This window comes from Nomia melanderi, chromosome 1 (assembly GCF_051020985.1).
Source record: "Nomia melanderi isolate GNS246 chromosome 1, iyNomMela1, whole genome shotgun sequence".
Lineage (NCBI taxonomy): Eukaryota > Metazoa > Arthropoda > Insecta > Hymenoptera > Halictidae > Nomia > Nomia melanderi.
Genome location: NC_134999.1, coordinates 25,003,541 through 25,915,304, shown reverse-complemented (window position 1 = coordinate 25,915,304; position 911,764 = coordinate 25,003,541). Strand labels below are relative to the sequence as shown.

Genomic DNA, 911,764 nt, shown 5'->3' with positions numbered 1-911,764 from the left:
CGTCGGAACTCTATCAGCCAGGATTCGCGGAATTTATAATCAGACCCGATGAAACGTGTCCGCGGCGTGCACGCAACACTTTTGTCGTATAACCGAGAAACCGTTCAGTTTTTATCCGACGGATTCCCGGCTGGACGCTCGGGACGCTCGAGTACATTCGAGTACATTCAAGTTAAGTCGATACCTAGTGATAAGACGCAGCTCTAAGTATATCAGATGTTATTTTTTAAGAAACGTAAGAGTTTTCGAGCGAAAGGGGACAGAGAAATATGGAGGGCAAAAAGAAACTGAGAACGAGGAAACAGGGAATCAGCGGAGAAACAAATCCGATCACCGTGTGTGTGTGTCCGTCTGTGTTTTCGGCGATCGAACCTGCGAATGTTCATTGCACCGGAGGAACCTAAATTAGAGATTGTCCGATTGTAATTAAGTATATTGTAATTGTACATGTCGGGGTCGAGTGTCGTAGACAAGAAAAAAAAGAAGAAAGAATATTATACTCCGTTACGGTATAGGTTCGGCAGAAGAAAATTCTATATTTTACGATATGATTGTCGTGCTAAGCGATTGCGGGGAAGAATGAATTAATTGCATCGTATCGTATTGCTAGTCAATCGACACAGGTTGAAAAGGGAAACGAAGACGAAGGGACAGAGAAAGAAAGATAAGGTGAAGTAAGTGTAGAGTGTGATCGAGTAAATGAACTGTGTCGCGAATATTAAATGATTGTACAAAATTGAATGCCGATAGTTTGTAAGGCCTATCATTTCTTGAAATCGACTTACGTTTATATCGTACGATGTATCTAGTATTATGCGTCAGATCGCACGGCGCCCAAATCGTATCTATGCACACGATTCACCCACGTTCCTTTCCCACGCGAGAGACGAATTAGAGTTCTCATTAGTTTCGTGGTACCTTTTCGAAGTAGTTTCCTGCAAACCATCGATCGAAGTGCTTTCCGTTAACGCTGACCGTCTCTTTCGGGATCATAGACGTAGAACTATCCCTGCGCTATCTCAATTCTCCTTTTTCTTTCTACCTTCTACTTTCTAGGGGAGCCAAGTGTGTCGTAGTGGTTTTCCTCTTCCCTTTTTTAACACTTTATCGACTGCAGGGTTCGATTGCGAGTTTTACAGCTTAGAACGTTTCGAAGTTGGGTCAGTTTCTGACTTATTTTCCAACGAAAACGATGTGGTGGAATCGAACACGAATGCTCTACCATTAAAACGACTTATTAACTTGAAAACGTTCTTACACTATTTCACATTATTTTATTGCAGATTTGTTTTCAGTGAAACTCATTTCGATAAAATTTGCATAGGACCGTGGCGTCTCGAGGGAAATAATAATTATTGTATCATTAGATTTCGAATATTTTTTTATAAAATTGATCATAAATAGAGGAAACAACTCTGTCCAATACAATATGAAAGAATTCAATTGCAGAAGGTTAAATGGATTCTACACAATTATAAAGTTCCAAATGCTTTGTTATATTTTTGTAAAATGATTGATATCGCAAAATGATAGTTTAAACGGAATTTGGATAATAGAAAATTTTACTATAGCCACAATAAGTGTTCAACTTGAAAGCTTACAATTTAATCCCAATTTTTAAATTCTCTGCATTGTTTATAAACGTATCAGTGAAATCAATTATTAGCCACTTTAATGACATTAACGAAATAAACAAAAAATTGTAGAATGAAAATTAATTTATAAATATAGTATTAATAATGGAAAATTAAACGCCAACTAAAATAAATATACTAACAAAAATTGCAATTATACGAACAACATAAATGCATAATCCATATGTAGCATAATGACCTTCCAACGTCTCACAAGGTCAGGTCGCTGTTTTGCCTTAGTACGGACACATAACATCCTTTTACAAACTATATGTGGTTGCCTTTGACGTAAAGTTATGACTTTTTGCAAACTCTAGCTAATTTCCATTTGCAAACGAATTATATTATTTTATAAATCAACAGAAAGACATAAGAAAAAAGTTCGCCATTGTAAACAAACTGAAGAGTATTATTGAAACATGTTATTTTGTTAAACGTCATCTACGAAAAAACTTGATCAACAAGCTATGTTTTTGTCTGGATAGATTTAAATGCTCGCCGGGGATTCAGTTGAAACCGAATAAACAAGAAATTGAATTCCTTGGTGTAAGCTTCAGGTGTGACTGAGACCACAGATTTACATGAACGAAAGCAGCTGATGAAGTGTTAAGAAACAACAGCAAAAAAAAAGATAAAATAGCGATCGCATAATCAAAAGAACGAGTTGTCCAAAATGACGAACTCTAGCTAGTCTTGGTAGATATTAGCGGTTGACTTCGGTGTCCATTCCAGTTCTTCGATCTTCGAATTCAAAATCGTTTCTAATTTCAAAAAGACTAAAAGGGCTCACAGGGCTTCACGAAGCCAGCGGCGTAACAGGGATTGAGCGAGAGAACACAATTTTAAATAAAAAAAGACATACAAATGAAAAGAAGTGAAATTTCGGATCGGACCGTCAGCCGGCAAACACGATCGAAAGGGATGTGCCGGATACTCGAAAGTACGAGTTCGGGTCGGGCCAAAAAAGGTCAATTCACAAATTGCATCAATCTGTTTCATGCAAAACGAATATGAACATTATAAATACACAAGAAAGATATAAATAAGAGCTGAAATTTGATTTACAAGTAAAAACAAAATGTTTTGAAACTATGGAGTACATTCGCAGTAAATCTGTTACAAATTTTATTTTTGCTGTGCATAAATTATATTATAATTATATTATTTCAAACTTTACTCGGTTATTTGAACAATTTGAGTATAGCAAAAACCATGTTATAAACGTAATAAAATCTATACTCAAACTCCTAAATCGAAAGTTTCACGAGTCCCGTCGAATTTTTTTGATCCGATCCAACTAGAAAATCGCGTACCCGATATATGGAACTACCCGCACACCCCAAAAGACCGAGCATATGTACGATGGGATTGTACATTCGTGTAAAGCATAGCGGAGCCTTATTGAGAAAGCAATATACATCCTTAAAAACTGCTTAAAGTATTTTCAAGCTGCTAATTCTATACGAATAATTAATTCCTATACTAAGTAACGTCGTGATGTCTGAATCCTCGGAAACTGCGCTCCTCCGTGCTTCGTTTCCGCGAACCGAGCGAACCCGAGTTCCGAGTATTAAGGATACAACCCACGGATAGCACTTTTCAAATTTTCCTAAACATATTCCATTGCACAGCACAATCTTCTTATTTGAACTTGAACGATTGGTGATATTGATCGATTGTTTCCACTGCCATGTAAACCTTTTAACCGTACTTACTTTCGCAGAGCATAAACGGCTTTCATCAGATCGTCTCATATCTTTTCAAAAATTACCACATATCGGTCAAATAATAAGATACGTATTTAAAATGAGGATCGTCCAACAAGTTAACCTCTTCTGTTCGGTTGAAAGGTAGAAAAATAAACATTCGGAAAATGTATACGTTTCTCATTGTAGGACACTGTTCAGTGCACCCGAACAATATTGAGTAAACGCCATTGTAATCGTATCGATTACAACATGGACTGTTAAACGCGTGTAACCTTGAATTTTCAATAACTGTACAAAAGGCGAGGCTGTATCGTAACGATAAATTCTTTTCGTTTTATTTTTATTCGAATACACCGCTCGTGGAATCGATGTTATACCGTGGGCGGCAGCCAGAGTTTCCTTAGACTCCGTTGTAAATAGATTTCCGAGATAGCGTGTAAGAATCATTCATCGCCTATACGATTTTCTCCCATTTATTGAATCTTTAATATAAAGTATATATTAACGGGAAGCGCGGTTCCGATTCTGGCGGCTTTCTTTCTCTCGGCGGTTGCAATCGATCACTGACGATGGCTGATCGAGACTGTAAATAATATTGAAGACGAGAGGGAACGAAGGCCGAAGGAAACACGACGCGCTCGTGGAAAATAAAAATAGTAGCGGCGCTCCGTATTTTGGCGTAAAGAATAAGCAAATATGTCGACTCACGAAACCGAACCGGGAAGACGGAGGTTTCAACGAGTCGTTGGGCCATAACATAGGTCATTAAATATAATAATATTATAGGGATAATCCTGCGTTATTTTGTACATAAACAACTTTATCAACGGATATTAAGAAGTCATCAATAAATCTATATATAAAAGGTATTAGTCACGTCGTTTTCTTTTTCTCCACGATAACCCCACCACCGTCATATTCCTCGAGAATGATATCAGTGTGAGATAATAAGTGGATCATTTTAGCACACAAGAGCTGACAAGAGATTTAATTCGGTGATTATAATTTTTTTACGAAAACAAACTCATTGCATGTGTTCATTAACACGTTCGACTGCTGCGTTTCTCTAAAATGATCACATCTCTTCAGCGATATATACAATTATCATGAATGAGAATAATTATACGTTATATAACTAAACTGAAACATTAAAATGGTCAACGCTACGACTTCTGGTAGATTTAATTCGCTGTGAGTCAGCTGTGACTGATGCGTTAGTTCAGTGTCAAGAACCGATGATTGACAGGCCGGGAAATGGATTGAAATGATTATGGAACATTATGTCTTCGGTTGCGCGTGTATATAATACAAATTTGGTACATGAATGATATCAATCAGATATAACACATTTATTTCCATAAAAATTTTGGTATCAATACATGTAGATAGAGTCGTACAATGCTTTCATCTGTATGTACAAACGATATATATACTGAAATTATTATAGTATAAGCAAACATTTATTAAATAAGTAGATAAATATATATATTAATATATAATTTACATTAATATACATATTTAATATATATTTTTGGTTACAACTATACACTAAGCAGTCAAACAGCCAAACATAAAACACTCGGAATGCATTTTTCATAAATTAACGTAATATATTACTAGGAAATTGCCTCTTTTCTTTAAAAAAATGAGTACACAGAAAATTTTATAATACACAGTTACTTTTTGCTCATTGCGAGACCAAGGCCAAGAATACTTGCAACACCAATAATAACCCCTCCTGCAATGGCCATACCGTAGAGGCCCTCTGTAAAAAAAAACATATAATACTAATAACAATATACAACCCTAAAATTTTTCACTTTGGATATTAAACTCATGTTTCTACTAAATTAAATACGACATCACAATAGAAAGAGTTAGCACACCAAGGCATTAAAAGAATTCTTTTCATAATACTATTTTTATTGAACACACTTACAGAGAAAAGACAGAAAAAGTAGAAACCGCAATACTAAAACAATAAAACATTTGGTCGATTCAAGATTATAATACAAAACGTATAGACGTAACGTTCTCTGTCAGATAGAAATCCAGTGGTATATATCAACTATTAAAATGTTTTAATGTACAACTGACACAACTCTGTGCTAAATAAATTACTACAAATAGCAATAAAAAATGCAATATGTTCTCATTACATATAAACATGTACAGACTTACATTATTTGTACTTTCATAGTGTGATAAATATCATAATACTGATATGGAGATCGTTTAATACTAATTATGATAATACACATTGTGTATACGTTACAAGGCACAAGAGATTTGATTAAACTGCTATTGATAGCTTTTCAATCAAAAGAAATATAGTAACTACCAACCCATGAAAATAATAATACGACTAAAAGTAATATAAAATAAAATGAGTATTTAATGTTATTATACGTTGACCGTAAAAGCAATAAACCAGAATGAACAATAAGTGTTAACTGTAAAAGCCAATAATAATTTATAAAAAGAAAACCTTTTTCCATTTTTTTCTTGATCAGTGTCTCCAGATGCTGCACTTGTTTATTTCCAGGTTCAACTTTAAGAAATGCTCTAACATATGATAAAGCCTTTGTGTATTCCTGTAAATATAATACAGGATTAATTAACATTCAATTAAAAATGAAACTTTGGTTAAATTATTATACACTACCTTTATTCTAGCATTTCCAATGGCTAAATAATAAAGACAATCTCGTCTTTCGATATCTGACTGTTTGTTGTAAAGATCTTCCATCAAAATAATTCCTTTCCGAATATCAGCAGGATATTTACTTCTAACGAGACACCATGCATACTCAAATTGCGCTTTTTGTGTTAATAGCGATGAAAGCAATTGTTCATGGTATATAAGTTCAAATTTCTGGAAATACATGTATATATATATATATAAATATATATGTATATGTATATATATGTATGTATGGGAACGTATCACATATATGCTACATAAATAAGTATACTTATAATTTATGATGCAATAACTTAAACTGTATAACTATATACAACTATAAAATATTCAGTTTCTGGTGTCATCACTTTTTTTAGATAACATGTTTCATAAAAATTTTTATTGCAAATTAAATTGCTGCTTTTGGCTCTATAAAACACTGGTGACGATCAAAAATTTAAGACTTGGGGAATGTTATATTAATACTACATAACCTCTAAAAATAGTTGAACGTCATATCTAACTACACACCCTACCCAGAATTTGATATTGCAGTACAAAACAATTCTTAAATTATAATATTGTATCATGTTTCGTGCACTTTATCACTTTAAAATATACATGTAAAACGTAAACAAACTATAAATAATTTCCGGATCCATTTTTCTTTAGAATAACTTACCTTTAAATCTTCAGAAGAAACAACCTCTTCTAAAACATCATCCATTTTCTAATGTATATTCACGCGAATTACACAAGAAAATAATTTATTTTGTCCTAAATTCTACTTCAAACGCAGAAAACTCATCACAAATCCACCACCTTCGTTCCAGCAAACCAGACTGTCAAAGATAAAGAAACAATCAAGTCCCCACGTACCTTTCTGCTTGCACACGGCTGCTCATTGGCCATACTGGGACGCGGCATAACATACCCTATTTAAATGATTTTGTAGGTACTCATATATTAAACATTCTTATTTTTTAGTAAAACTTTAATTTTTTACACTAAATATTACAATATAGAAATCTACAAAGAGTATTTATGATAATTCGAAGGCAACACTATTTAACACTAAACGTACCGTAACAGGTCAAACAACCGGCTTTTTCCTTCGTTCATTTAAATTTGTATGAGTCCCTATATTGTTCGATTAATTAGTGTTTTAATTTTTATATTTCCTTTTCTTCCTGTTTCCGCTAAGAAAAATTTATCTCCTAATTTGTTCACCCTCATTTTGTAACCACGTAAGTATTTCACTGGTTACAGTAGAAATAAATATACATAAAATGTCGATACGCTTAGTACTAATAAATCCATTTAATTTTCAAATACTAAATATTTAATTTTCTAATTTTTAAATACTCCAATTTCTATTTTTTTACGTAAAATACATATAATTTACAATCCAAATACAGTTTACACATCTAGACACTTATTTATTAATGAGAAAAATAAGAAGTATTTAAAATATAAAAAGTGTAAAAGATATACTTTATTCAAGGGGACTTTCATTTTACATTTATTGAATATTTTCTGTAATATCAGCTGACATTAAATTTTCTAAACAAGGTCACATATATATTCGACGCCTCATTATATCCTATAAATAAATGATTAAATCAATAAAACAAAAATAAAAAATTAGTCGAATGATAAACTTGTATGCTTTAATGGAATTTTTACAAGTAGAATGAATTATTACGAAATAAAAATATTCATTATAAAAAAATTTCTTATTATATTTAAATACACTTGTGAGCAACTATAAATGGCTAAATAGCAATCAATGATTACTTGTAAATAAAATATCTGTTTTTTTAAGAACACAAAAGGGAGGAACAAAACATTCATTTCTAATTACCTTATACTGTTCATAATATGTATCTCCAAGAAACGTTTATAATGTAAATGATAAATAAAATTCCATAGCAAATATGGTTTTACACTACGATTTCTTGACATATTCGTATAGTAAGCTAACAAGTAATAAATGAAAAATGCAAATGATAAAAAAACTGATCTTTGTACAACTATTCCTAAAAAGTCTAACGTTTAAAATACAATATTTAAATTAAAGTAATTTTGTAACTGAAACTGTATTATGCGTAATACGTATAAATAGATAACCGCAGACGGTATACTGAAAGGATAAATATGATATGACATTACTGTCATGTTGGTTCATTAACAACCGTTACCATACATGCAGCAGAGAAGGAAGGAGACGTTTACACCTCACTTTGACACTACTTATACTGTAGACCACAGTCTGAACACTGTGTGCTCAGTTTACAAAATGAATCCTGGTTTTCTACGGTAAAACAATACAATTACTAAAAAAGGATCGTGTGTAGTACTGCTATATTCCACTATAGTTTCATTAAAAGCTAGGATCGCTATCAAAGAGCGAATATATTATCGAATCCAGCCAGAACATATATTTAGCGTACCTTAAAAATATTAGAATGAGAAGAAGAACTAGTTTCTAGGTTCAGAAGACTAATACATCAGTAATCGGTAAATTACGTAAATGCTGCATGCCATGAACGAACCTAAAGGTCAGTCAGTCTTACATAATCGCAAGGCAAAAGGTTGACTCATCTTTACACCGCAGCCTTCTTCGCTAAACAGAAATTTTGCGGTTATTTTTTTCACCATACTTCACATTGTTCCAATGACGTAACGCTTTTCACTGTTAGATTAATTAATTCAGAATGTACTCTCAAGGGAGCCTGACAGAACGCATTAGTCTTATTTAAGTCGTGACTGTCCGGGGAGGTTCCCGATAACACCGGGGAACACGTTCCCTCGAAACTACTCTTACCTAAGAAATGAAAATCAATAAATTTGAAAACGAACAAAGTTGTTGAAAATTTTTTATATAAAAAACTAAACGACTGTATTCTGACGGAACTTGGACAAGGTTTAGAATATCTGTAATCTAAATCAATACTATAATTAAATTCTAAAGAACTTGTTTTATTTGAAAGATGAAAACTGAATTATCAAAAGAGTTTTACATAAAATAATTGTATGTTATAAGAAATTATTCTTAAAATTATGTAATGATGTGCATGTTAATTTGTAATTAAAAATATTACTTTTCTGTAGCGACCTTGAAACAGTTATATAGAGGAAAAATGAATGTGCGTGTGTACTCATACGCGCTGAATAATTGGGGAATTTAAAACTTACCATTCCAATATGAATGCAGTTTTCTTGTCGTCAAAATTAATATGTTAAATAATAAGTACTGATAAAAAACAATGTCTTATGTTTTTCATTTTTATTCCTAGCGAATTAATTTGTTTCTATATTACAATGTTTCTGTCCCGTATAATCATAATATTGTAGATGATTTTAAACTGTAATGTATTTAATTTCGAGTTTGCTTCTGTATATTTATTCGTATTTCTTGTAAACCCACAGAAAGATAATAATCGAATAAATTTGTGTTCGTAATTTTAGCAGGTACATGAACTCAATTGGAAAATAGGATAAAATAATGAAGTTATACGAGGACGTAAACCGAGTGTCCGTTAATCCTCGTTGATCGATAAGAAAACCCATTTTCGCCAATTGCACGGTTAAGTATTTAAGCACGGGGATTATCACTGCAGGTAGATATGCGGATCATTAACATAATATTTTATTTCAAAATAACCGTGTTCCAGTGTATCAATTTAAACACATTTACATAAATTTTGCTTTAAATCAGAACATTGTTGCGTAATTACAATACTCAAAATTATGCGTATAATTTAATATCAGAGATTTGTTTACAATTGGTTCGTTAGCAACTTAATAATGAGTCTGAAAAACTGGTTGGTTAATTTGAAAGTTGGAAAACTTCTATCCTTGTCATTTTTAAAATTCGTTAGTACATATTCAAAGTATTTTTACCTACATGAATATTAAAATATAAACCAAAAGTAAATGTTTATAAAATGTCTATAGACAGTAAATGTTTTTTAAAATATTCATAAACGAAGGAAGAAAATTGAAGTACCAAGAAAGTGTTTTCACGTTTTTTGTTTGCTTGTAACAGAGAAAACAGGAATTTCCGTCATTCCATCTAATGAGCACGTGTGAAACTTATGTTTCATTTAAACACTTAACATGCAGTAAACGGAAGTTATGAAGAAAAATGTATTAACGTATTACGATCTTTATTACACGCACTGATGCACAAATATTGGTGACAGCGTACAAGCGTGACAGTAATGTTACGATCTCGATATCTACTGCTGCCTTTGTTTCGCGTACTCGCGAATCATCCCCTCTCTCACACGTACTTCAAAACCTAGCACGTCAGCTTGAGTTTGGTCGCACCTGATTCGCACGTACTATCTCGCACTTACATCATTATACGTACAAATGTGAAACATAATGTCAATTTCAAAAGAATTACACTGAACTGAAGAAACTTTGTGGATAAAATACCTGGAGCAGGGTTTGAGATGTGGCATACTAGTTGTAATTAGATGACACTTGCTAAAATATATTTACATATTGCAAGTGAAACTAGGTATTATTTATTAGTGAGTATTTACAAACAATATATATCACTGCTGTTACTTATTTCTGCTTATTTACAAAAATATGACTAAAATTACGAAAAGCATTCTTTGAAAGTGTAGCAAGTTTATTCTAGCGCTTTTATAAAGACAGTCTCATTCAGATTATTCTTATTAGTATATAATTCTTAATGCCGGTTTTCACGAGGGAATTAGAAATCTCCGTTGCTTCGGCTGAATGAGTTTCTTCACGGTGTTGCAAGTTTTGCAAGAATTTTAAAACTGTAAGATTATTTAATAATTGTATCTTATTCTCACTTGCGTGGATGGGAAAGCCCATTTTTTGGTACTTCCATTTCCTCTCTAAAGTGGAACATTAATCAGGATGTTTTGCATTCCCTTCATGATACCATCCCCCTGGACCTGCTGCATAGCAGTAACCCTCATGGTCCTGCCTTTGGGACTTCGAGCTTAGCTAACTCTGGGATTGCTCTTTAGACCTGATCTTTCTCATAAGGAACGATATCCTCTGATTTCTAGTTCTACCCCAAGGGGCAACTGGTACATGTTACACTAATTTCCAGCATCATCGCTATCTCTTCCCGCTTACAGGACTCTACTCTTTGTACCGACATCTTGTACTCAGGCAGTTGCACAGGATACGTTCGACAATCTTTAACTTTTAGAGGATCGTCATTTTTTCATGAAAATAATGATTCAGTTTCCCAAATATTCATATATGTAGATACAACACGTTGTATATTTGAAGACTTGACAAAATTTTAATTTTGCAAATAAGTTACATGTATGTTAATGTTGTTCATTACGAATCAGTAGTCGGATTGTCAAACCGTTCAGTTTTAAAGATCTAAACAAATGAATACATAGATGAATTTGGGAACGTCCCTTTAGCGTTACCCAAACTTAATGACGTGAATGTAGAAAGTTTATATAGTTTCTTTTTTATTTTATTTTGCGTTTTTTTATGTTCAAGATTATAAAAACGTAGAAAATCCATAGATACAGATACAGAATCGCTCATTTCGTCAGACTTCTGCTCTTGCCCATGCCTACATAACTCTAGGGCCCTCAACTCTGAAATTTTTTCACCGACTGTAAGTTTTTCCCAATGCCATCTGCATTATCAACTCTTTGTTCCTCAACCACTCCTCGGTGATACTGGATAGTTGAAAGATACAATAGCTACCTTCCTATCACTGACTATCGCATCATCAAAATTCTTGATGTCTTAGAATAGTCTGCTCCTTTCATGACTTCTGATCATGTATTCATCGTCCTTTTAAGACCCTTGTCTGCTGGCACCAGTCGCCTCCTAACTTACTATAGTGTCAATGTCACTGGTACAACCAGTTTTGTGAGCTATCGGTGCTTGAACCATACTACTTGACTTTAAGGGAGTATTTGCAACAAAATTGTACCTGCGCACCCTGCTTTTCATCAATTCTTTGCGGTTCTTTCTATGATTTTGATTTCTATGAATTTTAGGTTTTCGAATTTTAGGAATTCTTTCTCTTTTCAGACTGATTATAGATTCCTACACCCAGCACACTATCAAAAAGGGCATGCAACACCTCAGTGTTACGTATTATCGTTATGTTTAATAGACTGTCTGATGCTAGCTGAAAAACCTCCATGAACTTTCCCGTCATTAGTACTTTATTTAATGTTGATTGCATTTGTATTCATATGAATCCGATGAGTATACAGAATATATGGAATGTCCGCTCTCAGACCCCATTATATGAGTAAGACTGGATACAATGGGGAGCCATCAGGTACCTCAATAGCATCGTTCGCGATACTGAATCCCAGTGCCCAGTGCTTGGATCTTCAACTAACGGTTTTTGGGCCACTGGGGCTTTCTATGGCACCTGATAGCCTAAGTCCTTCAAGATTGTTTTCTCTTCTCCTACAACGACCATGCACTCATCGCAGTACAATGAGAATAACGTTTCGTGACGCAAGCTCCGATTACATTCTGGTTTTACGCTATGACCAACACGAACAATATCATTTTTAAGACAGTCTTCAGTATTTATAATTTTATTTTTATTTCATTTTCAATGACATTTTATATAATATCATTAATGATAATACGATTTGCATTAATTTTGTAATTGTATCGTGTATTCTTAAGCAAAGTGTTTCAAGGTGGACAGCGTATCACGTCGCAAGCTCTGATTACAATCCGGTTTTACCCTACAGCCAACACGGACAATGCCATTTTGGAGACAGTCTCTAGTATTTCTGTTATTCGCATATTTTCGATGGTATAGATGTAGCTAGAAAACGTTAATCGATCTTTCTTGGGAAACAACCCGCTCGATCACTATCAATGGCACTTCACGCATCATAGGCTCACTGTCTATAGTGACGGTCCCGATATAAATACATTTTAGTTTATTATATTCAGTTCGCTGCAAAAAGAATTCAGGTCAGCAAAACATGCGTAAGGTTAAAAAGTCTAACAGATGGTAGAAGAATTGAAAATGTTAAAACAGAAAATGTTGGTCTCTTTATTGGAAAATTTATGTTAGGCGACGATTAACTCTAGATTTACGGGCATTTAGTATAGAGTTTATTCTATCATTTCTAGAAACATTGCTGTCCGCGTTTTTATTTAATTTAAATCTTAGAAATTAGATGTTCAAAATTAGACAGTTGGTAATCTAAATAAATAAAATGTAATCATTTCCTAAATGTTTATAAAGTTCAATATGCGTTAAATTGATGCGTTCCGTAATCCTATTGTTAAAGAAGCCTCACACAAATTATTCCACTGGTATACGAAAAATTAGTTTCTTTGCTAACTATACGTATAATCATGATAATCTTCTGAAACTACGTTCCTTCATGATTTGTCGCAAACCATGTGTTCTGGATATGTATTGTGAATAACACTTTTCAAGTTTTTCTTAAAATATTGCATTACACCGTAGTAACTTCTTATTTGAATAATTGGCGAACAATTGATGATATTAATCAATTGATTTATTAATCTTCCATCCGTGCCCAATTTTATAAGGATTTTCATCATCAGATTGTTTTCAATAAATCAGTTTGCTTCGTTCCTTTTTATGAAACATTATTTATAACACGATGTAAGCAACATCAAGTAAAAATTCCATCGTAGTGGTACTGATTTCAAGACAGTGCATTGGAAACGTTTTCCACATTGAATATTCAATAACTGTACAAAAAGCGAAGCTATGTCATAACAATAATTCATTTTCGTTTTATTTCATTAACTTTTATGCACGCTTGTGTATACAATTCGAGGAATCGATGTTATATCATGAATAGCTGCTGAAGTTTTTTCATTTGTATTGTAAATGACGTTTCGAAGATCGTGTACAAAAATCGTACATCATGTATGTGAATTTGTACTAATTAATGAATCTTTAATATAAAGAATATATTAATGGCGACGTTAATTTCGATTCAAGCGGCTTTTTTCCTTATTTATTATAATGAATCGTTAAATTATGAAAAAGCCAAAAGAAAAACGTTACGTGTGACAAAAGAAGAAAACAGTAATGGCAGTCTATTTCAGCGCGAGAAATAAATAAATAAAATATGTTAAATAGCAAAACTAAATAGGTAGTTGGCTTGGTAGTTTCAAGTTATTAAACAAACAATATTATAGATACAGATCATCCTATGTATTTCTGTACATAGATGATTTTATCAAAAAGTTATCAATAAATATGATTTACATGGTTTCCTATTGCACAATACCCACATTGACACTAAATTTTCTTTGTAGACTGTATCACAAAGAGATAATAAATTAATTATCACTAATAAATGAATTAGTAAGAAATTTTATTTACTCATTGTAATTTGTTTACAAGAACAAACTAATTATACATTTTCATTAATATATTTAACTTTATGATACAAGATTACATAACTTTAATGAAAATCTGGAACAAAAGTAAACAAATCAATACAAAAAATATTTATTGCTGTTAATTCCAGGCATAAGAAAATTAATTAAATTATTATTCTAAATTATTAATTAAAATGAATGTAATAATCATTAACTCATGAAAATATTAATAAAATTAAAAGCAACAAAAAGTAAAATAAATGCCCATTAATATTAATCATTGAATGTAAAATTAATAAAAAAGAGTGAATAATTCATAACCGACTTATTAAAAAAAAAAACCTTTTTTCCACTTTTTCTTGATCAACATTTCTAGAAGTTATACCTGTATATTTCCAGATTTAAGACTAATAACTCCTGTAACATATGATGAAGCCTTTCTTTATCTCTGTAAATATAATATAAACTTAAATATTTAATGATAAATTAAATTTTGTTCAAAATATTATACATTACCTTTATTCTAGCATGTCCAAGTGTTATTTAATAGTTGGAATCTTGTTCTTCAGAGTTTGAAAGCAATGCTGTAAATTTCTTTAAATGAATCGGTGATAGTCTGAGTTGGTCAAGTAATAAATTTGGGTAGACAGCATTAAGCATATAAGTTTCAGCACTTGAGCACCCAACACAGGCCATCAGCGATATTTTCTCTCTTGGGCATTATATTTCTTCTATGCATTTGCTTGCATAATATCTCAAAAATCAGACAAAATCAAATGGATATTTCATAGGTTATTAAAGTTGTATTTAAACATACAAATAAATTATCTAATAAAAAATATATTTAAAAAAAGGAATTTGACTCTTGTATTTATTAAATTAATAATATAAAAAAGATTTATCTCAATCAAAAAGTATACCTCCTTATATCATTCATGTAAATATTTTTTCATGTAACAAATCCATTCTAGTAGTAAATATTTATCTAGAGACATGAAAGTTAATCTAATTAACTAAATAATATTTAAACAAAGATTATAATTTTTGGAAACACTTTATTCTTAACAAAGAAGTCATAATACATATACATCTAATGACAATAATCTATAGCGTATGTATTTTATGTGTAACAAACAATTCACTATTATGAAGCTTTCAAAAACTGATAAAAGCACAGTAACTATATATCAAAATAAGTAATCATACATGAAATAAATTGAAAAAAAGATTAAGCCACATAATATTACAAATAAACAAGAGTTAATAAATTTATTATAAATAGAATGAAACAATGCCTTTCAAATCATTAGATTTCTAGAAAATGTTTCAAAAATAAATTTGCTGCAAAACTGAATTTTGTTCTACGATTTCATAAAACAATAATAACTATTGAATTAAACTTACATAACCTCTAAGAATAATTCCCAAAATATTAAATTGTAATAAAAAAAATTAATTAACATTGGCATAATAACAAATTTGATCATACTATTACTTCGAAATACATATGTGAAAAAACATAAACACATTAAATGTGTTACGTATCTTCATTAAAATAACTTACCTGCATATTATAAGAAGAAACGATTTCTTTTAAACAATCTTCAATTTTATAGTACAAGTTACGTAAAATGCACACAACAATAATTTATCTTACCGTAAAAGCAATCAATTTATTACAAATTTACCAACTTTACATCAGCAAATCGGATTGTCAAATGTAATAACTAGATGTAGTTTTCAGTTCAAATACTACTGCATTGGCCAATGAACGACGCAGTTTAAAAGCCTATTTAAATAATTTTACAGCCATATAGTAAAGAATTTTTTTTTAATAAGACCAAGTTTTATAATGGATATTATTATATAGAAATTTACAATTAATATTTGCAATAATTCAAAACTAGCACTAAGCATTCAAAATTATTTAATCATAAAAAATAAAAAATTTTATTTTGTTGTGTCTTTGTGTTATAATTTTTGTTTTTCTCGCATAAAATAAATTCTACTTATATTATAATTATAATTTATAACTTTAAATATTTGTTTACTGACAATAAAAGAATAAAAAAATTGTATTATATATATATATAATGTTATATATATATGCATAACAGTATAAAATATATAAACTAAAATATATATAAATATATAAACGGTATAAAATATTAAAAGTATATAACGGTTAAAAATATATAAACCATTTTGTTTTTTCTATCAATATTTATTATAAAATAAATTATCAACTTAACAAATTAAAATATTAATTGTTGGAGAAAATTTCATTCAAATGCTTTGTTAACGAATATAATGGCATACCCATTACAGTATAAAAGTCACCATTTATTTTTTCAATAAAGCAACCACCCATATCTTGCACACCATATCCTCCAGCCTTATCACTTTACATGAAAATTTTTATAGAAAAATTATTTCATAAAATGTCATGATAAATTTTACAAAGACACAAAATAATTTATACTTACAAAGGTTCTCCAGATTTAATATATGTTTCTATTTGCTCTGCTGATATATTTCCAAATGTTACTTTTGTAGATTGATAAAAATTTTTTTCTGTCTTAGGTGTTTTTAAACATACACCCGTATAAACTGTATGTTCTTTTCCTGCTAGACTACAGGATAATAGACATTCAATTTTTATAGCTTTATCTTATTAACATAACAACTAATCGTTGTACCTTGATAACATTTCAAATGCATGCGTCTTATTTTTTGGTTTTCCATAAATTACATCACCCATTGCAACCATAGTGTCTGCACCAATTATTAAAGAAGGTGGTACAATATCTTCTTTTAATCTGTTGAATACTTCTTGTACTTTATATTTTGCTAAATCCTGAACATATTTTCCGTAATTCTTATATGCGGATATATCTAAGTTTTCATCATAAGTTGAAGGTACTACTTCTGCATTTATACCCTAGTATATACATATTTACTAATTAATAATTCATCAAAAAATGCTTTATTCAGTAAGCTATGACAACATTGATATAAAATAAGAATATACAATTGTAAATCGTATAGACATTAATGGTTACTAAAATGCTATTATAATTTCTTCAAAAATGTACTTTAAATATTATGAAAAGAGTTTCTGCTTTCTTTTAGTAGGTTAACACCATTAATATTTGTTATGATAATGCTTATAAATAGAATTTTTAATACCAAATTTTTATATTACAAAATGTATTACCAATTTGTTTATTATCTCATGTCGCCTAGGAGAACCACTAGCTAAAATGACTCTACTTGTTGATAAAGCTTGCATTGTTTGTTCTAACATTATTTAGGATGTTAAATAGACTTAAAAGATGACCTTTAAGAATATGCTTTAATGTTTATAAGATTAGTATTTCTTTTATATTTATGAATTCTATTTTCCACACTATTCTTCACTTTATCATTTGTTTTGATGTCTAGGTAATCTTTCTAGATGTCGCTAGGCACGACTTACGCCAATAAACGTGTTTGACTGCTTTTTACAACTAAAACTATATTTATGATTTATTAATTGAAAGTAGGTAAAACGTATGTAACAATAATTGTCATAATAACTCTAATAAAAAAATCTTTATTTATACATTTGTCATGCTTAGAACATAGAATGAATTCTAATATTTACTATTATATTGAAATTATTATACATATTAATTATTGATAAAAGATATCCTTTTTCAAAAAGAAAATAAATAATTTCTTATAGAAATCACTATTATACTATTTGATAACATTTAATGAAATTTTCAAGATACTTCGAATGTGTAAATCTGTCACGTTATATTAAATGCGAAATGGAGTAAAAATGGCAGAATTTATATCGCTATACACGATATTATATGAAGATTAGACATTTCAAATAATGACATATAATAAAACTGTTACGAAGTGCTATTTCATTCATCAAAATATTGAGAACATACTACAAGAAAATAAAACAGTTTTCTTTTGAATATAGGATAAAAAAAAGAAGTGACAGATATATTTCACATTCTCTCGTGCCGCTTACAATTTTTCTTTCAAAGGTACGATAAATCAAAAAATTATGTGTACTATGTACTATCTAAAAATTCTTTATACTATTTTTTTATACATTTCTCTCGTGCCGCTTCCGATTTTTCTTTTAAAGGTACAATAAATTAAAAAATTCTTTATAGCATATACTATATAAAAATTCTTTATACTATAATGTTTTGATATATTTGCACAAAAATTGTTTAGATTACAAGAAAACTACAATTTTATTCATACGAAAAGTAACGATCTAATAAAATATTTGGAATAACATAATTTCGTAAATAAGGACTATGTGGCGCGCAGCAGGGATAAATAAACAGCAGGTAGTATGCTGAGAGGATGAATATGGGATAACAGAACTGTGGTGTTAGTTCATTAACAACCGTTACGAAAAATGTAGCGGTAGAGGGAGGAGGCGCTTGCGCTTCACTTTGACACTACTTACGTTGCAGAACGTATTTTGAACACTGTGTGCCCAATTCGCGAAACGAATCCCGCCTTTCTACAGAAGACTGATGAAATTACTGAAAAAGGGTCATGCGTAACGAGTGCTAGCTATACTTTACTGGTCTAATTAACAACTGGGATCGTCATCAAAGGGCGAATACTTTATCGAATACAGCCGAGTAGAATGGGGATGAGACATGTGTTCAACGTATTTTAAAAATATTAGAGCGAGAAGGAGAACTAGTTTCTAGGTTCAGAAGACTCTAATACATCGTAATCGGTAAATTACGTAAATGCCGCATGCCATGAACGAACCTAAAGGTCAGTCAGTCCGAGGTCTTACATAATCGCAAGGCGAAAGGTTGACCCATCTTTACGCCGCAGCCTTCTTGGCTGAACAAAGATTTCGCGGTATTTTTTTGCCATACCTTGCATTGTTTCAGTGGTGCAGTGCTTTTCACAGTTGAATTAATTAATTCAGAACGTACTCTCAAGGGGGCCTGACACAGCGCATTAGTCTTATTTAAGTCGTGACTGGGGAAGGAGGTTCCCGATAACGGCGAGGAACACGTCCCCTCGAAACCGTTCTTACTTTAAGGAATGAAAATGAAATAGTTCAGAAACGAAAATTAGTGTTGATACAGTTTTATATGGAAAATTTGAAGAATTGTATCTTATTGTAATTTGAGAAAGCAATCTTAATATTTACAATACAAATCAATAGTAGAATTAAATTCACAAAAATTTGCGTTATTCTAAAAAAAGAATTATACGTGAAATAATTTATGTTCACAAAAATTTTCTTTTGAGAGAGGTTGAGAATACATATCTGTGAATACCCGAATGAATATCGGAGAATTTTGTTTTCACTTTTTTCAGTGAAAGTTAAGTGCCTTTTTTTCACCATAATATTTCGTTTACGCGTATTTTAGTTTTCATTCAATATGAAAATAAGATAAGGTAATTAAATTATGTGGTAAGATGAGTTTAATGTTTACAGTCATGGAAGTTACTAATTTAACATTTCATTTTTAAATAATTCAGCCCTTTAGTTACGAATGTGGTCCGCTGACAACTTGAATATAATGTTGAAAAACATCGAAGTATTAATAATTATTTAACAGCTTCCAATTATTCACATTCCTTAATAAATATTGCCTATTATACTTTTTGTTCTGTTATATATAAGAAAAAAAACATTTCTTAAGATATTTATAAAGGGACGAAAAAGTTGAAGTAACAAAAAGAAGTATGTTAAAAAAAGTGATAGAGAATAACAGACAGATACATTTAATAATTATTTTAAATATATTAAATGAAAATGATAAAAACATATATATTAATATAAAGTCAAATTTTAATTTCAAATCGTTAAAATCAACTCAAAGAAACATTTTGAATAAAATAATTGAAATAAAGTTGGAAATGTTACACATTAATAATTTTAATCATTCAATTCTTCGAATTGTTTTATTAATGTTTTAGTCAAGTTCAAAGCAACAAAAGGTTGCGGAAATGTATTTGTTGCAACTGACGATGCAAATAACACGGAATTCTCGAAGATTCCGTGAAAACAAGGAGGGTTATCTGTAAATCTACATAATCAGAGTCTATGACGAGCAGGATATTAAAAACTAGTTATTAAAGGGTATTCATAGACAGCATACCAAGATAAACGCAGATGATGTATGCTATTGTTGTTTCATGCCTTCGCTTTTTTACGGAATCGCGAATTCATGGAAAGAGGGATTACTCAGATCATGAAAGCATTCTTTGATAGAACAGGAAGTTTGTTCTACGGTTTACGCAAACTACTCTATACTATACGTAAATTATAAGTATTTTCATGCATCGAGTAGCTCAAAATGATAGTAGTCTAATTCTTATTTCTAAATTTTCGAGAAAAAAACTTTTATGAAATGTTCTTGGATTAATTAAATATATACTAATGTTACAATTCTCAATATTAATAATTAATATTCATTTTAATATTTATTAATAATAATATTAATTATGATTAATATCAATATATAATCAATATAATAATAATTAACATCAATATAAAAATTAATATAAATTAAAAACTAAGGAATAAAAGTTAGACCAATATTATTCTGAGGCACTCAATTAAGAGAATTATACTTTATTGTAATTAATGAAATTTCACTTACGTAGCTGAAAGAACAAGATAAAGGTCATCAGTTTTCTTTATGTGTCGTAAAATAATAAATGATAAAGAGTAATACACTGTTATCTGTATGAAATTGGATAAATATATGGATTTATTTGCAACTTTGTTAGAGTCGAGCAGTAATCTTAATTCCCAAATATTAAGTTGGCGAAATTGACGATTTTATTTAGCTAATATTTAAGTGAAATGACCGGTATAAGACAACTTCAATTTGCATGAGTATGATGAAATGTTGCGTGTGGGTATCGTAAAAATTCCAGTGATTCGAGTGACCAAACGTGTTGAGTAATTACAAGGATATTGCACTGCGCATCTGCATCGGGCATTACATAACTATATTATATATCGAGTCTCAAATGTTTTTAATCGTGATACAAATTTAATGTGTTATGATGATGGTTAAACACTTTGCTCCTCTAGGAAAAAAAGTGTACAAGGAATGCTATATATCGTTTCCACTTAATCTTCACTTTTACCTCCTTTTATAATTTTTTTGTAGTTGCATATTTAAACAATAACTTTACGCAATTTGTTTGGGTATTAATAATGTTGTTATAATTCTAATTGTTAAAATATTCTTAATAATTTAGGTTCATAAATTTTCATCCTGTCGTAATAAACACCCAGTATGAGATGTTGGAAACGGTTCTTGTGTCAGATCACTTAGCGTATCATCACATCAATCAATCAAACGTAGAGATCAGTGAGAGGTTGGCCTGTGACAAAATGTATGTTAGTAATTAAAACCGATTGTTTCATCTCATTTATGTTCAATTAAGTGAATGTTTCTATGCATGTTTAAATAATAAACCGTATCTAAGCAAGATTATTCTGATGACTCATAGCTTGAGCGATACGTAATTGTTTCCGAGATACCAGTCATAATTTCTAATGCATGATTAAACAAATAATTGTAAGTGGTTAAAAGATCGTGAATATAATTTCCATTAATACTTTGTACATGTAACTATTTTTTATTATATAAAAAAGTAAAATTTTAAATGTTACTGATAATAATAAAGCAATCAAATATTTTAACCACAAAAAATTAGTATAAATATATTCGATTTAATTTGAATTATAAAACTATTTATAATTTATAATATCTGCATTTAATAAAAATATAAAGGTTGTGCTTGATTTTACTACAATGATAATTTAGTGTTATCAAATACTAATTATTAATTATTAATGATTTATTTATGGATTATATTAATTACATAAAGATTCAATTCAATTTATCATCAATACCATATGTATATAACAACCTAATACAATTTAAAATTCAATTCATTGTATCCCAATTCATTTATTTGTAAATACGTAATATATTGTTCTATCAAATAGTTAAATTACAATATCTCCTGTTTAATGTAAGAATCGAGAATTGATATTTAACGATTTCCGTATACACACGTACAGTTACATTAAGAAGTCCATTAGACATCCATAAACCAAATTAATCATCTAACATTACCAACAAAACAATTTCTCAAAGCGATTCATTCAAACAGAACACGATTATCCTCACCACGATAAGTGTACAGAATGCATCATCGTGATGCACGAAAAGGTTTTCTAAAATTCCATTCGTAACCTTCGCGAGATTATGGAAATCTAAGGCCCGTGTATGATTGATCCTGATTATAAACTCAATCGTTCCTTCGCACGGCAATGTGTTTCGCTGATCGATGAAAAGAAAAGATGAGAAGGGTGAACATTTTGCAAGCCATCTTCTTGGAAGAATTTGCAATGATTTAGTTCGGCTCCGGAGTCGTGAAAATTTCCCTCGCGGCGTCCTTTAAGGCGTCATAACATAAAATCAAGTAAAATCGTGGCCGACAAGCCGAGGCGGCTGCGGTAATCGCCAGCCCGTCATTATTAAATGTGATTACACAACTTGAAAAGCGGCTTCAAAGGACGCGCGCATTATGACACTACGGCACGTAGCCGTTTCTAGGGGGCACTACGTCATGCTTCTGAGTGTCCACATTTAGCATTACAGCTAATACGCCCGCGATCAGGGGCGTATTCGAACGGAACTCAATCCCGGAACACGAGGATCCTTTCTTTTATCCGACGCGACATTCTTAGACGACACGAGACCTTACCCAGCGATCTGGCGACCTTTTAGATTTCTTGCGTATCTGGTTTCAATGAAACTCGTAGGATACCCCTTTACATGCACCGCGCTTCGACTTTATTCAGAGATTAATTCTATTTAAAGAAGGCAGGGGTATTAATTACGTCGGCAGTTATGAAAGTGGTGTAAGTCTAGAATTGAAATATTTTTCAATTCTATTTCACAGGATAAATATGTTTGTTAATTTACTCAAACGCAAACTTTTAAGTTCCTCGAAGATATTTAAATTGTTTCATTCATCAACTGTGTATGTGTTTATCGTTTTTAATCATTGTAAATATTGTTTGTTAGAATTTTATATTTTTCGATATTTCAGTATTATGTTTTGTGTGTGAATGTTCTGCAGTTTTATCTTTCTCCTCTCGTTTTGATTTATCTATAAATTTCAATTCTTCTGTGTCACAATTAAATAAAATTATTTTTTAACAACTTCGTTTTGATAGATGCCAGTAGTTAGTAATATAATTAAATTGTGGATTCAATATATTTATACTGTATCACTTTAACGTTCCAAAGTAGAAAACTTAAAAAATGAAGATCTATAATATTTAATTTACCTCTGTCGCCTTCAAGCTCCGGAGATGGTCATTATTTCCTTGGTAACCGCTTTCCAAAGAATAGTTTCTATAATACTTGATTACAGATCCAATCACTGATTACGATCTAATAACGATAAAAGTAACGATAACAATGATCACTATGAATATCGATATTGTATGATGGATAATGAAGAAATTCCAAGCAAATGTGAAACAGCTCAATTAAGTTAAAATGTCACATGTACTCACTTTACTCAGACTCTTTTTATCGGTGACTTATTGCACGAATAAAATTTTATTGATTCCTCTCTCATGTTCGCCATACCATAAAATTTTCGTCGGTATCGTTTCACGGTTCCTTGAACACGCAGCCGTAGTGTTTTTTCATCATCGTCTTGTTTATGTCCATCATGATCTATACAAGGTATCTATTCGCGCGCAACTTACGCGATCGTCTCATCTTCTCTCAGGCGGCTATAAACGAGCTGCATGATTCGCCCATACTCGCCACACTGTGTCCTGTGGCAAGCAATCCCGTCGACGCTTCTTTCATCCATCGGAATGCAAATTGCACTTTTGATGCGCGGGGAAACAGATACAATGTTCCGACATGAATGGTGCAGTGCAACCATTAGGACGAGTATATTTTTCTTTTTTTAATGACCACACAACTGATTGAAAACTGGTATTGGCCACTGTGTCCAAGAAATAAAAAAGAAAGTTCTTTATTTACACTTTTACGTTCATTCGCGATGCGAATAAACAACTTTTCATGCATTTCATATTAAGCATCTGATTTATTATGTAATTATAATCTGAGCAATAGAGAGATTTATCTGATACTTATTTTTCAAACTCTTTGAAATCGATTAGAAAGTACGATGTAAGAGAAATAGCTTGTTTTTAGAAATAAACATGTGCATATTAATTTAAAATTATTGTTAGTTATTTTAAGCACTATCAACTATATTAAAGATATTTCTAAATTAATAATTGAGAGTTACATTTTAATTTGAATTTTTATTACTGTCGAAATGAATATGTTTACTTAAAGTGATTTTGTAGGATATTTCATAAAGTCATAGTAAAAAACGATTTTTCAATTTTATTAATCTTTGTTTCAGATCTTATCGTGCATTGTTTGCTTAGAATGACGCTTATTATAATCGATAGTTTTATTCTAATTAGTGGATCTATTTACCTTTCAGAACATTGATATTTTAAATTAGTTACACGTTGTAACGGTTATCGATGTAGACATATTACAATTGAGTTATCGTACACCACACATTAATGTAACCCTGTTCCATACGTTGTCCACGGTATCGTATGAACTTCGTTAACAAGGTTTTTCGTCTTATTTCATAACTGAATCATTCTCCAGTTTCGTTGAGAAAATTTTCACCTGTCTACTGTATCACCGTTAACGACGGCTCTCCTTTGTATCTGAGTTTCTCCCTTGGCGATCTCTTTTTCTCTCATATCTTTCCTCGTTTTTGTTATCAAGTACACTCGTTTCCTTTTCACGCGCTGGGCTTTGTTGGGAAATATATAAAGAAACATTTCATAAGGAAACCGAAAGAACCCTATTTCTGCAGAAACGGAAAAAGTCGTTGCATTAAGTCAGAATAAAATAAAACGAGCCTGTCACTAAATAATTTTCAACTCCAACGTAAATCTTAAAAACTGCCGGAAAAACAGTGTAATTAAAAGAAGTAAGATCTAATCAAATTTTTAAAAATCAATGAAAATTTAGAGTGATTAAATTTAACGTGTTTAGTTTCACTAAATAAACATTGATTTCAGAAGCATAGAGCGCAGATTTGATAGAATTCTTTTTATTTTAACTCGAGAGGTGTTAGAAATTGAGAATTATAAATTATATTATCGACTATATTAAACATTGGATAGCAAATGTTTAATATTTTATTTTTTCTCACTCCGTCATATGAGTTTGATGTAAAAAGACGTTAAAAAGAAATTAATATGCTACGTGATATATTATATTAATTTATTGTTATAAAAATGTATATTGTGTTCATAAAATTTCCCTCGCAGAATAAATCCTGAAAAATAGTTTAATAATAAATTTTCTCCAAATGTAATGGCATATTAATTTTTTTTTAGATTGGTATATTTATTTTTTTATTTGATCTGACAAACGCAGTTAGAAATATTAAAAGAAATACTGGGTGCTGCGAAAAGAAAGATTCAGTGGCGTCGACGCCTCTGAAAGGCAACTTACGCGGATGATCTTCACGGGCCCCCACGAGCAGCTACGCGACACACCTTCTGTCGTAAGAACGAAAATTTTTCTGACCTTTAGGTTGTCATTAAAAAGCAAGAAGACGCTCAGCCGACGCGAAACGGAATTGCAGTTCGAGCAGTTTCGAAGTGGCGATCGATCCCTGTTGAGCTCTGAAAACTCTGACATTTCAATCTTCAATGAGATACGCTCTTTGTTGTTCGCCTACTGTTTCGCTGATTAAAGGCAAAACGGTGGGACTGCTTAAAATGACTACTGAATTCGTTTGCATACATTTGTATAAATTATCGATACGTGGATGCACAATTGTTACATCGAATGTATGAAAAATAGATAATAATACTTTCTCATTGTAATTATAAGTTATATCGATCGAAAATAAATACGTGAAAATGAGATTGCGAAATATATGTAAAGAATAAAATAGATTAGAGGGCAATGTCATGTAATGAGCATGAGGAGTGTCTCTTTTAATTAGCGTGATAAATGATTTCAATATTTACTAGAAGAAATTTCACTATTTTTTGTAGATTATTTAAGATGTGATCTCAAAAGCCAAGATTAAAGGAAAATTAAGAATGAAGAATTGTAGTTCCTTTATCGTCTTCACATTATCGATATTACAAAACTTAAATTACAACGATTCGTTAATAATGATGAGTGTGAGGTGGGTCAGTATGAATATAGGCTATCATGAATGACTAGACACTGACAAGAACTGACTTTTGCGCTGTCATTAACAAAATTTAATTATTAACTTGAAAAAGAAACCAAAATGCAAGTTTGTTAGTCTTGATTTTCGTCTTATTTTGAATTGGAGTGTTGTCCTTTAAATTATTTACTATACGCAATAGATCATCTTGTATTATTATAGCAACTTAAATATCAACCATAGAAACGAACTAAAAATTTTCTTTCATCTAAATTAAAAAAATTCTTATTCACTCTCCTTTCCCAATATCTTGTTTTCATTATTTTTTTTCGTATATGCGAATAAAGTAGTTTTCAAGGAGACGAAGAACATATTAAACAAGGATAAGTCACAATTACTTAATGTCGTTACTTTATTTTCACATGTTGTTTGTAGTGAAAAGGTCGAGTATGAGAATTAATTTCCATGGTTGGCCTTGAAAAAAATAAAACAGCTGGGCACAAAATGAGATCAGCAGACATATGTAATTGAGATACAAGGCTGGCAGAGATTTGTAGTATCAAGCTTTCAATGTGACAGTTAAAAACTCCTGCCAGACACGTCCACGCTTTAAACTTTTCATTAACGAAAGTCGACAACCACCAGTCCAACACAAACACAGCCAATCAGGACAGTTCTAAATTGAAAAAAGAGGACACACAGTCAAATCAGCGTAGAACCGGAACGAAATTCGATAGAACACGACTAAAACGGATTAACTTTCGTGCGACATTGAGTTTATCGAAACGTAACTATATAGTATTCTGAACATATCATCATTCATTAGAGAGAATTAATAAAATCACTAATTCAACGTGATCAAAGGTTAATTAAACACGGGGGATTAATTTATGACGTGCCATTGTAGAACATCGTATAACAATCTTATTTTATTTACCACATGCACAATTAATTTAATACATGTTGCACAATTAATTCTGCGAAAAATGTGTGAATTAGATAACATTTAGAAATTGATCGTTTGTAATTTTTCCAAAAGTAAGGTGTGACAAGATCATAAAAATTAGATTGTATTTAAAAATTGGTCCCCGTAATTTCCTTAAGAATCACATGTTACAATATCATAATACTATGTATAAGAAAATTTAAAAATGTATTGTTCAATATTTGTTCTATATCTATTATTAAATTACAGATGTTCTGTTTTTTAAATATTGCAATGTGTCTGTTTCATTTTTATAGGTACAAAAGAAATTAAGCACCAAGTACAATAATTTTATTAAAATCATTTCTGTACCTAATACATATTTCCTGCGGTGTCCTCGGTGAACTTGTTACATTTATTAGGCGCACTTTCCTCAATTCGTGGAAGGGCAGGTTCTGATCCGAAGGATCGTGCATACTTCACGATGTACAAAGAGTCGCGCCATCTGAATGATACGATGTAAATGTCGCTATATGCTCGTGGTATCCTGCGAGAAAGGCTGGGTACATTCGACAAGATTAATAACGAATCAGAACCTCGAACCGACGTTAATACCACGAACGGGTTTCATCGAAATCCTTGGTGCGATGATTTCTTCTGATATCTGCCTGATAAATCGGTTAACACACCGTAATGGGTGCTCTCGTTCCAATATTACGCAACTGGAATTCTGTTGGTGTTTGTTTCTTAAAAGGATAAAATCTCGACGCTATGATGAGATCGTGATGCATCTACGAGACGCGTATATATCGCCAGTGAAAGTGACAATGATTAATATTATTTCTATCTTTTAATGAATTCAATGAAACCCTCGCAGTATTTTCTATTAAAATTCTTAATAACTCGTAGAGAGTTCGATGTTGACACGTTCGTGAGGAACGAAATGCAACCTTTAACGATCTACCCACCAGACGAAATGACACCCGTCTTAAACTGCAGACATATTTCTACGTCAAAATTGACGGTTTTGTAAATATGAAAAAACTGATGTTTATGTCTAGGGTACTTATGTAATGATCCATGTTGTGTACCTGTTAAATTCAAATAAACTTTAAGATTCATCAAGGTTTAATTTTGTATTAATTCGTATTATTTTACATTCCTTTATATTTATATATTATTATGTTTATTAATATTCATACATTAATAATTTAACTAATAAATGAATGTTAAGAAATATTAATACATATTAAATAATATTATTCTTAATAAATATCAATTAAGTTATACAGATGTTTAATCTAAATATAGATTTTTATTAAAAGAAAATATCCTTTAAAGACATTAACATTACAATAGTAAATAAATTTTACAGATCAATTTTAAGGTATTTTAAATGTGTTTTAATATGTTTCCGTTCGATGTAGTTATAGTATCTACGTCTGTCTATGTTAATTATAATCATCTGAGAATGCGTGTACATAGGTAAGAGATACACATGTAACACGATGAGATAAGATACAGATACTATAATAGTTAAAAGTGAAATGTGTATTTGTCACGAGAATTGATTTTCCAACCATTTAGGGATGGTTGTGAATTAATGATGCAAACTCATTAACAGTTATTAGCTATACATCTGAAGTTACTTAAGTTCGGATTGATGTTAATTCCGTTGATTATGAAAACGTATTTTTAAATGCTTTCTCCATTGTTTGCTGTATTATTCATCGTTTTCCTGAACTTTAACACAGTTACTTAATAAGTCTTTCTGGTGGAGTGACTCAAGAGGAAACGCTTTTAAAAAAACATTATCCGTTAAATTAATTTTTACTGAAATGCATTAAATTACAAAAGTAATAGAAACTTTAAATAATTAATAGATCCAAAGGTTGTTTTTTAAATATACAGTGATAAATTTCTATACGTATTTTTTTTCCCAAAAATGTTAACAGTCGCTCAACAATTCTAGTTCCATTTCAAAATAAAATTTATACTTTAAAAAAAAATTTCACTCGTTGAATCATTTTATACATTTAAACGAAAACATGTTATTAATACATGATATTGTATATATCGATTGATAGAGAACGTTATCTGTAACACGGTAACATTATAGATTAAATGCATTGTCCAAACGAATGACATAAATTTCAATATTAATAATGTAACTAAATCTGTACTAATTGTAAAGACACGATTTAACTCGACCCAGTATGAAATTAACGCAAACGATCGTATCACATGTTCATTGTACATACATTTCGACGTATCAGGTCCATTTATTATACACGCTTTTCTGCTCGTTCCAATAATTAAGTCGCGAATCGATGGTCGAAGCATTAATTTTCGTTACAACCGAACAATATAGCTTTTCCTTGTTATGTGGTTCGCGTTGATGCGAATCTGATCCGCGTTACTAATTGGAACGGAGGTTAATAAAAATTTGTTGGGTCTTCCTGGAGAAGATTCGTCTTACAATCGACTCTCGGTGTTTTCACAACTGCAACAATGAATCATAAGGCTCCCGTGCTGATCACGTAACGAGAAACCAAAGAAGCATCATACAGATTACTTCTATTATTCAAGGCTGCAATCGGCAAACAAAAATATCATTGCATAGAATACGTAAACTTATAGACTTATGAAAGAAGAATTTGCTTTTGAAACTGCAATGACTATTATAATAAGAATGTCGAATATAACAGTTCAAGCTTAGCGTTGATTATAACTCAGAAATTAAAATCTAGTACCAGGCTATTTTTAATTACTTTACATTAATTAAATGTGATGAATATAAGAGTTTAAATAGTTACGAAATAGTACTTAATGTGGTAATATGTTGATTATATCTGATTAATTAATTTTGTTATGTCGATTTATATTATATTATTAATTTATAATTATTTTGTTAGATTACTTATTATATATAATTAATTTTAATAAATAAATCGGAATTGTTTCGTCACCCTCGCATTTGAATAAAATTACTGCTGTATCATTTGTACCAATTCGCTCTTTATTCTTTCGGTAATTCGAGTTCACAGATGTGACATTCAAATTATTTGTGGATTCATGAAAATTCCATTCCACGAGACTTGATGCATTATCGTCGATTGGAACTCGCGCGGCAAATGTCAGGGTTAAACAGAAGATTGATGCATTAGAACGCTGATGTTCTAATATTGCGGCGAGTTACAGTCAATTTACATCGAGGTTTGATTTTGTTTGATTCCACCAGTAAACAGTGTCAACTGTGGATTTTATGCGTCAAACTGAACATAAGTTCCTGTATAGTAAGGCTGAAATGTCATAATTGTGATAAATAGCAGAAGTATGAGTTCTTAAATGTCAAATGATGCATTATGATGAGAAAATATTTTATGATCGAATCAATTTTATTTCTTCATGACAATGTATAACATGGTTGAAAGTTATTTCTTGCCTGCAAATATTCCAAACCTTTCAAACATTTTCAGCAAGGAACTTTCAGGAATTTTAAGTTGGAAGTTATTTAATAATTAAGTCATCTTGAGTTTTCTGTAGCATGTGGCAATGAGTCATTGAAATCTTGAGCGGAACTTTGGCCTCTATGAACTTATTCATTTGAATGTAATGCAGTTGTTATGTCATATGGAAACTAGAGTTTTCCGTATAAATTATAGCATAAAACTGAAAAATAAATTGTTGAAGTAACGAAAAGGAACAGTTTCTTATTTTCAGGTAAGTATATGTACTAAAATCAATTCTTTATTTCGTTTCCTAACATCCTTTTGTTATAAGAACAAAAATAAATCTAGCAAAACAGTTTTCTTATTACCTGCAGTCAAATTTTTTAGTCGAAGAAGTAACTGTTAACGCTTTCTATGAGACGCATTTCGCCGATGGCACGAGTGGTTATATAAGTGAAACTTCGGTATACTAATCGATTTGGTGTTTTATCTCTGCGATGGAATGAAATGAAATTATTTTATTTTTATCAAAAAGAAATTTAATAAAATCTATCAAATTAGTTAGCATAATCTAATAAATAATTTAATATATCTAAATTGAACTTAGAAAATAAATTCAAGTTCAAATTTTAAAAAGTGTCTTTTGATACCTTTGGTAAAAATAGTATCACTGTTGTTTTTGTGAGATTAGACGTTATATTCATCTTTCCAGTACAAATTTGAGATATCAGGTAAAATAGAAGTTGCTAAATACTACTACTAGACTGCTGATTTTTATACATTCAAGTCAAAGACGTACACAACAAACATAGTACCAAATAAAAACTAATTAAATTTCAATTTCTCTAATACTAGCATATTCAATTGATCAACTTATTTACAAATTAAGCTAAGGACACCTTATTTTCCGTATAAATCCCCAGTCTAATTATTATATAAAAGGATACCATTTATACAAAACGTGCCATGATTCCAACAAGTGTATTCGAAAACAGGAAGGCTTCTTTCGAATGACTTGTACAGGATGTTTATGACGGAAATTTCTAAGAAACCGAAACGACGTTCGATACTTCAGCCTCGGGTGAATGCAACGTTAACAAATGACACCTGTATAATTCGCATACTCATACGCACAGCGAGATTTTATCGCTGTTCGTGCGTGAACAAGCGATTCAAGGAAATCACTACACTTGTACACTACACAATCGCACATGACCTAGACACTGCAACCCTTTACGTGGCTCGGTATTCAATCGCAGTGTGTTTCGTTCGATTTTAGAAAAATTCGAGACAAATATCCGGTAGAACCTTGCGCGAACTACCAATTATCTTCTCGCCTCTCCTTCATTTCATCTGTCTCTGTTACACTATTGTTTTTCTGAATACACTTCAACCTATCGTAGACAAATTAAACGTATAACTTGTACTTTGTTTCTCGTCGTTTTCAATTCTCTTCTATTTACCTTGAACAATCAAGTCATCGTTTGAAATTGTATTATTCTCAATAAAATTGTTCTATGTTTCTTGGGTGCGCTGTGTAACTGTATATGCTTATATTTTCACGACGGATATCTCGAAAATTCTGTATAAATTTCGTCATATGTATTTCTTTCACGAAAATTTACTTTATTGCATTTCACTTTATTCAGAATGAAAAATTGATTATACAATCTTATAAACTGCATATTACCACAACATAGAATTTACAATAACCCATGATCATACCTCGTTGTTCACACTAATCGTGTGGAACTAATCACCTATTCTGCCAAACACCCAATAAACACATAATAATACCAATATCAGTAATCACACATTTATGTTCTCACCAATGACTATACTGCGAATTTTTATGCATTTATAGGAAATTGGAAGCTGCAAACTTATACGAAAAGCGCACAATATGAAAAAATATATAAGATATTGAAAGTGTAGTGTATTATGTAATATCTGTCATGAAAAACCGTTTGCGTTATTAATTCTATTCTACTATAATAATTCTATTCTTAAAATTTTGAATGTGCATAAAGATTCGTAATCCACCACTGACTTACCTTTCAATTTCACCTGAAAGGTGTTTTAAAAACATCTTCCACTCCATAAGCGGAAGTCACCCACACAGAATTCTAGCCTTGGTCCCCTATCAAGCCTGGGTTTGGTGGACGCTGGTGGCATTTCCGGGTGGCGATCCAGCAATACGTTCTGTCAAAAATGTGGGCCTGACAGTGTCCATTTCCCGTCTGACATCTCTATTCTCGATTCATCCAACCGCATTTTTCCGAAGATGCACTGGTCAGAAGAAGTGCATTGTGAAGAGGGCAGGGATGACCCCTTTCACTGTACCACGTTGCTACGGTCGTGTATATAAAGAGCCGAAGCATCTGACGAAGAAGCACAAGTACCAACCCATCTGCATCCTAACCGCTTCATCGCCGGTGTCCGTGTGACAGAGAGATTATGTTCACTATCAAGGTAGGTGCTCGCTTCGTAAGACACGCGGCCGACAGTAGCCCGCGAGATCTGGCTTTCATCGGCGAGAGAGACAAGTCTCGGCGAGTTAACGTTGTTAACACGGGTTGTGAGTTATCGTCTGTGTTAGAAGGCCTCCCCGGCCATTGATTTACGCTGGGCACGGGGGAAAAATTGGTTGTTCGCGTCGACCTAGCTTCTTCAGCTGTCCGGTCTACAGTTGGACGGCTTTTAGGATCGTTTTCGGGGATCCACGGACGGATAACGGATAGAAATACTGGTACGAACGTCTTCAGTTTTCTTTCGAGCTCTTTTAAAATGGAGTTTGGCTGCACTAGGTGAATAGTAGACTTCAATGTTTTCTGCCGTTTATTTTTAACGTTTTTCGAACCGAAAGATTGATAACGAAAGATTCTCTGCAGCGAATACTGATAGTCAACCCTGTTTTTGCCTTGTTTTATTTGGTTTTTGAGTTTTTGTGAATATGTATAAATTTGTTATATTTTTATTATGTTACATTTGGATTGCATTTTCGTAGAGAAATCTTTAGAATTTCAGGATCTTTTTTCATGGTTTCTAACTCTTGTACCTCTGATAAGCTAGTTAATGAAAGATTCGTGATCGCAGTGTTCGCATGACATTTTTTTTACTCTGTAACTTTGAAATGTTCTTTCATTGATTGCATAACCTAAGAAATCCATTTTGCTTTTTTGCTCTTTGGAGTTTGATATTTGTAATATTCTTATCTTCGCTTAGGACTCATACGGTTAACACATCACTTTTTTATTATTTCATACTTCTTTTTCTTGCATCCTTGTGCGTTTGGATTAGACACATCGTATGACGATGTCATTTCCTTCTGTGTCATCATGAACACGAGGTCAGGAGAATAATAAAAAACGTCTGTGTGTTAGGTCTTTAAAAACATATAAATCTAATTAGAATTAGATAAGACTACATAAGTGACATGGCGACGTGTAATTAGCAAACGCGGAGGCTTATTCGTAATCGTTCGTGTAATGTCTGTGTCGAGTTTCTCCTATTTTTCTTGTTTCGTGTCATCGCACTGCGTGCGTGAGATAACGTTTCACTATATTTCCAACATGGCGACGTATTTGTCGAAATAGAATGCGCGAGATAAACGGGGAAACATGAATTCCACGCGTCAACGGAATATATTCTCGTGTTTGGTTTTTTTTTTCAAATCGGGAAACACGCCGCGAAAAAAATCGTCGAAACTCAATTCGGCCGGCGGAATATTGCTTTTAACGTTATTCAGGGGTTTGCGCGTTAATGCCGAAACGCAATATTAATGTAACAACGTCACACGTGCCGATAATGGCTCTTCTGTATATTATACTGATCCGATAATGTATAACTGATTTACCTTACTACCCCATAATTTTGGAAAAATCTTATCGGTCGCGAACGAAATTCTATCGCGTAATCAGCGCGTAAACATAATTTAAAGCTTTCGCTCGACGAATGACCGCGCGCCACCTGATTCTCGCAATAATTTCGCTGAATCCATCGGATAAACCTTGCGCAAGTACGACTATTTTCCTCGAATTTTTAGATTCGTAAGAAATATTTATTTTCTCGACACATTCTTTGAAATGTATAGGTTATACATTTATTTGTCCATTACAAAACCATCCGGATAGAAATAACGATAAATACAATAATTGTATTCCGTCAAAAACTTTCTCTGAATTCGATAACGTTTGCACCCCTTTCCTCTCGATCAGTGTCGCCAAAGATATAACACGAAAAGGTTATAAATTCGCATTCTTTTATCACGGAAGATCTTTCGTTTCCAAGTGCTTCGTAACATTTCAAGAATCACTTCCCGCCGGCACACGTTTCGCCGCTTAATTTCGCGAGATTTTGTGTTTACTTGTCAACGGCGCATCGTTGACCTTAAGCGCGTCGCGTCGTCGGCGCGCGGATTGACTAATGGTGCCCGGCATCCTTTCGCTATAAGCCTGTAGCATTTAAATTGCGCAGAATTTGCGGCAGGATAATCCTACGACGGACCACCGGTTCATTGCATTTCGTTATTACTGTTATGTCACTGGCCGATGCGTCTTGTGACATTTCCATTCCGTTCTCGCGTCGGCCTTTCGTTTACACCTGAAAACTCTAACCTCAAAAAGGAAATATGAGCTTTCTCAAGATTCTCTCGCAATTGAATGGAATTGCAGCCCGGCGATGCCTTTCGACGAAATTCCACCGAAGGAACGTAGGATAGGATACGCTCATTGTTCTTTTCTTGGCCGTATCTTCTTCCTCGAATCGACTCCGTCGTTCCAATCTGGCGAGATTAAAAACAAGCCGTTCGAACAGCTTCGTTAGCGATCCCGTCGCGATTGCATACAATCAAAATTAACAGAATTCGAGTGGCGAAGAGCATAGGACGGGCGTGAAATGAAGAACGGAATTATCATAACAATTACGACGGACGACGCGCGGTTGCGTCACGGTATGCTCGTGTCGACACCTTTTTCAACGAGGTAGGACAATTGCGAGGGAATAACGCGCGACACCGATGAGGATCCCGAATGCCATCGTACGTACACGCCCGTTCCGTTCTGGATTCCGATTGTCGCATTTTTCGCATCATTTCGTTCATTCTGCGATCAATATTCCACGTTCATTACGAAGCTGACCAACGTACGCATTTAGATAATCTGTGTACGATTCGAATGTCTCGTTTATTTTGTCTCCCATTTTGATTTGTGTAATATAATAACGAGTATTTTTTATTTTCTAAAGAATTAAGCATAGAACTGTTTAATGGCAATGATGGTGACATAGGCATATATAATTTAATTCGTAATCGAAATTAAAATATTTTAAAATGAAACGTTGTCTCAACATATGCAATTTAATTTGTATTCAAAATTGAAATATTTTGAAATGACATGTCGCTTCGACATATAGAATTTAATTGGTAATCAAAATTGAAATATCTTAAAATAAAATAATTGTTTCAAACGGAACGTTGCTTCAACATTTCAAACTGTAACTCATACTCAAATTGGAAAATCTTAAAATGAAACGTACATAGCTTTGTTTGTACAAAAATGAACACTGAGTAGACAAAAATATTAAATGGAGAAACGTATATACGATTCAGCAATTCTTTATCAATTCTGCGAAATATGAAATCACCGTATATGTGAAATTTTAAACAATATTACATAAGAGGAAAACATTGCTGATAGTTCCGAGTTTATATAGTTTTACTGTAAGTTTGTCGTCCAATGCTGTTTCTGATTCGAAGTCATTGCGTAACTGAATGGCTTATGATTGGAGCGGCATGAATTTATGGTACATCCAAGTGTGCACATCAGCTGCATATTCATGTACATGTGACAAGTATCGAAATTTCTGATGCAAGTTATGTTCTATATTATGATTAAATTCGATTGCGATACGCATGTTTAAATTTGTATTGCATTTCTAACTTCTTTCGCGTATGTATGATTGCACAACAAAATTACATTTGTATCGTGTACCTACTTTCACAAGATTATTAAAAATCATATTTTATTTAATAATTTCAATCGAGTATTGGTTCTAGCTGAATTATTTGCAGATTTTCTATCGATTCTTTGCTTATTCAGAATGATATTTAACATTTACCTTTTACAAATTTCTCACAAATTCATATCAATACAGTATCAATATCAATTCACAATTTCACACGATCAATACTACAAACTTGTTTATATTCATTGAATTCAACGAGACAACAAAAGATATTACACATATTTTAAGTATTTCCTATTATTACTTTTCACATGCAAGTCATGTGCAAAAATTAAACAAAGAGTTCAACAGCCGTTGAAACGCGAGCAATTAAACTGACGAACAAATCTTCATAAAGTCACTGTGGCCTTATCGAACATCGAACAGCCAACAGAACGAAATCATCGGTTACCGCATCATCCCTCGTGATCGTTTGACATTATGAATGGAAGACGCGTCTCCGCGTCTCTCGTCCTTTCATAATCCGTCTTATTACACGTTTCAAAGGACAAGTGGACGCGGCGTCATTACCAGGACTGCAATTCTTCCTTCATTTCGTGCAACACTTGTGAAACGTTGCCTCTGCACTTTGTCGTCTTGTCAGCCTAGCTGGGGTAATGACAGGTCCACGGATCAATTAGCATTTCAACCGCGGCTGTTCGCTCGTACGAGCAAGATTCTTTTCAGTGATAAGTAGACCGCGAATTTTTATACATTTATGGAAAATTCTGAAGCGCAGTATCGCGCGGAATGCATGCAACACGCAAAAATATATAAAACATCTAACGTATAGTGCTTTTTATGAAACTTGTTGATACATTGCGGATTTCGTTGTCTTCTTTTATTTCTTTTGTTTTCAGTATTACTGAGTTACGATTAATCGAAAGTCGAAAATCGATGTTATATCGAATATGTAACTTCAAGGAACATTTTAAATTTAAATTTAAAATTTTCACTTGTTTAATCTATGCGCGAAATATGAGATACTCGTCATCCCTTGGTAATATATATGTCATAAAAAACCATTCTTTTATTGCAATTCTATTTCTCGAGTCACATTCTTCAAAATTTGGATTTGCATTGAGATCTGTAGTCTGGTGATAATCCATTCAATTAAAACCATTTTCAACTTATTTGCGGTTTATTCAAAGTGAAGTTTAATCTATTTTCAATGAAACCCATTTTGAATTCTATTTCCGATTTAATCAAAATTGAATTTAATCTATTTTCAATGAAATCCATTTTCAATTCTATTTCAAATTTAATCAAAATTAAATTTAATCTATTTCCAATTTAAATCATTTTCAATTCTATTCGTCCAATTACACTCTTAAAAATTTGAAATTGCATATCCACAGCCTAGTGATAAGGTTCGCGTCGCGAGAGTCGTGAAACGATCGCGCATGCTTCAGGCGAGGATTACTCGGGCCTTAAAGGGGAAAGAACGGTCGAGAGAAAGAGAGGAAAACGGTTACAAGCGCGTCCGCTAGAAATCATCTTCGCGGGACTCCTTTCCTCGTCTACCACCGATCATCCTAGCCCGACGTCGCTTGGCCTTCTGCGCCTTCCCATTGTCTGAGACCGAGTACACGACACGTAGGAAGTGATCGCTTGTTCCAGCTCGGTCATACGGTCAAGGAGAATCGAAATATCGATTACATTGTTACGAGAATGAAATCTTGTCCCGGATAAGGTTCTATTCACGTCTCGTCGTTACCCGTGATTGGCGGTCAGAAACGCGTTACACGAGCAACTATGCGGCTCGAATTTAATCCTATTTATAGAAGATAAGACCTTAAGGACTTTCCCGACGCGTGTACTATTAAATTTCCGTCGTGGTTTTGGGATTCGCTTAATCGTCACGAAAACGAGAATACCAAAAAATTTGTAGTTTGAGTGTCGCTGAACAAATTGTTATTACATAGACACTGAAAGCGGAAAACTGAATTGTTCTTTCGAACCTCACTTGACTTCAAAACAAATGTTAGTTTAGAAGTTTGATTTAAACGAACTTTGAATTATAAAAATTTGAAGAAGGGATAACTAAGATAATCTCAAGATCAGAAAAGAAACTAAAATCATCTTCCAATATTAAAAATAATTTTAATACTTTCCTATCTTTCTCTTATAAGCTTTCTCGTTTAGATTTTTCCCGAAATATTTGCAGCAACCTACGTTCAGGTCGTGCAACAATTCTGCAGGCAGAAGCGACGACGAAAAGCGATCGGATCGGGTTGACATTTGGGGCGTGGATTTTTCGCGGGGCAGATTCACAGCTGATGCTGTTCTTGAATGAAATTACACGTTTCACGGACGTGCGGCGAAAAACGGGCACATTACACAGCGTACCACTTTCGTCCCGCCATTACACTGTATTTCATAATGTCATTTGCAACTGATGTAACCGCGTCGTGCAGTTTCTAGGCATTATCATCTTCACTTGCCCTTTGCAACCGTTCCTCGCAGCGCCACGCCACCGCGAGACGTTACTTTCACGAATTCTATGAATATTTGAACGAAAGGTTTTGCAAACACCGGTTAGGGGTCGGCATCCATTGTCCACGGATTTCCCAGGCGCTACCTCTCTTTTCAGTCACGAGACAAAGAGCAAGTCGCAAACTCACGTTCCAATTGGACCCAACTGTCACGGATGCTGTTACACACCCAATGGCGAAGATCAATATTGATCCTATCGTGCCTCGGTCGTCGAGTCGCTCGTTGGGCTCGCGACTTAACGGAGGCCTTGACGAATCGTTGCAACCTGCCGTTTCATTAGACGCTGGGCTGTGATTAAGATAATTGTACACGCGGAAGAGACGGTTTAACACGCCGATATTGTTGTGGCTAGAATGGTTGAGCAGGATCGTTCAATAAAATGATGACCTTCTTCTTCGATGAAGACATCGATACTTTGTACATGAATTTCATATTGTGATTAATACTTTATTTCTTGTGTTGTTATATTAATACGGTGTATCTTTTAGCAAGTTTACCATGCGAAGTTCCACTTTTTTGGAGAACTTCTTTTTGGCTACAGTACTTTGTCACCTGAATAGTACAGACAAGTTATTTTTTTATAGTTTGTATTTTTCGAAATATTTTGGGGTGGAAATGTTTAATTCAATGTATTATACTAAAAATATCGGATAGGATAGAGGATTATTACTATAGAGGATTAACATGCACTAGATTCTAGTGAATATTCAATTTAATTTATAACTCAATTCTTAAATGGATATCCTTTTTATAACAGACATTTTAGGTACTACAACGTATCTAGATTATTTTACTTCAATGCATTCTGTTGAATGTTTGATATAATTTAACAGTAAATTATTTTTGTGAGTTAAAAATCTCAGTGTAGTAAGTTCTGTAAATCTGTATACAAAAATATATAGTTACGTAAGCGTGTATACCTTATTTATCAAATAGAAAATTCGGTACTTGACCCTGATAGGAACTTGTTAATAATATAACTTTCTACACGTTTAATAGTATGAAGCTATTCAGTAGATCCTGGATTTATATTCTCAGCTATTTTCTTCACATTCTACGTGAACGTAAGATGACTAATCGAGTTTAATTAGATGCGGAGGTTAATATTCGTTGTGTATGTGAATATGCAAACGATGATGCTAAGTGAAAAGCATTTTCCTGTTAAATGACATAAAGTTTAAAAATATAGTCACATTGTTTCACTTTTATGTTCGCTGTTCTTTTTGAAGCAAACATTAAAATATAATTAAACAAATATACTTGTATGTATTATCACATACTGTATATATATTTTTAAATAACATAATCTTCAGAATTTAATTGTATTTTCATCATTTAAAAGTTCTGTACATGTATATATTTTGATTGGCAATTTTAGTCGACTTGTTTCACATCGATTAACTGAGACAAGTAATTTTTAAACTGATTTCTTGCGTTCCGAGATAAAAACATTGTACTTGAAACATCCTTCGCGAATTGTTTCCAGATTAATTTTATTTCTGCATCGATGCTTCTCACGATACGTTTCATTTTTCACGAGATCTCCCGATCCCCGTTACTGACATAAAGTAATGTGGTTCCAGGTGTTGGTGGCGGTCGTACTCTGTACGACAGGATCGTTAGCTGCACCTCAACGACCTCCCAGTGGCTCTGACAAAGATGCGGTGATCACATCCCAACAGCTCGAAGTTAACTTCGATGGCAATTACGTCAATAAGTAAGTTTTTATCGTGGGAACAAGATTCATCGTGAATCAGCTGATACGAACTTAAAGTATTTTCTTTTCAATGTCATGCTGTCTTCATCGTTTAAAATATTAAAAAAAGGAAGAAGTAATTAATTACACGGCAAACAAAGAAGAATATTTAAAACCTGTAATAATACAGATCATTTTGTACATATTTCAGAAAATATTTTTACTGCCCTTGAAAAAATTGTTGGAAATACTTCCTTGCAGACAGTAAAACTTGTTAAAAAAAAATAAAAACAATTGAATGTAACACTGCAATGTTCATTGAATATTTTATTGTTTGATAAGCTGTAACGCATTGTTTTTATTCATCACCTATACGGCAGGAGAGTGCGCTGTAAGCAAAGTAATTACACAAGGTGAAAACAATAGACAGAAAATAATGGGCATCCGAGTCCAATGGCACTGGCTGGTTCATGTGATTCGCAATTCTCGCTCACTGCAATTCCTGTTCTGCATAAGTACATTGTTATTCGGAGGCTAAGCCAATCGCCACTGTGTTTGAACGTCTATTTACGTTTCTCCTTTAATCACGTCGCCATCGCCCTTCTTTGCATAGTGCATTCAAAATTAATATGTAGTATTTTCACATTGCCATTCAATTATTAACAGCGGCTTTAATCGAACGTTCCATGGCTCGATACTAGTACAACAGTTCTTACGCCACAATTTCTAGCATAATCGTGAAGCAAAAAGAAAGTATGAGAATTAAAATTTCGTTGAAATGTATGTAAATTCTATTAGAATGCACAATTACGACTATGTTCTATCGAAATCAATATTTAAACAATTCGACACGAAGATATATATCATTTTTGCAGATTAAGACAGCCTGTATTAAGATCTATTTCAATTGCCGACTTAAATAATCATTACATAGCATAATTACACCACTGTCACTGCAATATATGAAAAACTGGAATATAAAAATGTCTCATAAATCTTTATTTCTCATCTGAAATATCTTTAATTGTTATTCAACTTCAATTTAATTTCAATTTCATCAGAAAGTAATCCAATGAATATCTGCGTAACAATTACCCAAAAAGTATAACAACCGCGGAACATAATCACTGATTTAATTACTCTTCAGCTTCGAGACGAGCAATGGGATCAGTCATGTCGAATCAGGTCAGCCGAAACAAGTAGACAATGAGACACCAGTGGTCTCGCAGGGTTCGGATTCTTACACGGCTCCAGATGGTCAGCAAGTGAGCATCACATATGTTGCGGATGAGAACGGCTTCCAAGTGCAGGGGTCTCATATCCCCACGGCACCGCCGATACCACCTGAGATCCAAAGGGCGCTCGAATGGAACGCGGCTCACCCTGAGGAGGACGATGGCGGTCAGCCACGACCACCTGGCCGAGGTTTGTCCTTTTTCTCTGATTTAACTCTTTAAACTCAGAGATTTCAACGTTGCATTTACAATGTCCTCTCTGAAGAAACAGTCGAGTGCAGAAGGCTAGTCACCTATTACATCCTTTGTACTTAGAATAACGGAGTCTTAAATAATATGGTCAAAAATTGATAATTTTTCCTTTAAAGTTTCTTTACATTCTTGTAAACTTATTATATACAGTTTATTATTCAAGATTTATTCAATGTTTGCCATCGAAGTATATTATATAAAGTTTACTATTAAAATTAATTGTTCTTACATTTGTACGATCGCTAACTCTCGTATATCTCGGGTTCGAATAACACGGAACTAATTAACTTTGTTATTTGAGGGTTGACTATAGTTTTAGTCAAGAGAGGCAAATGCAACTGATGAGTTCGCATAATTCGAATACCTAAGAATCACTCAAGAGAAATGTACAATCGGACTTTGGTACTTTAGCCAAATGAACTGGCTCGAAGTTTTCCTGTTCGTTCAACCTTGCTAGGGGTTTCGCTTTAGTTATTTCCTAGTGGAGATATAGACGAGGGACTGAAGTACTCTAGAGGTTGCTATTCAAGTCTAAACCACAATAACTACTTGTTGTCGAACTTCCGGGATGGGTCGATGGGTGATCCATTTAACCGGGAAGTGTTCGAGAGAAAAATCCGTTAAGGATAGAACAGTTAACTTCCGTGTCTTTGAAATTCTAATTTCCGTGGAGGTGGTAACTTTGAATACCATTTTTGGTAATGAATTTGCACCCAATAGCTGGAGGTACAGGCGAAAGCCTCGGTACTCCAATTAGCGTCTATAAGCCCGATTTGCTTATCTAATGGAAGACACTAACTGCCTGTTACCGAAACTTTGATGATCGACTAGCTCAAAGTACTTAACCCTCTATAATCCGACTTCACTTAATGCTGAAAGGTACGGAAAGGAGGGATGTGGATTATATATTAAAAAAGGATAATTCATGGCATAAATGTTTGTATAAATTTTCGTAAAGCATTACAAATAAAAATAATGAATATATAACAGAACCACAACAGTTGCAAAAGTTTGATTAATATTTATGTTTTTGGGGTTTGGAAATCGAGTTTTTTCTAAACATAGTTCATGATAATTTGTAACTGTGATATTTATAATAGTATCTTAGACACAAACTATTACAGCCCCATCTTTTTAAAGGTGTAGCTTCACGTTTATACGACTCCGATTATTTTTATTTCTCCATTTTCTATTACTATTATTTTATATGGCAAAGTTGGCACTGTCATTAGCATAATGAGAAGTATCGTAATTATTCCAATTCATCGAGGAGGAAGATATTATTTTGAATATTGTAACAAAGCAACAGGATTTGAAATGCATTCCTGTTAATTAATGATGTTCTCGTGTTTCAGGTTAAACAGCCAACAATACCTCAAACGTGACCTGATTTCGAGCCAGCTTGCCATGGACAGAACCGACCCCAAGCCTCCGATGCAACCATAAAAATAAATATAGTGTGGTATATTAATCTAGGATTATACATAACAAAAAAAATTAAGGCGCGAGCCAGCCGATATATAATAACTATATACTTCCGAGATTCTTTATCTTACCTGTATAGAAGAAAGTAATGCGCACTGTTCGGCAGTTTACGACAGGATCGTGCTCATGCGCGCACGCTGCTTTCACACGTTAAAACGCGAAAAAAGGACGACGCCATCGCAGCTCCGAGGACGCGTATCGAGCGTCGATAGTATATATATTATATATTATATTACGTATACTTTAACTTGTGATTTTTGTATATAAATAAAAGCGTTTTGCCGAAGAAATTTCACTGTTCCCTACGAAAACATGCCACGTATCCGTTACCGTTCCTCTGATATTTCTTGTTCACTTTCGATATTTAAATTAATCTTATTTGAACACTCACGGCCACTTATCTGAGTGTTAATTAAGATAGGCCTCTGCGTACATCGTGCTAAACTGCTGAATCTATGTTGACTATGGCGTATTTTGAGAGGCGAACGATTATGTAGTTGCATCGAATAACCCGAACAGTATTGTTTTTCGCTTCACTGGAATAAATTCCGTGCTACGCAATTAATTTCTCATCTTCTAATCGGCACGAAATGCGATAAAAAGAAATAATGGGATTTTTCGATTAACCTCTAGTCTTATTTCGTTCTTAACTATGATCGATACAACTACTTTTTCGTTAATTATTTATTGACATAAAGAGAAAAATTCTAGACGTACTATGCATTTTTGTTTGTTCTAAAGAATCATAGTTGATAAGAGAAGAATAACATTTAATTATAATTCAAAAGAATTGAGTTGTATTTATGTTTTTTATATTCTGTTTGAAATCTTCAGTATGAGTCTGACTCGACATTATAAGACAAGGGGTTAATCTTAAGAGAAATTGTTATTCTTACTGTTTGTACTTGAACTTCATGTAACATACAGAATTGAATACAAGATATTTAAAGTAATTCAGTCGTTTTTCTAATAAATTTATAAAAATTTCTTATTCTCTAGGGAAAAAAAGTTAAACAAAATTTTAATTCTAATACTCCTAAAATATTCTTTCATGTTTTAGTTTAATGTTTCCAAAAAAAGAAATATATTATGTTTAGAATTGGATGACAATTAACACTTTATTTTAATCTCTTCAGTAGCTTCTAAGTTATCGCAGAACAAAGTCAATGATGCGATTTTATTGCATATATATGTTATTTTTTCTATTAATCTGAATAATAAGTAGATAAAAGATTGATTTAATGGAAAGTTGTAAATGTGAATTCTGGAATAATTAATTATTCAGAGACAGTACACGTACAATGTTCTTCGAAAGATACGATTAACAGTTTCACTGCGAATAATTAACACAATAAAATCTTGCGAATATTCACACGGTACTGAGAAATTTCGTAAGCTTGAATGTTCTGTAATGTCATACACATGAAATCGTGTATATCTACATATCTTTATGTATTCGAATAATTAGAAAAAATAAAATACAATTATAAATATTGGACGCTTTGAAATTTAGATAAAATAATATTTGAAATCGGATGTAAAAATGTAGCAAATAATGTATCTATGTATATTTTAGTGATATGAAATGAAAATGAAATACTTTAATTATATATTTCAAATATACACTTAAAAAGTTTCTCGGTAATAAAAGTAGATAATAATATAATTTTGTCATGGACGCAGAATAAATCTGCAAAACGAAATTAGAATATTTTAAAATATCACTTGTAAGTTTAAAAAATTAAGTTTTTATACTATGTAAATCTCTTTTATCCATGCGAGCAGAGTAATAAGGCGGTTCTCTGTCATTGCAGTTAATCAATCTTTCTCCTTTCTGCTTTTCTTTGCTCCTCCTTATCTATGTGCTTGAGAAGTCTTTTAACTACTTTCTAGTTTTCCACATATTTTCCCCAGAATCTTTAAGAACAAAATATCTGTATCTTGTACATAGTTAATGATAGAATTTTTTTTTAATTGTTCCTCCCTCTCTTTTCCTAATCATCTTTTTACCCTTCTTCTACGTTTTCTATTTTATTGAATTTCTTTTTTATGTTACGATTTAGTATGTATTACATAAAAGTATATATGATGCAGCATATAGTTGAGACAATAAACTGCAGAGTGTTGTGTAAAAAATCATTGATAATCTTGACATGATCTAGATGAGTCAAAAATAGGTTTTCTATTTTTTATTAAAATAAAATTGAAACTTCGACTCACCAAAAAATTATACTGGAATCTTAAGGTATTTATGTCCAATTTATGTCCAATAATTATATACAATGTATATATTCATGTTTGGAAAGTTATCAGACTTGAATGTAAATAAATTGTTATGGAAATTCATTGAATATATATCTATCAACGGTACAACATGTTTATAAATGCATCTTGAATGTCATAATCGATTAATTAATAATAAAGAAATACCTGGCGTATAAAAATTTGGCTTTGATTGCTCTGTATGTTCGAGTTTCAAAATAAAGTAATATGTCACCTCGATATTTTTTTCATTACAAAAGTATTTCCTCTTTACACGAAGAAAATAAATTCTCCAATAGGTAGAATAACCGAAAGAATCATTAATTCAAATTAAATTATACAATGTTTCATAAATGACCGTACATCGAAAGGGGTGCATTTACGTCTTGATGAATATTCACACCTTTAGCGTCCCATAATTGGGAAACCAGTTACTAACTCACCTTAAAAGTTTGGTGCGATTAATGTTTCATCATAATTTATATATTATTACATAATTATATAATTTATAATTTATTTACTGAAATACATAGACCAAGCACGATCTAAAAAATTCATTATTTTTAGGTTATCCATTTATAATAATTTTGTAAATTAATATTTCGATTGTCAGGTAGAAAATTGTTAAAATAGAGAAGTTATTTGAGGCGAAAACATCGTAGGAAAACATGGCTGATGGAAAGCGAAAGTAAAAGTGTCACACATTATAATAAACTTTAGTAGAATGTTGTATGACTTTTTATTATAGAGTTATAGGAGTTCAAAGGTCGGTAATTTTTCATTTACAATATAATAATCCTTTGATTTTATGGAGTAGTTTGTGTTTATTATGTTAAAAAAAATGGTGTTTCATTGATGCATTCAACAATATATAAGAAGAAAATAAAAAAGGTCTCTATTTGAGTAAATGAGGACTGCTTTTTGAATTATATTTTTAACTGTACATAAAATGTAGAAAAACTTTGTTTTAATCGTTTGTGACACTATATTGTTGAAAAAGATCGATGAGCTTGTTAAGTTAGATTCAAAATCAAAGAAAGGTATATCAGTGATGCAGACTTTCAATAATTGTACCGTAGTTGACATTGAGACACGTTTCAGTTGTCATTGACTCGTCATTGTTTTACAAATTTCCAAGAGAAATTTCCACGTCTTTTGAACTGTCTTTTTATCTGTTCATAAGAACTGCTACAACGTGTTGTGTGTTTAAATAAAGAGATGACTGATGGTACTTGTTGCAACGAAAGATCTTACAGGCGGTACTACGACAATATAGTACCTTGTGCGACGTATTCAAAAGTTGCTGATTCCACTCATGACAACCAGGCTTTCTTTGACAGATCATTTTTCAAGACCTACAGACGTCTGACACAAGGAAAGATTATTTTCTAAAAAGTGATGTATAATAAGTAACATATGATACGCAATACCTTTTATATAATATTAAAAAATACTAACACATTATTGAAAATAATATTGATTCAATATTACAATAATTAATCTTCTTTATATTAAAATCATGTAGTATAAAATTATCAAATTATTCAAAGAGAAAGAAACATTGGTTGTTTAATTGAATGAAGGGTTTATTAATCCATCTATGTACCATTTGCTCGTATGCATTTTTACTAACACAGCAATGAAGGAAAGAACTCCACATTTTTAAACGTATAACTGATCACATGGATGTTCAACTTGCAAATGATAAGAAATCGAGCGTTTTATCTTATACGACCTAACAAATACTAAATAAATGAAAAAAGAAAAATTGAAATTATTCATAATTCAATCGAATAAACATGTAACTTTCTTGAAGATACATGGTTCATTTTTTTGTAATGCTTACGAAAATTGAACGGCGAGTTTCGTTCATTTAATCCAAACCTGTCACTATTGATACATTCGATATTATGTTTTGACAGGTAATTGGTTATTATTTAAAGCGGCTGTATATTTACAGTAACGGTTAATTGACGACGTAGGCGCGGATTGATTGCAGGTTGTTCGTCCCGCAACTTAGCCGGAAAGGTTTCCTTTAATACGTGATACCGGTCATACGAAGGCTGAACCGGTATCACCGAGTGACATTTGATGGAAAATGTCGGTGATAGCGAAGAGTACTTCAAACTATAAAAGGTGCAAGCGGTAGGCGTACCATCGTCAGTACGATTTTGCACGCGGTACCTAGAAAATCAGCAACCGAGGTACACATAAATCGGTAGCTCTACGTTGACAAAATTTAATTGATTATTAAAATTATTAAAAACATAGAACATTTGAGTATAGTGTTTTTTTTTAGTTGTTTTGGACATGTCCGTGTTTTATTAGTGTGTGTCTTGTTCAATATTTGTTTATGCGAATCATGTGTAGCTTATACAATTATTAAAAACTTAAAATTATTAGTTGAACGCTATATATTAGCTGAAGCTATAATTATTCTAGAATAATAATAATATGTTTATATACAGTGAGAAACCAAAATATTTCTATGATGAAAATGTCCAAATAAAGAGAAGTATAATTTTTGTATCGATAATTATAATCACGTATGCTGACTTGCATATTACAAGCTCTTCGAATACTTATTTCCCTTAAAGTTGATAATATTTGTAATTTGTACACTCGATTATATTTGTTTCTCAATGAGTGTATAATAAGATAAAAATTTATCTTCTGTTCGAGATGGTAATCTTGAAATAAACTACACTGAATGTTCTTTGTCAGTTTACGTAATCGATTCAGATGATTCGTTCATAATAGTTTCAACTGACTGTGTCTGAACATTGAAAGGATCTTTCACTTATTCTCATTCAGACTATTCTCGATTGTAATATTACCATAATTTTTTAAATAACTCTCTCGGTACATATAAGTTAATTCTTCGATCTTGTGAAAAAAATTCTAAATACCATTTAATTGTTAATACTTATTAGAAATTGCTTAATTGCAGTAGTTAATTTCAGTAGTCAATTCAACTTCAGTAGTTTTAGGTAAAAAAACATATTCTACAAAGTTCATATATTTATTTTATAATAAAAAAAAACAAAAACATAGCCATATCAGTATATTAAATGTACAAATAATATTCTACTTATATTTCACCAAAGAATATAGAAGATTTCATTTACAAATAACATTTCTGAATTTCTGATACAGTACTATTTTGCCTGCGATACTTAGAAAATCAATAACCTTGGTATTTACACATAAATCGTTAGTTTTACGTTTAATAGTAATAATAATAATTATTATTTCTTTTGAATCATGATGATAATATTATTAATTGATGTATTAATTAACTAACCTATTAATATTTTCTTATAATTTATGTATTAATTTATTTAAGAATAATTTGTTTATCCATGTAAATAACAAAACTATCATCTGAAACATAACAGAAAGACAGTGCCGCGTTATAAAAAAGTTACAAAGAGTCAACAACTCACTTCAGTCTAGTATACTAAAAACAACAAAACCGTCTATTTAATACCACTGTATGATAAACTGGAGGTCAACTAACTTTTTCCCACTTATTAACGTAATTTCACTACAAGAATACATTTTCGAACATAGTTTGCAGAAATTACATGTTTTGAGTATTTTTTGCGAATTTTGATTACACATTTTTATTTTTATGATACATTACAAATGTTCGTGCTAAATTTGTATTATACGTTTGAATGAATAAGCTTCCGAAAAAAATATTTAAGCAGTCTTCATAGATGAATGACGTGGTAACGAATCTATTAACACTAGAACTACCGAGCGTTTAATGCGATTAATATGTTATCCTTATCAAATTGTGCCAACAGATTTTTTCGACAATCTCACGAATTTACTATAATATTCAAATGAAACTGTTTCTACAGTCAATTTGGATATTCAGCACTTTTAAGATATCGATAATCGCGAAATAAGAAAACTGAAATCCAACATTTTGTCGGGTATAGTAGTTCTAGTGGTACTTGCGTATTATACGGACCACCTTTATTTCCTAACTGCAGATCACACTGGCGAGTCATTTGGGTTAGGTTTAAATTGGTACTTACTTAACACTAACCGTACCGGCACTTTTCCTACCATAACCAGTCAAATAACTGACTAGAAAATAAAGGTATACAAGTTAGATAATAAATTCTTTTTAGTGGGAATAGAAATAAAACGAAAGACAAACATTGGAAAACTAAGTGGACAATATAAGAATTGACGTAAAGTTAAATCAACGAAACAAAACGCAAAATTTTAAATTCGATCATTTGACTGGTTCCGGTACGGTTAGTGTTAACATTATAACGCATTACTAATATTTTACTATTACTATTAACATTATCATAATTATTATTACTATTCATACTTTATTTCTCGAAATACAAATACATGATACGTAAATACTATTCTACTGTTAACACATTGTTGACCGTTCACGAGTTAATTTTTGAAACTCAGGGCAGTATAGAATATTGCAAAGGCAAAATATTCAAAGTTATATCAAAGATATGTCCAAAGTTTCATTTCAATTCATTGTGTGGAAACAGTCTGTTAATTGATCACTCCGACAAAGGATTTTGACATAAAGGACCTTTTACAGGGAAAAGACTTCAGTCCGAGTGATGTACGTTCGCGCGATATTCCTTTTGAGCCTGACGGGCATGGTGTTGGCCGCGGACCAGCAGATCCCAATCATCAGTCAAAGCCAGGACATCAGCCCGGACGGCAGTTTTTCTACGAAATGGGAGACCGGGAATGGGATCTCCGTTCAAGAGGAGGGCTTCTTGAAGAATCCCGGGCAGAAGGACGCGGAGGCCGAGGAAGTCCGCGGCTCGGCCTCGTGGACCGCGCCGGACGGCTCGAAAATTAACCTTGGTTGGCTGGCCAACGAAAATGGAGCCACTTTCGACGGCGCGCATTTACCAACGCCACCCCCGCCCCAACCGATACCGCCGCTCATTCAGCGCGCCCTGGACTGGCTAGCTGCTCATCCCTACAAAGAGGAGAAGAATAGATTGTAATTTTGCATGGCGTTCCATTCCAGCGAGATAACATTCCGCGAAGGTATCTACTCTCTTCCTGCGAGCTTGCGTCCTTTTCTCAAAACCATTCGGCAGACTTTGCCCTCCGGTGATGTTTTTGCGAGAATGTATATTTGAGAATTCCTGCTTTGAGAACGAAATGCACCGTGAAATTCGTATCGATGTTTACGCTGCGACGTGAACAAATATTGAAAGTAAATATTTCGGTATCATGCGGGATTTAGCTTTTAAGATATCGCACGATTAATGTTTTTCACTGATGAAACGTTCGATGTTTTATATTTTCGTGCTGCGCGAGACTGGAATAAATTCTTTTCATTGTCGTATACGTGTTTCGTGTTCTTTTTATATTTCTGTGTTGTGTTGTGTAATGAAGGGTTGATTTTAAATGTTTTATTTTCCTTGTTGATGTTCTAATTATGCGCGAGGCGTTCGGTAAGTTTCCGGAAAATGTAAATAAAGAGACGCAAATTAAATTGAACGTTTTATTTTTCTACAATGTTCCATTTTAGTTAAATATTAATACTTCGTTTACGTTTAAGCACAGAAAATTACTATTTTTCTGGAAGTATTTTGAATGTTCTTCATACGAGGACGTTTATTTGACATTTTTATCGAAGGTTCAAAAGATACATTTCAAAATTTTAATTTAAAGAATATTCTTTATATTATAGAATTTTCTATATATAGCGAAAGCCGAAAGTTTAATCAAGGAGAAACTATTATAACATGATTAACTTTAGAAAATAATTTTAAATTAAAATTTTAACACCAAAGTCACTGCACATATCGCAATGACTGATTCCAGTTTCTTTATTTCGCAATTATTTATATCTTAAAAGTTGTTGAATATTCGAAACGATTTTAAGAATGAATAATTTCATTTGAATACCACACGTATAATAAGTATGTGAAAATGTAAAAAATCTATTGTCACAATTTTTATAAGGATTATATATTAATCGCATTAAACGTTCGGTAGTTGTAGCGTTAAAGAAAGTCTTTTTTGTAAAAGTAGCGTTGATTTGGAGTCGATGCTTATGACAATAAATGATAAAAGCAACGAGACACGCGCACATACTGCAACATTCATGCACCATCATCTCTTTCATCCTCGTTGAGTCCAAGATACAAGGTTTGAAGGTGAACTCCAAGCGAAACTTTTTAATACTGACCTAGTCTACGTTATTGTCTGATTTATATCTTGTCTGGACTCCTTTTGCTAGTAAAGTATTTTCTATATACTTATATTATACGTTGTATTACTATAACACAGTTATATATTATGATTAGTTAATACTAATACTCATTAATGTTGAATATTTTTCTAATGTACGTATAATTGAGCATCTCTTGATCGAATTATTTATTCGTATCACCTTTATCTATTTGCACCACTTATATTTTATAGTTCATACCACACTTTTAGCTACCTCTTTTGTTTAAAAACCTTTTTTCGGGTGTTACTTTCAATCTACTGACAGCTTGTATTTTATGAACCCATAATAAAAAGTTGTTTAAGTAATATTTATTAAGTTGTTTAAGCAATACATATTTAGTTACCATAGGTTACAATATTTTCCCAAGAACATCGTAATACCTTAATATGCAAAACAATGACTAGTTTTAATATCATTTTAAAGAAGTAATTGAGAAAGCGGTGTATTTAATATTATACTTACACCACCCGTCAAAATGATGGGTTTCAGTTTTCTTATTTAGCAATTATTCATGTCCTGAAAGTGTTAAATATTCGAATACTATAATGAATATACGAAGAAACAAAAAAAATATATTATCGCAATGTTTGTAAGGATTAAATATTAATCATATTAAACGATCAGTTGTGCTAGTGCTAACACCTTAACGATCGAGACTGAGATTTCTCGTTTTCATATGACACACGTTGGAAACGAGTTTTCTCCTTGTTAGTAATATGCATGATTTCTTGATTGTTTTGCAGTTAACGGTATTTTTTTTACTTTTAAACATTATCCTATTACTGAGGATATTATCATTAATTTTATTTTTGAAGTTACTTATATCTAAATAAAAAAAAGTTCATTCAAATATATGTTATAATTCTATGCGTCTAAAATCGCTGAAAATTTCCTTTTTTCCGTAGATAATTTTAGCAAAACATTAGCAGTCGACAATGTGTTAATAACGTATTTCTAGAATCCCAAACCAATTTCCATAAAAAAGCTTACCCGAGCAGATAAAATGTTAAAGATGTCGAAATCGATTCGTTTAACGATGTAAGTGCATTTATAAGACGTGCACTTGTCTCTTTAAGCGAATTCTATTGACCGTTTAAGGTACTAACGATAATTCACAGTCACTTCGTATGCAATGTACAAATAAACATTAAGTAAACGAGAGGGAACGGAATGAAAGAGAAATACGATATGAAATTAAACGAATGAGTTAGGCGGGGTAAGGAGGAGGCAGAATGATAGGAGAAAGTTGTAGTTTACGGTATGGATTGAATGTGACATATTTATGTCGGAGCGTGGGTGGCGATCGAATGAAAGAATGAATGAGACCGATAATATTCAATTAAAACATCCCGTGCAGGACACATACATTATTTTCCATATACGTAAGTAGGTACAGTATCGTATAAATAGAAAACGGATAAAATATCTCATCGAATTGCATAAATAATGTTGCACCATATCGCAATAATCATTCATTTCTGTGTACTATAACTGGGATAAATATAGAATAACGATATTGAAACATTGAATTGGTACATATGAAGCACATAAATACAAGGATAAACAAATATGCATTTGAAAATAAAAATGATTGAAAAATATAAATATGAAATGGACACTTGACAAATGAATAGAAAATAAACATCCACATACTGTTTTTTTTCCTATGACACGGTAATTCGTTAATATATTTTTCCTCAATAAATTGTCTGTTATATTTTCCATAATTACAAATAATGATAAAGAGCTAATACTTTAAAGATTATTTTTATACACTTGTATTGGAGGAAGATTTTATTAAATAATATCTCGTTTTTAAGACATTGAAAATTTATATTTAATACGGAGGTTATAGTAAACGAAAGAAACTTATATTAATATAAATAATTAAAAGTAATAATTCATAAAAGATTGTGAAAGAATAATCGTATCGTTTTAACATATATTTTATCTAAAAATATTAAGAAATTATAATGTCATGCTACCTTAGTTGATTAAACATTCTTTGAAAGTATTTTTACACAGGTATGTACATTAGTATATATTCGTTAAAAATAAATGAAAATAGAAATATTTTCATTTTCCTTGTATGTTAATATGTAATAATTTTTCTAGTAGAAAAATATTTTTGTCATGGACTAATAAAAATTACGAATAATATGTACTACTTAATTATTTGCATTACAGATCTGTGATCTGTTACTCTCACTTAATAGTTTAGTTAAGTCTCTAATAGGTTACAGACAGAAGTAGCATCATTGATACTCATTGGCAGCAAACGATAGAAGATCAAATATTGTGTAAGTCCATTGTAAATACAGGATATTCCGGGTACTAAAATAGCAAAGTATGATGCTGTCATTTGTGAAAGTTCAATGAAAGTTCTTCGAGATCCGATTGGTTTCGGTTCCTTGAACCTCCGAAGACCAGTATGATACGACAAATTGACACGGGACATGCCCTGAGGAGGTTACATAACAGGTATTGTCGATAAATCAACTTTAAACATCAGCAATAACTGTTCACGAATACAATTGAATTTGATATAATTCATATTAAACATATTATAAAACATAATTATACTGTAAATGAATATATTATCAAGTAACAAAAATTTTTTAACAAAAATTACATACCGTGAAATATAAAACAACTTTTTCATATCTTTTTCTAATTGATCACTTTTTAATTGATACTGATGAATGATGTGTCATTTTTTAAATATTCTTGTAATCTTAAAAATACGTTGAACATCATAAAAAAACATTAAGTATTTATGCTCATTCATTGCTTAAAAAATTCGAAATATTTTCATAAAAATATCTTTCTGAACTATAGTACATCTTTAAATGTTTACCTTTTCAATATCATGCTACGTCCATGTTTTGTCTCATGTTTCATATTCTCCTAATATTTCATTTTCTTTTAACTTTACTTTGTATTGTTGCTAACTTATTTCTTCCGGAATAATTCTTTTTTCAGATAAGTATTTTCAATATGTAATAATAGGTAATTACTTTTTATTATACAATTATTTATGTAAACATTTTAATTTAACTCTTTATGCTGTATACAAAAATAGATTCCCCTGTTAAAAAGAATTTTCAACAAATTTATATACATAGTTTATATATATATACACATGTATTTTATTTATTTACTTATTAAATTCCAATAATAATAACTATACTATAAATACATACATATATATCTAGATGCTAAAGTAACGAGATAAAAAGTGATACTTTGCATTCACAAGTTTTCTGTAAATTTAGTCAATCGTTAAGGGATTAAGTTAGAAGAATGACATTTCGTGTTTTAGAGGCAACGAAAGGTTTACAAAGTTGAATAAGTTTGCGCTGCGCACGTGACGTGTATCTCAAAATAAATTACACGAGGACACACTGACTGTATGGTCACAGTATCGTGATTGATTAACTGTGGCACCACTGATCTACAACGGGCACGTGCTTAAAACGCTGCACTACCTCGCGCTGGAACTTTCTATCGTAAATCAGCGAGAACTTTACAGAGCTAGGAACAGATCAGGTTGCTTCGAGAAATTGCGTTCCTTTAGATTGTCAATGAATGTGTATAGGAGTTAAAAAATCGGCGATATATTGTTCTAGTTAGGTGGTTAATCTTTTTGTGCTAGGTAGGAGTGAGCGATCCATTCTTAGCATTCTAAATGGACTGTAATAGCTTGGCGTTTGTCCCGGTCGTGCGTCAGTGAGTGAAGTATTTTAGAAAATAAATTTACCGTGAGGTTATGAACATGTTTCTACATTTAGAATTAAAAAGTTGATTATATTGAACATCGTTTCTTCTGACAAATTTGAAAAGAACCAAATCAGTTTTACGTAGTATTAATATATTATAGAATAAAATTTAAGGCTTCATTATAATGGTAATAACCTAAGGAGACATATTAAATTTTATGTCACAATTTATGAGTCTTCGTATTAATAGGAAATCACTATTGCATTGAATTGTACTTTTTTCTTTAAGAAATTTTTAATGGAATTTAACTCTGGGGTAACATTAATAAACATTATAATCTCAAAATATAATTATATTTTATCTGTTGATCCTATGCGGAAATTATTTTTTATAAATCAGGTACTAAATTTCTACTAGTCATTATTAAAATAATTTTAAGAAGATAAAAGCTAATACACAATAACACGTTGAGAAAACAATAAACGATTGATGGATAGACGATTAATTCTATATTCTAAGAAATAGTGTTCAATATTTTCATTTAACTTCAATTTTACGAAATAAATTAAGAAATGTGTGAATTGACTAAATTGCGCATTAGTCACGTATAAATCGTAAATAATGGCAACGAAATGTCCCTACATAAAATGAAAGTTGAGTTTAATTTGCGTTTACTCAGCAACTCTGTCGGCCGCGAGCTTCATCCGTAAATGACCCACCCTGACCTACCTTCTGCTAACGTGTTTGTAAACTAGATTTAACTTAATCTGCGTTTCTGTTTGATCCAGTTTGGTTCGTAAATTCAACCTGAACCAGACCAATTCTGTGCCAAAGAATAAATAGAGTCTTGATATAAAGTTACATTGATTAAACTTGGCGTTAACAGATCGTCTAGCTCGCTTCACAAAACTGGGAGCAAACTGTTGCGTCCACCGTCCGTCCCTCGGTGGCGGTTGACCGATAATGTTTAACCGAAGTTATTAGATTAAAAATTCATTTTAAGACTTCAATCGATTTTAGGTTTTAACCATTAAATTACGAAATTGATTACAAGGAAATTGAGGTTTAAGTAACACGTCCTTTTGGCGAATTCTGAAAAGAAAATTAACTGCACTGTTCACAGACTATTCAATAATTATGTTATATTAAAAAGGGGGTCAAGAATTTTGTTTTAAAAAATTATCCTTTCAGCAAAATTAATAAATTATGTTATTCGAGATAACTGTAGACATATTCTTAGCTGTTAACCATTACTTTTTAAGAAACTATTAAATAGCTGCCAGTAAATGAAATGTTTAGAGGCACAACAAGAAAGTAGTTGTCCTTCGGCACTTGCATTACACAGTGCTGTGCAATAAAGATGTAAAATGTAATTATTGAATTTTACGCAAACCACTGCAGACAACTTTATGGAAGTATCATCAGTGTTTAGTGCGTGTGCTCCAGACCATGTCGCCAATGCATTAGATGTTAATTCTGAATGACTTTTTTAAAACGCATGTAAACAAATCAGGTGAAAAATGTGTTAATTAGTCTATAAGTTAATTCTTCTTTGTTCTGCTTTAGTTTTTCATTAAAATATTAATTCGTCCTGCGTTTAACGAGTACACACATCATTTTTTCATTTTAATGCGCGTAAAATCATTTTTCAGAGATTTTTCAAATTAAATTCCACAGTTAACAAGTTAAATAGGCAGAAACATATACACTAGTAACGACTTAATACTCTTACTACTCTTCAAAAACTCAAAGTATCCTCAAGAGGTATCAAGAGAACACATAAAAAAAATCACAAACATGATCAGGCTGAAAAAAGTTTACGGAACACAAAATATTTCACACAATGGTAATGCAAAAAAGAAAGCAACATCTCTGAATTGAATTGCAACGTTTATTCCGTATGTACCGGTGGCATATACTCAACGATTACCATCGACGTCTCGTTGCTCGCAGTAGATGCTCGCGACTGCCTGCGCCACATAGTACGCAAATACATAATAAAACATAGCGATATACATTGATACAACATACATATATATATATATATAATAAATCCGTACGTAAGTATACAATAAATATGTACAACAAATTGAACCAGAGAGTAATATACGCGTTTCGTTAGAGCCATTGGAACGAGAAGCGACGACGGAGCGACTCATCGTGATTCGTGGGTGGTAGCACAGAATTAATAGAAAAAGGGCTCGGTGAGATCACTGACGACGGACGTCCTATTGTTTACACCTGGTTCTGATCGTCCTTGGATGGATGCGCCGCTATCCAGTCCAGTGCTTTCTGGATAAGCTGCGGGATCTCCGGTGTAGTGGGCAGATGGGCGCCTTGAGGCTGGAATCCGTTCTCATCTGCGACATATGTTAACGAGATTTGCTGGCCGTCGTCGCTGGGGTAGCTGAAGCTGCCCTGAGCGTTCATCGCCTCGTTCTCCTGACCCGCGTTCTCCAGGTGACCTTCTTCTTCCGCCTTGATCCCGTTCCCAGATTCGTAGCTCCACTTGTACGAGCCGTCCGGGTTCGGTCCCTCTTGGCTTTGGCTGACGATCGGTATCACATCGTCGGCTGGGGCTGCTGCCACGCAGCCAGCCAACGCGATCATGGCTACCTAAGGATTTCAACAAGTTCAAGTGCTGACTTTGTACTTGATGTAACTTGGATTTTCGTTTGCCTGGTTTCGCTGAGAGCTGCCGTTCGAGACTGGGGGATCGTTAGGGTGTTTGAACACTTCATGTTGAGTGCGATTTGGGTTTTCGTGTATTAATTGGACATTCTAATTGTAAGGGAAGTTGTGTCTTTTATTAGATGCTTTTTATTTATTCTTTGGGAGGGACAGTCCCTGTCCGAGTGCAGATTGTTGCAGTTTCGTGGTGGGAATGAATACGAAGATGTTGGTTTTAGATTAATTGATCGCAAATCGATGTACTGATTGATTTAAAATTTTCTACTCAATTCAATAGTTGATTCTAGAAGAGTTAAATGTATTCTTTACAATATTTTTCGTTATCCTTTAACCTCTTAGTGGATTTTTATTAACTAAGTAGGAAATCTGTGTCTTATTATAAAAATATGTTCAATTTAAAATACATTACTGTCTTATTAGGAATATAGTGTATTACCTACTAGTAGATATAATATCACGGATAACAATTGATAAATCACTTTAACATAATTTTACGAGCCTTAATTTTTCAGTCAAATTAAATATTGTTACTTTTATGCTCAATTTAGTTCAATTAACTACGACCAATTTTCAAATACGTAAATTCAACGAATCATATACACAATTTAGCATAGTACTTAAAGAAAATCACATAAATTCATTGAAACCACACCACAAAACAATTTTTACTACGAGGAACTCGTTTACTTCTAATCGAAGCTAACATCATCTAAACCTTCAACTTCTTGTCTTTCGTTATACAATTTAAATGCACGATTTACAACCAGAATTCTACCAGAATTTCGAACGAGCAGTCAATGATTATGTCACTACATCCGAGGAAACTCGATGCGCAGTTCTCCCATACAACCGTCATCGCGCATGAAGAGGCACCGGCGATTCTCCTGTGCGCGCGCGATACTTCCTCGTCCGTTGTTTACCTTATCGCGTTTAAACGTCTATAAATTCCGTCGCGGAAGATCGATTCTCGCGTAATTACGCGTCTGCAGGGTGCGATTCAAACGCTAACGTCAGACCGCGCATCAATCAGAGAAATCGATCGCGGGAGCCGGTGTGTAGCTAATTCCCCTGCACCGAAAACACGGCGAACCCGTCGCGCGCAGTAGCTATTTCGTTTTGAGTCAGCCACGGGGCGTCGGTAGCGCGGCTGTTATTAGGTCGGACACGCTAGATCCAGTCCGACCGAATGGACACCGAGTTAAAAATCATCGGATTCGTTTGATCTCGTCGCGCCCGACGCGTCCTTCCAATTAATAAAATACTCTGCAGCCGTAAATAAAAATAACGACCGGGAACAGCGGAATCAATGGGAATAAACAAATGTGCGTTAATAGAGTTCGTCTTCGGTCTGATACTCCAAACGCGTATAAAGTAAATAAATTGATTAAACCGTTAGCATTGAAGACACCGTTATGGAGCACTAAACTTTCTTGGAATTATTGGAAGTATTATAGCAGAAGGAAACGTTTATGGAGGTTTCTAATACTTTTAAACTCGAGTTAGAGATCTCTAACGTTCCAATTATCAATTTTACAAGATTAGTCCTAAACAGAGATTTACGAGACGTTAATCGGTATTAAGTTACGAGCAAAGTCTTTAAAAGCGTGTGCTCCTAGCGAATGTAATAAATTAACTTATAATAGTCCAAATTTAATTCCTACGCCAATTTGGCGAAAATTAAAATATCCTTTCCCTACAATCTAAAGCTCCAAGTAGAAAAGCCCAAGGAATAAATTGTCCAACTAAATTGTTGCTGATAAATCCGATTCTTGATCACTGATGCCCATCGTTACTTGCAACCCCAAAGATACATCCCGCGGAAACTCCAACATCAACGTATTCACCCTACTTACCTGCACTTCATCGATTCCCGAAACAAGCCGTCAATCGTCCGCGAGAAACTTATAACCGGTTAACCGAGAAATGGGAAGGAAAAAAAATAGATAAAAAAAAGCACAGGTAACGTTCCACAACAAGGCTGCCGGTACAGATCACGCACAGAAACGTATCGGAATCGCGGTCCGGGCACTCGACGGTTCCTCAGATCGGTAGCGCTCACTGAAGGTGTTCCAGAGCGGGACCGTCGTCCCCACGATAGCGAGCGAGCACACCCCCGAATCCTCTCACGGCTAGGTCAGACGCGTTCTACTTTTGTCGCAGCTGCCAGGGTTTGTTCCCTTCTTAATTGCGCTTACCAGTGACGTATACATGGTGCGGCAGTAATCGCTGATGGGCAAGTGTTTATCAAGCCCCGCAGCGCTCGTCGTATATATACCCCTGGAGGCATCACCAATACGACCGTTTGCCTAAGTAACGATGGCCACTGTGCTCCTAAGAGGACGCACATGGGACACAGAGAGACAGAGAGAAATGGCAAAGGTGGAAATGCTGGCTGGCCGACCGGCGGCGAGAGGGAGAGAGACAAAGAGACTGAGACATCGGGTTAGGGGGAGCCGAAGGGGGGTTCTACACGGATCCTCATTTAACGCGCGCGATGCACGCCTCTGTTGCATGTGTGGGGAAAATGTACGGGGACAACAACACACTGTACATCACCCGGAGAGAGACTACCTTCCCGGGGATCAGCATGTCACATTGCGCTAAATGTCATCGGGTCCCCGTTATAGGATGCTTACTCAATTGTCATAATTTCTTTAACCCTGTGACCGCTACGCGGACAACCGACACCGGTTTCCACCTCTTTCGGAAAATTTCGGTGACCCCGTCGGTCGTCGCCGGGTTAAGCTTGATTTCGAGGGTGTACGGGGTCTTGTTTTGCTCCTCTATGTACCACGAATACTGACCTCACAGGGTTTGGTAGGCGTACGTGTCTTCTAGGGGTGTCGCGTCGTTGCAGCGTAGTTACGCATCGTGATCAGGTGTTTTCGTTGACGTGATGGAAAGGGGATTGGTGTTTGGCGAATGATGAATGAAGTTAGTTTGGGATTGAACGCGAGGGAATTGAGTTGTTGTTTACAGTTGCAGGGTTAATTTATGGATCGATTATTTAATTGTAAATTAGATTGCGATTGTGCATAGGGAAATTAAATTGTTGTTTACGGTCGCAAGATTAATTCGTTGGTCGATTATTTAATTATACATGATTTTAAGGTTGTACGTAGGAGAATTAAATTATTGGTTATGGCAGGAAGGTTAAATTATTCATCAACTATTTAATTATAAATTAAACTGTTGTTGGTTGCAAGATTAATTCGATTATTTAATTATGTATTAGATTGCGATTGTGCGTAGAGAAATTAAATTCTTGTTCACGATTGCAAGGTAAATTCATTGGTTGATTATTTAATTATATATTGGTTTAAGATTGCACGTAGGAAAATTGTATTGTTGGTTACGACTGCAAGGTAAATTTATTGATCGATTATCTAATTATACATTAGTTTGGGATTGTACGTAGGAAAATGAAGTTGTCGTCTATGGTTGCAATTCATTGTTCTATTATGTAAGAATTCTGTACTTTAAAAGATCGTTATGATAATGCGAACGTAATGGAATGTAGAAGGTAAATATTGAAAATTAGCTGAGGAGAACGTCGAGCGGTCGTTGACAGTGAGGATCAGTTGCGTATCCCGTGTTTCGCTAAAATATTTTATTTTCCTGTTACGTGGTGTCATAAATGTACAAAACTAGTTAAATCGATGTATAATAGTATACAATGAGCCTGGTATTTTCTGTGTTATCACTATTTTTTGATTTCTAAGAGCATTCAATTTAAAAAAACAAGATAGTTTAATACTTATAAAAGAAAAAATCATGTTTAAAAGGCATTTTTCTGAATGTCACCAGAAAATGGGTTAACGATACTGTGTCACGTTATTGTGGTCCTTTGTTTCCAGAAACAGTGACTGATTTACTTCCTGACTGATTTATCCCCTGGAGTCTATTGATTGACGCTAAGCAATAAAAAAGAGTACAAATTGGGAAGTAGGGGACACGGTTATTGGCAATTCGTTGAAATTTACGTTAACGTTTTGTTTATTCAGTTGACACTTGTGATAGCACTAATTTTGCATTTTCCTTTTAAGAGAAATAAATCTGCTGAACTTGTATTTCATTAATTGCAGTTTATTAATAATGTTACTTCTTCTATTTTCTTATATTATACTTATTTTTAATATATTACAATTTTGTTGGTTAGCAGTAAATTTCTAACGCCTGGAAAAAATTAAACGTGCTTCATAGATAAATGTTACTTAATTATCGACAGCCGTTACGAAATTCAATCTGCATTTGCTTACACGGTGTGAGTTCATCAATTACGATTTCAATCACTGGACATCTCCGATTTCGTTACGAACGACCACGCTAGCAGATAAACCGTCGAGAATTAACGACCGCCTGAATTTTTCTTGTACCCGGATTCGATGACAATGATACCGATAGCATCAACTGATTTTAAATATCATGAATGGCTCGCGAACATGCCGCGCAGAGGATTCAGTCTCCGACTTGGCAGCAACCTCTCATTAGTAACATGCAATTACGTGATACACACAATACCTTGTCAAAGTTCGAACAGGTTACTTTGTTGCTAATTTTCCTTTTAACTATAAGACGGTTAAATTGACTGTAATAGACGCTAACTACAGCCTAATGCTAAATTAATAGTCATTACGTAACACTCGCACACGATAATTCGCAAAATTTGAACAGCAGTTCTAAAGTATTCTATCCTTTTATTGGTTGGAATCATTTATTTTACGTAACAGTGTAATTTTATTTATTATTTGTTCAGAAGATTCTTAACGTGTTATTTTGCATAAAAGTTTTCGTAAAATAGTATGTTCATAATAAGGAATAGTTAACACAGTCCCGACCGAGAAAACTGTTCGTTTTTCTAATATTCATTGCCGGTGAAAACGAAGAAAATTTTAAGGTAATCGCAGCTAATTTCTGACGTTAGAACAGAGACAAAAATAAGAAAAATTGTTTTGAAATATTAATCTTCTAATAATCTGTTTCTTGAAATGAAGTACTTTCCACTAAAATAGTCGAAAATGGAAAAAACAGAAGAATAAAATGTTTTGGCAGTTATATTTGACAAGGCGTGAATTCACATCAGTGGCCACGAATGTGTTAATATGGAAAGTTTTTGTAAACACTGGAAGCAAAGGAAAATTGTTTCTTCATACAAAGAGTTAATACAAATTTTTATTCGACGAACATTTCTTCTAATATAGATTTATGCATTAAATTATTAAATTATCAGTAAATTATACATATGTAGTGGTAAGCTACAATATTAGTAGTGTGATATTGGTAGTTTGATATTAGTAATGCTATACATTTCTTTTTCTCAACATTTATTTATAGAATAGACAATAATATTTTTTACAGAATTACTGTCTTTATTCGACTACAATAATTCGTTTGTTTCAACATAAGCATTCACCATACAACGACCTCTCCAATTAGTTGCATATTCTCTACTTCACCGTTTTCTGTGCAAAACGAATGCATTTTGCAATATTTCATATGCATCTTTCTATTCTATTTTAAACGCACTGAACACATCAATATTACCTTGAATTAAATATAGTCGCAAAACTGCTTAATAAATGATCAAAGTTGCAAGATCGGAATGTTAGCGATTACTCATCTCGTAATCGATCATACATCGATTATTATAATATTTCATGTAAATGATGACTGGTTTATGCACAATTCTTGTGGATATAACCTTTTTAGTGTATACAGTACTTACTTACACACTTGTTTGGATGATTTGTATTTCTTACAGGTGAGTCGTATAAAAAGTCATCGTTAAAGATTCAGTCGTTTATACATGCGTCGTAACTGTCATGACATTTAAAACAACATTTCATTAATAAAATAGTTATATTGTAAAGTGTGAAGCCTGTTAAAGATGTTGCAAGTAATTTACGATTGATCTCTTATAAGGTGCAAAGTAAAAAGAAAGGATCACCCGGAACAAGGAAACGTCTTGTAATAATGCGAAGTTACAGGTGTAAGCGGAGTTTAAAAGCAAACAATCCTGTCCGATCGCATTAATCATATTTCCTGATCCCAGGGGAAGAGTTTTCACCCTTTGTATGCAATCAACGGTCTTTACTGTAAACGAAGCAACTAATAAATCATCCAGTTAAATCGTCCGGAGAGCGATGAATTATCTCCTGGAAGACGTTAGTCCGCTCCTTTTACGGAAAACGCGAAGAATACGTAAAGCGATAATAAATTCTCGTTTCCTTAGGAATGTCAAGTTCCTTGTTAGAAACAACAGTCGCGACTGTGCGTGATTCACTAAGGCACGTCATCGATATCTATGAACAATTTTCACAAAGCACCTCCGCAGCTGTTTGGAAACGAATACTTACACGCGTTCCTTGATTTACGCCGAACATTACGCTTGAAGTTATCACTTACATGTTTGAAAATCGTCTGAAATGTTAAAAACTAATTATTTCACATTTCGTTCGTTGTTGATGTCGGTATTGTAATTTATAAAGTTTTCATTCTTTTCTTTGTAATTGGTATGAGGTCAATACTTTTATCATTTCAAATATTTGACACGTAATTGTATTCTAGGATAAGTGAAATAAAGTGCTACGAGTGTTAATTATTTTTTTTCTGAAATTAAGTAGATGTCAGTTTTATTTTCGTTTTTAATTAAACGGAATTAGAGGACTGATTATTTGATGTGGAATGAATTTTTCTTTAGATACTTGAAATGTTATTTTTCTAACAACCACAGTTAATGTTTTGCGACGAAAACGTATACTGAATTGTAAGTACATTTAGAAATAAGTAATATTTATCAAATTATATGAAATCTACTTATAAATATGATTTTCCAACTCCTTAATAATTACTTATTAAATATATAAGTGGGATATTAAAAACGACATTTAAAAGTAAATAGATTAAATAAATTGAACATACGTAACAAAAATATTCAATTGTAGGTCTGTTTGGTAATTGATTGATAAATCTAACCTCGTTAAATTCCTTCTTATGGAATTATGTAAAGTATAAAATGATGACTGTTGCACTTATGCACCTTTGTACATACACTACATATTATAAGTGCATTGAATATTCAATGAATACTACTAAAAGTTTCACGAAATACTCAGGAAATACTTAAGAAGTCTGTAAATGCCTATAGCCATCATTGTACACACTGAATAAAATAATTTTTAAACAAATATTTTCTATCGTAACTCTTCCATTATATCTAACAAAGGTCCTTTAAATAAATCTTATTAAGTTTAAGAGGAAGGATCAAAATTAAATAAAATAATACACTATTTTGTTTGAAGAACATAATTTGGATGCATCTTAATAAAGGGAATACCTTTAATAGACACTATTGAAAAGTGTTTTGCACGCCAAGTGTTTAGTACTCACCTCCACTTAATTGAAAAAGGATACAGTTAATATCTGCTATTGTTTCAGAGTACACAATTAATAATACTTTATTCAACTTGCTTTGTATAATAATTTAAATAAAGGACATAGAAAAATTTGCCTCTCCGAAGGTAATATTTTCTCCGCAAATTAAGAGGCAGCTATGTATACCTTAAAAAGGCACCGCTGCAGATGTCTCTAATGTAACATGATATGAACAGGCACACATTGTGCAATATACACAGAAAATTGAGTAACATTTCAAAGTGGTTATTCATAAAATTGTACAATCGATCTTTTGATATATCCGGGGCACTTTATCGTTCTAGTGAAGCAACAAATTTTATTTATAGAAATAAAAATATTACAATATTTGTTCGAGATTCTCTTTGAAGTTGCCTGTTGGCATGCGGTGTAGCGCTGCGTGCATTTATTTATTGAAACTGAAAATTCAAAACGACTTCACTCCGTTTTTACCATTTGACGTATTGCTCGGACATATTTTTGGGAAACGTAATGTCATACTGTAAACATTGTAATGGGTACGTTACATTTCCAAATTTCGTTTTAAAATTTAAGAAACGCATTAAATGAGGGAATTGTTTGAGGGAATTATTTATTTGACGTCACAAAAGTAAAATATAACTCTATACAAAATTAATGATATATGCATGATAGGATTCACCCACGGAGTGTTAATACAAATAACAATTATTAAATTACAGGTGGCTCTATGAACTTTTGTGTGTTTCCCATACTGTTTTATAGTGACCAGAATAAACAGAATAAACATTATTAACAGATTTAACATTAACTTTCATTGTGTTTTACACATTATGGATGTCATAAATACATATAATATACAATCTAATTAATAATAGTACAACTTTATTATACCATAAGAAACTTTAACGTGTTTTTAGTATTTCTTTCATTTCTTTTTAGAATAGAAGTATCATAATGTTTAATTAACATTTATAAACACTACAATAACTTTTTCAAGGAGTAAATAACTGAAAAACACACTGATCGTCCAATCGGTATTTATCAAATTACTGATACAATCAAACCAATTTTTCTAAAGAATCAAAAATCAGGAAGCCAAAACTTTTCAATCAAAACTCCTATTCAGTCGACACCGTATTCTTAATAAAGCAGAACTTAAAAAGTCATAATTCTTCATTTTCATCATTTTTTACATAAATTAAAACATTCATTTTCTTGGCGATGTAACGAACTAACCGGATTTTGTTGGACGTAGCAATCGTAAAGCAATCATAACGATCTAATAGGAAGGATATCCTACATCCAACAAAATTTCGGTTAGTGCGACACATCTCCAGAAAATGAATGTTTAAATTTAAATAAAAAATGATACCATCCAAATATGGGTGACGTGACATTCGAAGTGTTAAATTGGGAGGTGACGTGGCAGTCGGTGTTAATTCAGTGACTTAATTTGATTGAATTTCGAATGATAAACTTGACTAATTGCGTGAATGACAGCTTCATAAATTACCCATTACCAATTAAGTATATTTACACGTCGTAAAACTGAATTAAATTATGAACCCGTCGTATGGTCCCATTACTCATGAAAATGTTCTTTAAAAGCGAATCACGGTCATTTTAATACATGCAGCCCCCACTCTTCACTAATTGACACGTTAAGACACAAAACAAACAGTCACCCGTTCACTAAAGACCAGATTGCAGTATGGCAAATGTAGGGGAAAGTCCGCGCAATATGTTTGGGCTTTTAATTAGCTGGATTACGTAATACGACCAGTGCATACAAAAGGCATGCAAATAAATATCACTTGTGAAAGTAGCGAACTAGGTAACATCTTTTCAAATTGTTGCCATCTAGAGAACATGGCCGAGACGTGTCGTTCGAAGGGGCGATCGGAACCACTTATATTATACCTTACACTTAACGTTATGTCTAAATATCTTATTATTCCCATAGACATCAGTTATGATTTTACGTGGTTTTATCACATTTAACCGGAGAATTAGAAAGCGATGTATTCTTTAGTCGTAGATATTAACAAAATCAAGTTGATTATGGTCTAAGTGAATTATACGTTGTCGATTTTCGCAAATAGAGATATTGTTTAATTAGAATTTTTATTCATAATAAAACTCTTATTAATAGTGAAGATTCTATTAATGGTAAAAGTTTTATTGACAATAAAACATTATGCAATAATATCTGCAATTAAAATGTTGAAGGATGTTGAGCCTGGGAATACGATATTTTTATTTTGAAACTTGATGTTACTTATTCATACCGTTCATGACTGAACTGTAGATCTTTATATGGATAGAAATTTTTATCAATAAATTTGCAAGAGTTTCTTTTTAGAAATGGTAACTTACACTTTAGTGCATATATAATTTATACCTTACCGGTTACTGATTACCAATCAACCAATAATAGGCTGATCATTTAATTTCTTGGTCATTCGTTTATGCAATTCTCATTAAATTCATAAATGTTTCGACATTTAAAAGACATTTATTTTTATGGATGTTTTATTTCATTTTTATTCGATTCAACCGATTTTCAAACTAAAATCACAGAATATTAAATAATAACTGAAAAGTTAATCGAAATAATTATATAATTGTAATTTAAAGCTAGTAAATAATATTTACTAAATATAAAATGTAAGCTATAAACTATGATACAAATACAAGTTACATGAATTACTAGCCTACGTATTTTGATGTATTTATAGTAAATAAATACATAAAGAGAGGTGACTCTCAATCACCACCTGATTTGATGAAGTAAAATTATAAAATTTAATATTTAATATTGAACTGTGTATAATGCATTCATGTCAGAAATATTGGGATAAAAAAGCTTTGTTTCTCGATTTACTTGTGATTTCTCTTAGAGTTAATTTCAAAAAATATCATCTTCGTCTAGTTAGAAAATGTTAAGAATTTCTAACGAAATACTTCCGAGTGCAAAGGGTTAAGATGTGATTGCACAGAATTTGTGTGAGCTTGTATACACGCGCGCGCTCGCGCGCGTGTTTGTGTGTGTGTGTGTGATTGTGCAAGGAGAAAACTAAACTCTGTTATGTTTTGCTAGTGTCGAACTCTATTCTTTCTCTACTGAGCAAAATTATCTATGTTCTCTCTATGCTGTTTATTTCTATTTCTCTCCTAACTGTGTCCTCTCTGTGATACCTGTTTTTAAACTCTGACGTTTTTCTGTCTGTCGTTAAAAACCTGAACTCAGAAATCCCCCCCATTTCCTCGTTTCCTCCCTTCCATTGTGCCCTTGGCGTGTTGCTTTTCTGCAAGGGGAACAGGATTTTCCGAGAGAAAGCGGACGCGATCGGAACCATTGATAATATTCGTTTAACACTAGGTTTACGGAACGCATCAATTTGACGGATATCGAATTTATTAACATTATCTAGTAACTGTTAAAGTCAATTTTGATTCACGAAATTATTGGAATAAGTGTTCTGATTTTCTATTTTTAAATCTAAAATTTTTTAAATCTAAATACTTCAATGTTTCTAGGAACAATAGAATAAACTGTGCAACAAATGTCCGTAAACCTAGTATCAAACGAGTACATGATCGAGAAACGATTTAAAAATGATACAGTTATAATTCTCGGACGAAAATGTTCAAATATCATTCTGGCAAAATAATCTTGTATTCAGTGCGTGCGTCGTATCGATGTTTCCCTCATGGAATAACTTCTTTGAGATTAATATCGTTGCTTCGGAGAATGGAATTCGTAATTTGTGAATTATAAAGTAGTCGAATGTCAGCCTACATAAACACCACAGGCAAAATCTCGCGAAATTTTGGAACCCGAAGGAGTTCCCGTGAGTTTTGATTCTCAATAACGGAACGAGGTGATTCGTTTTCTTAATTGATAATTAAGTATACTTAACAGTCTACCTTGATATGAAGCTGGTAATGGCTGCCACTTTCGCTTTTTCCTTTTTTCAATTTAAATTTCGAAGTTGCTGAATCATCGACGGCGCGTGGGAACCGTCTTCTTATGGTAAACGTTATAGCGATTTGTCTACAAATAGCTTCACTGAAAATTTCCTTTCTTAACTATTCCTAACTATTTTACCAATTTCTGCTACAAATGTTCATAATATTATCATTATATCGTATATTATATTATATACATTATTAATTATATATTATATTATATCATATATATTATTCAAATACAATTTTACTGTGTCTCATATGTAACATTTGAATTAATCATCACTGATGCAATTTCCAGAGTAAGAGAACAAGAATACTTTGAACCGTAAAGACTGAAACCAATATTTCCAAGTCGAGGCTTACAAATTCACTAATGTACGAAACTTGTACCCTCGAATTCCATTAGAACCGATAAGACATATCACAGAACCATTACTTAATTAATTCTATTGATGAATATATTAGGTACCAGAAAATATTCGTACGGTTTTCTTCTTAACAATTAATTGTAGTCTGATTTCACTAGTTCAATGAATAATATTGCTATTAGCAGCAAGTTATGTTCATACCATTGATATGAAATTAAATAGAATTATTTTACACAAACGTTCTATGTGTCTAAATTTTGCTTTAAGAATTCACACGAATTTTTTTGGTACCTAATAACTAAATCAACAATAAAACTCAAATTTCTTAATGCAGGATTTAAACATAGCGTATCATCAGGTAGAACACTTTCAGTGCAGAGACTCGTAATCGTTTCAAGAATTTTTTCGTTTTATGCCGTGAATTACATATACAAAATGCATTACGATTACGTCGTGGATAAAATGATATCGCTAAACTGTCTTCCATAATGTCGTTTTCCCATACCGTTTTCATTTTTCCTCAAATATACTTTCGTCATGTGTTATTCATCGACATGCAGCTCTTTTCTCTTACGTTTCTCGCGTCGAAATTACGCAAATATTTTGTTAAACGAGAGATTAAAATTTGAAGAACAGAAGATACACCGAAAGGTTACACGTATCAGCACGTAAACATATAACACTCCACTGATGCAACTATTCAAGCATTATCTTGTCTTTCTTGGGGACAGGTAACGCGTATAGAGTGATCAAATATACTTGCATCACTATGAGCGCTTAACTGCAGTGTACATACACTGCCGGACAAAAGTTTGGAACTACTACCTCAGGCAAGGAAAAAAACTTCTAGTTTCTAAGAGCAACGTTTATTTGAGAATGCTTGTACGTAATAGAGGAGCACAGGCATATTTATCTGCATTAGTCAAATATAAAAATTGGAAAAACTGAGAAACAGAATATATATTAGAAAATAGTACACAATTTCAATGTAACCTACATTTACAAAAGTAAGTGCAGTAAAGTCTACGTGAACCATTATTCAATCTGAGAATTAAGATATCATGTAAACCAATGATTTTTCGTTATAGGTGGGGTACTAATTTTGTATAGAAAATGATGGGCTGCGTTGATTTGGGTATTAATTAATATATGAATCCATTTAAAAGAAGGAAATTGATCTGTATATGTCCTCTACACGTTCATATAAGATGATGTTACTTATATGAGATGATGCAACCTTTAAAACCACCGAACTTTTGTCTGGCGTACTTTTTTGTATCCTCAATAATTTTGTAGATATTCGAGTGCGTTGATTTAAATGGGTCACCTTGTAGTTGTTCCCATATATATGTAAATAGGAAGAACTACAACTTTGTTACTGTTGTAGTTAGAAAAAAATCATGAAGGAAGGCTTTGAACTGTTTGATAGGCTTTATCATACTACAATACCAGTTGTTCCATAAATACAGTGATATAGTTGTAAAGCGCAATTGCACTTTTTTTTGTAAATGAAATTCTATTTTTTTTTTTACATAAATAGTTCCCTTGTATCATTTTACATAAGTGATATTTAGAGTATTATCACCGAAAACGGAATATTTTTCGAGATATTTTATGTTGAATGTTCACTGAAAGCATGGTGTTAGTAAATAAGATAGTAAGGTAGTGATTCCAGTATGAAGTATTCGTAGAACACTGACCATTTATAGTAAAATATCTGGAAAAATATTTATTGCCAATAGTAGTGTCCTAAACCTTTCAATGCGCAAAATAATTCAAGGAAACTACATATTTATATAAAAAATACATACAGTTTCATTTTTATAAAAAAGTACAATTTTGCTTTGCAACTGCAGCAATGCATTTAGGAAAAAATTGATATTGAAATACTAAAGAGGTTGTTAAATAGAGTGAAGATTTCCTTCACGACTTCTGTCAAACTTCAACAAAACTATCCCAGGTACTAGATACACTCTGTATATAAATAATTTATAATGTGTGTCGTCAAATATGCAAGCGATCCCAAACTTTTGACCAGCAATGTACACCTTACGACTCGCCGCAAAGGCGGTTAATTATTTTCGACGAGCCAGTGTAAATGACGGAATCGAGTTTATATTGGTTAATAAATAATGCCGCGCGGTATTTACGGCTCGCGGAGAGTATCGTAATTCAGTAATCGCTGTTCTTAACTTGAATCAATAAGTACGGCTTTAGTTGCGTTAAGCTTTATTGTACGTCGATCACCTTCAAATCGATTATCAGTGAGTTTGTTCCTCTTGTGTTATGAATGCGGTGATTACGTTTACCTGGAGGAAATAAACAATAAACCTGGAAACAGTGTTTTGCTTCAACGTGATTCCAAAGTGATTGTGTTGGTGATCGCCGTTGGCGTATATCAGTGACTCAGATTATTAATAACGTAACTTTTACTTCTGAGTACTCGTGTAAAAAAAGCTTTTATGAAATGTACTTGGATTCATTAACATTAACCGTACCGCGAACCGGTCAAATAACCGATTTTAAAATTTGATGAAAAATTCTACGTTCTCTTTCGTTCATTTCATTTTGTATCAATTTCTATATTGTCCGATTAATCGGTTTTTCAATTTGGTCTTTCCTTCTGTTTTTGTTTCCACTAACAAAGAAAGATTAAAAAGTTTTTAAAAATCTGAACTTTTTGAACAATTTGATTTTGCAATTTTATAGAAATGAAAGAACAATGTATTCTTTGTTTAAACTTTTTTCTTTTTTTTTATTTTATTTTTAATTTTATTATTTATTTCATTACCACACTAACATTTAAATAAAATATTAGCCACATATTTTTTTAACTCCTGATAATAATTTATGCAATAGAAAGTTAACATTTCATAAATCCTTTTTTCTCGGAAATTCAAAAGTAGTGTTTAGAGCATTATTATTTTGATTCACTCATTACAGTGTATATACAGTCTTCGCGATTAGAACATTTGTCAACATTATAGAAAGAAATATATTTTAAAAGAATATTTTATGATATATAAACACAATTTTTAAAAATTGATTTCTAGAAATTTTCAGATCGTAATGTCTCCTTGAAGTTTTCAAATTTCCCTTTTCTTCTCCTTTGGACTAACATCAATTATAGGACAAACATTTCTCGTCACACAGTTGCATCGGAGACTTCAAACAGTCGCAAATATGTCTTCATTCAACCTTTTCATTCACTGAAGAAAATTGCAATGTAACCATTTATGAGAAATAATAGTTCCGGTGTCCTTAATCAGTCGTCAAGAGCTTGTACATCATTCGTCAAACAATCGTAAACATTCGTGTGAAATAATTATGCATCGTTCACGAATATTTACAAGAAACTATTGTTAAATACTCTTCGAGCTGATGTACCTTCATACTTATTATATAATATTTGCTTTGAAACAATTGTTAAAAATTAATTTAATGATTAGCCAGAAAATAATAAATTTATGAGTATTTATGTTGAATGATTGATCAAACCTGAGAAAACCTGAGAAAACCTGAGAAAATGTCTGAAAAGTAGTTAATAGTATTCTTGAATAAAATGATCTGTATAGTAGATTCATCTAGTTCCAACTAGTCAAAATAAATATATATTTAAAGTTATTTTTCATGAATAAATGTATAGATATTGGAAAACACAAATTATTTAGAAGGAAATGTGTATGCTTTGTGTATTTAACAATTTTTAATGCTGTTACTGTGGCGGTACCGATCGCAAAAGATTAAATCGACGATAAACCGCTCGGCACACGAAAAACATGGTATGCCAAGTTTCTACCCCCTAGCTTGCCTGGAAGGGTAGTTATACGAAAAAATCGGATTGTCTGTTTTTGTTGTATTTTTCGTATTCGATTGCATGAGAAAGTTCTACAAAAATTTAGCGTATTGTAAATATCACCGACAAATAGTGGAGTATCTTTCCGACTTTTTCCTCGAAAATATTTCATATAGAAAGTTAAAACTTTAAACAATTCGAGGAAATAAAAATTTGTTATTTTTGAAAAACAATTTCTTTTTTCCGTTTATATTAATTCTTTTTATTTATATAATTTCTATATTAACTTCCTATAGTCATTAATTTACATTCTGTTATGATTGCTACTATCGTTTATGAATCTTTCTAGAATGGTGCTTTACGATAAAACAAAAATTTAATTCATTAAAAAACAAAAATTTCTAACAGTCTTTGTGCAAAAACAAACTTATACCTTCTTACAAAATTACAAAGAAATCGTGTGTTAGTATTCCATATCTTCTCAATCTTCCATTGGCTCATAATTTATGAAAATCTTCACTTCGCAGCCAAAGGAATCACGTGTTTTAAAATGTCATTGGTGAACATAGTAGTTTTCCTCACTATACCTACTTTGCTTAGACATAATTCGACATTTGTTCAACAGAAGTGCATTATTCCTGAAAAAGATGCCACATACAACGACCCAGGACTGGGTATAATTTTCATTCGACATCTGTTTTCATTCACACGTTCATTCGATTGCGTTAACGCAATGGTTTATGCTTGTCTCTTTCTCTTCTCTTTATCTTCACAGTCCATTAATCTTTCCTATTTCTATTCGTCTTCTTATTCGCTCCCCTCCACACATAGAAACGTGTATTACATTATACTTTTTTTCTTTTCCCCCCCTCACTCCTCACTTCCCTCTAATGTTGTCTCATTGTCAGTTGCTCACGTTTTATACTTTTACATGAGATTAACTAAAACGTCTCGTTACATTTTTAAATGACGTTCAAAGAAAAATGTTGCTACGTTAAATGAAAATGTATTGAACAATGCTTTACTTACTTTATTCGGAAGCTTCCTATTGTCTTTTAGTTTACTTATTGATAATATTTATTCGTGAATTATAATGTAAACCTAACATCGATAAGTGAAACGACAAAACTTTTTGAGCAACTTAATCCTTTTCACTCGAAAGTTTGTTCACTATGAATATTTATAATGTTCTGATGAAATATCGATGATATTATTCTCAATTAACTTAAAGAAAAATCACGTGTAAATTAAGAAACAGAACTATCACAATTCAACATTTTCTGTATTAATATATTGTACAAAACTTAATATTAGATATTAAACATTATATCTTTACTGGATCAAAGGATTAATACTTCCTCCTTTTTCCATCTTCTTCCTCACTTTTCTCTAATTTTACCTCAGTTGTTCACGTTTCACACTTATATTCGGGCCATCTCTTTTCTTCGTTTATCGACTATCAATCTCTTTCTTCCTCTTATATAGACTACTATACTTTATGTTTTTCCTCTTTTCCTATTTTATTCCTGACTTTTCTCTAATTTTATCTCATTTGCTCACGTTTTACAGTTGTATTCTGACTCATCTCTTTTCTCCTTCTATTTACTATATGTTTTCCCTCTTTTCCTCTCTCATTCTTCACTTTCCTCTAATTTTATCTCAGTTGCTCACGTTTTACACTTGTATCCTGATTCACCTCTTTTCCTCGCTTATCGACTATCAATCTTTCCCTCCCACACGTGTAGACTACTTACCGTGTAAGACGCTTTCTGTTCTCTTTGTCTGTCCGCGGCTCTATCCCGGTACATTGTGGGGCTTTCATTCAGGCACGCATTCTTCAGAATATGCGGGGCTCGTGAGTGCATCCGCGTGTAACCTTTCTGTGAGTATAGAACTCCTATTGCAACAACCGTGTCGCATATCGTACTTGTAAGGCCGTTAGAAATGCATTACCTTGCCGTGTGATATTTCAAATTTCCTTGCTACCCTTCCATCGTGAAGTTTTTAAGCCGCTGCTTTATCGCTTCTCGCAATTTCGATCGTAAAACCGAAGAATCGAGCCCCCACCGCTGATTTGTTTCATACTCGTTATTTCTTCCAGACGTTCCGGGAATCACGCTTCGCAAACGAATGCAATTTCAAGAACTAGAGAAATGTCCGGGATTCAGAGCGTCATTTTTCTTCGAAAATGAAATAATTAAGAATACTGTAAATATAAAATGATATTAAACGTTCCTTCCAAGTTTCGAATTTTCTATAATTTTTCTTCATTTTCGCAAGGAATTGTTGAAGCTTTTATAAAACGTATGGGATTCAATTGGAAATCTCGTTAGAAGGTACTTTATCGTTCACGATTTCATCAACGTCTCTTCCAAAACGCATCAACGATTAAAAAATATTAGAAAGGCCAATGCTTAGAAATAAAATTCATTGTCATCTTCTTCTTTTAATCTTCTCCCTTCAATCTTTCAATTCCTAAACGCAGAAGGATTCTATTGAAAATATCGGTAAAATTTTATCGTTTATCGTTCACGATTCCATCGACATCTCTTTCAAAACGTACCAAGAATTAAGGAGTATTGGAAAAACTAATGCTCAGAAATGAAAATCATTGTCATTTTCTTCTTTCAATTCTTTCCCTTCAACATTTCATTTCCCAAATGCAATGGATTTAATTGAAAGTATCGTTAGAATTTCACCATTTATCGTTCACGATTCCATCGGTACCGTCGTGATAATAATTCTCCCCGGCCGCCTCTGCGTTTGGAAGTCACGAGAAAACAGAAATCGATTGCACGGATTCCCAACGGTACTTTTTAAAGGATCGTCCTCGGGGCACCACGGCAGACTCGACGCGGCACCTGCACCCGAGATGAAAGTAAAATTGAATTTGGCGTGCGTTACGTCTTCTAGCCTGCGGGTAGGCGATCTCTTAGAATTCCTGCGGTATATGCTTATATGTCAAGGTCGCCGGCAACCATAACTTCTTTACCGGTTTACGATTTATTTGCAATGAGCCGGGTACGATCATTACCGTCTTGGATTCCCTGGGGCTCATCGTGCTCGCAGAAATCCGCTGGATTATGTATATTCGCCATCGATCATCTCGTTAGAAATTCTTCATGCAACATTTTCTTTTATCGGTTGATTCAAGGCGTATCCTCAAGAAACGCGTGCTCGGCGATGAGTCACATTTCAGATTTCAATGGCCGATCGTTGTTGTCAAGGAACTCTTGCGGATTCTGTAAGGTATGGACTTTCAAGAAAGAAATTTTAATTGTAGATTGTGGTCGTAGCAATGGATGCTTAGCTTCGCTGATCAGTGGTTTGCCGATGAGAAAATATTTTATGTAATTAGCACTAGATTTACCGAACGAGACATATTTGACCCATACTGAATTTGATTTGAGTTATTCAATTTATTTTTTTATTCATTTTAGTTTATTTATTTATTATAAATGTTATTTGATGAATGTTTGGGTCAATTTTCATTGATGCAGTTACACAAATGTATCCGAATTGTTTACTTTTGAACCTCTAATTTCCAAGATCTAAATAAACGAATGTCAATTTTTTTAAAAATCGATACAACAAACTGTACCGCAAATGTCCGTAAGTCTAGTGTTAATGGTGTTATATACGGTACAGCTATGTTAATGAAACGGGCGAGCTATGTTACTGCTTCGCATTTTTGTAAAGTGACCTTAGATAGAAATGGTGGATTTTGAATAAAAGTATTGTGTTTGAGAAAGTTTTATCATGGTGGTGTATAGTATCTAACTGCAGAGCAGTTACTTTTCTATGAACGGAAATAAGATAGTTTACTTTAGACGTTTCTTTCTTTCTGTTGGTATACTTTAACGGTGACAGTAGTTGATTCTACTTTTAAATTTATGTTATATTAATTACATTATTCCAATTTCCGAAAGCTATACTCCACGAAAGTATGTAAAATGCGATATACAGTGGAAATGAGCAAAGAATCTCCAATATGATAGATATTTTATAATTCTCTTGAGTCTTATACTTCTATCGATTAAAACTTATAACGTTGGTAAAGGTTAACTACCATGGTGGTCAGCAACGACCAAAGCTTACAAGTTGCTTGAAAACAATTAGGATAAGAAAATTAATGTCTACTAAAAATATTTAATAACATAGGTAATTACATTATAGTGTAACGTAAGAACAGTCATCCCAAATCTATAACAATTATTTCTAACACCATCCGTCGCTATTATAAAGGAAAAGTAATATTATACGAGACGATCAAAATTTTCATGACAGTCAACGTTAATTGTATTAATAATGCAAGTATATAATAATGAAAGTATTAATAATGCTAATATTATGTCTACCAGAAAGTTCTGTCCGATAATGTCATCTCAAGTTTCCAAAGATGAGTCACTCTACAGAAATGGAATCCACAAATTACCATCAGGCTAGGAAGAGGCCATTTAGTTACGATGAAAATTATATTTTTCCTTAAATATTAATAAACATATTTAAAATGCATTAGTTTCTTTTAAACCCTTCAGACCTGATTTTCATACAAAATTATGTGCACTTACCTAACAACAAAGGACTACTATTCAATACACAATCAGTAACGACATATATTGTGAATAAAAAAAGGTACTATAACGTATAATGGTAGTATATGGTATAATGAAAGTATTTAGAAAGTAGTAAAACTGTGTACATTATAATGTGAGTCAAGTCTGAAGAGATTAGTAAATCTATAGAGTGTCCTATTTAAGCATAACCTCCCAAGATATTTTGTAATTATGAGAATGCAAGAAACGTTTTATACGTAGTTGAAATATTAACGTAATATAAATAGTACGTAATAAATTAAAAATTTAGCTGTGGTATTTTTTATAAATTTAATTGGTGTAATTGTTGATTTTAATTACGAATTGAATGCTTAGCTGTAGTACTTTCGGAATCCAAGATCATAATTGTAACTCATAATTCTAATATTAGATCGTGTAATATGAAATGTTGGATTTTGCGGAAAAAAGAGAGTTTTATTTCATGTTCTAAAAAACGTTTACTCAATCGAAATATGCTTCATTCGATTCGATACAGTTCTATCAACAGATTTTTAATGAATATATCCGTTTTGAAAAATTCTGAATGTTAAGAATAAATAAATTCTAAAGACATCGTTATAAACTACTGTTTCGAGTTTACGTGGTTCATTTTGCAAATAAACATGAAGCAAAAGTTTGTGAATCAACATTGCACTATTCTTTCATTCACAGTATTGTCTCTGAATGCTATGTTTATATTTTCATCGGTTTTCGCAGCATTATTTCCAAGTTTGAATTCATATAAGAAAATTACACGAATGTTGGCAGTATCCATATTTTCAAAAAACAATACAAGAAATTGATATTATGCACAATTCAGAAAAACTTTTCTATATAGTTTCATAATCGACAACGAAACTATTTAAGAGGTTACACAAAAAACAAAGGAATAACAACAGGAGTACAAACATTTATAAGCGAGGATAATCTGACATTTCATGTTACACGATCTAATGAATTAAAAGGAATAGCACATGTTTTCCATGTTTTTAAAAAACGACGCAAGAAATAGTTACTATGCGCAATTTGGAAAAACTTTTTTGCAAAAATTTGCTCTGATATTCGACAATGAAACTTATTAGGAGGATATATAAAAAACAAAGGAACAGCTACAATAGGAATACAAATGTTCATAAGTAATAAATATCTGACATTTCATATAACACAACCTAGTAGCTTCATTCGTATTTAATTCAAGTATTACACCGTTTACACGAACAAGGCGACGCGTGTACCTTGCGAGACAACTTAATACTTCCTGTCGTCGTCGGAACGTATTTTACTTAATACATTCTTATCCCAAAGGAACACGTATGCGTTATCAGCTTCACTACGTGTTCTACATTTAAACACATGGAACCAACGATACAGCACTCCTATGAAATTACCGAGAAATTTCGGCCCGCGGATTGGGCGTTATCCGAGCTCCAGGCGCGAAATCCAGTAGGCGTACCGGCAACGATGTCGTAAGTTCAAACATCGGCGTTGTTTGCTTTGTTGCATAATATTACAATAATTTTCTACGCATCTTCCGTTACGTAACCTAACCGAGAAGCGCCGCGTTGCGACAGGACACTTCAAAGATGCGCGGCAGCACGCGGAGAAAAATCGTGACGCGTAAAGGTCTTCCCCTTTTTTTTCTCCTGCTTCGTCTTATTATTCTTCATTGAAGTGTAATCGTTTCGCCGAGAACCTCGTAAAATCCATCAGCTTTATGCGTCGTACCAAACTGGTGGGTCCACGAGATTTATGGCTTGATATTGTAGAAGAAATTTCGTTTCCTTTTACTAACAGCCGCGTTCGATTAACGAATAACATTTTCGAAACCATCCGGAGACGAGTATAGACGTTCCATAGACGTTCATATTGTCTGGACAGTGAAAGATATTCCTTTGTACGATTCCATGGATCGGCTGAATTAAGCGTGATCAATGATCTCTGGGTATTGCGACAGAAACATTCGCTTCGTTGCTTTCTGAGCATTAAGAATGTGTTAAGGTCATTACTGTGTTAAGAAATTAACCCTCCGCGGTCGAATGGCATCGAACGGCAACTTTGTACTTCGAACATTACAAACGAAGTATTGAATTATTTAAGTAACGAGAAATTGACGCGTGATTTTCTTTTTTTCTAGTATTCAAGATTTGGACGGGTAATTTAGTTCTTCGTGGATAGTGTTTTTAAAAGGTTAAAGAATTCGAAATTTTTGTTCAGAAATTTTGTTATTTTGCAGTGTTATATTGTTTGACATTTAGAAAATCACCTTTAATACCAGCGTAGTAACTATGTACAGAATGTGTGTATTTTTTATCATACAACAATTTTTAATGAATATTTACTGAATACAATTTATTACAGTTTCACTTGATTTAATATAATTTGATATAGCTTTGTTTCATTTATTATAATACAACTTAATGCAACTTCATTATATCTTTGTTTTAGAAAAATCATCTATAAGGTAAATGAAATTCGATTGTACACAACTTTCTTCCAACACCTCTATACACATTTCTGCATAATCTTCCGTAGTTTAGTAATGACTCTCGTTCTGACCAGCTCACTTTCTGCAAACAGAAATTAAAATACGAAAGCTTATATAATGTTAAATTCTTCTAAAATTTCACTCATTCGATGTGAAAGTACTTAAATACTGTTTAGCTAATATGTATTTCTAAGACGTTCTTTCAAATGATGACATTCCCAATGCAAACAGTACCACTCGATTTCTCAAGTGTAGATTTCTTGGTGATACTATCTGTATTTATATTTTGTACTCTAACACGAAAGAAGAGTTTGTCACATTTGAAATTAGTTTTGGAATATAATAGTATTGGCTGGAATTTATAAGGTCTAACGTCTAAACGAATAAAACAAGTGACATTTGCTCGAAAAATTCATTATCTGACAGAAAAATGTTGTTAACCCTCTATTGCATTTCGTCCTCAATCAGAAACTTAATTTCCGAGTTTAATTTTTATTAATTTACATTTTTTAAGTTTTATACCTGTGTATGTATAAAGTTTCCATATGGAAACAGTCATAAAATGTAATAAATAACATTCTTATTTTATATTTTCTTATTTATTTCATTACACAAATATTTAAATAGAATAACAGCCATATATTCCTTTTTAACGCATAAAAATTCATATAATAGAGGGTTAAAATTCGTTGCATGCAACATTCAAAGAATACATAAACAACATATTTCCATTCTTTTTTAAATTTTCTAACTAAATTACTGTACCAGTGGTCACAATTACAGAAGTTGCTTGATTTTCACTCGAGGGAACATGTTTTCTTAGTTGACTGAGCATCACAGACTGCTTCTCTATTCCTCGTATTGAAAATTGCTGATTCTTGCATTCTTGATTTATCACTTCATAAATGATCTTCGCAAAGACCATTTTCTTCGCCATTCGACTCTTAATTACTATCACGGTATATCTGCAAACAGCCTGCAACCTGATTTATTGTCGGAGCCGAGGACATCTTGAAAGAGCTAATGATATAAAGTAATTATTTATTACCGTAAGTAATCGGCAATAAGTAACAAATTCGTTTCTCTCGTACAAGCTTTATAAATCAAAAAATCTACATTTCTCAATCGTTTTTGTTATTCCAATAAGTTCTGCTAAATGTTCCCATTGATAAATTACCAAAAATATACTATCTTTTTCAATAAATAGTTAACAACAAATTATAATATGTACAATATTTAAGATTTTAATCATGAGATTAATAATGATGGTAATTATTTTCAAAAAATAATTTCAAGATAACTATATTGTAAGCAAAAGCTATGATCCAACCGATATGATCAGATTCAAACATACATCAAAGTATATCAAAGTTTACCACATATGCAAAGAATTTACATTAAAAAATTGGATATCAAAATTGCATAACAAAATTGAACAAAAATTTCATCTGTCACCGATTTGCCAAACCAAACACGTATCGCATCTGATACCTATGATTACTTTCGGCCATCAAACTTCAAAACGCGCATCAGGTCAGTCTGCTATTACTCTTCGAATGCCTAAATTCCTAGGTATTGGTCATGCGGATCGAGCACGACGATTTATTCGGCTGCATAATATTTCAGCGTGCACGGTGAATGGGTTAACCGGTTCCATTAAAAGCGATGCTTGTTCTAGCTTCTATTATTAGGTTGCTGCGTAAGTTCTGTCCACCTTCTCGTTCGTATAAACAATCTGTGTCTCTCATCGCATCTAAGAATCTTTAACACTAAACGTACCGACACTTTGTATGTATCTATTTCTACCGTAACTGGTCAATTAACTGGTTATAAGATAAAGGTAAACAAGTTAGACAACAAATGTTTCTTGGCGGAAACAGAAATAAAAGGAGTGGCAAAGATTGAAGAATTGATTAATCGGACAATCGAAAAATTGATGTGAAGTTAAATGAACGAAAGAAAACGCAGAATTTTAAAATAAATTTTAAACCGGTTGTTTGACCGGTCGTGGTACATTTAGTGTTGACCCCTTGTCCTACAATATCGTGTCAGATTCGTGGTGAAGATTTCAAATAGAATTTAACAAATATAAAATATTGTTCAATTTATTTGAGTGTACTGAGTTAGAGGTATATATTATCAATAAATCATTAATAACAGAGTAGTTAGATCGTTCACAGTTTAGAAAGAAATCGTAGGGCAAAGCGTTAATTTAAACAGCTACATTAGGCACTAAGGGAGATTGGTATAAGACACTTTCGTTAATATTTGAACTTGGAATCTACAATTCAAGTGTTTTAACACCAGAACTACCGAACGGTCAAATCGACTTCGTTTTATTCTCCTCTGGAAAAGTATTAAGAGTGTTAAGTTAAGTGTTAATTAGAAAAGTGTATTTATTGAGATCTTCATTGGCTTATATTTTAACTTGTGCGTTACTAAACGTACGTTTAACATTAGAACGGAGCTTTTAATATTATTAGTATGTAATTCTCATAAGGTATTTATTTTCAAAAATAAAATGAATCTATTTCTTTTCAAAATCATTTCGAATATTTAACACTTTCAAAATATCAATAATTACGAAACAGTATATAATAAAACTAAAGTGTTAACAATAAATTTGGAGATTTTTATAAGAAAGGAATAGTCCAACTACCGTAGAGATGAGAAACCGTTAAAAATAGCAATGTAAATGTTTAATATTTATTTATTATCATACCACATTATTAATACTTTATTATTATTATTATTATCGTTATTATTATTATTGTCATTAATACATTTATTTCTTAAAAGCAAACGTAGTTCGTATAATATGTAAGTATCGCATTTTATTAAATAATAAGTGTGAGGTAAGCAGGTAAATTGTTTTCAAAAATGGAATTCGTAGGCGATACATCGAAACGGACAAAACTTCTGCAACCACCTAATATTTATTGCGCATCGTAGCTATTGCACGAGGCCGAAACCCGGCCCCGATTGAAAATATAGTCCTCCCGGTGTGGAATCCGCGGCCGTCGCGTCGTGACGAGGAAGAGCCGCATCACGGGCCAGGCCGCCGACTCGCTGGAAACAGAAAACTTTCTCCGTGACTCTGTCGTTACAAGGATCGAACGGCCGCTTCGATGCGAGCAATTAGATGCCCTGGTCTAGTTGCGGTTGCGCAATCCGGGCATCCCGGTTGTTGCGCGACCTTTGCCACTATCTTGTCTGTGAGATGATGCGACCCCTAGCCGCGAAGAGGACTCGCAGTCGCGAAGGATGCGGGACGATGCCCGCACTGATTAGATATTTCGCGTCTGCAGCCGTTCCTCTTTCAACATTCCGCATTCTCTGACCGGGTGCTGTTCAAATACCAGGCCAGTGCGGTTTCGGGAACTTTGATCGGCAGGTTTTTGGCGCGGAACGTGTGATTTCGGAGTTTCATGATGGAAAGGTAGAAGTACTCTGCATTGTTCTGGGCAAGAGCTCTGAAGGGAATGCGGGACTAACTGGTCAGCTTTCATCTTTTCTCATCTCATTTTTGATACTAATTTGCTATTACTCAATACAGTTACATTTAACTAATCAGAAACTGTAAACAAAACACAGCAGAAAAGATTTCTGTTATAACTAGCTACCCACCTAGCTAGAGAGACCCCTTTCGCCCTTGTGTCGTTCTGGGGTTCACTTTCTGAACAACGTATAATAGAAATATATTTAACCCTTTGAGTACTGTATACACCTAGCCGAAACGTTCCTTGTGGAATATCTTTTTGCTCATTTGAAGATCAATGAATTATGTTAATTCATACAATTAAGGAAGCTGTAATTAAATTTTAATTGCAATTCCTCAGTTTCACGAAATTTAATGATTCTACAGAAGCGGGTATATTAATCACATACACTTATAATTGTCACCGCGAAACGTGTGAAATTAAAAAGTTCGAAAGTCGCGTATATGCGTCCATAATCCATAGCGATGGCTTTCGCCGGACACATATAAGCGTCCTTTAACTCGAAGGGTTGAAGCTGAAATGAATTAAAGTTTAGAGCTAACGTGAAGGAAGCTTAACCTGTTCGCTAGCAGTATTTGTTTTAGTAGAATGCTTTACGGTTATACTGTTTTAGGTACTTACGTATTATACAGGCCACCTTTGTTTCTTAACTGAAGCTTGTGCTGGTCAGTCATTTCGGTTAGGTCTGGATTAATATTTATTTAATATTATAACACTTTATTAATATTTTATTATTATTATTATCGTTATTATTACTATTACTATTAATAAATTTATTTCTTAAAAACAAAGGTAGTACGTATAATATGTAAGTACCGTATTTTATTGAATAAAACGTATTGTCTTTATAAAATGAAAATGTTGAAGAAGAAAACATTCTTTGAATTCCTGTATAGTATACGGTACGATATTAGATGAAAACTTACGTAAATGTAATTCACTCTCTTTTGTAAAAAATATTAAATATAAATTGTCACTAATATGCAACGTTGGTAGCATACGCGTTAAGAGATTTGTCATATTCAGTTTAAAATTATCATCACGAGTCTGACACGATATTCTAGGTCAACGAGTTAACTCTTGTGTTTGCAACCGGATATCAAGGTATTCATTTTTTAATTTTTCTGCTACACAGTTTGTATCGTTCTTGCAAAATCTTGCAATGATTTTGTGCTTCCTCGTGTTCAAGAGTAAAAAGGACTACGCCACGAGTTCCTTATTATTCCCCATAAATTATTGCTTAACAGCGAATTAAGTAAATGTATTAAGATTGTATTTTCTTTAGTAATATGTACATGCTTTAATTTATTTGTAGGTGGTAATTTTTGTCAATATATACATCGAAAAAGCAATGAAGGTATCAATTGGGCAAAAAGGTCCCTTACTGAAACTTACTATCCCACATAACGATTTATTGTCTGTTTATTTGAAAGCTATTTATTGGAGTAATTACGAAATACAAACCAATCGCGGCGTTAAACCGTTAAATAGAACGAAATACGTTGCAAAAGGAGTAATAGAGAACAAATTGGAATTATGTAGAATAAATAGAGAATAAGTGGTAGAGAATATGTCGTATATGTGAAAAAGAGTTTATTTAATAAATATCTGTTAATTAGAATAACAATATTAATGAAAAAAAGCAGTGCGTAAGTAAAGCACGACAGTAACTGTTTACGAAAAATAAAAACTTCATATAGTTATTACAAATCATTTATACGGAAAACAGGATTTTGATCACCAGCCTATTCTATTCTATATATCGTTTAAATATTTTTCATTTCTACCAGCGTAATCTGACTTCTCCCTGCCTTAAATACCACGCGTATTGTTCTAAACACACCGGTTTAATATATTTTTCCTTTTAATAGCCGTAAATCCAACCGTTCGAATACACGCGTGATCCCCCGTACGTGAATTACGATTTCAGCGATTAACCTATGTCGTGAGGAGCACACACGACATTCATATGTAAATCTCGGTTTTTCTTGCCTGCTGCCCGCGCATCTCTTTTACGTGTAATGTATGACAAGCCTGAACTAATGTCGGTCAATGGTTAATGACGCCATAAGTCTCGTACACCGAACACGTCCGTAAAATGTACCCATATATCTCGCTCGGATCCTCACGGTTTCCTTCATCTGCTTTTTTTGTCTGTCATTCGTGCGGAACTTCGCACGAGATGTAATGAATGAAGTAACAGTTCGAACATAGAATACCTGCGAGCCAGGACGCGCATGACAAGGCATTATGACGCGCGTTACATTCGGATGCGCTGAGGATATTATTTACGACAACGGAAACGAAGTGCCGTAGTTTTTAGTGACAGTCGTAAGCTTGATACAGTTCCGACGTAAAGGCAACTGCATCTAGATAATATTGAAGGCGTGATTATAAAAAGTTGCCGATATGAGAGGTAGGGTAATTCCGGGTGAGATCTCATTAAAATTGTCAAATATTTTCAATTTTTTGACTGGTATACTGAATCTTGTACAAAAATTTTTTTAACTGTTCTTCTTATATAGGTATATTTATTTTCATAAATGTATTTTATCTTATGGTAGGTATTAATATTACTCAGGATGTAATAATTCTGTTTAAAAAAGTGGACCATTTATCCCTGATTTACTCTATGCATGTTTTTAATTAAAACTGTACCGACACATGAAGACATTAATAAATATTCAGTGAATTGAAGAAATGATTTTTAATATGGAACATTTAAATCATTTGTAAAAAATAAACACATCTTCCAGTTTTTTTAATTAATGTTAGTTTAATTGCTTTTCTTCTATACGTTGGATACATAATATTGAAGTATTGGATACATTCCTTCCATTAATAACGATTTTGTAATTACCAAGATAAGGTAAAAATAGAATATAATAATATGTAATATTAACAAAGAATATGCAGCCAATATGAACGTGTTGTATGTATATTAGGTTATTATATTGATTTATATTGAAAATTAATAATAAAATTAGAAATATATTTCATTAAAAATCATTTTTATTCCTTTACTTATTTTATTATATAAGTTTCAGTAAAACCCTATATACTGAAACAGAATTGAATTAGAATTAGAATGTAAAAGAAATATAGTACACGGCATATAATAAAATAAACGTGCATAAACGTAAAAGGATGATTTCACTTCGTTTGTAATAAATAATAAGACTTTTAATAGGAAAAACGAGTTTTGCATTCGAATTCTGGTTTTGTGGATTAGTCTATTGGAATGAAAATTTACATAAACATCTAGGGTTTAGTAGTAACTAATGTTTACATATACAAAAATATTTAATCCTCTGTGAAATATTACAAACTCACAAGAAGATTGATATCTAATTCGATCTTACTTTACCAATCGTTTGATTTATGTAGAAAAGGAAAACACATGTGTTCGCGAAAAATACAGTTAAAAAAACAATTTCTTTATAACATCTGAAACCCATTAAAATAATCAAAGAAATATACGTTAAGATTTCAAATACAAAATTATCTCTCGGATTCAAGGATTAGAGGAAAGTGTATATCTTAATCAAATCAGTGAAAGATGAGATACATACACGTGCGAATATTCTACTATCTTACTCAACAATTTTCAAAGATTTTATTTTGTTTATACACGATGTTATTTCCCCAGGTAACACGTATAGTAATCAGTTCTTTGAAAGGAAGATTAATTGGCATGAATAATCCGTCAGGTTTATCTAATCGCGATCGTAATTTATTTCACTGTTACACAATACACAACATTCTACTGTGATATAATAACGATTCATTGTTATTATAAATGTGTAATACAGTGAAGCCATAAGTAATACAGATTTATGACAAAACTAATTGAATCACATTAACAGGTAATTAATTATTGCCTGCAATATTGATTATCATTCATAACAATAACTCTTACATTGAAAGGAGTATTAAGAAATTTCAATAAAATCATTTATCGAATGAAACTAGTTTATTGCAAAGGTAATATAACAAATTATATTAATCGATTCTTAATTATCATTTCCCATATTAATATGAATAATCATAAAAATGTTGAAGGTTATAGGAAAGAATAAAGTAGGAACAATAAAAAACATTGCTAATAAAAAGTACACATTTTTCATTTAAAGAAGAGATTGAGAATAATAAACAATATTGGTAATAAAAAGCACACAATTTTAATTTAAAATACCTAAATTTATTTCTCGATCGTTGTTAACATTCAATAGGAATATTACAGTATTTCGCAATGTTACAAGTATACAATATGACACTGTATCATCACGAATAAATGTACCAAGTAATTTCATTTCAGAATTATTGCATACCTATCATTTATAATCGATATAAATCCTCTGAGCATTCGAGATGAATATTGACAACAATAGTGAATACAAGTATACAATTAAATCTACAAAAACAATGTCGCGATGGGTTCGACGAACTCAAAGAACCCACCGTCGCGTCAATCATGTCCTATTTCTACTGTGCAATCTGCGTCTGACGGCCAAGCAACTGGCCTTCTTCAGAGTTGAGTCAAATTTGCCTTCGAACAACGAATAACGAACAAACTACGTCAAGAACATTTATTCGAACACCAAAGTTTCATTTATCATTCGGTACAACGTAACCTATACGATTCAAAGGAAAAATCTGATTATTTATATGCTTCCTTCTTAATAAGCGAATAATAAAAAAAAAAAATGAACAGCGACGTCAATTAGAGTTTATACTTTCAGAATTATAATTTGCAGCGGCGATGTTTGATCACGATATTGTTCACGTTTCACTGAGTAAAACACTTGTTCGTTCGTCGATTCGACTAAACACTAATTCGAAAGGTAAATTATTCGTTGCTTTCGACGATTAATCGATGAAAACTATTCTAATTTGCCAACTTCGCTGTGCTCTGTTCGGGATGCGAGGCAATGTATTCCAAAGCTTTGAGGATTCCAGCTGGGATCGGATGAGGCGTAGGCAGATGGTCGCCCTTTGGCTGGAAGCCATTCTCGTCGGCGACGTAACTCAAGGCTAACGGGGATCCGTCGCTAAGAGTGTAGCTATACGATCCTTGAACAGCGATCACCGAATTCGTCTCGTTCACCTTCTTCGGTTGCCCGTGTTCTTCAGCTTTGATGCCGTTGCCGGTTTCGTAGCTGAAGGCGTACGAGCCGTCCGGGTTCGGACCGTCCGCGGTGTACGCGACAATGCCGATGGGAGTGGTGTTCTCTACGGGAGCGGCGATCGCCGACACCGCGAAGAGGGCAAAGATGGCGCAACCCTAATGACAATAATTTATTAATATTTTATATATAACTTATTATTCTGCATATCTTTATTATATTTGGCCGACGCAAAAGTTTTGACGATTTCTATAAGAAACAAAAAGAAGAGGTTTTCAAATATTTTGATTGGGGTAATCTATTATATAATTTCCATTGGTTGCTGTTACCCTCTCATCTTTCTATATACTTATTTATTCCATCATTGTAAAATTGTGATTTCGAAGAGAAAAATTAATTCAGTGATATTACTTTCAACAAATGTCAACATGTTTGCATCAACCTATATATATATATCTGTATATATCTGTATATAGGATTTTGGCTTACAATTTTTCATACTTTTAAATTTCGTTTTTTGCATTCGTACCTTTTACCCACAAATAACTAACTTATCCTAAGTAACACACTACACAACCTCCCTAACGCTATATAAATATTCTAAAATATTATATATAATTGAGTAACGATTTATATATAATTTATTAATTTGCTAAATTTAATATTTTCTTTTCTTTAATACAGTGTTATGGGTGGAGTAAGTAACAGGTTGTTCAAAGAGTTTCGTCGTATTGTTAAATGAAGGTTAAAGAAAAATTTCACTCTATCGAATTAAATTTTATTGAACTATGTTTTCCGTATATTATTCCAAAATTTCCTATTGTATTTTAGTTTATCTATTTACAATAGATTAATTTATTAATTTTTAAAACCTTTCAAACTTGCAACGGAAACTATTTTTTAGTCTTTATCGAAATAATTAATAATGATTTCTAAAAACGTGCGTGTCTAAATTTGTACACGTGTAATTGTTGAATGGATTTTCAAACGATACAAACGTTATGTTTTGAAAAGTAATAATGCATAAGGTATCTAAGTTTTGTTAGCATATTTTAAAAACAAATATATCTTTATATAATTAAAAACTTTTGATTAATAAAAAGCGAACAGATTTTTTAAAATGAATTTACATCAAAGTAGATGATTATGTTAGGTTCCTATGATTATTCATTTATTTATAGATCAAAATATTACATAGTTACCAATTAAAATGTTACAACCACACACACAAAAAATAATTTGCTACCGTTATAAAAGACTACGGTTAAACAATAATATACAAAAACGAACACACTACGGAAATACCAAATTTTTAAAAATTTAAAACATAAAATATATTACTCTTTTTATCTTCATGAAACGTGTTAAGTTTCACGTACCAATGGAAAAACATTTACATTGCGTGATGATCTTTCCAAACTACCGGCTGAATTAGTTCTTCTCGCAGTGTAATATGTAATTCACACGTTGCAAAAAAAAAATCAAACTGCTCACGAAGTTCATAAGATAAAATCACTTGAACGTATAATACTTGAAATAATAAAATATTTTCGTGTAGAGTAATTGGAATAATCTGTTATCTCTGCGAAACTTACCAAAGTGTTCATGATGACCAGAGATGTTTTCTCGTTGTAAAGAGCAAGTCTAACGAGCGGGTTTATATACTGCTGCCGAAACCTTGCAAGGTGCGAGGACCTCCCTCTCATTGATAGATTTCTGGCCGAAGCTTAGACACTGGCAAACATTACGAAATTTTCAGGGGGGTCTAATAGAGGGGCACTCCGAACACTGACCACAGTACAGACACGCGACGTCTCGTCAGCGTGTAACACAGTGTCCCTGCGACATGTTCATGAAGCTTCTCGGAAACAAATTTGCAATTTCGTCGTCTTGATAATCTGCGGTTAAAGAAAGTTCCTGCAACCTCGTTACGTGAGTATAAATTAAATGATTCCATCCAAAAGGATTGAAATGTTTGAAACGTTTTGAAATTTTTAAGCATTTTCCTGGTTATTTTCTTATTTCGTATCATTCATCCGGAACCTAAATATTTAGTGAAGATATTATAATTCTGTAAGAGGCTCTTGGAAATATCGTTATTGCATGTAAACGTAGATTTCGTCAAATTTGTAACGATCTCGTTGGTAATAGTTTCCTATCATTCAATGGAAGAGGGAGGAGTACGCTTTTCCTTGTGAATGAAATGAAAAAAATATTGGATGGTCAAGCACGTTTGCGAAAGAAATTGAAAAATTATTAAAAAGTGAAGCATGCTTATCAAAGAAATTGAAAAATGATTGAAAGGTGGAGTATGCTTATAGGAAAAGGTGGGCAGTGTATCGGTTATTGAACGTAACGATAAGTATAGATTTCTTTATGGATAAAATTGAATGCACGACGCCAGTCGCGAGATCACCTGATTAATTGAATTCTCTAAAATGGTGCACATTTTCTGAATTAAACGTGGAGAGGACTCACCACATAAAAAATTTGAGAGTTTTTCAAGAAACCAATTCGTTTGAGTGATTTGATTGAACTTTGTTTCATTAAATTTTGCTCGGTCAAGTACTTAAAACTGTTCAAAACAGAATTTAATAATTACATAAATAGACTCTATTAATTTAAAATTGCTATAACACTGAATTAAAGAAACATAAGCGCAGATTGCCTTTACTAGAAGAAAAATATGTGTGAGCGTTTTGTTTGAACTTGGTTTCATTAAATTTTGTTCAATTGATTAATCAGTTGATTTAGTGATTGATTATTTAAATTTACTCTATTAATTTAAAATTTCAATGACACCAAATTTTAGAAATACAATTGCACATAGTTTCCAATAAAAGAAGGAAATGAGAAATATATATGTGAAGTTTATTGATAAAATGTTACTGTTGTTACGAAAATGGGACACTTCGTGAAATCAAAAATTTAACGGAAACGTGAAGAAATGTACAGTAAGACAAAAGGAAAAGTGCCACATGTCATACTTTTAAATAAACCTTGAAAGCCTGCCAAATATGGAATTCGTTTACAATGCTTCCATTGACCCGGTGATCCCTTTGTGCGAATTTTCGTATTTCGTGTGTGCTATAAATTCAGCCCTGTAACAAATTTCTGGAGCCTTGGGTAGTGCACGCGAATCGAATACATAAGTTAATTTATCCTCCACCGTGCAAGGGACTGACTGCCAAATTTTTTTTGCAGGAAACCATGCATCGCTCGTTTAGTAATTTTTATATCCACAGAATGACGTTATGTTTAACTGTCGCGGATCGTAGACTAACATTGTCCTTGTTTCTGCCTTAACACTAGAACTGTATACGTGTCCACTAAATTCACTGATTTTATCGTAGTTTCCTTATTTTATAATTACTTATAATAGTAATTACAAAATTTATATTTTCATTTATATAACATACTGAGTATCACACAAGAACTTAATACAATTTTGATACAAGTACATATAAATAATTTTAAAAATTCGACAAACTTACTCATAAAACTCTCGTCAACTTAAATTAATCTTAAACTATTTAAAATCTATTAAATTATAACACATTAAAATATAAAATTACGAAAATATAATTATAAACTATTGTGGTATAAAATTACGAAAATATAATTATAAACTATTGTGGTATAAAATTACGAAAATATAATTATAAACTATTGTGGTATAAAATTACGAAAATATAATTATAAAATATTAAAAACTATTACATTGTTAAAAACTTTAAACTATTAAAGTACCATATTATTTAGGCTATCACCAAAATATTACTTAATCTATTGGATAATTTTTGCTTAATATTCCTATTGAAAAATGAAAATAATAGCTGACAGATATCTATATTAAGTGGCTGTTCACCAAGGTATTAAAAATCCTCTGACGTTTTCTAATATTTATAGAGTATTAGTGCATTGTAAAACATGGCAATAAAACATAAGTATTTTTCAATTTAAAGCTTAAAAATTTCTATGAATACATTGACACTTAAGCAGAATTTTCTATCTTTCCAATTTCGTGTTCTCACGGCGGTACTTTAATCGTTCGACGTCGTAAAGACGTTTCATAATAAGGTAATAAATCTTTTCCCGGAAAAGGGAAGAGAGGTACAAAAGGGCCTGACACGCGTAAACGTGGGATGTCCTTAGAAGCCATAGTAATCGAGTCTTTTTCCAAGATAGATCGAAAATGAAAGTCTATGGAGCCAGTAAATATAAGAGGCAATATCTCTAGGTGTAAAATTTAGCAATAGCACAACGCCTCTGGCAGACCATTTAAATTCTGGCGTTTGATCCCCTGATATACCTTGACTGATGGATTTATTAGTGGAGGAAGCGATTACATATCTTGAAATCTGTGACCTTTCTCACGAAAAGGAAATATACACGATACGTGTTTTGCGAAATTCGCTAACTTCGTTTCTTCGGCCGATTTGAGTTTGCTTCCAGTATCTATACTCTTCGCTTCCTCGTGGAAGGAACGTGCAGTCCATTGAGAAACATCGTTTTGAGTCATCTACCAGAGTCTGGAGATAATTATTAGCCAATCTTCGTCTTACCGTCGGTAAGACAGTCTTACATCTGGTTGCGTATTAAAGGGGCTTTTGTAAAATAACATTATCTATTTTTTCTTTATTAATCAAAATTTAGAATTCGAATATTAAATAAAATTTCATACAGATAAAAATCTGTAATTTATAGTGTTAGAACATATTTTAGAAATTTGGACAATGATTGGAAGACTTTTAATATATATAATATTAATATAATTAATATAATTAATAGCTTGTATAGTTAAATCGGTGTTTAAAACGTTTAACATATACAAATAGAACTGTTAAATTATTGAAACAAGCGACTGTATACAAAAGAAGTAACTATAACTAATAGTGATCGTAGATAGATAGTAATGTATTTGATATTATTGATATATGTAATTTAATAAAAATAATCTTTGATGTCTTAATTTTGTTATGTAAAGGGGTGGAATTTGAAATCTGAATGGTTGTATAAGCGTAATGAAAGTCAGGTAAATACTACTTTATTGCCTTTTCCCTTCAAGAAATATGAGTAAGATATAAAAGCGTTACGGAGTAATTGAATTAAAGGATTTCATTAAAAATAAAGTAGAGGATTGAAATATTATTGGTACATATAGCGAGCCACACATGTATTAATGCATCTTTCATAGATAATAGTATAATTTAAACGCACTACATAGATTCTTCGTTAAATTCTGCAATGATTATCATGTTTCAATTTAGACTCTTCTCTTCTGAAATTATAAACCTTAACACGAATTCGATAATACAAATATATTTTATTGCTACAATAAAAAAATCTGTACTATTAAAGCAGGCAGTGACATGAATATCTTTTTTAGATCTTTATAAAATAATGTAAATATTTCTCATTCTAATTCAACTTGAGAATGCTTTTCATCTTCACTTTTAATAGTGTAATAAAATAAAAATATAAATTCTGATGCCTTGAAATTGATGTAGACATTTCTTATTGAAGCTGATAAATTATTTCTAAACTTTTTGTTTCAAAGAAATCTATTTCATCTCAAAAAAACTTCGTTAATGTTCACAAGAAATTTTCGTTCGGTATTAAATGTAATTTTGTTTTTGTTTTCTTGTTTGCATGTAAGGTAATACGACTGAAATTGTTCCGATGAAGAGAGAAGAAATTATCAGGTTACTCTTGACATTTAGAGCATGGTAATTTATATTGTTGCCCTCGCCCATCGTGCCATTGGCCTTTTGAAATTAAATCTGTCTTTGAAGTCCACCTACGGTTCTATCTTCCTTATAATTCATAATGAAGCTTAAGAATTTTTTAACATCGACGTTGAACGTGAACCCTTTTAAATCCTTATATGTGTGCGAACTGCAAATATACTGGGTGTTTTGCATGAATGTTATCATATGTCATACAACAAATTTTTATTCGAATATTTAACTTTTATAGGTTTCTTAATAACAAATATAAATAATAAATGTTAATTCCTATTAATACAGACAATCGAAAGTGTATTTATCTGATATAAAAATATATCGAAACATTAATTCTAATTAATAATTATATTTAAAACAAAACTTCTGCAAATTATTACCATATCCAAATATTTAGTAAGATGTAACGACGCTTTTATTGTTTAAAATTTTTTATTACGTAATTTACATTTATGTATATTTAATACCTAACTGTAATTAATACTTTTCCAACTTCAAAGTTTTTCATGTCAATTTTTATTCATTTATATCGATTCTAATTATTATTAATTGTCGATTAAAATTATAACAGACTTTACCAGATTATTTCATTTCCATAATCACAGGCAAAAAGAAATTTGTCGAAACTTGTTATCATTGGCTTCAAATACAAAATTTGTTAGTTACTATCCATTAGAAACATTTGAATAAATTATATCGATTCGAAAGAAAATCCTTTCCCTCCACATCTTAATTTTCTCGCTTCTCGGAACATATAAATAAGAATGATCTCTTAATGGTCATCAATCTTGAAGAGGCAAAATGACTGACCGCATACATCTAATTTACACTTCTTCAAAAATCGCTCACCCACGAGAACAGCTGATACTTTCCGCTCACACAGTATAATTCGCATTGAAAAATTAAATATACGGATATGAATTGATAACGGAATTGGTGGGTCACAATTTTTCACGCTCATTAAACGACGATCAAAATGGGGTCACGCTGGTCGAAGGTGGATCTGCGAAATACAGGTGATAAATTATCATAACCCGTCGTGTATTCGGTTAATCGCTGGCTACGTAACGTTCGTCGAAACATCTTAAAGGGAATCGCCGGCGCATCTACCTTGTGAAAGTAAAAATACTGTGTAGTATTTAGGTTAGCGAGATGACCGTCGTGATACAAATTATGGTGTGCGTTCTAGTGATGGGACGAAGTCATATACTACATGTCTTCGTTGGAACAAATGAAATGTAATACACTAAATTTAACAATAATTAACTAGTTGAGATTACATAAATATTTCAATATGAACATTTAATGTAAAATATAAAAATCAGTATATAATATAAATAGAAAAATATGCATTTATATAAATGTAAATATTTATATGATATACATGTTGCTCTTACAGCTTTAATTGGTTAATATATTTAATTTATTTATATATTATTGGTACATATATTTAATTCACCGAACATTAAATGTATAGAATTCTAGTGTAATAAATATTAATAATTTTAGTGAGAATTACGACTTATTTCTCTTGGTATTTAATTGAATTTATGTATTATTGGCTAATAAATGGCAAGACTATTCAGATTCTTAAGTCACATGTTTTTAGTTAGCTTATAGACGGATTTGTAAACATATATACGTTTGTGGTAATGAAAAATATACCTGGAAATTAAAATTCCAAAAGAGATTTCATTAAAATACATTCTATTATTACATGTTTATTAACACAGTTTTAATTTGTTTCATATTAGTTTCATTTCGATGTGTAAAACAGATAATACCTACAGGAAAGGTTGAAAATGCGTATCCTATGAACGCCACTTTTCTATGATACATTCACTTCAAAACTTTGAGTTCACAACTAATTATTTATCATTTATTTTCAAGAATAAACCTTTGAAATTTATCTGCACACATTCTTATTTTTAATTTAAATAAACTTATTCATTACTTTCGTTAGAACTATTATTTGGCATTTTTTAATAATTGACTTTTTAATGAATACTAGTCGCAATAATTATTCGTTACATTTCAAATGAAAGTATTCAACTATATGAATAATATATGTACATATTTACAACTTATGTATTTCTGAATTATTTATTGAAGGGACAGTAAAACAACGTAGAACGAACCAAAACAGGATTGAGGATTGAGGATTCAATACGTATGATTAAATTTTAATACTCCTTTCTTCTTTGTTGCATACTTTAAGTAGCGTCAACCGAATTAAGTCATTGGTAACTAAAAATTTCAATATTGTTTTGAGGTAAATAGGTAGTTTGTCCCATCACTAGTGTCTTTCAACGCTTGTAACGAACGACACTCCCATCAGTGATGCCGGTCCAGGAAGAAACAAAGTGCGATGGAAAGGCCCCGAAACGATTTTCCGTACTGAACGTCATAAATTGTCCCGATAATGGCGTACAGTATTTATTAGTCAGCGCCGGCAGCGTTCCGTGTATCGCTTGCTTTAATAATTCTGTAATTCGTGTAGTATAACTCGCGCCTGGTTGGCTATTCATTTTTTCCGGTTTATCGTAATCATATGGCTGTTAAACACGGAACGAACAGTAAAACTTTCATCGAAATGCATATACATATCGATATGATGAATCGATACGCTCAATAACGGAATATTGAATAATGTACATTGCTGGACAAAAGTTCCGCATTGCTTAATGATTTTTATGCAAATTATTTCGCGTGATGTGTTTTCTCCGTGTTGAAATTAACATTTTGAATTATAATTATTGTAGCGCTTGATTTTGAAATGTTACGTTACTAATATGGCTATCTGCGGCTTCTTGAGTTCTTTCGTGTAACACTTTAAGTTTTCTTATTTCGCGATTACTGATATCTTAAAAGCGTTAAATATCCAACACGATTTGAAATATAAATAGCTTCACTTCAATACTATAATCAGTATATGAAGAAAAAAAATCTATGGTTACAATTTTTATTAGAATGACATATAAATAAATATGGAATTTTAATTGAAAACTAAATAATTCCATCAAATGCACTTTTGTTAAGCTAAATATAACATTATAACATTCATAGGAATCTAATATATCTCAAATTAGAAAAAGCATTGATGTAACAACTTTTTAATTTACCAGCTTACAAAACTTTAAAATCTGGTTTGCCTTCGCTTTCAATGGAAGCAAAAACGAAAGCTCAGGAAGTACAAAAATTGTTAAATATTTAAATAAACAAAACTTTAGTTGAAAAATCGATTTTTCAAAGGAATCTACATTTTGCCTTGTTACCTATATTTTACTGTATTCATTTCCTTAAGTGCAAAACTGTGATAATTGAAATTCAGTTTGAACATGATCTTGTTATTACACAGTCAGAAAGCAATTAAATTACTATTAACTGAACTCATAAGCAGCCGTTTAAATTTGCAGAAAATAAAAAACTTTCAACAACATACGTCGAAAGAAATGTAGGTATAAATAAATATTTAAAGTATTTGTTTTCATTTATTCTTAATTATTATAAGGTAATTGTCATTTAAGTGAGATCAATTTATATTACAAATTTGTAGTTATTGATTTCCATAATTGTTTTCTCTGTTTTATATCAAATTTTATGTCAAATATTCATACTATATGACCTTCCTTTTGTAATGTTTATAATGTATAATATTTTACATACAATTAATTATTTTCATCAGTAATTATTTCAGTATATAATTAATATATATTAATATTCCGCAGTATTCCACACACACGAAACGCGTTATCATAGACTATGCGTCTAAACATAATTTAAACGAATAAATTCTGATCGCTGTCAAAAAGGTGTCAAGAATACGATAAACTCAAAATTAAAATTAAAATTTGATAGAAAAAGATAAATGTCTCTCTAGAAATAGGCTAAAAGAAAACCTGCCTTTATAGTGGTAATTTAGTTTTTACACGATATAATCGAGCAAATGAATTGCGAAGATTTCATTGAATATTCTAGTATTCACGGCTTTTTTATCACCGGGTCATAGGTAAGTTCGGTGAATTTCGAATGTATTCCTGAAAGATTCACCTTAAACGTTCTGGAACTTTCCTTTTTTAAGCACGCATACATATGTAAGTACAGAAATAAATTTCAAGCTATTACCATGCTGTTAAGCTACCACGTTCTTTGCTTTCCTCTTAAAATTTCAATTAATTCAGTACCACCAACAGTAAAAGCCAGGTAAAAATCAGTAAAACATACATATTACATAGGACATGCCACGTGTACCGATGTTTCCAATACGCCAATGTAATTTACTCCTACCAATGAAAACACCAATCATTTGCCGTTCCTTTAAACACACATTCGTAACAAGCCAAATGTCTCTCATTAATACAACAGAATCAAACTAGGTATTTACCGGAGATCGAACTTCATCCGGCGAACAGAAGTCAATTAATTCGAAACGCCAGAATTCCACGCGATCAGACCGATTAATTTTCTTACGAAATAGTTTACAATACGAAGGCGATCAACCTTTTGTAAAGTGTCAATATCTAATGTCCCATCGTTCGACGGTCTATGCAGATTTCGTCCTTCGTGGACGGGTACGTTATTACCTTTCGTATCGTGGTCAAACGGTTTTCAAGTTAGTTACAGGGATCATAAAGTTCTATCGTGCACGATCTGACGTGATGGGCCAATAAATATTCCTAAGAAGTCGTACTTCGTTCCTTATCAAGTATCATACACAAACGATTCCTAGGAGTCCCACGTGGATTTCGTGTGTAGCCGCGAATAATTGCAACGACACGACGCGACGCTTACCCCTGATCGTCTCGATGATGATGAAACTGTGTGACCGAGTCATTAACCTTGGGGACAACCTTCGGTTTTATGGTCGGTCATTAGTTTTTTTAATTTTCTAATTATATCCGCCGCCCAGCGCCGCCTCGCAGCTTGTAACGGTAATAAATTTTAGAATCTATGTAGCGAGTGTTGTTCGTCACTGATAAATTTTTAATGGTGAATTATTAGCTTCGAGCTTAGTAACGTTGTATTTTTCGATAGAGAACTGATTCACAATGATGAGTTTGATAGCGTGAGGTTGTGTATATGTAGTTATGAACATTGTTAATATAAATATAGAATGATTGCTATGTTAAAACGTTACACCGGATGTATGATACAGATAGTATAATAACACTTAAAAGATATTATTTTCGAAACAAAGATTGTTTACGCCAATTCTGTTTGTAAGTAGTTGTCAATCGTTGTCGAAGCATGTCATGATTATTACGTTTATTGGATTAATTAAATATATTTAAATTTAAATTGCAACATACATGTCCATCTTATTTCCTTAGACTAAGTAATCCAAATTAGAAATAACTACAAAAATCATAGAGGGTAACTATACAAAAAATGATAATAATAACGTATTTAATTAATTCAAGTTTGACTTTGTATATATATATATATATGTACGTGTGTTTTTAAAAAAGAAAAATAGTGTATGTATAACGGATAGTGGAATATAATATACAAGAATTTTATTTCTTTATTTTGATTTTTTTTATTGTAAATAAATTATGTAATAGTTAGGTAATAAATGAATATATAAAATTGCAAATTAGTGTTTCAAAATTTGTACGGCAGAAAGTTCATATTTTCCACATAATCTCAATGCTATTCATTCATTTTTTTTCTTTTATATATAATCACACTGAAATGTGTCAATTAAGATGTGATTCTTGTGTAACAGGTGGAAAATATCGATTTTTATTTTTTTATATATAGGTATCAATAGTTCGACACTCTAAATATATGTTCTTAACATTTCTTTATCACATTTATCTTAAAATCATGTTCTTTAAATTTGCATATACGATAAATGGACGACTATGTAACCAATCGTATTGAAACATAGCTTATTTTACTCGTTATATATATCCTCATTATTTTTTATTTATAATACTTATTTCAGGTTATATATATATATATATATATATATATATATATATATAATATACTTATAAAAAAAATTATATATATATATAATATACTTATAAAAAAAATTTTCGTTCAACATCGTACACCGTGTCCAATTTTTTATCATTTTTATTTGTAAGGGTTCCACTTTAGGAGGAAGTATAGAATTTTTAGAAAGCTTTTGATTAAAAAAATTTTGATAATTATAACAAGAGCTACACTCAAAAAATGATTATTCTCGAAATAAATAACAATAATTTCGTATATTTTGATGCAAAATTGAAAAGGAAAGGTAAAAACATTTTTTGCTGCTTATTAATGTATCTTAGTATGTGTAAGGTAAAATAATTATTTTTTATAGTCCATAATTTTTTCAAGAAGAAAGTGTTGAGCAATTAAATCATTTTTTTTTATTTTAACAAGTTTAATTTCAGTGTTATTACAACACAAAAAATGCCAACATAAACTACTTTCACGTATATACAAATTTTTTCTAATGTCACATTTACCTCATTAACGTTCTAAATGATTAATCATATCGTTACGTAAGTTGTTTTTACTTAATTACGGGTTCTCAGAACTTTCTACCATTTTGACTTCTTTTAATTATTCCATGTCAGAGGCCTATGAATATTTTTGAACTAATTATACAATCTCTTCTAACAAAAGTGATTATTGTCAATTCTTTTAATTGGATCTTATAAATTTTAATAAATTATTCATACATTTTTATTGTATGTAAAGTTATGTTTGATGTATAATCGGGGAGAGAATTATGTGGACAGGTGATGGTACGAAGTATTAATGCAATTTAAACAAATTCGTATTAGTGGAACATCTTTAAGTTTCATTTATTAGATATCCTCATAATACACAGATTATTTAATGAAAAATTGAAAATAATATTTACACGTTTGTACAAGTAAACAATATTAAATAGAAAAGTCAACTATTTTTCGATAAAGAAAAATACGTGGACACATACTAAAATTTGTTATTAATTAAACAAGTAATAAAACTAATATTTTATATTGCCACCTTTTGCTTGAATTACAGCTTCCAAATGTGGTGGAATACTATTTACTAAATTTTCGACCTACGTTTTATCGATTTTTCAAATTTTGCATGTAAACATCTGGAAAAAATCTGTTTTATTATTTCATTTATCCAGTGAAACCCACGCATCTAATAAACCCCATAAATTCTCACTGGAGTTGAAGTTGGGACTCTGTGCGGGGCATTGGAATAAATTAATATTTGATTTCGGCACTTTAGTCCGATCTTCTTTAGTCTTCGCTTAATTATTTTTGCACAAATATTTAAATCTAACAATTCTACAATGTTTCTGGCCGAAGTTATTTTATCTTTTCGACATTTTTGAAAAGTACGACGGTCTTCTTGGACAGTAGTGCAGTGTTATCGTCCACGATCTCTTAAATTTTCGTCAGTATTATGAATTAAATACTTTTTATAAATATTTTCTATTACGCTTTTATATATACACTACTTTCTGGCAACAGTACAATAGTTCATGTTATTACAACAATACAAAACAACTAATCCGCGAATTTGATTTGCAGTTTCTTCAGTTTTCGACATTATGCTACTATTTAACACAATGTTAACTTTGTAAAACGAGAATCGACACTGAGGAGGTTGTGAGAAATTAGTTTTTGCAAGTGTTAGAAGTGCACTATGTTTGTTCACATTTTTTGCCTCGCAATAAGACTGCAATCAAGTGTCCAATTATTTTTGTTCCTCAAGAGATAGATGAATTTCATGCTCAATATCGTTTGTTCAAACAAAAATGTAAATATGAATTTCAATACTTCAATAAATAACTTGTGTATTATGAGAGTATGTGTTAAATAAAATTTACGCATATAAGATTAGTTCCAATTTGTTTAAAATTCATTGACATATACCTCCTGTTCGCATAATTTTTTCTTCGACTATACATATCCTAGAGTCCTGAAGGTCATGGGTACAATTTTCTAGGAAGTGGCAGGATTGTCAGAATTGGAGATTCCAAGATAATTAAACTTGATTTAGTATAAATTAATCATCTTTCCTGTTAGTAAACATAGGAAGTGTTTGATGACGCATCAGTGCATTATAAAGTCAGAACTACAAAATTGTAAAATCACCTTTAAAACTACTTCTTACCCAATAGAACGGAAACTTATAATATTATAATAATAAATTCTTGTGACATATATAATATATAATATATATAATATATAATATATAATATATATAATATATAATATATAATATATATATTTATTTTGAATTTAAATTTGTATTTTTTTATTCAAAAGGTTCCAGCTCACATATAATAACGTATTTTTCTAATTACTCAACGTAAAAATGTTTTTTATATTTCTAAATTTACAATGATCCTTACAACTCGAATAGAATTATTAAGAAATAAAAGACTTATTAATACAATTTGGTTAATTAGCTAACGAAATCCGTTACTTTTCTTAAACACGTAGAATGACTTAATATTCTGTCTTCCGTATTCTGACCCCAGAAATACTTTATGCAAAGTAAAAATCTAACTTCATAGTCAATACCCAAACTCCGTTCCGTGACTAATTTCCATAAAGGTTAACATAGCGAAAGAAAGGGAGAAATATGGGTTTATAGGTGATTAATTGATATTTCATTATAGATTCTTTTCTTGTTACAAAATATCAAATATGAACCGACAAATCGTATATTCCCTATAATGTTATTCGTTTTGGACGGTAGAAGATTTCAACTTGTGTTTTCAGTAATGTCAATAAATAGTTAGAAACGTTATTATAAGCTAATACAGATTTAATTTAATTACGTAACTATTATATCCTATAATAGAAAAAGAGTTTCTTAACATATGAAATTATTATATACCACAATTGTTTTCATTATTTTTCTAATTATTAATGAATAATAAATAATAAATTTTGTTGCTACTGCGAAATAGTATGGAAATATAAATAAATAGTCGTTTATCTTTAAATATTTATGAAAGAAATTATAAATGCTTGCCTTCTTTGTTTCAGTATACAATAGTTTTAGATAAAAATCTATAACTTTATATATTTTCGATAAATTCTATATAAAACTCGAATTTATTGAGTATATCATACAGTATAATCCATGTTGTATACAGAAACACCTGATGCAACTATTTTAATGTCAAACTTACAGCTTTCATATTAAATTAGCCTTTATAATGAATGCCAACACAATTTGTATTCGTATTTTTTATGTGAGTAAATCTGCGTATTAATAGGTGTAACATGAAATTCAGAAATGAGGAAGCACGTTTCTCGGCCACGTCTATAATATTTGCAAATATTTCAGTGCAGTAATATTCCATATACTGTAACAGATAAATGTTTCTCATAAACTGATGGATTTGTAAATATAAAAATTTACCCGGTAAGATTACTGGAATGTTTCTATTAATAATAGAAAGCCGGTTACCAATTTAAAGAAGTTATCTTCTATAAATATTATCTCAAGAAAAATATTAACTATTCTTGAAGTATAGAGTATAAAATATAAAATATAAAATATATAGTATAAAATATATAGTATAAGATATAAAATATAAGATATAAAATATAAGATATAAAATATAAGATATAAAATATAAGATATAAAATATAAGATATAAAATATAAGATATAAAATATAAGATATAAAATATAAGATATAAAATATAAGATATAAAATATAAGATATAAAATATAAGATATAAAATATAAGATATAAAATATAAGATATAAAATATAAGATATGAAATATAAGATATAAAATATAAGATATAAAATATAAGATATAAAATATAAGATATAAAATATAAGATATAAAATATAAGATATAAAATATAAGATATAAAATATAAGATATAAAATATAAGATATAAAATATAAGATATAAAATATAAAATATAAAATATAAAATATAAAATATAAAATATAAAATATAAAATATAAAATATAAAATATAAAATATAAAATATAAAATATAAAATATAAAATATAAAATATAAAATATAAAATATAAAATATAAAATATAAAATATAAAATATAAAATATAAAATATAAAATATAAAATATAAAATTTAAAATATAGAATATAAAATAATGAGTTAATTACAATATTTCATAATTGTTGTCACTGTAGTATTTAGGTTTTAGACGGAAAAATTAGTTTTCCTTTTTCTTCGAATATGTAGCAAATAAATCGATATTTCTCAAAAACATACATTAAGAAGGATAATTTAAAAAATCCAATTACATGCACTTATATGATGAATGAATTGTACTTCCTTACAGCGAAGTTGTAATAATTAACTAAATAAATATCATTCGTAATATGAAAGTAAATTCAATTAAACTTTACAATGATGCTCAAAAAAAATATTATTGATAAATACGAAAGTTACATTAATATTATCGAAATTGAATCAAATACTGTTAACAATGGCCATTCATCTTAAGGAATCCTTAACTTCATTGTCTCCTTGCCTTCGGTCTACAATCTTGAACAGGTCGTCACGCGTAGCATTTAAGATACACGAAAATCCGCCTAATGGGTGTCACAAACTTCTTAGTTTACACGCATTCTGAAGAATTTCGAAACGAAGGGCTCCGGCAGTCGCGGAATTAAAGTACTATAGCAGAGTGCAGTCGGTCCTCTTATATAACGTTACGCAATGTTCGAAATGTTTTCGGTTCCTGCACCTGCAGAATCCCACACAGGTTGTAAAGAACGACGGGTCCTTACTACGATTTCCGAAAGCGAGCAATTTATTCAGCCTTCATTTCTCCTAGATTGACGGTTTATTTATGTGCGCGTTGTATATTTTAATTCACTAACGAATTCAGGCGTTCGAAATCGAAATTTTATTCAAGATTCACGACCTCTACTTCAGCAAAAAAATCACCATTAAGATCGTCCGTCTTCCTCTCGTTCTACCTCGTCCTCGTCTTTCCTCGTCTTCCCAACGTGAACAAGAAAAAATCGACAAAAATGCAGGGACTCTTTTAAATTGATATTAAGGGAGATTTCGCAGCCGTGATCCATGAGGTACTGCTATTTTGTCATTCCCGGTTCGCGTGTCCAGATCATTCGTAAAATTTGAAGGTGTTCCTGCACGCGTGGTGGGAGAGAAAGGGTGGAGAGGGGATTAAATAAGGCATCGCCTTGTCCGAAATTCACCGAATATTCGGGTGATGGATATATAAAGGCATCCTGTGCACGATATTTCGAGTCAGTGCTGTGCGAAGCTCTTTCTGTGGAACAACCACATTTCCTTTGAAACTAACGAACGAAACGGTTCAGGAAGGATACTGTCATAATGGCCCGATTGGTGAGTCCGAGAACAGTAGTGTTTGCTAGGGAACGTTCGAGTCATCTCCACGGGTGGTTGATAGGCACCGAGAATCGGGAAACCACGTTATGCCTTATAAGGAAAGATTTCGTTGCGTAATCGCGCGGCGCGACGCGACCCGGTCGTTTGGTAAATGAGAGGTATAAGTTACGATTCTGTGACGCAAGCTGATTGAAGGAATATCCTGTGAGAGACGTACAAACGGTTTTATTCGTCGCAAGATTCGATCGGCGATCGGAGAGTATAATGATGACTGTAGCTGGTATATATTAAATTACGCAATGGCTGTAGAGTATTGGAATACGTTACGTGATAAGATCCTGTATTTTTGAGAATCTTCACGCGTGAAGTAACTGTTAGTAAAATGGTTGATATAAAAGTTTTGACGTTTTTTTTTTTTATAAGAAATGAAAAGAAGAGTTGTCAATTGTTCGTTGGCTGAACCAAAACTAAGTAAAAATGAAGAAAGAAGTATACTTTATACGCGTTATAATAATTATATAGTTTGAAGACAGATGTTATTTGTTCCGAAGAAAAACATTTTTTGTTAACCACGTACAAAAAAAAATGTTTGTAACAACATAATAGAAACAAACGTCATAGGGGAAAGTAGGGTAAAACGGACTGATCAGGTAAAATGGAACAGTAATGTTTTTCATAGATAAAGAGCTCGTATCGAATTGATATGGCAGAACATGGTTCTAATAAGTCCTTGATATAGTTTGAAATCGACTGTAGAGCAGCGCAAAAGTTATTTTTCGATTAAAAGTACTGGAAAGGTATTCAGTGAAAAAGTTTTAATGTTACGTAGCTGTTTGAAGCATTTTTTTTACCCTTCTATTAAAATGTTGAACAAGATAATTACTGTACTAGATTTTACGTTCCTTAAGCTGTATTTTTGACACTTAAGTTATTTCTTTACCTTATGCGAAACTGTAAATTTCACATACCTTTCTCAATTATGATGAAAAATGAAACACTTTAGCACAGGTGCAAAAGAAGTAAGGGGCTATATGCTTTGTGTATAGTTTTAATTGGTTACGTGTAATCGCATTAATGTACAGCAAATTCAAATCGAAAATTAAATAAAAACTGACCAATTAGATTACAGCAGTACAAAAAAAGAAGGTGATACAATTATTTGTGATTATTATTCATAAAACCATGTATACTCATAGTTTATTTATATCAGCTAACAGTTAAATATATTCAATTAATACTTCTGATTTAGTGAAAATGAAGATTTTATATTTCCATATAATTTTGCACGAGTGTCCCGTTTTACCCTACCATTTTTGCGAAGTGGACATTTCAATATCTTTGGAAAATCATATTTTCCCCTGTAACTAAATATTTTTATTAAAAAAAATCTTTGATTTCCTTATAGCTAAATGTCTACTTAAAATTTACAAAGAAAGTTTCATGCGTTTATTGTTCGAGATACTTTATTATGACGATTAAAAAAGAAGCGTTCCATTTTACCTTACTTTCCCCTAACTATTGTTAGGTATATCAGTTCTGAGTTATATCAGTTTCGGTTCCGGTTCTATAATTGTCCGGATATAATATCGATTCTGTATCGGTTTTATAACTGTTACTTTTCGGTTGTGCATTTCGATTCTGCATTTCTTACACAACCGAAAAATAATACTGACTATTTCGGTTCCCCCTATTTCCATCGGAACTATTTCCATCAGAACCGACACTTCCTGTTCAATCTAGAATCTACGAAATTCAGCAAAACAAAAGTAATCGACCTATTATCCAAACACATTCGTCTCTCAATTAGCCCCAACAATCAAAGCCTGACTGCATGCGGACAATAGGAATTCGCTAGACAACTGTATTTCGAACAGCGTGCTACTCAATCGTCTTTGATCGATCCGCAAAGATCATGATTCAAATGGTGTGCGAACGTTACAGGTAATCGTCTTATGCGCCGTTGTCGCCGCAGCGTCCGCTGCTCCTTTGCTGTCGGTGGAGACACCGATTCCAATTCTAAGACAAAGCGCCGAGGGCCCGAATCCGGATGGAAGCTACAGCTACAACTATGAGACAGCGAACGGCATTCAAGCTCAGGAGGTCGGCTACCTCCGATACCCCGGCACTACTGCTGAGGCTCAGGAAGCACAGGGCGCCTACAGCTACACAGCGCCGAACGGCGAGCTCGTCCAAGTGAGCTACGTGGCTAACGAAAACGGATTCCAACCCCAGGGTAGTCACATCCCCCCCATACCACCGCAGATTCTCAGGGCTCTCGAGTACATCGCCGCTCACCCCGAGGAGAACAACATCGATGCTCAGTGAAGAATAGACGGAACATACAGCTCCCTGCAAAAGTATCCATTCATACTTAGGTGTATCAACACAATGTTGACCGGTTACGAGTTAACTCGTGTTTGCATTTGCATCAGCTATTTCAATTTTTGAAACGCAGGAAATATAGAATATTAAAAGCAAACTGTTCAAAGTTGTATAGAAAATATGACCAAAGTTTCATTTCAATTTATTATGTAGAAATAAAGTATGTTGATGTTTATTTAGGTTGTTTCATTTTCATGCTTTAATTACGGATTAATGACGGAATCACTACCGATGACATGGGATAGCTTCAGCGTGGAATTGCCGGTCAGCAATGTGTTAACCCTTTGCGGTCGAATGCCGCCGTAATGAAGTCCCTCAGTTGGCATATATGATATCGATAGCTACAAATGAATAGTCGAATTATTTAGATAATGAGAGATTGATATGTGGTTTTCGACTTTTCTGATATTTCAAATTTCGATATATAATTACTTCTTTTATGAATAGAGTTTTTGGAAGTTTGAACAATTGTCGTCTGCAAAGGGTTCATTAATTCAGTGGCTTTTTGACACGGTGACTGCTCAATTGATACTCGAAATAAAATTTACTATTAAATACAATTGGAAATATAAATATATAACAATTTAAATGTAATTGAGCCATCTTACCCTGAATTACCCTACTCATAGAATCGAATCTATTTTTCTGAAAAAACAGAAATTGAAAAATCAAGGTCTTTTGCAAAGATTGTTTCTTAAACCTTCTTGCACCTCAGGTTCAACGAAATTTGGTTCGCTTCATATGTCACTGAGAAAATTAATCTTTAAATTTGTGAAAAATATTGTGTCACTCATCTATGGGTGACGTGCGGTCAACGTGTTGAGTCTAGGTTTACGGAACCCGTCAATTTTACGGATATTGCATTTTATGAATGTTATTGGTTACAAGTTTACGCTGATATTGGTTCATGTTATTATAGTTGTTCTTGAAGTTGCAATTTCTCAGATTTATATGAAGAAAAACTTATTTTGCTAAGAATAATAAAGTGTCCAATAAAGGTCGGTACTCCTAGTGTTACAATAATTTGATTGACTATTTACAAATCATTGTATGTATCTCGATCTTTAAAATATTCAACATTACTTTGAATCACTTGACAAAAGGATAATGAATTTGTAATCGAAAAGGTGCTGAATTAATTTTTTAATTATTTATTGTTCAAGTTTTAGTAAACTGTATATAATTTTGTAATTGAATTGTACTCTAGTTTAACGTATATGAGTATAGGTTTGCGTCAATACAGGTTATATCTAGTAACTTCAACTTTAACATTTGTTAAATACGTAAAATATGCAAGTAGGTGGATGCTTTTGTAATTATATACGTAGTACAGAGCTTGAATTAACTCTTCATGATTGTAAAGTATCAAAAATTTTGAGCTGCCGCTGTGATAGCTGTTAAAGCTATACCATACACTTTGTAGTCTGTACTTTATCGTCCATGAAATTAGATCATTATGGTGATCTTCTTTTGTGAAGTGTTATATAAATGTTAGCTGGTTAATTTCAGTTTTATTTATATGCGCGTTCATGTAGATAAGTATCGTTCGATAGATATATGTGCATGTAGCACTCAAAGGGTTAATTAAATTGTTGTTTGAAAATATGTTTATTCATTATTTGCGAAAAAACTTTACCCCACTTCCGAAATTGAAATTGTTATTTCATCTCAATAACAAGAGCAAACTTTAAGTTTGCATAAGTTCATTCTGATACAAAATCATCTATAGTTATCGAACTGTATAATTTTAGTAGGAATATTTTATTCTAATATGTTAACTTATCTAAAATACTATTTTCTGTGCTTTCCGAAAATACAAAATAACCAATGCAAATTAGAATTGCTATTACAATTGCAAAAATGCAGACTTATATGATTTTAATGATGGAATACAAAAAAATTATGTTTGATTTGATACTTTGAAATATGTAGTATAAAATAATTGACATAAATATTTCCAGGAATGATTCATGTTACTTAAGTTATTTGGATATTCCTTGAATATTTCTTAAGGGAATATGTAATTTGTGTTATACTTCATTTGTATAAATACTTTACAAAAACAAAATACTAGACTGTGGAGACGTTTACTTTTAAAAAAGTTTATCATTGTTCATGTAAAAAAAGAATTTTCGTGTTACATCCATACAATCTGAAACATCAAATCATGACTCTTTACGCCCGATTAGTTTCTTATACTTATGGAATGAGATCAAAATTGATCAGTCGGAAAAGAGACCTCAACAGGCTTAACTCTTAGAGGACGGATAATCTTGACGACTTCATGCATACTGCCTGAGACCAATTCAAACTTTTAGTTACCAATTTATGTAAATATTTTTATTAACGTGTTTCTACGAAATGCTTACTAAATTATATTTTCGATTATACATATAATCTTTAACAATCTAAGAGCATCATTGCATACACGAAAGGATAAAAAATATTATTTTCATTTCTATGTATTATACCTGCTATAGTTTGAGATAATATTTCCCGTTTTATTATATTAAAATGTCTCCATAAATATTCGAATGCTTTCAAAAAATCAAAATTTGTTTAGCTAGAATACAATAACTTATCTATTTTGATGCGTATTATCAACAGTGCCCTCATAGATTACGCTCACACTCCAAGTGCACTCGAAAAAGCTCCATTTTCTTTCGCAAATCTATTTTCTCAAACCCAAATTCTCCTAATTCAAATTTATCATAACAGTTTATTACAACCACAACCTACGACATTAATTTATTCTATCACAAGTATAATCAAGGCAAGTCATGTTAGCTACAAGAAACTAACAAGTCAAACGACTTTTCCGAAAACCTCTTTACAAAAGAACAGTCTCAAGCATCGTCGCCGAAGGGTTGAAAAAGAACAACACACATAAGAAAAATAAAATAAAATACTATGCGACTCGTTCGAACGAAACGAAATTTTCTAGAAAAATACAAATTTATTCGAAGTCACGTTACAGGAATCTAACTGCAGACTCTAAGGTACTTAATCTCTAAAGGATCGTCGTTCAGTTTCGTTGGTTCGGCCGTAGTGATTTGAACTGCCTGTTGTTGCCCGTTGGGACAGCGTTCTGTTGGCTGGGCGAGTCTTTGGCAGTTTCCTGGGGCTCGGGGGTGGACGGTTGTTTCGCAATCCATTCGAGGGCCTTTTGAATGGCCGGCGGTATAGGCGGCGGTGTCGGCACGTGAGTGCCGGCCACTTGAGTGCCGAACTCGTCCGCGGTCCAGCTGATCGCGATCGGTGTACCATCTGGGGCATTGTACTGCACCGAGCCCTGGATCAGCTGCGTCTCTTCCGGCGTACCAGCGTACTTCCGGCTGCCGGTTTCACTTTGCACGATGCCGCCCTCCGTTTCGTATGTGAACGAATAATGGCCACGGTTATCGCCCAGGTCCCTATTTTCAGTGACGATTTTCTCGGGCTGGCGGAAGTATTCTTGGCAATGCGCTGCTGCGACCAGCACGAGTAATATCTGGAAATTGATCGTGATTAATTAATTTGAAATGATCATATTAGTATTAACACGTTCCCTACCGCACATCCTTAAAACGGGACACGCTTAGACCTCATTTTATGACCAAGTGATATTTACACGAACACTACTCTGGTATTTTTACTTTGTCTTTATTCTTGAATATTTCGAATATGAGGAATGTTTAATATTTACTAAACCTAGTACCGTGTTCGGTATGGAACGTGTTAACTCTATGATTTACTTTTCAACTATGATCAATGCAAATACCTTGTCGTTTATAATTTATTGAAAAAAGGGGAAACATCTGGGCGTATTTCGTATGTCTATGTTTACCTTACAGTGTAATTTGCATAACTATATTAATACTACGTTTACGTACAATTTATTCTACAGTTTATTTCAATATCCCAAGAAAAATAGATGCTAGATCACGTAGATTTTGGAAATTACAGCTGTAAAAACAGAGAATTACGTATTCGTATAACTGCATCCGTAGAAATCGGCATAAGCTTGTACCTCATAATAGTTATAAAATCCAAATATTAGACGAGTTCCGTAAACCTAGCTTTTACCCCTTGCCACACGATTTATTTCTCAACTATGATCGATACAACTACTTACTCTGGAAAAAGGGAAAGATTCTAGGCATATTGAACACGTCTATATTTTCTGTAAAGCGTAATAATTGATAACAGAAGAATATTTAATTTGAATTCAAAAAATAGATTAATATTTGCGCTTGTTAAATTCTGCTTAAAATTTTCACCACGAGTCTGACACGCTATTACAAAGCAAGGGGTTAAGTAAACAAAGTTAACTTTAAGTTAATTCTAAACCCTGCTGCGCTCCTCAAATTTACCGTACATTTTAGATATTGTTTAAAAAGAAGTAGGTACATACTGGTAATTCGTTTTACATAGTATTTTTAAATGTTCAAATTAGGCTAGACAAAATGAGGGCGTGATTAACTTTAAAATATTTGTTGTGGTCCCATAAGATTAGTTAGTATTACTAGTTATATTATTATGGATATAATTAGCAAAGATTAATTAGTGTTGCTAATTAATATTATTATAGAAGAATAATTAGTATAATAGATTGAATATTAGTATTATAGGTTGATAGGATTTATTGCGGGTGTAAATGTGTTTTAATTTGAAGAAGTGAATTACAATTCGTAAATGTGTATAATTGTTATGAACAAAAAGCAATTTGTAGCTAATTTAAATTCGAGGTTGGTATTCTACTGCTTTGCGAATCCAATAATTACAAGAAAAAATTCAATAGGTGAATTCATTTATATTGCAACTCGATGTCTCTTTGCAAAGTGGAAAATTAGATATTGATTAAGAAGTTTATCGTGGAATATTGCTAGGCGCAATAATAAATGTTTGACAAAAGGACTGGTGATTAACAAATTAATTTTATTAGTTTAAAATATTAGTTAAAAATATTAATTTAAAATATTGGTTAAAAATATTAATTTAAAATATTAGTTACAAATATTAGTTTAAAGAATATAGGTATATAAAACAATTTTACATTGTACAAGTGTATCGAGAAAAATAGATATATCGAAGTTTTTTTATTTGATTACTTTCATTAAATTTAAACATAACCTTGTGATTAGAAAAATATACAGAAAAATTAAGTGCATTTTTTATATTTTCAGATATACGTCGCGTAAAAGTAGATGTATTTTGAATCTGCGTATTACAAATAAAAGAAATATCATTTTGCAATGTAAAATCTTCGTTTTCAAAATTAACTATATGTACCACTGTATAGAATTTTATACTTTCTAAGTTTTTTATCATTTACTTAATTATTCCTTACTGGATTGGACTAATAGTGGGACGACATATTTTAGTGTGTCAATGTTGTTTCGAAAGGGACTACTCGCTTAACTCCGTAGTCAGCGGTTAAACCACACGTATTACCGGCAGCAAGATGGTACCAGTGATTGATGCAGGTAACCAAGTTGCATCATATATAATGGTCGCTCGAAGAAAGTTGATGGAACGGTCCAACTGATTCAGCGGAATAATCTCTGTCGAAGGTCCATGCTTGTGTGAATGTTTTTTTTATTGTGCGTTACCGATCGGCGTATGATATATTCGTGTTCCCATGGGAAGTTTACGACTGCACTAAATCGTAAAATCAATGTTAAACGTTTCCAAATTGCCAATTTAGTAAAGATATATATAATCGATGTTTCTATCAATTATTTGTCAGAATTTCTTTTGTATTTACACTATCAATCAACGTTTAAGAATTACTCATTTAAAATATTAGACAAATTGCTTTTTCAGCAATTATTACAACTGTAAGTATAATAGTTATAAAGATGAACAGAAGAATAATTTTTTTTGTCCAATGTTATTTGTCTGAAGTCAGTGATAGACCACAGCTTCCTGTTAATCTCTTTCTATAGTATTTTTGTACTAATTTATAACGATTATAAATTCTGAAGAATATTTATTTATATTTCCAATTATGACCTACTTTTTCATGGTATTGTTCAATTCATTTGTGAAATATAATACAGTTTAATGTTTTAGTATTGAAATACTGCCGATATTAGCATTGACTTTATGTTTTACAAATTTCAGTTGCTCTAATTGATTATTGATATGCCTTTTTGTATTTCAATAATATGTAGAATGAATTGTGAAAGTCTGCTAATGAAATACAATTATTAAATATTAATAAAAAAGATTAAAAGCAATAAGTGCTGTTTATAATGCTTATAGAATATTCATTTAAATATAAACTAAACAAAATTCAATATATTCTCAGCACAAAACAAATGTCTATAATAAAATGTGAATGTTTACAAGACATTTGAAATATAATCTGCATAAGAAGTTAAGATAACAGAAACGATCATTAAAAATATTAATACTATAAGCAAATAGGACATATTAACTCAATAATTGACATTTACGAACTCGTTCGCATTACATCACTTTATTTGCATCGTAGAAGTGTAGAAAACTTGTCTTAGAAGTTTATCTTAATAACGACACATATAAAACTCTACTATATAACATCTACACAGTGTGTGTAGTTTACGCAGTACCTTCTTCCATAGTAATTACTATGTTGCTACAGGAAAGCTGATTTTCGTCAATAGAAACCGAACGACTTGATGAATTGTACCTGTTTAGAAATCGATGCTTTCAAACATGTGTAACTGCTTAATTTGTGAGTCAATAATTTTCGATACGAATGGAACTACGCGTTTCGTGGAATCGTTACAATCTCGAAAGTACAACGTGTCGTGAAGATGTCTTCGAAATGTAAATACCTTGTTAATGACAGTTTCAGCGTTTATTACGAAAAACGTTTCTCATGGTTTATAGGGCATCCAGTCATGCAGAAGATTAGCATGTTTCTATACAAATAATAGAGCTCAGAACGAGGTATGCACGTTTGAATTTTCTTCGAACAATAATAATTAAGCAGTACTTAATGGCGCTCATCTCTTTATACATTTCTAAACTTTAAACGCCAATAACCTTTTGTTTCGTTACCATCATTATTTAACATTACCAATATAGAAGTCAATAATTATCAAACTTTTTCATTCTTTAATTTCGATGGTCTGTCATAAAATTAAATGTCCGGTGATCGTTTGCGCCCGCATACCTATAATTACATTGCGCGCGTTTTATGTTACCCGCGACGCGCACGAGTGTGTGAAATACAAATACAAACAACGTGTAAACAACAGGAGACGTCAACGAAATATTCGCATAAAACGATTCATGGAAAAGTCGTCTAAACGTGTACTGCCTGGATGTAATGCGGATAATTTATATTCACGGATCAAATTCTTATCTTTTTACGAGGTATTTAAATCCTCCAAAGGTCAATTTTGATCGCGTCATAAAAACAATTCCAGAAATTCCATTCGACAGAGAATAGGGGTTCGAACGTTCATTTATTTCCCATCAAGCTCGTATATTTCACTGATACATTAATAATGATGAAACTGGTGGCCTTTGTTCGAAGTAATTAGAATCGAGAAAGGTTGAGATCTATCGGTGTGTATATCAATCCTCGATTAAGGCGTAGCTAGATCGTGTAGGAATAAAAGTCGGTACACCTGTGCTTTAATCTTCGTCATGTTCGACCTGTAAATCCGTTGAGATACCTTTCCCCGTGAAAGGTCAGGGCGAGACGAATGGTTCGTGGGTAGGTCACAATACTCAATCGCGAACTGTAGGCGGTAAAAGGGACGAGAGTGGAACCAGATTTCAGCGGTGATTCACGTGAGTCTATTAAGATACGTTCAGACGTTTTATAGAGTGTCATTTCCTAACACAGATCTGACTAAACATGTTAAAAGAGACCTTTTCAATATTTAATTTGAAATTATTTTCCAACTGTAACCACTTTTAATGTCAAATTAACTGAAAATTATTTTTTATTAAGTTTAATCACTTTTAATTTGAAGATAACCAGATATCAACTTGAGATTATTTTCTAAGTTTCATTATTTTGCCGCAAGTGACTGTTCGACTTTACCTATAATGATTATAAAATTAATGGAAATAAATTAATAAACATTTTGATACATTACGTAAAAATAGTGTTAATTGTATAAAATAAATATAACTATTCTACGTAGGTTCTACCTGTTCACAAGGAATTATAACATTGTTTATTGTTATTGACGGCTTAATAAATTGAATGTATTCAAATAAAGATACTACTCCCAGTTCTGTTGTTTCAAACAATCACAGAGCTGTTTATTTCAGTTTATAGATTAGTAGCTGTTAAATAATTGCCAAATAAAGAGAATGATTTCTTTATAACTCCTATCTTCACGCAAAGAATTATAAAACCGTTTAGGTTAGTTTATGGCTCAATAAATTAAAAATAATTAAACAAGAATTCCATTTCTATTTCCTACAAAGTAAGCAGAAATTTTTCATCTTGAGGTTCTACGTATTAGAAAAGAATTATGAAAATATTGTATTTATTTCAATTTATGGCTTAATAAATTAAAAATGATTAGATAAAGGTACAATTTCTTAGTTCTATGAAATGAAAACAAAGTTTTTTTAGAAGCTTTATCTTTTCACGAAGAATGTAAACATAGCTCATGTTATTTTATGTCTTATTAAATTGTGATAAATTTTCGATATATTACAATAAGAAATTAACAGAAAAATAACGTTAAATTTTGTTAACGTCATATATATTATGTGAATCGACTGAAGCTTCTAGGAGTCGCGTTAAGTAGAAGATCGAATTCAGTATTAATACATTCTGTGCGTGAAAGTGTACAATTAGAAGATGTCGGATAATGGACAAACCCATAACCATGATCATTTATGCACTTCTGACGCGGCTGTGACATCATTCACGCCATACGCTGAGAACAAATATTAACATTTCTACATATCTGAGATACATTCAGTTGGTTTGGAATTGTGTCCTCACGCTTGATGTCATCGTGAGTTATTTTACGCGCTGTTTCCCTGTGTTTCGTATCGCTAATAGTATGAATCCACGGTGACATGGATAAGACTTAGGTAATGTAACTAATGAAGAAAAAGTTATGCTCAATATTTGTATAGGAATGACATACTTGACAACCGTGACTAATCTGTAAATTTTTTACTCAACTGATTGTATATTATACGATCGATACATTAGTCAGAAGAAAATGATTACTTAACGAAAGAGAAAGATAGCTTTAATTGTAATATTTTAGGAGAATGAAACTTGTGACAAGTTAAAGTATTCATTGAGCAAGGTGTTTAGTGGAAAGTACTTGATAATTTCATTTTAGAAGCACATTGTCTCTAGAATTATTGGTAAGTATATTGAAAATAGCAAGTGGAAGTGTTTATTGAAGTGTTATTTAAATAATTCTGAAGGAAACATCGAAAAACTCGATCAATACATTGAAAATTCACTTTTAATTAAAGAAGCCTTTTAATATTCATCTCTCAATCATACAATTCTTTTTTATTTTCTTCTAAAAACGATATTCCTCTAGCTACTGTTTGTATAAGATCACTAATAAAATTTAGATATTCGCGTTTAGTGATTGTGAAGAGGGTAACTGATTCATCGAATCGGGATTCAAAGGTCAAATGACACTGACCCAAACGAACCTATTATTATTTAGAAACGATTATAGTGCCTCGCAGAAGCTGATTAGTTCCTTCCGTACTACATAAATTGCCGGTAAACCACTAACAAACTAACCTTTTTCACTTTTACGTTTAAACAGTGCGCGAAATTGAAAATATAAAAGAAATAAAGTAAAATTACTATAGTTTTTCTCCAATCAACCCTTAAAATTCAATAGTACAATAATTTATATTTTAAGTGATCACTTTACCTTCAAAGTAACTGTCTGTTTACAATGCTTATTATATTATCAAATACTTATTATATTATGTTATCAAATCGTCATGCATTTTAACCCATGTGCAAAGAGTAGGTACTATTACTTTTATTAAATTATGCTATAAATCTTCATTCGCATATCATTATATAGCAAAGTGTTAATTCATCATTACAAAGCAGATGTTATAACTGATAACAAATTCGAATGTATAGAATATGAAGTACAGAATCATTCGTAAGGATTTAAGTATTCTATTACCTTATTTCCAACTGATTAAGATTTTTAATGCCTCATCGTATCATATCATGTGAGACTCGTAGTGAAGATTTTAAACATAATTTACCAAATATAAATATTATTCGATTCTCCTGAATTCATATTACATATCCTTCTTCTATTATCAATTATTATTTTATAGAGCAAACCGAACATAGAGCAATCTCTTTTCAATAAATTTTAATTTATTAATAATCATTAATGTCAGAGTAAGTCTATCATAGTCGAAGAAGAAATCATAGTGTAAAAAGTTAATAAAAAAAATTAATTTCTAGTCAGTTCTTATTTTTGTATATCCTAAGAATCCACTGTCTCATTTTCCCCAGGTAACATTAAACAACCCCAAAAATTGCAAATTTCCATCACAATCTTCCATCCTAACCATTACTTCTACCCCAAACCACCTATTTCCCAGCACTAACATTAACCTCTTGTTCTACAATTTCTTTTACAACTGTGCCTGATAAAACTCCTTTGTCATTAATAATTTCATTGGAAAAACAACAGAATTTAATACTTACTCTGTATCTACTCTCATTCTACCAATTAAGGCTTAATAACAGGCAAATGACATCTCATTTACAGTAATAATAAATAAGTAACATTCATCACGATATTACAAGACAAGGAGTTAAAAACGAAACACAATAGAACCCCCAATAAAGAGACTAAAAAATAATTGAAATATAACTATGAAGAGATTCATCATAAGAAAGTGATACAAGCAGACAAGAAAATTGCACCAGTATCAGAAAAGGAAATTTAACTCTTTCGTCCCGAATGGTAGACATGGGTACCATGAATACTTTAAATACCGGAGAGCTAGAAAACGCCTAGATAAAAGAAAATTGTATGACACGAGGATCTTTGTTTATGGCTGACAGCTTAACCTGTTTACTGTGGAATTTAGTTTTAAAAATCTCTCGTTTTACGCGCAATAAAATGAAAGAATGCAATGTGTACTCATCAAAAGCAGAACAAATGCGCCTAGCGTATATTTTAATGAAAAATCGAAGCAAAACAAAGAAGAATGACATGTTTATCTGGAAAAATAGATAATTCGTCGTTGAAAGAATTAGCATCATTTCAAGCTTTAAAATGACGCGTGTACTCGTCAAATACAGTTGAGTTGTTAAATGTTAATCAGCTGTCACCACATGTGTTTTCCATATTCAGGGACGAAAGGGTTAACGCAAGATTCCTATTATAATATATAACGCGAAATCGCTATAACACAGAATGTTTTAATCGCGTTATACGGGGTTCCACTGTGAACCGCGATGCTCGTAGAAAATCCGCGTCATCCCCCAGCCAGCCCCAAACTCCGAACCCTATCCAGCAAAACGCGGAGGAAAGTTGAGGGGTTAGCAGGAAAGTCGAAGAGAGTCGAGCCGAAAGAAGAAGACACTTACCAGAGTACGCATGTTGCCGAAACGATGGGGCACGCGGCGACGGCGACGACGGCTGTGCAACGATCCGCGACGCTCTCTCGAGAAAGTGCGACGATACCGGTGTCTGTCGTACGGTGGAGACGACACAAGTTACGCCTGTATATGTATATATGTATCAGTCTGCGTCAGAATAAGAAGGCAAACGTCACATATAGAACGTCGGTGTGTTCCGACGAGATGGTTGCCGGCGTGAAGTTCGTGAGCAACTCTTGGACTGTTGGGGGCACAGCCGACCTTTATACCGGCGAGTCTGCACAAGCGAGTCGCGAGCCTCTTTACATAACCCGAGAAAGTTTATTTCGGGACTGCCACGTCTCCCTCTAGAGCAGATCTAACCGCGACGCGCGGTCCACACCCCCGGCGAACGAACTAACAGACGGAACCGACAAAAAACAATGAGAAAAAATGATCGGAATCGCGTGGAACGTACGTCGCTGCAACTGCCGCCCGGCCGGGCTTTTTAACGCAATTTCACCGTCCAATGATCCCGAACCTCGCGAACCTGCTTTTCACGAGCCGACGTCGCAAACTTACGTAACTTGCCTCCTCCTTGCCCCTGCTCCTACTCCCCTACCCCCACTGTTTTGCAGTAACTTGCGAAATTACAATGTGGGTAGTGTCGTCTCCTTTTCGGCGGGCCTGGATAATGTAAGGATAATTGATTCTTGAATGATCGTGCTCCAGAAAACGGTCCCAGGTGACGCTTCTTTCTTTGTGGTGAACGCATTGGAAGGGTTTATTAATTGAGTTTGGATGAATGTAGCCTGATTGTGTATCGGGTAGTAATGTAAATGTTTTTAATATTCTTCTTATTTATTTATTTATTTTATTTGTAATTTCATATCTTTATTTATTTATTTATTTATTTTATTTATTATTTAGTTTTTTAATATTTAACTTGTTCACTGTAGAATTTAATTTTGAACATCTCTTATTGTACGCAATAAAATCAAATAATGAAATGTGTACTCGTCAAACTCAGGGCGAATGCACCTATATATTATATATTCTACCGAAAAACTACAGCAAAACGAGAAAGAATTATATTTGTATCTGAAAAAATAAATAATTTATGGTTGAGAAAATTGGTATCATTTCACGCTTTAAGGTGATGTGTATACTCGTCAAACGTAGTTAACTGGTCAAATTTGATATTTATTTTTTTAAGGATTGTAAGAATGCTAAAGATGTAATTGTGACTTATTGCAAATATATAACTGATAAACAAAAAGTAATTTCTGACCGATACAAATTAAGAATTATTATTTTACTATTTCATAAAGTTAATGATATAAACAAATATTGAATAACTCTGAATATATGTGTGTTACAACCCAATATTATTGATGACAATTTAAATATGATAGTTGATTTGATGAGAAATTTTCTTTCACAATTTTCAATTATCAGTAAAGCAGAATTTGTAATGAGTTTCACGTGGTTAGTACTAATTAATAATTGAAGGATCCAGAGATTAAACAATGTAAGTCATATTTTCATTTTATATGTTCAAAGAGTTTATTTAATATTAAAACTTTCGGTTAATAATGCAATTATGTTACTATCTTTTAAGACTTAATTCTACAGGTAGTACACCAATTGCTTTATTAACCCAAAGTTTTAACGATAAAAACTCTTCAAACTTTGTACGAAATGTAACGAAACTGTGACTTACACTAATTGACTTCTGAGTCTTCTAATTATAGATAGCCCCTTGCAATCGAATATAAGTTACATTTTAATTGTTACCATTAATATGCAATCAAATTAATTTGGTTCAACTCTGCTGACGAGTGTATAAATAATCTTCCGAAAATTTAAAAGCTGTTTCTTTGTCAAGGAAATAGTAATTTGCATTTAGAAGATAAAATTAAAAACTGAAACTCAGAGGAAAATCGAGGTTTCACTAAAATTAATCGTTGATCAGATAACACTGAAACTCTACCGCAGCTTCCTAGACATGATTAAGCAATAGTTCACGTGATCATTGATAAATCCTAGTACTACCTTCATAAAATGTCACAAGTAAAGAATTTGAAGAGCACTTTTGGAAAACACTGTAAATGGTAAATATTATATTTGTTAAGAACCAAGAAAAAGTTAGCCAATTTTATGTTAGACCAATAATGTCATCTTGGAGATGTATTGATGATTACACATGAACAGAAAATTTCATTGTAACAGTGTACTATAGTATTCCCATTGGCACGCAAAGGATTTCTCGATTAAGAAAAACTATTTACTTTTGACAGTTATAGTGTTTCCTACAAGAAGTCTTCAACTACTTCACTGGTAGCATCTCTTGAAGAAAGTACTTGGATTTATCGGTGATGAAGTGAACTATTGCTATAGCGTATCTATGAAGACATACTATAATTTCTACGTTATCTAAGTAACGACTAACTTCAGTTAAACTTCAGTCAATCTAGATAGCGATAAAATTTCTTCAACCATAAATAATGTCACTTCACATTAGTAAAAGGTAATTCTGATAATTTGATGAAGACATGAGTGATATTTACTGGCAATATTTGATTAATGATGTGCTTAAGTAATCTGATCAATTTCAAGATTATTGTTAAAAGATACAACCTTCTTCTTGAATTGGTCAGTGCATAGTGAATACTCTTTGCCAGCGGTATTTTCAATGGTACCGGTGACTAATGGAGGTATGAAATTTCTGAAGCTACTGAATTGAACTTCTTCTGCCTAAAAAATAATTATAATTAACTCAAAGAATAAAGTATTTTGAAAAACTGTTTTATTGTTATAATGAACACATTTTTTAAAACAGAATCCTAGAAAGAAGTTTGGTAAAATGTTTCACGTACAAAAGTTGTTTTCACAAATGATTAATACAGATGATATAAAAAGATTATATGAATTATAATAATTTATGGTAACTACGATACCGAATTCTAAATTAAAAAATCAATGTAAAATTAACTAATATAAAAGAAACTAGTATAGAATTAACAATTTTGTGAATTATACAAAAATACTTTGAGGATACATATTTAAAATGTTTAAATTAAATGAAATGTAAACACAATTGATTATAATTGATTATAAGAAATTTCGTATAATTCACAAAATTGTTAATTCTATGCTAGTTTCTTTTATATTAGTTAATTTTACATTGATTTTTTAATTTAGAATTCGGTACCATAGTTACCATAAATTATTATAATTCATATAATTTTTTATATTATCTGTATTTTATAATTTATGTTTATACTTTACAATTTTCCTATATAAGCAACTCAGTTTAATTTAAGCAAAGTTTACATGAAATGGATTTATCCTTATAATTTTGTAAGTCGTTTATTTGTACAAAGCTGTCGCCATTATTTTCAAATTTTAAATGAAACAAACCCTTAAGGCCAATCTCAAATAATAAATTAAAATAAGTGCCGTAAATGTCTAACTATTTGACTTTATTTAATTCTTTACAGAAATATTCCAAATATTCTAAAAGGCTTTAAAATCGGAGAAGTGTTTTATACTTTGTCTCGAAGGAATTCAATTTTTAAACGAAATCTTATATAATCTTCTGCATACAATTGTCTAGAAATAGTAATTGTAGAAATCAGAACTTGAATGTTTGTATTTTCCTAAAATGTTAAACACGAATATTGTATTATGATATTAGCCCACTAGTGAAAATTTGAGCGTACGTATTAACACGATTTCTCGTTTGTGTAGGAGAGAAAATTACTACTTATCACGAGCTACCGTGCATAGAAATAAAAGTTCAAATGTGAATTTTACGTCGTTATGGTCTAAATATTTGTTTAATAATTAATACGACAAAAATTCTTATTTTGTTATACATCAATCACCATAAATAGAAACTTTAATCAATTAAACGTGTGTTTTTTTGATTCTGGCTTTTAGGAATTAGTGAAATTTTGAATTTACATAAACACTCACGGTTATCATCATGTTGGTATATTTTATCTTGCGTTGCAAGTAGTATACTTTTTGTTTCAACATCAAATTTCTCATTAAAAAAATATAAAGCACGTTATCTAACGAATAAAATTTTTTGTGTGTTCTTAGAGGTAGTAGAGGATCGATGTTGGTTCAAAATCGTTTTCCTCCGTGACTATCAATTTTCAGGCAATTTACATAACACTAAAGGAAAATAACTTTTCAAGTTTAAATGGTTTTGTATTATAATTGTAAAAGCTATACAAATATTTTTCGCAAAAAATGCTTCTGATAACTGCCCTAAGTAAAATGATAGACATAAGATTTATGTTACGTAAACTTTAACGAGAAACATTCTGACACTATCTTCAAAGCGAGCGTGACACCTGTCAAACGTCAATTTCATCGAATATATTTCAATTTATTTTGAAAGTTAAAATCTAACAAAATTTAAATGGTAATACAACTCGTAGAAATTGTCATTTATATGGCTGATGTTCATATTTCATTGCATATGGGTTCTCGAACAATGTTGCGTCAAATTTCAGACGACAAGTGATTTACGATGCACTGTGCAAACAGTCGACCGTTACTTCATCATATCCGCTGATTTCTAATTGAATTATTAACACTTCAAATAAAACGTCAATGATTTTCTTATATAGTAGATGCGTATTTAGTAATGAATTTTTTAATCCAACTAGAAATTACTATTATTGTACAAATAATTACTACGTACGTATGTGATGGCTATTAATAATATTATATTGTTTAATATATATATTATTATAATATAATATTATTTAATACTAATAATTAAATAATGAACAACTATACACAGTACACACAACATCTAATAACCAATAATTCTTCAAAAAATCAAGATCCCACGTTAAATTTCAAGACAAATTTAATCTCCTTCAACAATAATCTAAGTAATCAACATTCCTCAGCGTTACAGAGAAATTCAGCAGGTACCCTATTGGAACCATGAAAATGAAAATGTACGAACGTAGAAGGCTACAAAAATATTCACGTGGCTTCGGAGTCAAATACTAATGAACTTCAGGAGCCCTGCACAGAAACGGCTACTTTATCGTCGGGGGTAACCGCCTTATTAACATTTGATTGTACTGAATAGAAACGATTGCTGTGGACAAGGTAATAGATAAACTTTCTCCACGTCTAATTGTGACCTTGGCTAATGCCGCCGTTATCAGTCCTATCTTCGTTCAATTCTTACGCGAGAAGATTCAAGCCGATCGCGGTAATGTATGCAAATACCACTTTCAACAGTGGCTCAACGAATAGATTTTTCCTTGAAAATGTTCGTGTACAATTTATTGCCGTAATGAACAGTTACATCGGTCGGGGTTCGAATAAATTCGAGGAGGAGATAAGCGAAACAATTAGGGGAATGATAATAGTACCGTGCGTCACGTTCTAATGCCAACTATATTTAGACTCTGTTTACTTTTCAATTACAGGTTTATGAAAATGATTATCGTCGCGTTTTATTGCCGCGTTTCATGGCGGTGTGTCGTTTGAATTGTAATTAAGAGGAAGCAATAGAAGAGCCGGCTGAGATTCCTTGGTCGACCGTTCTATTGAACCGGCTTTCTCTGAGGTTACATTGCTGCTGCAGAATTTGCTGTACCGTTCCCTTTTTAGGCGAGCAAAACTATTCCGAGTTTGCGCACTTGTCTCGTAAAAGGTATTGTAAGTTAAGCTCTTGCAGTACAAATTGTTGTAAATGTTTTATAAAAATTTTCGATAAGGCGAAAGAACGTGAACATTTAAAACGTCAATTTAATTGATATTAACATGATTAAATTATTAATCCGAATGAAATCAGATTTTTCAATTTTTTAAATTTCTTTCCTCCACTTTGCTCTTTACGATGTACAATAGATGTATATTTTCGGGGAGGAAGAATTATCCTGTTCTAACCCGTGAAACTAAAAGCGTTAGAAACAAGAGATTCCTTAAATACGTCTTAAAATAAAAATTATAATTGTTTCACAATTATTTTTTAACAAATTAAATTTTCTCAAATTATACAATATTTCTGATTCTTTTTGTTAAAATTACGAAAAACTTCTTGAAGTATACCGTAAATTCAAAATTATAATTACCTCCTATTTTGTTAAAATTAAAAAGGAAATTCCTAAAGTGTACCTTAAAAAGATGCTTTTCGAGTTTAAATTCCTACCTTTCTTTCGTTCGATCAATTTTAATTGGAGTATAAGTTTGTTAAAAATTAATAAAACACAATTTTTATTTTATAGAAATTTAGAATAAAGAATAACCTTGTTTGTAGTAGATAAAGAATTATTATAATATATATGTCAAAAATCAAATGAAAAATAAGTAGAATGAATGAATAAAAAGAATCTCATATTTTTGAAGACACTAAACATTTAGAAATTAAAAAGAAATATTCCAATCCTATTGGGATAAACATCTAACTTCTGTGCGCGAGTATTTCTCAGTTGACTTTATCCGGAAACTTTGCAGCGTCTAGTAGCAAGCTTAACTGACAATTGTTTCAAGAAAGGTTACATTCAAACGTACTTGTTATTTATCCGAGGATAATGACATCGGTGTCTCAAACGACCCATTCCTCTGTGGGAACCGAACTCTACAGCCGCGAGTCCTTGGCCCAGTGATCCTACTGGCGTGCTACGTGCGACAAGCTGCGTTCACATGATTGCACTAACCGCTACCTAATGTATGCAAGTTAATATTTATATTTCAGAAAGGAAGATTCTCGATGAAGGGATGACTTGCACTTGGCTGGGACGAAACATAATTTTCGACGACATTAAGAAATTTAATGTTACAGCAATGCTGATCTTTCTTATTGAAAAGATTAACCCCTTCTTCTATAGCACTAGAACTACACCGAGCATTTAATATGATTGATATTTAATCCCTGTAAAAATTGTAATAATAGATTATTTTCAGTTTCTTCAAATATTCATTATAGTATTCAAGTGAAACTATTTGTTTTTGAAATCATTCCGAATATTCAATGCTCTTAAGGTATCAATAATTGCAGAACAAGAAAACCGAAATCGACCATTGTGAATGGTACGGTAGTTCTAGTGTTAATGTCGAGTCAGGCTCGTGATGAAAATTTTCAACCGATTTCGACAAATCCAGATGCTATTTATTTTTGATACAATGAAATATTGCTTTTATTATATTATAAGTCTTATTAAACACTGTTATGAAAGAGATCATAGGATAAGGAATTAAATCTGATATTTTTGTTAATGTAATGTAATAAATGTAAGTAGGAACTTAAAGGAAATGAAATATTTATAATTTTAACAACATGTTATGTATACATCACTTTAAGTACACAGTAGTTATAATATTAAGTATTCAAACATATGTTAAAATCAAATAATTTAATACAGATTCATAGTAGTTTTATAACCCAAGTAAAAAACTTTGAAAAGAGTTTTCAATATTAGTTTTCAATATTATTTGATGTATTCTTGTTATTATTTTTATTTGTTGTGTTTATTAATGTACCGTTAACAAATCACGCGAATATTTATATCTTTTAAATAAAGTATATTACTCACTAGAAAATATTCCAAGCTGCACTATGGTAATTCATATTTACGATTGGAATAAATGTGATGCGTAATAACTACGGAGTTTATTAATACACTTTCCAATGTGTGTTTTACGTGTATACTACTACGAAAAATAATTTTGTTTATTTTACAATAATCTGCTTTGACTTCAAAACTTGAGAAGCTGAGTTAAAAAGTTTGCTGACAGAAATACATTACTTCAACCTTTTCCTTAATCGCATATGTTATACAATCATTTTATTACCTTTGATAATTAACGTCCACATTAAATGGTTCTTTACGTATTTTCTTTGCCGACTTTTTTCAACGTGCACTTTGAAATGCGCTGTAAATGGTAATTTCACATTTAAACTTTTAACATAAATAAAATTTCGATATCTTTCATTATATTTCAGAAATAAACATTCATAATAAAAAATTCAATTCTGCTATATTTTATTGGCCATTATTCTGTCTGTAGAGTTAAATCTGACTAGTGGTAGAAATAAGCCTCAATTTTACTATCGCATTAACCTTACTAAATTGTCCATCTCGTGTATGGTATGTTCAGTTACACACTTGCCTTGTAAAATGCTAAATATTGTAGAACATAAAGTTAAGTCTGATTTCTGACACTACATCTTTTATTTTTCATTCTGGGACTACATAGTTCATCTTAATTTCCAATCAAGCAACAGGTATGCTGTACAAACTATGTTCTTTAATTTCTGTTAACAGATCTTGATGATGTAATAAAATGTTGCTGAAGTAAAAGGAACCTGTTGATGTAGAAGTATGTAAAGTGTAGGGGAAATGAAGATTGTAGAAGCAACTTTCTGCACAAACGAATATATAAATTTCAACCACGTGTTTACGACTGCATAGAATTTCTAATATTATGAAATTAAAGAGAAGTACTTGTAAGAATATTTATGCTAAAGTTCAGAAAATTGGTGCATAAAAAGATACTAACATTATAATGTTTTTGTTAAACAACACATAATTCAATTCATAAACCCTTATTTTTTATTAACTTTTAAACACTTTGTATAATCTTATATAATTGAAATTGTTTACGTAATACTGTTTCCATCACAAATTTTAATTCCTCTTTAAAAGTGAAAAAATATACATATTACTACAAATATAAAATTAAGAAAATTATTTCATAATACTATTAAATATTAGCTTTATTTAAATATATAATTATTATTAACTTTATTTAAAATTTTATTTATATACAAGCGTATGTTTATTAAACACGTATATGTCTAGATCTATTTATTAACAATAGAATTATTACTCGCAAATGCTGGCTATTTATTACCACAGCTCTTATCAATTATTGATTTCTTTATGTAACTCTAATTTTATCAAATATGTATGTAACTGCTCCTGAACGTAGGCAAAACGTTAGTGCTCCATTTAAACGTAGTTCTAGACTTCTTGCGAAATATTTCTATAACTGCGTAACAGTTGATTTGTATGCGTGATTATTTATTACGTTGTATACACATTTTGTTGCTAACAATTTATACTATTTTCCTGATTCATACTTTTCTGAATAAAATCTCCCGTTGAAATCAACCGACCGCATTGCTGCACACGCAACATTACAGTAGAATGGGTTATCTTCCTTCAGGCGGTGATTCTATTGTACAGTTATTAATATGTATTTGTATGTAAAACTCGACGGTAACTTTCAAATTGAACTAAATATTCGGCCGCTTCGGTAAACCGATACAAATCGAACAAGCTTAACAAACTGAAATAATTTTAATTGATAACAAGCAAGAAGAAAAATTCTATTTATTCGGATAATTGGAACAGTATCAATATTAAAGAACAAATAGTTTCATAGGTATAAAATTGTAATACTCCATCAATCTATGAATTATGAGGGATACGATACGAGTTTGTGGAAGATAAAATAATTGTAAACATAGTGTTATGTGAGTTCATGAATCATTTATTAAATTGTTGGTAGGGAATGTGCGTGTTTCTCCCCATTGCTAATTCCTTCTTTTTCTCTTTTGATTGTCCGAAGTTCTTCTATTCATCCAAATTTCATTATTTAAATTTTATTATTCGAATTTTTAATTATCTGAATTTCATTATTCAAATTATTAATTATCCGGCTTTTATTATTCTAGTTTCTAATTGTTCAAATTTCTTCGATCCAAATTAACGATTACAATCCAAAACATTGTGGCTCATCTGCAATGCACCTTGGTATATAACAGAGAAATCCATTCACAAATACTTAAAAGCACCCAAAATTAAAGATGAAATAACCAAACACAATAACAGCTATAAAGAAGTTCCAGGAGAGAACCTCATTTCATTTAATGAAAAACATACATCCTTTAGCATTTCTCGAAAAAGAAATGTATGAATGTTTATCAGTTAAAACTTTGCATACGCTTTCATTATACTATGATTAAGTTTCATGAATGTTTTCAGATGGATTTATTCAGAAGTACAGTTTCTACAGTCCATAAATCAAAATGCCACTCATTTGATGAATTACATTATCGCATAACAGTTTGGACCTATCAATTGGAGATTTTAATTGTTTGTTTACAAAGAATTCCTAAAAGCAAATTTCAATCGTTCGAATTATCAGATGGACAAAACATTTCACAGAAGAAACTATCGAAAGACTTTCATCTCTTGTCCTATTAGCATTTCCTCGTTGCTACGTCCTCGCGCAACTCGCGCCTAAATTTCTTCTGTCGTAGCATTACCATATATCCCCCGTCAAGCGCCACTTTATCCGCTATCGGTCGCTTTCACGGACTTTCTTCTCGCTCGATTGCACCCGCCGGATCCATAGATCACCTCGGCAGACACGCATTGAACCCACGTATTAACACATTAACCGCCGAGTCGGTCAAATTCGGGTGATCACTTTTTTACCAGACACAGAAATTAATTTTCAGGATGATTCACTGAATGGGACAAACTTCATTAACATTTTTAAGATGCGACAAAATTGAGAAAGTAATGGGTCTGTTGGATGGTAACATTTCGTTTGATATTTTACCAAATGTTACTTCGATGTTATTAGACTTCTGTTGTTTTTCTAATGTATTAGTCAACCTGTTAAGTTGTTGTATATTGTTCATCTGCAGCGTATGATAGAATGAAAAACATTATCGCTAAACTTATTTTTATTATAATGCAATGATTAAACTATAAAAATAAATACAGAGATCATAATATAAAATCACAATGACATAGTTTGCAATAATAAACTAATTAGTTAAAGTTAGATAAATTGTATAACATTTCCTATGTAAACATTTCACTTTTTTCTAAACACTAGACAGTATAATTTCGTCCCAATTAATTACTAACGAAAAAACAAATCTCAGATTTTTTCAGACACAAAATACTCCATTTATTACACATCACAGCTTCTTTACTTATTTATTATGCTGACGCAAAAGTTTCAAAGTCTCTTTATAACAAATAAAAAGACGAGATTTTCAAATATGTTTATTGGCTCAATCTGTTACATAACTTCCATTAGTTGTTATTATCCTCTCCCATCTTCCTATAAGCTTATCCATCCCATCATTGTAAAAATATTACGCTGTCAAAAATAAAAATAAATCCATTGATATTTCTACTTGCTTCAACGACTGCCAAAGTCTTTGCATCAACCCAATACTATCTCTCTCTAACGCGCAACGTTCGAATACTTTCGTTGCTGATCGTGTACACACCCTAACGATGCGAACGACTTAAAACATCGTCCGTCGATCCGTTTACAATTGAAAATCGTAAGGAAACCACGTGTTGCCGGTGATGGTAGGGATATTCGGCCTCACGAGTCAGCGCCGAGCCTCTCTCCGACGTCAGGTAAACCAAGTCCCAACGGATCCGGATCCCCGTATCACTAGTACCCGCAGTGCCCACAAGAAGGCACTGAATTCAATTGAAAACCCGATAGGCGGTGCGTGTGTGTCACACAGCTGGTGACGTGAGAGATCGGCCCGTACACAACGTCGCCGCGACGCGACGTTGACGTATCCGCAACGCGTGCAGCCGCGACGACGATCGTGCCGTGCCGTCCCGTGCTGATTTTCGCGAGCATTCTAAACTGCGACCAGAGAGGAACATAAATTCGTTGAAGGAGGACTTTCTTTGAAGAGGACCACTCGTGGTTCCACGTGGATCGTGTGCACCTGTTATCACCGCTGCAATACGTGCATCGATGGCTCTCGGTGACTTCATTGGAATGCGATCAATCCGGTCGAGGCCCTCACCGATCTGACAGGTACTTCGCTGCGCGACACGTGATCTCGATCTTTCGAATGGTACCACATAGTTTACGATGCTCCTGTGGAACTGTGACGTGAGAAATCGCTCGTTACCGTTCCCCCGATAATCAACAAGTGGATTCTTGCGTCTCATTAACACTTGACAACCTAGAAGTATTCGGTGAACTGATTTTTCAATTACTTTGTGATCTTTATCTTCCTTGACTTATCTCTTCAGTTATTTTGAGAGATTTAATTATTGGTACATAATTCGTCAATCAATAAATCATTATAAGATAACTTGTAAGATACAGAATTATAAGGCGAATAATGTCTAAAGTAAATAAGATAAATTATTTACAGCTTTATCAAATTACATTTTTTATTTATTTGAAGAATTTTATAAAAGAGTATCAATGTATATGTGCATTTTCTGTCTTACCTCTAAAACCATTTTATCAAGGCTTCCCGAAACAGAATTGTTGCTTTATTTTAACAATTTTCGAAGAAACAATGTACCAACACAGGTGTGTCTTACCGTTCGGTTATAGAAGTGCATAGGTCGTTTTGTGTTAAACGATCCGAAGTCACCTATCGTCGTTCGTCACGCGAGTTCATCGTCACTAGATCCCGAAAAGAGAAAATACTCGTTCGTCTCACCTCAGCGTGATTCATCATCGGCCGACGACTTTCGTTCACAGCCGTCGAATTTCGCGGATCGGCGCGATCCTCGGTTTTTATAGGTCAACACGCGTCGCTGACCGCTGTGCGCCGATATTACGAATCCCGTCGCTCGGAGCTTTATCTCGACGCGGTGTTCAGCTACAAGCGTCGCGTTCGCGTGCTCGCGCGTTTGCAGCCTGGTATCAGCGCTGTCGTGTCTGATAAGAGTAAATACATTTTATGGTAATATGGTTTGCCAGTGACGATCTGTCACCGAGATAAGTGACCGCTCTCGACATAGGCTAGCGCTTCGAATGTTCGCCCGTGAAAATAAAATGAAATGCTCCAGAAATTTTATATTCTTGTGATAAACGACGCGGTTATCAGAAGCAATAGTGACAAATCAGAAAAAAACGAGCAAAGTAAACTCCCCGAAGCAAATATTCTGCAATAAACCCGGGGACTCGATAGGAGTCTGAAACGCGGCAAATGTTTTCGCGCTTCTCCAACCGACGAAATTGCCGGAAGTCCGCTCAAGTATTCTGCGTAAATTCCTCTCTTTCTTTTTGCCCCCCACCCCCTTCCCACACCGCCACGCTCTGTCTCTCTTTGTCCTTCCGTCCCTTCTCTCAGCAGCCTGGTTCACTCGGTGGTGTCCTTCTCTGTCGCTAGATCGTCATGCCATCATGAATGCCACGGGCAGCAACGGTGGCGTTAACGGCAACGACAGCAGCAACGCGAGTGCCGCGGCCAGCAAGACTACCACGGGCACGCACGGCAACGCCGGCCGTCTCCAGAGCGTGATCGGCAAGCAGAGTAGCTGCGTGCGCAAGATGAGCACGATGCCGGAGGAGGAGGACGTATCGGACGACGTGGATCCTGACGCGGCCGGGACAGGACACCGTCGCTATCAGCATCAGCATCAACACGACGCCGACTCGGACACACCGTCCGAGGAAAGGGGTCGTTTGCTGAGCGCCACCGACTCGGCCCGCAAGATCACCGTCACCCCTGCCAGCTCGGCGAACCTCCATTGCAATGGTGTGAAGCGTGGCATACCGAGAAACGACAGCGGCGGCAGCATCCACGAAAAGTCTCTTCGGCCCCAGCAGCACAGGTCCGGGGAGCAAGTGGGTTTCACCGAGAGACAGTACAGGGACATACCTCAAAGTGTCCTGAAGCTCAGTCGGGGATTCGATTCACACGGTGGACGGCATCGCTGCTCGAGCGTGAGGTCCGTGAAATCGAACCCAACCATGGACGAACACGGGGATCAGCATCAATATCACCATCCTCCGGCCGCCAGCTGGGCTTCCATTGTATTCGCCGACGGAAACGGGCAGACCCACGTGCGGCCGTTTCCCGATTCCATGTCTATACGTTCCCTAGCGTCGATCGGCATGGGCTCTTCCGACGGCCGGAAGCTCACGATACGTAGAGTTCCTACGTCGCCGTCGGAGCTGCTTAACATGGTACATCCGCCGCCGTAAGTGAGCCACATTACCTAACGCGCGAGTCTCCGCGAAGGAGCGGACTATGAATCATGTTCACGTCTTCTTTCCGCGGGACACTTGCCGCCAGTTGCTTTCTTTTTCATGTGTTATAGGTTTCAGGGTAGATTTGGTGTACAGTAGGATCTCGATTAACCGAGTCGCTATTTTCTGTTGTCTAGATTGAGTTAAACCTTGGTTACCTTGAGACTGGATGATTCGGATTCTCGGATTGTATCTCGGAATGCATACAATCGGCTTTGTAAATGTGTTTGAGAGATTTGAAAAATTTAGTCTCGAGTCTCCATTTATCTTGGCTGTTAGTCGCCCGATTCAATCGGATAATCGAGGTCCCACTGTAATTATTGAGAAGTACAGCGATTTCGTAAAGTCGGTCGAGTAGAGTAAACATGTTTCAAGTGACAGGACAAACGAATTGATAAAACTATGATAAGCCCAACTTAGGACTCGAAACTGTGATTGACACCTTTGATACGGTCCTAGTTAATGCGACATCAATTGGTGCCACTTCTAAAGAGCTTAGGTTCTACTTTAGAAGTTTAATTTACGAATTCACTTTGGCGACTGTAGCACAGAGATTATGGGGTTGAGAGCAGGTCGATGATGGGGATAAGATAGGCGTTATCTCGACCGTTGGGTGGTCTATAATTGAGATGTTGTTCGGTGATAATGGGTAATTGGCGATGGTAGTTGAGGATGATTGATTGTTATTGTTTGCTACTCGCATGTAACTGAACGGCGCGGATAAGAGCAACAGATGCAACGGAATTAACTTGTTTTGTTTCGGTGGCTACAGTGACTTTTTAGAGGATGCGCGAATGAAACCTGGGGAATGTAGATCGTGGAGATTTCTGCCGAGTGGAAGTTACGACTGTAATTGATATCATGTTGTTGCATGAAGCTTGACGTAGGAATAGGTTTACATTGATGAAAATTGCAGTCACTAATATTGGAAAATAATTTGTATTGTTTTATTGATGAATTTCATTACTGAAGAGAGTTATTATTAATTATTTTGAATTTAGTTTGTTTTTAGATTTGCATTGGGAGCTTTCAAACTTGTGGTTATTTACAAAAAGTCTACCAGACTCGATTTCTATGTAATGTTTGACTTAACCAATTATGCTCGTTATTGGATTAACTTTATTGATAAAATAGATAGCGTTGCCTCAGCAATATAGCGCGCGATTTATCTTGTCTATCATTTTCATTTGGTAAATATGACATCTGATACGTGACTGGAGTATTTCTTGACTATCTTCACAAGAATTATAATTCGATCAAACTGTTTACTTTTAGTGTAGTTCTGTTATGAACCTGCAAATGAAATTATAATCAATATTTTATTTACTTAACTAAACATTTCTTTTCTTAATCTCTTTCTTAATCTTTCTATTTTCTTAAATTATCCATCTTTGTGTATCAATGTTTTTTTAAAGATTAACTTCGTTTTAAAATTCTTCTCATGTTAAAAATATTCAACAGCAGCTGATATACAGGAATTGCTTAACTCAAATTCATTTCTCAATGAAGAATCGTTGAATAAACGATTACTATAACTCTTCTCGTTACATCATAGCGTGGAAACTGAATACAATGGTTTTACACGTGTACTAATAGAATAATTGTAGCTAGACCGATCTTTGCTAAGTAGGTCTTTATGCATTCAGAATCTTTCTGATATTTCAAGAAGAATAGAATAACAATTCATTGAAACTATGAATAGAAGGTAACAAAGTCTACCTTACTTTGAAATCTTATTTAGAATTCCGAATTTATTTTTTCATAGCAAATATAAATAATATTAAAACTAATTATTAATTTTTGGATACTGCAGTTCAAAGGTTACACTATTTTCTAAATATTCCTATTACTAAATGTTTTTATTTAATATCAATTTTTCTGTTATAATTGTCTTTAAACAATTTCGAAGCTCCGATCATTTGTAACCAACGAAGCAGTCAATGTATTAACACTAGAACTACCGAGTATTTAATATGATTGATATGTAATCCTTATAAAGATTGTAACAATACATTTTGTTTGATTTCTTCAGATATTCGTTATAGTATTCAAGTAAAAATATTTATTTTCAAAACCATTTCGTATATTTTTAACCCTTTACGGTCGAGTGCCGCTGTAATGTCGACTTTAAATTTTCATATCCGAAATCGGAAGCTGCAAATAAATCATTTCATTATTCAAATAATGAAAGATTGATATGTGGTTTTCCTCTTTTCTAGTATTTAAAACTTACATTTTCTGTTCTTCATAGGAAGAGTTTCTAAATGTTTAAAAAATACTCGTCCGTAAAGGATTAATACTTTTAAAATATCAATAATTATAAAATAAGGAATGTGAAACCGGGCACGGTAGTTCTAGTGTTAACCACAAAAATATAGTTTTGCATATCCTCGGTCTAATTACAATTCTAGTCGAATGTTCGTGAAAACATCGATTCCTTTAGTCGTAATTAAGCTCGGCCTTTGCGCGAAGGTTCCGCGTTCATCACATGTTCCGCAAACACCGTCTAACGAGTAAACCAAACAACAGGCGAGCGTGAAACAGTTCTCTTCATCGCTCGATTGCATAAAAATAAGGCCTCCGGTATTTCTCCTGCAGTTCGTTCGCGAAATGTGACCCGGAATAGTTCGCTGTGATGAAATCACGATTATTTTCGGATCAAGACTATTTTTTCTGACACGTCCGCCACTGCAACCTGTCTTAAATTACGCTTAAAACAAATTGTTAATTATTTCTGTATAGAATAGAAACCAGAATTCGCTTCGTTGATTTAGAAAAATTTGATAAACGAGAGGATTAAGCTTCCTTATCACGAGCACAATTGAAAAGTGCCTACGCAAAAGGTTGTAAGTGCCAACATCATTTTATCAGTAGAACAAAGAAAGTTTTCTAAGATTACGTTGAACTTTATATCGTAATGATGTCAGTTTTTAATATTATCAGTATTATGGTTGATTACTATTATTCACAACTATGTGCAAAAGGAAAATTGAAACACCTGAAAACTATTTAATATTGCTGCACCGTAAAAAGGTATTCGTTTCAACGCAACGTCCTCGAACCTATCAATGGTCACAATTAACTCTTTTTACTCGAGAGGTGACTCTCAGTCAGCACTTAATTTGATATGACAAAATTATAAAGATTTATATATAATATTAAGCTTTGTATAATGCATCAATACGTGCAACATTGAAATAAAATAGTTCTGTTCCTTAATTTATGTACGTTTTCTCATTAGTTACTTTAAAAAGATGTTGTGTCTGTCATTGGAAAATGTTGAATATTTTTACTAAAAAACTTTCGAGTGCGAAGGGTTAAATCTGACTTGATTATTTGCCACCTCTTAATGCATTTAGTGTCAAGTACTTTCGACAGATATTTCCTCCAAATATTTTTCATTAATCTCCTTCTAAAAATAGGAGCGATACAAATCATCAAACGTAAAGCAACAGTGAATCCATTAATAACGCGATTGCACGGAAATCGTATATTACAAGATAAGAATAGAAAAAGAAAATTTCTCAGTTGTGGCAGTTACACTATTTTCTATTAGAACTGTTCAATTGCTTAACTCTTTGCCTTATAATATCGAGTCAGACGTGTAATGAAAATTTTAAACTAAATCCGATAAATCTAAGTGTTACTTGATTTTTTAGAAATAGAGATTAAATATTACATTTTTATTATCGATGGTTAACCATTAGAGTAAACGTAGACGTAAGATAAGTATGAAATTCCTTTCTTTTTCCAACAAAATATTAACGATAAAACAATTTCATCAAGCACAGTTGCAAAAGAAATAATAGTACAAGGGGTTAAAACACGGGGATCGCATAAAGCAAGCTGTTATGCTGGGCTAAGTCACAATTTCGGTGACAAGAGATGCCGCGTACATCCAAACTGCTTGTGAAGCGTGGTCATGTCATCCAGGGTCTGCAATTTCAGCGTATTGTCCCAGAGACGTAAGTGGATAATAGGTGTACAATGTAAGACCATACTTTTGTTATAAGTAGGTGTTCACGCGGTACATTGTTGTAGCTGTCCCGCTTCTTCCATTGAAATCGGAGTGGACCGTTTAAAGGGCCGTAATCATTGCTCCACATTCAGAGTTTCTGTACGGCGCGTTTAGGAAATTCTATTTCGAACGACGCGTTTAATTACTCGCTTTAATCGCTTCGCCTTTACGGGATCGTCTTCTTTTGCTTGATTGCATCGCGCTGTCGTAAGGAAGAAATATTTGTTATCACACAAAACATGGTTCAGTGAAGTTTCTCCAAAGATGTGCGATCAGTTTAGGATTTAATAGCATAGGTTATAATGTGTGTTAATCTTTATGGTAAAAAGATAAGATTTATTTACCTTTGATTTTTTCACGACTGATTTATATATTTCACGAATGAAACTTAAGAAGTAGAAGTAGATATTATTATCGAACCACAGAGAAGTTTTTTTGCTTCATTCAACTCCAAGTGAACTAATGATTCGCACAATTGGACTTAATTATTCGTGAAAGTTTGACAGGTACTATTGCATATCGATAATCTAAAAAAATTGACGTGAAGAACGCAGCCAGTTAATTAACACTTACCTTTCTCTTTGATAAAAATTTAACTGCATCCTTTAGTATGTTTACATTCTTAAAATTTCATCAAATTTCTTATGTGGTCTCGTAATTTCTATTATTAACCGTTTGACTGCCAAGAGCGATATATTTCGCTCGAAGTTTTGAATACCATAGCTCATTAAAAAGTCAATTTTGTTTTACGAAAACAACGCCAATATCTAATGTACATATGTAGATTTATAAAAGCACTTCCATTTTATTTTAAATATCGTAATGCGTGTAATATATAATGGCTGATTAGCTATCTTTTTAACTTAGTATGAAACATTCGTGTTAACGTATTGATAACGAGAATTATATTTTCAAATATCGGATGACAGGTATATTTAGTTTATTTTCATATCAGGTTAATGCTTTAAAATAATATTTGCAATGAACTCTTTCACACCCCACAAAATGGGTTCAAACAGTGAATACGATAGCGACAGCAATATCATGGAATATATTTTTTTAAATTTTATTAACATTAAAGGAAGTCTAATATGTTTTTAGTATTGTGTAAAAATTGTATGAACTTTAGATCAAAATTAATCAAAATGTAAATTTTTATAATCGTGCATCTTTGTTTAAAATTGTCTGGCATTTCCCGAATATGCATGAAGATTCCCGTGGCGCTCAAAGGGTTAATAATTTTATTATCAATGAAAGAAAATACTTCATAGAATACTTCATCTGCTACTTCTTCGTTTATTTACCATTTTCCTAAGACCTCGCGTAAATAATTCGAAAAAAGTGAAAACGAACTCTATGGGCCGAGTCCATCGGAACAATAAAGTTTCACAAATAAAACAAGAGGCAAGGCATCCGAGCTATTTAGAAACTGATTTGCAATCATTTACCGGCGCTACGGCCGCATAAGCGTCATATCTCTCGACCAAAATTTAGTTAGCAATAACGGTCAGCGCAATAACTTACCATTGTTGTTCGACCGCGCGAACGGCCATTACGCATTGTTTTCGTATTGCGAAATATCCAGGAATTTACACAGGTGCGCCGTATTTATTATCCGGCTTTGTCAATTGCCATAACTCTCGCCGTCATAGCGCGACATCGTTTTTACATCTGCCGTGTCGCAAACTCGCGGGGTCGCGATAAACTCGTAAAAATTCTTCTTCATTTCAGCCGCTTATATAATATACCGAGTGTCAAGGTCCTTCATTTGCGGGCCTGCATCCCGCGATCGTTAATCACAATAAGGGCTCCGATCTCCTTTTCTCTTGACTATCGTTGTATCGGCACCGCGGATAGACCACGCGGTGAATTTTTTACATCGACCTAACAGTTCCGATAAATCACTGGGATAAGCTGCCAGATGATCTCTGGGATCCTTAGACGGCGTTAAAACATTCTTGACCAGAGACAACGGCGTTTTGTATAGGCGACCGAACTGATGCAACTGAAATTCATTTGTGAAAACTATTGGGTTGATACAAAAGTTCCGACGTTTTTTTAATAAGTTAGATCGTGGCGAATCGGATCATTTTCTGTTTGACATCAGTGAAATAAAGTACTTGAACGTTAACGATGAAAAATGGGAAAAATATGTTAATCTTCCTTTAACAAATAAGCATCAAAAAGTGAGAAATATAATTTGTGATACAAAAAATACCTGGATTCTTGTTTCAATCCGATTCATTGCGTGGTCCAATGCGCCTCGATCTACGCTATTGTAAGTGTTGGATTATTTCAGTGACGATATAAGTACTTGGAACAGAATTTTACCTAATAAATACGAATAACAACGTTTAACACAACGGGACGTATCATCATATAACAAAACATATCGTACTAGACCAAATTCATATTGAAAATTATATTAAGCATTGAACAAAACAAATTCTTACATAGAATTTCTAACAATAAGAAATAAAAAGAAAAGTTCTCAACTGTTCGCTGGTTAAACCAGAACTAAGTAAAAACGAAGGAAGAAGTGTCCCTTATACATGTTGTAATAATTTAAATATAGATCGTTCGTTCTTATTACCAATTTATTATCTTCAATGTGAATTTGTACTTAAAGTGAAACGGAACATTTCTTTGCGTTTCTCCAAATTGTCAAAAGTGAAATGTTACGCAAGCTTAATAGCAAAAGTAAATAATACGTTAAAGTGTAAATGAAAAATTATATGAATATCATAGAAAACGTTTTACTTCATAATTACAGGTGTAAATTTAATCTAATGAACATGTAAACTGCATAAAATAGTGTGTCCTTGACACAATATTTATTATTATTGCAATTTTACTAGGGGCAAAATAATTTTTGTCATTTGATGGTACTAAACCCAATAATAAGGAAATTTATTTGAAATATACAAAATTAAGAATCAATCAAGCGATTCGATGATAAAATTTGAAAAAATTGGAAACGTGGCGTTAACCGATGTGGTCAATAAACCCATTTGTGATCTGCGCAAATATAATGGACTTTTTATGTCTATATCCCTTGCTAAAACAGTAAAATGATACGGAATAATAGAAATGTTTCGGCATTCAACTGTGACGGTCGCATAAACCAATACGTAAAAGTTAGAAATGATGAATATTCAATATTAATGAAATTAAATAAAATTAATAAATTTAACAAAATTATTAATATTCAAAATAAACTATATTTTTTGATACTTAAAATCGAGAACCGCAAATGAATAATTTAATTATTCAAATAACGAGAGATTAATGCGTTATTTCCTTTTTCTACTAGTTAAGATTTCAATGCACACTTGAATTTAAAAAATTTAAAGATTTCAAAATCTTAATTTGAAAATTCCTACATAATTCACTGTTTCATGAAAAGAATTTGAGATATATAAATCCTCATCCGTAAAGAGTTAATATCAAATGATAAAAATCGAGATATTGCGGTAAAATACTAAAATATGCATAAATCTCGAGAAGTCGAGACGTCTGGTCATCTTAGGTTTACTCGTTGGTTTCGCAAACGGTATTACTAGCGGAAAAAGAAAAATTTCGTGGATGTCACGTCGGTTGAGATGAAAAGCGACGTTTCTCACTTTTCCTCTCGACGGAAGGCTCGAGTAATGCGCCGCGGGGAAATATTATGATAGACACGTTTGATAGAAGGCGTGTCACTCCGAGAATCGACAGGCGATACGTGTATCGAGTGGTCGATAAATATGCAATGACTTGCATAATTTCTTGTTCATCGTACGTGTCGTATGGTAATCGCATTTACCTTAAATATTAAGTCACACCATAAACGAAACGATGTTTTTTTTTATAAGATCGATTTAGCAGTAACACTACCAAGCACTTAAACTGACTATTGAAAATTTCATTACAAAAACTATAAGAATGCACTTATTCACTCTTTACACTCGACAATATTTTTCATTATAAACATTCATTACTTTCTGATGAAATGTCAATGGTATTTCTTATAACTAACATAATGAAAAATTTTGCATGAATTAATGGGCAGATTTATTTTATTTCAATGTTTTGTATATTGATGCGGTATAACAAAATTTAATATTGAATTTAAAATTTTCTGCTGCGTTGAATTAAATAGTGACTGCCAGTCACTTCTCGAATGTGATGGGTTATGGCTGTAATTGGCTTATATTTCAGTTTAGATATAACTATATCAGCACTTTTAATCATTTCTCACGGAAATATGTTTACCTTTGCAGTAATTATAAAAGAAGGAATTAGGAATAGATCATTTTAATACATATGATAGCTTTAGTGTTAATCTTCAGCAAACAAGGTGGGATCAGTCAGGGGTAATAGTATCTTTTTTATGCAAGTTGGTTACTATAGAAAAATAATAAAATAATAAAAAATTGATGGAAATGATTTTTAGAAAGGAATGAAAAAGGAAAAAATTAAAAGGAAACTTTGACAAAAAGCCAGGTTCACCTATATTTTAGTTTTAAATAAATATATATGAATTATGGACGTATCGTTGAAAATAATCTGGACATTTATATGCGCAATTGAAAAAACATGAATATTTCGAACAATATTTAAATAAAGATTTTAACTTTTAGGAATACGTTAATTTTTCCAATGAATTAAAATGTAAAGCTTTTATATACAATGCTAAATTCACAATATTGAAAATCCAAATAACAGAATGAGTATTTAAAATTACTACCTGATCGTCAAGTTTACAGGGAAATCAGAAATAATTCTCACGTATATGTTAGTGAAAGGTGCAGGAAATGTAATAAAAATTTATAAACGTATCACAGAGTAACATTAAATAAAATTTACTATAGAGAATACAGTTTTTGTACAATTTTCAGTGTGTTAATAACGGCGTGTTAAAATTCTGCACAAAATTGAACACAAATAGCGTAAATTAGAAAAATAAAGATCGAGCTACATAAAGTGACAATTAAAAACAATTTAAGAAATTATTATAAATAGATTGAGACAATATTTTGTAAGAATTTTGGGAAATGTAAATTTAATTAATTTCTTCATCACTCTGGAATAATTAGAAAGAATTCAGCTATTAAGTTTCAATTGACAGTTTCAATTATTTCAGTTGTAATCATTAAAACTTGTTATCTTGTAGAATATTAAAATGTCGATTAAATTTCTTATTATTACTTGTAAATATCGTCTGGCACATACAATTTTTAATGATTGACAATTTTAGTGGATTCTATTTATTTTACGATTCCACGTTGTTCTTTTAATGTTTATTTTCATTTGAGTATATTTCAGTTGTGGAACGTAGTTCGATCAAGCGAATCGAATTTCGTTTTAAGACTGTCTGAAATGTATTTCAAATACCTATTCATCCTTTCTGTTGATACTAAGTTGATCTAAAACCGCTTATTATGTACGTTAATCGTATTTATGCCAATCAACTTTTATCGGACAGGCCGCCTTTCAGTTAATAGCGGATTATTTTTAACCTCTCATAAACAATGACAAAATGAAGCCTCTCGAAGCCATTAAAGGACTATGTGTATTTAACGGAATAAGAAAACGAAAAGACGACATACATTTATATGTATCAATATATTTACATAAATTATATAAATATATCTATAGCTAGAAGAAAAATTGTTTGGCATTTATGGTTAAATTATAATTAGTCATTAAATAATAATAAATAATTTTATGTTAGTAAAAAGAAACGGAATAGTAATATATCAATAATTTAGAGAAAATATCCATTGATGCTTTACTCTTTTGATTTATAACAGAAAGTAAAAAATGAAAATTAGCATTTCACAGATGCAGTATATTGTTATTATATAAGATACTTCATAAAGTAACAATTTAGTACCTCAAAAACTAAATCTACAACAACAAGAAATTTATTGAGTTCAAAATGTAGTTGGTATTACGCAATCAATAGTTTCTAAGATCGCACTATCAATTAGAAGAACCAAAGCAATAACGCATTTAATTTCTAAACTTATCATACTATTTATCTAATAACTTATATTTCCAATAAATCTGAACTCGCCCCTAATGAATCGTGTAAACAGTTAGTCAATCAACCATGAGAAACTCCATTTAACCCTTAAGCGCTATAGTTGATCCCTCAGACTACTGACAAATTATAAATCAATACTAAAACAGAAACAGAAATGTAATCCATCATTTCAATGAGTGAATATTATAGTCTAACTGGAAGGAACATAATGTTTCAACGTTGCAAGTCAAGCACGACTGAAAATACAATAAATCAAAATTTTTGGCGTTCTGATATACAAACTGTAGCACTTGGGAATTAATCACACGGTGTCGCGATAATGTTGTGCGTTATGCGTACACGTGTCTAAACAACGATCACATTAATGACCCAAATCGATCTGATTCCAGATCATTTGAGGATGATCTGTCTGTGTGTACCAGCTTTGACGATGCAGATGCCGAAGACCCAGGGGACTACAGACAACCGAGACGACCGCACTGGGCCAACAAAGTGCAATTTGTCCTTGCTTGTATCGGTTACTCTGTTGGTCTCGGTAATGTTTGGAGGTTTCCTTACCTATGCTACAAAAGTGGCGGTGGTGAGTAGCCAAATAGATTTTTACACTTATTATTAGACAGCGGATTTTTATGCAAATTTAGACTTTCGAAACGTTAGTGGAAAATTATAATTACAATGGAAAACAGTTTTCCTAACAAATATAAAAAGTACTGCATTTTGGTTGTTTTATATATTTTCTCGTAATCCAGCCTGTGTACTTTTACACTTTCCTCGTAAATGCATAAAAACCCGCAGTCTACTCATTATTATACAGTACCAAGTGAGGTAACCTGATTTCATCAAGATTGTCAAATATTTTAAATTTTCTTGAATGGTATTATATTGAATCGTGTACAAAACCTATTTAACTATTATTCTTCTATACGTATATTTGTTGTCGTTGATATTTTTGATTTTTCGGTAGGTATCAAAAATATTTATGATGTAGCAGTTGCTTTTAAAAAATATGAGCTATCTCTCCTCGACTTACCCTACTTATCACCAGATTTACAAAACGAGTCAATTTGATTCATATTGAATTTTGTAAACATTATTTGATAATGCTTGGGTCCACTTTGATTGACGTAGACACACAAATATGTATCCCAATTATCTACTTTTAAACAATTAATTTCCAAAATCTTAATGAACGAATATTAATTTCTCTAACAGCAATAGAACAAACTGTCTAGTAAATGTCCGTAAATCTAATGTTACGACTAGAACTGATTTCAAAATGACTGGTTTTGGTATTTTTGTTTCGCATAATTTTGAAAATAAATAATTTCACTTAAATGCGGTAATGAATATCTAGAGAAGCCAAAAGTAATCTATTGTTATAATTTTTATAGGGATTACACATCAATCGCATTAAACGCTCGTTAGTTCTGTTGTTAAGTGTCGCTAAAATGGTAACAATTGGCAGTATGAACATGGATTTCCCATTTTCATCCTCAAACACTAACGTATAAATCCATTTCGATTGAATTTCAAGAGTTTCATTTAATACGCGAGCTAATTGCAGTTATTACTGACCTGCGGGTGTTTATTCAAATAGACAGTTTTATAGAGATGCGTAATAAAACTTATATTATTCTTGTCTATTCCTGAATACATTACAAAAATAATTAAAAAAATTAATTAAATTCAATGTTCATATGGATTTGTAACCAAATAAAACATGCTTCTTTTTTAGCAAAAATGAATATTTGAATGATGAAATTATTTATTCTATGAACATAATTAACACGTTGAATGCCATAGGTGTTACTGGTGACCCCCGGCCAAATCGAATTACCATAATTCAGATTATAATTAATATGATAAATAATGCTACGTAATGCGGTGACATTCGACAAGATAAACGTGCAATAATAATAAAACGATTCCATGAAATAATTTGATATTATATTGTTTTGATTTTGTGTATTTTGCTACGTGAAATCGTATGGTATTCAACGTGTTAATTCTATAGTCGAAATTTTAATTACCTTTTAATTATCTGGTATTTTCATTATCTGTCTCAATATTTAACACTAAATTTACGGACATTTATTGTACAGTTTATTCTATAGCTTTTAGAAAAATTGATATTCGTTCACTTAAATTTTGGAAATTAGAGGTTTAAAAGTAGACAATTGGGATACATATTCGCGTAACTGGGCCAAATAAAATCAACTCAAATATTTACCAAATAATGTTTATAAAATTCAATAAAAGTCAAATTGACTTGTTCCGAAAATCTAGTGTTAAATAAACTATAAAATCTATAGAAAATGCAAAACAAAATTACAAAGATACATTTAAATAGAAGACTATTAATTTCTAACGAGCCATAGAAGAGGAATAGTATTGAATTTTATGAATTCTATAGAATCTTTACTATCAGCACATCAACAGAATTAATTTTTTTATACATAATAAAGAATAGTGAACTGGGTATGCAAGTAATCTAATACGTGATATCTACATAGAGATAATCTTTATATGCCAGATCATTTCAAAGTGTTTCAATGTGAAGATCACAGTGTTATCATAATCCGGAGTCTAATCGATAGTAACAAAACAGATATATCTAACAATTCACTGGCAATTTCTCGTGTCATAGTACAGAAGATAGGTTACTGTATTCACCACACGAACGGCTTTGTTACGACATGCCGAACAGATGGTCGTACAAAACAAATTTGTACGTGCCAGATATGATTCTGGCACACTTATGTTTGCTGCGATTAGTGTATCTGCGATAAGAGGACACATTTGTTGTTTGTATTGTAACCGATCGTTAATGGGAAAGAATGTTCTGGCCAGGATATATGACTTTTTTCAAAAGAATCGTATATTCATTGATAAAATTCCACCGTGCCGTAAAGATTACATTATTGCATATAATCGGTGGGAAGCTATGCTGGATATTCAAAGAAATCATTTTTGCAGTAAAACCTTTGTTCCTCGAGAGCTGCACAGTTTAAACACGTTAATCACTTCGTGGAATGTAGATTTCCTTCGAATTATAGGAACAGTAATTACAGTTACGTATTTTAACTACAAATATGAAAATTAAGATCATTAGTGAACATAAAAATAATCAGGATGTCATATTATTAATTGTATTTATTGATATTGAAAGTTTTTTATAACGATTCTTCGAAATAACTACTTGATTAATGTTCGTGAGGTCCATAGTTCATATTTTAAATGTTCATTTATCGTGAATGACTAACCATAGCATTCTTATTTCTAATCTTGTTTTTCAATATTCTTAGTATGTATGTATGATTACAAAGCTTCGAGTTCAGTATTTATTTTTATGACATTAGATTGTAAAATAATATTTCAATCAAGGACCAATGAATAAATAATAACATCAATATTCTGTTACGTAAAACAGCATTATCAAACCATCAATTTTTTATGGGCTGAAAGTTAACAATATTCGTGTTATATTCAAATAGAGGGCACTTTTTGTTCATATCTCTTAACCTAATATGTGTTTCCTATCAATTTTTGTGCAAATTAAATTTATTGCGGGCAAGGGTTGTGAAATTGAGGTACAATAGAATTGTATTTTTTATAACATTAGTCTTCGTAAATTAAAACCTCTATAAACAAGAATTAAACTCTATTTCATTTTTTGAAGGTCCGTGTAAGCATAAAGTGTAAAATATATAGCCTAATAATTATGTAGGAGCTCACACATTACCATGTTACTAAAAAATATTTAAGAAAAAGCTTGGCAAAATAATTCAAAAGCAACCACAATTTACTCTGCCATTTGAACAAATAGAAAAGTGTTGGGTTTTTAATAATTAATACATTTATTGAATACACAAAATGCAAATTAACACATTAAATGCCATGTCGGTCACCGATGATCGACGTTTCTGAATTGCTTGAAAGAATTTACAATATACAAGATGACTGCTGTCGGTTAAAAATATTTAATAACATAAATAAGTTAACAATAGTGTAATGTAAGAAATTCTAATGCCAAATAGTTAATAATTGTTCCTATTTATCTTTGCTACGAAGAAACAAATCATGTATAAAACGTTCAAGATTCTCGTGGCGCTTAACGTGTTAAAGAAACCGCAAGATATGTAAAATACGCATGAATGTAACATAATCAGAAAATCGTTTCCCGAACGGATATACACCGATTCGTACACACTTTTGTATCAAACAGTCATCTCCCAAAATATTTCTTCGACGTAGAAATACCACTTGCAATTCGCGATTTAATTACGAAGTAGAGGAAGGAAGCTCAGTCGCTTAGAAAAATTACTCTTGTGATATAAAACAGTACGTCAAACGGTCTGCAATGGAATGAAAAAAGCTTGTTACAATAGTTGCTCTGTCAAGACAAATTTTTTTCAATAATAACAATTTGCAGAATGCACGTAATATTCAAAGGCGAATGTAAATATAATAGTTTTCATTTAAATAGGAGAACTATAGTTTTTGAATCTATATACATATACACAAACAGAGTATGATCGAAGTTTTCATTTAATTTTTATGCGTAGGACAGTGTCACAATTTGGAGCCGTGTAAGCATATCAGAAGTGAACTGTTTACAATTTATTAACGATGCGATGGCTTAAAGGATTTCCTTGTTATTTTTAAAGAGAATTTTAATCAATAAAAATAATCTATATCTAGCGATAAATGGTATCATGAAATGGTTGTTGCATAATTTAATAATGAAACAATTTGGTATATCATCCAAATCTACTGATATAAATCTCATTGAATGCTAATGAATAAAAATAAAAAAATGACTAATAATGATTCACAGTAAAGATTTTAAACAGAATTTAAGAACCATAAATATATACTCAATTTTTATGAATTCAAATTAAATATTAGTCTTCTGTTACCAATTATTATACTTTAAAGAAAACATACACATATAATATGCCTAGAATGTCTTTCTTCGTTCAATACATAATTAATAACAAAGTAAGAGTATCGATTATACTTAAGAAATAAAGGTGTTGAAATATTTCAAACATTTTTAAACATTTTCAAAGAGATAGTTACGTATCACAAAGGGTTAAGCAGCGTTAACACGTTGACTACCGCGGTGATTAACAATAACCGAAGCTTCCAAATTGCTTAGAAGGCAATTACAATAAAAAAATTAATATGGAATAAAAGTATTCAATAACATGATTAACTAGATAATAGTGTAACATTAGTACTATGATACCAAGTCAGTAATAATTATTTCCAGTACCATTTATCATTATTACGAAACAATCCTTTGCACTCGAGAGGCGCCTTTCAGTTGCCATTTAATTCAACCCAGCAAAATTATAAAATTTAAAATTCAATATCAAATTTCGTACAATGTATCAGCGCATGGAACATCGAAATAAAATAATTCTATCCCTTAATTTAAGAATGATATTTCTAATTTAGTCGCTAAAAATATCATTGCTATTTCATCAGAAAATAATGGATCTGTATTGAGAAACATATTCTCGAGTACAAAAGGTTAACTCTTTCAGTTGCCATTTGGTTCGACGCAAAAATTATAAAGTTTCGTATAATACATTAACATATGAAACATTGAAGTAAAATAATTCTGCTGTTTAATTCACATACGATTCTTCTTCGTGTAAGTTGTAAAATACGTTATACGTATTTCACCAGAAAGTGAATACTTATAGTAAGAAAAATTGTGGGATGTAATGGGGTAACATACAAATGCTAAAAATTCTCGAGGCAGCCCACACGTCAAATAAATTCTAATCAAATGTAGTGGCAGACGCTTTCAAGTGGCGACCGTGTATCGCGTTTCGCGTGTCTCCGCGACCTTTCAGCTCCGACATCCCCTTTGTACGATATCCTCGAAAATATATTCAGCGCAAGGACATTCTCAGACGTTCTCCCGATTCGCCGGCCCGTAATACAAGTGCGTATCGTGTTGCCGCTAATTTTCAAAGTCTGAAAGCATCTCGGCGATGAGTCCGGACGTGGCGCAATCTGCTCGCGGAACTTGATACATGACCTTGCCGGAACGTAGCCACTACACCAGCGAGCATGAGTAAATGATTTCAATGACACCGGTGGAAATAATCGGCCCGGTATCATTTTGACCAACTGTTCGTTAAATTGGACAACCGGAAACTCAGAGCGGCCGGCACGATCCGATTACACCCATGATGGACCAACGCACTCTTTTGAATAACAAAGTAGCAACAAATGACAGATAATCGTCCCATACACTGCGAGCGTATATACTATTCGAGTATCGGTTAAAAACACTTAGTTACGGCAATTGTGTTCCGAGGTGAAAGGAATTTATCGTTTGATACAGATATTCGCGGGGCAATGCGTGTATCGATGAGTTTCGTATTTGATAACTGTGTTACTCGAGAAAAAGTATTTCCCACTTCGGAAATTGTTTTTTATTTCATATGTCTATGTTACGTGAATGAAACTGTTTTCCATTTTCAAACGTTTGTATTGTTTGGAAGGAAGAACTTTTAATTTCACACATATATGTTATTTCAAAGAAACCAGTTTCCATTTTGAAATGTTCGTGATATTTCAAAGAAATTGCATTATTTCTTTATTTTTGTATATCTTTGTTATTTCAAAGAAACTATTTTTGACTTTCAAACGTCTGTATTATTTCGAAGGAACTATTTTTTATTTCGCACATTAGTGTTTTCAATGAAACTATTTTTTATTTTCAGGTATCTATATTATTACATAAAAGATTTGTATGAAAATTTTATAAAATCCTACTTATGCTGTAAATTTCGATTTGGACCATTCGTAAATAAATTGAAATAAATAATTGGATGAATTGCAAAGAAATACTTTTAATTTTAAATTAAATGTGGAACAGTTAAACATTGCTGATTGAACTAAAAAAATTTTGAAACTGAATCTGTAAATGAATATAGCATCTCTAAAAATTAATGGAAATAATCTTTCAACCAATTTATCTATACACAGTTATTTTCAAATGTCGTTCAAAATTTACGTCAAATGAACAAATGTTCATAGTAATAACCTGTATACAGGATGAATATTACTTCGTGCAACTATTAATTTATTACACTGTTCGTCAATCGGAAGTTGTGAAATGTGAGTCGGATTTAAAGTTTCATTTGCATGAAGCATGTAACCACTGATGTTATACGATCAGTGCTAATTTACATTTTCGTGGGAAAATCCACGCTGAATAGAAGGAATGAAATTTCTACGGGAATCAGCGTCAGCTCTTCAACTCGAAACTGTGCATTAATGTTGTTCGTTGAATTTTCATATGTTCACTTTATTTCTAACTCAAAACTGGGTCATTCAAAACCTCTGTACACTAATGGAATTTTAAAACATTTATAAATATCTATGAAACACTGTTGATTCAAAATAAAAAATTTCACGTTTTTATCTAGAATTAGGTTTGGAAATCACTGCAGTAATTTCCAAAAAATCAAATTCGTACCTTATTTAATTCTAGAAACGTTTATCATTATTTTTTATGATTTTGTTCCATCTTTGAAATAAAAATAAGAAATCCTAAAATAGCGGAAGAGGTTTAAGTTTGAAATGAATTTGAAATTGATTAAATAAAATGTTATAAAACAATCATTTTAAATACATTTTTATATTTCCTATTATTGATCACTCAAAATAATATTATAAATTACATTACTAAAATATAACATTATATAATGTATAAATAAAATATTTATAATATATAGTAATAACGTATATTATGATTATAATATATCTAATGTCATCAAATTGTACATGTGTTTCTCTACTGATTAATTCATATACATTCATACAACAAAAATGTTGTATTCCTTGTTAAAACAAATTCCTGGCGTACTCCTATTGCGTAGTTTTGCGTGGAATCGTGACCGTAATTGCATTTCTAGCACTGATTGTTATTTACTTACATTACTGAGAAAGAGACAGCGAACAAGTTCGACATGAGCAAAGCAGAAGATATCATTAACATAATATTACATATGTTTGAAATGATCGTTTCAATAATCAAGTTACATTGTGCATCACGAAGTCAAATCAGTGAATGCCGTTTAATTTGTTCGACTAGTACAATTGGACATTCGTAGAATTAATTTACATATGCGTGAGGCGCACCGACGCGGCACGAATTATTTCAGCGTCACAACCGGAAACAACAATCGGTGCCGTATCTGGGAGATGTGATTGAATTTCAGCATCGAACTCGTTCTAAGTTTACCGTGTACCATTTTAGGTACATGACAGATAGAAATGGAGCGGTGTATGTATAATAGATACTAAAATAATACATTTATCAAGCAGGAAGGGAATGCAATTCTCTCGCGCTATGATCACGCTAAATTACACTTACGCTAATAATTTAACAGATACAATCAACGGATTTTAACAGAATCGAAATAACCAAACAAAAAGAATGACAACTGTAAATTTACTTTTGTCGCATTATTATCCACTGCATACTGTATTTAAAATGTAATGGAGATATGGAATTGCATTAATAAAATATGTTATTAAAAGATAGAGAATTTTAATAAAGTATCACTTACTAAATAATTTAAGTATTTGAAGAACAAATAAAAATGTAAAAACTAAAAAAGCATTGTCATTTGTTCTGAAATGTGGATTATTATATATTTAATTATAAGGAACGGTAATTTTTTTAACAATCATGCTATCGTGTTTAAAGTCTGGAAATATCGTTTAACAATAACAGAAAAATATCGATTTGATTAAGTGAGAAAAAACGAAATCCAATGTTATTTGATTATCGAGTTGAAATATCGAATGGCATAAGATACGATATTATAGAAAGGTTCTGAAAAAGTATAAATAATGAAGTGTTTACTTTACTTACTTGAATAATGAGTTTATAATGTTGCAGAAAGTAAGAATACATTTCAAGAATTTCGTCGAACTAAATACTCGTTCCCAAATTAAGTGGTAATCCACGAGACTGTGATCATCGTTTATTACGAATAAAGAGTTACATCCAGTGACCTTGTTACTGCCCACAGAATGACGATTAACGTTGAGCACTATTACGTACGACTCGTGTTTAATGCAACCTTTAATAAATCCATATTACAGGCAGATTTAGTAACATTCGCATTCGTTTTTATTCGCTGAACAAGTAGATTAGAACATACCGTGTATGGATTGAAGGGAATGTTTTCTGAGAGACTAGCTGGTTGGCAGAATAATATAAACAACAATGGATAGACGTTACACGTACTGTTTACCCAGATATCCACAATAAAGTTATTGTAGTAAATTGATGCAGCTTTATTATATCTCGAGAATTTGAAAATAATCTGACAATTATAAGAAACACAAGACTTATATTACAAAAATAATGTTTCGGTATTTAGAATCATACAGATTTTTCTATCAAAGTTTAACTTTATTTCCAATTTGGTACAATAAAAGATGTTGTTACTTGTTGCTCCACCATTCTTCTGCACAGATTTTGATTTATTAATTTGTTACTTTTATTTAACACTAGAACTGATTGATGTGTCCTTATAAAGATTGTAACAATACATTTATTTAAAATCTCTTCAGATTTTCGTCACAGTATTTATGTGAAACTATTTATTTTCCAAATTATTTCGGATATGGAATACTTTCAAAATGTTAATAATTGCAATATAAGAAAACGAATACCCGTCATTTTGACGGGTACGGTAGCTCTAGTGTTAAAAAAGATTTTGCCATTATTTATCATTTTCTTGTCCTATTTCTATCAAGTATGACAGTAAAAGGACAATATCTTTTTAGTGGACACCTGTGACCAATGCACGTTAAGGACTAAATTCTTTGTTTTAATGTTCCAGGTGTGTTCTTGATACCTTACTTTCTAATACTTATAGTCTGCGGAGTACCATTGTTGTACATGGAACTCAGTATCGGACAATTCACTCGACGAGGACCGATTGGTGCTCTCGGTCAAATTTGTCCGTTATTTAAAGGTACAGAAAAATTCTTATACCTCTACATTACATTATTCATTTATTAGCCATAGAATTATGATTCTTTTTTGTAGAACTTTCTGGAAGGAAGTACATGTTAATTCTCATAATATAGATAATGATATTTAACCATTATTATCACTATTATCACTATGATAAATTATTTGACTTTTAATACATTTATTCAAATAGATAATTCTTCTACTAAATCAATTGTTTGTTCCATGTAATATAAATATTTTCCTACTTTGGGAGATCTCAAACCAGCAACTTATCGTAGATTAATCTATGTACCGATGAGATTATAGTCGTTCGTGATTAATAGGAAAAATGTCCGTTAAACGTGAACTATCGGTATAATAATTGATAAAATAATAAAGTTATTAAAAATGTATAAAAGTTGATAAATTGTTAAAATTATATTAGAAAAAATGTTGCAAAATCTGTTGTCTACTTTAAAATATACAAACGAAATAATTTTATTTATTTGAACAGGGGCTGGCTTGTCGTCGGTAGTAATATCATTTTTGATGTCGACCTACCATAATGTGATAATAGCTTACGCTATATACTATTTCTTTGCGGCGTTCAGAGAAAAACAACCGTGGTCCGACTGTGACAACTCGTGGAATACTTTGGCTTGCTGGTTACCAACTTATAGTGTCATCGATAATCGCACTCGACCGAATGCTTCAAGAACACCATCCGAGGAATTTTTCGAGTAATTCTTCCATCAATTATTGAAGCATTAATTATCAATTACGTATTCATTTTTCAAGAAGAATATTTCTTTAATTGCAAATCGAATTGCAATTTTACAATAACTGTAGTAACAGTATTTCATTATAATTACATTTACTATATAATTTTATAGCCAATCTATACAATTTTTATAGTAATTAAAATATATTCTAATTTAATTTCTCGACTATTTCGCATTTATTGTATTTAATTCTAATAGTTTTGTATGTGAATTAGAAGCTGTCGTACTTGAAAATGGCCTTGCGTCGTATTATATTACGTTTCCATTTCACAGTGGACTCCTATGAGTTTGTCTTTCCAATTAGAGACGAGGGTTATTCGAAAGTACATAAGTCATTTTCAAGTCAACAATTAGAAGACTAACTCATGAGTAGATTACGTAACTTTATTTATTTATAGTATTTAAAAATTTCCAAAACATTACGAAATAGAAGTTTCAACACAAGGCAACACAGTTCTGTTTTAGTTTTAATTTATTGAAACAAATTTTCAAAATATTTATCCATTTAGATAAGCGTAAGTGTAATTCTATACAGAACTTGTTGATGCACTTTGAATTCAATAAAATAGATGTATATAATTGTGTCATTTTACAAGTAGATTACAAATTTTTATACATTAATAGGAATCATGAAATTTCAAAATTGCACAGTATGCACACACTACAGAAAAATATATAAAATGTCCAAAATGTAATGCTATCCGAAATATTTTCTAGGAAAAATTATTTTCTATCACTATTTTATTTTCCTAATTATATTTAAAAAATTTCAATTTGTATAAAAATCCACAGTCCAGTTAACCCTTTGACCTACAATCATATCATACTTGGCGAAAATTTTAAACTGAATTGAGGAATTTAAGAGTTATTTATGTTTTTTAAATATAAATTAAATATTACATTTCTGTCATCAGTTGTTAACCTTTGAAATAAACGTAGACATAAAATAAATATTCACATTTTTTCGTGTCCTAATAAATTATTAACGATAAAGTAACTGTATCGATCATACTTTTATTACATTCTTATAATAATTTTTAGTGCAAGGGGTTAAAAGACTGTCATAACATTTCTTCGTGAGTAATTGGACCTATTTTTCTAATAATTCAGCAACAAGGTACTCCAGATCAGCAAGGGAATCGAAGAATCTGGAGTACTGAGATGGGAGCTCGTAGCGTGTCTAATTACTGCCTGGATACTGGTGTACTTCTCCGTTTGGAAATCCATAAAATCGTCAGCACAAGTCAGATACATCACAGCGACGTTACCATTCGTTTTAATCGTCGTCTTCCTCACGCGATCCCTCACCCTCGAAGGTGCTGACAAGGGTCTACAATTCTTCTTTCATCCGCGATGGGAGCTACTCGGCGACGCAAAGGTGCCACGACGATTGCTTTTTCAGCTATTTAACACATTCGCAACCGGCAAGTTTTTCGCTTTCCTAATTCTCATTGCCGCTGCAAATGAAAAGTTAAAACAGGCAGGAAAATTAGAAAAATTTGTTTAGAAATATTAGTTTCGTAACGACACGTTGTCTAAAATGAAGAACTTACCGTTAAAGAAGTTGCAAATGGAAAATAGCAGAAGAATAACATTTTGGAAAGAAATATTTGAAGAGACGCGAGTTCACATTAGCGGCCGCAAACGTGTTGACACTCAAACTACCATACCTATTAAACTGACGGGTTTCAGTTTTCTTATTTTACAAATGTTGATATGTTAAAAGTATTCAATATTCGATAAGATTTTGGGGTAAAACCTTAACAGCTCCCCACAGCAACTGATTTTAATAAAACTATCAAATATTGCAAGAATTGCACATTTTGAACAATTTGTTCCTTTAAAAAAATATCGCTGACATTTAGTTTCCGTGAGACAACCCAGGCATAACCGCGCGGCCGTCACGGCTGCTGCGGCTTGCATCAATTAGCCCTTGATCTTTTCAAGTTACATGTACTCTTCCCGGCAAAAGTTACATTAATATTGAAATGAATTTTGGGAAATTATACAGTAAATGTGTCATCCTTTCATAGAAACTCATTTCTGCAATACATGTACGAGGAAAGATATGAAACTGCCACCATCGAGACAAAACTTTTGTAACGAAGCATACCCATGTGAAATCCGAGAATGTAACGGCCGGTGCGAAACCGTGTGGTTTTGCCTGTGTTGTCTCACAGACGCGCTCACGTATATAGAATGTAGTGGTAGCAAAAGTTTTTCGCGATTATCTCAGAAACTAAATGTCAACGACATCTTTTTCGAAGGAAAAAGTTGTTCAAAATGTGCATTCCTTGCAATATTTAATGGTTTTATTTAAAATTGATTACTGCGGGATCTGCTATGGTATTACCCAATCTTTGAATGGATTATATATCAACCCCAATAAATGCTCGGTGGTTTTAGTGTTAACCCTTTTAATGGAGAGAGCGTCTCTAGACACACCTTATAAAAATATTTTTCTTTTCTCGGGGAAGGCGTTTATAGTCGCAATTCTTTTGAATACGTCTTAGACCTTCTTTGTGTGATTCACTAGCTGTATAAAAAATTGAAAAAAGTTTTAAGAATTTTTTAATAACAAGTACAAAATTTTTTTATACATTATGTGCAACGATCAGGTGTGGATCAACGCAGCTGCCCAAATCTTCAATTCCGTCGGGATAGCATTCGGCTCGATGATATGTTTCGCCAGTTACAACAAGTTTCACAACACGATCTTGGTGGACAGTGTCGCTGTCTCGCTTATAAATGCATTCAGCAGCCTGCTCGTCGGAATATTTTCATTCGCCACCATTGGTAATATCGCCCTCGAGCAAAACATGTCCGTCGAAGCTGTTTTAACAGATGGTACGTAGCATTTGCAGCCTTCACATTCACAAGTAGCATTTTTTTATGAATTTAGTTCAGAGGCGAATACAATACACCATTTTAATAAAGTGGTTTAGCAACAAAAATTTGATTAGATTGAGGATTTATATGCATTCATGGAAAATTTATTGTGTTAAATATTTATTATTATTTACTATTATTGATTGTTACTTATTACTATCTATTATTATTTATTATATAAAATCTTTAAAGTAGTAATTTTTATAACATTTGTTATGAAGAACCATTTTTTACCATAATTCTATTTTTTGATTCTTATTCTTAAAAATTTTTATTTGCATAAAATTCCACAATCTAATAATGACAAATACTTTACAATTTCACTTTCGAGTGGTGTCAATCAATGTCAGATTAACTTCTCCTGCAATTTTATAGACAAATCATAATTTCCGTTCAAGGACCTGGTCTGGTATTCGTCGTTTACCCGCAAGCGCTAGCCAAGATGCCAGCGTCGAAACTATGGGCCGTCTTATTTTTCTTTATGCTAGTCTGCCTTTCATTGAATAGTCAGGTAGGTAAGACCTCAGAGATTGTATATATAAATAAGTTGACTTGGAATGGAAATAAAAACAATTTATTTGTGAATAAACAAAAGCATTGGACTGTCGTTGTGTAGACTGTAAATTTTGTTTTAGAAATATCTAGTCATCTTTGATTTAATAATAATCCGTTTATAAACAATTTTGACATTTGAATTTCAATTTTTATATTACATTTTCAAATATGTACAGCAGTGTTTCAAAATTCAGGAATGAATAATACATATTCGAGAATTTCATCGAGTCGTCTTTGTTATATGATGTAAACAAAATTCAACCTTATAAATAAAACATTGAAAATTCCAGAATTAATTTTTAAGCAACCTAATAAAAATTTGTTTGTCTGTTTGAATATTTGTATCTAAATATTTTCCAAGAAGTAACTATCTTGTTTCTTTTTAGTTCGCAATAGTGGAGGTGGTTGTAACATCGATACAAGATGGCTTCCCGAAATGGGTGAAGCGTCACCTCGTCTGTCACGAGATGTTAGTACTTTTAGTGTGTGTAATATCATTTTTGTTTGGTCTGCCTAATATTACACAGGTGAGAAACATTAAAGGAAAACATAAATAATAAATACGATTCACATGTAATTTTAATTGAGAAATATTTTCTTATTTCTAGGGCGGTATTTATTTCTTCCAATTAATAGATCACTACGCGGCCTCGATATCGATTATGTTTCTAGCGTTCTTCGAAGTGATCGCGATATCGTGGTTTTATGGTGTACGTCGGCTTTGCAACAACGTGAAGGAAATGACTGGACGCATGCCGTCTTCATATTTCCGGTTCTGTTGGCTAATCGCAGCACCTCTTCTCATCATGGTAAATATATAAAATATAATCAGTTAACGTTCAATTAAAAATTGTATTTTTTGTTCATAAACGAAGTAAACAAATAGTAGAAAGTATTATAGAAATATAAATAACTAAATAATAATTTCACAGATGATTTCTCAAACAGCATACACTTTTTACAAATGTAATAAATTAGTTTTATTATTAACTCGTTCAATTATAATATCGTATCAGACTCGTGGCAAAGATTTCAAACAGAATTCAACAAGCGTAAATGTTACTCGATTTATTTAAATTCAAGTTAAATATTATGTTTCTGCTATCAATTATTATACTTTAGAACAAACAAAGACATACAATATGCCAAGAATTTTTCTTTTTTTCAGTAAAGTATCAATGGCAAAGTAGTTGTAGAGAAAGAAATCATAGGGTAAAGGGTTAATTTCATTTCTCTCGAATGTTTTCATTAAAAAATGTTTTGATTAGAAACTGTTTTTTTGTAAACAGCATATTCAAGTTTTATTTATAAGTTCTGTGTTATTTGTATACAGTCTTTTAGCTATACGTTTGCATATCGTCAGAGGATTGAAAGAACAATCAATTTTAGGCAATAAAATTTTCAAAGCACTCTGTTTTCGTTCAACATAAAAACATCTTTTTCTAATTATTTTCATATCATTAGAAAATATTATATAAAGTATTTAACACAATTATATAAAGAAGAAATTAAATACTGTCGGTCAAAAGTTTGGGACCTCTTGATATGTAACGTCACAAATTAAAAATGATATATCTTATAAATATACAAAATAAAATAACAAAAATTATATGTCTTTATATTTAACTAATACACATATGTCCACGGTCCTTTATCATACACAAAAATTCTCCAATAAAAGTTGTTCACAAAAAAAAAAAATAAGTTTCTCTCTTAACCGATACGACGGGGTGTGACAGGCAAACGTTAACGCAGTCCTATAAATCATTGACTGTTTCAGGCTGTGTGGGTGTTCAGCTTAATTGATTATGAACCACCGACCTACCACAATGGCGAGTACGAGTACCCTCGGTGGGCAGAGGCGATCGGCTGGGGAATAGCTTCTCTTTCCCTCATTTGCATTCCCGCTTTTGCTATCTACGAGTTCATCAAAGCCAACGGCAACACTTGCGCCGAGGTACGATAACGAATGCTCTTCGTTTAGACGGCCGATTAAACTTCGGTGCTTAGCGCGGCAACGATGGGACCGCAATTCCCCCTGTTTTGTCTTTTCAGAAATTATGGAATTCGATTAAGCCGCATTTCGAGGCGTGCAAGATCTGCGGCCAGGAATACTGCACCGAGCCTATGCATAATTTCGAAGAGGACGTGATCAAAGAGCAACAAGACATCAACAGCCCCGTACAACTGAACACGAATTCTCTTCTGCCGAAATCCCAGCCGTGAGACAGGGGATCGATGAAATCGACATGAAACGTTAACCCCTTTAGACCTGACTTTTATACAGATTTATGGTCACTTGTCTAACAATAATAGACCGTCATTCAATGCATCAGTAACTAAAAATAGGCACAAAGCAAAGGTGTATACAGTGAATATTGGATAATAGCAACATCGGCGACCTCTTCATAATTGCAACGTCGTCATCCCTACCACATCCCCACTAGGTTCCTTTTAACACGCTACAGCGCTTGACGACCGTCCGCGATTGAAAGATGTCACATGATCCGACTATTGCCGAACTCGACGATTCCAACGTCTCTTTCTTTTCTATTCAAAAATCGTTTATTATAATGCAATTATGATTGTAATTCTATCGTGTTTGATGTCATTTTAACACTAGGTTTACGGAACGCGTCAAATCGACGCATATTGGATTTTAGAAATATTATTTTGTAAATGTTTACGCCGATTTTGATTGATGCGATCACACTGACATATACCCCAATTACCTACTATCAAATCTCCAGTTCCCACAATCTAAATAAACAAGCATCAATTCTTTTAGGAATAATAGAATTAAGTGTACAATAAATGCCCGTAAACCTAATGTTAATCAGAAAAACATAACAAATATGACGGTGAAAGATGCATTCATCAAGAGTAAAAAATAAAGAAGTTTGATTTTTGAGTTAAAAGCCACAAACACATCGCGAGCCTTTAGCCTGTTAACTATGGAATTTAGTTTGAAAAGTCTATCGCTTTGCGTGCAATAAGATAAAAAAAATGAAGTGTGTACTCGTCAAACGCAGGACGAATGCACTTAAGATGCACTTTAATGGACAATTAAAGAAAAACAAAGAATAATTACGCGTTTATCTGAAAAAATAAATAATTCATTGTTGAAAGAATTAGTAACATTTAAAGCTTTAAGATATGTCAAACGCAGTTAACTGTTAATGTTGACGAACGCTTCGACTTTCAGTCTTTCTTTATCTTTCATTCGCCTTATCCTTTTTGCGTCTAATATGCTAAAATATTCGTTTCTTGGAATCAAATCCCCTCTACCTCTTCATAATTGCAATCTTTCGGTCCCGTTGAATGTTGCAATTATCCAATGTTCACTGTATATGGTTACCTGTCACAGTTTTAACACTAGATTTACGGAACGAGTCAATTCGACTCATATTGAATTTTATAATTATTAATTGGTAAATGTGTGGGTCGATTTTTATTGATACAATTACGCAAATATTTACCCTAATTGTTTAGTTTTAAACCTCTAATTTCCAAGATTTAAATGAACAAATATAAGTTTCCCAAAGAACGGTGGAACAAACTGTACAGTAAATGTCCGTAAATCTAGTGTTAATATTTTGTCAGATATTAAAGTAATAAAACAGTGTACATTACAATAGGGGCCAGATCTGAAGGGGTTAATGCTACTTTTTCGACCTCGACAACGTAGTTAATTGTATCGATGAAAATGAAAGTTGCTGCATTCTTCTTTCAACGTTTAGACAAATTCGTGTGGAGAGTTGAAGCTTGTCTGTGTTTTGACGAAATTATTATCCATTAAAGTATTGAAGTTGTATGATTTTTATATATAGAGATTTAATACGCAACTGGATCCCTGTATCTTTACGCGAGGTTTCCATGAAAAAATTAGCCCCGTTGTTAGACCAGCTTGAATTTTAATTGGATTCAGATTCATTGAGAAAGAAATCATGAAAGATTAATACAACTTTTTAGATAATCAAATTTTATTTTGGTAGATAATTTTAGATATTTTGAGAAGCATCCATTAGTAGGCGCCTAGATACTTTTAATAATGAAAGCGAAATCAGTAAATTTCGATAATTGTTCACTTGGTTATGCTGACGTTAAAAATCAATTTTACGAACCTTTTTCATAACTTTATAGATACATTTAATATGGTTCACACATTTGAGAATTATACTATAGAGAATCTATTTTATAAAGATAGCTGATATATCGTTAGTTTGTCACTAATAAAAACTCTATGATCTTATTAGGTTTTAATGAAAATTCGGTGAATACGATATTATTGAGACTCGAATAATTCATGTTCGTTGTTCTTGTAGAACAAACGAGTGGCAAAATGAGAAAAAACATCTATTTTTGATACAGAAGCATATTTAAATACTTTCTTCATCGCTTTTAATTATATGTCACGATGTTGGATCCGTGTTGACGCACCTAAATACTATGAGCTTATCGTGCCGTGCGTTTCTCCTGGCATATGTGTACACGGACGTTCATATTTAATTGACCCAGATTCCGTTGAACTCCCGTAGAAATGGAAAAAAGAATGTCACATTGTATAAACTATGACACAACGATCCTGAAAAGCATTTTCTGCTTGAAAAGATATAATATCTCGCAGAGCTGACAGTGATCTATTCCTAAAAGGTATGAATTATGAAGAAGAAATTCAAATACGCTTTATCACTTCACAATTCTGTATTTAATTTGATGCTCTGTTTGAATTTTAAATAATCCCCATTTGAAACGTTCAGATTGTTATCTCCTAACATGCTCGTGCTTGTCATGTTCGAGTTTAAATCTGTGGCTCGCATGTTCAATGTTGTCGATGAATAATTGAAAAATGGAAAATTCTTATTTCATTTTATGCGAGACTACTGTAGATAATTTTAGTTTCAAGTGCAAGTGTCAGGTATTGTATTCTACGCGAGGAACGATTCCTGGGGTGATCGTGTGGAAAATAGTCGCTTAGGCAACAGTTAATGAAAAAGTTTTATAAAAAAAAAACCTCTTTCACAAAAAACCTTTTTCAGACCATTTCTTTTGAATTTTACTTAGTTGCTTGGAAAGAACTGTTCTTCTTTCGCAATACTATGAATTGTGCCCCACTTTAAATACTTACGTTTATAATATACTGTAATTTATTGCGAAATTAGAAATAGCAACGATTTTTAGGTATGTATTTGAATGGCAATAGTTATGAAGCGAAGAATTGATTCAGAGCGTTCCTGTTAACAACAATTTTAATGGACGTAGAAAATTCTATAAACGCATAATTTTTATTCGAAGTCAAAGACAATCGATAATCCACCACTTCGTGGTTCGTGTAGGTACAGTGATGTGTAGATTCACTGAATGTTAGAAATTGCAAATTTTCAATATGTCTTATTCCAAATTTAATATATCAGGATCAATCAAGCAGTAACATAAATTAACAAATTTTAAAGCCACATTCATTTTAAAATTTAAATATTTACTCAATAAATTGCAAATCTTAATTTTCCAATAAAATTAAAATACGTAGAAGAAAGAAAAGTATAAATTTACAAACTATTATAAACTGCTCAAAGTGGACATTAAAAATTTACTTTGATCATTGATTCTCTTATATTATCTGAATTGTTTCAGTAAGTATTATATCATTGGTATTATATCATTTTATGGGAGAAGTTCAATTATTTCAAGGAAATTTACAATGATTGCTCGTCACAAAAAATTCACGTTTCATTTTATATCTACCTACACATCACTGCATAAATCTGTAACGAATTAATCAATTACCGCATCTGTTACTGTTGTTGGCCGTAGACCTAATTAGTAAACCTAATATCGCTCTTAGTGTACGTACACGCACATGAACGCATCGCAATGTAAACGCACTAGTTGAATTATGTACGGAAGATTGTCTAACGCACTGCGATTAATAGCCGGTGTATCATACAGACAACATTAAATAGAAAAAAGAAACGAGTACAAATGCTAACATTTTCTCACACTTGTACATTTCTATGATGTAAGTAGCAACGACGTAGCGACCGTATCGGGAAGCAATAGTGACTGCATAATGCTCGTTGACTGCAACGTGACTAAGCGTATCGCGAAATAAATATCGTTAATGCAGAACTGATACGCCGTATATAGAACTTTGCGAAATAGAAAGACAACGTACAAAGTCAAATTGACAATAATAAAAACGTATCGAACAGGTTGATAATGTAACTATTCGTAACTGTAATAAATTATTATTATTACATGCTCACAGTCGTTCTTGTTGTCATTTATAATTTGTCCTATATTACTTGAGGATGTTTATTTTGTAATTTGCAAATACGCATTTTCAGCCACCTTAAGTGAAAACAGTAAACTTTTCATGTATTTATAGAAACGTTTTAGTTATAAAGTAAGGCAATATTTTATTCTTCATCGATTAAAAACCTCGGCTTTATTTATTTCATAGCAGCAATTTAGGAATCGAACCTTCCACTGTTTTCGAACGTTTTTGTAAAACCTCGAATTCAACGATGTTATAGTACCAATTGTTAAACAAAAAAATTATATAACTCAAGGCGTTTAATAAAATGAGATGTAAAAACTACTATTAAAATTCATGTCATAATTAACTTATTTATTTCTTCTTTTTGGTACTCAAAAATGTTTCATTTTATATAATTCTAGAATGGAATTCTACACTTTATACCTGGGCATAATGAAAATTCAAATTTGGTTCGTATAAGCATATTCCATACAAACGTAAAACCTACGTATCTGGTATTGTAATGTAAGTACATTAAAAATTTCCAGTTTCTCTTGCAGTTACCTCACACTTTTCAATCCATGAAAATAATAATTAACATCCACTAAATTTATCAACAAAGTTAGGGGATTGCAGTTTTTAATTTGTGGGGTTGACAATGATTCAGTGTGCACACATTGAACTTATATAAGTTGAAAAGCGGTCTTACGCGGTGAATCCTCATACGTTAAATCGGATTCCTCTAATTGCATTATGTGCCGTGGAGCAAAGTTTCGCGACAGAATCTAGTCATTCGAGTCTCATGCAACCCTAAGTTCGGTTCAAGGTACCTTCTGAAAGTGCCCGTCCGTTAACGAAACCCGGGGAGAGGAAACATGACAAAGAAGTTCGAATTCAATTGGCGGATCGAGGTGCCGGAGCTGCTGAGGAATGGCTCGACGTTCGATCGATGGTTCGAAGACAAGGAAACGACCGAATATGAACCGAATTGTTTGTTCAAAGTCGACGAATATGGATTTTTTATTTATTGGAAGAGCGACGGCAAGGTACCGTAAAACTACATTTTTAATTGAATATTAATGTGCATTGACCCTTTGTGATTGTATTAACCCCTTGTCCTACGTTTTCTTTTACAACTATGCTTGATACAACTACTTTATCGTTAAAAATTTGCTAAAAAGAAGAGAATTTGATGCTTATTCTGTATCTACGTTTACTCTAAAGATTGAATATTAATAGCAAACAAGTGATATTTCATTTATATGGAAAATAAATAAATAACGTTTGCATTTGTCGAATTCGGTTGAAAATTTTCGTCACTAGTCTGACTCGATATTATTTGAAAAGGGGTTAATGTTATGTGCAAACAAAGTTTATGACTTGTTTTTAAATTTTAGACAAAACTACAATAATAGGTCTTTGTTTTACATAAATTATTTTAACAATAAATCTTTTATTGTTTTAACTTTTATTTATAATTCATAAGTTTATATTTTCATTATTTTCATTTTATACAAGCAGAACGGTGAAAGTGTTCTGTCAGGCATAGTTCGCTTTACGATCGTAAAGGGTTAATAATAGAAATCTTTTCAATATAGCAGAATATCTCTGCTAGTAATTTTATATTTGAGATTAAAGGATGCAAACACATTTAACGCAAAGGATAAATAATGTAGATAATAGAGAAAAGAATGTTCTGTTAATTTGATGACCTAACCATTTTATATTACTATTTTATGTATATTACATTTACATCGATTAGAGATTCTTATTTTAAATACAGTTCCATGTCACAGCCTTTTCGTAATGCTATACATCAGGAGTTTCAAAATATCTGAATAAAACAGTTTCAATAGCATTCATTTTAATTTCAAAACACTGTCGTCACTTTCTAACTGAAAAATTAAACACAACATGTTTAATTTTATCGTGTGTCCCATATGAAAATGTAAGTTTTATTGAAATGATAGAATACTTGGTAAAGGCTATCTAAAACTGACCATTTTAGTATATAATTCGTAATATATTACTTGAATAATTAGTTCTACATAATCTCAACAGATTGTTCATACACCAGAAACTTATTCTAAATGAAGAGAAACATAATTATTACAATTTAAATAAACACTATTCATATTATATAAATTTTCATACAGGATGGTGACGTGATAGAATTGGCCCAAGTGAGTGACATTCGATATGGCGGAACGCCAAAGGTAATTTTCACAAATATTCAGTTGTAAGAAACAAAATTATGAATTTTGCATAAACTCATAATAACGACAAAGGTACAAGTATAATTGCATTTTTACTAACAAAATTTTGTTGTGTTTTTTTCACTGGTACGAAATCCATTAAAATCAATAAAAAATAACTAAAACGCCATTGAATCACTAAATTTTAATTCCAATCGTTTTTCTTAAAAAGACATCAGTCAAATGTGATGAATTAGGTAGAATTTACAAATACGAATGTTTCAGTGTTATATTATAAATAATATAAAAAATATATTTCATTTTTAATAGTCTATTCGTAACTGTATTACTTAAGAATAATTATTAAAAAGAAACTAATGAAGTATTAGTTTCAAATAATAACAAACAACATTTACATCGTATAGTATACCAATCTCACGTGTAAATGGCTGAAAATTTATAAATGCTACATTTTTTAGGATCCGAAGTTATGTAATAAATTGAGTAAACACGGGACCATGGAACAAATAGATGAAAAAAGTTTAACTATATGTTCTGGTATCGATTACACGAATATCCACTATCAACATGTTATTTGCGCGGACGCCCAAACGGCCAAGGTAATGATAATAGCAACAGAAATAAAAATTTCCTAGCTTTTATTCGCGGCAATTCGAGTTTTCTGAGAAAACGTAACTGCTACAGGACTGGCAAGCTGGTCTGCGAAAAATCACGCATAACACGAAAGCTTCGAATGTGTGCCCGACAATACAGTTAATGAAACAGTACGTAACTCTTAGATAAGTTTTACCATTTCGGGGTTTCATAAATTCCTACAATATCGTCGATTCTTTGACAATTAAAACCCGTTTGTTTGTTAACCAGTTGGATGAGATTAAGCTTTCAAGTGGATCCAAAAGGAAAGGTGCCTGTGAAAGTAATATCGAAAACTTTCGCTTCTGGAAAAACTGAGAAGCTCGTTTATCAAGGTCTGGCAGACTTAGGCTTACCTAGCGGAAAGGTAAGTTTTGTTTCTATGTTTTTTATAGTTCAATTTTTTAGAATTATCTAGACAATTTAATAAAAATAAAAGAAAATTAATATGCAAAAGATTTTGTAATTTTTATAGTTGAATTGTTTAGAACCATCTAGATAATTTAATAAAAACAAAATGAAATTAAAATAGAAAAGCATTTGTAATACTTATTTATTGTAGAATTTTTTAGAATCATCCAAACAATTTAACAAATCCAAAAGAAAATTAAGATAAAAACGAATTTGTAATATTTACAGTTGAGTTTCTTAGAATGATCTAGATAATTTAATAAAAACAAAAGAAGATTAAGTGTTATAAATTTTTGAATTACTTATGTCGTACGTGTGAACATATGTCGTTGGTGTTAAAATATTTTACTATTTTCAGAGCGACAAAATGGAAGCGAAAGACTTCACATTTGAGAAATTTAAAACCTTATACTTTAAGATATGTCCTCGGAACGATATCGAAGAACTGTTTCAATCGATGTAAGAGTTTATTCGATTTACAGCTAAAATGTCGGCGTGTTCGTGTCAAAAGCCTCCAATAATAAAAGTTGACACAAGAAAAATCCTGTTTCAGTACGAAAGGAAAATCGGATACAATCAATCTGGGGCAGCTGGTGCAGTTTATGAACGAGAAACAAAGAGATCCTAGGCTCAATGAAATTTTATATCCTCTTTACGACGAGAAACGATGTACAGAAATTATTAACGATTATGAGGAAGACGAGAAAGTGAGAAATTCAAGTAAGTTGACACTTCTTATATTTATTTACAAATTCAAATTTTATTGTAACTATATAGGAAGAAAGAAAATTTCAAAATAAATTCAGTTGAAAAGTAATTAAAGTCGTAAATTTCAAACTACTTAAATATTTCAAAATTTTCAGTTTATACACAAGAAAAGGTATCGAACCCGGAAATTCAAAAAATTGATGTAATGTAGAGTAAGTCAAGCCTAATACATTGCAATCTTTCACATACCGAATTACACTTTAAAGGGGTGAAACCGCCCCTTTAAAGAAATGCAAATTTTCTTTCCCTTTGATTATCTTGAATACGGTAAGAAATAGCGAAAAAGGTTTAAACAAAAAGTTCTTTAACGTCTATAAAATTACAAAACAAAATTTTAAAAAATTTTGATTTTTAAAATGATTGGTTTCCAAATTTTATTTTACAATTTCATAGACGTGAAACAACAGTGTATTTTTTGTTTAAACTTTTTTCGCTTTCCCTTGCCGTTTTCAAGATAATCGAAGGAAAAAAGAAATTTTCATTTTTTCGAGGGATGGTTTCACCCCTTCAAAGTGAAATTCCGCACGAAGAAATTGCAATTTATTAGACTCGACTTACTCTATTTACACACAAAGTTTCATAATTCTTTGAATTCCTGGGTTCGATACCTTTCCTTGTCAGATCCATTTCATAATATTACAAAAGTACACGTAATGAAGATGTATGCGTAGCCAATTCTTGCAGCAAGAATTAACCAAATACATAACGAATGAATGAACGAAGATGAAAAGAAAGATTGATTTTCTCGAAACGTTGATTGGTTGACTTGCGCTGTTTTGGAAGTCGTGGCTTCAATTATATCAATTCTAATTATTTTTCTTACAGAAAGTTTTACCAAAGAAGGCTTCATTCGTTATTTAATGTCCGACGAAAATGCTCCGGTATTTCTGGACAAACTGGAGGAATGGATGGACATGGATCAACCTCTTTCGCATTACTATATTAATTCAAGCCACAACACTTACCTAAGCGGCAGGCAAATCGGTGGTAAAAGCACTGTCGAAATGTACAGACAAGTGCTACTAGCTGGTTGCAGGTGATTATTTGTTATTTGCTTCTTTTATTTTGTAATAAAAATTATATTCCTTCTTTTCAAAACGTTTTTGTATTTACATGGTATATATATATATATATATATATATATATATATATATATATATATATTTACTGTAGAGAGGACTACTATTTGCTGTAGTGAAGTTCAAAAAGAAACTTTACAGGTCCTCTAAGGATTAAAAAATGAATAAGAAACGAAGAATTATTGTCGTTATTTTCTTCTGCAATAAGTAGCAATATTACGCTCTTAAAACTTCAAACATAGGAATATATTTCTATATATTATTGACGAAATAAGGATCAATATAGAAATTATTTGAAGATTTTGTTATTCATTAATTATTATTATTCATCAGATGCGTGGAACTCGATTGCTGGGATGGAAAGGGGGAAGATGAAGAACCAATTATAACTCACGGGAAGGCTATGTGTACAGATATTCTTTTTAAAGATGTTATATATGCTTTAAGAGACACTGCATTTGTCACTTCGGAGTACCCTATAATTTTGAGCTTTGAAAACCATTGCTGTCTCAAACAGCAGTACAAATTAGCTAAGTACTGTGACGAAATATTAGGCGATCTGTTGCTAAAGGAGCCATTAAAGGATTATCCGGTAAGTAAAATTTATTTTTCGCGTATCTTCAATGTTATATTACATTGTAGTACCAGATATTACTACATTTTTAATGTCAGATAATATTATATTGACTTATAAATGAATTTTACTGAATAACTGAATACAAACATAAAATAAATATCTATATAAACACCTTGAAGTCTTACACAATAACAGATCTGATATCATTAAATCTGCGTTATTCACGTTGCAATGCAATAATTAAACTGTTAATTTAGAATAACGAATATTCTCCTTTTTAATCTTGTATATCTCTGATTGAGTTTGGTTAATTTTACTTATTTATCCAAACAGTCTTGCATTGAAATATGCCATAATACACATGGGAATGTAAACTAAATTATATAGTAATACCCGCTGAAATTTCACTATAATCTGCGTGGTTAAATTCCCAAGACTAACCCTCACTCTTCCCCCACCAGTCAGTCCCTCGAGCTCGACGAAGTCTCATCTCAGTAGGCAAGAACAGAGAATGAATACAATAAAAAGAAATGTGATCGATTGTGAAAAATAAACATCCAATGAAGCAAATTTTATTTTCCGTAATTTTAGTCCTGTTTCTGTAATTGTAACGCAATTGGATAATTGAGACTCTTCCGAGTAAAACGAGCACAAACAAGATGCAAATCGGACTAATTTTGCCGGTTTAATACAAGTAACAAAATTAAATATATGAATGTTTCAAATCGATAAAACTGGTTCAATTTGCGTCGTGTTTGGACTCATTTTAGTCTGGAGAATCTCAGCAATCTATTGGTGTTACATTTGTACAGGTGAGGTGAAAATTACTGAAAATAACATTTTCCCTCTTGTGTGTTTATTTTTTTTCAGATGCGGTATAGTTTTGCAGTATCGTGTCACGTCATCGCTGCTCGACGTACTGCGTTCATCTTACTTACGCTCGTTATTTGAGTTTTGTGAAATTTAAGCGGGCATCACTGTAATTGTATTCGCTGTGAAGTAAATTGCTTCTATCGCTATTCCACATTATTTGATTTTATTCGATATTCATGGTCGACAAATTACTCGTTTAAAACGTTAATCGATGAAAACAATAATGAAACAGTTTTTCAAAGTTAACAACATGTTATATCTTATATGAGCACGCAACATGAAAAGTAAATAGAGATTATAATACTTTTTTATCGGAGTGATGAATGTGTAGCAAGAAATATGTATTAAGTCATCCCATGAACAATGCGGTTTTTTATTTTTCTTCCATTTTTAAAAATAAAGATGAACAAACCTTTTTTTAAGTAAGTATAATGTATAAATAGACAATTTATAGATAATGGAGGAGAATATGTTTCAGATTAAAAACAATTTTGTCTATCTCTATTATTAAAAATAAAAGAAATATAAAAAACTGCATTGTTTATGTAAGGGCCTAATAATTCTTTATTTTGTAATCGTAAACTAAATGTTACAGCTCGAACCAGGGCAACCGCTTCCACCACCAAGTGCACTAAAGCGCAAAATATTAATAAAAAATAAAAGGTTGAAGCCGGAAGTGGAGAAAGTCGAACTAGAATTGTTCCGGTCCGGACAATTCGAAGCCAAAGATGAAGTGGTTGAAGATCCAAATGCACCTGCGCCCCCACCGCAAGAACCACCGAAGGTTTGTTGCTATGATTATGTTCATCATTCAAAACCGAAGAATTGTATCTGTAATTTTGACAAGATGAGCTTAAAAAATTGAGTTAAAAAAATTCACAATTCAGTTACTATTAACGCAAAAATGACCATCAACCAAATATAAACTTTTATGGAAATTGTCATACTTTTTACATTGATTAACAGCTAAAGAAGTAAATCAAATAAAAAATAAAAGTAAAACAAATCAAATAAAATATTACTTCGAATTTCTTAAAATTTGCTAGTCTTACAGTAAACTTTGGATAATAGTAACATCGGAGACCTCTTCATAATTGCAACGTCGTCATCCCCACCATATCCTCAGCGAGTTTCTTTTAACATACCACGGCACTCGACAACCAATCGCGGTTGAAGAGTGTAACATAATCCGATTATTGTCCCTTTCTATGTATATCTGAAACATCGATCATTTATGTTTTGAAGTTTGATTTTTGAGTTAAAGGTCTCAAGCTCATCGCGAGCCTTTAATGTTTCTGACCGGTTCGACTCTCAGTCTTTCTTTTTCCTTCACTCGTGTTGTGCTTTTCTACGTCCGTTATGCTAAAATCTTCATTTCTTGAGATCAAATCGATTCTACCTCTTCATAATTGCAATCTTCTGGTTCTGTTGAGTGTTCCAGTTATCCAATGTTCACTGTAGATAAAAATATACTATATATTTATCTTTACGAATATGTTTCATATTTAAAAATAAAATTAGAATATCCTGTAATAAAAAGAACACGGACATTTATTTTTTGTTGTCATTGACATTACACATCAAATATTTTTTCATCATTGAAATTGCAGGAGATATCTTAATAGTTAGATTTTGAAACACCTCGTGTATCATATTATTTCTATTATGTATAATATTATTAATGTAATTATATAATATGAAACGTATAAAAGCCATCTGATCGAACCAATATTCTCTAATCAACATTTACACATAATGAATAACATAAACAAGCAACACTTACTAAAATCATCATTAATTAGTGAACTATTAATTGAGCAGGATATAACAATTATTGCTTTGATTGAAATTGATTTATCGAACATAAATGCTGGATATTATTTAATATACGTGCTATTAGATGCTGATATTGACGTTCCTAACGTTGATATTGAAAAATATTAAAAACTTTATAAAAACACATTCTGCTGTACAAGTATAAGCATTTATTATTACAAGGATTCCATTTATTAAATTATTAAATTCTTTGAAACTGAAAACTGTCCAGAATACAAAGTAATTACGTACTAATGTTTCATTAAATTTTTATAACTATAAATATAGTTAATCCGGTTTCGTTCTTCGGGACTTTTTAACCTAATCATGTTTCCAGTTTTTTAACACTATTTAGTTTCTTGAATTTCTTTTATCTAACCGTATTCTCATTTTATCAGGTATAGTTTTTGAGTGTAATTATTATTAAACTATGCGTTCCCACTTTTTCAATAATATTTCAAATATTAGATAAGCCACATAAATTACGTAGCATTGCAACATATAAAAAGCATTGCAACAGTGCTAAAGTAATACATTTCTCTATTTAGTATTACTTTGATTTTATATAATACATTATATCAACCCCTTGAGCAGAAATGACGTGCTCACTGCGCAGAACTTAATTTTAGAAATCAATCTATAAATTTGCCGTAACATGGGCAAAATATATTTCTCATTTTCATAAAGAAATTTAATTGAATCTGTAGTACCTCAGTTTTCATTGTAATAGTTGTTTCATTAAAGCTGCGATAAAATTAAGTAGCGTAAAGAGGAGCATTTAATTCCAAATAAATCGGATGGCAAAGAATTAAGCAGATTTATTGGTACACATGCAGTAGGTGTACTAAAAGTTTCTTTCTGATTCTTCAGTAAAATCAATGTTTTATCTAAAATAACGTACTCATAAATAATGTCCAATCACCAAAGTAATTTCCATTATTATTTATGACATTCTACCACTTCCAGGATGTGAATTTATCTAGATAAATCAAGCTTATCGAAAAGAATGTTTTACTTTACTTAATATATGTACATATATGTACTAACAAATCTGCTTAATTCTTTGCCGTCCGATTTATTTGGACTAATATATAATTATATATTATTATCCAGACTGATTCATTCAATCGTGCCATCTGAATGTATTTATAAACCATTTATCACATAGCAAAAGATTCTAAACGAAAGTTATTTTATTTGTTGTTAGTAATTTCTATTTTTGATGTCAAACAACTTCTGCAAACATTTTTGTACCCAACAAATAAATGTTGTTGGTACGATTAAACGACTCACCCTATATTTTATAATTACGATTCGCATTATTTGTTTATTGAAAGCGAATATGGAACATTATAGGAAGAAGCACCACCGGAAGGTGCACCAGCTGAAGGGGGTGCGCCAGGCGAAGGAGGTGCTGAAGGTGAAGCACCACCTATCCAGTATACCGGTAGTACCATGGCTTGCCATCCCTGGCTTTCTTCGATGATCAATTATGCACAACCGATAAAGTTTCAGAGCTTTGAAACTGCGGAAAGTAAGTAAAATACTTAGTTCCTTCGTAATAATAAAAAAGAAACATAGTTCTCTATTATATTAAGAGTACCCATAATTAATGGCGTCTCGGCCTGACGTTTGTCATTGAAACAGTGTTGCAAATTTCGTGTGAATCAAATTGATGATCTATTAGCGCTAAAGTGACCTCAAACACTGTCCTTACAAGCTGTTTAAGTTTACTGGCAGATTCAATATCATTTAAAAAGAATGTGTTCAGATAAAATTATATATGCTTTACGAATTTCGTAAAGAAAACAATGCTACCGTTGCAACAAATAATATTAATAGTGTTTATCCCGAAGTACTAAGTGTCTGCAAGTGTCACTGATGATTCACCAAACTTTAACGGGGACTTTCGTCTGTAAGACGATGAGAGGTCAGGAAGTCCGCCTCTTCTTAAAGACGACGAATTGAGGGGTGTAGTTGAAAAAGATCCGAGTTCGACAATTGGCAAGATAGCAGATATCCTTGGTGTATCGTGGTTTATAGTTCAAAAACATATTCGCAAAAGTGGAAAGATATACGGCAATGCGGAAAATAGATCTCGCATGTCCTTAGTGCAGACGATCGAGCAGCGAGAGTTGCTGTATGCAATTCGTTACTCGTTAGACACAAAGCAAAGCCCTTTTAGATCGTTTAGTTACGAGGGATGAAAAATGGGTTGTGTATGATAATTTAAAGCGGAAACCATTATAATTACCCCAAAGTGATATACCGATGCCAACTCCAAAACCGCATATTCATGCGAATAAAGTGCTGTATGTATAATTGAATTTGTAGGTAGTTATTCATTTTGAACCTTTTAAGCCCAGAAATACTGTTACTGCCAGCCTTTGTTGAAAACAATTAACACGCTTAAGCAGTGCAATTGTAAAATAACATTCTGCTTTGATTAATAAAGAGGCTGTCATACTGCAGCACGACAAGACAAAGCCACACACTGTAACAGTCACGCAGCAAAATGTCAGAGAACTTACACTGAGAAACTTTGATACATCCGTCGTACTCTCATGTTTTAGTCCCACCTGATTTTCATTTATTTAGATCTCTACAGCATCTTTTAAATAGTAAAAGATGTTGCAATTATGAAGATGTCAAAAACGGAATACAAAAGTATTTTAATGAAAAATCAAGGAATTCTTATAAAAGGTGCATACAAAAGCTCATTTCCAAATGGCAAAATATAGACGACTACGGCGATTATATCATTGACTCAGTGTTTCATGTATAATTTAAAACACTATGAAATATTTATTGTCAAAACTTGTATGTAGTCAAAACATTTGTTTTAATGAAGCGGAAATTCAAAAGTCAAGATTCTTCATAACGATTGCTCTGTTGTGCTTCTTGTATCTCATATAACCAATAAAATTTCGGAAAATTAATTTGGGCAACCTGATGGGCAAAGTATTAACACGAGGAATACGTTCAAAGAAAACCAAGCGAATGATACAATGTTAATGAGGTCATCTTAACGCGTAAATAATGGGGATACGTGAAACATATTAGTGAACAGAAAAATATATCATTTTTCTTGTTTTATATTGAAACATATATCCTATGAATACATCAATTTAAAAACCCGCGTTAAAGTAATGAAAAAATGAAAATATTACAATAAACACAATTGCAATTAAGTTTTAAATTAACAAAAGACAAATAAAAATCATCTGTTATAATGAACGCAGTAGTAAAGAATATTCTAAATTAACAAAACACAAATAAAAGCTATTTATCACAATAAATTGCGAAAAATGTTTCAAATTGATAAAAAATAAATCAGAATGTTTTATCGTAATAATTTACTGTGGTGATATAAACGCAGCATTATTATTATTACAGAGAAAAATATTCACCACAACATGTCTTCGTTCTCGGAAACCGCTGCACTGAATTATCTGAAAACTCATTCAGTGGAATTTGTTAACTATAACAAACGTCAAATGAGCCGCATCTACCCCAAGGGTACTCGAGCTGATTCCTCAAATTACATGCCTCAGGTAAATCAGATGATTACAGTAAAGAAATTTTATTAAAGTGCATATTTAGATCAGAGAAGATTTCATTTTATAAAATAATGTTTAAATGTCACGTGTCCTTAATCATTTATCTAAATAAATAAAATTTCCTAAAGAACTATTTATTTCCGAAATAAAAATTTACTTACTTCGTCTTGCGACTGTAAAAACTTTCAACAAAATAATTATTGTAACTGAGTGTATGTCTACGGAAGAAATAATTCATTTTGTACATTCTTAATTGCTAGGTCTTCTGGAACGCTGGCTGTCAGATGGTAGCATTAAATTTTCAAACGCCAGATTTACCTATGCAGCTGAATCAAGGAAAATTTGAATATAACGCGACAACGGGGTACTTGTTGAAGCCTGATTTCATGAGAAGGCCGGATCGAAATTTTGATCCATTCTCTGAGGACGTGGATGGTGTTATCACTGCTCAATGTTCCGTACAAGTTAGTGTTATTTTGTAACCAGCATTATATAATATAAAGAATCATCAAGAAGCATCGTATAATATAAAGAATCTAATTAAGAAATTAATTCATAAAACACTACATTTTTGTTCCAGATAATAGCAGGACAATTTTTGTCTGATAAAAAAGTGGGCACTTACGTTGAAGTAGATATGTATGGTTTGCCGGCAGACACTATCAAGAAGGAATTTAGAACGCGAATGGTGCCAGCGAACGGGTTAAATCCAGTTTACAACGAGGAACCATTTCTTTTCCGAAAAGTTGTGCTTCCAGACTTGGCAGTTCTCAGATTTGGTACGAAATTGATTCTTAATGTTATAATAATTGATAAGAACAGAAAGAAAATTGAAAGAATCAGTGTTATAACATAACTTATCTATATTCATTTGAAGTCAGCGTACTGAAATCAAGGTTATTTCGTAGCTACAGTTTAGTAAATGTTTATAATATATAGAATGATTTCCATTGACATGTAGGATATAACGAAATTAATTAACAACAGTGCATTACTTTTTACTTTAATGTACCTATTCGTAATTACTTAAACAAAGAAATTTATTTTAACAAACACCGCATTAATCTACGCATTAAATCATTGTATTAAAAAAGAACACAATAATAAAGTAATCAGTAACTCATACTAACATTAACCTACAGTTGAAATACTTTAAGATAATTCTAATGCTTCCAATTATTGAGTTTTCACTTACATTATTCTCCATTATTAAAACACTATTAATTATCACTTTTCACGAGTAATACACAAACAGTTTAGTCTTCTATTTTTGCAGCACGGGTGACTATTCGTATCATATTTTACGAACACGTATAGCTTCATTTATTTTTTCAAAAAATTTAATTATTGAATTACACAAAATTTGTATAAATTTTCTTAAAAAATTAAACATAAGCCTTGGTTGCAAAACTGGGTCGAAATAGTTCTATATCCTTTTTACACATTAAACGTGATGTAACCGAAGCACACTTTTCCTCAAACATTTCTATTTACATTTTTAAATAAAAAAACGGAAGGACGAAAAAGTAACGCGTAATTCACATAAAAATCATGTACAAAGCGTTTCCGAAATACTGTACGCTCACGAAATCGAACGAGATTTTATATCCCGCGAGAAAGGGATAATAATAACACACTACAGGAAGCGGCACAAACTTCCCGCTCGACTCGACAAAAATGTATATTATTACAATTTATTTCGTGTACAGGCGTATACGAAGAGTCTGGCAAACTGCTGGGTCAACGTATTTTACCACTGGATGGCCTTCAGGCTGGATATAGACATATTTCGTTGAAGACCGAGGCGAATTTCCCTATGGCACTGCCGATGTTGTTCTGCAACATTGAGCTGAAGATTTACGTGCCCGATGGATTCGAAGGTAATAACTTGAGCAAGTTTCTCGGGCAAAAATAGAAGTGTACCGCGGATAGCTCTGATTCGAGCACGGTTCCTCCCGTTGCAGACTTCATGGCAGCCCTGTCTGATCCGGGTGGGTTCAGCAAGGGAGCAGAAAAACAAGCCGAGACGATGAAAGGACTCGGGATCGAGCAAACCGACGCGAAAGCGGAGGCCAAGAAGAAGAAAGAGGAAGAGGCTAAGAAGGGTATATACACATTTTTTAAGTAAATTACATCTATAACGGTCGGGCCGACGGGAAAGCGGTAAATAAACTTCCCTAATTATTCCCGGATGAATTCTGTTTATCCGCGTGTCTTCTGGAGTGGTTTAGCGAAGATTGTAATTAGAGGGAATAAGACCTGGTCCTAGGATCGTTACTGAGTTAGCATTGATTCTGTTTAAAATAATGGGAATAGTAATTTGTAAATAATTTATATAAAAAAGATGGGTATACTGAAATTTATCACGCATAAAGCGAATAAGAGTAAATAAATTTTACTTGTGAAAAGTGTAAAAATATTAAATGTTCTCTAATCAAGAGTGATATTAAAAATTATAGATTTTTTAAATAGTCACATTATTACGTAATATTCTCATTAACCAGACAACTACGTTTGACGAGTTATACACGTAATCTTAAAACACAAAATGGTACTAATTCTTTTAACGACAAATTACTTATTTTTTTTTTACATTCGACGAACATAAACTTTATTCTTTGATTTTATTTCACGCACAACAAAAGATTTCCGAATCTAAATCCCACAGTCAGCTGGTTAAATTTAATTTATACACAAACAATATTTCTTTTTGCTATGGATCTACAAAACTAATCACATGAGTGGTTTCTCCATAATTCCATGCAATACTAGCTTCGGAACATCTAATGCACTTCAGAAAAAACATTTGATTAATTCGTACCACAATTTGCAGAGGAATTCAAACCGGAACCTATCACGGTAGAATCGTTGCGAAGGGAGAAAGCGTTCAAACAGGGAAAGAAACAGCTAAAGGAATTGGACACCATGAGGAAGAAGCATCAAAAAGAGCGACAGACCATGCAGAAGAACCATTGCGCCGCTATTGATAAATTGGTGAAGGGAAAAGAGTATGTAATTGAAACGTCGCCTCTCCTATCGGACAATTTTGTTAGCTTCCAGCTGTGTCACATAATCGAGGTTGGCAATGATGAATCCCGTATTAATTTGCAGCAAGAGTGCGTTGCTTCAAGATGCCAATGTGAAAAAGGTTATAAGCGAGCAAACCGCCCAGTGGTCCGCCATGGTGGAAAAGCAGCGAAAAGAAGAGTGGGAATTATTGAAGAATCAAACGGAGAGCGCTAGGGAAGAATTCAAAAAACTAATCGAAATTGTTCAGGCTAACCAAGTGAAGCAATTACAAGCGAAACATGATAAGTATGTTAATTATATTACTTTTTTTAATGTAACTGTTTAGACTTTGTTTATCTGATTTAATCTACTTTAAGATTAATATTACCGGGAAAAGTTCGTGTTGATTTTATAAGAAAAATTTAAAGAAAAAATGTTTTTGTATAATTATTTTATTTTATTTGATACCAACGGTATAAACATAAATTGCAAGTAATAGCAATTTCAGTCATTAAACTAGTGAAATACTAAGTGAAATAGACCTCAATTCACTGCTAACAAGAAAGTTGCATGAACTTCTTCCGACACCTAATATTTTTGAATTCTTTATTTCTCTTCATTAATCTGTTAACTGTGGAATTTAGTTTGAAAAATCACTCGTTTTGCGCACAATAAAATCAAAAAATGAAGTACGTACTCATCAAACGCAATTAACTGGTTAAGTAAGAAGAGACTTAAAAAATACAATTTTGAGTTGTAAATAGGAATAAAAAGACAATAAAAGTTCCAAATATTGTTACAGAAATCTAACGAAGAAACTTGTTCAAAAATAAAATACACGCCTTTAAACTCCAGGAAAAATATTAAACTGTAAATAACAGAGTAGTAATAATATGTGTCAGATCACATTAGAAAAATCATATTATTGATAAGACAGTTCTATAAAAAGAGAACAAATAACTCACGAACATCGTTTTCAACTTTATTTTCAGAGATATAAAGGACATGAACGCGGCTCAAGTGAAAATATCTGTGGATACAGCTAAAGAAGTGATGAACGACAAAGCGTTAAAGTCGAAGGGTGACAAAGACCGTCGACTTCGCGAAAAGAAAGAGCAAAATACGAAGAAATTCATGCAAGAAAGGAAAACTGTGCAGATCAAACAAGCCCGTGAAAAAGAAAAGCTGACGAAATCGCATGAAAAGCAAGTGGCTGAGCTGGATGGCGAAATTACCGCGGTAAATTTGACATTTTTCAAAATTATTCATTTGTCACTCGAAAATAATCAGAAATATTTACAAAAATCATTTACATTCGAATAACGTATTTTCTGTTGCAGGCCATTGAAATGTACAAAAACGAAGCACTTCACCTCGACATGTCGTCTAAAACAGAATTTTTCGTGTAAATGATTTCCCGATGTCGATATTTACATACTATATTTAAGAAGATTTTTCTATGCATTTTTACCGTAAATGTTCTTTCTATTTCTATTGTATCCGTCTAGGCTTTATTCTTTGCTACACTGCTTCGCTTTACGACGATTCAAACTATTTGTACGAGCATTTATGTACACTCGTTTAATACGCCCTTTGAACCTTACATTTGTTTATACGCTTGCGAATAGCTTTCTGAGACATTCTAAAACCAGAATTTTTGACGAATGTTTCCAGATTTTATATATTACCTTTTACCCCCAAATATTTTTGATAAATATTTATTTGTAATATTTTATATGTAATTATATTAATATATAGTAACGATTATTCTTCTACCACCGTTATAATATTATATTTCAATTGTAACTACAAATGTTTTACGAACTTTCGAGAGAAAAGCTACATTTCAATAAATGCACTAAGAATTTTAGAAACTACACTCGTTTCCGTCTTTCTCGACCAATCAAACAAACCAGTAAAATTGCTCAGAAATTTATTTCTTCAACCTCTTGTACAATTAAAATACATTATACACGTAGTCAACAATTTAATATTATCACTTTTGTACTATAAATCTAAATCATCTCCATTATTACACTAATTTGAACACAAAGTCTTGTACTATATCTATCACTCCATGACCTCGTGCGAACATTCAGCCATCGTGGACCTCGAAATTCGCTTGTGCGAACGAAAACTGTGTTTTGTAACAATCTGAGCATCGACAGAGGGAACTTTGGTACGCGGAGTAAAAGGCACGCAGTTAACAGATCGAATAAATAACGGGAAAAAAGAAGAAACGTTGCGACACAAACCATGAAACTCGCGGAAGAAATAAACGGCGGTATCTGGAGCTTAAAGGGTTTTCTCCTTATACCGTCCCACGTAGCTTTGAATAGACGGCTGCCTGTAAACTCGTAAAGAGACAATGGAGCCGGCACATGCGCCGACCCAATAGACTATCACGTGCTCCATAAAAGTAGTTCCCAAACATCCGTATTTCAAAGCGGTAGCCAGTGCTGGATTAAAGTAGCCGCCGGAATAATCAAACGCTGGAAGCAGAATAAAAATAGACGAAACATCAGCCCGGTTATCGACGAGTATTTGCATCAGAGTAAAATGCTTGAAACACTGGGTGTTCCGTTTCATTGAAAACCTGATGATATATCGTGAATCATTGAACGCTGGTTACTTTCTTTTTAAGGAATTGGTTAATTTGGAAGAAAACTTTGTGGGTATCAGTTATTGTTATATACACTCTACGTATAGAAATTGTAAAAACGATTTTAGAATGTTAGAAATATTCGTTATAGTTACATTTCTACAGTGTTTCTATAAAAATATAGTTTTTGTTTATATCGACTTTATTCATTCCTTTTGGATCTTGTCAAAAATGCAATCTATTGCGATTCAAATATTTTCTTCCTTCGACATCATTTATTACATTAATGTCATACAATTATAAGGATGAGTTATTTAAATTAAGTGTATTTAAAATATACTTTGTTTTATCATACAAAAAACAACATTTTTTTATAAAATTATTTAACAGATTCATTACCAGCGTAGCGTATTTGTAACGATCAATAGTTCATATTGCAAAGAAAAGTAAATTACGTTTACAGGTATTTTTATCCAATATTGCAATGCATGGTACATTGCGCAGGAAATCGCAGAGATTTGTCTCCTCAAGTATTATTTGCATTTTACAAAAAGGATATGTTTTATTTAATAAAATATTGTAACCATGAAGGCTGTTATTGAAAGAAATGCTGATAGCGAATGAGTTAATGTAGCAGGCGATTATAAATTAGTGAGATCCCGAACTGTTAGATGAATTTGAATTACAGGTCATCGGTTAACTGAACTATAGCAACTGTTCTACGAAATTGCGATACCTGTCTATAATATAATTTTTTTGCTAGTCACAGCTCTAAATTATGTAGTAGGTACATCGTTGTATTCGATCGAACAGGCACCATTATTTTTTTAATAAAGAATCATAAGATTCATTTACAATATACAATATTTCTCTCTATGTCTAACAACCCTTATAAAAATAATTTTAATATAAATAATAAAACTACAGCATTATTTTTACAAATATACATTTCATCCCCTGCATTGAAATCGGTGGTTATACGTACTATCACTGACTATTTAATGTAATGAACAAAACGGATGTGTACGTTCTTGTTTGCTTCACTATACAGACGCGAGTTATAGAATAATTAATTGATTTATGATGCATCGTATTTTGAAATGTAAATTTGACAAGTATCGAATTAAAAATCCATATTCCTGGTATACGGTTACTCTAAATTACAAATATTCAAATACACAGACACGTTTTTTTATTAATATATTCATACTTTAGTTGATAGAATTGTGGGTACCCGGTATTTTGAGTACATTTATTCAAATAATTTACAAAAGACATATGTATTATTTATGAAAGGGCACATGCATTAAGTGCAAATAATTTTACATTTTTTACCTATATTCTTTGTTGCCAGAAAAATGTTATTTTTTTAATTGGGAATTATAAATTAATATTATAAGTTAAGCATACCTGCAATGACCAAACTTGTCCCGATGAAAGAGTCAATTAGAACACTAAACTTCGGATTTATTTCGTTTAAGCCATGCGAGACCACCCTGTATATACAGGTTGCCACACATTCGATAGCCGCTCCGAAAATTACAGGTACCTTAAAACAGAAACCAATATTTTTACGTAAGAACTAATAAAGTATCTTTAATATCAAAACTTCTGTAAAATGAGAAGTTCCTCGCACTGAAAAGTAGACAAATTTTTAATTGAAATTATTTTCTTTACGCAAAAAAGTCTCAAAAATATATTACACTATATGCCATTCAATATGATAATCATAAATTATTATTTCTACATAAAAATGTTCTCTATATGACCATTTCTATACACAAAAGAAGGAAAACGAGATACTTCAATTACATTTTCCATGTAAATTTTGCCACAATGAAATCCAATTAAATGGTCAATTATAATAATTATTATTCATTATCGTTTCTTATGTATTCTTTGCTTTCTCAACGTACACAAAAATTGTATTATGTCCGTATCATGTAAATATCATAGGATACCAAAAATGATATGTTACTCGCTACAAAGGATGGATTCAAATAAATTCATACATATTCAAGGTGAAGCCTCGATCATGAACCAATGTAGTCTTTCTGTAACGATCGATTAACGATAAAGTTGAATGTTTATTGTTCTTACTTGCAAATCGGTGGTGCAGTCCGAGAAAGCTCTATTTTTGTGCGTTGAAACGATTTCCAGTGCCCAGAGTAATTGAACGTATCTAAAGATGGCAAGGCCGCCGACGAGTTCGGCCCAGATTAAAAGAAAAGCGTCGCGCAGTGATTTCTTCCCCTCGATGACATCCTCGATGTGTGTATAAGGGCAGGCAGTCGCGTCGCCCCAGTTCAGGGACCACCAAATCGTCAATATGAATAAATATATGCCGTACATAGAGACACCCCAATTGTCAGCGACTAAAATGTAACGTCAAATGTGCAACGACAAAAGCAAAGGTATTCAGTACCAAGGAAATATAATACCTTTTGGTGAATATGAATGCTATCGACCTACTTGGCACGGTGAACCGATCATCTTTTATCGCTACTGCAATCGATTGTAAATGGATACTACTGTACGTAATATTGATTCAAACAATTAAAATTAAACGTGAAGCGAATTTCATTTAGCAAAAGTTATAACTCTGAAAAGTTGTATAGTTATGGTATTTCGAAATAAATTAAAAGACATTCAGTTATGTAGATAAAAATCGTTTAAATATAGAAAACCTTTCTTCAGTTTAATAAATCCTTACTAAATCCTAACCGACCGGTTTGTTGATCAATGAACTTAAGATTATTAAATCTCATAGAAAATAGGTGTTTTAGAATGAATTTTAAAATCGATTAATGTTAAGTGGAATGATATGAAATGAAAATCTACGCGTATCGTACGTATTACGATAAACTTACTTATTATAAGTTCGAAGCATGCCCCGCATAGTTCGGCAGTAGCGATACCTTCCAAGAATAGGGACTTGACAAATGGATCCCGTATATAATAATTCACATATCTTCTCGCCCAATATGCTATAAGATTCGTAAGTGCTATGTATAACGTGGAAACAGCTAACGCAATCAACGTTGCAGCCATGGTGCTGATCGAATGTATTCAAGTTCAATGTGAGTGCTACAAGAGTAATAAAGCATATACAAATACATATTTATGAATCTATTAATATTAAATAATGTCTATCAAAAAAATCATAATTACAATTTCAAAATATGAAGAACTTCAACTTAATTAAAGTCAAACTCATCTTGTTACTCAAACTGCTCGATTTTCTTTAAAATGCCAAAAATATGATTTCTATTAGTTACAAACACAACGTTGTACCGTTTTAGTATTAATAACTGTCAGTGCGATAAAGATGCTTGGATTAATTTATATGTTTCAATTACATTAGTTTCAGAAATGTATTTAATTTTCTAAGGTAATCAAAATATTGTAAATTCCATAACGAAAGTTATTGTTGAGTTTCGTTAGCTGTAATGTAAAAGCCATAAAAGTGAACGCATTATTCCGTAACATTTTAAACCAAAGGACGGAACAATACATCAAACTATAGCCAACTATAGCACACGTCAGTGGATTTAAAAATGATCCCCGTCGTGTGTTAGCGTCATAATGCATCTACGAAATGTAACTAACGGGGAGCTAAAACCAGGGCATTATGCAACGGTGGATGATCATTTAACGGACTATGGTTTCAGCTGTGTATCGTAGGATTATAAATTTTCCATGGCAAACTTACGTGTTTATCATCGAACTTCACTTGTTTTTGTCATTCTTTTTTCGATCGAATTATTGCACGTTGACACAGTATGCGAACTATTTCTCTGTCCTTTCTTTCCCTTTCAGCGCGACAAGAGTTATTTAAAACTGGCCAGTGTAATTGAATACATCTGCACGGATATGTCGCGTCGCTTTAAATAACTGAACTCCCGAATTACCTGCTTGGACATCGTCACGGTGCATAAAAATTCACTAGTTTTTTGTGTATAACAATTTCAGATTAATTGCGGATACATTTGAAATGAATAACAATGATGTTAACCTTTTACACAATTGCACGAATGATTTAGTAAAGCTAACTTGTTTGTTGTAAAAGACTGCACTTTAACACATAATAACATACTTAATAAGAAAATATCGGTTTCAAAAATGGAGCTCTCCAAAATATTAATTTCTAAATGCAAACGTTCAAATTAAATTCGAATAATTAAACAGCCTATACGCGCTCCTTTAATAAAATTGTAAAGTATAAGAAAGATAATTTTAAGGTCAATGACTCCGTGAAAAACAATCTTTATATTTATATATGTGTGTATATTCATTGCAAAACTTAAGGTGTTGAAACAATTTTATTTACGTTGTGTGTCGTTTAAGCTTGATGAACTCGGTTCAAAGATGTAAACATTCTGCCTAGAGTTTTAAAAATTTGAAGGAAATAGTAATTACTGTTTACAAACTTTATGTTTATTCATTCCACTAAACTTTGTTCTAAAGTTTCACCGACCTTTCATTTTTCTAAATATATTGATCTCATCCAATTCTGATTGTTTAAATAATTGTCTTTACACAACTTTATCTAATTAAATTAATGATTGTTCCAGTTTCCCTCTGTTATTTAAATATAAAGTATACTTTCTCACCTTAGCTACTTTTATTAATTTTAATGGTAATTTTTGAATTTTCTATGTTCGCATTATAACATAATATCGTTTTGTTTATTTATTCAATCCTTTTTAATACAATCGAAAAATATTCAAATTGGTAAATGTCTGTACAGTAGCACACATTCTTAACACAGCTGAAATTCACTACAATTTGGGTATTACAGCCGATCAAAACTAATTCGACCTTGTTCGATGAACAGGTAAGGCTTCTCTAGAATTTAATCCGTTAGGTACGTTAGCAACAACCTGTTTTCGTATCGTTCGTAGCACAAAAGTAGTGAGTTCGATATACCAATACTAAGATCCTTAATAAAGTTGATTGGCCCACATTGTAACAAGATGAAGTCATTTCATTATCGAAAGGCAAGGCATATTCTTAACCCACTTAGAAACTATGTCCTTTTATCCATTCGATAATAATTTTTAAATAAGTGTAAAACAAACGTGCACCTTCGATACAATTTCCGAATGCATTGATCTAAAATAAAAGTTCTAAACTTGTTCTTAATTATAAAGAAAGTTTGAAATACATATGTACACAGTTATGATTGGATGTTTTTATTCGTTTTATGAAGTATTAACTACATTTATTACATAAGTAAATGATTCCATGTTTGTTTATGAATGTGGATTAACTTCAATTTTTATCATTATAAAAAAGAAAGTAAACTTTATTTACAAGAATCAAAAGACTCTCCTTTGTGCTTTTTGGCCGCTTGGGGATCGTCTTGATTCTCTGTTTTTAACATTAACCTGGGAATTCGCTTCGATTTTAGATACGACATTGTTTCACTTGACGATCTAAAAATATAAATTTATATATATTTTATTGGTATGTAACATTAAAAAAATGTCAATTGAATTATATCATTATATGTACCTCGGAAGAGAAGTTTTTGAATCTGTTAACATCTCTGTTGAATTACTTTCAGTCGAACTGGAACTTGTACATGGAGAATAAGGAATGATCTGATAAGTAGTCCTATTAAGTATTTCGTTAGTTGGTTCATTATTTTCTGTTTGATTTGGCATATTGTTACTAATGCGATTCTCGCCATCTACTGTAGACTTTTTTTTATCTTCTACATCTGACTTTATCGACTTTATATCCACGTGGTTTTCAGCCTTATTTTTCAATTTACCATCTTGCGTAGGAAAGTTTACAACAGGAATAGTAATATTTTTATCTCCTTTCGTTGCATTCATTAATGCAATTAATAGCTTTGATAATTCTTCTCTTTTTCGTGTCACGGTTATTTCTTGAAACCAGTTTTTCAATGTCTTAATTGGTAATGTATAATCTTTTATGGGATTCTGAAAAGAGATTACGTATAAACATTTCATTTGATGACTAATAATAAAAAGAATTTAATAAATAGTAAAAAGAAATCATTTTGATATAATCTTACTTTAAAGAAGCTCTCCACATATTGTAATACATATAAGCCGCAATCAGTAAAATTTGATTGCTGAGGAACTTTTAACGACGCCCCTTTAATAGTATCCTTCGAAAATACTTTTTCACTTCCCATTTTTGCGACATATTCGCAGCTCAAGTAATCTCTTAACGTAGCTACCACTCGTGCTCTACTTGCTCCCGCAAGAGAATCAAATATTAATATGCACGGTCTGTAAACGATAAAAACAAAATTGTACACGATACTTGGTAAAACTTGTTAATATAAACAAAATACTTACACTTTAACAGTATTCTTATCTTGTGGCACATTCTGCTCTATTTTTGGTAGGTGGCTTTTATCTTCTGTAGTTTCAGACTCCTCCTGAATGAAACATCAAGGATTATATACTTTGTCACATCAAATTTGTTCACTATTCGTGGTATTATGTAATATGAAATGTCGGATTTTGCGGACAAAACTTTATTTAATATTCTAAAAGACATTTATTCAATCAAAATATGCTCTATTTGATTCGATAAACTTCTGCCAACGCGTTTTTAATGAATATATTACTTTTTTGAAAAATCCTAAATATTTGAAATTAATAAATTTTAAAGACATGGTTATAAACTACTGTTTTGGTTTTACCACGGGACTCATTTTGCAAAGAAACATCACCGAAACGAAATTTTGCAAATCAACGCTACACTATTCTTTCATTCACAGTATTGTCCTCAAATGCTTTGTTCATATTTTTTGAGCAGTTTTCGCAGTATTATTTCCAAGTTTGAATTCGTGTAACAAATGAAAACAATACAAGAAATAGTTATTATACATAATTCGGAAAAACTTTTTGGAAAAAGTTACGCTGATATTCGGTAATGTTTAAGAGGTTATATGAAAAACAAGGGAATAACAGCAACAGTAATACAAACACTTATGAGTGAGAAAAATCAGACATTTCATATTACATGACTTAATGTAATAGATGTGAACTTACATCTTCCTCGCTATCCATTTCCATTTCTTCATCATCGCCTTCTGCTTCATCCCTCTCCGAACCATCGTCAGGTTGATCTATAGTTATAGTAGCCGTGACAGGTGCCAAAGTGGTGCTTCCAATCGTAACAGCTTGAAGTTTCACCTCTTTCAGTTTTTTACTTCTTTGTACAGTCTTACGGACATCATTCTCCTCGGAATGAGTACGATTTGCAGACACTTCACCCACCAATCCAGGAAAACAAATAATAGCCAAAAACCAGTGGGCGCTGTAACATATAATTCATGTAAAAGACAATTGAAGAAATAAATGAGTAATAAGAATAATACGTGATTTCATAAAAACTCACTGTTCGTTTATAGGAATTATAACAAAATCCTTTTCAAATATATTCACGTTTTTTGACCACTTTTGTACTCTTGCATGTCTGTTTGCAGCGGCTGAGAGTGGAACATTACTCTCAGCAGCCTGTGTATGTGGACTTGTTAATCGTTTATAAAAGTATGAACTAAATACATGTGTTCTTTGCTGGTCACTTTCCGACAAGACTTCTAATGTTAAGTATTTTAAATAGAAGTCTATAATTACATCGTTTAAAAATTGGTCTTCACCAAGACATAAATAATCTTCAGTGTTAATGGCTATCCCACCCTTCGCAGGTGGCGGAGGATATACAGTTAATCTGAAAACAACAATTCATGATAAATTAATATACTTTTTGTACTCAAAAACAATATATAAGCAGTAAAAAAAAAGTAAGTTTTTCTCACGTTTGTATCCCGCCATTAATGTTAGAATTATTCATTGAAGACGCTGGATTATCTTTCTTCGATAAACTTTGAATTTGTAAACTCTGCGAAAAGATTAAAGTCACAACGTAAAATTTTTATTTAAAAACTACAAATTCATGAGAATGTTTTTTCTGTAATTCGTATTACGTACATCTTTTGGTGATGCTCGGACAAGAATATCATTTGCCTCTTTCGAACTCAACTCTTCTAATAACCGTCTCCGCGAGAACAAATTTTTAAGCACAACTTTTGCTTCCTCAGTTAATTTCTCAGGCAGTAAAGTTATCCGCTTATGAGTGTGATCTGTATTAAAAAGAAAAGACACAAAAAAAAATGATGAATTCTTCCACTTTTATTTTCTAATTTAAAATATAATTTATGTATTAATTCGAATTTGGTACCTTTTCCTGCAGGATCGTAATATGGTCCTTTGGGATCCTGCATCCCTAATAATTCACGAATCATGGCTCCAGTATTAGTAGAGGTATAAAAGAAAAGCACTGGCATTGATTTTCCAAAATGAATTAGTACTTTGACAAGATCTTGTAATTTAACTTCTAACGTTACAAAGGTTTTATCTAGAAAAGATTTGTAATATATAAACGTACGTGTTATTAAATTATCATGAATTAGTTTTCACAGCCATTAATGAAATTGAATTTACCATCCTCCAACAAAGGAACCCCAAATCTTACTCCATTTTGGGAGATTAATACCCTTTCCCGAGGAATATATTTATAAGATCCTATCCTTACTGTCCGACACACCAAAGAAGTATGAGGTGATGGAACAGAATTATCTGAAATAATGTTATACTTTATTTTCTATCCTTCTGTATTAATTGAAACAATTCATTTCATTCAAAATTATGTTAATTATGAAAATTATTCTTTTATAGATGACATAAACATGGGCATGAATATAACTTAATTAATGTTTTTCATGCATCATATAATGCAATTAAAATGAGTAATTTTTAGTAATTACCTTTTATATCTTCACTCTCCATAGAATAATCAGAACTTGTGCTAGAAATAGAATTGTTTGTAATTACTGGTTCCTTTTCAAGAATGGTGTCCATTTCTTCAGTAAAACTATTACTTGCAATATGTGAAAATGTACTGTTATTAGAGCCCTCCAATGTCTTAGATTTGCCTTCCTCTTCTTCATCCGATGAAATTGTTAAACATTCTACATAATAAATGTTATGTATAAGATAAAGAAAATTACAAGTAATACATTTGTATACCCGTGGTATGCTTAAGTATTTGAATTAAAAATGGTAACAAAAGGTACCACCCTAAATTATTAAAACACTACTAAAATACATTTCTCCTCCATTATTTATCGATTACCAATGTTATTAAGTTTACTTTCAAGTCGAATTCTACATTTTTTTAAATGTATACCTGGCCCCCGATTTACGCGAACTTTTTTTACGCGATAAATTATAACACTATCTACGCGGTAGTTTTTATAAGCGATATGAATTTAGTAACACTGAATAAATACATTCGTTTTCTGAAATATCATTATTACTATTTCTGTTGTTTGGCTATGTGAAATAAATATATATTTCTAAAACTTACATCAGCTTTTCCCTCCAATATTTTGTTTTTTCTTGTACCGACAAACTCTATTTACGCGATTTTCATTCGAGTAAAATGGATCTACGCGGAACAGATTTTCGCATAAATGAAGGATCAGGTATAGACACCATGTTCATGTAATTTTTTGATATAAAGAATTTATATTTTATAAAAACTTATTTTTAATATAATTTGTTATAAATTAAGTGTATTTTCTTGCATTTTATAAATAATGATCATATTTAGTTCAAGTATTGAAAGAAATATCCAATTAAGAAAAATTTAATGATCATGAAAATTCCTTTAGTAACATGTAAGAAAATATTTATATTATATCTTATTTTTTAAAGTTGAACCACTTTTATTAGTGTACAACAAACTGTCGTACTTCAATTATATCAAATGCGTTGAAGTTCAGAGTAAAGTTACTTTTTATTTCTGTACCTGGCTCTTTATGAATAGGCTTTGGTCTTGAAGCACCTCTTCCTCTTCCCCTTCCACGTTTATAGACAGACCCGTCCCGTTCCAATTTTTCCAATTTTGCTGATGAGTTTCTTTCATTGTTTTTTTTATAAAACGTCTGAAAATATAATACAGTAAGGTACGCTTACAAGCTAAAATGTATTACGATTGATTTACATGACAAATAAAAATAAAACTAAAATAAAATTTAGTAATGTTTATTCAAACTTGTTTCTAATTTATCCAGAAATATTACTACGCCAATGTTTTAATAAATTGTTGTATATGTTTTAGTATGTACAAATTTTTATCTTTCTGTGTATTAGTGTTTTAAATTTTTCGGGACTTTTATATTTATCATTATATATCACCATTTATGTGGATCAAAGAATACGAGTACTAATTAGTAGAGCAGTATTCTATCATTTTACAGATCTTACATCAACAGATAGTATGGTCTCCTTCTTTTCATGTATACCCATTGTTATAGGTATAGACTTCACATCCTTGGGTAATTTTCTTTTACACCGTAAACACCGGTTGAAGTCGATTGAACTGATGCCACAGTGTGAACAGACAGCAAGCATTCCCTCAAAGTATATAGGCTCCTAATTCCATACAAAACTTAGTGTAGATAAGGTTTATGAATACGTTATCATATTATAAGTTTTCATTTTAAAACAATATTATGTAAAAAAAAAGAATATACGAATTATAAGATAAACAAAAATTATTCATAAATACTTTATTATTGTAATATGAAATATATATTAATTTTTATGTAATTATGACGTCATTTTAATATTTTTAACACTTAGTAAGTATAAAGTTTATTAAATAAACCAAATAATATTGAATATGCAAACATTATCTACCAGATGAAATTAAATTTTCAGTATATTATTTTTATATGTTAATATTCTTTGTATCAATGTGTGTGGTAATAATAAGAAAAAATTAAATGTATTGTAACACCAGCAGCAGCAATATAAGCACTTTTTACATTATACTTAATTTTTGAGATAATAGTTCTATTTTTATCATGACAATCTTATTTATTTGTTAATATGATTTTTTAATTCGTGTAGACATGATTAAATATCATGTTTTACAGACGTACGAAGATATTACTTTATTCAGATAATTTATTATTCACAAATTATGACCATCCATTTGTCAAAATATAATTTTAGAAAACTGTCTATTTATTATATATTTTAATATAAAGATTTTTGTACGAAAATGGAAACAGTTTATACATTATTTTAGTGACGGAGAAATTTTTTCTTTAAAATACATTAAGCATGTTTTATATATATGTATATATGTATATATATTTATATGAACAACTTTCATAACTTGTGTATAGTACATTTACACTTGAAATTATACCTGTACATCCTAATACATCATATACAAAATATGAAATAAAATTTCAAAATGTTCAACATAAAATAATATAATTTAAAAATAGATTATACATGTATTTTATCAACTTACCTCGTGTTGTTGAATAGGGTTGCTATTCTCGTCTGGTGAACTGAAACATTTAATAATAATGTACCTTATTAAATAATAAGAATATAAATGTAAATGTTTAGATCATGCAATTTTATTTCTTAACAGTTTAATAAGGAGCCTACCTGTGGGAATTATCTAAATTAACATTTGAGTTATCGTGTGAGCTATCATTTTCAGTTGTGTCATGTGCAGCAGTTGCAGAGGGCCTTGTATCCACAATATAATTTATACCCAAAGTAGGATCAGAAACTAAAGAAACCTGTGTTGATCCACAGAATATGATATTTGCCTAAAATTATGTATATTTATTATTTTAAACGCTTCTATAAAACTTTCCTCAATAACAATTAATACAATAACAGTCAAAATACCTGCTCCAATAAGTCTTGAACCGTACAATCCTCATTTGGTATATCAAACGTAATTAATCTCTGTTCACCATTGGCAAAAGTCACTAACATTTTTGCAGTGTTGCCTTGTATTTGATGTTGAACTATGGTATTTGTCGGATTATCGATAACTTGTTGAAGATAGGCGATACTTTCAGATGAGCTATTTTCCGAATCAGTTTGTGATGGAACATTTTGCTGATTCGTTTGTTCTAAACCTGCCGAGGATTCTGATGATTCGACATCCATACTTTGTACGTTTTGAGAAGGGGATGTAAGAGATGATTGTTGTGTTAAAGTCGATTGTTTTTGAAATTGCGTTGATGACTGTTGTCTTTGATGTGCTGTATGCATAGTTCCTTGTTGCCGTTGTGTATTTAATGTACCTTGAGCTAATTGTGAAGTAGTATTCGATAATCGTTGCACGTTATTTCCTTGTAATCTTTGATCATTCTGCATTTGCTTTAATCTTGCCGTTTGCTCCATTTTAGATTGTGGAGGTTTTAAAGAATTTTTTTGCATTAATGCAGGAGTTTGGGGTCTTGTATGAATTGTATTAGAAGAATTATGTATTTGTGTTGGAATTGGGGTCACATTTTGTCCAACAGCACTAACTGATTTATTACAGAATGAAGGTAAAGATGCTCTGACATTTGACACATTTGCGTTTTGTATTGGAGTCCCAATATTAGTTGTTACATTTACCCTATTAAGAGTAGACGAGGAACCAGTTTGTATACTATTTGTTGAATGACGATTTCTATTTTGATACGACCTAAGTGGTTTCCTCTTTACAATTGCAGTATTTAATGATGGCAATTCGCAATGTCCATGAACAAGAGCCTAGAAATACACACATTCGTTACTGAATTTAATATGATATGAAAAGAATGTGACATTTAATAAGTATATGTAATGTATATATTTACTTGAGGGGAAGTATTATTTTGATTTTCATTTAAATTGGCAGTCTGAGTTTTTTCTGATATTAATGTATTTTGTTTTGAAACTGTATTTAGCGAAACATTATTTTCCTGCATTTTTATCCATTGTATTTGTTGTCCATCATTATTAGAACCTACTAAAGCCTTAGAACCTAAAATATGATAATTCTTTTTTAATAAATTATCTTTTGGTGATATTCTATGCTTTGCTATTAAACGAAAATCTGACCTCTTTAAATGTAATTAAACAATATAATGTGAATTTCAATTTGGAAAATCTTACCTTTATTATCCACAATATTTACAATATTCCCACTAATAGTACTAGAATTCACTGCTGTAGTTTTCAAAGCACTTTGAGATGAATTTAAATCATTTGCATTTGTTTTGATTATAAAAAGGTTTTGTCTGAAACAAAACATTAAACTTTCAAAATAATACTATATTGTAATTTTAAGGTAATATTAAATTACTTGATATAGTTCTCCAATAATATCCATTACTTAATACACACAAGTAAATTTTATGATGTATTATTATCTTGTATTATCTATGTTTTATTATCTTTAAATTCTATTCTCAAATTTATTTTTGATTTATTTCTTATATTAAAATAAATATAACATAGTAATTGTATTAAATATACATAATATATAAATAAACATAAAATTTAGTTACCAAATATTATTATTACAAATAAAAATACCGAGGAAAAAAGGGTGCATTGGTACATATCTAATTCGATTTTAATAAAATATACTTTCACTGTAATAAAAACTGTGAAATTTAAATTTTTATACAAATACATTTCTTATATTCCATTTGAAAATATTACAAAAATAAAATATGCGAGTAATATATTTCCTTCGGCACAACTATTATATTTTAAATAGTATTATATAAATTTTATATGTTTACAAAAGCACATACAATTGAAAAAAAGGTCTAACAGTATAATATTTAATTAGGACCCAATCAACATAAAATAAAAGAATTCGTAAACATAATAAATAGAACAATAATAAACAAAAATAACTCGCTTGTCAGTGTAGATAATATTTTTGTTTCTATAAATACTTTATATTTTTCATAATTATCAATTGTTATAATATATGTGGAGCAACTGATACATATTGAATGCATTTTCAATAAAAACATTACTGCGCTCGTATTAGCGTGTGTTCACTTTCTGAAATAAATGTTATATTTCACATGATATGCCCACATTTTATATTTATAGCTCATACTGTAGTTTTTCAAGTTACTAAAATATAATGTTTAATGATTAGACAAAGAAATAAGAATAGTGATAGAAAGCTTCTTTGAGGCACACATGTACATGTGACATGATAACACATTTAAAACCAGATGTTTAATAGCACAAAAGCTGATACTGTTGTGATTGCACAAGGATCGTCATTAATAAAAATGTGTGGTGTATACATATTTGCAATTTAAGTACTATCCTATGTATTTTCATACACAATTAGAAGACTACCTTAAGAAGTGTTCTTTAAAAGAGTGTTATATTTTCATATATAGTGTTATAATATTTAAAATTGCTTATTATGATTATTACACAATTTAAATATCATTTTTACCATAGCCATCAAATGTAAAGTTGACTTATGTTCAAAACATATTTTTATATACATGAAATTTTATATGCCTGTTTATAAGATTGTAATTCCAATTAAGTACTTAATGTTTAAGTGTCATGTAATTGTGGTTATATATGACATAATAAAATATATTTCCTAAGAATAAAAAAACAATATATACATATATATATATATACATATATATATGTAGAAAGTATAGATTTTTAACATGCTTCACAATTCATATTTAATTTTAATAACCAGTGCCACGTACCAATATTCCCTTCTTCTTCCTCGAATATTTAATATTTTTATGCTCCTAAATGTATATTACTACACGTATATACAAAATTGAAAGTAAATAGACATTACACTGCTACTTGAATATTCGGAAGGTTTAAATACATGCGTAATGAAATTACCCTTGTTCCAATTGCGTTGCAGAGATTTGACTCCCTAAATTAATTTGCTGCGAAAAAATTGCTTGCCCGCTGTTTTGTGGTGCAGTGGTGCAAGTCAAAAATTGCTGAGAACCATTACCACCATTATTTACGTCTTCAACAACTAATTGAACACTTTGCCCCTCTAGAGAACAAATTCTCTGTACTTCTTCAAGCGTTAATGTACCACTGGCATTGGTCACAAAATTATAATATTGTGCCATATTATTTAAGACTTAACTGCTTACAAATATGATCTTTTGTTGGTCAACGCAGATTACTATCGAATTGATTAATATCACTACTATACAGGATTACACCAGTCCATCAATATCATATCTGTAGAACGACGAATTAGTATCCGCTCAATAAAACCTATTAAAAACAATTTAAAGTTACTTATCATTTCTATTTCCACCGTTCATTATTTTACAATTCAAATAATACAACTCCAAAGAGAAAGGAAATAGAAATGTATAAACAAATCTTACAAATTAAAGAGAATGAAGCTAATAAAAGAGATAAAATTATTATTTAATATTACGCAATTTTAATTCTTTATTATATTCACTTTAACCAAAATCAATGTAATGGTTTTATTAAAAGGAAGTATGGTAACACTAAAACTTTCAACGATAGAATTAATATAAATTGCATATACTAAAAAGACCAATTCATCATACAGATGTATTAAAGAACTATATCGATTAAATATTAAATTTACAAATTCGCAAAAGTAACTTACTTTTATATTTATTCATGATTATGTATATTACAAATAACTTTCATTTTTAAATTCATGGCATAAAATTTCTATGTTATTTCATGTATATTATCAGAAGTACTTAAAAGAAATATGTATATCTTGAAAAATAAAACAAACTTTCATTAAACTTACAAATATAGTTTCAATAAACACATAAAGCATACTAAAAACGTTCATTTCTTTGTAAGCGGACATAAAGTAAAAGATTCAACTTCTTAAGTAGTCTCCTACAAACGATTTTCTTTTACAAATTACATAACAAATTCCTAATTTGCATTATAACTATAAATCAATAAGTTTAAGCATAAATTTTCAGTTCATTGTATGATTTTATGCATAATCAAAATATATAAGAGCTGTACATGTGCTTCAAAGATTGATACTTTCGGAAAATTTTGTACTAATAAATTATAATATCAAGTGCATGATGGAATAATTAATAATAATAATAATATTAATAATAATACCGATAATAATAATTTTTAAACCATATAGAAAAGTTAGTATATTATAACAGTTTTTAAAGAATAAAATTTTTTGAAATTATCGAATAATATAATTTAAATATGGACAGTATTACATAAAATAAGTATCTACTTTAAAATGATGTTACCCATCATAACCATTAAAATAGTCTTAAGAAAATGAAAGTATTATATGTAACTACATTATATTAAGAGATATGTACCATTATTGAATATATAATACATATTCTCACATAAACATAAATAAGAAATTAAAAATTACATTATAATCAGTTGAAATTTTTATAAACTGCGAGGAATAATATAAATATATTGATTTTCAGTAACATGAAAGTAAAGTTTATCAAAATTATATGATATGAAACAAATTCTTGTTACTTTTACAATGCCTGTAATTTTTGAACTCAAGTATTTAACAATAAAATACTTAAAACTTTTGCAATGAACAAATACATAGAATTATTAAATATCTATGATATTATTAAAAATTCCATTTAAAATGTGTATCAATCTAATAATTAAACATGGAATTCGCATACAAAATTATTTATATTTTGTCAATTTAATTGCATTTGAATAGTTGTCATGTAAATATTTATTAAATAGGTCAAGGATAATGCACTATACTTGTAACATATATAAACATTAGAAAATTTGTTAAGTAAATAAAATTTACAAAAAGATACATTGTTTAAATTATATTATTATTATTAATGTTTATCTCAAGTAAACGATTTTATAATTATTCATATTTAAATAATTAATAGCGTATTTATCACCATTTTATATTAGGAATAATATTCAAAAAAAGAAAAAATGTATCACAGCTGATGAGATATAAGAAAAAGCTACCAAAGGTTTATGAAGATTTTCATTATAGCATGTGCTATACTTTCTATTAGAGAATAATTTATTTTTAAACAAGATATACATCATTTTTCTATTACCTTTACTTGTATTTTTATTGATAGAATATACAATAGTGCAACCTAAAATTTAGTATAGTAATATAAGAATTGGAAATATTTAAATTTTACAAAATCATAACCTAAAAGTCGAAGAAAGAAATCGATCTTTAATCCTCACACAATACAAAATAAAGTTAAGAAGTAAGATCAGAAACACACAAATTAAAAAATTTTTAATTCCTATGAATTATGGAATATATTTATGATTCAACGTTAAAACGTGTAACGTAAATGATGATAAAACCGTTTGAGAATTTTACCATAACCTTATTTCAAATTACAGAAATATTCAGTAAAAATTACACTGAAATAATATTAAATAAATTTGCAGTTTACTGAGACACGAAGCGGCTTTATTGACAATTTTGAATGAAAAACATGCGAAATTACCGACTCGAATATGAACCGATGTCTAGAGCACACATTAGAAATTTTTTATTAACTGACAACCATGTTACTTACCGTCGTTTGTGCAAGACAAAGTAAATATACAGTTCCAAATTCGGTAAGAATAAATACTTCTTAGATAGTACTAAAGTTATTTCGTTATACTGCGCGCAAGTAAATAACAATTCCAATTCGCCATTTTACGTTACCGTTTACGTGAAAGAATCGCAAAGCAACCGATAGACCGCAAAAGATTACGCCACTGCGTCACTGAAGTAGTTTCCGGCTCCGGTTTTCTAAGACGTTAACGGCGCGAAATTCGGTATGTTGTCGCGTAAAATTTATGAGTCAATGTTAATACCAGGCATAATTTACATCTGTGTTATTAAATATTTTATTAATATATATACACACAAATATTGTAAACAATAAGATAGCAAACATATGGATACAAAATTTATTTAATAAATGAAAACGATGTAAATCTTGACAATAATAGTATAGTTTTATTAAAATTTACACATACCATAAATATTAACCATTTGAATTCCATGCAGTGAGATCGGTAAGATCCACTAGATTTGACCAGGTTAAATAATTAACGGCGTATTTAAATTTGACCGATTTTTGTCCGTCGTATCGTTTATTTTGTTTGTATGTAAACCATATAAATAATACATTTTGTTTCTGGTTAGCATTACTTTTGATTATTTTTATTGAATAAAAAAGGCATTACTATTATGCTAAGATGATCATGCATTTTTGAATTAATTGTTATAATAAAGTACAATATTTAAAATTTTTAGAAACTTGTTAGGTACAAAAGAAGACAACACACACTTTCAGGAATATGTTATTTATTCAAAAGATGTTTACCAATAGACGGAAAATACATTAAAATATAATTTATATTGAATTTGAAAACTTAAGTAAAGTAACATTATTCAGTCATGTAATCAATGTCCTCTTTGTATTTTGTTAACATCTTATATTCGTTACTACTAGTAACATTGTCACGAAACAAAGGAACCAATTTATGACCGCTTCGCTGTAATATATAAGAATTGAATGGAAGAAAGTTTTCAATTGTAGCTATTGTTGTTTTCTGACTATTAAATATAGGAAGTTGACTTCGTGTATTATTCTCAATTATAGTATAACAATATGCCAATTGGTACATTCGTGTAACCTCTGCAAAACTGTGCACGATTTCAGGGTGACAAGCCTTCAATGGGTTCAATTTGGAAGTTATAATTTTTGCTAAATCCAATTCTTGTAGATATAACATATCTAGAAATAAGTAAAGATTATTTTAATGTACATAAAAAGTTTGAAAGATATATTTCTCGTAATGAAAATTGATTTATACATACATTTTTTTGAATCAGGATAGTCATTATGCCTTTTAGTAATTATGAGGAATAATGCTTGACAAACTGAATAAAATACTGAATGATCTTTGTTTTCGTCGTTTATATAACTTGTATGGTCTTGTATATTAATATAGTCATGTATCCATTTACATAGCCTAAGCTGCACAGCTTTCACAATCCTAATGGACAAAACACGAGTATATTATGTACACACATTCATATGTAAATTCGATACTACACATAGTCAATACTTACCCAGTTGTGATAAAATTTGCGGTAACTAGAAAGCTGGCAATGTATCCTACAGATGATTGCCGTGTAACAGAAGGTATATTAGGATCTGAGACTTTACGCCACAACCAATCTATAAAAGCCTCCGCAACAGCTGTTTTAAAACTACAAATATAGAGTATAATATACTGCACAAATTGACTTGCATGAGTAGGTAATATTACTGTTTCAAATATTTGTAATAAATCATAGTAAAGACTTTTTAAATGTTCTATTTGCAAAACTTCTTCAACAAAACAGAAGTCATGCATGTATTTCAGAATCAGTTCCATACACACATCCAATTTATGAGCTATTGGATGTAATTTATCTGTTTCTTTTATATCAGTATCTTCAACATTATTCTCATTACCGGTTAGACTGTCACATTCACTACTATCATCCATTAAGTCTTCGTCTTCATTATCTGTCTCTAATCTTGGTATATTTACATCCAATACCATCATCCTAAAATGAAAAACATGTTTTCTCAAATTGAAATTCTAACGTTCCTCTTTATATAAATATGTTACCTATTGATAATTAGAGACAAAATATCAGATCTTAATTGAGGTGCATATTCCAATATCTGAAGTAATGCATAAACATAAACTTCATGCATATGAGTACCATGAATAATATATGGAAATCTTCCTCTAAGCGACTGTAATAATAGCTTACTTGACCTGCAAAAGAATAATTTTTTGTATTAAATTTATCATTTTATTTAAATATATATTAAACATTTAAATATGGGTTTTTACATGGGCACAATTTTCAAAATTTTGCATAGAACATCATGTATATGATTTAATCTATAGATATCTTCTTCTTTACATTCTCCAGCTTCCCATTCCGTTTCATCACTCTCATCTATATAAAATAAAAATATTATTAAAACTAAAACATTTTACAAACCTCTGCACAATTATAGTTCTTCCAAACATACCTGGCTTAAATTGTTCAACTAAATTATCGATTACGTTTTTAGCATAATGAATTTGCATACAAATTAAATCTTCTATAAATGATTTATAAGCAGATGCAACTTCTAAAGAACGATTTGTCCACTTTAATTGTAAAAGTGTTTCCACAAATAATTTATGGACTGGATTCAATAATGATATACATTGTCTAACATTCATTAAAAATTCTATTAGGTCTGAATCCTGTAATTAAAGATAATAAATATTAAGTTCATAATACTGAGTTAATTCAGTTGAATTAAGTTAAATTAATAGTAAATATGGTTTTATCTTTGTAATATTAACGATAAATACCTTTATATTTGAATCTCTTAAAACGCATATTAAATCTTCATAATCTTTAGTTCCATTGCCACTTTCAAAATTATAAATAATATTCTTCAAATTTGTTGGAAGCTTAAAATACACTCTATTAGATTGTCTAATTAATTGCGATCTGACTCCAGGAGCCTTTAAAATCGACGAGACACTACTAACTCTTGATGATACAACTGACATCTGTTTAATAGACATGTGATATTAATTATGTATTTCATGAAATATAACAATTAGTAGGGTTTATTTCAATGAATGTTGTTTCATGAAACTTATGTTAAGATTAAAATATTCAAAAGTAATTAAATATCATTCATATTATTTTTTAACATTGTTACACATATACACAATAATATAAAGAGGTTATGCCAGGAATTAACAAAAATATCTAATATTATTTACCTTCAAGCTTATGCCTGTATCCCTTTATTGTATTTGGATTTCTTGATTATTCGGAATCATGTGTCCGTTTACATGTTGAAAACGTATTATTGCTCAAATATTCTCTTTAACAATATCCCACATGTGCCCGACAGGTCCATGTGGTCAAAGCATAAATGACTCATAGAGTAGACTGAAGATGCAATGTATTTTTCTAACATAGAGCTAAAGAGGACATTTATAGAGGTGAAATGTGGTAATAATTTAAGTAAATAGTTTTAAAGCAGAAAAAAATGAACAATGTTTTCTTTGATAATATAAGCAATAAATCAATAAAAGATGCATCTAAGGTTTGGCAGGTTAGCTTTACTGGCGAATTCCACCAATAAGCATAAAGGCGGAATACTCTACCTATTTCAATCAAAAAAATAAAAATATAGCCGTGTGAAGTCCAGCGCTTTTCGCGAACCAATTTTCTATGCGCACGCGTATGGAAAATGTGTTCTACGAATATAGTTGCAAAACTTTGAAATAATAAGTGATGTTACACCATTATATTAATTATAACAGAAATTTAAATTTGGTTAATATCTAAATATCAATCAACTGTGTATAATTGTCTTAAATAGTGATCGATGATCATAGTTTAGGAAAATATGTACTCGACTGGACAATTCCAGGATAATAATGTGAGTTAAGAATCGATTTCTTATTCTAATTTACATCAATGTTTCTATTTATGCATATCAATTACACCAATATGTTACAAATGTTTTCCTGTTAAAAACGGATTCAACCGTGCCATACATTGGATAAGAACTATATTTGTACTCTAATAACGTAGTTAACCCTTTCCGGTCGCAGGCCGGGTATGACCCGGCAAGGCATTTTTGCCGTTGAGGACGGGAGCCGGGTTCGCGTGACTTAAAGTTCGACTGTTTCATCAATCGAGCGGCTCTTCTTTCGACTATTTTATTATGTAACTATTGTTTAATGTTATATTATATTAATATTATTATTAAAATATCGTTTAACATGTTACTGTTTAACATGTTACTGTTTAACATTTTATAATTTCTATTTATTTGTTTATTACCGACTGAACGCTACGACTAATCGGGTAGCCCACTTTCGGAATGTTCCGACCGGAAAGGGTTAATATTAACGTATGGTATGTTGACTTTCAATTTCAATTATTACTATTTCATAAAACATTAACCATCGTAGGATAAAAACATATGTATATAATTACTGACGAGATATACGATGGATTGGACATGCAATATAAATTTTTATTACAGTGTTACCAACAGAGTACAGGTAAATACAAATAAATGTAAAACAGGTTCTTTTTTACTTTTCTGTCTTAATATTAAATTTTTCTATATACTCGAAATTTTGTATAGACTTTCATCAGAATATGTAACATAATTCACGATTTCAATATACAATGCAACATGAACACTGAATTTTTACTGAAAATGTGATGAAACTTCTGAAAGTTTGATAAAGGGGAAGCGATGCGAAGATTAAAATGCATAATTTTGTAAAGAAGTATTTTACCATTTCAGTGTCACTCCCTACGTTGCCGACAAATGTAGAATACAATTAGAATAGTATTTGGTATTATTTTTTTATTATTTTGAATCGCATATATATTTTATATCATTTAATAATTGCATGAAGGGATCATCTCCACTTCTTTTTATTTCATATTTCCATAAATATTCGTAAAATGGTCTTCCTTTATGACGCTCTTATTTAATGGATCTCACAAACTCTGCCAAAACGATTTAACATTTTGCGTGTACACTGTTACACCGTTTGCAAGGTCCATCAAAGTTCTGCGAATGATTCACAGTTTTGTGGATATATCTATATTTTTCTAAATCTAGGTAGCCGTTCCAACAGTCTGCTTGAATCGCCGTTCTAGGAGCTATATGTACTATAGGGATCTCGCATTAGCTAAGCTGGCCTCTTGTGTAATATTGATGAGGGGTAAGGGGAGACGTCCACTCATAGCGCTGGGTCTGATCGTTATGGGGGCTCAGTTTCGGCACGTCCTTGTTATTGGCCGAGTTGCAAGCTCGGGTGGAGCATGTGGCTGTGTCCTCTTGCCGGTCTTCACTTTGAGCCACAGGTTGGCTTGGCTAACGTGGGACCTCTACAGTATTTTTATTAGAGCTACGAGAGTGTTTTCATCTTTCCGATTCTTCGGATATATTTCAAGTCGAAATCTCCTTCCTTCACGCTCTGTCAAACCTGTCAATAAATAGAATTCAAATATAAATATTTGAGTGTTCCACATACTTCTACTGAAATAATTTGTTGCGATTGAAAAGTAAATGCGTGGTCATTTACTGTACCCTCGTTCCGTGAAAAAATTAACCCAAGCCTATGCCGGACATAAATTTGAAGTATCGTCAGCATAAATATTGAAAATAGTTTTGTGTATATCTGTATCGTACTGAGTATCCATGTTGCTTCCCGTAATCGTCCCTTCTCAAATTTTCTGCTGCCAATCTTACTTGGACGATTATTCCTGGACCTTCAATTACTCCTTCTGTTTGATACACTGTCAAGTGCAATTGACCAGACTTCTTGTATAGACTTGTCCAGCACTGTAGAAACAAAGGGTGACGTAATCTTATGGCTGAAGGTCTTCAACTTGCTGGTACCAGTAATCAGTTATAGCGGATGATTATTATTGAAAGTTAAATGTCATGCGAGAAATGTTTGCCATTGTACCAATCTAAAGCTACTTATTCTTTTATTTGCGACTGCCACTACAATATTCCTAGGCGTTTAAAAAATAACTGTTCTAATGCGCATCGCGAAGCGCCGGGGCTATCCTATACTGCAACGGCAATGTAGGAACAGACACTACATTGGTAATAACGTTTTTACAAAATTTTGTATCTTAACTTTAGAATTTCAAAAAATCCTTTACGTCAATATTTTCTCTGTGTAAACAAAAGCTGAAATGGTAAAATACTTTTTGCACAGTTTTTCATTTTAACTTTCTCACTGCAAAAAATCTTTCTCGAAAACATTGTTTCAAAAGGTACCTATATGTAAAATTTCTGTTCCATCAAATTTGTGAGACTTTCGGAAGTAGAGCCACCAGAAATGTTGTCCCATAAAAATTTTGAAGTTTATTTTCCATGAAGTAATCACTACGTAATTTGTAGAGTGCACAGTAGCTTGGTGACCGGTGGAGTTAACGTAAAAGGCGCTTAGTAGGGAGGACGTCCCGGAACATCCTCTGACATCCCGGTAACACATTCATACTCTAGTTTATTAGTTTATTCATTGCTAAAATCGATTGATAATGGTTGTCGCTCTTTGTGAAAATATTGTATTTCGTACAAATGATTTAATGAAATTGATATAATTCTATTGTCATTTATTTTATTTGGAAACGTAATAGACAGTAAAAAACTCTTGATTTATTAATATTTATATTCTATTGAGTAAGTAACTATACCTGAAATATATAAACCTATGGAATATATTTACCTAATTGTAATGAATATTTATTCGGATTTTGTTGATCTTGTTTATTTTATTTATATAAATTTCGACGCATTTTCACTTCCTAATTGCACACACACATATGGAAAATACGCCGTGCACGATACACTAACCATTACTAATCGCTCGCATGTTTAAAAAATAACAATTTCATCATGGCCATTGCCCTCACTTTCCCAAATAGTACTTGTGCACGTGAGAGAGATGGAGCAACGAACATGGAAAAGAGTCTTGAATATCCTAACTAAAACATGATGTTATTTTCTGATTTTTCCAACGGACTTGATTGACTGTCAATTGTCTCGAAATGAAGAATTTAATTATCCAACTTTAGAAATGAAAGGTGTACTAATATATAAATATTTTGATATTAGGAAAAAGAATAAGAAAAATATAAATTTAACAGAAAAAGAGAATTTAAGCAAAGTTAATAAGAATAAATCAATTATAAATATTTAATAAATTTTAAAAAACCCTCGGATGACCATTTTGTCAAAGCAACTGTTTTTAATGTCAAAAACGGTATTATAAAGTTGCTTTTACTCGGAGATCTACTGTAGCAAACATATATTAGACACTTTATCATATAGAAAAATTTAATATTGAAGAAAAGAAAGTGTTTCTTGTTTATTTGTTTACTTATAGACTGTCGGTACTATTCTAAGCGACAGGGGTATGGTAAAGAGGTCACGTTTCTCCTGAACGCATGACAAAAATTTACATTGGTTATTCAGTCTATCCTACCTCTCGTCGGTGACCAAATGTTTGTTAATGCTTTACCGATAAAAAGGGAATTGTAGAATGGTAACATGTAATTTTCAAAAATTACATCATGTAGCAACTATTTTATAAATATTTCTTATATATTCAACACTTAATATTACAATATTATTTCCTAATAAAATTGTTAAAATATAAGAATTTTTGAAATACTCTGCTAGAAGCGCCTTTACGTCGTAGAACAACATCATGTTCCGTCATGACAGTCGATAACCAAAGATTTCTACGATACCGATGCAATAATAAATAATATGAATAAAATATCCTCGAATTGTATCACGTCTAATTGTAACACAACCGTGAACATTCTCTTCTATAATTTCAGCTTGAAATCATCGAAAATTCCGTGTGCCATAATGAATTCCATTCGTTCCATGTGCACTCATGTGCAACAAGTAAACGTTGTTCTTGCATACATGCACAATACCATGTAGGTACTTCCCCTTTCGCCATATACAAAATAATCATTAAACAACCCCCTAACAAAGCTCGCTCGTTGTCCTAACGATCCAGCATTTTCAAGGAATAGCTTCCCTCGAGCAGCAGCCTCGTTGATCGGTAATTCGTTAGTGCCATCATCGCTAATGTTCAATACACACAGGTGCGAAATCGATCGATTGGTTCATCAACCGTGTCACCCCAGTACGTTCTACTTATACCATCCGCGTTAGCCGGCGCGTCGCCGTGATCCAGCACACCGGGCCGAGGATCTCGCCGGGCAGCTAATCCCTCTTGGTGGACTTGGACCATGCTTTAAGCATCGTTCGCGACCGTCGCTACGGAATCAACATACCATACATACATGCATGCATACATACATGCATTCATACATACAAACATACATACATACATACATACATACATACATACATACATACATACATACATACATACATACATACATACATACATACATACATATATACGTATATACATATATACGTAATACATATATACATATATACATATATTCGGGGCGCACTTAACGTACACCACCGCCTGTGTACATATGTAAAAGTGCTTCCGAGTCGCACGCATAAATCCATACACTCCGCGTAACGGAAGAGGGATGCACGCACACACCTCGAAAGTTACACGGTAACGGTGGTGAGCTATGGGGGTTCGCGAGGTGGCCGAGAGGGAGACGCGAGGATCCGGAGTCCGGGTGACGGAGAAAGAGAGAGGTGAGAGAGAGTGGAGAGTTCTCCGGTACACGGTGGTGGGCAGAATATTGATCTGTGGGGTGGGCTTCGGGGATGGTGTCCTCGAGCCCTCCACCCCAGGCCACCCACTCTTCCCGATCCTTCTTCTCTGTCTCACCAGGGCGCCCGGCTGGTAGCCGAACCTGGAGTGGGGAGGACGCTAGTTGCGTGGTGGTCCAGTTCGCAGCTTCCCGCGAAATCGTGGTGGGACTGAATGCCAAGGGGTAGGGGTTCGCGCGAAGGAAGGGATGTAGAATGGAATAAGGGAAGGGGGAGGAGGGAACGGTGGTGGCAGGAGGGTAGGTTGTACCCATCTCGGGGAGCCTTCCTCGCGCCTATATCGCGGCGGTAGCTGCGAGTCGCGAGAGCTCGACCGGCAGCTCGTACACGACCCCGATCGCCTCCCATTTCAGGGTATTTTCAGTTCCGTTTGGGTACCCGATCGCAGAACGAAGCGGTTTTCTCCTCTTCTTTTCCATCTTCATCTCTTTCTCTCTCTCTCTCTTTCTCTCTTCCTCTCTTTCTTTCTCTGTTGCACACTTTTTCACTGGCTCTCTCACCCTTACGCACTCCAACCGTTTCTCGCCCCATCTCTCTCCGTCTCTCTCAGTCTCTCCCTCTTAAGCTCTATCTCGCTCTCTCCCTTTTTCTGGATCTCTCTCTCCCCCGCGCACCGTACCATCCGCCGAGCTGTTGCCCCTTTGGCTCTATCCGCGCACACGCCTCGCTTCTGTCCGCTTCACCTTTTTCTCGGGGCCGCTGTCTCAGTCTACCGCGAGTCGCCTACGCCTGCTTGTAGACGCCGTCGTCGTCGCCGCCGCCAACGTGGTCGCGTGTGAACTAGTGCTTTCGACGCGAAAGGCGAAACAGGGCCCCGGGTATCGTTCCGACGGTTTCCGCCCCGGGTCGCGAAGTGCCGCGCACCGGCTTGACTTTCATCCTCGGTTTAGCGGCCGGTGGCGAGCGACGTTGATCATCGGCCCCCGTGTATCTACTTCGTTCCCCGTGAACCCGCCGAGTGATCGAGGCCAAGCCGAACCGAGCCGAGTGTGACCGAGACACCGGGAGTGAAAGATAGAGAGAGAGAGAGAAGGAGAGAGAGTGAGCGGCGGGTGCCAGCAGCAGCAACAGGGTAAGCGGCTGAACACGGCACGGTAGCCCGCGTCGCGGCGCGAGGACCATGACGAGGTGATACGCGAGCGTGGACCAGGGTCATCGTTCCGATCCCCCGCGGGAATCGAGGATGTGATTGACGGGGGCGGAGGGGCGGAAAGAGAGGGTGGCGGAGGTCGAACGGCGGCAGCTGCTGCGACGAGAATGATCCTCCACGGGCACGGGGGTGGCAGTCGCGCTTTCACGGACGAGAAAGGAAAAACGAAGTGCGTCGAAAGGATCTGATGCGAGAGAGGAGCCCGCTGGCAAGTGGGAGCAGCACGCTTGGCCAAGTTGCCTGGATACGGACAGCACCGTGTTGCGCTCCCAGTGAAGTAGGAGGCAGCGGAGGTGGTGGAAGGTGGTGCTAATACCCGAAAGGATGGAGGATTCGGTGGACAGTAGCGGAACGAGGAAGACGATGCACGAGGCCGATCAGCCGCCGAACGCAGGCTCGTGGTGCGTCCAAGAATCGCGATAGCATAACCGTCTTCTACGGAGAGGCCGGGACCTAGCGTGATAACGGTGCCGGGGCAAGGTGCGAGCAAGGTGCTAGCAAGCTTCTGGAATACGATTTTGATCCGGCGGTGACTCGTTCTCTCGCCACGCCGTTCGTTCATGGAATTGAACATTTTTTGCTGCTGGTGGCTGCTGCGGGTCGACGAACCTTGCCACGCGATCCTCCTTGCTACTCGCGTTTCGGGGGATCACCGATGAGGAGTTTCGATAAGATCGAAAGGTGAAGGCAGCCGAGTGCGAGGGAGAGAAACAAAGTGCTTTGAACTCCGAGGGGAGGGAAGTGTGTCCGTTTATCCGGGAGAGTGAATGCTTCGTGGATCAGCACTGGGGCAAAAGAGGAGTATTCCCGGTTCGAACGCGCATAACTAATACGGACACCTGTGAACTAAGCGGATCCGAAAGATTCGAAAAACTTTTCCACGGTATACGCGTTACCCGTGCCGGCTCGAAACGAGCCCGTGTACAAGGCCACAACGCTGCGGTGTTACTGATAAATGATACCCGGCGACAGCCGCTGAACGCAATCGTAGGTACGTTCGTATTGACAAGTTAGAAATCAGTATTGAAAGTTTCCGGGCGTAGTTTCCGCGAGAACGTATTTCATGGGTAGGTGGGAAATGTGATTTCCATGTTCCATGACTTTTTTTGACTTGCGGTTGCTCTTTCGGTTCGACCGCGGATATAATCCGGCGTATTTGCTTCTGCCGGTGGGATATTTCGGGAATGCAGTCGTGGAAATGCCTGACATGGTAAAACTCCGGAGAAATGATTAAATTGGTGATGTTACTTAATATTCGTTACTGTTCACAGTGTGCAAGGAACCAAATTTTCCCTTTGTCCTGATATCATTCAGTGCTTTTAACATCAGGAACACGGACATTTCCATTTCTTCATGTTTTCGTATACGTATTTTAAAGGGTTACTAAAACAGAAATGAAATCTCATCTATTCGATTTTACAAGCAGAACTGTTGTTAAGGATATCAGTGAATTATTATGGCGATAGTAATTCTCAGCTTGAATTTGGAGAATAGTGTACTTGTTGATAGTAAATTTATCATAGTTCGAAGATGAACGTTTTATACAGATTCCTTATTCCATTATTCCATAAAGTTCTCAATCTAATCTCGAAAATAATGTGTGCTAGTCTGAGATAACGGTTTATGGTGAAACGACAAGGAATTGTTTTCAGTCGGAGCACGTCTTGCCGATGGGAACACACGAAATCCCTTTCCACTTATAGAGAAATAGTAAACTAAGAATCACCGTGTAAATCAACAGAATCTAGTATCACGTAGTTCATTCTGTGCCCACGAAAGGAATAGTTTAATCAACTTTATTGCCGTATCCTGAAATTACTTAATTCTCCGGTAGTTTCAGTAACTCGGAAACGTTTGTCTCGTTCTTCAATTCGTTTTCTCGAAAAGGTATAGAAGCAGCGTATAAAGCACGTTTTAGTAGCTGAAAAATGACATACTTCTATTCATTATTAGAATTCATTATACGTCACATTTTTAGAAAGTAGTTCGTAAAAAATAATATACATGGATGTTCTCAAGTATTAACGTGTTATTTTAAATAGATTTGTAAAAAAAGTGGAAATGAGTTGCATAGGTAGATGTACTTTAAAGTGAGAAAACACGTTGTCATTCCTTAAACCGGCTAGTAGTATGAGTCAGCCATACGTCGTACTAGAAGCTTAGCGCTTCGCTAAGTTTCAATAATTTGGATTTCTCGCATTGTTTTCGTTTTAAAACATATATTATTACATACTTTTCGTTTTACACTAATTTTCAAAGTTTATGTTTCGTTATTTAATAACATCGAATTCTACACTCACTAATGACAAGTGGAATTAGAATGTCATTCCTTTGATTGGATTTTATTGAGATCTAAATAAATTCTATCTAAACTGTACAAAATGTTGCTTCAATAAGCACTCACTGTCACGTTATACTAATCGATATTTTAATATTGGAGTATACTATAAGAAAAAACAAACATGAAACTTCAAGTGGTATAAAAACTGTAATGCAATATTAGCTGTCTCGATATAATAAATAATATAATATTGGTTGCACGAATTTAGTTTATAAAAAAATTAAAGTAACTATCGAAGATTACCATGTCCGTTTTCATTTGTTGTTATAAAAGTAGCATGACATGTAAAACAGAAATTAAAACAAAAAATTACTTTTGTTTTGGACGTAGTTATTGCGTTGCAATAGCTAGTATTTAAAACGTTGATTATCAGTAGATATCGTATTTTTTATTACCTTTAACACACCGATATGTTTGCTTGTTAATAAGCGAGTCAGCAGTGTTTGAATAAAAACTGTCGATAATCTGTCTACAGCTACGTATATCAAGATTTCATTTTCCCTTTAATTTCTCTCCGAGCCCAAAGTCCTGTTAAAAAGAGTACACACTTCATTTTATTATCACATTTGCATTAGCTTTCGTAGAATATCGAAATTTAACTAACAAAATGTTTGCTAAAAATATAAAAAACTTGTTATCAGAAAAAAATGATCTATATCTTCAATGCACATGCGTGACAAAACAAATAAACAAATTATTGTCAAAAACAGTTGTTAATTCCAAGACAAAAGTAACGTTAGACAAAGATTTTTTAAGTCGACCCCCTTATTTCAATCCAAAAACGTTTGCCAAATTCCAAACAAGAACAGCCGCAAGTCAAGTCTAATTATATACTAAACACGTTGAAACCCATCCATATCACTCGATAGAGTTCAAAAAGCTCTACCGATATCACCAAAGAACGCAACGCGCGTTAGATTAATTCCCGTAATAAATAGAAGCTAAATCGCCGATTCGTAAAACCACTCTGACATTAGGGAACAATTATTTGCAGGAGTTTAACAGGAGCATGCCCGAAGCGTGGGAAAATTCGACGCGGACCTAGAACCCCACTGTCAATACGAGCGAGGACTTCGCGGAAAGTTCGAGCCAATGTACATTGTCGTGCGCGGAAAGTGATGGGGAAACGTACTACGGTTTGTGACGGCTGAGTAGGGTGATACGGTTAATAAATGCGTCGTCTGACGGACGAGCGTCTGACTCGCGATCGCGCCACGGCCCGACGTGTTCGGTGTCATGATTCTAATCAGTGAAAGAGCACGCGTCGAAGAGTTTCCCGGGCGACGTTCGGTACGGTGATCGCCGCGGCAGTCAGGGAAGTGACACGAAATTCTGCAGTGCGCGCGTGTACGGGCCCCGCACGGACAAGAGCCCGTATCCGGAATTCCAGACGACACGGAGAAGCGAATTCGGCTGGGCCGACCTTTGCGAATAAGAGATGTCGACCTGGATGAGCCTGCAAAATTCATTCGCCATGGCGAACCAGACGAGGGCTCCGCCGCAGATGCGAATAAAGCTTTGTATGGTCAGCGCCGGTCTCCAAATAGTCCTTTTGCTCACCGTCCTACCTCAAGGTAAGTTTTGTGGCCCGTCCACTGTCATCGGTAACGCGCCCAACGATTTTCGATTGCCGCCGCAATTCCGTCTCGGGAGAATTTATTTAGAGCGAGTGTCGCGTTGAAATTGGGAGCTGCGAGTGATAAAACAGACCTATCGTGTTTTACTTCATTTTTTAACCCTCGGACTGGTGACACTTTTTTTCCACTTTGGCCCCTTGGGGAAATTAAGTTTGATTTATTTTACTACATAGACGTAGAATTTGGAGTGAGCAACAGTGCTATACGAGCGGTTTGTCCAATTGACAGTTTTAATTTTGTTTATAGTCTAAGGATTGAATTATAGTTTTAGCTAAAGGACATAGTTTTAAATCGACGTGTTTAAGAATTTTTCTTTGATTTTGATAAATTTTGATATTGGGAATGACTTGATTCTTTGGAAAGAACTCTGAAATGGACGGGATATATAAGAATTCTAATAGTTATAATTGTAGTTGGGAATAATAGTGTGATTAATATTTTGTTCAATGTAAGTTTACGCGGTGCATAATGCTATTGATAGAATATTGATAAACCAGGAGACAAGTTTCTCTAGATATTCTCTGCATATCTGGGAATTAGTAGAAATATTCAGCGTTTGATTTTTAATCGTAATAATTGAAATCCAGCATCGCGTGTACTGTTATGTAATTCGCGACTAGCTGGTTACATAGAAAATGTCGTTGGAAACATGTATAATACATCGTCTCGTCAATCATGATTACGACTAGCACGTTCGGTGACAGTATAGCGTATAATGAAATCAGTCTCACTTCACTTCGTTACTACCTACAAGTCGAATCGATATGCCGTCACGACGAAACCGCATTTCACTTCTCTGTAAATGGCAAACACTTGGTTTTTATTCCGATCGAATCCATCAACGTGTTGCAGGCCCTATGTTGTTCTCCATCTGCGGTTTTTCTCTCGGAGGTGCAGTTGCGAGGCTCAAATCTCTGGTTGCACGTTCCCTGAATTACCTTTGTCCTTTGTGCGTTCACAATTCCGCTTTAAAGAGTAAACGCTAAATAATAAAAGTGTTAGGTCTGCAAGATTAAAGAGTGAACGTTCAATAATAGAAGTGTTGTTAGATTTAGATGATTAAACTGTGAACGTTGAACAAAGAAATTCTAGGTTTAGAATATTAAGCTAAATAATAAAAGTGTTAGGTTTAGGAGATTAAAAAGTGGACGTTAAGTAATAAAAGTATTACGTTTAGAAAATTAAACTAAATAATAAAGTGTTAGATGTAGAGGTTAATTCAGTGTCTTTTAATTCTATTCTTAGTCTTAAACAGACGATATATTAATTTCGCAAAGTACTGAATTAATTTCTACGTGTAATAATTGTTACGATTATCAGATGGTTTCTTATTGATTCGTTAAAGCATTTCTTCTCCGTGTTTATTTCCGTTATATTATTTTGAAATCATTTCCCAAAAAGTACACAGTAGATTTTCAAAGATTACTATCTAATTATCTGTCATTTCGATACTATCATTTTCTACGTGTAATTATTAACTTGGTAATACTTTTCTTATCAAAGAATCTAAATTTCTAATTATTTATACTTTCACAAAATTTCTTCAATACAGTATTTGGATTATTATTTTAGTAATCTTATTTTTCATTGAATGTATAGAATATTTCAATTTGTGTACAGTACAGAGTATGCAAAGGTGAATTATGGAGAACATTCATCATAAAAGTGACGTGTGAACGTACATGTAATTTTTGATGAATTGAAGTGGCCATAGTGTTATCCGAATGAATGACCACTGATAGGACGATAGTAATGAAGTTCGATCTCGTGATATTTATCGCAAAATGCTGAATGCATACTGAATTTCGATTATTGACAGGGAGAAAAAGACAAGGATCAATCGATTGGAAAAAGCTGTTCACCCATGAAACCTTAGGAACCTTCTTGATCACAAGTTCAGACTATTATATTATTAAAAAAATAACTGTGACACTTTAAAAATTTATCTTTGCGCTATTCATTCATCAAAGTGAACTAACATTTTAATACTATACGATGATATTAATATGTAACAAATTCTTTTATGTTAGACCTAATTTTGAAAATATATAAGAAAGGTTTCTTTATATAACAACTTGAGTCATTATTGTTAATCATTATTTAATTTCAGATTTAAAATATGTTTATGTCACAGAAAATGATGCAGTTTTTTTTGTAAGAAAATGTTTATTTATCTTTGCAGTTATTAATCATACTGCATTTATGTACGCATCGTTAAATCAATTGTTAAACACGTCTAATAATCGTTTCAATTCAGTTTTCCAATGTGGCAATCAGATTATGGCACATTGAATACCTGAAGGAAGGCTGCCAATTTCTGTATCATCCATGTTTTCAGTCACCCTGTCATTGATCACTCCCTCGGGTAACAATGGAAATGCGAGAGCTTGGCAGGACAAAAATTTATTTGATAGATCTCTGAAACCGTAGTCTCATTCACGTTTCAAATTGGACTTCGAAATCTGTTTAATCATCCAACGGAAATGCCCAACAATTTATCGACACGTGTATACGTATAGTTTAATTCTTATGTATACGCTATTTTAGATGTTTTATCAGTTTATATAAATATATTTACTGATACAAAAGAAGGTATCACTCAAATGAATGTGTCTCTCATTATATGATTTTTCATATGAATAATTATAGTATTATCAAAATATATATAGAAGGATCATTAAATTCATGATTACAAAATGGTGCATACCTTTCAGTCACGTGAAATTAGTTAAAATCAGATTCATGAAAAATTAAATGTTCTATTAAATTATCCTTGTGCTTATTTATTGCATGTATTTTTACCAGGTGAGAAGAGCGGTGAATGTTGCTCTAACTCAATAGAATGTTGTTTCAATATTTGGTGAACGTCAAGCAATATTTATGCTACGTCCTCGACGAGAATATCAAATATTCGAACAACATTTTCTATTAAACCGCGGCTGTCCAATCGTATTGCATCTGTGTCCAAACAGTTCGAAGTAATATTCTGAATAAATAATATTTTGACCGTACAACTGCATACGTACAGCGTCGTTCAATTTAATCTGTTAAAGTAAACATTCCAAAAATGGAGAAACGTTTCCAGCGAAAGTTGCAGCTCCTTATCAAGGAGAATAAATGAAAATCACATTTATTTGGCCTTGTGACGACCTGAAAAGCCAAGTTAAAGTTAATTTTATGTTAATTGTGTATGAAATGATCTTAAAAGAATTCTACTATACCTTTAACGCTGTTTTAATCAGCGTTGGAAAGAATCATTAATGAGTCAGAAATGGCTCATGTAAAAGATACAAATAGCCTATGTTTAAAGAACGTTTCGCTGTTAGCTGTGTAAATATATAGTAAATAATGTAGTTTTTCTATAACTTCTATAAGAAATTTGTTTAGTGAATTAAAAATGAATATCCTAAACAGATGAAAATTGTTCTAGCTAAAATAGAAGATTCTGCGATAAAAAAGTCTATTTTACCTTCCATTAACATTTTTGAATATTGCAATGCATTAAATATACATCATCGTTGATAATTACTTTGTAACATTAAGAACATAACTGTACATACACTAGAAAAATTCAAAATATGTAATTATACTCACACAAAACCAGTTGGAAAATCGAAAATCCACTAGTCGTTCTTAAAATATCGTTTAATATCCGAAGAGAATATTTAGGATAATCTAATTTTAACCTTTAAGTAAGGATGTGCGGTCTCACAAACTACATACAATAAAATATCGTGAATTTTGGAACAGGTGAAATTTTCGTAATGTAGTTCACATGATTACTATAGAGTGGTGTTTAAATGAGTAAAAAGAAGTAAATTAAAAAGATAACAGATGTTTCTCTGAGAAATGATTAAAGAAATTGTTTTAGCAATACGCAAACTGGATTGAAAATCAATTAAACTATGAATAGATACCGTCTTGGAGTTTCTATGCAAGAATTTCAAAAAGTTAATTTAAAAGCTCGGTAGTTTTAGCGTTAAAGGCTAATAAAAATCAGCAGTTCGTCTTTATCCTTTCATTGACAGTGAATGTAGCTTCGCTTCTACAACGTCGTATACATCCAATAGGGTCGTTGAAGAAAGGGATTCGTTAGAAACCGTTAACGAAGATACAATATTTCCCAGTGAAGAATATGTTTTCTGTTCACATTTCTTCGTTTAGTTGGGATATTGCACTCGATAATAAGTCATTCGATTTATCGCCATGCTCCAGTTGAAATATCCTCTCGAAGGGACCAGATTTCAGGGGTGTCTACCCTCAGCACAGTTCCCGATCGTGAGTTATATCTGTGCGAGGTGCAGAAAGCTTCGTGCAAAACTGACCGAGACACTGCGCATTTTTCCATTTTAAGGTTTACACCAACCGATAGCTTTTTCTCAATTATTTACCTGCACAATAGGTTTCGTCGCACGTTCCACGGCCATTTTTATGCGGTGACAAAAGTGAACACAGAAACGTATATTTCTTATTGTTCGGAAACAGTAGAGACTCTGGAGCTTAAAAATTGTATCAGTCGCGTCGAACCGTCTGAAGTATTTAGATTTCTTTATCGTGACTTCATTTCTGGCAATATTTGAAAATAAAGGTAAACGTTGAATAATAGATTGTCATGCATAATATTGTTTTGATAAATGAATTTCTTATTTTTAATTATATTCCCATTAGTACTTTAAATTTGTTTCTGTATTGAAATTTATTTATTTACTTATTATATTATACCTGTCTCATTATAATTCTCTGAGTGAATATTACTCCATACAAGTTAAATGCGCCAACCAACGTGTGGTTCATTTCCATTCATTTTCATTCTACGAAAGTTAATCTTTATCGAACTATAAGAACAATTTAAGAAATTTTAGTAGGTTTAAAATTGCGAGTATGGTATTAAACCGTAAGATATTCAAGAATCTAATTATTTAAAATTTTCCTCATATTCAATTATTCATTAAAGAGAAACGTCTGATATAAATATTAGTTTACGAAGATTTCTTTACTTTATTTCTATAATCTATTAGAATTCAATGATGTACGTATAAGAATTAAGCTAATTAGAATTAAATTTCATATGTATGATAAGAAGAAATAAAGATCGCTGTTTACCTAACAAAGGAGTTTTAAACAGAAATAAAAATGTATACATTCGTTTTAAGGTTTCAATTTTAATGAAATCTACTTAATTATCTTTTAATCGTATTACGAGAAAAATTATTCTTGCATCAGTAGATCTCTTCAATGTTACAGTTAGTTGTCCATTTTTATTGCTGTAGAGACATATTACGGAACTCTAAAATAATGGATCATATATCACTTTAATGAGGCATGTCTGTGCCGTGTGTGTTCTATGGGGATATTAATCTTTATTGGATATCATAAATCCTCGGTATTGTTAGTTACTTTGTTGTCGCATAAGTTATTTCACAGTGCAGCGTATACGGATTTCACTTGATAACTTCAAAAAAGGAAAGAACAAAAATGAAGTTTGCCAATTATTGGAGTTTAGCATTTTCAATTCGTGATGGGAGAACGCCGGTATCTCTCGTTGCTCGTTAATTAACTACATTGAATTACTACTTTTAGCAACAATCACAGTTCGATGAGTCTTGACATGCGTTTCAATTGCTCGTAATGATAATGAGCTACCGTGATCTATTTGGAATTACAAATCGGTGTAAACAGTGGCAAATAGAAAGGTTAATTGTCCAGTACACTTATTTGAGCCACGACTGTCTGTGTTGAATCATAATTCCGTTAGGGCAGTGAACTCTGGTAGAACAGAAAAATCTGTATGTCCGTAGAAACGTTTAAGGATAAGAAAATAAAAAATAGTCGTTTGATAGATTGTTTTTGCAACAGAAACTTTGCATATTTAGATTCGTGAACAGACATTTTTACAACCATTAAAAATATACGCAAATCAATTAGATGGTAAATAATATGCAAATCACTTTACTTCAGGGAATTTTCATTAATTACATTTATGAGCTATAAGTAGATGTATTTAATTCTTGTATAAATGTGTAGTGTTTTATTATATAGAAAATGAAATATTTCAAAGAATTTTTGTGCTACAATATTGTATTTTAATTGAAACATATACAATTAATTTGTTAGAATTTTATTATTATATAACAGACAAGTCTATTCTCATAATATAAACCAACATATGAAATATGATCGTGGTATACTGTGAAACAAGTTTCACCTTTTCTTTTTAACGTAGCAGTATATTTATTTTAGACCGATCGATGCTTCTCGTTACATTGCGTATATGAGTATTAGATGAACTCGCTGGAGAGTCGAACAATTATCAGTCATTTAAATCTTCGAACGTATACAAATGGACCGGAAAATAATTTTTACGAAATCACGTGAAAATTGTTACTCCTCTCTCTGCAAAGTATACATTTTACTAAGGATCTGTAAATAACTCGTAAATTATTAATGCACGAAACACGTAATTACCTTAACATTTAGTATTCCACTTCGTATTTTATGCACTTCGGAAATAGTACTGGTTAAATTTTCGGAATAAGTACTAGTTGATTTTCCAGTCTTATTATAACTGTGTGCAAAATGCTTACTGTATTTTCATCTTTACTTGTAAAATGATGGAAAGAATCTGTTTATGTAAAACGTGAAACTCCACGTGAGAAACGAAGAGAAAAGAATTTAATTGAATTTTTCTTCTATCATTTCTTCTGGTTAGAACAAAATAAGGGACACAATTTGAGAAACATCTGGAGTATGAAATGAATATAGAAAAGTCCAAATTTTGTGGACTATGTCGTGTACTAAAACTAAAATTCAATGTTAATGTCGGGCGAAAATATAATGGACTTTTGAAAACACGTGGCACCGCTTTTACCAACGCAGTTATTGTAAATTCAATTTCTTCACAGGTGGAGGTAGCTTTTTACTGGATCGTAAGCACATTATATTGTCGTTTTACTGTAATTCGACCGAATTGGTATTGTTCTTCTACACCGTTATGTTCTGCTGTATTTCAGTTGGCAGTATTGAAGTACATACCTATGTGTTATACAGTTACAAAAACGAACACACATATGTATAAAGAAGGGAGCGCAGGATATCTTCGAATCACAATATACGATGAACAATTCATTAATTTTACCATGCAGTATTATCGTATTACAGTGTCTGTCGATGTTAATTTACGTTTCCGCAGGGATTTATTTTCAATGAGAAACAATGTAAATATTTGGATCTATATTATTAGACTGAAAAGTGATTCATTAATATCAATTCCCAAAATCTTTCTGAAGGATATTTTGATTACATTCCATATAACCTTGCATTGAAGAACTTGATTTCAAACAGTAATACAAATTTATCGATGAAGAAACAAGTTATTCATTGATAATTTAGAGAGTTAACGTTTAATTATTTTCAAAGTGGAAACATCATTACATATTTATTAACATTATTTTTAATATAATCGAAGATTTTAAGTAATATATATTTAATTAATACAGTCGTTATCAGCATTCACTTCAATAGTCTTTATAGTTACAATATTTTCTTAAATTAAATATATTGTCTTTATGAAAGATAAACATAACTGAAGAAAAAGATCTTATTAACTTCATAAACGTTACACCATAGATGACGAAATTAAATAAAAGTGCGCATAATTCCTTTCATGCGAAGCATAGAGTATTAATTGTCTGTATCTTAATTAATTATATTAATACATATTTTTCTGGTAAATATAAAACACAAGTATTTTCAACTATGGACATTTTACAAATTCGTATAATGTTATAATATTAACTCACTGCACCATAGATGTGACTTTCAGTCATATCAGCTTGATTTGATATAGCAAAATTATAAAGTCTTGTTTATACGGCCAGCAACAAAAGTATTCGAACATTTGCATGATTAGATACAATAAATACTTCTCAATTTGTTCACATATTGCTAAATATTCAAAAACTGATATTGCATATACATACCACGAGTGTAATATGTTTCAGTAAATAGCAATATACGGTCTATAATTTTTTTAATGATAATTTATTTTTTACCATGCTCTTCAAATACTTTCACTGCTGATTATAGTATTAAACTTTATATAATTAATAGCTAAATAATGCTAACCGAGAGCGACACTCTTAATTTTACTGTTTCAACTATATTTTAATTCTGATTCTATTTTGTCATTCCCTGTTTTTATTATTCTTTATCAATTTCGTTTATTCATATGTATTTTACTTTATTCTATCATATGTTTTATGCTTTGACTTTATTATTTTAGTTCACGCAGTAGCTTTCCTGTGTATTGCTTGTATCCTTTTAGCCATGTCTTAGATATTGATATATTTATTCATGTTATAATTGTACATATTGTTACTTTCTCTTTACTTTTATTTTTACAATATCAACCCTCGCTATAAAGGCGTTATGTTGCACCTACCCCCGATCGACTATTGTAAGGCCGGAGGAACATTATTTGAAAATAAACTTCGTATAACGCATCGATATATGAAATATTCAAATAAACTAGTTTCATTTCTTAACCTGTTAACTGTGGAATTTGATTTGAAAAATCTCTCGTTTTACGCGCAATAAAATGAAACGCAGGACGAATGCAAACCTAGGATATATTTTAATGAACAATCAAAACAAAAAAAAGAAAAATTACATGTTTATCTAGAAAAGTAAATAACTGATCGTTGAAAGACTTAGTATTGTTTCAAGTATTAAGGTGACGTGTGTACTCGTCAAACGTAGTTATCTGGTTAATTTACGTATGATTCCTCATTATTCGGTTGCAAAGAATGCCATCTATATCTTATTGGAAGAGGTTGAATATTTCTACTGAAAAACTTTCGAGTACCAAGGGTTAAAGTATTTTCCAGCGAAAAGTCAGGTGCGAACTCGTCTTTTAAGGGTCGGGGGTTAGAAGTGCATCGGTTTGCGCGATTCCGCGGGCGAACCCTGCGGTGCTCAGTTGTCAAGATATTTCTATCGCATTACCAGGAGACTGGAAACAACATTCATAACGGCCGATATTGATTCGCAGAAACATAAGCCCCACCCTTTCCCTGGGACATAAGTACATACGCCTTCGCGTGCGAGTATGTACGAGCATTAACTGAAAGGAGTAGTACTCGAGAGGCTTGCGGCCGAGGTTTGCCAAGAGAGAAAAATGTTTTTCTGTTCTGTGATAGTAAGCCTTGTCGGCCTAACCTATCGTCCCCTTCATTTTCTTTGTGCAGTAGCTCACAGTCCCATTTCCGCGTACAAAGTACCTGGATAGTTTTACGTTTGAGCTTGAAGATGATTGGTTGTGTAATAGAAAGTCTCTACTTCTCTATTTAAATGTATCTCAATCTCTTGATGTTTTAGTCTCCCATAGATAAGGGTCGTTATCGAGTCATATGGAAGCTAGGGATGTAACCCTAGTTCAAAAGTATTTGATCACTATGCATGATTAGATACAATAAATGCTCCTTCATTTGTTTGCATATTGCTAAATATTAAAAAAATATTATTACATGTACATACCACGAGTGCAATATGTTTCAGTAAATAGAAATATAGGGTGTATAATTTATAATATTAAACTTTTGCTCTCGACGATATTTTTCACTACAAATATTCGTTACCTTCTGACGAAATATTAATAATATTCGTCGCAACTAACGCAATTAATTATTTTATATAAGTTAAGGGACAGAATTATTTTGTTTTGATATTGTATGTGTTGATACACTGCACGGAGTTTAATATTGAATTTAAAATTTTATAATTTTGCTGCGTCGAATCAGGTGGCGACTGAAAGGCGCCTTTCGAGTGCAAAGAGTTAATAGGTACTTGAAGAAGTGTGTTTTTGACGAGATTTATGGATTTACAGTCGTCACGGGGAGTCGTGAGAACGCATCCTTCGTTTCAACTGCTTTATGCTTTAACCTGTTAACTGTGGAATTTAGTTTCAAAAATCTCTCACTGTAAGCACAATAAAATCTAACAAAGAAGTATATACTCGTCAAACGCAGAACATATGCACCTATAATATATTCCAACGAAGAACTAAAACAAAACGAAGGAGAATTATACGTGTATCTGAAAGAATAAATAACTCATTGTTAAAAAAATTGGTATCATTTCGAGTTTTAAGGAAAGTTTTAAAGTCGTCAAACAATTAACTGGTTAACAGTTGTAAATCCTCGTTCCTAAATGAATTTTGGATACCTGAGGGATTTCTGTACGACCTTTTCAGGTGGTAAAGATGATTGTTACTGTAACAGATTTATTTATGAATCGTGAACTGTATTATTTCGCGAGCGAATGCGATTGTACTTTTCAAGTACGTGAGTAAATTTAATTGTATTTCATGGAACAACGAAACCAGGCTCGAAAAAGATAAATTAATAAATGAAGACGAAATATAAACTCCTACAATTTTTGTTTGAATCATCGCAATTGAAGGTTATAAATATAAATATAAAGAACATACGAATCCAAATAGAAAATAAGAACAAAATATCAATGCATTGTATCTCTGATATTTTGACAATTGCAATACACCATGTGTTATTCTTCATTAGTCGAATTATGAAAATTAACGCAACATTGTCTACGCAGAGAGTTTTCTAAATTTCTCTGTTCAACCGTGTAGTTAAACGAATCCACGTTATAAATATGTGACACGGATAACAATATCCATAATACATGCAAGTGATTTGTTTTCGCGTGTGTCTGTATAAGTAGATATTTCATTTAATTTGGACAGGAGCTCTCGCTGGTAAATCGATGGAGGATTCAATTGGTCCGAGATAAAATTCAATTTGTAGTTTCTGGTGAATCATGTTGACCGCGGATCTGATAATGGAAATTGGGCCTGCTGTTTTATGACGAGTTATAATTTCCACCTCCGTAGAGCAGTTGCGTAACGAGAGTAATTGAAAAGCTGTTCGTTATGAGATCGGTAAATGGGCTTTAGTTGCAATGGAAAAAGAAGACAGTGAACGCTGTGCGTCTCCCATCGTTGATGGGAATTCACCTTTCTTTCTTCTGCCACTCTCAACGTGCTAGTTAACCACTTGTTCTATGATTCCTTCCACAACTGTGTTTGATAGAACTGTTCCATTGCTTTTAATTTATTAAATCGTGTAACATGAAATGTCGGATTTTTCTTACTCATAAATGTTTGTATTCCTGTTGTTGTTATTTCTTTGCTTTTTATATAATTTGTTAACGATTAACAAATAAGGTTAACGATTTATCGTCACCGCAACGCGATAGCACACAGAACCTAAAACGAACGAAAAGATATGAATTACTGATATGCGGTCTAATAAAACCAAATGCTGAGGAAGTTACATTCACCTTGAAAACACTTCCATAAAATCACACAAATGACCCTGTGCATCGAACATTACATTTCGAAATTATCAGATTCTACCAGGAAAAGAAAGTAAGAAGAAAAAAGAAGTCAAGAACGAAAGTAAAATTACTATATTCACTATTACTGTATTCTACATTCATTACAGAACGATTAATGAACTTTTAATTGGAAACCGGCATATCGTTGCAATCGTGCTATCCGCAGACTCTAAATACATCGTTCGAGATAGAGGGAAAGAACGTTGAAATCGATGCGAGTGGAGGAGAGGCAGGAAGTCAGACTTGTCAAAATTATGTTTCACAGTTCTCTAATATAAAGTTTTGTTGTGGCCACGTCCAGATGGAAATCACGATCCGAATTAACTCCCTCCCTATACGTTATTCCAGATGACAGTATAAATTTCATCCCCCGAAAGTTCTAAATGCGTTCCTTTGGGTGTTGGCCTCTGGCAGCATCGAAATGATTAATAATCTGTCGTGAAACTAGAAATCCCCACGGGACTTGGTTAGAGGAACGCGGCCGCGGCATCTTCATCATCTCGTTCCCGACGTGGAACTTCTCGAAATTTGCACCGTTGAGAAACGCGAACGGATGAAGAGATCAGACCGTCGTTTTTAGGGTTCATTTAGGAAGAAGGACGAGCCAGTCCGGTCTGCCAATCCGTTTTATTTAAATCGCGGCCATTCATAACGTCCGAGAACGTTCCACGGCCGGGCAGTTTAATGGTGATTTATGCCCGACCATCCGACTTTTCTGCTTTTTAACAATTTAGGCGAACGGAAAAGGTTTTCAAGGCGTTTGACCGACAGTCACCTGCGCCCGCGAAAATATCGGCGAGCCTGCGTTTTGTATAGGCGACGCGACGCGACCCTGTGACCCGAACATTCCCAGAAAAAACGTTTCTCGGCGAATCTGGGAAATGTTTCCCTTTTGGATCCAATTTGATTCTTTTTTTCGTGCGTAAGGTGCTTCGATTAGGATCGATGGATTTTCGAATGGTTCCTGTTTGTTGAAGAACGTTCGTTTGGAAAATTTTGATAGACGTTAGTGGAAATCTTTGATAAATTAAGTGATATTTATATTTGTTAAATTCTATGTGAAATCTACACCATGAGTCTGCCACGATATTGTAGGACAAGGGGTTAAGACGAAGCGTATACTTGTCAAACGCAGTGAACTGGTTAATGAGTGATTTTAATAGTGTCTCTCATGCTTAATTTGAATAAGTAATATTCAAAGGAATCAATTCCTATTAAAAGATAATTTTAATATGAAATTTGTATCATGATGCCAACTACATGCCGTCATGAGGTGATAAAAGATAAAAAGAATTAGATAATAAAATACCATTTTTTGACACGTTCTTAGAGGACAATATATCGAGGAAGTAGGTGATTCCATAGAAAGACGAAAGAAAACATGTAAATGTTGCCAAAATTGTAACAAGGTTATCTGCGACAAACACTCACAAGCGGTTACGAAATTTAATTAGCAAAAAAACAACTTTATTGGTTTATGAATATTTCTATATGTCTTGTTTGAACTCTCTAACCTTTTATTTTTTACAAGAATTTTTATTTCTTACACGTGTCTCAACTCAAAAATATTCAAATAAAGAGTATCTAAAAAGATTTTTAAATATTCCTACCAAAATATAATAAACTTTTACTTTAAAGTGGAAGTGTTTACTCGGATACCCGGTTGTACACATAAAATATACATGAGAACTGATTGTAAACATCATACCTCCGCGATCTTCTCATCAAGCAGCGTATTTATCGTTACCAAACTTTCTAATCAAAATGCAGAAAGCTAGTCCTAAGAAGCAATCGACAGAGAAACTAATACAACTGTTGTTTCAAGGGTTCTCATAGAAAATTGAATTGAAACCACTAGCATCGAAATACGAGCTACCTTCGCGGTTAACAAATTCATTTATTAGTAGCTCCGGATAACTGGAACGGTCCAATAGATTCGCGCCGTTGAAGCTCGTTTCGCAGAGATCCTCGAAACTCACCGGCAATAATTCTCAAGTAGCTCGGCTTATTTGCAAACCACCGAACGCACGAAGTAAATATGCAGAAGGTCGGGGGCCAGAGATGTTCAGCGGGTAATGTAACCGTGTCCCGAGAATAAACATACGACTCCCACGCGTGGTGAACTTCTATATACTTTACAGCGCGAAACTTCAAGTACACGCACGGGGCGTTTGACGCTTGACGAAAGTTCACACGGTGAAACGCGATAGGGGGTGGCTGTTCGAAGTTAACGGGTTGCGAAACGGCACCGAATGCACAGGACCGCGCCGCACAGTGGTCCGTTTCGGCAATCCAGCCGGACGAAAGTCTCATTTGATATGTAATTCATTAACCCTTCGCTGTATGATTTCTTTACGAACTGTGATCGATCTAACTACTTTGTAATTAATAATTTATTGAAAATAAGACAAAATTCCAGTCTTATTCTGTCAATGTGTGCTCTAAGGTATAATCATTAATAACAGAGGAATACCGTAAATTGTAGCAAACCGATCAAATGAAAGAATAATCTTCATCTGTAAATCAAATTGCTGATTTGTTTCATCTATGGACAACAGTGGCATTTTATTAAATGAAATTTTAAGTGTTTTCTGGGATGTATTATCGCGTTGGTAGTAAGGGTCTAAGGGTTAATTTACTTGAGAGTTAGTTGATTAATTTTGATCGGAATGACATAAAATGATTGTTTCCTTTTAGAATGGAATTGTGTTTTAATTTCATTTTGTTCATTTCAATGAAACATGTGACGTTTTGAACGCAGTAGGGCATAAACACGATACACAAAAGCAAACAAAATATAAAACTAATATAAACAAATAAAGAATTAGTAAAGTATTCATCTAAATGTTAAGGATTTAACTAAAAAATGTGGCTTAAAGAAATATTTTAACAGTGTGTTGATATTATTGTATCTTTCACTAACGTCTATCAAAATTTTTGAGTATAGTTCAACATTTCTTAATCTTTTTATGATTAGTGTAGTTCTAAAGAGTGTAGTTCAACATTTCTTAATCTTTTCATCTTCTAATTCAATCCATTTGCCTATAATAGCAACATGACTCAAATATTTTTAATACAAACTTTTAAGGAATTTGCTAGGCTAGAATCACTTTATATAATATAAATTAAATTATGCAGATTTGTTCATCATTTTTATGTGTGAGAAGCCTTGTTCCTCGAATTCTCAAGAAATTTTTTATTTAAACTTTTATTTAATTCAGTAAATATTTTACAAATTAAACATTTTCCTCGCTCTGTCGTGTGATAGTAGCTCAATTTCATTGTCCATATTTTAAGAGAAGCGGATGCAGCTTCTCTCCAAAGTAAAGAACGAAATTTTTGTCAGTAGAGTCCAGCTTCGAAAGTCATTCCATTTCTCCACGAAAATAATGGACATTCTCTGACCCGGAAAAATTCGACGTCAGTGTCTTATGTGTGCTGTTTGATGAATGAAACATTTTCCTTGGGCAAGTGGATCCCGGGTGGATGGTTCACCAGGCATTAGAATTTGAATTTCTTAACCCATCGAAGGATTGCGTGGAATTGAGTTTCGAATAAGAATATCTCGCGGAATTGTTTTTGCATTTCTAAAATTTCGTTTTGCATTCACTGTATTCCTCTTTTCGCTTGTTCAGTCCAGTTGCAGTTCCTTTCTCCTACGAACATGTTCCTGTAGTATTATAATACTGTTTTTTAGGACAAGTCGAAAAATTAGAACAATACGTTTCTTGTGATTTGAAGGGTCTCCTAGTTTTGTACCTGTGCAGATATACAAATTTAATTGAAAATCTTTCGCAAAAATGCCTTAATAATTTAAATACTTGTAAAATAAAAATTCTAAAGTGGGTCAATTTGACCTGCCTGGTAATTTTAGTGTTGAAATATTCCGCGTCACACCGGTTCACATTTACGAATTTCATGTTAAATTCCTCTTTTGGATACTGGCCCAGCTTGTATTAAGTTGGTCTTCTGCTTATATCAGTTTGTTACGGAAAATCTCACTTTCATAGATATTTTTCGACAACTTTTTAATCGCGTTACAAGGGAACTTCGATCCAGTGATTGCGACAGTCTTGATTTACGTTGAAACAGCTTCAAACAACCAAGTAATCAGAACGGGTCTTCATTGTACGTTGCCATCAATCCTGGCGTCTCCATTAAACAGGAGACTCCCGAATGTGTGTTTTAGCCTTTGGACCACTGGCGATCGAACCTGTTCAGGTAATTTCATGCAAATGCTACAGATGCTTACACTGAGATTACAAACCAAGTGAAGTCTTTCGCGAATAAAACTGTTTATAATATCAATTGAGTATACTCTAATAGTATTATCGTTAGATTACTTATAATTAAATTCTTTAATAATCTGTTCATATTCATTCATACTGTGATTTACGTTTTATTACAAACAAAAGAACATCTCATAATTGATATGAATTATTTAAACAATGGTATCAATCTTATAAGTAAACAAATAATTTTATTCTGCGTTAAAATATACAATAGATCTTAGCATGTACTAATTGTCAGGGAGTAAGTTTTAAGTTCTTAAAAAACAAACTATTTACAATAAAATGCAACGAATATTATTGTAATGAGATTATAATGTTTAAAATATTAATCATCTGTGTTTCTATTGTTTAATTGCCAGGGAGATAATTAAATAAAAGAAATACTGATTATTAATATTTTTATTATAATAATGTTCGTCGCATTTTATTAAAAACAGTTGTTTTCTTAAATATTTGAAAATGTGTTGAAATACATTCCGTTAATTGCAAGGATTTTAGAAAGAACAGATATTGAACTGATTTTAATTACTCAGCTTTATTTAAGTTCTAAAGAACTCAATTATATGTGGTTAAAAATTTCATACGCTGTCTATGATTTAATATTCTGAGTTTTGATTAATACGTTCAGCTACCTTCACAAATTGTCAGTTTGACGGCTGACAGATGATGCGGACTGTCAGTGAAAAGACGTAACTGAAAGTGGATCAGCGCTGACAGTGAGCATATTAAAAATGAATCTTTCATATTAAATGTAATTTAATATAATTGTGTGGACGGGATAAACTCGGATGATTTCAGAATTCTTCTTTTAAATTCCAATATTTGCGTCTTTTAAAACTGACCGTAAAAATTGTTGATATTAATGGAAATATATAATGGGTTCATAGAATTTAATTTCGATAAATTGATTGCGAAAGAAAGCGTCAACCATTATGAAGATTACAATCTATCTATTCTGGGTCATTCTTTCGCTATCTCCATTATAGCTTTTCTTCCAAGACGCACAAAACCAATAGTTTCCTCCTTTCCATTTTTCTCAAGCACTTTAATGAGAAAACAGACTCAAGCACAAAAATATACGCCATTTTAATGATAACTTTTCCAATAAAATGTCATTCCATAACTTCATATATATAGTTTTAAAAATTTATTCATCGTCTATTGACACGTAAACACAAAATCGTTTAAGATGAGTACTCTTTAACTCCAACAAATGAATTTGAACAATGTATTCATTGCAACCTAAACAACATCGATACCTCTTCTCGCTATTAACAAATTAACTCGTTCAGATCTGGTTTTTGTACAAAATTATGTTCACGTATGTACCAACAATGGACCACCATTCAATGTATCATTAGTAACAACATTCTTTTGAATAAAATAGTACAGTATACTACTATACTGATAGAAATTGGTTCGAAGTAAAGGTGTATATGTCACGGTTGATGTAAATATCCGCGTCTTTTGGTAAATATAAATAATAAATTGTAATAATTATATTTACTGGAAATTATTAAAAATTACTTGTGTAGTTTGGTACATTTAATAAAAACATTATTTTGCATTATTTTCTACTATTTATGAACAAATTTAAACTACATCTTTTAACGTGGTTATACATTGTTTCTTTATTTTTGTACAAAAAGGAGTTTTGACAAAATAATATTTATCGATAAGATTATACCATATAAATCATGAAAATTTTATATATATTAGTGCAAAACACAAATTGAGTATGCATGGTATTTTTCCACTTCTTTTCTTACATTTACCAAGGATATTTGTGAATTATTAATAATTACCTATTTATGTGATAAATCCTTACAAATTATTCACTTTGACCTTACGTGAGTAGCATTAAGAATGGCATATACGGTTGTCCATCACAGTTTTAATATTTCCTCACACAATGAAGTAATAGAACAGTGTGCATTATAATGTACGCCATATCTGAAGTGCTTAAAACGACAAAATCCTAGCCACAAACAAACAAACAAACAAATAAAGAAGCATACTGAATGAACGCAACATTGCCCAGCAACAAACACAAAGATTCATCATCGCCACTCTCAAAAAACAATCAATTTCCATCGAGGTTGCTCACGAACCGCTCACCCCCACAATTTCGGTTGCGTACACACCGTACACGCCGAACACCGTGCACCCTGATGATAGTACACAACACCCACCACCGGTGTCTCGTTTTTAACGGCACTCGATATTCAGATGATCAGCTCTTTGCGCAGAGTGGATCCTCTAGTACGTCACGTCATTTACCCAATCTCTAGCCGCTGTACGCGAGTTACGTAGTTACCAATATTAGCTCCATTTTCATGCAAAGGCGTGGGTATTAACCGTTGAACGATAGACCAGGTCCGTGTGGGGGTGAGTGTGTGTTGTCCGCGCGATGTCGATACATCATAATCGGTCAGGAGCAGTAGACGGCCCCGGTAGTTTGCACCTGCCCGCTCGGAGGCCTGCCGCCCTTTATGGGATTTGTTCCCCTTCCTTTCAGTCCCCCTTGTTCTCCTCAAGCGTGGCCGTCGAAGTTGCAAAGGGAAAGGCCGGGGGAGAGCGACGGAAATAGGCTGACGAAGAGAGAAGCGGAAAGATCCCTTTTATAATTAGGCCCACGGGCGAAGCGTTGCTCCTCTAATTACCTGTCCAACAATCCGGGAGCGAATGAGCAAGTGGCTGGGCTCCCGCCTCGAGACTAGCCGCCTTCGTTGTTACGGAGCTTATTCAGTTATACGAACGGGATCCGTAGCGGCAACCCGTTACCGTCCTTGTACGCTCTTCTTTTTTCTTTCTTTTTGTTAGGCCGCGCTCCTGAACGTTCCGTCTGACCTAGAATCCCCTTGTATTCTGCCCGCCGCGTTCGCGTACGGATGATGCGAGCCTAAACGGCCACGCAACGATTTCCGTGATGCGGACCGCTGGGGGATGGTGATCGGAATTGCTGGATTTCGAAGATTGGGAATTGAATACAGTAATCGCTCGTTTAACGCGGTACCCACATAACGCGGTTTCAGTATAACGCGGTTTACAAATTCTTTTATATTTACGAATTTGTATTAGGACAATTACCTTTTAGCACATAGATGTGTCTGTAAATATTGTAGAGAGCTGAGTCGCTGGGCGCGTTTTTGTAATTAACACGTTGAATGCCGCACGGTTTCACGGAGCAAAATACCCGAAATGATAAAAGATATGGTACTGAATTATTGAATTGAATTGCGTTATTGTTATTGCACGTTTATGTTGTTGAATGTCGCTGCAATAAGTAATGCTGTTTATAATATAGACATGTTTTCAAATAATCACCGTTTAATTGAGTGCATTATAGTGGGTCTCCATGGCATTCAATGCGTTAAAAACAAAAACGGCTTCAGAACCTAACTCGTTTTATTGTATCTATTGTGAGTCTCGTATAACGAAATTCGTTTAACGAGAAATTTCTGTGGAACCAATTAACCGCGTTAAACGAGGGATTACCGTATTCGTTTACAGGGAATGTCGATTACTCGAACTAACTGCGGAAGACGTGCTTTGGGATAAGTGATTTTTTAGATGATTGCTTTGAAGCAATCTGAATGAACGTACCATTCATTCGGAGGGAATCACACGATTTTTTATTGTAATGCCTCTTTTTTGCATGATTATTCTATTTAACCCCTTGGAATAGAATGCTACCTGGAAGATGGTAGGTTACACATGATTTACTTTGTTTTGTTGTGTTAGTTTGTTTAAAATGTTCGGGATGTTCCTCCATTAATATTGTGCTTTAACACTAGAACTACCAAGCAGTTAAATTAACTTTTTGAAATTCCTCTATAGAAACTCCAAGAGTGCATCTATTGAGAGCTTCATTGATTTACAATTCAGTTTGCGTATTACTACATCAGTTTCTTTAATAATTTCTCAGAGAAACATCCGTTATCTTTTTAATAATTGCAAAAAGAAGACATCTCGAATGGATTATTTTGTCCCGTCTGGTAGTTTTAGTGTTAATACCGGAACTATCGATCATTTAATACGATTGATATTGAATTTCTATAAAAATTCTAATAATAGATTATTTTCAGTTTCTTCAGACATTCATTACAGTGTTTAAATGAAACTATTTATTTTCAAGATCATTTCGAATATTTAATGCTTTTAAGATAACAATAATTGGGAAACAAAAAACCGAAACCAGTTATTTTGACTGATTTAAAAGTTAAATGAACGAAAGAACACGCAGAATTTTAATATTATAAATGGTATTTGGTAATGTAAATGTTCTATACTTTTTCTGAGCTCACATAATTGTTTCGTTAAGTTAAATTAAATACTACTTTCAGATTTTAATATCACACTTTTTTTAATCCCCACGATGTAAGTGAAGATTAACCGTACACATTCAACTTATTGTCAGACGAGATACTGAAATAGAACATTTAAAGTTGGAAGGATGTGTTCCAAAATGTAAACATTATTGGGTACGAAGTTTAAATGGGTATTTACATAGATAAGTGACTCATTCACATAATCGGTCGTTTGAATAATTGAGAATCGGATAATGAACCTTCAGGCAATTAGTATTCGAATAATTGACATTCCAGTGTACAGTGTGATTCTATGAATTTTTATGTCAACTGAAAACTTTAATGGTAGTTTATTAAAAAGTCAAAAGTTATTAAAAAGACTGGGTAATTAGATTTTGTTTTCATTGGGTGATGGTTTATTAGTAAAATAAGTATTGCGTACATTGTAGAGAAAATTGTCTACAATAATTGTGTATAGCAAAAAGAAGAGATAATGAAAATTAATTAGTGATAAAAGGGGATGTGTTACGGAAATGATTGAAGATGATAAATTTCATTATACCAAAATATTATTTGTGCTTTAACTAATTAAATATCCTATAATTGATTATTCTAGACATAATCAAATTTGTAATCAACTAACATGAAGGTAATCAAACAAGCATAATTATGATTTTCTTAGTGATTGCTTTATGTACTAATAGTAATAGTAATGTTAATTATTAATTATGTATTAATAGTAATAGTAATATTAATAATAATACTAATAGTATACTACAAAAAAATCATTTCAAAAATTGTAAAAATAGTTTATATATTTAGAATGTTAAAAATTATTAATACTTTTATTTTAAAGAGTTTATAGAATCGTTTGTTACAAACATTTTTTGTAAACCTTTTTTAATTAACGCAAATATTTTTTGAAAATGAATATCTGGTTTCCTGTTTCAAAATTAAATTTCCGAAAATGTAGCCAATAAAACTCAACCAGTGAATGTTGCATACCAAAATTCATGTTGTACAGTGTCATTTAAAAGGAAAGATAAAACGATATTGTACGAGAATGACTTCATATTATTTTGAAACCTGCAGCTCGTTGGTGATATCAAATGTAGAAATCTTGAAAATAAAATAACATTTTACTCTCTGCAGGAAAATAATCCGAACCATTTCTAAATGATGCAAATGGAGATATTATGCAATGCACTTGTAATTATGTGTAACCTATTCAAATTTTCTGACATTAGCCATGTTAAGACGAAGGTAGAACAAAGAGAAGATCAATTTGTATTCTAATTCGTGAATAATATCATTCGTATACTCATATTTTACTAATAGTAATATGATAAAAGAAACTTTCTAATATGTAAATCTTCATAGTTTTCAGAAAAATTATTCGATTGAACCTTAAAAGTAGAACTGTGAACAGAAAGTTATAAGTAGTCTATTTGTAATACATTATTGCAAGACACGTGGAATTTTATTCATTAAATACATCTTCTCCTACTTTCAAGTGTTTGTTGAGAAAAGTATACATTAAAGATAGTACTTGAATATTTAGTTTAACGTTTAATTTTCTGTTTATCTATTTTCCTCATTACAACTTCTCAAAGATTTAACAAAACATATTACCAAATTATTTTCCACATTTTTCTTATAATTTATAGTTGAAACCTGATCCGGATATATGTATACCATAAAACCGACTGATTACGGTTGAACAGTGAATACAAAATGAAACATGCATTACCACCGCTCGATTACACAGGAAAGGTATCAACTTATCGATAGGTATCAAAGCTGTTCCAGTTTAACGACATTAGCAATGCGTCGTCCGGGCAAAAGACACTTAATGCGCAAAATTCACCGCAGAGACACGAAACGAAGCAGAACGCGAACTTAATTGAAACAGAAAATTGCATTTAGGTTAACGAGCGAGCTTTAGATCGCGTGAATGTGCCCAGGTACATACACGCTCCTTAATCACCACCCAATTATTACATTTCATCTAATTATGCGGGGGAACTGGCCTTTCACTGCCAGCTGAAGCCCTTGAATCCTTTTTTCCTTCTTCTCCACAAAGAGCAACGTAGCTGTACAACATGGCGGTGAACTGGACCCCTCGATACAAGGGCGGGAAGCTATGCGATCGTTCAGCCTTGGCCATTTGCGTGGCTCGAGCGGAAAGTTCGCGTAATTTAATATGCGAGCACTCGTTCGAATAAATAATGCATTCAGGAAAGAGTAGAGAATGCTTACCTTCCTCCTATCTATTCTGGTTAATACAAAACGCGCTTTGAATTTCGTTATAGTGTTCTATGCCTGATTGGAGAATAAAGTCTGGTCTACGTATGTCTCGATTAACCTCTTGTCTTACAATATCGTGCCAGGCGCGTGACGAAAATTCCAAACGAAGTTTAGCAAATGTTATTCCATACTTTTGAATTCAAATTAACTGGTTAACCTACGATTTATTTCGTAACTGCACCACCAAGAATTACATTGTCATTAATAATTTACTAGAAACAAAGGAGAACTTCACGTACCTCTGTATTCTCGTTTATTGGAACAGTATTTCTAGCAAAGGTGACAAAAGATACCTTTTGAAATTTCATCTTAACATTATTTTCTTAATTTAATCATTTTTACTCAATTGAACTTTGGACATTTTCTATAGTTAACTTTATAATCATTATTGGAAAAGTTGAGCAGTCAATTCAGAATACACGACTAAACTTGGTAAATAATTTTAAGTTAAATTGCAGAAGGTGTCTTTTAACAAGTTCCGTGGAAAATGTGTTAAAGTATAATAGTTGATAACAGAAATATAGGATATTTTATTTGGACGCGACAGACTTGAGATTTATTTATTCTTGTTAATTTCAATTTGAGATTTTCCTCATGATTCTGACATGATATCTCATGGCAAGTACTTAAACATCATTTTTGTGTTATTAGTTGTTAATCTTTAATACTTTACTATATTTATGCGCGAGGAACATTTATACGAATTAATTCAATGAAAAAGTAAAATTTCAGTAATAGAACATTGGATTTCGTTTAAAAGTGGCGCCTTTACATTTTTTAAGAAAACGAAGTTATGAAAGAATGAGGTTTATACTATCAACTTCTTCCAGTTCAACCTTTCTTTACTCAGAATAATGAAGATTTCCGAATATTTTCCATTATGAATGGAGAAAAACGGAAACTACAGTTAGTAGAAATATTGATTATTATACAATAATTAGCAGAATATTTTATGTTATGATCAAAGGCAGAAGGTAAATAAAAATTCTAAAAATATTATTTTTATTGTAGAATAATTAACAAGATTCTTGGTGTTATAAACAGGGAAAAAGGAAATTAGAAAACTAGTAAAAGTATTATTTATTACTGTATGTTAGAAATATTATTTTTACGCGAAAGTAGTTCATCTTAGTAAACAATAGGGTTTCGTATCGAGACGAGCGATATCTTAAGTGTATTCTCCGGTCTTGACTATAAAGCTATCCCTGTTCTATGAAAAGCTTGCGGGTCAACGACGGCAGGTGAGGGTCTTCACGTTTTTGGTTGCTTTCGAGTCAAGGTTATTGCGATAACGTATTACCTAAAGTAGATAGTAAAGTACTATCATTGAAGGGAAGGACGCAATTTTAAAGTCAATCAAATTTTGAAGTCACTACACGATAAAATATTTAACAATAATCTTAAATTCATTAATGGTTACTTTTTCGTTCTTTTGCAACAAATATTATTTTGTGACTATTTCAGAACTTAAAATTCACGTTATTAATTTTTAAGGATGTATCATACGAATGAACGGAAATAAAAATATTCAGGTAAAGTAATAAGGAAAGATGATTTAAGGGAGACAAAATATACCTCAGTTATTCTAAGAATTTAGTTAAATATTGTCTAGTAGATTATTAAATCATGTTTCTTTAGAAGAGAAATGTGACCATTTTAAATTCGTAATATATAATTATGAACTATTATTATAATTTATTTTACTTACATATTGTAACTGTACTATATGGAAATTAATGTAAAACTAAGTTTCAAGTACTTTCCGATGGATATACCTGCAAAAATTTCTTTATTCGAACTTTCCCTCACGTTTACCCCAGAATTATTATTAAAATTCGCTCAGGGGATATAAAAATTATGATCAGGCCCGGTTTTTCTCCTTCTCGTACCAAACGACTTTCAATCTCGGCTCATGCGACCTAGGTTTCCAGCAGACAACGTGTATGTAGGGTAAATTGCCTCTTCCATAATAGGAGTATTATGGATAGCAACATCTGTCGTCTGTTACCTCCAGAGTTTCCTGATGTTCGTCATGACTTAGCAGCCCCCTACAGAGGCACAATTATGCCTTGGTTACGAGGAGATTGCTAACAATAGCCTTTCACGCAATCTAGGCTGGTAAGAAATTAATGACTCTTCCTTAAAGTGTAATCTCGCCTACGCTATCCCGATATTACACGAAAACGAAACATGAAATTTGTATACGAGAACATCGCATCGAGTTGTTATATAAATGTATCCCGATATACTAAACTTATATTTTGTGTTATAAATTTCATGCTGCAGTGAAGTACCAATGTTCCCTTTAAATTGACCAAAAGAGGCTTTTATCCATCACAATTGTGCACATTTGCAATATATAATAAGTAAATTGTAGAAATTAGAACACTTTCATATTTGCAACGGAACTTTTTTTTTTATATTTTTTAGAATTTGGTTTTAATGAGGCATCACTTGTTACATGGTTATTAAAAACAACTTGATGTGTAGTTATATAGAATTTATTACAATTGTTAAATTAATTTAGAATCATCAATATAGTCAATTGCATAGGTCATGGCTTTTTCTGTGATTTAAATTGTCTTTAACTGATGTTTCTAATTTATGCTTATCGAAGAAACTGTTGTATTTGATATTGTGCATTACAACCAAGCTTATTTTCGTTACTAACTGATAATTTCATTGCTGTTAGGTTGTCCCAAATATAATATGTTTGTATTTGAAGTCTGATCAAAAGACGCTGGTGCATTTCTATCGAGACAGACTTAACAAGACATTTTCTTGAATTCTATTATACTATGTTAACTATATTTGCACTGGTTCTTTATACACTATTTGTACATGGTTTTACGCGTTACACATTACGTTCCTGGCTTCTCATTAAATTAATTCAAAGTGGGTGCAGCGTATTCTGCGAAATATGTACTTGCAAAAATGGGTCACAGGGGTAAGATTTCATAGTAAAAATTCTCGTACTGAGTGAGACTTTCACTTAACGTCGTGATTAACATTCAGTTTCTTTTCATTTTTATTGCGAACACTTCGGTTCTGATATACAGCCTGATTCTATTGTAAGGCTGATAGATATTAGAGCTGTAATAAAATAGAAAGTATATGAAATGTATTGAAAATTTTCATTTCATTGCGATGTGAGTTTTATGGGCGAAATTTAGTGTCGTCTAAACGATCACTTTCACTTTATTTAATGACATTGATCTGGTTCCACTCATTTTTGATAGCTTCTTCGCATAATTTTGAATTTGTGCTGCGAATACTGGATTTTAATCGTTACCCGACAATCATCGAGTCGTTAGTTTCAAACGTATTTTCAATTCTATGGATTTTTATGATAATTTACCAATGTTTGCTGGTATTTGAGTGTGAAAACTTCGTGAATATATAATTAAAATTAACTCAGATTCATGTGGGTATGATTTGAAAGTATAATAAATTTCAAACACGTTCTCTTGGTGTTGCAACTTTCCTATACAGTAGTATTTATTAAGACCAGAGTGTAGACACACTAGCATGAAACCTGCGACACCTTTTCCTCATAGGAAAAGAAAGTTTTTGCACTTCTATTTTATTTTATTTGATTACTATCGAAAGTGAATTAAATATGCTGTTAACAATCACAGACCTGTTTATATGTATTATTGGATTGATGTAAAAATTTCCACGTTTTTTGTACATGATTAACAAATAATGTTTGAACGTGCATAAAGGAAACGTCTTTCTTCGTTTTTACTTACAAAGGAACCTTTTCAACCGGTATACGCCGATTTTAATGAAACTTATGTTAAACATAGTTTTCAAGAAAATATTCGACACGTATTTTTTATTATTGACCAACATCCACTTTTAAGGGGGTGAAAACACCCCTCAAAGATCAGGGTTGAAAGTATATTTTTTACATCTCTGAAACTAGGTGTAGAAAAACATCTATTTTTTAAATTATTCGCCTCGAAGTGAACAATTTAGATTTCTTTTATACAGCCTGTTCAGAGATATTGTAAAAAATATATTTTCAATTCTTAATTCTCGGATGTTAGCCGATAAATTCCTTTGTTAGTTTTGGTTTAACCAGCGAACAGTTGAGCTACTAAACTAAATCCAAGAACTAAGAACGTCGAAACTTTTGCACCGACCCAATGGATATAGTCATAAGAGTTGCTATCAGAAAAAAAACACCGCAAACTTCTTCTTACTGTATCTGCAGCTTTAGGTGCAACCTTCTCGCTGCGCTCTTGTCATCCGCCGTGTTGTAAATTCGCTGATCAAAGTTATCGTCTTTTCCTTGTACTTCCGCGATAGCAATCAGAGTGACAGCAACAAGACGTGGGAATCGATAGAGGAGTACGTTGAAAAGGGGTGGCCAAGTGTTTATCCGAGAGCTGTAAGCCTCCGTGATTTGAGTAGCCAAGGCTGCCTCGATATCCACGGCTTCTTAAACGTCGATGCGCATATACTGGTTGACCCAATAAGGATAGAACCGTTACTCGAGCCTTTAGCCTTTCCCTCCGTCAGTCTACTTTAGACGAGCGAACTGTATAGGCAGACCGAAATCCAGCAAGATGCTCCGGCTCTCATAGAAGCATTCGACCCTCGTCTGGCTTAATCCTTGTCAAGTGGCAAAATTGCTTTGATGCTAAAACTATTTCATTCTGACTGTGCTTCAGCCTGAAATAGCTGTTTTAATAGTAATAGAAGTCTTTGCTAAGCTTTATTGAGGTTCTACTATTTCGGAATGTATTCGGAAATTATTTTAGTCTGTCGCTATATTTGATCTTGGAGAAACTGTCTTAGTAACGATAGTCTTGATTACCACTTTACGAACGTTTAATTGCTTTGCTTTGGAAATAAAATTGTTTTGATAGATATTTGAATTATTTCAATCTGTTCATATTTGTTTATGTAAGAGTTGTTTTATTAATGACGAAAGTTTATATACTTCTTGTAAATGTTGAATTATTTTTCTTTTGAATGAAACATACCTTCAGGACACGAACGAACAATTTTCACTGAAATTATTTTATTGACAAGAGAACTGTAGAGTTTCGTAATTCGAATTCCAATAGCGTGTGAAGATAATATTGAAGTCTTCAATTATCGATGCTAAATAGTCACATTGTCTTATTACATACGATAAAACTTCGCCTGGTGAAGAAATAGATGAAGCTTATAAAAGAAACGATAAAATGAAATTAATTTCAATTTTTTAATTTTTAGTATAAAATGCTAAAATATCATAACGGTATAATTTTTATTTAAAACAAGTATAGATTAATACGTAAACAAATATATGACGGCTACAGGCTCAGTTACAATAACTTGGCATTATTATAAAACTTTTACTTGAAATTTACTTCAAATAGCAGTTGGTTAATAGAAAACAATATAAATATGTTTATTTATAAATTTCAAGTGTGATCATGATTCTCGACATAGGATCTGTAAGTAAAATTAGTTGAACATATTCGACAAAACAGTGTATAGGGTTCACCTTTTGCACTCGAGAGGCGATTCTCAGTTGTCACTTCATTTGTTACGGTAAAATTATAAACTTTAATATGTGATAATAAATGTTGCACAATATATCAATATACGAAACATTGAAATAAACTACCTTTACTCTGTAATATATGTGTGACTTCTTTTTAACACTAGAATCATCGCACAAGTCAAAACGACTGGTTTGTTTCTTCATTCCACAATAATTGATATCTAAAAGTATTAAATGTCCGAAATAATTTTAAAAACAAATAACTTCAGTCGAATACTATAATAAATACCTGAAGGAATCGAAAAGGATATATCGTTGTAATTTTCATCAAAATCACATATCAATCACATTAAATCTCCTGTAGTTCTAGCACCAACTTATTCTAAAAAAATATCATCTACGCCTCGTTGGAAAATTACGAATAAGGTAAAGCACCAGTAGTTGACCAGTTAAGAAAAATTTTTTGCGTAGATAACAGTAAACGCATGCTTCTTTCTTAAATAGAAAGTCTCTACGTGAAAATGCTGTTTGAACTTCTCCCATTATGTAATAAAGCGAATTCTTTAAAAATAGTTATTATCCAAATGTTATAGACATTTTCGAAAATACCATACTTGCGTCAGAAGTTGACCATCCTTGAAAACGAGATAACTAGTAATTGACTATATGTTAGTTAGTAGTTGACCACTTATAGTCAAATCAAAAACACTAAAAGTGACTACGTTAATATCTTTTAGTTGCAACGATTATGACAAATTACAAATAAAAGGACAAATGCAAATGAAAAGAAGTTAATTCCATGTTGGACATTGGAGGCATACCACCAACGTCAATGAAATAAATCGTTAATTTTTACGATAAACAATAATTCAGGTAAAAGTGTTTCGAAGTTGACTCGGTAGATGTTGCAACAAATCTATCGCGTCTTTATCGACGCATTTATTTAGATTATTATTGTTAAGAACCTTATTTTTCACGTTTTCCTGAAAAATGGTCAACTACTGATACCAGGCTAATTACCGGTGCCTTTACCTTATTTCCAGTGAAAGTCTTTCAAATGCAAAGGGTTAACAAAAGCAACCTCCTCATTTCCTGCGAAAACAAGCCAAAACAAGTAAACACCCAGAGTCACGAGTAAAGAAACCCAAGATCGTAACCTTCGCCGTAGACGAGTCTGTTTGGCCGCAGCCAGGCTTTCTAAGAGCAACGAATCCAACACAAACTACCCTTACGGGGCGCACAAGCCACGGCAGTTTTATCGTCGGCCGGCACTCACACATCGATAATCGCCGGTTGAATGGCAGAGCGGCGTGCGGCGGCGGCGTCGGCCCTGCACGGGGAACGAAGGCAAAGAAGGGTGGAAGAGGAGGCAACGGAACGGCGGTTGGGCTTGTTGCCGGCGTGCCAGCGGAATGTGGAGCAGTGTGTCAGAACGACACCCTCCTGAACCATTCCAGCATCACCCGGCCGCTCAGTTTTCTGCACTTTTCACCCCCTTTCACAAAGACAGGCTACCCCTCGACGGCTACACGCGTTACAGCTATGCGTCCACCCTTTCCTCCCCGGTTCACGGTCCCTACCACTCGGTTACCCGACTTGTCCTCTACCTTTTGTCTGCCGATACGCAGGACTTCGACTTTCCTGCTACCTACTGTTATATCCACTAAACACTCTATATATTCGTAATAACTATCGTAGGATAGAGACAAAAGTTTATTAAACTAAATGATTAACAGATAAAAATAGGTGTGCATCTGCGATGCTCGCTGAAGATTCCCTTAGCTACGTTCACACTGCTTATACCGCTTATACTATCTTTGCTTATACTGTCAGACTGTTCTCGCGATGCACTTGTACGCACTTTTAATAGTCATCTCCAATGATTCTTTCCTTCTCTTCGTAAACATCCCTTCTCACTTGCACTTTGTCTCTTGTATCTATAGTTAACATTGTCGCAGTCACTGATATACTTTCCTAATGACGTCATTTTTACGGTACAATCGCTCAATGCCATTTTGTTCGGAGTTATACTTTCTCTAAACATATCAGTGCTACCCCATCCCAAAACGGTTCCCATTATAACATCATACTACGTTCATCTAAGAACGTGTTCATCATTACCCCTATATAAAGCCTATTCTTTATACCGAAATGCTCCATTAGCATTATAACTGCGTTTACTTGTAAACCAAACTTTGTAAATATCTTGTACACCTGACAAAGCCTAAACATAGCTTTCCCTCCCTCTACTACCAAATTCTCTCTTTCCCGAGTTTTCCTATATTCCATCAACTAAAAAGAAAAGCAGAATTATCCTAACCACGCAACCGTCAAGAACAAAACAAAACCTCTACCACATTTTTCCAACTTAGGCTCGCCATCGTATGATATAATAGAACACAAAACTTAAGCAACTTTGGCTTTCCTCTGGATCCGGACAAGATCCCACCCTCTTTTTCGCGATTATTCCTCCCGTGTGTTGTTGCAACGTAACACCTACAGCCCACACTGTAGAGATATCATTTGATGGCTAGGTTGAAGAATCTGTGTTTGATTGATCAGTTCTCATATTTCTCATACTACTAACACTTAGCTAACTGATGCAGAGATCTCCTACTTTTCTCTTAGCAACGCATTCCCATTTATTTTGCTTATTTTTTTTATTATTTAGTAAGTCACGAACTGGGAATATTCGCAATTCATTAACTTTCTATTGCATGCCGATCGAAAACTTAATCTCACATAGAATAAACATGTTATTCAGAACAATCATAAAATGTAATGAACAACATTATTTATTAACATGTTCTTATTTATTTCGTTACCATACCAACATTTAGATAGAATAACAGCCGTATCTTTTAACTTTTTATGAAAATTTATCCAATATAGGGTTAAATACCTTCCTTGCTTTTATGAAACACAATTTTTAATCAAATCTGTTCAATGAATTCAATTAAAATTAATGGAAAAGATTATAGTTTATTTTTGGTCGATTGTTTAAGTGTTAATTGGCTATGTATCAATACTGTTACACATAACTATTCAAAACTACGAACAAAATACCCAACGCAGGACATGTGCTGTCCGTTGGACATCAAATAATCTATCTACAATAGTTTGGTAACCAGTCTTCATTGGTCGATCGCTTCTGCTCTTCTCTTCTTCGCTTCATTTTCTAACGCAGGCTTCATTCTTGTCCCGTCCCCTAGAAGTATCCTCTACCTTACGTTTAAGTCAAGATCACTCATCTGGCTTCTGTTTGACGCAGACATTGTTCTCCTTAGATGATTTTACCTTGACACGAGTCTCACCTTTTACCTTCGGGTTCGTGGGATTACTCGTTTTTATCCTTGATTTGGAATTGTTTGAGCTGTTGCTTTGTGACAATGGATTGGGGAGTATATTTCGGATAGGAATTAATAATTATTGAAGTTTTTGTTTTTAGAAATTTTTTCTGAACTTTTATTAACTTTTGTACGTAATTTGTCTTGGCAAGATGTAATTACTAAGAAGTCTTCTTAAATATTGTGATGAAGTGAAATGTTAATTTTCTTCGATAAATCTAATTTCAGCAGTTCGATGGCAATTCGGTAGAAGTAGGGTGTAATCAAAATTGAAACTTGGAGTATAAATTCTTGTATTCGCAAATTTCTTTAAACTATTCTGTTTTTTTTATAACCGTATTATATTCTAGGCTATTCCGTAGTTAACATTTTGTAAGACATTAAAGTTGATGAATAGTGTAAAATACAAAGTCAATTTGTTCTTGTAAATTCACTGTCAGATCATACGATAAAGATATTAATAGAGGAAAAGATTTTAAATATTCTGTCTTAATGGAATGCGTATAACCACATTTGGTTTATAGTGTTGTTTATTGAAACAGTTTTCTTTATGGTCTCTAAGAGTGATGTATAGGAGCACTAAATTCAACAAGTGACTTCTATAAAGTGAGTGGCGCAAGGCATACCGATGAGCATAACATACGACTAATTATTTCCTATTTAATGGTACATTTTGCGCTGAATGTGATGTTTTATTTGACTATATCGCGTTCTCTTTTTTTGCTTCTATTATGTGGTGAATAATGAATGAGAAATGAACTTCCAACTCACATGACACATTTTGTACTTTTTAATATGCATTTTTATATATTTCGCAAAAAGTAGTAAATATATTAACAGTGCGAGTAATTATTTTTTGGAAATACTCATACTCCAATTTCTTTGTACTTATAAAATTAATTTGTTATATAAATAATTACTAAGTAATTAAAACTTAACACTAGAACTACCGCACCCGTCAAAATAACGGGTTTTAGTTTTATTATTTCAAAAAAATATGTTGTAATTTTTATAAGGATCACATATTAATCATATTAAACGCACGATAGTTCCAGTATTAATTTTGCTTTCTTTTATCGGGGAATATTAGAAAAGAAAGAACTGTGGTGCGTTAATTGTAAGTAGAAAAATGTAGAAAAAGGATTCTGAGATACAGTTCATTTTTTCTTTGTCCAAAAAATAACAAATCTGGAATTTGCAGCACACTAATGAACTATTATGTGAACCATTTAAAGTTACATTAATTTGTTAAATGAAAATTTAATTGAAAAATGTGACCACGAATTACGTGAGTTTGAAAGTTTGTTTGGATAAAAACTTGTTTCCATTCATTTAGGAACGCGCAGAATCCACGTGTAAAAAAGCACACGTGTTATCTGTTTATAAATGGAAAAAATTCGTGCGTTCCATTAGTTTGTAGACTCCGATAATTTTATCATGCGGGTAAACGGAAGACTGTTTAATTCAGACCATATTAATGCAGAATATATTATTTTTCCTTCTCATGTTTTATTAGTATTAGTAATAAATTTCTTTATAATGCAGTTATTTTATTACCAATTAATGCTGAAGAAATGTTTCTATTTGTTTAAGTTGAAAATATTTTGTATTGTATGCTACATATTCCAAAATGTCTTTCAAAGGAAATGAGGAAGCTTGGAAATTCAGAGAATTATTAGACTTTGTATGCAAGAAGAGTAATTCGTTAGTAACGTGAATCTGCTTCTTGTGTGTATGTTAGTTCTATCTTAAAGAGTGAAATCGCCCTTTGAAGTGAATGTAGAATTTCCTTTCTTGTACACTTTGGTGGTGGTGAGAGACGTTGATGAAATGCTTAAATAGTAACTGTTTTCTTTTAATGAATGCAAAAGGTACGTGGAAATAACTTTTGAGAATCTCATGTTTTGGATATGCCACGTTAGGATAAAATTTTACGGTTTAAAAGGTCCTTAAAAATTGTAGTTGGTAAAATTTGATATTAAAAATGTATATATGTCTCACAAAGAGTTCAACAGATAAAGAGAAATTTTGATGAGTAATGTATCGAATATCTTGTTAAATCAAACATAAAATATTTAAACTACGTACATACGAGAATCGATCATTTATGTTTCGTTAATGGAAATCAACAGATAGATGAAAGTAATTTAATATTCATTATTTATATTCTCAGTAACATGGTAATGTAAATATTTTTTTGAGGTACAAAATAGCAATATAATTTTTTAATTTCAGAGAGCAATTGGCAAACATTCCTCGGATCTACGATTTATAAATCAATTCTCTTTAAGTTTGTTTAGATGTACACGTTTCGAATTCCTTTTATTTCTATTATAACACTATAGAATAATAATTAACTGTAGAATTTTCCTGTCAAATGTATGGGAAATTTTAAATTGCGTAATTGCACGGAATACACACAATATGAAAAAATATATAAAATATCCGAAGTATAGTTTATAATATTTGTTAGAGAACAGAATCTTCCATCATAATATTTCCAGACCCACAATCTACTGATTAGTATTTTGCGACCGAAATGGAACCACATCCAATTCTGTTTTTTCACAATTTTTTTATCCGATTTTGAATTAACAGGAATTATATTTCTTCTTTTACAATGTTCGACTTAATATGATTTTGAAAAAAATTAATTTTCATTTCTAACAATTTGGTTTGATTTACCACGATCACTTAAATTGTTATATGAATTTTCATACGGTTTATTATGCTAGTTTATTAATTACTTAGGGCTGGTTCCAATCTTTCATTATATCTGTAAAATAATAAAAATTAGTTCCAGACCTAAGAAATCAATAAAATAACATAATAAACCATATTAAAATTCATATAACAATTTAAGTGATTGCGTTAACCTTTAAGTATGGACATGAATTTATTCTTTAAGTATGGAAGTTTCAAAATGATCGATTAATATTAAATATTCTCGTTTGTGGCGACTAATAAAAGAATGTATTGTATTTATTTTTTTTATCTATTTAAATATCTTCACATAGCAATAGTATCAACTGTACAACGAAAATTTTACTGATTTAAAAATTCACGGTATTTTATATAGGTTAAACACTTAATACATACTTGAACATTAAACCAAATGAAATTGTTAAAAAAGAAGAAAAAGATTTTCTTAAAGTTGTGTTAAATCAACAATTTTTTCACACGGGATGTAACTGTCGTATAAAAACAGAACTGAATGTGGATAAGTACCTCACGATAAAACAAGATGGAGGCCAACGATGGATCAAACGTATGACCGACTCGCGATATATCACTGATGTTCTCCGCAACGAGTGCTTTTCCCTCCAGTGACGTGGGCATTTGTTCAAAACATCCCTTTTAGGTAGATTTATTGCGGAATGAAACATGGTCGTATTTCGGTAAATGGATTTCCGAGGAGTATGGCGGGAGTTACGCATCGTCTGGTGCGGAGGAGCGCCGAGGCAAAAGGACTGACAAGAGAAAAATGAATGCTTAAGGGACGGTCAGCATTAAGAAAAAATAGTGGAACGATTTCCGTTCCTCGTACGCCCTACCGTTCGTCGTAAATTTTTCGAGCGTCACCACACTGATAGGTGGTTTTCAACTTTAGGGTTGTAAAGAGAGCCACAAATGAAGCGTCCATTTTTTATGGGCCTAAAACGTGGAGGAGAGGAAACTTTCAAGTTTCATTACTTTTGTTAGAAAGTTCGTGATGTGATAAATATAGGTTCTTTTTTAAATAATATGGGATTCAAGGTAAAATTCCAATTATTAAAATTCAAATTGTTCTTGATTGAAAGATAATTTGTATTCTTTTTGTATTTCTATTTCCGATTAGTTTCTGATTATAGAAGAATTTCTTGAGTTTAGAATTTATGAGTTTGGAACTGTTGAAATATACAAATATACAAATACACAAAGTGTGCATATCATTTATAAATACTGATCATTTTGTGTATTTGTCTGCCTTTTAAACTACATTTATGTGCGTATTTTGGAGTTTTTAAATAATTAGAATTGAAATATTCAAATATTTTAAATTAAACTATATGAACCTTTTGGTTGACATTTGTAACCTTTCATTGGGTTTACATTTGCAAAATGTTTTAATGGAAGGAACAAAGAAATTTACCTTTCAAAATTGATAGTTTCTATAAAAATTGACACTTTCTATGTTTTTCGAAGGCCATGTAATTTATTATTACGAACCCATGAAATTGAATTAATTCTGAATATCTGTGATATTAACAGTAAAACTACCGGACGGGTCAAATTGATCCACTTCAGTATTTTTATTGTGCAAGTATTTACATTAAACACATTCCACATGAATTGCAGTTTAGTAATTAACTCCTTACTGATTTATTTCTCAACTATGATCGATACAACTACTTTGTTATCAATGTTTTATTGAAAAGGAAACAAAAAATTCTAAGCATACTCTATGACTATACTTGCTCTAAAGTGCAATATTTGATTATAGAAGGATAATGTTTAATTTAAATTCATAAGAATTGAGTGATATTTATGCTTGTTAAATTCTGTTGAAAATCTTCATTACGAGTTTGACATGTTATCACAGGATAAAGAGTTAACAAAAAATTCAATGGAATACATTTTTGTTAAATATCACTTTGCAAAAACTAGTTCAATTTACTATATATATTTTATAACATTAAATCTACTTACTTATCCTATTTCCTTTTTCTGTTCCAACGATCTTAGATATATTTATTCTAACTCCATTTTTCTTATCTTTCTTGTTTCTCCATCACATTTATCGTATTTATTCCAATTCCATTTTCCACTCTCATTTTTCTTAACACTAGAACAACCGAGCGTTTAACATGATTAATGTGCAATCCTTATAAAAATTGTAACAATACACACTCTTCGATTCCTTCATATATTAATTATAGCATAGAAGTGGAACTACTTATTTTTCAAATCATTCCGTATATTTAACACTTCCATGACATCAATAATTGCGAAATAAGAAAACGGATGAATTATTCATGCTTCTTTTAAATCAATAATATTTGTAAGAGCAGGGGGATTAATTCAAATAAATTTGAATATTCAGGATTTATGAATATATAGAATAATGATTTACATAAGCTCGATAAAAATTTTATGATTAATTCCCGTTATTTTGACGGGTGAGGTTGTTCTAGTGTTAATCTTCCTCTCACGTGCTTATTTTAATACCGCGATAAACTGGAAGGCTACGTGTAAGTACTCGACAAAACTGTTTCCAAACACGAATGCACGAGTTATCGTGCGCGGCAAAGGAAATTAGAGCAAAAATAATATCGCTGAACGCGTTTGTTCGCCGCCAGAGCTCGCCCAACGGAGTCCAAAAATGTTGTTCGGTACCGAGAGAAAAGTTGGTGTCGTTCCCCGTACACGAAAGCCTCGTGTTTCCGTTGATGCGTGCGCGCAGACACAGACGGCAAAGTGAGAAGTATCAGTAATGATGGAAAAGCGACGCGAAATTAAACGGCGAGTAATTACGCGACAAGGTTCACCGTCCGTAGATAGAAATTGCCCTCCGGAGGCGGGTGCAGTATTTTCTGTGGAGGCGCGCGCAACGGAAAGCACACGGAGCAGCTGCAGTTGCAGGGAAAACGAAATTGCCTCGATTGCTTTTCCGTCGCAGCCAGAGTCGGTGAAATATTTTTTTTTCTCTCTCCTCTCTCTCTCTCTCTCTCTCCCTCTCTCTCTTCCTCTCCCTTTCCCTCTCTCCCACTCTTCTTTCTTCTCTGTCTTTTTTATTTTGTTTAATTCTACAGGTCTCCTCTCCGCTACCAACTTCGCGATCATTCTCCTTTCCAGCTTCGATACGTTCATTAAAGCGTCGCACCGAGCTCTTTTCTCGCGCGCGAAATATTCTCCCAAAGAGCACCGGCCTCGCAACAACGTTTTCATAGTGCTTCCGATAATTCTGAATTATGTATCGAGAAATTACTCGGGGATACCTTGCTCCTTACTGATTACGAAACCGTTCGAGCCTTAAAGTAGATGCTTCGTGAAGTATGAAGTTATTATTATTTTATTGAAATTGATATTGAAGCTGATTAGTGAGCGAGTTCCAATTCCTTTGTGAAATTGTTAATATATTGTAAATATAATGGATTGAGGAGAGTAAAATTAGTGAAACTATCGGTACTATAGTTACTTGATTTCGTTCAAGATAATTAGTTTGCGAAATTGTTAATGCATTGTGAAAATAGTAGGTTAAATAGAATAAAATAAAATTAGTTCGTGAAATTATTAATATATCGAAAAGGTAGTATACTAATTAGAATAAACTTATTAAAACTATCGAAACCATAATTACCTGATTTGGTTGAAGATAATTAGTAGCAGATTTTAAATTAGTTTGTCAAATTGTTAGTGTATTATTACTGTATGTTGCTAGTTCTGCTAGTACTATAATAAAACTATGTATCAGTACTGATATTATTCGATTCCAACATTTTTAAAAACGTAGTACCTTATAAAATATGAAGTTAAAGTTATTCTATTTATTTAAAAACGACTAATCATAAATTCATTTGTAAAATGTTTACCGTAATAAATTAAATATTCTACATGTTAAAAACAGTTTCGTTTTATATTAGTGCAAGATGTTTTTCTTCGTCAGTATGCCTGAAGTAATTTCGTTCGAATTGAATGTTGAAAATTGAACTGTCTATTATTTGCAACCGGCGATTTATTCCATGAAATAAATTGTTACTGGTTTGTTTTTCTGGAACGACTATCCATTCGTTTAAGCTTTCAAACGTCACTTAGGTTACGTGGACCCTACTCATCCATCTTCTTTACCTTGCCAATCTTCCATTTGGAAGCGAGTGGTCCAAGAATGACTAATATTCATTCGTGAACTCTCTTTTCTAGTATTTAGCGTCCCGTATTTTTAATCTGACACGTTTCTGGTTTTACTACGACTTCTTTTTCAATTATCTGCTTATTGTACTGGCAATGAGCTATAAAAAGCTTTTCAATGGGAATATTGGACACGGTCCTTAATCGAATAAAACGTTAAAATTGTTGCAACTAAAAACAAGGAAGGAATAAAAGCCACCTTAAATAAAAACTGTAATGTTTAAGATCTTCTTACAATAAAAAATTAAGGAACCATTATTTTAACGCTTTCATTTTTACAAACAAGTCGGGCGATGGAAATGTTATGAAATCTATCATACATAATACGACTTCTTACTTACTTTTACTGTATATATTATATGTAGCTTATATATTTTGCTATAGAAAAATATTAATATTTTAGGAGTTTCCTAGAATCAATAATATGTATATATCAAGAATCTTAATTTTAGAAGGAATATTAAGTTTTACGGAGATTCAAACGTAGAAAAAATCTATAACACTAAATTGAATATTAAATCTAATAAAAATGATGAGACGTTTAATGTTCCGAGCAAAATTTGAAAGCTCTTGTAACGCAGAAAAACGTTTGTTATTTAAAAGCATGGTTATCGATAGCCATTAACAGTGTTTTTTGAGACTTTCGTACCAATAGAAATACCAAATTGACCTGTAGAAGAACAAGCTTTACAATGTATCGGTTAGTTGGAAGATTTTATAAAAATTCGGTGTAAGAAGGAATACTGTTAGGAACGAAGGGCTCTTTAAAGAGTGAAGTGGCGTTTTTAGAACTACTTGAAAGCACGAAGTCGCTTCAGGTATCATCCTTTCGTTTCCGTTACTTGGCAAATAGTTGACGAAGCTTCTTATAATCGTTTGTTGAATTAAGAATGACTTATTGGACACGGTCAAAGGCCAAATCATTGTTGTTTTCTTCTACAAACGTAAATCCTTAGTACTGCAAAGGTTCTCGATGATACAATAACCAGAATAAAAAAATTTCAATCCTCTTAGTATTTTTAAGTACTTGAATATAACGATTATTAATTAAATACATTGATGTATGATATACTAAACCTCTATTATCTATTATGGTATTGATTATAACTATTAATTTATGTATTCTTATATATGCACTAATATTTTCAATATTTTCATGAGTTCCATTTGATAAATATTGTTAAAAGTGAGTGGTCCTGTTATTACTGTCATCTGCTTGCTTATTATTTACGGTGCAGCCTAATGAGCTTCCATTCTTTACTACATTGCTGCAGACAAATTGACATTTCTAGTAAAATATTTAATAACTTCGAACCTTGCATCCTCCTAGTTTGGCGATAACGCGAGCGAGCATCGATTTCTGTATTTTCACCGAGCAGATACGTAACGAAGCTAGATAGAGACTCTGGGGAAATTAGGAATCAACGGCCAAGATCATTAGGTTATCTGCTGGTAAATATCAGCATTTTCATCGCCTTCCGTCCTCCTTAGTCTTCGCCGGTAGGGCACAGGTAATGATAATGTAACTTGCAGCTCAGACATCTCGATTATAAACTAACCTCCGACTGTTATTTACCATTTCTGCGAAAGAGAGGTGAATTTAAAAGGTAAAAGGAAGTGACGCAAGCTATACCTTTGAATTTTCTATAGACGAAATGATTTTCTCGTTTTTATGAGAATTACTTCGTGAATTATTCATAGGGAATTATTCTAACAGTTATTGATTTAGACTGAGATTGTACATTAAATTATATTATTTTCGAACAAAAGATAAAAAAAAATGTTTGCTTGTTAAGAATAGGTAGAAATTAGAAATTTAAAGAATAAATTAAAAATTTGAAAAATTAATTAATTAAAACAATTAGAAATTGAATTTAAGAAATTGGTAATAAGATGAAAAAGTATCTTAATTAAAAGCCATGAAAGGATTGCTGTAGGAAAGTATAGTGAATATTAATATTCCTATAAATGACTTGAAATGAGCCATTAATGAATGTAGACATTTATAAAAGCTTCTAATTTTATAGACTAGCTTACAATTTCTAAATGCACCGGAATAGATCAAGTGAACACTATATTAAAATGTTACCAGTTTTCGTGGTCGTTTCCGCTTCATTACGTTTTATTATGCATGCTGCTATACGATATGAACGCGATATAAAAACCGTAAACTACTAACTCATGATTTCATGGTAAAAGTGGTAAATAGTGGAATAAAAAGAATCGAGTTGTTGAGTTTTGTATGTATACGTTATCAGTAAAAAATGTCAAACTAAATTCATGATTATTGAAGCAGGCTTACGTTATTCAACAATGATAAAATTTCATTTGGAAAATTAATGATTACACGAATTATATGTGTTTCATTTTGATGTATGAGTTTAATTAAACCTTAACGGAACCATATTTTCCTTCCCCTTTAATAACGAGACCTGGTCTTATGTTTTTGGCCGGTGGAGTATGTCGGTATTAGAAGGGGAGCTCGAGAGATGATTCTGTGCTTCCTGAAAGTCGCCAGACTCATACCGTAGGGGTTAATGAATATGAACAAATTGTAGAATAACACGTAGCCGGCTATTTTTGTGAAAAATTGAGATAAATATTAAAATTCCTTATTACAGAGCAGTACAGAGTCAGCCATTTTTGTACGGAATGTGCATAAATATTAAAGTTTCTAATTGTAGGGTAATTTAAGACTGAACCAACAATAAATATTACACTTAACTTAATGTGTAGTACTTGAGTCGACTGTGAAAAGTTTAAATTTATTGAACAAGGAACATTGTCTTTTTACCACTTAAAGAATAATTAAACTTATTTTCTAAAAATCAATGTATGATTCGATAGCTTCACATACTGTTACTAAATAAACAATTTAACACATGCTAATATATTCCGTTTAATATTCATTTAATCTTCATTAAAATAATATAATGAGAAACATTTATGTTAATTATATCTGTTATCTAATAAAATGACCAAGTCAGAACAAGTAAATTAAAAATCAACATACTATAACCTTAAATGTTTACTTGTAGGTTTTAAAAACAATAAGAACACATATAAGGTGTAGCGAAAAGCTCTTCCCTAGGAGTTTCAGTTAATTAGACGAATTCATTTAATTAAAGCCATCGAATATCTACACCGATGGTATCTGTGGGCTCCTGGAAAAGCTACATAATGTCATAAATAATAAATAACGATTACTTTAACCTCTTACTCTGGAAATGAATTCAGAGATTTGGCAAAGTGTTGTGCAAAGAATTTCGTTTTTACCTATTTTATGCGGATATGTACGTCAATTTTATTTAATAATAATTTTGTATAGAGCGATACATTTCAAAACAATCTAGTCTAATATTTAAAGCAACAAGAGTATTGATGTGCATAAAACGTCATTAGCAATTTTACAACAAAAACATCTTGACGTACATAATAGATCCTTCCAGCGCAAGAGGTTAATGATTAAACATTTGTACATTGGTTTAAATAAAACTTTGATTTTATTGAAAAATTGGGAAGAGCTTTTTATCGCACTTAATAATTGATCAGCAATAGACACGTAGCCACGAATAAGGGCATTTACCTCGAGAAACTGATTTCTGTGATCGTTTACGCCTTCCTTAGTGGCAAGAATATAGGAAAAATGTGACCAGATCGAATATGCGATGGTGTAACCTATCTATCCTGCCGAGCAAATAATCTCGTGCATCGTTGACGTACGTGCCGAGCTCACTGTAGACGGTACATGCATGCTGGCGATTGAAAAATAAGCTTCCTCAAAGGAAACTAAATACATCAATGCGCGCTCTCACACATAAAGATGTGTTTAGCACTGCTGTAATCTTCAGGATTTAATTTATTTCAATGTCTTTCTATCATTACAACAGTGCTAAACACATTTTTATGTGTGAGAGCGTGCATTGATGTATTTAGTTTCCTTTGAGGAAGATTTAATCTCTTCAAGATTTAATTTATTTCAATGTCTTTCAGTCATGATGCAGAGCACAATTACTTTTGTTACTAGCTTTACAGGAAACATCAAGAAAAAACTGTGAGGGAATCATATTATGAATAATTGGTTGTTACACGGAAAATGAATGTCATTGTATCCTGTACGTGGATTAATGGAATTTTCTATTGGATTTTATAATATAACATAAATTGAGCTGTAACTTAATTAATAAATTAAAAAGTCACTGTTTGTAAAAAGTTTTCGCAAGTATTAAGAAACTAAATTAAGTTAAATTAAATTAACATTAGAAATTAAAATTTGTTAATTATTTTTAGAAATAACCGTGTATTAAATTTATTTTGTGAAGACATTTAAATTGTTTTGTCGTATTATAATAACTTTATAAATTACTTCAATTACTGAATATGCAGGAAACAATTCAATATTTCTCTTCCATCTTGTTAAATTGATAAATACATTAACAAATTATTTTACAGCGACATATAACAAACTTTGTATTATATATCAATATTTAAAGTAAAAAGATTAAAAAGTAATTACTACATTAAAAATGTTTACACATTTGTAACAAGTGGTTAGAAGTGGTTAGTGGTGAGTGGTTAGACTATATAGTAGAAAAATGTTTATAAGAATATAAGAATGTCACTTAATTTTCAGTTTATTAAAATTCTTTAAAAGAATAAATTATTTTCTACTTAATTCTTGTTTTTTTAAGTAATCTCGAGAACTGTTGATTTCGTATAAAGATTTGCAGCCTAGTGAAATACTAGTAGCAATTACTCAGGGATAATAAATTCGAAACGATGTTACACCACCAAACCTGTCTCTGTTTCAATGAAAAAATTAGCACAACTGTTTTTCAAAACTGATGTACCATTGCAGCAGCAGGTAATGCTAACATTTTTATTTCGTTCGTTTCCTGGCTGCATTTACGCGATGAAAAAAGTATGAAAAATTGATGAAGCGTATTCAAAAGTTACCGTCGCTACGCGGCCACGTATTTGCAAAGCGTGTTACTGTACATTTCAGGACGTACAGGCCAACACAAACAAAAGGGAAAAAAGGTATAGAAATGCGAAACTTTAAACAGGCATATTTGGATGCAAAAGCAGGAGGCTTCTGCAAAATTTAGAGTCCCGAATTCGGGGAATCTTTGGAATATTCACGTTGCAAGGGTATGAATATGGTTAGCGTAATCCCGGCATTCTTAAAATGCACACTGAACTTTATTATAATACACTATCTGTTTGAGTGCTGCATTTGCATGGCATTTTTTCGAGAAGAAAGGGTTCTTAACGATCTGTGAAACGGGAAAATATTGCTTTTTACAATGTTGTGTCGCTTTTTTAATATTCCTTGTAAGTTTAACCCTTTTCGAGTTCAACACGGTGTTCCATTAATATGACACTGTCAACAATGATTTTCTTAATATTTTAAGAAAAAAGTTTTACGAACAAAAGGTTTAGATTATTCTACCATATACCAGATTAATTGCATATTGTTTTAAAAATGAGATCTTATAAATCTGTAACTAAATTTTACTGTTTATTTAATATTCTTTAAGGGTATCCCTTATTTCAGAATCGACACAGATTGTTCATACTTCTTTTATTTTTGAAAAGTGAAATAAACAAGATTTTGTTAAATGTAAAATATATTGGCTTTAATTATCCATAGATGACCAATTTATTTTATATTTCATATTTGTTCCATTTATCCTTCATTATACGTGCATTACCTATTTATAATGTAAGTATCTATAGATGCAATACCTCAGTTTCTAGAGATAAAAGTTGCTGAATGACACGATGAAATCGGTATTCAGTCACGAGGATAGATTCTGGAGTCAGTTGGCTATCGCACTGCCATTTCCAGGTCATCAGATAGGGTTGAAAGTCCTTTAGGATGGCACGCTAGAGTATTGGGCCCAAGGGAGTCCCACGATTAGTAGATCTATTAACTACTCATCGTCTCTTAAGCTTCGTGAATCATTGTCTACTGAATTTCAAAGAACGCTCCAAATTCTTTGTACAGAAATAACCTTACAATATTTTCTCTTAAGAATATAATCTCGAATCGATTTGGACGAATTAGAGAAAATTACGGAGGAAGAAGGTTGAAAAACAATTTCAATATTGGAGTAGGAAAATGTTAATTTTTTTTCTATTTGAATTTGTTCTAGGGTGGTCACATTAACAGTAAAGTTATTAGTGACCAACATTTGAATACATTATTTATTACTTAATAATATTTATTACATAATGACTTATCGTATAATAATATACCAGTTGTATGAATAATAATACAAGATTTTCGGAATAGATTCGGAATAGAACACATTCTGGATATGGTGGGTAAACTGTCAATTTTATGTCCTCATAAACATAAATCCTTATTTATCAATTTCTGTGCATTTTATCTGAATGTATTTCTACAAGATTCGTTTGTCAAATTTGATTCACACGTCGTCATCGACGCATCGTTATAATGTTAGAAGTCTCTTGTATATATGTGTGAATGCGATGTGTTCGAAAAAATCATAGATATTTATAATAATAACGAGTTCTTTTTGTTTGATACCTTTATTCCAAGTAAACACGAGCACAACAATAGATAAAAACATGACAGATCAACTACAGTGTGTGCACGGAGATAGAGAAAACGAAAATTTCACAGAAATCGATATATTCATACAGTAGGAAATAAGTCATGCCATTGCGTGACAGGTTTGAAAAATTGCGACCGGCGCACAGAAGCCGAAGGGAAATTAAACAATTTCAAGCACGATCCAGCACGTAGTGAAAAACTTCAAGATGTTGTAAAATTGATTTAAACTGATTTATCGATGAATAAATTGTTGCAGTGATGTTTAACCCTGCCAGAACGAAATTCGTTATATTTCTGGTATCAGGCTTTTGTATTCAGAATTGTGCATTACAAGCAAAGTATTTAATTGTTTAAATAACAAAACATCAGTACATCGATTTATTATCTTCTAATATTTAAAAATTTAATATATAATTTAGCATTCTATAGAAGAAATTTTTAATATTTTCAAAAATCTCTGTTCGTGAGGCGTTAAGTATAAATATCTGAAATGATAATGAAGATTTTAGTTAAATTTTGAAAATTGTCAAACGATAAAAATGAAAATTGGCCTAAGAACGAAAAGCTTCGTTGGTAAACGAGCTGAATAAAGAATTTACGTTGCTGAGACAAGATATCACGTAGTGTCAGAGGGTATTCAAACAGCTCGTAGAAAAGCAAATGCTGCTCTATAAGAGTTTTACGAGGAAGAAAATTTAGAGAAAGAAACTTTATGGATTTGATATATGTATTAATAGCAAGTACGAAGCATTATATCGAAAAAAGTACCGACATTTCAAACGTATTTTTCTTAAAAATTGTTGTTTTCGTTAAAATCGTACATCAAATTCATCTTAAACCTGGCGGATAGCTTTTGATAGCGTCTAAATTGAAACGAAACTGATCTTTGCAAAATTAAATTTTTCTACTTAAAGTGCTATCGAATTCTTAACAAAAATCGATACTTCATCTTTTACACACTTTTTGCTTATTAATGACATACCTTCTTAGCTTATCTGCATGCATTAACCCTTTGCCTTATGATTTCTTTCACAATTGCACTCGCTAAAACTATCTTATTCTTAATAATTTATTAGAAGAACAACACTTAATTTTAACTCAGTAGAATAAAATAACGCTTACATTTTTTAAATTCTGATTGAAGTCTTTGTCATGAATTTTACACGATAGTGTGATAAGCAGTTAACCCAAGAAGTACCACGAACATTTTAAATTACTCGAAAGCTAGAAAACGCCTAGATAAAGGAAAATTGTACCACACGAGAATCTTTGCTTATGGTTAACAGCTTAAATGCTAATCAGCTACCAGTACATGTGTTTTAGTTAATTAATGACCGGCTATACATTTTTTTTCACACAATTCGTATTAAAAAAATATATTCAAGGACGGAAGGATTAACAACGTTTAGCCAACACAATAGAGAGTTCTCTCACTTTTCACTTAGCAACTATTGTCTTCTATTTTGTTTATTTTTTGATTTATCATTTAGTAAGTCTTGAATTGAGATTCTTTGCGATGCATCAAATACTTTCTTGCTTTTGTGAAACAAAGTTTTTAACCGAATCAGTTGAATAACTTCAATTAAAGTTAATGAGAAAGGCTATAGTTGTAGTTCTTTTTAAGCGGTTAGCTCAGTGCTAAGAAGACCAGTTCATTACAAAAACACGAAATAGAAGACAGAAAACGCGCGACCCGTACACATACGTGCACAAATATTCACCCGATGCGCGTCAAACACCCTCAGAACTTTCATTAAATGTACTTCACCTACGGTCCACTATTTGCTTCTCGCTTTTTTCCAACCTCCCGGACAAAGTTGCCCCGACCGTTCGTAAAGTTCTCCAATATTGTCAGAAGGCTGTACGTAGAATAAGCGTCTCGAATAATGAATGTCTCCAAACTTGTAAATACTCGGCTTGAAATATGCTTGGAAACTTTCGAAGCCGGCCCGGAACCGTTTAATGTTTCTTATTAATTTGTCGAACGTGCGTCACGACAATGTCCTTCTGCTCGGTAGTTACATAGTTCCCAGCGTCTTCTTCCTAAAGGATTACATCATTTCAGGACAGAGGCGTTCAACTTACGTTACTGGTAATCGCGTTCGACGAACGGTCCAGGGCAGTGTTTCTCATTCTCATTTCCATCGTGAACGATTAAAATATAACGTATAAATTAATATATATGTATATATATAATTTATATAAATTTATATATATACAATTTTATATCATTTTTTATAATTTTTACATATATAATTTTATATGAACCAGTAATATATTGTACTCATTTTTATCGAAGTGCATTAATTCCTTGTCCTATGGTCTGCTTTACAACTGTGCTTGATAAAACTGGTTTATCGTTGACAAGTTTAGTAGAAAAAGAAAAGAATTTGATGCTTATTCTGTGTCTACATTTATTATACAGGTAGAAGATTGATAATAGACAAATAATATTTCATTTATATGAAAAATAAATAAATAACATTTAGATTTGCCGAGAAGCGGTTAAGAATACAGAAGAATGAATATTCATTTTATGGTGCACACTACTCTCATTCGTTTCAAAGAGAATTCTCAAACAATGCGAAACTAATTAAAACGCTATAAATATCTCATGAAGTGCCGTCACCATTAATCATTGATAACACAATTTGACCATTTATTATTGCAACTGTATATGTTTTTTTACATTATAGTAATTGCGTACAAGGCGTTTAACTTTAATCTATAACCGCAATTATTTTCAGAACCATTCCTTATTTAAAAAGTGTCTCGTTTCGATGTTAACTTCTTTTTCATGTCCGTTACACAAATACACCTAGAGAATAGCTACAGAGAGTTGGACCTATAGATTAAAATGGGACACCCTGTATACTTCCAATATATATATATATATAAAGAGTACTTGTAGACAAGGTAATGAATGTAAGATCAAATTTTTCAGGAGCGGGATGAAAGTTATCTAACATTACGTTGATAGTTAAGTCACGATAATGTCTTCCCTCAATATCATGAGAATTACGGATGATTACTATCGTTGATGACTACTTAAAAAACTAAAATAACACTTAACACAAAAACCACAGTACCTATCAAAACGATAGGTTTTAATTTCTTTATTTTGCACAATTGTTGATATTTTTAAAGTATTTAATATGTGAAATGGTTTAAAAAATAAATAGTTTCATTTAAATATTCTAACGAATATCTGAAGAAATCGTCGAAAAACGTATTGTTACAATCTTCATAAATATGTTAAGTATCAACCCTAATGAATGACCAGAAGTTCTAATATTAAATTGCATGTTACGGGATAAAACTGGAAAAATAACATTTCTCAGATTTGCCACTTACAATGTTTCCTACAAGACCTGCTAGTTTGCGGATCGGCTCCGATCCATGGACCGGTTGATAAACACTGGTCCAGGGTTCCACTCTTCATAATTCCTTGAACTTCTCGAAAGTTCCTGGCCAGTCGAAGTTGGTTGCCTTATTAACGCCCGGTGAGAACTTTTTCTCGCTGGTTTGAAAATTGACGGGCGTGCATCGACAAATATTTTCCTTTTTCGGAGCTGTAGGAGAACAACCTTCTTTCCCACCGCGGAAGAGGATCGTGACGCGTCACTCGATTTTAATCTATCCGTCGACGATTACTTGTCGGAGGTGGGGGGAGGGACGGTGTCTATGGATTGGCAGCAAGTAAATTGGGATTATCGTGGACAGAACGACAGCCGCGTTCTGCATGAGAAAAGAGACCAGTCGGAAGATTAAAGCGCCATTCGACGACTTCATTTCAAGTTGAATTAAACGGTCTTGTCAGCGCAATATTTTTTCCCGTTCGCTCACCGGTCCGTTTTCCTTTTACGACGGGATCAGAGAAAGAACTAATTGATACGTCAGTTAGGGGGAAGACATGGATATCCTCTGTCACGTGTTAAGACCGTTAGAATCGGTTTCGTTCTTTTTCATTCGGTCGTTTCATTCTTTTTTTTTTGTCATCGCGACCGTCATAATCGTGTTTTATACTATTGGCCGCGCGCGTTGGTTTACGTTTTGACGTTTATGGACGTGGAGAAACGATTGTTAGCTGTAACCGTTTCGTGTGTGTAGTAGAATTAATCGCTCGTGGTATTTGTAATTGTAACGCGAGCGCACTGGTACTATTAGCTTGTATTTTGTGGTTGGATCTCTGTTAATAAGAAGTTTGACAGTAAAAGAATATAGAATTGTTTCTGACCTAAAATATTTTCTTAGTCTTTCGTTTTCAAGTATTCTTTTTATGGTACTTTGTTAGTTATTGACAAAGCGACGGTATATAAGTGTGATTTGTTTTTAAACTACTTTCTGATGCTTTGGTAAGATGAATATGTATTGCAAAACTCAATAAAAAAGTAATAATATATAGTAGCATTAATGACAAATCATAGCATTGAGGAATAATAATAAGTTGTAGTAAGTAAACAATAATAGTGAACTATATTGTTAAAGTGTAGTAATAAATAATAGCATTTAAGGACAACGATAGATTAAAATGTTCAAGGATAATAATAAATTGTAGCGTTAAAATATAAAAATAAATCACGGTAATTAAAGTAATTAAAAAGTAATAATAATTTATAATATTACCCCCTTGCCGTATCACTTACTTTCCCCACTAAGCTCGTATAACATTGTATTACCAACAATTCAGTAGAAACACGAAAGAATCTTGCATTTCACTATAAGTGCAAATTCACTTTGAACATAAATTGCTATCAAAAATTTTTTTACTTCGACTCGTGGACAATGAACAATATTTATTAAATTAATCTAAAAGTCATTACGGGTCTCGTTCGTCATTGCATGGCAAAGGGTTAAAGAATAATAATAAACTATGGCGCTGCGTTAAATTCTTAAGACCTCCCTGCGTCGAAAATTTACGTTCAGCCATTACTTTGGATGCCCGGACAGCAGTTAAAGTAATGGGAGCCTCGGTAATTACCAATGAATTTGTAATTCGTTCGATTGCAAATAGCTTGAACTCATTGTCGCCGATGTTGGTGTTTTTTCTCTTCCTTTTGCCGCGGTTAAATCGAGGTCAATGCTGATGTTGCTCGTAATTTCGTGGTACGACGGTCAGTCAAGTGCCACTTCCGTTTCCGAGAGAATAACTCTGTTAGCCCAGGTCGATAACACGTAGGCGGCAACGTACCGTGGCGAGCAGTCTCGAAGACTGAGTTTCTAGAAATGCCGCGAAAAAGGACAAGCAAAGCGTGTCCTGCCGGACGACGACGTTGCTTTTCATGTCTTTTTCTATTCACCGCGCCCGTGGCCCTCGCTGTTGCTATGACAACGATATCGAGGGAGGTCGAAGGCTAAAGCCGCTCTAGAGTTCAAGCGGAACGATCTCCGAAAATATTTTGTATCAACAAAGGCCAATGAACGCTGGCTCCCTACCGATTGATTTTATTCTCGGTTATACTAATAGAGCCGTTTAAACGCGTACGGTTGTATTTTCCAATTTCTGTTTGAAATCTTAATTCTTTGTCTTGTGATTTCTTTCACAATTGCACTCCCTAGAATTAATTTGCTCTTAATAACTTTTAAGAAATAGAACCCACCTCATCCCTATGCTCGATTTAGATTTATACAATAGAACAAAGTTCTATTCGGAGTCTTTATCATGAATCTTACACGGTATTGTTTGATAATACAATTACACTCTTTACTTAGCAACGCATTGCTTTTCATTTTGTTTATTTTATCTTTTATTATTTAGTAAGTCTTCAACTGGGGTTATTTATAATTCATTGAATACCTTCCTTGCTTTTATAAAATACAATTTTCAATCAAATCAGTTGAATCAGTTTAAATCGAGATTAATGAAACAGGTTGTAGTTACAGTTTTTTTGCTCTGTTGCCTAAGTGTTAAAAGCATTAATTATCCCAAATTATCTTAAAAATAAATAGTTTCACTTAAGTAGTATAGTAAATATGTGAAGAAATCAAAGGAAATCTATTGTTACATTTTTATTAAACCGCATCAGTTAAATGAGTTGAATTACAGTTAATGAGAAAGAGGTCGAAGGACTAAAGCTGTTCCATCGTTCAATCGGAACGATTCCTGAAAATATTTTGTATCAACAAAGGCCAATGAACGCTGGCCACCCTTCGGATCGATTTTATTCTCGGTTATATTAGACGCGCACTCTTCGCTCAATTGCTTTCCTCATTAACTTTGGTAGACGCGGACGTTGATATTAAATTTTATGTGTACGGATTGTTGGATGATATGGAACATTCCTGCGAGGGACCGTCAATTCTCTCGGATGTTTGTTTGCGGATTTCATTCGAGAGGGATCAGAAGGTGCAATTAAATTTTATGCGCTTTGGAAATTAGTGACGTCAATTTCGGAAATTATTATTGTACATTTGATCGTGCTAATTTTTAATGTGATAATTGTTATTCGTTGATTTCTTGTTGAATTTTTGGATAGATTGTTGATTAGTGGCGCTTAACAATTGAGTTATATTGCTTAATTAATCATTGTTTTATTTATTTACGGTATCGATTGGTGTGGAGTATCGTTTGAAGGTTTTTTCAACTCTCTGCCTTTCGATTTGTTTTTATCTTCAGATTCAATTTATTTTTAATAGTTTGCTAGATGTAACAGGATTTCTATGGTCTACATTGACTTTAAGCTCAAATATTGACTATAGAAATATATGCGTTCATTTCTATATATGAAATAAATGAAAAGAGTTTCTGAGTATTTTAAAATATTAGAAGCCGATGTACTTTTTATTATGTAAAATTACGCATTTTTAAACAAAAACTCCAATTGTGCAAGCAGATTACAGAAAATTTCTACTTATCAACATTTGTGATGAAATGTTAGTTCATTTTCCTTAGCATTTATACATAAAACGTATATACCCAGATACAAAATATGAACAATCTCCTTGAATAGTTGTAGTTTGTTAACACTAGACAACCGACCGTTTAACATGATTAATATATAATCCGTATAAAAATTGTAACAATAGATGTTTTTCTTCGTATATTAATTACAGTATTCAAGTGAACCTACTTATTTTTTAGATTATTTCGAACATTTAACACTCGCATGATATCAATAGTTGCAAAATAAGAAAATTAAAATCCGTCATTTTGATATGATGCGGTTGTTCCAGCATTAATCGAGATAAATGTCATTTACACCGTTTATATTTGAATTAAAAATTACTTTGCTTTTATGAAACGTAGTGTTCTAAAGTAAATGGAAATATATAATGAGTGAGAAATGATTTTTCTTTTCTAGTAAATTAAAACCAATAAAACAGTTCTATGAAGCACAGTTGTGAAAAAAATCATAGGACTAGTGGTTAACAATACGTAATTTTGCATTCCCAACGTTCTCGTAGTTCCTATATTTCTTCGTTTCAACATCCACAATTGTTTCAATATAAACTATTGTAAATAGTTAATCAAAAACAATGTAAATTAAATATTAATTTTCTGTTATCAATCGTAATTGGAATATACCTTCGGAGAATAACCTTTGGAGCAAAAGTAGACATAAAATAACCATCAAAATAAATGATTGACAATAAAGTCGTTATATCGATCTTATGTAAAAAAGAAATCATAGAGCAAGGGGTACACCCAAAAAGTATGCGTCAAACGTTCTTCTAAAAACTGCTTTTCACCAAAATTTCATCAAAGTATCCCGTCACTTTGGTATATAACGAATAATTAAATCACGGAATAAGTGCATCCCATTTTTCTTCAGCATTGTCTTCCTCGCATTTAATTATACTCGAACAATAGAGCGCGGAATCGGTTTCGTCCAGGAAACGTTCACGGGAAAATTCGTAGGAATCTAAGAAAAGAAAAGAGTGATCCAGGATACGAATTTTACGTTAGGTATGACCACGTCCATGATTATTTTTCTGCGAGCACGAAAAAGCGTTTTATTTGCCCAGAGCAACGGCTCCTCGGGAAGCGCTTTAACAGGTACGTTTATTTTACGCGAAATGGAATCGCCCCGGCCGAGCGAGCTTTTAAAAATCCGTGAAAGTGTTCCGCGAGCGGTATTGGTAATCAATACTTTGAAGTGGTAGGTAATTATGGAAGGAGAATCATTTCGAACGTATCCAGTTTTAATCTTTCCGTGAAATTTTCATAAGGATTCACCGACACGAACGAACTTGGCTCAGTTACGTATTTAAAGAGGACCCGGATATAGTTTGTATTTCAAACGCGGTTTTGCGAAGTTTCCACGAGACGTCGCGGTAGTCGACCACGAATCATATTTCTGAAGGGAATTGATGAATTAATTAACCGGCAACAGTTTCGCCGAGTTTGCTGCCCCTAGGAGTGAATAAGGAGCGAGCGAGAACAGCGGTGGTCCCAACAGGCGCGGAAAGATCTTCCGAAAGATTCATAATGCTGTAATGAAATTTTTAATTAGAGTTTAATGCTCGGAAATATGCGTGCTATCGATTTTTCGTGGCACGCTGCGCTCTCGTAACGTTGGAGTAATAATTTCAGTCATTTATGGTATTGGTAACTAGAAATAATGTGGCGAAATATTCAATCCCTTGAGAACAAACGGACTATTGGCCACGTCGCATTTACGTATCTAGAATTGGAAGCTGTAATCGAAGAATTTAATTATGTTAACAATAAAAGATCTGTATATAGTTTTCTTATTTTGTGGTTTTACAGAATTTGTTATGTGATTTAGTTTTCTATGAAAGAGATTTTCTATGGTTCTCACACGGGAAGTCATCGAATTCGAAAATTCAAAAATTATAAAATTTTGTGTGTAAATAGAGTAATTCAAGCCTAATATATTGCAATTTTTTTCTGCCAAATTTCCATAAAATGCAAATTTTTCTTTCCCGTGGATTATTTTGAAAACAATAAGAGATAGCGAAAAAAAGTTTAAACAAAAAGTACATTGTTCTTTCATGTCTGTAAAACTGCGGAATGAAATTTTTCAAATAGGTAACATTTTTTAAAATACCCCCTTAACAACACTGTTTGAAAAATTATGTGAGAGTCATAGTAGGATTGTTGTTTTATTAGGTTTGTAATTATCATCGTGTTCTGATATTCATTTATTCTTTTAGGTAAAGGAAATATTGAAGTTTTTAATATCAAATAAAATTTCACATTAAAATATACTTTTAATAGAATCTTCACTGTAATTCTCGTACTGTAATTTTCTTCTTCATTGTAGTTTCACTTGTCATAGATTATACTATCTACTACATTTACAATTAGACTAACGTTTTGCACAACTATGTTTTTTTTATTCATTAATTCTTGAAATACCAGTGATAATAGTTCATAAAATTGAAATACAGTGACTGCTTCATTTGTTCACATATTTTTCACAAAATAATTGCATTCAGTGGTTCATCATATAGTACACATTTCTTTACCTTCCTTATTTTTCCTTTTCATATTCCCTTCCAACACATTTTTTTTCATTTCAATATAACATTTGAATGTTTGCACACAATTGGGAAAAATAAACGTAATACATTTTCACAAACAAATTTACAATAACATTCACAACTGATTAACACACTGATCTATCAATCATCCAGTTATCAAATTATTTACAAGATCACAACAATTTTCCTAAAAAGTCAACATTTTTAACGACCTTCTAATATTCTTTCATCTTATAGATCGAAGAAAATGTTTCGTCCCATACGTCACAAAAAAATTAATTCCTACTGGGTTAATACAACAGTTTTAACGTTTTATTATACAAAATAAGAATAATTCTCAACTGTTCGCTGGTTAAACCAAAACTAAGTAAAACCGAATGAAGAAGTGTCCTTTACACACGTTACAATAATTTGAAAACAGATGTTATTTGTTTCTTCGAGACAATTATTTTGTTAAACACGTATAAAAAACGTCAAAATGTTTGCGTCAACCCAATATATGTGCACTAATCAATCAATACACATGTACTGACAGCTAATTAGCACTTAAGTTGTCAGCTATAAACAAAGATCCCTGTGTGGCACAATTTTCCTTTATCTAGGCGTTCTTCAGCTTTCTGGCAATTTAACACTACACCTACCGAGCAGTTAAATTGACTTTTTGAAATTTCTCTATAGAAACTCTAAGAGTGCATCTATCGAGACTTCAATTGATTTACAATTCAGTTTAATAATTCCTCAGAGAAACGTCTGTTATTTTTGTAGTAATTACAAAAAAAGATATCAGGAATAGGTCAGTTTGATCCGTCTGGTAGTTTTAGTGTTAAAATATTCGTGGTGCCTATGTGTACCATTCGGGACGAAAGGGTTAACGCGTTAAACCGATTCGAACAGTCCCGAGCACGCAAACAAGAACTCAACAATGTTACACGACCACTGCCATTTCACGGAGTACTTCATTATTGTAAAACCTTTCAAACGGACCACTCCAAACCATTTTCCCGGTCAAAACGGCGACCGGACAAGATTAGACGGTAGCCGGGGATCCGAAGGACAAGGTTGAAGCCCAACGAGCTCGAGTGTGACTGATGGAAAACCACGAGGAGCAAGAAGAACTGGAGCTGCGTCTACGAGGAAAGGGGAGCAGGATCGGGGAATACGGGGACGATAACGAAATCGAGAGACATCTGGGGAAAGAACGAGCGAGAGTGCGGGGGCTGGCAGAAGCTCGGTAAAAGTATCTCGAGCTTAGCTGCTCTGGGATCGAGGAGGACGGGAATTGAAGTTTCTCTTTACCTGTTCATTCTCCCTTTTCGTCGGTAGCAAAGGATCCTTTCTTCTCGCCTCTTAGCGTTTCTCGTTCCTTCCTCCCTCTTAACTCTTCCCCCCCTACGGCCCCCTTTATCTCCTCACCTTCCCACTCTTTGCGTTTCCCGTGGCCTCGATCCGATTCTGACAAACTTACCGTGAAAAGCGTCTCGCGAGGAGAGACTGAAGAGCGCGGACAAACGGCAAAAAAGGGAGAGGAGCCGGTCGTGGAGAACTATCGTCGGAGTGTGTTTGCGCGGCAGGGATGAAGGAACGGTAGAAATTGCGGCGGATTGACGGGGGAGGAAACGACAACATTGGGGACGCTCCGCGGCGGACGCGAGCCTGCGGAACCGGGACACCGATCGCCGAATAAATCGAGCAGGGTCGAGGAACTCGGGTTGGAGGACAAGCTGGATGGGGTTGGAGTTGTAACGGAATTGGAGGGATCGCGGAAGGGACCGTGATATTGTGCGATTTCGGGCGAAATGAAGTACAGTTGGGAGATGACTTGATGTATAGTGGAATAGCACAGGGGCGAGGTCTTTCTAGGTTATAGTTTTACGGTTCTGATTGGTTACGTTTAACTCGACGAATAGAAAATTAATGTCCGAAAATATTAGTAATTAGGAAATAAAGCTAACAGAAAATTGGGTGAGGAAATATGAAAATCCATCTGTCGCATTCCCCTGCCTATCGAGATTTCTTACAAGTACATGTGGACACGTTGACTGCTATAGTCACAGATGACTGACGTTTCTGAGTTGCTTGAAAATAATTATAATATGTGAGATGATTGATGTTGAATGAAAGTATTTAATAATGTAAATAAGTTGATAGTAGTTGTGACTTTATTTCCGTTCTCTATAACTGTTTCAGTCGTATCCGATATATAACAGTTCCAATAGTTATTTTCGGAACCTTTCCAATCCCTTAATAAAACTGAACGAAACTATATATACAAGAACATACAGGGCAGCTCTACCGTTAGCTCCATCTCCATGATGAAATGAGACGTAACAATAGAAAACAGAATTCTCTGTAGGTCCGTCTCGCTTCGTCGCATTCGTTTACGCTTCTGTCCTTTGTTATTGCCGTGCGCCAATAATGACCATGTGGCGAAAGCCGAGGCACCCCGAACATCGTAAGTGGAAGAGTTCCCTTGCCCCTGTGCACTTTTAGCTTGGTGGTCGATGGAGCTAACACTTATCGGCTAACGGATACAGGGCTATACAACGCTACGGTTACACTTAAAGATTTCTACGAAAATCTTTGAAATTAATTAACGAGTACGTTTATTCACCATTAAATCAAGAGCTTTAGCCCTTTGCACTCGAAAGTTTTTGATAGGAAATATTCAACATTTTCCGACGAGATGTAGTCGACATTGTTTGAAACTAATTTAACGATAATTCTCAGATAAATTAAGCAACAAAGCTATTCTATTTAAATATTTCACATAGCAGTATAAAGTCTAATTTAAAATACTAAATATTCAACTGCATAGTTTTGCTGTATCAGATAAAGTGGTGACTGAGAGTCACCTCTCCAGTGTAAAGGGTTAATATATTGCGTACTGGGAACAAGAAATCTCATTTCCATTTAAATTCCTACCTTTGTATATTCGCTAACTACCACGCCGTTTGAAAGGGCATTAAATTTTATTAAAACGGATTATTTGCTTAAAATTTACGAAATAACAATAAGATATTTGAATATTTTGGATATAGTGATATAAGTTGATGTTATGTTGCCACAACACAGGGGAGGAATACTCCCGAAAAAGAGAGTGGGATCTTGTCTGGATTCAAAGGAAAACCAAAGTTGCTTAGGTTTCGTGTTGTACTGTGTCACACGCTGTCGAGTCCGAGTTAAAAAAACGTGGCAGAGGTTTTGATTTGTTCTTGGCGGTTGCGTGGTTAGGATAATTCTGCTCTTCTTCTCAGCTGACGGAATTTAGGAAAACTTGAAAAAGGTAGAATTTAGTAGTAGAGAGAAGGAAACGTTTGGGCCTGGATGATTCACGTTGGAGGTTGGAGTGACTGAGGAGGTGGACGTCTGACTGTCAGCTATGCTTAGACTTTGTCAGATGTACACGATATTTACAGAGTTAGGTTTACAAGTAAACGCAGTTATAATGCTAACGGCGTATTTCGGTATGAATAATCGTTGTCTTTAGATAGAGGTGACGAACACGTTTTCAAATGGACGCAGGCATAATATGATGTTATAATAGGTGATATGTGATATTAATAATAATAGTAATAATAATAATAGTAGTAGTAGTAGCAGTAGTAATAATAATAATAGTTATTATGAATATATAGGGTGTTGTAAGATGTAACAGTTGATCTCCTTGAAAATCCGTGGCTAGCCTTCCAAAAATTAATCGCTTTATACAAGATAATTTTAATGAAGGGAAAGTTGAAAGCTGGCTGTCTGCGTTCTGTCAATCGGTGCCTTCTTAAAGAAAAGCGCCCCCGAATCTCAGGGTGCAATAAACAGAGCGACAGCCACGCTGGTAAGAAAAGGTCTTCCGGCTAAAACAGTGCCCTTCTCAAGGCACTCGTTCTGCAGCATTCCAGCTAGTAAGATCGAGTAAAAAGAGTCTTAGTCAACCACGTTTTACCATTTTATTTAGCCCACAAAATCCTATCTTAGAGTTAATAACACGATCCTCAACTAAATTTCGGCTCGCAGCGGCAAGATCTTTGTCGGCTTCAGGAGCTGCGACGCATTTTTTCATCCCAGTCTTGGCCCGATCTGCTGGTTCCAGATTGCATCCGAGTCATAGCTCTCGGCACGTGTATTCTCCGTGGCATTTGTCACGTAGACGAAATTTTCGTACACGTGAAATAGGTGTGTCTACGACGTACACGGTGTCAAACCGAGTCAAGGAAAGATAACGCGGAAGGAGCGAGAGAAAGATGAACGCCGGAGGAGGAACAGGATGAAGAGAATTTTGGGGAATGCCTGTCGCTATGGCGACCATCCGGGGTCTAAACGGCTGATAGCGCGGGCTCTCCCGGCCACGTTTCGTACGATATCGTTATCCACGCAGAAAATCTTCGCCGGAGGAGTCATATTCGATCCCGTTTGGCTCGTTCCTTCCTGCGGCCGGTATCGATCTCTCGACACGCTATTTTTTTTCTCCTCCCCCTCCCACCCTCTTTACGAAGGGCTGCAGAGCGCTGGAATACGCAGCCACGCTTCCGAGCATTCTTTCCGCGCGGAACTGCACGCTTCGCATTCTCCTTTACGCTGACTAGTCGTCAAAGAGCTATGACGGGATATTGAGGCATGGATTTTTTTTCGAGCGCACGGTAATATTCTGAAATGTTCGATGACGTAACGCTCGGGATCAATTGTTCGTGATGAGAGATATCGTTTCGGTTTCCTTTTGTTGCGCTTGTTCTTCGTGTCGCGGAATTATTGCGTAACGGTTTCCCATTTATTTGTTTTCGATGATTGGTTCGTTTTTTTTTTGAAGAACGATTGGAGGCGAGAGATGGATGTTTGATTTTTAAATAAATGGGACTTGGATGTATGCAATGTATCGCGACCGCAGATTTTAGGAGGAATAAAATAAGTTGTTAGTGTTTAGTTTTGGAAAAGGATATGTATTGTATTTTAGTACACACTGAATTACGTACTGGATGTTGAGTTTAATACTTTGGAAAATTAGAGAATATTTGATCTACATTACTTCAGCTTACGATTATAGATTTGTGTTTGTTTCTTTCGTAACCTTCTGCCTTATGGTCTGTTTCGTAAGTAGGCTGACAAAGATTGTTAATGGTAGGTTACAAACAGGAAAAAAGTACTGTCTATTGCAGGAGCAAATATATTAAAATTATTAAACATTCATACACGTAACATTGTATAATATATTTTGTTACTTGATATGGGCTGTCAAATATTCATATTTATTATATTTAATATAAAATCCTTGCCACGAATCTTATTCAATCTTACGAGATTAAGAGTTAATATATAAAAGAGCCAATACGTATTTCCGAACGAATAGTGAACAAACAGTTTATTGTTCGTTTAATGGAATAAGGAAGGAATGTTTCGGGGAGGAGATAGTGTGAATGTACCATCCTTGATTTAAATATTCGTGTCCTGCTTTAACCTGAAAATTGATGCGACAAAAAGAAACGTATACAGACGATTTGTATACACGCGAACAATGCTTCCACAGCATTTTACGTACCACACTTTGCTTCACTATGAATTTCCTGCGCGTTTACAGCTCTTTTTGGCTCTACAACTACGATTTGCACCCGTTTAAAGTTATGGCATGTTTCCAAGTGCTTTCACCAGTTCCGAATGTTGACCACCGTGTATCCTGTATCTATAGAACAGTGTTGTACCACAGGACGTATACCCGGAGCGCGTCTAATCGCTGAGAAAATGCGCAGGGTGATAAAAACAGGTCTAACGAGGAAACTTTTCTACACTTTGAATTAGTTTTAAAAATATTCTGGTCAGATGTTGCGAATTTTAACCTCCTCGGGAATAAAATAAGTGTTATTTCAGAAAAAGGATGTCAAAATTCGTCACAAATATTTTAAACATTTTCATCAATTTTAAAAATGGACGAAAATAAAAATACGCTTTGTACGCAGTCGAATTGTTCCAATTCCGAACAGAACAGAAGAATTATTTTACAAATATCATTCCTATAAATTTGTTTGAATGTAACAATATTTTCGTAGGTTGACATATCAAAGTTTAGTTTTAATCAAAATAAATCTTAATGTTCTATCATTTTCGTCGGAAATGTTATTTCGCATGAACCATGCTTTTCGAGATATCTTTCTAGAAATCCTAATCCTTTACCATATTATTTCTTTCAAAAATGTGTTAGAGTCATTTCATCGTTAATAATTCGTCAAAAGAAACAACAAAAATATACTTTTAATAATGCTACATTTCCTTTAAATATTATGTAGCAGTATCAAAAGAATAATTATCATTTGAATTTAAAAAAAAGTGACTAACTTTAGTGTTCATTAATTGAATCTCATTGTTAATTCAGTATTTTATGACAAGGGATTAAACTGATACACTTAGTATGCATCAGTAGAAATGCAGTTACATGAACATGGAAATACGATTAAATGAACCAATAAACAGCAGAGGAAGGGAGAATTAACGGACTTATTATTCGAGAGATTCAGTTATCCGAGCCATCTTGCCCCAAACAAGTTTGGATAAATGGAGTCCTGTCATGCAGGACCCGAATTACGGGAGTGTTTTGCCCGGTGCTACGTTGCGTGCAGCATTCTGCAATCTACACACCGCCAAAGTGTGTTTTTCATGCTGTACACGTAACTAAACACACGCACACACATACACGCATTTAGCTCTTACGTTACAGTATTTATGTATTGATTGCGTGAATGGAACATCGGAGCGGAATTTACGGCACAATGCAGGTCATAAACGATACTATACAATCCAAATATAGTGATCAATCAACCGGCCGGGTTACGTGTTGTACGATGGAACTGAAATGCTATCAGTGAAGTTAAAATTCAATCTACCATACCTTTTTGCATCGATTTCAACGCGGTCTTAAAAATAGCTCTAAACCCGGCTACGTTGACATTAAATTCCTTCGATGGGTGATCGATAATAATTTACTTAATATAAGGCGCAACCGATGTCGGGTGATACTTAATGTAATTGAGAATGAACGATTGCGATTTAAATGTTTGATTATCAATCAAATTGAAATTTACAGTTCAGTGGGTAATTGAATATCGATTGCGTTTATGATTTAACCATCGCATTTCTGAACGATTATCTTCTTTTTTTGTTATCACAGAAATTTGAACGAAACGAGTCACAATGACGCATTCCTGATTTCTTCTTTTTGCAGTTATTAAAAAGATAACAAATGTTTCTCTGTGAATTTATTAAAGAAATTGATTTAGCAATACGTAAACTGAATTGTAAATCAATTAAATTCTCAGTAGACGCACTCTTGGAGTTTCTATAAATCAATTTCAAAAAGTCAGTGGAACTGCTCTGTAGTTTTAGTGTTAAAAACGCTCGCCAAGTCAATAAATCAATTAAAAAATATGTATCATTTTCGAATATTTCACGTACCATGTATTGAAGAAGCAAACATTTGAAACCAGGTAGCAGCAATACCGAGCCTATCTTCGAATGCTCCTAATTTGAAATACACTACCTGTCAAAAGTTTGAAACTTCTTGATATATCAAGAAAGACACAAATTACTAGTGTTAAATTGTTCTAGTGTTAACCAATATTCTATATTATTTTATAGATGGAATGATTATTACTAAACAATTATCTACCATTAGCACTAGAAAAACCGAGCATTTGATACGGTTAATATGTAGTCCCAGACATTCATTATAGTATTCAAGTGCAATTATTTATTTTCAAGATCATTTCGAATATTCAATGCTTTTCAAATATCAATAATTGTGAAACAGTTGGAAAAAATGGAAACCAGTCGTTTCTACTGGTACGGTAGTTCTAGTGTTAAAGAATAAAGATCATCATCATGTACAAAAGCAGATTTCACTTTATCATTTCAATCGATTTCAATCGCGAAACCAGCCGTTCTTTATTATACCTTCGATTTCGCTGTATTCTAGAATTTACAGTCCATTCGCTCGCATCATTATCCTTTACCGCGCAGCACGTAGTGTAATGTGGCGTTCTCTAAATTTGCAAGAATGAAATTAAGACGAGACTACCCGAGTTCGTCTCGGTTTTGCGAAAACAACGGACCCGCTTATCTCTCCGTTCGCCGCTCGTTCGGAGCGCGTCTACGAAATCATGGCTCGCTTCCAAATATAACGCCGGCCGCTCCCCGCGAACCGCTCGTCGCTACCCTCCTGGTGCAATGTCGTCGATGACACTTGTGGCACGATTTAATCTACGAGTAATCACGAGGGGAAAAAAGGGAAATGGAGTAGGAATGGAAGAAGCGGGTGGTCTGCAGCGTGCTCTTTGTTTCAAATGCAGATTCCCGTTGCACCTAGAGATATTGTATACATGATTTAACCATATTCGATAACTAGGTTTCTGCCCGTGGATTGTCCTAACCTGTTAACAGTGGAATTTAGTTCAAGAAATTTCTCATTTTGTGCGCAATGAAATCAAATAATGAAGTGTATACTCGTCAAACCCAGGAAGAATGCACTTAGAATATATTTTAATGAAAAACCAAAGCACTTGCAGTCAGTTCAAACTTTGAATACAACACTACAAACTCATTAATTCGTGAAGCTAATATTACTATAAGAAAGATATTAAATATAACAGAAGTTATTTATGTTAGATCCAATATTTTTTTGAATACATGTTAAAATTGTGTGCTGCAAGAGTGCTCATATTGTAAAGGTTTAAAATAGTAATGACATTTATTTTGCGCTTCGAAACAGTTTTATAAGGCAGTTTCTTTCTATGGGTATATTAAAATAAAAATCTGTACACAGATATAGATATGTATATATATCCGGTGTACTGATATACGAACAATTCTTTTTTATCGCTTATTGATAAAATGGTTCGTTGCAGGAATACTGCTTGTAACTCAAGGGTTGAAAATGATAATATCAGCTCTAGAAACAGTTTCGTAGAACCGTTATTTTCGTTATTTAGAAAGAACGGAAATTAAGGAGGATATCGACTCCAGTTTCGGTTTTGCAGATTGTTCTTATATCGGTTCTGAATCAATTCTGTATGGAATCTCTATTGGTTCTGCATCAGTTGTGTATTGGTACCAAATCAATAATGCATCGAGTGTCTATATATTCGTTCATTAATTTCAAATTTTGTCGTTACCCTCGTTCTTTCAGAGTTTCATTATAATTCAAGCGAATAATTAACGATTGATCAAGTGGAATTTCAATTTTAAACGATTTAAACACTTTAAACGTATCGGGGCGTTTTATGCTTGAATTACTAAGGAAATGAAAGTGTTCGGGGTATTAGGTATTATTCATACCAGTGATTTGTATACTTACAGCAGGTAGATGACTCGATCAACAGTAATCTGTTATTTCCGCTGAATTATTGAAGCACTGTATACGTTTATCAATACATTTACAGTAAACGCTTCATTTTTTGATTTCATTGCCCTCAAAACGTAAGATTATTCAAACTAAATTCAGCAGTTAACAGGTTAATGCGAGCCATGAGCTATGAAGTTATTAGATGCAGAAATAATTATTAATTAATTTCTAGGACTTTTTAGAATCCTTTCAAACTTTATAACCATTTTACCATTAAAACCATCCTACAACCAGTATTTATATTCACAACCATGCTTGATAAAGTTGCTTTATTATAAAATTTGTTATTCATTCCATGTCTATGTTTATTCTAGAGATCAACGATTAACTCTTAATACTCGGGAAGTATTTTAAATTTATCGTTAATACTAATATTAATCATTAGCATTCTCCTCAGTACCATTTAGATCCGTCAAATTCAGTTAAAAATTTTCATCGCGGGTCTGACGGTATCACAGAGCAAGGAGTGAACAATTACTTTCGAAACCATTTCACCCTTTAACTACAGCAAACAAAGGATCCACGTAAATGTTTCATCATCTCCATCAAATTACCTGTTTTATTCAAAGCGCATTACGCAATCCTCTTTATTTATTCCGCACAATAATCCGTTGTGATTGCCCTTCCCGGAAGTCCAATCTTCGTTAATATGCATTTTTTACAATAGCAGGCGAAAAAATTGTATCGTTTCCGATGAACTGGAATGAATAATATAGACTTTCATAACTGAACCATTTCTGTCGGTAAACGAACGTTGCACAGGTCGTTCGATCAAGATAAATATTTGAGCCGAAGAATAACAGCTTCTCCCGGATACGAGATACAGAATTCAGTACGTGACATAGAAGAATCAATAAAAATTCTGTTTGCAGCGGAACGGTGAATAAAATTAACGGGTAAGAAGGAAAGAGTGAGGGGGGCGGTGGCGGGAGGGAGGGAGAGAGATATAGGGGATTTCCGTTTCGGTGTTCTTTCCAGAATATATACACCCCGGAGAACAGAGATCGATTTTCATTAATGAAGTGGGGACGAGGGTTCCATCGACTCCGCGAAGCGGTTGAAATATTTCCTTACTCTGCCTTGACCCGTTTAAGCGGCTCCGCCAAGTTTCTGTTTGCCAGGCTTGATGAGCTGTCCCCGGCTCTCAGATAAGTGTATATTTCCCTGCATTACTTTAATCCCCCCAAAACAAAACACCGCCCCCTTAATTGAAGCCGATGTAACGGCCGAGTCTGCTACTGGCTCGTTTTTGTAGCAAATATCGAGAACAATGTATCGGTAAACCATTTTAACGTATTCGCATCGGGCACTTATTACTAAAACTTTCCTATAAAACGGGCTATTTTAACACCAAAACTACCAGGTGGGTCAAATTGACTCATTTTAGAATTTTTGTTTTGCAAGTATTTAAATTATGACGACGCTTTTGCGGAAAGTTGTAATATAAATTTGTGTACTTCTACAGATACGACAATGAAAGACCCTTCAAATATTGAGAAGTATGTTGTTCTAATTTGTATAGAAACTTAGAAGTAAATCACTGGAATTGCTCGGCAGTTTTAGTGTTAATGATATAAAGTATGTTACTATAGAGTAACGGCATCTAATATGGAACACTTAATTTGAAAAGCTTGCTAAGACGAGAGATATCCGTTTTTTTTCAATGAAATCTGCACGAATAGCACATTGGGACCATTACATTTTTCGTGAACATATTGTATTGCACATATTTTTTTCTATTATTATTATTTTTGTAATTGTCATCATAAAATAAAAGTATAACATAATAATATGTAACATTAACAAAGAGTTGCACCTAATATAGAACGCGAAAAATAATAACTATTCTAAGAAAAAAATTAATTTGCAGCAAATTGCTTTTGAATAGTGAAAAACAAACATGATCAATGATAAAGCATGAAAAAATAAAAGTTGGCATAACTATATTAAAAAATTTGATTATTTAACTCGCCTTTCAGAAAACTTAACGTACTATCAAACACTAAATTTAATGTATGTAAAAATATGAAGCTTTACGAAAATAACAAAAGAACTAAATGGTAGCGGATTCCCCAAAATTTTGCAGCAACCTAATTAGAATTAATCAATCGGTTTGTCCTGTTATTTTTGTTAATACGTTGACTGCCACGGCGGTCATCAATGACCGGAGTTTCCAAATTGCAAGAAAATAATTATAACTTGTAAGATAACTGATATCGAATAAAAATTGAAATATTCAATTACTTACCATTTTCCTGTGAATAAGTTTGCAACAATTTCAATTTCAATTAAAAATATTTTTTGCTGTTTAAATACTTCCTGTACACAGTGTAAAAGTTTCAGATCACTATCTTGAATCAGTTAAAAATAGTCTTGTCCACCACATAAGAGGTACAGTTTCGACAAAGATGGCTATAAAGTATTCATTCCTACTTAATAACAAATATGTGCACTACGGTTCTTATGGCACTAAGTTTGCTAGAGTTTCGGATTTCGATAAAGTCTTTTACGAGCGTATTTTTAAGACTTCAATTTTTATGAAAGTGTCTGAAGATATTAGAGCTTTTGGCTCAAATAAGGTGAAAAAGCACCTTAAACAGCCACATAGTTACGTATAATAAAGTGCCAACTGTGTGGAGAATTGTCGATTGTACATCGCTCAATTGGAAGTAATTTCATAGGTGGAACACTTGAAATTCCTCGAAACAGTAAACGCGATGCGCGCGGTTAATAGAGACACTCGAGAAATTATTGTGAATTCAATAGCTACTAAATGCCGTGTTTATGCATAAAGAATTTCTAAAGAGGAACGAACTGATGAATGGGCTATACATTCTATGCATTTATCATGTTCCTACGCAAAAGTAGAGAAGTTAGAACGAGAAAGCAAAACGTTCAAGAAATATTAATATACACCTATCTCATTCATGCCTGAACAGATTTGACACTTAAATGTTAACATATTTTAGAACAGTGACTTTTAACACCTGAAATTTATATAAAACTTCGTTGTTTACCAATGAAATTGATATTTTTAATATTTAGAGGAATTTAACATTTTTACAATAAGTTCCCTTAGTGAATGATTTATTATATGACATAAACTTTTTATTTTCATTCTAATTCGAGCAAAAGTTTGAAATGTAATGTAAAAAATATCTGTAATGCATTTTCTGAAAGAAACTGAATATACAGTAAGTTTAGTTCGTAAAGTTATTAAATTATTATAATATATAGTGTAAAATTAAGTTGTAGCATTTATACAATTATTATTATACGTAAAATGCAATATAATTTCTTTGTTTCCAGGAAAGGAATCTTTTATTTAATGTTACTCGATTTATTATTTCCAATACTGTTCTGGTATTAATTTTAACAGTTTCCGCTTGACTTATTCCATGCAAAAAGCATTTATAATACTGTATGAAAATATGCATTTCCATAATACCGGTCAATATATATGATTTTAAAATCCTTGACAACAACGGCGTTCGAAACTTGCATATAGAATGTCATTTAACTTTTGTAATTTCGTCCTATATTAACTTTCTCTTAGTATTCCATAGCAAATAACTGAAATCGGTATTACAATCCATTACATGAAGTTTCAAGCAACGTACAGCCATTAAGCAGTAACAAAAATGAAACACTATTCTTCGTTTCGCTTTTACTCGCTACATTTAATACATATTCTTGTTAATCGATAAAGCCTTAAAGCTTCTATGACTATCTGGAATATATGAACGTTTATTTTTCTAACGTTGTCGCAAAAATTATGCAAATGATTGTACATACAACTCGAATGAAATTATTTTTTTTTTCAAAAGAAGTTGCTTATGGATGCGTAAAATGTTTCTATACTATATAAATATGTACAATTTCCAGTAGTGGAAATTTATTATATACTATAACTATGCAATACTATTTCGTCTTAATAATTATCCTCAACTGTGTTAAATATTTATTTCACAAAACTTCTAGCGTTTAAAGCCTTATACATTGTAAAATAGTAGATATAGTCAGTGATGTGGTATTGTTTGTTTTTCTTATTACTTAGAAATAACTGAGCTTTAGTAGATAGTTTGGCAGAATGCAAAAAATACCGTGCTACTTGCGAAGTGAAGAAAAGTCACACAATCTTCACTTCGTGTAATTAAAAGGAGATTCAAAGAAGTGCTATACCTAAAATATAAAACTCATAATGTGACATATGTATACTAATTGCTTGCAAAAGTTATTACTACGAAAGAAAATAATATATAATAGGATCTCAAATAAGCTTAAGACGATTAATAAAAATTACGTGTTAATATTAATTATTTATTATTAAGAATAATAAAAAATCTATCTCAGACCCTGAAAGCCACAAGGCTTCTCTAATGAATCTAATTGCAGTGAATTAATTATATACACTGCAACTGATAATTGTTATACATAATAGGTATTACTATAATGCAGTGAATATTACATATATATTCTCATGATTACTCAGTAATAGACTAATCTAGTATAATATTATAATAAGCTTACGTAATCCAACCGATTACCAATACTGATACGTGATAATTGATGGCAACTGATACTCACTGTACTCGTTAATAATCATCAGAGATGCGTGCAACGTTACATAAATAAGTAAGTAGAGTTACCGATAGAATTAGCTAACAATGGTCAGGCATGATATTAAGCGTAGATAAAAGAAAGTTTGCAATTGGAAAATTGTTTGAAATTGACTTTTCGAAGCTAATTTTTTCAAGAACAAAACCAAGCATTATTATATATTGTTACAGATTTTCGATTCACGTTTTTTATGATGAGTATTATCACTTAGTGCTATAAATTGCAGTGATACATCGCATAAATAACGTATCTGTTATTTTATCTTTGATATTAAAGGTAATATAACGTAACCGAAAAAGTGGAGATAACGTTGAAATTATTACCGTTACGAATTGATTTCCATGAACAATTTTTAAAAGCCCCATACATTTTATAATTCCGAAATATTTTGAAATATGGCGACAGATAAATATCGAATAAATTCGATGTCGTCCCTCTTATAAAGATAATAATTGAAGATCACACTGAAACATAGAAAAGTTTTTGTGTTCGTTGGACACAATGAAATATATTCAGAATGAATATGTCATCCAGTTTCAGATGATGTTCATAATTAGCTGATATTCTTTGTTCATGTTATTTACTAATTTCGTAGCATATTCTTCCAGTAAAGGACTCCTGATCGAAGTAAAAAATTGTAATATATTAGGCTTCACTTACTTCACTTACACACAAAGTTTCATAATTTTTTTAAATTTCCGGGTTCGATACTTTTCCTTGTTACTAGTACAGAAACAAAAGAAAAGACAGACATTGAAAAACTGTCCAATCAGACAGTATAGGAATGATACAAAATTAAATGAACGAAAGAGAGAAAACGCAGAATTTTTAATCAAATTTTGAAACCGGTAATTCGACCGGTTCGCGGCACGTTTAGTGTTAAAATTATCTTCCAGCTACAACTTACATTAGGAAACTTTCTTGATTTTGAATCCTTTTGGTTGCGTTTAAATTACCCTAAATGAAGGAGAGATTAGAAATTCTTTGTTTGAAAACGCATTTCAAAAGCTGCACTTTTAGAGAGTGTTTCACAATCCGTTGAAGAAGTTTGTTCAATGAAGTTGACCAAGCACGATTAATAGTAGTTCTCAGCGAAGAAGGAACTTCATCAGAAAAGATTACGTTGCTCCACTTTTGATCGATATTTTCGTGTGCCCAGGGGATTCCATTTTCATTGTGGCTTTCACAGAATAAAGGTTTCTTTGTTACACTTCGATCTCTTGCGCGAATTTAAACGGATACGAATGATCTTACGTGATACATTTATATCTTTCTTCCTCAATTTGGATTGACCATGGCGTTATGATAGTCGAAATCATGTTCGCTATTCATTTATCTTACTTATCCGATAATTCTCGCGTTGTGACAGGTTCTGAATGATCATCGAGTGTTTTGTTTCCTTTCTCCGTTGCTTTTGTTTTTACTTTTGCACGATTTTCTGGTAATCCTCTATCAAGGAAGGTTATTCACGACCAAACATCATGAAAGGACGTTCACTACCTTCATTTTGATTGTAATTACTTTTGTTCCTTAGTATTTTTAGTAAATATTTCAATCTTCGAAATTAAATTTTGTATCAGTTTCAGAATAATTGAAATGTTTTCTTGCTTTTTAGTCCTTTCTTCCTTTTCAACTTTTTAATCATTACTTTTATCCCTGATGATGTATATTTATATTGCACAACAACAAGTCTATACAACTTGAAATAGTTAAGTATATACCAAAATTATATTCACGATCAGTTTAAGTTTTCTTCTATTGTTAAAATATTTTTCGTTTCAATCATGTTTTACTCTGTTTAATATTGCCATAATTGTTTACAGTTTTACAATTTACTTACGTATTTATTTCTTAACATTTCTTTGCGTTTCGAAAATCTATAATCAAATTTTTATCAATATTTCCGTTGTTATTTTCTTTTAATCGACAATAATGAGGATACTTGTCATTTATTAATTTGTTAGAATTCTCCACTTAATTGTGTATATTTCTAGGAACATATACATCTATTATCTGGTAAATCACTTTAATTCCTCATATCATTCTCATTGATTTTTATTCTGCGTGCACATTCGTAGTTGAGAAATCATTTAGTTAACAGGTGAAAAACATATTTTTCTTATGGAAGTCGAACAATTACTGAATTTTTATTGCATTGTAATTATATCGAATTATATGAATCTTGCAAAATTGTAATTATATCGATGTCTAGGTGAATATTTTTTAGCATAAGTTCTTAACAGACAATCAGTAGATTTATCTTGTGTCTGCTGTTTGTATATTTCTGGGTGAATCGGGTGCAGCTGGAAAATGTCAGCCAAGTTTCTTTGGAAAACAGCACAGCTGTGCAGCTCTCAATGGCATTTGTCGCATCCCAACGCCCACACATCGCGAAAAAGGGAATAATGATTTGTGGGGCGCACTCCGAAGTGGGAGAGACTTTGTTGACGACGCGACGATCTGTCGAGCCTGCTTGCAGGGTTCAACGCTGCAATTTCGTGGTCGTTGCATAATTAGGAATACACTCTAAACAATCATTATTGATTTTTTCAATACACCATCAACCTTTCCAAACTTATTTCCGACGAAAGTCTCTGGCAAACAAATAATTATAGATTATTTTTCGATTATTTTAATTTCCTAAATTTCATTTTTTCATTTCTTGTTTTGTAATGTTGAGTTACTCCCGTGGTCAAGGTTTTAAATTGTATTTAATAAACGAGAGCAGACTTTTGTGTCAGTATTTACGTCAAAATGGTTCGTTTTAATTCAGTTAGGAAAAATTGTAGGATGTAGAGGGTAATGAAATTATATTTTAATCTTCGATAGTTTGTGACATATATCTTTATATTGGTCTATTAAATTACTAATCGACAATAAAATTGTCTCCTTATTTAATTATGTGCAAATATAGATATTTCATTAAATAAACTGCAACGCGTAAAAGAGTAATAATTTTAACGAAATTGCATGATAATAAGAAAATTATTTGTGTTAGTACTAAAAACGTCTGTGTTAAGATTTTTAAAATTACGAAGTGGCAAAGGAACTTATCCACGTTAAAATATAAAATATAGTTTAAGTAATTATATTCACTAAAGATTGATGTTACTTTTTCCGTGTTTGATATCCTTAACTTATGTGATTATTTACATATATAAAACTTTGAACATTTTAAAACTTACATATGCATCATTTCGTATAATATTTTCAATAAATTGAATATTTCATTTAGTAATGTTTCTGGAGAAACTATTTTTCATTTCCAGCTGTTCTTCGTGTCACTTTCAAGCACCTGTGTTCGCTTTGCCTTTTACACTTTCTGTCTCTGCGTTTATCGACACTTCCGATTAATCGGGCACTGCTGAAATCAAAGTTAATTTAATGAACTTTCGAACTGGCAGTTCTGCCGATTGAGATTTTGAAGTATCCTAGGACCTTGATGTCATCTTTGATGTCTCCTAGTCAGTTATTTAAAGATTCACAGAACTCTGAACGGTATTTTAAATTACAAAAGTAAGTAATGATGTTGCTACCGTTCAATCTTTTTTACTACACTTCACTAGTAAGATTTGCCACTGTAAGATAATATTTTAATAGAAATTTGTCATCAGAATGAAATTTTTTACATTTATTTCTTAGTTATATTTGATATTGTCTTAGTGCTAATTACTGAATTTTGACACCATATTTTTAATCAAAATATCAAAGTGACTTATGTTAAATATGATATCAATCTTTATAATTAAATTGACACTGTAAACGAAAATTATTATTATTGTTTTTATAGTATTTTTCATATCCAGACGTAAGTTGTTAAATATTTACTTCTTAAATACTACTATTACTTTTAACTGATTCTGTACTTTTCCTTTTTTTTACGTTAAAGTATGGGTAAAATTATAATATAATACTTCAAAAGTTTTTATGACTGATGCTTTCGAATTTTTTAAGAACGATTATAATAGGAATATTTCTCTCAAGTAAAATTGTTTAATCACTTAGATAAAGAAAATATAAAAAGCAGAAATTATTTTACTAAATAATAAACAATTATTACTTACAAATAAAATACATGATGCTTTTGTAATTTACAAAAGATTCGCGTGGCAGTGATCACATTAATCTAAACATAAAAGTTCTACTTAACATTAAACTACCAAGCGTTTAATACGATTTTTATGTAATCCCTATAAAAATTGTAACAACAGATTATTTTCAGTTTCTTCAGATATTCATTATAGCATTCAAGTGAAATTATTTATTTTCAAAATCATTTCGAATATTCAATGCTTTTAAGATACCAATAATTGCGAAACAAAAAACCGAAACCAGTCATTTTGAATAGTAATTCTAGTGTTAACGCTACTTCCATTGCCCTTCATAAGCGTTCATTAAATTATAAATATAGAGTCCGATCGAAAGACAGTAGTATTTAACGTATCAATAAGTGAAATCAATTTTATGGTCGCAACACCACGAATCATAGTAAGTTCTTCGAACTGAAATTGCTGGCAATGTTTCGTTCAGTTCTCGTCATAGACAGAGTACACGCCTATAGGCCAACTATACTCAATAAAGTCATAAATATTCAATGCGCGTCCGTAGTCGACTTAAGGTGATCTATTGAAACGTCGATATTCGATCACGTGACTCTGCGAAGCTTGTGGAAAACCTGTTCGGCCCCGGGCCGACCCTGGCTACCCACCCCACAGCTACCTCCAAGTATCAACAAGTCACTGTGCGCTGGCGGAAAACCAATGAAAGGGTTGCCCGCTGGTTCGATCGAGGCCCGAGCTGGCAACTCTCTCGCCTCAAAGGGACCTCGTTACTGATCGCAGCCTTTCGCTATATTTTCCGGATCTTGATATTCGGTGCTTCAAAATTGTTAAACAAAGTAACTTTTATCAAATTCCATTTCGTGCATGAGTATAATATCCAAATATATTCGATGTTTCTTTTCTGTCATCACAAGTAATTGACGTACAAAAAGCTATTAAGTTCGAATACGCAGGAACAAACGTTGATTGATAATATGGATTTGTCTTTATGGAAGCTATGTAGCTTTGTTTGGCGGATCTTGACGTTTGGTTCTTAAAAATTGCTGAACACAGTAACATTTATTGAATTATATTTCGTGCGTGCATATGATATCTAAATGTATTCGATGTTTCTGTTCTATCATCACAAATAGTTAACGTACAAAAGCTGTTAAGTTTGAATACAGAGGGCGAACCAAACGATCATCATTACAGGAACAAACGTTGATTGATGATACGGATTTGTAATTATGGAAGCTGTGTAGCTATGTTTGAACGTTTATGTTTTATCGTCTTAAATAGTTCAATTATTGAGAATTTTTAATTTGATAACATGCCTAAAGTACAATACAAAACGAATGCAACATAACTTACCGAAATCAGTGACCATGCTACAAAAATAAAATTCAAGAAAAAAGCTATAGAATTCCTGAAGGATATTGCACTATACCATCTCCTATAAACTGTACCACTAAACAAACCTATTGTGGTCACTAATAACCTCAGAAGGTGCATGTGACCTAAATCATTTAACAAAATAAAAACTGATTGAATATATATGTATGTATCTATATGTTCATTATTAATTACAATTAAAGTCAGAAAGCTCAAAATATTAATTTCCTCTTTATATCCTATTGTATTGACTTATATTATAATAATACAGAACCATTTCCACAGAATAGTGGATAACTGATGTGTTTAATTGAATTATTAATTATATCGTTAAATAGAGTTTATTTCTTGCTAAATTTAACAGTAAACTGTATTACTTGCTCTTTATTATTAGAGCCTCAGCGACCATGCTCATAATGTGGATAATTAAGAGAGGCTGTTGGTCAATAAGTTTTCTACCAACGGTGTTCTTAGCCGGTAACAACTTAACTACAGACTAGAGACTGAAACTCACTTTATTGGTTTAAATTTTTATAAACACGCACACTTTCAACGCCCAAGGCTCAACTTTTAATTCATTTGCCAATAAAAAAATACTGAGAATGAGTCTGTCTGTTAATTACAAACACAGTGGACTAGATTTTCAAAAAATTGTTGCATATAAGATTTTTTGTAAATAAGATAGTGCAAATTTACAAATATGAAGCATATAAATCATAGTGTCAAATTTCATATTTTAAGTTTCTCACCCAAAAATAGAGGCTGCATAAGAAGATTATAAAGTCGAGGTGGATTTATCGCGTAAATTTCGTTACTTTATTAGGAATACTTCAAAACGTTACAAATGTTAGAAATTTATAATTCTGTTATCCACGGATATGAAGAAAACCACAGAAGATAAAGGAAGTCACAAATGTAAAGGGTTCATCACAAATGTTGTAGACTGTGTCTCTAATCAAATTCTGATTTTAGATACATCATTAATTAATTTGTATAAGTCGTTTGATATTTCAAAACACGTGTTTCCTTATGATCTATACTTAGGCTATCTTCATAATTAACATATTCATACATATATTTAACATGAATATTGATTATTCCTCTGTACCAAATAACAGACTTTTTATCAATCCTTTTTGTACGTTTTAATAATATTTACTAGATATTCAAAACAATAAGCATTTTTCTTGAGTTTTAACAACAGTTTTTAGGATAAAAAATTGTATCTTTTATGAAGTATAAATGAAATTTAAGAAATTCTTAAAATAGAATGCTCAATTTTCTTATTAATAACTGCGCGGTTACTTAAATCTCGAATTCGTCCAAATATTGATTTTTGCGCCAAAGGAAAATAGGTGGATCGATTTGCTGTTGATTTATCGTTAGTCCTTTGAATTGTAAAAACGCAGCAAGCTATGTGAGACTGCTCGATAGGACAGTTTATCTCTCGGTTATTCGTATACAGTGCGCTTGGATTGTTTCGATTTTTGAATCGTAATGCGTGTCCGCTGTTATGCGATACCGAAAATTGCCATTCCATGAACGTATGCAAATCTTGAAGCCATACAATACCACAAACATTTGACGATTTCTCCGCGAATGTGAATTGGTGAATGTTGTTTAATAAGAGAATTACATTTTTGAAAAATCAAAAATCATGGGAAAATTAGTTTAATAAAATCGTGCCTCAAAAACTTACTTAAAGTCCGGAAAAATATAGTCGATAATCAACAATCGTGTACCAAAAGTTGAAGAAACCAAACGATCATCATTTATGTGAATATTGTTAAGAGGGAACTTTAACAGTACAATCAATACCATAAAAAATAACTATTAATCATATTTTCTTTGAATATTTCATACTTTAATCAAGACATATTAGACTTAACCGTCGAAAACGCCTTAAACATTTAATATCAACGTGAATACAATATAATAAAGAATGATAATAAATTAATAACACAGTGAAAATAAATGATACAATTTATAAATGATATTCATATAAGCGGCTTTATACAAATGTTAACTTTTACATACTAAAAAAAGAAAGTCAAATTCAGTAGCAGTAGTTGATAGAAACATTTGATGCTGTTGTGATATTGAATGAACAAAAATAAAAAAGGAAGTATATAATTTTGCAGTTTCCCGTTCCACAATATCACTTCGCTGACACAGATCACAGTAATACCCGAAGACAGGAAGTTCTTTGGCAGTAATAATGTTCAGTAAGTTACAAATACGAAGATATACGGCATTTAAGGAACTTTGCTACTTAAGAATTTACTGAATCGGTTATTCATCTTTGCTACCACCATTAGCGATAGAAATTCGTCCAACTTTTTCCCCTAAATCAAAGGCGAAGGTAATTAAGGAGATTGAAATCCGCAGTTAACGTAAATGAATTCCATCCAATATTTTGCATGAAACTCCCGTGCTCTTATCAACCTGGAGCAAACGGTTGCACCCCACTGTTGTTCGACGAACTCATCATCCGCAGGGGATGCTGGAAAATTCCCGTCACTTTCGACGGAAACGTCCGACATTCCGAAATTACTTATTAATTTCTTTCGTGGTTGAGCTCTTTTAAATTACAAAGTAATTTCATATTAAAGAGGGATTTCGCGCTGGAGCCTTCGAACTAGGTCATCTTTAAGAAGAAAAAAGAAGAAAATTGCAATAGATAATTTAATGAAAGCTTTTGTATTAGATCAAGTATTAATTTTGCCTTGCAAATACTACCGAAATATCGTTGAATGTTAAGTTTCTACAGAAACTCGTGATGAAAATTTTAAACCGAATTCGACAAACTTCAATGTTACTTATTTATTTTTAATACAAATGAAATACTCTTCGCCCATTATCAATCTTTAACCTTCAGAGTAAACGTAGATACAGAGTAAGCGTCAAGTTCTTTTCTTTTTATACTGAATTATTGAAAATGAAGTATGTAGTTTTATCAAGCATAGTTGTGAAAGAAATCATAGGACAAGGGGTTAAGTTGTTGTGGCTATTGATTTCAAATAATACACGAAATCGCATGATTAAAAGACATAAAATTTATTAATTTATATAAAAGTGACAAAAAATGGTATTATACTAATAAATTAATTTGTACACGGAATTGCACCTGGAATTATTAATACAAAACTCATACACAAAGAACTATAATACAGGAGAATTATAATACAAAGTGTTTTATTCCTGAAACACGAACACGTTAAAAGAATGAAGTTACTTTTAAACAACCCAATGGGTTCTAAGCTTAATATTATGTTCATGCAAAAATGTTGACGTTCTCGTACGTAGTTAACAAAAAATTGTTTGTCTTCGGAACAACGTCTATTTTTTAACCTATTATAACGTGGATAAAGGACACTACTTTCTTCGTTTTTACTCAGTGTTGATTTACCCAGCAAACAGTTGAGAGCTCTTCCTTTTATTTCTTATAAAAGAACGTCAAAACTTTTGCATCAATTCAATATTTACGGTACTTGCGTATTATACGGACTACCTTTGTTTTTAAGAAATAAAATATTGATAGCAGTAGTAATAATAATGGCAATAACCATAATAAAATATTAGTAACGTGTTATAATATTAAATGGATGCTAACTCGAATCTGCATCTTACTATTAATATCCATGCACCGAGTATATGTGCCTTTGACATGTGTTAGTGTGTTGCAGTATTGAAGCATTGATAATAGTTTCCATTGATTTCGTTCGCATGGTAGTAATGAAATCATCGAAGTTTACACGCTGGTACAGGTTGCTCGGTAAGTTACATGCATTCGTGTCAGGATCGATATAGTTCACTCGGTGGGTGAAGAAGTTTAATAGGCGTATAACTTCTGAAATTTCTCATTGAATCATTAAAGTTAATGTAACAGGGGATGTGAATACGTTTTATATGACTATTAATATGATATCAATGGGCTACATTATATCTGATATTTATTTCTCATTTTTTAACGTGTTTTTACTGAGAAGTTTCAAAGTTAAACATTTACAAGTATATATACAAGTATTATTTACAAGTATATGATTGTAGTATGCTAATAGTAATAATTAAACGTTAGTACCATCGATATTATCTACAGAAATTTACACTGTTAATATTTAGAATATTTAAAATAGAGAGAACACAATTGAATTAACTATACTTGTTACTAATTACTTATTTATAACAAAATGCATAACATAAAAATACAAAATACAAAACACAGAAAAAAAACTTTACCAAAATGTGTTATTGTCCTCGTATTACTACTATATTTAATAATCAATATTATATAAAATAAACAAACTATACTATCGAATATTATACCATACTATTTCGAATTTTTTATACAAAACTAGAAAAATATAATTCTGTCGCAACCACCCATATAGTAAGAATGAACTTCATTCACACGAAACAAAATGTTACAATGAACTTTTTCTAAAACCAAAAGGAACGCAACGATAAATTTTCTTCCTCTTTTACTATTCTCCCGTCACACGTCCGCGCAGAGCAAAATCTGTCCACGATTTCCCTTTACTTTTTTCTGTTTGGCAGCAGTCGGTTACCAAGCCAATTAACATACAGTGGGGTCTCGAGTTACGTCCTCCCAATTTATGTCGCTTCGCAGTTACGACGCGACGTCTCCACATAACGCGGTGTCAATTGTTTTTAACCAATATTCTCGCCGTACGTGTTTAGTTTTAACTGAATCAGGCTGAAACTTACTTCACTAAAGAATTCGTCATGCGATAAATTAATTTTATAACGTTTTTATCGATAAATAATTTCAGATTATACAGTTTATACACAGTTCAAGAACTTATAGAAATATGTATACAATAAACATAAGGTATACAAGTGCAATTAATCAAGAATTAAGACCATTATTTACGTATGTGTAATAGCCCCACAGCGTGAGACGTCCTCATCCTTCAATTATATTGTTAAAAAAGGAAATACTGATGGAACGCAAAGTTTTGAGATTAACTAAAAAATAAATTTGCCGAAAACAACTGTGAGGACGTTTCTTAACGATAAAGATCCTATTTTAATGGGAATAAAAGAAGGCCATCTAGTACACAGTATCTCCTGATTTACATGCATACATGTCTATCCTGTATACTCCATCTTACATCCTTTTCGATTTACGTCGGCCATTCCAGAACTAATAAGAATGTAAGTCCGAGGCCCCACTGTAAGTTTTATATAAAAGAAGATCGTGTTCGTGTGCATTCACATATTCCAACCGCACATTCATCCCTATGTATACTTACACACAAATATACTACACGCATGCTGGCCCTTAACCCCTTGGGATATAATAACGAGTGAGATTCGTGGTGAAGATACAAAGTAAAATCTCTACAAACTAACGAATGTAATTATTACTCTATTCTTTTGAATTGAAATGAAATATTATTCTTCTGTTATCAATTATTATACTTTAGAACAAACGTAGACTAGGAATATGCCTAGGATTTCTCCCTTTTTTCAACAAACTATTAATGATGAAGTAGTTGCATTGATCACAGTTGAGAAATAAATCATAGGACAAGGGGTTAAAGCCGCGTCCATACATATGTAATTTCTTCACACATTTATTCTACAAATATTCAGAAAATTATTGGAGTTCCCTTGCAGTCGCGTGCAACGAACAACAACACACCGAAAGCCCAGAGACCAATTTTTCCGTCGTAAATTCCACATCGAGGGCGAAGGACGCGGTTAACCTCAAAGGTGCGCCTATGAGCCAGCACCGAGAACTTGGAGCACCAATCGTTCAACTAATTCATAGCATCTCCCGCGCGGATACGCTGTCCACGGTCAGACCCCGTGTCTTGTCAGAGAAGCCGTTCCATAAAGGGGACACAGGTCGCCAAATATTTTATTATCATCTCGTTAGCGCATCGTGTCGTTAGGGAGAGAAGCGTAACGTGAAATATGCAAGAGGACAGGGACGGTGGCCTACGGATAACGCGCTGACAACGTCAGGCATAAACAATACATGGTGTCCCTTGACCTCTCCTTCCCTCGGCCGGCTCGCGCTCCCTCTTCCTCGCTCGCTCTTTCGCCCCGTTCTCTCTTCAACTCTGCCGCAACCCCTCGTTCTCTTTCTCTGTCTTCTGCCGTCGGACGAGAGCGTCGTTGTATGCGCTTGAATCTGACGAGGCTCAGTCACCCGGCGCTTTTATCGTGGCCCCATTACCGCGAACGGCGAATCGAGCGTAACTCGTGAGGCGGGGCCCGACGTTAAACGTAGTTTAAACTCGTTACACCGCCAAACTTCCACCCCCCCTTTGCCCCTTCCGCTGCCCCATCGCTCGCACACACCACCCCTCGAAATCGTTCTTAGTTCGAGGCCCTGTGTCGGGGAATAATAGAAGGCCGTCTACCGAGTTTAATTGTCACCGATTGTACCGGGGACCTTGATGAAAGCATAATTACTTTCCGAGGCTTCGGGAAATTAAGATGGACCGACGAGGGGCGGTACCGACAGCGTGCGAACGTTCATTTCGGCGAGTCGAAGCTACGTGTCTTGTACTGGTCTTCCGGGGATGGGTGAATGTTGGGGCTTTTGGAATGCGTTGGACAGGGGGTGCGAGTGGGAAGAAGGGTAGACAGATATTGGGTCGATGCAAGAGTTTTGAGGGTTTTTTTTATAGGAAATGAGAAAAGTTGTCAGCTGTTCGTTGGTTTAGTTTGTTGAAATTTTCAAATCAATCATTTTCAGAATTAAAAGTTTAAAAAATTTGAACTTTGAACAATATTATTTTTCAATCTTATAGACGTTAAAGAGTAACGTATTTTTTGTTCAAACCTTTTTTCACTATTTCTTATTATCTTCCAGATAATTCATGGTAAAGAAAAATTTACATTTTTTTCGAGGGATGATTTCATCCCTTCAAAATGAATTTCGACAGGAAAAAATTGCAATGTATTAGGCTTAACTTACTTTACTTACACACAAAGTTTCATAGTTTTTTGAGTTTCCGGGTTAGGTTCCTTTCCTTGTATGTAGAAAAGAGGAAGAAAGTGTGCTTTATACACGTTATAATAGTTTGAAAATTGATGTTATTTGTTTCGAAGAAAAATATTCCCTTTTTAACACTAGTTATACGAAATGTCTCAGTTTAATAAACATTTCGAATCAATCTCCAAAATTAAAAATAAACACATAAATTCTTCCAGAAACAATAGAATAAGCTATACCATAAATGCCTATAAACCTAGTGTTAATTACATACGAAAAACGTCAAATAGTTTGCATTAATCCAATATTGGAAATGTATATTTACCAAGGAAATTACGCACAAGCGAATTTGAGGTGAAGTATTCTTGAATATTCACTGATAGCCAATCGCTAAAATGCCTTGAGACATTTTGATAGGGCTGGATGTGTGCCCAAGGGGACATTTGATCAAGAATCACGGCGTAAGAGGAGAACAAAGACGCGAGTTGATAAACTAAATTCCTCGTCAGTTAATATACGCTCCCGTGACGTGCCACGTGCGGTACGTGACATCAGTTGTCCTACGGACGCCGCGGAAGTTCCCGCATGAAATTTCTTGCCTCGGAGATGCCAGAAACACTCTTGACACGTTCAGAAAAGATGCTTGTAATAAATAAGGATGTTATTACCTTAACACCTCATAAATTTTCATGAACATAATGATAAAGCACTTCGCCGATTTGTTAAGAAGATTCCACTTCCGTGAAACGAGCTCTAATGACTTGAATTATTCAAGGCCTCGTTTTTCCCTTTGTTTGACAATCGGCTTCCAATTTATTTGAAAGTTTCCTAATGGTTATCGTTTACAGGAACTCACTTGTATTTTTTTATCCCCTCGATTTGTTCCTCATATTTTATCAACTGCGATAGATTGATGGTTTTATTATTTCCGTGTTCGCGTTTTGTTCTATTTTGAATTGTACGTTTTATAGATGAAACCACGACGGACTGGGAATTGTTTTATGAATCTATAAATTTGGGATCTTTTAACAAGCGTGCATCATGTGTATTGGGTTCTCAATTCTTTTGTTGAAATCGTAATGCTTCGGTTACTGATATTCACCTGGAAAATCTATATTTCGTTATTATTAACGTTATTACAAAGGAAATTTAATCTATAAATATTATATATCTATATTTTTATTATCAATAACTTTATTTAAAAGTTATTTTAGTGTATAATTTAAAGTTTAAATTAAAAAGAGTTTTAGTTCAAGCTTATAGTGACTCGTTACAATTATTATAATGTAACTAGTTGTCATTAGTGAATCATATTAAATAATTATATTAAAAGTACAACAATCTATAAGGATATTTAAAATGAATGCAAAAGTTGGATAATAATATGGATCATTTTAGTATTGAAAAACATCATGTAAAGTCCATTTTCGGAAGCCAATCCAATCATCAAGCTCTGATGACTCTGAATAGCTTCAGGCTCAATGAATGTGACAAATGGTATCAGTATATGTAACACTGTTGCCGTTTGCGCTGGTTCTCGCATCCATGAGTTCCGTGTTAAAAGGAAAATTCTCTATGTGTTTGGTAAAATGAAGTCACTGCATTTGTTTTGCAAATAAACTTTCCTTTTGTTCTTTGGAACGACGACCGTCGCATTGGTATGCCTCCCACGGCCCTCATTGAAAGAGGATAATTAATCTAAGGCTGCATTAGAAAAAGCTTTTAACTATGCGAAAGGTTAATTGCTTCGAAAGTCATTTCCACTTTCCAAAACTGATTAAATCTCGATTTAGTAATAAGAGTTTTTCTTCAGGAGTACATACTTTGTAATAAAAAATATTCAAAGCTTCTTTTAAGATAGATACATCCCTTCAAACGACCTGAATTAAAGAAAAGAATACATCACGTACTGAACTCTGAAACAAATTGCATCATGAAACAAACTGGATTTTGTTTGGAACAACAAAGAATCTCGGTTAAATCAAAAATATTCAGGTAGCAAATTATTATTTTGCTGGTGATTGAAAATTGATTGAAATTGAAAATTGAGTGACAAGCTTTATTATAGAATTTTGATATATTATTGTTACAGTGTATTTACTACAATATTTTAACAGTAATGGAGGAAATGACTGAATTTGGTACCATACAATTTTTTAAGGTTTCTAATTACATAGATATTTTTAAAATCTATGCAATAAATATTGAAGCCTTCAGAATTTTAAATGTTTTTGTTATTATCTAAATTGCAAGTATATGTATATATTTAGAATGAGGAATAGTAAAATGTTTCTCAATTATGTATGTTCATGCAGATCAACGTTGGTGCGACCGCAATCATAGACCTTATTATTGTAACATTTCCAAGTTTCAGTTAAAAAACAAATAGTTAGATTCAACATGCACACGCAATATTTAGGTTCAAATTCAATTAAAATTAATAGTGGAATTTATATGTTATGTTTATGTATTAGGTATATTCTATAATGCTAATGAATATGTCAATTTTCATTCATCTATTTATATATTTATTAAATATGTCTATAAAATATAAGCACTTACATCTAATTTTATTTTGAAAAGATTCTATGATTTTTTTAATGCGATGGATTTAATTTCTTTTAAATGGCTTTTATTATCTCCCAAATTATATTTAAAATTGAAAAGGCATAAGTAAATTTAATATTAACATATTGTTTGACCGTCAGTTTTCCGCAGAAACTATCTCATGTCACCGGTTATCATTCCGTAATTAAATATGAAAATGAAACAATCTTAATAAACTTCAACATACATTGTTTATACATAATGAATTATGTATCATTATATATTAATGTTCGTCGTGGATGCCTAATTTAAATCCGTCTAACCTTTTCGAAGATTGCACTGAGCGCACCGACTAAGGTTTGCTAGAGCTTCGAATGACCACCCTCCACTATTGAAAGAAATATGCGATGATGTCGAATTAACTAAAAACTACTGCTACAGTCCAGACGCGTCTAGCTATTAAACCAAGTTCCGGTAGTTTCGTCCTACGACTGATCTCGAGAGACTGGTCTAATGTGACTGTTTTATAAAAATTCACAGGAGAGACTATCCTAAAGAGACTATGCTCACCGGTGTTATTACACCCCTAAGGAAAGTGAATTCCGCCTTCTTCCCCGATAATGCGAAGGGGAGTGACCGAGGAATGGATGCAAGACGCCGGTGAATCTTTTATGGGAAAAACTATGAGATTTGGTAACGACGAGAGGTCCCGCTGCTCCGAGTTTATGTGCGAGTACATATGATCGTGAGCGACCCTCGCGAAAATGAAAATTTGTCTGGTTTATGGCAGCGGCACCCTTTAACGGAACGAAGCGTCGTATTCGTTTCCGCAAGGCCTACTGGTCAGTTTGCAACTTAAAGCTCCAAACGCTCCAACGCTTTCGTTCCTGCCATAAACCAGCTCCATTACGAAGCTTTCACCCTTTGCGATCCGAATGAATTGTTTCTATTCCCAGTAGTTCGGTATAAATTAATTTTTGACTTTTATCAATTCATTATATACTTAAGAACTTTTTCTCAGTTTTAATAAAGTTACAAGTAGAATAAAGTATAAAATAAGCTGAAAAACAATTAAAGACCTTTATTGATTGCTTTTAATATAAATCAATGGAGCTTAAAATATTTGTTAATATGTCTTTCGAAGCAAGTTCCCAAGTGCAGGCCAGGTTGTCACGTACATGTTTTACAAATGCAAGTAGTTTCTCTTCTTCCTCCAGGGATTTTCCTTTTTGAGGAGACTATGTAGTCTTTATGCTTTCCCCCTGGGTGAGGCATCAAAGATGACACAGTGCAATGCTGCGCAAGAGTAAAAAAAATTTACTTCACTATGAAAATAAATACATTCTAAAACTGTGAAACGATGTACAGTGATCCCATAAATTCGATAGTCGTTCATCGGTGTGTAGAAATAATTAAAATAATTATAATTCTTAAATTAAAAAATTATGTCGAGCCACACTCGACGTTAGACCTGTTGCAAGGAAATGTTATGTCCAGTTAGAATTGATGTTTAACCGCAAAGGGTTAACATTACACTACATCCCTTTTAGGGATGACCACAAGGCCTAATTTATGCATCCAGTAAAAATATCTTTTCCAAAACTCAGGGACTGCAGCGATGGAAGTCCAAGATGGCGGACTACAAAACTCAAAGTGGTGGAGCCTTGAATAACCATCTCGCCAAACCTACAGGTTGTTGCAGCCCCAGCTTTTCCAAACTCTCTTCCCCCCTTCTTTTAAGTTAAATCTTTTAAATACAGGAGGAAAAGCTGCAAGGCATTCAATCCTTTAGAAATAAGTAACACTTAAACTCTCCTTCTAATTTTGTACTAAATTTTGTTAAATGAAGATAAGTAAAATAAATTCTGTGAAGTTTTCTCTCTCGAAGTGCTCTCCCAGAGTCATCTCGACGACAGTGTGAAAGCAAAATGTTTGGAACCGAGCGACTGCTCCGAGAGAATGAAGTGATTAGTAAAGCGTACACGTGATTGGAGAGTGTTACTTTTGAGTCAAAGGACAGGGTGCAAGTCAGAAGGGATACACGTGAAAAGAAGGAAAGAGTGATTGGACATGATTGATAAAAGTTCTTGCGGGGTCAGTGGGAAGTCACTACAAAAGTAGTCTGAGAAAGTCTGACGCAGTATAAGGTTAGTTTAAGACGGTCTATGATGAATCTACAGCGATCATCAGTGGATGCATACCAGTTTTTATCTGTTAATCATTTAGCTTAATAGACTTTTTTTTTATTTTTTTTCACGTGAACCTCTTCTTTACGCGGTAAATTGGAACACTATATACACGGTAGTTTTTACGCGATCTGAATTTAGTAACTGCGAATAAAATATACTTCTGTTTTCTAAAATGTCATTATTGTTATTTCTTTTGTTAAACTGTGTGAAACAAATCTGTATTTCTAAAATTTATACCAGCTTTTCTCTTCAATATTTTGTTTTCTCTTGTACTGACAAGCTCTATTTACGCGATTTTCGTTCGCGTAAAACGAACCCACATGGAACGGATTTTCGCCTAAATCGAGGCTCAGGTGTATTATTATTACTATTATTATTGATATCACACCGATCATGACATCATACCATGCCCGCTTCTATTTGAGAAGGTGTTCATCATCGCACTTATCTAAAAACAACAATTATGCATACTAAAATGCTCCGTTGGCATTATAATTGCGTTTACTTGTAGACCTAACTCTGTAAATATCTTGTACATGCGATGAAACCTAGACATAGCTGGTAGTCCGACGCACAGTGCAGCCAAACGGCCGTTTTCTAGACAAAACTCAATTACTTAAAAAGTATAAGTGATAGAAGAAAATGTTTCAGATAACAATTGTAAGGTATACAGCTAAGCATATAGTGGTTATATATTTTATACATTATATGGATATTATGAAGTTTTTTAAATGACAATGAGTATTTTGTGTTTCGATTCCAACGTTATATAAATAGAGAAACGGAATTTATTCGCACAAAATTATATGAAATCAGATCGACATGGCCGGAGAATCTTTTCCACGGTCAACAGTCCGTATAAATATATTTAACAATGAATGCAAGGTAAAAATACAAATACGTGATAAACCCGAACTCTCTGTAGGATAATGTTTGTGCGTGATAAACAGTGGTTATTATTCATTCATTTTTAAAATAAAAATCATTTTGTATAGCTACGACTACTTATCAACGGATTGATAATCTTCAATTTTCATTATGCGAATAGTCGAATTTTTGGGTTTTGTCCATAAACGACAATGCTGTACGACGTTCAGATCCTTACTCCAACCCTGACGTAAATCATCAAAGCCCAAACGTTTCCCCGTCTCTACTACCAAAATCTCTCTTTCCCGAATTTTCGTAAATTCCCTCAACCAAGAATAAGACCAGAATTATCCTAACTACGCAACCGTCTAGAACAAATCAAAACATCTACCTCGTTCTTCCAACTCAGACTCGCTGTTGTGTGCCACAATAAAACACTAAATCTAGGCAGCTTTGGTTTTCTGGATCCAAACAAGATCCCGCCCTCTTTTTCGGGAGTATTACTCCCGTGTGTTACGGCAACACAACAGTAAAGGGCATTTCTATAACAAAATCCTATCACAAACGTTCAACGATTCAGAGACATAGATTCATTCCCCAACTAGCTATTTGTTTCTTTAGATCCGCACATCGTATATCACTCACGAAGAATTCATTGTCACACCCGCTGTCGCGAGAAACGCGATTCTCGCGGAAACAGTTTTGCCGAATTCAGTTGTCATGCCTTGCAGAATTTCAAGAGAGACGCAGGCTTCGACTTGTTCGCAAGCCCGGGGCTTTTTCAGTGCCGCTCGGAGATTTAATATCAACAGGATATTTGACAACGTTGTCTGACCTATTCCGGGTGCATGCTGGTAAAATACCGTGTGTTTGTATGCCTGGTCTGGGGAAATCCTGGGAATGATTACCCACGAGGTTTAAATTGCAAATAGACGCACGCCGAAAGGATATCCACGCGGAATCTGGATAGCACCGTGAAAATCATTAGAACGTTCCGCGTAAATCACGCCGACAAATTAATAACTTTCTGTTCCAACTGACGAATTCCATTTCCAGGTAATAATATTCAAAATCCACCGGGTTGCGGTATCAGTTCCTGTTGCAAGACGGATCATTAATCATTGCAGTTTTATCTCGCCGGGTGCTCTTCAAACTCACGTTTCAACGCTTTCGTATTAAAGAATATTAATAGAATAACGGTGATTCGAGTCGACAAGAGGAACATTTCTCACGATATTTCTGTCGGAAATAATGGAACTCGTAGCGCCCCCTTTTGAAATATTGAATGTGCCTTGTGCATGTGAGAGTACAGTATAGAGATGCCTTACTTTCAAAATACCAGGATTTCTAGTTTCATTTTCAGATTAATTAGTATCTATTTGTGATTCTGGAAACTGGAGGTCTAATTTATATTAGAAAATATGTGATTAAAATACGTTAAATACGTTGCAATGAATCAATGAATAGTTCAAGGTGGATGCACTTTTCGTTGACTTTTGAATGTTGCACACTTTAAATGTGTTTAGATTACGAATATATACAGTAGTGCGATTTTATTGATTATAGCAGTAAGTTATGTTCGAGGAGAATATTAAAACAGTAGTAATATTTAAATGTTTTATTATCTGGATGCTTTATTAATATAATATTTCCTAGAAATAAGGATTTTAATCAAATTATACTTCTAGTCATAGAGATTCAATAGATGCAAGATTTTATACTGTTACATGTATATTGAAAGTTTTAAATAATTTTACTTCTGTCATAAGGTGAAGTTTTAAAACTTTTAAAAATTATTATCTACACATGTCTGTATGTTGATATTCTTGTTTCTTTATTAACTTTTCGTTTTCTCTGTTGTGACATTTTTATTTTTGCTATTGCGCTTCGGGCTCGAAGAATCGTGTTAGGATGATTTCCATTGAAGTTTGTCATCACTTCAGTTCGACAACTGTAATCAGATTGACGAAATAACATTATAATTCTAGTGAAAGGGATACTACATAGTTACAGTAATAATAGAAGTCGTTCGCAATAAATGAGTACGTGAAACCCATTACGCTAATTGAATTCGTAATACGAGTAAATGGAATACAGAAATACCTATAAAGCTGGATTGTCACTATCTCCATTAATGCAATCGGTTGTTATATACCTATAATCGATACATTTTTCGAAGAATTCATTGCACAGGCAATCCAAATGCCAACGTGCTAAATACATTGAAGAATATTATCATGATGACTAACAATTCGCCATAGCTTTTTTCATTGTACATCAAAATGATTAAAAAGTTTTATTTTATTAAGAGACATATTTACATATTATTCAGTGTTTCGGCAAATATTATTATTTCATTTATATTAGAATGAATGTTTCGTTTGCACCAGAGATAACATTTTTAAAAACCTCACATATCATACATATGCTACATTAATATAATAGATCTGCATAAAAACGAAGAATTATACGTATTTCTTGATTTACTTCCCACTGTTTCAGTAATATGTGAGTTTACGTGGAATAATTTAACAATAATAAATATGGCCAAGATCAATGAGAAGATCTTTCCAGGTATCTATTAATTATAATTGTTAAACTGTTAAACTATTTACAATCTATTGCTTAATACTTTACTTTGTGATATATCTCAAGCAAATATTATCTTTTGCCCTTTAGCTTCTTTTAAGTCTGGTATGAAAAATGTTTCAAATTCACCAACGATTCATTATCCACCACTTATTACTCCTCTATTTAGTTACCATGGAAGCGGTATAAGTTGGGCCGACATGGAAACGTTAGGAAGGCATGTGCGATAAAGAAAGAGTATACATAGCGACACAAGGGTAGGTAGTTAACCTCCTCTATAGCCGACTATAGTCGACGGCCGGCAAGTGCAACCGTACGACCTACTGCCGTCTTTAGTCGGTGGTCTACACTGTACTATCGTGTTTTGAATTTAGTTGAAGTGCTCTGACTAATAATCAAATAATTCAAAAATTGTTTTTGAATTTCTTGCATTTTTTAGATATCGATTGAAATATGCAGAAAGCTTTACATAGTTTTATAACACTTCAATCTAAATCTTTCGCACTGTCACGAAGAATTTAACTGGAAAGATGAAAAAGCAATGGATCAATGTTTTTATTCAAATTAATATACGATGATTGCAATGAAACAATATTCATTTTTTATTTATAAAGAATTGGAAGAATTAGAAACAAATGTGTTTAATACCGTGTTTAATACGCTATGTTAACGAATTTTCAAAAAAAGCATATTGATCCGTGAAGAAAACGTTAATAAAAATGTGAATCGCTCATATTAAATACCACCATCTATAAATGTCAATAAAAATGTACGGAATTCCTTAAAAAGCAAGCATTCATAAAACATATCTTCTTTTAAATTTGGAGTTATTTTATCCTGAAATGTAAACGCAAACATAGCGATGAAAACTGCACATTAAATATTTTCCAATACTCCACGCATAGACCCACGTATTATTACAAATTTCCGCGTTCGACTGAAACATCGATCATGTAAATAAACATGTAATTCTTCTTCATCTTTTTTTACTTTTTCAGTAAAATGTATCAGATGTATTTGTTCTGCGTCTGATGTGTGTACTCGACATTGCTTGGTTTTATTAACCCTTTGCATTTCAGAGGCTCTACTTAGTCGCCACTTGATTTGACTCAGCACAATTGTAAAATTTGATAAGTAATATTGTAGAAGAAAGAGAATTTTCATTGAAACAGTATAATTATTTCATCGCAGCTCACAATGAAACAATCAAACAACGCGCACACTATTTATACACTCGGATGTTCTTGTTTCACTCGCACACTTTCTAGAACATTCTTTCATTACCATGCATTAACTTCACGTACATTTGCAATATTCTAGATTCATAATAAACGAACATCATTAACATAAAAATCAGTATAGAGAAAATCAATTTGGTCTAGAATATTCCAATGCTTTGAACATTCATTCAAAACGCGCTCACACACACTCGCGTCATTCATATATTGCACATAGATTCATCACTCATCAATATATCTGTTCTCATACTCAAATATATTCATTCCCGCAATATTAATCTTTCTATAATGTGTCAGCATGTGAAATAATAAAATGAAATAGTTTTCTTCCTGAAATTATCTGCAATTTGTGTTCAAATTAGCTTCAGAAAATGTCAACCGTGTTTCAATAGAAAATGTTGAGTGTTTAAGGTGAAACACTTCTGGAGTTCAAAGGATTAAATATTTTTATTTTATAATGGTCAAGTATTTACCATTGCTCCACACACACGCGTTATTAAAAATCTCCGTGTTCGACTGAAACGTCAATGTATCGCTGGCTGGCGAGCTATAAGTAGAATCCGATGTCCATTTCCGTTACAATAACTCTGGCCGCCCTCGATTTCCATATTTCCCGTACCATATTAAAAGTCAAAACTGTCCACGCCTGGTATCAAGAAAGCTATCGAGCGGTGCTCTGGCCCTTGACGACGGCGCCACTCGAGAAACGATTCGGAAGTTGGACGATTCCCGAGTTAATCGCAGCCGATCGACGAAGAGGCGTATCTCTTCAATTTATTCCGGGAGCAGGCCGGCTTTTGTTGTAAGCGGATTCGAGAGTCCGTCCATTTGCTGGCGGAAGAGTCTGCCACGGATAGAATTCATTCTGTTGTGCATACTATCGATTATTCACGGCTCCTATTCACCGCTCTTACGTGTCGTTTCGACTTTGAAAGCGCACCCACCTTTCATTATCTCTGTGCCGACTTGCGTCGACGGACCCACGCGCCCGCACGTATGTCCGTTGTTTGAAAGACGACTCGCGGAAGGAACGTGGTTCTGAGTGGTCGGAATCTAGCATGTTTTCGGTTTTAGTGGGCGGTTGGTCGAAACGATCGCATACTCGAATTCCGTCGCATCACGCATCGCGCATAGAGGGAACCCTAATTTGCTTCCAAGTACCTGCCGCGAAGGCTCATCTCAGAAGGCCCTCATGGGCGTAGAATTGAGATGAGGCCCAATCAGCCGAGGCCGAAGCCTTACCAGCGTTGCCTTCCAGGGGTGATGAGTCCCATGGAGGTAAACTGTTCGTAGTGTCGAACCTGTTTCCAAAGGTTTTCTAGCTCTCCAGACTAGTACCGGAACAGGTGGGACACTACTCACCTGCCGGGACCTTCGAGGGGTCCATATCCCAGCATACGGGCTTTCTACCACTACCACGCCGAAGCCAACCTCGTACCACTCAGAGGACACCAGGCAGCTGTTATGACGGTCTACTGATTGGACAACTAGGATAAGGGTTTTACACCCTATCTTTCATATCGAGGTAGCTCGTCCCTACTAGGACTTGGTTGGCTCAGCACGAGTTATGCCTCCGGGATCACCAACCCCGTGACGCCACAAGTGGCGCCACCTGAGGGAACGCAACGCACACAGTAGAAGAATCCTCTTGCCCCTGTGCCGACCTCGAACCGTCTTTCAAACAACGGACGATACGCACATGCGAGCCTTCATTGTGCGCCGGACCGATTGGAAATCACTTTTATCGTCGTCCGCTGGTACTCATTACTATCTGTGACATTGTTACGCCGCGTAAAGCGACCGCTTCCTACCAAGCTTTTCTCTGTTTTCCTCGTTCGTTAATTTCGCCGAAGCTGTTCGCCGAGTAAACGCGCTGTTGCAATACCCAATGAGGCTATCCCGATCGTTAGATTGGCTACACAACGTGGAGAAGCAGGGTAATTGTGTGTTTACGTGTAGTTGACAGTATAATCGGTCCTTTATCCGACACGTTTGTTGAATGTAGCTGTATGCAGTATTATACTCCGTTAGATTTGTGTTTGTTGTATAACATTTATTATACTAAATATATTACAACAATATACAAACTAATTGAATTTTGGTAGATCTTAAGAAAACTAAGTATCGTTCGCAGTTTGCGATGTACTAGATTTTGGTCCGAAGACAGTTCGGAGAAATGTGCTGTGTGTCGGAAAATGAATTTATCAGGAAAATTTGAAGAAAGAGGGAAATTGTGGAGTAGTAGGTTAGTTTATCATAGACAAGTACAGTGCGTTACTAACGTGAACCCATCCGGCCTAGGGCTTAAAAGTGAAGAGGAGCAAGGGGAGACGTCCATTCACGGCACTTGGCCCAACAGTAATGGCGAAATTAGTTTCAACACGTCTTTGTTTCTGGCCCAGCCGCGGACTGAGGTGGAGCGTGTAGCCGAGTCCTCTTGCCCCTCTACACATTTGAGCCGCAAGCCGGCTTGACTTATATCAGAACGCACTGTAACTGGGTTCGGATATTTGAGTAGATAAAGGTTGAAGGGATGTTGGTAAGACTTTGACTGTTTTCTGTAGGAAGTCACTCTACGACTAATACTTAATCTAAGATGATGCTAAATATGGCGAGTCAGTGCGTTAGATTACAATAGTTGATTGAAGGAAATGGGTTTACAGTGTTTTTATTGAAAATAATGACATAAATGCAATGGATTATAGGTTTGTTCGGATTGCTTATATGGAATAATTATGTAGGAATGATTTAAAGAAAATATCACGTAGTGCCGTGATAAAGGGGTGGAAAATCGCAACAAAACTCGCGGATTAACAAATAATAAAAATTCATTAACAAAGTGAAAAAAATATATGATGACACACGGTACTCACTTTCATCGACTCTCGAAAACTCCCCTCTAGCTGTCATCAACTACCCTTATAAACCTGACTCCCTCTGTCCCTCTCTCCCATTCTTCTATTCTCGTGCTCTCCTACTCTTTCGCTCACTTTCTCGATCACTTTCTCAACCATCCCCAAGTCCCACGCATAACCTCGGCGACACTCCCTGGCCCATGCACTCAGCCATCCATTCGGTCTCAGGCAGCGTTCATTCATAGCCAAGGCTTCCCCAAACATTTAGCCCCACTCATTCTTAAATTTACGACTTTCACCCCAACCTAAACTATACTTTTCTTCTAACTGGAAATCCTTCGATTATGTATGATTGTTGATCATGTTTTCTGATATTTTGGTAAATTAAGTTTCTTAAACACTGAGCGAGACGAAGAAAAATGACACTCGAGTTCGTATAGAGTTATTACAACTTAAAATGTGCGTTCGACAGTATTATCTGATAAATTTCTTGAGTAACTCTCTTCCGTAAAGTGAAACGAGATTCATGCAACGCATTCATAATCTCGGTTTAACTCTTAAAGGACGAGATGTGCAGATTTACGTTTTCCCATACTAGGACGGTTACGTAGTTTTATGTTTTTGTCGAATAAACGATTGCGCGACATTCCTTTTCATTGCTAGTTTTAATAAAACTATGTACGACGTTTTCAGTTTTATGATTTTCATTTTTGCGCCTTATAATGTATTCTGGTCAAACGCAATTCAAGATATAAGGAATGAAAGTTATATACATCGAGATTAAAATTTGTAATTTTGATTTTACAGTAGTCGTTATAAGTCCGTTATGAAATATTTCTACAGAAATGTGGAAAATTTCGTAATTGTTGATTCTATGTGTTATGTTGAAACGACAATAAAATTTAGTATTTAAATTTTGTATTACACTTTTAAATTAGATTTATTCTGAAACAAATTCAAATATATTATACTTCCCTGAAAATTAATGTACTGCGGTGGACTATGAATCTTAATGTACTACACGGGCGATGTTATTAATAATCCAATGTGTCAGTTGTATTCACGGAATAAGCAGAGTCGCTGAAGAGAATGAACATCAATTTCTTGCTGCCACATGCTCTAGCTTAACGTCATTTAATAGTACATTAGAAAACCTATATGTTATTTTATTGCCTTCCTCATTAGTTCAGCTTCATTGACGTCGATAATTAGTAATACATTACTGGCATTGTGTCTGGATTGCTCGTTGCTCTAAATCATTGAAACACGGTTAAAAAATAGAACGGTTCATGCTATTGACACGATTTTTCAGCATTATATATATTTTTATTACACAAAATATTTAGAATGAAATTTTTTGACATTTACTGTCTTCTGTTTCTTTCAGCCTGTGCTTGTATAGCAAAATTTTAGATAAATTATCAATACAGAATCACTCGATGCAATCATTTAGTATTATATTTTAAAAATTATATATGAGAGATATAAAATTTGTATTTAATTTACATTGCCAAGATACAAATATTACTCCTCTATTCACCAGATTTATATTATTATTAGTTATTAACACTACCTTACACATTTATCATTTCATGCTTATAAATAGACTATTTGTAAATTGTTACAATTTTTCAATAACATCTGTTCTGCAATAATTATTACTTACTTAATTTAATAAAGTAGGTATTGTCCGAAGTTTAAAGGCAGACAATTCCACTGACATTAATCTGGCTTTAATAATTAATCAGATACAACTCTCATTAGTCATGGAAGTTGACACCATGTTTGCATAATTATTCGATTCAATCAAATGAAGTTCAATCTGGAGCCATTGAAGACACTATGCCTTTAATAAAACATATTGACACCTAAAGAAGTCATAATTTTATTAAAACTTACTCTTGTAAAATAATTACTGCTACATGGACGTTATGTACAATAACGTTCTAAAATGCATTCACTTTCATACTTAATAATAATCCACAAATCATCCTTTAACACCCGGTTGATTGTTATTGAAAAAAAAATAAAGGGGACAAAACAGATCATAAGCTAATGTCTATTATAAAGATTATGTAATACTGTATTTTGATTCAATTCAATATCATTGGTCGCAGACTTAAATTGTTGTTTGGTCGAATACCCGATTCATTGTCGTTCAATAGGCACCCCTAAAAATTAAGCTGCACTCTGTGCAGCTGAGTTTCGCGCGTTTGTGTTTCCATTATTCTAAAATTCGCGGCGCTGGTTTTGGCGATGCAATATGGGGGATTGCAAAATCACGAAGTTCTGATCGGCTCTCATCAGAAAATAGTGATAACTCGGGCGTAATTACGGGTCATGGTCGCACAGGGAGCCAATTTCACACGTACAATCGTGCGTGTCCTAAATTCCCGACAGCGGTGGAAACCAATCCAATCACACAGAATTCCAGTGGTGACCGATTTGGTAATATCGAACTGGCTCTTCGAGTACAGATGCTCATTATTCCTTCCTCCAACTGCTTAATGCCACGTACATATCTCTCATTGACCGATAAATCAGTGATTTCAACATTTAATCGTATATACGCGAAAAATATACATATATCGGCAAAATCACCCCATCTTTTCATAAAATTCGAATACTCTTTTTTATACTGGAACAACTGCACACGTCAAAATGACGGGTTTCAGTTTTCTTAGTTCGCAATTATTTGTATCTTAATACTGAACCTACCGGACGGATGAAATTGGTCCACTTCAGAATGTTTATTTTGCAAGTATTTAAACTATGATGGCGCTTTTGCGAATGATTTTCAATTAAATTTGTGTATTTGTACAGATACAAGACTAGGAGAATCGAGTCTCAAGAAACATATTGTTCCAATTTTCATAAAAAACTGGAAATAAGTTATTGTAATTACGCGGTAGTTTTGGTCTTAAAAGCGTTGCAATGATTTTAAAGATAAATGTAGATTATAAAGAATGTATAAAACAACGGAAAAAGATCTATTATTATAATTTTTATAAGGACGACACATAAATTATGTTAAATGCTTGGTTGTTCTAGTGGTAACATTGCAAGGTAATAAACGTATTCGAATGTTTGAACTGTAACGTCCACATTTGTGCAGTAACTGTTATTAAAGCATCTGGTTTTAATGAAATTTTTTATTATGATAAGGAATATTAGAATATAGAACTAAATTCATAAAGTATTGAAATTGGGTAAAACACAGTTTGTTTGGTTTACGTACGCACACACAAGTATATTTCACAAATTATTTAATATTGACGTAAAGGTTGATGTAACTTATCATCCCTAGCAACCAAAATGTTCGCGTTTGCTTGAACTTTAATACCGCAATATTTTTAAATTTGTCGAAACGAAAATGTTTAAAAAATGGGGATCCAAAGCGATTTTGTTAAATTTAGCAGGTTAGCAGATTAACAGTTAACTACATTCAACGACTACACACGTCATTTTACAAACCTAAATAATACAATACTTCTCCAACAGTGAACTATTTTCTCAAATAAACATGTAATTCTTCTTTATCTTCTTTTTTTTTCATTAAAATGTTCATAGCTACATTTCTCCTCCGTATGACGTGTGTACTCGTCATTACTTGTGTTTATTATGCATCTCATAATTAACCTGTTAACTGTGGAATTTAGTTTGAAAAATCTCTCGTTTTGTACGCAGTAAAATGAAAAAATGAAGTGTTTACTCGTTAAACGCAGGACGAATGCATCTAGGGTATATTTTAATGGTAAACCAAAGCAAAATAAAGTAGAATTACAAGTTTACCTGAAGAAATAAAAAATTCATCGGTGAAAGAATTAGTTCCGTTTCAAGCTTTAAGATGAGATGTATACTCGGCAAACGCAGTTAACTGGTTAAAACTAAATTATACAGTTAACAATTATCAATAATAAATATTATTTCGACATCCAACCTCAAGAACGAGGACTCAACAAGCAAGTCAATTCATATCATCGAAACTAAACAAGTTAAATGTTCTAAACGATCCGGTGTACAACAGATTAGTCCCAGAAAGCAATCGCGCGTTAGCTTTCGCAATTAGTAAACCCATTAACCGCGGACTGGTATTGGTCACGCTCAGTAGCTAGAAAAAAATCGAATAATGTTTTCGCGGAGTGGGGAGCACAATGACGACCAGTTTGGCAATTACCGGTGGTACCTTAAACTGATCGAATCTCCTATCGCGTATTTTACTCCTGTAAATTCGAAATAGCCCGGAAGCAGTGTCACGTCCAATCCGATCAGGGAAAGGATCCTACGGGGCGCCGACCTCGATAACGCTGACAGACTTTTCGACATTTCCGGACGACTTTTCTTCCGGTCGCCTGATAACGGGCTGTGTTTGTTGTTTCCACGCGTGTTCGCTCTATCGATTTCGCCCACTTAACACTTTACTGCTGACAATTACAAGGGTGCAAGCCAAAAATTGTCAGAAATAAGATGAGCTTTTGTCTTTAGAACCAACGATCTCTGCCTTTTCGTGATTCTATTTTCAAGGAAGATGGTAGTTTATAATTATTTAACACTAAAACTACAGTATTCATCCACATAATAGATTTCAATGTTCTCATTTCGCAATTATTAGTATTTTAAAAGTGTTAAATATTCAAAATCGTTTGACAAATAAATAGGTGAAATTGAATATTATGATGAATATATATATATAGAAATCGAAGTAAATCTATTGTCACAATTTTTAGAAGGATTATAAATCAATCGTATTAATCACTCGATAGTTTTAATGCTAATGTGCACGTTTGGCGAAGAGAATACTCTTAAATTCCTAATAATTGAATATCTTCATTTTCTGAAAAACCTGGATTTTAAGTAAGATACTCGAGTAAGCAAAAATTACTTAGATGATTTTTATAATATCATTCACGCTTTTATGATAAACAATGAAGTAATGATCTTAAAAATATATTAAATTGATTTCTTGAGAAGAATTTTTATAATATCATGAGGGTGCCATCTCTAGCGAAGTTACACTGGCTAGGAGATTATTTGATGTCTAAATTGAAGAATTCGGTTGATCGATTAGTTTTCATCTTTTCTCACCCAATTTTCTGTTAGTTTTATATTCTAACTCCTGATATTTTTGTTCACTAATTTGCTAATCATTAATACCATTACACGTAACCAATCGAAACAATAAGACGAGAACCTAAAAACACACCCTTTGTGACAATCTTATTTCAGTTTGCCTTAAGTATTATATCAAATTAAATGCTAATTGTTTGTCATTCTCTAATGAAAAAATTCTCTTATTTAAACACGCTTGTCTCCCAATGAATTTAATAATGAAGATTCTGCTGTAGAGTGTTTTCTTAACCTCTTAACCTCTTGTTCTATGATTTTTTTCCAAACTGTGATCCAACTACTTTGTTATTAATAATTTATTGGAAATAGGAGGAATTTCCAGTCTTATTCTTTGTCAATGTGTGCTCTAAGGTATAATCATTGATAAAACGAATAATATGTATGATTGTTAAATTCTATTTGAAATCTTCACCATCCGACTGAGACGATATTGTAGGGCAAAGGGTTAATGTAGCCAACAGCAACGATGGTAAAACGTTGGGAGAACTTTCCTACCGGACACAATTTATTTCAAAAATCCTGAAATGAGTACAATATTTCACGGCGTATGAGCAACGAATCTAATTTACCGGTCTAATACTCAGCAGTTAGTATTCAACTAAAAAGTCTTTGGCAGCAGGCATGCACACAGACAGCTATACAAGTCGGCAACGAATGTGTTAATTCCGAGCCTCACCTGCTACGTTCTTGCCCTGGAATATCCGCAGACCGTGTAGATGCGCAATCTCACGCAGGAACCGTAATAAATTGCAATCGTGATGCCATAAGTTACGCCCCGGGATTCATGCAACAAATTGCCGCGTGTATACACGAAACGCTGTAACTCCCGTGCCATCATAAAATTCGCAGAATTTTGTTTTTCGACCTGCATATAACAACGTATATTGCCCGGTGAACAATTTTTCACCGTGGTAGATTAGACGGTGTAGATGGGCTACACGCGTACGAGGAATTCAAAATGCAAGCGAATTGCATATGTGAGCCGAAAAGTAGACGTTCCACGTGAAAGCGTTAATCGAACATGGAGAAACAGCTTTCTTTCTCCTCTGTTCACTGCTGCATGTTTGCCTTTAGTGTTCGTGAAAAGAGTCAGGCAGACTCATTACTGAAAGTTAAATTGTTCGATTATGATGCTTTTTTTCGTTTATTTCTGCTTCTACGGTACCTTATACATAGAATTAAAGTCCCATAATTATTAAATTAAAGTCCCATAAACATTCGGGAATGGCAATGCAATTATAACGGGAATTAAATGTCGTTCTGCTGTGATTGTTCTTGCCCTATTATTTTACCTTTAATTAAGCTAATTACTGTGTATTGTTATATTTCCGCATAATGTCAAAAAGAATTGCATTCTGTCGTGTAACTCGCTTGTTTTCTGGGAAAAATGACTGTCGATTGAATATTTCATTGTAAAGTTCAGATTTTTGGCGACAAATGTTAGTGATGACTGTTCAAAGATTTAACAAATTTATTAATTTGAAAATTTTAACATTTGGATATCTCACTTTTTCATTTGTATCAGACTCATTTAATAGTAGTTGTGATATTGCTAGCTTTTCCAGCAGTATGTGAATGATTTATAATAATAGTGTTCTAACTTCTATTTCTGAATTCTCGAGAAACAAAGTTTCTGTGAAATGGTTTTAGATTAATTTTAATATAAATATTATAATTATTAACATTAACAATCAATAGTGTAGTTAATGTCATTAATATCTAATGTTATGATATAATTATTCGATCCAGAGCGTAAATACTAATATTTGATTAATTGAAAAAGCATTTTAAAAGCTTGTTTTCTCGAGAACATAGAAATAGGAGTTAGACCACTATTATTTTAAGCCGACCCTGTATGTATACTTTTGTGTGTGTACATTCAGAATGTATTTTAATTGTTTATTCGAATATGAACGTATAAACGGGACATTTTCAGTTCACGTTACATCTATAATCAGAAACGAAGTTTTTAAAATTACTTTTACATGCAAGGGTACTACACGTGAGAATATTAGGTCAGCTGACGAACAACAGAGGGTGTGAATAACAGGACCCTTCCGCTGGCGTTGTCGTTGCTTGTTTTGCGAAACAGAAATTGTTTCTAATAAAACTTTTTTTTATTACTTTCACGCATAAAATTCGTCTTCCAAAAATATCGTGTATATTTAGCAACGACAGTGTCTGTATTTGATCATTTTTTTATTTGAATTTCATTTTTCGCAGGGAGAATTAATTATAAATTTCGATATATCCATTTCCCATTCATTTTGTGTCGCAAGAATGAAATGTTTGATTGATAACTAGTGATCTGTATCTGAACAGACAGAAGAATGCGTTAATCATTTTGACGTTTAAATTTTATTCTCTTCAGTTTTAATGCACGAATACACATTTTTGTACATTTCCCAATAATTTTAAGTATTTACAATAATTCTTTATTCTATGTAGTATAAATTATAGCAATCTATATAAATAATACAGTACAAACGTATAACATTATTAGACTACGAAAATCTACCAATTTCTATTTTTATTTATCATTTATATGATTTATTTTATTACAGGTAAAATCGAAGAAAATTTGAATTTCACTGCGGGAAATGTTATTACTATCTTTACTTATTAATGAATAAATTATACAAATCTTTACGATACAGTTACCAGTTTTTACATTGTAAGCTATAAAACTGAACATTTCCTATGCAAGAATTTAATATTTTCTAATTTGAATAGTACCTGAAATCCACATATTATATGTAGGCGAATATCTACACACACATGCGGCTCATCGTACATGTATTTATACACGACCCTGCAGATAATACGTAGATATATTCCTGATTCTGAAAGGCATTCCTATTCCGCTTCCGGGCTTCCGAACCATCACGTGACACGAAGATTTCTTGTCTACATACATATAGCATTTACCCATCTCGCGTCAGGAAAGCGATAGACCAGTGTTCTATTTTCAAGGTTGACAGGAATTCAATGACTCGTTAGGAATCGATGGTACCTACGCGAATATACGTAGTTCGGAATTTCTTCGTTCGTTTCGAGAACTTTGCTAAATCTTGCTTAACCCTTTGCCCTACCACTTGTTTCCCTGTTGTACTTGTTAGGACTACTTACCGTTAAAAATTCACTAGAAAAATAAAAAATTCTATACTGTTTCTGTGTTTAGATTTACTTCGAACTAGAAAAATGAATAACAAAGAAAGAAATGTCCGTTTGAATTCAAAAGAATTGAATGGAATCTATATTTGTTAAACTGATAGAATATTATAATGCAAGTGGTAAAGAGAAGTAGCGATCCTGACTTTCGAATTTACTTTACAGTATTTCACCTTACGTTAAACAGAAATAACACGCTAACCAAGGAATAGAACTATTTTATTTTAATATTTCATGTTTAACCCCTTGGCTTATAACAACGTGGCAGGCCCGTAGTAAAGATACTAAAGAGAATTCAGACATAGATATTACTTAATTCTTGCAAATTCAAATTAAGTGTTATTCTTCTGTTATCAATCATTAAACTTTAAAGGAGGTGTGAGCATAGAATATATCTAGAAGTTCTCTCTTTCCACAATAAATTATTATGGACAAAGTAGTCGTATCGCTCATAATTGAGAGGGCAAGTGGTTAATTAATGTAACTTCGGAGGAGATGGCTATATTTTCTGTGAAATACATTTTAAAGACAACTAAAAGAATTAGAAAACCAGATTTGATTTCTAAATAAACTTTAACTACTTCCTTACAAAATAATCTACAAGAAATAAAACTGCAAATAAATAAACATCAATTACGATTGTAATCGTGTCAATTTTTTATGTAACATAATTGCTGTTAGAATCACAATCGTGATTTCCAATTTTGTTCAATTACCCGCCAAATCGTTCTTTCGATTTCCGATTTTACTTTTCAAAAGATGACGTCGATTACTTTTCTCTTTAGTTCCTTCTGCTTGTTTGTGGTCTAACCTACTTACTCTATACTCTCTACTTTCCGACTGTGCGTGTGTGTTACTTCATTTCTCTTTGTATGATCACGTGTCGAATTAACTCTAATATAATTCATTCATATGCAGTGTATATAAACCACAAATTGTTTGTTTTCTCTCAAACCCAACAATTGCAGTGAATTTTATAAGTTTACTACGTTAAATCAAACAACAACTGCGAGTCGCCACGAGTGCAAAGGGTCAATGTTCCCCGAGATATTTCCAGATGCCACACGGAAAACTTATAAGGTGCGAATTCTTTTTACCGAACAGAAGTTCTCCACGTAAGCTCGAAGAATAACATTCGGAACGTGATTGCGCATCCTTGATGTCGCCAGCCATTGTTCCAGCGCGGAAAGTATATGAAACAGTTAACATCTGGCTGAGGCAGTACACCCCGCGACGAAAACGCGCGGCGACACGCGTACAGCGAGCGGTTGGTGGTCGATGCGCCGCTACAATCTCGTTTACCAAGTCCTCTCTCCGCGTCCCGGCTCAATTCGTTAGTGTCAGGTCAATTAGAGCGTAGACAATGCCGCGGGAGACAGCCGTACCGCTCCTTATACGTAAACTTGCCAACAAAGAACAAAGTGTTGCCGCAGACGCGGCTTGTAACTTCTTCGGGAACGAGCGACGGGTAACGTCATAATCCTTTGTTGCATAATGTTCGTCAGGGAACAACGACGGGAAGACCTTTAGGGCTGATGCTCAAAGACTTCGATGCGTGACTCGGGCTTGATAAGGGAAATCAGCGTTTCGGCGCCTGACCGGATTAACGATTAGCAACAATGGGGAAGAACTGCGAGGCGTGAGCGATCGCGTTGTTCGCCAAGTTCATCGCCGTGATTCGGAGCTTAGGGTGAAGTTGCTGAAACACTGTTCAGTAGTACTTGGACTTCTGCGACTTTGGAACTGTGTTTTCCTTAGCTTTTTGGATCTAGGCGTGTCTTGACATTTCGGAAGTCTCGACGGTGTTGCTTGTACAATGGTAATAAATAATAATGAGTAACTGTAAATAATGATAAATAAAAATTAATAATAATGAGTAGTAATAAATAATGATAAATAATAAAAAATAATAGTAGTAAATCAATTGTACCGTCATCTCTTTTTCGTCACATCAGGATTTTATATTACATATTAATCATTTATCACCAAGAAGTGAACATTTCTTATGAAAACGTCGATGGGGTGGCGATTGTTAATGATCTTTTACTTGATTAAATTGACCTGGGTGGGCCGTGTATTCTACGTTGGTAGATACTGTTATAAAAGCTTCGTAGAAATCACGACTTCATTAAAAAAAGGTATTTTTATTCTTCCTTATACTTATCTGAATTATAAAGTATAATACTTTAAAGGTGTCGATGCATAATAGATATAAACAGATCAAGGAACACATAAAGGGACCAACATGCCGGCTATGTTTCTTAGGGTGTCACAGATAAACACGTATGGGCAGGATTCAAAATATCAGCAGTTCTTCGTAAATATTTTAAAACCTCTTGGATACTAAAATCGTCGGTTGCATGTATAGGAAAAAGGGTAGTGTCACGTATTATACGGACCACTTTCGTTTCCTAACTGAAGGTGTGGATTAGTATTTATTTAATTATATAACACTTTATTAATATTATTATTATCATTATTATTATCATCATGATTATTATTATTATTATTGCTATTATTATTAACTCTTAGCGCTCCAGCTGATGTTGAAATCTATCAACAACTTCAAATAATTTGTATAGTACCCTTAGGGGAAATGAAGAAATTATAACATAACGTGTCCTAAATTTCTTATTTTCGTTTTTGGACAAACATTGCATGTCTAGCAAATCCAATAATCGTAGGATAGTTTTTTCAAATTTGTTTATTAAGAATTTAATACTATATATGGTACCGTAGCGGAGTTTATAGAGTGCAAAGGGTTAATTTTCGATTTCTTAAAAACATAGGTGGTCCGTATAATACGTAAATACCGAAAGGTGTTCAAAATGTTGATTTCTAGAAAATATTTAAAAATGATTAAAATCGAAGAGGAAGTAAAGCTTTTGAAACTCGAATGGACATAGTCTTTGAACAGCAATCGGAAGGGGACGGATAACGTGCGGGAGGAATATTGATTTCGTAGAGTGGCGAGATGAAGAGTATACCGTATTTTCTGTTCGTCGGTCCTTCGGGGAGCAAGAGGCGAGTAATGGAGACGCAACGAGAACGAAGCCGCGAAAGGCCGGCATTTTCAACTTGCCTTCTGGCAGTTTAATCTCGAGCGTGATGTATTAAGGTATTATAGAAATTATCGACGATGGCAGCGGGGAATTACGGTCGGACGTGTGTGACCATCAAACGCGGTTATATTTAAATGAAAATAAAAACAGATGCGTTATCTGGATTTTAGATACCTTTGAAGTAAATTTCTTATATTTATTGTAGAACATGATAACATTCAGAAGAGTTCATAAATATGATGTACATGGGAGAGTTTTATTAGATTTATAAGATTTATATTAGATATTATAAGTGTTTCAGATTTATTTATATACTGAAATTTATATTTAGTAGGGCGAATTTTATAAGATACGATTCTTTATTTTACGAATGCGATGGAGTTGAGATATGGGAAATTAAATGTAAATACAGTACAAAATATTAACACTAGAACTACCAGGCAGGCCAAATACCCATTTTGAATTTCTGCTTTCGCAACTTTTGAAAAGAACACACTGGCTTTTCTAAGAAATTCTTTCCGCAACTTGGTTCGCTAATATGCATTCTAAAGTATAAATCAATTGAAATCTTATCGTGAGTTGTAGATTATAAGAAAATCTTTGAGTTGACAAATATTAATTACCTTTTTTACAAGAAATCTTTTCATCAAAGAAGTTCCATTCCTCATTCCAATATTCCAAAAATAACCCAAGAAAACAGAAACTGTCATAAGGATCTGCAGTCGCCTCGCGAATATCAATAAGAATTTGTTTGGAAACAGAAACAAAGTTGCATAAATCAGAAAATCGGGGGAGAGGAAAAGATTTACGGCGCAATCCGCCATTTGAAATGCGAAGGCATTCCGAATAAATTTGCATAATAAAACTAACAGTGGAAGATAAAGTTTAGTGCCTCTATAAAATTCAGAGTGCTCAAGGCGCAGAAGTCGGGTATGCAAGCTGGCGGACGGATCGCTCAACAAGTTCCTAATTAAACCCAAAACCGACTAACCAACGTCCTTTTTAATTCCACATTTCGCCGCCGCAACGGTTCGTTTTTCTGCAAGGAAATAAAGACAATGTAGACGACACAGTAAGTTGCAGTCCCACATCTTACACTCAAAGTCACTGAGAGCAATAAGCAGCCGCAGACCCCGTGTACACCGAATATGAGTTTCCTGGTTACAAGCACCAAGCAGTTCCATATTCTAGGAAACGTAATATCAGTGGAGAGTAACAGAAGTAATGGAAGTAGTGGTAGTACTGACGGTGTGTAACACAGAGACCGAGGGTACGCTCGTATAAACTTCAATAAATACAATTGTTCGATTTTCAGGGGAAGAGTTAAGGCGAACCACCATGTGAAACAAGTAAAATTTTTAAACCAAAATTGATTACCGTTGTTGCTTCTTGTTTTTTTATACACTTTATTGTACTTTGTCTCGTTAACCAGTTAACTGCATTTGACGAGTATACACATCGTCTTACAGTTTTAACTGATACTAATTCTTACAACGATGAACTTTTTATTTTTTCACATAAATATGTACTTTTCTTTGTCTTGCTTTGGATTTTCAATAAAATATACCCTAGATGCATTCGTCCTGCGTTTCACGAGTACACGCTTTATTTTTTTTATTTTATTACGCGCGAAACGAGCGGTTTTTTAAACTAAATTCCACAGTTAACAGGTTAATAAACGGCGTGAATGAGAATGGGAAGGTTACGTGACAAGACGCACCATAGGATCTGATAAAGATATTGTTTTGTGTATTGAATGTATAAATATTATGTAAAGTAGATAATTTTTTAATAAAATTTTATTGATTAGATGATGTTACAGGTCATATTTGAGAGTCTTGAACTTTTTTAATGATCGGGGATGAGAAAAGAGACTAGAGACTTATTTCAAATGCTACGTTAATGGTTATTTGAACATTCTATAGTATACAGGTTCCAATATTGTAGATATTGTTATGAAAGTTATTCTGATGATTTTGATAGTTTTTAATCGTAAAGCTTTCTTCTGTGATTGATATACTCAGTAAAGTGACACGTGTACAGTTTTTAATTTTATTTTTAACACGTTAAACGCCATGTCAGTCATCGATGATCGACGCTTTCGAATGAATTGAAAACAATCCTAACATGCAAGATAACTGATGTCGAATGAAAATGTTTAATAACGTAACCAAATTGACAATAGTGCAATGTAAGGATTATAAGACCAAATAATTAATAACTATTCCTGTTTTTCTTTGTTACAAAAAATTAACTCTACTGGAAAACTGTTAGGATTTTCGTAGCACTTAACGTGTTAATTTCATTTTTAACTGAATTTGATAAAAGTAGATTGTCATTATTCATTGTGCACAGTTCGAGCTGAACAACTATTTTACTATCATTAAACGAATAGTACTATTTACTATCAACAGCCAAAAACACTAAACGAACAATACATTTTTTTCTATTTTTCAAAATACGAAACAATTCTAATAAATAACCTAATATAATCCAATAAAAACATATTAACACAATATCGTTTCTTTATAGTAAATTTTAATGCAAAAGATTAATATGTTGCCTTTTTTAAATAATCGACATATTGACCATCGTTATGTATGACCTTTTCCCATTTTTCGATTACTTTTTTAACACCATCCTCGAAATGGTATCAACACTAACTGCTTCCATTAAGAAAAATTAACCCTCATGAATTTTTATGTTGAAAGAAAGATTGTTATTCTATATAAATATTACTGTGGTAACTAAGTAAATAAGAAAATATTAAACAATATTATTTGTTGCAGTTAAAAAACATTCAAGTTAAAACAATAAAGTATTTAGTGCTAAAAAATATATTACAGATTAAAATAAGTAACGACAATACTTATGGGATGATCTGGTACATAGAAATTCACTTATACCGAACCGCTGCGACTTAAACGATATTTGAGAGAAGCATTCGAGCGTCTGTCAGGTAACATCGAGAATGGTAGAAGTAACAAGAACATCAACGGCAACAGTGGCGCATAATACGCACGTTACTAGCTACCGTCATCCGTGATATACGGATACAAAGGGGAACAGGCGTCTATAGGTTATTCAGGTATTCCATCCAGCATGGAATACCCCGTACGCTTTCCTACCTACGCCTCGTTTCTACTTCGGCGCGTGTGTACACACGTGTGCAACCCTTTAAACGCGACCAGTCACGAGCCTTACTCAAATACTGCTACGAGTTGCCGGAGATATTTGACTTAGTCGAGTATATTCGATTACGCCCGAATACTTGAGCCAAGTTCAATTTGACAACGAGCTTGTGTCGCGAGCCCTGAAACCCTTTATGAAGCGACTCGGGCGTCTCTCCGCCACTATAATGTGTTTTTCTGCCACCGTTTATGTCTATACGTCGTAAATGCACTGAACGATTCATCTCAGGACGTGATTCCAGTGTGAAGTTGTACGAATAAATTGTACGACGATTTGCAACGATGAATTTGCCATGGATTAACGCATTTGCTACTAACGTCACATATTTCTGACTACGATGACACTATTTTATATGGAAGTGTTTTCGAAACATTATTTTGTATATGTATTCGTATCTATGTTATAGTTCATATTTTTATTTTAGAATAATCACTCGTTCCGTGTTTTTTGATGGGGTACATGAGAATTTAATCTTTCGACAGCAATAGCTTCTGAATCTGTTTTGATCCTTTCCGAAGACTTTACATAACTTTTCATCTTCCAATGACTAATGTACGTTATCAGTTAATCAGATTAAATTTCACACGAAAATCAAACTATTTCGTAAAAATACATTTGATAAATTGTCTAGAAAACTCGATCGCTAAAACTCTGAGTGGTTCCAGTCATCTCCGCGCACAGAGTCGTCAAAAACATCCGGCCTTTGAGAACGATAGCACACGTACACCATTCCTTTTTCCAAGCTATCGTAAAACTCGAACGAAAATACAAGTCCAAGTATTACTTTCATAAACGATGAAATCATCGGTTTGACTACCTATCCCAAAGGAAACACGATACCAGACTTGCTCCAATAATTTCATGAATGAAACGCGGTGGCACATAATTTGCGATTCAATCTTTTCGTTTTCGGGTGGACTCGATAACGAATGTCTTGCTACCGTAGTCAAGAAAATTGCTATGTATGCATATTACTGGAAACCAGCGACATTGTAATGCTGGGTCCACACTGCTGCTCGCGAGCTAAGGTATCCTCTAAACTGAAGAGGACTGTTCCCGAGCTATTTGCTAGCTACTCACGAATTGTTCAAGAACTGATCGCCAAGAGAAACATTAAGGTAGATACTGGTTCTTTTTATTATAATATGAGCAAGATTTTAATAGCTGACATCTATATCAAAAGACGGATATTCACTTTTAATGGATTAGTACTGGAAGGAGATCACTTGATATCTGAGAGGTTCGGTCGATGGATCAGCTTTCAGCTGTATACGAACTTACCTCACTTCACTTTATTACATTCACACTGGAATTCGTGAACAGCCAGTTGTTGACGGAAAATTTGGAGAAGTAAGACAATTGGGATAAGGCAGTAAATTGCAGTTTGACCTTCATGAACATCAGTTTGGACACTTTCGCAAGCAACTAGCAGCAAGCTCATCGTGAACAGTGAACTCTAGTAAACTGTTAACTTGCGAAGTGGTACATCAAAGGATCTACTATTCGCGAGCTGTTGACAAGCTACAGTATAGGTACGATAATGTCCATCTACTACTAGTTGGCTAGCGGAATGACACAGATCCAAGAGGGTTTTCTGGCTGTTCTGCGTGTAACATGGTGTCACAAATCAAGGAGAACAACACAGTTTCTTTTCAGTAGTTAAATTATGCAAATAAATAAATAACATTTTCGCCATAGCTCCTGCGCTACTCTATAACATATTCATAACAGTGACTCGAAAATCACGAGAGTCTTTGTAGAAAATGAAATGGGAAAACCTGAAAGCTGGCCAATTACATTCCTTAGCCTGGCCGTCAAGTGGTAGATGGACTACACTTCTGCAGTTTGGAAACGGCTCGCGAGCTTTTGAACAGCTTTAGTCAGTGTGGACCCAGCATAAGAAGATTCGAACACATACAGCGAGGACTGTCGCCGAATAAGGGAAAAAGTATTACCGCATGCCGGTCGATATCCAAATGTTCGAGGCTCTGTGGATTTAAAAGGATACCTGCGAACCAGCGCATCGTATACATGCCCGTGCACGACTATAAACTCGACGAAACTTACAAGACAAGCAGTTCCCGTAAAATCTTTTATTATGCCGGCTATGAAAGTTCGTATCGCGATAAACATAGTCACGGACACGAGAAAGAAATTCGAACGTTATTAGGTTTTGCGCCCCGCGAAGGAACGTGACTCGTTATTTTCTATTCCCGCGGCCGCGTGGCGGTTGAGTAATAGGAGGGAAATTGGTTTTTGCCTGACACGTATCGTCGTTCATTGTGAATATTTGTTATTAGCGCGACTGCGCGTGGAGTGCGCCGATGACAATGGAACAACCGAGCTGTAGGTAAATCTTTGTTTAACCTGTACCACGCGTTTGGGTCAATTTCGCTGGGAAAAGATACGCGATTTTTTTATCTTCTTGTTTTTGTTTTGTTACGGAAGCTTTTGAATGTACAGCTGTTTTTATGCGGCGGTTTAGTCTCTTACATGTTTGTTTAATTTGTTTTTAATTGGGCGTTCGTTTTTCGGTGATATTATAAACGGAGCTGTTGTGTAGTTACATATTTGTTCACGTTCTTTCTACGTAATAATTACTCATATGTAAACTATTGATTTTATAAGGTAGATTTATTTATTTTTATTATCGTTTATTTTGAGTGTTTGCATTTTTCGATTTCAATGGGAAGTTCGAAGTTTTATACATAGAAGAAATAAATATGACAAGCTTCCGCGAATAAATTTTTGAGCGACAAATAAACAAGATTCGGAAGATAATGATAAATTGCACAACGAAGTTTGTGATTTACTGTTTTATGTAATTGATCAATGTTATGTTTTTTATCTAGACGGTACAACGAATCTATTTATCTGCAATGTTATTCAAAATGGTAGAAGATATTTCATGTATAAATTATTCGAAACAGTGCCATATATTTTTTTATGTATGGACTTTACCATTGGTGCTGACAATATTTGATGCATTTAATGATTGACGATTGTAATTAAAATATTCGATTATCAATCGCAATTCAAAATGAAATCTTCAATTCATTGTATGCGATAAATACGGCGAAAATAATTCTGATGTATTGAAGGTAAATACTAAAATTAATTGAAATATAGTACTCATTGGTAAAAATCATAAATTTCAAATTTAGACTTCGAAATGTATTACTCTAGTGGATTAGATAAAAATCACCGACGTACATTTTGTCAATGTTATTTCATCTTACAAAAGTCCATTTTAGATTTCACATTCGTCAAAACATATATATTCTATACAAATGTATAAATATTTAACCCTTTCGTCCCAAATGGTACACATAGACACCACGAATATTTTAAATTGCCGGAAAGCTAGAAACCGCCTTAAAGATAAAGGAAAATTGTATCACACGTGAATGTTTGCTTATGACTAACACCTTAAATGCTAATTATTATTATTAGTGCTTATCTTATTCCTTTCACTGAAAAGCTTCAATTTCACTTAAAAACAGCTGTTCTTGGTCCGCTCTTTGGTTTAGGGGTAGAAATATATATTCAGGAACAAAAGAGTTAAACATACATTGTACTTTGGAGTTAATCGAAGCAACGAGGGATTAATTATATACATACTTCTTATCAAATTTTAAAAATTTGTCTTGCATGTATTGTAGAATAGTTAATAGAAACTTTTATTTTACTGTATTTAGCAATGTGGCTTTTGCGATAGAATAATAAAATCACTATCCTTTAAACATATTAAAAACATTCTTCGTGCATTGTATTTTACACATTTCCCAAGATTAACCGGTGCACGATCAAATATTACCAAAGTACAAGTAACGCGGTTGAAAGCAATATCTGTGAAAGTTGCCATCGATCAATGTTACTATCCGTCAAGTCTAATGTTGGTGAATGCAAAACAATGTCAGTGAAACCTGCGTCGATGATTCCAATGCAGCCTCCACCAAAGTTCTGTGCCGTAACTTCCATTGGAAATATCTTAACACATTGTTGATCGGTTACGAGTTAACTCATGATTGCATTTGTATTAGCTGTTTCAGTTGTTGAAACGCAGGGCAATACAGAATATTGCAAAAGCAAAGTATTCAAAGTTATATAAAAAACATGTCGGAAGTTTCATTTCAATTCATTATGTATAAGTAAAGTATATTAAAGTTTATTTAGATTGTTTCACTTTGATATTTAATTGCGGAATAATTACTGGTGACATGAGATAGCTTCCGCATAAAATTGTCTGTCAACAATGTGTTAATTCTCAGATACACAGGGTGACTCAGTCCATCGGAGGACATCTTGCTAATGAATTCTACATACTAAAATGATAAAAAAGGTTTATATAAACATATGTCCTATTTGATCCTGTTTTCAAATTATAGCGAATTTTATAGTAGTAGTTGAGCCCATTTCATCTATCTATTTACTAATAGATCTCAACAACTTTCGTAGAATTTTTGACTACTAAAAAGGAATTATGCTATTGCTATTCATTTATGACACCATGCTACATTCATGAATACGTATTATCCTTAGTTACATCTTGTCTGTCCTCGCAGTGTTGGACGGACGATAATTAATCGATATAAAATGGTATGAGTGAATGTAGCACGTGCGTTTAACACGTGCTTTTAACAATCTGTCAATTCAATCTATATATTTATATATTTGTAGGAAAATGTTCCGGACGAACTCATTCTTTTTAAATCATATTGAATCTGCCAGTAAACTTAAACAGCTTATAAAAACAGTGTTCAACGACGAATGTCAGGCCGATGCAGCATTATATTATATTTATCCCTAATATATTTTCATAGTAACATCTATGTTCAAAACCAGTTTCTCTTTTCTCTTGAAGAACACAAACTTTGAAGCTGTGACTCTATTCCAGCGAGAGAGCGACATGAACATTTTTTTTATTATGTCGACGTGCATAATCTATTCACACAGTGTCTCATCGACGGGCTGGAACACCTTGTACATTTCGGTCCAGCGATTCGCGAGAAGAGTGAAACATACCGCGAAAATTCGAAGACAACCTTATCAATAGTTGCGTTCACCAAGTATTCGGCGTTCCGGTTGCGGAATGGCCGACACGGCTCGTTCAGCGGGAGGTACGAAAGCGTTTCATTGGGTTTCGTTTTCTCGATTTATCGTTTCGGACGTTGAGGGTGACAAACGATATCGACGGTTGCTTCTTGGAGGGACGCATTGTCGAGGAAACGTTCTTGAGTTCGAGCACCGTTCTCCCTGGTGTCGTTCTTGCTTCAACTTCAAACGAATTTCTCTTCACGCGCGTTTGGCTCCGTTAACGTGATTTTAGGAAGGTATGTTTTATACGTTACCACGTATCTGGTGAGTACCTGGGTAACCATCTCCACTTTAATGTAAAAATTTATTATGGTTTGGTTGGAATGTTTAAAAATCCTTTTAAATATTGTTCTTTCTTTGGGCATTTTTCAGATGAGACACGTTTAATAAATGAAGATTCATGTAAAAAATAAAGAGTTAGAGAGTTTAAACGAAACATATGCTTTACTCACGGGTACCCATAAGATGGACGTAAGGGGAAAGTCGAACATTGATAAACGAAAAAGTTATTTTTTTGCTACCTAATATATTAATTGTTTATTTACATATAAATGAATTGTGTATTATATAAATTACTTTAATGAACTTTTTTCAAAGGTTTGAGCATAAAATCTGCTTGAGACAATCTACCCGATTGTAGAACACCATAGTTATTATGGTTGTGCACATAAGAGTTAAATAGGTTTGTGCAATATTCCATGTTCGAATTAAATTGCATATAATTCTTTTTTATTATTTATATGATAGTTGTAACGAATGTATCCAGAATTGAATTAAAACAGTTTAAGAAAAAAGATATAAGGAAAAGTATAAAAATCGATATTCAGATTCTTTTTATTTAAATAGTGAAATTTAGATTATCTAGACTGCAAAAATTATATTGAAAAAGATTATAATATTTTCAAAATGTATCGTTAATATAGGTAGATTTGCCTGTCATTGTACATAATTAAAAGTTAGAAGTATTCTTTGTTATCCTTTACAGTTACAATTACAGACTACGAAGTCTTCCACGACTAAAAAATATGAAGCTATGAAAAGCTGCAAGGAAAGCTAGAAAACGCTAATCATTATAATTAAAATATTAACATAGAAATGGAATATTTTTGCTAGTCTGGATAAACAAGAAAAATCAGCATTCATTTAAGAAAGTGTTTCAGAAAATTCATATTCATTTGGAAATGAAAAGTTTCAAATTAATGCCCTCATTAAAATTAACGTGGAATATACTTATAAATGTATCCTTACGTGCACCCCTTTCATAAGTCAAAATCAGCTTGCACGAATCGCAGACGCTGCAGGTATTCTAATTGTTTCTTGCAAGTAGCATCCTAAACCCGTCAAAGGAGACTTAGCCACCGAAATTAACTTGGATTCGTGAATACGTATTAAAGCTAATCCCACCCCTATTTACTACCTAATACTGTTATCTCCAAGAATAAATGGTTCACGTTGCTCCGGAATCGGATCTGTCACCTATACATCTGATAAGACTCCTGACTACGCTCGCTTCGACGCAGGATTTGCGATACGTCAATTAGTGCGGTGGATACTTGGTTGAGCGATTAGAAGGTACACATCAGCTGTAATCATTGCTAACAATAAATCATTTTGACTAATTGATTTCCTCTGACGACATCTTTCCTAGTGCAAAAGATATTCCACTTGGCAGTAGTAGTACAAACTAAATTGTAAAGAACGCCTAAAGCCATTTAACCTCTTAACTTCCTATTCATTTTACTATTAATCTTGAACGAATGAAATACGTTTCATTATGCAGGTTCAATTGATATCATACTTTTACGATGTATAACTTGACTGTTTCACATTATTGTTGATGTGTTTGCTTTTTTACACCTTCCAGGCAAATCCGAATTCTTCAAAGTATTTTCTTGCGAATTTGTTAAAATTGCTGAGATTAAATCAGCAGTTTTTAATTTCTATATTTTAAATAGAAGTGATGTATTCTACAATCAACATTTTTTAAAACTCGTTAAAAGTAACGAAGGTAATAAAAAGCTAGTACGAATAACAAAGAAATCGTATTTAATTACAGATTTGCTCGAGAAATTGTTTAAATCGACCCCTAAAGTTATACTATAAACCGACCCGCGAGAATACAATAAATTAATGTTGCGATACAAGTATCAACTGTATGACATGATGTTCACATCAATACCTGCGATTCAGTAGCATTTAAACATTTTAATGATTAAATGTTTTGAAATTTAATAATTAATTCCGAATTAACATAGTAAGAGGAAAAATCACTTCGTGATCCCAACCTCTCAACTTCCAGCATTACGTTGTATTACTTTCCTGTATCCTGTATCTTTGATTTCGAATTTTCACCATTCCTATTTGGATGTCATTTTCGTCCGGAGATTTTATGGTTCTCCCCTCGTGCAGTTTGCACGAAACGTGCGATGGAATCGCAATTGCTTTTCTCAGGAACATTCGTTTCAATTCGCTGGGATCAACCGTTGATTTTTATATAAAATGTCTCGTATATTTGTCTCGCAACTGTGTGCTATGTCAGTAATGGTTCGTGTCGGTTTGTTGTTATAATTGAAATTGATGAAACCGAAACAGAATTGCATTTAACCATTTTGATTCGGTTTCATATATTGCTTATGCTTTAATTTCAAAAATTTTGTCACGACTCGTTGCACGCATGCATAACTGTGATTAATATATTAATTTCGTATAAATGATTAATACAATAATGTAAGGGTATATTAATTTTGGAGGTAAAATATTTATAACAGCAAAATATTCTTTCATTTTGTTCGATATACAATAAATAATATTGATTTTTATTACATTCAGCTAAAAATCTTACCAGGAGTTTTGTCATTATCAAACAAAGGTTAATGATAAATGATTTATTATTGTATCAAATGGAATATTTTTTTTTATTATGAGTTATGTATTACCGCGTCAAATAAATATTATCATACATATAAAATAAATGTTTTATCAGAATTCAATGAAAGATTTTCAATGAATTATATATTATTTTGTACATTTATTTTTCCGTATTTTATTTGAAGAAGCATTAAATAAATAACGTACTGAATGTTGAATATCCATTTGTAGTTAATTTAAATTAAATAATAAACAAAAAAATATTGTCTAAAACTGACGTTATATATATTATACATTACATATTATGTATCATATAATATACAAGTTATTTATAATAATTCAATATTTCGAATTAAATTCTGGTACAGCTTTATAATTGGTACTTTCCTGACGATCTCTTTAATTAAATTCTTGAAATTCTTGAACAGAGACATTTTACTTTCCAGGCAAACTGCATCTAAACCTTTTCCATCGTTAACCGACCCAATTTGGAACGTCTAAGCATAGTTGCAAGAAAAGTAGGTCAACCGTCAAAATATGGTCATTCGGTGTGCTGTTGCACGTTTCGCACTGCAAGAGATGCATTCGTATCCGCATTGTCTGAAAGCTGTGAACTATTTCGAACCCAATTTTATCACCGGTTACTGTCATTCGTATTTCACCGTGTACAGAATCGAGTATCGAAAAGAGCGACTTTTTTATTACGTTTCCAAGTTCTACGCTTCTTCGGTTTCCAAAGGGAGTAGTTACTATGATCTTCAAAGGAGAATGCTGATCCCTGTACTGCACGTTCAAAATTAAGAACATCGTTATTTTCATCTTTATCTAGAAGAAGATATTATTTACAATAAAATTTAATTAATTTCAGATTGTCATTAATAAAAAAAATACAATTATATCACTTAAAAAAAGGAACAAACGATTTTAAGTATCCTAAAATTGTAGAAACTGTGAAGACAGAAATTCTTGTGTACAATTGACTGGTTTCTTGAATAGCTACATCTGGAATGGAAATCTTGTTTAAAGGAAAACATGTTTTAAGCTTTGAGATTGAACCATCTGATGTGGCATAGAAATAATATATACTACTCGATATTATTATATAAAATTTTGAAATAATTATAATAAAGCATATTATAAACTATTGTGAAAGATATAATTATTAGAAATATTAGAAATTATTATAATCTATAGAGGATTGAATAAAATGTTCGATGAACAATTAACATATTGTACACCGACTAATTTTCAGAAAACTGAATTGTGCGGATGGCAATTTTCAGTGAGATCAACTTATATCATTATACATACAAAAACTCAGATGTCATATTGTTATCTAATAAACTTTAAATATTTAGATAATCAATTCGAATCAAATTTAATATTTTTTTAAATATTGTGGTAATTAGCAAAGTTGCATAGCTAAGTGTCTATACAAAAATGTGATTTCTCATTACCAGTATGTAATGTGTTAATATTGATAAGACAGTAATAGTCTACGAGGAAACTAGGATTTAGTGTTTACGAAAGTTAAGGTTAATAATTAGTTAAAACAATTTATTTCACTTTGAACTTCACTTTTTTGTATAATATAATTTCTGATCTGAGAATCATCTGTCGGAGGCTAGGATTAGTATTTTAAGCAACAAAGTTTTCTTTTAATATTAAAGTTGAGAAACGAAATTTTGCCTATAGAATTTTGCTTTACGAAAAATTATGCTCTATAACGAATAGAAATTAATTAGTTTGCCAGTCTGTTTATTCTTCCAGAAAATAATCGGAATAAAGTTTCAAACTTCTACCGACATGTTTTCAATTTCATGTTGGAATTGCAGTCCTTTCCGCACGTTAAAACAGTTTGATGGAAGCGTTAATTTCCCGAGGCGATTATATATTCGACTTTACAGGCCTTAGCTGTAATTAACTTTGAAAAGAGTTTGCACGTGAATTAACTTTGCTCGTCGATATGTAAAGAAAGAATAAATGGCGTGTGTCATAGTCATTAAATACAAAGCAAACGACACACGTTTGCGGTTGACACTGGATTCTCACAACACTCCGGAAATCAGTCATTGCAGTGTCTCTGATACGTGGAGTCAGTCATGGATAATGGGTGCAACCGTCACAGGAACAATACACGTGAAACGTACTCTACACTCTGTTCTATACTCTGGAAATTGCCTGCGAAGAGGACTATCTGTAATATTTTCGTGAATATGCGTATTCACTCAAAAATTTTATTCATATTTACAAAAATATATAGATATTTTAGTTGGAAATGTCTGTAGTATTATTTCTTGCAACAAACATTTGTATAACTTCTATACCTAGAGCGTACAAACTTTTAAAATTGATAATCTGATTTTCTTCTTTAAAATTTGTTTTTTACACACTGATAACAATTATGGTAATTAATTGTGAGATTTGTATTCAGCTCACGCAGAAGAGTTGAAATTTGTTGTATAAATTTATTGGGAAATTGCATTGGTAATTCTTGTTGCAAATAACGTTACATTTAGAAAACACGAAAACTTGTGGTGGAATCATTATAGTTCATTATTTACAGCTTAAAACTAGTTTGCGGATTTATATGCATTTTTATTGAATATGAAGGTGAAAAAGATAATACAATTTTAGATATTATTAAATGTAACAGTATTTTCCTTTAATGTTCACATATTAATCTCATTAACAGAAGTTAACCTTTGTTCAATTCCAGTTTTTGTAAAATTCATCGTAGAAATTTTATTTTGTATAAAAATGTGCTGTCTAGATAAAATAATTTAGAAGGTATGGGAATCTAAAGATTAATTTTCAATAAATAGATAGATGTCCAACTGGAAACTATGTGTGTACATAGACATTAAGTAGAAGCATGTAATTAAATTATACATCAACTAACTGGTAACTGGGCATTTGATTAGACTGAATAATGTGGGGCGAAGGCATTGATTCCTTTAGATTGGAGATGTAATTACTTGATCTATAGGGTACCTAGAAAGCCACAATCGAACATTGATGAGTCGGATCGCAGGGGTAGTAAAAGATCTTTGAGTTAGACAGGTTTCATCTTATCGAGTTTACGAGTAACAGAGGTTTGTCACTGGAACTATCATACCCATCAAAATAACGGGTTTTAGTGACTTATTTCACAATTATCGATATCTCAACACTTAACCAACCGAATGGGGAGATCTTTCATTTTTCCTTTAGCAACGCATTGCCTTTTATTTTGTTCTTGCTTTCATAAACCAGAATTTTTAATAAAATTAGTTGCATATGTTTAAATTAAGGTTAATGAAAGAAGTTGTAATTGCAGTTTTTTTAGGTGGTTGTCTAAGTGTTAAAAGTATTAAATGTTCAAAATGATATTTAAAATAAATAGTTTTACCTGAATATTATAGTGAATTTGTGAAGAAATCGAAAATATCTATTTTCACAATTTTTATAAAGATTACTTATTAATATTATTAAATATTTAGAAGTTCTAGTGTTAATAAACAAAAGTTAGAGTTATAGAGGTTTTGTATGATGATCGACTTTAGTAAAAAACATGTTGGTCGTCTAAGGATTAAGGGTAATATTTATTTATTTTCTAGAGCTTATTTAGGCTATTTATTTTTATGCAAGGTAATATTTCAAATCGACTTTCCGTGTTATTGTGAAACCTTATAGAACTAGTGACGTTCATTTTGAAGCTGCGTACAAGTCATTTGTACATTTCGTACATTTCTTAAAATTTAATATATAATGTAAACTAAAATGAAATTTTAATAATAAAAATAAAAATTTAATAATAAAAATAATAATTTAATAAAAATTTTATATTAATTTACATTATATATTGAGTTTTAAAGAATTCCAAGATTATATTCAGCTGTATGTAAATAAAACAAGTATATTAAATATGTACATCAATTTTTGGAAAAAATCATTATTTTTATATGAAAATATCGGTTCCTTATAGATTAAAGTACTTACAATGTTTAAGTGTGTATCTATTTTTGTATAAAATAATATTTTACTCCAATACTCTTCCGGTATTATTATCAATCTATACTCATAACGTTTCTTATAAAGTAGTATACACTTTCGTGTGATGCATTTAAACTGCAGAAGTATTTCCCAGTAATTAATATAAGTTTACTGTTACCTGATATGTGCCAGTTATTGCCCATTTCTGACTTTATCTGATTTACTCGGGTAATAGTAATAACACTGGTAGTTGAGTATATACCTATGTATCTAGATACTTGGACCATCCGGACAGGAGTAGCTTCTCCAATTTAGATTACTGTTATACGGAAACTCCTTTGAATCTGGATTTAAACTTTGAGAATGGAATACTGGAAATATGAAAATTATTCTCTTATATAAAATAGAAAACTGTGAAATATTATTAATAATTCTTCAAACAAACCGTTTACTGGTAACAATGAATGCATAGTTGAAAGAGAAATAATATAATAAATATCTAAAGCAACATTTAATTTTAATTGCCTCCATTTTAAAGAGGAATAATAATGAATTATTTATTGATACACTCAATACGTAGGATTAAGCACCTTTGCAATAATTTATATCTGTTGTTTCATTGCTATATCGAATAATACAATATTCTTAAAGATCGAGGAAAAATAGATACATCGAGGCCATAATGTTACACAGTAACATCGATAATGTCCTCTGTATGCTATTATCTACTTAGCAAACTCTCAAACAGCTACTCTTCGAAAGTAAGTGAAACTAAAGTCTATTTTATTTTAACTCTAGAACTATCGACCGTTTAATACGATTAATATGTAATCCGGATAAAAATTGTAACAATAGGTTTCTTTCGATTTTTTCATATATTGATTACAGTATTCTAGTGAAGCTATTTATTTTTCGAATCATTTCAGATATTTAACACCTTTAAGATATGAATAATTAAATAAGAAAACTGAAATTCGTTATTTAATACTAATTAACACGTAAGTTACTATATTATACACAAATAACACTAGCAGAAAATTAAGAAAATATCCACAAGACCTATAAATAAAAATGAACACTTGACCAACCGAAAAAGGAGATCTCCCACTTTTCCTTTAGCAAAGCATTTCATTTGTTTTGTTTAATTCTTTTGTTATTTAACCCGTTGCTATACCATTTAACCGGGCAAAATCCGGGCCATAATTATGGCGATCGATATTTCACTCGTGTTGTCACCTCGAGTCAGACTCGTGACATATATGTTTAGTCCAAAATTTTTGTCACGAGTCAAACTCGTTAAAGTACGGCAAGCGGTTAACAAGTTTATTTTGCCGGGTGTGGTAGTTGTAGTGTTAATTAATTGTACAGTCTAATTGCTCGTACAAGTCGGTACATTGATTGAATTTAATTTTTGTATTAAGACCGACAATTAAAGCCTAATTGATTGAGATCTTCTTGATTGGTGCTTAATTTTAATGAATCCCGAATACTGAGCTTCTGCAAGTCTGTTTCCTCCTTGGTTTTGTTTCGCCTAAGTGCTCTTAGCGTTCTTATTCAACGATAGAGGTATATGCCTGTACCCTTGTTGAGGATGGACAGAGTTTCGGTAATATCAGAGAAGTTCCTCAAGCTTCCGTTTCCCTAAGACGGTTCCCGCGCACCATTAGAGTTGAGCTCGATGTTATCATTCGAAGATCTGAAGTTTATGATCGAAACTTTGAACATTTGGCAAACAAATTTTCGGAATAACGTCTAGCGTTATCAAACCAAAATCCAACATAACTTCCGTTTTTTAAAAGCCGCTAATTGTTTGATAAATTTATTATTAGCAATAATGAACTGACGTTTCGTACATTAAACGAAATGTTAACAATTATACTAACAGGAAAACATAAGACAACCCAAAAATTAGAGATGGTATTGCAAGCTTGTAAATAACGAAAACTACAGCTCTTTTGAAATTCTTTTATACAAAATAGTTCATATTTATAGGAAATAAAAAGTATTTAAAGTTTGCGAAAGAAAATACATAAATGAAAATACGAAAAATACAGTATGTATAAAGAAATAGAATAAAATAGAATTAGAATGAAATTCAAGTAAAAATGAATAAAATGTAATAGAATAAAATATGTAAAATAATATATATATAGTAAATATGTATTAACTATAATTATGTACTAGTTATATGTATTTAATTAATAATATATAAAATAATGGATACGATGAACAGTGTGTGTTTATAAGAGTACAAACGTTATTTTCAGAATACAGTTTCTCGCGATTTAACTTCAATACGCATTTAACGGTTTTCATAAAAGCGCACGCAGAGATTGTACGCTTCGATTGTAAACATTCTGAGCAGATTGTTAGCTTTAACGCGCCCACAGTGTTCAAATAACAACTAAACTGACTCCTTAAAAATTGATTTCGCGATATGAAAGATGTCGCTCACAGTTGACCCGATTACACGAGCAGATTCTCGTAAAATTTCCTCGGCACGTATCGCCATTTAATAAATTTAATGTACGAGGTTACGGGTACGTGCGGATGCAGCGAACACCACGTTTGTGATACCATAAAATGCGGACTGGAATACCTATTAGAACGCGTGTGAACGATAAGCGCGCTTACGATTTGAAAAAAAAGATAAAACGGCCTGTGAGGTGATAGTTCTCTACTTAAACGTAAAGTCATATTCTGGAACTATTATATTCGCTGAAATGGCAGGTATCAATTTTTTTATTTTACAATTACGTTAAATTATTAAAGTATTTACATCAACAATTCCGGCAATAACGAATACTCTAAACATGTAGAAAATGTGGTATAATTTATTAACTCAATAAATTATTAACTAATCATTAAAATATACGTGCTGTGTAAATTAAAATTGTTACACATGAATTCATCAAATGAGGTTTCTGAATAAATATATTGTTTCCTTTATTAAAGATTTTTTAAGAAAATAAAACAAAACCATTAACAAATTTGTACTGAATACTTAACATTAAAGTATGTCCCTTTTCATTAAATGTGTTTGGTTATTTCTCATGCAACATTAATGATTTTATGCGCTGACTTGATCCGTAGGTATAGTTTAAAATAGTACAGAAAATTGTACTTTTTCATTCTTAAATCGCGGTATGGAAATAAAGTACCAAGAAGTTAGATAAATCATAGAACTTTCACTATCCGGGAAACGTTTTTTACCGATTGAAAAATTTACGAGGTCGAAATGATATGTCGTATAACATCCGAAGAATCGTTTAACATATATTTCCAGAATATTCAGGTTAATAGCAGAATCCGTATCACATAAAACGAAGTTCGCTGTCGAACTTCGAAGATCGTCGGAGTACTGGCAGTGTGTTCTCCATACGAATGTTCCCAGCGCGAACGTGCTGTTCACGTAATCTTGCAAAAACAGCTCGTATGGTAATGGCAGAATTAATATCCTAGGTATGAGTGTAAAATCCCATTCCATTCAACTCGACCTATATTCAAAGAGAATATTTCTTTTTGATAAAACGACAAAAATGACCTGAGCAAGCGCTAACTCCTCTTCATTTCTTGTTCTCCAAATTTATGGGACCCTCTCTTATAAAGGGAGCCCACGATACTCCTTGATATATCGCGAGTGTAAAATCTTCAAGTAAAAATTAAAAAACAGTGTTATGTAAAGTTGTACAAGTTTAAACAAATTTTAAGTATACTGTTAGGAAAACTCTGTTTAATGAAATGGAGATGATTTATGCTTTCGTCTCGTATAATACTTGACGATGCTTCTTCTCTAAACAAAAAATATCAATACTTGCTAAAAGATAAAAGACAATGGAAATAATATTATCGCAATCACTAATGGTTCTTTTACATTACATAAATATTCAATTACCAGCGTGTAAAATTACATTTACCTTTCTTATACGTCATTCAAAAATATTTTCGGAGTAACAAGTAGTATATGTATTTGTACATCACGCGAAGTTGAACCTTTCATTGTGCCTACGAAAGAAACACGGTGGTCAGGCTGAAGTGTGAACGGGAATAAATTCACAGAAATATTTTATTCCCGTTAGTTATTAAAAACGCGGCCCCTGGTGGGCATAAATCTGCAGCAACGAGCGATGCAATCGAACACGCCAGATATATAGGTATGCAGGAGCAGCCTTATAAGGGAACCTTTTCAACCAGCACATGCCGATTTTAATGAAACTTATGTGAAACATAGTTCACAAGAAAATATTTGACATGTATTTTTTCTTATCGGCCAACATTCACTTCGAAGATGTGAAAACACTTCTCAAAATTGAGGATTGAAAGTATACTTTTTGCAATATCTTCGAAACTACAGGGTATATGAAGTACATGAATGCTGTTTTCACTCCTTCAAAATGGATGTTGGCCGATAAGAAAAAATCTGTGTCAAATATTTTCTTGTGAACTATATTTTAAACAAGTTTCGTAAAAATTAACGTGATCTGGTCGACAACGTTTTCTTCGTGACCATATCAGTCATTTATTTTAAAAGTGGTCTAAGTTTATTTAAAAAAGACCAAGTTAGTGGTTACAATAATTACAATTCTACATTACCTTTTTATTTTTAAGCATATTTTTCAGCATGGATTTAAGCCACTTTTAAAACAAAGAGTTCATATGGTCTAAAGCTGCGTTTACGTCACAGCTTAAATAAAAACTCACAATAAAAATTATTCGAGGTAGCTTTCTTTGGTGCATTTATAGTAGAGGTATAGTAGATAATTGCATGGTTTCAATTGTTCAGACTATACATCAGGTTTAACCCTTTGTGACACGTAACTGCGAAATCATAAAAATCTCTTCAAAAATGTTTAATAAGTTCCCGTCGGCGCTTACCACCGGTGGTTCACACTTCGATATCACATTAGATAACGTGTATACCATTAAGTATATAGTTCGTCAAACTGGTTTGGTAAATAGAAAAAATTGCAATATAGTTGAAAATTAATTTACTTATTGTAGGGACAATTTCTTTCAGGGAACGGATAATTACTTTTTATTACTCTTTGATATAAAAGCACATACTTCGTTCTCTTTTTACACACTATTCTTTCTCTCTCTCTCGACACGCTCTCGTCGTTCGCTTTTTTACGCTCAACTCACACATTCTGACAAAACACATACACACACGCACGCATGTTTATACACCCCGCGGGCGACGACTAGATATCACTGACCTAATGACCGAGACACGATCGTTTTCGGCTATTAGACGCTAAAACGCCTAATCGTCGCAATCGTGCCTTGTTGACGACCGCCCAATCACACCACGCAGCACAGGCATTCTCACTCACACTGTAACATTCTCTATCTTCTATATCATTGATAATTTCAATATTTTCAAAGATTTCAAGAATTTCGTCGCCGAAAGTTTGAAATATTGTAATTATTCATAACGAATGTGTATTTTCATATTTTGAATTCATTTTTGAATTCAAGCGTGTCTTTAGATTGAAATCAGATTGCAAATTCGAGAAATAATAGTAAACTTAGGTGTTTGCAATTGATTTTCCTACGTACATTACAAAGGTGACTAGAGCAAAGAAATAGCATTTATCGTATCGACGTATGATCGTCATTTTACTCATCTGTTTAACCGTTCGAGTGCTAGGCAGCACGATCGCGCTTCTCCGATTCACTGCTGGAAAGTAGTAGCCTATCGTTCCATCGACTTAAATTAAATTTACGTATTTATTTTACTCATACTTATTTATTTGCATTCTCTCATTATCTGCTTAGAAATAGGAAAATGACGCGGTAGCATTTAGTATGCTTCTATGTAAAATTAGACAAGCTATTAAAATTACGCTGGTTTAAAACAAAAGAAATCAGAACGACATTACGATTACATTATTTCCTTATAGTATAGGATATGTATATGGATTGAAAATAACACACGGGAGTATATAAAACTAATAAATTATGTTTATCGTTACTAAATAGGTGACAGTTAAATATAACACAAAACTAAGTAACAACTAAAGACAATACACAACCCTACAACTATCTGCCACGAATGCCAACGCTCGACTCTCTGCCCCAAACCCTTTGTTCGACGTTCGCGCCCCAAAATCATTCTCTCCCCTACAAGCATTCTTCTCACTCGGACTCTCAACAAACTCTCAAACACAACCCTTCAAAGCTGAACTGGCAACCACGAGTGTAGGACGTTGTGCAGCTTTCTTCCTTTATTGCGCTTCGTTCACTTATCCTCGTATTCACGCTGCTTAAACATATCCTAAATTACGTTAAAATCCTAGATACTGTAATAATTTGATTTTAAAGTTACAAAACTTTGTAAGTGAAGTTGTGCATTGCTACGCCATAACGAAAATCACATTGGTAGTTAGTAAGTAGTTGCTTTGATCGGGAGCGGTAGATAAAGTGTTAAGAGCCATGATACTAAATTATTAATAATTAATTCTAATACCACGTGCCTTAGTTATGAAGGAATAAATAGTATTCTATAAAGCTCTCAAAACAACTAACATTCTCGTGGTGGTCAACGTGTCAACACAAATGTCATAGTAAAACAAAACATATTTCTACATTACAGTCTCATCTACGCCTGATCTTCGATTTACGTGAAAATCCGTTTCACGTAGTCTGTCGATACAGCAGAAAAAAAATTGAAAACAAAGGTGGTATAAGTTTCAGAAATACATATTTATTTCACACAGCCAAACATAAGAAATAATAATAATAGCATTTCAGAAAGTAACAGTATAAAAATTACCGCTTAAATAGAGTTCTAATTTGCTCCGAAAAATGGAAACTCGCGTAAAAATGTGCCGCATAAATCGAGAGCCGAGTGTACATACATGGTTATCGAATATCGTAGTTGCAACGTAAACGCAGCATGAGGTGTGAAGGAAGAACGCTCCCTGTGAATGCAAATGGCGGCTGATCGCGCGCGCGCACAGGGCAGTTCCCTTGGGAATCGTTCAAGCGGGAATCGCGGAATTGATATCCAAGGAGCACTGGCTGGTCACAGTCGTCGCAGTACATCGAAATACAAGAGTTTATGTTCGTCGGCGCTGGCACGATGCCCGTAAATCGGTCTGACCTCGAAACGGTGAAGGAGAGTACGCAGCTCCCATCACGGACCTAATGGCTCCTTGCCATCCGCACGTGGCTCCAGACACCTGTAATCTGACCCTGAAACGGGGCGCGAGAAACTTTCTTGGATATGCTTGGCCTTTCCATTTCATGCACCGTCTCGTCTCTCATAACCTTTAACTAGACTTGGTAATTTTCATCGCTCTATTACCAGGAATTACTACTCATAAGGAAAGATATCGAACCCCGACATTCAGAACGTTATGTAACCTCGCGTGTAAGTAGAATAAGTCAAGCTTAATATATTGCAATCTTTTTTTTGTCCGGAATTTCACTTTGAAGGACTGAAACCACCCCTTGAAAAAAATGCAATGTTTTCTTCTCCGAGAATTACCTTAAAAACGGCAAGAGATAGCGAAGAACAGTTTAAAAAAAATTACATTACTCTTTTACGTCTATAAGATTGTAAAATAAAATTTTTCGAAATTCTGATTTTGAAAATGATTGATTTGAAAATTTTATTTTGCAATTTTATAGGCGTAAAGGAATAATGTACTTTTTGTTTAAACTTTTTTTCGCTATTTCGTACTGTTTTCAAGCTAAACCAAGGGAAAGAAAAATTTGCATTCCTTCAAGAGGTGGTTTCATCCTTTTAAAGTGAAATTCGACACGAAAACAAATTGCAATATATTAGGCTTGACTTATTATTCTTACGCATAAAGTTTCATAATTTTTTGAGTCTCTTGGTTCAATACCTTTCTTTGCCAGATCACGGGGATTTAAGCCCATAATTTTTGAATAAAGAGATGAAATCCTGCTAAAAAAATGCATATTTTGTTCTAATGACAGTTTAGATAATATAAAAGTAAGAAAGAAACTTGTTGTGTGTTGATGTTCTGACATAAGTATTTATCAAATAATCTTTATAAAACTCAATATGTTTCAAATTGACGAATTCCGTGAAATTGGTGTCAACCGAATAACTATTTTATACGATTTACATCGTTTAAAGTCTTGAACATCCACAAACTCAATAATTCAGATGCTCGGAGCTCTATTTAGCAGCTCTATAGAAATCTGTAAATTCTACATCACATGAACATTGTATAATACAGTATTTGATAACAAAATTAGCGTTTTATAGATGTAAAGACATTTAGACGAAGTAAACTACTATTTTTGTGAAAAAATGTTGGTTACATAAAACATAAGGCGCATTCATATATCTATTTGACATCAGAAAAGTTTAATAGTTGTGCGTAGTTATTATAGCAGATGTTGGAAAGTATACAAAAATTTTCTTGATTATTCTTTGACTTTATGTCAGACAAGCAAATTAAAGCTGAAACGGGAATTACATCAGAAGAAACGCTGGCGAAAGTTCTTTTGACGAGACCTGGTTATTTTAGCTGGAAATTTGTGCGTGATGAGAATAGATTCAACAAGTAGCAGTTATTACTCATTGAAATAGGTGTTCTAGAATGATGAATGGGTCGAGTAAAATTTAAAGGCACCATTTACTTTTATTCATTCGTACATGAAGAATATTTATTCTCAAAATGTCGAATCATATTTGCGTGAATTCGTCATAAAACGCTAAACTAAGGAATTACAATTACAACTTAATTACGCCTTGTATTAATTACCATGGTTCATCGATCTTCAGATGGCAAGTTAAGCTACAGAATATTCCGTCTACATGGAACGTTTCAGCTGGGAGTATTCAGCACTCAAAGAGTTAACCTCTTGCCTTACAATAACGTGTGAGACTTGTAGTGAAGATTTTAAACAAAATCGAACAAACATAAATATTATAATTCTTGTGAATTCGAATTAAATATTATTTTTCCATTATCAATTATTATATTTTAGAGCAAAGGTGGACGTAGAATATGCATAGAATGGTTCTCTTTTTTCAATAAATTATTCATAACAAAGTAGTACCGACCACAGTTGAGAAATAAATCATAGGGCAAGGGGTTAAAAACTGTTTAAAATTAAAATTTAAAAAACAAATCTTTCCTTCCACAAACCACACCAATAAACCTAATAACTACACAACGCGTTCGAAGAAAGATTCTCAACTAATCGTACAAGAAACAATTCGCGTTGACGATAGTAACGCCGAAAAATTGTACAGATTAACAAACGCGTTCGATTTTCCGTGAAAAGGAACTACCGCGCCCGTTAAAAAGCAGGTTATGGTTCACCGGTGCGCCCAGCGCGTGCGATTTCCTTTAACTCGCGATGCATAACCGTCAATTAGTTTCAGTATACGTCGTTAACTCGGTGAATCCCAATATCGAGGCAAGCTGGGCGGCCTCCGAAAAAAGGAAAAGGTAAACGCCGATAAAGTTTTCAAGTTCCGCGTGGAGCATTTATCGCGGTAGATGGAGGAGGAAAAAAAAACACCTCCACCCCCGTTCCGCCACAAAGATTCCCTCGCCGGGCACGAATAAAAAAAGAAACAAAGGAAGAATGCTTTGTGTCGTCGTACGAGAGCCTTTATTCCCACGGAGCTTCAGGTAATAACTCATCGCAGAAATTTCCCTCTCGTCGTGAAAACATTATCACGCAACACGCTCGATGCCCGAGCCTGCCCGTCCTATTTTTATAACGTATCAGTTCCATCCGGCACGGCTGTTTAATCGCGTTTCGTTATATCTCTTTAACGTGTTCACTGTACAATTGACACTTACCGAAATACCGTACGGTCGAACGAATCTTCTTAACTAGTTGTCTTGTATACTCCGCCACAGAAAGACAGCACATTGTACAATTCTGTCAATTTTTACAAACATAATTGAATAACAAAACGATAGCACATCTTCAACGATTTCCTATTTCAGTTGGTAAGAGTTGTAAAACTGTTTACATTAGCAAGTATATAATACTCTGCGTATTTAAAAAGCAATATCTTATACAATTATATATTCCATTATACAATAGGTCGCGGTAAAAGATTGAGTGATCATGAAATAGCAACGGTTCATAATTCGCGCAAAGAAAATGTTCGTATTAGTAAATTAGTAAGTTGGTTTTTTTATTAGTTCAACCGGGCAATGCGAATGCTATTAAAGCAAAGTGTGTACAAGGATACTTTAGACAACAAAATATTCAAGATATTTAGAGCGGCCGGGTAAGTTACCAGATTTGGATATCATCGAAAACATGTATCGAGCGAAAGTAGACACTATGAAGCAAAAACTTGTTAAAAAGTTATTTAAAACTATTCCAAGATGTTTACCGTCAATTATACATACAAAAGGAGGAGCTACGAAAGATATATATGTACATGTATCAATAGCATTGATAGTTTTTTATTTATTTAAAGAAGTTACAGATTTATTTATTTTACCTTTATTATTATGAAATTTTATGCATCGAAATTCTTTATTTCGCAAATCGTCTAAAATCGACGACTTGGAATACAAATATCCACGAACGAAACAGAAATGGAAACATCAAAATGTTTTTTGCTGCTTCAACTTTCTTGCATCTCGTAGATTCAGCCAAATTTGCTCGATACGTAATCGAGAAAATTCCTTTTCAAGCGTGCATGGAAAAAAATTGTGTCACCCGAATTTGAGTGACTCAGCAGTCAAAGCGATAACGGCGGCCGGTATCATTGAGGGAGGGAAACATCTGCGGCCGGAAGAAAGTTTTTGCGTTCCGTCGCGAAGTAAGTACGGGGAACGAACGTTAATCCACCTACGTGCTACTTGCCCCGCGGCTTCGTTAATGTAAAGTCGGCTAATTAATTTTTTTACTGAGCCGTAGTGCATCCACGGAGAAAACTGTGTCACGCGGAGTAATAAAAAGTTGTTACGATACGTTCCTCCCTCTCTCTCTCTCTCTCTCTCTCTCTCGACGCCGTTCTCCTCGAGGCTCACGACGTTCGCGAGAAAGGATTTTTCGTTGGTTTTGTCGGAAATTTCTTCGATGCAACGGCGGATCCTTGAATTTTCGCGACACTACCGAGAACATCAGCTTCCGACTGTCTCGTGGTTTAGAATACCCTTCGTTTTTTGCAATAAAATCTGCGTTTCTACCTAAGAATACTGTACTCTTTCGCATGTAATTTGCATTTTCCCAAAAATGTACTCTTTCGGTTTATACGTTTGACTTTCGAAGGTGTGATGGTATTATTTAACAATATTTTTAGCGAAGGTGTCAGAAGACATTTTTCAAAACTTTGAATTCAATTTATTTCTCTTGATCAAAATAGGTGTATACAAAAGGATGGCATGAATAGTTTTAAAGTATTGAGTTGTAGCGAGATACTTGGAAATTATAAACATACATTTATCGAACAAATGAGTTTGTGTTTGGTAATTTTGTGTTTACAATGCAGATACATTGAATTGATTTAACGAGGTAACTAATGAGAGATATAACGAGGAATATTGAAGGAGGATGCCACGTGTTTCTACCTTTTTTAAGTCTTGCAGATTTATTATAAACCTTAAGCAGTGTTATTAACTATATAACATTGGCTTGTGTTAAAACCTGTTCCTTAAGGTACATTATTACGGAAAAGCTATAGCAGTAATTAGCAATGGGTAATGCATGAAATTTAATAATAGTTCATTTTCATTTTTGTAATATTGGAAATGATCTTTTCCTTCGTTTATAATGAACTACTAGCAACTTGTAATAGTGCATTTCGTATAAGACTTTAAACAGGATGGAAAACTTTGAGACTAGTACACGAGAGAATTTAAGACATCAATGTCAACTTGCTTGAAGTTTCAAGTATCCAGTTGACTTTTGAGCTTTAAGTAATCCCTTACTTCGCTCTGCCTTGGTATTTTATGAAAGGAACAGCTTTGCTGTCGTTGTTCTCGTTAGTTTAATTAAACTTCAATAATCGGAATTTCTCGCCTTTAATTCTTTCTACATTTTCGTAATCATTAATTGTCCTTTTGGAAAAGTATAATCATAATTTTCAACAATGACCAAATTGCTATTTAATCCACGGCACAATACACATATAAATATGAAAATAGAAACAATTCTTCAATTCATAGCCCCTACAGTCTAATAACATTAATTACCATTTATTTCTATTAATTTTGCCTTAAACATCACACAAATGAGATATTTTTTAAAAACTAACTAAAACTACTGAGCAGTTGGAGTGACTTATTCCCAATTTTTTATAAAAATTAGAGCAATAGGTTTCTTGAAATTCGAAATATAAGAATTCTGAAATAGGTAAATTTGACCAGTTCGGTAGTTTTAGTGTTAAAATATAGTGTTATCAGACTCATTTTCATTTATATTCACATTATTTATTATTATTATTAGAAGAACTCACGAAAAATTGAATAAAAAATTAAATACTTATTTGCCAAGTACATTATTCTAGTGCATTATTCTAGCAACTCTCAGAATAATCCATATTACTCTGTCAACCTCCTTGAAGTTGCTGTGAACTCTATTCTATCACGTGACTAACTACGGATTTGTTTGTGTATTTTCCATCTGTGAAATTGCAAACTATCAACAGATATTTCGAGATGTTTGAAATTCAGTTATTTGCCAGAAAGCATTTCTCGTGAATGTGTTCCGAATTGTCAACGGATAGAAATTACGCTAGTATGAAACATATAGGAGAGGCACAAAGGGTATTTCTATATGTTGTTGTACTCCTGACGATCTCGAATTCCTGCCACGCAACGCGAGCACACTGTTTAGACGGTATAAATGGCAAAAGCCTGTAACTAAGACATACCCGCGTTAATATTTATGAGATGCCACGCGGAAATAAGCTTAAAGTGGATGATACGAGTCGTTCGTAATTCGTCCTCCGCGTTGCTTTTAATCCTTTAAGATGTAGACTTATTCGCGTGAAATGAAGGAACGTTTGAGTAGGTCCTCCTACATAATAAACGCGTCGAGTATTTCATCAATTCCATCGCTTAAGTTCAGCTTCCTGGAAGAAACTACGGATGATTCAGAGAACCATATGCCTTTTAACATTAAAATTACAGGTTTTAGTTTTCATATTTTGCAATTATTGATATTTTCAAAGTATTCAATATCCGAAATAATCTTGAAAATAAATAATTTCGTTTAAATACCGTGATTATATATTAATCCCAATAAATGGTGGGTAGTTCTAGTGTTAATTATAACATGCTTCATTTTATTATGTATTAGATAGCCTCAAAAGTTTCTTTTTGCTTTATTAATAGATACATAGGTAGCATAAAGTAATAGTGTTCTGACTCTAGTTTCTGAGTCAGGATTAATGAAATACTGATATTACTATAATTACAATGATAATATTGTTGGTTATTAATAGTAGCAATTGTAATTTAAGTAACTATTAAATTATATTTATTTACAATATTAATATCACAATATTCTGAATAATATTAAACATTATTAATTATTAATATTAGTAATTGTAATATTAGTGTTTAATTGATCCACGTTCGACCACTATTATTCCGAGTTGCCCACATAATCAATATACAATATTTTATATTGTACGTCATGTTATTAGATTCGGATTGATCACTTTCTTTCATTTTTCAGGAAGCCTTATAATCCCATATTTCCACAATTTCTGCCAGATAAAATACTGCCAGCTTAAAATACTGTCAGACTAAATATAATACACTGTGTTTATTGGTTTTAATTGAATTCGTTTCATGTTTGTTCTTGTTGAACGCTAAATAGAATAAAAACAGAGATAACATTTTGATGATAAGTATATTTGATTTTATTACTACATACTAATAAAAAATGTTGCATATAAAACAAGTGACGAATAGACAAACTGCGCAGCTGCCAGTTTGAACATTTGATTTAAGATTCATATAGTGTAACCGGCAATTAAGCACAGAAGCTTAAGAATTTCCAAAATTCTTAAACAGAAAGGTAGAACTACGTTCACTCTGCACTTCAAACAGAATGAAAGCATTTAATGACTTAAATCATGAAAAGCAGAGGTAAGTATATCACGTGGGACCAATCTAAGTTTGAAAGACTTCAATTGAAACTAAGATTAACGGAAAGTCGTAGGAGGGTAAAAGAGCTGAACTGTAGAAGATTTGAAAGAAGTAGGTGAAGAAAGTTGGATCTCAAATTTACGAAAATTTGAAAACAAAGTTATAGAACCGTCATCTATCAGAATGTTAGAAGTTCCAAAGAGACAGAGAAAATCGTACGTGCTATGGGAATTAAATAAAATGTTTGGCTATAAATTAAGAAGAAAACATTCAAGTGTCTGACAAAGGAAATCGCATTACTGTTAAGAAACTTTAAAAGTTGTGAGTGACATTCAGTCAGTTTCTCACGTAGTATGCTTTCGACCTATATGGATATGTTGAATCCATTGTTTCGTTCAATTCAAATTTGTCGATTTTGGATTGCTGCCATTTGCCTTTATGCAGCTGAGAAGCGTTCTTACAAAAGTTTCTCGCATCAGTGCTACTTTCGTTTGAATTCCACGATTTTTAATAAATGGAATTGGAATTTCATGATTCCAGAAAATTATTTAAAGTTTTTCATTAAATATATTTTAGTTTTCTAAAGCTTCTGATCTTTTAAAACTTATATATATTTATGCAGTTCAAATCTTTTAATCTTTTAAATTTTCTACAAGTGCAATATTTTAATTTCTGTTGAAAGTACTGGAAACAGTAATAATTCGTGTTTATTCTGCTTTATAGAAGTGTTCAGAGGTTCATTTAAAATTTCTAATGAATTTAAATCTACTTAGACGGTATACAGAATATATGTTATAACATTTACTTTAGCATTTTAGCGTACAAAAATCGAATTAATTACTGGTAGTTTTAAAATGTGAATAGGGTTGACACATCTGTTGCCACTGTGATTTTATTGTTGCACTGTAACACGTGGAACAAATCGTAGCACGCTAACGGCCAAGTGTTTTCAGATTCCATCATGTAGAACTAGTCAGTTATAAAACAGATATAAAATCAGCTTGAAGTGATCGGGCTCATTCAAAGTTATAGTTCTTCAGAGTTACGATGCAAATCGTGAGTTGATAAGTAAAAGTTATTTCTGCTTAAACTCTTTTTTATCACATAAAGAGTAAATTCGAATACTTTGTTTAAACAACTTGAGAATTCAAAAATTTATTAGCAATATTATTTATCGGATTATTTAATCGGGGAATATACGCGAACAGAATTTATTTAAAAAGTACAAACAACAACGTTTAACATAACATTAGTGCGTATCACTATATAATAAATACTATAATAAAAGAATCACTAATGTAAGAACTGTAATTTATTACCGTGATTTTTTAGATGTTCATCTAATTATTTTGAATTAAAATGACGTACATGTTAGAAATATATCTTACAAGCAAAGGTACTAAACCCGAAAAATTAAAAAATTATGAACCTTTGTATGTAAGTAGAGTAAGTCAGGCCTAATACATTGCAACTTTTTTCGTGTCGAATTTCACTTTAAGGGAGTGAAACCACCCTTGAAGAGGTTCCAAGAAAAAATACATTGTTCTTTCTCGTCTATAAAATTAACAAATAGAATCCTTCAAAAAGTTCAAATTTTTCAAAATCAAAATTTTGAAAATTTTATTTTGTAATTTTGTAGACGTGATAGAACAATGTATTTTTTGTTGAAACTTTTTTTTCGCTAATTCTTACTGTTTTCAAAGTAATCCAAGGGAAAGAAAAATTGTGAAAACTTGATTACCGTTGTGGCGCATTTATTATGCGTTTCGACTACTTCCTTACGTTTTGATACTGTATTTCATACTCATGCAGTAAGTATCAATTTCTTTAACAATTTCACAAAGGATAATAAGTCCTTATACTGTTTTTATACAAACATCATTCGCCATTTCAACTTATAATAAATTTATGTTCATTAATGACAAGAATATTGAACATGATTGCTGAGGATTATTTAATATTATAACTAAATGACTTTTTCTAGAAATTATTAATACTCAAAACATCTGTAGATGAGAGCATTTTCATTAAAGATTTCAATGTATGTATTTTTTAAATATATTTTTTTATTCATAAATGTTATTACGCATGAACTTCCACTTGTTTAATAATTTTATAGAAAATAATTAGTTAAGATAAAATAACAAATGTAGATTAAAGTTGTATAATCCACAAATTTCGAACTTCATATGTTACTCACACAACACAATAAATTATTCAAAATATGTATTTAATAACCTATTTACCTTAAACTACTTACTTATAACCTCTTAAAACGCATTTAAAAATAGTTACCTCTATTCACACATTCTGCTTGCACAAAAGAATCCTCAATTTGAACAATATATTTTCTGCTAACCCTTTGTCCTACAATATCGTGTCAGACTCATTGTGAAGACTTGAAACAGAATTTAACAAATATAAATATTATTCAATTTGTTTGATGGAAAATTCCATATTATTCCTCCGTTATCAATGATTATACCTTAAAGCATACGTTGACATAGAATAAAACTGGAATTTTCTCTTAGTTTCAATAAATCATTAATAAGAAAGTAGTTAGATCGATCACAGTTTAGAAAGAAATTATAGGGCAAGGGGTCAATTCCCTTTTCACAGATTGGTCCACCGAAAATAACAATTCTAATAAGAAAGAATATTCAAACCCGTTCTTCGAAATGAATTTCAACGAAACTTCTACGAAGTTCAACGAAGCTTCTACGAATGTCATCACTATCTAAATGTTGCAAAGCGCAAAGTAGCTATTCAAATGAGCCAAGAACGGCCGCCATAAATTCGAAACGAAGTCCCGAATACGCGGTAAGTCAGTTACAACTGACGAGTGATTTAAAATTCGCGGTACGGCGTGGCGTGAACTGGGTCAAAGAAGGTTCGGAACAATCCGATGTTCTTTCAGGCCTGCTTTGATTTCTTTGGAACCAATGAATATTCAATTTCATTGTGATATCCCCGAGTACTCTCTCTATCTTCCTGTTCAGTTCCTCTCTCTCTCTCGCTTCACTTTATTCCCTTACTTTCTCTTCCGTGTTAGCAGTTTCCATGACGAAATTCTAATTTAAGTTCCGCGGAAGTAGACCCACGCCACTTTCGATTTTCTACTCGTCAGGGAACTCGAACAACGGTGCCATTGGTAATTTATACGGTGTCGTTGAAAGGTACCCCGTAGATCTTCAAACTTTCCTGCATAACAATTTTTTTCCGACTACGCCGCGTCTTCCGGGACTGCCAGCCCGTTTTAACCAGGGCGTCTAGGGGATGTGGAATTAAATTATTCATGGCGAAATAATTCGCATGCCGTATAATCCCACGCTTTGGCTTACTGACAATGGAACGTATGGGAGTTGCATTCATCTACTTTTGTGGAAGTTTGGGATATATGTTTTACGAAAATATTACAATTTACTTTTTATTGCATTTTGATACAGAGGCACACACTTCGCTCTCTTTCTACTGGCTATTCTCTCTCCCGACACGCTCCCTTTAGTCGCTCTCTTCTGTAATATAGATTTTCTCCTTAAATAATGTATAATGGTGTACTAATCCTTCCTGCATCTGTATATATTCTACTTTTATGATCTCTAATATCTTTTATCACAGACACTTCTGACACAATAATGTCCATCCGTCGTCTTAAGCAACTATTTACAAATATTTTTGTTGCGTCAACTATCGCACTTGGTGCAATTTCTTTCAGATTTTAAATAGACCATTTCTCTAAGAATTCAAGAATAGTCGAGGGTTGAGACCCAACGCTAATGTAAGCCATTAATGCTAAATTTATCGCTAAACTGATAGCAGCACCTTTGCTAGTCTAAGTGGGACATACCACACTCCACATATATTTCTTTATTAACAACAGATTTACTGAATGAGCCAGTTTGACTCGTATTGAATTTTATAAACATTATTTGGTATATGTTTGGGTCGATTTTGATTGATGTAGTTACGCAAATATGTGTCTTAATTCTCCACTTTTGAACCTGTAGTTTCCAAGATGTAATGGGTGAATATCAATGTTTCTAAGAACGATAGAGAAAATTGTATAACAAATATCTGTAAGTCTAGTATTAGCACATTTACAACTGATAATTCTTACTCAAACTTTTCTGTAAAAAGGGGTATTTTAATGATATAAAAATATTTCAACACTTGTGAATTAAAACCGTGATGATTATTTTGTTAATTAATATATTCTGTCGAAATAAGTATATTAGCGAAGCTCACAATTTTCACAAAACGAGAATTCTCGTTTCCCGATGTGAATTTAATATTTATATAGTCATACAGAATATAGTCGTAATTATAATCACATAAAAGAACCGAAGACAGTTCTTAAAATTAAAGATGAGAATTAATTGATCGAATATTTTGGAAACTGCTGGAGAAAGTAAATTTTAAATTAAATATTACTAAGTAAGAAAAATTAAATATTGAATTATAATCTTGAAATACGAAAATATATATTGTATTGTTTAATATATCTTCGTAAATTTTTGTTTATCTTTAAAACTCAGATATAACACAGATTCATTTCTCATGCGCTTCATTTGGAGAACACTGTCGTACTACGTTAGAAATAAACTTAACTCAACTCGCTGAAAAGTGTGATCCACAAGCTTGGTTATAGAATGAAGTTCTCCTGATTGCCGTCTACTGAAGTCAACCTAAAGTTCTGAAAAACACGATAGTCTTGAAGTTGTTCGCGATCTGTAAATTTACTCTATGTACATTAAATCTGGAAAGTCTAATTTTCCATTCAGGGTTTCATATTTTATATGAAATGAAAGTACGCTTAATAGCCACCGAATACTAAGTGTAATACGTTAAATGCTATATATTAAATTATTATTATAACAGAAAACAAGCATTACTTTCTTTTCCAAACACTCCGGCCAAAAACCTTTGAACATGTTGAATTATTTGTTTCTAAAATAGTATCCATAAAGAATAGATGGTGTTGATTTTTGTATAGGATCCTCCCATGCAATATGTCCTTTATATGTCATAGTAACAAAAAGTTCTTAAAGCCTTTATTGCGTAAAGAAAGTTCCAAAAAATGATCTGGCCGGGAACTTCTGAACGCCACTGTATTAAGTAAATAAAAGTATAGATTAGAAATGAATTTTCATAGTATAATGTATGAAGTACAGAAAATTTCATTAAGTAAATTTATGAATGCAAGAAGATTAATAGAACAATCGTTGTTCATTCATATTTTTAAATTTTGCTAAAATATACACTCTGAAGTTTGTATTTTTAATAAATAATCGCCAATCAGAATAATTCTGTTCTAGCAAATAAGTTTGAATTTCAACAAATGAATTGTTCTGATTTTGAAGTTGTAATTTCTTAAACGTAATATTACAGCGAATAATACGCTTCCGATACAATTAACACAGCAGAAGTAGATGCATGCAAATTATGGACAATTTATATAATATAGCGTGAAGCGGATCGAGGAATAGCAAGCTTGTATTCAGTGGAACCCAATTATGGCTGTTGACTTGTCCAAGCTGAAATTTGTACTCACGCTCAGTGATCTCCTTCCGGTATCATAGCTAGTATAACGCTACGAAGCGTAACAAACACACGGTAGATTATAATAACAATCATCGGACAATGGGAACAATGGTTCTATAGATGAATTTACGGTTAACGTATTTGAATTTTCAACATAGGTATCTACGATACAATATACAATGTCTCCCGACATACAGTTACAGAACAATGAATGCGGCACAGAGAACTAAAAACGATCGTCTTACAGCTTAAAGCTTTGCACTCGAAATTTCATAATTTTGTTTCATAATCTGTTCAAGTTATTGTGTTGCAAAAAATATTTTTTACGTAATGTGCATGGTGTCAGTGGACCATTATCTGGCAAGAATATTTTTTTTCTTCAGGTCATATGTTTGGAGTTATGGAGATCATCGGTGTTTTGTGATACATATTACATTTTTTTATTGCATCGTGCAACTTATCGAAGAATATATTCAAATATATATAATAGTATGACCTTGAAATGACCTTGATCTTCGAAAATTAAAGTTTTACGTAAAACTGATATTGAATATATTTGGCCAATACTCCCAAACTTGTGAATGCGAAGAAAATATTTTTTATCACGCTAAAAATATTGATCACCAGAGGTGTTAAATAATACTTTTTTAAAAAATGATTCGTCGTTTTATATATAGTGTTATACATAATGTACACGCTGTTATTCGTCTGTTTTAGGCAATTTATTATTTAAGTATTTGATTTACAATTTTTGATAAACGCATTTTAACACTAGAACTACCCAATAGATTAATATAATTCATTTAAAAATTTCTGTTTTACAATTATTAAAATTATGAAAATATTTTTTTAAGAAATAGTAAAATGAATTCATGTATTTGTGTGTATACAACAATAAAAAGTGTATCAAATCTCAATGAACGTACTTTTCTAGTTTTTAGAGGAAATTCTAAATAAGTCATTCTAATTGCTCGGAAATTCTAATATTAATTCATTTCAAACAGTTTCAAACGGAACATATCATATTGAAACACTCTCCTTATTATTTAAAACTGCTTTCATTCCAATATCATCAACTGCTGCGGGTATCGCGATTGTACACATTAAGTTTCAAAATAATCCAATAACGCAAATACTATTTCCAGCTGAATTCAATATTCGAACTAAGCATTACCATTTTCCACGGCCGTTATTTATTCAGCCCTCTCCTTCGTGAATAATAAAAACGTTTCACTCGGAAACATCAAACGCAACCCACCAGTACATCCGGCGTTATCAGTAAACCTTAAAATCCAAAGATAATGTGAAATTTCAGGCGAAAGATTCGTTGTACCGTGGGGATTAATAATCATGCGGCTTCCATCCAGCTGGAATAATCGAATTTCCGATGAAATCGCGGTGGCGCGCGCTGCAGAAAATCCGTGCGCAGACAGATCGGAGCCACCGTGTCAGATCTACGCTGGCAGAAACCCAATTAAGGCTTTTGATTAGTCCGAACCGAAATCCGAATTCCCGTTTGTTAGATGCCTTCCGGTGGCGTAGTTCCGCTCCGCGGCCGCGCAACTACTGTACGTGGTCAGTAAGTACACGCTAGTCGCAGAAATAGGTTCGGTCGGGTTAGTTTCAGCGAATTTCTCCGGCAGGAAGTTTTGTTGCCGCCCAATGTCGCCCTCGTCTCCGACTCCGTAGCGTACAGCTTGCATGTTTACAGTCCCGAGGACTCTTCGCTTGTTTGCGCACAGCTGTACGCGTTGCAAATTCTGTTATCAGTTTTCATCCGCTCGAATTTACCGGTGAATCCGTCGTCGAACGCTGTCATTGATACCCTCGACTAAATCCACCTTGCCGCGAAAAGATAACACATCGCGCGAACTTAACCGATTTACATCATACGGAAAAGTGGAAAATTGGTCCTTAGCATCGAAAATGTATTTTTATTGCATCAAAATAAGAATGGCTCGAAACGTAGAGAAAATTACTAGCAGAGTGGCGTAAACAAAGAAATGTAACGAATAAAATGTATCTTTCTCTTTTTTTTTGTGATATACAAACTACATAATTTTTGCGAGTTTTCTTCGTTTTAATCCTTTGACCTACAATATCGTGTCAGACTCGTGACAAAAATTAATTGGATTTGACGAATCCAAGTATTATTTATTCTTTTAAATTATAAATTAAATATTATTTTTCTATTATCAATCTTTAACCTTTGGTTAAAGTAAACGTAGACGTAAAATAATGATAAAGTAGTTTTATCGACCATAGTGAAGAAATGAATCGTAGGTCACAGGTTAATGAATATTCAAAAATGTTGATCGGTAAATTTTAATGGTAATGATGGATAAGGTTTGTGTATTTAGTTTCCTGTAAATCGAAAATTATGTACGTAATTTCAAATAAAAATTCATTAATCTAACAAGATTCCATACGTAATTCACAAAACAAACAAAACATTACTGTAATTTTTGCGTTTGCCTGACCTGACTGTGTTAAAGTGAAATGCAAGTTTTCCCGGTCTTTTTCAACCATATTAAATGGAAATCGTGCAATTCGAATGCCGTGTAAATCTAACTTTTTTTTCCAACATTTTGTTTCCTCTTCTACCGATAAACTTTATTTACGTGATTTTCATTCGCATAAAACGAATCCACATATAACTTATTTTTGCGTAAATCGCGGGTCAGTTGTATTAGATAGCGGAAAAACTTCGTGCTGATTCTTAAATTAAAATTTAAACAGAGAGAACGCCCTTGTAAAGTAATTTTATTCTATTTGATACTAACGCAACTACCCCGGATATTAACGCTAGAACTACCGAGCATATAATATGATTGATACGCAATCCGTATAAAAATTGTAACAAATAGATTATTTTCAATTTGTTAAGACATTCATTATAGTATTCAAATGAAACTATTTATTTTCAAAATCATTTCGAATATTCAACGCTTTACACCATTTCTACCGAAGGTGTTAAGAGACACCTCTTGAAATTTTAGCTTAAAATTATTTTTTCAGTTTAACCATTTTTCCTAAATTGAATTTTGAACATTTCCTATAGTTAATTTTATAGCCGTTATTGGAAAAGTCGAAAAGTGAATTCAGAATATATGACTAAGCTTGGAAAATAATTTTAAATAAAAATTTCAAAAGGTGTCTTTTGACACCTTCGATAGAAATAGCGTTAAGATATCAATAATTGCGAAACAAGGAAATCGAAACCAGTTATTTTTACTAGCACAGTAGTTAAACAGTGTTAAACTAGTGAAGTACTGATTGAAATTGGTCCCGAATTCATTGCTAACGAGAAAACCGCACGAACTTTTTCCGGTACCTACATAATATTGTTGAAAGGAACAGATTTTTTACTGAAAGGCAACTCGGTAAAATGTACGATATTGGAGAAATATATTTGTTTCAATAATATTATTTCTTACAATAAATGTTCATTTTATTATATAGAAATATGTAGGTATCTTTGTTACTTACGATCGCACAAATTTTCAATAGATAGATATTTCAACAGACACATGATAGGGACAATATTTTTTTAAGATCGTTTTATACGAAATTCCGAAATTATGTTTTAGGTTTTACTAATATGTTTATTCGCATAGTTTATTTTTAACCACGCAAAGGCCTTAAGTTTATATTGAGAAGTTATTTTATGTAGGAAATATTTCAGTTTTAATGTGAAATTAATTTCTGCATTCAGACTGAGGAACGTGCTTTTCAACATTAATTTTAGGTAGGTAAACGTTGTGCTCAAAATGAAGGAGTACACGTGCAACGAGAGAGAAGCATGAGTTAGAAATCATTCGTTGTATAAACGCACCGTTTGTCTGAAACATTGTTAGTTTTTACCACAAATGGGAATTACAAATTTTCTTTTGTACAATATAACTCATTGCAATAACAGGGTAATTTCGACTTTCAAGTACAGACTGAAAAATTAATTAATTCTTCTAATATTCAAATATCTTTAGCTGTCCTTTTAAATCCTAGATAACTAAACATTCGTCTAAAAAGTTTAGCAACTTCTGCCATCTTTGCGAATTCAAATGCAGGGACATATTTTTAACATCTGTCAAGACTGCAGGTGTTAATTTTATACGCTTTTCTGTTCTTTAATTAAAATCTATTAATATATCTCCTACACTGGACCACTTTGTTTGAAATAAATGAACGAAACATAAAAATATAGTAACACTAATTTGAGTATAGTTATCTAGGGTTAATAATGTATTGAAGAAGTACACTGTGTATAGTGTCTATGTAACCATTGGAAACGTTCCCGAAAGTTTACGCTTAAGATAATGAAAAGGGCTGTGATTAAAGCGTTTAGCGTTGAGAGTCATTAGCGAACTTCAATTTTTTGATCTCACTAGCAGGAAGGTTTCGTAAACCTTCATTACTTTCTTTCTGATACAATTTTGATTATATTTTCTGAAAATTTCTGCTACCATTATTTCCGCCATCTTAACAAAAATTTATAAATTACATGTATGATAAAACACTTAAAATTTTTCCATTGCTGATGGTTTTAAATATAACCCATTGATATTCATAATTTCTTATCAAGATTATTACTAGATGGCGTATAATTATGGTGAATAATTTATTTTCTCACAAATTAATTATTTTGAAAAATATGAAGCACTATAAACATATCTATAACATACAATAAATTGCTGTTTCAGTGTTAATTTAAAAATTTTCAATAATTCTCATCATCTTCGCAAATTTTAACCTCTTTTTATTTTCTTGGCAAAATTAATCGCATTTAAAATATAAGGACGTTATTAATTTATAAGTATTAATACTTTTAATCATTTTCATGTCAAATGACATTTATTACATAATTAAATATTGAATGCCAGGAAATCACGACAAACGTTATCGACAATGAACACGGTTATTCAATACGGCAACGTTAATACGTATTATATTATTGCGCGGGAACACGCGTAATCCAGTTGGTACTTCATTATTGATCTAGGCGTTCCCTCTTATCTCATGAAAATAGAAATCTGTTAATAAGTAATAACGTAGTACTTTAACGTTTGAGCATTAATAAATAATACTTTTCCTTTTTAAAACATTCTATAAAATACAAGTTATTGTTAATTGTAAAGTACAATCTCGATAATCCGAACTAATTGGAACCTAAATGTTAGAGAAATTAAATAATTATGTTTTATATGCACCCATTAACTGATTATAATCGAATTCATTGTATGGGATTAATAAAACTTGCAATTCATGTACATATAACACTGTTATAAATTAAAATCAAACACCGGGGGACATGTATGAGAAAAAGCTATATCATTTATCAAATGGTAATCAAACACGATGTGTAATATCATTAAAATTTACAATTTTTCATCATCTGGTGGTTTATTATTGCACCTAGGTAAAAGCAATAACATCACATAAGTTCGAATAATCGAACAATAAAATAATTAATTTTTAGCGCAGAAAATCAAATAAAATAAATGCTCCACTGGCTCGGATAATCGAGAGTTTGGATAACCCTTCGCATATTGAAAGTTCAAAGAAACAAGGTTCAGATAATCGAAAGTCCGAGTAACTAAGGTTCGGATAATCGAGGCTCCACTATATTTTACTGTTCATCTATTTAAATAATATGTTGTTTCTTATATTTCATGAAACGCTGTCATATTCAGAAGCAGTGCTATCGTCAGGAAACGTCAAGCTGAAAAGTACATTATTTACAGCACGTTCAAAGTTACATTGTAGGTGATATAACTTCGCCGTTGGTGTTTAACGGAGCGCGAAACTTTTTCTAGTAAAAGAGTGATCCATCGATCATTACCTCTCTTGTACAATATTTTCTCATGACAAGAATATATCACACCAACGCCCGCAGTATTCTGTACAGAAACACATGCCGGCATGTATGTTCCTGTATACCGACCTATCCGTAATCAGCGGAATATTGGATGCAGTGAATATTACACACTGAAACTTATCCTGTCGACAATATGACGCTTCAAATGTTAATTCTGAATTTCCACGTGCATGAGAAGAGTTTCAACATCGATCACGCAAATAACTTTGTCGTATACATTAACCCTTTCATTTTTACTGTAGACAGACGACTGCATATGTAAAATTATGACATAAAATAAAATAAAATGTCCTTAGCTTGTGTTTATTCAGATCCAAAAATGTATAAATGTTTTGTCGGTAAAGCAGAACATAGATATATCAAAATTCTTGCGTCTAATCGAATTCATTATCGATAACGATTAAGAATGAAAATAGAAATTAATAGAATTATATTTTATTTCAATTTCGTATGTAGGATTTGCTGTTCAAAGGTGAGGCAGATACGTATATTTCATGATATGTACCACCTTACAATTTAAATTAGATGTCTACTATGTATATACTGCATACATTATTCTAATAAAAGTAAGCAGTAATTATACGCTAAGTTAATAAAAATAATCAACGCTTCCCAAATCTGAAATCTTTTTTTAAGAATTGTTTATATGACGTACTATCATACAGACCAAAATAGAAAGCAATCTGTGTCAAATTATTTGGGAACGAAGAGGTTAAAAATAATGTATTGAATATGAATTATTTCATGTCTTATTTTTATAAAAATTATGTGCACTATATTCGATGAACCAACGTTATATGTACTAACCTACATAATTTTGAGCACATAGCGAGTGCACATTATGTAGAAAACAAATATTGTGAAATATTTGCGTGTACATAAAGAAATTTACTTCATTTGTCTACTTTTAATCTTAAAATACTACTAAAAATTATTTTTTGATGGTATTTTTTAATAGAGGGTCATGTTACCCTTATTTTGAAGCAATTTAAATCAGGAATCAAATTTTAGAAAGAATTTTGTCCCCTTCCCTCTCTCACTCTTGTTTCTTTTCTTCTTGTTTCTTCTTCTCCGTCGTATTATCTGGCACCCTGTGCGAAGCATTTCTCCGCTGGCAGTGAGACGCAACACCGGGGGGTCGGTGTGCAGCAACTTATGCACATCGTTAACGTTTCTCGTGAAAACGTACATTTAGAGTATCGTAAATTGAACAAGCTGGCACTCTGAAACTTTTCAGTTCTAGAGGACTTGTTGAAAGAATGAGCGTGTCGTGGTTGCTAAAACTTTGAAAGTAATCGTGTTTATGATACGGATGTGATTCTTTTAACGTTCTCAGGAATAAAAGGCTTCTATTTTTGCTTATGGCGATACGCACATCTGATATGTTTGTGGTCGAAAGATACTAAATATTTAACCCTTTTTGAATTCGAAAGTTCTTTCGGTAGATAGGTATATTCTTAATTTTTTAATGAATCATTGATTATACTTTTGACTATATTAATATATTATTGCTCAGCAGTTTTCCGCAGAAGCTATACCATGACGCCAGTTATTATTCTGCAATTAAATATGAAAGTGAAACAATCTAAAAATAAAGTGCAACATACTTTGTTTATACATAATGAATTGAAATGAAACTTTCGACATATCTTTTATATAACTTTGAATATTTTTGCTTTTGCAATATTCTATATTTCCCTGTGTTTCAACAATTGATTAAATAGAAATAATACTCGAATCAAGAGATGGAACTATTTTATTTCAATATTTCACGTTTAATTACATTAGATCAATTTCAATATTGAATACTGAATTTTATCATTTTACTGTGTGAAATCAAATGGCGGCTGTGAGTTGCCTCTCCAGTACAAATGGTTAAGTTGAATTGTGTACTATCGATTGCTTTATGCTCAATACCTTCCTTACTAATGACGATAGTATGCAGAATTTGCATAAATTTATGCAATTTCTGTAATTAAAGTCTGATATTTCATTATATGTTGTCTAACCAAATTTCTTATTCATTGCAAGTAAAATATTTAATAAAGTATATCAGCATACATATAAAAGTTATTCTGTTTCACGTTGAATGCTTCGTGTACCATTTTTGGTACATCCCAACTTTTTAAAGAAACTATTTTCTGTGAGATACGTGGACACAGATAGCGGTACACGTTAAAAAGCAATGTAATCGTAAAAACATGATATCAAAATATATAGAAATTACCAAAAACTTAAATATAACGTAATGTTTTATTTAAAAAACCAATATAGTTTATATGCAAAATATTGGGTCGATACAAAAGTTTCCACGTTTTTTATAAGAAATAAAAATATTTCTCAACTGTTCGCTAGCTAAACCGAAACTAAGTAAAAACGAAGATAGAAGTATTCTTTATACACGTTATAAAAATTTGAAAATAAATATTCTTGGTTTCGAAAAAGACAATTTTTTTGTGAACCACATACAAAAAACGCCAAAATTTTTGCATGAACCCGATATGATTGTTTCTGATGCCATGGGACGAGTTAATGATTTCGGTAATCGCAACATTCTCGAAGTGCAAGGGTAAAAAAATAGTAATTTGTCTTTCCTCTTTTCAAACGACTCCCTGCATTTCCGGAGACTATTTACAGCTAGTACCCAAAGTTACATGTTCCAGACCTAAGGAGAATCAGCTACACGGTTTAGTGAAGCGATTGGAATGCGAATCTTCTGTTCACTGATTGACTGCTGCAATCAATTGGCTTGTCTAATCAATAGCAGTGGTAGCTCGCACTGTCTTCGTAGAACTCATTACAATATCGAATAGTGCCAGCATTTGTAAAGTTAAATCTGATGTATGACACACATATAACATTTTTGTAACGAACTAAAAGTTAATTTTAATCAACTAAAATATTTACGAAGGTAATCATTTGTTTTTTTAATCTATGTAATTATTTTTTAAGTTTAAAAATATTACAGCATTACAATTCTTAAATATCAGAACTGTTTTCAAACATTTTATGTTGGCTTTTTCATATAAAAGGAAATCGCTGTTTTCTGGCTGTAGTAAAACTGATGTAGAGCAGACAAGGAATTTCACAGGAATGTTTAATGATGCTTAAAATATTTAAATTGTGTCGCGGGTAAACTGTAACAGTCCCACAAATGCATGAAAATGCAACACTATCGTTAACGTTAAAAGTTTATCAATCTCAGAGGTTATAAATATGTATAACGAAAAATTTACACTTCATAGACCTGCTTCAAATTCAAATAAGAGCTTACTTTGAAGAGAAACACCGCCATAATGGCTGTTGACGTTACTAGATATAATAATAACAATATAATGCCAAAATAAAATAGAGCTATAGGTTCTTCACTGACCAATAATTTGGTGGAACATGTTTATTAGATAAACTATGAATATACGTGGAATCCTTCAGAATATTTAATTATAATTAACAATTGACACGAAACTCTTGCCTGTCGTAATTAAAAAGCATGCATTTAATCGTAAATAATTTTCTGAATGTTTCCTTCCTTCTTAATACTTTTATTTCTTTCCATTTTAATTCTGTACGGAGGCAAAAAATTTGATGGTAAAATAGTCTAAACAATTATCGTTTCTCTTCGTATAAATTTAAATAAATACTAGATTGTATAGTCGGTTCGTGTTGTATGGCAATGTTTCTTGCTCAGAATCTACGGAAGTATTGCATTAGTACTTGAAGCTTCATAAGATTATAGAATAATAAGGCTTACTTGAAACTGTTGCTTGATGATAAGCAAAAGCTTACTTTAGCCTTGCAGTTGGTCGAAAAGTTACGATTCTAAAAGTGAAAGTTGAAGTAGAAATTTACAATTTTAATGCTGAAGTCCCCAAGTGTATTTGTTATACGAAGATTCTACTATCTCAGCAAACGGTGGAAGTATAATAGGACTTTGATTAACCGAGTCACTATTTTCCGCTAACTAGATTTTCCCGAGTTTTGTCGAAACTGCAACTCAATAATATGAATTCTCAGATTGCACCTCAGAGTATAAACGATCGAATTTTACAAATATGTTTGAAAAATGTCTTCTCATGTTCCCATTTATCTAAACTGTCAGTTAACCAATTAAATCGAATTAAATCGAGGTTTCAGTGCATCTGTTTACCAAGTGTTCAAGATTTACTGCGATTTCAAGACCTAGCATCGCTTCAGAGTTGTTTGAATATCAAATCGGTAATTCAATTGAGCGTGGTATATCGGAAAATGAATATATCGACAAATTGAGATATCGGGAAATTGATGCATCGAAAAATTGATATACCGAAAAAACTGGCGTTTCACGAAATTTACTTATTGGAGGACCAATATGTTCAAAAACAAAGGCTAAACTTCGGTATTTCGCAAAATATTCGGTTGAACAGAATGTTGTATGAATTCATCTTCTTATTTTTTGACATAGAATCAGTCTCTATCTGGTTGTATCACCAGTTACATGACATCTTATATATCGATTCTGACTGAAACAGTTATAGAAAACTGAAAGAAAGTCATAATTCTTATTAGATATATCGGTTCTGTAACTGTTATTTTTCTGTTTTGAAAAAAATGTAGAACTGAAAAATAACAGTTACAGAACCGATAACAATAACAAAACCTAATAACAATTATGACTTTTTTCGTCTTTCTATACTGTTTCAGATATCATAACTGTTTTTACCTTGTTAACCGTGAAATTTATTTTAAAAAATCTCTTGTTTTGCGGGTAATAAAATAAAAAATTGGAGTGTGTATTTGTATAACGAGGGATGAATGCACCTAGGCTATATTTTAATAAAAACCGAAGCAAAATAAAGAAGAATTACACGTTTATCAGAAAAAATAAAGAATTCATTGTTGAAAGAATTAGTATTACTTTAAGCTTTAAGATGACGTGTATACTCGTTAAGCGCAGTTAACTGGTTAGCCCCTAAACAAAACCTTCTTTCCAACCTAATATATCGAACAATATTCATGATTAGTATCGCCAAATACGCCTAAGAAGGATGAAAGCGCATTAGCCGATACTCGAAGGCTGCATAATTCGAAGTCCTGCTTGCGAAGAGCATAGCTTCGAAACATTTTCCCAGCAAGCGCATTGCAAAGTGGTTACATCGTGAGCTGTTCGAATGTCGACCAACCAGAAATACATGGAGGCGCGCATACCCTTACCTGAAATACAGTTGTATGAATATATTCGTGTATATAAATTTCGTACATTTCCTGGGTATAATGGTTCGTCTTTGTTACCGGACACTACGGTTGCGCCCCGAAACATTCTCAGTATTTAGCTGGTGTAATTCTCTGGATGCTCCGATGCCGGCGTGGTCCACGTTCTCAGACAGCAGTTCACGTGTCGTTGGCAACAAAGCCGTTCCGTATTGCGGAATAGTAATTTTCACTGAAGTTTCACGCCTCGGATGATAGGCAAAGTACTGTTGAGAGACGGGCTCAGAACGGTTTCGATAAGTAAACGGATTCAACCAATTTGCCAACAACCAACTGTGCTTCTAAGGAATTCTCCATTTTTTAACCCTTTGCACTCGCTCATAAGGTTTCCCACTAGAAATATTCAACAGTTTCGGATGGGATATATGGTAAATTGGGCCCTCATTTTTTAAAAGAACTTTAAAATTGTAAATGTCATTGATACCTAACAAAAATATTTGTGAAAGTAAATATGTACCAGAAGAATCGGCAAATAAGCCTCTGCGCAAGATTTAAACAGAAGAAAACAGATATTTGATAATTTAACATTTTGAATGCAGTAGAGGTCACCGGTGACTCTATATCATAAATAATGCTACCTAATGCGATGAGATTCAGCTAGATTAACGTGCAATAATAATAACGCAATTCAATCAAATAATTTAATATTACATCTTTCACGTTTTGTCTATTTTGCTCTATGAAATCGTGCGGCATTCAACGTGTTCAATGAAATTGGGCCATCTTATCCGCACGCAGTGCTGCGACTAGAAGAAATTATACGGACAGAACTCATGTATTAATTTTTGAAAAATAAACACATGTCGCTTAAAGGACTATCGATATTATAGAGTTTTAATATTAAAGTGTAACAGAATTTTATGTAGGAAAATGCAAGCTTGGTCTTAGCGTCTGGTGACTTTTACTGTCTGATTCATGATGATTTTGAAAACACGGAGGTTTCTCAAGATATTTAAGACTCAGGTTAAACAATCCTTTAGGAAGAAGACGACGTTAAACACACGTAAAAAAGTACATTTAACTGTTTTAATTAATAATGTATGTGATACTCACATAATACGATCAATGTTGATAAACATGGACATTTTTATTGCTATTTTTACAGTAGACCTTAACCTTTTTTTTCATATAAATTTTAATATGCGGAAATGTGCGGACGTCAGTAATATTTATGTTCTTAACGACGCGCATTGCTATCTCACGATTGGAATTTTTCAACGTATGGAAATGTTTCCCAAAAGACAATTGTATTGATGAATTATATGTACTACGGAAAAATTCAGTTAATCTGGTAATTATGCACAATCGGCAATAATTATATATAACCGTCTGTAAATCACTGGTAATTATGTATAACCTCCGATTTAATATGTTGTCCGCAACATATACATATGTTTAAAAAAACATGATATACAAACATTATACGATGAGGCCGAAAGATCTCGGCAGAAGAAATAATACGTTTTGTCCAACTACTACCCCAATTCGCGACACTGTGCCGCGGGGACATATCACCTGGAATTACCATAGACGACATTTTTTGAAACTAACTGCACAAGAAAATTACACGTATATGAACGAAGCTATTTTATTTCAACACTTCACATGATGCATTATACGAAGCTTGATATGAAATATCAAAGCTTTATAATTTTGCTGTATCAAATCAAGTAGTGTCCCTCGAATGCAAAGGATTAATTGTATGCTGACATACTTTGAACTGAAAAAATATATATTATATCAACTTTATTAAACGTTATATTATTACTTTCTTACTATATTTAAATTGTTTCAGAGCAAAATGATTCATCATTACGCAAACTAAATTTCTTGCAGTATTTATAGAAAAATTTAAAAAAATAATTTTGTGTTCACGGTAGTTCTAGTGCTAGTCAATAAGTTTGATTAAAATACATATTGTTAACTTGTATTTCTATTCTAATCCACAAAAACGCTACGTTAAGAAAAGTGTAAGTAACACTTCTTCAGTTTTTTAAAATATTGCTATTACATTTTAAATAGACTGTACTGAGGTCTCACATGTAGGACTAATAACGGTTTTAGTATAACCTTTTTTCACCTCGATAGTCAACGGCTAAAGTGTCTTCATACGTGGTAGTTGAAGTTTTGAACGTAAGAACTATGAGCAAAATCAGTCAACAGAGTGAGTTTCGTAAAAACATGCGTTAGAGATACAAAACCATAACAGGCAGTTGCGATTTCCAGTAGATTCTTTAATTTCTACGTTTCCTTGTACCAACAAGGACTATTTCATTGCTTGTACTCGCGACTTGATGTTCATTACTTCCAGGAGAATAGGCTATGGTTTCTCGTAAAGTCATCAAACACGTGCCGGGAAGTTCTGAACGACCAGTTAAGACTTTCTTTACCTGTGGGCCCCATTTCACCAAGGGCATGATCACTCGGACGTTCAAATAAGAGGCTTACGCGCCAAAATAACGTACTTACGCGCGTAGCCCATTTAACCAATGACGAATCCGTTTAGTTCAACCACCAATGGGAGAATGACTCAGTTCCAAGGTTTCCGGAAGTTACCGAAGACGCACTCACCGTTCTTCTTGTCAACGACGAGAGTTTTCTAGGAACTAGCCAGCCAGTCAGCAACGAAACTCCATAAGCTCAGGAACATTTCTAATCTGCGTTTATACATATTTTTGTACATTATTTTTGCGATTAAGGTCATCGTATAAGCAAACTCCAACACCAGCTAATACAATCCACTTCAATTGTAACAAATGATTCAAAATTATTTGGAGTTTACAACATGCACCGTACTAAATTGCCATTGTGCCGGTTCTGATGTAAAACTGAAACTGAATTTCGTGACAAAGACTGTTTCACGCAAAGGCGGTGTTGTAAAGTTTCTCGAGATTCGAAATTAGATATCGGGATTATCAATTCTAGCGCAGTCTGCGGTTTGCTTCGACTGTGCCAGCACGATAGGCTAGATAACAAGAGCAGTATATTCGAGTTAAGCTAGTGCAACCGCACAGCTCGCGGATCTTCAGCGCATGAATGCAACTTAGCCAATCACGGTTGTCAGCCTATAGGTCTAATATACTAGATGGGCTAATTAGATCATTTATTCACGATGATTGTCACTCGCTATAAAGACGTTTCCTCTGAACAGTCTTACTAATAATATCATAAATGTGTCATATTTTATTATAATTTAAAACTGAACCTTACTACTTGATGATGAAATTTATATTTCTCTGATCAGTTAATAAAAATTGAAGACAACAATTTAATTTTTTGTTTTTAGGATTCTTTCCGCTTGTAGTTAACCTTTGCACATAGGGGATGACTTTGAGTCGTCATTCAATATAGCTAAATGGTAAAACTGAAAAGTCAATATTAAATTTCGTGCAATGTAATAGTAAACTAAACATCGAAATAAAACAATTCTGTTCCTTCATTGATGCTAAATTTTTTTTTATATTAGTTGCAACAAGTATCATTGGTTTCATCATCAAAAAGTGATGAATATTTATAATTAGAAATATCGCCGGTTGCAAAGTGTTAAAACAATAGTGGTATCATTACTGTTAACAGGAAAATGTTTATTTTACTTTGTTTTATTCAATAGTTGTGTAGTTTCTTATTTTTCCTGCTTTTAAGATGAAATTAGGATCTTACACATTATAAAATATTTCTTTAAGGCGACTCATGAAATAGGGGTAGTTTTTTCTCACAGAATGTAACATACATTTTAAAAATCTTTGGTACTTACTATGTGCATGTAGTAAATGTACCTTGTGTGCAAATACATGTATATATGAAACATGATAAAATTCAGTAAGGTTTTTGATGTTTAAGCTAGCTAATGGAAGAAATAATGAACATAAAAGAATAATGGAAAAATGGCTTCCGGTGTAAAATATTCATATGTGTCGAAAGTAGTAAGAACTTGTCGAAACCATTCCAGAAAATCTCAACTATACGGAAGTTCTTCACAATTTCGCACGAAATGGGTTGCCGTTTGAAACTTTCGAACCTCGTGAAGTAAGTTTTTCAGAGACTGGCTACTTGGTGCCAAATTCACGCTCCATCCTGGCTCAAGAATTTTCGAGAGCTAAGGAGACCACCAAAGGACTTTCTACACTTTGCTGCAAAGCAATGAGATAATCTTGAATTTCTAGTTTTCCTCAAAATCAAAGACGCACATAAATATTTTCTTAGTAAAATTTATTTTTCTTCTTGACGTCGGTGTTTATGTTTTTCTTATTTGCTTTTTCATCACAAAAATTGTAGAAAATTATTTTGGTCAAATTTAAAGGACTTACATATGCGGAAGTAATTAATTTCTCTCGTGTTTATGCAGGTATAAAGTGAATGGAGTGGATGCGGTTTCATGAAAAAGTATTTAAAGTATTTATTTCAACTATGAATCGTGGCTAACGGGATCTTAGAAGTTACAGAGAATACATTTCCAGAATTAAAATAAAAAATTTGCTTTCAATAGAAATTTTAAGCTCCTTTAAATATGTTTGATTATCTAGTTACTTCATTTTATTCATTTCCAGGAGGAAAGTACTATTTCTGGAAAGCACTGGTAAAGTGATCTTTTATTTGTGTGTCGCTATAGAAAGAACATCTTCTACACTGATCCGTGGAAAATTTTATTTTCATATATTCCATTGATTCCGTTAAACACTAAAAATTCAATCGTGTCCTATATTTTGCCCCACAGCGAAAAAGGAGGCAAAATTCCTGTTCAAACAGAAACGTTAAAATGAAAGAGCAAAACGTAACGGGAGATGAAATCCTATATTTCATTTGACGATTCCAATATCGTACTCATTTTATTCATTATGAAATCAGGAACTGTTCAATATTCCTCTCGGAAATGCAAAGTGGTCTTACGTAATCATAAAGAACTTCTTATTCGTACGAGAAGGGGAGGGACTGAAAAAAAAAACAATTTAAAAATGGTTTCCTCGGCAAAGAAAGTAGAATTATATTTAACCGAGTATAAAATACCGTGATACCTTATCATATTTTTTAAAGAGCCGCGTATTATTAGACCGAGTCAGGACGTAGAACAGGAACTCGTAAGTTTGCGACGCGTTTGTTCATGCTAACCGCGTGCACATGAACCGTTGCATTCTACGCTTGCCCGAGCGTGTACGTGCAAGAAGACGCGTGTCTAATGCCCACGCGTGCGAATCTGCGTGGGCGTGATCCCATTTACGTCGTACCTTTTCCTTTCCTTCGTCAACCCACTAGATGTCATGTAGTCCATCATCAACACTTGCGATCTGAACAGGTAATAGGACAGTCATTAAGACGGGCGTTCATTACCAACTGAAATGTCGGATTTTTCTTACTCATAAACCTTTGTGCCCCTATTGTTGTTATTCCTTTCTTTTTCATATAACCTCTTAAACAGTTTCATTGTCGATTATCAGAGTAACTTTTTACAGAAAAGTTTTTGCGAATTGTACGTAAGAATTATTTCTTGCATCATTTTTTGAAAACATGGATACTGCTAACATTCGTGTAATTTTCTCATACGAATTCAAACTTGGAAATAATACTGCAAAAAACGCTGAGAATATAAACAAAACATTTGAGGACAATACCGTAAATGAAAGAACAGTGCAGCGTTGATTTGCAAAATTTCGTATCGGTGATGCTTCCTTGCAAAACGAGCCACGCGGTAAACCCAACACAGTAATTTATAATGTTGTCTTTGGAATTCATTCATTCCAAACATTCAAAATTCTTCAAAAAAGGAATATATTCATTAAAACCACGTTGCTAGAAGTATATAGACTAGAATGCAGCATATTGTGATTCAATAAATGTCTTTTATGACATCAAATAAGAAATTTCCTTTTTCCCCGCAAAATCCAGCATTTCATATTAAAAGGTCTAATACATTATATTATGAAGCGTATAAAAAGGATATTATATATTCTTTAACAAAGATAATTATAAAATTATGGAAAAGAACAATTGTGGTCGACGTATCGACTGATGTAACTGTATTTACATGGGGTAGGTTTTTTACTAGTTTGGCATATATCGGTCCGAATTTACCAAATAATTCAGTTTTTTTACATTTTTTAACACCGACGTATTGTTCCGCCCAGGAACCTGAATTAACACGTTGAATACCGCACAATTTCATGAAGCAAAATACACAAAATGGAAAAAATGGCATATTAAATCATTTAATTTAATTGCATTATTATTATTGCATTTTCATCTATCAGAATGGCACTGCATTCGGTAGCATTATTAATAATGTACAAATGTTTTCAAATAATTATCGTTTAATTTAGTAAACTATAGCAATTCGATTTGGTTGGGTGTCACTGATGAGTCTCATGATATTCAACGTGTTAAAACGATATCTACACAAAGAAGTGAATAATTCTGAAACAAAAGATAAGTATACCGTGAGGAAACTTAGTAGTTTCAAAAAGAAAATGTACTTCAAAAAGTAGAATTTTTCTAAAAAGAAGTATATTCATTAAAAACACGTTGGCAGAAGTATACTAAATCGAATGGAGCATACTTTAATTCAGTAACCGTCTTTCAGAACATCAAATACGAATTCCTTGCCGCGAAATTCAACATGTCATATTACCAGACATAATATTTTTATAAAAAATCGAAAATAAGTTACTTTAACTACTTGATAGTTTTAGCTTAACATTAAATGTACCGCGAACGGTCAAATGACCGGTTTTAAAATTTTATTTAAAATTCTCGGTTTTTTTCGTTCGTTTAATACTAAATGAATTTCTACATTACCCGATTAATTAGTTTTTCAATTTTTGTATTTCCTTTTTCTCTTGCCTCTCCAATAAAAAATATTTATCATTTTAACACAAGTTAAATAAAGGTAAACAATTACCTTTATTTTATAACTAGTTATTTGACTAGTCACAGTAGGTACCTACATATATGTGCATACAAAATGTCGGTATATTTAGTGTTAAACCCACAGTCACGCACACAAGCCAAGAATTTTACATTTTAAACGAACAACAGGCTCAATCAATTCCTATTATTGTCCCATATTCCGTTGTTGCATTCCCAAGGGAGTACCATTGATACCTGCGCGGCTCGGTGCGGCGCGGCGGTTCCCGCGGGCGGGGTACGTCGACCAATGGCACGAGGAACGTTGACATCGGAGCTGTGAAAAAGCCACCAACCACCCATTCACGCTGACACCCGTTATCACACATATTTAGCCAGGGTATATAGCGCCTCGTAACGAGTCAGTAAACGACATATATCTGTCCCTTTTTTCTTTGTGCCGGTCCATCCTCACCTCTCGCTCTTTCTCCCGTCATCTCTCTTTCCCTTTCTATATTCCTGGCTCCCTTGCTTCGCCCTTCCAACGACTTTTTCCAAGCACTCGCAAAGTCATTCTCATTAATCTAAATCGACACCGACAACGTTCATCTGAATGAAGCCGCCGCGATCCTCTTTCAGTCAGCCTTTGTGACCAACTATTAAAAGGCTCATCTGCAGTCTGGTTAGCGATGCTCGTGGAATATTCTACAAAGCTCAATGCAGCGAATGAAAAAAAATATATATATATGTGTATATACATATATATATATACGTGAAAGGAAAAATTGGCAAGGAATATCTGCGAATCTGGCGATCTCGAATTTTAAATCCGTTATTTACGTTCCAGTGCGAGGCACAGATGTGATCCGTAACAGGTGCGGATTGTCAAATAGTTATCGTTTTTAATTTTTGTTTTATTAGCTGCTAGTGTTTGGCCAGCTTTCGACGCGAATCGATTTTGCGATAGAGTCGTTCGATTTAACGAGCATCACTGTTTATTAGGCAATAGGATAATGTGAATTGTTTGAGTATTCAATATTTACTACTATTGTGTTTATTACTACATTTTCTATGAAACTTTGTTTTCACAAGTATAGCGTATAATTAATATATACCTTATTTACAGATAATAAATAAATTGAACTTATTCATGATTTTCTATTCGTTATTTCAAATAACTTCTGCTCAACGCTGCATATAATAAGGTATAATAAGTAATTAATGTTTAAATGTAAATACGAAACAATGGATAAATGTTTCTCACATGAATAACGATTAATCTCTCATTTGTTACTGATAGTTAAATAAAGTGTTATTCTAATAATCCTCAACATTGCCCGTAACGAGGTTCGTTTCCTGTAAATTAGTCATTCAAAGAGCTTACTCTGTTTACGTAGAGAAAGAGCTTGAAAAAGGGCTTCTGTGCATTGTGTTTTAATTTCCATTTCATTCATCACTGTTTACTCACGGTGTGCATACGAATCGAAAAACTCTACGAGGGAAAAAAAATTGTTCGGTATTCTATGTTGCGGGAAGTTTCATCTATTATAGGCAACTTACTTCAGTCAAGCTGGTAGTTGTGCAGTTTCCTGCTTCTTGTCCGCTCATCGAGGGTTTCGGGCGAACTTTCAATCGAACTAATCTCCAGAGGAGGATCGTTTAGAGTGACCCAGAATCAATCGATCGTTATCGTCTTTATTTATAGACGTACTTTTACCTTGATGGAAAATAAGACTAGCCTGTCAACTTGCACATATTCAAAGATGCACAATAAAATGCTGGTCGCTTAAAACGCGAACATTGTTAGCGTTGCAATTGCGGTCAATTGAATTCGTAAGAATATCAGAAAATTGTAATTATAATGTTAAACTTTAAAAAGTCATTTTGGATACCTTTTAAATAAGTTCTTATCATTATTAATGTTATATTACTTTTGTAATTTCTGTTTCAAATAAACTTTTCCTCAATTTATTCTTCTAACAAATATTGTTTGTTTACCTTAAAGTAAAGAAAATAATATTGATTGAATACATTATCAAACAACGATTAGTACGATTTGAAGTGTTTATGGTAAAACTGTTGACTTGTATAAGTTTTATCTACGTCTATTATAATGACGATTAGATATTAAAAAAAATATTCTATAGAAAATTTATTGCTGCAATGTTTTACTGAATAATTTAAGCTCTATATTTCATGGAATATTTCATGGCAACTACGTATCCTTGATAATGAGTACCCAACCCTTTAACTACACATTCATAAAACGTCGTATGGAGAGCATTAAGGCAGTTGCGCATGAATACTTGCGTGACCGATGAACATGCAATAAGTTTTACACCTCGTCACGACCCTCGTGAAAATTTTAATGTCAGTATCAAATCATTTTTACAGTTTGCGGAGCGTATTTTTTTGTTTATTACCCTGGTTCTGCGAAAATTGTTTATAAAAACAAAGTAATTAAGTAAGTAACAAGCGGTAAACGAATATTCATGTTATCTCTCTACGCGAAAATAATGTAGTAGAGTTAAAATGAACGTTGACACGTATTAATATTTACGACAATGAAAAATTTCGTTTTTATTTGACCAACCACCTTAGATACTAAAAAATGCGATATATATATTAAACGTCCAAAAAGTGTATTGTAATTCTTGACAAGTTTCCAGCTTGTTTCTCATACACTTTGAATTAAGTATCATTTTAACGATGTGCATTGTTGTTTCATAATAACTTACAGAATTTTCGTTAAGTTACAAACGAAGAGTATATTTTGAATTTAAAATGCATTTGATAAAAAGACACAGTGGTCTATTTTTTTTATTAAAATTTATGTAAAGTCAGAAAATACGTTAATAATTTATAGTGGGTCTAATAATATATGATCTAATTTGTACATGTATAGGTCATTTAAAAAAAGGATTGCACTTTTACATCTTTTAGTCCCCGGAATATTCTAAACCTTAGACTTTAAATCTTCAATTGTTTAATGCCCCTTTTATTTTTTCAATACATATTGAATGTATGTATTTTTTTATATTCAGTACTAAATATGTATTTCTTTAATACTAATTTTGTCAAAAAAAAGCTTACGCCTGCGCACTAATCAACCAAAATACATGTACATACTGACAACTGATTAGCACTTAACATGTTGACTGCCACGAGAATTCCGAACGTTTCGTGTAACGATACATATTCTTTCATAATAAAGGCAAACGGTATTAGAAATAATTATTAATGACTTGGTATCGCAGTACACGTGTTACACTATCATCTAGCTGTTTGTGTTACTAAGTATTTTTATTCGATATCAGTTTTCTTATTGTAATTGTATTTAAGCAATTTTAAAGCTTCGGTCACTGGTGACTACCGTGGCAGTCAACGTGCTAAGCTGTCAGCCATAAGCAAGGAACCCCGTGAAGTATAGGTTTCTCTTATCTAAGTGCTTTTTAACTTTCCGATAATTTAAAGTGTTCATGGTACCTATTTGTACCGTTCAGGACGAAAGGGTTAATACAAAATTATTTAAAAAATAAATATTTTTCTTAAAACTGTTTTCCTGTAAATTTCATCCAAATACAGATGTACAGGTTTACTACGCTCCTTCGATGTTTAGATAGTGACACCTTTTAATTACTTACGGTCGCTTAAAATCGTCACAGATGATTCAAATGATCAAACAAAGAAAATCTTCATCAAAACGAAATTAATGTCATCGTTAATTAGATTAGAGAAACGTATTACGTGTTATTGATCCCATGTTCAACTGTAGTTTATATAGTACCGACATATTGCATTGCTCTGATTAATCTCCTTTGTAATACCGCTCACAGAACACGTGCTCTGATCTCGATACCTGTCGTTAGTAAACAATGAGAACTATTCGAAACTGAGTCCTCTGTACACCCGCATACATACGTATGGTAATTTTGGGCAAAATATGAATTATTACTTGTCTATTAATGATATTGTTTATTTAAAATGTCTTTTCCCAAAACAACTTACGAATACAAGAAAAGCATTTGTCTTTTTCATTGTATTATGCTACATATTAAATAATACATATAGGGTAAATAGAGGCGAATCGAATTGAAATAAGATACCCAATTTACTAAGAATTAAATTAAAATCACACTATTCGATAAGAATCCAATTTACATTTATTATATAATAAATTATATTTCTTTCTTGTCGTTTCTTATTTGCAAAAGAAAGATTTCGAAATTCTCTTTAATTTTTTATCAGTAATATTCAAGTATTTTTATTTCTTGCCTGCCAAATATAAAATGATTCGTTTCACCTCGATCTACCATATTAAACATTTCAAAAGTTATTAGACATAATATAGTTCACGTATTGATAGAACTGTATAAAACATGTAGCCAACATTACTTTACTTCAATATGTCACGTTCAATATAAAAGATTTTACGAATGAATCAAATTATGTAATTTGTTACAACATTAACACGGTAAGCGTATATCTAGATAACTGTAAATTCATGAATCTTTCGAGAAACGGAAATACAATGATCACAGTACAAGTATCGAGGCGAAACATTTCTGATGCGATTGATGTGATAAAAATTCCAACAGTTGAATTTTGTATGAAAGGTTCAAGGTATCGGTACTGGTGGCAACGGATACTCTAGAATACCAATGTGAACTCAACGGCAACTTTCCCTGTATCTATTTATTATACTAAACGCAAGTATATATATAATAATAATAATCCAAAAAATAATCCAAAGAAGACCAAAATCCCATTAAATAGTTTTAAACAATTCACTATACCGGTTATCACAAGAATATAAACACTATAAACACACAAAACCCACAATCTACTAACAACATCACATCGCAATTTCAAAGGTAGCAAACTTGAAATAATCTCAAAGAAACCTTATCTCGAGGGGAATCAAAATAATAACCAACCATCTAATCTCTGCGTTACATTTCTCCGCGTTCAACGCAGCGTTTCAAAAGATCTCACGTAACAACCGACTTGGACCGAACAATTAAACCGACGTGGTCGAGTCAGGTGATTCACCCTGTATTCATTTATTTACGGATGAGAATGGAATATCCAGCGGAGGAAGACAACAAAAATGAGCAGGTTCTATAAAGCATTGCGTCAATGGCCACGATCAACCGAGCACGCCGCGGCACGGGGCAGAGACTGGTCTCTGAATGTGCTGAAACGGACAAAAAGAAAACGCGGAACAAACTTGGGAAGCGGGGGAGGGGCGGTCGAAGGGGGAAGAGAGGAACGGAAGACGGTACGAACAAAAAGTGCGAGGGCGTATTGAATCGTGTCCGTGTTGGTCGGGCGTAGTAAGAGAAAGAGTGGTTCCGCGAGCAAGTGCATTTGTCGTAAGCCCACAATATTTCGGTCTGTCTTCAATGGGTGCACGTGCGCCGAATTCGGCCCCGGCTACGCCCATTATTCTCCCGGCAGACACAATCCTGTTGCATTTTGCATTCGGTTGCGGCACCGTGCCCGGATTCTGAAGCTGTTTAAGGCGGCCTTGCCGGAACACAATGTCCTACGGGCAGAATGAACATACGCGCATCGGGTTAACCGTGAGCTTAACTGACGTTTCGATGACAGCGTTCGAGCTGGATCGGGGGCACTTGTTTCTTGGGTTACGCGAAAAAAAACGCACACGAAAAATGCACACATATATAAGAACGCACAGTAAAAAATCGCTCACAGCGAAAAGCGTGCATAAAAGAATCGCACGTTGTATAATTCGCACAGTGCATAACCCGTACATATATAAATTGTACGATTGTAAAGCAGAAGCGTGGATGGGGGAGGGTTGCACTCCCTTCCCGTGGAAAAGCCAGCCACACTGGTGGCTGTACCAATCCTTATTATACAGGGTGAACCGCGAAACGTGATCAGCTTAGATTATTCTGCTGATAGGGTTCGATCGTAAATTTTGTTAGCTGAAATGACACGATTTATAGAGAGCTTTGAGATGATTGTACCAAAGTTTTTTCAAACCTTTTTCTCCAGAGTTATCGACAAATGTCGACAAGCATGATAACAAACATTTTTTTCTGAATCTAAAAAGACTGAAGAAAACTCTTGACTGAAAGAACTTTGCAAGATTCTTAAAGATTATTAAAGAGGAATAGCAAGCCACGCTAGTGTACACTTTCTAGAGCTGTTGATAGATTAGTATTAGACATTATCAACTTAATCTCTCTGGGACAATTGTCTATGGCTCTCTTTGAATTATGTTATTTTAGTTAATAAAATTTCTGATCGAACTGCAAGCAGCAGATTAATCTAAGCTGTTCAATCTTCGTGATCCATCTTGTAGAAGCAAATCTGTTCTATGTGCACAATTGAAGTACAGAAACTGTTGCATTTAAGAAATACTGCAAAACAATATATAATTTGTTTAACAATAAGTAAGTATTTTTTTGTCCAACAATTCAATCAATGTGCAGAGTTCTTTCTCCGTCAACGCTTTTGCTTTACAATTGCACAATTTATATATGTGCGGGTTATGGACTGTGCGTATTTTACATTGTGCGCTTTCTTCTGGTTACCATTTCTTGGAAAAATTCTGCTGGGTGGTGACTTAGAGTAATTCTGGATACGATGATTCTGCGGGTCAGGTGATCTGATTTCATTTATATTGTCAAATATCTATATTTTCGATTGTCCTTAGTGGTGTACTGAATTTAACTCCTTCTCCTATAATATCGAGCCAGACTCGGGATAAACATTTTTAAATGAATTGAACGAACCTAAATGTTATTTATTTATTTTTCATAGAAATTAAATATGACTTTTCTATTATTAGTCGTTAACCTTTAGAGCAGATGTAGGCATAGAATAAGTATTAAATCATATTACTTTTCTACTAAATTATTATAAAATAATTCTATCGAGCATCGTTGTGAAAGAAATCATAGGACAAGGGGTTATCTATTCTTCTTATATGTATTTAGTTTCATAAAATATATTTTCCTTTTGTTAGGTATTAATAATATTTATGATGTAAGAGTTCTTTTAAGAAAAGTGGGCTATCTGTCATCGACTTACCTTATAGTAGTGGAAGGGTGGAAGAGTTGGTTATTGTTGGATTATGAACATTTATGAGTTAGTTTTTGACGTGAAGTTATAATAATCTCATATGAATTTTTATGATATAGTTGTGTTTGAAAGGTTTCTGCGGATTGGTGGGATTTACTATTAGATTTTAAATGTTAAATGTGAGATATCTAATGAAAAGAGAGAGGAGTGATTTACAGTTATATTATGAATATTTACACTAAAGTCTATACGTATGCCAGCACTATACATTTATATATTTATGGGAATTATACAAAATGTATTTGAAATATAATTTTTCAATCGAATATCTGCCACTGCAGATATGTCGTATATTCATATCAAACCAGCGATTAATAATAGAGATGATAATAATAATTAACGGAAATTATTTAATTAATAAATTTATCTATAAAACCCTGAAACGAGATTCAGTTGAATGAAATATTTCACTACTAAATAATTACAAAATAATGGACAATAGTGTATATAATACCAAACCTGAGGAAAACAAGTCTTTTTACAATTAGCTAATAAAAGTCGTCTTAAATATGTTTCGATCTGTGTTGTAGAATCATTTTTACGTATTCGATCATTAAAATGGGCTGTATCGCCTATGTAATATCATCACGGATCAAATCATATCGTTAACCTTCATATTTAATAATGCTAGCTGCAATCTTCTTTAAATATTCCGAATTTGCAGTTTCTTTCCAATAATATTAATTGTACACGGCTTTTATATTAACTTTCGTTGCTACGAGAAATCCTCCTTTCAGTTGAAGTTTGTTCGGAAATTCCTTCAACCATGGCGAGCATCGTAGATTGTGTAGCGGACGCAGATTCTATATATTACAGAGCAACGATAGGGAGTAAGCCACTGAAATCCCTTGGCAAACCTGCTAAGCTAGTGCACATTCGGCCTCGGCCAAATTGAAACTGTACCCATTTTTAATCACACTAATGCACGTATGGAACTGGCTCTCATAATTTCATTGACAGAATCTATAATGCTAGGTAGTTATTATTCAGAAACCAATGGCAATATAACACGGACGGAATTTTTAGTTTATTTATATATTTCGAATTCCATCGAAAAAGGCAGGAAAACGTATACTAGTAACGATTTATTTAAGTTCTTCTCGAATTCAAAGGAATCTTTGAAGAAATGAGACCATATCTAAATTGACAAAGAGTAAATGAACGTTATGGTGTCGGAAAGAAATGGAAACGTAATTGATAAGGTATCGGAACCGGAAATTCCAAACATTATGAAATAATTTAAATACATTGCAATTTTGAAAAAGTTTCATCCCTTCAAAGTGAAATTCGGCACGAGAAAAAGATTGGAATGTATTAAATTTGACTAACTTTACTTACACACAAAGTTTCATAATTTTTTGAATTTCCAGGTTCGATACCTTTCTTTACGAGTCACAGGTGGTCTGAAGTATAAGTACAGACTTAATACTACTATGCAATTCAGAATGCACGTATTCAACCAAACTATTGGATAGTACAATAATATGCATATACGTATACAAAACAAGTATATTCCAAGAACGTTAATAATATAAAGCTGCTTTCATATAATTTCACACTATTAAACGTTAATATTATAAATGAAATTAATAAAGTCAATGATAAGTAATATAAAAGCGTCATTAGCATAATCGACTAGAGCTGCTTCACAATAATGATTACTATTAATCTAAAACAGATATTTATTAGTTTCTAAAAAATAATCCTTTATCTTAAATCACCTAATATTTTTTAATTTAAAACAATCTTGAAACACAAGTAAAATACTTTACTAAATGAATCTTTAAGTGTTAAGTGTAATTACAGCCACTTCAACGTGGTAGTACATTCTCTTAACAATGTAACGTAACGCAGTAGCACGAAAAATGTTACAAAAGAATTGTACAGCATCGTATTTCCACCATGAATATTCATTTCTTTCAGTAATTTTATTAATCTTTAAGCTCCCAAAGTTTCTGCTGCCGTAGATGTAACTTTGGGTCATTTATGACCCACGTTAAAATTTTTATAATGTGTACTCTGGAATAATTTATGAGAGCAGAAATTTTATGAGACTAGGTAGTGTTTAAAAAGCTTTCGTGAAACTTCTCACTCACATTGCGAATAATTTGTGCTGGTTGCAGAAAGCCTGTGCGGACCTCATGAGAAACGTTTATTAAATGAGCTGCTGTCGACGTACAACACCCTGGAGCGGCCTGTCGCCAACGAGAGCGAACCTCTTGAGGTGAAATTCGGCATCACGCTGCAGCAGATCATTGACGTGGTAAGTTATTTACCTGGTCTCCATACCATCTTTTATCACCACAAACTTTTTTATGAAAGGAAGATGTACTAACGGTAATACACGAATTTCGTTTTTGAAATTAGGAAATTACTTAATCGGTTAGTTATGGTAACTTCTATGGAAAGTGTAAACTGAAATTTTTGTTTGTGTTTGAGTTTATTTTAAGGTGGTTACACTAACAGTAAAGTCGTTAGTAACCACCAACATTTGGATACATTAATTAATACTTAATAATACATAATACATAGTGACTTACTGTATAATAATAAACTAGTTGTATGAATAATAATACAAGACTTTCGGAATAGACATATCTCGAATTGACCTTCTAAATTTATTATAAATTTATCTGAGAAATTTAAGCATATTTTAGACACTATTGCGTGTGAACTTAAATTGTGCTGTAAAAATGAAACGATATTTATATCGTCTTTTAACGAGTATAATAGCCAAAATAAGTAACATGCGTAGCTGTTATAATGGTGAATTAACCCTTTGAGATCGAATGTCGCCATATTGACGACAGCAGCTTTTCGTATCTAATCTAGAAAGTTGCAAATAAATAATTTAAGTATTTAAATAACAAAAGATTAGTACATAGTCTTAGGTTTTCCCAAAATTCAAAATATTAACCAGTAATACAGCGTTTTATGGTGAAAGCTTTGAAAGGTTTAAAAAATCTTCGTTCGGAATGAGTTAAATTGTAATGAAATGACTGTTACATTTTTTCTTAATTGATAATTTTGTTATTACTATTTATTTATTTTTCTTACTTAAACATAAGAAATCTGGGTATGAAAGAAAAAAGAATACGAAAAATCAGTTACTTAGGAAAGTGATTATGTAGTTAGAATTTTATCTGCTGTTGTGGAATGATATTGCGTACAGCGAGATGCAATACATAACAGCACTTCGCAATTCGAACACCAATATCTTGATTCTTTACGAATATTATCTTTGTAACAATATAAACATTTGTGTATAGGATTATTTTTTGATTTATATATTTATATATTATATTTTGAGTATATAATTTGGAAAATGTTTCCTGATTAGACGTGTAGGGTCTGGTTTAGTTGGTCGAGTTTGTGTTGATTTTATAGTCTGAATTGGATATTATATTATAATATTAGCATAGGCTAAAATGGAACATGAATTCGAGGTGACTTTAATAATAATTACCATAAGAAAACAAAAGATTCAGAAAGTAAAGAAAACAACTACTTTGTTCTCACTGTACAGAATTTGTTCATAATAATTATTTATATTTTTCTATTTGTTCGTTTTATTTCAGTTTGGTTTCCAAATATTTTAAATACATCGACATTTACAAATATATTTCTGTTTTTAGAAAATTCCAATTTAAATAGCAAACGATAATTACTTTGTAATATACTCGTCAATCACAATTGTACATAAATACCATCGTTATCACATACACATAATGTCAGTCTTTAAATAAACAAATAAACAAAGGCAATCACATTCTTGAATCTAATCTTGAAACATTATTTGTCTTTGTTAAGACATTTACGTATTCAGTCAAATAATTTCCGATTCAGGTTTGATTTTACGTTAAACTTTATTGCAACTCAAAATATCGTAAATGAATACAATCTTCGTAGCATGCATCATTTTCAGGAATTATCGAAACGTTTGATTCGACGGTTTATGCTCCAGCAATTGCTTTTATGTCGCGAAAACTGTACGCGTGGAAAACACGTTACTAAATTTTCTGGTTGTCTTAAGAAAACCGCATTAGACTAGATTTACGTCGGAAGCATTTTCGCTTCCATTGCCGGCAAACTGCACAATGCTGTCGGTTCGCATATATGTACACATTTCCATCGATGAAGCTTCGATATGAAAGATTTCTATTATGACCCTCTTCTTTCTTTCGCTACATATGAGAAGTTACCTGAATCGTATATGAATGCTGTCTGTTACCATTCGATCGGATTTCTTTTCTCGTGTATTCACCGCACAGTCCACAAAAACTGACGTAGCATGGCATAATGGTTTAAGAATATGAGAAAAGTTTATTCTCGACGTTAATGATAGGTGGGTATGATAAATGCAATACAATTATTAACTTCTTGCCGTATTATTTAGTTTTGCTAAGCTCGTATAATATTATACTATCAACATTTTGGAATAAACGTAAAGAAATTTTTTATTCCACTTTATTTACACTTACGTGCAAATTTAATTTGAAGATAATAAATTAGTAACAGCAACATAGCTTTTATACTTTGATTCTACTTTGAAACTAATGTAGAAATCTTCGTTACGAGTCTCACTGGTCAATATATGGTCACTAGGTTTGCAGACATTTATTGTACAGTTTATTCTATTGTTCTTACAGTAATTGATGTTTTGAATCATTTTGGTCTTGGAAAGTGGAAATTTAAAAATAAACAATCTGGATACATATTTATTTACTTTATAAACATTGTAAACGTTTAGCAAAGTAAATGATAGTAATAATAATGATACGATAATAAAAATAATGTGTACATGTGGGGGATATATTCATTTATCATTTGATATTACTATTTCAATGTTTGTAATATTATTACGACAACTCCGATTTAAACACATAAGCTATTTAAAACATTTTAAAATTAATCCAAAAATATGTAACAATATATAATATATAATAATATTGGTTCAGCAATCTTCTTCGACTCGGATAATTGTACTTTTAATTCAGATATTTATAAAATTTCATTGGAATCGTACATGTTCAAAGCACTATGAATATTTCCAATTTTCATTGTAACGATGTTCGGTATTATTACACTGAATTAAAATATATATTAATGTACGTAAATACGTATATCTGAAATTTGTTATTTGTAGTTCAAAATTTATAAGCGTAATTCTGCTCGTGTACCTTCGAAGGCTTAATATTCTCACTCAATTAATGTGTAATTATTAAAAATTTCGTTTCCGCATTTTCAATTCATGAACTGCCATTAAGTAGGTTACCGCCGATTAAGGGCTCGGAGCGATGGATTATTCAATTTTTCACGTTCGTACATGCATATTTCCATTTTTACAGAATAATTTAAAATGCTCGAAAATTGAGCATAGCTGTAGCTTCTGCATTAAAAGCTTTCATTAGGCTCAAAGTAAACTACAACTTTTATTAAATATTTCTAATAACGTTATTTCAACACGATTTACTGGCTGCAGAAACATGTAAATACACAAATATCCTCAGTTGGTTAGTCATCGTGTTTTTATCACTCTTTTTTTATAATTGTACATTCAGCTGGAAAAGTACATAAAACCAATAAATAAAGAATAAATCTGAGCGTAAATGTTAATATTAATATAAATACACATAAGAATAATGTTTGCTACGTTAAAAGATCACATCCAATATATCACAAATTAATATTATGATAGAATTAATTAATATCAATATAAATAGCATAGCAACACAATCGATATATACTTTATTAGAAACAACTGTCGTTTTATTCATTGATTGCTCAGTTGTTGCACACACATATTATAAAATTGTGTTTTTTTATACAAAACAAATATGTCAACATAAAATATACAATATATGTTTACGTTATTTTCTAACACTACAAAATCTATATTAAAAATAACCACGCTTAATATTCTCGAACAAAAATCTAAATCAGCTATTTCTGAATATTATTATATTTTCCTTTGCATTTTGTCATGGTTCATCAACATTTTTTAGCACTAATCGTACCGCGACCGGTCATTTGACCGGTTTTGAAAAGTGATTAAAAATTCTCCGTTTTCATTTGTTGAATTATTACTAATGCTAAGCTAGCAAAAGCAAAAATAGCCAACGTTCATATATCTTTAGTCTAAACAAAGGCGATAGAAAGGCAACCAGATGTATGTGGATTTTGTCACGCGATGTCAAGAGACTTTTCTACAGGCAAGGCCATAAACGGTCTTGTAAAGAAAAGTGGACCCCAACTTACTTTTAGGTGTTCCGAGTTATTCACATCCAAGAACTTGAAAGAGCTGGACGTGTTTTTCAAAGCCGTTATAATAAAGTCACATTGTAAAATATATGCTGTTTCATTATTTAATCACCAATTTCCAATACCTTTCGTTCATTTAACTTTATATCAATTTTTATATTGTTCGATTAAAACTAGTCCTATTTACAGTACGTTACTCACGTGAGTTAAACCCGTCAACGGCTCAAAAGTGAAGAGGGGCAAGGGGACTCGGCCGCGCGCTTCACCTCACCTCGCGGCTCGGCCAGTAAGAAAGACGTGCCGAAACTAATTCCGCCATTACTATCGGGCTGAGTGACGTGGTTGGACGCCTCCCATTGCCCCTCTTCACTTTTAAACCACAGCCTGGCTTGGCCCACGTCAATAACGCACTGTACATCGTGTTTGGATTTATTTTAGTTACAACAATCTCAATAATACTAGTTTAAGAAAATAATAGTTTGAGAAAATAAGATGGAAATTAACGAAATTGATATTTCCTTTATTACCTGTTTATATTTGTCGTATACAGCATTACTTTTAAGACTCGCGTCTCAACCCTCGATGCTCGACGGACTGTGTCTATCTTGCTTCTTCTCATTATACTCATTCTCTAACTTTGTCAAACTGTGCTCGAAGAGAAGCAACGAAGATCGCAAATGAAACAGAATACGACAAAATGAGATACAATGATAGGGAATAAATATGACCATCATCTTCTAATTTTAATCTCACTTTATCGTATTCTATTTCATTCGCGATCTTCGTTTATGCGAATCAACAAATAACAAAAGCGGTCGAGATCTAGGCGTCAACGTTTATGGCAAGTTACCAAACATCGTTGGAGGGCAGTATGTACAAAGTACCAGTACGGTCGTAAAACAAATAAAACAAGATGTTCCTTTTATAAAACGGAATCAGCATTTCAAGCTTCGTAAGTTTCAAGTATCCAAAGTTCCGAGAGTTTCAAAACCCTACGAAGTTTCAGATTCGAGTTCCCAGAATTTAACATTTCGATTCGAAGCCACCGGTAAACGTGTTGTTCGCTTACCCTGTATATTTTTCTTTATTCGTGTTGCGAGGCTACACAATCCTGTAGCATACTGGATCCACGAGCTGAAGTCGGGCACAGAGGGATTGCATTAAATATTCAATGTCAATAGTCACGTAATATTTCCCGAGATTCCTTCCACGCTAAAATTGCAATAGCGGTGGTAGTCGCGGCGCAATTTCCGCGGCTAGATGCGTCTTATAAAGCCCACCGGAACACCGCAATCTTTGCGTGAACTGCAAAGATAAGGGGGCCCGAGATTAGCTGCGCGAGTTTTTGCACGTCAAAATATCGGCTTTATCTAAACGAGAGCGTGGTTAACGGGTCAAGGGGGTCTGCAACGAATGGTGGTCGAGCTGGTGAACGAGGCGCATCGCATTATGCCCCCCATTTTCGTTACCGTTATGTTAGCCATTTGCTTCACATACCTTTTCTTTTGTACGCCGGCCCGCTGTCATGCGACATTCCTTTGCGCCGTGTAAATGCCGATGCTTTGAAACCCTTGCGCGACACCACGTGAAATGTTTTCGCACTTTCTAATTGGTCGGATTGTTTTTTCGTGCGAATTGTGCACGTTCTTTGTGCCAGGCTAATATTATTCTAGTACTTATGTGTTATACGGACTACCTTTGTTTTTAAGGAATAAAGTATTGACTTTTTGCGATTGAAAAGAAAACTATGTCTAACAAAATACTTTCACCGTTCCGTACAAAAATATAAAATTATAAATTCTAAGTAAAAATTAAAGAATTAGACTAATTATTATTAAAATATTTTATGTAAAGTAAGGGTCTATTATTGTATCAAATTTGTCTAAAGTTTAAAAGCAGGTTGTAAACTTTATTTCTACATAAAATGAATACACGAATGAATGTAAATGATTAATAATAATGATAATAATAATAATGAATTATCAGTGTATTGTAATATTAAATAAATATTAAGCCAGGCCTAACCTAAATGACTGAACAGCGCCCGTCAGTCAGGAAAGGTATTCCGTATAATACGTAAGGACTTACTATTGTATTTTACATTTAGATTACAGGTGATGTAAAATGTATACCATAACAATCAACTGTACTGGTTAGAAATATTTTATTTTCAATCATTTAATGTATCACATAATGACAGTTACATTTGCTAATTTCTGTTTGCATGTTTCGCCAGGGTACTATAAAATGTTAAATATCCCATTTCTTAAATGTAAGAGAGACATTATTTTTTAGCACTATTCTTGAGCGTTTACAAAAGGAAAGTGGATATTTACAGTATTTATAGTATAATAGTAGTATGTATAGTAGTAATATTCACAGTATTTCTGCAAGATGATTTCAATTATTATTAATTATGATTAAACACGCGTTAATGACAATAAATAATAATTATCATTATTTAAAATTATCTATCTATGATGGAAACAAATTAGTTCGCTCAACAATTATGTTCGCTCAATTTTAACACAATATAACTAAATTTTGGAAAATGACCAGCAGTCGACATATCATAAACCGACCGAAACGGCAGCTCAACAACTTGAACCACGAGCGTGCAGCCACCGGTACCCTTGCAGGTCAGAAGGGAAGACGTACCCCCTACTTCCACCACAAGTAATGTAGGCGTAGGCAAAAAACTGTCATCGTCAACACCCCGATTTATATATATACACCACTATTTATATATATATATAGAGAGAGAGTTACAGACTGGCGATAAGATCAGACAGACACGTAGTCAACATAAGTTAATTACGATTCATGCAGTACTCACTGGACAAACACACATATCAACTTTGTGCGCACATACACACTCCTTTCACTCATTATCAACTAACAACTACAGTCCACTTTCAACCGAGAAAAGGAGGAGGTCTTTTTTCATCCCAACTATTGCACACAAAGTTAATTCGACGTGTGAAAGTGTTATCCAACGTTTACTAATATTGCCTGGATAGCGTGCACGAACAATTTCAATGAAGATTAAGTTATTTATGCTAGTAGTCACTGTAGTACGAATTTATATGCATTTACAAATAAAAAAGACAATAAAAATGTTATCAACGTTTGGCACTGACACAATATTTAATTAATTAATAATAATGCTGTTGGTGTGATATGCTGCATTAATAGCTGCTTGAAAATATAAGCTTGCGCGAACAGCTGCATTATCATCGTAATTCTAAAATGGTAAGTCTTTTACGTTGTAATTAGAATGAATGTACAAACATTCCTTAGCCAATGTAACACTGTAGAACTAGGAAAACATCGTAGGTAAATTCTGATATAAGATGTGCACCGTATGTAAACACGTGGATCGTAACTGTTGCAGGCAACAAACGTCCTTTTGCATCCTATCTATCTTTGTGCTACGTGCCTGTGTCTGTTTGCGCAGAGCTTGTACAGGAAAGGTAGAAATTCTGAGGTATAATAAAATTGGCGGCACGGTCCGACGCATTAACATTCAATCGAAAGTAAAATTGGACCACAAAAACTTGCAAGAAGGTATAGCGTCACAACGAAGGAAACGTGTTCTTCATGATTATTTAATAGGAAAATGTAAAAATAGCATTTTTTTAGGTCATAACAGAATGGAAACGAAGATAAATAATTGCAACTATAAGTTTGAACATAATTTATTTATAAGAAAATCAAGTTTAAATAGATAATGTGTCTGACGACACAGATGAATTTCTCCTCGGAATGAATACAGGAGTTTGAAAAAGTTTAAATAATTTTCACACAAATAATATTTTATCGATCAGAAAATAAATCAAATTTCACATTTCTCACAATTTTTACTTTCTCAATATCAACACATTACCGTTTATTCTTAAATTTATTTTTTAGCTGATAATATTTCAATTTTTTTACATAAAATACTATATGAATTTCCTCTTTTTTGTAATTGTTAGAGTATAAAACCGTGTAATCTTTACATAAAAATTATATCTGACACCAATATAAAAAATTTGTTTATATTATTTTCCTAAGAACAATATGAAAAGGAATTTTTAATTCCAAAAAGCAGAACCGTGTAACGTCAGCATAACTATTTCATCCGGACGTGATATACATAAACTGAAGTAGTTTTCAGCTTAAAATATTACAACTGTTCCAAGGCTTCCTTGCTCACTCACTCACGTGTATCCTGTTCTCTACAGCATGTAAATCGTCCCGGAGTAACACGTCACTCGCGTTGACAAACGAATTCGTAAAAAACAGAGGTACTGTTTGCACTTCAGTTGTATCGTCACTTCGAACTTTTTAAATTGGATATTTCGTGGTACAACAACCAAACTCAGTGGACCGGTCTGTACGTGTTGGCTGAAAATCCGGCTCAATTCGTGACCAAAACAGATGGTATGTGATCGTGAGCGGAATAATGTAACTCGTATACAGAAATCGCATTCCAGCACTATTAACTCTTTCAATACCAAAGGGAGTTCTTTCTGCCCACCACGTCGTACGTACTATATTGTTTTGACTAATTAGGTGAAATTCGGAAAAAGTGTATTGTACATTATTGTTTGATCACATTGCAGTCCTTGGTTTGTCTATACATTTGAAATGTTATTGAAAAGGTAGAAAAATATAGTCTAGTAAAAATTTTCTTGTATTATTCTCAATTTCAAGAGTATTCCTAATAGGAATATTAAAATGATTAAAAAATATTAAAACTATTAAAAATACTAAAAATATTGAAAATATTAACAATATTCCTGCTAAAATCAGTAATTAAATTGAAAATATTAAATAAACAAACAAAATGCTATTAGGAAAGTGAAAACGCGATTGAATCGAAAAAAAGTATAAGGACACAGCAGGGCACATTCGGGTGACGCAATTTCTTGTATAGATTTGAAAATTAATTTTCTTAGTGACATTTTTAATGAAATGAACGTTGAGTTATGTTCAGAATATATTTTATTTCAGTTTAACTTAAATACTTTGTTTCACACAGAACATAAAAGCCAAAGTTCGTACCACGTTTGAATTTACCGAAATTCGAAATGATTCCCTTATTTTACGTATCAAGAAATATCTTGGCAGTAAGATGATTAATATACGATAGTTTATAGATATCGTTTCAAGTTTATGACCGCTAAAGTCCCTGTTTTGGGCCACTGAAACAAACGAAATAGAAAATGGCAACATAAACGTAAGTATAGAAGAGGCGATGCTATACGGGCAACGACCCCTCGCAATTCGAAGGGTCCGTCGATCGGTCGCGATGCAATATCTACATTGTAGTGCTTAGTTTTTAAAATATGAATGGATGACTGTTTGGACGTGTATCTGGCGTCATGTTGCGACGGGGTGGCGCCGGTACGTTTAGGGAAAATATGATTGCGAACAGGATGATTTCGAGTGGTTGACGAAAGAATGCTTGGAACCAAGCGACTGGATCGTGAGAATGATGTGATTAGGAAAGTGTATGTATACATGATTGCGAGAATGCTATGTAGCTATGGATGCAAGGGACAGGCTGTAAATGAGAAGGGATGTCTGTGAAGAGAAGGAAAGAATGATTAAGGATGAATGTTAAAAGTGCGTGCGAGTTGAGCGGCAGGGCAATATAATAGAAGACGACAAGACAGGATAAGCTAAGAAAGTGTTACGCGAGAATCTATTGCAAGCGATCTACCAGATTACATTCTTTTTATTAATCATTTAATTTTAATAAACTATGTTTTCTATATTTGTTAACACACGCGCGTTGTTACAATTCTCTACATAGTCGTATCCTACATAAATTTATTATTTAAATATTGTAACTTTAATTTGTTATATTAATTTCTATTTAATTTAATTTATTGGTTTAATTGTTATTCTAACGAACACCAGAAAGTCCTTGATGTCTGATGTAACACATTTTTACATCAACAACTCGATTCATGCGATATAAAAGCAGGGAAGAAATAACAATTAGTATAAGTATACAAAGGAATTTCAAGATTCGTTTTGTAAAGAATTTAATTGCTTGCAAATATTAATTTAATATTGTTTCGAATAGAATGGAAATGATTGAAAACGAAAATAATGTGAAAGAAGTGCACTCATTGAAATGTTAAATCAATCCCAATATTTTATGATATTTAATAAATATTATGAACGTTAAAAGATACATGATTTATAATTCGTTAAAAAATTCATCTCATGAAAGTAAATATTTGAAAATGTTGATAACATGAATTCGTATTGGCAAATATCAGTGAACGAGACATTTTGGGATTGAATTTACATTGTAATCCTTATTGTATATATTTCACTATATTCGATTAAATGACTCGTTTTTCGCGTTACCAATTATTGTTGTGACAAATACAAACATGCTTGATGAAAGATATTTTTCATGGATCTATAAATTACATACAAGTATTTTACATCGATTCAAAACTGATTTAAAAATAGATTAAAATTGATTTAATGTGTCAGTTAAAAAACGTAAATTGATAGAATTTTATTGTTAAACATGAAATATAAAAAAATTTCAATTTTTATTTAGTAACTCTTTTCGATGAAGCAGAAAAGAACAAATTTGATTTTGATGCTCCACACTTGTTTGAAATGTATCGATTGAAAGCAGGTCAGTAGCATGACCCTAGATTCGGTCAGACACAGGATTCAGGATGCCGGATAAACGGAAACTACTGAAATTTATAGACAAACGTGGACTGCAGCTTGATTTTTCTGCGAAAAATTGTAGCCATGATCCTACTGCTGGAATAAAGATGAAATTACTGTGTTACAGTTTCTGAAACGTGTATAGTTTTCTTTAAATCTCGAAAGAATTACACATTTTTGTTAAGTTATCTTTTAACTTAAACTTAATTCAAAGATAATGCTATTGACACTAATTAATTAACTGAATTAATTATAAGCAATGAAAAGTATTTCTTATTTGAAAAATTCAAAAATTTTAAATACATAGTTTGCACTAAAGGAGAATTTAGAAAATGTAACAAAAAAAATTAATAAATATGCTCACATTTTTTTAAAATTTATATTTATAAGATATACGCAGATTTAATTATTGCAAAACTCATTATTTACTAGTGGAATAGTGATTACTAATATCTTAATTCTGTGACTTTAACCGTTTACATTAATTGAGATATTTAATTATGATCGCACTTTATTAAAATTCTTATTTGAAGAAGCTTCACGTTAATTGGAAACATTTAAAGTGTAATTAAACTTGAAGTTTGACTTAAGAATATTTCCACGTAGTTTACTCTGTTATTATGGTTAAGCTCTTGTTGGAGAAGTGGTGACAAAACGTCTTACAAAAGTCAAGTAAGGCTAACGAAAACGTAATCTTGAAACTCATTATTCTTTCCGGGAATTTTTCATCTACCTGTTTCCAACATCAAGTAAGTTTAATTACTGCATCTTATATTCATAACACTCTCTTGAGAATTCTCGAGTAAAATGTAATAACTACTGACAATAAGTTGTATTGAACAATAAAAAAAGTAACATTTATTACATTTTCCTCGTAACTTTCAGTTGCTAAAAGCTGCGAATTAAAATATAATATTGCACCAATATAATATAAACAAATTTCGTGTAATAATATGATGTTTTTCATTGAAACCTCTTCTTTATTGTTTTTTCTTTTAGGATAAATCGAATTTACATAATTGCTTTGAAATCTTACAACGATTCAAACTATGAAAATAATAAGAAAGATTTTATAATGTTTAATACTTTTACTTCATCAACACTACGAGTTTAATATAAAATTTTTAATTAACAATTTTTTATTTTTGCACTAAATTTTACTTCGGCCTACTTATTTCTTTGTTACCATGAACATTGAAATGCTCTGTTGGTAAAAACAGTTGTTATTTGTAACGATTGTATTTTCTTCAATCCTTTCAAATTCCTTTAAACATTTTCAAACGTCTATCCAACGTTCAGCAGCTGATAAAGGTATTTTGGAACATCGGTCCGCAGTCAGTACGCAAACTAAATTCAGCTAAATGCCGGTGTCTGTCGCTAACTCCTGGAACAATAGCGCCATAAACCTTTACCATTGGGAGACACTCGGAAACTCGTGGTGGTGTCTAACTTTGACCATATTTTTATTTAACTTTCACGTACACGCCATTCTAAATAAGAGGTTCTTAGTACCACCATGGCTGAGGTAAAATCGACGATTTCTTCTTTCTAAAGGGTAAATGAATTAAAAGTTGGGTTTTTAAAACTACGGTTAACGACTTGAGCCAATAAAATCATTCTTTGAACGTCCCGTACGGCAGAAAAATTCTTTAACAGTTCTGAATAACCTTCTATTCGAAAACAAAGTCATTCACTACTCGTTCCAAAAATTTCTTGTTTAATACTAGAACTACCGAACGTTTAATATGATTAATATGTGATCCTTATAAAAATTGTAACAATCGATATTTTTCCGGTTCCGTTATGTATTGATTGTATTATTCAAGTGAATTTATTTTTTAAAAATAGTTTTGGATAATTACCACTTTTAGGATATCAATAATGAAATAAGAAAACTGGAACCCATCATTTTGACGGTTGCGGTAGTTCTAATGTTGAAAGTAAACGGTCACTGTTCATTTAGAATTCACAAATATTCACTAATTAATTCAATGAATTGAACATTCGTGTAATTCACAAAATTCATGAATTAAAATGTTTTTAGTGAAAGATATTTGAATATAAACAACTCTTGATCCCTGAAACAACGATCGTTCGAAAAATACAACACGAAACTCGAACTGGCTTGAGTAATGCGATTTAGGGAAAGGAAGGTGTGGACGTAAGGAAAGCAAGGAAGATAATGAAACAGGTTTTGCTTCACTTAGGAATACCTTCTGCTTCGGTGTACAGTTTCTGTTCTGTGTAAATACCTTGTTTTGCGTTGCAAACGTCGAGTTGTATAAGCAAGAAAATGACAAGAGCGTAAAACAACGGGAAAGTTATTAGTGTGATACATTCCTTCAGCAGACACAATGGAACAATTTGAAAGAATTAAATATTGGACTCATAGTGTTTCGTTAATCATCATTTGCTTTTCTTAATAAATTCAAGATAAACCTAAATATGTATCTAAGTAATTTACTTTATTATATAATAAAGTAAAATGTGTATCATAAGGGTAATGAGAAATATTCTTAATAAAGATAAGTATAAATACTTGAAAAATTATTCTATTCGAAAAATAAGTTTATATTTAATTGAAAATTCTATTACAGAATAAATTTTCTTTCTTTTTTTATCTTGAACTTGATTTCTTAAATCCTTTTTCAAATAAAAAGGAGAAATTTTCATACATTCTGAATTGAAGTAAAAGAGATGTTTAAATAAAAACGTGAATAATACAACGATTATAAATTGTTGTAATCAGTTAATATAGAACACAAGGAATACTTGGGATTTGGAAGACTTTACTGGGATAGTACAAATATTTACTGCATTTCGGAGCTACACTAAAATTGTCTAAACGTTTACAACTATCTCAACTGCTATGAGAGATGATGGAAGCTTGAAAATGTACAATATTGGGATCAATGGGTGGAATACATATTCGAGTGAGCTACAAGAATGGATAGAATTTAGAAATTATTCAAAGTCCTACTGTCGTCAGTACGTATCAAAGATTTTCAAAGTTCCAATAACATTTAAACTCATCTATGCAGAAGTAAAATATTTGTACTATTATATAGAATTATAATAACAGTAAGTAAATGTAGAAATCTCAAAATTCAAATGGATTTTCTGGAAAGAAAAATACCATTTTTATATTAGATCTTTCATGTTAAAGACCGTGAATGTACCTATCACTTTGACATACTATATTCCAATCACACTGTAATTATCGTCATTAATTATTTTTTATTATTTGTTCTGTTTATTAAATTTCAATTTGCTACAACTTTTAGGATTGTATGAATAATTAGACTGTCCAACACAATTTTTAATTTGTAGTATCTTTTAAATGATTACTGTAGCGTTCCTTGTCTCAATTACAAATTAAGTAGGATAACATTTAATTTTAAAATTAAATTATCAACTTCAAAAATTGTTCTTAAAATTATTTATGAGATCTTATAAAAGTTTTTTAAATAATACTTATTTATAGATTCTTTTAAACAATGTGATAAATATATGTACATGTATGTTCGTATAACATTATAATTATATAACAATACAATAATTTAAACAATTTTTAGAGTCTGTGAAATGGCCTTCTGTCATCGATTTCTTGAGATATTATCCAGTTTATTTTGAGAGCCACAGATCTGAGACGAAATCTCAACACCATGCCATAGAGCAAATTTTTTTCACATAGAAACCATCAAAAGGGAGCTGTAACACAGATTTTGTTTTCGATTGAGAAAATGAAATTGTCCCGTGAAATCTCAAGTATCGTCATCCAGTGATCTTCAACGTCAACGATCGCTTGACATTCCTCTTATTGTCAGTGCAACGCAGCTGTTTGATGAATGCAATTGCATTAACTTGCTTGCCTGCCCTATTTATTATTTACAAATTACTTTGCGATAGAAATAATAAATTGGAAAGCAATATTCCATTAATATATAATATTTTCGAAGTGTCTCTTTTACACGCAATGCACTTTATACTGCTCAATAATTTAATTTACAAAATAATTTATTTTTCAGTTCGTATCCTTTCTTTTTCATCAATATATTAATGTAATGAAAAAGCGATGCTGTTGGAATTTTATATCAAATATAAATGTATTTTGTCAAGTGTTGATCAAGAAGGAACGATGTAGATATATAAATTCGTTTATTCCGAAATTATTTGTCAACAGGCCATGAACAAGTGAAGCAAGCTATTAACGTAAAAAAGTTCTATTGCAGTGAGATCTTTCTGCTATTGTTGGCGTTGAGGATCACTGTCGACATCTCGTGTCCTGAGGAAATATTTTATTTCCTCAGTCCAGAACAAAATCCGCGTTGCAGCAATTTTTCACGGTTTCCATGCAGAAAAAGGCTGCTCTATCGCATGATGCAGTTGCATTTTGCCTTAAATCTTCAATTTTTGAAATAACCTCAAAAACATTTGCAAAAGTTGGTGTACGACTTGTATATCATGTACTTTAAACATTATTTAATGATTTTTACGTAACTATAAATATGTTATAAAGCAGAGGATTTGATTGTTTTTTTTCGAGAATTGCATTTCTGAGAAACTAAAGATATCGGAGGAAAAATTTTCAGGTTCGTTTTGGCTGCACAAAATCATAATAATAAAATAATACAACCCCACAATCATTACAATAGGAGAGGTTAAATGAAAATTTGTCAGAGAATATTATTTAACAAATAAAACGCTTTCAAAGAATTACATCTAAATAAATAGTAACAACCACTATCATATTCTCGTACTTAACACTAAAACTACCAGACGGGTCAAAACTACCCATTCCTGATTTATTCCTTTTGCAATTTTTAAAAAGATAGCAGATCTTTCTTTAAAAAATTATTAAAGAAATTAATTTAGTAATACGCAAACTGAATTGTAAGTCAATTAAAGTTTCAATAGATGCACTCTTGGAATTTCTATAGAGAAATTTCAAAAAGTTAGTCTAACTGCTCGGTAGTTTTAATGTTAATCATTCCTTTATAACTCTGACTTTTCCGAATAAATCAACAAACAAAACCCATACAAATTTTTTGTACATTCTACAATGTCCAAATTATGAAATATTTCATTAGAACCCGATGAACATATGATAATCAAAACCCATTCGACAAACATTCAAGATGATCCTCCATTTCAAACCGCGCCTACCCCAGATCTCCAAAATCCTACATCCCAGAATCCCCCGGATCCCCAATACACACGAAAACGTCAACAAAGGGGCCTCCTAATGCCATAAACTGCAACCTCATTAACGTTTGCGCGTTCGGCTGCGACGTCCCCGAATCGAATTCGCGTTCGAAACTGCAGAAATTAGTCGGGTAACGTAAAACTGGAAAGGGGTCAGCGGGAGGAGTCGGGGGCAGCGAAAAGTAAAAAGTAAGGACGCGAAAGGGTGGGAGTGGGGAGTAAATTTCGCTGATCAGTCTCCTCATTCAAAGCGATGCGCGCCTACACGTCCACGCGAAAATGGCGTAGGCCGAGGTAACATGATGAGCGCGCTTTACCATTTTATAATTGCGACGCTGATGAAAAAGCTCCTCGTCACTTTGCTCCTCGCCCGCCCTACCCGCCGCCGCTCTGGGTGGGCGTGCCTTTGAACGGGCCGGGCCGGGCTGGGTCTGGTCTGGTCTGGTTCCGTACGCCTGCGAAACAAGAACGGCCGGGACTGAAAATCGGCGGGAAATCTCGATAGATTACGGCGAGCTGACAGCGAACGGCGGGGAACGACGAGGGCCGGCGCGTGTGCAGTTTCCATTATGCCGACCATAAATACGGAGTTCATGGTCAAACGGCAACGGGCATCGAAACGAGATTTACCGTTTTCATTTATCGACTACAACCCGCCCGCGGCCGGAAATAATTTACAATTCGTTGCCGATCGACTTGCTACCAGCCCGACGTTTGCGTTTCGCTCCTCGCGTAATTGCTCGGCGTCCCTGCCCTTGCCCCGCGCGCGATTTGATTAACACCTTTGCGAGGGGATGCTTTCTATAATAGAATTTCGCTGGATAATGTGTTGTTAATTGTGTTTAATGCGTTTCATACTTTCGGTTTCTGGTAACGAGTCGGACAGTGGGATGGAAGTTTGAATGGGGTTAACACTTTGTTGCGGGATTTTTGGATTCGAAGGAATTTGAAGGAGTAAATGGCGTAATGTAGAATATGGTGACATATATGTAATTTTGTGTGATTAATGTATAATAAAATAAACAGAAGAGACTTCAAGGAAATTTTAGTTGTGGGTATACATCTTAGATCTTAATAATAATACTATATTTAGTAGTAATACGTATAGCATATATAGGATGGACTATGAAGAGCGATTTTAGATTATTTTGCTAGCGGTTCGATCGGAAATTTTATTAACTAAAATAACATGGTTCAAGGAGAGCTTCAAGATGATTCTACCAAATTTTCTGTCAACCCTTTTTTTCCAGAATTATCAAGTTCGCCTTCAGTACACGCAGATCAGGAAGCACTGCTATCACTTCACGTTCGGTATCATTAAATCCGTTCCAAGGTATAGAACGAAATATTTGCAGGCGGTACGCGAGGGATCTAGTCAATAGTGACATACTAATCTATCAACAGCTCTAGAGAGTGTATAACAGTGTGGTTTGCTATTCCTAATCGTCTTTAAGAATCTTGCAAAGCTTTTCCAACAAGAGTTTCTCGAGAGTGTCTCAGTATCTCTCGGAAGAAGGCTGTAAAAAAATTATACATAGATTTATGTACCAGTAAAATTGAAGGTTAGGTAAAATTTACTTTAGCTAACAAAATTTTCGATCAAACCGCTAGCAGCAGAACAATTTAAGCTGCCGTCAGTTGCTGGCGCTCTGGTACTCTCGTTTGAGTGGTCAGATTCGAAGGAGGCACGCTTTACCCACGCAGATTTTCAATTCTGCTATGATTTGTTGAGATGTTCACGCACACTAATCGGATCGCGCGATAAAAAGCGGGAAGAGTCGTTTTCGGGCTCGCAATTAGATTTCTCGGAACCATAAAGGAGGGGCTCGGACCTACTGAGCGACTGACCTATCGTCACGAGTGCCAGATTCCCAGCAACTGACGGTACATAATTCTTAATAATAGTATATAATAATGCTACTAATACTAATAATAATAATAATAACAAAAGTTTTCACTTAGTGTACCGTTGCCTTGTGTAATAAAAACCCTGGTAACTATGATAATCTAAAAGAAAATATTAATAGCATTAATAATAATACTTGTTAGTATACAACTGATCGTTAAATAAATAAAACTATTTCTATTTTTACATTATTTGGTACAGTTTTTTAAAATTTTATTTAGTAGCTTTATATTACAGAATCGTAAATATAGAATGATGATTTAAATGGGCAATAAAAGCACACAGTTTTTTACACAAGAATTGTATATAAGAAGTATAACTTTGAATATTTTAAAGTGATCATGTAAAATTACTTAAAATTCCCATAAAAAGAACGGGAAATCTTGTAGTCGATTGAAGATTAACACTAAAACTATCGAGCAGTTACTTTAACTTCTTGAAACTTCTCTATGGAAACTCCAAGAATGCATCCATTGAGACTTTAATTGATTTACAATTCAGTTTGCGTATTACTAAATTAATTTCTTTAATAATTTTTTAAAGAAAGATCTGCTATCTTTTTAAAAATTGCAAAAGGAATAAATCAGGAATGGGTAGTTTTGACCCGTCTGGTAGTTTTAGTGTTAATATACGTATTGATTCACTCAGCAAGTATTACATATTTAATACGAACGTGTTATAAGGGAAACAACAAAATTTATATTTAATGTTATATGCCTTTCCTCTAATATGGGGTTGTTATCTAGAGAGAATGTTCGTGTACAAGTCATAAGAATTATATTACTCCCTGTCGGTAAATTTTCCCAGAGGTCTATTGATTTATGTAAATCTAGTGTTTCAAATCCCAACAGTTTCTCTCTACCCGCATCCTTAATGAATGGTTTGGTTGTTCTATCGTATCAACTGACTAAGTGTAATATTCTTTTATGATATGAGACTAACATTCTATGTAAATAATAATACAGTATGAGTAAATTAATTTTTAACGCTTAGCTAAACTCAAAAAGTATCCATCTCTTTTATCTTTAACGATATAAAAAATTATTTAAACGCAGTTTGAATAATTTAAGTATAAAATTATCATTACTCGAATAACTTTTAATGATTACTTTCTCGAATTTTTATATGTTACCAATACCTTTATGACAAAAAACTTAAAGGTTATAGCGTATTATTAAAAATGAAGGTGATAATTACTTTTTTAAATTAGTTATTTAATACTGTATTATAATCAACATTAATTTTAAAAAATTGTGATTATCATGTTCCAAAAATATTCAGGAAGATAGTACATTTTTAAAAATAGATTATGGTAGATTATCTTTTTTAGAAATGAATTAAGTTTGAAAATCCTGTATAATTCATAAATTTTGTTTTATTTCCGTAAATAAAGGTCACGGAACCAAAACTACATTCTTCAATGCGCTGCAATCTAAAAATGACAGATCAAATTGTAGAAGTAGAAATATAGAAGAGAGAATAATTATGGACACAAAGCAATTTGTGAAAAAGAAGAGATTTATTTCTTCAAAAGGAATAAAGATGGTATTGAGTAGTTTCCAAAAGACCAACCTATTAAGAATCTCGTTATGGAACACAGATCAATTCCTTGAAAAATTTAAGATTTTTTTTTGAGCATATTGAAATTACCAACTGAGATATTCTTGGAATTATAGAAGCAAGTGCCTACACAAGACTGCAATTCGACGAATACTGAAGGAAAGAGAATTAGTTCTAATGTATAATAAAATGATGGAATTGTTCGATCAATTGAAATTCAAAACGATTCAAATGATTAAAATTCGCTTAAGAACATTTACAAAAATAAGAAGAACGGTTCAATCACTTGAAATTATTCTTATCGTTTGCATGATTCCATTTCAAATGTTACTATAAGAATTTGCTGACACTAAATATATGGGTTTACTTTGTAGTCATAAGAAATACTTTTGAAAAATGCTTCTTTTATTTAAAGAACGTAACGGGAACACTTGCACCAGGAAAACTTTTGAAAGTTTACAGTGTTCACTTTATGAAAAGTAGCAAGAAAACTGCTCCTTCCTTACCCCCCGACCAGTATGAATAAATTACTTTCCCTTGCGAACAAAATAATTATACTCTGAAGTTTACAGAAGAAATTAAACATTTTCTGCTGTGGAACGAGCTATGGGGCATTTAAAATTAATCAAGGGAAATTGTAGGACTTTAACGTGGCACATAAAATGTATAAAATATTAAATATTATTTCGCAAGTAAATACATAAATATATACGCAGTTCGCCGTTCAGATAAATTGTAGTTTCTTGTAAACTTTTCTTCGTTTTACGTGTTCAATACTTTTTTCTTAATATGTCAAACTTTAACTTTTATAATTGCAGATTAAATATTTATTTTCATTCTTATTAATATTTTTTTGTTTACATTTATTAATTTTTGTATTGAGAAAATATTTTCTTTAATAGATATTCTTTTAAAATGATTGTTTTTGTAATCATTACTGAATCTCATGTGATAATAAACTTTCAATACATTAAGCAATTAAAACGAGTGATTCATAATTTTTTATAAGCATTTCACAAATGCATTTTTTAATATTACTAGTGATTTTTACCGGAGAAGATAAATGAATCTGTTAACTGACTTAATAATTTTATAAAACGAGGAAACTGAGTACTGTCATTTTACGGTTAATTTCATGCTAGTATTCACACCAGTACTCTAGTTAGCGTTGGTACTACGAACAAAGATAAATGAGGTGGATGAAGGAACAGAATAAGAAAACGTAAAACTTTACAGTAGACAGTATACTGAGATTACGCGAATCATCTTGACCATAGGACTTTGTCGAATAAGGTTATTACATTACAGAACATTTACATTCATAAACATTCTATTAAGGATACAGTGTTCATTGTGCACAATATTATAAAAAGAAGATTTACTTTACATTACAATTATATTTAATTATAAAAGTTGGCCGGAAACTTTTGAATGCCACTGTATATAAACAATAAATATTTTAAAGTGCAGTCTTGCGAATCGAAATAAGATAAAAATGAAGAATAAAAAAATAGTGAATTAATTCTTTTGTAGATGAGAATATTTAAACTTCTAAAAACTCTCCCCATAAAAAACTGAATTATATATCGAAGTGTGAAATGCTAGAAAAGAACAAAACTACATATCAATCTGTCGTTGTTCGGATAAAATTATTCGTTTGCAACTTTCGATTTTAAATATCAAAAGCTGAAGTGTTCATTACGACGGCATGCGACCGGAAAGGATTAAGCTTAAAGCTGGTAATACGATTATGTATTTGTATTGTAACTGATCAACACTGTCCAACAGATAGATCATTGAAGGTACATATTAGTATATTAAAATCAATTATGTAGGTACTTTACTGTTATTATTTATTGTTACTTATTGTATATTCATTGTCATGACATAAACTATGAATATTATTACTTATTTAGAGAAACAGTCTTCAATTCATTTGAAAATATGTCCACTGTACACTACCGTAGGTGGAATTTATATTATAGAGCAATGAATTTTATTTTAAATGATGTGCTTATGATAATATTCCAGGGTGGTAATACTAAAGAATTTATTAATTGAGTTGAATTTTCTATTAATTAAATTGATTTAAAAGTAGATTGAATTTGAGTAAATTATTCATACTAGATTTATGGAACGAATCAATTTGACTTACATTGAATTTTATAAACATTATTTGCTAAATTTTTGGGTCAATTTTGATTAATATGTTTACTTCAATACGTATCCTAATTGTCTACTGTTAAACCTTTAATTTCCAACATCTAAATTAACGAATATCAATTTTATTACGAATAGTAGAACAAACTGTACTCTAAATGTCCGTAAGTTTAGTGTTAAGAATTAAAAAATGTGTAAATAGGTGCTTTGACATAGTTTGTGTGATCAACTACCGGTTGCTAATGGAGCATTTCCGCTTGTTCAAGCGAGCAATTGATCCATTATATCACAGAAGCTATCGGATTTGCCATTTTCGCGAGAAAACGTATTCTAAACGGTCCTTGAGTAGTGCCGTATCGCTCTGGAGAGAAATTTCGATCTAACACGATGGGTTGGTTTGTTTCGAATCGATCTTCGATTGGCGTCTGCTTTGAAGTGAGCCGAGTTACAGATTACGTGAAAGCGGCCCATGGACCATGACCAAAGGTGTTCGCACGAAACAATTTCGATTAGTTTCGACGCTTGGATTCTGGCTTAATGATGTATACTCTGTGTCGTCAAACGTAGATCGAACTGCTCGATGAAGTATACGAACCTTCCTTGTTTGCATCGCAGATGCTGTAAAGTAGATCAAAGATCTTCTTGGCATTAATTTAAAGTCTTTTTTAATATATAGAATAAAGGATAATATTTTGGATAGTGGTACCTAATATGAAACACTTTATTTGAACAGCTAGCCAAAACGATAGATATGCATTTTAAATGGATCCTCCATCGAAACACGAAGAAATTAATAAACATTCACACACTGATCGATAACAATGCAAAACTTTAAATTCCTTCAAACCGCGGTAAAAATATAAATAAAATGAAAAAAAGCAATCTGTTAAAATGACACCTAATACGAAACACCTAGGTAATTTGTGAACAAAAGTAATTTAAAGGATGAGAAATGAATATTTATGAAAATAAAAAGTATAAATAAAAGAATATTCCACTTTTTTGAACTTATATTATGTTAATTTTTTCTTTTTTTATCTTTTATACATTGGATATATGAATAACAGATCGGGGCCACTAGATTATTCGTGAATACAATGCATTGGTCATATTTTTTTCCATTATTATAATTTTTTTAATTGTTACCATGAAATCAAAATATAACGTAATAATATGTAACATTAAGAAAGATTGTGCACACAATACGGGACGTGTTCCATTTTAGAAACCCACGTATTCAGACAGAGAAACAATAACTATTCTAAGAGAAAAATAAATTTGCAACAAATTGCTTCTGAATAGTGAAAAAGAAATGTGTCCAATGATAAATCATGAAAAAACAAAATTGTTTGGCCTATCAATATTAAAAAATTTGACTATTCAACTAGCCTTTAAAAAATTTAATATACTATCAAACACAATAATGCTTCGCATTCAATGACAAATTGTTAATTAATGTCCAACTATTAATATGATTGTTTTTCATTATTAATGAGGTGTTTCCCATGGTAACAGACACATTAATTGATTTATTTTTCGAAATATTGTGCTGTTCCATATCAGGCACCGTTAACCTATATGTAGTATTAGTGGTTTGTTGGTTAACATTGTAATATTACAATTACTAATATTAATATTTAATAATAATTAATATTATTAATAGCATTGTACTGTCAGTATTTAATTAATCCAAGAATCTTTTTCTGCATGACTTGTTCTGTTTTCTAATAAGTTTGGTTCTATTGATATGAATGTATGAAGTACAATTGGCAAACGTTAATCGTTATATCAATAATATTTTATCGAAAAGCAGAGATAGCTTACACGTTTAACTATTCTACTAAACTTGTTTATTTAAAGATTAAACCACATCGATGTTGATTACGAAATTTCTATGTGAATAAAAATACAACTCTATATGCGTATCAGTTACCACGAAAACTATCTAATAACCTAATATCCAGTTCGGTTAGCGCAGACATGTTTATCGTGGTTTGTTTCAAGATGATTGATTATATAATTCGATCACTTATTGATTTTCAATAATCCGGTTCGCTCTTTCTCTGCGAAACGTATTAAACATCGATTAATCATTCTCACGTCAGTATTTATTTTGTTATTACGTTACAGATATTAGACTCTCTCTCTCTCTCGCAGTGAGAATCATTTTACGTTTATCCGATTATGTGTATACCAATGTTACGTTCTTTAAATTTTAATATTCCTTTGCAGTTCTTTCTAAGAATAAAAATAGTGTATAACTAACGACTATCGCGATGGTTGTTAACGATATAATTAGAAAAATGATAAATTATATTAATAACAGCGAAACATAATATGTAGGTCAGATTTATTATAACGAATAAATATTAGCTATTTATTTACTTATTTATTTATAATATCAAGTCATATTCTGTTTGAAGACTTTATATTATATGTATTATATATAAATATTATATACTTTCATCAAATCATTCGAAGAAAATTAATTCTTTTTCTCTTTGGGAATTATACCTTCATCGAAAATTTACTTTTATCTTATAAGGAATACGTAGTTTTTCTTTTTTAATTTGGCCAACTTGAATTAATAACCGAATAACTCTTGCAACCTTATTAGGAAAAAAGTCATAAAGCAAGGAGTTAATGGGAAGTAGTGAGAAGACCTCGGCAATAATTTTTCAAACGAGTTGAATTTAATGGCCATGGGTTGCCAGTAAATCGACCATAGAGTATCATCGATTTCATCCCGAAACGACGTACTATTGAAAATTGAACGAGCGAACGCATGATTTCCATAGTGCTCGGTTTAACTACCAGCTTCAAATGTTATGCTCCTAGAACAAGCTGTGCGCGCGATCAGCTTTGTACGAAATTTATTTAAAAGAGACAAGAGAGAAGAATTCGCGGGGAACGTTTAATTTACATTCCCCAATGAATTCTGCCTTGTCCCTTTGCTAAATTCTTCCCCGTTTTCTGTGGAGAACGTGTAATTTTCAAGAAAAATATTAAATTTAAACAAATTTGAATTCTACTTCGATATTTGCAACGCGTATGCTTCTTGACTGGAAAACTTTTCACACCAGTGGACCAGCTAATTTCACTTTGAACTGGATAAAAGATCGACCTTGAGTCCAATTAAACTTTCAACTGGAAGTTGACCGTTAATTTGATTAAATTGAGACGCGTGAACGAGTGTTTCGGAGATTGAAGATACGGCGATTCAGCGGACATTTAGTTTTCGATGAAATTAACGTTGAATTGATTAATATCTAAATTATACCAGAAACAAGAGATTCGATTGACGAAAATGTTAGTCTCGACGAGAATATTATTTTCTCTGTTTTTGATTAAAAAATTGTGAACTACAAATATCTTCGAATTATTCATTAAAAATTAAAGTGGACTGTATTAGCTGGTGTTGGGGTTTGACTACTTGATGACCTTAACCGCTGAAATAAATGTACAGAAAAAACGTATTAAGTGAATTGGAAATGCTTTTGAGCCTATGAAGTCTCGTTGCTGACTGAATATGGTTTTGAATCTTTAACAAAAATAAAAGTTGATATATTGATAATATTGATAATAACTGAATGATAATTGAAATAATGTAAATAAGAAGCAATGTATAGTGTTACTATAGTATAAATAATGAAAGGGTGGATCTTGAGTAATCGAAGAATAAATATATAGCTAAGAAAACACATTCGTTAAAAGTCATCTCTTCGTCGTAGGTCACCGCGCGCAAACAAAACTCGCAATATTTAAATATCATTTAGTGGGTGTGAATATTATATTGGTCATCGAGACGCGCGAAAGTGTCCGGTGAACCGGAAAGATATCAACGAAGCGTCGACTTTCGCGAGAAATCTGGAACAATATGATTCGATAAGGGGATCCGTTCCGCGCGTTAATTAATATGCGAACGTCGTCCTTCGGTTCTTCAATGAAATTTTCGCCGTAATTCAAGGAGAGCGAGCCTGTCAGCCCCGGAAGTGTTTGACAACTAATTCGTTTCGAGTGATCGTATACAAAGCGGTTTGTCCATTGACGCCAACGATCGGGAGTGCATTCGATTTATAAATCACTTTGAAGTTTCGATGAGCCTGTGGCGGAGGGCGGCACCGTACGTACCACTGGAAAACGAATGATTGCACCGGCAATTTGCGGTTATTGGCTCCCCCCCGGTTTTTTGGCATGAATTTTACGAGTTGCTGGCCTTGATTTCCTCTTCGCCTTCTAACGCCTGTCTTCGCTCTCGCGGGTAGAATTTGTGCACCTACCTTGATTGGCCGTTTCGCGATCAAACAGATCGCACTTGACTGGGTTCCGAACACGAGGACTCGAGACAAATTGAAACGAACGTTTTTCGTTCGATCATTATTGCTCTCTAGTGTTGAATCAATTTTCCGAACTTTTTATCGTGGCAACTTTTTGGCGGATCTTTTTTATGCGTGACGAGTATACTCGTCAAAAACAGCTAACTGGTTAACACATTGATTGCCATGGCGATTAGCGATGACCAGAGCTTCCAGGTTACATCAGAATAATTACAATTTTTCAGATGATTAATGTCGAATGAAAATGTTTAATAGGGTAAATAGTTAGTAGGGTAAAATGGGATTCTTAAATAGACCTTTGGCTATAGGGAAATCAAAGATTTTTTTAATAAAAATATTTAGTTACGCAGGAAAATATGATTTTCTAAAGGTATTGAAATGGTATTGTTTATCAATGTAATAATCATTAAACATGAAACAAAACTCAATAAAAAATAGAAATATTTTTTAATAATTATTGTTTCTACTATAAAAACTTATTTTAGAACAATAATTCACCACTAGATGTATTAACATTATATTACATATAAAAGACGAATATGTTGAATCAAAGTATTTGTGTCAAATATGGCCAAGTAGATATTTTGGTTTTTTGAGTACTAAGAGGATTAATTGAAGAAAGAAATTTTTCTGAAATCATATTAATAATTAACTTTTTCTTTATTTTCTAGGACGAGAAGAATCAAATACTAACGACAAACGCGTGGCTCAAGCTGGTGAGTAGATTGACATCAATTATATTGACGCTAACATTCTTAACTTTCATTTAGTTTCAACTTTTATGTGAAACTATCAATTGAACACTGCCGTGTTGGTTATCAGAAAGCTGTAAATCCGGATGCACTGATAAATCGCTTCCAGCGACTCGAAAGTTGCCAAATGTCGACGAATCTCAACCTAACGAGACATTTCTACTATTGTAAAGTTCGAGAGTTCCACTTTGTTGAAAGACAACAACTCCTTCACCTATATTTTCCAACTAATAGGAACATTTCTAAGTTGAGATCTGACAATCGAAATTTACGACATACACAATTCCAATTATTTTACAATAATAAGAAATTTTATTGTTCTAACAATATCATTTATACCAACAATAACACTTGAAGAATTCTTAATAGACTGCAGATTTTTGTGCATATATGGAGAATTTAAGTGTAAGAAATTGCACAATACGAAGTAACTAAGTGCATAATACGAAAAAATATATCAAATATTCAAATTGTAGCGCTTTTTCTAGTATCTTTTTAGAAAATCCTTTTTCCATCATAATTTTATTTTTCTAATTATGTTATTAAATTCGAATTTGCATAAAAATTCGCAGTGTAATTATTAATATAGGTATTACAACATTTATAGTTTTATTTTTATAGTATTATTATTATTATTATAACTAATCTTAATAAACTGCTATAACTCAGACCATTTATAACGTATCAGAAAGTTTAGAGGCTCTCGGATTCGAGCATTAATTTTTTCTCCAGATTCCACGTTTTCTGGATGCGCCGCGAATCAGTCACGTTCGATTTCGTGTCTGCAGCGACGGAAGTTTCATTTGTCGCGTTCTGGATCAACTCGAGATTTCAATTCCATGGAAATATGATTGCAGAGAGACCTCAAGCGACACGTGGCGAATACCATTTCCATCTTTATGCAAATAGGGGATTCCGCGTGACAGACTGTAAAAAAGAATGTTGCCGGCTAATTGAATCGATTTTTTCATTTACGTTGTATTCATCAGGCGGCTGGTCGATGAAGCGGAAACGCAAGACCGGTTGTCGGTGTTAGTTCCTTCGTATTGGATTCTGGCTGCAGTTTCCTTCGGTTTTCCATGAAAGGTACGCCACGTTGCCGGGTCGATTAGGTGGGAAAATGAAAGCTGTTACTTTTTCTCGACGTATTGGATTATACATTTGTAGACGAAAGTATCGACGTAATATACTCGACTCTACATACTATTATTTATAATTGAAGAATTCCAATAGAAAATACTGTAAATGCTGAGACTGAAAAATTTTCTTTTTTATTCTTATCTAGTTTATTTATGCGTAAGTTCATAACACTGATAATATTAAAAGATGACATCATTATGATATTGCGTTTAACTTAATGATAGGTAATTTTCTTTGTTTTGAAAAATTTAATGTTGGCACTTACACATTTTTCTATAAATACTTGTCAATTAGAACATATTAAATAATTTGTATTGAAAAGTAATTACAGTGCTTAAAGAGAAGCCGGCAATAATTTAATTTAAAATAACAACTCAGCTGAAAAATTACTCTGACAATGAAATTGTTCTGTGATTAGTTCTTTTAAAAATTGAAGAATAAATATCTCACACAAGTAAAGGAAATTTTATACAAAAAGAAGCAAGAAGACATTAATTTAAAAGTCATATAAAACAGTCAAATTTGGTATTTCCATTTCCATTATTTATCTTCTACTTTCAAATAAATCAATTCCGTTTGCTACATTCAAATAATTAATTTATCTCCCACTTTCACATAAATCACTTCCTCTACTACCTTTAAATTATTTATCTTTAACGTTCAAATAAATCTGTTCTTTATACAACTTTCAAATAATTAATTTATCTTCTGCTTTTCAATAAAGAAATGAATAAATTTTCTCTACTAATTCCGAATAATTTATTCATCCCCAACTTTCAAATAAATCGTATCTATGTCGCAAGAACAACCTAACGTCCAGGAATCACCAATATTTATTTGCATAACAAAGATCGATCTCAGTTTACGGTACGACGAGTCAATTCTCGCGGCGCGTGCATTACGTTCGACTAAAGAGAAACTCCAATCACTCTTCTCGCGTTTTCGTTCGCGCTTCGCCGGGACTCGCGTCACGTGGGAAACAGAGGTGGCTGCCGGGTAGGGGGAGCGGTAAGAGGGAAAACATGGTAAAAGGGTGTACGGGTGGCTGCAGGGTGAAGAGGATTTGAGAAAATCGAGATAGCAGAATGATGCACTCTTGTGTCTTCCCGTTGCCTCGGCTCGGATCGAGATGAAAAGGACGGAGGCCACGTTTTCCGACGTTAGCTGGCTCGCGGAACCGGAGCGAGAGGGTGGCCGCGTGTCGCTGACATTTCGGTCTCCTTGTGATGCGCGAGTGCCGCTCGGAAATTTATTTACATATCTACAGTGCTCTCAAAGACTTCGCGACACTATACATTATTTATTATCGACCCCTTAGGAACATTTCCTACAGATACGGATGTCACGGCAGATATTCGCTGCTGCCTCCTATGACGATACATATGCTATACGCCTTTCGCATTAGCTCCATCGGTCTACAAGCTAAAAGTACACAGGGGCAAGGGGACTCTTCCACTCACGAGGCCTGGGCCGCCTCGACTTTCGGCGCATGGTCATTATTGGCACGCATCAATAACAAAGAACGAAAGCGAACCGAATGCAATGAAGTCGTAACGATAGAAAACAAAATTCTCAATAATTCTCTGTAGTTCCGTCTTACTTAGTCGCATTTGCTCTCGCTTCCGTCCTTTACTATTTTCGCTCGCCAATAATGACCATACGTTGAAGATCTAGGCGGTCCGAGCATCGTGAGCGGAGTTCTCTTGCCTCTGTGCACTTTTAGCTGGTGGCTGATGGAGCTAACGTGAAAGGCGTATAGTACCGTCAGTTGTTCCGAGAAATTCAAGTGTGAGTCCGATGCCATAGTAGGTATCCTCGTACACCCCTCCTCCAATTCGCTCTGGGACTGACCAGAGTTCCTTCGAAGTCACATTCCATACCTTCGCCTTTTCCTCTATCATTATATTACATCGCTTTTAGGGATGATAAATACCAAATTTATATATCCGGTAAAAATGTCTCTCTTTTCCAAAATTCAGGGACTGCAGCGATGGGAGTCCATGATAACGGACTATAGGACCCAAACTGATGGGGCTTAGGATAACAGCCTCGCCAAACCTACAGATCGCTGTAACCCCAGCTTTTTCAAACTCTCTTTCCTCCACTCCTTTAAGCTACATTCCTGAAATACCGAGGAAAACCTGCGAGGACAGTCAGTCTTTTAGAAACGTGCAACACTTATACGACTCTTCATCTAAGTTTTGTTCAATAAAGTTAAGTAAAATCAATTCTGTGAAGTTTTCTCCCTCGAAGCGTTCTCCCAAAGTCATCTCGACGACACCGGAAACGACTATTTGCGTTCTTTGCACACGTCCCGTTAAAATACGTGAGCACCTAAACGAATCACATACCAGAATCGAAAATTCTTGTGAACAAGCCGTACGCCTTCGAATCTGACCATTCACAAGGGAAGGAACCCAATTGCCTTGGCAGTTAAGGGTTGAATAAAAAAAATTGGTGTTATTTTCTTATTTTTTCGTGAATAATTACTCCGTGCTTGCTTGTACTTGTAATTCTCGCTCTCCCTGCACACTAAGAATCCCTGCGAGAAATATTATAAGCTTTACTTCGAATTTGCTGGATTTTCAAGCGCAAAACGTGTCGCAACTTTATCATGGTGAGAATTCCTTTTTGAAAAGTTTGTAACTTGTCGACTGCTACAAAATTCGTTGCGCGGAGTTTGGATCCATTGTGATGCGATCGAGACAAAGGTGGTGGCTCTTCATGCAAGAGTAAATCGCGAACGGAGAATGAAATTGTTTCATCTGAAGCTTTGTTTTCGAGAAAGTTTCTAGTTTGTATATTCTTTAGGCGTGCTGGTGAATGTGACTCGTTCGACGTGTCTGCTCATCTCTCGCCGTTGCCATTTATTGCAAACTCGAGTGGATGTTTGATGAATATTCAAAACTGATTTCTTTTTCAATAGCAGTGAATTATATAAAATTATTCTTTTACTGTGACTCACTCTATGATAGATTACTAATATTAAATATTATACTTTCAAATCTTATGTTAAAATATGTATAGGGTGCCCTACGGAACATGGAGCAGCTATATCTGGGAAAGATTTAAAACTAGAGAAGAATGTCATAAGACAAAATTAAAGTGTATTAAACGCTACATATTCCTTCGAAATTTTTATACATTTTTGTGCATCGGTGCAATTGCATTTGTGTCCTAAAGTAAAACTCTAGTTATGAAATAGGCTATTTAATAATCTGTATGCTTTTTGTACTAGAAAAAGGTTCATTATATCTTAGATTAGATCTTTCATTAGATTAGATATACTGTATATAGATACGAATATCAATTTCACTTTTTGCAATGAAAAACTAGAAAGTATAGCATTCTATTTACATTAAAAAATCAAAGTTGATATTTGCGTCGCGCCTTCTACATTTACATTTAGAATGCAACTGTTGACATCTGACTATGCTCCTTTCTAAAACAAAGAAATACAAGTTTGATATATTATTTATATCGACAAAAACATAAAAATTATTAAGAATTATATAAGAATTATTTAGTTACTAATTAGCCATTGTAGCTGCCATATTCTATATTTCCTATCTCTGAATACTTACCTAATTTGATTAAAATATTTCAGATCTTTTTACGCCGTAAGGAGCGTAAAATATTTTAATTACCGTCTAAGATGAAACATTCCTTTGAAACGTTCGATCTCGTATTTTCCTTTAAAATCAGGGCAACAGATTCTATGTCCGCAGCCATTATCTCTTTATTATCCTTGTTTTACAACACATAATTGCGGATTATACCAATTACCCAGCTACGAGAAGGTTGTCGCGTGTGGAGAGCCAAGGAATACAGATAAAACTAAATTTCACCAGTGCCATAAAAGTGTTATCGACGAAATCAGTATTTCATTTTATTTCCTTCTTACACGAATCACCAGCTGCCTTAAAATAAATTTATATTGTAGAGTGGTTCATGTGATTGTTTCAGGCTATAATTCTATTATAAAAATAATGTATTATAAAAATATTACAGTTTTCGATTTTACATGCACCATTGCACTTTTGAAAAAAATTTAAATCGTACAGCTTGAAAGAATTAATCGACGGTCTTAGTTTTTAAGTTCTAGTCTTATTCTTTAACTTTACCTAAAAATAGTGGTCGGTTGCTAAACGAATCTTCACGTTTTACATAAGGAAACTAATTATTAACATAGAGCTACCTAGCGTTTAATATGATTAATATATAATCCGTATAAAAATTTAAACAATAAACTTTGTTTCGGTTTCGTCATATATTTAATACAATATTCAAATGAAACTATTTATTTTTAACCCTTTAATGCACAAATCTTCTCGGTGTGCAACGTTACATATGCACTTCAAGTCAGCCATTACTTACGTTTCCATTTGATTATCAATATAAAATTGTTACACGTCAATTTTTCCTAACAAAAGCTGTTGGTTCATATAGAAAAAATAAATTATAATCTTGAATTTAAATAAATTAGTAAAGTTCAATACAGTCCTTCGTAAATCCTTTAGCCCATGTATTATGATTTATTCTCATTTAATCCCGTACGCCAAAATATTATGATTACAGCTAAATTTTACTTCCATTTGTACGGTTCTACTTAATAGTAGAATAACGATAATTCGTTCAGACAGAATTTTTATTAAAACTCAACAAGGCACCTTTCTAGATTTCTTTCTCTGTGTTCGTTCACGTTCGACTATAGATATAGATTACCGAGTTATTATGAGAGCTACCCAAAAAAACCTCGAGTGAAAAAAGTTAAAAGGAAAACACGAATCAGAGAAGAAGCTTCTCTAATTGCATCTGGAGAGCACTAAGAGTATTTATTCTTGATTGAATGCACCCTTCATTTTTAAAACCAATAAATAATCAAGCTTCTTAAGTACTATGAATTGTATTAGACTTACCTTTGTCTGCAAAACATATTAAATTCTCATAGACATGCACCATGGGTATACTTAAATGTTGGAATTACATTTTACTTCAATTCTACTTCTCATTCATCACAATTATGCTATAATATATTAATCCTTCATAATCAAAGTTCTTGTACGTTAACGAAAGCGTACAAAAAATTTGAATTCGCTAATTGGAATATTCGTAAGGGTAGCTTGATCATTCAGTCTCCTCTCAGATTTATTTTTTTCCTTCGATTCAAATGGCTGGGATAACTTTATGTTTATTAATGGCTGTTCGTCGTTCACCGTTTCTCTCTTTATCTTTATCTGCGCCTTAAATCACATGATGCCGATATCATCCGGCTTTTGGGTTTATAGCTATTTTATTGTCTCTGTGGAATTGATTTCTGGCCGCGGTAGTTTCCTTCCTACCCTTCGCTCGGCCAATTCGTCACATCGTTTCTTATCCCCTTTCACTTCGTCACTCCTTTCCTACCCTTGGCACTTCCCCGGAATCCGATTGTATCCGGGCTCTTTTCGCTCCGCTTTTTGTTTGCCCGCTCTTTCTCGGCAATCGTCGGGTAAACTTTCAGAAAGCAGCGAAATCCTCTTGAAATAGCGTCGGGTTTCGAATAATGAAAAAACATGGCCATCAATTCGGAAACTTCCTGTGTAATCAATTAAATAATCTCGTTCGCGGAGCTTCTTATGAGTGCTGCGATATTATTTATGTTAGAAATTCGATTTATCAAGTTCTTCAATGCGAGTACGATGTTCAGTGCGATTGGGGTTCACTAATGTGTTTTTATTATATGCCGAAACGTCCTGGTGCGAACGTTATGTTAAACTTTATTGTTTATACATCTAACCCTCGATTTACACGGTGGATTAGTTCCTCGATTTTTCTGACCTGACTGTGTTAAAATGAAATGCTAGTGTCGTGTAAATGGAAGGTCGTACGTTCTTCTTCAACCATGTTAAACCGAAACCGTACAATGCGAATGCCGTGTAAATCGAAGGCTAAGTGTACTTTTAAATAAGTTCTGTTCAAGTATATGCTCCAATTAAATAATTCGACTTATATAAGTAAGTTACTTCTTGTATAAGTAAGTTAGAATCAAATGTCCTTATGAATATCCAATGAAATTAAAGAGAAAAACATCAATATATAATAAATACATTCTTTTTCTCCACTAAATAAATAAAAATAAAGCAACTCTGGCACTCGTAGTAATAAAAGAAAATCACAAAGCAAAGGTTTAATACCAAGATATTTCGAAATTTCCGTTAATAATAAGACTCCCAACATTAGCTGTAAACAGTAGCTTCGAAATCCAAAAATTAAAGGAAAAACATCAATATAAATATATCCTTTTTCTCTAGTAAATGAATACCAATAAAACAACTTTGGCACCCATAGTAATCAAAGAAATCACAAAGCAAAGGTTTAATATCAAGATACCCCGAAATTCACACTAGAAATCAGATTCGCAGCATTAACCCTAAACAATCGCTTCCAACAGATTCCACCAATGTACGCAGTATACTCTCCGGTCGTTCCACAGAAACTTCCCCTCATTGTTCCTTTTTAAACAGCCCGGAACAATGATGCCGCCAATTAGCCTCGTTAATTATTGAAAATCCCGAATAACCGCTCGAGTCAAACGCGCGTTCGGCCGAGGGATGTTCTTGCTCGTCTCAGACATTCGCGCATTAAAGTTACACCGCGGGATTCCCGGCTAATGACGAAGTTCCGCGGAAGAGTATATACATATTAATTCCCACGGCGTCGATCGCTTTGAAGTGGCTAATCAAGACTTTCGAATGCATTAAGCTAAATAGAATTTCGAAGCTGCCGCCTGGACGTGACGTGACCACCCTCATTCATGAGATAATATGAAATATTCACCACCCCCGAGATGGACACACGTATCCAGGCGCGTGAGCACGCGCACGGACGCAAATTCGGACCGTGTGTCTTTCCGTTTAGCCGGCAACTGGTTGCGGAACTTCGGAACCTGTTGAAGCCGGGCTGTAAGTCATCCTCGAATGAGGGCGAGTGAATAGAAGGCCGGGTTATTTCTGTCCTCCCGCCATGAAAAGAGCGGGAAATGCGCAGTTAAACGAATGAATTGACGCGGACTTAATCCAGATCCGCTGAGTGGAATTTAATGTACTGAATCCACTGAAAATTTGGAATATTCCGACGGCAGGGTATACGACGCTGCCGAAGGAAACACCGTTACCCGCAGCGAGAATTACGTGTCAGTCTTTGAGAAGCGACAGCTGCACTAAAGATTAATTATTGGGCCAGTGTTCCATGGCAAGTGGCAGATGTGCGGCGCTGCCATTGTACGTGTTCGTATAAGTAAGAAATTTTGGTTCTTGGGAATAGAGTAAACCGCTTCACAATTGCAAAATCGTCATGCCCATCGTATCCTTACTAGACTCCTTTTAAACAGTCAACTGCGTTTGACGAGTATACACGTCATCTTAAAACTCGAAATGATACTCTTATATGTTATAATAATTTTTTTAACGATGAATTAGTTCTACTTTCAGATACAACGTAATCCTCCTTCGTTTTACTTTATTTCTATGTTTGCATACATTATAGGTGCTTTGTCCTGCGTTTGACGAGTATATACTTCTTTGTTAGATTTTATTGTGCTCACAATGAGAGATTTTTGGAACTAAATTCCACAGTTAATTAGTTCACACACCATAGCGCTCGACGACCAACCGCGGTTTAAGGATGTAACACGATTCGACTGTTGTTGAACTCGACGATTTCAGCGTCACTTTCTTTTCTATTCGTAGTTCTCTTATATGTGTATCCCACACTTCAATCACTTCTTCTATCAATAATTATGATCGCAATTCTATCGTGTTTGGTATCATTTTAATCAGAAAAACATAAGAAACGTGACGATGAAAGTTTTATTCGCCGAAAGTCAAAAATAAAAAAGTTTAATTTTTGAGTTAAAGGTCTGAAACTCATCGCGAGCCTTTAATGTTTAGTCTCAATCTTTAGTTTTTCTTCACTCGCGTTGTCCTTTTCTACGTCCACCATGCTAAACTCTTGGTTTCGTGGAGTCGATTCGATTCTACGTCTTTATAATTACAACCTTCCGGTTCCGTTGAGTGTTGTAATTATCTAATGTTCTTTTACTGGGAACTCTATTCGTGAGGTTGAGAACGTAAGATAAAAGTCTAAGGCGTAGACTACATAAACGTTTTACATGCGGCATGTAACATAAACATGTAAATGTAAACTGTATATTTCAATGCAGCTGGCTGTAGGAGCGTTCAACAGTGTGAAATACGCTGTTAGACGATTGCGAAACGCCGCGTGTCGCATGTAGCACGTTGAGTAAACAAAATACCTTGATAATGCAATGTATTGTTTGCTTTATATGTAATACGCAGCGTATTTTTAAAGCTCTTGTGTAGTCCAGGCCTATAAAGCGTAGATAAATACAATAGAATAGAATACAAAATGGAAATAAAGTTAGTAATGCTTTGCTTCAATGTGAATACGTTGAAATCATTTAGAGAGAATGTAAATTTCTGAACTGCAGTTCTGCTAAGCTCCAGCAAAAACATTTTATTTCTTATAGAATATATTATTATCATTATTTTGATAATGATTTTTATATACAATAATTAATATATTTATAACATATTAATACGTTAAATGCCGTGGGGGTCACCGGTGACTCCTAACCATAGTGAATTACTGTAGTTCAGTATAGATAGTCATTTGAAACCATTTCTATATTCTAAATAATGCTACCTAATGCGGTGACATTCAGCTAGACGAACGTGCAATAACGATAATGCAATTCAATCAAATGATTCAATATTTTTGTCCATTTCGTATATTTTACTCTATGAAATCGCACGGCATTCAACGTGTTAATAATTATGAAATATTCGATTAATTAATAACAGAATATAAGTAATATGTCTGCGATAAATGAACATTTTTTATGTTTTCACAACTAACAGAATACAATTTAGACAAAGTTACCTTAATACTTGTGAAAATGTAAAAGATTTCGATAGTGTTATTGATATCTGGCAACCGTTACCGAAAAACATTCGAAGAGTAAGGATTGTCCAATGGGAACGACAGCGTACAAAAGGCGGACGGGAAGTTTAGAAGAATAATTGTAATAATTCTTTGTGAGATACAGAGATCACGTGAAGATCGTCCTATCAAAAGGCTCGCTTTTGCGCGAGCAGAAGTGAAAGCCCGTTTTAAACGGCCGCTTGTGCGCGCGAAAAAGTCTCCAAATTATTCAAGCCGGGGTCTACGCTCCCAGAACACAAAACGACGAATTCGTCCGGTGAAAACCGTTCTTATACAAAAGGTTCAGTCGCAACTACGGCGAGTACGGCGCGTACGGCAGCGCGACAGTCGAACGTCCAAACAGATTCCAGTTGAATACGCGCTTTCAAGTTCCACCGAAAAATCCAGCCGTGCACCCACCGCAATTTTAGGGACGCATTTGCCACTCGTCTAGACGCACGATAAATGCGATGCGACCGCTAAACAATATCTTCAACGAGTCTCTCTGCAAAGGAACGTATTGAATTCGACAAGAAGTCTTATTCTTCTTTCGAATGTACCGGTTTTTATTGTGATACGCCAACATATTTCATTATTTATTGTATATAAATATGAAGGTACATTAAGTACGAATAATTTTTGAATAATTTTTAACAAACTGATAAGCAATTGTGGAAGGACAAATAGGAAACGAAACAGTAAAATGGCAATCAAATGGATCAATGTTTTTTGCAGCAAAACTCCACCTTTTTGGAATAAACGTCCACTTTGTCAGGTCCGCTTCTTAATGCGTTCACTGTCATTTTTAACAACTTGGAACTACACAATTATTAGGTTAGGTATTAGTAAAACATAAACAAAGAAATTTGAAAGGAACAAAAGTAAAATAACATTTATTGCTTATACTGTTATCTGAACAGATAAAAAAATAAGATACATCAGAGTCATATATTTACTATAATTTTAACCTAATCTACGAATAATATGCTACACTAAGTTTAAAGTTTTAATGAGAACCTTGAGCTTGGTGATCTTTACAAAGTTTAATAATAGTTGGTTCTAATTTCGAGAGATATAATTTTAAGTAACCTTGTTCGCATATGTTTGGGCAATTTTTTTGCTTAGTCAGCATTTAGGAAACAGTTCTGAAACCTCTTTCAACTAAAAATGAAGTTGGACACGTCATAATTAAAACTCTAATTTTCATCTACAATTGAAGTGTGTTACTAATTTCGATCCAAAATTCTTCCAAACTGTTTTGTTAAAATAAAACATATAGAACTTACATGTTTGGTTCTTCAGGGTGTGAAGAATGATGGTATAACCAAATTTGTTGTTCCAAGGGTAAAAATTCGTCTATTTTTATCACCCTCCTTCAAATAAATTATTTTGTATGTACTTATATAACAAGGAGTAAATGAATATTTGAATTATGACATATACAATCCACTACTTGTGGTCTACTGAAAAATAATTTGTATAAACGATCATTTAAGAATTATAATAATAGTGCTGTCTAGTCAAAGAAAAAAACAACATAACAAATGTATAAACATATATAATTAACATTATATTTAATACTATTTTTCATCGGACTATGCTATTATTAATTAAAGTTTGAAACTTCTAACAGCTTTTTTATGTTCGAATATCATAGCAACATTAAAATTGCCGCAACTTTATCAATTAGGATTTATATTTTACGTGTAATACAAAGTAGTAATTTCAGTTACTAGTCCCGAAATTAAAAACAAAAGATACACGATCTATCCTGGATAATAGTTCTTTTCTTATAGGAGAACATGTAATGGACAATTTGTCGAAGACAGAATACAATTAGGATGCAAGATAAAGGTATTAAAATGATGGCAAATTCCTATCAAAGACTCGGGGAGATATCTCGTGTTATTTGCATCGTACACTGTACAACGTTATCTTGGAATGGTAAAGCACTTTTAGGATTAACCAACGCTATTTACTTTTCACAAAGAGGGCGGATACGCTTATTCGAGCTACGTTGAGTATACCTCTGTTATTATCGTTGGCCACTCGATAAAAGTTGAAAACGAGCAATTCCATTGGAACAGAACAACCTCGATCTCCTTGATTCCAGGTGCGTAGTCTTGCCATGGACATATCCAAATAGGACTATTTCTATTAGACTTCTCATTGCATTGCTAAATCGAGCAATTTAAATGGCAAAAGAAGCCTTCTACACTAAACCGATTCTTCCTGCTAGTTACAATTCAGATTTAATTTTATGCATATATTACTATTTATCTGCCTTTGCACTGAATATAATTGTTACTGACGTTATCAACTCTACTCAGAACATTTTCCAATTCACATTTTTGAAAGTATAAATCTTTTACTAGTCGCCATAACATTTTCTTCTTCTAAAATCCCAGTTAATTTGCGATTCGTTTTGTTCATAGAACATTCCGTAATTTATTTGATCGTTCCGTCAATATTATTGTGAAGATATTCACCAAATTAGACAAATTATTTGTTTCAATTGAAATAAATATGATTTGTTTCATTTTTTGAAACATTTATTTTCTGTATTTTCGTAGATAGTAAAAAAGATACAAGTTGCATTTGAAATACTGCGTTGTTAACAGTAATAATCTTTCGATAAAGGCGCGATAGAAATTCCGCAACGTCTATCGACCCAACTCCAAAACATTTTTACCTGAATTAAATTATTTATCGTAAAAACTAACAATTTATTTCATTAACATTGGTTGTGTGCATTTAACTTCTAACACGAAATTAACTTCTTTTCATTTGTATTTGTCCTTTCACTTGTAATTTGTCACAATCGTTGCAAATAAACGATATTAAATTAATTACCTTTAATGTTTTTAGTTTTACTATAAGTGCTCAGATACTAACTAACAGTCAATTACTAATTTTCTCGTTTTTAAGGATGGTCAACTTCTGACGCAAGTATTGGATTTCTAAGATGTCTATAAAATTTGGACAATATAACTATTTCGGGAAAGTTCACTTTATCACATAATGTAAGAAGTTCAAACAGCATTTTCACACATAGAGTCTCTCTATTTAATAAAGGAGCAAGCGTTTACTATTATTCACGCAGAGAATTTTTCTTAATTGGTCAACTATTGGTGCTTTTACCTTACCTGTATTTACATAATTCAGTTCCTCATAGGAATATGTACATAACGATACATGGTTGAAAAAGCTGCACTCCGCGAGAAGTTGTGGGACAGAATAATTTATGCATTTTAATGGTTATCACGGAATTTGAATCGGTCGGCTCTACGACGCCGCACATTAATCCCTCTGACGATTCCCTCGGCCAATTTCCATCTAGTCGACAATAAATTTTAATGTCATGTTAACGGTATCGTCCTTCAGCTGTATTATCAAATATTCCTGTGGTGGGTACCACGGAATAGCATCGTTAAGGCTCTTTGATAAACTTCTCTTTCGTGCAATATGCACCGCAATCAGGTCATGTTGGTCAACGCCAAAGCAATCCCGGCCATTATTAATATTTCAATCCTTTCTGATTTCTCGTCTTCTTATTCTTCGCAAAATTTTCGTAATTGAGAAAAATTATCCGGCGAAAAGCGGAAAGATATAACGTAACGTATCCACGTGATGTCCTGAAAATCGATTATTGATTTAAAAAATTAATAACTTCTTTGATAAGTGGTACATGTTAAAATTTTTCTTTTGGAGATTATATTGGGTTATTGGGAAATTCATATCGAACATTGAATTTTTTACCAATTTAATAGATGTTGTGATCATTTAGTTTGAAGTGATATTGGAATTTGAGTTTATAAAATGTCTGCACTAACATGATGTTATTTTAACTTGAAATTTTGATTTCGTAATGAATAAATAGATGGATGTTTTACGTCGTTGAGAAAACCTGGAATTTTTTATAACATTCTGTAAATGTACTTTTGCGAGCAAAGTTATCTGGTAGTCTAACCTTCCGCGAAGATTTCGAAATAAATTTCTTTCACTGTAAGAAAATGCAGATATTCGTATGATGTTTCTGAACTAATGAAAGTAATATTTCGTTTTAATGGTACGAAGTACATATATCTTAACGTGTATGTGAGAAAATGCAGTTGTTCAAGGGATTCTTCTCGAATAATGAAAGTAATACTTCGTTTTAACGTCGAAGATTATTAACGTATGTTTAACAGTGAAACTGTCAAACAGATTGTGTAATTTGAATTTTCAGTAACTGTAAAAAAATAGAAATTTAAAATAGATGATACGAAAGGTTTCAATAATTGTGAAAAATGTTTAAAGCGAATCATTCGAGAAATTATTTTGCTATTATCAATGTTTTTACCTTCGAAATAAATCACTTGCAATGAACAGAAAATTTGTTTATTTCCTCGTGAATTATTTATAACAAAATTTATTTCTGAAAATAGTCGCGAAGAAAAGTGTACACCAAGAGGTTAAACAGAAATACTTTATTGACAAATATGTGGCCTTTGCAATAGTTGAATATACTTACATCTTATCAACAGAAATTTCAGAAGAATTCACTTTTGTCACATCATTTTCTACGATATAACTTTTTAGGTATAAAACAATGACGTGGTATCTGTAAACATTAAAATCAACAGTGTAGATGAAAATTATCACTAGAACTACCGAGCATTTAATGTAATTGATATGCAATCCCTGTAAATATTGTAACAATAGATTATTTTCTGTTTCTTCAGACATTTATCATAATATTCAAGTGAAACTATTTATTTTCGAAATCATTTCGAATATTCAATGCTTTTAAGATATCAATAATTGCGAAACAAGGCAACTGAAACCAGTCATTCTGACTAGTACGGTAGTGCTAGTGTTAAAGAATATTCACTAGTCTTCGAGATCATTTTGCATATTACATAGTATAAAACCATTGTCGAAAAAAAAGATTCATTAACGAATGCCAGTTCAACTATTCTCGACTCTTGACCTAAATATTACATTTCAATTTGGTGAATCCTGGCTTCAGGATTTTTCCATGATGGACGACACTGTTCCAAAGATTTGAAAGCCTTGAAAATGCACTTGGAAACTCGCATTGCCTGCTAAAACCCCAGTTCTCCGTGAAGACTGAAGTTCGGGGTAGCATTAGCACGCGATTCAGCAGAAAAAAAAGAATGAAATGTACCCGCAGATTTTCTCCGTCCGCCGGGAATTTTCTTTCGTCATCGCTAAAAGTCCTGATGCAAATCAAGTTCACGAATGGACGTGACCTGGATATCGACGCTGGTTTCGAGTTTCAGCGATGGAAAAGGAAATCCGCAGCCGTCGAACGTTGGGCCTCGATAGTGATTTCTGTGCAACAGGTCGACTCGATGACAATGAAATTACTATCGTTAATTGCTGATTGCCGGGTCACGAATGTTTATGCATTTGTATCAGGAATGAATATCAAAACTGCACTGGAATATGCATGAATCGTGGATAAGTTCGATATCGTTTTTATCTTGATTTTTACATATTAAAATTACTGGCAGAGGAAATAAATTTGTGATTAACCTTCGCTTCCGTAAATTATTCATTACAATTTTAATTTCCATAATAATTAAGAAGGATAAGGAAAAAGCGATGGAAATTTGAAATGATTTATTCTTGCTGCAGAACTTTTGTACTTGAAAGATGTACTTGAAAGAATTTGATAAAAGGACAGGCTTAGTTTTTTATCAGTTTTTTTTCACAACAGTTTTATATGTATTGTATTACGAATATAACAAGATCTTAAACAGAATTCTTCACCTGTTCTTCAAACACATTAAATCTCACTTATTAAACACTGTATGCTATCGGTAAATGTGCAAATGTCGTGTACGGAAACGTAGATATAAGGGATATAATGTACTTGTTACGACGTATCTTAATGTGGAAACTGGATGTCGTTCGTTTATGAAGTGCGTCAATTCGTATCGTGAACGCAAATTGACTTTGTTGCCCTTGAGGATGTCTGTCTCGAATGTCTGCGGCGGCTAGACCGGAAGGGAACGAATAGTTCTGCCGATAGTAAACTCGTTTTGTAAGCGATTAGTACGGAAGTCCATTTGATTGATTATTGATCGGTCACTGTCTATAGAAGCGTTCCATTATGGATTTTAGAAAAGTCGACGAAAACTTTCATAAGGATACTTTCATAACTTCGTCGTTCTTGCAGTGCAATTAGTACATAGGCACTAATAAAAAATATTTCAGAATAATTCGTCAGTAAATTTAATAATATTTGAACCATTTTCTTAAAAGAAGATTCTTATTTTTAGAGAAAAATTTATTTTATATAGTCGAGGTACACACTTTTATTTATTGTTACGCATAATAAATTTATTATATCCACAAAATTCTACGTTATAATGAAGATATATTGAAATGAAAGCTATACAAGTATAGCGATCAATTAGTGACAATGTACCTTTACCCCCAATATACATAATATAATATTCTCTTTATATCGTGGCGTTTTGTTGTTCTGTTCTCAATTACAATGTCGTTACCAAAACATAAATGCAAGTGGTGACAAGCTGATGATAATGAAGACAAACATTCTATTAATTAATGAACCAATTGTACAAATACATTTATCCCCTTGATCCTCCACATATAGACTATTATTTTATTAATAATAATATTTGCAACAATATTTTGTTCTGTATTGTGTTATTGAATTATGTACGGCCCATTGTGATCTACCGTTTTCTCCATCTAACTGGAAGCCTAGTAAGGTAATCTTACTGAAAGGACATAACCGAATAAGGAGGGGTAAAAGTGGCTCTAAACTAAATCGACTTTCCCACATACAATTCAATAGATCTCTTGAAGAAACCCCTTTGTACCAAGTGTTAAGCCCCTACCCATGCTATTAGGTTAGTTACAGGGTGGAATATTATACACAGTTTATGCTTGATATTTTACGTTCTATTTGTTAAAAAATTATGAAAAATTCATAGTTATTATAGATGTGGACATGCATTTCTAGGAATTTTTTCAGAATTTTGGACTGCAAAATCGATTTTTAAAAAATTCGAGTCATAAATGTTGATGTTTATTTAAATTATCAAAATACCATTTTTATATTTCCACGGAATTACCGTCCTATTATGACTGTTAATACTCTATTTTTTCATATTTTTGCCATTGGAGGAACGCAATAAGAAAATTAAAAACCGTTTTTTTCTATATTATTGACCGAATTGTGTGGAAATACCAAAGTCAGTATTGTAGATGAAAATTGGTTCACTAATGTTCATTCTAAAGCATAAACCAATCGAAATCTTTAAAAATGCATTTTTGAAATTTGTCTAAGAGAATGCATATTAAGCAATTTGATTGTTCGGTAGTTCCAGTGCCAGACGAGAATCAATCGCAGATGAAATTGATGGGGGAACCTAATAAAATAATGCAACAATATAAAGAGAACAGTGTGCTATGAAATTCAGAAAAAATCCCTTGAATAATTGCGGCTCCCGAAATAAATTACGTATGAAAGGTTTCATTTGAAAGGGAGGAACAGATGCTTGACTTATCCCTAGCAAATCTCACGAACTTGTTTTCCGACGTTTGAAAAATTCCACACCGTTACAACGTGCGTCCACGATGACTCGGGCAACAAATCTGATAGACAGCGGCGCGATTTATGCTGTTGTTTCTGTCGAATACCAATGGCCACCGGCGAGAACTTTATTCCGCAGTTTTGACTTATAGCTGGAAGCTCAGCTGCGTGTCAGTCTCTTGGAAACCGTGCCGGAATTCTCAAAATATTTTACAAACTACTATGAATCATACATCACTGGCAGAACAGCCGTTCTTGCGCTAGAAAGGAAAATACGCGTTCACATCCTGCATGGATAAATATTTGCATACTTCCCGGATTTAACGCGAGAACAGTCTTGTTCCGTGAAACGTACAGCTAATTCAAATTGGCGCGTACTCTAGGAGCGCGTTTTAAAGGAACGTGGAGCATTTTATGTATTATTTATATCTTCTATTGCACTTAATTTCATTTTCAGTTTACCTTTCAGTATATTGTTATTAAATTATAATAATGGCACGTTGAAAATATGCCTGAAGATACAATCGATTGTTTTGCAACAACTTTCCCCCTTCTAGCTATGATTTTGAAGAGAAAATCCTTTCAAATACAATATTGTTTGCCTGTTTTACCCTTTTTCGCACATCATTATCTCTTTGAAAATGTTTAAAGGTTTGAAATATTGTAATGTAATAATTATTAACTAATGTATTTGAAGGACCTATTTAAACGAAATACTTTTGTTCCGCGCAAAGTTTCTCGCGTACTGTGTTTCATTAGTAAAATACGTCAAAGTACAAAGTTTGTGATTCTCAGTCACGGACAACATTGAGAATTTAATGGTGACATTAGCTTCCAAAGTCAGTAATAAATAGAAACGTTTGAACACTTGTATAAACACTATATGGTAAATCTATCAGTATGCAAATTTGCTAGTGCTCCTTTTTCAGAAAAGACACGCAAAACCATATTCACGCATGCGTCAGTTAAAACAACTATACCCATAAAAATAACGGTTTTTAGTTTTCATATTTCTTAATTATTGATATCTTAACACTATTTCTACCGAAGGTGTCGACAGACACCTTTTAATTTTAACTTAAAATTATTTTCCAAGTTTAGTCGTATATTCTGAACTGACTTTTCGACTTTTCTAATAACGATTATATTTGTTATAAAATTTCAAAAGGTATATTATGATACCTTCGGTAAAAATAGTGTTAAAAGCTTTAAATATCCTAAATGATTAGAAAAATAAATAAGTGCTGATATTCAATGCCGTATAGCACTGCATTCGTATTCCCTCGAGAGTAGATACTGACGCGAAGAAGCAGTAAATTTTGCAATATATTTAATACCGCCGGTATCGACAAGTCGACAACTCTAAGGCGACTAAAAGGGAACGTTACGTAAAACTTACACGGACCGGCGCACACTGAAATCAATATTAACGAGACAAGGTTGCTCGCCACCGTCTAATGTATAGCCCGCGCGAAATCGAGACAGGTCGTGCTTAAATTTTCTTCCTCGCTCCTGGGACTGGTCGGCCATTACAAAGAAGCACATGGAATTACCTCCGGCTGTGCAAGTGATAAACGGAACCAGCTCTCGTGTTGCTAAGTTCTTTCGTGGACACCGAGAACATTGTCGTCGAACGTTAACCGATAGTCAGATAAATAGAGCCCATGTCGACATACAGTCAGCGACGAAAGTATTCGAACGGCACGGTGGAAAATAGATTGGGTAATTATACAGGAAAAGGTACCGGTTACCAATTTCAATGAGGTGGCAATACACTGGCTGCAAGAAGTATTTGTACACTTCAACGAAAATTGGCAGTATTTTAAACTGTCGTATCTGGACTGCCGATTTTTATGCATTTATGGGAGACACTTGAAAGTGCAAAACTGCATAGAATGCATATAATGTGGAAGAATCTATGAAAAATACAAAATTAGTGGTTTTTATAATATTTGTTGGAACAAACCGTTTTTTACGATAATTCTGCTTTTTCAATTATGCTTTATTGAATTTAAATTTGTGTAAAGATATGTAATGTAGTTGTAACTTTATAAGAAAATGTAGCAGAACAATTCATTTGAAATTATTTTAATGCAAGATGCTTTTACTTTTATATTTCTCAATTCTTTTTTTTAAAGACGTCTTTACATCTCGTAACAAATAGAAAAGTGAAAGTACTTTTCATCTTTTAAATTATAAAAATTCACATGCTTCTAGGGATGACGAAAGTTTTTTATATTACCAAATCTGCCATAGGTTTGAAGATTGAATTACTTTATTTTCTTCTTAAAGGTTATCTCATTATATAGTATCTGATTACTGTTCATTCATTTTTTGAAGATTATATTACTGAACATTAATATACTTGAAAAAGCAAAACTTATTCAGCTTTAGCTTTCGAAATACTCATAAAAGTATATTCAATGGTACGATATAAGCTCAACGTTTGAAATATGCTATTATTAATTAGAACATGGGGGTACGCTTCAATGGCAGCATCTTTAAAAATAAAACAACCCTTAGGCGACCGAATTTACAATGACCAAACTCACGTCAATACACTTTATAAATAAAAACATTATAACTAATTCAACCTTCAGGGATCGAATATACAATGAATAAATTCGCAATATTGAACTTTATAAATAAAGTTATTGTGGCTTCGGTTGTCTAAGGGTTACTTTATATTTAAATATGCCGCCTATGATGAAAATCTACGTTGATAGTTCTACAGTAAAAAATATTGGGTCATCCCATAAGTAATATCATTCGTTATGAATTTTTTAATGGAAAACCGTCGAATATTTTACATAATGACATTAAAAAATTAATTGAAAGATAAGAAAAGTCCTACACAACAATATGACAATTAAAAACAGAAGTATTAATTTTTCGACCTTAAAAGTAAGCATAAAAAATAATATCACTTATAGGTTAACCTAATATTTTTAGAAATGTCTCAAAAATCAAATTCAGTAGATAGTAACAAGTATAAAGTTATTTAAAATCTTACCCCAATAAGATGTTTCAATCTTACTGAAAACACTATGCAGTTGGCAATGTCTCCTATACAACCACCACACATTATCATAAAAAAATGTATAATTAAAATAATAAACAGAAAATTTATTAACACTAGATTTACGGTCGTTTATTGTAGGGATTATTCCACTATTCTTAGGAAAATTGATGTCCGTTCAATTACATTTTGGGAATGAAAGGTTTAAAACTAGACAATTAGGATACATATTCTTGTAATTGCATATATCAAAATCTATATAAATACATAACAATCAACGTTTACAAAAGTCAATATGCGTCGAATCGACGCGTTCCGCGAACCTAGTATAAATATATTAAAACTGCAATTTATTGAAACTAGTTCCAGTTATAGTAACGTATATACGTACACTAACAAAGAAAGGTATCGAACCTGAAAATTAAAAAAATTATGAAACTTTATGTGTAAGTAGAGTAAGTCAAACCTACTGCATAACAACTTTTTTCGTAGGGAATTTCACTTTGTCGGGGTGAACGCACCCCTTGATTACAAATTTTTCTTTCCAGCAAACTATCTTTAAAACAGTAAGAGATAGCGAAAAAAAGTTTGAACAAAAAATACATTGTTCTTTTACGTATATAAAATTGCAAATGAAATTTTTTACAAATTTTATAAATGATGAAAATTGAACTTTTTCAACAAAGTTATTTTGCAATTTTAGAGATACGAAAGAATAATGTATTTTTCGTTTAAACCTTTTTTCGCTATCTGTTGCCATTTTCAAGATAATCCACGGGGAAGAAAGATAAGCACTTTTTTCAAGGGCTGGTTTCACCCATTCAAAGTGAAATTCGGCACAAAAATAATTTCTATACCTTTTCATGTAACTATACGTAGGCTTGAAAATATAATTTATCAGCATGCAAGTAAATTAACAAATATTTATTACATCTGTAACGTTCGAATACTTTCATTGCTGACTGTAAGCATTCCTATTCCGTGCGGAAACTTTCCATTATTCTTCGTTAGACTTCACCGATCCATGGTCCTCGATTTACACTTCCGCTGACCAACGGTAGCGCGATATCGACACGGAAATTCTTACGTCTCTCCGGTCAGCCCTATCCATCATGGCCGCACCGCGATTCTATGTTTCGGGGAAAGTTTAACGGTTCTCCAGTCGCGATATTTCAAGCCGGACGATGTAACGTATTCCGTGACCGTATATCCTGCCTTCTGCGGTATTTATCGCTCTGCTAGACAGAATTTAGGGAAAAAGTAAAAAGAATGAGAAAGAAGGCTTGTACTCGATGATTTCGGGGTAGTTGTGCTTTACGGTAGGTTGCAAGATTTATTTTGATGGTGCAGCAAGATACTGGCGTTCATAAAACGTTGCACTTGATTCTTTTATAATGGTGAAGAATGAGGAACCAAGGAATGGAATTAATAGTTGATGATTTTGTGATAATTGTGCTTCACGATGTGGTTTCGAATCGATTTTAAAATAACTTTTTAATCAAAATTCAGAAATAGTTTTTAATTAGCTGATATAACTCTTCAATTTGTTAAAAATCGTTTTATGATTTGGAAAGAACATTGTTAAGTTATATCATTATAAATTTTCCGAATGCATCTGAAAAATATCGTGTTAGACTCATGAAGATTTCAAACGTAACTTAACAAATATGAATGTCATTTACTTCTCTTGAATTAAAATTAAATATTATTTTTCCATTATCAATCGTAGTGGTCTAAAATAAATGTAAACATAGAATGAACATGAAATCCTATCTTTTTTCTGGTGAATTAGAAATAATAAGATAGTTTTACCGAGCGCAGTCGTAAAAAGAATCATAGGACAAGGGTTAACTATAATACATTATTCAAGAGAAAAATGTACATTCTTATTTAAAAGATGAAAAGAGAACAATTTTAGACATATTCCATATCTACGCCTGCTGTACCATAATTGATAACAGAAGAATAATATTTCATTTGAATTGAAAGAATTCAGTAATACTTGTAATTATTAAATTCCGTTTGGAATCTTCACCGCAAGTCTGACACGATATTATAAGGCAAGAGGTTAAGCCGAAATCCCAAACTCTATAGACATGTACCCATCTACATGTACAATTCCCACTGCAGTTAAAAATAGTTGTATTAAAAACGACAATTTATGGTCGTCTTTTAAGCACTCGGTAAATCATGTATCGCTTCTTCTTGTTATTCCCACGTTTCGCTGAATTTACATCGTCCCCGTGACGTTTAATTTCATCCTATCGGATTCTATTCGCGGACCGATATCAAATGGCAAAGCCTTAATCGATACATCGGGAAGGAAAGGCGCACAGAGTAAATCTTCACGTACAAAGGAATTCGTCCTTTTGTACGAAGTAACGCACGACTTCCGATATCCGCAAGAGAATTCAAGTAGTTGCGATGGACTGATTTATGAGCTCCTAAACGAAACAGCAGGAAGAAGGATTCACCTGAAGATCCTCTGGGATCTAGATGGAACGAGCAGTTACCGCGACCCCCGACGATCTAATTCCTCCATATCACTGATTACATTGCTCAACATGATTTTTGTTACAGAAGGTTTAATGGGTGATCTTAAAGTATTTCTCACGCTGAATTCTTGATGAAGAATTCAATTTTTCAATTTTGAACGTTTGTTTGTATTTTAATGAAGAAAATTTTTCTAATTTTTCTTGCACAGTATTATTCTGTGGACCTTCCTGAACACAATAATGTAAACATGTTTAAACGGCGCCCGAAATGCACCGATTTTTGCGGATATTTTTGAATTTTTCTATGAGAAAAGTTAATTTCACCATGCGATAGAATAGACATTTACCTTGCGAAATTCGTTAAAAAAAATTCCATAGCACATTGTTATCAGTCGCTGATATTCGCAGGATCATAGGAAAGTGGCAAAGTATTATAAATAATAATGATAATTATTTTGATAATTAGACATTTGTCCCTCATTTAACCCTTTCGTCCCTGAATATGTATGTTTTCCCCTAGATCAAAGAGGGGACCAAGAACAGCTGCTTTCAAGTGAAATGGAAGCTTTCCAGTGGAAGAAATAGGATATAGACTAATAATAATAATTAGAATTTAAGCTGTCAGCCAGACGCAAAGATCCCTGTGTGGTACAATTTTCCTTTATCTTTAAGGCGGTTTCTATTTCCGGTTATTTAAAATGTTCGTGGTACTTATGTGTATTAATCGAGATAAGAGGGTTAAAAGAAACATTGATTTTAATCAGAAAGTCGAAGTAAACTGTTTCCTGCATCTAATTTTATGATATTGCTACCCTTAACATATTGTTGACCGGTCACGAGTTAACTCGTGTTTGCACTTGCATTAGCCATTTCAATTTTTGAAACGCAGGGCAATATAAAATATTGCAAAAACAAAATATTCAAAGTTATATAAAAGATATGTCTAAAGCTTCACTTCAATTCACTATATATAATTAATGTAAATTGAAGTTGATTTAGATTGTCTCACTTTCATATATAATTACGGAGTAATAGCTGTTGATATGCTCCCGCGTAAAATTACCGGTCAACGCAATGTGTTAATACCTCTCGACAAATAAGAAATTCGAACCCGGAACACTCGCTTTGTCTCGCGGTGAGCGTGTCGTTGCCCGATGGAATGGAAACGAGGTTTCAGACACAACATTCTTGAAACTACCGAAAGAAGTTCAAGTGCATCTCTCACTCGCGGGGTAAACAATCCCCGGCTCCTTCCCCATCATTGCCCCCGTCCGTTTCTGCATGTCCCAACGTTTCTTTGTCTTTCACCCCTGTTTCAATTATTCGCTTTCGCCGTCCGCCTCCATTCTGTCGCAATGCACTTGCCCTTCTCCGTACCGCCCGCGTCGGGCACGCACATATATATACACAGAGGAACGAAGAGAGAGGGTGCGAGAGAGAAAGAGAGAGATAGAGAGAGAGAGGAAAGCGCGCAGGCAGCCCGCCACAGTGGCCCACTTACGTTCGAGGTCTGCATTTGAAGCCCTTGATGCCACGAGGACCTCTCCTACCGCGAACCGCACGGAAACCGCCTACACGCGACATCCCGCCGGTCTAACTGTATTGATAACGACAACTTGATAGACCACTATAGCGCTTTATGAGTTTCGCGATTTTCAACCCCCATCGGCTATTGTCTTGTTGCGCAGGGGAATGCGCTCGAGGTCAAGTGCAGGGGACGCGTGGCTAATGAAGATGTGAGGGACAGTGTGAACATGAACTTTGATTCGGATCGCTGTTGGTTTAGACTTCCAAAAGTTATTGATTATCGATTGTATTAATGAAATATTAATGCTAAACCTATCGACAACGATCAAATTGACCTTCCAGGAGTTTTGTGTACAATTTCTCACGTAAAACGTTATCATATCGCAATTTTTATGATTCCTCGTGGAATATGCATACGCGCTATTTTTCAGTATTTATTTCTTCTTTGAGTTTTGTCGAGAACTTTATGTAAGGTATCCTAACTACCGCGAACAGCCGAAGCGTTTATGATACTCTTTTAAACTTAAAAAATTGTTACAACAGAAAGGCTATTTGAATGTGGCATAGTCTGAGAGTGGATTAGTCTTTTTGTTGCAGTATCTGAAGGAGGATTACACGAATGGTTGTTAAAAATGTGTAGCAAAACATGTTGTGCGCCGATAACCAAAGCTAATCTATTTACGAGCGTTTCACTAACCAAAAAATTAATTGTAAGAAAAGCTACTATTGTTGGAATCGTTCCAGGAAGTAAATGCGAATTCTTTAAATTTGCAATGTAAGTAAAAGATAACATGGCACGATTTTCAACGAAATTATATAGGTCAAATTATATAACTCTCATTTTATACAAAAACAAGGCAGACAAATAAGTGGTGCTACTAAGTTCAATGCACGACTCAAAAGAAATCGATAGAAGTGATAACAATATTCTGAAAATTTTATAACACACAATTTGATGTAGACAACAGACAGAAGGACAATAAAATACAGCGTAAAATCAAAATCTAATAAATGATCCCTCCAGGTCTTTTTCAATATTCTAAACCTAACTGGAACACACGCTTGGAATTTATATAAAGAAGCAACTGGAAAAAAATGTCAAGGCAGAAATTTTTATTCCAGCTAGCCACACAGAACTTCCCGTTGAATATCGAGAATCGCGGTAAGAAGAAAGTACAGCGAAAATTTAACAAGTATAAGTTCAAGTTCAAGTGTGCAAAAAACTTTGCCAAATAAAATATATAACAATAGATCATTTTCGGTTTCTTCAGGCGGTTATTAAAGAATTCAAGTAAAACTATTTATTTTCAAAATCATTTCAAATATTCGGTGCTTTTAAAATATCAATAATTGCAAAACAAAAGATGTTCACTACATTGCTATTTTTACGATTTAATCTATAATTTGCTGAGTATTACCTACATCCGCAATCTTCCAAATAACTAAATATTTCTCCCTTCGAGAACAGGTGTGTTAGAATTGTAAAATGCTATTTCCCACTTTTGATTAAGAGAGGAAGATCGTTTTGTAAGAAACGACAGGAAATAGGATGAAAGCGCGGAACGATCTCACGCAACGACAACATCTCAAGGACCGGTGAAAGCGAGGGTGGCCGAGCGACGGGAAACTGTGACACTGTCCGGATGCAGTATCCTTCGTCAACGTCGCCGACACTCGCGGATGGCTTGCAGATGTTGGAGTTGCAACAAGGGACTGGCAGTTGAGACTGAAGATGCTTTCTATGGTCGACTTTCCTAGGGGAAAACAACGACCCTTGTACATTGTACTGGCAATGTAATGTCCTATATTTTTCTTTTGATATATCCTACTAGGTAACATAGGAACATTTCTAAAACGCTTTCTATCGCTCTTTTGCGCGAGTTGGTCCTAAAGGAGATGAAAAGAATTGAAAGACGTGTTGTGCTGAAAGTAAATCAACTGTATAGTCTTGAAAAATAGTGGGAGGAGTTAAGTAACAAAACTATTGACTGTATTCTTAATATTAAATCATCCCATAAGTAATATAGTTTTTTGTGCCAACTTCTGGTGCTAAAAAATTAATACATACACTTTTTTTAATCGTCGAAGCATCCATCATCGTTGCGTTTGACCTTTTTCTTAATTTTCGATTACTTTTTCAATGCCATTTTCGAAATTGCCATTAAAAAATATGTTGCAGAGTAAGATAAGACATTATTAACCTTTATTAAGTCCATATTATTAACCTTTCATACTCGGGAGGTGACTTTCAATCATCACTTGCTTTGAAATAAAAAAATGGTAAAATCTTATATGTAATTTAAAGCTTTGTATAATACATCGAACGTGAAATATTGAAATAAAATAGCTTTAATTTTTAATTTATGTATGTTTCCTTATCACTTACTTTCAAAGAATGTCGCTTATATTGTACTGGAAAATGTTAAATATTTTTGATGAAATACGTTCGAGTACGAAAGGTTAAAATAATACTCCAGTATCGTTTGATAATAGTTTCTTGAAAAATCAACACATTAGCTATCAGCAACTTGTGTCGCTTACAGTCTTCAAAATGATATTTTGTTAAATACAACGTATTTCTTTGAGAAAATTTCTTTATAGAAAAAACAGAAATCTTTAATTATTAGATTATCATTTCACATATCGCATAAAGTTAACTTTATTTTTTCCATACAAAATAAAAATTGTGATCGTCATAAACGTGTGACGCTGATAGCGAACGTGTTAATAAAATTGAATGATTGGCGTAGAAGTAACGATACTGGAGCAAGAAGAGCGATAAATTAGAAGAGAAGCGTCGATTTGTGCACGTACCACGCCGTAAATTGTAAAATCTGTGGGGACACGAGTGAGCCTGCGTACCGTGTTGCGAAAAATAAAAGTGGTGTTACTTAAAAGAAAGAAATTGCAGTAAAAGTTGTTACTAACACATTATCATGAAATAGCCATCCCGCAATTTGGCCATAACCATATAACCTGGAGGACTAAACAGTGGCGTAAAAATGTCTTTATAGTTCGTGTATTACATTTATGGTGCATAGAAGAAACAAGGAATGTTAACTCATCTAAATTAATATCTTAATTATGAACTCAAAAAGTGGAATAAAAACATAAACGTTAACGTAACCGTATTTGAATAGTATGTTAATATTATGAAGATGGTAATATGCTAGATGCACGTAAAGAAGTGATTATCATTTTAAATCGCTGAACAAAAATATTAAAATAGGAGAGAAGTTTATCATATTTACCAAGTGTTTTTCTTTATAATATCTTTTCATATTGAAAATAATATGATAAACATTGATGTTCTTCATTGATGAAACTTTATGGATGTTTGTATCTTATTGAATTTCATTCACATTTAATGTTTTGAGATACTTATACTTCCAATCTAAAATTCAATGAAATTCCTATTACCTTTAGTCCAATATACACAGCATATTATTAAATTAAGAATATTTTATAATATTTCAGCGTGTTTCATTCGCAGAAGAATTAAGAAAATTATTAAGAATATTACGAACTCTTCTTAATATAAATGTACAGCAAATTTATAAATATATGTACACATGAAGTAAATATTCCAATTATTTTTCTCGTTGATATTTCAATTATTCTATACTTTTCTTTAAATCAATCTATATCATAATATGAACGTCAACTAAACATTTAAATTCTATATGATTCTACACTTTTCTTAAATTCAACTTCCACGGTCTTCACATTTCATTTAACATACAGTCATTAATAGTCCTTCCAATTACTTATACTCTTACATTATAAAACACCCTAACAATATTCTTCGAACAATAATCGTCAATTAATAATTAGATTATAGTGTTCAGTATGAATTGTTGATTCAGTATTCGAAATTACCATTGCTATTGAAAGTTTGATGAAAAAATCCTTACACATTAACCTGTTAAGTGTGGAATTTAATTTCAAAAATGTCTGACAATGTTCGGCATAAAATCAAATGATGACGTGTATACTCGTCTAATGCAGGCCAAATGCAGCTATAATATATTCTAACAAAAAGCTAAAGTAAAACGAAGAAGAATTACATGTTTATCTGAACAAATATATAATATATCGTTGGAAGAATTAGTATCATTTCGATTTTAAGATGACGCGTATACTCGTCGAACGCAGTTGATTGGTTAATTATTAATTTTCAGTAAACCATTCAATAACTGGCAGTAAAAAATCTGTTTTTCGAGTGAGAAGTAAATTCACGAATTCATCTGACAACCTTTAAAAAATGGTAACGGTTTCGCGATATTTTGAGGAAATTCCGTTGTTATAAATTCAAAGTTTACTGTCGGGCGGAAAGTTAATATTGCGTTTCATGACGTGCCCAGAACAGCAAAATGTCTTTACAGGGATACTAATCCGCGAGTATTATGTGAAAAAATATACGCACTCGGACGAGTTTTACGAGCGGCCGCGTTCACGTCGAAGTTCCCGGTGCCATCGGGTATGAACTCTCGCGAGAGACTCCGTCTTTATTGTCTGTGGCGGAAAGTTTTTCGACTTTCCTTTTTTTTTCGCCAGGATAAGAACTTTGAGCGAGTCCTTTTCACGGCACCGTCAGGACTGGCAATTCTCCCTTAGCAAAAATCTCATTGTACAGCCTCTGCATAAATTCATTAGCTGCAACTTCACCGTGATAACGTTCGGTCTTCCTTCATAAATTGAATTTTTCGTTGCATTCGCGCGATGCGATGGATTCGTCTCCATATTGCAAATACCCGATTTGCATCTCGAAATTAAGAAGTGCACCCGAATAGAGACTGAAGGCTTATCACTCATCGTGTAAGTAGGAAAGAAGAAATAATTTACTTGAACTATGTTTCTGGAAATTATGCGATAACGATGTTTAATATCAATGAGTCCGATAATCCATGAAAGAGCATTAATTATATTAATTTCACAGTAGATAGTATAGATAGGTACGTAATCAAATTTTGATAATACCGTGCATAGGATTTAATAACAAAGTTCATAATTATAACATATTACTATAAGTGTAACATATCTTTTTAACCAGTTAACTACGTTTGACGAGAATACACATCATCGTAAAGCTTGAAATGATACTAATCTTTTCAACGATGAATTCATTATTTTTCACATAAACACATACTTCTTTATTCTGCTTTGATTTTTCATTCAAATATACACTAGCTGCATTCGTCCTAGTTCACACTTCATGTTTTGATTTTATTGCGCGCAAAATGAGAGATTTTTCAAACTAAATTCCACAGTTAACAGGTTAATGAATTGCTTAACTCCTTTACTTCTGATTTTCGTACGAAGTTATGTGCACTTACCTCATAACTACCATTCAATGCACCACCAGTAATGATGTCTATTTTGAATGAAATATGGCAGCATACTACTTTTCTAATAAAAAAAGGCTTAAAGCAAGGGTTTATGTATGGTTGCCAGTCATAATTTTAATATTTTATTAGTCAGCAGTCCGATTCTTTGTCACTCCAGTCTCAACGTGAATCATTAAAGGCCTAAATGTTTCCCCTTCTCTACTAACAAATTTTCCTTTTCCTGACTTTTCCTAAATCCCATCAACCAAGAAGAAGAGTAGAATTATCCTAACCACGGAGTCGTCAACATCGAATTAAAACCTGTACCACGTTTTTCCAACTCCGACTCGCCGTCGTCTGACTCAATAAAACAAAACCTAAGCAACTTTAGTTTTCTTCTGGATCCGGACAAAATCTAATCCTCTTTTTCGGGAGTATTCCTCCCGTGTGTTGTTGCAACATAACACTGAATATCACTCTGCAAGGTTTACTTTTAACAGAAGTCCGTTTAAAATTAATTTTACTTTTTTACATGAAATCCGCACCAAAGAAGTTGTATTTAAATTAATTAATTAATTTTATTTAATTTCTTGATTTTACTTGTTTAATTATTCAGTATGTACAATTTCATTGATATTGTAATTACATTGTAAGCTTTGTCTTATAAAGTAGGGGAGTGTTGCTGCAATTAGCTTTAATGTTTTAAAAATAGTTCTTATGTTTTACTGATTTAAAACTGCCACTCTGAAATTTATTGGATATCAAGGAAGTTGTTTTGTTTCGAAGTATCTCCTAAAAGTTATCTTTACATTTTTTCTAAACACATTGAATGAACATGTTTTTAATATTGCTAAAGTATTAAAAAATTTTCATTTGTTCGTCATTATTTTTTGTAGTAGGAATACAATTTGTTCTTGTTAGAAATGTGTCGAAGACTTACCACACGATTTATTACTTTTCTGTTTGTTAGAGATCAATGAATCAATGTTCCTTTTATCTCTTACAAATTAGGACAGTTTCTCGTAGACAACATACCAAAGAATTGGAACTATGAAGGAAATCTATCTTTCATGTCGGAAACTCTTCCCTTATGGATGAAATTTCGTTTCGGATCAAAGCAACCATTCTTCAGATCCATCAAAGCGGTAGCTGAACGCTATGAGCGATTTCAGACAGCAACTAAAGTGCAGCATCTGTGAACGTCTTATGCAATTCGAACGCTTCCTGTGGACTTTTGATCAATCATTGATTGCCGATTGAAGAATGCAATACGATGCTCGCAAGTATAAAATCTGACATGTACGAAAATGTTAATCTCTACTTATTAACGTACTGACGTTTTCTTCTAATTAATTATTCGTTGTTAACCTAGATTACATCAAAATTTTTGAAGAAATATATAAAGCCATAAAACCTACATTTCTTGAACTCTTAGTCGTATAATAATTTCTTTCACAGCTGTGCTTATCAGAAATACTTACTACTTACGTTTATTTTAAAATATAATAATTAATAACAGAAAAATAATGTTTAATTTAAACTGAAAAGAATGGAATGATAATTATATTTGTTAAATTCTATTTGAAATCTTCAGGTATGTTAAACTATCCTGACACAATATGCTAAGACAAAATGTTAAAGACTAACAAAACAAAATATTCTATTATATACGAATTGTAGATTTTCGAAAATAATCTATTAAAATATAAATTTATATACTAATTCATATCTAGACGATTACTTTTCTGAAATCTAAATACTTATTGAATATCTTCTGTAAACATTTACGTTTCGAGCATTACTGAAACTGATCGTATAAAATATCATAATAAGATACCTTTCGTATACTGCTATAGGAAATGCTCTGAAACATTAAAATAATTGTAAAAATATTTTGATTTTCCTAAAGAACAAAATTCCTGCAGAATAGTTTAACATAAATAATTTTAACCCTATTTGATATCGTAAGAAAATAAATGCATATGTACATATATACTTTTAACTCTTTCGTCCCGAATGACACATATGGGTACCATGACCATTTTAACCAGTTAACTATGTTTCACGAGTATACACATCATCGTAAAGCTTGACATGATACTAATTCTCTCAGCGATGAATTCTTTATTTTTTCACATAAACACGTACTTCTTTATTCTGCTTTGATCTTTCATTAAAATATACTCTACGTGCATTCGTCCTTCGTTCGACTAGTACACGCTCCATTTTTCGATTTTATTGCGCGCAGAACGAGAGGTTTCTCCAACTAGATTCTACAGTTAACTGGTTAAATTACCAGAAAGCTAGAAAACGCCTTAAGGATAAAGGAAAATTGTACCACACGGGGATCTTTGTTTATGACTGACAGCTTAAGTGCTAATCAGCTGTCAATACATGCGTTTTGATTGATTGGTGCGCTGCCGTAAGTTTTTTTTACAAAGTTCGTCAGTTAGTCTAGTGGCATTGTGTACTTAAAAAAGAATTTTTAATGGCTTGAAAAATTCTCGCCAGTAAATCGTTAATTTTAGTCGTTGTTCCTCAGCCAGATCCGATAGATTTCGATTGAGCCTTTTCACCTATTCAACTGATCGCAGTGCAACTAAACAGTCATGTGGACAGCAAAGATGAACTGTTCCTCCGAACCACAGCATAACCCTTCCAAATGATCCAGAAACAGGGATCACGTGCAAAAGCTAAGGGTCGTCACGTTAAGATTTACGCGACATTCATGGTCTCGCGGTCGGCTTTAAACGCGCTTCCCTGCAACGGGGGAACAATAATCTCGATCGTGCTGTGTTTAATGAGCCACCAGATTTACTGGGGACCAGAAGCGATGCTCTGACATTGTACTTTGCAATCCCTACACACGTAGTGTCTAATTACCTCTTAGTAACTTACACCTCTGTAAAATTTTCCTTTTGAGGAAAGGTATCGAACTCGGAAATTCAAAAAATTATGAAACTTTGTTTTTAAGTAGAAGAAATTAACCTTAATAAACTATAATTTTTTTCACGCTGAATTTCACTTTGAAACCACCCCTTGAAAATTGCAAATTTTTCTTTTCCGCAAATTATTTTGAAAACGGTAAGGGATAGCGAGCAATAAATTTCAACAAAAAATACATTGTTCTTTCATGTCTATAAAATCGCAGAATATAATATTTCAAAAAATTCAAATTTTTGAAAATTTTGAAAATTTCAAAAATATTATTTTGCAGTTTTATAGACGTGAAAGAACAATGTAGTTTTGGTTGAAATTTATTTTCTCTATTTCTTATTCTTTTCAAGATAATTCATGAAAAAGAAAAATTTGCATTTTTTCAAGGAATGATTTCACCCCTTCAATATGAAATTCAACACGAAACAAAAATCGTAATGTATTAGGCTCGTCTTACTCTACTTACACACAACATTTCATACTTTTTTAAATTTCCGGGTTCGACACCTTTCCTTGTTAGTTTCTTGCTTAAGAATGATGCCAAACGTGCGAAATTTGGTTTAAACGGGCAAAATAAAAGTTAATATAAGATTTAAATAAATACATAATTAATGTAGTTAATATAACATTATATAGTAAAAAATTCTTTTACAACATGATTTTATATGGTTTTAAAAATAAAAACTGTACTGTATATTTAACTGATATAAACTACAAAATAAACTATTAAAATTGGCTATGAATCTAGAAGGTTAAACTGCAAATCATTTATTTTTCCTAGTACTAAGGCCAAAAGAAAACTGTTCATTACTTCGAATAATAGAATTTTGAACAATTGTGATTATCGTTCTCTGAAATGGTTCCACTAGTAAACCTGTGCAAATTCGTGGTAACGTATCTCTGAGACAATCACCCAATATCCTCGAATACCGGATAATCTGCTACTGAAATCTCGTCCGTGCCGTATACGGCAATTGTTTATTCTGTATATAGGGTATTTTGTGAATCTTAATGTCTTTGTTGCTATTACAAAGAAAAGTGTATTTAATTAAATTCAAACTTCTATTTTTCAAATCAAAACTTTAAATTGAGACCTATTCATACTTAAAATTGTTTAAAAATATTTGTCATGTTCCTTTAATTGTATCAACCACAGCATTTAGTTTACCATATAAAAAACGTAGTGGAACAATTTATAATAGGTACTTTACTATAGTTGATATTACAATAAGAATAATGAAAATATAATTAAATGTACACCTAGAAGAAAGGTTTGTATATCTTACATTTCATAAAAGTCACAGTAAAAACATAGGAACAATTCATTGCTCGATATAACAATTAAAAAAGTAGATCTTGTAATATACCTTCTAATATAGATCATACAAGTCCTTCTTTTGCTTCGAAACATAAAAAATATTTTATAGAAGTCAGCTGCTTTTTAATTGCTACAGGCAATAATGAATTGTTTTTATGTCTTTCTGTGACTTTTATGAAATGTTTCATATGTTTCTCTTGTAAATACCAATTCAGTTATTCCATATAGGCAATATGCGTCTAAAAATGCTATTCGTAAATTTTTATTTACATTATTTTGTTTGTTATTATATTCTTCGTATATTCGTATATACAGTGTGTCTCACAAACTCTGTTCACTTAAATATCTTGGTTATTTCAACCCATACGACAAAACGTCACTTACAGAAGTTGTAGGGTTCAAGAAACTACAAAATATGGTATTTATTCGTGAGATATACTGTATGTGTAACGCTGTTGATTACCTTTGCTATAACATCACACGAAACAATTGCAAGAAAGGTACTGTCCCATTAATGGATCCCATTGGCACATGTTCAAAATACATCGGAGAAAAGTCATTGCAAAACAGTGCAATACGAGGAGTCACGGGATACCTAAAGCCTTTTAAATTTCTATGCATCCTCGTACCGACAGCGACTGTTTCATGGTGTGTACTCTTGACTTTATGGTTATTACTTCGAGGAGCGTAGGCTATGGCTTCTCGTAAAGTCATCTCACACGCGCCGGGAAGTTTCGAACGCAGCGCTAGGACCTTTTTACAGTGGAGGTCCTATGTTAGCCAGGCCGACCTTTGATTCAAAGGTGAAGAGGAGCAGGGAAACTTTTCCACTCACGACGCTCGTGTCTTGGCGTGCGCCAATAATTTTGCGTCGGAAGCCGAGTGTTGTAAGTGGAAGAGTCACCTTTCCCCTCTTCGCTTTTGAACCAAAGGTCAGCTTGGCTAACATGGGATCTCTACTGTACCTTCGGAGCCTTTGCTTATTTCAGCCACTAATGGGAAAATTACTTGCTTCTAAAATTTCTAAAAGTCACCGAAGACGCCTTCACCTTCCTTTTTTATCAACGACGAGAGTTTTTCAAGAAATGTTCAAGAAGTCAGCTACGAGACTCCATACGCTCAAGAGAATTTCCAATCTACGTTTAACCCTTTTGTCCCTGAATATGTATTCTTTTTAATGTGAATCTTGCGAGAAAAAACTTACAGCTAAACACCAATCAACCAGAACACATGTACTGACAGCTGATTAGCACTTCAACTGTCAGCCACAAGCAAAGATTCCCTTATATAGTCGTTTTCTAGTTTTCCGATAATTTAAAATGTTTACGGTACCTACTGTAGAAGAGAGAGAATTTTACAGTGTGAGTGAGAATGCGTGTGCTGCGTGGTGTGACGAGGCGATCATCAACAGAGCACGATCGCAACGATTAGGCGTTTTAGCGTCTAATGGTCGAAAACGATCGTGTCCAGGTCATTAGGTCAGTGACGCCTAGTCGCGGCCCGCGGGGTGTATGAGTATGCGTGCATCTGTGTATGTCAGGATGCGTGAGTATGGGTGACTGGCGGAGCGAACGCGATCGTGTGAGTCGACCGTAAGATAACAAGCGAAGAGAACGTGTCAAGAGAGAGAATATTTCGTAGAAACAGAGCGAGGTGTGTGTCTTTGTATAAGAGTGTAATAAAGAGTAAATATCCGTTCTCCGCAAGTAATTAATCCGATACTATCAGTACCATTCAGGATGAAGGAGTTAATTTTAGCGACCCAGGTCACCAAATAGTTAAACTCCTATACCAGCTAATACAGTCGACTTTTAATTTTGGTAAATGTCATACAAAAGTTTGTCTTTTTTATAAATAATTTCGATCGCTTCTCTTTTCCGGACATATTTATGTGAATATATAGGAAAAAGTTGTTTAGAACGACGTCCTTGGCAACAAAGTGATTGTAATCAGTCAGGAGGTGACTGATATCTAGACATGTACCTTAACCTTTAATAAACAATTCAAAGATATTTAGCTATAGTAAGAGTATTTAGAATTTGAACACGAACGTGGTAAAAAGGCAGCTATGAAAGACACCGTAAGGCAAGCGGCCAAATCGCGAATTACCGGTTCCTCTCGTAATACGTACTGACGGTTTCGAAAAGAGAGAATGAACTTCCCTAAATTGTTTTACTACGGCGTGAACCAGCTAGCGGGAATAATATCGCCGGGAGCTTTGAGCATGCTCGAGAGAAAAATTAGAAAGTTCTCCCTACGTGGTGGGAGACTGGGTTAACTTGTTAATTATTTAATTTACGAGTTGGTGGTACTCTCCTCTGTAGTACACGCATTCTTGCGGACTCGTTGTAGCTGAATTCGCTTTGAATTTTCCTCTTGATGAGGAAACGCTTGCGGAAACGGAACTTATAGAAACTGCAGGTGCGATTGAAACAGTAACCAATACAGAATCCTTTCTTTAGCACGAACAATATGCGCGAAAAATGATACTTTAGTAACGTAATTTCGGTCTCATGCGAACTTAAATTCCGGTTTATAGATATTTCGGGTGCCAGGAAGGTAGCTATTCAAATATTGACAACGTATGCTAGTTTTCTATAGTTTAGAAAGATTATTTGAACGAAGATATTTATCCATGTGTTAATAAATATTTCATAAATGTTTCAAAAATATTTTGTTACCTCCAATGTTTTAAGAGATACTGGTTTTTTATTTTATCAATTTAATATTATATTGTATTAATATAGAATTTGTAATTGTAAGTGTATAAATGATTTCGATGCAGATCCTTTGATTGAATAAAGTGTAATAGTTAATGTTTAGAAAAGTCTATTAGGAAAATATACTAAACACCTAATTAATTTTCAGAGAAGTACATGCAATACATAACGTTATGTATCTTTAGAATCTATAAGAATAATAAAATACGATAATAAAAAGTAGATTAGAAAATGAAAATATAAATGTATGTATATGGGTTGCTTAAAAACAAAAGTTTAAAGAAATGTAATTTAATAAGACAGAAATAACGAATTGCATTTTTTATTAGCATATATTATATCAATTAATGGAAATAAGGAAAAATGAAAAATCCGAAATGGAAATTAACATACAGGAAGTATATTTATTTAATTTTATATGTTTTCCAACATTTTCAATACAAATATTGGATTTAATTGCAATAATTAAATTGCTCATTGATTCAATCCTGCTAGTGTCTCGATGCTTGTTGTGGACAAATCAATATATGATTAATTAATTACATAGTATATTCCTCTGGTAGAATCATTTCTTCATTCATTATACGTATTTTAATTACATACGTCTAACAATAACACGAATTACATTATTTTGATATTTGTAGTGGGTATAATTTTCATAAATGAGATAGTTGTCGTTGCTGAAACCTTTAATATTTTATTTACACTCTTCGTTTCATATAAAACTACCAATGCACCGTCCGCATAATACCAAAATAATAGAAATACATATATATTTACATTTGCGTTTCTAATGTCGATTATTTTTGCTCGCGTTTTTAACGTTGATCTTTGTGAAACTTGTAAATGATTAATTTGCTTACTCAAACAACAAGAATTGATATGTAGCTCTTTTTTTCTAGCGTTTAAGAGTACGATGCACGATTCAATTTTTTATGGTAATAGTATTAGAAGTTCAAGAAATTTTCATGCAAAAAGAGTTGTTGAGCCTTTAGCCTTAGTTTCTAATTTCAGTGGGCATTAACAATTCGTGTACATAAAGTCGACGGAATATTAGCTGCATCGAAATGCGCATATTAATAACGATGGTCGATATAGTTTTCATGAAATTGCGTTTAGCATTATCGAGACATTACACGTACAAGCATAATAATGAGATTGCTCAAGAATATGCGCATGGATTCTACCTCGTGTGCTTCGATCCTGGGATGTACATTCACAAAAGCATGTATGGATGTGCAGTTTCTCTTTTCATACTTATTGTGCCAAGAAAATTCATTTCTGTAATTAACAGCTTGAACGATAAATAGAGGGCTCAACAATCAAATAATGTAAGTTACACTTATATTCTCAACATTTAAAGAGTGTTTTTGTTATTGAAATTTTGAGTTAATTATACAATTATATTACTTAGCTTCTTTTAGCAATTAGATGTGTATTTAATAACAGAATTAACTTAATTCTGCAAGTAATGCTTCACTTGCTACATAATTTTAAGGATGAAAATTCTTATAAACTGCGTGAAATGAAAATGCGACTTACACTCATTGATTCGTAATTCGTAATTCGTAATTCGTAATTCGTAATTCGTTATTCTTAATTTGTAATTCGTAATACTCAATTCGTAATTCTGTAGCTAACTTAGTTAATACTATGTAAAACGATCGACTCCAGAATCGTTTTAGAAATAATTTGAAATTAAAACAAATAACTGAGTTAAAAATTCACCAAGGATTATACGAATATTGAAATCACAGTCTAATACATAGTTGTACAATCTATTTGCATTATAAATACTAATGTGCATCTCGATAATAAGTTTTATTGTATTATTAACATGGAAATAATTGTATATGCTACAGTGAACAATTTAATTGTACACAATAATTGGACTCAGTAGTAACAATTATTGTACTTGTCTAGTGCATAGAAACTAGGGGCTTTATACAGATACGTGTATTTTTATATCATTGTTACTGCAGAACTCGTAAGCTTCAGCACCAGAGCCATTTCTATAATCCTCGCATAGTACAGGAACAAGAGCAGCGCACTATTATCACAATATTGTAGTTTCCTCGTGTTAATACACGTGCTTCGTAACTGATAACAGTGTTTCCATCTGCACGCGTCCATAATAAAACCTTATAGGTATTTACGTGTTTCGAATACAAGAGAGATAAAATTAAACATAAAACGTTCATATGTAGTTACTTTTACCTACCAGCAAGTAAATGTCGTTACAGAATTTGAATTCTAGGAAGGATCTATTTCATTTTTTACAAAATCTTTTTTACTATCAGTTCCTATCTCTCTTATCAGTTTCACTACCAAGATAAATTTAGTTTGAGATCCTAATATTCTTAAAGTAATTTCTATATACTTTTACGATGTTTAAATTATATTTTTAATAACTAAAATGTCAACAGTTACAAAAATAAATATTTATCTAACAATTAGAAACAATAAGAAACATTAGCAAGATATTCAGGTAATATTAACATAAAAAAGTTAGTTTAACTTTTAAATATGTATGTGAATGTATTAAAGCCAATGATAATTTTTAACCTTGTATTTTTATAGAAAATATACACAAGTTTATTAAGAAGAGTTCTAAAATTGATCATAAATAAAGTTCTTATTGCTTTTGCGACTTTTCTACTATTGTGGCCCATACTGAATTTTGTGGGCTAATAATATTGATTTTATTACTTAGGGAGTCGAGCTTTAGAACGTCGAACCATTATTGTTTGAAAACTAATTTAACGTGTAGCGAACTTTCTTTATCAGTACCTACATTTTATATATTAATGCTGTGACACTGCTTCACTGTATTCTACTTACCAATTATTCGTTTAAGAATGAAAAAAGCTTACATGTTATGATCGCACAAGAATTAAAAATTTATAAATATCGAACACTAAATTTGAAAAAGTGTCCGTAAGTTATAAAGACAACAGTTTGACATGAAAATAAAATTTCATCATAATTTTACATAATTGTTTCACTGCCAGAGTTCTACTGATATCCTTCAATTCTTGCCTATTCAGAAACTGGAACTCAGTTATTCATCGATGAATCAATCTATATAAATAATCCCCTGCTGCAGTAACAAGGAAATGTATCGAACCCAGAAACTCAACAAATTATGAAACGTTGCGTGTAAGTACAGTAAGTCAAGCCTAATACAAATATGCAAAAAGGATGCAAATTTTTTTCCCATGCATTATCTTGAAAACGATAAAAGATAACAAAAAAAAAGTTTCAACAAAAAATGTATTGTTCTTTCACGTCTATAAAATCGAAAAATAAAACTTTTTAAAAATTTAAACTTCTTTAGAAATTTTATTTTGCAATTTTATAGACGCGAAAGAACAATGTATTTTTTTAAAAACTTTTTTCGTTATCACTTACCGTTTTCAAGATAATTTACTAAAAAGTCAAATTTGCAACCAAGGAGTGATTTCACTTCTTCAAAGTGAAATTCACCACGAAAAGAAATTGCAATGTATTAGGATGACTTACTCTACTTACACACAGCTTCATTATTCGTTTAATTGGGTTCGATACCTTCCGTCGTAAGTTTTTCCATTCTTTCCAAGTTTTTTGTTACTAACTTGTATATCTTACAGTAACTTTAAGCATAGAAATAGCATAGAATTTTTCATTTTGGCAATAAATTATTAACAATAAGTAGTTCTAACAAATGCAACTGCTACTATGTCGTAGAGCAAGGGGATATTGTAATAATAAATACAGTCCAACAAACAACAATTTCCAACGGAGCGCAGCATACCCCATAAAAGTTCAAATGTGGTATTCTGCGTATCATCAAAGAGTACACCCGAGTCACTTCGATGTCATTTGAGAATTCCCTGCCAAATGCGTTAACATTACGTCCTCGCGCAAGGGATGAAGGCTGCGAAAATATAACCAGGATCGTTCTGCGTCTCACCAATTGGTTAAATAAAACGCGGCGATGTTTCTGAAACTGCCTCTTTCAGGCATAAACGCTGGGGTAACTGCCTCCTGAAATTGCGTTTCACCTTATCGTATACTTTTACTGTATGTAAAACGGTCGCGCGAAATGCAACCTCACGGATCCACGTTGACGCGCGCGCGAGGACACGTCTGTGTATACAGACATGGCGTCCGCGGGGTCTTCCTTTGGGTAGCTGCTCGAAGGAAGCGGTATCATGCTCGAACGATGAGTCTTGTATTGGTCGTGCAAGAGCTAGCTTTGATGTCAGAGAAGTCATATTGTTTCTCGTTTACTTTGCGCGCTTCTAGACTCGCACAGTTACGAACTCGTGCCTGGCGACAGGGCTAAGGTTTCCCCTTCTCGAGACACGTTTGTCTTGTATAGATATACATGAAATTGGAATGAAAATTAGTACACGATGGTATAAGTGAGTATGTATCGGGATAATGTGTAGGGAATTGGAAATTTTAATTAACTTTACCCTAGAACAACCGTGCCCGTCGATATGACAGTTTCCTGTTTTCTTATTTTGCAATTATTGATATCTGGGTTAACCCTTTGTACTCAATTTATTTGCAATGTTGTTGGGTGTAAACTTGTATTTATTTTTACGGAAATGAATTAAAGTAATTTATAGTGGTAGAATTCAACGTTTTATATTTATTTTATTTATTATTATTAGAATAAGATTTAATTTTTATAATCTTTTAAAGTATGGTACTTTTTAAAGTACCACAAATAAAGTATAACGAATTTTTATTGTTATCTCTAGCATGAAATACGAGTGCAAGGGGTTAAATATCCGAAATTTTATGAAATGTAAATAATTTTACTTCAATTCCATAATTAATGTATGAAGAAACTGAAAAAGATCTATTGTTACCATTTTTATAAGGATTATATATTAATTATGTTAAATGATCGGTTTTTTTAGTGTTAAAGTGTGATTTATGGGGATAGCTTGTCTTCACTGTATAAAAGGATAGCAAATTTTGAAGGTTTTTGTTATAAAAGATCAAGTCATACGGAAATTTGATGTATGATATTGATGTGTATGTGATATGTATGGATGTGTTAAGGGAATAATTGTATTTGAAAAGTACAGCTTTTTTTTTTAATTTGAATTTCTGTAATTTAATACTTTCTATTTTTCTATTGTTTGACTTGAATTCCTTTACTTCGATGCTTTATATTTTTCCAAAGTTTGATCTGAATTTCTTTATTTCAACGCATTCTATTGTTCTATTTTGTAAATTAAATTTCTTTACTTTTACACATTCTATTTTCCAAAACTACCATTTTTCAAAAAAAGTGAAATACAAATAATACAAGGAACATTTAAAAGAACTAAATCTACTATGAGAGTGCGAGCATACGACACGACATCTCATTTCGTGTCAAGTTCTATTTCCGTCTCCTCATTCATCATATACACGCTCCTGGACAAAAGTTTGAAACCACTTTGATATGTAACGTCACAATTCAAAATTATATATCTTATAGATATATAAAATAAAATGACAGAAATGATATATCTTTACATTTGTCTAATACACCTCCATGTTCCTTTATCGAAAACAAAAATTCTCCAATAAAAATTGTTTACAAAAAATGAAAGGTTTTCTTTTATCCGATTTATTGGTCCCATACTTTTGACCGACGGTGTATGTATTTCCAAACCTACTTCCATTTACGTAGAAGTTCACATATCTTTTCAAGATAATAAAATTTAAATAATTTCGTAGAAAATACCATGATTAAACGGAATAGCTAGAAAGTAGATAATATTTCCGTTCAATCTGCTGCGTGAGAAACGGTAATCTCATATGCGTCAACTAAACACAGTTTTTCCCCGTAACGTCGCGACGCTCTGTAGTTCCGGGGCGACGCTCGGGAGTAGTGGAAGCTATTTTGTTTTCACCCTCATTGGCTGGCGACTCGCTGCTGCCTCGCGCGGCCGGAAACGACGGGAGACAATGACGAGCGAGCGAGAGAGCGCGATATGAGGACACTAACGCTTATGAGATTGGCCGCACGGACGGGCAGCATAGCTTATGTCACTCTATCGTTCACTATTCCGTGTTCTCTCCGGCAGACGTTAGCTCGCGAGTAAAGCTATACGAAACCCTGCACGCCACATTATGCAAAATAGCTTGAACATGTGAAATTTCTATAGTTACCAACCATACAGCGCTACACTGTGCGATGTGTGACAATAATTGTAAGCAGAGTAAGAAATCAGTGGTCGAAAAGTATAAATATAACAGTGAATTATTTGAAACATTATATAATTCATTGTTCAACTCATTCTTCATCATATGAAAAAGTGGAAAATTGGTTCTTATCACCAAAAATGTTTTTTATTGCATCAAAATAAAAATGGTTTAAAACGTATAGAGGATTAAAAACAGAGTGGTGCAAACAAAGAATTCATCATTTTATTTAGCGCGAATAAAGTTAATAGACACTCATACACTCATATGTATGAGTTTTCTTTGATGAACTTGCTTCAATGAATATTGGAACATGTTGACCAGTAAATCTTTATGATAATGATGGACACGATGTAACTGTTCGTGTTCTTGTTCAGGTGCGATGCAGATAAAAAAAAATCCGCGCATATATGTATACGCTAATGACGCAAATGGGTTAATTCATAATGATAATTATTTAAATAACAGTAAAACTAGTAAGGCATTATATAATTGATTAACATTTGTAATTCTTAAGGAATGTAAGAATTGTAAGAAATCTGTAACATCGCACTACCCCCATTCTGGGTCAAGAATAATATTATTACTGTTATAACCATCACTTTTACCATCATTGCCATCATTATTATTGTTATTATTCCTATTAGTATTATAATTAGCAGTATTACTATTATTATTGTTATTACTATTATATCACTGTTGTTATTGTGTTGTTATTGTTATCAATCTTTCTCACTCCCTCCACATCTTCCATTGAGCAATTTCCCTAAAAATGAGACAAATTTTTCCGAACCACGAACCATGTAGGTAGGCGCGCTATTGACAAAATAGAGTTAACTACGCAGAACAAAAGTCACAGAGTCTATTTTCCGATCTCCTATTATCCATTGAACTTTAACCTGAACTAGAATATACAATTACGATCTGGGAATTAACCTGCCTCATCATAGCTGACATCACATTGACATTTAAAAATTGGATTATAGATCTCATAAATACGTAAATATAACAGTGGAATATTTGAAACACAATATAATTCATTGTTTAATTAATAATAATAATTATTATTATTATTGAAATACTAACGAAAACTTTAAGCATTCATTATCGAAAGGAAACAAAGAAATACAGAGAATTAAATTCGAATGCTCAGTTGCATTTTATTAAATTATTATACTATTATAAAGTATATATAATTGACATTACGAAATGACATGAACTATGAAAAGTAAGTCAGATTATAACCGTATTTAAACACGTTTCTATATATACTATTGAACTTATTTCACGAACGTATGCAGTCGTAATGAGTTTAAAGATATCTTTAGAATTCGACAATCTTATTTCAGAGGAAATTATAAAAGATCAGTCTAGTCATGTTTGTATAATAAACTTTGCCGTTTTCGTTCTTCTTAGAAAAGGAAATAACAAATTATTTATAAACTCTTTTTTTGGAATGGTGCGATGACGAGATAGGACGACAAGAGACTCACTGACGCAACATGTACAGAATGCAATTTCATCTGTAAGTTACGTTTTCATGTCCACTTTGGAAAATAAGTAACAGTATTTCGATGCATTACCGTCGAGGATACTCGACGTTTTTAAAGAATATAAAAGTCGTACAAAGCTAAAAACTGACTTGCCTTGACGAGACTTTTCCAAACAATGCTGCAACGTGTTGAAAGTATGCAAATATAGTGCAGTTCGTACTTTAATATTTGCTTTGCAATTACATTTCTTTGTTCTCAGATTCCTTTGTTCTTTCCTTTAACTTGATGAACAATGTTTTTGCTATTCATTATAAACTTTACATTCATAAAATTCATTATGGACCATTTTAAATTTAATCAAAGAATGTATGTCGAGAAATGAAATTGTTTGTTAGAATTTGTTATGGATTATGCATTAAAAGAATTAAGAATCTCGAGAAAATTAGATCTTCGTGTTAAAAATATTTAATATTTGAATAATTAAAATATTATTCATGTTATTAATTAAAATATTAAGTAATTTCTAAATTTATATGTGAAAAACTTTATATATTTGTATTAAAATTATTCAAATACTGATAATCTTTGTGGGAACTAAAAAACATAACATTCTTAATTATCATTAAAAGTACTTGAAATATTTAGACATCATTCAAACTTCACTTCATTTCTCTTCACTTTCTTTTGAAAGTGTAGCAATTTCTAACTTTCTAACTTCTTTTCACATTAAATACAGTAGGGGATGAATATTGAATTCGTCATATATTTTTAGTTAGCATTATATAATTTATATCATATAAAAAACTCTGTGTCTTAAGATTAATGTATTTCCGATTTATTGCAATACCAGTTTGTGAAAAAGAGCATTATGTTTTAACTTCCTTAATGGTTCTAAAATGGAACCAACAATTTTAAGAACTATATCAATAAGTTTGTTCATTATAATTTGATACAATTCAAATGAATAAGTTTGTTCTAAGATGAATACCTAAGTATTCTTAAGAAAATTATTGTTTAAAATTTGAAAATTATTAAGCATTTAATTGTCTCGCATATATGCATACCTCTATAAATACATAACGCACAAACATCCAGTAATGAGTGTAATTTTCTCTTATGACATCTTCCAACATTTGGGAGTGCTGTTAATTATCATTTTTTAGCAGCGAAATAATTTTAAAAGCCAGACATCATAAAAGTACCAAGAAAACCTCATTGTTTTAAAAATGTAATTGTTGTAGCTCTTCACAAGATTTCAAGTTTTAGAAAAACAAATTGAACTATTTTTGTTTAACTTTATATTAGTTCCTAAGAATAATTATAGTGATATCGTTAAATTATCTATGTTTATTTTGTTGTTCATGGCTATGCTAAGAAATTAAAGTTATTTTGCGTGCGCGCTTTTACTTACGTTGCTAAGTCCCATCAATTATTCCAGAACCAATTTTCTTGTTGCCCGAGCTTCTCCGTTGCATTAAGTTTGTCGATAAACTCCTTATAGTAGCTTAATACTTCAATGGCGTTTTATAAGGAGCAATATTTATTAAGATACAGTTTCTCGTTTTAAATATGAACCTAATTAAAGCAATTTACTCTTAATTGATAAGTGAGAGTTTCTGGCCTATTATGGTAAATAGATTGATTGAAATCAATAATTTTGAATGGTTATAATGGATAATCAAAGGTAAACAAAGAAAAACGGTTACTTGATTATTACTTAATTATTAATTCGGTTTATAATTCCTATATTATTTATATATTTATTATAATTACTCTAATTACTATAGTTATACTGCATATAATATTATTAAAGTATCTTTAATTTATTATTAATTATACTTTTTAACATTTACAATTTGCTTTAATACAAAATTTTTATTGAAATTCGTCTGAAATAACATCTATTACTTGAATCAATAATATCACAAACGTCATTTTTAACACCGTAGATTTTTTTTTAACATACATGGTTATTTAAACATTACATCACGTGAACGGTAAAGATTTTTAACTACATTGACCTGATTAATTCGTTAAGTCGACATCATTTATTACATACATCTTCCTTCACTTTCATGTAGTTCTCCCTTTACATTTAATTTTCTTACAGAGAAGTCTGCTGATAAAAAAATATTTTTTTCCAAGATTAAATAGATGTTTGATATATCTTCAATATTACATTCAATGCGTTCAGAAAAGACAAGTTTCCGGTATCAAATTTAAAGAATTACCTTTTTATTTACGATCAGTAGAACATGTTTTCAAAATTTGTTCATTTATTCCGGCTAGTCTTCGAAAGTGATTAATTTCATAAGGCACTATAATGGACATGGAATAACGCCGGAAAGGGAAATGGAAGAAAATTTCAAATATTATATTGTTACCTTGTAGCGAAGTGGCAAGAGGTCGCGTTTAAACGGGAAATGGCTTCATTTGTAACCAGTTGGTCGATTCAGCGTTGTATGAATTTTTAACGAAGCCTGCGGTATATCATGTTCGCATGAAACTCGGCACACTTGCATCTGTTGTCGGTTAACCCACAATTTATCCAACTGAATCCGCAAATGGTAGTCGGCACTTACCAAACAGTTACAACAATGTACTTAAACCAGTTCTCTTTGAGCACGTTTTAGGCGCAAGTAAAACAACTGACGTCGGAAATAATATTATTCTGCATTAAAATGCTAGTATCCCTTTGAATGATCTACAAAGGAATCTTTATAACCTTTAACCCTTTCATCCTGAATGGTACACATAGGTACCACAAACATTTTGAATTACTGGAAAGCTAGAAAACGCCTAGATAAAGAGAAATTGTGCCACAAGGAGAAGTTTGCTTATGGCTGACAGCTTGAGTGCTAATCAGCTGTAGTACATGTGTTTTGGTTCATTATTGTGCAGCTGTAAGTTTTTCTCTCAAGATTCATATTAAAAAGAATACATATTCAGGGACAAAAGGGTTAAGCCTAAATTGGAAAATATAAAATAAATTGGAAATGCTCTTGAGCATTGACTTTTTGACCATTTCTTGAAAAACTCTCGTCATTGATAAGAAAGGAAGATGAAGGATTAATCTTAAAATAAATTTTGTGATATTTCACATTCACGAACGATTGGGTTAAGTATGAACGTAGGGTGTCACAGAGCTCTATGTATCGTGAATTTTGGAATCAGAGAAATTTTCGTTATATAGTTAACAGCATTGTTATGTAAAGATATTTAAATAAGTAAAAACAAATGAGTACAATACAGCTTTGTAGTAGTTGCTGCCGACGAGAATATTTAATATTAATCGGTAATCTTCACTTCCATACTTAACCCTATGATTTCTTTTGAACTGTGATCGGTCGAACTACTTTGTTATCCATAATTTATAAAATGTAGTAGAAAATTCCACTTTCATTATATGTCAACGTGTACGCTAAGGTGTAATCATTGATAAGAGGAATAATATGTAATTTGCATTGTGGCGGTAATTCTAGCCCTCCACGAACAGAGGACCAACACGCCCTAGGCCTTTTCCGTTCCTAGTCAGTTCTGCGTGAATTTCTGTATAAGTGTCTGCTAAACCACTTCCATTCGTCCCGACGTCTAAGGCACAGTTTCACCAGGTTGCCTTACTGACGAGTCCACTAGACTACGAACGAAACGTCTCACTCCTTCTCTCCCAAACTTTTCTTAGTCCATCCTTTACAGTAAATACTAAGCCGCTTCAGCATTCAAACAAATTGAATAATATTTATGTTTGTTAAATTCTATTTGAAATCTTCACCACGAGTTTGACACGACATTGTAGGGAAAGGGGTTAATGGTTAAATTTGCGTTCATACGAATGGGAAGATCCCATATTTTTCCCTTAACAATACATTGCCTTTTATTTTTTTATTTTATCTTTTGTTATTTAGTAAGTCTTGAATTGAGATTATTTGTAATTTGTTACAAACCTTCTTCGCTTTTTTAGAAATTAGTTGATTCATTATCATCCGGTATCTCGATAAAAATTCTGCAAGGAGAAGCGTTTTCATTAAAAAATGCATGAATGTGTTTAATTGCTGAAATATTCCAAGCAAGATCTACTTTCTTACACATTTTCATAAACTTAGGGACATTTTGAAGTGAATTCAATACAGAAATTCGAAGAATTGACGAAGTTCTAACATTTTGAAGGGAACGATCCAAATAACTTACTTAGTGGCTCATTCAGGCGTTTCACAGCTGTCGACTTAATGTTCCATCATAAAACCAGATTCATAGACCAAGCCGATCCTTTCAGAATTTGGGTAACTTTGTAATACCTTTCTGGTGAGAAACGGCATGGAAAATTAATGGGAAATATAATTTACGATGCATTATTACACAAACGTAACTAAATTTTGTAATTTTACAACAGAAATGAAAAGGGAAAATATTTTCATATTTTCTATAAAATTTTAATAGAAGATAAACTCTACCAACAAAATTTTCTCACAAAAACAAATTTGTACATAGTGTCTGTGGTAAAAGGTTCATGCTGTAAAGAAAATGAACACATACTAACATAAAGCTATTTTGGAACGTGAAGATCTTGAAACTTTACGATTTATTTCTAAATAATTAATTAGTTACAATTTAGGGAACGTTGTTTAGATAAGTTCTAGTGAAATAATACTAAAAGCTTGAACACGCTAAATTATAGAATCGTCTTTAAGTGGATTATTTAAGTCCGAAGATATTATAGATATATTAAATGATATGATAATAAACAGTTTAAATTGACCCGATGCCAAAAATGGACCTGCCTGTGGTTTTAAGGGTTCGACATCATTGTAAATTTTGATTTTTAAAAATTTTTGTCAATTATTATTATATTGAAGTGAATCATTGTATAGTGTCTATTATATTAATTTAATTCTTCTCCTATTACGTTGGCATGAATATTCACATTTGGAAAATATACAGTTAAAAAATTAACTCTTTGTATTCGAGAAGTGACTCACAGTCGTCATTTGGTTTGACAAGATAAAATTATAAAGTTTGATATTCAATATCAAAGTTCGTGTAATGTAATTATAAAAGAAATGTTGAAACATAATAATCTTTTCATTCGTATATTATTTGTATTTATATTAGTTACAATAAATACCATTAATATTTTAATAAAAACAAATAAATACAGCTAGCGGAAAAAATGTTCAAGTGCGAAAGGAGTATTATCCACCTAATAAAAGATATATACAAAGTTTTGTTTCAATAAATGAAGTATATTAAAGTTTATTTAGAATTTCTCATTTTTATATTTAATTATTAAATAATAACCGGCGACATGGAATAGCTTCCGTGTAAAATTTCCGGTCAACAATGTGTTATATGAAAATCTGCATCAGTTTCAAAATATCGTCAAACGCTATGTGATTAATTGGTAATTTTTGGTTGGACACGCGATCGTTCGCAGGCTTTTCTCCAGAATGTAACCTCTCCGACTTAACTTCCCATTATGAACTTAATTACGTCTGACGTATCATTTATAGCGGGCACCGGAAGGAATAATTCCAGACATTTCAAAGGCAAGACCACGGTGAAACATGAATATCAAGCTGCGAAGGAATGGAAGCGGTCGGGGCGAAGCGCAATTCGCGTAATTGGTTGAAAGCCGAAGACGGTGTTCCGCGCCGGAAGTGAAATAGCCTATAACTCTTCGTAAAAGCTCGGGCACTGATTGCTGAGATCGGTGAAAAAGTTGAAAGATGTCCGGGGAAACCGTAAGTGAAATTCAGTGTAGAAGACTTTAATTCAGCCGGTGACTCTAAAAATCTTTCATTGATGCCGGGAATTTATCGGCCGGCATCGAAAAATTGCTTTCCCCCTTTTGGCCCGCGGTAAATTACAGCTTTTTCAACGGAACAAATATTTGAAGGATTCACCTCGATCCCTGGCCCCACGAACCATTATTCGCCTCCCTGTAACGAAAAAGAAGGACCTCTCGTCCCTTGAACGCTCCGCTTCGCCTAGAATGAGGGTCTCTAAATACTTTAGCCAGGTATTGGCTTCACTTATTTTCAAAGATCCAAATTCATCCATTTTTCTGTAAGGACCAGTTACATTTCTGTTGGAAAATTGTAAAAATACTTGCCAACTTTTTGACCTACAACACTGTGTCAAGCTCGTGACGAAAATTTTAAACTGAATGATAAATGTGAATGTTATTTGTTATTTTTTTAATATAAATTAAATATTATTATAGTTAAGAAATAAATCATAAGGCATAGGGTTAACGCGTTGACTGTCACGAAAAACATCAGTGTTTTATGTATCACTTATTCTTTAAGCAACAAAGATAAAAAGGAAGAACTATTAATTATTTGGTATCACAATTCTTACGTTACACTATTATTTTGTTATTTACACTACTAAACATTTTTATTCGGTATCAATTATATTACAAGTTATAACTATTTTCTTATAATTTGGAAATTACGGTCATCAATGACTGTTGTGGCAGTCAACGTGTTAATAATAATCTGCCAAATAACTTTCATCTGCTCCTTGAAAAAAATCACAGCAAAATTAATCTTGATTCGAGTCAGAAAAGAACCTAGACCTCGATCAAGATTAAGACTTCGAACTTATTTATAATTTTATTCAGTAAGTAAAGTGTCCAAGCACTCAAATCTGTAATTTGATAAACAGAATGTAGGTATTACATCATTAAATTGTTTACTTATTAAATTATATTACTGATCATTATTAAACTGCAAATATTTATGCATTTATATCTTTTGCCGAATTTTAAAACACAGTGAAACTAACATTAATGTAGTTTCACAATACGCATATGTAATTATAACACGACAAAGCACTTAAAACCGCAACTAAAACATTTGTTTCCTTTCTTTCTTTATGAAGTAATATGGAGAAGCATTTTAGTTATTGCGAACAAGGGATCGACCTTTATTACGATTAAGGATAATGAAAGTGGTCCGTACTTTCAGTATCTACAGACAACAGTGCAATAACTGAAGTTGGGTGAAAATGGATGTTTGGGATATGAATAGAATCATTTTAATTATCTCTACGCTGTATCTCCTTTATATTCTGTTCTTACATTCGGAGCGTCAGAGCATCTGGAACTTCTTTAATTGCGTCGGAAGTTAATGAAAGGAGTGTAAATCATAACGACGCGATAACGTCCACAGAGTAATAACTGGAATGTGAGATTTGAAGATATGAAGCAGTTGATCTGAAATCATTTTGAACACTACATATAGCGTCAGAGTTCTCTTGTGATACATTCGCATTAATCCCAGGATGACTAACAAGGGAAGTTTGCCAAATGTTATATGAGTTTCGGAACAATGATGATTAAAAGTTAGAAGACTCGATCTCCTGAAGTGTCAAATCAGTATCAAATAATCAAATAAAATTTTGCAATTCCTCAAAAAAATGAAGTATAATGTTTGCTGCAAGTACTTTTCAAAATGGGTATACGAATTTCTGTGTGCAATTTTATTGACTCTTCAATTAAATTATTGCAGAAGTCACGACAATCCACTGCAGCTATCCAATTCTCTCGAAAAATGTTTTCTTAACCGGGTCAATATCATAGACTTACTCTTCATTACATTAACGAACTGTATCTTCCATCGAAAACTGCTGATTCTTGCAATATTGACTTATCATTTCGCAAATGGCCATTGCAAGAACTATTTCAGCTTTCCTTGATTCTGCGTTACTATTGCCTTCTCCGAAATATTCATTTTGAAAATAGAATTAAGTTTGAAGATTAAAAAATCATTACTACGTTACCTGTAGATTGTATAAAAACATTTCTTATATGAAATGATTCTATAGAATATTCTGAACGACGTGGCATATGTTTTCATTATATTGAAAATATTTAACCATAATTAAGCCATTTTTATCGAATGAAAAGAACTATGTCACAAGACACTATTGCATTTTCACACTGATGAAGTTATCAGGAACATGCATTTTTTAAAATGAATTAAATAAAATACAAAATTTAAATTAAAAGTACAAAGAAGAAAATGGTAATAACCATATTCTATTTAATAAACTGCTTCTTGGAAAGAGATAGTAATCTGTTTTAATATATTATGTGTCTATACTTTACTAATAAAATATTTTTGTACATATAAATTCGAAGACGATCGTATTATTAGATTTCCAATGAAACACTTTCACAATATTTTCGACCTTTCCTCATTTATTTTATATACCCTAGAAATTGTAAAAGAATATTTCTTTACATCTATGTTCAGAACTGGTTACGAAAAATATTGACGCCACTTTCGTGGCTAGCCGATGCTGAAATTTCCTCGTGAAACCCACTTACCTCGTTCCTCAAGACGTCGACACTTGCAACTTCCTCCCATTACCGTCCCAAAACTAATTCAACACCGGGCGAACCGAAAATTCGTCGCGAGATAGAATATTCTCGAAAACTGGCAAGTGATTTCGAAGTTCTAATCGATGGTGCGCGTTGCGTGTTGCGTATTAAAACAGTTTTAAAGCTCAGAATATTAAGCGAACACTGCGCGAAATGTTCTCCACAGCGACAGTTAGTTGCGGCGATATTCTCTCAGGTGCGGGGAACGTCTCGTTGAGCAAATGAGCAGCTCACTGGCTAGATCAGTTCTCTTCACTCCTCGAATTTTTTTCAATTTTAACGTCAAAGAGAGTAAATAACTTTTGATGTTTTGCATTTAAGATAATTTTCCTCATCATAAAGTTTAATACATCCAATTCTGTTTTTGCATGATAGCTACATTCCCTGTTAACACTAGAACTACCGAGCACTTAACCAATTAATTGTGTTTGATAAGTATACACATCGTTTTCACAATCAAAATGATACTAATTTTTTCAACGACGAATTATTTACTATTTCAGATACACGTATAATTCTTCTTCGTTTTACTTTAATTGTTCGTTAGAATATATTATAGGTGCATTTGAGGTGCGTTTGGCCAGTACACATCATTGTATGATTTTATTGCGTGCATAATCAAAGACTTTTGAATCTAAATTCCTCAGTTAACAGCTTAAATTGACTTTTATACATTTCTTTATAAGAGCTAAGAATGTATTTATTAAGATTTCAGTTGGCTTGTATTTCAATTTAGGTATTACAAAATCAGCTTCTTTAATCATCTTCTAAAGAAATATCTGTACCTTTTCAGTAATTGTGAAGGAAGAAATGAGGATTGAGTTATTTTAATCCATCTGGTATACTGTACTTACAGAAGAGTAAAGACTGGTTCCAAACTTAAGAAATCAGCAAAATAATACAATAAACCATATGAAAATTCTAATGATGACCGGAGCTTCTAAATTGCTTGAAAACAAATGCAATAAGAACACTGATATTAAACAAAAATATTTGATAACGTAAGCAACTTGACAACAGTGCAATGTAAAATCTGTAATACAATTTCATTCATAATTAATTTCACCACCACTTATCTGTGTTACAACTTTCGTCCCTGAATATGTATTTTATGAACTACACAATGCCACTGGAATAACCGGCGAATTTTGAGCAACAAAAATTACGACTGCGCACTAATCAACCAGAAACGTGTACTGACAGTTGATTAGCACTTAAGCTGTCAGTTATAAGCAAAGATCCTTGTCCAATTTAAAATGTTCCTGGTTCCTACAGTCGGGGACAGAATTATGTGGACAGTTGATGGTCAGAAATATCAATGCAATTTAAACAAATTCATCTCCATCAAATCATTCAAGATTAATATTTCATGAAAAAATCTTTTTTATTATTCCGTTTATCCAGTGAAACCCTCGCATCTAATAAATCCCGTAAATTCTCAATGGGGATCAAATTGGGACTCTGTGCTGGGCATTGGAGTAAATTAAAATTTGAATCTTTCAAAAATTGCTTAATATTTTTCGCAGTACGTTTCAAATCATTGTCCTGTTAATATAAAATTCTTTCCTCGACCCCTATTTTTAAAATAGTTTGCTCCAAATCTTTATTTAATATATCAGTGCATTTGTCTACTCATTATATCATCGACTCGATCTCGTAGCATGGAAAATACTCCTAAAACATTAATGTTTCCCCGTAAAAGTTCGCAGCTATTGTCATAAATCGCTGTTTGTATGTTTCATTTCGTTTTCTTCGTATCTGATGCTTTTTTTATCTGCCGCTGTTCAAATTTGCTCTTGTCGTTCCACATTACATTTTTCCTAAATGACAATGGCATATTTACGTATTTTTTAGCAGACACAAAACGTTTGTTTATACTGATTTTACCAATATAAGGTTCACATCTAACTTTACAGCATTTTCATCCGACTTTCTTTAGTTTTCGCTTAATTGTTTTTGCATAAATATTTAATTCTAACGATTCTATAACTTTTCTCGCAGAAGTTGTACCGTTTCGACATTTTTGAAAAATACGATGGCACTGTAACGTTTTCGATAGTAATATGACTTAAATATTTTTTATAAATCTTCTCTACTACGCTTTTATGTATATGGTACTTTCTGGCAATAGTACGATAGCTGATGTTATTACAACAGTACTAAACAACTAACCCGCGAATTTGATTTGCAATTTCATTAATTTTCGACATTATGCTACTATTTAACAAACGATGTTAACTCTGAAAAACTAGAATTAACACTGAGAATGTTGTGTGAAATTAGCCTTTGCAAGTGTCAGGAATGCACCGTATTTGTTTACATTTTTCGCCTCGCAATAAGACCGCAACCAAGTGTCCGCTTATCTTTGTCCCTCGACAGATAGATGAATGCTTAGTATCGTTTATTCAAACATAAATGTAAATATGTATATCAATTTTTCAATAAATAACTTGCGTAGTATGAGAGTATGTACAAAATAAAATTTACGCGTACAAACTTAGTTCCAACGAGTTTAAAATTCATGGATATATAGTACCACCTCCTACTCAGAAAATTTTGTCTCCGACTGTATGTGTACCATTCAGGATGGAAGGGTTAAAAGGAAAAGAAAAGAAGTTTTCCATTGATACCATGGATGTCTCTTTCTCCGAGGACATATTTCATTTTCGAGCGGCGCACTGACTCTCTCTTTTCCCTCCGTGCCTCTTGAAATATGCAATTTCCCTGGAACGTCAGTGGTAGCCTGCCACGCGAGTCACGAACGGGTAAACGTAGCGCCAGAGATCCTTCCGCGTCTGTCCACGTTTCACGCGCGATACACTAGCCCGGTGAATTTTACAGGACGTGTGCACGAAGGATCCTTTTTTCACGGTCATCTTTAGCATGCAGCACGTGACGCGAGTGGATTTTAATTTTTTTCAAGGAAAATATCGGTGGACACGATTACATATCCAACACACGCACGTGCCCCCAAGCCAGAATATATGCGTGCACCTGGCATCACACATCTATTTGCATGCATTTCCGTTACAGGAGTATGCACGAGCGTGTCTAGAATCAATTTCGAAGGAAAAGGGATATGCGAAGGATTTGTTTCCGTCCTTTCCCGAAGGAATGGATAGATCGACTGTTATAATGGTTCAAAAGTTTGTTTCTGTTTTATATTTGCTTCTAGTTTGGGAGATTTGGCTATTTTCTCGGAGATTGTCTTCTGTTGTTCCTGTGATACTGTTTTTAACACTAAAACTACCAAACGGGTCAAAATTACCCATTCTTGATTTTTTCTTTTTAGAATTATTAAAAAGATAACAGATGTTTCTCTGAAGAGTTATTAAAGAAATTGATTTAGCAATGCGAAAACTGAATTGTAAATCAGTTAAAGTCTCAATAGATGTACTCTAGGAGTTTATACAGAGGAATTTCAGGAAGTCGATTTAATTGCTTAGTAGTTTTAGTGTTAAACTTTGTAAATTTTCTTTTAACACTAGATTTACTGAACGAGTCAAGTTGACTCTTATTGAATTTTTGAAACATCATTTGGTAAATGTTTGGGTCGATTTTGGTTGATGCAGTTCTGTAAATGTGCATCCTAATTGTCTACTTTTAAACCTTTAACTTTTGAAATCTGAATGAACGAATATCAATTTTTCTAAGAACGACAGAACTAAATGTACAGTAAATGTCTGTAAATCTAATGTTAACACGTTCGCGATCATGGCCTTTGAAATACCTTTACTGTGGACTGAGTAAAAATCTCAAATTTGGTACTTCATTGTTTAAGTTATATATCATATACACGCATTAGTTGTTAATTGGAAAAATCCATAGAATAATTATTATGACCAATAAACATCGGCTATAACTTTTCTGGGTATCAGATAGTAACATAATTAATTATTTTTCTATAAATAACAAAGTCACGAGAATGCAACTGATTTAGTCCACTATGATAATGAACATAATGAACTGAATTCCGTTTAACGATGCAACAGCCAATTTAATTTAAAGGTTCAATTTTTACAACTTCTTAGAAATTATACCAGATTATTTTATTGTAATGGAATGTGACGTGAAATAACTGATAAACTCTTTTTTTGTAATTCTTGACTTAGACCACTTTCATAATTACCGGCACATATAATGTGTGATATTTTGATATAGCCAACGTGACATTAGGGTATACCATATGCCAAATATATGTTAATATCATCATAGGAACGTAATCAACAACGTCACACATATGTGTCGCTGTACTCTCTAAACCAATTGCTGTGCCACATATGTGACGCATGGTCGCGAATGTGTTGAATGTTCTTTGTATCATTAAACACGGTGTGAATATCTACTTAGATATTCTTGCTCCACTGAGATACTTTGTATAACTTCCAGAGTTGGTTTTTGATGAAAATCTAAATGATAATCTACTTTTGATTTCAGGTGTATTATTCATATTTCGCAGTTTAATGTCCTTCCTAGTAACAAATTACAAATTATAAGACCGTTAATCTTTATGCAGTTACATCATATGCAGATTTATAAAATACAAGAAAAGTGTAGATTGACCAAAACTGATAGTATAATTATTTTTTACTGTTCGTGCACGCTGTCCAAGCAATGTTAGTGGACGTTACGTAACACTTTCACACGCCGAATTAACTTTGTGTGAAATAGTTGGGATGAAAAAAGGCCGCCTCCTTTTCTCGGTTGAAAGTAGACTGTATGTGTTGATTGATAATGAGTGAAAGGAGTGTGCATGTGTGTACAAAGTTGATGTGTGTGTTTGTCCAGTGAGTTTTGCATGATTTGTAATTAACTTATGTTGACTACATGTCTGTCTGCCCTATCGTGAGTCTGTCAGTCTATATATATAAAAATAGTGGTGTAGGGCGGTGTCTTTGGTGTCAAATTTGAAAGCCGAACGATCGGGGTGTTACCGATGACAGTTTTTTAGCTTACGCCCACATTACTTGTGGTGGAGGTAGGGAGTACGCGTCCCTTCTGACCTGCAAGAGTACCGGTGGCTGCGCGTTCGGGGTTCAAGTGGTTGAGCTACCGTTTTTTATGATATGTCAACTGCTGGTCAGCTATGACCAGATGGTAAAATGCAGCATAAATCTACTCGCACCGACGGCTGTGTCGCATCCAAATAAACCGTGCCGGAACATTTACCTTCATCCCAAGGAATCTTTTGCGTGACGAAAGGAATTCGATTCTTATTCTAATTTCTGTAAACTTTAGGAGAAGAGCTACGTGTATAATGATTTTCTATTTACTTGTACATATGTTTTGAAGTGCATTCAGAACTCATTCATGCTTAACTCTCATCCATTATTTGTTTTACAATAATCAATTTTCCCTTTATATATAATTAACTGACTAATTTTGTGATTGCATTAGCTGGAAAAAGATTACACATGTATACTTATTAAAACATTTGTAGCAGGTCTAAATATAATATTTTGTTACATCTTAAACTTTACAGATACTTAATTATCATTGACATACTGCTACATTATTGGAAAGTCTGAATATTGTAAAATTTTAACCAAAAAAGTTGTTACCAAGCATAAAATGTGTTCATCAATACATATAAACAAGTAAAAGTAACATATTAAACTAAAATCTAATGCTAATACAACTTCAATATGTTACTTTCGCTTGGTTATAGGTATTGCTAAACACATTTCATGCTAGATAATCATTTTTTGGTTAAAATTTCACAATGTTCAGACTTTACAGTAGCAGTATGTCAACGGTGACTAGTTTTAAAGTTTAAGATTCAACGTGTTGACAATTAGCCAATGTAACAAAATATTATATTTAAACCCACTACAAATTTTTAACTAAAAACTGAAATCTAATGTTGATACAACTTGTAGTAAAGTACAGTAAAAATCAAGAACACTTCAAACTGCAAATAGTTAACGAAACAATTTCTAAGTCCCTCGTAGAACACCTTCCCACATCAAATTCTCTACGTGACGCTTCTTCAATCCACCTCGTCCGAGGGTAAAGGAGTCGTGAGCTAACAATAAAGAGGCTTTGTGTCAAGCTCGTTGCAGAGAATTGCAACTCGAATAAAGGAACCCGAAACTACCCACCATCCAATGAGACGATTGCAAACCTCTATCTATCGCTCTGTACACTCGCATCGTCGATCCCAGACATTGTAACTATAAAGAGAAACTACTATAGACAGAGAAGGGTAATCACAATCGATCGACTGTTAATTAGAATCGTTTGCCCCGGTTAAATCGCGCTCATTAAATTCTCTTCGATTCTCAATAACGGTCCCTTGATCGGCACATTCAAGTGTAATAAGTTGCTTCCTTTCTCACAGGGGGATTACTTGCGGCGATCAGTTTGCACCGCAAGAGCGTTCCGCGCGTATATCTGCAAAAATGATTATACAGCCAGACCTCGTTTAACGCTATCCCAATTAACGGAAATACGATGTAACGCGGTTTCTTCTAAATTCTAAAAAGCTCTAAATATCTTATGACTCGAAGTAATGGTTTTGTCATTGAAAAATAACTGTTTAATTAAAAGACAAATAACGTGATATTAAAAAAACTTTGTTATTTTTACTACATGTTTTTTTATTTATACTTGTTATGTAATAGAATGATTTCATTTAACGTTGTTTTGGTTAAAATTTTGTTTTTTAAAGATATAAATATATGTTGAGCGTTAATCGAGGTATTACTGAATTTGTAAAAGAATGTAATATGTATTGAAAGTATATTTAAAACAATTAATATTCTTCGAACGAGGTGTGCTAATGTTCTTATATTTAACATATTTCCTTTTCCCTACCCGTTTTCCTTTCAATTTTGACTGAGGCATTATAAACCAACTCTACTTGTTTAGATTTTCACTAGACGAAAAACTTTCTGTTTTTATGACAACGCCTGTGCATAAAATATAAATGAAATGTAAATAATGATTTGACAGTGCTGTTGCTACATCTTCAACCGATTAAAATTCTTTAGAAAAGAAATCAATATCTACTTAACTCTTTTTTCTTTAACACTATAAGTACCAGACGGATCAAAATGGCCCACTCCTGATGTGTTCTTTTTACAATTATTAAAAAGATAACAGATGATTCTCTGAGAAATTATTAAAGAAATTGACTTACCAATGCGTAAGCTAAATTGTAAATCAATACATGCATTCTTAGAGTTCCTATACAGAAATTTCAAAAAGTCAATTTAACTGCTCGATAATTTCAGTGTTAAGAGGACTCTTCCCTACGAAATGGGGACTACTTTGGAAAATTGTTATTTTGCATAAAAACATGTTGACTAATTATCAGAATTCGTCATCGTTATGCATTAAATTTGATAGATAACGCAAGTACTTAAAATAATTCCGGAGTATTTGGCTATATCTTCTGTTAGACATATACAAACGACAACCAAAGCAATTAGAACACCAGGTTTAGCATATAAATAAAGTAAAATTATTTTTCAGTACCTAGCGCGATTCTGAATAAAATGACCATATTTTTTTGAAACGCATATAAACGGAAATGAAAAGAAGTAGAACACTAAATTTAATTTCTGAATAAACTTAATCCCTTGCACTCGACACACTGAATTGAATTAGCATAGCAAAATTGTAAAATTCAATATTCAATATTACATTTGATGCAAAGTAATTAAATACATAATATTGAAATAAGATAGCTTTATCCCTTGAATTGCATATTATTTCTATTTAATACATCTAATCCTCAGTTTACACGGTAGATTAGTTGCTTGAAAATACCGTGTACATTGGAATCGTGCAATACGAATTAACAATTCACATACATGTGTAATAAATTTAAGTAGCAGTAGCAGTAGCAGTAGCAGTAGCAGTAGCAGTAGCAGTAGCAGTAGTAGTAGTAGTAGTAGATAGATAGCTGATTCTTGGAATTTGCTTATGCAGCGACTTTCGTCGCTAAAATTAATGTCCGAAAAATCGCATAAACGTCAATTAAAAATGTTCCGGCGCATACGGACTTTCCATGCTGACTGATTGCTGGTACCTAGAAAACTCTCATCGAAGTAAACGGATTTTTCATTGGTCGAATGGGACCTTTGGCGTGTGAGCCTCTTATTTGGACGCACGAGTGACCATGCCCCTGACGAAAAGGAGCCCGCAGCTAAAGAAGGTCTTAGCTGGCCGTTCACAACTTCCTGGGACGTGTTAGATGACTTTACGAGCAGCCACAGCCTATTCTCTTGGAAGTAATGAACATCAAGTCGCAAGTACAAACAATGAAATAGTCTTTGTCGTTACATGGATGCACAGAAATTTAAAAGGCTTTTGAGAGGTTGTGGCTTCTCATGTTGCATTGTAGAAATTAAAGAGTTTATTGGAAATCGCCGCTGTCTGTTATGATTTTGAATTTCTAACAATATCAATAACAACAGTAATAATAATAATAATAATAATAATAATAATAATAATAATAATAATAATAATAATAATAATAATAATAATAATAATAATAATAATAATAATAATAATAATAATAATAGTAGTAGTAGAAGTAGTAGAGTAGTAATAATAATAATAATGGTTATTAAGAATATATAGAGTGTTTAGTAGAGTAGGACAAATCTTCCGTGATAGACTGTTTCCTTTGCCGTGGTATTGGTTTACAAATTAACGACAATGCGTGCGTATGCGTATGCACATTACGCGCACGTGTGCAAGAATATATAATATATATATATATGATATATTACATATATATGTAGCGTACGAGGACGCGTGGTTCGTCGACCCGCAATATCGTTCAAGAATTCACGCTAGGTTGGCTTTGATTCCAGCGCAATTAGCGGCATGATTCACGTTAGTACGTATCGTCGACGGAGAATTCCAGGCAACAGTATCACGGCTGATTCGTCGCACGGTATTTACGAGCTGAACACAGGTCACAGGTGTTCCGATTTCCAAGAAGAGACGCGGAACGATTGCTTAGGCGCTGGTATAAATGCGCCGCTGTCCGACTTAACGCGTCCCCGGAATGCAATAAATCGAGGGAATAGGAAACGAGAGGTGCTACTGTCGAATAGAATTTTCGTGCAGCGTTCGCGATTCATCGTTTAATGGGACCTAGTGAATTGGGAATAAAAAGATCGATGTTTGCGTTTGGATTTTTTTTCATTTTCACTGTGTCAGGAATTTGTTCCGGGGATAATTCTGTGGAATTTTCAAATTTGTGGATGTTGTAAGTCTGTTGATCTTTGAACGTTTATGGGGAGAAACATTTGCATAGAATGCACACATTACGGAAGGATATATGGAATGTTCAAGGTGTAGTACTTTTTAAAATATTTTTTATGGAAAACCATTTATGGTGTCCATACTACTCTTCTATTTTAATTTAATTTACATGATGACCCTTAGTCTAGTTATAAGGGATTCATTCTCTTATTTTCTTTATTGCTAACGATGCTTAAAACTGTTTAAATTTGTACTTATCAACTTTTGTAGATATTTTCTCCAACGTATTTCTACTATGAAATGTAATATAATCAAGAGACAATTGTAGATATCTGTAGGATGCTGAATAATGAAATGAAGAGAAGACATATTATAGATTGTAATGTTGTAAAGTAACGTACATAATATATTCACGATGCAATAAACAATTTCATAGAAAATGAAGTGAAAATAAAATAACTGAAAATATTTTAATGTATTCAATTTGACACGATATATTGTAAGTATATGATTAACCGAGGCATACGAAACATATTCGTCGAGGCAGGTGTTTGTTTTCAACAACTACGTGCATAACAAGTCTTGAATTTATTTACGAATCTCTATACTTGGGGAACGAAGGGAACGTTGCTTTCACGGAAACGTCTGGTCCAGAAAGATCTGCTGGTAAAACCTGGCTCTGACGTAAATAAAGTAGAAAAATAATTCAAGTTAAGAGACCAATTTAAGCGGAATATGTGCTTCACTTATTTATTCTCAAGCTTGCTATTAAACAGTTCTTGCGCAGAAGCTGGACATACATTACCTGTTCGTGCTACATACTTACATGTATTTAGATATATATTTATATACGCACAATCTTCGTAAGCACATATAAACTAATTTATTTGTTCATATAAATCTACTATGTATGTCTACTATCTACATATTTACATTATATCAGATAAGTTATTTATATTATCTTCATCAGAAAGACTATTTATACAAAAATTACAATAGAATACATACAGACTCTGATATCTGAAGATTATACAATCTCAAAAGACTATTCGTAACAAAAATAGCAGTTAATAAGGAAAATATTCAAAGAACGATGCTGCAAGTGTTGAAATATTTTTGAAATAACAATTTAAATAAGTCCAATTGCTTACTAAAAAACCAATTGTTCTATTATTCAAAAACAGAAATGAAACTTTGGACATATGGTTTACATAACTTTGAATTGTTTTGCTTTGCAATATTCCATATTGCCCTGCGTTTCAAAAATTGAAATGTCTAATGTAAGTGCAAACACGAGTTAATTCGTGGCTGATCAACAATGTGTTAAGAAAACTGTTTCGACTACATGCGGGTTTTGATGAGTCAAAACGTTAAGAAGTTATATGAAAAACAAAGGAATAACAACAACAGGAGTACAAACATTTACGAGTAAGCAAAATCCGACATTTCGTACTACACGACCCAATAAATTCAGCTGACTGTCCCATCATCCAAACACCAAACACTCCGAAATACCGTGACGCACCGAAGATCACACGCCGCCACCTGGCGGACTGGTTCCAATAGAGGCTAGAGGGGTATGCACTCGTAGCGGCAAGGGTTAATAAACTGGAGAGATCTTCTGTGTCTGAAAGCATTTAATCGGGGGGCACTAGGGCGTGTACTGTCTGTGACCGGACTAGCGCCGCGTCGCGTCGTCAGATGAACAATTCGAGCGGCATACAGCATGTCCCAGGGTTTCCTGCCCGCCCCCGAATCCTGTCGCCCCGTAATCTATCCCGGGCCAAGCTGCACACAAGTTAACTCCCCTCTCCCTTCTCGCCGGGGCAATCTCCTTCGCCGCATAACCCGATAATTTTAATTACCCTAACAAGATCAATAATTTCTGTCGGCCTCGGCGCACGCTGCCTCGACGCGTAATCGTCCTGAGAGATTTCTATCGGCGCCCGCGCCAGCCCAGTTTCGTTGATCTTCGGAAGGGCAACTTTGATTACACGTACACACACGAGAGATCGTGTGCATAACGCATGTTTGTGTGTCTGCGTGCGCGGGTGTGTGTGTACCTGTGCACATGTAAGCACGGAGATCTGGGATAGGCAGGATTTCGTCCGGCCTAGATCATATATTCAATTATCGATCGTATTTCATTCAAACTACCCGGCTCCCGACGTATACGGTTCGAGGAAACTTGCTTTCATTATCGACCTAGCCCTCTCGCAACACCAGAAATTATGATCGTCCCGGTTGACCGAACCGCGATGACGTTTACGCGAATAATTTGTTAATGGGGAACAGACGGATTCGGTAAGGTGAATGATGGATACGCCTCATTGGAAAGTATTTGTGGAACGGGGCTTGATTACAGAGCACTAGCGATACGCGTTGCCGCATCGTGAATCAATTCTCCGCTGTTTGAGCTATCGCGGAGCCGGGGAGTGTTCTTGGTTCTTCGTTTTGAAATTTTTTCTTGATGCTTTTTGTTCCAGCTGGTTCGGTGGTACATTTGTTTTATCATACGTTTCATTCAGGTATATTTCAGAAGCAGTGGGATTGTGTTTACATACGATTTGATTGTGAGGTTACGAATAAATGTAACAAGGATTGGTGAAATAAATAATGATTGGAATAAAATTGAAGATGCAGTTTTCAAATTGTCTGAAGTATTCACTGAAAGAATTCTGCACAGACATATGCATAATTTCTGTAGTTTTGGAGAATGTTTTTGTTAACGATAGGAGTCGTCAATTATATTTATTATAGGTTCTTCTATAAATAACTCTTGTAAATTTGCCATGAAAGAAATTTTGTGCGTTGTAAAGTGTGGTACTAGAGTATAACAATGTTGAAAAGAATTCTAATCCTCTTCAACAGTTTTCTAATCTAGATCTTCTTATATCTATGTTGTTTACCTGGATTCTGTTATAGATGAAGCGACACTTCACTAATTTACTTGGAAATATATCACATAATTATGACACTACACACGATCATAAGAGAAACTGATGAAATACATGTTGATCATAATAAAATCGAATGTCCAATCTACCTGGGTATTAGACTACAAAGTGTTGGTTCGACTATGTAGCTATAGATCGCATTGTTTAACAACTCTCGGGTAGAATCCCAAAAGTCATTAAATTAGTAAGTTTTCGAGGAAAAGTTTCTTCTTTATTTCACGTTTAATAAGCCTCTCTTCTCCGCAAGTTAATTTTCTCGGACGTCCCGTACGAACATTATTCGTGATGCTTCCTTCACTTTTTGACCCGTTAATTATGTAGTGTACAGACGACTCGACTCTACTTAGAAGTTTCGTAATTTCCTGATAAGATTTTCCTTCTTCACGCAGTTTCAATAGAAACTCATAGTTCATATTTACTGGTCCGCGAGTGTCTCAGGACCGTGTTTAACGTTGTATTTATGAACATTTCTCGTATAATTTCCGTATTGTTCAGAAACAAATATATATAATATTCAGAATGAAATACGTTGAATTAGGTTATCCCATTTGTTATGAATTTTTTAATGGAAGACAATTATGATCGATACGCCTAAATTGTTATTAATAATTTATTGAAAAATGACGAAAATTCTTGCATATTCTATATCTATGTTTACCCTAACTAGAATAATTGATACCAGAAGAATAATACTTAATTTACATTTACAAGAATTGAGTAATATTTATGTTTCTTAAATTCTATTCAGAATCTTCACCACGAGTCTAACGTGTTATTATAAGGCAAGAGATTAAAAAAATAAAAAATGGAGAAGGGCAATGTACAACGATGGTAAATATGTCGACAATTAAAAGAAAACGAAAGTATTAACTTTTCACGCTAGATTTAACATTACGAAAACAACTTGACTTATGGGACGACCTAACATTTTGAATTTGCTAAGTGATAGTTAAGACATTTTACAGTTAAAAGCTGAATGATGTAGGAAGGCATAGTTTTATACAATCCTTTTCGAAAATACAGTGATGCATCTAAGAAATACAAATATGTTTCTTGTTAAATACAATTACGTATTTTTATATTGTATTCAAAAGTGTTAGTATACAATGCTGAAAAGATCAATAACACTGTGGAACAAATTTGAACTTTTTTTGCTTCTTACAATAACCACTAGGTGATTCTTATAGAGTTCCTTACCCTAAATACGAATCCGAAAACCAAATTAATGGGACACGTCCAGTTTTCGATAAAACTGGATTTTTGTAAAAGCGGTCGAATTTTTCAGAAAACCAAGTGTTACGTGAAAACTAAAAACGATAGGCAGGTAAAATTCGTCGCAGAAAATAAAGGAGCCTGGCCCGAAAACATAGCTATACAAATTTTGAATTTTGCGTATCATTAAATGTTTGTAAACGATAATCAAAGTTTAAAAAAGGGTAGATGCGCGTACTTTGTGTACACTTCTGTTAGATTTCTACGAAAAATGGGTTGGCTAGCACGAATTTGCTATACGCCATTGGATTCTGCAGACATTTTTAAAGAGGAACCCATCCGTGGGAAGCGTGAGATAGGTTTTTCTTTGGGACAGGGTAAGAAAATTTCCGCGAAGAGCGCGTGCACGAAACTTTCGCGCCACACGGCCATCGCTCGCCGGCCACAGCTGTGCAGGGCCGTGACTACGCGCTGTACAGACCTGGACCCCGGTCACTTCTTATATGTATATATAATGCTTAATTGTTTTATACATTTTCATAATAGTTATTATATTAAACATCAAATTATTTAAAACAGGACGATCGTGAAAAGCTCTCTCATAACTATTATGAAAATGTATAAAACAAGTAAGGAACTCTATTAGAATCACCTAGTACCTATTCAAAAACAAAAATCGTGTTCCACAGTGTAATTGGTGAAACATTTTTAATTTCTGATAAGTCTTATGAAATATTGAAAGAACACTTCACAAGTCGCTTTTTAAAATTTTTTAAAATATAATTATGGCTTATCTTTAACAGAGTTTCATTTACTTAGGAACTTATTCAACTTTTTAAGAGATATATAGTTTCAAATTAAAAAGAATAGAAAAGATGTGTTCAAGAATTCGTTTCAATACGAAACGTTAAAATTTCGTTAAAAACGCGCGTTAAAGTTAAAGAAAATTGTTTTTATTAACTGAAGTATTGCATTCGAACTTTTCCATGCAACGCGGTGATTTCATATGCTGCAAGCTAATAGATTTATGAGCTTGTTTTTCACGAACTGAAGGACTCTTGTGCATCGTCCAAACAGAATATGTAAACAGGATTGTGCATCACATCTGTGGGCGTTGAATGTTCCAGCAAATGTCCAAATTTTTCGCTGGTTTCTTTATGTTTCCACCTAGCTTTCGTTTCTTCCAAGAAACATTTTGAGTAAGAATTCAAGCGTACACCTCGGTAACTTTCTGCCTCTTGAATTAAATTTCTACTATTCATTCAAGCGAATACGTATCTTTTGAATTTCATATACACCTATTTGTATGTACATGTACCAACATTTTTTATTTGGAACTGTATTTTATTATTCGGCATTGTATCATACACTTGTATTCCTGACATGTATTTTAGAAGACAGACATTTTTCTTGTGAATATTTTTATCGATTATTAATATTGAAGAATGAATTCTGTTACGTTTTACACTATAAATACTGCACCCATCAAAGTGACGGGATTCAGTTCTCTTATTCCGCAATTATTGATATCGTGACAATAGTAAATATCCGAAATGATTTTAAAAATATATAGTTTCACTTCAATGCTATAAAGAATATATAAAAAAACCTATAAGAAAACAAATCTATTGTTAAAATTTCTATAAGAATTGCATATAAATAATATTAAACGCTCGGTAGTTTTAGCGTTAATATATACATTATAAACAATTTTCAAGTTAACAAATTCAGAACCAAACTATTGTTACACCATGTTAGTAGAGTTTGAGGTATTCTCACTCTAGCACGAATAAATTCTCCAGAAAAAAACATGAACACATTCCGTGGCAAAAAATAGATTTCTCTTTCCTAGAATATACTGAAGAACATTTACATTTTGTATATTCTACATATTTCACATTGTATGCTGAGTAAATTTACTGAAGTGCATTAATATTCCCTGAAAACGTTGATACAATATTTTTCGTGCGAGTTTACGAGAGGTACATAACTGAAAATTAAATTCGGCACAATAAAGATAAGATATTTGTACAGAATGCAGGTTATCTTACAAAAGTATTCTGAGGGATACGATAATTCCACGATAAAATAATATGTGCACGAGTTGATCCAATTCGGACGATTAATGTGAACACCGGGAGTCCTATTATACTTTGCTATTCCCATCCCGCATGCTCAGCCGTGGCTCCCGTTTGCATGGCTTCATTGACCTATCCCAACTCTGGCACCTGTGCCATGGTCAGTTGTGGAAGTTGAGTCAGCGCTTTTTCACTACTACTCGCGTTATGTATATTTCCATAAACGAACCTAGGTCACGTGCCTTTGAAAATTTTGTTCTTTCTATTTAGTAATTTCGAGTTACTGGCATGAACGCTTGATACATTGTTGACCGGTCATGAATTAACTTGTGTTTGTACTTGCATTAACTATTTCAATTATCGAAACGCAATGTAGAATATTACAAAGGAAAATATTCGAAGTTATATAAAAAATAAATATAAAGTACCATTCCAATTCATTATGTAGAAACAAAGTATGTTGAAGTTTACTTAGAATGTTTCACTTTTATATTTAATTGTGGAATAATAAACGGTGACATGGGATAACGGTCAGTAATGTGTTATCGCGTTAAGACTTAAGGCTTTGAACGCAAATATTGTCATATTAACAATTTGACTGCCACGTCACCCAAATTCGGATGACTCCATTATTTCCATAGTGTATGTAACGAACAAACCGAATTCTATTGGATGTATGAGATATGAGAAAGATAGTAGAGCAATCGTTATACAAGATCTTGATTTTTTTAGAAATGTTGAGGAAAATTGTTTTGACTACATAAGAGTTTTGATGAGTGTTTACTGGCAGTCAAAGTATTAAAGGCATCAGGTTTCCATATTTAGAATAAAACATTGTAAACGGGTAATTTGAATATTTAATAACTGAACGATCAGCACATAGTCTTCCTTTCTATTATTTAAGATTTTAATGTATAATATAGCTTTCTATGAAAGTGATTTTTGATACTTTACAAAATTTTCGTGCACAAAGGTTTAACATTTTTCCAAAAAGTGCCAGCGTTGTTCTCAGCGATTCTTTAATTTTGATAACGATAAATGTAATCATCAATGTAATTTTTTATATTTTCTGTTGTTTTCTCTTTATTTGTACCTTAGATTATACATTACGAAGTAACGTTTTCTCATTTTTATTCAATTTTTGAATTTATACAATTATTTATACAAAGCGTGTGAATTTTTTTTGGAGTCTTAGTTGCTCCGCGGGACTCTCGCTACGGTGATATGGAGCGCCCTTGAGATATTTGATCACCTCATCTGGAGTGAAAGGAACCTGATAGGAATATGATATAGGATGGGGAAAGTTACACTATCTTACAATCAGAGTCAGTCTTTCTAATAAGCAAAAGGCTGCACCAAAGATGTGTCGATACCACAAATATCAACGTAAATATTTTTTATTATTGTATTATGATTTTGCATTTTAGTTTTGCTTATAAAGTGTTTTTCAATGTTGATTATCTATCGATGTATCTCTCTAGCAAGATGATGGTTTGTTTTCATTTTCTTGGACCCTATAGTTTTCATTATTTATTCAAATATGTATGTAATTTATGGCATTTTCTACATTTTTATTTGTGTTTCCTTGCATAATTGTCAACTTTTTTGTATTTTGCCATAAATATTATGTCAGTAGCTATATTAAAGGAAAGAGAGTTTATTTTTCCAAAATAATTCTTTGCAAAGTATTGTGTGCTTAATTTTTGCAAATAACACAACCACTAAAAGACAAAAATGTTTACTATACCTTGTAAACGTTTTAGCACATTCATATGAATAGTAAAATTTTTATAGACATTTCCCGTACGCATTTCTCAGTAAATTTGCATGGCAAGTTTCGAAAGAATTTAAGCAATTACAAATGGCACTCAAAGGGTTATTAACGATACTCATTTTGTTACGGCATAACAACTGTTCCATCGCGGAATAGGAAGGTCGCATCACGACTTCGTACGGGCCTAGTTTATGACACGGGCGAGGACGTTAGAGCGCTGGTGACCGTAAGCCGGAGACTAGCCTGCGACCTGTCATAGAGCACTCGCACATGGGCCCAAAATACCGTGACTTCCCGCCATTGCCGGATTGCTTTTTTTTAAAAGCTCGGCGGCTTCTTGCACTTAGTTCCGCAGCTTCCGGGAGAATCGGGCGAATTTCATTATCTTGGAGGTGCAACAGCGTCAACAAAACAGTACCGAACGCAAAGAGATAGAATACAAATCGCTAAGACATTCGGTTAGACTCGAGTAAAATCATCAGTCGCTTGACCGATAACGACATTCATCAACACATAACTGTTTTTATTATAAAAATAAATTAAGAATAATAATCACACTCGAATATTTTCAACATCCAACCTTCGTATATTGAATATCCACTGGCCGTTAATTCAGCGAGTGGAGCGTGGCATACAGTGAAATCTTCTTTTAACAATCAAGCAAATTTTGGCTTACGCCAAAATACGTTTAATAAAAATGCAATGATTTTAAGGCATGTCTATAATTTTTTATTCCCGGGACTGGAGAAAAATAGGCAGGAAACCACCCGTCCGTTAAGTGTTAAGCGCTATGTCAGACAATGTTGATCGACGCTTTAGAACTGTTTGAAAACAATTATAATATGCAACATAACTGATGTTGAAAAAAAATGTTTAATAACGTAAGTAAGTTGGTAATGGTGTACAGTAAGAATTATGACTCCAAGTAACTAATAATTGTTCCTACTTATCTTTGCTAAAAAAAGATACATATTACGTAATACATAACAATATTTAAATTTCTATAATTATTTCATATAATTAATTATCTATACAATATAATTTTTGTAATATTCAATTATTACAAAAGTTTTGTCATAAATGATATGAAAGAGATATGAACGTTGAAATGTATAGCAGCAATTTAATCAATCACAGGCTGAAATGATAATAATATAATAAATTAATCAGGAGAGATTCTACAAAGAGTCTACAAAGAAAAATTAATATCTAATAATAATAAAATTTGTTTTACTTGTATGTTCCTACTTGTTATGTTATTAATTTGTACTTGTATATCTGTACATATTTATTTAAATCAATCAATCACAAAAAAACAACCATACCTTTGAGAATCTCATTAACATTAACTGATAAATAAATAATGTTCATAAAATGTCGACTGCATCTGCGTTTCGTCTATTCTTCAGGAAATTGTAAGACTTGACATGATACAATTTGTGAAATTGTCATTTTAATTTATTCCTACGTTCCAGTGTCCTTTTAACACCAAGGTTTCCCATTTTCATTACTAGGTACCCTGCGTTTGATAGTCTAGAGTAGCTCTGTACCACCAATACTCCACCTTTTGTCCTGAGGACCCCTTGACCCAAAAGACGCCTCTTCCTCGTTGTGAAGTTATTCGGTCCCCAGAGTCCCGGTAGCCTTCCAACACCAAGACATCGTTTTTGAATTACTTTTTATAAGGATTCGTGTTAATTTGTAAAATTGAACCTTATTTAAACCATACTACGATCCTAATTTATCTATATATCGGAAGCATTATTGAAAAAGTAGAAACACGTGGGCTATTAATAATTTTCTAGTAATATTTTCAAATTCAGAAGTATGGACGAAGTGGGAAAGTTTTTAACTCGAGAAAGACTAAACACATGGTGTGATATTAAGAAAATGGGAATCTGGTCAAAGAAAATACGAAGAATGCTGCAGAGTATAATATAATATTATATACGATATATCTATTAATATCTACTAATATGTACTAATGTACTATCATATAGGGCACATCTACTAATATAATATTATATAGGATATATCTATTAATATCTACTAGTATGTACTAATTTAATATCACATAGGGTATATCTACAAATATTTACTAATAAACTACAATTTTTTACTTCTGTATCTCCTATAAAACGTTTCATATTCGAACATCCAATATTTAAATTCCCTATCGTATAAAAAGCTGCTTTATTGTGTTGATGTTCTGTAATTTATAATTCTGATTATAAAAGATTAATATGAAACTTTATACAACTACGACCGTCGAAAATTTGTAATTTAACGGCCAAAAATATTGAAACATGTTATCAGTTTTCACGATGTCTAAAAAGTTTCGTATTCGGCTACATATCACTCGAATAGCCTAATATGCGAACGTCTGCTTTATGTCACTGATATTTTGCTATCTATGATTCTGAACATAAAAATTGAATACGAAATGCCGCGTAGAATATCAAAACATGTAAGTAATTCAGTAGTGACAAATATTATATTTAAATGAATTTTAACTTCAAAATTAATTATTCTGTTATTTGAAAATATCATCATCTAAACACTTTTTTCTAGCTATTTTAGCTATTCTTATTTTATAAGAATTAACATCACTGTTATATCTTTATATAAGATATAGTATAAGTTTATAATTTAAGAGTTTACACCCGATTAAGCGTAAATGCTTTATTTCCTCAATTTCTTTTTCAAAAATCATCTTATCACTCGCCACTTCCATAATTAAACGGTTTCTATGATTATATTCCATTGAGTTAGTTTCTTCGATTAATATGAAGGCACATAGGTACTAACGCAGAACCGTGATAGCATTGTAGCATCAGAAGATCGCCATCTACCTCACAGTCTTAACCGAAAGCACGCGTTGCATTAATGCGCGCGAGAGCCAGTCAAGCGCATGCATCCACTATTGTGGTCATCCGAAGATGGATGCGGCAATCCATTGCATCTCGAACGATGGGATTTGCACAGACCAACACGGTTAATATGCGCACCCTTTTTCTCACATGATTCATCGCCGCTCTTCGTAGCAACTGTAGCAATTCTAGAATATAAACAATGGAACTCATGCATTTACTTACAATTTGATGTAAATTGTATTTTTGTTTTTAAACTGTATGTATTTAAACGTTGTGTCTGAGTTGCTTTGACAGAGGCATAAATCTTATTATTTGTTTTTCTACCTGACAGATTTTCTTTTACATGGATAATATACTCTACAGTTTTTAGGATATCTTACATTTTTTAGTTTTTCGCTGTACTATTATTGTTATTATTATTATTGTAAAGAGTTCTCTTCTTATGAAAGGTTCTTTTCGCACTAACTTTGTCCAAACTTTCTACTAAGTAACAATCACAGATACACAATTGTGAGTGTTGGATATGGATAATACAAATATTCATTGATTTTTAGCAAATAAAAAGATATACAAGTCTCCAATATAAAAAGAACTCAAACTATACGACAAAAAACATCAACGATTAATACAGCACTCTAGAACTGTTTCAGTAATACGCAAAATCCAATAAAAACATATATATGTGTATATTCATTCAATTCTGTATAAAAGATTTCAAAAGGTATCTTATAAATTCGATTATACGTATATTTTGTGGAGTAAAATGTAATTAATCCCTTGTCCTATAATTTCTTTCATAACTATGTTAACTGGAATTATTTTACCATTCATAATTCACTAGAAACAAAAAGAATTCTATGTTTATCCTATATCTACATTTACTCTAGTAACTAAGAATTGCTAATAGTTATAATTATATTACATAGTTTCAATTCAATATTAAAAAGAATTTAATGACAATTACGTTTGCTGAACTCTGTTCGAAACTCTGATCACGTGTTGGGCACAATATTATAAGACAAGGGATTAATCTTATACACCTATCTACAGGTATCGGTTTCCGTGTCTCCTCTAGATACTAAGCTGCATCGCTGTCTCATATTTTTCGATTTTCGCAGCCACGTGTATTTTTCCTCATCGATCTGCAGCGTTTCGCAGGGATTAAGGTCACGAGATTGCGCCGTCCGTTTTTAAGACACTTATATTTCATGCCGGTAAAAATGTTATAACAACATATGCAACCGAGCATCGTATTATTTACTTGACAGATCCAATCTTTTGCTATAGACTCTTCTGTAAATGGCAGTAATACCTCTTGCGCTATGTTTAAATGGCATATCGATCTCTCATTCCCTGTATGCAGTGAATTGGACCAATGCCATTTGTGAACATTGCACTCCAAACAAATACGATCCGCCATCCTCTTTTTATCCTTTTTAGTATTATTTCGTTAGCATTCTACTCCAAAAAAATTCTTGACGCACGTTTTGTCATTTGGTTCTAGTATATTGAACAGACTTACTTTTGTGGAGATCGCTTCAGGTTACGCTGGAATCCAGTTTAAATAACTTTTTGTGAAAGCAACTTTAGCTCGACAATTTTCAAAATAAGTGCCTCCATTTTTTTAATATTATTTCAATATTATTCTAATATTGTTGTGATATTATTCTACAATTAACAGAACAATTAATATCCACCTATATAACACCTCATGTATACGAAATGAATTTATAAAGTAAATATGTGATTCATTTTGTTGATACATTATACGACAACATTTGAACAGTAACGGTTTTGAAATTTCCTGTAAGAAACTGTAAAAATATTAACAGTCCCATGAATTATTATTCTTAATTATTTTCATTGTGTTACATCAAATACTTATGTAAATTGTATTTAATTGCTGAAAACAATTTGTCGCTCGAATGGAACTGTTCAAAAATAATATTATTCACTGGTAAACTCACGGAAAATTTAAAATCACTTATTTCTTAAGCTTAATGCGTAATTAATACTTTCCGAGGTGTGCACACCGAACAACGAAACTTTTAGAAAGTTTCGCGGAGTTGTCCGCGCGAAATTCAAAGTTGAAGTTTCATATTTTCATAATAACACGGTGTGCACGGAAACACGCCGAACATAAAAATATGATTACAAGCAAGCGTAGGCACACTCCGCATTCGTTATACCCGGATATGCTTAATTCAAACTTTAATGAAAGTTATTCCATCGATGGTTCCTTGAACTTCGGGCACATCGCTCGCGAACGTGGCTGCGAACTTCTAATACTCTTCCTTATAATCATTCGCAGCGGGGCCCAATCGTTTTCCCATAAAGTTTTCCAACGCGTACTATCGAAGGAATAGGACACCTGAGACTGGAAGCCTTACAATAACTGCGGAGAACAATTTATCTAGAAATCGAGCGGCCGCGCCTCTTAAATGAAATTATAAGAACCTAAAATGAAATTATAAGAGAACATTTTTTACTTTGAAAGCTGAAATAGAAATATTAATTGGATATCTTGCTTAGTAACGTATCAGTGACAATTTGATTTTTTGACGACAAAAACATTTGATCGAACGAACTCTGATTGTTTTGTTTCTTGATTAGAAAGATGTAGTACAAAACTTGGAAGAGTTACGAATTCAAATACTTTTTAAATTAAATAAAAAATTTGTAGAATTTGTAAATACACTAATAATAAATTATTAGTTTGTATAATGTCCATTGAAATGAACGAAGCTGATGTCAAAAAGGTGATTGTTCCATTATCTAAATCGCAATTGCATAAAAATTCTTATATTTGTAATAATTGTATGAAATGAGCTTGTATGACAGATTTATTTTATAGTATCTGTATACATACTAATAAACGAAATAGGAATGTATAATTAGTTACTGATTTCAAGCAGCAATACTTCTTTCTATGTAATATAAACTTAACAAATATTATTAAAAATTGCATATCTAAAGTCACAAAATTAGAGAATATTCCAATCTAACTTTACATTTTTCATTTAATTTAATTCAGTTAAAGAAAAAATTATGATTATTATTCAGTTGTTGAATATAAAAATTATATTTATTTCATCTGATCGCATAGTTAAGTATATAATTTTAACTTCGATTTATTGTCTTTATCTTTAGAATGATTTATCATAAATGTACACAACAATTTTCTACGAATTTTCCTTATTTCAATTTCATTCTATATTTATTGATTATCAGTGAAAGTTTTATAACATCAATCGAGCTTCCTGTATTCTGTTTTTCTTTATAAGATCTCCGTCAGAAATATATCCTCTTACTAAGAATGACTCGAGCTCTTCTAGGAAATTTATTCATGCGCAAGATTAAGCACAATAAGGAAGTTAAAGATACCCGCAACGAATCTTCTATATATTTAGATACCTACTTTCTTCTTCCTTCTTGAAGATGACTAGCCTTTGACAAGTCCCGCGTACAGGTGGATGTGAAAAAGGGCTCAGTCGATGAAGATTGAAATTCCAAAGATTGTATTACACGCTCGCTGAACGCTATTACTTTCACAGACGTAAAAGAAACGATATTGCATTAAACACTGGATTGGCCAAAAAGTATGGTATATTATTTTCTTTTCACATAAAATTGAAATTTAACTTATTAAACATATAAATATTCTTGCTGCTAATATTTCGATGCATAATTCAATGTAACGTTACAGGTACAAATATTTGTTTAATCGAACATATTTTGAAAATGTTTGGCAGTAAAGTATATTTTCGGTTTACGATATTGTTTTATTTCTACGTATGGAAAAACATAGTTTAAACAGTAAAGCGATTTGTGATTTTTATGATAGTAATATAAGTAATGAACAAATGCTTTAAAAAATGATTTAATAACTTTCGTGACAGAGATTGTAATCTAATCAATGAAAAGTGTTTATTAAATTAAATTTTATTAAACTATATGTTGTCCAATTCGTTCAACTTTCCGTTGTCTATCAGAGTATTTATTTGTAGCGTAAGTAAATGATCAAAATATAAATATCACATTTAACCCTTTCTATGTTGGTACAGCAAAGGTACAGCAAACGTGAATAAAAATTGAAATATCGAACATCCACATCCTAAAAAATGTATTTATTTCCTATTTTTACGTAAAACTTTTCATGCGATCAGAAGCTTAGCATGTACAGCTATAGTTGTTATCGACTATAACAACCAACATAAATATATTTGCGCATGTAATATAGAATTAAAGTACAAGTGATAGATATAATTATCAGTAATCTATGAAGGGTTAAAAAACATACAATTTCCTCATTGAACATAATAATAAAGAAAAAATTCTGTTGCCTATTATTGTAATCTTCATCACTAACCTATAAAGGGTTAAACATTGTAAAATTTTTTATTAAACCCAATAAAATTAACGAAACAATTCTGTTGTCTATTGAAAAGTCTATTCTAATCAGTAAAAACTGTGTACCGATGCAAACATTCAATTGGACAGCGTCGGTTCGGTAATAAAACTTGGAGTACCCTTGTAAACAAGAGTATACTGTTAGTGAAGATTTGAGTATTATATGCTATAAACTTTCGAGTACCTATACTATACTAGGATTCGCTCGTAGTACAACATATAGGAGAGCAAACAATCGATGGCACCGATAATCTCTTACCTCCATTTATTTCTAACGACGAGGTAAGTAGTAAGAACAATTCGCCAAATTGCTTCTCCCTCAAATGATCGTTGCTATCAATTTTGTAAGCGAAAAATTGCTGCAATTCTATGGTGCACCAAAGTGTATATGAAATAGAAATATTTCAATCATATTCGGATCTTTGAATGTTTACTTTTTAAAATATCTCTGAAACTAACAGGTATAGGAAAAAAGCTGTTTTCTTTGTTCCTTTCAAAGTAAACTTAATAGTATGAACAATGATTTTTAAAATCTATTTGTTTGAACAGTATATTAAAAATGCTGATGTTTATAGTAAATATGATTACAATTATAATTTTATAGAAATTAGAATAGAAGGCACGACAAGTAGAAATGAAAACTATGTATGCATACTTAGCCCTCGATTTACATGCCATTCGAATTGCACGATTTCAGTTTAACATAGTTGAAGAGCAGCGGAAGGACTTCTATTTATTCGCCACTTGCATTTCACATTAACACGGACAAGTTATACAAATGCAAAAGTTACATTAATTTTTTTCAATATCACAACCACCGAGTGGGTATTAAAAGAACAGACTTTTCTAAAAATATTAGTAGTAAAAATGAAGCTAAAAACAAAAAACAGATGGAAAGAAAAAAAATTGAAAACAAATGTAAGTATTTATATGGTACGTATATAAAAGAAATTCTCATAAGATAAAAAGAGTGATATTATATGGATTTGTTAAATTTATTACACTTGTATTTATTTTCAATGCGAATTGTGAACTCCAATTGCACGATTTCAATTTACACGGTATTATCGAGTAGCCAATATACCGTGTGAATTGAAGGTTAAGTGTATATGCTTGAATTTGACATTCAAGACACATAAATTTGTATTTTTCATTTTACTGTCTAGCATCAATAATAATTTTATTGGAAAGCAAATTTGATTGAATTAAGAGATAATACAGGAGACGATAAAGAATAGCGATTAGATAGCGTTCGAAACGATTCAACTGTTTGAGCTCAATTGAATTTCTAATAACTTTAGGCAGAACCTGATTACATATGTTCGATCATGTTCGAACATCAAACCTCTTGAGTTCTATATTGCTTTATTTGATTCAACCACGTTCGAACATGAAGCCGCTTGAACAACCTCCTACTTGCTTCGGGTCGAGCAGGCTCAAGTTCTAATCTGATCGAACTTATCGTTGACTTCAAACCTCAAGTGCTCGAAGACGAGTCACTATTTGGTAGTACGGAGATAGATCGTAATATTGGATCATCCCATAAATAATGCAATTTTAAATAATTAAGATAAACAAAACTTTTTCAAAACATATATTTTCCCTCGTTACATATATTAGGTTGGTGTGTATGAAATGTCGGATTTTTAAGTGAAAATAAAAAACTGCATATCTTTTTTCAAAAGCTGTTTATTTAATTAAAATAAGCTCCATTTAATTCAATATACTTTTCCCAACGAGATTTTAATGCATAAATGCCTGTCTTAAAGAAATTCTAATCTTTAAAATCAATAAACTCTGGTATAGAATTTTTCAGGCTGTCTTTATTTTCATACTGTTTAGCCCGTTAAAACTGTTCTAAATGTTTTAAGAAATGAAAGTCAGTTGGCGAAAGATCCGGTGAATAAGCTGGGTGCTCTAAAATTTCATATTTTAATTCATTTAATTTCGCAATTGTTTTGTACGAGAAGTATTGGGTCATGCCGATTAACAAGTGTTGGGCGTATAATTTTCAATTTTTCATGCATTTCATCAATGTACTGGCAGTACTTTTCGGTTGTAATTGTCTCCCCAGTTCGAATAAATGAGTAGTAAATTACTCCAGTTATATTCAACAAAACTGTTATTAAAATTTTCCATGGATGAAGTGATGGCTTTGGAGTATGAGCACAAGCCTCATCTCTATCAAGCCACGAAGCGCACGTTTTCCTATTGTCATAAAGTACCCATTTTTCATCACAAGTAGTAATCCGATCGAAAAATGGCACTCGATGAAATCGGGTTAGTAATGATGAGCATACGATTCAGCTTATTTCACTCGGTTAGTTCGTGCGGTACCCACTTATCTATTTTTTCACCTTGCCAATTTCAGAAAGGTGTCGCAATATTGTTGTATGGTCAACTTTTATTCTGGTAACAAGTTCCCTTGTAGATACAGTTGGATTCGTTTCTACCAATGCTTTCAGAACATCATTTTTCACAGACGTTTTGGGTCTTACACGAGGTTCATTTTATAGGAAAAATCACCAGACCGAAAATTTTCAAACCAACGCTGCACTTTTCGATCGTTAACAGTATTCTCCCCAAACACCTGGTTTATATTGCGTGTAGCTTTTGCAACATTATTACTAAGTTTATACTTATATAAAAAAATTACACGAATATCGGTTGAATTCATATCGGTACAAAATTCAAAACAAATAACAAAAGGGAACACTTTTGAGAAAATTTTCTTTGTTGAAATGTGACTCTTGCAATGGACAAAACGACTATAAACGTGGTTATGCCAAAAACAAAAGCATAATGAAAACAGGGAGACAAACGTTAATATGTAAAGAAAAACTGACATTTATATACATTATAACTAGTTCTAAAAAAATGTTCTTTATCTTAATTTTTTAAAATAGAAGAAATACAAATAAACTACATTAATTGTAGGATGACACGATATTTTGCTTTCGGTTAAATTCCAAATGAATTTGAATTCATACTCTTATGAAATAATATTAAAGTGGACATTTATTTTTTATTTTTAAACTTATTTTAAGTTACATCATTATATTTCTTTCTATGGTTAAGACCAACCTCAATAATACACACTCTCTTAGCATGATATGAAGCAATTAGTTCAAATTAATAAACAACGGTTAGAATACGGTCTTTCTTAATCAAAAATGTATATTCAATATTATATCTTTCTTCGAAAAAGTACTTCAAAATATTTTTTCATGAACTACGAAGTAACTAAAATCTTTACAAATAGATAAAATAATTATATAAAACTTACATCATTTCACGAGTATTTGCAAAAATTACCATGCAAAAAATTAAAATTTTTCAAAGTCTTTCTTTTCTATGTTTCAAATTCTTTAAAGTGTTCACATTATTCTTTTCTCAAATCACAAAACAAAAACTCCAAAGAATTCTATACATATTAAACAGCACGGAGACAATATCACAGAAAAAAGGATCACAGAGATTTCAGCCTAACGAAAGCAATTTTCCGGTTGCAGTCCGATCGGTTCAGGTACGCTGGTAGCGTCTCCTTGTAATAAAAGTGGGTACGATCGTTCAATCCCCGAAAACGCGGAACGTCTTCCAGCAGTTTCGGCTGGCAGCGACTGGTAACCACTTGCCGCGAGACGGCGGGAACGAAATTTATCTGAGGAGGAAACGCCGAAGGATCGTTCGTTACGCCTCGTTTCCATGGCGCGACGAAATCTCTGCCTTTGGAAAAAAGAACTCGAGATTTTCGAGGCAGACAGGATAGAGGAGAAAATCTAAATATCGGCTAGTAGTCTAATTTCAGGAATTACTACCGAACTTATTGAAAATTTTTTAACCAGTTAACTGTAGAATTTAGTTTCAAAAATTTCTCATTGTACGCGCAATAACGGCGAACAATGAAGTATATACTCGTCATGTATAGTACAAATGGTACCTATAACATATTCTGACGAAAAACTAAAGCGAAACGAAGAAGAATTACGTGTGTATCTGAAAACATAACTAATTCGTCGCTGAAAAGATTATTATTCGTATCATTTCGAGTTTTAAGATCGCGCCAGGCGCTCGAACTGAATCTCTTATTACAAATTTGGAGAGATCGCCTTTTAGCACGACAAAATGAAAAAATGAAGTGTGTACTCGCGAAATGCAAGATGAATGCACCTAGGGTATATTTTAAGGAATAACCAAAACAAGACAAAGGAGAATTACATGTTTCTCTGAAAAAGTAAATAATTCATCGTTGAAAGAATTAGTAGCATTTCGAGCGTTAAAATAACGTGTATACTCGTGACACGCAGTTAATTGGTTAAGTTACCTTTTACACTTCCAATGCTGTTATCGTGATGAAAGTGGCGTAAAAACTATGATGGCCCTAATCTTATGATCAGGGACTGTATACTTCAACCAACCCATGTTTAGATCCTAGCTCACATTCAGATCTACCCTACTATCAAGTTTGTCTCGGCCAGCGAAACGTGAAAACTTTCACCCTCTAAATTCCTCGTCTGTGCAATTCAGCTGCGTAATCTAATGAGCAAACGCCGGGACTCCGGCCCGTCCGGGCCCCGGAAATTGAAGTATACATTATAAAGCGGCGCGTTTTCTATGCAGTTTGCACACCACCTTCGCGAAACCAGGTCGCGCATTCCTCGAAAGTCGCTGCACTTAAATATACAGGACAGCCCACCGCGGACCCCTTTCCGCCTTACATTTCGCTTCTTTAACTGCGGCGTTGTAATTCCATCGGGGATCCGATATTAATCTTAATCACAATACGTTTTTGTTTGATCGTGGAACGTTGCGTTCGCTGGTTGGAATCGTAGACCTGCCTCATGATTTACGATGTTTGCCGGAGTTTAAATGGCTCTCCATACTGTTCCCGCTGAAAACTACTGTTGTGTATATATCGTCCACTATAGCGGATTAAAAAGATTCATATCTGAGCAAATCTTATTTAATGTAGCGGTTTCGCACGGAGTACGCCGCATAAAATAGGTGCGCAATTAACTTCCCTAATGGGAATGATTTAAAAATATTCCTGATGTTATTTAAATCGTACTAAAGATAAAGCGGGAATCTTATTTAGATATGCGATTTTATTGTTTGATTTCGAAGATCGTTGTTGTCTTTGTAATATTTGAATATGTTCTTGATTACCTGGAGAATAAGCTGTTATTTCGAAAAATATGATGAATTAAATAAGACTTATGCTTTAGTTAAATATGAAATTAGCCAGAAAGCTGTGTAATTAGTCATTTTTGATTTGGAAATTATGTAATCGTTGGAAGATATTGTATTGGATACTCACTGAATTCGAAACTGTGTTTATTTGCATGATGATGTTATTTAGAGTGTGTAGTAGAAAAATATGTATGTATACGTAAAAACGTAAATTACTATGGATGAAACTGAAAACGAAAAGGAAGAATTATTTTTCAGGAACTTCAAAACGTTGCAAAATGAGATCTGTATTTTCAAATATGGAACACATATTAGAAGCAATTTTCTCTTTTCACAAAAATGAATTCGAGAATATCGAAATCTACTGTCAGTTATCTACGAATGAAATTTTTTACTGCAACATCTTGAAATGGAAATCATGTGATTTATGACGTTGTGACTTAGAACCTGTTCCCAAAGTAGTGTAACCATCCAAATGGTGATTTAGTATGCAAAAATAAGTAAACGAGAGAATAACAGTTTTTTATTTTAACGCTTCACTTTCGAAAAATATGTACTTAAGAGTCCATCAATGTGGACCATACATATAATGTAGTATTTTTCAACAATTCGAAATTCCATTATAAAATTTATTGCGTTATTTAATAAACTAACGTTGAAAAGCCAACTGTGGAAAAATAATTGAATTGAGAAAGTAACTTCAACCTAAAATTTTGAAGGGTTTCCTTTGACACTTTCGATAAAAATAATGTTAACACTAGGACTATCGTACTCATCAAAATGGCGTGTCATAATTTTCTAATTTTGCAATTATTGGTATTTAAATAGTATTGATTATTCGAAAAGATTCTGAAAATAAATAGATCTACTTAAATACTGTAACAAACGTCTGAAGAAATCGAGGAAAAATGTATTTTGACAATCTTTATAAGATCCCAATAAATGCTCGGTTCTTCTGGTGTTAATGAAACAAATAAAAGGTACAAATATTACTTAAAGAATTTAAGTTGTGAGTACCATTTTAGCGAAAAAGTAACTTAGTTTCTAGAATACCTTCAAATTATAATAACTAATAAATAACTAATAAATAGCTAATAAATAACTAATAAATAACTAATAAATAACTAATAAATAACTAATAAATAAGTAATAAATAACTAATAAATAACTAATAAATAACTAATAAATAACTAATAAATGATTAATAAATAATAACTAATAAATTGTAATAGCACAGCAATCACCGTAACTCTGTGAATCGTCTCACTGACAGCAAACTGTAATACACCGACACCGGTTTTCCCAGTTTTCATGCTACCAGCGAATTTATCATCTCTAATCTGACGCTTTGTGAATCGCTCACGATTGCTGTTAGATCTTTTCATTTATGGGCCACGTTTATACGATAAAGAAAAACGAGGAGGAGGGTGATGAAGGTTTAACGTTTTTACGCACGCTAATACTAACAAATTTCGACAAAGGAATTCTTTGTCTACAGTTCCCATCCTTTTCAGAGTTCCTTCGGTCACCTACCGAAGACAAAAACGCAATTTCCTCCATGCAACGAAAATAAACGTATTTCCACGAATAATTAATCTTCTTTTTAACGAGAATTAATTAGTTTTACCAATTTCGTATCCGAACGAAGTTTCCTGGAGTTTTCGAGCTTCATTATCCTCGGCAGACCACAGAGAATTGATATTCCTCTTTGGTGAAATTACTCCTGGCAGTAGACTGAATATTAATTATATCGAACATTTCTCTCCTCTCGGTTAGCCTTCAGATAGGAGCATTAAAATTCGAAACGCGGGGTGACATGTCTCGAGCAGAACATTCGGAGAACTTTGTTTTTAGTTTCGAAGACACGAAAGAACTTTGGCAGGCAACCTGAAAATTGTTCCATGTCGACAGATATTATTGATTGGTTAAGTAATGGAGATTATGAAAACTTGTTCTCAAAATTCGATTGTGAAATGCTGACATTTACATCACTAAGTCGTATATAAAATGATACCAATGTTCAAGTAAGTTAAATACACATTGTTCAGTACAATAGATGATAGTTTAATAATAATTTATACAATTTTGTGTTTCAATGATTAGTTCAGTAATTTTACCTGAAAATTGGGTGCGACATGCTATATGTATTATAGGTTATGGGAAATAAAGTAGCAGTTTTAATTATGAACAAATAATTTCCTTAATTTCAATAGATTTTCTTTTCTTTAGAACTTTTTATATTGTAATATTTGGAGATTAATACAATTTCTTATTGTCTTTAAAAATTTACTTGTGCCATTGCTTACAGCTTTTTCGCAATTAAGTAGTTTACAAAACTTTATCAGAAAATAATTTCCCATCACTCTGATAAAAACATTGTTATTTATGGCTTATAATCGTGTTTAAATAATAAAAATGATCTTTAGAATTCAGAATGTAATATTTGAAAAACCAGTCAAGATACAAAAGTATTCAGTACATTAAACCTTTTATAATTAAAATAACGTAGCCCGAACCCCTCTTTATTAGGTTAAATAATTTATCTAACACCACACGACAGCATAATAAATTTCCATTAACTTATAAGTAAGACCATGGTCGTTCATTAAATTCCCTGGTCCTTTAATATTCCGTTAATTTGCATACGTCAAAGGATGTATGCAACTGATGTAAAATTGTAAAATTGTTTTACCTCTAATAACTGTCACTCTTAAGGTAATTCACGGACGTTGTTTTATGTTCCAGGAGTGGACGGACTATAATCTCCAGTGGAACGAGTCTGATTATGGTGGAGTGAAGGATCTCCGAATCACTCCGAACAAGCTTTGGAAACCAGATATCCTCATGTACAACAGGTAATTTAATCTCGTTGCATTCGCATAAGGAATTTGATTTCGCGTGATATATGAGGAAACTTAATAAGCGCGGAATAATATAAAATTCGCCGTTAAAATCGCGGATCGGTTCGTTTCGTGTCTAACTAACTACTTCGTTAATCAAACGGTTCATTTACCGAGTCAAAGGATACCGCGTCTACAAGGTGAAAACAAAATTACTAAAAATAATTGATTGTGCAACGTACACTTTGTTTCCGTGCGAGACTAAAAAGAAACTCGTTTACGTGCTCTAAAGTGATTCCGAAGGTGATCCAAATAAAATTGAATCGTGAGTTCCCGAAAAAATTAAATTGCGTCCTGGAAATGTTTCAATGATCGTGTCAACGTTACAACGTTTCCGAAAAAAAAGATAAAGTACTGAAATGTTTTGTTGGTACGCGGTTTAAACATATTATCGGTCACAGAAATTTTCGAATCACGGTGGCAAACGTTATTTACGCAACGTGTATCGCAAATTGTTCGATTTTGTTGCGTTTCGGGCGATCATGGATAAATATTTGTGCAGCCATTACCTGCGCGTAGAGAAATGTGCGCGATGAAACATTTTTTCTGATATAAATTTTGCGATACAGTATACTGCAGATAAAACATTGAAAAGAAATTGGAATAACATATAAACGTAAACTTATTGTGAATTCATAACAAAAGGTAACACTTCAATCATACAGTCCATTTCAAAATTCCTTTATTTAAGGTGTTATTTGAAACAACGAATACGATATTCAAAATTCCAAATGAATTCCATTAACTTTTTCTTAGAAACTGATTAACAATCTTGCTTCGTGCAATCTATAGCTGTTTCATAATGAAATATATAATTTTTTAATTATACAGATATATATCACGAGTACGTTTATTAAAAAAAAAAAACTAAAAATTACAAGTCAAAATCTGAAATGGAAAAAATCATCGATACATAGAAATAATTTCCAATTTTAAATATCTGACATCTAATTTCTAATTAAAAAATATAATTCAAAATTTCTTTTTGTAGGAAGTCTTATCCAAAACGTTACCTCTTAAAAAATAAATACAACGTCAATTGAATCTTCTTAACAATATTGTTCTAAAATTACAAATTTCCCACGCCTACTGTATCCAACATTCATTAGACCACCGATTGGAAATTATGGAATCGTAGAAGCATTAAACGTCAAACTGGAGCACATTCAACGAGTGAGCTGCGTGTATAGTATTTTTATGAGCGCGTCGCTCGATACCAACAGAATCGAGCTAATTCGCGGTACACGCAATACTCGCGCGTAATCCGATGCATCCGAGTTACAAATACACTGGGCTGCACCCACCCCGGACGCTGCAGTGTCGGACTTTAAAGCTCGTATCCGAATTCGGGTCATCAATATTTCACCGGTCAGTCGTTATCCAAATTAGCTCCGGACTGCTGCACCGGAAGTCGCATGGAGAACTATTTGTTCCGTCGCGTCGTGGTATCATGTTACCTCGTTTTTCGCGTAAGATCGCAAATGAACCCGCGACGCATCGGTACGAGTCAAAGAAGACGGTTAATAAAATATAAAAATAAAATGTAATAAATACACGGGATTTTCGTAAAAATATTAAAACGTTAACTAATGTTTCAACGTGTACCGATTAATAATAAAGAGATAAAGAATGAAACAAAATCAAGGGACGAAGACTCGTAGAAGCTCTGAAGAGAAGAATTAAAAATTTTGAGAATGTTTCAGAAACCGACGCCGGCTAAACGTACACACGTTGTACGATGCGTAAATTCAAATTACGTACGTTCTCTTTCTTTTTCACATGAAGTTTTTCTGATTCCGAGATAATAGATTTAAGACGACCAGGGTACGTAGACATTATCCCAGTATTGCTTCGTATTCTTCAATTGCATTTAACACAGCTCTATGCCCACACAATCGCGCTTGCGCGCGCATACACACATGACACACCTTAGACACAAAATATAATCTATATGTATATATATATATTTACATATTATATACGTATATGTAATGAAAGTGTTCGAAAGTGCATGCGTTTTCTTGAATCCAACAACACAGTATTCTATCTAGAACGTATTGTACTCGTATATTTTACTTTTCTTTTCGTTTCTGTATATATTTATACATGATAATAGTTACGTATGTATACATACATATATATCATATCACGTGCATCGTATATGATATATATTTGTATTCCTCCCACAGAAACTTTTCGATCCTGACCGTAGATAACGTTCTTCTACGCGAGTCGTCCAGCATTTGATGAACGATTATCAATGGATAAAATGAATTTGTTTGACAACGTTCCCGTTTCACGGATTAACAGGGAAATTCCACACCGCTGGCCGGCTCGCGCGCGTTCGCTCGCACATTTTCTACATGAATTGTGAAAAAGCAGAAACATTAATTGCATATACATAAGCCATAGCCATCATTTCAGAAGCTGCTAGGGCCACGGCGTTACGTTCGATGCTTTTTGCTTTGGTACATAAGTTCAATAGAGAATTACATGTTCAATGTAAAATAAAGAGAGGGTTGAAAAGTGATATATCGCAGAATTTGGAGTGCACTGTACTCGACAGATAATTGACTGTTTATGTAATAAACATTATCATTGCTCTGTTATCTTAGTATACTCGTATACTTCTAGTATACTTATTTCTATTTCTATTTTCTCTAAAAGATTACTCACAATTTCATTTAAGATTTTTAATAAATTTAATTCTTTTATTGATTATTCAATCACGTGAAACGGTAAGAATGATCCTATAACTGTAAAATAAGAGGATCAGTGACAATTCTCGCTTTCTAAAATTCACGGTATACATTCTATATCTCGTTTGGTTACTTAACAATAAAAATCATTGTCGAATTCAATGATTAATAATACAACTTTATCTTTAACGAAACCTTAATGTCACAAGGAGAAAACTTCGTATTACTCTTTTTAAAGGAACCCTTTGTTAGCTAAAATGTAATCCCTTTTTTACGGACGTTGCACAGCTCACTAATCCGTAAAGTTGTACGTCAACTAAAAGAAGAATTGCATATCTACTTTTGTCACAAGCACATAGTAATCAATATTTAACGTTAAATACGATTGCGTTTCGTGAACGCAAGAATTTCATTGATTTTTACCTAATCTATCACTAATCGTCACATACATCTAAAAACTACCTCATATAATATTAACATTGACATTAGAACAATCCTAATTTCTCGTACGAAATAAAATCCGATCAAATATATCGTCGATATTTCCTAATTCAGTGATATATCTCTCAATGATCTTATTAAATGCATAAAAGTAAAGAAAAAGGATGAACGATCGTTAAGAAAAAAGAAATCCCGAACAATTAACGCCGTGGCTGGCTCCGAGTCGTAAACTAATTAATCACACAGCCTCTAGATAATATAGGTATAGACTTTAATAGGCTCTATACAATATATGCAGTGCGCGCGAGGGAGCAGCTCGTGGAACGTCTTCGCTACTTACCCCACGTTCCGCTCCTCTCCGCGAAATTAATATGTCCGCCGCTCCACTGCTAACCGATCTCCCCATCGCCGCTAGAATCAGCCGTCATGTTAAGTACAGTCGCCATTCCGGCAAATTATTACGGATTCTCAGTGATGCCGCGTCACATATTGCGCGTACGTCGCGCAGCCACCGTGAGTTCGGATCCGACCGTTGAATAATGGATCACCGAGCGGACCGCGCTTTCAGCCGCTGCTATCTGCCGGATTTGACGGTTCCTTTCGCGAGCCGAGCAACTCGGAAATTCCTTTATCCTATGCGTCCCCTAATTACTCTCTTCTTCTCTCATTAATTGTCGGGTCAACCCATAAATTGAACATTGTTTCTTTTAATGTTCAAAATTTAGATGAAGGGAGCTTATTTCGGTTTGAAGTATGTTCTTTAGTATCTATAGATTCATTATCTATAAACATAACTGCAGATTATAATTAGATCGAAAGTTTTGTTTGTCTTCATTTTTAGATATAAAAGAGATGCAGGAAAATCGCATTATTTAGGAGTATTCAATACTTTGCAATTTTAACCTCTTGCCGTGTAATGATGAGCGTGGCAAAGATTTCTAGTTCAGTTTAATATGAATTAGTGTTATTCGTCGCATGTAAATTCAAGTTAAAAACTGTTTTTATATTATTATTTATCCTTGGAGCGAGCGTATACTTACAATAAATAATAAATTTCTTCGAGTTTCCGCGAATTCTTATGAATGAAATAAATCTGATGCGCATGATCGCGAACAAAATGGTACAGCAAGGGGTGAAATGAAAAAAGGTTCATGGATAGATTGAAGTTAGAAGTGATAAATGGACTGTGGATTCGTCATATTTATGTACTATCCTATTTGCGTTGCTAAATTTGAAGAATGTGGAATTACAAAGAACTTTACTTTCTTTAGAAATAAATTTCGTATTTGAAAAATTAACTGTGTTACGTTTGATTCGATTTTCAATTTTACCTTTCTGAAAATTCTAGTAAAATATAAATCTATACACATTAGAAGTTCAATAATAACTAACTTACAAAATATAGGAGAGAATATCGTTGAATTTCAAATTTTAAGAATCTGGGACTACATAAATCGTTCTTTTCTGCAATGCTTTCACACATGAAAAATAACAAACTTTCTTAACACTAGATTTACGTACATTTATTGTACAGTTTATTCTGTTATTCTTAGCAAGATGTTTCTTCAATTAGATCTAGGAAATTAGATGTTTAAAAATGTATTATTAGGAAATATATTTGCAAATCGACCGAAGCATTTACCAAATAATGTTTATAAAGTTCAATATGACTCAAATTGGCTCATTTCGTAAATCTAGTGGTAAATTCTATTAAACATTCAATTTTATTCTTCTAAATGCTAGAAGTATATAAAAATTTGAGTTTAGAAATAAGCAATTCACAAACAGGGTGCGAGAATATTTTTGAGTTTCACAGTGAAAGGGAATAAATTATAACCAAACGTGAACTAAAGTCGAATTTTTCAGCGAACGACTGTACGACGAGTATTCGACGGGTTACACTGAAATCATTGACACAGATTTCGTCGACGCTGTTTCATTCGACAAGAATTCATCGAAACCAGGTTTGCCCGATGCCAGTATCAATCGACGACGATATTGATCAACACTAACTTCCAGAGACATACACGTACACACTGTATGCTCACTAGCTTATACACGTTACCAACGATGCGCAACATTTCGATGTATAAGAATACTTTTATCATCGGAGGATAAATGTATATCCAGTAAAAAAAGTTGTCGGTTAATGGTGCAATCATTGACAATGGCATCAAATTTCGTTTCAGTGAATTCTTATTGAAAGAAATGGTGTCAGTGATTTTAATTAAATCAATGTAAGGATTAAAATTCAGTTAAATAGAACCACTTGAAGAATCCTGAAGGTGATTGAGATGGATATGGTTAATTGAAGATTTAAGGTATTATTACTAATTACCTTGGGATCTTATTACTGAAATTCTCACAATTGTGGAATTAGCTAGTATCTTTTATGACTAAATAGGAAATTCTTCGCTCGTGTTTGAATAAATTAAGTCAAACACCATTACCTGAGTTTTTGTTGTGTGATCTCATTGGCAGTGTTACAGAGTACAAGTGATTTTTCATTGTGTCTAAAGAGGAATTAGGAGGAATCATCATTATTTTATTTTGATTGTAGAATACTTGATTCTTCGTTATTATTATCAAGTAATGATTCTTTAGTTAAACTCAATTACCCGAATGAAACGTTATTTTTGAGTCAATCTATTTCGGTCTGAAAGTAACAGGGGGTAAGAGTTAAATGACATAATCTTTGATTTAATGTTCATTCAGGGTTTGATGAGGACTTCGAAGAATGAAGGAAGCTGATTGACCTTAATTTGAGAAGTGTCTTCTGGGTCGCTGTACGTCTTTCGATATTGATTTAAGCAAAATTATGCCCATGTGCCAATACATTTGCTCACGGTGTTAGTTTGCTGATCTGGAAACTTCGAATTTAGTTATTACAGTTTACATTAAAAACTTATGTGAATTAACCGACGATTTTCGATATTTCAATTTGTATCAGTTTCTATGATAGAAAGAATCCATATAAAATAATTATATTTTTAACTAGTCTTTCGAATTCATACAAAACTCTAGTAAGTATGGAGGAAAGTAGTGATATTCACTGTAAAATTTCGAAATGTCAGAACTCATAGTAATCCTATGCCAAAAAATGAAATTTGCTACAACTTCCGTCCCAAAAGGTTTCCTTGCGATGAAAAATATTCTCCAAAAACGTGACAAGGTAAAAGGTATTCCAAGTGATAGAGTCGACTGGGACATTTTATATACAGTGTGTCTTCCAACAGATGATACATGAAAAAAGAGATGAAGCCACATGACAAAATAAACGGAAAATAGTGACATTGGCATTTTTCCATACACAGTCTTATCTCTAAAAAATTAGTGTAAAGAAGTCACTAAAATTCTATTTCTGGCAATTATTTCTTCTCTTATTTTTATTATTGCCAACAATTTTTGTATTTTATTAAGTAATAATGTCACAATATCATTAATAGTATAAATTACGTTGTACGAGTGTTCATCGCTACAAAATATTAACCATATTAATTTTATTTGTCCTGAGTTACGTCTTCGCGAGTATTTCGACTCATCATTTAACCACGTAATACAACTCTACGTTTTCAATTAAAGTATAGCAATGTACTGTGGACGTTTAACATTGCTACATGTATAATAATTATAGATACTGTTCTGTCTTAATTTGCCTAAACAATTAAAATAGACGAAGTGAACTCCAACAAAACTTTCATTTGTAGTCATTCTTTATTTTTTTCATATAATTTCATTGTTCAGATTGTATCATCAGTTCGAAGAAATCGTGAGATTATTATATTTGTTATAACCCGTTAGACGTCAAAAGTTGAAAATTATAAATTACATAAACTATCTCATTGACTGTGTTAAATATTGAGTAACAAATGTACAATATTTTGTTGTGATGTCATTCCATTATGCGAATTTTATACAAAAAGACGTTGACATAAGCCATGACGCATTATATCACTGAAATTGATCGTAAAACAAATAAAATAATGATTATAATTATATTTAATAAACACATATTATATTTATTGAAATTCCCTGACAGGAACTCCATAGTAGACCAAAACAAGATCGCACAGTTTTCTCAACGGCATAAATTTCTTACTGACGATTAGTCAACGCCATTGTTAAGGCTGAGTAATTACCAGCTCCGTCAGGGAAACTTCGTCCAGAATTCCGCAAACCTAATTCCCAAGGGCCGAGCTCGAATTTTACGTCAAATTGAATCTAACGTAACTGTTAATGGCGTACTTGGAAGACATCGGCAACCCCATTCAGCCATCCTACGCCAGTTTATCTCGAAATCACTTGATTCTCGTAATCGCGTTGATCCGTTGAATTCCGGGAAACTCCCTCGAACCTTGATAACTCGCAGGAAGTCCGGAAAACCGTGCCGCCACGCTGGATAACTGCAAAAACGGCTGGCGCAGGCGCGCCCTGGCCCGGCCCAGGAAGCTACCCGGGTAATGGCAGAATCGGACGGGCACGAAAGGGGTAGGGGCGACGCCTTGAATCCTCTTTTCAACGGCAACTAACAACTGACCAAGTTGGTCAACCAGGAGCTAACGAGACCCCGCGAATTCCACGCGATCGGGTATCCTGGCAAAGGAATTAATTGAATCTCCCGCGGATACTTTGTCACCGAGTGTTAGCACGAGACAAACGGACAAACAGATCAGCAAACCTTTCTACCTATTCTAGCTAGGATTCTCGGCTTTCCTGGTTGTTTGTTAGGTCTTCGCCGCCGCTTTTAACGAGATGTCTTGGGATATTACGTGACACGTTGCTATTCGCGATGGAATATTCGAGATGTTTTTTGAAACACGCAGTTTGTCCTCCCCTTTCGTTCTGTGAATATATGTTGTTAGATGTAAGTAGTTTTCTTTAAATAAGGGATTCAAATTTGTTTGCGAATATCTTTGGTATAGCTTTCGGAAATTCGTTACTAATCGTCTTAGTTTGTAGATATATTTTTAAGAAGGAACTGTTTTGAGGTACAGATGTCTTTTTGATGAAGATTTTGAATGTTCGCAAACGTCTTGTAGATTGTTTTTAGAAATTTTCTATTGATAATTTTAGCTTATAAATACGATGTTTTGAGGAAAGATTTGTTTGTTTTGTTTAATGTAATCTTCTGAGAAGGTTTCTTGTGATATTTGTAAAAGAACTGTGTACATTGTAAGTAACTAGTTTATATCTAATTAATGTTTTAATTGATACAAAACTTTTTTGAATTTTTTGCTGCAGAAATAGAATTTGTAGAAAATCGGAAGGTCGCATGCACGAAAGTTAAAATAGAGATGCAGGTACACTCTATGGATATAAATAACCTGATTATCTGAGCATATTGAAGGTATAAAAGAAATTATGTATAAAATAATTTATAAATTTTTCAGTAGTACTAGGAATTGAAAAGATAAATTTATTGCTATAAATTAAGAATGAATGGAAAATAAGAAAGTGATATATTTTATTGGTCTTAGGAAACTAATTTAGTGATTTACACAAATTTAAACTAATTTCTTCCAGAAACAGTTTGAGCGGAATAACAAAACTTGTTCAACGAGAAATTTCTTTTCTCCCAGAAACTAACGTTGTCATAATACTTTCCATCGACTCGTTAGTCTCAAATGAAATCTAATGTCGGCACATCCTATTTCATATTTTCGATTTTCAAATTATCTGGATTTCTTCAGTCCAATGTTCCACTTCCATTAAATAGATTCTTTCTAATATGGAGGAGAACAGGTGCGAATTATTTCTTGTCACAAGCCAGTATGACAAAAAGCAGATAATCCTACATTTTTGGCTTGATAAAAAATTTCAAACCACAGTCTTACAAAAATAGATAAATGCAACTGTTGAAAACAACACGAGGATTGACCCTTATTTTGACAATCAAAATGTTTGCGTTTCTTCAAATTGCAATATTACAGTATTTTTCCATAAATGTTTCGTTTTGTAAGCATAAATCGACGTAAAGTGGCTCAAGAAATATAAATCCGAAACAATTTAGTAAAATTTTCGCGAAAATGTAACAAATTGTCGCGAAGAAAATTGAGAAATTTAGAAACCTGGAACTTGGAAATTTAGGAATTTAAAAAATTTGGAAATCTGAAATTTAGAAATTTAGGAATTAAAAAATTTAGAAATAGAAACTTGATGTTTCACAAAAAATTGGATAAAGCTGTATACAATTAATACCAAATTTGTGAAGGAAACGAGCAACGAAATTTCCCAGTTTAAATTCTTCCTTGTCCGTGTATCCTCAAAGAGACTTCTGATAGCCGAAAGGGACGAGCAAGGGCGTCTCGAATGGCGGGTTAATCAAGTTTGGATTGCTCCATGTCAGCAGAACTTTCGTAAACCTGGAATTGATCCTTCGTCTTTCCACAGATATTGGAATCCGTTTGTAATGGATACTCATTGTTTCCAATACGAAGCACGACAATATACTATTCTGAGCCATTCGATTGTATCGTTGAAAGCCGGCTGGACCAGAATTTCTAATGTACTAAATCGTGGACGGTCCGTATTCAGTGTCAGACTTCAAGGAATGATTTACGAGGCCATTTGCATTGCCAATGGGGTACGAAGTTTCGCATTCTAATTGTTTATGTAAACCTCTCCCTAAAATTCGAAAACGGGTTTGCGCTGTAACAATTAATTTAAAAGTTAACGGGTTCGCTTTGCTAATTTTCTGTAGCAATTTCGACGTTACAAACTACGTATTTGTTATGCTTGTTTCAATTATCTTGTCGTGAGAAAATGAATAGGAATACAGAGAGACGAGTTTGAAAACGTTCGTAAAAATGGGAAAAGATTTCGCTGATCATTAATACCTTAGAATTAATTTAAAAGAAGTAACAATGAATGTACAATTTTCATTTAAATTTTGAAAGCGGTCATTCGACCGATCATGGTACGTTTACTGTTAAGATTATTACGTACAATGACACGAATAAATCGAATTCTTATTCGAAAAACTAGAAGCGTTCCTAAGTTTCCCAGCATCATGAAAATAGAAGAAACAGGTGTTTCTAAAAAATTTCGACGATTCTCGTCCTCGGGACCCCGTGGAGAATGAAAATAATATCGGCGAATATGCTCATTTAGCAACACATTGTATATACCCCGGGGAACAGTTACTGCTAGTAGTTCTTCCCAAAGAGAAAGGTGTTTCCTGCGAAACCGTAAAGCGAATCCCGAGCATTCCGCTCCAAGGTACTTTTAGGCGGTACGACTGAATTTAAGCTGCTATAACCTGGAGGTTAAAGTTTCGGGACTGGCGTACAGCCCGTAAAATCCGTTTCATCCGAACACCTTCGTAGATGTACGTAACCCTATCTCTACCACGACACGACCGCCAACCAGCTGGCTACTTATGAAACTTGCAACAGCTGAATCGAAAGCGAACACTGCTTTCTCTTTGCTGAAGTCGCCTCTGAATTTCTCAAGAATTTGTTTTCTAAATGAACCCTTAACCGATCAGCGATTAAAAATTTCATCTGCGTGAAACCGGCTTCGGAATGATTCACTCGGATCTTTTGCATTTTTACTGAATACACGGATACTCAAATAACCTGCAAATGATTTCAACTTTACGACGTCGTATTTCTTTGAAGGATTCTGTAATTTTTATACAGTCGTGTGACTTTCTGAATTTCTTTTCCTATATGAAACATATTTAAGAGAAGATATTCATTTCTTTACTAGCAGAATATTTACTGTATAAGTATACAGAAATAATAAATTAACAATATTTTTATATGGTAAATCTGGAGATAGATAAATATCATTGAAATACTATTATGTAACTTCATTTTCGACTTGATTTAATTAACTTAAATTCATTACGTTTACTGTACAAAACGTTTTAACGCGTTCACGCCGGCATGTACCATGGGGGGTACGCAGTTATTTTATAATGTTAAAATAAGTCAACGTTAATAAGTAAATTATTTATCAAATTATCCATTCACATTTATTCACGATTAGCAACTAAAGTTAGATAACTAGAAACGCAACAGAACAATGGACTTGAACATTATTTTCGCAAACATTGCTATTATTACGATCCATGATTAAACATATAGAAACATGTCCCGACGTGAATGTATTAAATTCGTGATTGATAAGTTATCAAAAAAGATCTTAAATATGCTCAGAGGTGAAAGTGTATGCAAATGATAATGGATGTATTGTAGTTAATTTGCTTCTGAAGTACTTGTCACCGGTGCTCATCATCGACATTTCGAGTTGCACGGTACGACCGGTAAATGGTATTGCAGCTACCATTGTTTCAAACGGAACGCAATTTCAGGTGACCGAAAGTCCACGTGCCTCCTTGTGATACGTGAAACTGGTCTCTTCTCGTGCATGCGCGCAGCCGAATCATGTCAAGGGAAAGCGATAATCGAATTCAATCGGACGGCGTCAAATTCAATTTATCACAACATTCACAGAGAACAAATTGTTACTTGGGAAACGTTGTATAACGTTAATATAACCAGGTACACTCGATGTTTGAACAAGTGAATTTCGCTGACCATATTTGTCCAGGTAAATTTCATTCCTATCTACATACGTATGTTCCGTACGAAAATGTTCCGAGATTAAACATGAGATTTTGTTATCCCGTTCTGCCTGTTCTAACAGAATTTGTTCGATTCTATGCCTTTTATATCGTAAGGTAGCATACTGCCAAAGAAAATGATTCGTATGGAGAATGTATCTTCAATATGTTAGAAATAATAGATATATCACATGGGATGAAATAGCAAGAAACCTTCAGATAATTGCAATTACTATATAAACAGCCTTAAACATTAAATACTTATTATTAATTATGAAAATACATTTTATAGTGCAAAATAAATGCGACTATTGAAAACTTACGTGTAACTAAATGTAATATTTAAATAGATCTGTTATGTATCCTTAGATATATAACGGCAGAAGCTTTTTCAGTATAATTAAATGAAATAAATAATTTAATTTTAATTCCGGAATCATTCTATCATTTATAGAAATATTAAGCAAAACATAACAATCAAATCACTTTGGTTGCAATGAAACATAATCTACTAAGGTAGTCCCAAAATAAACAATCAAAGATATTCTCTCAATTTTAAATAATAGTTAATCTCTCTAGGCTATTAACAAGATAGAATTTCTCTAACATTCTTCAAATTAGCATATGTTAATCAACTATCACAACTGTCACCGATAAACAAAGCTTCCAAATTCCTTGAAAACAATGACAAGAAAAAAACTGACATCGAATCAAAATATTTAGTTACATGAGCAACTAAATAATACTGTAACACCATTTACCTTTGTTATGAAAAAATGAGTAACACTATGCAAAATTTCCAAAATTCTCGTGGCGGTTAACGCGTTAACCCTTTACGGTCGTATTGTAGGTATGTACAACATATGTACAAACGAAATGTATAACTTGTTTTTAAATTGTAGAAAAATATACAATAATAGCTCTTTATTTTACATAAATTATTTTAATAATAAATCTTTCAATCTCTCAACTTTTATTTATGATTTATAAGTTTATATTTCAATTATTTTCATTTCATACAACCAGAACGGTGAAAGTGTCCCGTCGGGCATAGTTCGTCTTACCACCACAAGGGATTCCCCCCAACAACAATTCTCACAAATTCTTTCTCGTCCAATCCGAGAACATTCTACAACAATCAATTCTCGAAACCGTATCCAATTCCTCGATCCGCCTTAGTCCCGTCACTGCGAAGTTCCGGAAGACGTCGCATGAAAATTTGAGCGACTTCTGTTCCGACCGTAAACCCCTCGGACAAAGTACCCTGCGACTCGTCTCTTCCTTTAAAAGGGAGCGTGGAGTCGGCCCCGCGACATCGCGATCATGAATTCGACATAATCGCGTTACCCGGCCATTCCACCGGTAATCACTCAGCTTAATCGGCTTAAGGATACGCCGGGCAGGAATCGTTTTAGTCGCAGCGGCGAAGCGCGGCAATCGCTCGATCTAAGTTGGCCCGGGTCTTCTATGTGTCCGGTAGCTACCTCGAACTGTTTATCTCCGGCATATGCGGAACTGGTGAACTGGCATACGCGGAACTAGAGAAACTAACATTTTCCCTCTTTACTAACCCCTGTCACAGTTGGGCTAAATGTAATCGAATGACATCGTTAGCAATGAATCATATGTACGGATGATTCATTGTACACTGGTTTTTCTGATGATTAATAGCTTGCAACAGAAATTGAAGAGATTACAGTGAGTTATAATTAATAGTTATAGGCTGTAAATTACAGTAGAATCAGAGGTGCACTCATTAAGAGGTTATGTGACTCTATAAATTTAAAAAGTTGGCTGCATTCAGCTTTTTCTTTGATGGCGGGTATTTGGAAGGGAACCAAAGTTTTTGCGAGGAATGTTGGGCAACGTTTTATCCCCGGTTTCATAGTTTTTCTTGTCAAAAATACAAAGTTACCGGAATGTAAAGAATAACAACATTTTGCAGCAAAGTAAACTAGAATAAATTATTTTCGGCGCAGCATACAGTTTTCCTATATTTCAATCTGTCAAGTTTCTATAAAAATTCACTACATTAGTTAATTTCTTCAATCGAAAAGAAAAAGGACATTTAACAAACCGATATTTTTTCATTCTTCGAAATTACCAGAAACTCCTAGTACACTGAAAATAATCTATTATACCTTACCGTACCAAGAATTTTATCTTGCATTCCCAGAACTTTTAGTAGTGGTTGCAATCCAACAAGGTCCAACCAACAGTCACATAATACCCCATAACTTCATTTCGTATTTTCTAATAGCAAACAGAAATACGAAGACAATCCAAATCTTGCTGAATACTTCCTACATTAACTCCAACCTTCTACCAAATACAAACAAAGAAAGGAAAGCCAAACGCAATCATCGTTTTTCAGACTTCTGAGGTTGCATGCCTCTTAGTATTCAATTCGATTAGATTTCGCCCAGACCTTTTCGATTCTATTAGCCGATGCTCCTAGTGGCAGACGGAAACTCGTCGAGCGCGGCGACGGTGAAACACGGTTCGCAGCGGGGCAGCGGCTGTAATTATGTGAATAATTAATAGAGATGCGACGTCAGGCCACCCCGTTACTGCGGGCCACCGCAGCACCAGGACCGGCACCCGCCCCCTCCAAACACGCGCAACACGTACCAACGTTTCGACATTCCTGCGGAACTGCTGAAATACCGGCGAGCGCTGGCTATATAGTCTCCAGCATCGCGACCACGCCGGACCGTGCCACCGGTCTATCTCCACGCGCAGTACACGTTCAGACTACGACATAGTACGGGCGGCGGTCCGAGTCCGCAGGTATGCGGATCATCGGACCGATGCCGTCTCGCGAGATCGAAGTCGGCCTCGGTTTGTGGACAGCACCGCGGGATACATGCCGGCTGCCGAGCCACCGCTGACGAGTTGATGAACTCTGGTAGCAATTTTAGAGGCGCGAGATCTTCGGTGTGGTTCGTGCGAGGATTTCGAGCTGGGGTTGGAAATCGTTATGATGTCGGTTTCGGTTCTTGACAGAGATGGACAACTGAAATAAAGTCATAAGTATTACGAGGTATATCGGTTTGGGTACCAGGTCGCCGGAATCCATATTATATCGGTTCTATATCGATTCTGTAACTCTTACTTTTCGGTTCTGAAAGAAATGCAGAGCCGAAAAATAACAGTTATAGAATGAAGAATAGTTACGGTCGAAAAACTGGACTCGATGTAGCTCAGAACTAATACACCGAATAACATTATGACTTTATTTCGGTTCTCAATAATTGTATCAGTCGGAACCGATATATAACAGTTTCAAACAGTTATTCTCGAAACTTTTTTAATCTCTGGTTTTGAGTCGTAGGTTTCTTAGGGGAGTTGGGAAACAATGGAAGGTAGATATTTGTGAATGGTTTAGGGAGTATTGTGATTGTAGGAGTGTGTCATTTTTGTGAGGGTAATGGTGTGATTAAGAATTGTGTTGATTGTTTACCTTTTGATGGAAATGTATGGTTTCTTTTTTTAAGTAGGTCCTCTAGGTATTGTGAGCATAAAAATATTGAGATAAACTCATTGAATCGTGATTGGTTTATAACAATATTTTAAAATAAAATATTTTGATTATGAATATTTTCAGTATTTCTTGCATTGTTTTTTAATCGTTGAACTAGAAGATATATTCGCGAGGTATAGAAAATTCATAGTTTAGAAGGAATAGAAATTATAGTTAGGATACACTAATATGTCGTATAAAATTTTACATGCTGATATTATTGGTCATTAAATTGAAATTTAATTTTAATTATTTTACGTCAATACTTTTTTATGTAGAATAACAAGGGAATTTAATTATGTGCATTTCTATTGAAAAGGAATAATGTAATTCTTAAATACACATTTACTGTTGCTGTTACTATAAGTACATGGTTCTACAAACCTATGATTCCTCATACCATTCATTAATTTCTTCCAACATGTTTTTTAACAGTACTAAGAACGACTCGTATCAATTGTCCGAGCCACCTTTTATAATAGATAAAGAATAAACTATAATTTAATCTAATATAATGTATTTTATTTTTTGATGAGAGATAGATTTTGTATTTGAGTTTGATTGGCAGTTATATCTGCACAATAACATTGTTTATAATCTTTGTCTATATTTAAAAACTTGAAAACATATCAAATAAAAAAATTATCCAACTCTGATATTCATTCGGTTTTCCTTTTTATTTAAATACATTCTTCATAATTTTATAAAAATATTATTAAATTAGTTTTTCTTTTCAATTTTATGAATATTTATATTAATCTATATTAACCATAATTTCAATCAAAGATTTCTATAGAGGTACCACAAACTGACCGACTTCGATCGAAGCTACAACAGAAGCACCACAGAACACGTACCTGCACGCACGTTGTACGATAATGCCGACCCCAATAAATGGCGTAATCGATCGAAATCGGTATAATCTATAGTTGGTGCTGGAGAGACACACGTCACCACTGTTTCCGGGCGTAACAAACTCCCGCAGTTTAATTAATTGAGAAAGGTTAACGGATAACGCATTAGGCCCCGGTGTTTAACGAAAGGACAGTCGAGCGTTGAGATTACTCACCGGTTAAGCGTACTCGTCTCGATGATACCCGGCCGATAAATCATGAAACTCTGCCACGCATGTTGTAGAAGAACCGAGAACATATTATACATTTCGCTTAATACGATACTATTTCTGTTCCAAGTAAGATATATCGCACATTTCATTTGAAATATTCTTTGTACCTTCATGAATACATGTCCACAACGAACAAATCTACGAAGTGTAGACAATCAATCGACAAAATCAGTATTACACTTTAAAAAATACCAGTTTGCGACTAACATAAATTTCAGCTCGTAACGAAAACTTTCCTCTTTATTTTCGATAGAACCAATCTAGTATTTAGAGTAGATGTCTATTCTTACAGCTAACAAACTTGGTTAGCGACAAACTTAAACTATGGACAATCTTTAAGCATTACTATCATTTCTTCTATTCCCATTGACAACCACATGCTTGCATCTAAACATTCTCTGAAACTCCTTGTACATAGAATTATCTATACTCAGAAATACATAGTGCTTTATAGAATGTACAGATAGCTTCGGCAATGACTTTCACTTACGAAAACGACCGTGGAAGCTTCTACAAACGTAGCTGCCTTGTATTATTGCATTCCTAAATTTTCAGTTGTTACTTTATTATGTTACAACTCTCCTTTCTCGCGACACTGTACATTTTCTCAAATTCTAAACATAAAATGACTTTACCAGTAAATCGTCTCAGATGCACAAGTACTGCCTATCTATGTTGTAACTTCAAACTGGTAGATTATAGATACAATATAATTGTAACTAGAATGACTAATGCGATTGATAACATCGATTAATAGACAAAGCATGTCTAGTATCTTGTATATTGTTGACACGCGGCAAAGGAAATACGTGTTTCATCAAATTTTCAACAAGAAAGATTTTTAAACGATTGTCGAACGTATTTAACCATTTAGCTTTGAATGTAGTCTATGCAATTTATATAACGATCTAAGAATAATAAATAACAATTTTAATAACAACTATAGTAGTATAACAACTAGTTGATGTATATAATAATTTAATTTTGCAATACTTAAGTTAAATTATTTTCCAACGTTTAATCGTTGAACAGCATTGTTCTACGTTTGCCAAGATTTTCAAAGATTTCACGTAACTTTTCACTTTCTGTAGTTAACTCAAACTATTAGTTGATTATATTAGATTCAATAAGAAGACCAACGCACCTCCTAGACGTTCGAAAAGAAAACTTGGTAAGTAAGAATTCGAATATTTCTTTTATTACAGTATTATCTTCCACAAAATCAAGACTTCAAGAAAAATCCAAGATAATACAGCAAACATTAGTGTCACAGTTGTACTCGTATAAAATTCCATTGCATAAAATGAAAAATCCTCGAAAAGGAAACGTGCAATTTATTTTCCACGAGAAAGAGTATCAGTAACAAGTAGAAGACGTTATTCCAAGCCAAATGGTTAATTAGCGAAAGAAGTTGACGCGATGGGTCTTCCGTCGTAAACGAAGTTAAGCTAGATGATGCATTTTGCGAGGTTCAACGCGGCCGTAAAGTGGTCCGCTTGACAGCGTGTAATATCAAATTATCGGTTGAAAATATCCAGACATGCGTTTCGAACGATGCCTAGCGTCGGATCGCGGAACCGGCAAGTTTCAAGCACGCCTCCGCGAAATTAATGCCACGCCACTGTGCATAGGCGCGCGCCGCGGTGATTTGCCCGCCGTTAACTTTCCGACAGTTTCCCCGACATTTATGATGGCCGGGGATAGAACGCGGGCCACCGCCCCGTTATGTCGTCGGAACTGTTTGCTCATGGGAGTATAACAACTTGAACAAATACTCATCCGCGTGGGCGTGCGGGAAATTTGCGTGGTCGTTACTCGCGCGTTTCTCTTGTCGAACACGATTAATGGCATCCGAGAAGGGGCCGCCCGCAAGGGATACCCGCTACCAATCAGCTGCTGCCGCGACGAGTAACGGACGTATTCGAACAACGGTGTCTTGTGCCTATATTTTGGAAAATTCATTATTTTTAACACTGACCGTACCGTGAACTGGTCAAACGATGTCCAGTCGTTTATATAAAATGTTTTTGAAATTATCAAAATCAAATTTTTTTTTAATTTGATTAAAAATGTTATGTTCGTTTAACTTTTTATCAATTCTTATATTATCCGATCAGTTTTCCAATTTTTGTTTTTCCCTCTGTTTCTGTTTCCACTAAGAAAAAGTTATCATATAGCTTGTTTACTTTTCTTTTGTATTTAGTTATTTGACTGGTTACAATAAGAATAAGTATATATAAAGTACCGGTACGGTTAGTGTTAATACGTCAAACGGATATTTTTGTTCAAGTTTCTGTTAAATTTGTGTATGTTTTATTGGTTTCAATGGTTGAACTTTCTAAGTGATGGAGTATTTGTATTGTACTCGTATAGATAATCCTTGTGTAACATTGTATTCACATGATAAGGTTGTACTGTTATTTTGATGGAAAATTGCAAAAATTTAATTTTCTAAATATGCTTTGCCCAAAAGTAATGATAATATGTTTTTTACTAAACTGTAATATAGGCGACTTCCCATATGTTTCTGTTCTTAGTGAAATTTGTAGGAGTAAATCTTTTCACTAGTGAAATTATACTAAAAAAATTGTTAAGAAATATTCAGTACATATTTTATCTTTTCATTGTTATGAAAGCAAAATAGTGTTGATTTTCTAGTTTACTCTGTTTTTGCATTAACTGCCAATCTGATGCAATGCAAATTTACTTAGTATGGCAATTTTTAAGAATATAACTACTGTGTTTCAACAAGATTATCCGTAAATATTACAAGTAAATATTACATTATTTTTTCGTTCGAATAGTTATGTTACTCTTTGTATATACGAGTAAATCAAGTATGACATTGACTATCATTTTTATACAATTAAAGATAACTGGAAATTGTACGTGAAAGAAATAGAATGGTATATAATGTTTATTCCTTTAGGATTATGTTTTTACCATTTAATATCCGACCAGTACAGAACAATATCTATAGGATTAAACCCATGTTTCTACTTAAACAATACCTATATGATATTAGCATTTGTTATGACAATCAGTTTCATAATTTATTTCTCATTGTAAATTTATTTCATTCAATACCTTACTGGTAATAGTAGTTTTATCATTCCCAATTAGGTTGATTAAGAAAAGAATAAAAGGAGAGTATGAAGGAAATGTGTGTTTGATGACGTAAAAACTAGTAGTAGTTATTGTCTACTATATTCGCTAAATGTTATAGATATTCCCTTAAAGAGACGAAAATGAAAATTTACTTACAATACTAAACTACAATTTCATACTATTAAAATCTCCATATCACTATTTGTGCAAATAAATTCTCTAAGCAAATCAATCTAACTCAAACAAGCATAATTTCCGAATAATTAAATTTCTTAGGAAAGTAACCAGAAGGTTAATTCGTCGAAAAATATAGAAGAAAAAGTTATCAATCAGCGATTTAGTCGAATTACTTCAACGAACTTGAAACTACACGTTGTAGCGAAACCAACTACACGGTTTTTCGAAGACGAAAAGGGATTTTTACAGCATTTTTACGTGCCGAAGCGTACGTGCGTGGGTATCATCCAGCGAGCGTGGTTTCGCTTACCTCTGAAACTTACGGAATACAGCCGGATATAAATTTCTTCTACGAGCAGCAAGTTTTTTACTCGAGTAAGATCATTTCGAGCCGGAAATGAAAATTCTTGAATCGAACCTGTACCCGACTGTCTTCGTTTCCCACCGGTACCTCTCTACGAATGAGTTATCCTGATTATTGCGTTCCTTGATAAGATCCTTGTACCGATTTCGTGGATTCACGCACGTACCGTGCACCGATGAAACGTTGGCTGTGTATTCACTAGCTACAACGTCACAGGGTCAAAGAGTATCTTCCACTGAGTTTCAACGGTACAGAATGAACATCGTCGTCAGATTCCATATTCAGGGTTTTCTTATGTATATGGAATCGCGTGAACATGGAGGACATACTATAGTAGAACTTCAAATATGCGAATTCTCGATTATATGAAGCAGTGATGTGTCGTTTTTGGTTTGTTCTACTTTTCGATCATCTGGATTGTGCATTCGTTTATTTCAACGATTTTGATCCCAGTTAACGTAGATAATCGAGGTTCTACTGTATTATTCGATTATTCGGATTATCTTGGTCCCAATTAGTTCAGATAACCGAGCTTCTATTGTACTGTTCGACTATCTGAACCATGTTGGTCTCAATTCGAATAATCAAAGCTCCATGTGTACCATGTTTCCTGTAACGAATAAACGGCAGAACGATCCCCTTTGCCCCTGTGCCTTTTCAGCTCGCGAGTAGTCGGCCAGCTTCCCATCGGCGTACTTTACACGAACGCGAAACGAACGAGATTAAGCGACGTGGCTCGGTGCCGCTTGAGCGCACCAGGAGATAAGTTCTAGGGCGAACCAAAAGGGGACTGCAAAAAGGAGGAGGGAGCGGGGTCCGCGGCATGGTCGATGAAACCTCAACCGCCCGAATTTCTAAGGGAAGCACATCCACTTAAAACCGTGCGCGCGTCTTCTCTGTCGGCAGGACGGACTTAATCCTCGCGGCAAATAGAAACGTCTAGCTAAATCCCTGAACGCAAGGCGTACGTAAACCGGCGCGGATGAACACGGAGAAATCGTGATTGAACGATAACGCGGGACCGTTACGCGCACTCGTTATTAATGCTACCGCGGGAGAACGTGATAAGACTGCTGGCTTGGTAACTGTTGATAAGAGAATTCACTGGGACCGTTGATCTCACGATGCGAATATTGCTCGAATCGGTGGGGACATTTTTGATGTTTGAACAATTTAGGGGATGAATGTATTTAATGTGTTTAAGGAGTTTTTGGTGAAGTGTTGAATATAGATTTTTGCGATTCTTTTCTGTTTGGAAGAATGTGGTTTAAAGTATGCAGTTTGGTTGATATATTCAGTTAAGCATGGTGAAGAAGGTTGACCTTACCTCTTGATTTAAAAAATTACAGATAGAATAGGTTTATGAGTATAATCTGTAAGTAATCGTAAATATGAGAAATATAGGCCATTATCATAGAATAAACAGACTTCGTGTAGAAACAAAATGTATGTAAGTTGATATTCCACGTGTAAGAGTATCATAACATAATGGAAACGTTGATTACCATCAAATGGAGCACTCGATTTTTGACTTAAATAAAACGCACTGGCACGTGCACGTTACCTCTGCATTCAAAGGAAGATCTCTAGTGATAGGCATCAATCACCGACGAACGGAACGATCTCTAATGTCGCGGCAGTAACCGACCAATTCGCCGTCAACGAGGCAGGACATCCTGTGTCAACAATGCCTCGACGGCGACAGTGAACGAGTTAAATATTGAATGTTACACGTATAATGGTTTATGGACCAATTATACCATATTTATTGAGGCACACCAGATTTTCTTAAAACTGAAAATACTGAGCAAAAGACTTTCTTATTACCCAGAATTTCATTTAATCAAGATATTTTTTATTGCTCTTAAAAATATGTATTTCACAATTAGTCACTATATCCCTAAAAGAGATTCAGTACAAGAACTTCATAATTATTATTACAACCCATTTTGTCAAATCAATTGTACAGTGACAAATCCAGTATTATTGTATAGTAAACTTCCTCTGATTTACCAATACCAATTACACTTTATTTCATTCTTCGAGTACTGCCTGCAATCGATAACAATAGGCATATTTGAACATGAATTATCTCATCAATTCTTAAAAAACCTATACGAAACAACGTTTTATTACGATCGCTATACATTACCCTCAATTACCTCGAAACAAAAAGCCTGTTACCTACAATCAAAATATTACTGTCTAATAAAGTCCAGCATAATAAAAAATAGTAGTATTGAATTCAAACTACTCCGAGCTTCCAACGGTATCAAACAATTCCAACCAATTTCAACAAATCGCAACAATGTTCCAGTGGTGTCGCCACCTGGCGGCATTAGGACATCTCTTTCAGAACAGAAGTTGAACACACGGTGGGGGTAATTTACTTATTGACCGAGCTTCTCGTACAGATTTCCCAGTAGAAGGCTCCCTTTTTAATTCCGCGTTACTTTCAATCACGTCCGACGATAGCTAACCACAAGCCAAATTGATGCTAAGTGGCCGTCGCGTTAATATCATTTAAGGATACACAATGACCGTAGATAATGGAGGGCAAGCCGGTCGTTATTCGCGAAACAAAAGCGGAGAATGCCTCCCCTAGCACGACTTACTTGTTGCTCGGTTGGGTCTCGACGCCTCTTCTCGCGCTGAATATCGTCATCCAGAAGCGACAGTCGCGCACAAAGGGAGAAATCAGAAAGGGTGGACGGGAAGGGGTCGGAAGGGGTCAGCGATCTTGGAGGACAGGGTTCTTCCGAATGCCAGACAATGCCCCCGCCATGCAAAGATCGTCACGACGGAACAATCGTCGAAAGTGCGCCTCTTAGAATTTATAAACGTCGCGTACCGCGCGCACCGCTTTGTAACAGTCGCGCGGATGAAAGCGAATAGTTTCGAACAGACAAAAATTCTGGAATTGTTCCGCTGCGCTACCGCCGGCGGAATGTTTCCTATCACTGAAATTTTTTTCCGATTCCACGGGTCGACGAGAATGGAGTATCGGGTTCGCATAGTTTTCAACTTTTAAATGACCCGGACGGTCTGTTAGATCCATGGATCCAATTTTTTCGTAATGGGTTAATTAATTGATGCTTATAAACTCAGTTTTTCTGTAAGAGTAGGGAAAAATATTTTATTTTAGAATCTAATTCTATATTTATTTGTTTACTCATTTATTTAACGTGTTCCAAGTTTATTATTTCAGAATTTAATTTCATTGAAAGTAATTACATGTTTATCGTATTCTAAATTTATTGTTTCGGAAATTAATTTCGCGGAAGGCAATCCTAAATTTCCTTGCTTATTTATTTGAATGAATTTTACTGAAACTAATTTCACATTCATAGTATTCCAAGTATATTATTTCGAAAACAAATTTCAAATTTTTTTTTTGAAAAACTAATAACAATAGTACCAGTTCCAAATTTTCATTAAAATTCTGTTCTTTTAACGAAAACTCACTTTTAATGAAGTTTATATTACCGTAGATTAACGAATATTCTTCACACAACGAAGACAAAAACTTGTTGACTACCTTGGCCACCATAAACAGCTGAAACTTTATATAGTGCCTTAAATTTAAGTAAACTGTACTCCTATATAACTATCACACTTCATCAAATTTAAAACCATCTAATCCTGCATAAAATAATACAGTTTTTAATAGGTTTACTTGTAAAATAACACAATATTCGATAAATGTAGGAAACACATTGATAAGGCTTTTAATACAATAAAATAGAAAATATATCTAAAACTATAGCAAATATAATAAATGGAAATATAAAAAAAATAGAGACGTGTTAGTAAACGATAAATAAGTGATTTAATATAACAGTGATCTAATTTCTATTTCCATATTCTCAGAAAATAGATTTCTTATAAAATGTTTTTTGATGAACTAAATGTTAATATTAACAATTAATAGTAATTAATACCATTAACACATTTACTGTCACGGTGCTCATGGCCAGAGCTTTATAAGTACTGGAAAATAGTTATAATATGCGAGATAACAGATCAAATAATGGTGTAATTTTTACTGTAATTTTTAGATCAAATAATCAGATAATGGTGTAATATTAAATTGTCGTAACAGATAATAAATAATTCTTCCTCTTTATCTTTGCTACAAAGAAATAAGTAATACATAAAACACAGTTTTTCGTGGCAGTGAACGTGTTAATAACATTGTACTATTACTATTTAATCAATCCAGGAACATTTCAAAAAATCTGTTTTCCCCAAGTTAAATCACTAGATAAGAGTTAAATCATTATTTCAAATTACTCGAATAGAACATTTAGTCAACTCCAATAAAATTCGAACGGAGTGGTACGAGTGTGTAGGATCAGTCGTGTATTACTCCGCTAGGCGTTAACGCAGCGATAAACAGAAAACACCACTATAACGAGCTTCAACCCCCCCCCCCCCTTACTCTCTCGCTGTCCCTTTTCCTCTCCCGCTGTTCATTGTATCGCGAGCCTTTCTTTTTCAAAAGGTACAACGCTCGAGATAAATGCACAGAGATATACCTATGCAATGCATCGCGATTGTTTCGCCGTGGCGCTGTGCATCGTCGCACCAGCGGAGAACAAAAGGGAAGACGGCCGTTTATGTAACGGGCGCCGGTATGAAAAACCGAGAAATTCGCTGGTGTCAATTACTGTCGTTTCTCCGTTTCCCCTTGAATTACTCCAACAGGATTCTCTCTAAGCCCACCTTTTCTCTCTCTCTCTCTCTCCCTCACGCACACGCACACGCCAACACAGTAACAATTTTTCTCTCTTTGTCTCTCTCGATCTCTCCCACTTTCAATCTCTTTTTTCCATCTTCAATTATTTCCGCTTTCATGAAAGAACTTTGAAGTTGAACATTTTTGAAGTACTATTCACGTCACCTGGATTTTAGATGGGAAGTACCGATTTGCGAAAATGCGGTTGAACGTGGATTGGATTCGAGAAAAGTGGTGTGGATAAGTGTGGAGTAACTTGGACAATTGAAACAAATTTTTATGCAGCTTTCGAGGGGAGAGAATTTCAAGTTGTTTGTGCAATTGGATATTCTGTGGGAAGTGTTGAGTTTGGAACAAATTGTTGTTCCAAAGTGACTTTTTTCAAAATACACATTATTATATTCTACTGCTGCTGGAATCGATTAAAGACAAATCTTTTTTCAGTGGTTTTATGTACGATAAAAATGTACTGCATAGGATGTCTAGTGGCGTGGCTAAAGTAGAGGAAACTGTTGAATGAAATTAATTCTGATTACGATCTATATAGAAAATTTAAGAACAGTTGTCTTTCATAAATATGAAACTCCATTCGTTGCAAACAATACATACCAATACCTAATATAATATGAATACCGCATTTGCAATGTTGTTTATTGACTTATTGCCCATTAAATAAATAATAGTGAGAATCCTTTTATAAATATATATGATACTAGCAAACAAATAAAAGAATATTAAAGTTTATATACAATATAAAAAATATTCGTGTTTTGATATTTAACTTGCATTCGAAATACTCAATTGTTATACAGAAATTATAGGTGATATTTAGTTAACTTACCTTATTAATAAAGAATTAATCAAGACTTAATTTCTTACATGAAAATATAAAGGATAAAATATTAGTATTTAATAAACACTATAAACTATGTACTAATAAGGAAAGGTATCGAACTCGAAAATTCGGTGACTATGAAACTTTGCATGTAAGTAGAGTAAGCCAAGCCTAATACATTGCAATCGTTTTTTCGTGCCGAATTTCACTTTGAAGGGGTGAAACTACGCCTTGATAAAATGCAAATTTTCCTTTCCCGTGGATTAACTTGAAAACGGTAAGAGATAGCGAACAGAGTTTAAACAAAAAATACATTGTTCTTTCATGTCTATAAAATTACAAAATAAAATATTCAAATCAATCGTTTTTAAAATAAAAATTTTTTAAAATTTTCGTTTTAGTTTCATAGGCGTGAAAGAACAATATATTTTTTGTTGACGCTTTTTTCGCTATCTTTTACCGTATTCAAGATAGTCCACGGGAAAGAAGAATTTGCATTTCATCAAAGGGTGGTTTCATCCGTTCAAAGTGAAATTCGGCAGGAAAAAACGATTGCAATGTATTAGGCTTGACTTACTCTACTTACACACGAAGTTTCATCATTTTTAGAATTTCTGGGTTCGATACTTTACTGTAAGTACGGAGACGTTTCACGTTAAAGTTAATAAACGTTATAAGAATAATGTCGTATACTTTAATGCGAGAGCCACACGCCAAAGGAAATTATTCAAGAATGAAGTTCCGTCAACGGAAGCAAACGGTCGTATCGATTTCCGGCCTTCCTTACAATTTCCCGTTTTCCTTTTTCGCTTAACTACCCGTGACCCAACCTATTTGCTAAGTAGGCAATGTCGAAACTCCGTTATACAAAAGTACTCGAAAGTACTTAATACCTGTTCAGGGTGCACTTTGCAGCCGAACTTCGGAAACTATCTGGACGATCGAAAGTATTAACAGGAAGAACGAAATTCAGAAGTTCCCTGTGATTCGGTAATGGCGGCCCGACACGAGCCGGCAATCGCTTTAAACTTCGACGTTATCCTTATTTTTCCCGTGCCTCGTGGGATTTGCATGCATATGAAAGCGTGAGAGATTTACAAAATATCCGACTGTGTTTGCTCTACCCGTGAATTTCTGTTACACCCGTATTAACGTTTCCCTTTTCCATCGTATTCTTTGCCAGGAGAGATCAGCTTCAGTTACTCGTAGGATTATTCTCATTCCGGTGATCTGAATTTCTGCGATTTCTTGGATCCCTCTTGTACCCTCCTCCATTTAAAAATTCTTCAACTTCATAGTCACAGTTCCCTGAGAATGGAATTCAATACTGTTGGATAACAGGATGACTATTACATTCTTGGCTGATGAAGATCCGATGAACAACAAGAATTTACCATTTACTCGCAACGAAGTAAATATCGGTTAGCTTAATACAGTGGCCTATATTTCTCTAACGATTATGTGAGACATAAAAAGTTTATGAGACATAAAATTACTTCCGATGTAATAGACCTACTCATAATAATGTGAATCATCTGACAAAAGCGTTTTATTATTTAAAGTACTTGGAATTCACCAAATAACTGCCCATTTTTGTAATTGGGTAACAATTCCAGAGAAAACTTATAAGATTTAACGAAACTTCATACGAAACTTATTAATTATAAGTGGAATAATACATCGTCAACATTTATTAGACACATATCACCAAGATTTCCAATATTCATACAGCTATTCTCACATAATACAAATTATTCCATAAAAATATTGTGTTACTCACAATATTTCGAATTCACCAAAAATCTTTCTGCGATAAACTAACTAATTAATTCCGGGGAGATGATACACGACTACAGCTAGCAAGACGTTAGAACGTTAAAATCTATCTGACACAGTACAGTACATCCCCGACATTTATTAGGCACGTGTTACAGTTACCAAGCAAGCAGCTGTTCGCAACGCAACGTGACGCGCGACGCTGAACAGACAAAACAGATAATAATCGATCCGGTAAATCGTCAGAATGAACCCGGCGCGACAGTAATTTCAATATCCGAGAAATCCGTCAATGAATGTCGGAAACGCTACACGCGGGCCGTCTTTAATCGCGTAGAAATAAAATCGCGCGGCCGTGATAAAGGAGAAACGTGATCCTAAACGGAACGTCGCGCGATATAACGATAATAATTTTCATCTCCGTGAAGCTACCGTACGGGCGTATACATTATATACATACATATATAACAAGATCAAGTTGAAAGGGACTTGAAACGTGATTTTGATGGAACCGACCCGTCCTTTGTGAAAATTAATCGAACGCTTTTTCTGCCCCTCCTTCCCCCGTCCTTCTCGATGGATCTATTCTTCCAGCGGGATTTTAATTTACTTCATTTTTCTCAAATATACGCTCAATTAACTCCTCGGCGAGGCACGGTGCCTTTCAAAGGTGTTCGTGACAAAATTTCTCTTACCTCTTCCCCCCCGCGTGCTCGCTTCACTCCTTTTTACAGCGTATTATCTCGCTCGCCTTGTCCCCGATGTTTCCATTTCGAAATTCAATGCCACAACAGTCTAGACAATGGCGATACCGGAGGAAATTCTGCACGGTTTAATCTTCCATGGTGTCTTATTTGCGCGGCAACAAGCATCGCAACCGATGCGATGGTTCGAGTGTCTGCCTGTGTATACCTTGAGGATCCGACGTACTGCCGGGTACCTTTTTCCCGGTGCACTGCCTGTAAACTGCAAAGCCGATTGGTTAGAGTACTGGCTGAAACACCTGACAGGGATACTTCAAGTATCTCCATTATACGGTATGCGCGACGTGAAACAGTCCACCTAATTATCTTCTGTCGCGGCGGCGGTATGAAAAATCTTTCCTCTGCAATTTAAACGAGATTGAGAGGAAGACGTAGTGGTAATTTTTTCCGAACGTGGGTTTATTAACAAATAGAAATTTCTTGGGGAGGTTACATTTGTAATGTTCGTTTAATTATTGTGTTAATGCTAATTGAATTCTGAAGTTGTTGATTGAAATGAACATTATTTTCTAAAGGTGAATTTAATTCTTTTTTCATTTTCCTCGAGGTCTCTCGTGTTTTTTAAATGTATCCGTGTAGGTATTTTTGCCTATTGTGTAATATAATCCATGTATTTACAAAAGCTTACGTTTCTAAATTGTTTTACTTTACGTTTAAGTAACTAAAGAATGTAAATTTCTTTTGTAGAGGTTGCATTCGTAAATCTGTTTGTTTACTCTATTAATGCTAACTGAATTGCAAAGTTGTTCATTGAAATAAAGATTATTTTATGAATCTACATTTAATCCTGTTCTTAATTTTGTTGAATGTTAATCATGTTTTTTAAATACATCTAAGTATGCATTTTTGTTTATTGTATAATGTAATTCATGTATTCACATACATATGATCATAAATTGATTTATTTTGTCAAAATTTGTACATCTTCATGGAAAAAGTAGTATGCAGGAAAGTAATTTCAAGGCAATACTATTATGTAAATTTTAACAGTAATGTCAATTGGAATACAGACTAAAAGTAAATATCAAAATACGTGTATTTAAAGAAACGCAAATGATGCTGAAAGAAACTGAAAGATTCTATTTTATAAAAGATTCTTTGTCTCCCTTATTTGCTCTTCGAAGCTACTGAAATTGCAGAAAGAATATTTCTCATATCATTTGTTATCGCAAATAATTATGCAGTCTGTTTTACGTTAACATAGAATACTCTATGACTTTATAATAAAAGAAATTTTATGGCGATTACAATTTGATAATTATAAATATATCACAGGCACAAAAAAACGTAAGAAGTATTATTACAATTCTTATTGTTCCTACTTTATTTGATTAAAAAAGTGTTATGAGATCTTCTCAAACAAGTCACAATTGTATATGTATTTACATAATATTAAAATTATATTAATTGTATAATATTGGAAATGATATCCACTTTATTTAACGTTTTGTCTCATTAAAAGGCAATAATATAATGTTTTTCGAATATCTTTTAATTGAAAGAGTCCATATAGTTGATGTTTCAATATTAGGCTCAACATTGAACGTATTCATCTGTCATCTACGAAATAACTGAAATTAAGTCGCGTGTGCAAATATTATTTTCGTCAAGCAGTTACGCTAATCAGTTTGAAATTCTAATAAGTCAGCTATTACACAATCATAATGACAGCTATTACGCCACGGTGCAGGTAAACAATAGTTGTCACATCAAATCGCTAATAACTTGAGGTAGTCGTTGATAATTGAACATTCTCTGACAGGTGTTTACCTATTTACATATGTGTGCCAACATCATTTGAGTGTATTCGAATGGAGGAAAGTCGATGGTTAAGCTACTTTGTTTGCAAATGTGACAAGCTCAACTGTGAAATTATTGGCACGAAACGTTATTACTCTATTCTGCGTTACGTAAATTCTGTCATAACTGACATTACAGAACGAAGACATGTCCAAATAAATTATAATACCGCGCGGAGAGCTCTAAGAGAAATGTAAATTATTTATACGTAAATATAAATGCAATGAGAGTAAAGCTATTGTTATAGAAATTCAAGTACCTTTTTAAAATATAAAATAATACTGAAAATTAATTAATAGTTATTTAAAAAATGTTTAATTCTGTAAAACAACATAATTTAAAAGTAAGGTTTTAAATCTTTTCCAATATATCATTTAGGCGTTATTTTCATATCGCTTTCTTCTTATTTCACTTGATATTTTTTATTTCATTTCATTTCGTATAAATGGTATTGAAACGAGAAAACTGAATATTACACTTTGCATAATAAATAATATCGATTGCTGGAAAATTCAATATTCTTTTTAGTCATATATTTTTGAAATATTTTATTCATTTCTCTGAAGTATTAATTTAAGAGTTTCAAAGCAAAATTTCACACTGAATCCAAATAGTGTTCAATTTTAATCGTAAATTTTAAAAATTTAGTTGTTCTCCTTTCGAATATTGAAATATTTTGAATGGAAATATTGTTTCAGAGAAACAATATTTAAACAAGTTTTATTGATATGATAAACTCACAATCAGTATTTGCATTTTAGTATGATAAATTCAGTAATTTTGTTAGCATGTATTGTGAAATTTTTACTCAATATTAATTCCAATTGCGAGTGAACAATCCAGCTTACAACAATTCTCGAATGTTTCACACTTTGGTGATTTCATCATTCGCATTCGAAGAAAATACCAACTTAATCATGATATTACGCTTTCACGGTGCACAACTGTCGGAAAATAAAAGAAATTTTATGTCTCTTGACTCTCATAAAGGAAATGAACATTATTATACGGTTTCTTGGGTACATTTTTCTAAACCATTTCCCAGTCCACAGTAACTAGCTTTTGCAAATAAGTCTTCCGAAAAATGTGGCATTCACTGTCATAATGGAAAATTCAATAAATAATTTTTTTATTTTATAGAAGAATGAAGTAAATGTTAAGTTCAAGCATATATCAAACACTAAAATTTCATACCTCTCCTTTTTGTGAATAAATCATTATGCATCAACATGAAGAGGTTATTAGCTGTCTTTTGTTATACCTTACATTTCTTCGCTAATTGCAGTTTTTATGTAAAACGTAAAACTTTTTCTTCTAATTTGTTTTTCACCCTAGCTTATTCGTGATTTTTTTTGTAATTAACATTATACTATTGTCATTTAAATTTTGCTCAATGTTATTTACAATATAGTTTACAATTAATTAAATATTTCAATTTATTCAATTTCTCAAGAGATTCTTTTGTCAGTATATATTCATGTAATCTAATTTTAACGAATTTAATCTTTTATCTCTTTAATTCTTTCATAATGAATGCATATGTGTAGTTACTTTAATATTGTATTTACAATGCTGAATGTACTTGCTAAATATTACCATAACCGTAAATAAACAGCAGACTTTCTATCTCCTTCAACTGATTATTTTTTTTAAATAGCATTCCTTAAAATACAATAATAAACAATAATAATTTAATAATAATAAAGGTATAGCACCTATATCATATTTCACTGATACTTCAAAGAACCATATTATCAATTTCGAAATATTTTTCTTGCTAACGAAATACGTGACGAGTAAAAAAGAATGAACAATGCAATTTCAACATGGAAGTCAAACACGAAGAGTACGTGTCAAATTCCTTTCCAAGATAACGTCAACAAAGTTTATTGAATCTCTTAGCAAACTTTCCGGCGCGACTCCAAATCGAATACACGCTTTGCTTTCCGTTGACAAGGTCACGACTAAAGTGTACTTTGTGAAACAGAAAATCGTTTAGGGCCTACGTGACAAGTTAAATAGAGTAAGAGGACGAAGGGATTTCGCAAAGGAAAATTGGGACGGTGAAACTTCTAATTGGTCTATTTTGTTAATTGTGCGATCCTCGATCGAACCTCTTCTCTCGCGGATAATTTGCATTTAAATTCATAACGGCTTGATTATAATGGAATTAATCCCAGGAATGGCTTTGATGGTTCATAGTTTGCATAAGTCTGATGTACGGACTCTTAGATTGCGCCAGCTCGAACGAGCACGGAACATTCTTTAATTATCTTTACTCCGGCGTATGCCGACGGGTGTAATCGTTTTCATGAAATATTCCTGTTCGAAGAAGTAACTTGAAGACATTAATGTCATTCATCGAACGATTACGGGCGGAAGTTTATACGAAATCTTTAATACTTGTTTGCTGGTAAGACACCTTGGAAGAAACGACGATGAAACAAATAATGCAGATTGCATTTAGCAATTTAATAGTTGTGGTATTAGTTGTATAAAAGGATATTAACTTGAAATGTTATTAAACATTGTAACTACTATAACTATTACAATTCTACTATTACTAACTATTATTACTTATTATCAATTACTATTGGTTACTATGTCTATTTTATTCCCTGTTCTTTCCTTCCTATACTCAACAGTTAAGAATCCAATCATTTAAAATACAATAAATTATAATAATCAAATGAATCGACTCCCGATTCATCAATCGATAGCAATTACACAAGTCCTTATTACCTAATTAAGAAGCAAAACCAAAGAAATCGGAGAAAGTTGTCCCTCCCTTCAAATAATGACTATAGTTTCCGAAAACTATTCTTCCTTGTTACAAAGTTAAAATTGAAATGAACGCATCGGTGAACACGCGATTAACGGGAATCCAATCTTTCAACTTGATCTTCGCGCGGATAGTTCGAAATTCGAGAGCCGAAAATATCGATGAATTACAACGCGGAAACGGGAAATGAAAAAAAAATGAATAGAAATCTAACCGGGACCGAGGTTGATCACAAAGATTAATTAAGATGTGATGTGAACACGTTAGTGCGGAAGAGGGTTTCGACGGAACGTATCAAACGAACGTGGTGGTCACGCATAACGGCAGTTGCCTGTACGTCCCTCCGGGCATCTTCAAGAGCACATGCAAGATGGACATCACTTGGTTCCCCTTTGACGACCAACACTGTGACATGAAGTTCGGATCCTGGACCTACGACGGCAACCAGGTACACTACTGTCTCCACTACACACTAAACACGCTCAGAGTACACACGGAGCACCAAAGTCTCGTATTGGTCCTGAATTTTTCGAGCGTACTTGTCCTTGAATGCAAGGACCGCGAAACACCGCTCCGGAAACTCCTGGAAAACGATCCCCCAAATGCGCACAATCCGAACCTCGGTATCACCGGCATGGAGAGAATCAATGGCGAAAATCTGGAAAGAGTCTCAGTCCATTCTTTTTCATCTGGGAATCTACTTGCACATTTATTGCGTGTCGAGTAATTTCTAATTAAGAGATTGATTTGGTTTGTTGTTAGAGGTTTTGGTGAAGTGGTCAATAAGGTCCAGTGTAATTATCACATTAGTATTTTATTTTGATTTGTGGAAGGATGAAATGAAGTAGATTGAAGACTGTACGGTGAAATTGATTGCTATGTGATATAAATTGGAGACACATTTGTTTTATTCTAATAGTTATTGAAGTTTCGATATTATATAGTTGAAGAGACGAAGGTGTTAGATATGGAAGTGCTCACTTTGAAATTTACAATTTCAATCTATATTTGACAAATAGCATTGAATAACTTGTGAATCGGACACTGTGTTAAGAATTATTGTACTTAAGAACATTATGAATTTTCAAATCAAAGAAAAACAGCGGAAATTACAAGAAGAAGTAATTAACGTCGCGGTACTATACTTGCAGTGTTATACCTGAAAATAAATCGTAAAAAAGAATTATCCAATAATTCTATTGAAAGCTAAGCAAACAACGTTTGTGATAAATTGAAGAAAATTCACCACGAAAACAAAAATCAGTAATTCATAAATTTAGTAGCGACTCTGTCAAAACCTACAAAAACAACAGACTCACGTTCATCCCATACCTTCGTGAATCTCCAAATAATCCCACTGAAATCCAAAGAAACAATACGTTCGCATGATCGTGCAAGTAAATCCTAAAGGCTCCCGCACATGCTGAAACCTGCGGCGATGCAGGCATTGCTGCAAGTGATGGGTTTGAGTTTTCCAAAGTTTCATGATACATGTTGCACTGAAACAAACAGAGGAAAAGGCTCGAACCCATCGCTCGTAGCGATGCCTGTGTCATCGAATGTTTCAACGTGTATGGGACTCTTAAGAGAGAATCGAGGCAGCGCAGCCATCGAGCGGTAGCAAGCTCGTCTCATCTCGTTGAATGGGACGCGAAGGAGGACTGTCCCGGTAACAGTATCATTCCGATAGCGATTACCAGGGACGTAATAATCGAGCCAGGATACGATGTCGCGAATCGACGGAGACGTTTTCCTTGCTTTTTGCGAGCAGTCTGCCCCGCTGCCTAGAATGGCCTGCTGATTCTCTCCATAGCATCGTGGACCGTAAATGGAGACGCTTTTGGAGATCGTGCTGGGGCATTGACGAATCCTTATTGCCGCGATATTCGACCCATCTCTACCCCGCCGGCCCCGCTGAAAGAAAAGTCCCCTTGATCCTACGCCCATGAGATCCATATACCCGACCCCCACTCCCCCGAGGCTTCTTTGTCCGACACAAGAACTCTGTGCAACACAATAGCAACGCTCCATAGATAGCCGTTCGTTCTCACGCTTCGTAGCTTCAGCTCAGATCTATATCTATATATACATGTATAATATTTATATGTGTGTATATACGGGGTGGCGTGAAAGTATGGGACCATCCCGAACGTGCATACTCGTTACATCGCGAACGTGAATACGGATTGAACAGTCCTCTGTCACCTCGCCGGTTGCAGCTTCTGTTTTGTGATATCAATGGTTTGGAAACTGAAAATTTGGGTTTCTTTCGGGTTTTAGTCGGTGAATGGCTATGCGGGGAAAACAAGAATGGACGGAAGCAACTTGTACGATTGTTTTACAGGTTTTATCGTGTTTCTTCCTTTTTTTAATAAAATGTGCGTGTTTGGTAGTTCTTACATTGGGGGCGATTCTTATGGATGCTGACGTTTTAGTTTGGAGTATGTGATATTTACGGTAATTGGAAGAAGACATTTTGAAGTAAGTATTTATGAGCAACTTTGGTTTATTCATTGTTACAAGAATGTTTGAGTATGTGGTTTCCATCATTTTGGATACGTTATATCGATTATTACTGCATTGATCAAACGAATCAAGTGTTACATTTCGAACGTTAATTAAATCAGACTTTGATAATAGTCTCAGCTCAATAGAAATAATAATTATTATTATTTGCACAACTATTTCATTTTATTGTTAGCTTTTTAGAATTATTCCATTTCTCCAATCAAAATAATTCTAAATCATTAATTCTGTAATTAATTCGTAATTAACTAATTCTGTAAATAATTGTTAATGCATAATTAATTCTGTTTCATTGCTTGGAAATCAATACACAAGGAAATTGTACTTTGAGTAATAGAGTAGTAGAATTTCTGTGTCACTGATACAAGATTTGTAACACACCGCAGTTCAAATTCGCTTTGCCGATTACTATGCACAAATTGAAATTTGACCTAACGTTTCCTCAACCGCCAGTAACGAGCTGTCGCACACCCGCACTTAATTTAGAATCAAAAGAAAGATCTAACGCTCAAACCTTAGTGGTCTCTCGTATTTACATGCTGGTAAATTTCTTGGTAATAGCTGTTGGTGACCACAAACTGCTCAACCGATTTTCTAATAAGACTCAAATGCATGGGTTTCGAATTATGCAAAAACTTAAATTAAAAATAGAATCGGTGATACTTTGTCAAATTTTTTAACATACTGACTTTCTTCTTCTTACATGTATTTTTTTTAATTTTTTGGAATTGGTCATCTGCAATAATGATAACAATGAACAATCTTCATAAGAGAATAATAAGATATTAACGTAACTAAATATAAATGTAATAATATCATAATTACATAAGTATAATATGCATTGACCAGAATATGTTGAGTTAAAGCATACATAGGAATATGCAATATTTTTGCAGTATTGAATGAATGAACCGCAGTATTTATACAAAAATTTGCTGTTATTTTTTCAAAATTATCATGTATGTGCAATATGATCTTTTATAATACAAATTGTTTATATTTTTCCATTGAACTGAGATCACTGTAAAAATTGAAATCAATTCAAATTAGAAATGTAATACCTTATATATTTGATGAAGTCGTTTACGAAGTGTATTTAAAAATGGTAAAAACGAATATATGAGAGCATTATTTCCAATAGTTGAAGTTACACATAAATATTTACTTTCTGTAACTGCTTTTTCAATTGCCTATGTCCCATATTATCTTACAATGAACCTTCTTGCACAGTTTGTGCTAATATTATTAAGAATAATTTCGCATAATGTTATGAGAAAAAGGAAAAGAAAATATGAAAATCTGTGGACAAATCGAAACAGAATCTTCCGACCGTGCGTGTACGTGCACGTAGCCAAGCGCTGAGCTAAAATTCAAACAACCCGCTTCAAAAGCTGAATTTTCAATTTTTCAGGGTTAATATTTTCCATGTAAAGCTTCAACTTGCAAAACAGAAATGAACTTTTCGATTCGTATTCGCACGAGAAATATGCATGTTCCAGATAGTCTCGGATTTTTAAGACACCTTGTACGTTATACATAATTATAATCATATACATGATTATATAATTATATATAGATATACATATAATGTACATGTATACATATATGATGCGACTTGCATTATTTACGTACATATATGATACATACACGCAACGTCTGCCAACGTGTGTGAAATATCGAGAAGTGTGGATAAGCAGACAAGGTTGAAACATGATGGTGGTCGTGGGAATGTTCATTGCATTGAAATGTGATGTATCCTCTCTCGCTCTTCGTAATATTTATTCTAAATGTCTAACAGATTGGCTGCCAAGTCATTCATACATGAATGAGATGGTCCTACACGTGAAACTGGTTACATATTTTCTTCAGGGGCTTCGTCAGTCAAATGTGATTGAACATTTGATAAAAAATGTGTGAAAAGTACTAAAAGCATATAATTTGAGCAAATTATGATAAAAAATGTATTCCTGACTTCCGGGATGAATATTTTATATACAGTAATGGCAGCAATGTGTTTAGGGAAATCATTTGTTACTTGAAGTTCTTTAAGAGTTACCGACATTCAGGGTATTTTTCTTTTTAGAGTACATTTCTTAATTACACTTTTAGGGGAGTTTTCAACGTTTGAAGCTTTCAGGAAGATTGATGAATCGATAGTTCTTAACGATAATGGTAATTTTTTTGCATTCATAAAAATTACTAGTGACTCTAGAGTTACTATCGAAAGATTCGTTAACTCTTTGCCGTACTTTAACGAGTTCAACTCGTTATACAAATTTTGAACTAAACGTGAACATCACGAGTTTGACTCGAAGTGACAACACGAGTGAGATATCGGTGGCCCGGATTATGACCGGTTAAATGGTACGGCAAAGGCTCAAGGAGGCTGTGCTTATATCTTACTTTTTCGTACACAGAGCTGTGAGTTGAAATGTTTAAGCCATTAACGTGCAAATATAATTGTTAGGAATGGTTTATGTTTTTACAGATAGATACGAGGCTTAAATGCAAGAATTTTTTACATAGAGTTGCAACTATTTTGACAAATATTCGATAACGAAGGCAGCAAAGCTACGCAATACTAGTTCTCAATTTTTATTTGGGAAGAGCAAACTATTTACTCTTAAATTATTTAAAATAAATAATAACAATACGAATACATTGCTATTATGTTACTAGATATATCTAGTACTTTAATATTCTATTCCACAGAGGGATATCCCCTCCTAACAACTTAATTATTGATTAATGATTGTTAATATCAAATAACTTAATTGTATAGTGCTAATGAATAAGAAATTTACGTTACAAGGAAAGGTATCGAACTCGGAAATTCAAAAAGTTATGAAACTTCGTCTATAAGTAGAGTAAGGTCAAGTGTAATACATTTCGATCTTTTGTACTGAATTTCACTTTGAAGGGATGAAACTACCCTTTGAAAAAAAATACAAATTTTTCTTTCCTGTGAATTGTGTTGAAAACGGTAAGAGATAATGAAAAAAAAGTTTTAGAAAACACATTGTTTTCTACGTCTCTAAAATTACAAAACGAAATTTTTGAAAAATTTGGAAAAATTTGAATTTTTTTGGAAACTTTTATTTTACAATTTTATAGACGTAAAAGAACAATGTATTTTTGGTTTAAACATTTAAATTATCTCTTACCGTTCTCAAGATAATCCACGGAAAATTCGACAGAAAGCAAAAATTGCCATGTATTAGGCTTAAATGACTGAACTCACACACAAAGTTTCATAATTTCTTAAATTTCCGTGCTCGATACCTTTTCTTGTCATTAAAAATTATCGAACAGTGACGTCCCGTTTCTGTGTCGATCTATTTTCTTGCGACTGGTGCCTCGCGCGGCTCGTGACATGCTGCGCAATTAAACCTCAATTAATTAAACGTCAAATGTGAAATTTAACTTCTTAAGCGGTCAGAATGTCAGTCGAGCGGGACCCGGGCCTGTCCACGAGTTCCGCGGGCGAGCCGGCGCGGCCGCGGGAGTAACGATCGTTCCTTGCTGGGCTCGGGTAATTAAATTCGCCGCGTCGTCGACGTTAAATACCCCCGTGTATTATTTAATGCTCGAATTTGTCGGGGGCTCACGCTCAGCTGAACCCGACGCACCGCGCAGATTCTGATAGCACGTATTTGTAGGTGCGGTTCCGTTAATTGTATTCCACTTTCAGGGCGGTTGCCGCTCGGAAATGCGGTAATAGCGTGAACCATCGTCGGATTAGAACTCGTCGTATTCAATTATTTCGGAATTGCGGCGAACTTGAGGCAATCATCATTAACGGTACGTTCGCTGCCACTTACCGGGCGCGCATCGCGACGGACGTTGGGTTAGGGACACGATTCGCCGGCAACCTAAGAAAATCGGTTCATTAGGGTCGCGGGGGATAATTAATTGGTTCGTCGCCGTTTGTCGGCAATAGTGTTGCTTGTCGCGCTAATGGCCCGAGTTCCGGAAGTTTCGACGTTTTCGGAATCCTATGCAGCTAGAGTCTTTGGTCGGGGATGTGCCTACTTGAAGTTTGGACCTAGTTCTTGTTTATGGTTGTTTGGTATTCAAACGTTCGCGCTGTACGTGTTCTAAAGTTTGTTATTAATTATTACTTATTATTGCTTTTATTTATATTTATATAAGTCGCTTTTCATATTATTATTTATATTATTGTTCAATATTATTTGGGGTAAGAACAGTCTTTGGCTTCACTAGTTCCGTTGTTTCTAATGGATACTGCTTAATTTCTTACTTTACCTACGATACTTTTTAATACTGGGTACTGTTTTCTTCCGTCTACATTATTTAATCGATAAACTGTATTTCGCACTTAATGAATATTACAATTTTGGAGGCAGTAGACATTTCTTATTGTATATAAACTTCATTCTCTATCGTCACATGTGTGTTTTCTAAAAATTGTCTTAAATTTTATTTGATTCTCAGATCTTAATAAAAATTATCATTTCAATCGCAATATCCAATAAAATCAATTTATTTTCATTATGATGAAGTAAGTTTCATCAGTCACAATGAAATCACGTTTGTGTGACACTAGCCGATAAAATCTTACGTGTGATACGTGTTGCTAAGCTCGGATAACCGATATAAGAATTATTTCTTCTTCTTTCCAATTTCATATTCATTTACGAACGCGATCTAATTTCTGATGAAAAAATTCGTCAAACTTGGCATGTAATTAAACGAATAAAACAGTTTATTCTATTCAGGAACTCGAAATTATTTCTCATGTTTCATTAAAACATGCGTAAACTTATATTTACCTGTTTATCTGTTTCACATGTTTCTGTACATGTAAAAAGTTTCCTGTTCTTTTACATTTAGAAAATTAATTGTTTTTCATAGTACTTACCTGAAACTGACGGAAAGTGAACTGAAATTTCATAGACGTGTCTCGTTATAACAAAAAAGATAAATAAATTCTAAGATGCTTGCAGCAGGTTCCTTTTATATTACGAAAGTAATAAGTTCAAATGTTACCGTTGTTTGCGTTAGATATACATATTTCTTTCACCGAACAAACAGCGTGGTACAGAGTCACAGCGCAGCAGATTTCATCCGACATTAAATCTCGTTAAATGTGCTCTACTCGACTGTAACCGAATTTCGGAGAAGTTGAGATAATCGCCGTTAATGGAACAACGTCTGCGTGCTGCTACACACGACGGTGTTTCATCGTTAATCAGAAAGTTTCATTTGCGATTCTAGGAGTACTCCTCAATTTCTAATTCAAATGATCATTAGTTATGTATTGATTTTAATGGGAAAAAAATGTTAACGCACTTCTGAAGATATTGAGGGCATCGAGTTTGTTTTCCGAGTTCCGGGTTCATGAAAAGCCTAAATTGTTAGGTACCGAAAAAAGTTCGTACCGGTTCTTAAATGAAAATTTATACATAGAGAATATTTTTGTAAAATAATTTTATTTTATTTGATATGACATTAACATAACTTGCTAATACCAATTTCATTTATTAACACTACACGTACTGACACTTTGTATATACCTATTCCTACCGTAACCTGTTAAATAATTGATCATAAAATAAAGGCAAACAAGTTAAATAGTACGTTTTTCTTATTGGGAACAGAAACAAAAGGGAAAACGAAAATTGAAAAACCAATTAATCAGGAAATATAGGAATTGATATAAAGTTAAATGATTGAAGAAAAACGTAGAATTTTAAATCAAATTTTAAAACCGGTCATTTGATCGCGATACGTTTAACGTTAAATTAACAGTGAAATACTGATTAAACCTCAATTCATTGCTAACAAGAAAACGAACTTCTTTCGGTATCCAATACTTCTATATGGTCACTAGTATACAAAAGTACTGATTAATATTTGATCAAGTATTATTAAATTTGATCCAATAAAATATTATTTAAACACGTTGTAAGAATTAGCTTTAAAAAGATTAAACTTTGAAATTAATCAATTAATTTTAATTCAGGCTTAAAATCGACAACATTAAAGTATCGATTAAAATTTTACTTATAGACTAATTAATTTTGATTAACGATGACAGTGTACAGTTTCAGTAAAGATATTACAATTTTCTTAAAGTTTACTCGATATTCTGTACTTGAATGCTACAGGTTTAATCTTGACATAAAAATAGTGTATAAATACAGTTTATTTTTTTAATTCATATTCGTTGTATTTGTTTATAAGCAGAGGTGATTAAATAAAAGTCTGACAAATTATTGATGGAAACTACTTCTGAGATATATATATATATATCAGGCATTAAACGTTGAGTGTACGTTATTTGCAAAATGTTAACTGTTTATAATCATCATGAATTATTGTAATATTCGATGATTAATATGGTATTAATATTTGAACGTATATCAGTAAAAATTTAACATAAATTTAAATTCGTTCATCGAATGATTAAACGACCAAATGAATCTAAAAGCTAGTAGAAATATTCTATAGATAAAGAAGCTAAACATTGAGTTTAATACATTAAACTTCTCTATTTACAAATAAATATTTGTGGCGTCACATTAAGTGTGGAGGTGAATTTGTAATTTTGTCATTTAAACACTACTCCATGTGTAAATTTGAAGTTAACCAGTTTACATACCAGAGCATAACACGCACGCGAGTAATTCTGAAAATTTAATAATAACTCGTGGTAAATATGCATAGCAGAAGAAAAAAATAAAAATTTTGAACATAACCAAATTTGTTTATTCTGGAATCGAATATTTTGAGAAGTTGCAAAATTATATAGGTGACATTCCTTAAATGTTTAAATGTCTTTTCTTTTAACATAAACGTTGATATTGCAATTAATGATTATTACAAATGACCAGTAAATTAATAATGCTTACTAGATAACAATAAATGGTTCAACGGAAGAAAATACACAGACTGCCAAATACAATCGAAAATTCACCGAGGTATCACGTGCCTGTCCACATCAATCAGAATTAATTTAATGCAGTCCCGTCGGCATTGCAATTGAATTCCTCATGCTCGGCTCTCTTTCTGACACGTTATAATTGTATCGTCTGCTTGAATCACACTAAATCGAGCATAACGAATTTTCAGTTAAACGGACAGGATTATTTTGCAAGTCCATTTGACATTTTTAAGCACATCTATTCGCTGTTGTTCATAAACATTTAATCGATTACATTTGAATTCTTTACTTTGCATTCGACGGGTTGCAGATATTGATGCAAATTTCCACTTTCATACAGTATTTCGTTATAATCGAAATTATAGTTGCAGATCATTGTATTTTGTATTCTTCGTCTCCGATAAAATAAGTGAGTCGTGTTTGAATACTTTTATTTCATTACCTTCATTTATAGAATTGTGTATTCTCTGAGGAATCTACGATTTACAGTAAAAAATTACAAAAATTAACTCTATATAATTTTAAATTATAATATTCTACCTTATTTTCTAAATATGATTACAATTATGTACGACATAACATTGTATTTCTGATAAATTCATTATAAATTGTTTGCTTCTATACACGTATTTTTCTTCTTTTTCTCTTTGCAGTATATTTTTACCGCTAACTAATTTAAAAGTATTATTGAACATATATTTCCATATAAATTCCATTTTATTCATATAATGAAAATGTCACAAAATTTCAAATCACCAATTACAATACATCCTACAATTTCTAACGTGATTAAAATTGTTATATCTTAAAATGTCTAACATTACTGAAAGTGTTTTAACAATAGAAAAAACCTAGGCAACTTACTGTATTTATAGTAGTATAATAAAAATCATTACAAGTAAAAGATAAGCTACGATCCATTATTGGTAGAAGACTTATAGAAAATTGAGGTGTGTGTTTGCCTAATAACCTTTCGTTACGAAATAACCGGCTGGCATTTGAGGAAAGGAATTAAACTCAAGTGGATAAATGAACACGAGTTAAACGCTTTTCGTACAACAACGGTAATCATTTAATTAGCAGTAAATTTAATTGCTCTTCTCAGAGAAAATTTAGAGACTCGGATTTATCGGAGCCAATATTCGACGAATGTCGAAAATCACGTATGATGGATTGGGGTATTTTATGTCGAATAAACAATAGCATTGAATGGCGCGTACGTCGTAAAGTTCAGTAATCGTTTCAAACGGGCAAAGAACGTGCTTCGAGTGAGGATAACTCGCGGGTAACGGAAGTGACGAGTGCAGAACACAAAACGTGGACGATTTATTGTTCGAATCAGAGTTTCGATGCAGTACCTACTCGGGATTCGTGAAATCTCGTTTGAGTTATATCGTTCGATACCACTGTTGCTTTCCTGTGTGGCTTTTATTTCGAGGTACATCAATATTAAGAGTAATCAGTTAGTTTTATTTAAATTAAATTGATCTGTACACTTCACTTACGAAATGTAACAATATTAAATATAATCATTTTTTTTGTTTTAATTAAACTGTTTGTTTTAATTATATTTAATTTACACAATTTGTTTAAGAAAACACAGTACTTTTTTAATGTTAATCTTCGTACGGGGAAATTTTAACTGTTTTCGTACATGTGAAAGAACTATTTTTAGTTATTTATTCATAATTAAAGGTTTATTCCGTAGGAATAATCAAATATATAAAATTCTTACCAATATTCAAAACATGCAACAGAGCATGGTCATAGATAAGTAAAAAATGCCTATTTGTATTAATAAAAAGTAATGTGTAAATTAAAAATGATCTTTCTTAATTTCTATATTCACCATAATTCTCGGAAAAATTCGATATTAGATATTTATTCATATGAATAATTGTAAATCTTGATAGGTCGAGTATTTATTTATAATCTGATAACCATTATTTTGAAAAGGACTATTTACTGTGGAATATATATCAGTGACTTCAGTGGAAATTTGCAAACCTATAGACATATATGTGATGATGCTTTGAAATTATACCATTAATAATAAATTGGTTAACACTTGAAATGAAATTCGGGAATAACTTTATGTGACGTATAATATATTTATCCGGATGGGGAGGCTAGATTAATATTTCGAATTTAATGATTCATTAACCTCATTATCGTGTTCACATAAATGAAACGGATAACTTTTCTTCTTCTGTTCTCTTATAACAGGAATTTATTGGTTGATTGCATTTGTATAAATTAAACATCATCATTTACTATGGATCTCCATAATGCAATATGCAATCACAAATATTACGTCATAATTAGTGCATGCTCTTAAAAACTTGATCGATCCTCAGAATAGAGAGATATGATGGGATGTTTTACATCTGTCGAACTTTTCACTTTCATTACGACTTAGAACCTTCCATGCTAAGAATAATATGTAGGTATATTAACATAAAAGTATTAATCGAAATATTTATTTAATATTTCTAAGCAACAATTTGTAATGGAAAACTAATATCTCTTAAATATAATCAAGTTATAAAGCTTAAACCAGGATTTGTTATCTTTCACAAATTTGTTGGTAATTTAAATATTCAATCGCGAGCTTTGCTGCCTCCAAACGATAAAATATAATCTTCTATCAGTTATTTAAACATTTGATATATTTTTAAAATAATATTACAATAACTATAATAATGATAATAATGACAATGATATTAATGTTTTTCAAACTGGAACTTCAAGTCGCAAAAATGTTCACTTGAACCTATTATCAAAGTAATTAAAGAAATTACTTTAACATTAACGACGTATCTTTAACCGTTTAAATCGGAATTAGCCAGTGAATAATTAGTCGTTATATAATTTCACTTTAAAGCTAGTGAAAGATCTAATTGTCGTTTCCACCGACTCTTTCATTTCCCATATTTTCGAATTGCGAGAGAGGACGACCGATCACAGTGACAACAAAGGAAGTGATTAACTCAGCGAGGGGAAAGATGAAAATCTGCGCAAAGACTTTCACCGATAAGTTCTGCCCACTTTTCGAAGGTTTCACGATTACGAAATGTCTAGAGTGTATAAATCTCGATAATGTGCACTCGTTTAATCGTGGAAGGTCTGCTTCAAAGCGGTGTCTGGCGACATCTTTTTAAACGGCTGAGAAAATTTGTTATGCGTGCAACGCTGCGCGCGAGCATATATTTAAATGTGCTATATTTCGTTTATACATGAAATATTTGTCACTAACTGGGAATCATAATTCCGTTGTCAAATAAATTATCCGCGATGCTATGATAACCATGGTGAAATATTAAAAACAAATTATTTACTAATTAAAGCAAAATAAAACATAATTTCTATACCCTAAGAAAAACACAACAATTTAAATTTTTATACACTACAAAATCGTGTATAATTATATTATAATCATATATTATACATAATTACTGTATATAATTGTACTGTAATCTCGTATAATAAAATTATACATATGTAACTGTTTAAAATGAACTAAAATCATTTCAATTTACTATGCTACTATCTACAAAGATCTTTGAAGAAACAATAACATCTAGAAAATAACAGGAATTCATTTATTTATCAAATATTCTGCATGATTCAACGAAGCTGCTGCTAGCCTAGCATTCCGCGGCCATAAAGCTTCGTCTAACATTTCGCGAACATGCGCGAAGATCGCACGCATAACAAATTCGTGAATGCAATCTCGGCCCATGAATTGGCTCTAAATGTGGTGTACATTATTCGTACCTCTGGTGTCAGCATTAAACCCTTCGGTTAGGGGGCCGCTACGATGGGCTGATGTCGCTTGCCAGTGTCTCCTGCTTTCACGGGCTTTTCCGCGGAACGTATCGAGCGAGCTTTCACTATATTATGTATAGACATAATACGTGTATACGGGAATCGGTTATACGGCCGTGTACGAGAAGCAGGCTTAAAGGAGAAGAGCAAAAAAATAGAGAAACGAGAGAGAGAAGCAAGCGAAGAATGAAGATATCGCGACCCATCCCTCCATACATACACATACACACCCTCGGGAGTATATACAGTGCATACAGTCAGCTACGAAAGTATTCGAACTGCACGATGGGGAATAAATTATTGTGAAGGAAGTGTTCAATTTATCAGAATTTATTGAAACAAGTTGGATTTGTGGTCAGGTATTGGGACTCCAGGAGAGTTTTGTCCGTTTTTCAATGAAAAGGAAATGAATTTTTCTGAAAATGTCAATCGGTAAGTAGAATCTTTAGAAGAAGAAGATTCAAATTTTAATATTAAATGAGTAAATTTATCAAAATTGATTTGAAGGGGTGTAATGTAAATTTAATAATAACTATCTAATTATATGTTTGATGCATTTATTAATATTTAGCGAAGAATATTATTTTCATCGTATTTAATGATCTATTCCCAGCGCGATGGTAATTTGTGGATTTCATTTCTGTAGAATGATTCATCCGTTTTTTTCATCCTATTGGATAAAATAAGGGATACGATTAATTATAAGAAGAGATTAATATTAACTTTTTGTATAAAAGAGTCTCAATCGTCACTTGATTTGGTACAGAAAAATTATCAAGTTTGATATTTGATATTACGTTTTTTGTAATACATCAACATGTAGTACTGAAATAAAGTAGCTTTATTTCGTGATGTATATGCGATTTCTCGATGAGTTAGTTTTAAAAACAGTTATACCTAATCAGAAGATGCTACATACTTTCTAGAGCAAAGAATTACCTGTACGAAGATGAACACGTAAATAGTGTCTTGCACGACAAATCTTAAAATGTTCTATTAAATATTATTCAGGATTCGTATGCTTTCATACGTAAAAAATTCAGATTACATGATGTTGATCAAAAGTTTCCTGGGTGTACGAGATATCATTTTGTCCAACGCCAATCTACGCACTTACTGCAGTAACGAAAATGAGATTTAATAATCCCCAATAAAATACTAGAACATGTATTATATTTAAATATAAACAATACGCAAAGTTCGAATATTTTTGTCGTGGACTGTGTATATGAATATCTTTCTCCTAAACCACCCACGACACCTAATCCTACCTCCATCCACCCCCATGGGGATGGATAAAAAAAAGTGAAACGAACAAAGATAGCAGACGTAGGAGACAGGATGACCGAGAACACAATGACCCAGAAAATACTTATACATGCCTCACACACAAATACATCGACCAGTCAAAGCAGGGACCACGTGATTATGTCTGAGCTGGGAATTGCGATTTTGCATGGACCGTAATGTCTTCGTCGCTCTACTATCGACTCCACAGCGGTCCCTCCGAATACGATCCTCTCTGGCGAACTGTCCTTCGATACCTGATTCCTCTGTGCAGCTTCGTGTTCCCTGTATTTTCCGAAATTTCCTGTTTATTCTTTCCTTTTTTAACGTTGCTGCGATCGATACGGAATCTCGATCTGTTTTCGCTTTCGCATATTTGCGAGGATTACAAATGCATGCCCGGGATTCTACGAATTCACCGCCGCATGCATGCGCAATCGATTACTTGTTTGACAGAGGAAGGTGAGCCTTGCGTTCGACGCTGGACTGTGGATTTATTTGTTTGTCTCTGTTTTGGGTTTCCCAATTCTCTCTTCTTCTGGTTTCGGGGAGAATTCTACTTATGAGATTTGCTCTATTGGCATTGGACTGTTCCGCGGGATGATACCTTTGGATTTTTCGAAGATTTAGAAGCATGTTTCATATTTTTGTAAATTGGTAAGTTTATGGGGTTACGGTTTGTATGCAGGGTGTTCCTAAAGTGCTTCGACACAGTTTAACGGATACAGAGGATTGAAAATATAGATTTGGAAAAAATATTCTTTCGCCTTGTTAGTAATAATTGAAAAGAATTTGAGTGTTTGGATAGATCATTTATTAAATACGAAATAGTAGAAGTTAGCTCCTATTCGATTTATTTTTGAATAATGTTATTTTTAGACAAGTAATTTAATGCTTTTAACATACTTATTACGTGAAGAATAAGTTTTTACTTATAATCATCAGTTCTAATTTATTAATAATGTATTACTAGAAAAAGTTTATTAATTACACCTTCTGTGTCTTTCAATAGGTTTTAATGGTTAATACAGAATATATTACGTTTACAAATTATTAAATATCTAGCAAGGAATTGAAGATATTTTGAAATCGTTCTTTCAAACAATTTGTCATAAATAAATAGTGTGAGATGTTTCACGAAGTGTATTACCGCGTCTTTCCATTCATGGCGTAATATTAAGTCAGCTGGACTGTATAAAGTGTACACTGCCGCTTAAAAGTTTGGATTATTGACACTTCGAAGCAAATAACGTTTTCCTTAAGCAAATAAATGTTTCATTAAAATATCATTTTGATACAGTAATAAAGTGGTATTTAAATATATCTAAATATGAAACTTATGAGTATAAAGTTCTTATTTTTTGAAAAGAATATTGTAATAAAGAAAATATTGTGCATTTTTTATTTTATTCTTCTTAGATTAATGTATTTAACTTGATGTACTTTTAGAGTATTACAACTTTTTATGAGATATTTATTAACATTTCTGTAATGAATTTTAAAATGTAGTACAGTCAATAGTAAAATTATACTAAATTATACTAAAATTAGTATATTGCAAGTTTACTAATAAGTGATACATTAATAAGTAATATGATAAATTTGAAAATTGTTATATAAAAATTATCTTTGCTAAATTTTCCTTAATTTATACATATATTCATCAAATCCCCAAAATATTAAATGAAATCAATTTTCTAATGTTCAAAAGAGAAGTTGTTTCATTAAGATGATTTAAAAATGAATGTTTGAGTCAGGTGGAAAGTAACTATTTCTATATGATCTCGATATAATTAAAAATATATATGAAAGAAACTATAAGACAATCTGATTGTAGAATAATAAGAATGATAACAATAATTACAAATTAGTGCTTATAGCATGGCATAGTAGTTGTAGTTAGCACTGAAAAGTAATGGCACAGAATTTTTATCCAAATTCGAATTTTAATAAAAACGTTTAGAAATGCAAAGATCTGTTTTCATTATTACAAAAAATAAAATAAAATTTATTTCTCTTTTCTCATTTCTCCTGGTATGTTACGCAAGTATAATTAATTCATTAATTAAAGTACTTTAATTTCTGTGGTATATTATAATACATATTTTCATAAAACTATCCTAATTTTATGATCAATGAAACTTACTAATAATAACTAAGACAATCACTATAGGAACACCCTATGCGTTCAACCTATACTCTGTAACTTTTGATTAACAAGAAACTAAATTACGATTGTTAATACTAATGCCTGTACCTTACGAAAATGTCCAATTTATTTTCTACAAGAAAAATGGTACCTAAGGTTTTGGTGTAAGAAACTCTATGAAATTATATAATGTATAAACTAGTCGTAGCTTTTGCTACAAGAAGTGTTAGAGCCAATTATTCATTCTTATAAAAATTTAATAATACTCCTAATTACGACTATGCAATAGAGTTTTCACTCACTTATAATCCATTAACTTTGTATTTTCCATATACTTGAATTAATCACATATTTTCCATAAAAAAGAAATAATTTATCCATACCAAAGCCAGCAAATTCTACAAAAATGGCCACTATTAATTTATTATAGTAATTAACAACACCAAGAATCACTTTCCTCTAAGAGTCGAGGAATTTAATTGCTCCATGTACCTTCATCGAAGGAAATACCGAGGCTTGTCATTTTTGTCAATACTCTTATCGTCGACTAAACTACACAAACTTTCTTATTATCTTTTTCCTATAACTTCTTTTTTCCTTTATTTGCAAACCGTTCTACGAGACTTGTCCTCTTAGAGACCAAGGAAACGTCTGCGAACCAGACACCAGGATCAAGTTATTTGCAATCTGTCAATCCGTTGTCCAGAACCTACACAAAGTTTCCATCGCGGAGTCGATAGCTGAGTGACGTTTCCATGCCAGCCAATAGCGAGCACTCGCTCCTGACATTCTCCCGGTTCCGAGATATATGCGAGCCTCGCATCGATATATCGGTTTCACGCGTAGAATATTTATCGGCTGCACGCGTCGAATATTTATTGATATCACGCGTAGAATGTTTATCGTTTCCTTCTATTCCGTTCATATGCATTATTACGATCCGTCTTACGTTGACGTTTTTCTTTTCGTTACTGTGATTCTGTCTGAATAATCCGTTTTGAACAGTTGTTGTTCGTTTTAGGCGATTTGAGGCTTTGTTAGCGTAACCAACCAACTAGTTATTCAAATAACTAAACTAGTTTACCTAACAAGCCTCATTAGTTTGACATCGATAATTTTGATATTTGGTAATTAATAAACATTGTACGTTAGTTTTTGTTTGGAAACACGCAAGTGTAATTAATGGTTCATGTAAAGTTGTGATTTATAACGATGGTTAACAAATGACTTTGCTAGTCGGAGAAGTATTGCTAGTAACACTGAGTTGGTTACATTGATGTAAATTGTTTGTTGTTGACTTATGGAGGGAAGATTTTAATTGGAAATTAATTCGTATACCACGAATATTATTCTGGAAGTATTTTTGTTAGCAATAAAATCTGTTTAGTTATGCAGTAAATTAATTAAAGTCATAAAATTATTAAATCTATAGAAATAATTTCGATAATTTTTCTGAACTGCGCGCGTGTAATATATGTTGCGTTGTAAATTCTCTTTGTAATCATTTTCTGACGTATATAACGTTGGCTTTGACTTTTAATGGAGAAACAATTTATTTTATAACAAGAAATCATAACAAGAAATAATTGCGAACGTTGTTTAATTACAGAAGCAATTCTCATTATTATTCAGGTAACGATGCGACAGACCAAAAATGAATTTGTTTTTTTCGTTACTTTGTGTTCGGAGGCAGCTCATCGAAAACTTGCGAAATGATAATGAAACGTTATTTCACGAAGAAAACGTTGTTATATTGCACAATGATTTCACAGAAATGTGATTTATTTACAGAGCACTTGGGATGATCATACCTGACACCAATAATCAATTCTAAATTTCTACACTACTTAATACTAGAACCGCCAAGTATTTATAAAATAAATAGAATGCTCTTATGAAAGGGTATAAGAGTCTATCTATTTAAGGTTTCATTGATATTTGTTACATTATGTAAATCAATCTATTAATTTTTTAAATGATTTCAGATATTTAACATTTTTATAATGTCAGTAGCTACAAGATACAAAGATCGAAAATTGTCATTTCAATTAGTACGGTAATTCTAATGTTAATAACCCATTGTACTCGAGAAGCTTTCAGAGAATTTGATGCAGGAGAATTAAAGTTTAAAGTTTAATATGGAACCTTGTATAATGTATCAACGTGTGAAACATTGAAATAAAATATTCCTTAATTTACGTGTGATTCCTCTGTAATTTCACTTGAAAGAATGTCTATATCTCATAAAAAAATATTAAATATCTCTGCCAGAAAAGTTTCGAGTGCAGAGGGTTAACACACATTTATTAAACCAGCGATTGAGACCATTAACAGAAAATTCATTTTCCACGCATTTCTCGTTTCCACAAGCGAATTTATCAAAGGTTCCAACTGTTGCTACCGCATACAATATAACATAAACAATTTGATATCTCTTCCCTTTAATCCCTTGAGTACCGAATTAACTTGCATAAATTTTCCTACAAATTTGATTTCACTTTTCGCGGCATGCTTATTCAGTTAACTGCATTTGACGAGTATACACATCTTTTAAGCTTTAGTTTGAAACGATACTCATTCTTTTAACGGTGAATTCTTTATTTTTCCAAATAAACATGTAATTCTTCTTTATTTTGCTTCGGTTTTTTATTAAAATGTACCCTAGGCAAACTGAGAGATTTTTCAAACTTAATTCCACAGTTGACAAATTAATGCAGCTCAGTGAAAATAAAAACAAAGGGTTTCAGAAAAAAAATTATTAACTTATTTGTGCAAAATGTATGGCATACCATTAGACACTGTTTCTTGCTGCGAAAATGTTGATTTTATTGCAACAGATTGCGACAAATCAAACTCGTCAAATGCACTCAAGGGGTTAATTCTATTTTCTGAGATAAATAAGAAACGATCTCCAAATATTTATGCTGCCAGTAAAACACAACCGCAGTCGATAAATTGGACGTATTCAAATGATCCGACCGTATTTAATATCGGAGATAAAGTATGTGACGAGCGGGCCAACGCCGAGGAAAATTAATTTACCCCGCGGTCTGTCGTTCGCGTCCATCGAGCGGAGACAATTAGCGTTTTACGAGAATTCCGGCTCGCGCGGCCGTAGCCCGGTTTACGATTGTCACAAGACCGCTGATAGACACCTCGTAAATCCGCGAAACTGCGCTGGAGATAGCGCACTGTTTGTTGCCCTCGTATCTGATCGCCGCTGTTAATCATAAACTGTTAATCACGTTTATCCTTACCGAGCAGGGAATCGGGCTGCGGCCAGGAACAGAAACTGACAAACTGTTCATTTGATACTGTTACGTGACGGGATCAAGATATCGGGCGCCTCGATCTGTTTACGATACGCAGTCCAATTCATCGGCTATCTAATCACGGTTCAGGCAAACTGCCTGTGGTACGATGAAATGTGTGCAACTAATTCGAATCGTTTTGTCCTTTTTGGGATTACTAATCATCAAAACGACCGGACAGTTCAATTGACTTTTTGAAATTTTTTTATACGAATTCTAAATGTGCATCTCTTGAGACTTTATCCGATTTACAATTTAGTTTGCGTATTGTTAAATCAATTTCTTTAGTAATTTCTCTGTGAAATATCTGTTGTTTTTTTAATAACTGTAAAAGGAAGAAATTAGGAGTCGGTCACTTTGAGCTATCTGGTAGTATTAGTGTTCACTCCTTGCCTTATGATGTCTTTCATAACTGCGCTCACTAATATTATTTTGTCATTGATCATTTCCTAGAAACAAAGAATAATTCCATATTCATTTATTCATTTATTAGATTTAGTGATAATTGGTGTTGGTTTTTTTGGTAGATTTTTGAAACTGATTATCTGAGAGATGAATAAAGAACGAATGTGTAATATAATGGTATTATATTACATTTTACCAAAGATTATCGTTAACTACACACTTTCTGTATATATAAAATGTTTTTAGGTTATGTTATTCTTGACAATATTTTTGCTGACGATGTTAAGAAACATTTTTAAAAATTTTAACTTAGTAATAATACCTCACAATGATTTTTATAATTATGAAATGAAGACAAAAATAAAATATGATTTTCACAGTTGCTTGCATTTAAATCCAGAAACGTCATTTAATAAAACTTGGTAAAAATAGGTGTATACGAAATAGTATAATTAGTGTTGAAGCATAATAATCGATAAAGTAATATTTGTTATTTATTTTTATTAACTTCCGTTTGAGTCATCCTCACAGGTTTGTCACTATATCGTATGGCATAGAGGTTATATGGTTAAGTTACATTTTCTAGGTAAATTCTTGTTGACCGTTTTAGGTGAAAAAGAGTATTATGTTAGCGTTGTTAATGTAAGTGAACATTTTTCTAGTCATTTATCTTGTTAGGTAACAGGAAAACAGATGGTCAAACTTCGGTAGCGTATTTTACTCTTCCTAAGGATGAAAAAGGACCATCTAAACCCGGGTTCGGAAACTCTTACTTTTCGAGTTGTAAACACTTTTTGTTGGTGTTGAAGTATTGTACGAGCGCTTAAAACTTGACACTACGATTACCGAATAGTTTAAGTGACGAGTGGAAATTTTCAATTTTTAAAGGTTAACACGTTCACATCGGGATACGTTATTATACATATATTTAATCATAGATCGTAAAAATAACGATATTAGGAAAACTGATGTTGGAGTGCATTCTTTCGTTACCCGTTTGTTTCAAATTACTCTTTGCGAGTAAATGTTAATAAATAATTTAATAAATCACTGACTTGTTAACTTTGACTTATTTTAATAATATATGTTAGCTGTGTACCACCGGTGGTCCACGCCAGCTTGAACGTATTAAACGTAGCTGATGGATAACGAGTAAAAAATGAATATAACTATTATCTATGAAACGGATCGCAGCGCACGAATGCACGCCGCGGTAGAAATCGATGAGCTGCCAACACAAATGGTTTTCCTGTGTGTAGAAATCAAGATACGGTCTGTCTTTGTATTCGTAAGTCCTTAAGGATACGAGATGAATTGAATATCAGGACTTGCACCTGGATAAAACTTATCTGCGCTTCAATAAACGATGGAATTTTATTGCCTCGTAATACATTGTCCACAAGAGTTTTATGACATACTAGTAATACTTCTCGCCATTCTCTTCCCGTTTTTACTGCTGTTAATCATTCTTATTGCTGCCCCGTTTCACGGCAAATATTTATTTCTCCTATCACGTAACATTAAATTCGATTGAGCACGTTTTAAATTTACTTTTATTACGTTATGTGGCTTGAAATATTTATTTCCTTCAGTACGTAACATTAAATTCGATTGAGTACGATTTAACTTTATTTTTATTAATTCGTGTTATTTGAAACATATATTTTTCAGTGGTAAAGGATCGTCATCTGTTGATATGAATTATTAATGGTTTTAGTTTCGCTGAATTATTTATTTTAAGGAGATAGGGTGGCGTAAAGTTTACGACGATAATTTGTATGCATATTAAGGGGAAATTTTGCGGAGAATTTCAGGAGTGGATGGTCACTGGCTAAGCTTAAGCTAAGTACGTATTTGTTTCGCACACACTGATCAGTACATATATATGATGTTAATGTTGTCTACGTATAGCAAAAGTAATCTTTGAAGCCACTCCACTGTGTGAAAAGTAGAGTATTAAGCTTACGATCGGTGGATCGTCGAATTTTGAACTTTTATGATTACCCTTGTAATAAAAACTGTTTGTCCTGGAAGATTATCATAATTTACCAAGTGGAAATATCAGGAGAAACTTACTGAAATTTCAAGGAGAATAACTTAAGAGACTGAATTATTTAAGATTGAATGTTGGTGTCTTACTTTCGTCATATAATTATGCACATTAAACACACATGTTCAATTCTATAATATTTTTACAAATTTAATTCATCAATGATTACAAATGTAACAAGCAGCAATAACTATAATAGTAACTTCAAAGTAAGTAATTCACACACTTAGTTTTACATTGCAGTTTTTCTATTTTTCTAAAACTCTTGAATATGCAAAATGATAATGTACTGTTACTTATGTAGCTTGTTCAACATATAGAAAACATTTGAACTTCTATAAATGACATAAACTTCGAAAATTGTTACAATAATTGATTTTATAGGAATATTTTCATTGCAAATTGATGAATTATTATAATTATATTTGATTCTTTGGAAACTTCGTATCTTATATTACGTATCCTTACAACATGGCTTGACATTTCAAAAAATTACAGTTAAAATAATTTAACTTAAATTACTGAAAATTAAATTAAATATGTTACAAATTAAATCACTAAATAATTACTATAAATTAATTAAAATGAATTAGTATATGTAACAGTTCAAATTAATATTACACTTCTATAATGATTGATTACTGCATATATTTAACAGTATTTTTGGTTTTATATCTGGAAATTAAGACATGGGAAATAAAAAAGTTTTAAGAATATTAAAAATTTAGCGTTTGTAGAAGATTTATCTAAATACTGCTCGCGTTCAAGAAACGAAAATATTATTTCCCTTTTTATCTTGAAACTTACACGATATCGATACATCACGGACATGTCAAACGGAACGATTATTCTCAAAGTTTGAAATGGACTTTAAATATTCAACGCAGATAAGTGTTCGGCGATCGGTTGCACGTACCTCCATGTATCTTTCAAGAAACAAAGTGCGGAAACGCATACTTCTTTCTCAGCGCGTACTTAAGCAAAAGTGGAAGCTAGACAACCGAAGTTTTACCTTCTTCACATTACTTCGGAAAGAACGATGGCACCGTAAAATACATCAAGTTGTTCAAAATAAGCCTTATTGAATATTAAATATTACCCTTACTTTATGAACTCTTTCTTAACAATCGATAGAATTATTCGACTGTTAAGAATTTACCCAAAAAGTAAGGGAGTATTCTGTGTATTACAAATATACGTTTTCTATCAAAATTGAATACCGATGAACAGTAAACTAGGTTTTCATTTTAAAGTATTCGTTTCTTATAGTGAAGATAAAGTAAAACATTGAATATCTGCACAACAACTCTGACTTGTTATTATAAAGCAAGGGATTAAAAACAAACATGATAGGATACTGTTCTCTTTATCAGTAAAATGCTCGTTTATATTTCAGAGATAAGTAGAACATTAATTCAATTATACATTCATATCAGCCTTAAACTATGTAAATGCTCGCAGAATAATGATCAAATTCGCATGCAGTCAGGGACTTGCAAAAATGAATATTTCGAGAATAATAGACGTATATACTATATATAAGTGTCTAATAATTATAGTGGTGTAATTCTCATTTCTGAGTTCTTAAGAAAAAATACTTTCGTAAAATATAATCGATTTGATAAAACACTAATATTAGAATACTACGACTAATTTCAATTGTTATTAAATGTTAATACTAGTAATTATAATATTAATAATTAATTTTTAATATTAGTACTTATCTAATGTAATTAATAATATTAATAATTATTACTCACTAATTAGTATTAAATAATGCTAATCATTATTAGCCATTAATATTAGTAATTTAATTAACTCAAGAACATTTCACAACAGCTTTTTCCCAAGAATTCAGAAATAAGAATTAGACCACCATTACTCTGAGCCAGTCATATCAAACACTGCACTGATCTTTGCACGTAGACTCGGCAAACATTTAGTGGCCCCCAATAAAATTTTCCTTGCCCCTCTCCTCCCACCTGCCATCACTGCACGCTGCGGAATAAGCGAGGCATTCAATACCTAACTTTCACCTGTTGCATGCATGTTCCTACCGGTGCGACGACGTCTCGAGATGCTTCACAGTGACGCGGCCGCTCCATTCTTTCCTCGTTTCAGTGGCTCGTGCTAGTCACAAAGTACTTCGTCGTTGTCACACATCTTCCTTCATGAGAATTCGCGGGTTCGTTACCTTGTGAAGTATCTTCTTGGCACAGCCCAAAAACTTACCCTCATTTGAATTCTTTTCACTCGTGACGTCGTCGATTCATTTGATCCTTTTCGATTGGCCTTTCTTATTAGTATTCTTCATTCTTAGTGTTTTCTTGTTTTTACAATTTTCACCATTTTTATGGATGTACAGAATCAATATTTTTGTCAATAAATAGCTGGCGAGAAGCGTTTGAAATCTTAATTTTCTTTTTTCTTTAATAGTGGTTTGTGTACTTCACAATTTGTCTATTGAAGCCTAAATGTTTTTCATTCTCATTATCCTTTGGTTTTACTGTTTTCATTATTTGCACAAACATTTTGAATTGATAATAATATTTCTTAAGCTATGCAGCTCACAGACGATATTTAAAATCTCAATGTGCTTCATTAACAGTTATCCCTATTTTTATTATTTCTACAGACTTTAAGAATGAATCATAACATTTCTCACGATAGACAGTTAATAAGATATTTAAAACCATTATTGGATTCGTGCGAAACCGCACGAACAGTCTCTTAGCTAGATTCGGTTCGTTTACGAATCCAACCATGCCGGTTAAGTGAAGAGATCTGTGAAATGCTGATTTGCAATGCATGATACGCTAAAGCTCTTCTCTATCCGAGCTAATGTGGAGTAAAATTTTATTAAAACAATGGATGGAAGATCAGAAAAAGGAATAAAATCGTCTTTAATTCTAATCACTGAACAATTAATAGAATACTGATTTATTTGTCACAATAAATAATGAAGTATTATGTTTTTATAAAATTCATTTTATACTGGTCTTCATCATTAATTTTTTTTTTCAAATACTGAATTTCACTTACAATACCTTGTAATAACACTTACAATACCTACTACAAGTCAAGTTGATTTAATGTTATTGCTGCAAATTATAATAAAGAAAATGGAAGACATATTAGTGTACATACAGAATAACTTTACTGTATTCAGAGTACTGCAGGTGAATTAGAATTGTGCTATGAAATAAATACCAAAAACTGGCTGAATTAACTTCAAACATAGAATATTGTCTCTTTATATTTCCACTTGCGTTATTAAGTTATTGATCTCACTTCTATTATTCTTTGAAAGGAACATATTTGAAAATCAAGAACAGAAACGAAATATAATTACAGATAAAATCGAAAGTTACGGTTAAGAGAGTAATTTTAGACAGAAAGATGATCAGTTTAACTAAAACATAAATACAAATCAGTAATCAATGCAGTCTGAAGTAATTATCTCCAAACTTCCATTTTAAAAGAAATATTCTACAATTCTTTATTCAAACTAATTTCAATCTCAAATTCGAAAGCAATCTATATTTCTATCAATATGAAATTTCGTGCAAACAGAAGCGAATCGGAGGAATAAACTTTCAGCGGAACGATGAACTTTAAAAATAATCCGACGATCTACTGTCAACTTCCACCCTTTCCCCCTCCGATGCACCGTAGCAAGTCCAAGAACACGAGAAACAAGTATATCAAGCTTGCCAATTTGCCCGTGTGTGTGTGCGTGTGTGCGAAGCAAATTCATTCCGTTCGGATGCGCTCTTGCTTGCGTGCCTCTCGCTGCAATCGAGCACGAGTCAATAGTAAAAGAGAGCAAAACAGGAACTACGTGGTACGTGATAAAACCAAAAATAAAACGAAAATAAAGAAAAAAAGGAAACCGAAAAAGAAGGGAAAAGCAAATAGAAAAGAAAAAGAAAGAAAGAAAGAGGGACAGCTCGAATGTAAGTCAGGGCATTCATGCAAGATAATCTTCCGAAGACCTTAACGACCTTATCTCGATAAATACATCAAGCATTGTGTTCACCCTAGACCTTAAGTGTTTAATCGATGCAATTTGATAGAGAAAAACAAACCTGTTGTTCGAAAAACTCGACCGTTTCCGGCTTCATCAATCTGTCCTACAGCGAGTTTCGCGCGTTAAACTCGTATCGATTAATTAATTACCCTCGAAATAATTGACCGGCGTTCGTCCGCCAGCGTGGATTGATCGCGCGGGAGTTGGTAACCGTGATAACCGCGCGATGAATTATTGCAAAACGTGCATGTTAATTAATACAGAGATCGCCAAATTTCTGGGGATGTACACTAACAAGGGAAATTGTTGAATCTGGATATTCAACAAATTATAAATCTTTGTGTATGAGTAGAGCAAATCAAGCCTAGTATATTTTGGTTCTTTTTGTGCCAAATTTTATTTTGGAAAGGGTGAAATCACTCCTTGAAAAGAACACAAATTTTTCTTTCCCGTGGATTATCTTGAAAACAGTAAGAAACAGCAAAAAGAAAGTTTAAACAAAAAGCATTTTTACATTGCTCTTTCATATCTATAAAACTGGAAGAACGTTTTTCAGTAAGGGTTGAGGGTGAGGATATTATGAAAAATATTGTTATGCAACTTTCTAGACGTAAACAAACAATGTATTTTTTGTTTAAACTTTTCTTCGTTACCTCTTACCATTCTCAAGATAATTCATGACAAGGAAAAATTTGTATTCTTTTCAAGGGGAAATTTCACCCCTTCCACAATAAAATTCAGCAGGAAAAAAAGTTGCTATGTATTAGGCTTGACTTGCTTTACTTGCACACTTAGTTTGATAATTTTTTGAATTTCTGGGTCCGATAACTTCCCTTGTAAGTAGTAAAATCATTTTTCCGTGACTAATCGAACGTGGATCCTCTCGTTTTTGTTTTTATATGAGAAAAGTGAATTACGAGGCGGCAAGGCTCATTTTATTAGGATAGAGATGGATGCCGAAACGGACGACTTTTTTCCTACCCCCAACCCACCCGCGCCTCTATATATGTATAACGGAAACATTCCGAATTGTGAAGAGAAAATTGCAAAAATTTTCCATTTTTCGTCGTGACGCTGGCGTTATTATTCGCTCCTGTTTTACGTGTTCACGCGCAACGACTTTTCTTTTGTGGACCTTTTTCGTTGGCTTTCCCATTTACGTTATTACTATGTGTCGTGAAAATTTGACCGAGGCTTCGTGTAATCGTAAATCGTCGCGAAAGTCAAGTATTGGTTGTTGAAACTCCGCGTAAGTTTGTTTTGTGCTCGTTTTGTGGATTCATGGTTTTGTTTTTGAAATTAATTCGGAAATTCAGGTCAAACTGCAGCGGTAGTATATGAAAGTACATAGAATGATATTATATACGGTACCATTTTTGATACTATAAATTGTAAAGAGGCGCGCAAAATTTAAATCTGTTTATTAGTTTTTATGAGTTTGTGGATCAGTGTTGAATACACTATTTTCTGGTATTATAAGTATTATAAGGATAGGGAATATAAAGAAAGTTTTCAACTTTCCAACATTTAGTGAGAATCGTGGAAAAAACAGTTTTCATTGCATGTGTTTAAGTAATAATTGGATATTTGCTACAAAATAAACAATTTTTAATAATCTCATTTATCAGCCAAGTTTATTGTCTGCAGATTTTGTATTCAATAGAAATATGAAATTTTTGTATGAAATATATCTCTGAATACAACTACCAAACGGTAATAAATGGACTAATTTAAATAATTTCGAAATCTTAAAACATTTGTTCGTATCTTTTAATAATATGAACATTGCAACTGATCACTAAAAGAAACCTAACCCACAATATATCGAAAAGGATGAATGTTATAATAAACGCAAAGGGGGAAACACAACTGATCAATATTCATTTATTTAATAAATATGTACATACCCTAATGGTTAATGGAAGTTATTATTAAATTACGTTTTAATGTTTTCTTAGGTACCGGAAAAAGATCGTGTGGTTTTCTTGTTAACAGTGAATGAAGATTCGATTTCAATTAGTATTTTAGTAGTTTAATGAATGAAATTGATATTAGCAGCACGTTATGTTTATGCAGCTGATATCAAATGAAATAAAATTATTCCACACAAAGGCTCTGTGTTTAACCCTTTCGACTCTGAATGTACATTTCCTTTAATATGAATTTTGTGAAATAAACTTACAGCTGCGCACTAATCAACATAAGCAAAGATCCCCGTGTGGAACAATTTTTCTTTATCTAGACGTTTTCTAGATTTCTGTTAATTTAAAATGTTCGCGGTACCTATCTGTCCTACTTGCGACGAAAGAGTTAATTCAAAGGATTTTAATTTAACCAGTTAACTGCATTTGACGAGTATACATGTCATCTTAAAACTCGAAATGATACTAATCTTTTCAACGATGAATTACTTATTTCTTCGGATACACATGTAATTCTTTTTCGTTTCGCTTTAATTTTTCATCAGCATATATTATAGGTACATTTGTAGTACGCTTGACGAGTATATACTTTATTGCTTAACTTTATTACACGCACAAGCAGAGATTTTGCAAACTAAACTTCACAGTTAACTCGTTAACACTAAAACTACCAAACGGGTCAAAATGCCCCATTCCAGATTTCTCCTTTTTAGAATGACTAAAAAGGTAATAGATGTTTCTCAAAGAAATAATTAAAGAAATTGATTGTACAATACGCAAACTGAATTTCAAGTCAATTAAAGTTTCAATTGATGCACCTTCAAGTTTCTATAGAGAAATTTCAAAAAGTCAATTTAACTGCTCGGTAGTTTTAGTGTTAGGAGCCCACACGAACTATTTCCGGTACCTAATAATTATTGATTACAACGAAAAATCTTGAAAACTGGGTGGCTCTAATTTTTTTATCGGGAACTGTAATCCCTTTAGAAGACCAAGACTCCCACTGTCTCTACAAACTCATAAAAAAGGAACAGCAAAGAGTCACGTCTGTCCGTGCATAAACCTCTCCGCGTAAGAAACGAATGAGGCCAGCCCGTTTTAGCGTCGGGGTAATGGAGTTCGCAAACGGATCATTCCCGATGTTCTGCTTATCTGTTTTAATTACCGAGCAGAACCGCGGCGTTTATTCACTGGCATTCACCATGAAAGTGCACGCGCGCTATATTTGGGGGCCAGGCACGAGTGCGTAAACAGAGAAAGGAGCCAGCTCAAACACGCGGGACACGTAAATCCGGGGTATAAATACGCGGCGACATCACAATCAATTCATTGATTACCGTGTCGCATATTACCGACCCCCATGCGCCCGGACCTGCACCAGCCACGCGCTCCTCGCTTCCAACCCCCACCCTTCGACCCCTCATCGACCACCTCCCGGAACGTAGAGGGCTCAGGAAGGAAGCGAAAAAGGAAATGCAAGATCTGATCGAAAAGCGGGCGCAATTTGCGAAACGACAGTCTGCGAGCTTAAGGCTGCTTTCATACGATGACAAGTCTTGGGCATTGAAGCTACACGAAAATTAGCGGGGACGTTTGGAGGTTTCCTGCGATACTTTCATGTATCTTTTCGTATCCAAATGCTGAAGACGACAGGCGACGCGTATTGTTGTATGAAGGAGACTTATGATTTGGAAAGTGGGAATACTCTTTGTTGTTTGTTCTATAAACGGATTGAGATTTGTTAAGCGTGTTCTTCATTCGATTATGGTTTGCTTCACAAAAATGTCTTTAGTGATTTTTGATAGTGATTGTTTTTGAAGAGTATTTTCTTGGAGATGTTTGAGGAAGGAAGAAAAGATCTAAAAGATTCGTCATTTAAGAGCTTTGGATCGACATTCGATACCTATATTTTATTATGCTTATACTAGTATAGTAAACTAGATGAATTGAATTTCGAATTAAAAACTCTTCAACAAACGATGTCTTTTCATGAACTTTTTTAAAAATTAGTCATTACAATCTCTAAATACATGAAGCATGTTTTCGTAAAATCAACGGAAAATTAACCGAATGAAGAACAGTGTTGACAAGATTTGAGTTTATAGAAAAAACATAAAAATAATAATATTCCCAAGCTTTAGATCGTAATTACCGCATTTCGCCAATTACGTCCCCGAACTTTCTGACGGCATCTTGTAATTCTCCCCCGAACACCGTTCACACAAACCGAGTAACACTTGTTGGACCCTAAACTCGCTGAACCCCCGTTTTAGCCCTCCCCATTGCTTTACGTCGCAACGAATCAACGTTCGACAGCAATCGAGCGGATTAGTTTATAAATGTACATGTGTATACGTATAAGTGTATAGCGTGTGTGTCGCATGCGTTTGTTTGGTATATGTGTATGTACTCGGATATATGTATATATGTAACTCTAAGAGTGTATTTATACGTGTAAGTCACCCTACATCGATGTGCCGATGCATGCGCTCGACGTCTGGACCTGACCGGTCCACAGCATCGTACCCACGTGTGTTTTTCCCGTTTGTTGTGTCATAGTGAGAATCTAGAGCAGTTCTTGGTGTTCTCTAGAGGAACCTCGATGTTTTTGTTCCTTATTTTGTTTGGGATTAAAAGGGTTGATATTGCAACGCGCGATGAACTGGGTGCGAACGATGTTTCTGTTTGTAGATATCGGGGATTTGTCTGCATGTGGCTGGATGTAGATTTTTGGATAAATCTCTAGGCCAGAATTTTTCCCTTAAAATTGAAGGCTGTGTATATCTTAGTGATTTGTTATTCTTTGGGCGGCGAAGGGTTCAGGATTGTATTCGAGTTACAAGATTACAATTTATATTTTTATATTAATGTATGTAATATTTTGTTATTATTACGGGTTGTAATGGGACTTCTCTGATATAAAAATTTATTAATTCGCTTTGGGTAAAGTATGCCAATTAAATTGTATTTCAATTTCGCGTGTTTATTCGGATTATAAATCCAAGCACCTCGTTATGGAGTTAAGGCTTTTGATTCTTTCTTTATGCAAAGTGACTAGTCTGAAATATTATTCTTGCTAATTTGTGGAAATAATTGTGTTTAGCTAATTTGAAAAATGTTGCCGACTAACATCATTTTATTACCATACTTGACATTTGTATTAATCATACGCATGAATACTTTCAAATTGCCCTTGTCTAGAAGAAATTTGAAAACTTCTAATTAGCGAGGAAACTTTAATCAATTTTAAGGAAATATTTTCGTTCCTTTAAAGTATGTTTAAGTGAAAATTATTTTTCTTTTTTACACTTCAAATAGAATTAATGGATGTAATAAACACTTTGTCTTCAATTTTAAGGTCAAATAAATGTTTTATACTCTATGACAAATACCTATGCACCAATCAAGGTAAAATGACTCATTATCTATTGTTTTGATAGAAAAATGTTTGACACAAAATACATTGTACATAAAAAAGCTGAATGAATAAATGCGTTTTGATTCTCTTGTATTTTAATTTTTATTGAATTTTTGTACATGAACTGCATATTCTCTTTAATATTGTACTTTTGTTGGTAAGGTCAGGAATTCTATAAGCATAAATGGTATGGTTGCACTATATTAAAAATTGCAGTTTCTAACCGTGTATGAACTATTTTTGAAGTTGTCAAACAGATCGTAAAAATAGCTTCCTTGGAAGTTCAGCTAATTAAAAAAATATTGAATTAAAAACAACTATAATCAAAAGACATGTTATGAATGAAAACATTGAAAATAAATAGTGCAGCTATTTTTGCCACATTTTCGCCTAATTATGAGCCTGAGAAGCAACTAACCAAGACCTAATTTCATGTCCATGCATTCTTTTTTGTATCAACTACAACAGAATATTAAAGACAATATACATTGCCATTAAAGAAACTCGTAATTACTTTCATATCTCAATATTTAAGTCATAAAAGTTTCAAAATTTATCTATTCAACAAGCCTCATCGATTACAGTGTGTCTTGCGAAACATTTTTTTACCTGAACAATAAATAACAAACAATTTCAGATTGTTTACACTGACTTATTTAATAAATGTCGATGTAATAAGTAACGACATTTCGAAAATATGAGTGTATATGCCTAAGTACATAAAAAATTATTGTTAATATGATATCTATAAAATAAACAACGCGATGCTTAGATACAGCTTATATACAGGGTGTTTTATGTATCTGTATCAAGCGATAACTTCGAAATGATAAAAGGTGTAAAGGAGTATTACAAAAAAGTGAATATTTCAAAAGATTCATGTTTATGATGTTGATACACGTAATATATTATACATACATCTGTTACGAAAGTGAAAAGGTCCTCAAGATTTCACGAATATTTTCATCGAACATGTTGCACATATTTTAGTACTCCGTTCGATATGTATTTTTATTCCTTATAAGAATCATTACAGTAAATATTTGTAGCAAAAATGAATTACTTTGAATGATATTTCAACTTTAACACTTTATCATTAAATAAATATTTCTAAATATTCACGCTTGCACGGTTCCTCTGAACACAGTTGAATCGTGTTCGAGTTCGGAAATAGTGTTGAGGTTGGAATATCTTACAAATGAACAATTTTTTGCGCAAGTATATTAACACTTCTTTCTAAAGGATAAAAAAAGTGCAGTAATCGGAGTATAATTAAGACACAAAACATTAAATAACGAATTTTTAAGTGATTTATTTTAAAAGTAATATAGGTAACCTTGAAATGTTTGATAACGTCTTCCTTTTTGCAGCAATGTTCACGACACGATGAATCATTTGAAAGCATTTAATTTTACTCCACGAAATTTATTTTCATTTTTCACCGTTTCAAAGCTACGACTTGGCCCATTTACATGGAACACTCTATAGATACTTTCCATTTGAACGTTTCATCAGTGAACCGTTCAGAACTGCTAGATTTACCCCTCGAGTTAAGTCGCTGTCTTATTCGACTGTGTGTGAGCATATGTGTCGTCGATGACGTGAAATAGTTGATTGCCCTCATCAGCGAACCCTCCGCATTGCGTTCCGCGCATTTAACAATGCAAATGTCCCCTGCGAATATTCGTGAGCGTGTGAAACCTAACATTGATTATGCGCTATTCATCTAATACCATTAAGTAACTTACATTCATCTATGTGTCCGTATAAAGACTCCTTGGCTGAATATCCTCCCCTCTTTAGAACATTTTAACGAAGTTTCGCGTCTAATTATCCTAAATCGGTGACTTCGTTTGTTTTTTTTCAGCGCTTCCGATTATAACGACGTGCAAATTTATTCATGAAAGAGTCATATTCATTTCTCCTGTCTATTTACGAGTAAAATTTCAAATTTTCTATTCATATAGCAGAAATATGTATTATACAAATAGTAATATAACTTACATTTATTTAAATATTAATGTGTGTTAGAAACATTTTATTAGTATATAAGTGGCCCAAAATAGATATCTGACTCCTATTTGTAAGTTCTTGAAAAAAAGCCTTAGTAGAATGTTCTTGGATTAATTAAATACTAATATTACAATGTTAATAATGCTATTAACACTATTAATAATTGTAATGTTAGTATTTAATTATTCGAATAATAATAATCATAATTATTAATATCGTAATTAGACTATCAATATTCAATTAATCCAAGAACTTCGTACAAAAACTCTCAGAAATATGAGTTAGACTATAACTGTGATCTACTCGTATATTAAAATATTATGAATATACACATATATCATAAAATACATTACATCCAGGAAAAAGCAAGAATACGACGAAGATAACGATGTCGTATAATCAACTGCTTGATATAATTATTATACGTCATTGTATGCAGAAACACAATCGCATTTCAGGGAATTGAATTCACGCCAGTCGGTATGACGAGTTTCGAGCGAATTGAAACAATCAGGTAGATTTATCGATTTAATTGTAAATTATCAGTTCCCTGGCATTTCACTTTTCCATCGTGGGATAGTGTTAATCGATATTATCGGTGGGACGGAGTCGATCGTTCGCCGTGACGGACGTATCGGGACAAAAACGCGTGCACCGGACGACGTAGATCGCATTCGAGTCGTCTGTCACCGGTTTAGGATTAATTGTCAATCGCGCGCCACGCCGCGCCGCGATAAATTTCTGGTTGGCGGAGCCCGCGGACGCGAACTTGTTACGGCTTTCTCCTTGCTAATTGATAACGATAATGAGATCGAGCGTGCCCGTCCGTGAATTTTCGCGAGGTGACGTTTATGGAAACATCTCTTAAGCTGCCGTGAAAATTTAATATCTATCGTGTCTATGCTGCGCAGAGCTCCGGGATTAAGAATTTATATCCGACGAATCAACGTCTGGAACGAATTCGCCATACATACATGAAATTAACTGACACAAAGTTGGCAGTTGAATAATATTTTATGCGTATGAATTATATAGCTTATGTAATTCATTAATGAATGATGGATTTGGATTTTTCTCTCTCTCTCTCAGTTTAATGTGCTGAATTTCATAATGTCTGGTCTTACGGGATTAAACAAAATGAATTCTAATTAACGGCTAGTGTTATTGGTTAGTTAATAATTACATTTAATGAAGTTTTTCTTAGGCGTTATTATACTCACTGCGACTACGGAAACGTACTGATCTATTTATCGCGTAGAAAATGTCAGATGAATAGTTAATATTCAAGAACTTATTGCATCATTTATCTTCATTAATGTGTACGTAGAAGTATATGAATTAGAATTGACACTTGACTTTTGAAATTATAATATGAAACAAAATTAAATGTAACATTGTTATCCATAATTATGTTAAATAATGCGTCTGTTTTTCATTGATTTTATTACAATAGTATTTTCTAATAGTAGATGCAAAATTATATTGTTGTACTTGGGTAATACAATATACCTTCCAACTTGAGAAAATTTATAATTTCTACTGTTTCAAAAAAAATTCTAGAAACAAAAAGAAAAAATGTAGTTCCTTCAATTAAGCAAATCCTAGTTAATATTTATGCTTTTATTTTCCCAAAATTCATCTGCACAATTGAAAAAAAGCAATAACAGAAACAAAATAATTATAAATGAATATTTTTTATAGCCTTCTAATACTTTACAACTGGAACAAAGTACTAAAATTTTTATTATTATCTACTATTATATTTTATTATCGGAACTAACAGTGATGTTACCATTTCATGCAGTCAAATTTCACAAATTCTTCATTCCTCAAACTAATACTCTCAAAAACAAAGACTAATAAGGACAGATGTAGAAGCCGGAAAATCAAAAAATTGTGGAACTTTATTTACAAGTAGAGTAAATTGAGCCTAATATATTGTAACTTTTTGTGCCAAACTTTATTTTGAAGGAGTAAAATCATCCGTTAAAATTAATAAGAATTATCTTGAAAATAATAACAGACAACGAAAAAAAGGTTTAACAAAAAAATACATTCTTCTTTTATGTCTATGAAATTGTAAAATAAAATTTGTAAATTAATCATTTTCAAAATCAAAATTCTGAAAAATTGGAACTTATTGAAAAATGGTATTTTGTAATTTTATAGACACAAAAGAACAATGTATTTTTTGTTTAAACTTTTTTTCGCTGTCTCCTACCGCTTTCAAGATAATCCACGGAAAATAAAAATTTGCATTTTTTTCAAGGGGTGGTTTCATACTTTCAAAGTGAGATTTTTTACTTATTCCACTTACAGACAAAATTTCATAATTTTTGGAAAATCTGGGTTTGATAGCTTACCTTGTAAGTCCAATAAGAAAAAGAATAGTTTATCTCTGAACTTTAAATAATGTATGCGCCAGCTACAACTTCAACGTTGAGTACTTCCGATACACGGTGCAGATATCCGAGATCTCGCGGGACTGAACTCTGTTTAGGTATGGACAGCAGCAATACGCAGGTGAAATCGGTAGCCGACGATTAGTCTCAATGCATCAGATAGAGACTAAGCCACAAATCCCTCGAGAATAAACGCTCGATTCGGGCTGCCTTCATGAAATATACGTCTGACTATGAATTATGAGAGGCAAACGCGACGGTACCGCGCGTATTCGCCGTGACGCTCAGCGAATTTCAAGTCCGCGCGGCGCGATGCGGAGTTTAGGCCATTCGGCTACCCCAGAATTATTGCAAAAAGAGAAGAAAACACAGGCACGCGAGAGAGAAATAATAATATAGAGCCCGTCCATGCGGGACGGAAAAACACGGAGGTTTTTTTCGTGCGCGAAGCAAATACCGGTTCGCTCTACATACCTCTCGCTCCGCTCTTTTTTTTCGATATTGTCACACTGCTCGACTCTCGTCCATTCTCGTTGGAATTCCGAAAATATCGAGCTCGAAGCTGTGCACAATTATGTCGACCGAACTGTCGTCGCGTCGTTGTAATTAATTGTCTTGATTGTAACTTATGTATTGTCGTTTGATAACGCGCGAAGTAAAGTACTTTGTATCTGTGCTTTGGTTTGTGAAAGTGTATTATGAACGTGGCCTCTGTGATTAGGGAAAATTGGGAGAGGGAATGCTTTTTATATGGTTTGGTAGGTAATCTTTGACTGTGGTCAATTCACGATTTATCTTTTAAAATGTTTATTTATGTGTTTTCATAAATTGAACATTTCTTGGCAATTAATGTTGTGTAACTGTTTATTGTAATAATGCATTGTTAAATCGGTTCATTTATAAAAATAATATATGCCGACACAAATACAGTGAGTCACAAGAGTATTCATACCTCCCGAACTGCTGAACTTGAACGATTGATATTTGTTTACAATGCAAGTTTCAAAGTTCTTGTCAATAGGAATGTATGTTGGATTTACAAAGCTTTGAATCTTATATATACCTCATTGCACAACATGTCAATATAACAAAAATATAATTTTACGTAAACTGGAACAAAATTAGTCTCACAAGATTATTCGTAACTATACAAGTTGTACTAAAAATACAATTAACGTATTAATAACTAATATTTGGTTGGTCTTTCTTCGCATTTCATAATATGTATATGTTTAACTCATTTATTTATATATTAACATACACAAAAATATTATATTTCATAATAATACAAGTAACAGAAAGACAATGAATTTAATCCTATTCTGATTTTTAGTTCACATACAATCGAAGTATAATTGAAAAAGTGGGAACACCAGAAACGATGTTTTTGTACTTTACGTAATTAAATCGAGAAAGACTGAACAAACATAACGTCTTAAAGAAGATAAAGAAATAATTGGTTCGGAGGAGACCCGAACACTCTAACGGTATGAAAAAGAAGAATGTTACGACATTAATCAAAGAGAAACTCATTAATTCAAAGAGAAACAATTTCTTTGTGTTATATTAAATTCCACGTTATCGATGTTAAAGTAACGGAAGTCACTGTTCAAAGTTTTTAGCCGGCGGCCGTATTCAGTGAGAGTTTCAATGTAATAACAGCGCTTTCGTTACGAGTTCCGCGACAGTCTTTCTTTTCTTATGAAGAAACTTCTTTCGGTTCGTCGACGAATTTATTCAATTTCCCCGGTGAAACTGCCGACGGTTGATCTCGTTCCGCTGCTCCCCGGTAAGTTCAATTTTATTGTATTCGAGATATCGGAATCTCGCGCGTCAAAAACAAATGTCTCGGACGGTACCAGCGAACGCAACGCCATGCTGTGGTTCAGATTATTCGATTAGAAGCAAAAAATCATTGATTTTATTGGTTACAATACTATTTTCTAGGAACTTTTGCATTCGACATAGAATACGACTAATATCGAGTGGATAGGATTATAGAGTTTCATAGTTAGATTACACTGGTCTACAAAATTTAACTTTGATTTTTTTCGACAGAAGGTTTAATGCAAGATCTTAATAGTATTTCTCATGCTGAATTCGAATATACAATCCATTTTCCCCATCACCTACAGTTTTTGAGAAAATCAATTTTGAAAGAAAAACTCAATTTTCCAATTTTAAACGTTTGCTGTGTGTGGTACTATTAAGATCACTCATTAAACCTTCCATAAAAAAAAATCGTATCAATTGTTATTATATTGTTGAATTGTAGGTACAACATTCTTAACATATTAACACTAGAATTACTATAAAATGACGGGTTTTAGTTGTTTTACTTCGTAATTATTAATGTCGTAAAAGTGTTAAATACCTGAAATGCTTTGAAAAATGAATAGCTTCACTTCGATACTACAATCAATATATGAAGAAATCGGAAAAAATCGAACGTTACAGTTTTTACAAGAATTACATATTAATCATGTTAAACGGTCAGTAGTTCTAGTGTTAATATAATCCTTCATGAGTGACTCAGAAGAATAGTATTCAAACTCTTATTTCTGAATTCTCGAGAAAAAGAATCTTCTGTGAAGTGTTCTTGGATTAATTAAATACAGATATTACAATTACCCATATTAATAAGTAATATTATTATTGGCACTGTGATATTAGTATTTCATTCCTCTAAAAACATTCTGCAAAAACTTTTTTTATTCAGTCTAATCTATCTGTCATAAAAAAATTAATGATAGATACTACACAAAATGTTTAAGATCTTTGTATTATTCTTAATAATTTAGTAATAACAAGAAGAATTCTACATTCAGTATTATTCTACGTTTGCTACTTTTATTTATTCTTTCATAATAAAGATAGATGGTATTAGAAATAATTATTATTTTATATCGCAAGTTCTTATATTACTTTCGTTACTAAATATCTTTATTCGACATTAGTCGTCTCATTGGGATTGTCTTTAAACAATAATCATTAATCAAACATGTTATTTTCAACTTGAAAGAGAAAAATAATATGTAGATTTGGTAAATTCAATTTCAAAACTTCATCGCTAGTCTCTTTCGATATTGTAAAGCAAGGTGTTAATTGTACGATCTGGATCACTGTGTGCAGGATCGTTTCGGCCATCGAGCAATCTCAAGCGATTTCGAGCATCGCCGCGTTTAAAGCCGTTTTCGAGATAGAAAATGCCGGTCATGAAATTTAAAACGCTATACCGTGTCTCGTTTGGCTCTCGATCAAAGAGCAACAGATAGGCGGGGATCCGGAACGCCGCTGGAATTCGAGGGAATCCGGAAACCGTTTAAAAAACGTTCCGGAAGCGAATAAGTATCTCTCGAGGACTTTCCTTCCGTGCAACTTCTATCTCTCACAATGAGGACCGTGGGATGGATAAGAGAGAAAAAAGAGCGGAGAAAAACCGGTATCTACTTTCTCTTCGGTTGATGCACAAACCTTTGGAAAGTTTGTTCTGCGTTCGATTCTCGTGGAGCGTAAAACCGCTAACGTTTCGTGTGGAAAATTGAACGCGTCTTGATTACTGTTGGTATTGCTGTTGGCCGACTAGGAATATTGATATTAGAGAGATTGGAAAGGAATTCATTATTTGTAGTTCCAACGAAGATCTTTAATACTTCTGGTCAATTATTAAATATTAATACAAGAATTGAACTTCGAAGAATAGATCGTTGGTAAACTTTTCTTAAAGAAGAAAGGTGTTATCTTTTAAATTGATATTTAAAAGTTTGTATAGAATAATAAAGATTTCACTTGAGACTTAAAATAATGAAATTCTTTCGAGAACGCCAAATATGAGATAAAATTTTCTTTGTGTAATTTACAAAGGGTGGAAATTTGCTAGTTTTATCGTACGTTCTATGTTTGCAGGAAAATGTATGTGTTACATGCATATGCAAAGATTCATTTCTGATCTAAAAGGATGGTAGTTTCAAAATGAATCACGGATTTGATCAAATTGAAACGAAATTATTGTTCCTAGTGTTTTATATATTTGTGCCCATAGAAACGCACAATATAAGTACACATTGAAAAGTTTGCGCTTTTTTTCAATATGCACACTGAAAACATTGGTTTAATGTTAATCTTATAATTCTTTTTTGCGACACTTTCCACGAATTCAAATAATTACTTTAATACGACATAATAATAATAACTAATTATATGTGCAATTATTGATTATGTAACAATTATGTTATTATGTAATAATTAATTATATAAATATATGTATAATTGCATACTTAGTTATTAACAGAATCATTAATTGTTATATAATTTTGAGAAAAAAATAATTCTTACAAAGAAAGGTATCGAACCCGGAAATTCAAAAAATTATGAAATTCTGTCTGTAAGTAGAGTAAGTCAAGTTTGATACATTGCAATTCATTTTCGTTTGAAATTTCACTTTAAAAGGATAAAACTACCTTTTTGAAGAAATGCAAATTTTTCTTTTCGGTCGATTATCTTGAGCATGGTAAGAGATAGCTGAAAAAGATTTCAATAAAAAATGCATTGTTCTTTGTATCATGTTTATAAAATTGCAATATAAAATTTTTAATAAATGTTGAAAACTTTTATTTTACAATTTTATAGACATGAAAAAACAATGTGTCTTTTGTTCAAATTTTCTTTTGATATCTTTTATCGTCCTCAAGATAACCCAGGGAAAAGAAACGTTTGCATTTTTTTCAACGGGTGGTTTCACCCCTTCAAAGTGAAATTCGACACGAAACAAAAATTGCAATGTATTAGGTTTGTTTTAGTCTACTTACACACAAAGTTTCATAATTTTTTTGATTTTCCGGGTTCGATACCTGTTCTTATTAGTTATAACCCAGTAAGTTTATCTATTTAAATAACTTTGGAGCAAAAGATGTAGCACAAAAGCGACCGGAGAAGTTTCCAAAACGTCACGAATCACCATAGACACAAAAAATTGATGGAAGGCAACCTGTCAGGGGGCATTTCACTAATGATCAATGACTACGAAGAATCGCGGAGCTCCGCCTGTCGATCTTCGCGAAACTTCTTTCCCTTTCATGCGCCCAGATAAGCATAAGAAACACCGTTTGCGACACACCATCCTCCCCAGAGTCCTCTTCCCGCGCGATTTATCGCGTCGCGGTCCCAACACGTATCCCCCGTGTAAAATACAGGGTTTTTCCGAAATCAGAGTACATCAAGGAAAGGAATTCCATGTGAAAAACCAAACAGAAAATACAAAACAACACTTTCTCGCACGACATTTTATTTTTGAGATTATGTGTTTGAAAATTAGCCAATTGCCCGTACTGTTCAATAGAAATTAGTTAACACTAATTTTACCGAAGGTTTTGATTTTAAAATTGAATTAAAAATATTTTCCAGGTTTAACCATTTCTCATCAGTTGACTTTACTTTTCATCTTTTATAATGATTATAAAATTAATGTATACCTCTGTATCAATTTTATAAATATTATGGTCATTACTATGATCATTATAAAATTAATATACACCGCTAAATTAATTCCTTGATCATTATATGAAAAGTCGAAAAGTTAGTCGAGGAAGAATAATTAAACATAGGAAATAATTCTAAGTTTACACCTTCGGTAAAAGTCATGTTAATATAATATTTCCCCATGATTCCTAATTTCCACTTGTTACAAGCGTCAGTACGTGGCCGTTGGATAAAATTTCGAAGTTGATTATCTTGAAAATGAAATTTCCTTCTATGAGAAAATTTGCTTCTTTGTCAGGCATATTTTTACATGTAGATTCACTGTTTTCCTGGTTGCAGCTCGATTTCGGGGACACTCTCTATGTAGATACGAAACGCACTAGATCTAGACCTGTAGAATCTTAGAACCCGTAGAGACGAAAGTCTGTTGGCATGCGCATGTCGTTGCTTTCTTTTGCCTTGCGGATCACCAGAAACCGTAGACGTGTGCGTGTCTTAATCAATCTTTGACCTTGGTAGCTCGATCTGGTACTCAACTCTGAGGAGGGCGGTGACTTGTCCGATTTCATCATGAACGGGGAATGGTACCTCATCGGTGAGTTTCTCTGAACGTAAGTTTGTTAGGGCAGCTTTGTAAGATATCTACATACGTCGCCACGCGAATAATCATGGACGTTTTGAATCGTTTTGACGAGAATCTGGGATTATTTGTGTAACGGAGATGCGGAGATACGCGAGTTTCGAGAAAATAAGAATAAAGAAAGAATAACGGCAGAATGAGAATGATTTGGAAATCTTTTCTTGTGCATTAAAGTGAGAGTACAACTAGTGTTTAATTAAAGTAATCGATTTTACAATTTTTAATGTTTAATATAATATTATGTATTCGATAAAGTATAACCGTGAGGAATTTCCTGTGGTAAATTTAAAAAGAAAATAGTGTTTCTGTAATGGAATATTCTTTTTTGCAGACGGAAAGTACAAATTTGTTTGATGAGAAATGAAGTTTTGTTATATATTTGACGTTACGCCTTTTTTTTATAAACCAAGATAATTTTTAGTTTGTTTTAATGAAATAATATGGAAAGTTGTGAATAATGGTCGCAATACAGGTATAAAATATTTCACATATTTCAAATCATCTTATTTGATTCATTTCGCAGTTTATATTTAAAATGATTTTTTCGTTCATTGCTCATTTTTTCCAATCACTGTTCCGTTAACAAATACATAGAATCAAAATAGCTCTTATGTAAGGGTTGTTTAAATAAATTGTCTACGAATTTAATAGCGTATACTATTTACTGAAAAAATCAAATGCATAATACAGACTGGCACATGAATATTATAAAATAAATAGTAATTTTCATTTATAATTAATCAATTGTTATCTCGTTATTCAATCAGTTAAAATAATAGTGATTTCATTGTAAATACTCTGCATAGGTAATTATTAATAATATCTACCAGTACTATACTTGGTGATATTTTGTTGTGATTCCTTTTTTGAATTCATAATTCTTTTCTAAAAGTACTCTTCATGGATTCCTAATGTATTGAGAGTATTAATGAAATCGGCAATGAATTAAATCCCAGGAAAAAAGGTGCAGAAGTAGCCGCCATTACAGACCACTTGTTCAATCGGCGATTGCAAACACCTGTACGTTTTCTCATTATGTCATTTTAATATGTACTTCAAACTCAATTTACGCATTATTCGAAAACCCTTCGGTCGGCATTCTCCAATGCGATTGCATTGTAAATCGTTGCCTGACATGGTCTAATACCGTTAGTGGATTATCGAAAATCCATTTTCTCTTTTACATCGATCTAAATGCATTAATGAACTGCACAGTACGATGTGATATTTAAATGTCGATCACAGGACTATATTTTTTTACTGATATTTTTAATATCATGTAAAAATTACAGAAGAATATATGTTTTGGTACTTCTGTTCCATTTTACTGATACAAAAAGGTATAAATAAATTAGACTACATAATAATAGAATAAATTAAAATACGCAAATAATAATTCAAAATGCAATATTAAAAATTGATGAATTATATGTTTTCCGACATGTTCACATTTTTACTAATCCTCTGATGAGTATAATATTATCTTTGTAAGTGGTCTGTAGTACGGTATTTTGAATAATTACTTCATTCGAGGAAAATGAGATAAAAAATTATTATTATGTTTATTGTTGTATTTATGGTTGGATAAGTGTATCTATCTAATTTTACTTTTCATAATCTTTGTATAACTATGTTTTTATTTCTTAAAAGATGAACAATGCCGTAAAATTTTGTTAAAAATTCGCTTATTTCTAATATTGTCTTTTAAGAGCTGCACATTATGTGGTTTTCGCATAAAAAAAGAACTGTAAGATATTACAGATATAGTTGAATGTATTTTATAATCTGTATTATCATTAATGTAACAGCAACTACTGCAATTATGCCATAACGAACGTAAAATAACATTGTACTCAACACAGGCTCGAGAGCTAGTAGTATCAGTCGACGTACAGTCAAACACGGAAAGCAAACTTCACATTATAGTCAGGATGTATATAATTTAGTTACAAGTTTTCATAAATTAGACATTATTCTATCAAAGTAATTCAATGAAAATAATTGTATTAAAAGTAATAATAAAAAAATAACTATATGAAAACTCTCTGTAGTAAAACAACTCTTTCTATACTTTTAATAACAAAACTTTTTAGATTATATTTCCTGAATTTTGATTTTTTATTACTGAATCATTCGATTCTTCTTTTTAATCTCTACCTAATTCTTATTTTTACATGGAATTAACAGGGAAATACTTATTTCTGTAGTGCTTGTAGATTTATAAGAATACTGTCATAAAATTCGAAACTACGAAAACTGGATTGTCATAATAATTCGATACTTTCTATCGTATCTCGAAAATCGAAGAAATCAAATCATATCATTTTTCACTAATATTTTGCAATTTTAATTTATTATTTACAATGGTTACAGTGGTTATAAGTTTAACAAAGAGTATAGTCTTCTCTCCTTCTTAATTGCAATTACTTTTAATAAAGAAAACTTTTCGATATTACGATCAGAGTGTAATTACAAAATTCATTTAATCATTCCTTTCTATCTCTCCACAATCTTATGCCAAAGTTTATCTACAGTAATATACAGTATCCATGCATTATAATCTCAAGACAGATTGAAATTGCTTACCGCGTTCGCTAATTGTGTCACATATTTGTCACGCCCGTAATCATATATTTTACATTAAAAAAATGAAATGGATCATGTGGATATTGCTATCTTACCCTTTCGAGACTGTTGGGACAGATATGTCTCAGTCAAGTAAACGTAGACGTTACCATATATGTCCCAGACTGTAACTTTGCACTGAAGTAAAAAAAAATTAATTTTGTTGCTTTATCCTATTATTTTAAATAAATTTATTAACTGAAATATTACAAATGTATCCTACTTCTTTTATTTTCCTAAAATAAAATCTGGGTCGACATTTATAAGGTACAGCATTATATTTAGGAACTCAATGACCCGTTTTACATTCTTTTTTCAATATTTTGTTTAGAAGATTCGTTGCATTGAATAAAATACTACAATCGAGAAGATCGTCACCGAAGCAAACGCTGGTTGCGAGCGTGTTAAACAGAAATAAGTATTTCTCTACAATTTGACCATGAAGGTATTTCTTAAATTGTTGCAACACTTGGTACGACAGCGTGAGAATGATCACCTCCACCGAGATGCTATTGCAAAGTGGATGATTCCGAGCTTCGCGTAAAATCGTGTACTTCACCTTTGCACTTTGGCACTTCATATTCCTCGCATCGTTCAGCGCTGTCGGCGCGTAAAGGAATGCTGATAGAAGTCTTTAAGAAGAATTGTCCATGACGCTGCAATCACGAGGACGATCTCGCGCATGAAAAGACTTCGCAGCTGCTCTTTCGGGCATTCCATAAACTGTTCGATCGATGCTGCGATTGAACGACCGTGGAATGACTGGATTCACGCGGTTGTGCCTGATTCGACGTTGTGCCGTGACTATAAAATCGTAGAATGATCCTTCCCCGCGTCTAACGTCAACGTTTCTTTACAATTTAACTTTCAATCTTAGCTGCCTTCTACGGCACACATTCTTCTGTGTCGATTCACAGAATTTTGCTCGTAAACAACAATTTTTATGAAGCTTCGAGGAAATTATTTGACCTCCTAAGTGAAAATAGGCGAGCCGGAATTTCGACTGACGTAGGTGAAGAGAAAATAGAGATCATTTATTTGAATAAGCTTCGATTTTTTTTTACACTTGTCAAAGTTATATATTTGCGTGTATATATTCTATTATTCCATCTATTCGAGGTTATCTATTATTGAGTAATTATGTTTGAGATAACTTGATTTCATTAAAATCGTCAAATATTTTTAATTTTTCTATGTCGTATATTGAATTTCTACAGAAATTTATTTAATTATTCATTTTATATAGATATTTATATTCATAAATATATTTTATTTTTCATTAGGTATTAATAATATTTAGGACATATTAGTATTTTTTTATATTGAAGTTATCTGTTTACATATACCCGTTCTAAATATTATGGAATTTAATGTATTCGAAGGTGCTAAATACGGACATTTATCTATGGCTGTAAGGCCATTTCATCATTTTTCAAAATTAATTCACAGTATGCGATCAATTTTAAAGACACATCGATTTATGAACTACCACTTATTTGCTTTTGAACTTTCCACGTATTTCAATCTGTTTAATTAACTTCGAAAAATATTAGTAATCCTATGAATAATGCGGTGTTTGCATACTTCTTTTGTCTTTAAAAATTCAAATAACCGGAACTTCTTTTCATCGCTGTAATTAGAGTTAAAAAAGTTTTGCTTACCTTAATTTGTTAAAGTAAAAGAAATGTAAAACAAAACCGCAATATTTATGAGATGACCCAATATATGGCAATATAAACATTCTCGTATTGCCCGTGTTACATCATCATTAAGATTTTCGTAAGTCACTTACGAAAAATTTTGTACGGGATGAATTTACTTGTAAACCATTTATTACGTAAAAGAAAACCTTTCAGACGAAAGTTATTTGATATCAATCATATCAACAGCATTTCAGCTCCTGATGTCAAACAACTTTTGCCTCAAACATTTTTGTACCCAACAAATAAATTTTGGTGGCACGATTAAACGGCTCACCCTATATACGACAAACCAACAAATAATTAAACACTTTATCTAACCTCTGGCCGACACAATCACTGACTAACTACCAGCACAGTCCTCGTAATCGCATAGGACTGTACATTTTTACTTGCAAATCTCTATAACTTTTCTTTTGTTTTAAATCTTTTAAATCAGCGTAATTTGAATGGGTTGCCGATTGTTCAGCATTTGAAATCTAAAAGACGATTAATTTTTGAATGATTAGTAACATAATTAGGAATTTTGTTTTTGATTATAAAGATTTGATAATGAGCTTGCGGTAAATAAAGTGTTAATAAACAAGTTAGGAAAGATGATCTTTAATCGTAAGAACGTCCTTGCTTATTTAATCCATCAACAGCTTTGAAACCACGTTTTGCACGAATGAGATCTCGTGCGTCTCACCTTGATGCACAGAAAAGTGTGTTAGCTTATTAATTAAAAGCCTTAGCTCCGTCATTAACATTTTTAAGGAGAGTACGAAGAATGGCGTGGCACGGAACATGCTCTAGTGTCGTCTTTTAGGGAGCCATGGAAGGGAAAATTGATCCGCATCTCCCACACACGCGGCTTAAGTATCTATGTAGGTGCACCGACCGCCGGGACAGAAAAGTCGCAGGTGTAGCCTCTGTACTTTTTGCTAATTAGAACGGACGAACCATTTGAGAGATTAATTTAAAAATAACTCGGGGAACGAGCCCCGGGGATGCAGCAACAAGTGACCGATTTGCTTTCTTATCTGAATTGCCGGATTCGATCGGAACGACTCCGGTCGATTGCAATTAATTACAACATCCCCTTCGCGTGATTATTAATGTGACATTTTTGCCTACGGACGAGTAAGTATACATCCCCGTTTCTTTATGTAATTCCTGTCTATACTGAATAAGAGATACAGCTGCATTACGTCGATTAAGATATTTCTTACGTATATTATTATGTATATATTAGTCGTCGCAAATAGAAATGATCAGTCATTAATATTTGATAATTAATAAATTACCAAATTTTGTCCCTTGCAAAACTATTTGAAAAATCAAATACGTTTTCAGATTCGTTTTCCTTTACTTTTCTTTGAACGTCGTGTTTTATTCTGTTCATGGCATGTTTACATGTTTTGAACGTTAGCTTGTGCCTCGTAAATCTCAACGTGATTTTTCACAGATCCTTTCCCAGTTCGTCGCGGTGTCAAGACACGTTAGTCGCTCGACTGTTTCCCAACAGCGAGACAAAGTTACGATCAAATTCGTAAGCTTCCTCGTCGTGCAAACAGCGCCAGGAATTACCAACCAAACGCAGTTTCCTCGTGAACGCGGTCAAAGTATACTTTCGTGGTTACTTGGATCGTGATTACAGTCTGGTCCTTCGTGCATCGTAATTCACATTTACGCCAAGAACGGCTGCTGTGCGCACGACGTGTATAGTCGCGAAATGTTCACGAAGTATTCGTGTGTACCAAGAATGGAGAAATTCGCGGTGCGTATAATTTGTGGCGGAAAACTTGAGACAAACGTCTGGATTAACCTCTTGCGTTGGAATTTACTTCTTCCAGGAGTTGTAGCTTGCACGGGCTGAAAGAATGACGCCAGTCTTCCCTCGGTAACAGTTTTTCCAAGTTAATTAGCAAGTGTTTCGTAATTAAAGAATCAGTAGAAAGGGCAAATCTTCCGAGATCATTCGTTGAAATTTCATTATGAATTCATCACAGTACATTACGTTTCGAGATTGAATAGAACAGTTAGACTAAATGAATTAATAGAAGTAGTAGTTTAAATGTTCTCACACAAAAACATTTTTTTTCTAATTTTCCTTTGTAAACTGTGCGACTGGACATTCGGAAAATTTTTATAACATACATGTGGAAATTAATGTAAATTTGATTAGTACTTTCGCCTGTTTATTATCCTAGTTATAATTTCATTCACTAAGTAGGATTATTGAAGTATAGTCTCATAAGAAAAATGAAATTTACTAATTACAATTGTCACATTTGTGTTGATATAAAAAATAATTTTTCATCGAATTATACTTTAGTTAAAAGTAACATTCCATTATAATTTCATTAACCACTTTGTGGCAGGAGATTTTTAGAAACGTTAGAAATTGTTTTCATAGAAAACTAACTTTATATATCAAACTCTTAAATACTGAAAAATAAGAAAATGTACTGATATCTTATTGTTTACATATTTAAAACTATTTATTGTTACTTTCGTTTCTAGATATGTAAACTCGATGTGACCATTTGTACTACATTCCTCATAACAATATCATAACATAATATTATTGAACTATTATATTATAGAATGAACTACACTTACATACAACACAAATTTAGTTTAAAGCATTACCAGAATTTACCTCCACTACCAACGAAAGAATTTAAAAACCTCGAATTTCGTTTAACCGTACCCCTTTGCTTCTGCATTCAATTTCACAATAACCATTTACATTTTTACTTCTACAAGATTCAATGCATCTGCAAATCTCAAAGATAATATTCTGCAGAAGAAAATATTAGCCTTATCATCAATTAATTACAAAGACGTTCACAATATCAGCCCAAATAAGAATTATAATTATAATCGTAAGTATTTTAAATGAAAGGATTGTTAAATAATTTTAATGAATATATGTAGATACAGGTCAATTACAATTTAATTATTATGCTGCACGAGCTGGAATAATAATTAATAACTAGAGACTTGTGTGTTCCTAATATACAAAGTGTTCTATTCCAACAAAGTTTAGATTCTTTGAAATAAATGTTTATATCTAATTACTTTGAGATTGAGAAATCTTTGTACCATGATGGTTTGAAAGAATCGATCTTCAAGATTAATATTTTAAATACAATAGTAACATGAATTCGAATAATTGAAAAAGTATATTTTATTGATAATGCTATATAATTCGTCCAATGTAAATTCCATAGTCCAGAACAAATACTCCAGTTTTATGCATTATGCTTGCACTATGTTATTATTACCGATTTATGTAATTACTTATGAGTACTCAATGACAATGAAAATATAATTCACATAGCTAAAAGCCTATTCTTAACATTACATAACACATGCTACATAGCCTTACGAACAAAAAATTCCAATAAATACAATATTACAAAACATGAAAATTCTTTCTTCACTATGTAACAGTATAAACTGTAACATTATATTTAAAAAATTCCAAAAGCTATCAAACTGCTTACAAAAAAGCAATAGAACATTTTTCTCATTCATTCCACTATTTACAAAAGAAACGCTTCAGTTTCCACGCGAACACCCAGTACATTTAATATCCATTATAAACGTGCACACGTATAAATCTATTACGAAAGCATAGGAATGGTTACAAATACTGATAAAACATCCACCTTTTTCATTCGATCCACATGCTCACCGTTTAGAAGAGAAACATTGCCCAATATTCACGCGGACACCCGGTATAGTTCATATTCATTATAACACATGCACATGTGTAAATCCATAGATACATTACAGAAGCAAAGGGATTTCACTTAGTCCGGCAATCGACGCGTTTCACTGACCGAATACGTGATTAAACGTGTATCGAAATTTCCCCGCAACAAATTACACGCTCTCGTTACCCGCTTGCACTCGGCGAACCTTTGTTACCCGCGAACCGGGATACACCTATCGCCGTTTAGCTTCTCCGCAGCTGGCCGTTCTATCGTCCATTAGCTCTCCTATCCTATCGAATTACACTTGACCCCCGATTTACGCGGACTTTTTTCCGCGGTAAGCTAGAACACTATTTAGGCGATAGTTTTCATGCGATCTAAATTTGGTAACATCGAATAAAGTATACTTTTGTTTCCTGAAATGTCATTATTATTTCTTCTGTTTAGCTATGTGAAATAAATATGTATTTCTAAAAGTTATACCAGCTTTCCTTTCCGATATTTTGTTTTCTCCCTTACCGACAGGCTCTATTTACGCGATTTTCATTCGCGTAAAACGAATATGTTCCTGCAACTACCCCTTGTTCTATGTTTCTTTCATAACCGCGCTCGTTAGGAGAATTTCGCCAATAATATTTACCAAACAACAAAGACAAATTTTCGGACACAACGACTGATAATAGAAAAATAGTACTTATTTTGAATACATAATTAAGTGATATTTTATTTTTATAACTTCCGTTTGAGAACTTCCTCGCGATCCTGACTCCGATATTGTACGGTAAGGAGTTAACGTATTGCATGCGGGCCATTTTGCTCATTTCAAATTGAAGGCGTGAATTCCAAAACAGAAGTCCACGTTTTAACATGATCTATATGAGTTCCTGGTGTAAGTGTTTGCAGCTTATTCGGAACAATTTAACACTTGAACTACCAACTATTTAAGACATGTTTAAGATATGTAATTGTTATAAAAATTATAACAATATATGTTTTACATTCTTGCTTACATTCGTTATAGTATGCGAGTGAAATTGTTGACTTATAAAATGATTTCGGATATTTAACATTTTTAACATATCAGTAATTGCAAAATAAAAAAACTGAAATCAGTCATACTCACTGATACGGTAGCTCTAGAGTTAATGCTTTTAACATTATAACTACTGAACATTCGAGTGACGTCTTTCAAATTTTTGATAAAAATTAGAACTTACTATTAGAACATTACTTGAGACTTGAAGAGTCTCTTATTCTTGTATCTCTACAAATGTACAAATTTATTTTATGATTCCAAGCAGAAGCAACTTCACAATTTAAATACTTGTAAAAAAAAATTCTGAAGTAGGCCGATTTGATCCATCCTGTAGTTTTAGTGTTAATAGTGTTTTAGTGTTAACAGAAATACGCATAAGTAGTGTAGCAAAGTTTGCAGCAAGATTCAATAAAATGAATAATGTTTTTGAATTCATGGCTTCACTTGTATCGATTACATTTGAATATTTTATTTATGATTCAATACGTTTTTCAATATATATACTTACAATCATACGTAAAATGAATCGAACTATATTTATTTTTAACGTAACGTATCAACGAAATAAATACGAACCTTTATTACTACTTGACGGAACACGGAAAACGTATTTTTACGTTAACTGCATATAATGTGTTAATCAATCTGTGAAACATAGGTGCACTTGAAACTGCTCGTTCTTATTCTAGTTTCAATTTTCCCATTTTAATATAATTTCAGTAGTACCTCGGTAATAGGCACATTTTTGTCTCGAAAACAGATGCAGATTCCATAAATAATGCGGTTTATAAAATTAAATGCACTGCATCTTTCGCCACGAACGAGAATATCTTTGAAATTAGGAATAGGTTTGTTTATCTTTATTTTTAAAAATAAAAGAAATATTGAAAAATCGTATTTAAAGGATGACACGATATTTCGTCTTCAGCGATTATACGATACGTGACACCGCGACGATCATGTCGAATGGCAATTCCTTTTCCTTTCACTCCAGCTTATAATTTCGGTATAAGAAACAGCATACTGCCAGCAATTTCCGGTACACATCTAAGTAAATACCTCGCTAGTAGACGCGTTGTTGACTCGTCATGCGTCTACTATCGAGACATTGCTGCAGGGTAAGTTCGGGGTAGTTCAACAACATATTCATAGTTTTAAAAGTATTGACATTAAACTAATAATTTAATTATGTAATAATTATAGTTGCGAGATGTAGGTATGTATAATACATTGATTCATTTGTTTCTCTAAGCAACGGAACTACCCAGTAATCAAATTGTTTTGTAAAGATTTTTATATAGAAAGTTAAGAGTGCATTTATTGAGATTTTCGTTGCTTTATAATTCATTCTAAAATATTCAAAAATGAGTGGTTTTAGCCCATCTGGTAATAGTTTTAGTGTTAAATTGTGTGATTTTGAGGAATAGTGGTCTAGCTCCTATTTCTGAGCTCTTGGGAAAGAAATTATTTTTGGATTAATTAAATTCTAATATCACAATATTATTAGTAATATTAATTTTTACTAATCATTAATATTAATAATTATAATGTCAGTATTTAATTAGTCCAAGAACGTTTCTCAAAAGCATTTTTCCCAAAAACTCGAAAACAATAATTAAACCACTATCATGTTAAGCCACTCAAATGAGACAGCGAGTCCTTTCACCCTTTAACATTCCCCAATTTCCCACTATAGACGAACTATCCCGAACTTAGAATATTCATATTAATTACAAATAATAAATTTATACTTTGATATTAATATATTCGTTATTTCGTCTTAACTTACTTATAAGTCCGTTTAGTTATCAATTAGAAGAAAAAACGATAAAGTAGAATTGTCTTTAATGTCAGATCTCGATCCTGGAATTGTGAAAGATAACACCTGGCTGTGTTCTCGTTGCAGGCATGCCCGGGAAAAAGAACACGATAATGTACCAGTGTTGTCCGGAGCCGTACGTCGACGTCACCTTCACCATCCAAATCCGAAGGAGGACGCTGTATTATTTTTTCAACCTGATCGTGCCGTGCGTCCTGATATCAAGTATGGCACTCCTGGGCTTCACGCTGCCGCCGGATTCCGGAGAGAAGCTCACCTTAGGTAACGTAACTCGTGGCATGCCTTGCCTGCATATTACACCAGCCAGACACGTCTATTCTCTTTTTTATTTTATATCTCTCTGTCCTTCAACTATCTCTTCTGTGTTTCACTATCTCGTTTCTGTTGGTTCTTCCGGGTTGTGTGCGTACGGTGATCGATGAAAATGTTCGAACAGCGAGATCCTCGAATTTTCAGATTCTTCGCGGAGGAATTGTAGGTTTCAGAGTATATTGATAATGTTTTAATAGTAATTATATTAGTATGAATTTTTCATTGTGAAATTGGAAATTTAATATGTTGCATATTGTATGTTATAAGGCTATTAAATTTTACATTGAATTTTGTATTAAATTTTTTATTTACATTTTATATTAAATTTTACATTAAACGTTTTATTTAAATTCGACATTAAATTTTTTAATTGAATTTCTTATTTAAATTTTACATGAAATTTTTTTATTTACATTTCATTTACAATATTAAAGAAACATTAAATTATTCTTACTTTTGTAACATCATTATCAATAAGTGTACATGTATGATGGAATATGCGAGAGATATGCGATGGAATTATTAGAGCGTACTTGCGCAGATATGTTTGCAGTGCAGTTCCGTAAAATCCGAATATTTCATTTATGTGTTTCAAATATTAAATTCTCTTATTTTTTAATAAAATTGTATCAGTATTCAGTAAAACAGTTATATACCAGGGACAATCTTTTAGAGACGATTATTAATTACAAATATAAAAGTCTTTCTATTTCTCGTAATATTCCCTATGAAGATTCCAATAAATGAATTAACAAACTTTTCTCTTGACGAAAACGAGTTCAAACACAATATTCGTGTCAAATATGTTTATTCATTGCGATCAACAAATATAATACGCATTAATAAACATATAACTGACACTTATCTTGTTAAAATCTTAGTTTGTTTCGTCGAAGTCGAAAATACTGATTCATTAGTGAATGTTTCGTACAAATATAATGAGAATCAAAGAAATGTTTACTCTTCTAACTACATTTCAATTCGGTCACTAATTCTCTCTCCGTTTAATCTCCACATATTTCATTTCTCGTTCCTATCAAGTTAAACAACTAATTAAAAACTAATTTCACAACTAATTGAGAAAACATACTATTTCAAATCGAACATCCAAAAGTTGTAGTTTTAACTGCACGAACAGTTACGCACGAAACACGTTCGAATTCAAGAGAAGGAGAAATAAAACTCTCCGCGCGTAAACAATAACGTTAGAAGGATGCAAAAGTGGAAATGAATTTATTCAAATGAGTTGAAATATTTTCGTCGGTCCCGAAACGCGCGCCGATCCGCCTATATCTATCTTTCTTTCCCTCTGTCTCTCCACATATATCTGTTTTGTACCTGTATATTGTATGTACGTACTCGTACAAGTTGGAGTCTTGCGACTGGTTTGACTTTTAACCGGATTATGTTGATATTTTGAACCTATCGGCAACTACAACGCTGACTGTCCTGCGTTTCTTTTGTTTGGACGATGAAAGGGAGTAACGAGATCGAAACTACTCCACTCTCGATCACGGACGGCCGGACGACATTGCGAACACACTCAAGTCGGACGACGTTTTCGATTGATTTCTCGAACCGAATCGGATCGCGCGCGGATCGCAATGAACTCGAGACGTGTTGCGATAGACCGACTGGTTAAAACCGGTGATCGCATCAAGCACGGAATCGATTTACGAGGCTAGGGATTGATCGTTCCGATTTATTTCACGGGACTCGGTCCAGGCGTTGATCAACTGTCGGGGCTTTACTTCTTCGGTCGGCGTTAATGAGAGTGGATTCTGACGTTGCAGGTTTATTCCCGCGGCATCTGAATTGTTTCATCAATCTTCGTTCGAGGGTAATTAACATGGTATCGAGTTTCTTCGGTCTTCTGAGCTCGTTCGTTGTCTGATCAACGTTCCGTGACCATCATTTTTATTTCTACGATGAATCCGGACTGAGCATTGTTGCGTTTGTTGTTGGAACGATAATATACGTTTCGAGCATTTATTACTTAAGCTCCTGTTACACGATAATTCAATGAAGACGCAATTCGTGTAATTTATGTTTGATACTGTTGTAAATTATGTCTGAGCACAATCAGTTTGTGTTGCATTTCGATTAATTTTGTGCTCCAGAATTATCAAGATTGGAATTCATTAATTCTGAATAATATTCTCAGAACATATCGTTCGTATTTCAATGGACAATGTGTGTTGTATGTATTTGAATTTTGGTATTTTGTATTAATAATAAGAATGTACAAATGCATAGTCCGCTGATAAACTTTTTTAAAAATATTATCTATAAATATTACACATGAGCTACAAATTGTTGTGTATTTATACTTAAAAACATGGGTAATATTATAAAACACACGTTTTCCATTAAAATGCATTTGCAGTTACCTAAATATTCTCTTTTTATCAGAGAGCGTATATTATTTAACAGACTAATCAACACTAGATATTTAATACCAATTCCATTAGTCATTGCAATAATGCTCAATCACGATTCATCAAGATCATCATCAAAAAGTCATAGAAACATTAACAATGGAACGATAAATAATAATTCTTCTACATATACTCCTATTTCGACGCCAGCATTACAATTTAATATAAAACGATCATCACTTTCATTCATACCATAATTATGTAAGGTTCTATATCATCAATCATCCTGAAAGATGAAAATATTACTCCGTATATGACATTTAAATGACAACTTACTTCATCAGTGTATTTTAAGGAACAAGATCAATATTGTTGAAATTTCATGCCACTGGTTGAAGATCGAATGATCGTCGTACGAAATCTTCGTCAATGTGTCTCTATAGATGAATCGAAGAACTTTATCATGTATTCTTTCTGTGATGCAACGCTATCTTGGGAACGTAGAAATTCGGTGATTGTCCTACTATCTCTGATGCATCCAGTCGACATGTCTTACGAATATGAGATGCACGTAAACAGGATAACCCGGCGAGTTGCATTCGTATTCCGAGCACAACGTGCATCGATATCATCGCACATCCGGCGTCAGGGATTCCTTCTAGTAAGGAGAATATGCCAGCTCCTCTTCCTTCTTCCGGAAAAGATTTCGTTACTTCAGTGCAATAGAAGTAATTCGACAGTAAAAAGCAACGTACAGAATAAGATGTACCTTACAATATAATTGAGAAAAGGAGAGTGGTACCTTTTATGAAAATAAATAGAGGTATATAACAAATGTGACAGTATAAAGTGACAAGCCTGCATTCTCAAGAAAATATAGTTAGATTATTTATTAACATTAGAACTACTGTTAGTTTTCTTATTTTGCAATTATCGATATTTTTAAATTATTCAGTATCCGGAATGATCTTGAAAGTAAATAATTTCGCTTAAATACTGTAACAAATATCTGAAAAAATTGTCTTGGCATAGAGGTTTTGAAGGTTACATATTTTGAAAATTATTGACTAGAGTCTAAGTTTTTACTCAAGTTATTTCCAAATTCTTTCAACTGTTTCACTAAGAAGACAAACAATTTTCAGTTCCGTAAATATCAAGTATAGTTGCTACATATCTTGAAAAACTTGCAAAGAAAAATACATTACAGGATAGAAGACATGCAAGAAGAGGAAATGGTACTATTCTCCACATACCCGATATAAGCCGTTGCTCATAACGTACATCACTGTTTATAAGCATTAGGGCGCTTGAGAGGGATGAAACAAATTTATAAAACATTCAAAAAGTAATTACGTCTTTACCACTTAACTAGCAAACAATTAGACAACGAACTAACAACCGAAAGCAGATTATGTCTAGTATAATATAAATTATCTACTTATAAAGTACAAATGTAATATGTTCTAGTTCTTAGAGAAACAAAATTTACTACTACATCACAGACTTTCGTATAATTTCAACGTCTTAACTATGTACATCATTTACCTTGTCTTATAATTAATGTCACCTAATTGCTGATTAAAAATACAAGATAACAGTGAAAGAAAGTATCAATTACATTTGATAAACTTAAGTAATGAATAAAGAATAATTGATAATTAATATATAATGTAATTAATAAAAATCATCGAACAGAATATTCATTTATATTCGTTTTCGTTAGTACAATATCAAAACACTTGAATCAGACTTGTATAATATCGATTAAAAATCTCTTTTCTTTGTAGAACTAACTAGTATCCTAATATTTATACACGGTGGTGTCCATTATTTCCTAAAATAGTATCTACAGAAAGAGGTTCGTTCGATAGCTGCGTTCTGTCGTGTAACATTCGATCAGGAAATATAGTCAGCTTCCATCGAGAGCGTCACACGGTTTCAATTTTAGATGAGGCCTGTTCCACAGATTACAACCTTCGAAAATCTCTCTTCCACACGCCATATTGTGCATTATAAATATCGGGTTCACGAAGTTTGACGTGTCTGATATATCCTTCACGAGGTTGGATCAATTTGCTCGAATGTGTCTTCTGGGATGCGAGTCTGGATTTGTTGTTGTCAACCTGTCGACGACCAGTTAATTATTCACAATGATGTTACATCGCTGTAAATCCTTGTTAGGATCATGTTGGAAGAAATACTCCTCATACTCTGATGCATTGGCCCCTTGTGATCCGACATATACTCGATTCTTCACTCTATAATTTGCATTAATGTTACTTAATGCAATTGCAGTTTAATATTTATTGTTTAACTTTATTTATTGATTTGACAATTTTGAATGAAAATTTAATTTAAGAAGTTTTATCACTATAATCGTATCAAATGTGATTATAACACTACAAATAATTGCAGTATAAATTGGCAAAATTAAATATCAAATTTATTTCGATGTAGGATCGCAAAGGGTAAACATTGTTTCATACAAAGCAATGTCCAAAGAAAGATACATACGCTTTACAATTTTGGATGAGAATAAGGTTCATCAGATTGCGTATGATTCTATTGGTAACTGAATTTTTGAGGTGAGGAATATTCAACTTCTTGTTAATAGTTTCCATAAGTATTTCATAAAAGAATTTCTGTAGGTTGCAACGAATGCAATTAGATTACAACAATTTAGAAGAAAATATTATTCTTTCTAATCGTCTTCTATCATTGTGTCGTAAAATATACCTATATATGTACGTCATCTCGAATTCTCATTCGCAATTTAATTACATTTCATTTCTTTCGTTATTAATACGTATTAGAGCAAGCTCTAATTAACTTTCCCCAATTCGAAGAAAGCACTACATTCTAAGTAACGTAAATGTACGAATCCCTGCAAAAATATAATTACGCTACGAATACTTAATCCAAACTCGTACATATACAGGGTGTCCCATAACTGGTGGTACAAGCGAGCAGGAGAAAATTCTACGTGAAAAACTGAATTGAAAATGTAGAATAAAATTGTTTCATATGAAGCTTTGTTTTCGAGAATAATAAATTTGAAAATTTGTCGAGTATGCGTGCACTTCATCCAGTTTCATCTTAATAAACTTCACTGTGAATCAGCTCCACTCTTGTTCGTAAACATTACCAATGTTTTTATGCACCAATTGGATCGATGATCAGGACCGCAATTTTAGGAGTACTTACTTTCGAGGAATTCGTCTAATTGATGAACTGCTAGAAGTGACGTGCACGTTGTTGCCAACATAACCGTACTCTTCTTATTAAATTGCATCAAACGTTTTCTAACACATCGTTATGCAATTTTAATTGTTCAAATGCTATAATAATTTTTTGTTTTAATTGTTCAACGCACGTTATTTTATCACATAATATGTTACGTTATCCCATAAATAAAAATTTAAAGGTGATAGGATCGAAGATCTTGGTCTCCAAGATATTTTGCCATCACAACCGATTCAACAATGATAATTCTCAATTAAAAAGCGTTTTACTTATCGACCATATTCACAATATTTCGGAAACTAAAAACTCTGTTCCATAAACATAAACAGAAAATAGGGTAAATGTCTAGATGAGTCACCTCCTCCCCGATTTCAATGACCTTAGAATATGATGCCAAGGACGTTATTATAAACAACTTTTTCTTGTACGTACAATAGGCGGTCTCTTTTATTTTTCAAGATATTTTCATGACTATATGTTCGGAAAGGGGAAGTTACCGAAATTGTTTAGAAAAAGAGCAAAACTTTGTATGCCCTTCACGTTGACATATATTATGAAGGCCATTGTTCCGTGTGCCTAGCAAGTTAAATTTGTTGGTAGTGACTGTTAGTTCAAAAATGAAGATACCTTAAAATTTCTCGTTAAGCTCTAATCTGTCGCCTTCACATTTATTCATTGGTACTGTTTTTTACTATATGTATATATCAATTTCATTTAGATAATAGAGATAGGTGTTAGTGCGGTTAGTTTTTACGGGGTCGGGTGCACCACTTCTTCCTCGAAAAATCTAACCTTACTAGTACCTACCCTTAGTATCTAAATGAAACTAATTTCTATATACCACACGAACCAACTTCAATAAGTGCAGGAAACTATTTAGTATGATACATATTTTTATGTATAACTGGAAAACTGACAAAAGTACGTGTAGACAAAAATTACTCAGTATGATACCCTCGACAACATATTTTAAGGTTATTTTGATTATCCCGGAGGGTGCCCATCCAAATATTTACCACATATTTTTATTTGCAACTCAAAAACTAAAAGGGGCCACTTATTATATGTATAGGAAAAAGTTATTCAGAATGACGTCCTTGACAATATATTTCAGGGTCGTTGAAATAGATAGGGAGTACACACATCTAAACATTTACTGAAAGTAGAACTGATACAAGACATATCATGTTAACAATGTTTCTAGACATTACAAGAAGCACAGAAATACTCTCCTAATCGGGAAAGTAAGGTAGTGAAATCCGTCGAGCTGAACTTTAATCAAGTGCACGCGTTCTTGACAAATTTTCGAAATTTTTATCGAAATCGATCTTATTTTACATTTTCGATTCAGTTTTTCACGCAGAATCTTCTCCTGCTCGCTTGTACCAGCAATTATGAGGCACCCTGTATATTTCTATAAAAAAAGGGTACAATCCTCTTTTGCGTCCACATATATTACGTAAAATGACACGTCATCGTTTCTAATATCATCTCGTAATATTTCTCATCCGTTTCGTCATAGAGATACCATTAAATTCCCCATGTAGCTCGATAATTGAACAAACTTGGAGAATTTAAGAGCCCATAAATCATCCAAGTCAATTCGCGGAATTCCTTAATGAAATTCGGTAATAGAATTTACCGAATCACTTTGCCGGCCTCTATCTTCTATAAGTTACTTAATCACCACAACGGTTAGCGCGTCGAGAACTTGCGAGCGGCGCGAACGAGGAGGAGCATTGTTCCCTTTGTAACGAGTTCTTGAAAAGTGAAGACCCGATTGCCGCCGCAAGTTTTGGAACGTCGAAGGAAGATGCTGGTTTTCAGATGTCGGGTCGAGGGTTAATTACACCGAGTCGCTTTCCTCATCCGATTCTTCAGAGTTTCCCTGCTTTCGTCGTGGAGAAACTTCCTCCGAGTCGACAATCCGAATACTTTCGTGTTTATTCTCAGTTATAGTACATAGCCGTCTACGTTTTCATGTTTTCGTTGAAACGGTTTGTAACAGGAAAACAGGAATTCGAATCATCGTATGTATTACGTTGATGCAAAAACTTCGACGTCCGTTGGAGCAAGTGAAAATATTATTAGATTCATTTTTCTCTACGAAATTACGACATTTTTAGAATGGTGGGATAAATAAGCTTATAGGGGAGGGTAATAGCAACTAATGGAAGTTACATAAGTCAATAAAGGTTGAGATTAAGCCAATGAAAATATTTGAAGAACTCTGATTTTTATTTCTTATTAAAAAAAGTCGTAATTTTTGCATCAATAGTATACATTCTATTGAGTCGTCCAATAGATAATATTTTTTTCACTTAGATGCATTGTATTTTTGGTCATGGACAAATGAATTTTCAAAGTAAGCCATTGAAAGTCTGTTGGAGAGATGGAAAAACATTGTAGATAATAAAGGAGAGGAAGTTTTATTTACTTTGAAATTTAAAAGCAAAAATTGCACTTAAAAAGAAGCATTATTTAGGGAATAACTCAATAGCTTCTGATTTTTGTAGAATGTGTAATTGAGGAATTGTACTGTACTTTCGGATCAAACGAGCTATAACGGCAATCGTCTTAGAAATTTTGATGTTGAGTTTAAACGATTCTTTCGTACATGGGGATAGGTTTTAGTGTCAGTAAGGGGTGTTTCAAAATTTTAGGTGTGGGGTAAGTTATTGGTTTGAACAGAAAGTTTCATTGATAAAATTGTTATGCATTCTTACAGTATACGTTTGAAGTTCAGGTATTTTAAATGTTAATTTACTCATTATTGGAATGTGGTTGCCTTCAGTGACAAGTTTAATTGATGTAACTGTCTTGGATTATACTTTTTAACAGAAGGTACGTTTCTTTCAATGATTTTCCAAGTGGAGTCACTTTAATGAAATTTTTTGCATTTATCGTTATTCACTAATGGAATCATGTATTCGCTCCAAAGAAAAATACAAAGTTTGATTGAAACAGATGAAGGTTGTAATAAATATGTGATTTTATATTAGTAAGGGAAAAGCAAGCGAAAGAATAATATTAATTTTTAAATATACCCTCTATTCTGATAATATATAAATAAGTGTGAATTTATAGATGTGAATACTAGAAATTTAACCCTTTGAATGCCAGGGTAAATTTTCATACATATTTGAGAAATTCTAGAAAATTTAAAACATAGGTACATGATTATAAACAAAAATTTATATTTCGATCAATTTGTATCTAAAGTTCATAAAATTTTTACACAATACTAAAAACATGTGAAATTTTCTTTATTACTAATAAAATTAAAAAGAAACTCTATAGATTTAACAAAAAAAATTAAATATAAAAGAAATATTCAATTTTTTTGGTTAAATCTATAGAGCTTCCTTTTTGACATTATTAGTAATGAAGGAAATTTAACATGATTTTAGTATTGTATACAAATTGTATGAACTTTAGATTAAAATTCACCGAAATATACATTTACAAATAAACGTGAATTATTGTCCGTGAAAATGAATGCTTTCAATTATTTTTTAAATCCGTAATTGTTATAAATAAATATATGTATTTGAAATAAGCTTTCACATATAATTGTGCTCTACCAAACACAATTCGTGGAGGCCTTTTTTGCAGATCGAAGAGATAAGAGGTGACCTTTTTATATATTACACGCATTATGATATTTAAAATAAAATGAAAGTACACATGTAAATCTATATGTGTTAGGCATTGACGTTTCTTTTGTAAAGCAAGATTGACTTTTTAATGAATTATACCACTTAAAACTTCGAGCAGCGATATATTGCTTTTTGGGACTCAAAGGGTTAACCAATAAAAGTGAAATATTATATTAGTATACACCTTAATTAGAGATTTTCTTAAATGTCCTGAGTTACATTTGGATAAATGCTAATTCATTTCGCATATTTCATACAATATAGAATATAAATGTAAAATATCGAAGATGACGGACATATATGATGAAAATTTCAATTGTTTCATTCATCAGTTTTACTTGCCACATGTTAATCATTTTGGAACACCCTGTATATCCATGACCGAAGACGATTCAACTGATTTATTGGTCTAATTTGGGTCTATGGTTTCTTGGCACCTTCGATAGGAAATGTGATACTCGATAATTCGACCATCTTCTAGAAATAAAGTGCTTTCGTTCAACATTTACGACACGATCATAATTGTGGTGGACTTAATGGTGGAAAACGATATACTTCGACGTGCTCGACATTTCCTCGTTTAAACTGTTTCAGACGTGAAGATCTTATCACGATTTATCGACTAATCATCCACCACTTAGAACAGCTTGTCAGTGCACTTATTGGAAGTAGACTTAAAAGACTACGACTTTCCAGTTTCAAATACGAGGAGCTTTCGTACTGGCGTCCTTCAAGCAAAAGAATATCTGTATTTATATCGAGAGATTTTATTGTCAATTTCGATGAACTATCGTTGACAACAAGACCTGAATACAAATCTGTTTCTTAAAAGAGAGAATATAATTGAAGACTTCTCGTAGAGAATACAGTAAATTATACAATTATACATTTTTTTATTGAAAAATATTTTCACACATCAACGACAATATGCAAAATATAATTTAAGTGCAATTTTCCTTTCGTAAATAGTTATTAACAATTCAATAAAATGATATTACTGATACGTAACTGTAAATAACTTATTTTCTTCCGAAACTTTTGCTGTTTGTCACTTAAAGTGTTTTATATAAGTACTCTTCAATTATGAATCTCACCATGTTTCCTCTGTGGCATGAGTGCTGCATTAGAATAGCTATAATGTAAATAAAATTTCAATGAATTTCTTAAAAACACTTTAAACACAGTTACGAATTCCTATTGTTATAGTAACTTCTAACAGGAATTTGCCTCTGTTGCACTTATTTTTTGAAATTATTTAATTATGTATATAGTTTGTATATTAAGAATTAATTATATTCTTTCTAAGTATTAGACGAGCTTATGAATTACAAAATGGAAACGTTATCTGGATCGAAGCCATGTTCAATACTATTTATTGTTACTCGTTTAAATCGATTGAAATGCTTTCCCAGCAAAACTCAGGTCAATTTTAACTATATATGCTATCCAAAATAAGGGAACATTATTTAAGACAAGATAATTCGTCAAATGAATCTATTTTGTTGAATTAATTAAGTAATTAAACTTAAGTAATTAATCGTTAAATTAATGATTACACGTATTAACGATTATAACCTATTAAAAGGAACGCAAAATTCGAAGTGTACAGCACCTCTACAATGTACTATTGTTCATTATAGAGTGTGAAGGGTTAAGTAAAGTTAACACACGCATACTACGTCGGTTCACACGATACTGAATACCATCGGTATTGTAATCTAATGCTTCGTTAGAAAGACGATATCCTCAGAGCCGATAATGTGGTAACTGACTATGCACGATGACTCGTATATCGATACAAGAAAATTATATATTATTTTCACGTTGTTAGATAACTAAAGAGTTATTCAAAGGGGGTACTGTAAATAGGCTATTTAAACTATTAACCTTTCGAGTGTAGCACATTTTACCGAAATACCAGCAGCAACGTGCTAAGGTTTTCAATGACTAAAAATTTACAATATAAGACTTTATAAAAACATATGTCAACAAGTAACAGTAAATTTTAATAAACAATTCTACTGTGATTTTTTCAATAATGTACAAATGACTGAAAATGACAAAAAATCTACAATATAAGATTTTATAAAAAAATATGTCAACAGGTAACAGTAAATTTTGATAAACAATTCTACTGTCATTTTTAAAGAATGTACAAATATATTTTTCTATCTATATTACGAGTGTTATTTATTGATGGTAGAACAACCACGTGTTCCAACCACATTTACGTATTTATAATACGAAGATAATACGAAGAGTATAGCGTAGAAACGTATATCATTACGCCATAAACACTATAAATATACTTTTGCCATTTTTATAAGTTAAATGTAATTAATTTCCAAAAGAAGAATATTTTTCAAGGAACCCCAAATTTCCCATTCTTAATACTTTAAATACTATAATGTCAAACAACATTAAGGCAAAGGCAACAGTGGCTGACCTGGTGTCAGTAGCTGACCATTTTTTTCATTTGTATTTGTCCTTTTATTTGTAATTTGTTATAATCGTTGTAAATAAACGATATAAAAGTAATCATCTTTAGTGTTATTTTATAAATTACTAATTTTCTCGTTTTAAAAAATGGTCCACTATTGACGCAAGTATAGAATTCTCAAAAATGTCTATAAAATTTGGGTAATACAACTGTTTCAAAAAAGTTCACTTTGTTACACAATGTAAGAAGTTCAAACATCATTTTCTCGCACAGAGTCTCTCTATTTAACGAAGGAGCAAGCGTTTACTATTATTCACGCAGAACATTTTTCTTAACTGGTCAACTACTGGTGCTTTCATCTTACTTTACTCCACTGAAAGTTAAACGAAACCTCTAATACCAAATACTAAAACACAACACTAAACCTAAATTAAATTCAAACTAAAACAAAACTACTGAAATTAAGTTACATCAAACGAAAACTCGGCCAGCTCCAAATAACCCAAAGTAAACAAGGAAACGGAGAAAAGCTAGGCGTCAAGCTGCATTCGCTTGTAACAAACGATTTCTCGCGGGTCGACGGGTCGGTCTGAGAAACAGTTCGCAATCGGGGAGCAGCGTGCAAGTTCAGTTTTCGTTCAAAATGACGTTTCGCGGTGAATGACAGGCCGGATCGATTCTGGCACGGATTCGTGCTTCCGTCGACGTTCGTCGTGCCCGGCGTAGGTGCAATTGCAGCTATCCACGTGGATACGTATGTACAAACACGAACGTGTCCTGCATGCCTCGCGTAGTCCCGTGAGCCCGCATCTGTATATAATTCTCGGGACACCAGCCGGCTAGGAAAACACCGTGAAAATACTCCGGCTTGCTTCTCTCCGGGGACGAACGCGGCCACCGGGACACTGTACGATTTTTCTTCGATCTCGGGCCGACCGACCCTTTCAAATGAAATTTCATCGGACCGATTGTCAGATTCGTCACCCGGATTGTCAGGTCCGAATGGAATTTAAGCACGTTCGCCGGGAATCCGGTGAATAACAAGGCCATCGGGAAAGGATGCGGGGATTAGAAAAACGTTCTGGTAAAAAAACTATTAAATCTATCGACATTCTGTGAATCTTGTATTACTATTGATACAGCTGGTATATTATTATACAATAAGTCATTATGCAAGAAGTATTATTGAGTAATAAGTAATCATTTCTTATTGCCTTCAGTACATTTCATTCTATTTTACATGTGCTATAATACACTACCATTTTTGAATACGCTCTTAAAGGACAATATATTGAGGAAGTGGCTGGTTCCATAGAAAGACGAAGAAAAACATGTAAATGTTACCAAAATTGTAACAAGCTTATATGCGACGAACACGTGCAAACGATTACAAGATGTAATAATTGTAGGTTATTAGTACAATAAATAAATGAGATTTATAGAATACTTAATTCATTTACATGTAAATAAATAATTAATATGTTAGTTAGCAAGAAAAACAACTTTTTTTTTTATCAATATTCGACTTTCCTCTATTATCCGTCTTATGGGTACCCGTGACTAGAGCATACATTTTATTTAAACTCTCTAACTCTTTATTTTTTACAAGAATTTTTATTTATTAAACGTGTCTCAACTAAAAAATGTCCAAACAAACAATGTCTAAAAGGATTTAGAAATATTCCGATCAGAACATAATAAATTTTCACGTTAAAGTGGAAATTTAATTTCTGGTAAACCAGAACCTAAGTGTGAGTAAACTATCGAATTTTCTGTCTATAGTGGTATTATGAAATTATTCAGAGCGTTACGTCAATGTTCATCGAGGCTTATCTAATACCACTACTGTATACGTATAAACGAGGGAGAGAGAGAGAGAGTACGATATCATAGAAATTCCATTTCAGTCAAGTTTCATCATTGCCGCAGCTTCCGGTAGATCCAATGTAAAACGAATTCCTCTTGAACCTTGCTCAAAAATAAGATTCCACTAAGAAATTCCGATTAATCTGTGGAAGCGCATACCCCAAGGAAACGGAGAGATGCAGTTACAACGTTCGGATTTCCTTTAGATTTATGCATACAATGAAGTCCTCAAAAATATACTCTGTGTTCAACCAATAAAGCATTACAACCCGTCCCATTTTAATCTATAAATGTTTTACAATTATGTCTCAAACTATTCTTTGTTTAACACTAGAAGAACCACACCCGTCAAAATGGCGGGTTTCAGTGATTTTGTTTCGTAATTATTGTTATCTTAAAAGCGTTAAATATCCGAAATGATTTAAAAAATAAGTAGTTTCACTTCAATGGTATAATTAAAATGCGAAGAAATCGAAAAAAATGTATTATTACAATTTTTATAAGGATTATATATTAATCGTGTTAAATGTTCGGTTATTGTAGTGTTAAAAAAAAGTCGCGAATTCAGTTTACATGAAGGTCACTATTTTTTCAAATATAATCATGTAATCCTTTTAGCACGAATCAATGCAGTAAATCATTTACAAGGTGATTAACATGGTCTTAATCTATCCACATTGAAAAATTCATCCAATCAGAAATAATAGCATTTGAGGTATTTTGAAATAACGAATAGTTCCTGGGATAAATGCATTTATAGATTAAAAAGAAATATTCTCTATGTTGAAAATATTGCATGTTGCGTTATTTGGTAATTTTATAATTAATATCAGGGTTTCGAATTATATGAATTGTTTTAAGTAAATATTTATTCGGCACAATTACATGTCGTTATTCATATACTTAATTAATTATTCTAGAAAATATCGTCCTGTCAAATAAAAATTCCAATTAACGTATACATGGAAACATTCAACATGAGCATTTTAACTATCACCGTCTTCAGTTATCCCTTTTTAATAATAATTCTACTACAACAAATTCTTTAAAATATGAGTATGTAACTACTTATTATCCAAATAAAATATCCAAACACTAATTAACAATGAATTCATGATAAAAACTTAACACATGTGTAATCCACTTAACATAATACCAACATTTAATAATTATTAGTCAGTTGAACATCTCAAATATCAATTGACTAATAATTATCTGAAAGAAGTAACGATTTTAATCAATCAAGCATTATCCACGCCCAATATAAAAGCAAAATAAGAAAAAACCAGACGAATCGTACAATTTCTTTGCTGCAAGAAATCAAGGCTGGCGTTTACAATAAATCTATCCTCTCGCGCGGTGCTATGATTTATTACGAATACTCCGTTTTTCTGTCGGTGTATGCATAAATCATCGAAAAACTGCATACGGAAAGTGACTGGGAAGCTTTCCACTCCGTCGAGAGCATAACGTAAAACGTTGCATAATCAAATCCCTTTGAAGAATGAGCAGAATATAATTGCGTGCTTGCCGTGAGCCTTCACGCGCCCGTGTGTCCCGTGCATCGCCGGTTCTCAGGACGTCTGTGTGCGTGAATGTGTATGTGTGTGTTTGCTCGACCGACGACAAAGGACAGGGTGTGCGGAGTTGGAAATGGTCGGAACAGCGCAATTAAAACATAACTGCGGGTCACTTCTCGGACTACATGTATGCAGATATCAGAACGGCAGTCGGATGGCCAGACAAGAGACTTATTAAAAATTGTCTTCGTCCCTTGCGGTTCACTAAACGCGAGAGTCTTCAAGATCTAGAGATCCCAAATGAATAACTATGCCCCAAAAACGTCCAATTGTTACACCGACTGAACGAAACACGTGACTTTCACTTAACCCATTTGCATCATATGGAAAAGTGAAAAATTGCTTCTTACCATGAAAAATGTTTTTTATTGTATCAAAATAAAAGTGGTTCAAACCGTATAGAAAGTTGAAAGCGGAGTGACGTAAACAAGGAATTCATCATTGCACTTAGCGCAATAAAAGTAATACTCACACGCACATATATAAATGAATAATAATTTGACAAATTAATTTTAATTGTTCTGTACGATATGAAAATATTTGAAATGGCCAACGCATGTAGCTACATAGCAATTAATGTACTTATAAAATGTACCTTTTCTTCTCATTTGTGATATACAAATAAATATTGGAAAATATTGATCAGTAAATCTTTATGGTAATGATGGATATGGTGTATCTGTCGTATACTTGTTCAGAAGCGTTCTAGTTATAATGTCTCAAAAGGTGGCGCACATATATGCGCTCCGGTCGTATAAATCAGAAAAGATCCGCACATATATGCATTAATGATGCAAATGGGTCAATCTACAATGTTTCGAATGAAATGTGCCATTGTGAAGTATCTATCTTTGAAATTCGTCTGTTTAAAGATGGGTGTACAATTTCTGAGAATTGTACGAACAAAAGAATTTTTGATCAGGAATAAGGAACATTTCGTTATGTTTCAAATAATATTTATGAATACTTGTCAACTATTCAACATTTATCATTGGTAGACAACGAATTTTTATGCAAATTCATGTTTTTAATAATATAATTATTTCTCCCTAGTAAATATCATAGAAACACAACACTTTGGATATTTATATATATTTTTCATATCATCTAAAATTTGAGTGATTTCGTATTTTCTAATTTCTAATGAATGCATAAAAATATAAGAAAATTCAAATGCATAAAGTCCGATGAAAGGTGTAAATATTTTATAAATACGTTTTTAAAATATATGTATATGTTTCTTTATTTTATAACTTACTGTAAACCAATTTTTGCCTTTGAAAAAGAAATTATATTTTATATATTATAAAATATTAATATTATTATGATATGTGGCTTGTAGATAATATATACGTGATACGTGAATATTTTAAAGTCATTTATTATGAATTGTGAAAATTGAAATCAGTATATACTTATAAGCAATTAATCGATGTTACTGAAACGTGATCTGTATTAATTTTGTACATAATAGTGCCATTTATAATAAGAGAAATTTATTCGACAACCTGAACCGTATCACGCAACTTAAACAAGTGAAAATGGAAATAAATTTGTATTAATAGTATTTAATTGTAGATAAGTAAATAACAATATAAGTATTAGATCTACAAGTGAATATTTATGCATTTATAACATGCAGAAATTTGTAACATACAAGGATATGTGAGTGTATATTAACAGAAACTTGCTTCTGCTTTATTTTTACCACAAGAAATTTTTCTATCGGCAAATGAAATTATTCCTTTAGTTGTACTTTTTCTAAGTAACCTATGGAAACCTATAAAACCCAGAAAAACTACATAGAAATTTGCATAAAGATCCAGATTCAAGTTATAGTCATAAATGGGTCCGTATCTTCTTCGTCGTGAGAAACATGCTGAAACTATCGAAAAAGTATCAGAAAAATAGTTTCACTATCGGAAAATTTTAAAATCAGCTTAGTGCAGCTAATGCTAGCCGTACTTTGCGACAGAAAAGCATGCATAAAACAGTAAAAACATGGTAACTGTCGGCTTCGAACGATGTAATATTTCCGGGAGTTCGAACTGTTGTTGAAAACTCCGCGATTCGAGAGCAAAATCACAGAAACTGTACGCGAACTTTTTGTGGAGGAATCGGGAAAATTTTGCATACATCCAATGCTCGCGATCCAAGTCGGTGGCTTATTAACAATTCAAGCTACGTTCTGGCACATTTCCGTGCTACCACTACACTCTCCAGATACCATCCTGGCAATTGGGACTTTTCACGGTACATATGTCTTGAGTGGTACCTTGATTCAATTAAATTGAAGTACATCGTCCCAACTTCCTGTACGAGGTTTTCGTGGCTGACACGAACACCAACTGCCTTCTAGAATATTGTGCTACCCTTTGAGAAGGCACGATGAATGACTTTAAATATAAAAATAAAGTCACTAAATATAAAAATGGTCATAATTTGTGGTATTAACAAGAACTAATAATATTATGCATTTTATTCTTCACGTTCATAATCTTATTTTTTATATTCGAAAAATACATATATTTAGTTTTCATATTGGTGGTGGTGATAGAAAAGAGGACAGTAATAACATAATAGAATATTCCATTATAATAGCGTATAAAAAATTCCTACATAAGTGTTCATGAATAATTAATAATAATATCTGTTATATAGTACATAAATGAATGGACATGAATTTTTCAGGGTTAGTATTTTATTATAATTATACTGCTTAATTAATATTGGAAACATAATTATTATAATGGTCTACCAAGTATTTAATTATTTATTATCACCCTAACCTAAAAATAGTGTACTTATCTTTACTTTTAACTTTTTTTCAGAGTTCTTATTGATTTAGTTTAAGATTCTTTGATTAAATAATATCATAACATTCGTATAAATGAAAATTAAATTATATCTATCTGTATCAATATAAAATGTAAAATCACACAATAGTAACATCAAATTTATTACATCCCAAAAATTATCAACTTCATGCCTACAAATTAATTACTTAAAAAAAAGTGGTAAACACTTATTATCTTTCCTTTCCACTACCTATTACGCCATTACATATAATTTAACTTTCTACAGAAAATATTATTAATATTGTAATAAATTATTATCCACAAAAAATTCATATATAAAGTACACTAAAAACAGAAACACTATAAATTTTCTATGAATTTTAATCCAAAAGTCTTGGTTTCGTTCACAAATTATTACAATTGTCTGATACGTAGATTGTTGCAAACGTTTTGGGAAAATATGAGAAAAGCCACAAATAAGATTGAACTAATAGTTTTATTGGTCTTCAAAATATTCTCCGTCAACATTAATGCATTTTCAATTGTGTCGTGTTAGCACTTTCTAACCGTCACGCTAAGCGTACGGACATTTACTGTACAATTCATTCCATCGCTATCAGAGAAATTGGTATTCGTTCATTTAGTTACGTTTAAAATTAACAGTTAGGATACATATTCGCGTATCTACATCAATCAAAATCGACCCAAACATTTACCAAATAACGTTTATGAAAATCAATATAAATCAAATTGGCTCGTTCCGTAAATCTGGTATTAAAAATCTCAAGCTTGACAAAAATTAACCTAAGTTCCAGAAAGATTTCCGAAACTTCTGCAGCAATCTACGTATCTTAAATTTAACCCTTTTGTCGCTGAATATGTATGTTTCCCCTAAATTAAAGAGAGAGCCAAGAATAGCTGCTTTCACGTAAAATTGAAGTTTTCCAGTGCAAGAAATAAGTTAAGCACTAACAATAATAATAATTAGCACTTAAGCTGCCAGCCAATAAACAAAGATCTCCATGTGGTACAATTTTCCTTTATCTTTAACCAGTTAATTGTGTTCGACGAGTATACACGTCATCTTGAAACTCAAAATAGCACTAATTTTTTCCACGATAAATTATTTATTTTTTCAGATAAATGTGTAATCCTTTTTCGTTTTATTTTAGCTTTTCGTTAGAATATATTATAGATGCATTTGCTCTGCGTTTGACGAGTATACACTTTATTATCTGACTTTATTGCGTGTACAATGAGAGATTTTTCAAACTAAATTCCATAGTTTACTGGTTAACGCGTTTTCTAACTTTGAGGTAATTTAAAACGTTCTCGGTACCTACGTGTACAATTCAAGACGAAAGGGTTAAACACGGTCGTACATCTGTACTCGCCCATTCACCTTCGCCAAGCGCGGTAATTAAGAGTTCACCCCGTGGAGCCGACAAGAAAGGGATTCCCGCAGGAAATCCAAATAAGTAAGATCGAATCTCGCGGTATCTGGTCCCCGTCTTCGCCTCATTTTCCTGCTTCCCCGGCATTGTTATCAGCCGGTCTTTCAAATTCGCCTTTGTCCTTCCACTTCCGCGTTTTCTGCCATTGTTGTCACTTCACATCGTCTGCACGGCTGTCTGCTCGGTTAAACTCCGACTCCAGGCACAAACGGACGTTCCATTAACGCTGGAATCGAAAATTCAGGATTCCTTGGAACTTCGTGAAATCCTCTCTGTGTTATTTTGCCGTAACCGAACAGTTCTGAACCATAACTATTTTACAGATCAAGGAAGAAGCGTCCCATCCTGCAGTTAAACTTCACCTCTTCGGCCCTTCGGCGTCGCGGGCTCGCGTTACGAACGAATAACCCGATGCTATCAGTGCAAACAGAGTTACAGCAAACAAACATTTTCAGAGCCATCTTCGATGAAACAACACGGCACAACGTTCACCGTGTTGCTTGTGGACACGGCACTCTTCCGCGAAATTTACGAAAGTTTGTTTCACTGTATGAGAAAGTTTACCCATTTTCGTCTCGATTTCTCATTCCCTTGCGTTTTCTGAAACGTTCGGAATAGGGATGAAACAATCAGGAGGGTTTTAATGTTTAAAAGCGGATTTTCAGTGGTATGAGAGTAGGTAAATGGAAATGTGGCGCTATAATTATTGATTTTACTAAATTTGCTTCATCTATTTTTGGGGTGGTATTAATGTATTCAAGGATATTGGCATATACACACGTGGACTTCACTTTGGGTTAATATTGAAGCTGACGTTACGTGAATACTATTTTTGGATACGGTTACGTGTAATGTTGGGTAAAAGTTATCCGAAATTACGAATTAATTCAATCTGATAGTTATTTGCGAACAATGAATCATTATGTATTCATTAGTCACAGATAACAAGTAAATTGTATTTATTCATTCGTTATTATGAAGTTTTGCCATATGCTGTATATAGCAACGTAAGGAATGTAAGTAATATTTCCTTGCTCTTAACCGAATTTGTAAATGTGAATAAGAAACGACGAATAGTAAATAACGAATAACAGGAATAACAGATACCTTGAATTACGAATAACTGAAATTAATTATTTATCCGTTATGGTTATTCAAATAAAGTTTCGAAGAGCGTTCTTTGATCTAAATACTTGACCGTTGATTCATTTTCGTAGTAAAGTTTCTATACATCTAAGATATTGTTTCAAATATCAAGGATTATAAACAACAATACATTAATCTATAGTGTTTGATTTCTTTTGTTAATTTGTTTTATTCTGATATAAGCACAAGTTTAATGTCATACTTCGAAATTATCCATAGTACGGTGCCCATGACGCAAATATTTGTAATATTTATTATTCTAATTCTTATACTTTTATCATGCATAATATCGAATTATTTATTATTAATTATTAACATCCTAAATCATACAATTGTTAACAAGCAAGTATTGAAATTATTTGATTTATTAGGCATACATAAATTAAATACAGTATTCAAAAAGAATATTAATTGGATACAATTAATTATCTTCATGCTTCTTTATTTTATTGAAGGCTTTTATCTGCCTTGTATAAAGTGCAAATGATCAAACTATACAATCAGCTTTCTTTGTTCTCGAGTAATTCGTCCCTAAAGAGATTAATCTACAACGCCCTTGTACCTCCAGTAAACATTCTTCACCTCTAAGTGGCTGACTGCAGCTTTTTATCGATGAACACCTTTACCCTAGACCCCTTCTCAATGTTAGGCCACTTAAGCCTCTCCGACCTTCTGCCAACAGTTGCTCACTCTCCGCGTATGGTTTGGATGAATAATCTACAGCATTTCCGTGCCGCTACCACACTCACCTTTTGATCAGATGTCTGAATAGCAAAGGAGGAAGCCCTTGATTCTGACGCAAGCCGCTTTACACTGATAAGCCGTTTGAACCTTGAGGAACTCGTGACACTACATCACTCACATTATCTTTTCTTTCTATGCAACGATGCTTCAATTCATATTCTATAGAAGTCCTTCTTTGACATTCTTTAACTTTTTATGTAACTGGTATTACCACTTTTAATCTCTAAAAGAGCACAAAAGAAAGTAACGTAAAATACTGGTAGTAACCATTCGACCTATACATGAAAAGTGGGTAGAACAGAAATTGTTCGTATATTTGTTGTTATTATTAGTATTATTTTGTTATTAATTATATAAATAAAAAACAATTTTGATAACCAATGGTAAATATTTGAACAGACAGAGTCGTATTACATACACATAAAATAGTCGTATAATGGTTCGGCAAAACGAACGATTGCTTGTTCAACGGTACGAGTATTCGTCCATGTTCAATAAATTATTCGAACGTTCGACAAATTTTAGCTCATACTTTTTCACATTCACTGGCGTTCGAAAAGCATTTACACTAACCGACCACGAATTTGTTGAAGCGAAAGGTAAACGAGCAATCATTAGTTTAATCTAAAATGCACCACTAAACATTTGCTTTGTGTTCTTGTAACTAGATCATATGCTATACTTTATATAGAGTAATAAACTAACGTGTGGCAACTTATTTTAATATTTATATACTATTTACTACGTTAAATTCGTGTTTGTTATTAGTTTCTGACAATCATCTTACCTTTTGCCATAATTTTTCATACTGCTAAATATTGATACAATTGTATTCTCATGCAATAGAATTTAACAAACATCAATATTATTCAATTTGTTTGAATGCAAATTACATATTATTCATTTGTTATCAATTATTATAATTTAGAACTCACGTTGGCATAGAATAAAACTGGGATTTTTTCTTATTTTCAATAAATTATTAAGAACAAAGTGGTTGGACCGATCACTGTTCAGAAAGAAATCGTAGGTCAAGGGGTTAAACGTCAAATAATTTTTAAACATAATATGAAATATAGGTGAATTATAATGAAACGTTAACATGACGTTTCATGTTAACACTACCATCGCGAATCAACTGAAAGTGACATTATGCAACAAACTTTCCGAAAGAATATTTAGGCGAGATCGATTTATCAAAACGCATCATTCTTCATTCTTGACCTATTCCTTCTTTTTTTCCCTTAAAGCGCAGTTTTCTCTGTACTGTAATTAATCTCCAGCTCAGTCACGCTCCTCGCTCGGTAGCTTTCTTTCCAGTTTAATGCCAGCTGAAACTTTCTTACATCAGAAGAGAGGTTAGAGCTCGTCCAAGTTCGGTGAAACGTATATTACAGCTTCTGTGAATCAGTGTTTCTTACTACGTCGGATGCTGCCAAGTCTAATGAATTCTCTGAAACTATGCTGAAACTGCCACGTGACGGCTGTTCTGATTTTGCAAACAAATATCCAGTGTTTCCTCAAATTGTGAAAGAATCTTCGCAATCTTCAACACTTTAATTAACAGAGAAATCGTAAATTGTACGTAGTTTGATCTATTTAATAACAAAATGAGAAACTTTTATGAGAAATCGTACGTTTATTAATTTCTTTTCTGTTATGAAACGTTTAATTTATGTAGAAAATTTCTGAAGTTTTTAAATTAAATATTAAACATTCAGTAAATCTTTCGTATCTCAGTTACTTCGATCAAAGCAATCAAAGTCATCAATTATTTGATTGAAATTAAAGAAAAGTACTTTGAAAATAATATTCTGCATTCGTCTCTATTCATATAATATAAATTAAGAATCGAAATATTTTTAATAAACATAATTGTAAACTAAATAAAAATTGAAATAAAAACTAATCAGATTGTAAAACGTTATAAAAGAACGGATATCCCAATAAAATTTATAAAATTTTCGTGTTACAACAAATCTACTAAAAATATCTGTCAACAAAATAAGTTTATATATACACTCATGTGTCTTATATGTTATCCTTCAAAAACTGCATTAGTTGTAAGACAAATAAATTCTTCATAAAACACTAATACTATCTTTGTTACCGTTCTCCATCGTCTCGTAACAAAAACAATTACAATAAAAGTCTCGATAAACACGCTCTCGCATTTTTCAGTAATTAGTGGGTACATTAAAGTCATCTCGGAAGGAAACTCGCCGCGGCGTACTAGGTTTTCCTCTATCTGAGGGGCCGCAATCCACGAGGGAATAATTTTCATCGCAGTAGAGAGCATTTTATTATGAATAAAAATGTAACTTTTTAGACGCGGCATTATTGCGACGTGTTTGAATGAAATTTCCATAATATTATACCGTTGTAAATTCCGATCCGGCTCGGCCGGCGGCATCGCGAATTTCATTAACCGAATAAATACGAAGGATACGCACAGGCAGCGCGTTATGGCTGCAAGCGTGCGGCGGCGCTCTCTTCACGAAAAGTGTGTTTGATTGAACATTACCATGACAAAGGGTTGGATCGTGAATACGCGAGCGGTATCGCTCATACCGCTCGCGCGCCTTAGTGTATCGACTCTGTCACCTTGACACGATTTTCACTGGCCCGATCGTTTTGATTTTCTCTTGCACACGTACGCAGATATTCGATGCATGTTATCTCTAGCCAAAGTCAGCCGAAAGCCATATAGAAGAAATAGAAGCACTACAATCCATAATACAGTATTCTCGCGATTAGTACCCGAAAATCAGGACTGTAACCAGCTCCTAATCGCGCGGAGGTGTTGGTGAAGTCTAGATAAGGTTTGATCCGAGCTCCTCTGTTTGTCCTCTATAAAAAAGGATGGCGCGAATGAAAAAACGAGAATTCCGAACTTCATAGGGATCAAAACAAACAGTTGAATGAGCGGATATTAATGCAATGTTAAACCTTTTTAATGTTCAGTTTTACTAATAGAAACTTTTACCAATTCAATTGTAAGATTTAACGAGATCAAACACGATATATTTTTGAACATATTTACTTATCCAATAAATCATAATAATCTATTTTCATCTAGTAAATTGTGACTTAAAGTATGTGTCTTGTTTGTTTTGTTTTAATAAAAAAAATCGCAGAAATGCGTTAGAAAAAATTTCATTCGCAAAAACACCCTTATAAAAATATCTCGTAATTGCATTAATATTGTCTCACCGATATCTCCTGTCACTGAACAGCGTATCATATTACAACTGCTCGACCGTCGAACTTCTTGACTTGTTGAGAGGACTCGCCTCTCAACGGTGGGAATGACTACCGAGCATTAATCCTGCAGATCGGATCGAGTACTAATCGCGAAAATACTGTACTTCGAACAATTGTAAATGCCCCATGATATATATAAGAAACAAAGACATTCGAAAAGAACTATCCATTCGAATAGTAAGAGAAGAAGTAACAACATATGCCAAAAAAAAATCAGAAAAAATCTACAATCACCCCAACTTCCTCATCAAGGATGCACACAGAACAACACTCGAAAGGAGACTAAAGAACAAGCATCCAACGGCTTACTAAATTAGGAATTACAAAAAAGAAACCAATCACAGTGCAACCTCAACTTTAATATTAACTCAAAGAAATGGTACTGCTGCTGTACTCTCAATAAGCTTTTTTTATTAAATCTTAATATTTCGTTAAATTTACGATTGACGTATATTAAGTTCTTTAACAGATGATGTTTGCGAAGAACTCTATAACACTGTTCAAAGAAATATCCTTCATTTCGAAACGTTGGAAAGCATAACTTCAAAAAGAAAATCTTCGTCACGATACATGCCAGTTTATACTAACTACAGCAAATACTTTTTCATTAAAGAATTTTGCAATATTATTACAAATATCGACTTTTCAAGTTTCAATCTTAAATATCACCTATCACTTTAATATTGTAAAATATTATCTAGAGAAAATGGCTTATCTACAATATTTTCTCACTAACAGCAAATATTTTCTTCCCAATTTTACTTCAATATTAAAAACACCTAAAATATTTCAACCTTAGATTTAAATCTTAAATGATCTACTGCCTGCAATACAACAACAGCAGCGAATTCTCGATTCTCACTTACCAACGTTGGAGTTTCAATCTGAATAACGTTGATCTTACATGCCGGTCGAGGTGGACCGCATCACGAAATTGTGAATGGTACCTTCAGCGATGTTATCAGCTGGCTCCTCGCGTCGGATGTAAGACATCAGTGAACAGGGCTTTTCATGTTAGTCGAACCGAAGGAATCTAATGGAGTTAGGTCAGGAGAATGAAGTGGTCTTTCTGTAAAGCTATCCCATTCAGTCTGTCTTACTCGAAACTGTCAAATAAGATACGAAATTACTCATCTTAGCGAAGCCTCGTACTACACTGTAGCTACAATTAAGCTTCTCGATAGAGGATGTACCTCGAATAACGCTGCACATTCTTGTCTCTAATATATTCGATGAAAAAGAGGCAGACCGAACAGTTTTCTTCCAGTAAACGATGCATATTTCATCGTGTACGCAGTACAACCACTCTAAAATGGAATACTTTACTCGGATATATTTATGGTACCGTTGATGGAACTGATGTTGACGTTGTCTCGCGGAATAATCGCAACAGTTATAATTTCGTACGTATTAATATTAGAACTACCAAACGTTTAATATGATTAATATGTAGTCCTTGTAAAAATTGTAACAATAGATTTTTTTCGGTTTCTTTGTACAATCATTATAGTACTAAAGTGAAACTATTTACTTTTAAAATCATTTTGGATATTTAACACTCTTAAGACAGCAGTAATTGCAAAACAAGAACAGTACTAAAACTCATCATTTTGATGGGTATGGTAGTTCTAGTGTTAACAGCGAATGTAGTAACTTTTTGCTTCGCGTTTGTGTACGTATGCAAAAGAAAATTAAATATGATTTTAGAAAATCGAAGCAAGGGAAGAGGTATTAAAGATGATTTTATGTCTCTTTAGAATGTAGTCTCTAGATAATTGTAGTATTCTATAAAATGATGATGTTTTAGTAATAACTAATTTATAGAAAATTTATTTATTTACTACTGTATAAATGCTGTACTTAAAATGAACAGTAGTTTTAATTTCATTTCTAATTGATGAACGTTTTGAGCAGCATTTAAAATAATACTTGGCACTTGTTATTAATATTTCTTAATATGTTAATTCATGCAAAATGTTTTCATTCATTTATTTAAATTAAGTATTATATTATAGTATTTTATGAACCATTTAATTAATAAGGAAAACAGTGTTTATTATTTTTAATACAGCGACTGTAGAAATATCTGGAGGAAAATTCATTTCTAGAGTGTAGTAAACGTCAACTTCTTCTCTGCATAGACACAAATCATGCAACTTGTTGTTTCCGAGTGAGTGCAACCAGTTATCTCCGAGAAATCCGTAAATGATCCGTGAGACAATGTGACGTATGAAGTGACGGGGTGACCTAGTGTAATTTCGCTGCAAGCACCCAGTCGACAAAAGGAAAGAGACAGATAAAGAGACAGCGAGAGAGAAGAAAACACAAGCTTTCGTTCTCTCTGAAGTGTTTTTGGGACGCACATGCTTTCATAAATGAATGTATGCTATACCTACATACATGCCAGTACAGAATTAATTGAAGACATGATTTCTTTAAATAAATATGTTGACAAAATTAAATATATAGCGGTTTTAAATATGAACTTATGACACGAGATTAAATTAACTTATATAAATAATCTTATAAAAAACTTGATTATTATAGGAGAACGACTTGTGAGTTTTTTTAAAGATTAAGGATTAATTTTTTCTAGAATGGAATGCAAAACCTTGAACACAAAAAAAAACTAACTTGAAATTCCTATTTTTACTTGTACAAATAACTCTTTCTCGCTTTCGATTTTCATAATTGGAAGGTTTAATTTTAAGACTGATTAAACATCTTTCATTTCACTTAACGAATGATGTAAAATCCTTCTTTATCAGTACATGTGTATAGAGTAGTACGATTAAACTGTTAATGTAACAAAAAAAATAATTTTCTATTTTTCTGAATTTTCTTCACTATCGTGTCCACTACTGCTATTTAATATAATAATAAGTAACGTGGCGCCGTAATAAAATATTCAAAGGAGAAAACTGTACAAAAGAAAAGTTATTTACTTTCGGAGGTAAATGTCCAGATGAAGTAATTGAATCTAAAAATTACGTCAGGGTCATATAAAAGTTTCTCCTTTTTGTACATAATTTCGATAGCTTCCGTTTCCCAGACATACTTATGCGATTATCTTGAAAAGTAAAAGAGTCCGGGTATTACATGTATGGGAAGAAGTTGTTTAGAATAACGTCCTTGCCAACATGTTTCAAGGTCATTGCAATTGGTGAGTGGGTAACTCATCTATACATTTACCATTTCAGAAAGCAACAACTTGCATTATGACGACGCATAATATCTGTATAATGAATTACACATACTTTTATCAAAAATGCAAACCAAAGATACATTTCCGTGCACTTAAAAGATATTTCAAACTGAAAAATTATAAATATTTTACAGAATATGAAAAAATATATAAGCTGTTAAAATTGTAGTGCTTTTTATAGCATATGCTAAAAAAAACAATTTTCCATAGTAATTGTATTTTTCCAGTTGCGTTCCTAAAAATTAAAATTTGCATAAGTATACAGCGATTACAAATATATAACGTTGCCGGCAAACGTGTTAATTTCTGGAAAGTCCGGTTCACATAAATCTTCTTGATTCCCATAAAAAAACCACAACTCCCAAATCTCCGTTCTCATAAATCCGCTACAACATCATCATACATTACCGGAGAAATGAACGATCCTTAAACACAGAAAATGTCCGTGGCTAGCAGCATAAATTTCCGAACGCCCGTAAAACTGCGTAACGCGCGGTAGATTCATTTCGTTCGGCGTGAGGCGGCGGCTCGTTTGTTAATTTTCGAACAGTTCGTTAGCCCCGCGCAACCGCCGTGGCGTCGCGGCGACATATTTACGCCGAAATTCGCCGAATGCGAGCGTGTTACACGCGACTGGGAATTTCAGGTGACATCACGACCAGAATTAAAAGCATAAATTGGCGAGATTTCTGACAAATTTCAAACTGTTTTTAACCCACCTTAACCCTTATTGAACAAGTTAGACGATACCTTTTTCTTAGTGGAAACAGCAACAAAAGGAAAGACAGAAATTGTAAAACTGTTTAATCGGATAATATAAGAATCGACACAGAGTTAAATGAACGAAAGAAAACGCAGACTTTTTAATCAAATTTTAAAAGCCAATCTTTTATTGGTTCGAGGTATGGTTAGTGTTGAGCATTAATTATGCACGGGTTATCGCGCCTGGCTGTCGTCGGTAATGTAGCTACAGGAGGTATGTATTAGCCCGAACGAATGTTCAGGAGCTAACTGTAAGGAACTAATTGCCGGCTATCCTGAATCATCCCCTGTTGCCGGTCTGCTCGCCAACGTACCAAACAACCCTGAATGTTATTGGCGGTCTGCAGCCTGCATCGGATGCATCTTGTCGCGGTTTGCTACCCCCGAAGATCCCATCGAAATGTGACCTCGAAACTCTTATCCGGCCAGTGTCGAAAACAGGCTTTAAACGAATTAAAGTCACCCGCTGGGACCGCGACGGAAAGGGGGACCTGAACTTCTGCGGTAAATCTGTGTCAAGCGAATTATTGAGGCTGTACCTGTTGGATTAAACCCCCCACCTTCGCCGTGGACCGAATTACTCTTAGTCTTCCTGGAATTGAAACCGTAACCGAAACGGAAATTGTACGGGCTCCTCTCGTGCTGACTGTCACTTACTCAACACTTTCAGAGGGGTTGTGTTTATTCGTTGTCACGCAACTAAGGAAAGCTATATTTTTAACCTCTTATCCTGTGATTTCTTCTACAACTGCGCTTGACAAGACTAGTGAGTTGATGCAAAAGTTTCGACGTGTTTGTATGTTGTTAATAAGCAAATTGTTTTCTTCGAAACATCTGTTTTCAAATTATTATAACGTGTACAAAGGACACTTCTTTTCTCATTTTCAATTAGTTTTGATTCAGACAGCGAACGGTTGAGAACGAACTCTTCTTGTTATTTATTGTAAACAAACGTCGAAACTTTTGTTTAACGATTCGATGCATCATCGGTATCATTTCATTAGAAAAAGAGGAGAATTTGATGCTTGACCTATGTCTATGTTTACTCTAAAGATTCACGATTTTTAATGGAAAAGTGATATTTAACTTATATTCTGAAAAATGGAGTAACTTGTGAATTTGTCGAGTTCAGTTTACAATTGTGAGAAACTGTATATGGCTGAAATTTAGTCGCGAAGAAAGTGCATTTAAAAAAAATTACAACTATAAAGGATACGCAAAGCTAAATGTAAATAGATCTACGTAATGTTGAAATTAAAATATCTATTAAACTAATAATTTTTAACGTAAGTAGCTTAATGTTCAGTGGGGTAAAATGCTAATGTCGTCCGTGTTAAATTTATTAATTCGGATGTAATGAAACTTATACGAAATAAATGGAACATAAACTAATTTGACTATTTATGTAGAGTACTTATTTATGGGAGATTTGGTGCTGAAAAATTATCCAAAGGTACAGTTAAATATTCTCGCTATCGTGTGGAAGTATTTAACAATTTAATTTAAAGCATGTAATCTATATCAATAAGTTGGTTACTAAGCCCACACATTATTTGCCATAAATGATATTAGGTATTTCAAATTGCTTAGCTATTTTTTTCTAATTTGATACTTTAAATTATTTTCATCACAAAATAAAACATATTTTCATCAGAAAGTAAAATAGTTACAGAATATCAAATTAGAATATTAATAAATGAGTAATGCGCGGCTGAGATTAATTTTCGCGGCAATTTTCGAATTTCGAGTCAACTACCCTGGAGTAATGTTATTAATGACTTGGACGGTTGCATGCTCGTGGCATCGGCACTATTGTGTCCCTAATTCGACGTATTAATCCATCTTCGGGCATTTCGTCGTTTCGTGTAATACAAATTGCGTGTAATTGCTCTTGTCATGAAGATTAACGAAGGGCTTGTTTATTTTCGAGCGTTACGGTTTGAGTGTAAGGAATTATCGCGGCTTACTATTCCAATCAAGCCCAAATACTAATGTGAAATTAATTTATTTGGAACTGATAACAGAATCAGTGTAACAAGAACATTACTGTTAACTAATAAAATAATTTGGAAAGTACTAAAAATTGTCGACAACTGTGAAAAAGAAAATAACTTCCGAATAATACCTGATTAAATGGAATTTAAACATAATGTTAAATATAATTCCCCAATGAAGTTCAGCGTATTTAATAAATTACTGTCCAGTCGTATTTCTACGATAAAAGATAACGCAAATAATAAAAATATGCGTTAGTAAAATCAAAAAATATATAATCAAATAAGATATCTTACATTAAATTATATTCACAAAAGAATTATAAATATAAATAAAGAATCTCATTAAATAAATTTTTCATTCTTTAATTCTAATTGAAGTTTTTTACTTGAAATTTCTTTAAATTGAAAATTTCTTAAATTTTTACACGTAAAAAGTGTCTATTCGAGTGTGAAAATAGTTTTCTGCTATCTACGCTATCTCACGATAAAAAGAACACGTAAAAGTAAATATGTAGATTCTTGTACAGACGTTTTCTGTGATTTTTATCGAACTAATTGGTCTATAATGCGGCACTGGGAAACAGGGAACTTGCAGCTGTCTTAAAGCAAACGTGGACCCACAGAAGCTTAATCTGTTCGCCAAGCTTCAGGAAACTGAGAGACCCCAACACCGTTGAAACGTTCATCCGTTCAAAATGCTATAACCGGAACGTGTTAATCTGTCTCCGAAGTTCCTCTGTACGGAAATCATGCAAATCTACGTATATGCAGTTACCTCTATGCACGTGTTTGCACGATATCCGCAATATTTGTTGAACGTGGACAGGCAATTAATGTTTATCTTTCTACGTGTAAATTCTCTGATAATAAACGTGATCTGGTTAGTCCCATGGGTTTCGCGTACTCCGCTCAGTACTCAACACGTTGATAGGGCACGTTTGCGACGGAAATTTTAATTATTATGTTAACCAAATATAAAGTCATATTCATTTCAAAATATCGTACACTCGCGGGTTCCGCGATTATTGCACACAGATAGGTTCCCCTTCATCTATTACCTTTGGTAATTCAATGCGAGATTCTGTGAAATATTTTTAGTTTGCTCTTTGGGCCATGGGAGTTGTGATAATTTCATTGAATTCAAAGCAATAATCCTATTTCGTTGCCTGTAATGACTGTTCTCTATAAATTGAAATTCTTTTTATGTACAATATACATTGTGCTTTCGTGTATTTTTTTTTAATTGGAAATATGAATATTTTAGATCGCAAACAAATGTTTGGGACATTTTATAAACCTTCTTCTAATTAAACAAATTTTAACACTAAAACTACCGAGCAGTTCAATTGACCTTCCGAAATTTCTTTATAGAAACTCTAAGAGTACATTTATCGAGATTTCAATTGATCTACAATTCAGTTTCAGTTTACAGTGGGTCATATTGACCCGTCTGGTAGCTTTAGTGTTAAAAAGGCACTTATATTTATCTATTAATTCATGTATATCATGGATATTTTAATACAATTATTTCGGTACATTAAAAAGTCAAATACTTAAAACTTTTTAACTTTATTTTCATTATCATTGCTTATGTGCAATATTTATTCAACACACTTCCAGAAATAACGTGGAATTTAATAAAACGTATATCTTTGAAGCTGCCGACAAATAAATGTGAATTACCGTAATCATCAAAGCTTATGTTCGACAGAACAAATTTAAAATATCGAATGAGGATTGCGTTATTTCAGTGAAAGCTTCGTTAAAAAAAAGCTGCTTTGCCTCTACACTCCATTCATTCAATCTCTATTCTATGTTATATTAAAACAGTCTGTACACCTTTCTTTTTTATTGTGAATCTTTTTTCGTGGATTTTTTTATTGTGGGTGAATGGCCCACATTCAGGTTAAAAGAATAGCAGTTAGAAATTAAATTGATGTTCTGAACCACTTTTTGAACTTTAATTATTGGCATTTAAGGAACCATTACATAATCTCCAAAGTATTAGTATTGTTACAACAGGTTTAAAAAATATTTTTGTGATCCATTAAACGATTACATTACAGAGTGAATTACCCTTAACAACTTCAGTTGATCACCATACTGGACACTAATGTATTCCTCGAAAATTTTTATAATTCATAATTCCGAAAATAATTACAATATTGTAATATAATTACTGACGAATAAAAGTGTTAAATATTTAAATATTCTGTTTAACTTTAATACAAAGTGACATATGAAATGCTCAAAATTTTCCTGGCAGTCAACACCAAAGAATATTTTGTCATAATCATCTTAATAGCTGTAGATATTGGGCATGTTTTATAATAATACAATTAAAAATAAATCTGTAAACGTGCATAAAAAATTAACTTTCTGAGGTAACTTATTAACATATTCGCGATCGCTGACGTAATTTACGTCGTTTCAAATTCTATTCTTTCAAAATATCTTATTCTGATATTCTTCTACGTTTTTCGATTTGCAACTTCTTTAAAGCAAAGTTCTTCATTTCGAAGAGATCGTTACAAGACCAGTATTTCAAAACAAATTTTCTAATTCTTGTCCCAGTTTTAATGTCAGAAATTTGTAATAATTAACTTAAGATTTCCTCCATTTTTATCGGCAAGGGCTGTTCGAAAAGTGACAATTTTTCCGATCGCCAATGTGTTGATTCACACATCACAGTAGAATTGTTTATACAGCGGTGTAACTTAACGACTAGCTCCACCGTAACTGAAGGATTGAAATCGTACTGGAACCGAGTTGAGTAGTATAATTAACAATGCTGCCAGTGACATAGCAGTAGCAACGGTGATTAAAGAGGTCCATTCAGCCACAGCTTCTTTGTCGGCGTAAATCTGCTCGTTTATCAATCACGGGAGACACGAGACGCGCAAAAACTGGCGCATAATGGCGGAAAATGTTTGCTTTGATCAAGCGGAGACAGCCACTTAAAGCAAAACGGAAGTTTCCACTGAAAGAATTACCCACGCTAGGCTCGCTAAAGACATGTTTCTCGAAACGTGGCGAGTCTAAGTTGTGGCTTCGCAATCTCGCTGCGAATGTCCTTTGATCGAGGAATTACAAATTGAAAAACTGGCAACTGTAACAGTAATATTTGTTTTCAACGCAATCGTGTGATTGAAACCAGTTTGTCGATGGAAGTGTTAGATAACCGAATAATTTTGTCTTTGTATGAGGAAATGCGTTGTAAACTTCAATTTATCGTTATTATTATTGTTGATGTTATTATTATTAATGTGTTGTTGTTATTATCAGTCTTGTGTGGCTTTTATTTTCCGATAAGTGAATGTAAACATTACAAAAATAATAAAGATGTAACAATTAATAAAAACAAATAAAACAGTATTAAAAAAGATTATTATGATTATTAAAATAATTTTATTCACGACTCTTATATTAAAATTCTTGTATTCAAGTTGTAGTTACGTAAAGTAAAATATTTTTATCAATAATAAGTCTTAAAGTCTTCTATAAATTTCGTTCGTCTTTTTTCTTTGTTGTTTACTTTGTCAATAACATTGATAATTTATTAAAGGAATTATTTGAAAAAATGTTATTAAAAAATATGTCTTAATAATTATATCTGAAAGAAATACTTGTAATTACATACTGGCTGCCATTTACCTCAAGTACAGAATTCAAGTAGAAAATTTCATAAAGAATATAAGATTGTTTCATTAATATAAATTAAGGAATAGTTTCGGAAAGAAATAAAAGCAAGCATAAATTAATTTGCCAATTTTATACAGATACAGAAGAATATTTAGCACTAGAAGGAGCCTCAGTGTCAGTGCTGAAAGAAAAATGTCTTGGAGCTATAAGCTTACGTTCTAGAAAATAACTATTCCGCTTCAATAGCTTGAACAATGGCTTCGATCCTTTTAAGCGTTTCCGCAATGTGTACAAGACGTACTAGTCCATTCACATTGAAACGTTTCCCTCCAGTCTCAACATTACGGGACTGTTAAGCAGTAATGTTAAGTGGCAATCTTGACTTTCGTCATTTCTATCTTAAACGGGCGCAGTAAAGCTCAGCGTAGGATAAGGAAGCATAAAGCTTCGGTACATAATATAAAATCTCTCGTAATACTGAGGGTTGTTAATTTTCAAATAGTCTGTACTATCTCGCAGATGAAATTCAGATTATCGTGCAGTCTTCTTAAAATGAATGCATCAAACACTCGTTTCGGATTAAATTAATCTTCAAACATTATCATCGAAATAATTTCTATACAAAGTGTATTGAAAAAACGATTCTCTGGGAATCAATGTTCAGATAACGTGTAATCGAGAATAAAGCAAAAGGACAGTTGATATGAATATAAAATTTAGCATGTAAACAACATAACAGAGTCCCTTGTTGGAGATAATCAATTTGTTTATTCTGTTACTTAAAGTATTGTAAGTATTTGCAGAATTAAAATTAATATATAAATTTTATCTTGTAAAATATATCGATATAAATTTAAAGATAGGGAGAGATAGGTACATAACTGATAATCATTGTTTTCATAGTGTAATTTTAACTTCAAAATTATTTTATATGTTTAGTATTTCGTAAAATACTTCATACTTAAAGCAACATTTAATAGTATCGTACGATTTTTCGTACATTACTTTAAAATATATATAATACTAACTTTCCTTTCTGCCGAAAAAAATCATATACCACTCGAATACTAATCGCTACACAACTCAACGAATTAACACCTCAATTATATATAGTCGTGTGAGTTCCTAATTCAAAAGTAATCATGCTTATTTAACAGTGTTTACCGAAGATCTCAACAGACTTTTAAAATTTCAACCAGATCCAAAAGGATGTCAAGAAAAACATACAGCACTGTAGTAATTTTAAAATCACTATAGGAAAAGTCGACAATTCAACTCAGGAGAAACAATTAAACATAGAAAACGATTTTAAGTTCACATCTTAAATGGTGTCTTTTAACATCTTCAGTAAAAATAGTGTCAATACCTTTGTACAATCCTGTAAATACCTTATCCAATAGGAAGAAGTGTCTCATCAGTAAAACTGTCCATCTCCACAATTCCTAAAAAGAAGCCAAAAGCAAAAATAATGCACATGAAGAAATTGTACCCTTAGGTGTCTTTGTAAATCGTCTCAAATCTGGACTGAAACGTAACCCCTGGTCCCTGATCAACCATGAAAACCACACTACCAACAGAAAACACCCATCTTGACACGTGCATATTTTTTCGACTATCGCAGGGGTGACCATTCTGCTGTCGCTGACAGTTTTCCTGAACCTCGTGGCAGAAAGCATGCCGACGACCTCGGACGCTGTCCCTCTAATAGGTACCTATTACAAGAACCACGATAATTAAGCATCCGGCTCTGGCAAGCGTTGTGTTACAATGTCCGTCTGTTTTCGATGTCGCTCTGTGTAAATATTTCTACATATATGTATATGTATATACACATGTATATGTACGTGCGTTATATGTATATACAAGCAACCGTATTTGTGCCTGACGTTAAGTATCCTGTTCGAGAGGCAGCTCCCTTGAGAATCTCCGGATGGGGAGAGAGCGTGAAAGAGAAATCATGTGGGACGGTAAGAACCTCGAAGGTCGTTCAGAGTTCCGGGACAATTTTGTTATTTTCGCCGGGGTGAAAGACGTCGAAATCCACTTTGCTGGAGGGGGGCAGAGGGGTAGGGGGGGGTGGTTGACAGCGTTAGAAAAGGACAATCTCGACGGGATAGTTGAGGCGTTCGGTGTTATATCGATGCGACGCTCGCCGGTAAGCTATTTTTCGGCTCCGACGGAGCCGGAGTACTTGTTCAGTCGCTGCGGGGCCCGCGATTACACGGCCACTTTCAACCGAGAAACGATTTTATTCTTCGCTTTAATAGGGGACGGTTAACGCGGGGGACACCCCCTGCTTACCACCCCAGGTCTCTTCGTTCCAGGGATTTTATGTCTGTCATAATCTTGCAAATCGCTGAAATGTTTGCTTTAATTGCTTTTTCTTCCTTTATTGGCAACAGGGATGTCTGGAAAGTTTTTTCTTAAAGTTAGGTATTGATATATAGAAACTACTGGTATAATACCAGGAAAGAGTTTCCATTTCTCTTTTTGGGAAGAAGGAGAGAGGCCTTGAAAGTTTTCTTAGAATGTGAATGTTATTATATTTAATTTTGGAAGCAGAATTGATGTGGAGGAGTTTGTGTCAACGTGGAAAATGTAATTCAAAGAGGGAGTCTGTGGAGAATTTTTAAATAGGGATGCTGCTATTGATATTGATGTTATGTCCATGAATATTGACATTATCAGAATGTTATCAATAACAGAATATATCAGTATATTACAATAGTATCAAGAAATTTTTAACTTAAATCGTTATTACATGTACAGTCATATAATTACTGAAGACAGCGATTATGATACAACAATTGGATATGGCAAAAGATGTGAACATCGATATATGTCAATTGTACGTGTAATAAGAAAGTATAAATTATACCATCTAACGTTAATCATAATATCTGTATGTACAATAATATATAATCTACAGTGTGTAGATTATAAACAAGTCAGCAAATTCGTAATCACTATGTTTAAATTAAACAATACTTTTCGAAAAAAGCCTTAGCCTTTTCAATTCCTATCAACTCGTGAAATCATAGTAATAGTTTTTTTCAGAATGTTTTTCTCTTAACAGATTAAATTAAATTCAAAATATTCATTTACCTTTCTTTTGATACTATAGAAACTATTAATTACAATTCTTCATTAACTTTTGTAAAAAATTAATTGCCTATATATTAGATTATGTATTTACTATCAATTAAAACTGAGTACCTATTAGTTTATTCGAATCTTTTAGTAATTATTGAAATTATACAATTTTCAGAATAACTCAAACTTAAAATTTCTATATTTTTCTTCCGTATTCGAGAGAAAATATTAATTTGTTCATGTAGTTCACCAGTAAGAGGAATTTAATTTTCATTGAAGCGGACAAGCGTTGAAATATCATGGCCGTCCAACTTCTATATTTTCCATTTCCAGCAGGATCGAAAATCGCGTTACGTCGAAAGACGGGGCTGGGTCTGTCAGTTATGAATCATCCCGATGATTTAGAATGAAAATAAGCGAGCAGGATGAAAATGCAGGAAACGTGTCGCTCGAGAGGCAAAACTAAATGTGAAATATTATTCGTGCCTAACACCTTCAAAGCGAAGTTGTAGAGAATCACCTAGAAAATGCGTTTTATTCTTCTTCAATCATGGACACTTTCAACGAATAATTTATTTCCAAATCTTAGAGACATATTTTATGTTATTGACATTTTTATAAGAAGAGGAATTCGTGGATCTAAAAGGAAAGAGAAGAAAAGTCAGCATTATAAAATCAATGAAAATTTTGTACAAAAATATTTGACTACAGGAAACATTTTAATAAGTAAACATAATACAAATATTTCAGTCGGTTCATATTGATTTATTCGAAATTATTTTTTCATGTATTTTAACCCCAAATATAACAAACATCAATATTCGCGTGTTTATGCTTGCAGAGTAAATATATTTTAAATAATTTCACACCTAATGATCTCAACTGCGGCTTGTATCATTATAATTTTTGGCTTGAGAATGCTTAAGGACATTTAAACTATTAAAACCAACGTAAAAGAAGAATAAGCAGAATTTACATTTCTGGTTAATAGATATGCAACAGAAAGTAGATTTATATCTTCAATAATATATATATTAAGATTGAATAACTTTTACAGATTTTAAATGCCATTTGACAACCACTTTTCGTACAATTTTCTGCTCCAACAAATCATTAGCAACAAAATAATTCTATTAGCAACATTAAGAAAAACAAGATTAGTCTTGATTACCTTGAAAAGTAAATACATAATTTTTTCATAAATGGGACTATAGTTCTACTATTTGAAACACAACCACAACTTAAAACTTTGTATTTCTCTCAAAGCGTAAAAAGTTTTTTATACAGTTCTGTATGTTCTGTAATTGTTTACTTAAAAGCTGCCGTGTATTACTTATCAATCGAGTCTCTTACTTATTTAAAATATCGATTAGTTTCAAACAAACTGAAGTGTTCAGAGAAGAAACATTAAAGCACAGATGATTTTTATGTAATCATTTAAAATCAAGTTTCAACTAGAACCTAATAATTTCATTACAAAGTGTTATAAATCATTGTTAATAATATATTATTAATTAATAATTTGTTTGTAAAATATAACAAATATTCTTACAATTAACTGGCATACAAAAATGCACACTGTTCCATTAAAAAGAAATGGATGCGAGGGTCACGATGTAATCATAGCACGAGCCTGCTCAGTGAAACACCCTGTACCTTTAAATTGAGAATTTCTTCTTCTCGGTTACACCATAAAACAGTTTCTACTGTTTTTAACTTAAGCCGGTAATTCCACCGCACACCGGAATCTCTTGCGCAAACCTCGAGAATTGGAATGCGCCGGCAATAAGCAATAGTAACACAAGCAATTCTTGCTTTAATTAACAACGCACGTCTTGTTTTAATTAGTTCCCATTATCGAGTTTACACTGTGCAATAGAACCGACGGTCTGTGTAACGGCGCTCGGTGTAATCTTCCGGGGAAAAGATCTGAATCCCAAGAGGCAGAAAACTCGACCAATATGTGCCACGAGCCCTGGAAATGTCGATACCGTTCAACAGACACGGAAAGCATTTTTCTTAGCCGCGCGCCTGTAATTCCGCCATTGATCAATCATCCTCGAGGATTTTCATCGTCAGACTCCTCCTGTGTCATTTTAGAAAATTATTCACGTGCAACTGACAGATCTCTTAACACTAGGTTTAACACTAAAATTACTGACCAATTAAAGTGACTTATTTCCAAGTTTTTATTAAAATTAGAATAATAGGTTTCTTGAGATTCAAAAGGTCTCCTAGTCTTGTGCTTGTACAGATATACAAATTCAATTGAAAATCTTTCGCAAAAACACTTTAATAGTTTAAATACTTAAATCCTTACTGTCCAGTAGTTTTGATGTTACAATAATTAATTATTTGATTTGATGTATAATAATTATGATTATCCATTATAATAATCCAAAAACAATTTACAAAATCTGATTATTCTATACACTGTCCAGAATTCAGAAGTAAGAGTTACATCACTATTATTCTGAGCCACTCATACTATTCCCTTTGTCTTCGCAATCCATCAACACGCGTCATAATCGAAACTAGTTTGGAATGTTGATATATTCCGTATATCTTCATACCCTCAGCGCAATCCCCAAAATTACTATCTCGCGGTGAAGCAGCCAGTAGATCCATTGTTCCCAATACCGAATAGCGACCAGAATCGAATAGCCGAGGAGACGTGGCGCCTCGTACCTCGTCTTCCGCACATAAACGTGTCCTCGAACAGAAAGAGATCGCGGCGGTGCAGTTCTGTTATCATGTCTCACCATCGCATAAAAGCGCGTGCAAGTTTTAATGACCGTTACGATAGTACGAGGGCCACTGTCTCGGAAACTGCAACGCGTTTACGCCGAACAACTTTTCCGTTACTTGTCGCGAATCCTTTCCGCGACGCGTTTGCCGCATAATGTATTTACAATACACATTGGATAATTGCAACATCGGAAACCTCTTCATAATTACAACGTCGCCATCCCCACCATATGCCCACCAGGTTCCTTTCAACACACCATAGCCCTCGATGACCAGCCGCGGTTAAAAGCTGCAACATGATCCAACTATTGTCGAACTCGACGATTTCAACGCCTCTTTCTTTTCTATTCGCAATCCTTTTCCATATCCAAAACTACAGTCGTTTATTATACCAGCAATTATGACCGTAACTCTATCATGTTTGGCGTCATATATATCAGAAAAACATAAACGCGATGATGAAAGTTGCATTCATCAAAAGGCAAAAGTAAAAGAGTTTGATTTTTGAGTTAAAGATCTGAAGCTTAAATCAGTCTTTCTTTTCCCTTCATTCCTGTTGTCCTTTTCTATGTCTGCCATGCTAAAGTCTTCGTTTCTCGATGGTTCCGTCGAGTGTTGCAATTATTCAATGCTTACTGTACTGCGCAGGTAAACTAACGCGCGGAACACTTTTGAAGCTTTACCTACAGTGCAGCTCTCACGTTAGCTCCATCGGTTCTGGGTTTAAAAGTGCACAGGCGCAAGTGAACTCTTTCACTCATGATGCTCGACCGTCTAGGTTTGCGACGCATGGTCATTTATTGGCAGGATTAACCCTTTCGTTACAATGGACGAGATATTTCGGTTCCACTATATCGAAGAAACGATGCTATGGATGAGACATCTCGTGTACCTTTATTATTGATACGAAGTGTTTTATTTTAAAATTTGACACAAGATGTATAAGACATGTCATCGTTGGTGGAAGGGGCATAAACATGATTAATATAAAATACTCCATATTTTATACCGGGATACGAAAAATCGGATTTTCAATGCCAACGCTTACTTATAGTGTTGATTTGAAACTAGTGAATTAACACTAACCATACCGGCATTTTTGCTACGGTAACAAAGTGGTTACAAAATAAAGATAAACAAGTTAGATGATACAGTTTTTTAGTGGAAATGAAAACAAAAAGAAAGACAAAAATTGAAAAACTGATTAAATCGGACTATATAGGAATTGATATAAAGTTAAATGGACGAAAAAAAGCGCAGGGTTTCAAATCAAATGTTAAAACCGGTCATTTGACCGATTCCTGATATGGTTGGTGTTAATATTATATAAATTACATTATTCTCCATATAATTTATTGTTATTATTTATTATATTATGTTGATAATCGTGGTATAAGCTAAGAATCTCAGAAATCTTACAAGAAAATAATTTTCGACAATATTTCGTTAATAATAATTAAAAATGGATTATGCAGCAGCACGCGCTAAATTATTTCAACTTCATCCGTATCGCATTAAAGGCTATTGATTGCCCGTCGTATTTCAGATCCGAATAAGCCAGTTACATTAATACATACAATGCAAAATCTGTTCAATCGCCGAATTAAACAAAGCAGATTAAAGGAGATATGTTTCCTGCATTTTCGGTATTTTAATCAAGATTATACCTTCCCACAACATCTCTTCCTAAATCTTTGGAACGAAGATCGGGGAGAAGCAGGCGGATTACTAACAAGTTTCAAAACATTCCTAAGAAGACTCGCAAATAATTAACAGAGAACGCAGTTCTTTATTTTCTTTCGCGTTGCTAATTTTCGTTTATTAAGGTCCCTTTCTGAGCCCTTCTACAAAAGTAAACCCACCCGGCTTGTCTTATATTAATGTTATTAGAGTATTATCTCGTTTCAACATGTAACCCCATGTCAAGTATCAAATGTTTCAGGTGCCTACGAAATTGTCGTCCAACAGTCAAACGTAAAGTTTATTAAAAAATACATTTGTAGTCATTATAAAATTGTTCATAAAATTTTCCCCGATAAAAATAAATTATACAACAAACTAATTTTTGTTTTCAATGTATAATATAGTTTACCAACTGTATCGAGTGTCATGATAAACAATAAAGCTAAGCACGAATGTACGATAAAAGAATGGTAATTACTATTAATATCGCTTCTCAATTATCGTATGACTTTTCAGTTTCGTATGCGCCTATAATTACTGTTACTCAAGTTGATCGAACCCTGAAACATGCACGGTTCCTCCCTCGTTTGGTGTATTGTACTGATTGTTATTCTCGAACAGCAGTCCGTATGTTTAGAGGGAAACCCTTAATTGACTTAAGAGTCCCTGTGTCCTCGTGTCATATAATAATTTAGAGAATTACTGGTAGCACTGAATTCCTAGGTATATTGCTGTCTTAATTGCCTGTTGAAAGGTCCCATAGTTTACTGATAGTCCACCGTTTCCCCTAGGGAGTTGGCAAGGGATATTCCATCAGTTTATCGGAAAGCTCGTGTAAACAGTAAGTTCAATTTCACGGGCTGATACGCCCAACTTTCCTTCTAAACTGACTCCGGTTATTTACTTTTACAATATTCATTTCATATTTTTCAATATAAAAAGAAAATGATATTTTCTTTTTTCGATATCACGACAGAACTCGAATCTGTCGAATAAAAAGTAGTTCCAGTACTTGTTAACAGTATTAATTCAAATTCGGTGTACTAAATTACTTTTAATTGTTAAATTAATTTTCGTGCAGATACAATTGCGCGTGTACAATTCGATTCGTCTATGCATCGATATCACTGTCAGCGTGCTTCAAACGATAGACGAAGAGAGAAAAACTTCGTGCAGTGATAAATTACATTTATGGAGGAATGGTCCATGTTTTATTTTTGTAAATTAATGCTGATCTGAACGACCTTCGTTGTAAAACCTTGTAAACATGTAAAATGCATTATGTAGAAGTGTAATTTATTTACAGCTCAATGGTTGCTAGCGAGAACTTCAACGATATACGATTTCTTGTCGGTTTCGGGGAAAGAGGTGTTGGATGGGGTTAGTTAGGCTGTTTAGTCAGCTGCTGGGGATGTTGCTATCTTACAGTTAGTCAATTAATTTTTAAACTTCAAGAGAATGAAGCTTTTTATTGCGGGACCTTGAAGTAATTTCAAACTAGTAAGAATATTACATTAACCTTACGTTAACTTTATATTTTTTAAAATGTCTATACCCATAAAACACTGACGTGGAATTTGTTTAAAATATTTATACTTATAGGATATCGGTCCAACATGTTTCAGGACATTTCACTCGTAGGATGCAAGATTCTTACCAAAGAATGAACAAAGTATTTGTTCAAGATTTTCAATTTTTTCAAAGTATTCTCATACAAGTTTCGAGGGGAAGAAAATTACTAATTACTATTTACTGAATCATATGAATCATGTCTGAATTAACTACGTTTCACTAAGTTGTATTAAATGTCTCAACAGGAGAAAATGTTTGAGACATTTTTAATGAAAAGGCTTGAAAAAGACAGATAATTATGCGAGTCGTCTTCTTCGTAAAGATGAAATATTTGAGCATGCATCGATATACGGATTGTATGTAGATGTATGTAGTTCGATAGACAGCTAACTGTGGAAAAAGAGAAAAAGTTCTCCTACCTGACAGATAAGAAAAACAATAGAAAGCGACTCGTGAACCGATCGATCTTCGTACGTGATAGTCTATTCGTCTCCGATCGTCCTAGCTATAACGGCAGCGAGTCGAATAAGTAATGGCAGAGAATAGTCGGAACAGAAAGAGAGAAATATTAACTAGAATTCAGCTCCCGTTTCGAAGTAGTAGTCAGTTTCACCTGAAGGAAGTTTAATTAAATTCTAGACAGAACGAGACGATAAACGCAAGAAGAACACGATTACAATATTGTAACCCTTATATCAATAACCAGGTTCTCAGAAAATCGAAAATTAATAATTGTTCATTTTTATCTTTTGACCAATTGTAAAATACTTTTAAATGTTTGTTCTTACGTTAATATTCAAGTAAAAGTTTGAAAAATTGCTGAAAATATATACTGAAAGTTTCAGGTACGGGACAAATTTCTTTTAATTCTTCAACTGGTGCACCAGGGTATTAATATGGCGAAAATTGTATTGTGAGTAGAATAAAAAAAGAATTAAGTTTACATAAGTTCTTTAAATGATTCGTAGGAGTGAATGTATTTCACGCTTTACAAAATGTTACAAAAAGGTTATGGATTTTTACGCGCAGAAATAAAATTTTTGAAATATTCTAGTTTTCGTAAGACTATCTATGAAAAAGAGAATTTGCGTAAAGAAGAATTATAAATATGTTTAATTACTTACATTTCTCGTATCTTTCGTACTTTTTGATTCAGATGTCTTAACATATGTATGTAGATGCATAGAATATCATTATTTTCGTTCTCTAATTCGTATTTCTTTGTGGACATTGTGTGCTCAAAAATTTATAGTACAATTCCTGTAAGTGCTGACAGTTTCTTTGATAAATACATTATTATTTATTCATTAAAATAACGGTAATTTTCTTAAAATTGGGAAATTTAACTCTTTTTTTAATTATCATAAGACTGCATTATGACTGTTTATGTTGCTTTTTCACCCATTACTTTCTTATTTCTGACTAAAAAAATAAATATAGACTTCAAATAGATATTGCCATGTCCTGCTGCCTATATAGTTTTTATTTTTTTCCAGGGTTGATGATTGTTAACTTTCATCATGAAAGAAGTTTTCCAGAGAGGTCATACAATAATTAATTGTAATGTCAAAGTAATCACAAAGTTTTTGGAACATTTAAATCTTTAACGATTTTCTGTAACATAAGCTTGCCCATATAATAATTGTTTACATCCACAACTGATACTATTATACATTTTGTCAAAACGGTTTTGATAAAATGTATCCTGTGAATGCTGTTTTATATGGGAAAAAGTATTTGCCAATCACCTGCTTTGCAGAAGGTTTATACATTTTATTAAAGTTGAATTTAACAGAATCCACAATATCACGTGCCTGTATGAGTTGCCTTGTTACTTTCCATACGTCATAACCATGTACTTGTATCGTTAAACTGAATAAATCGCACCATATTTTAAAATGGATTTGCTCCCATGATTGCTCTACTATACATAGAACAATGTTTCCCAACGTAGAGCAACTAGGGGGCCATTTTAATATATTAAAAGGAAACTAGAAAATGATGTTACATTCGTTTTTTATGATACGTACGTTTTATAATATGCAAATATAATATAAAAGTCATATTCACTGAAGGAAATTAAATTAAAAACAGTTTTACTTGTTCCATTTTTATTTGAATATTAACAAATTGGAAAACGCTGTTATCGATGATTACGCACAACGATTACTCGTTTCCCATATGTATGATTTTTACTCAATTTATTTTCATCTATTAAAAAACGTTTCCTCTACGTCATACTTAATTGTTGTACATATACTTAGCTCGTATACCGTAGTAGACACTTATTGCAAATGTTAACTCCTTGTTTTATAATGACTTATAAAATTTCGAAAAAATGTTCAGTTTGCGAAAATTTTCAATACAATTTAATGAATAACTTCTATCATTCATTGTACATGAATTAATAGAAAACTGTTCTACTATCATATACATAAAGCTTTTAAAGCATATACTTCCCTTATAATTTTGCAAACAGGCAACAATGAAGCAATTCTATTGATTGTTGTTACGAAGAAATAAATCATAAAACAAAGGGTTAAATCAAGGTTAGAAAAATGTGTGAAGTACCCTAATGCCTAGTTGCTAAGCATTTCACAAAATCTGATCATTGATACAAGGGTTAAAATGCTGTCTTCTTGCAAATAGTCTGAAAACACGTTCAGAATTTTCTCTTACACACGTTCCTCCATTTACGCGGCAGTTTCTCCACCTAAATCTTTTTTTTAGTTGGTAAATTATAACACTAATTGCTCATTTACGCTCTATTACTGACGCAATATCAATTTACATTATCAGAATGTAATGACACCAAATAAAATTTACTTTTCTTTTCTGAAATGTTATTATGATATTTCGATAAGCTACGTGAAATAAATACGTACTACTAAAACTTACGCCAACTTCTCTTTCCAATATTTTGCTTTCGTTTGTACCGACAAACTCTATTCACACGATTTTTATTCGCGTAAAACGAATCCACGCGGAACAATTACTCAGTGTAAATGTGGGACGTGTGTACCAAAGAAAGTAAGGTAAGTCAGGAAGAGATAGTTTACTTTTGTTTAAGAGAACTGTTACATCGTAAATATCATTAACACCTGACAACATGAAAATATATTTATGAAAGCAAATACATATAAAAATATTAGTTAGATAGGCCTTTGTGCAAGATTCAGTATACCACTAAAAGTAATTGGAAATATAGATATTTTACAACGTAAATGAGATCGGTTCATGCGACCCGCAGGCAGGAGTTGAAAACAGTTATGATGTCGGTTTCGGTTCTTGAAACAGGCATGGAGTAAGAAAATAAAATTATAACTGTTGTTAGGTATATCGATTCTAAGCTATATCGATTTCGGTTCCAGTTCTTTCAGAGCTCGAACCTTGAGTTTTAAAAACTGAAGCCTTTAACGTTCTAATCTTTAAACTCGAAGATTCGTGCCGTCTGTTGCTATATTCATACCGAGAAGCTGAAACCGAGAAAATTTGAAATGCCTTGAAGATTGAACATCAGATTTGAAATTTTTAATGGCATGTTAATATAGCAATAAACGGTTTAAGTGTTTAACTATTTTCAAGCATAACAGCTCGATCGTTGAAGGCTCTCAAAGCTCAATCAGCACTTTGAAAGCTTCGAGACTGAGCCTTGATGCTTCGAAGACTCGAGCTTTATTGAACTCCAAGTCTTCAAGACTCAGCCTTTAAGGTTAAACCTTGAAGCTCCGAGGACTTGAGCGTTTTACAACACTACTGAGAAATGATATACTGAATAAGAATGAATTTATTTTGGTTCTCTACAACTGTCTCAGTCGGAACCGACACATAACAGCTTGCTAATTGTTTACAACACTGATTCCTCGCCAATTCGGATGACCATGAAATATGTTGTAGGGCACTTAATTCTGAACAACTTTTTTTCGACATTTCGTACTTATTTACAAAAAGAGTAACCCTCGAACGACTTTCATGTCGACATATGTTATTAAGATCATAGTTCTGTATATCCAAGGCTTTAAACGTTTTAGCAGTGAGTATTGAATCAAAAGTTATGATGCATTAAAGTTTCGCATTACGCTAGAAATTTTCGTCTTCATTTTTATTTATTGAAGTTGCGTTTCTTATAACATGTGTACTCGAACTTTATTAAGATAATAAAGATTGCTGTTACTCCACCCCTGCTCCACCCCTCCAGAGAAAGCAGCCACATCAATACCAATCTCTATTATCTAAGTGAAGTTCAAGAACACATATTATAAGGAACACAATTTCAATAAATGAAAATGAAAACGGAAATTTCTGGCGCAATGCGAAACTTGAATATGAAGCGGCCTATTAAATTACGAGAAGGAGATGGTTCTTGAAAAAGTTTAGGAGAGAGGGATTGTGCGTTTCGTCCGGGATCTACCAGTGAACTCGACAGGAACACATTCTGGTATAACCGAGTCTTAGACACTGGAACGAGTGTTAAAGGTTTAAGGGATGTCATACTTGTATGCAAATTGTACAAGGACTGGGTAGGAGCGAAAAAGGCCTTGGTGAAGTTGCCTGAAGTTACCGCCACAAATGTTTCATAACTTTTGATCCAGTATTCACTGCTGAAAAGTTTAAAATCCTGGGTGTACAGAACAATGATCTTAATAATATGTGTCGAAATGAAGGTTATCGTAGGAATCAGTGTTGTAAATAATTACCAAAAATTTCAAAGAATTATTTTCGGAATCTTTTCAATCTTTGTCCTTAGGGTCATCCCCCCTGGAATTATCTTACGTCTATTTTTATCTAAGAATCATTTTCCTGCCGCGTGAGTTTTTAAACCAACAAAGTTTTGTTTAATCTTGGTAATGCCATTATGGTCACTCGTTCTCATCCCCGTCGCCTAGTTCCCTCTACTTCGTTTCTTTTTCCCTCGTCGCATCAATCGCCTAGGGAAACCAGTCTAACCGCGATGTAGCGCGTACACTTGCGATAATTGTTCCCGGGCCGAACACGAGTCACGACACACCGGTGGTTCCGAGAACAGAGAGAACTTTCTTTTCTAGGCAATTAGCGACCCCCGCGCAGCGAGCCCGCGTGAAATTAGTTCCTAACTAGCCATCATTGACAAGTTCGATCTTTTTTAGGGGACTTCGATCGCGTCCGACGCCGGCGCGTGCGTCATTCCTGAGGCCTCAGTGTTGCGTGTCGATTTTCCGACGAGTTGTTAATGAGAATCGAATTCGCGGGCAATTAGGGATCGAATCCTCCTTTTAACGGGGAGGAACTCGAAAACGTATGTCTCGTCGGATCTGCTAGCTACTGAGGCGGTTTTTATTTTGTTTGTAGAATATGTTCGGGGTTGAGAATTATACGGGGTGTCCCAAATTTATGTCCTTAGCACTAAAACTACTGAGCAATTAGAGATTACGTTTTTTGAGATTCGCTGAATTTCATAGTCTGGTATCTGTACAGATGTACGAACTTAATTGAAAATCTTTCGCAGAAACGTTTGTACAATTTAAATGATAGCAAAATAAAAATTCTGAAATTGATCAATCTGATCCGTCCAATAGTTTTAGTGTTAACCTCTTATAGCTCGAATCATTTACTACTATAATCAGTGGTTCATAGAATTTTTCAATGAGACAAATCGAGGTGAATATTTAAAACATAAGTTTGTTTAACACTAACCGTACTGGCGCTTTATGTAGGCTTATTCCTACCGTAACCAGTCGAGTAACTGGCTAAAAAATAAAGGCGAACCAGTTCGATGACATATTTTTCTTAGTGGAAATAGAAACAACAGGAAAGACAAAAATTGAAAAACTGATCAATCAGGTAATACAGGAATCGATATAAAGTTGAATGAACGAATGAAAACGCGGAATTTTAAAGCAATTTTTAGAACCTGTCATTTAATTGATTTGTAAGCGGTTAGTGTTAACATCGATACAGTTAGATATTTCATTGATTAGTTAATTAATTAATTATTCATCAATGAACATTAATATTATATCTAACATTGCAAGCTCTAATTGGAGCTGGATATTGATCTAGTGATATGTGTGGTGTACTACAGCTATGATTCAGTTGATTAACATGGAATAAACCTTCTGCTTCCAAGCTCTTCATATGAATAAACCTATGGTTGTTATATCACATGATTGGGTTGTGACTAGAAGTCCCTCTAAAAGACTTTTTTCTTAGTTAACCCCTTGTCCTATGAATTATTCCTTAACTATGATTGATACCACCATTTCATTGTTAATAATTCATTAGGAAAAAATAACATTTTTATACTTACTTTATGTAGGTGTTTACTCGAACAGTTAATTGATAATAGAAAAGTAATATTTAATTTATGTTTTTAAGAAATAAAGAACACTTAAATATGTCAAATGCAGTTTAAAATTGTCGTCACGATATTTTAGGGCAAGGGGTTAATCAGTCTCCTGCGTGCTTTCGAATTTTAAACATTTAAATTCGGGACACCCTGTAGTGGACGGTAACGCGAGGCACACAAAGTTCGAAATATCGAGCTTTTACGTGGCGCGTACTTACAGTCGTTGGCAATTTTGCGTTCGGATGGAGCTATTCAGCTGGTATGCCGGTTTGCTTCCGGACAATATTCCGTTTGATGTGATACCGTCCCATTAATCGTTTCGTTACAGTCAATCGACGTGGTTGAAACTTTATCTCGCGTCCGTTAGTTTTGCTCACTGTGTAAGGTTTGTTACGGATTATTGGTTACTTCACGGTGGACAGATAGTGTATCTATTTAATCGTTCGAGGAATAATTTCATTTAAGATGAGGGATATTTTCACTTTCATATTGGAATCTTCTTTAAAGATTGGGAAATTTCGAAGCACAAATTTCAACTGTTTGAGCAACTTATGATTTTTTAAAAGGTACTTTTTCAAGCATTTTGTTCTTATAGTTGTATCATAATAATAAGAGCTTTATATAGGAAAAACTGATTGGTGAAGTTTAAATATCTTCGTAATGATGCTAAAGTAAACAGTTAAATTGTTCAGTAATGTGTAGCAATCTACAAAGCGTCTCGTTATTTAGAGGTTTTAAATTGATCGCATCGAAGCTTGGGGAATTAAATTCAACAATATTTCTTAAGTATGTCTCTATCAGTTGCTTAGTTGAAAATCTGATTGCTTTTCTTGATAGGAGAATGTTAAAGAGATATAGAATTTATCTAAAAATTTTATTAAACTTATACTTATATAGACAAATATAATTACAATCGTTTTACACGACGATATTTTATAAATGCTACTTTCAATATAGTTAATGTATCATATTAACCCCTTGCTCTAAAATATCGTGTCAAGCTTGTGGCGAAGATTTCAAATAGAATTTAACAAATGTAAATATCACTTGATTCTTCCAAGTCCGAATTGAATATTACTTTTCTATTATTAGTTGTAATGCTTTTGAGTAAACGTAGACATAAAATAATTGTAGAATTTTCCGCTTTTTATTATGAATTATGAAGAATGAAATGTCTCTGTTAAGCGTATTTGGGAAAGAAATCGTAGGGCAAGGGGTTAAATTCATCATTTCTGATATCTGCAGAATTTATATAAATTCCTTGATACTCGAAACCAAAGATATCTGAAGACAATATTTATGTACAACTTTAAAATAAGTATTAAGTCAAATTTGCGTTTGCATTTGCATTTTTAAAATACCTATAAGCAACTTTCACGTAAGTGAAACAAAATTGACACCATAAACAGTTGTGATTATAAAGAAAATAGATTTTAATACTATTTTAACTACCTAGTAAATGAACAAATAGCTCACAAGCAGAATATTCATTTAAAATGTAATCATGCAAAGTGTTTCTGATCCAGTGTTACAAGCAAGAAAAGGAAATTTCTACACAAGAAGATAAATTGAAAGGAAAGAATGAAATCCTTTCATTTATAGCTTCATTGTCGGTCAAATCAAGTTTGAAAATTAAATAGACACATGTTCAAATCTGCGATTATGTATAAAAATGAATGCAGTCTCGTTAAATCTTTAGCATTCATTTATGTGGAAATGAAACCTCGATAAAGTATCATTTTACATTTCCAATTTGCGTTTTCATGTATTATAATCTCCTCCCGTTTATTCAGTCGCTTTCAAAACCTAATTAGATGAAAACCAAAGTTCTGAACTAAAAAATTTGATTCTTTGGACTTGATTTATGTTTCATGTAGGATTTTGTCGTTTTGCTTGTACGACCATATCATAAGCACCCTGTATAATTACATGTACATCCATCACGATTTCAATACTACAATTAATAATAATGAATTAAACAACACGCAATGTGCTCTCTGATTGTGATTATTCTGCAATCATATGCCATTATTTTGTCGTTACGACATTTATCATAATTTCAACAAAAAGCTGTGGTCATATCCCGACTTCTATTGGTATCGAATAGGGAATCTCATAAATCAAGACGTTTTCGATAACCGCAGTCACGTCGGTTCGATAAACAAAATCGTCGAATCGATGATGGAAAATCGCAGGAAACGCAGAGAGCCCAACGCGTCAACCATGATTCTCGTTATGACCGCTGTCCTCGTGTAATTAATGTTATCCTGCCGAAAGCCGATCTCTGCCTTCTGCTAGCTGCAAATGAAATGTACACTGAATTGAATGAAAAATAAGAGTTGCAATTCCTTCAAGATATCTTGTATTTATTCTTTGTTTTCTCTTATTCTCTATATTTATTCTTATTGTCAGTCACATACAATAAAATAAATGGTTTCTATAATATATTTACCACTAATTTTAACTAAGCTACCAAAGATTAAAAATTTAATTGAAATAATAAAATTATAATCTGAAATTGTTTTCGAAGTTTCAATACAGAAGGTAAAGAGATATTAAAAAATAATTTTGATAATCATTATAAGTAAAGTTGAAAACCTAATTTAAGAAAAATAATTGAAATTAGAAAATACTTTTGAGTTAAAATTCTTGGAAAGTGTTTTCTAACGCCTTTAGTGAAAACGGGGTTAAAAATCATTGAAATCGATGAGGTAATAGTTGATTTAAAAGTTCATCAAGAATGGAATGAGAACTCTAATGAACTAATTATCTGCTCTCCTTTTCATTTTGTTAGTACTCTCATGGTCGCTCCATGACAAACAGTGTAACCTTATCCTCATTTTTGTTCGACCAGCAAAAAAGGAAATCGAATTCCATTTTACTTCACAAAGGTATTAATGCTTTGTAACTATGGACATTATCGTTAGCAGTTCGTTTTATCAGACCTTCCTGTGAACATCATTCTTCGAACGATTTAATAAGGAATAGTAGCTTGAATTATAATTTTATTTTGCTCAGACTTATTATTAGTTTAGATCAATTGGAGTAGCAGTTTAAAAAAATCGCATTATTGTTTTATATTTGTTTTAAGAAATCGTTGTACAAATTAAAAATAACACTTCACGATACACAGACATCAATTAGCTTTAGACGTATTATGACACTACAGTAGGTTTTAGAATAATACTTGACGCAATTCTTCTTTTAACTGATCGTATGTATTAAAAAGTTGGAACAACCCTTCAAAGTAAGGATTAAATAATATATTCGTCAAAAGTAGCTAACTGATTAAAGTTTAGAGAATACAAAATGCACGTCTATGTCGTAGCATTCCGTATATTTGCAGCGAAAAGATTGAACTGAATCTTACTGTACTGTCTAATTACATACATTACATCATAAAATCAGATCGACTGGATCCAGCATGAAAAATTCATAATTATCCGCCTCACCGTTCAACTTTCCCGTTTACTGGCTTATAGCGGTTCATGTGTTAACACTGGAACTATCAAGCATTTAATACGATTTATATGTAATCCTCATAAATATTGTAACAATAGATTATTTTCGATTTTTTCAGACATTCTTATAACATTCAAGTGAAACTATTTATTTCCAAAATCATTTTGAATATTTAATGCTTTGAAGATATCAATAATTGCAAAACAAAAAAGACCAAAACCAGTCAAAATAACTAGTTATTGTAATAGTTCTAGTGCTAAGGGGGGACACTACCTAGCAACATCCTAAACATAGATGAACTTTAGGAATTCTTTTGTTAATAATTATTAAGTAAAACCATTTGATTCTTCCTGGGTGTATAACTGTGATTTTCTCCTTTATATTTATATTTTTTCTAAACTAAAATATTACAAAATGGCGCAGTTACTCGCTAGCTTCGGAATCCTCTTTCGTAAAACATAGATTGCTGGAAAACTGGATTGCAAACAACTCAAGCATCCGAAGACAAAAATTGTGGTGAATTCATAAACAGAATTACATTACCTAAATTGTAGCGTATGCAGCGATTTTTCGATATCTCAATTACTTAATTTTTCATGAACATTTGGAGCTACCTTTTTGGAGTAAAACGAATTTTTGCACTTCAAATGCTTGCTACCTTCATACTAATTAAAATTTCGTAAAATCCGTGCATTACATTTTAGACAACATATTTCTGTTTATAAATCCTGAAAAATTGGTCTTTGGATGATTCAGTGTTTGCAATCGAGTCCGCCAACAATGGGTGTTTTATGAAAGTTTGTATTACCATTTTGTAACATTTTGGCTTAGAAAAAATATAAAGCAAGAGGTTACAGTTATACACCCAGAAGAAGTAAAAAAGTTTTACTTAATAGTTAGCAACAAACAGATTCCTAAAGTTTACCTATGTTTAAGAGGTCCCTAGGTGGTGCCTCCCTTAATTCGACGCCAATAGTAACCCAATTTCCAGTCCACGGTGGACTCGTTCGATACGCGATAGAATAATGCATAACGCCGGCAAGAAAATATCGCCGGGCGAAAAAGCTGATACACGACCGACGAACCGGTCGCTTTGTGCTGATAGTTTTTTAAAGCGGCCAGTACATCGCCTGATCGACGTGACATGCAAATTTATGCGGAAGCGCGCTCTGTCGCCCGGCACAGTCGACTCGGAAGACAGGCCATTATTGTTGTGTTTGGAGGGGGGGAGGGATGAAGGCGTGCTCACGCCTTTATATGGCAACTGATAAAGGACTTCGTGTGTTGGTAGTTATCTACACTACCAATATTGCGAGAAAAATGTCCCCACTCATGGTTACCAATTTCAAGCGTTAGTTTCACTTTTTATGTTATTAAAAATACAGTTGGGCTTTATTTAAATTGTTTCAGGTAACGACTTACTTATAATAATATAGCTGAATGAATTTTTAGCACAATATTTGTTACACTATTTTAGTTAATATTTATTTATTATTGATTAGAACAATATGCTAACACAAGGCTGTGAATCGATTACACAGTGGAACAAATTTGAATTTTTTTTGCGTCTTGCAATAATCATTAAGTGCTTCTTATAGAGTTCCTTACCCTAAATAATAATTAAACGTCCGTGCGCGCGCTCTTCACGGACGTTTTCTTAAAGTGTCCGAAAGAAAAACCGTTCTCACGCTTCTCGCGGGGGGTTCCTCTTCAGAAATGTCTGCAGAATCCAATGGTATATAGCAAATTCGTGCTAGCCAATCCACATTTCGTAGAAATGTAATAGAAATGCACACAAAGTACGCACTTGTATCCTTTTTTAAACTTCGATCATCATTTACAAACATTTAATGATATGCAAAATTCAAAATTTCTATAGCTACATATTCGAGCAAGTCTCCTCTAGTTTCTACGATAAATTTTCACTGCCTATCATTTTTAGTTTTTACGTAACACTTGGTTTTCTGAAAAATTCGACTGTTTTTACAAAAACCCAGTTTTTTCGAGAACTGGACGTGGCCCAGCAATTTGGTTTTCGCATTTGTATTTAGGGTAAGGAACTCTATAAGGACCACCTAGTGACTATTACAAAACAAAAGTCGTGTTCCACAATCTTACTTATAAGGAAAAGTATCGAACCCGGTAGTTCAAGAAATTATGAAATTCTGTGTGTAAGTAGAATAAGTAGAATCAAGCCTAATAGATTGCAATTTTTGTTTGCTCCGAATTTCGCTTTGAAGAAATAAAACCACGACTTAAAAAGATGTAAATTTTTCTTTCTCGTGGATTATCTTGAGAACGGTAAGAGATTGCGAAACAAAGTTTACATAGAATACATCGTTCTTTCACGTCTACAAAGTTGTAAAATAAAATTTTCAAATCAAAATTTTGACAAATTCTATTTCGCAATATTACATACGTGAAAGATCAATGTATTTTTTGTTTAAACTATTTTTATGTAACGAGAGTTAGATAGGTCAATCCTGTGTTCTTAAAACTAGCTTATTTACTAAATACTATATACTTCTTAATATTTCTTGTTTATTAAAATTGACAGTTTTCAAACATATAAAACAGTCCACTAAAAACAGGCGAAAAATAAGTAATTTCACAATTTCCAATGTTAAATGAATTGTCGGAAGAAACATCAAACGCAACAGATCACATTCGCGCGCAATCAAAGCCTCACTTACTCTCGATTACGACCATAAAACATCAAAAGTTACGTCTCGGTTCGCCCAGAAAGAGAAGCCTTGAAAGGTTAACGGGCGCAGCGATAATATTCCGTTCACCTTTTCTCTTCGAAACTGGTTACACGTTTCCACCGCGGCATTCTCATACTCGGCACCCGCGGTACGTTTGAAATTTTCCATGAGTAATTAGACTTTTACTTGGCTCGCAGTTCAAAGTTCCGAGTGAAAGTTTAATGAGTGGGCGAGCGTTACCGTGAACGTTTAAACTCGAACAAATTAACAGCTGCTACCTATCGAACTTAAATAGATTAAGTGCTCGCCGTTCCACGACTTTCATACTTTTCAGTCGTTCCATGGACGTACAGGGCAACCGATGCGTTTAAATGCTCTTTTCCAATTTCGCCCGGGTCCCTTTTATTATTCAAATGTTTACCCGTTTCCCGTGGACAGCCTTTAATCCGACCATGGAAAAACGAATTGAAGAAGAAAAAAACGATTGCGGCGTTCTCAAGTCGAAGGATCTTTTTCGTTTATTCGACTCGATACGTACCTACGTGTGCGACTGTGCACACAAACATGCGCGCGCACGCATTGAACGTTGCAAATTTCAATTTCCATCACGGTTCAGGACCCGCGATATTGAATCTGGAGATTCGGGCCGGTATACCGAAATTGAACGATAGAAAAACTTCATGACATATGAGGAATGCGGTCGTATAAACAATCATGGACGATCAGCGATATTCGCATTAGAGCTCGGAGCAAGATGATAAAGGATATAGTTGGAAGGGGAGGTTTCGGTTTAATTGTGTGCATGTGAATTTATGAGCTGATAACGGGGATTGAAAGGGTTCCGAAAGTAACTATTATTAAGGTTGCTTAAGTCGTACGAGTGCGAAATGTGTAACGCTCTTCCATGTAATTAACACATTCCGTACCATCGGACATTTCAGTTATATCGTGCTTATAAAGTGTACTGTTTTATTTTTAAATGAAATATTAAGGTGCATTCACGTTTTTAGTTCCTTTCATATATATTTTCATATTATTTTTTTATATTTTCGCTACTTTGCAACGTGTACCATCATTCTTCGAGACATGTCTCATAAAAAATGTTTCCTTACAAAAATGGTATACATGGCACGGAACATGTTAACGTATCTTAATATACAAACATCGGTGCATCGGCAAAAATATTTTTTTGTTTCTTTTGTAACTTTTGCACATAAATCGTGCGCCTATGTTTCGCATTCTAAACATTGGATCATATTTTCTTTATGATTTTTGGCGCAAATTTTAAAATACCATGCGTTTTCAGATTTTTTAACTTTAATTTACTTTTTTTAACTTGTACATTTTTCGTTTTTTTATATAGACCAGATATAATATTTACAGTTGAGGTTATGTCTCTACGGACTTGGTGATTGATATTTATTAAATTTAGAATTGGAAATAAATTATTCAATTCCACCCTTACTTTGTGTGGACCATGTAATAAGGTTGTAATAAGATTTTCTTGGTTTAACGTTGTTGTGATACACAGAAGGATTTCCGTAAAAATGATTGGATTCTTGTCCCGATCGGAGAATGACACACAGCGAGGTGTTTAAAAAAAAAAAAAAAATACTTTATCGTAGCTCCGCAAATTTTGAGGACTTTTGTACAAAGTTTACTTTTGCGACGTTTATGAAATTTGTACATTGCTAAAGTTGTGTCTGTCGAGAAGTCTTCTAGCGTTCTGTATGGTTCTCGTAGTTTCTCATTTTACGTAAATTTTATGATTTCGGAAGAATCATTTATTAGTATCAATCTTGAAAATATCAATTTTACAATTTAGAAAATATCATCTATTGGTTCCAATCTAAAAGGTATCAAATTTATAATTTATAAAATATAATTGATTAGTTCCGATCTAAAAAGTATCAATTTTATAATTTAGAAAGTATCATTTATTAGTCTAAATCTTAACATTTGGATTTTATAACTGAGAAATTACAATTAAGTACAAGCGTCATAATTTAAACCAACACATTTCGAAGATAGTACTTCTAAAGCTTGATTTTGATTAAAGTATCAACAAATCGTGCTCGCACCGCAATAAAAAGATTTCAGCAGCACAAAAACCTCTCCGACATTTTGTTATCTTTCATCCACGAGTTCCTCTTAGTTTCATTTCGACTAGTGAAATGCAATTCTAAAGTCCTCCGAGTCGTAGCAACGGGATCCGGATAAAAAGTAATTCAACTCGAAAGCCGCGGCGCTGCCTTAATATTACACGCAATTAAATTGTGGCTGACGCCCTCGATCCAGTTTAAATGTAATTAGGAAATCGCGACACTGACAGATCGCCGAGACTGGCCGCGTGAAATTGAAACGATTAAATTGCGTGGGCATTAGCGTGTCGCGGAAAGAAATTTACTTCGAGTGGGGAAGCCGAATCGCAGTCTGCACGCGGAAAGGTATTATGGGGCCGCATACTACCGTGCATAGGTATTTCGACACTTTCGCATTGGTAGCCATGCGTGAAACTGGAATAACTGTTTAACACTAGAACTACTCTGCCAGTTGAAATGATTTCTTTTGACATTTCTTAAACTTTTTATTTTGCAATCTAATGATGTCATAAAAGTGTGTACATTAAATTATTTAAAAATATGATGGTTTCAATAATGAATAATATAATAATGACAAATATCAACAGAACTGATCGAAATGATTAGTTTCAATTTTTTGTAATTTGTATTTATTGATACCATAAAAGCGTTTAACATATGAAATTATTTAAAGCATTAATCGTTTCAGGTGCATAAAGTAAGGAATATCAACAGAATTAGTCTAAATGATTGGTTTGAATTTTTTGATTTTCTAATTACTGATGTCATAAAGGTGTTCAGCATCTGAAATTATTTAAAAAATGAATAGCTTATATCATACAATGTAAGGAATATGAATTGAAATTTGAAAAAATATGTACTCTTATAATTTTCATAAGGAGTACATATCAAACACATTAGATACTTGGTAGTTCTAATATTAAGTAAAACGTTCTATTACAGTCTTACTGATAATGTTAATTATGTGTAATAAATTGTGTAGCTACTTTCTACATCTAAATTCGATTTTTATCGATAAGTTTCGTTAATTAATATCATCAAATCTCCAGAAACTGTTTGTTACTTATTATAATTCAAACTATAATTTATCACAATAATAATAAAATATATGATATCTTTCAGCTTTATCACTATAAATTATTACACCCAACACTGCATATTTTTCGAATATATCTGTAAATATTTCATGCATATTTGTATATTTTCCATGGAATAATGTTATATATTTTATATGTATTGTATATAAATGTTGGAAGTCAAATAATACTATACTAAAGTAAAAATATCAAAATTTCAATACAATCGCGTCAAATGCCCAACTTACACGCGGTGGTGTATATCGGTGAACCGTAGCCATGATGGCTTCTTTCCAGAGTTCCATTCGCGCGAAAGTTATTCGCTTGGTTCTCGAAGAACAATTTTCTTCCTCCCATCGACATATCGTATCGTCCAGAAACTTATTCGATTTTGACGACTTCCGTTCTCGACATTTTCAACCCACCCCTTTTTTGCGTTACACTCGTTCCAACCGACCATGGAGATCAAGAGATTGAGTTATTTTTCGTCCGTCTCCATCTGAACTCCTTGCGGTTTTTCTTTCTCTCGACGTTGAGTACATTTGGTAAGGAACGGAGAGAGTTTATCGTGATATATCCCTTGGAGATCTGTATATATACTGATTTTCCTCCTCGACGATGCATCTGATAATTAGGCGCCTTTAACGCGTCACGGATATTACCTGCACAGTGGAGGCAAATGAAATTGCATCATGGTATATACGTATAATCCAGATGTGTCGAGAGTGTAACTGTTATTATTCGTATGTGTGTATATATTATTGTCGAGATAAATGGAATATATAATGTAATCAAATTTAAGTTACTTAAGAGAATATTGTCTGGAACCTTCTTTGAAACATAAAACTTTGATTATTAACCAAATAAATAATATTATTTGAGGTACTTACAATTAGTTCGTTATAAGGTTTATTAGTTCATTAATTCGTTATTATATACTATCGATGGAAACCAAGAATTCTCTTTTGAAGTTTGGTTATGAATACTTTTGTGCTGAATCTTATAACCACTTACTCTGATTAAAAAACACAAATAATGTACTTGAGTTCAACGATTTCATGCTTATCGTATTAAAGTTGAATAACATTCACAAACAATTAATTACAGGTATATATACCAATCGAGTATAAATAATTATATGGTTATTAGTTATACATTAATTAGGAATATTAATTCCAGTTAAATGTTATTACTGCACACTCGGATTAATTTCGAAATTTTAAAAAGTAATACAAAAAAGCTTCGTTTAACCAATCTATATATTTCAATTCACCTTCGATCATCGTACCTGTTTTCTAGTCTTCTCTCAACCTTATTTTACATTATTTTACGTCTCTGTTAACAAGTCAATAGCGATTCCTCATGAAACATCTGTCAAAACATTCGCTATTATTGCAGTTACTAAAATGAAATGTCATAATCACAAAACAGGTTTTAATTTTTCCATGTTTTCCAACAATATAAACTCCCATTATTTTGATAGAAGAAAACTATGGAGAACAACAAGTTCGATAAAAAAAAGTCTCGATAAACGAGCCTCATAATTCATTGCTGAGAGAGTCAGTGTTCTCCCAGAGGTAAGAATATCGTGGGAATAAGGTAACGAAACTTCAACGCTTCGGTATCGATACCTTAACACGGTGTTGCCATTCTTCAGTGTCACAGGGCAAATCCCAATTCGGATACCTTTACAAGTCCCCGAGTACCCTTTTCCAAGGGTTCTCGCTTACACCTGTCACGCTATGTACTCCGTAGTTTAGGGACGCCGGGAGGATTATATTTAGATTGAAACAAACCCACGGAGAGTACTTTCAGAAGATCGGACAATTCCGGAACCCAGGGGATCACTGGATTTCAGGAGAATTTCAGAAGTTTAGAATTTCGTGCTTGAAAAGTCACGCTTCGTTTGTCGAATAATGATTCGAACTAATGCAAGATCTTCCAATTTGGTTTAACTCTTATATAGGAGCTACAGTGTCTGTTGTACATGGCTGGGGGATTATTCGAATTAAAAAGGATGTCGAAAATTGTTCAGGATATTCCGTACAAATTGATCTCCTTGGAAATTAAAGTATTTTCTTAATTAACTTATCTTATAACTTTCTTTTCGAGGACGCTTAAAATAATCACATAATTGTTAATAATGTTTTAACAATAAAGAAATTATATATTTACTATATTTTGCTATACAAGTGTGAAATTGAACATTCGTTAATGGACAACACTACATACGTAGTCTCTTTTAATTAATGTACACTGAGTAGGATTTATATTTATTGAATTAAATGTTCTTTGATTTCTTTGCTATGTTTTAACCAGTTAATTGTGGAATTTAGTTTGAAAAGTCTATCATTGCGCGCTCTATGAAATGAAAAAATGATGTGTATACTCGTCAAACACAGAGAAAATGCATGTATAATATATTCTAACGAAAAACTACAACGTAACGAAGAAGAATTAAACTTTTCCCTGAAAAAATGAAAGAACTGATCCTTGAAACAAACCATTTCGCGTTTTCAAATGGTTCGTCAAACACAGCTAACTGGTTAAATTTGTAAAAATTGTCGGGTTGATGCCAAAATTTTGACGTTTTTTGTACGTGATTAACAGAAAGAGTATTCTGCACTCAACGGGTCTGGAAGGTTGCAATTATGAAGAGGTAGAATCGAATCGAACTCAACAAACGATGATTTCAACATGGCGAACGTAAAAAAAGGCAATGCGAGTGAAGAAAAACGAAAGCCTAAGAGCTGAAACGTTCGGCAGCATTAAAGGCTTGCGATTAGCTTGGGACCTTTAACTAAAAAATCAAAGATTTTTATTTTAGACTTTTGATGAATGCAACTTTCACCATCGTATTTCTTATGTTTCTCTGATTAAAATAACGCCAAACACGATAGAGTTACGATCATAATTGCTTGTATAATAAGCGATTGGAGTTTCGGATATAGAAAAGGACTTCGAATAGGAGAGAAGGAGATGTTGAAATCGTCGAATTTGACAATAATCAGATCATGTTACGCCCTTCAATCACGGTCGGTTGTCGAGCGCCATGGTATGCTAAAAGGAACCGAATGGGGGTGTGGTGGAGATAACGACATTGGAATTATGAAAAGCTCTCTGATGTTGCAATTATCCAATGTTCACTGTATTTCCAATTTGACCGTGAATGTTAACTACATAGTTAACTCCGTTTGACCAGTATACACATCACCATAAAGCTTGAATTGATACTAATTCTTTCAACAATGAATTATTTATTTCTTCAGGTAAATATGTAATTCTTCTTTATTTTGCTTTGGTTTTTCATTCAAATATACCCTAGGTATATTCATCCTGCGTTTGATTTTATTGCGCGCAAAACGAGAGATTTTTCAAACTAAATTCCACAGTTAACAGGTTAAACAAACGATCTAAAAACATCGAACCTCTGTAGATCGAAATCATTTCCATCGTAAAGCCCATCCTTTTCCCGTTAAATGACGCTCAATTTTCATATCTTCGCGTAATCCGAGTCGCCGGTCGTCGATTCCCCTAACTTGCGATCGTTTCGAAGCGTTGCTGAACTGAATCGACGCGCGTTGCGCCGGGATCCGGCGGTAACAGTCGTTCACGAACCGCAAATAACGTTCGCCGAATCGATTTTAATGGCCGCATAGATGTCCCGGTAATGTACAAACGCGACGTTTTGCATGGAAAACTACTCCCCGAGCCAATCTGGCCGGAACGCGTCGATCGATCCCGTGGACGTGACCGGCTTCCGGCACGGCTCGTTTTCGCACTGTCAATTGATCTTCGACGTTTAGAGATTTCCATCCCGGCTACAGTTGCACCTCCCAACGACGAACACGTGACGAACGCGCCATTCACTCGGACCCAAGCTGACAGACGAAACCGTTAAACGCGGCAGACACTTGTCAGTGCTTAAAATATAACGGCTGTCGTAACAACTTCTGAAAAAAATTCGGCAACTGAAACTTATCCGTTATTGAAATTGGGGATGTTATCACTAACCGTACCGACATTTTGCATATATTTATTCCTACCGTAATCAGCCGAATGACCGGCTACAAAATATAGGTAAACAAGTTCGATAACAAATTTTTCTTACTTGAAAGGAACGCGGAAACTCAAAAAATTATGAAATTATGTGTGTAAGTAGAGTATGTCAGGTCTAATGCAATGCAATTTTTTTTCGTGCTGAATTTCATTTCGAAGTTTTTCTTTCCCGCGGATTATCTTCAGAACAGCAAAAGATAGCGAAACAAAGTTTCAACAAAAATACGTCGTTCTTTCACATTCACAAAATTGCAAAATAACATTTTTCAAAATGCTTAAATTTGTCAAAATTCTGAAAATAACGTGACTTTGTATAATATATTAATGGATACATATAATGTTAAATGAAGACCAAAATTTAAAACCAGTCAAATGACCGATTCACGGTATAGTTAGTGTTAATTACGAAATGTGGAGAAAATTAGAATGCAAGGGTAAATTTAAAGATACTTTATTATGTTTTTTATGAAAAAATGTGTATCGCCTGTTTTAAAGGTAAAACGTTTCGCATGTGAATTTTTTTAAACTAAATTTCCTCTGACACATTAAACATGCTCCAATTTTCATGACATTAAGGGGTATGAAATTTCGTCAACTTTGACTGCCTATACGCCAGTAAACAATCGATATATTTAAAATATTCAAGCGGCATCTGACGCACTAGTATTTTTCAAAGAAATCTTTTGTAGCAGCAAAAAGCTATTATACGCACTGTGAAAACTGAATTTTCAACAGCTTTTTGACGAATAGTACGTGTTTCGTTGCTTGTTCGCTCGAAGTTGAAACTGATGGAAAGCGGCGGAACGAAGACGGACACCGTGAACATTTCGACTTCATGTATTGTGACGTGATCCGTTTTATGCTTCATGATCCGACTGATGCTTTGTTGGGAGGATTTTCGAAGGATATTCGTTTCGTGATGGATTTCTAGTTTGATGGAGATATGCGTTTCCAAATAGACCGCGGATTTTGTACACTTATTGTAAATGCAGGGCGGTTCGATCACATTTTCATAAAGTTTTATTAGCCTAATAACCATTTAATGGCCATATCCGTGACGTATACAGGCTCGAAGGATTTATGAATGACTATTAAAATTTAAACTTAATTTCTTTAAATTCAAGATTATAATTTGTTTCTTCTATGGAAAGCATTGCTAGGAAAAACTGAATACTAACAATTTTCTACTGATAATCAAATAGAAACAAGAGTGATCATTAACTTGAAAGTATATAACATTGGATGCCAAGAAAATTTATTCATTAAGGGGATAAAACTAAGTTTGTTTATTTATTACTGTTAGTTATAATTATTATATTCTTATTAATATAATAATAATAATAATATTATGCATTATATAGTATTAGCTTATTTATTTATTCATTAAGTTTATTATGTAATCACACATCGATACGAGATATTATAATAAGCTGATTTATTCGTGTTATTTGAATGATACACAGTCCTCTCACGATTTCATTTATTTAATATACTATACTACGATTTTTATATAGTTTTCATGACCATTTAACGCTCAAGGAAATGAAATTTTTAATAGTATTTTATGAGGTTTCTGTTTTTTTGGAACGCAACAAAATTCATAATACAGCAGAATGAAGGGATCTCTTTTAAATCAATTTTTGCAAGGTAGTGCATACAAATTTATGTTTATAAAAATTCACAGTCTATTTATAAGTTATTGCAGTGGTTTTGAGGGGAGAAATGATTGCTCGAAATAGTAGCGCGAAGTTCTCGGTATCTATGAGAATTGTATTTTTTAGTTAGGCGGACAATTCTTTGGTAATGGATTGGAAGTAATGGCTTGTAGGAAAAGTTTATGGAATATTACGATGAAATAGAGTATAGAGGAAGATATATTTCTCTAAGTACATGTTCGTATAACGTATTAGAATTTCCTTCATTATTTTATGTAGTAATCCATTTCGGTGAATAATATGGAAAACTATATTTTCTTTAATAAGTGCAGTTATAATATATTGTGAACATTTATCTTACGTGATACAATCTTGAAACACACCTTAATTAAGAGATTAAGGATTACAATTGAGCGCTGTCCCCTTTTAAATATTAATCCTTTAAAATTTTTAATTAAAAACTTCAATTTGTTGGAATATCTTGAATCAATTTTTATCCTAATCATTCGAAAGTAAATAATTAACATTCATTGACAAATTGTATTTTAATGAATATATGAACCACGAATTAAATAATCTTTGAAATAACACATTTCCAATGCTCGAAATACCATAGCAAATATTTGTATTTCGACTAAAACTAATACCACGTTCAAATAAATATTTTACGGAAAAATTGTTAGTTTTCGTTCGAGCTCATATTTAAACAAATGTTCTATAAAAGCCATCCGTGTCGATGAATGATTGGAAATTGCGTTCTGACCGCAGATGCGTGCATATGATGACGCACAACTCGAAATGCATGTCGCGTCAAACGACATTCAGCCCTACGCGCTCTATTAAGCGCGCCTAGTTCAAACTTTCTGATTAAGTAATAGGCGATTAGTAGAAGTTCTGCATGAACCTGGTATTAGTCACGTGTGCAAATGTCGGATGCACGATTTTCTAATTACTCTCCTGTCTCGGGCGTACCGAGATTTAACTCTATACTCTGCCTATTCAGTGTGATTAATTTATTTGGTGAAAATATTTCCTTCATGTTGATAATTATGATGTAATAATGTAAAATTTATTGTATAATATATTATCAGATAATAAAAAATGAAGCTAACATTTTCGTTCAGAACTATTTAAATGACATTTAACATTCGAGGAACAGATCATTCTACTTTAAACTTGGTGTTATTAATGATTAAACTGTGAATATTTGTGCACATTCAAATTTCGAAAATCATAATTAGAAAAATAGAATTATTATACAAGAGAAAATAGTTCTTTCTAATATGTTACATAAAAAGTATAACACTTAGGTTGTTTTCTATATTTTTCGTATTTTACGTATTTCATAGAATTTTCAATTTTCAAATTTTCTATAAATGCATAAAAATCTGCAGTCTATTAACAATGTTACGAAAATAGAAATTTTTTAAAGTCCATTATAAACTTGATAATACACATTTATGTTTTTATTTGTTACTTTTGAGTATACGAACGTATTTCAAAGCTTTTTCATAAATTTTTTAAAATTTAGATTATTTAAAAAAACTTGTTTCTACAAAAAGATGAACTGGTACCAAAATAGTTTATTATTCGTATGAATTGTTACCAATGGGGCGCTAATTAATTACGTAATAATCGATTCAATTGCGAGTACCTTTTTGTAGCTACCAACTGTTTCCAACATACAATCACCACTGAAATAATTACAACGCATTGTAATTAACAATCAAGAAAAATAACTAGAAATCGAACTATCAATTGCATTTCAATCGTCAATATCAATACGTAATCAATTTTGCCGGAGTATCATGTCACTCTTTTCATTACTATTTGTCAGTACAGTCACATTGTTTTATCCCAATTCGACCATCTATCAATTCAGCTTGCATACCTTACGTAAGGGCTCGTCTAATGGACGGCGCTAAAAAGAATCAATTCTCTGTCATTCTTAAATTGTCCCATCGAAACCTAAAAGCGCTTCTTGTCAGAGCGTCCAGCAACTTTCACTAAAGCCACTACATTTTTAGCATCGACAATGCACACTTCCGGATACAGGCTTCTAAAATCTTATTCCCCCAGTACCGCCTTCCATTCGGCCACGAATGGCGCTTCATTGTGCACAGATCACAATTGTTCCATCGAACAATAACGAACCAGCCATCCCGGGGACAATGAGAATATTTCAATTTCCGTGAAATAAATCTCGTTGCACAAAACTCAGAGCACACCGTCGTGTTTTATAGGGATTGCGCTTTATAACACGTGGGAATGGTGTCACGTATAAATTCAAATTCTGACGACACGTTACAATTGTAATGCACATAGTATATACCTACGTACAGTGAATCGCGTGATAGAACAAACTGAAAATCAAGGTGGTTAAAGAAACTTTTCTTTTCGCTTCGACGGAATGTAGAATGGTTAATGTGTTTTCTAATATTTTATATTTTCCCGTAAGAAGTTAAGATGTATTGAGTTGATGCAAAAGTATTAATGTTTTCAGTTTTTAGATTTAGGTTGGTAGCTTAACTGTTCGCTGGCTGAATGAAAAGTAAGTGTAGGTTTTTTTAAATAAAATAATCGTGAAAGGGGGAAGACTTTATTGTAAAATATACTTGCGCAACAAACTCGCTCAATATTCGGTTGGTGCCTTACGACAGACTGCGTGACTCGCGAGGTGACGCATCGGTTTTTTGTTTTTCGGCAAAACAAACTTTTTTTGGTTTGCGCGGGAAACGTCGCTTCAACGCATAACCGTATCTATTGTAAACTCGGCCGGTGCCTGTTAGAAAAGTAAAAAGGAAAAATGAAGTGACCTTTATACACGTTATAATAACTTCAAGACAGATGTTATTTGTTTCGAAGGAAAACATTTGTTTCTTACCCACGTACAAGAAACGTCAGAATTTTTTAATCAAAGCAATAATAACGTTAACCCGAAAGTAGGCTACTTTGTATGAGAATTGTAAAAACGGGCATAGTAACAGAGAATAGAGATTGAAATGCACTTGGACAAATAAAAGTTTACTTATATACTGTAAAAAAAAGTTAGAAATCTAAAATATGTTATAAAATGTTATTAAATTCTTAATACATTGACGACTACGTTTTTGAACTATCAATCCCATAAGAATGTTGTAATGGATGTAACTAATTAGTACAAAACTTTTAAATGATTGGATAAAGGGAACTCGAGTAGCTTCACACTCCATTTTCAAAAATACACTTCATCAAATCTTAAAATATTAATTTTCTCAAAAGTAGAAAATACTATAAAATACAACAGTATTTTCTCTATATCTCGAAAAAACATTCTCAAAATTAAAGACAATGTTTAAAGACGTTTACACTTCATATTAAATATTTTAAATTATCCACCGAATAAGATATTTTCCAAATCTTCTTAAATTTGTTATATCCTGATTAACTCACGTATTTCAAAAACTAGCCCATATTAAAAACTTTGATCTACATTTCATTTCAACAGTTCAAGCTAAAATTCAAAAGCGGAAGAAATAAATCTCCGAATTTGTTCAACTTTACTATACTTAACGCCTTAACTCATTTTGTACGCAAGTGCATCTATATTTACCTCGCAGATTGAAACGAAGGAATGCGATATTTGCGTGCCTCGTTTCCTTAGGCACGAATGAGAACCAGGAAGAAATAAGTAGCACGATTGTAGAGGGTGGCAAAGGGGATGATAAACGCCGCCTCGAAGAAAGTTCGTTCGACTGGTCGTGATACTTTATGACCGGTTAAAACCGCGGCAATAAAGTTCGAAGCTGAGAATTATCTTCAACGATTTTGCTATCCGTTTTAGTCTGGCTTCCATTGGACGAGAGTAGGTACAATTGAATTAATAAGACTATCGTGATTACTTCATGTACGGGTTCCGAATCCAGAGACGCAATTCGAGGATCCTAAGAAACTACTTGATTTACGGGTCACGTTTCTTCCGGTAAATTGGCCATTTTCATTTCATTTTCGCGGTACGTTTGAGACTTATCTGCCAGATTAAATGAAAAGTATATGTCAAAAGGTGGAAATATTAACTTCGAAGTGTGTATCGTTGCTATTTGGCAGTAATATCTACTTGTTTATTGTTTCATTATTTTGAAAGTATCGTTACGTTTCAAGCGCAACAATTACTTCAGAAATTTTCACGGTACTTGTTTACAGTTTATTTTTGTTTATTTACATGGTACACATTATTTATCGTTAACAAAATTTAAGCAGTTATGTGGATTTTTAAAATTATGATTCTAATACTGTTCGGAACATAAATCGGAAAATTAAAAATATTTTATTTTTATTCCTTTGATGACAAATTTTCCATTGTTTTGAGTTTCTTTGTGTGCAGGTGTTATTTATCGAATAGAAATAGCAGTGTTCAATTATATGTATAGGAAAACGAAGACTGTTAAATAAAATTGTTTTGTGACAAATCGATTAGAAAAAAATGTTATGTATCACGTTATAACTTCATTATATCCATTATACATTATATGTTATAAAGTAATTAGGTTAAAAAGAAATTTCTGAATTTAAAGTTTATACAATTGTTTTTGTTAGTCTAATTAATTTTTTCATTTATAGTCCAGTATTTGAATTCTTAATGGGATGACACAGAACGATCAGCTGATTAAAATAGGCTATACCGAAGTGAAAGGCTAGGTTCAACCAAAGCTCTGGTCGCGAGCATTTAGAATTATCGGAAATAATCCGGTTCAGCCGTTGACAGGCATTCATTTAGCAGCGGCGGTAGAATTGTAACGGAAAAAGGCGGTTGGTTAAATTATATCGGGAAATAGTTTCCAATAGGGATTGTACCACTCTCCTGCGGTTTTGGAAATTTGCAGCACCATTCGAATGCTTACGGAAGCGATACATTTCATTTATTTTTCAAAAAACGGAGCTAAAATTATTGCAAAGCGAATAATTGTATTTTTCATGACTCCCATTGAAAGAGTTATTTTTTTATCGGCAGTCATGATATTATTCAATTATTGAAAAGAATAATTAAAGAATAATTTATATTTTGAAACAGAAGAAATATAGTGATCTACAGAAAAAAGATGAAGGAATATTTTGAAAATAATATAATAATTTAGATATTTTACTTTTCATTCAAATAAATCAAATATTTTCCTTCTTCTATATTGAATTAATATTATTACAAAAATATTTTTAAAAAGTGCCTACCGTTGCATGCTCGTTACCATCATTTCTTTCTATAACAGTCTCTATATTTATAATGTTATGTTAGATACAACGTATCATCTGTATGAAACATAAACAAAGAAATCTAATAAAAAAATCATTCACTTTTGGAATGTACCACCAAGCATTGTAATATGAAATAATCATACATACAACACGTATAAAATTAATTACTATTACGGAAAATACGAGTTGCTGTTTGTGAAAATATAACGGTAATAGCGAGCGTGATAATTAGTATGGATCATTAGTAAATTAAATTTTTACGTTAATTCTCATTTTCAAAGATTGTTGTAAAATCCAAAATAAAGAAAAAATTGATTTCGTCGATTACAAAATCTTTTATAGTAAAAATCAAGTAGAAATGCTATTGTTTAATACTATTAAAAATAGAAATATCATTATTTAATATTATTAGTGATAGAATTATCATTATTTTTATAAATTTTCAAAACTCATAAATGTATAAATATCCATTGCCCACTCATTAAAGTGTACGCATTGAAAGTAAAAAAATTAAAAAGAATACAAGTAGATATCACAACAATAATTTCTTCTTATCTTCCAAGTTATCTAAAAGTGATATTGTTCCGTATTGGGAACACTATTCAAAAAACATTTTGTCAAACGCGCTCAAGTTACTAAACGGTTATTGAACTTATAGTATAAAACATTTCTCTTTTCATTTAGCGATAGGCGATCTTCTGCCCGTATAATTTTTTGCGACAGAACTTTCGGCGGTTGTCATTGTTGTCCATCTTAAATTTTCTTATCTCGAGGTCTTTGTATGATCACCTTCCTTCTTTTCCTTCAAGGCAGAAAACATTTTAAAAATTGAACGAACTTCTACGCTCGGATAACCGAAACTTCTATAATCTCTCCTACGCCAATGCTGTTCGCCTTTTTCGCATGAAAATTCATGGAACTTTAACTTCTAACGATCTAAGTGACAATATTACGAAATTTTCTGCTTTTACAGCTGGAAGTTTCATGGCGCTGATGCAATTAAAAATTTATTAACCAGTCATATCCTGTCGTTCTTTTTGGAAACTAGAGTGTAGTGGTTGATAAAGCGAATAAAGAATTCCGCTCATTATTCATTGTGTTCGTTTAGTGCCGCGGTGTCTATGAAGTTAGCGAAACATGAAATAGCGTCGCTGCAAACGCAGTGGCCGAATCTTGAAAACGAAGAGCACGGGAGAAATGAACGGAGATCACTCAACAATGTGATATGTGCAGTAACATAGATCACTTTGATAAATTTTCATTTTCGTCTGAGCTGTTCTCAGCTTGCTCATATTTTATTTCCTTTATTACGAAGTGAAATACTATTTCATGACTAACACGTTGACCACCGTGTCACCCGAATGTGATCTGGAAATGAATTTTTCCGAATGTATTGACTGATGAAAGATTTATTGGAATTTCTGAGATGCGAGAGGATCGACACTAACCGCACCAGCACTACCGTAATCAGTTGATTGATTGGTTACAGAATAAAGGAGAACAAGTTAGATAGTGCATTTTTTTCAGTGGAAACAAAAACAATAGGAAAGACAAAAATTAAAACTGATTAATCAAACAATACAGAAATTGATATATATAAGTTAATAATATATAAGTTAACACTCATCGAAACTTCAATGCAGTCGGAATAGTTGTCTTAACACCTTGCTGACCGCTAACTTTAGCCGAAAATTATTCTCTTAAATATCAATATACATACTTCACTTAGATAGTACATGTTGAAATGACTAAAACAATTTAATCTAATAGGTACAATCTAAAACACTTTTATAAAGACCTATTTTATCTTCAGATAAAAATCGATAAAGCGAAATATAACTCTATTCCTGAACAATTCGGGTCGTGGAAATACGAGTTAATTCGTGACCGGTCAGCTAGATGTTAATAAAGCAGAAATTAAAAAGCGAAGATTCTTCATAACGATTGCTCTAGTACCTTTCTTATATCTCATATATCCAACAAAATTTGGGTCGTTCGACACGTTACCAAGAAAATTAATGTTTAAGTTTATATAAAAAATGGTATCACCCAAATTCGGGTGACGCGGCAGACAAAGTGTTAAATGAAACAAAGAAAACGCAGAATTTTAAATCCAAACATTTGACCGGTTCTGGTACGGTTAGTGTTAAGAACAATCTGCACGAAAAATCTTGATTTTTCAGTTCCTGCGTTATTAAGAAGATTATTTCGACTATGCAGAATATCAATGAATAATTATCCCGCGATCAACGTGTTAATAATATTATTTAATGCCAAGAACTTCAACACTAGAAGCAAAGTTTGAAGAGAAATGCAGTATAAATTGTGAAAAGAGAATGCGTTTATGTGCAACAGAAAGGTCGTCATTTACACTATAATACTCCACGAGTAAGTCTAACAATTTTACATGTGAATTGCTCTAATAAAGTTTGTGGAGCTCATTTTTATTTTTAATATTGAATTCCGTCTAAAAGAATGATATTATGTGTAACAGATATTTCGGTTTGAAATTAACTCGTGTGCAAATTATAACTTTCAATAATTAGTAACTCATTTATACATGTCTATTAACATTTATATTAAACATAAATTTTATCGCCATTTTATTAAAATTTATTATAAATATTTATGTAAAGAGTATTAAAATGTTCATTACCATTTATATTATATAGTATCATATTTATTAACTTTCATATTTTATATCGTCGAATTACGTTCGAAAACATACGAAATCCTCTTTCTACGTCAAAAAATATTTCATCAATCTAATTCGTGTTCGAAGCAGGCATTGCGTTCTGAAGTCATCATTTTTGCACGTAAACACACGATCAACCGAAATGACTTTTGAACAAAAATTTCATCGGCCGAATTACATGTGCAAAGTGCTGTTTCACGCTTGCTCCTCAATAATGAAACGCAAATGCCATGAAACTAATTAACGTCGATTTCGCTGCACGACCAAGTGTTATTCGACCACAACAGTCGATCCCACTGTTCACGGGCAAATTGGAAAATCAATCAGGAATAAGCCAACGCTTTTCGTTCGTGTACAATATGTCAGTATTTTATGTGTTAAACACAAATTTCGATGTACGAAAGATACGATCTGCGTTATACGAAACAAACAGCTTCAAAAGTTAAAGTTAAATAATTACATTTTTTTTAACTCCTTGGCGTATACTATTGCTATTTAGTATTGCTATTAACTATTACTAATTATTATTACTACTACGAAAAATTTAGTTTGACAATAATAAATCGATAATAGCAAAATATTTTTTTGTGTTGATTCGCGTACAATTAACAAAATGGACTTTTATTAAATTAATCTAGAAATTTCCATCACGAATCTCATTCGTTATTGTATGGTAAGGGGTTAATATGATAGAAAGAAATATGCAATTTTCTAAATTAACAGAAATGTAAAATGCTTTAATTTTATATGCAGAATAATTTAAATCAAAGAGGCAGAAGAAACGAAATTGTAATCACTGCCAGAATCTATCAAAATTAAGTTCCACCGACATCGCCTTTTGAGTATTGGTTCAAATTCTTTGTTAGTCGAATTTTCTTCAATTTCAAAATCTATGAATTACTTATTTCCTAATGTCTCTGCTTGTATGATTTTTTTATGAAATATCTCACCTTTATCATTATTTTTCAGCAATGTTTTAATCACTTTATACGAAGGCAATAGCGCAATGTTTAGTACGCGTTATAGGAGTACTGCAGTTTCAATGACGTATACTAGTGCCTGAAACTATGGAATTTATTTGTTACTAAGAAAGGGTAATATTGCTTTTGAAACGTTAGTTCAATACTTTAATTTATTATATCGTGTTAAATTCGTGTTAAGTGACGAAAACGTCAAGCAGGAATAAGCAGAAATTAATACTGTTCAATCATTTTCAGTTAAAATGAAATATTGTTTCTGTATTATGAACAGCTATCTTCTGGAATAAAATTAATACGATAAATATGGAATCCTTTTTGATTTCTTGTAAATTATTAACGACATATGTTAAATTATAGAACAAGGAGTTAATGAAATGAGGCACAAAAGTATTCATGTAATTACTGACATCGTAAGTTTGATGGTGTCGTTAAAAAAAATTTTTTTCTTTTATTGGTCATGAATCCTGCCGCCATACTTTCGACACTACGTGTAGGTCACTAATCTCAGGAAAAAAGTTTGCCGATAAACTGACCGTCTTTTACGCGGGAACTTTTGATAGCACATCGAATAACTGAAACTCGTGTGGCAGAGAAACAATTTTTCTGAGAGGTCGATATATCGTTATTGATATCGATGGTAAAACCGAAGGGTTCCTATTTTTTTTTATTGTCGTTTCATCTTTTTATTTTCTTGTTATGAATCTATATTCCGTATTGTTATGCATATACAAGATAAGCCGTTATAACTCAACAACCTAAATAACTTTTTCGGTTTTGGTATTATAAAAGGATGCGCTTTTTCTAAGATTTGTACACAAAAGTTCATTACAATCTAAGTTTTATATGAGTATTATTAATTAAGTATTAAGTACTTAAACTTGATTCTAATTGAAGATTTTCATTTGTAATTCGGCTAGAAGGTGCAGAGTATTTCGTTTTACTGTGGTTAAATTCAGTTAATATAAGTCTGAAGTTTTATTGAAGCATATTAAAAGTGCTCTTATATTTTTAGTTAGAAATGTACAGTTATCGTTGTACAACATAGGAATACATCAGCGATATTTACATTAATTTGTTTATGCAGGCTACGTTTGTTATTTACGAACATTGAAGATGTTATAATACGAATTAAACTATACAAACCACATCGTCAATATTTAATATTGACTTTAAGTCAAGTAACTAGGGAGTATTTATTATTAAGGACTAAACTTCAGATAATGATTGCAGATAATGATTTAATATAAACGGACTACGTAGATATATCTACTGCTAACCTACATTATGTCATAGTGTAAAACAAACCAGTTATAATTTCCATCATGTCCCATATGCTCGAAACAATCCTTTTTTAAATAAAAATGAGTACATTTATATATCCTTGTAATGGACAATATAATTAAAACTTTGAAGAAATTAATCGATCGATTAAAAGTAGTACTTTCTCAAATTTTATTTTCTAACTTTATCTATTTTGTGTATTGCATTGAATACGATACGTATCTCTTGATATATTCTTTTATTTTATAATAATTAGACATATTACATATTTATATTAAATCCTACTGAATCTAACAGTATTCATTGATCTAGTACGACATTATGAAACAATAAATCTCCATTTTATTTCACACAGGTGGCCACAAAAACTCAATTTTGATATCAAACACTGATCTACTAAATAAACCTAACTTAATTTCGCGATGCCGAGTAGTAAATGTAGAAGTAGTGAAAGACATTTTAAAAAACCGTGTACACTGCTTTCAACGCCAGTGTTTATTCCCCAACAATTTACTTATCGTTAGCTTTGTTATTTCATTCAGTCAGTCTATTTCCTCCACTTTCGCATGCACTCACTACAACAACCCTCTCCCTATTCCCCGTTACCGTTTCTCCACAATATAGCGGTCTATCCGTTTCTCGTTGTATTTTCATGTTTTTCCATTTTTCCATTTTCTCCACCCCCGTTGCAATTCACTTCGCTCTTCTAGCTTTTATCTCTCCGAATACGATATCCCGGATTTCGGTTTCGCCCCCACCCCCCTTCCCCACCCTCATGAAAGTCCGACGCATTCATAAACACAATGCACGGAGAAGTGGTGGCGTCAAGCGAACTTCGACATTAATGAATTTCTTGGAACAAATACGGAAGTTAGAGGGAAAACAGAAGGGTCTTCGTTGGAGGGAAGCAACGCAATGCATTCCCGTGTCGACGATTTCTCTAGTGTTTTTACGGGCCGTCTAATACCGCTTCCAATGCAAATGCGTCATTAATTCTACGACACTCGCAATCCCTTTCCGTGTAAAACAAGAAACGCTTCCGCGAGCTGTTTCGTTTATTTCGAGAAGCAAAAAATTCAAGGGAATGGACGAACGTTAGGGTTACGTTTATTTCGCTTGGTTTAACATGCAGAATTTAAAATGATGCACTCGGGTCAATTTATCGCTTAAGATGGAGTTTGATATACGAGTAGACCACGAAGCGTGATCAGCTTAGATTATTCCGCTGCTAGCAATTCGATCGGAAATTTTGTTAGTTAAAATACCATATATAGTTCAAGGAGAACTTCAAGATGATTCCACTAAATTCTTTGTCAACCCCTTTTTCTCAGAGTTATCCAGCACACCTTCAATTTTTTTACAGGTAAACCTACAATTTTTCACATTCATCTTTTGGGGAATACTGAGACGAATTTGGAAAGCATTATAACAAATATTTTTTTTCTGAATCTAAAAAGATTGAAGAACACTCTTAGTTAGAAGAGCTTTGCAAGATTCTTAGAGATTATTGAAAAAGAATAGCAAGCCACACTGTTCCACAAATTCCTAGAGCTGTTGATAGATTAGGATTAGAACATTATTCACTTGAATCTTCGTGGACTGTTTGTAAACATTTTGTTCTGTACCTTCGAACGTATTAAATGATATCGAACGTGAAGTGTTAGTAGTGTTTCGTGATCTGCGTGTACTGAAGATGACTATGATAACTCTGAAAGAAGGGTTGACAAAGAATATGATACCGCCATCTTAAAGCACTCCTTGAACCATGTTATTTCAGCTAACAAAATTTATGATCGAACCTCTAGCAGCAGAATAATCTAAGCTGATCACTCTTCGTGGTCTACTCGTATACATGACGTTTTATGAGAAGGATGAATAGAATAAGATAAAATTTATACGAGATAACAGATGATAAGTTTTCATGTATTTATTTGTTTATATTGTACTTCAGTTAATTTTTGATTTTTGGTATTTGAAAAAACGATGAGAAGATAGACGATAATTTTTCATTTATTTGTTTTCTTTTAAATATTTCTTTTATCTTCGATTATTAATAACTAAGAAAATAAACAACGTTTATTTATTTTTGTTTCCAATGTTGCAAGGGAATGTAAAATAAATACACATTTTAAAAAGAACTCTATAAGAAATATCACAAATTTTGCTGTATGTATCGATAGATTAATTTTTTCGATATTTTCCAATTTATTTGGAAAACTAGAGGTTTGAGACAATATCGAACCATATTACGTTAATACAATTGATTTATTTTGTGCAAATACTATTATTTTACAAAGTGATGCAATATAGATTTTGTTTTTAATTAGAAAAATAAAACGATTCCTCGGAGTACTGTGATCCTTAACTCTAAAACTACCGAGCAGTCAAACTGACTTCCTTGTATTCTTTTGGAGATGTATTATACGAACGTATTTATTCAGATTTTCATTGGATTATATTTTAATTTGAATATTACCAAATCAGCTTATTCAGTCATTTCTCTGAGAATCGTTTGTATCTCCTAAATAATTGTGAAAGGAGAAATCAAGAATAGGTCATTTTGACCTATCTGGTAGTTTGATTGTCAGTGTCAACGATCGCTCAACGCAAAGAGAACGACATAACCGTTAAAAATCGATTATTCCACAGGTACCGAATTTTTTCAAGTACTTACTGATCTTATAAAAGAACAACTTTATGACTCGGATTAATTCTATGCTCATGATGAAACCTTTGTTTTCGTCGAAACCTTCGTCTTAATGTCGCGAATATTTATTCTGACAGAAATATAAAAACAACTATATTGGAAAACGATTAATTGACTTTCTATGTATCGGTTATCAAATGGGTTCTTACGCAATAAACGTGCATCCTTCGAAATTGTTTTATTTTCAATCCTGTATGATATGTTTGTAAGTTCATTTCTCCTAGATTGATTATTACTGAACCGAAATGGTTTCGTTTTTCTATTAGTTTCATCGATATTTCAATCGACAATTAAATTGACATTGTTTCAGAGCACTCACTTTCATGTTTCAATGTTTGGACTATTCTATAGTATCCAGCCAGCAACATTTTTTACGCAAATTTGTTAAACTGAGAGTTTTTTGTGTCGCTGAATTAAAAAATAACAGCCTGTCGTTATGAAACGAGTACTTCCAAAAGAAAAGTGCCAAAATTAGTTTAGAAACTTTTTATTAGGAAACATATTACTAGGACAAATAATGACGTCACGTTGTTAAATTATAAATTCCAGAATCTCGAGAGCTATAATTAGAATATCCAAATCTATGAAAATTGGTTAGTCATTTATTAGTTATACATAATTAATCCGAAGAATGGTAAATTATTTTTGTCTTCTATTTATAGAATCGGTCATTTCTATGAAAAAAGACCATAATAATTGATTTCAGCTACAAAAAAATACTTCCGAAATGAGAAATTTGAAAAAAATTCTGCTGCCCGAATACTATAGTTCCTGTTGTTAACGGATGCAGAAAAACATTTCCCCGTAAATATCATGACATCCCGGCTAAGGAAATACGAACAGGGAAATAAATTGTCGAGCATGAACGGTGTTTTTATGAGGACGGCTGGATCCATCGGTCTCTTTTTGCGGGCATTAAGATTCCGTAAGAAACGACGATGTCGAAAAATAACACGGTCGTGACGATACCTTCTCCCAAGTAAAAATGCGAGACTAACCGCGATGTCAGTTCGCGTTGTTGCATTGTCCCCGCGATTGCAGTGTATATCATTCATTATTCAACACAGTGCGCCGAAGAAATTCAATGAACAATTGGTTTCTTGTCGTAGTAATATTTCTATGATATTGGTGGGCCATAATCGTTAATTTAGAACGTGATTTCTCTAGTCGGTTCATTATTTTGATGAATCTGTTAATTTTAATCTTTGTGCACTTACCTGTTATGAATTAGTGGAGTACTAGTTCAGCAATTTTTAATGTTAAATATAACTAATAATATTACATAAACTATTCAATAATATTATTTGACCTTTGAATAATATTAAATTGTATGGTATATAAACTTTTACATTAGTTTTTTAGTGACTAATGTATAAAATATTGGATTATTTTATAAGTGATACGGTTACACTACTTTTTCATTTAGAATGCATGAAAAAGTTTCTCCTGTGAATCAATGTCAAGCATAGTTTAAAAAATTATTTGTTATAATTTTTTATTATCTTTACATGTTACTTTTACATGAAGTCTAATAGTAATTATGTAAGGATTAACCTGAATTTTACAGTAAACTAATGCATATTTTCAACTTATTTATATATTGAAAACATCGCATTATTTGTAGGTTTATCTAGTACATAATTGAAGGCAAAGGTCGGCTTATATTTCAGGGCTTAACCAGAGAGTACAATGTTTTCTTATAATAAAAATTTTACGTACAACTAAACTAATAGTTAAGTTAACACTTTGCGGACGAATACAGCTACAGACTGTTGTTTAGTTATTTAAATTATTTGTTTGTAACTTCCTAGTTCAGATACCAAAGCTCGATGCTGCCAAAACGAAGACATTCGCTCTCAAAAGGTTAATATTAAGGTTATACGTATGAATTATATATTCGTCGCATTCGTAAACCTGCAGACTAGTTCGAAATAATATGGACTTGCATAACTGTTTTCAGTCTAGAAGAATGTTTCTGAAATAAACAACTACTTGTTACAACGAAATTTGAAAAATGTTTGTACAGGAGATATTTAACAAATTTTAATTTCTAATTTCATTATTAAAATATGTTTAGGTTGAAGTATTATCTAAACAAGTATATCATTGGGTTATAGTATTCAATATTTATTGTTGAAGTATTTATTTATAAGATTTAAGTTCTTTTACTTTATTTAATTTTGTTTAGCAATCAAAAGAATGAGGCTTTAACGCTTCCAAAAAATTCTACAGATTTTTAATTTATTTTCTCTGTTTTAGACCATCTATATTGTACTAATTTTATTATAAATTTTATAGACTTCAGTAGATCAAATTCTACTGTCGGCAATAACGTGATTTACAACATGACCAGCATCAATAATCTTCATTTCTTAAATGGTGTGGGAAGCACATAACTGGCTTGAATCTTAAACACAAATTTCAACAATATTTATTTCCTACGAAGAACTGCAAAATTAGAAAAATGATATTCTAATAAAACGTGATTTGACAAACTTAATAGTGTTAGGTATATTTAATTCTTCAAATAACAGAGGAACTTGGAAATTTCTACAAAATCCATTCATATAAACACATTACTCATACTTTTAATAAGAATTTGCAATCGTTCCATAATTTTTCTTGTTAGTAGGTTTTAAGACTTACGATAACGTTTTTTCTCGTCTTCCATGTCTATTTCTCTATTTTCGACACTTAGGTCGTGGTGTTTCAGTATCATCGAAGTTCCCCATCATCAATGTATTTGTTCAGAAATCTTATGAGTGGTAACAGGATGTTTTAAAGACTTGGTGATGTTCATTGCGAACTCTGATATTGTTCGTTCATTCTTCCACGATAAGAGGAAAGGTCAATGCTACACAGATCTCTGACGCTTCATCTTCGTCAGCTACGAGTTTCAAGTAAGTTATGATGGATGCAAACATAAATTGCTGAAACTAGGTGAAGCTTTCTCTCCCTAGAATACATTTCCTTCTTCACTAAAAATATTCAATTCTGATTTCGATGATCAGAATTTAAATCTATATTTTCATGTGTATTTCGATAATGCGACGATAAGAAATTTATATATAAAAGCATGCACGTTTTATATACAAATAAATATATCATTTATTTTACACAAGGCGTCCAATCAATCAATTAATCGCGAGAAAGTATAAATAATTTTCACTTTCAAATAATTATGAATCTTCATTTCCCATTCCAAGCACATTAAATCCTTCCCAGATCCTTAGAACAAGAAACTGTCTGATTCGGCTATAAAGCAACGGTAACAGTCCTTTCACGTATGTGCACAAAGTATTCATGCAGTTGCTAGCCAACATTGTCTGTCGTAAATCGTAAGTACACGCGTAAAATGAAAGAGGAAAATGTTTTACTGCTTTTATAGGCAAAGTAATAGTGTATGTAAATCTTTTATGTCTGAAATATTTTTTGGAAAAACCTGAAGATCAGGTTTGAATATTTAAATGAAATATTACATATTTTTTTGCACAATATGCAAGTGCGTATCAAAAGTAACTTAATTATACGTGATACAATAGCCTTCAACATCACATAAGGTTAGAAATAAAAAATATGTCTAATTATAATTATAGGAAATTATAATTAGAAGTAAGCAATATTTTTTATCCTTGACCTTTCAAAATCTTAAGCGCCATTATTTCACAAATAATTATATTGGCCCTTACAAATGCATTCATATTCGTACAAAAATATATATAACATTCCACATAAGAAATTCGAAATTGACTTTAAAAATATTAAAAACATAAGAATCTACTGACACCATTCTATGGAATTAGTCAAAATCAAAATGATTAAAAATCAGTTTCGTTCCATCAAAAACATTCCAAACCCAAAATATGAACTTACACCATTCCATTAATTTCAAAGAATGCCAAAGGTTTTCCTCTTGCGTTTCCTTCGTGCCTCAACCATTAAACAGTACGCTGGCGACTACGTGAACACCGAATACGTGAATCCCAGCGTAATACTCCTAACACCGGCCACATCCGTGAACTTTAACAATCCCCGGTCGAACGTTAAAGAATATTCTCGTGGCGGCGGCCGGTTTAAGATCAATCGCATCCTCCCTGGAGGAGATCAGACACTCCGGAATCCCCCGGAAAAACCTTTCCCGGCCCGATTCCCATTCTTCACGTTTATCGGGCGGCTGTTTTAAAACCCGGGGATTCACCTACGGTCTTGATCCCCGGATTGTCAGCCGTCTGGACGATCAGCAGGAAGAGAGAGAGTCGAGGGACGACGCTCGTGCCAATGGGTGAGCACGATCGTCGGCTTACTTGCTTCCGGACGCGAATGCGGAATGGATCATTGAGCAAGCCGGGCTACGACTGTTTCAGGGGTGACCATCTTGTTATCGCTGACGGTGTTCCTGAACCTAGTCGCCGAGACCCTGCCACAGGTCTCCGACGCGATACCCTTGTTAGGTACATTGAGTTTCTGCAAGTATTGGCTTCAACAGAAAGTTTCGTCGGCAAAATGAATCTGTGATATTTGCGTCGGAGACTTTATGCTTATTGATCTTTTGCTTGAGACGAGAACGGTTGTGTCAAATCGTGGAATATACAGGGTGAGTCGTTTAATCGTGGCACTAAAATTTACTTGTCTGTTGGGTAATGTTCGAAACAAAAGTTGTTTGGCAGCGAGAGCTGAAACTATTGTTAACAAGTGAATTTCAGTGGCACGGTTGAATGATTCATCCTGTGTATTTCATATTGACAGATGAATAATTTATTAAGGAGAGAATAGGTTGTTGAGGAAATGAGTAATTTATTAGGAATGAATTTGTTTAATGAACATTCAGCTTTTCCGTTAATTTACTGACAAAGCTTTCTGTTCGGTTCAGTATTAGGTGGTAACATAAGTAAGTTCGGATGCGAGTATGAACGTGTTCTAATTTGATGGATTTAATTGTGTCTCGGATAATCTTGCGAAGAAAAATGTTAAAGAATATTGGTCATTGTGTAATGTATTGTGATAATTATTACACTTTTGATTTTTTAGATATTCTTTCATGTACATTTTGAGCAATTTAAAAGTTTCACATTTCTCCACGGACGCATAAAAACTCGCAGTCTAATTAACTTATTCCAAATGAGTTTAACTGAGTTGTACGAGAAGACGTTTCAGGTAAATTTAAATTCGGCACTGTTATTTCCGTGCTTCATGAAACTAATATTGGGACGGAAATGTTGGATACATTCGAACATATTTATGTTACAACCCAATAAAACGTGTGTCAGTGTGAGTCTCTATTGTCATGGTTGGAAACGCTTCTTTCCTGTTATTTTCCTACAACCATTATTTCCCTTCATTCTTTTTCTCTGCGTCCGATAACGATTTCTGATCGAAGTATCCGACGTTGACACGATCCTGAGCAATTTTCTTTCTCGCTGTTTAATTCTGGCTTGGGCCTTTTGCGTGCGATGTCGGTGTTTGGTGTTGGATTATTATTATGATCGAATGGTGGCCCTTTTTGGCCAGGAACTTCTTTTCTTTCGCTTTCGTCTTTCTTTTGTGTGGAATTGACGAATGAATGAATCAATTGATCAATTAATTGATGATATATGAGGGATGGTTTTAATACTAGAAATAATGTAGTAATTTTTTATAGAATGTTGCACTCGTCATATTGATGTTTTTTGATATGGTATTTTAGGAATTTGGAATCTTTGAATTTGGAGAGAAATATTATTTCAACTACATTTTATAATAGATTAATATAGTGTTGTGGTTAACATTTGGCGAAAGTGTTATGTTTGAAAGATTAATATTACAACGTTTCAAATTTGAAAATTTTCCTGATTTTTACAATCACATACTGTATTAGGTTGCTGTGTAATGTCTTTTGAATTACATTTGAGAATATCATAGATTAATATGATGTTATGACATTCAGCAGAATTGATATGTTTGAACCATTGAATTGACGAGGAATGATTATACTAAACGTCATTCGGTAAGGAATTGTATAACGTATAACATAATTTGAAAGATTTCGAGAAATATGAAAAATAAAATACGTTCACTTTTAATCCGAGATTTTGAGCAAAACTTCTAAGCAATAAAAACTCAATAAAGCTTTGCCAAGATACAACGTCACGTTCTTGAAATTTTTAAACTGAATGTGCAGTTTCCTGCGGATTCCACGGAAATTTTTATCGTCCGGCAATTTTTCCTAAGAATGTTCGAATTCACACGTTGCTACCCTGCTCCGAGCGCAAACAAATAAACAGTGTCGGAAGGAATTCCCTTTCTGTAGTTCCGAACGACTTTCCTTCAGCCGTAGTTCGAAAACTTCGGCCCCAACTTGCCAGGATTTAATTGAATAAGTTCGTGCCTGAAACGAGACAGGCCGGTGTCACCTTGCGCCACCGGAAATCCAGTAACCCGGGCACGCTCGTACACCTGGTAGGGCTTTATCGCTCGTTTTCCTACCAACTGTACAGAGTATTTCAAAAGATAATGTCACGATCCCATACCTTTGGTTCGATGGAAAAATTCGGTCGCAAAATTCGCTTGACTTTGAAAAAAGGGTTAACCTCTTGAACTCGGGAGGCAATTTATAGTGCCCAGTAGGTTTGATACAAAAAAATTATGATATTCAGTATGAAGTTTCGTATATAATGTATCAGTTTGGCCGAAAAATCTTGTCGTTTTAATTTTCAATGTGACGTTTATAATATAATATACTAAAAAATATTTCAAAGCGGTAAAAAGTTTTCAAATCAAATACGCGACCTATAGTTCAGTGAAGTTTAATTTATTATAGTGAAATTTCTTTTTAAACCTGATTTAAAAGTGGGACGAGACATTTTGAGTAACTTAATAGTTGGACACGAAATATTCATGTAAAATAGTTCTATTCCTCCTTTCGTGTATTATTTCTATTGAATATAATGAATAAATTAATTGGTATTTCTTTAGGGAGATGAGCGTGTGTAAGGAAAAAACTTTCGAGTGCAAGAGATTAACGCTTTTATCGCTATATCGTATTGTATAATATTCGTTATGAAAGTTTGAAAGGTCTGAAATGTTTAAAAGGAACCGTGGGTCAAAAATAATTTGATTTTCTACAGATTACTGTTGAACTTCGTATAGGAGAGTACAGTGCTGCAAATACCTATCATCAGATGTGGATTTATAATGCAAAGTTAACCATTTTTTTCAAAGTTAAAGTTAATTTTGCTATCACTTCAATACATCCTTTTCTATCAAATGAAAGATGTATTGTAGAATCACTCTATGGTGATCATGACTTTTAAAACACCCTGTACACATCTGAAATAACATCAGTCTGGTGAGTTTCATATCGATTATATACTTTGAACTTGTGTTGTCTGCACGGATCATATCCATTCATTCCCAATATTTACGAGAAAATAGGAACTTGATCTTGGAAAGCTACCCTAAAATTGTACCAACGATTCAATGCAGAAGTAGAGTACAAATGAATTAATAATGGTTGCTGATATATGTTTAAACGACATTTATTCACTATTTATTCAAACTCATCCCATAAGTAATGTCGTTATTTAATACTAAATTCTAATGTAAAAAATTATTACTTACATCTTCTTTTAATCGTCGCCGTATCGACCATCATGCGCACGACCACTTTCATTTTTCGATTTCTTTAATGCCATTTTCTAAATATCTAACACAGAAGAAGAATTTAACGAAGCAACATAAGAAACGAAATTGCTTATCGGATGACTTAATATCATTTATAATTTTCAATTTCTGACATCTTATGGGTCATAATGAAAACAACAAGGACACAGTAATCATTCGTGTATCGATTATATGGCTGTTTAATTCCTCGATTCATCTTGCTCGCCTTTAAAATACCCGTTCGGTACCACGATCTTCAGACTTAGCATGGCTCTCAACTGAAGAACAAAGCCGTGTTGTCGAATTTCCGCGTATTGGACAGCTGTCGATTCGCGCGAACCTTTTTCCCGTATTCTTCGCGTTCACCGTCCCTCGTCTTCGTTTACCTCGACGTTCGTTTTATCGGCGATCGAAGTAAATTAAAATAGTTCAGTCGTCCACATCGTTATGAATTCGTTGTCAACCGACGTCTTTGTTTCAGCGACGCGTTCCCTTCACCCCGCGACCCGGTCAATATTTCGCGTCGACTACCCCCGACCCCCAGTTCCATCCCCGTTCATCCCTTCCGCTTTTCCGCGCCTCGGGTTTCAAAGAAGCCCACGATGCTTCCTTCGCAGCAGATAATATTCTAGGTATTGGAACGCGAAACGATCGGGAAACTAATTAATCCTTTCATAGGCGACGAGAATTACGCAATCCTATTATATAATTTATTTATATAATCTGTGTAATCCTTATTTTTTCTAATTATATCAGGTCTTTATTTATACTTAATAATTCGTATGAACAAAATGAAATATTTTTCTTGCCCCTTCTGTGTCTAAGGGATAGAGTAAAAAATCATTAGACTGCATGATGATAAACAATCATAATATTTCATATCTTATTTTTAAGAAATTTAGGTTTTTTTAGAAAAGTGTAAATTTTGTTTATGAAAGGGTTAAAGTTGATTGGAGAGATGTTAGTGGATCATTCCGAGAGGGAAACGGAAATTATTTGGTTATTTTTTAATATTACATAGATTGAATTTTCTGATGACTGAGATATAAACTGAAACTTTTTGAAAATGTAACTGACGTTGTTTTGTCATGCTATCACAGATATTAGATGTAAAAATTTATTCGGTGTCCTTAAATAGAATTACAGTGGACCCTCGATTTTCGCACATAATTGGTTCCTGAAAGTGTGTGCAAATGTTGAATGTTCGAAAGCAGAAGGATGTAAAAATATATGCAGCAAAAACTGTGTTTTAAAGTATTTATTTATCAATATGTATACATAATGAAGTTAAAGAGGCGTGTTTAAATGCTTTCGGGTGTTTTCTTTATAAACTTATTAAGAGTTAGTTAAATACCATTCTTTTCTTTCTTTTCTTGATGAAAATTTCTATAACATGCTGTGTCTTTCTGAATTGCCCTACGTATTTGAAATATATACGTTCTCCATTGGGATTACATTCTTCTTGACATTTTTACCAGCTTCTTCCTCCTCACATTCATTGTGTATTTTATTGTTACTCAATTGTTGCTCAATTAAGTATTCACTTAACAGCGGTGCCGAATGAGATTCAATCAACTCATTAACATCTTCATTGTCGACGTCCAAGTTTAGCTCATTCATTCGGCTAACTATTTTATCTGTGATAGCTTCCGGTGTTCCTTCAAAATTTATAAAATCACTCATCATTTGTGGGCATAATTGTTTCCAGGAACCTTTCATTGTCTTCAATATTGTTTTTAAAAATGTGCAAAATAGCGAATTGTGCGGAAGTAGAAGGTGCAAAACTCGAAGGCCGCCTGTAATTAGAACTTCGTTTCAACTGAAATATCGTTTCGGAGTATCGAGATTTCAGAGTTTCGAGTGTTAGACTACTCCTACTCTAGAAAACAGCTATTAAAATCAGCTAAACATAATGATTTTCGTATGACAGGTCTAAGAGATAAAATCCTGGAGATAAATTGAATGCGATGAAGCGTAAACATCAATACAAAGCTCAACATTCATGCCAAAACTGTATTAGTGTCCAGCATTTGGTGGGCGATTGGGGGTGTCATATATCTTGAATTGCTATAATCTGATCAGACAGTCAATTTAGAGCATTATCAACGTCAGCTTATCGTTATAAGCGTGGAAAAGAGTGGATTTATCGAGAGCAGAATTAGAGAATTCATTCTATGGCATGACAATGCTCGGTCGCGTGTAGCAGAAAGAACAAAGAATATTTTTCAACCCTTGAACTGAAAAGCTCTCGGTCGTTAGAATTATTCAATGGATTCATCTCAGTTCGATTACGACTTATTTCCGAGGCTCTACCATTACTTAGTTGAGACAGTCTTGTCAAAATAGCGAAAGAAATTCAAAAATACATTCACAATATTTTATTGACGTAAATCTCTCATATTTTTTTCATGAACAAATACCTGAGAGATTGAAGTATATTTAATTTTTCTGTATGTAAAGGTACAATTAGGAAAAAAGGACACGAAATTAATATGTACACTAAATACATCGGAGAACAGTGCACAGAGCAGAAAACAAAAGCAATATGTAATCATGAAATTAATAATTCTTGGTTTCAATGTCGTTGAGTACAAGTTTAGAGTAGGTAATCCTATGTTTTGGATTTATTGCTCAATGTAATTACCGTTGCAAACTGTGTTACGTCTAGAAACTAGTCAAGTAGGTGTGTTGTATTATTATTACATGGACAACGGATAATGTAGTTCTACTTGACTTTATATTTATTGCAATACTCTATAGTGAGTTATGTACTTACATACATTTAATGTTTAGTGGTAATTTATCGTTTGCGTTCATGATTATTACAATTTGCGAACTACAATACATTTAACTAAACTGTTTAGACAAAACGTTAATTTGCCATACCATTTTATTTTTAAATGTATTTTTGGATAATTAAAGAATTAGATTCATTACATAAAAAGAAATTTGATTGTTTAATTGAAAGTGTTAATTGAAGTTGATCTAATATTAGTTCTAAAGTAAATGATTTTATTGTCTCTTAAAAATATACAGTTTGTAAATTCTTAAAATTTTCCAATTTCTATACTTGACACTCAATTTTAACTATTTAAATTTATATATATTGTCCAATTTAACATTATAATTCTACTATATATGTACATTTTATTTTTTTACATACTTTTGGTATTAATTTTTAAATTTCAATAAGGAACCTTTATTTCTGTTATTTTTCAATGTTCGCAATCTTTTAAGCTTATAATTTTCAATCTGAAATACATATACACATTTTCAATACTTTTTAAACATCAAATCTTTAATACCCAAAAGTTTTGCATACGATTACATGAAAATAATCGAACTGGAAAGCAATAGTCGGATTTTTCCCATAACTACCCTTTTGGTCAAGGTACGGCATTAAAACTTGAAATAAAATGCTTTTTCTTGCTACGCTATGGAGCAGTCTATCGTCGGTTTAATTCGGTTCAAAAGCACTTATAACCCCTCTGTCCGTCTATACCCTTCGTATATTGAAAAGATCATACACCCTTGCCCACTTGAAAATCCAGCAGGGTGGATATTAATATTTTCTTATGGGTTTCAGTGAGCAAGCAGATTTAACATTCAATGATTTGTATGAAAGTTTCGCAAAATAGTGTTATATCGTGATTTCAAAATAAACGTCTATCATAACACGTCGTTATTCATGCTCGTATTGATTTATCTTAAATGCATTATTCTTAATAAATCATTATAGTTCTGGGTGATTCAAAATTGTTACTGACTTAAAATCAAAACTTTTATCGCAATTTCATATGTCTTTTATTTCTGTCGTACTTTGGTTTATGTGAACATCCCCTAAAATGAACATTATTGTATCTGTAGGCGAATATCTTATATACAAAACTTAAGAGAGGATTTCACAAAAATGTATCAATTTATATTGCAAGATTTATAAAAGTCCCTGAAGTAAAAGTAAATAGACGACGGTAATGGACTTCTTAAGAAAAACGAAACATAGAAGGCAAGATATGTTTTTTCCAACACGGAAACTCATCCTTTTTAATGCTGCTGGGTAATGACAAAGACAAAATTTTACGTGCATTTTTTAGCATTAATATACGATATGCTCTCACAGTTATTAATGCCTTTAAGAAATATATTTTTTATAGTTATGAAACTGATATAGTGTAAGATCTTCAGTTTCTAGAACCTAATTTTGTTCCTTGTACTAGTTCTGAGTTTCTTGTGACACGAATTTGCATAACGGCGAAAAGCATGTCTACCATATTATACGGGAGTTGCCTATATATGTGCATATTTTTATTGCTATAATTACTTAAGTAACCAGAAGGTATAACTGGATAAAGAATTGAAAAATATTTGAATCGAACAAGATAACAATGAAATTAATAGAAGAAACGAAGGTTTCTTATTAAAGTTTAAAAATTACATTTATTTGCATTTCAGCAGTAATGAAACATCTCAGGTATGGTTCTTCAATTTTTTCTGATTTTTTATAAGCCTTTCTGTAACTGCAAATATCAAAAACCAGTTTTTTCAATGCTTTAGTGTACAAACGTCTGCAGTAGTCTACACTGATTTTAAATGATCTTAAAAGATAAAATAAATGATATAACAGATATTAAATAATTTTAAACACTTCTATGTTCAACACAACAGTGTACACTTTACTAACAGACTTTGTTGTTAGTATATACAATTATAAACACAATAGTACAAAACAAAAAGATTTTAATTTCACATTACTGAAACATAAAAATAAAATTCTATGATAGTTCCTTTTTTAAATCACATATAACATATCGTTAAGTATTTATACAGAATATTAACTATATATAAATTATACAAAAGAAAATGAAATATAACATAATATTTTATATTCCAACGTTTCGAATTGTGCACAATAAAGTTAGTACATTTTTATAGAAAATCATCGTCGCATTCACAAAGTGCTTGTTAATTGACGGCATCCGTCCATGCAGTGTCAGAGAAATTCGAAAGGTGTGCAAAGTGCCACGTCGCGAAATACGGTCACTTAATTATCGTACTCAGGCTGCGAACATGTCTCGGCAAAGTGACCTTAAATGTATTTACTCTTCGGCCCGTCCCGCTATTGAACCTCTTAAGGGATGTAACAGACATGTCTGTAATTCTGGCATCTTAGATGAAGGTAGTACTCGCACTCGAAGTGAATCTATTACACTCCCTTGACCGGCTGTGAAGTTCGAGTTACTTGATATAAAATTAACGATCTTTCATGATTACTTGATGAAATATACTTAACGGTACTTCAAGATAAAGAAGGGTTAGGCATAAAGTTAACAATAAAGTGTTAACGGTAATAGTTTACTACCACCCGTTCATTACCAATGGTTATGAATGGTTACGAGTGGTTCAGAATAACCGAGGTTCAATTGATATCTTTGAATTTTTTATAAAGCAAGCTTTCATGAAATATTCTAAGTATAGTTACTGAAATGACTAATAATAATAATTAATAGTAATTAATATTATTAATAACACTGTAATATTATTCAATTGATCCAAGAACATTTGACAAAAACTTTCCTTTCTTGAGAACTCAAAAGTAGAAGTTGGACCACTATTATTCTAACCTATTTATATTATTATCATCAATTGTTCACTACAGAAATATTCAAATTCACAAGAACTATTAGAATATACCAGAACCATCTACTTCTGCATTAAATGATTTCTCTATATTTACAGTAAATAAAACATTGTCATCGTCAAACTTCCCTCGTAAAGCAATCGATAAAATAATATGCTCCATGCAGGCATAAATAAATTAAATTGTTTGAAAAAGATGTCACATATTGTATCTTTCATCGCCGAAATCGATAGATATTTCCATTTGTTTGAATTAAACCCTTAACAATCGTTTTACGCGGTTTTCACTACTTCCTTTCAATTAGTATACTTTGTAATCGTGGCCATTACGCCACACTATGTATTTCTTGGCGAATCTTCCTTTCTCCGCCCGGCGACGAGTACTTTAATTATCCACGCTTTTGTATTCGTGTGCGATTTTAAAGGCACGAACTGCTTTCTCGGCCGTGCCTGAAGAGCTTCAATTATATTCAAAAAGCCGGCGCCATTTGCCACAAACCACGACTGACACTTTCGCCGAGCATCTGATCCTTTTCATTCGAGAGCCTTCAAGGACAATTCGAGCAAATGGCACCGTTTGCTTTGTCACCGGATTCGGCTACCGTTCTGCTTCTCTTGTGTACGCTGATTATCTCAATCAGATTCCACTCTAATTTCGGTTGCCTTTAAGGATTTCCCCGTAAAGATTCGCTGCAATTATATGATTTCAAATTATACAAGATTTTCCACGTAATTAAACCAAATCAGAATTCTAAAAGGATAGACGCTAGAACAGAATTTTATGAATTTAATGCATTCTGTACTATTTGGTTTTCTTTTGTAAAGAATTTCGGTTGGTGCACCATATGGAACATCATATGGATTAGTTTATAGTTACCGTCCGTTGCACGGAAGTTGGCACTCGGGACGGCATAGGGGCAGAAAGAGTTGTTTAGTTGCGTGTAATCGTATGAACGGATAGAAAATTAATATTGAAACTTCGTTTCATTACGCGCAAAAACTGTGGAATTAATTTGTTATAAGAAAGAATATGACTTATAATTATAGTCTTTTGATAAGACGATAAACTTTTGCAAGAAAAAGATATTAACAGGCCTTATATCATTCCGACATTCCATAGAGAACATGAGATCACAAAACTAATCATAAATTTACTGAAATTACCATACTAAATAATTACAAATCTATTCCAAACCCTCAAAAACGAGTGCACCATTCTATACATTCAATCACCATATGAAAAAGCTTAAACCTTATTCAACATATTCTCATCTCACCACAAAAACGAATGAAAGAACATGAAACTGTGCTTAACTTGTCAGTGTTGCCTCCAAAATCTTTTAGTCGTGCAAATTATTCAGACCACCTAACCCAAACCTGGGAAATTACTTGAATGCACGTCTTCGGGTAAGATTGTCCCAGGGTCGCGTTTCGAAATTTCACGGTTAACGTTGATCATTTCCGTTTGTTCTGTAAATTAATACACCGCAAAACACTGGGTACAATTGAAAGGGATTTCGCCGAGACAAGGGAACCGAACCTAACCTAACCTGCGCGCGGAACCGTCGTTGCCGCGAAGAGAACACAATTCCTTTTCATTCCGCGGTTCTTTCGTTTGTTTCGTTGTTTCCATACGCGAGTGATTGTTCCTCAACAATCTTCGCTTTGTTATTTCCATGAAAGCGATAATTGCCTGGCTTCGCATCTCTTCGAGATGAAATAACAGCAGGAGACCGACCCCCGTACTTACCATCTTTCCCCACTTTTATTTCTTCACCCCGGGCTTCGAACTCTGTCCCGTGATTACTATTCTAATTGCTCTTTTTCGCACACCTCTGCGTCGGAGGCACGGTGCATAAAGACGGGAACGTGATTTGTTCTTATTGTGTAATTATTAACGTGGAAAACGTTTCCAAGAAAAATTACGACAGCGTACTAAGGAAACTTCAGCTTCACTGTTAACGAAGGTTGACGTAATGAGACGTAAATTTAGAATCCTGTCGTGTTTTATAGTTGCATTGATGATGACAATTACGTTATTATTCGATTATGTTATATGTAATATGCTATGTGTTACGTTAAAATATGAAACTCTTTATAATTAAAGAAATGTCCAATTAATTTTTTAATAATTTTAAAATATAAACTCAATTATAAATTACGTGTTCCGGAATATGTATTCGATTTTATCAATTAGTGCTTTTTTTTGTTTCTGTTTTTACTATCTGGTCAATAGTTCCTGTAATTATTCGAGGCATAATATACTGATAATTTACAGTTTATTCACGTCAAATAACATAAAATCGTTATAGAATTAGTTAAATCGTATTTGCCTTAAGTATTTGTAATTGAAAAATTGGACCGAATTAACAGATTAATCGATTATCGATTTTATGAATTTCCGATATTTTCAAGTATAGAAAAAAAACGAAATAAATGGATTAATGAGCATTAATCTCATGTTCATTTTATACCTTCAATTCAATGAATCTTTTAATCAATGAATTAAATTTTCCTTTGATCATTGAAATGTAATATGCACACTGGCGTTTGCTTAAACATGTACGGTTTATCGATAAATTTCGAACTTCAGTCGTGTGTGCAATTTCGGCCAGTAATAGTGAAAACGTTTTTTCAGAGATAACATGTCGAAATACAACGTTTCAAGTGTTTTATTCGACATACGACTTTAATTGTGAAACCGTTTTATGTGCAATTCTTGTGCAATATTTCTGGTTACAATGGCACTAGCCCCGAGTACTCATACAGTACTTATACTTTCAACAACGTTTTTCAACAACGTTTTTCAACAGAGAAAAAATTTATTTGAAATAAAAACTCTTGTGTGTATTAATGACTATTGCTGTAAAATCTTTGTTTCCTTTTCGTGCCCTTTTTTTCTACAAAAGCTAGAATCGTTACTCGACGATTCGTTACCACTGTAATAAGGTCTAGATTTCTGTAAATTTCCAGAAGTCTTATAAGGAAAATGAATTGAATGTATAAACGATCTTAAAACACAATTACGAAAGATAATGAAACAAATAAATAATTCCTAAATAGTTTAAGTAATAAGGTAATGGAATGGAATATAACCTATGTATTATGAATTATAGATACTTCTATTAGAAATGATAATAATCAACATTTAATTATCATAACATCACCTTTCGTTCCAATGAACTGTACGTATTACATTTTTTCACGAGTTTTCACGAACATTTCCATCAGAAGTTTTTAAGAAAGAAAAATTTTTCCCGACATTTCTACATATCATCGAAAGAGATATTCATTTACTTTCCCAATTGTACATTTTTTTTCAATACCTCACTAAAATTTTTGTGAACCAATGGAAAAATAACGAACCAATTTTATATTCCTTGAAGTTAACAATTTTTTACCACACAGATCAAGCTACACACGGATCTCATTTATCTCTGCAGATCGAATGCAGCAGAATTGCAATTTTTTCTTGATAACTGTTACATCAGAATAATGGATTTTCGTTCGCAACTCGATATACATGAAAGAGAGTAAAGATGAAAAGTACAGAAGCTCAACTTTTAATTGAATGAAAGTAAGTTTTATAATTAGTTTAACGCAAATACATGCATCATCATCGTTATTATTATATTTATAATATTTAATATTCCCTATACAGGTTTATAAATTTTGCAGTTTACATACACGTCTAACGATGCATATAAATTGTATCTGATATATCTATCTTTCTTAATTTTTCTTATGTTTCTTAGTTACACTATGCATCTTTTAAATCTTCCTTTTCCTCAACTCATTCTCACCTTTGTTGCTTTTATCCCTCTATTCAATATTCTCATCTACTCTATTTTATTTGTTTATTTACTTCCCTTTATTTCTCTCCTGTTACTCAAATGTGCATCTTTATCTAACTCCAAACACCTATTCTTCATAACCTTTTTAACCTCAACACAACCCCAAATACTTATATTTTTCTCTGCCTTTAACATTCACTCTTTAAGGACGTCACTCTATGACAATTCTCGGTTTCTTTGAATTCCTTCGGATTCTTCATTCACCGATACAGATTTTACCATCATTCGTTGATAATATAGATTTTTCGATATCGTTCTATAGCTACTCCGAATACTATGAAATAAAACGATTGATAACACTGCAGAAGACGATTTTTGTTTTGTAATAACCACTATGTGGTCCTTATAGAGTTCCTTACCCTAAATACGAATCCGAAAACCAAATTTCTCGGTCACGTCCAGTTTTCGAAAAAATGCGTTTTGTAAAAATGGTCGAATTTTTCAGAGAAACAAGTGTTACGTGAAAATTAAAAACAATAGGCAGTTAAAATTTATCGTAGAAAATAGAGAAGAGTCTCCCGAATATGTAGCTATACAAATTTTGAGTATTGCGTATCATTAAATGTTTGTAAATGATGATCAATGTTTTAAAAAGGGTAGATGCGCGTACTTTGTACGCACTTCTGTTACAGTTCTACGAAAATTGGGTTGGTTAGCACGACATTGCTATACACTATTGAATTCTATAGACATTTCTAAAGAGGAACCCACCGCGGGAAGCGTGAGAACGGTTTCTCTTTCGGACAGTTTAAGAAAATCTCCGTGAATAGCATGTGTACAGAATATTGGCGCCACACGGCCATCGCTCGCCGGCCATAACTATTCAGGGCCGTGACTATGCGCTGTATAGACCTGGACCCCCGGTCACTTCTTATACGTACATATAATGTTTAATTGATTTATAAATTTTCATAATAGTATGAGAAAGCTTTTCACGATCGTTCCGTTTTAAGTAATTTGCTGTTTTATATGTGAACACACATATACGAGTAATATTATTACGATGATCAACACTAAAATTATCGAATCAGTCAAGATAGCCGGTATAAATTTCATTATCTTTCGATTATTAATATCTTGAAAGTATTAGATATATGAAATGTTTTTAAAAATTAATTAAGTTTACTCGAATTATAACGACTATTCAATTATACTCAGTGGTTTTACTGGTAATTTAAAAATACTTCAGTAAACACACATTGTAAATCGCGTACTTTATGTAATAATCTTTTATCTCAAATTTAATACTCTATATGAGTTCAAAATGATATCATTAGATGTACCATTTAAAAAACCGATTGCAATGATGTTTTTCCTTTTAGAAAACTAGCAATTTTTATTTGAAATCTCTTGCATGCGGTAAACACATATAAAAATTACACATGTCTTTAGAATGTGAAACTTAATTAATTTTTCTCTGAAAAATTCGACCGTTTTTACAAAAACCCATTTTTCTCAAAAACTGGACGTAAGCTAGCAATTTGGTTTTCAGATTCGTATTTAGGGTAAGGAACTCTATAAGAATCACCTAATGATTATTGTAAGACACAAAAAAAGTTCAAATTTGTTCCACAGTGTAATTAATCCTATCCACTCGAAGGTTTTTTCTTATAAATATTTATGACATCTTTGGCAATCAGCAAAAAGACTATTTCATTTAAATATTTCATGCTTCACAGATTATACAAAATTTCAATTTGAATATCAAACTTGCAACGTGTAAAATAATAGAGAAAAAGAATGAAGACACTGTGAATGGTGTTAAAGTGCAGTAGGTCGATATTGATTCTGAAGGGTCAATATCAGTATCCTAAGGGCCCCTCACATTACATGCCAATTCTTATTACTTTCCTAATTGCTACATTGAGATCTAATGTACTTGTGATTAAATCTTCTGCTCTCATTCTCAGCTTTCCTTTTACCTTTTTAGTCCGTTTATCACTACATTTCTCTTTCCCCTCCCCCTCCTTATCATTCATTTCCAATCTCTATTCAATCTCCCTTAAACTTCTCCCTTCTTTCCTCAGTACTCACTTGGACACCTGTTTCCAATACCCAGCTTTCCATAACTTTTAACCTCCATTCCGTCTTCCTAATTGATTCCATCCATCTTTCCCGTTCTCTTGCCACCCACCTTCCTTTTCTACCACCGCCATTTTATGCCTTCCACTTTCCTGTCTAGTCTCATTTTCTCGGTTCCTCATTTTTTTTTACTTTTTCTCTCTACCTTAGCTGTTTTCGCCCGTAGATTTTTTTACCTTAACTACGCAGCATTTTGTACTCTATTTTATTTCATTCCCGAGTACATTTCATTCCTAATTTTTTTCATTTTTCGGTTGTAACGTAACTTGGAATAAAAAATTTTAGGTTTCCCAATTTTAGGGTTGTAGCACAATGTAACGAAAAAATTCGAAATTTTATTATTAGGTTATAAACGAATTTAAAAAGAAAATTAGACATTTCGTTTTAGCTTTAATATAATTTAGTAATATTCTGGACTTTTTATTATCAGATTACAACATTATTGAACACTAACCGTATCGGGAACACCGGTCAAATGACCAAATTTAAAATTCTGCGTTTTCTTTCGTTCATTTAACTTTATATCAATTCCTATATTGTCTGATTGAATCAATTTTTCAATTCTTGTCTGTCCTTTCGTTTCCGTTTCCACTGAACAAAGTGTACTATCTAACTTATTTACTTTTATTTCGTAGTCCGTTATTTTTGATTGGTTCAGCTAAGAAAAGTGTCAGTACGGTTAGTGTTAACAATAAAGTTTTAGGTTTTCTATAATTAGGTTGTAATATAATTTGACGATCAAATTTTAAACTTTTTATTATCAGGCTGTAACGTAATTTATAACAGAATTTTAAATGCCTTATTATTAGATTGCAACATGGCCAAATTCGGTTGCAAGTATCGTATATACATGCTTTAACTCTAATGATGCGTTTCGTCTAAACTAATGAATGGCTCGTTCGTTCCTCATTCCGATAAATTCGTGCTCGTTTAGCGGAAACGGAAATTGCATTATGTTCGCGGTAAATGCGAGCGAATATTCGTATAGTTTAAATTGAATATCGAGAAGGAATATAAGCCGAATATTTGCAGGACATTCTACATGCATTTATGATTTATTTGTATAAAGAACTGTGGCACGTTCAACAATTTATTTTTCAAGCATAGGCCTGTCTATACTTGTTTACGTTTAAATTCTGTGAAAGTGGAGGATGAACGAGCATTCATTGGTCTAGTCGAAACGCTCGTTTATTTGTGAAAAATTGGTTGAAATACATTCAAATCTCATGTAACTGTAATTAAAAAATAGTTACTTGCAGCCATTCTAAACCTGATATTTGAAAATACTGAATCACCCTATAAATAACGCAATTTTTTATATTCCTCTTATTTCTCTGAAAGTGAAGATAAACAAAACTTATTTTAATTTAAAATATAGTCTCCTTCATTGTAGACTACGAAGATAGATCATGAAAGAGAATTCATTTCAGATTAAAAAACGTTTTGTTTATCGTCATTTCTAAAAATAACAGGAGCAAACATATATTTATGGGCTGACCCAGTAGGTATTTCAGTATTTCATGTTAACAAAATTGCTAAAAAAAGAAAGTTTTGAACATAATTGAACATACTTATATTTTAACTTAATAGTATTAACGTTAACTTCGATTCTCTTATCTCAGCTTCGTGGGTTTTCTATCATAATATTTTCTTTCTGAATCTTCCTCCTCAGCCATTCCTTTTCTCCTTTATATGACTTTGAAACTTCGTAGAATCATTTTCTTTCTGCTCTTAGTTCTATCCTCTTCCGTCCCTATTTTCTCTGTTGTTTCTAACCCTTTCAAAATGTTCCTTTTTTATTCATTCTAAACTTCTTCCTCCTCATCCGGTTTAAATAACTTACTCAACGTCATATTTGGAGCCGCTTAACCCTTTTATCCCTGAGTATGTATTTTTTTTAATATGAATTTTATGGAAAAAAAACTTACAGCTGCGCGATAATGAAACAAAACACATGTATTGATAGCTGAGTAGCAGTTAAGCTGTCAGCTATAAGCAAAGATCCCCGTGTGGTAAACTTTTCATTTATCTAGGTGTTTTCTAGTTTTCCAGTAATTTAAAATGTTCGTGGTATTTATGTATATCTTCCAGGGTGAAAGGGTTAAGGGACACGAAAGCCTGAATACCTGAAAAAATGGTTGTATCTAGCTTTTATTTTCACCTGTAAATATTCGGTAAAAAGTTACGATTTTCATAGAGAATATTAACCCCTTGGCATATTATTCACTTTCGCTTCTAAACTCGTGTAACAATTTATTATCAACAATGTAGAAGAAACGAAAACAATTATCCAATCTACTGTAAATGCACATTTACTTCGAAGATAATAAATTGCTAATAGTAAAATAGTTTTTTGTTTTAATCCGTGGACAGTGAACAACATCCATGTTAATTAAATTAATCTAGAAATCTTTATCAAGAGTCTTACTCGTCATTATATGGTTAGGTCAAAGGGTTAAGCAATATGTTTTTCTTTTTCTTTTATTACCAACAAGTACAAAATGGTAAAGTCATACAGTATTACGTGACTCACTTTTTTCATATCGTCATCCGTTGAATTTTTACAAACATTTAAAGTAGATTTTTTCGCGCAAAGAGAAAATCGTCTTTAAGAAACTACCATTTCTTCATTTTTCAAAATTATTCAGAAATCGTACTGTACTGTGAAAATGATGTACTCTCTTTAAGTTCGTCGCAAGCATTTCTTTATCTTTTGCATTCCATTTGAGTGCAAACCAAGAAGGTCCCACTTTATACGTTGTACTAAGAAAAAAATACATGAATAGAGTCTAAATGTTGCTTAACACCAAAAATTACAAGACAGGTCAAAATGACGTATTCCCGAATTCTTTTTTCACAATCATCGAAAACTGACAAGCATTTCTCAGAAATTAAAATTAACACAAATTACTAAATAAATTAAAACAAATTACTAAATAAGCGGACTTGGTTATACACGCACTAAAATATAATCCAATGAAAATCTGAAAAGTACACTCTTATAATGTTTCCGGAAGACTAAAAGGAAGCCAATTTGACTGCTCGGTAGTATTAGTGTTAATGTTGCCTACGAAAATCTTTATTTTTCACGAAATACTTGTAGCTGAAAAAAAAGATAGATGCACCGAATTTTTACTAAATTCTGCTCAATTCTGAAACGACGCGGCTTTTATGTTCTTACGGTACTTCCGCGGGGCAGGATTCATCTATCGGGTGTTCCCCCTTCCTGTGGGCACGGTGACGCGCGCATTCCTGGAACGGAATAATTTACGTTAAGAGCAATTGATTTTCTCGTCGGGCCAACGTGACGGGGCATAGACACGCGCGAGCGAATGTTTGTAAACGCTCGAGGATTCCGAGAGCACTGCTACCAGTGAAATACGTAGGTTAAGTCTGTCGAACACCAATCTTTCCGGCACGTAACTATTCGTCGCGATACCGCCTCGAGAGAGTGTTCCCAGTGAGCTCTTCACCAGTTAGCTGTGATTGACGAGTACACTCGTCATGAAGGAATGGCAATATTTTGTATTATGACCAATATATTCGTCTTACGGAAAAAGCATTTACCATTTGCTATTTCAATTGGAATTTCTGTAAAAACTAAAATATATTTGTGAATTTTGAGATGTTTTAAATACTTGAAGATCGAGACGAAATAATTATTATGAAAAACTTATACAGTGCGAACAAAGTAATTGTTCTCGAAAATATTTGAAGTATTTGAAATTGAAACTAGATTCCGAATTTATTCTAGCAAATAAGAGTGTAATGAAATTAAGATTACTTATTTATAGGTCTAAGGAAAAGTTTACGAGTTGTTATTATTTTCCCGATTTTGTTATAATTGAACCTGATTGTCCTACAGTATTGCCACGCGACTTCTTTTGTCTTATTATTTAATGAAATATTTGCATGCAACAATTATACACATTCGCAATATTGCTTTCGCTAGAAATGGAATTAGAAGATATAGCCATTCTTTGATTACGTGTATAGATCGTGTTTGTAGGAGAGAGGTGAAACGAAAGAGACATTTTTATTTAGGACTATTAAGACAGCAAAGAAAATAGCGAATCATTCTAGGTTTAACTAGTACAGCTAGTAACTAACTATAGCAGGGTATGACAATAATAAACTTTTTCTAGTATTTATTTACCATAGTTTTAAAAAACTGTACCTTGTTTCTTTCGTAAATTAAAAGTTCTGAATGGAACATGATTATTTATGAATAAAATAATACAATACACATGGTAATTGAAAAATTTTGTTTAATCTGAATTTTTTCAGGTATCAGAATCACTGCATTATTGATTTTATTCTCAACTTGCATAAACAGCACAGTATTACTATGGTATTTAAAACAAATTTGGCATTGTATGCCAAACAAATATAATCTAAATTTAAATTGTATGTCTGCAGTCAAAATAATAAACAAGAGATATCTGACGTGCGCTGTTATTGTTCTTGAAGAAGTATTTATGTAGATATAGCGAAAAAGAAAATAGAAATTAACAACACTTCTCAAAATGTCGTTTTAAAAAAGCATTGAAAATTAGACTTTTAAACGCAGAATCCTATTTTTATAAAAAGAAATCTAATGATTGAGAACACCATTAAACTGGACCACATACAATCAACTTCATTACCATCCAGAACAGCTTGTAACACTTTTCCTTGGTTCAACTTGTACAAAGTTATTAAAAAACAATTGATAAACACTGTAATCTGTAATAAAGTCTGGAAATAATAAGTTAATTAAGAAAAATTACTAAATTGCAAAATTCTAATGTATAATAAGGAAATTAAATAAATATAAGCTTTCCTAGACAATTAACCTTTTGCGTTCAAACATTTAGACACGATAAATAGAACAAATAAAATAAAAATCTTGAGAACGTACACTTTTTACAGCTAACGTCAATAGAAATTATACGCAAATTAAAGAATAGAGCTATTGTAGACAACACGTAATACTAAATATTAATTTTTAATAAATTAATCATTAAAAAATTGAAAAATTGCAAAATCGAGAAACTGAAAATTTGAAAAATTCTATATTGAATATTGAATATCGTATGTGATATTGAATATTAAATTTTATCATTTTGCTGCATCAGGCCACACACTGATTAAAAGTCGCATTTCGAGTGCAATAGGTTAATATTAAGGCGTTTATGAAACGTGCATTTGAAAACTTAAAGAAATACTGGCTCGATCTGCCTCGGAATCCACGAGTTGTAGGTAAGCGACGGATAGCATTGTTCGGTTACCAGTCACGTTCGACAGGTTTCGCTTCGGTTGCCGTTAAGAACACTTGAAGCTCGTTTTCTTCCCTAGCTTTTCACGTGCTTTCCTTCCGGTCTTTGTGCCCTCTTGAATCCGCGGCATTCGTATTATACACGTACTCCGACCTCGTCTTACGATCCAACGTGAGCTTGTTAACGCGATCGTAGATGACGGACGAATATAGCCGGTTTGTTTTCGCGATTTCTTGATCTTCTGCCAAGACTTTTGAAAACCAATTGCTAGAAACGCAATCGCGCGCGTACCGTGCAATCAGGGTTGGTCATTATCGAAATGAAATTCTACGCGAACGATGATTCAAATCAAATGTATATTTTATTCATTGTTTATTCGACTCCTTTGCTTCGGTTGACGTTATTTGAAAAATCATGTACTCGAAAAATGAATTACCTTTCATATCTCGTATTTCATTTGAAATGTCGGTATTCGCTGTTTCGTTTCATTCATCAATGTTTGTTTTCGGAAATGATGTATTTAAAAAATCAGTTGCTACAATGGTTCCTGACACTATTTGAAATCTACGTACTTCGTCTCAATTCCACTGAAAAAATAACGATGCTTTTATCCGAGAGTACAATTTCAGAAAAAATATATCGTTATTTCGTTATTATAAATAATCTTCAATTTCAAATAAATCTTATTAATATTTTTGTTGAACTAATTATTTGTCTTTGTTGTTCATTGTTCTTAAAGCGAATAAAAATGTTCAATCGTTCATAGTATATTATCTCATGAATTTTATAATTATTATTTGTATAAATTTATACTAACCGTTGTAAGCTTAGATTGTTTGATACTTTTTATTGAAATATTGAGGGAATAGTTGTTTCTATTGCTAACACATTCTGTACCACGTGAAACTCTCATACTCCACGTCACAGTATTCCCTCAGGCCATTTGATTTTTCGGCTATAAAGAGAAACGTGAACTATCGATGATTCGCGGACATGTTATACAAAACTCGTGTATCATAATACGTATCAATGGTGACGGGATGTTGCAAATGGAATAAAACTTTCATCCAAAGTTCGTTAAGAGTTCTATTCGATCGTATTTTGCACAATGAAATTCGCAGTTTTGTTAATCAAGTTGAAACGTTCATGGCACATGAAAGTATAATTGTCGAAATAAATTAATTAAGATTACTAAGGACTCTATTATAAAATGATAATTCTCCAAGTTAATAAACAAATTTAATAAAATAAATCCCTATGAACTTTGATTAGTTTCGAACAGCGAATTTATTTGCGAACGGAAATCGTAAATCTAGAGCATATTGATCATCTAAGAAGCTTCATTCCTGAATATTTATTTGGAATTTAATACATCACACGTAATTCTCAGCACATGTAGTCGTCTGATAAATCAGATTATTATTGACTATTTCTACTTGCAGTTACATTCCTATAAGGTTGCAATGATATCACGTGATTTCCAGTAATCACGTTATTTTCATTATCTTAATTTGAATCACTTTGTGATCAACAAATAATGCTGAACCACTATCAATATTTATTAATATTAATTCAAGTTGAGATAATTAATACATTGAGTCATTGCTGGAGGAATTACAGATTAGATTTGGTAGAAAACGAGTATTTGTGCGATAATAGTTCAATGAACATTTTGAATATAGTTTTACGTCATTAATTAATATATTTTTAATGTATTGCGACATTTATAGTGAATTCATTCAATATTACTTCAACTGCTACTTCTATATAAAAATATCTTTTATTCTAATTAGAGTAAAATATAATAGCCAAATTTGATCGTGGCAAATGTAATTATTTCACAAATAACAAAGAAATTCAAATAACAAAGAAATTCAAATATAAACATTTTTTACAATACAGTTCTTTTAAAAATGAGGTTAATGAAAAATAAAGGGTTGATCCTATTTCAAAGGGAATCGATAAGATAAATGAGTATATAAATCACGATAAAAACACAAGAATAATCATATGATTCTATTTTATTTTTAATCTAACGGGACAATTATAAGCATACGTATCTTTTTAATGATTATTTTTATAAATGTACAGGACATTGCGTTATATTTATTAGGCCATCTCATGAATTATACAGTATTTGTAAAATTGTTCTATCTTTAAAGATTAAGATAACCATAATCATTCATTATCCATTGATAATCTATCTATACACGCTATACTTAGATTCAAAAAATGTTAGGTTTATGTTAATTTTAAAAATTAAAAGAAATTTAAGAGAGACATATTATTTATGAGATTATCTAGTAATTATGAATAACGATATGAAGCTTGTTCAGTAAACTTAGAAAAGTAGTAATATCTCTGAAATATTATCGTATATCAAATATAATGTTATCTCTGAAACAACGTTATGTTGGCCTTATATCTGCGCAAACGTAAAATAAAATTATTTGAATCAACCCTGTTCCTTTTTGCGTGATCGAACGAGGACGAATCCAGGCTTAAACCCTGACAAACGACGTATTTTTTCGCTACACCGATTTATCTTCCCTCTTTTAACCCCTTGCACTCGAAAAACCATTTGCAAACGCCGTTTGATTTAATATACCAAAATTTTAAAATTCAATGTTCAATATTATATTTTATAGAATGAAATTAACCTAAAAACATTAAAATAAAATAGTTCTATTATTTGATAGAATCAATAGTTCAATCAATATGTCATTAAGGAATAATGAATGCACACAGCTTTTACACTATGTACGTGTATTCATTATTCGAGTGCAAAGGGTCAAAAGTGATTCTTAAAAATCGATCGCTTTTCGTTTCCTTTCATTCTCTCTTTCTCTTCCCTTATCTTTCTCTTCTTTCTTTCTTTTTCAAATTTATTTATTCTCTCCTTTCCTCTAATTTTATCTCTCTCTTTCTCTGTTTCTCTTCGAATTGCGTAACTATTCATTTCCTTTGTATTACATTGTTCTGCACAATACACTCACATGCGCTGTTGTTTCGTTCGTTCGCTTCGTACTGTTATATTTGTGGAGCAATATGTCGCTGCCGTACAAACACACCGAAAACACAATCGCATACGTGCACGCACACAAAGGTTACGTTATTATGAGGCGAACACAATTATTATTGGCGACGTTTTCTGATAATCACGTTCGCCGGGAATAAACTCCGATAATTAGAGCACTAACTGCCGCAGGTGTATCATTAAATAGACGAAGTGCCGGTTTTCACGAATGAACGTCGTTACTATCTTAATTATTTTTATTTCTTTTTTCTTTCTAAGTGTCAGTGGAAAATATATATTTCGATGGTGATAATCCTTAATAGACAAGCAAAGTATAGAAAGGAAGACAGTTTGTGTTTCTCGATTTGTCGGGTTGCAAGAATTTAGTTAATTAACGTGAATTTGACATGATCATATTGAATATTGATAAATACGTATAAGACTGTGAAATGGAGAGCAAATATATAGAGACAGCAACTAATAATTACTAGCCAGTGCAATTGTGATATTATAGACACAATATTGTATTAAATGTAAATAAGCAGTGCTATTTAATACCTAATATTTATCTGATATCTATTTAATAAGTATACTGGTTATAACCAAATTTAAGTTTTTTTAACGTAATTTTTAAAAAATTCAAATATTGTCACTGTAAACTGTATATTTGAGTATTCTTTATTTTTATAGAATCTCTTGAAAAATATTCGAAATAATTAAAAAGACATTTGATCACTTGCGATAATTTCAGACTCAAAGTAATAAGAGAATATATCGATTAGAAACACAATTTATTTACGACATATTTATTTAATTAACTTTAACGATTGCGAGCTTTTTACAGTATACTTTAGCCTACTGAGTTTTTTATGCTGTAGTTTCAGTATTTTCATTTCAAAAAGTTTGAAAACATAAAATTCATTGTCTGTGTTACATCCTGTAGTTGTATAAAGCTTGCAGGGCGATCGTTTTCAATCAAAGCCGATTTTAAAAAATCATTGCCAATCAAATTACTGGATATCACAAAACTCCGATTGATGTTTTTTTAGATATATTTGCTATTCTTTAATTACACTTAAAAGGCCCATTAGTGATGAATACGGTAAAAATATCACTGACACGAAACAATTGATGATTATTGACTAATGTTAATAATTAGCGAATGAACATTACATGTTATAACAATATATCACCCATCAATTTAATAAAAAAATATTGGAAATTGCAATCAGTTGACAACAGACTTAAATAATTCTATAAAAAGAAATAGCTACTTGTTTAGCACTAGAACTACCGTGCCATCGAAATGACAAGTTAGTTTCCTTATTTTGTAATTATTGATATCTTAAAAGTGTTAAATATCCGAAATGATTTGAAAAATGACTATTGGCTTGATGCAAAAATGTGACGTTTCTTGTACGTGGTTAACACCAATATTCTTTTCTTTGAAATAAGTAACATCTGTTTTCAAATTATTATAACATGTATAAAGTACACTTCTTTCTTCGTTTTTACTTAGTTTTGGTTTAGCCTGCTAACCGTTGAACTACCAAATTAAAAATTAAAACTGAACACACCGAAACTTTTCCATGAACCCAATGTTTTAAACTTACTAAAAGTTTAACAACCCATTTCCATTACGTGTAACGATGAACTCGTTTACTTTCTGTTAATCTAATGACTCGAATATTAGGGCAATTCGTACTTCTGTATAAAATAATAAAAGTGAAATAATTAATTGTTTTAAAATTAAACCTGTTTGGTCAAGTACTAATAGTTCTAGTAGCCAGTTCTTAAACCTATTAAAATAAGGAGGAGGCAAACCGGATCACAAGGTATCTGTCAAAGTGACGAATTTTAATAGTGTTCTTATTTCAAAATTATATTATTGATATTTTAAGAAAGTTAAATATCCGAAATGATTTGAAAAATAAATAGTTTCATTTAAATACTATAATGGGCATATGAAGAAACCGAAAAAAATCTACTGTTACAATCTTTATAAGGATACGTATTAATCATATTAAACGCCTGATAGTTCTACTTGAAAAGCAAGCTGCGTTTGAAAAGCCACAGACCACCGTCTGAATGAATTATTCTGAAGTTGACCAATTAGATTATCAAAGTAAAAGATCACATCAGGTATAGAAAAGTTTCTTTGAAGCCTCAATCGAAATTACCGGTTTTTCTTTCGAATGCGTCGGTTCATCTTTTTAACGCAATTTCTTTTTCTGTCGCAGACAATCAAATTATTCCATCAAATACACATTACGCGACGCACAGGGACGCAAAACATAAAGAGGCACTGGAACGTCTATCAGCATTCACTGACTTTTCATTAGAAGTAATTGGCGTTAATGAAAAGCAATGAGCGTGCCATGAGGCTTCGCATCTTCGTGATTTCCTTCATTATCCTGATCAATGCGTACCCTAGTAAATTGAGTCAGTAACAGAACGTCCTGCCACCTGTTAGGTGGCATTGCAACAGCGTGTGTACGTGAGTAGTTTCAAGTTTTCACGATCTATAATTGCCTGATCGAATGCAACTCGGTACGCGACGCATTGCAATTCCTCAGTTCGACTTACGAGGAGAACATTTGTCGAGCACTTACCTTTAAACTTGAGGAAAACTTTGTTGTTATTCTTGGATAGAGCATAGAAATCATTTAAAAAATATATTTAATGGCAAATAAATATATTATATTGAAAGTATCTATCACAATTTGTTTACCAAAACAAATCTTTCAAAAACGCAGTTTTGAATAGTATTATTTCACTGTTTAACAAATTATGTATATAGGCACTCGTGTTTGTAATATTTATTTCATAGTTGTTCTTATTTGTAACAGATTACATGTAGACTATCTATTGCAAAAGGGATTATTCTTTACGAATTGATTTTTCATCACTTTATTTTGGTATTCGATAAATTATATATCCATTCTTACTTATCACTTTCATTTATTTTTGTTTTCATTTGCAGTAAAGGGTAAATAGAAATTAACTGTTTAGAAAAAAAGATTTTTGAAAAAGCTAAATGTTCTGTTATTCGACAACTTACATATTCGTACTTACCTATACTCTATTTATGCCTTCTTAGACTCATGTATTCTTTTCTTTTCAAAGAATTATTCTGCATAATTTTAGGTCACTGAATTTGATTCCATTTCCTTAGATATTATGTTTAATATCCGGGTTTATAGAAATTACAGATTTATGAGTACAAAATTTCTACGTTGCGTACCTATGTACATTTTCCACCAACTGAGAAAGATTGCTGTATACCTAAAACAGAACAGCACGGACGCAATAACAGAAACTCGTAAAGGAGATTATACGATGCCACCTGAAATTTATTACTGGATCGTTTACGAGAAACATTGAAGTTAGTATTAATTGCTCGCGTGCTGAATGAAATTTAATTGCGTTTGCAGTACACGTCGGTAGATTTAAAACAGCAGTGAGCCTTTTTTCCTAACGTTTCACAGTGACGAGGTGTACCAATGTTTTTCTTTCTGTCACTACTTATGGAAATAAACAGTAAAATTTGTTTGTTTACGTAGTTTAATTTACATTTAACGGGCATTGTACGCATTAATTATTTAATGATCAGTGATAAAAGGAATCGTTCAATAATCAAATAGATATTTTGATTTCAAAAATAAATAAAATGTGAAACATGTATATCTTGTATTTTAAATATACGCTGAAAACATTTTTGGTCTGTATAAATGAAATAAATGAAGGAATAGTCGAAAGAAACAATAGAACTTGGCGAAGTCAGTTTCTTTTTAATTTGGTAAATAGATCTAACTTATAATTGTTTAATCCGTTTTTTCGTGAACATAGGATCAATCCATTGACGAAAATTCAAAATGATAAAAAACCAAAAGTACTTTCTTTCAAATTCTGTACTCATGGTTGAAAATATTTTTCAAAATTTTACATTCTCAATTCAGAAGCTTTTAAAATCCTACTGTTTCTGACCAATTTTGCAAAAAATAAAACCCGATACGTCGTTGTTTTTTTAAACAGTCGATGAAATGTTCCAATGTATTTTAAACTGTACTGAAAATATTGCCACTAGCCTCAATAACTCTCCAAAAATAATATTCGTAACATTTTACGTCAACCGGTCATTGTACAAGCAATCTTTCAGAATATAAAATAACATTTTTATACAAATACAAAGTCTGTCAGACACGTGAATCATAATACTCTTCAGTTATAATCTCCTTTAAAGTTTTTAAATCTGCTTAATCTTCAAGATTATTAGCACACACGTGAGCATTTGATTTTAGTTTAACATTAAAGTCCATCGAACGGACATTTGCTTTATTTTCATACAATTTTCACAACTGTCTTCGTCCGTCTTCGTATTGTTTAATTTTTATCAATTTGAACAAAATAAATTGCAGTCAAACAAAAACTAGAATCATCTTTGTCTATTCTAACGAAAAATGCCGCTCTGAAGAAATTAATGAAACTAACAATTACTAATTCGAGTAACGAGTACACATTACAATAAACAAATCAATCATTTGGAACTTATTTTAATAGATAAGTCAACTGAACTTTTATAATTCGAAAACAAATCAAATTTTGAACACGTTTGTACCAGGCCTGGTCATCTTTCGATACTGAATTCTCTCATTCGTTTTGCTCATTTCCGTTTGCACGGACTAACGGAAGGTAACGTTGAATTCCCTTCACAATAGCGTGCAGAAGCATCCTCGACGGAACGACGTCGCCGGATGTTTTATTAAAATTATATCGGACCGACGAAATTCGTCCTGCGACAGGCTGTCGTTACGGGGGGAACCGGCTAGAAGCGGAGGAGGCATCGAATAAAAATGAATTCGATGTTAAATACAAGCTCGGGGCGAAGCGTCGGTGGCAAAATAGGTCAGGGTAACGTTGCAGCTTTGAGGAAAGGCGAAAAAAAGATTGAATTTTTCGCTGTACTCCGTCGCACTTGCCCCATTTCCCAGGTTCTATAATGAGGGAAGAAAGACGACGATGTTTCACTTGGGAAAAAGGAGCTGTCGGTTTGAATCTTTAGCGACCAGCTGCCTAGAAATAATCGATGCAAGATTCACTTCTCGTTTTCGTTGTCTATAATTACGTTATTATGTGGTACACGCTAAAACGTTCCCCTCAGAATTGCTAATTCATGTGTTTTAATGAAATTCCCCTTTGAACGATCAGTTGTTCGTCTTTATGACGGGAATCAGAAGATAATATTCGAATTATTCGGGGTTGTGGTACATAAACAAATAAATTTTGTGAGGCTGCAGTAGGCGTTATCGTAATTTCGGTTTCTTAAACGCTACTGGGTGTAAGGAAACATTAATGTTTATTTGAAATTGTCAATTTAGTGGCAAAATTAACAGTAGAATATAAGTCGGCTCAAATAACGAATAGTTTTGTTATAAAATAGCAATATGCTGAATTTATAGAACTACAAAAGTCGAATAAATGGAAAAAATGATTAATTGTCTAACAACTGAAAAGGTATCAATGAGTACAAACTTATACGATGTTCAATTACCTGAATTCCGTGTCGCCTATTTACTCTTTTTAACAATCATAATAAACGATGATGGTTACGTAATTGATGAGTTACGTTAAGCAATATTCAGTATGAAATTAAATGATGGCTTTAATACAAAAGTCAACAGATGTCAAATTCACGTTAAATATACATTGGGGTGGCAATTCTTAAGAAACACAAATGACAATTTCTTATTGATCATAACTGCACACAAGTGTTGCACTTTTTATTCTTCGACAATTAATAATCTCAAGAATCAATTATTTCTCAAAGAAGAATATTTACACTACTAATTGAATCAATATATTCATAGTATTGTTAAAAAGTTGTATTCTTTATTTTTTATTTCCTTTTAAAACAGTTCTTTCTTTTATTAAATATTTATAATAAGTATTTATAATAAGAAGAGTCATCTCTATAGTATTCATTCTTGCTCTCCATATTACATCATACCATAACAAAAAATCAGAAACACATATTTTTGCTTATATTACATTGTCATTTCATTAAAAAAAACAATAATGGATCGCTGATTGATATGTCCATTTCATACGTGTGCTGCCATCGTCAAGAACTTTTGCAAGACCTTGTCTCAAGTTCATTGATACTCCATAATTCGCTGATTGCTCGCCTATGTAACCGTGGCAACGCGCGGGAAACGAAACGTTAACCATTCATAAACGATGTATGTATGCACACTTCGCATTCCATCAGAGTCGCGGTGACGTTCGGCGTAGGAAAGGATCGTTTCTCTTTTATTAATTTTGAAAGCTAAGTGCTCGCATCGCATACTGTCAATAGCTCTGAGGATCTTCTGCTCACATGCATGATGTCGTGCTGTAATACTACTTATTGGTTACATTGTGTCTATTCTATTATTATTATTATTTTTATTATTATTATTGTTATTATTAGTTAATGATTATTATTATTATTATTAATTATTATCGTTAGTGTTGCTCTGATGAATACGTGACACGCTCACTTAGCATTGAAATAAGGACACCAAGTCTCGTTATTGTTTTTTCATGCTGTATCGAACACGAACGTTTCACGATTACCTTATAATCGAACCTGTCTGATCATGGTCTGATGGATTTTTGTGTATCTGGACGAGCTTTTCTCTTCTTTCCTGTCGTCTGTTTAGTTTCTGGTCTCGGTCTGCTGTTGCGTAATGATTGCCACGTAACGGAAACCGCCCGGTATTGTTCGTACGTTTCTGTATTTTTGCGCCGTACTCTCTTCTGTTTTTCTTTAATGTTTACAGGCTTTCTTCTATCTCGCCTATATAATTAAACGATGTTTCTCGTTCTCTCTGCGTCTGTTTTGCGCAGCTTCTATTTCCTCTACTGGATCTGGCTCTTTTTTTCTTCTACGCGAGCCTTCTTTCATTCTTTCTCTTCTCTTCTCTCTTCTCTTTTCTCTCTTATCGCTCTCTCTCTCTCTCTCTCTCTCTCTCTCTCTCTTTCTCTTTCGCTCTCTCTCGCTCTCTCTCGCTCTCTCTTTCTCTCTCTTTCTCCCTCTATCTTTCTCTCTATCTATCTATCTGTCCTCGCTACTTATCTATTCTGATTTTGGTTTCGTCTATGCAAGCTGCTGGCTCATTGGGTTTTTCTGAAAGTGCCTGTAATACTCGGACATTGCCTGTAACACTATATGCTTTCCACATCTACGTTAAGTACTTATTACACGTGTAATGTCTGTTGATTGATGTTGGTATGTTTCGTACGAACGATATAGCATATTACTAAACGCATACACGCGGGATGTTCGATTTCAATCCGTTCAGACAAATCTCTCGGAAAACACCGGACACGGAGGAAATCGTTTCAAACGAATTCCGTAGAATTTCAAGGAGCATGAATTTCATCGTTTTCGTGTCTGTTCGATTTTCCGTTGACCTTGGAAGCTTCGGCGAAATCAACGTTAAATATTTGAATGGTGATCTGTATTTTTTATTTAAAGTCTGTCCGATGTCTGAACGTTATTGACATATTATTTATTGTTCGCACAAATGGTGATAAGAAGTATGAATTTTTCATTTGAAAATTTCTTATGTTTTCAAAATGTTTCTATTTCAGTTGGCAAAAGCCCACAATTGAAAATACAGATTCGCAATTAAAACATTTGAAGTTCTGTTTTGCAGGAGTTTCAAGGTCATCGGGAGGTGAAACGAACGTAAGCATGATCTTTCCTTCTTCAAATCCTATAGCTTTCATTGGAAACATATTTCCATAGTTTTCGAAACGTTTGCCTGGGGAAATTTAAATTGGACAGCCTGTACACTTTTATAAGCATATCATTATACATATAATTATCAGTCTTATGCATAGCTGATTTCTATTGGCCGTGCATCATATTCGCGCTATATAAATATATATTTATTAATATGTATTTATATGTCTGTTTAACATATTGATTTCATGACGTTTAAGATATCGAATGGTTTGATATCTGCAACCAACAACATACACGGTATTGCGATATACTTTTATGGGTATACATTTCCCGATGTACTGGTTCTTGGTACGTTCAACACGAGTACCAATAAATAGCCGCACTATCGATCGTTTAATAATCCACCGATCATACGAACGATCGTTCATTAATCACGATACAAAGTGGCCGCAGCAACGTACAATGAAGTATTTAGTGCCAGCTAAATCGCGTAAAAATCTCACGATCGTTTCCGACTGGTTAAATGGTGGGCCGGCGGGACACATTAATGAATTGCAGCGGACCGCGTTTTCTTAATTCCCTTTAACGAAGCAGTTCGTAATACGAAGCATTTTAATTGCTCTGAAGAGAACAGGGGCTATTATTCCGACCAGGTAAAAATTGTAATGTTATTATGAGCGTTGTTCATAGATTCTAAAGAAATGCCTTTTCGAATTCGTTTAAATTAAATATTTTTAGTGGTATTTAAATAATTGAAGACAAATAATGCATCTTTCACGATTAAAAATAATTGAATACAGTATTAAAGAATCATTATAAACAAATACTAGTAATCTAGTGAAACGAATAAACATTTGCTGCATAGTAATTTCCGTTTGACATCAAATAACTGCTTTGGAAAAGAAAAGAATCATTTTAATGGCTGAATACCGATGATCAGGACACTTTCGTCGTCGTTTCTTAAAACCTAAACAAAATCGAAAGGTTGACTGTTAAAGCGAATATTTTAAATTAATTTCCTCGAAACGTAGAGCCTTTTTATTTTTTTAAATTTCATTTTTGGAATAATATAATTTACAATGGAAGAATAAATTCTAATTTCTCCTTCACCAATTTAAACCAAAGAGATAGAAATCACATTAACCCCTTGCCATTCACTATCTATCTAAAAGAATGTTACCCGATTCTTTTGAGTTAAAATTCAATATTATTTTTTTGCTACGAATTGTTATGCTTTAAAATAAATGTCGATATAGATAAACATGTATTATTCTGTGGTATTGGAGATTATTAATGACAAAGTAATTCTAACGAGCTTTGGAAGTTATGAAACAAATCGTAGGACATGGGGTTAAAGTATCATGGCCCCACAATTATCATCAACAATAACGAAAAAGCTACAAAGTGTAAAACAAAAAATCGTTAATTTAATTTTTCTCTATAAAGGAGAATTGTGTGGACTTACATGCTATACGACGCTGTTAACGTTAAGTACCTACTGTACAAAACAGTCATGACAGTGAACGCATCCAACTGTGATATTTGAATGGGTGTCTGGAAGAAAGAGCCTTTATACAATTTTTTCAGAGCTGTATTTTGTGAAAAAAGAATAGGATATTATATAAAGGACGTTTTTGCTAAGTTTTGTTTGAAAGTACATAAGTGCACAAATTGTTTGCAATAGTGAAAAATATATGAAACACAAACTGTAGTAGGTACTTTTTATAGTATTTGTTAGAAAAAACTACCTTCCATCGTAATTCTATTTTTTTAATTGTGCTAACTTTGAAAATCAAATCAGTCATAATAAATTCTTATTTTTTAAGACTAAGTATTATCTAGAATATTTTATTACACATTATAAACATATTTTTTAATCTACTCAGGCACAATACATTAAATACGTATCTCGAAACTAAAAATACAGTGTGTGAAAAAAATACCGAGACATCCTCATGTATGTAAACTGCTCTCGTAAAAGGTATTTACAATTTCTTTTCTAGAAGTTAATATAACTGTAAACTATTACGACGCAGAGTTTGAGCTCGATCTATCAAATAGTTTGTTTATAGCTGTCGATTTTGTCAGTTTACTTCAAGAGGGTTCTGCGATTTTTATCCCGGAAAAAGATATCGGACAAAGAATTTGCTTGAAATTTTATGTTGTCAACGAAATTTCTTGTGCCGACTCGTTGAAAATGTTAAATAAGTCCTTCGGTGATTCAGTTATACTGAGAGCACGAATATATAAGTACAATGCAGAAAACATTGACTAAGTGAAAGAAATGCTGTTCGAAAATTGTTATTTGAAGCTACGAGAGTTCGTAATTTGGACGTATCTTATAAATCAATTCGCGGTATTTTTATTCCGAAAGAGCACAGTTTTTTCCAAAAAGGAACGCATTTTCCATGGAACGCATCGCAACTGGCGACGTGACATGAATCTACGAATATGACATGCAAACGAGCCGCCAGTTGTCAGAATGACGCTATCAAATGAATCCAAACCGAAAAACCGCGTCAATCGCAGTCAAAAGTAAAGATAATATTGACTGTTCTCTTCGTCTGTCGTGACGTTGTCCATTCAGAATTCCTTCCAGAAAGTCAAAGTTCAATAAAGAGTATTATCTGTGTGTTTTGAAACGTTTGAGAGGAAAGATCCGTCGGAAACGACCAAAATTCTAGGAAGATAATTTGTGGATTTTGCATCACGACAACGCGTCATCTTACAAAGCGACCGGTATAATCGAATTTTTGGCCAAACACTCAACAACTGTCATCGACCAAGCACCGTATTCGACAGATGTGGCCTCATGTGACTTTTTCCTGTTTCCTAAACTCAAATTACCACTTCGGAGTCGCCTTTTTGAGTCGGTAAAGGTCGTAAAACAAAATTTACTAAAGGAAATACCATAAAACACATAAGAAATGTTTTGGCGATTGGATTTTGCGCTGATATAAGTGCATGGGCTCGGAAGGGGCCTATTTTAAAGGTAATAAAATAAATTTTGACAATAATTGAAAATTTGTACGTTTTATTTAACATGTCTTGGTATTTTTTTGACACAATGTATGACTTAGATCATTTTCAAAATTAACGGCACAAATATGTTCTTAAAAATTTGAATTTGCATAAAGATTTACAGTCTGACTAATACTCTAAATGTAAAAAATCAGGCATGAGAATTGATGACAACCATACAGAAAAACGGCCTAAAATTCTAATTTCAGTCGACATACCAAAACCTAATGATTTACCGACCTTGCACCACAAATGTATTGGCTATTATTAAATAGGCGAAAAGAAGTTGTTTCGCTTCTATATTTATAAAAAGTAATTTATTACTTTTTAATATGTAATTATATGAATATTAAGCTTCTATTGCATTTAATTCCTGATTGGAAGCTTAATTTATACAGAATAAACAGTTTTTTTTCAATTTTGTACATATATGTATGAAGTTCTCGTGTAGGAAAAATCATAAAATGCAATAAGTAACATTGTTTATTAATATTTGGAGGTTTTAATTATTCGAAAGTTAAATATTATATACATTATACGTATTTAATTATTGAATTCTAATTTCTATTTTTCAATTTAGGAGAAGAATATATATTGCAGGGGACATCTGTCCGCTCACTACAGTGAACAGTAATTTGTTCTTCCGTCGTACTCTAAAATTTATGAAATATATTATAAACCGTTCTTCTAGACACCCATTCATTTCGTCTTAAAATATTCGGATGATTGTTCACAACTTTTTCCTATATACGTTACCGCCGCTTGGCCTTAGGTTTCCAGATATCCGGAAAAATATGTCCGGGAATGGGGTATTATTGTACTTACAAAAAGAGTAACCCTCGAATAACATTGAAATTGACATGTATTGTTAAGGTTATTGCTCTATACAGCCAGGACTTTAAACTTTTTGACAGTGAGTGTTCGTTTAAAAGTTATGAAGCAAATACTAATACCAATTTCTATTATCTGAGTGAAGTTCAAGCACACATGTTATAAGGAACATAATCTTATTAAATGAAAATGAAGACGAAAATGTTAGAGCAATTCGTAACTTTAATGCTTCAGAACTTTTGACCCAATACTCATTATCAAAAAGTTTAAAGTCTTGGGTGTACAGAACAATGACATTAAGAATATTTGTCAAGATCAAGGTCATCCGAGGTTTACTCTTTTTGTAAATCAGTAGCATGTATAGGAAAAAGTAGTTTAGAATCAAATCCGGCACAACATATTTCAAGGTCATCCAAATCGGCGAGAAGACACTGTTGTAAATAATTACTAATATTCGTCTCAGGATCGCTCGATTACTGTCGTATCGCGGCAGCCCTTAGGGATGATCAAACATTCACTTAGAAACAGGTCCAGGAACAGCAAGAAAGTTTTAACTTCACGACGTTCACAGTAATAATTACGAGGACCGGCCGCAATTACGCAAGCGCTTTAATTCAAGCTTTATAGACCGTATCTGTCTTTCTCCGTCCCGACAGCGACGTTTAGTGCAATATGCTACGACGCCTGCCCGAATTACCGGTCCAGGTAAATGAAATGGTTTCAACCTTCCCTTTTATCTAACCCTTATTCTTAACCCCTTCAACCCGAAGAGCTTTCCCCGTTCGTCCTCACACGGTACCGACATGTCAAAACGAAATTTCTTCTACGATTTCACACTGAATCCTCTGCACAGGAAATACAATATTCGATATCATGTATTGGGTAATGTAATCACACATAAAACATTGAAATAAACCCGAACAGTTCACTCATGATCTAATATTTTGAAATTTCTAATCGAAATGGAAATAGTACACTTAATTTAATCAGCCATCCACAGCTAAGAAATACATAATTCAATCATATACATCGATAATCATCTGCATAATTTAAACTAGTTGCCAATGATCCAATGGGGTTGACGCAACTTAAAATACATAATAAAAAGACATAGTTCTATCTATTATTGATTTGGGTAATATTTATATTTAATAGAATCGGTAGTTTAATCCATATTTCATTAGAAACTTATATTTTCTTATGTCATTGATTTTTTTTATTGCTTTATTATTATATTATGTTAACTGAAAAATCGAACATTGCAAATATTATAAAACAAGTAATGGTCGTCCGTTCAAAATTATAGTTCGAACAGACCCAGGCGTAGTATGGCAAGGATAAACTCCTTGCGCTGGCAACTGATTTAGAAGCTCGGTAGACTCGCGAGAAAACTTTGTTTTTACCTATTTTACACAAATATATACACTAATTTTGTTCAGTAAGTATTTTTTATTGACTGATACATTTGAAAACAATCTAGTACATATAATGCAAGAAGACATGTATAGGACGTGGTTGGCAATTTTAAAATAGAAGTATCTCGATGTAGGTGGCATGTCTTTCCAGCACAAAACTGTTAAAGAGTCAAATAAGAAAATTATTGTATAAGATATTAAAATATTATTAGAGTATTATTTTTATTCGAGACATATAGGTTGACAAACAGTATAAAAATTTGGCTACATACCATCGCTAGTAGCTCGATTAATTTTGTTCATTTTTATTATTCTTGAATGATTAATTAAACAATGAATAATTTTACTTAAATGTATTTTTACATCATTAGAATGGCAGCAATTAACACCTTCAGAACATCGATTTAATGGTACGTTGTACCAATGACGGGTTGAAGGGATTAGATACCCTTCCTTCCTTTCTCTATCTCACTTTCCCTTCCCACACCACCTTATCGTCGTGTTTCAGCCTTGATCACTCTTAATTTCTGTGTTTCTTCCTGCTTCCCTTTCCACTGTTCCTCCAAGGCATCCCGAAGACATCTTAGCTCAAAGTCTTTTATCTCACCGAAGGACCCTTCCGCTTGCTGCTTGCGTAGGATGTCCTATAACTGATAACGTGGCCAAACTGGCAGCCATTTTTTACGAAAACGTGAAACAACGTCTGCGGTAAGCCCTCTTTAGACGCGGGCCTTTCTTTCAGTAAGATTGGTTAGAAAGGTCTTCTCTGTTACACGGACGTTAAAATGAAGAATGTTCCAAGTATTTCTAGTCAACCATTTAGATAAATACTGCAGTTGGTTTCTCAGTTCTCTAACAAATCGTAGTGTAATTGGAAAGTAAATACATAGAGTTTCGACACTGTAAATTATGCAAAACAGAAAATGTAGAAAATAAAAATGCTTAGCGATCTAATAAGGATTAAACAGTGAGAAAATATTTTAGAAGTAAAATGAAGTAATAAAAATAAAAGTAATCTATCACGTAAATGTAGGTTCATGACTGTTTCATGAAAAAATTGAATGAAAAATATGAAATAACAACAGACTTGTTTTTTATTCAATACAGTGTTTTTTAGATTCGCGATATTTATTTTATCTGTTTACATGAAATTATTAATTGAGATCGTTGCAGGTTCCGTTTCAGAACGTCATCGATTATTATTTTTGGACGAAAATATTGACTGCATACAAATTAATGCGTATTGAAAAGTAATTTAAAAAATTCAATGAAATAAACGAAATTGACACGGAATGTGTAATATAATAAATTTATTTTTTAATGGATATCAATAAGTATGCTGTATTATATTTCTCTCTTGCCTTCCATCGTAGAATAATACTGACAAGAAAAACTTGGAACCATATACGTCATAATTCCGTTGTGAACTCTTATTTTGACTTGTTCATATTTGTGCGTTTGAATCGATATAGTTTGAAACACATGATTAATTTGTTTAATATGTTTATTCTGCTGTTCATTGAAATTGTTTAGTATTCCTTTTCATGTTTCTCATTTAAAATGTCGTCCCAGCTAACTATGAGTAGATTTTTCACGTTTTCATCATTGTGGAGAAGTGATTTTGATTTGTTGAAAGAATCACAAATAATTTCAGAAGTTCTAATTTAGTCAGCATCTGATGATTATCATTAAATGTGATATAAACAGTTTGAAAAGGTAGCAAATTTAAATAAAATTAAAGCTACTTGTATATGTTTAAATTAAGTGTTCCGTACAGAATATTAAAACACATTTCTTTGACGTACGGCCACCATCTTTTCCACTCCATTGGCGACGGTACGTCTCAATATGCCATAATTGTCCATGATTACAGTGGGAATTCGATTAAGCAGCTTAATGGGGGAAGAGATAGCTCGGATAAATCGAAATTCACAGGATAATCGAGATTTGAGAAGGAGAAAGCTATATTACTATTTATGTAGACAGTAGACGTTCCATTCTACAAAATAATGTATTCTATTTTACAATTCAACCGTAATATATAGTTACATCTTTTTTTACGCTATAACGTTCACGTTTTCGAGTGCTTTAGCACAGCAACATTTCATCATTGACAAAATCTGCTTCTTTAAAATTTTAGTTTACTGTTTTACACATTAAAGGCAGATATAACGTTCATTGATAATATAAATAAGCACTTCCTGAACGGACAACTAACAAAATAAAGAGAAAAGTGAATAGGTTTACATAATGACATATAAAACAGCAAAACATTATTCTACAGAGAAAGCAAAGGTGAACCTTTGGATTTCTGCACTTCTTAATTGGAAAAAAGATCGTTAAAATTAAATTACATCTCTCTTGAAACTAAGAAAAATTTGTTTTAAATAAACAACTACAAAATAGGAAGAAGCAAGGTTTTAAACATTCAAAAGTAATTCCAACGCATTCTCTACGTAGTCTTGCTAGAGCGAATAATCGAATCCCGGATAACCGAAACCGCGGATAATCGAAGCCCGGTTAATCGATGTTCCACTATATTTTAATCCCTTCGAATCCTATTCGGTCCTCTATTTAATTTTAAATCAATGTCCCGGGTATTTGTGTATTCTATGTACTGCATATTTTACCAGTCCGCTAATTTCATGCTTTTTTAATTTCTCTTCCCAGTTGTCCTTTTAATTTTCACAATATATCGCGTAACGCCTTTCAACGATTTCCTTCATAATTTCAATACGAATAATACGCACTCTCGTTTCTCTCTGATCTCCTCAATTTTTACGTTCCTCTTTTTATACGTTATATTACATTGTATAATATGAAATGTCGGGTCATTTAAAGAGAAAGAAAAATGGAATTTTACATTCAACGTGTCTTAAGAAATGCTTCTTTTGAAATTTTGTAATTTATAATCGATAAAGGACTATAAAGTTCCATTAAACTTAATCCTTACTATAATAAAAAACTTTAATGAACTAGAAAGGTCTATTAGACATAAATCTTAACATTTATATCTGCTCAAAAGTTTTTTACCGCTTGTAAAAATTGTTGTTTGTCGGTATGCACAGAGTACTTGAAATTAATTCATTAGTATATTTTACACATTTAATGTTATTTAACTATTTCAATCAGCTCTTTCCATTTTTGATCTTTTGATTTTTGAATCTCCGATTTTTCCATCACGTCTTTTTGATCCTTCAACTCTGGCTACCACACGTCACACGTACGTGAAGCACTAGTTCCTTTCCAAATTGCATCTAGGTGACGCAAAGTTCACCCCAATTATCATTAAAATTAATGGATGACATTTTATTCATATTTCTCAAAGATGCTTATGTAAAGTATAAATAATTTCGAATTCTTAACTATATAATCAGTTTATTTAACACATTTTATTACTGTATGTATAAAAACATATATCATATTATATAAAATTTTGAAAATTCCAGGCTAGGGTTGCAAATGGCAACTTTTCTGTCGGTCGAAAGGTTGAGACCCATACAGTTAAAAGAAAAGCTTACATTTTTTGTAAACAACTTTTATTGGAGAATGTTTGTATATAACAAAGGAACATGGGCATATGTGTATTAGTCAAATATAAAGATATATAATTTTTAATTTGCGACGTTGCATATCAAGTGGTTCCAAACTTTTAACCGGCAATGTATTTAGCAAACTAAACATATACAGTAGAATCTCGATTAACCGAGTCGTTATTTTTCGTGAACTATATCCTCTAGCAAGAATCTCGTCATCCATGAGTCATCCACGAAGTTAATACGGTAGGGCCCGCTATAACGCGATTAACACTAGAACTGCTTTATCAATTAAAATGACTGGTTTCGCTTTTTCATTTCGCAATTATTGATATCTTCAAAGCATTGAATATTCGAAATGATTTTGAAAATAAATAGTTTCATTTGAATACCATAATGAATATCTGAAGAAACTGAAAATAATTTATTATTACAATTCTTATAGGGATTAGATATCAATTGTATTAAATGCTCGATAGTTCTAGTGTTAAAAGATCTTTTAAAAGAAAAACAACGCTGAAAGTGAAATTTTCCATGAGAAACTGATACATTCAGAGAACCAACTTAATATGTGGGTTACTGCAAAAGTTTCGGAAAAGTATGAGGAAAGTTACAAATAAGTTTGAATTAAAAGTTTCATTGTTTTTCAAAATATTCTTCTTCGACATTAATACATTTACAATTGTTTCGTGTTAGTGCTCTCAAACCTTAACAACGTAAAGCTTTACGAAAGTAAAATAAACTCCGGCAGTGAAAGATTCTCGAAACTTTTATGGCAACCTACGTACAAGTTCAATCAGTATCCAAAAAACAGAATTTTACGCAAAATTCGTAAACGTGAAATCCTGTTACGCGGAATATTAATACATATTAATTGCGTTCTAGGTGGTTCTACTGTAATTCAGGTCCTTAAACAGTTAACTGCGTTCGATGAGTATACATATTATCTTAAACTTTGGAATGATACTAATTCTTTATTTTTTTCAGATAAACATGTATTATGTTTTTCATTAAAATATACCCTAGGTGCATTTGTCCTGCGTTTGATGAGTATACACTTCATTTTTCGATTTTATTGCGTGCAAAAAAGGTTAAATTGTTCTCAAGACATTAGGTCGTCTCATACATTCATGCGACGGTGTGTTAATACTTCTCACGTTACGGTTTGTAATTACGGAACGATACGAGTTTGAACTGCTTCAGTTTAGCCAGTAAAAGGTATTCGAGTAAAAGGTATTTTATATTTAATAAAATACTCCCTTCGTGCGAAAATATTAAATTTCTAAAATTGGAATAATTTTATTTATGAAATACTTACAAGCATCTAGTAAAACAAAGGATAATACAGAGGTTTTAACGTAACAATGACGTGGCTAAGGCCACAGCTTTTATGTAACATGATAATGTTGTTTGTAATCGTCCCTCATAACGAAGTTTTGACTTATTAATATGCGGAATCTTGTGGGAATGCCCTCTTTTTGCTATCATGGTTGTTTCTAGACGAGTTTGCAGTGTTAGAAAACATTATCGAGGATTTGTATATTCAATGCATTAAATGTATTTTGTACGCATTCGACCAATTCGTCGATTGTATTCTGTGAAGCTGTATGTCGTAAGGATTATATAGAATTGCAAACAATTTTTGGATTACACCATTAAGCTGGTTAAGTGCCGGTACAATTCAACACAATTTTGATCGAAATTCGCCATTTTGTAAGACCAGCGGGTGTCACTGTAATTTGTCTAAAATTCGTGGTTTCTTTTCTATTAAATACTTTTGACATATGCAAAACTATTTCCGCGCCATTTGTTCATTAGTTGGCTAGCAAGCACTTATTTAGAAGTAAAAACACAAGGAGATCTAGGTAGTATTACTTTCGTTAATCCCACATTTTTTAAAAAACGTATACCATGTTTTCGGACTAAGGGAGATTATTTCATAGATTAGAAAAATAGACGAACTTATCAGACGACCTAATACAGTGCGCCTTATGAACTCTGTCCACTTAAATATTTTAGTTATTTTCATCGGTTCATTGGTCATCGTTGGTTCAAGCAATACGGAGTTGTGGGGTTTAAGAAATTACAAAATATGATCTAAATTTTATTCTTGCAAGTGGAGGCATAGAGGAGGAGGAATAGAGAATTATGCTCGATTTCGGTACAGTGGCATATTCTGAGTATAAAAGTACTAAGGTGCATTTGCCTTGAAACTTATCATTGCTGAGATATTTGACTTTCTTTATGAAGCGTGTTCCAAATGTCGGCCGCGCTGTAGCGATGCAACGTTACAGTCTTTGAACTGTTGCGACCCTTGCAAGTCTTATTGTTGGAGCATCTATTGCAGCACACGCTGCAATAATTCGTTGCTTCATATCTTCCGGGGTTATTTTTTAATGATGCCCACAAGGAAAGATCTAGGGGTGTTAAATCTGGACTTCACGCTGGCCAGCAAATAGTGCCTCCGTGTCCTATCCATCGATTTGGGAATATTTCATCAAGTGTACTTCTCACCCTTTGAGCGTAGTGTGTTGGACATTCATCTCGCTGATACCACGATATTTCGAACGTGCTTCATGAAGAAAGTCAAATATCTCAGCAACGGTAAGTTTTATCATTTAAAAAAAAAACAAAGGTGACCGTTATATCTTCCCTGTGCCTCCACTTGCAAGAATAACATTTAGATCATATTCTGTAGTTTCTTAAACCCCACAACTCCTGGAAGTAGCATTCCCTCGCATTGGTTGAAATAACCAAGATATTTAAATGCGCAGAGTTCGTGAGACGCACTGTATATAGAGTCGAATTTTACAAACGTACTTCGAAGCATTTCTTCTCGAGACCTTATTTATGTGGCTCTTATTAGTCGCCCAATTAAATCGGATAATCGAGGTTCTACTTTAATTACATGATCACTCGAACGATCAGTTTACAACTAACAAGAAATTCGACATTTCGTATTGCACGACCCGATACTTCATTCTTTCGTGCATTTCACGTTTATCCGATCCTCACCAGCGTTTCATTTCTACATTCTTCTTCCGCCTGCCTGAAACCACTTCCACCGTTTCTCCGCTTAATCCTCTCTTTGCGACCCTTCATTTCCACCGCCCTCTAGCGCGATCTATTTACTTCAGTCATTTTCTCGACCGTGTTACCGGTCTCAAAGTATCTTACCCTCGTCGAGTTTCTTCCGTGTTTTCCTAAGGGCGCGTTTACACTACTGTAACAGTCTGCTGCGAAACACACTCGAAACTCTGTAAAAGAAGACGATTTTAATGGCAAGCTGGCCGACACGCGCGGATTCAGACCCGCTACGTGCTATCAAACAATATGAAAGAAACTCGGGCGATGGTCTGAATCTTAGGAAGCAAATAAATTGATGCTTCCGCGTCGAGCTGTTCGTTTTTGAAGACGCTGCAAAGTGAAAATGTTCGTTTCAACGTGGATCGAGACCATTTCTTAATTAAACCTGCGGGGTCAGTTACGTTAACTAACATATTTTTTGGCAATTAACATCTAGTAACCAGTTATAAAACCTTATGAGCTGGGGTAGAGGCGAACCAGATCATAGGCTGAAGTGGAAATAAAAATTTAGTCCACGTTTGGTATATCAGGAAGTATATTTATCACTTATTCTTCCTCATTTGTGAAAGAAAAACTTAAAAGTTCTTTGTACTTTTTATTATAAACACTGGAACAATCACACACGTCAAAATGACGAGTTTCAGTTTTCATATTTGGCGATTATTGATATCTTAAAGTATTAATTATCCGCAATGATTTGAAAAATAAATAGTTTCACTTCAATACTATAAATAATGCACGAAGGAAAAATCTGTTGTTACAATTTTTGTAAGGATTACATACTAATCATGTTAACACTCGGTTGTTCAGGTGTTAATTCAGACATACTGTTTTAAATAATTCGTATTTCTTCTTCTTGTATAGTTGATAGAAAGCGACATATTTTATTTTCAATTTTGCTAATTTGATTATTTTATAGATACTACGAAAATATTTGTATTTTTATATACTATTTATTTCTATTCCTACAAGGATAGTAATAAACTTAATATAGTTTAGAAAATGTATTACCATTGAGATTGTAATGTAGTTGAATATCACAATTTATTATTCTACTTCTGAAATTTATATCATGATGTGAAAATTTGGGGACAATGAAGAGAGAATTAAATTTTCAAATTCATTCGTTTCTTACATATACAACTTGGAGGAATTGTTTATTAAAAAGTTCCATAATATTTTACTATACGTTGCTTTGTAAAAGAGATAAAACAGATTTTTAAAATGTATTTTTTCCGCTTCCGTTTGTTGATACGATAAACATTGGTCCATTAATACTGTCAACAAATATACCTTCGTTATTTATTGTATTTTTTGACAGAAAAAGAACGTTAATAAAATCAAAACATATCTAAATATAAATTTAAATAATTACACAGTATATCCTTCGCGTATTAGTTCTATAAAATATTATATTATAGTATAAGTAGTAATATAAGTTGTGAAATAATATTAACTACTTTACTATGCGTTATGTAATTACAAACATTCACTTGCAATTTTATTATAGTAAATGTAATTACAGATCATTAAAACATAGCTTTTAGTATCACATATTTTGAGAATTATATACTTTGAACATATACATATCTGCATGCACACAGAAAAATCGATTGAGCAAGATTAAAGTATATATATTGGGTTTCTAAAAACTTTTCAACTAGAATCAGTGTTTTTCGAAATTTCAGAATGCATCGGACAGAATTTAACAAATTATCCTTTTAATAGCTTCAGTTAAATCCCGAATAAGCTGAATAATATTCCGAATAATTTGAGAAATGCTCTCCATCGTTTGACCCTCTGAACTTCGAGGAACGTTTCGAATTCCATTACTCTGAATATTATGCCAAGTAACTTCAGTAATATTTCGAACATTGTACCTTCGAGTAATTCAAGCAATATTTCAAATAACTTGAATTTAATTTTAAAAATCAACATTTCAGATAACTCGAATAAATTGATATAAAAAACATTTTCGCATTGAATCATAACTTATGCCAATGGAAGTAACTTTTATTATTTTTCCCCGGTCATAAATATTATCTCAGAATATGCGAACGCTGAAACGATCACTCGTATTTCCAGATTGAAACTCACTTATATTCTCATAATGAGAGAACGATCACTCGCAGTGTCTTTTATATCAAATTTTTACGTTCATTTCTTATTCAAGTTGACATGACAATTATTCTGAATTTCAGTTAATATTAAAATATATAAATTATTAGAATATATAAAATTGTTATTATTATTATTATATTATCAGAATCATAATGACTTGTACATTATTAAAATTACTATTATTACTTCTACATAATTAAAATATATATTAGAACGTACAACTTAATTCTTTTACAATTTTAGCTGCAGTAAGCAATTTTCTTAGCTTGTCAGAGAAAAGAAAGCGCCGAATATTCTCTGCTGTCTTCTCGCAACAGTGTAAACGTACCTTAATAGGCTAGTACAAGCGCCACGCCTTCCTGTCTCCTTAACTCCGTTACTCGGTGCTCTTCCCTATTTACGCGCCATTTCTCTTTATCTCGACCACCCACTCTATCCAGTGATAGTCCACCCATCCTCCCTCCCACCCACTTCTCCCAGCTCTTTGCTCACACCTGTATAAAGATAGTACACATCTCTAATAACGAGCAATGGAAAGGGGGACGGACGAGATGCCGTTCACGAAGATCGTTTCTGATAGGATTAACAGCTTCACGAGTGCCGGGATACTAAACATTCATAGTTCGGCGAAAGGATTGTTGCGGACTATACAGTGGGATATAATGCGTGCGAAGGCACTTCGGTAAAGAAAATAGTTCTCGAAATTACATTTTAACACTAGATTTACGGATGTTTATTGTATCGCACGCTTCTTTGTATAGTTCCTGAGAAAGTTGGTGTTCATTCGTGTAGGTTTTGGAAATTAGAATTTCCTCAACAATCAAAATCGACATCAATTTTTGGTAAACAATATTTATATCATTGGCTTTTAATGATTATTATTAAGATATTACTAAATAATCTTTATATTATGAAGTAAAATTTAATGTCCTTCGAATTGGCTAGTTTCCTAAATCTAGTGATAATAGTATTTGTTAAGACCATATGGTACAACCGATCAACCCCTGGTCTTATGATTCTTTTCGTGACAACAAATGCTAGAATTATTTTAGTGTTCATTGTTTTGCGATAAGATGGAGTAAATTTATTTATTTATTTACATTAAGTAAATTGCATAATCTTTTATATTGAGTTGTATACAGCGAATAATTGCTATATTTCGAAGTCCTTTGCTTTAAGATTATTTTCTCACCTGAACTCTTTAAAGATATACCATTTTGAGTAATTGATTAGAAAATAAGGAATTCGACGTTCATTGTGTTACTTAATACTTAAAAGTTAAATAATTACAGAAGAAAAATATCTCATTTCGGCTTGAAAGACAAAAATAATACTGACAATATTTAAATTCAGCTTCAATATACCAATCGAACAATTCAAAATTGCTACGAAATAATATTTGCGGATGTTACGTCGGAAATAAAATAACGTACATAACCAGACATTTATATACAGATACACAGAATAAGTACACAGACATATTAAATAACTAAAGCTATTAAATAAATATACATTCGAAATATTATTGGAAAAGTTTTAACACACGGTCTGGTACTATTTACCTTGCACTATCCTCAAATTTAAACATAGGTATTCTTAACAAGGAAACCAATAAAATTAAACAAGGCTAAACAAAAAACGTGGTAATAAGAAGATAAAAACCCAATTGGGTCAAAAAAGACCCAAGGAGCAGGATTAAAGCGAGAAAACGTAGCTACACTACAAAAATACGGAAACTGTCGTGCCATAAAAAGGGAGGTTACAGGATTAAAACCTGAAAGCAGAACACTGCAGACAATTAACTTAATAAACTCGGAACCGTTACGGTGCATAAAGTGCGCGCACGTGTTAGAGCTCGCTAAACGTGAATTGCGAAGAATGAACGTGTGAAACCGCTCGAACACCGTTCGTCAAAAGAATTACTCGGTCAGAGGTAAACAATCACTTCGAATGCTCCCTTCTATTGTTCTCGGTTCCGAGCCGAACATCCTAAATTTTGGCTCGATGGTATCCTCCACGCGCCACGGCGCACCCTTCATCACCGTCAATCAGTAAATCTTTGACGATGCAAGTCCAACATCCGCAGTTCGGCTGACCGAAAAACAAAAACAAAGAGGGGAAAAATATATCGGAAAAAGAGAAGCTCGTTTCGACGGCCGAGATTCGACGATCGCGTGTTTTCGGAACGCGAACGAGCGGCTCGCATGAGACTCGCGCAGTTGTACTGTCCACCGAGCACGTTTTTGCCGAGTACCCACAAGTTGAAACTGTACAGAAGTAGAGGGAATTTGTCTAGTTTAATGCTCAAGTATCTGCTACGAAAGCCTACTTTAATCTTTTAACTACTATACGCCACTATATTGGCTTATGTGTTATCATGTTCTTGAACGGTACGCCACTATAGCGGCTCAATTCTTCCTCTGTCATCGATAGTTGTACGCATTATAGTCTAATCTAACGTAATTGCACACTGGAAAATTCTATCAGTCTCCAGTCACAGTGCTACATTTATGATACGCAGACCGCGTCAAACCTTGCCTTAAAGAGGTATAACAACGGTTAGTCCCGCAGTAGCTAAAAGGTTAAACGGTGCCCATGTACTTTAGGATTGGGGCCCAATCAACCGAGGCTGAAGCCCTACCAGAGTAGCCTCTCGGGGATGACGAGTCTCATGGAGTTACAGTTCGCCGATTCTGAGCTGAGCGGCGATTACATAGGCTAAGTGGGTAAGGGGGTAGAGGGAATCAGTCGACTCGGCCAATAACAAGGAGGTGCCGAAACTAACAACCGGGTCGAGCGGCGCGATTGGACGTCTTTCCTTGCCCCCTACTCACTTAGCCATAAGATTGCCTCTCAGCTCGAAATCGGCCAACTGTAAACTGATGGTAGCGCCGAGTTCACTTTCCAAAACTGTATCAGTTTAGTATTATACGCCTCTCACGTTAGCTCCATTGGCCTTAGGTTTAAAAGTGCACACGAGCAAAAGGACTCTTCCACTCACAACGCTCCGGCCTCGGCGCGCTCCAATAGTGACCATGCGTCGGCAGCCGAGCGTCGTGAATGGAAGAGTCCCTTTGACCCTGTGCACTTTTAAACCTAAGGCCGATGGAATTAACGTGAGGGGCGTATAGTAGGCAGGTGCGCAAGCAGTTGGGACTCTACTTACCTGCCGGAACCCTGAAAAAAGGGGTTTCTGGCCCAGCATTAGAGCTATCAACCATTGCCCCTTCAAGTCCAAGCCAATGTCCAGAATGGCACTGACAACGGGCACTCGTCTCCGAGGTACCGGCTATGACTTCGACTGGTAAGATCGCTAGGATATGGACTATAGGCTCTGTCTTGTAGATCTAGGTGGCTCGGTCTTACCAAGACTTGGTTGGTTTAGTTAGACTATATACCCCGGGATCGTCAATTCCTGTACTATGCAGCTTTCACGTCCTGAGTCAATTCTAAAAGCTAGAAAATAACAGGGGTAAGGGGTCTTTTCCACTCAGGATCGCGTCAATAACTATAGAATAGTTGATGTTATTGGTCGAGCCGCGTGACGAAGAAAGCAGACGCAACAGACTGCGACGAACGTTGACGTCAAATTTCGTTTCTACGCAGCGGCGGCTTTTTATGTTTACCGATTCTAGGGGACGCGAAGGCTTGGCTACTATATTTCATGGAGGGGCCGAGGTACAGCGTGCGGCCAATTTCCCTTGCCTCTGTGCACTTTTAGCTTTGAAAATTGACTCAGGACGTAGGAGCTGTATAGTACCGCCATCTACAGGCAGCTTCTGGGAGTACTAAACAGCGGCAAGGAGAAAACGTTCACTCACGATGATCGGTTCTATAGTTATAGCGACGTTGACATCTTCGTTTCAACTGATTTTTATTATTGTCCGAGTCGCGTAAACGAAGATCGCAAATGAAACAGAATACGACAAAGTGAGATGTAAATAAGAAATTGTTGGACGAATGATAATTAATACAAACGATGTAAAGTGTTACGGGTGAATTTTGCGTGTGCATAATTTCCGCGTATTTCGTATTTTATCGATCTGTCTATTCGACTCGCATATTTATATGTTTGTTTATTAAATTATTCATAATTTATATTACACTGTGTAATTCTATCAGGTTACGGACCGAGAAAACAAGCAAACAGGCGAAATAATTAATTAACGAGAGAATGTATAATTTGTTTCGTCCATTTGAACACCCATGTTCAGTCTCTATCGTTATATCTGACTTTATCGTATTCTGTTTCGTTTGCGCTCTTCGTTTCCGCAACTCGCTCAGTAACAAAAATGAGTCGAAATCGAGGCGTTAGCGTTGCTGTAACTATGGAACCTATCATCGCGAGTGGACGTCTTCCCCTTGCCTCTGTGCAGTTTCAGCTTGTGGGTAGTCGGACGGTAGCTTGAGAAACGTGGCCAGTATCTACCGCGCCCGTGTCGCGTCTCCCAGTACGGAATTTAATGAGCAAAGCGCAAATATGGGGGAACAAAAGCCAGGTTAGCGCCAGTGGTGAACAACATTCTTCTGCTGCGGGCCGAATTTGGAGAGCTAATAACCCCTATGTGTAGCCGTAACCGCAACCTTACGAAAATCGCTAAGTCTATTCATTTAACCCTTTGTGCTCGGTTAATTTCGCAGTGACACTCGTAATGTGTTCTGTAACTTGATTGGCTCAGCTGCGAGGATACACGTTCGTAATTTTCGGTAGATACGTACGAATAATTTCTCATCGTGAAATTCACATGTTTGTTTTCATTAAAATAGAGCGAATTGTACCCCTTGGTACGTGATTTCTTTTGTAACTACTACACTTGCTGGAATTACTTTGTTATTAGTAATTTACTAGAAGAAGAGTAACATCATTTATTTTGAAGCATGACAATTGGTAACTAAAGCACAATATTTCATTTATATTGAAAAGAATTCAGTGATTTATATTTTTAATAAGAAGATTTCGGAAATATTATATATACTTTCTCTTGACATACACCAACATTAGGAATCGATTGAAATGATTAATAAAAGAAATTTATTAATCTTCTTCTCAATATTGCGCTAACATTCAAAATTTTCCGAAATTATTACACAAAGAAAACTCCTTAAGCTTGCTTTCAATATTGTATTAAGATTAAGCTTAACAATAAGTGTCCAACTGTCAACGTTGCAATACAACGAATTCATTCATTTTCTTCCTAAAAACAAAGTCTTAAACGAACCATTCATTATTCCGAGTAATTTTTCCACGTGAAATAACCTTCCGCCTGGTTATGTCTGCCGTTTTGAGCCACCTATATAATTAGTGGGCAGAGAGTTGTTCATCACTGAACAGGAAGGGAAGGACTGAAGGAAGGGATGGCGGATAAAAGTCGGACGAGGCGTCGTATCGTAAAACGAAGGAAGAGGAATTGAATTTTTTTTTCAGCCGGTCGTGCCACATAAATTTCGTAATCCGAAAAATGTGTTCCTCCACGGGCTCGCAAAGGGTCGACGAAAAAGGGACGCTCAGAAAGGAAAAAAGAACCGCAATGGGCGAAAAGATAAACGAATCGTGGAAATACATGGACCGCCACCAAAGAAAAAAAATATGGGCGATATTCTAACAAGTTTAATCTTCATTACTTCGGCACATGAGCAGACGAGTCCATTTTTCAAAAATTAACCTCATTCACTAACGCATTATTAGAAAAATTGATCAGTGCAATAGTTTTCATCTCAATTATGGTTTTAAATTTTGTTTTGTTGGTCGAAGAGTTGAACTGGTTATATTCACGTGTGATATAGTTAAACATGCGAGTTTTTGTAGAATGATAATTAAGAAACTTTAAATTCGTATTTTTCTTGTACTTTGAACTCGTCACTACATTTTACAATGATCGTTTGTTTTTGTGTCTTTTTATTACTCATTGTTTCATATTCAAGAAATATTAGGTATATAAGAATTACGAGACGAAAGAATCGCATAATTACAGTTTATTAATATCGAATATGTTTTCACTCTATCTTTTCCAATCAATATTTATATTATCCATTCTTTCAACAAAGTACAAAGATCATATTTTGGAACGATAATTTCGATAGCAACTATGGTCAATGATGCTTTCCGCCGTCATCATTTTATATTGTTGTAAATTGTAAATACTTTCCAATGAAAACCAAAATTCCATTTATTTATTAGAAAAACCCTATTAATTCGCTGAAATCCTTTTATTAAAATAAAATAATGATTATACAACTTTTAATCCCTTACATGGATTCTTGGAACAAAAAGTAGATTAAACGTTGCTGATCAATCTGTCTCATCCTATATAATAATATTATCGTTCTAAGATCTTTAATGACTCTTAGTTCGATAAACAAGGGAGCTTTGTTCTTTTAACAAACAAAATACAAATGAAAGCTTAAATTATTATTTACCCGAAGTAAAATAATGAAATTTAAAAAAATAACTGCTAAAACAAGAATTTCCAGTGGGTAGCCAGCATTGTCGTTTTATTTTCTCTTTTCTCTTAAACTGGAAGTGTTGTAACTCAGGGGTGACGAACTTTTTCGTTGTAAAGTACTGCGCATGCCTCACTATCAGTTTTTCATCTGTTTTAAAAAATAATGGGAATATTACACAGACAACATATATAAGTCCTAAATATACAACTTTACTATACAAAAACGATATTTTCATCTTACAGTTATGTAGTTCATTTCAATTGTTTAAAGTATATTTTAATAATGCATTGTTAAATTTTAAGTATTCCATTTTTCGATATCTTATTTATTATGAATGTTCAGGGAATGTTTGACCTTATCTATATTAGATAAATAATATAAAGTAAAACGAAATTGGAGAAAAATTTAAGGAGAACCTTAAATTAAATTCTAATCTAATTAAAGAACTTTAATTAAGTTGTGTGCATCTTGTTAATCTTGTATTCCATGAGTCGAATAACTGACGAACCATACTTTTTCACTTTTTAATTATAATTGAATTCATTACGAAATTATAACGTTATCGCAATTCCTCATTTCTGAAAAATAACTCAAAATAGTACACTCAACATACATTCTAAGTTTCGACTTCATTAAGAAGCAACAAATAAAGAAAAATAAAAGTGTGTTTTACATATTTTAACCATTTACTGCATTTACTTCATTTATTTATTTTTCTTTACACTTTTACAACAACTTACATTTTCCTCAGTCCCATCAAGTACCCGATGATAATAAAGCTCTCAGTAGAACCAGCAGATGCAGTGAAATTTACATTTTACATTTTATATATGCACCACTGATGATTCATCCACGGTAAAAGGTGTAAAGATTGTTTTCATCTGCATTTCATTCAAAGCGTGAACATCCAAAAGGACCAATGAAGAAAATGGAGCTAGTTTCTCTTTTGATGAATTTTAGAGATATTTCATTCGCAGTGAAGCAACAGTAACGAGCCGGAACTCGTTCTTTTACAGAATGTATTCATTCAGCGACAAGACTAGGTTAACTGTTTTATTTTTATTTTCAATCCTGACACTTAATACTTTGCTCGCAGCTATTTTGAAAGCTAGTGAAACGAATTTTTAACTATTGAACCGGTATAAATACTCTGGTTTTCAACTTTCGTGTTGAATGTGGACTTTGCCCCAATACATATTCAATGTCGATGAATCACCGGCTATACGTATCCAATGTGCAAAAGTGAGAATTCAGTTTAAGGGAGGGAGTTGAAAAACAAACAACGCTCGCAATCCACTAGTTCGTCACCTCTGATCTATTTGTAAACGTGATATTTTTGTACCTTATATTTCAAGTGTAGAATTACTTAACCTGTTAACCGGTTGATTTTTTTCATTAACAATAACACAACAAAATATGTAGGATATAAAAGTTTGAAACAATTTACTCCACGACTACAGTTATAATTAATATGATTAAGAATTAATATAATTAAATGATTTGTATTCCGACATACATTAGGTTGTCCCAAAAGTGTTCTTCGTTTTGTTAATATATAATAAATGCACAATATTTTCTCTGTATGTTATGTCAACAAAATTATGTACAATTTGTTTCGATTTATTCCTTTGTTTTATAGGACGCTTTGCAATGCTATCTTTCCAAAGCAACTACCACAATATACATTGTAAGTGGGGCAGAAAAATAATTTATGGAACAACCACATATTATAATTTCCAAATAGATAAATGGTTAGAATCTCTAGATAAATAAATTAGTAAACTAGTGTTCATTCGAAGATAAGGAAAATTAGAAATAAAGGTTCAAATGAAAATTAAAAAACCAGTTAACAGGTTAAAAACTTTATCGTTAATTTTTCTTTTCGTAAAATGATCATAAAAAATCGATGGGACGACAGTATGTTGTTGTCGTAAATGAAACGGCGGGGAAAGAGATTAGAGACGATAAAAAAACAAGTAAAACCAGTGATGGTTATCGATGTCGCTATCCAAAAAGCGTTCACAGTTATCGGGTAATCCAGTACATTATTTTCTCACGAAAGCTTGAGCGCATAGATGTCTGATTCCTGGCTTTTATCGACATCCGTGTCACACGTTCTGCCGAAACTGCGAGCGGAAAGGGATTCGAACTGTCCGTTCACGGAAGACTCGGTGACAATGCGAGAATAACTATCGTGAAATGGAGAGTCCCCTGATATCGTGTTTTGTGCCAATATTAACCCTTTTGAAATGTCCCGATAAAACGTTCGGGTAAATTTCAAAGTGATTTCCTGATAGAATTGACTAGTCATTAACCCTTTGTGGACGAGGATTTTCAGAAACGTTAGAAACCTTCTCCATAGGAAGCTAAATTAGAAATTGAATTTTATAATATTATTTTTTATTACCATTAATATTATATAATATTACTTATTATAGTAATATCTTTTGTTGTTCATATTATTGCAGTTTTTGGTGTGTATCGTTCTAGATATATAAACTTGATCCGGTCAATAGTAAGTACAACACTAGTCTTCAAAGGATTAAATGACACGTTTGTATGTCGGTTCGATCCCTGGAACTTTCCTCGCTTAATTAAAATCTTTTCCATTCTTATTGCTACAATACATACAAAAAAAAATATTGAAAAATATTAATTAAACACATATTGAAGAATAATAATTATTCAATGTCATACTGTAAAATTCGAAGTTTCAGTGCATTCGTAAGTTGCTTAATAAGTTACGTTTTGAATGAACTGATGCTTGCTAACAGATAATTATTTTTATTCTCTTCCCTGTGCAGTATTTTATAAAGAAGCGAATAGTATACGAAGTATTACTAATTATTTAAAAGTAACGTCATCCAACGTTTTAGTAAATGATTAAAATTTAATATGATAGTAATTCTCATTAAATCAGAATTAATTATGTTATCATTTGCTTACTCGTGAATAACTGGAAAAGTGGAAACAGAAGTATAAGTAGTAGTATAATAATATTAACAGTTTAATAATTGGAAATCAATAATTATCTTGTATGTTCGCGTAAAAGAGAAATAAATTTATATTTTGACCTAGTAATGCATGAGTTACGTAGACGTGAGTTCTCACTTATAAAAATATAGATATATATGTTTATAAAAATGAAAAATTAAACTACATATAATTAATCAATCTTTATTTACAAAATTACGTTCCTTAAAGTTAATAACGTTCGTAAATTATTTAATGGATTCACATGCACAATAATTGGATTTCGCTGCTACACGTTCAAAAACACGGAAAATCGCCCCCGCTGGCAAAGTGTTATAAAATATTGCCATGTTCATAAAACTCAGAGTAAAGTCATTTAAATACATCATGCGAGAAGTTCTAAGGATCGTGCCAAATTCCGCACAATCTTCCATAGAACAGAATTAACGAAACGGGGCGGTATGTTGATTGGTACATTTCGGTAACATGCTACAGGGTTATTCACTTAACCTAGAACTGTTGCGTGGAAGAACAAGGGTGATTCTAGAGATAGGGTTGGTTGCCTAAACAGAGCTACGATACAAATTTTCAACACCGACCTAGTAGTCTTTGTTAATTTTTAATTTATAGTAGGTATATTTAAAGTATCCTTCATCAGAGTAATGTATCTCCAATTTATTTCATACAATAATAAATAATATATTTACTGCTACATATGTACGACAGTAAATTATTTATATGGCAATGTTTTCACTGCGATATTGTTATTTTAGCCAAAAGGTCTTGTATCTGTTGTGAAAGTTTGAAAACGAACTCCAGTAGACTATGCATTACCCAGTTCGCGCAGGAACTTTATACTTATAATTTATTCTTCAATATTAGTAATTTATATTATTCATTTGTGTATTATAATTCAAAATTCGCAACGGAAAAGTATATGAGATTTTTGGACAAGTTAGTATTAATTATTCAAAGTTGTAGATTTAGCTGATGCATTTAGTAAATGATAAGTTACAACGTTATGTTTCATTCTGATAACAAACATAACCTAAATTCCTGATTACTGCTTCTTGAGGAAAATGAAATGTTTACTGCAATTTATAAACATGCCACGGAAACATCAACAACCGATTCTAAAAGTTGTTTCTATGAAAATTAGTTCAAACACGTCATAAATCGGATTGTAACGCGGAACAAGTCTGAATTGACAAACTTCATGTGAAGCTCGCTAACAAACCCTGTCTCTTGTAGTCACACGTAAATGTATAGTTACTGTTCCTACTTGTAGTCTCGTTTGTTCTCGCGCGTATACCGAGGTAAGTGGATATCCCTGTATGATACACGCTGAATAACTAATAAGTAATCGCAGCACAACTGGGAGTCATTTGCGTGTACTAACGTGGGCTCATGACATAAACACGAATCAAGTGAGCCGTTAGTATCACTCGTTAACCCTCGAAATGCAGACACCGAGACGTTCTCATGCAAGACAGAGGCTACTACCTGCACAATTAAAATTCATAACCAAGGTATCCTTGTATGTTTTTGAAGAGAAATATAAAATATATAAAATATCACAGTATTTTCATTCTTATCTTTGATTATTTTTGAAAATAGAAATAATATCCAGTCATCTTAGAAAAAAAGACGTATATTTATTCAGTATACGCCTCTTACGTTAACTCCATCGACCAACAAGTCGTTTGTTATTGTCGCGCGCAATAATGACCATGTGTCGAAAGTCAAGACGGCACGAGCATGAATGGAAGAATCCCCTTGCCCTTGTGCACTTTTAACTTGGTGGTTGATGGAGCTAACGTGAGAGACGTACGGTAATTGTAAGGTAATGATATTTACTTGTTAATCACTCGGTGTCTACTGGAAGAGGGTTAATTCTTAGCATACGAAATGGATTATTCAAAGGCTCCAATACGTACTGTCAGTTGTGGCGACCTGGCACTCTCGTCTGAGTGGTTAGATTCGAAGGCGTACGCCTTACCCACACGGATATTCGGTTCTGGTATATGATTCGTTGAGTTGCTCACGTACATTAATCGGTCGCGTGACAAAGAGTAGGGAGAGCCGTTTCCGGATTCGCAATTGGATTTCCCGGAACCGTAAAGGAGGGATAGGCGGGCCTACCGAGCGACTGTTTTTGCCCTTATAATGTCAGGAGTGCCAAGATCCCAGAAACTGATGGTACTTTCTTTATTATTAATCACTATAACTTAATTTATAAAGTAAACATGAAGATAAACAAGTATTTCTAATATAAAAAATTTAGCATTTCTGATTTTCAGCTTTGATGTTTTCAATATTTCAATATTTCAATGTTTCAATGTTTCAATGTCTAATATTTTCAATATTTTAATATTTTAATGTTTCAATATCTCAATATTTCAATTTAAGTATTTTCATTAAGTTTGACAAAAACATGAAATTTACGAAAGCCAATAATAAAGCAGTCTAACCTACAATAACAATAAAGAACGTTTAGCAAAAGATCTTCGACAATTTCATCTTCGTATGCTAAGAACTAAATGAACCATAAGAGTAAAAAATGGCATCGGAGAGGAGACAGGGGACAAGTGAAAACGAATAAATCGCAAGTTCACTGTCGTTGACGGCGAAAGAAAGGAGAGAGAGGTGGAATTTTTGTGATTACCGCGTGAACAGGACGGTGTACGAAAAGCGGACCCGGCTGACAAGTAACCTCGACTTTTCGATACGGCGGGCTTTCAAGTGCATGCGCGTTCGCCGGTTAGCAAAGTTGGCAGGATCGTGAATGCAATCGGGCCACGATCTCTTTGATCCTCACGAAATTCCGGTGGCGGAGCAACGGAATTACATGAGGGACACGTTGCCGGACTGTGTCCGATAAAGTTTAATCTAAAAGTCCTACGTCGCCGGCACGTTTCAATCCCCTGCTCGATGAGAATCTCGATTCGCGAACAGGCGGATTTAAATCGCCGGGAATCACCTGCCTCCCAAAGTAATCGTCGAGCAATATTTTCCAGGGGATTCTTGTTGGATTTTCTTGTAAATATTCGTTTCAAATATTTGCTTTCTTCTTGTGTTCCTTTTTTTCCTTCTTTTGTTTTTGGTTGAATTTTCGTTTTGCTGCGCAGACGACGTGCACGACGTTGCTACGTACGCTGGTATCGCGGAATTAGCATTCGTCGGTGGGTTGTTTCTTTCTCGTGAACTGTTGCACACGCTCCGCGAGCTCCCGGGCAGCTGACTCGCTTTTCGATGCACCACGGTGACACGTGTAGTTAACGAATGCAGACAATTCTACACGAACGGAGACATTAAATTTAATCCTCTATAACCTGAAATTTCTCTCTCTCAGTGTTCCTGCTGGAGAGAAAGAGATGTTGAATTTTACAACGAAATGGGGGGACTGTTAGCCTCAATATAACAAGGCGGGAAACAGCTGAGATAGAATAGTTTTGAATTAATGCCTTGTAATTTCATTTTGTGCTATTTTGTATGCGTGCTTGATGGGAATTAGTTGAAATGATATGAGTAAATTAAGTTTTGTATTCAGAATCGAATGTATTTGAAGTTTAAATTGTATATAGAAACCTTTGTCTTTGTTTCTTGGTATATTTGTGAATGAGAAATTATCTTCATTCCGATTGAACTGCAAATTATTGGTATTCTCACGTGTGAATGTGAATAAATTTCGTTTTGGTGTTACTAGTTTATTAATATAGAGAAAATATGACTTTCTCTCTATCTATGTACTTCTTGTGTAATTGTCAGCATCAAGCAAAACACAGAAACGATTACACCTGTTTTGTTACTATTTTTGAGACCATTGAAACAGTCAAATGCTATATGTTCAATATAGAAATTCCGATTTATTATTATAGTGTCAAAAAAGTAAGACATTTTGAATTGATATCACATCTGCAAGCATATATAATACCTAAACACCATAAACCAATATACAAAACAAAAAAATACTTTTCCCAATAAGACTTCTACGTAGAAAATATATCTATTCACTGACAGTTGCAACATACATTCGACACATTCGCTACCAGCGTCATATACATATTTATAACAATAACCATTTTTTAGTTTTTTGTTAATTATTCATCAGTTAAGTTCTTCATTTATTAAAATATTCCAGTTGATAAAATCAAAAGCTGTTAAATAAATAAACGATGATGTTCAATCAAACGAACATGTTCATTAGCATATCGAAATTATTACTATAAATTCGCAACGTGAATTCCTTAAAAAAATCCAACAAACAGCAGCTCACGAATAGCTTCGTCTAATATTTCACGAACAAAATTTATCCTATTCAACAGAGCATCCGCGAAAGCTATAATTTAAATAAACAATGGTAGCGGACGTGTTAGTATTTACACAACCAAAACCCTCAAAGCTCACAAGTCACTATACCACGAACATACCCAAAACATCTTCAAGATCGGATTATAGAGGATTAAAATCCATTACCAACAGCCCAATTCCCTTGTGAAACGTCATACAACAAAAACTCTATCCTCCCCACTTAACAAATCACCACTGTCAAGTTCATTAGCATCCCCGAGTCAGCCTAGTTCAACTAGAAACCTCTCATTTGTCCGCGGAGCCCCAGCTATCCTCTAAAAAGCTCCTGCAGTCCCAGCTCGCGCGGCAATCCCCTTTCCTTCCCACGGGAGGATTCAATCGTGACGCTTGACACCCGGGCTAGAGAGGAGTAGACGTCTGACAAACGAGGAGAACGAAGACAAAGGTGCGGAGCAAGAACAGCAGGAGGGTGGGGGAAGGGAGCGAGGACATCGCGGTGATGCTAGGGGGAGGAGAAAGGAGACAACGCCGCGAGACGAAAGACTCGATGGTAATGCTCGTCTCTATGGCCGTCGCGAGAACGGACAAACAACGGGCGCAGTCTTGAACAAAGGATCCTTTTCCTTCTCCTCCGCTACACGATCCAGCCCCACCTCCTTCTCCACCCCCAGCTCCTCCCGTGACCACCCCTCTGCCAGCCTTTCGAGAACCTTTCACGAGAATCTCGACGGCTTCGACACAAAACATTTTATCCGGGCACCGGCGTCGTCGTGTTCCGTCTACGCGTTTTCGCTCGTGGCTGGCCGACACGACGCCGCCGGTTACGCGTTTGAAAAAAAGCGCGGCGACGGCGCGGGTAGGATCGATCCATTCACACGTGGACAGGCGCGCGCGAGTGCACGTCGTCTACGCGCTGGTCCAACACGGACACCGAATCAGCGATGTGTGGGTGTGGGCGGTGGTGTGTACCGATGTTGCAGGTGTGACCATCCTGTTGTCACAGACGGTGTTTTCCCTGCTGGTGGCCCATGTGTTGACGCGAACCTCCGAGGCGGTGCCGATTATAGGTACCGATTCATCCGCCTTTCCTTAGAACACCTTTATGCACCTTGTCTCGCGAGATCTCGTACCGAGGAGTTTTCTTGATGTTACAGTGTACTGTAGGAAGATGATTTGGTGTCTGATGGGACAGCACACAGGCAAGAGGTGGCTTTCTAGTTTACAGCTGTATAATTTTGATTGGTCACTTGTAGCTCTGTTGACGAACAGTAAATTAGCAATTGGAAATATTAGGAAGTAGGAAATAGAACCGATAGGAATATTGGCTAAGACAAAATGAAAACTGATCGATCAATCGACCTCCTCTGTCTAGTCATCAAGTGATCTCCTAGCTGTAGTGTAGAGGGATGACTTAAGGTGCGTTTTGTTTAGATTCGATTGATTACGCGTAATAAAAGAGGTGAAACCTGACCAATCAGACGCACATTCCTCAGCCTTGCCATCAAGTGATCTCCCTACAATACTTTTGACTTTCTTTATGGTTGCTACTTTCTTTTACTCGTCAGCCGCACCGGTTAACCTTAGCTGTTCTATTAAGATAATAATGGTAAAAGTTAATGAACATAAATTTATTTGTTGTTTTCCGATCATATACTATTTGGAATAGGTTGAAGTTTGATAAAGAGAAATTTTTTGTGGGTGTAGTTCTGTTTTAGAAATATGATGCGCGACATCTTGCTTTTTTCTTTGTATATATAAATTATTACTCTGACGCACCTGATTGCTGGCTGTTTGAAAGTCCTAGTGGTACTATCCACAGTAAAACTTACGGCAGCTACAAATATTCAAATTTTAACAAATTCTTTTTACTGGCATAGAGTTTCTTTATGATCAATGCTTCCCATCTACATATATCTATACAATTGGTTATGATTGAAGATCGAGATTAAAATTAAAAAGAAAAGAAAAAGATATTCCTTTATTGCCTTTGCTATCACAAAAATGTCATTTTCTCGTCGCAAGAGAGAAATATTTTTTCATCTCTACATTGTAGCATTTAGCTTCGTTATCAACCATTATTTCCAGCGAATCAGTTGTCAGAAGTAAATGAGAAATAGCAACGGATATATCACTGTGACACAACGTTTTCGTTTGAAACGCGAAAACGTGACAGAAACAAATATTCGATAAAAACAAATACGCAACAGTTGCTCTGATTGCGTTATTGAAATTACTTCTATTCATTATTGAAACTTATCTTTCCCTTCTAATGCAACTGACCTTATATGCAGATGCAAGCGTTAATCTTTAACGATTATACAAAGAAAAAAAGAAAGATGCCCATCATATTTCTTAAACTCTCCTACAACGCAAAGAATTTTATGTAACGACCTCAGAAATATATCTCTATTTACTTGTATTCACCTTTAATTATAGTTTTAGCAATAATTCACTGCCACTAGGACAATATGTAATTACACAATGTCACACTGTATTAGTCAAAAGATTTTATCTATTTTGTTTTCGCTCGAATGAATTAGAGGAGGAATTAAAAGAAAATATACCTACTGTTCAAATTGATAAAAATTGATTTATAGCGATTAAAGAAAAATTAAGTTTTGTTTAAAACTGAGAGAAGAAGTTTAAAAACTGAAGGACGAAATAATTTAAAGTGACACGGAATTAAAAATGTGTTCGTTATTGTACTCAAGAAAACTCCTCTTTCGTTCTCTAATCTTATATTAGAACTACAAACTGATCTATGCTTCATCTTTCTGCGTTTCTCCTGTCAATTACTCTAATAGTGACAATGGATCAAATTGTCGCACATATCTATTGCTGGTGATCAAACTAACTTGCTTCCAATAGACTCGCATTGTGAAAGTGGTCTCCCTCGTGATTCTAGTGAAACTCGAACGAATTCGCAGTCTCAAGCGATTCCTTGTCTACTCTCTGTCTGGCTTATTTATACGTAATCCTTCTGAGTAGTCGTAAATAACGTCTCAGTGAACACTCTTGCGACGTTTTCTTGCCGAACACGAACATGATTCGACTTTTGACGTACTTGGGGAATTAATTAAACGTAACGTTTTATTCGAATTTTCTTTAAACCATTGCTGTCTTGAATTCATCGAGTTGTCTTAGTTACTTTTCCTACTCGAATCAAATTAATGTTTATAAAGAAATAAACCTAAATACAATCCTTCTAAAAATTCATTAATGCCTATAAAAATTAGCATTACAGATAAAAAATCATTCCATAAATTTTTAAGCTTCAAAAGTAATGTTGAAATTGAAATAAGAAGTTTTACAGAGATTGAAGTAGATCAAAGCACGTTTCGAGGTTGCTATGAAAAATCGTATTTTTAATTTTAACCCTCCGTTGATGAAATTGGTCCCTTGGGACTTTACGGTAGTTTTGAAACGAGTGACAATCTCGCTATTTTATTTAGTACCGATAAAATTTTAGAGATGTTACGTGTCTCAATGTCAGAACTCGCCATCAAAACTTATACTACCAGATAATGTTGAACTCTCTCGGATGAATTTCTAGATTATTAAATACAATTTTACTCGTATACATGAATAGAAATTTTTAAAAATTTTATATATATCTATTCAAGAAAATGATAAATACTGTAGATTCACAATTAAACTGGAAATCTCCATTAAATACGTAATTCAAAAAATTATTTTTAAAATAATTGATGAAGAACTAATTAAATAGAAACTTACTAGTGAAGACTTTCTTTTTACTTACCTAAATAAGAAATATTATCGAACGTATTGTAACAATTAGGAGCATACAATGTTCTAATTATATACTTTGTTCATAATATCTTTGTTTCAATAATTCAATTTTCAGGAACATCAAATTGTAAATACAGAGAACAGACAGTAAATGTAACAGAAACATATATTCAACAGAGAAACAAGAACATAAAATCTATTAGAATAATAAAGGCATGTAGTGATCTAGTTACACATTTCGTTGGTAATATTTTTGCTTGTATAATCCAATCTTCTGGAAACAGGCAGCAAATGTAACAAGAACGTATTTTCAAGGGAGAAACAAAACGAAGTATGCAAAAACTCTCGCGAACAAAGAAAATGTACTGATACTAGACGCGAGTAGAGGCAAGGGTCTCAATCGCGGGCCGCGAGGAGCACAAAAGAAACCGCGGCAGTCCATCGTGTTCGGTAAGGAGGCTCGCGGAGTAACTAGAAAAAAAAGGTGGTGGCACGAGGAGGTGCAGCTTTCTTTCTGATCTTCTGAAACGCCCTTCGCGGCGGGCAAAAACGTTCATACCAGGTGCACCCGCGAACGGAACCGCGCGATGCTCTCCTCGTGCCGCTGGCGTACAGCGCCTAAATAAAATGGAAGGAGGAACGAGTGAATGGTGCATTGTGCCCGGGCTAGTGTGAACGCGGGAACAGTTGATGGTAAGGGGTGACTATGCCTGTGCAGTACGTGAGCGAGGAGAATACGCACTGTGGTCGCGTTACTGGTAATGAGTGCAACTCTGCTGATGGTGTACTTATGTAAATGCTGTTTAACCCCTTGCCCTGTCATTTATTTGCCAACCATGATCGATACAATTATGTATGTAGTACTTTTTCATTGACACCAAAAAGCGTTTCACATGATTAACATACAATTCTTGTAAAAATTGTAACAATAGAGTTTTTTCGGTTTCTTCGTACATTGATTATAGTACTGAAGTGAATTTGTTTATTTAGAAAATAATTTTGGACATTTAACGCTTTCATGATATCAATTGTTGTGAGATAAGGAAACTGAGACTTGTCATTTCGAAAGGTACGGTTGGTCTAGTGTTAACACATTTTTACCGGAGAAAAGAGGAAATATTTAGGCATATTCTTTATATTTGTTTGTTCTGATGTATAATAATTGATAAGAGAAGAATAATATTTCACTTGAATACAAGAGAATCAAGTAATATTTATGCTGGTTAAATTATGTTTGAAATCTTCACCACGATTCTGACACGTTATTATAAGGCAAGGGGTTAAGACTGGTTCCACATACGCAGATCTTAACATTTGACACTTCAATATTCATAAAGTTCCATCGTTTGTAGTGGTAATAAGTCGACAAAATCATACATAGAGATTTTTGCGGCATAAGGAACAAGGAAAATAATTTTGAAAAGTATTTAAGCATAGACAATTTTTGTTACCTTGTACATGTTAGCGATAATTTGTGTTAATGACATTATTTCGTATTTTGAAACTTGAAAATTTGGAAAATTGAATAACAAACTTTATTTTTGAAAATAAGAAATGACTACATAAACAACTTACTAACTTACTATTTAGTTTACAATATAATTAATAATTTATTTAATAAAACGGAAAACAAGAAATCAAAATTCATATTTATAATCACTGTATTAACCCTCTTAAATCTGATAAATTGCAACAAAATTTGCTTCTATTGCACATATCAGTACAAAAGCCAATTTTTCAATTCGAACAAAGCGTTTTGTGACCATGTACAGATATAACTAACGCACCGTCCAAAGCGTTAAATCAATAAATTCCCCAACGCTGCCGAATCTCAAAGAAACCACCGAAACGGCGAAATCGAATTCAAATCAGCTGGCATCCAAATGAAATTAGCGTATGTGAAACCAGTACGAGTGTGTGTATACGCACACAAAGTGTATACAGGGTGTTCCAGTATAAATTGGCACCAAATTATCTCCGCTATTTTCAGAGATAAGAAAAAATTGTATCAACAAAAGTTTTTTAGTAAAAATGAGACTATAATATGATAGTAACACTTCCCTGGTATATGAAACAGTTAAAAAACAATGAAATCTTCAGAACTCTTTCAATTACAAAAAAATTATTACTACCACTCTATATCTCATTAAATTAAACAATTTTTGTTAATAAAATTTCTTCTAATTTTCGCTAATTCTTACTGAAACACACTATATACCCCTTAATTTAACCCTGCTACGTTCTTCAAGTCCTTTTCAACCCAACCACGCTTTCATTTCTTAACATTCTTTCGTTCGTTTAATCCGGTCTGATTTATTCGTGTTTCAATTTCCTTAAAAATACTTTAAAGTTAAAAACGCTATAAGAAAATGATCAATACATGATCCTACCTTTTTGAATAATATTTCAAATGCATAAACAAATTGAGGACCGTAGCAGGATTAATTGCATTAGTTCCGAACAGGTAAGAAAACTCGTTCGCGGTTTTGAAACCATCGAAATTTCTTTACGATCCCCGTGTTCCACCGAACCGATGAATCTTTGATCACCGTATTAGTTACTTTAATGTTGACCTATTCGTTTCACGGGTCAACTTTTCTCGAGTCAAGGGCGTGTTCAGTCGTGGATCGGTTCGCTCGTTGAAATCCGAGCTAAAAATCGACCGAACGGTAAAACGAGGAATGGCAGTTCCTACGAATTTCGACTTCCGCCTCTGTGATTCTTCATTCTTTCTCTCCCTATCTGTCTTTCACTCTTTCTCCATCCCTTTCCTATCTCTTTCTATCTCTACCTCTCCAATCCCTCTTCACTCTCTCTCTCCCTCTCCCTCTCTCTCTCCCTCTCCCTCTCTCTCTCTCTCTCTCTCTCTCTCTCTCTCTCTCTCTCTCTCTCTCTCTCTCTCTCTCTCTCTCTCTCTCTCTCTCCCCCTCTCTCTCTCTCTCTCCCTCTCTCTCTCTCTCTCTCTCTGAGGCTCTCTTTCACTCTGTCTCTTTTACTGCCTCTGTCTCGCTCGCTCGCTCGTTGTCTGACTCTATTTCTCCTCTCTATCGCTGTCGGCTACTTTGCGATTAGATTTGTTACCTACACTGTCCACGTACAGACACGATGCAATTCACGACACGCTGATAACATTAATGTCCCTAGGTCTCGGCGAATCGAGATGGTCGAGACGTCTCCAGGTTCTCAGCGAAGAGAATCGTTTGCTCGTTAAACGTTTCCTGTTCAGGGGAACTTGTGGAAGATAGATGATCATTTTCGGCTGTTGCCGTTTTGGATAACAATTTGCCTTTCTGTAATGTTTCATCGACGAAATGATACATGGAGGATTTTATTTTTGTTTTATTTGGATGAAGCGTTTCAGTTTTCTTTAATTTAACAATTATTTGGTTAAAATAGTGACATTACTATTTCATAGAATATTCTCTCACAATATATAAGACTTTTATCTTTGAATGCCAAATGATAGAAAATAACGAGTTCAGTAAGCCGTATGATTTCAATTCACATATTATTGCCAAGAAAAATAGTATATGATGTTGAATATATTTAACTTAAAATAACAGTAACATTAACTGTAAGACTACCGAGCAATTACAATGGCATATCTCCAATTTTGTATAAAAATTAAAACGACGCGTTCCTTGAGATTCGAAGAGTCTACTAGTCTTATATCTGTACAAATACACAAAGTTAATTAAAAACACCTTCGCAAAAACTCCTTTATAATTCAAATACTTGCAAAATAAAAATTCTGACGTAGGTAAACTTGAACCGTCTGCTATCTTCAGTGTTAATATATAAACAATTAATTACATTGAAAGCATTTGTTAAATGAAAATATTACAAGAATGTAAATCAAAATAAGATACAATCAAAGCTAAGAATACTTAAACAGGGCGATTTGAAGTTAAATTAAGAGAAATGCATCGTCTAAATTACACGTAAAGTTGAATCTTTTCGATCCTAACTTAGAGATTCAATGTGTTATTCTCCATTGACTTTCCATTGACTGAAATCGTTAATATCCACGGGTGAACGCGTTTTCACGAGCCAAATGACGGTTTACTGGGCTAGCAACTCAAGTGCTAATAAAAGCCCAATCAATGCACTGCGCTAAGAAAAGTGCAAACATACGAAAGACTACCGTGTTGAAATAAAATAAATCTTTCAGATCTTAACTGGATATGGAGCAGTTGATTAAAATTTTTAATTTATCGAAATTGAACAAACATAATTAAGAAGAAGCTTCCAACTTAGATTGATAGTGTTTAAATTCAAGGATTTTTTAGAGATTCCCTGGATATTTTCATAGAATTGCATTTTCGTCTCTTTTACTTTTATTGTAATTGGTCGTATGCGATGGATTGTGCCTCAATCAAAGAATAATCCTGGGGATTGAATCGTATTTTCTGAGTAAACGATGGCTCGAGTATGAGCCAGGTATTTCGAGGGAGAGCGAACGGTTAACTAGAAAAAATGGGAATACACAAACGCCTATTTCCTCACCGACGATTCTATTCGTGAATGTCCGATCGTTATTGCTGTTACACGTCATCGAACTACCTATTAATTTCTAACAAACCACAATTAATATTTTCGTTGTAGTTTAGGTAAAATTGTTTGAACCTACATTCCTTCGAAAGTTTTATTTAAATCATTTCACATGTCTGTTTAAGAACTAGTTCTTTCATATTGAATTCTTGTAAAATTTTTTCCTTAAAAATAATACTGTTGAAGTCCAGGTTATTAACTATTTCTCCGGGACTGTAAATAGCTATTTTTTAAACTATTTTTCATTTTAAGGATTTAAACAATTATGAATTAGTGGAGTCTGTTGCTTTTGAATAGAAACATTGAAGTCAAGGTTACTGACTACTTCTATAAAGCTGTTAAGATTCCGGTGAATAAGCATTCCTCCTTTTAAAAATGTAACAGTTATTACGTATCTATTTTACATAATATATTTTTGTATTTTTGAACGATCTTCTGTTTCTATTAAGAAATAGCAAAGGAAAATTTATGTGTTTATACGAATTAATAACAAAAGCATTTTTTTTGCCTATATGCATTTTAAGACATGTTTGTTTACTTTTACATTAAAACGATCAAATACGAACGATATACGTCGATTAAATAAATCAGGGATCAAACGTGGCAGAGATATTGAGATTAGGGAAATTAATACCATTACGAATTTTCAGAAAATACAACTTTTTTAAATATAATGTTTAAGGTGTCTACAAACAAACTAGTGTTTCAATGTTTATCCAAGTATTGCTAGGAACATGTACTTTAATAATAATATCCACCAATATTCGTAAGAGAAATTTAAAAATTGCGCTTAAATTTACTACAATTTTGCAGTAAAGGTACTTAATTTCATATGATTGCTTAGCCAAATTTATTTACGCAATTTTTTATTTATCGATTTGTATTTTCAGAACCGGACAATGCGTTCTTGTTCGTGCAATACGTTACTCTTAACGAATCAGTAAATATTTAAATTTAAATGCTATAAAATAACAAAATATAATTAACGCGAAGTTATTACGCTCGAAATTGAATGCATGTGGACTGTAACGTATGATGGAATGATAAACATTCATTTCAATGGATTTGCGGGAAATTAATGTGTTTCATTGGGGGATAGTCGAGATTATTACGTAATTTCGATTTTAGTACTTTTCCAAATTCTGTAAAAGCTACAAAACTGTTGAATTTCATACATTAGGAAATGCAGTACATGTATTATTATATAAATGTAATAAAAAAAATATTAATTAAAAATTTCAAAAAAAGATTAAATTAATGTAGGTAAAAAGTTTACGCGACAAAACGAATTAAAAGCATGTGTAAAGAATGTGTGACAAAATTGATAATAATATTAAAACATAAAATAGTAGTAATATTCTTAAAGAAAGGATAGGTTCATTCCACCAGGAAAAAGAATAACTTAAGTTTTTTTCGGAAAATGAAATCATCTAGTAATTCAATGAACATAATAAACCAGTAATAAAAACATTTATTGAGCATACGCGGACTTAATTGAAGTATTTGGATAATTTATACGAGAAATAACATAACATGATCCTTTATAGCACTTTTATTTGCATTTAGTTTGTGTCGTAATGAAAGCTAGCGTTAAAACTAGTTTAATCTAGTTTTTGAACCACAAACAACCACACGAAGACTTAAAGATTTAATACACTTAGAGAAGTAAATGTAAAGAAAATATTTAAAAAAGATAATAAGGCAAATAAAAATATGAAATGTTTTAAAAAATACGTATAGTATGTTGAATTAGATGTAAATTATTTTTATTAAGTATAATGTATAACGTTTGGACGAAAATTACTTGTAATTATAATTTTACTTTAAAAAATAACATTTTATATGCAACAACTTAATATATAAACGCAATCTATTCCTGTAAAGATTTTCTGTTAATATACGATACTAACGATATATTATACTTCCTTGTTAGTGCTAAACGTTAGAAAAGTTTCATATTTTCTTAAGTGTTTCTCTAATCATTGTGAACATATTTATTATTTCTTAATGCGACCTCAACAGATCAATAATTCCAAGGACAATCGTGAAACCAGTGTGCTATAATGATTATTTATAACAATAATAATTATATAGAAGTTTAAGCGCAATTTTCAAATAGTCAGCAATACGAATTATACTAAAAAATCACGTCATTATGACATAACGTTACGATACGTTACCAACGTAATATTAAATAACTTTCCTCCTCCTATTGAGAAATTTGAATTTCGACACTTACTAACTTTTCTAATAAATACTTTTCAATTATTTGCTAATTATACGGTTTTGAACACGTGATTATTATAGAACCAAGGTTTTCAACGTACGCGATTACTTTTCCGGCTTGCGATGGCACTTCTTGGTACGTTTTAATGAAACGCATTAAATGGTCCGCGAAACGTCCAAACCAGTTTGTGTTTCTGCTGCAAAATCCTATAACAAATTTCCGGCGTAATTTCATAGCATTTGAAACCGATAATCAGATCCGTTCGATAGTGTTTCATTTGGTGGAAGATTTACTAATTAAGTGTCACAGAACTAGGGATAATATTCAAGTTAATTATCATAATCACCATATTATCTAATCTTTTACATTCCGAAGTGTTCTTGGTTTCACACTTCGAAACTTGCAATAAACATTTTTTGATTCAATAATTTAACCCTTTTTAGACGACAATTTTTTTAACTTTTCGAAATATTTTCCATAAGAGATTAATTATGTACTAAGTGTTAAATACTAGAAAAAAGGTAAATCAAATATCAATTTTTCATTGTTTAAATAATTAAATTATTTATTCGCAACTGTATTCATTTTGAGTATTCAAGTAAAATATTACTTTCTGTCATTAATTACATATTATATCATTAGAATAAACAAGAACATAACATGAGCATACAAATTTTATTTTTAGTCAATTATCAATAACAAATAGTTTAATATATTTTATACCATATTCCAAATTAAAAGAAACTTTAATAAATGAAGCGTTGTTCCTTTTAATGTTTCCACGAGAGATTTTTCTTCTTTGAACTGTTCAGAAAGCTATTTCTGTTAGATCCTTTTACATACTTCATTCATAGTAACACGCAAACACATCGAACTGGACAATATATAAAAAATAGGAAACTCTGTTCATTAATAACAGCTGAAACAGTATATTTCATCAATGAGAGATAAAAAAAATTGCACAGTTAAATTATAATAATATAATTTAAAGAAAATAATAATAAAGTAGTATGAAATATATTTATGAACTTGTATTTCAAACAGCAATTATAAATTAATCTGTATACCTATATTTACGTAAAATGAATGGAAAGGAATTTCGATGCTAGAAAGAGTAACCTTGAATTTATTTTCATTAAAGACTTATTTTGTCTTTTTGATTGGTTTCTTATAATAATTATTGTATTATGATATGTAATCATAAATAGTATTCTATCATTAATACTTTAGTGATATGGAGTTTTATAAAATTCAGATTTTAATGAAACGTTTATGAAACCTAAATTTCTTATCTATTTGAAACAATAGGTTGTATTTTAAAATGTACATTGAGATGAGTATACGTCTATTAAGTTTTTCAATGTAGTGTCTAACACCGTGAAATTTAAAACTTTCAACGAATTGTTATCGATTTTAACAATTCTTTGCGATATTACGAAACAAGTATGTTTCACTGAATCGGTCAATAGAAAGTCTAATTATTGTACATAAATTCAGTAGTTAACGAAATTACATATTTCTATTCCATCATAACTTATTTGACAAAATTTATACACATTCAATTTTTAATATAGAAATTCTCGATTTTGTGAAAATAAATAATACTAGAATTGAAATTGTCATAAAATTATGATTACAATGCAATATAAAACAATTAGCATTATATATAATATTTAAATTATTAAGTGAAATGGAAATTCATTTGACACATTAAACAGCATTTAATTCTTTAATAATAGTTATTTTCAACTCCGTTTTGTAGCTACGTTAAGGCGAACATTTTTTTAGAAAGAAGTCACAGAAATGCAAAAATAAAATACAGTGAAGGTGGGAACGCTGCAGAGTTGATGTAAATTTTATAATTTATTCCGCCAACGAGGCGTTCGCGATTTCACGAGGCAACTGAATCGTAAAACAATTTGGACAGAATATTATTTCCGCGATGCACCGAATTTATGTCGATATTCTCTATCTGTAAGGATGAAAATGATGTGACAACACTTACATTCTGCGATACGATATGCTTCATTAAATCAATTGATTGTAAATTACAAAATGTAGATACGTTACATCATATCATTTTTATATCGAACATTTTATTTCGAGCGATAAATTTAATTACTTCTACTAATCACTACTTCATTAACACTGGAATTTTATGAATAATTCATCAAATCTTTCGATAATTAATTGAAATTTTTAATGAAATTCTCGCGCTATTTACGTACAACTATTCCATCGTACACTGAAGCTACAAAATAGGAAATGCAAATAATTTTTCTTATATACACATGTGTTTGACAAGTACAGTAGAAAATAAATTAATTCTCTATTTATATTTCATTTTCGATATTTTGTACCATTTTTCTGTTGTTGCATAGTTAAAAGTTTAGCATTTCAAGCAAGTTCAAATACGTATATAAACGATTTTATTCAATCGTCACAGTTAAAAAATCAAAGCCTTAATCACACTTTTCTTTGGGAACACGAAAAGAGTTGCTTATATCGAATTATTGGAATTGTTGACGTAATGTCATATTTCTTTTAGAAAAATAGAGGGAAGTTATTTTTTCAGGCAATCAGCAGTAGGTGTTACCGTCATTATCCACTTACCTAATAATATATAATAACACATGAAGTTAAGTGATTCAGTTTGAAAAACTAATTCTGCATTAATGTAAAATATAATTTTTCTATTTTTTATTTAAAAGATATGTCTATAGTTATATGTCTAACCTCGTACAGTTGTAATAATTTATTCAAAAACAAAATCAACTCTGCAATTAAAAATGCCAAAATAATTATGCAGATACAGATTGTGTTGATGATTCTCAATTTACTTCTTTTCTTTCTTATGTTGCTAACAATCATATTTCAAAATCGCATTCTAAATTTCCCACTCACATCAGTAATACGAAAAATCAATTTTTGAAATAATATTTAACATTATATACAATTATTGATTGGTCTAAATATTTTTATTCATGTTAAAAACAAGTTTCATTTATTTTATATTAAGTTTTTCTCGAAATAACTTGCAACCTTTACCTATGGACGTGAATCTGACTTTTAAGCATGGAAGTATGAAAATGACCGATTAATGTTAAATATTCTCATTTCTAGCAACCAAAGCAAAAATTTATGTTTTTAGTTCTTTAAATACCTCTACATAGCAATAGTATCAACTATATAACGAAAATTTCACTGGTTTCGAAATTCACTATAATTTATACAGAGATCTGTAAAACGGCACATCCATACTTGACACTTTATCTACAACTTTCGATCAAGATAACCACTCACTAACTACCAATACGGTTTTCGTTATCGCATAGGTGTGTACGTTTCTCATAATATCGTTCCGATTCCTTTCGTTTTAACCCCTTCGTCCTTAAATATGTATTTTTTTAATATGAATTTTGCGAAAATAACTTGCGAAAATATTTGCGAAAGATTTTCAATTAAATTCGTGTATTTGCACAGATACAAGACTAGGAGACCATTCGAATCTGAAGAAACGGATTGTACTCATTTTTATAAAAACTTGGAAACAAGTGACTTTAATTGTTCGGTAGTTTTAGTGTTAATCTGTCAGTCATAAACAAAGATCCTCGTGTGGCACAATTTGTTTTTATTTTTAAGGTGTTTTCCAGCTTTCCGGTAATTTAAAATGTTCTTGATAAATACCTATGTGCATCATTTGGGACGAAAGGGTTAAATCAGCGTAATCTGAATAGGTTACCACTTGTTACGCATGCGAAATTGAAAAACCGATTAACATGTTCACTAACGTGAATGCTATTGCATTCATTTTCATTGTGATGCAAATTGACATGAATGTTATAACATTCAAATTTATAACCCACATTATCATGTATTTCGTTCTATATGGCCTTAAACTTTTGAGATTATTATGTACTTCAACCTTCGGAGTACTACATATGCATTTTTCCTATTTTTGTAGCTTATTAAAATTTTTACTGTCCGCGAATACGTTATTAGGTTTGCATTAGATAAAGTGTTGAAGGTTAATACACATCAAGGAATATTCGTCGCAAATATTGGATCGTTGTCACCGTCGCGGTGACGCGCAACGCAACCGCCTGTAAACAAAACCCAAAAATTCGACTATTCACATAACGAAAATTGAAGGTTACTAATCTGCTGCTAAGTAGTCCCTGCTGTGCAAACTGATTTTTATTTCAAAAATTAATGAATATTAACCACTGTTTATACAGATTTTTAACAATGGAACATATTCTTCGAAGCATGTAGATCTAATTTCACATAACTTGGTGCAAATAAATTCCGTTTCTCTACTTATATAATATTGGAATCGAAACGTAAAATATCCATTGTCATTAAAAAAACTTCATAATATCGCAATAATGTAAAAAGAATATAACCACCATATGCTTAGCTCTATACCTTATAATTTTTGTCTGAAGAATTTTTTTGTATCACTCATACTGTGTAATCATTTAACTGTGGAATTTAGTTTGAGAAATCTCTCATGATACGCACAATAATTTAAATAATGAACTGTATACTAGTCAAATGCAGAGCAAATGCATCTGTAATATATTCTAACGAAAAACTCAAACAAAACGAAGAATTACACATTTATCTGAAAAAATAAATAATTTATCGATGAAAAAATTAATGTCAATTTTCGTTTTAAGGTGACGTGTATACTTGTCGAACGCAGCTAACTAGTTAAATTATTGAGTTTTGTCCAGAAAACGGGCGTTTGGCCGCACCGCGTGTCGGTACGCAGGGAAAACTCGCGCGCAACAAATTATCAGTGGCTTACGGAAATAAATATTGTTTGCTTTTCATAAAACGCGGATACGTCGCGTAAAGGCGCGGAACAGAGTTGACAGGAGAAAACGGGGTAGTTGTAGCAGAAATGCGCCAGCGGCTTTTGTAGCGCGGTAACTTTGTAACTGGAAACTTAATGCAATCTTACCGGAGAAAGGTGGATGAGTGCACTCGATGCACTTCGCACGGCGTACCCGTGTCATCGCAATCGAACTTTGTTGATTTAACGGCACGAAACCGGGAAAACTTTACGTCCGACGGCGGTAGCGTGAAAAATTAATAGAATACACGATTAGGGTAAACGTACGTAGACGACTTTTATAGCGCGGCGCTGTTCCGCGATACTAAAAGAAAGTTTTACGGTAGTCACGCGCTGGCTTCGTGGAAAATAAAGAGGAATTCTGGACGTGATATCCAGCTACGTTGATTCTTTTATATTTCGTACCATTGGAATAACCAATTTGATTGCCGTGTTTTATTTAACACTAGAACTAAAATGGCGAGTTCCAGTTTTTCTATTTCGCAATTATTGATATCTTATGAGTGCCAACTATCCGAAATGGTTTGAAAAATAAATCATTTCATTTGAATGCTATGATGAATATGCGTAGAAATTGAAAAAAAATCGATTGTTAGAATTTTTATAAAGTTGTTCTGGTGTTAAATCTGCTTTCAGGCAACTGTATTTACGCGTTGTTGGGTTAGTGCATACGAAATATCGACTGCTTAAATGAATTCGTGCATTTAATACTATTTCTATCGCTCTTTTGTGTGTATCTATTTTTACCAACAGGTAATATTATAAAAGTTATTAAGTTACTTGATTTTTTAAATTAGTTTTACTTTCATTACAAGAGAAGTCGAGAAGCTAATTGATGAAAAATGAGTAAACATAGAAAGCAATTTTAAATTAAAATTTTAAAAGCTGTCTTTTTCTATTAGTTTTATTACTTTTAAAAGTAATTTTCATGTTTAAATAATTTATTTCTCGTTGAAATAAATATAAATTCTTGAAGACTTGTAAAAATGTTTACAATGTGCTCATTTAAACGAATTCTTTCTTCTTCCTATGGTTTTATAATTCTAAAATTATATGGAATTATTTATATTAAATGCATAATGTTTGGAGGGAACTATGTGTGATTATAATTTTGGTTCCAAAACGATATTTCACAAGCATTATTTATATACTAGTTTTTTTTTATTTCAACTGTTGCTTCCATCTTCCTAGAACATAAACCGTGGAAGGCTATTTTGGAACTCCTGCTTATATTACACTTACGAAAAACTTCACTCTAAAATTCATTCGTCACTCTTTAAAAAAGTACAACCCTTCTCTATCATTTAATTGTAATAAATTCATGGTTAATCAAATTGGTAAAATATTATATTTCATATATTAAATTTTATATTTTCAGTTATCATTTGCATACTTCTCATTATTCAATTATTGTTATTAAAACTTAAAGTATTTTTACCTTATATCCTTATGTCTGTTATGAGAAAATAAAATTTCTAAACTTTCAATCTCCCAGATACTATAATTCAGTCATAGCATAATCATAGTAATAATAATGATACCAATAATATTCAACAATAAGACATTAAATTCTGATAAATTACAGTCGATAAATAAATCAAGAAACAACCCATGCATTGGGTTGATGCAAAGGTTTTGATTTTCCTATTTATCATATTATATAGAAGTGTCCTCTATACATGTTATAATAGTTTAAAAACATGTGTCATCTGTCTGTGAAGAAAAACATTTTTTAACCGCGTACAAAAAACGTCAAAACTTTTACATTAACTTAATAGGAACTCTAATACAAGGTGAAAAATTACTTAAACTATAAACCGCACGGAGTCCTTAATTAAATATTTATTTCGAGTAATCGTTTTACACGAAACCGCTGAACAGAAGCTACGTAAAGGTCATTCTTGCGCAGACAATTGAATTCAGAACCGTTTGTCGGTATGGCCAGCCTTGAAATAACTTTCGCTTTCATCGTCATTATTAACTTGTTCCGGTGTTGCGAACGGAAATATGGAAAAATGTATTCGGCACGCATGAATATAATTTTCATGCTCGTCCTCGATTTGCGAGCTCGATTTTCCGCGGCAAGGGAAAGTAAACGCCTCGATTCAATTCAGTGCACACGTAGTGGCAAAATAGTACTTTATTTATCTGCATAAGTTTATAGACACGCTGCATCGAGGGCTCTAGCAAAGGAATTGTCTTTTTCTTGCAGCATCGAGTGCACTGTATTTCTGTACTTTCTCTATTCTTCTCTCTCATGTGCTTTCCCTCATTCTATCTATTTCTATCTTCGCCTTTAACACCCTAACGACGAATAACTCAATACTACGTCAAATTAGATAATGTTTTTTTATTACGGATAATGTATAATTGGAAAGTAGTTAGGTAAATAACAATAATTGATAAGCTTCAAATTTTTCAAAAAAAAGTTACCTGACCTTATGTTAAATAAATTGTATGTTTATGTCATAATGATATCATCTTTCAGTACTGTCAGTATGATTGATGATTACTTAGAAAACGAAAACTTCTTTTTAAAATGTATATTACAGAATAATACACAATATAATTTGCTCATTTTGACAGTGTTTTCTAAATAAACGTCTTAATTGCATCAAATAAATATTGATAGACACAAAGTTTGAAACGAATGCTTTATTAGAATTTAGATAAAGGTTTTCAATAAACTATGAATTACTTTTTTAATAATAATTATCTATGATGAATTATAAATTACTTTTTCAATAATAATGGACTATAGTTTGCTATGTATTCTTGTTCTAGTAATTATTAACGGTACTAAGTTACCATTTCGGACATTTACTATGAAGAAGGTTGGGTGACCAATGTATTCTGTAGGGGACATCAATTTCCAGTGTAACGACCTCGTCGTTAAGGTGTTAATATGCGTTTAACTCTCAAGTGGTAGTTTATCCTGGGGAATCAATGATAACATCAGTTCAAGTTATCCAGCAACAAGTACAGTGTAATCTTGATTAACTGCGCTAGTCAGGCCGCACATTGTTCCTATAAACGAATTTTTTGTTAATCCATCTTCTGATAATTGAGGTTCTACTATACTACATGTACAAATCATTAAACAAAACGAGCGTAATCGTTTTTTAATAATTTTAAGATTTAAAATATATATAAGGTAATAATGTGGTAATCAGTGTGAAGGAAGTTCTTTTGTAATTTGGAAACCTGATTGGATCAATCTTAGTCTTTGACATAATTCAATTAAAAAATGTATCACTCTTATTATACATTATTTTTAGTACCAATGGTTAGAATTAATCACTGTGTAGTTCTACTTACACACGATGCTACTTTTTCTTCAATTAAATTATTCTGTTTTAAATTAATCAAAACGTTTATCAAATTTTGTTCATGGCAAATTGTTTTAAAATACCTACTGCCATTATTTACATAACTACTAAAAACGAAGAAAAGAGAACATGGACGTACAACAAGTCTAAATGTTACACTAAATGTTGACAACTCTATAGTTACGAAAAAAATGTTGAGATGAGTCTTTCTTTTTTATAATCAAAGGTTGCTTTTAAAATTTTCTCGAGCATTCAGCTCTTATTTTTCTTCTATAGTTCAGTTTATTCATGTATTATATTTAATCCATTAAACCCTTTAACCTGTTAACTGTGAAATTTAATTTAAAAAATCTTTGATAATGCTCGCAGTGAAATCAAATAATAAAGTGTATATTCGTTTGACGCAGACTAAATGAACTTACAATACATTCTAATGAAAAGCTAAATCGAAAAGAAGAAAAATTACATGTTCATCTGAAAAAAATAAATAATTTATCGTTGAAAGAATCAGTATCATTTTGATTTTAAGGTGACGTGTATACTCGTCAAACGCAATTAACTGGTTAATTTGGTACCTTTATTTAGTATTTTACATTCGAAAGTGTAGAAACTATTTCCAACAAATCTGATAATATTAATTAAAGAACAAGTCTGTGATTCGAGAGTGCACCCTTTATACCACTCGAGAGTTAATCTCTCTCCTGACTGATCGCACTTCTCGCTCTATACTACTAAACGTTGGGCTAATCACTCTGTCATCGCTACTGGCGTTCTCACTCTTGCTAGTTTGGTTACTCTGCAAAGCAACCTTCTTTCTCACTGCGAATGACGGGACTACGGTGCTAGTCAATCATGTATCTCTCTCTTGAAACATGTATACATGTTGCGAAAATCAACGTGAAAATCTGTAGGCTGCTCACGGTTTGGCTTTCGAGAAGTAATCAGGCTCTGTTTTGAATATGCATCAATACATTCCAAAGGATACAACGTTGAGGATGGTCGATAGAGAAGCACTTTCTTTCAATTTTTTCGTGTATTATCTTAACACTAGAACTGTCAAGTTGTCATTCATCATCGAATTTCTGCATTGTATTTTCTTATATGCATTACGTGAGATACTGCAAAAGTTTCGGGAAAGAATGAGGAAATTTACAAGTAAATTTGGACTAATGGTTTCATTGTTTTTCAAAATATTCTCCTTCGACATTAATACGTTTTCCATTGTGTTGCGTCAGCGCTTTCTAGATTTACAAATGTGAAGCTTTATGAAATTAACAAACGACTGAATGACAGCGGATTCCCGAAATTATTGCAGCAACCTACGCATAACGGGGCATTCGTTGAAATTTCGATTCAGTTATATTTCATTATGTGTATATTTTCAATATTTTTAACGCAAGAAACTAGAAATGTCTTTGACACATCTGGTAGTTCTAGTATTAACACGTTTGCTAGCAGCGTTTATTTCGGTGACAATCTTCTGAATTGTAATATTTTGTTTAATCCAACAAATCTTCTAAACAAAATATTGAAAAAATCAATCTAAATCGAGTCATTCAGTTCCTAAACATAATGTCGTAATTTATAATTTTAAATAACAATATCTATAGGGTTAATTCCATTTTCTTTGCGTAAAATATAGGATTACGGCCGGCACAAATATAAATAAACCATGCTGGTAGCGAGCATGTTAAACACGAAAAAGGTTGAAACGTCGTACTTCTTGTGTCCCGGAAAAGGCAACGCCCACAACGTTTGCTCGAAATCGCGATTCCTCTTCCAAGCTAGAGAGATTATTTATTCGTGGAAGGAGGTTTTTGCCGTTGAAGATTGTCACGCAGAAGAAAGCTAAAGGCAGGCAGAAAACGGCATTTCACGAGTGCTTGGCGCTCTTCCTGTCACGAAGTTGTAGACCGGTTTCTATCTTTTTGCCACCGAGGCGAGGCAAAAGCCAGAGGGTTAGTTGGCCGTGTCTAGGTATTCCGGAGTCTTAGCCGAGTATCGCGACGCTGGCTAACGAGGGTCGATGTGCATCCATCACGTAACAACTAACCTCGAACGTTTCGACGGTACAGTTGTTGTATATTAGTTTCGAAATCCTGGAACGTAACGGTGTCGTGCATGCTGTGTTGCAGTGTTATTTGCGACATCGCTGTCGAGAGGACACACGGACTATATACATGTATCTAATAGATGACGCGTTTCTCTGCCAATAATTTTGCACTGTCTTTTACTTCTGATTGTTCTTTCACTTCTTCTTCTTCCTCTTCTTCTTCTTCTTCTTCTTCTTCTTCTTCTTCTTCTTCTTCTTCTTCTTCTTCCTCTTCTTCTTCTTCTTCTTCTTCTTCTTCTTCTTCTTCTTCCTCTTCTTCTTCTTCTTCTTCCTCCCTTCCTACTAACCAGTACTCCCCTTGTGATTTCAACTATTTTTTCATCGCTTCTACTTTTCTTTTTCCTCATCTCTACTTTTCTTTTTCTTCGTCTGTAATTTTGTTAGTACCCAATAATTTTACTGCGTGTTTCACTTATGGTTCTCAGTACCTTTTCTTCCTCTTCACCTTTTCTTCCTATTTTTCGATAATTTACTTCTGATTTCTACTACTTTTTTCTTCATCTTTTCTTCCTCTCCGATAATTCAGTAATATTATAATGTGTTTCACTTTTAGATTTTCCCAATTTTTCTTTTTCTTTCATTTCTTCTTCTACATATAATTCAGTAATTTTGTAATACCTTTCATTCCTAACTTTTCCAATTTTGTTCTCTTCCCCCTTCTATTCGCCAGTAATTTTTTACTGTTTTTTTTTATCTTGATTCCTATTTCTTCTTCTGTTCGTATTCTCCAGTAATTTTGCAGTGCCTTTCAATTTTAATTTTGCTCGTATTTCATGCTTTTCATTTTTCTCCCTCGTTATTCAGTAATTCTTTATCGTCCTCCATTTTTGGATTCTCCTTCTTTTCCTTTCTTTCTTTCATTATTCAGTATTCCTTCACTGTCTTTAAATTATTATTTCTACTTCTTTTTCTGCATTCCTTCATCTTCTCCTATTATCCCGTAATTACTCACTGCGTTTAACCGAAAGTTCTTCCTTCTTTTTGTTTTTCTTTTTTTTTTCTTTTTCTTTTTCTTTTTCTTTTTCTTTTCCCATTAGCCGGTAGGAATCGGCTTTTTCTTCCTTTCCTTTTTCCATTTTCTCTATTGCCTCATCATTTTTCATCATCTTCCATATTTAGTTTATTCTTTTCTTTCTTCTTCCAATCTCCTCCCGTTTCTCTTCTTTTCATTTCTACTATTTCCTTTTTCTTCTTCTTCCACTACTGCTGTTGCTGCTACGTCCTGTAACCAGTTCTCATTAGTCTAACTCACGGCTTGTGTACACCAAGTGGCACCGCTGAACTCGCAGCTATACTTACTTTATTACCGTTAAGATCGAGTAAGGGGGTAAAATTGCGGAATTAAGGTAAACGTACCAATAACTAACCAGTTAAGGCTAAAGAGAAAATATTAAATTATAAATATAAATATACAACGTAAATATAAAGATTTATATTAAATTTTTATATTAGAGTATTTTATACCAAATGATATTAAATTATATTAAATTGAGTGTTAAATATTAAACATTTATATTTATATGACCTTACTTATTTAGTTATTGGCACATTTACCTTACGTCGACCGAGCACACATTTTCGTTCAACGTCCGTGTATTTCATGCTCGACGACGAGCATTGCGAGTAGCAGCAAATACATAATAATGTTATTCAACACTGTTCAAGTGTCCTGCACGGTCAGGATTGGACGAACTAATTGCGGAAGGACTTTTTGTGCCCCGTTGAACATCCGTTTCATTCTAAGCTGGGGATTTGTCCGTTCTTCGCAAATTCATTGTACCTGAAAAAACGTGGATGTTAAGAGAAGTCTGTGTGAACGTCGCTTTAAGTTTTTATACGTTATAACATTTGTTTTCTGTGAACCTTTTTCTCTTTCCTTTCGTTTCTTACGTTACTTCCGTTCGTGGAACGACTGAAATAATCGTTATATTTGTAAATTTATACTTTTGTTAATTTATTCTACTTTAAATTTTGTCGGTTTGTTGGGTATATTTTGATATGCAGATGTAACGGAAATTATTGAAACAAGATATTAACTATACACGCGAAAATTGCACAAATATTCGAAACTATTTAAAGATCAATTTTCAAAACAAATGATACCGTGAGATGGCAGTAACAATAATTTTATTTGTAGTAATGAAAATGCAATAAACGACGAATTACTCAATAATTATCACATGCAATTCCTGAAACGAATGTGTATCACACTTATGTTGAAGAATTTCTTTCTATATCCAATTCTAATGTTTCATTCAATTAACAATATGTCACTGTTTATGGAAGTGTCCATTTAAATAATACATTTCCACAAATTTTGTTATTCTGCGTTTTAAATATTTCAATTTTCATATTTCAGACCAGTATATACTAAACTTCGTATAAATGACTCTATTGTTCAGTTCTTTTTCATAAAATAAATTTTCTATATATTAGAATACAAATCAAGATGACATAACGCAGGTAACACATTTGATTTTTTACAGATAACTCATTAACCCTTTATTACATGAATCTTTATAAAAAATTAAAAAAGAATATATGATTCTTATTCCATTTAAGTGTTGGTGTGATAATGAAATAAATAAGAAAATATTAATAAACAATATTATTTATTACATGTTGAGATATATATATATAATAGAGAGTTAGAATCAGTTTAACAATTACTAATGCGGAGGTGATCAAAATCAGAAACATTTAGTAAAAACCATAGAGCTAAATCATGTTTCTAAAAAGAACAAAAAATCCATATATACCAATATATTTGATGAAGCACAGATATTAGCGTTATCATTGGCCACGAGCGAACAACGTAGCGCGAAGATTAGGACAGCGTTTAATCGCGGTGCAACATCAACTTAAATCGACTCTTGTTCCATTAATTCAACGATACATCTCGCAGCTCATATCGGTTTGGTGTTCTGGCGCTGATAGAGTCAACCGCGCTTGAATCACAGATTGAACAATCCACGGACGAACGTTTCAATTAAGCGGTAGATCGATCCCGGCTGAAAGTTTACCGCGACGTTCCCGGGAAAATTGTGCTCGATATCCGGTGCATCGTTTAAAATCGATCGGATACTGGGCGGAGCTGAAAAGAAATCCCGTGCTAGGAATGCGGCTCTAATTGGTCGAAATGGAAAAAGCCACGTCTCTTCTCACACGCATTTTCGGCTCTGTCGTGCTATTTGTCGAAGAATCATATGGGAGCTGCTCATTGGTCAAATCGATTAACTTCACTTTTTGAATTTTTTAAGATTTTATTATTAACACTAAAACTATCAGACGGGTCAAATGGACCCATTTTAGAATTTTTAGTTTGCAAATATTTAAATTATGCCAAGGCTTCCGCGGAAAATTGTCAAATAAATTTGTGTATTTGTACAGATACAACAATAAGGGGTCCATTAAACATTCGGGTCTCGAGAAATATATTGTTGCAATTTTTATAAAAATTTAGAAATAAGTCACATCAATTGCTCGATAGTTTCAGTGTTAAAGCACAAACGAGCTCTTAACTTTTTACATTTAAAATAAATTTCATTGTGACTGGGTTTGGTACCATGAAATAATAAAAAAATCTGTTGGGCATATAAAAATTGCAATCATAATAAGGATTACTTCAAGAATATACTATTTTATGCATTTTATAGATTCGTTAGATTGAAGTTGCACCTGTATATAATAAAGTGAAATAGATTCTGTAATGATTATTTGATTTTGTATTTGAAGGAAAGTTTTTTAAATCAATATATAACTATTGCATCACTTTCCTCTACGTTTTGTTTTGTAAAATTAACCGATTTTATCAATCAGTGACTTAGATAAGTACATTTCAAACTAGTTCAAGGAATGATATCGATATTAGTAGCAAGTTGTATTTCTGTCGTCGGTATCAAATGAGATGAAATAATTGAACATACATGAACTTTTGCCGGTACTTAATACTTTCTAACGTATCTACTACTGTATATATTGGGTCTACCGGTAAGTAGATTCATCTCGTTTACATATACTTCTTGCCTTTCTGCCGTATCGTGGGACTACTTTTCAGCTGTGTACAGTACCTTACGTGTTGTGGACGGTGCAGGGAAATCGATTGTCTCAGTCGAAGGTAAACGATCCGCGTGTGCACCGTGGAACGATATCGGAGATAGATCTATCGACTCAATCCAGACGAGTACCGCTTTCTGCGGCGAAATCCTGGGGATCAATCACAAACTGTCGTCGCCGTCGTTGGCGGGGCTAACATTCGTCAGGGGAATTCCTAACTGAGCTGTAGAGTACGCGCCGAATAAATTTGGTGAAGAAGGTACAAAGTATTTCAAAATTATACGGTGGAATTTTAATGCAGTGTTTTCTGTGAAAAAGAATAAAGAAATTAATAGAGATTCGAATTGTGCAATTCTCACGGTTAAATGTTCTTACTGTGGAACTGTTTTGGTTATTACGTTTTACAGATTTATTTTATTTGACATTAATAATAATATTGTCGGGTTTTTAGTAAATAATAACACTTTTATTAAATACACAAACTGAAAGATATCGCAAACAAACAAGGTATACTATAAATATATCACAATAACAAAATCGTTACCCGAACAATAAATAAAATACAATCTGTTAAATACGTCGATATATATCGATTTATATATACTTTTCTAATTAATAATAAGTTAACAATAATATTAACACTGATTTATCATTGATTATGATATAATGACGAATAATGATAACAAAAATATTATTATAAATCTGTTATTTTTATTTATGTTGATTATTATTAACTTGTGAGAATGTAAGTTTATTTTGAAGGTAAAACATTGAATAGTAGAACTGCCTTTGTTATCATTGTTAAATTACAGTTAATAATTTTTTTCCTCAGTCTTAAAATTGATTATGTTTCATTGAAGCACTAGAAAGAAACATGGTCTATAAATCTATAAAGTTTACAAATCTATGTTTATTTAGACTTTTTTGTTAATTTTGATAAGCTGGTAGTATGTACTCATAGGGTTAGATCACATATTTTATCAACATTGTATATGCAACTGAATCTAGGAAAATTGTATTACAATATTATTACGGGAATACTGATTCTGAAACAATTACAGTCACTCCGCATTACGAGGTACAAATAAAATTATACCGGGTATTTAACCTGTTTACTCTAACCACGTTCGTTACCTAAATTCATGGAAACTGATCAATTCAATTTGCACCTGTCTGAAAGTATCGCGTAATCAGATGTACACGCCGCGTATATATCAGCTATTGAATCACATTTCCTATTTGTGTTGTGTTTGTGATTTACATAAAATAGAAATATAATTTACACATAGAATACCTTCCCTAATTCTATTTTGTTAAATCAACTAATGAAAATAAATATACGTATTGTTAATATAGCATAGATCAATCAAATTAACAATACTTTATTAAATATTCAGGACTGAGTTTTATATAATACTCTATATTCTTATTCTTGTTCACAGAAATTGAACATAAAAATATTAAAGAACAGAATCTTTCAGGGATATAAGACAAACTAAACCAAATAATTTAATGAAGTCAACCGACATTCTTATTCCACTTTTAATCGGCAACGAATTTCTCTGTGGGCAATAACTTTCAGTTTCAATGGCATCATTGAAAATTTTATCTAGAAAAAACTAGTAACTCCCGTAACCCAGTCAATAATTACACGAAACCAATTTCTTCTGGAACAATATACAGTACGAAATAACTTCGATAAACTGCTAGAAAAATGTTGATTAAACATTGATTCGTCAGCGATCGAAACCAATGTCTCGATGACCGGGTCTTCGTTATAATTCCGCTGAGCTAGAAACACGTAAGACGATCGGGCGGTGGCTGGGAAACGGCGTAAGATAATCCAGGGAATTTCCACGGATCGGAACGGGTTTCGCGCTGCGTTTGCGGAATTCCGCGAAATGTAATTTCACGGCGAGGCTCGCGGCATCTCGGCGGCGAACCGAACAGATCATAACGAACCGCTGAAATAATCGTAACACGGCCGGAAAACGCGTTACGAGCGCGATAATGCGGAATCTGTGGCCACAGAAGCGAGAGCCGCGTGTCGTTACGCGACTGAAACACGGTGCTGGTGGCATCCCGAGTGCGGTAACCCTTTTCGAACCAAAAGGAACGAATCGGCGACCGGCGCGGCGTCATCTGATAAGAAAAGGTACCGAACGCGGAAATTCAAAAACTATGAAACTTTCTGTGTAAATAGAGTAAGTCAAGTCAAATGTATTGCAATTCTTTTTCGTGCCGAATTTCCTTTTGAAGGGGTGACACGAACCGTTGAAGAAAAAACAAAATTTTCTTTCCCGTGAATTATCTTGGAAACTTTAAATGACAACGAAAAAAGGCTTCAAGAAATAATACATTGTTCCTTTGCATCTATAAAATTGCAAAATAAAATTTTTCAAAATTTTGATTTGAAAATTTTTTTTATAATTTTATAGACGCAACAGGACTATGTATTTTTGTTGAAACATTTTTTCGTTATCTCTTATCGTTTTTAAGATACTCCACGGGGAAGAAAAATTTGCATTTTCTTCAACAAGTGGTTCCACCCCTTCAAAGTGAAATTCGGCACAAAAAAATTGCTATGTATTCGGCTTGATTTACTCTACTTACGCGCAAAGTTTCATAGTTTTTGAATTTTCGGCTTCGATACCTTTCCTTGCAAGTTGCTCCATAGAGGGTGAAGTCATCCCCTTTACGAAAAAGAAATCTATGAAACTTGAAATTGCTTCTTCGTTGTTTGATGCTCGATTAACCTGTTAATTGCTGAATTTATGGGACTTTAATACGTGATCATCGGCAATCAAAGTGTTAGTTTCAATTTTATAATGAACCACATTATATTTATACTTTTTATCGCAGAAACTATTTGACGAATTTCTTTGCCTTTTTCATTTTAATCGAGAATGTTTCATTCATTGCAGTAACATTTTTTTTTTAACTTAAACAAGATACAAAACTATTAGTAGAAAGTAAATTATTATTAATAAAGAATTATTGGGAAAAGATAAATCAGAAATGTAAACTAATATTCTTATTTAGAATATCACTATCGAGATGATTATTCGTAATTATAATCAGCATGATGAGTAAATAATGCACAAACAAGTTAGTTTATAACCGTATTCAGCAGTACGTATTTCTAGTTGAAATTCAGACTCAATTTTCTCGAATACGAAACGACGTACTTATACAAAATATTTAGGCTTCATTCAAGTATTAAATCATTGCCACATTCGTAACATTCCCACCTACATTTCACGTTCCCTTTTTCCTAGTGCATGCCACCAGCAGCAGAGTGACATTTTCTTTAAACCTAACAATTCACTAATATAATCTTGTGGACAAATAAATCTACATTTATGTAACAACAATTACAGGATGGTTATCACAATGACAATAAAAATATTTGTGAAAACGCACCGAAATGTAATGCGCAAATATCTATTGCGAAACTGATATTGTTTTACCGTTAAAAGAAAGAAAGTGAAATACATTGTTATTTTAATATTTGAGAACGTGAACGGTGTAAAAGATGTCTGAAATACCTTTTCATTCCATTGCTGAAAAAATTATGAACTTAATGAATATTGTTCAATGCAATTTAGAGGCAGGTCCTTTTAATGATAATTTTAAACCAAATTGTGTTAGGTTATATCAGTTGGCACTAGAACTACCAAACATTTAAATACACTGGTTTTTACTTTTAATATGGACTGCATTCAAAAGAGATTTTATTCAAATTTTGATTGATGGATAATTTAATTTGTCTATTATTAAATTAATTTTACATTACTGATTAATTTATTTAATAATTTATCAGGATTCTTTCCAATAACTATGCAAGAAGATGTATGAAACGGGTTATTTTGCGTCATCTGTTAGCTCTAATATTAAAATTTATTTAATAGATTTATTAATTCACAGATATAATTGCTATTGTTATTAAAACAACTTAGCCGTTAATTATTTTTTTAACTCTTAAATAATCACTGATAAATAAAATATTGATATATATATATATTTTTTTTTTTTAAGTATAATCAAGTATAATTTTATCTGCGTCAATCAAGGCAGTAAGTAATTCTCTACAAAAAAGTGTTTACTTATCCATATTGAAAATTCATGAAAACAAAACAAAAATTGCACTTGAGACATTTTTAAAATAACGAATATTTTTGAAGATTGTTGCATTTATAAATTTAAATGGCACACTCTGTGTACTGAGATTACAGTTTGTCCAACTCTGGTCTTAACCACATATCCAACTCGATACTGCTAGACAACGGGATTAGGGCAAGGAACAAAGGATTAGCCAAACGTAAAAGTCGATACGAAAGTGCGCTTTCCCGGTCCTTCTCCTGTAACAAACTTGTTATAGTTTTCGTGGATGACACGTTGCTTAAGAGCTGATCCCCGAAACAGCACAGGATAATAGGGGTCTCTCATTATAGGACAATGGGTCTTTTCTTTATAATTTTGATTAGTTACGTGTAACCGTATTAACGATCAGTAAATTCGTAGGTAGTAATATAAATAAGTTCGGGCTGCCTTTGATCACGAATATGTTTTACTTCCAAAAATTTAATTATAACTTATTACAATGCGTATATTTCTAATGAGCAAACAGCTACTTCTGATCAATTTAAATATAACATTGTTATTTAAGTGGCTTAGAATAATAATGGTCTAACCAGTATTTCTGAATTATTCAGAAAATAAGCTTTCGTGAAATGTTTTTGGATTAATTTAATACTAATATGACAATGTTATTGATAATATTAATTATTAATGTGAGTACGTGTAACGTTGTTATTTATTAAGCCACTTTATTGTGAGCCACTCATTTTACTGTTCCATGAAATTAATAATATTTATAAAAAAACATTGAATATATCCGTACGCAATTACGTTGCAACCCAACAATTAGAACTGAAAAATGGGATGATAAATCAACATTAGAAATGAGATGAAAAAAGATGAAGCCTGACTAATTAAACCCGCATTTTTTTCAAAGATCAACTTCTGTCCAACGAAAAATACGTGGATTCATGTGTAGAATTTAGACCATGTATTTACTAAAGTTAGTTCTTTTATCCGCGTATATGAGATACCAGGGTACCCGAGTACCTCATAAAGTCTTACAACTGGCTTGACCTGGTAGTCGGATCCTCTATAGGGTATTTATTCGGAAATAGAATAAATCTTCGAATATGTTTTACTCAAGTATTCTATTTGTATTACCTAAATATTTAGGAAATTCATATTTCTGTAAAAAATAAAATAATTAATTATTTGAAAATTAAACTTCTGGGATCAAGCATGAATAGTTCTAGTGGCCAGTTATTGTCTTTTGAAATAAAATACAGCCGAACCAGATCACAAGGTGAATCAGATCGAAACAAGAATTCAGTCCACAGTTGTTATATCAGAAAGTACATTTCTCACTTCTTGTTTCTCATTTGTAAAAGAAAGATTTAAAAATTTTTTGTCATTTTTTATTATTATTAACGCTACAACTGTATCCGTCAAAATAACTAGTTCTAATAGTATTCTTATTTCGCAGTTATTGATATCTTAAGAGTGTTAAATGTCTGAAATGAATTTAGGATTGAGTACTTTCAGTTGGACGTTATGATGAATGCGCAAAGAAATAAAAATAAATCTGTTGTTATAATTTTTATACAAATTACATATTAGTCATATTAAACCTTCGATAATCCTAGTGTTAATATTAGGTCTACTGGAAATTTCTGTCCGATAATGTAATATAAATAATATTATAATATTATATTATATAAATAATATAATCTCAAGTTGTAATATCCTCTAAAAGTAAATCATCATCCAAAGGGTTAATCAACATTTAACAAGACACGTCTTTCCATATTTCGACGCTTCTGGAACATTTTCAATTTTCATAGAAAGCATACGATAATATTTCGCAAAAGTTTATTCCCTATAATCTTTACAGTATTTTTATTTTATTACTATGAAAGAATAGAGGATTCGATTCGTCTCAGCCTAGCCTGTAGACTCGGGTAAATACCAGACTTCGAATAATTCTGCTTTAACCCTTTCGTCGCTAAATATATATTTTTTCCCTTAAATCTAAGAGAGTACCAAGGACAGCTGCTTTCAAGTGAAATTCAGGCTTTTCAGTGAAAGAAATCAGATAAGCACTAATAGTAATAATAATAATTAGCACTTTAGCAAAGATCCCTGTGTGGTACAATTATCCGTCATCTTGAAGGCGTTTCATAGCTTTCCGGTAATTTAAAATATTGGTGGTATCTCTGTGTATCATTTGGGACGAAGGGGTTAAACCCGAATACCCGGGTATTTCATAAGTCACAGCTCGAGTATTTACGAGGGCATCGTGCAACTTTGACGAAACATCAGTCTCTCGGACATTCGCTGCTTACCTCAATATACTGCACGAGGCCGACAATTTCGTTTCCTTCTTTCTCGTCCTGCGAGGCAGCAGCTGCTTCTCCACGAGAGACGGAATTGCAGCCGTACCATGAAAAACGATCTCTTTCTGCCAACGGAAAAGCTTCTTAAAGCTTGTTCAGTGTTGAATTCGACGTCTCCCGTTGAGAAGACATTTGAACCGAAATGTTGTGCATTCGTAGTTAGCTCTGTGACATTGAAAGGACTCGGATGAGAATCGATCTACGCCATTGTCGCTAGATCGTCCGGGAGTACGTGGTTTTCCGCACTTCGATATTTAGAGCTACGTCTCCTTAGGAATTTTTTATTGGCGTTTCATTTTCGGATTATACAGGGTGGACCACGAAGCATGATCAGCGTAGATTACTCTGCAGCCAGCTGTTTGATCGGACATTTGTTGGCTGAAATGACATAATTCAAGGAGAGCTTTAAAATGATTCTACAAAATCTTTTGTCAACTCCTTTTTCTCAGAGTTATCAAGGTCACCTTCAAATTTTTACCAGTAAAACTACGATTTTTGTACACTCATTTTTTGGGGGATACTGTGACGAATTCGACAAGCATCATAAAAAATATTCTTTTCTGATTCTAAGAAGATTAAAGAAAACTCTTAGTTGGAAGAGTTTTGCAAGATTTTAAAAGATTATTACAGAAGAATAGGGAGCGACACTTTATTGATTTGATCACTCGCGTACTGTTTCTAAACATTTCGCTCTGTATCTTGAGACACATTTAATGATATCGAACGTGTAGTGTTAGTAGTGCTTCGTGATCTGCCTGTACTGAAGGTGACCTTAATAACTCTGGAAAAAGGGTTGTCAAAAAATTTGGCACCATCATCTTAAAGTTTTTCTTGAACCGTGTCATTTTAACTAACAAAATTTTCGATCGAACCGCTAGCAGCAAAATAACGTTAGCTGATCATGCTTCGTGGTCCACTCTGTATCAGTTGGTCAGAAAGAATAAATTTTATATATAGATAAATGCGTTGGAAAATGGTGGAAAGCTATGGATCAGAATGGACGATGCATAAATTAATAATGTATGTAACGAGGAAGAATATGAGTTACAATATGAGAACATTTATGGTACTACCACCATGTTTTTTTCTTCGTATTTTCTATTCTAACCTTTTTTCAAGTTTCTCACATTTCTGTTAATTATCGTTAATTATGGTATAAATGTTCCTACATAGCATCATATAGTTTGCCAATACTTGTACATATTTACCATTTACCAAAATATTCGAATCTATCTCAATTAAAAGTTCCCTTTAAAGTAACACGTACTTTCTTTCTGTCGTTTTCAAGTATTCAGGAAATTCTTTAGCGTTCAGATAAATTCAATTAAATTAAAACATTATTTACAATCTTGTTCGTTCCATTTCTATAAAAGATACTGTACCTTTATGAATAGGTTTAGGTCAGGTCATTGACGACAGAGCTGTCCCCAGAGACTTCCCTGTTTCATCGCCTGGCCCTAGTAACTAGTGCTTCTGTATAGCTTCTAATGTACAGTAGAGCTAAACCTCCATACCTATGATAGGCCTATCGAAGTGCGTTCATAGACACATAAATTCAAAGCGATACTGAACGGTATATCGGTGTACAAACAATTAATGCCTGCGAGATAAAATTCTTATCTGTATATAATGAATAATATATAAAATGAATCTTTACGTAATGAATAATAGTACTAAATTCAAAAATTATAAAATTTCACTGATGAAAATGGAAAGGAAAAATTGATTTTAAGGAAAACTGTATTAATTTATTAACTGAGGCTTTGTAAAGGAGTAATGAACAAAATTGATGATAGTATTACCAAAGCGCAGCCATAAATGAATAAATGAAAGATGAAACAGTGCCAGTGTGCAGTGCAAACAATTAATACAACATAAAACTATTTTAACTATTTAACGAAATCAAAATTGAATAAACATATTAAAAGGTTTTGGTAGTGAAAATACAGAAAATTAACGAAAATCTAATCCTTAAGGAAATTTTGTCAATTTATTGCTTACATTAATTAATAAAAAAAAATTAATTTCTAAAATAAAATTACTAAAACTATTAAAATTTTAATAAATAAAAATTTTATAAAGTTTCACAATAAAGTGATAAAAAATAGTATTTTCTTCAATATTACAGTAAACTATCATTCCTAAGTTAACAATTTAAATTTGAACACTTACATCACATTTGTCATAGATTATGTACAGAAAGAAAAGGAAAATGGAATAATGAACAAATTTCTTGTGGTATATTCTAGAAAAAATGTTCTAAATAATCACACTAGCTTCGATAAAGAAAGAGCAACAAGAAATACGATTAGACCTTAAGTGGGTGCTATTAAAAGGCAGCCAAAATAGTATTGAAGCGTAGTTACTGACGCATCAAATTAATTTGAAAACTGTGACGGTCTTTGGTCTTTTCAAGGAAAACTGGGAGATTCAAAAGTTTTCTTCTTACACTGATGAAGAATGTATCTTGATAACAGAACAGATTAAAGGATTAAACAGAAGGTTGGAAGGGATGAGAAGCGTGGGACAAGAATTCCGTTAAAGTCTTGATCGGTACTCACTTCAATCGACCCAATAGAACTAATAAAATTGGTTTCCATTTTAGTGGTTAACATTTAGACAACCGCCTAAACAAACTGTAACTATAACCATCTTCATTAACTTTAATCAAACTCATTCAATAGATTTGGTTAAAAATTATGTTTTACAAAAACAAGAAAGTTATTTATTGATTTGCAAATATCCGCAGCTCAAGACCTACTAAATAACAAAAAAAGAAAGAAAGTAAATCGCAATGCGTTGCTAAGGGAACAGTGGGAGACCGCCTCATTCGGTTAGCTAAGTGTTAAATGGCTTATTGAACAAATTCAGATTTTAAGGAAATTACTGCAATAAAAGGAATGTTACGTTATAATACTCTTAAAATTCTGCAACAATTATTTTCCACAATGAATTCAATTTATTGTATGAAATATTTGAACGAAAATAATATTTGGAACAACGTTTAGATTCAATTGCGAGTATTTAAAAGGATTTGTTTTCTGAAACTTTATATAAAAGAATGTTAAGAAGCTCCCAAAATCATACATTGGTGTGTTTCGTCTATAACTGTGCCAAAAGGAGGAGAAGTACGTTAAAAATGAAATAAGAATTACGAAAGGAACTCTGAAATGAAGCTTCTGTGTTCCAAATATACGTGAAATCGAGCCATGAAGCCAAGTACTGGAAAAACAAACCGCGAAAACAAAGAAGATAAAACAAGGGGATAAAACGGACCGATGGAAAATATTGATACTGTTGGAAATGAGAAAACACTTCTACCTGAGCGTAACAAAAACGTGCGCATTGAATTGGACAACCAAATCGCGATTAAATAACTGCGAAATAAGGAAAAACAAGAAAATTAATTCTCCAACAGGTGAGAAAGACTAATTACGGTCACTCAATAATTATTTGGGTATGAGATCAATACCAATTGGAAAAAACATGTGTTGCATGCAAATAAGTTACAACGTAAAAATTTAAAAATAAACGACTCAATTAATTGATATAAAATTTTCGAAAAATTTTGACATGTGATAGAATTATTTATTTATGGATTTTTATTTGCAGTAACATTTGTTATAACGTGAAAGGGGTGCATGACTAGTTTCATTTACAATTATTTCTTCATCAACAACGACAAAAAGTATTAAGGCTTTTTAATGGTTTTTTAATATCTGATTGAACACAGTGATTCGAAACGTATTGTTAATTTTTTTGTTATGTGCAAATCGATATTTCTTCCAAGCTGAGCAAAATAAAATCAATATCTGTTTTGTTTAAATTAAAATGCTTGAATTAAAAAATTCATATTGTTTTAAACCACGCAACCAAATTTCAACAATATGCAAGTATGTTTAACATTTTGAACATATTGTATCGTTGTATTTTACGTTTCATCTCGTACATTCTCAAATACTGTTATAATTACTGCAAACCTTTGTTTATTTACAGTAAATGCACTTCAACACAAACAGAATTCAGAAGTTATAAATTATTAATTATTTTATATTAAAAATTCATTTAATATTAAACGGAATTAAATTATAACTTCGAAGAAACATACTGCACTAAACAATATTGCCTTTAATGACATTATAAACATTTAAGCAACATTTAAAATTATGAATAATTACAGAGATAACGAAATCATATTATATTTATTATGTTATTACTCTTGTGAATTTATTTTAGAGATTAAGTACAATCTTACTTATATTTATCCATACAAATAGTTCATTAATAAAGATAAAATAACAAGTGATTTGTGAATGTACCAGATTAAATTTCAATCATCTAAGAAATGATAAATATTACAATAAATATTATAAAAGATTATTTTAAATATTGCTATATATTGTCATGATTAATCGATAACGTTATGCAACTATTCTTATTGCAACGGGAAAGAAGCAATTGTAAGTATACAGACAAAAAATTGCCCTTTGATGGTATTTTGCAGCATTTAAAAGGTTTTGTAATAATAGCAATGGAAAGACAAATCGAAAGCTAAAATATTCCGCAAATCAAGTTCATCATCGTAATATGGTTATAATTCCCTAAATTCTATATTTGATAACGAATTATACACTCTATAATTGTAACGAGTAAAATAAGTATAGCATATTTGCCATGCGAACGAATGTTTATAAAAACATGTTAAAAAATTATTCAAATATCATTGTGATTATGGTTTTGTACTTGAATAACCGAGAAATCACAAAACACAAAATTCACCGAACGCAAATTGGTCGAAAGAAGTTCCAAATTCCTTTGACGAGGACTGAGCTTTGAATTACTTGAATAGCTTCTGTCGTTCAAAACTGGAGGATCCCGAGTAGCGTTGAAACACAAGGTTGACGAGTAGCCTTTAACGGAAAGAAACTTCGGGTTGCTTTGACGGGAAGATGAAAAATCAGAAAACGCACGATCTATTCATCGGGAAGTCGAGCGTGCTATCAAAGAAAGGCCACGAGCGTCATTAAAATCGCAAGATTAAGGATTTGCTCGGTCGAACTAATCCGGGCAAGATAGGCGTTCGCTGCAGTGGATGAGGGGTGAAGAAAAAAAAATAGAGAAAGTTCCCGTTGAACGGAAGTAATCAAGAAACAGATTCAGCGAATAAGATTGCAACCGACTGGATGGAAGGAAGGATTATCAAAGAAAATGAAATAATGGCCACAGGGCAAATAAATACTAACAATATAAGGAAAACAGAGGGAGTTTCTTTGCGTGACGATGCAACGAAGGTAGTCGTTTAAAATAGCCAAGGGACAAGGAGAATTAAACGAGCGGCTTCAATAAATGGCGAGGAGATGAATACTTTTCATAAACAATATGGAAAGGAAAAATGTTGCAACAGAAGAAAAAATATAAATGGAAGAATTTCGAATGAAAATACATTTGTACTTAGAAGCTTTCTTTATTATTCTTGGACTTTGTTAGCAGATTCATCTTATTTTTGCGTGAAATAAGATTGTTATTAATCTATCACTATCTTAAAGTAAAAAGAAATTATTGAGTGGACTACTAGAAGATTCAAAGGAAGTTAAGGACAATTAATGGAAAATACATAATTATGAATGCCTTGGGAACTGAAAGAGTTCAACATTCTTATAAAAGAAAAAAGGTGTTCAAAATGTCGAACTCATTTTTACATGTTTAAAAATTATTAAATTCGGCGAGGAAGTAGTTAATCTATAGGTTTACTTCGTTGTCTTGTTCCCATTGGAGATTAACTTTAATTAACAGAACTTCGAAAGAAACCATAAGACAATTAATGAAAGACGATAAATGAAACTTCGTCTAAAATTTGTCTTTACTATAGGAATACTTGCAATCTTTCTTCGTTCTCCAGATACATTTACTTAGAAATAAGGTAAATGTACCATTAACTGACCAGTACAAGTTATAAGGAGAGTATATTTATATTATAAATATTAACAATAGAAAAGTTCCTTATTCCAAAACACGATATAGTTTATTCGAAACGGTAATAATGCATAAATTTTAATTATTATAATTAATCATACTAGTTGGTTACTAATTATTGAAAATGAAGCTTTAAGAAAACCAATTAATTCATGAAATATGTCTACGTCTCGGTACTAATTCCTTTGTGGTATCAACAATGACATAACTTTCACTTAATGAAATTTTCTTGGTCATCTATAATAGATAAAATACAATATAAATAATATTTAACAACGTTGCACTAAAAAGAATTAAAAAATATTGAAATACTTTTATCGAATCCTTTCTATTGTCACATTTGAATTTTGTTTTACAAACGAAGCTGATTCCTTTAAATTTCACAATAGGTACTTTAAGAATTAAAAGACTAAAAATATAAGTGGAAGTAAAAGATAAATCAAAGTCACTCCATCCGCCTTAACGAAAGGTCTTTTTCACTTAACAGCACTCCGTGGCACCGTGATTCTCCATCTTCCCTTTATAACCCTCCAGTTTCGTTAAATTTTCTATACTCCACACTAGTCCGGTTATCTGGAGATGAATTTAGAGAAATCTTTCAGTATAAGGGAATGCAAAAATTCTTGCTACGTATATGTCTCTAGGATTAACATTACAGAATCAAAATTAAAAATATCTTGGATGACTTTAACTCTTTCGAATATAACGGTGGAATTCTTATACCTACTCTTGTTTTAAAATTCGTACGATATATTAAAAGAACTATTCTACAAGTATAAATAATATAAATATAAACATTCTTCTAAAAGTGGTAATAATTATTAGACTATGGATTTTTAAACATTTATGGAAGATTTTAAAATTCAAAATTCCATAGTTTACACAATCAGAAACACTATGCAAAATATCTGAAGTGTAATGTAATATCTTTCCAATTATATCTTCAGAAATTTTAATTGACAAGTGCGATAAATGAATAATTACATATTCCATTCTTAGAAATGTTAAACGCTCTACTTTTAATATATTTAATAATATAATTAATTAATAGCACTATGATTAATTATTTTTTCTGAGCGAACGTTCTTTTGATGGCATCTATATTTGAAAGAGTTAATGACACAGAAAAGTTTTTAACAAAATTATTTCAAACTTGAAATGATTAAAATTATAACGGAGGTTTTTCCTCGAAGTGAAGTCTTCCTAAATTTCAATTCGCTCATTGAAATTATTTTTTTAAATGCAACTATTTTCTTAAGTGGGGTAACATATTTTTAATTCTACTATTTTCTAGCTAATAAAACGACAAATTAATTGATATGTATAGAATGCTCAACTGTACGTACTAAATATTTTGAGGCATGATTAATATTTCAAAGAAGGTGTTGTTCCGTTTTGAAGTTATTAACAATTAAACCTCGCTAATGGTGGCATGAGTGTCAGGTCTCGGTCTTTTCTCAATACGTTACTGTCACCGCTCGTATTGACCAACCACAGAAATATTATTATTAGTGGATCGTATAGTGCAGTTACATTTTTAATCGGCAATAACTTAAAACAAAGATAAAACCATAATTTCGTCACCCCAGGCTTTCATCTTATCATGTCTTGTAGAATCATTTCATAAAATATTTACTATACTATCTCGTATATTAACTTTCGTTTCATTATTTCAATTTGAACAATGATGAACACGTATATTTCTTCTTCCCAATAAACAAACAATCCATCCTCATTTTGCTTAAATTTCTCGTCAAAATTTATGATAGGTACATTCGCTCTGCGTTTGACACATATGCTCGTCAGTGCTTGATTTTAATTGGGCACCCCACAAGAGATTTTTAAAATTAAATTCCACAGTTAACAGGTTAATGAAGAGAACAGCGGAGGTAAACCCACGATTAATTACGTCGGTGGTGCTACCAGCCTTTATGGAGCTGTTAAACGCAACCGCGAAGATAACGGGAAGTTTAAAAACCGCCTTCCTTCAGCAGTACCTCGTCAGACGCTCAATTCGTGCCGCCATCGCCGAGATTACCATTCCGTTCCTTTTTCTCGTATTTCCGATAGAGCGTGTTTCGTCGAATGTCCGGTGTTTCGCGCGATTTCCGATTGATTGGAAGAATATACACTGGTCCATGAAATAACTTAAAATCTGAAGTGAAGCATTAATCTAATAAAATAATTCTACTTCAAATATATTAAGTCTACCAGATATAAGTTCTATCCGATAACGTCACCTTAAGTTTACTGAGATGAGTTATTCTCCGGAAGTAGAGTCCACAAATTACCATCACGCTAGAAAAAGGTGATTAGTAACAATGGAAATTATATTACTCAGTAAATTTTAATAAATATATTGAAAATGTAATATTTTCTTTTAATTTAAAACCGGACAGAACTTGCTGGTAGACTTTATATATTATTCGATTTACAAAAAATGTATACTTATATACACCATGCATCATATATACGAACATTTCAAGTTCAAGAAATTCTGACTGGCAATTGAAAGGATAAAGGGGATGCCTTTGGAAGCAAAGTGAAGAAAATGGGGAAAAGCAATTTCGTTAAACTAAAGCAGTGGGACATTTCGTGAAATCACATTAGGTTGGCCAAAAGGTTTCATCGCCATTTCTAAATAAAGTTTAACGCTAGATTTACTTTTAGAACCCGTTAATCTGATGGACATTGAATTTAAATATTACTAGGTAAAAATTCATGTCAATTTTAATTGATACAATTATATGAATATGTCTCGTAATTCTCAGTTTTTGAAATTCTAATTTCCAAAATTTATATGAAGGAGCGTATATTTTTCTAGAAACAATAGAATTACGAAGTGATTATTTATCACAAAATTTCACTGCGTTGAATTAAGCTTCATTGAACTTTGACTTTTTTGGAAAGTTCTTAAAAAGTTCTTAAAGTTAAAGGAATATATTATACTAAAACAATACCTACACATATACAGTCCTTCTACATTATCGCCATTTTTATTTATTCTGTTAATATAACTGAACACTTCTTTTAATACTCTTTCCATAGAAATTTGCAATGCACATAATAAACACGTATTGTCACTTTTAACTTTGAATTTTCTTTACCTTCGATGCGCTGTAAACCTAGGCCCTATTTAGAATACAAGAAGGAATGTTAATAGCAACATGGCAGATGTATTCACAAGAGAGGAGGCAGAAGAGCGGAGAATAGACGTCAAAATGTCTCAGTTAATTAAATCCTCTGAGATATCATACGGCACGCGCGTTGTCTCGTGAGAAATCTGTTCTAGGATTTCAAAAATGACCTCAGTTTATGATAATTCGAAGGTGATGAAAATTGGAAGTTAAAGAGTAATATAGTAAGAGCTCTTATAACACGATTAAAAATTTGTTGAAAAATAATAGTACAAGCACAGGAAGAATTTGAATTAATATTAAAAATTCGATGTTGGTCGAAGTAAACGGAAAATCCGTAAACGTGAAATGCCTATAACGTGGAATTTTATAATCGTGTTATACGGAGTAAATACTACTGTAACTTTGTTTATTACCTATACGTTAACTTTTCACGTAATAGTATACAGAATAACTAGAAAATGGCAACATGGAACAAAATTCATTTGTACAACATTCTTTTACTGTAATATATTCTACGTATATGTACTAATTTATCTTAATTCATTTATCAATTTTTTTTATATACTGCATAAGTATTTTAAAAGTAAAAGAAATTTAAACTGTCACCGGAAGGTTTACTATGAATGAGAAGATATCATTTTTATAAAGACTTTAAAAAACTAATCATATAAACTTAACGTTTATGACTTATACTGGATGTTTCATTATTCATGGGCAGTATTGAAATTGTGAATATAGCACACAAAAGTACTTAAGTAAAAGAGTTCGTACGAATATATGCATATGCAATTGACATTCTGTCTGGTTTATAATCGTTTTTTTATCGTGATAGTTATTCATTGTTTTTGAAAATTGTTGATCTCGAGCAAAAATTTCTAAATACTTGATCATAGAAGTTTACATTCGTTTATAGCCAATATTGAGAACTGTATTAATAGGTGCGTCTCAAAAATACTACAAATTAGTAAGATTATTCGCAAATGAATGAAAAGTTTAGTTTGTTAAAAGTATGAAACAATTATAAATCGAACGGAAGTCATGTCGGACGTACATGTATTTATATGAACTTCTTTATATTTTTAAATACTTATTTAACTATTGAAGCTACGCCCTTATATTATGAAACATCCTGTGTAGTCATTCACTAGGCATATTTTATGAAGTCATTGTAAATGAATATTTTATCTTTCATTAACTACGACATACGATTAAATACATCTCAAGAATACACAACATGGAAATACAAATTAGATCTGTACGGAATACGACCCTAAACGTAATTCCGACAATTATCTCAAGTAATCCATAAACAAACAGAAACTCTGATATTTATCTATTTACTACACTAATTTTAATATAAGAATATATTAACATTCTTCCAAAAAATAACTGTGTACAAAGCCGCCGATATTCGGCCTCATTCCACGAAATATTCTTGAGCATCCTTACAGCACCGCTAAAACGAATGTTCACAAAAAAAAGACTGAAACACCTTTATATAAAAAACCGCATGAAACATCAATTAACAATCTTCAGATAACCATATCAATTAGAAAGCTGTCATTCAAGGATATAGTAACATCTTTCCAGTAAGTCTGTCGCATACCTGCACCTTTCAGCTTTCTTCCGAAGGAAGGAATGAAGCACGATTCACGCTAATAGTAATTATTAATCTACTAGCAGCATCTCGGACCTTTATATAAGTACTGTATTTCTCTTGAGACGCATGCTACAGATACTGTAACAATATTCGTACCTTAATACGCATGATGCATCCTCGTAGTAATTGCATTCCGTAGCTGCATGCTAATGTATTTGATGCGTCTCTACCAAAGTAACAGCCTGGCTCGCGGTACATATCGCTGCAGACAGTTCGGAGGAATAAGTTGTTGAAGCCAATTCAAGTATTGCTCTCAACCCCTCTTCCATTGGAATCTCTCGATACCTCCCGATTACGAAATTAATCACTTAACCCCTTACACTCGAAAGTGTTCTCGCTACGTATATTCATAATGTTCTGATAAAACATTAATTAAAGTTTTAACTATATTGTAAAGAAATAATATACGAATCAGGGCATGGAGCTATTTCATTACAATATCTCGTGTATAATTTCATTACACCAAATTTAATATTGAGTACCGACTTTTATAATTTCGCTATGTCAGATCAAATGGCGACTGAGAATAGTCTACCGAGTGCAAAGAGTTAATACAGAGATTAAAAATTTTCCAAATTTCTATAGTTAATCGTTACTAAAATTTTCATTTGTACTGGAATTTATTTCGAATATTAAATATTAGTTATTAGTTTTGATTATTATTATTGTTGTGCGAATGATTAGACCTTTAATAAATCAATGATAATAAGATAATAGGATTATCTGTTTTAGATCGATTCAATCGTTTCACTTCTAATTTGGAAAAAAGATTGAACAGACAAGTGCAAATATTTGGTTAGTTTTGGTAAATGATGCAGTATTTATCCATTATTTACTGCCTCCACTAAAACAAGCATATTTGGCCATCCCATAAACAACGTTACTTTTCCATATCTCGTTCATTTTAACAAATATGGAATCAAACATTTTTCAATTTAAAATACATTCTTATTTAACCTATACTTAATAAAGGAGAATATATTTCAGATTGAAAAAAAACTTTCGTTTATCTTAATTTTCAAAAACAAAGGAACCACAAAATAATAATAAAAGATAAACTGATAATAAATAAATATATATATATATACATATATACAAATAATAATAAAGAAATAAAATGATGAAATCGTTGAAACACACATCTGTTTAAGCAAACACCAAAAATATCTTTCGCAAAGCATAGCCTTTTGTAACAAAGATTTATCTCGATACTTATAAACGTATTCTTCCGCAAAACGTGACGATACATTCGGTCTCGCCTCAGACGCAATTACATTTTCGTCTAATCAAGGAAGAAAGCTACAAGGAACATCTAAAAATTACCGTGGAGCACGTAACGGGCTCAGGTAACGAGATCACCCAAGCAGAATCCGCAGCGAGTAAGTAGGTACATACCTACCAGCGTGGCCAGGTCTGAAGCTTCAATCAGAAATATACCAAACGAAATATTTGTTCTCGCGATCTGTACACCTCGCATGTAAGTTACGCTTCCATGTTCCGTTTCCGCGCCGGGGTTGGCTCGATCCTTTCTCTCCCGGCTCTAAACGAGAGTATACGTACACTGTGCTTGCTTTTTTATGATCTCTCGGCTTCTTTCGTTCTTTCGCCCGTCTAATTTCTTTCATTCTTTATTTCCACGTCCGTGTTTCCTTCGCCGTAACGAGGAACGATCCTACAAAGAATCGCCGCGCGGGAACGCGACCACCACGGGTCGCGCGAGGAATACACTTGTGAAACGTGTTCGTGGCTCATTCCGCTCGGTGTCTCGCGAGCTGAGAAACGAAACATCTAGGAGGCTACCTTATCTCGTGGAATACGAACACCCTCTGCACGAAAATCCCAGGGAGTGGGTCAGTGTGCTTGGTTGTGTGCGTGCGAATTGCGATAGAACATCGATTATTATATTTGCTACTGTATACCATACGCCTCTTACGTTAGTTCCATCGACAGCTAAGCTAAAAGTGCACAAAGGCAAGGGGACTCTTCCACTCACGATGCTCGGACCACCTCGAACTTGGACGCATAATCATTATTGGCGCGCAGCAATAAAAAAGGACGGCAGAGACCGAATATGGCGGAATGAGACGGAAGTATAGAGAACTTTGTTTTTTATCGTTACGTATTACTTCATCACGTTCAGTCTCGCTTGTGTCCTTTGTTATTCCCACGCGCCAATAATGACTATGCGTCGAAGGTCAAAGCGGCTCGAACACCGTCAGTGGATGAGTCTCCTTGCCCCTGTGCACTTTTAACTTATTGGTTGATGGAACTAACGTGAGATGCGAATAGTAATTATACCTGCGCGTTGATTTTCCGTTATATGCCTATCTTAACCAGGGTTGAATGCAAATGGAACTGAATACGACGAAGTCAGATATAACGATAAACAATGAACATGGCCGTCCACTTTTTATTTGTACCTCACTTTGTCGTATTCTGTTTCGTTTGCGTTCTTCGTTTACGTAACGCAATCAATAACAAAAATGAATTGAAACAAAGGCGTCGACGTTGCTATAACTACGGAATCGATCATCGCGACTAGATGTTTTCTCCTTACCCCTGTGACTTTTTAGCTTGGTGGATTGACTCAAGATGTGAGAGCGGCACTGTATATTGATTCAGAGTTACTGTGAGTCATAAAAGTACTCGTACCTCTCGAACTGTCGAATTTAAATGATTGATATTGTTTACAATGCAAGTTTCAAAGTTCTGATCAAAAGGAATGTATGTTAGAATTACAAAGATTTCAAACTTATATAAACTTCATTGCAAAACAACATGTCAATATTATAAAAATGTAATTTTACGTCTATCGGAACAAAAATTATCTCACAAGCCTGATGATTTAGATCGTTTCAAATGTATTATAAAATGCAAAGCATCTCCAACCAAATATTAATTATTAATACGTTAATTGTATTTTTAGTATAACTTGTACAGGTATGAAAACCCTTGTGAGACAATTTTTGTTCCAGTTTACGTAAAATAATATTTTTATTATATTGACATGTTGTTTTGCAATAAAGTTTATATAAGCTTAAAAGCTTCATAAAAAGTTTGAAATCTTCATTGTACATAAAGATCATTTAAATTCGGCAATTCAAGAGGCGCGATTACTCTTGTGACTCACTGTATATGCATTTTGCTTCCGATTATTTAGAATGAATATTATATTGGTTTTGTAACTGTTATTTTTCAGTTCTGGAAAAAATACAGAACCGAAAAAAGAACTGAAAAGTAACAGTTACAGAACTGATATGATATCAGTTACAAAGAACTGGAAGCGAAAACGATATAGCTCAAAACCAATGTGCTAGGTACCAGATACGACTTTATTTCAATTCTTCATAACTGTTGTTTCAGTCAGAACCGATACATAATACTTTCAAACAATTATGTTTTCGGACTTATCTACTCATTTGTTCTGGTTCTTATTGGTTTTGGTTTCGATGTTATGTCAGATTTATATTAGTTCTGTCATTTTTTGGTTCCATATCAGTTCTATGTTCTGTAACTGTTACTTTCTGTTATATCTTTTTAGTTTTATTCCTTCAAAATCGATATTATTTCGATTCCAAACTATTATTTTTCGGTTCTGCGTCAGTTATGGTTTGGCTCAACATCGTAATAAACGAAAAAATTCTGAAAAGATATGATCGTTTACAATCCCTGCTCTTCTCATCGGTGTAAACACGCCGGAAATCCTTGTACTTGATACCAGATTTGGGCAAAATGTAATCTGATTATGTAGATTACTAACGATGATTTAAATATGACTGTTGATTCGATAACAAATTATCTTTTACATTTTTCAATTGTCACTAGTTTATAACTAAAATTAAAATGACTGTGTTGTGTAAAAATAATAATTCGAAATCGAATAAAAGTTGCATTTTAATCGTTGATATTAATATGTAAGTTGGATTACATCTTAGCCAAGGGAGTTCGATACACAGGGATTTTAATCAAGTAAACAGTGTCACAAAAGTAAACGTTGAACTGTGTAATTCATTGACAGTACCTCCATTGTCAGAATAATTTGGTCGGTGTTCTACTGCACTGTTTGATGAAGGTTCAGTCATACAAGTTTATATATGCCGGTGTAATATTCCGTGGAATCCTGAAATGCGTGCAAGGAATGCTTAAACTTGAATTTTAGGATTACAACATCCGAAATGAACACAGGATATTGATACTTAAACTCACTGTGACGTTTATTAAATACACGTTAACGATTGAGTTTTATTATGTCAAACGATTTGTTCAATTTAAATTAAACATTATACATGTTTTACATTATTATTGCTATTATTATCTTTTCCCTTTATCTGCGTATTACTATTTTGAATAAATTAAAATTAGAAGAGCGAACAGTATATGTTAAAATCCTTCAGTCTCTACATTGTATTTTATCTGGATGTTGTAGATTAAATTAATTACTCGTTTTGTCAGAACCACGCAAGCGCCTTATCGTTATTAGACATATTCATAAATTAGAAAATTATAAATCAGGCCATTTGTAATCCAATAAGGACAATAATTTGATTAAATATTATTTTCATAAACAGATTAAACTTTCGAACTCTGAATAATTTCGTTATTCTTTTGTAATTTTGCAATATATTATCACACAATGCAGAACCTCCGTAAAAATACAGAATATTGCTTTAAAAAGGAAGTATTCAATTGTGTTCATCAGAAATATTCAATACCGTTATTTGGCGTTATCAAATTTTATAACTTTAGTCAGTGCAAAATTCATTATGTAAACGTTTATCGAACACCTGCATTTTACATTTGCAGAACGTAGATAAACTTTTATGACTGATGTGTGCCGAATGAATGCTGGGAGCAAAATGCACAAGATCGATTGTTGTGTTTGTCCACCATTTTGTCGGTACGAACGATGTGCGAGTTTTGTGATCTTTTTCGACAATCTTTTTTTGCCCATTGTGTGTGCGTGTGTCCGTGTGTTTATGAGCGCGGGTACAAAAATGAGCGTAGTCGCGAGATCGAATGAAAGATTATCCGGGGCGAAACCGTCTGAAAACTGATAGGGTCTTACAGTAATTGCTAAAGTAGAGTATCAAGAGCCGGCGAAACCCCACTGTCTTTCATTCGTAGTGACTAATTGAGTGGATCCCCTATCCATTACCGTGACTAATCGCCTCCTTTCTGTGTTTCTTTCTTCGGGGGATCTTCGGGAACACCCCGAATTCAGGGACATACTTCAATTGCATCATGTTCATGGTGGCGAACAGCGTAGTCCTGACAGTGGTGGTTCTGAATTTCCATCACCGAACGCCAGACAGATACGCGATGTCGCAGTGGGTAAGAAACTGTTTTTAATGTCCACCCTTTTCACTCGACAACATTTTTCACTAGAAATATTCAGTACTTCTTTTACGAAATATGAATATTTTTGTTAACTAATATACAGAAAAGTTTCACACCTGTTGACCTATAATATCGTGTCAGACGCGTGATGAACATTTTAAACTGCGTTTGAGAAATCTAAATGTAATTTACTTTTTTAAAATATAAATTAAATATTACATTTCTCTTATAAACCGTTAATCTTTGAAGTGAAAATAAATATAGAATAAGCATTAACACTTTTTTTCTTTTCGTATTAAATTATTAACGATAATGTAGATACATCAATCATAGTTAAGAAGTAAATCATAGAACAACCGGTTAAGACGGAATTTCAATATTCAATGGGTTGATATATTTATGTGCAATTTAATACCGAATATCTGATTTTATAGTTTTATAATTGTGCTGGGTAAAATCAAATGGCGACTGACATTTGCCTTTCCAATGCAAAAAGTTAATCTCTGAATTACTAGTATATAATTACAACGAAATGGATTTATGTGTAAATATTTGATTTTCCAACTGTGTCTTACACCTTGTATCACGTTCTCTCTTGGTGGACCTTTTATATACACTAGAATGTGGCGCATAACTTTAGCACCAACTAAATTATGAAATGTTTTGTACATTCGCTTAGGAATTCATAAAAATCAATCATAAGACTAAGAATTTTTTGAGAACTTGTTGATAGAATGCTGGATATTTGTCAACATAGACAGTAATTCTTTATGTAACGAATAAATTATTCCTCAGACAAAATATTCCTTAAATAATAGGAAGACAGAAAAAGAAACGAAACAATTCGAACAATGGGACAGTACATATCCATTCAACATTCGCTAACCAAACGATGATCTACGCGAAAAACTAAAATCACAAAAAATCGAAAGACTTCTGTTGTATGTCAACCGTATAATAGAAGTCTAGACATATAGAGAATATGTACTAATTATTTTAACGACAATTAAGATAAATGTACAAGTAGACTATAACTAAGTTCACAGTGTTGCCGCTTGCCCGGATAATTTAAAGCGTTTCGCTGCTTGTGGCTCGTTCCACTGCCTGCATCTCGACCAATGTCTTTTAACTACGCGAACTTGTTTCACTATATGTATGCTTTCCCTGTACCACACATATTTTGTTAACTTTATCGTGCAGACCCGATCTAGATTGTTTCTATAGTAACTAAATAACGTGCCGAAGTTAATAGTAAATTGCAGGGAACTCACGCCACGAAGTTACTAAATGGTGGTTAAGATGTTGGTGAATTAAAAACAATTTTTACTTTTCCAGAAAACACGGAACAAAAATATTTAAAATTAAACATAAAAATGAATATGAAATACAATATAACACCTAGCTTGGATTGATTTTATTGAAAAATATATTTCAGAGAAAAACTTTTTCCCGTGCATATATATTTCGCACTGTTCCAAAGCGTCAATTTCAAAATTCGAAAGAGAATATTATAATAAAAAAATTAATTTAGAGATGCTCAACGAAGAATTTCGTAAATATTTGTTTCTCACTATGTAGAAAGCGTGAGAGTTGTCCACTGACGAATTGTCTTATCACGAGATACGGGCTCATTTGGGACATGGTTTCACTACCCCTGACACTCAGCTCACTGAAACTAGTTTACCAACTACTTAGACATGCCTAGACTAGTTAAAGCTTCGATATATATTCAGATACTGTATAAATATTGAATTTAATTGTTAGCGGTTAGCATTCAGTTGTTCGGGTTTCAGAAAAAATAAAATAATGTCTAGGAACATTGTACAAAATATGCAATAAAAATATAAACGTGGAACCATTCAAAATTATTCCAAACTTCTGAGAAAGGTTAACCCATTCAGATATGACACACATTATAATATTCATTGTCTTACCACTGTAATATTTGATCAAATATTAAAACTTTCAGAGACAACCGTGTGACAGAATTTTTATAAATACGATACATTTTTATAATAATAAGTTAATATAGTGTGCCACACATCACATTAACGTCTTTTTCCATCAAATTCATATAATGGAATGACTAAACAAAGATTACAATATTAAACATTTATTATCTAGTATTTAACAGAATTGATAATATAATTTATAATTTTCAACTTCTAACGTACAGTCTGACGGGTTATAATGACAACAATCTAACAATCAACAAGAGCACAAAAGAAAAACATATGTGCGCACGCGCGCGCGCATGGTGTGTGTGTGTGTTTGTGTGTGCGTGCGTGCGTGTAGGTTTGCTTTGAGCCTATTTATATAAAAAAAGTATACTACCATTTTATTTAAAATAATATTATTATTGGTGATATATTGAGTATCAGTACTTTATCGTTACGTAAGTGAACATAATTTTATATTAGGTCATTTCATAAGTAATTTCGTTTCTTATTTCACCTCATAGGGTATTTTTTATAATGCCATTTTTCTCGAAATGGAGTATTAAAAAGATTATTAGAATAGATGCTAGGGTAGAAGGCCATTTAAAAAACGACATTACTTGTGCGACAACCTAGAAGAAAAATCAGGTCTGATGGGGTTAAAAAATTCCGGGTAGTAGAAGGTATTCACGGAAAATCGACTAACGAACTCTTGAAATTTGTTTGCCTAGACGGTATATAGAAGAATTTTACCAGCAGGACACACAAAAAACACCAGTCTTATTCGCGGTAGCTATTACGACCTTAAAAGACAGCGCCTTGGTTGCTGAAAGTTTAAAAGCGCCTTCGAGGTGTTAGCACTTCCTCTTGACCGTTGATTACTAGAAGTTTCATAAACCAAGGGAGAACGTATTCGAGGCTGAGACGAGAATCCTTCAGCTACGAAAAATTTTCCGTAGTTGTTCTTCATACTGTTACGTTTAAATGGAAGTAAACGCCGAAGAGACCTAACTTCATGTAAAGTACAGTAAAAAAAAGATGGTGCGCGACGCTGGGTATTCAGAAGCTCGCGTTACAAGAATTAGAGTTTCGAACTCACTAAAGCTTCGGAAAAATCCGAGTTTTACGAGTTTCATGTATGGGGAATCACTAAAATGTTAGATAGAAAAAGTATTGATTACGATTCTTTAGAATGACAGACAGGGATAGATTTATTCTATCTTTAAGAAGAAATTGTAAGTTTCTGTATAGTTTCAATTGTTGCAAATTAAAAAACAGAATGTTTATTGTTACTGAATATGTAGTGAAATCACGATTGCGAGCAACATTTGTCTATTTGAAAAGACAGTCAATTAAAGGAACATATACAAAGGATCAAGAATTTAATCAATGTATTTTGTTTCTAAAAATACCCAGGTTGATAGAATTTTTTAAAACCATAATTAACAGTGTTAGAATATTTCTTATTTAATTGATATTTATGAAGATTTATTTAGTTTTTCAACTTTGTTGTCTTAAGACATAAGTATGCTGTATCTGTGAACAGGTGGCAGAACATTAAAATATTACATATATAATGATAATTGAATACGAGTTTAATTTGTGTTTCTGCCTTGCATATAGATAAAAACACTATTTTTACAATGGTTGCCATGGTTGCTGCGTATGAATCGTCCGGGAAAGAAAGTCACGAAGAAAAATATCCTTATGAGCAACCGAATGAAGGACATGGAACTGCAGGAAAGAAGTAGCAAAAGTTTGCTGGCAAACGTTTTAGATATTGACGATGATTTTCGTCATAAAAATAGCGCAGCTAATCCTCCTTCCGCATACATAAGGTAACATAATTTATTAAACACCCCTTTAAGTTTACAAAAACATTTTCTAAACATCTTCTTCTGAAATTGTGAGTTGAAAATTATTGCCACGAGACTGGTCTTACGATATATTTAAAACATTTGTATACATTAATATTGGATCGTAATATTGTAACAATTGCTAAGTACATTCAACACGTTTAATTTCTTGTTGCTTCATTTTATTATGAGAAACGCATTTTATTTTGAGAAAGGTACTACGTTTCAATGGGAATACATAAATTTCCTTCTACTTTCAGGACAGTCTCCCATGTAGTAAGCCATTCTTCAAATGTATCTTTTAGATTAACATATAAAACTTTCTGTTTAGATTAAAAATAATGGACTCCTTTCCAATCCCATTAATACAATGCGTTACAGCGTTATATGTGTATAATTTTAAATCAATTCTCATAACAATGTAATTCATTTTATATATCTAGAATTATATAGTTTTCGATCTGCAAAACGTTTTACGTAAAGCCAGATTCATAAATATAATAATGTATAATCGAAAGGAGATGGCAACATAATCTGCAAATAAAAATTCTAATTGTAATAATTAATAAATAATAGCAAATTATTTATTTATACAACAGTAGGTCGGCGTTCGGTACACCGATATCCACAGGAAGACCAGCGACAGTCGAAGATACATCGGTGTCGTTACCCCTTAGTGGTATGCAAGAAGAATTGCACACAATCCTTAAGGAATTGCGATTCATTACGGATCGTATGAAAAAGGCGGACGAAGGCGACGATGTTATTAACGATTGGAAATTCGCCGCTATGGTGGTGGACAGGTTCGAAATATACTTATCTGAGCCACTGATTGACAAAATCAGTTAACCCCACAATACAAAAAGTAGAGAGAACTGATGCAATATTATATTATACATTAATTTTAAGCTTTAATATAATAAATATGTAAAATGCATAAAATTTTTATTCTCTAGCATCTAACTTAATAACGAGGAAATTTATTTTGAATACAAAAAATTACGAGTCAATCAAGCGCTTTAACGATAAAATCTTAAAAATTTTATTGATTCACATATACATGTAAAAAGTGGAGTTAACCAATTTGGTCAGTGATCGGTTCATTTATGTCTCAGAATTTCTAACTGAAAAAAAACATCCTGAATAAGTGGATCTAAATAGTACATGCTGTGAAAAATTGAATAGTCAGAAATTCAGGTAACAAATTCACACTCTCTGGTCCGTGGACATTTCTTAAAAGAATGTTTTGCAAAATTATTTATAATGTTCAATGTTACTATGTAATGGAAAATAAATTAGCCTACTAATGGCCTTACAATTTGTCTTAGTTTCTCTTTATTTGTGATCGATAATCAGCTTAGTTAAAAACCAATGAATTGTATTTTTAAAATGATAACCAATTGCATACTATTTACACCAGCATTAACGCGATTAGCATGTACTTGTGGTTTAAAATTCGCTTATTTGCTATATATTATCTACATGTTTTATATTCTGAGATTAGAAAGAATAATTTGGGTATGTATAAGAGAAAATTAAAGAGCTCTTGTAGAAAACACTGTAAGTACCAAAACAGAAAAATTATCTTTTCTTTGTGCTTATCCTATAATATACAATTTAAGTGCAAGTTTTCTTTTGTAAGTAGTCATTATTACTAGAATTGCCGAGCATTTAATACGATTAATAGATTATTTTCAGTTTCATCGGGCATCCATTATAGACATTCATTTATTCAAGTGAAACTATTTATTTTCAAAATCATTTCAAATATTCAATGCTCTTAAAATATCAATAATTTCGAAGCAGAAAAAACGAAAGGAGCCATTTTGACTGGTACGGTAGTTCTAGTATTAATAGTGGTAGTCATCGATGATACTGATAATATTGAAAGATGATATCATTATAATATAATACAATGTCATGTTAGTGACACTTTTTTTTTCTTCTTGAAACATTTGATGTTGACATTTATATTTTCTACAAATGCTCTTCAATGACCGTTACTTTGTTCGATCGTTTCGAGTATAAATTTTCCATCCGTTTTCGTATGGTTTGAGTAGCGACAGATATATCATTATACCGTGTCTTGGCGACACCGTCAGATGTACAGTATTAATTAGTAAGTCGCAGTTTATATATAGACATAATTCTACGCAATTAAATTGTTGATAGAAATCTATTAATTTATATCTGAAATACCTATTACTTGTTTGTTGCGTGGAGTTTCTTTTAAACTAGTTTAATATTGATTTCGAGTATCATAATTTTGATAATCTACTCCTTTTTCAAATGTCTATTGATCGAGAGATGAAGATGTATCTCCTGAAATTGTGCTTATTTATTTTTTAACACTTTGTACATTTTGATAATTTAAATACACTTGTATAATAATGATCAATGGAATTTCAGAACAATACACTGAACTAAAATTTGAAATTTTAATTTGTTTACTTATTACCCAATATGTGCTGGGTTAGTTCCGGATTAAGTAATTACACGGTGGATATTAATTTTCCTATACCCATTCGTGTTACACGATTAAAACATAACTTACTTTGTAGAAAGATTTTCAAATAATATATTCTTGTAAAGTAATAAATGTTTAGTGAAAAATGACCAGTGTTGTTAAATAAAATCTACTCTGTTAGTATTTGATTTCTGAATTATTTGATGAAATTGAACATTTTTCTTCATTTAGTCAAAGTTTCAATGTATTCTTATACACTAATTAATAAATGTGATTTTGAAATTTGATAATAAGAAGGTAATAATTAATTGAAATTCTAAATACTTATTTTATCCTGTTATAATTTTTATTCTATTTTTATAATTTGTATGCTTTCCTGTGGACAGAAAACTACTAAATATATATTTGCTTCTCTTCCTTACAGGCTTTGCTTGTTCATCTTTACATTGTTCACGGTTCTGGCTACGATAGTTATATTGTGTCGTGCGCCACACATAATCGTCCAATAAATAGACTGCCCCGGTAAAGTCACCGAAACAAAGCACAAAAAATGCCAACGGTAATGTTTCATTTAATAAAAAGTATTTACACAAATAGTGTTCATAGAATAATTGTAAAATCATATTATTGCAAATGTTAGAATAGATAATAATAGTTGTAATTATTGCAAATTTCATTACTTATCACTAGATATCATTGTCTTATCAATAATCATTAAGATTCATTGTGTAATAAAATATATAATTAATAATTTCGGTAAAGTTTGTGAATCTTTTCATTTTCACGATATTTTGTGCAATTAAATATCCTATGTAAAAGTGCGAACATATAATTCGCAGTAATACAAATTCTTTTAATTCTAAAGTTTAAATGTTATAATTTCTGAAAGTTGTGATACATCATTAAATTATATTTATATGTGCATCCATTATAATAACATTCTCAGTCATACATTTCTCTCTATTATATTTTGTTGTAAGAAATAACTTATAGAAAATAATAGCGATTATATTACATTAATTAATTATTCTATTAGTGTATCAGCTACCATACTCTATTTAATAATTATGCATGAGACTAACGTGTACATTCAATCTAATAATGTTGACTACGTGCATGCGAAATACCCACATGCATACTATTGCATTCGAATATTGTGTAAAGTCACTCTTTATGCGACACGAGAGACACGTGGAAAGCAAAATTGATAGAGTATGGGAACGTTAATTTGTTTTATGTAACGAGGTTACCCGGTTCGTTGTCACGTTGAAAATTCTACACGGAGTAGTATACAATTTTCCGCGGATAATCCACAATTTGCGTGAAAATCGTCGTCGAGACAAAATTCAATCTTCGAATAAATCAATTATTGTTTACAATAAAATATTGGATTGATTGATCGATGATTGAGTATTGATGATTGATCGATCGATTGATCAATTAATTAATTGATTAATGGAATTGATATTACACTACAATATTTTCATTATGCATATCTATTCATATTGTATCTAATTACCTTATTATGTTAATAATCCAAATTTAAATATATAATAATCTATACAACATTTTCAAATACAAGAATCATTTAATAAATAAAGCAATAAAGTAATGTTGATATGCATCTTAAAATGCATCAAAATTTCAGTTGATATGCATCTTAGTATGCGTATGAGTAAATCATGTTTTTAAATAATTTTTCAGGAAATCAGTCTTTTCTTCGTAATAAATAGAAGACACATAAAAAAATGAACCATTTTAGCCTGTCTGGTAGTACCAGTGTTAAAGACTGATGAAGACTATTGTTTACTTTGCATATCAAATCTCAAATGCAATAGAACCGCAACAACTCGAACACCTCTAAAACTCGTAAAATTTTTCTATTACCTTTCGCTGTGCTGTAAAAACCTTTACAACTTAAAACACAAAAACACAAATGTAGCTCAAACTATCTTCCTCACATTTAGTATATATTTCACCTGTAGAATTCCAATTAAAGAAAATTCAACCTGTACAAACTGAAGTCGTTAATTCCAAAACAGCACAAGACCACTCTTTAACGTTATCTATATGAGTTATTCATTTAACTTTTTTTAGCTTATTCAGGCCTATTTAATGATATTAGACATGTATACAATGAAGATATACATATGTGTAGCCAATACTTGCTGCAAGGATCAATGAAATATATAATGTATGATTGAACGAAGATGAAAAGGAATATTGATTTTCTCAAAATGTTGCATAGTTGATTTGTGCTGTTTTCAAATTCATAGCATCGATTGAAGTTCGTATTTACATATAAGCTTCACAAAACCGTCATTCATCGAATTTTCGTTTGTCAAACCTCTTATATCTTAAAACTCGCTAAGAAAAAACCTCCACAGCTCAAAGACCTTGCCTCTCCCAATGATTCGACTTGTCGAGGTTCGACTGTAATTTGAGTCTCGGAGTTTCTTGCAATTACTAAAACTAACACACAAACCAATGCACGCCATATCCGAAGATTAAACTTCACAATAGCTAAAGCTAGCACAGATGTAATCCACTCTCTATACTTTTCCTTTGTCCTACAGAAACGACGACGCATGGGTTTCGAGGAGACAGCTATGGCGCGACGAAGCAACGAAAGACGAGATGGACACGGGATTCGTTGCCCTCCATTTCCTTTCTTCTCGCTCAGGCCTGCCGAAGCCCTACCCGCTGTTCTTCCATTTTCTTCCTAGGAAGAGGAGACCTGGAAATTGTGAAACTCGAGCGCGAGATTGTCGACAAATTGCGATGTGCTTCTAGTTAACGATCGAAGAATTACAGGGGACCTAACTGAGGAAGAAGAGGAGCAGTACGTATCGGACAGGAAAGGAAAAAGAAAAGGAAAAGAAAAAGAAGAAGAGAAAGAAGAAAAAGAAGAAGAAGAAGAAAAAGAAGAAAAAGAAGAAAAAGAAGAAAAAGAAGAAAAAGAAGAGGAAGAAGAGGAAGATGAAGAAGAGGAAGAGGAAGAGGAGAAGGAAGAAAAAGAAGAGAAAGAAAAACAAGAAGAAAACGAAATACGAGTAAGATCGGAAAAGGAAACCCAGTCGATATCAAGGGAATCGTGGTCAGTTCGGTTCTTTCGGCTGACCGTGGCCAAATTAAGCGCCGTGCCTGAAAAATCGGTCGAACAATTCCGTCGTCGATCGCGAAGGTCGTTCATGGGACGCGAGACGCACAGAAAGAGAATGGAAGGGGAAAGGATTAAGGAAGAACCGAACGAAGAACACGAATGGGGATCGCGACAAGGGAGGACAAAACGGCGCCTCGACATATTGCTGACAATACACGGCCACGTTGTGCGTTCACTTCCTTCGGCTGTCTTTGTTTAAAACCTAATTAATCGACCGCTGTCACTTTTCTCTCCGGATAGGTAAAATCGATGTTCGCCGTAAGTCGATTGTGTAACGTTTAATTTATCGTAAAGACGCGCGCGTTTTAAGTATACTCAAATATCGTGGTCGAGAGTGATTCCGGTGATTAAACGAGAGAAAAGGGAGAAGAAGGAGGAAAAGTATATAGCCGAGACGCGGTGTTTATGTAATAATTCCTCGGGAGAACGTTTGTCGCGGCCTTTCAATAATAAATTAGTAACAACAAAACCTGAACAAAATGAAAGAAGAAAGACGACAACAGCAACAACAACAACAAAACAACAATAACAACAACAACAACAACAACAACAACAACAGCAACAAAAACAACAAAACAACAGCAACTACAACAACAACAACAACAACAACAACAACAACAATAACAATAATAATAATAATAATAATAATAATAATAATAACGATAACAATAATAATCGTAATAATGCTAACGGTTAAAACAATGTGACAAGGATTTAACGGAATACGAATACTTTAATAGATGATCGAATAATATTTACGTTAACGGTACCGTTAACGATATACATAATATACATAACGTTTAAGGAGTAATTAAATGCAAAAGGAATAATATTGTTAATGATAATCGCTTTGTGTGCGGACGTGTCACGAATCGAGTTTGCGTGTAGCGTTGTGCCATTAAGGGTCTATCGTGGGAACGATACGGTCTTTAAATAACTGCCAAATAGAGAAACTCAAGACAGGGGTGTCCAACCATTTACAGATAAAGAAACGCGAGCTGCAGTTCATTTACGATTCCCTGAATGAACATGGTGTTTGATTAATGGATCCTAGAACATTAGCAATGAATATTTCAAGTGAATCTTTCGCTGGTTTCTTCATTTCACCAAATTATAGCCGGTTTTATCGATGAACGTAACAGGTAATAGGTTTAATCGAATTGATTGGGCGGCGTCCCTTCGTTGTGGTCTCGCAGATTCGCAATAAGAGATGGGGACTGGCAACAGACTGGTCAGTAGACAAAACTGCCAAGTTGGACAACCTCTGCTTTCCGTACAGACACGAAATCGTTCTTGATGGATCATCGACAAACGCGATGATTGGTTTCGTTGACTTTTAAAGAAATCGGGATTGATCGCGTGACTAGCATGCTATACGCGTTTTCCTGATTACATGGAAGTTATCAGTGACTGTACTCTGATCACGTGAAAATTGGCAATCGTCTCGATCCGATTTTTCGCAATCGATAATCGTATTTTTCGTGCAATGTAGTTTCTATGATGTACCACATAATTTCATGTTCTTAATACCGTTGAGAATTTTATCGTGCAACAATTTTTACTTTTATGTATTTTCCGCTTTTTAGTTTGATTTGTTTTAGTTTGATGCTTAATTATGGAATATCTGATATGATATTTATAATTAAGTAACATATAATGATTCAGAATTGGTAATTGGTAAATTAATTTTTATTATTTGTAAACTTTCAGTAAATGTAATTTAGCTTCTTTTTTGTCGGAATCAGAGATAGATAGAATCGGTTGAGCAATCGGGAACAGATTGGTGCAATGACATTGGTGCAATGTCTTATTATTTCAATCATTTCTTCGCGTACACGTTTAAAAATATTATCACTGAAATTTAAATATTTGCAATCTTTCTAGTTCTTGGAAATTTGTTGAAAATAACATTGTTAATTAGAAAAAAAAACTGCTTTGACATTACGTTTCACTCATTTTCTGTAGTTTTCCATAGTCAGTCAATGGGAAGTCATCGAATTGCAGTTTGCAGACCAGTAAAAAAGAAAAATCAAACAACTTCAACCTTGGACCAATTCAGCATCGCGAAATATAAATCAAACTAACATTAAGACGACAATCCTAAATCGCATTACGTACTTAAACACCGGAAAAATCGAATTCCTCCAATCCAAGACTGTCAGATTCAACTTGAACCCATCCTAAACTGAGACCCTTGAGAACCAGAGAAAATGAAGCCACTAAAATGGACCAATCGTGATCTGAAGGCATTAAATCAGGCCAAGAAATCAGGCTACTTCAAAACCGAATCACCTTAATTGCATTAGCAAAGAACATATTAGGTATAGTAAAAAGTTCTTCTCGATTTTTCTGTGAGATCAAAGATTTATTTAAAGTAATGAAGAAATTCCCAGTCATTGAAATAATTGCTATTGTCGTTTATAATATCCTGCCACTTCTCTGGGAACCAATGAACACCATCGTAATAGATATTCGGTGACTTTGATGAAACAAATTAATCTAGTCAACTGAAGCTGATTGGAAAGAACTTGTTACTACACCTAGTAAGGAGACCATCACAAGATTCAAAAACTCAAATTAGGCAATTATTGGATTCAGGGACTGAAACCAGGGTTTCTAAGACTTTATGCCTTCTAAAGATCTTATTTTCAGTCCCTAAATGTAAGGATTTCATATTGGGTACTTAAACTAAGTAATTATCTACTTTGTGTCTTTCTATTCGAAAATTTATTTGATTCTTGGCACGAAGAACTTGTACCACTTGCAATCTCAAATTCAAAATTAGTTTGATTTAGAACCTCTCGGATCTAGGTTGGTCTGATTCGAGTCTTGTTTTGTGATTTTATTTGATAGAAATGTGCCTTTGTTTGTCATCTTTACTTTGTTGAAATTAGAAAGATGCAAATTGAATAATATTGTACCTAAGTACTTCACGAAAACCAAAATTGATTCATATTCTATATTTATTTTTCAAGATAGAACAACCATATGTTTTAAAAATATTTTTAATTTTTGTAGAAGCTAATAAATATAATTGTTAACATATTAATGATAAAATAGCTTGATTCTAGATTGATGATAATAGTTTCATGTGTTATAAAAAAGAAAACAAAAATGGCAAATGACTGTCAATGTATTAAACAAAATACCTAATAGGAAACGTTTTTGTTTTCATTAGATGTTAAAAGTATTTATTTCTATAATAATTTGATCGCATTTACCCAAAGAGACGATTCCAAGAACTAACAGTCTGCCAATCCTTCTCGTGACAAAGCGGAATATGCTAAACATCATATAATTTAACGCAATAGATCAGGCGTACGTACATTTGAAAATTTAGGCATAATCACATTAATAATCAAATTCGCTGAGAATTACGAAATTTAGTGACAGGTTGCGTATATATAAATGCATTATTCATCGTTGAACAGTGTGAACTCGTATATTACAAATCGTTTATTACAACACTGTTTGTAACACCGGAATTTATTCATCTCAGTATTCATCTTCATTGATTGCAAAATTTATATTTGACGTTTGAAATTAATGAACGTGTTAAACAATTTCACAGTCAATATATTCAGTTGACAGAACTGGATGTGAATGAACGTAAAAATGACGGGTATGTAAATAAATATTAGTTGCAATATAAATTAAAATATAGATTTAACAAGCTGCTGTTCATACTTTATATGAGTTTCCGTGTTGGTTTTGTAAAAACAAAATATAATTTAAAATTTCTCTCAGAGAATCGAGGAACATGCAATAGATATTATTATAGATGTTATTAATTTTTAGTTTATAGTTCTTTTTATCTTTGTGTACAAAAATAATAGATCACGATGTATGAAATTAATTACATTATCTGTTAAAAGTATTCGATCGCATCTTGATTTATGTTAAATGCGGTAGCTCACAATTAATACACAGTTCTTTAGGACTATTTTGATTAATCATCTTAAAAATTTCTGTTTATAAATTTCTTTAATGAGTTATTGCCTGTTACACATTTTAACGTTAATTAACTTCAATTTTTCATAACATGATCAAATTTGTGAATTTAACTTTTTCGTAGTAAAATCGGTATTCGATTCATTCAAAACATAAAAAGATTAGTAAGGAAAAATAAAAAAATTTAAGGAAAAATCATTCAGTGAGTAAGTAATGACCAACGTAATACCCTAACAAGAATGAAATATAGATATCCAGTCGTAAAAAGAATGATTATGTACTGAATGCAAAATCAACGAGTCAAAATGTCTCAGTGAATCTTGAATATCATGTGATTAATTGAAATGACATGAACCAACCGTTTCTAAATTCTTATAGAAATTTCACAGCAACAATTACAAATGCAGTGAATGTTCTCAAAAGTTTTGATAGAGATGCAGGAAACTTTCATTCTTCATTGTACCACAACTAATATTAACCCTTTGAGAACGAATGCCGTCGTATCGACGACATCAAAGATTCATATCTTGAACACAAAGTTGCAAACAAATGATTTAATTATTTAAATGATCGAAGATTAATACATAATTTCCTTTTTCTTGTACTTAAGAGTTCAATACGTAATTTAGCTTCTTCAGCTGAGAGTTCTGAATACAGTAAAACTTTGATTAACCAAGCTACAGTTTTTCGAAATCTGGATTGTTCAGTTTTCATTATTCATACGCGCAATAATTCAGATTTTTAGATTATACTGCAGACTATCTATCAGTATTTCTTCTCAAGTTTCCATTTTTTATTTGGGCAGTCAGTCGGCCAATTAAATGGACTAACAACTAAATACGTTGGAGAATTAAACAAACTAAGAATCAAGCTTTTACTTGAAAAAGTACTCATTCGCAAAGGGTTAATTGTTCCAATGTTTAGAACGAAAAGTAACAGTGTTACGCGTAGAAAGCTAATAGACCTTAACATATGTAAGATCGCGGTTCGTTTCCCCGTGGAGTTTCGCGTATGGCATTTAGATAAATATAAGAATCGATATACGTAAGAAACACGTTGAAGTAAACACGGCAGTTACGTTCCTCGTATCGTACAACGAATGTAAAGTTAAACAATACACGAAGAAACATACGCACGCGATTATCGTGAATATTATATGATTGTTTTTATACACACGGTCGCGTACATTCGACGCGGGACAGGAAAGTGCCGGAAGAGAGCACAAAATGGCGGACGCGACGCGGCGTAGCGTCACAGCAGTACAGTCATTGATCTTCGCATCGCACAAAAATCGTTGAATCTTCACTCGTCTGTGAAAACGAACCTACTCTATTTTCCAAGTAGCCGAAGCTGTACGGAACGTGGGAGTACACACTTATTGTTAAAACGACGGGAGAAACATAATAATGAATAACCTCGAGGTGTTCGGATTAAATACTCAAATAAAATATGTACATAAAAAGAAGAAAAGAAATGTTTGCATGTCGTGGGACTCAATACATTATAGCGACGTAATAGGTATCAAAACAGTATCAGATAAAACTAAGTAAGATTAATTATAAACATAATAATAACTTTAAAAATCTTAGTTAGAATAATCTCGATCGGTGCTCGATCGGGGCTCGATCGAAGGAATTCTCAAAACGTAAATGATCGATTGAAATTTTCTCGCGGTTCACGGTGGAGAAAACCTGAATAATTAGGGATTCTTCGGAGTTATATTTTTAAATGATGAAAAATCGTCGATTCCTGTTCGATCGTTAATTTAAAAATGAACGTATCGCCATACACAAGGAAGCACGCGTTTACTATACGCGAAACCATTCATCAAAATGTCGTCTCGGAACGTTTTCAGGGACGATTGCTCGAAATATCCGACAATCATGTGTTATGGGATAGAAAGACGCGCGCTATAGACCGATGAAACAGAGAAAAAACGACGCACGTACTATGGCAGTTCCTTTCGAGAACCCTTCGCTTCCCGGGCTGTATGGCGATAGAGGACAGCTTCGAGAACAACGAACAAAATGAATTTTTAGCGACTAAAAAGCTTCGAACCGGATCGAACGGAGGCGCAATCGATGATTTTTGGGTCGACGCGAATTCGAGGAACATTCTCAGATCGGAACGTGCTTTCATCTACGACCTAGAATAATTTTCTAAATCGCGGTGCGATTCGCTGGGAAAGGCGTAGGTACATACGCGTGCAATCACGGCGGTTTTTCGTTCGACGCTCTGACCGACCGCCGGACGGCGGTTGAAATCGATCTGACAGGCTCACACAATCTCCATTCGAAGAAACCGAATTTGATCGAAGCATCGGCAAGACGGAGTGCGTCGAGACGCGGTCGCAGAAGGACAGACCAAATACATATTTAATATTCGGCTTGGACGGGATGGAACACGATAAAACGAAAACGAAACAAAAAAAGAAATGAAAAGAACAGAAAAGAAAAGAAAGGAAAGAAACATAGAATAAATATATTCTAGAATGGTCTATAAAAGAATTAAGGAAACAAAGTTTTATATCGAAGAGGCGCGCGCGAGAAGGGGGAGTGCATTTTTAATACGAATGCTCATTGAAACAAAACTAGCGGGTATCAGCTAAAATATTTCACGCGTTATTTGTATCGTTAAAAAGTGGATCGGACGCGTTCGGGTCTTTATCGGGTGAAGAAAGACAAAAAAAAACATAAAAACCGAATAGATAGATTATTATATGAATATTGTCACGTTGCGAACGAAGTTGGCGTCCGTGTAACGTAAACAAGTAAGGTTTAGCGAATCGGTATTACGATAATCGTGTCGTCGGTAATCAAGATGCTACCGTTTTTTGCCGAGAACGCATCGTCGTTAACACTATTATCATTACGAAAACTACTATTACCGGTATTACTACTATCTATGAAACTATTGCTAGATACTACTAGTATTACGGGACAGCATTATTATTGTTATTACTATTGTTTCATTATCGCACTTATTATCGCGACCATCGTCATTGCCATCGCGTCATTGTCCACGCAATCATCATTATCATTATTATCATTATTATCATTATTATCAGCATTATCATTATTATCAGCATTATCATTATTATCAGCATTATCAGCATTATCGGCATTATCAGCATTATCAGTATTATCAGCATTATCAGTATTATCAGTATTATCAGTATTATCAGTATTATCAGCATTATCGGTATTATCAGTATTATCAGTATTATCAGTATTATCAGTATTATCGACGCTTTTATTACCATCGCCGTTACTGTTCTTCCGTTGTCATTCGCAACTGCTGCTGTTGTTAATGCTCCACGAATAAATAAAAATGTTACGCAAACACACGGTTTACTATGAAATCATCGTTCCGTTTCGAATCGATTTGAACGCGCGATAATAGTAGAAATTTCCTTGATATTATATTTAACATACATATCTAGACGCGAATTAACGAAATTTCCGTGAAATTCGGTCGATATGTCGGAAAGTCGCGCTGCACGCTCGAAAAATTCGACGTTTCGGAAGATTCGTTGTCTAAATGTAATGGGTTCATTTTACATTTAGGGGATACAATTCGCTCCGGGGGATGATGGAAACGATGACCGTGGAATGAATAGTTAGGCGTAAGATTCTAAAACGTCATTTAAATTATGCTCTACCGAAAAGTTATGTCCGACAAATGTCATTTCAATTTTCCTGAGATGAGTCATTATACGAACGATAGAAATTATATTGTTCGGTAAATATCAGCCGTTTGCGCGGGAAATTCATTTAGACATTTGGCAAAGTCTTATTAATTAATCATTTTGTATAGAGTGGTACATTTCAAAGCAATCTAGTAGTATGTGTAATGTAACAGGACTATCGATGCATATAAGTTGGAAATGTGTTATTTTTTTTTTAATTAAAGAACGGATAGAAGTTTTCGGTGGACTTGTACATCCCGATTGCGTACGCAAACTCGGGAGCGTTCCCGGAATTTCGGATGTAATTTTTCACGAATTACCGATCACTCTTACGGGTCGACGTTATTGATCCTTGCTCGTGATAGAGCCCACCGATCGCGAATTCACTCGACTACGCGGGAAAAGGGAATTACCACTAAACGTACCGCGACGGGTCAAATGACCGATATTAAAATTTCATTTAACCAGTTAACTGTGTTCCACAAGTATACGCGCCATCTTAAAGCTTGAACTGATACTAATTCTTCCAACGATGCATTCTTTATTTTTTCAGATAAACATGTCATCCTTTTTTGTTTTGCTTTGGTTTTTCATTCAAATATATCGTAGGTGAATTCGTTTTGCGTTTCACGAGTACACATTTCAGTTTCTTAATTTTATTGCGCGCGAACCGAGAAATTTTTGGAACTAAATTCCTCAGTTAACAGGTTACCCCTTTCGTCCCGAATGATACACCTACTTAGGTACCACGAACATTTTTAATTACCGAAAATCTAGAAAATGCCTAGATAAAGAAAACTTGTACCACGCGAGAACTTTTACTTACGGCTAAGTGCTAATTAGCTGGCAGTACATGTGTTTTGATTGAACAATACGTAGCCGTAAGCTTTTTTTCATGAAATTCATAGTTAAAAACGTACATATTCAGGGAGGAAAGGGTTAAAATCCTGCGTTTATATTCGTTCATTTAACTTTATATCAATTTTTATATCGTCCGATTCACATTCGCGACCAACGTCACACATTTGTGACGATCAACATTTGTATCTTGTGTAAAGAAAATTAAATTACACACACATGTGTTTGTATTTAATATCGTAACGCACGGTGTGAAACGTAGGAAGCTGACGCGACTTTCTCCTTGGATTTTACTTGCATTTCATCTAGACAATTCGTCGCATGTTATAAAATATTGTAACCATGAAGATTGCTATTGTAACAAACGCCAGTCGCGAACGTGTTAATCAGTTTTTCAATTTTTGTCTCTCTTCTGTTTCTGTTTCGAATAAGGACAATTGATCGTCTAACGTTTACCTTTATTTTATAACCCGTTATTTCACTGGTTACGGTAGAAATAGGTATATACAAAATGTCGGCACGTTTAGTGTTAATAACGGGGGTGGACAAAACGAGAAAGAAAGCGAAGCGTCCTCCGTCGCGCGAGACCTCTCGCCGGCGAATGAAGAAACGAAAGGGATAATCGGCAACGGCGACGGGCAAAGGCACGCAATTTTCTCGAGTCTCTTTCCGATAGGACGACTAGATTTCTTGTCTGTGCTTCAAAGAGGAAACGAAAGAAAATAAAAAATAGGAAGGAAGAGGAACGTGAACGAAAACCGTGATTCGTTTGATGACGAGTGTTGTGGACGCGATGCTCGGTCTTTCGTCAGAGGGAAGATCGATGTATGGGATCGTGTAAATAACTTCTGTGATAAGAATTGATTATTAATCATTGCCGAACGCGAAACCCCCTGAAATGAATGTACCGTCGAGAGCGGTGCCGTCGAATCAGTCTTCCGTACGATTTTCTGTTCAAATTATACACTTTTTACTTGTGTTTTAGGCGTTTTGGTGGATTTCGTGACATTCTCTACTTCTGCGAGTAATGCACACATAGTTATGTAGATGTTTGGAAAAACTACGGAAACATTGAAACATATACTATGCTAAAGAATACATTCTGTAATTATTGTTTTCCAGAGAAAGGGGTGTGAACTGTTTTTAATTAGTGATGTTGCGATTTTTAAAATTCGTTTGAAGTTCTGTTGAAATTTGATTAGTATTGGACCTACATTTTATAACAGAATTGCAATTTTCTCTAGTGTTATTCAGATAAAATTAATGTAAAATGCAGAGGGAAATGAATCCGCAGGAATCTTAGTGAATTCTTTGTACTGTATAAGTACCAACATAAAAATGAATTTAACAGTCTATAAGTGTCTACATTTAAACGAGTGATTTCATTTACTTATATTACAGATCTGTATTAAATAAAATGAGTTCAATGTTTAAACATAACAATTTAGCTACTCGCGGCAGCATATTATTTTTCGTTACTGACGCAAATAATATTACTCTATAGCAACATATTATTCATTATAAAAAAAGGCAGACAAGAAAATATTTAAAAATCGTTACGTAAATAAAAATATTGTTCACTTTTATTTCCGTTTCCACGTGAAAGTATTGACTTCTGAAATAATAATATTTTTGAAATGTACTATGTAAAACCAGAATAAATCTAACACACTTACGTCAAAGTTAGAATATCTAAATCAATTTTTCGTAAAATATCGATCATACTCCGTTTCGTGTATAAACATAATAAATACAAAAATGTCTTGTATCAGTACCAGAATATGAAAAATAAATTATAATTATATAATTATATAAACAAGGCTATGACTATACCTCTCGTATTAACTTCAATTAGATTCGTTTAATTGATTTTATTAAAAACATTGTTCTGTAAAAACAAGAAAAGTGTTTAACGAATTACAAAGAATTCCAAAGGAATTGAAGATTTCCTGAATAACAAAAGAAAATAGAAACAAAAGCTAATGCGTGGCTAAGAGAAAAGTGGAAAATCTCCCCATTCGGTTGGCTACGCGTTAACTATCTTCAAAGCTATCACATACTACGTTCCGGTGCCTTCACTTTGCGTGATCGGTCACTATATCTTCAAACGTTGCCCCGTTTTCCGCGCGAATACGACATATGCTTTGTATTTTGAATCGCCCGTGTGTCGATATCAGCGTGTGCAATCGCGCAGATATTTTCAGCAGGCTGGCTTTAAACGGCAGCGGAATGTTTCGAAGCGAGGTAGCCAAAAGATGTTCGAGGTCTCTAATCAATTTTCTCTAATCGAATTCATTCAATCAGCTAAAATGTGTATAGAATCAGTTTGCGATCGCGAAAGATGACAGACCGATTGCTCTGGGTTCTTTTATTAGTCGGTGCTTTTCGATTTCGCGGACGCATCGTCGCCCGACCGTTTCGGACTGTCTTTTACATTCAAAACGTATTTGTTGCGGTCAGCGTGTTTCGAATCATCTGACCGAGGAAACGCGCACCGCAAAGCGGCGTTGTTCAGTTTAGCCGAGTTAGCCGGATCAGAATTTGAATATTGACTAATGGATGACTTCAAACGTCTGGCCAGTCACGGATATAGAATATAGTGTATTTCCGGTCGGCTGGTCGACTCGTCACATTTCAACTTTCGCCGATAACGGTAACGTAACTAATTCGATTAGTGTGACATTCAACCGTACTTACGCAACTTTAATAAAAATTTTCCTGCATACTTTTTTGATTCTGTGTATATATTTTAGTGAAGTTTCAGTGAGCGTTGTGAACTGCTCCGATTAGTTCGATACAAAATAGAACCTAGTTTTTAATCATGCTTTTGCTTTTGGGAAGGGTTGATAATAAACTGCAAATAATCATTTAATATTTTCATGGTTACACTTTGTATAATAGAAACGTAACTATTTGTTTCTTTGAAACGGGTGAAAACATCATTTCAAGTGTGAGATGTGAAACTTTTGTTTTATTATTATAAAATTCTTCGATTGCACACCATACAGTAGGAAGAACTGTATTAACCGCTTGCCTTATAATAACGTGTCACATTTGTGGTGAAGATTTTGAATAGAATTTAATAAACCTAAATATTACTCAACTGTTGTGAATTCAAATTGAATATTATTCTTCTAATATGAATTATTGTGCTTTAGAGCAAATAGGCATAGAATATGCCTAGGACATTTGTGTTTCTTCAATAAATTATTCTTAACAATGTATGTGCGTCGATTATGGTTCAGGAATAAATCATAAACCAAGGGGTTAAAAGAAAGAATATATTCTCACCAGTGAAAGATGTACAAAAAGTAAGATTGATGTTACATAAAGAAAATTCATAATGAATTCATTTTTTCTGATACTATGATACATTTCCAGTTGAGTAAAAATTTAAGATTCATTCTGTTTGCCTATTTTATTCGTAAATATTTTGTTTTTTAAAGTACTCTAATGTTGAAGAATTCTTTTTCATTTTTGCGAGAGATCGAACGAACATGAATTGCTTTTGGTTACGGATGATGGACAATGGTTTCGTATTACGTGGCAGAATTTAACGCGTCTTCATTCAGGGATAATTGCTGTCAATTATGAGGAGCTCTGCTTGACGAACGAAGGCGAGCAGGATGCAGGAAATAGCGAGGCTTAGCGTGGAAATTGGCAATCGTCGTCTAATTAGCAGGCTAGTAGCCAATTTCAGGTTGATACCGAAGATTCAGGACTCGAGCCTCTCGATACTGCACTTACCACGAACGTTATCTACCGCCAATGAGCACATCAATGATGTTCCTATCAAAGATACCTTTAATCGAAATCTACGTACAATTATTAGTTCGACGTCTATAAAATTGATTTATGATCATATTTGTATTAATATTGAAATTATTTTCATTAAATTTATTCGTATTGATATTTATATTATAATATCAAGATCATTCAGCATTTAAATTTTAAACATTTTACTACCGCCTTCTTTCGTATTATTAATATTCGAAAATTAATTAAAACACATACAATATTCTTAAAATGTGTGGTTTAATATTTTGACCAAAATAAAATGAATACAAACCAATCTGTTAATGAGGATAGTACATACCATGCACGTAACCATGAAAATATTATAAACTTGAAAAGCAGCGTTAAATGACAAATTAAAAATTTTTTAAATTAGTTCTTTAAGCTAGAAGCAATAAAGAAGTTCATAAATATATTCCAATAAAAAAATATGTCTAAAGATACTACTAAAGCTTCTTATTGAACATAATGAAATTTTCAATGAATTGATGCTGCATTTTTTCAAAAGTGAATTTCATTTTATCGCATACACTTGTATTAAATTTGAACGTCATCTTTCCTTCAAACTTTTACATTGCTCAATGCATATACTCTATTCAAAATAAATAATAGATTCTCTATACTCGCAATAAAGCAGGATATAGTAACGCTTAATTCCTGAAAAAAATACAGCTAATAAATCTGAAAACTTGATCATAACGCTGGAACACAAGAGTGGCTGCAATTCTGAACATAAAAGTGGCCATGATTCTTTATTTTATCATTGTTGAACTCCCCGTGTCAATCTCAACGATATACTCAACGATGAAATAAAGGTCTTAGATATTTTGTTTCAGTAGGAATTTATCGTCGCATCGACACTGAAGTCATTAGCGAACTTACATATTTTATTTTTATTGATAAATTGTCTTAATTTGTCTACAACAGAAACGCGTGTAAATCACTAGTTAATGTTGGATGGCACCGGTCCCGATGGCTAGAATCAGCGCGTGATCATAAAAGAAAATACCTGTTACTCTCTGAATGAAACCGTTCTCATACGTGAGAAAGAGTTTCTTGTAAAGCGCATTGTAATTGATATACATAATATACATACGCGTACTTTGAACACGCGAATATACATATACGTATAAATAAATAGACGCAAGCGCATATGTATAGATACATCTATATTCATTACGTATAAATCTATAAATAGGCGTTTTGCTTAGGTAATACGTTATACAGATACGAATTCTATAAAATTCTATATACATAAATGAACAGGCAGCCCTTAAGTAGCGCGTGCGTCCATATGTTGCAAGATGAGGACGGAAAGAAAGAAATAGAGGAAATGCATGTTTGCGCGTGTTTGTTTGTGGCTGGGTGTATGTGTGTACGAAAGAAAGAAAAGAGAAAAAGTAGGAAGGAAAGAAACGATGGAAACGGACGTGTTACTCAAAAGAAAATGAATACGACGACCACCGACAAAACGGCGGCCGTGCTACCGCGATTCGAACAAGTTAAACTAATGAATAATCGCGAAGTGTTGATAAGTTGTAATACTTAAGGGAGTCATTAATGAACTAAACACGAAGGAATTGAATTAGGTTACACGGGCAACCAGGTATAGTCTGTCCCCATAATTCGTCTCTGTTCCTATTTCTCTGCAGCGTACGCGAAGAAGACCGTATATATGTGTGTATAACGCGGAGGTTGATTTTTGTATCGTTCTTCATCGTTTCTCGAGCCGCAGAACGGAAACGCGATTGCGTGTCACGAAGTACTGTGATCGGTGTTAATCGAATTCCTCGATATACAGGAACAAATTGTATAAACAAAGACTCGCTGGAGTTATTTTTCATTTCCGTGCAGGCGAACCATCTAAAAGCAACACAGGCGAAAAACTGTTTCATTGTTTCTTTCGAGCGTTCCGCGCTCGGGACGCGGGGCGAACGTTGATCAAAAATAAACCAGCGAGTCCTCAAGACAAGATAACCTTTGTTTACATTTATATAAACAACACGATACGTATGTATATTAACATTGTAGGCTTAATCGCGCGAAACGTTCGGCAGTCACGCACACATGCTATACGCCTCTCACGTTATCTCCAACGACTGCTAAGTTAAAAGTGCACAGGGGTAAAGGGACTCCACTCGCAATGCTCAGGCCACCTCGGTGTTCGACGCAGGGTCATTATTGTCGTGAGGCAATAACAAAAAACGTAAGCGAGGCGGAATACGATGAAGTGAGACGTGACGGTACAAGACAAAATTCTTTATAGCTCCATCTCCGTCGCATTCGGTCTCACTTCCGCCCTTCGTTATTGCTCCGAGCCACTAATGACCATACATCGGCCCGAACATCGCGACTGGAAGAGTCCCCTTGCCCCTGTACACTCTTAAACCTATGGTTGCTGTTATAAACGTGAAAGCTGCATTGTTCACATAGGCACACAGAACAAACACGCTGTTCATGATCGCTTCCGCGAAGATGAGATGAAAGATTCACCTCTCCATCCTTCATTTTTACGCGCCCGCCTCGCATCGCATCGCCTAGATGTTTTCTCTCGTGGGAACACGCCTACGCACTCGGAAACAACCTAGAAATGAATGAATCGAGATCAAGAGAAAAAAAAGTACCGAAATCGAAGACCAAAAGAATAACTCGTAACCCTTGACGTCATTATTATTCATCTACCCGGGCCCATATATCCTCGTCAAACCGAGTCCATGCGATTTATCGACGTACCGAGAACATCGCGTTGCATGTCGCTCGAAACGACGCACAATTGACGACTAATCGTTTGCGAACCGAGAAGAAGAGAACCGCATCTCGGGTATTACCGATTATTGTATATATATATATATTCTCTGTACGTACAAGACACATACGATCATATTATGTATTACCTTACACGCATACACACGCAAGAAGGTCGCAATCATGAAGCGAAACTGAGCGAAACGATGGCGGGAATGATAATTACTTCGGTGAAAGATACATTCCCCTTGGTGCAGTTGTTACGAGAAATGTGTCCGCGTATAAATACTTCAGTGGCCCCGAGGTGTATTTACATTCGAGTTTGTATTCACAAATTCTTTCTGTGTGAGAAGAAAACGGTTGGTACTTCAGTATGCTGCTTACATAGTTTTATGTAGAATTAGGAACTTTGTCCTCAATTCAGTACCTGATCATTGTTATATCAAGTTTATTTTTAATACTTTATTTATAATAATTCACACTCTTACATGTTTATACTATTTTGCTGTATCTGTTATTTTTTTTATCAAAAATTCTCAAATTTTTATGTAGATCTTGAGTTTTAATATAATTCTTTTACAAACGTTTAGTTTTTTTCTTCGTTCAATTGTATATATTTATATATTTACTTTCATTTAACACTTATTCAGGATCATTAGAGAATTTAACATAAATTCGTTAAAGCATCGGTAAGGATAAAAAATATTTATAAGTCTTCTTCCCCTCCGTCCCATTATTTTAAAAATAAGTCGTCATTGAAGAATTTCAAGTTTACAATCTGATTGGCTAATTTAAATGCGATTTTAATAATTAGTTGAAGTGACAACACAACAGGACATTTTCCAAGAATTTAACGGGACCCAATGTCGATCAAAACGTAATTTACAAAATTTGCTTGACTAAACGACATATATTTTTCTGATTTGAAACTTGTTAGAGATAATACACGAAATACTGTTTGAGACGATGAAACGTGTACAAAGCGAAAAGCCATATTCTTCTCACTAGACGTAAAACCATGAAATTGTTTATATCAAATAGAATAAATACAGCGAAGCAGCACATTTTTCTCGTAACAAATTAAAACGAATGGAACACGCTTCTCGAATCAGTAATTATCAATCTCATCACCGTTCGACTTTCTATACACTAGTCGTTGAGTCGTTATAGGCGTTTAACGTGGTTTAGATTATTATGCCTATAAAAGCAAAAAAAAATAAATTAAGAGGAGTTGCTCGTTCAGAGAGCGTGCAGTCTGCACAAAAGCGAAGCCCAAGGGGATACATAATAAAATAATAAATAAGGAGTAAGAAATAAAGCCGCGCGGTATGCTCAAATTGTAGAGGAAAGTTTTATCTCTGTACATGCGCTTAAGAGAATCCTTTACCTAGAAATATTACAATTATTACCATATTAAAGAGAGCGAGTAAATGAGAACGAGCATGTGTATTTGAGCGAAAGAGAGCGAGAAAGAGAGCGAGAGAGAGAGCGAGAGAGCGAGAGAGAGAGAGGAAGAGAGGGAGAGAGAGCGAGAGAGAGAGAGAGAGAGTGTGTGAGAGAGAGAGAGAGAGAGAGAGAGAGAGAGAGAGAGAGAGAGAGAGCGAGAGAGAGAGAGCGAGAGAGAAAGAGAGAGAGAGAGAGAGAGAGAGAGAGAGAGAACAAAGCGAACATTCGTTGTGACACGAACAGATAAAATTCGACATGTTTTTAACGTTAAGTTGAAGGGAAGGAATCAGACCCAAGAGACGAATCGATTTCAAACGGAATCGCGTTCGCGTGGCACAAGGAATCAGTTAAAAGCGAATCGATTGATTCTTAAATTGTTTACGCGTTGAATTAGAGTTTATTACGAGTTTATCAGATGACTATTTACGTTATCGCTTCAACTCTTTACACTCGTATGTCTACTCTCATCTACAGCGTGTCAGCGTTGCTTTGTTACTGCATTCGATCATTATACAACACACTATGGAAATATTATTATAATACAACATCGTTTACTTTCTTTAGATTTTACAATAAGAAACATTTAAAAATGTATGTATTATTATATATTATTTACTCATTGAATAAATAAATAAATAAATAAATAAATAAATGAATTAATGAATAAGTGAATACATAGATGAGTGAATTATGAGCTGACCGGTGAATTGGGTTTAAATTGGTACGAGTCTAAAGGGTAGATGTACATGCGAAATTGGGGGAATTACGAATAAATACAATAGTAGGTTGTAAAATAAATGAAATAGCATCTAAATGGTTGAAAACTATATTGTTTAAACCATGGTTTGTGTCGCGCGGATGGATTTTCGAGTGAAAAAGTGATTGAAAAAAACGATCGGTAGCATCCTATCAGCTCTGCTTTTTTCCGCCCGAACAGAACGAGGACGGACGACAACGGAGCGTAAATGCGATAAACGGAAAGATCCGAATACGTACGTAGAGCGATAAAATAAAATAAAACATCTGTATTATCTTCCGGAACAAATATATACAATAATACAAAGAATTTAAGGATAACATGAACGATTAACGGTTAACGTAGTGGATAACAAACCAAAGATACAAATGCCCAATCGGGAGAGGCGCAGGATCGATTTATGAGTCCCGCTTCAACATTCTACGTACATAAATGTTTCACGAATAATACGAAATATTGTTCTTCTAATAACGTCTGCATTGAAGTGTCATTTTTTAAAACAATGTAACAATCTCATTTTGATAAAGTTTCTTATCAATGCATTAGGTTATGCCGTAAATAATTCAATTTTTTTATTGTCCTATGGAAATGAACCTATAAGCTATAATGTTCTTTTAACCTATAAGCCAATTTTTTAAATGGAAAACATTATTAAGCAAACACCATTTTTATTAATTACTTAATAAAAAATATTCTTTTTTTTTTAATGGAAGAATCTTGAGCCGGTTTCACCATAGAATCCCGTTACTATTTTCTGCATACACTTACGGCACATTTTTCACTACTAAAAATTATATTACTTCCTTCATTGAAACCTTTACTTTGTCAAACGTTTGTACTTACGCAGACTATGGATGTTTATAGAAATTCAGATTCTCATAGATTAATGTACCAGAACAACAAAAGAAAAAGAAGTGTAGATCGATCTTCATTCGAAGTTTTATTACACTGGAGAAGGAAATAAAATCATGACTGAACTTACCGAATCTTTTTAATGATATTATAATGCACATGCGCGAGCGCTATAAGTGTACGAAATCCGAATTTAAACATACATGTATTACATACTGCTGTTCGAAACTTTGGAGTGTATTTCAACCATTCGACTTTCTAATTCTCATGTTACGTCGGTTTTCGGAAAATCGCTGAATACATCGCGTATTCCACTTTTAATTGTCAGTGCCGTTTCATTGCGACAACCAAACAATATTTTCAATGAGATGTTCGTTCGCCTCGGAGCCCATTTACTCGTTCCGTGAACGCGAAGAAACATAATGCTCTCCAAACTTTTAACGAGCGGCAGTGCACTCGAAACAGGTAAGCAAAGATGGCGTCGAGCGGTGTCGTATCCCAGATAAAACTGTGCGACGTGTGCTACGACCTAATATAATTATTATCGACGACTCTATCTGGATAAAATAGACGGGGAAGGAGTTAATACGTTCGTTATCAGCGTCGCATATGTGTGACAACAGTAATCCTATATTTTACACAAATGAAATGAAATTAATCCTATTGATATTACTTAAAATTATATGATGTGGCATTATATTTAGAAACCCAACGACTCCTTTTAGTTTCATTTGTTCAATTATTGGCATTATTTTGTTTAGAAGATTTGATAGATCGAATGGAATATTACAATTGAGAGGATCGTCAACGAAACAAACGTTGACAGCGAACGTATTAAGGAATGGAATTCATCCCGTTCGCGCGAACGATTCCCAATAAAACGGATGATCGATCCTGCGCACGGCGTTCGGGTCACATGCTCCTAATTTGTATTCAAGTTTTACACAAGTTTATCCGATGAATTTACCAGTATTCTTTACGAAAGCTTTTATTCTATAATCTGTACACGATTTAATGAGCTAGCGGCTGGGCCGCGGCGGCCCTACATGGAACATGGCGTCGCGTCGCACCGGGGCGCGGTCGCGCGCCCGGAACGCAATTATCGACGACAAAATATATACATATAGACGTAACATACGATATATTTTGTGCTAAAGTCATTTCCACCGTGCAATGACGACGGTAGCCAATACCGTTTCTGCGGGTAGCTGATCAGATAGTCGGATATCGACATGCGCCCATGCTTTGTTAGGCATTATTTCGATGCGGTAGGGTTCGTTAACTTGTTGCTAGAAGCATGCGTGAGTGGATACGAACATTGGCACGTGTATAAAAGAAAAAGAAAAACGGAGTGAAAGAGAGAGAGAGAGAGAGAGAGAGAGAGAGAGAGAGAGAGAGAGAGGGGAGAGAGAGAGAGAGAGAGAGAGAGAGAGGGAGAGAGAGAGAGAGAGAGAGAGAGAGGGAGAGAGAGAGAGAGAGAGAGAGAGAGAGAGAGAGAGAGAGAGAGAGAGAGAGAGAGAGAGAAAGTGGGTGAAAGAGGGGGGATGGGGTGAAGGAAACGATGTGTCCATGGTTTGTTCATTAAGCTTTACGATTGTTTTTGTATCACCGGAAACCGGTCAACCGATAGTTCTCGTCAGGTGAGAGTATCGTGCGTCGACGCTCAGCTTCGTCACTTGCAGTCCGCCTGTGTCTTTAGCACCGAACTGCCGCCAACGGAAATAGAGTCTCTGATATTGCATCACGTGGATTATTATCCCTTTCGCGACAGTTTTGAGAATGAATGGCAACAGTTTCGTTTTATAAGTTTGTGAGGATAACAAATAATGGTTATATTTTTGGTAAACTTGTTTACTTATTTTTAAGTGAATGAGTATTGGTTTCTATTGAGACGTTGGAATCAGAGGACAGCAGGTCATTTATTAATTTGTAATTTGTGATTTTAAATGTTTTTTATGTAACAGGTAGCCAGAGAGTATTAATATTTTTGTGTTGCCAGCTTTGAATATTTTATGTGATTTTTGTTAACGAGACGTATAAATAACTGTTGAAAAATTCAGGTGTATTTATGAGTGCAATGATTTAACGATGTGTTAAATTTTTTTTCTTGTAAATATAGCAGGGAATGTGAAATTAAGTGTTTGTCGTTATCGGAGAGTATATTCTACAGGGTGTTTCATCGGATCTATTACAGACCGATGTCTAAGAAACTATTAATGGTGTCGAGGTAATCTTTTTTCTTAAAATGTGAAGTAAACTTGTACACATTTATTTAATTTCTATTCAACTCTATAAATTTTACTTAGAATATTTATTAAAATGTTACACGTAATAGAAGCTATTACAGTTCGAATTATCTACATTAGCATTCTAAATTTGATACGTAAATAATTATACGCATCAGGTTTATTAATCTCGGTTATATTAACATCCTTGATAATCAGAAGAAATAGAAATAATCTAAAAAAGGTCTAAATCATGTTATCCTTAATTTCGTTTCGTTTAATAAATATTCAAAACAAGCTCCATGTATTTTTAAGCATTTTTTGGTGTTGTAAGGAAATACCCCATCACTACACAGGCAATTCAATCATTCATGTTTTCTTAACTTATAAGACGTGTCACTATAAAACGATACCTTTATGTAAAATAATCTGGTGGATTCGTATCGGTGCTACACAGTGCAGCTCGAAAGAGTACTAGATTTTTATGTTCGTACACGCTAAAGAATCCTCCGTCAAACAAAAAAATCATATCGATACCGTTAATATATTCCTAAATATCAACCGGCAGCAGATTCAATGAAACAGCTTGTACGTGAATTTTATAACGAAGGACGAATAATGTAATATGCTTCTTCCTGGGGTTACTTAGAAACGCGAGATAATAGTCGAAAAATTTCTGCAGTCACCGCGTGATTGCAGGCCGTTGCGTTTAACATTTAACTTACATAATCGACTATCTGGAAGCACGATTCTGGAAACCTGCCTCGGATCATTGAACATACCTGCGTCATTTCTTCCAATGATTTGCGACTGTGGGAGTGTTTTTTTCTTCCCGTGAAAAGCGTGCGCATGCGTGCGCGTGTAGCTCATAAATGGAACGTCGTTCGACTTGCGCCGTAATGACGATCTTATTTATACGTTGTAGGACAGACCGTGGAACGTATGTCATTAAATTGCAAGCCATTTATTGGTTTATCTAATGCATAATCGAGACCGTGCATTGCCTTTAAGCGTTTCACGTTGAAGGACTAATTGTAATAACGATCGCCGCCAGAATGAACAAAGTATTCGAAATAATTTTCATCGGCACCGATCGCCGCGTCCTGCGTTTCCCACCTCGCACTACGCCACGTTCCGTTTTCTCGGGGGCACGGGATTTCCCGTTTTCCTTTCAACCCCTTTTTTCCCTGTTTTGTATCTTCGATCGTGTACCCGTGATAAGTGTAGTTTTCTACGATTGGTTTCACCGTATATCGCGCCGCAGCTTCTTTGTATACCGAGCTGATTTTTCTGTACATACATACAAAACACGTGCGCCACAGTTGTGTTAAATGCGATGAATAAAATGATGTCTTAATGAAACCAGCCGAATGATCATTACCTGTCCTCACTTAGGGTATGTTTGTAGAGCTGCGATACTTGGTAAAAACACTGTTGACAACGAAGCGTAGAGTTAGGTATTAATCGGTTAAAATTTCCAGTTTGTTCGATTAATTAGTGTTTACGATGGAAATAGTTAGTCGTTGAATAATCGAAGGTTGATTTAATCAATTAGTCATCGAAAGGTAAACCTAAAATGTTTTTAAAAATGTGAATAAATGACTGACTTCATTGCAAGAAAAAACTTTAGTAATTGATCATTGATTGGTTATCTAAATGGCGAATAAAATTAAAACGTATTTAATCAGTAAAAGCAACTAAGAATTAAGGTGAAATTGCTATTTTACTATTTATTGAATATAACTGTAGCTTTGAGTCGAACCATTAGCTGAGGTAGAATACGTCTACAGTGCGTTACTGACGTGTTCCCAGCCGGTTTGCGGTTTATAAGTGAAGAAGGGCAAAGGGAGACGTCCATTCGCGGCGCGATAGTAATGACAAAATTAGTTTCAGCATGTTTTTGTTACTGGCCAAGCCGCGAACTGAAGTGGAGCGTGCGGCCGAGTCCCCTTGCCCCTCTTCACTTTTGAACCGTAAGTCAGCTGCGGTCACGTCAGTAACGCACTGTAGTTCCATTTAGTTACAGTTGTTAGGTACTATCAGTGAAAATGTGGAAGGGTTATTGGTATCGTTACATAGTGTTGCTTATAGGTTAACTTACTTAGATGTAGGTTACTTATACATGGTTGTGTCTTTCAACCACAGTAAAGGAAGCTCCCGAAAACTAAACATGTAAATCGTGAACGAACAGTTGTACAGTTATAAATAAATGTTAACTTTATCGCTGGTTATACATAATGTCGCGAACGAGCGCATTTCAGTGCAACAGTCGTATAATAAGATCGAGGTTATTGTCAGGATGGTTGTAGTTATAATAGATGAAGAGTTGTGGTTGAGTACCGCGTAATCATTATTTCGGAGGGCTTGGAGAAATTTTTCGCCCTGATGTGAAATGTGAATACAGTTCCAAGCGATGTGGTGGAGGTTAAAGTCTACAAGCAGGAACTGCTCTTCTTGTTGCAATTTCTGCAGGGGTATGTTCCATTTATCTTGTTGAATGTAAGTGGTAGGTGCTCTGTAGCAGATAAATACCGTAAGACAAGTCTCTTCTAGAGCAATGATGACATAGGGAACCCAGATTATTCTCCAAGTACCTGCCGTGACGGCTTACCAAGGAGAGCCCCCATGGGCGAGGGATTGAGATTAAGCTCAATCAGCTGAGGCCGTAGCCTTACCAGCGTTGCTTCCCGGGGATGACGAGTCCCATGGAAGTAGACTGTTGGTAGCGCCGAGTTACCTTTCCAAAAACTCTACCAGATTTCCTGTCTGGTCCAGGAGCAGGTGGGACGCTGCTCACGCGCCGAGACCCTCGAAAGGTCTCTGCCCAGCATGTAGGTTTCAACCACTGCCACTACGAATCCAACACCAATTGCACCGGCCGAGAGGACCCGGGGACAAGCACCCATGGTACGCTCTCTGCGAGGGGACAAGGGGACTCAGCACCCTTCGTGCGCCCTCGTGGGCAACCGGAGCGCCCGTAGTACCAATCCAATCGCAGGTCTATTGGTAGGACCTGTCCGGCTTCTTACATACATGAATAAGCTGTGCCTGCCATATCAAGGTATCTCGTCCACACCAAGGGTTGGTTAGATCCTAGCTAAGGACCCCGGGATCGCCACTTCCCGAACCGTGATCGCCACACGGCCCCTGGGGCAAGAGCAATGTTGACAGCTATCGAGTACATATTGGTATTAGGCAGCATGCAGATGTTATTTAATGTCCATGTAATGTCATTTTTTACTCCGCCGTCAAGGTTTACTCCGCCACCCTTGCAAAACTTGCGGTCCGTTTTTGCGATAGAGAATGCGCGAAATCTGACGTCGATATTGTTTGTATGTGTTTTACTAGTATTACCTGTTGTCTTTGTTTTTGTGTTGTGTGTGGGTTGGTCCTTAATTGTTTGTTCGGAGGCTCTTTTTGTTATTGTTAATGTAGAGGTTCCTGCTCTTATGGAATAAGTTTCGAAAACTTGGCTTGCCATTGGTTGATGATTATCTATTTGTTCTGAGAGATGCCTCCAATGGTCTTTAAGTGATATTCCTTGTTTATAGCTGAAACTGGCAGTTGTGGAAAATTCGCATTGTTAGATTGGGAAGATGTAGAAATGAGACGTTTGTGGGTACGTGAATTTTTTGACTGCACGTTGAGGTCCAGTTTTTTTTCGTGCCAAAGTCATGGCCTCATGCATGTATGCTGCAGTCAGAGTAGGCTAATGTGCGATTAATTTTCAGGTTAAAGATCATTTTCTCGCATTCGCTGTGAAATATGGGATGGCTCCCATTACAGTGGAGGCAGGTGGCTCGTTTGATGCTGCAGCTGTGTGGGTTGTTCTCTGTTTTTTCACCACACGAGGAGCAGATAGTGCGCCTTCTGCACTTTGTGGTAGAGATTTTCTACAATTTTTGCAAATCCTCACCCTCTCTACAAAGGGGGTAACCTATAAAGTTTTATTTTTTCAGGCATCGTAGTACAACGAAGATGAGCACAACGGTTTCTGAAGATATTCATACAGTTTGTTCTGTTGTTGAGTCATATTTCTTCTGTTTAGTTTCTGTGCCGAGAGGATTCTGTATGGTGAATCGGCGAGATTATTGAATTTCTGAGTATCAAGATCAAGAGAAATACTTCTCGATTCCCCGTTTCTTAAGCCTGTGAACCGAAATGTAGACTGTTAAGCCTGCATCAAAGAAGGATGTAGGGTCATCATTGTTCAATAAAATCTTGCGGCAGGATGGCGTGGATTTTACCAACTTCGACGATAGACTTGCCTACTCTGTTGAAGTCAAAATACATTTTCTCTTATTTTCGCTGACCCTGCAGTTTCGTTATTCTGATGCAGTAATCGATGTAATAACACAGGATCGATCGATGTGCACTCGGTCGTCGTCGGGGCGAGTCTGGAATTTCCATTGCTGAAGGAAATAATAGCATTATACAGTGATGACATCTATAAAGCAGTGGATGTAATCTCTAGCAGAATATCTTTATTTAATACTAAACTATCAAGCACTTAAACTGACTTTTTAAAATTCCTCTATAGAAACTTCAAGAGTGCAGCTATTCAGACTTTAATTGATTTATAATTTAGTTCGCGTATCGTTAAATCAATTTCTTTAATAATTTCTCAGAGGAACATCTGTTGTCTTTTTAATAATTGCAATATGAAGAAATCAGGAATGGGTGATTTTGATTGTCTGGTAGTTTTAGTGTTAATTAATTAATTTTTCTTAATGACCCTGTACAAATAAAGTATCAGTAATTCGAAAACGTGTGTAATTTATTTTGTCTCTATGAGATCTCATATATATGCTACGTGCACGCATGTATGTTTCTATCTCGTAAACAAATTTCTTTACATTTGTCAATTTTGCCAACTTCTACCATCGGTTCGAATGTAATTCTTAAACCGCCAACTTTTAATCATAGAGGGCATGTTAAAACGTCTGCTCTTTCCACAATCGGTATTTCAGATTACTGAACAGAAAGTCCCATAAGATAATTAGTCTTACTCCGAAGATATACGTACCACGAAAAATGTATTATTGCCATCTATATAGCAACGCATCGTTCAACGCTAACTCTATATTACCATTGCACGCTAACTTTGTATAAAATGGATAAAAATAATGAAAATATATAATGTCATTGAAATCACTGAAAAGGGAAATAAACCGTCATCGTAAATAATAGATAAAAATAGATTAATCACCTTTATTAAACTGTTTCATTGACCCAGAAATTCAAGATTGCTTCTTGAATTCTTATGTAGGTGAGTTGATTAAAGAACTATGTGAAATATTATTGCAGGAATTTTCCATTTTTGTAAATAAATACTCCAAAACTTTACCCCTAAAAAATATAAAAAACGGTAAAATGTTGCTAAATCTTTTTGCAAAAATCTGACATAGTGAGAAAAGATATAGTACTAAACAAACTCCAGATACAGAAAATTACGTCAAATAGTTGGTTAAATTTTGATACGTGATGAAAATGATTCGTTATTCTCTAATATATCGATGTATAACGTATATTGCTACAGAAGGCATTAATTTTCAGTCATTTCTTTAAGAAAGTTTTAAACGTTAGTTTAAATTTAAGCATGCATCAATAATTTAAACGACTCTTAATATAATGCTGTTTCAATTATCTGTAATGCATTCTACACTTAGTGGCTCCTTAAAATAATAACTGTATGAGCATATGAACAAATTTCAATAGACGCGCGAAAACTACATAATTACGAAGGCAAGTGTGAACATGGTGTGAAGATAGACAAGTATGAACGTAGCGTAAAGGTAATGTGAATATGTGCAAGTATGAACTCAGAGTAAAGATAACTGTTGACCACGACACGTCGTATCAACGTTCAAAAGCGGCAAGTTCAAAGAGCTTCAGTATCGGAAAGCGAAATTGCGAGAAAGGCCTGGAATATAGAAGAATGTTCAAGAAAGTTCGGTTAAGATCAGCTTTCGGTTCAGAACTGTGAACAGATCGAGCGACACGTTCATGGCATTAGACAATTATGGAATGCCGATGTAGCCACGTCTGTTGAACTACAACCCTTACAATAAATACAGCTCACACTGCGAAAAATTCTTCATTCCAGTTTCCGACCTTAAAAAAGACTTCTAGAGATTTCGAGTTAAGATGATCATAAGGATGACATCCACAGGCACCATTTAACCCCTTATTTCATGTATTTCGTTATTAATTAATTATAAGAATTATGTATGGGTTGAAATAAAAGATTAATGCATTATTATTAATAACACTGATTTGTATTAAACAAAGCTAACCCAAGCCTATCTACAATGAATAACATTGAATTACATTAAATTGAGACTTCACTACACGTCTCATTCATCATTCTACGACAAAGGATTGAAAGCTGTTTGAAATTCCTAAGGGATAAGGGACAAGTTACATAGAAGTCTTCCATAGATCTCCCGAGACTCTGAAAACTCTTCGTTATCCCTAAGAACCTCTCGAGGATTTCTGAGGAATTTAAAGGATTTCTCAAAATTTCTTAAGATCATCAGATATAAAAGCAAGGATGGCCAAGGCTAAGGCTCTTGTAATAGAAAGTGGCACATACGCCGGTTGGACGTCGTGTTCGTCTGAGGACTTTTCTGTACCTCCGGCAGTAAGGAAGGCCCGGAAGAAAAAGGCAGCGGAAGCTAAAGCGAGAAAGGAGGCCCCTACGCAAGTGCAAGACATCTGGGGGAAACCTCTCTAAGTGATGCGGAGATCTTTTTGAATGTTGATAAGGAAGTGAAGAAGGAAAATAGGAAGAAGGATAATCTACCTCCAGAAACTGAAATACGGAACCACCTAACCAAGACCTAACCAAATAATTGCGGTACTATTCAGACATAACCCTTAGGAATACCCTAAATATTCAGGCATAACCCTTAAAAGTACCCGAAATATTCCAGCCCTAACCCCTAAACTTTGATCTCAAATATCTCGGAAAATATTCAATTCAGACATATCATCCGTGAACTCAAAATTCTTGGATTTTCGAGGTCTATAACATATCCGAATTTCTTCGAAATTTGAGACTTCGTTCAAAATTTTAATTTTCCAAATATTTCGAAAATTGTGAAAGCTATAATCTTGTCTCCCATATATTTCCCTTCCAATATCGAGGTCTGTCATCCCTCCAAATTTCATTCAAATCTGTCCACTAGAAATGGAGATACAGAGATGCCATATTTTGCGTTCAATTGAGGATATCTCATAAACCGGTATAGGTACGGTAATAACTCTGTATGCAAAATGTACGTCCAGTCACAGGCTCCAATGTCCCCAAACATGGGCCGGATAAACCCAACAAAACAGGAGATATGGCCCAAAATAAAACAGACACGCCGCTGGTACTTAAAAAAAAAAAAAAAAAAAAAAAATTTACTATACAATACTATGCTGAAACTACTACTACTACTACTACTACTACTACTACTACTACTACTACTACTACTACTACTACTACTACTACTACTATACAAGCTTGTGTATCCCTGGACGCTTGCACACATCTGGATTCATTTCCTTGTGACAACTCCACAACAAACTAGATATTTCAGCCTTCTTTTTTTTCCTTTCTTTTTCTCATTTCTTCTCCACTTTTTTCCATTTTTTTTCCTCTCTTTTCCCCTTTTCTCGCATCTTTTAAACATTGCTTCGCCTGTACCTCTCGCCACCAAACACTCTGATATAATGTACAAACAATGCCATCACAGTCGAAACACCTTTATAGCCTAGGTATACTTCTAGTTCAACATTCTCCAATACAGTGCAATAAAACTTATACACTGTTCCACAAAACCGAATGAATCCACAACAGGCACAATGTCCACAACTGCGCAAACACCACAGAACGTCTCAATAACGAGAAAGTAGAGAGAAAAGTGAGCTCCTTCGCAAACAGGGGTTAGTTTCGTCCTGCAGGCTGACAGGACTTATGGAATTCACTCAGTGTAACTTGTTTCTTTATTAAGTATCCTGAATTACAAACTGACTATTTGCAAAAAAGAAAAAAAAATAGAATATCACGTTTATAAATTGTAGCCAACGAGTCGGTATTATCAGCTCCTAGTTCAAGAAAAAATAAAAGTAAAATTCCTTTTGTTGTTTTAAATCGTACAACTATACAACTTAAATTCCTTTGTTCATGTCCATGATATGCTTTTTGTAAATATTCAGGTAGAAACAAGCCCTCCAACAAGTTGGTCGACACCATATATCACGACCAAAAACTAGTGAATTTTATAAGTTAATCATAAATATTGAGAATATTTATTATCGCAGAAATTAGGCTCGACCCTCGGGAATATTCCGTAACAGTTTCAACAGGATTCGAGCAGTAATTAATAAGTTATTAGCGATTTTCGGAGAGATCCACTGAATCACGTGAGAACAAGTAGTGCCATCTATCGGGAGAACGCTGAAACTTCTGATCAATTAGTACCGATTTTCGGCGGCTAGATGGCACCACAAATGACCATTCTTACCGACGCAGCCAACTCACTGGATAATCGCTAATTAGTTATAAATTATTAATTGTGGGTGGAAATTCAATTCCACCCACCTCCCGTTCTTATTCTAAACCTTATTTTAAACGCAGTGATCAGTATCGCACTTAAGAATAATCCCGCGGCGGCTGTCTTCTTTCTTGAGTCTGAAATAATGGAGTACACCACGGCGGATGATCGACGTCTTCTTTCGCACGCTTAATTCTAACGCAGTTCAGTCGCAACGCTTCGCTTTAATTGTACAATCATCGCAGTGTAGGGAGAGAATCAAGGAAGAAGTCCTTGATTCAGTCATTCGAATCAGAGAAGAAGTCTCTGATTCAGCAAAGCAAAGTTAGGGGATACAATCTTAATTCTAACTTAGTTTCGCCGCACGAAACTACGCACTGGTCGCAGATATGCCGAGCAATTATCGGACCAAGAAGCGAAGGGAGCGAATCAAGGAAGAAGTCCTGGATTCGGCGATTGGAGAAATCAGAGAAGAAGTCTCTGATTGAAAAAGGAGGGTGACGCGAGCAAACCGCGATCAACCGGCCAGACCACAGTCCCGAGTTACGATGCTCGTCCTCTTTCGGATCAGCGGACGACGACGTACTCTTCAGAGGCGCCCGTTAACTTCCCAACGCCCGGCCCTGTGGCTAGGCCACAGGACTAGGGGCGGATTACGAAGAAGTAGGATCCTAGGAAGAGCAGTGCCGTGGGTCGTCGGCGCGAGCACCACCCGGCCCACGGTGTGGCCGTCATGATCTTACTCGCGAGGCCGAACACCGAGGTACGTGAACTGCAGACCGACCGGCGTCACACGGCCCGATGCACTTGCAAACATGGTCAAGCGAACCGGATAGATGGAAACGAGCGGAGTGAGAATGAAGCTAAAGAATAACTACTCGGCATATTTCACACAATTCGCAGCTATTGGCCTAGCAACACCCTCGATAGAAGCTACTCTTCGGCGATGCTACTAGTTTCCAGGTCCACCACGTGGAGGTTGCTGCCAGGGACCCTGGGAGGTGGGTGGAAAACACAATTCCACCGACCTCCCTCCTTATTCTAAACCTTATGCTAAACGCAGTCGTCGGTATCGCACTTAAAAATAATCCCACGTCGGCTGTCTTCTTTCTTGAGTCTGAAATAAGGGAGTATCCCACGGCGGATGATCGACGTCTTCTTTCGCACGCTTAATTCTAACGCAGTTCAGTCGCAACGCTTCGCTTTAATTGTACAATCATCGCAGTGTAGGGAGAGAATCAAGGAAGAAGTCCTTGATTCAGTCATTCGAATCAGAGAAGAAGTCTCTGATTCAGCAAAGCAAAGTTAGGGGATACAATCTTAATTCTAACTTAGTTTCGCCGCACGAAACTACGCACTGGTCGCAGATATGCCGAGCAATTATCGGACCAAGAAGCGAAGGGAGCGAATCAAGGAAGAAGTCCTGGATTCGGCGATTGGAGAAATCAGAGAAGAAGTCTCTGATTGAAAAAGGAGGGTGACGCGAGCAAACCGCGATCAACCGGCCAGACCACAGTCCCGAGTTACGATGCTCGTCCTCTTTCGGATCAGCGGACGACGACGTACTCTTCAGAGGCGCCCGTTAACTTCCCAACGCCCGGCCCTGTGGCTAGGCCACAGGACTAGGGGCGGATTACGAAGAAGTAGGATCCTAGGAAGAGCAGTGCCGTGGGTCGTCGGCGCGAGCACCACCCGGCCCACGGTGTGGCCGTCATGATCTTACTCGCGAGGCCGAACACCGAGGTACGTGAACTGCAGACCGACCGGCGTCACACGGCCCGATGCACTTGCAAACATGGTCAAGCGAACCGGATAGATGGAAACGAGCGGAGTGAGAATGAAGCTAAAGAATAACTACTCGGCATATTTCACACAATTCGCAGCTATTGGCCTAGCAACACCCTCGATAGAAGCTACTCTTCGGCGATGCTACTAGTTTCCAGGTCCACCACGTGGAGGTTGCTGCCAGGGACCCTGGGAGGTGGGTGGAATACACAATTCCACCGACCTCCCTCCTTATTCTAAACCTTATGCTAAACGCAGTCGTCGGTATCGCACTTAAAAATAATCCCACGTCGGCTGTCTTCTTTCTTGAGTCTGAAATAAGGGAGTATCCCACGGCGGATGATCGACGTCTTCTTTCGCACGCTTAATTCTAACGCAGTTCAGTCGCAACGCAGTCGCTTTAATTGTACAATCACCGCAGTGTAGGGAGAGAATCAAGGAAGAAGTCCTTGATTCAGTCATTCGAATCAGAGAAGAAGTCTCTGATTCAGCAAAGCAAAGTTAGGGGATACAATCTTAATTCTAACTTAGTTTCGCCGCACGAAACTACGCACTGGTCGCAGATATGCCGAGCAATTATCGGACCAAGAAGCGAAGGGAGCGAATCAAGGAAGAAGTCCTGGATTCGGCGATTGGAGAAATCAGAGAAGAAGTCTCTGATTGAAAAAGGAGGGTGACGCGAGCAAACCGCGATCAACCGGCCAGACCACAGTCCCGAGTTACGATGCTCGTCCTCTTTCGGATCAGCGGACGACGACGTACTCTTCAGAGGCGCCCGTTAACTTCCCAACGCCCGGCCCTGTGGCTAGGCCACAGGACTAGGGGCGGATTACGAAGAAGTAGGATCCTAGGAAGAGCAGTGCCGTGGGTCGTCGGCGCGAGCACCACCCGGCCCACGGTGTGGCCGTCATGATCTTACTCGCGAGGCCGAACACCGAGGTACGTGAACTGCAGACCGACCGGCGTCACACGGCCCGATGCACTTGCAAACATGGTCAAGCGAACCGGATAGATGGAAACGAGCGGAGTGAGAATGAAGCTAAAGAATAACTACTCGGCATATTTCACACAATTCGCAGCTATTGGCCTAGCAACACCCTCGATAGAAGCTACTCTTCGGCGATGCTACTAGTTTCCAGGTCCACCACGTGGAGGTTGCTGCCAGGGACCCTGGGAGGTGGGTGGAAAACACAATTCCACCGACCTCCCTCCTTATTCTAAACCTTATGCTAAACGCAGTCGTCGGTATCGCACTTAAAAATAATCCCACGTCGGCTGTCTTCTTTCTTGAGTCTGAAATAAGGGAGTATCCCACGGCGGATGATCGACGTCTTCTTTCGCACGCTTAATTCTAACGCAGTTCAGTCGCAACGCAGTCGCTTTAATTGTACAATCACCGCAGTGTAGGGAGAGAATCAAGGAAGAAGTCCTTGATTCAGTCATTCGAATCAGAGAAGAAGTCTCTGATTCAGCAAAGCAAAGTTAGGGGATACAATCTTAATTCTAACTTAGTTTCGCCGCACGAAACTACGCACTGGTCGCAGATATGCCGAGCAATTATCGGACCAAGAAGCGAAGGGAGCGAATCAAGGAAGAAGTCCTGGATTCGGCGATTGGAGAAATCAGAGAAGAAGTCTCTGATTGAAAAAGGAGGGTGACGCGAGCAAACCGCGATCAACCGGCCAGACCACAGTCCCGAGTTACGATGCTCGTCCTCTTTCGGATCAGCGGACGACGACGTACTCTTCAGAGGCGCCCGTTAACTTCCCAACGCCCGGCCCTGTGGCTAGGCCACAGGACTAGGGGCGGATTACGAAGAAGTAGGATCCTAGGAAGAGCAGTGCCGTGGGTCGTCGGCGCGAGCACCACCCGGCCCACGGTGTGGCCGTCATGATCTTACTCGCGAGGCCGAACACCGAGGTACGTGAACTGCAGACCGACCGGCGTCACACGGCCCGATGCACTTGCAAACATGGTCAAGCGAACCGGATAGATGGAAACGAGCGGAGTGAGAATGAAGCTAAAGAATAACTACTCGGCATATTTCACACAATTCGCAGCTATTGGCCTAGCAACACCCTCGATAGAAGCTACTCTTCGGCGATGCTACTAGTTTCCAGGTCCACCACGTGGAGGTTGCTGCCAGGGACCCTGGGAGGTGGGTGGACATTGAATTCCACCGACCTCCCTTTCTAAATCTAATACTTATGTTTATCGCACTTATTCTATCGCTCTTAATGTTATACTAAGCCCTCGGCGGCTGTCTTCTTTCTTGAGTCTATTCTGAAATATTTGTAAAATGGCAACAAGGGAATTGTAAATTAACCACAGTAACACAAAATTAAAATTGTATTAAGAGAAAATGAATAATACATCGATGACAAACTAACATTAGATTACTATTAGATTATAAATTGATTATGGTGGGAACTGAAATAAGTAGATGTTAATTAAAAGGTACAGAAGGGTTTGTGTAGTAACACATTTTACCGTCTGCATCAAAACGATTAAGGTTATGTAAATCAGAAGTACAATTAAATTAAGCTGAAAATAAAATTATACTGATATTAAAGTAAATGGAGGGAAAAAGGAAAGGAACTTTTTACCGAGCGTATTCTTCGAGCAGCAAGATTGCACGTTAAAGGGTTGCTTCTATGCTCTACCCCCATAGAAGTAGAATCTTCTAATCCCCTCAGTCCACTCTGCAACAGAAACTGTCTTGCTCGATTAGTAGCTGAATATAATTTAAGAAATTTAGCCTAAATCCTAAAACCTTAATATTCCCTGAAACAGAAGCACCAAGGATTAAATAAAGTAAATTAAAATTAATAAAGATACCATTTTCACCATACAATTGCATCTCATATTCCTCTCAAGCTTCTCTGCAACAGAAACTCACGTATTAGATAGTAAATTTTATTCTTCTACAGGGATATGAATATAAGGAGGGATGTTAAAAAAATGGGACTGTCCACTCTCTATTACACGTGCTATAAAAATCGCGGGAGTGGACCATCTCTTTCGCAACACTAATTTAAAGAATGTTCAAATATTTCAATAATAAACGCGAGAGGTGCATTACTGTTCGCCACGTTAATAAAATATGCAAAGGTCTCAATAAGAAACGCGAAAACTGTATAATTAATCGCAACGCTACTTTAGAAATATAAAATTAAAACGCGGGGGTTTCAGTATCGATCGCAACTCTAATTTATTTAATATGGAATGGATAACTCGCGTGCACCAGTTTCATTATACGCAACGCTACGTTTAAGATCATGGGGCAGCCAATTCGGCTGCGAGGAACCACTGTTCGCAGTAATGCGAACTGCTTTGTGGTTCTTATGGTTCCAGCATACTTTTGAGCATTTTATACAACGCAACTCTAAGACAACGCGAAAAATTATTGTCGCGACACTAAGAAGAACGCGGAAGATCGGTATCGCAACGCTACTTTAATCAATGAGAGTTATATTTAATAAAGAGTATTCTATCAAACCCGTTTATTCAATTCTTCGCAACGCTATCTCAAAATCAAGACAACTACGTGCTAGTTAACATAATCTAGCTTTATATTCAATAGTATTAAACTCAAACGCGATCAGTGCCTGTCATACGCGAAGTTAATTCTAAAATAATATCAGAAAACAAGTATAAAAATCAATTGTAATCGAAATCGCGATTATATCATTCGCAACTCTACTTCAAACCGCAATATTTATTTCGCAACGCTAATTAAAAGTCGCGAAATGCCCATTGCTGGTCGTTGGGGCGGCTATGGCCAGCCCGATGCAGCTACAACTACTTCTACTACTACCACCACCATTTCTATTAAAGCTAAAGTGAGTGCAGTGACAAAGTAGTAACATAAAATGACGCTCCATCTGCATGCAGAGATGGAGCGCCATTAATAGGTGCCCTCTTGAGCGACATTTTGTCGGGGCCTCTTCGGCATACGCCTCTTCGTTTCTTCGGCCGTCCGCCATTGCTGAAACCCTGAGTTTGCTCGATAGCGAATGGCCAATAGCTCGGGAACAGCCATCGACCATTCGACAGTGCAATCGAGCAATTTCGAGCGTTTCGCCTATTCGCGCCTAACACCGATCGCGATCGTGGTATCTATGTGGAACTTGAAAAGTCGAGATCAAGGTTGATCAGCAAACGGCATGCTCCGTTTTGCTATCAACTTTGAACTGATTTTTCAAGTTCCCCGGTAACTGACCATCGTGCAGAAACGAAGGCCAGCACCGGCCCCTGCCTACTTAAATCTAACATTCATTCCAGAGAGTATGCTACCTGCCTACCTATAGCTATATTTAAAAAAGGCAAAAGACACATTCTCACAAACACACGTCATTCCACAACTAATGCACCCGGGTGCGAAAGAACCTAACGTCTAGAGAACGTCCAGAGACGTCGACAATCACATTCATACTGTAATTTATCATTTCCTGAAATCGACTGGCAATGGCTAACGATCTTTGAGAAAATATTTTACTTGGCACGAATGATTGATTGAAATTGATATAATTCTACTGTTCTTTATGTCATTTGGTAACGCAATGAGAGGCAAATATTCTAATCTGTTAACATTTGTACTCTATGAGTGAGGATATAAGGGAACGCGTATATATTCCATGAATAATCTATTGCAAACATAGAATAACATAGAATAAGTGGAATATACACGTGTAAAGAGTATTAATTCAGACTTGGAAGGTATTGTTTGTTACATTTATGCAAATTCCGACGCATTTCCACTTCCTAACCACACACACACAAGTGGAGAATACGTCGGGCATTATACGCTAACCATTGCCAATCGCTCACATGTTTAAATAATAACAATTTCATCATGCCCATTGCTCTCACTCTCCCAAGTAGCACCTGGGCACGTGAGAGAGATCGAGCAACGAACATGGAAACAATATCCTGAAAATCCTAGCTATGAAATCATGTTAGTTTGATTTTTCTATCGGTCTTAGGTTCTTTGATTCTCTATAATGACTATAACTGACTCAAAATTAAGAATTTAATTCTCTAACTTTAGAAATAAATGTGTATATACTAAGAAATAAATATTTTAATATACTAGTATAATCAAAATTTAATGGAAAAGGAGACTCTAAGTAAAATTTCAATAAGAATGAATCTATTTTAAACTTTTAACACATTTTCAAAAATCAGGTGATCCCTTTATCAAAGCAGCTGTTTCTAATATCAAAAGAATGTATTACAGAGTATTTGCTTCGATTCAGAGATCTACCCGTCGCGAAATGTTTTCTTGTACATTTGCTATCATGTCCAGCGATTAAACAACTTTAACGCGAATAATCAATCATCTTAATCGATTGCATCTTATTCAAACTTTAAAAATTGAAGACTATACTGAACTTATTGATACAATTAATGTACCACTAAGTTCTCAGTCGTATTATCTTAATATTCAATCTTGAAAATTGCATTATATCTTACATACAAAACTAGAAAATAAAGTAACATAAAAATCAAAGAATTGTTCCTAGTATTTGCAATTAACGTTAAACGCGACGTACAAGAAAACCCCATCCTATCTAACAAATAAACCAAAAAACGCTACTACTCTCGAATATGCCTCGAGAGGCATATCCGAGTTCACTGCACTCCCAAAATCTACTACTAAAATGGTACCACCAGTCACCGGTGTCGCTACGGACCCTTTGCCCTACGACATGATCGGAGACTGGAGTAAAAGGAAAGAGCATGCGACTCACCGATTGCTGTGTGCAACCGGCACATGCCTTGGAATGAGCCGAGGTCCACTGCTCTGCATGGCTCTGCATGAATCGCGAATGGTCAATGGTAGTCACTGGTAGCCAGGGGTGAAGGTAGGGGTAGGCCACTGGTGCCCAGAGCGGTCCAGGAATTCCCAGGGAGAACCAGGGGAGCTCAGGAGTGTCTACTAGTCCTCTCCTATCCTCTCAGTTCAGGTTAGGCCAATGGTGGTCACTGGTAGCCAGAGGGTGGTGGTAGGAGTAGGCCACTGGTGCCCAGAGGGGTCCGGGAAGCCCCAGGGAGAACCAGGAGAGATCAAAAGTGTCTACTGGTCCTCTCCTATCCTCCCAGTTCAGGTTAGGCCAATGGTGGTCACTGGTAGCCAGGGGTGGTGGTAGGAGTAGGCCACTGGTGCCCACAGAGATCCGGGTAGTTCCAGGGAGAACCAGGGAGCTCAGGAGGCCCGGGAGGCCCAGGAGAACCCTCTGGTCAGGAGTTCCCGAGGAACTGAGGTCCTGCTGCCGAACCTGCTCCTTATAAGGTCGAAGGTGGCCGGGGGTGGTGGTAGGAGTAGGCCACTGGTGCCCACAGAGGTCCGGGTAGTTCCACGGAGAACCAGGGAGCTCAGGAGGCCCGGGAGGCCCAGGAGAACTCTCTGGTCAGGAGTTCCCGAGGAACTGAGGTCCTGCTGCCGAACCTGCTCCTTATAAGGTCGAAGGTGGCCGGGGGTGGTGGTAGGAGTAGGCCACTGGTGCCCACAGAGGTCCGGGTAGTTCCACGGAGAACCAGGGAGCTCAGGAGGCCCGGGAGGCCCAGGAGAACTCTCTGGTCAGGAGTTCCCGAGGAACTGAGGTCCTGCTGCCGAACCTGCTCCTTATGAGGTCGAAGGTGGCCGGGGGTGGTGGTAGGAGTAGGCCACTGGTGCCCACAGAGGTCCGGGTAGTTCCACGGAGAACCAGGGAGCTCAGGAGGCCCGGGAGGCCCAGGAGAACTCTCTGGTCAGGAGTTCCCGAGGAACTGAGGTCCTGCTGCCGAACCTGCTCCTTATAAGGTCGAAGGTGGCCGGGGGTGGTGGTAGGAGTAGGCCACTGGTGCCCACAGAGGTCCGGGTAGTTCCACGGAGAACCAGGGAGCTCAGGAGGCCCGGGAGGCCCAGGAGAACTCTCTGGTCAGGAGTTCCCGAGGAACTGAGGTCCTGCTGCCGAACCTGCTCCTTATAAGGTCGAAGGCGGCCGGGGGTGTTGGTAGGAGAAGGCCACTGTGCCCACAGAGGTCCGGGTAGTTCCAGGGAGAACCAGGGAGCACCAGGGAGCTCCGGGGGAGCTCAGGGGGAGCTCAGGGGGAGCTCAGGAGGAGCTCAGGGAGCTCAGGAGGCCCAGGAGGCCCAGGAGGCCCAGGAGTTCCCGAGGAACTGAGCTCCTGCTGCCGAACCTGCTCCTTATAAGGTCGAAGGTGGCCGGGGGTGGTGGTAGGAGTAGGCCACTGGTACCCACAGAGGTCCGGGTAGTTCCACGGAGAACCAGGGAGCTCAGGAGGCCCGGGAGGCCCAGGAGAACTCTCTGGTCAGGAGTTCCCGAGGAACTGAGGTCCTGCTGCCGAACCTGCTCCTTATGAGGTCGAAGGTGGCCGGGGGTGGTGGTAGGAGTAGGCCACTGGTGCCCACAGAGGTCCGGGTAGTTCCAGGGAGAACCAGGGAGCTCAGGAGGCCCGGGAGGCCCAGGAGAACTCTCTGGTCAGGAGTTCCCGAGGAACTGAGGTCCTGCTGCCGAACCTGCTCCTTATAAGGTCGAAGGTGGCCGGGGGTGGTGGTAGGAGTAGGCCACTGGTGCCCACAGAGGTCCGGGTAGTTCCACGGAGAACCAGGGAGCTCAGGAGGCCCGGGAGGCCCAGGAGAACTCTCTGGTCAGGAGTTCCCGAGGAACTGAGCTCCTGCTGCCGAACCTGCTCCTTATAAGGTCGAAGGCGGCCGGGGGTGTTGGTAGGAGAAGGCCACTGTGTCCACAGAGGTCCGGGTAGTTCCAGGGAGCACCAGGGAGCTCCGGGGGAGCTCAGGGGGAGCTCAGGGGGAGCTCAGGAGGAGCTCAGGGAGCTCAGGAGGCCCAGGAGGCCCAGGAGTTCCCGAGGAACTGAGCTCCTGCTGCCGAACCTGCTCCTTATAAGGTCGAAGGTGGCCGGGGGTGGTGGTAGGAGTAGGCCACTGGTGCCCACAGAGGTCCGGGTAGTTCCACGGAGAACCAGGGAGCTCAGGAGGCCCGGGAGGCCCAGGAGAACTCTCTGGTCAGGAGTTCCCGAGGAACTGAGGTCCTGCTGCCGAACCTGCTCCTTATGAGGTCGAAGGTGGCCGGGGGTGGTGGTAGGAGTAGGCCACTGGTGCCCACAGAGGTCCGGGTAGTTCCACGGAGAACCAGGGAGCTCAGGAGGCCCGGGAGGCCCAGGAGAACTCTCTGGTCAGGAGTTCCCGAGGAACTGAGGTCCTGCTGCCGAACCTGCTCCTTATAAGGTCGAAGGTGGCCGGGGGTGGTGGTAGGAGTAGGCCACTGGTGCCCACAGAGGTCCGGGTAGTTCCACGGAGAACCAGGGAGCTCAGGAGGCCCGGGAGGCCCAGGAGAACTCTCTGGTCAGGAGTTCCCGAGGAACTGAGGTCCTGCTGCCGAACCTGCTCCTTATAAGGTCGAAGGTGGCCGGGGTGGTGGCAGGAGTAGGCCACTGGTGCCCACAGAGGTCCGGGTAGTTCCACGGAGAACCAGGGAGCTCAGGAGGCCCGGGAGGCCCAGGAGAACTCTCTGGTCAGGAGTTCCCGAGGAACTGAGGTCCTGCTGCCGAACCTGCTCCTTATGAGGTCGAAGGTGGCCGGGGGTGGTGGTAGGAGTAGGCCACTGGTGCCCACAGAGGTCCGGGTAGTTCCACGGAGAACCAGGGAGCTCAGGAGGCCCGGGAGGCCCAGGAGAACTCTCTGGTCAGGAGTTCCCGAGGAACTGAGGTCCTGCTGCCGAACCTGCTCCTTATAAGGTCGAAGGTGGCCGGGGGTGGTGGTAGGAGTAGGCCACTGGTGCCCACAGAGGTCCGGGTAGTTCCACGGAGAACCAGGGAGCTCAGGAGGCCCGGGAGGCCCAGGAGAACTCTCTGGTCAGGAGTTCCCGAGGAACTGAGGTCCTGCTGCCGAACCTGCTCCTTATGAGGTCGAAGGTGGCCGGGGGTGGTGGTAGGAGTAGGCCACTGGTGCCCACAGAGGTCCGGGTAGTTCCACGGAGAACCAGGGAGCTCAGGAGGCCCGGGAGGCCCAGGAGAACTCTCTGGTCAGGAGTTCCCGAGGAACTGAGGTCCTGCTGCCGAACCTGCTCCTTATGAGGTCGAAGGTGGCCGGGGGTGGTGGTAGGAGAAGGCCACTGGTGCCCACAGAGGTCCGGGTAGTTCCACGGAGAACCAGGGAGCTCAGGAGGCCCGGGAGGCCCAGGAGAACTCTCTGGTCAGGAGTTCCCGAGGAACTGAGGTCCTGCTGCCGAACCTGCTCCTTATAAGGTCGAAGGCGGCCGGGGGTGTTGGTAGGAGTAGGCCACTGGTGCCCACAGAGGTCCGGGTAGTTCCACGGAGAACCAGGGAGCTCAGGAGGCCCGGGAGGCCCAGGAGAACTCTCTGGTCAGGAGTTCCCGAGGAACTGAGGTCCTGCTGCCGAACCTGCTCCTTATAAGGTCGAAGGTGGCCGGGGGTGGTGGTAGGAGTAGGCCACTGGTGCCCACAGAGGTCCGGGTAGTTCCACGGAGAACCAGGGAGCTCAGGAGGCCCGGGAGGCCCAGGAGAACTCTCTGGTCAGGAGTTCCCGAGGAACTGAGGTCCTGCTGCCGAACCTGCTCCTTATAAGGTCGAAGGTGGCCGGGGGTGGTGGTAGGAGTAGGCCACTGGTGCCCACAGAGGTCCGGGTAGTTCCACGGAGAACCAGGGAGCTCAGGAGGCCCGGGAGGCCCAGGAGAACTCTCTGGTCAGGAGTTCCCGAGGAACTGAGGTCCTGCTGCCGAACCTGCTCCTTATAAGGTCGAAGGTGGCCGGGGGTGGTGGTAGGAGTAGGCCACTGGTGCCCACAGAGGTCCGGGTAGTTCCACGGAGAACCAGGGAGCTCAGGAGGCCCGGGAGGCCCAGGAGAACTCTCTGGTCAGGAGTTCCCGAGGAACTGAGGTCCTGCTGCCGAACCTGCTCCTTATGAGGTCGAAGGTGGCCGGGGGTGGTGGTAGGAGTAGGCCACTGGTGCCCACAGAGGTCCGGGTAGTTCCACGGAGAACCAGGGAGCTCAGGAGGCCCGGGAGGCCCAGGAGAACTCTCTGGTCAGGAGTTCCCGAGGAACTGAGGTCCTGCTGCCGAACCTGCTCCTTATGAGGTCGAAGGTGGCCGGGGGTGGTGGTAGGAGTAGGCCACTGGTGCCCACAGAGGTCCGGGTAGTTCCAGGGAGAACCAGGGATCTCAGGAGGCCCGGGAGGCCCAGGAGAACTCTCTGGTCAGGAGTTCCCGAGGAACTGAGGTCCTGCTGCCGAACCTGCTCCTTATAAGGTCGAAGGTGGCCGGGGGTGGTGGTAGGAGTAGGCCACTGGTGCCCACAGAGGTCCGGGTAGTTCCACGGAGAACCAGGGAGCTCAGGAGGCCCGGGAGGCCTAGGAGAACTCTCTGGTCAGGAGTTCCCGAGGAACTGAGGTCCTGCTGCCGAACCTGCTCCTTATAAGGTCGAAGGCGGCCGGGGGTGTTGGTAGGAGTAGGCCACTGTGCCCACAGAGGTCCGGGTAGTTCCAGGGAGAACCAGGGAGCACCAGGGAGCTCCGTGGGAGCTCAGGGGGAGCTCAGGGGGAGCTCAGGAGGAGCTCAGGGAGCTCAGGAGGCCCAGGAGTTCCCGAGGAACTGAGCTCCTGCTGCCGAACCTGCTCCTTATAAGGTCGAAGGTGGCCGGGGGTGGTGGTAGGAGTAGGCCACTGTGCCCACAGAGGTCCGGGTAGTTCCAGGGAGAACCAGGGAGCACCAGGGAGCTCCGGGGGAGCTCAGGGGGAGCTCAGGAGGAGCTCAGGGAGCTCAGGAGGCCCAGGAGTTCCCGAGGAACCTGAGCTCCTGCTGCTGAACCTGCTCCTTATAAGGTCGAAGGTGGCCGGGGGTGGTGGTAGGAGTAGGCCACTGGTGCCCACAGAGGTCCGGGAAGTTCCAGGGAGCACCAGGGGAGCTCAGGAGGCTCAGGAGGCCCAGGAGACCCAGGAGAACTCTCTGGTCAGGAGTTCCCGAGAAACTGAGGTCCTGCTGCCGAACCTGCTCCTTATAAGGTCGAAGGCCGAACACCGAGGTACGTGAACTGCAGACCGACCGGCGTCACACGGCCCGATGCACTTGCAAACATGGTCAAGCGAACCGGATAGATGGAAACGAGCGAAGTGAGAATGAAGCTAAAGAATAACAACTCGGCATATTTCACACAATTTGCAGCTATTGGCCTAGCAACACCCTCGATAGAAGCTACTCTTCGGCGATGCTACTAGTTTCCAGGTTCACCACGTGGAGGTTGCTGCGAATGAGACCCTGGGAGGTGGGTGCAAATTCAATTCCACCCACCTCCCGTTCTTATTCTGAATCTTATTATTAACGCACCTAAAACTATCATAGTCAATATTATACTGCTTCTTGAGCCTGTACGGAAATACAACACTAACAAATTTGTAAAATGTTCGTGAGGTAATTGTAAATGCCCTGCAGTAATGTTAAATAACGATTATATTATGAATAAAGTAATGATGTGTCAATGTTAAAGGAAAATTAAACTAAGATTAGACTAAAATTAGACTGAAATTGTATTAAAAATACATTAGAATTAGTGCTGAAACAAATAAGAAGGATAAGCTAAAGGAACTGAAACAGAAACTGTCTTATTCGATTAGTGGATGAATACAATTTAAGAAATGGAGCCTAAGAAAAATTATACGATTTTTCCTTACCATTGCAGTTATAATATTCCCTGAAACAGAAACACAAAGGATTAAATAAATTAAATTAGAATTAAAATTAAGATATATACCATTTTCCCCTGAGAATTGCATCCTCTATCCCACCCAAATTCCTCTGAAACAAAAACTCACTTCATTAGATAGTAAGTTTTGTTCAATTACATGAAATTGAATAGGAGGATGGATATTTAAAATATGGGACTGTCCACTCTGTACATTATATATGCTATAAAAGTCGCGAGAGTGGACCATTTATTTCGCAACACTAATTTACGGAATATAAAAGTATTTCAATAATGAACGTGAGAGGTGCATTACTGTTCGCCACGCTAATTAATAAAATGAGCAAAGTTTTCAATAAGAAACGCGAAAAATGTATGATTAATCGCAACGCTACTTTACAAATATCATACAATAAAAACGCGAGGGTTTCAGTATCGAACGCAACTCTAAATTATTTCATTTAAAACGAATAACTCGCGTGCACCAGTTTCTTTATACGCCACGCTACATGTAAGAATACGGGGCAGCCTTTTGGGCTGCGGGCTATAATGTGCAGCTGTTTTAGCTACAAAGAACCACGTTTCGCAGTAACGCAAATTGCTCTGTGGTTCTTATGGTTCCAGCATATGTTTGAGCATTTAATACAACGCAACTCTAAGACAACGCGAAAAATCGTGGTCGCGACTCTAAGAAGACCCCGATCTACCGATTTCGCAACGCTACATTAATAAATGGATATTATATTTAATAAAGTACGCTTTGTCAAACGCGTTTATTCAATTAATCGCAATGCTATCTCAAAATCAAGACAACTACGTGTCACTTAACATAATTGCGCTTTATATTTAATAGTATTAAAGTCAAACGCGATCAATGTTTGTCATACGCAAAGCTATCTTTAAAGCAATTTCAAAAACCAAGTACTAAAAATAGTTGTAATCGAAATCGCGATTATATCATTCACAGCTCTAATTCAAACCGTAATGTTTGTCTCGCAACGCTAATTAAAAATCGCGAAATGCTCATTGCTGGACGTTGGGGCGGCAATGGCCAGCCCAATACAACTACAACTACTTCTACTACTACCACCACCATTTCTATTAAAGCTAAAGTGAGTGCAGTGACAAAGTAGTAACATAAAATGACGCTCCATCTGCATGCAGAGATGGAGCGCCATTAATAGTTGCCCTCTTGAGCGACACTTTGTCTGGGCCTCTTCGGCATACGCCTCTTCTTTTCTTCGGCAGTCCACCATTTCTGAAACCCTGAGCTTGCTCGATAGCGAATGGCCATTAGCTCGGGAACAGCCATCGACCATTCGACAGTGCAATCGAGCAATTTCGAGCGTTTCGCCTATTCGCGCCTAACACCGATCGCGATCGCGGTATCCATGTGGAACTTGAAAAGTCGAGATCAAGGTTGATCAGCAAACGGCATGCTCCGTTTTGCTATCAACTTTGAACTGATTTTTCAAGTTCCCCGGTAACTGACCATCGTGCAGAAACGAAGGCCAGCACCGGCCCCTGCCTACTTAAATCTAACATTCATTCCAGAGAGTATGCTACCTGCCTACCTATAGCTATATTTAAAAAAGGAGCAAGAGACTCATTCTCACAAACACACATCACTTCACGATTGTCTCTGATGCACCTGAGTGCGAAAGAACCTAACGCCTAGAGAGAACGTCCCGGGACGTTCACTAACAACCACATTCTCATACTCTAGTATATCAATTCCTGAAATCGACTGGCAATGGCTAACGATCTTTGAGAAAATATTTTACTTGGCACGAATAAGTCATTGAAATTAATATAATTCTACCCTTCTTTATGTCGTTTGGTAACGTATGGACGATCAAAGTATTCTAATATGTTAATATTCGTACTCTATTGAATAAGGGAATAAGGAAGAGTGTGTATATATTCCACAAACAATTTATATATTTCATTTACAGTAACTGGAATATATACGTATAAAGAGTATTTGTCATATTATAAAGTCCGACGCATTTCCACTTCCTAACCACACACACACACACACACACACGCACACACACACACAAGTGGATAATACGTCGGGCACGATACGCTAACCATTTCCAATCGCTCACATGTTTAAATAATAACAATTTCATCATGCCCATTGCTCTCACTCTCCGAAGTAGCACCTGGGCTCTTGAGAGAGATCGAACAATGAACATGGAAACAATATCCTGAAAATCCTAGCTATAAAATCATGTTAGTTTCTGATTTTTCTAACGGACTAATGTTCTTTGGTTCTCAACAATTACTTTAATTGACTCAGAATTAAGAATTTTATTCTCTAACTTTAGAAATGAAGAGTGTACTAATGTACAACTACTGTAATATTCGATAAAACAATAAGAGAAATTGAAATTTAATAGAAAATGAGACTCTAAGTGAAATAGCAATATGAATGATTCTATTTTAAACTTTTAACACATTTTCAAAAATACTTAGGTGATCCCTTTGTCGAAGCAGCTGTTTCTAATATCACAAGAATGTTTTACAAGTAGTTGATCGATTCAGAGACCTAACCGTCGCGAAATGTTTTCTTGTACGATATTTACTGTGATATTTCAGCGATTAAATTAACTTTAACGCGAATAATCAATCATTTCAATCGACTGTATGTTAGTCGAACTTTAAAAATCAAAAAGCAGACTGAACCTATTGATACAATTAATGTACCACTAAGTTCCCAATCTTATTATCTGAATATTCGATGTTGAAGGTTGTGTTATATCTTACATATCATAGTACAGAATAAAGTTACGTTACTCGTAATTCGGTAAAAAGTCAAAGTATTGTTGCTAGTATTTACAGTTAACTTTAAACGCGACGTACAAGAAAACCCTATCGTATCTAATAAATAAATTAAAATATGCTACTACTCTCGGGTATGCCTCGAGAGGCATATCCGAGGTCACTGCACTCACACAATCAAAAACTACTAAAATGGTACCACCAGTCACCGGTATCGGTACGGACCATTCATCCTACGACATGATCGGTGACTGGAGTTAAAAAGAAAGAGCATGCGACTCACCGATCGCTGTTCGCAATCGGTACATAGCTTAGGAGAAGCCGAGGACCACTCGTTGGCATTCACCAGTACTGGCCACCATGGATCTGCATTAATCCCGACTGATCGATGGTAGCCAGTAGTGGTCACCAGTGCCCCAGAGTGAAGGTAGGAGTAGACCAGTGTAGCCCAGTGTAGCCCAGGGTAGCCCAGGGTAGCCCAGGATAGTCCAGGATAGTCCAGGAGGGTCTGCTGGTCCTCCCCCATCCTCGCAGTTGAAGAGTTCGCGAGGAACTGAGCCCTCCACTGTCAAGACTGTCCTTATAAGGTCGAAGGTCCCCAGCATACTCGCGACCTCCTTGAGTTTCATCGCGTCCTCCTTTTTAGTCTATTATTTAATTGTTAATCCTACGTTAATGTAACATTTTACATATATTTAATAAAAATGCAAAGTAAAATTACAAAATCCAATTTATTATTCTTTTCCATTGGTTATAAATTTCAGTATGATTGATGTTTAACAATGTATCAATATAATCATTGACGCCCATGTTTTAGTATCTGAAATTTAATCGGCGCACAATGTCTTAATACAATTTAATACAATCCCGCAGCCGATTAGCCTAGCAGCATCCTCGATGGGAATGTACTCCATCGGCGATGCTGCTGGTTTCCAGGTCTACCACGTGGAGGTTGCTGCGAATGAGACCCTGGGAGGCGGATAGAAATTCAATTCCATCGACCTCCGTTTCTAATTCGACATATAGTATTATTATCAACGCATTTGTGGGTTTCGCACTTAAAAATAATCCCACGCCAGCTGCCTTCTTTCTTGAGTCTGTACTGAAATGCAGGAACACATAGCAATAAATAGTAATATGGGATTAATATAGCATAATTAGTAAATGAAGCGATGTATCCCACGGCGGTCGATCGATGTCTTCTTCCTTGAGCCTGAAATAATGTATCCTAGAGTTCACGCTCAACGCATCACTTATATTATACAATCATCGCAGTATGGGGAGTAAATCAAGGAAGAAATCCTTGATTCGAGCATGAGGCGAATCAGAAAAGAAGTCTCTTATTCAACAAGAGCAAAATTGGGGGATACAATCTTAATTCTGACATAGTTTCGCCTTATAAAACGATACATTCGTCTCACATATGCCGAGCAATTATGGTGACAAGACGCACAGGAACGGAATCAAGGAGGAAGTTCTTGATTCGATATGAGAAAAATCAGAGAAGAGGAATCTGATTGGAAATAGGCAATATCACGGTAATGCGAAACAAACCACTATCAGAATTAAAATAAAGAATAACTACTCGGCATATTTAACACAATTCGCAGTCATTCGCCTAGCACCATCCTCGACAGGGACTACTCTGACGGCGATAGTTCTAGTTTCCAGGTCCACCACGTGGGGGTTGCTGCGAATGAGACCCTGGGAGGTGGGTGGAAATTCAATTCCACCCACCTCCCGTTCTTATTCTAAACCTTATTTTAAACGCAGTGATCAGTATCGCACTTAAGAATAATTCCGCGGCGGCTGTCTTCTTTCTTGAGTCTGAAATAATGGAGTATCCCACGGCGGATGATCGACGTCTTCTTTCGCACGCTTAATTCTAACGCAGTTCAACCGCAACGCATACTTTTATTATACAATCATCGCAGTACAGGGAGGGAATCAAGGAAGAAGTCCTTGATTCGAGCGTGAGGCGAATCAGAGAAAAAGTCTCTGACTCAGCAAGCTCAAAATGAGGGGCTACAATCTTAACTCGGACATAGCTTCGCCTTATAAGAGGTCTCATAGGGACCAAGGCTACATCCGGCTGACCGATGGGAAGGTCGGGATACTTTTGGTCGTAAATGACATTAGACTATACAAACCAGGTTGCCAAAGTGGAAAACTTGGATTCCGCTGGGCAGAACAGCCAGGAAGGCCGGGGGTAGCCATTTGACTTAGCAGTGATGGGACTCCAGGGCGAGGTCTCATAGGAACCGAGGCTACATCCGGCAGACCGATGGGAAGGTCGGGATACTTTTGGTCGAAAATGACTTTAGACTATACAAACCAGGTTTCCAAAGTCTAAAACTTGGATTCCGTCGGCCAGAATTCGCAGGAAGGTCGGGGGTAGCCATTTAACTTCGCAGTGATGGGACTCCAGGACAAGGTCTCATAGCGACCAAGGCTACATCCGACTGACCGATGGGAAGGATGGGATACTTTTGGTCGAAATTGACTTCAGACTATAGAAATCAGGTTTCCAAAGTGGAAAACTTGGATTCCGTCGGCCAGAATTTCCAGGAAGGTCGGGGGTAGCCATTTGACTTAGCAGTGATGGGACTCCAGGACAAGGTCTCATAGCGACCAAGGCTACATCCGGCTGACCGATGGGAAGGTCGGGATACTTTTGGTCGAAATTGACTTTAGACTATTCAATCCAGGATCCAAAGTCTAAAACTTGGATTCCGTCGGCCAGAATTCGCAGGAAGGCCGGGGGTAGCCATTTGAATTAGCAGTGATGGGACTCCAGGACGAGGTCTCATAGGGACCAAAGCTACATCCGGCAGACCGATGGGAAGGTCGGGATACTTTTGGTCGAAAATGACTTTAGACTATACAAACCAGGTTTCCAAAGTGTAAAACTTGGATTCCGTCGGCCAGAATTGCCAGGAAGGCCGGGTGTAGCCATTTGACTTAGCAGTGATGGGACTCCAGGACGAGGTCTCATAGGGACCAAAGCTACATCCTGCTGACCGATGGGAAGGTCGGGATACTTTTGGTCGAAATTGACTTTAGACTATTCAATCCAGGTTTCCAAAGTGTAAAACTTGGATTCCGTCGGCCAGAATTGCCAGGAAGGCCGGGGGTAGCCATTTGACTTAGCAGTGATGGGACTCCAGGACGAGGTCTCATAGGGACCAAAGCTACATCTGCCTGAGCGATGGGAAGGTCGGGATACTTTTGGTCAAAATTGACTTTAGACTATACAAACCAGGTTTCCAAAGTGGAAAACTTGGATTCCGTCGGCCAGAATTGCCAGGAAGGCCGGGGGTAGCCATTTGACTTAGCAGTGATGGGACTCCAGGACGAGGTCTCATAGGGACCAAAGCTACATCCGGCTAACCGATGGGAAGGTCGGGATACTTTTGGTCGAAATTGACTTTAGACTATACAAACCAGGTTTCCAAAGTGGAAAACTTGGATTCCGTCGGCCAGAATTGCCAGGAAGGCCGGGGGTAGCCATTTGACTTAGCAGTGATGGGACTGCAGGGCGAGGTCTCATAGGAACCGAGGCTACATCCGGCAGACCGATGGGAAGGTCGGCATACTTTTGGTCGAAAATGACTTTAGACTATACAAACCAGGTTTCCAAAGTCTAAAACTTGGATTCCGTCGGCCAGAATTCGCAGGAAGGTCGGGGGTAGCCATTTAACTTCGCAGTGATGGGACTCCAGGACAAGGTCTCATAGCGACCAAGGCTACATCCGACTGACCGATGGGAAGGATGGGATACTTTTGGTCGAAATTGACTTCAGACTATAGAAATCAGGTTTCCAAAGTGGAAAACTTGGATACCGTCGGCCAGAATTTCCAGGAAGGTCGGGGGTAGCCATTTGACTTAGCAGTGATGGGACACCAGGGCAAGGTCTCATAGCGACCAAGGCTACATCCGGCTGACCGATGGGAAGGTCGGGATACTTTTGGTCGAAATTGAATTTAGACTATTCAATCCAGGTTTCCAAAGTGGACAACTTGGATTCCGTCGGCCAGAATTGCCAGGAAGGCCGGGGGTAGCCATTTGACTAAGCAGTGATGGGACTCCAGGGCGAGGTCTCATAGGAAGCAAGGCTACATCCGGCTGACCGATGGGAAGGTCGGGATACTTTTGGTCGAAATTGACTTTAGACTATTCTATCCAGGTTTCCAAAGTCTAAAACTTGGATTCCGACGGCCAGAATTGCCAGGAAGGCCGGGGGTAGCCATTTGACTTAGCAGTGATGGGACTCCAGGACGAGGTCTCATAGGGACCAAAGCTACAGCCGGCTGACCGATGGGAAGGTCGGGATACTTTTGGTCGAAATTGACTTTAGACTATACAAACCAGGTTTCCAAAGTGGAAAACTTGGATTCCGCTGGGCAGAACAGCCAGGAAGGTCGGGGGTAGCCATTTGACTTAGCTGTGATGTGACTCCCGGACGAGGTCTCATAAAGACCAAGGCTACATCCGCCTGACCGATGGGAAGGTTGGGATACTTTTGGTCGAAAATGACTTTCGACTATACAAACCAGGTTTCCAAAGTGGAAAACTTGGATTCCGTCGGCCAGAATTGCCAGGAAGGCCGGGGGTAGCCATTTGACTTAGCAGTGATGGGACTCCAGGGCGAGGTCTCATAGGAACCGAGGCTACATCCGGCAGACCGATGGGAAGGTCGGGATACTTTTGGTCGAAAATGACTTTAGACTATACAAACCAGGTTTCCAAAGTCTAAAACTTGGATTCCGTCGGCCAGAATTCGCAGGAAGGTCGGGGGTAGCCATTTAACTTCGCAGTGATGGGACTCCAGGACAAGGTCTCATAGCGACCAAGGCTACATCCGACTGACCGATGGGAAGGATGGGATACTTTTGGTCGAAATTGACTTCAGACTATAGAAATCAGGTTTCCAAAGTGGAAAACTTGGATTCCGTCGGCCAGAATTTCCAGGAAGGTCGGGGGTAGCCATTTGACTTAGCAGTGATGGGACTCCAGGACAAGGTCTCATAGCGACCAAGGCTACATCCGGCTGACCGATGGGAAGGTCGGGATACTTTTGGTCGAAATTGACTTTAGACTATTCAATCCAGGATCCAAAGTCTAAAACTTGGATTCCGTCGGCCAGAATTCGCAGGAAGGCCGGGGGTAGCCATTTGACTTAGCAGTGATGGGACTCCAGGCCGAGGTCTCATAGGGACCGAGGCTACATCCGGCAGACCGATGGGAAGGTCGGGATACTTTTGGTCGAAAATGACTTTAGACTATACAAACCAGGTTTCCAAAGTCTAAAACTTGGATTCCGTCGGCCAGAATTGCCAGGAAGGCCGGGGGTAGCCATTTGACTTAGCAGTGATGGGACTCCAGGACGAGGTCTCATAGGGACCAAAGCTACATCCGGCTGACCGCTGGGAAGGTCGGGATACTTTTGGTCGAAATTGACTTTAGACTATTCAATCCAGGTTTCCAAAGTGGAAAACTAGGATTCCGTCGGCCAGAATTCGCAGGAAGGTCGGGGGTAGCCATTTGACTTAGCAGTGATGGGACTCCAGGACGAGGTCTCATAGGGACCAAAGCTACATCCGGCTGACCCATGGGAAGGTCGGGATACTTTTGGTCGAAATTGACTTTAGACTATTCAATCTAGGTTTCCAAAGTGGAAAACTTGGATTCCGTCGGCCAGAATTCGCAGGAAGGTCGGGGGTAGCCATTTGACTTAGCTGTGATGGGACTCCAGGACGATGTCTCATAGGAGTCCTAGGCTACATCCGGCTGACCGATGGGAAGGTCGGGATACTTTTCGTGGAAAATGTCTTTACACTATACAATATAGGTTTCCAAAGTGGAAAACTTGGATTCCGTCGGACAGAATTATCAGGAAGGTCGGGGGTAGCCATTTGACTTAGCAGTGATGGGACTCCAGGACAAGGTCTCATAGCGACCAAGGCTACATCCGACTGACCGATGGGAAGGATGGGATACTTTTGGTCGAAATTGACTTCAGACTATAGAAATCAGGTTTCCAAAGTGGAAAACTTGGATTCCGTCGGCCAGAATTTCCAGGAAGGTCGGGGGTAGCCATTTGACTTAGCAGTGATGGGACTCCAGGACAAGGTCTCATAGCGACCAAGGCTACATCCGGCTGACCGATGGGAAGGTCGGGATACTTTTGGTCGAAATTGACTTTAGACTATTCAATCCAGGATCCAAAGTCTAAAACTTGGATTCCGTCGGCCAGAATTCGCAGGAAGGCCGGGGGTAGCCATTTGAAATAGCAGTGATGGGACTCCAGGACGAGGTCTCATAGGGACCAAAGCTACATCCTGCTGACCGACGGGAAGGTCGGGATACTTTTGGTCGAAATTGACTTTAGACTATTCAATCCAGGTTTCCAAAGTGGAAAACTTGGATTCCGTCGGCCAGAATTGCCAGGAAGGCCGGGGGTAGCCATTTGACTTAGCAGTGATGGGACTGCAGGGCGAGGTCTCATAGGAACCGAGGCTACATCCGGCAGACCGATGGGAAGGTCGGGATACTTTTGGTCGAAAATGACTTTAGACTATACAAACCAGGTTTCCAAAGTGGAAAACTTGGATTCCGTCGGCCAGAATTGCCAGGAAGGCCGGGGGTAGCCATTTGACTTAGCAGTGATGGGACTCCAGGACGAGGTCTCATAGGGACCAAAGCTACATCCGGCTAACCGATGGGAAGGTCGGGATACTTTTGGTCGAAATTGACTTTAGACTATACAAACCAGGTTTCCAAAGTGTAAAACTTGGATTCCGTCGGCCAGAATTGCCAGGAAGGCCGGGGGTAGCCATTTGACTTAGCAGTGATGGGACTCCAGCACGAGGTCTCATAGGGACCAAAGCTACATCTGCCTGAGCGATGGGAAGGTCGGGATACTTTTGGTCAAAATTGACTTTAGACTATACAAACCAGGTTTCCAAAGTGGAAAACTTGGATTCCGTCGGCCAGAATTGCCAGGAAGGCCGGGGGTAGCCATTTGACTTAGCAGTGATGGGACTCCAGGACGAGGTCTCATAGGGACCAAAGCTACATCCGGCTAACCGATGGGAAGGTCGGGATACTTTTGGTCGAAATTGACTTTAGACTATACAAACCAGGTTTCCAAAGTGGAAAACTTGGATTCCGTCGGCCAGAATTGCCAGGAAGGCCGGGGGTAGCCATTTGACTTAGCAGTGATGGGACTGCAGGGCGAGGTCTCATAGGAACCGAGGCTACATCCGGCAGACCGATGGGAAGGTCGGGATACTTTTGGTCGAAAATGACTTTAGACTATACAAACCAGGTTTCCAAAGTCTAAAACTTGGATTCCGTCGGCCAGAATTCGCAGGAAGGTCGGGGGTAGCCATTTAACTTCGCAGTGACGGGACTCCAGGACAAGGTCTCATAGCGACCAAGGCTACATCCGACTGACCGATGGGAAGGATGGGATACTTTTGGTCGAAATTGACTTCAGACTATAGAAATCAGGTTTCCAAAGTGGAAAACTTGGATACCGTCGGCCAGAATTTCCAGGAAGGTCGGGGGTAGCCATTTGACTTAGCAGTGATGGGACACCAGGGCAAGGTCTCATAGCGACCAAGGCTACATCCGGCTGACCGATGGGAAGGTCGGGATACTTTTGGTCGAAATTGAATTTAGACTATTCAATCCAGGTTTCCAAAGTGGACAACTTGGATTCCGTCGGCCAGAATTGCCAGGAAGGCTGGGGGTAGCCATTTGACTTAGCAGTGATGGGACTCCAGGACGAGGTCTCATAGGGACCAAAGCTACATCCGGCTGACCGATGGGAAGGTCGGGATACTTTTGGTCGAAATTGACTTTAGACTATTCAATCCAGGTTTCGAAAGTGGAAAACTTGGATTCCGTCGGCCAGAATTCGCAGGAAGGTCGGGGGTAGCCATTTGACTTAGCAGTGATGGGACTCCAGGACGAGGTCTCATAGGGACCAAAGCTACATCCGGCTGACCGATGGGAAAGTCGGGATACTTTTGGTCGAAATCGACTTTAGACTATTCAATCCAGGTTTCCAAAGTGTAAAACTTGGATTCCGTCGGCCAGAATTGCCAGGAAGGCCGGGTGTAGCCATTTGACTTAGCAGTGATGGGACTCCAGGACGAGGTCTCATAGGGACCAAAGCTACATCCTGCTGACCGATGGGAAGGTCGGGATACTTTTGGTCGAAATTGACTTTAGACTATTCAATCCAGGTTTCCAAAGTGTAAAACTTGGATTCCGTCGGCCAGAATTGCCAGGAAGGCCGGGGGTAGCCATTTGACTTAGCAGTGATGGGACTCCAGGACGAGGTCTCATAGGGACCAAAGCTACATCTGCCTGAGCGATGGGAAGGTCGGGATACTTTTGGTCAAAATTGACTTTAGACTATACAAACCAGGTTTCCAAAGTGGAAAACTTGGATTCCGTCGGCCAGAATTGCCAGGAAGGCCGGGGGTAGCCATTTGACTTAGCAGTGATGGGACTCCAGGACGAGGTCTCATAGGGACCAAAGCTACATCCGGCTAACCGATGGGAAGGTCGGGATACTTTTGGTCGAAATTGACTTTAGACTATACAAACCAGGTTTCCAAAGTGGAAAACTTGGATTCCGTCGGCCAGAATTGCCAGGAAGGCCGGGGGTAGCCATTTGACTTAGCAGTGATGGGACTGCAGGGCGAGGTCTCATAGGAACCGAGGCTACATCCGGCAGACCGATGGGAAGGTCGGCATACTTTTGGTCGAAAATGACTTTAGACTATACAAACCAGGTTTCCAAAGTCTAAAACTTGGATTCCGTCGGCCAGAATTCGCAGGAAGGTCGGGGGTAGCCATTTAACTTCGCAGTGATGGGACTCCAGGACAAGGTCTCATAGCGACCAAGGCTACATCCGACTGACCGATGGGAAGGATGGGATACTTTTGGTCGAAATTGACTTCAGACTATAGAAATCAGGTTTCCAAAGTGGAAAACTTGGATACCGTCGGCCAGAATTTCCAGGAAGGTCGGGGGTAGCCATTTGACTTAGCAGTGATGGGACACCAGGGCAAGGTCTCATAGCGACCAAGGCTACATCCGGCTGACCGATGGGAAGGTCGGGATACTTTTGGTCGAAATTGAATTTAGACTATTCAATCCAGGTTTCCAAAGTGGACAACTTGGATTCCGTCGGCCAGAATTGCCAGGAAGGCCGGGGGTAGCCATTTGACTAAGCAGTGATGGGACTCCAGGGCGAGGTCTCATAGGAAGCAAGGCTACATCCGGCTGACCGATGGGAAGGTCGGGATACTTTTGGTCGAAATTGACTTTAGACTATTCTATCCAGGTTTCCAAAGTCTAAAACTTGGATTCCGACGGCCAGAATTGCCAGGAAGGCCGGGGGTAGCCATTTGACTTAGCAGTGATGGGACTCCAGGACGAGGTCTCATAGGGACCAAAGCTACAGCCGGCTGACCGATGGGAAGGTCGGGATACTTTTGGTCGAAATTGACTTTAGACTATACAAACCAGGTTTCCAAAGTGGAAAACTTGGATTCCGCTGGGCAGAACAGCCAGGAAGGTCGGGGGTAGCCATTTGACTTAGCTGTGATGTGACTCCCGGACGAGGTCTCATAAAGACCAAGGCTACATCCGCCTGACCGATGGGAAGGTTGGGATACTTTTGGTCGAAAATGACTTTCGACTATACAAACCAGGTTTCCAAAGTGGAAAACTTGGATTCCGTCGGCCAGAATTGCCAGGAAGGCCGGGGGTAGCCATTTGACTTAGCAGTGATGGGACTCCAGGGCGAGGTCTCATAGGAACCGAGGCTACATCCGGCAGACCGATGGGAAGGTCGGGATACTTTTGGTCGAAAATGACTTTAGACTATACAAACCAGGTTTCCAAAGTCTAAAACTTGGATTCCGTCGGCCAGAATTCGCAGGAAGGTCGGGGGTAGCCATTTAACTTCGCAGTGATGGGACTCCAGGACAAGGTCTCATAGCGACCAAGGCTACATCCGACTGACCGATGGGAAGGATGGGATACTTTTGGTCGAAATTGACTTCAGACTATAGAAATCAGGTTTCCAAAGTGGAAAACTTGGATTCCGTCGGCCAGAATTTCCAGGAAGGTCGGGGGTAGCCATTTGACTTAGCAGTGATGGGACTCCAGGACAAGGTCTCATAGCGACCAAGGCTACATCCGGCTGACCGATGGGAAGGTCGGGATACTTTTGGTCGAAATTGACTTTAGACTATTCAATCCAGGATCCAAAGTCTAAAACTTGGATTCCGTCGGCCAGAATTCGCAGGAAGGCCGGGGGTAGCCATTTGACTTAGCAGTGATGGGACTCCAGGCCGAGGTCTCATAGGGACCGAGGCTACATCCGGCAGACCGATGGGAAGGTCGGGATACTTTTGGTCGAAAATGACTTTAGACTATACAAACCAGGTTTCCAAAGTCTAAAACTTGGATTCCGTCGGCCAGAATTGCCAGGAAGGCCGGGGGTAGCCATTTGACTTAGCAGTGATGGGACTCCAGGACGAGGTCTCATAGGGACCAAAGCTACATCCGGCTGACCGATGGGAAGGTCGGGATACTTTTGGTCGAAATTGACTTTAGACTATTCAATCCAGGTTTCCAAAGTGGAAAACTAGGATTCCGTCGGCCAGAATTCGCAGGAAGGTCGGGGGTAGCCATTTGACTTAGCAGTGATGGGACTCCAGGACGAGGTCTCATAGGGACCAAAGCTACATCCGGCTGACCCATGGGAAGGTCGGGATACTTTTGGTCGAAATTGACTTTAGACTATTCAATCCAGGTTTCCAAAGTGGAAAACTTGGATTCCGTCGGCCAGAATTCGCAGGAAGGTCGGGGTAGCCATTTGACTTAGCTGTGATGGGACTCCAGGACGATGTCTCATAGGAGTCCTAGGCTACATCCGGCTGACCGATGGGAAGGTCGGGATACTTTTCGTGGAAAATGTCTTTACACTATACAATATAGGTTTCCAAAGTGGAAAACTTGGATTCCGTCGGACAGAATTATCAGGAAGGTCGGGGGTAGCCATTTGACTTAGCAGTGATGGGACTCCAGGACAAGGTCTCATAGCGACCAAGGCTACATCCGACTGACCGATGGGAAGGATGGGATACTTTTGGTCGAAATTGACTTCAGACTATAGAAATCAGGTTTCCAAAGTGGAAAACTTGGATACCGTCGGCCAGAATTTCCAGGAAGGTCGGGGGTAGCCATTTGACTTAGCAGTGATGGGACACCAGGGCAAGGTCTCATAACGACCAAGGCTACATCCTGCTGACCGATGGGAAAGTCGGGATACTTTTGGTCGAACTCGACTTTAGACTATTCAATCCAGGTTTCCAAAGTGTAAAACTTGGATTCCGTCGGCCAGAATTGCCAGGAAGGCCGGGTGTAGCCATTTGACTTAGCAGTGATGGGACTCCAGGACGAGGTCTCATAGGGACCAAAGCTACATCCTGCTGACCGACGGGAAGGTCGGGATACTTTTGGTCGAAATTGACTTTAGACTATTCAATCCAGGTTTCCAAAGTGTAAAACTTGGATTCCGTCGGCCAGAATTGCCAGGAAGGCCGGGGGTAGCCATTTGACTTAGCAGTGATGGGACTCCAGGACGAGGTCTCATAGGGACCAAAGCTACATCTGCCTGAGCGATGGGAAGGTCGGGATACTTTTGGTCAAAATTGACATTAGACTATACAAACCAGGTTTCCAAAGTGGAAAACTTGGATTCCGTCGGCCAGAATTGCCAGGAAGGCCGGGGGTAGCCATTTGACTTAGCAGTGATGGGACTCCAGGACGAGGTCTCATAGGGACCAAAGCTACATCCGGCTGACCGATGGGAAGGTCGGGATACTTTTGGTCGAAATTGACTTTAGACTATACAAACCAGGTTTCCAAAGTGGAAAACTTGGATTCCGTCGGCCAGAATTGCCAGGAAGGCCGGGGGTAGCCATTTGACTTAGCAGTGATGGGACTGCAGGGCGAGGTCTCATAGGAACCGAGGCTACATCCGGCAGACCGATGGGAAGGTCGGGATACTTTTGGTCGAAAATGACTTTAGACTATTCAATCCAGGTTTCCAAAGTCTAAAACTTGGATTCCGTCGGCCAGAATTGCCAGGAAGGCCGGGGTTAGCCATTTGACTTAGCAGTGATGGGACTCCAGGACGAGGTCTCATAGGGACCAAAGCTACATCCGGCGGACCGATGGGAAGGTCGGGATACTTTTGGTCGAAATTGACTTTAGACTATTCAATCCAGGTTTCCAAAGTGTAAAACTTGGATTCCGTCGGCCAGAATTGCCAAGAAGGCCGGGGGTAGCTATTTGACTTAGCAGTGATGGGACTCCAGGACGAGGTCTCATAGGGACCAAAGCTACATCTGCCTCAGCGATGGGAAGGTCGGGATACTTTTGGTCGAAATTGACTTTAGACTATACAAACCAGGTTTCCAAAGTGGAAAACTTGGATTCCGTCGGCCAGAATTGCCAGGAAGGCCGGGGGTAGCCATTTGACTTAGAAGTGATGGGACTCCAGGACAAGGTCTCATAGCGACCAAGGCTACATCCGACTGACCGATGGGAAGGATGGGATACTTTTGGTCGAAATTGACTTCAGACTATAGAAATCAGGTTTCCAAAGTGGAAAACTTGGATACCGTCGGCCAGAATTTCCAGGAAGGTCGGGGTTAGCCATTTGACTTAGCAGTGATGGGACTCCAGGACAAGGTCTCATAGCGACCAAGGCTACATCCGGCTGACCGATGGGAAGGTCGGGATACTTTTGGTCGAAATTGAATTTAGACTATTCAATCCAGGTTTCCAAAGTGTAAAACTTGGATTCCGTCGGCCAGAATTGCCAAGAAGGCCGGGGGTAGCTATTTGACTTAGCAGTGATGGGACTCCAGGACGAGGTCTCATAGGGACCAAAGCTACATCTGCCTCAGCGATGGGAAGGTCGGGATACTTTTGGTCGAAATTGACTTTAGACTATACAAACCAGGTTTCCAAAGTGGAAAACTTGGATTCCGTCGGCCAGAATTGCCAGGAAGGCCGGGGGTAGCCATTTGACTTAGAAGTGATGGGACTCCAGGACAAGGTCTCATAGCGACCAAGGCTACATCCGACTGACCGATGGGAAGGATGGGATACTTTTGGTCGAAATTGACTTTAGACTATACAAACCAGGTTTCCAAAGTGGAAAACTTGGATTCCGTCGGCCAGAATTGCCAGGAAGGCCGGGGGTAGCCATTTGACTTAGCAGTGATGGGACTCCAGGACAAGGTCTCATAGCGACCAAGGCTACATCCGGCTGACCGATGGGAAGGTCGGGATACTTTTGGTCGAAATTGACTTTAGACTATACAAACCAGGTTTCCAAAGTGGAAAACTTGGATTCCGTCGGCCAGAATTGCCAGGAAGGCCGGGGGTAGCCATTTGACTTAGCAGTGATGGGACTCCAGGACGAGGTCTCATAGAGAGCAAAGCTACATCCGGCTGACCGATGGGAAGGTCGGGATACTTTTGGTCGAAATTGACTTTAGACTATACAAACCAGGTTTCCAAAGTGGAAAACTTGGATTCCGTCGGCCAGAATTGCCAGGAAGGCCGGGGGTAGCCATTTGACTAAGCAGTGATGGGACTCCAGGGCGAGGTCTCATAGGAACCAAGGCTACATCCGGCAGACCGATGGGAAGGTCGGGATACTTTTGGTCGAAAATGACTTTAGACTATACAAACCAGGTTTCCAAAGTGGAAAACTTGGATTCCGTCGGCCAGAATTGCCAGGAAGGCCGGGGGTAGCCATTTGACTAAGCAGTGATGGGACTCCAGGGCGAGGTCTCATAGGAAGCAAGGCTACATCCGACTGACCGATGGGAAGGATGGGATACTTTTGGTCGAAATTGACTTCAGACTATAGAAATCAGGTTTCGAAAGTGGAAAACTTGGATTCCGTCGGCCAGAATTCGCAGGAAGGTCGGGGGTAGCCATTTGACTTAGCAGTGATGGGACTCCAGGACAAGGTCTCATAGCGACCAAGGCTACATCCGGCTGACCGATGGGAAGGTCGGGATACTTTTGGTCGAAATTGACTTTAGACTATTCAATCCAGGATCCAAAGTCTAAAACTTGGATTCCGTCGGCCAGAATTCGCAGGAAGGCCGGGGGTAGCCATTTGACTTAGCAGTGATGGGACTCCAGGCCGAGGTCTCATAGGGACCGAGGCTACATCCGGCAGACCGATGGGAAGGTCGGGATACTTTTGGTCGAAAATGACTTTAGACTATACAAACCAGGTTTCCAAAGTCTAAAACTTGGATTCCGTCGGCCAGAATTGCCAGGAAGGCCGGGGGTAGCCATTTGACTTAGCAGTGATGGGACTCCAGGACGAGGTCTCATAGGGACCAAAGCTACATCCGGCTGACCGATGGGAAGGTCGGGATACTTTTGGTCGAAATTGACTTTAGACTATTCAATCCAGGTTTCCAAAGTGGAAAACTTGGATTCCGTCGGCCAGAACTCGCAGGAAGGTCGGGGGTAGCCATTTGACTTAGCAGTGATGGGACTCCAGGACGAGGTCTCATAGGGACCAAAGCTACATCCGGCTGACCGATGGGAAGGTCGGGATACTTTTGGTCGAAATTGACTTTAGACTATTCAATCCAGGTTTCCAAAGTGGAAAACTTGGATTCCGTCGGCCAGAATTCGCAGGAAGGTCGGGGGTAGCCATTTGACTTAGCTGTGATGGGACTCCAGGACGATGTCTCATAGGACTCCTAGGCTACATCCGGCTGACCGATGGGAAGGTCGGGATACTTTTCGTGGAAAATGTCTTTACACTATACAATATAGGTTTCCAAAGTGGAAAACTTGGATTCCGTCGGACAGAATTATCAGGAAGGTCGGGGGTAGCCATTTGACTTAGCAGTGATGGGACTCCAGGACAAGGTCTCATAGCGACCAAGGCTACATCCGACTGACCGATGGGAAGGATGGGATACTTTTGGTCGAAATTGACTTCAGACTATAGAAATCAGGTTTCCAAAGTGGAAAACTTGGATACCGTCGGCCAGAATTTCCAGGAAGGTCGGGGGTAGCCATTTGACTTAGCAGTGATGGGACACCAGGGCAAGGTCTCATAACGACCAAGGCTACATCCGGCTGACCGATGGGAAAGTCGGGATACTTTTGGTCGAACTCGACTTTAGACTATTCAATCCAGGTTTCCAAAGTGTAAAACTTGGATTCCGTCGGCCAGAATTGCCAGGAAGGCCGGGTGTAGCCATTTGACTTAGCAGTGATGGGACTCCAGGACGAGGTCTCATAGGGACCAAAGCTACATCCTGCTGACCGATGGGAAGGTCGGGATACTTTTGGTCGAAATTGACTTTAGACTATACAAACCAGGTTTCCAAAGTGGAAAACTTGGATTCCGTCGGCCAGAATTGCCAGGAAGGCCGGGGGTAGCCATTTGACTTAGCAGTGATGGGACTGCAGGGCGAGGTCTCATAGGAACCGAGGCTACATCCGGCAGACCGATGGGAAGGTCGGGATACTTTTGGTCGAAAATGACTTTAGACTATTCAATCCAGGTTTCCAAAGTCTAAAACTTGGATTCCGTCGGCCAGAATTGCCAGGAAGGCCGGGGTTAGCCATTTGACTTAGCAGTGATGGGACTCCAGGACGAGGTCTCATAGGGACCAAAGCTACATCCGGCGGACCGATGGGAAGGTCGGGATACTTTTGGTCGAAATTGACTTTAGACTATTCAATCCAGGTTTCCAAAGTGTAAAACTTGGATTCCGTCGGCCAGAATTGCCAAGAAGGCCGGGGGTAGCTATTTGACTTAGCAGTGATGGGACTCCAGGACGAGGTCTCATAGGGACCAAAGCTACATCTGCCTCAGCGATGGGAAGGTCGGGATACTTTTGGTCGAAATTGACTTTAGACTATACAAACCAGGTTTCCAAAGTGGAAAACTTGGATTCCGTCGGCCAGAATTGCCAGGAAGGCCGGGGGTAGCCATTTGACTTAGAAGTGATGGGACTCCAGGACAAGGTCTCATAGCGACCAAGGCTACATCCGACTGACCGATGGGAAGGATGGGATACTTTTGGTCGAAATTGACTTCAGACTATAGAAATCAGGTTTCCAAAGTGGAAAACTTGGATACCGTCGGCCAGAATTTCCAGGAAGGTCGGGGTTAGCCATTTGACTTAGCAGTGATGGGACTCCAGGACAAGGTCTCATAGCGACCAAGGCTACATCCGGCTGTCCGATGGGAAGGTCGGGATACTTGTGGTCGAAATTGAATTTAGACTATTCAATCCAGGTTTCCAAAGTCTAAAACTTGGATTCCGTCGGCCAGAATTGCCAGGAAGGCCGGGGGTAGCCATTTGAATTAGCAGTGATGGGACTCCAGGACGAGGTCTCATAGGGACCAAAGCTACATCCGGCTGACCGATGGGAAGGTCGGGATACTTTTGGTCGAAATTGACTTTAGACTATTCAATCCAGGTTTCCAAAGTGTAAAACTTGGATTCCGTCGGCCAGAATTGCCAGGAAGGCCGGGGGTAGCCATTTGACTTAGCAGTGATGGGACTCCAGGACGAGGTCTCATAGGGACCAAAGCTACATCTGCCTGAGCGATGGGAAGGTCGGGATACTTTTGGTCAAAATTGACTTTAGACTATACAAACCAGGTTTCCAAAGTGGAAAACTTGGATTCCGTCGGCCAGAATTTCCAGGAAGGTCGGGGTTAGCCATTTGACTTAGCAGTGATGGGACTCCAGGACAAGGTCTCATAGCGACCAAGGCTACATCCGGCTGTCCGATGGGAAGGTCGGGATACTTGTGGTCGAAATTGAATTTAGACTATTCAATCCAGGTTTCCAAAGTCTAAAACTTGGATTCCGTCGGCCAGAATTGCCAGGAAGGCCGGGGGTAGCCATTTGAATTAGCAGTGATGGGACTCCAGGACGAGGTCTCATAGGGACCAAAGCTACATCCGGCTGACCGATGGGAAGGTCGGGATACTTTTGGTCGAAATTGACTTTAGACTATTCAATCCAGGTTTCCAAAGTGTAAAACTTGGATTCCGTCGGCCAGAATTGCCAGGAAGGCCGGGGGTAGCCATTTGACTTAGCAGTGATGGGACTCCAGGACGAGGTCTCATAGGGACCAAAGCTACATCTGCCTGAGCGATGGGAAGGTCGGGATACTTTTGGTCAAAATTGACTTTAGACTATACAAACCAGGTTTCCAAAGTGGAAAACTTGGATTCCGTCGGCCAGAATTGCCAGGAAGGCCGGGGGTAGCCATTTGACTTAGCAGTGATGGGACTCCAGGACGAGGTCTCATAGGGACCAAAGCTACATCCGGCTGACCGATGGAAAGGTCGGGATACTTTTGGTCGAAATTGACTTTAGACTATTCAAACCAGGTTTCCAAAGCGGAAAACTTGGATTCCGTCGGCCAGAATTGCCAGGAAGGCCGGGGGTAGCCATTTGACTTAGCAGTGATGGGACTCCAGGACGAGGTCTCATAGGGACCAAAGCTACAGCCGGCTGACCGATGGGAAGGTCGGGATACTTTTGGTCGAAATTGACTTTAGACTATACAAACCAGGTTTCCAAAGTGGAAAACTTGGATTCCGTCGGCCAGAATTGCCAGGAAGGTCGGGGGTAGCCATTTGACTTAGCAGTGATGGGACTCCAGGACGAGGTCTCATAGGGACCAAAGCTACATCTGCCTGAGCGATGGGTAGGTCGGGATACTTTTGGTCGAAATTGACTTTAGACTATACAAACCAGGTTTCCAAAGTGGAAAACTTGGATTCCGTCGGCCAGAATTGCCAGGAAGGCCGGGGGTAGCCATTTGACTTAGCAGTGATGGGACTCCAGGACGAGGTCTCATAGAGACCAAAGCTACATCCGGCTGACCGATGGGAAGGTCGGGATACTTTTGGTCGAAATTGACTTTAGACTATACAAACCAGGTTTCCAAAGTGGAAAACTTGGATTCCGTCGGCCAGAATTGCCAGGAAGGCCGGGGGTAGCCATTTGACTAAGCAGTGATGGGACTCCAGGGCGAGGTCTCATAGGAACCAAGGCTACATCCGGCAGACCGATGGGAAGGTCGGGATACTTTTGGTCGAAAATGACTTTAGACTATACAAACCAGGTTTCCAAAGTGGAAAACTTGGATTCCGTCGGCCAGAATTGCCAGGAAGGCCGTGGGTAGCCATTTGACTAAGCAGTGATGGGACTCCAGGGCGAGGTCTCATAGGAAGCAAGGCTACATCCGGCTAACCGATGGGAAGGTCGGGATACTTTTAGTCGAAATTGACTTTAGACTATTCAATCCAGGTTTCCAAAGTGTAAAAATTGGATTCCGTCGGCCAGAATTGCCAGGAAGGCCGGGGGTAGCCATTTGACTAAGCAGTGATGGGACTCCAGGGCGAGGTCTCATAGGAAGCAAGGCTACATCCGGCTAACCGATGGGAAGGTCGGGATACTTTTAGTCGAAATTGACTTTAGACTATTCAATCCAGGTTTCCAAAGTCTAAAACTTGGATTCCGTCGGCCAGAATTGCCAGGAAGGCCGGGGGTAGCCATTTGACTTAGCAGTGATGGGACTCCAGGACGAGGTCTCATAGGGACCAAAGCTACATCCGGCTGACCGATGGGAAGGTCGGGATACATTTGGTCGAAATTGACTTTAGACTATACAAGCCAGGTTTCCAAAGTGGAAAACTTGGATTCCGTCGGCCAGAATTGCCAGGAAGGCCGGGGGTAGCCATTTGACTAAGCAGTGATGGGACTGCAGGGCGAGGTCTCATAGGAACCGAGGCTACATCCGGCAGACCGATGGGAAGGTCGGGATACTTTTGGTCGAAAATGACTTTAGACGATACAAACCAGGTTTCCAAAGTCTAAAACTTGGATTCCGTCGGCCAGAATTGCCAGGAAGGCCGGGGGTAGCCATTTGACTTAGCAGTGATGGGACTCCAGGACGAGGTCTCATAGGGACCAAAGCTACATCCGGCGGACCGATGGGAAGGTCGGGATACTTTTGGTCGAAATTGACTTTAGACTATACAAACCAGGTTTCCAAAGTGGACAACTTGGATTCCGTCGGCCAGAATTGCCAGGAAGGCCGGGGGTAGCCATTTGACTAAGCAGTGATGGGACTCCAGGGCGAGGTCTCATTGGAAGCAAAGCTACATCCGGCTGACCGATGGGAAGGTCGGGATACTTTTGGTCGAAATTGACTTTAGACTATTCTATCCAGGTTTCCAAAGTCTAAAACTTGGATTCCGTCGGCAAGAATTGCCAGGAAGGCCGGGGTTAGCCATTTGACTTAGCAGTGATGGGACTCCAGGACGAGGTCTCATAGGGACCAAAGCTACATCCGGCGGACCGATGGGAAGGTCGGGATACTTTTGGTCGAAATTGACTTTAGACTATACAAACCAGGTTTCCAAAGTGGAAAACTTGGATTCCGTCGGCCAGAATTGCCAAGAAGGCCGGGGGTAGCCATTTGACTTAGAAGTGATGGGACTCCAGGACAAGGTCTCATAGCGACCAAGGCTACATCCGACTGACCGATGGGACGGATGGGATACTTTTGGTCGAAATTGACTTCAGACTATAGAAATCAGGTTTCCAAAGTGGAAAACTTGGATACCGTCGGCCAGAATTTCCAGGAAGGTCGGGGTTAGCCATTTGACTTAGCAGTGATGGGACTCCAGGACAAGGTCTCATAGCGACCAAGGCTACATCCGGCTGACCGATGGGAAGGTCGGGATACTTTTGGTCGAAATTGAATTTAGACTATTCAATCCAGGTTTCCAAAGTCTAAAACTTGGATTCCGTCGGCCAGAATTGCCAGGAAGGCCGGGGGTAGCCATTTGACTTAGCAGTGATGGGACTCCAGGACGAGGTCTCATAGGGACCAAAGCTACATCCGGCTGACCGATGGGAAGGTCGGGATACATTTGGTCGAAATTGACTTTAGACTATACAAGCCAGGTTTCCAAAGTGGAAAACTTGGATTCCGTCGGCCAGAATTGCCAGGAAGGCCGGGGGTAGCCATTTGACTAAGCAGTGATGGGACTGCAGGGCGAGGTCTCATAGGAACCGAGGCTACATCCGGCAGACCGATGGGAAGGTCGGGATACTTTTGGTCGAAAATGACTTTAGACGATACAAACCAGGTTTCCAAAGTCTAAAACTTGGATTCCGTCGGCCAGAATTGCCAGGAAGGCCGGGGGTAGCCATTTGACTTAGCAGTGATGGGACTCCAGGACGAGGTCTCATAGGGACCAAAGCTACATCCGGCGGACCGATGGGAAGGTCGGGATACTTTTGGTCGAAATTGACTTTAGACTATACAAACCAGGTTTCCAAAGTGGACAACTTGGATTCCGTCGGCCAGAATTGCCAGGAAGGCCGGGGGTAGCCATTTGACTAAGCAGTGATGGGACTCCAGGGCGAGGTCTCATTGGAAGCAAAGCTACATCCGGCTGACCGATGGGAAGGTCGGGATACTTTTGGTCGAAATTGACTTTAGACTATTCTATCCAGGTTTCCAAAGTCTAAAACTTGGATTCCGTCGGCAAGAATTGCCAGGAAGGCCGGGGTTAGCCATTTGACTTAGCAGTGATGGGACTCCAGGACGAGGTCTCATAGGGACCAAAGCTACATCCGGCTGACCGATGGGAAGGTCGGGATACTTTTGGTCGAAATTGACTTTAGACTATTCAATCCAGGTTTCCAAAGTGTAAAACTTGGATTCCGTCGGCCAGAATTGCCAGGAAGGCCGGGGGTAGCCATTTGACTTAGCAGTGATGGGACTCCAGGACGAGGTCTCATAGGGACCAAAGCTACATCTGCCTGAGCGATGGGAAGGTCGGGATACTTTTGGTCAAAATTGACTTTAGACTATACAAACCAGGTTTCCAAAGTGGAAAACTTGGATTCCGTCGGCCAGAATTGCCAGGAAGGCCGGGGGTAGCCATTTGACTTAGCAGTGATGGGACTCCAGGACGAGGTCTCATAGGGACCAAAGCTACATCCGGCTGACCGATGGAAAGGTCGGGATACTTTTGGTCGAAATTGACTTTAGACTATTCAAACCAGGTTTCCAAAGCGGAAAACTTGGATTCCGTCGGCCAGAATTGCCAGGAAGGCCGGGGGTAGCCATTTGACTTAGCAGTGATGGGACTCCAGGACGAGGTCTCATAGGGACCAAAGCTACATCTGCCTGAGCGATGGGAAGGTCGGGATACTTTTGGTCGAAATTGACTTTAGACTATACAAACCAGGTTTCCAAAGTGGAAAACTTGGATTCCGTCGGCCAGAATTGCCAGGAAGGCCGGGGGTAGCCATTTGACTTAGCAGTGATGGGACTCCAGGACGAGGTCTCATAGAGACCAAAGCTACATCCGGCTGACCGATGGGAAGGTCGGGATACTTTTGGTCGAAATTGACTTTAGACTATACAAACCAGGTTTCCAAAGTGGAAAACTTGGATTCCGTCGGCCAGAATTGCCAGGAAGGCCGGGGGTAGCCATTTGACTAAGCAGTGATGGGACTCCAGGGCGAGGTCTCAAAGGAACCAAGGCTACATCCGGCAGACCGATGGGAAGGTCGGGATACTTTTGGTCGAAAATGACTTTAGACTATACAAACCAGGTTTCCAAAGTGGAAAACTTGGATTCCGTCGGCCAGAATTGCCAGGAAGGCCGGGGGTAGCCATTTGACTAAGCAGTGATGGGACTCCAGGGCGAGGTCTCATAGGAAGCAAGGCTACATCCGGCTAACCGATGGGAAGGTCGGGATACTTTTAGTCGAAATTGACTTTAGACTATTCAATCCAGGTTTCCAAAGTGTAAAAATTGGATTCCGTCGGCCAGAATTGCCAGGAAGGCCGGGGGTAGCCATTTGACTAAGCAGTGATGGGACTGCAGGGCGAAGTCTCATAGGAACCGAGGCTACATCCGGCAGACCGATGGGAAGGTCGGGATACTTTTGGTCGAAATTGACTTTAGACTATACAAACCAGGTTTCCAAAGTGGAAAACTTGGATTCCGTCGGCCAGAATTGCCAGGAAGGCCGGGGGTAGCCATTTGACTAAGCAGTGATGGGACTCCAGGGCGAGGTCTCAAAGGAACCAAGGCTACATCCGGCAGACCGATGGGAAGGTCGGGATACTTTTGGTCGAAAATGACTTTAGACTATACAAACCAGGTTTCCAAAGTGGAAAACTTGGATTCCGTCGGCCAGAATTGCCAGGAAGGCCGGGGGTAGCCATTTGACTTAGCAGTGATGGGACTCCAGGACGAGGTCTCATAGAGACCAAAGCTACATCCGGCTGACCGATGGGAAGGTCGGGATACTTTTGGTCGAAATTGACTTTAGACTATACAAGCCAGGTTTCCAAAGTGGAAAACTTGGATTCCGTCGGCCAGAATTGCCAGGAAGGCCGGGGGTAGCCATTTGACTTAGCAGTGATGGGACTCCAGGACGAGGTCTCATAGGGACCAAAGCTACATCTGCCTGAGCGATGGGAAGGTCGGGATACTTTTGGTCGAAATTGACTTTAGACTATACAAACCAGGTTTCCAAAGTGGACAACTTGGATTCCGTCGGCCAGAATTGCCAGGAAGGCCGGGGGTAGCCATTTGACTAAGCAGTGATGGGACTCCAGGGCGAGGTCTCATTGGAAGCAAAGCTACATCCGGCTGACCGATGGGAAGGTCGGGATACTTTTGGTCGAAATTGACTTTAGACTATTCTATCCAGGTTTCCAAAGTGGAAAACTTGGATTCCGTCGGCCAGAATTCGCAGGAAGGTCGGGGGTAGACATTTGAATTAGCAGTGATGGGACTCCAGGACGAGGTCTCATAGGGACCAAAGCTACATCCGGCGGACCGATGGGAAGGTCGGGATACTTTTGGTCGAAATTGACTTTAGACTATACAAACCAGGTTTCCAAAGTGGAAAACTTGGATTCCGTCGGCCAGAATTGCCAAGAAGGCCGGGGGTAGCCATTTGACTTAGCAGTGATGGGACTCCAGGACGAGGTCTCATAGGGACCAAAGCTACATCTGCCTGAGCGATGGGAAGGTCGGGATACTTTTGGTCGAAATTGACTTTAGACTATACAAACCAGGTTTCCAAAGTGGAAAACTTGGATTCCGTCGGCCAGAATTGCCAGGAAGGCCGGGGGTAGCCATTTGACTTAGCAGTGATGGGACTCCAGGACGAGGTCTCATAGGGACCAAAGCTACATCCGGCTGACCGATGGGAAGGTCGGGATACTTTTGGTCGAAATTGACTTTAGACTATACAAACCAGGTTTCCAAAGTGGAAAACTTGGATTCCGTCGGCCAGAATTGCCAGGAAGGCCGGGGGTAGCCATTTGACTTAGCAGTGATGGGACTGCAGGGCGAAGTCTCATAGGAACCGAGGCTGCATCCGGCAGACCGATGGGAAGGTCGGGATACTTTTGGTCGAAAATGACTTTAGACGATACAAACCAGGTTTCCAAAGTCTAAAACTTGGATTCCGTCGGCCAGAATTGCCAGGAAGGCCGGGGGTAGCCATTTGACTTAGCAGTGATGGGACTCCAGGACGAGGTCTCATAGGGACCAAAGCTACATCCGGCTGACCGATGGGAAGGTCGGGATACTTTTGGTCGAAATTGACTTTGGACTATTCAATCAAGGTTTCCAAAGTGGAAAACTTGGATTCCGTCGGCCAGAATTCGCAGGAAGGTCGGGGGTAGCCATTTGACTTAGCAGTGATGGGACTGCAGGGCGAAGTCTCATAGGAACCGAGGCTACATCCGGCAGACCGATGGGAAGGTCGGGATACTTTTGGTCGAAATCGACTTTAGACTATTCAATCCAGGTTTCCAAAGTGTAAAACTTGGATTCCGTCGGCCAGAATTGCCAGGATGGCCGGGTGTAGCCATTTGACTTAGCAGTGATGGGACTCCAGGACGAGGTCTCATAGGGACCAAAGCTACATCCGGCTGACCGATGGGAAGGTCGGGATACTTTTGGTCGAAAATGACTTTAGACTATACAAACCAGGTTTCCAAAGTCTAAAACTTGGATTCCGTCGGCCAGAATTGCCAGGAAGGCCGGGGGTAGCCATTTGACTTAGCAGTGATGGGACTCCAGGACGAGGTCTCATAGGGATCAAAGCTACATCCGGCAGACCGATGGGAAGGGCGGGATACTTTTGGTCGAAAATGACTTTAGACTATACAAACCAGGTTTCCAAAGTCTAAAACTTGGATTCCGTCGGCCAGAATTGCCAGGAAGGCCGGGGGTAGCCATTTGACTTAGCAGTGATGGGACTCCAGGACGAGGTCTCATAGGGACCAAAGCTACATCTGGCTGAGCGATGGGAAGGTCGGGATACTTTTGGTCGAAATTGATTTTAGACTATACAAACCAGGTTTCCAAAGAGGAAAACTTGGATTCCGTCAGCCAGAATTGCCAGGAAGGCCGGGGGTAGCCATTTGACTTGGCTGATATGGAACTCCAGGACGATATCTCATAGAGACCCAGGCTACATCCGACTGACCGATGGGAAGGATGGGATACTTTTGGTCGAAATTGACTTCAGACTATAGAAATCTGGTTTCCAAAGTGGAAAACTTGGATTCCGTCGGCCACAATAGCCAGGAAGGTCGAGGGTAGCAGCCATTGGAATTAGCAGTGATGGGACTCCAGAACGAGGTCTAATAGCGACTAAGGCTTCATCCGGCTGTCCGATGGGAAGGTTGGGATACTTTTGGTCGAAATTGACTTCAGACTATAGAAATCAGGTTTCCAAAGTGGAAAACTTGGATTTCGTCGGCCAGAATTGCCAGGAAGGCCGGGGGTAGCCATTTGACTTAGCAGTGATGTGACTCCAGGACGAGGTCTCATAGGGACCAAAGCTACATCCGGCTGACCGATGGGAAGGTCGGGATACTTTTGGTCGAAATTGACTTTAGACTATACAAACCAGGTTTCCAAATTGGAAAACTTGGGTTCCGTCGGCCAGAATTGCCAAGAAGGCCGGGGGAAGCCATTTGACTTAGCAGTGATGGGACTCCAGGACGAGGTCTCATAGGGACCAAAGCTACATCTGCCTGAGCGATGGGAAGGTCGGGATACTTTTGGTCGAAATTGACTTTAGACTATACAAACCAGGTTTCCAAAGTGGAAAACTTGGATTCCGTCGGCCAGAATTGCCAGGAAGGCCGGGGGTAGCCATTTGACTTAGCTGTGATGGGACTCCAGGACGATGTCTCATAGGAGTCCTAGGCTACATCCGGCTGACCGATGGGAAGGTCGGGATACTTTTCGTGGAAAATGTCTTTACACTATACAATATAGGTTTCCAAAGTGGAAAACTTGGATTCCGTCGGACAGAATTATCAGGAAGGTCGGGGGTAGCCATTTGACTTAGCAGTGATGGGACTCCAGGACAAGGTCTCATAGCGACCAAGGCTACATCCGACTGACCGATGGGAAGGATGGGATACTTTTGGTCGAAATTGACTTCAGACTATAGAAATCAGGTTTCCAAAGTGTAAAACTTGGATTCCGTCGGCCAGAATAGCCAGGAAGGTCGGGGGAAGCAGCCATTTGACTCAGCAGTGATGGGACTCCAGGACGAGGTCTCATAGCGGCCAAGGCTACATCCGCCTGACCGATGGGAAGGTTGGGATACTTTTGGTGGAAAATGACTTTAGACTATACAATCCAGGTTGCCAAAGTGTAAAACTTGGATTCCGTCGGCCAGAATGTCCAGGAAGGTCGGGGGAAGCAGCCATTTGACTCAGCAGTGATGGGACTCCAGGACGAGGTCTCATAGCGGCCAAGGCTACATCCGCCTGACCGATGGGAAGGTCGGGATACTTTTGGTCGAAAATGACTTTAGACTATACAAACCAGGTTTCCAGAGTGGAAAACTTGGATTCCGTCGGCCAGAATTGCCAGGAAGGCCGGGGGTAGCCATTTGACTTAGCAGTGATGGGACTCCAGGACGAGGTCTCATAGGGACCAAAGCTACATCCGGCTGACCGATGGGAAGGTCGGGATACTTTTGGTCGAAATTGACTTTAGACTATTCAATCCAGGTTTCCAAAGTGGAAAACTTGGATTCCGTCGGCCAGAACTCGCAGGAAGGTCGGGGGTAGCCATTTGACTTAGCAGTGATGGGACTCCAGGACGAGGTCTCATAGGGACCAAAGCTACATCCGGCTGACCGATGGGAAGGTCGGGATACTTTTGGTCGAAATTGACTTTAGACTATTCAATCCAGGTTTCCAAAGTGGAAAACTTGGATTCCGTCGGCCAGAATTCGCAGGAAGGTCGGGGGTAGCCATTTGACTTAGCTGTGATGGGACTCCAGGACGATGTCTCATAGGACTCCTAGGCTACATCCGGCTGACCGATGGGAAGGTCGGGATACTTTTCGTGGAAAATGTCTTTACACTATACAATATAGGTTTCCAAAGTGGAAAACTTGGATTCCGTCGGACAGAATTATCAGGAAGGTCGGGGGTAGCCATTTGACTTAGCAGTGATGGGACTCCAGGACAAGGTCTCATAGCGACCAAGGCTACATCCGACTGACCGATGGGAAGGATGGGATACTTTTGGTCGAAATTGACTTCAGACTATAGAAATCAGGTTTCCAAAGTGGAAAACTTGGATACCGTCGGCCAGAATTTCCAGGAAGGTCGGGGGTAGCCATTTGACTTAGCAGTGATGGGACACCAGGGCAAGGTCTCATAACGACCAAGGCTACATCCGGCTGACCGATGGGAAAGTCGGGATACTTTTGGTCGAACTCGACTTTAGACTATTCAATCCAGGTTTCCAAAGTGTAAAACTTGGATTCCGTCGGCCAGAATTGCCAGGAAGGCCGGGTGTAGCCATTTGACTTAGCAGTGATGGGACTCCAGGACGAGGTCTCATAGGGACCAAAGCTACATCCTGCTGACCGATGGGAAGGTCGGGATACTTTTGGTCGAAATTGACTTTAGACTATACAAACCAGGTTTCCAAAGTGGAAAACTTGGATTCCGTCGGCCAGAATTGCCAGGAAGGCCGGGGGTAGCCATTTGACTTAGCAGTGATGGGACTGCAGGGCGAGGTCTCATAGGAACCGAGGCTACATCCGGCAGACCGATGGGAAGGTCGGGATACTTTTGGTCGAAAATGACTTTAGACTATTCAATCCAGGTTTCCAAAGTCTAAAACTTGGATTCCGTCGGCCAGAATTGCCAGGAAGGCCGGGGTTAGCCATTTGACTTAGCAGTGATGGGACTCCAGGACGAGGTCTCATAGGGACCAAAGCTACATCCGGCGGACCGATGGGAAGGTCGGGATACTTTTGGTCGAAATTGACTTTAGACTATTCAATCCAGGTTTCCAAAGTGTAAAACTTGGATTCCGTCGGCCAGAATTGCCAAGAAGGCCGGGGGTAGCTATTTGACTTAGCAGTGATGGGACTCCAGGACGAGGTCTCATAGGGACCAAAGCTACATCTGCCTCAGCGATGGGAAGGTCGGGATACTTTTGGTCGAAATTGACTTTAGACTATACAAACCAGGTTTCCAAAGTGGAAAACTTGGATTCCGTCGGCCAGAATTGCCAGGAAGGCCGGGGGTAGCCATTTGACTTAGAAGTGATGGGACTCCAGGACAAGGTCTCATAGCGACCAAGGCTACATCCGACTGACCGATGGGAAGGATGGGATACTTTTGGTCGAAATTGACTTCAGACTATAGAAATCAGGTTTCCAAAGTGGAAAACTTGGATACCGTCGGCCAGAATTTCCAGGAAGGTCGGGGTTAGCCATTTGACTTAGCAGTGATGGGACTCCAGGACAAGGTCTCATAGCGACCAAGGCTACATCCGGCTGTCCGATGGGAAGGTCGGGATACTTGTGGTCGAAATTGAATTTAGACTATTCAATCCAGGTTTCCAAAGTCTAAAACTTGGATTCCGTCGGCCAGAATTGCCAGGAAGGCCGGGGGTAGCCATTTGAATTAGCAGTGATGGGACTCCAGGACGAGGTCTCATAGGGACCAAAGCTACATCCGGCTGACCGATGGGAAGGTCGGGATACTTTTGGTCGAAATTGACTTTAGACTATTCAATCCAGGTTTCCAAAGTGTAAAACTTGGATTCCGTCGGCCAGAATTGCCAGGAAGGCCGGGGGTAGCCATTTGACTTAGCAGTGATGGGACTCCAGGACGAGGTCTCATAGGGACCAAAGCTACATCTGCCTGAGCGATGGGAAGGTCGGGATACTTTTGGTCAAAATTGACTTTAGACTATACAAACCAGGTTTCCAAAGTGGAAAACTTGGATTCCGTCGGCCAGAATTTCCAGGAAGGTCGGGGTTAGCCATTTGACTTAGCAGTGATGGGACTCCAGGACAAGGTCTCATAGCGACCAAGGCTACATCCGGCTGTCCGATGGGAAGGTCGGGATACTTGTGGTCGAAATTGAATTTAGACTATTCAATCCAGGTTTCCAAAGTCTAAAACTTGGATTCCGTCGGCCAGAATTGCCAGGAAGGCCGGGGGTAGCCATTTGAATTAGCAGTGATGGGACTCCAGGACGAGGTCTCATAGGGACCAAAGCTACATCCGGCTGACCGATGGGAAGGTCGGGATACTTTTGGTCGAAATTGACTTTAGACTATTCAATCCAGGTTTCCAAAGTGTAAAACTTGGATTCCGTCGGCCAGAATTGCCAGGAAGGCCGGGGGTAGCCATTTGACTTAGCAGTGATGGGACTCCAGGACGAGGTCTCATAGGGACCAAAGCTACATCTGCCTGAGCGATGGGAAGGTCGGGATACTTTTGGTCAAAATTGACTTTAGACTATACAAACCAGGTTTCCAAAGTGGAAAACTTGGATTCCGTCGGCCAGAATTGCCAGGAAGGCCGGGGGTAGCCATTTGACTTAGCAGTGATGGGACTCCAGGACGAGGTCTCATAGGGACCAAAGCTACATCCGGCTGACCGATGGAAAGGTCGGGATACTTTTGGTCGAAATTGACTTTAGACTATTCAAACCAGGTTTCCAAAGCGGAAAACTTGGATTCCGTCGGCCAGAATTGCCAGGAAGGCCGGGGGTAGCCATTTGACTTAGCAGTGATGGGACTCCAGGACGAGGTCTCATAGGGACCAAAGCTACATCTGCCTGAGCGATGGGAAGGTCGGGATACTTTTGGTCGAAATTGACTTTAGACTATACAAACCAGGTTTCCAAAGTGGAAAACTTGGATTCCGTCGGCCAGAATTGCCAGGAAGGCCGGGGGTAGCCATTTGACTTAGCAGTGATGGGACTCCAGGACGAGGTCTCATAGAGACCAAAGCTACATCCGGCTGACCGATGGGAAGGTCGGGATACTTTTGGTCGAAATTGACTTTAGACTATACAAACCAGGTTTCCAAAGTGGAAAACTTGGATTCCGTCGGCCAGAATTGCCAGGAAGGCCGGGGGTAGCCATTTGACTAAGCAGTGATGGGACTCCAGGGCGAGGTCTCAAAGGAACCAAGGCTACATCCGGCAGACCGATGGGAAGGTCGGGATACTTTTGGTCGAAAATGACTTTAGACTATACAAACCAGGTTTCCAAAGTGGAAAACTTGGATTCCGTCGGCCAGAATTGCCAGGAAGGCCGGGGGTAGCCATTTGACTAAGCAGTGATGGGACTCCAGGGCGAGGTCTCATAGGAAGCAAGGCTACATCCGGCTAACCGATGGGAAGGTCGGGATACTTTTAGTCGAAATTGACTTTAGACTATTCAATCCAGGTTTCCAAAGTGTAAAAATTGGATTCCGTCGGCCAGAATTGCCAGGAAGGCCGGGGGTAGCCATTTGACTAAGCAGTGATGGGACTGCAGGGCGAAGTCTCATAGGAACCGAGGCTACATCCGGCAGACCGATGGGAAGGTCGGGATACTTTTGGTCGAAATTGACTTTAGACTATACAAACCAGGTTTCCAAAGTGGAAAACTTGGATTCCGTCGGCCAGAATTGCCAGGAAGGCCGGGGGTAGCCATTTGACTAAGCAGTGATGGGACTCCAGGGCGAGGTCTCAAAGGAACCAAGGCTACATCCGGCAGACCGATGGGAAGGTCGGGATACTTTTGGTCGAAAATGACTTTAGACTATACAAACCAGGTTTCCAAAGTGGAAAACTTGGATTCCGTCGGCCAGAATTGCCAGGAAGGCCGGGGGTAGCCATTTGACTTAGCAGTGATGGGACTCCAGGACGAGGTCTCATAGAGACCAAAGCTACATCCGGCTGACCGATGGGAAGGTCGGGATACTTTTGGTCGAAATTGACTTTAGACTATACAAGCCAGGTTTCCAAAGTGGAAAACTTGGATTCCGTCGGCCAGAATTGCCAGGAAGGCCGGGGGTAGCCATTTGACTTAGCAGTGATGGGACTCCAGGACGAGGTCTCATAGGGACCAAAGCTACATCTGCCTGAGCGATGGGAAGGTCGGGATACTTTTGGTCGAAATTGACTTTAGACTATACAAACCAGGTTTCCAAAGTGGACAACTTGGATTCCGTCGGCCAGAATTGCCAGGAAGGCCGGGGGTAGCCATTTGACTAAGCAGTGATGGGACTCCAGGGCGAGGTCTCATTGGAAGCAAAGCTACATCCGGCTGACCGATGGGAAGGTCGGGATACTTTTGGTCGAAATTGACTTTAGACTATTCTATCCAGGTTTCCAAAGTGGAAAACTTGGATTCCGTCGGCCAGAATTCGCAGGAAGGTCGGGGGTAGACATTTGAATTAGCAGTGATGGGACTCCAGGACGAGGTCTCATAGGGACCAAAGCTACATCCGGCGGACCGATGGGAAGGTCGGGATACTTTTGGTCGAAATTGACTTTAGACTATACAAACCAGGTTTCCAAAGTGGAAAACTTGGATTCCGTCGGCCAGAATTGCCAAGAAGGCCGGGGGTAGCCATTTGACTTAGCAGTGATGGGACTCCAGGACGAGGTCTCATAGGGACCAAAGCTACATCTGCCTGAGCGATGGGAAGGTCGGGATACTTTTGGTCGAAATTGACTTTAGACTATACAAACCAGGTTTCCAAAGTGGAAAACTTGGATTCCGTCGGCCAGAATTGCCAGGAAGGCCGGGGGTAGCCATTTGACTTAGCAGTGATGGGACTCCAGGACGAGGTCTCATAGGGACCAAAGCTACATCCGGCTGACCGATGGGAAGGTCGGGATACTTTTGGTCGAAATTGACTTTAGACTATACAAACCAGGTTTCCAAAGTGGAAAACTTGGATTCCGTCGGCCAGAATTGCCAGGAAGGCCGGGGGTAGCCATTTGACTTAGCAGTGATGGGACTGCAGGGCGAAGTCTCATAGGAACCGAGGCTGCATCCGGCAGACCGATGGGAAGGTCGGGATACTTTTGGTCGAAAATGACTTTAGACGATACAAACCAGGTTTCCAAAGTCTAAAACTTGGATTCCGTCGGCCAGAATTGCCAGGAAGGCCGGGGGTAGCCATTTGACTTAGCAGTGATGGGACTCCAGGACGAGGTCTCATAGGGACCAAAGCTACATCCGGCTGACCGATGGGAAGGTCGGGATACTTTTGGTCGAAATTGACTTTGGACTATTCAATCAAGGTTTCCAAAGTGGAAAACTTGGATTCCGTCGGCCAGAATTCGCAGGAAGGTCGGGGGTAGCCATTTGACTTAGCAGTGATGGGACTGCAGGGCGAAGTCTCATAGGAACCGAGGCTACATCCGGCAGACCGATGGGAAGGTCGGGATACTTTTGGTCGAAATCGACTTTAGACTATTCAATCCAGGTTTCCAAAGTGTAAAACTTGGATTCCGTCGGCCAGAATTGCCAGGATGGCCGGGTGTAGCCATTTGACTTAGCAGTGATGGGACTCCAGGACGAGGTCTCATAGGGACCAAAGCTACATCCGGCTGACCGATGGGAAGGTCGGGATACTTTTGGTCGAAAATGACTTTAGACTATACAAACCAGGTTTCCAAAGTCTAAAACTTGGATTCCGTCGGCCAGAATTGCCAGGAAGGCCGGGGGTAGCCATTTGACTTAGCAGTGATGGGACTCCAGGACGAGGTCTCATAGGGATCAAAGCTACATCCGGCAGACCGATGGGAAGGGCGGGATACTTTTGGTCGAAAATGACTTTAGACTATACAAACCAGGTTTCCAAAGTCTAAAACTTGGATTCCGTCGGCCAGAATTGCCAGGAAGGCCGGGGGTAGCCATTTGACTTAGCAGTGATGGGACTCCAGGACGAGGTCTCATAGGGACCAAAGCTACATCTGGCTGAGCGATGGGAAGGTCGGGATACTTTTGGTCGAAATTGATTTTAGACTATACAAACCAGGTTTCCAAAGAGGAAAACTTGGATTCCGTCAGCCAGAATTGCCAGGAAGGCCGGGGGTAGCCATTTGACTTGGCTGATATGGAACTCCAGGACGATATCTCATAGAGACCCAGGCTACATCCGACTGACCGATGGGAAGGATGGGATACTTTTGGTCGAAATTGACTTCAGACTATAGAAATCTGGTTTCCAAAGTGGAAAACTTGGATTCCGTCGGCCACAATAGCCAGGAAGGTCGAGGGTAGCAGCCATTGGAATTAGCAGTGATGGGACTCCAGAACGAGGTCTAATAGCGACTAAGGCTTCATCCGGCTGTCCGATGGGAAGGTTGGGATACTTTTGGTCGAAATTGACTTCAGACTATAGAAATCAGGTTTCCAAAGTGGAAAACTTGGATTTCGTCGGCCAGAATTGCCAGGAAGGCCGGGGGTAGCCATTTGACTTAGCAGTGATGTGACTCCAGGACGAGGTCTCATAGGGACCAAAGCTACATCCGGCTGACCGATGGGAAGGTCGGGATACTTTTGGTCGAAATTGACTTTAGACTATACAAACCAGGTTTCCAAATTGGAAAACTTGGGTTCCGTCGGCCAGAATTGCCAAGAAGGCCGGGGGAAGCCATTTGACTTAGCAGTGATGGGACTCCAGGACGAGGTCTCATAGGGACCAAAGCTACATCTGCCTGAGCGATGGGAAGGTCGGGATACTTTTGGTCGAAATTGACTTTAGACTATACAAACCAGGTTTCCAAAGTGGAAAACTTGGATTCCGTCGGCCAGAATTGCCAGGAAGGCCGGGGGTAGCCATTTGACTTAGCTGTGATGGGACTCCAGGACGATGTCTCATAGGAGTCCTAGGCTACATCCGGCTGACCGATGGGAAGGTCGGGATACTTTTCGTGGAAAATGTCTTTACACTATACAATATAGGTTTCCAAAGTGGAAAACTTGGATTCCGTCGGACAGAATTATCAGGAAGGTCGGGGGTAGCCATTTGACTTAGCAGTGATGGGACTCCAGGACAAGGTCTCATAGCGACCAAGGCTACATCCGACTGACCGATGGGAAGGATGGGATACTTTTGGTCGAAATTGACTTCAGACTATAGAAATCAGGTTTCCAAAGTGTAAAACTTGGATTCCGTCGGCCAGAATAGCCAGGAAGGTCGGGGGAAGCAGCCATTTGACTCAGCAGTGATGGGACTCCAGGACGAGGTCTCATAGCGGCCAAGGCTACATCCGCCTGACCGATGGGAAGGTTGGGATACTTTTGGTGGAAAATGACTTTAGACTATACAATCCAGGTTGCCAAAGTGTAAAACTTGGATTCCGTCGGCCAGAATGTCCAGGAAGGTCGGGGGAAGCAGCCATTTGACTCAGCAGTGATGGGACTCCAGGACGAGGTCTCATAGCGGCCAAGGCTACATCCGCCTGACCGATGGGAAAGTCGGGATACTTTTGGTCGAAATCGACTTTAGACTATTCAATCCAGGTTTCCAGAGTGGAAAACTTGGATTCCGTCGGGCAGAATAGCCAGGAAGGTCGGGGGTAGCCATTTGACTTAGCAGTGATGGGACTCCAGGACGATGTCTCATAGGGAGCAAGGCTACATCCGGCTGACCGATGGAAAGGTCGGGATACTTTTGGTCGAAATTGACTTTAGACTATTCAATCCAGATTCCCAAAGTGGAAAACTTGGATTCCGTCGGGCAGAATTGCCAGGAAGGCCGGGGGTAGCCATTTGACTTAGCAGTGATGGGACTCCAGGACAAGGTCTCATAGCGACCAAGGCTACATCCGGCTGACCGATGGAATGGTCGGGATACTTTTGGTCGAAAATGACTTTAGACTATACAGTCCAGGTTGCCAATGTAGAAAACTTGGATTCCGTCGGCCAGAATTCCCATGAAGTTCGCGGGTAGCCATTTGACTTAGCAGTGATGGGACTCCCGGACGAGATCTCATAGCTACCAAGGCTATATCCGACTGACCGATGGGAAGGTCGGGATACTTTTGGTCGAAAATGACTTTAGACTATACAAACCAGGTTGCTAAAGTGGAAAACTTGGATTCCGTCGGCCAGAATAGCCAGGAAGGTCAGGGGAAGCAGGCATTTGACTCAGCAGTGATGGGACTCCAGGACGAGGTCTCATAGCGGCCAAGGCTACATCCTCCTGACCGATGGGAAGGTTGGGATACTTTTGGTGGAAAATGACTTCAGACTATAGAAATCAGGTTTCCAAAGTGGAAAACTTGGATTCCGTCGGCCAGAATAGCCAGGAAGGTCGGGGGTAGCCATTTGACTTAGCAGTGATGGGACAGCAGGACGAGGTCTCATAGAGACCAAGGCTACATCCGGCTGACCGATGGGAAGGTCGGGATACTTTTGATCGAAAATGACTTTAGACTATACAATCCAGGTTGCCAAAGTGTAAAACTTGGATTCCGTCGGCCAGAATGTCCAGGAAGGTCGGGGGTAGCCATTTGACTCAGCAGTGATGGGACTCCAGGACGAGGTCTCATAGCGGCCAAGGCTACATCCGACAGACCGATGGGAAGGATGGGATACTTTTGGTCGAAAATGACTTCAGACTATAGAAATCAGGTTTCCAAAGTGGAAAACTTGGATTCCGTCGGCCAGAATAGCCAGGAAGGTCGGGGGAAGCAGCCATTTGACTCAGCAGTGATGGGACTCCAGGACGAGGTCTCATAGCGGCCAAGGCTACATCCGCCTGACCGATGGGAAGGTTGGGATACTTTTGGTGGAAAATGACTTTAGACTATTCAATCCAGGTTTCCAAAGTGGAAAACTTGGATTCCGTCGGGCAGAATAGCCAGGAAGGTCGGGGGTAGCCATTTGACTTAGCAGTGATGGGACTCCAGGACGATGTCTCATAGGGAGCAAGGCTACATCCGGCTGACCGATGGAAAGGTCGGGATACTTTTGTTCGAAATTGACTTTAGACTATTCAATCCAGGTTCCCAAAGTGGAAAACTTGGATTCCGTCGGGCATAATTGCCAGGAAGGCCGGGGGTAGCCATTTGACTTAGCAGTGATGGGACTCCAGGACGAGGTCTCATAGCGGCCAAGGCTACATCCGCCTGACCGATGGGAAGGTTGGGATACTTTTGGTGGAAAATGACTTTAGACTATTCAATCCAGGTTTCCAAAGTGGAAAACTTGGATTCCGTCGGACAGAATTATCAGGAAGGTCGGGGGTAGCCATTTGACTTAGCAGTGATGGGACAGCAGGACGAGGTCTCATAGAGACCAAGGCTACATCCGGCTGACCGATGGGAAGGTCGGGATACTTTTGATTGAAAATGACTTTAGACTATAGAAATCAGGTTTCCAAAGTGGAAAACTTGGATTCCGTCGGTCAGAATTATCAGGAAGGTCGGGGGTAGCCATTTGACTTAGCAGTGATGGGACTCCACGACGAGGTCTCATAGCGACCAAGGCTACATCCGCCTGACCGATGGGAAGGACCAGATACTTTTGGTCGAAAATGACTTTAGACTATACAAACCAGGTTGCTAAAGTGTAAAAGTTGGATTCCGTCGACCAGAACTCGCAGGAAGGTCGGGGGTAGCCATTTGACTTAGCAGTGATGGGACTCCAGGACGAGGTCTCATAGGGACCAAAGATACGTCCGGCTGACCGATGGGAAGGTCGGGATACTTTTGGTCGAAATTGACTTTAGACTATTCAATCCAGGTTTCCAAAGTGGAAAACTTGGATTCCGTGGGCCAGAATTGCCAGGAAGGCCGGGGGTAGCAGCCATTTGACGTAGCAGTGATGGGACTCCACGACGAGGTCTCATAGCGACTAAGGCTACATCCGACTGACCGATGGGAAGGTAGGGATACTTTTGGTCGAAATTGACTTCAGACTATAGAAATCAGGTTTCCAAAGTAGAAAACTTGGATTCCGTCGGTCAGAATTATCAGGAAGGTCGGGGGTAGCCATTTGACTTAGCAGTGATGGGACTCCAGGACGAGGTCTCATAGGGACCAAAGCTGCATCCGGCGGACCGATGGGAAGGTCCGGATACTTTTGGTCGAAATTGACTTTAGACTATACAAACCAGGTTTCCAAAGTGGAAAACTTGGCTTCCGTCGGCCAGAATTGCCAGGAAGGCCGGGGGTAGCCATTTGACTTAGCAGTGATGGGACTCCAGGACGAGGTCACACAGGGACCAAAGCTACATCCGGCTGACCGATGGAAAGGTCGGGATACTTTTGGTCGAAAATGACTTTAGACTATACAGTCCAGGTTGCCAATGTAGAAAACTTGGATTCCGTCGGCCAGAATTCCCATGAAGGTCGCGGGTAGCCATTTGACTTAGCAGTGATGGGACTCCAGGACGAGATCTCATGTCTACCAAGGCTACATCCGACTGACCGATGGGAAGGTCGGGATACTTTTGGTCGAAAATGACTTTAGACTATACAATCCAGGTTGCCAAAGTGTAAAACTTGGATTCCGTCGGCCAGAATTCGCAGGAAGGTCGGGGGTAGCCATTTAACTTAGCAGTGATGGGACTCCAGGACAAGGTCTCATAGCGACCAAGGCTACATCCGACTGACCGATGAGAAGGATGGGATACTTTTGGTCGAAATTGACTTCAGACTATAGAAATCAGGTTTCCAAAGTGGAAAACTTGGATTCCGTCGGCCAGAATAGCCAGGAAGGTCGAGGGTAGCAGCCATTGGAATTAGCAGTGATGGGACTCCAGAACGAGGTCTAATAGCGTCTAAGGCTTCATCCGGCTGTCCGATGGGAAGGTTGGGATACTTTTGGTCGAAAATGACTTTAGACTATAGAAATCTGGTTTTCAAAGTGGAAAACATGAATTCCGTCGGCCAGAGTAGCTAGGGAGGTCGGGGGTTGCAGCCATTTGACTTAGCAGTGATGGGACGTCAGGGCAAGATCTCATAGGAACCAAAGCTACATCGGGCTGACCGATGGGAAGGTCGGGATACTTTTGGTCGAAATTGACTTTAGACTATACAATCCAGATTTCCAAAGTGGAAAACTTGGATTCCGTCGGCCGGAAATGCCAGGAAGGTGAGGGGTACCATTTGACTTAGCTGTGATGGGACTCCAGGACGATGTCTCATAGGAGTCCTAGGCTACATCCGGCTGACCGATGGGAAGGTCGGGATACTTTTGGTCGAAAGTGACTTTAGACTATTCAATCCAGGTTTCCAAAGTGGAAAACCCACCCCTGCTGGGGGTGCGAACTGCAGACTGACCGGCGTCACACGGCCCGATGCACTTGCAAACATGGTCAAGCGAACCGGATAGATGGAAACGAGCGGAGTGAGAATGAAGCTAAAGAATAACTACTCGGCATATTTCACACAATTCGCAGCTATTGGCCTAGCAACACCCTCGATAGAAGCTACTCTTCGGCGATGCTACTAGTTTCCAGGTCCACCACGTGGAGGTTGCTGCCAGGGACCCTGGGAGGTGGGTGGAAAACACAATTCCAACGACCTCCCTCCTTATTCTAAACCTTATGCTAAACGCAGTCGTCGGTATCGCACTTAAAAATAATCCCACGTCGGCTGTCTTCTTTCTTGAGTCTGAAATAAGGGAGTATCCCACGGCGGATGATCGACGTCTTCTTTCGCACGCTTAATTCTAACGCAGTTCAGTCGCAACGCTTCGCTTTAATTGTACAATCATCGCAGTGTAGGGAGAGAATCAAGGAAGAAGTCCTTGATTCAGTCATTCGAATCAGAGAAGAAGTCTCTGATTCAGCAAAGCAAAGTTAGGGGATACAATCTTAAGTCTAACTTAGTTTCGCCGCACGAAACTACGCACTGGTCGCAGATATGCCGAGCAATTATCGGACCAAGAAGCGAAGGGAGCGAATCAAGGAAGAAGTCCTGGATTCGGCGATTGGAGAAATCAGAGAAGAAGTCTCTGATTGAAAAAGGAGGGTGACGCGAGCAAACCGCGATCAACCGGCCAGACCACAGTCCCGAGTTACGATGCTCGTCCTCTTTCGGATCAGCGGACGACGACGTACTCTTCAGAGGCGCCCGTTAACTTCCCAACGCCCGGCCCTGTGGCTAGGCCACAGGACTAGGGGCGGATTACGAAGAAGTAGGATCCTAGGAAGAGCAGTGCCGTGGGTCGTCGGCGCGAGCACCACCCGGCCCACGGTGTGGCCGTCATGATCTTACTCGCGAGGCCGAACACCGAGGTACGTGAACTGCAGACCGACCGGCGTCACACGGCCCGATGCACTTGCAAACATGGTCAAGCGAACCGGATAGATGGAAACGAGCGGAGTGAGAATGAAGCTAAAGAATAACTACTCGGCATATTTCACACAATTCGCAGCTATTGGCCTAGCAACACCCTCGATAGAAGCTACTCTTCGGCGATGCTACTAGTTTCCAGGTCCACCACGTGGAGGTTGCTGCCAGGGACCCTGGGAGGTGGGTGGAAAACACAATTCCAACGACCTCCCTCCTTATTCTAAACCTTATGCTAAACGCAGTCGTCGGTATCGCACTTAAAAATAATCCCACGTCGGCTGTCTTCTTTCTTGAGTCTGAAATAAGGGAGTATCCCACGGCGGATGATCGACGTCTTCTTTCGCACGCTTAATTCTAACGCAGTTCAGTCGCAACGCTTCGCTTTAATTGTACAATCATCGCAGTGTAGGGAGAGAATCAAGGAAGAAGTCCTTGATTCAGTCATTCGAATCAGAGAAGAAGTCTCTGATTCAGCAAAGCAAAGTTAGGGGATACAATCTTAATTCTAACTTAGTTTCGCCGCACGAAACTACGCACTGGTCGCAGATATGCCGAGCAATTATCGGACCAAGAAGCGAAGGGAGCGAATCAAGGAAGAAGTCCTGGATTCGGCGATTGGAGAAATCAGAGAAGAAGTCTCTGATTGAAAAAGGAGGGTGACGCGAGCAAACCGCGATCAACCGGCCAGACCACAGTCCCGAGTTACGATGCTCGTCCTCTTTCGGATCAGCGGACGACGACGTACTCTTCAGAGGCGCCCGTTAACTTCCCAACGCCCGGCCCTGTGGCTAGGCCACAGGACTAGGGGCGGATTACGAAGAAGTAGGATCCTAGGAAGAGCAGTGCCGTGGGTCGTCGGCGCGAGCACCACCCGGCCCACGGTGTGGCCGTCATGATCTTACTCGCGAGGCCGAACACCGAGGTACGTGAACTGCAGACCGACCGGCGTCACACGGCCCGATGCACTTGCAAACATGGTCAAGCGAACCGGATAGATGGAAACGAGCGGAGTGAGAATGAAGCTAAAGAATACCTACTCGGCATATTTCACACAATTCGCAGCTATTGGCCTAGCAACACCCTCGATAGAAGCTACTCTTCGGCGGTGCTACTAGTTTCCAGGTCCACCACGTGGAGGTTGCTGCCAGGGACCCTGGGAGGTGGGTGGAAAACACAATTCCAACGACCTCCCTCCTTATTCTAAACCTTATGCTAAACGCAGTCGTCGGTATCGCACTTAAAAATAATCCCACGTCGGCTGTCTTCTTTCTTGAGTCTGAAATAAGGGAGTATCCCACGGCGGATGATCGACGTCTTCTTTCGCACGCTTAATTCTAACGCAATTCAGTCGCAACGCTTCGCTTTAATTGTACAATCATCGCAGTGTAGGGAGAGAATCAAGGAAGAAGTCCTTGATTCAGTCATTCGAATCAGAGAAGAAGTCTCTGATTCAGCAAAGCAAAGTTAGGGGATACAATCTTAAGTCTAACTTAGTTTCGCCGCACGAAACTACGCACTGGTCGCAGATATGCCGAGCAATTATCGGACCAAGAAGCGAAGGGAGCGAATCAAGGAAGAAGTCCTGGATTCGGCGATTGGAGAAATCAGAGAAGAAGTCTCTGATTGAAAAAGGAGGGTGACGCGAGCAAACCGCGATCAACCGGCCAGACCACAGTCCCGAGTTACGATGCTCGTCCTCTTTCGGATCAGCGGACGACGACGTACTCTTCAGAGGCGCCCGTTAACTTCCCAACGCCCGGCCCTGTGGCTAGGCCACAGGACTAGGGGCGGATTACGAAGAAGTAGGATCCTAGGAAGAGCAGTGCCGTGGGTCGTCGGCGCGAGCACCACCCGGCCCACGGTGTGGCCGTCATGATCTTACTCGCGAGGCCGAACACCGAGGTACGTGAACTGCAGACCGACCGGCGTCACACGGCCCGATGCACTTGCAAACATGGTCAAGCGAACCGGATAGATGGAAACGAGCGGAGTGAGAATGAAGCTAAAGAATAACTACTCGGCATATTTCACACAATTCGCAGCTATTGGCCTAGCAACACCATCGATAGAAGCTACTCTTCGGCGATGCTACTAGTTTCCAGGTCCACCACGTGGAGGTTGCTGCCAGGGACCCTGGGAGGTGGGTGGAAAACACAATTCCAACGACCTCCCTCCTTATTCTAAACCTTATGCTAAACGCAGTCGTCGGTATCGCACTTAAAAATAATCCCACGTCGGCTGTCTTCTTTCTTGAGTCTGAAATAAGAGAGTATCCCACGGCGGATGATCGACGTCTTCTTTCGCACGCTTAATTCTAACGCAGTTCCGTCGCAACGCTTCGCTTTAATTGTACAATCATCGCAGTGTAGGGAGAGAATCAAGGAAGAAGTCCTTGATTCAGTCATTCGAATCAGAGAAGAAGTCTCTGATTCAGCAAAGCAAAGTTAGGGGATACAATCTTAAGTCTAACTTAGTTTCGCCGCACGAAACTACGCACTGGTCGCAGATATGCCGAGCAATTATCGGACCAAGAAGCGAAGGGAGCGAATCAAGGAAGAAGTCCTGGATTCGGCGATTGGAGAAATCAGAGAAGAAGTCTCTGATTGAAAAAGGAGGGTGACGCGAGCAAACCGCGATCAACCGGCCAGACCACAGTCCCGAGTTACGATGCTCGTCCTCTTTCGGATCAGCGGACGACGACGTACTCTTCAGAGGCGCCCGTTAACTTCCCAACGCCCGGCCCTGTGGCTAGGCCACAGGACTAGGGGCGGATTACGAAGAAGTAGGATCCTAGGAAGAGCAGTGCCGTGGGTCGTCGGCGCGAGCACCACCCGGCCCACGGTGTGGCCGTCATGATCTTACTCGCGAGGCCGAACACCGAGGTACGTGAACTGCAGACCGACCGGCGTCACACGGCCCGATGCACTTGCAAACATGGTCAAGCGAACCGGATAGATGGAAACGAGCGGAGTGAGAATGAAGCTAAAGAATACCTACTCGGCATATTTCACACAATTCGCAGCTATTGGCCTAGCAACACCCTCGATAGAAGCTACTCTTCGGCGGTGCTACTAGTTTCCAGGTCCACCACGTGGAGGTTGCTGCCAGGGACCCTGGGAGGTGGGTGGAAAACACAATTCCAACGACCTCCCTCCTTATTCTAAACCTTATGCTAAACGCAGTCGTCGGTATCGCACTTAAAAATAATCCCACGTCGGCTGTCTTCTTTCTTGAGTCTGAAATAAGGGAGTATCCCACGGCGGATGATCGACGTCTTCTTTCGCACGCTTAATTCTAACGCAATTCAGTCGCAACGCTTCGCTTTAATTGTACAATCATCGCAGTGTAGGGAGAGAATCAAGGAAGAAGTCCTTGATTCAGTCATTCGAATCAGAGAAGAAGTCTCTGATTCAGCAAAGCAAAGTTAGGGGATACAATCTTAAGTCTAACTTAGTTTCGCCGCACGAAACTACGCACTGGTCGCAGATATGCCGAGCAATTATCGGACCAAGAAGCGAAGGGAGCGAATCAAGGAAGAAGTCCTGGATTCGGCGATTGGAGAAATCAGAGAAGAAGTCTCTGATTGAAAAAGGAGGGTGACGCGAGCAAACCGCGATCAACCGGCCAGACCACAGTCCCGAGTTACGATGCTCGTCCTCTTTCGGATCAGCGGACGACGACGTACTCTTCAGAGGCGCCCGTTAACTTCCCAACGCCCGGCCCTGTGGCTAGGCCACAGGACTAGGGGCGGATTACGAAGAAGTAGGATCCTAGGAAGAGCAGTGCCGTGGGTCGTCGGCGCGAGCACCACCCGGCCCACGGTGTGGCCGTCATGATCTTACTCGCGAGGCCGAACACCGAGGTACGTGAACTGCAGACCGACCGGCGTCACACGGCCCGATGCACTTGCAAACATGGTCAAGCGAACCGGATAGATGGAAACGAGCGGAGTGAGAATGAAGCTAAAGAATAACTACTCGGCATATTTCACACAATTCGCAGCTATTGGCCTAGCAACACCCTCGATAGAAGCTACTCTTCGGCGGTGCTACTAGTTTCCAGGTCCACCACGTGGAGGTTGCTGCCAGGGACCCTGGGAGGTGGGTGGAAAACACAATTCCAACGACCTCCCTCCTTATTCTAAACCTTATGCTAAACGCAGTCGTCGGTATCGCACTTAAAAATAATCCCACGTCGGCTGTCTTCTTTCTTGAGTCTGAAATAAGGGAGTATCCCACGGCGGATGATCGACGTCTTCTTTCGCACGCTTAATTCTAACGCAGTTCAGTCGCAACGCTTCGCTTTAATTGTACAATCATCGCAGTGTAGGGAGAGAATCAAGGAAGAAGTCCTTGATTCAGTCATTCGAATCAGAGAAGAAGTCTCTGATTCAGCAAAGCAAAGTTAGGGGATACAATCTTAAGTCTAACTTAGTTTCGCCGCACGAAACTACGCACTGGTCGCAGATATGCCGAGCAATTATCGGACCAAGAAGCGAAGGGAGCGAATCAAGGAAGAAGTCCTGGATTCGGCGATTGGAGAAATCAGAGAAGAAGTCTCTGATTGAAAAAGGAGGGTGACGCGAGCAAACCGCGATCAACCGGCCAGACCACAGTCCCGAGTTACGATGCTCGTCCTCTTTCGGATCAGCGGACGACGACGTACTCTTCAGAGGCGCCCGTTAACTTCCCAACGCCCGGCCCTGTGGCTAGGCCACAGGACTAGGGGCGGATTACGAAGAAGTAGGATCCTAGGAAGAGCAGTGCCGTGGGTCGTCGGCGCGAGCACCACCCGGCCCACGGTGTGGCCGTCATGATCTTACTCGCGAGGCCGAACACCGAGGTACGTGAACTGCAGACCGACCGGCGTCACACGGCCCGATGCACTTGCAAACATGGTCAAGCGAACCGGATAGATGGAAACGAGCGGAGTGAGAATGAAGCTAAAGAATAACTACTCGGCATATTTCACACAATTCGCAGCTATTGGCCTAGCAACACCATCGATAGAAGCTACTCTTCGGCGATGCTACTAGTTTCCAGGTCCACCACGTGGAGGTTGCTGCCAGGGACCCTGGGAGGTGGGTGGAAAACACAATTCCAACGACCTCCCTCCTTATTCTAAACCTTATGCTAAACGCAGTCGTCGGTATCGCACTTAAAAATAATCCCACGTCGGCTGTCTTCTTTCTTGAGTCTGAAATAAGAGAGTATCCCACGGCGGATGATCGACGTCTTCTTTCGCACGCTTAATTCTAACGCAGTTCCGTCGCAACGCTTCGCTTTAATTGTACAATCATCGCAGTGTAGGGAGAGAATCAAGGAAGAAGTCCTTGATTCAGTCATTCGAATCAGAGAAGAAGTCTCTGATTCAGCAAAGCAAAGTTAGGGGATACAATCTTAAGTCTAACTTAGTTTCGCCGCACGAAACTACGCACTGGTCGCAGATATGCCGAGCAATTATCGGACCAAGAAGCGAAGGGAGCGAATCAAGGAAGAAGTCCTGGATTCGGCGATTGGAGAAATCAGAGAAGAAGTCTCTGATTGAAAAAGGAGGGTGACGCGAGCAAACCGCGATCAACCGGCCAGACCACAGTCCCGAGTTACGATGCCCGTCCTCTTTCGGATCAGCGGACGACGACGTACTCTTCAGAGGCGCCCGTTAACTTCCCAACGCCCGGCCCTGTGGCTAGGCCACAGGACTAGGGGCGGATTACGAAGAAGTAGGATCCTAGGAAGAGCAGTGCCGTGGGTCGTCGGCGCGAGCACCACCCGGCCCACGGTGTGGCCGTCATGATCTTACTCGCGAGGCCGAACACCGAGGTACGTGAACTGCAGACCGACCGGCGTCACACGGCCCGATGCACTTGCAAACATGGTCAAGCGAACCGGATAGATGGAAACGAGCGGAGTGAGAATGAAGCTAAAGAATAACTACTCGGCATATTTCACACAATTCGCAGCTATTGGCCTAGCAACACCCTCGATAGAAGCTACTCTTCGGCGGTGCTACTAGTTTCCAGGTCCACCACGTGGAGGTTGCTGCCAGGGACCCTGGGAGGTGGGTGGAAAACACAATTCCAACGACCTCCCTCCTTATTCTAAACCTTATGCTAAACGCAGTCGTCGGTATCGCACTTAAAAATAATCCCACGTCGGCTGTCTTCTTTCTTGAGTCTGAAATAAGGGAGTATCCCACGGCGGATGATCGACGTCTTCTTTCGCACGCTTAATTCTAACGCAATTCAGTCGCAACGCTTCGCTTTAATTGTACAATCATCGCAGTGTAGGGAGAGAATCAAGGAAGAAGTCCTTGATTCAGTCATTCGAATCAGAGAAGAAGTCTCTGATTCAGCAAAGCAAAGTTAGGGGATACAATCTTAAGTCTAACTTAGTTTCGCCGCACGAAACTACGCACTGGTCGCAGATATGCCGAGCAATTATCGGACCAAGAAGCGAAGGGAGCGAATCAAGGAAGAAGTCCTGGATTCGGCGATTGGAGAAATCAGAGAAGAAGTCTCTGATTGAAAAAGGAGGGTGACGCGAGCAAACCGCGATCAACCGGCCAGACCACAGTCCCGAGTTACGATGCTCGTCCTCTTTCGGATCAGCGGACGACGACGTACTCTTCAGAGGCGCCCGTTAACTTCCCAACGCCCGGCCCTGTGGCTAGGCCACAGGACTAGGGGCGGATTACGAAGAAGTAGGATCCTAGGAAGAGCAGTGCCGTGGGTCGTCGGCGCGAGCACCACCCGGCCCACGGTGTGGCCGTCATGATCTTACTCGCGAGGCCGAACACCGAGGTACGTGAACTGCAGACCGACCGGCGTCACACGGCCCGATGCACTTGCAAACATGGTCAAGCGAACCGGATAGATGGAAACGAGCGGAGTGAGAATGAAGCTAAAGAATAACTACTCGGCATATTTCACACAATTCGCAGCTATTGGCCTAGCAACACCATCGATAGAAGCTACTCTTCGGCGGTGCTACTAGTTTCCAGGTCCACCACGTGGAGGTTGCTGTCAGGGACCCTGGGAGGTGGGTGGAAAACACAATTCCAACGACCTCCCTCCTTATTCTAAACCTTATGCTAAACGCAGTCGTCGGTATCGCACTTAAAAATAATCCCACGTCGGCTGTCTTCTTTCTTGAGTCTGAAATAAGAGAGTATCCCACGGCGGTTGATCGACGTCTTCTTTCGCACGCTTAATTCTAACGCAGTTCAGTCGCAACGCTTCGCTTTAATTGTACAATCATCGCAGTGTAGGGAGAGAATCAAGGAAGAAGTCCTTGATTCAGTCATTCGAATCAGAGAAGAAGTCTCTGATTCAGCAAAGCAAAGTTAGGGGATACAATCTTAATTCTAACTTAGTTTCGCCGCACGAAACTACGCACTGGTCGCAGATATGCCGAGCAATTATCGGACCAAGAAGCGAAGGGAGCGAATCAAGGAAGAAGTCCTGGATTCGGCGATTGGAGAAATCAGAGAAGAAGTCTCTGATTGAAAAAGGAGGGTGACGCGAGCAAACCGCGATCAACCGGCCAGACCACAGTCCCGAGTTACGATGCTCGTCCTCTTTCGGATCAGCGGACGACGACGTACTCTTCAGAGGCGCCCGTTAACTTCCCAACGCCCGGCCCTGTGGCTAGGCCACAGGACTAGGGGCGGATTACGAAGAAGTAGGATCCTAGGAAGAGCAGTGCCGTGGGTCGTCGGTGCGAGCACCACCCGGCCCACGGTGTGGCCGTCATGATCTTACTCGCGAGGCCGAACACCGAGGTACGTGAACTGCAGACCGACCGGCGTCACACGGCCCGATGCACTTGCAAACATGGTCAAGCGAACCGGATAGATGGAAACGAGCGGAGTGAGAATGAAGCTAAAGAATAACTACTCGGCATATTTCACACAATTCGCAGCTATTGGCCTAGCAACACCATCGATAGAAGCTACTCTTCGGCGGTGCTACTAGTTTCCAGGTCCACCACGTGGAGGTTGCTGCCAGGGACCCTGGGAGGTGGGTGGAAAACACAATTCCAACGACCTCCCTCCTTATTCTAAACCTTATGCTAAACGCAGTCGTCGGTATCGCACTTAAAAATAATCCCACGTCGGCTGTCTTCTTTCTTGAGTCTGAAATAAGAGAGTATCCCACGGCGGATGATCGACGTCTTCTTTCGCACGCTTAATTCTAACGCAATTCAGTCGCAACGCTTCGCTTTAATTGTACAATCATCGCAGTGTAGGGAGAGAATCAAGGAAGAAGTCCTTGATTCAGTCATTCGAATCAGAGAAGAAGTCTCTGATTCAGCAAAGCAAAGTTAGGGGATACAATCTTAAGTCTAACTTAGTTTCGCCGCACGAAACTACGCACTGGTCGCAGATATGCCGAGCAATTATCGGACCAAGAAGCGAAGGGAGCGAATCAAGGAAGAAGTCCTGGATTCGGCGATTGGAGAAATCAGAGAAGAAGTCTCTGATTGAAAAAGGAGGGTGACGCGAGCAAACCGCGATCAACCGGCCAGACCACAGTCCCGAGTTACGATGCTCGTCCTCTTTCGGATCAGCGGACGACGACGTACTCTTCAGAGGCGCCCGTTAACTTCCCAACGCCCGGCCCTGTGGCTAGGCCACAGGACTAGGGGCGGATTACGAAGAAGTAGGATCCTAGGAAGAGCAGTGCCGTGGGTCGTCGGCGCGAGCACCACCCGGCCCACGGTGTGGCCGTCATGATCTTACTCGCGAGGCCGAACACCGAGGTACGTGAACTGCAGACCGACCGGCGTCACACGGCCCGATGCACTTGCAAACATGGTCAAGCGAACCGGATAGATGGAAACGAGCGGAGTGAGAATGAAGCTAAAGAATAACTACTCGGCATATTTCACACAATTCGCAGCTATTGGCCTAGCAACACCATCGATAGAAGCTACTCTTCGGCGGTGCTACTAGTTTCCAGGTCCACCACGTGGAGGTTGCTGTCAGGGACCCTGGGAGGTGGGTGGAAAACACAATTCCAACGACCTCCCTCCTTATTCTAAACCTTATGCTAAACGCAGTCGTCGGTATCGCACTTAAAAATAATCCCACGTCGGCTGTCTTCTTTCTTGAGTCTGAAATAAGAGAGTATCCCACGGCGGTTGATCGACGTCTTCTTTCGCACGCTTAATTCTAACGCAGTTCAGTCGCAACGCTTCGCTTTAATTGTACAATCATCGCAGTGTAGGGAGAGAATCAAGGAAGAAGTCCTTGATTCAGTCATTCGAATCAGAGAAGAAGTCTCTGATTCAGCAAAGCAAAGTTAGGGGATACAATCTTAATTCTAACTTAGTTTCGCCGCACGAAACTACGCACTGGTCGCAGATATGCCGAGCAATTATCGGACCAAGAAGCGAAGGGAGCGAATCAAGGAAGAAGTCCTGGATTCGGCGATTGGAGAAATCAGAGAAGAAGTCTCTGATTGAAAAAGGAGGGTGACGCGAGCAAACCGCGATCAACCGGCCAGACCACAGTCCCGAGTTACGATGCTCGTCCTCTTTCGGATCAGCGGACGACGACGTACTCTTCAGAGGCGCCCGTTAACTTCCCAACGCCCGGCCCTGTGGCTAGGCCACAGGACTAGGGGCGGATTACGAAGAAGTAGGATCCTAGGAAGAGCAGTGCCGTGGGTCGTCGGTGCGAGCACCACCCGGCCCACGGTGTGGCCGTCATGATCTTACTCGCGAGGCCGAACACCGAGGTACGTGAACTGCAGACCGACCGGCGTCACACGGCCCGATGCACTTGCAAACATGGTCAAGCGAACCGGATAGATGGAAACGAGCGGAGTGAGAATGAAGCTAAAGAATAACTACTCGGCATATTTCACACAATTCGCAGCTATTGGCCTAGCAACACCATCGATAGAAGCTACTCTTCGGCGGTGCTACTAGTTTCCAGGTCCACCACGTGGAGGTTGCTGCCAGGGACCCTGGGAGGTGGGTGGAAAACACAATTCCAACGACCTCCCTCCTTATTCTAAACCTTATGCTAAACGCAGTCGTCGGTATCGCACTTAAAAATAATCCCACGTCGGCTGTCTTCTTTCTTGAGTCTGAAATAAGAGAGTATCCCACGGCGGATGATCGACGTCTTCTTTCGCACGCTTAATTCTAACGCAGTTCAGTCGCAACGCTTCGCTTTAATTGTACAATCATCGCAGTGTAGGGAGAGAATCAAGGAAGAAGTCCTTGATTCAGTCATTCGAATCAGAGAAGAAGTCTCTGATTCAGCAAAGCAAAGTTAGGGGATACAATCTTAATTCTAACTTAGTTTCGCCGCACGAAACTACGCACTGGTCGCAGATATGCCGAGCAATTATCGGACCAAGAAGCGAAGGGAGCGAATCAAGGAAGAAGTCCTGGATTCGGCGATTGGAGAAATCAGAGAAGAAGTCTCTGATTGAAAAAGGAGGGTGACGCGAGCAAACCGCGATCAACCGGCCAGACCACAGTCCCGAGTTACGATGCTCGTCCTCTTTCGGATCAGCGGACGACGACGTACTCTTCAGAGGCGCCCGTTAACTTCCCAACGCCCGGCCCTGTGGCTAGGCCACAGGACTAGGGGCGGATTACGAAGAAGTAGGATCCTAGGAAGAGCAGTGCCGTGGGTCGTCGGCGCGAGCACCACCCGGCCCACGGTGTGGCCGTCATGATCTTACTCGCGAGGCCGAACACCGAGGTACGTGAACTGCAGACCGACCGGCGTCACACGGCCCGATGCACTTGCAAACATGGTCAAGCGAACCGGATAGATGGAAACGAGCGGAGTGAGAATGAAGCTAAAGAATAACTACTCGGCATATTTCACACAATTCGCAGCTATTGGCCTAGCAACACCATCGATAGAAGCTACTCTTCGGCGGTGCTACTAGTTTCCAGGTCCACCACGTGGAGGTTGCTGTCAGGGACCCTGGGAGGTGGGTGGAAAACACAATTCCAACGACCTCCCTCCTTATTCTAAACCTTATGCTAAACGCAGTCGTCGGTATCGCACTTAAAAATAATCCCACGTCGGCTGTCTTCTTTCTTGAGTCTGAAATAAGAGAGTATCCCACGGCGGTTGATCGACGTCTTCTTTCGCACGCTTAATTCTAACGCAGTTCAGTCGCAACGCTTCGCTTTAATTGTACAATCATCGCAGTGTAGGGAGAGAATCAAGGAAGAAGTCCTTGATTCAGTCATTCGAATCAGAGAAGAAGTCTCTGATTCAGCAAAGCAAAGTTAGGGGATACAATCTTAATTCTAACTTAGTTTCGCCGCACGAAACTACGCACTGGTCGCAGATATGCCGAGCAATTATCGGACCAAGAAGCGAAGGGAGCGAATCAAGGAAGAAGTCCTGGATTCGGCGATTGGAGAAATCAGAGAAGAAGTCTCTGATTGAAAAAGGAGGGTGACGCGAGCAAACCGCGATCAACCGGCCAGACCACAGTCCCGAGTTACGATGCTCGTCCTCTTTCGGATCAGCGGACGACGACGTACTCTTCAGAGGCGCCCGTTAACTTCCCAACGCCCGGCCCTGTGGCTAGGCCACAGGACTAGGGGCGGATTACGAAGAAGTAGGATCCTAGGAAGAGCAGTGCCGTGGGTCGTCGGTGCGAGCACCACCCGGCCCACGGTGTGGCCGTCATGATCTTACTCGCGAGGCCGAACACCGAGGTACGTGAACTGCAGACCGACCGGCGTCACACGGCCCGATGCACTTGCAAACATGGTCAAGCGAACCGGATAGATGGAAACGAGCGGAGTGAGAATGAAGCTAAAGAATAACTACTCGGCATATTTCACACAATTCGCAGCTATTGGCCTAGCAACACCATCGATAGAAGCTACTCTTCGGCGGTGCTACTAGTTTCCAGGTCCACCACGTGGAGGTTGCTGCCAGGGACCCTGGGTGGTGGGTGGAAAACACAATTCCAACGACCTCCCTCCTTATTCTAAACCTTATGCTAAACGCAGTCGTCGGTATCGCACTTAAAAATAATCCCACGTCGGCTGTCTTCTTTCTTGAGTCTGAAATAAGAGAGTATCCCACGGCGGATGATCGACGTCTTCTTTCGCACGCTTAATTCTAACGCAGTTCAGTCGCAACGCTTCGCTTTAATTGTACAATCATCGCAGTGTAGGGAGAGAATCAAGGAAGAAGTCCTTGATTCAGTCATTCGAATCAGAGAAGAAGTCTCTGATTCAGCAAAGCAAAGTTAGGGGATACAATCTTAATTCTAACTTAGTTTCGCCGCACGAAACTACGCACTGGTCGCAGATATGCCGAGCAATTATCGGACCAAGAAGCGAAGGGAGCGAATCAAGGAAGAAGTCCTGGATTCGGCGATTGGAGAAATCAGAGAAGAAGTCTCTGATTGAAAAAGGAGGGTGACGCGAGCAAACCGCGATCAACCGGCCAGACCACAGTCCCGAGTTACGATGCTCGTCCTCTTTCGGATCAGCGGACGACGACGTACTCTTCAGAGGCGCCCGTTAACTTCCCAACGCCCGGCCCTGTGGCTAGGCCACAGGACTAGGGGCGGATTACGAAGAAGTAGGATCCTAGGAAGAGCAGTGCCGTGGGTCGTCGGCGCGAGCACCACCCGGCCCACGGTGTGGCCGTCATGATCTTACTCGCGAGGCCGAACACCGAGGTACGTGAACTGCAGACCGACCGGCGTCACACGGCCCGATGCACTTGCAAACATGGTCAAGCGAACCGGATAGATGGAAACGAGCGGAGTGAGAATGAAGCTAAAGAATAACTACTCGGCATATTTCACACAATTCGCAGCTATTGGCCTAGCAACACCCTCGATAGAAGCTACTCTTCGGCGATGCTACTAGTTTCCAGGTCCACCACGTGGAGGTTGCTGCCAGGGACCCTGGGAGGTGGGTGGACATTGAATTCCACCGACCTCCCTTTCTAAATCTAATACTTATGTTTATCGCACTTATTCTATCGCTCTTAATGTTATACTAAGCCCTCGGCGGCTGTCTTCTTTCTTGAGTCTATTCTGAAATATTTGTAAAATGGCAACAAGGGAATTGTAAATTAACCACAGTAACACAAAATTAAAATTGTATTAAGAGAAAATGAATAATACATCGATGACAAACTAACATTAGATTACTATTAGATTATAAATTGATTATGGTGGGAACTGAAATAAGTAGATGTTAATTAAAAGGTACAGAAGGGTTTGTGTAGTAACACATTTTACCGTCTGCATCAAAACGATTAAGGTTATGTAAATCAGAAGTACAATTAAATTAAGCTGAAAATAAAATTATACTGATATTAAAGTAAATGGAGGGAAAAAGGAAAGGAACTTTTTACCGAGCGTATTCTTCGAGCAGCAAGATTGCACGTTAAAGGGTTGCTTCTATGCTCTACCCCCATAGAAGTAGAATCTTCTAATCCCCTCAGTCCACTCTGCAACAGAAACTGTCTTGCTCGATTAGTAGCTGAATATAATTTAAGAAATTTAGCCTAAATCCTAAAACCTTAATATTCCCTGAAACAGAAGCACCAAGGATTAAATAAAGTAAATTAAAATTAATAAAGATACCATTTTCACCATACAATTGCATCTCATATTCCTCTCAAGCTTCTCTGCAACAGAAACTCACGTATTAGATAGTAAATTTTATTCTTCTACAGGGATATGAATATAAGGAGGGATGTTAAAAAAATGGGACTGTCCACTCTCTATTACACGTGCTATAAAAATCGCGGGAGTGGACCATCTCTTTCGCAACACTAATTTAAAGAATGTTCAAATATTTCAATAATAAACGCGAGAGGTGCATTACTGTTCGCCACGTTAATAAAATATGCAAAGGTCTCAATAAGAAACGCGAAAACTGTATAATTAATCGCAACGCTACTTTAGAAATATAAAATTAAAACGCGGGGGTTTCAGTATCGATCGCAACTCTAATTTATTTAATATGGAATGGATAACTCGCGTGCACCAGTTTCATTATACGCAACGCTACGTTTAAGATCATGGGGCAGCCAATTCGGCTGCGAGGAACCACTGTTCGCAGTAATGCGAACTGCTTTGTGGTTCTTATGGTTCCAGCATACTTTTGAGCATTTTATACAACGCAACTCTAAGACAACGCGAAAAATTATTGTCGCGACACTAAGAAGAACGCGGAAGATCGGTATCGCAACGCTACTTTAATCAATGAGAGTTATATTTAATAAAGAGTATTCTATCAAACCCGTTTATTCAATTCTTCGCAACGCTATCTCAAAATCAAGACAACTACGTGCTAGTTAACATAATCTAGCTTTATATTCAATAGTATTAAACTCAAACGCGATCAGTGCCTGTCATACGCGAAGTTAATTCTAAAATAATATCAGAAAACAAGTATAAAAATCAATTGTAATCGAAATCGCGATTATATCATTCGCAACTCTACTTCAAACCGCAATATTTATTTCGCAACGCTAATTAAAAGTCGCGAAATGCCCATTGCTGGTCGTTGGGGCGGCTATGGCCAGCCCGATGCAGCTACAACTACTTCTACTACTACCACCACCATTTCTATTAAAGCTAAAGTGAGTGCAGTGACAAAGTAGTAACATAAAATGACGCTCCATCTGCATGCAGAGATGGAGCGCCATTAATAGTTGCCCTCTTGAGCGACATTTTGTCGGGGCCTCTTCGGCATACGCCTCTTCGTTTCTTCGGCCGTCCGCCATTGCTGAAACCCTGAGTTTGCTCGATAGCGAATGGCCAATAGCTCGGGAACAGCCATCGACCATTCGACAGTGCAATCGAGCAATTTCGAGCGTTTCGCCTATTCGCGCCTAACACCGATCGCGATCGCGGTATCTATGTGGAACTTGAAAAGTCGAGATCAAGGTTGATCAGCAAACGGCATGCTCCGTTTTGCTATCAACTTTGAACTGATTTTTCAAGTTCCCCGGTAACTGACCATCGTGCAGAAACGAAGGCCAGCACCGGCCCCTGCCTACTTAAATCTAACATTCATTCCAGAGAGTATGCTACCTGCCTACCTATAGCTATATTTAAAAAAGGCAAAAGACACATTCTCACAAACACACGTCATTCCACAACTAATGCACCCGGGTGCGAAAGAACCTAACGTCTAGAGAACGTCCAGAGACGTCGACAATCACATTCATACTGTAATTTATCATTTCCTGAAATCGACTGGCAATGGCTAACGATCTTTGAGAAAATATTTTACTTGGCACGAATGATTGATTGAAATTGATATAATTCTACTGTTCTTTATGTCATTTGGTAACGCAATGAGAGGCAAATATTCTAATCTGTTAACATTTGTACTCTATGAGTGAGGATATAAGGGAACGCGTATATATTCCATGAATAATCTATTGCAAACATAGAATAACATAGAATAAGTGGAATATACACGTGTAAAGAGTATTAATTCAGACTTGGAAGGTATTGTTTGTTACATTTATGCAAATTCCGACGCATTTCCACTTCCTAACCACACACACACAAGTGGAGAATACGTCGGGCATTATACGCTAACCATTGCCAATCGCTCACATGTTTAAATAATAACAATTTCATCATGCCCATTGCTCTCACTCTCCCAAGTAGCACCTGGGCACGTGAGAGAGATCGAGCAACGAACATGGAAACAATATCCTGAAAATCCTAGCTATGAAATCATGTTAGTTTGATTTTTCTATCGGTCTTAGGTTCTTTGATTCTCTATAATGACTATAACTGACTCAAAATTAAGAATTTAATTCTCTAACTTTAGAAATAAATGTGTATATACTAAGAAATAAATATTTTAATATACTAGTATAATCAAAATTTAATGGAAAAGGAGACTCTAAGTAAAATTTCAATAAGAATGAATCTATTTTAAACTTTTAACACATTTTCAAAAATCAGGTGATCCCTTTATCAAAGCAGCTGTTTCTAATATCAAAAGAATGTATTACAGAGTATTTGCTTCGATTCAGAGATCTACCCGTCGCGAAATGTTTTCTTGTACATTTGCTATCATGTCCAGCGATTAAACAACTTTAACGCGAATAATCAATCATCTTAATCGATTGCATCTTATTCAAACTTTAAAAATTGAAGACTATACTGAACTTATTGATACAATTAATGTACCACTAAGTTCTCAGTCGTATTATCTTAATATTCAATCTTGAAAATTGCATTATATCTTACATACAAAACTAGAAAATAAAGTAACATAAAAATCAAAGAATTGTTCCTAGTATTTGCAATTAACGTTAAACGCGACGTACAAGAAAACCCCATCCTATCTAACAAATAAACCAAAAAACGCTACTACTCTCGAATATGCCTCGAGAGGCATATCCGAGTTCACTGCACTCCCAAAATCTACTACTAAAATGGTACCACCAGTCACCGGTGTCGCTACGGACCCTTTGCCCTACGACATGATCGGAGACTGGAGTAAAAGGAAAGAGCATGCGACTCACCGATTGCTGTGTGCAACCGGCACATGCCTTGGAATGAGCCGAGGTCCACTGCTCTGCATGGCTCTGCATGAATCGCGAATGGTCAATGGTAGTCACTGGTAGCCAGGGGTGAAGGTAGGGGTAGGCCACTGGTGCCCAGAGCGGTCCAGGAATTCCCAGGGAGAACCAGGGGAGCTCAGGAGTGTCTACTAGTCCTCTCCTATCCTCTCAGTTCAGGTTAGGCCAATGGTGGTCACTGGTAGCCAGAGGGTGGTGGTAGGAGTAGGCCACTGGTGCCCAGAGGGGTCCGGGAAGCCCCAGGGAGAACCAGGAGAGATCAAAAGTGTCTACTGGTCCTCTCCTATCCTCCCAGTTCAGGTTAGGCCAATGGTGGTCACTGGTAGCCAGGGGTGGTGGTAGGAGTAGGCCACTGGTGCCCACAGAGATCCGGGTAGTTCCAGGGAGAACCAGGGAGCTCAGGAGGCCCGGGAGGCCCAGGAGAACCCTCTGGTCAGGAGTTCCCGAGGAACTGAGGTCCTGCTGCCGAACCTGCTCCTTATAAGGTCGAAGGTGGCCGGGGGTGGTGGTAGGAGTAGGCCACTGGTGCCCACAGAGGTCCGGGTAGTTCCACGGAGAACCAGGGAGCTCAGGAGGCCCGGGAGGCCCAGGAGAACTCTCTGGTCAGGAGTTCCCGAGGAACTGAGGTCCTGCTGCCGAACCTGCTCCTTATGAGGTCGAAGGTGGCCGGGGGTGGTGGTAGGAGTAGGCCACTGGTGCCCACAGAGGTCCGGGTAGTTCCACGGAGAACCAGGGAGCTCAGGAGGCCCGGGAGGCCCAGGAGAACTCTCTGGTCAGGAGTTCCCGAGGAACTGAGGTCCTGCTGCCGAACCTGCTCCTTATAAGGTCGAAGGTGGCCGGGGGTGGTGGTAGGAGTAGGCCACTGGTGCCCACAGAGGTCCGGGTAGTTCCACGGAGAACCAGGGAGCTCAGGAGGCCCGGGAGGCCCAGGAGAACTCTCTGGTCAGGAGTTCCCGAGGAACTGAGGTCCTGCTGCCGAACCTGCTCCTTATGAGGTCGAAGGTGGCCGGGGGTGGTGGTAGGAGTAGGCCACTGGTGCCCACAGAGGTCCGGGTAGTTCCACGGAGAACCAGGGAGCTCAGGAGGCCCGGGAGGCCCAGGAGAACTCTCTGGTCAGGAGTTCCCGAGGAACTGAGGTCCTGCTGCCGAACCTGCTCCTTATAAGGTCGAAGGCGGCCGGGGGTGTTGGTAGGAGAAGGCCACTGTGCCCACAGAGGTCCGGGTAGTTCCAGGGAGAACCAGGGAGCACCAGGGAGCTCCGGGGGAGCTCAGGGGGAGCTCAGGGGGAGCTCAGGAGGAGCTCAGGGAGCTCAGGAGGCCCAGGAGGCCCAGGAGGCCCAGGAGTTCCCGAGGAACTGAGCTCCTGCTGCCGAACCTGCTCCTTATAAGGTCGAAGGTGGCCGGGGGTGGTGGTAGGAGTAGGCCACTGGTACCCACAGAGGTCCGGGTAGTTCCACGGAGAACCAGGGAGCTCAGGAGGCCCGGGAGGCCCAGGAGAACTCTCTGGTCAGGAGTTCCCGAGGAACTGAGGTCCTGCTGCCGAACCTGCTCCTTATGAGGTCGAAGGTGGCCGGGGGTGGTGGTAGGAGTAGGCCACTGGTGCCCACAGAGGTCCGGGTAGTTCCAGGGAGAACCAGGGAGCTCAGGAGGCCCGGGAGGCCCAGGAGAACTCTCTGGTCAGGAGTTCCCGAGGAACTGAGGTCCTGCTGCCGAACCTGCTCCTTATAAGGTCGAAGGTGGCCGGGGGTGGTGGTAGGAGTAGGCCACTGGTGCCCACAGAGGTCCGGGTAGTTCCACGGAGAACCAGGGAGCTCAGGAGGCCCGGGAGGCCCAGGAGAACTCTCTGGTCAGGAGTTCCCGAGGAACTGAGCTCCTGCTGCCGAACCTGCTCCTTATAAGGTCGAAGGCGGCCGGGGGTGTTGGTAGGAGAAGGCCACTGTGTCCACAGAGGTCCGGGTAGTTCCAGGGAGCACCAGGGAGCTCCGGGGGAGCTCAGGGGGAGCTCAGGGGGAGCTCAGGAGGAGCTCAGGGAGCTCAGGAGGCCCAGGAGGCCCAGGAGTTCCCGAGGAACTGAGCTCCTGCTGCCGAACCTGCTCCTTATAAGGTCGAAGGTGGCCGGGGGTGGTGGTAGGAGTAGGCCACTGGTGCCCACAGAGGTCCGGGTAGTTCCACGGAGAACCAGGGAGCTCAGGAGGCCCGGGAGGCCCAGGAGAACTCTCTGGTCAGGAGTTCCCGAGGAACTGAGGTCCTGCTGCCGAACCTGCTCCTTATGAGGTCGAAGGTGGCCGGGGGTGGTGGTAGGAGTAGGCCACTGGTGCCCACAGAGGTCCGGGTAGTTCCACGGAGAACCAGGGAGCTCAGGAGGCCCGGGAGGCCCAGGAGAACTCTCTGGTCAGGAGTTCCCGAGGAACTGAGGTCCTGCTGCCGAACCTGCTCCTTATAAGGTCGAAGGTGGCCGGGGGTGGTGGTAGGAGTAGGCCACTGGTGCCCACAGAGGTCCGGGTAGTTCCACGGAGAACCAGGGAGCTCAGGAGGCCCGGGAGGCCCAGGAGAACTCTCTGGTCAGGAGTTCCCGAGGAACTGAGGTCCTGCTGCCGAACCTGCTCCTTATAAGGTCGAAGGTGGCCGGGGTGGTGGCAGGAGTAGGCCACTGGTGCCCACAGAGGTCCGGGTAGTTCCACGGAGAACCAGGGAGCTCAGGAGGCCCGGGAGGCCCAGGAGAACTCTCTGGTCAGGAGTTCCCGAGGAACTGAGGTCCTGCTGCCGAACCTGCTCCTTATGAGGTCGAAGGTGGCCGGGGGTGGTGGTAGGAGTAGGCCACTGGTGCCCACAGAGGTCCGGGTAGTTCCACGGAGAACCAGGGAGCTCAGGAGGCCCGGGAGGCCCAGGAGAACTCTCTGGTCAGGAGTTCCCGAGGAACTGAGGTCCTGCTGCCGAACCTGCTCCTTATAAGGTCGAAGGTGGCCGGGGGTGGTGGTAGGAGTAGGCCACTGGTGCCCACAGAGGTCCGGGTAGTTCCACGGAGAACCAGGGAGCTCAGGAGGCCCGGGAGGCCTAGGAGAACTCTCTGGTCAGGAGTTCCCGAGGAACTGAGGTCCTGCTGCCGAACCTGTTCCTTATGAGGTCGAAGGTGGCCGGGGGTGGTGGTAGGAGTAGGCCACTGGTGCCCACAGAGGTCCGGGTAGTTCCACGGAGAACCAGGGAGCTCAGGAGGCCCGGGAGGCCCAGGAGAACTCTCTGGTCAGGAGTTCCCGAGGAACTGAGGTCCTGCTGCCGAACCTGCTCCTTATAAGGTCGAAGGTGGCCGGGGGTGGTGGTAGGAGTAGGCCACTGGTGCCCACAGAGGTCCGGGTAGTTCCACGGAGAACCAGGGAGCTCAGGAGGCCCGGGAGGCCCAGGAGATCTCTCTGGTCAGGAGTTCCCGAGGAACTGAGGTCCTGCTGCCGAACCTGCTCCTTATAAGGTCGAAGGTGGCCGGGGGTGGTGGTAGGAGTAGGCCACTGGTGCCCACAGAGGTCCGGGTAGTTCCACGGAGAACCAGGGAGCTCAGGAGGCCCGGGAGGCCCAGGAGAACTCTCTGGTCAGGAGTTCCCGAGGAACTGAGGTCCTGCTGCCGAACCTGCTCCTTATGAGGTCGAAGGTGGCCGGGGGTGGTGGTAGGAGTAGGCCACTGGTGCCCACAGAGGTCCGGGTAGTTCCACGGAGAACCAGGGAGCTCAGGAGGCCCGGGAGGCCCAGGAGAACTCTCTGGTCAGGAGTTCCCGAGGAACTGAGGTCCTGCTGCCGAACCTGCTCCTTATAAGGTCGAAGGCGGCCGGGGGTGTTGGTAGGAGTAGGCCACTGGTGCCCACAGAGGTCCGGGTAGTTCCACGGAGAACCAGGGAGCTCAGGAGGCCCGGGAGGCCCAGGAGAACTCTCTGGTCAGGAGTTCCCGAGGAACTGAGGTCCTGCTGCCGAACCTGCTCCTTATAAGGTCGAAGGTGGCCGGGGGTGGTGGTAGGAGTAGGCCACTGGTGCCCACAGAGGTCCGGGTAGTTCCACGGAGAACCAGGGAGCTCAGGAGGCCCGGGAGGCCCAGGAGAACTCTCTGGTCAGGAGTTCCCGAGGAACTGAGGTCCTGCTGCCGAACCTGCTCCTTATAAGGTCGAAGGTGGCCGGGGGTGGTGGTAGGAGTAGGCCACTGGTGCCCACAGAGGTCCGGGTAGTTCCACGGAGAACCAGGGAGCTCAGGAGGCCCGGGAGGCCCAGGAGAACTCTCTGGTCAGGAGTTCCCGAGGAACTGAGGTCCTGCTGCCGAACCTGCTCCTTATAAGGTCGAAGGTGGCCGGGGGTGGTGGTAGGAGTAGGCCACTGGTGCCCACAGAGGTCCGGGTAGTTCCACGGAGAACCAGGGAGCTCAGGAGGCCCGGGAGGCCCAGGAGAACTCTCTGGTCAGGAGTTCCCGAGGAACTGAGGTCCAGCTGCCGAACCTGCTCCTTATGAGGTCGAAGGTGGCCGGGGGTGGTGGTAGGAGTAGGCCACTGGTGCCCACAGAGGTCCGGGTAGTTCCACGGAGAACCAGGGAGCTCAGGAGGCCCGGGAGGCCCAGGAGAACTCTCTGGTCAGGAGTTCCCGAGGAACTGAGGTCCTGCTGCCGAACCTGCTCCTTATGAGGTCGAAGGTGGCCGGGGGTGGTGGTAGGAGTAGGCCACTGGTGCCCACAGAGGTCCGGGTAGTTCCAGGGAGAACCAGGGAGCTCAGGAGGCCCGGGAGGCCCAGGAGAACTCTCTGGTCAGGAGTTCCCGAGGAACTGAGGTCCTGCTGCCGAACCTGCTCCTTATAAGGTCGAAGGTGGCCGGGGGTGGTGGTAGGAGTAGGCCACTGGTGCCCACAGAGGTCCGGGTAGTTCCACGGAGAACCAGGGAGCTCAGGAGGCCCGGGAGGCCTAGGAGAACTCTCTGGTCAGGAGTTCCCGAGGAACTGAGGTCCTGCTGCCGAACCTGCTCCTTATAAGGTCGAAGGCGGTCGGGGGTGTTGGTAGGAGTAGGCCACTGTGCCCACAGAGGTCCGGGTAGTTCCAGGGAGAACCAGGGAGCACCAGGGAGCTCCGTGGGAGCTCAGGGGGAGCTCAGGGGGAGCTCAGGAGGAGCTCAGGGAGCTCAGGGAGCTCAGGAGGCCCAGGAGTTCCCGAGGAACTGAGCTCCTGCTGCCGAACCTGCTCCTTATAAGGTCGAAGGTGGCCGGGGGTGGTGGTAGGAGTAGGCCACTGTGCCCACAGAGGTCCGGGTAGTTCCAGGGAGAACCAGGGAGCACCAGGGAGCTCCGGGGGAGCTCAGGGGGAGCTCAGGAGGAGCTCAGGGAGCTCAGGAGGCCCAGGAGTTCCCGAGGAACCTGAGCTCCTGCTGCTGAACCTGCTCCTTATAAGGTCGAAGGTGGCCGGGGGTGGTGGTAGGAGTAGGCCACTGGTGCCCACAGAGGTCCGGGAAGTTCCAGGGAGCACCAGGGGAGCTCAGGAGGCTCAGGAGGCCCAGGAGACCCAGGAGAACTCTCTGGTCAGGAGTTCCCGAGAAACTGAGGTCCTGCTGCCGAACCTGCTCCTTATAAGGTCGAAGGCCGAACACCGAGGTACGTGAACTGCAGACCGACCGGCGTCACACGGCCCGATGCACTTGCAAACATGGTCAAGCGAACCGGATAGATGGAAACGAGCGAAGTGAGAATGAAGCTAAAGAATAACAACTCGGCATATTTCACACAATTTGCAGCTATTGGCCTAGCAACACCCTCGATAGAAGCTACTCTTCGGCGATGCTACTAGTTTCCAGGTTCACCACGTGGAGGTTGCTGCGAATGAGACCCTGGGAGGTGGGTGCAAATTCAATTCCACCCACCTCCCGTTCTTATTCTGAATCTTATTATTAACGCACCTAAAACTATCATAGTCAATATTATACTGCTTCTTGAGCCTGTACGGAAATACAACACTAACAAATTTGTAAAATGTTCGTGAGGTAATTGTAAATGCCCTGCAGTAATGTTAAATAACGATTATATTATGAATAAAGTAATGATGTGTCAATGTTAAAGGAAAATTAAACTAAGATTAGACTAAAATTAGACTGAAATTGTATTAAAAATACATTAGAATTAGTGCTGAAACAAATAAGAAGGATAAGCTAAAGGAACTGAAACAGAAACTGTCTTATTCGATTAGTGGATGAATACAATTTAAGAAATGGAGCCTAAGAAAAATTATACGATTTTTCCTTACCATTGCAGTTATAATATTCCCTGAAACAGAAACACAAAGGATTAAATAAATTAAATTAGAATTAAAATTAAGATATATACCATTTTCCCCTGAGAATTGCATCCTCTATCCCACCCAAATTCCTCTGAAACAAAAACTCACTTCATTAGATAGTAAGTTTTGTTCAATTACATGAAATTGAATAGGAGGATGGATATTTAAAATATGGGACTGTCCACTCTGTACATTATATATGCTATAAAAGTCGCGAGAGTGGACCATTTATTTCGCAACACTAATTTACGGAATATAAAAGTATTTCAATAATGAACGTGAGAGGTGCATTACTGTTCGCCACGCTAATTAATAAAATGAGCAAAGTTTTCAATAAGAAACGCGAAAAATGTATGATTAATCGCAACGCTACTTTACAAATATCATACAATAAAAACGCGAGGGTTTCAGTATCGAACGCAACTCTAAATTATTTCATTTAAAACGAATAACTCGCGTGCACCAGTTTCTTTATACGCCACGCTACATGTAAGAATACGGGGCAGCCTTTTGGGCTGCGGGCTATAATGTGCAGCTGTTTTAGCTACAAAGAACCACGTTTCGCAGTAACGCAAATTGCTCTGTGGTTCTTATGGTTCCAGCATATGTTTGAGCATTTAATACAACGCAACTCTAAGACAACGCGAAAAATCGTGGTCGCGACTCTAAGAAGACCCCGATCTACCGATTTCGCAACGCTACATTAATAAATGGATATTATATTTAATAAAGTACGCTTTGTCAAACGCGTTTATTCAATTAATCGCAATGCTATCTCAAAATCAAGACAACTACGTGTCACTTAACATAATTGCGCTTTATATTTAATAGTATTAAAGTCAAACGCGATCAATGTTTGTCATACGCAAAGCTATCTTTAAAGCAATTTCAAAAACCAAGTACTAAAAATAGTTGTAATCGAAATCGCGATTATATCATTCACAGCTCTAATTCAAACCGTAATGTTTGTCTCGCAACGCTAATTAAAAATCGCGAAATGCTCATTGCTGGACGTTGGGGCGGCAATGGCCAGCCCAATACAACTACAACTACTTCTACTACTACCACCACCATTTCTATTAAAGCTAAAGTGAGTGCAGTGACAAAGTAGTAACATAAAATGACGCTCCATCTGCATGCAGAGATGGAGCGCCATTAATAGTTGCCCTCTTGAGCGACACTTTGTCTGGGCCTCTTCGGCATACGCCTCTTCTTTTCTTCGGCAGTCCACCATTTCTGAAACCCTGAGCTTGCTCGATAGCGAATGGCCATTAGCTCGGGAACAGCCATCGACCATTCGACAGTGCAATCGAGCAATTTCGAGCGTTTCGCCTATTCGCGCCTAACACCGATCGCGATCGCGGTATCCATGTGGAACTTGAAAAGTCGAGATCAAGGTTGATCAGCAAACGGCATGCTCCGTTTTGCTATCAACTTTGAACTGATTTTTCAAGTTCCCCGGTAACTGACCATCGTGCAGAAACGAAGGCCAGCACCGGCCCCTGCCTACTTAAATCTAACATTCATTCCAGAGAGTATGCTACCTGCCTACCTATAGCTATATTTAAAAAAGGAGCAAGAGACTCATTCTCACAAACACACATCACTTCACGATTGTCTCTGATGCACCTGAGTGCGAAAGAACCTAACGCCTAGAGAGAACGTCCCGGGACGTTCACTAACAACCACATTCTCATACTCTAGTATATCAATTCCTGAAATCGACTGGCAATGGCTAACGATCTTTGAGAAAATATTTTACTTGGCACGAATAAGTCATTGAAATTAATATAATTCTACCCTTCTTTATGTCGTTTGGTAACGTATGGACGATCAAAGTATTCTAATATGTTAATATTCGTACTCTATTGAATAAGGGAATAAGGAAGAGTGTGTATATATTCCACAAACAATTTATATATTTCATTTACAGTAACTGGAATATATACGTATAAAGAGTATTTGTCATATTATAAAGTCCGACGCATTTCCACTTCCTAACCACACACACACACACACACACACGCACACACACACACAAGTGGATAATACGTCGGGCACGATACGCTAACCATTTCCAATCGCTCACATGTTTAAATAATAACAATTTCATCATGCCCATTGCTCTCACTCTCCGAAGTAGCACCTGGGCTCTTGAGAGAGATCGAACAATGAACATGGAAACAATATCCTGAAAATCCTAGCTATAAAATCATGTTAGTTTCTGATTTTTCTAACGGACTAATGTTCTTTGGTTCTCAACAATTACTTTAATTGACTCAGAATTAAGAATTTTATTCTCTAACTTTAGAAATGAAGAGTGTACTAATGTACAACTACTGTAATATTCGATAAAACAATAAGAGAAATTGAAATTTAATAGAAAATGAGACTCTAAGTGAAATAGCAATATGAATGATTCTATTTTAAACTTTTAACACATTTTCAAAAATACTTAGGTGATCCCTTTGTCGAAGCAGCTGTTTCTAATATCACAAGAATGTTTTACAAGTAGTTGATCGATTCAGAGACCTAACCGTCGCGAAATGTTTTCTTGTACGATATTTACTGTGATATTTCAGCGATTAAATTAACTTTAACGCGAATAATCAATCATTTCAATCGACTGTATGTTAGTCGAACTTTAAAAATCAAAAAGCAGACTGAACCTATTGATACAATTAATGTACCACTAAGTTCCCAATCTTATTATCTGAATATTCGATGTTGAAGGTTGTGTTATATCTTACATATCATAGTACAGAATAAAGTTACGTTACTCGTAATTCGGTAAAAAGTCAAAGTATTGTTGCTAGTATTTACAGTTAACTTTAAACGCGACGTACAAGAAAACCCTATCGTATCTAATAAATAAATTAAAATATGCTACTACTCTCGGGTATGCCTCGAGAGGCATATCCGAGGTCACTGCACTCACACAATCAAAAACTACTAAAATGGTACCACCAGTCACCGGTATCGGTACGGACCATTCATCCTACGACATGATCGGTGACTGGAGTTAAAAAGAAAGAGCATGCGACTCACCGATCGCTGTTCGCAATCGGTACATAGCTTAGGAGAAGCCGAGGACCACTCGTTGGCATTCACCAGTACTGGCCACCATGGATCTGCATTAATCCCGACTGATCGATGGTAGCCAGTAGTGGTCACCAGTGCCCCAGAGTGAAGGTAGGAGTAGACCAGTGTAGCCCAGTGTAGCCCAGGGTAGCCCAGGGTAGCCCAGGATAGTCCAGGATAGTCCAGGAGGGTCTGCTGGTCCTCCCCCATCCTCGCAGTTGAAGAGTTCGCGAGGAACTGAGCCCTCCACTGTCAAGACTGTCCTTATAAGGTCGAAGGTCCCCAGCATACTCGCGACCTCCTTGAGTTTCATCGCGTCCTCCTTTTTAGTCTATTATTTAATTGTTAATCCTACGTTAATGTAACATTTTACATATATTTAATAAAAATGCAAAGTAAAATTACAAAATCCAATTTATTATTCTTTTCCATTGGTTATAAATTTCAGTATGATTGATGTTTAACAATGTATCAATATAATCATTGACGCCCATGTTTTAGTATCTGAAATTTAATCGGCGCACAATGTCTTAATACAATTTAATACAATCCCGCAGCCGATTAGCCTAGCAGCATCCTCGATGGGAATGTACTCCATCGGCGATGCTGCTGGTTTCCAGGTCTACCACGTGGAGGTTGCTGCGAATGAGACCCTGGGAGGCGGATAGAAATTCAATTCCATCGACCTCCGTTTCTAATTCGACATATAGTATTATTATCAACGCATTTGTGGGTTTCGCACTTAAAAATAATCCCACGCCAGCTGCCTTCTTTCTTGAGTCTGTACTGAAATGCAGGAACACATAGCAATAAATAGTAATATGGGATTAATATAGCATAATTAGTAAATGAAGCGATGTATCCCACGGCGGTCGATCGATGTCTTCTTCCTTGAGCCTGAAATAATGTATCCTAGAGTTCACGCTCAACGCATCACTTATATTATACAATCATCGCAGTATGGGGAGTAAATCAAGGAAGAAATCCTTGATTCGAGCATGAGGCGAATCAGAAAAGAAGTCTCTTATTCAACAAGAGCAAAATTGGGGGATACAATCTTAATTCTGACATAGTTTCGCCTTATAAAACGATACATTCGTCTCACATATGCCGAGCAATTATGGTGACAAGACGCACAGGAACGGAATCAAGGAGGAAGTTCTTGATTCGATATGAGAAAAATCAGAGAAGAGGAATCTGATTGGAAATAGGCAATATCACGGTAATGCGAAACAAACCACTATCAGAATTAAAATAAAGAATAACTACTCGGCATATTTAACACAATTCGCAGTCATTCGCCTAGCACCATCCTCGACAGGGACTACTCTGACGGCGATAGTTCTAGTTTCCAGGTCCACCACGTGGGGGTTGCTGCGAATGAGACCCTGGGAGGTGGGTGGAAATTCAATTCCACCCACCTCCCGTTCTTATTCTAAACCTTATTTTAAACGCAGTGATCAGTATCGCACTTAAGAATAATTCCGCGGCGGCTGTCTTCTTTCTTGAGTCTGAAATAATGGAGTATCCCACGGCGGATGATCGACGTCTTCTTTCGCACGCTTAATTCTAACGCAGTTCAACCGCAACGCATACTTTTATTATACAATCATCGCAGTACAGGGAGGGAATCAAGGAAGAAGTCCTTGATTCGAGCGTGAGGCGAATCAGAGAAAAAGTCTCTGACTCAGCAAGCTCAAAATGAGGGGCTACAATCTTAACTCGGACATAGCTTCGCCTTATAAGAGGTCTCATAGGGACCAAGGCTACATCCGGCTGACCGATGGGAAGGTCGGGATACTTTTGGTCGTAAATGACATTAGACTATACAAACCAGGTTGCCAAAGTGGAAAACTTGGATTCCGCTGGGCAGAACAGCCAGGAAGGCCGGGGGTAGCCATTTGACTTAGCAGTGATGGGACTCCAGGGCGAGGTCTCATAGGAACCGAGGCTACATCCGGCAGACCGATGGGAAGGTCGGGATACTTTTGGTCGAAAATGACTTTAGACTATACAAACCAGGTTTCCAAAGTCTAAAACTTGGATTCCGTCGGCCAGAATTCGCAGGAAGGTCGGGGGTAGCCATTTAACTTCGCAGTGATGGGACTCCAGGACAAGGTCTCATAGCGACCAAGGCTACATCCGACTGACCGATGGGAAGGATGGGATACTTTTGGTCGAAATTGACTTCAGACTATAGAAATCAGGTTTCCAAAGTGGAAAACTTGGATTCCGTCGGCCAGAATTTCCAGGAAGGTCGGGGGTAGCCATTTGACTTAGCAGTGATGGGACTCCAGGACAAGGTCTCATAGCGACCAAGGCTACATCCGGCTGACCGATGGGAAGGTCGGGATACTTTTGGTCGAAATTGACTTTAGACTATTCAATCCAGGATCCAAAGTCTAAAACTTGGATTCCGTCGGCCAGAATTCGCAGGAAGGCCGGGGGTAGCCATTTGAATTAGCAGTGATGGGACTCCAGGACGAGGTCTCATAGGGACCAAAGCTACATCCGGCAGACCGATGGGAAGGTCGGGATACTTTTGGTCGAAAATGACTTTAGACTATACAAACCAGGTTTCCAAAGTGGAAAACTTGGATTCCGTCGGCCAGAATTGCCAGGAAGGCCGGGTGTAGCCATTTGACTTAGCAGTGATGGGACTCCAGGACGAGGTCTCATAGGGACCAAAGCTACATCCTGCTGACCGATGGGAAGGTCGGGATACTTTTGGTCGAAATTGACTTTAGACTATTCAATCCAGGTTTCCAAAGTGTAAAACTTGGATTCCGTCGGCCAGAATTGCCAGGAAGGCCGGGGGTAGCCATTTGACTTAGCAGTGATGGGACTCCAGGACGAGGTCTCATAGGGACCAAAGCTACATCTGCCTGAGCGATGGGAAGGTCGGGATACTTTTGGTCAAAATTGACTTTAGACTATACAAACCAGGTTTCCAAAGTGGAAAACTTGGATTCCGTCGGCCAGAATTGCCAGGAAGGCCGGGGGTAGCCATTTGACTTAGCAGTGATGGGACTCCAGGACGAGGTCTCATAGGGACCAAAGCTACATCCGGCTAACCGATGGGAAGGTCGGGATACTTTTGGTCGAAATTGACTTTAGACTATACAAACCAGGTTTCCAAAGTGGAAAACTTGGATTCCGTCGGCCAGAATTGCCAGGAAGGCCGGGGGTAGCCATTTGACTTAGCAGTGATGGGACTGCAGGGCGAGGTCTCATAGGAACCGAGGCTACATCCGGCAGACCGATGGGAAGGTCGGCATACTTTTGGTCGAAAATGACTTTAGACTATACAAACCAGGTTTCCAAAGTCTAAAACTTGGATTCCGTCGGCCAGAATTCGCAGGAAGGTCGGGGGTAGCCATTTAACTTCGCAGTGATGGGACTCCAGGACAAGGTCTCATAGCGACCAAGGCTACATCCGACTGACCGATGGGAAGGATGGGATACTTTTGGTCGAAATTGACTTCAGACTATAGAAATCAGGTTTCCAAAGTGGAAAACTTGGATACCGTCGGCCAGAATTTCCAGGAAGGTCGGGGGTAGCCATTTGACTTAGCAGTGATGGGACACCAGGGCAAGGTCTCATAGCGACCAAGGCTACATCCGGCTGACCGATGGGAAGGTCGGGATACTTTTGGTCGAAATTGAATTTAGACTATTCAATCCAGGTTTCCAAAGTGGACAACTTGGATTCCGTCGGCCAGAATTGCCAGGAAGGCCGGGGGTAGCCATTTGACTAAGCAGTGATGGGACTCCAGGGCGAGGTCTCATAGGAAGCAAGGCTACATCCGGCTGACCGATGGGAAGGTCGGGATACTTTTGGTCGAAATTGACTTTAGACTATTCTATCCAGGTTTCCAAAGTCTAAAACTTGGATTCCGACGGCCAGAATTGCCAGGAAGGCCGGGGGTAGCCATTTGACTTAGCAGTGATGGGACTCCAGGACGAGGTCTCATAGGGACCAAAGCTACAGCCGGCTGACCGATGGGAAGGTCGGGATACTTTTGGTCGAAATTGACTTTAGACTATACAAACCAGGTTTCCAAAGTGGAAAACTTGGATTCCGCTGGGCAGAACAGCCAGGAAGGTCGGGGGTAGCCATTTGACTTAGCTGTGATGTGACTCCCGGACGAGGTCTCATAAAGACCAAGGCTACATCCGCCTGACCGATGGGAAGGTTGGGATACTTTTGGTCGAAAATGACTTTCGACTATACAAACCAGGTTTCCAAAGTGGAAAACTTGGATTCCGTCGGCCAGAATTGCCAGGAAGGCCGGGGGTAGCCATTTGACTTAGCAGTGATGGGACTCCAGGGCGAGGTCTCATAGGAACCGAGGCTACATCCGGCAGACCGATGGGAAGGTCGGGATACTTTTGGTCGAAAATGACTTTAGACTATACAAACCAGGTTTCCAAAGTCTAAAACTTGGATTCCGTCGGCCAGAATTCGCAGGAAGGTCGGGGGTAGCCATTTAACTTCGCAGTGATGGGACTCCAGGACAAGGTCTCATAGCGACCAAGGCTACATCCGACTGACCGATGGGAAGGATGGGATACTTTTGGTCGAAATTGACTTCAGACTATAGAAATCAGGTTTCCAAAGTGGAAAACTTGGATTCCGTCGGCCAGAATTTCCAGGAAGGTCGGGGGTAGCCATTTGACTTAGCAGTGATGGGACTCCAGGACAAGGTCTCATAGCGACCAAGGCTACATCCGGCTGACCGATGGGAAGGTCGGGATACTTTTGGTCGAAATTGACTTTAGACTATTCAATCCAGGATCCAAAGTCTAAAACTTGGATTCCGTCGGCCAGAATTCGCAGGAAGGCCGGGGGTAGCCATTTGACTTAGCAGTGATGGGACTCCAGGCCGAGGTCTCATAGGGACCGAGGCTACATCCGGCAGACCGATGGGAAGGTCGGGATACTTTTGGTCGAAAATGACTTTATACTATACAAACCAGGTTTCCAAAGTCTAAAACTTGGATTCCGTCGGCCAGAATCGCCAGGAAGGCCGGGGGTAGCCATTTGACTTAGCAGTGATGGGACTCCAGGACGAGGTCTCATAGGGACCAAAGCTACATCCGGCTGACCGATGGGAAGGTCGGGATACTTTTGGTCGAAATTGACTTTAGACTATTCAATCCAGGTTTCCAAAGTGGAAAACTAGGATTCCGTCGGCCAGAATTCGCAGGAAGGTCGGGGGTAGCCATTTGACTTAGCAGTGATGGGACTCCAGGACGAGGTCTCATAGGGACCAAAGCTACATCCGGCTGACCCATGGGAAGGTCGGGATACTTTTGGTCGAAATTGACTTTAGACTATTCAATCCAGGTTTCCAAAGTGGAAAACTTGGATTCCGTCGGCCAGAATTCGCAGGAAGGTCGGGGTAGCCATTTGACTTAGCTGTGATGGGACTCCAGGACGATGTCTCATAGGAGTCCTAGGCTACATCCGGCTGACCGATGGGAAGGTCGGGATACTTTTCGTGGAAAATGTCTTTACACTATACAATATAGGTTTCCAAAGTGGAAAACTTGGATTCCGTCGGACAGAATTATCAGGAAGGTCGGGGGTAGCCATTTGACTTAGCAGTGATGGGACTCCAGGACAAGGTCTCATAGCGACCAAGGCTACATCCGACTGACCGATGGGAAGGATGGGATACTTTTGGTCGAAATTGACTTCAGACTATAGAAATCAGGTTTCCAAAGTGGAAAACTTGGATACCGTCGGCCAGAATTTCCAGGAAGGTCGGGGGTAGCCATTTGACTTAGCAGTGATGGGACACCAGGGCAAGGTCTCATAACGACCAAGGCTACATCCGGCTGACCGATGGGAAAGTCGGGATACTTTTGGTCGAACTCGACTTTAGACTATTCAATCCAGGTTTCCAAAGTGTAAAACTTGGATTCCGTCGGCCAGAATTGCCAGGAAGGCCGGGTGTAGCCATTTGACTTAGCAGTGATGGGACTCCAGGACGAGGTCTCATAGGGACCAAAGCTACATCCTGCTGACCGACGGGAAGGTCGGGATACTTTTGGTCGAAATTGACTTTAGACTATTCAATCCAGGTTTCCAAAGTGTAAAACTTGGATTCCGTCGGCCAGAATTGCCAGGAAGGCCGGGGGTAGCCATTTGACTTAGCAGTGATGGGACTCCAGGACGAGGTCTCATAGGGACCAAAGCTACATCTGCCTGAGCGATGGGAAGGTCGGGATACTTTTGGTCAAAATTGACATTAGACTATACAAACCAGGTTTCCAAAGTGGAAAACTTGGATTCCGTCGGCCAGAATTGCCAGGAAGGCCGGGGGTAGCCATTTGACTTAGCAGTGATGGGACTCCAGGACGAGGTCTCATAGGGACCAAAGCTACATCCGGCTGACCGATGGGAAGGTCGGGATACTTTTGGTCGAAATTGACTTTAGACTATACAAACCAGGTTTCCAAAGTGGAAAACTTGGATTCCGTCGGCCAGAATTGCCAGGAAGGCCGGGGGTAGCCATTTGACTTAGCAGTGATGGGACTGCAGGGCGAGGTCTCATAGGAACCGAGGCTACATCCGGCAGACCGATGGGAAGGTCGGGATACTTTTGGTCGAAAATGACTTTAGACTATTCAATCCAGGTTTCCAAAGTCTAAAACTTGGATTCCGTCGGCCAGAATTGCCAGGAAGGCCGGGGTTAGCCATTTGACTTAGCAGTGATGGGACTCCAGGACGAGGTCTCATAGGGACCAAAGCTACATCCGGCGGACCGATGGGAAGGTCGGGATACTTTTGGTCGAAATTGACTTTAGACTATTCAATCCAGGTTTCCAAAGTGTAAAACTTGGATTCCGTCGGCCAGAATTGCCAAGAAGGCCGGGGGTAGCTATTTGACTTAGCAGTGATGGGACTCCAGGACGAGGTCTCATAGGGACCAAAGCTACATCTGCCTCAGCGATGGGAAGGTCGGGATACTTTTGGTCGAAATTGACTTTAGACTATACAAACCAGGTTTCCAAAGTGGAAAACTTGGATTCCGTCGGCCAGAATTGCCAGGAAGGCCGGGGGTAGCCATTTGACTTAGAAGTGATGGGACTCCAGGACAAGGTCTCATAGCGACCAAGGCTACATCCGACTGACCGATGGGAAGGATGGGATACTTTTGGTCGAAATTGACTTCAGACTATAGAAATCAGGTTTCCAAAGTGGAAAACTTGGATACCGTCGGCCAGAATTTCCAGGAAGGTCGGGGTTAGCCATTTGACTTAGCAGTGATGGGACTCCAGGACAAGGTCTCATAGCGACCAAGGCTACATCCGGCTGACCGATGGGAAGGTCGGGATACTTTTGGTCGAAATTGAATTTAGACTATTCAATCCAGGTTTCCAAAGTGTAAAACTTGGATTCCGTCGGCCAGAATTGCCAAGAAGGCCGGGGGTAGCTATTTGACTTAGCAGTGATGGGACTCCAGGACGAGGTCTCATAGGGACCAAAGCTACATCTGCCTCAGCGATGGGAAGGTCGGGATACTTTTGGTCGAAATTGACTTTAGACTATACAAACCAGGTTTCCAAAGTGGAAAACTTGGATTCCGTCGGCCAGAATTGCCAGGAAGGCCGGGGGTAGCCATTTGACTTAGAAGTGATGGGACTCCAGGACAAGGTCTCATAGCGACCAAGGCTACATCCGACTGACCGATGGGAAGGATGGGATACTTTTGGTCGAAATTGACTTTAGACTATACAAACCAGGTTTCCAAAGTGGAAAACTTGGATTCCGTCGGCCAGAATTGCCAGGAAGGCCGGGGGTAGCCATTTGACTTAGCAGTGATGGGACTCCAGGACAAGGTCTCATAGCGACCAAGGCTACATCCGGCTGACCGATGGGAAGGTCGGGATACTTTTGGTCGAAATTGACTTTAGACTATACAAACCAGGTTTCCAAAGTGGAAAACTTGGATTCCGTCGGCCAGAATTGCCAGGAAGGCCGGGGGTAGCCATTTGACTTAGCAGTGATGGGACTCCAGGACGAGGTCTCATAGAGACCAAAGCTACATCCGGCTGACCGATGGGAAGGTCGGGATACTTTTGGTCGAAATTGACTTTAGACTATACAAACCAGGTTTCCAAAGTGGAAAACTTGGATTCCGTCGGCCAGAATTGCCAGGAAGGCCGGGGGTAGCCATTTGACTAAGCAGTGATGGGACTCCAGGGCGAGGTCTCATAGGAACCAAGGCTACATCCGGCAGACCGATGGGAAGGTCGGGATACTTTTGGTCGAAAATGACTTTAGACTATACAAACCAGGTTTCCAAAGTGGAAAACTTGGATTCCGTCGGCCAGAATTGCCAGGAAGGCCGGGGGTAGCCATTTGACTAAGCAGTGATGGGACTCCAGGGCGAGGTCTCATAGGAAGCAAGGCTACATCCGACTGACCGATGGGAAGGATGGGATACTTTTGGTCGAAATTGACTTCAGACTATAGAAATCAGGTTTCGAAAGTGGAAAACTTGGATTCCGTCGGCCAGAATTCGCAGGAAGGTCGGGGGTAGCCATTTGACTTAGCAGTGATGGGACTCCAGGACGAGGTCTCATAGGGACCAAAGCTACATCCTGCTGACCGATGGGAAGGTCGGGATACTTTTGGTCGAAATTGACTTTAGACTATACAAACCAGGTTTCCAAAGTGGAAAACTTGGATTCCGTCGGCCAGAATTGCCAGGAAGGCCGGGGGTAGCCATTTGACTTAGCAGTGATGGGACTGCAGGGCGAGGTCTCATAGGAACCGAGGCTACATCCGGCAGACCGATGGGAAGGTCGGGATACTTTTGGTCGAAAATGACTTTAGACTATTCAATCCAGGTTTCCAAAGTCTAAAACTTGGATTCCGTCGGCCAGAATTGCCAGGAAGGCCGGGGTTAGCCATTTGACTTAGCAGTGATGGGACTCCAGGACGAGGTCTCATAGGGACCAAAGCTACATCCGGCGGACCGATGGGAAGGTCGGGATACTTTTGGTCGAAATTGACTTTAGACTATTCAATCCAGGTTTCCAAAGTGTAAAACTTGGATTCCGTCGGCCAGAATTGCCAAGAAGGCCGGGGGTAGCTATTTGACTTAGCAGTGATGGGACTCCAGGACGAGGTCTCATAGGGACCAAAGCTACATCTGCCTCAGCGATGGGAAGGTCGGGATACTTTTGGTCGAAATTGACTTTAGACTATACAAACCAGGTTTCCAAAGTGGAAAACTTGGATTCCGTCGGCCAGAATTGCCAGGAAGGCCGGGGGTAGCCATTTGACTTAGAAGTGATGGGACTCCAGGACAAAGTCTCATAGCGACCAAGGCTACATCCGACTGACCGATGGGAAGGATGGGATACTTTTGGTCGAAATTGACTTCAGACTATAGAAATCAGGTTTCCAAAGTGGAAAACTTGGATACCGTCGGCCAGAATTTCCAGGAAGGTCGGGGTTAGCCATTTGACTTAGCAGTGATGGGACTCCAGGACAAGGTCTCATAGCGACCAAGGCTACATCCGGCTGTCCGATGGGAAGGTCGGGATACTTGTGGTCGAAATTGAATTTAGACTATTCAATCCAGGTTTCCAAAGTCTAAAACTTGGATTCCGTCGGCCAGAATTGCCAGGAAGGCCGGGGGTAGCCATTTGAATTAGCAGTGATGGGACTCCAGGACGAGGTCTCATAGGGACCAAAGCTACATCCGGCTGACCGATGGGAAGGTCGGGATACTTTTGGTCGAAATTGACTTTAGACTATTCAATCCAGGTTTCCAAAGTGTAAAACTTGGATTCCGTCGGCCAGAATTGCCAGGAAGGCCGGGGGTAGCCATTTGACTTAGCAGTGATGGGACTCCAGGACGAGGTCTCATAGGGACCAAAGCTACATCTGCCTGAGCGATGGGAAGGTCGGGATACTTTTGGTCAAAATTGACTTTAGACTATACAAACCAGGTTTCCAAAGTGGAAAACTTGGATTCCGTCGGCCAGAATTTCCAGGAAGGTCGGGGTTAGCCATTTGACTTAGCAGTGATGGGACTCCAGGACAAGGTCTCATAGCGACCAAGGCTACATCCGGCTGTCCGATGGGAAGGTCGGGATACTTGTGGTCGAAATTGAATTTAGACTATTCAATCCAGGTTTCCAAAGTCTAAAACTTGGATTCCGTCGGCCAGAATTGCCAGGAAGGCCGGGGGTAGCCATTTGAATTAGCAGTGATGGGACTCCAGGACGAGGTCTCATAGGGACCAAAGCTACATCCGGCTGACCGATGGGAAGGTCGGGATACTTTTGGTCGAAATTGACTTTAGACTATTCAATCCAGGTTTCCAAAGTGTAAAACTTGGATTCCGTCGGCCAGAATTGCCAGGAAGGCCGGGGGTAGCCATTTGACTTAGCAGTGATGGGACTCCAGGACGAGGTCTCATAGGGACCAAAGCTACATCTGCCTGAGCGATGGGAAGGTCGGGATACTTTTGGTCAAAATTGACTTTAGACTATACAAACCAGGTTTCCAAAGTGGAAAACTTGGATTCCGTCGGCCAGAATTGCCAGGAAGGCCGGGGGTAGCCATTTGACTTAGCAGTGATGGGACTCCAGGACGAGGTCTCATAGGGACCAAAGCTACATCCGGCTGACCGATGGAAAGGTCGGGATACTTTTGGTCGAAATTGACTTTAGACTATTCAAACCAGGTTTCCAAAGCGGAAAACTTGGATTCCGTCGGCCAGAATTGCCAGGAAGGCCGGGGGTAGCCATTTGACTTAGCAGTGATGGGACTCCAGGACGAGGTCTCATAGGGACCAAAGCTACAGCCGGCTGACCGATGGGAAGGTCGGGATACTTTTGGTCGAAATTGACTTTAGACTATACAAACCAGGTTTCCAAAGTGGAAAACTTGGATTCCGTCGGCCAGAATTGCCAGGAAGGCCGGGGGTAGCCATTTGACTTAGCAGTGATGGGACTCCAGGACGAGGTCTCATAGGGACCAAAGCTACATCTGCCTGAGCGATGGGAAGGTCGGGATACTTTTGGTCGAAATTGACTTTAGACTATACAAACCAGGTTTCCAAAGTGGAAAACTTGGATTCCGTCGGCCAGAATTGCCAGGAAGGCCGGGGGTAGCCATTTGACTTAGCAGTGATGGGACTCCAGGACGAGGTCTCATAGAGACCAAAGCTACATCCGGCTGACCGATGGGAAGGTCGGGATACTTTTGGTCGAAATTGACTTTAGACTATACAAACCAGGTTTCCAAAGTGGAAAACTTGGATTCCGTCGGCCAGAATTGCCAGGAAGGCCGGGGGTAGCCATTTGACTAAGCAGTGATGGGACTCCAGGGCGAGGTCTCATAGGAACCAAGGCTACATCCGGCAGACCGATGGGAAGGTCGGGATACTTTTGGTCGAAAATGACTTTAGACTATACAAACCAGGTTTCCAAAGTGGAAAACTTGGATTCCGTCGGCCAGAATTGCCAGGAAGGCCGTGGGTAGCCATTTGACTAAGCAGTGATGGGACTCCAGGGCGAGGTCTCATAGGAAGCAAGGCTACATCCGGCTAACCGATGGGAAGGTCGGGATACTTTTAGTCGAAATTGACTTTAGACTATTCAATCCAGGTTTCCAAAGTGTAAAAATTGGATTCCGTCGGCCAGAATTGCCAGGAAGGCCGGGGGTAGCCATTTGACTAAGCAGTGATGGGACTCCAGGGCGAGGTCTCATAGGAAGCAAGGCTACATCCGGCTAACCGATGGGAAGGTCGGGATACTTTTAGTCGAAATTGACTTTAGACTATTCAATCCAGGTTTCCAAAGTCTAAAACTTGGATTCCGTCGGCCAGAATTGCCAGGAAGGCCGGGGGTAGCCATTTGACTTAGCAGTGATGGGACTCCAGGACGAGGTCTCATAGGGACCAAAGCTACATCCGGCTGACCGATGGGAAGGTCGGGATACATTTGGTCGAAATTGACTTTAGACTATACAAGCCAGGTTTCCAAAGTGGAAAACTTGGATTCCGTCGGCCAGAATTGCCAGGAAGGCCGGGGGTAGCCATTTGACTAAGCAGTGATGGGACTGCAGGGCGAGGTCTCATAGGAACCGAGGCTACATCCGGCAGACCGATGGGAAGGTCGGGATACTTTTGGTCGAAAATGACTTTAGACGATACAAACCAGGTTTCCAAAGTCTAAAACTTGGATTCCGTCGGCCAGAATTGCCAGGAAGGCCGGGGGTAGCCATTTGACTTAGCAGTGATGGGACTCCAGGACGAGGTCTCATAGGGACCAAAGCTACATCCGGCGGACCGATGGGAAGGTCGGGATACTTTTGGTCGAAATTGACTTTAGACTATACAAACCAGGTTTCCAAAGTGGACAACTTGGATTCCGTCGGCCAGAATTGCCAGGAAGGCCGGGGGTAGCCATTTGACTAAGCAGTGATGGGACTCCAGGGCGAGGTCTCATTGGAAGCAAAGCTACATCCGGCTGACCGATGGGAAGGTCGGGATACTTTTGGTCGAAATTGACTTTAGACTATTCTATCCAGGTTTCCAAAGTCTAAAACTTGGATTCCGTCGGCAAGAATTGCCAGGAAGGCCGGGGTTAGCCATTTGACTTAGCAGTGATGGGACTCCAGGACGAGGTCTCATAGGGACCAAAGCTACATCCGGCGGACCGATGGGAAGGTCGGGATACTTTTGGTCGAAATTGACTTTAGACTATACAAACCAGGTTTCCAAAGTGGAAAACTTGGATTCCGTCGGCCAGAAATGCCAAGAAGGCCGGGGGTAGCCATTTGACTTAGAAGTGATGGGACTCCAGGACAAGGTCTCATAGCGACCAAGGCTACATCCGACTGACCGATGGGAAGGATGGGATACTTTTGGTCGAAATTGACTTCAGACTATAGAAATCAGGTTTCCAAAGTGGAAAACTTGGATACCGTCGGCCAGAATTTCCAGGAAGGTCGGGGTTAGCCATTTGACTTAGCAGTGATGGGACTCCAGGACAAGGTCTCATAGCGACCAAGGCTACATCCGGCTGACCGATGGGAAGGTCGGGATACTTTTGGTCGAAATTGAATTTAGACTATTCAATCCAGGTTTCCAAAGTCTAAAACTTGGATTCCGTCGGCCAGAATTGCCAGGAAGGCCGGGGGTAGCCATTTGACTTAGCAGTGATGGGACTCCAGGACGAGGTCTCATAGGGACCAAAGCTACATCCGGCTGACCGATGGGAAGGTCGGGATACATTTGGTCGAAATTGACTTTAGACTATACAAGCCAGGTTTCCAAAGTGGAAAACTTGGATTCCGTCGGCCAGAATTGCCAGGAAGGCCGGGGGTAGCCATTTGACTAAGCAGTGATGGGACTCCAGGGCGAGGTCTCATTGGAAGCAAAGCTACATCCGGCTGACCGATGGGAAGGTCGGGATACTTTTGGTCGAAATTGACTTTAGACTATTCTATCCAGGTTTCCAAAGTCTAAAACTTGGATTCCGTCGGCAAGAATTGCCAGGAAGGCCGGGGTTAGCCATTTGACTTAGCAGTGATGGGACTCCAGGACGAGGTCTCATAGGGACCAAAGCTACATCCGGCTGACCGATGGGAAGGTCGGGATACTTTTGGTCGAAATTGACTTTAGACTATTCAATCCAGGTTTCCAAAGTGTAAAACTTGGATTCCGTCGGCCAGAATTGCCAGGAAGGCCGGGGGTAGCCATTTGACTTAGCAGTGATGGGACTCCAGGACGAGGTCTCATAGGGACCAAAGCTACATCTGCCTGAGCGATGGGAAGGTCGGGATACTTTTGGTCAAAATTGACTTTAGACTATACAAACCAGGTTTCCAAAGTGGAAAACTTGGATTCCGTCGGCCAGAATTGCCAGGAAGGCCGGGGGTAGCCATTTGACTTAGCAGTGATGGGACTCCAGGACGAGGTCTCATAGGGACCAAAGCTACATCCGGCTGACCGATGGAAAGGTCGGGATACTTTTGGTCGAAATTGACTTTAGACTATTCAAACCAGGTTTCCAAAGCGGAAAACTTGGATTCCGTCGGCCAGAATTGCCAGGAAGGCCGGGGGTAGCCATTTGACTTAGCAGTGATGGGACTCCAGGACGAGGTCTCATAGGGACCAAAGCTACATCTGCCTGAGCGATGGGAAGGTCGGGATACTTTTGGTCGAAATTGACTTTAGACTATACAAACCAGGTTTCCAAAGTGGAAAACTTGGATTCCGTCGGCCAGAATTGCCAGGAAGGCCGGGGGTAGCCATTTGACTTAGCAGTGATGGGACTCCAGGACGAGGTCTCATAGAGACCAAAGCTACATCCGGCTGACCGATGGGAAGGTCGGGATACTTTTGGTCGAAATTGACTTTAGACTATACAAACCAGGTTTCCAAAGTGGAAAACTTGGATTCCGTCGGCCAGAATTGCCAGGAAGGCCGGGGGTAGCCATTTGACTAAGCAGTGATGGGACTCCAGGGCGAGGTCTCAAAGGAACCAAGGCTACATCCGGCAGACCGATGGGAAGGTCGGGATACTTTTGGTCGAAAATGACTTTAGACTATACAAACCAGGTTTCCAAAGTGGAAAACTTGGATTCCGTCGGCCAGAATTGCCAGGAAGGCCGGGGGTAGCCATTTGACTAAGCAGTGATGGGACTCCAGGGCGAGGTCTCATAGGAAGCAAGGCTACATCCGGCTAACCGATGGGAAGGTCGGGATACTTTTAGTCGAAATTGACTTTAGACTATTCAATCCAGGTTTCCAAAGTGTAAAAATTGGATTCCGTCGGCCAGAATTGCCAGGAAGGCCGGGGGTAGCCATTTGACTAAGCAGTGATGGGACTCCAGGGCGAGGTCTCATAGGAAGCAAGGCTACATCCGGCTAACCGATGGGAAGGTCGGGATACTTTTAGTCGAAATTGACTTTAGACTATTCAATCCAGGTTTCCAAAGTCTAAAACTTGGATTCCGTCGGCCAGAATTGCCAGGAAGGCCGGGGGTAGCCATTTGACTTAGCAGTGATGGGACTCCAGGACGAGGTCTCATAGGGACCAAAGCTACATCCGGCTGACCGATGGGAAGGTCGGGATACATTTGGTCGAAATTGACTTTAGACTATACAAGCCAGGTTTCCAAAGTGGAAAACTTGGATTCCGTCGGCCAGAATTGCCAGGAAGGCCGGGGGTAGCCATTTGACTTAGCAGTGATGGGACTCCAGGACGAGGTCTCATAGGGACCAAAGCTACATCTGCCTGAGCGATGGGAAGGTCGGGATACTTTTGGTCGAAATTGACTTTAGACTATACAAACCAGGTTTCCAAAGTGGACAACTTGGATTCCGTCGGCCAGAATTGCCAGGAAGGCCGGGGGTAGCCATTTGACTAAGCAGTGATGGGACTCCAGGGCGAGGTCTCATTGGAAGCAAAGCTACATCCGGCTGACCGATGGGAAGGTCGGGATACTTTTGGTCGAAATTGACTTTAGACTATTCTATCCAGGTTTCCAAAGTGGAAAACTTGGATTCCGTCGGCCAGAATTCGCAGGAAGGTCGGGGGTAGACATTTGAATTAGCAGTGATGGGACTCCAGGACGAGGTCTCATAGGGACCAAAGCTACATCCGGCGGACCGATGGGAAGGTCGGGATACTTTTGGTCGAAATTGACTTTAGACTATACAAACCAGGTTTCCAAAGTGGAAAACTTGGATTCCGTCGGCCAGAATTGCCAAGAAGGCCGGGGGTAGCCATTTGACTTAGCAGTGATGGGACTCCAGGACGAGGTCTCATAGGGACCAAAGCTACATCTGCCTGAGCGATGGGAAGGTCGGGATACTTTTGGTCGAAATTGACTTTAGACTATACAAACCAGGTTTCCAAAGTGGAAAACTTGGATTCCGTCGGCCAGAATTGCCAGGAAGGCCGGGGGTAGCCATTTGACTTAGCAGTGATGGGACTCCAGGACGAGGTCTCATAGGGACCAAAGCTACATCCGGCTGACCGATGGGAAGGTCGGGATACTTTTGGTCGAAATTGACTTTAGACTATACAAACCAGGTTTCCAAAGTGGAAAACTTGGATTCCGTCGGCCAGAATTGCCAGGAAGGCCGGGGGTAGCCATTTGACTTAGCAGTGATGGGACTGCAGGGCGAAGTCTCATAGGAACCGAGGCTACATCCGGCAGACCGATGGGAAGGTCGGGATACTTTTGGTCGAAAATGACTTTAGACGATACAAACCAGGTTTCCAAAGTCTAAAACTTGGATTCCGTCGGCCAGAATTGCCAGGAAGGCCGGGGGTAGCCATTTGACTTAGCAGTGATGGGACTCCAGGACGAGGTCTCATAGGGACCAAAGCTACATCCGGCTGACCGATGGGAAGGTCGGGATACTTTTGGTCGAAATTGACTTTGGACTATTCAATCAAGGTTTCCAAAGTGGAAAACTTGGATTCCGTCGGCCAGAATTCGCAGGAAGGTCGGGGGTAGCCATTTGACTTAGCAGTGATGGGACTGCAGGGCGAAGTCTCATAGGAACCGAGGCTACATCCGGCAGACCGATGGGAAGGTCGGGATACTTTTGGTCGAAATTGACTTTAGACTATTCAATCCAGGTTTCCAAAGTGGAAAACTTGGATTCCGTCGGCCAGAATTCGCAGGAAGGTCGGGGGTAGACATTTGACTTAGCAGTGATGGGACTCCAGGACGAGGTCTCATAGGGACCAAAGCTACATCCGGCTGACCGATGGGAAAGTCGGGATACTTTTGGTCGAAATCGACTTTAGACTATTCAATCCAGGTTTCCAAAGTGTAAAACTTGGATTCCGTCGGCCAGAATTGCCAGGATGGCCGGGTGTAGCCATTTGACTTAGCAGTGATGGGACTCCAGGACGAGGTCTCATAGGGACCAAAGCTACATCCGGCTGACCGATGGGAAGGTCGGGATACTTTTGGTCGAAAATGACTTTAGACTATACAAACCAGGTTTCCAAAGTCTAAAACTTGGATTCCGTCGGCCAGAATTGCCAGGAAGGCCGGGGGTAGCCATTTGACTTAGCAGTGATGGGACTCCAGGACGAGGTCTCATAGGGATCAAAGCTACATCCGGCAGACCGATGGGAAGGGCGGGATACTTTTGGTCGAAAATGACTTTAGACTATACAAACCAGGTTTCCAAAGTCTAAAACTTGGATTCCGTCGGCCAGAATTGCCAGGAAGGCCGGGGGTAGCCATTTGACTTAGCAGTGATGGGACTCCAGGACGAGGTCTCATAGGGACCAAAGCTACATCTGGCTGAGCGATGGGAAGGTCGGGATACTTTTGGTCGAAATTGATTTTAGACTATACAAACCAGGTTTCCAAAGAGGAAAACTTGGATTCCGTCAGCCAGAATTGCCAGGAAGGCCGGGGGTAGCCATTTGACTTGGCTGATATGGAACTCCAGGACGATATCTCATAGAGACCAAGGCTACATCCGACTGACCGATGGGAAGGATGGGATACTTTTGGTCGAAATTGACTTCAGACTATAGAAATCTGGTTTCCAAAGTGGAAAACTTGGATTCCGTCGGCCACAATAGCCAGGAAGGTCGAGGGTAGCAGCCATTGGAATTAGCAGTGATGGGACTCCAGAACGAGGTCTAATAGCGACTAAGGCTTCATCCGGCTGTCCGATGGGAAGGTTGGGATACTTTTGGTCGAAATTGACTTCAGACTATAGAAATCAGGTTTCCAAAGTGGAAAACTTGGATTCCGTCGGCCAGAATTGCCAGGAAGGCCGGGGGTAGCCATTTGACTTAGCAGTGATGTGACTCCAGGACGAGGTCTCATAGGGACCAAAGCTACATCCGGCTGACCGATGGGAAGGTCGGGATACTTTTGGTCGAAATTGACTTTAGACTATACAAACCAGGTTTCCAAATTGGAAAACTTGGGTTCCGTCGGCCAGAATTGCCAAGAAGGCCGGGGGAAGCCATTTGACTTAGCAGTGATGGGACTCCAGGACGAGGTCTCATAGGGACCAAAGCTACATCTGCCTGAGCGATGGGAAGGTCGGGATACTTTTGGTCGAAATTGACTTTAGACTATACAAACCAGGTTTCCAAAGTGGAAAACTTGGATTCCGTCGGCCAGAATTGCCAGGAAGGCCGGGGGTAGCCATTTGACTTAGCTGTGATGGGACTCCAGGACGATGTCTCATAGGAGTCCTAGGCTACATCCGGCTGACCGATGGGAAGGTCGGGATACTTTTCGTGGAAAATGTCTTTACACTATACAATATAGGTTTCCAAAGTGGAAAACTTGGATTCCGTCGGACAGAATTATCAGGAAGGTCGGGGGTAGCCATTTGACTTAGCAGTGATGGGACTCCAGGACAAGGTCTCATAGCGACCAAGGCTACATCCGACTGACCGATGGGAAGGATGGGATACTTTTGGTCGAAATTGACTTCAGACTATAGAAATCAGGTTTCCAAAGTGTAAAACTTGGATTCCGTCGGCCAGAATAGCCAGGAAGGTCGGGGGAAGCAGCCATTTGACTCAGCAGTGATGGGACTCCAGGACGAGGTCTCATAGCGGCCAAGGCTACATCCGCCTGACCGATGGGAAGGTTGGGATACTTTTGTTGGAAAATGACTTTAGACTATACAATCCAGGTTGCCAAAGTGTAAAACTTGGATTCCGTCGGCCAGAATGTCCAGGAAGGTCGGGGGAAGCAGCCATTTGACTCAGCAGTGATGGGACTCCAGGACGAGGTCTCATAGCGGCCAAGGCTACATCCGCCTGACCGATGGGAAAGTCGGGATACTTTTGGTCGAAATCGACTTTAGACTATTCAATCCAGGTTTCCAGAGTGGAAAACTTGGATTCCGTCGGGCAGAATAGCCAGGAAGGTCGGGGGTAGCCATTTGACTTAGCAGTGATGGGACTCCAGGACGATGTCTCATAGGGAGCAAGGCTACATCCGGCTGACCGATGGAAAGGTCGGGATACTTTTGGTCGAAATTGACTTTAGACTATTCAATCCAGATTCCCAAAGTGGAAAACTTGGATTCCGTCGGGCAGAATTGCCAGGAAGGCCGGGGGTAGCCATTTGACTTAGCAGTGATGGGACTCCAGGACAAGGTCTCATAGCGACCAAGGCTACATCCGGCTGACCGATGGAATGGTCGGGATACTTTTGGTCGAAAATGACTTTAGACTATACAGTCCAGGTTGCCAATGTAGAAAACTTGGATTCCGTCGGCCAGAATTCCCATGAAGTTCGCGGGTAGCCATTTGACTTAGCAGTGATGGGACTCCCGGACGAGATCTCATAGCTACCAAGGCTATATCCGACTGACCGATGGGAAGGTCGGGATACTTTTGGTCGAAAATGACTTTAGACTATACAAACCAGGTTGCTAAAGTGGAAAACTTGGATTCCGTCGGCCAGAATAGCCAGGAAGGTCAGGGGAAGCAGGCATTTGACTCAGCAGTGATGGGACTCCAGGACGAGGTCTCATAGCGGCCAAGGCTACATCCTCCTGACCGATGGGAAGGTTGGGATACTTTTGGTGGAAAATGACTTCAGACTATAGAAATCAGGTTTCCAAAGTGGAAAACCTGGATTCCGTCGGCCAGAATAGCCAGGAAGGTCGGGGGTAGCCATTTGACTTAGCAGTGATGGGACAGCAGGACGAGGTCTCATAGAGACCAAGGCTACATCCGGCTGACCGATGGGAAGGTCGGGATACTTTTGATCGAAAATGACTTTAGACTATACAATCCAGGTTGCCAAAGTGTAAAACTTGGATTCCGTCGGCCAGAATGTCCAGGAAGGTCGGGGGTAGCCATTTGACTCAGCAGTGATGGGACTCCAGGACGAGGTCTCATAGCGGCCAAGGCTACATCCGACAGACCGATGGGAAGGATGGGATACTTTTGGTCGAAAATGACTTCAGACTATAGAAATCAGGTTTCCAAAGTGGAAAACTTGGATTCCGTCGGCCAGAATAGCCAGGAAGGTCGGGGGAAGCAGCCATTTGACTCAGCAGTGATGGGACTCCAGGACGAGGTCTCATAGCGGCCAAGGCTACATCCGCCTGACCGATGGGAAGGTTGGGATACTTTTGGTGGAAAATGACTTTAGACTATTCAATCCAGGTTTCCAAAGTGGAAAACTTGGATTCCGTCGGGCAGAATAGCCAGGAAGGTCGGGGGTAGCCATTTGACTTAGCAGTGATGGGACTCCAGGACGATGTCTCATAGGGAGCAAGGCTACATCCGGCTGACCGATGGAAAGGTCGGGATACTTTTGTTCGAAATTGACTTTAGACTATTCAATCCAGGTTCCCAAAGTGGAAAACTTGGATTCCGTCGGGCATAATTGCCAGGAAGGCCGGGGGTAGCCATTTGACTTAGCAGTGATGGGACTCCAGGACGAGGTCTCATAGCGGCCAAGGCTACATCCGCCTGACCGATGGGAAGGTTGGGATACTTTTGGTGGAAAATGACTTTAGACTATTCAATCCAGGTTTCCAAAGTGGAAAACTTGGATTCCGTCGGGCAGAATAGCCAGGAAGGTCGGGGGTAGCCATTTGACTTAGCAGTGATGGGACTCCAGGACGATGTCTCATAGGGAGCAAGGCTACATCCGGCTGACCGATGGAAAGGTCGGGATACTTTTGTTCGAAATTGACTTTAGACTATTCAATCCAGGTTCCCAAAGTGGAAAACTTGGATTCCGTCGGGCATAATTGCCAGGAAGGCCGGGGGTAGCCATTTGACTTAGCAGTGATGGGACTCCAGGACAAGGTCTCATAGCGACCAAGGCTACATCCGGCTGACCGATGGAATGGTCGGGATACTTTTGGTCGAAAATGACTTTAGACTATTCAATCCAGGTTTCCAAAGTGGAAAACTTGGATTCCGTCGGACAGAATTATCAGGAAGGTCGGGGGTAGCCATTTGACTTAGCAGTGATGGGACAGCAGGACGAGGTCTCATAGAGACCAAGGCTACATCCGGCTGACCGATGGGAAGGTCGGGATACTTTTGATTGAAAATGACTTTAGACTATAGAAATCAGGTTTCCAAAGTGGAAAACTTGGATTCCGTCGGTCAGAATTATCAGGAAGGTCGGGGGTAGCCATTTGACTTAGCAGTGATGGGACTCCACGACGAGGTCTCATAGCGACCAAGGCTACATCCGCCTGACCGATGGGAAGGACCAGATACTTTTGGTCGAAAATGACTTTAGACTATACAAACCAGGTTGCTAAAGTGTAAAAGTTGGATTCCGTCGACCAGAACTCGCAGGAAGGTCGGGGGTAGCCATTTGACTTAGCAGTGATGGGACTCCAGGACGAGGTCTCATAGGGACCAAAGATACGTCCGGCTGACCGATGGGAAGGTCGGGATACTTTTGGTCGAAATTGACTTTAGACTATTCAATCCAGGTTTCCAAAGTGGAAAACTTGGATTCCGTGGGCCAGAATTGCCAGGAAGGCCGGGGGTAGCAGCCATTTGACGTAGCAGTGATGGGACTCCACGACGAGGTCTCATAGCGACTAAGGCTACATCCGACTGACCGATGGGAAGGTAGGGATACTTTTGGTCGAAATTGACTTCAGACTATAGAAATCAGGTTTCCAAAGTAGAAAACTTGGATTCCGTCGGTCAGAATTATCAGGAAGGTCGGGGGTAGCCATTTGACTTAGCAGTGATGGGACTCCAGGACGAGGTCTCATAGGGACCAAAGCTGCATCCGGCGGACCGATGGGAAGGTCCGGATACTTTTGGTCGAAATTGACTTTAGACTATACAAACCAGGTTTCCAAAGTGGAAAACTTGGCTTCCGTCGGCCAGAATTGCCAGGAAGGCCGGGGGTAGCCATTTGACTTAGCAGTGATGGGACTCCAGGACGAGGTCACACAGGGACCAAAGCTACATCCGGCTGACCGATGGAAAGGTCGGGATACTTTTGGTCGAAAATGACTTTAGACTATACAGTCCAGGTTGCCAATGTAGAAAACTTGGATTCCGTCGGCCAGAATTCCCATGAAGGTCGCGGGTAGCCATTTGACTTAGCAGTGATGGGACTCCAGGACGAGATCTCATGTCTACCAAGGCTACATCCGACTGACCGATGGGAAGGTCGGGATACTTTTGGTCGAAAATGACTTTAGACTATACAATCCAGGTTGCCAAAGTGTAAAACTTGGATTCCGTCGGCCAGAATTCGCAGGAAGGTCGGGGGTAGCCATTTAACTTAGCAGTGATGGGACTCCAGGACAAGGTCTCATAGCGACCAAGGCTACATCCGACTGACCGATGAGAAGGATGGGATACTTTTGGTCGAAATTGACTTCAGACTATAGAAATCAGGTTTCCAAAGTGGAAAACTTGGATTCCGTCGGCCAGAATAGCCAGGAAGGTCGAGGGTAGCAGCCATTGGAATTAGCAGTGATGGGACTCCAGAACGAGGTCTAATAGCGTCTAAGGCTTCATCCGGCTGTCCGATGGGAAGGTTGGGATACTTTTGGTCGAAAATGACTTTAGACTATAGAAATCTGGTTTTCAAAGTGGAAAACATGAATTCCGTCGGCCAGAGTAGCTAGGGAGGTCGGGGGTTGCAGCCATTTGACTTAGCAGTGATGGGACGTCAGGGCAAGATCTCATAGGAACCAAAGCTACATCGGGCTGACCGATGGGAAGGTCGGGATACTTTTGGTCGAAATTGACTTTAGACTATACAATCCAGGTTTCCAAAGTGGAAAACTTGGATTCCGTCGGCCGGAAATGCCAGGAAGGTGAGGGGTACCATTTGACTTAGCTGTGATGGGACTCCAGGACGATGTCTCATAGGAGTCCTAGGCTACATCCGGCTGACCGATGGGAAGGTCGGGATACTTTTGGTCGAAAGTGACTTTAGACTATTCAATCCAGGTTTCCAAAGTGGAAAACCCACCCCTGCTGGGGGTGCGAACTGCAGACTGACCGGCGTCACACGGCCCGATGCACTTGCAAACATGGTCAAGCGAACCGGATAGATGGAAACGAGCGGAGTGAGAATGAAGCTAAAGAATAACTACTCGGCATATTTCACACAATTCGCAGCTATTGGCCTAGCAACACCCTCGATAGAAGCTACTCTTCGGCGATGCTACTAGTTTCCAGGTCCACCACGTGGAGGTTGCTGCCAGGGACCCTGGGAGGTGGGTGGAAAACACAATTCCAACGACCTCCCTCCTTATTCTAAACCTTATGCTAAACGCAGTCGTCGGTATCGCACTTAAAAATAATCCCACGTCGGCTGTCTTCTTTCTTGAGTCTGAAATAAGGGAGTATCCCACGGCGGATGATCGACGTCTTCTTTCGCACGCTTAATTCTAACGCAGTTCAGTCGCAACGCTTCGCTTTAATTGTACAATCATCGCAGTGTAGGGAGAGAATCAAGGAAGAAGTCCTTGATTCAGTCATTCGAATCAGAGAAGAAGTCTCTGATTCAGCAAAGCAAAGTTAGGGGATACAATCTTAAGTCTAACTTAGTTTCGCCGCACGAAACTACGCACTGGTCGCAGATATGCCGAGCAATTATCGGACCAAGAAGCGAAGGGAGCGAATCAAGGAAGAAGTCCTGGATTCGGCGATTGGAGAAATCAGAGAAGAAGTCTCTGATTGAAAAAGGAGGGTGACGCGAGCAAACCGCGATCAACCGGCCAGACCACAGTCCCGAGTTACGATGCTCGTCCTCTTTCGGATCAGCGGACGACGACGTACTCTTCAGAGGCGCCCGTTAACTTCCCAACGCCCGGCCCTGTGGCTAGGCCACAGGACTAGGGGCGGATTACGAAGAAGTAGGATCCTAGGAAGAGCAGTGCCGTGGGTCGTCGGCGCGAGCACCACCCGGCCCACGGTGTGGCCGTCATGATCTTACTCGCGAGGCCGAACACCGAGGTACGTGAACTGCAGACCGACCGGCGTCACACGGCCCGATGCACTTGCAAACATGGTCAAGCGAACCGGATAGATGGAAACGAGCGGAGTGAGAATGAAGCTAAAGAATAACTACTCGGCATATTTCACACAATTCGCAGCTATTGGCCTAGCAACACCCTCGATAGAAGCTACTCTTCGGCGATGCTACTAGTTTCCAGGTCCACCACGTGGAGGTTGCTGCCAGGGACCCTGGGAGGTGGGTGGAAAACACAATTCCAACGACCTCCCTCCTTATTCTAAACCTTATGCTAAACGCAGTCGTCGGTATCGCACTTAAAAATAATCCCACGTCGGCTGTCTTCTTTCTTGAGTCTGAAATAAGGGAGTATCCCACGGCGGATGATCGACGTCTTCTTTCGCACGCTTAATTCTAACGCAGTTCAGTCGCAACGCTTCGCTTTAATTGTACAATCATCGCAGTGTAGGGAGAGAATCAAGGAAGAAGTCCTTGATTCAGTCATTCGAATCAGAGAAGAAGTCTCTGATTCAGCAAAGCAAAGTTAGGGGATACAATCTTAATTCTAACTTAGTTTCGCCGCACGAAACTACGCACTGGTCGCAGATATGCCGAGCAATTATCGGACCAAGAAGCGAAGGGAGCGAATCAAGGAAGAAGTCCTGGATTCGGCGATTGGAGAAATCAGAGAAGAAGTCTCTGATTGAAAAAGGAGGGTGACGCGAGCAAACCGCGATCAACCGGCCAGACCACAGTCCCGAGTTACGATGCTCGTCCTCTTTCGGATCAGCGGACG

The 911,764-nt window shown here is 35.0% G+C and overlaps 14 protein-coding genes and 6 long non-coding RNA genes across 50 annotated transcripts; 8 read left to right on the top strand and 12 right to left on the bottom strand.

Annotated features, from left to right (window-relative positions):
• Positions 1-4,671: 4,671 nt before the first annotated feature.
• Positions 4,672-6,909, bottom strand: Fis1 (Mitochondrial fission 1 protein). Its single transcript, XM_031983676.2, has 4 exons — positions 6,709-6,909; positions 6,009-6,218; positions 5,832-5,937; positions 4,672-5,108 (listed from the first exon to the last, which is right to left on the bottom strand). Exons 1-4 carry the CDS (start codon positions 6,751-6,753, stop codon positions 5,020-5,022), a joined length of 450 nt encoding a protein of 149 aa, XP_031839536.1. The 5' UTR covers positions 6,754-6,909; the 3' UTR covers positions 4,672-5,019.
• Positions 6,910-6,966: 57 nt separating this feature from the next.
• Positions 6,967-16,567, bottom strand: LOC116430047 (uncharacterized). Of its 6 annotated transcripts, none has more exons than XR_012998293.1 (5): positions 15,964-16,567; positions 14,916-15,153; positions 10,039-14,847; positions 9,225-9,643; positions 6,971-8,652 (listed from the first exon to the last, which is right to left on the bottom strand). It is a non-coding gene; the product is annotated as an uncharacterized LOC116430047 (long non-coding RNA). The 6 variants fall into 6 exon arrangements; XR_012998291.1 differs by having other exon boundaries at positions 6,974-8,340; positions 8,480-8,652; positions 9,225-14,847; XR_012998295.1 differs by lacking the exon at positions 9,225-9,643 and having other exon boundaries at positions 6,967-8,647; positions 10,212-14,847.
• A 58-nt stretch (positions 16,568-16,625) lies between these two features.
• On the bottom strand, positions 16,626-17,858 carry LOC116430043 (dTTP/UTP pyrophosphatase). Its single transcript, XM_031983675.2, has 4 exons — positions 17,617-17,858; positions 17,099-17,340; positions 16,886-17,032; positions 16,626-16,801 (listed from the first exon to the last, which is right to left on the bottom strand). The coding sequence occupies exons 1-4, from the start codon at positions 17,704-17,706 to the stop codon at positions 16,663-16,665; spliced, it is 618 nt and encodes a 205-aa protein (XP_031839535.1). The 5' UTR covers positions 17,707-17,858; the 3' UTR covers positions 16,626-16,662.
• A 3,122-nt stretch (positions 17,859-20,980) lies between these two features.
• Positions 20,981-25,486, bottom strand: LOC116430048 (uncharacterized). Its single transcript, XR_004235609.2, has 4 exons — positions 24,959-25,486; positions 24,007-24,452; positions 23,776-23,881; positions 20,981-21,791 (listed from the first exon to the last, which is right to left on the bottom strand). It is a non-coding gene; the product is annotated as an uncharacterized LOC116430048 (long non-coding RNA).
• Positions 25,487-28,866: 3,380 nt separating this feature from the next.
• On the bottom strand, positions 28,867-35,510 carry LOC116430049 (uncharacterized). Of its 9 annotated transcripts, none has more exons than XR_013001399.1 (4): positions 31,703-35,510; positions 31,421-31,544; positions 29,862-31,272; positions 28,867-29,697 (listed from the first exon to the last, which is right to left on the bottom strand). It is a non-coding gene; the product is annotated as an uncharacterized LOC116430049 (long non-coding RNA). The 9 variants fall into 9 exon arrangements; XR_013001403.1 differs by having other exon boundaries at positions 28,867-30,902; positions 31,046-31,272; positions 31,703-35,508; XR_013001405.1 differs by having other exon boundaries at positions 28,867-30,902; positions 31,063-31,272; positions 31,703-35,508.
• CPR14 (cuticular protein 14) lies at positions 33,356-45,172 on the top strand. The gene is made up of 4 exons (XM_031983677.2): positions 33,356-33,524; positions 41,135-41,268; positions 42,395-42,672; positions 44,090-45,172. The coding sequence occupies exons 1-4, from the start codon at positions 33,510-33,512 to the stop codon at positions 44,092-44,094; spliced, it is 432 nt and encodes a 143-aa protein (XP_031839537.1). The 5' UTR covers positions 33,356-33,509; the 3' UTR covers positions 44,095-45,172.
• A 3,481-nt stretch (positions 45,173-48,653) lies between these two features.
• LOC116430035 (endocuticle structural glycoprotein SgAbd-2) lies at positions 48,654-52,729 on the top strand. Of its 3 annotated transcripts, none has more exons than XM_031983664.2 (2): positions 48,654-48,685; positions 51,070-52,729. In XM_031983664.2, exon 2 carries the CDS (start codon positions 51,092-51,094, stop codon positions 51,488-51,490), a length of 399 nt encoding a protein of 132 aa, XP_031839524.1. In that variant the 5' UTR covers positions 48,654-48,685; positions 51,070-51,091; the 3' UTR covers positions 51,491-52,729. The 3 variants fall into 3 exon arrangements, with proteins under 3 accessions (XP_031839524.1, XP_031839525.1, XP_076227521.1); XM_031983665.2 differs by having other exon boundaries at positions 48,656-48,699; XM_076371406.1 differs by lacking the exon at positions 48,654-48,685 and adding an exon at positions 50,492-50,507.
• A 5,593-nt stretch (positions 52,730-58,322) lies between these two features.
• CPR22 (cuticular protein 22) lies at positions 58,323-61,493 on the bottom strand. Its single transcript, XM_031983656.2, has 2 exons — positions 61,338-61,493; positions 58,323-59,067 (listed from the first exon to the last, which is right to left on the bottom strand). Exons 1-2 carry the CDS (start codon positions 61,350-61,352, stop codon positions 58,687-58,689), a joined length of 396 nt encoding a protein of 131 aa, XP_031839516.1. The 5' UTR covers positions 61,353-61,493; the 3' UTR covers positions 58,323-58,686.
• Positions 61,494-65,459: 3,966 nt separating this feature from the next.
• Positions 65,460-66,329, top strand: LOC143174552 (uncharacterized). The gene is made up of 2 exons (XR_012998691.1): positions 65,460-65,908; positions 66,087-66,329. It is a non-coding gene; the product is annotated as an uncharacterized LOC143174552 (long non-coding RNA).
• An 11,403-nt stretch (positions 66,330-77,732) lies between these two features.
• On the top strand, positions 77,733-86,699 carry LOC143174524 (uncharacterized). 2 transcript variants are annotated; one of them, XR_012998613.1, is made up of 3 exons: positions 77,733-77,925; positions 86,321-86,360; positions 86,572-86,699. It is a non-coding gene; the product is annotated as an uncharacterized LOC143174524 (long non-coding RNA). The 2 variants fall into 2 exon arrangements; XR_012998614.1 differs by lacking the exons at positions 86,321-86,360; positions 86,572-86,699 and adding an exon at positions 79,038-79,162.
• Positions 86,700-89,513: 2,814 nt separating this feature from the next.
• Positions 89,514-92,088, bottom strand: CPR21 (cuticular protein 21). The gene is made up of 2 exons (XM_031983653.2): positions 91,978-92,088; positions 89,514-90,540 (listed from the first exon to the last, which is right to left on the bottom strand). The coding sequence occupies exons 1-2, from the start codon at positions 92,086-92,088 to the stop codon at positions 90,145-90,147; spliced, it is 507 nt and encodes a 168-aa protein (XP_031839513.2). The 3' UTR covers positions 89,514-90,144.
• Positions 92,089-107,362: 15,274 nt separating this feature from the next.
• On the top strand, positions 107,363-111,307 carry CPR18 (cuticular protein 18). The gene is made up of 2 exons (XM_031983654.2): positions 107,363-107,453; positions 109,398-111,307. The coding sequence occupies exons 1-2, from the start codon at positions 107,442-107,444 to the stop codon at positions 109,779-109,781; spliced, it is 396 nt and encodes a 131-aa protein (XP_031839514.1). The 5' UTR covers positions 107,363-107,441; the 3' UTR covers positions 109,782-111,307.
• Positions 111,308-111,317: 10 nt separating this feature from the next.
• Positions 111,318-121,673, bottom strand: CPR17 (cuticular protein 17). The gene is made up of 2 exons (XM_031983667.2): positions 121,393-121,673; positions 111,318-113,328 (listed from the first exon to the last, which is right to left on the bottom strand). The coding sequence occupies exons 1-2, from the start codon at positions 121,402-121,404 to the stop codon at positions 112,864-112,866; spliced, it is 477 nt and encodes a 158-aa protein (XP_031839527.1). The 5' UTR covers positions 121,405-121,673; the 3' UTR covers positions 111,318-112,863.
• Positions 121,674-132,879: 11,206 nt separating this feature from the next.
• On the top strand, positions 132,880-165,965 carry ine (solute carrier family 6 member inebriated). 6 transcript variants are annotated; one of them, XM_031983657.2, is made up of 12 exons: positions 132,880-133,239; positions 134,558-135,371; positions 145,859-146,049; positions 155,357-155,491; positions 155,987-156,212; positions 157,365-157,632; positions 158,873-159,101; positions 159,542-159,654; positions 160,085-160,225; positions 160,307-160,507; positions 161,479-161,655; positions 161,754-165,965. In XM_031983657.2, exons 2-12 carry the CDS (start codon positions 134,572-134,574, stop codon positions 161,922-161,924), a joined length of 2,652 nt encoding a protein of 883 aa, XP_031839517.2. In that variant the 5' UTR covers positions 132,880-133,239; positions 134,558-134,571; the 3' UTR covers positions 161,925-165,965. The 6 variants fall into 6 exon arrangements, with proteins under 6 accessions (XP_031839517.2, XP_031839523.1, XP_031839522.1 ...); XM_031983663.2 differs by lacking the exons at positions 132,880-133,239; positions 134,558-135,371 and adding exons at positions 135,437-138,263; positions 139,212-139,385; XM_031983662.2 differs by lacking the exons at positions 132,880-133,239; positions 134,558-135,371 and adding exons at positions 135,437-138,266; positions 139,212-139,385.
• A 763-nt stretch (positions 165,966-166,728) lies between these two features.
• LOC116430051 (1-phosphatidylinositol 4,5-bisphosphate phosphodiesterase) lies at positions 166,729-182,775 on the top strand. Its single transcript, XM_031983684.2, has 20 exons — positions 166,729-167,003; positions 168,114-168,173; positions 168,632-168,772; positions 168,858-168,937; positions 169,038-169,173; positions 169,576-169,676; positions 169,771-169,937; positions 170,811-171,021; positions 171,398-171,656; positions 173,110-173,298; positions 175,686-175,863; positions 177,726-177,883; positions 178,150-178,353; positions 178,470-178,668; positions 179,599-179,769; positions 179,854-179,994; positions 180,723-180,897; positions 181,001-181,204; positions 181,891-182,137; positions 182,239-182,775. The coding sequence occupies exons 1-20, from the start codon at positions 166,833-166,835 to the stop codon at positions 182,305-182,307; spliced, it is 3,261 nt and encodes a 1,086-aa protein (XP_031839544.1). The 5' UTR covers positions 166,729-166,832; the 3' UTR covers positions 182,308-182,775.
• On the bottom strand, positions 172,982-179,543 carry LOC116430054 (uncharacterized). The gene is made up of 4 exons (XR_004235612.2): positions 179,085-179,543; positions 173,815-173,969; positions 173,567-173,730; positions 172,982-173,345 (listed from the first exon to the last, which is right to left on the bottom strand). It is a non-coding gene; the product is annotated as an uncharacterized LOC116430054 (long non-coding RNA).
• A 39-nt stretch (positions 182,776-182,814) lies between the features above and the next one.
• Positions 182,815-188,346, bottom strand: AQP (aquaporin). Of its 2 annotated transcripts, XM_031983686.2 has the most exons (7): positions 188,114-188,346; positions 187,213-187,411; positions 186,672-186,742; positions 186,371-186,587; positions 185,601-185,875; positions 184,911-185,049; positions 182,815-183,390 (listed from the first exon to the last, which is right to left on the bottom strand). In XM_031983686.2, the coding sequence occupies exons 4-7, from the start codon at positions 186,549-186,551 to the stop codon at positions 183,194-183,196; spliced, it is 792 nt and encodes a 263-aa protein (XP_031839546.2). In that variant the 5' UTR covers positions 186,552-186,587; positions 186,672-186,742; positions 187,213-187,411; positions 188,114-188,346; the 3' UTR covers positions 182,815-183,193. The 2 variants fall into 2 exon arrangements, with proteins under 2 accessions (XP_031839546.2, XP_031839545.2); XM_031983685.2 differs by lacking the exon at positions 186,672-186,742 and having other exon boundaries at positions 188,114-188,336.
• Positions 188,347-188,672: 326 nt separating this feature from the next.
• Positions 188,673-201,150, bottom strand: LOC116430050 (uncharacterized). 6 transcript variants are annotated; one of them, XM_031983679.2, is made up of 20 exons: positions 200,956-201,150; positions 198,257-198,649; positions 196,517-196,641; positions 196,219-196,385; positions 195,272-196,132; positions 195,023-195,189; positions 194,880-194,943; positions 193,820-193,987; positions 193,362-193,497; positions 192,316-192,519; positions 191,993-192,127; positions 191,730-191,906; positions 191,480-191,631; positions 191,308-191,390; positions 190,887-191,219; positions 190,538-190,805; positions 189,836-189,918; positions 189,547-189,766; positions 189,018-189,451; positions 188,673-188,938 (listed from the first exon to the last, which is right to left on the bottom strand). In XM_031983679.2, the coding sequence occupies exons 2-20, from the start codon at positions 198,496-198,498 to the stop codon at positions 188,809-188,811; spliced, it is 4,149 nt and encodes a 1,382-aa protein (XP_031839539.2). In that variant the 5' UTR covers positions 198,499-198,649; positions 200,956-201,150; the 3' UTR covers positions 188,673-188,808. The 6 variants fall into 6 exon arrangements, with proteins under 6 accessions (XP_031839539.2, XP_031839540.2, XP_031839541.2 ...); XM_031983680.2 differs by having other exon boundaries at positions 194,880-194,919; XM_031983681.2 differs by lacking the exon at positions 193,820-193,987.
• A 570-nt stretch (positions 201,151-201,720) lies between these two features.
• On the bottom strand, positions 201,721-204,643 carry Tif-IA (RNA polymerase I-specific transcription initiation factor RRN3 homolog Tif-IA). Its single transcript, XM_031983666.2, has 8 exons — positions 204,227-204,643; positions 203,804-204,007; positions 203,473-203,692; positions 203,288-203,396; positions 203,057-203,209; positions 202,509-202,991; positions 202,254-202,432; positions 201,721-202,170 (listed from the first exon to the last, which is right to left on the bottom strand). Exons 2-8 carry the CDS (start codon positions 204,005-204,007, stop codon positions 201,821-201,823), a joined length of 1,698 nt encoding a protein of 565 aa, XP_031839526.1. The 5' UTR covers positions 204,227-204,643; the 3' UTR covers positions 201,721-201,820.
• A 5,610-nt stretch (positions 204,644-210,253) lies between these two features.
• Positions 210,254-776,702, top strand: nAChRalpha6 (nicotinic acetylcholine receptor alpha6). Of its 4 annotated transcripts, XM_076373172.1 has the most exons (15): positions 210,254-211,922; positions 214,267-214,846; positions 380,976-381,115; positions 407,643-407,687; positions 493,300-493,409; positions 526,424-526,604; positions 568,402-568,477; positions 579,497-579,691; positions 615,542-615,628; positions 661,657-661,743; positions 767,606-767,715; positions 771,282-771,496; positions 772,114-772,317; positions 774,406-774,540; positions 776,558-776,702. In XM_076373172.1, the coding sequence occupies exons 2-14, from the start codon at positions 214,711-214,713 to the stop codon at positions 774,488-774,490; spliced, it is 1,671 nt and encodes a 556-aa protein (XP_076229287.1). In that variant the 5' UTR covers positions 210,254-211,922; positions 214,267-214,710; the 3' UTR covers positions 774,491-774,540; positions 776,558-776,702. The 4 variants fall into 4 exon arrangements, with proteins under 4 accessions (XP_076229287.1, XP_076229281.1, XP_076229277.1 ...); XM_076373166.1 differs by lacking the exon at positions 615,542-615,628; XM_076373162.1 differs by lacking the exon at positions 661,657-661,743 and having other exon boundaries at positions 210,255-211,922.
• Positions 776,703-911,764: the final 135,062 nt, after the last annotated feature.

Coding starts and splice junctions, on each gene's coding strand:
- Fis1 (XM_031983676.2), bottom strand. CDS start 6,753: ATGGATGATGTTTTAGAAGAGGTTGTTTCTTCTGAAGATTTAAAG. Junction 6,219..6,708: donor TTTCTTCTGAAGATTTAAAG/GTAAGTTATTCT, acceptor ATGTATTTCCAG/AAATTTGAACTTATATACCA. Junction 5,109..5,831: donor CAAGAAAAAAATGGAAAAAG/GTTTTCTTTTTA, acceptor TTTTTTTTACAG/AGGGCCTCTACGGTATGGCC.
- LOC116430043 (XM_031983675.2), bottom strand. CDS start 17,706: ATGTTAGAACAAACAATGCAAGCTTTATCAACAAGTAGAGTCATTTTA. Junction 17,341..17,616: donor ATGAGATAATAAACAAATTG/GTAATACATTTT, acceptor TGTATATACTAG/GGTATAAATGCAGAAGTAGT. Junction 17,033..17,098: donor GCATTTGAAATGTTATCAAG/GTACAACGATTA, acceptor ATTATCCTGTAG/TCTAGCAGGAAAAGAACATA.
- CPR14 (XM_031983677.2), top strand. Junction 41,269..42,394: donor GATGGCAATTACGTCAATAA/GTAAGTTTTTAT, acceptor ATTACTCTTCAG/CTTCGAGACGAGCAATGGGA.
- LOC116430035 (XM_031983664.2), top strand. CDS start 51,092: ATGTACGTTCGCGCGATATTCCTTTTGAGCCTGACGGGCATGGTGTTG.
- CPR21 (XM_031983653.2), bottom strand. CDS start 92,088: ATGAGAGGGAGGTCCTCGCACCTTGCAAGGTTTCGGCAGCAGTATATA. Junction 90,541..91,977: donor TGGTCATCATGAACACTTTG/GTAAGTTTCGCA, acceptor TATTGTCATTAG/GGTTGCGCCATCTTTGCCCT.
- ine (XM_031983657.2), top strand. CDS start 134,572: ATGAATGCCACGGGCAGCAACGGTGGCGTTAACGGCAACGACAGCAGC. Junction 135,372..145,858: donor AACATGGTACATCCGCCGCC/GTAAGTGAGCCA, acceptor ATCTGATTCCAG/ATCATTTGAGGATGATCTGT. Junction 161,656..161,753: donor ACGGCAACACTTGCGCCGAG/GTACGATAACGA, acceptor TTGTCTTTTCAG/AAATTATGGAATTCGATTAA.
- LOC116430051 (XM_031983684.2), top strand. CDS start 166,833: ATGACAAAGAAGTTCGAATTCAATTGGCGGATCGAGGTGCCGGAGCTG. Junction 168,773..168,857: donor CGGACGCCCAAACGGCCAAG/GTAATGATAATA, acceptor TAACTGCTACAG/GACTGGCAAGCTGGTCTGCG. Junction 177,884..178,149: donor CCTCAAATTACATGCCTCAG/GTAAATCAGATG, acceptor CTTAATTGCTAG/GTCTTCTGGAACGCTGGCTG.
- AQP (XM_031983686.2), bottom strand. CDS start 186,551: ATGGCTGCAACGTTGATTGCGTTAGCTGTTTCCACGTTATACATAGCA. Junction 185,876..186,370: donor ATGCTTCGAACTTATAATAA/GTAAGTTTATCG, acceptor GTTACATTTTAG/TCGCTGACAATTGGGGTGTC. Junction 185,050..185,600: donor ACTGCACCACCGATTTGCAA/GTAAGAACAATA, acceptor TTCTGTTTTAAG/GTACCTGTAATTTTCGGAGC.
- LOC116430050 (XM_031983679.2), bottom strand. CDS start 198,498: ATGGCACAATATTATAATTTTGTGACCAATGCCAGTGGTACATTAACG. Junction 195,190..195,271: donor TTCAAGACTTATTGGAGCAG/GTATTTTGACTG, acceptor ACATAATTTTAG/GCAAATATCATATTCTGTGG. Junction 189,919..190,537: donor AAATGGATAGCGAGGAAGAT/GTAAGTTCACAT, acceptor TGTTTCATTCAG/GAGGAGTCTGAAACTACAGA.
- Tif-IA (XM_031983666.2), bottom strand. CDS start 204,007: ATGTCAGTTGTATCATCAAGAGTTAGTAGTGTCTCGTCGATTTTAAAG. Junction 203,210..203,287: donor ATTTTGAAAATTGTGCCCAT/GTAAAAACCCAT, acceptor ATTCTTTTGCAG/GTCAAGTAAGCTATTATTAC. Junction 202,992..203,056: donor TTGTCTCTAATTATCAATAG/GTAACATATTTA, acceptor TTTTCATTTTAG/GATGATGGTATTGGATGTAA.
- nAChRalpha6 (XM_076373172.1), top strand. CDS start 214,711: ATGTCGACCTGGATGAGCCTGCAAAATTCATTCGCCATGGCGAACCAG. Junction 661,744..767,605: donor CGACGCGATACCCTTGTTAG/GTACATTGAGTT, acceptor CCCCGAATTCAG/GGACATACTTCAATTGCATC. Junction 772,318..774,405: donor GCCGCTATGGTGGTGGACAG/GTTCGAAATATA, acceptor TCTTCCTTACAG/GCTTTGCTTGTTCATCTTTA.